This window comes from Camelus ferus, chromosome 23, assembly GCF_009834535.1.
Source record: "Camelus ferus isolate YT-003-E chromosome 23, BCGSAC_Cfer_1.0, whole genome shotgun sequence".
NCBI classification, from domain to species: Eukaryota; Metazoa; Chordata; class Mammalia; order Artiodactyla; family Camelidae; genus Camelus; species Camelus ferus.
The window spans coordinates 26008784-27162216 of NC_045718.1; the positions used below are offsets into that span (position 1 = coordinate 26008784).

Here is a 1153433-nt window from a genome sequence, read left to right on the forward strand (position 1 = left end):
AGACCAACGCACATTCTTCACACTTTCACTCTCCTGAAACACCACATGAGACCACAAGCGTGTTTGCCTTGGAGTGCTACACTTACCAAGCATTTCAACGCCTATCTCACCATGCTTCCTTCTCTTTTTGCCCATTCTTTTCTTAGTTCTGACTGAGATGTTTTCTTAGTGTGAGTGGGCTGATGTTGAAAAGATTCCAAGTAAATTTCCAAAGAGAATTTAAAATCTCAGAAGATGTTGTTTTGGCTCAGAAAAGAGGAAACCATGATGGTGGACCATGGGAGATCCATCCCCTTTCCACACACAGGCCAAGTATCTAAGCATCAAAAAAAAAAAGTTGGAAAATAATACCAAATTGGAAATGAGAGAAAGGAGTTACTGATGCCCAAGTGTAGAAATTGATCCTCCAACAACAGATCACTGACCTTGGAAAAAAAGAAAAGAATGAGAATGTCTGTACAAAGAGCTGTGTGTGCATACATATATGTGTCACACGCAATATTAGGACATGACATAAAGTCACTGTACCACTCAGCATGTCCTATCATTTGCTTAGTATAAGATTTCTTTCCATCATCTAAATGAGAATTTATGGGCTGAGGTTATAAATAAGGTATTTCGGGGCTTTGATGAGAAGTTCAAATGAAGATGCTAATCTTAACCAAAATATGTGTATTGAACTTTCACTGATATATGAAACTACTAAGTTTTTGTCTTATTGGAGCCTTTTAACAGTGGACTTGGTTGAAACTAAAAATGAAACATCTCCTTTTTAAACAAACAAATGAAAAATGAAATGAAAAAATTACCTCACCCCAAAATGAAGAAGTATCTTTACAAATATATCATGAAGAGGCAGGAAAAATACAAGATAAGCCTTTAGCATTCTGTAGTACCAGAAAGTAAGGAAGTATTCAAAAAATTTTAAAATGGGGGCATTTCCAAGGGACACAGGAGACAAACGAGTTCCCAGCAGTCCAAGTGGGAACAATTTAATAAATAAAATAAAAAACAAAGAACTGAATTATACCCATAGTATAAAATAAATATCCAAGAGATCTATATACCAGTCTCCTTAAGTATTTGATATTTCCATGCTAATGTAAAAGGTAATAATTTTTAGTTTTATTTGCAACTGTGTTTTCCTAATTTAATTTTATATAGTAACTTTGTATCCAGTGACAGTGATAAATCCAGTGACATTATTAATTCATTAAGTGCATCTGTAGTTTATTTTGTTCAGATGTACAGAATCATGTCATCTGCTAATGATAATTTTATTACTTCCTTTACAATTCTTATATTTATATTTCTTTTTCTTGCCTTATTGCATTGGTTATGACTGCTTATACAAGGCTAAATAGAAGAGATGATTTTGGATATCTCTGCTTCACAATCCATGCAAATATTTTTAAATATTTCACCATTAACTATGATTCTTTTAAAAGAAACTCTTTACCAGAAAAATGAAGTTTCCTATTATTTCCAGTTTGTTGAGAACTTTATCATACTTGAGTATAGAATTTTATCAAAGACTTTTACTTCATTTATTGAGATAGTCAATATGGGTTTACTTTCATTCTGTTACTGTGATAAATTACATTGATTTTCAAATTTTATATCAACTTTCATTGCTGGAATAAATTTAACTTTATTATAATTATCATTACATATGACAGGATTCATTACTTATTTTATCTTTGTCTAAACAAGTTCTTCGAAGACAGTGTTTTATACTACTTTGCATTTTTCTGTATTATTCATTATGCTGTAATAATATTATAATTGTATTTATAAAACTGTATACATTTGTGGGAAGGCAAAGACTTGCTCTGATCATTGTATATTCTCTATTATTTGGTTTTGTTTTGCTTTTTTGGGGGGAGAGGTAATTAGGTTTATTTACTTATTTATTTTGATGGAGGTACTGGGGATTGAATCCAGGACCTCGTGCATGCTGAGCATTCACTCTACCACTGAGCTGTACTCTCCCCTCCCTTATTCTCTGCTATTTGGAACACAGTATACATCATATAAATGCTTTTTGAATGGAAGTCCTCAAAATCTCCTAACAAAGTGTCTTTCACACAAAAGACACTCTCAGTAAATATCTGCTGGTGATGAGTATGTCCATTAGTGCTTTTTTTTATTTCAATGAGTCCCATCTTCTCAACTTTATTCTTCTCAACCTGTAATAGACCTAACAATTTATTGGCAGGAGCACAATTATAGCTCAATTCAGAAAAAGAGTATGTTCAAAAGGTTCACTCTCTACTCTAGAGGATAAAAAAAATATTTATCATGCAATGGCCGTGACGTCCAGTCCCATGATACCCAGTCAGGTAGTTCAGCTTGGGCACACTTCATACCTTAGGCATCAGTGAGATTTTTCCAATGTACATAAGTCTATCTGGGAAAGTTTGCCATGTTCTTCATTCTTCCTCATAAGCCCTGCTTAAGGGCTTGATTTGTGATTTCAGAAACTGGGCTCTTTTTTCTCTATTTCTGAGAAAAATTTAAATGTACAATTTTAGTAAAAAGGTCTGTCTCTTCATAACGACTGTTTGGCAGTTAAACTGTACCTCATCATTCATGTTGCACTCTAAACTCTCACGGTACAACCTACGCAGGTATGAGTTTGAGGCAATTCAGTAAGTAAATGCCCCCAATATACACACTTGAAGCAACATTTCTGGGTTGCTATTTTACTGCACATTCTACCTCTGCCTAACTATACCATCTATCAGTCAATTCACTATAAGAACTCAACATGTTATAGCTACTGCCTTGTCCCAGAAGTTCAAAAGATTCATCAGATTTCTTGACCTTTGGAGCTAAAATAGAACTGAAAACTGTTACATACATTTAAACCTGAGATAGATACATAAGTCTGTAAGAAGAAGTTAAGACTTTTAGAGAAACCAGCCAGAGGAAATTGGTAGTGGCTACAATATGAAGAAAGGAAGAAAAAGGAATCTTAAGTCCAGGAGTCTTGAACTTCTCAAGTTATTTAAGTATGATACGTCACTGACTGTGATTATGTTAAAATAAGTCAATAAGCCACACCCAACGGAATTCAAAGAAGTCCAAGTTTCTTCAAAACAAACTGAAATGTCAACCCACAGTCTATTAGTAGGATAAATACATGCTACCTAAAGTAATGACAAATATGATAGCGGACACAACACTGAGATGCATTAGAACACACTCAAGAGACATCTGGACTTTTCACGTCTTGATTGATGTGTTAGAGAGCAGAGAATTCTGCCTCAGCCTAGGCTTTGCCTGTTCTGTTTATCTAATGTCACAGGAAATAATCTTGATAAATGTTAATGTTAAATGTTTGCCAGACTAAAATGATCTAGTCTTGCCCAAACACATTAAATATAGAAAAGGATATTTTCTCCTTGTTTATTTGTTTGTTTGGCTGGTTGGTTGATTGGTTGATTTTTAATGGTACATTTTAGAGATTCATTCCCTTAGGTTGAACTCTGTCTTTTGGTGCTTTACTGATCTGCTCTGTGGGGTATAATTACTTTCACAAATCTGCTCTGTGAGACATAAATGGCATTACATAATCTGTACCTAGATCACAGTGACCACGTTCATTCCAATCCATTTATTCTTTGCTCATCATGTGAATAATTTATTCTAGGAGGCAAGTGTGCACTTGGCATTTATTTACTATTCACTGGTAACATAAACTCTATTTAAGCAGGTGCAAATTCGCACTTCAAGGGGATATTTTTTTCTTCTTTTAGTGAGGCACTTAAAAGCAAGCAAGATACCAAGGCTCACTACAAGTGTGAACATTAAGGATTCTGTCTTTTACTCTTTACAATTCTCTCCTCTGCTTTCTTTTAAATAGGCTTTCTGAGCTACCATGCAGATAAATGAAATATCACTTGACTTAATCCCACCAGCACCAAGCTGGGAAGGAAAGCAGTGGTTGGGGATGGGGCAAAAAGATAGCTACCTATAAACCAGGAAGCAGACCTCACCAGACCCCACATCTGCCCATGCCTAGATATTGGACTTCCCAGCCTCCAGAACTGTGAGAAATAAATGATTATAAGCCACCCAGTCTATGGATTCTGCTAGAGCAGGCTGACCTAAGACACCTGCCATGCTGCACAGATGAGAAGCACTGAAGGAAAAATCCTTTTGTGTTACTGAGCCCCTACCATGAGGGGACTGTGCCTTACTGCTGTACAGACGTGGACTGTCTCCTTGAATCATCCAGCAAACCTGGGACGGCTCATGGAGGACTGTGAACGTACATCCTGGTGACCGAGTCCGGTGGCCTGTCTAACCTGAGTCCCTCTCTTAACCACTCTGGCAAAAGCTAATTGACTAAGTAGAAGAGAAATAAGACATCTCCATCTCCATAAATGGCATCAGGAAACTTCTACACACATACAACTGGCATAAAGCCAGGCTACTAAACGGAGTAGCCTCTGCAACTCTCCCAGTTTGTGGAAACAAAAGGTCAATTAAGGCATATACCCTCAAAGGACACCTAATGATAACACCATCCTCTGGGATAGCCAAACTGTATTAAACGGTGACTTTCAAAGTAATCCATCCCCAGAAAGGGCTGACAGAGAAGGGTAGGTTAGGGAGTTGAAAAAGTGGCCCCATGCAACCCTTCTTTTTAGATCACAATCCTTCACTTTTACCTAAAAAGTAAATATGGGATCCTACAGAGAATTAAGACTTCCATTGTCCATTGCTGGTCCAAACCTGATGCTTTCTAAAGCCGTAACCATTAAGAGGCAGAATAGGAGGTGAAAGATTCTAAGAACCAAGGGCACTACTTGTAGCTAATAAGACAACATTCTATGTATGACCCAGAAATTTTACTTTTTTCCTGAAATTTCCAAGTAGAGGTCGAAGTCTAGAATTCATGATACAAACATAACTTCCTTGTAGCTTCTAATCATGACTTAAGAATGGAAGAATTCACTCATATACATTTATTTCTTAACGAGTGTTCATCTTAAGTATCCACCAACCAATGACTGGAATCAAATTTAACGTGGGGTGAATGTATTCCAATTCCTGATTATTCAATTCATGTCACTTTTCTCTTGTCCAACCTGGGGATTAGTCCTGTTGCCTTTAAACTAGAAAAGGGGGGATAAACTATTCTCCTTTTTAGCGAACTGAGTGGAAATATATTCTCCAGATGTCACTTCACATTCTGTTATTGACTTTCAGATTAAGCAATGCCTCTGAAACCTGGACACAGTCCACACACTGCCAGATTTCATTTCAGGGAATTCCGTTATTGCGATGCCTGCATACGTGCGTCATTTGAAGCCATAATTTATTTATGCCCTTAATACTAGCTTGGCTTTTAAAGCACCAGCAGAGTAACAGTAAGCTGTTTTCATGCATATGACTTCATTATAATTATTCACTTTTTAACATAATAAAAGTGGTAGTCATCCATTTGATTAGACAGATCAAAGGGGTCAAACTACCGTACATCACCTTTGAATTTCACAGGACACACTCATCCTAATCTCTGCAACATCTAAATCTGAAGGTGCCTGATATGTTCAGAATGTTGTCTATGATAAAGTCAACATTACATCTTCATGCTTTGTGTGGCAATAATACACTTGGTTGTATTTGTTATGCATTTTTAAATATCAAATATCTAACTAGAAATTAACATCAAACTACCTGAAACATTATAGTGTACACAACATAGGATAGATGAGCTTGAGTGCAAATAAAATTTGCATCTTTATGGAAATGTAATTTTTCATAGCACTGCCATAAATATTATTTCATTTGAAATGTCTGTAGATGTTTCAAAGGGGCAAGAGAATATCACAAAAAAATTCACTGAAAGCAAGGCCTCCTTTCCAATTAAAGCAGGTGTAGAAGAAAACTTCAGAACAGAATACATCTCATGAAATGTATTTGAAAAAGCAAATAAAAATGAATCACTGATTTAAATAACAAATGAGATGATTTTTCAAAAAATAAGTACAATGCTCTACTTTCAAGCATCTGAGTGAAGAAGAAAGCATAGATCCTTACATCCTTTCAAACAACCAGACCTCCCTTTCCTTGGTCTCTAACCCTCAGGAGACACTGAGCATCCCGTACTCATCCATAAAGGTGAGGCTGCCGTGGCCCACTCTGTATGACTTGATACTTTTAATGAAAAACTAAAAGTGAAACACCATTTAAGTATAACGTGTGCAGTGTCTGTGACTCAAGAAGACATAGTCATAGAAGGCTGCACTATTGATTTCCAGTAAAAGAATAAAGGAAATAGACCGGCTAAAAGTACAAGCTGCAAATTAACACACAGAGGGTAACTGAAATGAAGACGTAGTCTATCATCATTCCAAGGGTGGACCATCTCCCTAGTACTAAAATAATACAAAGACAACAGAAGCTAAATTACATGAAGATGCGAATAGCCCTTCTTCAAACTAATAACCAATGGCTCCTTCGCTAATTCTGGGGCTTGCATTTTTAAGCAGATACTGCTGCCTTTCAAACAACTTGCATCCTAGAAATCTCCTTCAGTTAGTTACTTCCATGGTCTTAAAGATCTGAGACATTCATTTGCTGTTAGGAAATTGTCTCTATACACAATACAGCCTGCTCCCCAACTCACAGCTTTGAACTTGTGCTCTCAGGGACTTACTGAGGCCCTCAGAGAAAAGGCACAGACCTTCCTTTCAGACTGTAAGAAATACTTCTTTGCCGGCTTCCTCCTGGGAAGCTAGTTGCTGCTGAAAAGCCCAGGAGAAGAGAAACGCGGATGGGGGGGGGGGGGGGGGGGTAGCAGATCCTTGCGGCAGTAGATGTGTGAGTTCCAGAAGTTCTCCTTATCTTTCTATCATAATTGGCAATGTGACCCAAATACAAGAAAACCTCTACATTCCATTAACAGACTCAATTTGGATTATGCAGCTCCGCAGGAAGAAACAGCATCCTCTCCTTATCTAGCTGTGCTGCACTCTTGAGATAATTCTCTTAGTTTCATGTTAACATTTGGTTAAGGAGATGCTGATGGGTCAGATTTGGGAAACTGTGAAGCCACTAAACGCCGTTCTAGGAGAACTTTTTTTCTCCAGAACGGCGAGCCTTAGGGTCTCAGCCCCAGCGCCAGGAACGCTTCCGGCGAAGCACGCCTCTTTGGGAGAGGGGGTCCGCGCGAGCCGGCCCCCACCCTCTAGCGGCGGGTCCCGGGAGCTGAGCGACCTGCTTGCTCTTCCTTTCTCTGTTTCTCCTTGCAACGAGTAAATCCCTCCCTAGCTGGGACCGCCACCTGCTCATCCCAGAGGATCCGCTGCAGAAAACTCGAATGGCTCGTGCGCCGACCTAGGCTGGTCGCCAGCGACGACAACTTTACGGATTCGTTAATGTTAGTTCTGGATCAGGTAAAATAGCCCCGAAGACGCGAGCAAACGCCCCTCTAAAGCCCACTACCGTGCAAAGCCGGCTCCTCGGAGCCACGCCGCGGCAGCTCGCCGTCTTGCTCACCCCGCAAAGGCGCCCAGGAACGCGGCGCGAACGCCCCCCGCAGCGGCGGCCCGGGGAGGTCGAGGTGTGCTGGCCAGGCAGTGCCGGAAGGGAACCCCCGCCCCTCTCCTCACCGCAGCCCGGTCATCCCCGCAGGAAAGTGCCGGAAGGGCCTCGGGTGGGCGGAAGCCGCGGACGCCCGCCTCCCCAAGCCCGTCCGCCCGCGGGGTCCTGGCCCCCGCCCTGGGGCTGGGGTGCGCGTACGGCAGGTGCAGGGCCGCGGCCCGGGCCGCGCTTACGTGCTCCAGCTTGTCTTTCCTTCGGAGCCAGACGCTGGCGCTGTAATCCTGCTGCTTGACGCTGCTGTAGAAGTTCGCGCCCACTCGGGTCAGGCTCGGCGAGGGCTCCTTGGGGCGGCTTTTGAGCCTCATCTGCTCGAAGCCCTCGTGGGGGGAGGCCGAGAGCCACTCGTGCTGCCGGATCTCCATCCTGACATGACCAGGCGGCGGCCGGCGCGCAGCGGGCTCGGGATGGGCTCCCGGGAGGCCGGCCGGGGCTGAGGGAGGAGCGAGCGGGCGCGGGGAGCGGGGAGCGGGGAGCGCGGAGAGCCGGGCGCGGCGGGGCGGGAGGAGCCGGAGGGGTGGGGCGGGAGGGAGGCCGCGAGCGAGGCGGAGGCGCGGGGTGCAGGCGGCTGCGGTCCCGGGCGGGCGTTCCGCACGCGGGCCCCTCGCGGCACCTACCGGCTGGCCAGACCGGGGCGGGGTGCGGCGGGAGGGGAGAGCAGGCGGTGGGCGGCGGGAGGGGCCGCGCGAGCCTGCAGGTTGGCGCAGTGAGGAGGCCGAGGGCCGTGAGTGCGGCCGCCGCCCCTCCCGGAGCGCCCAGGCGGGCGACGGCTCCGGCTGCCGACCTGCCCTCCGCAGCCTTCCCTCAGCCGGGCTCCACGTCTCCCCCTCGCATTTTTACTTGAAAGCGAACAGCGACTGGAGAAGTGAGCGCCGTCCCCGCGCCCCCGCCCTCCCCGACACCACCCCGCCCTTCCCCCACTCGCCGCGCCCGGCCTCTGCCTTCCTCCTCTTTTTCAAAGTTCAGTAACTTCCAGCCTCAGAAGCCCGTTTGTCACACCCCTGGGGACTCCGAGCAGAGGGTGCCCAGCAACCCCAGAAAACGGCCCCAAGGACAAGTGTCTTCTTGAGCCTGGCGCGCTTTCCTCCGAGGGTGCAGCGATGCGGACCCTCCTGGCGCAGTAGCCGGGCGGCAGCTCGCCGGACCCACCGCCCCAGCCCGCGATGGCCCCCTCGGAGCGCGACTCCCAGCGGGCCCGCCCCCCGGGTCCTGGGCGAGCGAGTCCCCGGCCCTCGGTGCAGATGCTCTGCCTACAGGAGGCGTCTGTGGCTCGAGCTCTGTGCACTTGTCTCTCCTCTCCGTCCGCAGGCTCCCAGGGTCAGGTTTTACTCCCCCGAGGGTTTTTACGTCTGCCTTCCCTCCCAGGCCCAGTCTTAAGGCAGATAGGCATGATGATTTTTTAGAAATAAGGCGGCATATGAATAATTGAACCTTAAATCTCTTAATCTCTTGCTGTTGTTGAAGTCAGCATTTTTCAAAACATTATCTGGTTTTACTGAAAAGCTGAGTAACGACTAATGTTAAGGATTTCTTAAGTCAATTTAAAAGCTCGGGGAGCATTTGAAAGGTGAAGTGTACTGAGGATTTTAAAGGGAGCCACAGAAGGTAAACTGATCTCTCTAGTCCTTGGATGGTCTGTTTCCCAGAACTGTCCACCTTGGAGGATAGTTTCAAAGAAAGAAATTCTGGGTGAGAATTTGATGCAGTTCTATGATGGCAAGGATTGTGTCATATCTTTTTAGAGTCTCCATATTAAAAGATGGTATCGTAGTAATAGTAGTTGAAACAGAATCCTATGAGCAGTCAATTTGAGGATGAAGCCGCTACATATAAACGAGACTCACACAATTCTTGGTTACTGGTTTACTTGGGAGCTGATTTGCATTGTATTGTATCCCAGGCTGTGGGTTATTGGTAAATCTCACAGCTATTACGTAAGACAAAGGTCATCCACCCCATTTTCCTGGTGAGGGAGGGAACTGAGACTCGAGCCTGAAATGCACTTCAAAGCAAGGATTTGAACCAGATTAAAAGGCTGTTAACACTAGGCATTCCACTGTCTTGTCTCATATTTTGCTATTACAATTTAGCTTTCACTGCTTTTACTTTTTTTTAAGTAAAAACACACAATTTAAATGATTACAGTTACATATCTTTTATAATATTGATGTTAGAAAAACCAGACTGCCCTTACGCAAAGGCTACCTCCGCTTTTTGCTCTGTAAGATTACACTGTAAGTCACGTGATATATCCAAACCTTGACAGGTGACAGATATCCAATTCAGAGTAATAATGAAGTCTTCCACTGTAGTAGAATTCAGACAAATAGTTTTCATATCAAGCCAGGTTTTCATATTGAGTAGATTTTTTTTTCTTTACAGTACCTTTTTAGGGGAAAACACTGTAGATTCTACCATCTATGGTGTAATGAGTATAATGATAGCATATACATTACAGGCGAGCTACTCAATTGAGTATTGTAATCAATTTATAGATAATGTTTTATGATTAAAAAGGTCAAGCAAAGCATAGATTTGTACTGTTTCATACTCAGTTTACTTAGTTTATAGTGCCAGACATTAAAATGGACTCAACAAGTTTAAATAAATGTGAGTGCAGTCATGGTCACAATTTTTTATCAACCTTGAATCCCTGTCCAAGTTCATTGTTTATGATAGTAATATGAAATTTGCTGGTTGACCTTCAAAAGAGCATTTTTATGAAGCTAAACTCAATTGAAACTGTTGTAGAGAAGAAAAATATTTCTGAAGATGGCCAATTATAATAATGAGAATCTTGCCCCAAAATATCATTGAAATGTATTAATACTATTGAATTTATAATTAATTCCCATAGCACTTTTTCCTTAACATTTTCATAGCTCTTGTATGTTCTTAATGCAGCGTAGGTGTTACAATTATCTATCCTACTAGTCCGTTGACTTTCTTGGAAACTGGGGCCACACTTGACCCTTTACTCTGCTAAATGGTTTTTATTTGATTTCAGTAGGCTTTGAATTTATCTAATAAATAGAGATTAGTCATTACTATCTCAAATGATTACTATAGGAATAAAATTATGGAATACATAAGAAGACACTGTATAAACTATATGCTATTGTTATTAGAACATTTAGGCTCAGGAATGTTCTTTATGTTATTCTGATGATGTTATCATTTTCATTGGCAGTTGTATCACTTAATTAATCTTGATTGCTAAATTTCATGCTAAGTTGCTGGAGCTTTTGTTGATCTTAAATTTTCTAAGCCAACAATGTCCTTCTCCCTCCCTATCATGTGGTTCTAGTTTTTGTCCTGGCTTTAATGATGTTATTTTTCTGGTCTTTTGTTTTTTGTTAATGGCTTTGTTAAATGTAGGCAGAGAATAAATAATAGGTGAAGAATTGGTTAATCTGTCACGAACCAATAGTGCCTGTCAACATGTCAACCCTAATGGATTGGTTTCAAGTTGTAAAAACTGTTAAATTGATGTACAAAGATGAACAGGGCACATTAAATATCTTTTTTTTCCCTCTTTTAATATTTCTATTCTAGTTATGCTCAAGCCACTCCTGTTCTTTCCAGAAGTATTCATTTTAGCAATTGATGTGTACAAGGCCATGCAGACACAAGATAAATAAAACAAAAGAAAATTTAAAATTATGTAAGCTTGATCTAGTTGGAGAATCAGGCGGGTTGAATGTTGTAACACAGCTGCAGGTGCAGGGGAACCAGGAGAAGGATGAGCTAGGGGAAAGGTGCTGGAGAAAATCACCCAAATGGGGATCAGATTCTGAGAAGAAAATGTGGTTACACATTTAGATGATCTTGGTAGAGAAACAGAGTTTAGCTTTGCTAAACCAAACTCAGAATTTCAACTTGGCAAACATGTATTGAGTTTCCAGTTTGTACTCAGAGTTGGGTAAGCATTGTGGGCATTCAGAATTCTGAGAAGTCATAAACCCTGATGTAAATGAATTTACAATCTTAAAAATAGACAGACTCTAGTGAAAGTACAAATAGCATGCAATTATGATTAAATGTAGAGAAATGTCAAGAAAATAATACAAAATCAGTAGTTCCCCAGGAGGCAGCATTTCATGCTGTTGAAAAATAAACATTCCCAAAGTTTGGTATATATAACTTGGTTTAGGAAGGCAAAGCTAAATGATTGGGAAAAGTCAGTAGGCTGTAGGTAGGAGGCTGATTTTTAAGAGTTGTTTAGCAGAGTTAAACATAAAATAAAAAGGCCTTTTAAAGAATTGAGATACAAATTTATTTGATGTAGCTAAGGTGTCACTGTGGAATAAGGTGCATGCTGAGGGTATCTTTTGAAAACTAACTAGCTGAATCTGACACACACCTGGACGTAGGGTTATAACTTGGTAGTATTCCCAGCTTCAGAATGAAAATGTAAACTCTGCAGGCTTCAGTCTTTATTGGGAAATAGATATGTGAGAAATAAGCTATATTTAACATCATAGTAACAGGTGTACACAATTTCCTTTCTTTTAACCCTGTTGGTCAGTTGCCCAATTATTTATTTTATAACTGTAAATGCATAAGCTATCACTTTAATATAATAAATCATTAGTATACTTAAGGTTATTCCAAATGATTGTGTAACTAGAATTTTGCTGACAGGATAAAACATGAGTTATGATAAGCTATTTACTAAAATCCTTGGTTACCCCTCAATATGTACACTTCCTAAAGTTTTGACAGAGAACCTCAAAGCCAATGTATATTCTATGAGAGAAAGTCAATCAAAACCTTGGGATTCTCTAAGAAGCAAGCTCCCTGGCTTACATTTATCAGACATCACAATATTCACCTACCTGGAAGTGACAGATGAAGGAGGCTGTAAGTTCCAGCAAAGGAACAGGAAGCAGGTGAACCCAATGGGGGTGGGAACAAGTTATAACTGGAAAACCTGGCCAAGGAGTCCCTTAGTGTGCACGAGAGACAAAAGGACTTACACATCTCTAGACCAGGAACTCAGATGGAAAGGGAGAGGGGGATAGAAAACAGGTTAACAAAATTAGGTATCAGCAGCTAGGTAAGAACTTGCCTAGCAAATGCAGAAGAAAAACTGGTTTTGCTGGTACGTGGGTCTAGTAAATCAATGTAAATTGCCGTGAAAACAGTTCAGAAAAGGATAGGGTTGCAATAAAGCCAGTTGGAGTTGCAAAGAATTGTTGCTTCCATTTACAATTTTATTATGGAAAATAAACTGGTATGTGATTTATGTAAACTCTCGTTAGTATTCATTCTGTCACATTTACAATGTGTTAATTTCTGGTGTACAGCATAGTGTTTCAGTTATACATATATATATTCCTTTTCATATTCTTTTTCATTATAGGTTATTATGAGATATTGAATATAGTTCCCTATGCTATACAGTAGGACTTTGTTGTTTATCTGTTTTATATGTAGTAGTTAGTATCTGCACATATGGAACTCCCAATGTATCCCTCCACCCTTCTTTTCCCCCCAGTAACCATAAGTTTGTTCTCTATGTCTGTGAATCTGCTTTTGTTTTGTAAATAAGTTGATTTGTGTCATTTTTTAAGATTCCACATACGAGTGATATTATATGGTATTTTTCTTTCTCTTTCTGGCTTACTTCACTTAGTATGACAATCTCCAGGTGTATCCATGCTGCTGCAAATGGCATTATTTTATTCTTTTTATTTCTTTGAATTAGTGTTTTCATTTTTTCTGGATATGTAAGGAGAGGAAGTTCGGGTGCTTACGCTGTGCCAGGTGCTGTGCTAAGAGCTTTGCATAATTCTCATTTAATTCGCACAGCAATTTACTGTTGCTTCCATTTCATAGCCTAGAAACTGTGGCTTAAAGAAGTTAAGTGAACTTCTCAAGGTCACATGAAATTAAGGAACAAAGCTTGGAAACCAACATGAGACTGATTTCAAAACCCAGGTTCCAAACATGTAGTAATCAGTCCATCAAATGAGCAGAAAGCAGCTATGCCCTTTTTCCCTGTTAAACTCAGGCTGTGGATCTGTTCTTTCCTTACTCATGGAGGATACTTCTGGCATGTTTCATCGTTTATTTTTGTCTTTTTTTTATTTGAAGAAGAGTCAGTCTAAGAATCACGTACCTCCAAATATGCATGCAGTTGAGGGGAGGGTACAGCTCAAGTGGTAGCTTAGCATGCGTGAGGTCTGGGGTTCAATCCCCAGTACTTCCTCTCAAAGTAAAGAAATAAGTAAGCCTAATTCATCTTTCTCCCCACCAAAAAAAAAAAAAAAAAGACTAAAAACCTATGTGCAAATATGCATGCAATTGAGAGATCGTCCCCTCTCCCTGGAAGCCTGCAGCTGGGGAGGGAGGCTGCTCCACCTCCTCTACCACTTGGTAACCACTGCTTGTGGCCCCTCTAGGTCGGGCATTAGAATGAGGAGCATTGCAGGTTGTGTTCCCCAGAAAGCAGAGTCCGAGATGGAGATTAACGTGCAAGGACTGCCTGGGGATCAACATATGTCGAAGGGAGGGGGCAAAGGGGAAAGCCAGTCAATCCCGACAAAGGCCTCGATGACCCCACTGGGAGAGAGTTGCAGGAAAGGGCTGGGAATTCACTTGTACCTTTTGCTGATCAGTCTTTGTATGGGCGACTCCCCTGGAAAGAGTTGTGACCTTGGGCAAGCCAGTTCTCATCAGCTGAGGCAGCCCCCAAAGAAAGCTGGCAGCTAAGGGTCATCTTCAGGGAGCACTCCTGGAAGCTGAGGGAATAACCCTTCTTCTTTTTCTGAAGAGTGATCTCCATGACCCACCACAGCACCCACCATAGGGAGCAAGGGTAAGAGGGACGCAACCTCTTCTGGCCAGCTGGTCACCTGGCCCTAATGCTCTTTGCGTGTGGCAGATAGCAATGCTGACTGTTTTCCTCTCATGGGGGATGTTCTGAGGGTTTTTTGAAGGTCTTCGTGTCACTAAGAATCTCTCTCCTGTAGTTCTTCTTATGTTAGTGATGTACACTCACGAGAGCTGCTTATAACTTCCCTCTCAGTGCCCTTCCACCCTGGTTTCCTCATATCCATCCTCTGCTGGGTCACATTTCCTTCCAAGCAGGCTTCTTGGGCACAGCTTCCAAAGATGATCAATGCCCTTATATCTGGAGAAAACACCAATTTGAAAAGATACATGCAGCCCAATGTCCATAGCAGCACTATTCACAATAGCCAAGACTTGGAAACAATCTAAATGTCCATCAACAGGTGACTGGATAAAGAGGATGTAGTATATATAATATATATATATAGTATATATATATAATGGAATACTATTCAGCCATTAAAAAGCAATGACATAATGCCATTTGCAGCAGCATGGATGGACCTGGAGATCATCATTCTGGTGAAGTAAGCCAGAAAGAGAAAGAAAAATGCCATATGATATCACTTATATGTGGAGTCTTAAAAAAAAAAAAGGACACAGATGAACTACTTATTCTTTATAACTTAGGTGATTTATTTCTTGAATATGTGTAAGTAAGCACATTTAACTGTCCTTTATGATTGCATTACTGCATTCTGTTGATTCTTATTCTGTGGTTGGCTTTATTCCTTTGATCACTATGTAAGTTTTAAAAGCTAAAGCTCTAAACTGTTCTTAGAAACAATGAACAGTATATATATGTAGATTTTAAACCAGTTTTCTCTCTCAATGAGCTGCTCTTCCTAGAATAAACTTTATTTACCCACCCTCTCCCCCTCAAAAACGACAGCCATTAGCATTTGGTCTCATATGCCTTTTATTTATCAGCTCACACTGGCCTGAAAACCACCTTTGGTTCTAATGCAAGGCAGAGTGTTTAAAGGTCACCCATAGAAAGGAAGGAAGGAAGAAAGGAAGGAAAGAAGGAAGGAAGGAAGGAAGGAAGGAAGGAAGGAAGGAAGGCAGGCAGGCAGGCAGGCAAGCAGACATCATGGTAAGTCTGGAAAATATATCCCCTACAGGCAGATTTTCTCCAACGAACTATCCTTGCCAAGATTGATGTTATATCCCATGACTAACAGGATCTTGCCAAAGTAACTGATACGGCATGACCCAAGTGCTCCGTGCTGAATGTAGTGCGTCTGTACCATGTCATCATTTATTTAATTCAGAATGGACCCCAGCTGTCAAAGACTGTCCCAAATTGCTTGTTTGCTTAAAGCACAGGCCTGACAGAAGTTCCTACAAACATCACACTGCAGCCAACTATGGCCTTAGTATTGGGTTTGGGAATTAATTCCTGTCTAATCTTTATTTAATGTATCACAAATGGCTTCAAATTTTTATGACCCATTTATGACTCAATACAGAAAAAAAAAAAAAGCCAGTGTCTGTTTTTCTAGCAAACTGTGTCCCAGTGTTCTGATAGTGATGTTTTCAGCTTAACAAAATGAGGAACTTGAACCTTATGTGTGGCATAAATACAGATGCTATCATAGAAGTCCAGCTCCATTCTCCTCCGGTGTCTCCTTTTGGAATGAACCTGGTTATGATTTTAGTTTTCATTTGAATCCACTAAGGAATGCTTTCATTTTCTAGTCATGAATTGCTTGATCCTAGAAATCTTGTGGGATGCTGTAACAAAGGTGACACCCATGCAAGCACCCCCTGTGCTGAGGCAGACGGACAGAAAGCCCATCCATTCTGCAATAAGATGATCAGGGATGTGCATAGAATGGGTACCACATAATCAATATGTTGAATACTTCTACCTTTCTATCCCTTCAAAATAACACTCCATTTATTTCCACATGTGACATTTTGAAGACACGAGCCTGAACCATCTCCCTAAGCAAAGATATTTATGTGTTCTTTTCACTTGATGATTTGCCCCCAGGCATCTGGGCCATCCTTCACTTACGTGTTTTGAGGACAACTGAGATCTGCTCTGTGCTTCCCCTGGCGGTGACAACCAGTCTTCACAAGGTTACACAGTCCATAAAGGGCAGTAAAATCAGCACCATTTATCTAATATATAATGTCTAATATATGAATCTTAAAATATTCTAGGCAGAGTGTCAGTCTATTAACTGGGCTAAAATAGCTTTGAACACCAAGAGCTTATTGTCACTACTAAGGAGTACCTGTGTTTTTATAGTCTCCGTTCAATTCCAGTCATTCCTCTGGGACTTAGCAGAGAATCAGGTCAATTCTCACTTTGTGAATCAATGTCTTAAAAACACCTAAGACATGGCACCCAGTCTTCTGGCTGAAGCAGGTATAAAGTCAAGGAGGATATTGGGCAACACCTTCTATATATTGGAAAAACCCTTAACTGAAGTATAAGATGTATTGTATTATAATCATCATTAGAAATAGTGTGGCTAACAATGCCATACATTGGAATAGTACTCCACAATGCACAACTGGGCAGTTCCATAAGATATACTAGAAACCCCTCTCCCCCATAATAGTAAATGCATTATTGGACAGAATATGCAGGGACAGCTAGCTCCACCATGTGCCACGGGGCAGAATATCTGATTGCCACTGTCCCCATCCCACCAAGAGTCCCAAAGAATCTACACCTGAGCAGAGGAAACTCAGTTTATTCTGCTGTGACTTTTCTCTCGTCAATCAACCAGAAGTATTCAATCTGTTGATGTTAACACTGTGTTACATCAGCCTCGCTTATAAATGCACAGATATTTTTCTTGATCCACTTATTTCCTTAGCCAGTGGAAATAACAAATGGCAAAATCAGAAGAAGCTATGCACAGCCAACCCAGGCTACCATATCAGTAGGGTCAAGAAAGAGTCAGGTGGCTTGCACTTGCAAAATACCCCTAGTTCTCAAAAACTAAAACCAAAGAGCAATGATAGTCATAGGTACTGACCACTTTTGAGTAATAACTGCACGTCCCAGCTTCTGCCTGTTCCTCTAGCACAGAGAAGACGCAGGCACATTACTCTGCGTGACCGTCAAGTGAATGATTCCAGATGGTTAAGCTGGACCACTTTATCGCTCAAATCTTCTTTTATTCATCTATTTGGGAAGCAAGTTTTTACTGAGCAGCGACTCTGTGCAAGATCCCCAGGATCTCAAGGTGCTTTAAAGCATTTCCAAAGAGAAGTTGGAAATTCATGCTTCTGCCTCTATTTTTTTCCACTTTAACCATTTTTTATTGCTATCTTTTTTCTTTTATTACAGAAGTATAGTCGATTTACAATCTTGTGTCAATTTCTGGTGTACAGCATAATGTTTCAGATACACATGAACATATTTATGTTTCTCTTCATATTCTTTTCCAAAGTGTACAGTGCAGTGGCATTAAGTTAACACTGTTGTACAATTACCATGACCATCCATCTCCGGAACATTTCATCTTCCAGAAATGAAACTCTGTACCCATTAAACAATAACTCCTCACGTCCTCTGTCCCCCAGCCGCTGGAAACCATTATTTTATTTTCTGTCTTTATGAATTTGCCCATTCTGAGTACCTCATGTAAGTGGAAACATATAGTATTGTCCTTTTGTATCTGTCTTGTTTGACTTACAATTTTTTCAAGGTTCATCCATGTCGTAGCATGTATCAGAGTGTCATCCCTTTTTTAATACTTAAAACCTTTACTCGTATGATTATACCTGAAGACACTATGTCAAAATACTTTTTTTAAATTGAGTACAGTTGATTTATAATATTATATTAGTTTTAGGTGTACAACATAGTGATTCAATATTTTTATAGATTACACTCCATTTAAAGTTATTGTAAAACATTGCCTCTGCCTCTATTTTAAAGTGATCCACTTCCTATTGGATTTCTTAACAGTATGAACTGGGCAAGTCGAAAAAGAATAGTGAACGTCGCCTTTTGTGCCTTTGAAGGGAAGGATTATGATGGTTCTCATCAGGTGCGATAAAATCAGAAATGTACCCAATAACTGATAGACAAAGCGGCCTTTCCATTTCTCTGCTTATAGAAGATGGGAGATACAGCTTTATGCACCTTCTTCCTCTGCCTGTGCCACCTCCTTTCCCTCACGAGAGGGAGTGCCCTGGGCCAAGTGTCAGCTCTCTTTACATTCCACACTGTACCTTGTTTGCACTTGGAGCTAAGAAATGAGGAAACAGTCACCATGAGAGCGAACATGCTGAAATGGCGAGAGAAGGGAAGGTCACAGCTGGTGAGACTGGTAGAGGCAACATCTCTATTTTCAATAGTTGCATAAATTTCGACAAAATGGGAAGATAAGTGACTGTTGTATGTCCTATTCCCTAGAGAAGATAAAACCTACCGGAGGAGGGAGGGCAAGAAGAATGGTGAGAAGGGCGGGCAGAATTTCAAGATTGACAGCATAATGTTTTACCTTATGTTATGTTGAACAAAGGGAATGACATCTTCTGTCCCTGCTTCCTAGAAATAGCTCAGGGGGCCAGGAAGACTGCCTAGGATAAAAGGAACAGGCAACAAAGACCATATGCCTGGTACAAGCTTATCACGTGAAAGCTAAGTTTTCCTTCCCTTCCTTCCTTCCTACCTCCCTCACTCCCTCCTTCCATCTCCTTTCCCAACCTCTTTTTTTTTTTTTTTTCCAGTATTGTTAGACTGAATTTAGGAACCTGTGGATTTTAAACCTCAAGACTTTCATTGTTTCCTTCAAGTCCCATAGCTTATTATAATTTTAAAAGATCTCCCTTCCTTTCATGTATAAGTCATTTCTTTTTATTTGTCTCTGCCTGTCTTGGCATCTCTTTTTGCAGACCTCTTGGTGAAGCAATTTGAAGTTCATAGGCAGACTATCCAGGGAAAAGGAAACAAAGTTATTTTAAGAGAGTCAACAAAAATCCTCTAGTAAAATCCTTCAAAAGCGATTCCTTGCTAGATTATACTACTTCCTTCCTGGAGTCCCCCTGGGGATATAAATGACACCTATGAAATTACCATCATTTACCAAAAAAGCCTACACAAAACATCTAATTTTATGACTTGCCAGGAAGGCACAGAGCGATGCGTGCATATAGGCAGTGTGAAGTCAGCTTTAAGTGGTAGCACTTATTTTTAGAGTCAGTCATAGTGTTCCGGTCCACTTGGACAGGAAATATATATCAAAAATTCAATACTCACCGTGATAATATCATAGTAAGTAACTCATTGATCTTAGTTTGAGTGTAATAGTTTGCCAGGTCAGGATCCAGTCATGAAGACTATTATCTAACTCTGGAGCTAAGTTTGACTTGTAGAGTCTTATTGGCTTGGTGTGATATGCATGAAGGCAGTGTCGGGCTGGAGCTGGCACCTGCAGGCCTGTGAAGAGCAATTGTGCACATCTCTTTCCAAATCTATGTTCAGTGACTTCAGGCTGGTACCTGGAAATCAGCAACGGTGGGAGTATTTACACTGTGGAAATCAGCAAACACTACAGATGTGGGATCCCTCTCCCCATCATCTCTCCCCTCCAAGAGCTGGTGGTTAAATATTCACCAGACATCACTGCATATAGTAAAAGGAAGGCTCACTTTACTGCTTCATTACGATACAATAGTCCTATCTCATCAAAATATTAGTTCCTGTGTTGCATAGATGTGGCTGAAAACTAGCATGTGGTTTATCTGGCTGGAAGATTTGCTCCTGATAAAAATGAACAAGCAAGCAAGACACTCTCTGGAATATTCTATTGATAAGGATATTAAGTTAGCTATAGCATTTATCTTGCCTGTCCCTATGCAGGGGAATCAGTAAAAGAAAGGAGGAAATATGATTGCCATCACCAGTGTCACCTTTGCTTCCTGAGAGCTGATGTCAGGCGCCGCACACTGGGGTTCCATCCCTGTGTGTACACAAGATGTCTTTTCTCAGGACCTCGTGTCACTACATGGCCCATTTAGCGCCTTACTGTTTGCAATTTGGTTTTTATCGCTTCCATTTTCTTTGAAAATAAACTCAGAGATTCACAGATGTGCCACTATCCTGTTAGCATATAACACTTTAACGATCTTCAGCAATACCCGGGGCTCCAATCTTTTAAGTTTCTTATGCAAAACTCGAAGGCATTTGGAATTAATAGAGGCAAAAGGTCGGAATCTGGGGATGGAATGGCCACAACAGATAAATCAGAATTCATCAGTGCTTTAAGAATTATCTGATAAAAAAAAAAAAAAAAGAACTACGATTGTATTTGACTTCCAAGAATTAAACAAACTGCCCTTGGAGGTGGATGCGAGGAGGACTGAAGGCAGGTGATGGTGTGAAGACCACCAGGGACCCGTGATCAAGGTTTATTTCACCTAGAGGCCATTCTCAGGAAGGGAGACCTGATGTCGCGTGTAGGTTTGTCTGAAGTTCAACAAGCAGCTCTCCTCCCCGTGGATCCCACTGGAAACAAGTGCAAACAGTGTGTCTTCACCGACGGCTCCCAGAGCATGTCCCCAGCTCAGGCATCCTTAGTCACTGCAGTGGGTAGTTTGGGACTTGTGTTACATGCAAGAACAAAAGGATTGTTTTTCAATTTTGCAAAGCTGAGCCTTGAAATTTAAGGATGGTGAAATGGCTTTTATCTCTTCCACTCCTTTCTAGAAAACCTGCATTTCTCTTTTTTTTTTTCTAAATTTTGTCTCATTTGCCTTCTCATGTGTGATGTTTGGCACATGCCATCTTCTCTGTAGGTTCTTGTATGTATCTTGTCTGGTGTGTGTTGTGGGGCAGGGGAGAAGGTCATATTCATTTTATAGCCCCAGTACCACTAGCATAGGATTGTGTTCTGTGCTCATGAACAGTGTTAACATAAGCTTCCTGTTTACCTTTTTTTGGAGACCTTTATCCATCTATTATTAATTTAATAAATATGTGAAGCACATGGAATTAGAATGAGGTCTATGTATGCATTGAATTCGTAAAAAAAAAATTGTTCTAGGTCCTCTGGCTATTTTTAGTTTTCAAAGACAGTTTACTTATTATTTAGATTATTACAGCCATTATATGATTTATTATTGTTTTAAGCATCTAGCATTCTGCTTGGCATAGAGTTGATTCTCAACAAATACGCATGTCTTTCCCACTCCTCTAATACCCTCAGATGTTTAGTTGAGTTTGTTCTCTGATTTTAGATATCCTCTGGACCACCTTAGTTGCATGTATCTACAGACAGAAGGTGCTGAGCACACGCACAGCCTGTATCTACTGCACCACCACCTCCACCAGCCCTTGTTTATGGCCATGTGTGGCTCCAGCCTAGAGGCAGTGAGTGTGGTGTGAAGGCTAGATCATGGGTTCTGGGGTCAAGTGATCTGTTTGCTTGCTCTGTCACTAATTTGTTTTACTTTCAATAAGTTTGTTGACTCTCTCAGTCTCAGTGTCCTCATCTGTCAAATAGGACTAACTAAGAGGGATTAACATATTAAAATGTAAATATTTAATATTAAAACATGATGGATTAAAGTAGATGATGTAGGTAAAAGCCTTAGCACTTCGTTATAAATGACAGTTGTGCTTAGCATTACTTTGAGAAGGTTTCTGTTGAGAAGCCAACTCACTGAGGATGGCACATTTCCCTGTCCCCTCAGCTTGGTGCTCCAGAGGCATAAGGGATGATGTGGCTGGAGATCCATTAAAAGAATCGAAGGCTTCAAAATTTGAATTCAAAGTCTTTTTCCTCTTCGTGTTCTGTGGCCCCTCCTTGGTTCCCAGAACCCCTCTGCTTGGAATTTACTTCCTTCTCTGTCCTGTAATTCCCTTTCCTGCATCCTGCGTACACGCACCTGGGTCACCCCACCCAGTTCTCTTCTAGCCTCATAGTTCTACAAGGTTTGAAAATACTTCTGCCATCCTTCCGTGGAAAATCTATTGTCTCTACCTTTGACGATTTCCAAATGTGTATCTGCACTGTCTCAGCTAAGCTCTGGGTCAGCCTCGGGGGAGAGGTGCTTCTGGGGATGTAGGATACAGACCCCACCACAAGTGGACTTTAATGGGCAGTCACAATTCATAAGCTTTCTCCCTTGGAAATAATATCAGTGAGTAGAAGGTACAAGGAGATGGTCTTCAGAAATTTCCACATTCAAAGATGAATTTGGCAGAGGGAAAGCAGTAAATTCCCCAGCACTGAAAATATTAAGCACAGGCTGAGAGACCACTGCTGTACAGATTTAGAGATTGGAAGGAAGAGTCAAGGAGACAGCTGAACCCAAGATACCAAGATTCTATTAACATTTCATGTTATTTTGGCATTATGATTATTACAATATTTTAAAGTTCAGAAGTTTTAGACAAAAGTGGGACAGTCTGTCATACACACACAGACACACAGACAGACACACACTCTTCGTCCATACTTGGAACTCCTTTTGCAGATTAAATAAGGTTGCAATAAAAAACTCCAGTGAAGCCAAGACCTTCCAATTTTATTTTTGAGAAGAGCACTCCAGAACAATCAGGGCAAGCTCAGAGATTAGCTGTAGTTCTTCATTTAGTTAATCCTGTTTTTCTTGCAAGAAGCAGTTTTGCCACTTCCTTTGGAGACTGAGCAAGTACATTTGTTAATAAAAATAGACTTTGCACCTTCCTCTTGCAAAAGTCCACTGCTGTAAGCCAACTTGATTTGAATGACAGGAATCTGCTCAAGTTGTGAATGGACCCAATAAACTGGAACACTCTTACCTGGGAGAAAAGAGAAATCCCAACGTTGAGTGCATATTTGGAATCAGACTGGTCTCCTGAGAATAGTGTAAATGCTTTATTATTCTGTCTTCAATTTAAACATAGCTTTCATTTGACACTTGAATCTTTATTCCCAGGGCTTCTTAAGTCTTCTACAATTTTCCTGCAGAATATGACTTAGAAAGACTCATTGCATACTTGCTGGGTACAAGGCACTACGATAAGCCTTGGGGGAAAGAGAAAAATCAGAAGCAGAAAGTTGAATAAGACATGGTTCCTGCCTAAAGGGCTTTAAAATCTACTGGGAGAGGAAGTAATGGCTAATGCTGTCAGTTATTGAGATTTTTTTTATTGATTTAACATACTTTAACCAAGAAATGTAAAGAAAAGAATATTGAAGAAAAAATTTCTTAAGGAGGGAAAGGGGAAGGAATAAAATCAAAATGCTAATGATCATTGTATTAGAGCACTGAGATTCAAAGTGATTCATTTTTCTTTTGCTGTTTCCACATTTCCTTGAATAAGATTATAATTCCTTATCATGCATGAAAATACATATAAGTTTAAAAATTATTCTAGAGTATTTTCTTACTACCTAAAACATAGCTATCATGTCTTTAGTAAGAGAATTTGCCATGAGGGACAAGGAACTATAAAGTCGAAATCAAAATCAATACGAATAGAATTTACAAATATAGTGACTTCCATGTGGTTCTGTATACACACACACACACACACACGTATATGGATATATAGATGCATACGAAACACATATTCATCTCACACACGTACGTGTGTGCACATACATGTATATGTACATACATATATTCATTGCCAACTCTAGAATGTTCTTGAACATTCTAGATGGATGTTTTGGGTTCTGTCCTTTGGTTCTTTTTTTATCCTAATGATTGAAAAGACAGCAAATGACCAACTCCCACCTTCTACTTTTACTAATACTAGTAACTGTGGTGGAAAGTAAAGAGCACCTGACTGGTGAAGCTTAGTTCTGAGTTCAGATCCTGACTCTACCCTGAGCTACTCCCTGTCTGTGCATGTGTGAGTGTTCGCTGGTGGAATGGAAGAGTCAGTCAGATCACTGCAGATACCCATAAAGGCCAATCTATTGCCTGGGTTAGGAATGAAAAGAAGACATTGATAAGAAGTACTTTGACCTCTCTTGACCTTAGAGGAAGTCTTTGGAAATATACACCATCCACTCTCCAAGCTCTTTGTGGATGAAGGCTCTGAGACCAACATACTCCAAGCTCCAGACTGCTTGTTCATCAAATTCTGACTGTCCGTTGCCCGTCAACCTGCTCCACCTGCTTCATAGAGGGCATTTCCATGGCACGGTTATACCAAAGATTGGGTGGTGACGATAATAGCTACTAAAAATAGCTATTTGTTAAAAGGCTGTCATGAGCAAAGTTCTTACCTCCATCCTCTTTTTTAATTCTCACGAGAGTCCTCCTAGTTAGCTGTTGTTTTCTTTATTCTGCAAATGTGGAAATGAGGTTCAGAGAACCAAGTAACTCACTCAAGGAGGGCCAGTTAATGAGTGAAAGATTGGCATATCAATTTAACATGGTGCAGCATTCCAGAAGGACCAAGGACAGACTGACCCCATGGATAAAAAATGATGCCAGAAATGGCTGGTGTTAGGGTTCAAGGAGGACTCTGCACTGGTGTGATCTGATTTTCTCCTTGCCAAATGACCTTTATTTTAAGGAAAGAGGCCATGCTTATCGTATAAACAGAAGAGGGCAGGAGATGGAGAGGCAGGGGACACCCTTGCAAGATGTGAGCTTTTGGCTAACTAGAACCAAAACTTAAATTACTGAATACAGATTTCCACATAAAGTTAGTAAGGTCCATTTTGAGAGCCACACTTGATCATATGCTTACATTTTTCTCTTTTTGCTCCAGGGACTTCAGAGTCTTCTGATTTCAGTACACCCTAATCCCTCTCTTCCATTTGCACCAGAACCTAGTGAGACTTAAGGCAGTTGTGAGTATCAAAATAGAACATTAACTGATAAAATTACTTAGAAGATTTGAAAGAGTAAAGGACAGCAGAGGAGAATGAAATGTGAGGAATTCTTTAAAAAGAGTTCAGTACCTCCGATCCTGTATCTAACATGGGTCCCTGAGGTGCTTTGTCCTGCCATCTACCCTCTCTCAGCATTAAAGGAGGCTGTTACAAGTACAGAGGCAAAGACTGCGTTAAACTCCACAGGGGAGCTCTGTGGGGAGCCCAGGGGACTCCGCAGGGAGTGCTGCCCCCACCCCCATGCTAAGGTGGCCAGTGGAGGCTGGAACTCCAGGTGATGGGCTGGACTTCTCTACCTAATTCCTTTGGTGCTTATGCCATGAGCCATAGACACCCAAAAGTGCAAGGGTCACCTACTCCAGAAGATTGCATTATAATTTGTCATACTGCATTGAGTCCAGGATTCTCCCTTCTGCTAATCAAATCATTTCAGTACTCAAGCTGAATCAGGGCCAGCAGGGAAATTTTCTGAAATATGACCCATTCGTGATATAAGGACTGAAAACCACATCCCAGTGCTATAAAAAAAATGATTGATCACTTACCTTACATGGAATATCTCTAGGTATTATTTTCATGAAAATGAATTTGTTAGCCTATGAATCAAAATGACCAAAGGAGATTTTTTTTCTTCCCTTATCCTTTCTTCTCACCCTTTCTTAGGTATATTGGTGGAAATAATGAGATTAGCCAGGTCCTAAATGTCATGGTGAAAAATTTGCAACCCTATCAAACACTCTGATTATTCCCTTTATCCCACAAATGTAGAGAACCCAGGCCTCATTATCTTCCCTGTGGACAGCAAGGAGACATAAATAAACTTTTCATTTCCCTTCTTGTCAATTTAATATTGGTAAATGTAAGTTTCACACTGAACCAGGGAGTTAATAGTCACTAAGTATAATTTGTAGAAGTAATCATAGTGGAAAAGACTATAGAAATGCTAACCTTTGAAGTTTAATTTTTAGTAAGAAAACAAAAATCTATTTTTTGAGTCAAAATGTTAACTTGGGCTATAAATTTTTTTTTAACTGACAAAACTTTAACTTTTTTTTTTAACTTGGTATACACAGAGAGGACTATATAAAATGTATATGTGTATTTAAAGAGTAAAAAATGAATCAAACGCCTGTGTAACCATTATCCATGTTACCAACAGACCTTGGACCTCTTATGTTCCCCAACCAGACTGCATCCCTTTTCCAACCCCAAGACAAGAATCACCCTGACTTCTGGAGTCATCATCCTTCTGCTTGCCTGTCTATGAACCTTAAACAAATATTGCTTAGTTTCACTGACTTAAACTTGCTTATTTTTTCTTCAGCAATATCAGTCCTCAGGTTCTAGCTGGCTTGGGGACAATGTGCTCATGGTCACCATGCAGTTAGCTTCGTCCACCTGGCAGGGGTTTTAATATCTGCAAAACAACTCAGGGTTGGGCTCGGGGTATCATCTGTAGCCCTTGGGGAGGAACTGAAGGTCTTTGATTTTGTTTCATGGCTAAACTACTATTATTTTGTCTTGCTTGACTGTTTTCCTCTGTTTCCACATTTTCTCACTTTTCTGATTACGTTTGCTCTGTGGAATTCAGGGAAGGCCTGGGAGGCTAAATCTTTTCTACCAACAGAAGGCAGGGGACACTGAGGTTCTGTCTCCAGGCCACAGGGTCAGTTTCAAAGCTTTTGGAAAAAGCATAGGAGATTATTTTCATAATATGTGAGAAGGCAAATATTTCTTAGATTAAAAATCAATTATAAGAAAGAAAAATATTTAGATGAATTACTCTTTATTAAAATTAAAAACTTCTGCTCATCAAAAGACACCATTAAGTAAATACATACTGAAGTCACAGTCTGGGAGAAAATAATTGCAATATATATATCTGAAAAAGGTATATCCAGGATAAATATATTTTTAAAAACTCTTATGTGGCATAATTCTAATGTGGTCCCCAAGATTTCTACCCCTAGTGTATATATTCCTACTATAATCCCCTCCCCTGCATGTGGGGAGGATCCATGAATATAATGAGTGTCACTGTTGAAACTAGGTTACAGTATATGGTAAAAGTGAAAGGATTTTGCAGGTGGAATTAGAGTCAATAATCAGTTGACTTGAATCAATAGGGAGATTATCCTGTGTGGTGAGCTTTTCAAAAGAGACTCAGAACAGGAGAGACCCTTTTACACTGGCCTTGAAGAAGCAAGACGTCATGCTGTGATTTAAACAACATTAATGTGTTATCTCACAGTTAGACAGAGGTGGCCTTTAGGAGCTGAGGACCTCAGTCCTGTAACCACAAGGAACTGAATTCCACCAATAGCCAGAATCAGCTTGGAAGAAGAAACCAAGACCCAGATGGGAAACCAGCCCCTGCCATCACTCTGACTGCAGTCTTGTCCTGGGCAGAGGACCCAGTTAAGCCTTACCCAGCCTCCTCATCCATAGAAACTGTGAGATAATAAATGTATGTTGTATAAGCCACTAAGTAATTTATGGTAATTTGTTATGCAGCACTGGAAAAATTATACATCTTATAATCCAATAATAAACAATTCAGTATTTTAAAAATCAGCAAAAGATTTAACAGATATCTCACAAAAGAAGACATACAAATGGCCAGTAAGCACAGGAAAAGATGTTCAATATCATTAGACATCAAAGAAATGAAGATTAAAATGTCAATTAGTTATTATTACATGGCCACACAACACCAAATTTTGTTTAAAAAAAGTAGATTAACTGGAAATGTGTGCATATAAAATGTTACAATCACGTTGGATAATGGTTTGGCACTTTCTGATAGATTTAAACATGTACCTATTCTTACCTATTATATGATCAGCCAATTCCACTCCTAGGTATATTTTTCCATGAGAAATGAGAACATATGTCCACAAAAAGACTCATACATAAATATTCATAGAAGGTTTATTTATAATAGTGAAAACCCAGAAAGAAATTAAAATATCCATCAATAGGAGAATGGATTTTAAAAATTATGAATACTACTCAGCAATAAACAAAAAGTTATATACTACTGAAATATACAACAAAGTGAATGAATCTCAAGCCCACTGTATTGGGCGAAGAAACCAGACACAAAAGAGTTTATACTGTGTAATCTCCTACATAATAAATTCAGCAGTAGGTGGAGGGTATCTATGATGATAGAAATCAGAATCATAATTCCCTCCAGGGGAGGAAAGACTAACTGGAAAATTGCACAAGAGAATTTTGAGGAGTGATAGATGTGTCCTTTATCTTGATTGGCTATCTAGGTAAATGTATTTAACAAATACATTTGCCATTTGCCTCTATGTACATTATACTTCATTTTAAAAAAATGCTTAAGAAAAATATAAAGGAAAAAGCATAATAAGGAATTAAAGTCAATGAGTAGCAATAACTGTTGAAATTTTGTTGAAAAAAAGAACGAGGAAAGTACAAAGTAGCTGAAACATGACATGGGGCCTAGTGAGGAATTTTTTTAAATTTTGTTTTTTATTAAAGTGTAATTGATTTACAATGTTAGTTTCATGTGTACACCAAAGCAGTTCAGTCACGCATATACATACATAAATATATTTTTCAGATTCTTCTCTATTATGTGTTATTATATTTCTCTAATAGTTGCTTGTGCTATACATTAAGCCTTGTTTATTCTATATATAGTAATCTGTATCTGTTCATCTCAAACTCCTAATTTACCCCTCCCCTGCCCTTTCCCCTTTGGTAACCATAGTTTTTTATGTTTGAGAGTCTGCTCTTGGTTTGTAAGTAAGATTTTTATCATTTTTTTAAAGATTCTACATATAAGTGATCTCATATGATATTTGTCTTTATCTGACTTACTTCACTTGACATGACAGATAATCTCTAAGTCCATCCATGTTGCTACAAATGACATTATTTCATTCTTTTTTATGGCTGAGTAATATTCCATTGTATATATGTATATAACATATGTATATAATATCTTCTTTATCCAGTCATCTGTTGATGGACGTTTAGGTTGCTTCCATGTCTTGGCTACTGTAAATAGTGCTGTTAAAAACATTGGGGAACATGTCATTTTGAATTATATTTCACTTCGGATATATGCCCAGGACTGGGATTGCTGGATCGTATGGTAACTCTGTTTTTAGCTTTCTAAGGAACCTCCATACTGTCCTCTATAGTGGCTGCACCAATTTACATTCCCACCAACAGTGTAGAAGGGTTCCTTTTTCTTGACACTCTCTCCAACATTTATTATTTGTAGACTTTTTAACAATGGCCATTCTGAACCAGTCAGTGTAAGGTGATACCTCATTGTAGTTTTGATTTGCATTTCTCTGATAATGGGTGATATTGAGCATCTTTTTGTGTGCCTGTTGGCCATCTCTATGTCTTCTTTGGAGAAATGTCTCTAGTTCTCCTGACCATTTTTTGATTGATTTTTTTTTTTTTTTTACATTAAGCTGTATGAGCTGTTTGTATATTTTGGAAATTAGTCCCTTGTTGGTCACATCATTTGCAAATATTGTCTCCCATTCTGTAGACTGTCTTTTTGTTTTGTTTATGGTGGGAATTTTTTAATGTTTACAAATAGAGCAGCATTTGTATGCTGATTGCAATGCTCCGATACAGGGAGAAAATCAATAATGCAGGAGAGAAAAGGAAGATCAGCTGAATGATGTCCTTGAGTGGGTGAGAGAGAAGGGGATATATTGTTCAAAGGGAAGGGCTGGCTTTAGACAGAAACACAGTGCACGCAAAGTATGAGGGGAGAAGGCTGGGAGTATAGTAAAGAATGAAGAGAGTGGTGCGAGGCTCAGGGCACTGTTTTTGGAGTCACTACTCTAGGGTTTCTGCTATTTAACACTTACTAGATGGATAAAGAATTTCTTGTCCTACTTTCCTATCAAGAATGTAGTATTTAATGAGACTAAGCTTGTGAAATAATAGCACCTATAAAAATAAAACTTGCTACAAATGTTATAATGAATAATGAGACTTGCACTGAAGTAGACTGGCTTATGAGGTCATGGGCTCTGCGTCTTGGATTGTTTACAGGGAGGGGATCCCATTGATGTGTGGAAGGTTAGACAAGGTGATTTCTGAGGTATCTTACCCCTCTTGGCTCTTGTGACTAATTCTGCAATAAATTTGGTAGTGCACATATCTCTTAGAGATCTTGATTTCATTTCCTTTGGCTATATACCCAGAAGTGGAATATACCCATACTGGGTCATATGGTAGTTCTATTTTTAATTTTTTGAGGAACCTCCATATTGTTTTCCATATGGCTGAGCCTATTTCCATTCCTACCAACAGTACACAAGGATTCCCTTTTCTTCACACCCTTGCCAACATTTGTTATCTACTGTATTTTTGGTAATAGACTTCCTAACAGGTATAAGGTGATATCTCATTATGATTTTGATTTGTATTTCTCTGGTGATTATGGAGGTCAAGCACCTTTTCATGTACCTATTGGCCATTCATTTATCTTCCTTGGAAAAAATGTCTATTGAGTTCCTCTGCCCATTTTATAAAGTTTTTTTTTTCTTCTTATTGAGTTATATGAGTTCCTTTTATATTTTTTATTTATGGTTGGCAAATATTTTCTCCTATTCCATATGATGTCTTTTCATTTTGCTAATGGTTTCCTTTGCTGTGCACAACCTAAGTGTCCATCAGTGAATGAATGAATAGAGAAAATGTAGTACATATACACACACACACAGGCACAATGGAATACAACTCAGCCATGAAAAAGAAATCTTGCCATTTGTGACAACATAGGTGAAGCTAGAGGACATTAAGCTAAGTGAAATAAGCCAGACACAGAAAGACAAATGCTGTATGATCTTCCTTATATATGGAATTTAAAAAGTCAAACTCATTGAATCAGAGAGTAGGACAGTAGTTGCCAGGAGCTGGTGGGGGCTGTGGGTAGTGGAGGAAATGTGGAGAGGTATTGGTCAGTTACAAGATGAATAAGTTCTGAGGCTCTAATATACAGCATGATGATTATAGTTAATAATACTTTATAGTCCCTGAGAGTAGATCTTAAGTGTTCTTACCACACACACAAAAAATGGTAACCATGCAAAGTGATGGATATGTTAGTGAGCTTCATTGTGGTATCATTTCACAATGTATATCTACGTTAAATCATCACATTGTTCACCTTAAAATTAAAAATAAATAGAATTTTTAAAAGGACAGGATTTGAAAATTTTTAATAGAGATAAATAAGGTACCTTACTGATCAAAATGAACAAAACAAGACCTAAATGCTAAAATGATGTAAGAGTATGATGTGACCACTCACCTTCCTGAGAGGCATTGTTTCAAGTGTTCTGCACGTGGTTAGACAATTTCAGGTTGTATATGTCATGAGTTGAACACGCTTCCCTGCTATGCCTTACAGCTTTTGAGGAACATTGTTTCCTCATCTATAACCTAAATAAATAAACGAATAAAGTTATATGTATATACATAGATATGTAAATGCATTAAATATAAAACAAATAAACCCCAGGTGTTGTACAGGTTAAGCAGTGCTCACCAAGCATCTAGATTAGAGCACAGCGCTGCTGGACCTCAGCACAAGCCCCGATGGTGGGAAGGACCTGGGAGTTCCTTAGGAAGGAGAACTGAGAATGAGGGGAAGGAAAGACCAGGAGCTCCCCAGGCCCCTTCTTCATTCCAGTTGACTTCCTTGTGGTAAATTGCAGAAAAGCAACTTATTGTGAGATGAAATCTTTAATGTGGCAGGAAAAATACTTATAAAAGTGTAAAATCTCCCTTCAGAGAATCTTTTCTGTCCACAGCTGTACACATCAGAAATTCAGTTCCACTGAAGTTTCTATAAGTCATGTCCTAGAACCACCTTGTTAAAACTGGCCCCTCTGCAGAGCAAATCAGTTCTGAGTATTACCTCTGTTATAAATACTTTTCAACAGTTTTCGTATATAAAAAGTAGCTATATAAACATCTGTCTGAAAATAACCTTTACCTTTCTGAGTAAAGAAGAAAGGGAAGAAATAAAATTGAGCAATGGGTGGATGTCAGTGGATATGCTTATATTAAGGATGAGTTGAGGCAAGTGTAGGTAGAGAGGAGAAATATATTATTAATAACTCAGTTACTAAACCAGGCTCCGGTTGGCCATAGCTTTGCTCGGAGCCAGGGGTCTGCAGATGTTTTATGAAAAGGACCAGATAGTAAATATTTCAGGCTTAGTGAGCCACAGAGCCTGGGGGACAACTGTTCAACTCTGCCTTGCAGCAAGAGAGCAGCCACCAACAAGAGGAAATGAATGAGTGTGGCTGTGTTCCAATAAGGCTCAATCTACAAAAATAGATGACAAACGTGGTCCAAGTTTTGGTGACAGACACCAGGGTCGAAGACTATTTCTGCATTGTGAAGCTTAGAATATCGATAAGGAAGATGAAGAAAGTTCGCACTTATTAAAAGTCAATTTATGTACCTGGAACTTCCATATCTATGATATCCCCATACGTGCACAACTGCTCTGAAAGGGGGCCCTGTGCTTTCTGATTTTTACCCCTGGGGAAATCTTCAAACCACTTTTCCAAAGGCACCTTGGTGTTAGTGGCTTTTGCACTCAAATTTATTTCCAAAGAGTCGTATCTTTCTATTACTCTAAAATGAAGAATCATCAAGCACAATTTTTTAAAGTAAGAAGTCTTAAAAGTAAGAATGGCTACCAAACAACAAAAGAGTTAAAGAATGAGGTAACTCAGGTCCCTGATACAAAGGTGTTTTGTAATGAAGCTGCCTTAAAAAAGAAAAGAAAAGAAAAAAAAAATCACATGAAGCAGGTTCCTGCATTATCTGGGCAACGTTCCACTCAAGGACAAAAATACTTCTCAGCAGAGCCTCCAGTGATGTGTGCCAGGGGAAGGCAAGGGCAAAATCAGGAGGCCCAGGGAGGGTGTTCAGTGTTTCTGCTTCCCTAGTAGACATTCCCTTGTGTTTAAGGTCCTGGTTCTTTCCTTCCCAGCTTCCATTTCTCCTATGAAAAGAAGCCAATGCCTGGCATCACCTGCTTTTTCCTCATGTTTTCAGTGGCTACCAGCTCCCTTTCAGCTCCCTTGCATGGGCTGGTACAGCCCAAGATGGGGTCTCTTGGATGGGATCCCAAGATAACCCTATGGAAATTAGTGCCCTGCTCCCTAACTCATTGTCCCAGAAAGATGACAATCGCCCAACATCAGTTAGGCAGGCCGTTGATCCACCTCCAAATTCTCTTGAAGATCCACGTGATGCCTCAACAGGCACCATCATTTTAAGTTAGATTGTCAAACTGTCAATTTCAACAGCTACCTAACAAATACTTGTGGTCCCTCACCTGGAAATACCGGGAATCAGGGAATGAGCAGGATTGGAGGGGAGTAAGTGGGTCCTTAAATTCACAGTGCCTGTTTCCTTCAGACCTTACAGATGTGAGTGGGAGAGGCAGGGCAGTAGTGAAAAGGGAGAAGGTGGTTTACAAATGAATATTCCTTGATGCCTCAGAGCCCGATTTCTCCAGAGGAGCATGGGTGGGGAATGGGACCTGAGCAAACGGAGCTCTAGGAGCTACAGACATGGAGGAGAAACCACCAGCATCTTGCAGAGCTTGAAACTGACGCCTGATTTAGCTCAGGTCCAACCAAAGGCCCCATCCCTGCAAGACCTTCTATACACGTGAGGGGCTAGACTCACCCAAAGGGCCCCTTCCAGGCTTAACATCTTCTGGTCCTGCCTAAGGAGAGGATGGGCTGCCATCCCTGATGGTTCATCTGCCCCAGGACTCCCCCTGGCATGCCCGATATATTTCGGGGTGCTGGCAAGATGATGCAGAGAGGACCTCACCTCCCTTTATTGCCTGTCCTTTAGCTTTTCACCACCCTCAGACACAATATTATAAAGTCACATCAAACCTGTCAGTAAATGAAATCTGCATCTAGAGAAATGGATTCCAGAGAAGGAGAAGCTTGGAGAGGCCCCCTGAGGCTGGAGAAGCTCACAATGGTCAGTCTACTCTCACCTCTGCCAAGATGTTTCAGTGAGGGAAAAAAAAAAATCAAATCTTTACAAGTGTGGGAATGTTAAAAATTCTTAAATATATATAATGTTACAATCTTTCAAGATTCCCTTTAGAGGGATTTATCTTTGGGGTCCCAGCCACTCACACTCCAGGAGAGAAATTGTGGACATGACAGAAAAAGTACAGAACAATGTACATTTTGTCTGTTTTGAGGGCAAGATCTCCAGTGTCTCATTTGCCCTTACACACAGGAGATGCTTGATGCATGATTGTGAAATAAATGAACCGCTTCAAGGACATTAATAAATCACAGAAGCCAGCTCCTCAAGCACAGAACATTTTGTTAGGTTCTGTAGATCAGCCATCACTTCGCTAGAATAACACAACACACAAGTGAATGAAAAATATTTAGCTTGAGAATGAAATCTCCTACTTAAAATAAGGACAAACGAAGCTAACAGCCTCCGGTGCACAGACGCACCGCCGTCTTAACAACCAGAATGTATCAGTGTTCAGGGGGAGACAGTCCTCCTGCCTCTTTCCCTGCTCACCCCCTGTTCAGGTGGCAGGGGCCAGGAAGAGCCCTTCAGTTGCCATCATCTGGAGCCACACCTCCACAGGCGGCTTTGAGACTGTGTCTAAGTGCTTGGAACCTGAGCTTGGAGGGAGAAACCCTCCAACCAGAGATAGGGGACTCCTCTGATGACTGACTTTGGCTTGACCATTTCCCAAGGCTTTGCCCAGCCTTCCTGAGACAGCAGGGCCACAGTCAGGGCACTGTTACCTCCCTGCCTTCCTCCCTCTCCTGTTCTCTGAGGAGCAGACTGGCAATCCTCCCAGCTTCTCTGAATCCCTTCCTGCTTTCCCTCCCACAGGAATTTCCCCTAATAACATCCCTGCACATTTAATCCCATCTTGGCATGCAGGCTAACGTATCAAGATGAAGGGAAGACTCTTGGGCCATACAGCAGGCATAGCCCTTGAGCCTTTTCTCTGATCCCGATAAAATGAAGACCCTCAGGTACCCAGCCTTCCACATGTCCTACTGTCCCTGTAAAGAGATACCAATTGCTTTAGATAATGGAAGATCTATTGCTTTTAGGAAAGGCAGTAACAATATAACAACATATAATTATATGTAAAATATACATCTATATGGCAGAAATTAAAGAAATTTACTTAAAATATAAAATCTAAGCACTACCATCTAAAACAGGAGGGAACATGTGCATTTAAAAAGGTAACAGACAGAGATTAATGTTCATTCCACTGTCTATGTCACTGTGTTAATTCTTGAAAGTACTCGAAACCATCTCACTTAATCCTCCCGTCACCTAGGATTTCCTATTGTCATCACCTCAAGGTTACAGATAAAGAGACTGAAACACAGACAGGTTAAATGACTTGCCCCAGGTCATACACAGCCTGTAATTTTGGATTCCGCAATTCTGGCTCTGGAAGTTGCACTCTGAACTGCTCTGCTCTCCAGCCTCCTATTTTATTATCTGCATTAAACCTGATAAACACTTAACCAAGCAGCTCTTCAACTCCCAATCTTGGCTTGCTTATCCAATTCCAATTTCCTGATCGGCCCCCACCATTTATGGCTTAGGCTCTGCCTCTCAGGATTGATTTCAGTGATTAAATTTGGAAAGAACAAATCACCAGGGGATTCGGCTTCAAAGAGTACAGCCCATTCTGAAGTAGCACCACTGTCACGGGACACAGCAGGGCGGTGTGTGGGTAGTAAAAGAATTTATGAGACAAGGAAAAGTTTAAGAGACAAAGAAAAAGTTTAATAGGTATGCTGCTATAGGCAGCAGCAGGCCACACAGACAAGAGGTGCCTGTGTGACCCTGAGGGTCAGTTGTTGGGGTCTTTTATTAGGGAGGGTTACATCAGGTACCATACAAGGTTTTGACTGGTTGTAGGTGATGTAAGAGGATAAGGGTCTGTGAAAGGAACATTGGGATTTATGACTCTGATAAGGTAGAGACATGAGCGGAAACAGACCAGCCTGAATTATTGTGGGATTAGGCATTGCCTAGGGCTGTGAGTTTGTTAGGGCAAACATGCCCAGTAAAGGCATAGCAAAGGGAAAGCAGATTTATTTAGAGAGATGCACACTCCATAGACAGAGTGTGGTCCATCTCACTCAGAAGGGAGAGCGGCTTAGGAGATACACACTCCATAGGCAGAATACAGGCCATCTCAGAAAGGTGAGAGGGAGAGAGACTGAGAGGTGTCGGGGGTGTTTAAAGTATAAGGTACACACTCCATAGAGAGTACGGGCTGTCTCCAGAAGGCAAGAGAGAGTGACCGCTAGATCCAGAGCTGTCAGTTTTTATGGGCTCAGTAATTTCATATACTAATGAGCAGAATTGTTCCATCTGCTTTGGGGAAGGGGCAGGGATTTCCAGGAATTGGGCCCCTGCCCTCCTTTAAAGGTCAGCCTAGGAGCTGTCATGGCGCCTGTGGGTTGCCATGAGGCTCAAGGTCTACAGGAAGTCGAGTCTTCTGCCATCTTGGTAGTAGCCAGTTTGTCCTGTCCTCGATTGCTGTGTCATTCCTTCAGTGGTGGTGCCCTGTCCCCTTCTCTCCTGTCTCACTTCCATAGTTCCTCACTTGCAGAGAGAGTGTCCAAGCAGCCCACCGCATGGCTGCCAGAACTGACCAGGCTGAATTAATCAAAGTCAGATCAAGAGCAGCTATTGTACCACCTCACTTTTCTTCTTGTCGGCATCATACATATTCTCTAATCTATTCTCCCATAAATTCAACTTAATTGGGATAAAAGATCTTTTTAATTATTAAAAATATAAATTATTAATTATTTTTGAGAAATTAATTTGCATCTTTCTCTCACATTCACATTAACTAGCCTTAGGGTAACATTATGTTGACTAATAGAGGTGATTAAGAAGAGAACTTAAGGAAGAAAATACAGTCTTTTACATTTACTACATGTTTATGAATTCCAGTAGTCTTCCTTCCTTCCATTTGAGTTTCTATTTGGTGCCATTTCTCTTTATCCTAAAAAAATTTATTTTAACTTCTTTCATCTTAAAATGTTTTATTCTTCCTTCCCTTTTGTTTCAAAGTTAATAGGTTGAATTTTTAGAGCAGTTCTAGGTCTACAGAAAAATTGAGATGAAAGGACTGGGAGTTCCCATAAACTCCCTCCTCCTCCCTCTTACCTGTTGTTAACATCTTACATGAGTTCAGTACATTTGTTCCAGTTGATGAGCCAATATTGATACAGTATTGTTAACTAAAGTTCATGGTTTATGTTAGGGTTGACTCTCTGTGTTATACATTCTATAGGTTTTGACAATTGTATAATGACATGAGTCCAAAATTAATACAATATCCTATAAAATAGTTCCACTGCCCTAAAATTATCCTGTGCTCTACGTGTTTGTTCCTGTCTCCATCTGCCTAAACCACTGATCACCCCGACCTTTCTACTCTCTCTAGAATTTTGCCTTTTCCAGAAATGTCATCTAGTTGGAAGCATACAATGTGATGGTTAATTTTATGTATCAACTTGACTCAGCCATGGGTGGCCCAGATATTTGGTTAAATGTTATTCTGAGTGTGTTTGTTGTTTCTAGATGAGATTAACATTTAAACTTATAGATCAAATAAAACAAATTGCCCTCCCCAATGTGGGTCGGCCTCATCCAATTCAATGATGATCTGAATGGAACACAAGGCTAAGGGAGGGAGACTTGGCTCTCTCCGTCTCACTGTCTTTGAGCCGGGGCTTTAATCATCTCCTGCCTTTGCACTTGGATTAGGACTGGAACTTATGTTATCATCTCTCCTGGGTCTCCAGCTTGCTGAATGCAGATCTTGGAACTTGTTGACCTCTGTGATTGTGTGAACCAGAATTCTTTATAATAAATCTCCTTATATAAGTATATCCTGTTTATTCTGTTTCTGTGGAGAACTCTGATTAATACGTATAGTATATGGCCTTTTCAGATTGCTTAGCAGTATACATTTACAATTCTTCTCTGTCTTTTTATAGCTTGATAGCTCATTTCTTTCTATTATTAAATAATATTCCATTGGTCACTTTCAAGTTTTAATAAATATGAGTGAAATTGTTATAAATATCTGTGTGCAGGTTTTTGTGTGGACATGCATTTTCAGTTCATGTGGGTAAATACCAAGGAGTGAGACTGCTGGATCACAGTTTTGCTGGAGCAAAGGTAAACTATGCATTATCTATACTTATTACAAATTATAAATCAAATGAATGTAAATCATATGGATTTTTCTGTGCACTGGTTCCCCAAAGAGACAGATGCAAGTGTTATGGTTTAGTAAAGACTTCAGATGCGTAATCTCAAAAAAGGAGTTAAGTGGAAAAGGGTTAAAGCCCAGGAAGTAGATCATATATTCTTTGAAGTAGAAAATATTCTTTGAAGTAGCAAATACAGTGACTTTGCTGTGAATTGTAGAACACTTTACAATTAGGTCATGGAACTCTCTGTGAGGAAGAGAATGATGTGTTTGGTTTTTTTTAGAGGAATGACCTTTCTGATGGCCCCTACTGGAATTGTTTTCTTTTCTCCAAAATAATGGGTTAATTTCAAGACAGTCATAACTAATTTATGTGTGGTGCTTTCCCAGTTTATGGAGAATTTTTAAGACAATTTATCTCATTTAATCCCTACAAAAGTTAACAGGATAATTATCTCTGACTTATTTGTAGACTCAGACAAGCCAAGCAACATTAACAGGACACCCAGTTAGTGACTGAGCCGGGCACTGAAACCAGACTTTCAACACCAAACTTCCAACAGATGAGCATCCTACCATGTTGCCTTTGCAGACAAAGATTAATTAAATAGCCCCTGACATCGTGACGTGACTCCACAGTAACCAGAACCCAAACACCAGGAGTCAGTGGGTTGGGCTTTAGTTGAGGTCTGAAGCACTACAAGCAGTTGTAGAGACACAGGAGAAAGTTACAGGGTTAGAGCAAATGGCAGCGGTGCATGCAGAAGAGAAAGGAAGAACAGTTTTGTGTAAGTCCCCTATGGGTGGATCTGGAGGAGGACGAAAGTAAACAGGAGAGAGGGAATGCAACGCAGGCCACAGAAGGCAGGGGCAGGGGAAGAGGAATTTCGGGAGAGATGGCAGAGTACAAAGAAGTCCTCAGGGGAGAGAGAGAGGAACACAAAAGATAAAAGAATGATCACAAACGCCAGCTACACAACAGCAGCAAGTCAGCATGTACCCTGTGCCTGTGATAGGCATTACTTCCAGATAACACAGAGGGATTGGGTACCAAGTCCCATATCCACAGCTTATAAAAATGCAAAACGTAGAACAGGTCTGACTGACTCCAGAATCCACTCTCTAGGGACTCTGAGAATTTAGCATTGTGCGTAACAGCGCCCTCGTAGCAGGGTATTCGGGCCTTAAGTATCACAGAGCAGGCTGTAAATCCCTGGTTGGGCACAAGAAGAGAGAAAATGAGAACCAGGAGGCAGAGGAAAGAGGCACCAGGGGCAGCAGAGAAGCGCTGGCACACTGACCTCTCCACGCCTGACAAAAGTTGTTAGTTGGGAGAAGCAGGTAGTTAAAAAGTCATTTCAAATCTGGAACTCCTGAAACACCTTCAGTATGGATGTTTCTAGGTTTGCCCAGAGTGTGACTGCTATTTTCAAGCAGCATAATTTTTATTTAAATTTGCAGTGAAAAACCCAGTCAGGCATTATCTGAAGCAGTAATAACATTTAATAGTTGTGCATTGCTTTTACTAGTTTTCAAAGAGGTTTTGCACACATAATATTATTTGGTTCTCAAGAATTCTGTGAAGAGGTTATTGCTGTTTCAAGTTTCTTTAGAAGAAGAAAAAAGAATCATCTCAGTGAGGCACAAGACTTGGAAGAAAAAGCATGAACCGAGCTGTGCTGGCCCAGCCTGATAGTTATTAGTTTGTGACACTGGGTGAGTTACTAACTTTTCTGAACCTCAGTGTCCTATTTGCAAAATAAGATTATCATTTATAACTTGCAATGTGTTTTGTTAGCATCACATAAGATAATATATAAAATACCTCACCATGCCTAAAACAAAGTGGATGCCCAATAAATATTTTATGTAATTTGTCAGGATTCTTGGCTGCAAGTGACCAAATTCTGACCCAGATTATTTATTATCTTAGTCAAACTGTAGGAACAGCCAGGATGCAGTTGAACCTTAGAAACGACAACCAGCAATAGGAAAGCAGATAAATATCGCACCATCCTTTCTCTCAGCTTCTCTCTGGATGTCATTTTCATTCTTTCTTATTCCAGATTGTGTTTCTTCACACGGAGGCAAGTATGATGGCGACTGAGCTCTATGTCTTCTGCCACTGAATAGAATTAGAATTTGACTCTCTGGGCCCTGACCTGATGTCAAGCGCCCCCACCCCCACCCCCACCCCCACAGAACTCACTGAACGCTGCTACACTGACAGTCATGCTTACTATGGTTGAGGGTACAAGTGAGAACCATTCGAAGGAGAAGGCACAAAGGCCAAACTCTGGAAAGGTGTGGAGCTCCTGGTTGTCTTCTCCCTGTGGAGTCATGGGTGGTGGTAACCTCCTCCTGGTCACATGAGTGACGAGACGCACAGAGTACTGCCAACCAGGGAAGCTCACCTGAGCTGCTGTGTCCAGAACTCTTGCTGGGGCTCCGTTGCATAGGTGTGAGTGATTGAATCATCGCCCGTGTGGTTGAACTCAGTCTTTAGCCACCTTCCCAGAGATCGGGCTGACGTTCCATGGCCCAGATAGCCCCTCAAGAATCACCTCACTAGCACAATGTGGGACCTGAGGGACTCATGGTGAATAACAGACTCCAGCACTCAGGGCATTCCAAGTGTTTAGAAGTTACCTCTCTGGATGACACATTCCTTACTGCGTGGTTTTTTTCTTTCTTCCCTGTCTTTACTCATGTTTATTTCTTTTCCTTGATACACTGCACCAGATTGCAGTATAACTGTAAAAACAGAGGTGTTAATCAAGGGTATTGAAAGGGTTGTTTTCAACAGCACCATTAAGATTAATATTTGGTGTAAGTTTTTAATAGATATCCTGTATCAGATTGGGAAACTTTTCTCCTACTCCTAGTTTGTTAAAAGTAGGGATTTTTGTCAAGAACAAAATAGAATTTTTCACTTTATTTGCATGTGATAAGATAGTTGTATAGTTCTCCTTTATTCTGCCAATGAAGATAATTACACTGATTTTCTAATGTAAAAAATGTATCCATTGGTGGAGTAAACACAATTTGATCATGATTTATCCTTTTTATATGTTACTGAATTCTGTTTGCTGATTATTTTTTTTCCTATTTTATCCATGAATAAAAATTTTCTGGAATTTTCCTGGACTTCTTGTCATGTCCTTGTTGGGTGTTAGAGCTATAGTTCTGCTGGCTTCAAAATACAAGTTTGGGAGTGTTCCCTTTTTACAAATTTTCTGGGAGAGTTTGTGTATTATTGGCATTATTTGATCCTGAACGTTTGGCGGAATTTCCTATTGAAATGATCTGGACCAAATTTCAGTTATGGATTCAATGCCTTTAATCATGATAGGAACACACAGACTTTCTGTTTCCTTTTATGTCACTTCTGTTAAGTTGGTGCTTTTCTATGCATATTTGTTACTTTTAAGTTTCCAGTGCATTGTTATAAAGTTGTTCATGATATCCTGTTACTATTTTTCAGTGACTTCATGGTCTATAGTTATGTCTCCTAAGGTAGGAGTTATTTCATCCTACAATTTTGAAGATTTCATTTCATTATCTTTTGACTTTAGTTTCTTTACTTGAAAAGTTAGGTGACAGTTGTCACTCTTTTTCATGAAATCTGAATTTTTTTCTCTGGCTGCTTTTAAGATTTTCTCTTTAACTTTGTTGTACTTAAGTTTTACTGTGATGTGTCTAGATTGTGTGTGTGTGTTTGAACACGTGCTTCTCTTGCTTGGGGAGTTACTGGGCCTTTTGCTTTTCAATAATTTTGGAAAATTCTCTCAAATATTGTCTCTCCTCCATTCTTGTCTTATTTCTTTCAGGAACTACTATTTTATATATTATACCATTTTTACCATATCCTCTCTCTCTGTCTCTCTTTGTCTCTTGTATATATATGTGTGTGTGTGTGTGTGTGTGTGTGCGTGTGTGTGAATTCCTTTTGTTTCCCTAGGAGTCACCTTAGATATTTTCTTCTGACGCAACCTCCAGCCTATTAATTCTCTCTTCAGCCATGTATAATCTGCAGTTAAACCCATCCCTCAAGGTTTTAATTTCTGTTATTGTATCTTTTTTTTTTAATTCTAAAGTTTCTATTTGATTCTTTCTCAAATCTGTATCACCTGTCATTGTTTTTGTTTCTTGGCTAAAATATTCTACCTAGACAAGAACAAACTAAGTATAGTTAAAATTTGTGAGATATGGTTCTAATATCTGGAGTCTCCATGTCCCAGTGATTCTTTTCTTTTATTCTGGGGTGTGTGTGTGTGTGTGTGTGTGTGTGTGTGTGTTAATGTGCCTGGTTATGTTTTGTTGTGTCCCAGGTATAGTTATTGGAATTTTATTTGTAAGAAAAATGTAAGGACTAGGATAAATGTGAAGGTTTGCTTTACTTGTAGTTCATCTAAATTACTTAGTCTGCTATCACTGGAAAAGGAAATGCTAGAGTGGTCTTTTAAAAATACAATGATAATTATGCCACTTCCCAATTCAAATATTTTCAGTGACTCTCCATAGAACGTAGAATAAAATCTAAATTCTGTTCACAGTTAAAGATCACTTCTTCTTCAACCTCACTGCATTTTTTAGTTTTTCCTGATTTCCGGAAGCTTCTTTCTGTTTCCACTCCACCCTGGCTCTTTGGGTGGCTTGTTCTCACTCATCCTTTAGTTCTCAGGGAAATATGACTGACTCAAGGGGAAACCTGACCTAACTAAACTAGCCTGTTCAACCTCAACTTATTATTCTCCATCACTCTGTTTACTTTCAATGCTTACCAAAATCAATAATATTTGATTATTCTTATTGTTTGCTCATTTATTACTTATTTTCTCCTACCACTGGAATGTACATTTTGAGAACTGGGACTGTTTCTCTGGTAGCTGGCAGGAAGCCTCCCACAAAGTAATTATTCAGTAAACAGAGTTTTAATGAATGACATTGGTTGTTTTAAGTGCCGAGAATAAATTCAAAAATAGGAATATTCATTGTTTTTGTCATCTTTGTGGTAGTAGTAGTAGCAGCAGAAGCAGTAAGACAGTTAAAAATAATAGTATAGCCATGAGAAGCAGTTAGAGTGAGTTGGAATCCTACTTTGCCACTTACTACCTGTGTGACCTTAGACAAGTTCGCTAACTTCTCAGTGTTACAATTTCCTGATCTTTAGAAGAATGATAATCAAGTCTCCATCCCTTATCCAAATCCTGAGCCTGGATATATTTAGGAGTTCAGAATTTTCCTTATTTTAGAAAAGTAATCTGGTACATATACCATATATTCTATAACAATCCCAGTAGTGTCTGGGGCAACTTCCATAATTAAACACATTCATATTTTTGCAGTAAAATATGCAAATATCATCCATAAATGGAATAATTAGACCATAAGTGGGGTTGTAACAGTAAAGATCAGATTCTACTATGCAGACTTTGAAAACTTGGTTTTCAAGAGCTGATCCTTGGGAACCCAAATGCATGTAGAACATAGAATTCTAGAACTATGGTCTGGGAACTGAGAAAAATCCTAGTGGTCTTTTTTACAACTTCTCCAAATTTAATGAAGAGAAAACCTAAGACACAAAGACATCAGACGACGTCCCTAAGATCGCATTGCTCGTTTCTCCTAGTGCTGGAGACTGACCTTCAGTTTAGTGTCCTTTCTGCTCTGCCATAATATAAAAAAATAGAAGATAATTTTGTTTCAGACTTGAAAACTAGAACTAATGGATTGTTCTCAGAATTCTTCCCAACCTTGAAATTGTAAAATGTAGACTGACTTTTTATGATCAATGGGTAATTTTTTTGATCACCAGAAAGTATACCTTTCTTAGTAGATGGTGATAAAGAGAAGAAATGACCTTGCATCAGGACTTGCAAGGTCATGAAGACATAAACAAAGAAGATGAGTAAGAAATAGAAGTTAGCATGTGAATTTTCCTAATGGGAAATAAATACTATATTATTTATTTTGTATAGAGAAAATGATGATGAGCCAGCAGGGAAGTTAGAGTTGGTAAATAGAAATAGCTGTCGAGGTCACTGGAAAACCCCCCTTTCAAAATGGGAAAAGAGCTTCCTGTCTTATTGCTCATTATCTCAAATAGCAAATGATATTTCAAAAAATGTGCACAATTGACTGACATTTACTTTAGCTATGAGAATCAAGTCATTATTAGTCATACATCAAATATTAGATCGTCTTCAGTCGATGAAAATCACTAAACTTGCCCATCTGGGCAGTTAGTGTATGTTTTTGTAAAGATAAAAGTGCATCTTAATTTACTTAGAAGTTTCAGAACCCACCATTCTACGGGGAAATATATTAAAGTTAAACCTGAAGTCACAATTAATGACATGAACATGGGATTATAACCTCTTAATTAGTAGTGGCAGTCATAGGACAGTTGAAACACAAATGCCACACAGACTGCTGAAATTCTTTTCTCTTAGATTCCTTAGAGGCAGAAAATTCTCTGGATTTTCTGTTCAGAGGAAAGTGTGGGCAGAAAGAAGGGGCAGCAGCGTTCCAGCGTGACATTGCAATTAAAAAAGAAAAATGGATACAATTCTGCCTTGCAAGTATACTTTTGTTCTCCTTTTGAAATAATCCATAAGACTTGCAAAAGGGCCTCCAGGCATGAGCAGTATGTATATTTGCTTGCATGGAAGGCTGATTTCTTGGAACACAAAATTTCTCACTTTTAAAAGTGTAACTGAAGACATAGTTCAGTCTCCCTGATGAGCTACAGGAACATGAAACTTTAGGACAGAGACTCATAGTCTACAAGCAACTCGGCTCACGCTGTATATCTATCTAATCTAAGCTTAATTGTTATGTTTTCTTGATAGAATTTTATTTTATTACACAAAAATCCAGAAAAGCATACATTGAAGGTTATCATTATCTACATTTTGTTGTTCCTTCCCATTTTTTCTATGCATGTATTTGTGATTTTTAAGAACAACAAAACTTTATTATACCAAGCAAAGAGATTTGAAGCTTGTTTTTCATTCAAAATAATAATGTGAATACCTTTCTATGGCAGTAAATATTTTTATGCATAGTTTAATGGCTGAAAAAAATAATATCATGTTTTCTAGAACCAGCCATGTGCTAAGTATTTTAAATTATCTTTTTAACATCTAATCCTCTTAACAAACTTTAAAAGATCAGTATTATTATTCTCCTCCTATACAGCTAAAGAAATCAAAGTACTGGTTTAAATAATATATCCAAGCACACATACCTAGAAAGTCAGAGAAACAGAATGTAAACACAGGCACTCTAATTCCAAGAGTTTATGCCCTGAGTTGCATCACTCAGTCTTTTCTTTGCGTGCACAATCCACAATATGTTTAACCCTTCCTTAATTGTTAGACCTGTAAATTGTTTCCTTTTTTTCTTCTTTCTCTCTCTTACCCCACCCCTCCCCTCCTTTCTTTCCATTATAAGCAATTCTTTGATAAGCATCTGTGTAGCAAAACCTTGGTACATCGCCTCAAAGTTCAAATGGCTTTGAGTCACAACTACTCTACATTCTCACCCTCTGCTATTGAATAGGTTCATGTGACAAGTTCTGGTTGATGGGCCATGAGCAGCTATGAGCTAGATCACTTTGTGGACAAAGCACAGAAGACTGGCTGAGCTCTCCATGAGCCCTCTTACCCACCTGGTGCAGCTTGAGAGTTAGGATGATGGGAGCCCAGAGGACAAGGCCCCCATCAGCCTGGGCCCCTGAGTAACCACACAGCCCAGCACACCCACCTCCCGCTCATCTGTTTGGAGCCTGGAGCTTGAGCCACAAAACAAAAATATCTTTGTGTTAAGTCACTGAGTTATTAGGTTTAAACTGTGACAACACATAGTGGGAATTAGGCAGTATCTAGCAAAAATTATATCCATTTGCCTTCTGACTCAGCCATCCTATTTCTAGGAACCTTCCCCAGTCATTATGGCAAAAAATAAAAAAAGAAAGAAAGAGTGTATGTACAAGGTTATTAATTGCAGAGGAAATGACTTCTGGATATTTTTGGGCAAATACACATCAAAAGCATTTAGTTCATCTTTTACTTTTGCTTTTTAAGAATCTGTCCTCTACTTGAAAAAATGAAAATACTATCTACTGAATTGGAGTTACGTTCTTGTGATTATTTGTGTTTATATGCTTGTCTGTTTGCTCACTTGTGCACACATGCATGCATCCTCCTGATGTTGAGGAAGTTCAGAGCAGTTTCCTAAAGTTGACACTTGGATGTTCAGATGGCATCAAGGTCAGGTACATGAGTAGATTGTATCCTGAATTATCTGTGGGAAAAGCAGGTTGTATCATTAGGAACTAAAAAGTGCAGGATAATTTAAAGATAAAAGGTGTCCGGTAGGGGGCAGGGTATATAGCACCAGTGGTAGAGCATATTCTTAGCATGCATCAGGTCCTGGGTTCAAGTCCCATACCTCCATTAAAAAAACTAATTAAGTAAATAAATTTAATTACCTCCCCCACCAAACAAACAAAGTGTCAGAGAAGCGTTTCTCCAAGGTCCTTTCATCTGAATGCTTAGTTTCAAACTTAGTTTCAAACTGAGGCAAGTTAAGACTCTTAATTGAGGGGTCTTAGAATGCTTAAGAGGACACCAGAGATGGTGGAGGACTGTGAGTTTGGGTGTTAACACAGAGTAAGATGCCTTTAGTGTTTACATATAGAGCATACAGTATTTTAATTTCCTCAAGGTATTTAGCTTCCTTTGCATTTCAGAGAGCGCAATTTTGCAAGATTTCCTCTTTCCCTTTGGGTAAATGTTCAGTGCAAGTGCATTTCTTGAGAACCTTCTGAAAGATATAGTGCTTTTTTCCTGTTTTCTCTCAAGGTCTCACTAAACAGAGCGTCTTAGGAAATGGGAATTTATAATGACACCCACCTCCAAGCACTCGTGTGTCTGTGAACATTTCTCAGTGATCTCCCGCTTTCAGGAGCCTTTCCCACATCAGGAGCCACATTTCCCAGGCGTGGGCTTTGTACCGCATTCAGAAAGCGACCTGTGGCCAGCACACAAAACTGGAAACGTCGTCGCTGTGGTGAGAATACCTAATGTACCCAGAGAGGCCATGCGGCAGAAGCCAGCCCTGACAAATCAAAACTTTGGGGGAAGCTTTTGAAGAGGGAATCTCTTGTCTTAATGCAATTGGTGGCCGAGGCAGGAGCGCGATGCAGAGGGAGCCTGCCGGTACTTCTGGCCTTCTTTTCAGGCAATAATCAAAATGCAGAATGTCAACAGGAGGGCTCTGCTCCCACACGTTCATAGTAACTTATCCGACGCTAACCACAGAAGGTACTGTAGAAATGGGGATGAATGCAAGAGGGAAACTGCCACCCCGAATACGGCTGCAGGGGGGCAGTCGAGAAGAGAAGCTTCATCAGTGGAGGACACTTGGGTCACTTAATCACTCAGGAGTTGGTGCTTTTCCTTGCGGAGATAGAAGGATGTTGGGGAAAGCTGTGTCTCTTGCCCCTGCCATGTTTCTGGCCTATTTGCATGTAGCGGAGAAAGTCACCAAGCTATCACTAATTGACTGTGGGTCTTGGGCCATTCCCAGTTTGAAGCCCAGTAAATAAGATTGTCATCTAGTGATGAGGAAATTAGAAAGAAGGGATGTGTAATGGGCATAACTTTGTACATTTCAGTTTTAAACTTACTGGAGGACTTTCTCATGGAGAGGTGTGTTAAACGGATAGGATTAAGGAGAAGAGGAGAGATGGAGGTGCCTCAGTGAGCTCCTTAGGACTTAGAACTATAGACAGCTACAGCTGGGTTCTTGGGCACAGAGAAGCAATGGTTTTCCAAAGGAAGAAAGTCAGGGAAAGGAAGGAAATATATACAGGGGGAGACTCCTAGGAGGAGGAAGGGACCATGTGTTCATGGGAGCAAAAAGGGCTGGAGGTGGAGGCCCTGCAGCTTCACAGTCAGTGGACAGGCTTTGGAGAGTGACAACCTGGAGTCAAATCTGCTAATTCTCACCAAGCCTCAGTTTCCTCATTTGCCAATTGGACAATAATAATAACTACTTCAGAGAGTTTGGGGAAAGAAATTGAGAAAATATCTGAAAAACACTTAGTACAGTGCCTGGAATATAGTAAGCCCTCGACAAATAGTAGCTATTTATTTATTAAAACATAAAAAATAGAATGACAATCTCCAAGTCCATCCATGTTGCTGCAAATGGCATTATTTATTCTTTTTTATGGCCAAGTAGTATTCTGTTGTATAAATATACCACAGCTTCTTTATCCAGTCATCTGTCGATGGACATTTAGGTTGTTTCCATGTCTTGGCTATTGCATATAATGCTGCAATGAAAATACCAGAGACTGACACATTGTATCTGACTATACTTCAATAAAATTTTTTTTTAAAACCCATAAAAAATAGAAATAAAAAACAGTAGCTAATGGTGTTCTTTTAGAATGTAGAGGAGAGAGTGAGGGTGAAAAGAAGAGCCAAGGCTAAATCCATGGTTGAAGATACAGGAATATATTCATGGGCTTTGGAAGGTGCCAAGGGACTTCCATATTTATATTCTATAGTTCTTCATACATATGTATCTTATAACCTCTTGAAAACATTCTGTCTTCTATGAAAGGGAGAAATATTTTTCTATGCCTTTTCTGTATCTGAGCATTCAACCAAGATTAACTGGAGAGATAAGTTTTCTTAATCTGAGCACTGCATATTTTGCATTTCCAATGACATCTAGATTGCTTTACAGACAAGGAGGAAGAATGTTGCGTAGGTACGTTGCGGCAATATTCCCAGGAACATTGTTTTATCAAGCACATGGGTGGACCCTGAGCCTATTCTGTTCTTGATTCTGCCCTGGAATGAGATCTTTCACCCACACAGTGCTCCTTACTTATGCTCAGGAATGTCCCCCAACACTTCTGCAGAGATAATGCCCCTGTCTTGGTTTATGTGGGCTACTCTGATTCATGATTATTTATGGTTTCTGTCACCTACTAGAAGAAAACAGTGCTGACATGTAAAAACAAAAATGGGTTTGAATGCTGGATCTATAGCTTGTAAGTTTTGTTATAGTAATGAAACAAGGAGACCATTAAACCGAGATGACTTTACTGTGTTAACAGCCTCTGTATGCAAACTCAGACCTAACGCTGCAATGCCTCACGTTGATAAACCTAAGAACAACCCAGTCACAGTCAAGGAGGCTTTCCCAGATAAGACAACCACTTAGAACTATAGCTAGCCAAGTAATTTCCCCGCTTTGTTTTCCTCCTTTCTCTATAGAAGTCTTTCCCCAAGCCCCTGTCAGCCATGGGTCCTGAACCACTTCCAGTTTAGTACTGCCCAATTCGAATCAGTTTATGCCCAAATAAACTCTTAAAATGTTTAACGTGCCTCAGCTTATCTTTTTTAATACCTTTATGATCTAAACTTTCACTTCCCTACTCGAATGCAGGCATAATTCACAGAATTGTGGAAGTAAAATTAGTGTACATAAAAGATCTTTATAAATTATAACATACCTTGTAAGTGCATAGTGGTATTATTAAATTTTTCCTCTTTAATAGTTTAACTCTCTCCTACTCTCTCCCTGGGCACTTTTAGCTACTGAAGAAATAGCAGCGTCTGGCAATCAAGTAGTATTAAGATGTGTGTTCAACGGCCACTAATTCCCGGCCTCACGGAACTGACTCACATTCTTCTAGATGAGAAGCATTTGTTTGGCTGTGATTATGAAGAGAAGCCTTCTCCCCAAACACACATACATTTACCCAGCAAATTTTGTTGGACTGGGAATCAAGTCAAGTCTATTCAATAGCCAAGTGTTGAAAGTTAAAAAGAGGGAACAGAGAAGGGTAACATAACAAAGTCTGTGGTTTTCTTCCCGCACCAACAACCAGTTCTCCAAACTTTGACGCCAAGTAAGTGTCCAAAAATTCAATTTGATTCTGACACCGTCTTCCTGGAGCAGATATCAGATCCCGTGAGTTAAAGGGCTCCGTTCAACAAGACGGCCCCTACTTCAGATGCCAGCTGCCAATAGATTTCTCAGCCTACCTATGCTTCTGCCCCCAAACTACAAGTTTTGGGGTGTCCCACGACTCCCCCCTCCCAGGTTTGGTAAATTGTTAGAATGGCTCACAAACTCAGGAAAATGCTTTATTTATGGTTACTGGTTTTAAGAAGAAAACCACAGGCCACAAGTGGAGTCACTTACGCTAGACAGTGCCACCCAACTGGGGCTTAATACCTAACCTGACTTCAGCTTCAGCACCCCCCCCAGGAATGGATCCTTAATTGGTCTGTCCGGAATTTTCTGGTCAGCACCAGTAAGATGAAGTAACCCACGTAATAAGACCTGTTTTCCCCCAAGGGAGATGACCTGAAGTAATCCTTTTCTTCTTTTTAAGTCCTGCTGTTAAAAACATTTTCCTTTCCCCTCTGCTTTAGAAGCTCTATGCCAGGAACCAGGAACAAAAACCAAATATTTATATTTTGTATATAATTTTCACACCACCAAACCCACAGCTTCTCTTTCCCTGAAACAGAGACTTCTTGGCTAGATAATTCAGTTCAGTCTGTTCTTTCAGAGTTCATTGTCTGAACAAAGACCAAATATATATATATTTTTATTATACGAAACAAAGTGATGAGGCTTCTAATAATATATTGCTTCAAAGGGTATTTTCTTGTTGAGTTGACCCTAAAACTCTTGTCTTGGCCTCTTCAGTGCAGTAGACTTGGTTAGTCCTAGTCAGAGAGACTAAGATTGACCCCACGTATTCCCCTAACAAAGACCGAAGTATACAAACTAGACCAGCCTTATATTAATTTACAGAAGAAAGTTTTCTTTTTCTGTCATATGAATGCACATGTCTTCATCCTGATACCATCCTATAATGTCAGAATACACAGAAAGCCAAGATAGCAATCAAAAGATTGCTTTCAGAGCATGAAATTAGAGCAAAAGAAACGGAGAGCCTTAAGGCACATTCTGCCTGGCTCTGGTGATTCTCGGAGAATCACCTCTCTCCGTCATACAGTGCATCTCCCTAGTGACTGAAACATTCGTGAATCTAGGATTGATTGTCTCTCTTTCTAGGTGGTGCTAAATAAACACCGCCAGCATCAGGCTTTGTACTTTATTCTTCTGTGCTGACCAGCCGCACCTTCTGTTCACACACTCTTTGTCAAAACAGGGTACTTTATAACTGGTGTTTCTGTAATTAAGAAATTACAGTTCGTTGACTGAAAAAAATGCACAGCTTAAAGGTTGAGAATTATGTTTTATTGGGTGGCTTTATTGAGCACCATAGCCTGAGATGGTAGCTTCTCAGATAGCTCTGAGGGACTGTCCCAAAGAGGTAAAGGAGGAGCCAGGATACACACACACACACACACACACACACACACACACACACACACACAAACATGAGAAAATATTACCACTAACCACAAAAAACACACATCTCAAGTTAATGGTTTTAGTGCCTTTCTGTATATGGGAAGATGCAAGAGTCTGGGCTCACTGAAATTATTCCTTTGATGTGCATCTTAACTATCTAGGGACAGTATCCTCTTTTCCTCCATCCTGAGTTCCCCTCAGGGCACACCTTTGGGATGGAGGGCGACTGCAGTAGCTGATGGCTTGATGGCAGGCGATAGTCTTTGTCCAGAAGTCTTATTTCTAATACTGTTTCCCTGAGATTTCATCCTACTCACCTTGGAGTTTTGAGTGTTCCTAACTCTTAAACTATAGATGTAAACACAGTCTCTTGGAGTTGCCTTTCAGTTGTCTAACCATATCATCTAGTTGTGGGTTTTACTGGTTTAACTTCATGCATTTCCAAGTTGTTAATAAGAGACATCACTTATTCAGGGTCTCCCATATACCTATGTTTCTGAACTCTGAGTTAGACTCTTCCAGGGGCAAGGAATAGAGAATCACACTGATTAGCTCAAGAAAGAAAGGGGGATGGTGAAAAGAGAAGTACTGCTGTGGATAAGGGACAGGAGGGCTGCGTGGGAGCCAAGGATGCAGACCAAACTTTGACACAGTCTCAGAAAGAGGATGCTCTAGGGAGGTCAGTAGCAAAATGTTCTGGATCTTCTCTCAAGTATTTGACCGTTAAAGAAACTCAGATAATTTCAAATGTTTTTTCTAGTCTCTTTCTGGCTTCCTTGGCTTATATTCCGTGTATTTTCTCTCTTGATCATATCTTGTGGTATTCATAATTTAAATTTTTCATGTTCTCTCATTATCTGGACTGTATCTCATTTTCTCTCCCATTTCTGTTATCCCACTGCTGACAGTTAAATCTCTTGGTATTTTCCAAATTAAAATACCCAAAAGCAAGTATTTGATTGGTCCAACCCATCTTTCTTAGACATGCTTCTTTTTACAACAAGTTCATCTGTGGGTACCTTGAATCAGATGCCTGCTTCCAATCCCAGGACATTGCTATAAGGTGCATATATCTTCTATGCTTAAAAAAAATCAATTATTTTATATGCTTAGGACCAATTCATCTGTAGGGACAGTAAGAAGAACCATCTTCCTTGGCAAAGCAGGAACCATGATCAGCCAATTTATTTAAGTTTCTTGATAAGGAAGTTGCATACATTAGCTCACTTAATCCTCCCAACAAACATATGGGGTAGATATTATTATCCTCACTTTGCAGAAAAAGAAATTTAGGCTTAGCAAGATTAAGCCCCAAATCATGCAGCTTCTAAGTGGCAGGAAAAAGTACTCCCAGAGAGTTGATTATGCTTTAAATGTCCCCAAAGCCCATAGTTTAATAGCTCAAGTTGTCTCGAGGGTAAAGATCTGTATCATCTAAGAGTAGAGACAAACTATTGCCATGACATTTGAGCACATAGTAAAAGGGCATACTATAAAAATAGTTACCATTCTCTAAGTACTTTCTATGGACCAGGTTGCTGTTCCAAATGTTATAAGTAGATTATTTCTTTGAATCTTCATAATAACCCTATGACATAGGTACAATTATTATCTTCATATTATAAATGAAAGCTGATATACAAAAGGAAAGAGAGGTCCAGATTTTTTTAAAAAGTGGCCCTTTTTAAAAGATTTTTATCTTTTAACTTTATTTTTTAATTTAATTTAATTTTATTTTTAATTTTGTTGAAGTGTAGTTGATTTACAAAGTTAATTTCAGATATACAGAAAAGTAATTCAGTTATATATATACATACATTTTTTTCAGATTCTTTTCCATTATATGTTAATACAAGAAATTAAATATAGTCACCAATACAATAGTTCCTTGCTGTTTATTTATTTTATATACAGTAATGTGGATCTGTTAATCCCAAACCCCTAATTTATACCACCCCCCCCCACTTCTCCTTTTGTAACTATAGTTTGTTTTCTAAGTTTGAGAGTCCATTTCTGGTTTGGAAATAAAATTTGTATCATTTTTTTTTAGATTCCATGTATAAGTAATATTATATGATACTTGTCTTTCTCTGTCTGACTTAATATGATAATCTCTAGGTCCATCCATATTGCTACAAATGGCATTATTTCCATTTTTATGGCTGAGTAGTATTCCATTGTACATACATATACCGTACCTTTTTATCCAGTTATCTGTCAATGGACATTCAGGCTGTTTCCATGTCTTGGCTATTGTAAACAGTACTGCTATTATGTTGGGGTGCATATGTCTTTTTGAATTATAGTTTTCTCTGGAAGATAGAGAATGTTAAAAGCATCAAGAGAAAAGCAACAAATAAGATACAAGGGAGCTCTCATAAGGCTATCAGCTGATTTTTCAGCAGAAACTCTGCAGGCCAGAGGGGAGTGACATGGTATATTTAAAATGATGAAAGCGGAACACCTAAAACCAAGAATACTCTACTTACGAAAGCTCTTGTTCAGATTTGATGAGAAATAAAAACTTTACAGATCAGCAAACACTTAAAGAATAAAGCAATAGCTTTACAACAAATTCTAAAGGAAGTTCTCTAAGCAGAAAAGAAAAGACCACAATCAGAAACAAGAAAACTACAAAATGGAAAAGCTCACTGGTAAAGGCAAATATTCATTAAAGGTAGGAGATCATTCTTGCACAAACTAGTAGGAAGGGAAAAGACGATAGTAGTAAAAACTTCTGTATCCACAATAAGCAATTAAGAGATACACAAAACAGATGTAAAATATGATATCAAAAACAGTAATGTGAGAGGAGGAGAGTGCAATTGCAGGGAACTTAAAATGCACTTGAAAATAAGAGGTCAGCAGCTTAAAGCAATCACATATATATGTCTTTTGATTTTTCCATCAACAGACAAAGTACATTCTTTACTAAGCATGCTTTCCCTCACAAACTAATAGCCCTAGGCAATGCCTAATCTCACAACAGCTCAGGCTGGTTTGTTTTAGCTCAAGTCTCCACTTTATCAGAGTCATAAACCCCACTGCCTTCATAGACCCTAAGCCTCTGACCTCACCTACAACCAATCAGAGACTTGTGCACAAGCTGATCAGGCACCTTGTGACCGACCTTATAAAAGACCCAACAACCAGCCCCTGGGGCTCACACAGGCACCTCTCACCTGCGTGGCCCGCTGTTATGTATGGTAGCATCACCTAATAAACTCCTTTGCTATCGTCCTCCTTCATCTCTTATAAATTCTTTTACCACCCCGTGTCACCGGCCCATTACCACGTCACCACCACCCTTGCCCCACAACAACTTTTTCTATAAATATTCTCCTCTACCTTTTCTTCTCCCTACATCCAAAAGCCCTGTCCCCAAAAGGGTAGCTAATTATTTTTCTGAAAAAATTTTAATGCATTTTCATATGTCTCAGGGTCTGCTTCTGAAATGATAAGAAACTCTGCTGCCCACGAGTCACAGACACTGACCAGGAATGAGAAAGAGGGTGTGACTTGCACAAGAGTGATGACGGCTGCTAGAGAGCAGAACTCTCGTGAAACTTTGATGGAAAGGGATTCTATTCTCTCACTGTCCATCACATTCCCTGTGATTAGTAAGACTCACCCAGTGTCATCTGTGATCAGAAATGACAGGCAGTCAATTCAGTCTTTATTGATCATCAAAAGTTGCCTGCCAGTGGCTAAGTAGTGAAAGAGAAGGACAAATGACCCAAAGTCTGAAAAAGAGATATTTCATTCCAGAATATCCAGCAGATAATGAGGACAGGCTACCCTGTCACAGCCAGGAGGAAGAGGAAGGCTGTGCTCAATAACGCCTCCTTCCTCGGGCTCCCAGCGCTTTGCTGGGCCTCTGACTCAACTCTTGTTCCTGGATGTCTCAGTGTTTAGTTGGTCATGTGCAAATCTATCATCCTCACTGAACTGTGAGCTCCTTAAGACCAGTGTCCATGTGCCTAGGTCATAGCAGATACTCAAATATTTTCTGAATGGAAATTTTTAGTATTGTCCCTCGATATCTAGGTTATAAATCAAGACATAGAGAATAGTCTTAACCATGACTGTTCAAAGAGTCAGTGAATTTCCAGTCTACTCGCATGCAATACAATATCTCACGCTTCTCAGTTTGGGGAGTCTTTAATCTCGCCCTGAGGAGCTGAGTTCCCAAAGTTGCTGGGCTCTTTCTTAGTTCCTTCCTCCTGACTTCCTCCTTCTCCAGGATGTGTCAGTAAATTACAAGCCATGTGGGAAAAGTTTCCTGGGTTTCCTTTCTCTGTGTCATACGTTTCATATGGGAGGATATCTGGTGGAGGGAGGGAATGACTTCTGCCCTCGATACTTTATCTGCGTTTCCTATGGATCTGAATATGACCCGGGGCAGTGAGGCAAAAGGAATGTAACAGTTACTTTTCCAATATTTATTGCTGACTTTAAACCTGCATAGCCTTCACTTCCTCTTCCTCTTCTTTTCCCTGCCCCCCTCCCCCCTTTCACACTCTTTCCCACTTATAAAATGCAGTGAGTCAGGTGTGGAAGAGGTGGTCGTGGATGGGGTCCACCTTGGCCGCATTTTAGAGAACCCTGTGTTTCTAGTGTGAATAGCAATGGGAGAGTTTACCTAGTCTGATAACCTCGTTTAACATGTAAGATGGCCAGAACTCAGGGTGTTCAAATGACTTGCCCAAGATTATTCTCGTGGTGAGAATGGGTGGAAGAGAAAAAAAAAATTGTTTTTTTTAATTCTCAGCTCAGTGCCTTGTTGCTGTGGAACACTTGTTGAGAAAAATAAAATGGGCAGTAAGTATGTCAGCTTTATTGCCATTTCAAGACCTACCACAGAGCTTCAGACAAACAGAGGTTAATAATGCTTTTCTTGTGTAAAGACAATACCCTAAATGAGCACAGGGCATGCCGACATGCATTCCTACAAGCTCACTGTCACTCCACATTAAAATTTGAAGAACTCTGCTCAATATTACTTCACCCCACAGTCTTTCCAAATATGGGCAACTATTGCTTTAGTCCAGCTAACTCCAGAGTAAATAAGAATATCCACTGTAAATGGCACTGGTTATTAAATACATGATTTGAGTGAGGTTTTTTTCGTGTTGTGTGTGTGTGAGTGTCTGTGTGTGTATGTTATTTGTTTCATTTCCGTGGCATGAGCCAGGCAGCTCTAACCATTACCATAATGAACAGAGCTAGGCTAGAGTTTTAAATTAAAATCAATGTTGTGCTTAGCGCCCCCTGTTCCAGTCCTCACTTCCTGATGTGTGTTTTTCAGCAGCTGCTGTTGTTTTCAGGCAGGACGAGCTCCAAACTAGCAAAATTGCAAAGTGGGCACAAAATTGTCTTTGTGCAATTCCTTCAGAGGCCCCAGGCTTCCCTTCCAAGCTCCTGGATCCTGCTACCTTCTGTCCTTTTACAATCACAAGCCCTTGTTGTAGGGTTCTGTTGGGATTTATTTACTTAAAGTTATCCCAGGCCCCAGAGAGGATGTTGACATTTCCTGCCCCTTCTCCATCAAAATCTTCTCCAAGGGACCCACTGCATTACGGGCTAATCAATTTGATAAAGTAAATAGAACAGAGGTATTAATGACTGGGAATGACCTAAATTAACCTTCTCAGATAATTGTGTGCATTTTTGCAGAATGCTTATTGCTTTTAGAAGTGAGAAAAGTGATTAGCAAAATATGATTCTGTATGGAGAGAGTGAATTTGCCTCCAGGAGACCTTCTAACACTCGTCAAATCATGCTGGGCAGGTGTCCTCACACCAGCCAGGGGAGAAGTGAATGAGTAGGTCAGCACCTTAACTTGAATCCAAGGCCACAGGTCACGGTCTTAAATTAAGCTAGCTTTTTGACAAATAAGGCACCAATCCATCACCACTGAGAGAAAATGGAATTGAAGCAGAAGCTGCCGTAAACAAGTTAGTGGTATGATCTTCATATGTAAACGTGTCTTTTCACTTAGTGTTTGCAAGAAATGGAAGGAAAGTGACAAACACGCCAAACTGTAGCTCTGGGACTATGTCAAAATAAACCATGTTGAAAATTAAAGTCTTACTGTGCTTGCATTGCTGGGTTGTTTGTCTAAAAAGCACAGTTTGCACAGGTAATGTGTTACATCATGACACAAACATTCTGGCCCTCAGCAAAGAGCTCTGTTTGGAGGGAAAAGAACTTCATTGTCAAGAAAATGAAAAAGAGGCACAGAACTAAGGTTGAAAGAAGGAGAATTAAAAAAAAACAAACTCCTTCCACAAGTTGAGTCCAAGCTGCTTGTCCAAAACGCCACTGGGAATGTCAAAATGTTTTTACTTTGTCTTTCCTTTTACTAGTCTAGGAAAAACTTGTATAACTTTCTGATGTTGTATCGCACTCATTCAGCAACAGTTACCCTCCTTGACAGAGAAGCAGATCCACCTGCATTTATATTCTTAGCTTAGTGATGAGGAAAAAGGAATATTAATTAATCCAGGCATCACACATTTGAGGTCTACTATGTAGAGGATGGTTAGCTTTATCGCTGGGATCAGAGGCAGGGGTTGACTTGAAATATGAAGAAGACAGTTCTCACTTTCAAGGAGCCAAAATCTAAAGGGGAGGGGATAGACAAAAACAGAGTTCTAATGTGGGGAGGTGAGTGTCCTTGATAAAGACACGTAGAATGTGGGCGGGGCTGCAGGGCAGCAACACGGAATCTCTAAGAAATGACTAGGGTGTTTCACTGACCAACCAGGCTTGGTGCACACTATCTAGAGAAGCATTAGGTAACAGCTTGACCTTCTTTTATTCAACTTAAATTTCATTTGGAGCATCGGGAAGGAAGCTGATGCAAATTGGCAAGACATAACCAACACCTACTTGGTAACTAGTTAACTGGGGAAGAGTTAATTAATCTAATTTATTTTGCTTATACCACCTATATATTTTTATAATGGGATAGAAATGGATAAGACACATTTCTTTACTGGTATGTGTTTCATTGAATTCAGAATAACTTCTGTGTCTCCCTTTTTCAGGATTACTATTTCCAAATGGGTAGCTTTGGGAATCACACCTTTCTTTAAAGTCTGATAATGCAAATAGAAGTCAGTTCTAGAACTTCTGGGTAGAAGGTACAAAAAACAGTAGATTTTTGTCCCAATATAAGGAAGAAATTTCCATAGACTCTGTTCTCCACAATGGAATGGACAGACTCTCCGGGAAACAATCCCTTTGTTAGGTACGCCCAGACATGTAGAAGACAGTCTTCTCTGCTGGGTGGGAGTTTGAGCTTGATGGTCTTTAAAGACCCTTCCAGCTTTAAGTTCTGTAAATAATTCTCTCTTCTAAGTTGAGGTCTCTGGCTTAACCTGGGTTCCACAGCAAACCAAGACTGCGACAAAGCTTGTTTGCCGAAGCGCTATTGGAGGGTGAATTCCCACGGCCGTCAGTGAGAGAGAGACAAAGGAAACTAAAACAAGAAAGAGGGAAAAGCAAGTTCAAGGCGGTGCCCTACCCAGCTGGCCACGTCTTCACAAGAAACACCAGCTGGGGTCTTCCAGAGAGGTGGGGCAGAAACACCGCGCCCCACCACACAGTGACGCGGGGTGGGAGGAAGAGGAAGTGACCTGCTGCGTCTTCCCGTCTCCTGGTTGGTCTTCACTGATCAGAGTTTGCCCCATGGGATGCTGACCCTCCTGCACTTGTAGGTTGTGTTGCCTGGCCCTTCAGAAGAGCTACTAGAAAAACAGTGTGGTTTTATTTGTATCTAGAAGTTGTTGGGAGAGCCATGGTCCATCTGGCTGGGTGATGTCAGGTGAAGTGGAGACTTGGCCTATCTTGGCCCTCATTCTTGAAAAAACCTGAGGTGTTGGGAGGTTAAGCTAAATGGCAGCCAATCAGAGCTCTCCCCTGAGCCAGTGGTCAACCCTGTGGCCAGTGGAGCTGAGCAAATCAGAGGAAGCATATAACCTGGGTCCAGTATAGCATATCCTGTCTGTCTCAGTGCCTGTTTCCAACACAGACTCTCCTGAGTTGGAGCTTCACCCCCTACATTAAAACTTAGGCAGTATGTTGTAGAGATGGGAGCAGAAATGAGAAAAACCGCATGAATTAACCAAACACAAAGAAAGAAATATTGAATAGAAAGATTTTTATAAGACAGAAACAGAAGATTTCAGTGCAACTTTATCTGAAACTTTCCCCTTCATTCTTCCCCATCCTCTGATAAATGTCACAGTTCCATGGGAAATGCATTTTTCATGTACCAGGGTGCCTGCGACCTTTAGCTCCTGGAGCTGGAGTGCAGCACCCCAGGCCTCCACGAGGGAGACTGGCTCTGATTCCAGGATCACGGCATGGGATTTGCACGCCTCTAGTGGGCCAGGACTCAGAGAGCTTTTCTAGGGACTGCTGGAGCTGCTGTGGCAGAGTTGTGGGTGGGCCGGAAGGTTAATTGACTGGCTAAGATCTTACTTTCTACATTTTGAAAAGTTTGCCTCTTTTGCCTCCCAGTTCAGGGATTGTTCTGCTTTCTGACAGTTGCACAATTCTCTTCCACAGCCCAAACAGAAAACTGGCCATGAGTGAGGAATAAAAATAACTCTGCTTAGTATGGAGAAAGAAATTACAGGGTAAACCCTTGTTGTTGCAAGCATCTGGCCTCTTCCATCTCAATTCACATTCACCCCTTAACTCAGTGTCATTTATCACTATCCTCACCACAGACTGAAATAGTTTTGTCACAGTCATTTAGAGCCTCCAGATTACCAATTCAGTTGGCTCATTCTTAGTACTTATCTCCTTCAGCTCTTCACAGTCCTTGGTATCTCAGACCATTCTCTTCCTAAAATGTATTTTCTCTAGTTTGGACATGACCTCTTTTTTTAGATTCTCTTTTGCCTTGGAACCCTTCATTATCTCTCCAGCTGGTTTTGAGACAGGAGGGAAGGCGGCAGGGCACAACCATTGAAGGACTGACACAGCAACTGAGGACGGGACAAACTGGTTAGAACCAAGATGGCAGAGGACTCGACTTCCAGTAGACCTAGAGCCTCATGGCAGCCCACAGGCACCATGACAGCTCCTGGGCTGGCCTTAAAAGGTCCAAAAGTGGGCAGGGGCCCAATTCCTGGAAATCTCTGCTCATTTCCCAAAATAGTTGGGATAATCCTCCTATTCATTAGCATATGAAATTACTGAGCCCATAGTGACTAATAACCCTGTCATCGCTCGCTCTCTTGCCTTCTTGAGACAGCCCGACTCTGTCTGTGGAGTGTGTATCTATTTTTGCTACAAACTAAACACTCCTACACCTCTTGGGCTCCCTCCCTCTCACCTTTTGAAATGGCCCACGTTCTGCCCATGGAGTGCGTATCTTCTAAGCCTCTCTCCCTTCTGAGTGAGGCAGCCTGCGCTCTGTCTATGGAGTGTGCATCTCTCTAAATAAACTTGTTTTCACTTTGCTATGCCTCACTCTTGAATTCTTCCCTGCACGAGGCAAGAACCTATTCTCCGACAGCAGTGTCTTTTCTTCTAATAGCTTCTCAAGTGTTAGTTCTCCAGAAATGGCCCACGGCCAGTTTTTCTTCAGCCCTCATGACTTCAATGATTAATTGAACGTGGGTGGCTCCCACATCTGCGTCTGTATCCCAGTCCTCTCTCTCCTGAGATATGGAATCTTACTTCACACTCCATAGGCAGGATGGACATTTGCTGGACATTATCTCCTGGAAGACTCATTAGGTGTCTCAAACTTAAGATGTATTAAGGTCAACTACTCCATCTGCATCTTGCCTCCCAGATGTGTTTCCTCTCTTTCATTGTAAATGATAGTAAATGATATCATCGTCCACCCAACTGCCCTCAGAACTTAAGGGTCATCCTAGACTTTTCTCCCCTTTTCAAACATTTCCTGACCTAGGAGCTAATGGAATCACTTCCTCTTTTTCCTGTCCCCATACTGTTGATGCCCCGATGCTGGCCCTCATAATTGCCCAACTCTTTTGCCCTTGAACCTTCCCCCTTGCTAAAATTTGTCCTACGTCCACACTCCTGAGACCGTATTCAAAAATCCAGTTCTGACCACCTTATTCCCTGATGTCTTTAGTCAGTTTCTCTAAAAGTGGAGCCAGAAACAGGAGGTGCAGTGCTTGTGATTCACTGAAGGGTCCTCCCAGGAAAAACCTACAAGGGAGGGAGTGAGGAAGATAGGGAAGGGAGAAGACCGTGTTGTCAGATGAAGTCTAGACTTGGTCCTTCCACAGGGGAGGGGCTCACAAGGATAAACCACAACATGGAGTTGTTCCTTTTGTGTCGTTGGGTAACTCCACGTTTGCCTGTGGATTGCCTGAGATGTTGGTGGGGAAGAGGAGTAACTTCTAAGCCAAAGCAGCTTATCAGCAGAGGACAGTTCTCCAAAGAATAGAGGAAATTGTAAGCATTCAGCAGTCAGCAGGTACACCAGCAGGAGGGAGTGCAGACTGGTTCAGTAAAGGGGAGCCAAATAGGTACCACACCTTAAACTTACATTCAAGTAGAAGAAAATAAGAACCGCTCAGCATGACCCTTCCCTGCTTGACCCTTGCCAGTCTTACCGCTTACCATTCTCTCCTCCCTGCCATCCTCATTTGAATTTCCCCTGCAGGTGGAATCTACTGTGTATATTCATAGCCTTATTCTTTTCTTCCTGCTGTTCCCTTTGCATGGAATTCCTTCCCTTCTTCTCTGAAAAATTCCTATAAGCAGCACTTTGCAGGAAACCGCCCTCAGCAGGAAACTCCTTTTTTCCCTTGCCATTTTAGCAAAGCTATATTGTCACTAACCTTAAATCAATCCCCCCCTCCCACCAATGCTCTGCTCACCTCTGGCCCTAGCAAACCTTTCAGAACTTCTAATCACACAACACCTTGTCTAACCTGTTAGTTCTTTCCATAGATCAAAGAAGTAGAAATGAAGAATAATTAACAGATGACCAGACCTCTTCCCTAGCTTCCCCTTCAGGAATCTTGCGAACAAACGTGTATAAACTAACGTGTGAGCAGGGTAGCATCTAAAGAAGGATCGCAGGAAGTCAGCAGGCCTGCATGCAGTGGGGGCTGGCAGTGGTCCTGACCCTTATCTCAGTCATTAACTGAGATTACTTTCCCCTTTTCCCTTTAAAACTTTCATGGCCGAGCAGAATCTACGGAGTTGTTTTTTGGAGGACACGAGCCTTCCTTCTCCACAGATTGCTGACATTCTGATTAAAAGCAACTTTCCTTTCTACCAACAGTTGCCTCCCAGTATTGATTTCCCAGTGATGAGCAAGCAGCATGAGTTCGGTAACACTCCAGCTCAAATGTCACACTTGTGAAGCCATCACTGAAATTCCTAGACAGCATTGATCACGCCTGTGTCTGGTTGCCACTGCATTTCATATATAGCTTTATTATAATATTTTTGAATTGTAGATACTTGTCAGAATGCTTGCTCCTTTTTCTAGGTTTTTGGAAGGCAAAGATCATATGTCTTTGAACCCCTGGCAAAAATTCTGGTACTTTTGAACTAAACCTAGGAAAAAGTCTAGTGTTTTTTGGTTTTGTTTTTGTTTGTTTGTTTTTGTTGTTTTTTTTTTTTCAAAAACTCCATGAATGTTGGTCAAATTGAATCACATATTTGCCCCCATTCTAGAAGCAGTAATCAGTACATCTCTGAGACACATAATGACTCATAAGGTCTTCAACTATGAGATAGTTGCTGATTTGATTGCACTTTTGCTTACTGTCATGAATTACTTTGATTTTGTAATATTTATTGCACATCCTCATTCTTTTATTTCCATCTCCATTTCTGTATTATTCTTACTTCACAAATATTAAAAATAGGCAAGGTTCGGTACACCAGAAACTAACACAACATTGTAAATCAACTACACTTCAATAAGCAAATTTTTTTAAATAGACAAGGTTCAGATTATGTGAAATAAACTTGAGTGCTCCATAGAATACCGACTACGTAAATCCAAACGACAAATCAATAATGATTGATCAAAGCAAAGAAGTATCTTTTCTGAAAGTCATATCAATCAGAGGTGATATTGATATTGAAGGGAAAAGGTGATGAAGCTTTTTGATTCAGTGACTTTGGCATGGTCAAGGCATCCAAACAATAGCTCTTTTTTATGGTAATTTTCGTATATCTGTTTGCTCTTTTCCAGCTTATTCAGGCATAACTTATAGACAATAAAATTCATTCTTATTAAGTGTACAGTTTGCACACAGTCATGTAACCATGATCCCCTTCAGCGACCACTCTCCCCAAGCACCCACTGACCTACATTTCTAGTATTTCATATAAATACAATTATGCAATGTACCCAGTGTGCTTTTTGTATTTCAGTTCTTTTACTTAGCATAAAGTTTTCTAGGTTTGTTCATGTTGCTGTATGTTTAGCATCTTATTCCTTTGCTGTGTGAGTGTTACGTAACTTGTTTACCCATTCACCAGTTGTTAGACATTTGGGCTATTTTCACATTGGGGATATGATAAATAATGATGCTATAAACATTGATGTTCAAGTCTTTTTTTGAGAACATATATTTTCATTTCTCTTGGGTAAATACCTAGGGGTGAGTGAGAGTGTTCAGTTGTATGATTACTGTATGCTTAACTTTATAAAATGTTGCCAAACTAATTTCCAAAGTGGTCTCACCATTTTATATTGTCAGTAGCAGTGTTGAGAGGTCAAGAGGCCAACACATGGTGTGCTCAGTACTTTTGACTTTGTTTATTCTAGTAAGTATAATGGTTTTAATTTGCATTTCTCTGATGACTAATGATGTTTCGTGTACTTCATGACTGTGCATATATCTTCTGTGAAAAGTCTGTCCAAATATTTTATCCATGTCTTAGTGAGGCAGAGGGGTTGTTCATCTTCCTGTAATGGAGTGGCTTTTAAAACTACATTTTGGATAAAAGCCCTGTGCCGCATATCTGTTTTGAGGAAGCTCTCAGTTTCGATGGAGCCCTTTTCTGTCTGTGCTATTCTCTGGTTTGAGTCATGCTTTTTGTGTCTTGCTGAAGAACACTTTGCCTAATCCGATATCAGAGAAATTATATGAACATTTTCTTCTAAAAATTATATGAACATTTTAGTCAAACAATCGCCCTCTTATTAATGGTTACTTTCATTCATCTCTCCCCAGTTTTTATATGGTGTCTTTCAAAGGTGCCTATTTTAAATGATCAAAAGCCATCTGATATAGACATACAAGAAAGAAGTTACAATTTGTTTTACAGTTATCAAGGTTATAACATAGTAAATATGTTAAGGTAGGATTTTTGAAGGAAGTCCATAAAGATATATATCAAAATGGAAGTGTTCATCTCTTAGTGGTAGAATTACAAGTGGCATTTATTTTCTTATTTTTGCTTTACTGTAGTTTTCTGATTGTTTCCACAAGAGTATGTGCATAAGTTACATATTTTAAAATACTATTAGCATGCATAAATAGTAATAAATCATGACAAGAAGAAGGCAAGTTTACATGATTAAGCTCATTTCTAGTTGTGTCTTATTTATAATGGCAAATTCAAGAAAACCAAAAATTGTCTGTGAAGCTGAAGCTTTCATCTTAATGTACCCATTGCTTTGACATGCCCACAGTTACTACATTGAGTTTTCATTCACCTTTTACTTAATAGAATATCTAAAAAGTATCTTCATTAACTTCACCTTGGGCTCTAAATTTTTCTTCAAATCATTATATCGTAGAGAAGTGAACTAGGAAGCTGTGGTGACTGCTGACACCCTCCTCGATCTCTCCTTACTCATTTCCTCCAGCTCCCCCTCCTGGGAAGTAGCAAAGGCCAGTGAGAGTTATTAACGTTCAAAGTGGCTGCAACTGCAAGAAACTCAAGCCATTGAACAAAGAGCCACTCCACCTCCACCAGGAGAGCAAGGTCTACCAACTTCCACGAGTTTTCTCCTCTGGAGATGTAGACTCCACTAGGCTGGTGCAGGTAACGTGATTCCTTGAGCACTTGCTTTGTCTCTCCTATGACCACATCCGTAAGAAGAACAAAAGAACCACAGCGTCAGAGCATGCCTTGACCTCGCAGTGCAATACAATCCCTTTTATTTATAATTATAAATTTATAATTATCATTTACAACTTACAGTTTACTTATAAATGATTGCAGCCTTCTTTTCTTGCATACGTTTGTTCCAAACTCCCACCTAACCTTCTTCCAATGTCCTCTGGCTAGAACACAGCTAAGTAGAATTTTCTTTATTTACATGGGCCTTTTCCTTCTACAATATTAATATAAGTAACAGGCCCTAAGCCTGGTAACCAGCTATGGTGACGGCACAGCCTCAAAAGGGAACTCTCTCATTTCTGAGCTCCCAGGCAGGTAACCTCTCTGCTGCATCTTCTTTAATCTTGTCAGTATCTCCCACGTCTTCGCTGAATTAAAACCAATTCTACTAAGTAAGGCTAGTGTATTTTCCTCCAGTTCAATGATTTTCTATTCTGGTCAATGCCAAACAAGAGTTTCTAGAGGAATTGTGGGTCACGATTAGCCCCAGTCTGTATCTTGCTGTTAGTTCTCTAACAGCTGGCCACAGGCCTGCAGTGCCTCTCCCATCGCTGGTGGCTGGAAGGGGGAAGCAACCATCGTCTGCTTCGGGGAAAACAAGCCTTAACCCATCCTGCTCCGTCCACCCTGCCATTCGAGCATGGTCCAGTCCCTGCTCTTAACAAAAACATATGTTATTAAGCGTGATCTGGGGAGAGGGTATAGCTCAGTGGTTCAATTCCCAGTACCTCCATTAAAATAACTAAATAAATCAACCTAATTACTTCCCTCTCCTCAATAAAAAAGGAATGATAACGATGTTTCCAAATCATTCGTTCAATGACAAGGACTATCACTTACAGTGAAGGCAACTGCCAATTACACAAAATGCCCAGGAAAGTTCATAGCACGTATTCATCAGATCAAATAAATTACTCTGTCTCCTGTTCTGCTCTACTTCCTTAAGCATTTGTAAGCAGAGCTCATTAAAACTCTTTGAACTTGTTTATCATCTGCCTTTCTTTTCCAGAATGAATGTTTTGGTTCTAGAGATTTAAGCGACACTTTGGAAACACACACAAGACTTCCTTGAGCAAACCTGGCTACCCAGGTTCACTTTGTCCTCACGGACAGAAGCAGTCACGTTCAGCCACCCTGACCGCTGAATTAAGCATTTTGACCCCCACTTCATCCCACCCCCTGCACTCCTGACCTCCCTCACTGTCTCTACTTCTGTTTTCTCTAGAGCATGTGTGCCCTTTAAACACACCACATAATTTAATTTTTTATTATATCTGCTGTTATCGTATCCTGTAAAATGAAGGGCATAGATCTCTGTCCAGTTCGATGACAGATCCCAAGTGCCTAGAGCGGTCCCAGTATGCAGCAAACCCTCAATAAACACTTGTAGAATGAACACACTGGTGATTCAAAGGCCCTCAGAAAGTCTCCTTTCGCCCTCTATAGCATCTCCACCTCTCAGGCTGCACAGTGTCTGGATTTCCACCAGGAGAGACGTCCGCTTCGGGGTTTCTTTAGCTGTGGTTTCTTTAGGTTATGACGCATAAACATTCTTCTATGAGGAAATCTACCCCTTCAAATTATCTGCTGTGCATAAAGCGCTGTGTCAGATGTTTTGGGGACATAGAACTAAATCATACTCCTTCCACCCCAAAGGCAAGCTTACGTTTACTATCTACACGACATGGTGCCGCTCAAGAGAGATGCACAGAGTGCTTCTCTGAGGCCAAGGCCTGGTGACAGTGGTTATCTCCATCCTCAGGAGCTCAGTATCTCTCTGACCCTGATGATACTACTTTTGAAAACAGACAGAGTGATGGATGGGGCCTTCCACCCACTCATTATTCATCTCTTCCTTAATTCAGCATATACTGAATTTTTTTCTATGTGCCAGGCATTTTCTGAGTCCTGGCTGTCTGGCAGTGAACAAACAAGAAATAATCCTTGCCTCATGGAGATCACGGTTAGTGTGTCAAGAAGCTGTTTACTAAATGAGAAATTAATTTCTTTTACATGTGACAAGAGTTTTGATAAAGGACATACAGGGAGCTATAGGAGTACATAGAAAGGGCCCCAACTCTAATCTTGCTGGTCAGAGGATATATCTCCAGGGGAACCCCAGGGAACCGTGCAGGTCTGTACCCAAACCCCAGATTCCCTGGGACAGTGCAGAGGTAGATGTGCAAAGGTGAGACTAGGGGGGGTCTTTCTTAGGTTGGTTTTCATGGCTGTAGTTGTGGTGGTTGCCATTGCCACCCTTTGCTTTGTTGCATCTGATAACACAATTGTCCTGAGATCCTAGGAGTCTTCCTTGATGTGGTGTGGTGGCCAGCGGTTATTCTGAAGGTCATCACACACACCCTGTCTTAGAATCACATGGGAGAGACAAAAGCACTGTTGCCTGGGGACCACCCCAGAGTTTGGAACTCCCAGTCCCTGGTAAACAACCTCTCTTGCATCCTCATCTTCCTTGCAGTGTCCTTCTTTCACCTCTAGGACTCAAACCTTTCCCCCAGCACTTACCCTTCTCCCTCTCAAGAGATTGTTGCTTATTCTCCCAAGTCCCAAATATCAAAAGGCCCATCAGTAGAAACCGCCAACTTAAGGTTTATCCTTTATTTTTTTTTGAAGTTCTTTTTTAATTGAAGTATAGTTGATATATAAGTTACACATGTACAATCTAGTGATTCACAATTTTTAAATGTCGTACTCCATTTATTGTTATTATAAAATATTAGCTATATTCCCTGTGTTGTACAATATATCCTTGTAGCTTACTTTATACCTAATAGTTTGTACCTCTTAATCCCCTACCCCTAATCTTGCCCTTGATCCCTCTCTCTCCCCACTGCTAACCACTAGTTTGTTTTCTATATCTGTGAGTCTCTTTTTTGTTACATTCACTAGTTTGTTGTATTTTTTTTTTAAGATTCCACATGTAAGTGGTATCATACAATATTGGTCTTTCTCTGTCTGACTTACTTCATTTTGCTGCCATCCATGTCCTCCACATCCATCTGTTTTTGCTGCAAATGGCAAATTTTCATTCTTTTTTATGGCTGAGTAGTATTCCATTGTACATATATATACCACATCTTTATTCATTCATCTGTTGATGGACGTTTATGTTGCTTCCATATCTTGGCTATTGTAAATAATGCTGCTATGATCATTGGGGTGCATGTATCTTTTCAAATGAGTGGTTTTTTTTTTTTTTTTCAAATATATACCCAGGAGTGGAACTGTCAGGTCATATGGTAATCCTATTTTTAGTTTTTTGAGAAATCTCCATACTATTATCCTCAGTGGCTGTACCAGTTTACTTATATCATTCTTCTGCATTCCTGGCATCTTTCAACTTCTTGGAAAAACCTCCCAAATTTATAAGCTTTGTCCAAAGTCTCCATATATTCATTTATTCAAATGATATTAATTCATTAAGTGCCTATAACATGCCTAGGACTCTTCTAGGTGCTTTGAGACACACCAGTAGAATAAAGTGGCAGCATTCCTATCCTAAATAATCACCTAATATTCTAGTGGACAGAGAACAAAGTGCAAAATAAATAAATTACATAATAGGTAAGAGATGATCATAGCCCTGAGGAGGAAAGAGAGGAGGGCCACGAGGACTGGGTGTGGAAGGGAATTGCATGTAAATAGGTGGTCAGCACAGGCCTCAGCTGGAAAAGGAGGTAGAAGAAAAGACACTGTTTTTCCCCAGCCCCACTGCCACCCATTTAGGACAAGCCTTCTTCTCACATGGATGCTGCAGCAGCCTCTAAACTAGGTTGCCTGCTTCTTCCAAATGTGTCCCCTCAACCCGTTCTTCACACTGTCGTCCACCTAGTGTTTCTAATACCCCATCAGGTCAGATCACACTGTTCTCTGCTTAAAACCCTCCAGCACTTCCCCATTCGTGGCTTCTGGGCAGCCAAGCATGCAGTATAATTACCCATAGCCTCAAGCTCTACTCAGACTCTCCAGGGCCATTACCTTCACCACACCCTCACTCAAAAAACTCAGACAACCATCTTAAGGTGGTTGCACATGAAGCCTTGTCTGCCTCAAATTCCTGCCCCACAGCTTGCACCTGCTCCCCTCTCAGCACCCTGCTCAGTGGTGCTCACCCCAGAGCAAGGTTTCCTGGGCCCCTGCAGTCTGGTTCAGTGCCCTTCCATACGCTCCTCCGACAACTTGTCTTCCCCTCTGACGCGGCCTGTGTTCAGTGTCTCGAATCACAAGCCTCAGGTCAGACTCCTCTTGCCTTTTTTGTATTGACTAAGCATGTTTTATCTTTTGATTTTTACTTCCACCAGTTTGAAAATTTCATCCTATTTTTATTATTTTAGTGGTTGCCCTAGAAATAATAATATGCTTACTCATTTATCCAAATCTAAAATTAATCCAGACTTTTACCCCTTTTGAGACAATGAAAATCCATTAGGAAATTTTAATTTTTTTTACTTTCCTCTTAACTTATGTTATTTATACCTGATACTCTTAATCTATCTTATTTTTATTGCTGTCTTTTAATTAGACATCATTATTACTGTTTTATACAACTCCAAGAGGGCAGAGGCCTGAAACTACACAACTCAGAAACTTTCCTGTTTTTTTTTTTTTTTTTTTTCTTTCCCTTCTACTTTGCTCAGCCCCAGCATGGCCTTATCTGCTATCCTCTGGAGCTGGGGGCTTGGTTTATATCTGGTTTGTCCTTCCTTTGAGGGGTTCTAGTCCCTTTATCAATGGTGATCTCTGGGCATTGGCTTCTGCCCTTTTGCCTGCACGGTCCAGGAGCCAGAGCCCACATTTGCTACATCAACAAATGAACTCAGGGAATATATGGCCTTGGGGCTTCAATATTCTGCTTATTTCCCAGTCATAGGCCTTCACCCAAAAATTAATTAGCCTGGGGACTTCTTTCTGTCTTTTAAACTCTCCAAAGTTTATAAGCACATTTAAGATGTTGATGATTGTTTTTGAACTCACATATAATTATTTTAGAAGGATTAATTCAAATAATTCATTATTGAGTCTGAAACCTCTATAAATATTACATTTGATTTCAAAATGCATGAGGCAATAAGAACTTCCAAGATTTCTTCTAATAGTAACACTAATAATTTAATAATATTAATATATTGAGCATTTATACATGCCAGTCAGGGGCATACGTGTTTTATATGTATTAATCTATCTAGTCCTCATAATTTAGAACAATATCTAACATATATTATGCATTCCATAAGTAGTGGTTATTATAGTTACTTTTACACTCACTTTTCAATTGAAAATGTTTTCACTTCTGCCCTCCAGTGCCATACAGTCACTGTCCGAGGTCCCAATCTCCCAATTGCTCGAGTTCTTTATTAGATCACTTAGGTCAGTAAAATATGCTACATTGTTTTGGCACAGTTGCTTAATATGTTGCCTTCCAAATAATTTTTCATGTCTGGGGAGTCTTTGACATCTTAATCACTAAAGTGTGATTTGGGGGTTTGTGTGACCTCGAATTACACCATGTGCCACTGGCTCACAGGAAAAGTGTCACCATTTTTGATGCCTCCCCAAAGAAGGAAGTCCCCTCTCTGGCTGTCAGTTTTCTCCCTTCTTTCTGTGCGGACCACATCAGATGTATCATTAGACTAGAATTTGAAGTTTCTCATTTCCATTTCTACCATAGATCTTTGCAGGCATCTTAAAATTTAATTATATCAGGTACCACCAACAACATTAAGGAAACATACCCTTGACTTTGAGTCTGTTTGTTTAAGCTAAATCTCAATGTCGGTTTTAACAGACTTGGACTGTAAATAGTTTAAGTTCTGATGCCAAGAACCAATTATGTACAGTGAGCAAAAATCAAATGATTTTATACAGAATGAATCATTGCAGGGATTCTCAGTAGGCAAATTGGCTCAGCTAAGATGTAATATTGTTCCTTGATTAAAGATGAAGCTGCCAACTGAAGGTGACTGTTTTTAGGGGCTGATACAATTTGAATAATATTTATGTGGAATTTCCCAAGTTTCATTATAATGCAGGGATTCTGTGTACTTCTCTCATTTGGGCCTAACTATTATTCTCAGATGTATTTATTTTCACTTGCCACACTATTTATTCTTTCACAATTTTTCTAATTAGTCATGACTACTTTTGGTGTAGTATAGTAATGGTTGCCTGAGACTCAAGAGTAAAAATTGTATTCTTCTAAAATGATAATTTTTTTTCTTTTGACTTTATGACTCCAGCAGTCCAGCTTTCACTGGCCCTTTGTTTCCACTGACTTTCTATATTCACATACGTTGTCATTATTTTTCACTTGTGGTGCTTAAGATGGAGTTCTCCGGCTCCATCTCAGATGCTTGGCGATGAGGGAAGAAACAGATTCTCTTACTTTTCAGTATTTTGCGGAGGGAGAGGGGTTAGTAGCAAGTAAATTGAACCCAGAGGAGTGATTAATCTCATCGCCAGTTAATGTCTTCTGAGCACCCCGTTGTTTGATTACACATGAAAAGTGAACTAGAATCATCATTAAGATAACTCTAATCAAAGAATTTTTTAGCTCAATTAAGGTAGCATTTTTGTACCTATGATTAACCTAATGTTGAAAGATAAAATGAGAGTGACTTTCACACACTCCTCTCATTTAATCTGTTTCTTCGCAACACTATTTAGCTGCTTTGAAAATCACGTCTTGATCCTGGAAGTGTTAAATTTTCATTAATGAATGTTTACATAGTTACACACACACACACACACACACACACACGCACACACACATGTTGATGATTCATCAAGGCAAATCATTTTGTTTTTCTTTTTTCAATATTTATTTTTAAATTTATTTATTTATTTTATTGAAGAATAGTTGATTTACAATGTTGTGCTAATTTCTGGTGTATAGCATAGTGATTTATTTATACATATATATATTCCTTTTCATATTCTTTTTCATTATAAGCTATTACAACGGTATCAAAAATAGTTCCCTGTGCTATACAGTAGGACCCTGTTGTCTATCTGTTTTATATACAGTAGTTAGTATCTACAAATCCCAAACTCCCAATTTATTTCCATCCCCTTTCACCCTTGGTAACTGTAAGTTTGTGTTCTATGTCTATGAGTCTGTCTCTGTTTTGTAAATAAGTTCATTTGGACTACTCAGCCATAAAAAAATAGTAAGTTAATGTCATTTGCAGTAACATGGATGGACCTGGAGATCATAATACTAAGTGAAGTAAGCCAGAAAGAGAAAGAAAAATACCATATGATATCACTTATATGCAGAATTTTTAAAAACCCCAAAATTTTGTTTGTTTTTCATAAAAATAAAAGATAATGTATTTGGACTTTTCCCAATCTTGCTTTATAGTAAAACCCCAATATTAAGTAACATTTAAAGATATTGACACCAGTAATTGAGGCAACAGATATACTTACCTTGTGGAGTAAAACACAGTCTTGATGGAAGTAGTCTCTCCCTTCATTTTGTAAGGATAAATATTAATTAAAAACTAGGAGGCTTAGTTCCCCCTTTGAAAATAAGTGAAGGGACCCCCTGCCCATACCTTCTTCTTAGAAAAGTTATCATGGTAAGTATTTCTCTCCTCTCTTTGAAATGTATGTAAGTCGTTTTGAAATATACCCTATTTGTCAGCTTTATGACCCAGGAATGCCTTTCTCGAGGACCTGGGAGCCATCTCAGGTCTTTGCCTGGGTTCCAGGCCCAGAGCAACTAAATCCCTTGGAATTCCCTAGGTAACGAGAGTGTCTGTTGCCCTCAGGAGGCAATGCTTGATGGGCTCCTGGATAGTTTCAGGGTGGGTTTTGGTCACTGGGAGGATCAAGCCATGATTAGAAGCCCCCCAAGGACTGAAGATTGAGTTAATTGTCAATCATACCTACATGATGAAGCCTCCATGAAAATCCCTAAAGTACGGGGTTTGGAGAAGTTCTGAGTTGATGAACACATCTACGTGCCGGGAAGGAAGTGCACCCCAAACTCTGTGGGGACCCCTCTTGACCTTGATTTATGTCTTCACCTGACTTCCTTATTTGTGTTTTTTAGAATACCCTTGTAATAAATTGGTGATAATAAGTAAAGTGCTTTCCTGAGTTCTGTAAGCCATTTTAGCAATTATTGAACCCAAGAAGGGTGTCATGGGAGCCTCCAGTTTATAGCAGGTTGGTAGAACCATAGGTGACAACCTGGAACTTGCAACTGGTATCTGAGGTGAGGTGTGGGGACAGTCTTGTGGGACACAGATCTGGGGGATCTGTTGCTTACCCCAGATAGACAGTATCAGAACTGAATTGAGCTGCAGGCCACCGAGCTGTACAGATAAGGACACATAAGTCATGGGAGGGCCTGTAGGGCTGTTAAGAATCCTCACAGACGCTACTGAATAATCATGCCCAACAGATTACTGAAAATAGGAAATCCTCTGTAGACTTGATTTCCGGTAGCCTTAAGTCAGTCTTCCAACACAAACAGTTGCCTGGCCTTTCAGGAAAATCCCACAGAGCTGTCTTGTCCCAGATACTCAGTGCAAATACTTCTGTAAAGATTCTCCGACTGTCATAGAATCTTAGGGCTGGGGGGCTGGGGGACCGTCTGGCCAGCCTTTCAGCCCATGCTTCACTTTAACTTGTCAGAATGTTATAGACAGAATGTCAGATTAAGATTTCTTTTGCTTTATTCCCGCATGGGATGAATTATCTGTGATTTTTTACTCACCAAATATTAGAAGTATATTCATGCATATTTTGAACCAAATATTAGAAGTATCAGAGTTTTTGTATATGCATGCATATTTTGAACCTAAACGGAAACTTAGCTCTCATTATATTAAAGTGATGTTTCATTTGTCACAGTCACGGTCCCTACATTAGTCTGTATTTTTATGAGTATGCTCCTCACTCTCTTGTTTTAAGCATCAATGCTTGAGCAGTTTGAGTTGATATTTCAGATTTAAATTGCATGATCCTGGTACCATAGTCCTTCTGGCAATCATTGCCAGAGTGGCTTCTTTGTATGTTTATAGCCCAAAAGATTTCTGTTAAATTCATCATTGTAACTTTACCTTTCTTCAAACTTGAAAAGATTTGTTTATTATATCCTAGATACTATATATTTAGGATCTGAACATCAAAAGTTAGTCAAATATTAACACAGAAGAATCCCCATGGATTTTCTCAGTCCAGTTGTTTTTCTTTAATTTCAGTATTTAGATCCGAAAGTCATTCAAGACTATTCCATCCCAGCAGCCAATTGCACATATACTAACTAGTATGGTAGTGGGGGTAGGGGTGGGCTAGCCAGATAAAAAGTCACACCAGCAGTGATGCTGGAAGACTTCACCAGGTGTATACGTATACACGTCTGTGTGACAGATGGAGAGCCAGAAAAAGACTCAGGACAGAGCAGCACCCGTAATCAGGGAGGCTTTGGACGTAGCCCATGTGTCAATGCCAATAGGAATTGCTCTGTGGACTTCAACTCTGCAGAGCAGTCAGCAACATTGTACAGCAGCTGGGCTCCCAGTAGAAAATGCTTCTAAGTTTAGGAAGAGAGTGGAGGGTGGGGAAAGTAAGTAATAAAGAAAACAATGCGATGAACAGAGAGAACAGACTGATCAGGAAGGAGAAAAGGGGGAATGTGCAAATCTGTGAATGCTGGGTTTCAGAACTTGGATTGCTAGATGCAGTGCCACTCAGGAAAGGAAAACAGAGCTTCAGTAGCTGCAGATGTGTGACCCCTGAGAGGGCTCTGAGTTTCTTGCATCCAATTTCCTGTCCCTTCCTTTGCTGGAACCCCAGAGCCAGGGACATTTTTCTGTTCCTGCTTTCTTGGTTCCAAGTTCTTCCAGAGATGTGCAAGATTGCTACTAGTTTGCAAACGGAGCCATGGGGGACCATAACGAACGCTCCTTGCAAACAGGCTAGACAAACACCTGTAATAGGCCCTTTTCATTTGACCAATTGACAGGAAGCGTTTCTGTTTGCACCATTTGCTTTACTGGGGTCTCAGCAAAATAGACAATCCTTGAAATGTCTTGGCTTGACATTCCTGTGTCTTTTTGTATGGGAATATTACTTGTGTTACAGTCACATGTACGGCAGACCTATTATGAAGCATTGGGCACCAGCCTCATCTAGGCTCCTAACACTCTCTGGCAATCTTTTTAGAGTCCCCCATTCAGCTCAGACTTCCAATTCTGTAGCAATTCTCCAAGCCTCACCACCTTCTCAAGCCTCCGCCTCCCTTTCCCAGCATCAACCCTACAAGACACCTCTGGCCAAACTCTTACTCCTTTCTCCCATGTTTCAGAGGACTCTCAGCTTCTTAGCTATGAATGCTCCTGATTCTGCCTCACCACTTACAAACCTCACACTGCTGCCTGCTGTTGCTCACTTCCTACGTTCGGTTGTGCCTTGCTGTGTGATGATACCAGAGATCTTCGCCCATCCCATCCCATTTTAGGCATAGAATGCTTTTGTCTTCTTCATCTGACTGAAGATCTCCTATTCATTCTTTTTTTTTAATTGCAGTATAGTTGATTTCCAATGTTGTGTTAGTTTCAGGTGTACAGAAAAGTGACTCATATATGTATATATATGCATATTCTTTTTCGTATTCTTTTCTACTATAAGTTGTTACAAGATATTGAATATAGTTCCCTGCACTATACAGTAGGTCCTTGTTGTTTACCGACTCTATATATAGTAGTGTGTATCTGTGAATCCTGAACTCCCTCCCTCCCTCCCATTTATTCTTTAAAAGCCACTCGGCAGTGTCTCCAGCAGTTAAGCAGTGATGTTCTCTCACAGTGGAGACCCCACACCTAAATTTGTCACATTGTCATGACTAGTTATTCCTCCTTTAAGGCCCTTGTTGTGCACCTTTAAACATATCTTAGCTAAAGAAAAATGAAGCAAAGTGCTAGCCAAGTGGTTCTGCAGTTTCTCTGTTATTTATTTGCAGTCTATGCATCTAGCAATAATTCTCTCATTGCCCTTGTTTTCATTTGTTTTTACAAAATGCCTATTCTGGACTTTTATAAAGGGTTTTGATTCATTTGGGGCTTTGGTCTTCACGATGCTTAAAAAATGTGTGTCATTCTTTGGGTCACATAACCTTTTACACCATCTTTCATAGCTGTTTTAAATCAGGGTACTACTGTGAATAGGCCAGTTTGAGTTCTTTTTGCTTTTTAGTATTCAGAAGTATATTTTAAAAATAATATTCCATCCTTTGTGGACCATTTTCCCTCTTGGAAATGTCCATGGAATGAAAACTTTAACTGTTCTGGGTAGTTTTGATGCACATCTGTCCAATGTCTAGATGTATATCTGATTATCTGTGTCTAGTGACGACAACCTGTTGTAGAATGAACTTCAGAAATACTTTGCCTAAGATGATAATTTATTAAATTTCTAAATGACTAATACTTTGGACAAATAACAAAGGAACTTAAGTATGGAATAGAAGCTTCTCTACCATCTCCTGTAAACTGAGAGATATAATTGTGACCAGGATCAACCAAGAATTTACAATCAGTTGCTTTGACTTTTGCCGATAGATGTTAACTTAGCTGAAGTCTAATCTGCTAGGTCTTACCTTTTGGTAAATCTGCTTGTCCATCACTGACTGCCTGCAGAATTCGCCCATGCACCAGTAGAATGTTTAGGCATTTTCTACAAAGAAGGTATGTCCAAGTAAAGGGATGTTTTCTCATCAAAACAGTTTGTGACTACATTCGCCAATCGGTGATTTCCCTGACAGGTTTTAAATTGCTTCCGGCAGGTTCTGCTCTTTCATTTATTCCAGCTGTTAGATGTTTACTGATTAAGTATTATTGCCTATAATTTGTCATAAGTGTCCTAAAGCTAAAGAAGAACAGAATCTGGAGCTTCCCAATCACTGGTTTAGTATGTAGGACAAGTCGTTAGAGCAAGCTTTAGTATCCTCTCCTGTAAAACGGGGTAATCGGGGCTACTGGGCCAACGCCACACAATTACTTTATAACATACCTTTAAACAGAATGTAACAATGCCTTAGCAAGAATATAGAAAATACTTTCTCTGCAGAACAATAAAAAGTAATTTTGCAAAAGGTACGGTAGCACCACCAGCCAAATTCTTTAACCTTTCAGAAATTAGCATTTGTCATTACGTATTTATTAACAAATATGAGGTGAGTATCCACCCTGTGCCAGACCATGTGTTCCGCGCTCGGGGAGGCTGGAGTTGTAGAAGACAGGCTCTCTCCCATAAAAGAAAACGATTTTTAGAATGCACGAAACAAAATGATAAGGGGCTTTGTGGGAGAATCTTTTCATTCAGAAAAGGTGGGAAGAGAGAAAATACTGGTACCAGAATACTAAGCAATCCTCTAACTGATCCAGTATACACGCACTGACAATCAATCTTCTGTTTACTCTTTTTGGTGAGGGAGGGGGGTATTTAGGTTTGTTTACTCATATATTTTTAAATGGAGGGACTGGGGATTGAACCTGGGACCTCGTGCATGCTAAGCATGCACTTTACCACTGAGCTATACCTTTCCCCCTCCCCTCCAGAATCATTCTTATTAAACCTAAGTGTGAGTGTGGGACAGTGTGGCCACAGCGGCTGTGCTTAACTGAGCTGCGTTTGCATTTCAAAAACCAGCTCCTGAGGCTGCATTCAAATTCTTCTGCCAGAGGTTACTGTAGGGGATGTGAACTTTGGTACATAATTCACAGTATAAGTTTTTCTATCAGTTTATCCACAGGGAAGATTCAGTTGACAGCAAAATAAGTAATACCATTTAAAATGATATGTGAACGGCTTCTGTACTCATTCCGATCTAGACATCCCTTTGCTTCATGAGCTATCCTAGAAATACATTTTGAATATTTGGGTTTGGAAAGAATCGCAGTAAATAAATACCCTATCAAACCTCAAACTGATGTTGTCTTAGCAATTAATCTTCAATAAGTGATTGCAGTCCCAAATAAATTCAGCCTGTGATGCATCCATATAAGTGATCTATGTATGTGATTCAGGTCTAAATTGTGTCCACAAATGGGGTCCAAACACGTCTATTAACTGCTAGGCAGCTAGCCAGTTATTTTGCCCTAAGGACTTCTAAGATGTCTAAAAAAAGAAAATTTGGAGGTATAATGCTAGCTAATACTGATGTTACTTGCATCATGTACGAGCTCTGTTCTAAACTCCTTCTGTATATTAGCTCAGATCACAACACCACCATGAGGTGGATACCATCATAATCCCTATTTTACAGACAGGAAACTAAGTTTCAGAAAGGTTGAGTGAGTCACATGAAGTCACACAGCTAATAAGGAGCAGGACCAGGATAACCCCTGCAGTCTGGCGTCAGTCTTGGGTTTTAACCATCAGGCTGTAATGTGCTGAGCTTGACTCAGTAACAAAGCCTGTCATGAGAAGAAGGCTTTCCCAGGATGGAAGGAAATTCTGCAAAGGGCAAGAATTTTTGTCTCTGGGCTCACATAAAGGCTTCACATTTTAGGATTAGATTGTCAGTTCAGATTCATGAACCCCGAGAACTTATTTAGTATCAAGATTTGCTAATTATTTCAAAGACACAGTGAAGAAGCTCAGACAAAGCAAGGAGGATCCGGAACACCCACGTGACTTCCTGGCCCTTATTCCCCGCGGTGGATGTGTGCCCTTTAGCCCGGAACAACAGGGGGGTCCCCAAGTGGTGCTTTGCAGGTGCCCGCACACAGTAGTCAGTACGTTTCGGTGACAGCCCAGGGAGGTGCACATTCTCCCGGGAGCCTTATATTACAGATTCTGGATTAACTTTAAGTAACCCTTTAGCCGTGAACATCTTGCTAAAGTCATCCCAATAGTTCAGGGTCTCTTTTTCCTAGCAAATGTCATTTGTCCTTTAACTCAGAAGTTCAACTGACCAGGAGATTAGAAGGATCATCTGCCTTTTTTTTTTTTTTTTTTTTTTTTTTTTTTTTTGGCTTTGGGGATGCTCCTATAGTAAAGAAATTAGTGGGTCCCCACCCAGATGTTATAACTTCTCCCTACACAGTCACTGGTGTGACCCAGCCCCTAGTGCCTTGTCTGGCACATAGCAGGTGAATACACATTTGTTGAATGAATTAACCTAGCACAGATCTGTTATATAGATTTTCTGTACCATGATGCCTACCCTCACTTTGGGGACAGCCTAAAGACAGTACTTAAGCTGTAGGGAAAAAATTGAAATAGCAATTTTCACTCAAGATTCACTGTAAACTTTGTAAGATGCTGGGGTGCAAGGTGGCATTGCTTTGATATAATTCTGATAGATTGGAATCTCTAAGAGGGGAAAAGTCACTTCCACCAACTTCACAGACACCATGCAGTTTGGGAACGTCCTGGCGTTCACTATGTGAGGGACACCAGTGCCCTTGAAGGGGGCAGAGTTACCGGTGGACATGTAGCCCCCAGAGGAGGCTTTCTCAGCCTGGATACTGGGAGTACCAAGTGGAGAACTGACAGTGCGTATGGCGGACACTTCTGAGCACTAAGTGTGTGCCAGGCACTGCTCTAACTGCTTTGACATGTAGTAACCCATTTACCCCTCACATGAAAACTTACCAAGTAGTTATACTATTATTATTCCCTTGTGAGATCTGTGACTCTCTGTCGAAGAACCAGAACTGACCGGAGAATAGATAAAAGAAGATGGAGGTAGAGGGAAGCCAGAGGCCACCTGGACACCCTTGTTCCCCACCGCCGAGCTCTCAGACACTTCCCTTCATCCTCTGAGCAAGAGGAGGGGAGACAAGCTCTGACTCACCCCTACAATGGGGACCTGACAATTTTGAAGACCAAATGAAAGCTGGGGGAAATGCCCTGGCAGGAAGGAGATGACCAGGACTTGAGCACCAGGAGGAGTGGGAAACAGGGAGTGGAATGAAGACTGAGGGATGTGAAGGATGCCTTCAAGTTCTGGGGAGGGAAGCTCCAGGCTTACTTCCAGGGCAGAGCCAATAGCGACATTGAAGGGCACCCATAGCAAATTTTCACCACCCCTCCCACCACAGACTCTCTTCACACCCTCTTGATGGTAGTTTGGAGTCCATTTCCTAGGGCAGCAGACTATTTGAATCTTCTTTGCTGCAGAAGTTCATTGCTTTCCATGTAATATTTCACTCTATTAATGCAGAAAGAATGCAGATGTATTTCAAGTCTACAGTTTTTTTTTTATAATGGTGCAGCTTTTTTTTTAAATTATGTTTTAAAAATTACTCAAATGAAAATTATGCTGCTTTGTAAAGCCTGGAGATTTTCATTGAAACCAACTGGTGCTTCTCATCATTGGAGGTCAAATTATTAGGATAATTAATCAATTCAGTTTGCCAGACACTTGTCCTGGTTACTGGTGCAACCTGTCAAAGTCTGCTATTTGACACAGCTTTGAAAAGCTTTTAATTCCTCTTGGCTTTTCAGTTTTCAGTTTTGTTTTAGAATGACTGTTACAGGTTTTATTTGGCTGTTAAAAGCCCAATTCAGCTTTTTAAATTGTGGTTTTGTGGACACTTTGGGCAGTGTGCAGTGTATGGAATGTTTACCTGTCCACTCGAGAGTGCTGCTTACAGGTTTTGTTAAGATACTATGCTGTAAAGTACTGCCATTTTTGCTATTTCCATGTAGTTTTTTTTTTTTAAATATGGCACCAAAAAAAAAAAAAAAAAACTTCGGGCTTTTTTATGTGTGTTTAATTGCTTGTTAGTGGGAAAGGAAAGGACATCACCAACTCTGAGAGATACGTGTATGTACCACCACCAGCAGTGGCAGATGCCAGAGACAAGCCCACTATGAGTGATGAAAGGCTATGTGAATCCATCATAGGGAACCCTTGACCAGTGAATCATTGGGATCAATTTTTCTGGCTCCCTGTTCCTTATCTTCAAAAGCCAGTGTGGGCTGCAGATAAAGTATCTGGTGGGCAGTGTGATGGTGCACACTGTGAGTCCACCCAAATAGGCTCCCAGACTAAGTGAACAGACATTCTTATTCATCCATCACACTTTTTTAAAAAACTGAAGTACAGTCAGTTACAGTGTGTCAATTTCTGGTGTACAGCATAATGTTTCAGTCATACATATACATTTTCATATTTTTTCATTATAGGTTACTACAAGATGTTGAATATTTTTCCCTGTGCTGTACAGAAGAAATTTGCTTTTTTAATCTATTTTGCATATAGTAGTTAATATTTGCAAATCTCAACCTCCCAATTTATCCCTTCCTATACCTTTCCCCTCCAGTAACTGCAAGTTTGTTTACTATGTCTGTGAGTCTTTTTCTATTTTGTAGATAAGTTCATTAGTGTCTTCTTTTTTCTTTTTTGTTTTTTTTTTAGGTTACATATATGAGTGATATCATATTGCTATTTTTCACATATATAATAGCCAAGACATGGAAACAACCTAAATGTCCATTGACAGACGGATAAAGAAGCTATGACATATTTATACAATGGAATACTACTCAGCTATAGAAAAGAATAAAATAATGCCATTTGCAATAACATGGATGGATATGGAGATTGTCATTCTAAGTGAAGTAAGCCAGAAAGAGAAAGAAAAATACCACATGGTATCACTTATATGTGGAATCTTAAAAAAAATAAAAAGAAGACACTAATGAACTTATCTACAAAACAGAAGCAGACTCACAGACATCACACTTCTAAGCCTGGCTCAAGGGTCTCCTTTGTGAAGCTTTCTGAAGAACCTCCCATCTTTATAATTTCTAGACAGCATTCCATTTTGTTCACCCAATGCATTCATTTATGCTTAGTAAGATTTATCTCCATGCAAAATGATGGGCAATAATCCTTTAGAAAGCTGATAGGGAGCGCATCATCTGGTGGATCCGTTTCTATTCAATTTCAATTAACTTTCTAAAGATAATTTCAAGGATATATCTGAAATAGCAGTCTCCAGTTCGGCAAGTGACAGATGACAGAAATTTATTGTACTGGTTTAGCTTCACACTGCCTGAGTGGCCATACACTCTGTGCTAAAGTGATTATGCAGTAAGTTTCTTTCCTGTATCTGTGCACGTGTTTTAGTCTTGGGGGCTCTTTTCCTCTCCTTTACACCCATCGCCTCCCACCTGCCCGCGATCGATCGCAGCGCAAGCGCTGTCTGTCGCCAGCACCACTTGACACCGCCCTCTTCCCTAAAACCTCGCTCCCAGGCCCAGCTACTGCCTGTGTCGTGCGTGCCGTCCTTGCATTCAGGGCTCACCCTTCTGATAATGCATTTCTTGAGAACAGTGCTTTCTCTCCCAGGGATGCATGTGGTGGGCCAGGTGGTAGCCAAAGCCAGTGGATCACATAGAATGTCTTCCTTCAGTGTCAATTTGACTTGAAGACTTGGGAAACTTGAAAAAAATCTCTGAAACCTATACTCAAGTACATATTGTATAATTCCACATTGACCTACCTCAAATTGTCTGTCAAATATGTTTAGATATAAATGGAAGGGATTAAAGTGGACTGCAGAGATGGCTATAAAATCTTGCCACTCTCTGTATCTACAGCCTGGTATTATAACTTTGTAGCTCCTCCCATGAAGAAGTAGAATCTTCTTCCAACCCTTGAGCCTGGGAGGACCCTAACAGTTGTAAAATGTGATACTGGCAGGGATTTGAAAAATACTGTGAGTTGGGAATCCTACATGATAACCATGACACCCGCAGTGCAAAAATGCTGTGCATTGGGCTCACGGCTCTTAAAGACTGCCACCAAGTGAAGAAGTCCAGGCTAGTCTGCTGGGAATGAAAGGCCACGTGAAGAACGGAGGCACCCCAGTGGTCAATCAGCCCGCCCTCAAACAATCTAGGACACATGAGTGAGCCCAGAGGAGATCAGCCTGACCTATATCAGAAAAATTGCCCAGCTGGACTGAGCCCCAGATTGCTGATCCACAGAATTGTCAGCTAAATCAATGACTGTAGTTTTAAACCTCTACATTTGGGAGTGATTTGTCATGCAGCAAAATTTAACTGATACCATGAATTAGAAAAGAAGGAAAAGCCCAAGAAAGAAACCATTTTTATTGGGATGAAAGGGTTAGAAAGCTTGCTTCTTCAGCGTTCATAAAAAGTCCAGTGTTATTTATTGCTCACGCCACCTGGGCTTCCCTGCATCCTCAGACAACCGGAGAAGTTGCTGCATGGAACGAACACTCTTGTGGCGATATTTTCAAATTAACCCTGTGAGGATATAAAGGTAATCACAAGAATGTGGACAATGAAAAAGAAGCAGGTCATGTTTCTGGCATTTTCTTTTTTTTTTCCTTTCTTTTTTTAATTTAATTTGTAAGATGGTGTTAACTATATGGTTATTGGCTAGAAATCCTGAGTTCTCAACTGTACATATCTAGAGTTTATAAAAAGAACAAAACAACCGAGACACACTCTTGATGCTCCTTGCTTGGTGTGGAGGCTGTGGGGAAGACGCCTTTCGGAGGGGCCGTAGCTCGGGGTGTGCACTGTGAAGCTGGAGCTGCGGACACTGCAGTGGAAATCCATGTCACTTCAGGTTGTCTGGGTTTTGCATATAGTGACCTAGAGTTCTGCCATTCTTAGCTGTGGAGAAGGGGGGGTTCAGCTGGCATGAGAAGTGTTTGGATCCTTTTTAGTTGAAGTGCGGTATTTTTAAACTGTTTGTTTTTAAACAAACTGTAGAACTCTTCATTGTCAGCAAAGCGAAGAGCCACTGCATCAAGGAAAGTTCAAGAACCTTCTGTACTAAACACAATTTGCAATGTTCTGTTATTTTTTTTTGTATGTTTAGAATGCTGAAATGTTTTTGAAGTTAAATTAACAGTATTACATTAAAAAAAAAAAAAAGAAGCAGATCTTGGCCAAGAACAATAAGGAAAACACAATCGAATCAGTACATTAAAAATTACTGAAGACTTTCTGTGAAATTAGTCTCAAATACACTTTGCAGATCAAGTAATGGAAAAGGGGAAAAGACGATGAAGCTGTGGAGCTGACTTTAAGCTGTTTTAGGTGCAAAAAGAAGGTGAAAAGCTACCAAATGATTCATTTTGTTGTGCTCCACAGACAAATGTAAACCGTTGGCTAGAAAGCAAATTTAACACAGTTAGTCCTATTACATTCGAATGACAGCATACATGCTATGAGCTGGCTCATTTATTCGTTTCTTTGTTCCCTGTGTTCAGAAAGATGATGTTTCTGAAGTGCTTATGTATGTTCAATGAGGTGGTCAAAACGCTACATTTTATAAAAGAAAAAAGGACACTGAGTAATCATCTTGGAGCCAAACTGCAATAGAACGGGAAGTGACTTGAAGAGTTGCCCACACACTACAGCAGGCATGACCTGAACTGGACGGTAGGAGCCATCTCTCCCGGGGACAGGCAATAAAGGAATGCATTGTCTGTAGAAAATTAGGTCTGCTTTTTATTATCACCACATGTTCCAGCAATTCTAGGTAATTTCAGTGTTTATATATACGTGTGTGTGTGTATACACATATATGCCTCCTACTGGTGCAGACAGCTCCCCCAGCACCCCTCCGACGCCCACCCTGCTGCAGAACACCTCTGCCCTATGGACGAGAGCTCCCTTAGCTGGAAGAAGATGCTACACAAAGTTTCTGTTCTAAGCTTTCACTGTTACGTTTCTTCATGAGAAAAATTCCAACAAAGGAGAACTCAAATCAGGCGATTGAGTTAAGCATTAATCAGAAGAACAAAGGTTAATGCATAAAGTGTTAATGCTCATAAAAATCCTTTTTAAAAGTTGCCATTAATAGGCATTTATCTTGGTGAGCCTAATTTTAGAAATATTCTGACATCAAGGCCGAAAAAGGAATTTCCTGGTCCAGCGTCAGCCCCCTTCAGTTTAGTCCTATTTTCTGATAATAACAGATTCACGGTAACAGTGTGTCTGTGAGCCACGAAGATGAATTAACATTTTTTCATGATGGCAAGTTCTTTAAAATAGATAAATATTTTAATTACAAGTATGATATAAAATTAACCACAAAATTCCCATGAATTTTCAAGAAAAAACATGAGATGGCACATAAATTCATTCTTTACAGAGGGCCATTGCAAGCTATACCTCCATTCTTTCCTTATTTGCAGTTCAGGGATATTTTGATGAAAAATTTGAAGTTGTATTTTGCCAGAATAATCTTTCCTTTGTTGTCTTATAATTATTTATTCATGAGTATCTCCCTCTTATATGAATTCCTTCAAAGACATGGATGGAATTGTTTGTTTTTGGATAGTTAGAACCAAGCACTTAGCCTGATAAATGCCTGTCCATCCCTGTCCAGTATGTTTGATACCACATGATTCTGTGTACATATACACACACACACACACACACACACACACATACATATATATCACTAAGCCACTTTGGTTTTACAGTTTATCTATCACATTGCATACACACACACACACACACACACACACACACACACACACACACATACACATATACACTCACATAGACACATAAAAATATCAGAGAATATAGATTTTATCAGACATAAGCCATGAGCACATTGTTTGGATTTTCTTTTTATGGTTCTCTGGTGATAGATAATTTTTACTGGCTTAAATAAAATTACTTGATAAGATGTTTAGATGTGAGGAGGCATCCTGCGAATTGGCTTCTCAACACATGTTCGAAATCCTTTCTAGTGTTACTTCCTGTGATGTTGATGCTGGAAAGTTAAAACTACAATTCTCAGGCTCTCTCACACCTGGGATTCAGGATGTAACAGATTTCACTGATCTACTGTATGAAACTTGATGTGGAGGGAACCACCCTGTAGGGGGCGCATCTGTTGAACCGGCATGGGCTGTGCTGGGAAGCGTGGTTTGCAAGCTGCAGTAGCGGTAGCAACTGCCTTTCCTACTTGTGGCACAAGCAGGATAGCTCCGAGGGCTGAGCGTCGCTCCTGGAAGCTCGGCCTACAGCCTGCAACTGTAGCCCTTTCAATGATTTTGCAAGCCTTCTACAAGTCTGTACAGTATCATGTTCTGTTTAGACCAGCTAGAGTGGATTCTGTCCTTTGTAATTGAGTATAATAGTGCGTATGTCGATTGAGAGTAACTCTGTTTGTAGAGTCAAGTTTATAAAATTCTCTTAATAAAAATCCAGTAGAGTATCTGGAGATCAGACCGCAAATAACCGCCTCATAAATGTAGCTTAACATGCAGATAAATGTTCAAAGCTTATGAGCATGGGTAATGACAGTCCAATGTCACATGCTAAAGTCTATTAGCTAAAAATGTATGCTTTCCAAGTTCAATTTATATTCATGTCTAAAAACTGGTTTCATTTGGGTTATTTGCCACAAGTAAATTAGAAGAGAATGTGGCTGATAAAGAGAAGCAGACTAATAGCAAGATGTGTTATCTAAATTCCTAACAGTGACAAATGAGCCAGGAAATTAAGAGAAAAATGTAAGAGCAAAGAAAGCTTCGAAGTCTGGTCCATTAGTGTAGGTCAAGGAGAACTGATGCCTATTAAATAGTGACATCAAACCAAGGGGGAACATTTTAAATTATGTTGCCTCTTTTCTCTTTAGTAACAGGGAAGTCTGATGTCCAGCAACTATGTGTTTCGAAGAAATCAGCTTCCTGCCCCACAAGATCAAGTCGAGGACAGTAGCAGTGATGAGCTTTAAAGATCACTGGAAAGGCTAGGGAACTTGTTTGAAGGATCCAAAGCACTGGACTTTCCTGGGAAACCATCTTCACAATTTGAGCAACAAATAGAGTGAAGAGGGCACCCATAGTAAAGCATTCTCAGGTTGGGTGTTAGGACAAATGGGGTGGAGGAAGGCAGAAATAGCATGGCACAAGTTGTCAGAGCTTGAGAACGATGAGGAGAGCATTAGCAAGGGGCGGGGGTGGTAAGAGTTACACATGGGAGATGGATCAAATAAGTAAATATGTTAAGGGTGTGGGGACCAGGTTTCTTATCTTTAGAGAAGGGAGTTATAAATATGAAAAGGGAGAAAAGAATGAACTCTTAAGTGTTAGATGGAAATTGGAGGTATTGATTTGAATTCATGAGTTTTATGTATAAATAAATAAGATCTTCCTTGACTTACGATGGGGTTATGCTCAATAGATCTGTCATATGTTGAAAATACTGATGAGTCAAAAATGCATTTAATACATCTCACCTACCAGACATTACAGTTTAGCCTAGCCTACCTTCAACATGCTCAGGACACTTATGTTGTCCTACAGTTGGGCAAAAATCATCTAACACAAGGCCTGTTTTATAACAATATGTTGACTATATCATGTAATTTATTAAACACTGTAATAAAAGTGAAAACAGAATGGTTGTCAGGGTACAGGATGGTTGTAGGTGTATGGGTTGTTGACCCTGGTGATCCTGTGGCTGTCTGGGAGCTGTGGCTCACTGCTGCTCACCCCTGATAGGAGAGAGTATTGGTCCCCTGGGAAAGGTCAGAATCCAAAGTATGGTTTCCATTGATTGTGTATCACTTTGTACCATCATAAAGTCAAAAAATTATAAGTCAGACCACTGTAATAAAATGCACAGCCTAAAAGTTGAGAGTTATATTTTATTCAGTGAACATTTCTGAGGATGCGAACCCCTCCAGCCCAGGATGACAGCCTCTCAGATTGCTCTGAGGGATGCTCTGAAGAGATAGGGGAGGAGCCAGGATATATAGGAGTTTTTACAACAAAGACTAGGTAGTTGGAACATCAAAAAATTGCTGTTGATTAAAGAAAACCAGATACCTCAAGTTAAGGAATTCACATCTTTCTATGTATGGGAAGGCACAAAGTTCTGGGCTTATTGAAATCATTCCTTTGATATACACCTAGCTGACACCTAGCTCAGTATCCTGTGCTTCCCATCCTGAGTTCCTTTGGGGGCACAGCTGGGGGTGACTGCAGGGGCGGGCTGCCTGCTTGTCAGCATCCTGAGTTCCCTCCGCTCACTGTCAGGGGTGGTGGTAGCAGCTGATGACTTGATAGCCACAGCATCCTTTGTTTACTGATATGACTTGCAGTACTTTTTGTTCACACCCTGTGATCGCAATTCTCTGACGGATCTAAAAAGAGCTGATTTTTATTTAATTTTTTAGTACTAGAGAGACAGGAAGGAAGGGGGCAGGGCACAGCCATTCAAAGAATGACACAGCAATTAACACCAAAATGGTGGAAGATTCAACTCACAGTAGGCCTTGAGGCTCAAGATGGCAGGACATTTGACTTCCAGTAGACCTGGAGCTTCATTATACGTTCATTGTAATATGAAGCCAGGTAAATGACATTCCTACAGGCTCCATGACGGTTCCGAGGCTGACCAGAAAAGGTCAAAAAGTGGGCAGTTGCCCAATTCCTGGGAATCCCAGCCCCTTCCCCAAAGTAGTTGTAATAATTCTTCCACTTGTTAGCATATGAAGCTACCAAGCCCATAAAAACTAACAACCCCCACACCTCGTGGCCTTTCTCTCGCCTTCTGAAACAGCCTGCACTTCTATGAATTATGTATCTCCCTGAATAAACATACCTTTACTCAACTGTGGCTCGCTCATACATTCTTTCCTGTGAGAAGCCAGGCACCCACACATCCCAGGGACTCAACGGAGACCAGGGACACGGCCCTCCTCTCATCCAACATTGGGTTTTCCTGTATCACTAGTTAGGACGAAGTGACAACTTCAGGCTTCTTACATGCCAGGTAAGAAATCAAAGTCCTCTGTCTTTTTTGCAGAAGATGTAGTAGTGTATATAGAAAATCTTAAATAATGAAAAACTACTAGAACAAATAAATGAATTTAACAAGATTACAAGATACAAGGTCACATAGAAAAATCAGTTGTATTTCCATATACTAACAAGAAGCATTTAAAAAATTACATTTAAGTAATGCCATTTACAAACATCAAAAAATAAAAATACTAATAAATAAATGTAATAAGATATGTGTAAGACATGTACACTAAAAAGTATAAAGTATTGCTAAAAGAAATGAAAGAAGAGCTAAATAATGATGGGATGGGTATACCATTTCATGGAAGAGAATGACAGATCTGAAATCCATGTATAGGTTTAATGTAATCCCAATTGAAATCTTAGCAGTTTATTATTGGAGAAAGAGAAGCTCCTTCTAAAATGTATATGGAAATGCAAATAACTTAAAATAGGCAAAATCAATTCTGAAAATTAAACAAAAAGTTAGAGAACTTTACTATCTGATTTTAAGATTCATCACAAAGTTTCAGTAGTTAAAACTGTCTAGCATTGGTGGTGTTACTGAGCAATAGTTCATGTGCCCGACACACAGTGAGGCGAAACAAACCAAAACATGGGAGTTTGGAGCAGAGAAAGGTTTACTGCAGCGCCAAGCAAGGAGGACAGGAGAAGCTCACACTCGAAAAACCCAAACGCTTCGATATTTGGGGGAAATTTTTTTATATTCAAAACTTGGGGTGAGGGCTGCAGGGGTGTGACTTTCTTCTGATCAGTTGGTGGTGAGGTAACAGGGCGGTGTTCCAGGAATCTTGTGCTCAGCCTCCACCTGGATGGGAGCCCTAGTTCCTGCAGAAGAACGCAAAGATATTGTTATGTATATTCCTTGAGAAGGAACCAGGACCCTGCCCCAAGGCTGCACTATTGTTTCATGACTGTTCCTCCCTCATCTGTGTATCTCCTTTCTTTCCTGCTCAGCAACTGTTTGAACCTGCCCTTTGGAACTCAGGAAAGGTCAAGGAGGCTGAATGAAGCCTATTTCTTACAAACAAGAAACGGAAGAGAAAAAGGATTTCTACCAAGGGGGACCCCACAGGGACCAACTGTTTCAGTGTGGATGGAGATAAAAATCGATGTAAAAGGAGATTCTAGAACTATACAGTTAACAGTTCTATCTAGTAGCTTCTAGACATGTGTGGCTATTTAAATGTAAATTTAAATTAATTAAACTTGAATAATTAAAAAATTTAGTTCCTGCTGTACTTCAAGTGCACACAGTTTATGTGGCTAGTACCACTATCAGACGGCTCCAAAATAGAGTATTTCTGTTGCTGGTAGATGTAGCCAGTGTCCAGGTTCTTGCCCTGTCCCAGAAAGAATTCAGAGACAAGACACAAAGGTTAAGAAAGTAAAGTGGGGATTTATTAAGGGACAAATAGTACACTCTCAACAGGAGTGCGGGCAGGCTCAGGTGAGCAGCTGCCCTGAGTTTTTTTGGCAAGTTAGTTACATAGGGTGTAAAAATGAATGGGCGGACTATCATTGTAGAGGGAGGGGTTTGGAATTGTATTCCCTGATTTTCATCCCAACTCCACTTTTCCAAAAGGAGGAGGGATTTTTGTCCTTATTTAGTCTGGATGGGAAGTGTCATGGCATTGGTGCGTGATGGGTACTTCTAATCTGCAAAGCTAATTTTATTGTAATGAGGGCATAATGAACAAAAGGTTACATTCGGACACTGGAGATTTCAACCTTTTTCCACCTTTCTTGACCAGGCTCCAGGCCAAAAGTTGTGACCACTTATCAGCCCAAAGGATCCCTGATTTCTTTGACTGCCCAGGGACCCCTGGTGCTTACCTGATGTGTGGTTTCCTGCATTTGACCCATGCCCCTCCTTTCTGCCCAATTCCTGCCATTTGGCCTGTGTCCCCCTTTCTCTGCTCATATCTAGCTATCTGCCTGCTCTAACATGTCCATCATTACAGAAAGTTCTATAGGACAGTGTTGGTCTAGAAATTGCATCTTGACAAATACTCTAAGGTAATTCAGTAGGGAGAAAGAACAGGCTTTCAACAAATGGTGCTGAAATAATTGGACATTTGCATGCGAAAAAGGTAATAAATCTTTACTCATACTGCTGAGGGAGAATAGGTTCTTGCCTCATGCAGGAAACAATTCAAGAGCAAGGCATGATAAAATAAAAATAAGTTTATTTAGAGAGATACACACTCCATAGACAGAGTGCAGTCTGTCTCACTCAGAAGGGAAAACGGCTTCGGAGATACACACTCCATTGGCAGAATGCGGGCCATCTCAGAAAGGTGAGAGGGAGAGAAGCTGAGAGGTGTGGAATGCTTAGTTTAAAGTAAAAGTAGATGCACACTCCATAGACAGAGTGAGGACTGTCTCAGAAGGTGAGCGCGACAGAGTGAGAGCGACCAGGAGGTGCAGAGTTGTTAGGATTTATGGGCTCGGTAATTTCACAGGCTAACAAGTAGGAGGACTACTCCAACTACTTTGAAGAAGGGGCGAAGATTTCCAGGAAACCCCCCCCAGCCCACTTTTTGACTTTTTATGGTCAGCCTAGGAGCTGTCATGGCGCCTGTGGGTGTGCCAGGAGGCTCGAGGTCTACAGGAAGTCGAAGGCTTCCTGCCATCTTGGTTGTAACAGTTTGTCCTGTCCTCAAGTGCTGTGTCATTCCTTCAGTGGCTGTGCTCCACCCCACTTCCTCCCACTTTAATACCTCACACCGTAAACATAAATTTACCCAAAATGAATTAAAGACATAAATGTAAAGGCTAAAATTATAAAACTTATGGAATTGAAAATCGTTCATGATCTTGGCAAAAATTCACATTATAAGATGGAAAATATATGATCCAGACACGTTTCTAGGATTCTGGTCCAAGATGGCAACGTAAGAGGCTCCTGAGCCCCTCTCCTCCCTGGAACACACTAAACATACAGCTACACATAAAGCAGTTCCCTCTGAAAGTAATCTAGAAAGTAGCTGAGTGATTCCTAAATATTGCGTAAATGAGAAAATACCTACATCACAATGGGTAGGAAAGGCTGAGACACCCTCTTGCCATAAAACCCACCCCCAGCACAGCACCATACAGTGGGGGTGGGGAGAGGAACTCCCAACTCCCAGCTTCTCCCTGAGGAGTCCCAAGTCCAACTTAGAGACTTGGAACTCAGGTCTAGGGCCCCAGTTTTTAAGATTCCCACTTGAATAGGCTACTGAAACATGTAGCTCTGGAAGTCAATAGGGATTGCATCTGCATCAGCGAGACCCAAAAGAATATAGCAAACAGAAAGCAGTTCTTAACGGGATTTTGAGCACTCACCATGACTATTCCTCCAGGGCTCAGGTTCAGCTCAGAGGGAGCGTGCAAAAACCACCCATCTCTCAGAATTTCTCTGAAAAGGGTCTGTTTGCATTTATTAAGAGCTGCTGCCTGCGGGTCAGGTTTCTAATTTAACACACGTCTAGGCTCTGACTGCCATCAATCCTGGAGACCAGGGAAAGCAGCAGACATTTCTGCTTTCTCCCTCTAGCCCACTCCAAATTGCCAGTATCTCCCTGAAAGTAGCTTGTACACACATCTGCGCCCCAGTAGTAGTGGCTGAAATTGGAAAAATGTGTCCCTGGATCATCTGGCTCTGACAGCCAATGGGGCTTATAGTCACAAGTCCCACATGACTGAAGCTTTTCTTAACTGGCTGTCCTCCCAGAACTCAGAGCAGAAGAAGCAACAAAAACAACCATCTCCCAATCCTTCCCTGAACATGGCCTATTTGCATACTTTAACAGCTGGCATCAGAGCCAAGCTTCTAATTTAGCACACATCTAGGGGCTGATTGAGATCCTACCCAGAGACCAGGGAAGCCTGCGGACACCTTCTATACTTCTCCCCCTGGCCTTCTGCAAGTTGATAGTATCTCCCTATAAGGAGCTTGTACACACATCAGGCATCACAGCTTTTGTGACTGCAACCTCAGGGATGGGGCTGTGGACTGCCTGGCTCCAATAGCCAATGGGGCTAGCATTCAAGAGTCCCTCAGGAATTCTGAAAACAAAACTAGCTCTTAATGGGTGCAGAAGGATCTACCTGTCGCTATACACCTGGGCCAAACACAGAGAGAATAGTCAAAAAAGGTCCATCTCCCAATTTCTCCCTATAAGGGGCTGAAGTACATACTTTTCCAGCTGTTGTCCAAGAGTCTGTATTCCAATCAAACTGCATCTAGGTGGTGACAACATTCCATTCCTTTGGCCACTGACAGGTCTTGGCATCCTCAACTAATAGGAGGCACCAAGTACAAAGAACGTGGCTTGGATGATCACCAAGGTTTGACAGACTACCAAGACCTCAGATGAGGCTGATTGATGAGGTTCATTACTTTACACAAAACCACTTCATCAAGACTGAAGGAGGAGGCTGTTTTGTGCAGAAACCAACACAGAGAGTAAAGGAATATGAAGAAAAAGAGGAGTATGTTCTAAACAAAGTAACAAGATAAAACTCCAGAAAGAGACCTTAATAAAACTGACAAAAGTAATTTATCTGATAAAGAGTTCAAAATAATGATCATAAAGATGCTCATTAGGTTAGGAGAAAAATGTATGAACAAAGTGAGAATTTCCATAAAGAGAGAAAACATTTCAAAAAGCAGAAAACAGAAATCATAGAGCTGAAGAATGCAATAAATGAACTGAAAATTCAGAGGAGTTAAGTAGCTGATTGGATTAAATGGAAGAAATGATCAATGAACTTAAAGACAGGGCAGTATCCTCTCAACACTTCTATTCAACATTGGAAGTCCTAGCCATAGCAGTTAGACAAGAAAAAGAAAAAAGAGGGATCCAAATTGGAAGAGAAAAGAGAAAACTGTCACTATATGCAGATGACATGATACTACATATAGAAAACCCCAAAGGCTTCACACAAAAACTGCTAGAGCTGATAAATGAATTCAGCAAGGTAGCAGGATACAAGAGTAACACACAGAAATCTGTTGCATTTTTTTACACTAACAAATAAAAGGAAACTTAAAAAAATTTTCCTTTTAAAATCACATCAAAAAAATACTTAAGAATAATGCTGACCAAGGAAGTTAAAGATTGATACACAGAGAACTATAAATCACTAGTTAAGGAAATTAAAGATGATTTAAATAAATGGAAAGGTATTTCATTCTCTTGGATTGGAAGAATTAGTACTGTTCAAATGATCATACTACTCAAAGCAATCTACAGATGTAATGCAATCCCTATCAAATTACCTAGGGCATTTTTCACAGAACTAACACAGATAATCTTAAAATTTATATAGAATCACAAAAGACCCAGAATTGCTATACTGAAGAAAAAGAATTAAGCTGGAGGAATAACTCCCAGACTTCAGACAATACTACAGAGATACAGTAATCAAAACAGTGTGTTATTGGCACAAAAACAGACCTATGGATCAATGGAACAGAATACAGAGCCCAGAAATAAACCCACAGACTTATGGTAAATAAATCATTGACAAAGGAGGAAAGAATATACAACAGAGAAAAGACAGTCTCTTTGGCAAATGGTGTTGGGAAAGCTGGACAGCCGCATGTAAATCAATGAAATTAGAACACTCCCTTACGCCATACACACAAATAAACTAAAAATGGCTTAAAGACTTATCAGACAAGACACTATAAACTTCTTGAAAGAATACATGAGCAAAACATTTTCTGACATAAATCTTAGCAATGTTCTTCTAGGGGAATCTACCCAAACAATAAAAGTAAAAGCAGAAATAAACAAATGAGACCTAGTTAAACTTAAAAGCTTTTGCACAGCAAAGGAAATCATTAACAAAACTAAAGGACAACCTATGGAATAGGAGAAAATATTTGCAAATGATGCAACTGACAAGGGCTTAGTTTCCAGAATATATTAACAGCTCATACAGCTTAATAACAGCAACCAAAAAAACCCCAAACAACCTAATCCAAAAATGGGCAGAAGACCTACACAAGCCATTCTCCAGTGAAGACATACAAATGGCTAGTAGGCACATTAAAAAATGCTCAATATCACTAATTATCAGAGAAATGCAAATCAAAACTACAATGAGGTATCACCTCACACCAGTCAGAATGGCCATCATCAAAAAGTCCACAAACAATAAATGCTGGAGAGGGTGTGGAGAAAATGGAACCCTCCCACACTGTTGGTAGGAATGTAGTTTGGTACTAGCCATTATGGAAAACAATATGAAGATTCCCTAAAAAACTGAAATAGACTTACCATGTGATCCAGCAATCCCACTCCTGGGTATATATCCAGAGGGAATTCTAATTCAAAAAGATACATTTTGAATTATAACAAGAAGAAGGCAGAGTTCCATGCAGAGCCAGGCAGACCAACTGGACAGGGAAAAGATGAGATTACTGATATATAATTGCATATATTTTTCTTCATTGAGTCATTTGTCAGTTATCGGTTGACAGTGGGATGAGAATGGGCATGGATGGGGTGAGATAGAGGAAAAGGTGTGCTTCTAGTCTTCTGAAAGAGTGAGAAAGTAAAATTGCTGGATAATTACAAAGGTTAAATGGGAACATAAATATCCATTTGAGATTTACAGTAAGAAGAGTGAACAATTTCTTGTGATTGTCTCCAGAAACCTTTGGGTGCGCAGGTACAAATGTGTGGTTATTGCGCTCAACCAAAGTTGAGGTTTTGCCAGGTGAACATGATGGTGGGGAAGAAGGGAACTGAACGTATTTGCAAGAGACGTAATTATTGCTGGACCTGGTGAAATCTAAGCTGGTTTACTAGAGGCTGCTAGCTGTTTGACAAAACCCACCTTCACCTCCTATTTCCCAAAACCCAATTAGACCTGGAATAATCAACCATCTCAGTTTACCTGGAATTGAAGTATTTCCCTGGATGCAGCGATATCAGTACTAAAACAAATAAAGTAGTGAAGTCTGATCTCATCCCTGGATGCAAGGATATCAGTACTAAAATGAAGCAGTGAAGTCTGATCATATCCATTCATGCAGTTTCAAGGAGCTAAGTCATCTTCTGATTTCTATAGTTTCAGCCAAAGCAGCAGGGGTCCTCTTACTTAATCTCACCTAAGCCTGAATTACCATCATCCTGAAAGGTTGGATCCACAACTTCCCCTGACGAAGCTCAAGTCTAACTACAGAGGCCCAAGTCCTCAGGGCAGTGCTGAAACTCGTACCATGAATAAATGATACCTCCTGCTGGCCTGAATACTCCAAGTCCCTAACCTACTGGTGGAGCAAACATTTATGTGCATCCAGTATGATGCCTTGCAGCAGAAACCCAATGAATATTGTTACTTATTTTTTGTTATGTTTCCCAGAAGCACACTTTCTTTTCTGTCAATACAACTAACAGTATCTAGAATAAATGCACCCACCTTCACCCCAAAGAATATGATTCTAAGACAAAGCAAATTGTTATTATTGCCATTGTTATGATCATACTTCATTATTGTCATTAAACTCTTTTCCTGCCAAACCTAAGGAGGAATTCATGTTAACAGCTGTTATAATTCTGTGCTTTCATATAATTGCACCACCAATGTGTACATATTGTGTCATTTAAATGGTAAGCAAGGTAAATAATAATGGGTTTGAATTTATTTAAATGTCATGCAGCACATAGATTAATTTTGTTTCAGATCTGAGAATGAGTGAGAGTGGTTGAGAACATTCAATGAAAGGGGAGCATAGGTTTCCTATAATCGTCAATAAGCATGTCCAGCAAATAGTTACAGCACGAGGTCAGAGAAGAAGAGGTCTTAGCGTACTCTTAGCATCTTGGGGGGCCTGGCTTGTTGTGCAAGTGTAAGCCTCCTCACCCCTGTGTGTGTGCACAGCCTCACCCCTCTGCCTACCTGCTTTCCCTTCAGTTGGTTCTGTTCTCTCAGCCATGGCTCACAGGTCACATCTTTTAGGAAACTTTTTTTTCCCAAAGCTAGCTTAAATTATAATATCTTTCTGAACTCCTTGAGATGGTCCCTTTACTTACCCAGTCACAGCACTGGTCATTTCGTTTCATAATCAACCACATCTCTGCTCTCAGCACAGCCCAGGAGGTTGCCAGAGCACAGAGGTAGGCACGGAGCAGTGCTCAGTGTCCTTGCTGAGTGAATGACTCAGTCCATTCATTTGTATTGCCAACGTGGTTAGGCATCTCACTCCTGTGGTAGCTAAAGCAGTTCAGTCTTCTCAAGTCAAATCTAGGATGTCCTCAGAGACCAGTCTGAGGGGAGGTGATTATGTGAGTGAAAGTTTATTTGGGAATAACAGCTATGGGTCCAGTTATTTAATTTGGACTCTCTAGGCTCAGTTGAACTCCTTAAAATAGCCTCTAAACCTAAGTCTGAGGCAAGCAGAACCTTTTCCCTTAAGTTCCAGAAAGACAAATTCTCTCCTTGTCCTCCTGCACGTCCCAGACAAAGCCCAGCTGGTCAGACCTTGGGAGGCCCAGGCCAACAGCTGCTGAGTGCTCTCTCCACAGCCTCTGACAGAGAGGTCCTGGCACCAAGCATTTGGAGCGTACAGCAGGGCTGATTCAGGATCTGGGCTTGGTTCTTTAGAAGCTGCCATCTGGAGACACTCCACCTCAGAGGAAAGTGCTGATCTCGGGAGTTTATCAGGAAGGAGGGGCTGCAGGTGCACCTTGGGCAGCTCAACTCATTATAGTCACTGGACCACAGCAATGGTACATAATGAGAAACTGTCCACCTGCTAGAAAGCCTTGCCTAGGCATCTGTTGATACTGTTTGACATGAATCTGTAGTTACCTGAAAGGGGCAAAGGGAAAGCAAATAGGGTTCTGGGTTGGAGTCCAAGCTCAAGTCAGTGGATTCAAAGCAAGTGCAATAGTGCTCATGTCCCAGCTGTGCCTGAGTGCTGTGGGCCTCCTCTTCTCCCTGGTCAGAGGTGCTCTCTGCTTTGTTCACTTATAAAAATAAATAAATAAAACCAACTTGTGGACAAAGGTAAGCCCCAAACAAGCAATGCAAGGAATACTTACTGAATGAATGACAATTTTAAAATACAAATTTTCCTTTACCTTAGGCCACATGTACTTAGAATTATTTGCATTTTGGCTTAAATCAATGCATTAATAAATGAGCTGTCACTTTTGAAAACAAAAATTTACTTCTTCTGAACTTAATTGCCAAGATTGGTTGGCTTACAGCAATCAGAGAAGAAAAAGAAATAAAATGAATACAAATTGGAAAAAAAGAAGTAAAACTCTCACTGTTTGCAGAAGACATGAAAATCCTAAAGAAGCCACCAGAAGACTACTAGAGTTCATCAATTAATTTGGTAAAGCTGCAGGATACAAAATTAATATAGAGAAGTCTGCTGCCTTTCTATATATTAACAATGAAATATCAGAAAAAGAAATTAAGGAAATAATCCCATTTACCATTGCATAAAAAAAAAAAAAAAAACTAGGAATAAACCTACCTAGGGAGGCAAAAGTCCTGTACCTTGAAAACTGTAAGATGCTGATGAAAGAAATTAAAGATGACACAGATGGAAAGATATACTGTGTTCTTGTATTTGAAGAACAATATTGTTAAAACGGCCATACTACCCAAGGCAATCTACAGATTCAATGCAATCCCTATCAAGTTATCAACAGCATTTTTCACAGAACTGGAACAAAAAAATTTAAAAATTGTATGGAAACACAAAGACCCTAAATAGCCAAAACAATCTTGAGAAAAGAATGAAGCTGGAGGAAACATGCTCCATGACTTCAGACTATACTACAAAGCTACAGTAATCAAAAAAGCATGATATTGGCATGAAGATAGATGCATAGATCAATGGAACAGTATAGAAAGCCCAGAAATAAACCCATGCACTTATAGTCAATTGATCTACGACAAAGGAAGCAACAATATACAATCGAGAAAAGACAGTCTCTTCAATAAGTGGTGCTGGGAAAACTTGACAGCTACATGTAAAAGAATGAAATTAGAGTAATTTCTAACACCACATAAGAAAATAGCCTCAAAATGGTTTAAAGGCCTAAATGTAAGACTGGAAACTTATAAAACTCCTAGAGGAAAACATAAGTGGGACACTCTTTGACATAAGTTGCAGCAATAGTTTTTGGGATTCATCTCCTAGAGGACTGGAAATAAAAGCAAAAAGAAGCAAATGGGACCCAAGTAAACTTAAAAACTTTTGCACAGCAAAGGAAACCATAAGCAAAACTAAAAGACAAGCTATGGAATGGGAGAAAATATTTCCATATCATGGGCCCAACAAGGGATTAATTTCCAAAATAGAAAAACAGCTCATGTGTTTATATATATACTAAACAACCCAATCAAAAAATAGTCAGAAGACCTAAATAGACATTTTTCCAAAGAAGACATACAGATGGCCAACAGGTACATGAAAATATCCTCAACACTTGCTAATTAACAGAGAAGAGCAAAACAAAGCTACAATGAAGTATCACCTCACATTGGTTAGAATGGCTATTTTTGAAAAGTCTACAAATAATAAATGCTGGAGAGGGTCTAGAGAAAAAGGAAACTTCCTATACTGTGGTGGGAATGTAAACTGGTGCAGCCTCTGTGGAGAACAGTATGAAGTTTTCTTTAAAAACTAAAAATAGAGTTGCCATATGATACAGCAATCCCACTACTGGGCATATATCTGGAGAGAACTCTAATTTGAAAAGATACATGCACTATTATTATACATACTATTTATAATAGCCAAGACATGGAAGCAACCTAAATGTCCACCAACAGATGAATGGATAAAGACGTGGTATGAATGTGTGTGTGTGTGTGTGTGTGTGTGTGTGTGTGTATACACACACACACACACACACACACGCACAATGGAATACTACTCAGCCATAAAGAAAAGAATGAAATAATGCCATTTGCAGCAACATGGATGGACCTAGAGATTATCATACTAAGTGAAGTAAGCTCAGAAAGAGAAAGACAAATACCATATGATATCATTTATAGGTGGACTCTAAAAAACATAATACAAATGAACATATTTACCAAACATAAATAGATTCACAGACATAGAAAGCAAACTATGAGTACTAAAGGGGAAAGGGGGAAGGTGGAAGGATAAACTAAGAGTATGGGATTAACATATACATACTACTATATATAAAATAGATAAACAACAAGAACCTATTTATAGCACAAGGGACAATATTTGATATCCTCTAATAACCTATAATGGAAAAGAATCTGAAAAAGAATATACACACTCACACACACACATATATAAAAGACTATATATATATATATAATATAAAATATATATATTTGAAACTGAATCACCAGAGACTAACACATTGTAAATCAACTATACTTCAATTTAAAAAAAATTTTAAGATTTGTTGGCTCTCATACAAAAGCTGGATTTTGCCCGAACTGACCTTATTTCAAAATTTAAATTGTTGGCTCCTGAGACGATGCAATCTTAGTAACAACTCCATCTGATTTTCATATACCTTAGTTCCTAAAGTTTTGGTGAATAGAATCTTCACTAGACCTCTTTGAAGTCAGGAAATAATTATAGACGAAAGCATAGAGAAGTTAAATCCAGTTTACTACTCATGATCTGAGTCCCAAGTAAGGCCAGGACCTAGACACAGATTTTTCTCCTGATCCTCATCTTCCATGGTGTTCACAAAAGGAGAGCTGATTTTAGCTCATCCCCAAACCCTGCCCAGTCTCGGCTCCTTCTGGGACCCCAGCTGTGACCCAGGAGCACAAACAGAACGTGTTCAGATCTTCGTCTTTGCATTTCCCCCTTCACCTGCTGATGCTTAGAAATTAGCCAGAATATGGTTATCAGTGGTTTCACATAATCATACGTGTTACTATAGGAAGGGGAAAGAAACAAAAGTATGTGTCAAAATGCTCTGTGCTATAGCCCCGGCAACTAACTGCCTAGGATTCTTCCCGACATATTATGCTGATTCATTCCCTCAAAGAGGTAAGAGTTTCTCTTAACGCAGGGGACAGAGTCCAGTCCAAACCTTCCCTGTTAACCACTCTGCAGCCTCCCTGCATCCACGTCTCACTTTATCTCAGGACTGTGAACAATAATGCCTTTCATTCAAAACCAAGTCCCTGGCAACTGTTTATTTTCCACTGCACCCCCCACCCCCGCCCCCGCAGGTGAAGCAGGTACACACCTGGTGTGTGTGGAGAGAACCAGCAGAGGCGTCCTGCCTCTTTCATAGCCTCTAGGGTGACATTTATGCTGCAGGAACAGTGATTTATTAACAAGCATCATTTTCATCCTTCATTTTGAGATGTCTTCTCTCCCTACTCAGTAACATGGAGAGGCAGAAGGAATGCTGTGATAATTAAGTTTTATTCGTAACATTTTTCTATGCTCTCCGATGATCCTTTCCACGAGCAATACAATTACTAAATGGGGATAATAGAGCAAAGAAAATTGAAGTAGTGTAGATGGAGAAAACATTTAAAACACTGAAACATCTAATTTAAAAATATTCAGACCCTTGAAACATTGTTTCCAAATAAGAGGAAGTCACTGAAACGGTGAGATGAGTAAAACCCTCTTTGGGGCAAAAACTGCAGGTAGAAAAACACACACAGAGTGGAAGAATGCAGTTGTGATGGTCTAGCAAATGCTTCTAGGAAAATTCAAATGCTGTCTGTGTGGGCGACACCCCACAGGAGAAATGAGAAGGAAGCTTCCAGTAGAAGCTAACTATCCCAGGCATGAGCCACCGGGTACAGCGGAGGACGGAGGTTCTGGACTGATTTGTCCCCAGTTCCCACTATGACCTGAGGCTTTCCTCCACTTGCTTAGTCATTATCAAATGTCTTACTGCTCATCTTTCCAGACCCAGCTAGGACTGATTCCTTTTGCCAGGCTTCTCAGAGCACCCTGCCTTCAGCATGACCGCCTTCGTCTGAACTCCCACAGTGTCCATTGTTCTTAACTACACATTTCATTGTCCTTTCAGTGTTATATGTCCTTTCTTGATATGTGTGTGTATATGTGTATGCATAATATATACATATATATGTACATTTCTTATTCATGCATTTATTTCACCCCAAAAATATTTTTTTTTAATATCTTTTATGTGCAGTGCTAAAGACACAACACAAAATAAGAATCAATATTCGGCCTCTAGAGGAGGGTCAGAAAGGAAGTGTATAATTTCAATACAGTATGATAAATAATTTAAAGAGAATTTTGTGGATTTGTACACACTGTGTTACTCTATTGTTCTTTTTAAATGACTGTTGATTCTCAAAATCCATTCCTATGGGAAACACATGTTTCTAAAAGAATCTAATCTAAAAGGATCAGAAATTTTTCCAGGAAAAGGGAAATTGATGCTGAGATGTGCATTATCCACAGGAAGAGAATTTCTCCACAGTGACTTGGTAGGTGGTTTTGTCCCACTGTGGACTCTCTGACCCGCCAGACCCCCATGAAACAAGCACCTCTTTTGTGTTCATCTCTTCCCTTCCTGAGTCCAGCCATCTTTCATAGAGCCAGAAGTTTTCTATATAAATGATAGATTACTGCTGGGAAATCCTAGTAAACTAGAACATTTAATTATCTACTGTCAGTTTGTTAGATTAAGTAGTTTAGTTATAAAACTATCTTTCTCTGCACTCAGCATGTTTTAAAATTACGCATTTTTGCTTCTGTCCATGTTTATTAAGATGAAAGCTCTGGCTATACCTCCATTTATTTGCTTCCTATGGTTTTAAAGTAAAATTCTGATACATAAAGAGTGAAACCCAATCAATAGGCTCTGGGATTCCTTCCAACAAAAAAGCTTTCAACAAGTCCTCCTACTCCAGGGGCTCATATTGAGAAGACAAGAGAGAGAGAGAGAGAGAGAGATCACCAGAATCTTTAGAGTTTGTTTCCAGATCCATAAATTTGGAACTGAACCCCAAGATAGAATCTCTCACTTTTTCAAATATATTCATATTTTCCAATTCAATCTTTGAATAAAATTTGGATACAAATACAGTGAATTCAAATGGATTAATCAAGACCACGCTTATACTTCACTCCCCTTAGAAGAGCATATATGGGCTATACAAACCCAAGAGGGAAATGTCAGGTAGTCAGCAAATGCCTGTGCCTCCAGACACTGCCATAGTTCAATCGGGGGCTTGTTAGTTCTTGTCAAGTCCCTGAAGCATGTAGTTAACCTGGAAACCTCCTCTCTTAAAACTTTGCCTACCATGAGGCCAATTCATTAGCGCATATATGCTACTTCATGTGCAGATTGATTCTTCCTCTAGGAATAGATTTTGAGAATCAATAGTCACTTAAGAAGAACAATAGAGTAACACACTGTGTACAAATCCACCTGATTATATGTGTCTGAAAAGAAGGCATACACTTGGCTCTGCAGTTTAGTGCACATGAGTGAGCCTACATGTCAGCACGGTGGTCTGCAAAGCAGAAAACCCCAGTGTAGTCCAGGTGGCACCACTAAGCGGTTCTGTGACCTAAGCAAATATTTAACCACTCTGAATCTCAGAGTAGTTATCCATAGTAGAGACACTGGAATGAGAACTCATGCCACAATATTTAAGACTAAAACTTTGAACTAAAACTAAGCTATTGTGTTATGACCTTTCTTTCTTTTTACCATCCTTGTTAGCTCCTTACTCTGTTTCTTCTATAATAGGAGAAACAAGTGGGGAAAATGTGTAAAGAGATTGATACTTTTGAAATTTAACAGAATATTATTTGTTACGTGACCCTTTGCTTTGAGGGTACAAACATGGTCAAATATATAGTCTTTCACACTATAACATGCTCAAGAAGAGGTGAAGATAGTTGGGACTTTCACTTAACAAATACTTATTGCATGTCTATTATGTATCAGACACTATTCTGGCAGAGAACAAAACAATCCAAAAATTCTCCTGTCATGAAGCTTACATTCTGATAGAGCAGAAAACTAATAAAGGAGATAAATAAGTAAACATGTTAGGTAGTAAGTGATAAGGAGAACCAGCTACTGGATTCAGTGTGACAGATGAGGAAAAGGGAGGAATAAAAGATGATTCCCTTTGTTTGTTTAATTTGTATGTATGCATTTTGGGGCTTGAGTGATTGGACGGATGATGGTAACAATTAATGAGATGGGGAAAAGGGAACACAAATTAGTGGAGGACAAAATCAATTTTTAGGTTTTGGAAATATGCTTGAAGTGCCTTTAGACATCCAGACACTGATGTCAGGTAGGCAGTAGACATAAATCTGGAGCTTTGGCGAGAAATTGGGACAGAACTTCAATTTGGGATTCACCCTATTGGTGGTTTTTAAAGCACTGAGTCTAGACAGTAGGTGTAGATAGCCAAGAGGATCCCAGGTTGAACTGTAAGGGAATCCGGTGGTTAGAGGTCAGGTAAAGGAGACGGAGTTCACACAGAAGACTGAGAATGATCAGCCAAAGGCATAGAAAGAGAATTAAGAAAGTGTGGTGACTCAAAGCTAAGAGAGGAGAGTTTCTCAAAAAGAAGTAAACATGTTCAACGGTGTAAAATACTACTTGAGAGGGTGGGTAGAAAGAACAGACATTTGGCATTGAATTTGGTGACATGAAAATCACAGGAGACTTTCCCAAGCACAACTTCAGTTGAATGGTGGAGACAGAAGCCAGACTAGAATGAGCTGAAGAATGATTAGGAAGTAAGGAAACGGAGACGCACTGTCTGGTCAACTACTTCAAGAAATTTTGTTGAGAAGGTCAGCAGGGAAAAAAAAAAAAAGAAAAAACAGTGTAGTAGATGAAAAAAGATGGAAGGGAAAAAGAGATAGCAAATACTATTTATCTACTGAAAGGAATGATCTAGCAGACGACTGGTTGATGGATGAAATTTGGAACCATTGATCAAAGACCCTTGGAAGACAAAACAGGGATGGGTTTCAGAACTAACCCATAGAAGGGTTAACTCTTAGAGGAAACCTTAGAGTGGAGGAACTCTTCTATAGTAACAGGAGGGGAGATGAAGATGTGTAAACATGTGACTATTTGGCGCACTTGAAAGTAGAAAGGTAGTTTTTATGTTTCCTTTCTTTTTGAGGGGAGGTAAAGTATAAAGCAATATCATTAGCAGGGAGTTGGGGCAAAAATGAGAGAGAAGGGATGTGGGAGGTTTGAGGAGCGAGTATATGTTATGAAAACCTCATCCCAGAAAATAAGAAAGGAAGCTAATGAAGGGAAGAGCACGATTACCATTCAAAGCTGCTTGGCCGCTGAAGTTTGTGGCCACACATTTCAGGTGACATCCGTCAGCACAGCGACGTGGCTGCCTTCAGCAGCTGTCGCTCCCTCACAGGCACGAGGAAAGAGGAGGTTGCTGACAACGCATCGGGGTTTCCTCTGGTGAGTAGGACGGATATTATGGTAATTCTGACAGGTGACAGAAAGCAAGTGGCGTACAGAGGAAAGTAAATACAAAGAAGGTGACAGCAACAAGGAGACAGTTCATGAGTCTGAAGGGAGCTGAGGGCGTTGGAGCAGGGAGAACCACAACTTAGAAACAGGTCTAAGGTACTAAAAGAAAAACAGCCTCCAGCTGAGAAAGCAGGGGGCAAAGTGGTGACATCAGAGGTTTCAACCGTGCGAGGAATTTGAGGGAATGTTCTGGTCACACGACTATACATAGTGAATCCAGTCACCGGACTCAGGTCTTCAGACTCCAAATCTAGGTCTTTTTCCCTCTTTATCACAGTTGCTATACGGTAAATATACTTTTTCTTTTTGGCTTTTAGATTTATTCTTGAGTCTTTGGTGATAGTCCTGGAGATAAGTGGAAAATCACTGAAGATGGCCCTGAACTATCTCTAGGGTACATATGAGATTTAGATCTTCATTGCTTTATGATAATACATGCATTTATGTTCTCTTTTTAGCATTATAAATAGAAATAGGCTGAAACAGAAATAACTAAATTCTTTTTGATTAACCCGATTCTGAGTTACTGTAAAAGTATCTAGAAGGTGCAAGATTTGCATCTTCGCCTCTATTTCTTACCTTCTTTAATTCCATGTTAACCCTATGCTTAGACATTGGTATGTGAATGACTCCTGACACCCCTGACTGCTCCGAGTCATTTTACTTGCCATGAAATCCTCTTTTTTCTTGAACTCATATTTTTCTCCTTTTCAGAATGTCCTTGATGAATTCTCTCGATATGACACAGTATTAAGGATTTAACAGGCTAAGGTACTGGAAACACATGTTCACATGTCTACATACACAGAGAGACACACAGACCCTAAGTTTTGCCACTTCTTGGTGGTACAACTTCAGCTTAATTTCTTCACTGCTTAACTGTTCTGTGAAATGAAGATAATAAAAGTGCCTGTCCCATGGGGTACTTACGGGAACTAAAGAGGAAATTGTGGACATAGAGGTCAGCGCAGAGTCTGAGCCCTAATGGGGAGTCAGTAATTGCTAATTCTGCTGGGTATCGCGTCGGCACTGCCCAGTGAATTCACACATGTGTGCACACCTAAGGCCGGGGTAGTTGTCTCCGGAATCCCAGATGTACAAGTGAATGCTCTTTTCATGCACTTCTCCGTCATCCTTTGAAACACGATTCACAAGCCTCCCAATCTGGATGCTTGAACATCTGATCACGTGCGGTTTCTCACATTCAGAACAACCTATCAGCTCCTTGATTTCTCATCTTTTCTCAAATTTCAATCAAGAACTCTTTTTCCTTCCTTTCCTCTATGCTTAGGGTGTTTGCTGTTTGATTTTTAACCATTTGAAATCTGAAATAAAATGCTGTTCGAACTAACATGATCCAAAAAAGCAGTGTTTATTAAGCAGTCATTTTTTTTTTTAAAGTTCGTTTTAAGTGACCCTCAACTAAGATTGAAAATTGATTTCTCTGTTGATTTGTTGCCCTGACATTCCTTGGTGAAAACAGTCAGCTAATTAAGTGTATCTTTCTTACTCCTTGCACTGCAGCTCAGACAGGAAATGAATAGATTCGGGGTGGAAGCATAGCTTGAGATGTAAGATCTTCTCTCAGGTGACACGACCATATGACAGTTCTCCTCGTAGGAATTTGCCAACCTGAAATTAAACAAGTGCACTGTTCTAACGGTTACTTCTGTGAAAATAACGTAATCTTAAAGATTCTGTCAATGATGCACAGATAAATAAGTATTCCCTTAAATGATAAGCATCTGCAAGTCACTGATGAATAAAAGGTAAAGAGAACTATTTAGGACACACACAGCTCAGCTTTAAACTGTTTCAGAAGGGAGTTGGAATTCTTCGCACTTTCACCTTTCCCTGGGGTTGCCTTGGTTGGTGAAAATCTTCAAGTGAAATATTCCTAGAGACTGAGCTACAGGGTAGAAAGGGTACTGAACTAGGGGCCAGAGCTCCTGATTCAGAAGAAATGAAGGAGAGGAGAGTGAAGGGGAAAGGACACATATTTGACCTCCTAGACATTTTTCCCCTAAATCCAAATCATGTTAAAAGGAATTTGATTATTCAAATTCAAAATACATTTGAATCCTTTGATTTTTAATCAAAAGGAATGTGATTATTTCTGTTTTAGCATTTCTTTATTTATAAACTGAAAAAAGAGAGAGAGGAAGGGTATAGCTCAGTGGTAGAGTGCATGCTTAGAATGCACAAGGTCCTGGGTTCAATCCCCAGTACCTCCACTAAAAAATAAAATAAAATAAAATAAAAAATTAATTAAAAAATACATGAAGAAACCTAATTACCTCCTCCCGCAAAACAAAAACAAAAAAATAGCATTGTATTTCATCTAAAGAAGTTGAGATCTGCATCTGCTCCCATCATTACTGATAACTTTGTCAGGGAATATTACTGAGATTCACCTTTATTTTCTACAAAATTGGCAGAGAGAACTAGATATCATTAAAACTTCTAAATTTGACCTATATCTGCTTTTTTCTCTAAGAAAAATTGAGATAACGAGACTGCCTTGACAACAGAGTCAAAGGAGATATATATGTGAAATGGCAAACTGCATACTGTTAGTCAAATGTGAATCCCTCTGATGGTTCTGAGCCACATAAGGGCTAAGGGAATTTTCTACGATAATACTGCTAGTGCGTGGCATTTCTTCACTTGCCAAAACAGAGCCCAACTCAAATTAGAAACTAAAAAAAATATTTGTCATGAATAATATAGGAGCTGGGGTCTGAACCCAGGATACCTGGCCCACAACCTGCGAGCCTACACTGTCCTGTGCTATATTTGCTACCAAGGAAAGATAAACTAAAGTTAGCTATGGAGAAGAGATGGAGCGGTTCTGTGGGATTTGTACCAAATTGATTTAAAATAATGGAAGCAGAGAGCACTGTACTAACGAAGCCATGGGGAACTATTCTACCAGAGAGATACTCCAGAATGAGAATAATTTTCATGGGTTGAATACTTTTGTTCCCAGGCTTCAGCTATTGTGGTACAATAATGTTCCTTCCTTCCTCTAAAAAAGAGGAAAACTACAGAGATTAAACTAGGGTTATTTCCCCAAATACACTGACCCATCACTGAGAAGGTAGTGCATTTCCAGAGTAGAAAACAATGCCAGCGTTGCCCCCAGAAAGGAGAGGCCAAGGTAATGGCATAGTCAGTGAAGAGCAGTTAAAGGGAGTCCATTTCATCTGATTCCCTAAGCTCATAGCAGAGTTGCTGAAAAGACCAATATGATCCTTGCTCTCCTTCCACACTGCTTACATGTACAGTCTGCTCCTAAGCCAGTGGCATAAGATACTGAAAGCTGATCTCTCCCCAAGGAGTCAGTCTTTAGCCCACTCCAAACACAGCCTTCTCTGGCCACAGACCTTCTTCTGAGAGTAAAAATGTCTCTTAGTTTAACTATCTATTAGTCTCTTAAATATACGTTACTAAAGCATTTATTTTTAAAATGAAAGGTCTTTTCCTTAGTGCTAAAGTAAAGCATTGCAGAAAATTTGGAAAATATTGAAAAGCACATATAATGTCATTACCTGTAATCAGCATTATGGTATGCTTCTTCCATATATGTGTATATGTGTATTATCCTAATTTTATACTTAGTATGTATGTATCATGTATATATCATTCATTTCTTATATTTAAAAAACAAAATTTTTTGACTATCTCGTTTAATATAATATCTTTTAATTTTAATGTTACATTGGGAGCACATATGATGAAATATTTTAAAATATAGGTTTTAAGGAATTTCTTCAGACTTTAATGGAGTAGGTTATATCAAATTGATCTTCTGAAGAAATCAATTATAAAAACTGGATAAAATATCAGAAATACATCAGTATGAAGATATTGGAGAATGACTAAGGCAGCCAGTCCTTGAGGGGCCAGTATTCTAGAGAGCGGTGGGGGGTGGGAGAGGAAATGCAATGTTGTAAGATCAATATTTCCCCCTTGTTGCTCTTTGAGGCATTTGCTACTTGTAAGCCCTTCAGGACATACAGGCCAAATAGAAAGCTAGGAAGCAGAAATTTATATTCCAGAGCTTCAGGGGTCAAGCAAAAAGAAAGATGAAAAAAGCAAAAATGCAGTGAAGTTAGTCCAAGATTCTGCACTGCTTTTCCCCTCAAAGCATATGTCATTTCTTAAGTTGTGAGTATTGAGAGTGAGGCTTTTCCAAAAAACCGACCAGGAAGTGGTTAATAAAAAAAAATGAAGGGCTAAATACATTTGAGTTTTCAGTGTTCTCACCTGTTGGTGAAATAAAAATTGGAGTTCAGAAATCCCAGGAGGAAGAGGTCCCAGTAAACAACTTAGACCTTTAGTTGAGACCCAGGAAGAGCCATATCTTAGGAGAAAAAGCAAATGAATAAAGACCAGCCATCACAAGGACTATGAGCCAGTCTCAAACCACTTAAGTATCTGATTATATCAAGATAATATGGCATGACTCTAACTGCCTGCCAGAAGAAAATTAATTTCCATTTCAAAAAGAAAATAGTCAGAGTCTTTATAATTGTTCATACACAATGTTACAACATTCAAAAGTTACTAGGTATATCAGAAGATTGGACCAAGCAAATAAAAACCATGAAGAAAACACATGAAGTTATCAGGATAGACTTCAGGATAATTTTGATTAGTATGCTCAGCAAATTAGATGACAAGATACAGAGCTTCAGAAAATAACTGCAAACTATAAAGAAGAATTCAGTAAAAATTCTCTAATAGAAAAAAACGACAATTGAAATTAAGAACACGTTAAATACATACATCAGTGATTAGACATAGTAGGAGAGATGATTAGTCATCTGAAAAATAGCGCAGTAGAAAATATGAAATCTGAAGCACACAGAGAAAAGAAAGATGGAAAATGCGGAAAAGACTATATAAGAAATCTGAGGCAATGTGAAAAGATAGCATGCGTGTAATTGGAGTCCTAGAATGTGAGTAGAAGGAGGATGCGTGGAGCAATCGTCCAAGACGTAATAGCCAAGAATTCTTAAAAATGAAAGAAATACATCAAACCACAGATTTAGGAAGCATTACAAACACCAAGTAGCATAAATAAAAGTAAACAAGACCAAAGCATTTTATAGTAATACAGCTGAAACTAAAGAAAATAAGAAAATTTAAAATCAGAAAAAATCTCGTATTTTTACAAAGAACAATAACAATATTGAAACCGAATTCTCAGAAATTATGGAATCAAGGAGAAAATGGAAGGATATATTTAAAGTACCAAAGGAGACACACTGCCTTCCCAAAATTTGCTATCCAGAGAAAATATTCTGGATGATTTAAGGTGAAATAAAGACATTTTCAGACAAACAAAAACTAAGAAAATGTGTTGTGAGTAAACTTATATTTAAACAAATACTAGAGGAACGTATTCAGGCAGATATAAAAACTGACCCTATATTGAAATACAAAAATCCAGAAAGAAATAAAAATCACAGATGTGGTAAAAATGTGGATAGGTATTCAATACTGACTGTAAAAGAGAATAATAGTAATATTTTGTAGAGTTCTAAATGTATGTAGAATTTAAAAGATGACAAAAATAAGAAGGAAAAAAAGGAGGATAAATAAAATTAAAGTATCCTAAAATTTTTGCATTGTTTGAGAAATGGTAAAAGTGCTAATTTATAGTAGATAAAATTAACAAAGGAAGCATATTTAAATCTTTGGGTAACCACTAAAACAAAATGAAATGATAATTTAAAAAATTATTAACACAAAAGCAGCTGTGAAAGAAAGAAATAAAGAGGCGGGGGGTGGGGGGAACAAATCAGCCAAATTGAAAACAGTGGTTTGGGGATATGAATACAGACTGTAAGTAATTACTTAAAATGTAAATGGACTACTTATGCTAAGTGGAAGACTATCAGACTGAATAATAAAAAAAAGAAAAAAAGAAGAAGAGAAAACTATGCTGCTGCTCATAAGAGATACATCTTAAACATAAGACACAGAGAAGTTAAAAGCAAAAGGATGCAGAAAGAGATACCATACAAGCACTAAGCACAAGAAAACCAGGGGAGCTGTATCAGAATCAAGCTAAGAAGACTTTAAGACAAGAGATTTACTAGAAATAACAGGCATTTCACAATGATAAAAAGTTAATATCAACAGTAATACATAATGATTCTGTATTTTATGCACCTAATAACATTGCCTCAAAATACATAAATGAAACCCCGCAAAAGTAAAAGGAGAAAGAAACAAATTCGCAACAACAGGGATTTTAATGCATCACTCGATTACTGATAAGGCAAGCAGACAAAACATCAATCAGCATATGGAAGATTTGAAAAAAAAAGTTCTTTGTTGGCATAATTCACACACACACACACGTATAAAAGACTGCACCCATGCCAAACAGTACGCTCTTTGTAAGTTTACATGAAACATTTACCAAAATAGACGTTTTGCTAAAAGCAAACCTCATATGACCATGGTGTGATTAAACTAGAAATCGGTAATAATCAGATAACTAGAAAAATTTCAAGTATTTGGAAATTAATAGCCTATAAGATAAATAATGTGACCAATAATCAGATTAATGTAGCAGTCTTAATGAAAATTAGAGAATATTTGAACTAAATGATAAAGAAAATACAACACACCAATCTTGCCATGGAAGAATTCTGCTTTTGCTTAGCATCTAGAAAGTGGCAAGGGGATATAGCTCCTATGTTAACAGTAAGAAAACCCAGATAATCTACAAAATTATAACTTAAAAAAAAATCTTTCAGAGAGCTAAGATCTTAAGGCAATAGAGTATATCAAATCCTGGAGAATAGTGAGCACTTCCAGAAAGAGACAGGACACATGACTTACTTTATCTTCAGCAGAGCTCAGGAAACAGTAGAGGAGAGAAGACTTTCCTAATCTTTTTATGAAACCAGCGTTACCCTAATACTAAAACCATACAAAGACATTACAAGTAAAGAATACTACACACCAATATGCTTTATCAACATGTATGCAAAAGTCTTAACAAAATACAAGCGTATCAAATCTAGCAATGTAAAAAGAGAGATAAAACATCTTGATCAAGTTTGGTTTACTCCAGGAACTCAGGACTGGCTCCACATTTGAAAATCAGTCAGCGTAACTCATTATATCTACAAAATACAATTAAATAAACAAATAAAATAAAAACATAATCATCTCAGTGCAGAAAAAGCAGTTGCCAAAATTCAACATCCATTCTTCATACAAACTAAGAGAAAATAGGGATTCGCAGGGAACATTGTCAAGATGGCATGTATGAAAACCTGCAGCCAACCTCATACTTAATGGTGAAAACTGAATACATACCTTTTCCATAATATCAGGATTTAAGACAAGTGATCTCAACACTTCAGTATTATAATGGAGATCCTAACGTGCAGTGATGCAAGCCAAAAAAGGAATACAGTTTGAAAAAGAAATGAACTATTGATAGATGATATGAGTGTAGAAAATTCCAAAAGACTCTACAAAAAATATATCAGAACTAGTAGGTAAAGACTATTTGGCTTTGGCTTTCTTGGCCCCTCCCTGTCCTGCCCCTTCTCCTCCTCCTCCTCATACTCGGCTGTGCACCTGCCCCAGGCTCAGTTCTTGGCTCTTCCCCGCCCCTCCACTTTACAAGAATTCCTCTTCTGCCTTTTCACTGTCCTCTCTCTGTTTATGATTTCCTCTTCCCTTGCCAAATTCCTACCTTGTTCTGCATTTCCAACAGCTGAGCATTGTCTGAGTTCATGTCCTGTCATTATTTCCAATGTAATTGAGTAGTAAAAGCAGAAAGGATGTGATAATATTGTGAAGACAAAAGTCCTCAGGAATTGTAGGACACGCCCTCTAGCTGACATTCCCTCAACTTCTGGTTAAGCTCTCTTTTCCCATTTTCTCCCCACATCTCACTACCTTCCTAAAACTCTCTCCCTTTTCTTTGCTCACGCCATCATCATTTTTCCGTCTCTGTTCCATTTTATCTTCTCTCCATACTAAATTGTACAAAATGTGTCTGAAGTTGTTCCATTTAATTTGCTTTTTTGAATAAAGTTTGATGCTATGATTTTTCCAATTGGAACCACTATTATTGAAAACAGGTGAGTTAAACATTTTGCCTTCTAAGAGAAAGACATTTGCTGTTTTGAATGCGGTCTCTCCTTAACTGGGAAAAAAAAAAGCATTCGTTGATTATGCGATATTGCTAGATGTGTCACACTAATGCTGTGGCTACTTCCTGTTTATTACTTTATGCGCTCACCATACATCAGTTTTCTTGTTCTTTAGAATATGGCTTTGAGATAGGCTTACATTTTCTCAGGTGAGAAACCGAGGCCTAGGTACCTTGTCCAGGTCTCATATCTGGTAGGCTGCAGTGCTGAGATTCAAACCCAGGTCTGTAGGACTCCTGAGTCAATGCTCTTAACCTCTCTATTGGAAGCACAGTGAACATGGTTAACTTGGATGGCAGTAATCTCTCTGACTACGTTTCCTCTCTGGAGGAAAGGAACAGCACACCACTCAGAAACAGAAAGATCTTTGCAATGTCTCTCTCCTTCGAGCATCATAAGAGATATGAATAAAGTGAATAGTCCTGTTGGACATTTGGGGATGTGAACAGGATCATCAAAATAGAGGCCCTGATGTGTGCCCCAGGGACCTGCTCAGAGTAGAGGGTAGAGTGTAGGTTTGGGGTTAGAAAACTTTGAGGCAGGTAGACATACAGTACAGTCCTCCATGTATGCTCTATTTCAGTTCTTTGTCCTCACCATTAGGTCTACTGGGAAAAGAAAAACAGAAACATGTTGTAATTCTTCCTTGTTTATAAACTGTATGAATTAAAATACATATTAGGAAGTGACAGGCTGAAATTGTGTTTTTAATATGCAAGCCAGACCATCTGATTTATTATTGGTGCTTTGACCACTGTGGGTTCCTGTCTTGTACACACAGCTCGCTGAGATTTTAAGGGCTAGGTTAGCCTGATGTTTAGAAGCTCCACAAGGCTCTTCCTGAAACTTTTCCTCTCTGTTGTTTGCTTTATTTTGTTTTGTTATGAAGGTAACAGACCATCAGTTTTATTTGCCTGCATTCTACACTGGATAGCAGAACGCTCACATTAATTTACTTACACCTGTCACCACAGAATACAGAATTTTGTCTCTCTTTTTTTTTTTTTAACATACACAGACGCACTGTTTCATCAGAGCTTCATTCCCTTAATAATACTCAAGAATGCTTGTTGTGTGTTAAACAGTAATGGGGTGTTCAGAGAAGAGAAAGCTTTGTTTGTGGCTGAGAAACCAAAGAGCATTAGGAATTGTTGGTCTTAACAAATCGGGTCCGAGGAAAGGGTAGCAACGCACCACTGCCTCTGCGGAGAATGGGATCTGCGCTTCTCAGGCACACAACTGGGCATCTGCGAAGCTCTGACTGATGCCTCAAGACCCAGATCAGTCACTGTTTGTGTGCAGCCTTTCATGACCCACAAAAGGAGTGAATCCTGCCCATCCCTTTCCTGGCAGAGACTTTCAAATCCAAGTGAAAAGGGCTCAGAATTTCTGGAGGCCTGGTTATCAGCTGAATCCAAACCACAGAGACTTATCCCAACCTCCCGGGAGGACTCCTTGGCATAAAACCAGGAGGAGAATTTGTTTGACTCTGAAGTCTTTGGGGGGGGTCTTACTCATTTTAATGGAGGTACTGGGGGTCGAACCCAGGACCTTGTGCATGCTAAGCATGTGCTCTACCACTGAGCTACACCCTCCCTGCAGCACACAGTAAATGTTTGATGCATGAATACGTAGGTAGAAAACGATACTCGAGCCAGTAAACACATTCACCAACAGACGGTGAGACGAGTCAAGCTCATTGTTGTCTCTTTCCCTACAGAGAACACGAAATAGGGACCATTAACTATTCATGAAGGTCATGACACCCTTTCCAACCAGGGCTTTCTTAACCTTTTAACAGACAGTCTGCAACATGCTACAAAGCTCCCTCTGCAGGGCTATGGACTGTGCCTCCCGGCCAGATCCCCGGGAAATTTACCGCGTGCCTGGCATGCTGGGGACACTGTGAAACCCCTCCAGGGTATCGTCTCCCGAGCAAGGGGGTGACTGTATGAAGTCCAGGTTTCATTTTCTTAACTGGCTTGCAGACCTAAACACTTTGGAGTCAGCAGGCCGTTCCTTCGGAATGTTAGGGCAACCAAAGCAGAGCTGAGAGGAAGGCAGCTGCTGCCGCTTCCCCGGGCCATGGAGCTGAGCCGGGGCCGAGCATCTCAGCGGACGGGCCTCTCAGATTTCTGCTCTTGATGAAAACACCTTGTAGGAAAGGCAAAAAGGAGACGGGGCTGGGATATTTAAACATAATTCCCGCAAGAGTGCTCTTTCCTAATCGAAGGCTGTAATTGCTTTCCTCCGAGGCCCCTCTTCCTGCAGGGAAGCCTTATTTATTTCTTGCTTTTGAAGTTTCTGGCTAAAAAGCAGTCTCTGGATTCCAGGGGAAGCTGTGTTACCTTTAGAACATAACAAAGGTAAAGTCTGTTACCTTTATCACAAAACAAGACAACGTGAGTGGGGAAAGCCGAGGACTCTGGACCATCTTAAGACTGTAAGACTAAGAGGGCGTAGCTGCGAGAGCATCGCAGAGCAGGAGGTGCAGCCCTCTGTCTGCAGCCTGGCCCATTCATCCAGGTGAAGAGCAGTGGATTCCACACTGGTCCTTTCATCCTGACAGACAAGACAGGAAGCTGTTTATCTATCCCTAAATAGACAGGCTTCTCTTGGAGAAAAAAAAATGGAGCCTAACCCCCATGTTCACAGCAGCACTGTTTACAGTAGCCAAGACATGGAAACAACCTAAATGTCCATCAGCAGATGACTGGGTAAAGAAGTTGTTCAAATGCCGGCTTATTAAAAAGCTCTTTCCTGACATCCCTGGTAAAAGTCGTCATGCCTGGCCCTACCCCTCAATATGCCTCTACACTGCCTTGTTTTTCACTATCTGACACATCATAAACATTTGGTGGTCTGTTTCTCCCTTTCTTCTCAGCAGCATGTACATTTTTGAGAGCAGGATATTAATTAATGTCTGTTTTGTTCAGGCAGTGCCTGGCCCGTAGTAGGCATTCAACAGAGATCCGAACAAAGGAATCCCTCGTGAATATACAAACCATCTCCCACTCTTTTGAAAGGCTAAGCTCTGCTGACACAGATTAATATCTATTAATGCCTTACTTTTTTCCAGGTGATACATTTACATTTGGTAAGGACTTTCAGGAGAAAATGTTCTAGTTCAAAAAATTGCACCAATGGTAGATAGTGCAGCCTATGTGCCTGTGCACTGACGCTGGCACCTGGAAGCACATGCTGGGCCACCCTATAATTACCCTGCAGTCACAAGTCCTCACTGTAAGCTCAGCGCCCTGTGCAGAGCCTGGCACAGGGGAGTTGTTCAGTAAGTGCTTGTTGAGCTGCATGGGAGAGAGGCACCTGCCACCTCGTCCTGCCACTTGCCCACATGCAAGTCCTGCTCTGAGTCTAATAATTCAATCATCACTTCCATGAAGCTTTCTAATTGAGTACTGCTACCACTTTGCTTACAAAACTGTTAAGTTCAAAGTCAGTCTCCCAGCTGGGCACAAATTCAGGTCTTGTTTCTCTTTTTGCTGGTGACTTTGTGATCTGTCACTGCAGGGTTGCCACATGTCACTTACAGGCAACATATGGTGGTTGCACAAAGGAACTCAGATTTTCTTTAGAGAGCAAATAATTGCCTAAGTTTGTGGGTATAATTAAGAAATTTGAGATCTAATCGTATGTTTTGCATCAGGCTTTGTGAGTAAGCCATTTCCCTAAGCGGCAAGGAAACAGTTGCGCCAAGCGATTGGACCTTAACCCATCTTACAGCTCAAGGATTTAGTTTTTAATCAGTGCTAAATTTATCAGATCTTGCCTGGATTTGCAATAGAACAGCTGCCAAGCAAACTGTGAAGGAACAGAAAAAGTCAATGTTCAGCTAAAACGAGCAAGGAAATCCTTCCTAATCAAAACCAGCAGTCACTTTCAAAATGAGCACACTCTGACTGGCTGCCACCGACAAATGAAATTCTGCACGCCCAGAGCTTCTGCAGAACACCCTGGATATATGTCTGTGAGCAATTTTTCATCTATAGTGAAGAATTTCCATTCTCTGGACAGAGATGCCAACCTGGGGAGCCCATTTTTAAATGAATCTTAAATCAGATGAATGGTTAGTCTCTACTGCTTTGACGTTTCACCCACTAGAAAGACTCATTTTCCAAATCTTGCTCATTTTACCATTTACCTCATTTACCATTTACCTCATTTAATATAACTTAATAACCTCTGATTTAACAGTATCTATCTTTTTTCCACCCAAGGTTGTTTTTCTCAAATTTAACTAAAATATCAGAGTTCTCATTTTCCTGATGAAGAACTCTGCTGACCCTATTTAAGTTTTTAAGCCCACTATCCTTTCCCATTCTATTGTCCTTCAGAGCACTTATCACTGTCTAACATACTATTTCTTACCTACTTATTTTATTTACTTTCTAGACGCTAATTACCCAATCTCTCAACTAAACTGTCAACTCCACAAGGCAGGGATTTTTGTTTGTTTTCTTTACTTAGGGCATGCCTGACCTATAAAAGTTGCTCAATAAATGTTTGTTGAATATTTGTTGAAAGAATGAATCAATGAAATGTTGGCTTCAGAGTCAGGCATGAGTCTCTAAAGTTCAATGCAGGCTCTACCACCTGAGGAAGATGTTTAAACCTTTTAAGCCTCAGTTTCCTCTTCTGTAGAATGGGGATGATAAGAATCATACTAATACTACCACTAACAATCGTAAGTCTCATGGCATTATGAATAGCAAAAGGATGATGCAAGCAAAAAGTGGGCAACATTCTGTACAGAGAGAATTCCCTTGGTAGAGGCGGATGCTGCTGATTGCTTTTGTGCTCATTGAATTTCCCCAAGGCTCTCAAGTGCCAAGAGGATGAGCCTGGGGTACTTAGGGGTTAGGAATCCAGGCTCCACTCACAAATCCCTTCAACCAGAATAGCGCCTCTGCTCTGTGACATCTTTTATTTCTTTTTCATTTTCTACTATTGCAGATGAGGTTTCATTTGGGAGAAAAAAGTATTCTGCACTGTTAAATGGTTTGAGATGTGTTGTCAGTATTTAGAAGAGAGACGTTTCACTTTCCCTCTTCCAGGACTGAGCATTTGTGCTTTATATTACAGATTTGCATCTGTCTAGTGGACACTGCTCTCCATTCCAGTCTAGAGACAGAAAGGGATGGGACAAGTAGATAGCACAGAGAAAGAAGAAGAGACAAAAGAGAAGTTATATTGCTTGCCAAGTATAATGCCTGGCACATAGCGGGTGCTCAGAAAACAGCAGTTCACGTCTCTTTCGTTTTTGGATGCACGAGGCAGCCACAAACCCACATCCAAAAGAACAGCACATTAACCTTTTCTATTAGCCCATCATTAGCCCATGATGTGAGGATTGTCTGTCATCTTGGATCATACATAGCATAAATCCCATGCCTCGTAGGAGCTAGAAAGGCACTGTGATATCTTAAAGATTTTAGAAACCTAAGCCTGATCTTTGTTTCTGCTTGTTTTTTCTGTCTTAACAACCAGAGAAATTGGAGTTCATCTCCAGGCCCCACAGCCAAAGGCAGCTCAGCCAGTGTCCCAGGGAGAGCCCACCTGCCAGCGTTCTCCACCAGCACTGGACTGGACATTGACCTAAGGGAAAACCCCCAGAGTTCTTCCCTAAATAAATGCTTCGGCACAGAGAAAAAGTCAAGGGTGTGAGTATGTTTGCTGCAGAAAACCCCTCTCCTGGGACCCGCCGCCATGGCCATTAGGGCATTTGTGGGGCTGTACTCCACCACCTTAGGAAATGAGATCGGGACTCCCAGGCTGAACCCCCTCCTTGCTTGCCTCCTCACTGCCGTGTTTGGAGATTCTAGTGAAAGGTCTCCCTCAGCCAACAAAAAAATAGGCAGGGAGGGGTTGTCATGGAGCCAGCACATGAGGACAGGGCTCAAAGAGACTAACCTAGGGAAAGCGTGACAGTGGGCTTTGGGAAATGGGTCCTACGTCTGATTGGCAAAGAATGCAATTCGGGAAATTACTCAGGACTCCTTGGAGCCACTGGGCCTAATCCAGGATTGGCTTGGCAAAAGAGGGACACTGAGAGGGATCCTTAAATTGAGCATACGGAGAAGAGGAGAGGGGTGGGAGAGAAGGGAGGAGGGAGGGCCGGGTGATCTCTCAGACAAGGCAGGGTTAGAAGCAACAAGGCAGTCTGAGTCCCGAAACTCAAGTCTCCAGTTTCACGTTCTTCAAGGTCTCCGCCAGACTTGAATCTCTAAGCCCCTGACCTGATGACCTTGACTTCACCCTCAGGGCTCACTTTGAACACTGCTTAGCCCATCTGTGTCCGCTGACCCCCATTCTGAACACCTCAGACACAGTCTGCACACCTGGCCTGGTAGCAGGGCTTACCTGGTCCGGATCAGCAGGCCAAGCTCCCGATTCTGATGCCTGCTGGCAGCCTGCACCCTTCCCCCATTCCAGGTGTACTACCCCCAGAACCCCCAACTACCGCAATAAAATGTGTTGAGACAATACTCATTAAGGAGCCACAAAAGGAATACTGATATTTTCTAAGCGATTCTACTCATTTCTCAATAACTGTGACAATCCACTAAGTCGACTTTATGATCTGCAGTCTTAAATCCCCTAGATTAGTGGAGGATACAGACAAAAGAACAGATTATTATAATGCAGTTTGAGGGGGTTGTTGTTTAACTGAAGTACAGTCAGTTACAATGTGTCAATTTCTGGTGCACAGCATAGTGTCCCAGTCATGCAGAGACATATATATATGTATATATATGTTCATTTTCATATTCTTTTTATTAAAGGTTATTACAAGATATTGAATATAGTTCATCATGCTATACAGAAGAAACTTGCTTTTTAAATCTATTTTTATATTGGCTAACATTTGGAAATCTCAAACTCCTGAATTTACCCCTTCCCACTCCCTTTCCCCAGTAACCATAAGATTGTTTACTATGTCTGCAAATCTATTTTCTGTTTTGTAGATGAGTTCGTAGTGTCCTTTTTTTCCTTTGTTTTTAGATTCCACATATGAGTATCATATGGTATTTTTCTTTCTCTTTCTGGCTTACTTCACTTAGAATGACATCTCTAGGTCTATCCATGTTGCTGCAAGTGGCATTATTTTATTCTTTTTTATGGCTGAGTATTATTCCATTGTATAACTGTACCTCAGCTTCTAGTCTTCTGTAAGTGGACATTTAGGTGGCTTCCATGTCTTAACTATTGTATATAGTGCTGCTATGAACATTGGGGTGCATGTTTCTTTCGAATTAGAGTTCCCTCCAGACATATGCCCAGGAGTGGGATTGCTGGATCGTATGGTAAGACCATGTTTAGTTTTTTGAGGAATCTCCATACTATTTTCCATGACTGCACCAGAGGGTGTTATTATAAGGTCACAGCCAGGGTAGCATTAGGGCACAAGAGAGAAGCACTAGCCTGATTGCTGAAGCCAGTAATGTGCTTATAACAGTTACACTGCAGATTCTGTGCTCTGAACCTCTGTGCTCCCTTGCCTCCCAGGGGTTCCAGAAAGGTGACAGCAGTTATGACTTTGGATGACAGGATTTGGATTATCAAACAGGAGAAGGTCTGAGGTGGCAACATCTGGAGTAGTGAAAGGCCTGAAAGCTGACCTTGTGTGGAAGGCAGACAGTTGGATGAGTAAGCAGAGCACAGTGCTGAGAGCGAGGAGGTTCTCCCCGAGCTCTCGGGGAGAACCTGCAACGGGTTTCAGGGAGACTGGTTTATGTTTTAGGAAAGTCTCTTTGGGTGCTGGTTATTAAAGAAAATATGTTCCATGGTCATGAACATTTGGAGCAGATACTTTTGGACCAAAATGCTCACAATTTACTCAGTGGTAGGTTTTTAAATTGTTTATTTTATTTTATTTTTTAACACCTTTATTATGGTATGATTACTGTACAGTAAACTACACATAATTCGGATGTACAATCTGATTAATTTTGATAGATGAATACACAGTAAAACCACCACCACAATCAAGATAACTAACATTTCCATAATAGGGGAGAAAGGGAAAAAAATGAGAAGTCTAAGATATAATGGTGATTTGTCAAGTTTCTCTTCATAGCCTGCTTCTCTTTGTTAAGTTCCTGGATGAGAATGAATTTCAGACTGTAAGTCCCTGCAGAGTCCCCTTGAGAAAGCCAAGGGCAGATGGAAACTGGTTGTACAAAGGTGACCTGGCAAAGTGACATTAAGGAGGGAAGAAATAGGAAGGCATTTTTGTATCCAAATTTGTCCCTTGGAATTTGTGCCGTTCGATGTGGTCACTAGATCTTTGTGGCCATTCAGATTTAAATTTAAGTTAATATAAATGAAATTTTAAAAATTCAGTTGCTCAGGCCTCAGCCACCTTTCAGAGCATGGTGACCACAGCGGCTGAGGGTTCCTGTAGGGGACATTTCCATCACCACAAATTTCCACTGCATGGCGCTGCTTTAGGTAATCTCATTCAGCTGTACGTGAAATCAGTCCTCACAGCTCCCCGCTCGTATGCTCTGAGGCAGCTCTCTAAGTATAGAGCCATCCTTGGAGAACAAAGATGCTCTGCTTTACTCCAAATTGCTTCTAGTTATTTCTGGTGATCTTTTGTTTGAACCCAGGCCAGAGAATGGGCTCGCTCAAAGCTTATGCATTCTCAGTCTTTTCCTCTCACTCTTGTTCTCCTCAATCTCTCCCTCTCTCTCTCTCTCTCACACACACACACACACACAAATACACACGTGCACACACTAAACAAGCTTTTCTTTTAACTAGAAAACCTTTTCCTAAGGGGAAAAAAAATCTTCAGTTATAACCCAGGCCATGTCTAGTAGGATTTAGGCCTCCCTTCCCTCCCCCAACAATTAGTACAGAAAAAATCAGGTGACCTTGAGAATTCAGGGCTACCTCGATCAACTGGACTTTCAGAGAATAGATATATTTGGAAGAGTAGCCGTTAGGAAGACATGTTACAGAGGGGTGGTCTCCCACAAGAAGCCAGAAGGAACAGAATGTGGCTTCTAATTACACTTTCCCTAACTGAGATTGGCAGTGTTCCCGCAAAGCTCGCTCAGAGGCCAGCCTCACTCAGGTCAGCGGGGAAGGCTCATGAGCTTTCAAAGGGCCTCCCCCACACAGGCTACATCCAGCGACTTCAGGGGACCCCCACCCCCAGCAAGTACACCGCCCCTGCCCCTCACCTTGTCTCCTCATCCTCACCTGGGCACACTGACCTGGGGTCCCACTGCATTCCACTCATTGTCCTCATTTTACAGATGAGAAATTATGGAGGAGGCACTGTTTGCCAAAGCTCCATGTTGGATCCTGGCAAGTCAGGACTCAGAGCCTAGGTCTGGAGCTGTTCCCAGTGGATTTCAGAATATTTCATGTCTTGTAAAATTCCAGAAAATTATTAATTTGGGGAGAACTAGTTCTTTCCTTCAGCGGGGTCAAAAGACAATAAGTAAAGTGTAACTTGAAAAATAAACATATGAAAAAATACATATGTGGTCACAATGAACATAATTCTGCCATGCACTGAAAATTTTAAAAAAGAAATTGTACCTTTGAAAGGACTCTTACCATATTTTATGGAGTCTTCAACAAACTGGCCACATAAATGGAGATTAAAGCCATTCTTATATTGGTGACCACATAGAGGAATTGAGGGAAAGTTTTATACTCAGACGACCTGGGTTGAAAGTCCAAGCCTGTCCATTATAAATATATATATAAAAATATATGTATAATGTATCTGGGGGCCTTTGAGTTGAACATGTTTCAGAAAAAGGTTGAGGGGGGAGTTAAAAGTACTTAAGGGCAAATTTATATTAAATAATGTATGTCTATAAAGTGAGCAATGCAGATTAGTCCTTTTCCTTACCTTGACCCATTCCTCATTAGCATCTTCAATGACTGATCAAATATGAAAGCATATCTATTCTGCATTTGAACCCTTCACAATCCTTGACATGGGTCTTGGCAATAATTTTTTGGATATGACAACCTAAAACACAAGACAACAAAAGCAAAAATAAACAAATAGGACTACATCACACTGAAAAGCTTCTGCACAGCAAAAGATATAATTGGTGAAATGAAAAGACAACGTGCTTAATGGGAAAATATTTGCAAACTATGTATCTGATAAGAGTTAATATAAAAATATTTAAAGAACTCTTACAACTCCATAGCAGAAACCCAAAATCCAGTTAAAAATGGGCAAAAAAACTGAATAAACATTTTTCCAAGGAAGATATACAGAAGGTCAAAAGACACATGAAAAAATGCTCACCACCACCAGTCATCAGGGAAATGCAAATCCAAACCCCAGTGAGATATCACCTCATACCCGTTAGGATCACTATCATCAAAAAGATAAAGACAACACGGGCTGCTGTGGATGTAGAGAAAAGGGAACCCTTGTGTACTGTTGGTGGGATTGTAAACTGGTACAGCCACAGTGGAAAACAATATGGAGAAAACTTTAAAACCTAAAAATAGAACTACCATATGATCCAGCAATTCCACTTCTGGGAAAATGCTCAAAGCAAATAAATCATTAACTCAAAAAGATATCTGCAGTCCTGCATTCAAAGAAGCATTATTCACAAAAGCCAGTCCATAGAAACAATCTAAGAGTCCATCAGTGGATAAATGGATAAAGAAACTGTGGTGTGTATAAATACAATGGAACATTATGCAGCCATAAAAACCTAGAAAATCCTGCAATTTGAGACAAGATGAATGGAACTGGAGGGTATTATGCTAAGTAAAATAAGTCAAATAGAGAAAGATAAATACTGTGTGATCTCATTTATAGGTGGAATTTTAAAAACAAAAAAACAAACAAACAAAAAAGTGTAGAAAAAGAGATTAGACTTGTGGTTATCAAAGGTGGGGGTGGGGGAGGGAGGGATTGGAGAAAGGTGATCAAAAGGTACAAACTTCCAGTTAGAAGATAAATTAGTACTCGGGATGTAATGTACAACATGGTGTCGTGGTTAACACCGCTGTGTGGTGTACGTGAAAGCTGTTGAGAGTACATTCTACTAGTTCTCATTATAAGGAAAAAAAATTTTTTCTTTTTTCACTTCCTCTTTTTACTGTATCTGTATGAGATGGTGAATGCTAACTAAAATTATTGCAGTAATCATTTCACAAGATCTGTAAGTCAAAGCATAATGCTATATGCCTTAAATTTATACAGTGAGGAATATAAATTATATCTCAAATAGAACTGGAAAAAATTAGTGTAATATGTTAGACCAAAAAAAAAAAAAAAAAAAGAAAAAGATTCAGAAAGACATCCCTAATAAACTAGGAGCTGTACTATTATAAACAATAAATACAAAAGCCCATTGAGCTCTCTCTCCCAGTCCTCCCATATGGCTATTCTATACATTTATGAGATTTTTCACTTTGCTGATAGCCCTGACTTATCTTACTGTCTTGCTTTCTTATAATAATTAGAAGTATCAAATAAAATGTTTGCAATTTTCATGTTGTGACTATGATTCTGAAATACATATGCAGTAGGAGTTCCTGAATATCCCTCACATAAGTCATTAAGTGAAACTGTAACTCTTTCTGGATACTTCTTGGTGTCTAGAAGGCACAGCCTCGATTGTGCTTTTGGTCCATCCAGAGAGGAAGAACTGGCAGAAATGCAATGAGTGGGCTTTGCCTCTAACAGAGCGTTTCATGTGCACAAAGCCCTTGCAGGCATGCTCATAACTTTTCTCCCAGAAAATGGTGTAAGGGCCACCTAACCGGGTTATGTAAATTGCATGCTGACGGCTCTGGGTGTTTTACGATCCTGTGCAAAAGAGAAGGAGAGCCCACGTCTGCCAGCCTTGATAACAGCACCAGATTGCTACTGCTCCTAAAATAAAGAAATAAAACAAAATCAAATCTCCTGGTCTTAAAAAGCATGACTCAGAGAACAAACATCTGGGGGGGTTTCCACTGCACATTTAAAGTGACAGTAACCACATTACCGATAATCACTGTGGATTGCGTCTCACTGTGTTTAATTTTCTCATTTCAGTCTCCTTACTCTGCTCACATGTTTTCATTTACTGTGCAAGCTTTTATCTCCAAGCGTATAGAGTTTTCTGTCATTTCTGAGACATGAACATGATTTTTGCTTTTCTCCTTTGCAGTTACTGTTTAAAGTAAATGAAGAAAACCAACACATTATTTATCTTCTGGATGGACAGACGGCAGGCCAAAGAGTGCACTAGTGCCTGTGGCTTCAGGCAGCCTGTGGAAAGGAAGGAAATGAGGGAGGAAATCCAAAACTCCCCTGCATCCCTTCTTGGCCCCGCACCACACACACAGACACACACACACACACACACCCAGAACTAACTGCAGCAAGGTCTTCAAGTTTTCCAGAGACTTCTACCCTCTGGACTGCCTTAAAATACAGAAAGTTAAACCAACAAAAATGAAAGCCTTTAATTGCTCCTAGGTAACTTTTTTCAGAACTTCTGAGCTGACTGCTGATGTTAGCAAGTACATGAAATACTTCCTACTCATTAAAATCTTCAGGAAGACTGGCATGCAGTTAAAGAATAATATTTAATACAAGTCTTCAGGTCTTCTGTGCCCATCTGTTTATGATCTACAGAGACCCAGATCTAAAGCAATGTTCACTTTACTGTGGACTAAAATCTTCCCCTAAAGACTCCTCACAATTTAAATCTCTGCACTAAGGAAGAAAATCAATCACATCAGCTCTAACACTGCTGACTTTCTTTGCCTAAAAGTAAGGTGCTCATTGTTCTGCAAAAACAGTATAGTCAGAGGGTCAGAGAAGTCAAGATTCTGAAAGGCTGGAAGAGCTACCTCAACGCTTGCCTGGTCCACCAAGAGTCTGTGATCCTCTCAAATGGATTATTCAGAACTTCAGCACAGATGCTCCTGTACTTACGATGGTTTCACTTATGATTTTTTGACTTTATGTTTGGTGCGAAAGTGATACACATTCAGTAGAAATCATACTTCACATTTTGAGTTTTGATCTTTTCCTGGGTGAGCACAATGTCCTACAATCCTCTCTCCCAGTCAGCCATGTGATCACAATTATAAAGAACTCATGCAATTACAACCTTTCTGTACCTACACAGCTATTCTGCCTTTAACTTTCAATAAGTATTCAATAAATTACATGTGATGGTCAACATTTTGCCATAAAATAGGCTCTGTGTTAGATGATTTTGCCCAACTCTAGGCTAATGTACATGTTCTGAGCACATTTAAGGTAGGCTAGGCTAAGCTATGACGTTCAGTAGGTTAGGTGTATTAAATGCATTTTTGACATGATATTTTTAACTTAGAATAGGTTTATCAGGTTTTACCCAATCAGAGATTGAGGAAATCAGTAAATAAGATGCATTATGGTGGAGCTGCCCCAGTGGGGAAAACTGGGGTTGGAGGCAATTATCGTAAACCTGCCCTCCAACCTCTGCCTTGTGCAAAAACGAATCATCAGTCGCTACACTGATTTGACACTGTAATGGCATAGGGTTTTCAATCATCCCTTCCTTTAATTTTTTTAAGCACTGAAACTCGTTTTCCACATAATTTATGTAGCTTATTTTTTTTTTCAGCACTTACTGCACACTCTAGCATTGGTGACTATTGGGAGAGTTCCAATCTGTCTTCTGGCTTGCTCTTCTGTGCTCAGTCTTCAGCCCAGTGCTAGTTTTATGCCCAATAACTTTTCCCTAAGGAATCCAGGAAAAGACTAAGGCACTGTGGGATTTAGTCACTCTTGAACCATGCTTCCCATGGAAGAGCCCTAGGAACAGAGGTATGGGCCTAGAAAACTGCTGATCTTACAGCCCAGAAAAGGAGCAAAGCCTGGCCTTGTTCAAAACAGGCCAAAGACATCAAGATGCATTTTAGCAGAGCAAGTTGTAAAGGAGGAGGTGGAAAGGGTGCAGTTGTGTTTTGCTCTCAACCAACATTGCCAGATTTAGCAAAAAAAAAAAAAAAAAGCAAGGAAGGGAGGGAGGGAGGGAGGAAAAAGAAAAGAAAAAGAAAAGGATGCCATGGGACATACTTAAATCCTTAAATGAGGGAATAGTTGAAAATCACCACTACATCCCAACCAATGAATTGTATCTCTGGGTATATAGTACAAGAAAAGGCTGTGCACGTGCTATCATTTCATGGTAAGAAATTTTAAAATTTATTTGATTATAATTTGACACTCTGAAAAGCTGCATGTGGTAGATTGTATTATCAGCTCCAATACTTCAGCCTTTTCTATATCCACACCTGTTGCCCTATGGTTTTGTGCTTCCTCCGGCTAAAGGCAGACTGTTTTCTTGCCCTTGACTTTGGGTTTGGCAGCACGTCTGCTTTGGCAATGGGCTATGACCTGTTGTATGTATGTGATTAGGCTTGTGCTCTTGCCCTCTGCCATCGTCACGAGAAGAATTGCCTCAGGGGTTAATCCACCTGTCCGAGAAAAATAAGGAGGTTGGAGTGGATCTAAATTGAACCCATGTCCTAGAGTCAAGCCCAGCTGAACCAAGACAAGTTGATTCACATATTTATGAGCTAGAAATAGATACTTTTTTTTGTATTTTGGGGTGGTTTGTTACAAAACATTACCATGCCAAAAATTGACCTATACATTCTGCCTCATCACTCTCTGGGTATCTCTCAAGGCTGCCAGTTCCTTTAGGAGCCGAAATTCACATTAGCATGCATGACACAGACTTTCCTATGTAGGTAAGACATTTTTGAACAGAAAGTTTAGGAGCAACGAATTCCAAAATTTCCAAAGATTCCCAGAGAAGCCACCTACTACAGGAAAATTACCGTCCAGATTGCTAATGAGATTATCATTAGTCTGCTCAATTTAAAAACTAAATGTTCTTTTCAAGATTAGTAAAAAGCATTTCAAAGATGGAAATGAGGACCAGTCACTGTGAGAAATTATAAAACCCAACAGCTGTGCGGGCAATTCATTTATTAGAGTAAACATTTAATGGGCAGAAGTTGGTGATTGTTATTTCCCCTTCAATGTGTTTTACATTCAGAATGTATGTTTCATTAAACTTGGTATTTGCAGGAGAAATCCAGTGCGCAGCAGATGGGAAAGCTGAAGAATGATTTTTCATTTTAGTGAGTGGTGTTCTCCAGAGATGCCTGCCACCAAACCGCCTCTCTTTAGCCCCCTCTTTAAAAAATATGTCAAAACTCCACTTCAATTTCTGTGATATTTGCCTCCTACAATAACACCTTTAAATGTGATAAAGCCAAATATTTGTACTAATATTTCTAAACCTGCTAAAGGGATTGGAGCTCTTCAAAAATCACAAATTATGCAATTTGCCACATTTGGAAATCAAAATGAATTCTTCGGTGGGCCTCATGCCAGAGGCTGCATCGGGAACTATGTCAGGTTGCCTCTGCAGATGAAGAAGCTTGACCATTTCTATACTTGAACTGTAAAACTGTGAAAGAACATCAAGTTAAATTAAGCAAAAATGCAGTGTGTTTCCAAAACTACAATGTGGTTTTCAGATGTTAGTGCACAGGAGCTTAAAATCTTGCTCAAATATTATACCCCTCATGCTCACCTTTAGTGTCAAGTGAGGGATGGTAGATTATTGAATTAGAATCATGTTTCTCAAACATTCCTACTCTTAAGTAGAAATTCTATGTTTCTATATTTATACTTTCAATATATTCTTTTAAGCAGAGCAAAAAGAACCTCAACTGGTCTGGTGTCAGTTTAGACTGACATGGTTTACTGCAAGTTAGATGTTTATCTTCAAAATTCATAAATTTTGCATTCCATTTCATAATATATCCATGTGGTTCAATATAAAAATAGCATTTCCAATGACCATCAGGGAAAAGAAACAAATTGCTTCAAGACTCATTGGTTAATAATGAAATATAGTGTGGTAGCGGGTCTATTAAAATTGGAAAATTGGGCTGCATCCAAGAGCCCTAAATCTGCATCATGGTTAAAACATCTCTGACTTGGTGTCACAGATTTTGAGGGTTCACAAGCATATAAATATCAAGATACAAGTTAATAGCAGTTCCTTCACTCCTTTAAAAACCCCTCAGGAGTGAGGCGTCATGACAATAGTTTGGGTCCAGTTGGCCTTGAGCCACTCTTTCACCTGCTCCACTCGAAAGCCCCATCGCTCATGGATTCAGCCTATAGGGAGATGATTCTTTCCAGGGCACCTCTCCCCGGGACTTTAAAATGAAGCCCTGACTTTAGGAGTTGCAGAGTAGGGTGAGAGTAAATTTGGTGGTAATTGTGGGTTATTTTGGTGCCTGTGGTTCTCACTCCTAGAAATTCTTCTCCATGAACTAACCAGAGATGACACAAAGTCACCAATTAGGCTTGGCTTTGTGCCCTTCCAAAGTAAGCATTACCCTTAGGGAAATACGCATACAGGGGATAGGACTAAGACTTGAGAAAAGATGCACACAGAGAAAATTCCAAAATAAAGGCTATACAATCTACTTAAACCAAGGAGAAGAATGGAAATCAAGGGCCATGAGAATTTGCCAATACTTAACAGGTAGAAGATACAGATGCCCATTTTTCCCATACCATTTTGTGAGCACAAAGTTGTGCAACCATCACCACTACTTTTTTCCAGAATTTTTTCATTATCCCGAAAAGAAACTCATATCCATTAGCAGCCACTCCCCATTCCTTCCTCCCACAATCCCTAGCAACCATTAATCTACTTTCTGTCTCTGTGGATTTCCTATTCTGGATATTTCGTATGAATGGAATCACATAATATGCAGCTTTTTGTGTCTGACTTCATTCACTTATCTTTATGTTTTCAGAGGTCATCCATGTTACAGCATGTATCAGTGTTCATCTCTTTTATGGCTGAATAATACTCCATTGTATGGATATACCACAGTTTGTTTACTCATTCATCATTTGAGCTCTTTTGACTTTTGGACTATTATGAAAAATGACACTTGATATTTGTGTATAAGTTTTTATGTGGATGTGTTTTCAGTTTTCTTAAGTATGTACCTGGGAATGGAACTTCTGGGTCATATGACAACTTTGTCTTCAACCTTTTGAGAAACTGCCAAACTCTTTTCTGTCATGACTGAACCATTTCAAATTGTTACCAACAATGTAGGAGGGTTCCAATTTCTTCATATCCTTGCCAACACTTATTATTGTTGCTTTAGTTACCCATCCTACTGAGTGTGAGGTGTATCTCATTGTGGTTTTGATTTGTGTTTCCTTAAAGACTAATAATGTTAAATCTTTTAATGTTTATTGGTTATTTGTATACCTTCCTTGAAGAAATGCTATTCAAATCTTTAGTCCATTTTTAATTGGGCATTGAGTTGTTAAGTGTTCTTTTTTTATCATTGAGTTGTAAGTGTTCTTTATATATTCTGAATACTAAATCCTTAACAGACTGATTTTCAAATATTTTCTCCCATTCTTTGCATTGTCTTTTCACATCTTCAGTGGTGTCCTTCATAGTACAAAAGTTTTAAATTTTGATGAAGTCTAATTTATCTATTTTTTTCTTTGATTGCTTCTGTCTATGGTGTCATATCTAAGAAACAGTTGCCTGATACATGGTATCAAAGATTTATATGTCTCTTTTCTTCTAAGATTTATATAGTTTTAGTTCTTACATTTAGGTTTTTGATCCATCTTGAGTTAGTTTTTGTATATAGTGTGAAGAAGTCTAAATTCATTCTTTTATATTTGAAGATGCAATTATCCCAGTACCATTTGTTTGAAAAAATATTGTTTCCCCAATTATCTTGGTCCACTTGCTGAAGACCAACTGACCATGGATATATGGGTTTATTTCTGAACTCTCAGTTCTATTCCATTGAACACCATGTCTATCCTTAACCAGTAGCACGCAGCCTTGCTTACTATAGCTGTGTAATAAATTACGGTATCAGGAAGTGTGAACTCTCCAACTTTGCTCTTCTTCTCCAAGATTGCTCTGGTTATTTTGGATCCCATGCATTTCATATAACATTGAGAATCAGCTTGTCAATTTCTGCAAAAAAGGCATCTAGGATTTTGATAGTCAAAATTTGAGGAATATTGCCATCCTGACAATATTAAGTCTTCCAATCCCTAAACAAGAGAAATAAATAAATGTTTTTTTCATTTATTTAGGTATCTAAAAATTTCTTTTCAGTGATGTTTTATACTTTCCAGTGTTCAAATATTTCACTTATTTTCTTAGATTTATTCTTGTATGTACTTGATACTATTGTACATGGAATTGTTTTCTTATTTAATTCTTGAATTGTTCACTTCTAGTGTATAGAAACAAAATTGACTTTTTTATACTGATTTTTTTTATCCCACAACCTTGCTAAACCTGTTTTTTTTTTTTGCCCTTAAAAAAAAGTTTTTAGTGGATTCATTAGGATTTTCTACATACATGATCATGTTATCTGCAAATAGAGTTTTGCTTTCTCCTGTCCAATCTGAAGGTCTTCTGTTTCATTTTATTGCCAAAATGTGCTGGCTAGAATCTCCAGAGAAGTGTTGACTAGAAGTGATAACAACAGATTTAGGTGGCAACAATTCTCTTGTTCCTGGTGCTAGAGGGAAATCTCGTAGTCTTTTATCATTAAGTGAGATGCTAGCTCTGTTTTTCATAGATATTCTTTATCAAGTGAGAAAATTTCCCTTCTATTTCTCACATTTTTAAAGGGTTTTCTCATAAAAGGGTGTTTGCTTTTGTCAAATACTCTCTCTGTGTCTGCTAAGATGATTATGTGGCTTTGTCTTTTTTCTGTTAATGTGATGTATTACAGTGACTGATGTGCAAATGTTGAAACAATCTTGTATTGCTCAGATAAATCCACTTGGTCATGGTGTATAACCATTTTTATGTATTGCCGGATTTGGTTTGTTAGTATTTTGTTGAGGATTTCTGCATCTATATTCATGACAGATACTGATCTCTAGTTTTCTTTGCTTGTGATGTCTTTGTATGGTTTCAGCATTAGAATAATACCAGAATGAATAATATTCATCCTAAGCAATAAATGTATGATAATGAGTAAATAATACTCATAGAATGAAATGGGATGTGTCCTCTTCCTTTTTTTTGGAAGAATAGAGAAAAATTTTTTAAAAGATGGAATTAATGTGCTTTTTTTTTGTATTCCTTCTGCTAAGTACAACTAGAAAGAAACCCTGGACACTACATGTAAAACCAACATAAGAGAAATCTGAGACAGATTGGCTAGGGATTGCAGTATCCAAGGAGTAACACAGGGGTGAGTTCTCTGAGGTTGTTTTCTGTTTGTTTTTGTTTTTGTTTTTTGCCTCAAACATCTCATATTTCGAGTTGAAAAAGCTGAAAACCTGGAAATGCCAGTGGACCCAGACAAAATAGCCCCAACAAAAGCTTGTCCTCCTTAGCTAAAAGATCAGGAAAGGTGCAGTCTATCAAGACAAAAAACTCTAGACAATAACTGCTCTATTCCAGCCAAAGCCACAGAAAAAAACTGTGGCTCCATCCACATCCACATCAGCAAAGACCAAGGGAGAAGCCTAGACTTCTACTTTCATGAAGCTGTAACTAGACCCGCTTCATGGCAGTGTCAGAGAATGCCAAGTATGGAGCTGTCTCAAGGCAGTAACAAAATCCCCCCCACCATGATGTCAGTGGAGACCATGTGGGGAGCTTCGATTTCCATGCTTACCCAGTAATGACATAACCTTTCCACTCTGGAAAGTATTTTAGCAGTTTTTAAAAAACTTAATACTCAACTACCATAAGACCAAGCAATTGCACTCCTGAGTGTTTATCCCAAAGAAATGAAAACTTATGTTCACACAAAAAACTGTATGCAAATGTTTATCACAGTTTAATTCATAATAATGAAAAACTGGAAACAATCCAGATGTCTTTCAATGGGTGATGGTTAGACAAACTCTGATATATCCATGCTGTGGACTATTATTCAACAATAAAAAGGAATGGACCATTGACATATGCAGCAACTTGATGAATCTCCAGAGAATTATGAGTAAAAAACATCTAATTTCAAAAGGTTGCATACTACACATACAACACTCTTGAAAATCTAAAAATGGAGAAGAGATTAGTGACAGCCAGAGGTGAAGGTTGGGGGAAGGGTGTAGGAGGAAAGTGGCTGTGGCTGTAAGAGGGCAAAATAACCCTTTTGGTGATTTTACTGCATCAATATCGATATCTTGGTTTTGATAATGTGCTTCAGTTTTGTAAAATGTTACCATTGAGGGAAACCACAAAGAGATCTCTGTGTTTCTAATAACTACCTGTGAATTCACAATAATCTCAAAACAAACAGTTTAATTAAGAAAAAGAAGGAATACTTCCCAACTCTTTGGCCAGGGACATCCTAAAGAAGAAAGTCACTAGCACATTTAACCCCTGACTATGTATTAACAAACTAAATCCAGTAGTGTAAAAAGGAGATGTTACATCCTGAATCAACTGGATTTTTTTCCATTTTTTCATTGAAGTACAGTGAATTTACAATGTTGCGTCAGTTTCTGGTGTACAGCACAATGCTCCAGTCATACATATACACACAAGTTCCTTTCCATATTCTTCTTCATTATAGATTGCTATAAGATATTGAATATCTTCCCTCTGCCTGAATAAATTGGATTTATCTTGTCCAGTGTGTTCACAAAATGAAATATTATGTGGTAGCAAACATGAACTATAGTAACCTGAAAACTATGGAAAATTCTTAGTAACAATGATGTGTGAAAAAAGCAAGTATCCAGAAGACTGCATGCAACAGAAAAACCTTTTGATAATGTTTACTAGCTACTACAATCAGCAATGTACAGTTATATATGTGTATGTATGTATTCTTAAAGCAGGGAATCAATAACCCCAAATTCAGGATGTTGGGGAGCAGTCAGGGCGATGGAACAGAGAAAAGCTCATTGGTAGATGGAGGCCATTATTAACATTCTAGTTCTTTAATTGGTGGTCCATTTATTATTTTGAAATATTTTAAATAAGTAATATAGAAGTGGCTCATGGGTAAATTAAAGACGACAGTATGACATAAAAGCGGCTGACGATCCACCACTATTGCACCCCTGAGGTCCATTTAGGAAAAATGGATTCTGACAAGCACTTTCTGTTGGCTAAGCCAGCTTACATCTGTGCAGTACAGCCAGCTTTCAAAGACATTTCTGGTCTTCTGACAAATTTGTTTTTTAAAGAGGAGAATTTTAAGCAATTGATGACTTTTTAGAAGAGTCATAGTTTCATACCCTCCACCCCCACTGGGCACTCTGAGAAAGTGGCAAAGTTTCTGAGGTGAGGTGTCTTGGTAAAAGATGCTGGTCTCTTCCTGGATGCACCACCCATCTGGGTGTGAGGTACTCCCCTTCTCAGCTTTGCCTTTCCGGAGTTGGCTCCATCTGTGCACATGGCCATGCATTCTTTCTTTCTTTCTTTCTTTCTTTCTTTCTTTCTTTCTTTTTTTGTAATTGATACATTATTACAGTGTCTGCTAAATACCTCATACATCTTGTTGAGAATGTCTTCACCAGTTCTTTTGCCAAGGGTCTTTTTTGAGTTAACATCTTCCAGGACAACATAACCATAAATATGGTGACCTAAGACCAATAGAACAAGCATATTATGCATGCCCATGCCTTCAGCTATCTGTAAGGGACGGAACAAAGTCAAAGCCAGTCTCTTAGCCAGCTGTTTCAATATGTCTGCTGAGCACATTAAGGTCGATCACATGAAAATGTCACTTAATAATCACCTCCTTTAAGCTTGGTAGCTATTTTAGACCCAAAACAGATTCAGGGTTTCATCCTAAGCTCTCCGTTTAGGGGAGTGGAACCTATAGACAAATGCTACAGTTGTTTATTTAAGGCTACTTCTCATTGCATGGTTTAACCGACTTCTGTCTTTTTCAGGTGCAGGTATTTTATTCTAAATTAACCTTACAATTTTTTATATTATGTGTTTGATGCCTTCAGTGCAACAGTTTCTACATGGCTTGGTCTTCTCAGCATCCCCACAAAAATGAAGAACTTTTGTAGCAACTGCCAACATGACCGCTGAGTCTCATTCGCGCTCTCAGGTGAGCCGTGGGGAGCTCCTCGGATGATACCTGACCCAGGATGACCTTGGGCTTTTCCTCTGGATTCAAACTAAGGTCTCTAACTTCCAGCTTTCAGCCACAATTTGATGTCCCCACCTGAAAATATAATTTTGAAAGTTCTTTCTCTTTTAGAAGATAAAATTTGCCACAAATGTGGGAAAAAATAAAATTTGGGGAGAAGGAGACCTGATGGGATTGGCAAAATCAGTGCATAAGGAGACTGAAGTCCAGTTGCAAGTTGGTCAACTAAATGGTCTACTGTAATCGAGGCAAAACACACTGACTGATGGTAGCTAATGGCTTCTTGGTCTAATTACATGCTGAAAAATACTGTGTTTGTGTGGTGAAAATGCATTAAAACAAGTAAGCCAAAACCAAACCCTAACTTGCCAGCCTCCAGTATCTCTGGAAAAGCTGATCCTGCAGCCTCTCCTCTCTGGCAATATACAGCAGGCTACGTCAGCCCAACATCCTAGTCCTCATAGCTCTTTTGTTACTGGCAGGGCTAAGATCATCTGATTTCCTGAGATTTCAAAACAAACTTCCCGCTCAGTTGCTCTCCTTGAATTGTCCAACATACGTAAGTTGTGGCCTGCTGAACTTACCTGCGCATTCATCTTACAAAATATTTCAACGTCATAAGAACTCAAACCTTCATTTCTGCAGACTGTCAGTTAAATTAATTCTCCAGGACTATGTGACACATCCATCCCTAGTGTTTTTAGCTACCCTTGACTGAACCAGTATGAGATATGCCAGATTAAAAAACCAAGCTGGTAAAAAGCACTTCGAACACATAAATAAGATAGAAATTTCCAAAAAAAAATATTTTTAAAAGCTCTGAAAATCCTAAGGCTTAGATCTTAAGATAAGGATACCTCGTAGCATAAATGTTACTGAATACATTTTAAATTTAATTTTGATAAATAAAACCGCATTTCGAATGTACTAGAGATATCACCCTTTAAAACAATTAAATCCTTTGTCAATCAAGCTAATCACAGACCACTCTCATTGTATTAGTTTATGGCTGTGCAACAATATTACCAAAATTTGGTAGCTTAAAACAACACAATTTATTTATTATTTCACATTTCTGTGAGTCAGGAGTCTGAGCATGGCTTAGCTGGGCGTCCTGCTATAGGGCCCCAGAAGGCTGCAACCAAGGTGTCACTGAGACCATGGTTTCATCGGAGAGTTAGACAGTAATGTATCTGTGAAATAACACAGCTGAAAGTCAACTTCTGCTCATCCCTAATCAACTTCGCCTTCCCCGTCACCTTGATTCTTCCAATTACTGGGACCAAAAATGTTGGAGTCATCCTTGACTCCTCCTTTTCTCTTGTACTCCTCCTCCAGTCTGTAACCAAATGCTGACAACTCTACCTTCATATCCAAATTGGAAGAGAAGAGGTAAAATCGTCATTACATGAAGATGACATGATACTATGTATACAAAACCCTAAAGACTCCACACAAAAACTACTAGAAATGAGAAACAAATTTAGCAAGGTAGCAGGATACAAGATTAACATGCAGAAAGCAATATTTTTTTGGATCTGTCTTCTAGGGTAATGGAAATAAAAACAAAAATAAACAAATGGGACTTTTCAAACTTACAAGCTTTTGCACAGGAAAGGAAACCATTAACAAAATGAAAAGACAACACAGGGAATGGGAGAAAATATTTGCAAATGATGAGACTGACAAGGGATTAATTTCCAAAATATACAAACAGCTCATACAACTCAATAACAAAAACAAAAACCCAATCACAAAAATGGGCAGAAGACCTAAATAGACATTTCTCCAAAGAAAATATCCAGATGGCTAACAGACATATGAAAAGATGCTCAATATTGCTAATTATTAAAGAAATGCAAATCAAAACTACAATGGGGTACCACCTCACGCCAGTCAATATGGCCATCATTAAAATGTCTTCAAATAATAAATGCTGGAGAATGTATGGAGAAAAGGGAACCCTCCTACACTGTTGATGGGAATGTAAATTGATGCAGCCACTATGGAAAACAGTATGGATGTTCCTTCAGAAACTAAAAATAGACTTATCGTATGATCCAACAATCCTACTCCCGGACATATGTCTGGAGGAAACTCTAATTCAAAAATGTATTATATGCTCCTAACAGCACTAATTTACAATTACCAAGACATGGAAACAACCTAAATGTCCATCGACAGATGACTGGATAAAGAAGATGTGGTAACTGTATATACACAATAGACTACTACTCAGCCATAAAAGACAATGAATTAATGTCATTTGCAGCAGCATGGATGGACCTATTAGGTAAAGTCAGACAGAAAAAGACAAGTATCATAGCTCTTATTTGTGGAATCTAAAATATGACACAGATGAACTTATTTATGAAACAGAAACAGACTCACTGACATAGAAAACAAACTTATGGTTACCAAAGGGGAAAGGAGGTGGAGAGGAATAAATTAGGAGTTTGGGATTAGCAGATACAAGCTACTATATATAAAATAGATAAACAGTAAGATCCTACTGTATAGCACAAGGAACTATATTCAATATCCTGTAATAAACCATTATGGAAAATATGAAAAAGAACACGTGTGTGTGTGTGTGTGTGTATATACCCACATATATATGAATCACTATGCTGCACACCAGAAACTAACAGCAACATTATAAATCAACTATACTTCAATTTTTTAAAAAAGCTCAGCATCTGACCACTTCTCACCACCTCCACTACCACCCTGATCCAAGACCTCTCAGGGGAATCATTGCAACAATCTTCTAACTGATCTCCTAGAATCTGCCCTTGCCCATTTCAGTCTATTTTTCATCTAGAGGCTCCATAATGATCCTGTAAAAACGTTAGTCATTTCTGCTCAAGATGCTACTGTCTTTCCGTCTCACCCAGATTAAAAGCCAATGTTCGCAACATGGCAGACAATGCCCCAAGTTTTCCCTCTTGCTCCTGGGTTATGTCCTACCACTGCCCCTTGGCATGCTCCCCGTCCCAGAGAACACTGGCCTCCTGGCTATTTCTTGGCCCCACCAGAGGCCCACCCCCGCAGCAGGATTCTTACATGGAATATTCCTCTGTCTGGAGCTCCCTTCCCCATAGACAGTCCCTAGCTTTCCCCTCCCCTCTTTTGAGTCCTTTGCAGATGTTATTTTTCACCTTCTCAGGAGGTCATTGCCCATTACCTTATTTAAAATTGCACCACCAATATCTGCCTGAAGTACCTCCCCACCTCCCAGCTTTCTTTTCAGAGCATTTATCACCATCTGATAGCCCATCCAGTTCATTATCAACTTGTTTATTACCTGCCTTCCCCATTAGAGGATAAGCCTCAAAGGCAAGGATTTTAATTTTGTTCAGTAATGTTCTCCCGATTCCTAAAACGGTACCTTGCTCATAGATGCTCGATACGTTTTGTTGACTGATGAGCAAACACGGAGCTCTACAGAACATGGTGAGTTGTTTGTATTCTTAGCTAGGAAATAGGAAGCCAAAGAAGGATTTTAATGAGATAAGAAATGACAGTATTAGATTTATGCTTTAGCAAGATTACAACTGTTGCTTTGTGGAGACTGATTTGAAGGGGTGACAACTAGAAGGAAGGAGAGGAAACAGGTCTATTCCAGCAGACCAGGGGAAAGACAGCAGGGACTTGACCTATGATTGCGGCTCTATGCATGGGGAGAAGTTGCTGGATTCAGGATGTTTATTCAAGTAACGCTGACCAAACTTGCTGATAGGTCAGATACTGGAATGAAGTAAAGAATGGAATCAAAGACAAGCGCCTAGATTTTTGACAAAGGAGACTACTGGGGAGAATGAGACCCTCCTGCAAAAACAAAACAAAACAAACCTGTGACAGAAGGAAAACCAGAACACTGTGGAGTCTAAAGAAGAGGTCGTTTTAAAGAAGATGAGTTCAATCAACTGTATCAGCCCAATTAAATTAGATACAGAGTGAAGGGGAGAACGGAGATTTGACAGTGGGGTCCGTGAAGATGGAACTTTTCTAGGGACCTCATTGCTTGAAATTTCAACCAACGTGGTGGTTGGGATCAACAGCTCTATTGGAATGAAATGAGACAGGACTATAAAAATGATAACTGACAGTCAAATCTCACAAGAAGCTTTACTGTAAGATGAGCAGAAAAATGGGCAGTAGGTGGAGAAACACATGGATTGAAAGAAGTCTTTTTTTAAATAGAAGATATAAAAGCATGTTTATCTGCTGATAGAAATGATCGAGAAGAAAGAAAAATCATAATGATGCAGAAGGGAGACTGGAGGGTAAATTGTAGAGTAAAATTCTTGAGAACTGGAGAGGTAAATGGGATCCAAAGTACAAATGGAGGGGTCAGCTCTAGACAGAAGCAGGATGCATCTTCCAGCGCAGCAGGTGTGAAAGCAAAGCATGAGGGCACAGATGCTGGTGGGCTGCTGTCCTATCTGGTGGCAAGATGCAGGATTTCTCATCTAAGTGCTTCTATTTTGAGAACTGAGGGAGAGGCTTAGAGACTTAGAGAGAGAGGGAGAGGGAAAAAAAAAAGGTATGAAAAAATTCGGGTGGGGGAAGGAATGCTAACATTTTCTGGCAGCATTGAGTATCTATATGAAATTTATGATAATAAATTAAAACTTGGCCAGTCAGCCCGGTTTTGGTTTTCTTTTGAAATATTTAGCTGCTCACGTGCAGGCATCACGTAAGAAGATAGTTATGCAAAATCAGAATTGAAATTTTTCCAAGAAAAAAATTCCCGTTTTTTACTTAGAAGAAGAAAGAGACAAGAAGATAGAGAACAGATATCAGAGTTGCTAAGCTGTGGTGTCTAATAGGGCAAGATGTGAAAGTGAGGACATGAGGAGAGAGACAGGGAAAAAGCAGTCAGGTCAATGGACTGGAGGCCTCTGTGTTTGAGAGGTGTTTGGGGAAGGGATTCCAGAGGATGTGAGCAGGGTGGTTAAGTGGCAGCAGTGAGAGAGCAGGATGCTTGATACTAAAATAACTCACCTGGAAAGTCTATTAAAAATATAAATTCTTGGGCCAAACTTAGAGAATCTGATTCTGTAGACTGGGGATGTGACCTGAGGATGTATATTTTCATAAGTGACCAAGGTGATTCTGAGAGAGTCTGCCCTCCAAAAAAAAAGACATTTGGGAACCAATGAAAGGAAATAAATACGAGAGTGCCCCCAAAAGGATATGACCAGTTGGGGCTCAGGTAGAGAAAAAGGTGTTCCAGGAAGAGGGGCGCAAGAGGGCATTGACAGTTACTGACTAGCTCACTTATTCCATGACAGACTCTAGTTGGCCAACGTCTTTGGAAATAAGACCCTTGATTATAGGAATACACAGAATTTCTTCAGAATTGGAGAGAAAAAAAATTCAGAATAATGTCTAGAAAGTTTAAGACAGTTGATCAAATTTCCATGGATGAGAAAAGATTTAATCATTTACCCAGACACCCTAGTGGAGGGGACAATCACCACTGGAAAACCACTTAAAAGATACTGAACAGGAGCCAAAATATCTCAGGAGGGCACTGGAATTTTGTCCAACTCGAAATTCTGTTGATAGTTAAAGACAAATGCTTTCCTCTCTATGAAGCAATTTCCTCCTTCCATATTCAGATGTCATGAAACCTTTACCAGGCCTGTGGCTTTTCTGCCCTACATAGGGCTTACTGTCGATGATGAATGCCATTGAGAAAACAGAAGATAAGTAGCTTTTCACTCTCTGCCAGTTGCAGCTGGGAAAAAAATTTTTCTGACTTTAATTATACACTTAAAAAAAAAAAATGCCAGGTTATCAGAAGGGCCAGGTCAATTTGAGAAAATTGTTTGGTAGAGAGTGCTGACTTAATAGTGTCTAAAAGAGGAAAGCTGCATGCCAGCAGGGTTGGAAAGAAATGAACAGGTGTTGTCACTGCAGGAAGGTATTAACCCTGGAGTTATCAATATTTGGCCACTTCAGGCTGTTACGAATGGGTGTACAAAACTCTAGAGGGACAGATCACAGGAGAAACACACAAAAAATGAGTTAGCCATTTAAAGATGGGTCTATTCCCAAATTTTCTATAATTGTGCCTAGTACACAAATTTTTCCAGTGATAATAGGGACAGGTTATGACAAGAGTGGGAGTAGAATATGCCAGAGGATTCAGACTTTATGAGTTTAATTCAGATTCTAATTTATTGGCTCTGTCAGTTTTGTTCAAATTATCTAATTACTGCATGTTTCCGTTTCCTCATCAAAAGAAAGTTGATGGTCATAGCATTTGACTCATAGGATTGTTTTAAGAAAGAAATGAGACTGTGCATGACAACTCTTATTACAGTCCCTGGCTCATAGTGAATGTTCAATAAGTGCTAAGTATTACAAGATTACTGTCCAGCGTGGTAACAATGTCACAAAGTGATCCCAAACACATCATTGCAGATTTTAACATCAACATGGTACCTTTACAGGAGAAAAGCAAAGAAGTGTGGACAAATGCTTTATCTAAGATTCTATTAAGAAAAATGCTTGTTTGAGCTGGAAGATATCAAGACAAAGATGGAAAGGTAAATAACACACAACGTAGGAAAGAGATTTATCTAAGAAGAAGAAATGACAGCAAAGTGTACTGCAGATTCTTTGATCCAGCAAATGTCCATATCATGAACTATGTCTCAATGACTTCGCGTTCCCACAAAGCAAGTGCCTGTCTTAACATCTAATTCAGTGCAGCAAGCATTTCCCCACTCTGCCTGTTATTGTCTCAAAAATCTCAGAGAACACAGTAAAGAGGGAGACGTGGGTGTAAATAAAAGAATGCAAGAGAATACAGTAGCCAAAAGCATATAAAGTGGGTGCTGGGTCACACTGAAATTGAACAACTAAACCTTTCTAGGTCTCCATTCCCTCATGGACATAATAATAGTACTCATCTCTATACAATTTTTGTAATGATTAAATGAGATGAAAAATATAATGCATTTGCTACAGTGGTGGTTATTGTTGTTAATGGTAAATGCACATTCCCTACCCACAAGTTAGGGCAAGTATAAATTGGAGGACTGATGATACAGAGAACTAGCACACAGATGATGCCGTTAAATTATTCAACAAACATTATTGCGCTAGGAGCTGATGATATGATGGTAAATAAAACAAGTCCTTGGGGTAGTTTAATCTATGGAGAAAGACAGATAAATTAATAGGACCACGTGGTAGGTACTATGATAGGGACTGGAATGGGGTGCTATGGGAGCATTTAAGAGGAGTTTCTAAACAGATTTTATGTAAGTCTAAATTAGGATCAAATTAAAGCTGGAAAACTTGACAGAGAGAAATATAACTGTCACCTACTGGAGTCTGAAACACTAACATTCAATCTTTAAAACAAGAAAAGAAAAGGCTTTCATGCAATAGTCAGAAATTAATGGACATTCAATGATCATTTTCTAATGAAACATTTTAATAAATTGGCCATAGGATGACATTATTCTCTTGATACGGAAAATCTATTTCCAAACATAAGATAACATCGTAATTAGTAATATAAGATTAAGGTACTATGTATTAAAATGAGAAGGAAAAGCAAAGATGTCCACAATCACCTTCCTCTAGAAGTTCTCTCCACAAAGTATGAAACAGAGAAGAAAAGAACAGTAAATTATTAGTATTTGCAGAGATGATATGTTATTTATTTGGAAAACCCAGAAGTATAGCAGAACAATCACCAAATTTGATGAGATCAGTAAAGCAGCTGGAAAAAGACAAGCCTGCTCCCCTGTCCACAGAAAGCCACCTTCTCACCATCCGAGGTGATCAGCTCACGTGTTTTCCTTTCTCTTCAAATCTCCCAGACCCTTCCCCTCACTTCTCAGCTGATGACTCCCCTCAGACTTCTTTGAGAGCACAGCGGCAGTTACATTGGAACAGCCCCGTATTCTCACCTCTCTGAGTCACCAAATTGAGCATCCAGCTGGCTCAGAGCTGCTGTAACAGATTACCACAGACTGGGTACGTTATAAACAACATTATTTCTCACAGTTCTGGTTGTGTTCTGGTGAGGGGCTCCTTCCTGGGTCACAGTCAGCATCTTCCTGCTGTGTCTTCCCGTGGAGGAAGGGGCTGGGCTCTGCAGCCACTTTTATTAGGGCACTAACCCCATTCATGAGGGCACCACCCTCATGACATAAGCACCTCCCAAAGGCTCCACCTCCTAAAACCATCATCTTTGGGGGTTAGGATTTCACCATATGAATTTGGGGAGACACAAATATTCAGACACTAACACCAACTGTTTGCTAAACATCTTCACTTCATATTAAATGGACTCTCCCATTTAACATGTCAAAAACAGCTGCTGATTCTCCACTACCACCACTGTTCCCTCCCACCCCCCCACCCCATGCACACATACAACTTCTAGTCTTCTAGTCTGATGGGTAGATGAGATGTGTATTCAAATATATATAATATATATTTAAAAGTAAAAAAGAGAAAACTGCATCAAGCCAAAGTAGCTATGTGAGTACCAAATAAGATAGATTTTAAGGCGAAAGTCATTATTATAGACAGAGCTTCATGTGATGGAAGGATTAATTCCCTAGGAAATTTTATAACTATCCTACAATTTTATCCAGTTAATAATATAATTTCAAAACATATAAAACAAAAATTGACAAAATGGGAGACACTGACAAATTCACCCATCAAAGTGGGTTGTTTTAACACAACTCTAGTTATTTGATCGATCAAGGAAAGAAAAACATCAATACATATATGAAAACACAATTACTGGTTTAATAAGCATATACTGAATCCCTCCCCAAAGATGTAAGTAGTACACACTGTCTCCCAGCATACACACAACTTTCAGGAACGGTAGCTGCATACCAAGCTAGAAAAGAAGTCTCAAGTCATTTTTTAAAACTGAAATAATAGAAACTAAATCCCCTGACCGTAATATAATCAACTTAGAAATAAATAAAAGATAAATTTAAAGCACCTCTTACATTCTGACATTTTTTAAAAATAGACTTCTAAATCACTTTTGTAAGTGAAAGAAGAAATTGAGTAAAATTAGAAATTACTTACAACTATATAAAGACTTGTGAGATGCAGATTATGAAATAATAGAAAGTATGTATTCGTCTCTGCCACTGGTTCCTGGCACAGAACTCCTGCAACTCTTGTAATTTCCTAGCTGGCAAGAGCACCATGAGCATGTTTTGTTCTAATCTTTGGCTTTTGACCCTGGTTCCTGACACAAGCCTTTTGAAACACTTGGAATTTCCTGGATGATAGGAGTCTTTTGTTCTAATGAGGCAACTCCAAGGGGGCTCCTGGATGAAACATGGCTGATCACCAGAAAGACCAAGCCATGATTAAAAGCTTAAAATTTTCAGCCCTCCTACTCCCCCTTTCTCATGAAAAGGGTTGAAAATGAATGAATGATCACACCTACCTGATGAAGCCCCCACGAAATTCCAAAAGTTTGCAGAACTTCCAGGCTGCTGAACACATGGAAATGCTGAAAGTGATGTGTCCAGAGAAGCCTTGGAAGCCCCACGCCTCTTCCCACATACCTGTGATACACATCTCTTCCATCTGGATGTTCATCTGTATCCTTTCTCACATCCTTTTATAATAAACGGGTAAATGTCAGGAAATGTTTCCCTGAGTTCTGTGAGCCCCTCTAACAAATCCAAGAACCTGAGGAGGGCATCATGGGAACCCCAAATTTATAGAAAATTAGACAGAAGTTATGGATAAAGTGGGGATCTACCACTCATGATTGGCATCTGAAGTGGGTGGGGGGCAGTTTAATGGGACTGAGTCCTTAACCTGTGAAATATGACACTAACTCCAGGTAGATAGTATTAGAATTGAGTTAAAGTGCGGGACACCCACCTGGTGTCACCGAGAATTGCTTGCTTGGAGAAAACCACCCCACATATGGTGATCAGAAGTGTCAGGAATGAAGTATTGTGTGTGAACGTGGAAGTAACATGAAAGTAAAGGAGACAGACAAGTGAAAGACTGGGTTTTCACCTGTAGGGAAGAACTGAGTTTTTCCCTAGATAGGAGGGGGACCAAACGGGGATGGTCTTTTCCTTTACGCAGATAAGGCATTACATAGAAATTTATAGCTCTACAAGCTCATACTAGAGAAGGAGAAAAGGTGAAAATTTATTCATCTTAAAATATTAGTGACTAACCCAAGAACCTGGAAGAAATGAAGGAATTACTAAGGCTAAGAGCAGACACTATGAAATAGAAAACAAAAATAAAGCAAAACGAAGCAACACAACTGAATTTGAAAAGACTAATAAAATTGCTAAGTCTGTAGCACAAAGAACAATAAAGAAGAAAGAAGGCGCAGATGAACAATTCTAGACATGGAAAAGGGAGACATAGCTCAGAGCTGGTTCTAAGTATTTTGACAGTAAGAATCTGCAGCAAGCAGTTTCGCCACACAACTAATTGGCCATATGGCCATTTTGCTATAAGATATAAAATAACTGGTTGATTGACAGTTTTGATTTCATAACACTGGAAAATGATAACCCATCCTTCGGTGAGCATGGTCTCCTCTCATCCCTCAAAATGAAGCTATGGCAAATATAGAAGAGTAATTCATAATAGTCTTCAAGAGCATTAATGATCAATTTCTTGGCTAATTTAGACACAATGGCTTGTTCTCTCCTGCCATCTTTCCTAAGTTTATCCTAAAATATTAGAGGTTGGAGGACAAAAGAAATTAAGCTTCTCCTATAACTCTGGAAAGAAATGGTTACATGATTCCTGTTAAGTTTCCTGACAATAGTGATTTTTTTTTTTTTTTTTTTTTTTTTGCTATTTAATAGTGAAGAACATGATGGAGACAGAATTTTGGCATTTGGCACAGATCTGGCTTAGATGGCTTGGTAAAATAGAAGGACCATGTATGTGATAGGACATTTCCGTGTTGTCCAGATTTGTACCACCAGTTGTATATGTTATATACATTGTTAAGAACCAGCAGTGCCTCTCTTCTATTTGTTTTACCTCCAGGGAAATCTGAAGAGATTTTCAGCAGATTTTTCTTACATCATTTAGACACTAGATTCTAAATTCTTAATAATTAACTTTGAGAAAGGAAGAATCATCAATTTCTCTAAGATCTATGGGAACACGACTATAACCTTGAACTTACGAACATTTTAAATGTGTTCAAATATTTAAAAAATTTTCATTTTCAACATAAAATCTTTTAAAATTTTGGTATTAATTTTTTCATTTTTTGTTACGCCCTTTTTAATGTTCCTCTTTTATTTTCATGATTTTATCTTTTACAGCGAAATTGTCTTATGACCAAATCCGTTGGGCAATGAAACTGAATTCTATCAAATAGTCGATGAAAAAGTAGTTTCAGTATTTCATAAACTCTGCCTGAAAAGAGAAAAAAAGGGAGTAATCCTCAACTCACTTTATGAAGGTAGAAAACTTTCACCAAAAAACCCCACACATACAATATATACACATACAAAGCACTTGGGCCTTCTGCACATGGCCAAGGAATGTTAAAGACCCTAGAAGTAATCTCTGGCCACAAGCAGCTTAATATCTAACTTAATGTAGCAGAGAAATACTCCATTTTCTCTGAGTACTAGGTTGACAGCTTTACAAATCAACATGGATAAATCTCACATAGTGTTGGGGGAAAAAAAGTAAGTTGCTGAAGAGTAGGAACCGTTTGATGTCATTTACATCAAGTTCAAAACCAGGCAAAAAAATGATGCCATTTTGTATAATTAAAATATACAAATTTGTTTTAAAATATAAAAAAAGTAAACAACACAAAACTCCGGAGATGGTCCTGAAAAGGCAGAGAACTGGAGTATATTTTTGCAGAGAAAGGAGAGGATCCTCCACACTTTTGATAATATTGTAGCTCAAGTTGGCTGATCGTAATAGGGTTTAGTTACAATGCTTTATAATTGAGATATTAATTACATTCCACGCTGATAACTTTTTAGGTGTAACTTAACCTACAGTATAGTACACAAACCTCAAATTTTAAGCATGCAGATTGGCAAACTTTCACATATGTGTATATTCACACCTTATCCTTTCTGCATCAACTATTTCACAAAACAAACGGAAAAAAAATTGGTACTGAATTTAACCTGAAATTTGGACATTTGTTTTTTTAAAACTATGTTCATTAACAGTAAATCCATTGCCACTTAATTCTTTGCTCCTAGGATGTGGCTACTTTAAAAAGAAATTCAATATTTATGTTAAAATTCCAGTATCACTTGAGAATTATGAGCTCAAAAGTGACTTTCTCTGAAGGGACAATTTTTTCATCCTAAAATTAAAGTTGTCTACAACGCACATCTTTTTATAAATTATCTTGCTCCAGAACTGAAGTGGAGGGTGTTGTAGCAAGGCCAGACAGTGGCCTACATAAAGAAAAGCCCTCAAGTGGCAGAACCCAGGGGAGTTTGCAAGGACTATTAAGTTTCAGATTCCTCCCACATGCTTCACACTTCCTCTGCGGATGGAACGGCAGGCTTCCTAAATCTAACCCACATTGTTAATCAAACACATAGCCATTTAAAAAACTTTCCTACCCATTTAAAATATGCTAAATTCAGCATAAAATTAATCTAAAATATTTTCATCTGTGTATTTCTTGAGGAAAGGTTAACTAAACTTTACCCCAAATCTTCTATCCATATTAAATTTGGATTAAACTAGCACAATGTTGCTAGTTAGCTAGAACGACAGGCCATGACGCAAGCAATCTGACAGCCCACAGGATCTGAAGGAAGGCACAGACGACTGATGTGGAGTTTGCTGGCAGCTATGGAAGCCATGCAATATACAATGTGGGAGGAAAGAGTAAGATATTCTGTTTTCCAGTGAAATGGTTGCCTCATATGTCAATTGATTCTGCATATACATAAGCCCATCCAACCTTGGGCATTTTTATCATGGAGAAAAATGTTTTTTTATCCAAATGCAGAAGAATGAAGCATGTCTCCTTTGTTTTACCAGACTGAAATGTGGCCAGACCTCCTTGGAGATTTGAGATCACGGAGTGTTCATACCTTTAATTTAGAGAGTTTTTATAGTGTCTTCCTATGAAACTAAGCAGTTTCATATGTTTGCTGCTTATGAATGTGCAAATATTTTGAGTTCAAGCTCACATCTCCTTGTATTTTCCACATCGCTGGAAAACTACTTTTTGCATAATGTGCTTAATAATTGTCTGTTAATCCTCTGGAAGACGGCAGTTGTAAAAGATGTCTGCTGAAGGATAAAACTCTGATCTTATTTTGTCTGAAGAAAACCAGGACAGGATAAAAGTGTTGGGAGGAAGGAAAGGAAACTGATTTGTGTTGTCAGACAAGCATCTTGGCAGACATTTTTGTATTCCTTGCAATTAATTCACACATGCAGTATGAGGCGGGTATTATCCCATTTGCCGTCATTGTTATGACTCGCGTTCTCACTCTAACTGATGAGTAAAGAGACATTCAGGGAGGTTAAGTTCATTGTTTGAGGCCACATAACTACTAAAGTGACAGAATTCAAACCATGAATTTCTGACATCAAACTTCATGCCCTTGTTTCATTTTGTTTTGTTTTTTTTTCCCCCCACTAAAGTGTTGCTTATGTGTTGTCTGTCTATCTCAACAATGTAGTCTGCATCAGACAACCATAATCAAATTCTATTCTTCTCTGGTTTTACTTAGACTGGTTAAGAGCAGGAGATGGTATGGTTCTACTGCTGGGTTTTAGGATTTTTATTTTATGATGAAGTCCCCGACTATGTATAAGAGCTTCACACAGCTCTAACCAGACAGGATCAAAGACTTGATTGCAAGTCCTGCTCTGTCTGGGAGGGATATCCTGGGACAAGAGCACCTAGGTTTTAGACGAGATTCAGTTCCTGGATGATAGATTTTGCCAAAATAATGAGAACAGCTATTAAGACAGAGAACACATTTTATCTACCTCTTAGCCAGTGTTAAAGATGATTGTTGATTGCTACATTAGTCAATGCAGGGAAAAGACATTAACCCAGGATCACAAAATCTCATCCATGAGAGCTGGTCTGCTTAGGAATGCATCTGGCTTACATGAAGTCTTCAGAGACCTAAGAAAGTACTTGGAAGTAGTGGGGGTCTAAGGAATTTGCTCAGAGATTAAGCTACATGTGATTAGATCCAACGAGCAGAGCTAGCCTCCATAAAAGTGGAGGAAATGACTGGTGAAGGAATGGCTGCAAAGAGGATAATTGATTTCCCTGACTTTCCAGTTTTGTTTAGGGCAGGACCAAAGAACAGGTCTTTGGTTGTTGTTGTTTTTGTTGTTGCCAATGAAGTTAATAGCCTAACAGAGCACTTCCCGATGTAGCAGACAACAGACTTGAAGCATGGAAGCAGCCTGGGGTAGGGCTGGGAAGAAATGTTTCTAGTCAAGCAGGCCTTTCAGCAGTCTTCCTGTATCCTGGGAGCCAGGTCTAGTGGGCCTCAAAAGTATCTCTGCTGCCAAGTAGAAGATTTGCATCCAGGTACCAACAGTGAAGATAAATGATGGTTACACCACACTCTTATCGCTCACACCTTTGCAGCTGCTTCCCTTCTTCAGAGGATAATATTTTCTACTACATCACTTGGAAAATCTAAAGATCATAAAGGTGACCACAAATTAAATTAACCTTGGATACACTTTCTGAAAATTCCATTTTTCAATTGCAGCATCACAGAATTTCAGAGCAGAAAAAGAACCTCAGAGAGGACCAGATACAACTGTTCTCATTTTACAAATGAGGTAAGGAGCAAAATTCAACAGAAACACACACACAGAATTTTTTTCATCCTGTTTGAAACTTCTTACAGAGGGAACAGACCAGAAAAGTAAAAGTCCTGCATATTTTTAATTAGAATAAATCATTGTGTCTCTAACCAGCATTTTATTTTGTATATAGAAAGTCTTATTAATAAAAAGGACTATAATGTTAAGTACTTTCTATTATTCTTAGACATTTTAGAGCACCCTGGCATGCAGGCCAAATGCAACTTTGTCTTGATATGCGTTATTTGAGTTGGTCTCTTGAATCAAGCTGATTCAAAGTGGGAGATAGCATTATAGCTATTTTGTCTTTGAAAACTACAGACCAACATCCTTAATAAACATAGGTTTAAGTTTTCTAAGCAAAAGTTTAAGAAATTGAATCCAATAGCATATAAATAGATAATGCATCATGACAAGTTGGTTTATCCCAGAAATAGTACAAGGTTGGCTTTACACTTAAAAATAATCCACTCTGTTAACAAATTAAAAGGCGAAACTTATATGACAATTTCAAAAGAAACAGAAAAGCATTTGACAAAATTCAACATCCATTAATGATAAAACCTCTCAAGAATCCAAGAATAGAAGAGAATTTTCTTGATGTGATAAAAGTCATCTATAAAAACGTACAGCTAACATCATACTAAATGGTAAAAGATTGAATGCTTTTCAATCAAGATCAAGAACAAGGCAAAAATATCCTTTTTCAACACTCCTATTCATCATTATAGTGGAAATGCAACAAGGCAAGAAAAATAAATAAAAGGCAGAAAGACTGGAAAGGGAAAAACAATATTGTTTCTATTTACAAAATATTTGTTTATGTAGAAAATCCCAAGAGATTCACAAAATGATCTAGAGTTAATGCTGAGCTCAAGTGAGTTCAGCAAGATCACAGGATGCAAGATCAGTATTAACAAATCGATTACCTTCTTATTTACCAATAATGAACACTAGGAACTTGAATTTTTCAAAGTACCATTTTTATAACACCAGAAAGTAGGCAGAGGAGGAGAAGAAGCAGGAGGAGGGGGAGGAAGAAGAGGACCGCCACCACCACCAACAACAACTACAACTTAGCTTATAAATCTAGCAAAATACGGTAAGGATTTTTGTGCTGAAAACTACAAAACAATAAGAGGAAACAGTGAAGACCTAAATAAATAAAGACATCGACCATGTAAGCAATTGGAAGACTCACATTCTCCCCACATTAGCTATAGGTATTATGCAATTCCAATCAAAATCCCGGAAGTATTTATTATAGACATCAACAAGCTAATTCTAAAATTCATATGGAAAGGCAGAGGATTTAGAATTCCTCGAATTTGGTATTTGACAAATAAATAACCAAATTCCCAAGGCTTTTAATTATCCTAAGAGAATAGGAATGAGACTGAATTTCTAAAAAAGACAGAAATAATTTACATCTTCTAACAGCCATTCTCCAAGTGTGGTCATGGATGCCTAGTGATGCCCACAACACTTCAAGAGGTCTGTGAGGTCAAAACTATTTTTGTTAATAGTTCTATAATATATCCATCTTTTCCATTATTCTGACATTTGCACTGATGGTGCAAATGCAATGGTGGGTAAAACTGTTGGTGTCTTAGCATGAATCACGGTGGTGGCTCCACACCAGCCTAGTGGTCATCGCTCTTCACTACCAGGTACACACAGAAAAAGAAAGGTCAGTGTCCTTTAAAAATATCAGCAAAGAAGCAGTAAAAACTTGTTAACTTTATTAACTCATGAAAACATGTCTTTTTAATATCCTGTGTGATGAAGTGGGAACTACACACAAGGTTCTTCTTCTTGAAATTTCCTGGTTGACTTGCAGAAATGCACTGGTGTGATGGCTCTTGTGAGCTGGTCTACTCACTTTTCTCACTGAACACTGTTTTCACTTGAAAGAGCAACTGACAGACAACAGATATTTAGATATCAGGCTTGGATATTTAAGGGCATTTTCTTCAAAATAAATGAAGGAAGCCCGGGACTTCAAGAAAAACAACTGACAGTATTTGTTACCAATGGTAAAATTCAAGTTCTCAAGTTAAAGTTCTGTTATTGGTCATTCTCTAGTTTGCCCCTGATACAGATCTGTATGTTAAAGAGCCAGAAGGTAGTATTAAGAAGGTAACAGCAGGAGGGGCCAAGATGGTGGAGAAGAAAGATGCTCGTAGCTCACCCTCTCCCACTAATCCACCAAAACTCACATCCACGGACCCACTCAGCCAACCAGAGCACCTGCTGAGCTCCGACAGAACATCGCCCTCTTCAAAAGACAAAAACACCAAAAATCTGTTTACAGGGACACCATGACCTGGCCCATGTGGACGGCTGCAAGAACAAAGAATGCCTGCAGCAGGAAGTTTGCAACAACCAACCACACCCCGCCCCTTGTTTTTTTGTATAAAAGGAGCCTGTGTTCTGACTAGCACAGGATGGTTCTCCAAGACATTAGTCTGCCATCCTCTCAGTCTGCCAGCTTTCTGAATAAAGTCATTATTCCTTGCCCCCCCCAAAGGTAACAGCTTTACCTCTGAAAAGGTAAGATCAGATATACGCAGTTTATTATTAGATATTGAAGGCTAAGGGAAAGTCACTTGAGAGGATTTGATACCAAATAGCTTAAAGATTTTGAAGGTCACTTCCAGGGCTTGTACGTGCCCTAGAGGTTTTTAATCCTCAGAAAAAGTTCAGGGTGAGTTATTTTCTCTCAAATCTGGCCATAAAACTGTCAGCAAATGAAGAATTTTGGTATTTGATTGGCTTCCCACTTAGCTTCAGTTCTTTTTTACCATCTTTTCTTGGCTGAGACAATAATTTGGTGCAAGCCAACCATGGAGGTTTGCTGATAAATGAAAATTACCAGCTGGCAGCTCTAGTATATTTTCTGACAAAGGCGTTTCCTGGGCCCCGACCTCATGAGCAAGAGAGGGAATTGAGGAGAATCTGGTCCTCGGCATCTTGCACATTTGCAGAGAGACAGCGAACATCGCAGACTTCCAGCTGTGCGGGGAAATGGTACAAGGTGCTATTTCTCAGATCATCTATTAGTTCAACTTCAGTGGGGTTTTGGCAGGACAGAATTGTCTAGGACTGAAGAATTTCAGTTGTCGATGAAAATAATTACAGTTAAACTAAACGCTATACTATACAACTCTTAGGCCAATTTTCCTCTTCATGTGGAGAAGAATGTACAAATATATACACTTGGGGAAACGGGAGAAGTAAGCAATTTAAAACATTTCTGCCTGTCCTTCCAAACACAGATCTTTACAATTCTCCTTTCTTCTTAGAATGAAAAACTGCACTTTTAGTCCTAATATTTGTGATTTTTCATATGCAATATCTTGTCTGTGGAAATGTTCCACCAACTTGCCTAATTTCTAATCCTCCTTCAGAATCTGTTTTGTGTCTCCTTCCTAGGAAGCCTTTCCTGACTCTCCAAGTAAGTCACACCCTCTTCTTTAGCCCTCATGGGACCCTGTACATTGCCTTATAGGCACTTAGAATATTTGTCACGAAGCAATTATTTCTATAATTGTGTTCCTTAATGTCTGACTCTCTGACAGAATGTGATTCCTGGAGTATAGGGACATACCTGTCTTATTTACCACTGAATTCAAATGTTTTGCACATACTAGACACAGTAAACATTTAGCACAATCTTGAGTGTTGAATCCAAGCTCTCAATGAAATTAACTACTGTACATAAATCATTAGCCCACAAAATGGGGAATAGTGATTGCTCAGTAAACATGACTTTTTTGCATTTTTTGAATCTTATATAATCCCTGGGAAATTGGTAGGGAAGGTATTATATAAATTCTCAATTTTCAAGTAAGAAAATATACTTAGAGGGCACGTGACTAGCCCACGACATATCACTTGTAACAAGCGGAGGCCAAATGGAAATGAAATCTCAGTCCCTGTCCCACCCTCTTTCTAATAAACCAAACTCTACAGAGTACACCAGGGATGCTGAAGGAGCCCATGCTTCTGCATCATCTACTAAGCTGAGAAAATCCATCCCAAGTGTCCTTAGTTCTGGTCCAGAAGCAGTTATTGATGCAACTTCCTTTCTTCATCATTGTATCAGAAGCTGATATTTCCAAACCAGCATCCATTTTCCCTGTCTTCAATATAGGTCTACAATTTTTATTTACACAGCAATGCACTCCTATAGAAAATATATTTATCGCAGCCTTCCTTGTACCAAAGTGAAGGCATTTCATTAAGTTCTGATACTGAAATGTGTTAAGTGATGTATGTGTGCTCCAAAAAGTCAGCATAGGGAGTGCCCGTTTCTTGTATCATGCCAAGATGCAAGCATTATAACTGGAGATCCAGCAGCCATTTTGAGTGATAAGGTGACCTTGAAGTCGGAAATGACATGCTGAGGATGACGTAACAGCAGAAGCTTATTGATGGAACAACAAGGTGCCTACTGACTAGTTATCCCTGACCTTGGAGCCACCATTTCAGACTAAACCTCCTACATCAGGATTTATTTTGTGTGAGAAAGAAATACACTTCTAACTCATTTAAGCTTCTGCTAGTATTTTTATGCAGCCAAGTGTAATCTTAACTGACATGATCATTTACATAGCTATGGGGAAAATTGGTAGTTGGGCTTGCTGTTATTTTTTTCATCCTCCAAGTCAGAACCTGAAAATGTGTTTTATGAAATATATTTTTTCAGCTTATTGAGGTATAACTGATAAATAAAGTTGTAAGACATTTAAGGTATACATGGTGATGACTTGATACACATGTACATTATGAAAGAATTTCCCCCATCTAGTTAATTATTGTCATATCTATTTTCTCATATATTTGTCTTTTTAGCTGATAGCACTTTAAGTTCTACTCTTTCAGTAAATTTTGTTTTAATTGAAGTACAGTTTACAATGTTGTGGCAAATTTTAATTATATAGTACAGTGTGATCAACTACAGTCACCGAGTCTTACATTGCATCCTCAGGCCTTATTCATCTTATAGCTGAAAGTTTGTGCCCTTTTACCAACGTCTAATAGTAACTGGACCCCACAGACCCTGGACCATGTAGTATTTGTCTTTCTGTGTCTGGCTTATTTCACTTAGCAAAATATCGTCAAGGTGTACACATGTTGCCACACCTTGTGTGTGTGTGTGTGTATGTGTGTAATATATGCATATATATGTACACAGTATATATCACATCTACTATATGTGTCACACGTATGTGTCATATGTCATGTATGTAGCTATAATAGCTTCTTCAACCATTATTTGTTGGTAGAAATGTAGGTTGCTTCCGTATCTTGCCTATTGTGAATAATGCTGCAGTGAACGTGGGAGTGCAGATATCTCTTTGATACTCTATTTTTATGTCCTTTGGTTATATACCGAGAAGGGGGATTGCTGGGTTGTAAGGTAGTTCTATTTTTAATTTTTTGAGGAACCTTCATATCATCTTCCATAGTGGCTGCTGTAACTTATAATCTTATCAACAGTGCACAAGGGTTCCCTTTTCTCCGCATTCTCGCCAACACTTGTTATCTCTTGTCTTTAGTTGATGGCCATTATGACAGGTGTGAGGTGATAGCTCATCACAGTTTTGATTTGCATTTCCCTCATGATTAGTGATGTTGAGTATCTTTTCATGTAGGCCAACTGTGTCTTCTTTGGAAAAATGTCTATTCAGATTATTTGCCCACTATTTTAATCAATTTTTTTTTTTTTTGCTATTGAGTTGTATGAATTCTTACCAAGAGTATGTATTTTGGATATTAGCCCCTTATCAGATATATGATTTGCAAATATTTTGTCCCATTTCATAGGTTGCCTTTTCATTTTGTTGATGGTTTCCTGTGTTGTAAAGAGTTTTTTAGGTGTAGTTTAAAATCAGAACGTGTAATGCCTCTAGCTTTGTTCTTCTTTCTCAAGATTGTTTTGGCCATTCAATGTCTTTTGTGGCTCCATGCAAATATTAGAGTTATTTTTTCTATTTCCATAAAAACTGCCATTAGAATTTTGATACACATTGCATTGAATTTGTAGCTTGCTATAGAAGTATGAAAATTTTAACGGTAGTAATTCTTCCAATCCATGAGCATAGAATATCTTTTTATTTCTTTGTATCTTAGTCAACTTCTTTCATCAATATAATTTTCAATATATAGAGCTTTCATCTCTTAAATTTATTCCTAGGTATTTTGTTCTTGCAGATACAATTATAAATGATGCAATGGTAATTGTCAACAATTATAAATGTTTGCTTAGTTTTTCTTTCTGTTAGTTCATTGTTAGTGTATGGTAAGGCAAGTGAACTTTTTTATATTGATTTTGTATACTGCAGCTTTACTGAATTTGTTTATTAGCTCTAATCATTTTTTGTAGAATATTTAGGGTTTTCTATAGATAGTATATCTTCTGAAAGTTGAGATAGTATTATTTCTTCCTTTCCAAATTGGATTTTTTTTTCTCTTTTCTTGTCTAGTTGCTCTGGCTAGAACATACTGTAGGACATTGAATAAAAGTGGTGAGAATGAACATTCTTGTCTTGTTCCTGATCTTAGAGAAAAAGTTTTCAGCTTTTCGATGTTATTTGTTGTAAGTTGTGGGCTTCTCATATAGGCCCTTTATTGTGTTGATGTGTGTTCTTGCTATGCCCACTTTGTTGAGAGTTTCTAATCATAAATAGATATTGAATTTTGTCAAATGCTTTTTCTGCATCTAGTGAGATGATCATATGATTTTTAAGGTCTATTTCTGAGTTTTTATTTTGTTCTTTCATTTGGAACATATCCCCCTTTTTCTCCATTATGCTTTACTCCCTGTGTTAGTTTCTGTGCATTAACTAATACAGCCACCTCTCCCAGTCTTGACTTGTGAGCTCATGTAGGGCATGAACCTTATCCACCAGCCCAGTCTTTGTGATTATCTAAAACAACTTGTTTGTTCTTGCTGGCTCCCAGGAGATGAAGGTATGCCAATACCTGTCATTGTTCCAAACGGGATGATTGCTGCCAGCATCTGGATGCAGGATGGCTGGAAGCTGATCCTCAGACAGCAGCTGGGAGAGTCAGTGGTTAGGGCCTTTCCAGGGAGAAACTGGACGGTGGGCATTTTAGCCTGTCTCTTCTGCAGTGGACCCAGCTGTATAGCTGCAGGGCAGTGGATGATACTGTGCCCATTAAGAACTGATTTTTTATTGGCTGAAGTCTTGAGGAACTTGTGAATGCAAGCCCCATTTGCTCTCAGAGCCAGATGACCCAGGGGCCCATCCTTTTCGTGGCAGCTGCAAAAGCTAAGGTGCCTAATGTGTGCAAAAGCTCCTTCTAGAGAGATACTGGCAATTTGCAGTGGGCCAGAGGGTGAGGGCTGCGGTGCTGTCTGCTGGCTTCCCCTGTCTCTGAGGAGGATCACAGTCAGCGCCTAGATGTGTGCTAAATTTGAAGATTGAGCCAGGCACCAGCTTTTAAAGTGTGCAGTAGTCACCTTTCAAGGAAAGACTTGGAAATTGGCATCTTTTGCCTGCTCCCTCTGTGCTACGTAGTAGAGCATAGCCACAGTGAGTTCCTGTGAGCCAGCTGAGAACCGTTTCTTTGTCTGATGTAGACTTCTGGGTCTTTTGCATGCAAGTCTCATTGGCTTTCAGAGCTGGGTATTTGAAGACTCCTCAGGGAGTCTTAAAAGTTGGGGCACTAGATATGGGGTCCAAACCCTTTGCTCCTCAGGGCAAAACTGGGAGCATGAGTTCTCTCCTGATTGTATGGCATTCTGCCCAGGGTGGGGTTTATAGAGAGAGTGTGTCTCAGTGTTTCTTATTTTCTCATTTGCCTAATTTTTCTCATTTGCTTAATGTGTAGGAGTCAGTGTGTAGTGTCTGGATTTCTTTCAGAGGAAATTGCTCTGTGTAGAGTGTAGATTTGGTGTGCCCATGGGAGGAGGGGAGTTAAAGAGACTCCAATGTTGCCATCTTCGACTGAAGCCATGAAATGTATTTTAAATAAATAGCTTAAGTTTTTGAATTGCAAATATTTCAACATGTCGGCATCACTAAGTCTGTGTGAAGTATGCTATTTCAGAACTCATTAGAGTAAGATTTATGAGATAATTTGGAGTCACATTTGTCTGTTGCAAGCTTTTAATCAGCAACATTTTTGGAAAAGATTCTTTATCAGAAACAGTAAGAGAATTTGAAGCAGTTTCTTCATTTGTAGAAGTTATGAATATAGAATTTTAAAGCAAGAAGTTGCCTTAGAAATCACTTAGTCCACTTTATTTTATAGACAAAAAATTGGGGAATAATTATTATAAAGAACATTCCACTATTTTCTCACTGCTTTACTTTGCCATCCTCCAAGCCACCGATGTGGCCCCTTCACTAGTGAATGGTGTCTTGGGTCATTAACAGCCACCGTGAACTCAGAACCAATAAGGCAGACCAAGAGGCTCTCTCTTCTGCCTCTTTTTTGAACTTCTTTTTCGGATAAGGTTGTGTGTTAATGAACTTGAAACATATTCTTAACGTATAGGTGGTATGGCCAGCATGCACACCTGACTGCTGGCTGTGTAACAGCTTCCTCTACCACGGGAACCTGAAGGTGTAGTAAGATCCCAGTTTCCACTCAGGCTGAGAGCAATGAAGGGGTACCCACCCAGGCCACAGCTTAAACTTTATCCCCTAACCCAGCTTTTACCAGTCATCACCAGAAGTATTGTGCTTCTGGAGTGGGGAAGGTTTGAGCTGCTCAGAGTCTCTAATCTCAATATCATGAAATGTTTTCAATACTCTATTATTATCCCCCAACTTATGGTCAGCATATGTGGCTGCATGATGTTTGATCATTTGAACAGGTCAGTCTAAATCAATATTAATGGAAATAAACTAATATAAAACTATATTGACTGGAATAGAATAATCTTTTTAAAACATTGACTATTTTCTTCTTGCTTCTTCTAAACTTCCCTTTCACTAAGAATGCAGAGGTAAGAAAACTTAGCCAGAAGCAATGACTCCTTTCAATATTCACCTATTTTTTTTCCTCATCCCACACTTTCTTCAGTTCACATTTCCTTTGTTCTTTGTTCTCCCTGCCCATGATCCAGGCCTTCCAAAACACTCCAGCTAAAGTCCTCTGAGCTAATTGCATTGCTGCACCTCAGAAGACACTCTGCAGCTTTAGAAACAACTACCCATGGTCCCTGCCCCACCACCTCCCTGGCCCCTCCCTTGAATGAAACAGTTAAACCCTGATGCCATGTGGCTGCCATCCCATCACAGTGACTTAGAACATAGTCAAGCTGTTACAAGGAAGGGCAGGGATCAGATGGTCATCCAGGCCCCCTTATTCTTAGCCTTCTTCATACAGGAGATATTTCTAAATGATTTGCATCAGGGGTCAGCAAACTTTTACTTATAAAGAATCAGACAATAAATATTTCAGGCTTTGCATGCCATCCAGTTTCTGTCTCAACTATTCAACTCTGGCAATTTAGCATCAGAGCAGCCAGAGACAATGTGGAAATGATCAAACATGGCTGTATTCCATTAACATGTTGTTTAAAGACACTAACTTTAAATTTTATGTAATTTACATGTGTCCATCGACAGATGACTGGATAAAGAAGTTGTAGTATGTGTATGCAATGGAATACTACTCAGCCATAAAAAAGAATAAAATAATGCCATTTGCAGCAACATGGATGCAGATTGTCATTCTAAGTGACGCAGATGGAGATTGTCATTCTAAGTGGAGTAAACCAGAAAGAGAAAAAAAAGACCATATTGTATTACTCATACTTGGAATCTAAAAAAAAAGAAAAAAGGCACAAATGAACTTATTTACAGAACAGAAACAGACTCACAGAAATGGAAAACAAACTTAAGGTTACCAGGAGGGGAAGGGGGTGGGAAGGGGGTGGGAAAGGATAAATTGGGATTTCGAGATTTGCAGATACTAACTACTATATATAAAATAGATACACAACAGATTTCTTCTGTATAGCACAGGGAACTATATTCAATATCTCATAGTAACCCATAATGAAAAAGAATATGAAAACAAATATTATGTATGTGTGTGTATGAAACGTGCTGTACACCAGAAATTGACACAACATTGTAAACTGACTGTAATTCAACTTAAAAAAAAATTACATGTGTCAAACATATTCTTCTTTTGTTTGCTAGGGTTTATTTTTCATTTAAAACCATTAAAAAATGTAAAAACCTTTCTTACCTTGCATATTGCTCATAAACAGGGCCAGATGTGGCCCGTGGGCCACCGTTTGCCAGCCTTTGATATATGTGATAGTCTTCGGTAGTCTTTTTGAATGCATTTTTCCTTTTTACTTATAAAACAGACTTTTAGAAAGTCACCTGTATTATTGCTACCTTTTTACTCATACTATACTGTCAATTCAATAGCTTATAAACCAACTCAAATCAGTTCTGGAACAAAGGGGAGTATAAAAAATAATATGAATACATTCATTTTGTGAAGAAGAGTTACTAAATTTAAAGTTTCCATCATGTCAGTTTCATGCACAGGTATCCATTTGGGGATTTCTGTCACCAGGACTGAGGCACACATTTGTCATGGCACGCCACTGGCTTGCTCCCTGCTGAGGCTAATCCAGGTGCTGTTCCTTCAGTTTCCCTTTAAAATGCTGTTTGATTTTCAACATGTCAAAATCTTTACAGGCTACAATATATGTCTCCCTTCCCACCTCCTTCCTAGTAATAAAGAAATGCCAAAGTGGTGCTCAGAGATCTTGGGAGAAATGCCCTGTGGAAACAGATTATATGGTAGACTGTTGGCATTTCATTAAGAATACTTCCCAAGGCCTTCAAATATCCTAAATATATAAATACCACAAGAGCTGTATTTTCCCACAAAATACAATAATAAATTGTTAAAAATTCTAAGTGATTGCTTTCAATCTTTTGTATGCAATAAATATAGGGCCAAAGTCATTTATAGGGTTATTTACTCCTTTCATGAGAGTTACTGTGAACATAAAGAGAAGAAAAAAAATCAAATGAATGTTGACTTTCTGGATAGGCCCACTTACTAGCTAAGGGACTCAATTCTATAGACCAGTCTAGCAGAAAACATTACTCAAGTTAATGTTCTAATAAAATTATGAGTTAGGTCATTTCATGAACATTTGAGGACCATGGCAAAATTGCTGGTATTAAACCTATGAATGCTGCTCTATTTGAGTTGTGGAAAAAGAAGTAATGTCTGTAATTGGTTAAGTTATAGAGTGACTAAGAGTCACACAAAAATGGAATCTGCTATCCAGAGTGGCTATGAGCTCCTTCTCAAAAAGCTGACCATCTGATGGAATGATGAAGGAATGATATAGGAGCCACAGGAGTTGGATTAGACCAAGAGTTTCTCAAACATTCCTAGGACAGCAAAGCCCCTTCACATGAAAACTTCTCCATGAAATCCTAGGGACAAACCAGGGTTTATAAAACAATGGACTAGGTGGCCTCTAAGAACCCTTCCAACTCAAAGATTTTGTGATTGATATTATTTTATGATTTGCTATAAATGAGAAGAATTATGACAAAAGAATTCAACTATTCCTGGAGAGGCTTGAGATACCACCCACTGGAGCCAGGAAACAGCTGGTTCCTCTGCAGACACTCACAACTCCCCTGCAGGGCCTCCATCAGGTTCTTTCAGCATGCCCTGACCTCCCCAAACAGCACACTCTTCATGCAGTAGGTGTTGCTGCCCTTTGCAGAGTTAAAGAAAGCAGATTTTTAGGAAGCATACCTCACCAAAATGGTACCCTGCACACAGGGAAAAAATGTGAAGGAACTTTGATTCATACGTAGCTGAGGAGATGAGAGAAACCTTCTGGAGGACCCAGGCTTAGACCCTTCTCCTATGAGAAGACGCCTTCTAAATAGTCCCCAGACTGCCTCAGCCAATGATGACATTTCACAGGTACCATAAAAAAGTGAGGAATATGAGAATGCTGTAATTTGTTTCCGTAGAGCTAAATGTTTCAGCTTAAAGGAATGTCCTTTATTCTAAATTACATTTCTATTTTTTTTAATAATAAGATGTTCTGTCTATTATAAAATGATGGTAATAATAACAAGAACTTACATCCTTTGCTGTTCTTATTCAGCAAATACAATAAAATGTTGAGTAGATCTGTCAGTTAGAGCCGTAATAATTCTATGCAAACATTTGTTTCTTGGGCACTTGTCTGCGGATTGACCGGGGCAGCTCTGCGGCACGGGGCTCTCTTTCTCCTGAGGCCACTGGGCTGTTGAGGTGACAATGGCAGAGAAGCAAGAGAGCAAACCCAAACATTCCTTTGGCCCAAACAAATCACGTGGTTGAGCCAAAGACAAGGGTGAATTACACTCCACCCTCCATGAGGCAGAGTTGTGAAAGTAGACCCACGCTACAGGGGAGGAGAAAACTGTGAACAATAGTTCAATCTGCCAATATTAAAAAAAACAAAAAGCACAAAATCACAATCAACAAGAAAAAACACAGCACTACTCACACAGCTGGCCACCTATTTCCCAGCCATCACACCGGGTGCAGTCACACAATAGGAGACAGAGGCCTTTTGTTTCCAAGCAGCTGCCTTTGCCCACAGGTCTGTTAGAGAGTGCTGCACACGAGTGTGTGCACACAGCCTCTTGCCCCACAGCTGGGCTTCCTGGGATCTTCATTTTGTAGGGTCCAGGGATGGTGTCCCTTTAAGAACAGGTCATCTGGACTTAAGAACATTCTCCCTCTTCACCAAGGCTCAGTTTGCATTGGGCAAAAGGGCTTTGGTGGGATTGAGAGGGCGACTGAGAGCAAAGGAGGCCAAGTGGAAGGGAGCGGGGACTCGTGTGGCTGGTCAGTCTCTGCGGCCCGAGGGGTCTTGCTCTGTTCTTCATCACAGCCAGGTGAAGCGAGCTCCTCTCAACAGTGGAGGTGGCCTTTCCCATAAATACCAGGGAGCTCTGGCACTCAGCTGAGGAGGCCAGTGAAGCCACAGCCTAGATGCCTCATCTTTGAGGGAAGCAAAAATGACTTTTCTCCAAGAAAGACTGACGGCAAGGAACCGAGATTCTCTGGCTCCAGAAAAAGACATAGAAAAGGAGAAGAAACGAGTACATCAGAATTTGGGAAGCTGGAAAACAGGTAGATGGATGGTGCTGACATAGACGTCACGAGACAGCTGAAGAGGAACAAGCAAAGAAGCCACCAAATTTACTCCACAGGGTCCCCAGAGTCTCAGGATTTGGCAGCTCCGAGTATGTCTGGAGTGTGATAACTGTGAGGCTGAAGCAAGAGGACGGGGCCAAAGTCGCTGCAAAATCTAGAACCACGTACACTCCCCCAAGTCCAGTTAGCCAGACTAACCAGGAGCCCTCCCCAAACCCAGAAAGAGGGCTGAACATTTCATCCCTGACAGTGTAAAGCTGAGTCTCTGGGTTTAGGAATGTGGTGTAGGTTGGGCTGCCCCAATAAAAATGGGGGCTTATGTGAAAAATGTACATATTCTATTTGGAAAGCCTCTCTCTACCCTTCCCCTACACTCTTCCTCCCCTTTTCTGAAAGCAAGCCACTGATGGATATCCTCTAGGCGGGATATTTGAAGAGACTTAGGAGAATCTGACCCCTAAGTGAAGAGGTTTTCAGATGCTGACATGGAGGACTGCCCTATGACACGGACCCCCACTGTCCTGCAAGGCGCCTGCAAGTAGGCAACGCTTCACTCCCCGACCTGGCCTTTGCCCCCCACCCCCACACACAGAGCTTTCAATCTTAAAATGTGTGCACACACAGCAGGCTCACCAGACATTTGAGTAAAAACTTCTAATAAAAAGGCAGAAGCCAAAACATCCTAAAAGTGAAAAAAGCAATTTGGAGAAAACGACTATCTGGGGGAGAAGTTGCAAAGTCATTTTTCCATGAACGGATAGGTAAAAGGTAGATTCTTTAGTAGACTATGTTGGAAAAATTGGCTTACTGTTTGGAGAATTTGAAGTTGAATCACTACCTAATGTTACACACAAGGGCAGATGCTAGAAGGATTAAAAGCTTAAAGTTGAAAGGTGAAGTGATAAATTTTATATAATACAACACAGGAGACGCTCTCTATGACCTAGAGGTACAGAAGGACCTTTTTAAACAGAATTCAAACACAATGCCACAGGCAAAACAGTCAAAAAATAGGAATTTCTGTTCAATGGAGAATGCTAAGGATAGGTGACAGAATGGAAGATGATATCTTCAACATCTAAAACCAAGCATGGATTTCCATCTAGAATAGAAAGGAACTCCATCAAATCGACAAGCAGCAGGCAGCAACCCAGCACACTCTCTCACCTACTCAAGGTCATCTCTACAGCATGGAGATGCTCTCCCTCCTGTACCATCAATGTTTCCCTCTCAGTTGGACCATTCCCATCAACACATGCACATCCTTTTGCTTCTTATTCAGTTTCAACTTCTGAACCCCATTTCAACTATATTCCTCTGTTCCTTTTCATAGAAACGACCCCCAAAATAGTTGTCTAGACTTCTTGCTTCCAATTTCTCTCATTCTCTTTAAAAAATTTTATCATGTAATAGTTCACTAATAAATATATATATGTTGTGAAAATGTTGTTCATTAAAAAATGAACATCAATGAACCTTCGACAACACTTGAAAACAGGAGCATCCCCAAATTCTGTGCATCAATCTGTGTGTTCTTTCTCTATGCCATCACTCTGCCCTTTCTCCCCCAAATGTAGAGGAAGCCATTACCTTAAATTTTGTGTGTATCATTGCATTTTACTTTAGAAAACTTTATCATGCATATCTGTATTCCTAACCAACACATACTAAAATCTGGGGGAGATCCTGTCTTGTTAGTTTTCCCTCCACATTTTGAAACAGTCCCCATTTAACAGGTTCAGAGAGAAACTCCTAACCTCACACCTCCCAGCTGGCCCCGTCTCACAACGCCATCCTTCGAGTTGCTCAGACAAAATGATTTTAGTCACCTACAACGCCTCTCTTTCTCGTTGAGCACATATCCAAGCTATCAGTGGATCCAGTCGGTTCTCCCTTCAAAATACACTCAGAGTCTAACCACTTCCCATCCCTACCCCTTTCACCCAGGTTCACGCCACTGTCATCCCTCCTTTTGATTGAAAGATCCGCATATCTGTATCTTTGCGTTTGCCCTTGCCCCCATCTCCACCCACAGTCTATTCGCAGCCTAGCAACCAGAGTGATTATTTGAAAATCCATGTCAGATCACATTACTCTTGAGCTGAACGCTCCGCAGCAGCTTCTGTCCTGGGTGGAGTGGGCATCTAGGAGGCGCTAGGAGCTGGGACAGCGCCCCCACCCCGCCACACCTGCACACAGCGAAGCTGACTCCCTTTCCCACACACAGTCTTCCCAGGGTCCACTCCCCTCCACCCACCTGCTTCCACGAACAAGCCAGGGCCTTTGTCCTCTACCTGGGACGAGGCTCTTTTCCGAGAATGTCCCCTCTTCCCAGATGGTGGGGTCTCCCTCACCTCCTTCACTTCTAAAAAGTCATCTTATCAGTGAAGCCTTCCCTAACAGTCCATTTACAGTAGCGTTTGATCCCCACCAGTACTTTTTATCCCCCTTTCCTGCTTTATTTTTCTCCATAACACTTACCACATTCTGACAGGCTGTATCTTTTGCTTGCTTGTTTACTGGCTAGCTTCCTTCACTAAAATATAAGCTCCTTGAAGGCAAGAGTTTTTGTCTGTACTATTCACTGCTCTAGTCCCAGCAATGCCTAGAACGTACTCCAACTCAGTAAATATGTATTGGATGAATCAACGGACGGATGAATAAGTGAATGAATAAATGAGTGTAAACAGTCTTCTCACTTACCTCACTTTTACCAGCTACCAACAGCCCATTCCCAACTCCATGTCCTACGACCCTTCACCTCCCTCTAATCAAACTCCAGGTCAGATCAAAACGGTGGTTGGCCCCTAACGCAGCGATTTCTAGACGGCAGTTGCAGGATCTCTCTCGGCCTCCTCTCAGCTCCACAGGTGACATGGTCCACAATTTATGCCTCTTTCAGATCGTTTAGCATCCCTACAGCACTGGAAGCTTTAAACTGTCTTCTTCCACAACTGAAGGTCAAATGCTATTTCTCCGGAAGTCATTACCTATTTGTCTCCCACCCCTGACGTAAGCCTACTGTTGAGGTTAAGGCTATTAAAGCTTAAAGTCTAAAGGCCTAGGGTCAAAACATCCAACTTTTCAGTTTGAAGCGTCTTTGTGGCATATCTGAGTTTCCTATTACACTTAGAAAAATAAAAAGCAAAAGACCAGATTCCATTGACTCTATATCCTTCCTCTTTCTTGGAAAATCTTACACCAGATCAGAAAAATAAAAACCTAAATTACATGAAGTTTATAAAATGAGTTGCCTCATGAATAAATTTATTGATTATTCAAGATGCTGGGAAACACGTTTTATTATTCAATATCCTTGGAACAAAATAGTTGGAATGTGAGATGAAATATTTTTCAAGCTGCTTCACTAAATTCAGGCAGCCCAAAAAGAACATTTGCACATTAACATAAAACATCCATCAGGAGGGCTGTCGGCAGTGTGGAGGGAAATGGCCAAGTTTTTTTGTTGCTAATAATTCCCATTAAATGTGTGGTTTGTGATCATTTTTACTTACTGACCTGTGCTCTGAAACTTACCTCAGATAATGGAGGCTACATCCAAAGATCTTAGAAACTATTCTCTACAAAGAACTAGAAACTTGCAAAAGTTTTCTCAGTGATTAAGAAGATATGAATGACCAAACAGCCTAAAAATCAATTGGTTTCATTGCAGGTTTTGCTCCAAAATTGAAGTTAAATGTTTCTATAACCCACGAGCTTTTAACAAATACAGCAAATGAGAAAAACTCTTCTCAGTTTTTAATTATCTTGCTCAATTCAAATTTCCTAACCTATCTCTAAGTTCCCTTTATCTCCTCCCTCTGTGGATGATGCGCTGTTTTCTCAGGGTCAAATCCCAGAGGCTAGTGATCTGCCTCAACATTTACCTCAGTACATTTTCAGTAAATGTTGGACCCTTAGGTTCTTCAAGGCGATGCAAGGTACATTTGTCTAAGTTTTCTTTAAAGAAAAGTTCCAGGGGTTTCATGTATCACTAGCTTTGGAACTAAGTAAAATGCAGGGGGAAATAGCTTAGAGTAATAGAATCTTCAAGCTGGAAGAAACTTGAGATTTCCCAGTTAACTCCTTCCTTTCATAAGGAAACTCAGAAGAAGTGGTTTTGTGGTGTCCAACAGCCAGTTCGCTGCAGCATTGGAATTGGAACTGAGATCACTGCTGGCCAGCCCTGGTTTTTATCACCATCTTTTGAAAGTCACTGTCTGTATGATTTACCTATGTCTTCTTTATCCCTGTATCCAGCTCAGCACCAAATCTCAGCCTTCAACCTTAGAAATATCTTTATTTTCTGGTCCCTCCTCTGCATTCCTGTTGTGGCTGCCTTGATCCAGTCTCTTCTTGCCTCTTGCCTGGATCACTGCCTGGTCCTTCTGTCCATCTGTCCTGCTCCCTCCCACTAGTTTGACTATGAGGCTGCAAAACCACCCCATCCAAAATAACAACTCAATCACACCATGTTCCTGCTGAGACACTTCACTGGCTTTCTGTGGTCTCAGAAATCAAATCCAAGCTCTTCACCCTTGGGTACAAAATTTTTTTGCAGTTGTCTGGACTCTACTTTAATCCCAGGGGATATCACCTTGGGACTAAATCCCATCCCCTATGAACTGTGCTTTAGTCCCAGGGAATCTTTCACATCACTTCCCTCTGCCCAGAATTATTTTTAATGTTCCTTATCGCTTGACAATAAATCCTGTTTGTTTGAGTTGGGGAAACACCTAGTCATCCTTCAACAGCAACTCAAATGTCACTTCCTCTCAGCTTTTGTAACACCTTGTGAAAGTGTGGAGCCCACTTTGTCCCTTTAACCATCTCTGCTAGTCTCCAGTCCCACTCCCCACACAGAACCTCACCCAGCCTCTTCAACATCTTAGGCTTTGCTCAATCTCGAAGGTTCCAAATTTGTCCTTCCACTATCCTGCCTCTGCCCCTTTCCAAGACTGAGAAGTTTGATTTCCAGATTCTCACATCTGCTTTTCTTTCTGACCTGAGTTCTCCTAAGACTCAGCTCTCCACAGACTCATGAATCCTACGTTATGACACCTCCATTATCTTCCACCTAAGACCCTGATCATGTGCACGTCACAGTGACCCACACCAGGATCCTGACTCCGAAGGCAACTCACAGCAGCCATGACCCAATCCCCCAGGTGCACCAAACAGTAAAACGATTTAGGTAAATCTTCTCACACTGAAATGATGTAAGTAGCTTACATGTTTGCCTAACTCTTTAGACTGTGAATTACTTCAGGTCAGGAACTGTGTCTTTTTTATCTTTGTAAATGCCTCAAACAGGGCCTGATGTGTACTTGGCATTTAATAAATCTGTGAATGAGTACAAGTGATAATAATAACAATGGAGCCCAAAGAATTGAACAGAAAGTTAGATGAGGAGTCAGGACACTCACAAAACACTTCCAGTCTGAAGAATAAAGGTTTTGTGGAGTATTGGAAATTGAATTCAGATACTCATTTCTTTTATATTATTACAATAGAATACAATATTTACAAAGATAGACCACTGAGTTAGATGCATGTACTGTCAGGACCAGCTAGATTATGCTGTGGTGACAAACTCCAGATCGCAGTGGCTTAAAGTAACAGGGGTTTACTTGCATCTTCAATGTGGGGATAAGGGAGCTCTGATCATCAGATTCAGTCTAGAGTGCAGCTTGATGGAAACTTATCTCACAAAGGGTTTTCATGATGGGTAGGAAGTCTTGGGCCAGTGGCTAAAAGCACATCATTTCTACCCAAACCCATCCACTAGACCTAGTCACATGACTGTGCCTGGACTTTGAAGAGACCAGGAAGGACAATCTTAACACGTACATGGAAGGACAGGGAAACTGGGTATCAGTGGAGGCGCTGGTATCTACACCGACCACTCTTCTGGTCACACTCTCAGTTCCTCTTCACCCCTTGTGCAGAACACACTCACCCTCCCTGGCCTGTCCCAGCACCGCACATTGGGTACATGTGCATTGGGGAAACAAAGGGGGCAACAAGGTATCTTTTTAGTTCATAGGTTTTGCATTCAGGAGGAATTACATCTGACCTAATGTAGAAACAAATGTTTATGACCCATGTGTATGAGTTTCTGGGGGCTGCCATAACAAAACGTCACAAACTGAGTGGCTCAAGACAACAGACATTTATTGTCTCACAGTTCTGGACAACAGACACGTGAAGTGAAGGTGTCAGCGGAATCGTGTTCTCTCTGAAACCTGGAGGGGAGAACCCTTATTTGTCTCTTCATAGCTTCTGGTGGTTTGCTCATTCCTTGGCCTGTAGCAGCAACGTTTCAACCTCTGCTTCTGTTATCAAATGGCATTCTCCTTTCACATCTGCCTCTTCTCCTCTTCAAAATACAATATAATATTCATAAGTAATATTGTATTTAAAAGTTGCTAAGAGAGTAGATCTTAAAAGTTCTCATCACAAGAAAAAAAATTTTTATTGCATATAGTGAAGGATGCTAAATAGACCTTCCGTAATGATAATCATTTCTCAGTGTTTACAAATATCAGATCATTATGTTGTGTACCTGAAACTAATGTAATATTATATGTCAATTACACCACCATTAAAAATACTTTTGTCATATTTTCTAAAGACAAAAGAAAAAACAAAAAACTAGATGTCCTTTAATCTAAAGAACTGTCATCAGTAGGGTTTTGGAATATGTAAGAGAAATTTTTGGCTTTTTTTCCACTCCTTTGCATCCTTCCCTACCCCATTACACCAAAATAGGATTGATGGATGGATAGATAGATAGATATGAACAAAGAAAGGAAAACAATAGGAAAAATACTATGATTAGAAAGAGAAATGATACTACAATTAGAACAGAGCTTAGAAAATGAGAAATAATCAATAGACATTCAGGGATAACAATAGCTGGATATGGAGAGGCAGCCATTGGGATGTTATAAGTTACTAAGATAATAGGGTAGGCTAGAAGTTCAATACTGGGTTACATATGACTTTAGGTACATTCTCTTCCCCCTAGTTTAGAGGCTATTTAATCATAAATTCAAAAATTATATTTCTGTACTTGATCTGTCTCCATGATCTTTAGAATCAGAATGATACATTAGAGATTCCTGAAGGGAAGGTACTAGAATAAAATCACATTATTATCTAAGTGGAGAGAGGTGAAAGTGAAATAAATTCGTGGTGGTTTTTTTTGTTTGTTTGTTTTGTTTATCAAAAAGAACATTAGCGCATTGTGCTTTAACGTGGGAAATAGCCACTATAGTAAGGTAAAACATATTGTAGAAATGGCTAAGTCTAAACTTGAAAAAATTCCAGAGAAAGCCAAAAGGAGAGAGTACTCTGCAACTCATCTTGTGGTACAGGTATGTATCCATAATACATAATTAAAACAAGATTTGTACATAAAAGAAAAATTGTAGGTCAATACAATACAATCCTTGCAGAGATGTAAAAATCCTATTACAAAATTAAAGATAATACATAATGAATGATTAGTGTAATTTTTTGGACCAGAATGAAAGTTGGAATTAACAGTTGAAAATATAGTATAATGTATTACATTAACAGATTAAAAATCAGTCTTCAGAGAAGAAACACGGCTAGTGCCTCATGCAAATTTCTCTTGTGGTTTCTCTGTAACTGGACACATACTGGGAACGGAATTCTGGAAAATGCAGCTCATCTTGGCCAAGCTGACACACAGAACCATCACAGGATATCACTGAAAGCTTTTTGAATGCTGGCAGTAGCCTATGGAATCAGGCTTTACGAGATGATGGCCAAGATAACCGAGAGATTGAACCAATTGTCTAAGAGCCTGATGGGAAGAGGAACAGACATGAAATAGAACAGGAAGCTGTGTTGCTCCAAAAATATCATCATAGGATGGTAGGATGCTAAAACTGTCACCAAACATTGGATCATGTCACCATTCACATCTGGACGTGCTGCAATGAGGTAAAATCAAATCTATAAAGGATAGACATTTTGCTTGATGCTATGTAAGATTTAAAGTCGTATAAAATATGGCTTTATCAGCATTGCTCTTACCGTATAATTGAGAAGCTAAGACATACACAACTGAAAAGTTAAATGCTAAAAATAAATATATGTGTATAAAATAATCTTAGTTTACTAAAATAAAAAAGTACAGACCCACAGTAAGAAAATACTCTAAGGACAAATTCCAAATAGAAAATAGTAATTATCCCTGGATTTATTATCCTATGTGATCACAGGGAATTTTTAATTTCTTCATAACATTTTTCTATATTTTCCAAATTTTCTACAATAAATATGTATTTTTATAACTTAAAATCAATATATCATTTTAAAAATAAAGGGACTATTGTAACCCTAAAAAAATTAAAAGAGGAAAATGGTCTAAATTATTTCAATGGATGCAGAAATATACATATATAATATACATAAATTCCACATGGATTTATGTATGATATAAATAGCACAAAATAAAACTCTTATAAAATTAGGAATCTATGGCAATTCCTAAACCCAATAAAGAATATCTACCAAACACTAACAACAAAGATCAACTTAATGGTAAAATATTCAAAGCAATCCTGTTAATTTAAAATACTAAACCAAAAAAAGCAAAAAGGAAAGATGTCTTCTTTCAACAACATATTAAAGATCTTAATAGTACACTAAGACAAGAAATTAAATAAAATTAAAGGAATTAATAACCCCCAACATATATAGTAAACTAATTTTTGACAAGATTGCCAAGAGCACACAATGGGGAAAGGACAGTCCCTTTAGTAAATGGTGTTAGAAAAACTGGATATTCACATGCAAATGAATAAAATTGGACCCCAACTTAAAAAAATTTACAAAAATTAACTGAAAATATATCAAAGATTTATTTGTAAGACTTGAAACAGTAAAACTCCTAGAAGGAAAAGGGGACTAAAAAAAATTTTAAATGGATATAGGACCTGAATAGACATTTTCCAAAGAAGACTTACAGATGTCCAATAAGTATATGAAAAAGTGCTCAACATTACTAATCATTAGGGAAATGCAAACCAAAACCACAATGAGATATTACTTCACACCTGTTAGGATGGCTTTTATGAAATAGACAAGAGATAACAAATGTTGGCAGGGATGTGGAAAACGGAACTCTCGAGCACTGTTGGTGGAAATTTAAATTGGTAAAGTCACTATGAAAAACATTATGGCAGTTCCTTAAAAACTTGCAGACTGTACTACCATATGATCTAGCAATTATACTCCTGGGTATATAACTGAAGGAATTGAAATCAGTATCTGGAAGGGATATCTGCATACCCATGTTCATTGCTGCATTATTCACAACAGCCAAGATATGGAAACAATCTAAGTGTCCATCAGCAGATGAATGGATAAAGAAGATCTGGTAAATATATACAATGGAATACTATTCAGCCACGAAAAAGGAGAGCTTGCCATTTGTGACAGCATGGATGGACTTTGAAGGCACTATGCTAAGTGAGATAGACAGAGAAGGACAAATGCTGCATGATATCACTCATATGTGGAATCTTTAAAAAAAGAACATATAAAAACAGAGTAGAAAGGTGGTTTCCAGAAGCTGGGGTTGGAAGAATTACAGAAATGTAGTTTAAGGCTGCAAACTTATAACTAGTAGATAAGTTCTGGATATCTAATGTACAACATAGTGATTATAGTAAACAATACTTATTATAAACTTCCAAGTTACTAAGAGACTAACTCTTAAATGTTCTCAACAAAAAATAAAATGATAATTATGTGATGTGATATAGGTATTAACTAACACCACTGTAGTAATCATAATACTATAAAGGTACCAAACTGGCACATTGTACACCTCAAACTTATACAATGTTACATGTCAATTATTTCTCAATTAGAAAAAAAAGATGAATAAGAACGGAAATGGGCCATTATGAACATTCCTGCTTAGGGAGACTATAAAACAAACAAACACTTTTTTTAAAAAGATAATTAAGACAAGAAAAAAATAAAATTTTAATTGCTTACAGATCAGATGATGGTTTATGCAGAAAACTCTAAAAATCACAAAAGATTAATTAATAGTATATAACTATTATATATTATATAACACAGTTAATAACAAAATTTAGTTAGGAGCAGGATAAAAGATGAATTTAGAAAATGTATTGTATTTCTACACCACAGTAATAATCAGAAAATATAATTTTTAGTGTACCATTTACAATAGCAACATAAAGGTAATTTGGAATAAACCTAACAAATATGGGTAAGACATTAATTTAAAAAATTTTAAATTTTGTCATTATTTTATTCTTTACATATGCATTTTTAAAATTCTTTAATGAAATATTTTATAATATAAAAGAAAAAGAAAAAACTATGTTTTAAAATTAATATAAAATTGCCATGGGTAAAAATTTTTTGTATATAAACTCACCAAAACAAAAGACAAAATATAAGACAAAATCTTATTTGGAAACAACCCTATGCATTTTAAAATGTGTTTGTATAAATTGCATCTGTGTGTACATAGAAAAGAAGTCTGGAATTTTATAAACAAAAATTTTAACTCATTTTTCTGAATATCTTGTTTATTTAACAAAAACGTTATTTACTATGTGGCAGACACTAGTTGACAAGTACTTTACAAATATTTACTCATACAATTCTGATAACAGCCCTCTGAGATGTGCGCCATAACCCTCATTTTACAGATGATGCCACTGAGGAGCCCAATGAGCCGCACAAGGTCACACAGCCAGCGGTGCTAGAGCTAATGTCTTAATACCTCTGGTGGTTCTACACCAGAATTTGAACCCAGGCAGCTTGACACCAGAGTCTGGGCTCTTCAGAGCTATTTTAGGCCAGAATTTAGGTGGTTGTTTCTCATTTTTTCTTTATACTTTCGAATTGTATGTTTTATAATGAGCACGTTTTACAATTAAAATCAAATACTAAGTCAACTCATTTTGGAAAGGAAAGTACTGCGCATTTCTGGCTTTGCTGTGGGATATGAAATTCACATTAATACAAGGGGAAGAACAAGAGTCTTTTAAAAGCCAATATATACTCATTCCACAACATATAACTAATAGTTTGGTATTAGGTTCTATATATTTAAATGCTTCAAATAATGCTGCTTCCACAGAGGAGAAACATATGCTGATGTTACACCTTAATTCCTTTTTGTTGTAATTCCACTCTGATTCTTCCTGAGAAGATAACTGGAACAAGGAACCTGTTTAAACTTCTTATTGTGTGTGTAATATCTTTTCTCCCCTATTCAGTTTTCTTGACAAGGTACAGCTTAATTGGCTATAGTACCAAAAACTTCAATTTGTTCAAAACTTCCAAAGTCGTTCGAATGCCAAGTCCGGGGATTGGTCATTGCAGTTCCCGGTCCTACAGCTCTGTAGATGAATCTGACAGCCCCAAAAGTTTGACCTTGATTCAGTGCTTGCTAGAGAGATAGATGCCCCCAGTTGTCTCATCCTAACTCACTTCATGGATTTAATACAGATTTTAATGTATCTGTGTTGTGCCAAATACTGTCAAGAATAAATGACCATGGTTCCTGACCTCAACAGTACAGGAGATGATTTAATCCTCTAATTCCGGATCATTAACTCAGAACATGCAGATGGCATGAGTAGGGTTCTGGGGGAGAAGGAGAGGCTGGAGAGAGTAATTCAGCAAGCATCATGCAAGGGTGACAGGTTCATGCTGCTACTTCTTCCTCATTTCAAAGTGCAAAGTGTACACACGGTGTCCTTTGCTTGTTGGCAAGATCCTGTGTGGTACAGCCATCTCACTGGCCTTGACTTTTGACACGTTCCCTATTTATGCTTTGCCTTGCCGCCAAGAAAGCTGTGTTCCTTCTCAGCTCATAGCCTTTGCATAAAATAAGCTTCTGCCTGGAATATTTCCTCTTCCTGAAGCTGGTTCATTCCTACCGATCACTCAGACCTCAGCTCAAATGTCCATTCTTTAAGACTGACCTTCCCAGCTCCCCAGCTCACTCAAGCAGCAAAGAAGGGAGTCTCTGGGTCAGAGGACAGTTGCAGCTTGGGGCTCTATGTGATCAACGGCCAGGAGATGTTGCTAAGTTTTCATGTGGTATGCAAAGCCTGCCAGACTCTAAAAGGCTAAAAATCTGCTCATTTTTTTTGCTATTTTTAAAATAACTGGTTATGTAAAAATCGGAGATTTTGAGCTAATGGGTCTCTACCTGCATGAGGTAGAGAAGTGAAGAAATGAACAAACTAGGAGTCAATATGCAGAAGCATCACTGGATCATTTACATAATACAGGGCAAAAGCACCCATCCACTGATGGACTAGTTAATGCTTGTTGTGTCTGTAGGATTTAAAACATATTTTTATGTAAATGATATGCAAAAAGTCCAGATTCCTGAACATCTTTGTTGAGTCACTCGTCCCCTGAGACAACCTAAGGCAGTCAAATGGATCTGGTCACAGAAAGCCATGAGACTCCAAAGCCAAGGGCCATTGAGAAATTCAGCCAAGGTGACTGCTCCAGAAACTGGTTTCATCTCATCCAGCCCAAACCCTCTGTTCCACCACGTATTCCAGACAGGTAACCGAGAAGGGTCTACCAAAAGCAGACAGTTGCTCAGAGAGAAAGGGTGCCCTTCTGTCTGTTCCAAACAGCTGTTCCAAGTAGCTCAGGGATGAGAATTGCTCCTCTTCTTAGGTCTTTAAAAGGAAGCCGACTGAAAAATTCTGACCCTAAGGTGACAGGGAAAAAGTGCAGAGAACCATATAACACCGAGCCTTAGGCTGTCTTAAAAACTAAAACTAATAGGAATGGTTGCATTTTCAGACTTAAAGGAAAATAATTTAGACAGATGATTGAGAGAGATAATCAAATAGACAGACAGATAGGAATATCTATATATTGAAATTAATAAACACTCACATGTACCAAACACTTTTGCTTTTGCTTTAGCCCTGTCTTGCTTGTTTACTGTCTTTGCCAGCACAGACTGCTGTTGCAAAGCCCCGTAGACTGGTATGTTAAACAACACAGATTTATTTCTCATGGTGCTGGATGCTGGGAAGTCTAAGGTCAGGGTGGCAGCATGACTGGTTTCCGATGAGAGCTCTCTCCCTGGTTTGCAGGTGACCATCTTGTCTCTGTGTCCTCAGGTGACAGAAAGACAGATCATCTCTCTCGCGCCTCTTCTTATAAAAGATCTAATCAATCACGAGGACTCTGCCCTTGTGATCTAATCACCTCCCAAAGCCCCCCACCTCCAAATACCATCCCATTGAGGATTAGGGCTTCAACACATGAATTTTGGAGAAACACAAATATTCAGCCCAAAGAACTTATCAAAGAGCTAAGTCTCAAACTCTGTATCTGCTGCAATCCCCCCCAAAACAATATGGAATCACTAAGAGGCAGTGGATAGAACTCAGGACCCATCTGATGAGCAGCTAATGCCCACAGGTTTCAATCAAGCTTGGTAGGGGTGACCATCTCTTCTGAGCCACTGGTCATCTTTGACTGTTTATTTCCTGAAGTAACAGTTCTCAAAATTGAATGTGCACCTGGGTCACAGAGGGAACACTTGCCCTTCCCAAAGCTTATGGACTCGGATGCATCATGCCTGAGAACCTGACCTTGAGAAATACTGTCCTACAGTATAACTAGACTAACCGCGGCTTTTCACTGACCACTTCATATGATCAGACTCAGGAGCTTGTGCTGGATCCGTCTCTAAAGGGCCATTGGAAGAGAAACTATCGGTGAAAACCTCAGATGTAGCTGTGAGAGAATAATGTGCCGCCAAACCCAAAAGCTGTGTGGCAGCCAGTGCAAACATCTGGTGTGTTACTCTACGTCACCAGGACGCGGCTGGCTGAGCTCCACTCAGCAATAATCTGTGTTGCCACGGGATGCTCGTGAGTCTCGCTAACGAGACATATTTCTGTGTCTAAAATAGCTCTTGCAAAACGAGATAGCAAGGGGGAAGGAGGCTATTTTACTTTGCACCTTGCAAACCTTCCTTTCAAAATGTTAAAAATGAAGAGTGAGGGATAATCCTGTGAAAGAGAAGTCAAAAGTTCATAGCCGCACTTTGCCCATGTGTCCTACAGATTACACACAAGTAGTGTCTGTGTTATAGTCTCTGTGACGTGATACAGAAGAAGTCATTTTGATAGGTGATTATAATAAGAATGCATTATCAATTGCCAAGTGATGTTTCTCTTATTCATAAAACTAAGTCATGTGTTCACGTGCTTCATTTCCTACAGACTTCTGTATAAACGGTGAGGAGGAAGGCACTTTTTGTGCAGGTAAGGCATGGCGGAAGTCAAAGCAGTATTTTTGTCTCTTCTTATATTCTTCTGCCCTGAGCTTGTTCTATAGATTCCTTAAGAAGCCAAAGTTCTCACTTTAAAACTGTAAATCTGATGTTCCTTCATCAAAAATAATGATGCATTAAAAATATAAGCATTAAAATTAACAATACCTAATACTTCTTGCCTAATTTATTAGAGCTTTTTTCTTTAAACTGGGAGAAAAAAATTAAACGGTGGTGGGACATATGAGAAACTAAGCAAACACTTATTAAATAGATTAATATTAAATTTCCAGACAGAGGGAAAACAGGCTCATATTCAGATCTGGTTAGCCAGAACACACAAAGAAACAGGGAATAAAGCAGTCCTCTAACCACCCAGCGTTTGGTCAGACATTTCACTACAGGTTTTCATGCAATATCTCTCTTCTAAGGTGCACTTCACTCAATAATGTGATAATAATTAGGCACAAGTGATGGCCCAGAGAGTGGATTGCCATTTCCTCACTATCAACAAAGTGCTGTCTCCTGTGGGCAGTAAGTCCTCAACCCCAATGCAGCATTAGCGTCAGCATTTTAGCAAATCAGTTCTGGCTGATAGCTGAAAATTGGCTAAATGGGATGTTCTCTCACAGGCAGCCCTGGGAATAATGAGAAAACAATGGGTCTACTTTTTAAGCCAAACAACAATTAGCAATAAGGAGTTGCCCAAGTTCAATTATTTAATGATTTGCCAACACAGTGAGTGACACATTAAAATGTCAAGAGTCTAGTTCAGGATGGATCTGTGTCAAAACGAACAAGCAAGCCCCCACCTGGACACCCATTAGCTGCCCCTTCTTCCCCTTTTTAGTCCAACCTCAAGACATTTATTAATCACAAAACTCATCTACCTGAGACAGCAATAGTGAAACATTCCTTCTGTTTAAAAAGATGGGTCTTTGTGCCACATCTCAGGACTTTTTAGAGCTTGCAAATTTCCCAGGTTATTACTAATCTCCCAAAGACTCTATCAACAAAGCCTGCCGTATAGACACCGAATCAAGAGGCAACCTAACTAATCCAAAACGGTTGGGAAATTTTAGGTGTGGGTCAAGTATTAAAGGAGCTGATTTTCAGATCTGTTTCCCCAGTAAGAGTAGACTCTTCCACCAGGACCACGAGAACGACTTCGGTGGGACCTAAGAGCTGATCACAGAAACCTGCTCGCACTGCATCTGAGCTTCCGCCTTGGTGTGCTTCCAGACGTGGCCACTTTATCTTCCACAGGAGAGAGAAGGGGGAGAGAGAAGCTGTTTTGAAGATTAATAGAATGTACACCAACTGTTTAAGCTTCCCGGAAGGAAGTACTGGAGGGCAGCTGTCCCTAAGTGTGACTCATCATGAGAATCACCTGGGGAGCCTCTTCGCCATCAATTCCCAGCCCAGCGCTTCTCAAATGTCAATATACATAATAATCCCCAGGGGATTTTAATTAAACTTCAGATTCCGGGTTCTATAGGTCTGAGTTGGAGCCTCAAATTCTGCACTTCTGACAAGCTTCAAGGTTGTGCTGTCGCTGCTAGTGCATGGTTTGGGAATCACTCCTGCAACCATCGTTTTCAAATGCAGTAATTCTTGCAAAAGTGCTTTGTAAATGATAAAGCATTACATATATTCAAATATTAGAATAATAATATTAGTACTGCTACTAATATAATAAGGAATGTATTATTAAAATAACAATGTTACAGTCCGTTTTATCTGTACTGTCATAGGGGCCTCCACATGTTTCTTTTTCTTTTTAACTGCTCAGTACTTCTAATCCAATCTATTAGCAAATTCCATCTGTGCTGCTTTCTGTGACCTGCTCCTTTCACTCAACGCCAACTTTGTAGGATTTATCCATGTTGTGCATAGCTGCAGTTCATTCAGGGAAAAATTATGTTTGGATTTAAAAACGTGAATTTGGAGCTCAAAATATCACACCCTATTCAAAAATAAACTCGACTGATTTTAAAAAACTAAATGTGGAAATGAGCTATTATAGAATATATAGCAGAATGTATTTATAGGTCCAGAATATGGAAGGGTTGCTTAAACAAGGTGCAAAATTACAAATCACAAAGATAAACACTGATTGAAGTGATCGTATAAAATTTTAAACTGTCAACTATAATAAAAAATTATGAGACAATTGACAATACATATATATAGCAAAAGATTAATATCTAGAATTTATTTTAAAAAACTCTACAAAATTCATTTTAAAGTCACAAATTATACAATAGAAAAGTGGGAGAAAGGCAAGCAAGTTCAGGGAAAAAACCCTAAATTGCTAACAGACAGCCGAAGAGCTCAGCCACACTTGAGTGATCAGGGAACATGAATTAAAACATTAAGCTACAATTTCACACTCATAAGATTGGCAAACACTTTTAAGTCCGACAATACAAAATGTTGATAAGAATAACACTACTAATGGAGTGGCTAGAAATTGGAAATACCTACTTTGGAGAGCAATCTGACAATTTCTAGTAAAGCTGGGTTCCTTCCTGCATTTCTACTTCTAGATAAGAAGACATGTAAGTGATTACTCATTGAAATATTTGTATTAAAAGAAGGACATTCACCACTGCAGTGACTAACACAGAGCTTATTTACCTGCCACATAAGACAAGACATGGAAGTCAAGAAATCCATTGAGCAGGTTCCCTAAGGGGGAGGAGGAGGAGGAAGTTGAGGACTCACGGATGCTACATTAATTATCAGTAACTCTAGATTGAAGCTTGCCCTCTGGGTAAGGTTAAATGACTATCCATACACAGTTGATTGAAAGAAGTAAATGCTGAAGGAGAAAAATATCGCTTAAAACCTGAAACCAAGAAGCTGAACTTACTGATTACTTAAGAAAAGGGCAGTTATGCTGGTCGGATATAATGTCATTAAGCAAAGCAAACTTGCTCATCTCATATATAAGGCTCTTTGGGAAGGTTACGTCAGGTGGTGATGGTCACAGATGCAGAAGGTTGGTGATTTTGTTGGCTACAGAGCATATTTTGTGTGTAGTTATGGAGGAAGGAGGGGGTCAACACCAGCCTTAGAAGTGTATTAACTGGAGTGAGTGTGATACTGACAGGCTGCTTTTCAAAGCATGAGGCTGTCCCTGGCGGGCTGGCTTTCAGAGGCGTTCTCACTGAAGTGACTTGCCGTTCATTTAACAGAGGGATTTAAAACCGATTCTGGTGTTTACTTGTTATGGTGGCTATCGGCCTATCATTGATTGAGTAAATACATTTAAGTCCAAATCTGATGTTTATTTGTTACTTCTAAGAATAAAGGGACTTTTGTTTTTCTTATTATCAGGAAAGAGACTCTAATTAGGTCACTGAGGAGCTGATAAACCAAGGTCACTCCAAGTTTCTAATCATCGATCACCTTGGGATGGTTAGAACCAGTTCTGGTGAAGGATAGTACTTAGTTTGAAACCTCTTAAGCACCAGTCACTGCAAATATCAAGTTCTTCTTTTACATTAGTCATAGGGAAAAATTGGAGATCAAATACGCGTCCATCAATAGACTGAGAGATAAATTATAGTATATTCTTATTATAAAATACTCTACAATTGTTAAACTAGACCCACATATATCAACATGAACCTATGAATCTAGACAGGATGTTTGGTAAAGAAAGAAAACTGCAGACTATGACATGTAGTGTACTACATGGGTGATTTAAAAAAAAATAATACATACTTTGTTTGTATGTATGCATTTGTGTAGAGTAAAAATTTTTAAAATGGACTATATAAACACTAAGTTCTTCATTATGTCTAACTCTGGGGAGGGTGGGAAATATATGGAATTGGGGAAGGAAACCCAAAGAACTTTGAAGCAAATGTTAATATTTGTTTATTTGGGGCGATTCATTTTGTGTTTCTACATTTTGCACTTGTTTTTAAAATGAGACAAAGCATGAGGTTAGAGAAATTATTCCACTTCTTTTCTTGAGCAACTGTACAATCATCTAAAGAAAACTTTTCTAAAGCCACAGCTTGCTCTGCTTGTATTATAAACATAATACTGAGATTAAACGTGCACCACTGATCTAAAGCCACAGATAAAGGGAGTTTTAAGTAGAAACATAACCACCTTCTCCTTGTACTATATTCTAGTTCAGTCAAATTCTGACAGGTCCCATTCTCCTTAGCTTCTGGGATTTCCAATTTAATAAAGATAAACATGGTCTTCTTTGAAAGTTTCTCTGACAGATTTTCCTCTAAGAAAAGACAGAAATTGCTGGAGGAAATATATAAGGAATATAAATAAGCCCTCCCATTTTGTTGACATTATTATTGAGATAATTGGAGCACAGAATTTATTCACACATGCAGTTATAAGAAATAGTACACAGAGATCTCATATAGACTTTTACCAGTTTCTCCCAATGGTAAAATTTTGCAAAACTGTAACATAACATCACGACTGTGCTATTGACACTGATGCAGTCTCTACTCACGTGATTCAGATCTCCCCAGTTTCACCTCCACTCATGAGTATGTTGGTGTGTGTTTGTGCATGAGTGTCTTAGGTACTATCCACTTTTACTACATGTGTACTTTTGTGTCTCCACCACCACAGTCAAGATACTGAGCAGTTTCAACACCTCAAGTTTCCCTTGTGCTGATTTTGATAACTAAACCCACCCCCTCCTAACTCCCCTCCTGCCCCTATCCCCTGGAAACTGCGACTCTGTCCTCCACGGCATCGTAGAGGATGTGGGTGGGAAGTGGTATCAACAGAGGTAGATAGGGCAGATACTTCTGGGTCTCGCCCTCTCTCTAGTTAACTAGTCTCTAGTTAACAAAAACCCTCAGTCTCATGTATTTTTTTTAACTCACCGTATTCATCCTAATTATACCAAAGAACTTATTTGAGTTTTTAAGAAACACAGGAGGATGGCTAATTTAGACTCTGATTGTATCCACAGCATACCAGGGGCACTCACTATACTGGGAGTCTGGAAAACAGAGCTAAACTCCCAGCCAGCCCCACTGTCCACCTGAGGGAAATACTATTAGCTCACAGTTTCTGGACTCACAACTGATTGTTGCTTTTTACAGTTGAGGTTAAAATGCCTCTGATGTGCAGACCTCCGTTCATCATTTAACAGGGGGTGAATGAATGAGACTCCTCTTGTCACCCAGTTACTGAAAACAAAGTCAGTGTCAACAGTTTGACAATAAAATGGACATTGATTTTTTTTTAACCTAAAATAGATATATTGAACATCTCAAAGAATTATTTCGCTTATTTTTTAATCAAATAAACAGATGTGATTGCAGTGTGTAGCCCAGCCCAGGAAACACTGGAACCCAAATTTTGTTGGTGGTCAGGAGGTACTGCTTCCCTCTGGGGTACATTTGCTCTGATGATTTTTAAAAATTCTGACAAAATATTACAGAAGTTTATCTTGAACTTATATTGGTGCTCTTTGGAACTGATTAGTTGATTCTATGTGAAGTAGACAAAGTTGCTTCCAGCCCTGAGGAAGACATCACCTAGAAATGTGAGTTGAGGCTTTCTGGAAGGTTTCATCACTCCCAAATCTGTCCCCAAACCTTTCTTATCGCCCAATACAAACTCTGTCTTCAACTTACCCCAGCGTGAGAGCCCTGGATCCCAAGGCAGGGTGTTTACAGAGACCCCTAAATCAATATTCTCCTCACTGAAGTCAGGAAGTGTGAGCACCTTGGTGCTTATTCAATGTGAGAGAATCGAGATGTAAGGAAAACTGGAGTCCTAAAAGCGAGGCTGAAAAAATCCCCAAATATATTTCCTTACTTCAGATTGGGTCTAGGACCAAGCCTGAGGGTCAACTTCATTTACAAATATTTATTAAGCAATAAACTCCACCAGATTTAGCTCAACACTAATACCTTACAGGTGGCTTAATCAAAGGCTTTGCCCTCCACAGAGATCTGGGTTCACATTCCCACTTTGTGTATGCAAACGACTTGAAGTCTTTGTACACTTTCCTCCCTGATAAAAACTAGGAGAACAGTAAGACCTTCCTAATAGGGATTTGATGAAGATTAAATACAATATTTTAAATAAAGCTTCTGACACACAATAGGGGATCAATATGTGGTCAGACCCAGAAGAGAAGAATCCAGGAAGTCTCCCCAGAGACGGTGATGCCTGAACTGAGCCTTGAGCTCCAACACAGATTAGACTCGTGACTGGCAGAGGGGATGACATTTAGGCATGGGGAACAGCAGAAGCTATGTCTTAGATGAGAGGAAGATATAGGGAAATGTGGGTGTGGGGAGAGGAGTGGGGAGACACAGAAGTTATGAATGTCCAGCATGCTTAGAACAGGGAAGCTGAATGGGTGTGACAGGAAATGACACCACACTAGTGGCTAAACTCATCTCTGGTAGGACCAAGAAGTCTGAACTTTGTCCCAAAGGCTTTGGGGATGTTGCTGAAGAATTTTAAGAAAGGAGCAAAACAATCAAACTTGCTTTTGGAATTATCACTTAGGCAGCAACGTAGAGAATGAACGACAACTCTAAGTCATGTCAGCGGTATTAATTAGGAGCCTGATGGAGCGCTCCAGGGCAGGGTCACGTCCCCAGCCAGGACACTGAATCACTAAAACTTGGTGACAGATCGAAGGTGGAGAATGAGGCAGACATTCAAGAAGAATCCAGATTGCAGGTTCAGATGACTGAGTAGGTGACAGTATGAGCAATTGAAACTAAAGACACAAGATAAGTTTGGGGCAGGGGAAAGAAGAGGTAACAAATCTGGTTTGGTACATGATTGGTTGGCAGAATCTGTGAAACATACAAATCAAGCTGTCTAGCAGAAAGTTAAATTTAAGGGTCTGAAGCTTAGAATAGCAATTTAAGAATGTGGAAGTCTGACCCCATGCAAGGTCCTCTAGGAATGTGCATAAAATGAGAGGACCACATGGGAATGCCGATGTAGCAAAAGACAATCAGAAAACCTGGTGTGCAAGGAGAATGAAAATAGATCTGCTGAGACGCAGATGTTAGTTTATTTGAGATGTTTGTAGTCACAAATAAAAACATTAGATATTGATACAGATTTATAGATATGGGTATCTCCACGCACAGATCTGCAGCAAATTTTAGCATCACTCTGGGTTAGTGATGAATGAGGAAGAACCTAAAAGCTGGAAAACTCAGATAACCATGTAGCTAAATGTGGCAAATACATGGTGTGAATTATCGACTTACTTATTTCCTGGAGTTTTAGGCTGTTCTGACCAATGAATATGAAAATTCAAGAGATTAATCTACCTGAGAATTTCTGTGAGTAATCCCTAGTGTGTAAGGATTATGTTTAATTGAAACTGCCTGGCACTCAATGCAGTTTCACATGCAAGAATGTCATTAGTTGCCTACTCAGGCTCCATGCTAATGATATCTGCAAGTTATGTCCACTTCTAACTCTGCTGCATTTGCTAAGGGGAGACACTGGCTCCAAATGCAATGGGTGCTTTTACAATGAGGACCTTCAAAATGGGAAGAATACTCCGTAGAGGAGCATGTGGGAGACATGCATTACCCTCTACAATGTAAGTAGGGGGCTGAGAGGCTGTAGGATAACTGAGTGAACAACATAGCGAACATGGCATTGACAGCTTCTGTTATTCCTGGAAAAGTCTCCTAAACCCAACCCATTTAAAGCGAGTGCAAACAGCATAGTGATTAAGAACGAGTTAATGTATAACATTGCGATAACAATGAGTTTTGTTATAGCTGAAACGAATATGATATTGTAAATCAACTATACTTAAATTAAAAAAAAAAAAAAGAACTTGAATTTTGAAATCAGTCTTGGGCTTGAAATCCTTGCTCTGCCTCTTACAATTTCCTGATATTTTTAAATGCTTATTGAGGGCTTAGCAGGGGCCAGCTACTAGTCAGAATGCATTGTAGTCAGTTATTAAATCCTTACAACAAACCCCAAGGGCAAGATGGAGACACAGATGGTAAGTAAACTGCTTGTGGTCACACACAGTGTGGAGAGCAGGGATTTAAATCCAGGCTGTCTAATCCAGGACCAGCACTCTTAGCCACTACATCTTTCTGCCAGGCTATCAGTGGGACGAGCAAGTCACATGCTCTCTGAGACCCCGTTTTCTCATATCTAAAGGGAACTTCCCTCAGACAGTTATATTGAACACAAATGAAATAATGCCTGTAAAACACTTAGCACAGCACCTGGAAGATAGCAAGTGCTCAACAGATCATAGCTATGCTTCATTTTATTAATATCTCTTTCTAAAAAGATGCATTCTGTATTAAGAGCAAAAAACTAAAGCAAACGGTGTAAAACCAGGTCAAATTCAACCCTCCGCATCAGCTCTGGTGAGGACAAGTGTGCTTGGTAACTGACATCTCAATATCTCAATGTTTCAGATTTATAGGTGTTCCTGTTCCCATCCCAAGAGCACCTTGCTTTATCCATCAATATGTGGTGGCAGATTAACAGGGTGTGAATGATCTATAACAAACAGAATTAGAGCTATGAACTAGAAGCAAAAGTAGGAAATAAATCGCTAAATTGTGAAAATCACTCAGATGATCTAATATGCTATTCAGTGCAGCACTATTGAGAAAAATGTCTTACGGTTGCCTCCTCTCTCCTCTTGCTTGTGAGACAGAAGACCTTGCCCATTGGTGCACAAATCTTTCGACTCTGTTTCAGATTACTTTTCCCAAGTGGCAGTGAGAATTAGGATTAGTTCAACTCAACGCAACAAGTAATTAGTAACTTGCTGCAAGAAACTAAAGGTCCTTGACTTTGTTTAATGGCTAAACTATTATTATTTAGTCTTGCTTGACTGTTTTCCTCTCTGCATTTTCCCACATCTCTGATTATATGTACTCTTTGGAACTTGGGGGAGCCTAGGAGACTAAACTTTTTCTGCAGACAGGAGGCAGGAGGAGGACATGGGGGTTGAGGGTTGTTCTGTTCCAGGAAGTCCTGCTCTGTTACATAGAAAGATACTTATCCAAAATTTGGAACTTCAGGGGAAAAAATTCATAAAGCTGGGTCAGTATATGTTAGTAATAATAATCATCATTATTATGATTATGATTATGATTATTTGTCAGGCAATCAGAATGTGTGAGTTGTGCCTTAGTTGTTTAGTTCATAAATTAAGAGACAGAGTCCTTCCCCTAAACTTCCTTATATTATAATGGAATAATTGGCTTTAAGCTATATAGAACATTTAGAAATGCAAGAACTATGTAAACAAAGAGAGAACAAGACAATGGGTCAGCAGTGGCTTGGCAGATGGGAGGCAGTGATAATTTAATTTTAAGGAGGCTAAATGTGAACCACTTCAGGAAGGAGAGAAATGCAGTATGACAAACAGAAGGAAGACTTTGGGGCCATCTTTCACCTTAAGGGGTCAATCCAGTAGGTTCTGGAGCCTGAGGCATAAATAGGAGCTTGGTACCCATCTTTTGCGACTGTCTCTCCTACTTAATGCCCATCTCGCTTCCTACCTCCACCACTCTGGCATAGAGCATCACTTTCTAATGCCCAGATGACCATCCTGAACTCCACAATGGCCTCTGGCCATGTAATCCATTCAAGCATGCTCACAGAGAGTGCAGACCAACATCATAAAGGTTACAAATTGATGAGAGCCCTGAAGCTCTGACACTTAGTCGTATAAATATTTACGTAGTTAATAAGGAGAGGGATGTACTGGCTTGGATAACAAGGAGCCAGGAGGGAACATGAGGACCAGCATTCAAAAATGGGGCTCCCCAGTGCCTCTCAAAGCCAGAGATGCACTCAGTCCCCAGACTCTGCTGACGACAGACTGCAGGAAATGGGCCATGCTGGGTCTGGAGAGCTGGCTATTTTTATCATCCTGTGTTGTTTATAGTTGGAAATTGCTTGATACTGTATGTAAGTTTCCTCACCGAGTTCAGATGAATCATTTTCCCCACCCACAATTCTGAAACAAATCTTCTCCTGCACATATAGGCCAGACAGAAATTTCATTAGGAGGTTATCCTTCGGGTGTGTGTGTTGGATCGACATTGCTTACAGGCTCAGCTCTGGAGTTAGAACCTTGAGTTCTGGTTCCTGCCTTGTCTCCTATGAGCTCATAAAAGAGCTATAACCATTTCCATCTCTTCTTCAGCACCAACAGCATATGTCTCACTCAAAAGAGCATCCACAAATCTAGAGTAGAACTACATTTCTCTCTGATTTTATACATATATAATATAAAAATGTATATTATATATACATATTTATGTATCATACCTAAATATAAACATACATGCACACACACACTCATAGACACCCCAACAGAAACAAAAAGCAAAGCAGGTGTAAATATTACTAAAACCCTGGCTAAGCACTTTCATTTTCTTGCCTAGAAAACATATTATATGTTTTAAACTCTAATGGAAATCTGGCCAAATTCACAATTTTAGTAATTTTTAAGCATCTTTATATTTCTTTGCTTTAAGGCTCACTTTAGGCTTATTGAGATGCTTATTACCCCCATTAGATTAGGAAAAATACCTTAAATCATTTCTTATTTTGTTTAAATATTTCTTGATCACTTACTGAACTCAAGTTTGGCTGTTCACCACTCAAAAGCCAATACTCAAGAGGCAAGTTTTAGTAGAAAGGAAAGTTGCTTTAATCAGAAAAGCTGGCAATCTGGTGGGGATGATGGACCCATGTTCCAAAACCAGATCTGAAGATTCTGCTCAACCATGAAAATTTTTAAAGGGAAAAGGGGACATGATCTCAGTTAATCACTGAGACAGGGGACTAAGCTCATAGCCGCCTCCCACTGCATGCAGGCTTGTCAACGTCTCGCGATCTTTCTTTAGCTGCCATCTTTTTCACAGTCTGTTCATGAGACTATTAAAGGGGAAGCCAGGCAAGAGATCTGGTCATCTGTTACTTACTTATTTTTTATTTCTACTTCTTTGATCTAAGGAAAGAACCAACAGGTTAGGCAAGGTATTGTGTGATCAAAAGATCTGAACAGTGTACTTGGGCTAGAGATGAGTAGAGCATGGGGGTGCCTGGTTTAAGTTTAGTTACAATATGGCTTTGCTAAAGTGACGAAGGGGGCCTGCTGCAGAGAACTCTTTCCTGCCAAAATCTGCTTGTTAATCCCTACTTGTCAGAACATCATTCCATTTTTATGGGACTATGGGTGAAGGTCTGTCTTCTGTAACATCTTCATGCTGACGTAGGGCGCCATATTCTCAGAGCGGAAGATGTTGACGTGGGTCTATAGCGTGTCTTTGCTGGCAGTTTTAGTTGTTGCCTGCTTGTATGAATGGGGAAAATAAGCTAAAATTGTTTTGATGCCCACAAAGATACAGATTATTGTGAGCAATCGTGTTAACCCCATCCTCTTAAAGCCGGTTCTTGGACTTGTGCTGGCCAGATAGTCAAGGTGGAGCAGCTTATGTCACAGCTGCAGTCCGGTCATTATGCAGTTAGCTTTTTCCCTCTGGTAGCAATTGTGATATCTGTAAAATGACTCAGAAATGTGCCTGAGACACTGGGAGATTCTGTGATTCTACTGTCCTAATCATTAGCTGCTTGAGTCTGCTCTTCTATGACTCGGGGGCCTGGGAGACTTCAGCTTTTCTACAAACAAGAGGCAGGGGACGTGGAGGGGCTTTTGCATTAGGGGCACCCTGCAGGGTTCTCCTTGGTTCCATTACCATCGTCATGAAATGCATTCAAAGCCTTTTAAGAGCATTTCAAATGTGAAGATTTTTCCCCATTTGTTCAGATGGGATGCCTGTAGATTAGTTGAGATGGGATGGCTCAGCCTATGCCAATTCCTTGACCAAAATCCTTAAAAAAAAAAAAAAAAAAAAAAGCCCAGATGAAGTTCCAGACTTTGCCTGTAGACAATTGTCCTGTTGCCATAGATGATGTCACGGTCTTAAAATACCAAGGTGTCTTGCTCTTTAAAGCGCCATATCACTTTTGTCTCTGGGTTTAGGTATAACTAACGTTCCTAGCATTCAGAAGCACACAAGATAGAGATGGATGGGAATATAGATTAGTTTTAGATACAGATGTTTATATACAGGAAAAGAAAAGAAAAGAAATAATACACAGCGAAGCATAAATCACTGGATTATCACTCATGTATCTTTGGATGTTGGGATCGATTTCTTTCCTATCTTTGGCATTTTCTGTTTTTACATATTTTCAGTCAATTATACTCAAAAATGTTAAAATAGTTCCTCTTTTCTTTCCTTCCCTTTCCTTCCTGAACAACCCAAGCTGTCGGTGAAGGCAAAGCAAGATAGGCTGGTAGGTGTGGGATGGGCCACAGTGCCTCATAACCAGCTATCAAAGCCCACATGGGGGAGGAGGGCATCACATGGGGGGATCCCTGGCATGGATGCTGGAGCCCAGGCACGGGAAGGAGGTTCCCAATGAGATGGGCTGGAGTGATATGGGGAGCCAGAGTCCCAGCAAGGAGAGAGGGCACCTCAGCAGAGGGCAGCCTACTATAGGGAGTCACAGCCCGAGGAGGGTGAGAGGAGTGTCCACACTAGGGGGCCACACCTATATGAGTCAGGACACCAGATAAGGTGAAGGCAGCCTGGCAGGGAGTGTTGGAATCCAGGCAGAGTAAGAACACTCCTACATGGGTACAGCCTGGTGCAGCATATGAAAGGGGGTGAGGAGAGTGTCCGTGTGAGGGGAGGGTAGCCAACTGGCAGCACAGAATTGGATGTATGGACCTACGTGGGGCCAGGAGGGCTCAACGTAAGTTGTTCTATTTGTCCCTAGAAATCACTTGATGTCTGACAAAGCTAGTATCTCAGCCTCTAGATTATGTCTCCCAAAAAAGACAGAGAGGAGATTCGGGTTAATGTCAATGCCTTATTGATGCCATTAAAAAAAAAAAAGAAAACCTGCCACAAAATCATATGGTGTCATAATTTGTTTTAAAGTTGTTTGAGAAAAAGTCTGTCACTCTTCATCTGGTGTTATTGGTCACAACCTCTCCCTCATCTCCCTGAGCTTGAAGCAAAGATTCCTCAGCTGTGGCTGCGGGACGAGGCTTGTATTCCTCTTGGCATTCACACTCCAGCAGAACAAAGGCAATTTTGATGCTGGATTCACCCCACAGGGCTCTGATACAAGAGTTGGGCCGTGGCAAATAATAAAAAATGAGCAAACACAAGGCAAGCATACTATCCCACCTTGATTCTCATGTCCACAACAGTTACTAATAATTGTGTAAACACTCTTCCCACCAGGAATGAATGTCTCTGAATCTTTTTTAACACAAGGCTCCAATTCTCCATTACTAATCAAAGGGATTGGTACAAAAGATGAAATTTATTTGCCAACCTTGATGTAAAAATAATTGAAGTTCTTAACATGAGCTATATTTTATATTTAGGAAAAGAAAGTGTAGCAAGATATCAAAACTTGCTCAAGTCTATCAGGAAGAACAAGATGGGAACTAATAATCATGGAAATATTTCAAAATCCTACAATTTTACGGTTCAATTTTTGCTAAACGAAGCATTCACCCTACCCACCCATAAGACACTTTTTAAGTGACCGTTAGCTTACAGTGGAGGAATCCAATAACCAAGGGAGTCAGAACCATCTGAAGGTCTCAGGTCACGGCCAGAGCGAGGCCCACACAACGTCCCCAAGAGCACGGTGGTCTTTTCGAAAACCCATGATGTGGTAGCCAGGAAGCGTGCTCGGAGCCAGCTCCCTCGGCACAACCATTTGTTTCAAAGCGCTGGGAGGCACAGGAGGCAGCAGGAAGCTGGGAGAAAGGAAATGTAAAATTCCGTGATGATTCACTTTGTGAAAAGCAAGAGGATGCATGTTAGTAACATTAAAGTAACAATGGTAATAGCTAATTTTTATAGAAAACTTCTGATGGTCTGGACTGAGCGTGAAGCTTTCTGAGTATTACATTGTTAGTACGCAAACAGCCCTTTGGGGTGGGTAGTTTCTATCTCTATTTATAAAATGAAGTACCACAGCTTCAAGGAATAAGTGGTTTGCTCAACACACATTCTATTCTCATATCACTCCCTCTGTTTGCTCAAGTAAAGGATATAAAAGCAAAAATAAACAAAAGGGACCTAATAGACTTAAAAGCTTTTGAACCTCAAAGAAAACCGTCAACAAAACAAAAAGGCAACTGACTGAATGGGAGAAAATATTTGCTAATGATATGGCCAATAAAGGATTACTATAAAAAATATTTAACTCATGCAACTCAACATCAAAAAAAAACAAAACAAAACCAAAAAAACAACCCAATTAAAAAATAGGCAGATGACCCAAATAGACAATTTTCCATGGAGGGATATACCATGTTTATAGATTGGAAGGCTCCGTGTCATTAAGATATTAATCTCCCTGAAATTGATCCACAGAGTCAATAAAGTCCCAAACTTCCAACAGTTTTATTTTTCATTAAAACTGACAAGTTGATTATAAAATTCACATGGAAAGCAAAGAATCCAGATAGCTAAGACAATATAGAAGAGAAAAATCGAAGTTGGAAGATTTAAATTGCAGAAGTTCAAGTCTTACTATAAAGGTATAGTAAATAAAGCAGGATCATTTTGGTTTAAGATATAAAACCAACTTGTAAACAAATTAAGTTGTCCTGGAACAACTACAAAGTATTGCTTTTTAGCCAAAATGTTTTTAATCAGTAAAAGTAGAGACCAAAAACACAAAGTCATCATTCAAAGTTGCAATTCCTTGTAGCAAAAATAGGGCAAGCCACATGTTTGCCAAAAGTCATAAAATAGGAGGAAAATTGGTGAAATGATGCTCGGAGAGAATGCAGATCATGCAAATCGTTTCTGAAACCAAACTTCAAGCAAAGTAACAGCCTTTGATATGGAGGAATAGTCACTCTCATGTGTGTGTGCAAGAAAAACAGTTTGCTCTGAGGGTGAATGATGCCACCAACGTACAAAGCATGAGTCAGCACTTGGCAAATGTACAACACATATAAGAGGGAGACTTTTATCTGTCTATTACTGAAAATGAATGCCACTAAAAATAACAATGATTTATTGGCTTGATTTTCAGATTGGAGAAATACGTGCTGGGATCTTCACTATGGAGTACCAGTACCCAGCATCCAGAATAGAAGTTGTCTCTGTCCCAAACCATAGACTGCTTTATTAACAGACAATTATTGGTGGACAAAAATGTACCTCTTGTCATTGATTTAGGATTGAAGAAAATAATGAAAACTGTTGAAACAGTGGTTTTTTCCTTAGTGTACATCTTTTAACATGCTGGGTAAAGAAATGGGCAGTAAGGATAAGACCTTGCTAACTGCTGAGAAAAAATACGTGCATCTGAGTTTCTGCAATGAGGGGAGAAATAAGAAAACATTTCTTCATGACATGGCAATTGTAATAAAGACCATTTTTGTGTTCTCACACGGCTTAATTGAAGAGATTAACTCAGCGATATACATGAGGTCATGAATAACCTGTACGTATCACATCAGGATTCAGGCATCATGAATTTAATCAAAATTTATTAGAAGACTAAGTAATAAATAACTCATTGCAAAGAATTCAACTCTGTCCCAATATTTCACCTTTTCTTTTTTACTTATTGAAAGGAGAAATTAATTATGGGCCATGAGAAAATGTAAAACCACAATCAAAATATTTGAACAGGATATTTTTTAAATTTCCGGAACAGCATGGAACCAGAGAGTTCATTAAATAACCTATTTTCCACTATTTCCCAAATTATACTTTCAAATCTTCCAGTGTTCCGTTGCAGCCAGTTTGCAGCACTGACAGAGCCACCAAATATTTGTAACCATTCTAGGTGATTGTAATTGTGAATTTAGCATTTCTAATTTGATAGAAATAAAAAGGGAGAAAAGAAGTTGACATGAAATCTGATCTATGGCTCGAGTTATTTGCCCTCAAGCTTGGTAGAGTTACTTTGGTGAAAGTTGAAAAGATCATCCCACTTGCTGATGTGAAATTATATTTATTATTATTTTTAAATACAATTATATTGTATGTATATCAAATTCATGATTAATTTTTTTAAATTCGATTTACTTAAATTAATCGTCTGTGTTTGCTTTAATTTGGTTTGTGAACACCACATACTATTGCCACTATTGGAGGTGATCCTAAAATCATGACACTAAAGTAGCTATCCTCAAAAAGACCAATCCTGGTCAAGAATAAAAGCCAAAACAACAAGTTCCTTCCATCTCCTGTGAGTTCAACAATGTGAAGTCCCAAGGACAGTGCTTGGCACAGAGCAGGTGCTAAAAAGAAACTCTGTGTCTGCTACCATTCATCCCTGGCACCAACTGTTTATCTGATTTCAGTATAGTTACAACTGAGATGGAGAACGTTTCACTTCTTATTCTAAGGAGATACTTTGCGTGGAGCCGAAGTAAATGGATTCATAAAAGGCAGGAAACACATCACTTCGACAAGGGGATTAGAAACTCTGTGGTTGATAAAATAACTACTTTTTATTTCCTTCCTGGTCATGTGGGAGACTATTTTTCCCAGGCCTGGCAAGTCAGACAGAGCTGCACAGTGAGATGAGGGCAGAGGTGCTGGGTATCAAAGGCCCTGCATGCATGTATTTGTCATATATATTAGTGCATATACATTTTTCAGTCTTTTTTGAGTTCTGCTGTTTTCTCTTCTTCTGGGTATAAACAAGGTCATTTGTTATAGTTTCAATGCATCCATCAGCCTGGGTCCTTTAGACATAAACAAGAAATAAGTTTTTGCTTTGTTAAGAAACTGAGCTTTTGAGATTATTTCATTACTACACCGCAATCTTGCCTATCCTGACTAGTATAAATCTAGGTATCATCATTTAGGGAGACTTATAAGCATATTGAAAAAAACGCTACTAATAACAGTCCTCCAGCTTCGTCTTAACCCCCAAATTAAGATCAACCTCTAGAGTACAAACCAAGAGCCAAATTTTGATTCTTCTGGAAAACAAGAAGCTTGTTGGCTTATATTGACTTACTTTATAAATCTGTAGGTAAGATGGAAGCCTGTCCTTCTCAGATTACCTCCTTTTTGTCTGTCATGAAGTCCTTCTTTTCTCCTGCTTAGATCTGAATTCTATGAATTTCCATTTCCTCATCTATCATATAGAAGAAGAAAGATTATATAAATACTACCTGAAGCAACATGGCAGAAAGGAGAGAGCTTGAATCTTGGCACCAGACAGACTGGCTTCAAATGCCAGTTCATAAATTCCCTTGCGTTTGTTCAGCCACAATTTATTGCTTAGAATGTGCCAGGCACTAGGCTAAACGCTGACTTGGAGGGTACAGAGCTAAAAGGCATGGTTTCTGCTGTTCACAGACTGATATCTGGGACTTTTTACCTTCTCTCTTCTTATTCTACTCTTACCTCCTTTTGGAAAAAAAAAAAAAAACTATCCTTAATTATGTCTCAGGTCTCAACATAAATTTATTTCCAGGGAACCTTTATATAATCTCATAAGACAGAACAGATGCCCATCCTCCCTGCTCTCTCATAACAGCAATGGGGAGTACCATTAATTTTACCCACTAAATCTGCCCACTTCCCTCCTCGTCCAGCGTGACCCAACTGAATTTCATCTCTTTCCTGGACTTTTGAAATAGTCTCCTAATTATTTTCCCAACATCCTTTCCGGCTCTTCAAGTCTGTTTGTTACCCTTTAGCCAGAGAGATCTTTCTCAAAAGTCAAATCTGATCAAATTCCTGTTACTCAATATGCTGCAAATTACACTCACCCATGAAAGCCTTCACTGTCTTCCCATTGCTGCTAGGATAGACATCAAAAGTCTTCGTGTGACCAGATGCCTGGCTTATATTTCCTCTTCTTGTCTGCACCAGCCACTTTGACTTTTTTTCCTCCAACAAGCCTTGCTCCCTCATGCAAGGGGTCCTTTTATACAGTACTCAGTCTGGCTAGGAGGCTCACACAACTCTTACCCCTTCACCTGGGTTAATTCTTTTCATCAATCATCATTTCCTGGGGGAAGCTTTTCCTTATAGAATCAATTCCTCCACTATGATTTTTCATAGCCATGCACCTCTCCTTAGCATGTATCACTGTTATAATTTTACCTTTGTAAAAATTATAGAGTTCTTTGATTAATGATTTTCCTCCTCCACTCTCACACTGTCCTTGGGGCAGGGACTGTGCGTTTTCCTTTGTGCACTTCAGTTCCTGACAGTGTAGAAGCTTAAAAAATATTTATTGACTATATCAGTAGAAGAAGCTGAAGCACCTTAAGTGGAGTTGGGGTCTGGAGGCAGATGGGATGCAATCAGATTTATTCAGGCAGTGCTGTATTGTGGGCTCGGCTCAGGGTAAAGCAAGAAGGGATGAAGGCAGACCAGTAAGGACGTTATTACAAACCTATAAGTGAAAGATTATGATAGCTTTTGGGGGGGGGGGAGCATGGTGGTGGCAGTCAGAAGAATATGGATTTTTAGTTGTTTAGGAATTAAAAATGACAGCACTTGCTAATGGCTTGGGTGTGAGAGAGTATGAGGGAGGGAGACACCAAGGATGACTCCTAGCACTCTGAGCAATGCCATGGATGAGATGTCAGTCATTAAGACAAAAGTTTGGAAGCAGTCTAATGTGCAGAAATTTGTTTCTTGAGGACAGGGCATAGAGGAGGCTACTTTAGGTTTTCTTGTGAACTTTGGAGTCCTTTGAGAGTCAGGTTCAATATTTTTGCAAGTGAAGGCTGAAATTTCTTTCTGAGGTAACTACTGGTTGTTTTTAAACTCCTGATGACTTGCAAAACTGCCAGGAGTCAGAAAACAATGCAAATAAGCCTCCAGCTCAAGGTGCCAGCATTATCGTCTTAACTACTTCTGCATGGAAATTACTAATTAAAAACATATTAATCTTGTACCAACTTATTTGAACTGGTTGCTGCAAAGACTGTTTTCCCAGCTTATTTCTCAATTTAAGGTTGGGGATAGTAGATAATTAAGAAGTTTCTGATTCTCCTATTCCCTTAATATTTAGCAATAATAATGATGATGATGATGATACTTTTTTCTATAAAAAATAAGCTAAGGTGACTTTACTTACAGTATGAGTTCATTTTGACTCAACTCTTTTTTGTTGTTGTTAGTAATTCCTGAGAGCTTCCCTTGACTTTCTCACTGGCTCTCTCAATTTTGAATTTCAGAGACAAAAATAAACAAATAAACAAACAAAATTCCGGAAAAACAAAAAACCTGGCATATGATGTTTTGTTGGTACAAGGAAGAACTTGGGGGATGTGTCCCAGGCCCCCACAAGAATTTGGAAATACAGCTACTAACTTACATTGAAGCAAATAAAAGAAACACCCCTCATAAATGAGATTATCTGTCAGTTAAAAAAAAAAAAATCCCATAGATGAGCTGTCAGTATGCATTTGACAAGATATGAGAACACTAAAAATTCCAATCTCAGTGGCCTAGGACTAATCCTAGAGCTGAAATGTGGGCTTCTATAGTTTTCTAGGGCTGCAGTGACAAAGTACCTCTATCCAGGTTGCTTACACAACAGAAATTTACTGTCTCACAGTTCTGAGGGCTAGAAGTCCGAGAACAGATCAGCGTTGGCAGGGCTGGTTCCTTCTGAGAACGGTGAAGAAAGGGTCTATTCCATGCCTCTCTCCTAACTCCTGGTGGTTTGCTGGCGATCGTTGGCGTCACTGGCTTGTAGATGCATCACTGTGATTTCTGCCTTCATCTTCACATAGCGTTCTCTCTATGAGTGCGTCTGTCTCTGTGTGCAAATACCCCCTTTTTATCAGGACACAGATATACTGCATTAAGAGGGTCATCTTAACTAGAGCATCTGCGAAGACTCTATTTCTAAATAAGGTCATATTCACAGGCACCAGGGGCGAGGACTTTTGGGGATATAAAATTCAAACCATAAATAATAAGAAGTAAAGTTTGGTAAGCCAAAATGTAACTGATTGCATCCTGAGTGACCTGTCTAGAGAAGACCTCCCTGAACACAAGATCCAGCCTAGAGAATTGCTGAAATACCAGCCAGAGAGGCAACGTCTGCCTGGGTGTCCAGGTGAGGCTGGGTCAGTGGGCAGCACAGAGGACTTTCTAACTTTGAAAGTAAATCTTTTTGTTGTAATTTTTCCTCTAAGGAAATCTTAAATAAAGCCCTAATGAAGAAAGAAAATATCAGTACAGCTCCTCTCGTGGCATCTTGGTTGGAGGGCACAGAGTTCCATCCACTAAGACTTTCCCTCACCCATCAAGAGTATCCTGTCCCTAAAAGATATGCCATGCAAATGGTAGCCAAGAGAAATCAGGAGGGTCTACACTTAAGTCAAGAACCATCTCTAGAGACAAAAAGGATCTTTTATATAATGATAAAAAAAATCAATTCAACAGGAAGGTATAGCAATGATAATGATTACACTGAAAAACAAGAAAGATCTCAAATAAACAACCTAACTTTATAGCTCAACAAACCAAGAAGGAGGAAGAGGAGGGGGAGAAACTAAACCCAAGGTTAGCAGAAGGAAGGAAATAATAACAATCAGAGCAAAAATAAATCAAATAGAGAATAGAAAAACAATAGAAAAAAATCAATAAAACTAATAGTTGGTTTGTTGGGAAAAAATAAGCAAAATTAGGAAACTCTTAGCTAGACCAAGAAAAAGGGAGAGAAGACTCAAACAAAACCAGAAGTGAAAGGGAGGAGGCTGAGAAATAAAAAGGGTAATAAGGGACTTTTGTGAACAATTATATGCCTACAAATTGTATAACCGAGAAGAAATAGACAGATTCCTAGGAACAAACCACCTACCAAAACCAAACCAAGAATTAGAAAGCTTGAGCACGTTAGAGCAGACAGACAGCTAGATATGAGCAGAGAAAGGGAGACCCTGGCCAAATGGCAGGAATTGGGCAAAAAAGGAGGGGCACAGGCCAAATGCAGGAAACCATGTATCATGTAAGCAACAGGGGTCCCTGGGAAGACAAAGAAAAGCAGGATCCTCCGGGCTGATAATCTATCACATATTTTGGGAGTAATGAGTGGCCTGGAGGCTGACCAAGAAAGGTGGGAAAAGGCAGAAATCTCCACTGTCAGATTGTAACCTTTTTGATCATTATGCCCTCATTTCAGAAAAATTAGCCTTGCAGATTAGAAGTACCCATCAAGCACCAATGCCATGACACTTCCAATCCAGACCAAATAAGGACAAAAATCCCTCCTCCCTTTGGGAAGGTGGAGTTGGGAGGAAAATCAGGGAATATAACCCCAAGCCCTTCCCTCCCCAATGAATATTTTACCTATTCATTTTTATACTCTATGCAACCAACTTGCCAAAGAAATTCAGGGCAGCTGCTCTCTTGAGCCTGCCCACTCTCCCTGTGAGAGTGTACTATCTATGCCTTAATAAATCCCCACTTTACTTTCTTAACCTCCTTGTCTCATCTCTGAATTCTTTCTGCGGTGAGACATGAACCTAATCACCAGCAACAAACAGACCAATAGGAGAATGAATTAGTAAATAAAAACCTTCCAAGAAAGAAAAGCCAAGGACCAGATGGCTGGCTATACAGGCATATTCTATCAAATCATCAAAGAATATTAATACCATGTTAATACCAATCCTTCTTAAAATCTTCCAAAAACAGAAGAAGAGGAAGTACTCCCAAACTCATTTTATGAGGCCAGTATTACCCTGAGAACAAAGCCAGAGACACTACAAAAACAAAACAAAACTACAGATCAATATCTCTGATAAATATAGATGCAAAATTCCTCAATGAAATACCAGCAAACTGAATCCAACAGTATATCAAAAGATTATGCACCATCACCAAGTTGGATTTTTCCCTGGGATGCAAAATTGGTCCAATATACCCAAATCAATCTATGTGATACACCACGTTAATACAATGAAAAATAAAAATCACATGATCATTTCAATAGATATAGGAAAAGCATTTCACAAAGTTTAACATTTGTTCATGATAAAAATTCTTAACAAAATCAATATAGGAGGAACTTACTTTAGCACAATTAGGGCCATTTACGAAAAGCCCACAGCTAACATCATAATCACTGCAGAAACATTTAGATATTTTCCTCTAAGATCCAATATAAGGCAAAGATGCCTACTCTTGCCACTTCTATTTAACACAATGCTGAAAGTTCTAATCAGAGCAATTAGACAAGATAAAGAAACAAAGGGCATCCAAATCTGAAAGGAAGAAGCAAAACTGTCTCTGTTTGCAGATAACATGATCCTATACACAGAAAACCCAAAAGACTCCATTTGAAAAATTAGAACTAATGAATGAATTCAGTAGTTATAGGATAAAAAATCAATATTAAAAAATCAGTTGTGTTTCTTTAAACCACCAGCAAACTATTCAAACAGAAAATCAAGAAAACAATTTAATTTACAAAAGCATCAAAAAGAATAAAATACTTAACCAAGGAGGTAAAAGATCTGTAAACTGAAAACTACAAAACATTGATGAAAGAAACTAAAGAAGACACAACTGATCTTCAACAAGGGTGCCAAGAATACACAATGGGGAAAGGATAGTTTCTTCAATGATGATATTGGGAAAACTGGATATCCACATGCATGCATAACTAATGTTTAATTTAATTGATATTAAAGAAAAACCATAAAACTCAAGCTTTGTTATTATTTAACGAAAACCTTAAAAGAAAAATGGTGTTGTCCCCAAATATTTTGATAATTTGGCAGCGAGGCAGTCATGACTTTTTCTCATACAGTTTAAGGGAAAAAATTAAAGTTATTCCCAAGGTGAATTTAGTGTGCAGAATCTTAGCAGCAACCTGAGAAAGAAGCCTGGACTTGGTCACAACTTCAAGATATGGAGTTCTAGACATGTTGGGGCATAAACCTACGTTATCTCTACCCAGCACCAACACATCAATTAATCCAAACAAGACATTGAAAATAAAAGTCAAATGGGTTGTTTCATTCCATGCAGACAAAATAACTAACTCACTCATTTTTTCATACTAACTAGTGGCAGGTACAGTGTTCTCTACTTGGATCCTCAATAGATTTGCTGATGATCATGACGTCACCTAATGTACCTTCTTTTATCCCCACTAGCATCTTCCCCATAATAAAGACTTCTCTGACATTCAGCACCTGACAGATTGTTTTCCAGTTCCAAATTCAGAGCACAAAACATCCTGCTTTAAATCCCACTGTGTATCCTAAATGGCCCATTCAGTTTATGTGCATCTCTCTCCTACTAAAATTTAATTAATCCAGATGCTCAGAGTATTTTGGCTAATTTAATGTTCTGATTAACTCTGGGTTAAACAGAGAATTTCTTTTGTTTCAATCTGTACTATTAAAAACATTACTAAACTGTGTTAGTTTGCGTTTTTGCTTAAATAACAAGACTTATAAAAGCTCTTCCTTGGAAATAATCTTCCTTTTTCGTATCCCAGAAAGAGAAAGTTCCAATTCAGGCTTCAGCAGTGTAACTCCTTTTCTGAAGACCTATTTTTTGAGTAGGGGTGCTGTCCAGTGCTGAAAATTTGAAAGCCATCACCCAAGACTTTATTCATGTTAGATGTGAATCTAAAGCTTATTAACTCAATCTCCCCAACCCTATCCCAGCATTACACTCCAGCGACCTTTTTGTTCTTGTCTCTTCTGAATCTATTTATGCAGTGACCTTGCCTAAGATAATGTCTATAAGAAAGGTGAAGTCAGACAAATTTGGCCTTTTGAGTTTTTTCTTCTTTCCATCCTGTCCGTAAACTTAGGCTTAGATATATCAAACAATGTATAACTGAGAAAATGGAGCTTATTGAAGTTCTTTTAGAGACAGATATACCCTATTTTAGGTGAAGAATAGACAACTGAGGGAAGACAATTATTCTGGAGGGTAGGATGCTTTAATTTCTTCTTAGGATCTTATATAACCTCTATCTTTAAGTTTCCTGATTTATAAAAAGGAAGAGGTTTATGGTTGCCTTGAAGATCCCTTTTTCCTCTACCTTTTTATGAACCCATGAACTTTTTAAGTAGCATTCAATCAAATGGGAAAATATTGATTGCTGATTAAGACAAATTTCCAAGAATGGTTTCAATCTTTTTAAACCAGTGTCTTATCTGACACACAGAACACATTATGATTATTGTTCCTCTTTTACATCAACTAGCAGTATCTTTTCAACTAACCTTTATAGGTAGCAACTCCACAAATCCTAGTGATCAGAGAGATAATTTTTCTATAGAGTAAAATTACATTATTTCATTCTTCACGTATAAAACATCTCATAAATTTAACAAAAGCATAATTGCATTTGAAAGGAGCCTAGTTGGCAGATTCCACTGGGTGCTGAGTGCTGAGAATCTGAAATTATTTATACCCCTATCTGCCATCAGAATTTGGAAGAAACAATAGAAAAATGGAAGGTCCATTTTTAAGTTACTGATAAGCAAAGATCATTAAAACCTATTCTGGAGCAAAAATATGAAGTTATTACTTTTCAGTCCAACCCACAAGTTTAGAAAACTCATAAATCAGAAGAAAATAAGAAATAGCATTATTATGTACTTAGTGAATATAATATTCAATTCCATAACCATTATATTTCTTTTTTAAATATTTTTTATTGAATTATAGTCATTTTACAATGTTGTGTCAGATTCCAGTGTAGAGTACAATTTTTCAGCCATACATGAACATGCACATATTCATTGTCACATTCCCTTTCACTGTGAGCTACCACAAGATCTTGTATATATTTCCCTGTGCTATACAGTGTAATCTTGTTTATCTATTCTGCGTTTTGAAATCCCAGTCTGTCCCTTCCCACATTCCCCCACCCGCCCCCTTGGCAACCACAAGTTTGTATTCTATGTCTATGAGTCTGTTTCTGCTTTGTATTTGTTTTGTTTTGTTTTGTTTTTACATTCCACATATGAGCAATCTCATATGGTATTTTTCTTTCTCTTTTTGGCTTACTTCACTTAGAATGACATTCTCCAGGAACATCCACAGTTGCTGCAAATGGTGTTATGTTGTCGGTTTTTATGGCTGAATAGTATTCCATTGTATAAATATACCACATCTTCTTTATCCAGTCATCTGTCAATGGACATTTAGGCTGTTTCCATGTCTTGGCTATTGTAAATAGTGCTGCTATGAACATTGGGGTGCAGGTGTCATTTTGAAGTAGGGTTCCTTCTGGATATATGCCCAGGAGCTTTAACCATTATATTTCTTAGAAAAATAATTTTACTATTATTTTCATCTTTTATATTTTTGGATCAGAATCAGGTTATTTGTAACTAGTTAGCTGCAATAATAAATACTCTAAGAGAATATCTATACTATATAGACTCTAATGCATAAATGTTAGAAAGGCCAAGTGTTAGTATCTTGGGTCTTTTTGGTTTCAGTCCTCAAATTTAATGTTTTGGGGTGTAGTTATGTTCACAATGTCACACAGTGATTTGCTGGCCAGAATTCCACATCATACTTCTCCTAAGTGTATTAACATTTTTTTCAAAGAAAACTCCTGAAATAAAATTTCACTCCAACCCTCAGTGTCCCTCTCTCCATCTCTCTCTCTCTCTCTCTCTCTCTCTCTCTCTCTCTCTCTCTCTCTCTCTCTCACACACATACAATTAATCACTCTTTCACATCTGAATAAAGATAACATTTATTTCAGCAAAAATACTACTGGACCATGATTTCAAGTCAGTCCACTAAGCAGAATCAAAGACAGAAAAGCATGAAATATCTTTCAGGTAATTTTAATTTATATTCAGCTTTCTTCTTTAGAATACTTCACATCGTCTCATTTTGTTTTGCAATTCCCTTAGTACGAAGACGTTCAAATCTCCTTTTCTCCATTAATAGATATTTCTTCAATTATATATGTCTGTTTCTTTCTTCAACCTCAAACATCTTTTATATAAAAGTGGGTCACAGAAAATTGCTAATGTCAAGCTATTCCAGATCTAATAATCCACCTTGCAGGGATTAAGAAGCAATATGTGACATTACCAGGAAACAATTTCAGGTAGACTTCACTACTATTGCTAACATTCTTCCCTAAGGAAATGTCTTTGTTAGAAGAGAATGGGTAGTTTTAAATATTGCACTTGTTTTCAATGGCTTAAAATTTCTCAAATTCTAGGCTCAGAGGATTAAGCAAAAGTAAAACCTTATTATATTACATGTTATCTGATTAACAACTTTACAAACTACTTTTTAAAAACTTCAGGCCCGAGCAGTGTGAGGAGACAGAATGAGTGCTGAAGTCAGAGCTAGAAAATCTAAGTTCAATGCCTGATAGGCCATCAACAGCTATGGTGGGTCAGACACCCTCTACTGGCTGCACTTTTCTATCCACAAACTGTGGATTTAAACTGGAAGATCTCTTGACTCTACGACATTTCTACAATCCTCACCACTTCCTTCAGTCCATGCGCATGTATTGAATTCTGGGATTGTGCCAGGCCCTGTCCCAGGGGCTGGAGAAATGACAGATGATAAAGTGCCACCCTGTCCACTCAAGAGCCCAGTGAGGGTAGAGTAGTAGGTGAGGCAACATGAGCACACTCCTGAGTGTGGCTGCATCTGCCTAGTGTTTCCGTCACATCCAGCGCCTTTCCTTCTCCTCACCTTGTTACACACACAGGTACCTCCGTCCACACGCACACATGCACCCACTCAAGCAGTTTTCCCAACACAAAAATACTCTAGATGTCCTAATAAAACACACAACCCAGAGAAAGTTTCAGGGACCTGTCACACTGGTGAAGTTTTGGGGGTTCAGTGGTCTGGAGCACGCCAGGATGTTTCTCCTTCAAGATAAAGAACAAGCATTGCATCTTGTACGTCCCACTGCTAAAAAAGAGGCACTGCTAAGAATAGGCCTCCTTAGATTTTTGAGGTAACATGTATGAAACTTAAGACCTCTGCTCCAACTCATTGATCAGTAGACCCAGAAATATGACAATTTTGAATGCAAAAGGAGCTCTGTGATAGGGCCAGCACATCCCATGGTGTTAGATCTGAACTGGTGTCTGGCAATCTCCAATAGGAGAGTTTACAGGGTAACAGATCAAGGTTATGCGTGGGCCTAACACCAAGAGCTCCCTCTCACCAAAGCTGATCTAGCCACTGCCATTGCTGCATATCCAGCCTGTAGCAGCATGAGTCAATGCTAATATAGTACCATAACGTCCAGTTACCAGAAGGTGATCTCATGTAACATCACCTTGAACCAAGGGACCAGCTTGTCAGCAAAGGACATGCAACAACCACTACCTCTGGCATTCAGTGGTCCTAAACCATAGTGTACTGCATGCTGCCAGCCCTGGTAGAGTGATGGATAGTCACATAAGATGCAGCTGAGGCACTAGCCTGGAGATGACATCCTATAACACTGATGCACCACCCTTCAGGATGGGTTACATATCTTGAGCCAGTGGTCCTTAAATGGCTCTGTGTCCTCTGTATTTAGAAGACAACAGTCTGGCAACCAAGGAGTAGAAATAGAAGTGACCCCACTCACCATCACTGCTAGTCTCCCACTGGAGACAAACTTAGGTTCTGAAAGCCTAAAAACAGGTATTCACGAGGCTGTATCCTGATGTTTTCATGCCCAGCTTTCACTGTAAATAGGCCATTAAAGCAACCATGGCCAGACAAGGCTGTGATCACAAGGGCTCAGATCACTCAGGATGAAAAATCACCCAACCAGGTGATCTAGGCAAGCTGTCTGGACCAGCACAAGTGTTAGCCACGGTGAAGGGCATCTGGAATGGGTGGCAGATTGGGGGAATGACTCATGTCACTTACAGCCCTGTAAACATCTGCATCAGGAGACCAACGGCAGTAGCTTGTCCCACTGTTTTGGGCTGAACTGTATCCGCCTTCCCAAATTCGTATGTTGAAGCCCTAGACACCAGTAGTTCAGAATTTGACTGTATTTGGGGAGAGGCTCTTTAAAGGGGTAATTAAGTTAAACTGAGGCCATTAGGGTAGGTCATAATTCAACATCACTGGTGTCCTTATAAGAAGAGGAGATTAGGACACACAGAGGCACCAGGGATGTGTGCACAGAGGAAAGACCATGTGGGACACAGCAAGAAGGTGAGACAAGCCAAGGAGAGATACCTCAGATGAACCAACCTGGCCAACACCTTGATCTCAGGTGTTCAGCCCCCAGAACTATGAGGAGATAAATTTCTGTCACTTAAGCTGCCCACTATTTGTTAAGGCAGCCCTAGCAAATTATCCCACCTATTAACCCTTCACCTGTTAAGATTTCCCCCAGGAATTATGCCCAAATGCCATCTCAGAGAATTTATGGCAGGATGGAATGAACTTGTTGATATGTGAGTGGATCCGACAGTAAAAGGGATAGACTGATGGATGTCGACGTTCCATTCAGATCCTCTTGGATCCCTTTTACTGTCTTTGTGCACCAGCTCTCCTCCTGCTTCAGTGTGCTTTTGATTTCAACAATTCATACCCTCAGGGATCTTTGGAGGGCTCCCCTCGGGGAGTCAGGAGTCAACTGCTTACACCCGCAGAGAAATAGGAACTTTCTTCCCAGCCCCACCCCTTGTCATTTACAAGACAGTTACTTAGGAGGACAGGTGAACTTTATGACTGGGGAGCACATCAGGGAAACCCTGGGGCAGACGGCATGGGAGCAACCTGAACTGACGGCCCCCTTAACACTGGTTATCCACCCAAATATGTTAACGGTCCAAAAAAGGGAAACACAAGTCACCATTTCCTTTGAAAATTATATGCCTAAAAAAGAAAATCTTTTATCAGAAAAAAAAATTATATATCAATACAACTCCCATTTCTGCCAAAGGGGATAATTAGCCAAAAAATATCCCTGTTTCAGAGATTTAACTGTCAAACATAATGAGGCGAATTCAGAATATGCACTGACAAATCTTTTGCTCAGCTGATTTAAAAGAACAGAGAGGAGACATGGGCACCCCATTATGTCAGGTGGTCCCAGAGGCAACGCTGGCAAAGGCTGTGGGTTTCGAACATTTCCTTCCTGGTGCTGAGAGCTTGTGTGCTATCTAGAGATGTTGATCTCAGTTCTGTGCAAGGCCTGGCAGTTATCTTCAATTTGGCCACTTCTCTTTCATCAAAACATTTGAGTTTCCTTATCTCCGAAATAAACCACTGTGGCTATTTTCTATTTTGGAGATAGGAGGAGGGAAGACAGCTTATCTTTTTTTTTTTTTTTTTTAGAGATTTATATACTCTGTGCTTCCAGAAGGACTTGGGCCAGCTCACACTTCTGACATGTAGCACAAAGGCACAGTAGGACATTTAAACATAGAACAAAAAGGAGTCCCCGGGAAGAGAACAGAGAGCTGGTGTTAGTAAATGCCAAGCTGAAAGCACTTCTACACTGGGGGAATTATTATGGACTGGACTTTCCTAGCCACTAAGGCAAAAGAGAACTCTGTCGTGGTTACTTGCTTTGGTTTTATAACACCACACAGCTCGTCAATGTCTCTTCAGAGATGCAGTGACTCCTGAAACAACGGAGATCTCACTGGAGAAGATGCTACCCTCCACCAAAGTTACCTGAAACAGAAGGTCCGAGATTCTCAGAGTCACTTCTGCAGTGGGCACTCTGGAGGATGCGACTGCAGCTGTAGCTGCCCTTCACTCACTGACCTGATGGGGCCTGGTCTTCCAGGGAAAGCAGAGGAAAACCCAGCTCTCCACAGTGAGTGGTCCCCAGGTCACTGGGGAAGTCACTGGCTCTAGGCGTGGCGAGTTCACAAAAACCAAAAGAGAGCGGCAGGCAGAGCCACGGCAGCAAAGAAACAGCAAAACACAAGCTAGGCTTCCTTTTTGCCAACTCTGCTAACAAAGTTCTAACAACCAAGTGTGTCATTGAAACTCGCCTTTCTACTTGTTGATCTGTTACAACCCATGCCTCATGGAATGGCTGCCTCGGTGACTTTCCCTTCTACAGGAGCAGCCCCTCCTCAGCTGTGGGCCTCCAACAGCTTCCTCTGCCCTCCCTGGTCTGAAGCGGGAGCAGGCTGGGCAAATCTATTCCCTTTCTTGTGACTCCAAAACTTAGAATAAAGAATTATCATGGTGGACATTGTACTGATGAGTACTTTGTGGGGAAAAGGGGGTCTGAACTCTCACACCTGAACACCCTGAAGCTCTCGGGTTCCTTCCTTCCCTGGATCCAGCCTGATCATCTTTTTCTTGGATTCTGTGGGCTGCACATGAGCCTTTGGAATTTTCCTCTCCTTTTTTTCTTTTTTCTTTTTTCTTTTTTATTTAAGTTGGCCAGAATTGATTTCTATTTCTTAACTTATAAGACACATATGAATCCCTGAATTGGTTTCTTGAAAATAACACTAAGAGATATAGGAGAAAAAATTAGCCTACAATTATGAGTAAGAAATACAATCATACAGAATAAAATTAGAAAGGACAGGACAAAAGTGGAGGGTGGGTGGGTGGTGCATGGAGCCAGTCAGTGTCATGGCTCCAAACTGCAACAGGAGCTGTCACAAGTCTAGTTATCTAGAAACAAATGCTGAGAAAGAGTTGGGCTGCAAGATGTTCACAAGGAGTCAACACCTGGGAATGGAAGGGGGTGGCACCAGGACTGTGCAGAGAGAAATCAAATTGTGAAGCCCACCCAAAAAGTCCTTGAAGGCATTCTTTTTTATGTTTGAGAAGTATCCCATTGTATAAATATACCACAGCTTCTTTATCCAGTCATCGGTCGATGGACATTTAGGTTGTTTCCACGTAGTGCAGTTGTGCTGCCTAATTGTTCCTCAAGGTAGAACTTCCTTTGGGGGTGACCAGGAGGCAGCCTCCAGGTGTCTGCTCATTTCAGGGGCTGCCTCACCATCTGGCCCCCAGGCTCCTGACTGAGAGGACTTTCTGGATGGAAGGCAGCTATGCTCACCACTATACACCAATTGACCTCAGTCTGCAATTGATACTTGTCATCTCCCTCCTTCACTGTGCATTTTAGATTATCCTCACCGTGGGCTTCATCTCTGCCGGTCTTCCATAGCAGTTGTTGCAGGGAGATGCCCTTCGTGCAGAGCCATGAGTCTGGAGGCCATGAGCCACTGTCACCGACAGACATCTGCTGCTGCTTCACCCTGGGATTCCTGCTGCAAGTTCCCTGGGCAGCGGCCGCGTCACCACTGAAATGAAACTGCCACAACAGAAAACAGAAGCTTCAGCCCTTCCACTTGAACTGGTTGTTCTCCAAGACTTGGGTCAGTTTCTTTCTGAGTACAGGACTTGCTGGCGAAGGAGCAGATGTTGCTTTTTTTGTTTTTTCATAACATTCACAGCAGCATTATGTACAATAGTCAAGACACGGAAATAATCTTAATGTCCATTGACCGATGACTAGATAAAGAAGCTGTGGTATATTTATACAATGGAATACTTCTCAAACATAAAAAAGAATAAAATAATGCTATTTGCAGCAACCTGGATGGACCTGGAGATCGTCATTTTAAGTGAAGAAAGCCAGAAAGAGAAAGAAAAATACCATGTGATATCACTCATATGTGGAATCCAAAGAAAAGAAAAAAGAAGACTCTAATGAACTCATCTACAAAACAGAAACAGACTCACAGACATAGTAAACAATCTATGGTTAGCAGGGGGAAAGAGAGTGAGAAGGGATAAACTGGGAGTTCGAGATTTGCAAATATTAACTACTATATATAAAAATAGGTAAAAAACAAATTACTTCTCTATAGCACAGGGAACTATATTCAATATCTGATAGTAACCTTTAATGAAAAAGAATGTGAAAACAAATTATGTATGTATATGTATGACTAAAACATTATGCTGTACACCAGAAATTGACACATTGTAACTGACTATACATCAATCAAAATTATTTTTAATTGAAAAAAAAAACAGAAACTAAGGGAGATATCCCTCCTGGTTGGGAAATTTTTACTCCCCAGAAGCTTGACATAATGGATTATTAATGTTTGTGACTTTTCCCCTACTTTCTGACTCTAAAAAAAAAAAAGAAAACCTCATTGTTGAGAAAAAAGTCTACAGCCTTGGGTTGCTGGGAGTTATTGTCCGTCCATGTATAACCACAGTTGTGAAAGATAGTACCAGGAAGCACCCAAGTGGACCATCTTGGCTTCCATACATATTCCTCCCTATCCCCACTGTGTAACAGCAAGTTTATGTCCTCCAGATGCTCGGGTCAAGGCACTGATACCTCATCTTTCCTGCCCTCAACACGAATTGCCTAAGCTGCTCAGGTAGTAGCCATGCCTTGTAATAAATGGGAATCTTGCTGTGGCCCTCGGCAAAAGCACGCCCCTTTGGGGACCGGGACCTGTCACCCTGCAGACTCCAGAGTTACAGGGATAGAAAGCACAGAGTCATTCAGCAGATTTCTAGAAGTGATGAAGCTCTCATGCCACACAACTGTTACAACTCCTGTGATCAGCCCAGGAGCAGTGGCGGCCATTCACTGGGCACCTGTTAGAAACCAGGCTCCAATAAAACAAACAAACAAAAAAACCAAAACAGAAAACAAAAAACAAACAAAAAAAGAAACCAGGCTCCGTGCATTAGTGATTTCATTTGATCCTCACATCGCCCAATGAAGGGAGTACCCTCATTATCTCCATGCTGCACACAAGGAGAGGGAGGCTTACAAAAAGGAAATGCTGGCTCAGGGTCCTGCAGCTCACAAAGGTAGAGCTTGGACACCCTTGCTCTTGATATTTTGTAGCATCATAGAAAATAACTAAAATTTAGCTACAAAGCCAAAAATAAATGAGTGAAGGCATGTTGGTATAAGAAATAACTTTAGAGCACTTTGAATTTGCTTGCTGATTGATAAGTGAAGAACTAATTTGGCTTTATCATTTTTCTTATCAGTTAATTATTCTTCATACGTTCATGCTTCAGAACAGCGCTGAATCTCTTCTTATTATCATATTCAATTAGAAACTGTGCCCTAGTTTCTGTCCTTCCATCCTTCCGTAAATCCCGGAGTGGTGCCTATGGAGCGCGTGGAAGTGTAAGAGAATACAAGTCTCTTATGCTAAAAATACTTCTCAGGAGAAGCAGGAGAAATAGGCTGCACGTTAATTTTTTTTCCTAAAGAAACTCAAAATGTCATCTCTCTCAGCTTATTAATTCTAGAAACATCCCTATGAAGATGGCTACCAAGGAGCTTTCCTGAATGCAGGTGACATAAGTAGATGGGGAAAAAAGAACTCAAAACTTTAGGAAGAGACATCTTATTAGAAACTAAGTGTCTGTCATAAAGGAGCTGAAATCAGATCTTAATTCAAATCTTTAGTCAGAAGTCGAGTTCTCCCTTTTGGAAGCAGATGGGAAAGAGAATGGGAAAAGTATTTTTAGAGATAACTCGTTTATAATCTAGAAAGGAGAATGTGTAGATACACGAGAGTAATCATTATATTATTATTTCTACTTTCCTGTATTCTTTTCAAACTTTTTAATACAAAAAATCTTTTTGAGAGAAATCTGAAAAGAAAGAAGGGAAGGAAGGAAGGGAGGAAGGGAGAAAAATAAAGAAGAAAAAGTTTATTTTTCTACACACAGGTGTCTCTTGTTCCTAAAAGGAAAAAATAATTTTCAGAAGCAATTTATAAAAATAACCATCCCCAGCTTTTCCTCCTCTACTATCCGCCAAATTTAAAAACAACCGTGAAAAGCAATATCCCCAACAACAACAGAGTAATAAACTCCAAGGAAACCTTGACCTGATCGTCCTGTTCTTTAAGCAGTTCCTTCTTTTTTATTTTAATTTTTTTTTACTTTTTTTTAATTGAAGCATAGTCAGTTACAGTGTGTCAATTTCTGGTGTACAGCATAATGTTTCAGTCATATATATACATACATATATTCGTTTTCATATTCTTTTTCATTAAAGGTTATTACAAGATATTGAATATAGTTCCCTGTGTTATACAGATGAAATTTATTTTTTATCTATTTTTATATATAGCAGTTAATATTTGTCAATCTTGAACTCCCAATTTATCCCTTCTCACCCCTTCCCCCTGGCACCCCCTGTTACCATAAGATTGTTTACTATGTCTGTGAGTTTGTTTCTGGTTTGTAGCTGGGTTCATTTGTGTCTTCTTTTTTCTTTTTTTAGCAGTTCACCTTAATAAGAACAGTAAAATGACTGACAACAAGCGGTGGGGAATATTGTGCATTTAGACAGTATGTAAAATTCATTGGCACCAAAATTATCTATTGAATCTGCAGCTCTATCATTTGCTAGTAGTGTGGGTTGAGTGGGTCATTCAGCACCTCAGTATATTATTTTTCTTATCTGGGAATAAGAAAACCTAACTCCTAGAGTTTTCTTAGTGAGACAGGAGGGAAGGGATTAGGGCACAACCGTTAAAAAAAATGACACAGCAGTTAGCACCAAGATGGTGGAAGATTCAACTCCCAGTAGACCTTGAGCTTAGAGTATATGCTCATTGTAATACAACAGGATGCTAAATGGCACTCCCACAGGTGCCAGGACAGTTTTAAGGTTGATCATAAATGGTCAAAGAGTGAGTGATGGCCCAGTTCCTGGGAATCCCCACTCCTTCCCCCAGAGTAGTTGGAAAAATCTTCCCACTTGTTAGCATTTGAAGCTACTGAGCCATAAAAACTAACAACCCCCTGGGATTTCAAAATGTAGACTAGATAAACAAGATTGTACTGCGTAGCACAGGGAAATATATACAGGATCTTGTGGTGGCTCACAGCAAAGGAGAATGTGACAATGAATGTACGTATGTTCATGTATAACAGAAAAATTGTGCTCTATGCTGGAATTTGACACAACATTGTAAAATAACTATAACTCAATTTAAAAAAAGTTAAAAAGAAAAAAACTAACAACCCCCCCATCTCGTGGCCACTCTCCCTTCTGAGTGAGACAGACTGCACTCTGTCCATGGGGTATGTATCTACTGGTCATTCAGCCCCTACACCCCCTGGCCTTTCTCTCACCTTCTGAGACAGCCTGTGCTCTGTCTATGGAGTATGCATTGCTCTGGATAAATCTACCTTTACTCAACTGTGGCTCACTCTTGAATTCTTCCTGTGCAAAGCCAAGGACCCACACCTGGCGGGGCACGTCCCAAGTACTTGCCCGAGATGTGGGACATGGCCATGCTCTCGCTCCGCATGTTCCTGTATCATTAGGACTAAATGAGATGATTTATACATAAGGCCTGGCATAAGATAACAACCATTAGTAAACCTTCCTGGCCATCTACACCTTTACAACTAAACCAGTTTAAGAAGGAAGCTTTGTAAAGCTCTAAATTGTTCTTAGAAACAATAAACAGTACATATATGTAAATTTTAAAATGGTTTTATCTCTCAATGAGGTGCTCTTCCTAGAATACCCCCCCCAAAAAAAATACAAACAAAAAAACAAGAAGGAAGCTTTGTCGACCAAAGAAGCCTAGCTCTTCGGGTCATTTTCAGGTGCAGCATTTTCCACATGAACCCTTCTCTGCAGATGAGCCAAGATGAGTTTATGTCCATCAGTCTTATGACTGGTCTTATGGTCATAACCAGAGAGTCTTTCTTCCTGAAGGGTGGCATTGAAGGAAGCAAGTACAGCGCATGACCTGACTCTCTCAAAGCCTCTAATTTCGCTTGCATCTTGCCTGTTTGTCTTCTGAGCTGATGGTCCCTGAAGCAGCTCTGGTGAGTCTGCCATGCCCTCCACCCCCTGCACCTCCTGGGCTTATAAGGCAGGTGAGGTGAACAAAAGGTGTGGTAGGGAGGGGACAAGCAGGGACCAGGGCTAGGGAGGGAGAGGACAGAGTCAGAGAGAAGGAAAAACAGAAGAAAGCAACCTGTCAATATGATTAGAGGCCACCTTCCCCAGGTGTAACCCCACACAAAGTCGATTTTCCTTCTGACAGCATTTATCATATCCTACAAGGTTTGCCATGAGCAGAACTGGAGACAATGAGCCCCTTATCTGAAAGGTGCGAAGAAAGACAAATTTTATAGTGTTGAAAATCTCAGAAATATTCCTAGAGAAAAAGATAAAAGCTTTTAAACAGATTGTCTGTTAAGACCCTCTTGGTTATGAATGGCTTATGCAAAGGAGAAAAGCAGCTCTGTCTAAGGCAGATTCCGACGGCTCCAGTCTGCCTCCCTGCCCAGCCAGCTGAGCACAGGTAGCTCACACTGGTGATCAAATCCTTGCCCAATCCACCGCCCACCTCATCTTTTCAGCTTAGTCTCCAATCAAGATCCTGTTCTCAACAGTCTGAGATTTACAGATCCTAACTACTACATACAAAATAGATGTACAGGTTTCTTCTGTATAGTACAGAGAACTATATTCAATATCTTGTAGTAACCTATAATGAATAAGAATATGAAAATGAATATATATGTGACTGAAACATACTATACATCAGAAATTGACACAACATTGTAAACTGACTATACTTCAACTCGAAAAAAAGATCCTCTTCCCAAGACTAGATTAGGGCCAGTATTATTTACCTCTGAAATACCTGTGATTTTCTTTCATTGTGCATTCCTTGTGCAATTATTTGTTTAAAGAGTACTCAACCAAAATGCTGATCAGGCAGATTTGTTTTTATTTCTACTCGTTATGCCTTAGAATTTATTCTCGGGGAGGGGGCGTTCTTTTTCTTCTCCACCCCTGAATGACAATTCAGGCAGCCACCGTTTCTTATCTGATCACTTTAGACAACAAAAGGGCCTCTGGAAAATGCTGTGCTTACAGGCCCAGTCTTAAAGCTGGGGTTTCTCCCCTCCCCGCCTCGGGACTGTTGCTGGCAGGAAGGATTCCACTGGGAGAGAGGTGACTGGAGGGGTGCTTCTCTTTCTGCTTTTTCTATCCTTCCTTTTCCACATTGATTACCTGTGTTTCCAACCCTCCGAGGGTTGGAAGCTGAGGACACAGAAGAGATAAAGGTAACAAAAAAATTCTTACTTAAATAGTATTTTTTGGAATTTGCCCATGGACCTCCATCATCATTCAGAGCCTCTCAGTGGAGACAAGTGTTTCTCCTCTGGCTGGTCTGGTCCGAAGATTCCTAAGGATTCTTGAGAACCTTTTAGGGAGGCTGCAAGGTCAAAAGAATTCGTATCAAGATACTAAGATTTAACCGAGCAGGACCCTGTGGGGCCTTCCGGGATCAGACCCCTCCCCCATATCCTCTGCTGTGGCTCCTCTCTAAAGCACCAAGATAATAGTATCTCCCATCTACTTCCTGAGTTTTTCAGATGCTAAAAACCACCACCAAAGGGAAGAAATTAACTACTTGATGATTGAGAGCATGTGGCCCCCAGACCTTTTGGTGCCTAGGGGTTGATAGTGTTGACCACCCTGTTACCTCAATATCAACCAATCAGAGAACTGTGCACAAGCTCATCACATACCCTGTGACCCCCCTCCCCTCTTGCCTGGCTTTTAAATAAGCTTTGCTGAAACTCTTCGAGGAGTTCAGGATTCTCTCGGGCATGAGTCACCCTGTCCTCCTTGCTGGGTCCTGCAATAAACATTTCTCTGCTCCAGACTCATGTTTCAGTTTGTTTGGCCTCAAGGTATGGTGGGCACAAGAACCTGCTTTTGGCAACAATTTTGGCAAGCCAGCGCAGGAGTCTGTGCCTGTGGGAGGTCGACCCTGGCCAGGGGCAGCCCCTTCCCTCGGTTCCAGCAGCTGCCAGAGCTCACTTAGCTCCAGGAAACCAGAAGGGACTCTCCCCGACAGGCACCGGCAGCCCTACGGCATGAGGCTGTTTGGAGCCAAGAAACATTCAGAGTCTCCTGGGAGTGAGTTGCTCCAGCTCGCACAGACTGGGAATTCTCTCCATTCTATCTGGGCCTATTCCCACTGGGGAGAGAGCTGCTCTGGGTTCACTGTGAGTCACTCTGGGTCCATTGTCTTTGGGAGCTGGGCCCATCTGTTTGGAGGCCTCTGGTTGGGAGTGGAAGTGGAGTTCGTAAACTACACCTCCTCGATGTCTGTCTGTGTGATTGTAGCTTATTCGTTGCTTGTGTTTTTGTGTGTATGGTTCTGGGGTGGGCCACTCTGATTGCGGAGGGTGGGAACATTCCACCTGCACTATCTGGGCTCCTTCCCTTGCAGGGAATGTGCCATTCGGGCTCACTGGGAGCAAATCTGGGTCCGTTCTGTTTTGAGAGCTGGGCCAGTGTGTTTGGAGGCCTCCTTCTGGGAGTGGAAGTGGAAATTTTGGGCCACACTTTATCTGATCTTTTCTTTGTGGGACCATGTTTGTTGCTTGTATGTGTGTGTGTCAGAACTTGCACTGGCCGGTTGAGACGTCTTTGAGTAACAGGGCTCATGTGTGATGACACCAGGGTGTCCTTCCCTCTTGTGTCGGCCTTGCCTGTGGCAGAAACTTGGTCGGGATTTTCCCTTTTAGCCTTGGTCTTTCCTTCAGCTTCATCTCTGGTGGGGCATTGGTTGGGCTCTCCCCTTTTGGATTGATGGGGCATTGATTAGGAATTTCTCTTTTGGGGCTAGAGAACTGTGACCCTGAGAGACTCTTTTGAATTGTTGTTTCCTTGACATTTGATGACATCAGCCATGAATAATTAAGTATGGATGATCAGAGCTCCACTCCATCTTATATATAATCCTCCTGGAGTATGCTTTGTAAAACTGGGAGATCTTCAGCTATGCTGCCATAAATGAAAGAAAATTACAGTAACACTGTGTGACCTCAGTACTCTCTGAGATCTGGAGAACAATGATCTAATGGTTCTGATATTATATCAAAGTGGGCCTTTTGCATTTTGGCTTTTATCTTGGGAGTGTGTGTGTGTGTGTGTGTGTGTGTGTGTGTGTGTGTGTGTGTGTATCTTGGTACTTGAGTCCAAATCCTGTTCTCTCTTCCTAGCTTTGTTGAAAGTGAGGCGTCTGAATGTGAGTAAATTATGTGTGTGTGTCTATTATTGTCTATTATTGTTATTTCTTTAAACTGTATTGGATATTTGGGAACTAGAAAAAAATCCCTGGAAATAGCCAAGATGACTGGGTTTTGTTTGAACCTTTTGAGGAGGAATTTGTATTTCTCTTTCTGTGCCTTTGAGAAGTAAACAGTCTACCTGGGCTCTCAAGGAAAAAAATTTTTTTCAAACTCAGGCAGAAAAACTGAGATCAATGGTTCTGCCTGTCTTTCTGTAAAAATTAACCTGTAAAAGAGCTCTATTTAATTGATTCTATTTAAAAGTAAGCACTTACAAATTAAATATTTCTAAGTATAAAAGAAGCTAGACAACAAATTGTAAGCTCATGTGATCTAGGAAATATTCAACATGAAATTAATATCTGATATTAAAGCTAGCTCAGGCTTGTTGGTATAATCAACACAGACATGTCTTTCATTGTACCTAGGTTTACTGAAGGTCAGTAGGTTCATGTTGCTTCTGTTCAGAGTTTGTCAGAAAGAAAAATATTCAATCAACTTGGTACAACAAAATTCTTATAAGTAAATTAAATGCAAATAATGTGAGAGCTTTTGGGTGAACTCTTTGGAAATAATTCTTTTTTAGGAATGCCTACTTAAAAATGCTCTCTCCAGATATTTTAGAGTTGTACTAACGTAAGTTAAATGGTGGAAGTTTACTGAATAGCTAGGTTATTCCCAAACAAAATGAGATACTGGAACATTATCTACTGAACATTGGCTTCCCTTTACAGATAAACTAAATTTGTTTAGGACTATTATTAAATATGTTTGGTGCCACAGAGGTATATTCTATAAAAAGGACATGTTTTTAGAAATTATTAATATTTATGTTTGCCAGTCTGCAGAACGCTAATGTAAAAGACAGCTCATAATTGCTTGCTTCTTGGTTTTCACTAGAAATTAAACTAACTAGGACTGGTTGATATTTTCAGTTACACGGCATTGTCAAATGAGTGGTAAGCCTCAGACCAACACTGATAAATGTTATTAAAATAGAAACTTTGGAAATTATATAAGGTTTCTGAAATTTAGATACATCTTGGCATAATGCTATCAGTCACAATTCTAGTTGTTCTAGTCATAATTCTAGTTCTAGTCTAGTTGTTATCTTAAAATGTTGTATGCCACAGCAACTTGATTAAGCTTCCTTGTCAAAAAAAAGTTGTAACCAGTTCTTTAACCTTGCCTTTCTAAGTCTTTTATTATCCAGAGACAGTTAAGCCAGTACTTTGCAAAACTGCTTCATCTTCAGTAAGATTCATAAAAAGGACTTTTTGACAAGTACGGGTTTCTCTTAAATCATCTGCTGAACTAGGTAAGATATTTTAAAAGTTTACGAATGCTCTGACTTTGTAAAAGTGTTGGTAAAAAAGGATTAATTACATAAGACTGAGTAAACTGGTGAATATGGTTATAATTTTTGGCATTGTCTGAAATACTACTGGCTTTTAATCTACGTTTTCTAATTGAATTATTTATCAGATGTTCGTCTCCCTATCAGTATTGAAAGTTATTGTTTTACTTCCAACCACACTGTTGCCCCTAGGGTTTGGGGTAGAAAGAGAATTTGCTAATGGAGTTGTCAGAGTACAGTTACTCACAATGTATAACAATGCTTTCTCTAAGTCTATTGCTAAAAGCACACGTACAATGCTTGTGTGACAATTGGGCATAAGTGATAAAATGTATATAAAATGTATAATGTGTTTCCTCCTTACCATACCCCTGAGCCTATTCACGATGTCTGATTAGCTGTTCCCCAATGTGGATAACTAGGCAAATGTAAAGGAGGCCCAGCGCCGAGGGACATGATCTGACCCTGGGGCAGGAGTCATCACCCCAGCATTGAGGGATGACTATTTTGATCACCAATGCTTCCTACCAAAAGATTTACAATCACAAGGAGAAATGATGGAAAAATCTGCATGTATTGAGGTATGCGGAAGTCATTCTGGCTTATACATATTTGAACTTAAACTTTACTGACTGAAGCGACCTGTTTTTTGGCCATTTGGACATGCATTGTACGTCTGCTTTAGCCTTGAGGAGGGGAATGAATGCATTTGAAGGTCAAAATTATGTAGCTGTGATTCAGACATTCAAGGTAAAACTAGGTGGCCAGTGGAGGTGTGATTTCAGACATGTTCTTGTATCATTGAGAACTCAAATACACAAATCTTGACCGACAAGAATGTAAGCTACATCAAGGTCTGATTTATTCAGTTTTTAATCCCCAGTACTTCGAAGAGTAATGCTGATTACATGTGGGTAGAATTTGACAGAGGCTAATTCTAACCTCCTGAAAGGAGGTCATCAGGAGGGAAGATCACTCTGAAACTGAATCTGTGCTCATTTTTCTGGCACCTGTTCTTTTAGATTTCTTCTATATTGTTGGTAAGGAAATTGAAGCGATATTACAGGAAAGATAAATCAGAGACCGGCTGGGATGAAAGTCCAATCCTTACAGCCTGCGTGAGGCTTTCAAACGAGGCAGAGGTGATTTAGGAACATTACGAGCCTGTTCCAGGGGAGGCAGCTATAAGTTCAAGAAAAATTATTGACTACAGCCATGTATGTCATCCTTCAGAGTGCCCCAGAAACAGCGACACCACGATCTCCAATTTTGCACACAGATCCTTGAACATTTGTGCAACTAGGAACCTCAGATGTCTTCTCATTTGCAAATGAGTTTTGTAAGCTTCTCAAGTTGCTCAAGGGCTAACTGATGGTGGAGGACTTTATGGTACCCTTTCGACTCCATGGATTATAGGCGTATATGGCTATACCACAGAGATGTAGCATGACAGAAGCAGAGGTCGTCTTACTAGGAGGAGAAACTTCAAAGGAAGATTTAGAGAGGGACGAATAGAAATTGGAAGAAAGGGAGAGAACAGGTAAGTAGAATACAAAGACACAGGAAAACTTAAACTGATTCCTGTTTTGAAAGAAACGAAACAAAGCAAACAAAACCCCTGCCATTTCCAATTATTCTTCCACTAGAAGCTGTGCCTTTTGTCTTCTATTGTTTCATAGCAAATTACCACAAACAACAGCTTAAAACAGCTCTCACTGGAGTGCCGGCAGGGTTCCATCAACTTCTCAGTTTGGGTGTCACAAGGCTGCAATCTTGTGTCTACGTGTCAATCAGGCTGTGTTCTTAGCTGGACCTCAAGGTCCTTTCCAAGCTCATTCAGAGTTGGTAGAATTCAGTCCATTGTAGTTGTAGGACTTACAGCCACTTGACTCTTCAAAGCCAGCCAGAGAATGTATCTACTACTTTCACTCTCTCTGATTTCAAGAGGTGCCCAGTACCACGACTTTTAAGGATTCATCTGATTAGGTCAGGCCCACCCAGGGCAATCTTCTTTTAAAAATTATTTCAGTCAACTGATTAGCAACATAATCATGGGGGTAATATTCCGTCCTATTCACCAGGTCCACCTACAATCAAGGAGAGAAGACTACAGAGACTGTGTACACCAAAAGGTTCAAGTTTATAAACCAAGCTACCCTCTGGCCCACTGATTATCTTTCTAACAAATACCAAATACAGTCACCTCCTGCCAAGGTTCTCAAGAGTCTCAGCCCATTAGAGTGTCAGTTCAAAGCCCCAAATCTAGGTTTGTCTTTCCATTTATTAATTTGCTAAAGATGAAAGCAACAATTCTAGTCACCTGTAAGTTTAAAAAGGTAAATTTATACTTTTAAACAAGAAAACATTGACTACACAGGAATAGGGTATCCATCCTCAAAGATTGCTTCTGGTTTGCTGATCAGAAGTGATTCACTAATTCCGCACAGTCATTAGAGGCTTGGAAATTCCCCAGAGTACAAGAGAAAAAAAGGGACTTCAGGGGCTGTTCTCTGGGTGACACACACATCCATTCTCTGGTCTTATGATTCTACCAGCTTCTTCGGTTCGGTTTCATAATCTGTGGGACTAAAAGTTTGCCGCTACAATGGTCCCTTGTTCATGGGTTAACCTAAGCTTGTGACACAATAGATCATCCAGGTCCGAGGGTGTAAGAGAAGTGAGCTGGCCAACAGACCACACCTACAGCAGCAGGGAGAGCCTGGGACTGGCTGCTGCCGTTTGCAATGAGTGTTGGAATTCAAAGAGAGCAAAAGAGATGGCAGGGAGTTCATCAGAAATAACTTCCCATTCGTTCATCTTTTCCAGACAGATTTTGAACAGTCTATTGTCTGTCCTGGGATCTACACGGGTTTAGTTTTCTAACCTTCAGTTATGTGCCTAAAGCTACGTGACTCGGTACCTCCACTTCTGATGCAGGAGTGAAAACAAGGGAATACTTAACACAAAATTCAGGAGAACAACTGTCTTGTGAGGTAGGCAGAAGGATGGGAACAGAGGCGTAAACAGAGGCAAATTATGGATGTTTGATCAAGATCTAACTTGGGTGGTGTAGTCATTGTACTTTAATGCTGTATAGCTTATGGAGATATTTATATTGTCATGTATCACCAAATGTAATTTCAAAACTAAAAATGGAATTATCAAAAAAATTCATAAGTATCGACTTCCTGTACTCCCTCCCCTGTTTTTCCCCCTATTGGCACCCGTCCCCGGCTCTCAGCATGCCATGTTTTATTGCTATCTTCTTGGCTTCTTGCCCTTTTTGTTTTAGGCAAACTACCATTTTGACACTATGGGTTAAAATTTTAAAATTGCCAAAAACAAAACAGCATGTGTACAGTGCCTTCGACAAGACCAAGAAAAATACAAAGCATGTGAACAAGGATTTAAGGATAAGACACAAAAATGAAAATATCTTATGTTAGTATTGTGGGATTATGTATGTCAATTCTTCTCTGAATTATTCTTTGCTACCTCATCCTTTGAATTAAAATCCTAAAAAGAAACAACAAAAGTAGCAGCATAGTCTTACATATGCAGGGATGAAAATATCTTACTACAAAGGTTTTTACGTTTTGGGTATTGTATCATTTTCAGAAGTGTTTCACATTTTCAGGTCAGAATAGGAAACAGTCTCTTTAGATGAATGGCTTTAGCAGATTATAGAAGGTCTAAAATTGTTGACAAGTTTGTACCTAAGAAATTAGTTTGATACTAATTAGCTATTTCAACAGGCAGAAGATAGGTGACATGAAAGACAGGAACAGAGGAGAAAGTCAGACCTACCTCAACGCAACAACACCCAGGAAAACAGAGCACCTCGGAGCTGGGGAGTTAAAGTTTTGCTCCGTCTCCACACAGAGCAAAAGGCAGAAAATACTCTGAAGTCTTTGTCCTGATAGTCTCCAAGGTATTTGTCCCAATAGTGTGGAAAACCCACGTTTGAACGAGTTTAGCAAAGAAATGGCATTTTTAAAATTGGCTCCTGTTTTACCAATCAACCTCAAATTAGCATAAGAGTGTCCCTGTCTTACTGTGGATCGAACTCCAGTTTACAGGAAGAGACGCCTGACATTTTGGTTTGCCTGAGCAGCCTGTCATGGGCAAACATGCACGTTCCTGGAGGAGTTCTGAGATATGAATAACAGCCCTGGACCCCAGAGCCCAAGGGTGGAACCAGAGCTGAAGGTGGACTTTGCAAATCAAACTTCCATCAGCAACAGCAAATGTTACCCAGACCCCAAGACGCTGGGGGGGTGTTGAGTGCACATGGCTGACATTATGTTTACCTGAATCCCTTCTCCAAATACCAATGGCCCCCTGGGGATTGCCTAACTCACATAAATGCTCCTTCTAGAAAAAGCCGAGCTCCTTGTCACTGTGTTCAAGGTCAGAAATGTTAGAGACTCCCTCCTGCTGGGCTTCTTCACCCTCCTTGAGAGTCAGGGTCATTCTTTTCCTTCCCAGAATAACTCTGCTCCTGAACAGGGCAGAACGGAGCAGGACCTACGGATCTCACCTTGGCTCTCTTGCTCACGTCTTCCTCTCCCTCCCAGAGGGCAGGACTACGTCAACGCCCTGACATTTACAGTGTGTCTGACGCAGCATCTTTCTTCCATGTGTTCGCTGTGGAAACGCTGCCTAAGTCCCGCCATCCCGCATGCTCCCGCGCACTCCTGTACCCCCGGCTCCAGTCTCCCACCACTGAGGAGTGTCTCCCACCACCGGGGAGTGTCTCCCTCCTGCTCTCCTCAGCTGCTGGAACCATACGTTTGTAGCGTTCACTCCACAAAACCTTACTGAGCACTTAGTAGACGTGAGACACTGTGCTAGGGATTTTAAGGTGCCAAATGTACAAAAAAACAAATCATATCCACATAAAGTAGATAATGAGGAGAGAATTGAAGGAAGCGCTTAGGGCTTATATGGAAGAGATCACTGCATGGGAAAACAGTAACCTGCCACGTAGGAAGCTCTATTTTAGAATGGGAAGGATTCAGAGAAACAGACCACTGATAACCATCCATTTTCCAAGGCAGCCATACAGAAATACAGAAATGAGAATGCTCAGGACATGACTGGGGAAGGATGCGCAGCCTGACCTAGCTAAAGTGTTGGGTGTTGAGGGACACGGCGAGCTGGGGTGCAGGCAGTGAAGGAATTTACCAAACACAACAAGAAGTTAAAGAAAAAAGGGAAAGTTTAATAGATATGCTGCTACAGGCAGCAGGGGGCCACACCGACGAGAGGTGCCTGTGTGAACCCTGAGGGTGAGCGTGCGGCGTCTTTTACTGTAGGAAGGGGCTGTGAACACAAAGGGTAGGGGCTGTAGGATCTGTTCGTGCTCAGGAACCTGACTGGTTCTAAGATCTGTCAGGGACTTCTCTGAGTAATGGGATTTAGGACTCTAACAAGGGCAGGATGTGCCATTTCCTGGGGATGGTTAGTTTGTTAGAATAAAAACACATCAGGGGAAGATGTTTTTATCTCGCAGAAATGCAGGTATGCAGGAGATCCTGAAGTGGGGAGTGGGGGCTAAGGTGTCAGTCAACTCCAGGCACACAGAGAGCCCAGGAGTGGGGGGTTTTATGACTTTAGAGCAGCTTCAGAGAGCGCCAGCTGGCTCCACATTAAACACAGGTAGCTCAGTGGGAAAAAATGAGAGGGGTGTGGAACAAATTTTGCAGTGGCCTCTTGTATCTACATTATCCAAGGAATACAGTTAGGCAGTTGGTCCCGTGGAAGGTCTAAGCTACTTTTCCCCTTTATCTTAACAGTGCCACTTCTCTAGGATCAAATTTTCACTTTCTCTGAAGGAAATGACAACTGTGGAAATGACTGGTCAGCTTACAGGGGCACTGCCTGACTCTCTTGTTCAGAGGACTCAGCCTAATTTGATTTAGCACTCTCTTCTTTGGTCACTCTCCAGCTCTGGTGGATTAAACTGACCCCTTCAGAGGAGGTAATGCAATGGTCTTTGGAGTACTGAGTGAGACTGGTGCTACTCGAGGGCTGTGAGCAGAAGGCTATCATGATCTGTCCAAGGTTTCCAAACGTTCCCTCTGGCTATTGGGTGGAGAATACATAAGTATTAGCTTCCTATTGCTGCTATAACAAATTGTCCCAAAGCTTCATGACTTAGGACAAAAGAAATTCATTATCTTACACTTTTGTAGGTAAAAATGTCAACACAGGTCTCACTGGGTTAAAATCAGGGTTAGGCAGTGCTGCATTCCTTTATGAAAAGCTCTAGGGGGCAATCCATTTTCTTGCCTTTTCTGGCTGCTAGAGGCCACTTGAAATTCTTAGCCCTTCCTCCATCTTCAGAGACAGCAATAGTGGATACAGTCCTCACATCTCATGGTTCCAACCCTTTTTCTGCCTCCCTCTCCTACTTTGAAGGACCCATGAGATTAGACCTACTCAGATAATCCAGGAGACTCTCTCCATCTCAAGGTCCTAACTGAATCACATCCGCAAAATCCCTTTCACTATGTAAATTAACATATTTGTGAGTTTTAAGGATCGTAAGCTATTACAAAAATGTAGGTAACTAATGCCTGAGTAGTTATCTTGGACATTTATGCTTGAATAATGCACATTCTGTATTTCATTATTTCATTTAAATCTTGGAACAACAATTCCAAGTCAGTATAACCATCATCCTTGCTTTTTACAGTGGAAGAAACTGAGTTACAGCTTGCCCCAACTCATGTGGTTTGTATGCTAGACAGCCAGTCTTCCCATAGAAGTATTAATTATTTAAATGTTTTTTTTTTAATCTGTTAGGATATGGGAGGTATGGAGTTGGGAGAGCCTATAAGCCTTCACAGAAGAGCTGATTTTTAGCAAGATTTAAAGGCTGATACAAAAATCCCCGCAAAGAAATCAGCCCGATTCCCAGCACACTACACTTCCAGGCAATTCTGTTGCTTTGAAAGCCATTACCTACATACATCAGTGTTATTTGTATCAATGCGCTAACGGTAATAAATCATTGAATTAAAACTTTAAGCTGGATAGCAAGGTGGGCAGAAAGGATAGATGGAGAGTGAATATATTAATATATTTTTTTCCCTGACCTATTTCTAATGAGCCATTTATAGATGATATCAATAGAAAACACATTAAAGGATTTTCTTCCCCCACAGACCTTTTCCATTTCTTTCTTTCTGCCCAGCCGCCCTGTTACTCTAATTCACCGCTGTTTAATGTGTTCAGGCTACAGACTGGAGCAATACCCAAATCAGAGCAAATAATGCCTCCATCACTCACTTTCGAAACTTTCCTAATTAGGACACTTATCTGCTCTCTGCAGACATGCACCATTAGCGGCTTTGTTTCTTTTCCCGGTGAGTAAGCAACACCGGTGAGTCTTTGGGCTCCTGCAGGGACGGCTCCCCGGGTGCAGGGCTGCACAGCAGTGTGTGTTACTGTGGAGGACTCGGGAGCCAAGGGAATTTTATTTGTTTTGTTTGGCTTTGTCGGGCGGCACTGCCTATGCTGTGGGCAGACAGCACATTGTGCATCTGCAGCCCCACCTGCAGCTGCTCTTCATTTACATCTTTCCACACAAGCAGTTTGGGAGGGAAGGGAGTGAGGAGTTCATCTGGATCTCAGGGGCAGGGCTTCTGGGGTTTGAAAACCCCTGTGAATGATGCTGAGAGCCCACCCTTCCTTGTGTAGAGTAATTACGATTCTTGAAAATTAGATGCCAGCCTGAGTGCATTCATGAGGTGGGGTTTTTTGAGGATTTCTTTGGAGGGGGGTGGGTCAAAATTTAGCAACCTGCCTTGGGTTCTCTTGGGAGGACTATGGAGCCAGCTGGCACTCTCTGAAGCTGGTTTAAAGCCATAAAACCCCCACTGCAGGGCTCTCCGTGTACCTGGAGACAATTGGTACCCTTAACCCCTCACTCAGGACCCTCCCCAAACCTGCATTTCTGCAAGATAAAAATATCTTCCCTTGAAGTGTGTTTACCCTAACAAAACTGACCACCCCCAGGAAATGGCTAATCTCACAATACCCTAGACAGACAGGTCTCAGGGCATAAACTGCCCTTATCAGAGTCATAAATCCCATTAGTCAGAGGAGCCCCTGACAAGTCTTACAACCAGTCAGGTACCTGTGCACGAACTGGTCACGCAGCTCCTGCCCTTTGTGTTCCCTTCCCTCCAGTAAAAGACCCTGCACACTCACCCTCGCTCCTCACACAGGCACCTCTCGTCCAGGTGGCCCTCTGTTGCCTATAGAAGCATATCTGTTAAACTTTCCCCTGTCTCTTAAATGTTGTTTCTGGTAAATTCTTTTACCACCAGCACACCAGCCTGCCTGCTGTGTCCCTCAGCAAGGACTATTTGCAAAGTTTCCCAATCACAGCCAGAGAGGGGAACCAAGCTCCCAGAGCCAGCACCCCTGAGTGCCCAAGCCGACCTGGCCGCTCTGTTACCCTGGGCTGCCTCCTCCTTTGGTCACAGAAGAAGCTTCTGAAGCTCAGGATAGGGGAGATGTTGAAATTCACCGCCTTCCCCCCACAGTAAACCTGATGTTGAGATAGAGTTCGGACTTCCAAGATTGACTCAGACCAAACTCTAAACAAACCTTTCAAAAAGATGTGCTTTCAGTCCTAAAAAAATCAAGAACCACAGCCTAAGAGAAAGCTCGGAGATAGAGAAGCTCCATTCTCTGCCTCTGAAGAGAAGCCGTAGGCTCACCCACATTGGAATACAATGGATTGGTTTTGATTTTCTCTTATCTTGTTCACTGGACTGAAAGGCTGAAAAGAAAGGTAATTGCTTCAGGGAAGCCTGGGCTTGAAAGGACAGAACACTGTCCCCTGAGGTCTGGCAGGAGCCAGTAGCAGGCTGCATCTATTAGCATCTTTTAGTTATAGGAAATTCCTTCCGAGAGGGAGAGTCCGTGGAAAGGTGTTTTAACTTTTCATTTTTAATATATTACCAGTTTCCATGGAGATCTCTATTCAAGGTAAAGCTGCTGCACTGATTTTTCTTGTGGAAGCCAGAGTGACATCATTATGCCTGACGAGGAGCTCATGCCTCTGTCTTCTTGCCCCCTTTTCAGTCTAACGCCCTTTGTTGTGCCCCGCCCAGGGGACAGGCGCCGTGCTGGAAGCTGGAGGTTCCAACACCATAGGAATGGGGGCCTGGTCAGGGCCAGCTGTGTAATTTAAAAATATACAGTGCAGGCTGCTTATTCAAAAAGCAAGAAAAATGGTTAAAGATGCTAAAATAGAAAGCTGTAGCCTCCCTTCCACAGTCTCTCTCTCACCTTGTCATGGGGCTCTTTATTTGCAATTTAATGTTCTTCTAAGTAACGCAAAATTTAAATTTTAAATTAATAGGATGAATTTTACTGTTCACCTTTACATTGTTCATCTTTAGCATGCTCGTTTAAATGCAAACATAAGAGCATTTAACAAATGCAGAATCACAGAAAACACACAGTTCCCATTTCATGGCTCATACACGCTCATGTACTCCGGCTTATCAGAGCAGCAGAAATGCCACACGGAACTAACTCAGCTGTTCCTTTTTCACCTCTTGCTACGCACTCATTTTATCACCATGCCCCGACCTTCTACTTACTGACGAGGAACAAAGGACTGAAAGGAAGAGGAACCAGGGGTCACCCTCTTTGCTTCCTTCTAGGTCCTCACTTTCAGTGTAAGTGGTTGACTAATACATGGAGGGTAACAAGAGTAAGAAGGGGTATGGTAGGTTCCTTTGTCATATGGATTTTCTTAAATGCCATTTCATTTCAACGTTGGGAGCAAATCATGGTTCAAACAGAAAACATGGCCTTTGGGGGCTCTCAGTGCCCCTGTTTACTGAGCCATGGACCTTCACACTTACTTGGCACTCATTCCTAGTCTCATGGGTTCCCATGCATCGCGGGCCCACCAGATCTCTCCACCTGTGCTACACCGCACATGCCGCCTGCCAGTGGTGTGGCACAGAACAGTGCACCTGCACAGTGTGCGTTTCTCCCCGTCACGGGCATGCTCCGTGGCCCCATCAGACCTCACTCATGTCGACTGAGATAAAATGCACAACCTAACAGTTGAGAGTTACGTTATATTCAGCGGGCATTCCTGAGGACTCCAGTCTGGGATAACAACCACTCAGATGGCCCTGAGGGACTGCTCCAAAGAGGTAGGGGAGGGACCAGGGTATATAGGAGCTTTTATAACAAAGACCAGGTAGTTGGAACATCAAAAGATTACTGTTAGTTAAAGAAAACCAGACATCTCAAGTTGAAGAATTTTGTGCTTTTCTATGTATGGGAAGGCACAAAGTTCTGGGCTCATTGAAATTATTCCTTTGATACGCACCTGGCTATCGAGGGCTAACAGCCTGTTCTTACCCACCCTGAGTCCCCTCAGGGGGCACCGTTGGAGACGGTGGCTGCAGAGGCCATGCTGCCTGCTTGTCTGCATCCTGAGTGCCCTCCGCTCACTGTCGGGGGTGGCAGTAGTGGCCGATGACATGATGGCCACAGCATTCTTTGTTTACTGATATGGCTGGCAGTATTTTTCATTCACACTCAAAACACAAATTCAAAATCACTAAGAATTTCAAGATGCCCATAGTAGAGCATTAAACCCCACACTTAGAGCCCTTTAGAGACAGAGCCTGGCCTGACTACGCAGCCCTGAGTTAGCGACCTGAGCTCTTCCTCTGATGCTGTACATGAGCAAGTGGAAGCTTCAGCCACCCCTGTAAGCTGAGGGCAGAACACTTGCCCCGAGCTGCCCTCCAACGTAAAAAGTTTATCTTCTGGCCTTAGGACTAACCCAGTCCCTGAGAATTGGTTTAGTTGGACCCATGCAGAGGATTTGAGGGAACCACTGCCCAGGAATAGCCTTGAGCAGTTTTACCAGCCAGACATCAAAGCACCTTGCTAACATCTGTGCTTTCCCTTCTCAACATCCAGCTCCCATTATAGTTTGACAGACTTGCCTGAGGTAAGACCCTTTTGGGATATTTATTTAAAATAGGATCCTGAGTCTTCACCACCACCACCCCCCATTCCCCACCCCCTACCCCTACCCCACCTGCACATCCCCCTGCCCCGTCTCCCAGAATCACATTCAGTGCTACAGGTGTAATACTATTTTTATTTTCAGGTAAGTTTGAGAAATCTAGTCCTTTAATTAAGACTCTTACAGTGAACAATAAGCAATTCTTTAAAATATGCCTATTTTAACCAAAAGCTGACCTCTCATCTAGCCAAAAGACATAATTCAGTTTAACATTCACAAGGCCCCCATGACTTTTGCAGTGCACAGGCAGGCTCAGGATAGGAAAGACACAGTGGCAGAAATGAGTAGAGCTTATTAGCAAGACAGTAAGGAGGCTGCCTGCCTCCCAAGGAGTTTCAAGATGAAGGCTGGCCCCACTGTGGGTCACAAAGAAAATACCAAACCATCTGTCACTCAAACTAGCCTCTGGCATCAGCAGCAAAACAGACTGAAAGCTGTGTTACTGTCAAATCAAATGAAGTTTCTTGCAAGTAAACCTGCTACACAGTCTAATCACTCAATTTCTTTTCCTCTCCCTTTGATTTGCAACGTAAGCAAAAGCTGCTTTGTCTGAAACCACTAGTCGATTCATGCAAAATTTAAGTTCTTCAGTGGAGCTAAGTCAGTAAAGTGCGTTGATTCCTTCATCTAATGATAAAGACTGATGGACTGCATGTGTCACGTTGAAACCAATGGTGAAGAACTCATGTGGACACAGCTTCAGATTGTCCTTTCCTAATGGCCCTCTTCAGCTGGTAATGCCTCCAGAACACTGAAACCTATTTCCAAGGAATCAATATCGAACAATGAAAAAGAACAGTGAGAGAGCAGAATGCATTCCCCTTGCGCAGCTCCTGATCGAAGGACAGATAGGCTGGAAACTTGATCAGCACCTTAAACAGGATCTGTGGCTGCCCAGCTTCCCCAGATAATGATTCTTTCTGAAGTTATGTGGCAGAAACCACTGTAAGAATATTCTTTCCAATATGGCAGGAGAGATGGTGCTCATTCCTTACATGAAAGACAGCTACGCTGTCTGCCCAAGTGTATGTCCTAGAAGTTAAAGGTGGGGTGGGTGGGTCATAAGAAATTTTGTAGCTAGGTGAGAAAAAACAAACCCCCAGGTAAACTTTTTGTGTGCATTTTGATTATAAAAACTTTTGTAGTGAACTGAAGGTAGAAAATTCAACCATAGAGGGAAAGGTGATAGCTCAGTGGTAGAGTGCTTGCCTAGCATGCAGGAGGTCCTGGGTTTGGTCCCCAGTATGGCCGTTAAAATAAATAAATAAATAAACCCAATTACCTCCCTCCATCAAAAAATAAAATAAATAAGTAAATAAATAGATAATTTTTTTTAAAAAATTCAACCATAAAACCCTATTTATGTTATTATTAGCACCGGTTTATCTTTTAGGTAGAATAGTGATTCCTTTTGCACCTCTGCGCTTGTTCTTGCAAAGGAAAAAATCAGTACTAGCTGTCAAAATTATAGCCGTAATTTTACTCATTAAGCTGTAAGGTTTGACCTTCATTCACCTATCTGCCGACTTAGAGCTAAAATTGATGGGAAGCAGAAACTCACAATAAAAAGAGAAGCTTATTTTTATAGGTTGATTTTTCTACATTCCCCAAAGAATGATAGTTATTATCTCAGTAAACTTCTGCAGTTTGGTTTTAGTATTAAATATTAAACAAATATTATGGACTTACAAATACTGATTTTGGCAGAAACTTCCACAGCCTCATACGTAGCTTATATTCAAATCTGCTGATTTTGCTATGAGTTTGGTCTTTTTGAGAATAATGTTATATAACTACATTTACTCTATTTCTGAGCTTGTAGTAGCAGCTTAAAATAATTAAGATTTTTTAATTGACACTGCCAACAGCTGTTGGATTATTTCTCCTGTTCAATGCTTAAATTTTACCCCAAATCCTAACCCAGTTTCCTATCCTTGCCACTGCTTTCTAGACAATTAAGATGGCTTATGCTTTTAGCAAATAAATTTTGAGCACCTACTATGTGGCACGTGCTATTTTAGACATTGCAGGATATACAAGGATGAACAGAATGATGTCTGTTACATTCTAGTGAAGGGAGGCAAAATAAACAAGTAAACAAATGTGTTCATTTCAGATAGTCATAAATGCTTTGGAAAAAAATAATATAGGATGATGGCAGCAGTGATTCTCAAATGTGTTCACATGATAATGTGTATAAAACCTGATGGCATCTTCAGAATACTGGAGGACAGGCACGAGGCTGTGCATAGCTGAAGGTAACCAGCCCTGGACTCTGGCTACCCCAGTCAAAACATGGGCAGAAGACCTAAATAGACATTCCTTCAAAGAAGACATCCAGATGGCCAACAGGCACATGAAAAGATGCTCAGCATCACTAATTATCAGAGAAATGCAAATCGAAATACAATCAGGTAACACCTCACACCAATCAGAATGGTCACCTTCAAAAAGATAGTAAATGCTAGAGAGGGTGTGAGAAAAAGGAATACACTGTTGTTCAGAATGTTAATTGGTGCAGCCACTATGGAGAAGAGTATAGAGTTTCCTTAAAAAAATTAAGTAGACTTACAATGTGGTCCAGCAATCCCACTCCTGGGCATATATCCAGAGGGAGCTCTAATTCGAAAAGATACATGCACCTCAATGTTCATAGCAGCACTATTTACAATAGCCAAGACATGGAAGAAACCTAAATGTCTATGAACAGATGAATAGATAAAAAACAACCCTGTTGTGTGTGATATAATTGCCATTTTCCCCATTTTACAGATGAACACACTAAAGATTTGAGGAGACAAATGACTTACCAATCCTACTAGTAAGTATTCTACTAGTTAATGGTAGCACCAAGATTCAATCTCAGGTACCCAAAAGCCAACTCCAAGGTTTGATCCTATCTAATCCTAGACTATACATCCACTGTTTCTTGCTGCTCTGGTTGGGGGAGAAGACCGCAGAAAAGCACTTGAAAATGAATTTTGGAACAAAGAAAGAATCCAGGCAAGAAGAAAACTGAGATAAAAGAGTTAGTCTTTGAAAAACATCATTGTATATTTCTCCTACAATGTGCGGAGGTAACGGTAAGAATCTGAAAATGAATCAAACACACTTGCAGCTATATAGACAATGTAATTTATTTCATATTTCCTGTACTCTCCTTTCCAACTGAATGGACTCTGTGAGAGCAGCTTAGTTAAACAATCCAGCACCTTTAGTTTGAAATTGTAGGTGGATTTTTACACAGCCTCTCAGCACAGAGGAGACAGCCAGCATAATCCCACACTTCCTGCACTAGCCTCACACTTTCTTCAAACATCCGGAGTGAGAAGCTTGCAGGTCCAGAGCTAGATCAAGAAGTTCAACTTCTGTAGCCCTGCTGCCCTTGCCCAGCTGCCTCCTCATCTTTCTGCCTGGGCCCAGGGCTCTCCAATTCAGTGAGATCGCAGGAAGGACTGGAAATTCATTCAAATAGAAGCTCCAGTGACTTACTAAGGCTTGAAACATGAGATCTCAGCAAATCTCCTTTCTCAATGTCTTTTGCTCTCTCAAGAATCAGAATCTTAAACAAAACATCCTGCTTGATCAATGAAAGGGAGAGAGATTGTTCAGAATGGCTGAATCCTGAGCAAAGCCTGAGAACATTCTTGTTAAGCATATGCTCTTGACAGTAATCCACAAACCAGCCCTGTTTGAGATGTCCATTCAGGGAGGCAGTTCCAGGATTACACAACTCATAACATCTGTCTAAATCTGCCTGTATTTTCCCTTCCTTAGTCTTTCATGAAAACAGAACAGCAGTTGCCTTCCCTTCCCTCCTCTCTCTCCTCTCCTCACTCTTTCTCATTCTCTTTCTCTGTCCCCACTTCTCTCTCCCTTTCTCTCCCTCTTTCCCCTCTTATTTCTATCTTCTACACACACAGAAGAGCACAGATACCAAAAGTGTTTCAAGACCCTCAGTCTGTCCTTCTCCAGGTTCAGAACAGCTAATTGAATTTTTCCAAAGATGAAGAGAGAAACAGTCAGCCATCATCATTACTTTCTTCACTTCTAGATTACACACATGGATATTTTAACCCCTACGTGCTCTTGTAACCAAGCAGGACCCTATTGTTATTGGTGACCACCTGGCATTTGTAACAGTGTTTGTAACTGCTTAACTGTATGATAGTTTAAAGTGTTTTTTCTCGTGCTTTTGTTGACCAGGGTTGGGCTGGAGAGGAGGGGGCTTGGGTGGCCTGCCCAACCCCTTCGTGGTGCTATGTGCAGAGATCATGCTCAGTGCCCTGCTTTTGCTCCCAACATCTCAGAACAGGCAGTTGTTTTATGCATCTTACTGTTCATAACTCACGCTAACTGTACATGTCTGCAGTTATTTTTAGCCCCTTGTGGTTTCTTTGTGTTCTATTGTTCCAGGCACAGGTCCCAGCCTGTAGCAAGAGGTCCCAAGCCTCAGCTTGCCTAAAACGCTGGAAGTATTTATCAAGCTAACTTTAAACTGCAAGTTTTTCTCTAGAGCTCTTTTCCACAGACCCCCATCCTATGCACCCTTTGTTCTAGGCTTAAAAATATTAGAAGAGAACCTCATACCCAGCAGAGGGAAAGGAACTGTGCATCTGCAAAAACAAGAACAACTTTTCACACAAATGAATTTTATTTACAAAACAGAGACAGACTCGCAGACATAGAAAACAAACTTATGGTTCCCGGTAAGGGGAATGGATGGGGAGGGATAAATTGGGAATTTGAGATTTACAGATACTAACTACTATATATAAAATAGATAAACAACAAGCATAGCATAGGGAATATATTCAATATCTTGTAGCAACCTATAATGAACAAGAATATGAAAACAAATATATGTGTATATAGGAATGACTGGACGATTATGCTGTACACCAGAAATTGACACAACATTGTAAACTGACTATACTACAATAATTTAAACAAAACAAAACAAAACAAAACAAAACAAAAAACAGGAAAAAAGGGAACTTTGCAACAATTTGTTACCCTGTATGCAATCTCTATGGAAACCAGCACCACCTCTTGAACTCTTGAACTTTTACTATAAAAACCCCTGCCTTCTCTCCCCAGCAGGCTCACAGTCTTAGAGGCACTATAACGCCCACTGTGACCTTCTTTGCCTGGCAAAGAAGTAAAGCTGCCTTTTCTACTTCATCCAAAACTCTGTCCTTGAGTCTCAATTCGGTAAGCAGGGTACAGAGGCCAAGTTTCGGCAGCACTCAGACAGCGTCACCACCCTGGGCTGCCACGGTTTTAGGAGGCTAAGCCAAAGTGCTCTTTAAAAGTTTGCCACTAAATTCTTATTTCTGACTCACCTTTGTCACTAGTATTTAAAAAGGGAATGAAAAGTACAAATAACTCCAAATACTCGAGAGATTGATAACTTGGCTATTTTGTATTTCTAGGGACTAAATTTCTGTATTTCTTATCCATGCCATTTAAAAGAGCACCTCTCTCCACGAGAAGATATGTTATGAGTTATGTCACCTGAGATAATTATGTGAGGGCAGTTAGTCCTGCGTACTTGGGTCACTTGTTGGACAAACACTTTTGGATAATGGATTTGATATGTCCAGTGTTCCTTCTCATTCTCTCTCATTCTATTCCAACATAAAAGGGGGTCACATCCATTACACCCACAGATGAGCTCTTACATTAGTGTGCTTTCAAGTTGCTTTCAGTTACTTTTGTTGTCACATAAAAACCATTTTAACTGTACTTGCTGTCCCCTCTCCTTCCAACGCAAAGACATCGTTTTTCAACATAAGTTTTAACCAGAAAAATATACCCACAGCTCCTTTGTCCTTGTTTGTTTAAGCCCTCTTACTATCAACTCCTCCCACCTTGCTTGGCTGACCCTTCCATTTATTTAGCAAGTTGTTCCAAGCAGCATTTTATGGCTACTTCCCATGTAGTAAACTCTGGGCAGTCCCTGAACCATGAAGATGAATTGTCTCTGCCCACAGAGGCCCCATAGCCTAGCTGGGAATGGACTGAACCCACCCAAATCACACAACATCATGTGAAAGAGGGAGGCGCCATGGGATGCATGGGAGCACAGTGAAGGAGAAGTCAATTCAGCATGGATAAGCCAAGAAAGTCCCCTCAGAGATGGTGGTAAGAGAGGATGCTTTTTACTATGGGGCAGAGGAAACATAGGCGTTTACCAGCTGGAAATATAAAAAGGGGAGAGGGAGCCAACACTGACTGGTAACTGCATCAGGCACTAGACTTTCTCACCCACTCAATTCCAGCATTAGACCAAGCTCTAGGTGTTCCCCACCAAGTGTCTACACTTGGCTTAGTCTCTGTACATTGAGAATCACAGATCTGCCCTTTCAGGAAGCCTCTTATTTAAGCAGGAAGTCCTGCCTCACCCGCAAGCCCACCAGCCCACATGGTTTTAGTTCTCCTCCTTTCTTCCTCAAAATAAAAAAAACCCTTTCTGGAAACATCCTGATTCTTCACTTTAAAGCTTCCCTTGCTGAAAGAAAAGCACCCGAAACAGCAAAGGTTTGTAGGGAACAATAGAAACAGCATCTTAGCCAGTGATCTCCATGAGGCATTACTAACTCTCATAGCAGTAATCACACTAGCACAGGTGGAAGTAAGTAAAACTTACATGTAATTAATATGATGCACTTTTTTTGTTCAGAATCACCAGTACATGTTCAGTAGCCAACTAGTATCAGAAGCCAACCACCCATAGGCCAGAGATACAAGTTCTAGGACAGTGGTGCTCAACCCTGACTCCCGAGGAGCTCTTTATGGGAGAGCTGGTTCTCAGGCAAGTGGGGAGCCACTGGTCCCAGAGAACGCTGGCCCAGCAGCGAGAAGACCAGTGACACACTGCTCGTGGATTGACAGTGAATAAACTGTTCCTCTCTGCTGTTGAACACTGGCTTCCTGATCTGTAAAATGGGAAGAAATCTGATGGTTTACAAGATAGCAGTCTGCGTTGTGGGAGAAAGTTTGGGTGGAAACGCTTGGACACTGTCAAGAACCCTTTAGGAAACAGGGACTGCTGCTCATCAGCAGCAACCCCTTTAACTTGTGCATTGGGTTTGGGCAGCATGAATCACCATGTCTATTTCTAGTAGTTGTTTGCCTCAAACATCTTGAAAGAAAACGGTCCATTAATAAAAATGATCGACACTGAGGAACATGTTTGTGGGGAGAGTTACTAACTTCAATTTTCATCTGTTAATTTTGAGGTACAGGGAGAGAGACTAACCAGGCAGTTGAGCAGGCAGACTGCAGCTTGAGAGAGATTAGGGCTAAAATAGAGATTGGGTCAGTATCTGTGTGGAACTTGGATTATGACTATTACTTATAACCCACAAGTCTGCTGCCTAAATGTCTTCTAAATCTGCCTTTAATAGTTAAGAAAAATGGCTCAAGTTTTCATGTCACATACTGTGGGAATCCCAGGGAGCTCAGATTTCTGCGGATTCCCACGAAGTGAGGGATGGGGGTGCAGATTACATCCTTATTACACCTTTTCCTTCCACTGAATTTTCTATGACCCACACAGTTGGCTCCTTCCAACTCCCCAAAGCACCACCAACACAATGTCCCATGCTTGTATTAGATGTGGTAGTAATGCCAAGTAAAGCCAAGACCAGAAACAACTTCACCTTGAAAATTGGACATCCCTCCCTACCCCCTTTACAGAGAATTTCTCCCTGGATGGGTTAGTCTTCAGCCCTTGTCTGGTTTCCTATTGCTAACTTGCTCTTCCACCTCCACCTACAGACTACTCAGAGCTCTGCAATCCTTTGCATATCCATTGTTTTTTCTCTCCTTCTTTCTGGATTGCCCATCAGATCTGAAAATTCTTCTTCCTTTACTGTGCAGATGAATTCAGTTCTAACTTGTACTTAATGTTGCCCAAACAGGCTATGTCAAAGGGGGTTTCACTTTTCCACCCATAAAATGTCCCTCAAGCTCTACCAGGGCATTTTGTTAAACACTGGGAAAAACCTACCCATCAGTCAAATTATGCTGCTTCTGTAGATGACAGAAGCAGCAGCAGCTATCTTTGAAAAGACACGTTCTTCTGCTGCATAGAGAAAGAAGAGAAGGCTGGTATTATTCACAATTATGTTAGCCATCATTTTCAAACCACATTCCATACGACAAGCTAAGAATTGTGATGAGTGCCTTATATGCATACCACTATTTGATCCTTTCAACAAATTCGTTTTACAGACAAGGAAGCTAATCCTCAGAGAGATTAGGCATCTTCCCCAAGGTGAGACAGTTGTCAATCAGAGACTCACAGCCTACCGTATCCTTCTTCTGCGGCTAGACCCTCCTGATGTGCTAGTGAATGTTTAACAGCTGGCTCTACAGAGGAAAAATCTCTGCTCTGTACAGTTTGCCAATTTCCACGGTGAAAACACTCCCACAAAGGCCGATTTCAAGCTAATGTGACATCACTGAACACAGAGTTGGGAAGACATGGACAGTACCACACCGTTATATAGTAATTCCACCAATAGACCAACAATCCCAAGAGCATAAGTAATAGACAATGCAGTAATTAGGAAGCGATAAGCTTTACATATTTATTATCTGCTTTTTAATATATTATTTAATTGTCACTTTAAATAATTTAAGTTTTAATAGTGGCTGCATCTAATAACCAGCTTGCAAAATTCTTGAAAATTTAGCAATTAGCCATAGCAAGCCAGTATGAGCTACCTTTAACACGCACACAACTGCTTCTCAAGTGTATTCTTATTCATTGGCAAAGTTTAGAATTTTTAAAAAATCTATGAACATGCAGAACTTGCAGAATTTTCTACACAGCCTCCTGAAATCTATTCAGTGCTACACCCTGAGGCTGGATGAGCTGTGTTTATTTAATTAAAAGAGAGAGGGTTACACTGAGATAATGATTTTCATAAGCAGAAGACCTACCATCAGTACCAGCTCCAAATTCAAAACAGCTTCTACTTCTTGACAATGTTTTGTTTTGTTTTGTTTTGTTAATTTTAGGAAACTAAATAGTTTCATTACAAATAGAAAGCATCCAGAAGATAATTATATGGTGGGGGAAAAAAAGTCAAGATAAATGCCTAAAAGACTTTCTGTCCTCTCTTGCATGGCTGTTGTTGGTGGCAAGGTTAGTTTAAGTTGAATGCTTGGGATTTAACCTTGAACGTCTGGTTTTCATTTGCATAACAATAAGTTCTGGCTATTGTACACTGTCCAAAAATCTAAAAATCTATTATATCTTGGCTTAATGGCCTGTGTAACCTAATTTAAAATAGGAAAGTGAACTTCAGGTTTTCTCTCTACAGTTTACTGTGAAGTCAGTATTAGCGTATTCTTGTCTTCTTGCTGTCATTTATCATTCATGATTTCTTCCAGCAAAAATAACCTGCCACATCATGGTGTCTGGTTCAAAGGTAGCTGGTTACCCCTGCCCAGGGGGCCACGAGGGAACACGGTAGACTGTAGATGGAGAGTGTGTGGGTTGGAAAAGGCACAGAAATTTACCATTTTAATCTAAGTTCTACATCTCACTGATGCCTCAGTGTGACCTTGAACATGTAGCCTGATGTATCTGCCCTTTAGCCAGTTGTCTCCTTTGTAAAATGGGAATAGTGACTGCAGTAAACAGCTCCTGTGAGGCCTGCCTTCTCTGTAAACACAGTGATAAGTTTTCCTGTGGGGCATGTCTGTACTAAATAATCTTCCCACTTCTGCCCCAAACAGCTCCTCCCAAAGTGACACCTGGCTCAATAGAAGGCAGCTCAATTCTCTTTTTTTGGAAATTGATCTTTGCACAGAGACACGGAAACCTGGAAGTTTCTTGCAATGATAATGATAAAGCAAACACAGATAGGGTTTACTGTGTGCCTGGCACTGTGCTAAGCTTCCTCTATATATGTTTATATCCTCAGAACCAATCTATGTACATGGACTGGTACTATGATCACCTCCCTTTAACAGATGAGGAAACTGAGATTCAGAGAGGTGACCCAAGATGCACAAGGTCCAGCTTGAGTCTCAGGACTTTATCATTTTGTCTCAACTCTCCAGGTCATCTAGCCCCCAGGATACAGCTACAACACTACGACCGCTAACAGTTATTGAAAGAGTGCTCTGTGCCTGGTGCTGTGTCAGACCCTACTTCATTGTAGAAGTATTTTTTAAAATATTTTTTATTGTATCTGTGGAAGAATGCAGTTCTGGCTCCTTTCACCCTTCCCCTTTCCTCCCCTCCCTCACCCCTGAGTAGAAGAAGGGTCTGACTTAGTGTAAATAGCCAGAATTTCTGGGCATGTTATTGTCTGAGGATCTGACTAACTGATGTAAGGGAAAAGTTGGCTTGTCTTGCAGATGCTATAATTTACACTCTGTAAATTCTGTACATTCTATGAAAGCCCTACATCCACTCCTACCTAGAGCCTCTAAGCTAGAAACACTGGGCATGGAAACTGGAGGCAACCACCAGAGGGAGATGGGAAGCGGAAATGGACAGAATGGACTGAGGAGAGGAGACAGAGGGAAAGTTTCGGGGAAAGAAGGGCTTCCCAGCACTACCCAAGCCCAGCATGGTGATGAAGGGATGTCATCTGGATGCCAGAGTATCCACCATCAGCCAAAGCCAAGATGGTTTCCTAACCAGTCATGAATGGAAGGACCTACAAGACCCTGTGGGCAGCAGTGAAGCTCTTCGTATAAATGAGGTCTCCTTGGCTGAGAAGTGAAAGAATTTGCTCAAAGTCACAGAACAGGAGTGGTAGAGGCAGAAGTGGAACCCTGGCTGTCTGATTCTGGGGTACATGCTTCTTAACCCCGTAGTCCATATTGTGTCCTCTTTGGCTGTATAGAATCACTGATTCTTCCAGGTTTTATACCTTGGAGCTTTTCTTGGACTACATTTGTTCACATCCATCCCCCAGACCTCTTTCAAATCTGGCTCAGGCTTCAAAGCCAGGCACAAATGCCACCCTTTTCCATGGTAAGATTTTCCTTGCTCCCCAAGCCTGAGTACCCTCTCTCTTCCTGATCCCCCAGAGCACTTTATCATGTAACCATACAAATTGGATTCTGCTTGGCATGAGAGCTGGGTAGGTATGTCTGATCTCTTCTACTAATGGAGGTCCTCAAGTCCAGATGCATTTTATATGTCATCTGCTTTTCCCCCACCCCACCGAACACATGTACCACCAACACCACCAGGATAGTGCCTTGCAGCTAGCACTCAAGTAATATGTATTATGAAGGAGTTCCGGGGATCTCGGGTACAGCATGGTGACGATAGGTACTAATACTATATTGTACCCTTAAAATTCGCTAAAGGCAGTAGATGTTATATGTGATCACCACAAACAAACCAGCAAACAAAAGCTTATGTGAGGTGATGACTGTGTTAATTAACTTGGCTGTGGTAAGCATTTCACATTGCGTATGCACATCAAATCATCATGCTGTATACCTGAAATGTAATTTTTATTTATTTTATTTAATACAACTTTATTTATTGAGGTCAATTATACCTCAATAAAGCTGAGGGCGGGGGGAGAAATATGTGTTGAAGGAGGCAGACATTCAGAGGATTCACACAACCACAAAGATACCACAGCCTCAGAGAAAATGTCAGCAGTGAGTGTCTGCTCTAGCCGGTCTCAGGCAGAAAGGCCAGCGTGAGTCTTTGAGTCAATCAGTTTGGGGAAGCTTCTTCCAAAAATAGAGCTATGGCATCTTATGAATAAGTCATCCGCTGACTCTGTACAGGAGTAGTTAATTTGTTATCTAATTTAAATGCACAAAAAATAAATCAGAAGGAAAGCAGGATCCGTGTTCCCCAAGTGGAATTGAAAGTATTTACCACATTTACTCTGGTAATTTCCCCTGGTGCCAATTTGGTGCGGGAATTGCCTTCGGAACTTCACGTGCTTCCCGGCTCAGCACCTGAGGTCAGCAGTGCCCAGCGCCCCCAGCCAGGGGTCATCCTGGAGGAGCCGCCCTGTCGTTGCTGCAGGATGTCGCTGCAGCCTGTCAATGTGCCACACTCTGAGCATCAGTCCGGAGCAATCTACCCAGCTTGGAGTGTGCAGGAAGAGAGGGCAGTGTAAGTAAAGATCACACCATAACCCCTTAAGTCAAACCACCACAAATTTGTGTCAGTGGGCTGCCAGGATCGTGCCTTAGAGAATCTGTTCCACAAGTCTGAGTGACAGGCAGCTGGGGAGTAACCTCAGCTCCAGTTTGCACCTTTAGCTGTGCTGCTGCTCAACTCACAGACCCATTCAGCGGGTGGGGCGGAGGTGGGGTCGGTAATTGCAAAATTGCAAAGTAAGAGAGAAACAAAGAAGTGGTGTAAGCCTTCTCCCTGGTGGCGGGTCTGGGTTTTAAAAGGGCAACAATATCCAGGAGAAAGTCAGGACTGATGGCTGAGGGATCCATCCTTCTTGCTCTGCACATCTCCCTAGCCCCCGGACTAGACAGGAAATATCCGCTGTTGTTGGAGATGTTTCCTGAGAGCTTAATGAAACATTTCTGTGCTCAAGGTTCTGCAGATGGATTGTATTACTTCACTTTCCTCCCACTTACTTTGTAACTGGTGGATGCAGGTTTACGGCAGAGATTAAACTCTTGTCCTTTTATGTGCTTGGAGATTTCAGGAGCTAAGCTGCCCTCTTCAGCTCACATGGTTGTTCCTCTATGCCTAACCCACAGGTTCCAAATAAACCAGCTCTATTTCATATCTCTTTTGAGCTCTATCAAAGAAAAAAAATCTCCATAAAGGCCAGCTTCTGGACCTCCACTTCCTTGAAAGAGGATTTTTCATAGCCCACTCTCAGCATCACCCAGAAACCATCTCCCAAACCCAGGATCAGCTATAGGCAGACCTCATTTTATTGTGCTTCACTTTATTGCACTTTGCAGATATTGTGATTTTTTCACAACTCGAAGCTTTGTGGCAATCAAGAAAGTCTACTGCCACCATGCTTCCAACAGCATTGGCTCACTTCATGTTTCTGGGTCACATTTTGGTAATTCTCACAATATTTAAAACTTTTCCATTGTTATTATACTTGTTACAATGATCTGTGGTCAGTGCTCTTTGATGTTACTGTAGGCATTGTTTTGGGGCACCAAGAACCTCACCCATGTAAGACAGGGAGCATAATCGACAGGTGCTGTGTGTGTGTTCTGACTGCTCCACCGACTGGCCATTCCCACCTCTTTTTCTCCTCAGGCCTTCCTATTCCCAGAGACACAACAATGTTGAAATTAGGCCACCTAATAACCCTATAGTGGCCTCTCTAAGTGTTCAAGTGAAGGAAGGGTTGCACATCTCTCACTTTAAAACCAAAGCTAGAAATGGTGATGCTTAGTGAGGAAAGCACTGATCAGTGGGACCAGGGCCCATTACAGAGGCTAAGAAGTTAAAACCCTGAAGAGCCAATTGTTCCAGTCCAAATCTGAAGACCTGAGAAGCACGAGAGTAGCTGGTACAAGTTCCAGTTCGAATCTGAGTCTAAAAGCAGGAGAAGACCAAAATCCCAACTCAAGACAATCAGGCAGAGAGAAAGAATTTTTTCTGACTCAGCCTTTTACTGTACTCAGGACTTCAGTGGATTGGATCAGGCCCACCCACATGGGGGAGGAAAACTTGCTTTACTCAATCTGTCTATTTAAATGTTAATCTCATCCAGAAACACCCTCACAGACACACCCAGAATAATGTTTCACCAACTCTTGGCCCAGTGAAGTTGGCACAAGAAATTAACCATCAGAGTGCCTGCCATTGTTCAATAAATATTTGCTGAAAATTCTGATCTTAACAGAAGCAGACCCTGTTCAGAGATACTTGAAAGTGAGTAGAGACTGTCCCGTCATGCTCCCCCAACTCTACCCGCTGACTCGATGCTTCTATCAACTATCCCCAGCTGCTTGCACAATTAGCTCTAAGCCCCTGCTTGGCATCAGGGCTGAGGCCACTCTTATCCCAGGCTCACAGCCTCCGCCTTGGCACTGCCACCACTGTAAACTCTTGAAAACCTGCCCCAGAGCCCAGCTTAGTTAGAGACTGTCAGTTCCAACTCAGCAATCCCCTGCTCATGCTTGGCAAAGCCCACAGCACTGGAGAAGAGCATATGGAGAGGGGGTTTGGGACCTCTGCATTTCAGAAGGAGGCTTCTGCAGGGATGGAAGGAAACCTGAGCATAAGAGATTTAGAGCGATTGAAAACCCTGCTTCCATGCTCCTGTGACCTTGGACACCCATCCCCACAGCCCTTCCCAAAACTACCACCAAATGACCTTTCCTGCATAATTGATGGGTAAGGATACAGAGGGGAATCCTCTGATTGACTGGGCAATGCTCCTCCGTGATGCTTTCCAGCTGAGATGCCACACAGCAGTTCCTTTCTTCTGATGTCTGCCGATGGAACTCTGACTCTTAAGCTTGTGTAAGTACTGATCAAAGCAGTACTGTTTAAATACAGTACTACTATGGGAGAAATAAAACATCATTACAGCTGCAGGATCACAACTCTTCTGTTTGGTGGGATACGACCCGTCACTAATGCGGTGGTCGTTGACGTGTGTGGTATTTAACTTGCCAGCCCACAATTGCTGGGAGTGGGGAGGATGGAAGACTGTAGAGTAAGGAAAGAACCTCATGCATGTGATTAGTATGTTTAATAGACATGTATCTAAATAATTAGTGACTTCAGTAATCCTCCTTGTGCTCAAGTTTGAGCCCACAGGGAGGAAGCATTACATTCTAGCATTAAATTCTGTGAAAAGGAAATATTCTTTCCTGATGACCCAGGTATTCCCACAGGGTTGTTTTCTGCAGAGAGCCTCAAGCCTTTAAGTCTCCTAGGGAAAAAAAGTCAGAGGGAAGTGCCTCCGGTGCCTTTTCACAGCTCTTTATCCACACGCCACCAAAGCATTTACTCCAGTGCTTTCTGGCTAGTTGTCTGTTCCTTTGCCTCCCAGGTGGACGATGAAGCCCTGAGGACACAGGCTGTGCCTTATTAGTTGGCATGTCCCATGTGAGTGTTTCAGAACTCATTAACAATCAGCTGCCACACTGAATCCAGGCACTAACCATCATAAAACTGTAGCGAATAAAATTTGGGGCAATCTAGAAATAAAGCAGGTAGCACAGAGAGACAACTATTTTATTCATACTTAGTGATAATCAGTATCTATTAAGCAATTTTAGCAGTTGTGTGCTCGGCACAGAATGGAAAATTAAAATAGGCATAGAAACAGTGCATTTTATTAAAAATTGCTTTAGAACATTCAGGAACTACCAGGGACTGTGAGAATGAGAAATATACTGGGGGAGCCGTGATTACACTGAGGTTTTGCTCGCTGCATCAACCTCCCCAATGGCAGCCCCGCCCCCTTTTGAACGACAGTAACCAGCCAGACATTGGGAAGGTCAACCCTCATTTCCTGATCTCTTCCTGCCTCCTCCCTTATCCTCAACACACAAACTAATTAGGAGGGGTGATCCTCACCTTGGCGACATCAGGCACCGGGCAGTGGGTGTGGTACACCTCATGGTTGGTGTGTTATTCCCACTGGATGCAGAATGAGTTAGTGTGCACCCTCTCCCAGATAGTCCGAATTTGGAGCATCCTTTCTTCAGTTGCCAAAGTGAAAATAATTTTCATTCTAAAAATTTGAGAAATTCCTTATTTTAGAGTCTTCACATTTCACAAAGAAATGGCTGATAGCCATTCAAAAAGAATGACCTATTTTCCCAGCTACTCACTTCTTAAGGCACCTAACTTTCTCAGACCTGAAGACTCAATGCCGTTCTTTACTAGATGACATCCGATCAAGCTTGAAATCTATGGGAATGTTAGAAGAGTGCAATGTGGGATATATATCAGCTCCTACCTTGAGCCTGGAGTTTACAAATCTTATCTGGTTCAGGCAGCTGAGAAGTTTCAAAGGAATGATTTGACTTGATATCCAGTCTCCAGGTGTGGATTCTGTGCATAAAGACAGTCTCTTCTGGATTGCAGATAAGGCTTTGCCTTCTCTTTTGACAAGAAAACAAGATCACTAGACTTGACCCTGAGAATGATGGTGTAGACTTCCTGCTCGGAGAGTCAGCTTCCATCACGCATGCTTCCTAAAGTCCACCAAGGCCAAGCAGGGCGTGTTTCAACTTACAAAGAATGGAAGTAGAGCCTCTCTGTGTGTAAGCGTTTCCCTGGGCGATGAGCACGTGGCAGCCCACACCCACGTGGGAAATCAGCCTCCTCCAGTCCTGCTGCTGGTTACTGTGCTTCGTCATTTATGCATGAAAAGCACAGAAGTCAGGGATACTTCTTTCAAAACTCTGGCATGTGTTTCAAGGCATCCTCCCCCGAACATCTCACCTGAGCACGACCAAGCAAGATTTGCTGTTTTTTTCCTCTCCCTTAACCTTTATTCACTGGTACTAACAAATACCAAAATAGCCAAAAAGTGGGCTGGTAGAAGAAAATCGAAGGGAAAAAAAAAGAGTTCAAATGAGAGTGGCTGGTTCCTGGCCCCTCTAAAATGTTACTCTCTCAGTGAGTGTAAATACCAAATGACTTAGACTTAGTAACTGACTGCACCTTACCTGGCATCTTCCCTCAGAGACCTCAACTGACATTTCAAACAGTGATACCCACAGATCTGTACAGGATTCCTGTTGCTGCCCTTTCTCAGAGGAAGGTCCCAGGACGGAAAGATTTAAACATATGAGAGTGATGGCAGTTCAGGAAATCATCTTCAATCAAGTGATCTTTCTAAAGTCAGCCGAGGCTGTTCCAGTGTGGATTTCAACTCTAAGTTTTCTTACCAATTCAGAGAAGAATAAATAGCAGGGGGACTCGGGAGAGCAGTCTGTTCCTCTACATTTTTGAAGTCAGAGCACCAACCTCTAACTGTTGTGCAGAGGTCTTCACAATGCCAGGGAACCCCCAGAAGGAGTTTGTTTGTAGAGAAAGATAGACTTACTTTGGCCAAGGGGTGAGAGAGAGAGCTCTCTTTGCAGAACTTGCAATTTAAAGGCTAATTTGGTGCTTGATACACAGAGGACAATCTCTCAATAAATGCCATTGACGGGCTGACTGGCAAACAACTTGAAGGGCAGTCTGAATGCTTCTGGAATTGATTTCTTAACCCTTTCATCTTGTTTTCAGGTTGGCATTTGAAGCATCATCCTCGGGGCTTTTAAAGAACTGTCATTGTGGATTCTTTTAGATCCTTAAGATGCCTTATAATTTCATTGACCTCAAAAGCTTGGGGTCAGGCCACCTAAGATGACTCATATGAATGGAGGAGTCATGCCTTCTAAGATTTAAAACAATTTTCCTTCAAATTGGGTTGACAGTCACCTCCAAGTATACAGAGAACTAAACTCCCTGTCCCCTACTTCCAACTGATGTTCTGGTAAGTAGAAGACTGCAGAAAACACCAAGTGGTGCTCTCTTTCTCTTCCCACAAGTCTTCACCTGTCACGTGTGATTTTTAAATGTGTTAGCCAATGTTACCAGTAAAATAGCATTATATCCTCTTCCTCTCTTTTGCCTGTTAAAGGTGGATTCTGTCTTTGTGATCTTTCTTGCCTAGAAACAGGATGGTGAGGTAGAGGGAGAATTAAAAAGTATTAAAATTAGTTGAACAGATTTACATCGGAAGTGACAAAGAACTATCGGCCAATGAGTACAGACCACACACAGAAGATGAGTTGGGTGGAAAAGAACAGGAGCCACCAGGGCAGGATTGGGGAGAGGTTTTTAGGAGGTAAAAAGGAATGAATTCAGATAACAGGGAGCGATTTGGGTTGTCATGTTTCTGAGTTGCTGAGAAAGAGAGGCAAGAGGGAAAGAAATAATAATAAGCTTGCTCTGTATTAAAAATGCTTTGGGAAATTATTCATATCATTTAAATTGCTTTTCAGAGATTGTTGTTGGATGTCAGCCTGATGTTCCTGTGAATTCCACACAGGCTCTAAGCCTGGACCACCAGGGAGCTCAGCTTTACGTGAATTAAAGAGGTTGTCACAGTTCTACTCTACCAACTGGAAATGTGTTTAAATGCATTATGTGGTTTTACTTATCTCAACATTGGCTAAAAATTGGCTCCTCCTTAGAAATTATTTCCATAGAATCTTAGTGTTGGGAAGGATTTCAGAGTAAATCTAATTTAATCCTGATAGATTTGATTTTTTTATAATGAAGGAGAAATTATCTGTGATTTCTAAAGGTGGTATTCATTAATTTAAAACATGGATACGTACTACATCTATTTACTTCTTTATGTGATAGGCTTTATTCAAATCCCCAAACTCTCAAGTTATTGATTTATTCTTTTTTTCTAGTAACAGCATTATTGGGATAAAATTCACATACCATCCAATTAAGAATGTACAATTAAATTATTTTTAGTGTATTTACAGAGTTGGGCAACCATCACTACAATCAGTTTTGGAACATGTTTGTTACTCCAAAAGAAAACCAGACCCTTTCATTATGACTCCACAACCCCTCCATCAACCCCACCCACTGGCAACCACAAGTCTACTTCCTGTCTCTATAATTGCCACTTCTGAACACTTCATGTAAGTGGAATTTCATCCCCACCAGCAGTGTATGAGAGTTCCAATTTCTCCACATCCTTACCAACACTTGTTTTTATCTGACTTTTTAATTGTAGCCATCCTTGTTGGTATGAAATGATATCTCATTGTGGTTCTGATTTGTATTTCCATGATGACCAGTGGCACCAGGCATCTTTTCATTTGCTATTGGCTATTTGTATATCCTCTTTGGAGAGATGTCTCTATGGATTCTTTGCCTATTATTTATTTGGGTTATTTGTTTTCTTATTCTTGTGTTGTAAGAATTTTTATATATTCTGGCATAACTCCCTTATTAGATATATGATTTGCAAAAAAAAATGTGCCATTCTGTGGGTTGTCTTCAGTTTCTTGATAGTATTCTTTGGAGCACAAAAGTTTTTAATTTTGATGAAATTTATTTATCTATTTTTTTTCTTTTGGTTGCTTTTGCTTATGGTCTAGCTAAGAAACTTGCTAATTCCAAGGTCAGGAAGACTTACCTCTGTTTTTTTCTAAGAGTATAATAGAATTAGCTCTCATATTCAGTCCTTCAACCCATTTTTAATTAATGGGTTGTAGGCGGGGTGTGAGGCGGGGGTCCAACTTCATTCTCTGGGATATGGATATCTAATTGTCCCAGTACCGTTTGTTGAAGACTATTATTTCTTCATTAAATGGTCTTGAAACCTTTGTTGAAAATCAGTTAACCATAGATTCATGGGTTTATTTCTGGACTCTCAATTCTACTTCATTGATCTATAGGCCTATAGTTGGGACAGGACTATACCCTCTCGATTACCATTGGTTCATAGTAAGCTTTGAAATCAGGAAGCCTGAATTATTCTACTGTATCCTTCTTTTCAAAACTGCTTTCGCTATTTTGGGTCCCTTACAATTCCATATGAAGTTTAGAATCAGCTTGTTGGTTTCTACAAAGAATCCAGGAGGGGATTCTGATAGGGATTGTGTTGACTTTGTAGGTCAGTTTGGGGAGGTCTGTCATCCTCACAATGTTCCAATCCATAAAAATGGATTGTCTTTCAACTTACTGAGAGCCTCTTAAATTTCTTTCAACAATGTTTTGTAGTTTTCAGAGTATAAACTTTGCACTTCTTTTGTTATTTTTAGTCTTAAGTATTTTTTTTGATGCTACTCTAAATGTAATTGTTTTTAGTTTTTTTCATTTTCAGTTCATACATTGCAAATGTATAAGAAGATGATTAATATTTACATGTTGATTTTAAATTCTGAGACATTGCTAAAATCATTTATTAATTCTAATAGATTTTAGTGAGTTCCCTAGAATTTTCTATATACAAGATCATATTGTCAAAATTGTAGAATAGATAAACAAGATTACACTGTATAGCACAGGGAAATATACACAAAATGTTATGATAACTCACAGAGAAAAAAATGTGACAATGAGTGTGTATATGTCCATGAATGACTGAAAAATTGTGCTGAACACTGGAATTTGACACAACATTGTAAAATGATTATAAATCAATAAAAAATGTTAAAAAAAAAAAGATCAGATTGTCTATAACTAGAGATGGTTTTACTAAATGCCTTTTGTTTCCTTTTCTTGCCAAATTGCCCTGGATAGGACCTCCACTGTGATGTTGAATAGCAATGGTGAGAGAAGACATCCTTGAGTTTTTCCCTGATCTTAGGGGAAAAGCATCCAGCCTTTCACCATCAAGTATGATGTTAGCTTTGGGTTTTTAATGAATGCCCTTTATCAGGTTGAGGAAGCTCCCTTCCACTCCACATTTGTTTTTATCGTGAAAGGATATTGGATTCTGTCAAATTCTTTCTCTATTCAGATAATCATGTGCATTTTGAGTTTTATTCTATTTTTATGGTATATTACATCACTTCAAGTTTTAAACCAGTCCTGTATTCCTAGGATAAATCGACTTCATCGTGGAATTTATATCATCCATTGTATATGTTACTGAATTTAGTTTGCTAATATTTTGTTGAAAGTTTTCCACCTGTATTCATAAGAGATACTGGTCTACAGTTTTCTTTTCTTGTGATGTCTTTGGTTTTGGTGTCAGGAAGATCGTGGCTTCATAATATGAGATGGGAAATATTTACCCCGATTTTATTTTTTGGAAGAGTTTGTAAAGACTTGGTATTAATTCTTCTGTAAATATTTAGTAGTGATTAATTCATAAATATTTGTCCAGGGACTACTAAGGGCAAAACACCATCCTAGGCACTGGGGATACCGCAGTTAGTAAGTTCCTGCCCTCAAAAGGTGAACATTTTTGCCAATTTTTGTTTAGCTAACTGAAATGGGACTATTCAGTTAATTTGTGCCCTTTCTCACATTAACTTAAGATTTAACAACAAAATAGTATGAGGTAGGGACATAAGTAAATTTAGTATTCTAATTCCTGTGGGCTTCATTTAGCATAAAATGACCTCTCTTTCTCTCTCTCACACACACACACACATTTTCTTCTTCCCTCTCTTCCTCTCTCTTTCCTCTGCAATTCTAAGCTCTGCCCCTGATCCCTACCCTACCTCTTACTGATATCTATTCTCTGAACCCAGTACAGGATTCTAAAAAATATGGGTACCTTATCCATCCCTGCTACTGTGTAAACTAGCGAATGTGTCATGTTCTTGAAATTTCTCAGTTTTGAGAAGTGATGGGACTCACAGGCTCCGCGGCACAGGGGACGTATTCTCGGGCGTGTGCGAGTGTGGAGGGCTTTCCTATCACTCTAATCGCTGCATTTTGACAGTTCTTACAAACATGACTTGTTCTGGCCTTGCCTATAAAGATTTTCCTTAGAGGCTGCAAGAACTTGTTTGTATTCAAAGCCAGACAGTTGGATCTCTGCCACAGATTGTGGGGCTAGCCAAGGCTACCTGAGATCACTGAGGCAGTGAGGAACCTTTCGAACTGCATACCCCAGCAGAAGAATGTGATTCGTCCCCATCTGAAAAAAATGGAAGTGAGTTCAGCCCGAGGCAGCTACATGATCCCCTTTAACAGATGGATCCACTGCTCCAGGTCAAGACAGCTGCAGACAGCGTTACCATCAGTGTCTAACAGCTGTGCTGATAACTGGGTCTTCAGAAACTGACTCTGAGCGAGCAGCACTCACTGCTCTAGTGATCACAGTCACGGAACTGGTGCAGCTCCTTCTCTGCTAGCGCATTCATTCACTGCCATCCACAAACATATGCCGACCACTTACTATGTACCAAGGACTGCCAAATTATAAAAATAAGTAAGAAGACATTCTGTTCTCCAAGAGCCCAGACTTAGTGAGGAACTCCTAGTCACAGGGAGTGTGTAGGACAGAGTACTTGCTCTCAGATTGAACCCTCAGGCCACCAAAGGATCGAGAGAAGAGCTTACCATGACCCAAAGTTATGGGATGCATTTAAAGCCTTAATACGATGTGGCCAACATAAGAATATAAATAAGAATATTTTGAGGAAACATCTACATACCCTAAAATTCCATAATAAACTGTATAAATATCTGTGAGTACCTCTGTGTGTCAGGCATTGTGCCAAGTGTTGGAATACAATATTAAATAAGACATAATCCCTTTCCTTAGAATGGTCTCAGTGAAATTCAGTAGCCCAAATAAGACAGCAACTCTGTCAAAAGTGATGAATTTCTAAAAGAGCAAAAGAAAGCTGTAAACCAAAGCAATTATTGTTACAAAACACACTAAACCCCATGCAAGACACAGCTTGCTAATTAACAATGTTCTATAGAGACTCGGGATCTCTGGCATTCCCCAAACCAAGTGTCAGGTTACTCTCTTGATTGATCTGTTTATTTTTTAACCTAAAGTATGACTAGAAATACGCCTTCCCTAGCTCCTTGTAGCACAAGCCATTCGATATCTTATAGTAAGGCAGAAAATAACGGAAAATGAAACCTCCTCGGGCCAAAATACATGCTGAACATAATTGGGGTTTTTTTCTTGACTTAGACCATTAGTCCTAGCATTTGCCCGGTACCGACACTGGGGCAATTGTGCAGCTGTACTGAGTGCTTGGAAAGAGCAAGGAAAACAGCTAAGTGATGAGGTCTCAGTCTTGGGTGATGTCTGTACCAGGTACCCTGGATGGTGACCCTAGGAGCTTAAAATCTAGGATGGGAGTGAAGGTTTCGCCATAAATAATACTTTAGGTTAATAGTGAAGTTCTGATTAAGATCTGTTAGGGCAGGGAACCAACAAAGGTAGACATAAGTTATGATCAGTACCACAAGATCAATTTTCATATGGTAAATGTGCTCTTATTAGATGAGAATCTCATCTCATATGTGAAAAGTCTACAAGAAAAAAAAAAAAGGATTTTGTGATATATAAGATCAGCTTCTCAAGAGTATCTACACATATTCTTAGGGCTACTGGAAGGATTGCCCCATCTGAGCTCAAGCCAGGCACAAACTTGGCAGGAAAGGGGCTCAGAAAGGACACCTGGACCAGAAACCACATCCCCTACAGAGGAAAAGGTAAAATTACAGTGTACGGAACAGGAGAAGTGTTCTGCAATGCTAGTGATAATTTCCAGTGCAAACCCCCACTGCTCACCACCAGCCCCTTGATCAATCCCATGTGCCCCCCACCCCCAGCCACATTGGCTTTCTTCTCATTCCTGGAGGTGACAAGCTTCCTACTTCATCATCTCCACACATGCTGCTCCCTTTAATGGAATATTCTTTCCCCCTGTCTACCCTGGCTAACGGCTACTCATCCATCAAATCTCACCTTTTCAAAACTCCTTTCTCTGAGTTTCTCTTCATTCTAAGCAGAATGTTTCTGTTGGTCTTTCTAATGGCATCTTTTATACATTCATTTCTGGCATTTATCCTTAACTTAGTTATATATATTGCTGACCTAAAAAAAAAAAAAGTACAACATGAGAGCTATGAGTTAAGATTTATTTGGGGTCTAGTGAGGACTATAGCCCAGGAGACAGCCTCTCAGAGAGCTCTGAGAAGGTAGCGAGGGGGGTCAGTATGTATATGATTTTGGGAAGGGAGAACGTGCAATCCAGTACACATCTCAGCAGAAGGTTGCTGCTGGTCACAAGAAGGCTGCTGCTAGTCACGCGGAGCAGATATCTCCATTAATGATCTTACTGGTTTTCTAGGTATGAAAAGATGCAAGAAGCTGGGTTTATAAAACTTTCTCCTGAAACTATCTAATGGTCTGAAGGCCTGTTCTGCCAGTTTTTCCAAGAGCACAGATGCCTCATTCCTGATCTCTGCCCTGACCTCTTGTCAGGGTGTGCTAAAGGTCACTCACTGCCGTGGCTCATGACTTCATTCTTGTAGAACCAGATGGTGAGGGACATTCCTAGTTGACTATATGTATGTATACTTATAGCCCCACCACCAGACTACCTAATGTCCCCACCACCAGACTACCCAAATGAGGGCAGGAACCACATCTGCTCACCACTCTCTACCCTAATATACACAGTAGGTGCCAAAAGATAGCTGGTGACTGAATAATAGGTTTAAAGTGGAAGAGAGATTAAATAATTTTCATATGTCAGAACTAATAGCAATTGAAAGAAGATTGTCCCAAGCCTATAAATAAGTAATTTTTAATTTCCTTTTTATAATTTTAATCTAAATTATATTCATAAGCACATTAATTATCATGTATATGTCCTAATCATTATGCTAAGTAAAGAAATTGCCATGTCTGTAAGTAATGAGCTCTAGATTATAAAACAAATTTCTTCTGTATAGCACAGGGAACTATATTCAGTATCTTGTAATAACTTTTAATGAAAATGAATAAGAAAACAAATATATGTATGTATATGGATGACTAAAACATTGTGCTGTACACAGAAATTGACACATTGTAGCTGACTCTACTTCAGTTTAAAAAAATAATAAAAAATAAAAAAAGCAAAATGATCATTTGGATTTTAAAAACAAGATTTGTTGAACATCTTCTATGTGCCAGGTACTTTGCTAAATATTGAGGATACGGAATAAGTGAGAGAATGTTCCTGATCTCAAGGAATGCCTAACTGAAGAGCATTCTTAGAAAAAGTATTTAGACTAGAAGATCCATAATAATGCAGACAGAGATTTGTTGATAAGTTTATTGTATTGACCTAGCAGACTCCAGTGGGACTGACCTAGAGAGGGGTCAGCTGAGACGCTGCTGTGAGAACCTAGAAACAGCATCTCCTCTGCTCCCTGGTGCCTGGGACAGCACCTGTTACGGGGGCAGGAGTGGGTAGATGATCTCTGAATTGAATCAAAGACACGCATCTAGAACTTGGAGTCCTGCATAGTGGAGACAGCCTCAGATGAAGCCGTTCTGCTGGGGAGACCTGAGAGGGCAAGGAGAGAAAGCTGCCCCCAGTTGCGGAAGGGGAGCAGTAAAGAGAGGCTGCAGACAGGAGAGGCTATTTTAGTTGGCTAGGGCTGCCCAGAGCCAAGCATCACAGACTGGGTAGCTTAAACAACAGAAATTTATTTGCTCAGCATTCTGCAGGCTAGAACTCCAAGGTCAATTTGCTGGCAGTTCTGATTTCTTCTGAGGCCTCTCTGCTTGGTCTGCAGGTGGCCACCTTTTCTCTGTGTCCTCACGTGGTCATCCCTCTGTGTGTGTGCACATCCTAAAGTTCCTCTTTTTATTAGAATACCAATCAGTTTGAGTTAGAGCTCACCCTAATGTACACGTTTTACCTCTTTAAAGACCCAGCCTCCACATGCAGTTACATTCTGAGGTACTAGGAGAAGGTCTTCAGCATCTGAGTCAGGGGGAGACACAACTTAGCCCAGAACAGAGAGGAAGCAGAACATGGGAGACAAACCTCACTTAATTCACAATTCTCACTTTGATCTCTTGTCCTTGGTCTTGTCACTATTAAAATGGTGCAACTGCCCAGAAAAAGCAAAAGCAAAACAACAAAAACAAACACCAAAGCAGCACGGAGCCCACACTCAGCATTCGTCTGGAAGGCGGAACCCGTCGGGCCAGCACTCCCCAACACCTAGCTCATCAACAGAATGTTTCAGGGTAGCTGTTTTCCTAAATCCAGATAACTGCAGCCCATTTGAAACCAATGACTTAAGAATATCTAGGAATTATAAGGACCTGTGTTTAAATCTCCGCATAGGTTTCTAGTGATTGGTTAGTTTTGAGAACCACTGCTTTTAGACTTCTGGAAAAACTAAGGCCTGTTTTCATAGCAGAAGGATTTTGTTCCTTTTCCTTCTTACTCTTCATTTTTTTTCTTTAACCTCAAGGAAATTCTGCAAATAAGTATACACAATATAATTATTTTGATTGAAGTTCACCATTACATTTGCAAATAAGCTTGAAGCTAAAGCTTAAAAAAATTATAGTCATTCATCCAATCATTTATTACAGTCACTTATTTATCGATTGTTCTGGACTATTTACTACATGCCAGGCTCGGCGCTGGGTACTTGGCATGGAGTAGAGGACAAAACGGAGTCCTTGGCTTTGGTCCTGCCCTTGTGTGTTTCTTTTCACAACCTCTCGTTGTCTGAGAGGAGGCACTGGAATTTTTTTGTTTCTGGTTACTATCTTGGGTTGAAACTGGTTTTAGAACCCTCAGGGCAACGATTGTATTTGTTGCCAGGGTGGGGTGGGGGCTTCTCTGGAAAGTTGCAGCTCAACTGGAAAGCCAGCCACAAATCATGTTCAGGTGGACTGTACTGTTAAATAAATTATATCCTCATCTTCTGTGGCTGGATAATGTTGTCAAAAGAACAGCAGTCCTATCTTTCTTTGAATCACACACCAGGACTGCACACAAGCCAAGTGGGACAATAAGGGTAGCTATGCAGCTGGACATACTAAATTGTTCAAGTGACAGCTCTGGCTCAAACAGCTTTTCCAGGATTTTTTATGATGCTCATTGATATCTATGGATCCATTCCCATGGTCTAAGAGTAACCGATAGGTTTGATCTGCTGGCCTGAAAATAATAGCAGTGGCATAGCCTTGAGCCGAGCTCAACTCCCTGGCTTGTTTCTGCCTCCAGGGTCCAGCCTGCTGGTCTCTTTGCTTCTTCCCCAAAGATCAGCAGGTTATGTACATAAGATACTTTCGATCTGTAAAGACACCCAGCAGGCACTGAAGGGATAATAACACGAAAATCAGCCTTATCTGGGATATTGCTCTTTAGACAAGCTTTCCTGTCAATGAGTTGGGTGGGAACAGGTCTCCTCTGGGTTTGAGACATTTTATCCTGGCCCAGGTGATGCTCACCAAGAGGAGATTCTTCGGGGCTAATCAGACAGGACTAGCTCATTCTGATCCTGGCCTCGTGTTTATTGCTCAGCTCTCCCCTTGTCTTGTGAAGTAAGCCCTATTTTTCTAGAACTATATCCCAACCTGCCTCTGCTTTGGAACTCGCTGAGTCTCTCCTCTCCTCCTCCACTCCTTGCAGCATTGTTTTTCTTGCCTCTGCAATATACCTACCCCCTTCACGTATAGGCCTGAACCTCCCTACCCAAAACCTATTTCACATTGAACCAATGACTCCAGATGATCAGAAGTAAACAGCAGAAAAGCTAACGTCTGTCCTTGCCTTGGCCGAGAGCTCTTTGTTTTTGGACTCTCAATGGGCCAGAGAGAAATGGATTTCGGTTAGAGCCTGGAAGAACATGAGTGTGACTGGAGTCCACTGATGATCAGGTCCCACTGTGTTGTCAGTGGAAGATTCAGACTGTTTCTAACCCTAATTTGATCAAATGCTTTCAGGCTCCAGTTCAGTTGAATGCATGTTAGTTTCTCACATCTGGGGAGAGAACTGGGTCCTTGAGATGGCTGGGATATTTGCTCTCAACTTACCCAAGCAGGCTCTGACAAAAACACATCACTGGATACAAGCCACTTTCAACTCCCACTTTCTCTCTACGGACCCCGAGTCTCAACAATGAATAACAGTAACATGTGCAGAACACAATTACTAGTTACACTGATTTATTTTTAGTCTGTGTTCCTTTCATTTTCTAAGTGTGGGCTCAGGGAAATAATGGGGCCCAAGAGGGAAAGAGAATATATGTGGCTGAGATTATATAATCACCATTCTAATAAGGCAGTAAGACAGTGAAATAAACTCCCTGGTATTTAAAGTTCAGATGGACAACTAGCAATCTCAGGATTAGGCAACTTGAGAAATTTCCTTTGGAGCCAATGAATGTGTCTGTGAACTTGGGCACCCATTCGCATTTTATTATGACACAGGATGGTCTGCTTCAACATTGAGAAAATAAGCTATACCCACATGTGCCAGCTGCAGGGTAAAACTGGGAAAACAAATCTACGTATATTTGCCTTTTTGAGTGAAATGAAAGCTTTCAGTCGAGTAGCTGATTAGTTGTGGGGGGGGGTTGTTTTGTTTCTGCTTCTTTGTTTAAACCATAAAGAAAAGAGAAATGGAAAGAAAGGAAGAAAAGCAAAGCCCACTGCCCTTTGAGAGACAGATCATAAGACCCTCAGGACCACCTTTTCCTTGGGTACATCCGTTTTTACACAATGAAGCACTCCTGGATTTGGGCTTGACTAGGAAATGTGTCCAACAACCTGGTCACTAACCGGAAAGCACAGAGTAAATGGTTAAGAACCTGACTTATATATTTTCAAAGTGCCTTTAGAAGAAATCTCTTTAAAGGTACTCAGTTCTCATGGTGATTCACTATGTAGGCCTTTGTCCAATTTAGCCGTCCAACAGCTTTTTCCATGAACCATCCCTCAGCAGTGGTCAGAGCAGTGATGTCAAGGGAACCCCACAGGGACTTCTGCTCTGGCTTAGGATGTGAAAAGTTGCAAGAGAATGTCACTCCCACCCCAACAACCACACCAAGCCCTAGAGTCCACAAAAGAGTAACATTTCCTCAGCCTCTCAGAGCACAGAGGTTGTAAATTAAACTCTTGCTTCTCCAAGGAGAGGAGGACATATAACCATTCCACTTCTGACTGGCAGGCTGGCAGTGGAGACAATCGCTGAAAAACAAGTAGAAGAAAACTTGACAGGCTTTGTCAGCATTTTGAAAGTTCCCATCGAGCTAAACCACTTTTTAAAAAGACTATTAGTCATTTCACAATTGTTCATTGAAAATGGCTAATATTTAGCATGTTAGGTGCCAAACTTTGCATGCTTTATACCTTTCAGTTCTTGAATCAACCCCTGCAGTAGGTAAAACTCTTTTATAGATAGGAAATCAAAGCTCAGCAAAAGTGAAATAATTCTCTCAGTGGAATCCAGGTCTCCTGTTCTACAAAGCCTTCAGACTTGGGACCATGTCACTCTCTCCTTGCTGCTTATAACCAGAATGAAAATCAGAGGGTGCTTATATTTGCCAAAATTTTCTGAATATCTGGGACAGCTTTTCTTTCAAGTCCTAAAAAATCACTGTGACAATCCCAGGGCAGTGGAAAAAACATGAAGTTTATAAGCGTATGTATGCATTAACTGCCTAATATCATCTGAACTGATTATTCGAACCCTTAAAGGAATTGCGCAGGAAAATTAAAGATACATGAAGACTAAATGTTCCTTAAAAGGAACACTTAGATGCCTAAGCTCCTCATTGCATAATCACTTTCAACTTTTTTTTCCTGAGTGGTATGTTTCTAAAATTATCATAAAAGCTATTATTAAAGTTAGTAGAATTCGAAATGTAAAAATTCACTCCACACATACCTTTTTCAGGAATGTTACAAACATTTACAACAAGAATAATCTATAATAGCTATGGTATCAGTAGCCCATCACTGATAAAGCTTTAATATTTAGAATTTAACCAAATTTCTTTTTTTTTTAATAAACTAGATCAGGGTGGTATTGCCTACTTTTCTCACTTAAACAAGTTGTAGTAAAGACTATTCAAAAAGAGAAAACATATTTCTTAATGTAGATGCAAAAGTGACCAATTTGCGCCTCCATTAAACTATTGTGGTTGCTTCGTAGTTACATATTTCCATTAGTTTTATAACTATTTCCCATTCTTTGTTGGGAAACAAGGACTCAGGATTTGACTGGGAGTTATTCAGAATATGAGCAACCCTCACCATTGACTTGAAAGATGCTGTTGATGGTGATGACAATGATAATTACTAAATATATCATCTGATTTAAAAGTCACAACGCCTGTATGAGGAAAGTATTATTGTTATTGTTCCAATTTTACAGGTGAAGAAACAGAGCCAAAAGAACTTAAATGGCTTGCTCGAGATCTCACAGCTAGAAAGTTATTGTCTATAGAGGCAAACCCAAGTCTGACTCCAAAGCCATGTCTTTCCTGACCGTGTCTCTGAGCCACTGAACCTCATCATGACGGATACAATCTCTAGAACTCCTTGTCTTAACTTATCAAATGAGATCTTTGGACTGACTAGCTTAATATACTGGGATCCTAGCAAGTCAAATCATAAAAATAAAGTGTGTGGGCAGGTGAAATACATTGGAATTAGAATACCCCTGGTTCCTCCATCAAGTCAATCTATTGATCAGCAAGTGCTTATTGCATGGTGGCAACCTTGAGCTGGGTCCTGGGGAATGCTCCTAGTTCAGGTCTTTAGCATCTGCTTAGAAATGACTATCTGACTACTACTCTGCAAATTAGAAGTTATTTAATGTACTTTCTGTAGTATGTTCATGCAATCAAACAAAAATCAGGCACTCAGATCTCCAATGTTAGAAAAGAATTTTTAAAACCATGGTCATGTTCTTTAAAAAAAAAAAAAAAAGCTTTAACAGTTATCAGTTGATGTCTAATGTCAATTTATGTAGCCACAAAAAGGAATGAAATATTGATATATGAATGGGCTTTGAAAACCTACTAAGTGAAAGAAGTTAGACACAAAGGATCACATATTATGTTATTCCATTTATATGAAATGTCCAGAATAAGCACTTCTATAGAAACGTAAAGTAGATGAGTGGTTGCCCAGGGCTGGGGCAGGAGGAGGATATGTGAGTGACTGCTAATGGGTTCTTTTTGCCGTGACAGAATGTTCTAAAATTAGATTCTGGTGATAGCTGTACAACTCTATGAATGTAAGAAAGCATTCAACTGTACACTTTAAATGGGTGAATTGTCTGGTATGTGAATTATACATCAGTAAAACTATTAGAAAAGAAAAAACTTCAGACATGGTGTTGTGCGTTTTGTATTGCATCACATCATGAGGCTCATTATGTTTGGTTTTCCTTCAGTTAAGGATGCTCAGTCTGACCTTTTGGTTAAGACGGTGGCCTCAGATCTCTCCAGAGTCATGATATGCGTTCCCTTTGCAAGTGGGAAGTAACCTGCGGGGTGACGAAGCAAAAGCACACAGATGACCTGCTCCCCGCTACTTCTCACCTGACTTTTTAGTGTATTTGAGGAACTTTACCTGAGTTAGTAGTTCTGCTGGGGACTGCCGTAAGCCAACACCGCTTTTTACAGACTCCAAAGCTCAGACGGCTCTCCAGTCTTCACAGGGTCACTAGGCAAGTTGGCAGCACAAAGGGGACTGGAGCCCAGGCCTTTTTCTTCTACCCCATTGCTCATACCGTTGCCTTAGGCTGTTGCTCACTGAAGGAAGGTCCCGCAGCAGCGAGGGCTAGGGAAGTGCTAAGTGAGGAGTACTGCGAGGACCAGAAACGACTGCCTTACAAAGGGGAGGGAATCCAGGAAGACTTCTAGAAAGAGGCTGGACTGGCTGTGGGACCTAAAGGCTAATTAGGAGTACACAGGATGGTTCCAGGCTAGAGCAAAGCACGAGCCAAGAACCCCCACCTTCCCTGGAACAGCTTTGGCACAAAGAGGAGAAATGTTGGTGAGCAGCCTAGTAACAGCCTAGTGCTGAAGGGCCTGAGCTCTAGAGCCTAAATGCTGAGATCTGGGCACCAGCTCTGCCCCTCCTGCCTGTGCATCTTACTGCAAGCTACAGCACCTCTCTGTGCCTGGATTCCTTGGCTATAAAAACAGAATCATAATTATAACAACCTCGTTGGGTTTTTGTGAGAATTAAGTGAGGTTAGGAACAATTCCTGGCAAAATTGAGTAATGAAAAATATTGGCTATCATTACGCTCCCCAAAATGTTTGAGTAGCAATTTGCAAAGAATAGGAAGGAGTACTATCACCAACACCAGCTGCCTCTCCCTCTGCAAACCTGGCGTTTCTCCCACCCAGCAAACACCCATGGGGACACCGCTGCAAGAGGCGGAGCGGACTGTAGAGAAAGCAGTCAGGATTGGAACCAGGAAATCTGGCTTGTACGCTCACATCTGCCACCTCCCGCTGGGTGATGCAGCATGAGTCCTCTCTCTTCTCTAAACCTTGGTCCCTACAAGGGTAGAAGGAAGATGTTTGACTAGTTTAAATCCAAAGGCCCTTTCCACCTCTGACTGCGGGATTCTAGGAGTCTTCAGCGGGTGAAGCCAGTCCATTTTGCTCAGGACTGCTGGGGTGATAAAGAGTTAGATCTTAGAACTGTAAGGTGTTGCTTCTCTGAAGTCAGAGTTGGCACATGTCAGAGCCCCAAGGTTTCCCAAGGTCACCTTCCTTTACCAAGAGGGAGAAGTTTAAAGGGAGCCACCTGAATTTGTCGATACCACAGTGAGTACGTAATTTTTTTTGGTAGTTACTATTACTACGAGTCATATGGGGCTCGCTGTGTTGATATCAAAAAAGTGATGTTGACTTTCATTAGTTTGCCTTCTACTTCTTACTCTATGTGCAGTTTCTATGTGAAACTCTTCAAAAAAGAATGTTTGGACAGAAAACCAAATCTGTATGGAATCTGTATTGGACAGAATCTGTATGGAAAAACTGTAAATCTTCAGTTGCATTAAGGTCTCTTTGATGCTAATCAGTCCACAGAAAGAAGCGTATCTAAATATGTATGTTATATTTAGGATTGAAAGGTATCAGGTGGAAACGACATATGTGGTGTACACTCAGCTAGATATTCTATATACAATATTTTCCTTCTTTGCACCATCCAAGACATAGTAAGCATTCAGTCAGCAGAAATAACTGGTTGACTGACTGACATTACAGCCTATAGTGGGAAAAGGGGGCTGGAAAAAGGTGTCCAAGCAGGTCCTTAACATCAGTTACTAAAATTTATGACAGATATTCTGTTGAAGTATTCACTGTTTTCTTTCCTCCTGGAGAGCCACTGCCTCGAACAGTGCTGGTACAAAGAAGGTAACTGTCAGATGCTGGGATGATTTTAAAACACATCCACAAATTATTTGATACTCTTTCTTTTAAGAGGTGGAAATTACTTCTTCTTCTTTTGAGTGTGGGCTGGCTTTAGTGACTCACTTCTAATGAAAAGAATAAAGCAGACATGATGGTGTATGATTTCAGGGACTAGGTCATAAAAGGAACCATGGCTTTCTCCCCATTCATCCTCTCTTGAATCGCTCACTCTGGGTGAAGTGAGCTGATATGTCGTGAGCAGCCCTATAGTGAGATTCACATATTGAGGAACTGAGGCCTCCAGCCAACAGCCATGTGAGTGTGCCATCTTGGAATCAGGTCCTCCAGCCACAGTCAAACCTTCACATAACTGCAACCCCCAGCCTACATTTTGCCTGCAACCTCATGAGAGTGCCTGGGCCAGAATCATTCAGCTAAGCCATTCCCAGATTCCTGACCTTCAGAAATTTTGTGAGAGGATGAATCACTCATGTTGTAAGCCACCAAGTTTTGGAATAATTTGCTATTTAGCATTAGATAACTAATACAGATGCATAAATGAATGAATAGAAAATGCATTGCATATGTATGTACTAGAGAATTGTCAGTATCCAGACATCTCTCTTTTTTCTTTTGAATTCTCCAATTGATTCCTTACTTGATTGTGTCCTAATTTGATTTATTCTTATTTGACTGTAGTCTATGGGTTATTTGGTAGCAGAGCTGTCGGAAGTGGCAATAAAAATATAATGAAATATGCTGTGACCTGACTAAGATCAAGTTAGGGATATGAAAAGACAAGCTAATTGGAGGAAAGGCTCTGAAAAATCCCAGAGACAACAGACAAAATACTTCTCCTCCTTTGTCTTTTCCACACTCACACATAGACTGCCAGGCCTCTTTCCTGTCTCTGTATAAGGGGTAAAGTTGCTTCCTGCTCCTTCCTTCTTGCTTAAAAAAAAAAAAAAAAAAAAAAGTAAGCTGTAAATTTTTAGCAGCAGCAACCAGCTGTAAAGCCATGTTATCTACGAGAAGCAGGAACATTTCAATCAAGGCTAAAGTGATTTCTTCAAGGATAAGGGGCCAAGTACATTTCAAGTGGAATTTTCCAGGAGAGGAACGTATTGTGAGTCTAGCTCCCGAGTTAGCTCATTGTCTAGTAGACTAAGAAGCCAGGATTACTAGTTGTACTTTTTTCAGGCTGGCTTGGCTAGTTTGGTTGGTTTCAACATGGTGTAAACAAATCTCAGCTTCTGAGTTTAGTCATTGCAGTTGTAGAAGTAACACTGATGGCTTCTAGAACAAAAATTTAACCCCCAAATGTGTAATGGCTCAAACACAAAAGAAACTTTTTTCTCACAATTTTAAAGTCTGAAATGCATTTTCCTAATCACCAGGAGGCTCTCCTCCAACCAGGGACCCAGCCCCTTCCATCCTGTGGCTCTACCATCTGCACCATGTGGCTTCTAATTTACTGCCCTCGTCTGCATCTAGCCTATAGGTGGAGAAAGCCTGTCAGAGAATTTGTGGTCTGGGCCTTGAAGTAGTGCTCATGACTTCTGCTCACACATTCCTGGCTAAAACCCAGTCATGTGGCCTCCCTGACCACAAGGAGGGCCGGTGTGCCCAGGAAGAAGGAGAGGCAGATTCTGGAACAAGCAGTCACTGTTGGTCACAGTGATGGTACCACTTACCTTCCTACCACCGCAGATCACCTCCTCAGCTGACTGTCTTCCTGGATCCACCCTTACCTGAACCCCTGACTCTGGTTACATTAAACTTCCTTCCTCTGTGCTTCTAGAGAACCTTGCACCTGTCTCCACTGTATTCATGATCTCCCAGTTACCATCACTTATGGATCTGCCCTCCACTTCTCCATTAGCATCTGGAGAGCAGAGAGCATTTATTTTTGTTTGTGTAGCCACAGGCAGAGTATTAATTCATTTTGAGCAACAAATGGATAGACTGAAGGGTGAATAAAATGTTACACATAAGACCAGGTAAGAGAGTAAGGGTGGTTATATGTCATGACCACACATTAACTGAATGTGAAAAGGAAATAGAAATAGTTCCATGCCATGTTTATAAAGGGCAGCATTTCTGGTTCTGTAGCCTATCTATGGAGTACTTAGAAGTGCCAAGGAAAAGACAAGAATGTTGGTATTTATTAAAATCTGATGATGGACAACGTCAAGTCTCACTTCAACACTCATGTTTCAGAAACATTATGCTGTACACGAGAAACTGACACATTGTAAACTGATTATACTTCAATTTAAAAAAAAAACACTCAGTTTTTAAAGGATCCAGTATTTGTTTCTGGGGGCATGACAGGGAGAAATTTGGACCCATGGGGGGAAATTACAGGAAGGTGGCCTTTGACAATTCAAGAAAGGAAAAAGACACTGTAGTAGACGCCAGATGTTCTGAAGTTCCAGTGTTGGTTCTGCCCTTGACTAGTGGCACAGCCTTGGTTAAATCATGTAATCTTTCTGTTCCTTAAATTTCTTGCCTGCAAACGAATGAGACTGAACTAATTGTTCTCTCATATCTCAACCGGTAGGATTCCTTGAACTAGAACTTTCCAGCAAGATGCCTTATAAAGTAGTTAGCTCTTCATCACTGAAAGTATTTGAACAAAGATTGGAAGACCTTAATAACACTAATAGGCACATTTATTGAGTGCTTACTATGTTCCTGGCAGTGTTCTAAGTACTCCTTTACATATTTCCTCTTAAGAATATGAAGATGGTTACCAATGTTATCCTCATAAAAGGAAACCAAACCAACACTTACAAAAGTTAAAAAAAAAATCCTAGAAGTCATCCTGCTGCTGAGCAGAAGTGTCAGGGTCTGAGCCCAGGCAAGCATTCCAGCTCTGCAGACAGAATTTCTATGCTTGGGTTGGAAATATGACTGGAAGGCCTTGTGGGAATGCTTCTTCTTAAAGGTTTTCTACATTAAGAACCTGAGTGACCAGCCTGGGAAGGAGAAAAGGGAAACACCTTACCACACACAGGCCTCACATTTTGTTTAGGATCTCAAGAGTTTATCACTGTGTTTCAGGTATCAGGGAAGGCTATCATGGGTCTAGGAAAGTTTTCTGAGCCCAGAAGAGAAGTCGTCTTTCTCTCGACCAAAGTAAACCACCAGTGTGTGAAGCAGCCAGCTCTCAGCTTGACCGGTGAGAGACAATTAGAGGACCTGAGAGGCTCTCGATGGGTTACTTTTTGATTCTTTTATTTGCTTGTTCTTGTTATCAATGAAACTGTTATTTGATGGAGCTACAGAAAGATGACCTAGCAGCATAACCCAAGAAGCATCCGGGGCCCTGTGTCTCCAAAGGCCCCAGGCACATGTAAGCAACGGTCCATAAGGAAGGAAGTGGCAGGGGCTTGGAGGAGACAGGTTCTGGTAGACACCTGAACTCTTGTTCTGAGTGTGTGCTTTGGGGCAAGTGACCTGTCCTCCGGGTATCTCATCTCCCTTACCTGCAATGTAGGAGTAGCCACAGGATCTGCCTCATTGGGGTTGCTATCAGGATGATAAGAATTAAAATATGTAAGGCGCTGACAACAGTGGCTGGCACATAAAGAATACTTAATACCATTCCTTTCGGGTTCAAGGTGATGATGGATGGTTTATTCTTTTTTTTCAATTTGGGACCAAGGATTCGGGAAATCAATTCATCTCCAAGTCGTAAAGTAAAAGTGACAAAAATTGGCAGGCAAGAACTAACTCAGCAGCATAGATCTGGCCCTGGAATCCAAGATTATTACAAAGTCATCTGCCCTGGGTTTCACAGGAATCACCAGACTGGCCAGTCCTGCCCTGGGCCAAGCCCTGATTCTAGGAAGGCCTTTCCAAACAGCTTCTACCTTGTGAAACAGCTTACAATTCAGCAGAGATTGTTTTGTTTTTTAAAGATGCATCCAACTGGATATATAGCATCACTATTGAAACTGTTTTCACCTTACGGAACTATACGAAAGCCTAGGGATGTATTAATAAACACAAGGTTGACAGGTACCTAACTATAAAGTAATGTCAGATATTATCCTTATGCATTAATGGAAGCAGGATTCCAAGGATGGACAGAGAATGTTCCCAGAGGGAGCTGGCCCACTTTATTATTTCTTAGGTAGATTCAGAAGTTATTTATTTCTCAGGTATGGTGTAAACTGATGCTTTATTCCATCAGCTATAACCCAGACATACAAAATCATCCCATTTACCGAAGCAATACAAGCAAGTAACCCTGTAGTTAGCAAATAGAAATACATTCTCTCTTCTCCCGCCCCCCCGCCCCCCCCCCCCCCGCCTTCCTTTGTGGACAGAATTAGCAGATTTTCCTAAGAGTAGGCTTTGCTTCCTTGGACCACATCCTCAATTGCCAAAGGGAAACACGGTGAGATCAACTACCTCAGATATTTCAAAACTGGGGGCCTTTTAATTCACAAGATTTAATAAAAGGATTCAATAAAGGCTATGCTGACATGACATCCAACTGCTCAATTTTTTGAAGACTCAATAGAGATGATTATTTCGCATGATGTAAACCAAATATCTTGATGACTGACTTAATTACTCAAATGTTGATCTGCATGATTTTGATGTCATAGGTACAAAGCCTAAGACAGTTACATTTAAGCCAAAGTGCTACTTCATTTCTGAGCAATACTGTGAGTAGGTGAGAGTTTCTGGGGCTGTCTGAGCTTTTTGTACCCTCAGTTGTGAAATCAGAGCAGCAATGACCTGACATTTGTGGAAATATCCTTGTGGCCTGGCCTCATTGGAATTTTTTCAGTTAGTTTTATAAAATCTATTTCATTCTATTGACTAAAAACCAAAGAAGCCATACAATGTGTTCAAGAAAACAAATTATTTCCCAATGGGCAGTGTCGGTCTGTGGAAGCAAACATGAAATTTTAATTCCTTACTTATTTCATCACCTAAGCAAAACCGAAACCAAAAAACAATATTTATGTTCCCTATCATACACTGTGCTTACATAAAGATGCAAAGAATCTTAGCATATATTCCCTACATGGACCCTTTTCACTGGATTAGACATTCAGATGTTTGCATCTGATAGGTATCCTCTGCTAATGCACTTTAAATAATTGAGTCAATAATTCGATATGTTGCTTTCTGCAAGATGCCAATATTCTTTCAAATACCAATGAAAAATTCATATTTCTGCATCCCAGATGTGGCCCTGTTGTTCACAACCAATACTGGTTCTCTGGCAAGAAGACCAAAGGCAGCTCTATAAGATAGTCCTCACTGATATTCCTACATTTTCAGCAGTCAGAGAGATGTGAGTAAAAAGCAAATCTGTGGCCCTGCACCCCAGACCTGGGTGCTATCAAAGGCACCACTTGTAGGTTTCTGGGCAGCATCTGAGACCAACCTCACTGTGGGGTCAAAGCAGGTTAGTCAGAAAAGCTATGACCCTCCTTTTCCTCCTGACTGTCCACACTTCTATTCCTGCTGAATTGGTCCTTCAGCTGGGGCTGGATGCTCCCACCAAGGGGAAGATGCGAAATTCCCAGATCTCGGAGTTGGAAGTTCCATTCCCCCAGTGTTCTGGCTGCTCCCATCCCACAGTTTCCTGGGCAAAATATCCTGGGTCTTGAGAGATTCCAGTCCAGCTTCAATCACCTCCCCACTTCCTGCATCCTGGAGTGAGGGTAGAAAGCCTGTCTGCTATTGGAGACAAGTCCCTTTAGGTCCTAAAGTTGAGGGGGAAGCACCATATTTTGCCTTCTTCACTGTCATTCTAGTACAATGATTATTTGAAACAATCTAATTTGCAGCACCAACAGACCCTCCTCGGACACACCGAAGACATCAGCCAATTCCCGAGTGCAGGCTCCACAGCTGCTGAAAGGAAGGAGTTTAAAGCCAAGCCTGGGGCAGTGGGGCAGCTCTCTCTCAGCATGAGCTCCGCCCAGGCCGCCAAGGATGGCCTCAGCCCGATTCCTGGTTGTTCAGATGTTTAAAGCCTGATCACCTCTCAGGGGTTTGTACTCGTTTAGGTGTTTGGAGCTTTGTTTTTGTCCAGCCTGATTATTACATTTGCCCAGTGGGAAATTCCTCTGTCCAGTAAGTATAGTGTCTCTGGAAATTTGTCTCAGCCCAAATAAAGGTGAGAGAAGGTGAGCAGCTAATCTCTTCCCCCACCCCGCCATGCAGTGACATGCAGATGGCTTGACCATGGCTGGGATCCCCTCCTGAACCGGGAGACAGCACACAGCACCAGCACCGTGGGCTTCAGGCAGCCCGAGTCTGACTCTGACTGCGGCCCAGAGAACAAAAGCTTGCCCCCAGCCAAGGCTCCTTCTCTGTTTAATCCTTTCCTTTACATCTACCAGTCTACCTGCAGTGCCGGCCCCCAGGCAGCCCGCCCCATCGCCGCCTCTGCCGGGTGGGGGCCGGCCCCCACCTGCAGCTCTCTCCTGGGGAACAAAGTGCAGCCTCTCATCTTGCAATCCACCCCTGCGCCTCAGGCCCGCTGGCCAGTTCCTTTCATTGCAGCCTGGTGGGGGGTGAATTATCCTGAGCTTTTAAGAGTTTGTGTGAAATCACCTCTGGTGGAGGAAAAGGGCTTGAATAAAAGAAGTTCCCTCACCCTCAGTTATGTCTGAATCCAGCTGATCACCTTCTACTCTGGATTTCAAAAGAAATTTCTGTTTCGCTTCTGGGTTTGACTACGGGTAACAGTGAAAGGCAGTTAGAGGCAGCCGGGCCTCTTGTGGCAGCTGGGCCCTCAGAGGGCATGGCTCAGACGGCTCCAGTGGAACAGGGCATGGGGCCAAGGAAGCCATGGGGACCGCACAAGCCAGGTGCCTTACCACAGATGCAGGAGCGGACCCCCAGGATCAGAACACCAGAAAGCGTGCTGTGGGCCTGAGTCACAGCAGTCTCGGGGAAGAGTCCAGATTTCACAAGAGGGATGAATGGACATTTGCTGTCCGGGGTCACTTTGCATCCATTTACCTTACTTCTGGGAAAACCCTCCAATCTTCATTTGGAAATGCACCCCCCACCCCCACCTTAGTCAATATGTATTTGAAAGCTTGCCACCCCCACACCCGGGTCGATCAGAGCCACTCGTCCCCCTGACCTCTGTGACTGGCACAGGGGTGCCCAGGTGACATCAGAGGCTGAGAGAACCTGTAAGACTTTGAGGAGAGTTCTGGACTTAAATTTTCCACCAGGCTTGAATCTGATAGGGTTTAAGATCTTGAGCAGGGGCCTGTAGCCATTCTGTGAGCACAGGATCCATCTTCAAGACAGAAAAACAGAGTGTGTGTCCCTGTATCAAGCCATTCCTGAAAGTAGTATATTCCTGAAATTTTACAATAAACTTTCTTTTTGCTTAAATCATTTTCGATTGAGGTTTTGGTCCATTTGTAAATGAAAGTGCACTAGTAACACAAAGAAGGACAAGGTAAGTATCGGAGGCCTAGAAACAGGGAGAGTCCAACCCCAGAATCCAGGCCAGGCGGGGGAGAAAGGAGACAGGCAGCATCCGAGAGGCCTGTGCTCAGGGTCCAAGCCCTGGATCAGTGGTGTTCGGACTTCAAGGTGCAGAAGAAGCATGTGGAGAACTTAATAACAGCATAGATCCCCAGCCATTCCCACAGCCAATTCTGATCCGTAAGTCTGGAATCTGACCCAGGGATCTGGTTTTTAACCAGGGTCCAGGCAAGTTGGGGGCAGAAGCTACTGGGAACACACTTTGAAAAACATGACTTCACATTCTGGGTTAGGAGTTAAAAGACAGGCTTCAGGTCCTAGTGTGAGCCCGTGGCAAGAGCCACACAGGAGAAAAGAGAAGCGTTATGTCAGAGCTTAGAACAGGACGGCACAGACGGGTGTGGCAGCAGCAGCTCAGCTGGTGACCTGTGGCACATGGTCACGTCGTCATGGACCATAATGTAATTTAATTTAATTTAATTTTATTTTATTTTATTTATTTTTTAAATCTTTTATGAACCACAGTTTTAGAGCTGAACATCACACTAGTTTGGAAAAGCAGGAAGGATGGTTTGATCAGAAGTGCCACATGGACAAGTTCAAATCTACAAATGCTTCCTTGGATCCATCAAAGCTGCTCCACCTGTCTGACAACTAGAGATTTAGAAATCAAAACTCATCTAAATTGCATGCACAAAGCCTAGATCCCACACTGCTTCAGCTGGGTCTCAAGAAATGTCAGCCTCCCAGCTGTGACAGAAAGAGGGGGTGCAGAGGGCGACAGTCACAAAGAAGACTGTGTTCAGAGGACCCAGCTTAAGGAGGGACAGTTTTCGTGCTGGAAGCTTCACTGACTCATTTTGCTCAAAAAATCCTGGCCCAGCTTGAGGATGAAAAGCAGAGGAAGCAGGATGACTAGCCTTTGGGAGAAAGGCAGATAATTATCTTGCCACTCTGACTCAGCCCCTGGCATCAGGATGAGCCCCATTGTGCTCCTGGCTCTTCCCTTGGGATAAGAGGAATGGATTCTGCTCTCAGTAAAGTTGGAAGTCACCTAGATCCTTAACATTGAGTATTTATAATAGACATACTTGAATACCATTTTCTTTTTAAATCAAAAATACAAAAACATAATGCAGATTCAATATTAATTGAAATAATAATACTTCCAAAACTTTTATCACCTAACCACTGCCAATATTTTGGTGTAAATCCTTCCAGAATTCTTAAAAAAATGAAAGCATAATATGCAAACCATTTCTATAAACTGCCTTTTACACTATTTACTGTAACATATTTTCATGTAAAAGGATGTTAACGCTTAAATAATATTTCATGTATCATTGAACAATCCCTTATTGTTAAATATTTAGATTGTTTCCAATTTTGCACTACCATAATCTTTTACATGTCCTTAATTAAATCCTTAAGAGAAATTACTGGAAATTTCCTGGGATCAACTGGCCATTACGGAAAACAATATGGAGATTCCTCAATAAACTAAAAATAGACTTACCATATGATCCAGCAATCCCACTCCTGGACATCTATCCAGAGAAAACTATAATTTGAAAAGAAATATGCACCCTGATTTTCATAGCAGCACTATTTACAGTAGCCAACACATGGAAACAACCTACATGTCCATCAACAGATGACTGGATAAAGGAGATGTGGTACATTTGTACAATGGAATACTACTCAGCCATAAAAAAGAATAAAATAATGTCATTTGCAGCAACATGGATGGATATGGAGATTGTCATTCTAAGTGAAGAAAGCCAGAAAGAGAAAGAAAAATACCATATGGTATCACTTATATGTGGAATCTAAAAAAATAAAAAAGAAGACACTAATGAACTCATCTACAAAACAGAAACAGACTCACAGATGTTGTTTACTTATAATTACTGGAGGAGAGGGGGTGGGAAGGGATAAATTGGTAGTTCAAGATGTGCAAATATTAACTACTATATATAAAATAGATAAACAATGTTTCTTCTGTATAGCACAGGGAACTATATTCAATATCTTGTAGTAACCGATTATGAAAATGAATATATGTATGTGTATGTATGACTGAAACACTATGCTGTACACCAGAAACTGACACATTGTAAACTGACTATACTTCAATTTTTTAAATTTTAAAAAAGAACGCATTGCATAAATCAATTACAATAAAGAGTTTGCTTCCAGTGAAGATGGATGTTAGCAGCGTGTGAGGGTTCGGAACAGGGTGTTGAGGGATAACAATGTCATTTATTACTCAGAGGTCCTGGGCACACCTCCACCCTCAGCCCCTAGACTTTCTCACCAATAAAATGGGAGTAATTCAGGGACTAGTACAAGGATAATGAGGCCTTCAGTCTTGTAATATTCTATTACAGGCTTTATGCCTGAAGGGCTTCTTTACTTATAGAATATTGATTCATTCTGGGAAGAGGTTTTGAGGGATCTGTTTGAATCTTGATGGGCAGCATGTTGTGACCTTTGCCAACATCACTGGGAGATTTGGCCCGTAAGGAAAGTGGTAGCTGATTCAATAGGGACATATGATTGATGTCAGTAACAAATAGAAGATGTCAAGGGTCATTTAATTCACTGACTGGGTTACTTTGATGACTACTGTCAAATTCTAGAATCATTTCCCCCATTTGGGAGAAAGACATTCTGACATGACACTTCTGTAAGAAGCCTCGGCCTAGTCAATGGATAGGGGCAGAGGAACTAAGGAGAAAAGGGCAGGAATCTCTCAAAGGGCCCAAGCAAAAGGGAACAGTTCAGGGGCATGGATCTCTTGACAATCATCAGCATTCTGCACTATTTGAACCATTTTAGTACTCCAAGGCATGGGCTGTTTTATAGTAGTGGGGTTGAGCACTGAGAGTATAGCTCTGGTGTCCATTGGAACTGGACAAGATCCAACCTCAATCTGGAGAGATGTTACTCTAAGCCAAATAAGAAGGAGGATTGGGAAGAGCCCCACTGCTGAGAATTGCAAGGGTGTTAGAAAGACAGGTTAGAGGGCTGAAGGCGCCTAAAGGGCTTCAGTTTGTAACAATTTTGAACAAAGTTGAACAAGTTTGAATAACTCTATTAAATTCCTCAGTGAACGTATCAGGATCTTTGGCTACTTTGGAACATCTTTGACTATGGCTCATAATTCAGCTTCAGTCCAGAGAATATGAGAAATTAAGGGGTTTGCTCCTTGGATTCTCTGGAGGCTTAATTTTAAAGGGACAGGTTCTGATAAGTTCAGAGGAAAGGTAGTGGGGAGAGTTTCAGAGAAAAAGAAAAGTTTGGTGAGAGAATTAGTATGGAGGAGCTGAGGGCACGTAGGAGATGAAGGTGGCATAGAAAGCAAGGAGAAAGACAGCACCTGAGGTGGAGCCTGAGACAGAGAAGCCAAGGAAGAGGAACTTGAGTTTTCAGGGGCCATTTGATCTTCCTTTCTTTCTTTTTTTTATTGAAGTATAGTCAGTTTACAATGTTGTGTCAATTTCTGGTGTACAGCACAATGCTTCAGTCATGCATGAATATCCATATATTTATTTTCATGTTCTTTTTTTATTCATTTCTTTGCCTCAGTTAGTCTTAAAATCTCATTTTGCAGAGAGCAGCAACTTTAGGCTCCTGATAATATCTGGAAGTCTCAAAATACCAGTTAAAATAGTCCGTCCATTCATTTCTGGAAAACTTCGAGCTATTGTAGTCCAATTCAATTTTCAGAAAATTAAGTTTGAGGGTTTCAAAAGTTCCCCATAATGGCCACTGATATTCTAAATTGCCTTTGGTCAGGTCAGTTTATTTAGTTAGTAATGCACATGAGGAAGGACCACAGTTTCAAAACATAAAATCAGCCAGAGTTCCTGTAGAGGGGAGGGCAGCCCTCAAAATATTTAGATAACTGGAATCTCATTTCACATAGGATTTTCTCTAGATTAAAAGAACAATTTTCAAACAGCTCAAAGAGTTTATAGCTTAAACAGCTAGCAATTCAAACAGCCTGAACAGTTTAAATATCTCAAACAGCTTGCAACTCAATAGCTAGCAGGCCTAATATCAGCCAGTTCTAAGGGAACAGCTTGGTCCTGGAGGAGCCAGGCCAAAGGCTTTTCAGCCAGTTGCCATAGAACAGTCCCTATGCCAAATGAATGAGTCAGTGGCTGAACTGGCATAGTTTCAGTGAAGCAGCCCCTGTCCCCAAAGGAATGGGCTGGAGGCTTCTCAGCCAATTTCAGTGAAATAGTCTGATCTCAAAATTAGACCAAAATGCCAAACAAGTACTCACATACAGGACAAGGCCTTAACCAGGAAGACAAAATCTTTAACTAGATACTGAATAAAGCCTTGAGAGCTTCAAATGCAAAGAGGGCGTGAGCTTGGATCCAGGAAGTGTACATTCAAACTCTAGGATCAGCAAAAATAAGAGGGAGCACATGGGCTAAATTTGTGAGGATGTTACCTGTTTGCTCACCTGCCCCAGAGCTGTCAGGGGTCTTCTCCAGTTCCTGTACAGGCCACCAAAATGTTGACCTAAAACATATAGACTGTCTGTTATTTCTCCAGCAAAGAATGGGTCTATTGAAGATGAGCAGAGAATTGCAATTTGAGGTCTGCAGCCATTGTGAGCCACCTGCAAGTCCCCACTTGGCAAGGGAAGGAGAAGGCTTTTATAGAGAGAAAAAGGCAGTTGGGAGGATGACAGTAAACAAAGAACCCATGGCTTTTCACTGGCTGAGTCCTTGCCAGGAAAGAAGAGGAGTCTTTTTCCTCCCTGTTGGGCTCTGCTACTGTTGCTGCGCATGAGAGTGCCCCATCTGGTCTCATGCCTCTATTTAATTGATGTTTCTGTGCACTAATTTTTTTATAGAGCTTAGAGCAACCCCTTACTGACAGCCAGAAAGAAATATGGGAACCTCAGTCCTACAACTACAGGAAATTAATTCTACCAACAAACACAGGAAATGAGCTTGGATGAGAACCAGCTAACACCTGATTTCAGCCCGTGGAGACTGAGCAGAAAATCCAAACACACCCCAACTTCTGACCTACAGAAACTGTGGGATAATAAATGAGTGTTGCTTTTAGCCATTAAGATTTCAGTAATATGTTATGCAGCAATAGTAAACTAATCAACTTAATATACCTTGGCCCTTGCCAGGTTATCATTAAGATTGCCTATATAAGGGATAAAAAGATTTTTAAAAAACGTTTTCTGCTCTACTTTTTATCAGCATCTAGTGATGGACACACACAGGTAGACTGTGGGGTGCTGTAAACAAAGCTGCAACTAAGTCTGCTTTGTGAGTTCAAGGAGAGGAGGGCCAAAATGTGACAAATCTCCACAGTGACAGAAACAAAAGTCCCTGAAGTGCTTTTTATCATTTGCACCAGAATTTAGGCAAGAAATTAGGGAACTAAATTCTCAAGCTTTCCCATCTCCTACCATCCCACCTCAATATGACAGAAGTAACTCCTGAGTTGCTTCCTAAACCAGGGGTTTCCCTCAGAACCCTTGGCCTGCCAGATGGCTTCTTGGGTAGGCCACTCCATTTTTCTCCTTCTGCTATTGCTGCTGACTCATTTCAGCTTTTAAAAATTCCTCATTATCCAAGAACCTCCTTTCTAAAGAGGTTATACAAGTGCTCTCAGGAAGCTACTTGGGCACCTGTAGTCCTCCAGCCACCATCAGGAGACCGACTGCAGCAGAAATGAGAAACCTCATCATTATTATGACATGGCAGGTCAGGATACTGAGGCAATGGGCTTTGTAAAGTGTGATTTTTCTGTTGGTGTTCACTTCTGCTCTAGTGGCATTTAGTGACTGAAATTGACTAAATGTAGCCGTATGACTTCATAAAGAAAGGATCTCCATAAAAACTGAGCATTTGTGGAATAAGAAAATGCCCTAGGAAGAAAGCAGAGCTGCCTTAATTACTATCAGCATAAGAAAAATACATTAATGTGCCTCCCAGTAACAGGGTTTTTTTTTAAATTCAAATATAAATGAACTTCAGTGTATTTATGTATGTGCTAGAGACAAGAACCAAGTTTATTTTATTTCATTTGGGAAATAATGCTTCCAAGGCCCCCAGAAAATCTAGGTGCCACTGCAACAGCCTTGGTACCCCCAGATTGATTTTATAGCCATTCTCCAGGCACCCATGTGGGCACAATGTCATTTAGTCCTTGAGATTATTCTGTTCAAAACCTGGATAGTAATGACAAATATTCAACACCGATGTTCTCACTTGAGAAGAGCAATTAGCAAGCTCTTAAATTAAATGCTTGCTTGCTTTTCTTTAGGCAAATATAAACAATTACTTAAAGATGCTCTTCTTTAACTAAAATTTTTCTCCCAGGAAATAAACAGATGTTTGAATATCGATATTACTGCTTGAACCTCACATCATTTCATTATGCCAGACACCCAGCTTTAGTTACAGAGTTTTGTGTGATAGTGAGCATTGGTTAATATGTCAATGCGAACTTGGAGAGAGGAATTTGGTGGAATGACACAGGGATCTCCCCTTGCTCACACAGTGGTCCATGCTTTTAGGGGAAAGTGCACAGTAATGTAAGATTGTGGGTTGGAAGATTACATCACAAGATACATCTGAGTGAATTCATAAAGTTTTAAGTTCTGACTCTCAACCTTATAGATGAAAAAGCTGATTTACCCACATCTGAGAAAGGATGAGTATTTCTGGAAGTGAAGTCATATGTAACTAAGCAGACAGAATAATGTACAGAACCAAGGTGCCAAGTTATCAAATTATACTGAGATGTTTGCAGTGACATGGGTTGAAATGTAAGCATTGTCATGCCTAATACATTTTCTCCCTGAAGATGGAATTATATGGGATGCTGATTTATAATCAGAATAATGTTTGGTGAGCAAGGAACCACAACAAGGGAAGTTAATTGGATGCATTCTTAGAAACATGCCTCAGCCAAAACAGCTTAAGGCAGTCTCCCTCACAATAGGAATAATTGCCCAATGACACAGTAAGATGGAAGACACTAGGAGTGACTTCCCTTCTTTGGACAGTTTCTGGATTTGCATAGCTTATTAGCCTTCTGTTAAGTCTTACACAAGACCAGAAATCAATTTATCATTTTGAAGTGACTCTCCATATCTCTTCTCTAGCTCTGTGATGCACAATGTTTATGACACCTAATGACTAAGACAGTTCTTGGGGCGGAGTTCGGGAGTGGAGGCAGCTGTCCGTGGTCCTGAACCACTATTAACAACACTGAGATCCTCGTTGACTCCTTATTTACCTTATTTATTTGGAAATAGCTTGCATTTCTCTCCTGTATACAAAGCTACCATTTATTGAATGTGATCTTATCATGGGCTAAGTGGGACATAGGGACTTTACAAACTTTTTTTTGTAAACTCACACCAAATTTTTCAGATATGATGCTTATCTCATAGATTAAGAAACTGAAGTTCATGAATTTTAAGTAATTTTTCTAAAGTCATATGGTTAGTAATTCAAACCTAACTCTATCTACTCCAAAGTCGAATTTTTCTCACGATGCTACACTGCCTCTCTGTGGACAGAGACAGAGATCACATAATAATGAAATTTGCACAGTCAGCAAATTGTTGAGAAGGAAAGCTAAGATTATTAATAAAACCAAGATCCAAATGATCTCAACAATCTGAAGTGACTGGATGACCCTGTTATAAAGAACTCCCTGAGAGCTAAGTTCAAAATACCATATTTGGGAACTTAAAAAAATAGTTTTACACATACAGAATCAGGAAGATATATTCTGATACAGTTCATTTAAAAATTTTCTCAGTAACTTAGTCCTGTATGTTCCTATATCAGTCTGTGTCCCAGCAGAAAATGGTGGCATTATCAAAGAATTTAACTAAGGAGAGTTTAATAAAGGAACTGTTTCCAGGTTAAGGCAACTAACTAGTAATAGTGAATTACCCAAGGATTGGCCCCATGGCTTCCTAGCAGGAGCTAAGGCAATAGGTAGGTCACCTCCATTGTTCTTTTTAAAAATGGTTCAATACCTTCTTGCTCTTGCCCTCAAAATGCTTGTTGGGTCAAACCCAAACAGAAGCTACAGAGTAGGGCAACCTGAGAGGTACACTCAAAAGAGGTCAGACTCCTAGGGAATCTCTCAGGGAGGAAAAGTGAAGACTCCACCTGTCGGGGAAGCAAAGAAAGAATAACCAGCACTTTCACATTGGCTCTCACCTAACAGAGTGACACAGATGCTTAGAAAAAGAGATAATTCAGTCTCAGGTGTGTTGATAGATATTCTAGGTCATGATCATCAGAGATCTCAGTGCTCCTGTCCTCTACACAGACCAGTACAAACTTGGAGATTACGTTCAATCTGAGTGACTCAGAGAGAAGAAATACACAAGGAGTACAGCCCAAGAAAGCCAGCTGGTATCTCAACCATTGCAAAAGTAGGGTGTTTAGGGTGAAAAAGACTCAGGAAAGACAAGTGAAGCTTCATGTAGAATAGACTAATTTGTGGTGGTCCAGAAAGCAGACATTAGACACATGCAGGAGAGTTACTGGGAAACAGAGCTTAACATAAGCTTAACATAAGCAATGAGTTGTGATCTCTAGAACTATCCATGACACAGACTGCAATTGGAAGAGTAAGGCTCTATGAAATTCAGTCATAGTCTGGGCTGCCACCTGCTGTTGGGGCTGCTGCAGAAGGGATTCTTGCACATGGCAGAACATGTCCCTTACACCTCGAAGATTCCAGCTCAGAGACCAGATGCCAGTACTAAACACACCAGTCAGTCAGACTTAAACACATGATTGTCTTTCACACTAAGGGCAATGAAGAGAAGACCTGAAAGTCTGAATTTGTTCAGATGTCTTCCCCAATACTGACATGTAGGCATTGAATTGTCAATCCTTCATTAAAAAATCTTTGAGTTTTGCCACTTCCCAGAGAAGCTAATGGATGATGACCAAATATCTCGAAGCTTAGCATGCTTCTAAATCCTCTCAAAACAAAATATTCATCAAAACAGCGCAGTTCTGCCTCATCTTAGGCCTCATCTTATACCGCCTATCTTGGCTGTAATTGCAGCCAGAATAGCTCTTTCTAACAGACAGAGTAAAGGCCTGTTGAAAGTATGGTGTCTTCCAGATAGAGGAGCAAATGCCTGATTCTAGGTCTCCAAGAAAAATCCTGTAAATAGATAACTTATCATAATCTATTCAGTGGGAAAAAGTTGTGAAACAGTATATGTAAGTTTATATACCTATATATGTACATATGGATCTACACTGTGTGTGTATGTGTGCATGTGTGTAGATATAGGCAGTCTATTCAGAAAGAACGCTTATATAAGCAAGTAGAAATAGGGTTGATGAGTCACCTGTGCCCCCAAACCCTGGTAAGGGACAGGTTTCAAGACTGGAAGATTTCTGTTTATTTGTTACTTTCATTGGAACTACATTCCACCTTCACTGGATTGTTGGGTCGTAATTGCTTTTTCTCCATTTAGTGTCAACATTTGCCCAAAAATGTTCTTTGAAGAACTATTTTTTTTTCTTTGATTCATTCCTACATTTATATGCAAATGTTAGGGCTTGATCACCCAAGCATAAACACCTTTTAGATAAATTTTATATCTTATATGCTGTATATTATCTTCCCGGTATTTTTATGCCATTGTGCTGCTGGAATTATCACCTTGATATTGGCAATGCTAAGCACTTGTTCTGTTACATCTCCAACTGGGTAAGTTTAATATGCCTACAAATTCCACAGGGATTGAAATCCCTTCAAAGAATGTGTGCTCTCAGTTTTTATTCATATGATATTTTTAGCTCCTAAATTCTTTTCAGGTAAAGTTGAATCCCAGGTACTGAAGAAACACCCAAAAAAGGAATTCTGTTGTTACAATCTTATTGTTCAAGTTCAACTGAATTTATCTCATCTTAACCACAATGAAATCAGAACAGAAGAGAGTATTTTTGATTTATAGACTTGTATCAACTCCAGAATTCTGCATTATACAAATAGCAGTGGAAAAACCAAGGCATTAAAAATGCTACAGCACGCATTCCAGTTTAACCAGGTTTTAACTTATTTTAAACATAAAGTTTTATAGTATCTTTTCTTCTAATATTCCTTGTAAATAATGAGCTAGAACTCCCGGGATTGAGTGTATCACCAGGTAGTGAGGGAAACGCTGCAGGGAGGGACAGTCTCACAGGTCCCTGGGGATCTTGTTCACGCCTTTCCCACTTGGCTTATTTATGAAAACTAGAAGCACAGTGGGGATTGTATTTCTTTCAACAAAGCTATTTAGTACAGTTTCACATTTGTGAATTTTTATCTGAATTGTGAATCACTTAATGTGATTCATCTACAACCAAAGCCTCAAAGCTATCACAGAAACCAGGAATTTTAGTGGTAATTCCCCCTTTTGACACCACCATATTCCTTTACATAGACATACACAGATACCTTGTAATTATAAAAATATTATTAATATAAAATTGATAAATACTACTTACTGGGTACATACAATGTGCTAGACAGTATGACAGTCACATTTCATATACTGCCACATTTAATTCTCACAGTAATTCTGGGAGGCAAGGATTACTGAGTCAGTTAATAGATGATGAAAACGAGGCATTTTTATCCATGAGCACATAGTTTAACAATAAAGGTTAATATTTGCTTTACCCCCAGAAAAGCCTAGCATTGGATCTGTTTTATATAATTTGATAAAGTTACTCATCACTAAACATAGCTAGTGCACCTCAAAAGTGATGATGTGTTTATAATGTGTGTTTACTGAGAGAGTACTGCTAGCCCCAGGGAGAAGTTCTCTTACTCACTTTCTAGACTTAACAGCACCTGCTTACAACAGCACGTTCTTTCAATTACCAATGAGACAGTCATGCAGACATTCCAAGTGACTTTCCCAAATGTTACAAAGCAGATCAATAACCAGAACTGGGATACAGTGCGTGTTTCTTTACATTTCACCCTATTTTGAAGCAGTACTATTTATTTGAAAAATAAGTTATTATTTAAAAAAAAAGATCTCTGGATATAGTGTCTTAAAATTGTGATTGATACACGTATCTTTTCTATTTTCATAACTGTTGTTGAGAAATAATGTTCCAGAATACACCAGAAATCCTCATATAGATTTTACTTTTTAAGCCACAATAGCAGAGGCTGCTCATTGCCTCCCAATATCCATTCTTTCCGTGTTTCTTATTAACAGAGCCCTGATCTTAGCTGGGCACACCAACACCTGGAATAAAAGGCTTTTCCTAGGACCCCTTGCCCTTAGGCGAGGCCACTTGAATAAGTTATGACTAATGACATGCAAACGGAAATGCTGTGAGGGACATCCAGGAAGTCTCCGTTAGGGGTCTGGCTCATCTGAGGAATCTTGTTAATGGTAACAGACTGTGACCCACTGAACAAAGTCGGGATTCATGACACCATATTAATCTAAAAAATAACTGAATACATTGAAATTTTGAGAGGGGATGAGAAATTTACATAGTCTTTATTTACCTGTTCAAAAATTATGCACCAATTACCAAGTAGAAAGCAGTTTCACAGGTGAGAAGTCTCGCAGAACTACCTTAATCAAGAGGTCAAGGTGAACCTCACCCCTAAGAGAGCAAATCAAAATCAAGAGCCATCTGACAGGATACAATGAGAAAATAAAACCTCACTTCTGTGACATCCCTGCCAAAGATGCATACACTGAATCTAATTGAAACCCAAACTAAGGAACATGCTACAAAGCAATGCCTATAATTTTCCAAAGTGTCAAAGGCATGAAAGCTAGTTTCTTAAAAACTGGATGGATGGAAGATTGTCCTAGACTAAATAAGACTAAAGAATTGTGAAACTTAAATACAAAGTTCTAGACTTGATCTTTTTGATACAGAGGGCACTATTGGGACGACTGATGAAACTTGAATGGAATCTGAGGATTAGATGGTAGGAGTAAGCGAAAGTTAGTTTCCTGATTTTGATGTTTGCACTATGGTTTGTGGAATGCTCTTGTTTGCAGGAAATACGTATTAAACTCTTCAAGAGTTATAGGGCATCATGTCAGCAGCTTAACCAAAATGGCTCAGAGGAAAAAAGTTATTTGTATTGCTATTTCTGTAAGTTTTAGATTGTTTCCCAAAAAAGTGAGAATTTTCCCAAACGAATGAAAGATGTCATTAAACCACAGATTCAAAAAGGGCTGTAAAACCCAAGCATGACAAATACATAGAAACCGTTCCCAGGTACACCGTGATAAAACCTGACCTCAGAGTCTCTTCCCATCTGCCAGCAGCAATTTCCCCCACCCCACCACTAAGAGGAAGAGGTTTTGTTACCATCAATCACCAGATTTAAAGCTGTTGTTCCCATTCCCCAGCAGGAAGGGATTCCTGTAAAAGATTAATTCGATCAGTTATTTAAAAAAAAATAAAGAAGCTATATTTTTCTTTGAACATCTAAACGGTGCGGGGGTTAAAGTTTTGACCCTGCCACGATGCCTGGAGCAGAGGTTTTGGGTAGGAATATGGACGATTTCTAACACCAGGGGCCAAGAAAAATGCCCCGTCCTTCACTGAGAGATGTGCTCAAAGTTCAAGTTACACCCCAAGATTGGGGCAAATACCACATGCCCACCCTTACTGGTCCCTTTTAGGGTCCCCAGTAACTCCTCCATTTTCCATCATAAAATGGTGAGGATTTGGTCTCTGGTTTTGTATATTCATTGCTTTTGCTTTTGGCACATTTGGAGGACCACAGGGGACCTTCACAAATGACTAATCGAGCAATTAAGTTAAACCCAGCAATAAAATTTCCCTTAAGTGAAAGCACCTGAGGCCCACTCACCAGGAAGGAGTTATGCTTAGTACATCATGAAGCTTTTATGAAGATTAATAAATTGATTTTTTCAAAGGTGTTTGAGAAGTCCGTGTAATGGTGTCTATACTGCATGCTTGAGAAATTTATGAATATTTACATTAATGAGGTATTTACTTCAGACCTAAAAAAAAAAATCCCAAAACAAAACAACCAGAGCAGCCCTTTTCCACGAGGTAGCTTCCTGCCACATGCGGCTACTGAGCACTTAAACTGTAACTAGTGTGACTGAGGAATTGAATTTTGAATTGTATTTAAATTTCATTCATTTGAATTTAAATACCCACATTTGGCGCAGAGCATCTTTAGAACAATGACAAAACAATGACACTTTAAGACCCTAATGATAATAATAATTATAATGGAATTTATTATAAATACTTTTAACGTCTACATCAGAGTTTCCCAGGTTGATTTTGCAAATAACACTTCTCTCTCAGGAAATATTAAGTTTAATAAAATATTTGGGGAACTCTATTCAATATCTTGTAGTAACCTATAATGAAAAAGAATATGAAAACTAATACATATATATGTATGTATGACTTAAATATTATGCTCTACACCAGAAATTGACACATTGTAACTGACTATACTTCAATAAATATAAATAAAATAAAAATATATAAAATAAAACGTTTGGTTTAACAGAATTAGGCTGTGCTCGTCAGATCCTTTAATGTTAATATGTACTGTGCATATTTAGGAATAAGACATTGCATGCAGAGTTTTTCCAGTTTCTTCCAAACTTATTTATTCCCAGAATCACTTTTGCCCTCATAGTATCTGAAACTTGTGTTTGGGAAAACATCTGAAACACAGTTTAGAAAATCCTAGGTTTAGAGAAAGGGGATTGGGTAAGATTAAGACCTTGGACCTACAGAGCACCACTTCTGAATGAGCCTCTGCCCAGACACAGCCTCAGGACCTGATGCTCTTCATTGTTTTCAGTTGATTTCCTTTTTCTGTCACTATGTTTACCTCATTCCTGTTCCTCAACTGCCCCGCCCTATATTCTTCAATAACTGTTGCTACAGAACAGTCTTCATGACAGAGCCTAAGACAGGTGCTTTTTAACTTCTTTAAAGCATAAGAGCATGCTTTTTAAAATGAATTCTTATAGAAAACGCTACAATCTCGCTCTATAAGAGATGAAAAGAACATCTCATTACTATAAATGTGGTTGAGGCATATGCATTTACATTGACTTGTCAGGGGAATTAACAAAAATAATCATAAAAACAAATTCCAAATTGGGGTCTGTGGACATTAAGAGCCTCTTTACATCATTCTTGGCATGTAATTGAGTTTTCTGTTTTGTTCTGGTTGTAAAAGTATTAAAAAGTCATGAAATACCCATGTAAGTAACTGTATGTGGTAACAGGGCTCTTCATGTATTTTGTTTTATTTATTTTTTTATTAGATGACTTGTAATTACAGGATGCTCTTAGGTTAAACAGACTTAGCAGAAAAAACGTTATCTCAATATTTGTTTCCACTTCTACTACCTACAATGAAAAAGAATATAAAAAGGAATACGTTTATGCATATGTATGACTAAAACCTTATGCTGTACACCAGAAACTGACACAACATTGTAAACTGACTATACTTCAATTTAAAAGAGAAGAAAGCGAGTGATTTTATGTTATTTTTAAATTCAGAATCCTCAGGGATTCTGATTCACTGTGTCTGGGATGGGGCACTCGCATCTGCATTTTTCATATCCCCCCTTCTCTTTTTGCCCCGCAAAGTTAGGATGCTATAAATCTGCAGGCCACTATTTGAGAATCCCTGCTCAATGCTGCAAGCTTCTTGGGGACTTTTAAGGGGTAATTTGACATGAATTTACATGAACCCAGGCTTAGGTTTCTTATCTGTAGAGCTCTGGCCAGTTCCTAAACTTCTACAGACTTCCTTGCTCCATTCTTACCATCTCACCTTGTTTCCTGATCCCCGCCTCTTGATCTGAGCAACCTGGACTCTGGATATTGTTTTGCACTTAGTAGGTCTGCAACCAATATTTTTTTGAATGAATCATGTGCTTGTCACCTGCCTGGACGCAGACCCCTGACTGCAGCTCCTGCCCAGCTGACTCCTGTGGCTCTGAGTTCTGCCCTGATAATGTGAGTAATCCTGCCCCTAACCTACCCATATCCAGGTTCTGACTCTGTAACCGAGCAGGACCCTGTGGGTCTTCCAAGGTCAGGCCCCTCCCCCATATCCCCCCATATCCCCTGCTGTAGCGCCTCTCTGAAGGACCCAGACATAGTATCTCATATATATTTCCCGAGTTTTTCAGATGCTAAAAACCACCACCAAAGGGAAGAAATTAACTACTTGATGATGGAGAGCACATGGCCCCCATAACTTCTGGCACCTAAGGGTTGATAGTATTGACCACCGTTAGCATCAACCAATGAAAGAATCGTGCACAAGCTGATCGTGTACCCTGAGACCCCCCTCCCTTACCTGCCCTTTAAATATGCTTTGCTGAAACACTTCTAGGAGTTCAAGGTTTTCTTGGGCATGAGCCACCATGTTCTCCTTGCACAGCCCTGCAGTAAACCTTTCTCTGCTCCAAACTCTGATGTTTCAGTTTGTTTGGCCTCATGGTGCATCAGGCACGTGAACTTGCCTTCAGTAACAAATCCTCCTCACTCCTTCATCCTCCACTCCTCCCACCATTTGCCCTTCTCTGGTCCACTAACACTCAGGGATGACACTCTGAACTTTTTGTTCAATAGGACCTAGAGCCAGAGGAAGCCCAGACCCCAGACCAGACCCTTTTTACAGTAAGACTTGGTCTGAACTCTCACAGCTTCAGTATGTAATTCTGGGGAGTGGTGAAAGAAATGGAAATTAGTTTATGTATTGAATGAGGTCGGCCAAGGCAAAGCAGACTCAAATGCCATCCCAGAAATGTCAATAGTCACAGTGCAGTAGGCATGTTTACAATGCAGATCTAAGTCATTTAGAATTACTGAAGTGCAGTCCGGAATATGGAGCTGCTGGCTGTTTAATAGAGATCAATAAATAATTCCAGCACATAGCAAAATTAAAACTCTGCGTTGCCATCTGGAACACGGTGTTCACAGGCTGATTGGATACCAGCTACCTAATGTCATTATATTTCTCCTTTTCAAAAGAGTTTACAATATCCCAGCATGAAAAATTTTAAAAAATACTTAAGACAAAATGAGACTCACGTTTGGCCTGAATGTTTAGGAGTTTCTCTTAGACACAGAAGAGGATTTGTTATGTTTTTGTAACTGGAATTCTTTATTTAGTGACCCTCCAGCCCTGGGATTCTGCCTTTTTCATGCTACTTAACATTCACTATTAAATTCAATGCAATTTGAGGACAAATAAAAGGAGGGTATAAACTGGTATCTTTTACCTAGTAAACATATAGCCAAAGCGTTGCTTATAAATTCAATTGTGATAGATCAAATGGCAGTTTTAACTCAATGAGGACTGCCATGTAAAAGAATCCTACAGCAAATTCTTTTGTGAAACCAAAAATCGTCTTAAAATATATAAATGATATTTATCCTTTACATTTTTGGGTGAATACAAATTTCACATGAATGCCCAGCACACTTTTCTGCAACTCTCTATAGCACAGTTTTCTTTCTCTTTTTCTTTCTTTCTCCCTCTCTTTTTTTTTTTTTTTTGTATATAAGTTTCAGGCATACAGCACTATAATTCAACTTCTGTATACACTACCAAGTGATCACCACCACAGGTCTAGTTGAGACCCATCACATACAGTTGACCTCCTTTATTCATTTTGCCCTCTCCCAAACCCCTTCCCTTCTGGTAACCACTAATCTGTTGTCTGTATCTATGAGTTAGCTTTTGTTTCATTCTGTGTGTTTGCTGGTTTTGTTTTGTTCTATTTTGTTTAGATTCCACAAATGAGTGAAATACAGTATTTGTCTTTCTCCATATGACATTTCACTTAGCGTAATGCTTTCAAGGTTCATTTGTGTTATCACAAATGACAGTATTTCCTTCTTTCTCATGGCTGAGTACTGTTCCACTGTATAAGTACACACACACACACAGGGTATTCCATAGTATATACATAGTATTCCATTGTATGTATATAGTACCTTCTTTATCCATTCATCCATCAATGGACAATAAGATTGTTTCCAAATCTTGGCTATTGTAATAATGCTACAATGAACATAGAGGTGCATATACGTTTTTGAATTAGAGTTTTTGTTTTCCTCAAATATATACCCAGAAGTGGAATTAGCTATGTCGTGTGGTAGTTCTGTTCTTAATTTTTTGAGGAAACTTCATACTGTATTCCACAGTGGCTGCAGAAATTTACAGCCCCACCAAGAGTACAGGAGGGCCCCTTTACTCCACATCCTCTTCAACATTTGTTTTTCCTTGTCTTTTCAATAATAGCCACTCTAACAGGTGTAAGGTGATATCTCATTGTGGTTTGGACTTGTATTTCTCTGATAATTAGTGATGTTGAGCATCTTTTCATGTGCCAGCTGTATGTGTTCTTTGGAAAAATGTCTATTCAAATCATTTGCCTATTTTTAAAATAATTTAATTTTTGCTGTTGAGTTGTATGAGTTCTTTGTATATTTTGGATAGCAACCCCTTATCAGATATATCATTTGCAACTATCTTCTCCTATTCAGTTGGTTGTCTTTTCATTTTGTTGATGATTTTCTTTGCTGTGTAGAAGCGTTTTAGTTTAATTCCATTTGCTTATTTTTGCTTTTGTTACCTTTGTCTTTGGAATGAGATCCAAAAAGCATTGCTAAGATCAGTGTCAGTGAGGTTATTGCCTAGGTTTTCTCCTAGGAGCTTTATGGTTTAAAATTTTATATTCAAGTCTTTTATCCGTTTTGAGTTAATTTTTGTGTATAGTATAAGATAGTGGTCTAGATTCATTCTTTTGTATGTGGTTGTTCATTTTTCTCAACACAATGCATTGTCCTTTCTCCACCGTATGTTCTTTGTCTTTTGTTGCAGATTAGTTGTGCATCTATGTGCGGGTTTATTTCTTGGCTCTCTGTTCTGTTCCATTGATCTATGTGTCAGTTTTTTTTACCAGTAACATACTACTTTTATTGCTGTAGTTTTGTAGTCTTGTTTGATATCAGGGAGCATGTCACCTCCAGCTCTGTTCTTCTTTCTTAAGATTGTTTTGGCTGTTTGGGCTCTTTTCTGTTTCCATAAAAATTTTAGAATTATTTACTCTGTTTCTATGAAAAATGCCATTGGTATTCTAATAGGGATTGCATTGAATCTGTAGATTGCTTTTGAGTAGTATGGACACTTTAACAATATTAAGTCTTCCAGTCCATAACATGGGATATCTTTCCTTTTTTTTTTTTTTTTTATCTTCTTCAATTTCTTTTGTCAGTGTCTTTTAGTTTTTAGTGTATAAGTCTTTCACCTCCTTGGTCAAATTTATTCCTTGGAATTTTCTTCTTTTAGATGCAATTATAAATGGGATTATTCTTTCATTTTTCTTTGGGAGAGTTTGTGTATAGAAATGTCACAAATGTCTGAATATTGATTTTGTATCCCACTTGATTATGGTGTATTAACCTCTTAATGTACTGTTGGATTTGGTATGCTAATATTTTATTGAGGATTTTTTGCATCTATGTTCATCAGGGATATTTGTGTGTAATTTACTTTTTTGTGGTGTCCTTGTCTTGTTTTGATATTGGGGTAATGCTGGCTTTGTAAAATGTGTTTAGAAGGTTCTTCTATTCTTCAATTTTTTGTAAGAATTTGAGAAGTATAGGTAATAAATCTTCTTTGAATGTTTTGTAGAATTCACCAATGACGTCATGTGGACCTGGGCTTTTGTTGTTGAGAGCTTTTTGATTATACTTTATTAATAATATCTGTTCATATTTTCTATTTCTTTATGATTAAGTCTTGAAAGGCTTTATGTTCCTTAGAAATTTACCCATTTCTTCTAGGTTATCCAATTTATTGATGTATAATTTTTCACAATAATCTTTTATGATCCTTTGTATTTCTGTGGTATTGGCTTTTTTATTTATTTATTTTTTCTGTGGCATTGGCTTTAATTTCTCCTCTTTAATTTCTTATTTCAGTTATTTGCGCCCTCTGTCTTTTTTCTTGGTTAGTCCAGCTAATTGCCTGTTGATTTTATTTAGCTTTTCAAAGAATCAGCTTTTAGTTTCATTGATCTTTTCTATTTTTTAGCCTCTTTTTCATTTATTTCCATTCTGATCTTTACTATTATTTTGTTCTAGGAATTCTGTACTTTTAGTAAAAGAATGTTGCCTAGAGCCTGAAATATGTAAAAGAGCCTACTCTCAAGGCTCTGACCTTTAAGGGTATTAACACTTTCCCACTCATATAAAGACGAAAATTTACTGAATAGAAAATAATATTTGTCTTGGTGGAGGTTTACAGGGACACCATGACCTGATCCATGTGGACAGCTGCAAGAACAAAGGATTCCAACATCAAGAAATTTGCAACAACCAACCATATCCCCTTCCCCTTTTTAGTATAAAAGGAGCCTGAATTCTGACTTGGGGAAGATGGTTCTCCAGGACGTTAGTCCCCTATCTTCTGGGTCTGCTGGCTTTCCGAATGAAGTCATTATTCCTTGCCCCAATACCTAGTCTCCCGATTTATTGGCCTATTGTGTGGCGAGTAGTAAGAGTTTGGACTCAGTGACAGAAGCAGTAGTCGATGCAGGCCTTGGTGTAGTGGCTGCATTGGTGCTCCATCTCCCCCCTCAGAGAGCTCTTACCATTTCCCTGCACCCCACCCTGGTTTCAACGTTTCTGCATCTAATGCTTCTTGCCTCTGGCTCTTTTTCAAGGCAATGTCCTCTGACTACTGAAGCTGCTCTGCTTGCATATGCAGGAAGCTGCCAGTGCCTGGACATTTAAGTGGTCCCTGGGGCAGCCCTCCGCCAGTGTCTGCTGGAGTATACAGAGTATGAAATTCCCAATCTTTGCCCCACAGTGGCACAGCCCCAGGCCATCACTTACACCCAGCATCCCCTACAAGGTCCGGCTGAAGCCACTCTCCATGGGCCTTTGCCTCAGATCCCACCTTGGCCTGGCCCCTTCCCTTTCCCTGTCCTGACTCCCCCATTCCCTGATGGTTTTGCCTATGAGCATTGCCTTAATAAATCCCTTGCAGATGAATTCTTACCTCAAGCTGTGCTTCTGGTTCACTGGCCTATGGCATTTAAGTAGGAGAATTTTCAGAACATAAAGGAAATAGGGTGCTCCAGACAAAGGACACAGCAAGTGCGAAGGCTTAGAGGCATAAAAGGAAAAGCTTGGAGGGTGGTGGACTGTGACCTGGGCAAGGACTGAGTTGGGGGCTTTGTGTGGGACAAGAACAGCGAGCAGAATCTAGTGGTGGAGGATCCATGTTCCAGAGTTTGTGTTCTAGCCTGTAGGCAGCAGGAAGCCCAGGAGGCTTGTAAGCTAGAGACAGAAGAAAGAAGTGATGGGTTCAGATCTGTTTTAGAAAGATATCTTTGGTCTCTATTGTGGACTGTTTGTCCCCAAATTCATATGTTGAAGCCTAACCCCTTATGTGACAGTAATTGGTGTTAGGACTTTGGAAGATAATGTTACATGAGGTCATGAGGGTGGGGCTCCCATGATGGGGTCAGTGCCCTTGCAAAAAGAGCTACCACAGCACTTCTGTCTTCCTTTCTGTGCCATGTGAGACCACAGTGAGAAGGCAGCCTGCTGTCAGCCAGGAAGGGAGCTCTCACTGGAACCCAACCATACTAGTTCCCTGATCTCATTTTTCCAGCCCCCAGAACTGTGAGAAAAGAAATTTCTATTGTTTAAACTGCCCAGTCTAGGGTATTTTGTTATGTCAGCCAAGTCTGCTAAGTTTTGTCAAATGTATTCACTCCTTAACCACCACCATGCCAAAAAGCCCTCTTGTGCTTGTTTGTGGTCAATTTTCTTTGCCCCCAGTCCTACCCCTACAAGCACTAATCTTTATCTTTTCTGTCACTACAGATGGTTTGCCTTTTCTAGGATTTCACATACACTGAACTATAAAGTATGTACCATTTTGTCTCAGCTTCTTTAGCTCAGCGACTTTTGAAATTGATCCATGAGATTGTGTCAGTAGTTTGTTCCTTTCTATGGTTGAATGCAATCTCATTTTATCAATATAGTATCACTATTTATCTATTTACTGTTAGTGAACACTGGTATGTTTCTAGAACATAGAATAAACATGGCTTTTGTGATAATTGTATGCAAGTGTTTTTGTGGACATATGACTTCATTTCTCTCGGGTAAATGCCTAGGAGGGGAATGGCTGGGTTGTGTGGTAGGTAGGTACGTACTTAACTTGATAAAGTAGTTCCACTGTTTTCTAAAGTGGTTGTATCGTTTTTCTCTGCTCCTTTTTAATGCTGTTCACATCATGAAGTCTTCTAAGGTAGTTACAAATTCAGGGTAAAAACATTTTTGTATCTTGGAGGAAAGACCCTAGAATACAACCATGGGCACAGACTGGTAATGGAAAAACAGACACAGCAATGTTCACACACCCTTCAGATGCTGAGTGTAAGAGTGGAAACAGCTGAAGGTCTTGGCCATGAAAAGCTTCCATTATCAATGAGGACACACAGTAGAAAATCAGGTGATCAAGTGGGAGGCAGGTAGCGCCAGAGCTTCAGACATTTGGAGCAAAACCTACAATGGAAAAAGCACAGAGGGACTCTCTCTCTCTACACAAACACACACACACACAGTATATATATAAAATCTAAAAATTTAATAGATACATATGTATGTATATTATACATATGTTTAGACTAATATGTATTATATATATTATTATATGTGTATGTATATATATATAAAAAGAAAAAATTGTACACATTTCTTCATTTCAGATTTGGCAGAAATTCTTTTCTCATTCAGGGAAAATCCAACAGTCCCCACCCTCATGGTCGGCACAGGAGGCCCTCTTGTAATTCATCTACCAGTGTCAGGTGAAGACCATGCTACTTTTTCCTGGGAGGAAACAGTAGCTCTTGCTATACTCCAGCCATGCTTTGTCTCAAAAAAGCTCCAGGGTCATGCTCTCTGTTGATCCAAAGGGTATTTCCTTTTCTCGGTTTTGCCGTGTTTAGAGATAAGTATTGAAACAGATAGCTTAAGAGGCAGCTCTCTGGTCATAGCTCTGATACGGACTCAGTAGAGACAGCTATTTCATATTTGCAGCCCTGGGTTTTGCCTCTTTAAAATAAGAGCAGAGCAGAGTTAGCTCATAACTTGGCATGTTTCTTGATAGCATCTTCCCTGAAGAACTCAACATCCAGATCTCTAGAATGTTCAATATCTCTTTCAAGGGATCTGTTGTGTTCGACATAAGGAAGACATTCTTAACATCTCGTTATTGCTTGTTGCCACTGAAGTTTATTAGGATCCTCAGCTCAGAGTTCTACCCAAAAGCAGAGGAAGGGCCCAATGACCTATTCAGATCTGTGGCCACTGTCCTGAGACAGAGCACTGAGGAGCAGGAACAGGGCTCTGGCTTGTTCATGCTGGAGCACTTGTCTGCTGGGTGAGAGCCAGTGGAGCTTGGCTACAAAAAATATGGATTTTCAAGTTAAATAGATCTTGATTAAATCCCAGCTGGGCTGCTGAATACGTTTCTTAACCTCAGGAAGCCTCAGTTCCTTCAACTCTCACATATGAATAATAACAGCTTGTTTATTTGAGTTTTTGTGAGGATTGAGATACGGCATGTAAGCATTTAATATACTGGATGGCAAAAAAAAAATAATCCCTCACTCAGCACTAGTATTGTATTTATTTTGGCCTCAAACTTTAAATATAGATGAGGTGGTTGAACTACATGTCTAACATTTTGAGATCTAATACGCCATGCCTCAAAATTAGAAGAATTTTCACCCTTCAGCTCAAGGTTAGACCTCACAGAAGTAAAAGAATTATAACTCTAAAAAGACTATAATCAATTAACAAATGTTTGTTGAACATTTCAGTATGTATAAATATACTAAAAAGGGTACTAAATATTCAACAAAAATCAGTTCCAAGTAGCCAAATGTCACAAATGTGGAACAAGTATGGAGCTTCTCCTTATGGTCAAGATGCAGAAAAGAAGCAAGAAGGGGAAGTATGAAGCTAACAAACCGCACTTGGAAGAAAGGAGGCAGTAAGTAACCTATTTAGGCCAGAAAGATGTTAAACAAGTCTTTGAAGTTAGAGCTGCGGAGTTCAGATATTCCTCCAGTGGCCTTCCATTGTGCTGGTAATTCCAACATTCAAATAAAGCAAACGTGGATTTCTCTAAATTGAGAAAGTGCCTTGGAGTAACTTGTTGGAGAACTTGCATGCAACTTCAGCTAGAATCAGCTGCCGAGTGGGTTCCCTCGGGGATCTGGCAGCAGCAGCACAGCACTAGAGAAGCTGCCTCGTACTTTATCCAAAATCCAGTGTTAAATGGGGTGATACAGTGCAAGTGACTTTCAGGTGAATCAAGAGACTGCTGGCAAGTGTTAGCAACTGTATGTACAAACAGATTAAAAAACAAACTATTCTGTAGAGCACAGGGAATGATACTCAGTATCTTGTAATGACCTTTCATGAAAAAGAATATGAAAATGAATATAAATATGTATATGCATGACTGGGACATGGTTGGTGCTGTACACCAGAAATTGACACATTGTAACTGACTGCACTTTAATTTAGAGAGAGACACTATGGGGGCTAACTACGGCAAAGAGGGGAACCAGGGGGAAAGGGACGGTTGCAAGTCAGACCACAAAAACCTCCCAGAAACCAGAATAAAAATTAACTTAATCATTTGTTGAGCTGCATGCACTTACTTTTTATTAAGAATCCATCTATTGGGAAATAGCTGTGTAAAGAATGGACTGTGATCTCTTCATTTGACATCAACTTACATAACTAATTTTTAGTTTCTAGTATCTGTTACCCTACTCTACAATCGAAGGTCTGTGAAGGCAACAGTTCACTTCTGCTGACAGTAACCTCAGTGCCTAGATGTGTGTCGGGCACTTAGTCCATATTTGTTGGAGAAATGTGATCTGGGCTGTATGTCAAAGAGTTATGAGAACACAATCAAGAGAAGGTTTTGTAGGCCAAGGAATCAGAGAAGGCTCTCTGAAGACAAAAATGAGCAGCACTTCCCAGTCACGCACCACTTGGACTGGAAGGGGCTTGGATATTAAGAATGCTGCTTTCATTTTGCAGATCAGAAGATAGGGAAACACATTTCTAGCTAATGAGGAATGGGTCTCGAGCCTAAGCTTCTAAGTCGAGTTTCCTTTCAAAAGTGAGGGTCCTGTCAGGCAGCAATACTGCAAGCAAAACCAAGGACAGATGAAGGAAGCAAAACAGCACAGACGTTTTAAAGCATAGTTTATCCAGGAAATAAAGGCTATTTTATTAATTTAGAAGGAAGACACGTACATATAGTGGGGGAAGGGAAGCAAAAGGATGTTAAGTATGTGGCACAGCCCTTTTCTGTGGCCCAGTCAAGTGAGGAAGCTTTCTAAAAAGGTTGCTAGGATTCTGAAGAATGGAAGGGATGTGCATAAGCAGGAAGGAAGCGGAGGAAGAAGCAAGAACACAAAGCAATGAAGAAGCTCAAGGCTGGCAGGCACTTGTGGTGAGAGCCTGTCTGGAGCACACAGGCACACAAGAAAAGGGCCAGACTACTGAAAGCGTAAAACTTGGTCAAGCTGAGAAACAGAAGGTTGAACAATAATAGGGAAATCTTCAGACTCTTTGGGTGTGAATGGTATGATGAAAATGAGTCCAAATCCATTTAAGATGCATTTTAAATTTCTTCTTTGTCCTCCAAATATATCACTGTCATAAAGCCTTCTGATGATTCCAGGCCAGCTGAAAAAAAGGCTGTGCATGTGCACTTTATGTTAGAGTATTAAGTTAAGAGATTAAATTGATGAAGTATTAGTAATCCAGATGGTAGAAGAAATAAAATATACAATAATTGTATAAAGTTCCAGAAACACTTTATTTAAAAATGGAGTTGTAAATGCATAACAAAATAACATAATAAATGTAACAAAAATAAATAAGGAGAATAATGTATTCATACAAAATAAAAATAACATAGTAAAAGGCCAAATGTTTATAATTGAACAAAACTGTGTAAACACTTAAATGATAATGTAAATAGAATAGATGCTAATATTTTCCTAAACAACTCCTTACCTTCTTCTTCCATGTGGATATAATCAGTACCCAAACATTAAACAAAAGAGGAAACACTGGTGATTATTTTGTTTTACTTTTTTCTTCTAATGGATTGACCCTGTTTTAATGTTTCACTTATTCCTTCAAAGCAATTTTCTTTTCATTCATGCTCTTTAACATTTTTTTTTTCAGTCTGCCGTTATAAGACAGAATGGGGAATTTAGCTCTACAAGGAGAATAGTTCATTTACCCCCCTTTTTTTTCAATTTAAAGAAAAATATGAGATCCATTATACAACAGGCTTTTGTTTTTACATCTCTACAAAACAGTTTTTTTTGCATCTTTATTAACTGGCCCAACAGTACAGGATTTTTAAAAATCCTGTAAAAACTTGAAGTGTACAGAGTTAGTTTCTTAAAACAAATGAAGTGCAGGATTATTGCTGAAGCATTAAAGACTATTTCATTAACATTGCAAAAGTTGCTGTTTTAACCGTTGTAGACTTACGGGGTCAGGGTTTTGAAAATCCAGGTCTAATAATAATATTTAACTGAATTAAGATTCACCCAAATTATAGTGTTCTGGAAACATAAAGATAATTACTTTCTTTTTAAACTTATCCAAATGTGAACTTACTGGAAAGAGAAAAAACAAAGTTTATAGAAGATGCTTTTCATAGGCTTCCTGTTCAGCACAGGCCCAAAGCCTTGGTCATTGTTGTCTTGCAGGGTCCTTATAAGTGTACATGACTGAGACAGGATTTACTATGGGGTCCTACAGGGAAACACACAGAAGCAATTCATTGCTTGGAAGTGAAACTATCCACTAATCTTATGACTACTGGTTCTCCAAGTTTCCTAACGTGTAAAATTTTAACTTCATGATCATTTCAAGGGAAATCTTTTTTCAAATGTCACGTATAAACTTGGTAACACAGGATCAATATACATGTTCTTGGTTTTAAAAATATACTCCACCTAAACTAGCTGTCTAGTTTAATCTTTCTAGTTACCATTTGCCCTAAAATGAGACAAAAGCTTACTTTCATGAAAAAAAAAAAAGGAAGAAAAGTGCCAAATTGATCTTTCCAAAAGTGGAGTAAAACACTGTGGGGTTAAAACAAATACAGTGTTATCAGTTACCTATATACAAAAAAAAAAAAAAAAAGATGGTTTAGTCCTTATTGACATATAGACGTGTCCACCTACCACTCCCAGCAAATCTTAGTGCAAACATAATAGTTCATCTCCGTAAACCCCAAGACAATTTACGCAGCAACAGAGTTGTATAAATTACATATATGTTGGAAAATTTAGAACACAAGGACTGTTTCGAAAGGTCAGTTTGACTGTGGAGACTATGTGTTATTGTATCCAATGGTAATGAATACTAATATAAATCCTATTAATAAGAAGCAAATGTAAGTGTTTAACAAATCTGTACAGATGAAGAGGAAGTCCATTTCAGGGAGCAGCTTGGCACAGGAGACATGGGGGTCAGAAATGTTGGGTATTTAGTTTGCTTGTAGGTCACAGCATGGCTTAAAGAAAAAAAACAAAGATCTATGAAGGGAAAGGATGCAATTATCTAATTCAATTTGAAAATCATAAAACCACAAAATGTGTAACTGTCACAATCTGCTTTGTCCTATATGTGCATCAAATGGTAATCTAAATGTTCTCAAAGGATTATTATGACACCACATTATAGGTAGAAAATAAATAAATAAAATTAAGAAGACAGAGATAACAAGATTGTAGTTGATCAAGCTGTCTTATTGTGTATACGTCAACACTATGCTGCTTCCAATATTCCTAGTCATTCCACAGGTAATTATCTTTAACAAGCAAGAGAAAGTCACTCATGTACTGTAACATCTTCCTCTTCCCCATCAGGGTTGAACCTATTGAAATGTATACTGAAATCAGCCTCAGATTCGGCATTCTCAAATTCAGCTGAGACTGAGGTAGCAGCAGGATGAAGAGCCCTAGCTTCTTGTTGGCAAAGTGTCGGTGTCTGACCCGGGCTGCTGTGGTTATTCACAGGACTGGACTTCTGTTTTGGTGGAGAGGGCAAGATAGCACTGGGAAATCCCATGTTGTTCAGAGCCTCCAAAGTTCCATCCGGGTCAATCATTGCATTGATCGCTAAAAGAAAGAAAAAGAAACGGTAGAGAGAAAGACTTAATTGTTGATGCAGTTAAATGTGGATGAACACTGCTTATGAGTTGGATAATATTTCAACTACTGATGCTTATTTACATGAACTTAAATTTGGCTAACCCTTTCAATTCTGTATTTTAAACCCCACTTTCAGTAATTCTGGGGCTGATCTATATCGCAGATCGTAAAGATATGAATGCTTTCTCTGGTCCCTTGAGTAGGTCACTTACGGGCATTTCAGAACCGATAGGAAGACTGGTATTTGGAGATAAGGAATTTAGGGAAAATCTTTTTAAAATCTGCTTTCATCATTAGGAGAGGATGGTTATGATTTAAAGGAACACTCCTAGTCTTATTTATCACTTAGATAATTGGGGATTAGTTGCTAAGATGGGGTTCAGAGTAACCTGAAGGTTAAGGAGGCTAAATACTAGCACACTTTGAATGCTACCACAGCATGCTGTCATTCATCCTGGTGACAGTGCGAGGGTACTTGTCATGTGCAAGTGTGTAAGCACCCACTGGGCCATAAAGGTCCCCTCGGAGCCTAGATATTAACAGCCCACGGCAGCCCCAGCCAAACAGACCCTGCTACCTCCACGGGAAGGGCCAGATAAAAAGCAGCTTTCAATCCAGAAGATCCTTGAATGGACAAAGGAGAATCTTAAGACACAGATATTCAACTTGGTATCGGGTAGAGTGGGGAGTTGGGAGAAAGAAGCACCACAGATACAGAAATCATAGTAAGAGGTCTTTTTCAAAGCATATCCCCATCTTACCAGCTAACAATCATGTGAACAAGACACTTTTACTCATAGGGGTATACTGTAACCCTTAGGTGTGCTGACGCTGAGAAAAGGTTAAGAATCACTTTGCTAGGACCAACATATCATGACTATGATAATTCAATCAATAAGGACTGAGTAGAATTAGCAACTGACTCTGGAATCTGCCCGTTGTACCACTGGGGACTTCTAGGTCAAGACACAAAGGCGTTAATGTATAATTAAAGATCTGACACACACCAAAAACAAGGTCCTTGTTCAAGCTTAGGAGGTAAACAGACTCTTTTTCTTCTGTCCCCTCTCTCTGGTCCCTATGTCCAATATGCACTCATTTCTTGTGGTTCATTCAAACAACTATTATTTAGAGTAGAAGATAAGTTCATTTGGTTTATAACACAAATATAATTTAAGAATTATCAAGTAAATAATGTTAACTGTCAATGAGCATTTTCAGGTACATATATACATTTTAATATATTATTTTATATACTTTTCATATACTAGTATTTATATATATAAATAACAGGTACTATGTATAAAGCTGTGAGTTATAACATCTAGCCTGTATGCCCAGGATTTAACTTTATTCTATTTTTAATTATCTATACTGGGTTTTAAAACTTCCTTTTTATGAGTAATTTGAATAAGTAGAACTCTATATCTATCCAAACATCATTACACTTAATCAAATAGTGTTCTAATAATAATATTTTAGAAATAACACTCAGAACATACTTGTCCTACGTTGTTAGCTTTTGATACTTAATTCAGTAGTAAATTTACCTTGCAACTGCTTTTCAACTCTTTTAAGCTCCTGTAAGATAGAAGAAATTTCCTGTAGGGAAAGCAGTGACAAAATTAGCTTACTTTAATTAAAACGTTTTTATTTGATAAGTCATGAACCTCAAACTCATCTTATTTGAAATACTTAATATTATGTACATAGCACTAAATGTGTAGCAATAGAATATAAAATTATGATATCCAGGAAGCAAGATTCAGATTTTAAAATCTTTAATGTTGAAATAATTATTTTTTTCAATGAGATAAGAACAGAAGATAAAAAGTACAAGATAATACTACTGTTTGAACAAAGACTTTGAAAAACCTGTACTGGTCAACCTTGGAACAACTATAAAAGTGCTTATGGATTTAGGCTGGAAAACGTTTAAGTTATAACCTTAGTTTTAGGATGACTCCCTGAACAATAAAAATCTACAAATTCTTGAGGAGGAGACAAGCAATCTATTAAGTTAATGGAAATGACTCATTTTAACTTATATTTGAGTTTGCCTCTTGTTTCAAAATTGCTCATTTATAACGTATAATTATTACAAGAACAAAAGTGTAGAACAGTGAGAAACATAAAAGGTTCCCCCATACCCTCCGCAACTTTGAAGCAATCAACAATTTAAACCCCTGTGAGAGATGGCTGAAGGCATAAGACTTCCCAAATTTGTACATTTATATCTTCTTTTATAAATGTAAACCAACCGTTAAAAAAATAAGTGTATCATTTCCCTTAAAATAAAACTCTACTTTTAAAATGTTTTCATATTCAGGAAAAATTACCATACCATGCTTGAGGTTTTCACAATAGGGACTTCACTTTCAGCTCTTAACTTGCTTTCTATTTCATCCCAATTTCGATCTTTGTCTTTAAATAATATTCTATAAATGAAGAAATAAACATTTCACTTCTCATATTTTAATAATCTATCACATTTTTATGACAATACAAAAAAGTGTGTCTTTTCAAAGCTACACAAGAATAAAAAAACCACCAAATATTATATGAACTGTGAATTAAATACTGAGCCAATCTCACCAATAAACTCATTTATGTGAGAGATTTGTATTAAAAAAGTAACTGACTGGTTATGAATACAAATATAAAACCTTCAGTATTTATCTTATTCTTTATTGAAAAGCAAATATAAAACAAATGTTGATATAACTCCAATATTTCATCTAATATTTATAATTAGCCATATAACCACTATTTATAATGACAACACAACTTTGTTCATATAGAGCATATGCAGTGTAATATAAAATGAAATTAAGGTGAAAATTGGTTGAATTGTACCTGTTAACACCTCATTATACAGGAAGAGGCATCTTATTTATTCAGCAAAGCATGCACATTATTTCAAAGGTTTAAAATTGGAGTACTTATGCTGCTTTTGTTTAAAAATCCTAATTTATGTTAGTATATTTGTACATAACCTATGGGGAGTTAAGACACTATCCTTTTGACAAAAACAATTGCCAATAAAGATAATTATCCTTACATTAGAAATTAAATTCAAGTATCTTAACTTATAAAATAAAGTACCACAAATTTTTGACTTGTCTTTCAAATGTGATATCCTTCTTGCATGACTCAGGAGACATGACTCAGCAGTTTGAGAGCTGTAAATACTAGGTATCTTTTTGATTTCTTTTAAAATTTCTTCATTGGGCCTGGAAATCTAGTTTAATTGCCTTATATAAAAATCAACATTGTAGAAGTAGGTAAATTATTACTGTTAGAAGCTGATCAGTATTTAAGTTTAAACTAAACTACATCTTTATTTGCATTTCTCAGTGCAGACTGAGAAGGATACCCTGTAGTAAGGAATAGTCAATAGTAAGAGAGAATGGTCGAGGCAAGTACTCTATGAAAATCTACTGAATGAATAAATGACTGAGTGGATGAGGATGCAGTTACTAGGGAAGAAAGACTTGTATTTCAGTAGGTCGTATGACCACAGGAGGAGACCTACATGGTATTTTTATAGATACTACTGGTGTATCAAGAGGACCCATATTAAAAAAAAAAAAAGCTAATGAAATTGATAAAATTTTAAAATTAAATGCCAGGCCAAGTGCTACTATCAGCCAACTTGGGTTTTTTTCCCCTTAATTTTATGTTTTCCTAAGTGGCATGTGTATACCCTAAGAGAAAGGCAAGATAATCAACTGGAGAAATGGTAATAAAATATTAAATCTCTTATTTTATATATATATATATTTTAAAAGACCAATATCTGATGTATTAACTTTCCAGGGTTTTTCATGACAAAGTCCAAACTCCTTAACAAGATCTGCCTAAACTGATCCATCTCTCCAGTGTCATCTCTCACCAACCCTTTCATCTAGTTTTTGACTAATGCCATGTAAAACTTAGTTACACAGATCACCTTCTAAATTTACTGGAAGGTAAAGCAACCTGCTTAAAACATGTTAAAATGGCTGTTTTTTAAGAACACCCTTAAACATAATATTTTAAAAAAGGAACTTTTGAAAAAGTTTTTGAAAAAAATTATCCAAATGATTTCTTTTAAATTAGTTAGCCTTACAATTCAATAAGAATGATGTTAATGTGTTTTTACCATGACTATTGGTACTCATCAAACAATGATGAAAGGTATTATTTGAACATATAAGCAATATAAAATTATACTTGCATGGAATATTATAATTCACAAAACATATTCAGACACAGTTTCATTGTAATTAAAAATTTTAATTATAGGACTGAGAAATAAATTAAGCTATAGCATCAACAAATTTTTCAAGTATTTTTATATAAAGTTACCTTGAGCCTACATTTTGATATTCCTTTAAAATGTACCAGACTCCCTCTTCACTTTACTGCCTTCTAAAATATTAATTTAAATTCTTATTATGTTAAAATAATGTAATATGCACTGTCTTGACCTATTTTTCACTTTATAAATTTACATTTTTAACCAAGGTAATTGAGACAATGTTAAAAAATATATAAATATTTCAGAAAAAATACATATTATATATGTATAATATCTATTATGTATGTATATAAACATACATTTCTTCCCCCGAGGTTCATTTCTCAAAATTTTTATACAAATGAACTCATAGTGTATTTACTCTCTTGCACCTTGGTCATTTCACTTAATGGTATCTTTATGTTTCCAAAAGAATATCAGTATGGACAATTAATTATAGCCAACAAACTGGATAACCTAGAGGAAATGGAACAAATTCTTAGAAACATATAACCTACCAGGACTGAATCAAGAAGAAACGGAAAATCTAAATAGACCAATTACTACTAAGGAGATTGAATCAGTAATTAAAAATCTCCTGATGAAGACAAGCCCAAGACAGATGGCTTGTTTGGTGAATTTTACCAAACATTTAAAGAAAAAATGCTTCCCAAAAGTTAAAGAGGAGAGAACACTCCCCAATTCATTTTATAAGGCCATCATTATTCTGATACCAAAACCAGAAAAGAACATTACTGGAAAAGAAAACTACAAGGTAATATCCCTGATGAATGCAGATGTAAAATTATCAATAAAGTACAAGCAAACCAAATTCAGCAGCACATTAAAAAATCATTCACCAGAGCAAGTAGATTTATCACTGGAGTGCAAGAATGGTTCAACACATGCAAAATCAATCAGTGTGATACATTATGTTAACAGAACGAAAGAAAAGAATCAAACGATCATCTCAATAGATGCAGATAAAGCATTTGACAAAATTCAACACCCACTCAGGATAAAAATTCTTAACGAATTAGGCATACAAGGAACATATCTCAACATAATGAAGTACATAACAAAGCCGCAGCTAACATCAATGGTGAAAGGTTGAATGCTTTTCCTCAGAAACTAAACAAGGATGCCTACTCTTCCTACTCCTATTTAAAGTAGTACTAGAAGCTCTAGACAGAACAATCAGGCAAGAAGAAGAAAGAAAAGGTATCATAATTGGAAAAGAAGAAGTTTCCAATTGCAGGCACATGATTTTATGTGTAAAAAATCCTAAAGAGTTAACCAAAAAATTGTTAGTTAATCAATGAATTCAATAAAGCTGAAGAATATGAAATTAACATACAAAAATCGGTAGCATTTCTATATAATAACAACAAATTTCCTGAAAAAGAAAGAAATTGATCCTATCTACAATAGCATCAAAAACAATACAAATATTTAGGAATAAATTTAACTAATAAGGAGGTGAAAGACCTCTACTCTGAAAACTACAGATATTGATGAAAGAAATCGAAGAAATAAATGGAAAGGTATCCTATGTTCACAGATTGGTAGAATTAATATTGTTAAAATGTCAATACTACCAAAACCATATATAGATCAATGCAATCCCTATCAAGATCCCAATGTTTATTTTTTAACAGAAGTTAAAGACAAACAAACAAACAAACAAACCCACTCCCCAGATTTAAAAGAAACCACAAAGGACATCAAATAGACAAAGAAATCCTAAGGAAAAAACTCCCTTCCTGATTTCAAACTATATTATAAAGCTATAGTCATCAAAACAGTGTCGTACTGGCATAAAAACAGACAAATAAACCAGTGGAACAGAATCAAGAGCCCAGAAATAAACCCAAGCATGTAAGAAGATCAACTAACATTTGACAAGAGAGCCAAGAATACTCAATGGACAAAAGACAGTTTTTTCAATATGGTGCTGGGATAACTGGATAATCACAAGTAAAAGAATGAAACTGGATCTTCATGTTCTACCAATCACAAAAATTAACTCAAAATGGCTTAAAGACTTAAATATGATACCTCCTTACTTAAATATAAGAAACCATGAAACTCCTAGAAGAAAAAATAGGAATAAAGCTCCTTGACATGGGTCTTGGATATGGAGTTTTTGGAGATGATACCTAAAGCATAAGCAATACAATAAAAAATAAACAAGTGAGCCTACATCAAACTAAAAAAGTTTCTGCAGAACAAGAAGAACTGTCAACAAAGTGAAAAGAGTAAATTCTTCTGATTATTAATAAAATTAATCTAAGTGACTATAGTTGTTAGCTCTCAATTATAATGGGGTTGATTATCTGGGGTATCTGTTCTCTTTTTGTCCCCTTCATGCTGTCTAGTTTATGGCTATAATATCTAAAAAGGGAAGAACATGCTAGTGGCAGCAGTAAGAGTCAGTACCACTGACTTCACTGGTTCCTAGCAACTGTCGTAGCAGGCTTGCAAAATATGGAACCGCTGATAATAGAAGCAAGGATGTCTGAGTAAAACAGTACCTGATCTTTCCAGCTGTTTTATCTATGGACTGTCTTATCTTCCTAGAGAACTGAAAGACAGATGACAGCAGCAGATTATCTCCCATGACCTGAAACATGCCAAAAAAAAGAGTAGACATTAAAATATTACAAATATATTGAATGACCACCAAGAACACTAGTCACAACTCACTATATAGAGGCATCTAGTATTTATTATAATTTTAATAAAAGACCAATGAAGAATATAATTAATCTGTAATTAAATTAAGAGAAATAAATATTAACAAAGGCATTTTTTTATTAAATAACTTGTCAAGTGTCCACAGTATTTGATCACATCACTTTCAAAAAATAATCCATATTATCTACTCTTCAATTACTATAATGATCCTGTTCCTTAAGCTTCTAGTTCAAATTATCATAAAAGGGAAAATAGAAGTCATCTAGAATACTAAATTTAATATCTGTTCTTTCACCAAATAATATGAACACAGAGATCAAGAAGATTACAATCCTTGTTCCGCACAGTGGAAGAGATCATTTTTAAAAATTTAATCAAAATAACAGTTTTTATGATAGAGGTTGGTACCAACCCAGTTGAACCTTATGAGCAAAACCAGGGGTTAGCAAACTTCTGTAAAGGGCCAGAGAGTGAAGATTTGGGACCATATGGTCTGTCACAACCACTCACGTCTCTCATTACAGTAATAGCAGCTGCAGATAATATGCAAACAAGGGGAATGCCTGTGTCGTAATAAACCTTTATTTACAAAACAGGTGGCATGCTGAATTTGGCCTGCATGTTGTAGTGTGCCAAAGGCTAAAGCATGAAAGGCACAGCTATTGTGGGATGCTAGATAAAGAACTGAACTTGGAGCTAAATGTGGATTCCCAAATCAGCTCCTTATGTTGTCAGAACTGCATCCAGAGTCTGTAAGAAAGTCCAGAAAATAAGATTTGGCCTTGGATGTTAAGGCTCTTTAAAAACCGGTAGGGAATATAAATCATAACATATAGGAAATCCTGCTAGATATTTTTATAAAAAACAATGTAAATAAGCGCTGAATTTTGTGATTCAATGCTGTACAAATTCTAATGAAAGGGATTAATTAAGGATGGTATTATGGAAAACTAAAACTTGAGTATGACAAGAATTTGAATTTAGTAGGGGGTAAAAGGAGAGTAGGTATGTGAAAAGCAACATAAAGACAATGAAAGCCTAAATAAGCATAATGGTATTTTGTGAGCCTTGAGGAAACAAGCCAAATAGGAGTAGATGACACAAACTAATAATGGAAGGAATGAGAAAGGGCAGGGTAGTCCAGGGTAGACTGTAACACAGAAAAGGCCAGCTCTCACTTCTACCACAAAAAGTAGAGTTCAGTAACACAATGTATTAAAACTTTTTCTCATAACAACCTTGAAATAACTGTCAATCTAAATGTTTTCATTCTCTTTAAAATTATAGGGAGAGGGTATAGCTCAAGTGGTAGAGCACATGCTTAGCATGCACAAGGTCCTGGGTTCAATCCTCAGTATCTCCATTGAAAAACTAACTAAATAAATAGACCTAATTACCTCCCCCCTGTAAAAAAAAAAAAGGTTAAAAAAATTAAATAAAATTATAAACTTCTATATGGTTTTATTGCATTTAGAGGAATTTACTTTCCTAGACCTCAGGACAGAGTAAGTATAAATTAGGTTAGAGAAAGGGTCCTTTTCCTGAAACCAAGAGCAAATTATCAACTTTCAGCACAGGACAGAGAAAGTGTGTTTTAAAGCCATCTAGCACATTGCCATCATGGCTCTGGAACTAGTTACATGCTTCTCCCGTAGGCAGACTTTTTCTACTCAGTACTACTGCAAACACACATACTCTTACATACTAACTTTTAGCTCCCATTACTTAAATCCAGAGATCCACAAATGTGGTCTTAGTAACATGGGAGATACACGGAGCAAACCTGACCCAACCTACAATTTTTAACTGTCAAGCTGAGTCAACCCACAGGTGTGTGATAAATAAATGCATACTACTCTAAGCCACTGAGATTTTTGTGGTTATGAAAAAATAGCTGACTCCTCTAGTCATATGGTTTCTTCCATCCCATTTCCCTACCCTCCTCCACCCAAGGTAAACAATATCCTGAATCCCATTCATCATTCCCTTGCTTTCCTTTTTATATAACTTGTTAGATCTACTTCTATCCTAAGTGTATGCATATATATATATAATATATACATTAAAATTTATGACAAATCACATTTTGAGAATGACTTTTCTCACCCAATGTTCTGTTGCTAAAATTCATCCACACTGTTTCCAAGTTTGGTTACTGTTCATAGACGCCCTTTTTGGGTGACTTCTGTTGTCAATGGAAAAGGGTATATACTAGCAGCAAAACTGTCAGATAATGGACTATGTTTATGTTCAACTTTAGGAAGCAATGTCAAACTGTTTGCCAAAGTGACTGCACCAATTTAACCTCAACCAGCAACAATAAGAAAGCTTATGTACCCACAATTTCTCCAACATCTAGGATTTTAAGACTTTTTAATTTGTTGACAATTGAATGAATATTAAAAAAAACTGCAGTCTTGAAATGTATTTCTTTGAACACTCGTGAGGTTGAACATTTCTTCATATTTTGCATGTCAGGTATTTTTGGTGAAATGCTGTACATGATTTTTGCAAATTTTTCTATTGGGCTGTTTTTGTCTTTTTAAATTGACTGTAGAAGTTCTGGTATATTCTGTATACTAATCCTTTGTTGCCTGTGTGTTTCACATAAGTCCTTTAATATAATGAAATTTATCAATCTTTTATTTAAAAGTCATAAATTTTTGTCTTTTAAGAAATCATTCTCCACTACAATGTTGAAAGATACATATATTTTACTAAAAAAATTAAAAGTTTTGCTTTCGCCCTTTAGGAACTAAATTCATTTGTATTTGATGTGATGTCAGCAAGAAACTCCATTCTACTCATAAAGACAAAGATCTTTTCCCCAGCCCTATATATTGAACAGTTCTCCTCCTTTTCCCACCAATGCTTCCCCTGCCATCTGTTAAAGTTTACGGTTTACTCACTTCATCCCTGCTCCAGGTTCTCCGCCTTGTAATTGTCAAGTGATCAGGAGGCTCTGTTGGTTGAGGTCTTGGATCATTAGACCGACAGTTGTTTCCTTCTGGAGTTTTAGAATGAACTAATGGAGGGATCTTTCTGAAGTTGAGGCTTTCATCAAAAACTCGATCAACTAACTAACAGGACAAAAGCAAATCTTATGAGAACAATTTGGAAAAGCACAGATATTGGCATTATAATTTTTATGATTAGACAGAAGTTATTCCACTTTCAAGTAGTAATAGAAGCATGTTATATCTTCAATAAACCAATTACTATTTCTTTTTATAACCACTTCAAAGGTGTCTGTTTCATAAAAGATGTTCATCTACATAGATTTTATTTTCAAAATCCAAAATATAGAATTATGTTAAATTTGTTTCTTCTATGGATAAGATTTCCCCAAAAGGAAAACAGATGATAAATAGAAAAAGCTGAGGCACGTAGATGGACAAGGAGTTCATTTTACTCACATTGCCTTACCAGGGTAAAATAATGTTTTTCTTTTAGTTTCCTATCTTGTTTTTTCCTTTTTGCCTCCCCAAATCCAGGTGCCAAATTTCTTCACAGATATATAAATTGCAAATAATAATTAAGTTTACAAAAAAATTTAATTTACAAAATAAGTATTTTGGTCTTAGATAAACTTTTAGCAATGCTGCAGAAATGACATATTCCAGTAAAAATGATATACTGCCATCTACAGTGCAAATCCTATACATACAATACAAAGTAACTCAGGTTTACTGAAGAGGGAATAAACTCTAGTACAATAATCGGAAATAAAACCAAAAGTAAAAATGAAAATCTACTCAATGAAATGTTTGAAAAATTTTACTGGGTCAGAGTGAATCATGTTAGGTAAAATTTAGTTAGACAGCTGAGAAAATAATATCTTCATTATTTAAAATGTACCAGAAGAATTGTGTATGTCTTGCCACCAAGAAGATCTTTTTGTTTTTCACCAATAAGAATGATTTGTATATACATGTACAATTGATCAATGTGGTAACAAAACTCTACACAGATTGATGAAACATCATTTACAAAATTAGACAACACATGAAGGGGGAAAAAAAAATGACCATTAAAGAACAAGATTATAAATGTGACAAAAAGCAACTGAAGAAAATATTATTAGCACAGTTTACCAGAATTAAATTTGTCAAAAAGGCTAGCCATTTGTGACTACTATTGAGAACATTATTTTATAAATTTAAGGAAGTAAAATGAATTATCAGTATTAGAGGCTGGCAAATTTTTTTTCTGTAAAGGGCTAGATCATAAATATTTTAGGCTTTGCAGCCATAGTCAACTACTCTATTCTGACATTGTAGGATAAAACAGCCAGATGATAATGAAACAAATCAGTATGGCTTTGTCCTAATAAAAGTATTTTCTTTCAAAATGCCAGTCTTTTGTTTATATCTCTGCACCAAATCAAGAGAGCCAACACGGCCAGAGTACTATTATTTTTATATTATATGTTAAAGGCACCTTCTGGAGCAATGTTATGCACATGGTGCCCCCTGGAGTTGGAGAGAAGGAGGCCCTGAGTTTGGAAGGGCAACAGTCTATATATGGTGACATTTCAGAGTTCACAAGAATGTTCGAAAACTGAATACATACATTTGAATATATGTGTATATGTATATTTCAACTTTTCGAAGTATCTTTGTGTACATATATATGTATGTGTATATTCATCAACAGAATTAATTTAAGTAGTAAAAACTTGAATTTTTCTCTTTGTTTGCTACTAGAGATAATTCCTAGTTAAGAAGCAATGAAAAATACCTTTTTACCTAGGATATTTTCATAGGCAAATTTTACAGAAACTTTATGCAATCATTTATCAAATTTTGGTTTGCTTTTCAGATACCATTTATCTTTACATTTTACAAAGGGCTTATTTTAAATAATTTTATAAGCTTCATGTTAATAGTAGATCAAATGTCAGCCTTTATGGTTTTGTTATAAAAACATAAAAGAAGTTTGTTAAAGCAAAGTTGGAAAACGCAGAGCTTCATGCAAACAGGAAGGGTGGACGTAACTAAAATAAACTAAGCAAAAAGCTAAAAGCAAAAGAAATAAAGAAAAGAAAGAACCTTATGCATTTCTCCATGAAGATCTCCTACCTCTTCTCTAGTGTCTATGGCAGAGCCAGGGGTGGTGGCAGCAGTGCTTACTGTGGTACTAGGGGCAGTGCCTGATGAAGTCACTGAATCTATCTCTCCTGCTACATCGTTGATTTCCCGAGCAATGAGAGCAAGATCTTGGCTGATCCTGGCAATAATTTTAGAAAAGAAGTTTAATCCTTTCAAATAACAGCTCGATAAACAATCATTCTGATAGAATTAGTTACATAAGTTGTCTATCTAGTTAAAGATTTGTACCCCAAACTTAAGATATTTGGAAATGCTATTAACTATTCTGATACTCAGTCTTAAAACTTTAATTCTAAAAGTTAATAAAACTAAACTCCACATAATCTACAAGTTGCCATTTTGAAAAATATATGTTAAACCACCTTGAAGTAGTGATATGTCTTTTAAAAATACACTGTTACTGACTAGTATTAACATATTATAAGAGTTCTTAAACTTGAGGGAGATGAACAGAATTCAAGGAGTCTGTGAACTTGAATGAGAAAAGCAGTTATAACTTTATTTTCACTAAGCTCTAATTGAAACTCAGCTTTTCTTCCAATTATAAATAAAATCAACAAACAACAGTGGTATTAGCGTACTGGTGATTTTTGTCAGCAAAAGAAATCACATTATAGTTGCTAGAGGTACCTCAAAACATTTAGTCATCACTACTTCAAGATTACTGCAGTCATTAAATCCATGGCAGTAACATTCCATTTAGTATGTTAACAAAAAATCCATGTATTAGTATATTCAAAACTACTTTGATAACCGTATTTCAATTTAATTGTATTTCTTTGTCATTCAAAGCATTTCACGTTTATGCATTTAGAAACATTCTTCTGAGAAGAGCTCCCTAATCTTCCCCAGATGGCCCAAGGTGTGTATGGTACCAGAGGTGAGGAACTCTGACACAGCATGGCACTCACTTCTTGCTACACACCACACTCATAATACACAGTGTGTCCTCTGAGGGTCACAGGGTAGAGGTAGCACTTGTGAGATAAAAATTATCTAACTGAATATGAACAAAGATACACTTTCAGAGAAAGTGACTGGCTTGCTCATGACCACACATCTTAAAAATAGCTAAGACAGGGCCAGATCCCAGGTTTAGAGTGCACTTCCATAAAGCCACATGAACTGAATTTGTATTTTCAGCCACATGAACTGAATAACCAAGTAACTGTTATCAGTGATAACTCAGAGTTTTCTAAGTTTTGCATGCACTGCACATGATCTCAATTTGGCTGCTTCCACAGGGAAGGTTTTGGAATGACAGAATACTCATAAAAGTATCTGTATAAGCTTCGGAACATTAAAATCCAAAGCACAAAGTAACGTTTTTTAACTTATGCAAAATGTGACCTTGAAAGACTTTCAAGGAATGCAGTAATTGCATAAAAACTTAACTACACATTTAAAAAGAGAAGTTAAGCTTATGGCCCAACAGAAGCAATCAGTAGTCAATTTCTTTTTATTTATCGATAAATATTTACCAATCTGGGTATTGTGTCAGGCGCTAAGGGCTGCAATGGTGAATAAGCAGAGTTCCTGGCCTCAGAGGCTTAGAATTCTATTCTAATACAATCAAATCAGTATTTACCATTACATTACAGTGGAAATCATTATAAAGAAGTTTTATATTCATCAACTCTAATTCTCACAACCACCTTGTAAGAGAGATACTAATCATCTTTTTTTTTAATAGATGAGCAGAATCTGCCTCAGGAGAGGTTATGCAACCATTTTTTGGTAAAGGTCACAAACAGTAAGTGGTGTAAACAGATCTTTCTACATGTCATGCTACATTTCACATCATTTCACATATAATTTCTAAAAACCTGTTAACTGTTAACGTAATTCTTTTGAGAAGAAGTTTAAACTGTTTCTTTAGATAAAATATTCAACTCCTGCAACTTCCTGAAGTAGTAACTAAGCTAGGATGAGAAACAGAATAACCAAGTTTGAAGAGATAAAAAACAGAAAAGCATTTACTTATCCAACAATCTATTTTCTCATCAAAGTTTTTTACGCAGACGTTTGTACATCGAAGCTTCTGATGTTTGTAGAAAGCAGTATGAATTAATTAAAAAGACATGAACAATAGCAATCTCAACATGTTATGTAGTAAAAATTGCATTAAAATGAACTCAATGTATATACCACGTATATTCAGTCAGTAGGGATCCAAAAACCCTGCTTTTAATTTGCTAAGTATGTTGTATAAACACTAAGTGTTTCATTGCATGGTAATTCCTATCTTAAAGTTGACTCAATAATATAGATCATTAATTTAAATCTGCATTGCTTAAAAATCTTAGCACCTACTAAAACCAGTATTAGGAATTCTAAAAGACACATAAAACTATCAAGAAAAAACCCAAAGTTATGAATATCTTCAAGTAGAAATAACAGATTTATGACTCAATAGAGAGTATGGGTCTATTCATATGGTTCTTAAAGCTAAGCTTACAGATTAATTCTGTAATATTTCTATATTACATTTATTGGAATATTTCATAATAATGTATTTCTTTACATCTCTTGTATTCTGTGCTTTTTCTTTGATCTCCAAGCTTACAACCCCTGTTCTTAGTCTCAGTCTCCACCTTTATCCAGTCTGCTGAAGGAGGATATTCTAAAATCAAACAAATCTTTTGTTTGGAGTTTTGCTTCCATCTGCTTCCTTTGCAATACTAAGAAAAATTCAAGCCTTCCAAATGGAAAAACTAATGGATAGTTTTCACAGTTAATTTCATTTTCTTTATTATAAAATATGGTTGGGATAACAGTCCTATCTATATTGGAAATACAGATTAAGTTCTATAACATCTGTGCTAGTTTTGTCTACCTCAGTGTCAGAACCAATAATCCAATTTTAAAAATTTTGTAGAAATACATATGCATTATTTCTAAAAAGGTGGGGTAACAAGGACATAATGAAGTTTATGACCTTCTCATGTAAACTATCTCATAATGTCCTTTCTTATTTAAATCAATCAAAGGTTATTTTTCATGAAGGGTGAAATACAGGGAAAATGTATTAATAACAGGATTTGGGCATACTGGAAGTTTAAAAGATATAAAATACTAGGCTTAAGAATATGCATCAAGTAAACTGAGCAGGTCACAAAGAAGCAATGGTAAGAAGGTAACTTTGAAGGTCTTGGCAAATTGTTGTGGTAAACAAACGGTATTTCCTAAATGAATACGAAAAGTTAAAGAAAAAACAAACACCACCACTCCACCAGACACAAAGTCTGCAAGTTAAGACAAGAAGGCTGAAAGTCACCTGGCAGGAAAGCACTGCCCTTATCCAAGGAGCAGGGTTTGAGGCAGCCAAAGTACATGCAAAGAGGCAGTATAAGGTACCCTGGGGTCAAAGAATATGAGGAAGGCATGATAAAGTCCTAGGAAATGGGGAAGAACTTTACAGAAACTGAAGAACAACTGTCATTTGAGCTTTGTGGGCAGATGCTTTGTGTCTACTCTTGCTATTTGGATCTGGTCTAGCCAACAGAATTAAAGAAACAGGCTGGACCTAGACTTCAGTTACTTTGAACCAATAAAGCAGGTCTTAAAACTGACTGAATAGATGTACTTTATTTCTTGATAAAGTAAATTTTACCTCTATAGCCTTTTCTCCAAAACAAAAAATACTTCAGTATTATCAAAGTTCACTCCCACAAACATCCCCAAATAGAGTACATCCTTTAATTGTACTGCGAAGATTTTTTTGCTTTAAAATAGATCACTATGCATAGATGTTTCATTACATTACTTTACAGACTACAAGGAAACCCACACAACTTAATTCTGGCCACTAAATTAAACTGGCTCTTACCAAAAAAAAAAAAAAAAAAAGAAAAAAGCTTTTAATAATGTATTAAAATTATAAGTAATTTGGTTTTTCACACATTCATAATTTTTTTTTGCAAATATTATTTAGGCTTGAAAAATGTAAACCATAGTTTTATTTTTAAATTTTAAAAAATATATTTGATCAGTATTCTTATTTGAATTTCACTAACAAGAATACTACATGTAAAAGATTTAGTAATAATAAAAGCTTTTTCCTCTTGACATGAATTGTAAGATGATTTTACTTTGGGGTCAATCAAATCAGCGAGTAGGACTGATTAGGTGGGTGTTTTATGACACATCTAGCTAACGATCACGTTAATATTAAAAAAAAATCAGACCACTTATATATCAGTGTTATTCTTCTCAGGACAAAAGAGCATTGTGTTTGGATTGAAAATTTGAACAAAGCCTTGGCTGAGATTCTTAAGGTTCCCATTTGTATAGGGTAAGCCTATAGAGTATTTTGTAAATTGTAAGAATAAAACATTGACTCTGAAATTCCTATTATATCTGGAGTCTCACAAATTTAAACTATGAGATGTACAGAAAACTGAAAACTCACAATTAAATTCTAAACGTCATCATATTTGAGTATACACACACATCACACTGGTTTCTCTGCACCCCTCCTTAAATATATCTAACATTTATTGGTAACATTTACTGTATGTCAAGCATGAGGTTATGTACATGTATCTATCTGTCAACTCTCTCAAGCTGGTGCTATTATGATGTCCATTTTATACATGAGATCGCTAGAGCTCAGTTATTTAACTTGTCCAGGGTCACACAGACTTTGTGGTAGAGTTGGGTTTTAATCTAGAAGACCTGATCCTGGAGTCCAAGATTGTGGCCATTCAGCCATGCATCCTTGTAATTCAGGTTATCCCTCCGAGTTCAGTAGTACGCTCAGTTCACTCAGCATTCCCTGGCAATATCACCTACGAACACAGCTTTGAGTGTTTTCTCTTTGCGTGACTTCCAAAACAACGATTCTAGCTCTCATTGGCTTCCTGTGTTGCAGAGCCATCATTCAACTGTCTGCTAGGCTGTTCTATAAGTACCTTTAAGTCAGCATCTCCAAAATACAGCTTGTCCTCGTCGACTTTCATCTTCTTACTCTTACCAATATCCATCTGAACAACCATGGAATCCTTTTAAATTCTGCTTTACCTTCTGGCAATCATCAAACGTTGTCAACTGTTAAACTTATATCTCCGTTTGTACCCTAACTAACACCATCCTATCTCAGGTCCCCAACACTTTGCACATTAAGTTTTAAAACAGATCACTAATTTACCTCGAGGCTCTCTTCTCTCTCAAATGATTCTACAAAATGTCTTTCACAGTTACCTTCATTAAATACAGACCTGAAGGTACCTTCCTTTTCAAAAACCTTCAAGGTTCAATACACATAAAATATTATGCACACTTCTTAGCTGGCATTCAAAGTTTCCTATATTTAGCTGGCTTTATACCAACTTCAGTTTGGTCATCCATTAACTACATACCTTCACATCTTATACTTGGGCAAACTTCATTCGTTTTAAAACCTCTGTTATCACTCTGCCTGGTATCAGCTACACACACCTTTGCTTCCTTCCTTTGACTCTGAACTCTCTGAGGATATCCATATCTAAGCCATTTTTACAGTTCACTCAGGCTAAATACTACATTCTGCTCATAGGAGTTGCTTATGAAGTCTTTGTTGACTGGGTGGGGATCACATGCATATACACAATAAAGAACTTATGCACACTAAAATTTGATCCAGAACAGAACTGTAGAGGTGTAAAGGTGTAAGAGGATGCCACCTTTGCAAATAAGACCTTCAATCAATATTAGGATAAAATATGGTATTGCCTTAATCATTTTAATCCTCTCCTGTGACACATCTATAACGAACTGGTTGTTAAGCCTTGAAATAAAATGATTGTTAACTGGAACTCTCTCCTAAAAAATTTAATGTTACAATGGTATGTGTAATAATGAATCTAAAATCCTGAAATATCTTTAAGTTTCTTCTGATTCAGATGAGAATTATATAATCTTTCAGTATAATTTTTAGGTTAAATGTACTGTATTTGGTAATATGTAAAGGTGGTATTGTACCTTTGTTTACTCTAAAAGTCATAAAGGTATATGCTAACAAATTCTTAGGGGAAGGAAATCTGTATCTCTGCTATAACAGACAAACTGAGATAGGACGTGTACCAAGGGTACCTGGAAAAGTTTCCTCTTCAAATTGAAAGACTAAATATATTATATTTTGCTTACACACTTGATATTTCAGACAGATTTTATTTCTGTGCTTTAAGTTGAAATACAGGTAAATGATTACTATAGACAGATTTACAAAGTGCTGGTTATGTAATACAACTCTAAAATCTAAACAGAAAAGAATATGATAAAACATTTTGTAATAAAATCACTTTTTGCTTTTCAAATAAAAGTATCTTTACCTATTACTCTTCAAAAAATAATTGCTCTCAACATGTGAGTTTTCTTAAGTGAAAGTGGTAGCCAATTTAAAGAAATATGATTACACGTTTCTCACATTCTATTTGGTTTCAAGTTCATAGTTATTTGAAAATAAATTTCCTCATGTTAAGCAAACTTACTGTCCTAGAAGGACATTAAATATCAACAGTAACTTTCTTTCCTTCCATACTTTTTATCCTCCCCTCTGTCTTTTTAAAAATTTCTTAATAAGCAATAACAAAAAAAACCCTTTCTTTTGCTTTGAGATATATGGCTGAAACAAGTACCTTGAAAAATTAAAATCCCAAAGGCAAGTTTTATTAGCACAATTCTGGAGGAAAAAGGCATAAAATCATTAGAGGTTAAATGGCCTAGCCTTAGCACGTTACTATAGATAATAAAATACATGTAGACAAGGGTAAGGAAATGTACATACTAACACAACAGAACCAGGTGAAAATATAATAAATAGTGCCTATTCACTTTCCCCTTTGTATCATAGTTCTTTTCTGTTTAGGGGAAGGGAAGTGGGTTTGGCCCAGGAGAAGGTGTTCAGTGCTCTAGTTTGGAGTAGAGAGCTTGAGAGGAGAAAGCTAAGAAAAAGCAGAACACTCCACAGTTCCCTCGGGTACCTGTTGAGTTTATACAGCAGGACTTCTTCACGGGAAGGGAAAAAGTGATGGGGCTGCCAGCTGAAGAAAAAGTGTAGTGTCAAGGTTCTCTCGCTTACAGGAATTTTGTGGGCCCTTACTAATTCATGGATCCCAGAGCACATATATGCCCTTACTCTAACTAGAACTGGCTTACAATGCTTCAATAATTGTTGTCACAAAACTGCTTATTTATATGGTAAAACAAAAATGTTTCAGCAGCACAAGGTGATTAGAAGGGTATGTTCTCTAAGAACTGAAAGCAATTAAAAGCAATCACAAGTGACTAGTCATTAAAGACAAAAAAGCCCTAAACATTACATTAAACTAATGAGCCTGAAAAAAAAAATCACAGAAGGCCATAAAGTAAAGAAAAAATAAAAGAGAGAAACACTACTAAATCATTATAAAAGTTTTTTTAAAGAAAAAGCTTTTATGGACTATTATATGTAAATTAAAAATGTCAAGTGTAAAACTTGAAGATCAGCGTTTTCAACTAAAGGCAGAAATAATTTTGGCATGTATGAAGTGAAAATATTTAGGGTAAAATGTGGCATGTTCAGCAAAATTTAATACCTTACAAACTTCAAAAAAAAAACACCTCATATTTTTACCATTATAGCATCTGTTTGAGTAGAGCCACTCTTTCATGTTCAACTACAATGTTACCAATTAAAAATCACATCTGCAAGCATGAATTTTACTTTTTATTATGGAATCTTAAGGTTATTATAAACATTAACGATTTAATATTCAAAATAATCTTTTCATTTAATTGTTAAAGGGTTGCCCTAACTGTACCTAATGAACTCATAACAGTGTGAGTAATAATCTGCCTACTGTAATTATCCCCAGAGAACATTAGCAACATCCCTCTAACAAGTACACTATTGCCTCTTTGGAAGTTAAACAGAAAGTAATGAAAAATTTAGCTGCACAATGACAATTCTCAATTATGTGGAGCTGATACTTCAAAAATTATATTAACTCATCCGCATCTCTAATAGAAATAAGAAAGGGAGTTACCAAAATAAATTAATTCTACAATACGTAGCAGTACTGGCATTAAAAATACAAAATGAAAAAAAAATGGGTGAAGAGTAATACTACTGACAAAACTAAGTACATAGTTATCTGTGGGTTTCATTTCTTGACTAGTACAGATCAAGTAAAACCTAAACTTGCTACCAGTTGAAATGCTGACAGATAACTTCAACTCATAGAGAGAGCCCATTAAAACCAACCTGGCTATTTCTTCTCGATGAGCAGTCCAGTCCCGGATGTAGTCTTCCTGTTCCTTTATCCGGTGCTTGAACGAAGAACTAGTAGGCATCGCTGACCCAGAGCTCTGAAGTCGAGTCGTTTTCAGGGCTGGAGAAGTACGTAGACGGGTATGTTTAGGGGAATTACGGTTTGATCCAAATTCATCTTCTGAGGTGGAAGCATAATCAGTAGGAAAGCGCCTCCATCTTGAATTTACTAAATTAGTTTAATTATTAAAAAAAGAATTATTATGTTATCTTTTAAAAGAGATAAAATAAAAATCATGATTTCAAAAACACCATGAGAACACACACAGCACAATTTCCAATAACTGACATACAAATACCTCACAAAAACTGTAAGTCTACGACTCCTTAAAGATAGAAACGTTATACTTTGGTGAATTAAAAACAATGAGTAATTAAAAACAATCGAAAGACTGTGTTTTCTGTAGTATGGTGAGTAAACATTCAGATGAAAAATTCACTAATGACAAACAGCTAAGCAAGCTCTATTCATAGATGTTTAACTTGGGTACTATTTAATTGCAAATATTTCTCATTTAAGTGAAGATATGGATTTTTTAATGACAGCAACAACAGAAAAAAAAAAAAAAGGGAAAAGATTTCCTCATGCCACGCAGACTTTCAACATGGAGATGGTAAAAACCCTCTTTTCCCAACATACAAATGTGCATAATTCCTGCTGTGGAAATTATGCTGTCATGGCAGAAAAAAAACATTACCTCTGTCATTCAACATCCTGTTATGCTATGATTGGAAAAAATCTTTTTACATGGTAAAAACACAACAAAGCATCTTCAGTACAACTCTGCTGCTGTGACACTGAAAGCATACGGTGAAAATAGACAATGGCAATAAAACCTACAAGGAGCGAAAATCTACAACCTACTCTCACAACCATTGACATTCACAGCACAGGAGATACTGACAATAGTCACATTAAAGAAAGTGGCAATCACTTTCTTACTTAAGGTTAGTAAAGACTTAAAAAATGGTTTTGCCGACACATTTGAAAATCCGAAGACAAATTAATGCAGACAGTTCACTGCTATTGTTAATATAAGAATCAAACATACAAATAAAAGTGTGAAGCATAAAGAAGTAACAAACAGGGAGATAAATGGCTAATTCAAGGTAAAATTCACAAGGGCAGGAACTATGTCTGTTTAATCCACTAACATGTACCTAGCACTTAGCAGAGTGTCTGGCTAACAAGTGTTTAATGAATATTTTTGAATAAATGTATTGATTTCTGGAAACTGACCATTTGCTTTTCTCAAATTAGAAAAACCTAGTAAAAAGCATGAGATGTTTCTGGTGGCTAAAGTGATAAAACCTTAGCTCCTGCTATAATTCCAACTGCTGTTAATATTACAAGGGTTTTCTTTATATCTTTTTCTCTTTTTTAAAACAGAAACTGACCAGAGGCTATACAGGTTGGTGAAGGTAGAATTCCTTCATCCTACTCCATTAGAATTTTATGCCTTTCCTGTCTTTTCCTCCCCAAACTACATTTTTACCTGGGGCTCTGTAAGGCTGAGTTGGCTTGCAAATATAATTAATATACATTGCCTCCCAGAGTTGCCTTAAGGACAGAGAAATCTGTAATTATAACTACACCATAAATCAGAGCCTATCCATTTGTCTGGATTCAAACTCCTATTCGAGAGAACGAAGACATGCAGAAACTTCATGGCTTTCTGTAAACGTGTATGCATATACATATATGTAATTAATCACAAAGATTTTTGAAGGGAGTATTAAGTATAATTTCTGATTTTAACATTATAATTCACTAACATAAATGATACTTTTACCACGGAAATTTACTCATTTCTTGACATTTTGAAAATGCCTATAAATTAAACTGACCCTGAGACTTGAAAACAATTTTGGTAAAAGTTAAGGAATGAGTGCAAAGAGGGTTTACAAAAAAACAGAAATATAGCAAGGCAATTAGAAATATGGCAAACAAATCTCTACTTTTTAATAAAGGCATTTCATTAAATGCTAAATTTTTTTTTACTCTGCTGCTCTAGAATATAATTTATAAAAGGAAATTCATACATTAAAAAATTTTGTTAGATTAAATTTCCTGTTTTTTGATTTGGAAACTATGGCAACCACATCTTTAACTGAAAATTCTTTGGAGAAAAGATAAAACCACTAACAAAGTTTTAATAAATTGAAGAAGATATGAAAACATAAGCAGGTATTATGGAACTAAGGTAGTTAGTGTAGAGGTAATTCAGAGAGGATGGCATCAATGGCTAATACATTTCATGAGTGGTACATGACAGCAGAATGAGAACATGAGAACCAAGTGCTAAATGTCAGGTGACAATATGTAAGTTGATCCATATTAGAATTTAATTTTAACAGTCTGGGTCTCGAGGTCAGAAAATCACTATACTTGGGAGAAAAGAATAAAAGAAAAACTTCTTTTCCAAATGAAATTCATAAATTTTCTATCTATTTTTATAGGTCTGTCTAGAATCCACTAATAGTGAAGTTTCTAATAATAACTTTAAAAGAAAAACAATCAAAACAATAAAGTGTATTTTAAAGACTAAAATGGAACATTTTTAGGTTTTTTTCTCCTAAAACTGAGGGCAAAATGAGAGAAAACAAGTTGGACATAGCAGGGACATGAAAATACGATTAATAAGTCTTCAAATAATTAAAAGTTATATTTACTAGTGGAAAACATATCATACATGGTGTGTTATACAGCAAAGCTCAAGTTACTTCTGGACAAAACTCAGCTTGTGTAACAGTAGAGAGTAGAGCTGACAAATGAAATGATGACTATTGGTGAAACAGGGACTGGAAAAAGGAGACCGAGACCTCTGACCTGTTGTTTTTCGAAGAATTCCTCTCAATAACTTTGCTTTCTCAATCTCTGATTCCAAACTATAGCAGCTACACATTTTATCTGAAGAAAAATCCCTATAATCTGCTAGCTATTGCAGAGGAAACTTCAAGTTAAAATGTTTTTAACTTTCCCCAATGCCTACCTATTTCATAGAATTTTAGAATATAATGACATTAGACAGTCTAAATTCTTCAATTTACAGATAAGAAACAGGCCCAGAAAGGTCTTGCTTTGCTTAAATCAAAATTTAAGCCAAGTCTGACTCCCAGAGTGCAAAACTCATTCCAAGTGCTTTACAATTAAATAAATCTTTTACTTTTTTTTAACATTCGAAGTTAAGACTAATTTTTAAAAAAGATATCCTCAGTCTCTCATAGAATGATCATTTTTGCAATTTCTAACAGTGCTGAAAAAATTTTTCCTTTTTCTTGAATTTTATTATGCTTAGGTAAAATCATTTACCTAAATGTAATTTTATATAATTAAGCTTATTTGATTTATTGGTACTAATAAGGCATTTCAGATAAACCATTAAACTGAAATTTTGTTTTGAAGGTATTTGAAACGCCAGTCTCAAAGAGGCATCTTGGGTTGATGAAGTGCTGAATAGCATATATAATAAACTAAGAAAAAGTTCTAAGATGGGCTTACAGAGTTTTGTAGTTAATCTGAAAATTATTTTAGTTACATTCATTATAAAACTCTTGAGTTACAAAATTATGCAACACTCCCTCTTGTGGAAGAAATAAACTACTGTATTCACTATGAAAACATACTATTCATAGTGTCTAGATAATTTAAAAAGGGAAAAAGAGTTATTAGGATCATTTATAACTGCTCTGGATTTCTTTTGCTGTTAACCAAAATTTTGTTGACATTAAAACACATTCACGTCTACAAATGTAACAAGTACATTTCAGAAAACAAACATTGCATCTTCATACTTATATCAGAATATTTTTGTGGGAAATTAAGCTGCAAACATGTTGTACATGTATATTTATGAGCATGCAGCAGTAAGATCATTTAGGGGAAAAAACACCTGACAGTTTTCTGTACTGGTCTTTGACCTGGAAGAAGAAAACAACTCAAACTATGTGTGCCCAACATTTAATTCCTGCCATCTACAAATTTTGAGGATTAGAATAAAAATGGGAAAGCAAACAGTCTAAAAATATTTTAAGAATGTTAACATGATTTAAAAATTTTTTTTAGAATGTATACTTAAAACATAATGAAAATCAACTGCTTTATTTTGATAATTCAGGGTACTTAGTTTTAAGTATATTTTATGAAAATAAATCTGGGTATTTTAATATAACTTCATATTGTAGGATCACTGAAGAAATTTTGAGAGGGGGACCAAACTCCTGAAAGCAAGTTGTGTCAGAATTAAAGAGGCATAAAAGAACCCTTACTCTAAATTTTGCTAAATCAGATTTCCATTCTTCTATTTTTATCATATATATTTCTTTGAAAAAAATTTCAACATAGCCTAAAATACAGAATTTGAAGCACTGCAGAATTATTTTTACATATGACAATTTGGACAATATCACAGGCTCTAAGTTCAGATATTTCTAAGATGTTTTACAGTGTGCATAGCAACACTGACCCTCAGTACAGTTTCACATTCTTTTAAATCATATTTCAAAAGCTAAGAATTTTTATTTTCTTCTTCTAGTCAAGAAATTATAATTATATTGAGTAGAATTGTCATAATGTCACTTCAATTAGGAAAATCAAAAAAAGTATTTTTTTTTACTACCTACCCCATGTAACCATTTTAGTATGTTACCACTGACAGAAAGATCCTGGTCACCGTCTTAGATAGGATAGAAAACAGTAAATGGGCATCTTAAGAGAATCTGAATGTATAATCCTGAATCGCAATGTGGCTTTAGGCTCAATAAGGTGAAATACAGAACAGGAACTTGGTGAAACATCAGAATTACAAAGAGTATAGTGAACAACACCAAAATCTTTACATCAAGTATTGGCCTTGCATGTACTCCTGATAATAATCCAGTAGAGTCTAGCTGCCCTCTGGAAGCCTGCACACACTACCTACTTGTGTACAGACTATTTCTCACAGTTAGACTAGTTGTGGTAAAAAAAAAAAAAAAAAAAAAAAAAAAACAGGCTGGGAATTAAAAGTGTTGGATTCTCATCCTATCCCTGCCATCATCTATGTGACCAGGGCAGGTTATTCCATCTCTTGGCCTTAGCTCCCTAAACTGAATAACCCTTCTATTAAATTCTGTGACTTAATTATTTAATATACTGCTATTTAGTATGAAGAAAGCTAAAATCACATACCTTAATTTGCCCTAGGAAATTTCATTAAGCAATTCAAGGTACTTTTTGGACATAGAAATCTGCATGTCTATTAAATTCTATATTCAAAGAAGCAGAAAACAAAATGCATCTGTAAAGAGATGTATATATATACATATATATAGCATCTTACAGCTGTTTCTTAGACTTGCTGAAATATCGTATTTGGTTTGCATCTCAAATAAGGCCCTCGTGTCAAACATTGAGGAACAAAACGAGATCACTCAAGTATTAAGAGCTAGACAACTAGTACAGAAGGAGGAGTTACCAAGAGTGCCACGCTACATGGTAACACACAACTTACGTTAAGACAAGAGAACAGAAACGTTTTTAATGTACTTAAATAGACACGAGGTGAGAAAACAAGCAATGTGGCAGAAGAAATTTGATCAGAGTACACATCACAGAATGTAGCACAAAGGAAATGTGAGCGGAAGAGGCAGAGCCATAAGGAACAATAGATAACACTGGGTAGACTTAAATCAAAAGACAGTAGTTTTAAAATACTTGGCGACAAGTCCCTGAACTGCCAAACACAGCTTGAAGTATAGAAAGGAGGAGGACAGGAGTAATATGGAAAATGTCACGTATTCTTTCAGAATCATGACTGTATGTTATCGATCCTCAGCCTCCATCCATTCCTACCACAGAAATGATCATCATCACTATACCCACAGACCAGGAGAGAGATGGAAATGTGAATGGAGTGGAGAGAAGCAGCAGTGAAGAGGAACAAACAGTGAAAAAAATAACATGTGCCAAGTACCACTAATTTTGGGTCCTGTGGGCTATACTGTGATAGAAGTAAGAATTTAAAAAAGATGGCATACCAACTTCCCCTTCACTCTTCACTCAAGACTAAGGGCTCACTTGATGACTGACAAAAATGAATCTTTGAGTCTTAACAGCTAGTTTCCCCTCGCCTGGCCTTTGCAGCCACACCCACATATGAGGCTGATTATGAAGTAATGAGACCATGTTTACAGGATAGGCGCAAACATCTGTCTTAGTACTCTTTGGTCACACATGTTTTCTCACTGGCTACTGTTCTGAATATGAAGTATATAAACAGGCAAATATGCCAGAAACAGTTAACTCTGGTGGGGAGAAAGCAGCTTTTGTAATTATTACAATCCATGACAGCTAATTACTCTACTTAAATGATATTACAGCACCTTATGAGATAATGCTCATAACCAGTTAAATGTCTATAGCTTAGTTTCACCCAGATGTGCTTAGTGACTCTCACGAATCCATCTTCTTCCACTGAAATAAATTAAGGATTAGTTTTCACCTGCCCCAGCCATAAACAGATTTAACTTAAAAAAATACAAGACATTTCAATTTAAGTAGGAAAAAGGATAAAATCGATTATTTCATTTAGTTCTGAAAGGATTAATGAAGGATATACTGCTTTTCTTCACACTCATAAGAACTTTCCATTCTGTGAGGATATTTTAAAGTTAAGTATGTTTTTAGAAGCACAGTATTAATTCCTATTATTTAAGCCAGATAAATATTCCTAATCTAATTTTGACACACAAATCCAGATACCTCATCAACTAGAAAATCAAAATATCCAAATTGGTTCAATGTATTTCTAATTTTGAAATCACTATTTTGATCCAGGACCTTAATTAGAAGTGCATATAACTTTGGAATTTTCCATTTACTAAGATAAATTTTTTAGGGGACAAAAACTCCCTCTATAGCATAACTTTTCTGTTGAATATTTGGGAATTAACACATACTTAAATTTTTAAAAAAGGAGTTAAATCCAAAACATAAAAGAAATATGCTAATATTATTAGAGGTCTGGATCCAATTTACCTGAAGACGAGCCATGCGCTGAGGTCATACTTTTGACCTTGGAGTCTGATAGTCGAGAGATACTGTTAGCTCTAATTCTAGGAGAAAATTTATCTGAAGGTAATAATCTGGCTCCACTTCTAATGATGGCTTCTGTGGTCCGTGAAGAGGCACTACTTCTAGAGATGGTTGCTTCAGAGTCACTGCGAGCCGATAATGAGCCAAGCCTTGTTCTGCGAGGCTGAGCCAACAAGTCAATCCTAGAGATGTTACGTCTTCCTGTGGGAGGTTTTGATGTTGAACTTGTTGTGGACACTTCAGAAGCGACAGACGCTTTGTCAGCATCAGCAAGTTCACTGTCCGAAGCTTCACCAAGTCGGGCTCTGCGTAAGAGGGAAGTCCTGGTGGGTCGTGGCCTTGGAAGAGTGGTTGATTTACTGGATGAACCAAGTGCTCCAGGAGAAGTCTTGGATTTAGTTACTTTACTTCCTTCCAGTTTGGAATGTGCATGTTCGTCGGTTGAGGTAAGTGGAGTCCTTCCATGAGATTTACAAGAGTAAGTTTCCTGATCAGATGACATAACATCCGAGATGGCTGAGTGGGGTACACTAGAGGTTTGGTCATCATCCGTTAGATCCACGGAAGGCTGCCTCATCCTCCCACTGGACTGCACAAATTTACGACCCTCTGCCCTAGAACCTATGTCTGTGGAACGACTTTTTGTTTTCTTTTCAATTTTCTCCCTAGCACCGGAAGATGATGACTTCGTGACATCTTTGGAAGGAGAACCTGTGGAACACCTATCTTTATAAAGACTAGTGAAACTCTTTCGCTTTTGGGTTGACTTTCTTTCTGTCTCTCCAGTAACCAGACTGATTGTACTAGCTGTGTCCACGTCAGATTCTGGGGAAATAGAGTTGTCCCTGTTATAACTGGGAGTATCCGGGCCTTCATCAGCTTTATTATCCTCACGCAGTTTAGCTTCTAGAAAAGCCATTACTGCTTCTGTGTCTTTTAGGATTAGGGTTGTGTCCATACTAGAATCAGTATCCACAGAGTCGCTTCTTTCTCGTAACCTGCTGGCAGTGGTTAATGCCAAAGAAGGGGGCGTAGACGAAGTCTGTTTGTTTATATGGGGGATGAGTTCGATGGGGATGTTGGGGCTAGGTTTTTCTATGGTGAAGCTTCCTTGCCGCACTAATGACTTGGAGGATTCCTTCTTGTCTCCTCCCTTTGAAGTCTGACTTTTCAGAATTTCCTCAGCTTTTCTTCGCTTGCCCTCATGTTGAACTACTCTTTCTCCTTTACTTGCAGAATGTCCTGGAATTTTTTCTTGAGGCTGTGACTCTTGTTTAAAAGATTCCTCCCTACATCTATCCATCTGACCTGAAACATTTTTGGAAGAAGATACTTTAGTCGGCGTCCATGGTGTCTGCTCCTTTTGTTCTTGTTGCTGGATTTTAGTTAACGCCAGCTTTACCAGAGAAACTTCCTTATCAGTTTCACTTTTCTCCTTTCCAGAGTAAGAGCTGCCTAAGTGAAGCAGGGCTTTATTATCTCCACCAGTTTTGAGAGCCTCGCCGTTTCCTGCCCTGCTCATTTTACTCAGGGCTCTGTCAGCATCTTGTTTATCTTTTTGGTGTATCTGTGCAGGTGCTTCTTTCTCCTGAAGTTCTGTGTCTTGTTTCTCTCCTATCTCTGACCTCTGTGACAGAGCCTTTGCTCTGGAGCTCTCAAGAGACTTCTCTTCGTTGGGAAGCTGGGGAAGGGTTCGCCTCCTTCTCTCTCCCTGACTCACCAAGGAAGGGGCGGGGCCAGTGCTTCTCACTGAAATGCCAGATTCACTGATATCTGCATCTATAAAATAAAACCACAAAGAAAAAACTAGTTGGGACAAAAAGTAAAAATAAAAAGAATATCATATTTCCTTAGATTTGGAAGCATAAGTTAAGAAATGGCTTAAGTATAAAGTAAAACTTGGAATAAATAAGCCAACACTGTGGCAGAGTAGTTTAAAAAGAAAATAACAATGCCAAAATGCACATATAGGTAGGTTATTAATAGGAGAGTCAAGAAAGCAGACTGTATGAGATGAAGGTTAGGGTCATCTGATCTTAAAGCTACATCAGTTGCTCTATTTTTCTTTTAATGTATTTTATGGTAGAGAAGTTCAGTGTTCATTCCTGCTTTTGTGACTTATCCCATCTGTGAAGTTTTGCTCAAAAAGAAATGGACTCTACCTAGTGTATATAGAATTGCACAAATAATGCCTAATAAATAAATTGATTTGCTAGACTTTAAAATACACAGTAAAGAATAATAATATACCTAGTTTTTAATAAAAGCATTATTATCTACTCAAAGAATGACAAGTTTGGATTTCCTAAGTAAAAAGGAAAATGCAGAACCTTAAGCAGTTTTTCTTAAAAAACAAAAAAAAAACAAAAAAAAAACAAAGCTACTTAAAAGATTTTTTACAATTGTAAGTCTAGAAAAAGGTGACAGGACTTGTCATAATTCTACAAACTGAGAGATTTTTAAATTATGACCTTCTGGTATATTAAGGCCTCATATAGAAATACACAATCACTTTCTCTTTTTCAAACTGAGAAGCCAATGAGAAAATATATAACTTTGATATTTCCATGTGAGAGAAAGCAAAATCCTTAAGGAGGATTTTCCTGACACCTATAAATACAATGCATTTTTGAGAAAAGGGATCTTTTTTAGGAAAAAATATAAATTAATGTACAAAGCATTTTAATCTTTTGGGGATAAGTTGGAAAAAATACTAGATATAGCTTCTGTGGGTCTTTTCTTCCCTTTTTAATTCTAAAATTTTAGCATTTAAATTTCATAGCAATACTATGGTTATAATGTAGGCAAAAACCTCGTAAGTTACTGATATTACTTGAATTTCACAATTAATTATATTATTTTTGTTATGTCTTATCTACTTAGTGCTATTTGAAACACTAAACCATAGTAGCTATTTTATTTTTTTGTATTTTTCTAGAATTTCTCATACTGTGCTGGCTCCTAACACATATCCAATGAATATTTAACAAGAACATTTTAGGATATAAGTAGGTTTATCAGCTTATCTAAGTAAGTTCACTTAGAACATGGTGAAACAGGAATGGGACAATGAAGGCCAAGTGGTCTATTAATTTTTATAACAAGGGTAGAATTTTCCTTTCCACAGTTAATAATAATTTTATAACAGATTCTTTTGTAAATTCACCCATCCTCTCTGATTTCTTTGTTTCCCAAACAGTAATCAGTTTATGTGAACCAATCAGCAAATTACTCTCTTTTCAAAGATTTTTGGTAATACTAAAAGCTACTTCTAGTTTTCAGGATAAATTATATAGCTTTTTTAGTACACTGCTGTGTACCTTGCTCAAATACTTGCTGACTAATGTTTACAAAACTCCTAAACCAGATTTCTGGGATGCCACAAGTCAAAGACAAAGTAAATTTCTATTTCCATTTCCAATGATAAAACAATTAAGAATACAGATAAAAGCTACATACAAATTCTCCTTGAGATTTTATTTTTAATTAAGAATGTAATTAACTGAATCCACTAATAAATTCGTAAAAGGCATATAATTTTGTGTTTTCTTAAGGAAACTTTACATTTTAGTTCACAGAAATATAATGAAAAGGTAATAAAAATCACATTACATAGTTTTACAAAAGATATATTAAGTAAATTAAATAGGTATTAAGTAAATTCTTTTTTACTGAATGTATAGCAGAAAGTGGCATTTAAATATTTGTTGTATTCATAAATGGGATAGTTTGGAACTGTTAGTCTTTTTACATCTTCATTGATATATGCCTATTTGTGTGTGTATGTATCTATTTATATGTTTCATCTACAGATTATCTCTTCATCTTCAGTTAGGGTGATATATTTCATATCTTCAGTTAAGGTTATAATTAGTGAAAATAAAATCATATATATAGTATGAGCTTGAGAATATGTGAGTATGTTTATTTAGGTTTAATTTACTTCTCACTATACAGATTTAACTTACAGTATCTTAAAAACTCATGGATAAGTCAACAAAAAAAAAGAAAGAAAGAAAGAAAGAAAGAAAGAAAGAAAATACCATTCTCTAAAGGAACAGGTACAGACAACTCCACTATCCTTTCTTCTTGATCATGCCTTGTATGATTGGCGGCCAAACTAGCCCATTGTGAAACCCAGCGTTTGCTTCCAGATGAAGATGTGCCCTCCTAAAGGAGAAACATAAGGGAATGAAATGATATAGTCTGGTCAAGTCTGATTCTCATGTTCAGAGAATTCTAGTTAATCATTAAATTACATTTAATCCATTATACAAAACATTTAAACCTCCCATTGCTATATTACCATTTATTAAATTTCCTCATATATAATATGAAGATTTTCTAGGTACCCCTTTAACTACAACATTGCTACTGTGAATGTAGAAGAATTCTCTCTACTTAAATACTAACAATGGTACTAAAACAAACTCTTAGAGCTTAAAATGTATTGCTGCTAAATAAACTCAGGTGTACTATTAAAGCTTTGTGGCTACCACAGTAAAGTTAGCTCTACTCTATTTCACAGAACAGAGTCTAAAGACCTATTCCTAAGTTGTTTTCCAGCCCTCTAAATGTTTCTATGAATCAGATTGGTTCCAGACTCTCAAGGAATATTAAATCTACCAGGTCATGTCTTCAGGGATTTCAGAACCAACTCCAAAGCTTTATGCTTCTTTCTACAACACTAATATTTCCAGAAGCTAGAAATCATTCAAACTTTAAGAATTTCTGTGTAACCAGAGTGAACCTAGACCTGCCTCTGTGTAGATCTGTCCTTAAGGCAAGTGCTTAGTCAAGTGAGAAATAGAATTTAATTCATGATATGGTTCCACAGATTTATGGATGCATATTGGTAATTCTTAAGACCAGATCCATAAGGCATTTAATATAGAAGATCTAGAGAGTATAAAAAAAATGTTTCCTCACTAAAAATCTAAGCCAAGGCTTAGTAGTACTGAACCTGTAATGACAACAAAGGAATGGAAAGCTATGATGAAATTTCATTCTGAATTATTCAAAAAATTTATCAAAATGACAGGCTAGAAACTGATAAATATTTCATACAGGCTACATACCACATGATTTCAAGAATAACAGGTTCAAAGAGTAAGTTGTATACATAGTAACATACATACAGTGAAGCCTGCTGAATCCTTGAATTCCCTTAAAGATTTCTGGGAGCTGCCCACAGTCCTGAGACTGAAGGAAGTATCGGAGCCATTCACTTCATGCTAGGAATACTCACAATAGGGTGTGTTTCAGTGACACACATTAATGTAGAACCATTCGGTGAAGACTGTTCTAATGGCTTGTTAAGGTGACCCCTTCAAGGGCAGGTACCTACTCGGGCTACACAGAAATTTACTTGGCAGGGGTCGAGGGGACAGAGAAGAGAACAGGCAGTCTTACAAGTTCACAGCCACCTGCACCCTTTGGAGACGTATCAGAATACCAAAACATTGCTTCAAATAAATATCACTTGCTTTTCAGTAAGTAAATTAAGCATCTTGTAAAACAGAAATCAGAATAAAAATTCTCTAAGATCAAGGAGGGAAAAAGAACTCTAAAATACAACTTGTTTTGTTCTGACAGTTTTAGGAAATAGCAGACCATAAGGGGACAACATCAATATTAATGGGCAAATTTACAAGTGTATTTACTTGTTCAGGAAAAATATTTTACTTACATTTCACACAAATATAACACTTCTTATGTTGTTTTATTTATACCTTAAGATTTTTTATATTTATATCTATTTACTATTTATATAATTTAAATTAACATCTTTCGTGAGAGTATAGAATAAAAAGTAAGAGAATGAGTTAAGAAATCAAGGGTCCTTAAGGTTCAAATTCTGGCTCCACAGAAACTAGTTTTAAGACCTCGATCAAGTTAATTTCTACATACTTCAGTTTCATTATCTGTAAAATGGTACACTGAAAGCTTCCACTGAATGTTAGCTCTTACTAGTTGAAGAAATTATAATTAATTAATACTTATTGGTAACTAACAGAGAAAAAAATGTGACAATGAGTGTGTATATGTCCATGTATGACTGAAAAATTGTGCTGAACACTGGAATTTGACACAACATTGTAAAATGATTATAAATCAATAAAAAATGTTAAAAAAAATTACAAGCAAAAAAAAATACTTCTTAGTTATACACATTTTTTACATTTCCTTCTGACATTTTATCAGTGTAGAATGATAAAATGAAATTCTAGTATCATTTCCAATAAGGGAATAAACATTTGTTGAATGCATAAATCTCAGACAGTAACTATGCTGGGTGCTTTATGTGTGCTTCAATATACTCCCTGTAAATAGATTTTATCAAAATTACCATTCTACAGATAAGAAAACTGAAGATATGAGAGAGGAAGTGACTGACTCAAAGGCACTCTTAGATATGGAATTTCTGGGATTTACACTCAGGTCTTAGAAGCTCTACTGTACCATGCTGACTTCATGGCTATTGGAAACAAGCCACCTTTAATTAATTTCACATTTTTCTAGTTACATCCTGGGCTGTACTATTAGGGCACTTATTTGGGTTTATAAGTTGTATCTATAAGGTATAACCTTGCACATGTTTCCTGGCATGATAGATCTTCCCGTTCTAAATACATGACCTCCTGGAAAGCAGAAGCAGTGTATTTTTCCTATTTTATCTCATAATGCCAATTAGAGCAGTGAGCATACAGCTCATTAACTGCTTACTGAAATTTAACATTTTCCCTCACTGACAAAAGAATATTAATTCAAAAGTATTTTATAAGAGGACATATCAGTTGCTTAAGGTAATATACAGTTGACCCTTGAACAAAGGTGGGAGGTGGGGGGAATGGAGGTGCCAACCCACTGTGCAGGCAAAAAATCCATGTATAACTTTACAGTCGGCCCTCTGTACCCATGGTTCCTCATCCTTGGAGTCAACGAACCTTGGATTGTGTACTCCTGTAGCATGTTATCTGGTGAAAGAAATCTGTGTGTGAAATGGAGTTGCGCAGTTCAAACCTGTGTTGTTCAAGGGTCGGTTGTAATTACAAATGATAAAAATTAATCATTTTGTGCATGTAAAAAAAATATGAGGAAGAGATATATACCTCTGAGCTGTGAAATCCAGACGTACTCAGTGGTTTTCTTCCTTCCATGACGACTGCAGCAGAACTGAGAGCCCAGTCTTTCACCAGGTCTTTTTCATTGATAATAGGCCTGTTATAATCCTGATTGTCATCTACTCCAAATACCTAAGAGAAAATTATTTTATAAATGAAAAGTCTGAGCACCAGATTAATGTGACTCTTATTAGTAACTTCAGAGGTAAATAACAATATTTTAAATTAATTCCAATAGCTATTTTCAAAAATGAGGGAAACTTGTTTAATGACAGGGTAATATCCAATAGGACTAACAGCTAAAGAAGAAAACAGGGCAGTGACAGCTTATGTAAATGCAACTATCCTTTTTTGTTATTTAGCAAATGCACTATTTGATAATAAATAAGAGATATTCAGGATTTACGTCTCTTAGGCAAGTGGTGTTGGGAAAGCGGGGCAGTCGCATGGTAAATCAGTGAGGTTAGAATACTCCCTCAGACGCATGAACAAAAACAAACTCAAAATGGCTTAAAGACTAAAACATGACACAGGACACCATAAATCTCCCAGAAGAGTAAATAGGCAAAAGCTTCTCTGACATAAATTGTAGCAATTTTTTCCTAGGTCAGCCTACCAAGGCAATAGGAATAAAAGCAAAAATAAACAAATGGGACCTAATTATACTTAGAAGCTTTTGCACAGTAAAGGAACCCATACATAAACAAAATGAAATGACAGTCTACAAACTGGGAGAAAATATTTGCAAATGATGTGACTGACAAGGACTTAACTTCCAGAATATATAAACTGCTCACACAACTCAATAACAAAAAACAGCCCAATTCAAAAATGGGCAGAAGACTCAGACAGACATTTCTCCAATGAAGACACACAGATGGCCAACAGGCACATGAAAAGATGCTCAATATCATTATTAAAGAAATGCAAACCAGAACTACAATTAGGTATCACCTCACACTGGTCAGAATGGCTATCATAAAAAAGACTACAAATGATAAATGCAGGAGAGGGTGTGGAGAAAAGGGAACCCTCGTATGCTGTGGGTAAGAATGTAATTTGGTGCAGCCATTATGGAGAACAGTATGGAGATTCCTTAAAAAACTAAAAATAAAGTTACTATGTGATCCAGCAATCCTACTCCTGGGCATATATCCGAAGAAAACTATAATTTGAAAAGATACATGCATCCCAATGTTCATAGCAGCACTATTTACAATAGCCAAGACGTGGAAGCAACCTAAATGTCCACTGACAGATGACTGGAAAAAGAAGATGCGGTGTATATATCTACAATGGAATACTACTCAGCCATAAAAAAGAATGAAATCATGCCATTTGCAGCAACATGGATGGACCTAGAGATTATCATACTAAGTGAAGTAAGTCAGAATAAGAAAAATATCATATGATGTTACTTATATGTAGCATCTAAAAAAGTGACACAAATGAACTTTTTTACAAAACAGAAACAGACTCACAGACATAGAAAACAAACATGGTTACCAAAGGGGAAAGGGGAGTGTGGAGGGGTAATTAAGATTTGGGGATTAGCAGATACCGACTACCATATACAAAATAGATAAACAACAAGGTCCTACTATATAACACAGGGAACTATATTCAATAGCTTGCAATAACCTATAGTGAAAAAGAATATATATATGTATAACTAAATCACTGTGCTCTACACCAGAAACTAACACAACATTGTAAATCAACTATACTTCAACAAAAAAGATGTTAATAATGTTAAACATTATAATAATGCCAATACTTGGGAAAGAGTACCAAACCACTTCAGCTTGTTTTCAGCTTGTCTCTTTGCTCTGTTATTTTTGAGAAGCATGTTGGAAGCTTAAGGGTATAGCTTGTTTTATATTTTTCCTTCCCTAACAAACATTTTACATTTACATATGAGTTACATTTATAAAATTTTCTAAGGTACCAAATAACAGATTTTATTGTATGATCTTTGAATAGAATATAACATAACTCTCACACTTTATTTTCCTAAAAATCACTTCAAGGCCTCTGAATTGCTGATTCCTGGGTCTACGCACACAGATCAGCATTTTCAATAAGGAGGATGTCTACGGTTAACACTTCTGAAATATTCTAAACACAGAGATCATCAATCAATCATATGCCTTTAAGACCAGGACTTGAGTCTTTTTCATTTATTGGCACATAATAGGCCCTGATATTGTTAAACAGACTGGAAAAAGGATATAACTAAATAAACTTTACTGTTTTACTCTTAAGCCTACTATGTTCCTAATGCTTATTATTTGTAGGTATTAGTTGTGGCTCTAATTATTACAATGAAGAATAATCATGTGACTTTGAATTAGCACTAATTTAGAACATAACCAAAGAGCCTTCATTTTCTAAAAAAAAGAAAAAAACCCTTAGGTTAAACTATTTTCCAGAAAACTTTTTAATAATACAGTACACTTATCTGATAAATCCTGAAGTCCACATTTAGTAAAGTAGATACCAGATTTTCAAATTCACTAAACTTGGAAATGTTACCACTAGATGGCATTAGTTAACATTTAATTCAAATATAACTGTATAGTTTGTAAGAATTATAATTTAATACTCAGTTGAGCCACCACATTATCTTTGTTTTAAGAGCAAACTGCATATTATTAACTTTAAATTAAATATGAATTTTTGGGGTTGTTTGGGGGGGGTGATGATCAGGTCTTTATTTATTTATTTATTTTAATGCAGGTAGTGAGGATTGAACCCAGGACCTTGAGCAAGCGAAGTATGCGCTCTACCACTGAGCTATACTCTCCTCCCTCAAATATGAATTTTAATAATACAAGGAAGCACAGTGTATTCAAGGGAAAAAATAAACCTGCTTCATTTTGCTAAGCATTAGAATTAGTTAAACAAGAAGAGCACTAAAACATACTAAGTATACTTTTCTGTGTGCCTTGCCTTCAATCCCACTTGTAAAGAAAGAAATTAGACCTAAGTTATTTGAGACTATCTTAAAGTAAAATTTTAAAATTATATCTAACTCAAGTCACTGAACTCCAGGTTTATTGAAGTTTATTTCCTTCTTTGTATAATTATTAGGAAAAAATTCTAATTCAAGTTTGGTAGTAAAAGATTAAAAAAAAAGCGTATGTGATTACTTGCATGTTGTTTCTCTCTGGCATGTTAATTTAACCTTCGGTTAATTTCTGATTTGATGATATTTAATTCTAATCCATACTCAAAATGGACTGCCAGAACTTGATTCCCTCAAACATCTAAGCACGAGTGGTTTCAAATAAGATACATTAAATCTCTCCAAATCACTTCTGATGCTATTTTGAAATGATAACAAAAGACACACACTCAGAGAACTGATGTTTTTAGGGAAGGGGACTGGAGTTGTACAGAACTACTGAGTACTCAGATGACTTTCTACGGATTCCTTTTACAGCTTTAGAGATAGCTATCCATGTATCTGTCAGAGAAGTAACTATTTTCCAAACAAGTGATAGGGCCTGAAGTACTGCTGTATGGGTAAAGGAGCCTTCAAAGTCCATGCCTGTATTTTTGATCGTGTTTTGAAATCTTAATGGCAGTAATGACTAGCTCAGCCTGAAATCCAAACTGTCACTTTCATGTCTAGGTACAAAAAATCCACAACTTTCCGGTAATAACAAAGAAGACAGAGACAGCCAGGCTATCTGTGTACTTTAAAGCTACAATAATTTTCACATCTAAAAAAGTACATATTTATAGATACTAGCTACTATATAAAATAAACAATGAGGTCCTACTGTATAGCACAGGGAACTATATTCAATACCTTGTAATGGCCTACAATGAAAAAGAATATGAAAAGAAATATATGTATGTATAAATGAATCACTATGCTGTACACCAGAAATTAGCACATTATAAATCGACTATACTTCAATAAAAATGTTGTGAAGTACATATAACTTGACATACAATACTTAAACAGAACGTGAGTGCTCCTCAACGCAGAGACCAAGTTTGCTAGATTTTCTCATCTTTTCTTTCTAGACTTTGTCCTGAGGTGATTCCACCCATATCCAATATAACGTATTTGTAATCAACTTTCAGATTTAAAATTTGGACCAAATTGCTAGAAAAAAGAGTTCAGAATGGGGATGGGATAGACATTTTATATTTCATCATGGTATACATTAAACACATGTACAGGCGTGTTCATAGAACATAATTTGCAATCACCAAAAGGTAGAAACAACTCAAATGTCCATCAATGGATGAATGGATAAATAAAATGCTGCATATCCACATAAGGGTATATTATTCAGTCATAAAAAGGAATGACGTACTGATGCATGCAACAGCATAGATGAACCTTTAAAAGATTATCCTAAGTGAAGCAGCCAGTCACAAAAGGCCACATATTATGATTTCATTTATATGAAATGACCAGAATAAGCAAACCTATAGATGCAGAAAGTGGATTAGCGGTTGGTTGCCAGGGAGCTGTGGGAGGGGAGAATCAGAAGTGACTGCTTAACAGGTATGGGACTTCTTGTTAGGGTGATGAAAATGTCCAGGAATTAGACAGTGCTGATGGTCGCACAATGCTTTAAATGGCTAAAATGGGGACTGTTAGATGAATTTTACCTTAGTTTTTTTAAAAAAGTCACCATTCCAGCCTTGGCTTCTTCCTTTTCACATTTTCTGGGTAAAACATGCTCTCAAATCATTGTCCCCTCCCAGGATCTGTCCTATATCCTTGATCCCTCCCATTCCTTATGAGTCTTATGGTCACAATCTCTTCCATCACTGATTAGCATTCTTTTCCTATTAGTTCCTCCTTTTGTATATTCAAATTACACTCTGGTCTAACCTAATGTTTCTATAGTTAAAATGTCCCCTTTCTCTCTCTCCTCTTTATGGCTTATTTCATTGTCATGCATTCCTTTCTTTCATCCCTAAAATCTGGCCACTCATCAAGGACCATCTTAACTCCTTCTTTGCCAAGGAGATTTTTAAGCACTAAATAGTTAGGTGGGTACTGCTGGAAACTCTAAAGATACTTCTAGTTTTCTATTAATCAAGGCAATTCCCCTATAACTTATACATTGCTTCTGACACAACCTATATTCTCATGCAGTTTTCATATTTCTTATTACAAATATAAGCTTATAAAACACACAAGGTTTTAAACTACACATTTTAACAAGTTATTTTGGAATCAAAATATAAACTAGTTTCAGCATGTAAAATATAGAAAAACTGTGGAGGACTAGCTGGATTTACACAATTGATAATAAATTCACTGAAATAAATTAACTAATCTATAAGTAACTACATACAAATGTTGATAAAAATGAAAAAGCATGTCACAAAATTTTCCTTCTCATTCATTCATTTATGCAAAAGATATTTATCGGGTGGCTGCTACATGCCAGGCACTGTTCTAGGCACAAGAAATACAGAAGTGATCAAGATAAATAAGATCATTCTAGAAAGGACAGAGAGAAAATAAACTAGCTAGCGGTAAGTTCTATAAAGAAAATAAAATGTGGTAATAAGAGGGGAATGCCGAGGTATTTTAGATAGGGTGCTCAGAGAGTGTCTCTGAAAGTGAATTATGAGAAGGAGGTATGCCTGCAAAAACAAAACAAAACAAAACCAAAAACCACACAAAGAAGAGCTCATTAGCCTAGGGCACAGTAAGTGGAAAACCCCTCAAGAGCAGAAAAATTAAAAAGATTTCATACACTAATAGAGAAAGGAAAAGAGGGGGCAGCGCAAACCTATTAAATGTTAAGCTCTTGACTGAAAAAAGGTGAGGGTTACCCTAGGAAGCTCTGGAAATGAACACAGCAGGATAGGGTTTCCTATACCTATGAAGGACGTGGGGGTGCTAAGAAGGGGAGAGGAGCATCCATCGGAGGGACCAAAAGTGAATCCTCCTGATAGAAAATTTTTTTAAAAAATTGCTCAGTGAAGAGATGGCAAAAAAAGATCAGTATAAGAGGAAGAAAAATCAAGCTGTCAGAATTTACCGTTAAGAACCACTATTTGCTTTAGCCCATTAACTCAGATTATTTCTGGATTGACAGAAAGTTGAAAAATTTTAAGCCAAAATCCAAATGCAACCTCTGTTATCAAGGTCTTCTCTCACCACTCAAGGCTCTTATTTGATCTTTTATGTTTTAGTTCCCATACATCTGATTTGATGTTCCAGTGGACTTTGAACATGCTGCCTTCCTCTGTGTTCTACCTGGCACTGTCTATTTATATTTTGACTCTGGTTTATCATAGTTCCCTGGCTCTGACTTGGACCTAATCTAAAATCTGGCTGTGAACAGCACAGTTTGGAATATCTCTATTCCAAACTGCTTACACCTTGATCCAAGGCCTCAGCACTGACTCGCTTTGGGCTGACTGACTGCTCGAGATGCTCCTCATTCCGCGCTTCATTCCCACAAAATCAGCACTGATAGACACAAGGCCCCATGAAGGGAGAGAATATGCTAATAAGAGGTATCTGGAGAATCAAAATTCAGGACAGAAGTATCTGGAAGAACTGGTCTATGATGATATGAAATTTATGGAGAGAAGAAACACTTTTTTCCCAAAAGACAGAGCCTCAAGCCCTCTATAATGATCATTTTCTTTGTTTGTTTTAATATTTAGCTTTCTGTTTTCACTACAAGTCTTTCTCACTTAGCTTGAAAGGCTAGGAAGTAGCCCTGACAACACCCTCCTCTTCCCTCAGCAGTGCTTGGGTGAAGGAGTGGGGAAAAGAAACCGGTGCTATGATGGGTTCTCTAGGTGTCACAGGGAAGTCTAAGGAAGGAAGTCTAGGGGAAATTAGCATTGCTATGGGAGATAATTACCTTTAATCCAGGTAGTTAACAGCACTTTCTTATTATAGCGCATCTCCATGTAAGCTTAGATGTAAAACTTAAGAGGTCTTTATAAATAACAGACATTTGTGTTAATGCTATAAAAGGGAAATTCTGGGACAAAGCATAAAATAAGTTTATCTACTGACAAACACACAGCACAAAAATACAAACCAAAATGCTGTAATCCCATAATTTAGGGTTTAGGGGAGGGGATATCTCAGTACGTTTTAACTGTAACCAGCACAGAAAAAGATAATGGCGTTTTAATATAGTCATCTTTTTAGAGATCCTGTTTAAACAGGGTGCAACTTCTCCTGAGTTAAGATGCAAATATATGTTCTGCCTATCTCCTCTAGACCCAGGAAGACAATGTATTTTTGGAAAAAACTGAAAAGGCATTCTAGGGCTTAACACACCTAACATCAGTGCATCATGTGATAATGCTGCTTACTCCTTTTTGACTCTGTTTTTGTTTCCAAGACGCTATTTTCTTTTGGCTTTTCTTACTCCTCTGTTTGATCCTCTTCTGTTCATTCTTATTCCTTTGTCCACCCATGTTGGTGTTGCTAAGAATTTCATACTTTGTCTCCTCTCATGCTATACATTCTTTCCAGGTGATCTCGTCTATTATCTTGCATTCAGCTACTCTCTTAATTCCAAAATCTGTATTCCAGCCCAGATCTCTTATCTAAGATCCAGACATTTATATCCAACTGACTACTGGACATGTCAGCAGCTTTTTAACTGCCTTCTCTGCTTCCAGCCTTTCCAATTTTCAATCCATTCTTCACATTTATGAGAGTTATTTGATTCTCTCTGCTATACTTAAACGTTTCAGCATTAAAAAATCTAAAGTCCTTAGTACGTTACGAGGGGCCTGCAACATCTAGTTCCATCTCATCTCTCTAAAAGTGACTGTGGTCGTCTGAACAAGACTTTCACTTCCTGTGCTTTTAAACAGGTTGGTCCATATTTTCAGAAAACCCTACTTGACCATGCCTGTTATGAGATTAATTCTACATTTCAAAATGAGCTCAGTTAGCAATTAAATTCAGTGTTTATTGAGGATATTTTATATGCTGGGCACTAGGTTCCTGCAGTCATAGAGTTTATATTCTTGTGTGTGTGTGTGTGTTATGGGGGAGAGGGGAGGCAAATAAATAAAAAGGAAACTATCAAATGGTGATATTTGTGTGACTCTTGTTTTTGCCTAGACTTAAGGCCTTAGCTTTGTTTTCTGGCTTATACAAACTAAAAATGAATTATCCACTCAGTCACATTCTGATATTACTCCTTTAAATGAATCTTGCTTTAAAATCCTGGTCTTCCCTATCATAATGTGACCATATAATCTGTCATTGAAACTGGGACTCTTTTTGAAAATGAAAAAAAGATGTTTACGATGATTACAGACAGCAAGTACACACCAGGCTTTGTGGTGCTCCTCTCTGTCCCGCAGTTTACTGACGAGGCTCACCTGCAATAAAGACTCCTTTCCCGGCTTTCCGCAGTTCTGGCCCCTGCACTCTAACTTCCACCTGAGCTCAGATCTGCCCATTTCAATACTGAGGAACTTGCCAGCATTTATCAATACCTAGCGTAAAGATCCATCTGTGGAAACTCCTAATAAGGGTAATAACATAGCTAACTAAAATTTATGGACCTTTCATTATAAGACAGGCATTGTAATAAACCTTTTGTGTTAATATTTTATTTAATTCTGTTCATAACCTAGTGAAATTTCCTCCATTTTATTGAAAAAATAAACACAGGCTTAAAGAGGTTAGTTTACTCAAGGGCATAGATCTAATACATGCAAAGTTTGTACTTAACCTCAGACCTATCTTCCTGCCTGTGTTGATGTTCTTAAATACTGTAACATAATCCCTCACTGTAAGATAGTCTTTTAATAGAGAAAACATCAAAAACTATGAATGAAATATACATAAGTCAAAGGTATAATAGGATAAAATGCATATTAATCTGAATTTTAAAACTTCTTAGCATTCTTTTTTTCAAAACCTATCCTTCTATTTTCTATTTGACAGTATTTTAAATAGCAGTATACTTGTTCTCAATAACCAGAGGAAAAATTATAAACTTTAAAGTAATCTGAAAGAAATGTCATTATTGATTCCCAATGATGAAAATAATTCTAAATCACCGAGAGTCATTTTCTATTGCTAACACTGTGTCTTTAAATTTCCTTTAATATAATCAGAAAAATCACTTTATCTGTTTCTTAATTGCTTTATTTCTCTAACAATTATTATAACATTGCTCACATAACATCTATTTCCTAAACTAATGGGTCTTGAAAAGTTTGGAGTTGTACACCCCAACAGTAAAAAATTTTGAGCATATGCTCCTCAGTAAATGTATGTTTAGAAATTATATACATATACCAAGCAACAGACTGCATACACTACAGAACACACTCCTAAATGGAAATGAAAACCATGAAATCAAAAGTAAATATAAATCCTAATAATTTTACTCCTTGAAAGACCCTGAAAGACCACACTGTGAACTCATCATCTGAACCAGTGCATCTCAAATGTTACTGGGCACACGCATTTTGCTTTTAAAGCAGATTCTGGTTCTGAATGTTTAAGATGGGCCTGAGATTCTATATTTCTAACAAGTTCACATGCTAAATAACAAGAACTAAACAAGAGATTAATGTTTAGCAAAATTTATGTTGCTGTTTCCCAGGGGATAAAACATACAGCCAATTCGAAAGTCTACTTTCTATTACTGGGAGCCAGATTGAGAAAAACTACTTTTTATACCATACAACAATCATCATATACATTAACCAATAACATCAAAGAACAAATCTGAAATGTAAATAATCATCATGACTAGGTATACACTTGGCTAAACTCAAGAGTATCATAAACACGCTGAGTTTGTTTTCATATACTTCTTTTCTGTCACCACAGACAGCGGTGAATAAAAATTAAGAGAAGAAAATAAGGACAAAGAACAAAATTGAGTAAAACATACGTATTTTCATGTGCTTCCAAAATGAAATTAGTAGGCAGGAACCTTTGTTTAACTATTATCAGCTAACGTTTATGTTTATATTGACAGAGTCATAGCAATCTGGGTTTGTTTGATTTTTAGTTTTAAATAAATGCAAAGTGAAAATGGCCAAAGTATAACATTTTAAAAGTCTATCCTAAAATTATACAACTTTATAAGGTCCAAATAGCTTATATGTACAGGACTTTATGCTATGAACTCAGGTATATTCAGAATATATGCAGAATAAAATCAGATTGCATTTTGATCTTATTGTTAGTCTTGCAGTTCCCTAGCAAAATCCTGAAGTTTCAATACCACTGACTACATGAGAAAACTTTGTCTCTCTCCAATAATTTCCAACAGTCAAATACACCACGAGAAAACTAGTATCATACCCAAATTTCAATTATTTACCTTGTCAATCATTTTTCTTGCTTCCACTTCCTCACTGTTGGGATTCTCTAACTCAATGGTATAAGTACCCTTGTCACTTTGGTCATCATCATTATCCTTTTCAGAAGCAGCAGAAGTAGCTTGATTTTTTAACATTTTATCCATCTCCTGGCTTGGTCTGTGCCCAAGACTCCCTGAACTTCTTAATAATGCAGTTTGTAGGAAGGGGATTGACACCGATGGCTCCTCTGATTTCTGTTTTAACAACTTCCCATGTGGAACACCATGCCCCCCTCTGTGGTGCGCAGAGCTAGTCTGTAAAGACAAAGAAACCACTTTGGCATCTGCTGTTGGAGATTTTGTCTTTGTTTTTTCAAGTTTTGTATGTGATGCTGAATAAGTAGTTTCCTGACACAAGATGCCCGTACTCTGAGTAAAAGAATATGACCTTCTTTTTCTGGGATTGTCTTCATCAAAGAATGCAATCATAAAAGCAGTTTGACTTACAACAGCTTGGTCTTGATGCTTTTCAGGAGCCTGGGCCTTCTGTAGCTTTTTCTGTTCTGAATGGTGGCGCCTTAAGTGTTCCTCAAGAGTTGCACGTTTGCTACAGCGCCTGTGAGCCCCTGCGTTTTCTGAGTCGCTTTGTGTACCATCATCATGTTTATTTCCTGGACACAAAAAAGAAACCGCATAATAGAAAAGGAAAAAAATCCCATGTAGAAAATTAGAAGCGTATACAAAAGTGCCATTTGTTTTGTTCCCCTCCCCCTTTTCAATCCAAAGTCATATGTTCTTTTCAGTAACAGGCTCTGCAAACTTCCCTCAACTGCAGTGCTTACATTCAAATTTTATCAACCAACAATGACTCCTTTATAAACAACTGAATAGGATTACTTTTCTTTCTGCAAATTTTAACTTTATAATGATTCATCAATGCCTTAACAGGTAAGCAATGCTATATCATCTGTGATAGTCTGTATTTACAACACTGACCATTAATCCTGCCTTCAAACCTCATACAAAATCAAAATTTTAAGCAATCAAAATTTTGTCTTTCTTACTAGAGAGACAGACAGAAAAAAAGTGTGATTCCCACTGAAATACTTATCGTTACATAGGAAAAGGGAATAGAAATGCCACTAAAAAGGTGATGAATCTTAACTTTCAGTGATTGTTCAATACTTCCAAAAGTATAGCATACATTCCCTTTTTAATAAAAAGATGCATACTTGTAGTTTCCACCAATTAATACAAAATTCTTTATAAGCGTTTTTCTAGCTCTGATAATTTTTGAAATTTTGCATGTGTGCTCATTTAACTGGTGGCTTTGAAGAGTTAAATAAAGCATGCTAAGAGGCCTAGCATGGAAAAGTGTAGTTACGAAATCCTACATTAATCAACCTGGACAAATGGCATGGTGCTAAATTTAACGAGATAAAATGTGTCTTCTCCATCAAGCATATAAAGTTAAGTTAGAATACTGTACTTGAATTTGTACAGCTCCCAAAAGAGGTTTTTGTTACCTTCATAGCTTTGTCAGGGATTAAATGTGAAACTTTATAAAAATTACTTGATTTTTCACTGATTTAGAATTTTCATTACCTAAATAATAAGAACATTAGAAAAAACAAGCAAATGACAATTATTATATTATTATAGCATGAATTTAATGGAAAGCCAAGAGTTACTCTATGTATGTTTTTAGACTGAATCACAAATGAGAACTTAAATGACAGTTTTAGAAGAAAGCTATAAATGAATCTAGTCAGCCAGGTGTATTCCAATAATTTTAGGACTAAATCTGAGTTTTATATTTTTCTGGGTTACAAATTTCAATCTGAATACCTGCTGAATAATGTGGTATTAAACAAGATGATGATCAGAATTGAATGACGTTGGGGCTAGGGAGGGAAAAGGACGTATGTCCAAGGAAAAGTTTTGTTTTAATACTCATGGGCTTGTCTCTAATGAATGCAGAAGTTACCAATTGGTGCTAGTGACTTAACACAAGAGCACTGGCTATAAAAATGTGGTACATAAAGGGCGTCAGAAGACTCAGAAGAGAGTGGAGCACACAGAAAAGTGTGACGTTTTGGGAAGGTAACAGGCAAGCTAAGCAAAGGGAGTGAATAAGACCAAAATGAAGGGGTTCTGGGAGCACTTCTTGCAGAGTGACAGTGATTAATATTATAAACATCAGATACAACAGCAAATCTGAAAATCCTTTTTCAAATTAGAAACTATTTAAAATGTAATCTGAAAAGAAAAAAAAACAGGTGTTTAATTAATGGAATTCCTGTCTCAGTAATTAAACTAGGAATCAGGTATCACAGAAAGAATGCAAAACCAAAAACCTTACTAGTTCAAATATAAAACTCACTAAAAACATGACATTGCACAACCTATTTCATGTTACACTGGCTGCACTGAAAAGGAACCCAGTTTGTGAGAGCTGTAAATAAATGAACTCCCATATTTCCTAAGTAATAAGACCAAGTAGCTCGTATCACACACATCTACAATACGGAAACACCACCTTTACAAAATTTAGCTCTTGTACCAACATATAAAATTTGGCACTTATCTGGTGTCAGGTCCTTTCAGTATCCTTTCTTTAAGTTATAGGTTAAAATTCCGTTTGGATTAGCCATTTTCTTTTTTGAAAAATTATTATTCATTTTGCATTTCTCAGTGTTAACACAAGACAAGACATCTGATCAGAACTCCAATTTCTCTTTTTACTCAACAAAAACAATCACTAGGAACTGGTCTCACTGAGTTTCCTTCTTTCTTTATCTATCATTAATCAGGCATAAATATGCTGGAGTTCTTTTAGCATTTTTTAGAATAGGTTAACTGTACCCAGTCAGTAGCTGTGGCCAAAAGAAGCTACAACTTTCCTGAAGGGTAAAAGTGTATGGGCTTTGTAAACATTATTTTCTTCACTCTCCCAAAGTGCATGCACTCTATGCTTGCAGGAGCAGAGGTATTTTGTTTTGTTTTGCCTACTTTCAAGTTTTTGACTGATCGAAGCAGTTACTGAAAGTCTAATTATTATAAAATTGTTATGATTTGCTATATGTAAATTAATTAATTAATTAATTAAATTATTTATTTATTTACTTTTGTAAATTTATTTAGACTCTAGGTATATACTCTGGGATGTACTAAATTGTGGAAAATTTTTACCTAATATGTCATTTGTAAATATATCTGAGGAAATAAAATGGATCTATCTTGGATCAAAAATGAGTTACATTCAAAAAAACATTTTCTTGGATGGTCCATAAAATGGCCTGATGGCAAATCCAAAAACAGAGTTCTAAGCAATGGCAACATATTAGGATGTATGCCTACCTCTAAATAACTTTGAGGGATAACAGTAATTTGATTGTATAATTTCTGATAAGGTTTTTAAATATCTAATCACTAATGTACAGATTTAGGTCAGAATCCCAGGGCATAAAGTACAGGGTCTTGTAAATGATAGTGAAGTCATTCATTGTTTATTCAAATTACTGAGCACCTATCACATACTCAAGTCCCAGGTAAAGCATTAGACATATAAGGTAAGTAATATATAATCTCCGACCTCAATGAGTTTTTTTTTTTAACTCTAACTTTTTGTATAGTAACAGAATGGTCAGATTAACATACAATCATTCCCTTATAGATAGCTTGTTAAATAAAATTAAGATAGAGTAACATAAATCTTTATTCAGTAAATTCTAAATTAAATTTAATTAGCAAAACCAATGGAAAAAAATTGATCTGCTGATACCTTGATATACAGGTATAAAGATTTTACTAACTGTGGCCGTGTTATACTAATAAAACATTTATAGTAACTATTTCACAAATAAACATTCAATTGTAATTTTCATAAAAAGTCTTACTAGTGAAAAAATTCTTATTTCAATTAATTCGTAGTATCTCTAAACAAAAAAAATTTTGTTTCATAAGCAACCTAATAACAGGTTGAAATACTGTGCATTATATTACCAAAGCAGAACTTTTAGCCCATTATCCAATAGCTTAAAATTTCTTTCAAAATTGAAATACTGCCATTCTAAAGGAAACACACAATAGAGAAGAATAGAGTTGACCATATCTTTTCTTTGAGTCAAGAAAATGATGAGAATTGTCTTCTAGGGAGCTCCCTGATGAACTGAATGAATCTTTTACTTCCATAGGAAAAAGAAATATATTTAATGGCTTAAATACAAATACACAAAATCAATCTGGTTTTGGCAAGAAAATGAAGGCAGACTGTTTTGAATGAGTAAGTTGGATGTGGGCAGTATGGCTTGCTTTTGATAAACCTTTGAAAAAGCCGAAGTTTTCTATTTCTATCATATAATTATTTATCTAATAGTAGTAACTGAAGACCGAACTTTATCATAAAATAGGAAGTTCTGAAATGATTAATTCACTTTACCTTTCAACCTCTTCAAGTAAACTGGAACATCACTTTTAATACTTTTCGAATCCTCTTCTGTTCTTTCCCATACCATTTGAGGAGGGTTGTTCTGTGCTAGCCAGTCTGCTACTTTGTTTTCTGGTGCCATCATTCCAGTTTGAATCCCCGGCAGGTCTTGAGTTCCAGGAGAAGACTTCTTTGACTTATGGCGCTGATCAGAAGTAAATTTTGTCACATGATCTCTAATAGTTACTTTCCCTGGGGTACTGTCATCAAATTCAATGGTAAATGAAGCATGCCCTGCACCTGTTGTATGGGAACTTGGTGTGTCTTTTGTTGGGATTTCATGAATAGTGCTCTCTGTTATTTGTGATGGTTGCTGAAATTCTTTAGTAGGGATTTCAAAATAACTTGGTTCCCTACAGAAAGGAAAAAGTACTTCTTCATTTGCAGCTGCAGGTTGTTCTTCAACTTGCTTGGCATCTATGCTGCACCCTAATAAGAAAAATAAGAGAAAATTCAAAATATTTGGGAGTTTCTAGCACTTGATGGCTGTTTGTATTATTCCATGAGAATCAGAAGGCAGATCATAGTCTGGATGAAAAACAATGGCAAATGTCACAGAGAAGAAATAATTTTGATTATAAACATGGCATTCAGTTACCAATAGAAGATGCAGAAAAAGCAGCAGCAATGGCAAAGGATAGCAAAGCAGTTAAAGAGATGGACCTTGCATGGGTAGGTCCATAATTTTTCCAACTTAGATCCAGAAATCATCTAAGTATGAAAGAACTGAAATCAAATGGAGATGGAGATGGATGCTCAATGTATATACCTAGAGAGACAGAAAAAATATGAGTTTCCTTATCAAGTAAGGAGGATGAGATATGTGAAATATCTACAAATATAAGTAAAGTTCCAAAGGGGAACAGGTGCTCAAATGAGGCAATAAACATGATGTCAATATGTAAGCAATGTTTTGGAAATAATGATTCCACTTACCATTCTCCATCATCACATTCAGAGACATTAATTTTAGAATGACAAAAATACTACTAATGTGTGATCCTTGCAAGAAGATAGACGTATTTTATAAGAATAAAAGAATGAGTGAAGATAAGACATGTAGTTTGCTTTCAGCACTGCAATCCAAGTAGCAGTGTGAAAGAAATAAGCAGAAATAGAAAATTCAGTTGCCAGCCAATTAATTCCAAAAGGAAATTCATGTATATTTCTATACAGCAGAATATGTCCAAGTGTCAAAAATCCTTGGAGGAAAGCTGAATTACAAATCTCACATCAAAAACAACAGAGTTGGCAAAAGCAAGAAACTCTGGAACACTATATTCCTCTGTTGCCTCAGAGTGAATATAAAGATAAAAAATAAATGCATTTATACATAAAACATGTAAAGGTACATAAATGAAAATGATCACTGAAATATTTTCTTTTAAATACATATCATCAGATAGTACAAATGCAAAAAAAGTTTAAAGATTAAACTGCTCTGTTTTTCAGGAAGCAAAGGAACCATGTCTATTAGCAGGATGGTAAAGAATGAGTTCAAATGAAAAATATTTCCCATAAGCTCAAAAAAGCATTCTTTTTAAAAACACTGATAGAAAAACCATTTGCAGATAATTTATTAGGAAGGAAAGGCAATACAGGGAGATGAGGTTGTTTCCAATCATCTTCTAATTAAGTGAATTATTTGGCCTTTTGAAACATCTTTTCAAATATTAAATATTGATGGGACTCTTCAGGTGCTATAATCAGTTTTGTGGCAGTACCCTGAATAAGAAGCAATCACAAAACTGTTTGCTCTTAGGTTACAGAAGAATGGGACAGCAACACCTCTGTAATCAATTGTGTAGAACAGAGTATAGAAGACATCACGCTCCATTTAAAAAAAAAAAAGTAAAAAAAAAAAAAAAAACTACACAGAAGATAGACAGAATATCTAACAAAACAATTTTCAATATGAAACTTATCCTTTATCCTTTTCAAAATCTATTTAGTTTTTCTCACCCCTGAAAATGTAAAGTGTATCAGAAAACTACATTATCAAAGCAATAATTTTACATGCTATCTGGAGGAAAAGTTCGCACAGGATTCTTAATAACCTAAGTCACATTTAAAAAATTTCTTTATTGAAGAGTTCATTTATCTTTTTCTTAATAAAATGTCACTTGGACTTACAGTGTTTATTTTAAAAGCCGGTCATTTAAAATTTTCATGAGAGTAAAAATGCATTAACCACTCTCCTTATATTAAACTCATTAATACATGTTTTTATTTTTTCACATTGATTTGTTTACTGTGCATAATGTACTATACTTGATCAACTCCATGTAGTAGTACAATTGGTTTATAAACCTACCCTACTCCTCTATCTGCCCATCTGTCTATCTATCAATATTATCTATCCTCATGCAGTCATTCTTTTTGCTTTCCCCAACCTTACAGGTAACAGAGTAACACTGAGGACAAGGAACAGTAGTTTCCTACCACCACCTGAATACCCAGATAAAATGATGTGGCTGAACTATGAAGCAATAACCACAAAAAGCAAGCCCAGGGGTATAACATTTACCAGCCTCTTGTCACTCATGATTCAAAAGAACATGTTCCCAATTTTCCTCCCTTGTGAAAAATACTTCACAGTAATATTGACATACTTTTAACATGTTTTCACATTATGACACATTAAAACAGCAGAAATCAACAACTGAGCATAACTATTTTGAAGGTTATCATTTCCGAAGTTGGTCCTATTTCAAAACTGCCTTTACTTCAAGAACTAGAAACCTGAGATTTACACAAATTGATAACCTGATTTATCTAGAAATCAGTTATCTAACAATGTTAGGCAGCACAACAGAGTAGAAAGCAGTCAGTTATAAATCTAATGATTATGGCCAGGCAGCCTGGTTTAGTGGAAAGCAGGGATAAGATAAGACCAGATAAGTCCGGTCTCTCTCAGTCCTTAGTCCTCATTTTTCTCATCACAAAATAGGGAAATAACATCCACCCATAAGATTGCTGTGAAGATTTAGTGAGCCATGTAGTAAGTGAGATAATACTCAGAGAAAGTCTGGCACTACGTAGGCACACAAATGAATTTTCCTCCCCCAACTCTCCAACACAGCTAACTAGGGAAACAAGAAACTAAAACCAAAAGTCTAACTCTAAAAAAACCAAGACAGATATGACAGCAACTATACTCTCATATTTGTGATCTTTACTACCAGGGAAGTTCCTCACTGAGAACCGTTTTTGACTATTTACTCAGATCACATGTAGCAAATCTGGAGGCGATGTAAAAGTGGGGGTTAAGGTCAGACACAGTGCACTAAAGTAAGAGTCAAGTGGTCGAGATAAAGACAAAAACAAAAACAAAAAACAAGAGTAGACACATGGCTCAAAAACGTAGTTCAGAATCATTCAGTATACGGGGCAAATAATTTCACCTACTTCATCTCCCAATGTACGTATCACACTGTACACTGGAATGTATCATAGTTCAATCACTGATATTCATAATGATGCTTCTGAGTCACAAAGCAAACATTTTAATTATATTCAGACTTTTTTGCTTAAAAAGGCAGTGATACGGGTAATTCATTTAGCAGATATTTAGGAAATAGTTAAGCTCTTAAAAAAATGTCAGTTGTAAAAGTAAGGTTCAGCCATCTGGAAAATTTATTATGTAGAGAAATTCATTTCTCTGAAGATGATAAAACTAGGTCAAGTGTGGACCTACTATACTTGGGAACTGCAGGCCTACTGGACAAATTATTAGGGGTCTTCTACATTAATATAGAAAAATGAAACAGCTTTCCTCTCACAACAATGACAAAACATACTCTGAAATTTATGAATTTAACATTCATTTAGCTTCAAAACCTATTTTGTTTATACTAAACTATATACTAAGTATACTAATATTTTGTTTATACAAATATTTTGTTATTAATCTCAATTGCTAGATATTTTAAAGTATTTAACAACTGATTATGCTTGAATTAATTATGTTTACCTAAATCAGAACAGCAATATCCTTAAGTTCTTAAGGTATTTCATGACTGTATAACCTGCCAGGGCAACTCATAACACACAATCCAGAAAAAATGTTCCCTTCATTCTTCTGGACTAAACTAAATGAAATATTAAACTATTCTGAGATGACAAAGACTATAATTATGAAGGCACGTTCTGTTTAAGATATACATCTAACCAAGCATATTCAACTACTTCAAATTACAAAGACTAGGAAACCCCTTTTACTAAAAAAGAATTAAAACTCAAAAGTTTCCAAAAATTTAGTTTAATTAGGTTAAAAATCAACGTAAAAGAACCAAAAATCTACTCCTCATAGTTGTACACACCTTTTCAAAATGTATGCAACACTTAAAGGCCTTTAATTGTAACCTAAAAAACTGTTTAAACCAAGTTAGCAAGTAGAAGAGCATACGTGAACTAAAATGAGAACAAATTCTCCTTCTTAATATAAGGACTCATAATATTCCCAAAATTTCAGAACCTGCCTGTGCTAATACTTGCTTCTAGGGTCTTTTAGGCTTTAAGGTAAATCTGTAGGACATTCTATATACATGGACCCACAGAAAGGAACCTAAAGAGTTACTAGGTAGTAGATAACCTATTATCCTTTCTGGAATAAGTATGAAGATTTTACATTCTAAAAATTGGTAACCAAGAAGCAAACCACTTTTTGTTTTTAACAAAAAAGCATGCTTAGAGCATAAATAACAATTTTTATTTCATCATTTGAAACATTAAAAAAACTTTAATTTCAAAATGATCAAATGAAATAACAATTAGTATATATTTTAAAATTTGATACAACAAATCTGCTGGCATCATAAATCATTTCAGATCAGTAAACTGTTTCCCTCATCCTATATTTTAAAAAACTACAGATGATAAATTGGAAACAATAACCTCCTCATACTAACATAAGAAAGCAAATGAGAATCTCATCAAGGCTTTTAATCAGCTGAATCTCACAGGGTGCTATAAGCTATTTAACTCAAGATGTAAATCACTTAATTCCTTCTAACTCAAGAATAATCCCAAGATTATAAAACAGGGCTTTTGTCATCCGGCAGAAATGACAATGCGACAGGTCACACAAGCTGACAATCATTTAAGGATTTAGTTTCATTCACGTAGAGGAAATTACTGCTGGATGCTTCACAGTTTGAAATTTATTTTATTATGCTGAGGTGTGAGGGATCAATTTTTTATGCTAATTTGTTTTTGAGTGTTTAAATCTTTGTACTCTATGAAGTATATTCTTTTGGAGTGATTGTGTGTGTGTGTGTGTGTGTGTGTGTGTGTGTGTGTGTGTGTGTGCGCTCGCGCGCGTGCTTGTGCGCTCGCGCGCACGTGTAATCATTGCTGAAACAGCAACTGCTTGTGGTTAAGAGCACGGACTCTAGAGTTGGGCTGCCCAGGTTCGAATCCCAGCTACCCTATCTGTTACCTGAGTGACCTTGGGAAGTAAATTCACATCACAGTGCCTCAGCTTCCTTATCTATAAAATGGGGGAAATAAAAGAAAGTACCTTTAGGTATTGCTGTGAAGATAAAACGATTAAATATATGTAGGGCACTTAGAAGAGTGTCTACATAAAGTAAGCACCACTGAAGGGTTATCTATTATTAATAAATCATGGTTCTGTCTTCAGTACAAAAATTACATTTATATTTCATTGTATTCTAGAAGTCATGTATTTCAGATTTCAAAAGTTGTTTTATGTGTAAGGGTGGAAGGGTAGATCTTGCATGGCTAGATAAAATGACTATCACAATTATTTTCAGAATTTGGCAGTAGTTACATTCTGCTGTGTTCCTTTTTAAGTTAACCACCTAATAGTCCTTTTCTCTTTATCTCTCTCCCCTTTCTCTCTTTCTCTCTCCCTTCCTCTCTCCCTCCTCTCCTCCCCTTCTATCTCTTTCCCTCACCCTCTCTTCTAACTGGCTCTAGTGCACTATGATAATATAATATGTGATCCTTGAAGTAAGGAACTTATAGTTTAGATGAGAAAGCATACACACAAAATACTAAATGAAACTGTGTCACATACTAGCAATACATACACACAGACACATCTTTCAGAATTTTTCCATCACCCGATATATTATGTGTACAGACGTCTGTGGGAAAAGAGCAGGCAGGAATTAGTACAATCCACGTGGGGATCCACTGGGAGAGCATTAAACAACTGGGAGGGGGACATGAGGCTAAGGAAAGTGCAGCAAAATCAGAATTTTGACATAAAATCTATTTGGCAAGCAAAAGGAAACTACTTAAAACAAGGAAACAAAGGATAGCTTAGATGTGGATGTATTATGCGAAAGGAACTGCAGGAGGGTTAAAACTGGAAACAGCTCAATTATGATTCAATGAAAAAAAGGGCAATAGAAGTAGTAATATATTAGATGAGGTGAAAGGAAGGGATGACACAAAGATTTCAAATAAAGCAGACATTCTTGACTGCCTTCCAAAATCCATTTCCTGTTCCTCCCTCCTAAAAGAACTCCAACATTCCTGGGTATCTACTCTTCCTTGATACAGATGATGTGCCTTAGGGGAAATCTAACCCCACATTTAGCTTCTGGATGCGTAAGACTGGCTTAAGGATAACTTCATTACCCTTGCCGGGGACTGGTTCAGAAACAAGCAGGTGACCTACTCCTGAACCTCTGAGGCCAGTGAGATCAGAAATATGTTGAAAATGTTGGGGAAAGGTTCCAGGGGGTCTTCCAGAAGCAACTTTTGCTATTTCCCGCTGGATGTGATCAAAGTAGCAAGCGCCTTGACTGCTCCTGGCAGGCAGTCTGTGGGTATGAGGGGCAAGTCCCTCAGTATGCAGCCACCATGGACAGGAGGCTGAGAGCTGGAGAGAAAGCAGCTAGCGGATGACTCCACTGACCCCGCTGCACCAGTCAGTCCTGAAGAGGTGCAGGTATTTAAGCCAGTGGATCTCCGTCCTGTTTAGTCTCAGGTAGCAGTTCTGTTATTTGCATCTGAGGGTATGCTAAATAATACTACGTTTCTGAACGTTGGCAAGAAGAGAACATCGTGTTGGCTACAGAAACATGGAAACTGGAATGGGAATTTATTTACAAAGTTGACAACTTCAGTTTGGGGCATTTTAAGGTCAAGTAGATAAGCTTTCTTAGACTTGTATCCTGGTAAAATCAGAGCATATCGAAGAACTAGTGTTCTTATTCTCCAGCTAAGAAAAATGTCTTGTTTATCTTGCAGAACTAGGGTCAAAAGCAGAAAACTGAGAAGCGTTCTGATGGAATCTATCCTTGACCCAGAGTCAGAGGTGGCTTTCCATACTGCTCCCTGGTGCCTGTATTTAATTCCATCAGTTCTGAATCCTTATCTGTCATTATCACGGAAACTGGCTGCTCCATTCTTCGGTGTTGATATCCTTGTCAAGTCTTCATGTGACAGACAATCAACACCTCTCTTTATTTCCTGGAAATCTTGATTTTTCTGGCTTTTCATTTACTTCATTACTAAACTCCTCCAACAACAAAACAGTTCCTTGACTATTAATCTGAGAATGTGACCCATAACTATTTCTTCATTCTGGCTTCTGAACAGCTGATCTTGTTGCTACAATATCCCAATAAATTGGGCACACAAAGATTTTAAAGAAGTTTCAATTTCATACCACATTTCTGAACATAATAAAAATTATTCATTTAAAAATATAATTACGTGCTTGTGAATCTAATGAAAACACACAAAAATAGTTTGTATCTACTGTTTTGGTCTAATTGAAACATTTTAACAATTATTTTAAAATACATAAAATGCCCAATTATATTATTAATGTATATACCAAGTTTTAACACTCTCATAAATAAGGCGGGAAAATGTTTAAATTAATTTTTTTTAATGGAGGTACTGGGCACTTGAACCCAGGACCCTGTGCGTGCTAAGCATGTGCTGTATCACTGAGCTCTACTATTTAGAATATTTTAAGTAAAAGATATTTACAAAGATATTAGAATTAATATTTTATGAGAGAATCATTCATAATAAATAAATTTAAATTAAAATAATGTCATTAAAACATTCAACTATTTTTTATCATATTAAAGAACAGTAGCTATCTCTTTTAAGGGTAGGCAGATTTTTACTTTGATAATAAGTTCTTCCTAAAATATCCACTTAGCATCTACAAATCCCAAACACCCAATTTATCCCTCCTTACTTCCTTTCCTCCTGTAACCATAAGTTTGTTTTCTATGTCTGTAGATACTAACTGCTATATATAAAATAGATAAACAACAAGGTCCTTCTGTATAGCACAGGGAACTATATTCAATATCTTATAATGGGTTATAATGAAAAAGAATCTGAAAAGGAATATATATATATTTATATATTCATACATACATATATATATACATATGCACTACCCAATCACTATGCCCTACACCAGAAACGGACACAACATTGTAAGCTGGCTCTACTTCAATTAAGTAAAAAATAAATAAAATACCCAGTTAATGTCATAGTCTGAGATGTATTTTACCTGATGTTCCAGTTTCATGATTTTTTTCTTCAGGTTTGCCATTTGACTTGAAAGCTCTTTGCTCATCCACCTCATCATCCCCCCACCATGATGGCTGCCCATATAATGGAGTGCCACGGGGCATAGCAGAAGTATCTGGAAAGAGGTGGGAAAAAAAATCTGTCTAAAGCATATGAAACAGAAAAAAAAATACGCTTCTGCAGAATGCTGGAATTGCCTGGTTGATTTGTCAAATGAAAAACAGTACATCTGACCCCTGAACAATGCAGGGTGAGGGGCCTCAACCCTCCCTGCAGTTGAAAGTCCAAGGATAACTTATGGCCAGCCTTCTATAACCACAGTTCCTCCATGTCTGCAGTTCCGCATTCACAGATTCAACTAACCATGGATCGTGGAGTATTATAGTGTTTACTACTGAAAAAAATTCTCATTTAAGTGGACCTGCATGGTTCAAGCCTGTGTTGTTTAAGGGTCAACTTAATAATCTAGATAGCTGAAAAGTACTGAAAAGTTGAATAACTTAGTATCTGTGTTAGGACCTCATTCAAAATTGGACATGATAAAATAAATGAAATTCTGCACTGGCAAGTAACTAAGTAATGTAAACTGCCCTAGCCCAACAGCTTTTTGTTAAAGTGTAATCAATTCTTTGGTATATAGAAATGGCACATTAAGTCTAAAAATGAATGACAAAGCTAAAGTAAATTTTGGTGTAAGTGACCATTTAAAAAATTTTTGATAGCCTAAGGACACTGCACAGTAACCAAATTTAAACTAGTTTTTAACTTGACTAATAAACTTATATTTGAGCAATTTGGTAATGTCTAGCAGTTTTAAAAATTGCTTTGTATGAATGAGATTATTCATGTAAAACATTTTTTTACATTTCCTGGAACATAATAAACGTGATAATAATTATGATCAGGTAGCCATAATTAGAAATTTCATTTTCATTCATTTCAGTCATTATAACCCAGAAGAAAAAGCAGACAAACATGAAATAATAAAAATACTGTAAGGCAAACTGTATTTATTTTCCTCAAATATTTAAACATATTAAACATACCTACATACAACTGCCACAAAAGTATGTGTTTTATAATACTTGCTAATAAAGCACTGCTGCATTAAAACCCACTCTGAAACTGTCATTATTATCATTACTGTTTTTATAAGGACGTGGCTAAGTTTTTTAGATCAAAGCATGCAATTTCTTCATAATCAAGCATAAACATGGTATTTTCAAAGAGGTTAACTTACCCATGGCTTTTTCCTCTGATTTTAGTGCTTCTGCAGCTTTGTGCTGCACTTCTGTTGCAGTATCTGCTACCTTTGAATCTATGCTTTTGGCACATGCAGATTTTGATAATTCTGATTCTGAAGATTTTTGGGATAATTGAAGCTGAATGGTAAACTTCTCATGCTATAAAACATTTTAAAATGGAAGTGAAACACCCATGAGTGAAATCAACCCTAGAAAATGGTAGGTTTACAAAAGAAATAAGTAAAGACTCTTTACCTTGAGAGCTTCTTCAGGGACCCTCATTTCTCCTCGTACTACAGTGAAAAGATTTGTATGTAAACGGGGCTAAGGAAGAATATAATTTCAAAATTCTGATCATCAAGTTTAAAATGATCAAAGGTAACAGAGAAACTGACCTATTTTCAACAGGTAATTATAGCAGAATTACTATATTTTTCCCCTTGAGTTAAACGTTAAAATATGCTCACAAATATAAAAATTTTCATTTTTAAATCCTAGATAAAATCTTAAAATCTAGCAAGTAATTCTAAACTTAGGTAATCACGGACTTCAAATGTAAAAAGAAGTATGTGATCAGTGATTACTCAACAGTAAACCCTGAAGGAATTTGATGACTCAGACTTCACGAGCATTGATAAAATAAAGTTCATCTTGAAAGTGCAAAAGAAATGCTGTAATTAGGGTCTTTACAGGGACCACATCCCCCTTCCCCCCATGAACTGTGATCAGGGTCATATTACATTATCAAACAACTAATTCTATACAGATTAGAACCAAGTGCTAGATATAATGAATGCTTTCATTATTATGCCCAAAAGAACAATGCCTCTGTTTATTAAAAAGATCTTTCACTAAACAGTAGGGGTCACATTTTCCACCCTTACTTAACCCCATAATGAAAGGACTTTTATAACCACATACTAAATTCTCGTCCTCTTTACCAATTTAGAGTACCTATGACTTCAAGGGTAGAAAGCTGTAATTACTAGAACCACTTGGGGGGAAATTAGACTTCACATATGTAACAAGCAATAAACTTGTTAAGGAGTATTTAACCCGTATTTCTAACTCATTAAAATAATAAAACCTCAGAAATTTTTTAGAATTGTAAAGTACCTTGGGGAATACTGTATTAAATTCCATTAACCTGCCTTCCTGTTCTACAGGTGAGGAACTTGAGGACTAGAGGGGCAGAACCCAAGGTAACAATCTAGTTAACTGAATACCAGTCCAGAGCTTTACACTTTACACTGCTTCCTGTAACTGTGAAAATAAATTCAAATTGACCTTTTTTGTTATGTACACATGCTCATACACATTTTCTGGTATATATGAAATATATACCTTCGTATATATGAAACCTTGGTACATACGAGACCGTGGCATATATATAGATTTAATAACTATATTTAATAAAAAATTAAAATATAATAACTTTGTTTTACCCCCAAGAAACTCATTAGTAGCTGGAGAAGATTCACAGTATTCCTACATGTTCAACAGAAAACACAGCAGCTTAAAAATACTGAAAAGCCATTTCTATTTTACCAACGGGAAACAAATGATTTTAGCCTGCTATGAGTGTTTTCTGATGCTTCAAGTTTCTCCGGGGAGTGCTTGAAGGCTATTCCCCAAGGCCAGTCTGGGGGTATCCTCTTGAGATTCAGACTTGTATAAGAGTAGGGAAAACTTACAAGAGGGCATAACTCAGGTTCAGACACTTTACCTTATTAAAAAACTCTGTGAGTCCAAAGAACTCAAGAATGCTCTTGTTTATGACATGAATTTGCCTGAGAACTCAGGCATGGCTATGAGATTTTGAGACTGCCCTGATCTCAGCTTTTATTTCCAAAGCCACTATCTTCCCGGGTAACTGTTTTTAATTTGCTAGTTCAGAAAAATAACAATCTAAAATACAATTACTTACGATGTCAGTAAGTTACAAAAGTAACCCTGCGCCCAGCAAGTCTATCAGAGCCATTTTTCCAACAGCATTTGCTCATTTTGTGTTTCTATCACATTTTGGTAATTCATACCATTTTAAGCATTTTCATTATTTTAGTATTTGTTACAGTGATCTGTGACCAGTTATCTTTGATGTCAGTATTGTAATTGTTTTGGGGCGCCATGAACCTCACTCATATGAGACGGTGAACTTCACGGACAGACGTGCATGTTCTGACTGCTCCAGCTGGCAGTTCCCCATCTCTCTGCTCCCTCTCCTCAGGCCTCCATATTCCCTAAGACACGACAATACTGAAATTCGGCCAATTAAAAACCCTACGACAGCCTATAAATATTCAAGTGAAAGGAAAAGTCACATGTCTTTCTCTTTAAACCAAAAGCTAGAAACGACTAAGCTTAGTGAGGAAGGCATGTCAAAAGCCAAGACAGGCTCAGAGCTAGGACTCTTCCGCCAAACAGTTAGCCAAGCTGTGAATGCAAAGGAAAAGCTCTTGAGGGAAATGAAAAGTGTTACTCCAGTGAACACACAGATGATAAGAGAGCAAAATAGCCTTACTGCTGATACAGATTAAGTTCGAGTGGTCTAGACAGAAGGTCAAACCAGCCACAACATTCCCTTAGGCCAAGACCTAATCCAGAGCCAGGCCCTAACTCTCTTCAATGAAGATTGAGAGAGGTGAGGAAGCTGAGGAAGAAAAGTCTGTTAACGAGCAGAGGTTTCCCAAGGCTTAGGGAAAGAGTCCGTCTCAACAACACCAAAGTGCGAAGTGAAGCAGCAAGTGCTGATGTAGAAGCTACAGCAAGTTCTCCAGAAGCTCTAGCTCAGACCATTAACGAAAGTAGTGACACTAAACAATAGATTTTCAATGTAGGTGAAAACACCCTATGTTGGAAGAGGGTACCAACTACGACTTTCATAGCCAGAGAGGAGAAGTCAATGCCTCGGCTTCAAAGCTTCAAAGGGCAGGCTGACTCTCTTGTTGGGGGTTAATGCAGCTGGTGACTTTAAGTTGAAGCCAGTGTTCACTTACATTCTGAAAATCCTAAGGCCCTTAAGAATTATGCTAAGTCTACTCTGCCTGTGCTCTATAAAAGGAACAATAAAGCCTGGATGACAGCATATCTGCTTACAACATGGTTTACTGAATATTTTAAGCCCACTGATGAGACCTACTGCTCATCAAAAGATTTCTTTCAAGCTATTACTGCTCACTGACAAAGCACCTGGTTACCCAAGAGCTCTGATGGAGATGTACAAGATTAATGTTCTCATGCCTGCTCACAGAATCCATCCTACATCCCATGGATCAAGAAGTCACTTCAACTTTAATGTCTTTTTATTGAAGAAATACATTTCATAAGGCTACAGCTACCATAAATAGTGATTCCTATGATAGATCTGGGGAAAAATATACTGGAGAACTTCTGGAAAAGACTCACCCTTCTAGATGCCATTAAGAAAATTCATGATTATTGGAGGAAGTCAAAATATCAACATTAACATGAGTTTGGAATGCATAAACTCAGCTGATAAAGCAACCGCAAAGTATGAGGATGGACTCCAATTTTGAAAGAAGTTCTACTGTGGGTAAAATGCTGTGAAATAGCATTGAATGCTACAGAAATACTGTTCATGAAAGGAAGAATCAATTGATGTGACAAGCTTCACTGTTGTCTTATTTTAAGAAATTGCCACAACCAACCCAACCTTCAGCAACCACCATCCTGATCAATCAGCAGCCGTCAACATGGAGGCAACACCCTTCACCAGCAAAAAGATTACAATTCATTGAAGGCTCAGATGATGGTCAACATTTTTTACCAATAAAGTAGTTTTCAATTAAGGTATACACATTTTTCAAGACAATGCTATTGCACATTTAACAGACTATAATATTGTTTGAACGTAACTCTAATATATGCACCGGGAAACCAAAAAATTCATGTGACTTGTTTTTTGCAATGTTGCAGTGGTCTGAACCGAACCCACAATCTCTCTGAAGTACGCCTGTACTTAGGGGAAAATGCATAGCAACAAATGCCTATATCAGAAAAGAAATGTCTCAAATGAATAATCGCAGTTTCTTCACCTAGAAAAAATTAATAAAGACAGCAGAAATCAAATAGAAAACCATAACAGAAAGATTCAATTAAACCAAAAGCTTGGTTTTTTGAGACGAATCTTTCCATTTTCTCCACTAAATTTGCTCTCCCCACAGAATTTGCTGTCGGTTAATGGTGACTCCATTTTCTGTTTAATCCACTGCAAAGTCTTGGATTCATCCTTGACTGTTCTCACTTACTCTACATCCAATCTGATCAGGAATATTACTGGCCCCACCTTCAAAATATGCATGGAGCCCTACCACTTCTCATCCCCTCTGCCTCTGTCCCCCTGGCCCACACCTCCGTTACTGCTCACCTGGAACCACTGACAGCCTCTTAACTGGCTTCCCGCTTTTCACCCCTGCTCACTTCCACCTTAGTCTTTAAACAACAGTAACCAGAGGACCGTTTTAAACATGTAAGTCATTATCATGTCACTCCTCTGAACAAACCCTCTAATGGCTCCCCATTTTACCTAAAATAGAAGCCAAAATTCTTCTAGTGGCCTCTAAGTGGCTGATACATTCTGCCCCCCAACGCCTCCTACGGTTCACTGGCTCCAGTCACACTGACTTTTAATGCTCTTCCTCAAGCATGTCATACATGCTCCTGGTTTCACTCTTTTGCACTTAACTCATCTATCTGCCTGAAGAGCAGTTTCTCCAGATTTATCCACACGGCCAGCTCTTTCATCTTCTCCACAACTTTGCTCCAAAGCTGGCCTCTCAGTGAGGACTTTGTGAATAGCCTTTCAACAATTGTTACCTTCTCAGTCCCCACCACTAGCCCTCTGTATCCCATTCACACTTTTTCTCCAAAGAACTTATCACCCTCTACTATTCTTTTTATGTATGCTGCCAGCTCCCTCCAACCCCACTAAAACGTAAGGCCACAGAGACCGAGGTATCCTCAGTACTGTGAGTCTACGCCTGGCACACAGGAGACATTTAATAAGTAACTGTAAAATGAGTGAACTTAGGCTTCCATATCTGCTACATTTCTGGCCACCGGGAGAAGTATTAGCTCTTTTTGAAGTTTATCTTGATTACTGCAGCACTTTATTATACCTCCTAAGTTTGCAGTCATTTTTTAAAATTTGGATATTTCAGGACTTGCTTTTCCAAATCACTTAATTTCTCTAGTTAGAAAAAATACTTTTGGCAGATAAATTCTGCTTCTTAGTCAGAAATTTTCTGACTTAGTCAGAAATGGTAAAATGTTCTTTCTATTATTTTGGCAGTTTAATTAAATAGAGTAGTTTTCAACTCTAAGGTGTAACAACCTATAGACTAGCTAATTATGAAGCTTAATTTTAATATGAATAAAGCACAATAATTACTTCAGTCTGGTATCAGAACAAGTGAATAGAGAAAATTTGTTTTTAAAATTTCATCCTATATAATAAAATTTCTGCCACTGTAACAGCCCAATGTTCATTTATACAGTGCTCAAAAATCATAAGCAATATGAAATGCTATTTTTAAATAATAAAATCAAGTGAGCCTAAACTGAAGATTTCGACAGTAGTCCTGGCTCAACACTGGCTTACAACTCTGAAAAAATCCCCTTGGAACAAAACTGTTCGTCCCACCAGTTTTCGACAGACACATGGTGAGCTCATGTACAAGGAAACATTAGTTCACTGTTAAGAAATCATTATACAATCTGCAAAAGCATGATAAGTTGTTTCTCAATAGTTTCTTCTTGATTTAAAATTCAAAGTAAATTTTACAGAGTTTCATTGAAATTCTCTACTGTTTTCTCATGTTTTGAAACAGTTGATATCAAATGGATTAAGGAGCTACTTAAATTCAAAATATACTTCTATTTATTTTTTGAAGAAACTTATGCTGGTGGACAATGACCCATGGATCAAGGTTTTAGTGCTAATTCTCAATAATTTTATGTGATAACATGCTTTAAAAAGGATTTAAAATACACAACTCAAAAGCATTAATGTTTAATGGTTTCATTTTTCACATGCTGCTTTGGCTCTGTAAGTATAAGGGTTATATGAGGTGCTACAAAATGATTTTTTTTCATAAATTTTAAGTTAAATCTAAAATAAAAACTAGTCATGCTCTAACAACCATTTTAAAGTGTTAGTACATTTACCTTATCTAAGTATCAACTCTACTTAGCTGAGACTACACTTCCTCTGCTAGACTGACAATACATTTGATACATTCCTTAATATCAAAGTCCAGTTAAATATATTAAATGAAAAAAAAACCCTAAAAAAAATCCAGTATGTGTAATACCTATATTTTAAATATAAACAAGCTTTTTCTATAAAGCTTTTTGCCTTGTATGAATAGAATTGTTTTTATTCTTCTGTCATGTCCCTTTTCTTCACTAGTGATTCTTTACTAATAGAATATCATCATGTCTTTATTCAGTTCTTAGAATCCTATTTTTAAGCAGAAGAATTTTAAATACACACTAAATGCATAATATACTTAATCAAGGTGTGTGGGTCTCAGAAGACACAGGATACTGAAAAATTTAAATAGGCAACAGTGATGGAATGCATAAAATGGAGTAAAAGTGAGGACAGAAGGAAAGGTAGGGTTAAATTTTTTAGATTCCTCTGGGAGGTAGATATGTGCCATTATCATTTAACCAAAAAAAAAAAAAAAAAAAAAAAAAAACCCTGGACTGGGCTACTATTAAACACTCTCTTGTCCTCTCCTCAGTTACATTCTTTGACACCCAAACTGCATATCTAATAGCACCACAGGGAGACATCTATCTAAACTACAAACTAGAGAGAGGAGAACAAAAGAATCCATCAACTTTTCCAGGATTATTTTTAGGAACAGGCTTACTAACCAAAAAAATATATATATATTATTTTTAAACATGTATTTTAAGTATGGAAGGGCAGAGACTCCTAGCATGCCTATATTATGACCCAAGAAATGTTAATTTACACCAGAGTAAAGATTTTTGAATAAATTTAATAAATGTACAAAATCATGTAAGGATATCATATCCAAATCTCAGCTTATCTTCAAGTTTCAAGGTGATGTAAGTCTGTTCTGGAATCCTTACATCATTCACAAAAGTCTACAAGAGAAAAAAAGTTGTTAAGTTATATACAAAAGTACTATTGTATTTCAGACAAGCAAATACTCAAATCTGATGATACTTTAAAGTATACATCATATGGTGACTAACACTAATTTGTGTATTATGATAAATGTGCTTTGCATCCTATAGGCTAATAAATGATTTCATACTAAGCCCTTTATTACTGTTACTAGTAACATACAAAGAACCAGGCTGCAGTTCCGCTAAGTCCATGCTGCCAAGACAAATTTAGGTACCTAAAAATGATGCCAAAGGAAAGCTCTTATCCAAAGCTAGAAATTATAAAGGGTAAAATATTTAGCTCTCAATATATCATCAAGGTTTTACTGGATTCAATTTTTGCTTTTTTGGACAACTGTAATTGTGAAGATTGAGATTTCATTATTTTTATTCTTAGAAGTTCTCCAAAGAACAAAAAGAAAATTTACTTAAAAAATTAAATTAAACCCATTCTATTTTAAAATTGTCATATGAGTCCTTTGGACTATTTTATGAATTTCAAGTACATTATACATTTTAGGACCTCTATATGAATCTATGATACATATAAGATACATCATTTTTCCTGTATCTTGAAGCATTCTGTTTCATCATCATCATCCCATAATTATTTCATCTTATCAATTATTTTTTAACTATGCTGAAAATGACCAAAATAGTAACAGAAGAATAGAATTACCTAGAACATCTTTATCCAACAGAAGCATATTGCAAGCCATAAATGGAAGCTATACATATACTATTAAATTTTCTAGCAGGCACAAAAGGGAAATGAAAGAGGTGAAGTTAATTTTAATAATAGACTTTTAATTTAACCCATAAAACCAAAACAGTACTATTTCAACAAATAACCAACAGAAAAATTAACAAGACATTTTGCATTCTTTTTTTTTTTGTACTTTTTTTTTTAAGACCAGTCACATTTTAAGTGCTCAAAAGCCACATGTGGCTAGAGGTTGGTGCAGCAAACAGCACAGAGCTAGAAGGATGATGTAATCGGGAAATAAATCATCACTATTGCATCAACCTTCAGATTTCTTACTACATTACCACCCAAAATTGCACCATCTTTCCAAAAAGATATAAAAGACATATGGAGACACTATCTTCTCCCCTCCCCACCTTTTTAAAGCTATCAAAGAGCACAAATGAGAATTCAGAATTTTTCATTTAACATCAAGGCAGGTATCTATACAAAGGTAACTAGGAGGAAAGAAATAATGTAGAAATAAAACTATTGAATCGATCTTGTAACTGCTGTACATTTTACAATTAAGGAAGAAAGAAGACAACTTTCCTCTTTTAAAAATTTTAAGCTTTCAAAAGTCTTAAAAATAATGCATCTTGACAATGCAAGAGCAAGAAAAACTAGAAATAATGGTAAGCGAGAACCAGCTAGAGATGCACTTGAAAACTGGAATCAACATGTATAAAATGAATATATATCCTGGAGAATGCATGACAACTGATGAACAGTTAGTGGCATTCAAAGAACAATACCCATTTTATTATGTATCTTTCCAAATCAGGAAAACATGGAATAAAAATTTGAGTTTGTCATGTCTAATTTTTAATTAAAATTTCAGGTTGCTTTCTCATTATCCTTTAATTCTTACTTGTGTCAACTATTTGTAGAAAGACTTAAAAGTATCCATTGGACATAGATGGTATGTACTGATGACTATTTTTCCTGGCATACTGGAAGTTAAAGACCTAGAATTCGCTAGATTCATAAAGCATTGAATAATGTTATACTTAATTGCCTGGAATGCAGACATCATATAAATACCCAGTAAGTTTTTTATTTTGATAAGGTGAAATTTTAAAAATTACTTTACGTGTTCCTTTTGAATTTTGTTTTTCCCATCTTTTATTTTATTGGATTTGAGATGGCCATGATACCTTACTTGGGAAGTCTCCCTCCATAATGAGGAAATTTAGAAGGGTCCTGAATGTCATACAGTAACATACATAAGGGGATTGTGCTATCATGTTTAAATTCACAAATACGTATGTATAGCTGACACTTTGTAATATGTCACAGAATATCAAAATCTACCAAAAACAAAACAAAACAAAATTAGAAGTTGCGTCTTATTCTAGATACAAGGAGAGAGTGGAATACTGCTAAAACTCAAGACCACACATTAGTATGATTTATGAGTAATCCTAAAAAACAAACTTCCAACATGCTTCACAGAAAAGGCTGAAATGTTAATACAAATAAAATTCAAAGGCTTCAGGCATTTATAAACTCTAATTTCAGGTTCCTTTCCAAAATGAATGTTTTAGCGTTTCAAAACTTGTATCTTGAGTTTACCAAAATATTCTCTATTAATTACAAAACAAAATCTGAGGAAAAGGATGGAAAAGAAAAGAATAAAAGAAAAGATGAATTAAGTGATATTTAGTATGCAGAAGACAATTAGGTACACAAGTATGAAAGATGCCATAGTTCTAAACCAATTTTATTTAAAACTGTCTCAACCCCCAAAATCATACTTACTCAAAAGAACTAAGCTGACACATATGAGATCCACTTAAAGCTTACTGCTCAACTCTTTTAAATATTAAACACCTATTGTTTTTAACATATGTACTAAGTACATTCAGAGATTAAGAAATATATAATTGTAATATGCTGGAATTTATGACAGAAATAAACCCTAAAGTCTAAAAAAGGCTTAAGAAATATAAGACACAAAGTTTCAGCTCACAAAAATGTAAGCGAAAACATCTGGGGGCAAAAAGTCTTCTGATAGTCTAAAATTACAAAAGAAGGAGAGAAAATTTTAAGGAGCAAGAGGAAAAAAATCATTTTAATAAATCAATTATGAAGCATTTTAATAAATTACATATGGAAAGAAAAATAGGTTTTGTCTCTTGTGTCAACATCATTTGATCACACCTCTACCTGGCAGGCAAGGCAGATGAGGAAAATGAGGGACAGAGTGAAGTCACAAGCAAGATCTCAGAGTTCAGAAGCAGAATTACTGGGATTCAAATTCAGGTCTCTGAACTGTAAATCCCATGTTTTCTCCATATCAAGAAAGCTTGGGTACCCAAACCAAGCCAAGCCAGCTCCCCAAACTCCTCCATCTAAACCACTAACCTCAGGAGAAGCAAACTGAACCAAATACATATTTAATTTATATACAAATAAATTACAGTGACAGTAAATTATAATGACAGTATAAAATCATATAACCACCATATTAATTCGTTAACATTAATGCTCTAGGAAATTTGAATGGAGTATCCAGCAGCACAGCCACCTCAGTCATGCTGCCAGTGACAAAAGTCTCCTCTTCTCCTAACCAGCCCTTTTATACCTTCCCCACCCTATGCCACACTGGTCTGATGTTACAGGAACGCTGGTGTGAAAGGGACATGGCAGGGGCTGGACCACGGTGCTGAGGTGGAATGGGGTGGGAGTGGTATGGCAGAGGCCATGGTGGCTCTCAGAGGTGTAGGTGCCCCAGTGGATGGAGGAGGCAGGAAGAACTGAAGGCAAACAAGGGCTCTCAGAGAGAGAGAAGCTTCAAGGGGCTTGCGGGGAAACAGCACATTGTAACATCAGCTGTAGAACCAGTTCCAGCTTCCCCAAGCAGAACAGCCTCATTTCTGGTAATAATAACATCAAGTGCAGATCTAGGTTAACTTGGGAGTATATTTTAGGGTAGGATGAAAGGGAGTAAAAGTGGAAGTGGTCACAGGTGGGTACAGTTCAGGTAGTGAGTGTTATCTAAAAAAATTCAATTCAATATATATATATATTCAATAAATATATATTCAATGAATAGATATACATTCATTGAAAAGTATGTAGGCTATAGGATGCTAAGCTTGTTTTAACTACTTTTCTTATGATAATTAACAATAGTAACTAACACTTACTGGGTCCTTATTATGTACAGTTATAGGCATTTGAAATTATTAACTTACAGCTTTACAACAACCTGAGAGGAGTACCATTTTACTGTTTCTATTAAAAAAAAACTGAGGAACTGAAAAATTAACTAACTTGTCTGGGATTACATTACTAGTAAGAATTCAAGCTGGAATCATAACCACTACATTTTTTTTTTTAAATTGAGATATAGTCAGATTACAGTGTGTCAATTTCTGGCATATAGGATACTGTGTCAATCATACACATTTATACATATATTCGTTTTCATATTCTTTTTCATTATAGGTTACTACAAGATACTGAATACAGTTCCCTGTGCTATACAGAAGAAATTTGTTTATCTATTTTATATATAGCAGTTAGTATTTGCAAATCTTGAACTCCCAATTTATCCCTTCCCACCTCCTGTCCCCCCACTAACCATAAGTTTGTTTACTATGCCCGTGAGTCTGTTTCTGTTTTGTAGATGAGTTCATTTCTGTCTTCTTCTTCCTCTTTTTTTTTTTTTTTTTTTTTTAAGATTCCACATATGAGTGATATCATATGGTATTTTTCTTTCTCTTTCTGGCTTACTTCACTTAGAATGATGATTTCCAGGTCCATCCATGTTGTTACAAATGGCATTATTTTATTCTTTTTTTTTTTTTTACAGCTGAGTAGTATTCCATTGTAGAAATATACCACAGCTTCTTGATCCAGTCATCTGTTGATGGACATTTACATTGTTTTCATGTCTTGGCTACTGTATTTAGTGCTGCTATGAACACTGGGGTGTGTATATCTTTTTGAATTAGAGTTCCCTCCAGATATATGCCCAGGAGTGGGACTGCTGGGTAAGTCTATTTGTACTTTTCTGTAGAATCTCCATACTGTTTTCCATAATGGCTTCACCAAACATAGCCACTACATTGTGTCCCTATCTGAAATTACTACTTTTAACCTGATGCTCAACTTTTAGAATTATATGAATATTAAGAATATATAGGCTGTAAATAATAGTCAACAAGTTCTCTTATGAATAAAATGCATGATAGCTGGTAGTTCACAGACTTTAGCTACCAAAGTCCATTCTGGCATATTTCCTAGGCTGTCCATTTGGGTAATAGTACATTTATCATTTGTGTAATGTTCTGAAGTTCTGAAATAAGCACATACTCACATGTACAATTACATTTAATCCTCATAACAATACTACAAAGCAGGAGTTACTGCTTCACTATTTTAAAGCTGAAGCCAGGTAACTAAATTCTTCATTGAGTCTTCACATTCATAAACTTCAACTCATTACATTTTTGTATGACTTTGGCAACTAATATGAATATATAAGAGGAAACTGAATTTCAGAGATTAAGTAATTTATCCAAGGTTATAATGTTAGTAAATTACAGATAGATTCAAATCTAGGTCTAGATTTCAAATTCAAAATGCAGATGTTGCTCTCTGTGAGTTACTGGATTTCAGACAATTATTGAGTACAATCAAATTATGAGAAAGGTCAGCCTAGAGAAAGTTAGAAATTAATATTTCACTGTATTTTTAAATAACCAACATCAGTAATTTTTATATTTGATCACAATCTTTTAAAAAACTAAAACACTGTGATATAATTTTCACTTATTATTTTTCAAGATACAATCCAGAGAAGCCTAAGAACAGCACTGTGGTCAAGATGAAAACTTCTAGGCTTAAAAACAGAATATAACATTATTAAAATATTCCACATATAGGAGTGGATTAAAAACTTTATAAAGTCCTTCATACAGAAAATTAATTCAATTCCATTCAAAAAGCTTTGTTGGGTTCACACACTGTGGAGAGCCTTGTGCTTGGCACTGCAGTGCATTTACAGAAGCAAAGGGCACTTGAAGTGTTCAGAGGCACATAATCTAAGCACAGTGACAGATATACACAAGCAGATTTAATACAAGGCTGATAAAAGTACTGAAAATAGAGATTAAAACAGAAGTTCATAGGTCTAAACAAGGAAGACAGTAACTGTTAAGTAGGACCTGCGAATCAAAATTGCTTACTTCCATGCCTCTTGTTAAAACAGTTTCCACCTCATCTGCCTAGTTCTTTCTACTTTAATCCATTCAACATGTTAACAACATGAGCAAGTTGACACTCTTAAATACCTTTTCTTTGCTCCCTTTAGGACTATGTGGAAGTTGGATTTACTTTTAAAAATAAGTACAACTCTTATAAACAACAAGGCAGATGGAAGGACTACTAGGCTGCAGAAAATGTAACAAATTATTTGGAGAAGGAGACAGGATAGTAGGAAAACTACTGTTTTGGGGGTTTGGCAAGGGAAAACGTGACGGAGCATGAATCTGGCAAAGTGGGTGATGCCAATGTGAGGTATTTCAGTTCAAACCCAAGAAATTAAGACTTAATTCTTTGTGCTGTAAGAAACAAAAAGATGTGAATAAAACTATCAGAAAAACGCCTACAAAAAAAGTATCTCAATGAGTAAGCATAAAAGTCCTTTAGGGAACCCTCCTACACTGCCAGTGAGAATGTAGATTGGTGCAGCCACTGTGGAGGACAGTATGGAGGTTCCTTTAAAAACTGGAAGTAGACTTATGATGTGATCCAGCGATCCCACTCCTGGGCATATATCGCGAGAAAAATAAAATTCAAAAAGACACATGCACCCCAATGTTCACAGCAGCACTATTTACAATAGCCAAGACATGGAAACAACCCAAATGTCCATCAACAGATAACTGGATAAAGAAGATGTAGTACATATATACAGTGGAACACTACTCAGCCATAAAAAAGAATAAAATGCCATTTGCAGCAATATGGATGGACCTGAAGACTGTCATTCAAAGTGAAGTAGGCCGGAAAGAGAAAAAAAAATGCCATATGACATCATTTATATGAAAAAATCTAAAAAAATAATAACATTAATAATAAGGACACAAATGAACTAATTATTATTTTGATTTCTTGAATATGTGTAAGCACATTTGACTGTCCTTTATGATTGGGTTACCACATTCTGTTGATTCTTATTTTGTAGTTGGTTTTATTCCTTTGATAATTGTATAAGTTTAAAAAATCTAAAGATTTAATCTGTTCTTAGAAACAATAATTAGTACATATATGAAAACTAAAAAAAGTGCAGTATACTGTTCGTATTTATTTACATGCAATATAATGTGTATGTGCAGTCGAACTATAATAATTCTACATTAATAAAACTGGGAAAAGAAAAAGTCCTTTAGTAACAGACCAATTCAGAACAAGAAAAAAAAGTTTCACCTTATTTGCCAAATTTCTGCATAGGTTTTTCCATACAATGTTTAAAGTATATTTTGAAAAGCAATAGCAGTTAAAAGAGTTGAGATACATTTAGTTTCTGTTAAATTTGTTCTAAGAATTTCAACAGCACAGATATGAACAAAATTGTATTTGCTATGTTAGCAAAGCCATAAGAAAATTGAGAAGAAATAAGAAATTATTCAATACTTCAGCATTCTTTTATTCTGCAGCTTCTTATAGTCTGTCAGTGTAGAAAGATCAAATGAGAATCAGGAAAAAATTCATTACAGTAACACAAAAATATCTTCAATATAGGAATCCAAAGAAGCAATGATTAACACTAGTGTTAAGACCACATATCACATTTGTTAAGGTAAATGGATGTGTTTCACTCTTTTTTTACTCAAGTACAGAATTTCCTCCAATCATCTGGCACAAAACAACATTTGCATTTTTATTTTCTTAAGTTAACACACACTTCTCTGTCTCCCAAAAGTGCTTTTTTGTATTCTTACTGTCATGACTTTTGACTGTTTTCTCGCATGTAAATTCAAGCCATTCAGTGAGGGCAAGCTTTCACCTTATCTCCTTAAAAAAGGTTTGTTTTTTTTTAAACCATAAGATAATAACAACCAACCACTATCTGAATTCCTGTAAGTACTTATGGCATATATCATTTCTTGGGAACGTGAGCTAAGTTCATATTCTATTGTATGGTCCTCAAAGTGCTATTATACCTACCAAACATTTAAAAGTGAATGCAGGGGATGGGTGTAGTTCAGTGGTAAAGCAAATGCTTAGCATGGATGAGGTCCTGGGTTCAACCCTAGTATCTCCATTAAAAATAATAACAATAAAATAAACAAATGAAAAAAATAAAAGTAAATGCAAACTAAAGAAAAAGAAATATAACACAAACAGGAAATGTAATCTGATTTGTTTTCTTACAATATTAAAAAAAATTCAAAAAAGGCAAAAAGCAAACTCTTAACTTACCCCATTGAGGCTGCCTAAATCTTTCACCAAATGTTCATCAGTGGAGGCATCGTAGTTGATTACAGCATGTTGCTTATCCACACTACGGGACTGAAAGAAAAATTTTCAGTTAATACAAGAAAATTCTAGAATAATAAAACCAAAGATTTTTGGCCACATACTTCATATTAATAGTAGACAAACATAGGGAAATAGCTAAGAAAAAGTGGATTAAGTGAAATTTAAACTATTACTATTCAACAATAGACTTGTCATTACTTCCCCAAAAGGAAAGCGGCCAAAATTTTAAGATTCTTTTCTAGCAAAGCCACATGTTCTACTTTTAAGAGAATTGAAATCAGCTAACATTATTGAATGTATCAAATAATAATTTTTTCATAATTCAAAATTCTTACATGGAAATCATCTGAATTATAATGTTTTATATATAAGAAAAATTACCCTATAGAATTTTCATCTTTCAATATTAAAAACTGTAACATACATGGTTTAAGGAGGTCAAAGATTAAGAGAAAATGGATACAGTGTGATACATTCTTGAATAAAATTATCCTCACTTAAAACATGGGATCTAAACCTCAGAGGAGAGCTCTAAGAGAGAAAAGGAAAATCAGAAAAAGGAATTAAAACAGCAAACTGATTACACTCTCTCTCTCCAGAGCTTACTGAGTTATCTGCAGATAAAAGTAGTTCAAAGATGAACTACATGCTTCTGGAAATTTTTTTCACTTCAAAAGCCAGAATTTTATAACCAGCATAAACATTTCTATTACATCAAAAACAACAAAACACCCAGAAATAAACTTAATCAAGGAGGTTTACCTATACTCCAAAAACTGAAATGAGACACAAAAAAACAGAAAGATTCCTCGTGCTCCTGGATTGGAAGAACGAACCAAAATGGCCACACCATCCAAAGCAATCCACAAATCCAAAGCAAGCCCCGTCAAAATACCCATGACATTCCTCACAAAACTAAAACAAACAATCCCAAACCTTGTAAGAAACCACAAAAGACCCCGAAAAGCCAAAACAATCTTTTGTAGGTCTTTTCTTTTTCTTCTTTTTGTTCTCTTTTCTTATGGTTTGATGACTAGAAAAGGTCCTTTAACATTTGTTTAAAAAAAAAAAAAAGACTGATTTTGCTTTAAATGTTATAAAGGCATTGTTTCAATTATGATACCTGAATCAATTCAAAGATATTTCAGAATTCTTTCTTTCTTTCACTGTGGTAAAATATATACTACATAATATCTGTCATTTTAACCATTTTTAAGTGTACTATTCAGTGGCATTAAAATTTACAATGTTGTGCAACTAAATTCACAATGCTGTGCAACCATCAGCAATATCCATTTCCAAAATGTTTTCATCACCCTAAACAGAACCAAACAGAAACTGTAAAGCAGTAAGTCCCAACCCTCCTTCCCTCCTAACCCCTAGTCACCAGTAACCACTCATCTGCTTTGTGTCTCTATGAATTTGTCTATTTTAGATATTTCAAATAAGTGTAATCATACAATATCTTCATTTGTGTCTGGCTTATTTTATTTAGCATAATGTTTTCAAGGTTCATCTATATTGCAGCATGTATGAGAACTTCATTCGTTTTGATAGCTGAATAATAACCCATTATATGTACACACTGCATTTTGTTTATCCCTTCATCTGTTGTTGGACACTAGGGTTATTGTCACCTTTTGGCTACTGTGAACAGCACGGCAATGACACTGACATACAAGTATCTGAGTCCGAGCTTTCAACTACTTTGGGCATAGCCTACTAGTGGAATTGCTGGGTCATAAGGTAATTCTGTTTAGCTTTTGAGAAACCACTGAATTGTTTTCCACAGTGACTACACCATTTTACATTCCCACCAGCAAAGAACAAGAATTTCAGTTTCTCTACATTCTCACCAACACTTATTTTCCTTTAAAAAAAAAAAATCAGTGCCATCCCAGTAGATATGAAGTGCTATTTCATTGTGGTTCTGACTTGCATTTCTTAATGACAAATGATACTGAGTGTCTTTCATCTGCTTATTAGCCAATTTTATATCATGTTTGGAAAAATGTCTATCAAGTCTTTAGTCCATTTTTTAAGTGGGTTGTTTGTCTATTTGTTTTCGAGTGGTAAGAGTTCTTCATATACTCTGGATATCAAACACTTATACATATGATTTTGCAAACATTTTTCTCCCATTCTGTGAGTTGTCTTTTCACTCTCTTGATAGTGTCCTGAGATACACAAGCTTTTAACTTTGATGCAGTCCAACTTACTTTTTCTTCTGTTGGCTTGTGCTCTCAGTGTCATATCTAAGAATGCACTGTCAAATCCAAAGTCATGATGGTCTATCCCTATATTTTCTTCTAAGAGTTTTATGGCAATAGCTCTTATATTTAGGTCATTGATCCATTTTGAGTTAATTTTTGCATATGGTGTGAGGTAGGGGTCCAAATTCATTCTTTTGCATGTGGAAATCCAGTTGTCCCAGCTTCATCTGTTGGAAAGACCATTCTTTCCTCTACTTAACAGTCTTGGTACCTTTCTCAAATACCATATAGTGGATTTACCTTAATTGCACCAAAACTGTAAAATGAATTCTTTAATTTTAAAGTAAAAATGTATATAAAAATTGCAAATTTGACTTTTCTAGGGATAATGTAGGGTTTCCTAGCACTATTGATATTTTTGGTTAAATAATTCTTTGTTGCGTATGCTTGATAGGGGGATGGGAGCTATGAAGAAGTATGTTATACACTGTAGGATGTTTAGCAACCCCCTGGTCTCTTGACCTTTGCCGACTAAATGTCAGTAGCAACCACTTCCAACCCTTTACCATGCATAAATATCCTCTGGGGGGGGCGGGGGGGTGTCTCAACTGGGACCACCCCAGTTGAGAATCACTGGGCTACTAAACATTTCTATTTTATGTACTTGTTTACAGTTTTCAAACAAAAGCAAAGAGAATGGGGGCATGGGAATAAGACTTCATTCTAGATTGTCAGGACCTGTTTAAATAACTAAATCCTCAAAAACTTGGAGATCCATTTTTCTGCTAATCACCTTGTTCAAAGATGTCTTAAAAGTATCTTTTAAAAGTAACTCCTTTATACATAATTCAGTAAATACCAACAGTCTATATGCTCAAAGTACTGAAAGATATCATAATGAACACCTCTAAAAGAAGCAGAGAGGTTAATGTCAGTATCAATTAAGTATCCATGATTAAAATTCAGTTTTACTTTATGCTATGCTAATTTTACAAATTACTTACATGTCTTATTTTCAAAGTGTATAATGCGAAACTTCTTTCTTAAGAATAAAGCTTTCTCTGCTCAAAGCTCTCACTTTTCAAAACATAATCTCCAAGTCTTAGAACTCATTTTTAAAAGATACAAGAGGTAGGAAATTAATTAAACTAGCAGCTAGAGCTAAAAAGAGGGAGAACCAGAAAGTTCTAATCCAAGTAGTACTATTCTCCAAAGGAGTAGAAAAATATTTTATATCAGTTCCAGGTTTTGAATAGACACACAGAGAAGGTGGATGCAATTACCTGCAACATAAGCTCACAGTCATCTCTTCCAACAAAAATCATTTCTCGTGGCAGCCTGTGGCGAGTGCCTCCACTGCTCACCAAAAACCAGGATGTTAAGCTCATTTTTTGCTTAGCTTCTAAGTCTCTGGCAAAGCTACGTCATTCTGTGGAGAGAGATTCAGAAAAACATACATTGAGATAGTTTCAACTTTAGTGTATCTATTCACCAAATCCTCTAAGTAGGCCTTGGAATAGAACTGCATTCAGCATTTAATCCTGACTAAGTAAACAGACAGTCCATGGGTCCAGCAAACAATGTGTCTATCAAATTCTCATCAGTAAAGTAAGCACATGAACTCCACTAACAGTTCAATGTAAAAGGAAGACATCAGGCAATTAAGTAGGTAGTCAAGTAATAACTATCATACTTTGGAAAGGCTTTGAGCATAGCTTATAAAGGTCTACAACCTTTAAGTGAATAATCACATTAGCTAAAAGAATTCCACACCACCAAACCAGCTTTGCAACAAATGTTAAAGGAACTTCTCTAGTCATCAAATTAAAAGAAAAGAGAACAAAAAGAAGAAAGAGAAAGAAAAAAAAAAGAACTACAAAAGATTGCTTTGGCAATTTGGGGCCTTTTATGATTCCATATAAATTTAAGAATTGTTCCGGTTTTGTGAAAAATATCGTGGTATTTTGACATGTGTTGCACTGGATCTGTGGGTTGCTTTGGATAGTACGGCCATTTTGATAATGTTGATTCTTCCAATCCAAGAGCATAAGATACTTTTCCATTTCTTTGTATCATCTTCAATTTCCTTCATCAATGTTTCACAGTTTTCAGAGTATAGGTAACCTCCTTGGTTAAGTTTATCTCTAGGTACTTTGTTGCTTTTGATGTAATCAAAATGTTTATGCCAGTTATAAAATTCTGGTTTTGAAGTGAAGGAAAAAAAAAGATGAATGAAGGGCCACAAATGGCAAAATATCTTTCTTTCTTATGAGTGAGCTGTATTCCATTACATATATATGCTGCACCTTCTTTATCCATTCATCTATTGATGTGCACTAAGGATGCTTTTATATCTTGGTAATTATAAATAATGTTGCTGTTAAGAGCAGGGTATATGTATCTTTTGAATTAATTCTTATTTTGTGGTTGGCTTTACTCCTTTGATAATTATGTAAGTTTAAAAAGGTAAAGCTCTAAACCTTCTTAGAAAGAATGAACAGTATACATATGTAAATTAAAAAATACGTGCAGTATATTGAGTATATTTATTTATATACAATGTATGTATATGTTCAGTCAAATTGTAACAGTTCTACCTAATAAAACTGAAAAATATAAAAAGATTAAAAAAAGAATCCTGCAAAATATAGAATTATATGATAAGGTAAAAATCCTATATATTATGAATTTATTTACACATACACGAAGCAATGAGTTTCAAGAAAACAAGCAAATAACTTTCTGTAACTAAGTTTTATTCCCTTCTCAGCTATTGAATTAATATGGTGTATGTATGTATGTGTATGTACATATTTATTTTACTGGAGACTGAACCCAGGACTTTGCATGTGCTCTACCATTAAGCTATACCCACCCCCCTCTTTTTTTAACTGAAGTATAGTGGGTTTACAATGCTGTGCTAATTTCTGGTGTACAGCGTGGTGATTCACACTCTTTTCACATTCTTCTCCACCATAAGCCATTACAAGGTATTGAATATAGCTTCCTGTGCTATTCAGTAGGACCCTGTTGTCTATCCATCTTACATACAGTAGTTAACATTTGCAAATCCCAGACATCCACCTAATTCCTTGATGCAGGTGTTGTTGCTAGTCTTCATTTGTCTACTGTCTGTCAAATTGGTTTTTAGCATTTCACATGTATGTCCTGGCCAAATCAACAGAGAATCAAAGTAACTTTACCTGAGAAAAAAACCGTCAACCTAGTATATAATCTGCATACTGCCTTTTCAAGGGAGGCCACTTTCAAAACATGACATTAATAGGTCAGTCAAAAGTTATAAACTCATTTAAGAGAAGTGGAAAAAAAAAGAATGTTTTTGCACCATTTGTACCGGTCATATCCATCAGACATGTTAAAGTAAATCAAATTAGCCTAAACACAGTAAACAAAACCCCTGAGCCAACGATGGGCAATAGGAAGAGTTTCTTATCATTTTTGAAATTACAAAGTAATATGTAAGCATGACTCAGATGCTGCAAAAATATTTTAAGCATTTAGACAATATCAAATATAATTATACAATATACAAATATGTAATATATAACTCCACAATGTAAACATACAATAAATTACATAAAATAATATAAAATTAAAATAAGGACTTTTCATGTATTTTGTTTTGACTTTCAACACGGCTTAAAAGGTAACAAAATATAAATTTTTGAAAAAACACAAATAAAACACATAATCGTCAAGAGGAAGGTATTTATTTTTTCGTTGGGTGGAGCACTGACTGTGAGTCATCCTCTAGCTTCTCTCCAACAGGAGGGAATGGGATACGACATAAGTCCACTCTGCCTCAGTTTTCACATGGGACTCTCCCCCGTCTTGCACAGCTTCTCACTGGTCCCTCAGATGCAATGCTGTTTTCCTACTCACTGAGTAATCCTGACACTTGCACATGAATAAAACTGAAAGCTTTTGAGAGCTTCCTCAATGGCCAAGGCAGGGGTTTCAGCTCAGCTTCCCCTAAGGGGCAGGAAAAGGGACCCTGGGCTTGCTGATCGTACAGAATATGTCCAAGTCTTGACTTGGACACTTCAGGTATCCTAACTGTAAAAAGAAAAAACAGGTCAAAAATCAAAAAAATGAGAAGAGAGCACCTCAAGATAAAATGAGATACAGATACGGTGTCCTACGGTATCTGGCATGTTCAGGGGGGCTCGATTTATGCTGGTCACCTTTTCTCTCCTTCTTCCCACCCCACTTCTTTCAGGAAACACTTACTTACGAGAAACCTAATAAATTCAGGCACTCTGAGCATTTAGGGTGCACAAAGAGAGAACAAACAAGAAAATCCTGCTCCAGGAACTCAGTCCAAAGGGAATGCTGGTCAGTAGATACCATGATAGAGATAAGCATAAGGTGATACTAAAACCAGAAGGGCCATTGCTCCAGACTGGGATGGTTACACTGGGGGCAGCATCATTCCAAGTCAGTACAGAGCTGAAATACAGAAACCTTTCTTCATCTCTGTATTCCCAGAACCTAGTCCAATGTTTTGCCTCTAGTGAGTGAGTGACAAGCTATTTTTAATGGATGAACAAGTAGCTCTGGAGCTGCTACAAATCCTCTTGAGTTGAGGATAATCTGGAAATCTCCAAGGATAGGGGGTGAGAAATTAATCATTTAACCTTTGCTACAATTAAATCTAGCTATTAAATCCTGGTTAACTCCTCCCCACCCCCATCCAACTTCAGTTGTCTCTCTCATATTCTTTATCTCCTGGTCAGACAGGCTTTTTTCAGCAGCTGACAAAAGTTTAAAGCTCTGACATTTGGAGGTCAGATAGAGGTAAATACTGAGCCACCATCACAGTCCCATTTCTACATCCCTGGTCGCTACAGTTAGCTTTAAAAATTGTTTCTCCTGTTATATCAGAGCTCACTTCAGGACCTAACACATTACAAAACGTGGTATTTAAACTTTAAATTTAAAAAAACATAACAAAAACTCTGCAAATGTTTAGCGGAGCAGTCTCACTCAAGTTTCAACATTAATTTTACTACTTTTACTTATATTAAAAAAATGTTGCTTCCAGTCACTTATAGTTCAAATTGGGGACTGGTGGCAACAAGAGTCTGAGTCATTTTAAATACTGTAATGATAGAGCCACGTGATATGCAACAATAGTGTACTTGATATTTAATAACATTACAACAGAACTATGAAATAATGTATCACATAACAGGCAAAGCAAAGAACCAGTTTACTCATATTACTAGATCTGAGAGAAAATAAAACCTATTACATAAATCATCATCAGTGTGTGCAATTACTTGAGCTAAAACAGTATGTTAAGGAAAGTCTATCCTTTTGCTTCTGGCAATCGGACGGCTGATTCATCAACAGATGACTTTACAGAGAATGAACCTCGTCTCTTACCCCCCAATTCCTGCTGTAAGAAATAACTGGGCTCACATTAGGACTATCAATCTACGCAGTTGAAAATGCTTCCCTCTAACCTGTGCAATTCTCATGTTAATAAAATGTTATCTATTTATGCACTGAACTTTTCTTCTGGTAACAGCAGGCATGAAAAAGGTAACAATGATCTCCATAGGCTTGGTCCAGTGTCTAGTTTTTTGTTTCCTGAATGAGTGAACAGTAGGAGAAAGATATGATTTTCATAACAAAATAAATGAACACTTACAACAAAGAAAAAGTGATCAATTTCATCTCCTGAACTATAATTGTCATCTGAACCGGAAGTAAAGCTTATCAATTAAAATGAACTAAGTTACTGAATTAACTGCCATACTGGTTTTTATAACTTGCACTATGTCTTTTTTTTTAAATTAAGATACTATTTTTAGAGCAGTTTAAGGTTCACAGCGAAATTGAGAGGCAAGGTACAGAGATTTCCCAACACCCCCAACCACAACACATGTAGAGCCTCCTCCACTATCAGCATCTCCCACCAGAGTGATGCTTTTTTTTTTTTTAACAACTGTTGAACCTATACTGACATATCATTATCAAAGTACTTAGTTTATATTAGAATTCATGATTGGTGTTGTACACTCTATGGGTATTGGACAAATGTATGACAGCATGTATCCATCATTATGGTATCCTCACTGCCCTAAAAGTTCTCTATGCTTCCCCTATTCATCCCTCCCAGTACCAACCCCTAGCTGCCACTGATCTTTTTACTGTCTCCATACCTTTCCAGTGTCATGTAACTGGAATCATATACATACATGTAGTACGTAGCCTTTTCAGACTGGCTTTTTTCACTTAGTAATATGCATTTATTGCATATCTTTTCCAGTTCGATAGCTCCATATCTTTTCAGTTTGATAGCTCATTTCTTTTTAGCACTGAATAATAGTCCATTCTCTGGATGTATCACAGTTTATTTATTCACTTGGCTAAAGGACATCTTGGTTGCTTCCAAGTTTTGGCAGCTATGAATAAAACTGCTATAAATATCATGTCTTTTATATCCTATCATACCAAGTACTCAAAAGGTAAGTGACTATATTTTAAACAATAAATTCAGAATTAATTTCACATTTTCCCATTACTAAATCCCTAACAGAAAATATCCTCAATACTACAGGCTCTGCCTTTGATGCCTTATATTTCTGAAAATGAAAAAAGCATTAGGGCTGCATTTCAGTTAAGGACTCAGGATCAAGTAAAGTGCAGATATGACTGATGTTATGTTACAAAAGCAAACATGTTAATTTCCTATTATCTTTTATTTACAATAGATAGCATTTATTGACCATTTACTATATGCCAGACACGGTTCTAAGAACTTCATATACACACATATACATAGTTGTTTTTAACTACAAAAATTATGTAAGCTCTAGAGAGTGGACAAATGTTATATATCAGTTGCATGGGAGAACTCCATTTTATGGAGTACAATAAAATGAATTAATCTGTTTTTTTCTTCTTTTTATCTTTTTCTTAGTGTTTAAGCACTAAGCACTAATAACAGTGAAGAAGTAAAAATTAAGATAGAAAGAGTTCATAAGCTCATAGGAGGAAAAACAGATAAACAGAAGCTAAGTAAATGAATAAGACCATTTCAGTGACGATGGGAAGATAGGAAAATGAAAAAAACACGGACAACAGCATTTAGTAACAGTTTTAGGGTGGTGCTGTTTAGGTTGGGTAGTCCAGGAACATCTCTGAGAAAGTGACACATATGTAGCACATATTTAAAAATTCAGCTCTGCTGTATAACTAACTTGTTCTGGGGGAGATAACAAAATAAACTCTTGGGAAATTTTTCTTTCTTTTAAAATCCCCACCCCTATTTGAAACTGCACAGTTAATCCAAAAAATTAAATACACAGCTGTGCTTTTTCTGGATACCTACCAAGATACTTGTCCCATGCTCATGTGAACAAATTCTAATGAGAAACTTCTGCTCTCATATACTCCTGATTATTTTTGAACGAGTGTTCCAAATTTTACCTTTATCATCTGCCACATGTATTATTAATTAAATCTTTTTAGAAAGACAAATATATATGTTGACAAAAAAGTAATTTACAACTTTTGCCTAAAATAGCATTAGAGTCAAAAAATTTTCATTAAAAAAATGAAGATATCCCAAATATCAATGTCATATTCTATCTGAGTTTATCATATATTTTCAAAAGAAGACTCAGATTTGTTGATATACGTTTCCATATATTGTCTAGGCATTAAAAGTTCCTGCCAAGTTTTCTCTGCCAGTTTGTGAAAAATGTAAAAGCTGACTTGCTTTCTTTGTAGAACTACAGAACTGTTAAAGCATAATTTTGTTGTTTTACACCAACAAATCAACTAAGACTCAGATTCAAACATTTATCAAGTACCTCCTTTGTGCCAGTAACTGTGCTACATGCTCATGCTTTCATTCAACTCCCCAAACAAGCAGGTGAGAAACATTTTTCCCTTGAAGAAAGCTGAAGTTAAATGACTTAACCAAGGTCACAAATCCAGTAGTAGTAAACAGGAGCTATCAGTACTCAAACCTGGGGTTTCATACCAAGTTCTGGGCGTTTCCCACAACTGCCATCTCCTTTGTGTTTTTCCCAAGTATGCCTTAAATTGATGCTAGTAATGTAAATTTCTACGGATGAAGATTTGGCTCAAGAGATTGAATATGACTGAAGAGAACGTATTTTTACCTAGTAATATGTTCTCTGACACTGCCTTTGTATGCAATAAACACTGACTTCAGGCAAAATTTAGTCTATTTTCAATCTACCTTTTACCCTCCTGCTGGGCTATCAGTAGGTTCCAAGGTTTTCTCCCTGAGAAGCCCATAGACAAATAAGAATCAATCTGTGTATATTCAAATCAGAGACCAAAAATAAAATGACCCATCTAGAGGAATGGTAAAATTTAGCAAATGAGGGTACAACGCAGAATCTGAAAGAACAGTAAACTACCTCTAGGCTCACTGAGCAACTATGAATCTGAAAACCTTTGTCAGGTCAAATATCACTATGGGCAGGAAAAGGTACACAAAGCAGCCTCAAAGAACTGAAAATAGAACCTACAGGAGGGAGTGACAGCGGGAAGAAATCAGCTTGAACTAAGGGACAATAGGGGCCCAAAACCCAAATGTTTTTGATTCACCTTCCTTAGTTCACTCTATGACAACGATTTCCCTTGTTTCTGCCATTAATTTGTAATAAATTTCAGCATATAACTGCCCAATGTGCCCTTTAAAAATCTTTTCTGCTTATCATGATTACCCTTTTCCTCCAATTCACCAGATATTTACCGTTTCAGAGGTAGGGCCAAATCATTTCCACCACAGTTTCAGTACAACACATGAAAAGAGAAATCAAAAGTGCAGAATAAAAAGTCCCAGAGTATGTTTTAGACAAGGATATATTTATGAATGCATCACAAATGCACTTGTTGACTATCTAACAAGTTAATTGCTAACTTAAATTATGCACTACTTATTTTTACTTTCATGTTAAATTACAATGCTTATAAATACAACAGTACTGTGCAATGGAGCTATAGTGACAGAAGGGTTCTGTATCTACCCTAATACTTGAGCCACAAGCCACACGTGAACAACCGAGCACTTGAAATATAGCAAATGCATTCAGAAGATTTTAAAATTTTAATATTTAATTAGTCATTTCAACTGTTACTATGTCTGTAAGGCTATTCTTTCATATACTGTAATTCATCAAACTATTATGCTCACAGTAACTAGGTTCATCATTACCAGAAGACCACGAGGTATGTGATGGTTTGCTGGAAATATTCTGTAGTGTGAATATTTCTGAGAAGGAAATTCTTTCAGCAATTTTCTTAAGGGAGGATATCTCCAGGCACAGCTAAAGAATTGACATTTATTTCATCTGGAGAAGAACCTCTGCAAGTTTGAGGATAAAAAGTGGCCAAAAGAGATTAAAAGATTATTGGTATGTTTAAGAACAATTACTACTAGGAGATAATACTCTGAGCCCAAATGAATATCAGAATATGTTAAAAAAAAAAAAGTGACCTTTCAAAAACTTTCTTTCTTCAGTCCTACCTTTCTTTCCTCCTCTGCCTAACCCTCTTTTTTTAGTTTTCATTTCTTTACAGCGCTGCATACCAAACACACTCTCTAATTCCTTTGGCTCCTTCTCATTTCTTTGTGACTCAATGGGCCATAACCAGAAAACTGAAGCTGAGGAATATTCTACATTTTTCACAGACACAATATTACTTAAAAAGTTCAGGGTAACCTTAAATATTATATAGTTTAAGACTTTTATTTTTACAAATAAGCAAAATGAGATAGTAAGACTAATGACTTGTCCAATGCTATGTATCTAGATAGTAACAGTGTCAAAACTAAAATGGAGATCCAATTCCTTGTGCGAAGTACTCCTTTTTTACACCATGTTGACAAAGTGTGTGTTTGTGTGTGTTTATGTGTGTCTTTATCCTGGGATCAGGAAACAACCTCAAAAGTCATCTGTGTCAGAAAATAACTAAGCCATCTGCCTTTTCTGCAGCAGGTTATCTGATGAGAGTATCTACTAATAAAACAATAGCTGTAAAACAAATTTGGGCTTATGAAAGTGATTATCTCAAAATAACTGTATTTGGTTCCCACATGCACATGATCCCCATTTTTTCTCTGTAATTTTGCAACTTTTGACAGAAAAATACCTTCCTATCACTGCATTAAACAGATAAAATCATGCCACACTACTAAAGACCAATCTATGGGGGAAATGTTAGCAAAAGGAAAAATATATATTAAATTAATTAAGATTATTCATTGAGATTTCTACTATTACTATTGTAAGATTACTATTGAGATTTCTATGAGGCTTTTTATTTGAAGCAGCTTACTGTTTCCATTAGATGTTCGAGAATCCTATAAAATACTATAATCTTGCATTTCATAGATATCCATTAATTTCATAGGCATATCCTATGGGGATTTAGATCAGACACCTTCACATGATTAAATAAAAATAGTCAAAACATGAAAAGAAGTAAATAATTTAATTTACAGTAAGTGCCTAGGGACTTTGATTCATAAATTTCATAATTATTCTTCACTGCTCTGGACATTAGCTCTTATTCTGTCCTTATTTTTGACACTGATACGTTTGATAAAATTTTACTTTTGCTTCCTTCATTTATGTTGGATCCAGCATAGAAGGTTTACCCAAATTCTAATACATTTTTAAAGAAGTGATTTTGATCATTATATTTGAATACTGCCAAATAGTAAACTTAGTTTTTAGAGTATATATACATATCAAAGAAAAACTCAAACCCCCTAATCAGAAAGTAATTTTGTAAGATAACTCGGTACCCATATTAGTAAATTTGAAGTTCCAAGGCCAAAATAACTTACAGATTTTGAACATTATACCCTTAGAGAGCAACTAATTTTAAAAAGTAGGTTTACTATTTTTAATAAATTTTATTTCCTATTGAGAAGCTGTTAATCTAGTTCTTATGACTGGCTTCCTGTACCAGCAGCAAAACTGGAATATAAAAATACAAATGCGGGGTGGGGAGGGTATAGCTCAGTGGTAAAGGGCATGCTAAGCATGCACGAGGTCCTGGGTTCAATTCCCAGGACCTCCATTAACATAAGTAAATAAATAAACCTAATTACCTCCCCACCTCAAAAAAAAATTTTTTTTAAATATAAGCCATTAAAAATACAAATGCCCACTAGAACCTAAGGATCCTCAGCATTTCAGAAGGCTTTGTCCTAAAACTGATGAACTTTCAAACAAAGGGACTGTAAGATTATTCTGTTTTAAATGAAAGTTTTTGCATTTTGAAAATTTGTTTTACAATAGAATTGCTAAAAATGTGTTTTTAAATGGTTATTCAGAAAGCATGAAAACATTTTAAAAACCTTGAACAAGAAAATAAAGTACAGACAGTATATAGTTCACCTCCAAGAGCTTTCCTTTCTTCTCTTTAGTGCCACATTTTAAAGAATAGTGTTTTTATTAATCCACTTCTTTACCTCTCAGCCATTCCTGAATTCACGCTATGTATCAAAGATTTACTGAGTTTCTCTCCTTTCTCTTCCTCTCAACTGCCTTAGTGAACCATAGTCAAAAATGTCCTTATAATTGTTAAACCCAATGACATTATTATTCCTATTACATCATTTATTTTGAAATGCATCAAAATATAAAATGGACTAATGAATAGATGATGGATTTATGGCCAGATATGTGATGAAACTAATACAATATTAATGGGAGAATCAAGATGGTGGGTATATGAGTAATCATTGTGAAACTGAAACAATTACCCTGTATGTTTGAAAATTTTCATTAAAAATACTAGAAAAAAAATCGAGAAGAACAATGATGAACCATGCACACACAGGCTCTGTATTAAAAACAAAAACTTGTCTCACAAATTAACTCTAGTGAAAAGAAGAAATAAAAGTTTAAAAAGTAAAAACTCTGAGAACAATATATGTAAAAGCTAAAGAATGTACCCAAGCTGTGTTGAGGAAAAATTTATAGCCGTAAGTATTTTCCACTGAACTAAAAAATTAAAAAAAATTATTATGATAACTAGTAGAGATAAATATTGAAGATTTTAAAGATAAATAAGTTAAAAACATAATCACAAAAATGATAAAAAGCACATTCTTAAAAAAAAAAATACTAAGACCTCTGACAGATTTTGCCTTCCTCATTCATCACAAATATTTAGCTTTGTAATAGAAACATGTAACTGCAGACATGATCTTTTTAATTTACAAAATAAGTATATCTATAACTTTATGCTTCTAAATTTAAAAATCTCAAGTGAATAAACTTCTAGGTAGATGAAAATGACATAACTGACTCAGAAACAGGTAGAAACTTGAACAGAATGGAAAACACTATTAAAAATTAAGGCCCTAAAAACTTGTTCCAGAGTCTCCTTGTCATCTTTCAGATCATAAATAAATCAATAAATTCAGTTTAATCTCAATCAAAACCCAAAAGGATTTTTTCAAATGAACTTGACAAAATAATTCTAAAACACACCTAGAAAAGATAAGCATACAAGGATAACTAGGTGAACACTATAAAACTAGTATAGTGTAGAGAGAGAAGTGTCCATTTGTAAACAGGTATTATAAACTTCTGTTATAATACATGGTAATAATATAGCAGTGCAGAAATAGGCAGAAAGACAAATTGAATAAAAGATCCAGAAATAAATCTATGCATATTAAGACGTTTCAAATTGTGACAGATAACGAAGAGTTAACGTAATAAATGACAAAAGGCTATATGTACGTCTAAGTACGTTTTAGATAAATTAACACATTTGCATGTTAGAATTCAAACCATAAATTCTATAAGAAAAAATACAGGTATGTATTTAACAAAATTTTTTACAGTGGAATCACTTAATAAGGAAAATGAAAAAAAGAAATTAGGCTATACACAAGTTAAAAATCTTTGTTGGGTAAAAAAAACATAAACTTAAAAGGCAAATGAAAATCTTGGAAAAAAATTTTACAACACATATGACAAAGAAGTTGTTACAAGTAAATACGAAGGTGAATTTTCTCCTTTACAAAAAAATGAGCTAAGGTACACGTATGAGCAATCCAGATTAGAAATACAAATGGTCAATAAACATTTCTAAAAAGTCATTCAGATGTATTACTGATAAGAGAAATTTAAATAAGTTTTTTAGTTTACCAAATTGTCAAAAATTTTAATAAGATTTGTAATACTCAGCAGTGGTGAAGGGTTGAGGAAACACAAAGTCATATACCAATGAAGGAGGTGTACATTGGTAATATATCTGTGGGTGGTGGGTGTGGGTATTACATTAGAAAATTAGAAAAGGTTTTTGAATTTTACATATTCTTTGATTTAGTTAACTTCTTGAAATAGTAGCAAAGAAAAATATCGATTTGCACAGAAATTCAGTTAGAAATGTCCACTACAGGGTTGTTTATAATTTTAAAAAATACCCTTAATTTCCATAAATTATAAGTAAATTACAAGCTTCACAAAATGAAAGTTTAATCTCAGTATAAAACTGATTAAACCAAAATAAGACAAGAATATGTAACAGCAGTGTTACTGGCTAGCGGGATTATGACAGTGTGTTCTTCTCGACTTAATGATGTTTTCCAAAATTTTGCAATGGGTAAGTCTTAGTTTTGTAATATAAAAAAATAAAATAGTATGAAAAATAAGATAGCCACCAAGCAAATAATACTATAAAAGGTCCCCGATATACATATTTTGAAGTTATAGTGCTACTGCCTTAAAAAGCTTCCCATAGAAAGTCCTCCATTTGCAAGGTCCCTTTTTCACCAAAATAAGTATTTTACACTTACCTCTCCATCATCATTTTCCTTATCTTTTGTTTAGTGAAATCAGTTTCTAGCTGGCTGATTGTCGTTCATGACCCCTAACCAATCCCTAAGCTTAAAATTTGTCCTTTTTTGTTCCATGTAACATGTGACAAACCACCATCCAATAAAAAGCCAGTTAAAAGAGGAAAATTCTCCTTGTTGCCCTGGAAAAACAGTAAGCAGGCTTCATTCTTGTTTAGACACTCTACTTAGAATTGAAAGATGAGGTTAGGGATGGAGAAAGTTGTATCTCAAAGCCTCTTCCTAGCATCATGTCCTTTTCTCCACCTTCAAGAATACTGTAAAATGATGGACAAAACTGCCTATGGGGGGGATGGAATGCACAAGAAGTGAAAAAAAAATATTCCTACAGAGTTAGAATGAAAAGATATCTCTATTCGTCACCCCAACCAAAACATTTCTTCAAATCTAACGTTATCAAATGGTACCACACTTGGGGCACTGGGAAGGGGATCCCTACCCGCAACGATCACTTTCATGTCTTTTACATCTATCTCATTTGTTTTACAAAATAAACTTGAGGTAGCTGGACTACCACCAGCTTTACTTTATAGATGAAGAAACTAAACTTTTGAAATTACGTGACAGAATCACAGAAGCAGTGACTCTGAGGCAATTCCTGATAGCAAATTCTCCCTGAACAGCGCTGCCTCTCCTGTTCAAACTTAAGCAACAGCATCTTCATCCACCTAAGAAACAGCAGCAACATATCTGTGAGTAAAACTTTGTTCACAGCTTTAAATTTTAGCAGTTTCTGGGGGAGAATAATTATGAGTATCTTCACTGATAAACGAGAATAAAGAGGGGTCTGATAAAATTTTTTCAGAGACGGTTTACAAGGAAAGAGGATATCACCTGATTTCTTAAGAAATGTTAAATGATTGAAGGTGGTACAGTTGGTTGATCATTCGTTATCTCTAAAAATACTTCCTTTACTTGTCTTCTGGGACACCACACTCATGACCTCACTGGCCACTTTTCAATCTGTGATGGCTCTTTCTCTTTTGCTAAGCTCTCACTATTGGAGAGTATCAGGTAAAATTCTTGGACCTCTTCTTAACCTAATCAACATACTCTCAACCCAAGCAATGTCTTCCAGTTCTATGGCTTTAATTATGGTCTACTGGTGATGCTGAAAATTTAAATATCTTCAGTTCCAACCTCTCCTCTGAATTCTAGACTTGAATATTCAACTGCCTACTAGATACCACCACTTGGATGTTTAATAGATATTTCAAACCTAACATATCCAAAACTTCATTTTTTAAAACTAGAACCTGGTAACTTTCACCACTGCTCAAGTGAATCTCCACCACTACCACTCTAGTCTAAACTATTAACATCTCTCAGTTGAGATTATTCCCATTGTCTCTTCACTCATCTCCTGTTCCCATTCTTTTCCTCTCAAGTTCTATCATCCACAAAACAGCCAGAACCACACTTTAAAAATATAACCCAATTCTTTTGTCACTCCCCTGCTCAGAACATTCCAATGAACTTCCAAGGCACTTTAAATAAAATCAATCAATACAACCTCTATCCAACATCATTTCTTCCTAATCTTCCTTCCTCTTGTTCACCTCAAGTGAGTGGCCTCTTTGTTCCCTGAATACACTCATCCCATTACTGTCTCAGGACCAGTGTGCTCTCTAACCAGATACCTACATGGTGTGCTTCCTTATCTAATGTTAAGTCTCTGCTAAATGTCACCTTCTCAAAGAGCAGAATACCCTAAACAGTCACTAAAATAGTGGCCCTCCAGATGCAGAATATTGTACAAAGAGGCTATCTTTTGAGTAAAAGAGGGTAGGTAGGTTAAGAATATATACTGTTTTGCTTAAATTGCAAAAAAAAAAAAAAAAAAAAAAAAAAAAAACCACTGGAAGGATACATAAGAAATAATAAAAAGTTACCTTTTGGATTTGAGAAAGTGGTAAATCAGCAGAACAGGGAGATGAGTGGGAGGACTGCTCACAATATTTATTTTTAAGATATTGTTTGATTTTTTGAACCATTTGAATGACTACTTAAAAATAAACTGAAAAATCACAGTCCATCACTCTCTACCCCTTTACTTTGATTTATTTTTCATCACAGCACCTAAGCTTACTTGACTTTACAGCATATAATTATATAATTATCCATATCCCCACCAGGCTGTAAGCTTCAACCAACTCCTTTAGTACTACAGGATACAATGGTTTTCTCCTTAATTGAAAACAAACAAACAAACAAAAATATTCAAATTGTTTTTATTATCTTTTATTATCTTTTTCCTCCAGCATATTTTATTTATGTAACATTTATCCTATTTATAAATTTGCACAGCTTTGTTACTGGCTATATCTAGTACATACACAGGATGAAGACATAAGAGAGGTTGCTTGTTAAATTGTAAATGTCAAAAAGCCAGGAAGGGAAGCCAGCCCCTTAGAGGACAGAATCATGATTCAAGAAGACCTCAAGTTTCAACTACATTCAAGTAGATGCTATTTTAAAAGGTTAGAGGTAATTATTGCTTCAAAAACGTCATCTACGTGTACATACAGAATAGGAAAGATCTTAACATAAAAAGATTCAGGTTTATGTTGACTATATCAGTGATTTCCAGACAAAGTTTTCAAAAAGCAAAGGGGGAAACACGGTAACTTTTCATTGTTTATTTTTAAACACTAACAAAACAAAACAAAAATGGAAGACAAATATCAAAAAAAACTTACCACCTACTAACACTACCATTTCATAAAGAAAGGTCATTTTAACACTAGAAAAACAGATACACACAAAGTAAAAAAATAATCTGTTGAACTGGACAAATATAACTTGAAAAGCCACATAATGTTTCTCTCTCTCTTCTTTTTGCTTAGAAGTGGCAAAGCTATTATTGGTGTTAGAGTTAACACAATTTTAGACTGTAAACACAACTGTACGGCTTGAGTTAAGGAAAGGAATAATTGTACTACACTGCATTCAGACCACAAGTGCAGAACTAAATCTGGAAACTGGATCAGAACATAAAGACTAGCACTGACAAGACTGACTGAATCTAGTGACAGAGACGAGAAAAGGAAGGAAACAGTATCATATGAAGTTGTAGGGATTGTAATATTTAATTCATAAGAGGGAAAACTTAGCAGAGGCTCAATATATTGAGAAAAACCTTACTGTATCTTAAAGACAGAACTGCAACCAATGGAAAAAGTTACATGGAAAGCAGACACTAGCTCAATTTAAGAAAGATCTTTCTAGTACACTTTTTCAAAGCTAAATGCGCCATCCTATGTCCATTTTGTTCATGGAAGTGTTATTCATGGAGATGCTGGACTCAATAAGATCTCAGGGATATTATTAGAGAGTGGCACAGTGTATGTGATGACTTTCAAAGTCTCCTCTAACTCTAAGATTTTGTGAATAGGAGGGAATAAATGTTGCCTTTTTAATTTACTGAAAATAAATGAGTGGAAAGAATTTTGGCTTTAGTCAGAAAGACTAAACATGTGACACAGAGGCATTATTCACAAACTCTGGACCTCAAATATCCTCAACTTAAAATGTGTAAAGTAATACCTTACTTACAAGACTACTGCATGAATTACACACACACACACACACACACACACACACACACGCACACACACAAAACGTCTGGCACTTAGTAGGTGCTCAATACATGGTAGGTATTATTCACTTATTCAATAATTATCATGTCCCAAAGGGTAATATTTTCTAGATTATTTATTAGCCACTGATACACTTAAACAATGACATTCTCTGCTGTGTCTCGTTTTTTGTTTTACAATTAAACAATACATGCTTGACATTTGTCTTTATTTCTATGCTTCATAAAATCCCTACTGGATGTAAGTAATTTTTATAAGGTTTTCTTTAAGCTTGCTTTTGTTGATTTCCTCTTTTTGTTTGACACAAAACTGGGCTTTACTTTCAGTACTTGTCAGCTATGTCATTCATTTTGGAATATATATATATATACACATATATATATACACACACACATGCCTAAATATATATAAATATACATATAAAAATGCAACAATATATTTATATTTCAACTAAACTGGACTATACATACATACTCAACCTACTATCAGATAGATGTTTTCTTATTGCTTAATATAGCCCACACTGGCTAAATCATTGCTGAGCACTTCCCTCAGAAATATTTGAGTAAATAAAGATCTATTTCACTAAGGGTAATTGATTTTTAGAAATCTTGGTTATTAACAAAAGTTTATGAAATAAAGAGTGTCAGAGGTTTCTCCCCTCATAAGAGGAAACCCATTTCTTACTGAAATACATCAACACTTAATGCTCCAGCCAATATTATTTACCTACCAAGGATTTTTCAGATGGTATGTAATTTCTTTTTTGTTTTACTCCCAGAATAATTCACAACTGTACAGATATTTTAGTTAGCAATTTAATATCATGCTGTCTGTTAGATATTTATTACAAGACTGCACTGCTTAACCCTATAATGTTCATGATAAAGAAGAAAAATCATTACACATTAATTAAAACAGAAAAGTTACTTTTCAGGAATAGAATTTTCACTAAAAAACACGTCAACAAGTTTAAACTACACAGTACTTAGTACTAGATAAGTGATACCTGATTATAATCAGATGCAACAAAACTAGTTGTTTTTTTAGTGATAAAACAAGAAACTGATACTTAAACAAAACAAATCCCTAAGCACAGAATTTTTAAATCACCTTGATACTTATATTAGTAGGCATAATATACCATAATTTTATAGTGTAAACTTCACTATTCTAAGTTGGAAAACACACAGATGGTTAATTCCCTAAAAAGTAATTTTAGAACCCCACAAAATTTAACAGTAAAACACATTTCAAATTTGATTTAATCTAATTTCACATGGTGAATTTAATTACAGATTAATTTTTAAGTTGAAATTTAAGAGATATACTAATTCTTTTTAAAGTCTATTTAAATGCAATACAGAATTAAATAAGATACAATCCAAAAAAGCAAAATCAACTCAATAAAAAAGCATAAATTTAACTTTAATAAAAAGTTCAACATGAATTTCTTCCTCAAAAACTAAATTCTTATTTAAGTTGAAAATAATAAAATTCATTAATTGAATAAAAATGAACTTCACAGATTCTTTTTATGTGGTGATTTTATTTTTAACAGAGTTTATAGAGTTGATCATACTATAAAATACTAACGAATACCAAAAAAACCAAAAAACAAAAAACAAAATATGGTTACTAATAAGAAGTAGGGGAAAAATTCCAACAGTTTCTGTTTTTATGAAAAGGTCATGTTAAGGCTTCTTTTCCTGTATCAGTAAGTTAATTTATGAAACTGAAGTTCCACTTCATTAGAATTATTATTTTTACATTAAAAGAAAAGACTAGATTAACACAAGTGAGGTTATCAATGAGCTTGATTGTCACAGACAACTCAAAAAGCGTGTAGGGAAGCTTTCCATAAACTCTCACAGGGTAGGGGTGTTGGGGACACAGTTGAAAGAGCACACTGAGGAAGAGACCCTGGTTTTACTTGACTCTACCGTTCATTATCAGTTTGGCTTGGACGAACAAGTCAGTTAACTTTCCAAGTTTAAATGTCTTCCTCTGTCTCTGTCAAGTTCATTTAGACTCTTCAGTTTAAAACACCAAAATTCTATAATATCTACAAAGTTAGGAAAAAGTAAAAGCAGAATTGGTTTTACTTCTTAAAAAATAATGGGCGAAAGATACAACACGGTTTTGTAACTTGCAATGTAAATTTCCAGAGCTGAATTCCTAAATAGTTGCAGCATACCCTGCTATGGATGTGTCAGTGAAGATGGAGATACTGTATTCATAATGTAACTCTCCCCTCTCACATTATCCCTTCACCTGCTCCTCCCCATCCTGCTTCAATCTCTCTACTGCTTGTTTTAACGCCAGCAAACAGTTGTAAGCATTGTACGTTTAATAACCCAATCATTTTAAAAGATGCATTTTTCCATGAAATTAATCACCTGCTTCACTACATTTCTCCCAAGTGGATGAATTTTCATTAAGAGAATAAAAGCATGAATTAAAAAATCAGAAACAGAAATAGACCGGACCCATTTTTGTTTCCAATGCTTAAAAAACAAAATGGAAAGATGTATCCTAATCTATTCCCTTAGGAACGTAAATGCCTTACCCACCCAATGAAAAAACAATTTCCTTGGTTCATTTTTCTGCTACACAGCAGCTTTGTCGTCAGGCCCTTTCTAGTCCATTCTTCATCGTCATCTAGTAATTTTATATTGATCATCTTGGCAATGCTTGGACAGGCTCTGTCCTTGTCTTCCAGGAGCTTACATTGTCCAAATAAATAAATAAAACTCCGCTAAACACTAAAAACCAAAGATTCCGTGCTTTAGGATACAAATGCCACATCTTCCCGCCCTGTGTTCGGCAGCTGCTAATTCTTCTTTCCCTTGTATAAAATGACGGGACCCATACGAAAGGCCACATTTGAATCTCAGGACAATGAAGTCGACAGGAAGCCACTCTCCTCCCCCGGTTTACTACGGAGCCACAGCCAGCGCGGGTGCAGTCGCCTGGCGGGGTGCATGACACCGCGTCTTCCACGCCCTCCCACCGCGCGTCCGAAAAGCTTCTCGCCGGATCTCCCCAAGACGCCCCACACCCCAAAACCAGACATAGAAAAAAGATCGACACCGTGAGCTGCCCCGATCGGGAAAAATCCCTTCTCCAGCGGCAACGCAGCCATTCCCTCCACTGCTTGGCCCGCACCCCTGCAAACTGCTCGGGCAGACAGGGCTGCACAAAGCCTGGAGAGCCGAAGACGACTCAATACGTGGACACAAGCAGAGGAAGCCGGGCCGCAGGACAGGGGGACGCGAGGCGGGGGGAGGGGCGGCCCCACCGAGTCCCAGGTCCGGGGCGGGGGCGGCGCGAGGAGCCTCCGGGAAGGGGCCTGGCCGCCCGGCCCGTACCCCCGCCCGCCGCGGGCCGCGCCCGAGCCTCTGCTGCAAACCGGAGGAGCAAGATGTGGAAAGGCGACGGCAACGGAGCGCATCACTTACCCCTCACTGCTGAGAGGGACCGGACGGGGGGGCGGGGCGCGCCGCGTCCTGTGAATCTCTCGCAAGCGTCCTTCCCCACCCCGTCGCCGCCGCGGTCGAGCTCCCGGCCCCTCGGCGCCGCTGGGCAATAACGTTATTCCACACACGCTCCGCACATAGCGGTAACGGCAAGGAGCGGCCGCCCAGTGCGCAAGCGCCTGGGGAGAGGGCGAGGAGCCCGGCCCTACCCCAGCTCCGGCCCAGTCCCGGCGAACTCCTACTGCGCAGGCGCCGAGCACAGACAATGAAAAGGGATTGTACGGGGGTCTCACCCACAGGCCGCTCCAGCTGCCGACTGCGCAGGCGTACACCAAAGACCAGCTTCAACAATGAAGAGGACCCGGGCTTTAGCAGGGACCGCAACCCGCAAGGACTACAGTTCCCAGCGGGCAGTGCGCCAACTCCAAGCTGAGGTGGGGTCGCTGGGCTGCTAAGATTTGTAGCGTCAGCCCACCAGGGACATTCAGAGCTTCGTTTTCTTGAGAATGTATTTGGCTTTGTTGGCAAATGTCGCAGCTGAAGGGTGTAGAGCTTGTTATTTGCGTTCTTGAGAACCCTCAAGGATCAATTGCATACTAGCGAATTTAGAAGAGTTCAGGTTAGCAGCTGCCTAACCTTGACCGTGAGCCCTTTCTGTCAGTTGGGTGGTCCAAACAGCAGGATGGTTGAAGGCAAGACTAAGCCAGGCTGGGCTCCAGAAACGGGCGGAGCCTCCAAGCAGTCTCTTGGCAACCGGATCTGGCCACCAAACCGCCAAACCTTGAGCTTGGAGCGCGTTGCCCCCTGGGAATTGTAGTGTCGTTGGGAGGAGTCTTAGGAACTTCGAGACTGCAGGCCCGGAGACTTGGGACTACAACTCCCGATGTCCACCACGAGGGCCCGTGGGTGGGAAGAGGCCTGGAGAGCTGCGTCGCGGAGTCCTTGCTCCCCAGTGACAGCAGCGGCAGGAAGCAGGACAGCGCCTGACGGGCGCGGAGGCCTCTTGTTCTTGAAGGGGAGAACACTGGACACTTCCCCACGCAGCTCCCATCCCTGGGCCCCGAGTCTGTGCATGGCGAAGTCCCCGGAGAACTCTACCCTGGAGGAGATTCTGGGGCAGTATCAACGGAGTCTCCGGGGTGAGTTGCTCCGAACCTCTGTGCCCTAGTCCGTTGATACTAGGGCCTAGTGGGCGGGAGCTGACTAGGTGCGTTTCCTAACACCTAGGTTCGGCCCCAGCCAGAATGCAGAGGAAGATGGATGTTGCTGTTATCTTTGAGGAAAGATTAAATAGTTGTGTTTGTTTTTCCGGTTAAGCAGCGTTGTTTCTCTTGATTCCCATATTTACCTGAACCAACTCGCTGATCTTCTCTTGGGCATCTTTTTCACCCAACGCCAGCCGAAACTCTTGGAGGGCTCTATGCTAGTGTTGCCCAGTTCCTATAGTTCGCTCTTTAATCCAGTAAATTCCTGATGCACTCTCTTTACACATTCAGATTATGGTGTAGAGTGGATTGGATGTGATTTATCGGACCGGGGGGGGGGGGAACACTAATAATTATTTTAATCACAATAGCTTCTATTTAGTGGTCTAGGCTATTAACAGACATTAAATCATTTAAAATTTACAACAACCTTGTGAATATCTCTCTTCTACACATGGGGAATAGAGGTGCAAAGAGGTTAATTTAGGCCACAGTCCACACAGCTGATTAGTGGTAGAGCCAGATATTAAGTTCAGTCATGCCTGTCTGCCTTAAAAGCATGTATTTTTCTTTGTTAATCGTGTCACAATTACTGAAATGTTATTTAGTTAACTCAAATTTTCTTACTATAGTACCCTGTGAGTGAGTATCTATGGAAGTAATGTAGATAGTTCTGTCGTCTTCAATACCACATATAACATCTAGAAACCTCAGTTCTGTTATTTTAATAATAGAACTTATGGTATTGTCTACAGAGTTCTTGTGAGGAGCAAATGAAATAATCCACATAAAGCAATGATTCTCAAAAAAAATTTTAAACTGTTACCCATAAGTAAGAAATACATTTTATATGGGACATATATATAAAGACTAAAATAAAAGTTTCATTAAAGAATATTTATTCTATTAGTGTAGTTCACTCTATTTTCTGTTCTTTTGCATTTTCTTAACCCTCTAGATCATGACCAACAGCTTAAAAAAATACTGCAAGCATTTAAAACACTGACTCATCTATTAATTCAGTGTGTACTATGTGTTAAGCATAACAGACGCTTGAGATACTATAAGAAATTAAACAAAAAATTGCTGACCCCACAGAGCCTCTGGATTAGTGAGGGCGAAAGACAATACACAAATAATTACAGATTACTATGGTAGAAAAGAAGTAAAAATTAGTGCTTGAGATGTAAGCACTCATTAAATGTTAGTTGCTATTCATAATTGGTACTTATAGCAAAGTGAAGATTTTTGAGAAGATTAGCACGTGTATCTTCTAGTGACTCTAAACGTAAGAGTTATTATTTCCATCTGTCAATAGTGTTACAAATGTCAACATTCTCAGTATTCAAACTGCAAGCGTAAAATAACTGGTCTTGAGGAATACCTTCATCAACTACTGATGTTTCAAGAGCTGTTAGATACAGAAATAACCACTTATAACTTTCCCTTTAAAAACAAGAAAAATACTGTGGACACTGATAATATGAGTGATGTTTAATTTTTGAGGCTGGTAAAGAAAATTTTGTTTTCCATTATAAGTGTAACGCTTCTCTTCCTTTACCGTTAATTTGAACCTTTATTTAAGCATTAGAGGCAATTTAATATTAGACATTTTGATGCAGTAGTTAATTTCAAACTGGTGTTATAGTACTATATTTAATGCTCATGATACTGCTTTACATAATTACATGAAACATTTTTATTTAAAGATAACACATTTCAAAGTAAGTTTAAAAATTTAGTATTGTTTTTATTGTTTTATAACAATATAAAATAGTGAAAGCTCTTCTAATCAAGAGCAAACAAAGCAAAGAAAAAATTTAAAGTTTGATTTTTTAAAAAATTTAATGATAGTTTTAACAATGAATCAAGAAATGAAACTTGAAATTTTTCATGAGTTTTCAGGACTTATTTTATTATTTATTTGGTAGGGTTTTAATTTTTATGTTTGTGTTGTTTATATAACAGCTTATGGAAGGAAGCAAAACAGAACTAATACTGAAGTGAAGCACAATCACAAGTTCTTCAATTCACATATATAAATTATCACTTTTAAATAGAGTAATTCTCTTTAAAGTCAAAATTTGTGGTTCTGAATAAATACAGTATGGCAGCATCATTATATATGTGAAACTTCATTATTTTAAGTGTTTGTATCTAATAACTTGAGAATGGTGTTACTATACAATCAGCTAAAATGCAATTTAAAGTTCTTCTGTCTTGTTTTGGTTTGGTTTTGTCTGCCATTACATCCCCAAAATGTCTCATCTAGTTCATGCTTAAAGAAAAGGTGTAAGTACTCTTGGTGTTTCTTCTCAAGTTATTCCTCTGGTTTCTAAATAACTGCATATGTAATCATCACTCATCCTTTCATTTGTATTCAACCAGGAAGTAGTCATATAAAAATGCAAAATGCTTTCACAATTTTCCATGATAATCCCTCATTTTTAATAGCTTTTCCGCATTTCTTTACTTCAAATATAATTTTTGGTATTAGTATAGTATATGAAGAACTTGAAGTTCTGATGTGAAAAGCATAGTCAATATTGCTTTCTTGCTTTTAAAATGAGTGGAATCCTTGCCTCTCCTTGACTTTGATGATCCCAGAGCAGCCAGGGAAATAGAGAGCACGTCTGCAGAGTCCACACTCACCTGTCATCCCCTCCCTGAGGAACTAGAAGTGGAACTATATTCATAGAAAGTGAGAGGTTGATTATGGGAAGAAAATATAAAATTTCAGGGGTGATCCTTTTCTTTGCAAGTTGACCTGGTTTGATGAAACTGAAGATAAGGCCGATGTTCTACATTTCACTTGGGTACAACTGGCACATCTTTCCAGGTCCTACAAAGTGCTTTGTTGTTGTTTTTCATTCCAGAGAAGGGCTCAAATCTGTAGAAAGTCAATGTCACTCTTACCAGTCAATAATTTGGTCACTGAATTAGCCAGCAGTGATGTCATCCAGGCCTTTGGCAAACTCAAGAAAACATGTGTGTAACTTAAGTAAAAGTTCTTTTTCTCAGTTTTACTCATCAAACTTGAATTTCTTTTTCTTTTTCTTTTTCTTTTTCTTTTTCTTTTCTTAAATGTTTTCTAAATATTTTTATATTCTTTGCCATGTGTAGTATACATTTATTCGTACACACACACTCACACATACTCTCCATAGCTAATATTTGCTTGTTTGCTTTACTATCGGCCTCATTAAGGCCAACACAGGCGACAGTGTAATAAAGACTCTGGAAGCATTCATCATGAAATTATTTTGGCATTTCAGTGCAGACTGAGACATCTCTCTTTTCTGAAAATTAAAGAAATGGAATGATTTGTCTATTAATAAATAAGGATTGGTAATGCAAAATTTCTAAACATTTGAGTTTATTTTTTGCTGATAAAATTTAAATTGCTTATGTCTATTTTTTGTTTTATAGACTCATATGACTTTTCATAGTAGTTTTAACTTTTACAACCATTTCTTTTATCAGAATAACAAAAAGCCAGTAGAATTCAATTTTTCCTTCCCTACAACTAATGAAGTAAAATAGACAAAAGACAGGACTTAGCAGCCAGAAAATGATGTTTTATAAGTAAATAGTCATCTGTAATAATGTAGAACCAAAACAATGGTTCAGTGTCAAGAGACTGTAAGGGCATTTTAACATATTGGGTATATTTGGACAGAAAAAAGAGATAAAGGTGTCCTCAAGTATTGAGATACTGAAAATAATTATATTATCTCCTGGGATGTTTAAAAGACTTAAGCTCTGATCATTTCACCAGTTTCTGCTAAGGTTTTCCACCTTTTTACTTAGTGATAATCCTCTGGGGGTCAAAAGCTAGGAAAGGTAGCTTGACAAGCACTTAATGTACTTGATTACAGGGGGCTTCAGCCAAGCCCACTGGAAAATTTATTTAAAGGCATGGTCAACGAATGTAGTTCTGAAATATGGCCTTAGAGTATAACCATTTCTTCATATATTAGGCCTGGAAACAAAATGAAACTAAATATAAATTCCAAGTTCTTGATCACAATGGCTATAATGTCTTGTCCTCACACCTGGATCAGAAACAGCTCATCATGGCAGTGATGGCCATGGGTTGTGCACTGCGCACCACCACTGCTGTGGCAGAACAGCTCACTGTCCTGCCCACTTTTCATCAAGAGGTGGCTGTAGTTACAGTGTAGTAATTTGGGAAGTCTTTTCTCGAGACTGAATGCTGGCTATCTTGTTTTATTAATCTAAACCAGCAGTTCTCAACCAGGGTGATTTTTTTTTCTACCCAGGGGACATTTAGTGATGTCTAGAAACGTTTTTGGTTGTCACAACTGGCAGAGGGATGTCTACTGGCAGCCAGTGGGTAGAGGCCAGGGATGCTGCTGTCATACCCAACATATCCCCTTACAACCAAGAATTGTTAGGTCCAAGTGTCAATAGTGCTAAGGTTGAGAACCGTGATTCAGAAGTAGCAAGGCTTTGCTCATAGCATTTACTCTACGAGAATCATACCTGAGAGGAATTACAATTAAGGATGCATACTGTATTGGCTGGTGATTTTACTTAGGTTCTGTCAGTCTAGCTAGGATCACTTTTTAGTAGTGGAAAGTGACAGGTGCGTAAGTCCTCACTGTTGATGCCAAGAAAAAAGAAAAAAATACCAGGTATATCCCTCATAATGCATATAGCCAGTCTCCTTGATTTGCCAATGTATATACATCATTAATGATCTTGCAGACATTGCTTTCTTAAGATGTTTACACTCTTGTTCAGATTATCTTTCGCTCCTGGCGCCAACCACTTTAGCATATTTTTCAGCTCTTAGAGTCTTATGATAGTATTTCCCTTGAAATTGTGTAGTTACTGTATACTCTGTTTAATCTGTTGTAATTACCATCTCCAAAGCTGGTTTTGTCTGGTCCTGGATTATGCTGTTTTCATCTTGGTCGCACTACCTGTCAGTCCCCTAGTAAACAGTGGCAACAGTCTTCTGAACTAGCTGAGGCCCAGTCAAGTGTGAAGAGACACATGTAGCTCTGCTCTTGCTATGATTTCGTTCTGCTCGTCCGCCCTGGTCTCGGCTTGTTTTGAAAACTGCGCACATCTTGTGCTCAGTCTAGGGAGGTATGGTTCATTGCATGTTTCCTCAGAGACAGCTGTGCACTTCATAGGGTGTGGTTCTGCCTCCCTGTTCTCAGGATAATTCTTGTTCGCATCTCCCAGTACAGATGGAGAATGTAGACATTAATAATTCACAGTACATATATAAGTGATGAACCTTCCTAGACAGGGATGTATTTGCCTTTTGTTCAAAAACATCTTGATGAAGAGGCTCAATGTTGAGCTAGGAATTAGAAAGTAGGGCAACTGGATTACAAAGATGAATAAAACAGACTTAAATTTGTAGGCAGTCATCAGCTTAATAACCTTTTCCATGCTTCTTGTACTGGTTGGTATTTAGATAGTGGGCTGGCAGAAAGATTATTAATTCATGCAATTCTGTAGGACTCAGAGGTTATATTGTGTTTGTGGTCATGATTAAGTTTATTTAGCCCTGGGTGCTGGGGAGAAGAAACCAGGATGCATGTGGAGTACCCTTACTGTGCTCTCAGGAATGAAGAGGAAATGAGTATGCTTTTCATCTCTTAATTATAAACAGATAAAGCTGTGCCCATTAGCAGTAGAATAGGAAACAATAACTGGAACATCTTGTCTAATGTGGTTTCCTTACATGTAAGCAGCAGATACGTGCATCTGGGGAATCGTGTTCTTAATGAGGATTTGGGGGCCTTCAGTTGCAATGGCTCCAGTTGAAGAGCAGTGAGGTTTCATCTGTCTTGAATGATCTGAGTGTTGTTTTTCCTCAGGATTACCTCTGTTGCAGTGTATAGTTATGTTACTATGTATATATTTGAAAATCACTTAGCCTATTTTGAAATGTAATATTGAAATGACTTTAAAATATCACTCACTTCCTTAGTTCTAGTTTTAGTTTTAGGACATAGCTCTTACAAATTCCTTTTCATCATCTCTGATCCTAGCAACTGAAGTCACTGGTTACAAAAACCCCCAAACCTCCTGTATCACTTTTCTTTGGGATGGTTGTTGAATTCAATATCGTAGTATTTCACATAATACTCTTTTTGTAGTGTAATTTAACCCTTAGTCTTTGCGTGTTATAAATTCTAAAAGATCAAACAAGAATATTAGGAAAGGGATTAAATGGGCTCATAAGACTCTGCCATCATTGTACGCTAATGAAAAAACTACCTACAGGGATTTAAACTCCACCACCGTTTTTCAGATTTCCTTTCTTTTATCTAATATAGTTTACTAGCTTTTAGTCAGACTAGGTATAAATAAATAATTATCCTTTGTCCTAGAGATGAAGTAATTTGACGGCTCCACAGAGCACACTTTAGTGTTATTCAAACCCTGTTTCCTTTCTAATGGATGCTGTAAAGATAAGTGCTTTATTCATAGATTTCAGTGCGTTAAGTCTAAAGCTCTGTGACCTAAATTGCTTATCATGTAACCCTTTGATTTTCCTTTTCCATTACCAAGTCTCTTTAGAAAATTCTGAGTTATTGGGCAACTATTGCTGCTTCTTATTTTACTAAAACCAGGAATGCGTCTCATCCGGACTTTCCTTAAACCCATGAGGTGTTAAGAGGAGGCCAGGCTTGGCTATTAATCAGTACCAAGTTCCTGTCAGAGAAAGGTCTGTATGGAAATAGCACAGATCTGGAGAAAACTGTAGTGATAAATTCACTGGGTCTCTTGTATAGTAGTATAATTTCATTGTTGAACCCTAACGACCTAAAAGGCCTGTTTTCTTTAGTTCAATCAGGGTGGAAAATGAGTTGCCGTAAGTGAAGAACATATGTTAGAGATTTTGTAAGATAGAGAGATAGAGCACGTTTTTTCGTGTTAAGTTACGGGTTTTTATTTTCTGCCTCAAACTTTAAAATTAATAAGCTTGGGGAAAGTAGAATCTATTTTTCAAGATCCTGTAAGATATATGTTTATAAATATATTTCCATCTGTGATTGGTAATGAAAAGATAGTTGATTCATAGCTTTTTTAGGGTTCCCATATTCTCCTAGGAATAGGAGCTTTTTCTCCTACATATACAAGAAAAAATAGATCTAAGTTGTCAGGGAAGGGCCGAGATCAGAAGAGGGTAAGAATTTCATTGGCATCATTGTTATGTGTTGCTCTTACTTAGAGAAAGCTTTTACTTAGGAAAAAAAAAATCTCCTCTGAAGATCTTAAGAATTGTTTAGGTAGAATCCATTTGACATAGATAATAGCTGTCATGAACTTGCATGGGAATTCATATTTTTATAACATAAATTCTGTTAGGTATATGTAAATATTTGGTAAATTAATGAATTAAAAATGACTTTCAAATAACGGATGTCAGAATTTGAAAATGACTGAAATCTGGGTTTCAATGTACAAGAAACATCTTTTTTATTGTAGTTAATGTTTTCCAGATTGGAACTGGTGAATATAATCATAGGAGCTTAGCAGAAATAACAAAGTTTAAATCTGAAAAAGTAACTGGACTTTAATTAATGAAATTACCAGTTGATTGCCTGGTTCTCCAGTTGTTATACACATAAAAAAACTCATAAAGTGGGGTAGAGTTACTAGTAATGCCATCACCAGTGTCATTAGTGTATTATTATAGTATTAGCATATAGTACAGCATAATATTACTATATTAGCATCATTTTGCTATTAAGGTAAGACTTGGATCCTTTGCTGAAGACGTTTTTAGGTGAATATTTCACTGAATAATTCTTTCAGTTATCTATTGCCGCTTAACAGACCACTCTAAAACTTGGTGGCAGGAAGCAATAACTGAAAGCATTTTTAGCATCTCTCATAGATCTGTGCGTTAACTGGACTTAGCTGGGCAGATTTTGAGTCTCTTTCTTGCCATTGTAGGTAGACGGCCTCTGGCGCTGGAGTCATGGGCTGTTAGCAGGTCTCAGCTTCTCTCTTCCCTCTGGTCTCAGGGCCTCTTTTTCCCACATGGCCCCTTCAAAATCTCTCCAGCAAGGTAGCCAGACTTCCTACTTAGTGGCTTAGGGCTCATAAAAACCAGCATTCCAAGAGGGTAGAAGCAGAAGCTACCAGATGCTTTAAAGATGTGACTGGTCTAGCATGGTGTGACCTCCACTGCATTCTCTTGGTTAGTGCAAGTTACAGGCCCACTCAGTTTCAACCTGGGAGGGAACAAGGATGTGAGGCTGGGTTCTTTGGGGGCTATTTTTACAGATGAACTACTACAGTAATATACCTTTAAAAACTTCATTTTAGACTATTTATGTTAGGTATGTGTTAGTGACTTTAAGCTCAATCCTAGGGATAGTCAGGTGACTAACCAAGAATTCCCACATAAGATGTGGGCAGCCAGCAGTACACAAGTACACGTGTGCTACTGAGGCTGCCACTGTCAGCTCTTTAGCTGTTCAAATCATGATTAACACTAGGCCAGGCAGTCAGATGTCTCTTGGTGGGGGCAGACATCCGGTTCACAGTGACAAGAAGGTTTCCTTGGGCAGGAAGTTGGTGTAGTGGAGTCCCTCTTACCAGTTCTGCCAGCCCACCCCAGTGTCTTGAAGAGGGGTAGGGAAGTCTTAGGCATCGAGACGTTTAGGATGCTGTTTCCCCCGTGGCGTTGTTGTTTCGGGGAGGGAAAGGGAGAGAAACTGTCCCATTCAGGCCTCCTTGGTGGTAGAGCTGTGTATAGTGCCTGTCAACCCCTGAGATGTCAGGGACCTGAGAGATCATCAAATCTAACCTCTTACCCATGAACTTAATCTCTCACTTCCTCTGGCATGTTCCTTAGCAAGCTGAAAACAAAACTATGCTTTTTTTCCCCCATGAAGCATCAGAAATAATTGCTTTTCCTTTAGAAATTGTCTCCTTGAGTCAGTGTATATTTGGTCCCCCAGATTTCACCGGCCCTGATTTTCATCACGTTGTTGTTACAGAACGCGCAAATAGAAGCATTCACCAGTTGAAATGTGCCCTGAAAGAAGGTGATACCACTCTTGGAGAAGATGGGCTGGATCCTTCCTTTAATACCAGTGTAGGGAATGAAGATGCAAGGGCAGCCTGGCATGAGCTGCAACACAGCCATGCTGGTGAGTATGAAGGTCAGTCCTAACCTGAACAGTGCACAGCGTCATTAAACTCTGTACAGTAATGACTCATCTATAATTCTACTGCTAAGATTTTAGTTGAGGAACACAAATCAGCTAATCTAATTTTCTTGCTTATTTTTTTCCCTTAGGCTTCCCAATGCCTGTAGGTTGAAATCCAAGATTCTTAGGATGTCATAGCAGTATTTTGTTAAAGATGAATCCAAACTACCTCTCCAGCCTCATTTTTCTGTCTTCCTTTCAACTATCCATCTTGCAAGCCACGTTCTAATCATACCACCCTACTAGCCATGTGTCTATGCTTTGCACGTGCCATGCCTTCTAACTGGATTTTTTTCGTCTTCTTCTGCTTGACGATCTCCTGTTCATCCTTCGCAGTGTTATCTCCTCTGTGAAGAAAGGCACAGTTAGGCACTTCCTCTTCTTATAGCACTGTGTATAGCTCTAGGTCTACCTAGAGCTTGTTACACTGTTTTATATCTGTTAGTTATATCTCTCTTGCTCAGTGGAGTCTTAGCTCTTAAGTGGTAGAGATTTTCTAATGTTTGTCTTTGTGTCCCCAGTCAGTTGCACATTTTGTGATGTATAATACATGTTTAAACAGTATTTGTTAGATGAATAGATGAATAGTATTTGGTAGATGGGTGATGATAAACCTTGGATCAAAATAAGATTAATAAACCCATCACTTTTGCCCCATAGTTAATCAGCTAAAAGCTTTGTTGCACCAGCAAGCAACTAGGGAAGGTGAAGTATCTCCAAGAAGACGAAAAATGTCTCCTTCGGTAAGTATAAACTTTTGCAGTCTCACAAAAGCATTATTTTTCTAACTATGCTTTAATTTTACTGTGTTATTTTTGTAGTACATGTTGTAGACAGATTCTGAACAGCCCTTGGTAACAGTGTAAAACATTAAAAGAAATGATCTTCCCTCTAATTTTTTTGGCTGAAGAAGAGAGACTTCTTCAGGGAATTCTAATTTTTAAAATTTATAATTTACCTGAAAAATGTGAGTAAAGAAATAGTTCAAATTTACTTTACAACTATTAGCAAATATAGAACAGGAACAATGTGTGGAAAAGATTAGCCATTGCTTTTTTAGAAAAAAGATCTGTATTTTATTATTTTTAGAATTTTACTCTTTTATTTTGAATGTTAGGGAGGAGGGTATATCTCATTGGTAGAGTGTGTGCTTAGCATGGATGGGGTCCTGGGTTCAATCCCCAGTACTTCATTAAAAAATACATAAATTAATAAACCTAATTACTTCCCCCCACAAAAACAAAAAAAATATGTTTTTTAAAAATCTGAAGTATATAATCTTATCTATGTTTTAAAATATATGGTTATAAAATTGTGTGATATGAGAAGCTATACTGTCTCTTCTGAAGCTGTTTTCTGTTGCTATTGCTTTGACAGAGTATTATTTCTGATTGAAGCAACGTGACAAAAAGCCCAAGATAGGTGTGAGGGAAGGGTGGGCGTGAGGGGAGGATTTGGCCAGATTTAAAGGGCCAAAATAACAGTCTCGGCTTTAGGTCTATCTGGGGTCTGTCATGGACTCTTTCACAGGGTTTTTGTAATAATAAGATCATATATTTAAAATTCTTTAAAAACCTATGGAATATGACACTAATATAAAATGTCATAGCAACAATAGCCACCATGCATTTTCAATGTATGTGACAATTGGATACCAAGGCTACATGCTAGAAACTGTGGAGACATGTCACTTTCCTTTCCTCACAACTCAAATGTCGTAACAGTTACCCCCATATTAACACTTCATTCCAGCCTGACACATACATTCATGCTCAATTCCCACTTTAGAGAAAAGTACTACATACTCCTATTCAATATTTGTAGGTATAAATTATAATTTTAATAAAACGTTTCATCATTCAGTGAATTTATTACTGTTGACACCTAGTTACTAGAATGCCCTTAAGCACACAGTGGGTAGGGTACTTTTAAGCCTAGTTGATTAAGTTGCTCTATCTGTTGAATGCTCAGACATGCTTATTAGCATTTTAAAGAGTAAACTGAGCAGATGGACCCTAAATAGGCAAGAAGACCCTCATCAAGGGCATCAGTTAGGTATATGCTTTACCAACATGTGGGTCTGCTTATGTGGAGCTGTGTGAAAGAATGGAATTTAGACTCAAAATGTATACAACCTACATGTGATGATTACAATCCATGATAATAGGTAGCTTTTGAAGATTGTACTCTTTAGAATGCAGTTTCACAGCCAGTATGACATATGAGAAATACGTGGCTGTATCGAGTGAAATTGAGGAAGTGTTGGGGTAGAAAATATAGCTAAATGTTGTTATTTACTGTTTTAAAATGTGGGCATCTAAACTGTAATAAATCCTGTAAAGTACATATGAATGATTTCACATAAACGTTTTACACATGATATTAATTTGAGTGCTTAATTTTCATATTGACTGTCTTCTGTATACATATAGTAATAATTCATATTTGCCTATGTTCTGGACTCATTTTTTTTAATTGAAGTAGTCAGTGTCAATTTCTGTGGCACAGCATAATGTTTCAGTCATACATACAGATACATATATTTGTTTTCATATTCTTTTTCATTATAGGTTACCACAAGATATTGAATATAGTTCCCTGTGCTATACAGAAGAAATTTGTTTTTTTATCCATTTTATATATAGTAGTTAATAGTTGCAATCCTCTAACTCCCAATTTAACCCTTCCCACCTCTTTTCCCCCTGCTATGGACCCATTTCTATTAATATAAAATGATTATAATTAGTTGCTTTCTACCTACCACAGATAACTCATTTAATTAAAGTCTCTTTAGTTTTTAAAGGTCTTAAATATGCCCCAAAGCAAAGCTCTGCTTAATTATTCTGCCATGAGAGCTGGTACTTTATCATTGTTAGGAATTTCTGCTGTACTGAAAAACAAACTAATCATGTGTCTCGTCTCAAGTTTTTGTCTGGATCATCTAACTGGTTGACTCTCATTTTCTCTTTTCCTATCTTCCTCTGTTCTTTAAAAATAGTGTCATGATACAATATATGATTTTATAAACCATTTTACAATCATTTTAAGATAATGTATGATATATATTAAAAATCAATTACAGGAATGCTACAGAAGTAAAGAGAATTAACACTTTTTCTGAAGTCTTCATTGACTCCTCAGTGTGGTGTATCTCTCAGTTTCACGTGTATCTGCTTTAGCACTGTAGTCTTGGAGGCTCTGTGCTCCAGAGCAGCATAGTCTCGAATTGCCTTGAGTACTAGGGTCAAAAGTCAAAAACCATGTTTTGCTAATGTACTCCTTTGTAGATAGAATTTTACCTCACTAACCCATGCTTGGCATCCAACACTTGTCTAAAGAATCCCTCCTTCAGGCAGCTGTTCTTCAATTGTAGCTAGCAGTCCTCTTCTATGGTGGTTTCTTGAAGAGCCATTCCTTTATCTCAGAATTGCTGAATACAATGTCACATTTTCAGATCACTCAAATAGGCAGTTCTTCCCAAGCCAATTATACTACGCCAGCATTGTCCACTTGCTATGTGCTTTTTACAACGACTTTCACTTTCCATATTTCTATTCATATCCCTGAATCTTATCTATTTGTGGTATTTACAGGATAGAGAAATAAATACTATTAGCCACATTGTGGTCTAGTCTATGTTTATATGACGTCAGTGCTAAATTGAGTATAGTATTAACAGATTCTTTGCTAAATCAAAGCGAGCTTAATTTGTTTTTCTCTTTGCCTTAGCAGTCATCAGAATATGAGGACACCAGTCTGCCTACTGTACACAATCTTGTTCCTATCATCAATGACCAGTCTCAGTACATTCACCATTTAGAGGCAGAGGTCAAGTTCTGCAAGGTGAGTTTCTCATTAAAAATTTAAGTTTACATTAATAATGTCTTATATGAAAATTTTCTATTATCAGTCTTCATGTTTATAGCAATACATTGACGATTGTCATCTTCCGATAATTGATCTCCCCTGTTGTCTTTGGGCTTCCTTGAAGAATTTATCTTAAACATATTCTGAGATGTGCAGTTATTTTAGTGTATCCCCTTGTTACAATGTAGGAGTCCTTTGGTGTGGTGGTAAGGTAAGGGAGTAGGGGAAACATTCTGTAGTCCTCTGGTTAGGTCTGTCTTTTAGTGACCCTGTGCCCCTTGGCTATGACCTTCACAATGTTTCTCAGTCTCCCCTTCCTCTTACAAGTAAGATGGGAAGACTAGGAAGCTGGCGTTGCATTTTTCTCTTCCTCGAGGTCACTTAGGTTCTGAAAAAATCCAGTTATTTAGGCTCTGGCAAAATATTTTGTCTTGAGGAAGGCCTGGTTAAAAAGAACAGAATGCTTTTTGGTTACTTTTTCTCTCCTGCTGGAGGAAGCAGGAGGGGTTTTTCTCTAGTCTTTGCTGTAAAAACCTGGTAGTGTCCTAGAGATAAAACTCACAAAAGTGTAGGAGATACCATCCTCTCAGAGACTAGGTCCTTTGAGATTTTTTAATTCTCAAGCTGGTTTACACTGAGATTCCATCATTTCATCAGTGACTTTACATTTTTCAACCCCAGCAACTAACTCCCCCAGAAGTTTCTGCTCTGGTGTGCTGTGATTCTCAGGAATGCCTGTGTGTCTTTCCAGTCTTGGGGGGTAACAGTTTTCAGTGTGGTCTTAATTCTAGGATGGATCTAAGAAGAGTGGCTGATTTTTCAGTTTGTTCAGCTTTTTTCTCGTTATGAAGGTGGGAGGGATGTCTTCCAAGCTTATTATATGCCAGATCGAAAATTGGAAGTCTGCAATATTTGTTTAATTACAGTTTTCAATTACAGCTTTGATTTTTTTTGAATAAAATAATTGAATGGAATTTTCATATATTGCAGAATAGTTTTTTTATGCTGGTAATAAAGATTAAATATTGCACCATCAATATATTGATATTTTTCATTTTTTCAGAGTAAGATGCTACTCAGTAGCTCTTCGAATTGTTACATATTTGTAACCCCTTTTATTACACCCTGCACAGCCAAGGAAACACTCTTTCAGAACTCTCCACCAAACTGTTGCACTCATAATTTCCTTCCATTTGGCTACCAGTTCATAGATAATCAATGTAACTTTCCATACCTCTCTATTTCAGAGAGATAGTCTTCTATTATCTATGTAGTTAGTCCTCTGTCAGTTTTCAACAAGTTACTGGCATTTAAGCATGAGGACTAATATATCTTACCTTACTTTTCAGCATTCAACCTCATCCTTTAAAGTTAAGTTTAAGTTCTTTAATTAAAGCCTTTCTGTAAGCCTACAGAAAATTGTCAGAAACCACACGGTCCTGTGATATGGCCGTTAGCAGGCACTCTACGACATTTCCCCAGCCTTCTCTTTGTTAACGAATGCTTGAGTTGCTTTGTTTGTCTAACTATAGTATTTCAGAAAATGGATAGAGAACATAAGTCCTCCATGCTTTATATCATGTTGGATTGTCTAGTAATCATCAAATAAAAGCACTGCTTAAAAATGCTTGATGTATTTGTTATTTATTTCTGCTTTTTATAGGAGGAACTCTCTGGAATGAAAAATAGGATACAAGTAGTTGTGCTTGAAAATGAAAGGCTCCAACAAGAGCTGAAATCTCAAAGACTCGAGGAAACAATGAGGGAACAAACACTTCTGGATGCACCTGTGAGCGTTTTTTAAAACCATAGAAGTAAAATATATAGTTTGAATGTTGCCTCCTGCCCTCTCCCTTAGCTTTCTGAACTACTTAGATTCTCTTCTTGAAGTTTGGCAGAAGTACTGTGCTGGTGTTCACCTGGGGCCTCAAAAATTAAGATTCACTGTGGTGAAATGAATCCTCAGATGGGATGATGTAGTGATGCCTAATATCCACTCCCGTGTCCTCTCTGAGCGTATATACCGTTCATGTTTTTTCCATATGGAAAGAGCAGGTCTGAAAGCAGGAAGTATATTATATAGGAAGGATTTTGTTAAATCCAGTAACTACCCAGAACTGTAGCTTAGATTTCTGTTGTATTTCTCTAAATTTTCTTTGAACTTTGAATTCTAGTAAGTCTAATGAGCAGCGTGGTGTAGCAGGAAGAACACTCGCCTGAGGGTCCATGAGTCAAAATATTAGCTTCCTATTGTCCCTAACAAGCTGGGTGTTTAGCAAGTAATTTTATAGGACTTTCAAGCATGGCTTAACCTCATGGGTCCTCTGTTTATTGGCAATTTGAGAAGTTCACCAGTATTAACAGTTCATAATCTTTAATGTGAATGACAGTCACTTGGGATACTTGTTGACAGTGCAGATCCCTGGGTTTCATCCCCTGGAGAATCTAACTCAGTTGGTCTGGGTTAAGTCTTTGAGTTAAAAATATGAATTATTAACAAGTTGCCAAAGTGAGTCTATCAGTGACCATATTTTGAAGAACAGAGAATTAGAGGATCTCTATAATTCTGTGCCATAAAATTCTTGGGATGGTATTTAAATAGTGTTTAAACTTAGTATCTCCTTATGAATTGTCAGAGATACTTTTTGCCTTAACAATATTTTTCACTCTTTTGCTATAGGATGCAGTTAATCACAGCTTGTTCTGCTTTTTGAGACTTCAGCTTTCCATGGGGAAGTGTTAATACTTGCCTGTTGCAGCTTGACTTTGCAGTGAATTTTAGTGGTTTTTGACTTAGTTGTTATTAGTAAATCAGGTCTGTTAAGAAAAAATATGATTGTTTCAATGTTTTACGTAGGTGTCCTCTAATTTTTTTTGAAATTTTAACCTGATTTCTTCTGTAATCCTTGAGTTCTTTGTGTTAGAATTTGCTATTTAGAAGTATCTGAATAATAAAGTGTGCTGATTAGCTTTTCAGTTTATTTTTCTGCAATTACATTTTACTTTGTCATCAGCTATTTTTCTTTTATTATGTAACTTTTTCTGAATATTTATATTATTAGTAATATTAGTACTTAAAAATTTCATCTTAGTTGCTTATTATTTTGATGTCAATTTGAAATGAAACTTGAAAATGATATAGCCATATAAAAGGTACTTAGAAGTAGCTCATTTTTAAAATAAATATATTCTTTTGCTTTTCCCCCAAATATGTAATAGTGAATCAGTTCAGAGTCTTCAATATTTATACAATGGCAAAGAAGTGGAAGATGGGGAAGTGAAGTAAGAAAGGAAATTAGGCAGACAAGTGAATCAGAGGGCAAGAGAAGTGAGTAATGCAAAAGGGGAAGGAAATGATGGTAAAAGCACACATGCTTTGCCATATGAACAAAGGGAACTTGCTAAAGGAAACTACAGAAATACAGATTCTTTTCAGAAAGGACAAAGATATAGAGAGGGTTTTTTTTTAACATTCACATGAGCCAAAATAGAATGCAAATATTGAAATGATTGTTGCAGAATGTCAGGTGACCATGTTATCTATTTTAATGTTAGTCTTGTATGTTATTTGGATGTTACAGAATTGTTCCACCCACTTTTCACTTGTGTAGGTGAGTTGAGGCATTTCAGCAACCTATGCATAGCGCTGTACTGAGAGCTATTAGAGTATCTTAAATATAAACAGATCAAGATATTATCTTCTTTTTTCCGAACTCTTTTTATTGATTCTATTACCACGTTGTTGGTAACCCTTGCCAAAGCTATTGGCAGGTTTGAATATATATTTTCAGTGTTTCTTAATGCCTTCTTTAGAAGACAACTGAAATAATTATATAGTCGTACCTAATATATATTGATGACTATGTGGTTACGATGTGCCAGGTACTATATCAAACACTTTATTTACATTACATTATTTCAGTTTTGTTATAGCCACACAAGGCAGGTGTTGTTATGTCTGTTTTCAGAGAAATTAAGGTACACAGTAGTTAAGTAACCAGAATAACTGGTCTAATGTCACAAAGCTAGAAAATGGCAAAGCTAGAACTCAACACAGGACTCTCTGACTCCCCACATCCATCCACCTGGCGTTGAATTATATTGCCTTTCTGCCTAGATTGAGAATAACTTGTCAACATTGAACCAAACCATCTTTGTTTATCATGGGACTTGGATGGTAACCAACATGACTCCTAGCTTTTAGCCTAGTTTATGATCAAGCAGTTGAAGAAGCAAGCAGCCTATTTTTTTTTAATTTTTAAAAAATAACATCTTTTTTTAAAAAGCACTATTCTCATGTATTTTTATTTTATGTTATGTTATTGGGGGGTAATTAGGTTTATTTAATTACCTCTTTAGCGGAGGTACTGGGGAGTGAACCCAGGACCTGGTGCATGCTAAGCACACACTCTGCCACTTAAACTATACCCTCTTCCAAGCAGCTTATTTTTTAAAACAAAACCTAAAACCATTCAAAGAATATTTCATTTCCGTCTTTGTTTTCATCATTGTTCCTTTTTGAAGGGCTTTTCTCAAGAGTTCAAACATTATAATATTAAAATACACTATTTATTAGAAATATTGGCATGTGTACCCAATCAAAGATCTAGAAAATTTTTTTTTAAGAAGAAAATTCCTAAGCCATTTCTTGCCACATCTCCTCTCATCCCCATCAACTACCAATCCTTCCCCTCAATTAAGAAATCAAAGGTTTTCAGTGATCTTCAGGGATATTTAAGTATAAGATTTTAAAAATTTTGGTCAAATCCAAGTTTTTAAAAGCTGTCTGTAAAGAAACAAAGTGTCGATTAGACTAGCACTTCTTCCCAAGAATAATAGTATTTTATATCACAAGTCAGTGGTCTGTAGTCTACATACTTTCTCCGATTTCTCCATTGGAAATCAGTATCACCCTCCATTACTCTGTAAGGCAACTTCATCTTCTGACATTCATTACCTTGTACTTCAACCTTCAGTAATGATGAATTGCCTAAAAGTCTCTGGCAGGCACCATGCTGTTTCATGCCTCTGTGACTTTTCTCATGATGTTCTTCTTGGCATGCTCTTCCCATCTAGCTTGTTCCTTTTCATTCTTCACAATATCACATCAGTGTTGAAGCTTCTCCAGAAAACTTCCCTTGAATCTCTTGAATCTCCAGCTGCTCTTAGTATCCCTCTTCTGTCCTGGCATAGCCCCCCCATGCGCACGTCTGGCCTGGCACTTGCCTTATTAAATTCGAAGTATCTGCTTAGGTGTTTCTCTTCTTCATTAATCTGTAGACTCCTTGAGGATAAGATTGGTCTTGCTCATTTTCACACCACCACCCCCAAGCACTTAGCACAATGCCTGAACCTAGAAGTTTCTATACAGATGTTTGCATTTAACTGAACTTCCCAAAGAATATGGAATAGAATCTCAGGATGCTACTTAGGATAAGTGCAGTTTACCACATTCTAACATGATTATGACACCACAGGATAGATCTGTGTTTGGGGACATGTCCTCTTATATAAGTACTACCATGTCCTTGGGCCCTTAGCAGGAGTTCAAAAATTACTTGTTGAATAAATTAATGTAAGTATTTTAGTTCCTGATGCCCATATAAATCACCCAGATCTTTGGGCTGCTTATTTCATTGAATGTTGAGAGAATGCCAAAGTTCGCAAACTGACAGTGGGTACACCACATTCAGTCTGTAGACATGGTTTGTTTGAAAAACTTTGACACGGTATTTAACAATGTTTCAGATGAAGAGCTGGATATCTGCATTATCTTTTTAAGAATCAAAAGTTTATTTTGTAATATGAATTTGCATTCACACATGACACTAATTGACTGGAACTGAGTAGTGGCTTGTTCCTTTGGATGGTTTGTCATGGCCCCTACCAGTCCTTTTTGAATCCTTAACAAGCAGGCTGCATATCAGTTCTATTTATCACCATGCACTGTTTTTCTTATTGAAGATAAATAATCTTCTGGAAAGGCAGTGGGTCAGGACGTGAACTCTGGAGCTAGATTGCCAGGGGTCAGATCCTAGCTGTGCCACTTGCTAGCCACTTTCTACCCCTGTGACTCTTAGCAACTACTCTTTGTGATTCAGTTTCCTTATCTATGAAATGGACGTAACAGTGAAACTTACCTCATAGGGTTGTTGCAATGATTAAATGAATTAATATATGTGGAGCACATAAAACAGTGTCTGGCACATAGTAAACACCATATGTATTTATTATTATTATTATTAGTCATGCCTTTATGAAATGTGGAAAATGAAAGACAATCTGAAAGACTTTTGTGTTTCAAGAGTATTTGTCTTCAGAGAAGTAAGAGTTAAATCCATTTGTTGAATATACTGACATCCAGCCCTCTTTGCTCATTTACTTTATTGCCTATACCTGTAGGAATTTGACTTTGTAACACTTGTTGTGGAATATGACCCTAATAGCCTGAAAATGGAAAATGATTCTTGATTTATATTTAGAACCATCTGCTTTTTTGATACCTTTCATCACAGATAATGATCAGTATTTCATTTGTAAAGCATGCATGTTGATTTAAAATTAAAGGTCGATTGCAATTACTGTCATATTTTATTTTAGGGAAACGTGCAGAATTCTTGGATTACTGCAGGTGAAGATTCTAGGGTGGATGAAGATGCCAAGAGATCATTTTCCCATGGCAATGTGGATATTATCAAAGCTGCATCTGCTGGTGAGGCTGCAAAATGGAAGCTAGAACTGGTGGGCATTTGAGTACTTTTCCCTTAGGCATCTACTTTTTTTTGTACTTCCAAAATTTTATATTAACATAAAATTTACTATTTTAACCATTTAAAAATTAACCATTTAACCATTTTAAGTGTCCATTTCATTTGCACTATGTACATTCACAATGCTGTGCAACCATTAACATTGTTCATTTCAAGAAATTTTCCATCATCCCAAACAAAAACTCTGTACCCTTTAAACAGTAGATCCCACTCCTCTCTCCCTCTAACCTTTGGTAACCTCTTCTATTTTCTGTCTTTATGAATTTGCCTATTCTAGGTACCTCACATAAGTGGAATCAAAACGGTATTTGTCCATTTATATCTGGCTTACTTCTTTTACCATAAAGTTTTCAACTCATCCATGCTGTAACATGTATCAAACACTTCTTTTTAAGGATAAATAATATTCCGTTGTACAAATATACTGCACTTTGTTTATCCATTCATTTGTTAATGGATTTGGGAGTTTTTCAACTTTTTGTCTATTGTGAATAAGGCTGCTATGAATGCTGATGGGCAAGTATCTGTTTGAGACCCTGCTTTCGAGGTTTTTGTGTATATACCCAGAAATGGAATTGTTGGATTGTTTGGTAATTCTTCATTCTTTTTTCTTTCTGCTTCTCAGGCTTAGTAGTTTCAATTGTCCTGTCCTCAAATTCTCTGACTCTTTCTTCTGCTGCCCAAGTCTGCTCTAAAGTTTCTTCAGTGAATTTTTCATTTCGGTTTTTGTTCTTTTCAGCTCTAAAATTTGTTTTGGTTCCTTTTTATAATTTGTTTTCCTGACTTCCTTTAGTTCTTTGCCCGTGTTTTCTTTTAGCCCTTTGAGCATATATAAGATAGTTGTTTTAGTTTTTGTCCAGTAAGTCTGATGTTTCATACGCATGGTTTCTGTTAATTTGTTCTGTTCCATTGAGTGAGCCATGCTTTCCTATTTCTTTGTATGCTTGGTGATTTTTGTTGCTGTTGAACATTCGGCATTCAACTGTCATACTGTGGTACTCTGGAAGTCAGATACCCCATTTTTCTAAGGTTTGCTGTCTTTTTTTTTTTATTGTTAAAGGCTGTAGTAATCCTTTTGTTTTGAGAGTTTTCCAAACTATTTCTGTAAAAACTATTCCCTGTCATGTGTGGTCATTGAAATCTCTGTTTCACTAGCTCATGTTCAACTAACATTTGACAGAGATTTCCTTGAATGAATCAAACAAACAACAAAAGTATCAAAATAGAACAACCAACTCTCCCAGTCTTCGCAGTCTGGCTCTGTTGCTGGGGCATTCCTTCACCATTCAGCTAGGCTTGCTCTAAGCCTAGAGATCAACCTGATGTGAAAGCCATGGGTCTTCTCAGGACTTTTCTGAGCATGTATCTTCCCTGGGCATGTCTGTAGCTTTCTAAATTCCTCATATATACCATATACACAGCTGCTTTTGAATGTCCTAATTTCCAAAAGGGTCTAAAGTAATTCTATTTTAAGATGAAATGATGCTTTTTAAATCCTTTGATCTATGTAAAAATAACACTGTAAAAGGAATGTCCAGAGGAAGATGGAGTGAGTCATAAATCAGCTCTCATTATCATCCACAGGTATTTTTATTATAGTTTTCTAAAGGCTCTTTCTGGCCCCAGTCTCCTTCATCTTTCTCATTCCCTACTCCAAGCTTTATTCTACTATTTAGGAAAGAATTTCCTTCTTTAAAAAAAAAAAAACCTGAAAGACTACATTGTGTGGTTTTTTTCCATCTGAATAAGCTATGATAGCTACTTAATACCCATAAGGTAAAGACCAGTCCCCCAAGCCATCTGCAATTTGCCTCAGATTACCTTTCCAGACTCACTTCTCACTCTTCTGTCACTCTCACAAGTGTTGGCTATAAACATTCAGACCACTTGCTACTTGCTACTTCATAAACTTTTTACCCAATTCCATTTCTCTTTGAAGACTTGACTTTGGCTTATGCAGTCATCCCTACCTAAAATGTGTCCTTCTTATCCCCTACCTACTGAAATGTTCCCAGCCTGCCAAGCTTGGTTCAGATGCCCCTCCCTTTCTACCCTTCCTGATTACATGCTTCCGTTCCTCCTTTTCCCACATTAGAATTAATTTCCCTCTTCTGCATCTGTGTGCCTTATGTTCCAGATCTTTCTCACTTCTTTCAAGGATTTCACTCTTGCAGTTATCTTCTCTAGCTCCTGTATCTCCCCCCCCCCACTAGGTTATGTTCAGCAAAATATGTTTTTCTAGCTCCCGTATTAAACACAAAATATATTCTCTTGATCCTACATTTCCTTGGAACTATCACCCAGTTATTGCTTCCACTTCATACCAAAATCTTTCCAAACAGTTGTCTATATTTATGTCTCTGTTCCTCACCTCCCATTCTCTCTTCACCATACTTCATTTGAGCTTCAACCTCCTATATGCCCCTAAACTTTTCTTTCCACGGTCCTTAATAACCTCAACGTATCAGTCCTTATCTTCCTGAACCTTGCAGCAGCATTCTGTAATATGTACATTAGTTTATCATGCCATCCTTTTGATTTTTCTAATGACACAATTTAACACAAATTTAGAAAACTATACAAAACAGAAGTGGACAACTTAATGACTTATCTCCAAATGAACAACCGTGTAATTATCACCTGTAAGATGTATAACATTACTATGTCCCAGAAGCCCTTCATTTTTCAGAAGGTCTTTTGTATATTATGGATATAGCCCTTTTGTTGGTTATATCTATTGAAGCATATTTTCCTACTCCGTGTCTGTCAATAATTTTCTTTTCTCTTTCTTTCTTTCTTGACTGAGATTTCTTAATTTTAATGTGGTCCAATTTATCAATGTTTTCCCTTTGTTTTTTAGTGTTTTTTGTGTCCTGTATAAAGAGTGTTTCCCTATCTCCATTGTCATAAAGATACTCTTCTACATTATCTTTCAGAAACTGTATAGTCTTGCTTTTTACATTTAGAACTATAGTGTACCTATAATTTATTTTTGTATCTGATGTCACATGTAGGGGGTTTCCTTTCCCATAGGGTTATTTATATATTCCAGCACCATTTGTTAAAAAGACAATCCTTTGCCTGCCACCTTATTGGCCAAACATGTATCATGCTTTCTCCAGACTGTGTCTTTTGCTCTGCTGGAAATTATCCTTCAAGTCTCAGCACCTCCTCCAAGGAAGCCTTCTCTACTTCTCTTCAACTGAATTATAACTTCCTGCCTCTCTGATTTCATCTTACCTCTGTGTTCTTCATTAGAGTAAACTATATGTAATTGACATTATTTATCTGTCTTTCTGCTCCTTAGAATATAAGCTCCTGGAGGTTAAAGGCATCTTCATCTTAGATACCCAATAAATATCTATTGAAATAAAGGATAATTGGATATCAGCAGAGGCTTGTAGATTGTGAATCAGTTTGGCCCATCGGCCAGTGATGTATAATTCCTCCAGCACATATTTTCTGTGTGTCAGCCATGCAGCCATCACTTGTGGGGATTCCAGTAAGATCTGATCCTTTTCCTCATGGACTTTACAGGTTGTAATTGTTTTTTCTCAGAGTCACACTTTCAAAGTAAGACCTGATGTATGCAATTTTGAAAAAAAAAATGTTGTCAGTAATCACCATTTTATGACTTAATAGTTCTTCGCAGGCATTGACTCAATAAAAATAGAATATTTGGGGTGGACTAGGGAAAGTGTTTCCAGAGAGGACACATTGATTTTCCTCTTGAGTAAAAATTAAAAAATGAATTTAATATTAATAATTAAAATTTGCTTATAAAAACACAGGACATGGAGAAAATGTACCTTTTTTCTTTTCTAAAGGAGAAGCTAAAACTTATTTATGAGGAAAAGAATGAAATCCTGGAATCTCAATTGAAGTTTTTGAGGTAAAGTATTATCATCTATTTGAAGTCATTGACAAAACCATAATGACCTTGAAAATATACTTGAATGTTTGCTGAAATGCCAGTTTTAGTCAATGTAGAAACTACTTAATGATGTTTTATATGCAATATGTGAAATTTCCTCAGATTAGTAAAGGATAAGGGGACATAAAATTGTAAAGTCCTTTTTCAAATCCATTTCAAATAACTGCAAAGTAAATTACAAATTTTATCCCTTCATCAATTGTAAAATATTTGTGTTTTCTCATAGAAAAAAGAATCAGTAGCTGCTATAGAAATTATACTTTTAAAATAGTAGAAATAAAGCACTCTTAATTTTCAGATTATAAGCAAGTATTCTTTTTTTCTCTGTAGATATTCTTCATCTAATTTTAAAATTGCCGTGATAATATAATAGTTTGAGTATTTCTATACATGATGAATTTTAGGGTACATGAGTTTTCATGTACTTTTTGATATGTTTTCAAAAATCCCAATAAAACCTATATATTATAGATTAACCATTAATGATTTACATATTATGAGTAGGAAAAAATACAGGAATTAATTTTTTTATTAAGTGTTAATTTAAAGAGTCATAATGAAATATTTTTAAGTGAAATAACCTTTAAATTATTTTTTATAATTTTATTTTAATAAGTTCTAATTTGAAATAAAATTTTAAATCTTCTAGGCTACATATTGTCTAGAGACATAACTAGAGTAATATTAAGAACCGAAACTCATGGCTTTTACTACACATGCTGTTGTTTATTTTAATATACTCTTATGTTTTTCATACCTCATCTTGATTAGTTTTAGGATTTCTCTAAAGATTTTTACGTTTTTGTGAAGAAACCTAACTTTTAAAAGATGGTTGGCAGAGGTGGGGGTATAGCTCAAGTGGTAGAGTGCCTGCTTAGCTAGCATGCACAAGGTCCTGGGTTCAATCCCTAGTACCTCCACTAAAAATAAATAAATAAACTTAATTATCTACCCTCCCCCCAAAAATATAAAAAATAAAATAAAATAAAATAAAATAAGAGATTGTCTAATTTTTGCTTTCTTGCTTTGTTATATTTTGATTTCTGTTGTGATTTGGTTCTTCACTTTCTAAAGCAGTAGATTTCCAGGTCATTATATTTATGGGAATGCGACTTATCTTATCTCGTTCAAAATTTAACTATGTCATGTTTAACTACATTAAAACATCACTAAGTACAGCGAGCCAAACTTTGTTCCCTGCATCCTTCTGTTTCTTCATATTTTTAGTATAATTTAAGATTATTTAAAGAAGCATTTTTTTAAAGAAAGAAATAAAATCACTGCTCTTGGAAACTCTGGCTTTGTGTTACCTATTTCTTTTTAATTTTCTTTTTACCATTTCAAGTAACCAAATCTACTTGAGCGTTTTGAATTTGAACCTGACAGAAATAGTAATGGACACCCTTTGGCTTTGGAATGTATTCTGAAGTTCTTTGAAAGTCAGGCTTTTTCTACATGATACTTAAAAAGAAAACATTATGTTGAAGATACCATTTTGAGAGTAGGACAAAAACAGCTCCTTTTTTTTTTTTTCAACTTCAGACTGCCATTAGATTGGCTTTTTAACCCTTAGATTGCCTGTGGGCTTTTCCACCTCCCCCAGGCTGCCTGCACGCCTCCCAGACCCCAAGGGTGGAGGTCGTGTGTGACAGCCAGGTGCCTTGATTATTGGCTTTTCCTTTGTGACAGTGAGAAAGTTAGGATAGCGATAGATCCCTGAGCATAACAGAAACAACAGAGAGCAGTCTGAGTTGGAGATAAAGTGCCTGCCTTCAGCAGTCTAAGAATTTAAGAACAGCTTTTTTCCTTTTTAAGTTAAGAAGTTTTTTTTAAAATACTATGTGAAAGGAACGTCTATGCAAGGAAGCTCAGTTACCCAAGTTGACTTTACCAAAGCTTTTGGGGGAGGGGGAGGAAAATACAACCCATATACTAGTCATTTTATCCTTAACAAGTCAGTTTGGAGAAGAACCTCATGCAGGAGCTATCCCATTAAGACAAACACACACACACAAAGATTGCACACACAATTCCTTAACCCTTTCTTTATCAAGCTGCATATTTTCAGCTAATAGTTGCTACTTATGAAATCTTATGTCTGTCAAGTTCTATGTAACTTCTTTCCATATAGCACACTCTCTTTTGAAACAGTTCTTTGTAGGGCTGGGTGGTTAGATAATTTAAATTTTTTTTTCCGGAAGAAAAATGGACAGTCATAAATTCATGTCCTTTATGTGATCTTTTAAGGTGCTCTCTACAAATTTTAAAGGGTTAACACTTGAAGTAGGGTATTTCCCTCGATTCAAGGATATTCTGTTATATTGCCCCAACCCCTTTATTAAGAGAAACTATTTAGGATTTGTATTTGGGGTTTCATTTTTGTTTTGTGGAGACAGGATCCTGTGAAAAGAGAGCTGGTATCGAGGCAGAATAATCTGTTAAAATCTTACAGGTACTTGGGCTAATTACTTAATATTATCAAGTCTCGTTTTATTTAAAGTGTCAGGATAATCACACCTACATTTCAGGGTAAGAATTAATGCGGTATTGTACATAAAACATGGTAAATGATAATGGTAAATGATAGTAGTAATTGATGGTAAGTGATAGTACTAGTTATCATGATGATGATACATTTAAAAGTCGTGTACTTTTACCTGACCATTTGCTGAAACTCTTTTTCCTTTCTTGTTAGGAAAGATTTGGCTGAGTCTCAGAAAAATTGTGAAGATCTTAAAGAGCGACTTAAGCATAAAGAGTCTCTTCTTGCTGCTAATATTCCTAACCGTGTTGGTGGTCTTTGTTTGAAATGTGCTCAGCATGAAGCTGTTCTTTCCCAAACTCACAATAATGTTCACATGCACACCATTGAAAGGCTGACTAAGTAAGTATGCTTCTATATGTGGAGTCTTTGGCAACACGGAAAATCATGTCCTTAGAGGGGTACTGTGGTTTTTTTATCCCCAGGCTAAATCATGTGTGATTAATGTTAAGCTTCAAATAAAATAGATTTTAAAAGGTTCCTTCATTGTAGCTTTCTTAAAGACAGAATAGGTGGTTTCTATCAACTGTGTGTAACTGCGTCATTTTGGACAAATCATTTTATCTTTTCTGGTGTCAGCCTCATCTTGAAATGAGAGAACTGAAGTAGATAATTTTAGAGAACTGAAGTAGATAATTCTTTTCACTACTGTAATTGCAAATCCCTAGCAAAAAAAAAGAATGAAGTAGATCTTTATGTGCTAATGCAGGACTAAGCACCAAAATATGTTGTTGAAGGAAAAAAAAAATTAAAACAAGATGAGGAAGACATACCTGGTATGAAACTATTTGTATTCTTTTAGAGGTCCATTCACAATCTTACTGTGTATTTTTTTCTGGGTTCATATATATGCACAGAAAAAGATGTGAAAGAATGAACATGCAGTATTTCACAGTGATTACGATAGGAGAGGTAGAGGAAGGCATTGAAATTGAAAGTATGTGTCTCACAAGTCTCTAACTGTACTAGTAATTAATTTATTATAAGGAGAATGTAATGAAAAATGAATTTAAAAACGGAAAAAGCATATTCAGAGTCATGCAGATAAGGAGGATAGTCTAAGATAAACTAAGTAGTCTAGCAAAACCAATCAACAAATAAAAAACAAGGGTTTTTTCCCCCTATTATGTTGCGTGTCATATTGTCCTTGTAGGTCATGAGAAGAATATTTTAAAAGGAAGCTACAATGTTTACATCGATTCCAAGGCTGGCCGTCATTTAGAAATTAGATCCTTGCTCAGTTATATAGTCCTTTGTCTCTATCCTAAATTTCAGCTCTTAGCCTCCTAAGATAAATGTCAGCCTTCTCAGTTCAGTTTTCTGCTTTGTCAGCATGTCCTTGTTCCACTTTAATAACAGTATACTGTGGAATGTCTCGGCTTTTATTGTCAATGAAAACTTTTGTCGATATGATTCCCATGGCCTAAGCTGGTGTTCAGTTGCTTTTAGCTTACTAATGCAGAATACTGAATATTGAGTGCTATGCTGACTTTGAAGAGTGGCCAAAAGTTTTCAGGTTTGAATTTCTAGTCTTAAGCATAATTAGAAGCCTGAACCCTCACTAAGCTGTATCATAGTATTTCCTGCATGATTTTAATGTGGAATTTTGAAAATTTATATCCCAGATACGATATATCAAAAAAACTTCCTGGCCTCTACTCAAAATGTAGTATTGTGACACCAGCTTTAAGCTACTTTGTTGATCTCTCAGCATGTAATGTGTTGACTGTATGACACAAGAATGACTTGGGCACTTGAAAAGGAGGGGATCAGGCACAGCTTGGAGACCTGACTGCCAGTATGTTTGTGGAGTTTTGTTAGGAGACTTGGGACTTTGAGAGAGTATGTATACTTGTACGTATTTTAAAAGTTGATTTGAAGTCCTTATAGTGTTTCTCAGTGTCTTCCTTTCACTTAGGCCTCATTATGTCATGAAGAAGGTGAGAGCAACAGTTACCTCTCTTTCTTTCTTAATGACCAAAATACCTTCGAATGGTAATCCAGATGGAACTGACTTATATTAAATTCTTATCTGTAGCTCGTAATGCCTTGGAGGAACTTTAGTGTACTTTTCAGAAAGGGGAAATGATTACTACCGTACTATCCTGGGACTTCAGTCCAGTTTGTGATTTGAGGGTAGGTCTTTGGCAATTTTCTGTATAGCTGGCTTTGAAAGACTATGGTAGGAATTTCCCAGAAATGAGGAACAAGGAAATGCTGCAGTCAGCTTTCTAGACTTTCTTCTTAAAAACAGTGATAATACTAATGATGCTTACTTCTGAAAGCTTAAAGTTGTTGATAAGTGTGGAATAACTTAGGAATTAACTTAGGCACTCCATATTTCAAGGTGAAGCTCATGTATATACCAGATCAGTTCTCTGTCTTCCTTATTTTAAACATTTGCCAAGATTATTCAGGGACTGTCTCGGTCATTTTTGCTCTGATTGTCACACTAAGTTCCTTAAATACTGCTTGCTCGTTAGTTAGTTCGTCCTAGAACTGACACTCATTCTTCTTACTTCATCTTCTGCCTCAGCTGCTCTTTCTTCTGGATCATGGCATGTTGCAGGAATGCTGTATTGCTTGCTTTCTTTGAAGAACACTTTGATCACACTCATCAAAACTTTCACATGGTGTTTTTAAACACTTAAAGAACTTTTGCTATGGAGGAAGGGAATTTGCAGAACTACCCTCTCACCCTCACGTTGATATATCGTGTGAATTTATACAGCTTCCCACTGTGAGAGGCTCACTCAGGCCTGGCTCTAGGGTGGCCCTGTGGACTGGGAACTCTGGAGCAGGACTGCATCTGACTGGGTAGTTACCCTAGGTGGCCAGAACTGACCTTTCTGAAAGATAGTGAGTAATAGTGTGGGGCTGAAAAAAATGGGAGTGAATTCAAGAAGATGACAACCAGATGAACATAGAAATGGGACAGGAAGCAAGGCCTTGTGCTGAGGATACGGCTAACATGCCCAGAGCTGTTTTTTCGAGTGCTTGCTATTTGGTAGATGGGCTGGCTGAGTTGAAACAAAAGAAACAAAACCCAAAAATGCAGCGACTGAGTGGACAGTCCTAAATTTTCAAAATCACTACCTGCACTTTAAGTATATGTGTAATTTAGGCATCTTTCCTGAGCTTCCCATATGGTCTGAGGGCCACCTTGAAGCATATGGTATATTTCTCTTATGGAAAATTGGAGTATGTCAGTTCAATGGCTGCACAGATTTTTAGTATATTCATTTTCTGGTCTCACTGTTAAATGACGACCTTAACAAAACATCAGTATTTGGGGGGTTATCTTTGGTAATTGTCTCTGATTCAATAGTTTGAAGTTGGTGACTTAATATTCTGAAAATTTTTTGATCCAGAGCAATTAGATTCTTTAGTTTCCAATACTAAATAGTCTATTGACTTTTAAAATTTAGACCATAACATTTTGGAGCTGGGAACGAGTTTTACTTCATCTCTTTGATGCCCTCCTGTAGCTGAGTCATTATTCATTCATTTGTTCTTTTGTCTTTTATTTCATTGAGTATCTACTGTGTGGCAGACTGCTCTTAGCAAGAGGATATGCTGAAAAGAGATTAAATATATTAAATGTAAGTCTCTTGTAAGAAGCAAATTTGTTAGATTTTGATCCTGCTATGGTCTGTCTATTAACATAAACTCTGATCTGTTTTGTTAATTCTTTTTATTTGAAGCTTCAGCTTTGGTGATGGCATGCTATTAGGAACAGATTAGAGTATCACTGAATAATAGCTTTGATTTTTCAGTAGGTCTTAGAACTTTCAGAAAGGGGACTGTATGATGCCCATGTTGGCTTGTTACCCTTAAAGAGTGAATTTTTATTTTCTACTAGAATCATAGGTTCTAGCTGGATTGCATATTCTCAATGAAGCTAGTCTCCTTTTATGTTAGAGCTGATTTTTGAAATGCAGATCCATATGAATTCAATTTTACTTGCATTCTACTTATTTTTTTCTTAACTAGAATAATTTGATGTTGCTTTGATTCTTCCACTTTTTCACCTAAGCATTGTTTGATTATATTTGATCAAAATGATCAACTTTTTTCTCATTTTCGTTAGAACAAAAAAATTAAATATTTTTCTCAATTGAAAACAAACAAATCAGGAAATTCTAAAATGAAGATCACCATGTTCCCATGAATTTTATGATACTTGTGGCAATTTATTCTTTGTTTTTTAACAAAAAGAGCTTTTATGAAACTGCTAGTAATTGTAACTTTGTTCAGCATTACATATTTCTTAAAATATGGCTGCTTTCCAAATACCACAAATAGTTTAAACTTTTTTTATCCTTAAGAGATTTTTTTAAATGTAGTCATTGGTTAATTGTGACAGCAGTTTAAACTCAGATTATAATCTTTTAAATTAGGACTCCTTAAAGTTTGCTCTTTATCAATAGTTCAGAACTGGGCGGTGAAAAGGAAACTGCAGCAGTTACTTCACTGAATTTGAAACCACAGTTTGAAATTTGGGCTCTTTAAGCATGGAATAGCATAATAGTCCAACTTACCTTTTTTTTTTTTTGGCTTTGTGTGTGTAGGAAGTTTCCAACCTTATTTTTGGGGGAGTCTACTGGGTCTTTTATATTCAGTGGATAAGTTCCAAATATCCTGAAACCTTTTATATGGAATTTATTTAACCCATGAGATTGGATCCTTGCTGTTTACATGCCACAGCATTTTGGCACTCAGTTCAGTTCTATCCCCAAGAAATAGCTTAGCTTAGGGTACTTCTGAGAATTGCTAAGGAGTGGGTGGAGCTAGGCGATGGTCAAACCTAGTGGAATAAGATTTTGTAAAATTATGAGCATTATATGTGGAACCAGGGCATTTGAGAGGTTCAGCAGTAGTATCCGTTGAAAGAAGAAATATGTGCATAAGTAGGTGAAAGGTTTTAACTCAAAGAGGAGGGTGAGAAAGAGGATTGTGAAGGAATATGAATAGGAAAGGACACATGTTTGTTCAAGTAGAGAGGAGAGTCTGCAGTGTAAACAGACCCCAGTAGTCCCTTCTTACCATGTTTACTTCTACTATGAGGTACACTCCCCACCTTCCCTACTTTATAACTTTTTTCTCCTTTTCAGCCCCCTACCCTTTGTATTTTTAAACTAATTTCCTCTTTTCCGGGCTTTCTTCTGCAGCCCTCAGTGTGCCAGTCTTCTCCACAATAGGTTATTATCCCACGCGGATGCAGTCCTGCCATGAATGCTCACGGCTTTTCTCGCTGTTCTGCCTGCCCCTGGCCAAGTGAGGACAGAGGGGCTTTCTCTGGGGGGTGCTTGGATATGTGCTGAGCCGGACTGCCCTGGCTCCTCTTCTAACACATATTAATGCTTTTTTTTCTTACCGACTTATGAATACATGATCATTTGATCATTTCTTGTTTTGAATGTTCTTTTTGTGCTGACAGAGAAAGAGATGACTTAATGTCTACGCTAGTTTCTGTAAGGAGCAGCTTGACGGATATGCAGCAAAGAGAAGCAAGTGCTTACGAGCAGGTGAAACAAGCTGTGCAAATGACTGAGGAAGCCAATTTTGAAAAAACCAAGGCAAGTCTAATATGATTAAAATAAAGGCACACCATAATGGCCTTTTTTTCTCTTCTGAGTATTTCTTTGGTTATTCTTCCGTAACCAAACTCTTTTTTTTCCAAACGCACAAAGTGAACACCAATCTGTTATTGTTGACTTTTCTAAATTAAACAGATTTGCTGTTTGGTGAATTCTTATTCCTCTGCAGATTCTCTTGCTGTATCACTATTGAGAAATGTGATATAGTACTCTGAGAGACTTGTGTGCTTAATCTTTTTATTTGCTGATCTTTAATGCTAAGTGAAACTGACACCTGGTCCCCCATTTGTGTATGTTCATATATGACTAAAGGCAGATGTTTTTCTTCTATACTGGGCGACTTTGAGAACATCCAAACAGCCACAGTAATAATGTATGTGTATTTAATAGCGTCTTTAGCTATGAGTCTGGATCCATTGTATGCCAAATCTAAAACACTTAATGATAATGACAGTGACAGCAATAGTTAACCCTTAGTAATCAGGCAGTGTTCTGAGCACTTTGAAAAATAAGAGGTGACTATTGATTCATTGCTGCGTTTGGGGGCCATACTTTAATCCATTAAAGGTGCCATGTGTTTCCCCTAGACACTGGCCACACGGCAAGTACTTAATAGACACATGTGGCTCGTGATTACTTTATTGGTCAATGCAGATAGAGAACGTTTCCATTGTCACAAAAAATTCTATTGGATAGCATTGGTCTAAGTCATATAGTATCACCATGTTATTTTATTCAAGTATTTTATTCAAATACCACTAATTTTATTAAATAAAATATTAATATTTTATTAAATATTTAATAAAATATTTATTTTACTATTTTATTAATGTATTGGGCTAATCAACTTTATATTAAGCTTCTTCTAGTCATTGCCTTATCCATTTGTCTATATCCAGTTCATCTTTAACTCTTCCTAGACTATTTGATCCTCATAATGCCCTTGTGCCTTTTGAAACTTACGTTCATTGTAACCAAATGCCTTAACATATTTTACTGTTTCCTCACTCTTATTTCTTCATTTGTACTGAACTCTAGCTGTCCCTTGATGATATCATGACCCTTAAATCCTCTGGTGAAGCCCTTTTGCCATTCATTTCATCTCATCTGACTATGATGGAGGAGTCAGCATTCGCTTCACCCCTTACTGCCATTTCCAGGCCTTTGTCTTGGTACCTACTCCTAACTCCTCTTTGAAACTGGGTTACCTCTTTTCTTTGAAATCATTTTTTTCTCTCCTCTGCCTAATTTTAATCAATATAAACTTTCAATCTAGAAGGCACTATTTAACACTTTTTTAAAAGAAAATCATCCATTTTATAACTTAGGTTTATATAATAGCTGTTAAGATCTTTGACACTTTTTAAGAGCTTTAGTCTCTGACTCCTCTCCCCCCTTGTCTATGTCCTTTAAGGCTGCTGCAACAAAAATACATTAGACAGGGGGGCGGGCTTAAACAGCAAACATTTATCTCTCTCAGTTCTGGAGGTTGAAAGTCCGAGATTAAGGCACTGGTAGATTCAGTGTTCGGTGAGAGCCCACCTTCTGGTCCAGAAACAGCCATCTTCTCACTGTGTCTTCACATGGCAGGTGGGGCAAGGGAGCTCTCTGGGGTCTCTGTTGTAAGAGCATGAATCCCATTCATGAGGGTTCCACCTTCATGACCAAACCCCTCCCACTGGGCTTACCATCTAATTCCATCACACTGGGGATTAGGTTTCAACATACGAATTTTGGAGAGACACATTCAGTCTATAGCACCAATTGTACAAGAAATGTTTCTTAAGTTAAAATTAATTTTTGGCTTTAAATATTAGCATGAATTTTTGTAATTGGTGCTTTTAAAATTTAACTGTTAAGAACTAGAGAGGCTATTGTGTCTTATAAATCTTTTTTACTGATTTAGTAATAATGCAAGAATTCATTTCTAAGCAGTTTACAATATCTCTAAGGTATCTTAAAACATTAGAAATTTTGCTTTCTGAGAGTAAAAAGTGAAACAGCATGCATATTTTAATTTTAAAACGGACTACAACTGAGTTATGAAATGGTTGCTTTGTTCCTGTAGTTCTTTGACATTTGTTGCCATCTAGTGTTCTATTTTGTGTAATGCATGCTAAATAAGTAGAAGCAATTGTTTCATATTACATTATATCATATCATGTCATATATGGTCCTCGGGGGATTCGCTCTAGGACCAAAATCTGCAATTGGATGAAACCATAGATGAGGAACCTATCAGTAAAACCTGTGGAAAAGGAGGGCGGGCAGTATATACTTTTATAGTAGCAGTGAAAACACCTGAGAATTTTATAATAAAGTAAATCTATAACATGAGAAAATTATAATACCATGCAGAGATTTAGCTGTGGTTCTGCCTTGGATCAGATACCAATTCTGTCACTTTCTAGGTCTGTGATCTTTGATGTCTCAAAGCCTCAGTTTCTTATCAACGGAGTGATTAAAAACCACTTAAAATTTAGTGAGAGAGTTAAATTAATTAATCCATGTAAATCATTTAATGGAAAGAATATAAAAATATTTATGTAGTAGACCCAAGTCTTCTATATGAGGCCCATTGGAGGAGATATTTTTAGAAAGATTAAATAACTGTTCTAATTCTACATGCTACTAATCCTCAATATTTTCTTCATTGTGACCAGGCATATATATTAAAAAAATAAAAAAGTAAAAGCTATTTTATATAGAATCATTGGTTACACACCAAGAGCCATCGATACCCAGTTTTCAACCTAATATTTTTATTCAGTGTTCATTCCTGCTTTCATACTGACTCACCATCACTTCTCAGTGGTGGCTGCTCCAAACAGAGGGCCATCCACAAAACCAAGTCTTCAGCAACGGTTTTGTTTAAGTGATTTGCAGCTCCTCGATTGTGCTTTTTGTTTCTATCATCTTGGCATCAAACCTCTTATCCTGACAGGATCATCTACTGTTCCTTGTTCCTGAATTGATTGAATTTTGAATTGACCCTCTAGTTGTTCTTCATGTTAGCTTGATCTTCAGCAGTTCCTTCCGCCTTGTCTATACCTTATAATGTTGATTTCTGGGGTTTTGTTCAATGAAAAGCTTCTGATTGGATATATTATATTCAATAATCATTTTGTTCTTTTATGATATTCATTATATCAGTGAACATCTTAATAGGTTCATATAAAATAATTTCCACAATAGCAATTGTATTCTGAAGCACAAAAAAAATCTCTAATTCATAATATTTCAAGATCCAAGGGCTTAAATTATAGAAAACAAATATGCTTTTTCATTTCTTTTAAAATCTAATGTAAAATTTTATTTTCCAGACATTCTCAACTAGAACTGGACTTGGAACTAACTCCCTAGCAGAATCTTTTTTTCAGTCAATTGAATTTTATTCTCATATTTTATGCCCAGGAGTATAGAAAATTTCCAGAAGAGTTTGTAAGAAATTAGGATTTTAAAAAAATACGTAAGTTCAGGATTAAAAAAAGAAAAATTTTAGGATAAAGAAAAGAAAATTCACATTGCCTAGATGTTTATTGCCTGTACTTATTGTAGCTTTCACCAGAGGGAAGCATAGCAATGCATAAAACACGCAGTGCTCATTGGGATGACTTCCATCTCCATTAACAACAAATGTGACTATCAGGTTACAGCTGCACAGTACATAAGTCATGAGGCTGGAGTTTCCTTCTACCAATTCAAGGGAACATAGAGGTTGAAAGGGGTGGATATTGTAGATAAAAGCCACTTGATAAAACTAAGACACCATAGAATGACTCAGATTTTCTATGCCAGGCACCTTAATTTTACTGGGATTTTTTTTGAGATTTTGAAGTTAGTTTATTATTGGGTATTATACATAAATATATTAGGAATGTAGTCAAAAGGAAGTTAGAGAGATTTTACTTCTGGAAATTCAGAGTGGGAAATTTAGACTAAAAGTCGATTTTGGACTTTTAAATTTCCAGAAATGAAAGATGACATTTCTTACTTTATAAAACAAGGTAGTCAATGCTGTTTTGAGTTTTTCCTTATCTAAACTTGATTATTACCTAACTTTTACTTTAGTTATATGTGATTTAGTTCACCAACTTTTAGGAGAGTGAACTAAATCTTAATTATATTTCAGAAAGCTTGATTATTATATAATGTTAGGCAACAGATGCCTGTATGTAATGATAAATACATCTCGTCTTAAAATTTTGATCTGTTTGTCATTTAAAGTACAAATAATTTTTAACCACAACCAGATGAAAAATCAGCTAAATCAGATACTTATACATTTCATGTAGTATAAACATGATTTATAATTAAAAATACTAGAATATTTGGCTTTTCTGATCCGCTTTTTCAAAATTCGAGCTCTTTTGTGGCCCTCATCAAGGTTCATTACCTGATTTTCTTAGATGATTAGTTAATACAGCCTTAATTGTGAAAACTGAAATATGTGAATAAATGTAACATTTGAATACTTAGATCACTAGGTGGTGTTGAAAAACAAACATAAAAGTATTCTAATAGACTTCACAGTGAGTTGTAACTATTTTGAGTAAAATTAAAACTTAATTGTCTCATTTCCCCCTTATTTCTTCTAAATTGTAAGGTCCTATTTTACTCTGTCTTATTTTGACAGGCTTTAATACAGTGCGAACAGTTGAAGAATGAACTGGAAAGGCAGACAGAGCGACTTGAGAAAGAACTTGCATCTCAGCAAGAAAAAAGGGCTTTTGAGAAAGAGATGATGAAGAAAGAAATAACAAAAGAAAAAGAGGACAGGGCATCAGAGGTACTTAAGGTTCAATTTGTTATCCACATTGCAGAAGAAATATTTGTGGCGATGTAACTGATGATTTTATAGACTGCAATTCTTGAAAGATCTTCAAATTTTAAAATCTTTTAAATAATCAAGTTGCTTATACCTTAGAGTTCATAAAAATTTTCTATTCTTCAATGTATTTTTCAATAAAAGTTATATTTTCTGACCTTTCCAAGGAAACTAATCAATTAGATTTCATTATGTGAATTTACTTTCATCTGCCATTCCTGTTTGATTCCCTCTCTGTCAGAGGAGAGCAGATGCTCTGCAGATACTGAGATTTTAGCTCAACCTTGGCTAAATCAAGGAGAAATGACTCCTTCATTTCATCCCCCACTCCCAAATCAGACTTTCCGAAGACAAAACAAGTGACCAAGAAAAAGTGATTATATACTCTGTGCAAAATAGGTTCTAACAAATTGCATGATGAATAATGAGTATAAATGGAAGGGAGAAATTAGAGGCAAAAGGAACAGATTACATGAAATAGGCAGTGTTTGAAAAACAGTAACAAACTAGAATACAGAGTTTACTGAAACCTAGCTTTAAAGTTCCTACAATAGAGTAAAATCAAGCAAGATGTGGTCCATGAAGTAACCCAAATAATAGTTACCTGTTTTGTTTTTTCAAAGCAGGCTCACAGCTTATACCTTACATGCTGTCTTATTATATTCCACCATGTGATAATTAACTCATTCAGCAAATAGCTACTAACTGCTGTGTGCAAGGCAGTGTGCAAGCCTGAGGCCATATAAAGAGAAAAATCCCAAGTTCTGCCCAGTGAGTTTTAAGTCTTATGTGTACCTGAGGCATTTACAGTAAACTCCCTTGTTATCTTATCCTTGTTGCCTTATCCTTCTATAAAAAATTGTGCCTGTCAAAACCTAACTATAGATCAGTCTAACTACCTACCTTCTCTGACCTGGACTGGTGATCTCAGCTGGTGAAGAAAATCCTGCAGATGTCACCACCATGCACTTACGGTCTTCTATGTCCGTGGTTCTCTTGGTGCTCTCTAGCAGTCCTCCTGTGCATTGTCTCTCTTACTCATTCAGGATTCAGCAGATATTAATTGTAGGTCCTGGATATGTGGTAGTCACAGGACCAATGCAGTTCCCTCAGGAAGCTTACAGACTAGTGGGAGAGGTAGCCAGTAAACACATACTTCCACAAATGGGCTTTTGCCACTGTGATAAAGGCATGAAGGTGCAATATCGAGTACCATGAGGATGTATAACAGGCAGATGCGTCTTAGTCTAGCCGTCATGAGGGACTTTCCTGGGAAGGACATTTTGCAAGTGAGACTCAGAAGGGTTGAGTAGAAGTGGTCAGGTGAAGAGCTGAGGGGAAGTTTCAGACTGAGGAATACAAGACTCCCAAGGCTCTGAAGCTAGAAAGTATCATACTTTCTAGGAATTTAGAGAAGGCTCAGGTGACTGGAGCGTAAGGGACAGAGTAGTGGAAGATGAATTTGGAGAAGTATGCCTGGACCAAATCATGAATGGTCTTTAAATCCGTGTGAAGGATTTTTAAGTTTATCCAAAAAGTGATGGAAAGCCATTGAATGGCTTTCAGTTGGGCAGTGTCATGATACCATTTATAGCTAAGAAAAATCGTCTGTCAATAAATTTGAAGGAGAATCAGAATAAATGCCTGGAGATTAGGGGCGGTGGGTAATTACTGTAGTCCAGATGGGAAGTGATGGTGTCTTAGACCTGTTTTCCAAGGACTATTTCAGATCACTTTTATTCTCCTCAGATTCTCTACCATACCACCTTTCCCCCAACTGCCTAGAAGAATCTTCCTCTGGCCTCTCTGACTGATGTTTCAGAGTTCTTGATACCACCTCTTCCCATGGTCTCCCAATGATGAATTTTTGGGAGTCTTTACTATGAAATACAATGCATTTCTGAGTGTGAGTCTTTTTTTTTGCCCCAAGTAAGCCTTAGTTGACGTTTAATCTCAATGTCCTGCCCTAAATAAAGATGTGTGAACAGAGAGCGGAAAGTGATCCTAGCACTGAAGCAGGTTTTCTCTCAGGAAATGGCAGAAAGTAGCTTTGGAGTAAAAAGACTTAGCGTTGAATACAATTTGACCTTTCTGTGACCTTGAACAATTCATTTAACCACTCCAGATTTTCAGAGGAGTAAATAATGGAGTTGATCTACTCAAGGAAGTGATAGGTTTAAATAGGATAATGTTTTGAAAGGACCTAGTAGAATACCTGGCTGAGAGTAGACATTTAAAAAATTTTAGCTTGTGGCTATTGTTCTTAATCTAGAGAAATAGAGAAGTAGCCTTAGTGGGTAGATTTCTTGGACCTTTGTGTTAGTAAAAGCAGACCGATTTTGATATAAAGCCCAGCTTTATTTTTTAGTTAGTAGCTTGAATGAACTTGGGCGAATTACTTAATTTTCTGAATCTCATTTTTCCAACTGAAAATTAATCCATTTCTTCTCCAAGGGTTAAGGTTAAAAGAGAAAATGTATATCACACTGCCTAGCACAGGAAGTTAATCTAATAGGGAGTCTGAACAATTAATCACAACATGGTAAGTGCTCATAGTTAGTGCTGGAGCAGGCATCCTTGTTTTCCTAGTGGTGGGAATGCTCACTAGACCTGTAGATTTTCTTTCTTATTATTTTTCTTCCTTCCTCTCTTCTTACTCCTTTTAAGATATCATTTGTGTGGGAAGCTCTCAGAGAACAGATGCCTTCTACCTAGACAGATTTTGAATCATTCCCCCATGAACAGTACTTGCTGTGAGTTTGTCTGTTGGCATCAGTAATGGTCCTTCATTGCACTGAGCCACTAAGTTTGTTAGTTCAATCAGTCCTTCATCATCTATTCACTGGATGCCCCCTTTGGTTCATGACTTTTCTCAATTGGTTCCCTTGATAATAGTCCATTGCTAGAATCCTTAATTCTTGTACCTCCTGTATGGGAAGTACCACTTTATACCACATTCAGTACATTAGGGGTTGCTTTAGTGTAGAAATTTCTATCAAGCTCCCCCAACCTGGGTGTCCTTGTCTTTTGCTTGCCCCTGTCAAAGTTTAAAGGACTTACCTGATGTCAACACCCTGGACATCCAGCAGTGTTGCAGCTGTCTGTGTTACTTCTGTCTCTGCAACAGATGTGGATGGAGAAGCTCCTGCAGTGTAATGTTGACTTCCAGATGGTGGGCATGGGGAAAAAGAAGGTGTGACAACAGGAGGGGAGGCCTCTGGAAGTGGGTGACAGGAGGGAGCAGACAGGTAGTGGGCAGAGGAAAGAAGTGATGGGTGGCAGAAGGAGGGAATCATATGGAAGGAGTACAATTTGTTACATGCCATAGAAACTGACTCAGAATTTATAATTAGCAAAATAAATATCTGCACCTTTATTTAGGAAAAAAACCACACAATGTTAGTATGTTTACCGTAAGGTATAGCTCCACATAAATAAGGAATATATAATTTTTAGTAGCTAGTGATTAAAGTTTGTTGCTGTTGTGTGGTTCCAGAAAAGCTATAATTATATACTCATAATGTGGATACTCATGAACTTGAATGTTTAAATTAATGGAAATTCAGTTAACATTTTTTATTTGTTACATTTAACTTCTTTTGACCTTTAATTTTTGGTTCAGATTATAATATACATAAGGATAGTTTATGGCTTGGTATTATTAAAAGTAATTTTATATGCAAATAGATTTGTAGCCAATCTTTTGATGATAAGAAGGACATGTAAACAACCATAAGTTAAATGTACAATTCTGCATAATTCCCAGAAAAGCTAATTAATACATCTACGGCCTAAATTAGAAAATACTACAAGGGCTCATTATTTTCATATTGTCAACTTTAGTTAGGTATAATTCAAAGGTAATCTTAATTTTTATTACAAAATTTTAGTTATTGATTTCAGTTGTAAAACTGAGGACTGTGAGTTCGCCTCTTCTCATGACAACAACAAAACCACAACTGACTGCTAAACAACCATCGGGGAAAAAAGACTGGAACCGAGCAAAAAAGATCTTCTTCACCTGGAAACATAAAGGGAACCAAGCAGGACGGTAGGAGGGGTGCACTCATGATATAATTGGGCCCCATAACCCCTGGGTGGGTGACCCACAAGCTGAAGAATAATTAAGTCACAGAGGCCGTCCCACAGGAGTGAGAGTTCTAAGTTCTACGTCAGGCTCCCCAGCCCAGGGTTCCAGCGTTGGAAGGAGGAGGAGACCCTAGAACAACTGGTTTTGAAGGCCAGTGTGGCTTAACTCCAGGAGCCCCGCGGGACTGGGGGAAACAGAGATGTCGTTCTCTTGGGAAATGTACGTACAATCTCATGTGCACCAGGTCCAAGAGCAGAGGCAGTGATTTCTTAGGAACCTGGGCCAGACCTGCCTGCTGGTTTTGGGGGGTCTCCTGGGGACATAAAAGCTGGTGGCAGACATTCTAGGATTGTTCATCTACATGAGCTTTCCTAGAGGCTGACATCTTGATTGGATCCTTAGCACCAAGACCCAGCCCCACTCAACAGCCTATGGGCTTAAGGACTGGGAAGCCTCAAGCCAAACAATGTATTGGGTGGGAACACAGCCCCACCCATCAGCAGCCTTTCTAAAACACAAAGGCCTCTAGACACAGCCCTAACCACCAGAGGTCCAGGACCAAGCTCCATCTAGCAGGGGGCAGACACTAACTCCTCCTGCCAGGAAACCTGCATAAGCCTCTAGTCCATCCTCATCCACCAGGGGGCAGATATCAGAAATAAGAAAACAACAACCCCAAAGCCTATGGAAGGAATCCACAAACACAGGCCAGAATCTACACTGGGACTGGCTGGACCCTGGCCCTTAGGTAACAAGAGAGGAGTGTACTGCTGAGACACATAGGATGTCTCCCACAGATGGCCACTTCTCCAAGGTCGAGAAGTATAACTAAACTACCTAAAAATACAAATAGAAAGATAGACAATATGAGGTGGCAGAAGAATATCTTCCAGGCCAAGGCACAAGATAAAGTCCCAGAAGGAAAAATAAGTGAAAAGGAAATAGGCAATTTACCCAAGAAAGAGTTTAAAGTAATGATGGCGAAGATGTACAGAGAACTCAAGAGGAGTATAGATGTGTAGAGCAAAGTTTTTTAGCAAAGAATTGGAAAATATAAAAAATACCCAAACAGAGTTGAAGAATAAAATCACTGAAATGAGTAACACACTAGAAGGAATCAAGAATAGACTAAATGAGGCGGAAGAGTGGATCAATGAGCTAGAAGACAGATTAGTGGAAATCACTACTGCAGAACAGAAAAAAAAAAAATAATGGAAAGAAATGAGGATAGTTTAAGAGAACTCTGGGACAACATGAAGTGCACCAATATTTGCATTATAGGAGTCCCAGAAAGAGGAGAGAGAGAAAGGACCTGAGAAAATTTTTGGAGAGAGATTAAGTGAAAACTTCCTCAACTTGGGAAAGGAAACAGTCACCTAAGTCCAGGAAGCGCAGAGAGTTCTACACAGGATCAATCCAAAGAGGAACACACCAAGTCGCATGGTAATCAAATTGACAAAAATTAAAGATAAGGAGAAAATATTAAAATTAGCAAGAGAAAAGCAACAAATAACATAAAAGGAAACTCCTGTAAGGTTATCAGCTGATTTTTCAGCAGAAACTTTACAGGCCAGAAGGGAATGGCACTATATATTTAAAGTGATGAAAGGGAAAAACTTACAACTAAGAATACTCTATCCAGCAAGGCTCTCATTCAGATTTGATGGAGAAATCAAAAGCTAAAAGAATTCAGCACCACCAAACCAGCTTTACAACAAATGTTAAAAGAACTTCTCTAGTCATCAAATTATAAGAAAAGAGAACAAAAAGAAGAAAGTGAAAAAAAGACTTACAAAAGACTGCTTTAGCAATTTTGGGTCTTTTATGGTTCCATATAAATTTTAGAATTGTTCTAGTTCTGTGAAAAATGTCATGAGTATTTTAACATGGGTTGCATTGGATCTATTTATTGCTTTGGATAGTATGGCCATTTTGATAATGCTGATTCTTCTAATTCAAGACCACAAGATAACTTTCCATTTCTTTTTATCATCTTCAATTTCCTTCATCAGTGTTTTACAGTTTTCAGAGTATAGGTAATTTCCTTGGTTACATTTATTTCTAGGTATTTTGTTGTTTTTGATGTAATGGAAATGTTTATGCCAGTTATAAAATTCTGGTTTTAAAAGTTAAAAAAAATTTTTTAAAAAAGTGAATGAAAGGCTGCAAATGGCAAAATATCCTTCTTTTTTATGAGTGAGTTGTATTCCATTACATATATATGCTACATCTTCTTTATTCATTCATCTACTGATGTGCACTTGGGATGCTTCTATATCTTAGCAACTATAAATAATTTTGCTGTTAATAGCAGGGTGTATATATCTTTGAATTAACATTTTTGTTTTTCTTGGATGTATTCCCAGGAGTGGAATTACTGGGCCATATGATGGTTTTATTTTTAGGTTTTTGAGAAACCTCCATATTGTTTTCCATAGTGGTTGCACCAACTTACATTCCCACCAACAGTGTGCAAGGATTCCCTTTGCTCCACATCCTTGCCAACATTTGTTATTTGTGTTCTTTTTGATGATGGACATTCTGCAGGTGAGATGATATCTCACTGTGATTTTGATTTGCATTTCCCTGGTATTAGTGATGTTGAGCAACTTCCCATGCTCCTGTTGGCCATCTGCATTTCCTCTTTTAGAAAAAATGGAGCTGCACAATTCTTCTGCCCATATTTTAAATGGGTTGGTTATTTGTTTGTTTGCTTTTTAACAGATGTACGATTAATTTAAAATATTGTATTAGCTTCTCGTGTACAGCATGGATGAACTTGGAGGGCATTATGCTAAGTGAAATAAGTCAGACAAAGAATGACAAATATTATGAGATATCACTTACATGTGGAATCTAAAAAAATACAACAAACTAGTGAATATAACAGAAAAGAAACAGACTCATAGATGTAGAGAAGGAACTAGTGGTTACTAGTGGGGAGAGGGTGGGGGGTGCAAGATGGAGGTGGAGAATTAAGAGTTACAAACTATCAGGTATAAAATAAGCTTCAAGGATGTACTATACAACATGTGGAATATAGCCAATATTTTATAATAACTATAATGGAGTATAACCTTTAAAACTTTGTGAATTACCATATTGAATACCTGTAACATATAATATTGTACATCAACTATACTTCAATTTAAAAAATATGATATTGTAAAATAAATACATAACATTTCTTAAAAAGGTTATTAGCACACAGGACAGCACACAATATGATCACCTTTTTATAAAATGCATATTATATTAAAATAAATGTATTTTTATATTTATATAAAAAAACTGAATTCACACCCATATTAGTATAAAATGGTAGGTTTCAAATATTATTATTTCACATTTGTTACCAGTTTTTGTTTTGCCTGATTAAAAACTGATAGATGTTGCTATATGTTTTGCTCTGGGGTGAGGTAGCACTTCTTAATCACTTTAAAACTGCTAATGTAAATGAGAAATTAAGGGCCTAGAAAAATCCGACTTACTGGAGCAGAGTATGATACAATTGCAAACGAAAAACTATAAAAGTTAAATCTAAGGTCTAGAAAGCATTTCTAACTCTGGGAAGAGAAACTAAGACCCTGATATCCCTAGAGTCTCCCAGAAAAGCCATTTATTCTAATGATTCATTCATTCATCAAACATTAAACATCATACCTTTTGAGGAACATGTCCTTGAGGAACTTCCAGTCTAATGAGGAAACAGACAACTAAAAGCAGTGTGGTGTGATAAATGCTGTGCTAGAGGCACGTACATAGAGATATACAGGGATTGTTGTAGGAGCACATGCCAGAGTGAGAGTCAGAACGTCAAACCTCCGGTACAGCATGGGCCGTAATCGGTGAGGGTGGATGCCAGCTGCAAAACATGGGCGTGACTGTCCCAATACACATTAGCTGAATATCAGCCAAGAGTTATGAAGGGGTTCCTATTTTGTGCTGGGAGCTAGAGGTCAAGAAAGCCTTCCTGGAGGAGAGGAGATAGTGGCTGAAAGGAACCCGGCAAGAGGAAGAGTGATAGCTGGAGAATGAGAGGGCTGGAGGGGTTCTACCAAGAAACGGAGCTACACAGACCCTGGTCTTAGCTGGCATTGAGGGAAGAGGAGTGGGATTCATAGAACACCGGTAGCTCTCTCTAAAGATACCTGCCTCTCCAGCTCTCCCAAGCTGTCCTTTTATGTCTTCCATGTGGATGGGAGAAGTTTAAGAGTGATCTGATTTCTTGGCATCTCCTCTGAAATTTATTCATGTCAGTTTTTCCCATAACATACTTGGGTGTCTGATATCTGTCACCTTAGAGTTTCAGCCCAAACTTTGCTTTTATCATCTTTTATCATCATCATCTTTTATCATCAACATATCATGCTATTATATGTTTTCCAAAATGAGGGTGAAGACTAGGGAATGAATAGGAGGGAAGTGTATCTTTAAATCAGGAAAGATAGTTGAGGTGGGGAGGGTGTAGCTCGGTGGTAGAGTACATGCTTAGCATGTACAAGGTCCTGAGTTCAATCCCCAGTACCTCCATCAAAATAGCTAGAAAAATAAATAATCATAATTACCACCCCCCCCAAAATCCAAAACAAAAAGTTAGATGAGTTGAGAAGGTAGAGTAATGGAGATAACTCAATCCACAGAGAAATTACTTACAGAGAGAGCCCAGTCGCCATGCTGAGACTCTATTAAATTCAAGATATTTTAAATAATTACTTTGTCAAATGACATTATCATTTAGGACTTTTATTTCCTCTTACAGATGTTAACCATGTCTCAGAATGTTGCCCAACTGGAGGCCCAGGTGGAAAAGCTTACGAGAGAGAAGATTTCAGCTGTTAATCAACTCGAGGAAATTAAAAACCAGCTTGCTTCCCAGGAAATGGGTGTCACAAAGGTACAAAGAGAGACTTTAGTTTACTAACTGCTGAAGTATTTTCTTTGAAAATCTTCTCGGAATGTAGAAAGCTCAGAAGGAAGTTTGGAGTAGAAAAATTTGTTATGTCAAGATAATAAAGGTCCACATAACGGTCATTCCGCAAACGTTTACTTATTATCAGCAGGCCCTTTGCTGGGTGCTGGGTGCTGAGACAAACTTGTAAATAAGTAAGTTTTATTACTTTAATTATTGAATATTTGGTAAAACTTGTATTTCTAAATTAGTTCATTAGGAGTAATTTTTTGCCAGGTATAGCATAGATTTGGCCTTCACTAATACTAAAAGACAAACATTGATAGCATGAAAAATGCACTTAACATAAAAAAATTCTCCACCTCTCATTCCTTTTCAGACCTGGTCTCTAAAATCAAGATTCCAGTACGACAGCTTCTTATTTTATTGGTCCTTAAATTTATGCTTTACACTGTGATACCACACTGCCTGGACCGCGGGCATCACAAACCTGTGAACCAAGAACTAAAATGTTTAACATATTTAAGAAACAATAGAAGTCTATGTAGTCTTCAGTAATCATTGCTTTAAAACTAAGTAACAAAATATATGCATTCATGATGTAATAAATTAAATGAGTTTATTTTTCATTAATGCATACACAGATAATTTTGTTGAAATGCATACCCATTTCATATAGCATTTTACTTCTCAATATCTTTTCCTAAGTGTTGACACATTTTTAATGCCTTTACTGCTTCACAACTCAGCAGTTTAAATTAACTTTAATACATATTAGGAAAGGAAGCCTGTTTTTTCTTTTTTTCTGCACTGAATTTCTGTAGTTCTTCATTTGCTTTCTAAAATTCAAACTAGCTAATATAGAAGCTTAATGGGTCAGATTTGCCAATATAATTGATGTGTTTGTATCAACATAGGCGTCGAAGTAAGAAAATTGGTGGAGAAGGATGGAAATGGTTAACCTGGATTTATAGGTGAAAGCTATGGTGAGGATTTTCTGTTCATTATGGGAGAGAACTTTCTGTTGAAATGTGGTACAGTAAAGAATACTCTGTCTTTAGGACTGTCCAAAAAGACTCAGTATCAGAGAAGCGTCTTGAAGTTGCTTCCAACCCTGAGATAATATAATTCTGGTTCAATTTGTTTAACTTTTTTTCCTTTTTCTGTTTTATTAGGTAGAATTATTACAGTTCAACTGCACATAATATTATATTGCATGTAAATACATACATACAGTATACTGCATTTTTTTTAGTTTACATATATGTACTAATTATTGTTTCTAAGAACAGATTAGAGCTTTAGCTTTTTGAACTTACATAGTTATCAAAGAAATAAAGCCAACTACAAAATAAGAATCATAAAATGGTATAGTAATCCAATCATAAAGGATGGTCAGATGTGCTTACACATATTCAAGAAATCAATCATCTTAGTTATAAATAATAAGTAGTTCATTTGTGTCATTATTAATGTTATTATTTTTTAGATTCTTCATATAAGTGATGTCATATGGCATTTTTCTTTCTCTTTCCGGCCCACTTCACTTAGAATGATGGTCTTCAGGTCCATCTATATTGCTGCAAATGGCATTATTTTATTCTTTTTTATGACTGAGTAGTGTTCCATTGTATAATATACCACATCTTCTTTATCCAGTCATATGTTGATGGACATTTGGGTTGTTTCCATGTCTTGGCTATCATAAATAGTGCCGCTATGAACATTGGGGTGCATGTGTCTTTTTGCATTTTATTTTTCTCTGGATATATGCCCAGGAGTGGGATTGCTGAATCACACGGTAAGTCTGTTTTCAGTTTTTTAAGGAACTTCCATACTGTCCTCCATAGTGGCAGCACCAATCTACAGTCCCACCAACAGTATAGGAGGATTCCCTTTTCTCCACACCCTTTCCAGCATCTATCATTTGTAGACTTTTCAATGATGGCCATTTTGGCTGGTGTGAGGTGATACTTCATTGTAGTTTTGATCTGCATTTCTCTGATAATTAGCGATGATGAGCATTTTATCATGTGCCTGTTGGCCATTTGTATGTCTTCATTGGAGAATTGCTTGCTTAGGTCTTCTGACCATTTTTGGATTGGGTTGCTTGTTTCTTCGATATTGAAGTGTGTGAGCTGTTTGTATATTATGGAAATTAGCCCCTTGTCAGTCACATCATTTGCGAATATTTTCTCCCATTCTGTAGGTTGTCTTTTCATTTTGTTGATGGTATCCTTACCTGTGCAATTCTGGTTCAGTTTAATTTGTTGACTTACTTTAGGTAAAATTTAAATGTTATAGATGAACTTAGAAATGCTAAACAGAAATTAGTGAGGCAAGGAGACTTAAAACTAAAATTAAGGGATGAAATTATTCTAAATAGGACCCAATGTTTAAATATTTATTACTTACAATAATTTTGTATTGGTGTTGGGTTATAAACACCATGGCTGTGTAATTATTATGTTCTGGTATTACAATTTGGATTCTTTAATTTCATTCCTATATGTAAATCCAAATAGATTCGAACCGTGAAAAAAGTCAATTAGGGCCCCTCTGATTTTTTTATCATTCCTAATTTTTAAATTTTATTTCACTCTAATAACTTTTTGTGAATTATTTTTTTGAAATGGGAGAGGTCAACTAACACATTGAAGGCATTTGAATTTCAAATACAGTTTTTAGTAACTATATTCTTTTTCTAGCTTTTTAAGGATCACTGGGGAGAAGCTTACTGAGTTTTTCTTATGTCTTGTCATATAACTTTTGAATACAGATTCATTTTTTAAAATATTTTTATTTGAACATAGGAAATACATATAGGTTTTATAATATTCTAACACCTCAATAATGACGAAACTAATTTCTAAAGTTCTAATGATCATTTTTGGAGAACTACCAAAATTCAAAAATTTCAAGCAAGTATAGCTATTGGATGATACGTGATTTTTAAAAACTTGTATTTGTAGCTTAGACGCTAACTTAGAGACTTCTGTGTTGCTTGATCTCTCTGCAGGTTCTCAGTTATCTCAAAGGTTCGTAACTTCTTTATTTAGATTTATTTGCTGATTGCATTTTCCAAACATATTTATCTGTCTGAAGATGCCCTAGATTGAAAAAAAAAATTGTTTAAAGTCTAATACACAATTTTAAGATAATATATGTGTTTGTTATTTCATGATATATCAAAGTCATTTCACTTAAGTGTATATTTTCCTTTTATGTCAAATGCCGTAGTTATAAAAGCAGAGTGGGCTTAGTTCCAGACTATGACTTTCACTAGACAACCTTCCTTAACTTAAATACATAGTATTGTACATGGTAAGATTGACATTATCTGCAAAATTTGTGGTAAATACTGACTGGGTATTCTATACCTAAATATTAATAATATAGTTTACTAGCAGAAAAATTCCTTTATAAATTTCCTTAAATAAAAACTTAGCTGATAAAGTCTATTAAGGAAAAATTTATAATATAAATTATCTATTTAACCATAATAATTTGAATGAATAATAACATAAAATAATAACATAAATAAATAATTAATACTTTAATTAATAATTTTACCTGGTTCAAAGTGAGATGATAGTGCATTTTACATAATATGCAATTGAAACTATTTTACATCAAAAAATCTTAGAAATATTATTTAAATTCCCTAGCCATGTATTTCTTTATCTGTAATCTGAAATTCTTAGACTCACTAATACCTGATATTGCCTCATTTTAGCAGAATATATTGAATATGCTAATAGAAAATGCCATTCTTAGAAAAGTTCTGTTGTACTTTATTTATATGACCTCTAGGGGGCACCAAAAGATCTAATTGCAGGCATTTCCTGGTAGATTCCAGCAGCTACTGATCTAGTTTTTATAATCTAACAGGTGTGTGAAGAAATGCGTTATCAATTGAATAAAACCAAAATGGAGAAAGATGAGGCAGAAAAGGAGCAGAGAGAGTACAGAACCAAAACTATAAGAGATCTTGAAATTAAAGATCAGGTAAGAGATGATAAAAGCGTAACTGCAGCAATTAAAGACATAACTAATGTTTTTTTCTGAAGTTGTTGTGGTTTTATTCTTAAGTCGTTTATTTCTATCACATTGTTTCTAACTAATGGAGTGATCCAGTTTATACTAGTAAAAGAATTTCACTTACAGTTGCCTAAAGTTATCACCTTCCACATGAAATTATGAGACTACAACTGCATGAATATACGATTCCAATCTGACAGGTCATAAATATACATTTGGATATGTGTATCTATTACTTACAAAAGTAGAAAAAAAATGTTCTAATGCACAGTTTGAACCTAAAATATATGTACATAAAGTTCTTGAAAGATGCCAACTTGAATCCAATTTTAAGTGAAAAAGTTTAAAATTTGTAAGATGAGATGAGTTGATATGTAAATATGTCAATCAAATTGATTGTTGGCAGAGTGAGACCAGTTTTAACTAAGATAACCATGAATACTTTTGCTCAGGAAGCCTAAATACAGTGAAATTACAAATGTTAAGGGAAAAATGCTGCTTACTTTAATTTCAGTTGGAACAGATGTTTTACATTACATCTTTTTTGTGATCGTGTAGATATTCTAATTTTAATTGACAATGTAAATGAAGTTTCTAGAGAGGCAGTTCTAATAGAGTGACTTTCGATTTTCTAATTTTATGTTACAGTACAAAGCATTGAAAGCTTTCAATCTTTGTATTCAGTGAAAGCGGGTTGCTAAATCTATTCAATTAAAATAAGACTGAGTTCTGTGTCATTATTTTAAAGAAATCGCTATGATTTAAAATTAGGTAACCGTAAGTAGATTTCTACAAAAATATATATTTCTAGTTCAACACTTTTTACCATATTTTCCAACATATTTCCTTTTCAAGCCGATCAACTCTCTTTGCAAACAACGCAAAGATAATTGGGAAAAGTATTGACAATGAAAGTGATAATGAATTTGTACTAAGTACAAAAAGGTTTTCAAGTTGTAAGTGAAATCTCTGGCACTAAATTAAAATCTAAACAACCAAAATCAAATTCTGCTTTTGTACCACTATATTCAAAGTATTATAATGAGTTTTAAATTTTCAGAAGGATTTTCATTATTAACATGTACAAATAACGAGACTATTTTATTCCATCCAGTTGGGGGCGTGCCTGATAATAGAATTAAAAATCCTTTCTATCAGAAACTGAAGGTCTGGGATTACCAACCAACACAGAACTTCTCTTTTCTGATATATTATGACTTTTTTAAAAAAGGTAATGTTTTGGCTTGCTGACTAGCATTATTAGATACCTTTTTTGTTATTCTGTGGTATCTGCTACCATAACATTTTGGACTAACTAGAAAAATATAGTAAGGAAGAGCCTGTGAGTTATTTAAAAATTACATTACATTATTCCAGAGAGGAAAAACACTAGAGGAGCAGTAAGATTATAGTATCACTTGTAAATGAAAAATGCGTAGAAGTATTTGTAACATTTGTCTCTTATTACTATATCTCATTTTAATTAACCAGTAATGATGTGGAGGCTAAAGCTGCAGGATTTGAAAAGGAACAGTTTTCTTTTGTAAATATTTCCTGCTAAATAGTGGAACATTAACAGTTATTCATAATAATTTGAGTGTTATTTTTAGATAGAGATGTGCCTTTTTAGGAGATCGGAGAATTAAGAATAAAACCTCTGAACAGTTACAAGATATTTGTGATGTGATGTGCTTACTACTATTTTTTTTTGGACAGAATTTGAGGAAATGTTATAGGTACTCTTTGTAACGGTTTTGTATTGAACAGACAGTTTCAAAAAAGAAAGCAGTGGTGTCTTATTCCATGGGTGATCTGGAGGAGCAAGGCAGCAATTGTTCTTTGTCTTTCAGCCATGACCTGACCTTCTGTCTTTAAGGCCCAAGAGCTACTTTGCTTGGCCACCATCTGCACTCAGGAGAGAAATTTACATGTAACTTTTAAAAGCTGAGCATGTTGAACATTTATCTGAAATACCTCTAAGAGTATAAAGCATATTTTACTTTTAAAGTGTCATATCATGCAATTCAGAATAACACGAAAGCAGTGTCTATGTTTACAAACAAGGTGTTCCTTGCAATATAGTCATTTTATTTATATTTTTGTTAATCTGGCCTCTTGGTACATTTTTAAGTAGGTGGAAAACTGTCAGATTGGAATGTGGTGGAAACAAGAGCTTTTTTGATGTATACAAAATAGGGCAAATGATTGACCACCAGAATCATTTTCCTCCTGACCCGAGTCCTGACTCTGGCATAATTAGAAAGGTTAGAAGAGTAACAATGGCAATCTCTTCCTCCCATTTTCTCCTTTTCTTTTTTTTTATTGTGTCAGGAACCGATGGGCGAATTCTTCTTCCCATCAATGCCTTTGTATCTCTTTAGCTTAGAGAGCTCCTGTCAGCCTCAGAGGAAGCTTCCTACACCAAAAAAAAAAAAAAAAAAAAAAAAAGAAAAGAAAAGAAAAGAAAAGAAAAGAAAAGAAAAAAGAAAAAGAAAAAAAAAGAAAGAAAAAGACATTTGGTATGGAGGAGAATGAAAAATATGTACCCTGATTTCTGTTAGAAATTTTTTGTAGGCAACAGTTATACACAAACACACACACACACACACTCACAAACTTATGGGAATTTAGAAACATATAGGAAGATAAAGAGAACATTACAATGGATTTCCACGTCTCCATCACCGAGGCTTCTTATTTTGCCCGTCCTATTCCATCTACCTCACATTTTTTTTCTCTTCTCCTTCTTCATCTTCTTTGTCATCTTCATTGTCATCCTTTTCTTCTCCATCTTCTCTCCTTCCTCCTCTTCTTCTATCTTCTTCCTCCTCTTTTCCTTTTGCTGAAGTATTTAAAGCAGATCTCAGACATTATGTTATTTCACCCATAAATACTTCAGTGTGTATCTATGAAGGATTTTTTTTTTCACAGTGTGTCATCATTACACCAAACAATATTAACAAGAATTCTTTAATGTCATGTAATGCCCAACCCATATTCAGATTTTTTGACCATCTCTACAATGTTTGTTTTACAGTTGGTTTATTCAAATCAGGAAAACAGATATGTCTTTATATGTTAGAATATTATGGTAATACCTTCTTTAATAGGCAATAGAGGGAAATCTTAGAAAAATCTCAACCTTCTTTGTTGTTGTCTTATTAAATTTCATGCATAATGTTTTGATTGTGCTTTATATTTATGAGGTACCTCATCATCACTCTAAAGAAATATGTATTAATCCTGCAGCAAACTACCTGAAGGAAATGGCTCCCAGGCAGCAACCTCAATCATCATAGTCTGAAAGGAACCCCTTAGAGCCTGAAATCCAAAATACGTAATCAATTTCAGAGCCTTACACTTCAGAGTTAGGAATGCTGCAGGGTGCCCTGGCATTACCCTGGCAGCACACAGGTTAGCTGCTTCTGAAATGAGTGATGCGTAAGTGAGGTTTTCTTTGTTAACTTCCATTTTGGCAGATGGATCTCAGAAGATGATTCTTCATAGCCCCTAACCTTTGATCGGGGCCTAGTACAAGGTGAAAATACAGGACCCTTTGTTCGAAAGCAGGATAAAAGTGATGTTAAAGTTACTAGATTATAAAATGTTTTCCTTTCTTCTGCAGTCCTCCTCTCCCTCTCTCCCTTTTCCTCTCTCTCTCTCTCTCTGCCCTTCTCCCTCCCTCCCTCTGCATGTCACGGTGTTTTGATTTGCTGTTTAATGTCAAACTCCCTTCAGCACAGGGATACTCATGGTGGGACCCCCACAGGTGCCCCATGACCACGTGTGCACATGTGTCTGTGGTTTCTGGGTTCTCTCTACCACCAGCCAAGGACCTATTCACCATGCACAGTGGGAGGGGAGACAGTCAGTCTTCCTCATCCCAAGGTGGTCAGCTGGGCTACTCCTAGAGACTGCAGCCTCCACACAGGGACGCACTTGGGATTGGGGTGGCCAGAGGCTCCACACTGAGTCCACTGAGTGTGCTGTAGTGAGTGCTGCCAGCCTGGAGCAGGGGTGATTACCTCTGCGTCCTGTGCAGAGATGTCAGGGGTGTATATGCTCAATTCAGCCTGCCCCAGTCTCACATCTGGGTTCCCAACAGGGGTAAAGGATAACAGCAGAGCACATGCCTCCGAGCCCCAACACTGTCATGACCTGGTCCCACCCAAAGTGGAGAGCAACAAGGTCCCAGGGCAGGGGCCAAGAAGAGGGAGCTGGGAGATAACAAGTGTCTGAGAACTGCCGTGGGGCTGCCATAAGGCACTGGAGAGACAAGACCACGATGTAAGCAGGGCTTCCACTGTCCATCACACTTCACTTATAAAACACAGATTCCAATGTACAATCCTTAAGGATTTCTAGACGTTAACTACAGAGCATTAAAGTGTAGGAGCAGGGCCCTTCTCCACGGGTCACAAGCCGCATGGCTGTGAGGACAGGCAGATGATGTGGTGTGCCAGCGCACTCGAGCTTACATACACAGACACATGAATGTGCTTAACACGTGCAGGTGCCCTGCATCTGGAAAAGAGGGCTGTCCAGCTGCAGCCCAGGGGCCAAATCTGACCTGTGGCCTGTTCTTACAAATAAAGTTGCGCTAGAGCACAGCCACACTCACTTGCTAATATGTTGTCTACGGCTGCTTCCCTGCTGCAAAGGCAGAGTTGAGGAGCTGCAACAAAGACCACATAACCCATGAAGATTAAAATATTTACCATCTGAGCCTTTACAGAAAAAACCTGCCAACCCCTGCCCTAAGTATAGAGATACAACAATGTTTTAAGTTTCCCCTGCCCTACTAGAATGTGGAGCTTTGAGATTGAAGACTTGTCAATCTTAAGTTATAACTTAAGGCTTTTAGAGTATTTTACAGTACAGCAAATGTGTCCGATCCCTGCTCTCTTAGTCGTCTAATGGTATTGTCCAGTGAGTATGACTTGTGATAGTGTTATTATCTTATTAGTGGCACGTGACTTAATAATGGCTTAGATGGGAGTACAAATATAAATATATAAATTATTTTATATTACAATTTTTTTAGGTTGGTTCAGTTTCTTTTAGAGATAAGAAGACTATTGATATCGTATTAGGTTATAACTTTGGAGTTGTTACTACACTCCAAAAGGAGTAGGAAGCATTGAAGTTCAAAATTACCTGAATGAAGTCATCAAAGCAAATATTTAAGGGTAGAGCCCATATACAAAAGAAATAGATGAAAAGATTTTGGCTAGAAAATTAGGACAGAAAAGGATTTGAGGGTTCCTCCTACACACAGCAATATGACTCTGCACTTGAATGCTGACATTGAACAACATGCACTGTGTCAACACAGGAGCTATTTCCTAAGTTCAACTGAGTTAGTTAGATTGTTGGGAGAGGTGCATCTGTTTTGTGTGGCTTTGCGTAAAGATGAGAGGAAGCCCTGCATGTCCTAAAAGTAAGTCTACTTAAGGCCAGAGAAATAAAAGCAATAAAGAAAAGTTGAAGAACTGCACCTTTCTACTTAGAGAAGACCGAAGCATTGCTCTGCTACCTTCAAGGGCTTGACAGATAATTTCAAGGAGAAAATGAAATACCTGTTCTTGATCTTCGGTATGCAAAGAATAAAAATGAGGAGATGTAATTACAGCAACCGGAAATCATAGTAGCCTGAGATAACTTTCTGACAGGAAGGATGTTGAAGTACATTGCTGCAGCAGGCCATGGAACTTTCTTCCCTGAGATTTTTAATTGTAAACAGTGGCAGCAATATACTTTACCTGAGGGCTCAGCTAACGGACCTCTGAGGTTCACTGTCTTCTTTTTGACTCTATAAACATCCTAGGGAGACTTCTTGTGCGTGTTAAGGTGGCTCCTAGTGGTATTTGTCTTTTCTCCTCCAAATTTAGCACCCACAGATGGAAGTGAAATCCCGTTTGGTTCCGTTCCCTGGTGCATGTCTGCAATGCTGTGCCGTCTCTTTCAGGAGGCTTTGGGGGAATATGTTGAGATCATGGATGGCTTCCGAGAGCTAAACTTCAGCAACTTATCCAACTACCACCTGCAGTCTCACTTCTGTCTCTAAAAAGTGACTGGGAGGGGGCCACTTGGGCTGCCGTTAGTGAGTGTAATCACTTGGTCCTGGTGATGACAGAGCTGCTCTCCAGTGTTCTTCACACTGTCTTTCAGTGCTGGAGGCTTAGCACATTCGTTCCTGCTCCTCCCTCAGGCCACAGCCGCTGGAGAGGGTTTGCCCCCCCTAGACCAGCAAACTAAGCACTGCGGGGGTGATGGCTAGAAGACCCAGGTCCTGCCCTTGGGGGGTTTATATTCTAGTTGAAGAGACAGAGTACACATTTGAACATGCCTTAAAAATACTTGCAAAACAGCATATCGACAAGTGCAAATTAATGTAGTGTGAACTTCATGCTGGCTACAGCCCATGAGAGGGAGAATCTGGTTCCGTGTGTGATGCAATAAAGCTTTTTTTTCCCTAATAGCATCTTCCCTAAGTATGCCCTAAAGCATTGTTCAGCATACTTAGATAAATTTGTGTTCTTATCACAGCCTAACCAAGAATTCTGAGAAAATTCTTCAGCCTGGCGTATGTCTAATAAATCAGCTTCTTTTGTTCTTGTGCTGTGTGATGCTTGAATGGGACAAATTATGTAAATAATTTAAAAATCTCCATTTAATAGACCGTTATTAACTTATTATTTTTCTAAAGCACCATGTAAAGTTAATTTCTTCATTTAAAATGATAATTATGTTGGTAAGGTCACAAATTAGCAGTAAGACAGTGAGTTTGATTTTTTTTAACAAAGAAACAGTTCCAAATCAATCAAGTGAGTAATACCAAGGAGATCCTCAGGGCATTTAGCATTAGTAACTTGGATAATGATTTGGATAATGGGTTTAGGTGGCCATATATGTATGGCTCATTCACAAAAACACTGTAGAAATTTATATGCTCAAAAAAGTCACTTGTTTTTCCAGCAAAGATGATAATGCTATTCACCATAATAGCATATTTTTAAAAATTAAATATATAAGCAAGAACAATATATCTGAAGATAGCTATTTAGGGCTGTTTAAAGATAAGGGCACAAGTAGGAAACAAAAACCCATTTAGAAATAATATGCCTTAAAGGATAAACATTAAGAATGTTTGCCTTTGGATAGGAATATAAAACTGTAAAGTGAACTCAAGAAACAGTTTTGTGTTTTAAGGAACTTGTAAGGCTTATCAGCTGTTGGCCCTAAAGAAATACAACGTTTGTTGTATTTCAGTTTCAGTGAATGACAGATATTTTGGTCCTTAATTTTTTTGCATGCTTATTTTGACTTTAAAAGTTGACCCGACCTTCCAATCTTGCAGATTATGTCAGATGCCAAGTCTGCAATTCTGGTGGCTACCAGGTGGCAGCAATTCTTTGAATATATATCCAGGCGGGCCTGCAATTGAGCGGTATTAGACATAGAACAGCTACAGATGCCTTTTTTTTTTTTTTTACAATCCAGAAATATTAGTACCAATATCCAGCATAAATATTACTAATTACTACATATGTATATATTTTTAGAAACAATATTTATTGTATAAACATGGCACATTCACAGAAGCCTGTAATTCTAACACCCAATAGAGCAAATTGTTTTCATTTTTCTGTTTTACCATCCACTTTTTGTCCATATGCATATATAATATTTGCAAGTAGTAAACATAGCCTAGATATTATATTGAGTTTTATTTTTTTTCACTTAACAATATCTTAAGCATTTAATGTGTTGTGTGCTCTTCCTAGATCACTTTAATATGGCTATTGGCATGTACTTTCAAAGGAAACTGATAAGTCAGATTTTGAAGAGAACATATACTGTTATAAATTTAGAATCCTTTTGCCCTAAACTTCACTTGTTGCTTTAATTCAACAACCATACATCATATGCATTCTGCTGGCCTAGAATGAACTTTGGTTCTTTAAAAAGGGAATATGTAATTCAGATTTGCAAATAAATATGTCAAAAACATAGTAACTATCATTAGCAAACTACAAAAGGGCGTGGTGATTTAGGAGAAGGAAAGGGGACAAACTTGAAGGATAGTTTAGGATATTGCCCAACATAGATGGGCGACAAAGACGCTTAGGTTGGAAGGTCCAGCGTGGCAGCTTGAGCAAAGGACTGAGGATGAGGAGGTGGGAAAGAGGGAGATGTTCAAAGAACACATGTGTCTTCATTTCATAGCATACTTGTATCACTGACCTCAGTATCTCAAGTGCCATGTCTCTGTTATAAAAGATTGCCCATAGAAAATGGGCTTCTGTCGGGGTCAGAATCCCAGTATAATCGCTGCACGTCCGGCAGGCAGGCACGGAGGGCACTTTGTGTTTTGGGAATGGTTGCACAAGTTTTTCATTTTCTTTGTAGTATTTTCTATGTAATGGAACAATTTTAAGATTTTCAAATTTCAGATAACATACAAAATGTCACTTTATTAACTGTGTTAGAATCAAGTAGTGTTAGTTTTCTAGAAATAGAGAATTGACAGTTACCTTAATGATTTGTAGAAAGTTTCTGCATAACTAGTAGTGGAAGGTAAAACACAGAGTATACAGGATACTACTTTACCTAGGAACTGTGGGTCCAAAGACATGACTTCCTGATTTGACTTTTCAGCTAAACTTCCTGAGCAAAGCTCTCAGAGCCTTGCTCTCTTTCCCAGTGAAGTAAGAATCTTGGATAAATGGAAGCTAAGGTTTTCTTTATCTCTAAAAGCCTATGTGTCTAGAAACATAGGAAATATTTCTCTGCTCTTCTTAACTATGAATTAAGCATTAATAAAATCAATAAAAGTTACTTGGAGTCTCAAGTGTCATTCCAAATTTCTCAATTATTTCCTGATTTTATTAAAATGACACTTCTTTTATGATTATAGGAATGAAATTCTATTGTCATCAATTTTAGATTATATTCTTTTCATTAAGATTAATAATAGAACAATAAAATGTCTAGCCTTTTAAACAGCTGAATTTAATTACAAGACAGACACCATTCAATCTGCAATAAGGATTAAAACCCTACTCTGAATTATGAATGAAGTTCTATTGGAAAGATTTTAAGCAGCAGCAAACTGTCCAAGGTAGTATTTTGGAGGAGTAGTGAGTTTTCAGGAAGCCTGCGGAATTAGATACCCTCAGCCAGAGTTACGTATTCCTTTGGACTCATGAACCCCAGGAATACATTGGTAACTCCTTTGGAGAAATGTGGCAATGATAGTTAATGTTTTCACTTTCAGTTTTTACTTGGTGCTCTGACAAATGCAGCCATGGAAAGAAATGCTGTGGCAGTTCTGGGTGTAGATGACCCAGAAGATGATCATGTTACGTTTTTGTATTTTGATTTTTTTTTAATCATCAGAATGAAAACAAATTTTGGGGGGTGAGGGTATAACTCAGTGGTAGACTACATGCATAGCATGCCTGAGGTCCTGGGTTCAATCCCCAGTATCTCCATTAAGAAAATGAATAACCTAAAGCCTCCCCACAAAAAAAGATGAAAAAATAATTAAAAAAACAAATTTTTAATTCTCTTAGAGGTTTTACATATCTCTGGCATGCTTCCCTGACCATCATTGGAATCCAACGTGAGATGCTCTAGACAGAGATTCTAGATACAACTGCAGGCTGCCTATGACTGTTAATAAGTTGCAAGGTGTTTAGATTTTCATATTACTATTCTTAAAAGATGGTCAAGGTAATTTAACCCTTTTCGGTGTTAACATCTGTATTTAAGTGGATCCGTTACACTAACATTTACATTTTAGGGAAAAGACAAGAAAGCAGTAGTGTCCTTATTTCTGGCTTGCTTTCTGACTTCCCTGAGAATTTTTGGCATTCCCCGTGAGGAACAGAAAATTTTTCTCTGTATAAATTTCTCTACTTACAGCTGAAGTTCTGATACTCATTCATATTCATTCTCTCTCTTCCTCTGTCTCTCTCTCTCTCTCTCTCCCCGCTCCACCTCCTACCCACCCCACCACCCCCATGGTAATAAAACATGCAAGTAATTGCATTAGCCTGGCTTCAGAAGTGTCATGAGTCAAGCTATGGTTGAAAGTTCCCTGTGAAGTACAAGAGAGTACTCATGTCTTAGTGAGAGTGGCATCCAAGGAAAAAGGGGAGGTAAAAACTTTCAGGGAAATCTTAAGTAGATGGAGGAGAAACAGTTGTTGAATTGTTTTATGTGAAAGAGTGTCGCATCATTGCAAGGACTACCTTTTCTTTCAGGCCCTTCTTTCACTTGCTCAGAATTTTCTGCAAAGAAATCTGAATTCACTCATACTGAGAGGTCATTTTCATCCTAATTTGAGGTAGAAACTTTAGGGTGTCATTTTCATCTTGTTTCTACACTTAAGTTTATCATAGAAAAATAGGGCTGGTTCAGTGATTGAAGCCATTTAAAGGGTTTATAGAACAAGAGCCAGGTATGTTTTGGTCTAAAAGGGGAGTTAAGGCAAATGGATGGATCAAATATCTATTTATTTGTATATTTTAAAATCTACATGTGGATCTATAGTTTTATGTGTGTGTATATATATATCTTACTAATGTGCAGTGTAAGAAATGTGACTTACTGATGAGCAGGCTTTTCTTGAGCAGACCCCGATGTCTGAATTCTCTGAATGCTGAAATTAGGATACCTTAGACTTGCCTCAACAGCCAGGAGAGAAAGAAAGACCCTACAGTTGTTCCAGTTATGAAAACAAGAAAAGAAGAGTAAAGGAAAAGGAAAACACAAAGCAGAACAAAACAGAAAGTAGGTAGAGGGAAGGAGGACGATTTTGCAAGGCAGTCTAAAGGCACTTAATGCAGAGAACACAGCTGGCCTTTCGCCTCGTCTACTCTGCCTCACATTCAGCTGTAGCTCAGGAGCGATCAGCATAACCACAGATCCAGCCTTATATTATATCAGTGTTTTCAGGAGGGATCTGTAATTATGGATTTTTTAAACTATAATTGCTATAGCTCCTTCTCCACGCCCCCTTCCCCACAACAATTGCTGGTAGTTGAGAGTAACTTCACGTAGCTTGCCATTTTTCAGAAAATGCTTTCCAACCACATAGCAATAAAAAATTCATGACAGTAATTTTTATCTTTAGCCTCCCTTGTTTCAAGGGCTGCGTATGAAAGATCAGAGGGAGGTCCTCAGATAGGAAAGAACACCTAGCATAGGCACCGAGAGCCTGTAAGACTTTCATGACTTGGTCTGCCCCCTTCATTTCATAGATGATTAGACTGTGAGTGAGCTGAGAGTGATTACCTCATTCTTATGCATTCATTTATGTAACTGATAGTTACTGATAGCCTATTATATATCACTGACAAATAGGTACTGGGGTTGCATTGAGAAATAAAATGTATTTATTGCTGACACAACTTTTACAGTCTGGTGAGGTATTTAAGTGTAATAAGAAGATGAGGGCTCAGTGGACGGGTAGCTTACTGTGGTAGGAGAGGGTTCAAAAAGATTCTACTCAACAGTCAATAATAAATTTTTAATATGGATAATAAGAAAATTCAATGGGGAAAATAGTTTTTCAACATATGGTGTTGAGGAAACTGGATATCCACATGTAAAATAACAAAGGTGGGAGTCTATCTTACATTATATATAAAGATAAATTCAAAGTGGATGAAAGACCTGAATATGAGAGCTAGACTTATAAAACACTTGAAAGTAGACGTAGGCGTAAATCTTCATGACCTTGGACCAGGCAGTGGTTTTTTGGATCTGACACGAAAAGCATAAGCAACAACAGAAAAAAAAAAAAGAGATATATTGGATATCATCAAAATTAAAAACTTTTGTGTTTCAAGGACACCATCAAGAAAGTGGAAAGACAATCTACCGAATGGGAGAAAATTTTTACAGATCACATACCTGCTAAGAGACTTTTAAGTAGTATATATAGGGCATGCTTACAATTTCATAACAAAAAACAACCCAATTCAAAAGCAGGCAAGAATCTTAATAGATATTTTTCCAAAGAAGATATACAGATGGTAAATAAGCACGTGAAAAGATGCTTGTCGTCATTAGCTATCAGAGAAATGCAAATCAGACCCAAAATGAGATACTCCTTCACACCTGCTCGGATGGCTCTAATCAAAAAGACAGATAATAACAAGTGTTGATGAGATTGTGGAGAAAGTGGAGCCTCGTACATTGCTGGTAGGATTGTAAACTATCAGCTGCTTTGAAAAATAGCCTGGCAATTTCTCAAAAGTTTCAGTGTAGAGTTTCCATATGACCCAGCAGTTCTACTACTAGGTATATAATCAAGAGAAATGAAACATGTCCACACAAAAATATGTTCATGAGTGTTTATAGTAGCATTATTCATAATAGCCCCAAACTGGTGAGAACCCAAGTGTTCATCAACTAATGAACGGATAAATAAAATGTGATTATCTATTATCCATATGTTGGAAATAAAAAAGAATGAAGTACTGATACAGTCTACAGTGTGGCTGAACCTTAAAAATATTATGTTCAGTGAAAGAGACCAGTCACAAAAGACAACATATTGGATGATTCCATTTATGTGAAATGTCCAGAATGGGCAAATCTATAGAGACAGAAATCTGTAGAGTGAATGCTTGGAGCTGAGGGGATTGAAATCAAATAAGGAGTACAGCTGATGGGTATGGAGTTTCCTTTGGTGTGGTAAAATCTTCTAAAATTGATTGAGGGGATGGTTGCACAACTCTGTGAATATACTAAAACATGGTTAGTTATACACTTTAATAGGAGAGTTGTGTGTGAATTATGTCAATAAAACTATTACTAGAAAAAAGATTCTACCATAAAATTCATATTTCATCCTAGTCTGGAGGGAAGCAGAGAGAGTGGGAAGGGAAGGCCATTAAGGCAAAAGGAACAGAATGTGCAAAGACACTGTCCCATATAGACCTGGAGGACAAATGGAGACATAAGAGATAAGAGGAAAACACTGAGCCCCAGAAAACTAAATTTTTTTGCCAGAAGTGGCTGTAAACCACTATAAAATCAGAATGCATATCTTATTCATCATTATATCTCTAGTACCCAGCACAGAGAAGACCTACCACAGGTTTTATCTGTTAGTTGAATGAATAAGTAAACGATTGTCTAAGTGAGCTAAAGAATGAAGTTTAAATAATTATTAATAGTGCCTGGATGACAATAAACTGGGCGACAGATCCTGTAACTCCTGGCTCATCTTTGTTGTGCTATATCAGGCAGAAAGTTTTAGAATCAGGTTGAAAATAACTTCTTTTATAACAATAATTGTGTTTTAGCAATTATATTTGCTTAAAGTGTTTGATCAGACTTTTTATATATGGCCATTCTAATAAATGTGTAATGGTATCTCACTGTGGCTTTTAATTTGTAATTCCCTAATGATTAATGATATTAAACATCTTTTCAGATGCTTACTTGCCATCTATGTATTTTCTTCAGTTATATCTACCGCTATTCTCTAGTTTTAGGTGCTCTCATCTTCACTGGTGCTGCTGTAATAATGTCCTAATTGACTTCCCTCTTCCTGCTTCAGCCCATTTTAGTCCCTTCACAGACAGAGATGTCTGCCAAAACCTGTGTCGAATCTTGTCCTTCTGATTGCAACTCCCAGTGGTTCCCCAGCTTAGTCATGGTGGAAGGCAAAGTTCTTAGAATTGATCTACCAGGTGCTGCCCAGTCTGGCCCTCCTGTTACCTCTCTGCCCGCATCTCCTACTGTTCTCCTCCATCACCCTGCGCTAGCCACAATGGCTTCCTTGCTTTTCCTCAAACACATCAGATACAGTCCTCCTTCAGGGCATTTGTCTTTACTGTTCCCTTTGCCTGGAACACTTGTTCCCCATGACAGCTTTAGAGATCAGTCTCTTAATGCCTTCAAGTCATTGCTCTAATATCATATTCTCTGTGAGCCCTTCCCTGGACACCTTATTTTAAATTGTACCCTCTTCCCCCAGTGCTCCCTTTCCTCTTTCTGCTTTATTTTACTCCATGTCTCACTTCCTCATTTATTGTGTTTGTTATCTGGTTTCTTTCTCCCACAATATTAGCTTCGTGAAGGCCTGTCCCCCTCAATCCATACACAACACATTAGCAAAAGCACAATGTGAATTAAGTTGCATTGTTCTTCCATTTAACAACTTGGAGTGTCTTCCCATTTGCGTTTGGAAACATAAATCGGAACTCCTTTCCATAGCTTACCAGACCCTGCACAATCTGATCCCCAACTGTCTTAACACCTGCTCTTCTCACTGACTCTTCTGTCTCCGTTCACTTGAGCCTCATGGTTTTCCTTTAGCTTCTCAAACGTACCAAGGCCTTTGGACAAACATCTGCCTTATATGTTCTCCCCAACTCTTCCTGTGCTTAGTCAGCTCTTTCTTTCTTTGGTTTCCACTTAAATGTTTCCAATTCTCTAACTACTAACATATACCTCGCCACAGTGCCCACTTATTCTCTCATAGTACCTTGTTTGTTTCCTTCATGGAACTTATTATAATGTTTAATTCTTTTTTTTTTTACTTTAAAAAAACTGTCTCTTTCATCAGAATATAAATTATTTGAGGTCAGAGATCTTTACATGTCTTACCTACTTTGATATTCCAGTGCGTCAGTGCCTAGCATGAAATTAGGGTCACAGTAACTGGATGGGTGTGGGGATAGGTAGCCAAGAGTTCAGGCCCTGAAGGTAGAGTGCCTAAGGTCAGATTCTCACTTTACTATCTACTACTTGGTGAACTTGGGCAAATTACTTCACGTCTCCAAGCCTTAGTTTTCTTATGTGTAAAATGAAGATAGATAAAATTACCACTTTATAGGGCTTTGTAAAAACCTTGAGATGACGTTAATAACTGACCTATAAATTTTAATAATTATTATTTTTACTAATGTAGTTATGATTATTATTTACATTCTCTATAAATGTAATCCTCATCTCTCTCTCTTGACCGTGTTCCCTTTTATCTAGTTGCTTCATAGAATCGTGATGATAAATGAATATGATATTTTTGGTATGACCTGAGCAGTGCATAGAAGTGGGGCTGTCATCTCAGCTTGTATTAATCTAGCTTCAGAGCCAGTTATCATTTGCGTTATGTGTTTATCAAACATGCCTCGTTGTGAACTCTTACTGAGCTTAAATTCAATTAAAACCCCTAATGGCACAAGTCTGCTGCCCTACAATTGGGTAGTAAATACAGATATTTTCATTTGTCTCTCTGAAACTTGATCATTTTAGTTTGGACCAAAAAGTTCAGCTTGTCTGAACTTTTTGACTCTTGTTTTTAACATTTGACCATGATGAACTGGTCCTCTTAGTTTTATGTCACAGGCATATTTGATCAGCATATCATTGGTGTCTTCATTAAAGTCAGTGGCTTAAACAGTATAGTAGGAATGACAGGGCAGAGCCCTGCAACCTGTAGCTGAAGGCCTCTCTTATGGCTTGATATTTTCCATGCTAGCTTCCATATGCTTTTTAACTGATATTTTTGTTTCCTGTTTAAGAACCAGACCATTTTCCTTCTTCAAAATAATTCTGTCCAAGTCAAAGGACATTTACTTTTGTAACTACTGTGTACAATTAACTGTCCTTAGGTACCGCTGAGCCATGAGACAGAGGATTACAGATGGCAAATAGTGAAAAATGAGGCATGGATGGCTAAGAAATCCAAGTGTCTTTGTGAATATGAAGCAGATTTGTAGTTGGCAGGATTTAAACTTGTGTTGGGAAACTCCCAATGGAAGGGAAGTGGGCCTGCCTGAAATTCCAATTTCTTCGTCTAAACAGTCTGAATGTTAATGGACTAAATTGGAAATTTGAGGAATTAGAGTCTATAAGATCATTTTTTTGAGATTTCTTCTATTCATTCTATTGACCTACTCTCCTTTTAAGAGCATCATGTCCGTCTACAGACATCATTATGTTGTACTACTAAATTAACAATGCTGTATGTGAATTATATTTCAATACAAAAAAAGTTCCTTTGTAATCACTACCCTCTATTTATCTGTTCTATGCCTATCTTATTTTTCTCTATGAGTATGAGTGAAAGCAAGAACTATGTGTTTTCTAGTTGTCACAACATATAAATTCAGGACTGCATATGAAAGTGTTTCCTAAACTATGAAAAGCTGTATACCTACATAGAGCTTTTATGATTCAATAGATGGTCAATAAATTGAATAGAGGAACTTAGTCCTTTGTATGTGGATGCTGTTAATTTGAAGGAATCATACTCAAAATATTTATTAACTAAAGCATCTACTCTATACTGAAAGCTTCTTGCCAAAATTAGTTAGAAAATATAGGTCGTTTTAGAGTTAAAGCTAAGTACAATAAATTCTTCAGTTCCCCAAATAGTATTTTACAGAAATATATATATATAATTCACAGCTAAAGTGAATTTTCTAAAAACTCCCCATAAGGTGAGATCACGTACACCATGTCTCAGTACAGAAGGATTTTTTTTTTCAATCAGTTGTGCCTCTAAAAATAAACCTAGTTTTGTTGTTAAAATTTGCTGTCTCCTCTTCACATAAGAACATCTCATTAATTTTGGTGAAAATCCTCCAACAAGATAAGGTTAAATTGTCCAGTTTCCCAGTGGAAGAGGATCTGTTTTGTGTCACGAGCAGAGTAGCAGCAAAGAGGTGAGTGGAAGACAGACATGCTGTTTCAGTGGTCAGAATATTTTGAATCCAAGCATAAGCGTTCAGGGAAGAGCCTGTAGGTCTGAATGCTGTAGGTATGCTTTCAGTAATATTCCATCTCATTTACTGTCTTTAGAGTTTTAGAGCCAGATGATTTGATATTAATGTCCTCTGCAATCAGGTACACCAAGGAGTAACAGAAACTGGATAGGCAGACAGAGGTGACCTCACAGAGGTTCAGTATATTTGCATGGGGGAAAAGGGGTGCTGTATTCCATCATCTGTACTGTGTCCAGACTCCTTATGTAGGAGTTTCCCTTCCTCAGTCATTTGAAACTGGTTTAGTAAGAAATTAAAATACGATTTCCTGTTAAAAAATTGTTCAGTTTGAAGTGAAAGGTGGGGCAATCTTAAATAGGTCTAAATGTTTGAGTTTTTCTTGGTTTGAGAGAAAAGAAATATTTTATACTAAACAGTAATGTTGATAAAAAATAAAGCCCAAGAAAATTTTTTTTTTCTAAACTAAGAAATGATGTCTATGGTCTTATGAAACTAGTTTTTAAAAAGGGGAGTCTGAGTCTTAAATTTGTTCTGATTGTCAAGATTGACGTAATTTAACTAATAAGAGAATGCACAGAGCAAAAAGAAAAACTCCTTGTTGAATAACAGTTGTCAGAGAAGAAACAGATGATGTGTTTTCTTTATTGCATTTTAAAAAATTAATTATTGCCAATAGAGGCTTGTTTGTGCTTGTAACTGAGTTAGCTTTGTGGTTTGGCATTGTTCCACATTTGAAAGCAGCTAGGTATCAGCCTGGGTTTTAGTCCGGTTCAGTGGGCCTCAGTAGTGTTCTCATCTGTAAAGGGAGGGGACAGACAAAGATGATGACTGAGATGACTTCTGCCTTTAACTGTATCCTTTTTGTTTTTTTTTTTTTAAGGCCTGTGCTTTTATTAAACGAAGTCTTGATGTAAACAGGGGAGTTAAACTCCCAAATGTTTTAGGGTCCTTTTGGTAGGAACACATTTTTGTAGAAGAAATATAGCTAGCACAATATTTAAGGAAGAGGAATTTTATTTGATAAGTTAAAAGTGTACACCGAAGTCCTGAGAGTTAGGTGCCAAATAGCCCAAAACCTTCCCTTGTATTTTCCCTTTAGGAATCAGAATATTTAAATGATTTTTTTCTGACAACTCCTATAAAAGCAGCATTGAGTATAAGAGTTTTAATCTGTTCCAGCTGCAAAATGATAAAAACATGTGCATTATCTAAGAGACAAAATAGTTATGCCAGAATTCCCCGTTTTTCTAGCTAAGAATAAATGGACCAATTTATTTTTTTTGACAATTTTTAATAGCTAATAAAATAATTGAAAAAACATGCTTACTGTTGGAATAATGGCAGATTTATTAACTAGCTCTTTTTGGAAATTGCAATTTTGTAATTGTCAGTACTTTTATATCTACTCTAAAATTTTTTTGACTTTGAAAAGCATACTTGAATATTGTGTTGTTATTCCTGTAATTATAGTGTCTGAAAAAAATGTTACATTTAAATCATAAATGGAAAATAATAGGAAATTGTTGAAGCTCCACCTTTTTGCTGAAATTCATTTAAGGTAATACTGTCAATTTGGAAAAAACTTTCAAAAAACTAATTTAGAATTATTAATGTTATCCTTGATACCTTTTAAATAATCTCATAATGAGAACCTGAAATTATTGTAAATACATTTAATAATAAAAAAGTTCTTAATGATAAATACTTTAAGAATAGCAGTATTTTTGGGTCATTTAAATTTATTTATCTTTATAGGTAGAGAAATATAATAAATAAGTATGAAGATATAAAGATATCTTGAAAATGCCTTTTATTCTCTGGCTTATTAAAATTGTTTCGGTGTGGTTTTATATTTAGTCTTTGTGTGTGTGTGTTCAGTCATATTTCTACATGTAGGGAATGTTGCAATAGCAACAGGAGTAGGCAATATGACCAGTTATTCTGGTTATATAGTCTAATGCATTTTAAATTATTCTATTGGAAAATATTAATATACAGAGATATAAGGAACAAAATAATACCCAAAATATAGTAATATAATGTGAAAATTATAGTTAGAGTTCATTTAACATGAATCTGGAAGCCTTAATATTGATGCTTATAAGATATTTTATACTATAAACTTTTATAAGAATTAAACCAGAGTATTGTGGTAAGTTGTTATTTACTATAGCCCAGATGATTATAAATTTGAGGAGGAAATAATAATGTGTCCTTGGATTTGCTTTTTTATCAAAATGGTAGAAAATTAGCTTATATTTTAATAGTTAAATGGGATAAGAAAGAGTGAGGTGAAGAGTGGACAGATTGGATATATATATTTGTAACTGGTTGGCCATCTGGATTATATATATAATTTGGGTTTTATATATATATATATATAAAATACATAATATACATAGTATACAATGTCTGGCACACAGTAGGCACAGAGGTAACCAAAAATATTTATTGTGTTGAACTGAGGGCTTGGGAAGGAATTGTTTAAAGGAATAAATTAACAGTCTGTTTTCCTAAATTAGCATTATTTTATTTTTACTTTGACTGATTTTCTCAATTGATAATAAAACAATTTTCAAATAGTGATAAAAGTCAACTGTAATGAACATTTGAGTTTGGAGTAACTTTGTAGATTTTTTTCCTTTTTCCTTTGTAATTTTTTACAGATTTCCTTTGTAATTTTTTATTTTCCATCTTTTATGCTTATTAGATTGCTCCTCTTCCATGAGAGAGAAAAGCATGTCAAATAATCTTTGGCCTTTGAAAATACTAATCTTTTTATATAAGGATATCCCATCGGAAAGGAGACCTTCCTGTTTTTATTACAGTTCACTTTGAGAGAAACAACTGCAAGTTTATTTTTCTTTTGAATGTACTTAGTGTAGCAAGCAGAAATACTTTTGAAGTGCCTTCAAAAGGATTGGGTTAATTAGGTCTAACATTTTTAAACGTGAATTAAATTTAGAGTCACTATAAAAAGAGAATTGTGTTAATTTGTTAGGAAATGCAAATCAAAGACTCCTTTGCAGTGGTGACTCTGACCTCAGAAACAGTGAGATCATCTTCATCGACTCCGTGTCCCTCACTAAAGCACCGTGGCTCCATCCTCAGGGGAGAATGGAAGGAGTCACAGTTGCTTCTTAGCTTTTTTCACTAGTGTCCCTAATTGTTTTATTTAATAGCATTATAAATTAGTTTGAATGTATTATATATTTAATATATGTGCACATATATGATTTAATATATATTATATGCACATTAAAATATATGTATATTTAAATGTTATATGAAAAAATATAAATTTATTTTTCTAGTTTTATTGAAATAATTTGGCATATAACATTAAATTTGTTTTAGGTCGACAATATGATGATTTGATGTATGTATGTATTGGGAAGTGATTACCACAATAAATTTAGTTAACATCCATCACCTTACATAGTTAAAATTTTTTTCTTGTGATGAGAACTCTTAAGATCTACTCTCTTAGTAACAACTTTCAAATATACAATATGGTGTTGTTAACTTTAGTTACCATACTGTGCATTACATTCCCAGAACTTACTTATCTTAAAACAAGAAGTTTGTACCTTTTGACCATTTTGTACCTTTTGTAGCTTTCACCCATTTTGCCCACACTCCACACCCCACTCCCCACCTCTGGCAACCACCAATCTGTTCTCTGTGTCTCTGAATTTGTTTTATTTTATATTCCACATATAAGTGAGATCATATAGTATTTGTCTTTCTCTATCTGATTTATTTCACTTAACATAGTGTCCTCAGTCTATCCATGTTGTCACAAATGGCAGGATTTCCTTCCTTTTTATGGCTGCATAATGTTCCATTGTGTATATATACACAAATATTATATATATGTATATGTATGTATATGTATATATATCTCACATTTTCTTTATCCATCTATATGTCATTAGACATTTAGCAATTTTAGAACACTGAAAGAGTGGGATAGAATTGGGGCCAAAAAAAGCACCTCAATATTTTAAAGAAAAAAAAATATAGACTTTATGAATGGCCTGATATTTTCTCTGTGATGGGCAGAAACTTACATTCATGAGAGTGCAAAGCAAGCCCTTTCTCTTGCAAGCATAAAACATTTATGAAACCAGCCCAAAAAAGTAGTCTTATCACCTGGGCTCTTTTTTGTAAACTGACCAGAGCGCTGCAGTGATTCTTATTTTTGCCCCTGAATTTTCTGGCATGACAGAACAGAGATGTAAGCTTGGCTTAACCAAAAAGTCTGCTGTATTGTTACAATGTAGCAGAATCAACTCTGTATCAGATATCTTAAATTCTTCTCTTCTTTAGATACATACTTTTAGAAAGGCTCTTCTTTTCTGCGGTATTCCCATTTCGTCTGTTTTGAAAACTTGTTTTGGCTGAGGGCTATTTAGCTTTAAGGTAGTGCTTCTGAGTATAAGTGATTAGTTAATGCTACTTATTTTCACATTATGGAAAGAAAAAAAAACTATTCTTAAAATTATTTTTAAAATATTTTCTTAAAGTAAGAACTGACTTAGTAGCCACTTTAGAAGCAATTAGAAAATTGAAAAGTTTCACCAAAATGTTACATATTGTGTTGGGGAGGCTAAAAGGTCCAGTGCGGTGTTGATTCTCATGCTGTGTGGAGTCTTGTGTTGTAAAGGATGTAAACTTTGAGATCTGAGGTTAAGCATATCCAAACTCCACTTCTTCAAGGCTACCCGTAAAGTCTCATGGGGAAATGCTTCTTCAAAGTGAATCTTGGCCAGAGCTTTGCAAAGTAAGAGCCTTGTGTTTGCTAGAGTGACATTTGATCCAGACCATCTTGGAACTGAGCTGAACCCTGCAGGGCCCCCCAGGTACAAGGCCTTCCCTCCACATTCCCTGCCTCTTGTTTTGTAGAAAGACTGAAGTCTCCCAAGCCTCCCTGAGTCACAAAAGATTATGCTCAAGCAGTCAATGATTAAGACAATAGAGTCACAGGGTCAGTGTCTGATGCACATTCCTGAGTCACTTTACTGATATTATAACTGACACTAGAGGGAAAAACTGCATGATGACCAGCCATGACTGTAGCCATGACATAAGCTGCTCCATCTTGAGCAGCACTGAATCTATGGCCAGCACAATTCTAAGAACTGGCCTCAAGAGAATGGGATCAACATTATTGCTCATAATAATCTCTATCTTTGTGGGCATCAAAATAATTGTAGCTTGTTCTGCCCATATATGCAAGTGGGCAACTAAAACTGTCAGCAAAGAGATGCTACAGACCCATGTCAACATCTTCCACTCTAAGAATTCAGCACCCTATACCAGCATGAAGAAGTTACAGAAGACGGACCTTTGCCCCTAATCCCATAGAAATGGAATGATGTCTGACAAGTGGGGATTTGTAAGCAGTTCTTTTGCCCCTTTCCTGTTTGTCTATTTCTACTCCCCTTAAACCTTAGTTATAGAAAGGAGATCACTAGGTAACACTTCACCTAACTCCTGGCTTCTGTTCTACTGAATGTACACAGTGCATTGATTGCCTAACCTCCTGACTCCTTTCCTGGATTAAAAGGAGCAAGAATGAAGAATTAAGTAGTTAAAGAATGACTGACTCTTTACCCCCAGCAACCCCATTAGCAGATTTGCAGGCAGACTGCATGGGCAAGGTAGCATCCAGAGGAAGATCAGGAAAAGTCAGCAGGTCTGCACGCAGTGGAAAAAAGGGATGAAGAATGTGACTTCCTGCTCTAATGACTGAAATTGTTTCCCCCTTTTCCCTTTAAAAATGTTCACGGCTGAGCAGAATCTTTTGAGTTGGTCTTGGGACGTAAGTCCACCTTCTCCTCAGATTGCAGGCTTTCTAATTAAAGCAACTTTCCTTTCTGCCAACATTTGCCTCTTGATTGTTGGCTTTTGAGCAGTGAGCAGCCGAACCTGAGTTTGGTATAGCAAGCTAAGTTAGTCTTTTCCTAATGTCTGTTTGTGTCTTCTACCCAGGCCATGTTGTAGGCCAAGGGTTTTAAGAGGCACATTGTGTGTGAAGTAAATTTTGCTATGTTCTAGATCAGTGTTGCCCAGTAGTTTTCTGTGATGAGATATTTTATACCAGCACCATCCAATCGGGCAGCCAGGATCCATATGTGGTTATTGACCTCTTTTATGATTAATGCACCTGAGGAACTACATTTTCTATTTTAATTAAATTAAGTTTAAATAGCCACAGGTAGCTGGTGTAGCTCCAGACAAAGCTTTATTAACGATTTGGTAAAGTTGTTAGCATCCATGAGTTAATTAAGGCATCGACAGGTGAATACTCATTCTCTAATGAGTACGTTCATTCTACCCACGCAGAATTTGATAGAAACTACTATGTCTGTCCCAAGTGACAGAGTGTTGCATTTTATTCTTCAATATCATATACCACTTTACTTTCCTAAATATATTCTATGAATTCATCCATTGGTTTCTGAGTGATAAATTCACATTCTCAAATTTCATCAGCTTCTAAACCACAGGTTTTTCTTTCTCATTGTGCAAGGACTTAGGGTTCCAGTCTTTCTACTGTTCTGTAGTATTTTTTTTCTATTCTCCTCATTTTCTTGTTATGTACACGAATAAGTTACCCTATTAAAGATTAGTAAATTAGTTTTCAGTCACGTAATGTTTAGTAGCAGGGATAAATCACTACTATTGGATTAAAATAGTTCCTGTATGCTACTTTTTCTTTCCAGGTAAAGTTATCCTTTAGGATTAAGATGATTTATACTTTTTAAAAGAGGTTGTACTTTCATTTCTTAAGATATTTTTTTCCTCAGGAAATCAAGAGAAGTGTATACTAGGACTCTTAGTGAAATTATTTCATTTCACTAAATTTATGTAAAAATACATAGTTTTTTAAAAAAACAGAAATATACTCTTGTTTTTCAAATTGTAGAATCATGAAATCAATTTTATGGAGTAAAACGAAGTTTTTTGAAAAGAATTGGAATAGAATAAGAAGGAGTAGGAAATAACTGAGTGCTCCACAGATACGTGAGGATTAATACTGTTTTATGAAATGATAGTTACACTTATACATATGTGTGCAAACATGTTTATGTTTCTAAATTGTGATGTAAAATGGATTTCTTACAATGGGTCTTGGTTGAAAAGAAAAGAAAAAGGATTGGAAGCTGTTGTCTAATTTATGGTATAGTATGGAGGAACAATGTCAGAAGATCTGCTTCAAGGCTTAGATTTACTTCTTTGGAATGTTTTTGACCCTCAATTTCTTATTTGTATCAACAAGGATAACTAACTGCCTTATATGCTTCATACAGTTGTTTCAAAAATGAAATTAAATTCTAAGGTGATACACAGTATTGTAGCACTCTTTGTTTCTTTAGAGTGGCTTGTCAGTCACTTTGTACTGAAAAAAACTCATGACTTAGCAATCATTTATGCTCATGTTTATGACTCTTAAGGTCAAGTGAGATTTGGCTGATCCATGCTGCATTTGACTGGGTAGTTCTGCTTCAGGTTGTGGGCTGTGGGTTGTCTGGGCTGTTGTTTGGGTTTGGTTCTAGAAGTTCCACGTGTATTTATTGTGTGATCCAGACAAAAGGGGCAGCAGCTATCCAGGGCATGTTTTTCTTGTGGAGAATCACCAGAATATAAAAACAAAGCCAAACCACGTAAACATATTTATGACTTCTGCTTTCATTATAGACCTGAAAATTCCATTGGCCAAGTGAAATCAGATGACTATGCCCAAGGTCATTCAGGAGAGATACCGTATTTCAGTAAGTGGAAGGAAGTTAAAAGTGAGGACTTGCCAAACAATAAACTATCACATTACCTGAAACCATTACATTCAAACTTATGTTAAGTACTTTATTCTCAAATATGAAAGGACAGTCAAGTATCATTATGTGTTTGACAAAAGCCTCTTACATAATAGAGTGTCTAAAACAGACAAACAGAAAGAAAGGAAACTAAGGCAATCTATAATAAGCAGAGGAGAACATTTAAAGTACTCTAGTATTTCTATGCTGGAGAGGCTGTGGGGAAAGGGGAACCCTCCTACACTGCTGGTGGGAATGCAGTTTGGTGCAGCCACTATGGAAAACAGTGTGGAGATTCCTCAAAAGACTAGGAATAGACTTACCATATGACCCAGGAATCCCACTCCTGGGCTTGTATCCAGAAGGAAATCTACTTCAGGATGACACTTGCACCCCAATGTTCATAGCAGCACTATTTACAATAGCCAAAACATGGAAACAGCCTAAATGTCCATCAACAGGTGGCTGGATAAAGAAGCTGTGGTATATTTATACAATGGAATACTACTCAGCCATAAAAACCGACAACATAATGCCATTTGCAGCAACATGGATGCTCCTGGAGAATGTCATTCTAAGTGAAGTAAGCCAGAAAGAGAAAGAAAAATACCATATGAGATCACTCATATGTGGAATCTAAAAAACAAAAACAAAAACAAACAAACAAACAAAAACAAAGTGTAAATACAGGACAGAAATAGACTCACAGACAGAGAATACAGACTTGTGGTTACCGGGGGGTGGAGGGTGGGAAGGGATAGACTGGGATTTCAAAATTGTAGAATAGATAAACAAGATTACACTGTATAGCACAGGGAAATATACACAAAATGTTATAACTCACAGAGAAAAAAATGTGCCAATGAGTGTGTATATGTCCATGAATGACTGAAAAATTGTGCTGAACACTGGAATTTGACACAACATTGTAAAATGATTATAAATCAATAAAAAATGTTAAAAAAAACAAATAAAGTACTCTAGTATTTCTAATGGAGGGATGAGATATTATAGCTCCAAGATTAAAATAGCATATGTAAAAACAGTGAAAACAAATGGCTTATGGAAACAAAAAATGTGGTAAAATGTTTTTCCTAAATTTAGTAGAAGTTTTGGAAGATGAGGTCAAGGAAATCTCCTAGAAGTTAGAAGACAAAAAGATAGAATATATAAGAAAATGAGATGATCAGTCCAATAGAGCCAAAAAACCAATGTCCAGGAGTTCCAGAAGAATTATTAAAATGTATGACATCATAATATTGTAAAATAATAATGCAAAAAAATTTCTCCAAACTAAAGAAAGCAAACCTCCAGATTGAAAGGGATCCACTGAAAACCCAGTACAAAGCAAAGGAAAAGGCTATTCCAAAGTCTTACATTATAAAATTCCAAAATACCAGGGGAGAAAATGATTATAAAAACTTTCAGAAACGAAAAAGCAAATCATAGACCAAGTATTAGGGATCAAAATGGCATAGGGCTTTTCAATTGTAATGTTAGAATCTTGAAGACAGAGGAGTAGCTGCTTAAAAATCCTGAATGAAAATTAATTTCAGCATAGATTTTTATACCTAGTCAAACTATCAAGTGTATGCATAAAATAACAGCATTTTCAGGCTACAGATACTTTTTTTTAATGTATTTCTTGTGAAAGTTGCCTTGAGAATGTATTTCAACCAAAAAAGGGAATAAACTGAAAAACAGGATGACCTAAAACCCAGAAAACAGGGAACTCTAATAAAGAGTGTGGGTAAGGCTTGACCCAAGACAGAGATCAGCCAGGCTAAACATAAGGCACCAAGAAGGATGTATCTAGGGGGAAAAAAATGAAGGAACTGATAATTTATCTAATGTGCTTCATCATTTGAAAAAAATTTTTAAGTATTTGACAGGTCTTTTTAAACATTTGAGGAAAAAAGTGTCAGTTACTTAGAAGAATAAACCATTAAAAACTAAGCAGTTAATTCCAGAAATATTAAAATATTGCACAAGAAAATTAATCTAAGCAAAATAATGCATGTCTTAGTGGTGAATAATATTTCTATAAGCATTATAATGTGGATGAGCTAATGACTAATGATTTAACCAAAACTGTTGTGTTGGGAGGCTGAGTTGGGTATGTTGGGTGGATGGTATAAGAGACCTAAACGACTACCTTTTTTAACATAGGAAGTCAGTAGATAATAAAATAGCAAAATCAAGAAATAGCATTATAAGCATGTTATTTTAAAATATGAAGATAAACATCAGGAGTGGATGGTGAGTGCCAGTGAGGATCAGGCTCAGCGATGGGTGGGAGGTAGAGCATGGGCACTGGCCCTTCTTTGTTATGATGAGCAATTGAGTACTCTTTGACTTTCGTCCATTACTTTGATAAGAAAATCTAGTAAGTGATCAAGATAAAGTTTACGTAAGTCCATGATTAAGAAGAAAACTTCCTACAGTGTGAATTATAAATGAACAGTAATGAGTCTCCCATTCTCCATATCCCGTCCTTGGTACTGTTCTCCTCAGGTGGCCCCTTTTAACAGTTTCTATTTCAGTTGTTCTGGTGGTTACATTCGTGACTTTGAAGTGTGTCTTTTGGTAAAATGTAAAGCTATCTTGACTTGTCTTTTGCCCAGCTAGCCAAAAGATGGCCATATGAGACTGCACTGTACATGGCAGGTGAATAGTGTACTTTGAGAGTAATGTACAATTGGCCTCTGACTGTTGTTGGTCTTTGATCCGTGAGGCACTACATACAGCCAAGGAAGCAGCCCTGACCTAGTTGGGTGAGGCAAAGGGTTATCCTGCCAGTGGGAGCATGGCATTTCTGGCAAGAGATTCCTCTTCTAACTGTTGGAGTTGGTGCCATGGCAGATTTTCCTGACTCAGAGTAAGTGTTGAGCCCTGGTCCAGCTGGTTAGATTAGTTGTTGATTTTGATTATCTGCACCAATAAGCTCTTTCTCTGGCACAGATAATCAGGAGCAGGCAGTAATTTTCCATATTCCTAACAAAAGTACTTTTTTGCTTTTTGAAATTAAAATAAAGTTTTATTCTGTTTTTGCCAAAATAGTGCTTTATTGGGGGGAACTGCATTGAATTAAATCAAGAATTCTTTAGTCCTCAGTGAAAACCATATATCCTTTGGCAGGTCATTTTTTTCTCTCCTTATATCTTTGCTGCTCTGGAAAGATAGAGAAAAATCAGTAGTAACAGTGATACTAGCTGTCTTATTCAACTAGGCACTCTGCTAAGTACTCATCATCTCATTTAATCTTCATAGTAGTTTTAGGAGCTTGCTAGAGTTATCACTCCCATTGTAGACTGAAGAAACTGAGTAACAGTTGAGTGACTTGTCCAAGATCACAGAGCTGGAAAGTGCTGGAGCTGTGTCTGAAACCCTGATTTGTGTTGACTCTTGGACTGATGTTCTTTATCTCTATGTTTGACTGGCTTTCATTGTAGCCTCTGACTTTTTATTACGTGAGATTAAGAAGGCAGCTGCTATAAACTTAAAACCTAATTCTAATGTGTTGTTGTCATTGGAGAGTGCTTATAAAAACTGTTGCACATTTTCTTTTGAAGACAATTTGGAACTTTATATATTTCCTCATTATCTATAAGAAAAACACAGCTTTATAAATCTAGAATTCAAGACCTTTCATGGTTGGTCTAATCTGTCAGTCCGTGAGTTTGTCTGCCCTTACCTTCTTTCCCACTTTTCTTGCTCATGCTAGGATATCCCTAAACTGGCCAGGTAAAGCACAGATTTTCTCAAAGACTCATTTGTTGTTTTCTACATGCTTTGTATTTTGATAGTCTTTTTGTGTGTGTATGTCTCCCTGACTCAACTGAATTGTTAACTCCTGAATGAAGAGATAGAAACTCCGAGTCCACCATAATGTTTAGTACAGTTTCTTACATATAGCACTACATAAAAAAATTAATAAGGGAATTTTTGAAGTTTTAAAGTTAACATATAATTTCAATTCTATACTTCTTTGCTTTTTTGTTAATTTCATAAGTGTTTGCTGAAACTTAGTAGACTTTTCTATTATGTTTTTCATCTCTTTAATTATATTTAATTATGAGATGAAAATATATTGATATGACTGTAACAGTTTAAAATATTTTAAAGAAACAAGCCATTTTCATTTAGTATTCTAATCTGAAAGATATAGAAAATCTACTCCAACTGAAAGCTGTATACTCATTATTACATAGGTCTTTTTAAATAAACAACTTAAAATAAGTTGTCTTATAATATGTTGGTAATGTACAATTTTGATGGGAATAAACTGAATATTTATAGTGTAATAAATGTAAAAAAATTATTTAGTTTATCTTGCCTGATGTGTTAAATATAGTTGGAAGTTATTCAGAATATTCAGTAATGACAGGAGGAAATTTGAAATGTGCTTAAATCCTAAGTGTAAAACTCTATTTAGACATCATTTTGTTTTCCAAAAGGGGATTACATTTTTATGTATTAAAATTGCTTATTGCTTCCTGCTGAATTTGAAAATGAATTTGAAAATTCTACCCTTTACTTTCCCCTTTTTTTGTTTTTCTTTTCTTAGTAGCCTGAATGTTTGTCTCTTCTATTTTCTTCCTTAAGAAAATTATAGATGTTCTATAATAAATAACTGTTTCTACTTTAACATGTAAATTGTTTAAAACTATGTTCTATATATAAAGTAATTTTGGATTGAAATATTTCAGTTTCAGTAAGAAAAGGATAATTTCATTCTGAGACCAAAGAATAAACTGTCATAAATTTCATATATTTTGGATGTTTATATTTATTAATCTTTGAGGGCTTTTGTTGCCTTTTTAAAATGCAGCTTTAATGTAATATTATTTTAGCTCAGAAATGCCATATATACAAAATGCTTGAAGGTTCTCATGCTTTATTTTTTCCCAAATTATTTTTTCCAAATAATATTGTGCATCAATGATGCCTTTTTTTACACCTCACATTTTTCTAAAAGATACCTTAAATTATTTTACCCTTTAATTTGGTTTTCAAGACATCAAAATGAAACCGTACATATATCTTTGAGAATAAAGAATACCATATTTGATGTAAATCACTGCATGTGTTCTTATCTAATCTTGTAAATGAAAATGTTATATTTTAACAGTAGTGACTTTTTACATTAATATTATTTTCTAAAGGAACTGAGCCTTAGAATAAAAGTGCAGATTATCCATTTTGACTACTCTCATTTAATCATTTCATTTTTTAAATTAGATTGCATCTTACGATCCAGAAAACCTCACTAATGTGCATTTTTGGCTGTGCTAATTCCCTTTGTCATAAAATGGAAGCTAGCCTAAATTTTCTAATAATTTTTCATCACATTAAAGTTCATGGCAAAAATAAAAATGAGATAATTTTGAATTCAAGTACATATATTTTATGTGGATGCTTTTCCCCTCTTCTCTCTACCTAAGGAAATAGAGAAATTGAGATTAGAACTGAGTGAAAGCAAGCAGCACTGGGAACAGGAGCAGCAGAAGGCAGCCCGGGCCAGAGAGGAGTGCCTGCAACTGACAGCACTGCTGGGCGAATCCGAACACCAACTGCACCTCACCAGGTACTCCCTAATCCCATTATGCACCATAGTACCAATTTCATTCCACTGATTTTTGCCGCAGGCTTCCAAACAGTTGTTAGAGCTAAGTCTTAGTCATTCAGTTCACACACAGCTTTTAGGCATATTAAGAAAAGTGGAGATGTGGTAAGCAAAACAGCCAGACATGTGAATGATAAGTGTGGCAGAGAATTACTGATATATTAAAAAGTCTTTCATCTCCAATGCTCAAATATTTAGTTTCTCTATCAATATAAGCAAAATGACATATTTCTTCTACCACCACCACTACCTCTCCTTTTAATTCTATGTCTAGTAAAAATGTTGAACTGAAGTATCTGAGGAATATATTTAGGAAAATAATCAGATACTGTCAGTGGTGAAAGACACAAAGTAAAAAGCATTCTATGATGCAAATTGAGATGGAACTGATACAAAATAAGCAACCTGAGTCCTAAGGAGGTGTAAAATTTAGAGATGAAATTGATTGGCACTGTTCATGTTTAAACCATTACCATAACCACACTTACACCATCGTGGTTTCAAATTGCCTTGTTTCCATCATGAGATACTGTGGTGTGATCATCATTGTCACAAAACTTTAGTAAACATACAGCTCAGCCCTAAATTACAATAAGACATTTTAGGTAGTAAGCATTGGGTAATTTGCTATATTGAAAACACACACACATGCACAGAAACACACAGACACAGAGAAAAATGCAGACTGAGTTTGTAGATATTTCACGTTACCATATAAATGGTTTTTCTCCCTTTGAGTTTAGTACAATTTTTCAATTTTCGGATCAAGCCTTTGTTTAATTCTTGGAGTTTTTCAGTTTTTAGAGAGAAGTTTGTCTAAATACACAAGTAAGTTTATAATATTTGGTTTAGTTCATAAATTAGAAAAACACTGGTCTTCTGTTCATAGTGATATGTTGAATTTAAACTATGAAAGGGGACTGATCCCTTTTACATTAAATATGACAATGTAATTCTGAGCACGGTATGATAACAGATGGAGAAAAGCACCACTTGAACAGCCTGCATTTGGAGAAAAAAATATTCTAGAGGTTGGTGAACCTCCCAAAGTTTTGGGTTAGTGTTAAGATGCCTCTAATTCTGTTACAATCAAACTTTGTTAAAAAAAACATTTTGTTATGATAATATTCCAAATGGTTTGCCAACTTCCCTTTTAAATAATGAAAGAAAAAGAGAAGAAGGAGAAAGAGAGAAAGGAAAAAAGCAAAGAAAGAAAATAAATCATTTATACATGTGTGATACCTAGAAAAATCCCAATAGAATAAACACTTTTATGAGAAAAAAAAATTGCTTAATACTGCAGAATAATAACCATGCTTTTAATGCCCATTTAAAGTATTGTCGTAGCACTGAGAATGTAATGTTAAACTGTGATTATTTAATCTTAGAAGTTTTGGAATTTAGCTTCATCATGATAGTAGTTTTTCTTCTCTTGTCAAACTTCTATTGAGAACCAATCATTTGTGTGCTGAGCACTTACTAACCCACAGAAATAGGACAGCTTTTACTGTCTCAGTGTGGCTGAGCTTCAGTAAATAAATATTAATGCTGGTTTGTCCCCTTTGCCGTTCTGTCTTATTCTGAGAGTTAATTTCTGAAGTCAGAGTCCATGGAGGGTTTTCCTGTGCAGAATCAATTTGTACTGTCTGACAAGATCAATTTCTTGAAAGTAGAGCATATTAAGATGCAGCAACTGCTGAAAATGGACTAGTGGTAACTAATTCCTTTGTTCTTAAGAAAAACGGTTTTGCTTGATTCCACAGGAAGCTTTTTCTGTTGAGCTTTATTTACAACAAGTCTACAAAAATTTAATCTAGCTTTACAGAAAAATAAAACTTAATTCCCGATGTTCTAAGTGCAGTACTCTGTTGTAAGCATTTTATACTTAGTCTATGCTCATGTTTTATTAAATCTACATTGATAAATATAAAGATGACAATGAAGAAAGCAAGGAACTGTGTATATCTCTCTTTTGCACTGAAATTATGACTTGGTTGTTGGGCTAAATATTTCTGATATGTCATTTGGGTTGTTTTTTTTTTTTTTTTTAAAGAGTTTGCTTTCCCTCACCATTCTTTATTGATTCGTATACTCTAGAATGTGGCTGAGAATCTTTACGTCTTTCATTTCAGTGTAGACCAACTGAAATAAATAAATCCCACACAGGTAGTGCTTCATTTAGTCTTAATTTAAACATTTCAAATGGCATATTCTAAACAAAGTTTAAAATTAAATAGGAAAAAGATGTTATAAAGTAATGATAAAATAAGGATTTCAAATCTTTCAGGGCAAAGAACATTTTAAAACTGGAGTAGAAATCTGTAGGTTAATCTGAAAGAAAAATAGCCTATCACTTTTTTGGAATTTCCCTTTATTGTCTAATTGGACTTAAAACTGGAAAATAGAAATTCAGCATTTTTTGAAGGACCCAGTTGGTAAATATAACGTTTACTTATTCAACAGATGTTCATTGAGTCCCTCCTATCTTTTAAGTACATTGTTTGGTCCTGGACAGACAGGAAGAAAAACTCAGTTCCTACCCTTAAGTTGTTCACATTCTACTACGGAGCCAGAGCTATCTATACAGTTATAATAGAGTGGTAACCGTGTAATGACAGAAATAAGGATTACCACAGGCGCACATAGGAAGGGGAGTTGGCTCGTTCTGCATTATAGGTGAAATGATAAACTTTCTGGAGAAAGAGATGCTGGGTAGCTGCCTTGATTAATGAGCTCATGGATATGAGTTCTCACAGTGGAGAAAGGTGGGGTGAGTACCCCAGGTAGAGGGAACAATATACACAAAGACATAAAGATGGGAGAGAACATAAACTCGACAATCAGGTTAGGGGTTTGGCAGGAGATAAGCCCAGAAAGAGGAGACGGACCAGAGGGAAGGCCTTGTGGGCCATATTCTGGAGTCTGGGCTCTTCTGAAAGTAATGGGTTACTCTTGATGTATTTTCATCAGGACTGCCAACATGATAAACTTTTCGTGTTGGGATGCTGACTCAGTGAGCAGTGTGGAGAGTGAACTTGGAGAGTTGATGTAGGAGAATATAAGTCCGGTTAGGACAGAGTCAGCAAATGTAGCCCATAGGCCAAATTTGGCCCATCATCTGTTTTGGATGGCCCATGAGCTAAGAACATTTTTATACTTTTAAATAGTTTGGGAAAAAAACAAAAGAAAAATAATATTTTATGACACATAAAAATTTTACATCCATAAATAAAATTTTATTGGACACAGCCATGATTTTCCTTGATGTATTATGTATAGCACTGCCATGCAGAATTGAGCATGGTCAAAGCCTAAAATATTTACTGTCTGGTCCTTTACATAAAAAGTTTACAACCCCTCCGTCAGAAGGCTCTTTTCCCTCTTTCAATAAGAAGTCAGGAGAGCTTGAACTATGATAGGTTCAAATGTGTATTTAAAGAAAGTAATTGAAAGGCACTGTGGAAACAGATTGGTTTGAGGAAGAGGTGATTGGCAGGGACTCCAGTTAGAATATAAGCACAGTAGTCCTTGGCCGTGACTGTGCCAGTGAAGTGGAGAGGAAATGGCATCTCCAAGAGGCATTTAGGGAAGTGATGAGAGAGGCCAGAGTGAAAGGTGACTCGAAATTTTCCAGCTTGTGTTAACTGGGTGATCCACTAATTCAACTAGGGAACATAAAAAGGTGTAGCAGAGAAAAACGTGTTTTACTTTGGACGTCCAGTGGAGATGTCCAGTGTAGGTCTAATGTGAGGAGAAAGGTCATGACTAGCGGCTTAGATATGGATGCTTAGACGTAAAGATACTGTGGCCAAAGGAGTGGGTGAGAGCACAGTTGAAAGTACTGTGGAAGAAGCACCAAGGAGATGGAAATGGGGCCGTCAGTGCCGAGGAGGGGAACAAAGAATGGCTCAAAGTTTGCTTTTGGTGAAGTACCAGTTATAACCATGCACTGTACTTGGGAGATGGGGTGGGAGCCATTATCCTAGGATTGAAGAAACTTGAGTTTTGGTATCTTTTCCCAGGCATTCACTGTGTTTGCAACTGTTGGCAAATTACTTGATTCTTTGCACCTGCATACTTACCTGTGCAATGAGGTTAGACATCATGATTTCTAGTTTTCCTTCTGGCTCTGGTAATCAATGATTCTAACAATGATTTAAGACAATGCGTCAGTAAGTTTCTATTTCTGGACATTAGGCATTAGATTGCTTGAAGTATCCTTTGTTTAAGGTGTTTCCTTAGTTTGAAGTTCAGAGAGATTTAATAGAAATGTCCTTCATACCCGCCGTTTACGCTTAGGTTCTGCTGACATCTCATAAGGATTATGAAAATACTCTGTTCAAGTCCTTCCAATCTCCTTTGCCAGCTGCTGCCAAGTGGGTACTCAGAAGCACTGCCTTGACTCTGTGCGCTCCAAACCTTCCTTGGTGTGTATTATAGACAGTCCAGACCACCAACATTTAAGGTTCCCCGACAGGCTCCCAACCCTCTGGTTTTATTTCATTGCTACCAACTTCATCCTCTCATGTGCTGATTTCCAGCATGTGATTTAAGCAGATGCAGCCCTCCTTCAGCTTTTGGACCTCTCTCCCCCTTTGCTGTTCTCTACATTTAGAATACCCCTTTCTTTGAGCTTCTCTAGCCCTATTGTAGTCTTATCTCCTTTTCCAGGTCTCCCTGAAATCCTGATTTTTCTGCTGTAGCCCTCCCTAATGACCCTTGCCAGAAGGGAGCATGTGTCCCTCTGAATCTTCCTTCCCACTTAGAGCCGAAGGCACTTACTACTGCTGAATGAATTCTTCAAAACAGGAAAAATGAAAACTGAAAAAAAATTATGTACCTGCTTATCTTCTCTTCTGGAATGTATTATTCTTCAAGTGAGAGGAGGGGTCTTATTAATATATATCTCAGAGCATCTAGCTCAGCCCTTTACAAAGAATTAGAGCTCAATAATATATCAGTTAATATATTACAAGTATATGACTATTTATTCAAAGCCCAGTATTTATATCTATATATAGATATATATATATTCTCAGGTATATCAGGGTTAAAAATATGAGATGGAGATAAGACTGAAATTTTTGATAATTAAGAATTTTCTGTGTCCATATTGTACTATGTTATGATTTTGTAATATTTTTTTCATTATTAACTTTGTATGCACATATATGTTTAAGTATAGCAGAATCAAATGATAACCATTCTAACAATTCAGGTAGGACTGGTAAAGTGTACAATGCCTCTCACTTAAAGATGCTCAGTTGAAAATCTCAGACGCAAACACACACACACACACACACAGAATTTGAAACTAGAGTTCTCTATAATTAAAAGATGGCTCCTCTGACAGTGCTTGAAACCAGTGCCTAATAAACATGACCATTAAGCAGACACAGCCTAGCAATCATAAAAACAAAAGCAAGGCTACTCCCTTCCTGGTTATATCTTTGCTGGTAGCAGTATTCAAAACAACTTCTTTCTTTTCCATAGCAAACTTTCAAGTACATTTTAAAATATCTGTTCGTGTATTTGTTCATGTAAATGCTCATGGAGCATTTCCTGCTGTAAGACACTGTGCTGGGGATGATGGGAAATATAAATGTAAAATAGCTTCAGATGCTGCCTTTTAGCAGCTTGTAGGCTAGTGGGGAAGAGGAGAAAATACAGAGTTGGTAATGTAAATGGTAAGATCCAGAAAGGAGATGACATATAAAGTATTACAGGGATAGAGGGACGGATAATTTCTTCCTGATCCTTGGTAGCATTTGGAGATAGGAAAATGAAGATGAAGGAAATGTTGTGGGAAATTTCAGGGGGAAAATGGCCTTTGGGAAGTATGCATGTATACAAGAGAATAAGTTATACACATATAAGTATCAGTCTCTGAGGTTAAGAATATATTCATCTCAGGATCTGCCTGGTACCACACTACGTGTAGTAGCTTTTTTAAAAAAAAATAACAGCAGTAGTAGCTAAAGGCAAGTGGCCATCATTTACTGAACTTCTACTGTGTTCTGGGAACTGAGCTGAGTGCTTTGCATTTAGCCCTCCCGATAGCTCTATGAGGTGCACACTATTATTTCCCTGTTTCACAGCTGATGCAATTAAGGCACAAAGAAATAAAATGATTCATCTAAGGTTACATAGCTGATATGTATTTGCAACCCACCAGTTTTCCTGCAAAGCCTGTACTGTTATCCATCAGACTGTGATTCTGTGTGAATCAGTAGGGAAATGGATTAATGCAGTTGTTCCCAGAAGACAACCAAGAAAACTAGTAACATAAATTTATAATAGAGATGTGTTAGCTGCTCCCTTATACACTGATACCTATCAGTGACTTATAGTCTTGGCTTGCGCTTTTCCTGAGAAACAGTGTCCTCTGGCTCATCTGTGGCCTTAGTCATTTAACGTATCATAATGTAACTATCATTCTCCTTTACTTCTTCACTTCTTTTTTACCCAAGAGGAAAGAGAGCCTTTTATAAAAGAGTGGAACATCCTTCACATATTTGTTTTTAACATGTCGAAACATCTTTAAAAAGCTATTGCATTTAAATCTCACTCACAAGACTACCGTTTCCATTTCCATACATGTGGGCAGGTTACCTTATGATATTGTGTATCAGAACAACCACTTCTGAATGTTTCTGTGACTGGTATTGATTACTTACTGAGCACTTTTCTCCATGCCTGTTGTACATGTATTGAAGCACATTCTTTTGAATCCTATGTCTTTTTCTCAGATCTGATCTGGAGGGGAATTACTACAGGAAGTCTTGAATTTATTTTCCAGAGCATTTAGAAATTGAACTGCATGAAGTGCAAAGGAGAGGCCAACGTGCTATTGAACCTTCAGGCTCCAGCTTATAAGCAGGGCTACCTTTAAAATTTGTATTTCCCCTTTCACATAAATAATGTTTTTAATGATATGTACTTCAAGGAACTTCTCGGAGCGGGGATCTCAGGGAAGTCCATGAAATGGGTATTACGCGTTGACCTACTTTGTGATCCAGATGGAAAGATTTGACCTTATGACCTAGAGAGATACCAACTTGAACTATAGTGTTTGGGTTTTTTTTGCAAGTGAGAAAGAGTATAAGAAAGGAGTCATCAGGTTATCCCATTGTGACGGGTGCTTTGCTTGGGGAAGGGTGATTAGGGCTTCCATTCCAGAGCATTTAGCTTCCATGTAATAATTATTGTTAAGTGCATTCTTGAATGAGTGGTTTGACCTTTGACCTCTCAGGTTATCAGTATGAGTCAGGAGTCTTTGGTTGAGGTAATAGAAACCCCAAAAGGGGTTGATTAGTTTGATACCCAGACCATGTAAAACCCAGGTGCAGCTGGGCCTGGGGGTTTCTTGGGCCACAGACTCAAGGCAGCACCAGTGTGCTATCATTTTCTGTTAATCGCAGGGCTGGACTTCTGTCTGAATGTTGGCTCATTCTTTCAGGTTCTTCCACACCATGGAGCCACACTCTTCAGTCTGAACTAAAGATGAATGAGATACCCTTGATTTCAAACTGTAAGAATGTGACTTCCTAGCTCCTCCACTTCCATTCAGAGCCGTCAGTTCAAATTCCAAAACTGAGTCACATGCACACACACCCTCTTTTGGGTGCTGTGGCTGGCAGCCTGGCAGAACCCCAAAAGAGGAGAGGAGAGTTACACTAAGGGAACACAAGGGGAGGTGTTCTTACTAGGGGAAGGGCGTCAGGGACCTTGGGTAAATAAAACAGCAGATGTCCCCTCTGTTGCCTCTATTGTCTTTTTAACAGTCCTTGAGATTTCCTTTGACTAAGGAAAGGTTTGAAGTGGAAAGAAGAGAAAGAAGGGAACATCCTCTGTTCATGGTGATTTGACAGTGATATTCTCTGTTGTCAGCATAAGTCTGAGGAGGTCAGTTCTCCAGAGGGTTGCACTGTTGTTTTATTTAGAGAACTCTCAGAATATAGTGAGAGCGGTAAAAGATGCGCAGCTGAGTGTCTAGCATGTGCCAAGCACTGTGCCTGCTTTCCTGCAGCAGTGCTGTGGTGAGTGTGGTCCCCCGTGGGCTGTATGTTCCTAGTCTGCAGCAAGGTAAGTACAAAAGTTGAGAGTGTTTGGAAACTTTGATATCAATTATAAATTGCCACAGTATCCAGTTACATGATCAATGGCTTTTTTAATATATATCTTTAAAAATTTTTAATTTTTCTTGTAATTATTTTTTTTCCATTTTACAAAGCTAACATTTTGAAAAAGATTATAAATTGTTTTTTAAAAAAGATACTTTATACAGAAAGTTTGAGATACCCTGCTTTCTCAGTCAAAACGAATAGCCCAAGGAAGCTGAGTCTTAGAAAGGTGAAGCCTGCAGGTGCACAGCGAGGAGGAGGGAGGGGAGACTAGACGAGGCAGGGTTTGAACTGGGTCCATCAAACTCCAGGGCCTGTGCTCTGGAACTCATCTTCACAAATAAGCAGAAAAACATATTTCAGAGCTAATAGAAATACTTTTTGGATTGTAAATTCTCAGTTCATGAGCCAGGAAGCAGGCCTCTCTGTGTCGCCAGCACCAAGTTCGACAGCAGGCTGTTGGGCAGGATCTTTGTAAGTGCTGGATGCACGTGTCTCTCCTCTCTGTTGTCAGTGAAAATTCAGAAGGAACTGTACTCCTCCAGGTGACAACCAGCTTAGGTCAAAAGACCAAGCTTTCAATATCTTTTCCTTTGAAGGGGATGGTGTAACATTGACATGTATTCTTGTTATTCCATAGTGAACTGAATCTTTTTATCCCCCAAATTATTGAAGAATTTTTAGCCTAAAGTTTCCATTTAAAAGTTAAGCTCATTTTTTTTTCTTGTACTCCTTTCCTGAATAAATTAAGCAGAAAATGTGTCAAAAATAATTTTAAATGGATATATGTGCAACCAACATCTTCAAGTCTTGAAATAGACGGCCTTGGTACTGTTTTAAATTGCGTCCTCTTTTCCTTCCCCCACTCAGTATCAGAGAGAACAGGCTGTCAGAGAGCGAGGAAGGAAAGGCATTTCATTTTGCTCTGGTGGACGCCACATTGCCTGAGCCCACTCTGCTCCACCTGTCTGACGGGCTAAGAACCCTGGTCTTGGTGTGGCCCCGGGGCGGGAGAGGTTAGAGGCAGAGGCTGCCAGAGAATGTGTCTCTGCAGGTTCTGCTTAACGTTGCCTGGCTCGCTCCTCTCAGTCTGTGAAGCCCGAATGTGTGTGCAATGAAAATCCACGCTGGGGATGCACTCCTCTCCCTGACACACAGGCCCACAGCCGGGAGCATGGCGGTGGCGGCTGCCAGCTCATTTTCTGAAGAAGCCCAGAGGAAACCGAGAAAGTATTGCCCACACCACTTGCCTGACTCAACAACAATGAACATCAAGTTCAATGAAAATAGAAGGAGGAAAAAAGCAAGAGCAGAATTGTTATCCCAGTAGCTCTGAGTCTGAGTATTTTCTACAAGAAAGCTCTGCTTTCCACTATTAACTTAAGATAAAAGAAGTATTTAAAAAAAATCAACTTAATGATGTTTCTTTTCTTCTGAATTGGATGTGTTGGTTAGGCCAATTATTAGGCACTACTTGCTTGTTATTTAATGTTTCCTTCATACCCACAGGTAGAGTCATTGGTTGATAAATCCTGGAATCAAAGCTCACTTTAGGGAAGAGGCATGTAGAAGACAGTCTCCTCAGTGCCCATCTTGGGCCATGTCTCGTGGGGATCCAGGCCCCAATTCTAGTAAACAAACTTTTATTAAGCTGCTACTCTGTTAGATGGGCTGAGGAGAGAAGAACGTTCCCTGAACTCAGGAATTGGGAGGGGACACCAAATGGGTCAGAAGATGTCTGGAAGCAGCCAGTAAAGCCAATGTCCAGCTGAGCAAAGACTGCTCCACCTTGGCTCTGTGTGGCCTCGCCCCACAAGCACAGGTCACCTGCAGGTGCTGGCGAGCATCTCCTGGCCTGACCAAGCGGTGGGGAGGGTGGGGCACAGGGACAGTGTCAGAGGGTTTCCTGCAGGAAGAGTCCTAGTGTCTATGTGACTTATCCCTCTGACAGTTAGGTGTGTCTGCCTCCCAGAAGCCTGTCGCTGACCGGGGGGTTACCCCAAGAATCCACCCTGTGTTGAGGGAGTAATTATAAACATAGCTGTACCCACAAAAGAAGTATATAAAATAAAGTAACACATCACTATTGGGATCTATGCACGAGGGAGGGGATGTTCAAGACCAGGCCTTGAAAGTGGGTTTTAGCAGTGTTCGAGATTTTCTGGTTTTCCAGAGGCAGATCTGAAGTGTGGTTCTGGCTGGGTATAGTCCTGTTTATGATTACCTTCTGTCACCTTAGGAAAAGCTCTCCTTCTGTGCTTTCTTTCCTACAGATTGTAACTGTGATTTTATAAGGGTATATATGAGTATGAAGATCATTTGAACTCATTCAAATTTTTGTAAATCTGAGGTGTTGCTCATCTATACAGGGACTCTGGTGCTATTAATATGAATTCATGTAAAATAAATTAATTATCAGTCACAATGCATTGCTCAATCTGGAAAACGTTAGGGCAACTGAGGTATGATCAAATTACTCAAGTCCTTTTGGCAACATAGTGGGCTTGACAAATTAGAAACACGAAGAGAGCATGTTGTTAAATATACGCCTTCCTATTTCCTCGAATCTTAAATAGCTCTCTTTGTCTTCAGAGGAAAAACCATCTTGCCATTCCTGATATTAAATGTTTGTTAAACAAGATCCAGTGGAAGCAGCTCTCAACCTGGGGGCTCTTTAAGCTCTGCTTTGTTGCACTGATGGTGGTTCTCTGTTCTTAGCCTATTTCTGAAACAAGGCGCTTATTCAGAATCATTCACTATTGAATTAATCATCAATGTTTGGGTTGAGGAAAGATGATAATTATATTAAGGAATAATAAAGTTCATCTACAGTGAAAATAGAGCCCGTGTCGGAACTATAGATGAACCCAAACTCAGATCCTGCACTCAGACTCATTTGCACAAAGAATTATCTGTTAAATGTGGAAGAAAGAATGACAGCATGAGACAACTCATGTTAACTAATAAACTTTTTAGATGCTGTTTCATATGTTTGCTTTTCATTAAATTCAGGAATGGTAGCGACTATGTTGTGGTGATTCAGTCAACATTTATTCCTATCTGTTTTTCGTATACAAAGGCTTAGGGATGCCAGAAAATAAACTGTTAACGGAGAATTAACTTCTTTGGCATGCTTTCATACTTATCTTCCAAATTAAAGAAAATGAAATGGGCAGAAACAGAGTGTAGATTACCTCCTTTTTGTCAAAAATGGTGGGAATTCGAAAATTAATAATAAAAAAGGGAACAGATGCAGTAACATGCCAGAGGGAGATTAATGTGGAGAGTAAAATCTGTGAGCAACAAAACTGAAGCAAACTGAATCAGTGGGAGGTGGTTGTACAATCAAAATCAGGATAAAAGAGAAATTACAAACAACCCTGCACTTGTCAAAGTAGTAGTAATGAAATCCTGACTCTGCCAGCAGTGAGAACCTGTGTTAGCACTTTGGGGTAAGGATGGTAGCCGGGTGCCAGGTAGGAGGGCAGTGTTAGGTTGCTGGGCAGCAGCCATCTTGCGTGGAACAGATGGCACCGAAAGCTGGCCGGGGAGGGGCTCCTTGCAGAACTAATCAGACAGTAACGGATAGGGCAGCTGGGAAGACTGACCACAGAGAGGGAGTCTGCGGGGAAGCTGAGTGCCACGATGTTTGCAGTGGTGTGCCCATTGGTCTGAGATAAGACCTTGCAATGTCTTTCCCGTCTGCGGAAGAACTGAAACTTTTGTTCAAAAAGAAAAATTGAGTTGAATTGTTATCACAGTTGGGGGTGGGGTGGTATCAGGGCAGAGACGGCAAAAGGAAGAATTGTCCATCTTGGAATTGTGTGAGTTTTCCATCCCAGTTTCCGCAGAACTTGGATTTTTGCTGTCTGTGTGGTTCTGCCGTCCTATTGTGTACAGTGTGGCACATGGAATGATCACTTTATATATTTTATGCATGAGAGAGTTTGCAGTATCAAGGCTCTAGTTAAAACTAGAGAAGACTTTCTGATATGATTTCTACCACATGTGTCTTTCACAAATGAAAACCAAAAACAACCGTACGATACATTCACTTGTGCTTAATAATTTCTCCTAAACCTGATTTAAGTCATGTTTGATTCAGAGCTGCTTGCCCTTCTTTTTTTCCCCATGTAACTGTGGCTTGAACATCAAAATGTAAGCATAATTCAGAATCTAAAACCTTAAAACAGAAATCAAATTAAGTCATTCTGAAAGAAATGAAAGAGAAAACTGACCTGGTAAATTTAATAACTTATTAAGGAGTCATGGTTTTTTAAATACAGAGTCAGGACATTCGGGCTAAAACTATGACTTTAACAAAGAAATCCAGATCGCCTACATCTGTTTTTGAACTGGGGTATTTCTTTTTTCGCAGAAGGTTTGTAGCTTGGCTCAATTTATTCATTTTGAAGGGGGAGGGGGAAACATTACCAGGATTTGAAATAGGTGGTATAACATAGCCATATGCTATTTATGCAGCAGTTTCTGCAATAAATCTAATTTGGTGCTGTCAAAAAATTAGACTTATTTGATATCGCAGCACATTAGTAAATGATTGTGGCAGATTTAAAGTTGTCACTTAGTCTCTTCTTACTCTTACCAGAATCTCGCAAATCCGTTTTTCCCCCTTGATCAACTCAATTAAAATGTCTCAGTTCTTTGTCCTGCAGTCCTGCAGAAATTTCCACATCTGAAAGAAGGTCTTGCCTTAAGGTAACTGAGGAAGTGGGTGGAAGGATGAAATCCTCTGTTGTTAAAAGACTTCATGCAGATAGAGGCAGAAAAATCACTAAACTAAAGAAAAATCATAGTATTTTCATCATTTGCAATTCTTAGAAAAGCAGAACTGTTAGTCTCATTCAGAATGTAGATAAATTAAGGTCAACTCTTTATTAAGGCGTTCAAGTATTTTACCTTCCATCCTCCGTCCACAAGCTGTTTTAGGAAAACTGACGTTAAGGAACGTGAACGCCATCCGCTTCTGGTCTTCAGCCCGACTGAGCCCTCAGAGACGGCTTCCCTGTTCTCTGGTGCAACTGGAACACTGCTTCGAGGCCTCTTTCTTTTTCTGTGAAATCTGTGGGTCAGGTGTTGGTATCAAACCATCTAAAACTTTTCCCTAGTTTTTTTCTATTTAAAAGATTAAATAAGCATATTACACACTAGGCAAATTAATATTAACAGAATTCTCTGAATTCCTTAAATTAGCACATTTGTAAAAGTAATCCAAGTATTATTTCCCTGTTGTTTTTCTTTCGTATTTCTGTTAGGAAAAAGTATGTCTGTGTGTATGCACATTCATGCATCTGCGTGTGATTATAAGTGATGTTAAACTGAGTGGTTTTTATTTGTGTATGTTCTTATTATACAAAACTTCCAAAGCAAGCCTGCTAGTGTATTTTCCAAACGCAGTTTGCTAAGAATGAAGAGTTCCTTCCCGGTAATTTAAGCAGCCTCTATTAAACTAGCGTTTTGCTAATACTTCTTTTTTTTTATAGAGCAAATCAGACCATAGAAGTGATCAAATTACCAGTATTCTTCCCATGCTTTTCAGAAACAGGGATCCAGGTAACAAACTACCATCCAGCACAGATTACACGAAAGGGAAAAAAATACCCGAACAGTGGTAACAAACTTGCTGGGTAAATTAGATGTTATTTTTGCAATTTTCTCCACATAAAAAGAAGTTATTTAGAAATTATGTTTTAGGAAGATGAAAGAGAAAGCACCTCTTAGAATTCATATTTTGTGTTCAAAATCCATCTATTAAATTACATTCAATAAATTATATACATTTTATATATAAATTATATATATTACGTAAGAGTGATTTATAAGATATAGAGTATTTTGGAGATTAGTAATAAAATTTGAAATTAGAACTAAAAAAGAATGTCTCTGCACTTGGATTTTAAGTTTTTGTTTTTACTTCTATATTTAGTGTCACAATAATTTTCTTAAAGCACATCTGAAAAGTTGCTCTGATAAAGTCTTTTTTTAATCAATTATAAATATTTACTCAGTCAAGACCTATAGGATTCAGTTTTTAAATTACATGTTTTTTAAACTTCTACTAAAAAAACCTACTTTTAATTTTATGTCAATGAAAAAAGGTTTAATTTTTATTTTTTCCAAAAAGGATTTAGAAAATTTTAGACTAGATTAATTTTACTTCATAAAAGCATATGCAATAAGATTAAATCTTGGGGTAATTCTTCCAAATTATAAAAGCAATATTATGAAACAAGTGCCTTTTAGCTTCACATTTGTAACAGTGCTTTAGTTAAAATGTATTTTCTCCTAAAAAGTGATCTGCCTTTTTCTTATACGAAATTTGAGTCAAGTCATTGGTTTGCCTTTTTCCTAAAGAATATGATTGTCTAAAATACTGGCAAATAATTCACCAGAAAGTGATTTCATGTACAATTTATGAAGAGAGGGTAAGTACTTGATAGCTATAAATTACACAGAATAAATTTTATTGAGAGTATCATTTTCACCTAATACCCATGAGCTTATTTCTTTCACAAAACTGGCCCATTGATACAGCTTACATTTCTTTAGATAAGTTATGTAATTGTTTTGTAGCATATATTGAAGTATTAATTTAAGCAGAACTTTATTTTTTAAATGATGGTACTTAAAATATACATGAATTGATTTGTATCTCATGGGTTAAGGTTTTCAAAGCAGTAATGGAGCCGTGTGTTAATATATAGCTTATAATTGAAATGGTACATATTTGTACATTTAAAGCATTTCAGTGTAAAATTTCTTAATTGGAATACTCTTTCCCTTGGCTAATTCATTAGTGAAAATATTTATTCCTCAAGTTAATGCTATATAGTATGAAGCAATTTTTACATAGTGTAAACTTGTTTATGATATTTTGATTTCACTTTAAAACTTTTATTTTGCTTCTTATACATATAGTTCGTACTCGATATAATAAGAAGTGCAGACACACATGATGTAAATACACATCAGCTGTCTGCTTTTACAAATGATCATTAAAATACCATGTCTTACTACTTTGACTCCAAATTATTGTCTTCCCGAACCCAAAAGTAATTTTCACAAGTACATTACACAACAGAACTTCATCTTCTGCTGGTTAGCAGTAGAGGATTTAAATCCATGTCGACAGTTCATTTGACAATGACCTTGAGGGGCTTTGCTTCTTGAAGAAGAAAGCAGAAGCTTGCGGTAAACAAAGTTCACTTCTGACAGATGGATTGAATGACAGAAAGGTTGCGAGTGCCAGAATAGCCCTGGCAGAGGAGGAAATGTTCAGTGGAATCCAACAGGAGAGGAGGTGTGAACAGGTGCAGGGTTGCTGACGGAAGGGGAACCAGATGGAAGGAGCCAGAGCCAGTTTATTTAAAGGAAAAGGCAGAAAACATTGAAAGGCTGTGCGATCAGTGGCTAAAAGTGTTCATAGAGGAAGGTAAAAATTCACAAAGCAAAACTGCACAGTGGGGTAGCTAACACTTAGCATAACGGTAGTAATTTGTGAGTTTAGTTTGGAAGTTGCAGCTGAAATACGTTCATCTTGGCGCTTGACGCCATCAAGTATAGATATTTGAAAGTTGTTTATTTTTTTTTAAGTTTCTAAGCTTTTTTTATCCATCCATTAATTTAATTTTTTCCAGCCAGAAGCTCCGTTGTGATAATACTAAAGTCGTGTCGTCAGCTAGGAAAAGAAAAAAAATTTAAAGTTGAAGATTAACATTCCATTCAAATTTATCTTGCGATGCCTCAGTTTTGTTCACATATGGGAAGCAAATGCACGCACTGTTGGGTGACATCTGTAATATCTAAGAAATTTGCAATGTTAAAATAGATGCCGTTGGTGCTTTTGTTGTTTTAAGTCTCTGTTCATTTTGTGAAGTCCGGTTTGATTGTTTCGTTTGGGATAATACTCCCTGAAAAAAAAGATTTGCCTGCCATGATCTGCAGGTTAATTTCTGCTGCTGAGGTTGCCCTGATTTTCGCTGACTTTCAGTGACCTGCCTGCAGGCGGACACCTGCAAACTAAGTATCATTTACAATGGGAACAGTATATAGTGGGGCGAAGAAGGAGGACTTTCTTATTTTCTTAGACCTATAACTTTTTCTCTGCAAAATAAAATGTCTTTACTAATCATCTGGCTGGTCACATCATGCATGCTGTTTATGTGGGCTCTTGTCTACCCTCCTTGTCCTTGAAAAGCTTCCTGTGTTCCATTACTGATAAAGAGAGGCTAATAGAGAAGGAGATGTTACAAAGCAATCACTAGGAAAAACAATGAAAATGCATAATTATTTGGGGATTTTAAAAAAATCTAGTAATTTATCCACAAGAGTATCTACACACTTCTCACAAAGATCAAATACTCAGAGTAAATTTAATGAGCACTGTATCCCCATTCCCCATCAGATCAGAGCAGCCTGGATCAAATGGGTTACATTTGATTAGGCTGGAGTGCTTTGAGATATTCTGATTTTACAGAAAGTGTCTATGATCCATGGTATGCTTTTGTCAGTAAAGAGAAAAACCTGAAATTTGATTATCAGTTACAGATGTTTATTTATGCCCGTATTGCTTGTAGAGATCAACACTGTGGGTCACCTTTTTTAAAAGACCGGACCAGGGCTATACACAACTACGCATTTGAAGGGAAAATAATGATTTCTTCTGATAGAAGGACATTGATAACTTGTTTGTTAAAATCAGCTCAAAATGTGCCTCCTTTCCCCAACTTGTTAAGAAAATTTCAGCTAATAGATATTCTTATTAATGTAAAATTTTACATAAAATTGATCGGTGCATACTTGCTTTAATTGTAGTGTACTGATTTTGCCATGTCTTCCATCACAGTTGCCGAACACCCTTAATAATAATTCTACTAGTATGGTGCTGCTGTGTGAAATAATACCATAAAATTCACGCAAATTATGGGATTCCAATTGAAAAGTAGTAAAAAGAAACTGCAACAATTAGTGTCATCATTTGATATTCATACTGCAAATTAAATTGTAAGCTCTTTATAGGTAGAACTAACAGCTTTCCAGAAACACGTATACTTAGTTGTACCCAGCGTAGTATCTTACATCATAGGGGTCTTGAGTTTTGTTTTTTTTTTTGAATGAAAGGATGAAGGGCTGATTGCTGCTGAACAGGCAAACAGGCGTACATTCACCTTCACTGAGTGCATGCTCTACTCCAGCTATACTAGGCACTGTAAAATTTTTAAATGAAGAGAGCATGATCCTCCCTTATAGGTATCCTACAACTTAGTGGGCAAGGTTTATGTAACTACTTTCTTCGTGTGTGTGTGTGTGTGTGTGTGTAAAGTCTAGAAAACAGTGTGTTTAGATTTCAAGCTTTCCTTAACTCAAGACATCTTGAATGAATGAATTAATGAAACTGCCCATCCCGGCCAATACTCTTTATAATATGTGAGAACTGAGGTGCAGAGGAGCTCAGTGACCTACCCAAGGTCAACAGTTGTTTAGCGGAAGCTAAAAGTAGAATCTTCATCTCCTTTCTTCTAGTCTTGTGCTTTTCTCTGCTTTCTACTTATTACTCCTTTGTATTGATAATTCATAATTGTATATTGATAATATGACTTGTCTGAATAAACCCATTAAATGTTTGCTGTAGAAATTTTGTACAATCCAATGCTGCAAGGGAAAATAATTTTCTTTTTGGACTTGCACACATGGTTACTAGTTCTTTGAAACAAAAAAGCGAAGAGCTTTAGCTTACAAACAGCAATTCCTACTCCTTGGAACATTCCTCTTGAGGGTGTTGGTAAAGATAGCTCCTCAGACACACTGCTTACTCCATGATGACCGCTTTATTCACATTGACTCAATCTCCATGCAACCCTTCCAAGTAGATTCTACCATAAGCCCCATTTTTCAGGTAAGAAAACTGAAGTAGCTGGAGGTTACTGCCATGACCAAGGTCACAGCGCCACCAAGTGGTAGAGTTGAGATTGGAGCCTAGGTAGGCAGTTAGGCTCCATCATACTATTTGCCTCTGATGGTGGTAGGTGGTGTGAAAAAAATTCCTTTTGAAGAGTTGAATTAAATCAGTTTCTTGAGTCTAGGGCTTCTCAGAGCTATTAATATGCTAACACACATTATGACTCTTTTTAGAAAAGGATTTAGTTTTCACTGTTTTCCAAATTTGTCAGACTTAGGGAAACTTTTCTGTTAAGTCTCCACATATCTCTCAGGAATCAGGTTTGGAGGAATACACAAAATCTAAATTATTTTGTGGTAGGACAAGTGAGAATTATTACATGGCCATTACTTGGGTTTTTATTTATCGGTGCCTCTGGAACTTCACTCCCTGTCCCCCACCCCCACCCCACCCCCCACCCCCCACCTCCCACTTCACTTTCATTCAGGAAGACAGCAGGGAGGTGGGTAACTTTCACTTCAGATGTAGTCAGTGCTCTGAAATGGAAGTGACCATTGTGAGAACAGTTAGCTGCGCCAGAGCCACATTACAGTCCGTTCTTCCACATCTGCTGTTCCAACTTTGCCTTTATCAGCTAAGAGTTCTGGAAAATAAGTGTGACAAGTAAATAACTAGGTGCCAGTCAGCTGATTGAATTTAGGCACCTGTCAAAGGTTGACTCTTCACATAGCATTTTATGGGATTCAATATTACAGGTATAAATTCTTTTAGAGAATCTGATAGAGATTATTAGCACAGATTTAAAATATGAGAGACAGTAAGTCAGACTCTGTAATAGACTTTAAACTCTCGGCATGCGGATACCCCTCTCTTCACTGTATAGCTTTTCTGATATTCTGAAGAAATTCAGCAACTCTAGAAGTCAAGAAGTTGAGCACTTATAACGTGTTCATTTTTCTATCAATACATTTGGAGGTGCCTATAATTTATAAGTATTTCGAGTGAGATTTTTCCAAAAATAATGATCTTGTAATGATAAGGATGATTGGAATTGGGATTCTCATGAGGGCTTGCTTACGTGTGGTCCTGGCTTTCCCACACATTCCCCTTTCTGGAGTCTCGAATTATATTTCTTCCAACAAATAAACTTCAGCCATGTTTGTAGAGGTTTGAAGCCATTCAGCAGCTTGTTTGTATTCCACAAAGTGCAGATAATGTTTTGCAATAAGTGAAAATGACAAAGGCAACAGATTAACTCACCAGGCAGTGGGATAGTTTATTAAACTGGCTGACAGATAGACTAATATTCATGATAAACTTTGACAATGTTGGTTTCTTACTAGAAACAAATAAGGAATGAATGATATGTGGATGATTACTGATGATCAGGAAAGAAATCTGTGGGGAGGGGGAATCTCTTAGAAAATCTGCCTTTTCCCTTTCAACAATTGTAGAAAGACTATTAAGTGATAAAGATTTTCTAATTATATGCACATCAACTTATTAGGGATGTGTAATCCATGTACATAACTGGACATTTTTCTATAATTTGCCAGCTTGACTGTATGGATTAATTTTTAAATATGTTTTATAATTTAATTTTAAATATGAATATGTATTTTTGGAGTTGACTCAATCCAAATCTGATTTACAAAAAAAAAAAAAAGAAAAAAGTTGTATTGCTTAGATTTGTGTAGTATGGTGACCACTTCAGCTTTAGCTATTCTTAGTTTTCTATCAGAATTCTTCTTTGTTTCTTCTTTCAAGGAAGAGTAACTGGCTGACTTAAATAAGAAATGTATCAAGATAAAAAAGTGTTATTTAATAGTTTTCTCTTTTTTATAAAAATTATGAGATTTTTATATCTTCATGAGGCATTTATAGTTCGCAGTGTCTGGCAGCGTAGTTATTCTGATTTGTGGAACATCAGAACTAAAAATGATGCTTTGCTATAGGGAAAGAGGAAAGGAGTTATGCTCAAACCAGCGCCGTGGAGTAGAAATATAACGGGAGCCACAAAATGCAAACCACGTATTTAACGTAAAATCTTCAAAGAGGCCCATTTAAAAAGGCAAAAAGAAACAGGTGAAATTAATTTTAATAGCATAGGTTATTTAACCCAATATATACAAAATAATATCATCTCAACATGTAATCAGTATAAATTAATTAGACCTCTTTTACTCTCTTTTTTTCCTAATTCTTCACAGCAGCCCAGTGGGTAGTATTCACACTTGCAGCCCATCTCGCCTCAGTCTTGCCACGTTTCAAGTGTTCAGCAGCCCCGTGTGGCCAGTGGCTGCAGCACCAGCCACTGACTGGCCCTTCTGTTCCTCAGTTTCCCTGGCTTTCCCACAATGCCCAGCGTAGATGCAGTCATGAATCCTAAAGTCTATTTCTACAATTATTGGAGCCACTCTATACAAACAAGAAAATCATGTCAGCTTTTTAAAGAATTTGAAGCCGGTAGCCAGGACTAACTTTGGCTCATGGCTCATTTTTCTTCTGAGGCGCTGTTACTTTGAGAGGAGGAGGAGGAGATTAGAGAAAGCAGCTGAACAGTCAGCTGTAGCCGCAGCGCATCACGATGCATTCTTCCATCTCTTCCCGTCCCATCTTTACCTTTCCATGTTCAGTACGGTGGAAAGTAAGTTTGACAGATAATTAGATGCCAGCCCATTAGTTGAATATAGACACCTTTCAGATGGTGGTCTGGGCTGGACATTTCTGATTGCTTTATGCAGACTATCTCACATATTCTGATAATATCAGTTTAGTAAATGATAAAATGAACCGTAGACTGAGGATCCACTCTGATGTCACGCAGCTAGGACATGGTGGAGTCAGTGTTCAAATCTAGACTGTGTGTGTCCGAAGCCCAAGCCCACACCTCCCCCTGTGTAGTTTTTATCCATAAGTTTTAAATTCTTTCCTCAGGGTTCTTAGTCTTTGAGATAATTACATTGATTGTTACATTTTGAGTAGTCACCTCTTAGGAAGTAGTAAGGATGACAGTAACAATGGCACTGATGAATATTTTTGAGCACTTTCAGTGTATCAGTGCTACGCTAAGTGTATTTTACACACGACATCCTGGTAGTCCTATAAGGAGAGGTGCTGTTTCTAACCCCATTTCACATTTGAGAAACTGAGTCATAGGGTAAGTGACTGGATTAGCGTACACGGCTAGTAAGAGGAGGTACTGGGATTCTGATGCCGAGTCGGGCTGACACCAAACTGTGTTCTTAACCCCCACTTTCTTGTGTACAAAGGAATAACCATCCCAGCCCTGCTGACAATGGAGCTTATGTACTAAGGATAAAGGCCAAAAGTATGACATTGTTTTTACATGTGTTTTAGGATTTTAGTTGCTTATATTCCTTTTTCAGGGCACAAATTTCTCTGGTTTGGGTAGGCTCAGGACAGGCTACCTGGTAGAGATGAGTTTGAATACAGACTTACAGTAAAGGTAAAAGCAGGCTTTCAGGAATTGGAAGAGCAGCTCTGCGGCTGTAGGAGTGACAAGGACGGTGGCTTAGAATCGCCTTGAGGAAGAAGCAAATCCAGCAAACACTTATGTTGCTGAAGCAGAGGAAGCAGTGAAGGATGTAGATAAGTCTGGTGACAAGCAAGTGTTACAAGCCAGATAGAAATAACATTGTATTATAAAGTGACTAAAAGGAGGAATGTTTTGATGAGGAAAACGATCTAATTACTGTGACAAGAACAATGATTTTCTTTTTTAGAAGGGTGAGAACTGTACTGGAGTAAGAATCTGAAAACTTAGCCTCAGGTCAGTTTTTTCTTAAGTGCAGCACTTTTCAGCTCCAGAATTTTGTGCAACAATGGAGAGGTTACAGAGATCTCAATCAAGCTTCAAAAATGAGCGAACTGTGTTTCTGTTATCAGGCCAAGGTCAGTCAGTAGATCTAATTTCTAATTTCTTTGTACAAAGATGCTGGATATTTGACCAAAGGCCACCAATTCAGAACAATGAAAACACTTCTATCTTCATTACAGCACTTCCCCACTTCCTCAGACTCAGACTTCTGGAAAATTCAGGCGTTTGACACACAGCCATGAACTGAGGTATAAATTAAGAAGTACCTTTAAGAAGCAAATAACTATTGCAAAGCCCTTGCACATTTCTGTGTAGAATCAATGGAACTATCCTGAGCATCATGTTTATATATTTTTTAAAAAAAGTCAAAACATAACAAAACAGAAAACATGGCAGCAAATCATGGCAGAACAACCAATTAAAAAATTGTGAGAAGCAGATCGGTGCTTCTGAATGCTTTCTGTTTCTTTAGAATAGCATCTGAGTCCTTTCATACAGCAAACAGTATTGAGTGCCTGCTGTTTCCAGCCACTGTGTTAGACTCCTAAAGATACAACAGTGAGCAGAGATTCCTAAGAGCGTCCTAGTAGAGGGAGCAGCAGCAGCAAGCAGCCTACCTCATTTGAAAGTATAAGCCTCGATTATGAAGAGTTTGTTGTATTCGGTGTAGTTAAGGGAGCAGACACATAATTAGTATATTTTAGACATATTTCTACTGCATATACTGCATATAGTCAGATTTCTGTGGGTCTGATGCCTGGAAAATTATCTTTTGTGGAGCATCTCATCTCCCAACATTCCAGATAAATGAAGCATTACTCTGTTATGCTTGAGAAATAAGATACAGTGAAATGTACTTAACAATGGTAATATAATAGTAATAGCATATTTCTGAATCATTTTAATAGCCACAGAGTAAGCAACATGTTCCCCATTTAATAATGGAACCTACAAGTTAATTTCAAAAACATTTTTATAATAGAATAGAAATTCTTTTTAATCAGTTGTACTGTAATTTGACAATGACTCAGAGCCACTGACAGGTTACAGAAATGCCACTATAATACCTATATTGATCCTACTAATGCCTAATTTGCAGTTAGTTAGTCGTCTGAAGGGTTAATTATTGGGAGTATGCAGACATGCTGATATTTTCAGGAAGGAAAGGCAAGAGTGGTCCAAAGTGATTAGTTTACACAGAAAAGTCAGAGATGGAAATACGAATATTTTGACAATACGAAGGTGCAAAGGCAAAAATCCTGACCTCTATTAGATGCAATAGCATATTTGTTCATCTTCTTTAGTCTTTAGAATTGGGCCCATGATGTTGTAAAATATAGTAAGGAGGGCCTGACATTCTCCCAGGAACTTTGATCCATGCAAGCACCTAACGCCTCTGAGACTCATGAGCTGCTTAAAAAAAATTTAAGGCTGAAAATTCCCAAGTGTGCCTTTGATGGCTGTTCGGTCTCAGGGTCTACCCGTGGTGGCTACTCTATCTAAGAAACGATTACAGAAATCGCTCTTGCTCTTGCTGTAGTAATAAGTGCTCTCGCTGCTTCTAATGTTGTCCCTTCCCCATCTGTTCACCACACCGCCGCCAGAGCGATCTTTCTAAAGCTCGGGTGTGATCACAACACTCCCCTGCTTAAAACCCTGCATTGGCTCCCTATTTCCCTCGGGATGAAGTCCTTAAAAATAGCTTCATGTTCTGGCTCCTGCCTACATCTCCAGTCTCCTCTTTCTTCAGTCTCCCCTCCACCAACTGCTCGCATCCACCCCACAGCACATGTATCCCACCCTCCGGTCGTGCCAGAGCTGTTTGCAGTTTTCCGAAGGCACCTAATTCTCTCTTCTTCCGGGGTCTTTGCACACAGTGTCCACTTCACTTGAAACAGTATTCTTCTCATTCATTATATGGCTAATTACTACTCATTTTAAGCCTCTAATATTTTCAGCTTTCTGAAATCCTCCCTCAACAGTGTGTAACCACTCCCCTACTCCTGTCCCATTTACTGTATGATAGCAGGAATTTATCCCATTTTAATATTTACGTTACTAATTTAGTTATTCTTTCTTGTCTATTTTCTTCACTAGACCATGAACCCTTTGAAGGGATGGTCATGGTCTATGTCTTGCATGCTTTGATGCATCTCCACCCTTTTGTGCCTGGCACATGGTAGGTGTTTTAAGTGTTTGTTGACTGGACGAGCAATAGCGTTGGACTAGACTCCTCATATAAGTCAATGCCAGGGGTGGAAAGGACCCTGGACTTACTACTAACTGTGTGGCGTCAGGCAAATCTCTTAATTCTCTGAGTCAAACAAGGATATCCGTCTCCCTGCCTTATCGAACTATTCTGAAGAATAGAGAGATCAGTGCATTTGAATGTGCTTTGTAACATAGAAATAACAGACATGTGAAAGATGATGAGATGGTGAGAGTCTGTGGTTTTGTCTTAAGTGATGTGAGTTGTGCAGAAGGTGTAGTAGAAGCAGGCACTAGCTAGTCAAGCACCTTGGCTTTGAAGGTTAGCATTTTCAAATTATTTTGGAGATACTGTAAGTGAATATTTTGGAAGGGAAAACATTTTTAGGGAAGTTTCTGTTAATTATTTCTTTTCTTTTGTGTCTATTCCTTTGAAAGAATTTGACCTCCTTTGTTTCTGCTTCCTTTCTTAGAAGTGACTCATGCTCTGATCTGATAACTCATCTTTCAACATTGTACTTAAAATTTGGACATATTTTGCAGTGAAGAAAATAGAAATAATTTATTCTAGGAAATGTGTATGATGCCATGAAGTTTTTTCCATACTTGAGGAAGTAGGGGTTACTGAATCCTAGTCCTCTTGTATTTTCCTTTTCCCATCTGTTCCATGCAAGTATTTCTACATTTGCTCAAATATGAGAACATAGTCCCCGTTAGTAGTAAACAAGTACAGGGCTTTTGGTTCTTCTCAAATGTGGAAGACCCCATAACGTCTACTAGTTTGATTATTGTTTTTATTTTGTTTATGTTGTCAATAACAATAATAAAACAAAATTAAATTATTGGCTAAAATAGAGATTATCACATCCCATTCTCTTCTTCTGATCAGTAGACAGGAGGATCCGCAGGCCTGTAAGGACACTTAGTACCTTCTGTCTCTTAGCAGTCATTCATTCATTCATTCATTCATTCATTCATCAAATATTTGTTGGCCACGTAACTGTGTTCCGTGCACCATTCCAGGCTGTTGGGATAAATCAGTGAGCAAAACAAAGGTGTCTCTTCTTCCATCAGTTACATCCCAAGTAAGATGCGCATGTCTTACCTTCTCTCAGAGTCTGTGGCCAGCTTGAAGCAGGAGATGTATTTATGTGCTTTAGTGTTTTTGCTAAGTTCAGTCTTTGCTAAGTTCAGGATACAACCAGTTGATGGTGTCATTGTAGGAGGAAGTGATCCAATAACATGTGAGACAAATGGGAAAGGAGAAGGAGAGCTAGCTTGGGGCTGGGCAGTCAAGATGGATAATATAGGTATTAAATCACACACACACACATGGGTAATTGAAATAAGACTCTGGTTATCCTTTATCTCATTTCTCTGCATCCCTGATAGAGTAAGATATTGAAGCATAGAGATTCATACTGTGGACTTTAGATTCAGGTGGGCCCAAATTTCCTGACTATTTCCCTTGATAACTGAGGGACTTTGAACAAATTGTACAGCCTCTCTAGGCCTCAGTTTCCTCATTTATAAAGTAAAGAAAATAAGAGAACCTACCTCTTAGAGTTGTGTGAGATTAAATAGAATAATATATGTAAAGGTAAACATTCATAAATAATAGGTTACTGAAATTATTAACCCTTTAAGGTAGGATTTTTTTTTTCCTGCCCTATTTTCACGAAGAGCTCTTGGATTAAAAGAGTCAAGCTACTTGCTCGTGGTCACGTAGGTAATAAGGAGGTAAATGCTATACTTCGACCTGCTAGCTCTGAGTTTTCTGTTGTGCTCCATTAGCTCTCCATTAGCTCTTTTTTTATGGTTAAAAAAAAAAGTGTGGTTTTCACAGAACACAAAGAGAATCAAGAATCAAGTGAAAAATATGTGTATGCATTTTAAAACAAAATTGTACTTAAATATTTAATTCTAGTTACTCATAGATTTGCTTCCCACAGTGGATTGGCTGTTTTGAAAGTACTTTCTGTGTCTACTAAGTTTCAGAAAATGAGTATGTTAAAGATAATGGGTCCCAAGTTTCTCACTTTCGAGGAAGAATCTTACATTTACAGAAAGAGGGAAGATTAGGTTCTGTTTGTGTTGTTGGACTAGAATTACAGACATCAGTTTGAGTGTGTGTGTATGTGTTCATATAGAGACATATAGGCAAATATTCATATTCATATCTATCCATTTTTATGTTTGTTTATATACTGGCTCTGTCTGCTAAGGTGACCTAGAAGCAAAGACTTGTCAGTAGCAGTGAGCATCAGCTAGTGACAGATCCTGGCTTCTAAATATCATTTTCCACTAAAAGGGTCAAGAGCTCCTGGGGCAGATGCTGATTCCAAGCCTGGCAAAGAAGAACACAAGATGAACCTGGAACATCTTGTGGGGATGGAAGTGCAAGGGGTGCACAGAGTAACGGAGATACATCACACAGGAGCCAGCTTAACTGAGGCTCCCACCAGCCAAATTTATGATGAGTTGAACATAAAAATAAGTAATGATCATAATGGATTATAACCCAGTGAATAAAATAAGAATCCATGACTCCACGCTGATAGCAGTAAATTAATACAGGGGAGAGAAAGGCAAGTTTTTTCTTACAGCACAATGTTAACTAATAAATAAGAAAGAAAGAGTAGAAAAGCCATCACTGGATGTAAAACTAGTAGCTAAGAGTTGGATGAGGAAAAGGATAATTGCACGGTCTTAGCATCTCTAGCAAATTACCTATTAATTACAGAGAGAGAAATAGTAACATTACAGTAGAGAAGCCCAGGAGAGACCACCTAACCCATGGTATGCTGAGGCTGGCTTGTACCAGCTCATGTAAGCTAATTGTGTGTACTTCTTCCCAGCTTTGTTCAGCAATGTCACTATGGTAGCTTAAAATCGGTCCTGGTGGAAGTATTTATGCTGAAAATTGGTAAACACTGCAAATGAGGGATGCCCCCAAACCAATTTTGAAACGTTTTTCAACACACCAATAACATCAACCCAGTGATCGAAGATAATATTACCAAGATTGGGACAAGTGGACATTATGTGTCTTAATTCACATTAGCACCCCACACCTCCCTGTTGCTTCTTTCTGTAATTCCATCAAGAATGGCTCTCAACTAGTAATCGTGTTAAAAGTGGTGTCATAAATTTTGTTACACCAATATGGTACTGTCACAGAGCTCTCTGTATTGTACTTAAAAGGGAGACACTTTTTAACCAAAAGGGTTGTGTCTACTGCTAGAACTTCAGTCTCCAGTAAAAAGGCAAATAGAAGCATGGCAGACAGGATTGGTGCCTCAAATTACTGCCACTACCAGGTCCTTGTCCTCAGGTTAGAGTCCAGGCTTTCATCGTTTCCTTCCCACATTCACTGAGGAACCTAGGATCATCGAAGACCTTTAGTCCTTCAATACAGTAGCAAAACTTTAAATGTATCAACCCAGGTACATAAAGCTCCCTTACCCCTACCCCCTACATCCAGGTCCTGGAAACACTGATCTGTGACTCCAGTGTTTACTTCTCTAGAATGCCATGTAAATGAGATCATAGTATATGTCTTTGGTGCCCGGCTGCTTTAACTAAGCATTCTGCCTTTGCTATTCATCCAGGTGTCGTACGTAACAGTACCTTGTTCCTTTTTGTTGCTGCTATTCCTGCTATTCTTTTGTAAGGCTTTACCACAACTTATTTATCTATTTCGCAGTTAATGGACATGTAGGTGATTTCCAGGTTTCAGCTATTATGAATAAATATTTTAATAACAACCGAAAAGTTCTTTCCTACCATTGCTTTCATTCTGGTTTGTAAAACACGGCTAACTGTAAGAGTGGTTAGATGAGATCATCGCTGTTTTGAGTGAGAACTGAATGAAAACCGGTTGGGGAAGACTGGCCCCAGCTCTCCTTCATGAGGCTCTCACACCCAGCTGGAACTGAACTCTCATTTCCCTGTGCTTTGGTGGTTTTATCCCTTAGTACCTTTCTTGTGGTGTAGTTCAAATTCTACTTTCTCATTTGGCCATTTTGAATTCCCCACGAGGGTGAGGACTATGCCGTATTCATCTATCTTTATTTGACCCATGGCTAGCAGAGTGTCTTGCACATAATGGAGTTATGATAAATATTAAATGAATTGATTTGGCTTCTTCTCTAATCCCTTCCTTGAATACCTGAGTGATTTTTATTAATTCTTTCAACCCACTATGCATTACCTCTAGAGTATTATAAAATAGGTTTCCTAAATCAAAATATTTCAAATCCCACTCCTGCCTTGACAGCACTTACAGTAAACTTTGAGCAGATCTCTAATTCTTTATGGCCCTTTTTTTTTTTTTTTCATCTATAATATGAGAGGATTTGATTAAACAAATTTGAGATTCCCTTTTGGTTCTAACGCCTATTAAGTCATAAAGAACCTGCAAGGGGAGAGGACAACAGAGGAGGAAAAGGGTATGAAAAGGAGGTAGGAAAGCAAAATTATGCCATGTTTCTATGCAATGAAAAATAAAATGTGTCGTTTCTTAAATAGAATAAAAGCTGGGGAAGAATTCAAGAAACAAAAGTTGATGTGTAACAACATCTGTTGGTAGGGCATTCTTTTAAGTTGTTCTGTTTCACAGGGAGAACTACAGTAAGACAGTCGTTCTTCAGGAGATTTAGGAGATCAGTAATTAGGTAGCTCCTCATTCTGAAAATTATTGTTGAGACTTGCAACCCCTTTGTGTAAGGGAACCAAAAGCCGCAGTTTACAAAGGGTGCTCCTGATTATGACCATCTTGGTGTTATTACTAACTGTGCCCCTTTTCACTCTCAAATGGGTATTGGTTTTGAACAATGCATTTTATGGTCACCTGGCTATTGAGGAATCTCAGCGTCCTAGGTCCCCTCCGTGTGTCCCCTACTCTAGTTTGGGGTCTGTGTTGGCGGTGGTTACGCTTTAAGCTGACCCTGTCGGCAGCAGCATCTCCAGCTGGCAACACCATTGGAGCCATTCTCTTCTCTTTTTAAAAACATGTCTGAAAAGTTTTTGCCTCTCATATAAGACGAGCAGATTCTGCAGCCTCACTTAAATACCGCGGCCTTCGTTCCCCCTGTGGCAAGTGTACGTTCATTCAGTAAACATCCACTGCCCAATTCCTATGTGCCATATACTCAGCTGGGCTCAGGGTGTAGAGAGACAGACAAATAAACCAATAACCAAAGTGCGATGAATGCTCTCTTAGTAGGAGGCACACATACTCAACGTATTTTGATGTCACTGAGGAAAGAAGGGTTAATTTAGGAGAGAGAGGGGGAGAATTTTGAGCAGGTCCCAAAGGACTAGTATACATTGAGCAGAGGGGCCAGGGGTTGGTGGGGGGCAGAGGGAGGTGAGGTGGAGGTGGGGGAGACCTCCCAGGAAAACACAGAAACATGTGAAGTCATCCATGGCCAGAAAATACATAGTGTGGCCGGGGAGGCAAAAAGTGGCCTAGCCTGACTATCCGTTTGTTTCAATGTACCAGTTTGGAGCTGAGTGTGAGGCAAGACCTTGGAGCAGATCCAAGGGGTGTTGTTATTAGAAGTACCATAAGGAACCTTGTTTCACGTTTAGCGAGGACCCCTGATGATCCATTTGAGTGAGGTGTGGGTGTGTTTTCATTCTGGAATTTTATACTACAACATTACCACATGCATTGACCGATTTCAATGCAGGCTTTCCTTATGTCGCTTTATAATTAGAAGGCAGTGCATTGAAGTTCCACAGCGGTACATGGACTAGTAGTGATAGGTTTATGGAATTGTTTATTTTTAGTTTGGCAAAGGCAAGACAGTAAATATCTCAATTAGTAAACTAAAGCAGCATGGATGAGAAATGCCCACAAGGAGATTAGGAGTTAGGAATAACTAAGGCAGTTAATTGAAGGAAACCCTCATGTCACTTACCTACATTTAGAGTATGAGGAACCAGTCTAGTGTGTGTGTGTGTGTGTGTGTGTGTGCACGCACACACGCGTGCATGCGTGCTGGCACACAGTGTTAGTAGCCACGGTGGGGCCAGTGATGAGGTCCCCTGCATTCTTCAGGTTCTAATTGTTCAGGAAGTTTCTCTCTCTCTTTAGGAGCCACTGTGACTGGATATTGACCCATCCCATTGGGTCAATATCCAGTCACAGTGGGATGAGATACTGTCTTTGACTACAGAAGCTTCTCGCCCTGCAGTTTCTTTCAGTGTGGCCCAAGAGAGATTTTATTATGAAGTTTTTCATTTTCATATTTATATTCAAATTAAATGGCCTAATGTGTGCAAATATCTAACCAAAGCATGCATGTGGTACTGCAGAATCATTTACTTGCCTCCAGATAGACTCTCCTACATTATATTTGAGATTCCATTTTAAGATTGAGAGGAAAAGCAGAGGTGATCTACAAAGCTTAGTTTCAAGAATTTAAGGTTTGGTATATTGAGTCATACTGTTCCTGTAGCCCCAGATCTTTAGGAAATATTGACCATTCAGGAGAAAAAAAGATGAATGGGTGGTACAAAACATTGAGAATGTTATAGAAAAAGGTGTGTGTGTTTTAAAATTACAAAATACCGTTAATTCAGTTGTTACGGGTTTTTGGTTTTTAAAGTTGCTTGCTTTCGTCCATTTGGATTTATGGTATGTGTTTAATGCTGTATGAAATGAAAGTTTCTTTGGATTTTCCCCTTCAAGTCAGGGGGAGTCTGTAGAGAGATTGTTATCTACTTAGGCTTAACAATTTACTGCATATCAGCTCTCTGTGGTCTGCAGGGGAAATGATGGGGGTTCGTGCATCTGTAGATTAAATTTCTGTCTGTCTCCTCTCTGCCTTGTAGACTGGAAAAAGATAGCATTCAGCAAAGCTTTAGCAATGACGCGAAGGCCCAAGCCCTTCAGGCCCAGCAAAGAGAGCAGGAGCTGACACAGAAGATACAGCAAATGGAGGCCCAGCATGACAAAACTGGTAGGTGGTAGGGAAGGATTAGAGCCCGGGCGCGGGCTCACAAGCCAGGCCCACGCCTTACTGTGAAATGACATCAGGAACACCTGTAACCTTTGGCTGGCCGAAGGGAGCAGATGCTAACTACACCGGAGATTCCGAATTACATATTAGTTAGCGTTTAAAAGAGAAAACGGGAAGTATTGCCCACTGTCTGTTGATTTCAGAGTGCTGCTCTCACATCTGTTGCACCATCTGGATTATGAGTTTATTTACCTGTGTTCAAGAAACGTAAAGCGGAGAGAGGCCACAACAAAGTAGAAAAACAAAGGGCTTGTTTTTGGCTGGGTTTTCAGGCACACATGTTATATAAAGAAAAAAGCATCAGAATCTCTGCGGGAAACGCTCCGCGCTTACAGTTAGAGCCTCCTGAATAGCGCTGAACAGTTCCCACAGTACACACATTATAGCTGCTCTAAAAGCCTAATGAGTTTGCTTCAGCATCCAAACTGGAGAAAAGCTTTAGCCATTAATCGGTTCTTAATTCACTGTCGCAGCTGGATGTAATTCAGTAGCTCCAAATTGATATGTTCCTTTATTTAATCTTTGCAGCTTCGAACATTTTTAGCATTTGTATGATTTCCCCACCTCCCCCAACCCAGTCCAGAGTGATGTTTAATCCTTTGCATTCTTCAAGTTCTCACAACTGCTGTTAAAATTCACTAATATAAGGCATTGACCACAGCTGGCAGCTTGGCTAAAAATTGCCATCTTTCATCACGTTGGCGCTATTCTGCAGACTGAGTTGGCCAGTAACTCTTTACCTTTAATTTGAAAGTAAAATGCACTTTGAAAATAGGCAGTTTGATTTGTTCCGTCGGAGCATTATGTAGTTCCTTTCACTTTTGAGTTGTGTGTTCACAGACAGTGTTAGTCAAAACAAGACAGTGCCAGTCATTATAATTCCACACCACATACTCCAAGCTGATTGTACTATTGAAACAAAAGTTTAATTGATCCTGTCTCTTCCAGAAAAATGTTGCTTAATTTTTAGTGCCTTGATTTATTTTGCTTGGTATGCTGTGTGCTTTTTGCCAATCATTAGCTAAAACTGGAAAGAAAGAAAGCGCCTATTAAACCTTACACCTAAAGATAATTTTCATGTGATTTAATGCATACTGTATTTGATGACATGGTAAAAAAAAAATGGTTGCTTATCCTCCAGGTGAAAAATTGCTAACATACAATTCATTAAATAATCTATTTACTAATAAGGAGGCAAATGTCGCATAGAGCCACAAGGTTCACTCCAACACTTTCAGTAGATTTTCTTCTCGCAGTGTTTGGCCAGAAGAAACGAAAATTCACCAGACTTGGTGGTGGTTTTCCCACTAAATACAGAAAGAGGAAATTAAAGGATGAATTGTAGTTTTCCCCACTGCTAGCAGGGTCCTGGTGATCACAGAGCCTTGGGCAGTATCTCTGAGGGCTAGGTAAGAGTATTAACTGAGCCACCATAAGAATACATCCTCTTATTTTGCACAAAAATACCACACTCTCTTCAGTTTCTTTGATCAGATTTTCACTGAAGCTCACACTGTTGGCACTGAAATAAAAATTAATGGAAAATGATTTATTTTGCCTTCATAATTAGAGAAGTGTATGTGAGATGGGAGTAGTGAACTATGAAAGCAAATATGAAGCAAAGCGTAAATTACAGTATAGAAGAGAATTCTTCAATTATTTTAGTTTTGAATTATCTGGTTGTGATAACTTTTGACACTCTCTTTATAGTAAAATTGCCAAAATAAAAATATAGTATCTTGCATAAGCACCTGTGTCTCCACTTGAGGTATCTGACAGTTTATTAACATGTTAACAATTACACAAAGCTGGTATAGTCAAAAATGTTTCTGGTGTGTAATTATTAAGAAAATAAATGTCTCACAAGGTTTAGTGTCTTGCCGGATGAGCAGCCCTTTGACCTAGGACCTTGAAAGTGATCTAGTGTCAGCCATATCCATGGGGAAGCACTGCAGATCTACAGCCATAAACATCTGATGTTGGGGGGGTTATTGTTTTTTCTAGAAAATGAACAGTACTCATTGCTGACCTCCCAGAATACATGTCTGACAAAGTTAAAGGAAGAGTGCTGTACATTAGCCAAGAAACTGGAACAAATCTCTCAGAAAAGCAGGTAGGTAATATTATATGATACTTTCAGAGCATTGTTTGTGTGAATACTGTAATTTTTTTTCTTAAAAGACAACATTTTCACTATTTTGTAGTCTTATGTTAAAATTAGATGTGTATTGACATATTTCTTGTAAAAATATTTTCTCTCTGTGAACATTTTCTTAATTGTCCATACAGACGCCTTGGTGTTTTTTTATGATTAAGAATACATACTATTATTTGACTTTTTTCCTGTTCAGAGTTGAAAACTGTGAAATTTCAGAACACAAAGGTCAAGATGGCAATTATTCTAACGAGTTTTATTTTGACACAGCTAATATATTTTAATCTATTATCATCTCCATGAATGCACAATAGCTGTCTTTAAATCAAATGGTAATAGATAAAAAAATATATACATATAAATAAAACTAGATGATACTTTGAAATAAACCAAAGTCATCTTTTCCTTTTCCTAAAATTGTTTTATATTAATGGAACAGCCATCATTTATTTTATAGGTGTACTGCTCTTTTATAAATCCATTGATTGGAATCTTAATGAATTTTTTCTGCATATTTTTAGATCAAGCTATCTCAATAAATGAATTATTTTATATTCTAGATTCTAAGAAGCCTGAATTCTCAGCTCTGACAGTTACTAATCTTGGACAAATTCATTTGACCTGCTTGGATTGTGGTTTCCTCTTGTATATGAATGATGTTGAACAGAATCCCTTTGAATTGAACTCAAAAGAAATCATTCACTTAACTAGCTAGGAATCAAATATCACGTTACAATATAACCTAGTGAGAAAATAATCTGTATATCTTCTCTTCTGCATTTTTCTGAAACTCACTTAGATCTACAAAGAGCAACCAACAGGGCTCAGCAAACCTAACTACTGACTTAAGTGTCTCATTCAGAAAGAATTTTCACGAGAGTCAGAGTATATCTTATCCCTCTGACCCCTGTCTTTGGTTCCTGCATCAATGAGCTGGCTTAGCTGATGGAATCCCCCTCCCTGAATCTTTTGGGACTTATGAATTCAATTCTTTCTGCTCACAGGAAGGCAGAAGCTCTTATAACCACCTCAGATGTACTCTGAACATGCACCTTCTTAGCAAATACTAATTAAATATCTTGTTTGGGTAGGGAAAAAGCTCCGGGTGCCAGACTACCTGGTATTTTCAGGAAATTTGATTAGGAAACTCAAATGATTTTGCATGGAAGAGACCCTCATAATATATCAACGGCAGGTATTCCTAACTAGAAATATTTTATTTGCTTCACATAGATACAAACAAACAAACTGGATTAATAATTTAAGAAAAAATATTCTGAACTGGGGCTTAAAAGATTCTGTTAAGATTGCTTTGGGGTTGATTATTGATTTACTTATCTTGATGTCTAAGGAGATATGATTCAGGAAGTATGTAAAAGAGAAAAAGATGCTATATGCTTGGTATATATTATTTAGTTCTCACGACAGCTTGAGACAGGAATTGTTATCTTCTTTTACAGATGACGAAACTAACACTCAGAGTGTTTAAGTAGCTAGTAAGTGGGAGCACTAGAGTTTGAACTTAGATATTTCTGGCTCAAAAGACTGTGATCTTTCTTACAATAAGTATAATGCTTTATATCTACTACTAAAGAAAATTCAGGCCAAAGTAGTTATAATGGGAAAGTTTAGGAAAGAAAAATTAATCTTAAAATTCCCGTGGAGAAGTAAACATATTTGACATGTGAGGGTTAACCTGTGAGTCTGAGTCAACCTGTGCCCTTGCCCCGACACCTCCTTTTCCAGGCTCTAGGTCTATCAGCTTACTCCGTTCTGGCCTAGTGAACTTGAACCTCCACCTCTCTTCAGCCCCTCTCACTTCTGATTCTCCTAGCTCCTGACTGCTACTCTGTAAATGGAGTGTGTTCCTTTATGTCTGACACACAGATGGCACTCCATACATATTTATTGAACGAATGAATGAAATAGACAAGTGTGGTGCTACCCCCCATATCCTGATCTGACTCTAGTTCCAGACTGTTCCTTTGTTGATGACAGGAAGTGTGCAGTAAAAGACACTTTGGAATTCAGAAAGAAGAGGGTTTGAATCTCGCTCTGCCACTTAGCTTCATAACCTTGGGTACGTCGCTTAATCTATCCACACCTCAGCTTCTCCATCTGTAAAAGCATTTCAAACCCACGCTGAGAATTGTTGTGGGAATGAGAAATAGAAAGAAATATATAGGTGCACACGTATACACAGCACCTGACACAGTGCCTGATGCACAGAAGTATCCAGCAGGTGCTGTTGCTGTCACCGATGGCATCATTTTAAGGCTCTTGACTGGCAATTAGAATATCCCTTCACCGAGGTATTATTGTCCTATTATTGTCCTTGCCAGGGTCTGAGTGCCATAATTTTCAGACAGACGTAAGGGCTATACCACAATGAAAACCTTTTTCAAGGCAATACGGGATCAGGAAAATGTGGATTTGGTTGTGTTCCAGGTCCTGCTCTGGCACCTCGTTTTGTGAATCTGAAGAGTCAAAATACGCATTTACTGTAACTTTACAAATTGATCCAAAACAAAAACCTAGCAAATAGTAAAGACGAGATAAATTGTTACTTCTTATTGCTAAAACTTTTAAGGGCCCCTAAAGTTTACAAAAATATGCATTTTGTGTGTGTCTCACAAGAAATTGATAGGATAAATTGTATGATTTGGGTTTTTTTGTTTGTTTGTTTGTTTAGTTGTTTACTCTTAATTTCTGGTCAGTCCAGTCTCATTTCCCTGTGACTTCCTACACGAAGACGTTCCATTTTGATATTACCTTTGCTTTGAAAGCACCTGTAAAATATGAAGGGCTCTGAGTGTTTCTTTTTAAATATATAAAAACTATAAACTTACTAAGCCTTGTAGAAGCCCTCCAGGAATGAGGCTCTCCAGACCCTCTACTCAACTTTTGGGATAATTCATTTTCCTTGAGTTTTGAGATGAGAAAATCTTGAAGTTTTTTTAGCTTTCTAAAGTGTTGTCATTGTGGAAGCTCAGTCTCCAAAATAATTATTTAAACCATATGGTAGTTTTAATCCAGATTTTCCTCGAAATACTGCAGTAAAATTTTTCCTGAAAGTAGGTGTATTTATTCCATGTTGACCAACAATTTAAAACATTTTTTTTGGTCTAAGAGTTTCATGTTATTCAAAATCCCATACTAAACAAAACAGAGTCATACCATTTAAACCATTTAAAATAGCTTTTTTGGAGCTCAAAGAACTAGTCCTTTTGCTACAGCCCCTGCAGAATCACTGGGAAAGCTGACAGTCTGGGAGCATCGTTCCCAGACACTCTTGCTCTTTACCCCGTCCTCATGCTAGGCTGCTTTGTGAAAGTGTTTAGAAATGGTTCCTCCCCGTGTGTGTCTGTTGTATGTGTTTCTCCCCAAGGAGACGTGAGTCGCATCGTGTGAGAGGCAGTGCCTCTTGCTTCTGTTCTCAGCAAGCCCTCCACAGTGCTGAGACAGTGCTTCCTGCGCTGTGTGCCTTCCACGCTGCTCTGCGGTGTCTGTAACCCCAGGGTTTGTGAATGGCACATCCCATTTTAAAACTAAGAGTGAGCTGGCAATTCCATGCATTTTATATAGCCTGTTTTTGACCATCAGACAAGAGAATTAATTCCATTTTGCTTTTAATTAGCACCAGATAGACATTCTGTTTGATTTTAGACGAAACTCAAACGTTAGCTCCCTTTTGTCTTTATTCCCCAGGACTCCGAGAGCTTATTACAGTGATAAGGTTGTTTTTGAAGTTGGTAAATGGAGATATTTAAGTATCTTTGGTGCAACTGTGATTTTTCTTTATCAAAGTGAAGGAAGTGTTCCCTCTCCCCAGGCGCTTAGATGCATCAGCAGTAAAATGCTTGCAGTGTAGTTTGTAGTGCGATCTGAAACGTGGCCTGGGAAGAGCTGGGAAAGGTTGGGTCCCGGCTAGGACTGAGCCTCTGCCAGCTGCAGAACGAAGGTCCCACTTGTGCCGGGTTTTCACCTCACAACACTTGTGCCTCCACTGCAAAGAGCAGGGCATAGAGCGTAGACCTGGGTTTATGTGGTTTTACTTCTCTTCTTTCTTTCCTGTCATTGTCACTTTCTGGATTGCTAGGCTTGTGGATTGATGTCTACCACTACCCATTGTGTATTTGTGATTTGCGTTTTGTAATTAAGAGGAACAATGGGAGTCCACTGGGTCTCGTTATATATAATGGTTGGTTTAATTTGTTTCACTTCTATCTTGTTAATTGTAAATTGATCATTAAGATTTGAATTCTAATCTGTCACCAGGGTTGTGGGTATTGAGGCTAGAGCAATGATCCTGGTTTTAATCACTGATGATGAGAAACAAATTTTATAATTTTGGTACATATTGCAGTTCATATATTTTAACACTGTATTTTATGGTGTTATAAATATTGTTAAATGACTTTTAGTGTAGTTTTACTGTGTGGACTATAATGTATAAATTATATTACTGTTTTGGCAACAGTAGGTATCCAACTGTGTGAGTTTAATTGAAGTAAAGAACACAGACTCCGTTGAACAGTTTTTTTTTCCCTTGCATGTTTAGATGATGTTAGATTGGGATGCTACAAAATTATATTCTACAAGAAGAAACTGATATTGGCCTCTGCTAATTGTTACCAAAAGTCTAATGAGAATCTAAAAGAATAAAAAATTAAGGGGTCATGTTTTTCCTTAAAATGCAATTATCACTGTTATGCTAATTGTAGTAGTAAAATATTATACTTCATGCAAATGTAATTACACAATATAACTGGTATATAAAAATGCAGCGAGAAGTTCATGCTTCTGTAAAGCTAGAAATTACCTAAATTTTCTATGAAAATGGATTAAAGTCAATTATCCTTTTATATGACACGAGGATAATCATGCCACAAATGTAACCTCAAGATAACTAGAAGCTTATAAGTTTACTCTTTGAAACTTGCAAACTGCTAGTGCTTTCAATATGTCATGGGCTCTGCACAGATAAAAGATGATGTCCGCGTACATATATGAAATTTTTCTTGAACATTGGAAGTTGGTAGACAAATTACCATTATAAACAAAGAAAAACACACACATAAAATATGCAAAGCAGAAAAATTCTGTAGCAATAAAATACCTGATAGTAATATGTACTTTACAAATAACACATTTTTGAAATTATGTATATAAGATATCCTTAATGTAGAGCATTTGGATATAAGTACGAAAAAGTGTAAGAAAAAAATTTTCTGTGACGTTACCATCCAGCTAACTTTTGACATATTTCCTTTCAGTCATTTTCCATGTGTAGGTAAATGTGTGTGTTCGCATACATTTATGTTGTGAGTGAGCTTATATTGTGTACACAGTTTTGCATTCTGCTTTTTGACTTAATATTATCTGATGAACATTTTTCTACATTAGTAAATCCTCTGAAACCAACATTTTAATTGAATCATTTGTGTGTATAATAATTAGTCAGAATTGTTAGCTGTTTTTAACTGTAATGAATAATATAATAATACTTTTATGCATAGATCTGAATTTTTGATGATTCTCACTTGAGTTGTCTAAAAGGGGATTGCTGGTCTAAAGACTATGAACCCTCTTAAGGCTGTTGATGTTTATGACTTTGCTCAGGTACTACACTAAGTTCTGTTCAGTATATATGTATGCATACCAGTATGTGACAAAGAGAAGTGAAAGATTAAAAAAAAAAAAAAAAAAAAGGAATGAGAGGCAGTGTTGCACAGTGGGTAGAACAACCCCTTTAGAGTTGAACAGACCAATGTATGTGTCTGGGCTTGGCTAATCACCGTTTGGGTGACCTTAGGCAAATCATTAAACCTCATATTTACTTCACAGAGAAAAGGGAATAAACACTTACCTTGTAGAATTAATTAAGATCACTAGCATAAAGAATGAATTCCACTATCTGGCATAATGTAGGCATGCAATAAACGTTTGGCTGTAATGTGGTTCTAGTAGGCATTTCTTTGAATAGTAGTGAAATTAAATGTTTTATAAATGTTTATTGACCACTTATGTTTCTTCCTCTGTGAATATTGTTCATAGTCCTAGTACTTTTTTTAATTGAAATTTTGATAAAAAGTGGGGTTAGCACTTTATTAAATGATGCTTCTAATATTCGTCTCATTTTTTATGTGTTCTTCTTTGTTTATTTTGAAAAGTTTGTTCCCAGTTCTTTTTGTTTCTTATGAATTTTTTTCGAAATCACAATGACTATATTTTTTCATTTTAAATACGTGTCCATTGTAAAAATTCAGAAAATACAGAAAAGGAAAACTTAAAAAAATTTTCTAATCCTGACACCTAGAGATAATCAGTATTAATATGTGGTATACATGTCAAAGTATTTTTTATTTTATAAAATGGGATTACTTTATGGTGCTTTTTAGTATTTTCCTTTTTTACCAATATGTCATATTTTTAAGTCAATAAATAACACCAATAGATAACCACATTATCAGAATAACATCTTGATATTTCTTTTTTTAAGTGCTGTAACTAATCTTCTGTTGATAAATTTCTGGGTTAAGTTTTCAGATATTGGGTTGCAGAGCAAGGTTGCTTCTAGAAACAATGCTACAGTGAACATTCTCATGAAAACATGATTTTTGGGGTGTAAATGCTTTATATTTTTATATTATAAAATCTATGTTTCCTTTGTGATTTTTCTTTTAAAAAGTGACTTTTTACCTGGAAAAGTAACTGAGAGCAGGTAAATATTCTTTTTTTTTTTCTAATCTGGTTTTAGGATATTTTTTGTCCTTTTGGAATTTATTTTAGTGTAGAGTATATATTGTGATAAGAGGTACTAATCCTGGAAGAACACTAAGTTAACAATCTCATAAAAATTGCCCCTAAATCTTTTATATTGTGGATGATTTTGAAAAGAGAAACATAAGTCATTATTAACTAATTTGGAATATTTCAAATATGAGTAAATTCTTATTAAAAGAAGCAAATATAGATTGAGTGCTTGATCTGAGCTTGAAAATGAGATAATCATGCCCTCATGTGTAATCTAGCAAGAAGGATGAGGCACAGGGTACAATTCAGGGGGATAAATTACAAGCTAATGTGTGCATAAAAGCTAGAGGTAGTTTCAGATAATGTGCTGACATTTTGAGAACTGCAAGGTATTAATCAAAGCAAGCTTCCTTTGAGATGACACTTGAACCAAGATGAAAACAAAATGAGGAATGAGGTGAACTAAAAGCAAGTGATTGTTTCGTGTCATGTGAAACAGCTTGGTCCTTGGGATGAGTTCCCTTAGCAAATCCAAATCTTTTCCAGGAAAAAAAAAAAAGACTATCCTGCCTAATGGAAGAATCCTTTCTTTGAAGGGAAGTAATTTTACATCAGGTGTCTTATTACATAAACTTCAAGAAACAAACCAATTGTTAATTACTCCTATTTTAATTTGCAAGAGTTTTAAACTTTCAGTTCCAACCAATGAGGCAGTGGAGTATGAGGAGATTGTGGCAGTAAGGAGCAGTGTTTAATTAAAACAAGGACAAAGATATAATTTTTCTTAGCTAGCTATCTTTCTGATCTTCAAATTTTGAGACTTGAGATCGTCATCCAAGACCCTGGAGGGGTAGCATGTTTCCTGAGTGTCATCAACCATCACCAAAGTAGGTATCTGTGATCCCAAATGAAATATGTGAAGACGAAAAGAAAATTCAGGTAATGGTGCCTGACTTCGCAAAGTGAAGGAAGGTGAATCTTAATTATCTGCAGACAGGGGTACTTGTATGTGAAGAAATTTGATCTACCCTCAGGATTCCAGAAGAACTTGGAAGGCAGGAGTGGAACGTAGGACTGAAACCAAAATCAAAAGCTCTCCCGCCTTCCCGTGCTGCCAGGTGACTGTCCCTCCTCCACACAGAAAACTAGAGTCTTCCTCTCTGAAGGGATTAACCTCACAGGCACTGGTTAACATAGGTGCACTGAAGTTAGAATAGAGGGGTTAATAGACAGTCTACATTCTGAAAGGTAAGATTCACCACCCCTCTACTTTCAACCAGCTCTTGGACCCCTGATGTTTAGGGTTATATACTAGCAGAAAACTGGAGAATCCTTCTTTTGACAAACGGAGTGGCCATAGGAGAAAGAATTACAGATATAAGGAATCTCCCGTCAGGAAAGACGGCTTGCCGCTCAATCACCCTACACTAAAGCTCACTCATTTGGGGAAAATAAAAGTACACAAATGCACATGTAATCCTGATATACTACTTAGACAGCAAGGACGAATATTTAAGTAGTTATAAATACTGATACTGATTTAACTACAAACAAATATTGGTAATTACATTGACAAGCTGGAGATGGGGGGGAGCGGTGCAGAGACCTGCCATTTAAAAAAAAGTATATGATTTAATCATGTGCCATTAAATTAGCGATGTTAATTAAAAGAAATAACTCTCTGTCATAGAAGTTAGACCTGGGGTTATCCATGTCATAGCATAGTGGCTGGCCTATACTAGACACTCAGTAAATATTTGATAAATGAATGATAGTCTTTTTTACAATGGGATTTGATCATCATTTTTGCCTCGTTCCCTGAGGAAGCCATCTGTTAGAGCAAGTTGTTCCTTTATTTGTCTACCACTTGAGTTCCTGCAATGTATATATCCTTCTACTAGACATTTTATAATTTCTGAAATATTTTTATTTTACATAAAGTAATTTTTATTGACACTGTCATGTGTACATATGGAGTTCAAGAAAATAAAGTTATACAGTAAAAACATGCTCTGATAATAAGGACCTTTAACATCTGTCACTTCTGTGTTTCCACTTCTCAAGATCTGAAATAGCTCAGCTCAGTCAAGAGAAAAGATATACCTATGACAAACTGGAAAAGTTACAGAGAAGAAATGATGACTTGGAGGAACAGTGTGTCCAACATGGGAGACTACATGAGATAATGAAGCAAAGGTAATAAAAGTTTAATAATCAACTGATGTGCCATATATTGAATGTGTTTGGTTCAAAAACAGAATTGGAATTGCTGCAGAATGAAGAGAATTCATGGTTGCTGTTGTACTCAAGGAACATGCTCAAAATCTGATAGTTCTCTATATTTATGATTTCTCAACTGAGGTTATTGCAGTACACAGAGAGGACAACACGTTCCCTCTTTACTAGTCTCTAAAGACGTAGAATTAGATTTAATATAGAGCATTGTAGGTAAACTGTCTACTTTAAGGTGTAAGTTGGTAATGTAATACTCATAAAATTTCAAAACTTCTAGAAGTTAGGTTTTGTATATTTTTTGGGAGCTAAAACATGTAATAGGCCTAGGAAGGTTAGATACCTTATTCAGAGGTTGTACTGACAGTATTGCTAGAGTCAGGATTTGATTCCAGACCTTTTGGTTCTTCCTAGTGGTGTCACTCTGAGCAAGCTATTTAACCTCTCTGACCATCAGTGCTACTGACTCTCTTTTTCTAGATACAGAAGCTAAAGCTCAGGGAGACTAAGGAATTTGCTCAAAATGACAGATTAAGTAAGTGGTAGAGTTCAGACTTGAATCTTGATCTTTTGGCTTCCAATTCCTTTTCTTTATTATGCAGCATTCTTTTTTTTTTTTTTTTTTGGTAAAGAATTACAGCCCCTTATTATTTCCTATAAATGTGTCACATAATTTCTTTATAGTAAACTACACATATTTCAGATGTACAGTTTGATTAATTCTGATAGATGTGTACACCAATGAAACCACCACCACAATCAAGACACTTAACATTTCCATAACTCCCCAAGAGGTGCAAATTCTGAATTCCCAATTTATCCCTTCACATCCCCTTTATCCCTGTAACTATAAGTTTGTTCTCTATGTCTGTGAGTCTGTTTCTGTTTTGTAAATAAGTTCATTTGTGTCTTTTTTTTAGATTCCGCATATAACTGATATCATATGGTATTTTTCTTTCTCTTTCTGGCTTACTTCACTTAGAATGACAATCTCCAGGTCCATCCATGTTGTTGCAAATGGCATTATTTTATTCTTTTTTATGGCTGAGTAGTATTCCATTTCATGTGTATACAACAACTTCTTTATCTAGTCATCTGTTGGTGGACAGTTAGGTTGTTTCCATGTCTTGGCTACTGTAAGTGGTGCTGCTGTGAACATTGGGGTGCATGTATCTCTTCAAATTAGAGTTTTTGTCTTCTCCAGATATATGCCCAGGAGTGGGATTGCTGGATCATATGGTAGCTCTATTTTTAGTTTTTTAAGGAACCTCCATACTATTTTCCATAGTGGCTGCACCAACCTTTCCCACCAACAGTGTAGGAGGGTTCCCTTTCCTCTACAACCTCCCCAGCATTTATTATTTGTAGACTTTTCGATGATGGCCATTCTGACTGGTGTGAGGTGACACTTCATTGCAGTTTTGATTTGCATTTTTCTAATAATTAGTGATGTTGAGCATTTTTTTCATGTGCCTGTTGGCGATCTCTATGTCTTTGTTGGGGAAATATCTGTTTAGGCGTCTGCCCAATTTTTGATTGGCTTGTTTGTTGTTGGTTTTTTGTTTTTTGTTTTTTTTTTGATATTGAGTTGTATGAGCTGTTTGTTTACTTTGGAAATTAAGCCCTTGTTGGTCGCATAGTTTGCAAGTGTTTTCTCCCAGGCTGTAGGTTACCTTTTTCTTTTGCTATGGCTTCCTCTGCTGTGTAAAATCTTTTAAGTTTGATTAGATTCCATGTGCTTATTTTTGCTTTTATTTTATTTGGCCTTGGGAGTCTGGTCTAAGAAAATATTGACACTATTTATGTCAGAGAATGTTTTGCCTCTGTTCTCTTCTAGGAGTTTTATTGTGTTATGTCTTGTATGTAAGTCTTTAAGCCATTTTGAGTTCATTTTTTGTGAGGGACTATACTAATGTCATTTATTTACATACAGTTGTCCAGCTTTCCCAACACAACTTGCTGAAGAGACTGTCTTTTCTCCACTGTATATTCTTGCCTCTTTGTCAAAGGTTAATTGACCATGGGTGCATGGGTTTACTTCTGGTTCCTCTATTCTGTTCCATTGGTCCATATGTCTGTTTTTGTGCCAATACCATGCTGTTCTGATTACTGTAGCTCTGTAGTATTGTCTGAAGACTGGAAAAGTTATGCTTCCAGCTCTGTTCTTTTCCCTCAGGATTGCTTTGGCAGTTCCATATAAGTTTTAGGATTATTTGTTCTGATTCTGTGAAAAATGTCATGGGTAATTTGAAAGGGGTCATATTAAATCTAGAGATTGCTTTGGGGAGTATGGCTGTTTAAACTATATTAATTCTTCTAATCCAAGACTGTGGGATGTCTTTCCAGTTCTTTGAATAATCTTCGATTTTTTTACCAATGTTTTATAGGTCTCAGTGTATAAGTCTTTCACCTTCTTGGTTAGGATTATTCCTAGGTATTTTATTTTGATGTGATTTTAAATGGGATTTTTTTTTTTACTTCCTCCTTCTGATATTTCTTTGTTAGTGTAAAGAAATGCAACAGATTTCTGTGTATTAATCTTGTATCCTGCTACCTTGCTGAACACATTTCTTAGTTCTAATAGTTTTTGTGTGGAGTCTTTAGGGTCTTCTATATAGAGTGTTATGTCATCTGCATCAAATGATAATTTTACCTCTTATCTTCTGATTTGTATACCTTCTTTTTCTTTTGTGATTGATGTGGTTGGGACTTCCAGTATTATATTGAATAGAAGTGGTGAGAGTGAGCATCCTTGTCTTACTCAGAATTAGTGGGAAGGCTTTCAGCTTTTCACCATTGAGTATTATTTTGTCTGTGGGTTTGTCATACATGACTTTTTCTATGTTGAGATATGCTTCCTCCATACCCACTTTGGTGAGTTTTTGTCATAAATGACTATTGAATTTTATCAACATTTATCAAATGCTTTTTCTATGTCTATTGAGATGATCATTTGATTTTTGTCTTTTCTTTTATTGATGTGGTGTATCACATTGATTGACTTGTGTATGTTGATCCATCCTTGTGAACCTGGAATGAATCTAACTTGATCATGATGTATAATCCTTTTTATGAGTTGTTGGATTCAGTTTGCTAATATTAGGATTTTTGAATCTGTATTTATATACTTTTACATCTGTATTTATATATTTTTGTATCTATATTACAGGCCAAGAGATTGTCCTCTAATTTTCTTTTTTGGGTAATGTCTTTTTCTGGTTTTGTTATCAGGGGGATGATAACTTCATAGAATGACTTTGGGAGTGTTCCCTCCTCTTCAGTCTTTTGGAAGAGTTTAAGAAGAAATAAGTTCTTCTTGTATGTTTGGTAGAATTCTCCAGTGAAGCCATCCAATTCAGGACTTTTGTTTACAGGGAGTTTTTTTTTATTATTATTATTATTTAGATTCTATTTTACTTCTAGTGATCTGTCTGTTCAAATTATCTGTTTCTTCTCAATTCAGTTTTGGCAGGCTATATGTTTCTAAAAACTTGTCCATTTCTTCTAGGTTGTCCATTTTGTTGGTGTACAACTGTTCATAATATTTTTCTTATGGTTTTTGTGTTTCTGCTGTATCAGTTGTTAATTCTCCTGTTCCAATTCTTATTTTGTTTATTTGGGTCCTCTCTCTTTTCTTCTTGGTGAATCTGGTCAGAGGTTTGTTGATTTTGTTTATCTTTTCAAAAAAATATCTCTTGGTATTACTGATTTTTCTGATCTTTATTATTTCCTTCCTTCTGCTGACTGTAAGTTCTGTTTGTTCTTCTTTTTCTAATTCTGTTAGGTGATATATTAGATTGTTTCGGGGGGGGGGATTTTTCTTGTGTTTTGAGAAAGGCCTGTATTGCTATGAACTTCCCCTTTAGGACTGCTTTTGCTGCATTTCATAGGTTTTGTATGGTTGTGTTTGCATTGTCATTTGTCCTGAAATATCTTTTAATTTCCTCTTTGATTTCATCATTCCCCCACTGGTTTTTAGGTAGCATGTTGTTTAGTCTCCATGTAATCATTTTTTCTCACTTCTATCTGTGGTTGATTTCTAGTTTCCTGCAACTGTGGTCAGAAACAATGCTTGAAATAATTTCTATCCTGTTAAATTTGTTGAGGTCTGTTTTGTGTTTTAGTATGTGGTCTATCCCAGAGAATACTCCATGCACGTGTTTTTAAATAACTGACAACATACTTTTAAAAGTAAATTAACATTTTTATAGTAACCTACAATGAAAAAGAATATGAAAATGAATCTATGTATGTGTATGTGTGACTGAAACATTATGCTGTATACCAGAAATTGACACATTATAAACTGACTATACTTCAATAAAAAGAATGCAAATTTTAAAAAGTAAGTTAACATAATCACTGTGTTATTTTAGTTTTATATGCTGTTATTTATCATATCACATTATAGAAACTGATAAATAATCCATATGGTGCTAGGAAAGAAGCTCATTTCAATTCATTTATTTTGAAATGTTTCTTTGTTATCAATAGCTTTCATGTTGTTGGATCATGGAAATGTGTAGATTGGGTAGATTTCCTCCCTAAGAGGTCTAAAGAATGACAATCTGAGAGTATTGTGTAGAGGAAAGGAGGAAACTATAAAAACCAGAAACAGCTTAGATCCTGACCCTTTCTCCCTCGATTATACCAAAAACTATAACCCAGTTGGGATCAACAAGCAGTTTCTTTAAAAATCCATTAATTCAGTGCATTATTGGCAAATCCCTGAGAGGACTGGAAGGCATTTTCAGTTACATTTATTGGGAAGATCTGAAATCAGATTGCTTTCCTTTCAATAACAGAAGAGGTTCTGGCTTGTAGGATTTAGAATGTTGATCTGAGAGTAAATAGTAAGTTATATAAAGCAGCCTGTGTAGTTACCATGGTTGGAACAAGGTAGGCGCTATCATAACTGATCACCTGGGAGAAAATTAAATGGGAAATACACTCAACAAAAGAGAATGAGGAAAATGTTAGGCATTTTAATGTAGTGTCCAGGAAAAGGAAAAAGACTCCCTCTCACTTATTCACCGAATATTTATCAACTGCTTGTTATATAGCACTGATATGCTTGGATAAGTCACTGGATAAGCAGACATCCCTGCCCTTGTGGCACTTACATTCTTTTACCTACCTTCAGGTTCTAGTTCTAAATGCTTTTAAGACCTAAAACTGAAAGGAGAGAGATAGTATTGTTGACTTAAAACAATAAAATAGCCAGTTATTTGTCCAGCAAAATAGGTTAATTCAGGAACAGCAAAGAATTTCAATTCAGGACATGCAATCTGTGACAAAATATAGGCAAGTCCAGAGAACAATGGAGAGGAATATTCCTTTATAGATGAGAGGGGAGGTTGGGAGGGACTGTTATGAAGAAAGAGTCCATTGGAGGAAACTGGGAATTTGAAGTGCAGTGGCTTTTCATTGGCTGAGCTGTGATAGTCCTTAGTTGGCTAGTCTGTTGCCTCTCAAGGAGTTATTTTTCCTTCGTCCTGCTAGTAGTAAACCAGTAACATTCTTCCTGTTGAAGATGCAAAATATGTCTTTTCCTCTTGGGTCTGTAACTGGCTTGGAGTAGTAGGGCACGAGACTTCCCTCTGCAAGCCTCTGACTCCATTCAAAATGAGCTTTCTGTTTATTAATTTTCACAGTATATATAGTAGTTAAGAGCATGCACCCTAGAACCAGGCTCTCTTCCTAGCCACGTGATCAAAACAAATTCTTTAAATCTTAAATTTAATCTTCCTTACTTCCTCACTTTGTTTATCTGAAAAATGCTACCATGTAGGGTTATAACCCTAAAATAACCCTTGAAAATTAACTAACTGGGTGAAGATGAAGATTTTGCCCAGTTCCTTCACCTTTACTGTCTGGGAACTTGAGCAGGGATTAAATGCTGATGTTTACTGTAGCTGCAGTCCCAGGGCAGTGAGAGTGAGGGAAAGGAAGGTGAGGCATGGAGGAATGGAAAATAAAGTAAGACAATGTGATACCATTACTGGTGACTGCTTCACGATAAGCCACAGAGACACAGCCACACAGGCTGTTTCTGGACAGGCTGTACAGAGAAACTGTGCCTCCAAATAGCTCACTGGAGGGAGGAAAGACGGTGGAATTTATTTGCTCAGCTTCCATCTCATGTATCCTGTGGATCCAAATTTTTCCTCCTGGGAGACAATTCCCCTGAAGTTCAGATTACATTTACCAGTTCTTTTAGCAGCTGCTTCAGAAGCCAAATCCTAAATTCTAGAAATTGGCACATCATTGTACTCTAAGTGGCAGGGAGAGCCTGAATCTCAAGGTGTGTGCCGTGAGCCTCAGGTGGCAGAATCAAGAGGGTCATGTGAAATCAGTGAACTCAGTAGCAGCGGCATGGGATTGAGGGCCCAGGAGAGGATGGCACCGAGGGAATCTGCTATACCTGTCATGGATAATAACATTGAATTATGTCAACCTTGAGGCCGCCCTTGAGAAAAACTTCATTATGTGCTTCACTTCACTTCTCTTCCCTTCCAGAGCTATTGGTTACCATCCACTGGTTGCGAGCATTCCTGCGACTGTGTCTTGGTTAAATGTCTCTTGTTTTCTCTTCTTCATTCTTCTCATGGAATCTCTACCTTGGCTTCTGGGCTCCAAGCGAGCCTGGGCGCTGCATTCTCTTTGGATGTGTAAGAGGTCCCCTCAGTACAAGCTGCCGACACACAAGCCAGAGACTGCTACTCCGTTTAATCGAGGATCTCAGGGCAATTCATGTTTATTTCTACTTTTTCATGTTCTTTATCTTTCTCCATTTGTACTATAAGCTCATTGCAAGCAGGTATCATGTCTTTTATGGAAACATAGCGAATTATAAGGAAAGAACCCTGGATAAAAAACGAAAGCTCAGAGTTTGTGGGCCAACCATGTCATCTGCCAACATACAATCTTGCACAAAGCCAAATAAACTCTCGGCCTCAACTTCCTCATCTGTAAAAAGAGGGTTGAATACCATGCAGATTGGTAATGAGGATCAAATCAGATCATAGGTGTGAAAATGTTTGGAAAAGCATAAGCACTACATAAATACAGTGCAGGATTATAATTAGCTGTCTATGGTCGCAGCATTGTGGAATCAGTGTTTGTTAGGAAGATGGAACTCTGTGATCTCTAAGACAGCACTGCAGTTTTGTCATTAAAGAATCTGCAGCACAGAGGTGTTGGGTAATGGAGGCATCAGATCAGTTCTGTTGAGATAATATTCTTGTCTCCTGGGTTTTGGAGAGGGGAAGTGAGGCTCCGAGAGGCTATGTGTCTTACCCACGGTCACTTAGCTCCTATGTCACCTCGCCAGCCTAGGAACACACGGTTGTCTGGTGCTGGGGCCTGTGCTTTCTCAGTACGCGGCAGCGCCCCTCCAAGGGTCCCTGGGGAGCCAGCACCTGAGCTGGCCCTGGACTCCGGGCCTCCAGAGTCCCGGGCCACAAAGCTCCCTAGCTGATTTCCCCATTCTGACTTGTGAGTGACAGTGTGGCATCTACAAGTCAAAGCCTCTGCTTAGAGCCCCTTCAGGCTCATGGGCCTTCGACACCTCTCCAGGGTACAGCGAGACTAAATGAGCTTTTAAAAGATTCTGTGAATTACCAATAGAGCGTATGGTGCCCAGCAGTTACAGACATGCAGTTTCGGTGCTTCCGGCCTGGGTTCTAATCCCTGCCCCAGCACTGCACAGGCGGCGGACCCTGGGCAAGTCACTGCGCTTCATGGGGACTCAGCCTCCCCACCTGCAGAAGGAGGGAAAGCGATCTGCCTTGCTAGAGTCGTTCTGAGGCCGAAATGAGCGAGAATCTTCTTGGCATGTAGGAAACAATAGATATTTTTGTCAAATGTAATCATAAGTTCTTGGATCTTATTTTACAATTCAAACTTAATAGTATATCATCATTAAATTTAAAAATGTACTAAACAAAAATAGAAACGAACATAGCAGGTCCTCCTTTGAAACGAAATAATCTCCACTGGTAGGTAGACGGCAGAAACCTTACTTTTCTCTCAGAAGAGACTCAGTTTTAGACTGCTTTTGTGGAGTTCCGAGGAAGACCCTTTTCACCTGACTCTGAAGGGGCAGTCAGGTTGCCCGACAGAGTCTGCTGCCCGTCAGCTCAGGGAAGAGCCACCAGGTTCCCAGCCCCGGCGGCAGGTGCTTGGGACTGAGGCTGTGTGCGCAGCCCTGATGGCTGCGTTCTGTTTTGTGCTCTTTTAGCTCTTTCATGTTGCACAGAAGACTGACATCTAGAATCAGTCGAACATAATGAATTAACTCCTTAGTGGGATTTCATGTTGTTTTTGACATTTCTTTGATAATTTTGAACAAAATAACTTCTGAAGTGATTACATCAGGAGAGCAATATCTTTAGTCCTTTTAAAAGTGTTTTCTTTGTTTAGTTAAACATTTCATGAATCGGGGGGAAGCAGTTTCATTGGTTTTGCCACGTGTAACATGTGGATTGCTGGTGATGGAAATTAAAAAGAATATTTGGTTTTGTAGTATTATCTTGATGATTTAGTGGGATATTTTCTGGGCTTTTGTTTTCTATAAACTAATTGGTTTTTAAAATGGCTAGTACTCATGGAATCTGTGTGTGTGTGTGTGTGTGTGTGTGTGAGAGAGAGAGAGAGAGAACAGGGGCAGAGCCATTTTCTCCTAATCACCTATGGAAAATAGTTAGCTTTTTAAAGAGCAGATATTTTAAAGGCATTTTGCAGAAATATAGAAAAGCAGCACTAACATGGCATTTGAATCACTCTTTTCCCCTTGATGCAAATTCTAATGTTTATATGCTAGGCAAGTGTCATTAAAAGAAAGTAGACATCCATCCAGCTGATGCACTGCTGACTCTGGCCACTAAGTGAAGGAAGCTCAACCAGGCCCCTGCAGATGTGGGGACAGGAAAGGGGTGGGTATTAAGGTGCCAAACATGGAGTTCAAGCTGAGTTGCCTTCTAACCAGCTGGTGGTGCTTATCTGCTGTTTCTTCATCTTCTTTGTCTGGTACTGCCCCTTACTTTTATGGACTCTTCCTCTCTGTTTTCATGGTTCTGTTGCTTTGCTTTGGCTTTTTATTTCTAGACACCCACTTGTGGCCAGATTTCACACCCTGACACAATGAAATGGTAGACTTTGGTTGGGTGTGGCATTTTATTAGAATTCACCTTAGGCTTTATTATCCAAAATCTGAAACTTACTAATTATGGATTTTAATCAAACATCTAGTTGCCAGGAAACTCTGGGTTCTTTAAAAAAAAAAAATTTTTAGGACTCATAGATATTGAAGCATCTTAACACTGAGGGGTGTTACCCAAGCCAGATCAGCACTTAGGAAGAAATCAATCAAAATTGTAGTTGGTCATAATTTATTGCCCTTTCCGAACTTTGTTATAGAAAGAAATACCTTATATTCAGCTTGATTCTTTAGCATCATAAAAGTTCATTCAGGAAGGTTTGATGAACAGAAGTCTTTATTCACTGGCTCAAATCTTAGTTCATACTCTGTACTGAACATCTGCATGTATGTCTAGATTAATACTGCAAAATCATTTCAAAATTGAAATGATTAAAACCTTGTATTTTCAATTCCTAAAATATCTCAAATAGGTATCAGTTAAAGTAAATTCATGATGGTTTATAGCTGAGGTTTAAATTTGGCTATGTAGTAAGTAGTTTATCATGTTATACCCAGAGGTGATTTTTATACCTATTAACAGTGCTTCTTGAGGCGGAGGGTGTGAAAAAAGATCTCACAAGGCTGGCAGTTCCAGGCAGATGCATATCTGTACCTCCAACGTCACTGGTTATATTTTAACTATAAAAATGTTGCAACCATCTGGGCAGCAAAGCAGCTGAGGTCTGCTCTTGCCTGTGATTGTATGTACGAGGATGTTTGCTTGACTTTGGAGACACTGGATTTATATAAGGAGAAGTGTCGGGCTGTAACTCAGATGTGCTGCTGCGATGTGTCTGCAGCCACTTTCCTGCAGTGGCCTTCCCTCAGACGTCCAAGGGTCACGTTCAAGTGTGTCAGTCAGTGCCTGGTAACACAGTTGCTGCTAGATTCTCTGTCGTTGTGCCTTCAGGATAAAACCCTGATTTTCATCAATAAACTAATCTGTAGAAAGAACATTTGAAAAAAAAAAAGCCACAAAAATCCTTTCTACTAATAGTGGATCTTACCATTTGTTTAGAGAGAGAAAAACCAAATTACAGCCTAATTGTCACAGAATCTTCCAACATTGAAAGTCAACAGCTAATTTCTTCTTCATGGAGAAGAGCTTATGAACTGTTCTGGGCCACTTAGGATCAGTTCTTGAGAGCACACAGTACTCCCTGATTTATATAAATGTTTGGCTGCGTACCTCCACAGTTAAGAGCTATTAGAGTTTTTGCTGATTTGCTTGGCACATCTCCAGCAAAGTAGTCCATTAAAATTCAAATGCTTTCCCGATAATTGAGACAATCAATTTACATTAAACAAGGCACAATTATAATTTCACGTACAATTTAAATTCTATAGAAAATAATCTGTGTGAGATAAAGAGGGACACTTATTTTGATGCAAAGGGATGTTTTTATAGTCTGCATAAACAAATCTTTCATATTTTCAAAATAGTTCCCTCATTATCTTTGGTGTAGAGGAATTCTATTGTGTTTTATTTTGTTGGAGGGACAAGTGTGTGCCTATCACTGCATGTTTAATAGGCACTGTGACTTTCAATTGCATTTAGATTGAAAGGGTTGAGGTCGAATAAGGTAGGTACTTGTGGACGATTTGACATGGAATCACTCTCATAAAAAGAACAAACAAAGAGGATGCATGTTGAGTGAGTCTGTTGCCTCTTTGCCAGCAGTAATGAAATGGATATATCTTTACCTTTTTTCAATAGACCAAGTACCTATTACTTTGCCAGGGATTGTTTGTTAGATCCTAAGAAAATCATTCAAAGAAAATTGGGAAGGATGCATAGGATGGGGGTGAAGTTGCCATGGTTGTGTGCCTTTGTGCCAAAGAGTTCCTGGGAAAGCTTCAAACCCCCAGCGAGGAGGCTCTCGAGGCAGCCAGACCACACCAGTGTGCCCAGATCCTCCGCAGCTCTCACTTGTGAGCAATTCACGAGACTGGTCTCGTCGGTCAGGAAATCTAGAACACTGGAGAAATATTATTAGGAAGAACATCGTAAAAATAATGACAAGCTAGAAAACAAATCCTGTCAGAGCCCGAGAATATATTTGGCTTCCGCTTGCTGTGTCTGTCTGTTTCTATAAACGGTCCAGAATAGAAACCGGATGTTTAAAATCTCTCTCCCTTTCATGTGCTCTCCTCCCCCTCCTGCCTTCCTTCCTCTTCAGTATTAGTAGACTTACTATTTTTATTATTTTTTATTTATGTTCCTATTTTCAATATTTGCCATTTGTGTGGATAACACATTAATATTTAATACAATGTTTTCAGACTCCAGGAATAGCTGAATCATAAGAGAAAACTTGAAATTGATGCAGACTCCAAGGGAGCGTATAAACTGAGTGTTACAGTTACTTTTCCCACTCACAAATGGCACATGGTTATTTGAAAAGATGATGTGTACTTAGGATTGAAATCTTTTGTCTTTGTATGTGAGTCTAATTTGTATTATTTTTGTGTCATAGGAGTCATCCAGCATCATTCTAATTAAAATGAAAGAAATACCAAAACAGTATGTTAGCCAGTGCTTTCTAATAATTTTCTTTTTCTCTAGAAGCACATTTTTTTTTACCAGCCTCATTGCTGTTAAAGAAACTCAGCTGTGATTTAAATAGAGTCTTGAGCTTAGTTCTTCATTTTAGTTCTGTTGTAGAACTAAAGAATTTAAAGGAGGCAACATTTGTTTCTTTCAGTAGTTTATTTTCTCCAATCAGTAATTGTAGTTTTGTATTTGTAAAATTAAAATTGATACTGGAAATTATATGAACAATTTTGTATTACATGCTATTCCCAGAACTGTAGCTTTATGATCCACTTTAGAAATATAAATTAATAAGAATAGATTCTTCCAAAAGTTTTTTTATTACAGAAAGCATGTACATTTGAGGTGTAACATCTTAGAGACTTTTTTCCCATTCTCAACTTAAAGGGATATCAATTATCAATTGTAGGTTAACAACTTAGATCTTATTTTAATCATTTTATATATATATACACATACATATGTATATACATATAAAACTTCGTATTGTCTTTGTAATTAAAATTCCTAAATAATATTACTTTTCTCAAGTAAATTTACTTACTTATTCTTAACATTAGCAATAAATTTGTATATATTTTCTGAATATCTATATTTCATATTCCAAATAAAAAGATTAACAGTTGTTTTAAGGAATTCTATCTGTGTTATGAGCTGAATTGCCTAAAATGGCATCTTGAAGAATCAGGAGAACTGGAAAGTCATCTAGTGCAACTCCTTCTCTTTCCATCTTCTCAGCCTCCATCTCCACCCCCAACATGAAGACTTCATAGATGAGGAAACTGAGGGCCAAAGAGATAAGGTGACTTCTAAGACTGAGGCTCAGGTACGGACTAGAATCTGTGTTTTCTAATTTCTGCTCTAGTGTTTTCTACTGTCTTCCTCAGTAGTTTGTATGTTCCCAGAAGTAGGGAGGTGAGCTAGTACTAATAATCAAAAGGAAAATATTAAGCGCAGATAAATAGATGTTTAGCAGAAACTGGCTTCTCCAGGAAGCTTGAGACCGGAAGTGGACTGGTTAGTTGAAAGGTCGGGAAATCAGGGCAAGTGATACACGTCAGGCCAAGACATTTCCCTCGTGCACGGCTCACCTGACTTGGAGCGCCACGTCATTTTTGCTGAATAAACCGTACCCAAAGTGCCTCTTCGGGTGCACCCAATTTCGGTTTCTCTGAAACAACTGAGGACATAAAGACTCTTGGGGAGCAACCTCCATTCAGGACGTGCCATCTTAATGACCCTCTGGCCCTCCCACCACGTCTTTTACTTTTCTTTCATGCACACCTACTTTGACAGACTCTTTTTCAACTCAGCTTTGTTGATTCTTTCTAAATCATCCTACATTGTTTTCATAGAATCAGCAAACTCTTTTTTTAACAATCGTATTTCTGAGTTCACTAAACATTGAGTTATGCATACGTAAGCAGCATAAAGAGGCTTGCAAAGAAATATAACTGACTTTGAGAAATACAATACAGCTGGCGAGAGCAGAAGTGTCCAGTCACACTGGAGAGTAGCAGCCAGTGGCCGTGAGTACTGAGTGTGCCTTGGACATCATTCGAGACATTTATTAGAGAGAAGAAAGTGTCAGTTCACTTGGTGATCAGGGTAAGGGCCTTCCATTCTGACAATTCCTGCTGCACTTTGGAAGGAGCTGCTAGAGTCAGACAAGCGAAGATGTCCACAAACTAGCTGAAGAGCCTGCACTGCCTTCTCCGTGCACCAGGGAGGAGGCAACCGACGTGGAGGCAGAAGGAAGGGAACTTTCGTAGTTCCCTTTTTGCTTTCTCTGCCCCTGGGTCTTAGGCCAGACTCACACCACCCAGAAGACCTGCCAATGGAGCATTCTTAAACCAAGCAAACTTTCCACAGCTGCTGGCGGTAGAAGCAGCGGCTGCTACAGCTCAGCCTAGGGAGTCACCCCACACCTACTTATTTTCAAGTGACCTGCCTCGCAGCTGGTGATTCTCAGGGATGCAGCCCTGCTTTCTTTAGGCAGCTGGTCTACTTCTTGTATAGAGTCCAGGAAAATTGCTTTTTATCAGATGGCACTGCTGAAAATACCAGTGGTTTCAAAAATGGGTTTTCAGTAAATCCTTGGGTCAAGAACCCATGTCTGGGTACTTTGAAGGCAGTAAATCTCATTTCTAAATAATGAATGAACAGAGCAACAAGTAATGAACAACTACCCTCCCTGTAAATTGGGTTATAAATATAATCCTTCCACTTCTCCTTCTGTTTATTTTTTATTTTTTGGTTTGAGCATCCATTCCATTTTCCTTTCTTAATTAGGTCATGGTATTTATAGCACACAGCTGCTTCACAAAACAAACAAACAAACAAATGTGCTGTATCACTGCCTCTTCACTCCCTGGCTACATTTGTTGTGGCCCCACGAGGTGGGGCAGCATTTTTCCATATGTATTCTGTGGACAATCAGTCCTACAAAATGGTCTTTGAAAAAAGGAATGCAGGATGTTTTAGTCTGGGATATATTGCACAGGCTGTCTCTCTTTGGAAAGTCAAAATGCACATTATTACATTAAAAGCCTTGATAAGTCTTGGAAACTATTTGTCATTTTTAAAGTTTAAGTTGGCTTTAATTAAAATAATAATATAAATTAAGATATTTGTGAAACTGTAAAACTTTATGGCTAACGGTGTGAGGGTGTAGCACGAAGCGCTACACACTGCCCTGTAGGGTGACTGTTGGAGACATATCATTAATCTAAGGGTGGAAACGGCCCACTGTGGCACTTCATGGAGGACCTTCATAGCTTCTTCATGACTCTGATCACCTTTCATTCCTTACCCCTCCTATTCCACACATGGTTTTTATTTTCATCTTTTTCCTTCATACTCTAGTGTGTAGCATGAACACTAAGTCCGCGCTTTCTAACTCACAGGCGGGAAGAGCTGTGCCTGGCTGTTGCACACACCCACGCTGCCAAACAAGGGGGTTCTGTTACCTACAGGTGAGAGTTGAGGTGTGGCTACTCCAGGCTACCGAGACGATGCCGAGTAATGGAGTTAGAGAGGAATAGTTCCTGGAAGTCTCGGTTATCTCTGTCTGGCTATGATGTGCAAGGAAAGTAACATCTACTTTTTTCTCAGTTCACGGGCTCTCAAAAGGGATTTTTGTTGTTATGTTTTTCCTTCTTCTTGGGGATCTGGAATAATTTGTGAATGCTGTATGTAGAAAGAAGATGTGTGTTCGTCCAATTATTAATTTGTTCACTCCCTGTTTGTACATACACCCTTCAGATATTTACTGAGTGCCAGCACGGACTTGGGGTGAGCTTAGGGATTAAAAAGTGGCATAAGACTTAACCCTTGTCTTTGAGGATTCACAGTCCAAATGCTCTTGCCTGTGCTTCCCAAAGCCTGAAATACCTTTCCTTTGTCTACCTAGAGCCCTCTTGTTTCTCAAGAGCCAGGTCAGCTGTCATCTCTTCAGCAAAGCCTTCCTTAACCCCACTTTATGCATTACTCAACACTTTGTTCAAACAGCACTTTGATCAAGTGCACAGGGCATCATAATTATTCTTTGAATGTCTGATTCACTAGAATGAATTCCTTAACAACAGGAACCATATCCTAGTTATCACTGTTTCTCTAGCATGTAGCCCAGTGCCAGGCACTAAGAAGGCACTCACTCAATGACTTTTTTCATTTTTTCATCTAACTCATCTTTTTCAGTCTCCTAAAATTGTAGAAGGGAAAAAAATGAGACAAAGGCAGAGTTTGATGTGTATGTACAACTTGAAAAAAAAATGTAGAACCTCTTATCTACATCCTCACATTTAGAAAAACTGTTCAGTATATGTGTGTCTAATTACTATCATTAAGTAATGTAAATCTAAATTTTTATTGTATAATGATGTACAGCTAGTGATGACTCAATAAATATTAATTAAAACTATTAAATATGCTTTGATCTCATTAAAACTAGAATGGCTCCCTCACTCTATTTAGGCCATTTAACTACTCATTGTGTTATTAGTTGGTCCTTATTTTGCAAGGTTTGTAGGTCATGTTTAATGGAGCTGCTTGTTAAGGTTGTTAGCAGTTACATAAATGACTTTGACTTTACAAATTTTATGACAGTCATTTGGAATGAGTTATACGTTTTCCAAGCTTTTGGTTTCCCCAGTGGCTTAATATGTTAAAGAATGATTGTTACGATGCAACTTCTGTGGCAATTTTTTTTTGATCAGCTAAATTTGGCATTTTGCATAATGCTAGTGATTTCTGTGTCATAAGGGAAGGGAAGGAGATAATATAGAGTTAAGGATAGGAAACATTTTTCTTTTTTTACATGGCCAGGTGGAATAGCCCTTGGAAGTTGATCTTGGAAAGAAATGATCATTTCTTGCTCAAATCAAATATGCTTAATTTCTCTCTCTCTCCTACTCTTAAATAATCATTTTTGTGACCTATATCTGGAAGTGCTCCAGTTTTTTCACATGGCCCTTAGAACAGAGTGTTAGTGGTGCATTTCATATTTCTTGTTTTGAATTATGCCACTGTGTTCACCTACAAGATTATGTCCTGCTAGGCCTGGCTGAGTCATAGAGTCCTGGACTCCTTTTGGCTTTTTACCCAGAACAAGGAGGCCTAAATGACTGTAAATGAGGCAGCCCAGACAGCCTCCTTTCCCTCAGGTCCATACTCCCATCTTGGGGGTCTAGATACCCCCCAATTCAAAATGGAGACTGAATGACCCCAAGGAAAGGCTGAGAAATGTTTGGAGCTGATCTCCACATGTCTCCCATGAGAACTATTTTCAGGGCTTGGGGCATGGGTGGGGGTGGGACCAACATAAAATTTGAGCTCTCCCTAGAGGCCAACATTCCTTAATTCTAGGCAGTTAGTCACTCTGTCTTATTTCTTATAGTAAATGTTTCTATTTTCTAGCACTTAGAGCACTGTATTCATGGCATTTTATGTCTTTCTTATTATACTGTGATGTCTTCAGTGTGAACCATGAGCTATCAATCACTGAAGTCCCAGTGTATAGAACTGTGCTGAATTAATGAATAATTATCTAGGAGCGGAAATTGTTTTAATTTAAAAGCTGTTAGCTAATGGTTAGGATTAATATATGCTGATTCCATTTGTGTCCTCATTTCCTTCCACCGATCCATTAGGATTTGAACTCACCTGGCTTATTCTCAATTTTCAACCCTTTTGAAAAGCTACAAGTATGGTTTAGTCCATCTAAAACAAAAACAAACACACACACACAAAAACAAACGCACAAAAGATTGAATACCTATCACATGGTAGGAACTGCAGGCCATGGAGAGATAGAGGTAAATTAAACAATCACTGATCTCTTGTTCTCTGGAGAAAGAGACGGAAAGCCCTCACTCTAGCCCCATGAGCCTCATGTGGTTAAGGCTTCAGTAGAGACATGCGCATAGGAGCCTAAGATCCCTAGGAGAGACACAAACCCAGCCTGAGAAAGGAAGGAGGAGGGGCCGGACTGGAGAAACATTTAGGAGGTAAAATTGGCTAGCAGTTGATGGGATATGAGAAATGAGTAAAAGGGAGGAATCAAATAATTTTTGCCCCTGTTAGTACCTGTGTCTTTGCTCTAAATTCCAGTGACAGTTTTGATATTTCTAGGAATGAATCTATAGAATGCCTTAGAAGCAAATGATTTTAACATGACATTTGTTGATCATGTCTTCATTTGGTTTAAATTTTCCCTAAAGTAAGTGTACATTTTTATTTTTAAATTTGCACATCCCTTATTTCTATGACTATTCAAACTAGATTTATAGTTTTCACAATAAGATATTTTAAATCCCAAGAAACAAGAGTCCAGAATTGTATCAGAAGAGAGATTGTAGCTGACTTTTCAGCCCCTAACCCTGCCATCGTTTAGCTCTGCTTCACCTTCCAGCTGTGCTGAACTCTGCTCCCTGTAGTACACTTACCGTTTACTGTCCTTGGTGCTAGGGACAAGAGTCCTTTAGACAATACAATATAGTGAGAATGTAATTTTGTGCAGCCACTGTGGAAAACAGTATGGAGATTCCTTTAAAAACTAAAAATAGAGTTACCGTATGATCCCACTCCTGGGCACATATCTGGAAAAAACTCTAATTTGAAAAGATATGTGTACTCCAATGTTCATAGCAGCACTATTTACAATAGCCAAGACCTAAAGCAACCTAAATGCCCATTGACAGATGATTGGATAAAGAAGTTGTGATATGTGTGTATATGTGTGTGTGTATATGTGTGTGTGTGTGTGTGTGTGTGTGTGTGTGTATAGTTCAGCCATTTAAAAAGAATGAAATAATGCCATTTGCAGCAACATGGATGGACCTGGAGATCGTCATACTAAGTGAAGTAAGCCAGAAAGAGAAAGAAAAATACTATATGATATCACTTACATGTAGAACCTTTAAAAATGACACAAATGAACTTATGTACAAAACAGAAACAGACGTATAGACATTGAAAACAAACTTATGGTTACCAAAAGGAAAAAGGGAGGGGGATGAATTAGGAGTTTGGGATTTGCAGATATTAACTATTATATGTAAAATAGATAAACAACAGGGTTCTACTGTATAGCACGGGGAACTATATTCAATAATTTCTAATAACTTATAATGAAAATAGGAAAAAGAATGTATATATGTGTAACTGAATCATTATGCTATACACCAGAAACTAACACAACTACACTTCAATAAAAAAAAACAGTGTAATAAGTATAATAATAATTCTCTTTGGCCAGTCCTCCTAATTATGACTCTAAGCAGTAGTATTATTTCTAAGAGAAGAACATTAAAAATAATCAAGTCAAAGTATTAAATCAAAGCATCAAAATGTCCCACATCAGGAGATTAGTTACATAAACAGTACATGAATTTCCTACAATGGAATCTAAAATGCCAATGAAATCACTTACTGGAAGAAAAGTGTTTATTGACGTGAAAAATGTTAAAATGTCTATCTCTAAGAGCAAATAGGATATAAGTAATAGATATTATATGATTCCATTTTTTTTGCATAAAAAAGATGTAGATATGTACTCAAAATACCATGTCTTCTTCACACTCTAGTTTTTGTATCTCACATGTATAAGACTTTGAGTCTTCAAAGTTAGCCCTGTGCCAACTTGTACGTGGAACTCAGCATCAACTCCCAGAGTTCCCCAAAGACTTCATATGCACAAAAGCACCACTGATCAGCATGGACTTTACTGGGATGTTGTAAGAAAGGAAGTGGAGAACACTGACACCACACATCCCTTGGAAACAATGTAACAATTCCCACTGATACTTAGTTCTCTCCTTCCAAGTCCTTTCTAGGCTGTATTTCCACAGGAACATTTTTCCTCTTTCTCGCTTCCCCCTCTCCTCATAGCTTTCAAATTCTTGCCTTTCTCATGTTCTGCGGACCACAAATTCCTTACCCTATATTTTGCAGAATAATCTAGCTCTGCCCTGGCTCTTGCCTCAAATGTACATATGTTAAAACTCACCTGGAATTTGATTAAAAACTGAATTTAACATTGCATCCTTGTATATACACACACACAGGACACACAAGAGAATGTAATACATTAACTGTATAAAGGCAGTGGAATTATTGGTGTATTTTGTTCCTTTGCATATTCCAATAATTTCTAAGTTTTCTGCTCTGAGTGTGTGCTATTTTTGTAAAAGGAAATGTAAACAGTAAGGAAAAAAATAATGCTCAGTTCAGGTTGTGCCTCTTTTATGAATCCTTTCCTGACTAACCCCTTCCAAAGAGAGTTAGAGCCCTCTGCCCGGTTTTCCATTTTGCCTTGTTGATTTCTCTCGTCCTACCCTTACACCATTGCTTTGTTTTTATCATGCTTCCCCCTGAGTTCTCAGACCCTTCCTCTTCTGTTGGTTCATCACCATCATAGACCACTTCTCAAGCTGAAATCCATAGATGGGCTGTGAATCTCCAGAAAATAGATGCAAAATTTAATGTCTATTCATTTCTTTTCTCTGAAGTACCTCCAATTAATTTTGGGGTGCCCTACATTGTAGCAGGCAAGGTTCTAGATCTGGTCTTTAATCAGAATCTCAAAACACTGAAGAATTCCTGGCCCATTGTTCTCTATGTGTCCCTGTTTGTTTCTGTTCCCTGTTTAGAATGTAAGTGCCTCGAGGCAAGGACTTGTCTGTCTTGTTCATCACCAATTCCCTACTGCCTAGAACAGTGTCTGGAACATAATAGGCACTCAAAAAGTGCAACATTTTGAATGATTAGGCATTATGAGGTAGAAAAGACATTTTATTAGCTCCATTTTTCAGAGTTGATTTAATATCATGATGTTACTTGAGGAAGCAAGAAGTAATCAAAAGCATTCTGAGATGCTGGGAATTCAGACTGGGGTTTATGTTCAGTCTTATCACAAAATTGGTCTTGAAGCAGGATTGGATTTGGCATCCAAGTGGGTATCTGTCTCCTTTCCCTCAGGCCGGACTTGGTGATCACCTAAGCTGTTTCTGACTCAACATTTCGCTCTTGGCTTGAAGCCCCAGCCCAAGTCAGCAGGTCTTCTATCTCTTAGGTTCTGAGAATAGGCAGCATTCTTGATTTTGACCTTGCCTTGGCTTCACTTGATGTAGTTCCTTTTTGTTTTCGAAGGTAATTTGTTCCATAGAAACCAGACAGGGTGCTGTTTAAATAGTAGGCTGTTGTCTCAGTGTAACATATTGGCCCACTGAGATCTACAAGAGAGTGAATCACAGACCCGCCTCTGTACACTTCTGATGCAGTGTGAATGTTCTGGATGTAAGACAATCCTGTTCAGAATGATCAGGTTATCTCATTTTGCCATCAGTCATATTCTGAAATGTTACATTGGTAGAAAAGCTGCTGTTCCTGGCCAAGTAGTTTCTCTCCACTGTAGCAATATACTTTTTAAAAATCAGGTAATTCTGTCTCTAATCCAAATTGTATTTGGTTTATTTTCTTCAGACTATGTATATGACTGGGGCTGTGTACTTAAAGTTCAGCTTTGTGTGTGGTATTCCTGTGATAATTCCAGTGCATCAAATCAGATGTTTACAAAAACCAACCTGGAGACCGATACTACACAGCAGTTTAGCAGCAAATTTCTACTCTGGGTATTTAACAATAATTGGGATCTTTCTTTTGGCTTTACATAAACTCAGATTAGTAGTAAAATCTAAGTACCAGCCCATTTGGCAAACTCTTACACTTCAAGCAATCACAAATTTGCTTCTGATTGTGCTTTTCATTCGCACCTAGCTCAGATTTTTGCCTGATGCTTTTTTAAATCCTCTCATTTACATACTGTGGTAAATTTAAAATGAGAACAGATGAATGCTGCTAAACTTTTTTATTTCACTGATGAATATGGTATTTTGCTTCAAGTATCTCGCTGTTATATATTCAATGACCTTTAAAACATGAAATAGATACTTTTTTTCATGTCTACTGTGCAAGATGGATCATTACTATTGTCTTCCCTTTGTGACAATGAGTCTGAGACACAGGGACCAAGCAGAGCATCTGGGAACTGGTTGTAACAGAGCTAAAATTCATAGTTTCCTGTTCACAGGCTCACACATAGTCATCTGGGCAGAGCGGCCTCTTTCACGTTTGGTTCTCTTGGAGCTGTGGGAGGTGATGCACCCACTCGAAATGTATTTCTCCTTCCCCGCTGTCCCAGAGCTCCGCAATCTATGTTATTGTACCCGTATGGGGGTGTTAGAACATATATTTTAAGTACGAGTCAGAAAAGAGGTAGTTTTCTGAATGACTAATACGGATTTGGCTTCAGCTAAGTGTAATACTTGATTTCATTTTTATTATTGATAATAATAATCATGTTCTCCAAAGGAGCAGAGTGAATCTTAGAGAGGTATCAAAGAAACCAGAGCCTGACAGGAGGTAAAGTGGTAAAAACAGATTTTATTGGGGCACTATTGCAATCGGATAGAACTTGGCTCAATTTCAAATACAACAAGGAAGAGTGTGGGGGTTCGTAGCCAAGGAGCAGGATGGGGGTGGGAGGAGTGTGGAATCAGTAGATAGAAAATTACCGAGAAGAAACATCAGTGATAAGGAGGTTTCTGGCTAAAGAGATCTAACAGGATTCTTCCTGAAGACAGGCCAAGGTGATCAGACATCACCCCGGCGGGTGGTGAAAGATAAGGAATTTTGATCTGAGTTGATCAAATATCAACCTTTGTCACAGGTTAAGTGATTAAAGGACAGATTGCTGAAACCCAGGGTCTTTCTGTAACCTGCACTATCTTCCTGGCTACAAAGACCTGTGGTCCCCACTGGGTGGTGAGCAGCCTGAGAGAAGGGTTCCTTGTTTGTTCCTCTATTCTGCATGGTGAGCAACATAGTGCTTCCTACTGGATGGGCCATTAACTGATCAGGATTTCAATAAATGTAAGTGTGCCGTCCACCATGCTGGGCATCTAGGTGGTCAGAGAAAAACTCCCTAAAGGATGTGGAGATAAATGCTTGGTGAGTGAACAGAATCCACCATCACATAATTTTTTTTAACAGTGTTTATTTTAGTTGCAATACCTAAAATCAGTATTAATTTTAAAGTTATATACACTACTAGGATGAAAAAGCCATAATTCCTAAGACAAGAAAAATCTGGGGCACACTTTTAAGGAAAGTACAATTTTTTTTTTAAAAGGAGTCTTTCTATTTCAGAATGAAGGAATGAAAATAAAAACTGTAAGAAAAAATTCCTAGGGAATTTTGAGGTTTTAGTTTAGCCTAACATGAAAAAGTAGGCCAATTGCTAAACACTTAATTGCTTTGCTTCCATCTATCTTAATCATACTCAATTGTGCAAAGAGACTGGAGGCTCTGAAATTTAATAAATGGCCCTAATTCAAAATGTCTTACTCCAAATACAGCTTGATAGAAAGCCAAGCTATTGTCATTATATCTCACTTTAGGCAAACCCAATATATTAAATCCAATTTTACAAAATTGATTAGTTAAGTGGACATTCTTCACTTAACAACATAATTCGTTGTAGTAAGTTCTCCCTGTAATGCTTGTAAATGTGATTCAGTTTATTAGACCCTCTGTTTGTGCCACATTTCAAGGGCAGAGTACATTTGATAATGTTACCCAACAAACCAACATTTTCAAATTTGTCACAGTATTTCATTGGGGAAAAGGAAAAAATAGATTGGGTCAGAATGGCCTCTGTACTCCAGGATGCATGTTCAGGGAGCAGGGACCGGTAGAGTCGGGTGATGGCTGTGCCAGGGTGTTGGGGGACCTCAGAGCATGGCCCCCTTCTTTTGTCTTCATCGTCTTAGTTTTCTGTCTCCTCCACTGCTTATCCATTGAATGAACCAGAAGCACGCTGTTTATCCTGACAGAAAACCCTGCTCCTCGGCTTCCTCTCCTGGGTTTGGTTCACTGAGAGGGAAAGCCTGACATAATTAGGCCTGAGAAGAGGTTCTGTTTTCATCCTTGATGCTGCCCTGGATGGTGAGGAAATTCTCTTATTAACTCTGTGGCTGGCCTGGGTCATGCATGTGACCCAGGGCTGCGGGGCCACTCAGGTTATTCAAAGCTAAAGGATGAGAGGCGTTTCAGGGATTAGTTTAGTGAACCTGCAGAAACAGTCAGATGATAGATTGGGGTTAGAGCGGCAAAATAAAATTCATCTTTAAAAAAGGATGCCTCCAAACGTAACGAAACTAGAATGGGAGACCCTACTTAGAAGAAACGATAAAAAAAAAAAATTCAGAGCTGTCAGCTGTGTCTATAATTCTTTTCATGTAAATACATTAGGAAAACCAGCCTTTTAGCTTTTAGTTTTATACCAGTGTGCCTAGGTCAAAGAGGATCATTCCCAGTATTTAAAAAAAAATGCAGAGGAAGCAGTTTACTTGTTTGTTTTGGGTGAGAGGGAGGTGGTTCTTTTTCTTTTCCTTTTGGGAGGCAGCCTTCCATCTTTAGCCTCTCTGTCTTACAGTGCTTTTACTGGACCTTTTATTCTGATGTTATATATACCTTTCTCTTACAGAGCTGGGCTAGAAGAGCTAGAGTTCAGTTCAAGATCTTTTGGTAGATGCTATATTTTTAATAAATGTTCAATATACTCGTCATGCTGTCTTTTAAAGAACAGTCGTTGTTAAGGGTCTTTGTGTATTCATCTGGGGGGGAAAAGCAACCAAATTCTGCTTTATTCAAATTCCATATTCTAGGGGCGCAGACTGTCATAGAATATAGAGTGAGGAACTTCCAAGAAGGAAGGTAGGTGGAGGAATCATAGGTATGTATCACACCTGCTAGAAACATTAATGTTTTGTGAGTAATAAAGGGACTTTCTATTCTTTTTTGGCCAGGTGCATCCTGCTCTATAAAAAATAGTTTATTTATTATTTTATAATTTTTCTTTCTGGAAGGAGTCTTATACTTAAATTCAGCATGTGTCTATTCTGTTGGTCCTGAAGACATGAAGGGAATTTCATTCTCAGTGTCACATCAACAGTGAAAATTATCACAAAACCAAAAATAAAACCACGTGTTGTGTTTCCAACAAGATACCACCTTTTTTAATAGCTACTCTTGGACATAGTTCTTTCCTTTTAAATTGATCACTTATAGTTGATAGCTTTGCATGTAATATAGGAGCCCTATAGAAACTATAGGAAAAGAATCCACCCTTTAAGTAAGAATGTATTTGCTTTGGTTGGTCTATCAGGATCCATATTTGCAGCAGCTTCCCATTGTTGACTGGTATCACTGCGTGGAGAAATAGTTTTTCAAACACTGTGTATTTATTTCTGAACTTTCTGCTGGTAACAGTTCTTGTGCAAATGTGATATTTGTAATGTTGATGCTTGACGTCAAAGTACAGTATTGAAGTCCAATTTTTCATTAGTTTTAGAAAGCTTTTGTCTTCAACACGTTGAAGTCACTCAAAATTGATTCTTAAAAGGGAGATTATTTCTGTGTTTACATAATTGCAACAGCAAGCATGCCTTATGAATCTCAGCTGGCACCCTCCATCCCTCTGTTAAGTGATTACCAAGGGTGGTTATTATCATTTATAATATGAGGAATCCAAGAGACAGAGATTTTATTGACTCATCCTGTGAAACAGCATTGCTGCTAGACTTGTTAATATGTTTTCTTCTCTTTTTGGCTGTAATACCCAAGGTATATCTCTCTGTCAGAAATATAATTGTCAAGTATCCTGATCTGGATAGAGAGCTCCCTGCAGGAACCTTCAGGATCCATCCCAAAATCGCGCTCAGGAGGCACAAGACAGAGTTCTAGTTCATCCTGACTTTTGTGTGGGTCTGAGCAAATTACTAATTTTAGGACCCTACTCCTTATGAAGAAGTCTGACTATTCAACAAGGACTATCTTAGGGTCATTGCTAGAAGAGAAACTCATTCGCAACTTTAGCCTGCCTGGCCCAGGACCCTGTCCTGGCTCCCATTTTGTGCTTCAAGGCCTCTTGGTTCCTGGCCACCTCCTTGATTCCACATTTTGCACAGTTTGATAGCCATTGGACATTGTATTAAACCACCTGCTGTGTTGTACAAATCTCCAGACACTCCTTACAATAATGATAATTATTATACGGTATATCATTACACAACAGGTAATATGTAATAGTTATCAGTGTAATTACCACTACCATTGCAGCAGCTAACATGGATTGTCCTTACCACGCACCAGCCATTGTTCTTACTCTAAGCACTGACCTTCATTAACACGCTTAATTCTTATCACAACGCTATGAGGCAAACACTAGCATTGTCCCCATTGTACCAATGGGGAAACTGAGGCACAATGTGGTTATTAACTGGCATAAGGTCACCCAGGTACTACATGACAGAGGCTGAACTTGATCCCAGGCAGAGTTGCTATGGAGAAGGGATGGTGATGTGAAGAATCTTAGGAATAGCTTAGTTCCCATAATAGCAATTTTAAAAATTTCTCCTGTGGTTCCAACAAGATACCATATTGTTTTGTGTTCCCACCCTCTGTGCTCTCGGAGCTGCTTTCCTGCTGTTAAACTGCTACTACTGTCCCACAAGGAGCATCTCATCCATTTCTGAATTGAGTCCCAACATGGATGTTTTAAGCTGTTGCACGTGTATCTTAAGTATAAGTGTCCTCTGTCTGTATGTGAAAATCTTATGTTCTGATACATGGAAGAAAAGATGGTAGAGAGAGTAAAATAGTAACAGTTTCACATATGTTTATGCTCCTCAAATTTAAGGCAGACTGATGAACAGTGAGAAGAAAGAGGAGGAATCATTTGAAATAAGACAATGGCAGAAAGGAAAATTCAGTCAAATATTTCCTTTCCATCATCAGTCATTCCTAGTTATTGACAGTTTTCTCTGCCATTACACTGGGTGCTCCAAAACAAGCAGCCCTCCAAGGTTTACCCCAATTTACAGATGAGGAAACTGAGGCTCAGAGGAAGGACATGTGAACACAGTTGCATAGTCCATAAGAGGTGAAGCTAGAATTTAAACAGGCTTGCCTGACTCTCCTCTGCTTTTTTTCCTCCTGGTTTGCCTGTGCTCTCTCCTCAATACCTCACTGTCTTTCTGCTGCTAAATGAACCCAGAAAATCAGTGGCTGTTGAGGGAGGGTGGGTGTCAAGATGCAGTCAGATGGAGGCTTGAGAAGTGTTGCCAGAGGCAAAAGTCACTGAGAAAGTGGAGGAGTGTTACAGTAAGCCTGCGGTGGGGTGGTGGGGCCAGAGAGGAAGCTAGGTGTTCATAAAAGGAAATAAAATACTCAGCCTTTTGAAAGAGTAGGAATGGAAAGTGATGGTAAAATACTTTGGAAGTTAGTAAATTTCTAATAAATTTGCACATGCTTTGGGATATGTTAATGCTTTTCATTTATTGCCATTCAGTGGTGATGTGGTAATTCTAGACTTTTTAAGAAAACTTTGTGCAACCAAATAGCACGGTCCCACCATGGTTTATTGTATATATGTTGCATTTTGTTTGTTCCTTTTTTTGTAGATCTTCTCTGCTTTTCTCTCTTCTGTTACCATGGCAATAATAATGTTATTGATCTGGGTGGAACATGATGTGATTCACCACTATGGCATAAATCAGATTTATACAAAAAACTACTTAATAGGGCAATTTATCAGGGGTAATAATATGCATATATTATATGTAATTGGGGGGGTGTCACCCAATATAGAGGTCTCTACTTAAGGTAATTATAGAGGGGCAATTTTTTTCACATAATGCATGGTTTATTATTTTAAACTCAAAGTTTGTGCAGTGAGCACTACTCTACAGAGGAGGATCTGTAGGATTTGCAGTGGAACATTGGCTAGTTTTTCCTGAGCCTGCGGGAGACAGTGGAACTGGGGCCCCCAGGAACGGTCACTCTGAGCAAAAGGATTGATCACCCCATCAACAGTGCAAAAACTGGAAACTTCCTGTCCTCAGAGAGTTGAGGCAGATCAGTCTTAAAGAACATCTAATTGGACATTTTAAAATCGACAAAGATGATTCAGAAAATAAATAAGCCCAAGCTCTCCATTTCAAGGTCGAGTTGATTGCTGCAATGTGAATGACGCGCAGTTGTCATTAAGAAGTGGGTGAAAAGGCTAGAGGTGCGAGCTTGTTTGCTTTCTTTCAGTAATGTCATAATCACACAAATGAGCTCCCAACTGCCGGTCTGCACGAATAGTTTTTTTCCTCCTTTTTCCTATTTGTGTGCGTTCCCAGCAGCAAATTCTGTGGCTTGCTGCATTTCTCGGGTGGTTGAAGTCAGTGATCCTTTAACCTGTACCTCCCAGCACCTTTGAGGGGAACCACAATTCTCAGCAAGGCACTGTCTGTTGTATCTTCCTGCTTAATTACTATACCTATTTAATGCCACTTAGAACATTGTCAGCTGTTGAGAAAAGGTAATTATCACTAGTCAAATGAAAAACACTTTTTTGGCTGCCTGACGGATACACATTTTACTGGTACCTTGATACATAACGAAGCCTGATAGCAAAACTTTTGCTTGTCTCTTCTTCAAGCCACAGCTGTTTCCCTGCTAAATTCATCCCATCTGTCTTCCCTTCCGTAAAGCTGTAGGCAGTATAGCATAAGTACAGAAGCAGTTCAGTGCTATTTTGGATAAACATAGCTGAAATTTGAATCTTTGCCATTTGCGATGCACACATTTTGTTTTACTGCTGTAAAGAGAGCTGTCAAAATACAACTACATGGATAATTTACTAAAATACAGTCAAATGTAAGGTTGATCAAAGAGAAAGTATGTTGGGTCAGTCTGACAATTCCAGTATGTGCTCTGAAAGGTGTCCCTGACCTCATGAGCCCGTGGATTCTGGCTGGGGAGAGCAGCATCTGAAGTCTTTGTCGCAATCTGCAGCATGGTTTTCAGCAGTTACTCGTTCCTTGTAACCGTCTGTGGCATGACTTGCAGTCTTTGAGAAGCTTTAGAAGTCCGCTTTCTTAGTCTCCAAAAAAATTTGCATTAATTGGAAACATTTTTTCCTTCTTTCAGTCGGATTTGAGCTACATTACCATTTGACTGTGTTTTGAAATTTATTACATTGAAACCTTTGTTACCAGTGAGACCCTCTATTGCATTTCCATCCCCTTTCTGATTTCTGGGTTATTGATGCATATAAATACACACCACTGTGCATTTTTAAAATCAGTAAGACAGTGCTTTAGAGTCATTGGAGAAGTAGTCTTGATTGAATTCTTGTGAATTCTAAGACCACTCACTCGCGCCTGGACCATTCCCCTCACACACGTTTACTGCTTTCTTTTCCCCATGTGTAAAGGTCTTTTCTAGGCCCAAATGAGTTGTGACCTCTTTGAGGAAAGAGGCCAGTATCACATATTTTGGTAGCCACTGTGGCCAGAGCTTACGAGATGTATTTGGACTTCTGTTTAAACAAAGGTAAATGAAACACCTCATCTTTAGGGTGAAACCATTCAATGATTCCTTAATCTGAAGTTTAGTTCAACTTGCCTCCTTCCCACTAGTGAGGTTTCTCTCCTAGCACTTTCCATTTTTGCCAAATTCCCACAACTGTGGATCCTGTTAACAACTATACAACCTCCTTGGAGTGAAATCTTGTCTGTCTTGTTCTCTATTATTTCCAAATATCCAGTAGAGGTGATGTTATAGGAGTTCAGTAAATATTTGTTGAACAAATGAATGGGTGAATAATGGAACAAATGAATCCTGTGATATTTTATTAAAGTCCCTGCCTCTTGGTCAGCTAGAAAATGCCAGCTTCTATGGCCTGCATGGCATTTAAACAGCTTTAGCAAAAGCTTGGTGCTGCTGGGTCCCCAGCTGCTGCCAGTGAAATTGCTTTCCTAGACAGTCCTCAAGGCCTTCTCTACACCAGGGCATTGCCCTCTTTCACATAGTTTTCTTTTAGAAGAAAAAAAAAAAGTCCAGGCTCTTTGGAAGGCAAAAAGTTACATGACCGCCACAAATGCACCCAACTCTCTCCTTCAACTGAAGGTGAAGATGCCTCTTTTGCCAGTGGTTCTTCGAAAGCCATCGACATAAAAAAAGGATAAACAAATCTTTAAGTTTACAGAATGGTGTCATCTGATCCTGGGTGAGTCAGTGCTCTAGAAGCACAGTCAAGTCCGCTATGATGCTGTTGTTACAACTCATTCTTTCATTCGACACCTACGAGTGTCAGGCACTGTGCTGGTCACCACAGGTACCAGTAGGATTCAGCCTGGGCTCGCAGGGAGCTAACATTTTGGAGCTGGGACAGGCAGTCATGATGCCTGTGATGCGGTGATAAGAGCCATAATGGGGAACAAAGAGGAAGGAACAGGAGAGGAAACTAGAAATGGGTCCATAGAGGAGTGATACTTGACTCCTAAGGAGATGTGGGATGTTTACAGAGACTAGAATGAGGCACTTTCTCTGATACCACTCTTTGGAATCCCCACTGTGGAAGCTCATTTTAGACTTCAGACCCAAGATGAGGAGCAGCACAGCCCCCCTGGCCCTTAGGTTCCCAGTATCATGGCGCGGTTCTGTGCCTTGCTGGACTGCCTGATAGCCCAGCCAGCTAGGCTGGGGTGTTCCTGTGACTGTCCAGCCCCAAGACCATCCTGACTCAAGCCATTTCCTATAATGCCAGCACAATCCAACTGCAGTATGAACTTGCAGGCAGATTTTTATTTTTGGAGGGAAAAAATAACATATATAACAAAAAAGTTGTTTATGGTAACATTATTCACCTGTCTCACCATTTGATGAGCTTTGTACATTTTTCAGCAATCCATTGACACCTTCTTCCCATCTTTATGATTATTCTAGAGCCTAGACTTTTGACTCCATTTGCATGCGAGGTACTCTTTGTCATCTGTGATGAGTGGATACGAGACTATTCTGCCAAATGGGCCCATGCCCACCAGGCTGTTTCAATAGTGATGGCTCCTGATACCTGTCCAGGTAACTGATGTGAACTCTCAGTGTTCCTATGAGAGCCAGCAGGAGTAGGGGGCTATCGTCTAGAAAGAAGTCTGGAAATAACCCTTTAATCAGAACCTTGTGAGGAAAGTTGGGTTGCCATGGGTTGCCATGGGTTGCCGTGGTCCTCTTGGCCCTAGGTGCTAACATGGTTGGAGGAAATGATGCTCATGGGGGAACAAAGGTGGCTCTCAAGGGCTAGCATGGCTCTGACTGACACTTGATCCTCAGAGTAATATTTATTTATTGGAAATTTCAACCTAAACCATGTGGTTGCACTGGTGGCACTTTAGAGTTCTTTACTGAATGTTGTACACCTGGGCTCTTCAGTTATGCTCATTGTTTACAGGGGGCTGACATACCGGTTCCCATCCTCCGCAGTGGGCTGGTTGCTGTGTTGTGAACTTTAACCTTTGCATCTGCCTCTGTTTATTCTCAGGGGAGGCCACAACTTAGTGGTTCTGTCTAGTAGTCAAACAAAAGAGTATAAGTGCTTGGTGGATTTATCTAGCTAGAATTTGATTTGAAAGGCACAAAACCCGGTGAACAGTTGTCTGAGCCTATACTCAGTATTTCATTGTGCAAGTAAGCCTGTTCTTAGTTAACTGGGATGCCAGGGAATTACTAAAAAAAAAAAATCCAATTAACACACATTATTCAACATATTTACACACACTGAACTATTTCAAACCAGTAATGCTGGAATAAAGACAAAATAATACTGTGTGTTTACATGACACCATAACACCTTTCATTAGAAAAATCGCAAGCCTCCACTAACTTACTAAGCTGCACGACACACGGTGAGGTGTGTAGGAAGTAAGGTGGAACGACAAACAAGAAGTAGACGAAGGCAGAAAGGCAAGCGTGCTCGCACAGAGGGCTGAAGACTCCTCCCGGACGGCCCCCCGCATTCGAGGGCAGGTCACCCCGTGTAAGGAAACAGAGACTGAAAGTACCTGTACACGTCACAGGCGATGACGGGTTTTAGTGAGCTGCTCTGTGCTGTTGTTTTTGTTGTCTTTCCAATCTGGACTGAAGTCTGTATTTTACTCGAATTGAACTGACTGGAATGATGAACTGATAAGATTTATTTGAGTTACATCGACACTTAATGTGACAGTGACTCCCAACCTGGTCACTTGATTCATTGTTTAACTTTCCTGAGGCCCCACTGACAAGATATCCTGTACTTTTCCTTAGCCGGTGTGTGCCAGTCCATTCTCTGGAAATGCCTAGAGGCAGCCAGACACATGCTGGTCAAGGGGAAAGGCACTGGTGAGTCCTGGTCTCTTCTGGGAGGCTCAGGGTTGATGGAAACTAATCTGAGCCCAAGCCTGCTCAGTGGATGCCATGCTTGGCACCTCCACTGCAGGCCTGGCCTGCACAGTGAGCACAGGAAAGGTCCCGGGTCCTGTGTGGAGCGCTCGGGGGCAGGCCCGGAGCTCGGTGCCGTGGGGGCCCAAAGAGCCCGTGTGAACACGAGACTATCAGCAGACCCTGGGAATAGTGAATTTTGCATTTCAATGTAAAAACAGCGTAATAACATCTCAGAATGAATATTCTATTGGATTTCCATAAAGTTCAGTGCTGGAACTTAGTACTCATTTAGTTATGCTGCCCAGTGGTTCATCCACCTGATCCTTTGAGGAAAAGGGGTTTTTTCTCTATAAGACTTTCTCATAGTAAGTCTTTATTTTGGCTTAACCTTTCCAATTTTTAGATAATTTAGGTGTCACAGATACCCATGATAGAACAGCTTTCAGACACTATAATTTAAATGTCTCTGAAATGTAATAAATAGAGCTTTGTCTGGGTTTTGGAAATAATGTTTTCTTCCCAAACAGCTGTTCATTTGTATTAACAATTTTCTCTGTCTCTAGAAAGGCAGCATTTCTTTTTATGTATATAATTTCATCACCCTTTTATCATGTTAGCTGTGCTCAGTCAGTTGTTGGGGTACTGTGTTTAATGCCCCTGTATACCATGGGCAGGTGACAAACTGACCTCAGGGGCTTCTAGAAGGGAAGATACCACTCATTTGCTCTATTTTATTCCAGGTCAGACCATCACTTCCTGTCTTGGTGGGGCTGGCTAATTTCACTGCCTCTTCAATTCATCTGAGACTGTTTTAGGAAAGGCATTTAAACACCAAATACAGTGTGAACGAGTCTTTGCCGCTGTCTTTAACTAACAAAGCAAAGGATCCTTGGTTTTTCATTTTGGGGGCCCCGACTAGCATCCAAAGTGAATTATTTGTGAAGCTACGGTGATGACTATGAACTCTGGCTTCAGTAGCTCCAAAATGTGATCAAACAGATCACAGCCCGTTTGGGCTTAGAAAAGGCCTCTGCACATGAGAAAAAGAAAGCAGTAGACATGCAGGAGAATATACACACACCTGTCTGTCTCCATCCTTGGGACATAGGTAAGTGGGACAGGTGTTATTTAAATTATGTTCTATTTTGAAGAAACTCAGGCTCAGAGAGGTTAACTGTCACCAAATTCCCTTGGCTGGTAGGCTGGGCATCACCCCAGTTCCTACATAACATCTCTGAGAGTCGGCGTAGGGTTGGGGGTGGGGTAAGATTGTGCACCCTGAACCCAAAGGGCTGAGCTTCAAATACTGACTCTACCATTTCTGTGCTGTGTGATCTGGGGCAAGCACCTTAATGTAGGTCTAAACATCTTCATTTATTGAATTATGAGAACTGGTTCTTGAGAGGATGGAATGGGTTATTCCACAGAAATGTTCAGGATAGTGCCTGGCACATAGTCAGCACTCAGCACAGGGAACAGGGTGTAACAGGAAATGACAGCTTGGCTTGTGCTCCAGGAGGTGAGGGTTAAATAGGTCCTATTCAGAGTGGATAAGCTGGCTCAGGAACGCATGCTCACATCTGATAGCGGAAGTCCATACTACTCATACCTTTAGCAAAGTCAGAATAAAAGGGTATTTTTTGTTCACATGCTACAACCCGGGACTGCACCAGCCTATGGAATTAATGAAGTCCAAATCATTTAAAATGTCTGCCTCTTGGGCTCTTGGTCACTTAGTCCCACTTTCGTGGGACAGTTAATATGCAAGGCTCCACTCTTGATAGAACCAAGTGCTGTCTGACAATGGTGTACTCCAGAATACTCTTGAGAAATCTTCGAGACTTATATCCTTGAACTCTGAAACCCATGGGGCACCATGCCCTGCAGAGCACTAAATTCCAAGTAACACATCTCCATTCCCAGTCCACTGAGCTGGGCCCCTCCTGCTTTTGACCGTTGACTGAAAATATGACCAAAGATTTATGAATTTGGAAGCAGTGAAGTGATGGCAAAGGCTTTTGCTTGTTTATTTGTTGGAAATCCTGTTCCGCTTTGAACTGGGTTGAAGACAGCAATGCAGTTAGGAGCCTGGAAGCTGGAGTAAGGGAGGAGAAAACAAGCAGGGAAACTTGACGTGCAGAAATCAGTCCAGTCCAATCAGATCCCGGAGACACAGGGAGGGAGAGAGCAGAGGGGTCAAGGAAAGCCCACCTGAGATGCCAGCCCCCTTGTCCCTCAGCATCAGAAATAAGAGGAGAGTTCGAGAGAACAGCTCCGTGGCTTTGTTTGGAGAGAGTTGTCTGGTTAAGCACATTTGTGAACCATAAATCCAGACTTTAGTTGCATCCGTTCCCATTTCTTCATGTCAGCATCTGATCAGCAACCCCCGAATGTTCTAGCACCCCTGGCAAATAGTTTTGATTTGGAAGCCTTCTAGTGATAGTTAATTTTTATTGAAAGACTAGTCTCTTGATGAGAAACTTCTGACAATTTCAGTGATATTAAATTAGTTTCCAAATACATAATGACAGCTTTGTTGGTGTGTGTTTATGTGTGTGATGCATTCAAATGCATATGCCATGTCCTGCCATCTTGTAAAAGAACACTGCTTTCATTTTTCACTGTGCTGTCGGAAGCAGCCCGCATTCAGGCTCTGTGTGAGGGTGCATTGTTTATGACACTTGAACCATGAACCCTACAGAATTTGTTAGAATACAGGGAAATTTGGTGAGGATAAGGATTTTTATGCTAGGAAACTTCTTTGTCAAATGTGTAGTAGATGAGCCCCATCCAAGGGCAAGGCGGTACAGACAAAAGGGCACTGGATTTTTAAACAGAGAAATCTGGCTTTTAGTCCCGCCTTCACTATTTTACAGCTATTATTAGTATAATGGGTTTAGAAGACAGACCTGGGATTGTGTTCCAGCTCTGCCACTTACTCTGTGAATCTAGGCAAGATATTGGCAGCATCTCTTAGCCTCAGTTTCTTGTCTATAAAATGGGGATCATAATAGTACCTTCTTCAAAGGGTTGCTGCTACGATTAAAAAATGGCTAGAAATCACAGTCACTGCACGTAATAAAGGGCTCAATAAATAATTAATAATAATAATAGCTCATATTACTTATTGCTTTAGGTATTTTATTTTTGAATTACCTCATTCATTAGATAGAAGAAAAACTTCCAAATTCCAGAGCCATTTTCAGAGTTGAATGAGCTAATGCATGTGAACATGCTTTGTACGTGCTCTGAACCCCTCTGTGAAAAATGATAACAATAAGGATTGTATTTTCATTTACTGAGGATCTACTAAGTGCTACCAGGCACTTCACATACTATCTCTAATTTTCACAACAATCCAGTGAGATACATTTTACATTGGAAATGAAATAAGCTTATGAGAATTTGCTTTGGATCATGCTCAGACTTCAACAATACATTTTTTTTTAATTTAAATTCATCATGCTACATAGCCACACTCGATAATAATAACACGGTTTATGATAGTTTATTGTCTCTGTTGGTAATAGAATCAGGCTCATAACTAATCTGGGCTCTTGTGCCATCCATTGCACGGTATAGCCTACATTACTTAATATTATATTAAAACACATGATTTTGATGAAGTGCACTTAATATCCACTCATTCACAAACCTACCTGTGCATCTACCCACTAAGCCCTGGGCTATGAAGGAACATGTCAGCAAGTGTCCTAGGTGATGGCAGTGTGGTTGGAATGCATGTGCTGCCCCCAAGGTGAATAATTTAAAAGGTGTACCTTTTGAATGGGTAAATTCTGTTATTTTTATTATAATGTTCAATTTTTTTTGGTCATGCATCATGTTTTTACATTGCAGTTACATAAATCTTTATTCATACTGTAGATTACAAGTAAATGGGGTTTGCTAGTTGATGCCCCTGCCTGCATACTAATTAGAACTAACTTATTGCTCACCAGCTAATAGTGATCTGTTCAGACTGGCACGCTTGATGCTGGACGTATCTACAAGGTAACGCTTCTCTGTACCAGTACAGCTGCACACCTGGGGCCTGCTGGGCTGTAGTGAGACAGGTGTGGACTTTTGACTCTGGCAGTTCCTAGCTGCATAGCTTTGCTAAAGTTTTGAGAGGTTTGACTTCTTTTTAAAAATCCTTTCTAAGCCTCAGTCTTCTTATCTATTAAATTGTAGTAGTAGTAGTAATAATAATAATAATAATAATAATAATAATAATAATAATAATAATAATAATACCACCTATCTCTTAGAGTTTCTGAGCTGGTACACGATATTTCATGCTCAGCACTCAAAAGATGTAGCTTCCCTCACTCTTCTTTAACTTTAAAAGTTCTGCTTTTGCAATAATGGGATATTTGCTTTGCTTTCTATTTCCGCAGACTTGGAAAATCATGTCTGGTCAACCAGCATATGGTTCAGACGAATTTACAAGATCAGTAACTTAGCTTTTCCCCTGTAACTGAGGTGGTGCCATCAGTGGGGCCGTCTCATCTGCAGAGTGCCCTCTGCTCAGGTGTGACGGGATGTCCTGTCTGCCCCACTGCAGAGGCTACATCAGCTGCACCTCACCCTCACTTTTCAGGGTTTTGCTCCTAAAGCCAGCATCCTGGCTTGATCACTCACATGTGTCTACCAGGTTTAACTTTTAGTTTAAAAAAAAAAAAACCATAATTTTCACCTGTGTCTTTTTGATTCCTGGCCTGATAGAATATTTTAGAATATTTTTCTAATGCCCCCCGCCCCCCGCCCAACTGCTCTAAGTTGCAAATGGCCAGATTTCAGAGAGTCGAATGTATTATTTTTTTTGCAGCCTGTCTTACTGGGGGCCAGATTCCAAGGAGCCAGCCCGTGTGCTCACAGGCCAGGAGAGCCAGGATTTCAACAGTGTCAACAATCTTTGCTCATCATACCAAAAAAGCTGCGTGTCGGTGCCGACTCATTAGCATACAGCCGCGTGTGCTTGCTAACAAAGCAGGCTCTGAGTATCTGCTAGTTTCTCAGCTTGTCTGTCTTCCTTGACCGAAAAGAAGAGAGAAACCGCTTCAGGCAAGGGTGCTGTCCCTCTCCTGCGGCAAGAAAGCTTTGCAAGTCTTCCCAGAGGGAGAGCTTTGAAGTAGTTCTCCAGTAATCATCCTTAGGATAAAGGAGACCATCCATCCTTTGTTTTTCTAACCTTGATTTAAATAATTGACAAGCAAATAACTCGCTTGTCAATGTTGTCTAGTAAAAAATGATCGAGCCCTGAATAATTCTGATCATCCTCATAATAGTTTTGTTTAGAATCCTTAAAAAGAAATAATGATATAGGCAGAGGTACACACGCGTGCCCTCCCCCTGGTCTGTCTATCCTTTTGTTGGGGGGTGGAGGGAAGAAGAAACGCACAAGCAGATGTGCTGCTAGATCTACAGGCTTCTGCCAACCATATGGCATCTTAAAGAAAGATGGTTGGAGCGTCTGGATTAGCAAAGAGTCGGGATGGGAAGCCATGTGTCGTGTTGGTACAGGCAGTTGTTTGAGCTCTCTCTAAATGGCTTCAGGAGATTGTGTAATGGAACAAATGGTCCTGCGAGCCCAGGAACAGCCTTGCCGCTGCTGGAGAGGCAATTGGCCCTCGGGCGGGTACTGCTCCCCTATTTCCCCCCTAGTATTGTGTATTCTTCTTTTAATGTTCTCTAAACTCTGAGAATTGACTCAGAACTTTTCAACTTAGAATTACGCTCGTGGGTTCTCCCTGCCTCTGTGTCCGCCGGAACTCTCCCTCTCTGTCTGATCTGGTGATTAACGATGCTCCGTCCTGCTCAGTGCAGCGTCCGCTCCGCGGGCCTCTGCAGGGGTCCAGGCTCCGCGCACCGGCCTCCAGTGCTGCCTGACAAAGGCCTTTCTGGGCCGATCGCTCAGCTACGGGGGGGATATAGCCTCTCCCACCGGAAGTTCCAGAAACCCCAAAGATGGAAAATCTTTCATTTCTTAGTCAGCTAGGAGTTTTATGCGGTCCTGGGTGTTGAGCACATGAGAAATACGCCCCTTCACTGTTTTGGACCTCCTCTGAGCAAAGAAAAAAAAATTATGCTAATTCCATAGCAGTGACCCGTCTGGAATTTGAAGTCACACATGCCATTTTACCCAGCAATTTCAGACCTCAGGATTCTACTCCTTATTACAAAATGTAAATACAAGTTGAAGAATTGAGTCACTGATGCTGGCAGCACACTGGCAGTATTTCAGCTGTGGCCATGTTCTCGGACCATTCCTGTTCTGAGAGGCTGAGGCAGAAGGAGCCGTAAGACCTCCCAGGAAGAGCAGATCCTTTAAGGCTGTTCTCTGAGCCAAGCTCTTCGGACATTTTAGGGCAAACAGATCTTATTTTATTATCATTTCAGGGCCATTGCACATACAGTGCAACATCATTAGCTGCTAGAAAAGTTAGGCCCCCCTCCTCAATGGGAGAGATCACTAACTCTGAGTCTCCCATGTGTATCATAAATCATGGTTAATGGAAGGTGAAATGAATAGTTGATCTAGTCAAAGAACTGGTCGATTTATCTGACCAAATCATCAAACCAGTTTGAATGAAGTAGTCATTCGGGTCTGTGGGGGTCCCTGGTCAGTGCCTAGTCTCCTTCAGCGTTTGAGTGAGTCGCCACCTCCCTTCTGCCAGGCAGTGAGCTCAACTCTACAGGTCCCAGAAAATGGGGTCAAGTAAGAAATGTAACATCCAGGGTGAAAATGAGTCTGCTGTGGTAGAGTGTAGGAAATAGGAAGCTACCGTGTCTACTACAACTTCTATCAGAGGTTCTTTGAGCAAGGAAAATACATTCTAATTTATTTTGCTGCAGAAGGATGCAGTCTTCCCCCCAAAGAGAAGCAAAGCCTAGGGCTTATGTGACTGCGCCCAGTAGAAGAAAAGGACACAGAGTCCAGAACTCCAAATGTGTCTTCAGACTGTCATCATGTTTATGTACTTGTGGCTTGTGGCTGAGGCACATGAGTTTTACTGTCTTGAGGTCATTGGAGAATAATCTGAAGATTGTTACCAACTTCTTTCTAAACAACTATTTTCTACAAGGATAACAGTGTTACCCAGAAATTTCAGATAAAGTGCTACTTTGTTTTTGTGAAGTCTTTGTATTTATATTAAAAAATTATTCCTATTTCATATACATAGGTTAAAAACACATTCCTTCCCCTCCTCCCAGCCACCCCCTGCCCCCGGAGCTCATTTCATGCTGGACACATTAAGTGTTAGGCTGTTCTTACTTTGTCTTCTGAATTTACGATCAGGGTCGGGGGGGGGGAGGGTTGTCTGTGGAAAGCATAATTTTGATTATCTACCAATTGGAAGAAATTACCACTTTAATTCCTTTCACCATCCAAGTATACATGGTCCCAAATTTGTCAGCATTAGAATTTCTTGAAACAATGCAATTAAACTGCAACATATTTCCTAACATTCTTAATTAAGACAGTAACTGAAAAATGTAGATTAACAGAAGTTACTGTTTTTATCAACATATTTTCTTTCTTTCCCGCCACCATCACATCCCCCTCCCCCAACTCCTTTTTGCTTTAAATGTCTGATGTCAGTTTCATCCACATGTACATTATGCACATGGCACCAAAGAAACTAAGTAAAAAATTCTCTTTTAATTCTGAGCTGCACGCCCAGCGCCACATGCACTGTCTGTTACATGTCGCTTCTTATGAGGTTCATGCTGGGAGTTTCTTTTTAAAGGCAAAGTGTTTCTGAAGGAAAGAGTTCAGGTTGGGCAGATTGTGTTAGAAAAATCTCACTGTCTCCGAGTGGAATTAATATACTGATTATTCTGTGCAGGCTCAAACTGGCAGCATGTGTAAAAGTTCAAGAGTGTCTGGGAATTGAAATATGGAGGAGAATTCGGCAGAGTGAGCAGAGACAAAGAATTGGAAGTAGGGTTTAGAAGTGAAACTAATGGTAACTTTGTAAGAAGGGAGGGAATTCAAGCATGAACAACTGTGTCATGGAGCAGTGCTCCAGATATTTTTATGGAATCAGGAAGTCCTGTTTTCCATGGCACATTTTCGGATTGATCATAAAAGTCAACTTAGTTATTGGCCAAGAATGAGAGGTGGAGTAGTGGAAAACAAGTCAGACCCAGCACCTTTTTAAGTTTCCTTTCTTGGAGTTCTTAAAATATTTGCCACTTTCAATTAAGTCACAAGAAAAGCTTAATCACTAACAGACATTAAAACGGGTTGTAATCTATCTTCAGCCTCCTATTAGCCAAGATTTTTTTCCTATTTAATGAAAATTTGAGTCCTCCATGATCGACAAAGATTGTTTTGTTGTTGTTTACAAATAAGGAATTAAAAGGTTAAAAAAAAAAAAAGCAAATACAATCACGCAGCACTTTCCCATCACAAGAAACCGAACTTTTTTTCACATCGCTTCTCAGGGGAAAGAAATTGGGACGTGAGCTTGGAGTTAATGAAGCTTTCATCCATCTCCTTCCCTCAACTGCCATCTCGGCTTAATCCTCTCCTTCTGCCAAAGTCCAGAGGCCCCGCGAGCCCCCGCGGAGCCTCCGGAGCCAGACGCCAGGGCACCGGCCCCCCTGCCCGCGGCCTGCCTGCCCGAGCCTGCGGCCCCCCAGCCAGGTGCGCGCCCGAGCCTGCGGCCGGCGGGGCGGCCCGGGGCCGAGCCGCGGGGAGGGCGGGACGCGGGGCCGGGCGGGGCCCACCGCGGCCGCGCCGCCGGAGCCGGAGCGCGAGGCCGGCCTGCCCGCCCGCCGCGGGGGCCCGGAGGCGCCCGACCGCAAGTGTGGGGCCCTGCGACCCGCCCCGCGCTGGGTGGGAGCCGGGCTGGCGGTCCCCGGACGCGCCGGGGCCCGGGAGGGCTTTGCTTGGTGGCCTCTTTGGACTAGCGGGGGACCAGAAAAGGCTCGTCCTGGGCATGCACAGCCGCTCCTGACGCCGTCAGTGGAATCTTTTATTGGCGGCATCGTGGATGGGGGGAAAACCTACCTTCTGTTTGGCAGCTGCTCTTTTCTAAAGCAGGAAATTATCTCTGGGGGTGACAGGATACTGGGTACTCCCCTTGCTCTGAGGGTCCGGGTGGGGAAGGTGTCAATCTCCTGCTTGTACGCCTGGTAATGGGCTGCAGCCCCCCTGACCCTCCCAGCCCCGACCCCAGCTTACAGCCCCGTTGCCTCTGTGTCCTGTAGCCCCTCATCCCTGTTGTCACTGGCTCTCAGGGCAGTTGTTTCCAGTGCGCTGGACCTTGCCTCTCCCATCACAACCACTGAGGAACTGCCACAGACAGGTTAAATGCTATATGACGATGGCGCATGTCTGGGTTTTTCCCATAAAATCTGGGCACTGTTGTCTGCAGGGGATTCTTGGTCCACACAGCAGGTGCTCACTGGGCGCGGGGGCCATGACTGGGAACTGTGTCCTGTGCTGTGAGGGGCTCTAGGACAGTGTGAGCCCACTGCCGGGGGCCTGCAGTGTGCTGCCTCCTGTCACCCAGAGCAGCCCCCTGAGGGCCTCTCTTTCCTTCCTTTTCTGCCCCTCTTATTCAGAGCCTGACCCTCTCTGAGACCACCAGCCCTCTGAGTTGGACCCCATCTCCCTGACTATGTTTTGTGCACTTAGATGGTTTCTCCTTGGAGCACCTAAAAGTTGCTTGATGACAAAGAGATGGTGCTAGACATTTTTTATTTCAAAACAGTCTTCATATTTGTTCTCTTTGCCACCTTCCTCAAGGCCACAGTGGTTTCCGGGGCTACATGGGGCATTTTGCTTACTTGTGCTGCTTAAAAATGTAAGTAGAGTGAGAGTGTTAGAAGTCTAGACTGGTTCTCTTGCCATTTCTTGAAATTAGGAATTGTGCAGCCCAAACATTAAACAATTGATTCATCTGGTTCCTTCTCCCCCTCCCCGATGCCACGTAAATGGGCAGGAGCTGACTTTTCTGCTGTCAGAGCCCACTAAAAACCAAATGAGCCCTCGGGCAGGCCTAATCGCTCTGATCTGCCATGGACCTTCTAGCTGGAAGAGTTATGCCATCGTATTATCCCAGCACTCATCACTGTGTGGAGGATCCCCTTTTACTAAATGATTTATTACTCTTAGCAGAATTCCTTTGGCTGCAGATTTTATTTGAGTCACTCTGTTCAGCTCAATTGGTCGCCTCCAGTTACCGTGGCAACCAGCAGATGGGGTTCTTTGATAAGGGTCAGCGGGGAAGCTGCCTTCATATAGACAGAAGAGGAGCTAAATAAAAAAGCTTTCAGCATTGACAGTTCTGGAGTGGATGGCCAGGAGTAGTTATCAAATTACTTGCATTAAAACCTAATTAAATGTGTGCCCGTAAGCCCACCGTAGTGACTGAATCTGGCTACTTAGCCGCCGTGGGTTCTCTCATTTCATCACACCTCTGTGACCGATTTGACTACCTCAAGGATGGGGATGGTCAAACAGGAAGGAACTAGAAGGAATCTCACTGCAGTGTGGAACCTGGGACACCCCAGGACCCTCCCAGAGGGTTTGAGTCTTTGAAGCCCCAGGAGGACCTCCTCAGAATAGGATCTTCCTGAAAACGCCACACTGTGCAACTTTTTATAAGTATGAAATTATTTCCAAATAACCCATTTTTGAAAAGAGGGTGCCCAGGGTTACATTTAGTCGGGGTGTGGCAGGAGAAGCAGTGTGGACTTTTCTGCTAGGACTTCTGAGTGGCCTGGAGCCAGATGTGACCTGGATTCTACTCTGCAAAGGTGGTGATTTTCAATGGTTTTCATTCCTCTGTCCTGTTTTCCTTTGCACAGTGGGGCTGTGCTCACTATGACTCTGCTTTTGCTTTAAAAAGAGCTGGTTAAGGGTAACTGGGGCTTAAGGCAAATGGTCTCCCAGGTTCTTCAGAGTCTAAGATTATTGCCCTGTCGGCTCTCACCTCCACTGTTTCATGGGGTGGATCCTTTATTCGTGCCTAGCCCTCCAACAGAGTTACAAGCTCAGCCCGGTCGGGTCTACGTGCCCTTTAAGATTGCAAGGTAGCGATGTGGCAGGTGTTCCTAAGTGATCCGAGGTGTTCCTAACTGTGCCTCGTTTCCAGAGGCGGCTCTGTGTTAAGCTGTTGGTCCAGCAAAGGCTGGGCGACATCGTCGGGGGCTTCAGGGTGCCACCTGGTCCCTCGGGGTGCTCGCTGTGCTCACAGAGGATGCTGTGGCAGTGGGGCCACTGGCAGCAGGTTTCCCAAGCTGGTTTTAGAGTTTCTGGCCTCTCAGTCCTGCATCCTTCATGCCAATGCCAGTCTGTAACTAGGTCGTATGGTTTCCACTGAGGAGTCCTCCCAGGTGGGGGACAAGGTAAGAACAGAGGTCGAGAGCGTTTAGAAACTTTGATAGCAATCAGGCGGTGCAACAGCATTTTGATTGTCCTTCACAGAACGATGAGTCTGCATTAGAGTGGAAGTTTAAAAAGTACAGCAAAACCAAGACTGGTCCTCTTCACTGATCCTGGAGCTGGGGATTGCCTCCTTCTTCCCGACTCTGGGAGGCAAAGGTCAGCCCTTTCCCAGTCCTTTGCCCAGTGTGCTACCTTTCACAAGGTCCTTGCCTAAAATTCTTATTTTTAGTAGGGAATAGAGGTCAGGCAGAGCACTGGATTTGGAGCCAAGAGTCTTGGATTTCAGTCCTAGATTTACCACAGACAGGCTGTGTGACCTTGGACAAGTCACTTGTACTCTCTGGGCCACAGATTCACCATAATGGCCTGTACTGCATGACCTCTGAGGTGCCTCTCAGCTCTAACATGACCTGATCCTTTTGAAGAGAAGAGCAGGGGTCCTTCCCCCATCTCTGCCCCTAAGCAGCCCTGCTCCACTCCGAAGGCAGCCAAGACTCCTTGGAAATTTGAGAGAATGAAAAATGAAAGGGGCAGTAGAGGAATGTGAATTCTCTTTGTTGGAAATGTAAACGCTCCCCAGAATTACATACACACTTGGAATAAATTACTCCATTGAAATCGTTATTAAATAGCGTGGATTTGGGCAAAGGAAATTTGAACAGTAAACTAACCATTGAAACTTGCCTTAATTTTCTAAGTGAGGGTAACCGGCTACAATGTGTTGCACATTCCTGAGCACGTGGCTCATTCTCGCTGATCCTGTATGACCACATTAATGAGATGGGATTTCGCAAAATGCAGCAGCGATTTTTAAGCATTGGAGCAAAGTGTACAACTTGAAATTGATATGGCTTATTCACCAAAATTAATTACCTACAGCAATAATTAGGGTCATTGGGTTTCCCAGACGTCAACGTGGGCAACCTAGGCGTATTGTTACGACTGTTTAGCGGGGGGCGTGTTTGTAGATAAGAGCGTAGTAAAGTTCTGTAAAGTCATAGTATTGTAGAAGTTTGGATCTAGGAGAGAACTTCGTCATCTTTTAGCCCAGAGGCTGGCATACGTTTTTTCTCTAGGGTCAAGTAATAAATATTTTAGGCCCTGTGGCCCCATGTTGTCTGCTGCAGCTCCCAGTTCCCCTGCTGCAGGGCACAAGCCGTCACAGACACCGCGTGAATGGATGAGAGTGGCTGTGTGTCAGTGAAAGTTTATTTAGGGGCATTACAAGTTGAATTTCATAGAATGTTCACATCACAAAACATTATTTTTCTTTTGATTTTTTTCAGTCATTTAAAAATACAAAAGACATTCTTAACTCACAGATTGTACAGCAACAGGCAGTGGCCGAGGCTGGACTTGGCCTGTGATGTGAAGTTTGCTGACCAGCTTCTAGCTTACCTTGTCCTTACACATGGGAGAAAACTGAGATTCCCAGTGATCACACAGTTTGCTGAAGTTTTTATGACTGACTCCAAAACTTAGAATAATTTTTCTTTAGACAGTTGGCTGTTTTGATGGTCAAAATTGGAGCCATGCAAAAAAAAAAAAAAAATTCTCCTGAAGAACTCACTGTGAATGTGTAATTGATATTGTGAATATAGCATACCAGTGATTCTTAAACTTCAGAATTCATCAGAATCAGTTAGAGGATTTATTACAAATATATACCACTTGGCCACACCCCCAGGGTTTCTGCTTCAGGAGGTCAGGAAGTGTTCTGTGCTCAGTTTTTCAAGTGGAGGACCTGAGATTGACAGAGATCAAGCCTCTTGCTCATGTGAAATAGGCAGTTTGGGATAGGATTTTGAACCTATGCCTCCTGTTCCCAAGTCCAGCACTCATTCATCGCTCCTAGGATTCTTTTAATTAAGTTACAAATGTCAGTTGCATACTTACAATTATTTCATTTATATGTTCTCTCGGGAACAAAGTTATTACGTATTAAGGCCTACTTACACTATAGATGAAATGGTAAGTCTTCTATTGGGTGTGAGTATTATCCACTGTGAGTGTTTCCCTCATGCTGATGCATGCACCCAGCACCTCGCTAAGTGCTGCAGATGGAAAGCTGAACAAGATCCCATTCCCGTCCTTAAAGGCCATTGTTCCCTGGGAGAGGCGGACTGACAATGACCATAATAACGTGGATGGGTGCTCCGGTGGGGTGCGCAGGATAGAACGGGTTTAGAAGGTTTAGGGGCTGGGTCTCCATAAGCTGGTGTCTGAGCCATGTGGACGGAGGGGGAGGAGGAAAGAAGGATTCGGAGAAAGGTGACCGGGGGTGGTCCTGCCCCTGCGAGGAGATACAGAGGGAGGAGCTGGCCATTTGTGGCTTGTTAATCCTGGCTCTCCCCCTTCTGGTTGTCTGAACGTAGGCAAGTGACTAACTTCTCTGTGCCTTGCTTTTCTCAGGCACAAAATGCGGATGATAACAATACGTACTGTGTAGTATTGTCATGAGGATTAATTGAGTTAATGAATGTAAAATGCCTACAGTACTCCCTGGTCCTTGGTAAACGTCAGTAAATATCAGAGCACTCTCCTGGGAGTAGTAGGGAACTGAGTGTGTATTTCAGAGTCACCATATTTGCACCTTTTAGATCCAGACGTTGGCTGAAAAATGTCCTCCATTTCCATGAGGAGGCCCCCCTCTCCCAGGGAAGTTGTGGGTGCGAGTGTTGAGAGAACGCTTATCTAGCAAGGGGAAGGAAAGTCTTTACTGTAGGCAGTGGCCAAAGGAAGGGGCTTTGTCATCAACACATTTCAGGACAAAAACCATTTTACTGCCACCACCACCACCAGCAAAAAAAAAAAAAAAAAAAAAAAAAAAATCACTCACAGTAGTTTGTAGGAAGCTCCCAGGTGAAATGTTGAGTGAAACTAAAACCTTAGATCAAAAGCCATATATGCATGAGCGTCCTGGCCGCCTCTGGAGTAAGGAGGAGGCTGGGTTGGAGAGAAATGCTAGGAATGGCCCCGCGGTACTGGCATTGGGTTCACAAGTGTTCATTTGATTATTATGCCTCATAACTTATTTAGACACTGCATATATTTTGTATGTATCACATACAACATACAAAATTTAAATATATGTATTCACTTGCTTTCACAGTATTCATAGCAAATGAGTATCTGAAGCCTAGGACCAGAGCTGGCAGCTTGCGCTGCTTCTGTTTTGCATAAGACATTTTCCCCAGCCCACTCAGCTCCGTGAAGTTGTTTTGTATCTCACCACTTGCTCCATCTTAGCTTGAAGTCTTGCATATTTTTTAAAAAAAAATGTTGGTTCTGATCGTGCACGTGGGGTGTGGCGGAGAGATCACTGTTGGGCCAATAGAGACGTGCTTGGGCCCAGCCCAGGTCTCAGTCTCCTTTAGCTTTATCTGCATCCTGGGCTTCAGAAACCTGGGCCTGCTTGTTCCCGTGGTAACCGCTGCCCCTACCGGCCTGTAATTCCCGGGGAGCCTTTGCGCAGGCGAGCCCAGCTGACCACTCTGCGCCAGCATGGTGCAGCGGCTCTTCTCTGAGAGGCCCCAGTCTGCCCAGTGGTGGCAGGTCCTTAAGGAAATGGAAATAGGCCCTGTCCCTGCGATCAGGATGGTGACCCCAGCTTGGGTGCAGAGTGGTCTGTAATTGTCCTTCCTTGGGGTCTGGCTGACCCCACCCACCTGTGAGGGCAGGGGCGCACCAGTGCTCCGTGGGGAGGGATGGCCTCCTACCCCTCCTGGGGCCTGGCTTGGCCTCAGCTCCCTGGGTGCTGGGACAGTGCGGTGTGGAGTGCGAGATGTCCTGGGGGTCTCTGTGAGAGGATGGGATACCTGCCTGTTTCGGAGATGAGGCATAGGCCTTGGGAAAGGAACGTCCAAATTAGAGATTGAGGTCTGAGATCCAGTGATGCCATCTCTCTTTGCTGCTGTGCGGGGCCTCTGTGTGCTTTGCAGGCTGTCGGGCTCCTTGCAGGAGGGGTTGCTGCCTGAAAGGCTCCACCTCTGGTTTGGTCGGCTGAGAGCAGCCCCACTCTCTCCTTTAATTACTTCACGCCTTGTAGAGGAAATGGCTCAAAACAAAGAGCCCAGACAAAACAAGAAATTGCAGCCTCTTAGGAGGACAATGATGTCGAGACCTGAACATTGAAAACAAGTCACTGCCAGCCCTGTGAGATCAAGAGGAGTCACGCTCCTGGCACAGGGCACCGCCAGGGTCATAGGTGGAAGGAGCAAAAGGTCGTCTGGGCGTCTGGGGGGCTGGAAGGCAGGCGACCGGCCACTGATCCAGGCCTTGCAGGGGCCGGATTCCAGAAGGGGTGAGGTCATCCAGAAGGCAGGTCAGGATGCCTGTGTCCGCCTGAGAAGGCATCCCTTCAGCTGGACCTCGTGTCCCTGCCCCGGGCCAGCACCCTCACCAGCACCCTCACCCTTCAGAGCAGCTCTGCTCTGCAGCCTGTCGCACTGCTTCTTTCTCAGCAAACTTCGTGCCCTCCACCTGGGGCAGAGTGAGGAGGCTGCTGGGCGGGAGCTCGCCCAGCCTCAGGCTCACCTCGCCTGCCTTCCCTCTGCCTCCGGGAGGAGGCCCCTGCCTGCTGCCCACGTGCCTTCCCTCTGGAAGCCCACCTATCTTTGCCTTGAAGATTTCCCTTCCCTCCTCCAGGGCCTCCTGCCCTCGGGGTCAAGTCTTTCCAGCCTCCACACACATTCTCACCACCTTGTGCTCAGCCAAGCCCCTCTCCAGGACAGTCTCCCCTCTCCCGTCCCCTGTAATCGGCTTCCACCACACCTCCCTACGGAAGGGCAGGCCGGCTTGCTCTCACTCCCACAAGCCGCCCTCTCCTCCTGCAAGCCTCCCCTTTCTCCCAGCCTTCCTCCCTCCCTCCGGGTCATCTGGTCATCCGGCTCAGTGCGGTGTCTTCTGGCTTCCCGCCCTCGGCCAGCCTTTCCACGCGGCTTTCCCCAAGGCCTGGCCTGGCCTTATTCCCTCTCACCGCAGCACAGGTTACTGGCCAGTGGGTTGTGGCCAGCCTGAATGTCTGTATTTTTAACAAACTCGAAAATCTCTCCCAGGCTTTCCTGCATGAATCTTGCGCGATGTTCATGGCCTCGCCTCTCAGCAGGTTTGGCCAGCACAGCTGGGGACCTGGCCTGACCCTCCCTAGGCCCCAAGCCGCATGACTGCTGGGCCGGTGGGTGGGCCCAGACCCCAGAACTTCTACCCTGGGCCTGTCCCTCCTCCCATCCTCTCTTGGTGAATAGCAATGCCGTTGCCTGAGGGACAACACCCATATTTGTGAGTTTGGCCCAAAGCTTTCCTGGGTCCAGCATCAGCTCCCTCCCAGCAGCCGGCAGCTTCTGGTCGGGCCACACTGCACAGCTCTAAGCTTCCAGACACCACGGCCTTTACAGGACCACCTCTCACTTGAGAAGGCCCTGCCCCTGGCCCTTGCCAAACCAACACCCACTCGCCGTTTCACATCCCAGCTTGCCAGCCAGGTGACCTTGGACTAGTCGTTTATTCTGTCTCTGCGTCAGTTTCCTCATCCTTAAACTGAGGATAACAACAGTTCCTGTTTCGTGGGCTTGTCATGAGCACTAAAAAGGTAGTAAGTGGCACGCACTTGGCACATGGTAGGCGCTCGGCAGGTGATGGCGGTGACGGTGATCTCTTTCCCGAAAAAGCGCAAGCCTTCCAGGACCTCGCACTTGCCCTGCTGGCCCTGCGCGTTTATGCCTCGCTGGTGCCCTCAGTGCAGCCCCTTTTAGTCTCCTCAGTTAGCTGGGAGCCCCGTGAGGGCAGGGACCCTTTGTAATTTTTAACCCATGAGAGGCATTTACCAGGGGTTGGTTGGTTTGCTGAGTTAACCCAGTGAGTTAACCAACGTCAGTAGTGGTTCAGGACACCTGGACATGGTCTAGCGTTGCCTCCATGCTCTACCACTGACTTCTCGTGTGACTTTGTGCAAGTTAACTGGACCTCAGTTTCAGTTTTCTCATCTGTGAGATGGGAAGGTGATGGAAGCACCTACTTCTTAGGATGGTAGTGAATTTGACTTAGATGATCAGTGTGGAGGACTCAGCTCAGAGGCTCAGTAAGTGCGAACTGTTGTCAGTGGTGGTAGTCGCAGCTGGGGTTGGCTGAAGATGTGAACTTAGAAGGACAAAAAAATGAGAGCAATACCCAGCACGGAAAATAAGAGACGATTTATACGCCAGTAGAACACCCCAAGGAAGCTCTTCAGATGGTGATGGAACATTCATGAACGATGTGGGCTGGGGAAGGCTGTCCCAAAGAATAACTTTTTAATTTTTAAAAAAATCTGTTTTCCCAATATTCAATATACGTTGACAGAGCTGCCTTGAAATCCATTTCCTTACCTAAGTCCCTTTTGTCTAAAATCTGGGCTGTAGGTTTTTGTTTTTGTTTTTTTTGACAAATGTGAGCCTGGGCTTTTTTTACCTTTTCTGAGCTTGGGATTGACTTTATGGCTGCACGTGGAGTGACGTAATAGAAGCTGACTCTGAAAAAGGAGGGCGCATAATTTTTAAAAGGAGAAAAACACTCCTTAGAGGCACTGCTCGGAGTGTTCGATCTGAGTTGAAGTAAACCCTCCTTAGCTCTTCTTAGCTCTTAGCGGGCCTCAGCCTCCGAAGGGAAGACACGGCTCTCCCGGTGACTTGCTCCTGTATCAGCGGTGCTCCTGCCGGCAGACGCTTGGCTGCTAGTTTCCTGCTCTGATGCGGGGCTCACACCTGGGGACTTGATTCATCTGGTCTGGCTGGGGGCTGGGTGCAGGGACCTGAGGCCCAGTTTGCAGAACACCCCCGGCTTAGCCTCATCTAGGTGCTGAGGGCTCCACTGAAGGAGGGTTCTCTGGCGGTGAGACGGTGTGGCCAGCCCACGGCCAGCCTTGTGTGCTGCGGGCACAGGCTTTGGCTCAGCCCATGGCTCTGGATAAAGCAGCCATCTCTTTCAAGGAGCCCAAAATACACACGGAACCCATCAGTTATCAGGAACGTTTCTCATTAATCAAAGCACAGGGCAAGGGACTATGTGGAGGGTGGCCCCTCCTGGTACCTTCTTGCTTTTTAGCCTTAATGGTGACATCTATTTATCACATGTTTCTGTTCCATTTGTTTCCAGCAAGCACGAAGCCAGTCGGCTACCGCCTCAGTAGCTCGTAGCCTGTGGGCTCTCCACACCCAGGCCTTGATTGGAGGGGGAAAACCACCTAATGGTTCATGGAGCTCAACTGCGAATAAGATGTTTTTCAGCTGTCTGATTTAAATATCAAAGCCTTAGATTGGCTGTTTCTCAAGGAAAAAGGCTGTTGTCTACATCTCTGCGTCTCCAACAGTACCCACTCCGGAGCTAGGCGGCAGAGTAGCTGCTCAGATGAGTGGGTCAGCCCAGGCTTGGGGCCAGGGAGACACTGAACCTGGTCAAGAAGGGGAAGAGCCAGGGGGTAGGTGCCCTCTGGGCAGTGGGGAGGGTTGCAGCTGCCAGAAGAATATGAGGAGAGCATGAGGAACATTGTTAGGTTTCCCAGGGTGCAGTTTTACCTGTCTACAGAAGCTGCGTCATGTGTATTAAGGGCGTCTGCCCACCTGTCCTGAAGTCCTCAATCTGTCCTTGTAGGTGGTTACTTGTGCTCAGCACCTGCCAGAAATACGGTGGCAGGAAAGCTTGAACCGAGGGCAGGCTGAGCCCATTGTCTGCAGAACAGCCTTTGAGGTTTTTGATTCCAACTGGGAACATGTAGCCTGGAGTTTGAAATGCATCTTGAACTTTTAAAATCCTGTGGAGACAACCTAATTGAACTGCTGGTGCTTTGGTCTGTGAGGACCTTGAGGAAGGGCGTGTGACACATCCAGCTTCTTTCCAGAACAGTTCTGGGTAGTTGTTCAAGTCTAAATTGAATCCAAAGCCGACATTTCCACGGGTGAGTGTGCTGCTGGCTGTAGGAAGCCGTCTACGGACAAATGAGGATGATAGTTTGAATTAGCAGCTCTGGAGAGGAGAGCCCATCAGCAGAATGACAAATTTAGGATCTTTAAAGACATCTGGTCAGTGATGCCAGAGCTCGTGATTGACTGAGTGATTAATAATGGAAAACCCTTAGTTCAGTGTTTCCGCCTTCCCTCGCCCACTTCCCCAGCCGGGGCGGCCGTCTGCTCCAGCCGGCCAGAGAAGTTTCCAGCTGAACAATGGAGGCATTTAGGCCCTTCATCTCTGACCTCTGTAAGTTTAAGGTTTGCATTTTTCTTTAGCTTATCCAACTTCCCTGTGCTTGCTGATTGACAGCTCACCCAGGAGACCCCAATTCCCATCCTCATCTGATACAATTTCATTCACTTAACAAGTGTGTTCCATCACAAGGGCCCATCACAAGCCAAACCAAATCTCGCTTCAGGGTCCCCCTGACTTACAGCTGCTAGCTCACTGCCAGGAGCTTCCCTCCAGCACACAGAGCAATGGAAGACGGCAAAAGGGCTGAAGGTTCTGCCCCTCTGCTCTCTGATGCCGACTGCCCCCAGTTCTCAGGACCCATCGCTAAACTGCCATGGTTTTTTGTTTTCTTTTTTCCAGGCTAAAGCAGCTGGAAAAGCACAGCCAGGCCACCGCCCAGCAGCTGGTGCAGCTCCTCAACAGGCAGAACCAGCTCCTGCTGGAGAGACAGAGCCTGTCGGAAGAGGTGGGACGTCTGAGACTGCAGGTACTGTTCGTGGCGGGCTCACCACCCTGATGCTCAGGGTGCCCATGGTCTTTTTCTTGTTCCTTTCCCAGAGCCGCGTCTTATGAGGCTAAAGTCCCCAGGGTCACCGTGGTTAGCGAATAAGCTGGGGGGGGGGGGCAATCCTGAAGCCTGTGCTGGGCGCAGCAGAGGACACAGAGGCTCCCTGTTTAGGGAGCACACGTTGGTGCGGGAGAGTAGGCGTGAATCAGTGAGCCACACGGAGTGAGGGCTGAGCCGCACTGCGCGGGCATGCAGCGGGGGTGTGCTCAGGGGGCCTTCTGGAGGAGGCTGGCTTTGAACTGCCCCTGGAGGACATGTACAGTTTGAACTGGTTGAAGAAAGAGGCGCTTCCTGTTAGGAGAGTCATTGTGAGAGGAATGCGGGAGTCTTGTTCTAAATCAGCTGATAGACAACTGAGCTAAGGCTTGGAGTGCTTGCAGAGGGCCTAGTGGTGTTACACAGATAACACGCAGTAACTTTCTTTGAACAAGTCTGCAAGATTGATTACTGTCTCCATTTTACAGATAGGGAAACTGAGGCTCACACAAGCATATACCGCTAGCAGGTAGGGACAGTGCAAATGGCGCCTAAGTCTGACTCCACAACCCAGGCTTTCCCTGTTCAGGTTAGGTTTGGGGCCACCAGCAGGGATGGTGGAGGAAAGAAGTCTCCAGGTGAGTTTGGAGTATTGAATGAAACTTTTCCCCCTAAATTGCTTCTCTTCCCATCAGAGGGGCTGTGTTTTTTGCCCCTTCAAGCAATTTGTCAGGATAATGAGGTGGTCCATGGGCTGGCTGTGGCCTTGGCCTCTAATTAGGATTGCACCCAAGTGCTCCATGAGTGCCCGGGGGACGTCCTGCAGTGAATGTTTGGAATGATTAATAGAGAAAATGTATCTGGAAATGAAAATAATGAGAAACTGTCTCTCATTCTGTTTTCAAAATGACCATGTGTCCAAATGAATAGCCTCTGAGCAGCTTTTCCCACTCAGCCCACCAAAACCCTCTGTTCCACAAATAGGAAGTGAGCAACCCCAGGTGCCAGTCACTGAGCTCAGGCCCAGGGATGGAGACACGCCTGCGTGTCTGTCTCCCCAGGGCCTCTGAGGCTGCTCGCAGGGACGGGTGGTGCATGAGCCCCACAGCCTGCAGTCAGATAGTCATCTGGGATGCATGTGAACAAATAAATGAAGGAACATGGATTCCAGGGCCTTTCCTTGCAAACACTAAGGCAGCATCTCTGGGAGCAGGGCCCAGGAACCTGCATTTTAACGAGCTCTTTGGATAATTCTGCAGGACACTAGGGTTGGAAAACCTCTGAAAATGTTTAGAGGCAGAAAGAACAGAGAATGATTCCAGGGTGCACCACTGTTGTGAGGCCCTGAACAAGTCATTGAAGTCTCTTCTAAGCCTCAGCTTCCACACGTGCACAGTGGATGCTCTACCACCTAGCTCAAAGGACACTGGAAGTGTTCAGTGGGGGCAGCTGTGAGGTACCTGGCAGGATTTCTTGCATATTGCAGGCCAAAGAAATGTCAGTGTTTCTTTTCCTTCCCTCTCCAAACTGGAGAAGGTCCTGTGAGAAGCCCAGGGAGGGCCGCACCCTGTGGTGCCCATAGCTCCTTGGACGTGCACAGGTGCAGCCTAAACTAGACCAGAACCCAGCTGTCCGGGCAGGTCCTTGGAGGGGTCCAGGGTGGTGCCAACCAAAGATCAGGGTAGCAGGTATCCAGGCAGGTGGAAGGACTGCAGCTCATGGCACAAGCGAACCTCCTGGCCTCCAAGAGCCAAGAATGACCCAGGACTCGGGTTGTGGAGAGTCTTCTGTACGAGCTCTGAGCGCGTGGCAGGTTCCTCTCCAGCCTGGACCAGATCACTGTCCTGTGGGCTTTGCCTTTTACCTCCCCATCTGCCTCCCTTACATCCCACTCAGATCTTAACATGGGTTATCGACGCTTAGAAACCTCTTCCAGGGCTTTAAAACCCTGATAATTGCCAAATGAATTGCAAAATTTTTATAAAATGCATTAAAAAAAAAAAAACTCTAAAACCTCAAACTTCTTTCGAAAAATGAGCAGGTCTTTCTTCCCTTGCCTGAACAAGAGAAATGATTGGACCACCCTGTGCTGTCTCGTACTTGCCCATCTGGCTCACCTCCAAAGGGATCTTTCACATTCAGATACGACATTTGGAGTTATTTTAATATGAACCTTATGAGAAAAATTTGGTAGAGGAAATAGTGGTTTCAGTAGCAAATACTAGTGTTCAAAGATGGGGCAGGGACCCGGTTTTGCAAGCTCTCGGCCAAACATCTAAACCGAAGGCCAGCTCTTTCCACCCACGTGCGGCGTTAGGCCTCCTCGTGCCATGGAATAAACATGAGCCGTGTGTTTAGCTGCCAGTGAGCCCTGGGGATGAGAGAGGCTGCGGTTTGCCCCCAGCAGGTGTCTGGAGGGCGCTTCCCCCCCGAGTTTCGGAGTGACCAGCCACATCAACCCCACCCCACCCCACCCTTTACCCGAGAGAGTCCTGTGGCTCATCTCTGGTTTCGAGGTGATTTAGCTAAAGGCCTCTGTTTCCTCAGCCTGGATGAATTAAGCATAATAACTTAATTCTGCATGTCAAACCCAAAAAACCCCATCTACCCAATTCTCAAAAGAGAATGGCTGTTTTCTGGCCTGGGCAGCTGCTCTGAAGCTGAGTCACATCCCCCAGTTCGCTCCTGTGCACGAGCCCTGGGCCCTGCAGCAGATGCCGGCCTCCGGTTGGCCTGTGGCCTCTGACAGGAAACATCTAGTCTGTTTAGAAGGGTTCATTATTCCAAATTGTTTCTGCTTAACTTCTGAAACATGCACAACAACATGCCTGGCACAGGGAGCTGGTCCCAGGCCTAACTGCCGCACTGACATTTTTGCCCGTGAGAATTCCCGTCTTGCCCTGAAACGCAGCCGTCCGGTGGTGGCCAGTCTGGCGAGAGCCGGGCCAGCCCTGCAGGGACCCAGTGGGCGTGGCTCGGGGTGCTCATTGCCAAGCTCAAGGCTGCTTTTTGGACTTGATCTTAGTTTAGGACTGATTATAAACGATGTCTTTATGAATTCTGCTTCATTCTTGAGGGGAACCTTCTAGAAAAGAGCTTTTAAAACATGAAATGCTCTGCTGGTTCTTATAGAGATACAGACATGAAAGCACTGGCCCAGCCTTGCTCCAAACACGAGTCCCCTCTGTTCTCTCCAGGGACAGGAGACGCTTAGAGAGCTCAGCCGGGAGGAGCAGCACTCACTTCTTCTCAGGAGGCAGGCCCAGCTGGGGAAGGACGGCCCCTGGCAGCAGTGGTGGGGGTGGTGTCCAGGGTAAGGGTCCCAGAGGAGTTTCGGCAAGGCCTGACAGCTGGGAGCCGGGTCAGAGGCCTGTGACCCAGTGCCTGGGGTGCTAACATCTGGCCGGGAAGGTGATGCCAGCTGGTTAGGAAATAAGAGTCTTTTCTTGGGGAGAATGGCATCTGAGAGACAGGAAAGAATGGAAATTAACTGTCCACTTAGAGGACTGGCATTTACATCAAGATTCTTTTCTTTGTTTATGTATTTATTTGGCAATGAATATGGTTCCAGCTGATTTTCACTTTCTGATAGCCTCTGTCGCAGCAGGCTGTTTGGGTCTGTCCTCAGGGTTCAGTCTGGGGAGGCTGCCTTTTGAGTCCCTTCATCACTTTTACAGTTTAGAAAACAGCATCTGAAGCCGACTTATTGGTGATTAATCAGTTGGCCCTATGACTTCAGAGCATTTTTGGCAGTGAATGCACTTTCTAATTTGATTTAAACTTGTGCGTGGATCCAGCAGCCATATGTGATTATATTCAAAATCATGGACATTATCTCGTTATACCAAAGGACTCGTGAAGAGAGCTGAAAACAAGCACACGAAACAAAGACACAGATGATGACCCAGGGAGGAGAGGCCTGTTTGTGACCAGAAGGAGAGGGAAGGGAGGCTTCAGAAATGTGAGCTCCCCTGAGGGCCGCTCGGCTGGGCTCCCTCAGAGGAGCCCAGCTGGGACTCGGAGGTGTTCACCAGGTCTGTGGTGTCCTTCCTTGAGCCCTGGGGGCTTCACCCAGCTAACGTCGGAGCTTCTGCAAAGCTAGCTACCTGCAGGACAGATGGTGCTTGAATAGAACAGCAAATACACTGAATAAAATAAATTAAAAAGCCTCCTCCTGAACCAAGATTTTTTGGAAAGAATTCTAAATAGATGAAAACAAACAATTTGATTTCAACCAAATTGTTGTTTTTTTGTTTTTATCCTGATTTTCACCCGAATTGTCAGTCTCAAAAATAAACACTGATACATTCCCAGAAAATATTTTTCAAATAAAAACTGACTCTGTTAAAGTTTGCCCTGATTCTTTCAAAACTGTGTACAAGACACTGTCAACCAAAGTGACTTGCATATTTTTTTAAATAAACTTGAACATATGCAGCTAAAATGTCATTAACTCCCTGCTGCCTGAGTGTGGTTAAGAGTGACGTAAGACCCCTGGTGCTGCGTTTCTAACGTCAGGGTCTTGTGACCCTCAGAGAAGCTTCCCCAAGCAACTCAAATAGCATAGTTTAACTTTTCTTTTTTTTAACTAAAGGCCCTGTGCATGGGTAATATTGAAAAGTGCATGCAGATTCCTTTAAGCCAAACTTACTCTTCTGTTACGAGTTCAGTTTGTCCAAGAGTGAATAATTTCAGAGTAAGACTCATGGAAGAAAAATAAATTGAATTTTTACATTGCTTCAGATACATTTGCTCCACTTAGTGCTTCCCGAGTCAGACGTTACATTTTGCAATATAAATTCACAATCAAGATTTTAAAGGGAGCTAAATATTTTAATCCAATTAGACAAGTGAACAAAACACTGAATATTACATGTAGTGTAGATAAGTGGTTCTTGCCTTTAAAAGACTGTAATTCCGTCACATTACAACCCCAAATGTCAATGTTGTCTTTATTTTTAACGCTTTCAAACATGAGGCAGCCAGAGGCTCCACTCTCTGCTGTTGGTGACACTGTCTGTCCTTTGGGAATTCTTAAAATCTATTTACCATGGAAACATGGTTCCTATAAAACACAGACCCCTGCCCATGTGCAGGGGAAGTTCTCGTGACTCATGGGATTCAAGAAAGCTGGAAGGTGACAAACCCGGGATCCCACGGGTTCTGGAAGGAACCTCGTGTTGAGTGTGTGCTGGGGAGGAGGGCTGGCGTAGCAGATGCCAGCCCCGGGCGTGTGTCCTCCAGCTCGGACCGCGCCTGCCTGTGCGCAGGACTCCCTGCTTCCCCCCACGTCCAGCTCAAGACGCTGTTTCCCGGGAAGCCCAGGAATCCCCGTCTTCAGCCTCTTTCTGCAAGGAAGTCTGTCCTGCTTCTACCTTTGCATTTTTCTGGCTTCTATAGTTCTTTTCCTGTTTCGGACCCCGGAGGCAGCAAAGCCAGGCCTTGGAGTCCAGAAAAAATGGGGCTTGCACTCTGACTGCCACAGAGCTTTTATTGTTGGAGGCCCAGAGGGAAGAACGAACTGAGGGTCTGCAGTGACCTTGCTGTGACCTCCTGCCCGCCTGGCAGCTGTGCCGGCCGAGGGAGGGGCAGCTCAGCCAGAGCTTCGGTGATCTGTGCTGGGCGGAGGCAGGCCCAGGCCTCTCCCCGGAGTTCATGACCGTGAGCCCTGGGCGGAGAATTGCCTTCTCACAGGTTGGCAGCCATGTCCGAGGCCACGTTTCCACCAGGTTCCCCAGAGGACTGGTGAGGACAAATCGGTGACCATCCATAGGCCACTTGGCTTGTTGGTTCCAGGCTGCCCGACATCCGATTCCTACTGAATCCCGCAAACGTCAGCCCTGGTCGCTTGCGTGCCCTTCCCCCAGGCCGGCCGGAACAGCATGAAACAGAGCCGGACTCTGAGGTCAAACCGCCCAGGTTCAAACCTTCGTTCTGTAGCCCTTCGGGGAAGTTTTTAGCTTCCACATCACTCAGTTTCTGCTTTAAAAAAACAAAGAAACAAAAAAACCTAACTAATAATAGAACCAGCTTCCTTTTAAAAGGGAGCTCCCTGCATTACCAGAGCCCAGAAGAGATGGCCAGCCAGCAGGGTGGCACTGAGATCCCTGCAGGCTGGAAAGGGCCACTTGGAGAAATCATTTAACATCCTTTTTACACAAACAGAAAAATCGGGCCCGGAGAAGTGGAGTGAAGAGAACTGGGAAATGAACTTCCAGAGAGACTGGTCTTCATCCCCTGGGCCTTGGGCTGGTTGGAAGGGGAGGGAGGCTTTTTTCTCCCGGGGCAGCGGCCTGCAGCTGGGCCCTGGCTGGGAAAGTTGCAGCGCAGTGGCCTGGCTCTCAAGGTGGGGGTGTAGTGAGGGCAGGTACTGGTGGCTTCCCTGGAGCTCTGTCAACAGAGGCCAACCTTTGAAATGCCTCGGACAGAGGTTGGGGGAGGGATCCTGCCCTCTCTAGTTAAAAACAGGACAGGTCCACTTTTTGACCTGGCCACACAGCAACAGAAAATCTACAGATGAGCAAGGGAGAGACCAAGGATGGGTATTCCGTTTGCAGGGGCTGCTAGCACCCCCGTGGGCAGGGCCGCGCTGGACTGTGACATCCCTGGGCCACAGGCTTGGGAACAAAGAGGCAGAGAAGGCCTGCTGGACCCCACGGTGTGGTTGCCTGGGGAACAATTCAGGTCACCCAGAGAGACTCATTTTTTAAACTCTGAATTTAAAGTTAAACTTCAGAAACAAATTAGACACGGAAGCCAGGATTTGTGGAGAGAAGGCTCTGTTAGGGTTTAAAACGAGAACAAAGAAAACAGGTCAGTCGCGAGCTTGCAGTCCTGGAGCATTTGTGTCATCTGTGGACAGCACTTCAGAAGAGCAGCTGCCAGGGTACCTTCAGCCCTCTTCAGTCTGGAGGGCAGCCACTGGCCACTGCAGATGTGGCCACACCACCTAGGAGGGCTAACAGCAAGGGGCCTTGGTAACAAGTCTGAAGGCACACTTGTCATCAAGGTGGGAGGATGGTGGCTGAGGGCTCAACACACAGTTCAAACCGGCTGATGCCCACCGGCACACACGCCCTTGTCTCCCTTACAGCCAGACTGTGGCCACTGTGGCGTGAACAGTGAACCAACTTTCTGGGAGTAGGCATGGCTAGTATCCCTAAGAAGTGATGGCAGATGAGCCCGATTTGGGCGATAACTAAAGCTTCTCTGTGGACATGCCACTGGCCGGGGGGAAGAACACAGAAACATTCCTTAGTAAAGATCCGAGGGTGACAGCAAGTGCTATGTTTAGCAGGCAAGTTGCTGTAATTAGGGTCAACTACTCATCGTCACATTTACTGAATGGTCACCGTGGTTGGGCGGTGGTGGGCGAGGGGACCGAGTGTGAACGCTAAGTACTGTGATACGAAAGTGGGGAGGATTACTGGGCTTCGCCTCAAAACCAAATGAAAGAGAAAACCGACAAGAAGACAGTGATGGCCGAGTTGCTCCCGGGAGAGAAAAGCAGGCTGAACCCCTCCCCGCAGCAGGGTCTCGGTCAGGTGATGGTCAGGTCCCAGGGAGCCTGGAGTCACAGGAACCGCAAAGACCCCTGGTGAGAAATGCTCGTTTCCTGGAGCTTGGTTAAAAAAACCCCGCAATGCATTTTCCTTCTACTTAATGTCTTTACTGTTCTCTGTTGTGCGTGTTACGGGTGTGTTTCCTACCTGAAGTTCAGTTAAATTTTTCTTTTGAAATGTGCCTGTTGAGGTTTATGCTTGCCCTCGTATTCAGAGACACCCCTGAGTCTTTAGAGTTAGAAAGTAAGCCACCATCTCCGGGGCTCCCGGTCAGCTCCAGCCTGCCCGTCTGTGGGAAAGGAGGTCCTTCAAGCCGGCCACGAGCCGACTGATCAAGACTGGAGGCAGATCGGCTCTCAGAGATCCTGTGTTTAATGGGCAGATGGAGTTGGTGGCCGTCTGAGGACAGAGGGTGCCCTTTCTGCAGCGGTGGGGCCCCGGGACCCACGGCCTCCCTGCGCTGCTCAGAAGCCCTGTGGGGCCCCCCTGAGGCCGCACACAGACACAACTTCCTCAGGGCGCCGGGGGAGCCTCCTGCCCTGCCAGAGGGAGAGGGCTGCACACGTGATAAACTGATCTCCCACAGACTTGTCCTGAGGACTTCTGAGTGACAGCCATCCTGACTGGTGTGAGGTGATACCTCATTGTAGTTTTGATTTGCATTTTTCTGATAATTAGCAATATTGAGCATTTTTTCCTGTGCCTATTGGCCATTTGTATGTCTTCATGGGAGAATTGCTTGTTTAGGTCTTCTGCCCATTTTTGGCTTGGGTGGTTTGTTTTTTTGTTATTAAGTTGTATGAGCTGTTTATATATTCTGGAAATTAAACCTCTGTCAGTTGCATCATTTGCAAATGTTTTCTCCCATTCCACAGGTTGTCATTTTGTTTTACTTATGGTTTCCTTTGCTGTGCAAAAGCTTGTAAGTGTAATTAGGTCCCATTTGTGTATTTTTGCATTTATTTCTATTGCCTGGGTAGACTGCCCTAGGAGAACATTGCTGAGATTTATGTCAGACAATGTTTGCCTAGGTTTTCTTCTAGGAGGTTTATCGAATGGTAAGTGCTGGAGAGGGTGTGGAGAAAAGGGAACCCCCGTACACTGTTGGTGGGAATGTAGTTTGGTGCAGCCACAGTATGGAGATTCCTAAAAAAAACTACAAGTAGAGTTACCATATGACCCAGCAGTCCCACTCCTGGGCATATATCTGGAGGGAGCTCTAATTCAGAAAGATACATGCACCCCAATGTTCACAGCAGCACTATTTACAATAACCAAGGCACAGGAGCAACCTAAATGTCCATCAACAGAGGACTGGATAAAGAAGTTGTGTATATTTATACAATAGAATATCACTCAGCCATAAAAAAGAATAAAATAATGCCATTTACAGCAACATGGAAGGACCTACTGATCATCATTCTAAGTGAAATAATTAAGAAAGAGAAAGAAAAATACCATATATCACTCATATGTGGAATCTAAAAAAAGAGAAAAAACAGGACATTAATGAACTCATCTACAAAACAGAAAGACTTGCAGACACAGTAAACAATCTTATGGTTACTGGAGGGAAAGGGGGTGATGGGAAGGGATAAATTTGGGCGTTTGAGATTTACAAATGTTAGCCACTACAAAAATAAATTTAAAAAATTTCTTCTGTATAGCACAGGGAACTATATTCAGTATCTTGTAATAACCTTTAATGAAAGAGAATATGAAAATAAATATATGTATATATATATATGCATGACTGGGACATTGTGCTGTACACCAGAAACCGACACATTATAACTGACTATACTTCAAAAAAAGTCATGAGGAGTGCCTCACATACACTGGGAAATCTACTTGAAATGTAAGCAGGCAAGGCAAGACTGATTTTCAAGTTTCTTTTGTGCAAACTCTGATCTGGGTTTCACTCATTGTCCTGTAATCGAGGCCTAGGTTGGGTTAACAAGAGCCCTCTCTGATTCTAGCTCAGCAAGTCTCTATTCGGGAGTGCAGAGCCCACCTGTTTCTCTTGAGGACGAGTCTCACCCAGCCAGAGACGGGGCAGGCCTATGACCCTGCTCTGCATTCTGATTTCTCTGTTGAAGTGAAAATGGGGACTTGGTAGTTACCACCTTAGCCCTCTGCCCAGTCCCCATCTTCTCTGAGATGTCACATTCCTGGAGGGCAAGGACCATGTCTGACTCATCTTCCCATATAGGACATAGAAGGTACTTGAGAAACGTTTTGTGGAATGTAACTATTTCCAGTGGTTTCTGACACCACTTCCTGACCTGGTTTATTCTGCACTAATTTGAACAGCCACGTCAGCCAGGGCAGGCAGCAGTGAATACGGATTTCCTAACTTGTGACTCCCTCAACCCAGTTTTCATGAGCTAGTTTTGAAACATTTATTCTATTTAAAACTGAGAGACCACATACACCAAATTCCCTCTTCCAGCCTGTGGGAGGTGGTTTCCATGTAAAAATGCCTTTATATATGTTAAAATACACTGTCTGCATTGAAAAACTAGGAGGTTTTAGCTTGTATCACTTCACCAGGAATTTCTTAGGGACACCTGATCTATATCCTGTTTTTCGGTCTAGTTTTACTCACTGTAACGTCTGAGCAATTTTCAGTAAACAGACTCTAGCACGAATCACTGTCTCCTTTCCCCTGCCTATGGGGACAGAGGTGGCTCTTTGGCCAAGTCCTGTCATCAGATCAGCCTTATTTAAGAGACACACGAATGTCCAGAAATCAGGTTGTTTTCAGATTTAAAGCATTAAAACAAGAGTTCACCTTATAGTCCTATAAATTTCGCATACAATTGGTTAATATAATTTCTGTATTTTTAGCAAAAGAATTTTCTCAAAAACCTTGGAAAGAAGTGACTAAACCAGTAAGAAGACAAATCACATTGAAGAACATGATCTATTTAAACTTACTTTTTATTATCATTTTTTTCCAGTTACCCAGCATGCCACAATCTGATTGCTGACCTGGATGAAACAGAGTGAAATAAATGATTTACAAAGAGATATTTACATTCATTTGATTTGTACGTAAGATGTCACAATGCACTGCGACCTCCCCAGTGGACACCGCCCCGGACTGCGGTGAGCTGCGTCGTCATTGCCACATTCGCTGCCAAGTGGTCCCTGCAGGGCAGACGGGCTGGAGCTGAAGTCTGAGACTAGATGAGGAGACCTCCTGGTGTATGTTTTCCAAAATGGCTTGAAGTTAGTATGTTTTTATATCTGCTCACTTGTATGCTTTGTTACACATATGAATTTCAATAAATAAACTTTTTGAAGACTTGAATTGTAATGTTTCCTTTTTATCTTGTAATGATGAAAAAAATACCAAAAAAGGCACGTATTTTAACTAGGCCAAAGGGTGTGAAGGACCAAACCTTCTTCCTGCCTTTCCTGCTTCTTTCCCTCTTGATGATCTGCACATGGCATCCTTCAACTTTGCTTTTAATCAACATCCTGTAAGCCTCCATTATTTATCATCCTGCTAATTTGTGCACAGTCAGAAGACACCAGGAAGCACTAAGCATTATCCTCTCCACTCTGTTAACAACAAAAACAGACAAAAAGCATCTTTGGCTTGATGGCGTCAGGTTTCTTCTTCAAAATGCAGTAACTGAGAGGGAGCCTAAAAACGTACTTCATGAAATTACAAAATTTACTTAGAATTCTATCAAATACCTGTACACAGATCATTGTTTTAGTTTAAAATAGTATTTCTACTATACACAAGCCCTCAACTGCTTTAAAGTAATAAAAATGGGCACTGAAAGTGTTGTGTTGTTCTTGAGGATGACACTGGAACAGCAAGGGCAAGGCTGCAGTCGGGACTAGTCCCTGACCTCAGGCTGTTCTCCCAGCAGCGCTCTGTCACCACCAACACCGTCACCACCACTACCACCATCACCATGGCCTCTCATGGACGTGGCTTAGGCTTCGGAGGCAGTGGGACGATACACCCACAAAGACCATTTGAGCCTCTTGCGCATGGACACAGTTCCAGCCTGGAAGGACAGAACTTCTGTTCAAATTTAGAAGCTTTTTGATTTCATCAAATGTGCTAGACATAAAGGTTGTCACGTGTTAATTGTCCCTAATTCTGTTTCAGGAACAGTAAATAAATTACACAATTCTAAAAATAGCACCTTTAAATAATTACAGAGGTCACTTTATGTTAGCCTCCTGGATCTGTCAACCCCAGTGGTTCTGAGAGAGGCGCCCGTGTGAGGAAGCCCTCCCGTTCGGCTGTGTGGCATACACGTACGTGCCTGACCAACTCTGGTCCCAAAGCCTTCCCCTATCTGGCACAGTCACAGGAGCAAAGCCAAGTTTCTACAACAGTAGGTTTATGAGGTAAAATCAGAAAAAGGCCCCATCCAGAATGCTCCTGGATAAATCAGACCGTAGGCCAGCCCTCCTATCCATCTATCACCCATGTCTAAGTTGGTTAATTTGCCCTGAAGTTTTAAAAATATATTCTAAGAAAGAAGTATGCAGAGCAACACATTATCAGGAAGACATTACTAGTGAGCTATGCTTCTTAAGAATTCTGGGTCCAAACCACCTGGTGTAAAGACTATCAGGGGCTTAACCAATCTCCAAAGAGACCTAGTCCGTCTCTGGCATCACAGATCTGGCCTAAACCCATCGCTGAGAGGTCAGCATCTCCCCTTTGGAAGGATCCCTTCATCAAAGTTTGTATAACTGCACTATCGCCATTTTTTTGAAGAAACAAAATAATTCTGTGTTTGGAGCTACAAGAAACTTACATACTTTCCTGTCACATTTTAAATAGAATAGGTTAATACCAGGTGCAGGTGGAGCTATTAATCTTTTTTTTTTTTCAGAAGTCTAATGTTTAATTTTCTGAGATTGCAGAACCACGTCCAACAACAATAAACAGAGAAGTAGCAGATTGACATAGTGCTTTATTTAAGCTGTCTGTACGAAGGAAAATAATGTGCATCCCTATCATATACGTGTAAAAATACTAAGGATGTACAGTGTACAAAAACAGTTTCTTGTCGTTATTTCACATCCTTGTGGGTCATATACGTAAGGAAATAAACAGTTTTAGTATGACCAACAGTAATAGTAATACAGTTTCTTGGGTTCATAGTTGCGTCTGCTTAAAATCCTTAACCAGATGACTAGATCTTGCGCGGATCTAATGAAAGAACTAGCAAGGTCAAGAAATGTCACAAACTATAAAGCTACAGGGAGGTAATTCAATTACCAATTTAGAGGTTTTCTTTTTATTTAAATAAATACTTTACATTTCATGCTTGCCTGTAATGCACTACCAGGAGCAAGGTAAGGAAATTCTACTGTGGACAGTACAAACAGTAGCAGCAAAGTGTGTACACTGAGGTGTGATATAGAGACCCTGCAGTTAGTGGGGGGGCCCTTACTCTGGACTCGAAGAGAGGCAAGTGGCCCCTGCAAGAACAGTCAGCTTTAAGAAGCCGGAAATCAGGTATGGGAAATGGAAAACACTGGAATAATGCTATGTAGTTAGTGTGGAAAGCAAAGCTGTGAGCAGCCCTGCTGAAAATCCAAGCAGAAACGGCCCATTTCCTCCAGGATGGCTGCATCATGGCAAGAGGCAGACTCGGTACAGGATGGAGTCCGCAGAGCTGGAACTCTACTCAAAGAGAGTGGCTCCCGGTTCAGGCCTTTCCATCTGCCAGAATCCAAAACTTCAGCTAAGGGCAGACACAAGGGAAGCTTCAGAATCTTCATCTAAACACATTTCTGTTTTTCTACACCAGCTGACTGAGGTCAGGGAGTGAAAGTAAGGAATTCTCAAGATTGAAGCCAAGAAAACACCTTGTGTGACACTCACGGAATCTCAGAGTGGGTACAGGACTGAGGACTGAGCCCCGGGCACTGGCTGGGGAGGGGGAGCCTGCTGTGCAGAGCAGCCAGCCTGGGGCATGGTCAACGCTACCTTGAATCTTTAGGAAGTGTCCTTGGCCAAGGTCATGGAAATCACCTTAAGATTTGGAAAAAAGCCCAAACTCTCAGTGTGCTTAGTGTATGGTGTCATACTTTCCCTCTGAAGAAATGAATGCTCTGAACACCAGCCCAGCTCAGCTGTCCTCTCTTTCTCTTGCGTTTCCTTTTTATACAATGGATACAAGACAACTTACAGGACAGACCTAGTCTACTTTCTTGTCAAAGTGAAACATTCAACATAATTCCAAGTGAAAAAAAAAAAAAAGTTGAGCTATATGTGTACGAAAGAATGAACTACCATTTACTGTAACTTCCTACTCAATATTAAGGATGAACTTCACTCAAGTAGAAATATGAAAAATTAGGATAAAATCTATGTCTGAATATGTCTTAGCTGCCTTAGTAAAATGCCCTTTAACCCCCCGTCAGTCCCAGTGGCCCACCCACCGCCAGCAGTGGTTTCATATCTATAAATCCACACTTCCAGCGTCAAGAGGCTAAGACATCTGCATATGAGTATGATTCATCCTGCTCAGAAAGTCACTTGCTCTTTCACACAACGCAGTCACAGCGCTACACCATGCTGCAGTCTTCCATTTGGGAGCTGCCAGATAGTTTAACTAAGTACATCTCCACGATTGCTCCATGGAGTCGGGAAGCCTCCTGATTGCCGCAGGAAGGGCCCCCCGCCCCCTGGACTTCATAGGCTGCTTTGGAAAATGTCAGCTCCTAGCACCAAAGGGTTTAATCTGAAGATCATCATTAATGAAGGAGAAAGATGAGGTTTGCATACATGTCCCCTTTCAGTGAGAAGTGTTGGAATCTGAGGACATGAGTATACACAGAAAAAGAAAAGTTGGAGGTGTTCTTTTTTGTCTTGTTTTTTCCCTGATGGCTTAATTCAGTGATAAATGTACCATGATCAGAATAAACACACTAGGTCCTTATCCTTTAACTGCCCACTTCGTTAACTACTCGAGATGTGTTCATTTTGCCAAGTAAAGTTCATTGCTTATCATCCAGGTCTCAATTTTCTTCATTGCAGTATACTGCCAGGCCGTCAGCACACTTCCATTCTCAGAAGAGCAAACATCGACACTCACTGGTTTCAACCCCTTGGCATGGAGAGTTGGGGATTTCTCATTTTTAGCACCAAGGGGTTAAATGACAGCATCTCTTCTCCCAAAGCCAAACTCTAACCCTATATGTACAATTTCAGAGCCTCATCAAAATTTGTTTATATAGGAGAAAAAGTGCATGGTTCTCATCAGCGTGTACATTCCTTGCACATGGGTCAAAATAAACTGCAGTAAGTCTATTTTATGTAAGTTGGAGCTGCATTTGCTAACATGACATACAATTCTTATCACTAAAAAATAAATACTACTGTAATATAAACAAAATCATAAAAGGACATTCAAAGTTTTAACATCCGAGAAAAAGCTAATTCACGTAGAACTGAAAATAAAAAAATTAAAACAAGTAAGGCAAACGCCTGTTTACCTTGGTGTACAAATTTTGGTGAAAAGCAGGATCATTACACCTGTCTACATTCTTCAGCCATCAGAGGTGATAGTAGCAAGAAAGGAAAAAGGTTTCCAAGCACGGGGGGGGGGGGGGAATACTCTCTGGTGCAAATCGTATCACAGACCCTTTAAGTGACCTTGACTCTGCTGTGCATATGCCTCCTTCCTTGGTAGAAAGTGTTCCTTTGCCAACAACTGCCCATGGAATCTGGACGTCCGCGTGGAACAGCAGGCTTCCTCTGCAGTATCCAACAGGAATTTAAGTTTATATATGTATATCTCTGTCTTAACCGTTGCTCAGTCCTTCTCTCAAATGCTTCCTAATGAATTCCAGCCGGATCTCAGTGACACATACCTACTTTATGCACTGATCTGATCTGCTTTATTAAGATTTTGCATATGCACATGACCACACTTCAACTGCTTGTTCTGTATTATAAACTAAATCTTCTTAGTCTAATTAGTTTTTGATTTCTCTTCTAGAAAGTTAAAAAATGTACCTAGAATCAGTGTATCTCATGTAGCCTTCACTGTTAGGGAGAAACAAAAGCTGAAAAGGTCAGAAGATGACAGTTGGTGCACAAATGAACGGTGGGCTCATGACTTCCAGAGACTGTAAGATTACCTCTTAAAGTTGCTATAATAGTAAGACAGTAGCAGCAACAGCATGAGACCTTAGACTGAGATACAATTTCATGCAAAAACAAAAAGTCGAGAGTGTTTGCGTATATGTGTGTTCTCGTGTGAGTGAAAGGCGGCGAGGGGTGAAGACCTTGGACTGGTCTGGGGCGTCTGAAGGTGCTCCTGCTATCTGTAAGAGCTGGGACTGGTGTGATGTCCAGGAATCATTTTCAGTAATAACTCTACGATGACGGTGAAGTAGCAGAAGTAAGAGACCTATTCCCGGCCACTTGCAGAGTAGGAAAACTGAGGGAAGTGCGGCCGTCTCTCATTGTCCATGCAGTCCATGCCGTCCTCATCATCTGCCGGCACAAACAGCTATTTTAATTCATATTTATTTCTTGCAACATTATCTCTGATCTACATAGTTCTAACTCCTGACATAAAAAGATTAGCAGAGGCAAGAGCGCCCAGAAACTTGTGTTAATCACTAAAACACACAATGGTTACACTTACTTCAAAAATGTCATTTTCAAACACATGACCTACGAAGACATAATACTATCAAATCATCTTCAAGACACTAATATTTCAGGACTCAAACTGTGGAAAACTATTATCGAAGAAGACAAGATTTTTAAAATAAGAAGGAACAAATGATCTTCAATAACCTTCAATTTCATAAAACTATGTACGTCAAAATTACAAAGTCTGTGAATCCTAAGGCAGCCAAAGTATCTGCCTAGAATCCAGTATCAATCTGTCCCCCAAATGCCTGTATCTCTTCTTCATGGTGCTTTAGGTGTGATTGCAAAATAAAGCTTATTGTGATTCCATCTCATCTGAGCCCCTGATTACATGTTTAAGATTTTACACTCTTTACTCCACATCTAATATCTGTCTTAACTCACTGTTCCTAATTTTCCTACAATAAACCTTTAAACAAGAAAAAAGAGACTAAGACAAGGAAAAAGAGGGAAAGAAGCCAGTATCTAAGTACTAGCTCATCAGGAAACAAACGGGGAGACTTGAAAGGCATGGAAAGAGACTGTTTCCATTGAAGCTGCTCCTCAACTTTCCTCTTCCCTGTTTCCTTGCACTAGAAAGATTACAAACGATCACTCAACGTCTTCCCATAACAATTTCCATGATTAAAATCTTGCACTGCCAGGATGCTCTTCCTTACATGTGGCCATGCACTCAGTCACTCAGCCCAGATTCCTTGTGCATCTGATCTGCTCTGGGCTCCAGGCAAAGTCCTTCCCATCCTCAGGGCTCATTGTCTGTAGAGGAGGTGCCCATTAAATCCCTCTGCTCCACTCAAAGTGCCTCTGATCATATACTGTCCTGCATGAAATAAGTGAGAGTCTTTCAAATACCCAACTGTCTTTTCTTCAAGCAAAAAAATTCTATTTCCTCCATACATACAGGAAGTACATTACCAATTCTGTACTTTCCGGCCTCTCTAGGGAGTATTAGTTTCGCATAACGGGAGAAAGAACATGGGCCAGACCCACTGTGTGGTGTGCCCTGACCCCGTCACACAGCAAATGATGGTGCTCTGCACGCCTCTGAAGAACAGCACACATTCCTGCTTTTTTTTTCCCTCAGTGTTCTCTTCAATATTCTATTTTTAATAGAAACAGGATCAAGTTGCTATCTGAAATTTATAGCCTTGTATTATATGGCGCTCAATCCATCAAGGATTTGTGTCTCTCTGTTCTGTGTAAACCTCCCTCCTTCTGCGAGCAGACCTTTTAATCTACAGTCAGCATTTCCAGATAGTACTGTAATGTAGGGAAATCTCTGCCTGCTTATAAAATACTGCTTAGGTATCAAGCAAAACACATCCACCTTTTAAATCAAATACCTTTCACAGTATTTTCAGATACACTAAAGACGGCAGGACCTGAGGATGGCATATCTGTTTTGAGTCACAAAGTATAAAAACCCTCTATATGAAAGGTGGCTGAAATCTTGACGTTCAGACTCTGACAAGTACTAATCACATTTCAAGGAAAGGGTTTGCCCCACTAGCAGCTTTGTTCTGCTGGGTGCGTTTCTGCACAGTGAACACGCAGAGCCCTGGACAGCAAGTGTAGGAAGCCTGGTGCTTGTCTGGCCACGACCAGGCCTTGCACCAGGCTGGAGAGGCCTGGAGCCCAGGCAGCCAGGCTCTTGACAGGGGAAGAGGCTGGACTTCCTTTTCAAGGAGTATTTACTGCTATGAGGCTGCACTGTTAGCTGAGAGTCAAAAGAGAGTCTTCATTCTGTCACTTAGTTACAAATTCACCCCCTTTCTGAACATAAAGAAATGTAATCTCATAGAGAACCATGTGTGGGCCCCACATCTTGATCTCCTTTAAAGCCAATTACATCACACTCTCCCTCCAGCTCCCTCCAGTGCTCTAGAGTCTGGCCATAGAGATGGGCAAGAATGAGGGGTCCCCTGGGCCCTGGCTGCTGCATGGGTGAGTGGGGCTGTGGAAGGAGGGGAGCCCCAGGGAAGCTGATAGCTGACAGGGTAGCCAACTGCCCCAGCCAGCCCTTCGCACCCATCAAGGTACATAAATACGTTCCTGCTCTGAAAGGAGGTTCAGAGGGAATAATGATGATAACGGACATAAACAGTGCAAAAAACCCCAACCACCACACACATCTGGAAAGAGAAAACTAGATGATCAACTGCATTGTACATCTGAATCCCTGGATCCAGGCAGCATCAGTTGCCTAATTTTTAGAACATTTAACAGATGTAATTATATGGCAGCAAAAGCTACTAGGAAAGCAGAGAAATCCTCTTTTTCTCTAAGAGGAAGGCAGAGTACCATTAATGGATATAATGCAAGACGACACATTCCAAAATCTGTTCAATTAATTAACACCAGTGAGGACAATCTGGCATGTTACTGCAGCTGTTTGTAAAAAAGGAACATGTGCCTTTCTAACTGCTGATTTGTTCTAAAAAATAACTCCATTTTGTTTTATAAAAGCAAGGAGGCAAGTGGGAAGACCATCGCTAACATAATGGTCCTACTGTGGGCTTTTATGAACAAAACCTCTCCTTTAGCAGCGAGAGAGCTGCAGTGGTTTCTCACCAGCAACGCCATTCAAAGTTGCAAGAAGAAAAGATCATGTTAAATGTAATCACAGTTCTGGGTTTTGTGGCTTCTTTCATCTGCATCTTTAGGGAAATCTACATCCAGGGACCACCCAAGTGAAAACGCCGCCCTGGTGCCCAGGAGAGCCCAGGTGCTGCAGTCCACAACCGCTGAGGCCTCTCCCTGCAGCAAGAGCCCAGCCCGCGGCCTGGTGCTGAGAGCTGCGCTGGCCTGAGCCGCAGAGGACAGGCTGCTGGTGCCTACGCTTGGCCGCAGCTCACCCCGCTGAGCTTTCTCCTGATTTCTCTCTCAAGAGACCCTGAACTGCGAAGTATGATGGCAGGTCCACAGCGTCCTCAGGCCCTGACTGTGTATGTCCTGGTCAGTCACAGGTGGCGCCACAGGAAGCACGTTTCTCGACCAGCATCAGGGCAGGGCCACTCCCACTCGCAGCGCCCTGGTAGGAGCCCCACCCCCACACCCTCTGTCCCTGCCCACTCCCTTCCACTAGGTATTTATTGTATTGGGCCTACCATCTTCAGGCAGTGGGTCACAGAACAAAAAGCACTATGGATTGGTTAACTTGGTTCTTAAATACAATTAGAAAAATAGGGTTATTCAAACCTACGGAACTCTGGATGCCTTTCCTAAAGAGACGGCTTCTCAGGCACAGGCAGAGGATAGATGGGGCTCCCAGAGATGATCGGCCCGCACCCCCCTCTTCCAGAGGGCAAAGTGACTCGCCACCTTCCAGAGCTAGCAAGGCACAGAGTCGGGACACAAAGTGGGGTCTGAGCCCAGGGCTTTTTCAACCCCATCACTCTTCCACACTGGGATTTTACTTTTAACTATTTGGAGTAAAGTATGTCCTCAGGGCTTTGCATTTACAGAGCCTACCTATCTCTATGGATTCCAGTATAACACATTTAGTTGTTCTAAAAACTACAGTTCACAAACTCCAAAAGCTCTGTTTAACAAACAGGAGTGTCTCAGAGAGGCTGTGAGCCAGAGACATGCTAGGACCTGGCCCTCCCATGCTCCCTGTGAGGAGGGGCGCCGAACACAAATTCTGGGCAGCGATCGGTGACAGCACTGTCTGGAGAGAGCTGGGCCTCCTCTGGCGCTGAAACTACCAGGCCTCACCAAAATCTCCGTCCAGTTAACATGTATTCACTGAACTCACTGAATACATACACGGGGCCAGGTACCTAATTCGGAGCTGGGGCTAGTGGTGAGTAAGACAAACCAAATCATTCTTCTCCAAGCTACTGCCTCCTCGCTGGAAAAACAGACAGTAAACAAAGAAACAAACTAATTAACCAGAAGAATATTAGCAAGTAAAGTTGTTAGTGTACAGAATTAAGGAGTGGAGGGATGGTGTCTGATGGGCTGCACTATTTTTTAAGTTAAGTGGCTAAAGAGAGCTCTCTGAGAAAGTGACATCAATCATCACTCTGAGAAAGTGACATTTAAAGAGATCTGAAGGACAATTAAGAATTCTCCATGCAATATCTAGGAAAAAGAGCATTCCAGGTGCAGAGAACGGTAAACACAAGTTCCAAAGCAGAGTGAAGCAAGGTGTGTTCAGGTGGGGTGGGAGCCCAGGGACCGTGGAGATGGGACAGGACAAGGTCAGAGAGGACGTGACTCAGATCAGACACTGCTGCATAGCCGGGGCGAGGAGTTTGGACTTAGTGTGCAGTGGACCCACTGGAAGGTTTTAAGCAGGGGAATGACGTGGGCTAATTACAAATAAGATTGTATCCAAATGATGAGGCCCTGCTCTAGGGCGGGAAGTACCCCTAGGCCAATCCAACAACTCACTGGTGTTGCCCAGAATTTCCAGCAGCTCACGCTGGGCCGGGAGACCGTGCCAAGGTTGTGCCCACTGCTCCCCCTTAGCTACCTGTCGACAACTCCACAGGCTCCTAGCATCATCTTCAACTCTCAGAGACTCTGGCTCTAGCAATGAAACCTTTTGCCCACCACTGGTGACATACCATGAGTGGCACCTCAACATACTGCCATTTCACAGCATAACCTGGGCACAGGCCCTGCGATGATTCCTGCTCCGGACTATGGCTAACACTAACTGTGGGACCGGGGAGCTCACTTCTCTCTGGGTTTTAATTTCTTCCCTTATAAAATGAAAGTTAAGAGGCTTTTAACTTCTTTTAAGTCCAAAAAAAGTGAGCATATGCACACATAATTATATTTTTCATTTCAGTCCCTCTTGCTGTCAGGCCCCAGATTAAAGACTCTTGGCCTAGATGACTCCTCATTTGCCTTTCAAGGCTGTAATCGATTCACTACGTCCAGAGTTGGAACAGGACTTCACTGCAATCTTCCCGCTCATGGACACGCAGTGTAAATCAGCATTATCAACTAACCTGCCTTTTAAAAAGGAAAGAAAGGGGAAGAAATGTAGAAAAGGATATAAAGAAAAAAAAAAAAAAACGACGAATATGATGTTATTGTGTGAGTCAAAAGATGTGCGACTTGAAGAAATCTTTTACCTATCCAAATTTGTCCCTGAAACACAATTTGATCCACATTCCTACACTACTGATGATACAGATCTTTGTCAGCATAAGAGAATGTTTATAAATTATATTTGATCACATTTGCTTTCCTTAGAGGGAAGGGTATTTATTCAAAGTGAGGGGCACACACACAGTGCACGTGGGATGCATGAATGCATCAGTTTTAACAGATACGGAATTTAATTTCTAATATCAAAAATTACTAGCAAACTACATTATGTCTTCACAGAAATGACTGCTTGAGATAAAACCAAGTAAAAAAGAGTGACAATTTAAGGTGAATTTAAAAACTACTAAGTCCACAGGAGATGAGAACTGGCAAAATTCTGAAGGTGATGCCTGAATGAGCAGTGGGGGAGTCCCTATTTCAGAATCCTTTCAGCTGTTGTCAAAACAATCTCCTGGAGACCAGCCAGAAAGGGCTAATTAGTCTATAATTCTTAAGTCTACAATTTTTCCATATATAATTTTTTTTACTCAAAAAACTTTTCCCTTAGCTGCCTGTCTTTCCACATTGAGAATCCCCTATTCTTGAATGGAATAAGTCACTGTGGAATTTAATGTTGAAAATATCCAATTAAAAAAGCGACCGTTTTCTTCAATTATATTAGAATCCTATCAATTGCCTTCTAGATTTACTTACATTTTTCTGGTGGTGTTATTGTAATAGTCTGAGCTGTAAATTCTTCATCAAAATATCTGGTGTCTGTCTCTGATGTTACTTGAGGTTTAAAAGGAGGTACAAGCTGTAAGAAGAAAGAGTACTGTTAACATACTTCAGTGTAGGAAAAGTCTTCTCTTCGATAAAATGTGAGCAAATACTAAAGGAACAGTCCAGGAGACCAGACTGCTCATCCCTGTGTAAGGCAGATGTGGTGTCTGGCTTCCCAGTCAAGTCTCAACACAGCACTTGGTTGTTCTATATAAAAGTTGGAGGGATTATGTGAAATAGAATGAATGAAAACCAAAGAACAGGGTGGGAAGAGGATATTGAAAAGTCTGTCCTAATATTTTCTCCTAGTAACGTACATACAAAACCACACGGATGCAGACTGCTGCAACCAAATGCAGGCTCTTCCTAGTCAGCGAAAGCACAAGCTTGCTGGCTCTCCTCTACCTCTCCCGGTACCCGGCTGAACAGGTTATTATTAAACGCAGCTCAGGAACACAGTTATCCCCTAGGTCACAGAGAGTGTGCTGCCTCTGCACTTAGCAAAGGCCTGTAACTCTGCCGACCTGAGCTGGGCATTAGTGTCTGCCCCCACTGTGGAACAGGGGTTCACAGCAGCCCCTGAAGCTATGTGCAAATGTTTTGCCCATAGTTTTTATCAGTTCCTCAAAGGGAACCATGACCCAAAAGATTAACTGCTTTAGGGATGACACACTCATTTGCCTCCGGCCAGCAGCAGGCATGATGGGGGAAGGCCTTACACGCAGCTGAAGGTGACAGAAGCCAGAGCCCTGGGAATCTTTGCCTCTGCCGCCTCCACTGGCTGGGAGGGGGCTGGAGCCAGGAGGGGGCTCCTGCTGCTCAGGGCTCCAGCCTCACAGGTAGAGCCCTCAAGTTTCTTTTTAACATAGGAAGCCCAGGCCCAAGGCCTGGAGTCAGAGTACATGCTCTAATGAGTGCCATTCAGAACAAGGGAGGCTGTTTTTAGAAAAAAATTCCCATGAGGAAAACGGAACAACAGAAATTAGTATATTTTATACTAATTATATTAAACTTTACAGAAACAAATACACAACTGGCTTTAGATCAATGCATTTTCCACTCTTACCAAATTTACGCTAAATAATGAGCAAAAATTTTTAATTATTCTGTAGACAGACAGTGTTTTAAAAAACCAAGGAATGAGCAGAATTAAAAGCATGTTTTCAAAATAAAGGACCACATTTCCGTTTATGGCACATGTTAGAAAGCATTTTAAACTTACTTATTTTTAACATTTTTTTTTTCTCTATGCCCCCAACACACAGCTATCCTAGTCTCTATTACTAGCAATACTCTTTCGGGGACTGACTAAATTCAGGTTCCCCTGATCAGCTGTAATGGCTGCTAAGGTGCCAGAACTTGTTTCCGGCTGCTCTGAGGATGACTGGACACAAACAAGCAGTTCACTTCACTGACGGGAATCGCCCCTCTTTCACTCAGACACAAGTGCATTCTCACATTGCTTTATTTTTTCCTGAAAAGACTTTTCAACATCTGACACATACACACACACATCACCATTACACCTTCTTCCCAATAAAACAAGTTACACGAGGGCAAGGACTTCTAAAGTTCCTCACCAGCACCACAGACGTGCACACGAGCACACCAGAGATGACAGAGCCTGGGGAATTTTTGGTCTTCCTTGTAGAAAACTGAGGGATAACTGCCTCTACCTGGCAGGCACCTGGGAGACAGGGATTCTGTTTGTGACTTTCCTTCTGATTCACTAGTCTACAAATGTTCAAAAAATAGGTCTTATATTCTTCCAATCAAATATTAACCACAAGAAATTCTTCAAGCAGAAATGGCTTCTTCTGGGCATGTGGAGTAGGCTTTTTGCTTACCTCTGCCCACCTGCTTCCTTCTAATGGCAAAAACTTAAATCTTCTTTTAAGTTTGGGGAAAGCTGTTATTCTTTTAGATGACAGAGAGAATGGTCACTTGAAACTTAAGAAAAACTTAACAGATCTTTAAACAGTTCTCAAAAGATTACAGGGACCTTAAACTAGTTTCTGTAAATCTCACGGTACTGCACTCACCTGACGTCCTCTCTCAAATAGCTGCCTTCCCCATCACTTTCTGTCCTCACACTGCCTTATCTTTTCTTCAAAAGACTTTTCAACATCTGACACACACACTCTTATACACACACACACAAATCTATTTATTTTCATCACCATTGTACCTCCTTTCCCCAAAAATGTAAGTTCCACGAGGGCAAGTACTTTTAAAGAACAGTTGTACTGAGGTGTGGCTGACACACAGTGAACTGCACATGTATCTTACAAGAGCGTACAACTGGATAAGCTTTGACGTATGTACACACACATGAAACTAGCACCGCCGTCAAGGTGGGGAACACCTCCACCACTTGTAAACGTTTTCTATAACCCTGTGTACCCTGTCCTCTCTCCCAGCCCCCCGCAGGCAATGGCTAACATGCTTTCTGCTACAAATGACTTGTTGTTGCATTTTCTAGACTTTTATGTAATTGGAACTGTTTAGTATACATTTTTTGTCTAGTTTCTTTCACTTACGATGATTATCGTGACATTTATCCACGTCACTGAATGTATCCATTTTACTCATCCATTCTACTACTGGGTAGATTCCATCACACAGATGTACCACAATTTGTATAATCACCTGTTGATGGATTCTGGGTTGCTTCTAGTTTGGGGCTGTAACAAATGAGGCTGCTAGTAATCTTTATGCCCAAATTCTTACATAGAAAAATATTTAACTAATTTATTTATACAAAGGGTAGAATGGCTGGGTCATATGGCAGATGTACATTTAACTGTTTAACAAACTGCCAAACTGTTCCCCAAAGCAGTTGCATCACTGTGCATTACCAACAGTACAGAAGAGTTCTAGTTACTGCAAAACTTTGCAATGTTGGCTTGGTCAGTCTTTCCAATGTTAGATATTTCTAGTATTTATGGTGGCATTTTGCTATGGTTTTAATTTATATTTCTCCAATGAACAATGATCTTTTTCATGAGTTTACTTCTTCTTTGACAAAAGGTCTCTTCAAATATTTGCCCATTTTTTCTTCCCATTAGGTTTAGAGAGCTCTTTATACCCTTTGCATGCATGTACTTTGTCAAATTTGCAATTTGCAAATATTCTTCCAGTTTGTAGCTATTCCCTTCATTTTCTTAACAGTGTCTTTTGAAGAACAGACATTCTCAATTTTGACAAAGTCTGATTTATCAATTTCTCTCTATTGATCATGCTTTGCCTTTATCAAAGAAATCTCTAAGTAACCTAATACCACAATGATTTTCTCCTGTATTTTCTTCTAGAAGGCTTTGCATTTAGGTCCACAATCCATTTTGAGTTAATTTTATATATGTTGCAAAATCTTTTTTTTAAAAATATGCATGTCCAGTTGTTTCAGCACCACTGCTGAACTATCTCTGCACTTCTATTGAAAGTCAATTAACTACACATATGTGAGTCTATTTCCAAATCACCTACTGTGTTGCATTGATCTCTTTGCCTCCCTTAATGGTAAATAAAAATCTGTGACGTCTGTAACAATCTGTTTTGATTACTGTGACTTGACAATTCTTGAAGTCAGTAGGTAGGTCCTACAATTTCATTTTTTGCCAAGTTATTCTAGCTCTTTCAAGTCTTCTGTATTTCATACGAATTTTAGAATCAACCTAACAATTTCTACAAAAGAGCCTACTGGGATCTTGATTAGAGTTGTGTTGAATTTCTGTATCAATTTTCAGAGAACTTACATCTTAAAAATACTGAGTCTTCTAAATCATGAACACAGTATATCTCTCCATTGCTTTAGGTTGTCTTTTAACTTCTCTCAATAATGTTTTTTTAGTTTTCAGTATAAAGGCCTTTCAAATATTCTGTCAAAAGTATCCCTAAGTACTTTACATTTCTGTTACTATCATACATATTTTTATTACTTTCCACTTTACACTGTTGCTGCTGTATAAAATTAAAGTTCTTTTTGTAACCTGCTTCTATATATTTATCTTGTATCAAGCAAACCTATGGATTAAACTTCAGTATCTTTTTTGTATATTCCATATGATTTTCTACATATGTCATCATGTTGTCCATGAATAGACAGATTTATTTTTTTCTCTCCAAAATATGTGCATTTTATTTCTTTTTTTTTGCCTTACTGCACTGGCCAGAACTTCCAGTACAATGTTGAATAGAGTGAACATCTTTGCCTTGCGAAACCATTCAGCCTTTCTCCATTAAGATATTGAACAGTTTTTCCCCAGATATTCTTTATCAGCTTAAAAAAGTTTCCTATTCTAGGTTTACTAGAAGTATTTTTGTTTGATTGCTTTTGCTTATATCAGAAAAGGATGTTGAGTTTTTCCTGAATGCGTCTTTTCCTGCATCCATTGCGATAATCACGTATCATATGATAAATTATAATGATTACTTTAATTTTAAGCCAACCTTGTATTCCTGGAATAAACCCCACGTGGTAATGATGTGCTATTTTTAAAAATCTTTTCTTGATTTTACTAAAATTATATTAACTATTTTTTACATACATGCTCATTGAATAAATTTGTTTATAGTTTTTTTAAACTATCTTTGCCTTTTCTGGCATCAGGTTAAGCTAGCTTCACAGACTGAATTGGGAAATATTCCCTCATCTTCAATTTTCTGAAAGAATTTGGATAGCACTGAAACTATATCTTGCTTAGATGTTCAGCAGAATTCAGTGAAGCCATATGGATCTGGAATTTACCTTGTGAGGATTTTATTTAGAAATATAATTTCTTTAACACATAAGGTTATTTATGATATTTATTTCTTCTGGCAATTTGTGTCTTTCAAGGAATTTGTCCATTTCAGCAAAATTGTTGAATTTGACTATTTTTTTCAAAATATTTCCTTAAGATCCATTTAATAACCACAAAATCTGTAGCAAAGTCACCCCTCTCAGTCATGATACTAATAATTTGTCTTCTTGTTTTTCTGTTCAGTTTGATTAGAAATTAATCTTGATTGCTTGAAAGCTTTTCCTTTCATCAATTTTATCTGCTGCTTTTCTGTTTTCTACTTCATTGACTGTTGTTCCAAACTTCATTATTTCCTTTCTTCTGCTTACATTGGGTTTAATTTGTTCTTTTTCTAATTCTTTTTCTTAAGATGGAAGATAAGATCACTGATCTTAGACCCTCTTTTTTGGTACCTTTCCCTTTAACTATTTTGTTAGTTGTATCCCATACCTAAACATATTTTGTTTCCATTTTCAGTCAGTTCAAAATACTTCCTAGTTTCCCTTTTGACTTCTTCTTTGATCCATGGATTATCTTAAGTTGTATTTAGTTCCCAAATACTTGGAGACTTTCCATGTATCTTTCTGTTTTGATTTCTAATTTCATTCTCTTTCATTCAAAGAGAACATGCTGAAAGTTATATGGATCCTTTTAGATTTATAGAGTTGTTTTGCCCAAATCTGGTATATAATGGTAAATGTTCTATGTGACCTTGAAAAGAATGAGTGTTCTGTTGTTGGGTGTTGTTCTATGAAGGTCAATTAGATTAAGCTGGTTGACAGTACTGCTACAGTCTTCTACAACCTTAATGTTTTCCCCTCTACTTCTAATAATTATTTGAAGATAGTACTGCAATGTTCAACTACAGTCTATTTTTCCCTGCAGTTCTATTAGTTTTGGCTTACGTTTTGTTATTAGATACAAAATGATTAAGACTGTCATGCCCTCTTGATGAATGGATCCCTTTTTTACGGTGAAATGATCCTCCTCATCAGTGTAATGTTACTTGCTTTGAAATCTCCTGGTGATGCCAAACTACAATTTAAGAGCCAAACACTGATGAGGAAATCTTTGTAGCATATTCTACTCTCCTAATAGGACTGAAGAAAGTCCATGCTTTGCCTCTTTGTTAAGTGAGCAGTGCTCCACTGGTGCTCCACAGTGTCTCTTAAAGAAGTGTTTCTTTCTGTCGTATTCTGTTGCTGCTGTTGGTGGAGTCCTCCTTGGACAGGATGTATCAAAGGACTATTTGGTTGTGGCTTATAACTTTGTACATCAAAGAAAACCTCTGTTCATGTATTATTTCTTGGAGACATAACAAGATCTTGGTATTTTTCAGACTTCTTTTTCAAATTCTTTTATAATATACTTACATGATAAATTTCATAGCTCATAAGTACATAGCTCCTAAGGGGCTATATATGGATACAACTCATAAAGATTATCATCAGTGTTATAAAGTGGATGCATAATTGTCTACATGTAGTTAATAAACGCTGAGCACATTTAAAAATGGTCACATGATTCTCATAAGGTTTGAGAAGGAGTCAGCGCTTTCTTTATACATGGTAGAAACTCAAGAGATGTAAACTTAACATAGTGCAACTATTTTAAACACCTAGTTTTAAGAAATGCTTAGAAAATCACTCCACTCCCTGTTATCATAACATAATACAAAATGAAGTACTTGTCTTACCTTCTCATAACTGATATGAGAGCATTTTACCTTTACTTTAGGGATTACTAGAGAAGAATATTTGGCACAAAACAGACACTACATAAATGTTGCTCATTGATATATGTTTTAGAGAAAAAGATGGAAAACTGGAACAAATTGAAATAAAGGACTAATCACAAAAAATGACTACATAAAAATTCTAAGCAAATGCTGAATTAAATAAAATTCATAATAAAATTTTTATATGAGCATTCCAAAATCAAAAAATCAAAATCAATGACTGTACTAACAATATCTGAAGTAGTAAAGATCAAATAAACAAAAATTTGAAAGACACAATAACTTCCTGTTTCTGAACTTAAGTAAAAATTGTAGTATTAAAAAGAAATACTAACCAGACAAAACAGTTATATAATTTTTAGTATCCATTTAGTGGGTCTTGAAGTTCTATATCAAGTAACAGAGAAGTTCCAAATAAGGCAAATAAATGCATTGCTTTGTTAAGTATTAAAACTAAGTTGTTTTCAATTCCTCTTAAAATAAGGACTTATATAAATAAATATCAAGAGTTCCCTGTAAAATGAAAGGCACAAATTTTTAAAATTATGATTGTTTTGCTAGCTAATTTTCCTGAAATATAACGTAACATTAATGTCTTTACTTTCTCTGAATTAAGGAAATGAAGAGAAGCAAACTAACAAATTATTGTGATAAAGTAGGAGAAAAATTAATTGATCATATTGAATAAAATTTCAAAATGCATTTAGGGAGTCAAAATTATCAATACAATTTTGTGGTAAGAAGTTTAATATTCAATTAAATGACAGTAAAAGTGAAAAATATCATTACATCATTAAATTTTATTCAGTTAAATTTTCTTGCTGTAAATTCATTTTAGCCAAAATAAATAAACACGATGCCACAAAGGTAACTTACCTTTTTATCATATACATCTTGCCAGTTTACTCCAGAAAAGAAACTGTGTCTCATAATTTCTTTTGCATCATCTGGTCCTCCACCAAGGCTGAAAGAAAGGAAATAAAATTAAATGAGTATAAAACACTTACATAAGCCTAACGCACAACAAAAAAGCTTTTGTGAAATGTCTCTTTCTGTGTGTAAATAGTTCTTGTGATAAAATAGCTATAAAAATAAGCTTTTGCTGTAAGATCTAATTTCCCTTTTATGCTATTAGTAAGAACTAGCTTCAGAATGCTTCAGGTATTTGAAAAGAGCACAGGCTTTGAAGATCAACCTGAAACAGGCAACCAGCTCTGGAATTTATGAGATGTATGACAGTGAAAAAGTTGCTTAATCTCAGTTTTCTCATCTGTAGAGTGGGGATAATACTAATAGCCTGGTGGATTACTGCAAGGGTTAGAAATCACGCAAGTAAGTACCTAACACAGCAAATGGTAGCTGCTGTCAATTCTATAAACCAAATTTATTTCAGAATAACTCTAGTCAAAATGCACTCTTGTTAACATAAATTTTGAAAAGACTAGACAATTGGTTAGAAAAAACAATTTGTAGAGCATTGCTAACAGATAGAAACTCATGGACTATTTTCATATCTCAAATGAACTTCTCTAGAAATGATATAATTAATCTATGAAATATCGTTGCAATGTAATTTTCTATGCAAGTTTCAATATAAATTAAAAATTTAAAAATATCTCCCATCCCATCTTTGAAGGTACTCTTATTCAACTGATACGTGACACAATATGAAATTCAGGTACTTTCTGGCTTCCTCAATTTCAGATAGTGCATACTAGTCACTATGAAGAAAGAATGAAAGAAACAGAAAAAAACAGAAAAGGAAGTAAGGTAAGAGGGAAAGGGAAAAGAGAGAAGAAAAAGAAAGGACAGGGAAAGAATGAGGAAAAGAAAGTAAAGGAAATCTATTTAAATCTGAATTTGATATAGCAAATTACACTTGATCTTACTCATGGCTAGGAATGATGTGTGCTGATAATTGCTTAACCAGCTCCCTGGTGGAAATTATGCATACACAATATATATGTATATTACATACTTATTAATTTTACTGATACAAAATGTGAAGCACAAAATTTATAAAGAGTAATAAAATATACAACGTTGTTTGTTGTAAATTAACTATTGATATTTACAGAAAACTTTTGTTGATTTTTGCTGAGCTCCAAAGCCACCAGCTGACTGATGAGTGGCTCTGACATGAACACTAGCTCTATTTTGTTCACAGTAAAGACTAAGATGAAGGCGATGCAACAGACATATTTCAGAATTTCACTTGTCAGTTATGTGAGTAACTTCTTTACTGAATGGTTAATAGCTTAGGAAGAATGGAAGAATAGTTCCTCATTTTTGTGCTATTCATAATGTAATGGATACAGATACAACAAACTTTAAAATTTAGACTGTATTATTAACATTTCCCTATCACTTTCTTAAGTCTAAACAATCAACAGAGCAAATAATTGAAGCCCTGACTTACAGTGTTTGACAATTTTGGTGATGTAAATACTCCCACCACGGCCAGTTTCAAGTTATCAACATGTCACTCAACAAAGAAGTAAGAGATGTGCAGAGGCAAAACATTATATAGTATTTCTACCCTCAAAATATTTAAGCAAAATAATAGTAGTAATAGAGATAATAGTAAACGTAGCATTATTAAAGAGTGATGAGTTTTGAGTACTTTTTACCTTTGATTTTAATGTTCTTGATTTAACTGTAAGTTTATATAATTTAATTTTTAATAATGACTGTATTAAACAACCAGCTCACAAAATTCTTGAAATTTAACAACTGGCTTTTATAAGCTTGTACATGCCAACTCCCAGCACACCAACAGATAGGAAGAAAAACAAATAGGTCATAGAAAACAAACAATTATACAATTCTAATGAATATTGCTTATTACTGGGTGTAAGGAATACATGACTGGGAAGAATCCAGGATCCTCTGACACGCTGTCAACGGAAAATAAAACAAGTAGCTGACACCTTAATTATCTGCAGTGATGATCCATGGTTCCTATCCCAGATCCACAGAGTAAGTCACAGCCCTGATAGGGAACTCTTAGATTGGGTCAGATCATAACAGCCATGTTCACATTTGAAAGTTTTAGACTGGCAACTCCATATCTAGTTAACATTCAGCACTGGACTCCCTGGCCTCACTCTTTTTCATTCTATTTCAAGTTGTGTATGTCTCTCCCCTGGTAGAATGCAAATTCTTTTGAGGGGAGAGATCAGTACTGGATTATCCAAAAAGCATTTTAAGCTTGTGCTTAGGGAGCCAGAAAAGCAGAAACACCAAAACACATGTTTCTGAAAAGAATTATTTAACATTTCAAAGTATGCATCAAAGTAGTATGCATGAGGAAAAAAAAAAACAGACGTTCATTGTATTTTCTTTCACTTATGTTATTGTTTATTTCAATATTGTTTTCATTTTGAATTATATATGAGATGGTGGGTGAGGTGGGATTTGGAGTGGAGTATCTTAATTATTTTGTAAATAAAAGGTTTTAATCCAACTTTGGTTATTCATTTTCATGTCACTCCTCAGTTCTCTAGCAATAGTTTGGCTTTGGACACAGCCAGCATTTAATCTATATTTGTCAAATATATATAAAACTAAAGTATCAGCCATGAATACTACACAAAGTCTAAGAATATAATCTTAGACTGCCATTTTAGAAGTTGGGAGAGATTCTTTAACACAAGCTTCCTCAAAGTGTGAAACTGTCAAAAATTTCAATGTCAGTGACTCCCTAATATACAACTTAAGACTTCAAAATAATATCAAAATAAGATTTGCACTAAGATATTTTTGTCTAAGAATACCAAACTCTCAGATCAGAAAGCCAGACTAAATCCTCAGCTACTATGGATTCTTCATTATTAGAAACATCACAGAATTCATATTTTCCTTGTGTTACTGAATGCAACGAGAGGTCACGCTTTTCCTACAAATCTTGCATAGGAGGATAAAGGAGATAGTAACAGAGTAATCATAAAGTAATAAAGAATAAGAAGTAAAAGCTAGATGACAGCTGACTCTTTGATAGAACTGATAGCAATTCAGTAAAGAATATCAGAAAAATTCAGGCAAGTATTTAAAATAGTTGAATAGGAATAATAAAGAGGTATACTATAGTGCTATCTTTGATTATGTTTCCAAAGACTTTTCAGGATCCTTTGTTGGCTCTTTCTCTTCTTTCTACCTCTTAAATTTCGACATTTCCCAAGCATCTGTCCTAGGCTGCCTTCTCTTTATATTCTACTCTTCCCACTATTCTCATAGCTCCAGCTACCTTCTAGGTATCTACAGACCCAAATCCATATATTCAGTCACTGTGTTTCTATTAAGCACCAGCAGTATTTTCAGCTTCCTGCTTGAAATATCCATCTAGGTTTTCTATAGAAACCTCAGACTCGGCATAGCCAAAGCTAGAATCCACATCCACACCATCAAGCCTCCCCCTTTGCCTGTACTTCTTCTCTGTTAATAATACTCCATTCTCCAAACTAGGCATCCAAGCTGGAAACCTCAGAGACATCTCTGACTCCTTTCACTTCCTCACCCTTTCTCTTTAATCATTCACAAAGTTCTATTCAGTGCCCTTGGCCACTGCTCAGGAAGGACCATATCCTTTATCTGGACAATTCCACATGCATTCTTAATTATTCTGCCTACCTGTCCCTGGCCCTTCCTTGTTCTAATCCTTCCATGACAAAGATGCCAGAGTTATCTTTTCATAATACAAATCTGATTATACCATCCCTTACTTTTAACAATTCAGTGGCTTCTCATTCCCTTCTGAATAAAGATTAAATAAGAAACATACAGTCCTTACAATCTCACATACGAGCTTCATCTCCCAGTGTTACCCAACTCATATTCTACACTTCAGTTGCTAAACTCCTCAAATGTCATGTTCATTTGCAATTCTAGGTGTTCTTTACATGTAAAATTCTCTGCATGAACATCACCGCAAATTCCAACTCCTTCATGAGGCAGCTCATGTTTTCCAATCCCCTAGACAGAGCTAATCATTTCAATAGCATTTGTATGCAGTTTAACCTGAGCATCTGTGAATGTATGTTTTGTAACCCACATTATTCTATGAAAATTCAGAGCAGAGATTATTCATCTTATTCATCCTTGCATTCCCAATATTTTAATGCAGCAGTGGAGGGGCATGACATAACCACCTTACAAGGAAACAGTAAATAAAAAGATCACGTCTTCTCTTTAGACAATTGCAACTTCTGGGTTGACAAAACTTTTAAGAGTTGTCCTACATACCAGGCCACTAACATGCTGGAAATATACTTCATGTTTATTCAACAATTATTAAATACCTACTATGTGCTATCTCTAGGGGGGTTGGGGGAGGTAAAGGGTGGGAAATGACAGTTAAAAATGAATGAGACATGGCATGAAAACCCCAAGTACAATTTTGTTCTACCAGCCACCTACAGAGGGGGCCACAAAGGAAAGGGTTGTCAAAGTTAACTGGAGGAGTCAGAAGTGGAAGGGTTAAAAACTGTCTGCCCTTGAAATCTAAGGCAAATATTAGATCCAAAAGTCAAGCAGATAAAATGGGAATTCTGGTTCTGTTTGAAGATTATCTCTAGCCAAGTACCACTTGTTAAAATAATTGTGAAATAATCACATCAAATGACACACATTTCAAAACCTGAACTAAGAAGTGGTACATTGAAAAGAAAATACAAGAGAAATACCAACTAGGCATGTGAAAACGTGACTTCTATTCTTGTTCCATCTGAATTTTCTGTGAGAACGAGGATAAGTCACTTAACCCTCCCTGGGCTTCATTTTCCCCTCAATCAAATGGAAATGCAAATATCTATCCTGTCTACTCCACAGGCTACTGAAAAAGTAAGGGAAACAAGAGATGTGCAAATGCTCTGAAAAAGAAAACAAAATCACTTCTATTTTATAAGGCAAGATCTCAGTTTCTAAGATTATGAAACACATTTTTAATGGTTCTTCACAAAGCAAAAAGCTGGTACTTCTTTTATTATGTTCATTTATTTCTGCCAAAGATAAAATCATGTTACTCATAAATTTAAAAGCTAGAAGTGTGTGATGGAAACCATCTCCTAAGGTAGACAAAGCCCACATTGTAGGATTCACTTATTCCTTCACTTATTAATTTGGTCTGACAACAAATACATATTGAGCATCAACCATAAATAGAACATTAAAAAATTATGTAAGGTGTTAACAAAAGATTAAACAATACATGAAATGGTCTATCTTTAAGATGCTTAGGATTTAAGAGATTTTCAGAGAAATACTGATATGCATATATATCTAGATGGAAGGATGGAGATATACATGTATACACAAACACATATATTAAGGGATGTTTTAAAATTGACAGTCATTTCATGCATGACTTATAAAATGTATGTGTACATAACTATATAAACATGAGCAAAGAATATAGCTCATTAAGCAAAGAGCTGCAGGATTCTTCAGGTCACAGTTCTAGCTACAAAAGTGTGTGAAGAGTTTTTTGCCATTAATCCTTTCAGCCAGGCATGGAAAAGAATTATCTCCAAACGACAAACAAAAAAGGTAGTTAGGTATGTTAACGTTGATCAGCTGGTGTGGGAGGACAGTACAGAGACGGTCCTATTCTTTCCATATTGTAAATCAGTAGAAATATAAGAGCCCAGAGTGAAAGGCAAAAAAGGGATCTTTCTATCCTCACAATGCTAATAAGCACCATGGCAATTAAGAAACTGTGCATAATATTCCCCAAATCCTTATTTGGTAAAATCTGTATAAAACTTCCAAGTTGGGAATGAATTGATGAAAATTTTTAAATGCTCCATATTATGCAGTTAAAAATAAGTCAGTGTCTCATGGGAAGATGTCTATACCAAATACATTGCTTCTTGGAGTTAGTTATATTTGAATTAATTTCCACATCACACTTTCTAACCATATTCATCAGTAACTCACTGCATGTTATTTGTGGCTTACCGTTTATTTGGATCCTTTATCAAGAGCCCTGAAAGCAATGATTTTGCATCTGAAGAGAGTGTTCGAGGAAATTTAATGTCTTCCATTAGAATTAGTTCAAAAAGTTTCTCATGATCCTGGTTGTAGAAGGGCAACCGCCCACACATCATTTCATACATAACAACCCCAAGGCCCCACCAATCCACGGCTCGGCCATAGTCATTATCTTCTAACACCTAAAAGTGAAACCAGCAAAAGATTAATTATTACACGTTAACTTTTACAGCATTATTCCTAAAACATAAGATTTTTATCTAAAAGTGAATCCCAACTTTCAAAGCCTAGGTAGGCTATCCTGAGATCTTGACATTCAAACTATGAAGCTACCTACAAAAGATACAAATCACACCAAATATGTGAAATGTTCAATATATATCCTGAAATGATTGGGTACAAGAAAAGGTCATGCAATAGATTCTAAACAAATGAGTATAAGTGAATCCTAAAGATCAAATGAAGACCATGTGCATATTTGCACATTTTCTTTTAGGCCTACTTAATTTTTCATTCTGGTTCCACTAACACTTTAAGTAACAACTTAGAGCTGAACTGTGCTGATTACAGAATATATAATGTGTCTAACACATTCTTGCACTGAGAAGAACTAATACAAATCAAACACTGAAACAAACACTGGTACAAATGCAATGTACCAGAGGAGAGTCCAGGGCATGACAACCATGAAAATAAATATGAAACTTTTGGAGCCCCTACATGCTTAAACTCTTTCAGGAAATATTTAGTCAACAAAGTGAATATAAAGATCTATTGTTTGGGTTGGAATAAACTTTAGTATCCAAAGCTTTAGTATCTCACAACAAAAATTTCTATTAAACACAAACAATAAAAATCGTGGACTCCATATCTGTTTGGTATTTGTCCTTAAACTTATTTCCCAAAACATATTACATGCAAAATAAATTTAGTAAGAAATAATATATGAGTATCAGTTAGGCTATGCTAGAGCAACCTGTTCAAACTGAAATATGATAAACCCATTTGTTCTAGGAAAAATTTGATTTTACCTAGATATGTTCCTCATCCAATGGAATTTTCTTTATATATTTGGGTCTTTCAATATTTTATTGTAAGTTACTGTATTTGAATAATCTTAAAGCTTACTTTATCTAATCCTTTTAGCTTTGGGATAAACACATCAAGAAAACCATACACTGGAAACTTATCAATTAAAAAATCTTATAATTGATTATATGAGAGAGAATTTCATAAAGAACAAAGTAGTATTCTAAACTTTCTTAGTTAATTAAATGAATACATTGCTGAAGATTACGGCCATGTGACTTTTACTTAAAATTTACCGATAATTTCATAGTATCACACATGATAATTTTCACAGCTCCACTATGATTACTATACACACTTTGAAAGGCACTTTGGTAGACAGGATATATCTAAAAATGGAGAATATAATTTCAAAAAAACCCACAAAAACTACGTTACCTAAAGATATATTCATAGTGTTTTAAAACGGTACAAAAAGATTTTTTTCTTCCATTACTGAGACACAGTTGACATAAAGCACGATATAAGTTTAAGGTATACAGCATAATGATTTAACTTACATATGTCATGACTACCACAATAACTTTAATGAATATTCATCATCTCATAAAGAAACAAAATTAAAGAAATAGAAAAAATATTTATCCCTTGTGATGAGAACTCTTAAGGTTTGCTCTCTTAACAACTTTCATATATAACACACAACAGTGTTAATCATATTTAACATGTATGTTACATCCCTAGTACTAATTCAATTGTATCATTGTTTTGTGGCTAAAGACAACTAGAAATTGCATTAGCAAGATATAAACACTAGTCCAGTTTTTATGTTTTTCCACAAATCTTTTGTACATGACAAACAAAGCTAGATATTTTTGGGAAAACAATAAATTCTAGTTTTCATCTTTAGCCAAAAATATTTAAAATCTCTACCTGCTTCAAATGAGTAATGTGAGAACATATAGAAAACAAGAAATAAAGAAGCAGAAGGAATTCCACTTGTGTACTTAAAGGAAATCCTGTATATAAAATCTTTAAATACCAGTGACTTTTGAATCCTTCTCATGCCCAGTTAGCAGAATGTACTGTTTGTGGATCTTTATCTGCTAGATACAGGATTTTACCTAATAACAAAAAAAATTTTTTTTAAATCTAAGTAATCTTTTACTACATTCCTACACCACCAACAAAACAGTGGCACACACGAAAAAGAGCCAAATGTGGTTTTTAACCTCTTTTTTCATAAAACCATAAAAAGCATAAAAGCTGGATTAACTGCCTCCTGAACCCACATTTCACCAGCCGGGTTCTCATCCCCAGCTGGCAAAACTGGCAATCCTTTATTTTTGTTTAAATACCTGGTTTGCAGCCAGAAGGGAAAGTGAGTACATAAAAAAAAGGTTTTATTTTTGAAGAGAAATAAGCAACTAAAGAATAAAACTGCAATATAAAAAAAATCTGTTTGATAAAATAAAATATATTTCATTTAGCTTTGTAAAATGAACACTGATTCTCAAAATTAGTGGTTTTGCTTCTAAACATACGAGCCTTAATTGATATATGATACATAATGCTACAATTAGAACTGTTTGTTGTGTTACTGTTGTTCTGATGTAATATATTATCTTACCGACATGTAAAACTTAGGCAATGTTGAAAAGAAAATATCCCAACAACTCAGCCAGACCTATTTATCTAAGAGTCTTCACTGTCAATTAAAAAGAAGGATTTCTGTTCAACTCCTACCTCCAAACAGCTGGAAGATGAATACACAAGAATTAAAAATAAAAGTGATTATAATATTCTACATGTGGATATATACTCTAAAACATGTTACCACTGTTCACACAACATCCTTTCTCTCTACTTATATCTAGATTATTTCAAAATACAATACTTTGAAATACTCTAGAAATTCCAGAATGAAATTAAAATCCACAGCCTTCTTTTATATTATTTTTGAAAGATAATCTTTCTCCCTTACTTGAAACACTTCTTTTTCTAAAATTACAGTAACATATAAAATTTACATTCTTTAACCTAAGAGTTGCAATTCCCTCTGGCTACCTCTGACGATTTTTTTTTAACCTTAGCAAAAAGGCTAATTTACTTCATGGTTATCATAAGGGCTGATCCAAAGGGTAGGATAAATGGTAACATAGAGGTACCACAGTGGTAAAGTACATTTCAACTCCATTATAATGCAACTTTTCTTAAAATTTGGAAAATATATGCAGATCAAAAACCTTTTCCTAGAGACACAATCCACTTAAAGACTTATCCTGAAGAATTAATCTAAAGAGTCTCTTTTCCATTAAATCAATATTAGTAATGTTTTAACTAAAATCAAGTTTAAATATGAACGCAGATATTTGGTATTTTCTTCTATACCTACTGTCCTGTGTAACCACAGATGTAGCTTCACTTTATAACAACATTTAACACAAATGACCAAATGGAGGTAAATCCCCCCACAAATGGGGATTTGGGACACTAAAAGAATGTAAATGTTTAAAAAATGATGAGAGGTCACATCAATAAACACCCAGACAGAGCACAAAACCTAGGAAACAAGACTCAGTTTTAATTTTTCCAGCAGATGTCAGAGGTTGCTTTGCTTTTTGATGTAATAAAACCTAAGATTCAAGGAAGTCACAGCCGGTGAGATTAAAAAAAACAAACCCCACCATGAATAGCTCTTTACTGGTTGCTAATTTCAAAGAATGACATTACATAATAAACTAAAATTTTTAAATCATATCATCAGTTAAAGTTTCCAGTGTAAATACTAATTGGCTAATGGGCACTTTGAAAAAGTGTATTCATTCCAATATTCTTTTACCAATTAAGATTTACTGGGAGGCTAAAGGAACACCTCCCTCAGTTTGTTCCCAGGCCACACAATGCACCCAAGGCAAGCAGTTATGAGGAGGCTATGTGTGCCCTGGAGTGACTTACTGCTCAATCAATAATCCTGACAGAACAGATGGGGAAAAAATTAAACATCTAAACAAACTGTCTGTACACCTACATTGTGAAAGTAAACTGCGAACTTGGATGAACCAATTTACCGCTAATTCAAAAAAAAATTTTTTTTTCTTGTAACCTTATATTTCAGGTAACTAGTATGTGTGTGCTCTATATATAAACACATATTTATATATTTATCATTTATATTTATGTATCATTTACAGAAGTCCTTTACATATTCTTAACAGCACAGGAATTTGCTGAGAAAAAAAGACCCACAAATCTTCTAATTCAGATTCTAAATGTATTGCAGCTTCAGGAGAACTATATATTTTGTAAGAACTACAAATTCCATGGTTTCTTGGTATTATCTTCATAAATACATATTTTATATCCAGTTTTCAAAAGCTATAATGATTCTAAAGAGACTGAAACTGTAAGTGCCATTTGTTCTGAATTAATATACTTCTAATCTTTATGGCTATCTTCTAGCATGTACACACAAGTACTTGCACACAGCTAACATCGTACTTTTGAAAGCATTCTCTGGCTAGAACATGCAACGCTCTTGAATAAGAGAAAAGCTAAATGGATACAATACTGGTGATTAAATTATACTCACACATAAGTTCCTAGAGATTTCTATACTTCTTTTTTATCCTAAAGCAACAGACATTATGGGATTCTAAGAAACTGGGTCTCTGTAACCAAAGTAAAAACGGCTGCTGTAACTACAAGTAATCACTAGTGTTTCCAGTCAGGGTTGGTTTTCTCTATGTTCTTAAGTTTCAGAGAATTTAAAATTAAACTTTGTGCTTAAATTAGAATCATTCCAAAATACTGAATGCAAATATTCTGATTGTTAAAACCAAAAGACTGCATAACATTGAAAAGAACTTTAGGTGAAAAATAGCTCCTTCAAGAGCTGACAGAACTCTAGGGAAGTAAACGCTGCTACTTATAAACGCTGAGAGACATTAACGTACAACTAAAAATGCCATTTTTGTTCGTATTTAAACAATACCCAACTTGGGGACAAAATGGGATGATTTTTAACATTACTCAGAAACAGTGTAAATAGTAAGCCAACTCATCACAGTTAGAAGTTCTTAAATGAAATAACTGTAAAGCAGACGACTTCTATCTGAACTAATCACTGTGCTTCTTCACTTAGTTTTCCCCTTAACATTGGCGGCGAGAACTCTTTAGAACTGTCAGGAAGATGAAGGTTTTCAAAAATACCTCAAGAGAACAATATTACGTGAGTCATTAATAATTAAATAAAATATTAGAGATGTACACAGTTTTAGGAAGGCTACTGTAACAACTTCTTATTCTTACAAAAAGCTTCTAAGTTTGAAGATTTAGTTTCACAATCTGTTAGAATCAGGAGAATTCTGTCCAAGGGCTAAGCAAAGTGTAACTATGTGTGCTGCTGTTTTTATCTACAGATTAAATATGCAAACATATTCAACTTTGGCCTCATTCATTTCTTTTAAGATCTCCTAAAGACAATATTGACAGAGTCAATAAATAGTGTCTTTTACATCTATTCTTTGTTGTATTTAAAACAAATACACAAAATTCCATTCAGCATACTTCAATCAAGTTTGGTTCTTAACTACTCCCCTCACCTACACTACTCCACATTAGCAACTACCTTCATTCTTAACTTATATGATTCTCTCAACTCATTATAAAGAAGTTAACGTATATGTTTGGCCTTACATTTATTCAAAACTTAATTTCCATTTGAGTTATTATCCACACAGCATCACAGTAACTGAGAAAATCTTTGCATCAAAATGGTGGTCTATTTCAGATACTGTTAAAATACATATTATAAAAGATAATAAAGCTTGTCGACTTCAAACGAAAGTGAATAAAATAATATCAAGTGAGTTTACTAAAAATGAGGTTCTGAAAACTAGGAATACATCAAAAAATGCATTTTTCAGCCACAGAAAAATATTGTACATACGTGAAATAAAATTATACATATTTTTCTGAGTATCAACCACAACCAGACACTACGTATTTTCCAACAATTAAGTCATTCTTTTGCAATCTTTTTGTTAGTTCTAACTTGATTATCAAATAATTTTTGTTTTTACACTATTACAGAAGTGCATTTCTCTAGGTTTCCAAAACCACCTTATTCAACCTTCCCCATCTGTCACCATCTGCTTCTTTTTAGCATGTACTTTTTGTGTGATCACATAAGCATGTGAAAAATAACTAACATTCAGATGATTATCTGCTGGTACATTTGAGGACTGGGCATAATAAAAGTGAACTGCCAAAACGTACTTAACACTTTTAATTTTGTTGGGTCTTGCATGTAAGCTACATTTGATTTTCAAACTGTTTTACAGTTGGAAAGTTGATCAGGTACTGCTAACTCAAGAGCAAAGCTGAGACTCTAAATAATTAGCACTGCATAAAATGCTTTGGATTCAATGAGAGCCAAATCAAATAATAAAATTTAACAGGAAGATTTTATATGTGGTTTCTAATTTCTTTTATAATTCTAGGTGTGAAAACATAGTAGATTATGAAAACAAAAAAATACCCTCAAAATATCTAACAGTCCATAATATATGGAAGGTCAAGTTTATTTCTTTCTAATATAAGAAACAGTAAAAACACTTTAAAACCACATACCCAAATGCACTTTCAGAGATGTGCACACTAAATGTATAGTTTACATGCCTGCTAGAACTGTATCTCTGCAACCCCTTAAAAAATAAAGACATGATTTTTCCCCTTTAATAATAAAGATCTATAATTATTCATCAACAGGAGAGAACAAATGCTTTAAAAAAAGATCCTTTTATCAACAAATGACATTTTTATACTATAAAACTTATCTTTTTTTGGTGGTCTTTGCCAGAAGGAGAAACTTAAGTTTACTTAAAAATCAGCTATGAGCCTGATATACAGGACAGTTAATTATCAGTTCTGAACTGATTCCTAACAGTCTTTTGAAGCATCTTTTAAATACCCTTCATCTATCTTTAACAGCAAAACATTCCCACCAGATTAAATCAGTTTACAAGGTAAAGGGTGGCCACTGCTAGATGAATGATAAGTTGCAGTAAGATCTCTCCATTATGTGTAACCAAGTCTTCTATAAGAGGAGAAGGGAAAACCTTGACAATGAGCCCTTCAAAAGAGAAGCAGTACTCAGGAATGTATTCCAGGTCTGAAAAACAGCTACTACTCATAAACTATCGAGGAAAGTCTCTCAATAATAAAGACAAGTACCAGAAACTTCAAGGTTCAAGGAAAGTGAAAGACAGCATCAGTACTAACGGCAAGGGGCTAGTTCCAGCTCCTGCCCAGTCCCTCTCTAACTCTGACCGTGCATATCTGATCACATTGCCCTGCTCTCAGTTCAAAAGTGGTTCTCCCTTGTGCATGAGGTCAAGTCTAAACTCCTTTCCATTCCAATGCCGATCTACGTGTCCAGTGTCCTCTCCTCTTGCTTGTTCCCTCTCTGCTGCCACCAGACCCTCCCATCTCCTTTTCTTTTCACCTTACTGTACGTAACTCCAGAAAAGCAATTTTTTTTTTTGCACAGTAATGATTATTTTCCATATCCTATCACATCAGTAAATACGGAAAGCTGCTTGAGGACAAAACCCATTTCTTAACAATTTTTGTATTCCCAGCACCTAACATAATGCATGACACCTAATAAATATTCAATAAGTATTTCTTTAATGAACGGAGCTTCAGTGAAATGATCCATATCAGAGATCAGAAAAAAGGACATAATTTCTTGTTTTTAAAAGAAATGGAAACACAAAGTTACCCTGATGTAACAGTGTCTGACACAAGTACTTAAAATATAAACATTAAAATTGCATGACCAGTTAGTTGTTTCAAGATTTGTCGTCCTCAAACAGTAAGCACAATGATCACTTTCTCCTATAAAAATAAGGCGTCAAGAATTTAATTATGAATCAACATCTATCAGCCATGGGTGTATGTATCAACAGCTTTTAAAGACCAGACTTCTGCAATATTTTTTAGAAAGGTATACAAATATGTTTTCTTACTTGTCTGAAAAAAGAAACGGATAACTTCTTATGAATTGTAAACTTTCTATTTAGAAATAACTGGACTCTCCTTGCATTAAATTCTTGGTTTTGTTCTTTAGTTGATAACATCTGCATATAAAACAGTATCTTTGTTTCTTAGGAGATCATCTCTACTGAAATGAGGTGTATTTATCTTCTTCAGAAATAATTTCCCTTCATTGTGACACAATTAATTTTGTTATTCTAAATACGGGATATCCTCATCCATGGCAAACGTACAGCAAGGGCAACCAGAACCCCAGAGAAACAAAGAATTTGTTTTTCATGACATTCACAAAAACCGTCCTGCTCTAGAAAATGTGATCTTGTATTTAAATAAACAAGAAACAATGTTTCTGAAATTTTACCTAATTTAGCCACAAAAATGGAAAATTTTAAATTCCAGATTTTATAACAGAGAAAATGTTATTTTTGGCAGCCCTCAATAAAATAATATTTGGAAACTTACTGTGAAAAATAGTACTAATATTTCAAATTACTAGCATTCGTTTACAATAACTCAACATTTTTGAAATGTAAATTAATCCCTAACTGAAAAGAACTATTGTAACAAACTGGCATGAGTTAATGTGTGTATAAGGAATGCTAGTATCATTCTGAATGTATTCCTACTTCCTAATTCTTTTGATTATTTTGTCCTGTTAAGCATTTACAAAGCATCTATTTAAAAAATAACAATTATTTACATCTAAGTGGCCTTGAAGTTACCTTTTTTAGTCCCATGATGTATGCAGTTAAAAAAGTAAAAGTGGGCTTTATAAGATGCATCTAGTTGAATCTTGATTCTATCTCTACCACCTCCTAGCTGTGTACAGATCACATTAAAAAATTCTGATCCTCAATTCTCTCACCTTTAAAAAATCAGGTTTGCTATTACAGAAGTTTATTCCAAATATGCAATGTACTTATATAGCATGAGGCACACAAAACTTGTCCAGTAACTACTAATCTTCATTCATCAAAGATTAACGCCTCTCTATTTGGTTCCAGCCACACTAACCTTGCTGGAGTTTGACAGAAGAACTGAACTTGTTTCTGCCTCATGGTTTTTATACTAGCTGCTCTCTGCCTGGAAAGTTATTCCCCTTTATCTTTGCAACAGCTGCCTCTTTAGCATTCAGCTCTCTGGTCAAACTCTCCTTGAACATCTCATCTGTAGAATATTTTATTTTCCAAAGATAGCTGCAACAGTATCTCCCACCTCACAGGATCTTTTACAATGGATCTTTTTTTTTTTTTTTCCACAAAGGGGTCTATCACTACCCCTGTGTAGTCTTAAAGTTGCTTAACCGCTAAGCATAAGACAGAAATGATGTGTGATTTCTGAAACTAGGCCATAAAAGGAGATGCATACACAAATATTCATAGCAGCATTATTAGCCAAAAACTGGAAGCAACCCAAACATCCATCAACTGCTGAATGGATAAACAAAATGTGTTCTATTCATACAATAGAATATTATTTGGCCATAAAAAGGAATGAAGTACCAACAACATGCCGAAGCATAGATTAATCTTGAAAACATACTAAGTGAAAGAAGCCAGACACAATAGGGCACATATTGTGTGATGACTCCATTCAGACGAAATGTCCAGAACAGGCACATCTATAGACAGAAAGCAGATTAGCAGTTGCTTGGGAGGAGGGAAGACCGGAGGGAGCTAACAGGTATGGGGTTTCTCTGTTGGAGTGATGAGAATATTTTGGCATTAGAAGTGGTGATGGTTGCACAGCTTTGTACATACTAAAAACACTTCAGTGCACTTTAAAAGGTTGAATTTTATGGTATGTGATGATAAAATTTTAGAAGATATACTATAAGAAAAATTTTCAAAAAACTAACAAAACATTTCTTGATAGTTTGCTAGGTTAAAAAAGAATGGAAGCAGTTTCCAAAGTGTTCCTTAAGACATTCACTTTAAGAACCCAGAGCCAAAGACATCTGTCTACCCTGAAGCAACCAGGAAATGAGGAAGCCAGGCCACACGGAAAAGCTATAGCTTTTGGGAACCTGTAAGGTACCAGGTGACAGTCAGCATCAACCATGAGACACATGAAAGGAGGAGCTTCCAGACTTCAGTCTCTAGCCACAGAGTCACCCTCTGCTGTGCCCTACGTACCACGGAACAGCGTTCTTGTTCCCCTGCTGTCTTGACTTAGTAACACTCAATCACATAAAATGGTCCGGTTTTGCAGTGGTCTGTTTTGCAGCAACAGTAATGAGAACACTACCTAACACAGTCACCACACCACAACCTCTCTTTATCTAGCTTTCTTCCTTCATGGTACTTATTCATTACATGACATTATGTTATTTATTTATTTTTATTCTGTCTCTCTCCACCAGAAGTGAGTTTCCTGAGAAGAGGGTCCTTTGTGTCTTGTTCCTACAACCACAGCACCCAGACAAATACCCAGTATATAGTAGACAAGTAATATATATTTGTTAAAAAAACAAATTAATGAATTATTGTAGAATCCTCAGCATGGGGAGGTTACCAGTTGGCACTTGCTCTGATATGAATTCCAAAATGTAGTTACTGTCATTTCATTAACTTTCCCAAAGGAATTAAGTATGAAAACCTGCAATACTACAAATCCAAATTATCACTGTTTCTTTGTTTCTAAGGAAAACCCAAGGTGGTTTATAAAACTGTTAATATTCTTGCTGAAGTCCTCCGACTATTCTATTTTAAAAAATAAATCAAAAAAGGTATAACCAAGAAATAAAACACATATGGCCAAGAAATAAATATTGACTTCTACTGCATAGTACTTTGTGCTCATAAAGTTAATAAAATTTAATTTCTATATATTCTTGCCCTATAATACCATGTTAAACAAGTGGGAGCAAAACAGATTTGATTCATGTTGAAATCAAGGTCAAAGTAGTAGGTACTACAATTTTTTTTAATGCCTAAATGGTTTACTTTGCAAAATATTACATCAGTGTTACTTTTTTCCTATGGAGCCATAGCCTACCTCTGGTGCCAGATACTCTGGTGTGCCACAGAACGTCTTCATGGTGGCTGCATCTGTGATCCCTTCTTTGCAAAGTCCAAAATCTGTAATTTTTATGTGGCCATCTTTATCCAGCATCAAATTCTCCAACTGTGTAGTAAGAAAGATGACATAATTTATTCTATAGTCGTCAAAAATAGGAAAACACTGCTTTGAAAAATAACTGAATGCTGAATAAGATATTTTGGAAAGAGAGCACAGTTGGAATTAATAGAATTTTCAGTACTTACAAACACTGTAGCTTCTTATTGATGTATAAGAAGAAACATGTTTTATCAGATACTTTATGATAATAAAATTATTGATTTTTAAACCAATGGGAGTAAGAGCCATTACTGTGTGAGTTCTGAGAACTAAAGCTTAATTAACTTTCCAAAGCAAACATCAATCCTATTTTTCTGTTTTTTTTTTTTTTTAATAAATTGTGATCTAAACAATCCCAAAGAGACAACCATCTTCTTCTAGATACATACAGATGGATTTCAACAATTTCTCTTAGGAGTCTATTGTTATTATAAAACATTCACTTACAGAAAATTTTTTTTGGTGGTGGTTGTAAATCAAATCTAAATCTCATTTTGTAAGGTAAGGCAATATCCCCTTTTGCAGTTCTTTGTAATAAAGAAACACCAACCCTTTTAAACATAAGAATATCAAAGTTAAACACTTAACAGTTGATAAAAATATATAGCACAGATATTATAAAGTTGGAATCTCTTTGAGCCTATTAATACAAAAACACCAAAGATAATCTTAAAGATGTAACCAAATAGCAAGATCATCTTCCTCAAGTGAAAATTATGAAATGCAAGGGGGTAAAGAGTTTGTGCAAAGCCAATGTACTTAAAAAGAGCAACAATAACTGATCTTTTTCTTCCCATTTGAATCCAAAGTTACAATTATCACCATGCAGAAATACATGAGCTCTGAATTGTGATCTTTCATAGCCTTATATATAGATGGGGCCCAGTCATGGAGCTACAGCCTAAGGGAATAAACAAGAAATGCATACACAAAAAAACACATGTGAAAAAATACATTAGCAGGATGAATGATAATTAACTTATTTAGGGACTAGACAGTTATTCTACTCCTTAACGTGATCTATGAAAGTGCTTACCCAAACTCTGAAGTCAGTATCAAATTCAAAACAGAATTCCATATAAGAACATAAACAGATGCCAATCATATAAAATATGTTATGCTCTGTCGTATTATCCAATGTCTTATAAACCAGAAAGTAAATAGAGTTAAGCAAGCTGTGCTCAGTGAAGGAAAGCTCAGAACAGACATTAAGCCTTCAAGTATAGTACTTAAATGTGCTATCCACTGAATTCAATGCTCAATACATGTTTCATGAACTGCACAGACTTCAGAGAAGTGTGTCTGTCTTTGACTTGTCTTGAGATAGTGGAATGAACCCTAAATATACTGCTGAAGCTATCAAACATAAAAGTTCTTTTATTTTATAAAATTCAGATACCATGCATCTTCCTCATGATTCTCTTACTAACTGGAACCTAAAAATCAAACCCAATTTGCACAAATGGCAATGAGTCCTGGATACTGAAACTAATCAGAAACATCAAGAAAGAATCTCTATTTCTCTTTTCCTCTCTGTTTTGGAAACCTTTTTCTTCTTCATGCTTCTGATGTTTTCCCTCTTTTCCTTCTCTTTCAAACAACACCCTCTTCTCCTGCTCCTATCTTGCCGTAACGAGAAAAAGTAGTATACACTGGAGAGTCCACTGTTTTGTTGAATAAAAATATATATGCCCTGTTCTTAATTTTAAAAAATATGCTTATTGTTTTAATACATAAATACATTATAATATATAAAAACAAAATCAAATTAAGTTCTTAAAATGTTGCAAGATCTTTTATAATACATTAGTTTTCTTTTTAACTGAAGTACCATCAATTACAATGTGTCTATCTCTGGTGCACAGCACACATAAAAGTTCTTATAAAAACTTCAAATAATACATACTAATAGCAAATAAATTGTGCAGTTTGGTGCATATTATGCCAATTGTCTTTATATATTTTATATGCACTGCAACATATTCATGGAAACATGACAGCATGCACTAATGTGCTAATTTTCCACATTTTGACAGGACTATTTTGAAGTGAATGGGTACAGAAGTATCAAAATGCATAAACAATGTTTTTTTATACCAAGAGGTACATAAATTTGAAAAATCTTGATTGGTACCTAATTCTCTAATCTCATATCTTATCTCTAACATACCAAGGGTTGAGGGATGAGAAATGAAATGAGATGCAGGAATAGGGTTGGAATAAGAAGATTATACTGTATAGCACAGGGAAATGTATACAAGATCTTGTGGTAGCTCACAGCAAAAAAAAAAAAAGTGACAATGACTATATGTATGTTCATGTATAACTGAAAAATTGTGCTCTACACTGGAATTTGACACAACATTGTAAAATGACTTTAACTCAATAAAAAAATGTAAAAAAAGAAAAAAAAAGAAAAAAGGAAAAAGAAATAGTGTGAAGGTGACCAAGAGTCCCAATTTGCCCAGAACTGAGGGGGTTTCCTGGGATACGGGACTTAAAAGGTCAGTAACTGGGGAAGTTCTGGGCAAACAAGGACAGTTGGTCATTCTACTTGTTTTATAAATCAGCTTAAAAAATCATGATATAGTCAGAAATAAGGTCAACCTACGGGATGACTGTGAGAAATGGGGCAGAGGTCATGATAATGGGGGAAAGGTAGCATACTGCATGGGAGGCAGTAGAGTAACATGGATAAGATTATGGAATCAAGTCAGAGAACTTATATGTAAATTCAAACTTTACCCCTTCCTCACTATAGCTTTGGGCATGCTTTTAATATCTATATGCCTCAACTTCTATAAAATAACCCAATGTATTGTCTTTAGAATTAAATGAGATGTTGAATGTAGAACTTAACCAATAAATGTACTGATCATTTATTAAACATGGAGAGTTTAATGGCTGATTTGTAACATATCAAAATGTTGTGTGCTCTTCTAGACAACACTGTATGTTAAAGGAGAGAGCAAAGTTCAGAAATGGAAAAGACACTTTTGTCAACTTGGTAATTTCATTAAAAACACTTTCGATACACAACAATTTCTTTTGAATAAATAACAGAACACAAATATTTCACAATTTTTGAGCCAGTTATTTTATAATAGTATCCATCTTATTCCATTAATTACCTTCCTTCTCTCACCATCCTGATATGTCATTTTGCTAAGCATGAATGACAAAAACAACTTGTCCATCAAAAGTGTGAATAATAGTCAGAGATGCATCACCATAAAACAAATGATATTCCCAAATCTAATCTTGTATAAAGATCAGAGGTAATTAAGTATCCAGTCTTTTAAAAAAATAATAATTTTATGAAGATGCATAACCAAGTTTTCATAAAATATAAAAACCATTAGTTTTGTAATTCACAAATGTGAAGGATGCACAGTGTTCTCAAAGCAGATCGATGGCTTAGATACATCAAAAACACCTGGAAATAACTTCCTTAATGCACTTGACACTAACATAAAGGGGATTTAGTCAAACACTTTTAGGAACCCTTCTACTGTGTAAAGGAGGAATAAAAATATTTACAAATGATCTTTCTTTGGTCTCTCTCCTAAATCTAATGCTTTCCTTCTTCCCTTTTTTTGGCCACAAAATGAAAAATGTATATGGCCACTGACTGTTCAGGTATTTTCTATTATAAAACTTCAGATGCATCTGTTTTATCTCCACTGTCAGTCTTAGTGTCTAGGATTGAAAGCAGGGCATTATGTTTATGCTTTATGGATGCACCCATTGGCAAAAGCAATGTATGAGTCAAACAGTAGGTTTTTAAAGAAAAGATTACATTTTAAAAATCTAGTTAATGCTTACTATTTGTATCAGAAGGTTGTTTGTTATCTGACAGCTCACACATTGAAGAGACAAAAATCTTTGACATATACTTCATGGAGTTTCCATTAAAAAAAAGGCAACACTTTTTACCCAATTGAAGTGAACAGGCATTACTGACAGAGGGTCTTGATTTGGTAGCTTTTGAAATCTTTTTCCCTCTGTACTTTGTGAACCAGAAATAATAGCAAGAAAGCACTATGCTCCTTTCTGCTCTTGCTGGTACCTAGAATAAAGTTAAACTCTTAAAATCTGAGCTGCTTTTAACACACTGCTTGCCAACCCTTTAGGCTTCATAGCACAGTAAAAAATGAAATGCGTAGGGTGCACCAGGATCAGTAGGCTGGCTGCTTGTCACTGGAACTGACTGGCCTAGAGGCTCCTCTAATCGCCTGGTGGGTTGAGAGAGGCTGTGGCTTAAGCACACAGCCTGGGAAGCCCTGCTCTTAAACAAGCCAAGTTGCTATTAGAAAGTTTAAAAGTTTTTAACTTTCAGTTTTTTTAAGTTTCTAATATAAAATTCATACATATATTCTAAGATCTATCTATAATATAGGCACACACACACACACATATCTTTTAGGTAGCATTTTAATTAGATGGCTGACATTTTGTGATTAAACAAAGGAATGCAAACAGCAGTTCCTAAGGGCTCTGACAACTATTGTAGCAATATAAACAAACAAGTCCCTTCATTCACTCTTACAACCCCATTTTAGCACAGTTGTATCAAACTCAGGGTTCTGTAACAAGACTGCCTCAGGCCCAACAATATAGTAGGAAATTCCTCCTCTGCACACTGCATATTGAGGTTTATGAGTATCAAACTGCCAAAATGTCACACAAGCTAACCTGCAGGAACTTCATGACTGTGGAATTAAGAGAGTGTGTTAAAATACTGAAAGGAAAATATTTCTTCACTTTAAACCTTCCTACCTAGAAAAGGTTCACTATATACAGTAGCAGAGACCCCACCCAGGTTGCCAAGCTATTTAAGAATTTACTACACATAAGAAACATAGCCCAATAGTACAATTTAATGTTAGAAGTGGAATGGGTTCTTAGTAGCAGTGCTTAAAATTTTCATAAAAGAGGGAATCCACAGTGACTGTTTAGAAGTAGGAGTTGGGGGATGTGTCTTGAGACTCAGTATATAAAGTAAGCATGTTGTTTTCATTTAGACTGTTGGGTTTATTTGGGAGCTGATGCAGATTGGGAGGGCTGTGGTAAAAGACTCTCTGAAACCATTCCTTTGTGCTATCCATCACTGAGTCTTAGAAATTATCTAAATCTTGTTGGCAGTTTCTCACATTAACAATGTAAGTGGTTAAATTAACCATTAAACTCTCTGATTAGGTAGAAAACAAGATTAATTTTCCACAAGTAGAATACAAAAGCAATTTATATATTATTTTCTGCCTCTTGCCCTGTCATAAACTCTTGGGAGAAATTAATTCTTAATGAATTACAGTATCATTATATGTACCTTTGCAAATGTCCCTATTTAGTCTATTCTGTACTTGGATGGCCATGTTTGTTGGAAAGAAAAGTTACACGTGCAAAAATACGAGCTAAGTGGAAAAGGAATTTTTAACAAAATCTGCACTACTGACACAGTCTTAGAAGAGATTTCTTCAAATATTTAGGCTATTATAAAGCAACATCAGTTTTTCCTAATTAATCACAAGGAATTTGGGTCCTTACCAGAAAAAAAAAATTAATATCATGAGATGTATTAATAAATTAAGCAAACTTACTTTTTAAAGTACAAAAAAGGATGCAATAATTTATTTGTTGCTCTGAACACCAAGTTATTAGGAACTATGAACTGATAAAATGTCTTAAAACAACTTGCACATGAAATAAGGCTTTTTGCCTCCAGTGATGAATGGGGGAGTGGCAAATAGGCACTGATTTACTTGAGAGGTGCAGCTACCATAGGCATCTCAAATGGATTTGTATTTGAATAAACACAGGGTCATTAGTAAGGAGATGACAGAGACAAACCTGAGATGAATCAATCAAAGTGGGAACCTCAATTTTTGATAATGCTCTTTTGAATATATTTTATATAAATATATTTAAGATGTTCTTTTTCTCATCTTTGGCAGTTTTATTCCACTTTTAGATTTACAATGATCTCCTAGAGTTAATCCAAGGCATCTACCCCATCTAAGTTCATTTTAACTCTAGAAAGGCAGAATCGTGTAATGAAAACATACCTGGAGCTAGGATTCATGGTTTCCAATAATCTTGACTATGTCACCAACTTAGTCCATTACTCTGAGTCACTTACTAGGCTTACAGGCTTCAATGGCCTCCCCTGTAAACTATGGATCAGCTCTGAATTTCTATGATCCTACTTAAAAGATCTCATTCTATCATGCATAATCCTGTGCAATATGGATACAAATAACACTTGTATAAATTTAGAATGTCTGGCTTTTTACATTATGCATTTTTCTTGGTGTATATTCCATGGATTCTATCCTATGCTATACTTAGACCTTTAAGTTAAAGCTATATTAAAAAAACAGAGAGCAGAGACCACTTAATATTATGCCTAGTAAAGTTAGTGGTCTATGCATATGGTAACTATATGACTGATACTCATATATAAAGTAGGTACTTTATATTGCAGCTTTAATAAATTTGGTCTAATTTCATCATTAGAAAGGATGGAGCAACAAAAACCCATGTTAAATGAATTTCAACTTATCGATATGTTGGTTCATCTAATGACAAATGATTAATGGAGAATACTGACCAAGATCATCCCAATTATATCATTTCTTAATCAATGCTAGCAATCAAATGAGCATTCTTTTCTTTGTTTCTTTAGACTAACAAGTCTATCTTCCAGCTTTAAGCATTTTGGATATATTACTGAGTACTTCAAAATTACTCTCATTTCCTTAAATCCAGGAAATCCCTCCTTTCTCCCTACAAAGAGTATTCAAACAATATAAAGTGGGAGTGAGTTGAGCGTAATTAGGCAGAAAAAAAGCTAACTACTTCTAAGCAAATTTGGAAATGCTATAAAACTGGTAAGTTTTGTCATACCATATAATTAAATCCTTTTCAAAAAAAATCTAGATTCAAGGCATTTAAAAATTATAGGCTTATTTGGCCATGCAGACATCAGATACATGGATGCTGAATTCTACCACTCCTGGCTATAAAAAGCTGCAGGCTAAACATAATCATACAGTTGATTATATTCATCTTGGGTCCACTTTGGCACTTACAGTTGATCATCCCTGATCTAGATTATAGGGCCATAGTCCATTTTTCCTAAAAACAGAATTTTGTTAACTTCCTTAATAAACAATAATATGTTAAATAAAATAAACATAAAATAAAAATATAAACTATATAAAATAAAAACCTTTAATAAATAATAACGTGCTATACAAACATACATACTATATTTCATTGTCACCATGTAAAATGATACTTTTTGAGACAGTTACTTCTTAGGGTCCTTCATAATATAAAGGTACATGACAGCAACATCTTCAAATAATCCAGACAACTGCCTAAATAGATGAGTTAAGAATCACAGATGTTTTAAACAAATGAGTGGGAGTGAGGGGATAATTGTGATTCCTGTTACATGCCGAAATACGCAGACATAAACCTCATTTCATAAATTTCATGAAAGACTCTCATAATTTCTATTTCTACAAATCAAATTATATTTTAAATGAAGTAGTATTTGATAAACAAAGCAATTCTGTGTCAAACTTTAATAAGTCAAGATTACTATATGATTTACTTTTTAAGAAAGTAAAACAGTCACATTTACAATTTGTTCAGAGTGTGTCATGGTACAAATTTCCTTAATATGGCCAATCTAATTCAAAACAATGTCATGAGAATTACTACTACCTTTTACATTCTACTCCAGGGGTCAGCAAACTATGGCCTGTAGGTGAAATCTTGCCTACTGCCTGTTTTTGTAATTAAAGTTTTGCTGGAACACAGCCAGATGCGCTCATTGACACACTGCCTGTGCCTGCTTTCATCCTACAATGGCAAAGCTGAGGAGCTGCAAAAGAAGCTGTAAAGGGCAGCAAAGTCTAAAATATTTACTAGTTGTCCTCACAGAAAGCTTGCCAAACTCTGAGCTATTCTGAGGGTTTCCCCAGAAAGAAACTGTATAGAGAAATAAAGTCACTATTTAACTGATAAAAACAAATACAGTGCTTTTTAAAATGTAAACTAATCGATAAAAGGTTATATTAAAATACTTCAGGTATTTAACTCCACTAAAAAGTTAATACCAAAATCAAATATTTTCTTTCCCCCAAATAATCTTCTTTATTATAAAAGATTTTTCATAATACCTCATAGGATGTTAAAACATAATAATAAAATCTATAGTAAAATGTTACTTGCAGTTACTTGACTTTTAATCGGACGTTTAACATTACTCATAAGACTTACAGAAAAACAAAACTATTACCAGTAGCTCCTATTTGATCAGAGCAGTCAAGCAGAACTTATTTTGTATGTCAAAAACTCGGACATAAAGGAACTACACACTTTTCGGTGAATGAAATTTGCTGTCAAATACAGTGAACTACATTCTTTAACAGAGTGGGGTTTTTTCCCAACTAAATCTGCTTTTCTCCAAACTGTGTAACTTTGTAATTACTTTGTGATTGTCCCCGTAGTCTCTGCAAAAACAAATTCTGATTACTTTTCTGTTTTACCTTGAGATCACGGTACACAATCTTTCCGGAATGTAGATAGTCCAAGGCAGAGACAATTTCTGCACCATAGAAACGTGTGCGGTCCTCAGAGAACACCCGCTCTCTCGACAAATGGAAAAACAGCTGCAGGGTAAACAGCAGGGACAGGATTGTAATAATTACTGATTTAGTGGGGGAAATTAACACAAACATAAAACACCTCTCATCACCATATTGTGATGATAGATACTGTACTCTCAGTGGACACTGAGCACTCTTAGACAGCAGCTGGCTTATCTTTTCCAGGTTTCCAAGGGGAGACTGCAGGCTGTTAAATCAGCGTTTTAATCAATATACCAATCTTGTTTAAGGCATTCTGCTTGCTACCCATTTAACCTTCAGTTACCAGAGGAAAAAAGAATGCATCATCAGGTTCCATCTCCTCCTCAGTGTATTGTTGCTTCACTCTTTCAACGAGGAGGTACTGAGACATTATTAAAATAAATGAACACAAGCATAGATGTAATATTTCTACTTAATTATTTGATTTACATTTGATTTCAAAGAAAGGAATGCTGATGTGTGAAAACCGATCTGTAGGAACTTAGAAAGTCTACAACTTCTGACTCATCATGGTATCTCTAGACATGTTTTCAAAGTTTAAATCAGTGTTTTCTGTAGTGAGAAACTGTGAGGTTCTAAGTTTTCAATTTCTCTTAGTAATATCCAAAACGGACAGAGAAGGTCCCATTATTTCCCTAAGAGTTCTCAATGTATATTCTTTCTATTTCAACAATAATTAACTATGACACCAATCTTTCTTCATATAATCATTTAAAACTGTAAGTCCATCCATTTCCTATTATATCACCTAAAAGATATTTCATTCAACAGTTAACAAGGATCTACTGGGTGCTCACTGTGGTTAAGCTTCCAGTTCTCCATTTAGGCCAGCTCTTTAACAAACTGCCTGTCTCATCTCTCAGTTCAACAATGTTTGGGAAGGAAGGAGCTGGCCTCAGGCACTATGAATTGACTGCTGACCTTTGTTGTACTATTTCATTGTATTAAGAAACTTGCCAAGAACAATAAAAGATTGTTGGCAGTGCTGAGTACATAAGAGTATGTACTCAATACATATCTTTGATTAAAGGAATGATCAAATCAATCAATGTATCATTGACTGGAAGATCAGGCATTAAGTATACCTTTACATGCATTACTTCTACAAATTTATAAGAATTACAGTTTAACCGAGATTTGTTCCTCACACACCAAATTATAATTTAGGTAAAGTAAAAGAGGTTCCATACAGAGTCCTTCTTCCCCTTTCCCACTTCCACCTCCACTTAAGGGCCTATCATTATTTTAAGATAAAATTTAAGCATAACACATTGTCATAGCACAGAGAAGGAGGTAGAATCTTGCCACCCATTTGGCAACTATTGCCAAAAAAGACCAGCTCAACATTAGTTACAGTACAACTAAAATACTGGCAGATAGTCTCTAAACTTTAATGTTCTCTACTATATTGTCATATTTTATCAAGTCTAAGGTGCTACAGATTACAATTCCATCATATTTTATGTTAACACCAAGAAAGAAAAAAATGTCAATTAAAACTATGACACACCGTCAAATATAAAAGCCATTCTGATTGCAGAAAAGTTCAATGTGTCTTACAAACAATCAAAGATAGTATGCCAAAAATCAAACTAATGTGAACTATTACTCAGGGATATGTTTCAAAATTCGTTCATTTTATGGAAGCATATGCATATGATTAACGCCTTACTATTCAAACAAAGACAAGAAGTAGAAAGAAGCACGGATTATCAGGAAAACCATTAGGAAGAATTTCTAGGTTAAAGTAATTTCTGCCATCCTTTATACAAAATATCACTAATTTTGACTGAAGGAACTCCTGTGACCTCTATCCAGATTTATGGCAGTCTTCTAATGGGATGAAAATAGTTAGATTTCTAAATTTTCTTAAAATGTCAAGCCTAGAACCTACTCATCTATTTTACAGAAGATACAGATCTTCCTAAATCAACACAATACATGAAGGCTTCTAGATTTTTATTTAGACAGTAAATCTTCAATTTGTCTCCCAGCCACTTTCTATAAAAACATCAGCTAGAAAAAAAAAAAAAAAAACTTCAGGAGAAGGACTCTATTTATTTCTCAATCTGATGTCCTCTGATGTCTGCCCTTGCTACTTTATGGGACTTATTCTTTTTAACATAACCAAGAACCTCTTGTTCTAGAGCTTAGAAGCTATTACCCTGTCCTTACTGCTTGGCTTTGGTACTACAACTCTCCTGATCTTCTACTTAACTCTCTGAATAGTCCTTTTCAGTCTCTACCTTGGCTTTGAACCAACTTCCCATTTAGTAAGCATCAATTATTTTAAAGTCACTGTATTGTGCAGTGGGACAAGAAAAAGAGGGCATACGATGGTAAGACATAATCCCTGATCTTAAGAAATTCAACCCAATAAAGGAGATACATGCATAGACAAAGAAACAAGAGATCTGTGATAAATGTTGTAATTCTGATATTAAAAGTGCTTTGGGATTTGCAGATACTAACTATTATATATATAAGATAGATAAACAGCAAGGTCCTACTGTATAGCACAGGGAACTATATTCAATACCTTATAATAGCTTATAATGAAAAAGAACATGAAAAGGAATTCACACATGTAATACTGAATCACTATGCTGTACACCAGAAAATAACACAACATCGTCAACTGACTATACTTTAATTTTAAAAGAAGTGCTTTGGAGGCAAAGGATGATTAATCTTTACTGGGATGATCTGAGGAGACTTCACAGATAAATTACTATTTCACTTTGGTTTTGAAAGTTGGGATTTTTCACAAATGGAGAATATAAGAGAAGCCTACAAAAGAGTGCTATGCAAGTTTTATCCATCTTAATATTTCAAACACAGCCTAGTACAGTACCTGCAGAGAGTAGGTAATTAACAAATGTTTGTAGAAGGAATTAATTCTAAAGGGAAAAAAAAAAGTAACAGGAAGGAAACAACATGCAGGGAACGCATGTAGCCTAAGAACAATACACATTAAGGACAGTGACAGCACTTAAGGAAAAAATTTAAAGAAAAAGATGAGGCTAGATTGTTTAGGACCTCGACTGCCATGATATGGTTTAGAGATTAATTCTGTAAATAAGGAGTGTCAAAGACATTTGGGTTAAAAATTAGTTTAATTAAAAAAACAACTCTAGCAGCAATTAGAAAATCAATTAAAAAATCGAAGACTATAGTAGTCAGGTAAATAATTCATAAAGTGCAAGAAAAGTTATTGAACGCTGGTTTAGTACAACTGCTATGAAAAAGCTGCAGACACAAGAGTAAATGGTACAAATCTGTAAGAATACCACTGGTTGGTTAGAACAACCAGATACATAAACAATTCCACTAAAAATACGCAGTTATAAAATAGAGAGCACACTTAAAGAAGTAAGCATGTTTGGTAATATCAGAAGTTACAATTGAGATGGGTAAGAGCTTCTGAGGGACTTCACCTAGAGTGGTACTAATATACATTTCGAGAGTCAATATTCCCGAGAGAACTAGCTTGTACCTTTGGGCAACGCTGTTGAAGTTTCTCTATGGATGGCTCAGTAGATGTTGCTGCCAGCAGTGTAAAGGAAATGAATGGGTTGGTAACAGAGAAGCAATGGATTTTATTTTGACCTGCTGATATTTAAATGAGAACTTGATAGCACAACTTTAGAACTATGGGACCCAAGGGTAGATATGGAAGTCATTTATATAAAAAGTATTGTTAACACCAAGGAAGCAATGTTAGCCCAGAAATTTAGTAGAAACTGAAAACAGAGTTAAGGTCAGAATCTTAGCGTATCACTACGTATAAGGAGATAGGATGTTGAAATAGAGTCCTATAAGAAGTACAAAAGGAAACACGAATATACCATAAGAATAAAGGGAAAGAAAGTTTCGAGAAGTTAGTGTTTACCAGGCATAGGGATTAGGGTACTTGTTACTTTTCAGGGAAGAAATGTCATACTTAGGTGCACTAAGAGAATGTAAAGGTAGAAATGGTACATGACTCCTTCTGAAAAAGTGAAGCCAAGGTATTACTGAAGCAGAAGATTTTTGCTCTAACATATTAATGCTTTCAAGAAAACTTCTGCCTGAAAAAAATTGAGAGATACTACAAAGCTACAATTCACATGGACTAGGCACAAAAATTATATGAAAGATCAATGAAATCAGGCATCCAGAAACAGATTATTTTATAAAAATTTAAAATATGGTACAGTTGATAAGTATATGGGAAAAATGACATTAATAAATGGTACAACAATAATTGCTTAATTCTAGAGTAAAGTAAAATTTGATTTTCATCTCACATCCTAACAAAATTCATCTCTGATGTAATTTTAAAAACTAGAGAATATGGATCAAAAGTTATCTGATCTCAGGATGAAAAAAGATTTTGTAGAAGAAAAAAAATGTAATCATAAAAGGAGAAACTGGTAGAATTAACTACATGAAATAGCAAAAATATAAATAAAATTGAATAGTTATGACAAATATGACTAAGTTCATAAGCTTAATATATAAAGAAATCATATGGAAAAAAAGACAAAAATACAAGGGGAAAAAGGGGAAAGGACATAGACAACATAAGAGGAATACAAATTATTACAGGAAATGAAAATATGTCACCTTATAATAATCAGTGCAGTAGAGATAAAAACATAAATGAGACAATTTAACACTTCAAGAAATAGTACTATTAGTGAAAGTGTGATGAGATAAGTATTTCATACACTGGTGGCTGGTATGTAAACAGAAACTCTTTGCAGGGCAATTCACAATATGTATCAATATAATTTTAAAATACAATAGTTCTTCTAGAAATTTCTTTTTAAAAAAAGACAATGTAGAAGTCTTCTACATAAGGATATTCTTGCAGGAGTATATTCGACAAAAATGTGAAAACAGCTTTCCAACCACGTTGAAAATTTTAAAAATTAGATTTCTATCCAACACTATAACAAAATAAATTTCAGATGCAACTGATAGTTAAATATAAAATATGAAACTAACTTTAAACACTAGAAAACAGGAATAAAAAATTCATGGGACTAGACTTCTCTTGTCCTAAACAATTGAACAGAAATATATAAAACAAAAAAATGAAAACTGGGGAAAATTTACCACAGAACTCTTTTTAGATAGTGGGCAACAGGCAGTGCAGAACTATGATCCCTGTGAAAACAGAAGCAAATGAAATGAACCCTAAAATCACCTGTCTTCTGTCTGGGGACATTTTCTAGAATGTTATATAGGAAAGGAAGTTCTGAGCATAACATAAAAGCCTTGCTGTTAGAGATAAGTATCAGATTTTGAGGAAGGTGAAGTTGTTGGCATTTGTAGGACAGAACACCAGTGAGGAAGAAGCTATATAATCTACACAGTAGTCTGCTGCTGAGACCAAGCAATGCATGTGTAAGGTCAAACTCTAAAAGAATAAGCAGAAAAGGAATGGGGATCTGTGTGCTAAATAATTCCCCACAGAGCTGACAGAAATTCAATTTCTAATCAGTCAGAACAGTGTCATTACTGAACACCCAGGCATTCTGTGGATATTTCAAAGAAGTCAGAGTAAAGACAAACATACATTAACAAAGCTAACAAACAAGAGTGGAAAATATCATATATGCAAATAACTGCCTTCCAGAACAAGATGTAACACTCTTTGAAGGAAGAAAACAAAATCCAGACACTCATGTAAAATTCAAACTATCGAGTATCCAATCAACAATTACTATGCATGAGAAGATGCAGGAAGATATGACCTATCAACAACAGAAAAATCAGTCATTAGACACAGACCTTAAGAAAAAAAAAAGATGATTGAATTAATAGACAGTGACTTTAGAGTAGTACATGAACATAAAGAGGCAATGAGAAAGAAATAATGGCACTTTCAAAAATAAAACATGCCATATCTGATTAAAAAATGCACTAGATGGCATTAACACTAGATTAGACACTGTAAGTACATGAAATTATAGAAGAAAACTATATAAACTGTACCTAAAAAAAAAAAAAAAAAAAAAAAAAAAAGGCACCCCAGCAACCTGTAGGAGAGCATCAAGGAGTCTAACATATATAACAGCAAATCCTTAAAGGGGAGGAAAACTACAAACTAATGCCTGAATTTTTCCAAACTAGGACAAAAATAATAAATGGACAGAGTATTTCAATGAAACCAAGTAAGATTAAAACTCACAAATATGCATTAATACTCAGAACATACCAGCCAGATCACACTAAAATTACTTAAAAACCAATGATAAACAGAAAATCTTTAAAAAAATTTCTGAAGGGAAAAACATTACATACAGAAGAACAAATAAGAGAATTTCCCCAGACTTCTCCTCAGAGAATATGTAAGCAAAGGACAATGGAACAATATGTCCAGTTCTCAAAAGAAAAAAAAATGCATCCTAAAATTTTGCATCCAGTGGAAATATTCATAAACTATTATCGTTAGAGACTTTGCTTTCAGCATGGTTGAGTAACACATACCAGATTTACACTCCCTTCTTCAACAACTAGAAAACCATATAAAATAAATAAAACAAATATTTTCATACATTAAACATTAGCCTTCAAGGTATAGTGATCCCAAAGAAAAGGGAAACAATATGATAATTATGGTTGTTTCAGCTTGTTGCCTGGAGACCGTACAGAACATAACAAAGGGAGGGAAAACCAAATCAGAAACTGGAGGGATCCCTGAGTTAAGGATAAAGAGTTCAGTGACTAGAGAGACCAAAGTAGTCATGATACATGAGTCAGAGAACCATAGAGAGATCTCCAGCGATCTGCAATGGACTTCCTGAGTCTGACTTATGTTTTACTAATCAGCACTTACGTATGTGAGGAAAATTCTGAGGCCAGGAAAAGGACCACTGGAAAGAATCAGGTGAAAAAGAATTACAGGCTCACAGAGCCAAAAATACTTTTTGTTCTTATGAGGAAAAATGGAAAAACTTCCTAAGAAATGTGGCACCCAGTAGAGTCCTTGAGGATACTGCCTCTATAGTGCAGCAATATTAGTGTTAGAGCAAAGGCTACAAACATATGACAAATTGATTTTTGACAAAGGTGTCAAGGTCAGTCAATGGGGCAAATAATAGCTTTTTCAACAAAAAAGATACTGGAATAACCAATATCCATATGGGAAAAAGTGTAGATTATATATGAACAAGATGAGTTTTAAAAAACAAATTTAAACAAAAATATACAGAGGGAAAAAAGTTCCCTACTAAAAAAGGAAAAGGGACCACAAACTGGGAGAAAATAGATATATATATCATATATTTATAACATATATATGATAAAGTAATTATACCGAGAATGTATAAAAAAGTCTGACTACTCAATATTAAGAAAACAAACAACTCAATCAAAAATGGACCAAAGATTTTAACAGATACTTCAATAAAGAAGACACAACATGGCAAATCAGCACAAGAAAAGATGTTCAATATCATTATTCATTCAGGAAATTCAAATTAAACCTGTAAGATACCACTACATACCACTAGAATGGGTAAAAGTAAGTAAGACTAACCATGCCAAGTGTGGTGATGATATTAAGTAACATCCAAGAAATGCAAAATGGTACAATCTGGCAGTTTCTTAGGAAGCTGAACATACCAAATGACACAGAAACTGTATTCCTAGATATTTACCAAAGATGACTGAAACTACACATCCACACAAAGATTTGTACTGGAAAATTCACAAGAATTTTTTTACAATAACCTCAAACTGCAAGAAAACCAAATGTCTATGTACTAGTGATTATATAAACACATGTATGTATATAAATACATTATCCATATAATGAAATAAAGCCATAAAAAGAAATAAACTACTGATATATGCAATAATACTGATGAATTTTAAAAGTATCACGTTAAGTGAAAGATGTAGAACACAAATGAGTATACACTGTGGGGAACACAGTTTTTAATATTTAAATGTTGTTTTGTTCCATTATCTTTTTTTTCTTTCCTTCAAGGTCTCCAATCATACATATATTGTACTTTGTTTTCACTCTCTTGAAATGCTCACTCTGGGGTAAGGCAACCTTTGTGTAAGAAGTTTAACTACTCTGAAACTGCCACCCTATGCCATAACCACATGGAGAAGAATCATGAAAACAGATAAAATCCTGGTCACCTCCTGCAGTTCTAGTCACCTCATCCGACACTGTAGATATAAAAGTAAGCATCTCAGATGTTAAGGCTAGTCAAGTCTTTGCATTATTACTTTAGATGCAGTGATATACTGGCTTAATGAATTTTGGGAAACTAAGCTTGAAATATTATAAAGGTATATACTAAAAATATCCCCAAATTTATTTTGCCTTGAATTTTACATGCTAGCTAATGTGAGTATTGTAATGCATCCTTCTTGGCTTGAGAATTTTTGAAAAAGCTTTGGGTGAAAGCAATAGAATTCTGATAGAACCAAAAAATATATTAATAATTACAACAGTTAGTAAAGAAATTGGCTTGTCAAATTCCTGACAACAACAAAGATACTTATATATCTATAAATTTAGTAAAAATTTAAAAACCATCACTATGAGTATGAAATGATACTTCAAATTTTAAAATCACCCAAATCACACCTCCATAAATTAGTAAGTAGAACTAGAATACTGACTGCCTGTACTTCTGTCTTGTGTGAATTTAAAATGAGATGATTTTGGTTCACTGAAGACAAAATGCCAGCCAGATAATAAGAATCTGAAATAAGTATGAGAGGATCTCAAGAATGGCATGAAACTGGAAATCATAAGCAAAAAATAAAGTGAATTTTATCAAAAAACTGACTATAGCATGTACAATGAGCTAAATATGGAGGAGAATAGTAAATAACTGAAACTGTTCTGTTCATTTGTTAGGTTCATTCATCCACATTAAGAATACAGAAGAATGTGAAAAATTTATTAGATGAGAACCATTTCTACATAATGGTTTTACTTTCCCCAATAGTGAATCTCAACCTCCAGGAGATTTCAGCCTCGAAAGAGATTCACAGAGGTCCAGTTTATAGGCCTGAAAGAAATAAGACTATGAGTAAGATTTTGGGGGAAAGTCCTAAGTAGAGACATTCTAAACCAAACAACACCCTAGTTTTCAGTTTACTCTTACTCCACAATATTTTTCTGCTTCTCATATAAATTTGACAATACCCAAGATAAAAAAAGAAAGTGACTTGGTTGTGTCAGCAGCAGCGTGATTTGTCGCGTTATTAGACTGCTTTTTATTAGTTCTCCAGATGCTGATTTTCCGTCCACCAAAGGTTGCACTGAATTCACTTTCACAACCTGTTCTACTGAGCTCCAAACCAACCCCTGTACATCCTGTACTACAGCCAAGATGCACACAATACACCAACGGGGGGAAAAAAAGAAGAATCCATGGTACTCTGCTTAGGAACCAGCAGATGTCAAATCCAATGAATTCAGTTGCTATCTTTCAGTTGTATATCTTTACTATACTCTTACTTAATATACTCTCCTTAACCTCTAAGGTTTCTTTTACTTGGCTCCTTCTACCCAGGATCCTCCTTAGGCTTCTTTCATCACCAACATGTATGATGTTGGTATCTTCAGGCACCATTCTTGGCCACTTATTTTCTAACTACAGTATCTCACACTTCACTTCCTTGGTTTTAGCATTGCCAATAAAGCACCTCTGGCCTGACTCCCCTGTCTCCTTCATGCCCCCACAAGGCACCTCACACACAGGATGATCACCACCAGAACTCAAACCTTTTATTGTGTTTCCTGCCTTTATAAACAGTCCAGTATCCACACAATTCCCCAAGCAGCAAATTGGAAAGTGTATGGTTTCCATCTCCTTCCACTGAGTTATTAAATCCTGGAAATTCTAGTACCTAAACATCATTTAGAATTTGATTCCTTCTCACTAATACTGCTTCAATTAACAACCTTATCATTTTTATGATCAGATTACCAAAACCTTCCAACTGCAGTAGCTTCCAAGTAATTTTCCTGCTTCCAATTTTATCTCTTTCAATCCAAGTTTCATACTGCTACGAAGTCTTCTTTCTAAAACATTTCACATAGAAATCCTTCTATGATGCTTCACTGCCTTTAGGATAAAATCTACACACTTGGAAGAGAAAAATCTGTCCTAACATGATCCTGACTACCTGGTCAGACTCTTTGACTTTTCTCTGCAAGACTCTATGCTTTATCCATACTATGCTACCTCTAGGGAGGTGGGAGAGAACTTGTATGCTCCTTCACATTCTGAATACTCTATTTCCTCTGTGTCAGAATGTCCTCTCTCTCATCCTTACTGTTCTAACTTACAGTTACACTTAAGACTTAGCTTAGCAACTACTTTTAAGGTTTCCTACCCTGGCATTCTCTCCCTTTCCTCCTCTTTTCCTTCTGGATTGATTCAAGTACCCATTCTCTGCATCTCATAGCAATCAGTGTTTTCACAGCAATAATGATACTATAAAGTATATGCATACTTTCTTGTCTATTTCTCCAATTAGACACTCATCTCCTAAAGGAAAGTACCATATTTCCTTATTTCTACATCCCCTGAGGTCCAATCCATAGTAGTTGCTCATTAGGTATTTAATAAGCAAATGGACCACAATGGAGTGGGTTCTAAAGTTAATATATAAATTATCAAATATACTCAAAATCACCTTTGCAAATTCCTCATGAAGGGACTAGACTGGAAACCAACATACTGTCTCACTATGGCTAGGCCCAACACAGTTTTTCTTCAGCATGGCCATTGTAAAACTGAGTTTTAAATGGGTAAAATAATTTTTTACAACTGTCAGTGAAACTTGAGGAAGAACCATGTAAAGCATCATAAATCCTACATTTCTGGTTTCCAAAATTAAGTAACATGATTTAAAAAATTACACCTGTGGTAAAAAATTTTTTACATGTAAAAAATACAGGAAAAAAGATACATTTTTTAAGCACAGTCCTATGTACCAGAGGGCCAGGATCAAGCTCCACCCAGCAGTGAGCAGACACTGACTCCTCCTGCCAGGAAACCTGCATAAACTTATGGTCCAGCCTCACTCACCAGGGGACAGATACCAGAAATAAGAAAACAACAATCCCAAAGCTTGTGGAAGGGATCTGCAAACACAGGCCAGATTCTACAGTGGGACTGGCTGGATCCTGGCCCTTGGGTCATGAGAGAAGAGTGTACTGCTGGGACACACAGGACATCTCCCTCAGAGGGCCACCTCTCCAAGGTCAAGAAACATAACTACCTACCTAAAAATACAAATAGAAAGACAGAGAACATGAGGTGTCAAAGGAATGTCTTCCAGACCAAGGCACAAGATAAATCCCGAAGAAGAAATGTTATGAGGAGATAGGCAATGTATGCGAGAAAGAGTTTGGAGTAATGACAGCAAAGATGTTCAGAGTATTCAGGAGAAGTTTTTCAGCACAGAGTCAGGAAATACAAAGAATACCCAAACAGAGTTGAAGAATAAAATCATTGAAATGAATAATATACTAGAAGGAATCAAGAACAGACTAAATGAGGCAGAAGAATGGATCAATGAGCTAAAAGACAGCTCAGTGGAAATCAATACCACAGAACAGAAAAAGGAAGAAAGAATGAAAAGAAATGATGATAGTTTAAGAGAACTCTGGGAAAACATGAAGCACACTAATATTCATATTATAGGGGCCCCAGAAAGAGAAGAGAGAGAAAAAGGACCTGAGGAAATATTCAAAGAGATAATAGTGGAAAAATTCCCTAAGAGTAAGGAAACAATCACCCAAGTCCAAGAAGCACAGAGAGTTCCACACAGGATTAACCCAAAAAGGAACACAGTAAGGCACACAGTAATCAAACTGACAAAAATTAAGGATAAGGAGAAAATATTAAAATCAGCAAGAGAAAAACAACAAATAACATACAAGAGAACTTCCATAAGGTTATCAGCTGATTTTTCCACAGAAACTTTACACGCCAGAAGGGAGTGGCACAATACATTTAAAGTGATGGAAGGGAAACACTTACAACCAGGAATACTCTATCCAGCGAGGCTTTCATTCAGATTTGATGGAGAAATCAAAAGGTTCATAGATTAAAAAAAGCTAAAAGAATTCAGCACCACCAAATCAGCTTTACAACAAATGTTAAAAGAACTTCTCTAGTCATCAAACCACAAGAAAAGAGAACAAAAAGAAAAGGAAAAAAAAAGATCTACAAAACAAATCAAAAACAATTAACAAAATGGCAGTAAGAACATACATACTGATAATTACCTTAACTGTAAACGGATTAAACACAACAACCAAAAGACACAGACTGGCTGAATGGATACAAAAATAAGATCCATATATATGCAGTCTACAAGAGACCCACATCAGAGCTAGAGAGACATGTAGGCTGAAAAGGAGGGGATGGAAAAAAATACTCCATACAAATGGATATCAAAAGAAAGCTGGAGTAGCAATACTAGTATCAGACAAAATAGATTTTAAAATAAAGACTGTTACAAGAGACAAAGGACACTACATAATGCTCAAGGGATCAATCCAAGAAGAAGATGTAACAATTGTAAATATATATGCAACTCAACATAGGAGCACCTCAATATATAAGGCAATTGTTAACAGACTTTATAAAAGGAGAAATCGACAATAACGCAATAGTGGGGAACCTTAACACCCTACTTACATCCATAGACAGATCATCCAGATAGAAAATCAATAAGGAAATATAGGCCCTAAATGACATATTAGACCAGATGGACTTAACTGATATCTACAGAGAATTTCATCCAAAAGCAAAAGAATATACATTCTTCTCAAGTACACACACAGAATATTCTCCAAAATCGATCACATGTTGACCCCCCAAACAAGCTTCAGTAAATTTAAGAAAACTGAAATCATACCAAGCATCTTTTCCAACCACAATGCTATGAGGTTAGAAATCAACTACAGGAAAAAAACACAAAAACTGCAAACATGTGGAGACCAAATAATAAGCTACTAAACAACCAATGGATCACTGAAGAAATCAAAAAGGAAATCAAAAAATACTTTGAGAAAAAGGAAAACAAAAACACTACAACGCAAAACCTCTGGGACACAGCAAAAGCAATTCTAAGAGGCAAGTTTATAGTGATACAAGCTTACTTCAGGAAACAAGAAAAATCTCAAATAAACAACCTAACCTTACATTTAAAGCAGCTAAATAAGAATGAACAAAACCCAAAGTTAGGAAGAAATCATAAAAATCAGCAGAAATAAATGAAATAAAGACTAAAAAAAAAATCAATGAAACTAAAAGCTGGTTCTTTGAAAAGGTAAACAAAATTAATAAACCTTTAGTCAGACTCATCAAGAAAAAAAGGGAACAGGCCCAAATTAGTAAAATCAGAAATGAAAAAGAAGTCACAGCCTACACCACAGAAATACAAGGGATCGTAAGAGGCTACTATGAGCAACTATACGCCAACAAAATGGACAACCTAGAAGAAATGGACAATTTCTTAGAAAGGTACAATTTTCCAAGACTGAATAAGGAAGAAATAGAAAATATGAATAGACCAATTACCACTCCTGAAATTGAATCACTAACTAAAAAGCTCCCAACTAACAAAAGTCCAGGATCCAGCAATCCCACTCCTGGGCATATATCCAGAGGAAAATATAGTTGAAAAACACACATGCACTCCAATGTTCACAGGAGCACTATTTATAATAGCCAAGACTTGGAAGCAGCCCAAATATCCATCAATAGATTACTGGATAAAGACGACGTGGTACATTTATATACAATGGAATACTGCTCAGTCATAAAAAAGAATAAAATAATGCCATTTGCAGCAACATGAATGGACCTGGAGACTGTCATTCTGAGTGAAGTCAGAAAGAGAAAGAATAATGCCATGTGATACCACTTGTATGTGGAATCTAAAAAAAAAAAAAAGGACACAAATGAACTTATCTATAAAACAGAAACAGACTCACAGACATAGAGAACAAACTTACGGTTATCAGGGGGTAAAGGGAGTGGGAAAGGATAAATTGGGAATTTGAAATTTGCACCTCTTGGGAAGTGATGAAAATGTTAGCAACCTTGATTGTGGTAGTTTTATTGGTGTATACATTTATTAAAATTCATCAAATTGTACATCTGCAATATGTGTAGTTTACTGAATAGGAATCATACCACTATAAAGGTGTTAAAAAAAAGAATATGATTATATTTTCTTACATATAAAAGTAGTTATTAAAATAAAAGATCATTATATTTAATTAGAAAATTATTCAGCTCCCATTTAGGAGTAGAAAGAGCTATAAAAATCTCTATCAAGAAGTAGAGAACTATTTTATTATAACCAATATTTTAAATAATTTTAAAAATAATGACAATACTACCATGCAAATGCAAGTGCTGGGTTTACTTCTTGACTCACCTCTCCGCCATTAACATATTCCATCACAAAACACAAACGGTCTTTTGTCTGGAAGGAGTATTTCAAGGACTTGAAATGAAAAAGAAAAAAAAAATGTTAAAATCCTATATTCTAGAACAGTTAGAAACAGTAAGCATGATTGATAAAATGAATTGTTATTTTTCCTTAAGAGTCTATTTCTTTAAGAGTACTTAATAAGAGTGTATAAGAAACTCAAAACAAATTTTGAATATTAGCAATGAGTATTATTTGAGGAGAAATTAAAACTAAGATCTTTAGTAAAAATAAACAGTAATTGTGATGAGCACTTCTCAATCTACCGTGTCATCTATTTGAAATTGTATTGGTCCCCAAAGTTCTTATCCATGAGACCCTAAAACTTAAGGCCTACAACTTATTTCGGGGGAAGTCTTAGGAATACAGTTATAGTAGTTATATTTGGGTTTCTAGCATAGTTTCAACATCACTTTTTGCATACAGGTTGTATAACATGACATAATCCAACAGAGCTGCTTCAGGTAATTTTATAGGTTATAAAACTATTAAAACTTCACAGCTATCTTATTACACTGAACAATAAATACACAACAATATAACAAAGTAAGCCTAGGTATCTAGTGATACTTCTGGAAAGTCCTACTCAATAATTCTAAATCTTTAGAAGTTTCTTCCTTTTGAAAGTCTAGCTGTTATTTTTAATCTTAATACACTTTGCTGGAACTATAAACATACAAAAACTTTGCAAATTATGCCTCTATTACAAGCAATCCATGAACAGGACTAAAAAAAGTCAGTTGGTTTCAAAAACTAAGTTATATACATTTAAGTCACAGTTTATACTATGCCTAGTGAAGAAAACACACCATGACTTAGCCTATCTTTAACTTAAATGCTATCTTGAAATATAAATTTAATGGATTCTATATTCCTTTATTTCTTAAAGTACTTATATCTAAAAGAAGTCTCCATTTCTATAAAAAAAATTAGGTAAAGTTTCTTTATATCACTGAAGAAAATGTTCTCATCAATTAATATTAATCAGAAGCCAATAAACAAAAATAACATAAAACTTATATTTAATACGAAGAATCTTTTTTAAGTCTACCATTTCCTCAGTGGTCTTCAACGCCATGAGTGATTTATTTGCTCTTTTTTTTTTTTTTTTTGAAGCAGCTGAAGTCATGGGAAGAAAAAAGGAGTCTCAAACACTCATTTATAATGAGCATTACAAATGCATGCATATTGTAAACTTCATCCATACAGTCTAATAATTTCCAAAAAAATCTGAATTATCCACAAAGAAAATGGCATACCTAAATGAATGTTATTTAAAATGCTGTTTTTTCCTAGTTTAGTTTCCATAATAAAACTCCCCTAAATTTAAAATGTTATGATTGTAACATCTGTCCTCTAGTAACTTACTGTTAAAAAGGGATGTCTAGTGTTCTTTAATACTCTGCTTTCAGTTAAAGTGTGTGCCACTTCATCCTACAAAAGAAAAAGGCAAATCTTCAATATACGTTCTAAGTGCTAATAATATAAAAAGTCACTATTTCTCTAAGACTAGAAGAGATTAAACACAGAGAAAGAAAAAGATTTTTTAAAACATAATGACAATAGCATGCTCCCTATATTGCTAAGCTTCTCCTCCACCCAAAAAGAAAAAAAATGATCAAGTTAACAATTTAAATCGGATGGCTTTAGCTTATAAACCCATATAAACTCAGTCATACTTAACCAAAATATATCAATATGCAATAATGATGTAATAATCACCAAAAAATTAGCAGGGACACAGAAAATGAAATAGAAAGCCTTTCTCCGTGAAGAGAATGCCTTATCAGCTAATAGCTAGGTTTGGAGTAATTAACATTTTCATGTTTGTAACACATTTTATTAAGTGAGATATAAAGGATATATTTCAGTAAAGATCATGGAATTTGTAAGTCTCCTATTCAAAAGAAAAATCAGTTATAGAAAAGGGGAACACAGTACACATGTAAGATTTAATTCTAAATTACACATTTTAGGAATAGAAAAAGTAAAAAAAATTGTAACTTTTTGCTTGTGGCTTTTTGGTGTGCTTTATTTTTTTTAAAGGTCACAACATACTGTAGGTGACAATTTTAAAGTATGGATACATTTCAAACCAAAAAAACACTAAGAGTGTATTTCCCCAATTATGTACATAAATTTCATCTTGATAACAAAAGTGAACTAGGAGAGATTTCCTTCAACATACGGAGAACTAGAAAAATGTTTCCTATTTCAAAAATAACACTATCTTAAAGAAGAAAGGAAAGGAAGAGAACTGCTAAAACTAACACAGCATTTCTGGTCTCTGCTTCTGCCAAGATCCCAAACAAAGCCCTCGCTGGATCAATTTCTTAACACTCTCAGCAAATCACAATAGGATTATAAGTAAGATGTTGAAATACTAGGACAAAGCATTGTATTTATTATCTTTACAAACGCATCTGACCCTAGAAGATAAATGAGCAACAGACTGATCAAAGATGCTAAAATCCAAAAGTCATTCCAAGAGGGTGAGACCAATTCTGTCTGAACAGAAAGTAAAGTGTAATGACACAGTATTTAAAATCAGTGAAACAAAACATGGGTATGAAAGCACTCCAGTCTTGTTTATTTAATAAGAGCCAGGATAAGTGCTCCAACAATATGTGAGCCTCTACCATACTATACTATAACTTCTAATTTGAATCTAATTAAAATTATTAATAGCAAATGTTTTAATACAAAATAAATAAGTAGAAATGATACCATAACTAATTTCTGTACCCATCATGCCTACCATAATGATTAGCATACAGTAAATACTCAATAAATGTTTGTTGAACTTAATTGTTTATCATCAGAATAAATTCCAAGATGTCATGAGGTATGTGGGACTTAACTTATTCAATCATTCACTCCCTTAGTAAATATGAAACAAATATATTCTGGGTATTGTTCTATCCACTGAAGACAGGGCACTGAACAACACAGACAAAAATCCTGCCCTCATGGAGCTTTCATTCCAGTTAGTCAGATGGTGGTCAGTGTTAATAGAAAAAACAAAGCAGAGAGGGATACTGCAGTTTATGAGCATCATATAATGAATATAAAATAAATGATTAAGGATTATACAAGGGGCTATTTTATAAAATATAGAACTGAATTCACTGATTAGAAAACAAAATCCTTGATACGTATCTGCTAAATGCTAAGGACAGTGCACGTAAAAAGTGATTTAAAAAAAGGACATGATTTTTTGCTCGTGGAGTTCACGTTCTAGTGGAGAAGACATAATGAACAAATTGGTAAATATCCAATTTAAGAAAACAATTACAAATTCTGCTAAGTGGCAGTAAGAGAAAATTGGGTTATCTATTAAGTTATCTACTAAATAAATGGGATAAATAAAGGAAAATCAATGTTCCTGGAAGAGAACAGGCTGGATAGGTAATGTGACGGGGCGGCGGGGAGGTGGAGGATCAGGGGCACACAACTGATTTCTGTTTCTAAGTTTGCTCAGGCTTCTCTGGGAGGGACAGCAAAAATAGGAGGGCTCAAGCAGGAGACAACTGAAGTGCTCCCAGAGAGAAATGAGGATGGCTTGGACTACTATGGCGGAGCAGGAACAAGAAAAAAGGACACAGTTTGGAAATATTTTTGAGATATAAAATTAACAGTAATAATCTAAGAAGTTACGTGCTTCCAACAAGAGGATAAAACGAAAGAATGTTTCCTTATACACAATCAGAAAGATTCACAGAAGACATAATATTTACCTGTTACACTTCAGGATTCTAAGTGATTTGAGGCAGTAACTAAGTGGGAAAGGACTGAAGAATGGGAAGCATGAAACCCATTGTCCAGAAAAGATATTCCAGAGCTTCCAAAAATATCTGTGGGGGGATATTTCACCCTATTTTGTTAAAACAAACTCATTACATATAATGGTTATTTCTCTAAATCACTTAGTAAACTTCACGAAAGAAGATTATTTTTTCCCTAAATTCTGTAATCTCTAACCACATTAAAGGAGTCAAGTAAAGATGTATGTAGACAAAATCTAAAACTTACTTTCTACCATATTTTACATCTGACCAAATTAGAATTTTCTCCCTTAATGCAAATTTAATGGCACAGTATTTCACATACTAATTAGTTTCTATGAAGATAAGGTATGTACAAGATAAAAAGTAAACACAGATGTCAATAATTTTTAATTACAGTTAAAAGCAACATGTCAAAACAAAAAGTTAAAAATAAGTGATAAAACTTAGTGGCTAAAACAATATGATGCTTTTTAAAAAATCCATTTGTTGATTATGATCACAAATGAAGAGTGCTAAAAATGCTTGGTTATATGGTGTAAATGTAATGTTTTCATGAAAAAGCTTTTGAAATACAGTTTCATATATATTCATCCATGGTAAAATATTAAATAATGAATTTTAAATGTCATTTCTTTCATAGAAAGCAGCTTAGGAAGAATGGGATTTTATTTCTTAAAAACATGAGGCAGAAGAATTGTTTCCTCATATTTATTTTCCCAATTCTCTCCAACTTATCACTCCCCCTCTACTACAAATGGCCTATCTCCTTTCATTTGCACCACTTACTGTTTGTGGTAGTTAAGTTTTCTAGGGGTCAGAAGGGGTGGGGAGGAGTAAATGACAGCAGAGATGCAGAGGAAGAGAACACCTCTACTCTATTACCAAGGACACTAAAGGTGTCATTTCCTTTAATCCCTGTGGCAACTCAGCAGGTAGGTTTGATAATTCCCGTTTTGTATGAGGAAATGGGGGTTCACAGAAGTTAAATTGCTCAAGTTGCAGGTGAAAAAGTCAATACTGATCCCACATCTAAGTCCAACATCAGTGGTCATTTTCACTTCACAACACTGCCTTCCATCTTCAAACAGCTTAGTAGCAACTTCACTAAATACTTTAACTCTGTTCACATTATTTTCTCTATCTCGAACACAAGACTATAATGACTGCCTCTATCAGAAGCTAGTTGAAATCAAGATACATCAGGTCTACAGCATTTCCTTTATTCATGCAGAGCAATAAATGAGACCCAGAGGAAGAGATGGAGCAGGTGGGGAAGCAGGGAGAAGAGAGAAGTTTTTACTTTGGCACCCTTCTTTTTCTTTTCTTTTTAAAATTGAAGTATGGTTGATTTACAGTGTTAGTTTCAGGTGTACAGCAAAGTGATTCAGTTATACATACACATACATATGCATTTTCTTTTCAGATTCTTTTCCAGTATATGTTATTACAAGAAATTGAATATTGTTCCCTGTGCTATCCAGTAAGTCCCTGCTGTTTATTTTATATACAGTAATGTGTTGGTAACTTTATTCTTAATTAAACCACAATGACTACCAGTGATCATTATTTACTTGTTCTCTGTTTTGACAAGCCATATGTTAGCAATCTATAATTTTTTCCCCATAGGAAAAATGTCACACTTATCAAGCTCTAAATTTCTGGGTTCTAACCTTCCCTTCTTTGGAAAACTTGAGCATTGGCCCAGATGCAGACTTCTAATACTTCTTCCACTCTCCAGTTGTCACACTGTCTTCTCACTGCTCCTTCATTTCTATTTCTATTCCCTTTTTTGAAGATCTTTTACATCTTGATGTAGAAAATGAAAATGCAGTTGTTCCTTGTTATCTATGAACACTACATCACCCTTCTTGAATGCTGGTATTTGATACTTTGTTCTTGCTCTTTTTCCAAATATTACTTAGATATGAACTTCTTTGACTTCAACCATGATATAACCTTCAGCACCTAAGCCTTTTAAATTATAGAGTATGTTGCTTGTCTCTATTGCCCTTCAGTAATTTCCTTCTTTCCTTATGGCTCTTCCAATTCCCAGTGTTGGAATAAGTTAGTCTCTACTTTCTCACTTCTATATTACACATCTAAAGGGAAAAAAAATCACATACTGCCTAGCACCATTACAATGCCCTCTCCAGTCTCAGCTGAATATTCTAAGAATTCTTTAACTCACCCCTTCCAAGGTAACTCTTTCAGTCCTCAGTATGGTTATTTCAAAACTTTCCCAGGCCTCATACCATGTCTGGCATGTATGCTGAAATGTACACACAACCCTACAAGGTTCCCTTACCTAGTTAAGCTACTGAGCAGAGACTGGAGCCCAGGTCTACCTGAATTTCATTAAGTCCTAGAGTTTTCATTAAGTTGTCTCCCTTTATCTCAACCTCACTCCCTCATCCTTTCGAAATGTGACCTTACTTCCAACTCAGAATAGAAGTCACTAGTAATATTTGACACATGTGGTCACTCTCCTTCTGAAAACACGTTCTTCTCCTGGTTTCCAGGACCTTTATAATCTCTTAATTTTCCTCCTATGGCAGGGTTACCTTCACTTAACTTTTTTTGCTGGTTTCTTATCTCTAAACCCTATTCTAAGAATGCCCCCAGGATTCAGTCCTCAGACCTCTTCTCTTCATAGGTACATTCATTCCCTTGGTGACTTCATCCAGACTATGACTCTAAATAGTCTACATGGTGATGGACTTTCAAATTTGTACCTCAAATCCAGACCTCTTCCCTACACTCCAGAAATGCTTATTTGACATGTATATCTAATAAATGCCTTCAACTTAAGTGTCAAACAGAAGTATCAAATTTGACTGTCCAAAACCTAATTTCTAATTTGCCATCAAAAAACTTGTTTCTCCAACACACACACACACACACACACACACACACACACACACACACACACCATCCCCACTGCAGTGAATGGCAATATCATCCATCCATTTGGTCAGGCCAAAAACCTGGCAATGATCCTCAACTCCTTTCCTTCTCTCACATGCTACATTCAATCTATCACGCAATCCTGATGGCTATTCATCAAAACACACCCAGGATTGATTATGTCTTACCACCTCCACTTGCACCTTGGTGCAAGCCACTATAATCAGTTATCTGGATTATTGCAGTTAACTTCTAACAAGCTTCCAATCAATAGCTTTTTCTCAACACTGCAACGGAAGTGATGCTATTAAAATGAAAACTAGATCATATACCTATACTGCTTAAAAATTTCCTAATGGCCTCCTACTACATTCAGAGCAAAAGACCAATATCCTCACAACATATACAACTGCCTAAACAATTCTCCACTATTCTTACTCTATACAAGCCATGATAGACTCCTAGCTAATCTAAGAACATGCTGCTAAGTATTACACTTCCTCAGTGCTTTTTTGATTATCATTCTATCTGGAATATTCTTCCTCCCATATACCTGAATGGCTTGTTTCCTCATTTCTTTTAAATGTTCACTGAAATTTCACTTTCTCAGTAAGATCTTCCATGATCATTCTATGAAATTGCAAAAAACACAAAAATCACTACTACTGATATTTTTTATTTCCCTACCCTACTTAATTTTTCTCCACGGTATGTATTAGTTTCTTAAATACTATCTGATTTACTTCTTTAGCATGTGTATTGTTTACTACTTGTCTTCTGACTAAAATGTGATCTCTGATAGGGAAAAAATTTTGGTCAATTTTATTCATTCACATGTTCCCAGTGCCTAGAGCAGTACCTAGTAAATAATTAGGTGTTCAATATATATTTACTGAAAGAAGGAATGAATCAATCAGTAAATAGAAAGTGAATGACAACCTTGGCATATGTTGTTGAGGAATAATGGAAGCTTCATGAACTGCAAGAACCAATTCCAGAACACAAATTGATAAAATCATACCTCCAATAGCACAATGACAGCTGATGAAGATGCAGTAGATCAAAGTAAATACATTCATTATGTGCTTCCTACCACAATCATTTGCACAAAGTTTAATACAGAGGCACAGAAGAATCTGAAAGAATGCATCAAAAAAGCTTGCAGATCATGGTAAGAGCTTCTGGTTAGGGGCCACCAGTTAATAACTTTAAAGCACAGGGAGAGAGAGATGTCAGTAGTCAAGTCATAGTACTGGGATGATATTTTAATGGGTATATGTGCAAGGCTGAATGAACTCAGCAGGCTTGGGTTGCTCAAACCCTGTACATTCACAAGGAAAGTCAGTCTTCAGGATTGGCCCTTGGTCAGCCCCTGGGAAATAGGCTCTGATCCCTTGGAATATTCGGGCTGGTAAGAGCATTTTTGTATACCAAAGATGTTGGGCCACACCTGACACCAATCTGACTAGATAGTTCATCCAAACGACAGAAAGAATGATGAAAGCTGTGTGCTAGATTTTGCTCAGGGTGGCTGGAATCTGAGCAGCTAAAGGAAGCCATGCAGGTTCTGCTTACCTACATGACTGACCTATAATAAACAGCCTGGATATCAAGATTTGGGTGAGTTTCCCTCACTGATAACACTTTGCACAGGTTGTCACACATTGTTGGTGGGGGAATTAAGCGCATCCATACGATTCTACTGGAAAAGGACACCTGAAGGTTTCTCTTGGATTTTGTCCCGTATGCCTTTCCTTTTGCTGTTTTTAATCTGTATCTTATCGCAACAATAAGCCATAATCACTAGTTTATCAGTTTTCCTAAATCCGTTGAGTCCTCATTAGGCCTGAGAGTGGTCACTGTAAGGCCATTATCACCCTGATACCAAAACCAGAGAAAGACACTACAAAAAAAGAAAATTATAGATCAATATCTTTGATCAATATAGATGCAAAAATTCTGAAATATATTGCTAATAAAAATATTAGCAAACTAAATCCAACAAAACATAAAAAGGATGACACACCATGATCAAATGGATTCATTTCAGAATCACAGGATGGTTCAAACATATACAAATAAATCAATGTGATACTCCACATTGGCATACATACGAAAAAAGCAAAAGCCACATGGTCATCTCAATAGATGTAGAAAAAGCATTTGACAAGATTCAACATCCATTAAAGATAAAACCTCTCACCAAAGTAGGTATACAGGGAACATATCTCAACACATTAAAGGCCATTTACAACAAACCCACAGCCAACATAATAACGAACAGTGAAAAACTAAAAGCTTATGTGCTAAATTTAAAACAAAGACAAGGATGAGCACTCTATCTATTTCTATTACAGTACTGGAAGTCCTAGCCACAGCAATCAGACAAGAAAAAGAAATTAAAGGTATCCAAATTGGAAGGTAAGAGGTAAAACTGTCACCATTTGTGATATGAAACTATATAGAGAACCCTAAAGGCTCCACACAAAAACTATTTGAACTAATAAATTAATTCAGCAAGGTAGCAGGATACAAGATCATATAAAAATCAGTTGCATTCTTTATACTAATAATTAAATATCAGAAAGAGAAAGTAAAAAAATAATCCTATTAATAATAATGTTTGAAAAAAAAAAACAACAAAAAAACTCTAGGAAGAAACTTAACCAAGGAGGCAAAAGAACTATACACTACGAACTATAAAACCCTGATGAAACAAACTGAAGAAGATTCAAAGAAATGGAAAGATATCCCATGCTCTTGGACTGGAAGAATTAATATTGTTAAAATGGCCATGCTACCCAAAGCTATCTACAGATTTAATGCAATTTCTGTCAAAATACCTACAAAATTTTTCACAGACCTAGAACAAATAATCCTAAAATTTATATGGAACCACAAAAGACCCTGAATTGCCAAAGCAATCCTAAGGAAAAAGAGCAAAGCTGGAAGTATCATGCTCCCTGACTTCAGACAATACTACAGATCTACAATAATCAAAATAGCAGCACTATTTATAATAGCCAAGTCATTGAAATAACCCAAATGCCCTTCAATAGACAAGTAGCTTAAGAAGATGTGGTATATATGTGTGTGTATGTGTATGTGTGTGTATACAGACATACACACATACATATATAATGGAATATTACTCAGCCATAAAATAATGAAATTTTGCCATTTGCAACAACATGGACCAAGAGAATATTACACTTAATGAAGTAAGTCAGACAGAGAAAGACAAATACTATATGACATCATTTCATGTGGAATCTAAAATACAATATAAATGAATCTATATATGAAACAGAAACAGACTCACAGACATGGAAAACAAACTTAAGGTTACCAAGGGAGAGAGAAAGGAAGGAAGAGACAAATTAGAAGTATGGGATTAACAGATATAAACTACTACACATAAAAGAGATAAGCAACAAGGATTTACTGTATAGCACAGGGAATTATAGTAAATATCTTATAATAATCTATAATGGAATATAATCAGAAAGTAATTGAATCACTATGCTGTTTACTTGAAGCTAACACAATATTTGTAAATCAACTATATACTTCAATTAAAAAAATAAATAAACAGAAATGTTAAAAATAAATTTTTTTTAAAGTTACAAAAGTATAGTTATAAAATAAATAATTCCTGGGGAGTTAATGCACAGAATGATAAATATAGTTAATAATACTGCAGTGTGTATTTGAAAGTTGCTAAGAGAGTAAATCTTAAAAGTATTCATCACAAGAAATAAAGTTTGTAACTATGTGGTTATGGGTATCAACTAGATCAATACAATTTGATGTATTGCAGTGATCATTTTAGTATTATTACTCTAGTATTCTAAAACCTACTAAGGATGTTTTTCCAGCCAATGTTATATAAACTGTACAGTTTATGGGCATAAATAATCTATGCAATTCTAATCACTCTTTCATTTAAATGCTGGGGGAAAATATTAAAAAGGATCACTACTGTGATTAGTGATACAGGTCACAAATATATAGTGAAAACATTCCCCCAAACACACTTTTGAAAAATTTAACACTATGAATAAATATTAACATACAAATATCATTGTAGCTGTAGGCTACAATCAACATTTTGGTTATTCAGTGAAATTTCTACACTGTAGTCTTGAGCATGTATGAGCACACACACATGCACAGCAAAAATAAAAATTTAGTAATCAACTCTAGTAATAGTTACCTTGGCAATAATAACTTCTTTCTTCAGAATCTTCATAGCATAGTATTTCCCACTTGCCTTCTCTCGAACCAAAATAACTTTCCCAAAAGTGCCTTTACCTAGCAGTTTCAAATAGTCAAAATCATTCATTGTCTGAAAAATACAAATCAAAAAATGTAATATGAAACATTTGATGCAATTTATTTTTAAACATGTAAGTATAATTTGCATTATCTACGTAAAAGCAAATTTTACCAATTTCTAAGCACACTCAAATGAATAAGAATCAGACTGGCATTGACTGTCTCATCAGCAATCATGGAATGTTGAAAATAATTTAAGCAATTCTCAGATAATGGAGACAACAATTTTGAACCTAGAATTCCTCAAATACTCAAATTATCAGTAAGTATAAGGGCAAAGGGAAAAATAAAATCATTTTCAATCACTTTTAAGGACTCAAGTTGCTAAGGATTTAGTAGTAACACTACCCCCATACAATGTGACAATCAAAAATTTCCTCCACAAACATTTCCAAATACACCTAAGGGAAAAAGTACTTTTGATGGAAGTACTTGAGAATGTACTCTATCAAAAAAATGATGGACTCCAGGAAAGAGAAAAATATGTGTATACAAAATGTTGAAAACAATACTTAGCCCAATGTAAAGAAATCTGAGTGACAGCAGTACAACTTTGAGAAAGTAATTGGTGTAATTCAGAACAGAACATCATGGAACTCTAAGAATGTCTATAATCCGCCTGTTTCCAGTTGTATTTCTCATTCCCATTTCTAAGTAAGGTAACTACTAGGATTTTGCCAAGCAAGACTGCTACTTGCTCCTACAGCCCCTTCCAAATACATGCTTTTCCTGCTCTGCTTTATTTACGAACATTCTTCCACAAACTTCCAAAATTTTGATAATGTTTATCCACAAATGCCCTTCCTCCATCCAGCTTCTTTATCATTTTTGTGGACTTGTCACTTTTTTAAAAACATATTTTTATTGAAGTACAGTCAGTTTACCATGTTGTGTTAATTTCTGGTGTACAGCACAATACTTCACTCACATAGGAACATACATACATTTGTTCTCATATTCTTCCTCACCAGGGGTTACTACAAGATATTGAATATGGTTGCCTGTGCTATACAGTATAAACTTGTTGTTTATCTATTTTATATGTATTAGTATCTGCAAATCTCGAACTCCCAATTTATCCTTTCCTACCACCTTCCCCCCTCCCGGTAACCATAAGCTACCCAAGCAATAGAAATAAAAGCAAAAATAAACAAATGGAACCTAATTAAACTTCTAAGCTTTCACACAGAAAAGGAAACCATAAGCCAAACAAAAAGACAACGTACAGAATAGGAGAAAATATTTGCAAAAGATGAGAATGACAAGGGCTTAAACTCCAGAATATATAAACAGCTCATACAACTTCATAAAAAAAAAACCCAATCCAAAAATGGGCAGAAGACCTAAACAAGCAATTCTCCAATGAAGACATACAAACGGCCAATAAGCAAATAGACTTGTCCCTTTTAAAAATTCCTTTGCTATCATTTTAATAAGCTTTTTGACAGAACAGGAGGTAACTGAGTATGCTCAGTTTACCATCTTAAATTTAAATTCAGTTTAGAGGGGTTTATAAATAATGAGTTAAGGGTCTGGGATTTCATCCTACAATCAGAAGTTATTGAAGATTTTTGTGCCTTTTTAGAACTATTTCTTTCCGGTGTACCACCCATTTGAAGTAAATGTCAGAAATGCCTCAAACCAACAACCTCAGCTAATACCTTAAAAAATTAGAGAAAGAGCAAATTAAACCCAAAAGAACTAGGAGGGGAAAAAAAAGATCAGTGAAGAAATCAATTAAATTTTAGAAAGAAAGAAAAACAGTAGAGAAAACCCAATGAAACCAAAAGCTGGTTCTTTGAGAAAATCAATAAAACTGATAAACCTCTAGCCAGATTAGTTAGCAAAGTAAACACAGAAGAGGAAAATTACCAATATCAGGAATGAGAGGTGACATCACTATGGACTCTACAGATACTAAAAGGATCACAGGGAATATTATAAACAACTTTATGTCCATAAAAATCAACAACCTACATGAAATGAACAAATTCCCTGAAAATCTCAAACTCAAAGCTCACTCAAAAAGAAACTGATAACTTGAATAGTCCTATATCTATCAAGGAAATTGAATTTGTGGTCAAGAACCTTTCAACAAAGAAAGCTCCAGGACCAGATGGTTTCAATGATGAGCACTGTAAACATCCAAGGAAGAAATGATACCAACTGTATACAAACTCTGACAGAAAATTAAAAAGGAGAAAATAATTCTGAATTCATCTTATGAAGTCATCATTACCCTAAAACCAAAACCAAACAAAAACATAATAAGAAAACTAGTTTTCCTGTAATGTCTGTAGATACATGTAAAAATTCTAAAAATTTTAGAAATGAACGCCTAGACACCTTTTCAATAATATTTGTTATCTATAATTTTGGTAATTTTTGCAAATGTCAAGTTATACTGTCTGAACCATTCAATAATTTCTCTAATCCAACAGAAAAGTAGCAAGAGATATCAGAAAAAAATAATCAAGTATATTTATGAATTCAACTAAAAATCAAAGATGTGGCACTAAATCTACAGAACACAGTTAACAGAGACAATGTCACTTGAACGAATAATGGCTAATATTAAGTCATTTTAATTTTCATTAACTGATTTTTAAAAATCAAGGAATACTATATTACCACAAAGCTACTTGTGCTAGTAGCCTCCAAAGATAATTGCCCCTAATCCCTCCATCCCTCCTTCCTGTACATATATGTATGTCATTCTTTCCATGAAGAGGAAGAGTCAACTCTCCCTCTCCCTGGGCTGGCTTTCTGCCCAGCTTTGAACATGGACTATGATCAAAGTGATACTGTGCCAGTTCCTGACTTAGCCTTTGAGTCTGGCAGCTTATACTTTCTCCCTCTTGGAAAAGTCATTCTTAAAAGTCAGCTCTCATGCTGTACGGAAGTCCAGGCTATCTGCTAGAGAGAGAGGTCATACAGAGTGGCCCTGGAAGATGAGACAACACATGAAGAGAGATATCACTGGAGGAGAACCAAGAATCCAGACTTGTGAGAAAGGCTTTCTTCAATTTTCCATCCCAGCCCATGTGCCAGCCAAATGCAGCTGCTTGAAAGATCCATGTGAGACCAACAGAATGGCCCAGGCAAAACACAAAATCATGAGAAACATATACTGTAATTGTTTTAAGACATTAAATGTGGGTAGTTTATTCCATAGCAATAAAGAACTAAGAAGCGTTATTCTCATAACTTGGCCATAATGTCATTTTATTGCTCAAAGCTTCATTTGAGAAGTACCCTCCCCATTTTTTTCCTAAAAGCACTGGAAATTGATGCTTGCTGTGTCCCATTACCAAATATCACATAAACTGAAACTGAATTGTGGGGATAAAAATTAGAAAAGAATTTATAAATTACTTTATGATATCTTCATATGAAAAGCAATATATAATTATAAAATATTCTATATTCTTTAAGAACTGCAATACTTAGGGACAAGAATTGGGGACAAGAGGTTAAAAAAAAGTACGACCGCCTTAAGTCTAAATTTCACAACTTCTGTTAGTATGTCAATCTTAAAAAAAAAAGGAATTTGCATAGAAATTTAAACTACTAAAGAAGCATTCTATTTGACAAAATCAGAAACAGACGTCGTATCTATTTTGACGAAACGTCAAAAATTTAAAAAGTATCTGATACCAGATATCATCTTCAGTGTGGTATACACAGTAATTACCTAGTCCTTACAAATGAAATGTAACCTATTACAAATTATTTTACTCTTTTGGACAGTATTAAGGGAAAAAGATACTGTGAGATTTTAATTAAACATTACAGCATAAGATACTCTCCAAAAAAATTAATCCTCTAAAACAGAAACCTAACAAGGTATTAGGAAAATAATTCACACAGTTACACTCTTTCCTTTACATAATCTCTAACATATAAATGTGGCTGTTTTAGGTTAAGAGATGCATGTGCATACATAACATGTGCTTAATAAGTGAATTCAAATCACACACACTAGAATATAAGAAAAAGACTGTCTAGCCCCAAAATTAGTCAAATTAGTAGTTTTAGTACATTTTGTCAAAAAAAAAAAAAAATCAATTCCACATACATTTGCAATGTAAGAGATAAACCAAATAAAGTCCATGGGGTAAAAAGGAGGCTCTCAAGAAGTTCACCTCTCCGCCTACATCTCTGTGCTCTAGTGCTTTTTCCCAAAGAAAGGGGAAGCTCTAATCTGATTGGTCAACTCTTACAACACCGATTATGCTGCTCCTCCCTCTGGGTATGGATTTCAGTAGGTCCAACCATCCCTTCTTTTCTTTCTCTCCCTCTCTGTATGCTAGCCATTGCTGAGTTATGGCACCAGGCATTAAGTAATAAAATTCCAAGAACTGGATTCAGACTTAATGGGAAGATAGGAGATACTGATTATACTTTATACCTAAGTCATAAGATGATAATCAGCTGCTCCCAGAGAGGTCGATATTTGTCACTAAAAAATTAAGCAGAGTTTTGTTTCTCACTGGCTGTTGATCCTTTTATGCTGTGCTCCTTCCCATACATTATCTATACATGGGTATAGATAATGGCAGCCTGGCAGACCAAGATTAGGCACCTTTGAGTCCTCTAATCAAATTCCTTTGAAACATCATCTTTTAATCTAAAAAAAATATCAGCACTTGAATCTGATTGCAAGGCCTTTGCCTCTTCTCTCCACCACCCCACCCCTCCGCCTCCCCAGTATCTTTCTCTCTCCAAGAGTTTTCAACCTGCAGAGCAGATATTGCGGCAATATTCAACCACTAAGGAAAGTAACCATCTGCCTAATCCAGGCGAAAGAGAGCAGGTAGGACAATTCTCGGCAAAGCTACCGTAATCAGTAGCTGTTCTCCTCATCCTAATGGCCATTTGTCAAACAGTGAACAAAGAAGAAAACGTATTTTGTAAATTATGAGGACATTCTTATCTCAGAATATTTGTTTACAATCTGAATGACAGACATAAAGGACATACAGTTGATTCTTGAACAACATGGTTTTGCACTTATATGTGGACTTTTTCCCAATAGTAGGTACTACATGATTCACTGTTAGTTGAATCCTCAGATTCAAAGAATCACAGATACAAAGGAATCATGGATATGGAGGAACTGCTGCTTCAGAGGAACCACAGATATGGAGGAACCAAGGACACAGAGGGCCGATTATAACTTATATGCAGATTTTTAACTGTGTGGAGGGTGGAGTCACCACGTCCCCACATTGTTGAAGAGTCAACTGTAGTTCCAGAGCCATTTATCTTAAGGAAGTGATAGTAATATTTTACCTGTTGAACCAAGTTATTATGATCGTTATAGAATAGTTAATGGTACAAATGTTCCCTTTCTATACTGTTTGTTATTTCAAACTATTTTACACTATTTCACTTTAAATGAAAATATAAAATTACAATGAAAATAAGATACAGGCCAATAACACAATGGACCCCCTAAAATTCAAAATACTTCTGACTCTACCAATTTTTCATTTCAGTGACAGAATCCTAAGACTCTGCTTTAAAAATATGTGAATGTTTAATTATCTTTATGTGGATAAAGTAGAATTATCAGCTAATAATATCTAATATTCACTAAGCACTTAGTATGAGAGCACTTTACATGTACTACCAACTACATCTTAATCTTCACAACTCTATGAGTTAAGTACCACTGTTATCCCCCCTTTTATAGATGAAGGAACTAAAGGATTAAGAAACTTTCGCCACCATTACACACATGGTAGACCAAGGACTTAAACCCAGGAAGTAGGACAACAAAAACCTCACTTTTAACCAGTATTCTAATATTAAAATTCTACTGATTTTTCCAAGAGTACTCTCATAAAAAGTGCAGTTAACTAATATCCAAGCACTGTGTAAATGCAACAATTTGACATAATATTTTGAGAAACAGAGTACAATCATAAGAGAAATTATCTGTACAATTTTGTTTCTAATATAGCTTGGTTATTTTATAAGTATAACAATTACAGAGATTACAGAGGCTCCAGATACATGAATCAATAAAAAGAAGTGAACTCCACACTGAAGTTGCACAGTATATAAAGTCATTATATACTTAACAAGATATTTAACTTCTCTAAATATCAGATGACTCAACTATAAAATGGCATAATAGTACCTATCTCATATGATTCCACTGAGGATTAAATGAGATAATATATAAAAAGATACTGCTGAGAGCCTAGCACAAAATAACCATATAATAAATGCTTATAAGTGATAATTAGTGAAGATGATAAATTCTAAGATAATCAACACTAGTAATTGCAAGAGGAAAATACATTATGTTTTTATCATCATTTATAATCAACCTTTACAGAAAAAGTAAAATCTATCATACTTTTCCATTTTCATATCTTTCAAAATGTTTGTCTCACTTCAAAGTTCCTTTAAGTAAATTTCTATATTCAGTTGCAAAATTCTTACATCCATCAGTAATAGTATTTCTAGTTAGTGTTATAAAATCCCCACTTTGAACCTGTAACTGCCTCGAAAGCATCTTATTATTAATCATTGCTATTAAGCAGAATTTTAGGAATTATACAGAATAAAACAGCGTATAGCTGGTATAGTTTGTTATTGAATGAGGTACTTTATTATTGAAAGGATGAGAATAATCGGGATCTGACTTTAAATTTATGAGCACAGTCAGATTTCAAATTAAGTGTACACGTGTACAAACATACGCAAAAGAAACTTTATTCTCTCTGAGTAGGTGGGTAAAGCTACTTGTGTTTTTCTCTTTGCAATGACTGAGAACAAGGGCAGGGGATGGTTAAGGTGACTCAAAGAAAAAAGGGATTCAGTTCAACCAACAGAGGCTAAGGTAAGCCTTCAAGCAAGACACATTGGGTTCTTACACATGTCGCCAAGATCAACACAGAATATTACTCTAATTAGAATATAAATTTCAGATAAGGAAAGAACAATTAACTAACTCTAAGTTGTGACTGTATAGCTCACATGGTCAGCACATAGGAAAAAGAGGATTTTAACTCAGGCAGTCTAACGCCAAAGAGTTCTTAATCATGGTGCAAACACCAAATTACATGGAAAATTACCTTAAGAATTAGTGTTTTCCTACCTAAAGATTAATTTACAATCTATTATAACAAACATATTTTCACGTGAAAAATGGTATGTTAAATCTATTTTGAACACCTGTATCTTTAGATTAATCTCAAAATACCATTTTTTACATAAGGGAGTTGCTTTACAATTTTCTGTAGCAATGAAAAACATAATTTACAATTCCCATAAATATATAAATTGGCGTTTATTATTCCGGAGCACTGAGGGAAGGAAAAAGCTGCTTCCCTCACTGGATCAGAAGCAACTATTAAAATAAAAAGCTGTAATTTCCAAGGTTGTTCATTTTCCTGCTGACATTAGTGAGGCTGGGGCACCAAGTAGGAAGTACACCAAAGCTATTTCAGCTTCTGCTTTCAGGAGAACACAGAATGCCAAATGGAAAAGGACCAACTCATTAGGGAAAACATTTTATTTCCAAGTTTCTAAAATGGTATTAAAAAACAATAAGGGAAAAATGCAAATCATAAAATAGTATGAAGGCGTATCAGTCACATCTTCCTCACAAGCCCTATCAACATGCAGTGCTAATTGCTAAAACACTGAAATAAGTGATGCTTCAATTATCCGGTTTTAAACAACAGGTTTAAGATTCACCTAAATAAAAACCACCCACACCCATATAATGGCATATCATAAGATAACTGTCTGACAATTTCTGCGAATGGCAGTTGTTAGTACATTTCTTCCACACACATAAATGTTATGAGTAGGGGAGTAAGTTATTCTTTTCTACCTTTCTTTTATGATGAGTTGTAGAAGCATCCATCTCTTCCTCCCCTATATTATCAATTTGTGAAGTTGGACTACAATTCATTCTCTCTTCTTCTTGCCTCTGAAGTCTGTCTGCTACAGCCTGAATAGCTTCTGTCCATTCTTCCCTATAAAAATCAGTAAAAATTCCCATTAATAAGGAGTGGTAAATGATTCAAATACTCTTTAATAAAATATAAAATCAACACAAAGTCCACTCTAGAATAATACATATCCTCCACCTTTACTCCAAAACAGAATTAATCTTAAAAGCATTTTACATTACAGGCCTAAAGTTTGTAGTAGCATTTATTTGGACGTATGTTAAAGGAAAAAAGAAGGAAAGGTTCAGTAAAATCCTTTAAAAGTACAGTTAAATTTTAATTTGCTGCACACATCTTATCTACAAAGTAGAGACCCCCAAAAGTTTGCTGTACTTTTTTTTTTTAATGTTTTGTTTAGCCACTCTAAGTCCATCATTGACATACTCAGTTTCTTTACTGTGGTCCAACAGAAGTTCTAAGAATAAGATTTCAAAGCCAAAACATTTCATTGTTCAATGGTCAAAGGTAATTTTCTTTTTTAAAACATGGTAAGCATAGTTTACAGCTTAAATAGGAAGTCTCAAGAGCAGCAGTATCAAGCTCTTATTTTTTGACAGTTGTGCTATGTGCCCCAGCAGTACACTCGCCTCTTGTCACCCAAGGGCGAGGAGCCAGCTGGTCCCAGGGTAGGGGTCTGGCCTGCAATTGCAGATTCTGTTCTGCAGGCTGTAGGGTGGTAGTTTTCTTGCTTCTGGTGTCTGCCTTGTTGGGTAAGGCTGGTCTGGAGGTCTGTGCAGGCCTCCTGGTGGAAGGGGCCGGTGCCTGCCGACTGGTGGGTGGAACTGTTTCCTGGTCCTTTGGTGGGTGGGCTGTGTCTAGGGGCGTGACTAGATGAGGTTGCAGGCTCAGGAAGTCTTTAGGTAGCCTGTCTGCTGATAGGTGGGGCTATATTCCCAGCCACTTAGCTGTTTGGCCTGAGGTGTCCCATCACTTAAGCCTACTGTTGGGTTAGGTCCAGGTCTTGGTTCTAGAGACCCCAATCAAGATGTCAGCCTCCCAGAGAGTTTATGCTGATGAATACTCCCCAATATGTCTGCCACCAGTTTTTATGTCCCCAGGGTGAACCACAGCCACCCCCTCTCCCCCAACTTCCCCAGGATACCCTCCTAGACCAGCAGGCAAGTCTGGCCCAGGCTCCTATAAAATCACTGTTTCCGCACTGGGTCACGGTGCATGCAAGATTTTGCACCGTGCACTTTAAGTATCAAGTCTCTGTTTCCCCAGTCCTGTGGAGCTCTTGCAATTTATTCCCACTGGCCTTCAAAGTTGAATGCTCCAGGAGCTCCTCCTCCCAATCCCAGACCCCTGGCCTGGGGTGCCTGACCATGGGAGAACCTCCACAATATAATCACTCTCCAGCTTGTGCATCACCCGCCCAGGGAGTATGTGACCTGGTTATATCACAAGCATACCCGTTGTACTGTCCCACTGTGGTCCCCTCTTTAGGTCTCCAATTGTAGAAGGTCTTTTTCAGTCGGTTCCAGTCTTTTTTTTATCAACAGTTGTTCAGTAGTAGGTTGTGGTTTTGTTGTGTTCATGAGAGGAGGTGAGCTCAAGGTCCTTCTATTCTGCCACTTTGACAAGAAACCCTTGGCTTAAATCTATCACTCTAAAGTCTTTTGAATTAAGCATTTATTCCACTTACATTTATAGTAGTTACTGATAGGTATTTATTTATTGCCATTTTGTTTTACTGTTTTCTCATTGTTTTGTAGTTCTTTTTTGTTCCTCTCTACATTCCATGTCAATTGTTTTTGTTGATCTATCACCTCAATCTAATCTTTGCTCTTTTGAAGGCAAAATATCATTTTTCTCTATATGCTTTGAGGATTTTCTTATTGCCTTTTGTTTTCAAAAGTCTAATGGAATTAGATGAGTTTTCATTCTATTTTTTTCCACATAGGACTTATAGGACTTCTTGAATATATGGTCTGATATATATTTTTTTTTTACCATTTTAGAAAGTTTTCAGCCATTATCTCTTCAAATACTTTCTGCCCTCATTTTTTCATTCTTCTTTTTTGAGACTCTAATTGTGTATTATGTGAGGCCATCTCACTTTGTCTTATATTCTATTCTTATTTATTTTAATTTTACATCCTTTTAATTTTATCTGGATATTGTTAAAACTTACCTTTGCGTTCACTAACTTTCCCTAATGCTAAGCCAAATTTACTGTTAAAACTAGTGTTTACCCACTAACACCAATCATTTTAAATATTTTATTTTTCAATTTCAGAATTCCCATTTTATTCGTTTTTTGTCATTTCTATCTCTATGCTGAATTTCCCAGCTTCAACTTTTATTTCCTTGAACATACTAATACATAGTTCTTTTAATCTGTCTGACAAGTCCATTTTCTGGAGCCCCTATTAATCTGACTCTGTTGTCAGTTTTGTTTTTCTGGCTTCGGCCACGTTGTCTTGAATCTTTATGTACTTGTTTATTTTTTTTTTAATAAGTACTGAACAATGCACATGAAAAAGTAAAGAAATAGTTTGAGGCCTAGTAAGATATAAGATATAATCTTCCTTTAGAGATTTGCTTCTAGCAGGCACCAAGGAGACTAGCAAAAGTGGATTATGTTAACCAAATTTAAGGGCTGAAATAATTTAATGCTAGACTTAATTCCTTAAAAGGTAAGTTTATACTCAGTTTACTTTTTATCTTAGGGTATAGTCCTTTAGAGTGCTAATCTAAAACAGTCATTTTTGATTACTCCTTTTGGTAGGCCCTGTATGCCAGAGTATGACTCCCCAATCTGACGGTTACTCCACATCTTTAACATCTCATACATGTCTTCTAGAATTGATAGACAACCCCAGTCAAAGAGCTGGCTCACCTCTCTGGGTTTCTTTCTTCCATAGTTTTGGCCCATAATTCTTCACAACCTTATTGGCTCTTCAATGCTTTTTTTTTTTTTTTTTTTTTTTTTAAATTCTGTCCAGTTTTTCCAGTGGCCTAAATTACTTAACTAACCATAAGTGAACTACACAGGTGTGGGGGTGTGTGTGTGTGTGTGTGTGTGTGTGTGTGTGTGTGTGTGTGTGTGTGTGTGTGTGTGTAGGAAGCTTCCTATAAGACTTGCTTCTATTTCACCTGAATCTAAGTGTGGACAGTAATGGGCACCAGTTCGGAGGTTTCTGAGAACAAAGGTGATGGTATGGACTACCACCCACTCATTCACCATAGTCCCTCTTCCTGGCTCAGCGCAGAATGGCAGGAGAAAACCTCTGACTCTCAGCTTCCTCCCTGGGGAGGGAAAGAGTTGGAGCCAGTGTCCAATGTTCTGGCATTTCAAAGGGCTCCTAAAGTAACTTGTTTCTTTCTTACTTATCTCAAGGTGCTGACAAGACCTGGTCCACTCTAGATGCCCAAAGACCACTGATAACCAAACATAGTTGGGAAGTTTGCTGCATTTTAACAACACACTCTTAAACAGTCTTAAACAACTAATGGGTCCAAAAAGATATCAAAAGAGAAATTTAAAAAATATCTTCAGACAAATAAAAAGAAAAATGCAACAAAACAAAACAGGGGATGCAGCAAAAGTGATAGTAAGAGGGAAGTTTTTAGTGGTAAATGCCTACATTAAAAAGGACAAGAGATCTCAAATAAACAACCTAACTTTATACACACATACCTAAGCCTACGGATAGGAGAAGGGAGAAAATAATAAAGAGTAGATCAGAAACACAAAATAGTGAACTGAAAAATTCAAAGTAAGAGTTGGTTTTTTGAAAAGATCAAAATTAACAAACCTTAAGCTAAACTAGTTAAGAAAAAAAGAGAGAAGACTCAAATAAATAAAATCAGAAGTGAAGGAGGAGACATTGAAACTGGTATCACAGAAATAGAGGATAAGAGATTACTATAAACAACTATAGGTCAACAAACTGGATAACCTAGAAGAAATGGATAAATTCCTAGAACCATACAACCTACCAAGACTGAATCAAGAAAAAATAGAAACCTTGAACAATCCAATAATAAATAAGATTAACTCAGTACTCAGAAACCTCCCAACAAAGAAAACCCTAGTACCAGATGGCTTCACCTGTGAATTATATCAAACATTCAAAGAAGAATTAATACCAATCCTTCTTAAAGTTTTCCAAAAAATAGAAGGGAAAACACTTCCAAATACAGTTTATAAGGCCCGCATCATCCTGATATCAATGCCAGATTTAAAAGACATACACAAGAAAAGAAAACTACAAGCCAATATCCCTGATGAACTTAGATGCAAATCCTCAACAAAACTGAACTTATGAGTGCACTAAAAGGATCACACACCTTAACCATGTGGGATTTATCCCTGGGATGCAAGAATGATTCAATACATGCAAATCAATCAATGTGATATACCACATTAACACAAGGAAGGATACAAATTGCATGATCATCTCAACAGGTGCAGAAAAAGCATTGGTATTCAACTCTTTCATGGAATAGAAGAAAATTACTTCAACATAATAAAGGCCACACATAAAGGCCATAGCTGACATCATATTCAATGGTGAAAAACTAAAGATTTTTCCTCTAAGATCAGAACAAGAAAAAGATGCCCATTCTTGCCACTTCTACTCAACAGAGTTTTGGAAGTCCTGGCCACAGCATTTAAGTAAAAAGAAAAAAAAAAAGAAAAAAAAGAAAAGAAAAGAAATAAAAAGCATCCAAATTAGAAAGGATCATGTCTCAGCAGATGACATGATCTTATCTTCAGAAAACCCAAAAGATTTCACAAAAAACTTTTAGAACTAATGAATCAATTCAGCCAAGTTGCAGGATACACAATTAACATACAAATCAGGTTTATTTCTCTATACACTGACAACGAACATTCAAAAAGGAAATTAAGAAAACAATCCCATTACAATAGCATCAAAAAGAAATACTTAGCAATCAACTTAACCAAGGTATAAGTTGAGGCAAAAGTCTTGTACACTAAAAACCACCAAATACTGCTGAAAAAAATTAAAAAAAGAAATCAAGAGAAAGACATCCTATGTTCAGGGATAAGAAGGCTTAATATTGTTGAAATGTCCATACTACCCAAAATGACCTATAGATTCAATGAAATCCCTATCAAAATCTAAATGACTTTTTTTTTTTCAGAAATAGGAAAACAATCCTAACATTCATACAGAACTACAAAGGATCCCAAATAACCAAAACAATCTCAAGAAAGAATAACAAAGCTGGAAGCAACACACTTCCTAACTTTGAAACATACTATAAAGCTGCAGTAATGGAAACAGTATGGTGCTGGCATAAAAAGAGACATAAAAACCACTGGAAAATAGAAAATAGCCAAGGAAAAAACCCATGCACACATGATCAAATGATCTTCAACAAGGGTGTCAAGAGGTGGAAACAGCCTAAAATGTCCATTGATGGATGAAAGGACGAAGAAAATATGGACTAAACATACAATGGAATATTATTCAGCCTTTAAAAAAATAAGAAGGAAATCCTGTCATACGCTACAACATGGATGAAACATAGGACATTATGCTAAGTGAAATAAACCAATCATAGAAGGACATATTGTATACTCCCACTCAAATGAGGTATCTGTAAGGCATGAGGTAGTCAAACTCAGAAGTACAAAGCAGAATTGATGGTCAACAGGGGTGGGAGAGACGGAAATGGTGAGTTACTATTCAAAGGGTATAGAGTTTCAGCCATGCAAGATAAAAAAGTTATAGAGAGCTGCTATATAGTAATGTGCATAATAGTTTATATGTACCAGACACTTAAAAATTTATGAGGCTAGATTCCATATTATGTATTTTAATCATAACTTTGAAAAGAATGTACTAAAAAAGCTGAGAGTATTTTGAAAAAATAGTAATAATTTAAGTATTGCTTTATTACATGTTAAAATTTTATAAGGCTTCTCTAAATTAAAACCATGCAGTCCTAGTGCCAGAATGACACAAAAATCAAACAGAAAAGCCTAAAAGTACAAATATTTATGTATATATGCCACCCATAATCAGTGAGAAAATAATGCATTATTCAATAAATGAAGCTGACACAACAATCTCATCTTTTGGGAAAAAAAAAAAAAACAGACTCCAAACTTATATCATGCAATGAAATAAATGTAAGGTTTTTTAAAGGTAGATTAAAGATACACATTTAGTTTTAAACAGGTAAGGATTTTAGACTGGCAGGCAGACTACAGAAAACAGAATGTTTCTAGCTGTAACTGTCTTTTAAAGTCTCCATTAACATTAAAGTCATATAAAGTCTCCAAACACCAAACTCTACATTAATATAGAAAAACACACTCCACAGCAAATACAAATATGCTGTTTTTCATTTTCACTAAAACTGCTTTCTTCTAGTCCTAAATGCAAATGAAAACTAACTGTTCCAAAAAGTAGTGTGATAATATTGTAGGAACAGGAAACTAAGTATTTTAAAGAATATGAAAAGGAATATATATATACACACATATAACTGAATCACAGTGCTGTATGTACACCAGAAATTAACACATTGTAAACTGACTATACTTCAATTAAAAAATAAATTTCAAAAATGTCTTAAGATATGGCTTAAGTCCAGCTTTACAAACATAAATGGCAAAATGAGTCATGCTTGAATGGAATGAAATATTTTCAAAGAATATATACTGACCTGGGAAAAGTTCTACTCATTCAGTCAGTCAACAAATACTATGTCGGACCCTGGGCTATGTGCTAAAGATAAAACAATGAGCAAGGAAGACATGATACTAGCCAGTCAAGAGTCTTACAGTCTACTGAGAAAGGCAAACAAAGATTACAGTGGAGATACACTTGAAACAAAAAGTACATGGAGATTGTGTAAGTATACAGCACGAAGTCCGACCCAGTCTACAACAGTCACAGAAGGTTTTGTAGGAAATGTGACACTTTTAAGCTCAGATCTGAAAGATACATGGTAATTATCCCAATCATGCTTATGGGTGAAGGTATAAGCAAACTGAGGACCCAGCACGTAGAAATGCTCAGGGGAAAATGGGTGCATGGGGAGGGAGGACATACCAAGTTTCACGTATACCAAAGACCTAAATACATCTACACAGAGTAAGACTGGAAGTGTATAGAAGAAAATATTATCAGTCCTTAATTCTGGTTATAGAATTAGAATTCTGAGTAATTTCTCATTCTTTTCTATTTCTCTTCTTTTCTATAGTTTCTAAAGGCATCAATCACATATTCCCATTTACTATTTAGTGACCAAGAAAGTATTATTGAAATAATAATTTACTATGTTTTAAGGGGCAGTTGTTTTTGTTTTAAATCTAAAGACAAAGCTCTTAGGACCTAACTTACTCATTTGGAAAATAAGGCTAATAACATTTAACTTCACAAAGTTTCTGATTTGGATCAAATATGATAATGTGTACAAAAATGACTGTGTGGTTGCAGGACCTAACTCAGTATCAGAGGCCCAGATAAAAGGACATTAAGAGAGAATTAGAGGCTAAAGAGGAGTTTGCAGAAACTGGAAGATCAGGAGGATGAAATGTGGTCCTGATGAAGCTGGTGAGCTAGTTACTAACATTTTGCCACTCCCCTCTTTTGCAATGATGACAGTCAATGGCAATCAAGTCTGATATTTTCTTTTTTTCACTGAGCTTAGACCCAGTCTCAGAATGCTCAGTGTAACACTCCAGCAGCCACTTGCACAATGGCATGCTACCTGAACTTTGTATCACTAGCCTTAGAATTCCAAATATGAACACAATCAATTACACATTTTTTTAAAAAGGTGATTTGGTGATTAAAAAGTTCCTCCTTAGTTTTTATTTAAACTTTTAAATGTTCTGCTTTGTGTTAAAAAGTATAGCTTATACCACTCCTAGAGGTTTTCATTTAGTATTTTGAAAGCCTGTTTTTATCTATTATACCAGAAACAGATTAAGGGACTACAGCATTTTACAAATGTATTTACAGATATTTACAAATGATCAAGTCAGATACACATACATCTTTAGATTAATTGTTGCTTCTTCACAAAATGGAAAAAAATGAATTTCTTACCTTTCCTCTGGAGTATCTACATGAAATGTTCTCTCTATAACAGTGGTCCACTGGAGACATCTGATAATAAATGTGTTTGGCTTTGGTCGTTCTGTTTTCATTAACTGGCATTCTAGAATAAAATAAAATGTCTCTTTGAATATACTTATATTTAAACCAAAAAGTAAACAGTTGAGAACATCAGAGTTCTACTCTAAACAAAACCACTGCACCCTCACAGCTTTCTATGGATCTCCACTCAAGATTGTTCACAACCTGACCTCAGCATTCCATTCCAACCCATCACCCATTTTGGTCACATGCTCTACTAACAGCCACACACTTTCCCCAAATACATATTGCTCTTTCCTGTATCTATACCTCTGCTCCAGCTGATAACCGCTGTTTGGAATATCTTCCATTTATTTTATCCCTAACCATATGCACTCACCAACAGTTGAAACAACATCTGTCCTGTAAGGTCCAGATCAAATTCTATTCCTTCCACAAAGTCTTTTCTAACAACCTGGTCCTAGACTGGACCATTCCCCCCTCTATAGTCTCATAACATTCCAATTACATTCCCCACACTATATTCTTATTGCTTATTACTGTATCCCTCATTTTTCACTAAGCATAGAGTATCTTATATTATTACTTATCATTTTAGAAGGTATCCTTATCCCTACCTACCTTGTAAGCCTTTGGCAGTATATGCTGCCTAAAACTCTTAGTAAATCATAGCACCTAGAGCAAGTCAGTTGAAAAGTGATAAATTCTGTCAGGGATTATCTAGGAAGACTTCAAAGAAAAGGAGCATAGAATCAATACTTTTAGTCACTATGCTAACACCACTGCGGATTCTAGTTTTGAATTGTGGATTCAATCCAACCTTGTAGATTCAATTTTTTTCCCCTACCATTAACTATGCAACCTTGGACAAGTTAATTAATCTCTCTAGTCTTCCAAGTATTAAATGGGAAACAATAAGAGTACCAACAACATAAAATTGGTGTGGGTATTAATAATAAGTCAGCATAATACTTAGCACAGTGTGTGACACACAGTAAGTTTTCAATAAACACCCAAGATACACTTTAAAGGATACATGGCATTGGACAACAAGAAAAAACAGGATAGGGTTGTCTGACACTGTTCTTTTGAAAGAAACTAGTTTACCTCTAGTGGACAAATTCACAGTGTTTCTCCATGCTTATCTGCTTTATCCTTGCTCTATCATTAGCAACTATCAACTACATAGGCTTTTATAGGATCAAGTCATTAATCACATTAGACTAATTCTTTATTGACTGTTTACACTAAAAGATACCATTCATCAAGAGTCTCTGCTTAGTTTCCCTTCTCTTTTCTTAAGCTTTTCAGCCATCATCTCTCAGCTTACTTACATCAAAATTTAAATTTCTATCTTGGATTTCTAATTTGTGATACATATGGCTAATTATACAGTGGATATTTCCACCTGGTTGAATTATTGGTGCTACACCTAAAACCAAACCTATCTTTCCTCCTAAAACTATTCTTCCTCCTGGCTTTCCTAACTTTTCCATCATCCAGACTGAAAACATGGGGTGATCTTTGTGACACTGATAGTATTTGCTGTTACCTGGTTTTTCCATTGATGATATTCTACTTCAGACTCCCTCTGCCCAGTGCCTAAAGCTCCCCAGGTCTTCCTATTTAGAGATGTGGAAAGGCCAGATAAATTACTTAAATACAGAAGCTAAGAGACATCTGAACTCATCCAAAACTGAACTCCTGATTTCTCCCACCCTTGCTCCCCCATCAAGCTGTACTATAGTTTTCTCCATCTCAGATAATGGCACCTCCATTTTCAATTACTCAAGTCAAAAACGGTGGAATCATCTCTAAGTTGTCTCTTCTCTTACATCTCATTCTGGAAATCCTGTTGACTCTGCTTTCAAAATATATTAGTATCACTTCTCACCTCTTCTACTACCTTGGAACAAGCCATCATTATCTCTTGCATGAATACTCCAAAAATCTTAGAACAGCTCTCCCCTGCCTCTCACTGCAGTCTGTTCTCCAGATGTGTAGCCAGAAACCTTCTCAAAATGAATCACAAAAAAAAAAAAAAAGAAAAAAAATTCTGCAATGTTTCCAGTTCACTAAGAATAGAACACAAATGATCAAGAAGGGTGCTACATGATGTGGGCCTCCCACCCACTCCACTTAAGTTTCTGACCTCCTCCCCTAGTGCTCCCTTTCTGGCCACTCTGCCAGCTACCTGCCTTCCGTGCATTTCCTCAACAATGTGCTGCACTCTTTCTCTTTAGGGCATTTCATCTAGCTGTGCCCTCTACCTAGCATTCTTTCCCCTCATATATCCTCAAAGCTAACTCCCTCACCTCCTTCAAGCCTTAGATTAAATCTAACCTTCACATTGAAGCCTACCTTGACCATGCTACTTAATACTGTAATCTGCGTCCCTTACCCAGGACTCCCAATTCCTGTTACCTGCTCTACTTTTTATCTCCCATAGCATGTTATCATCTTTGGACACATGAGATGACTAACTTCATATCTTTCTTATTTTCTGTCCATTTCTTCAACTAGAATGTAAGCTCTACTAATATATTCTCAGCAACCAGAACTGTGCCTAATGTATAACAGATAATAAATATTTTCCAAGTGAATGAATTCTGACAGTAATAATCCAACAACAGGGTAATTTGGTGAAACAAAAAAGAGGAGAGGAGCTACTTCCTTATACAGTCAAAAGGGGATGGGATATACTGGCTGTAGTCAGGTGTACAGACATTTTAGCAAAGGAACGTGAGAGAAGATGGGGTAAGAGGACCCAAATGCAGTTAGGGGTATAGATGCAAATATGAGCTAGTTGAAATTATTTGTTCATTGCTTCTATTTTTCAATGAATTAGGATGTAAAGCCATCCTTAAGAATAAGGTGGACAGAGGATGCACCAAGGCTTTGAGAAAAAAAAGATATGTAATAGCCTTCTAGGAGACTGAAAGAACAGACAAGGGAAATATCCATGACTGCTAAGCAGCATTAAGGGTCCACTGGAATTTAATGACCAAGAACTTAAAGTAATACTAGGGATCAAGGTTGCAAATTTTTCCCCACATATATTTAGCTCCATGGGTGCAGATGGGGAACACAGAGGACTGGATTTAAGCAAAGCTGTAATTTAACTAAGTTTGGCAAAGCAAGAAAGTGAAATATCGAATACAGGATGCAAGACAAGGGAGTGGTTTAGACAATCAACTAAGGAACATAAAATGGGTAAGGAGGGAAGTAAGCACCCGGTGGTGTTTAAAATAATGAAAAGGTACTAAAATTGACAGATCATAAAATGTATTGTTTCATAGTAAGTACTTACCATCACATGCTTTTTGAAACATCAATGTTAAAAAATCAAATACCATATGATAATTTATATTTTTGTTTGAATATGTAAGCTTTAAAATACCTTCTGAAACCTCTAAATCAACAAAAATGTTACATGTAATTAGGAACAGGTAGTATATTAGAAATAAACTTATATGTTTATAGGTTTCAGTATGAAATACTCTATAAATGAATCCAAGTTCTAAATAATACTCATTAGACTGAAACTGTAGAAGAGAAGTGGCTACCAAAAGCCAGCTGAAGACATTCAAATGACAGCTGAGTCAACATCAAGAGAAGAGAATACTGTACCACAATGCCTCACGGTTTATTGCTGAACATAAACAAATGTAATTGAAGAGCTGAATCCAAACTCAGGACAGTTGAAACTCTAAAAATTACCATGTTAAAATAAGTGAGCCAGTGAACAGAAACACCTTGGGTTCTTTGATGTTAGCCATAATATGGAAACATGAACACATCCTACAGTTCTCTGTAAAATGAAGAAAAATATGCCATGAAAGTTTTCAGAACATGTCTGAAAACTCTTAAAGTGAATTCTTAAAGGATAGAGGGTTAATAAATGGACTGGCCAATATTTCTTTAGAAGAATACTTTCCTTTTAGTTATGTAAAGATTTCCTAATTCAGGTAGGCCAATTTACATTTTAAAAACACACGTAGAAATTTCAGATGGAGATTCTAAAAAGCTATTAACCAAATGATCATCTATGATTTCTGGACCCATTTAATACACAGGAATAAAGCAAGTATTCTTAGATAAAATGCCAGGTGGCCAATTTTATTATATCTTAGCTCAGGATACTTTTCAGTAAAGTTTTTTGTTATACCAGTTTTTTGCTACTTAAATTAGACAGTCATACTAGCTAAACTCACCTGAGCAAGTTAAACTACAAGCTGAATTTTAAACATTCTATTTACTTTAGACCACTATGAACCACAGATGACCAAGTTCATTCAAATTCTCTAATTATTCTGTAAACTTCAAAGCCAAATAAATAGAGCGACTGAAAGATGCCAGATCAAAAAAATACATACCAAAAAGAAGTTTTTGAATATCATCTGTTCAGATTTTATTTAAAAGATTAGGTTTTATTTCAAACTCTTGAACCCTTTAAAGGTGAACTGTATTTCTTTCAAAAATAATTGTACTAACATCTTATGTGCTAGGAAAACTGTCTTTAAAAAGTTAGTAGTCATCTGTCAGAGTGAAGGACTATCTGATCCCTCCTCTGTGCCTTCCCCACACCTTCCTGTGCTTGACTGTTCTCCCTCCTGTGACATCTTTTCTCCTAAAATGAAATCCAGGATAATTTTCACTGATAACAATGCTTGAGGAGTGGGGAGGGCCCCAATGTGTTTGTTCTTAGCTCTGAACACAACATAGGGACAGTCAGGGATGAGCATACACCCTAGTAGGAAACTGATCCTGGCATTTTTTATTTCTCCATGCAGCTATGTAGGGGAAAGGTCGATTCAAATGAGGAGTAGAATGGAAAGAACGTAGCAAGGAGGGCAGCAGAGCCTCCAGTCCTTTCACTGCTGGGTCTCCCACCCTGCAAAACCAATAAAGCTCGTGACAACAAAAATTTTCAATTACTGATTATGGAAAAGTGATTCCCAAACTTGCATCAGTCCAGGTGCACGTTTCTAGCTGTTGGGGTCTGAATCATTTACCTATTACCTAGAGTCAACATATCCTTCTGTATGTAAGGAAATAGAGGAGAAAACAAAGAAGTTCTCACATTTTATTTCATAACATAAAAAATTCTGCAAGTGAGGGAAGTAAGATTGGGTTACTAACTTTATATTCCACTCTAAAATATTTTTTCATTTTATGATAACATATTTCAAATTCTGACATATTATTTTACTACTTTGGTTTTAACATGGGATACTACTTGTGGATTTAAATTGAATTTGGAATCACAATGTGTTAATGTGAACTTCTCCTAATATGTTTTACCTTAATGAATACAGTCACCACAGATACCACCACTGACCAAAAGCACGAGAGCCAACACTTTCCCCAGCAACATATCTCAATCTGTCAGTCCACCATATCCTGCCTCTAGTTAAAAAACAAACACACCAACACCTCAAGAGTCTTCTAGAACAATTGTATTCTGCAGAGTTGAAATTTCAGGTAAAAATATACTGTGGTCACTGTGGGACAATAACTAAGATAATGAAAACATGAGGCATTTTCTAACAGAGAGAGTTGTAAGAGACATCTGATATATCATTAGGCAAGTTGCTTTTGGTTGTTTTTTGCAGTATGGTATCCATGAGAGTTCAATAAATTGCTTTCTCTATTTATCTGCATGTCTGAAAAATCTTCATGGCAAAAAGTTAAAAATAGAAACCCCCCTCCAAAATACTATTAGATTCTTTCCTCAAAGTATGTTCCAAAAATATGCAAAGAAAATTATTTTAAAAAATTACATATACAGATGGATATCTAAAATAAAGACCATTCTAGTTAATGAAATTCACTGAACACAAGTTAAACTTCGGAATATTTCACTGAGCACTGAAGTTTAAAGGTATCACTACTAGAGTAATCAATTTATTTTGTATCAGCTCTAATTTGTATCTTAAATGCTCAAGCTTCCATGTATCAATAGGACAATTTCTACTCATACATCTTCACAGTTGCTTATCAATGCCTACCAGGATGAACAAACAATAAATGTACATGGAAAGCAAGATGCATGTGCACCGAATGCTGCTTTCTCTCCAAGAATCATTATTTACAAGAATGGCCTTTGTTACATATTCCTTAACCATTTAGCTAAGTTGTGTACAGCAAAACTGGCATCATTCTTTTGAGGATCTATTTTTATCTCATTCTTAACATATCTAATAGGTTTTCTTTTATCTTCCAAACTGCAAATTACCACATCAACACAGTGTTTCTATTCATTGTGCTTGTTTCATTTTCCTAATCAACCAAGAAACACATTCTCAGTCACCTCTGACTCTCTTTCAACCCACTGCTAAGCCTGCAACATTCATCTTAACAGTTGATCTGTAACGTCCCTTGAACCATCCCTCTTCTTTTCACTGCTAGTACCCAACCAGAGAAATTTATTACCGAAATCTGGATCCCTGAAATGGCCTCTCCCAATGGTCTCTCTTTCTCCAGCCTTCTCCTTATCCAAACTGTCCTGCATACTTTTAGCCTGATTAGTCTTACTCAAACTCTTATTTAAAAATTTCAACTACAGCCATAAAGAGGTCTCTGATTCTTTACAACAGTACAGAAACAATTTATAACCTGGTTTAACTAATACATTGCAAGCTAAATGAAGAGCAAACGTTGGAATAATCAGGTCATTCATCTCTAGCAGAGTAGAAAAAAAATCTCATCTTTGCCAATTTAGGTCAATAAGGAAACTATGTATTCCATTACATATTTCTCCAAAATTTATTTTTTGAATAATTAACTACTGTCATTATTTTATTAGCATATTATCAGTTGCTTAACCACAACATTAAAATATTACATAAATTATTTCTCACTTAATCCTCCCAATAAAATTCTAAAGTATTTTCATCACTTCCATTTCAAAACTAAGAAAATGAAAGCTGTCTGACTTTCAAGTCACTTGTTCAAAATCATCAAGTTATTAAGGTTGTAAAACTAAGTCTCCAATCCAGGTTTTCTAGTTCTCAATTCTTGGACCTTAGTATGTTACATATTGTTTTAGGAATGTTAGCTGCTTATAAGAGAGGAAGTAAAAGTTTTATTTCTTTTTAACAAGCTTTATTTACATACTTCACTTTCTAGTTTTTTGCAATACTAAAGTGACAGAAATAGCTGATATGCAGAGTACTGAAATGCTTTTCCCCCCAAAGACAACTGACCAAAGTTACATTTGAAAAATGTTTTTCTGTCAATATTAGATTATTGGTACAAAGCTGAGAGGACATTTGAAATATTTATTGATCAAAATGTTAAAAACCTAACATGAATTAACATATAACTAGAGCTGCCTGGAATCTGATAGCGGAACTTGTTCAGGTTTGTCAGCCTAACCCAATTCTGTTGGTTCCTTATTCATGATAAAATAATCTAGCTAGAAGAATAAAAAGCCATTAGTAGAAAAACAATAGAAATGTAACTTCCTAAAGGCATAGAAATCCCAAAGAATTTATTAGGTAAATAGCAGATCTGTAAATAATACAAATTATTTTATTTAAAACAAAAATATTTTAACAAAATGTCCTATTTCCACAGGATGATTGTAAAGCTCAAAGGAAACAAAGCATATGAAATAATGCCGTAAAGCAAGTATTATATATTTTTAATTACTTTATAAGAGATAGAAACTTTATCAGTGTGCTTTTGGAAACAATAACTGTTGCTGGTTGGACGATTCAATTAGCATGAACTATTCTGGCATGTTTCAAAAGCATTGCCATTTTAAAACATAAAAAATGTCTAAAAATGCAACCATAGTAATAATGCACGGGTTGAGGGTGAGGGAGAGAGACAATAACAAATTGGTCCAAAAGGACACTGAGACTTCATAGTTGGAAGACCATTGTGCTGACAATTAGTAACAGGAAGCAGAGCACAAAACAAATGAATGAAAAAAGCTGAACTTGCAATGAAAGACCTTATTATAGTGCAGAAACATTATTGTAATAAAGGGGCAATGTACTCTCCTCCATAAAACTTTCAAACAGGCACCCTCGCCTCTTTTCTTTCTCTGCATTTCATTTTTTCATTAGCATCTGCTTGATTATGTATTATTTCCAACCCAAAAGAATGCCTCTCTCTCTTTCCTAAAGTCCAAGGCTTAAAGGTCCTTTCCCTCACTGTGGCCTTGGGCCTCATTTAACTTTACTCAAAATATAATAAATGCTTTTAAAATAACAAAGATATAAGAAAATAAACAGAAAGGCAGTGATTTCGTATATAACTGCAGAGAGATAAAAAAAAAAAAGTGTCCCTCAAATCTAATTTGTTAAAAACGCAAAGATCATATATCTCATACTAATATCCAGATGATTCTGCCTCTAAAAATTAGTATTTCTCCCATGACTTCTCTGATATAATTAGAAGGGGAAGGATGAAATCTTCATCTACCAGTGAATTCCCTGCATTAAGCTTTAGTTGCCTGAAATGGAAATATCTAAAAGGTCTGAAACATGTTTTCATATACTGGTTGATAATGACAAGATTTGATCCATGACACTGACACTGAGGCAGGAAAGCCCACACCTTCTCAACTGCCCGTGTTAGACAACCGCTTAACCTCAAGAACCTACAGCAGCCAGAGCAGCTTTAGTTAAGCAGTGGTGTAAAAAAATCACTGGCTTTGAAACCTAAAAGCTGTGAATTTAGCTTTCAGTTCTAACACTTACTAAATGTATTACCACTGGTAAATTCCATACGCCTGGTTTCCCCAGCTATAAAATAGAGATATTATGTACCCTGCAAAAATGTCGGCAAGACTAAAAACACACATATAAAGTACACAGCACATAGGTGCTCAACAAGTGGTAATTATTATTATTATTTCCCAATAGACTGAATGTTTAAAGAAATTATTACCTGCTGCTGATAGACAGATCATAGACTTTTTAGAAGAAAAGGTTTTAGAGATTCTTCATTCCAACTCCTTCACACCACAGATGATAAAACTCTGAGTCCCAGGGTGGTTAAGTGACAGACCCAAGATTACATAACAAATTTCTGTCACATCATCAGCCACATAGCTACCACCTCCACACTTGTCCCTCTGCTATCACATAAATAAATATCACTGTTGCATAAAACACACCTCTCAAGAACAATGAGAGGCTGCTATTAACCTACTGCGTATAATGCCTGATATACCACAAAGTTTTCTGTGGGTGCTGGCTAACCATTAACTTGAAGAGAGTTGTCATTTCTGAACCCCATATATGACTAAATGCATTCAAGCCAGATGTTTTACAGACCAGAGTCCAATTCATAGTTATCCCAGGTCCTTGTTTGAGACTCTTGGAAAGTTTCTTCCTCTCTCTACGTCTTAGTTTCAGTATCTAGTTTTGTTTTTTTAAAGGTAATATTTATTTCATGCTGTTCTTGTCAACATCATATATATAAGGCAACTCATATGTAGTAGGCTCTTTAAAAATGTTAGTTCTCTTCCTTTACTTCCTTAAGTCTCTCTTAATTTCCTATATGTTAATCATAAGTTAAGATGAGATTAAAACACCAAATATGAAGGGCATATAATCATTTTTAATTTATAACTTAAAAACGTAATTACACATAAACCTCTTACTTTCTAGAAAAAGTTTAAGAAATAAAGAGATGATGTGCTCTTTTCCAAGCTAAAAAATAATTTTAGCTAGAGAAAAAATACTGACTTCAAGATATTTTAAAATAGGGTATTTATTTGCAACAGTAAAATTATTATATATTCAACTAGGAGAGAAGATGAACAGCAAAGTTCCTACAGAAACTGCACATAAAATGCCAGGTAAGCAAATAGGGGACCTAGTGCCTAACTCTAACACTGAGAAAATAGTGTCTGCTATGATGATGGCATTCTGCTAAATATTTCAAGTGCCATATTTATTCCTATCATTTATCCTTCTTCCCCCTTTGATATTTTTCATTCTCTACAGGGATAAAGAAATAACATATTATAGGAGCCTTCATTCATATCTGAGGATTTCATACCCATTTAAGTCAACAATAATAGATTCAGCCAAAGTTTCTCAGAAATAATTCAAGGTTAGCATTCTGTTAGATATGGGTTGAAATTCTGGCTCTGCCATTTGCCAGGTAAGTGACCTAAAGTGACATAACCTCTCTCAGTCTCTTTAAAATGGAGAACATAATACTTACCTTAGAATGTTGTTGTGAAGATTAAATGAGATAACATATGTGAAAGGGCCTGGCACATAGTAACGCTCAAAGAAAGGTTGGTTTCCTTCCTTATTTCCTTCTCTTTTCCCTCAGTACCTGGTACAATGTTGAGAACACAATAAACCCTCAATAAAAACTTTCTAAATATTCATTTGAACTTAGATTTCCTAAAAACATGTTTAAATATTAATTGTGGTAACTTCTATGTTTCCAAATTTTGTTACTTTAATCATACGCATACAAGGTAGGAAACTCCAAAACAGAGTATGTGTGAGGTTATTATTTAGGATGGCCAGGAAAGAAAGTGGAGAAAGGAATCAGAGGTAAAAGTATTTAAGAATAGTTCAGTGAAAATCATTACATGTATGGTATTCCTTACAAAAGTATCCTTGGATAAGTGAGAGTTGACTGCTGACCCTAGGAGACACTGAATGAGGGAGGAAGAGAGCAAGGCAAGGAGAGGAGGAAGAGGAGACAGGAGGGAGAGGAAAAAGAAACGAATGAAGGAAGGGAGGAAGAAAGTTGGTCTTGCTGGAATCTTTTCTATGTCCTCACATTAATGTAAGCTACTGAAGCTGATTACTCTTTGCCTGCCTTCCCCAAAGGATAATCCTCATTGCATCTTCCATTTTACAAAAAAGTAATTACCTAACGGAAAAACCAAATTAATTTTAATTTTTCTCCCAGTGGAGAGTAACCAAAGGATCCTCTTAGAAGAGTCAGAAAGATATCTGAGGTATTATTGCTTTTATTAAAAAACAAAACAACTTCTAACTAAAACTTTTGATTTAAGAATTTGGTCTGCACCCAATTCCTCTAGGTGAATCCAGTGGTGCTGTCCTTTCACAGCTGCAATGATGTCTTCTTTGTTTTCCAGAATGAGGCTATGGGCATGGTTTAGGGGTCTAGCTCATGTTGTTTTAACTTATAAGAAAGACTAGCCTCTACATATCAAAATCCTTGGCATTAAATGAAACTGGGATTTTTCCTCAAACCAAGCAAAAGCAGCTGGTCTCAACTTCAACACAATTCTTATAGATAGGTTCTACTTAAAATTTGTAATGGTCTTTAAAGAAAACCCAATAAAGTAGTTTCCACCCTACTGCAACTGTAATTTAGCTGGAGAGGGGGAAATGGCTGCCATTTAACTCAACAGAGCAAGTATTACTGAGCATTTTGTATCTTACATTGTTACTTTTATTAGCATAGCATTTATAATTTACAGAGTGTTTTCACATATATCATCTCATTTGTCCCTCACCATAATCCTGAGAAGTAGGTATTATTAACCTCATGCTGAAAGATGAGAAAAATGAAGATCAGACAAGTTACACAATTTGCCCAAGGTCACACAGCTAGTAAAGTAGCAGAACCAAGACTGACTCAGGTCTCCTGACTCCAAGTCCAATGATCTTCTGGTATACCAGATCTTGTGATAAATGTTATAGGAAAAATTTTAAATGAGTATATACAATGACTATGTTCTGGAAGTTTATCATTCCCCTTGATTCTGCATAAGTCCCCATACTAAGTTATATTCTGATAAATGGGGCTGAGAAGGTAAAGACTACAACTAAACAGATTAGCTCTAGAGTAAATCAGGAAAGAGGTGTGAAAGGTCATAAAAGCTACCAGGGAAGATACAGGCTGTAACAGAAATCTGAGCAGGTCACCTATGGTGTTACAGTGATGGAAGTTTTAAAATCGTGAAATTATCTGGTAGGAAACTCAAATGATACACATGTAAATTTATGTTTACAAAGGACACATAACTGATCAAATCTTTCGGAGATACAGAGGGTTGTCCTCACATGTAGGAGCTGGATGTGAAACTCTTGACGGCCATAGTCATAACCATTAAAATAAGATAATACATTTTCTTTTGTGACAATTTGATGTACAATGTAGAAAAAAAAGAGGAAAGAGCAGAAATTCTGTGGACAATTTTTTTCCTGTCAGATTGAAGTGTGATTTGAATGAGAGGAAGTAAATATGTGACTAAATATGGCATTATTACTTGAAAATTTTCTGAAAATGATCTCCTCTTAAAGTGATTTTTAAAAGGTTTTCCCCATTTCCAATTCTAAACTTGGTTTATTGGTTAAATTTTACAAGATATGAATCTAGTACTACCCATAAAAATGAAGGATAGGAGATTTTAATTCAATTTATAGTAATTCACTTAACAATGAATTTTTAAGACATCTACTCCTTACAGTGAGACAGATGCACCTATCACTAGATACAACCTTCTGTTTGCCTAAAAATCTGAACACAGAGCGGGGAAAAGCACCAAATCTTCAAATAATCAAGAACATAAAATGGTCTAAAAATCACTCAAGACAAAAACAGGGTTAGGAATTCTGCACGCAATTGAACCTAATAAAATGTGGCAATTTATGTCAAAAATATACATGGAACACTGAGGAGGAGAAGAAGAAAGAAATACTGAAAATATATACAGTATAAATATAAATATCAAAAAATAATAATTCATCCTCGTCTTATGAAAAACAAAGAAAATTGAAGATTTTTCTGAGCCAGATAGTATTTGCAAAGGAACTTTTTTTTTAAAAGATGAATCTATCCTATGCATTGCTTTCAAATACTCCAGAGAGGAGAATACTTGAAGGCAAGAGATCAATTAAGAGACTATCAAAATAATCCAGGGTGAATCGATGAAGAACTGCACTAGTATGACAGCGGTGAGATTGGAAAGTAGGGGAAACAAGACAGCCCTTGCTGACTGAATGACCTGCATTAGGAAGAGAAAGAGAACTGTCTGTCTGTGGATGCATACTATAACCAAATAAGATCTTTTTAAATCAAACACTGATTTGGACATCTAATGTCCAAAAGCTTCCAATGGTTTAATGGGTTTCCATTAAAAACATTAAACTGGGACTCAAGATTTTTCACAATCTGAATACAATTTGTCTAATCTTAACTTTCACTTTTTCCAACATAAATCTCTATCCATCTAGGATACTGACTATACTATTCACAAAAATGCTACTCCTTAATTTCAGACTTCATATGTTTACTCATATTAACCTCACTGAGAAAGTCTTTCTTCTTCCAAAAATCTAAATATCACTTATCCTTCTGGGCTCATGTTAACCTTATCTTATGCATAAATTCTTATCTAGTCACCCTAGCTTACCTTTACCTGTTTTCTCAACTTCTACAGCATTTATTTTCTATAAAATCAATTTTGGCAATTAATCTCATTTTTCATCCCATTGCTATATGCTCTATGCAATTGTCTTCCAGAGTCAATGACAAATACCTACATACAAAAGTTTTATTTTATACTTTCAGTATCTAGTATGGTTCTAATGATCAATAAGCCCTTTAAAAGTAAGCTATCCTGATCTACTACTATCCTTGTGTAAGCATACGGTTATTCTAGGTTTATACAATTGTTTTTCTAGATTGTATTATGTGCTATAAAAGAGTAATAATCAAGTCATAAGCAATTTCTCCATCTCCATGAACAACCACAATGAAAGCATTAATAGGAATCAACCAATTTTTCTATATATTTAAAATCTCAGAGTCTAATATTCATTCAGAGGTAGAAATGTTTTTTGGTAAGTTTAAGTCCCATAATTTCCTTACTTTCTTTCCAAGAGAAGAAAAACAGGTTAGTGAGTAAACTTTTAAAATTGGCCTGTGAAATGCAGACTGATCTATTTTTGTAAAAAGGGAAGGAAGAAAGGTTTCAGAGAGGAAAGGGATATTATCAGAGAGGGCCAGTATTTGCAACATAGGATGAGGCAGAATACTAGGAAGTGCTTCTGGGAACATAGGCTGGCACTTCTCCCTTTCCACCTTTGTGACTAAGAAGGATTAGATCAAAAGTAAGTTGAGCCTCAAGACACACAGACAAACGTTCCAAGTTCTCCACTGAGCAATTGTTTCCACTTTTGAGCTGGGCTAATCACTATCAAAATGTCAGAGACCATAACCACTGACTGAGGAGACAAGATATTGTGCTCAAAGTACCACTGAACCCAGCTTCGCAACGATGCTTGTGAAAATTCTGTATTTTTTCAGTCAAAATGTATTGTTTCCTATGCAAAGATAAATCTCAATATGTAATTAATAATTTATCCAACCATAATTCTGATTAGAGATATGCTTTGCTTGAAAAAGACATTATGTTACTTACATTTTTGTATAGTGCTATATTTAAAAGGCACCCTCACATATAATTCATATTAGATCTACCCAAAAAAAGGATAAAGGTCAAATATTATTACCCACATTTTGTAAGTCTTGAAGAGTTTACATTCTTCTTCCCAAAGGATATCTAGCAATGTCAGTGTTGGAATTCCAACCCAAAATCAGATCTCAAGGCTCTAGATAAGGAAAATGTCACAGAGTGGAAGTGGGGGTTGGGGTAGGGAAACACTTAAATGACAGCAGAGAAATCTTGAGTTTTAATCTTGATACTTTACTACTACCTAGTAAAGCAACCTTAAAAAGATCACTGAATTTTCAAAGACCTCATTTTCCTCATCTAAAAAAGGAGAAATCTGGACTAGACATTTTCAGACATTCATTCAGAAACAATTATTAAACCCTAATATGTAGGTACTGGGTGATAGAAGAGAAGTAACACTAGACTCATCCCCTAGATGACTCACAGATGAGTGGATAAGACATACACATGAACATGACAGCCAAGAAACAATGTGATAACAACAAAACGTAACAGCTTTGTGAAGGGCAGAGAGGAGGAACTTAGCAAGGAATGAGACCAGGGAGTTACATCTGAATTGTCTTAGAGGATGAAGAAAAATTATTCAGGCAAATAGAAGACAGAAAGATACTCTAATCAAAAGGAACAGCATAAACAGAGGCTCAGAGTAGAAAAACAGCATAGTTTATATAGGGAATTATAAACAGTTCAGTGCTGCCACAGTATAATTGTACAGCAGAAGAGAAATGAGGCAAGAATTGAAAGCAGAGGCCAGAATGAGGCGAGCTTTGTGTGATATATTAAGGAAACTGGACTTCATCCAGTGGGCAATGAAGATCCAGGGCAGGATTTTCACTGGGGAACAGCATGGTTATGATTTAATTTTAGGGAGATCACTTTGACAGTCATGTGAAGGTAGAATATGAGTGGTAGAAGCTACAAGCAGAGATCTACAGTTAAAAATCTACCGCAGAGATGATGAGGGCATGTCCTAAGGTAATTATAGGGAAGGAAATAAGTTCAAGTTATAAAAAACAAAACCAGCAGGAGTAGAAATGAATTGGAAATGAGGTGAAGATGTGAAGGGGAAAAAAAAAGGCATGAAATAGATCCAGGTTTCTGCTCAAGACAAAACTGAGATAGTGAATATAGGGGGGAAAGCTGACAAAATTACTTTCACTTCAGCTTAGGATATGTTGAGTCCAGAAAAATATTTCAGTAGAGATGTCCAGCAGTTAGCTGAATACAGTCATCTGATGCTCAGGAAAGAGGCCTGCCCTGAAGATACAGAAGTATAGGGGCAAGCTGCATACCAGAAGTAACAGAAACCTCAGTGTGAATGTGACAACCCAGGGAGGTACTACAGAGTGGCTGGAACCCAGTTAGATATCAAAATACATGCAACAGACAAAGGAAGAAAACCAGGAGAAAAAAGCATCCTAGAACACAATGGAAAAGATTATTCCAAGAAGGAAGCAGTATACTCAAAGTATAAAATGCACCCCAGATGTAAATCCAGGAAAAGAAGAACTGAAAAATGTCTACTACTAGCCTTAGCAATTAAGTGGTCACAGCAGAACCTATTAAAAGTGGTTTCAGTTAAGTGAATAAGAAAGAAAGCTAGACTGCAGTAGATTGAGAAGTAGAAACAATGAGCATAAAGACTTATCTTTTTGGAAATTCTAAATCAGAAGAAAAGGAATTTGAATCTTAATGAAGATTGGAAAGATCAGTTCCAAGTATCTTCTAATTCTCATACTTTATTTTTTCATATGGATAAAAGTCTATTTTGGTAAAATTTCATTACAATCCACAAAGATTAAATTTGAAGTACCATTTTTAATTATCAGAAAAAATAGGGGACTCATAGCTATCAATGGAATATATATACAGATAACATTTCCCAACATACCTTAGCAATATCTTGTAAAAGTTTCTTTTTTCATATAATAGAAGGGGCTAGGACAAACGAGAAACTATTGGGGAAGTAATCCCGCTTTGCTCCAACTGTTCCTTCTCTTAGTATCTCACAAAAACATTGTGATCCTCTGCCTGGAATATCCTTTTTCTCTATTTTAATTTGCTTAATTCCTACTCACTCTTCAAGGACCTGCTCAAACTCCCCTCACAGAATCACAGAGTGTTAAGACAAAAAATGGCCTTACGAATTCACTGAACCCATGTGTTCTCACTGTGCTGATGAAGGAACCAAAGACCAGAGTCTCAGAGTCATACTCCCGGCTTTCCGTGAAGCTGAAATTTGAACTATTTCTTCAACCAGGGCCCATTATTTCCTCAGATAAATCGTTATTTATACAATTTATGATTGCAGTAACTCAAACATTAAAAATAATCAATTTAAAATAGTTTATTTAGTGTAAGATCCATGTTAACATATTTCCTAAAATTAAGGACCTGATCTACAACCTCCCTTGTTAGTTTAAGTCAACTATCCACAATTACTTGACTATACAAGTAAAGATTACAGATGTCGACTAATATTGATTTCATGGATAAGCTGACTGTCAGTCACTAAATAGGTTCTCTCCCCAGGAGCACAGCATTCATTTCAGCCTCTGCCAGTGGAAGTGTTGGAGCAGATGTTGGCAGACTGTGACATACAGTATGTCTTTAAAACTTGTTGGGGTGTGAAATTTCATAAGGTCAAAAAATGCTGCATTTTGATCAAGAAATACAGGAGTTCTGTACTTTATAAATTATTTCAGACCAACCAATAGCATTTGCTAGTAAAACAGAGAAACTAAGAAACCATACAGGCTTTAGGTCGGATATGATAATGTATGCTGCTAATGTTTCAAAAGCCAATTTCTACCACTTTAAAGCAAATGCTCACCCAAAATATCTTTAGAATGAAAATGTGCTTTTAAGTTAATACAAAATACAAGATATTATTTCAATTGACAACAAAATTTAAAAAATAATTTTCTAGTGAAAGAAAGCCATAAATATCTAATGAGCATTTTGGTGGAGAAGAAAATTATTTTCTTAATACATACGTATAACAGTATTCTCACTTTTAAAAAATAAAATTCGCACAGAAGAATCCACTTACATAAACAGAGAATCTTTAAGTATCTTTATTTTCCAAATGATTTCACAAACCCTTAAGTTTATTGTTTTAACAAAACTTATTGTTTAAAAAATTGAAAGACAGTATCCATAAAAAACACTAGGGCTCTATATAATGATAAAATGACTTCTGTAATATTCAAGGACTTTTATTATCTTGAATTTTCTGATGTTGCTATTTTATTGTATTTTTTAATTTTCTTTTTCGCTTTGATTTTACCTATTTTTTCCAAATGTGGTGAACATACAACAACATACATTCAAAATCAAAATTAAGAATGGTGTCTAGTCAAAGATTTTATGTCAATGGTAAAGATTTTAGCTTTTTTGCACATTTATTTTAACTTAATGTAACTTTTAAAATGCTTTACTTCTGAATTAACACAGAAAACCCCTTTCACTGATTAATCAGTAATTTGAACAGTCTGAAAGCCAAGTCATAACAATTACAATCATCATGTCAGTTTATTTTGTGCTATGTTCAAGCAAATATATAATTTTTAAATGAGTTTAAGTTACAAACATTTTTATTAGATAATTGTAAGGCAGAAAAATTTAACTACAAACATAAAATCTCCCCAGAAAATAACTTCTAATGTAAATCACTTGTTTCTCATCATATAATCAATTACAAGAGCTAAGATATGATAGGAAACTTTGATTAGAAATGCACTAAGTACTGTAATACATCTTACAACCAAGTTTAGTCCAATAATCGAGTTCAAAAGTCTTTGTCTATACTTTATAAAGGAAAACTGAAGTATGTATTTGAGGAATTACATTCATCACATTCAAGTTCTAACTATTAAAAATATTAAATTATATTACATTATATAAGTTCACATATTATCGATAAACCCTATACTAAGGAACTAAAATTCTATCAAAGCTGAAAATTTCTCTATTGAATACAAACCTAAACTTTTTCATAGGCTTCTCACATATCCTAAGATATCTGACAGATAAGGCCATACAAATAAATAAATAAATACAAGGTGGATCAACAATTATAATTAACTTACTTGCCACTGAAAAGTTGTTGAGGGGATAAGGTAAATCCACATCTTGGGGTTTCTCTTTATATCCTATGAATGAGCCATCTGTCTTCAAAAGGAAATATCTTGGCCTCCAGTTTTTTATATATTCTCCTACATGAGGAAAGCATGCATGTTAATGCTGGGGGAAAAATGAACAGCAGCTTTCATGTGAAAAATAAATTATGGTACAATATATGTCCTATAACACTGGCCTCCCAAAATTTAGATAGGCAATTTTCTTTTAACTTAGCTTACAAAAGAAAATGCACAAGCCTGCAATTAAGATTCAATAAAAACCCAAACATGTTTTGTTTTTAATGATTTTACACTTTGATAATTCATTTGCACTATTATTTCTTCAGAGAATCATTCATCTAAGTACACATTTTGTTCAGTTTTTCATTTTATCAGATGGTTGTTAGAGCATATTTTCAGTCATTTTAAAAAGCCTTGGTAAATCGTCCACACAGTATCAAGGAATTTCAATGAAAAACACTTATCATAAGAGGGACATGAAATAGATGTTTCTTGTCCATGTACCACAACTAATTGTGTCATTTTTCAAAAAGAAAGGGAAAAAGTCTATTTTCATTGCTAAATCATGATCATAACTTGTTTAAACAAGATTTTATTATTATGCATAGAAAAATAACTGTACAAATGCTGCAAACAAGTCAAGGAAATGAAAGAACAGAGGTTAATAAAGCTTTTAAAAACCATACACACTCATACATACAAACGTAATAACTAAGAACACACGGTACAGCGCCAAGCACATAACAGTCAATAAATGTATATTTGATCGGATTTTGATATAAGCTATCAACTAGCCACCAAAATAAAAAATTTTAGCAACCAGATCACCATTTGCTTACTTCATAAAGGAATCTCTAATTTTAAGCAACAGAGGGGCTCCATGATACTATAAGAGCTGGAAGGCTACTTGGTCCCAATTTTCAGTTGTCTACTGGATATTTCTAACCTGGCTATTCAATCTCAAATGTTTAATTACAGTACTACAAAAATTTGAAAGCAGTTCAACTTTCCCTACAAATCAGTTTCCTTGACATCAGTATTCTAAGTTCAAACCTGACATTTTACTGTTCCCTCGCCTTATTCTATCAGTAGCTAGGTCAATACTCCCTTCACAAGTCTCTCTCATTTAGCTCAACCACAACTGCCCTAACACCTTACATCTGCCCTTCTGCTAATGCATTGTGACTGCTTCTCAATTCTACTCATTCCCCTTCCATCCTAATGCATCTATCACCTCCTGGTAATTCTACTGTGGGTGTGTATTTGCTTTGATCACATCACTTTTCTGCTAAATATATCCCAACTCTTGTTTACTGTAAAGTAACAGTCTGTTAGCATATAATGTAAGCTTTTCCATAATCTCACTCCCAACATGTATTTCAGATGTGGAATCATTCCTCTGAATCAGCAATTCTCAAACTCCTTTTCTCAGATCTCTTTACACCCTTAAATATTTTTAATACTTAAATACACTTGACAAATTTTTGTTTATGTAGATTACATCTATAATGTTTACTATATTAGAAATTGAAAAAAGAAAATTTTTATTTTTATTACTTCCTTTAAAAGTAACAATAAACTCATTACATGCAACATGAATATTTCTATGAAAATAACTTTATTCTCGATAACAAAAAATTAGAAGAGCAGAACTGCTTTAAATTTTTACAAATCTCTTTAATCTTTGGCTTAAGATAGCCAGATTCTCATACCTGCTTCTGTATTTAATCTGTTACATTATTTTGTTCGAAATATAGGGAAGAAATCTGGTTCAAACAAGAGACGTAGCTGGAAATGGGAAGAGCATTCAGATAGTTATGGATGTCTTTCTTTGATACTATGCCAGCATTTGACAAGTACTTGTTTTCCAAAAGGCTAACTGCAATGTGGCATTTGAAACCATTTTCAATGAACTTTCTGTACTCTGCTGTGTGAAGTCCACTGGTCTGTACTGCACATTGAATGAGTCTTTTACACTCTGCAGAATTTTATAACATCACACATTGGTTGTTTAGAAAACACTGGTCTGCCGAATTATACTGATCTTCCAGATACTGACATGTTTCATTATACAATCACACTGATGAGCACTATAAATCTCATTAGAAAAGTAAGCCTTGGGAGGCTGTGAAGTGCATGATGGCAGATATGTTCTCCAAAATTCTACTTTTTGATTTAAACTCAGTTTTCATCAACAGCAATAAATACTGTCAGCTCTTTTTCCTTAGGGTTGATATATTCCAAGCATCCAATCTAGTGCCTGCCACTTAACCAACTCTCTCAATAATAACTTACTAAAGGAATAAATACATATATGAACATCTCCACAAATGTATAAGCACACAAGAGGAATTTAAGGGAAAGGAAAGGAAAATCTGACACCCCTCTTCACTTTGATTTACTAAAAATATATGGTCTTACTGTGAACAAACAAAGGCCAAATTTATAAAACCAGAATGTTAAACCCACGGTTTCCATTAAAAAAATGAAATAGTTCCTTTCTTGATTGCACTTATTTTTTTCCATTCATATTTAAGTATTCTTATATAAAATTTAAAATCATTAGATATTAATTCTCTAGTGATATGGCATTCAGATTTCAAACGCTATTTTAAAACAGTAACACATTTACAGTGGCACAAAATGCTGTAATTTTTATAAGCTAAATAATAAGTAATAGCTTAATAATTATATGAAAGATAAAATGAAACAATTTCATTTTTAAAATTTTAAAGAAGAAAAAATTGGGATAACACCATTTCTTCTTATTTTTTAAAAATTATTAAATATACTTATTCAAAATACATGTATTTAAAAGAAATAAAAGTTTTCAAATCTAAGAATAATTTCCTATCAGTCTTACATGCTCAGATGAAAGACATAAAACATCACCATATAAATTTTACCATTTTTAGTCAAGTATTAAGAAATTTAAAATTCAAAATAAAATTTAAAAATTAAATTAAAAATATTAAACTTAAAATTCATAATTAAATTTAAAATTTAAATTTAAATAACTAATTTAAAATTTTAGATTAAGTTTTAAGAATTTAAATTAATATTTAATATTAAAATTAAAACATCAAATAAAATTTAAAATATTTTATGTGAACTTCTGGTTGCCAAAAAGTTCTTAAAAATAAACCTATTATGCATCCCTGACATGTAATACATTATAAAAAGACTGTGAGATAGTCATTTATCCAGAAGAAAAATGGAAAATTTCCCTTCCTGATTACAGAAATATAGTATCTCTCACAAAATTTTATTAATAATTTTGAATTTATTCAGTTAATCTAGTGGATTTCAAACTTTCAGTGAAGACTCTTGAATCTAATTTTTATTTTCTTGTTATTTTTCATCTATAATATGAATGGAGTATATTCATTTATTTATTAATTTGTTCCAGGTGCTGGGACACAGTAGTCGGGGGGGGAGGAGGGAGAAGGGCAGGGATGTGGTCTCTAACTTATAAAGCCTAATTCCAGTATTACACCAGATTTTAGGTGCTCACTAAAATCTGGGGAAAGGTTCTGAGTATTTCCTGAAAGCAGATTCTTTTTTAATAGGTCCCTATAAACATTCTCAAGTAAAGTTCATAACAGCGTCATGGTTGGCCTAATTAAGTATTCATTTTCTAGTTTCAAAAGTGGAAACAAGGCCCAAAGAAACTGAGCCTTACAGAGAACACAAACTCATAAGGTATTAATAAAACAAAAAAGCAAGCTACTGCCGCCTCCTAGACCCAGTACAGAAGGAGAATACCTCTAGCTTAAAAGGTACAAAGGTTATAGATTTTCACAATACTTTGGCAAGACACTGTGCACACTAATGGCAAAGTAAAATTGTTTCTGCAGCCTTGGAGTTCCACCCAAACCTGGATTTTGTCCAGCTGGTAATGGAAAAGGAACTGAACACTTTCCTCCCTGATCAGTTAAGGCAGTGAGAGTACAAATAAGGCACATCTCAGGATGTTCTAAAACTATGACCAAAAAGTCCTGGCTTTTAATGGGGCTAAGGGCCTAGAATAAAGGTACCCTCTCTGCCACCAATACTTTTAAGATGAACTGATAAATGTCAACCATAGCTCATGTTTTACACCTAAGTTTATACCTGCTGCATTAAAACAATGTAATGCTTAAGATGAAGGATTCTGGAGTCACATAGCTTGAGTTTGAATCCTGACTTTTCAATTTATGAGCTGCAGGAAATTAATGTCTCTACATCTCAGGTTCCTCAACAGAAAAATAAGAATCAAACAGTACTTACCCAAATGGTTTGTAAGGACATAATGTAAAATGGCTTAGAACATTACTTGGCATATAACAAGTGCTCGATTATTACTGTTATTATTAAATGGAGCCATTATCATTTATGGTAATATCATTTACAGTCTATCTATAACCTCATATTAAATATTCTATAATCAGTATTGCACTTATTCAAGAGTATTTACAAAAATGAGGCAACAGGCAACAATCAGAAATAAATTTACTCCATCAGCCAAAAAAGTCTCTTTAACTAGTGTCAGGTATATAAAACTTGAATCCTATCTAAAGAAATAAAAAGTTATCCAATTTCAAAACACAGCATTAATACTTTTACTTCCTTTTTAAGATAAGGGTAGGATAATTAGTCTTCCAAAGAAAAAAAACTTTTATCTCTGAATTATTTTTATTAAATGACCTACAGGATATAGCACCATGAAAATACAAATATTTTAAGAATTTCTAAAGATGCACTTTAAACCAAAAAATGACAGCTGTCAATAAAAATAAATTTGTATCACTTTAAGAAACCATTAGTCTTAAATAAGTGTTCACGGTTAATTTTTAACTATAAGACAAAAAAAAGCTTAATGTTAATTTCAGTGTAAAATCTACTTAATTTTATGGTTTACAATATAGAAAACATTTTGCTGCTTGTCGACAGCTGTCAACCAAATTTACACATATGAACTACCTCAAAGAAAGCATAGCAGGATCTCTTTTACACTAGTGGATTTTCATAAATAAATACTAGCAGCATAAACAAATAAATACTGAGTATATATATAATTCATCATAGTATGCTATATTGTAAATGTCTTAAAACTAAAGTTACTGAAGAAATGCATGATGATAAACACAATAAAACATTTACAGTCTTTGAAATTGCTTGTCACATTTTTATATAGCAGATTCCAAGTATCATATTCCAAGTAGTTCTAAGTAAAAGCCATATTTATGTCTCTAAAGGAGTAAAAGAAATGTGTCTCTCACTGAAATTGTCATCATCCTCTTTTATAGATGTCTTGAAAATAATCCTTAAGTTTTTTTTTTTTGTATCTACATGGCAATGAGCTAGCATAATAACAGTTTTTCAACTGTATAGGGACAATCTGAAATTGTCCTTTGAAATTTTTAAAAAAGTTTAATTTTAACTTTTAACAAATGAAAGTGCATCTGCATACTGTAGGTGCTTATTAAATATATATTGACTCAGTTTTCCAGCTCCTGCAAACCTAAATTTTTAGCTTACCATTCCTCTTTTATTAAGTCCGTTTCAAGTATGTTCTTTCTTTGCCCTGGGTAAATTAAAAATGTTAAGTTCTATGGTGTCATTGACAAACTCATTAACCAGCTTTGGATGTGTGTTGACACTCTGAAAATTAGGTGATGTCTGCAAAACATGAAAAAAGCATTACTGACTCCTGCCCAGCTCACCTGTTTTAAGGTACTCCTCAATAAGCATCACAAATGAAAGAGTAAGTTTCTTTAAACATTCTTATTCAGAATTGGGGAAGTGGGCTTCTAATTAGATTCACTCATTCAAAAATACTTAGTCAGTGTCAAAATACTTAACTAAAAAAGAAAGAAAGAAAGAAAGAAAAAACCCCACTCATAAAAAGCACTGAGAATGCAGCAATGAATGATATAGGCACAGTACCTGCCTTCATAGAGCTTTAAGTACAGTAGGCAGCTGTGAGAATCGAGAGCTAGAGAAAGCAGGTGATTGAGCAAGTAAAATTCAAAATGAAAATTTCTTACACTTCTTTAATCATGTGTAATGATCCAGGAAGTTATACTGAGGAATGGCAATATCTCCTATGCCTTGACATTTCCAAATAGCATCCTATGTGCTTTGTGAAAAAGGAACTCAATAGTATTTGTTGTCAGATGCATTACTGTGGGGGAAGGGACTGGGAGGAATATCAGCATACAGTCCTTCAATGTTTCATGAAAAGAACTGTGTTGGCCAGGTTTGCTGCTGTGTTAATTCAAGATGAGGCAATGCACCCATTCTTTGAAGTCGCATGACAATACAAGCAGAGAAGCACAGTAATACAGTTTATGATGCTACTTTCATCTAGCACACCAGATAACACACCTTAGCCTTTCATATTTCAAAATACTGCCCATGCTTGTCTTCTCTCATGGTTTCTGCATAGTAGTGATTAATGAGGTCATATTGCAAAACACTCAAATCTTTATGATGATTTCAGCCAGGATGTCTAGCTATCACATGAGGTACTGAGAGATCTGCATGCTCTTGTAGTGGTCAGCGTTACCACTGCAACTGGCCAGACGGAAGATGTTTACAATTTTGATGATTTTGCGTTGTGCTTTCAAGATGCTTTAAAAGCTTTCCAGATGTACCCACATTCCTCTGCTTTACCACATATGCTCCTTCATGATTATTTTGAAACGTATATTATAGTCAAGAAATTTTGCTTCCACTGAATAATGCATGAACTTGCCATTTTTATATTAAGTACACTTTTCATATCTACTTCCTAAAGAAGGCTGGGGTCCATGTTTTGCTTTGAAGCTGAAGCAATAATGAGAAAAGTACCTATGCACTGAATACCACAAGATGTTGGAATGCCAGCTTCTCTAAGATCTGAGAATGCCTGGTCTGCCAGTACTTAGTCTACTTTATAATTTTCCTTTGTTATCCAGAAAATTGTACAATTACCATATACTTTTAAGCATTCTGGTACTTGCTGCATGGTACTTATTCTGTAAGATAATTAATCAAATCCTGGTTCCTTTTGTTTTTAGCAAACATTACACTGTAAGCCAAAAATGGGATACTTATTAATTATTCTTTTAACATAAGAACATCTTAATAGAGTTATAGTATTAAGTTTTACTTTGAGAGAAAAGCAAAGAAAATGAGAAAGAGAGAGAGAACAAAGTACACATACAAACTAGCCAACAGAAAAAAAACAGCATCTTGGCAATTTAACGAAGAATAAACCATGAGATAAGTTTACATAGCAGTAGATATGTTGTGGAGAATTACTCAATCTGTACTCAGCTTCCTGCTGGGTTAAATGTGAGCTAAATTATTATTTTGCTTACATTTACGCCCTGGTAGATTGCCAAAGCAAAGCTTTCTTTTTAATCTGCTTTCTGCATTACAGCAAAAAGTCTCCAACTCCATACACTGCATTAGACCCAAAGTTATTCCTGAACTATTTTAACAAAGTACCTAGGGCCACAGAATTTTAAACTATTTCAAAGAAATGGACCAACTTAAAAAGATGATTTCATTAGAAATGTTTTATAACTTCCTTACTGTAAATATTTTCCATTTCATTATATCATGTTCTTTAAATATTAAAATCAATGTAGAATCCAACACTGCAGTAACAGCCTTTATAAATATCAATCATGGCAGCGCTGAGTCCATTTGCAAACTTACTTGCATGTACCTCTAAGCACCTACCACAGAGAAGGCTGGCATCTTCCATTAACTGAATAGATGAATAAACCTACTACCATGCAAAACAGGGACTACACTCATGTCAGAAAAGCTCTTCCAAATAGAAATCCCATGGTAACGCAACCCAGTTATAAAATACCTGATCGGTAGAACACACAGTAACAGTGCCTCACTATGGCAGGGATCAGGAGTTGGCAAGGAAGGCTGTAGCGCTTGCTCATCAAGACGAAGCCTGTGCCTTTTGAGAAAATCCTCAGATGGTTCAACCTTCCCACCTTGTATTAAAATCACTGCCTTGTAGAATAAAACTCAACAAAATAGACTCAGGCTTTATCTTAGACGCTTACCAAAGGAGTGTATCCTATAATAAATTTCCAATAGTGTGGTACCCAAAAATAACACTGCATCAGATCACAAACCCTTATTATTCTGAGAGTGAATCCATGGCCTTCATAACTCTTTTCTCCTTTGTTTTTTGTAGGTAATTACTCTCTGAGACTTGTATCATAGTATGTAAGTGGTGAAAGCAAGGAAGGCAAGGACACTTGAATGTACTCAACCAAGCACTGTGCTCAGGCATTATGCATAAGAGACCGTTTCACATAGGTATGAAGAGGCTGGTGCTAGGGTGTCCCCACTTTATTCAGACAGCCCTGCTGAGGCTCTAAGACACTGGTAACAAGTAGAGAACAAACTTGAGATTTGAATAAAACTATGGAAATCAGTAAAATTCTACTCTGCTATGCTGCTCAAGCTTTCAAAATGAGGCCAGCATATTAGTATGGGGAGCACACACTCTGAAGTCTAGAGTTCAAATGGCAACTCTGTCACTCACTAGCTATGTGCCTTTGGCCATGTCGTTTAATCTCTTTGTGCCTCAGCTTCCTCTTCGAAAAATGGGGACAATAGTAGTGAAGAAGAAATAAATTAATATTTGTAAAGTATATACAACATCTGGCTTAGTAAGCTTTGCACAAACATCCATTTAATGAATAAATCCTCTTAAAGTACAGCTAATCAAAAAAGATTGAGTGCTTAATACGGACAACATATTAAACTACACAAATGTAAATAGAGTATTTGAAATAAAATGTAATTTTACAAGAAATAACAAATGGTAGTAAGGATGTGGAGAAAAGGGGACCATGGTACGCTGTTGGTAGGACTGTAAACTGGTGCAGCCACTACAGGAAACGTATGGAGTTTTCTCAAACAATTAAGAATAGGACTACCATCTGACCTAGCTATCCCACTTCTGGATATTTATCCAAAGAACACAAAAACCCATCAATGGATGAATGGATAAAGAAAATGTGGTATACATGAACAACGGAACGTTATTCAGCTATAAAAAAGGAAATGAAATCCTGCCATTTGCAACAACATGGATGGACCTTGAAGGTACTATGCTAAAGTGAAAGAAGTCTGACAGAGAAAGACAAATACCATATGATTTTACTCATATGCTGAATAAAACACACACACACACACACACACACACACACACACAAACAAAAAACAAATTAGCAAACAAAATAAAACAAAAGCAAACTCATAGATATAGAGATCAGACTGGTGGCTGCCAGAGGGGAAGGAGGCTGAGGAGTGGGCAAAATATGTGAAGGGGATCAACTGCACAGTGATAGGTGATGATAACTAGACGTGTGGTGGTGATCACTCTATAGTATATACAGATGTTGAATTATAAGCCTGTACACCTGAAATTTATGTAATTAAAAAATAATTTCTTTTGATTACAAATGTAGGGCTCATTCCCTGTACAGGCCACCAAAAAAAACTTTGTTAATTTCATTAACAGACTATCAATGTTCCACATCAGAAGAACAAAATATGTGGGGGTTTTTTGGTGGATAAAATTTTAATTTTTGTTATTTAGTTTACTTACATCCTATTTTCACCCCCCATTATTACTGATAATAATGAATTATATATCACTTATGCTCAACCAATTGAAATCTTTCATTAAAAACTGATACTGCTGTCATAGAACAGTCTTTCTTAATTCAATATCAATTAACTTTAGTGGGAGAAAAATCAAGCACTCCACTGGATTTACTACTAAACATCTCACTGTTTCTTTCAAATTATCTCAAGAAAGTTACTACACACAAAAAGCAAAAAGCAAAAGCATGCGACTTATTCTGACATCAGGCCTTTCCCACTCTACCTTTTTATTGTACAAGTTAATTATCATTTAATCTCAAAAACTCTGAATTTGGAGACAAGTTAAACCACACATTAACGTTAGGCTTTTATAAAGTTAAACCACACATTAATGTTACACTTTTATAAATGGAATAATAATGTAATTTAACTTCTAGTATATTTATATTTACATATAACAATTACATATCCAGTGAAGTACATCATTTTTTTTTAAAGATGTGATTATGCTTAAGTTTATAAAACTGAAGGGAATATAATGCTTCCATTTCAATGAATGCTGCCGTATATTCAAAAGTATGGTTCAAAACATTTTGAATACCAGAATATCTGTTATCAAAGAGACAAAAAGTAAAATACACCGAGTAAAATGATCTGAACTTTCCTAGGTAATTTTCTCATCCTCTTTGTAAACCAACCTAATTTGGCAATTTGTGGCCAGTCGTCTGTTACAATTTTCTTAGAAAAGAACTGAACATGCTTAGAGGCTGTCATCAAAGTGAGGTGCACAGATAAAGCTAACTCGTTTAAAGAACAGAACAAATCAAAGAGATGCAACTACAAATCAAACACTATTCAATGATTCAAAGAAGTCCATTTCTCCTCCCCACAGCAAGCTTAAGGATCAGATAAACAGCAGAAAAGCTGCTTGTCAATGTTAAAATTGAATTTACTTACCTTGGCCCTCTGAGGGCAGTATTACCTAACACACAGACAGAAATTTCAGAAAACAATCCTTACCTACCATTCTAATAAAAATAAATTTTAATAAAACAACATGAAATGGGTATATCTGTTCATTATACATAACCATTTCTTTCCTTATCATTATCCATACTTATCTAAGCACAAGAATGCTTGTTTTCAAATGTTTCCAAAAAGTTTGAGAGGAAATATTTTCTTTTAAAACCAATGCATCGTGAAGGAAAAAGACTTGAAGTCTCATATTATGGATGCCATTCAAAATGTAATAAAATGAAACATTATATAAATGATTCTGTACTGTTTAAATAGTCTATTAAGTTTCTATTATATCTCCACAGAATAATTTATTTTTTAAAAATTGCAGGAAATCAGAGCATACAAATCTTTCAGTGAAGATAAAGTATTCATAGAGATTAACATTCAGCCCCAAATTACAGTTTTTCTGGTTTCTTCTTATAAGAAGCCAACAGCTAAACAGGCTCATTTGTTATAAACTACTCACTTATTAATAAAATATAATACAATTGACAAACTGGCAGTGTAGGGTCCCTCTTAATTTCCATACTGGTTCTGAAACTATAAAAAATCTTTACATAGAATAAAGATAAACAATTTACTTTCTAGAATCTAATGCAATGTGCATTGAGTACTTTATTCCTTTTCCTCAGAAAGTATCTATTTCACACAAAGTAGGAAAAAAGTTTTCTGGCATACACTTGTCAAAAGATTTCTTAGGATGTACAAAACAGTGAAAAACACCCTATATAGACCAGTGGTCTGACAGACTTCTAAGAATACAGAAAGTTGCTAACCTTCATGGTAGAGTCTTATGTGTAGTGACTATCCAGTCTAAACTGCACACCACCACCACCTCCCCACCTGCCACCCTGCAAATAAACCCAGCCTAAAAAACAGAGCTGTCTTATAGTGGGTGACCTACTGAAAGAAGATTAAAAATTATTACATGCAGGTAAATAACAAAATTTTCTTTTACACAGCAAGATCTCCTGACACGTAGTTTCTCCTTTGTAGAAATTTGCTTGTATTTAGAATTTCTGTTTACTCTTAAGAAAAGTCCTTGCTTCTATAACTTAAGGTGTATTTCTCCACTCAGGAACTATGTCATTACCTGGCATAACTTGGGATAAATGAGGTTTTAAAAATACATACCATTGGAATTAGGCAGTTTTATTCCTTTTAATTATACTATACCATGGAGATTTTTAAGGTCAAAGAAAACACTTTTAAATAAATTCCAAGTCCTATTTTACTAAGACAGAAAGTACAAAGAGCTATCTTAACAGAGTCAGTTGAACATAATGCAAATGCAAAGACGGGAAAGAAGGTCATTTCATAAAATTCTTTTCCATAATAAATATATACTTAAGTTTAAATATCTCTTCAGAAAGATGCCAGGAAACAACAGCTGCTGTTCTATGTGCTTTCACTTAAAAATATAAAATTATGAACTTTAATGCTGTGTTCCAGTCTCAAAGCAAGTAAGTGACTTGCCTAGCCAAAAAAATACATGAACTTCATGATTTATGCCTTTGTGCCTTTGTATTTTAATCATCTTCTGTTCTAAAAAGTGATACCAAGTTTACCAACCTCTTTAATCAGATTTTCTTAAAACTAAAACACATTAAAAACTTTAAGCCAAAACATTTAGCAAGATGCCTTAAAGAATGTCAGACAGTGAAATATTCTTCTGTTTTCAACATACTGGCCAATATTTTTTAAATTACTATTCATGCAGGATTCTTCTGAAGCACAATTCAAATACATCTATATTAACATTAAAAGCTAGAAGTTCCTAAAGTTTAATTATACCGAAAATACATCAAGTACAGTTTCCTCATAGGTGAAAATGTCCTCATTGTTAAATACTTTCATCCTAATCTGTAATACAACATTTCATAGGCTATGGGATATTTCCACTTTTTGGTACTATAAGTTGTTTTTGGTAGGCATAGGTTTAAAAAAAAAAGAAATTAGAGTATCTGAATACTGGCATTCATTACCATGTGCTATTAAACATTAAGATATCCTTGCATGAAGCTAGCTAATATTGCTTAAATTGTGTGTGCACATGTGTTTTTTTTTAATATAACCAACCAATTTATTCTTCAAAACCAAAAGAGAAGTCTTTCCTCACTATACCCAGTCCTATTAACCACTCATAGAAACTGGATCAGGCAGCTCTTCCAGGTGCAACATCCCCTGACTTTCATCCAAAATTATTGAGTAATATTTACTAAAGGGAGAATGCCTGATAAAAAAAAAATTTTTTTAAAGTAAAATCTTAAAGAACCACCTACATCTGAGTAGGAATTAACCATCCTGTACTGAATTAATTGATTCCCTCAGGTCAATCAAAGCCATTTCCTCTTTACTCCTCTAAAAAAACACTTCTGCTTATCCCAGCACTCTCATCACCATGAGCTTGATCAGTTTCTTTGTCTGCCAAATAAAGAGTTGGAACAATCAAATAATGCTTTAAAACTCCCTGAGGAGATAAGACATTCTTTTTAGTGCTCCTCGTTCACTACAATCATTATGCTTATTAACTGTAATGAGTTCAAAAAACTTATTTTAAAAATAATTATAACCCAAATACAGCTTAATTACTGGCCACAACAGAGGAAAATGTGGCTCCAAGATAAAGAGATTAATACTGAACTAAGAGAATGAATACAATTTTCAGCAATCTTGTGCTGAATTTTTAAGTAGAAAATTATTTTATAGGATACAATATAGAATCATAATTGCTGAATAATCATTGATCCCATACCCCTGAGTCACATCCAACAATTTTCTTTATATTCTCTTTAATGGATTTCCCTTCAGATTTATGAAATAATCACAAATTGCTAAATAAGCATAAGGTTCTAAGAAAACAACCTTCTATCTCTTAAATGGCCTCTAGAACTCTATGCTCTTTGCAAGAGAGTATCATATAAGCACTCCAATTACAACAGTTATAGGCCTTTAGACTTAAACATCACAACCAACAAAAATATTACTAATAGCTACGATTGCATATGTTCCAGACATTCCAAATATATTATCTCATTTAGTCCTTGCAAGATCTTGAATATCAGCGACTGTTTCCTTCTTTCAACACATGAAGAAACACACTTAAACAGGCTAAAGGGACTTTCATAAAGTCACTCATCTAAGTTAAGTGATATTTAAATGTGATGTGTGTAACTTCAAACATACTCTGCCCTGAATATTTCAATCACTGTAAGAATGTGTACTTGCCTGCACTAAGATTCCGCAAACGGCTCTGAAGTAATATGATCAACAAAGCACAGAATTGCGAGTCTGTCTCTATACAAGCTTGCTTTTGCTCAGCCTCTCACTAACATCCTATCCTGGCCGCTGTCAAACCACACTCTTAGTTCAACACCTCCACCTGGAAAATGGCATATTGCTTCCTCCCAACTTAGCAGGGATATCAGGACTGACTACGGAAATTATAAACATATGTACATAATTCCACATACAGAAATATGGACATATTCATGGCCTTCCAAATAAATGAAAAAACTAGATATGCAGACAAAGGAAAGGTCCAATGTAGCTGATGGTCCTTTTCAACAAATACAGATTAGAGTCACTTGAAAAACTGACAGAGAGACAAAGGTTTTCTAAATAGATCTGACCTCTATTCCTTTATGAAGAATAAAAAAAATAACAGATAATCTCCCTCTAGTCCTTTAAGAAAGACATCACTCTGGACACAAAGCTCTGTTGGTATGTCTGCCTTTCAACCACACTTAAGGCTTTTTTGCTCAATAATTATGCAACAAAACCATAAGTATTTTAGGAAAGCATGAGTTCACCAAAAATCAAAATAAAAACTCTTTTAATTCCCCAATTTTGGTAATATAAATCCAAATAGGAAAAAAAAAAAGTCAGGGCTTCTCTTTTCATTTTCTAATAATTTCATTCATATTGTGATAGCTTTTGATGTTTTACAAAAATTTGAGGTGTCCTACAATATAAGTACCTTTGAGAAATTTTACCTAACATCATTATTCCTTCTCAATTATTTACGGTCCAAGTAATAAAAAAACAGAGATTTAAATAAACATATTTACTGCATCCTAAATTTAAGTACTACCACAGCATTTAAAAAATGACAAATATATCAAATCTCTAATACCTAATGACAAGAATGAATCAGAAGGAAATATACAGCCAATTTATCACTCCATAATGAAAATGTAGGACTGTCATTTACAGAATCAAAGACAACCAAGAGAAAAAGAGTGTTAACCTAGAAGGCCGGGTTCTCGTACAACTTTGTTTCACAACTAATAACATCGAAGTTCAGACTATGATGGAATTACTTAGTAAATCTGGTACTCTCTCTCTCACCCCTAGTGGCTGGCTATAAAATCAATTCAGTTTCAAGTAACAGTTCACATACTGAGGCTAGTGTTAAACTGTTAACGTGTGCATTAAGAACATGGTGATTCACCTGACTTATTTCCTAATCAAAATCTCCTATTATCAGGTAGCAGTTCACACCTAATATTAACCAAATAGACTGTCTACCATCTATAAGGAGAAATAATAAATCTGGTATTGCCATTTTAAAGAGAAATTGTTTTCTAAAACTAGATGTGAATAAGAGAAGGAAGAGGAAGTACTAAGCCCCTAAACTAATTAGCAAACTAAGGGGAAGGGGCATGCAGGGAAACAATGATAATTAGTATGTACCCTTGGTTAACCAAATCCACACATACATTCATTCTGTATACGCACAAACATCAGCAGCATCATAAACCGTCTCAAGTTCCAGCCATTATTCAGTTCGACATCTGCACATGTTTATGCGTCTCTCCAAACAACCTCTTGAACACCCTGCTGGAGCTGTCATTTTTTTCTTCTCCCTATCTGGCAGATGGCAAGTCAACAATCGGCATCAACAGCAGCCGAATATCTCCCCCTCCATTCTACCCCCCTAAACAGACACAATAATAACTTCTTTGTGCTTCCCTACAATGCAGCTGCTTAAACCATTTTGCTACAAGGCTGCTTTGCCTTAATAAAAAAAAAAAAAAATCCCTTCTGTCAAGTCTAAAAAGCAGCATAATGTTAAGCAAGCTAAAGCCACAGCACAGCTGCAAACGGGCAGACACATTGACAGCTCCTCCCTTAACAAAGCCCTGTGAATTGAAGGGGGTTCATCTGAGGCTCACACAGTAATTAGTATAAAAAAGTCCGACAGCCTCTATTATGCTAAAGGAAAAAAAAAAACTGGACAGAACTGGGCTGCTGTTTTGCGTCAAGAGTTCTGCTGCAGAGTAGATAAATCATGTTGGGTTTTTTCCTCTCTTTTTAAAGACAGTAATAAGGAGGATGAGAGAAGCTAATTTGAAAACTTGGACACAGTAATTGTACCATATGGTGAGCATTTATCCTTTCTGAAATGCACGCTAACAGTCACTTACATGCACACTGCTTTGTTTTACAGTTGTTATTCTCTCTACCATATTCATAAAATGGATTTGAATATCTGATACTCAAGAGAAGTTGTGTGTAATTAGCAACAGAACTGCCCGGGTTTAATTTATTGGCCTTACACTGCAATCTAGCAAATGCAAAACAAAATTAAACAATGTGTCCACTTTGTAAAATGTTTTTTCTTTAACTCAATAAAAAATAATGAATACAGGTTCAATGGAGTGTTACTAAGTTAAGATACAGTATATTTTGAAAATTCCAAAAGAATAAGCTGTGGCTATTGTAAAGATTTCTACCGACACATTTCAAGATACCAAATCACCAAAAGACCTTCCACTATGATCATCTGGTTCAAGTCTGTATTTCAATGAAGCAGATATAACTCTCCTCTCTATATATTAGTAGACCTAGACTTAGCAGAATTTTCTTGTATGTATCCTAAAAATTTGCAGGAAAATCTGTCAGTTATTAAATAATTATTAAGTACTGTGTGCCAAGCACCATGATAGGTACTGGGAGATGGATATAATACCAAAAAGTTCTCATATTTCTAAAATAAAATCTGAACATAAATTGACCTAATATTTTTGTCTAGTTCAAAATTCTATAAAAATCCACCTAGTATTAAAAGTCTTCAATAACATTAGGACATTGTTTATAAATCCAAGATGCATCAGTGACATTTTTATGACAAAAAAAAATTGTGTTGAAAAAAATTGTTAAGATTCGTTTTTCTCTAAATTCGTTTCAATGCCAGCTGCATGCCTCTTTAGATAAAAATGTAGTGTTTATCTTCTATGAACTACATTCTAAACACTGAAATACTCTACTAGAACTCATATGAATCATTGAAATTTCAAGTGAAGTGAAATCATAGGTCTGAATTTCCACAAGTTACATGTATCCACAAGTACTGTTTTGATCAATATTTGAGGACATGAAAAAGTAATAATATATTTTAAGGAACTATTAGCTCAAATAGAACTCAAGAGTCTCTACTCAAGCTTGAAGTAATGTGTCTTTAATTATAGTTAACTGTGTATATGTCAATGGACATAATATCCCAACACTGTGACCCCCGCCAAGGCAGGCAGGCATAATTACATTCAGAAGGAACAGCCCATTCAACAAGTTCCACCAATGATTTTCTATAATAAATCTTTGCCTCGGAAGATATAAACTTAGAAGATAAAACCTTCATCACTCACTACTGGTATTGTAGTTTTCCTTTATGCTACTAGTATTGGGTCATAGGAACAATTTACCTTAAAATAAAAATCTCATTTTTGTAGGCTGCTTTACAGTTTACTAAACATTTCCAAATACTAAAATGGGTCCTAAAAGCTCATTATGCTAGATTAGAATTTACTTTGACGTACAGTACAGAATTATATAATAATTATCCCAGTTATTTAAATGAGCAAAAGCTCTAAGTATATGATAATATTGTTTGGAAAATAGGTTCAAAGATGTGACCATCAAATGACTGATCTCTTCATCGTGTAACAATACAAAGCCACTCTGTGGAGAAACAGCAAGTTGATTCTGCTTAGAAAAATCAAGGTGAGGAAGGAAATTTTTCTAAGTTGAAAGCTCCATTTAGTTATAATACTTAGAATGTTAGATGTGAATAAGGTCTGAAAACTTCATAATTATGGGCTTGACTTCATAAAAACTGTCACTACAGCATTTCATCAGTTTCTCTTAGCTAAATCTACCAACAACTTCTATACTATCTAAAACCATTTTGTAGTATGTCAATAATAATACAAAAAAATCTAACTGTCCAAGGGGATAAATTAAGACTATTTTACAAGCCTCTTCTAATAAGCGTATTTGTTAAGAGTACAAATAGTAGTTTAAGAAGAATGCCTTGTTTGTGTAATCAGAATTCTGAAGATTTTACCCAAGGCGGGATGGCAAAGGGGAGAAAGAAATTCAGACCGAACTAAGCTGTTAAGAAAATATTCACAAATTAGAATTATACAGCCAAGTGATACTACAATGTCCAATAAATATTCTCATTTGATATATCTACAACATATCTTTTTAAGAGTTCATATATGCCACAGAAGTAAAAAGTTGTTTCTTGTTAAACGTGAATAACTGAAGTCATCATAACAGGTTTAACAGGTACCACGTACAATTTATAATGTTCAGAGTACTCTTAAATACTTGCAAATATCTCGTCAAAGTCTGTGACACGCCACTAAGAAAATAATGCAGTATCTACTGATGCCCTAACGATGGCAAACTTGATCCAAGACATGAAGATTCAAGAAGGCTAACATATTCATACAGACTTCTTCAAGAGGAAATAAAAACAATGCATCAGTTTACAACAAATTTCCCATTTCTGTAATAAAAGCACATCAAGCAATAAAAATGCCTATCACGGGATTTCAAGTCAAGGGGACCTAGAAGTTAAAAGACAATGATTACTTAATATGTTATTATGATTGTGTATAAAACAAGGCAAGAAAAGAGGTTATTTGTAGAACAGTGTTCAGAAGCAGGCCTCAACCAAAGATATACCCCTGATATTTGTCTCTATCTTAGTGCTCTTTTAGGGCTCTTTCAATTGCAAGGAACAGAAACCCACTGAAGCTAATATAAGCAAAGGGTTCTCACTGTGAGAACACAAAAATCTCATCCAAGGAAAAGAGTTGTATCGGTAGAACTTAAGTAAATTAGATCTGGGAAATGGCAAACATCACTTCCCCTTTGTCTTGTTCAGGGACTGTGGATGCTCTGGTCTCTCTTCTTTCTCCCTCCCATTCCTCCTACCACCCCACTGCATCTCTCCCAATATGTCTCCAGCATTTTCATATTCTCTCTACCTACTACCTCCTCACCTTGCTTATACGTTTGGTTCCCTCATAAGTTAATGGCAATTCCAACCCCAACACAATGTTATGGCTTTACCTCTCCATCTCCTTGAAGGAACTCTTGGGTCACATATCCGCTCGCCAGCTTCACTGGGGCTGGGGTTTTTATCCCAAATAATAGGAGGTGAGGGGAGAGAAATTTTCCTTAGAAAGGCGTACAGAGAAAGCAATAAATCATTGGTGTCTCTAGTACACTTAGCCACACTACTTCTGTGTGTGTGCGTGCTTCAAAAAACATTATTTCTAGTTTACTAGATTAGTTTTAGCAATTGGAAAAAATTACTAATTAAAAGCTTTCTGGAATAAGTCACTGAATATGTTAAAAACAATTAACTTACCCAAAACTGCTTTGTTTTGTATGACTGCTATATAGAACTATTAAGGCATCCAGGCAGAACTCACTTGAGTCTGTCATCTGCTGTTACTACATAAAACACAGTCATTTTTATACTAGTGAGTAGTTTTTACATCATATATTTGAGAATAACACTAATCATGTGGCAAAAGTACATGTAACTTCTAAATAATGATAAATTTAGTTTGTACTACAGTCTTTAGGATACTACCATTGTACATTAGGAATCTAAATGCTTCCCCAAAAGTCTTATCCAGTAGTTTTTAAATTGTTGATCAAGATTTTTAATTTTCAAAGACAAGGTAGTACCAAAAATACCAGGGTAATGGCAGACTCCACCTGACAAACAGACAGAGTTCCAAAGGTTATTTAATTTGTCAGAGATTTAAAACTTAGTTTATCACAGAAATAATTTTACCACTATAAGTGGTAGTTAATTTCTACATAAGTCATTAGTTGAAAAAGCATTATCTGGTATTAATCATAAGACTTGATATTTTTACAATACATCAGTTTGTTTTCACTCCTGTTATTTCATGTGATCCTCCCCTCAACTTGTGAGACAGGCACGTCAGTATTAATATTCCCATAAGCATTTCTGTTCCTGTACATGGCACACAAAGAACTAGGAGACGTTTTGCTCAAGAGTTTCAAAAATTTAAGTGCCGGATGGGAGAAGAGAATAGATACTGCACTTCCTATCATTAGATGGCCATATAGTAAAGATACTATCAAAGAAATTTGAGCAAAAGGTTGTGCCAAATCATTCCTTAGGTCACTTATTTTTAACATAAGATTTCAGGATATTATTTTATGGATTAGAAAACTGACACTTAGAGCTATTAAGAGACATGGACCAGCTCTTTTGACTTCAAGTCCAGTGCAGTTCTTGCTAACTTGTAGATCACAGAGCATACACTCTACATTATACATACAAAATATCCTGGAAACTCAAGTCATCTTTAATAGCATTTCAATTTTTAAAATGCATTATGATGAATCCAGGACACTCAATATACAACATGCATGATCTTCGACATGCAAGGGACGAAGCGTAGGATGAAAGATGAGGCTATATTCTTTTCATGCTGGACACTATATACAGGAAGAAAGAGGACCTCTCCCTCCAATCAAAGGTCACCCTTGCTTCCACAACAATGTCCAAGGTGTAGGTCAGATAGTCTCTTACCACTTGAATAAAGGCAATTTCATCTGCAGCTGAGCTGCTAGGAACAGTGGCTAAGAAAATCTTACAGCCATTGCCACCATATGCAAGACCTAGGACATGGGTATTCATAAATCCATGACTGCTTATATTCTCTGTGTTATCATTTACACGGGAGATGGAAAATTGGAACCATCAGATCGGTCATGTAATGTATTATAAAATTATATGTATTATTATCTCTTCATTTTTAAAGTCCTAAAAAGCTACCTAAGTCACAAGTATTTTACCAATCTGCATTTTTTTATTGGCTGATGGAATCCAGTTTCGAGGGACAAAAGGTTAAATGGTATCAACTTAATGAGAAAAGTAAATGTAAATGTTAATAAAATGAATTCATAAATGTTTTCCTTTTTAAACATTCTACGCAGTATTTTACATGTTTAAAACATAAGGTAAATATCACCTATATTGAGGCTTTATAAAAGTATGATATACTGTATTTTATACATGCTTAATTAAATTCTTTTCATGTGCCTAAAGAATGACTCATTTCAGAAATAATCCAAGTAATGCACCTGAATTGCAGCACACAGACACACAGGTTTGCAACTCTGTTCATTTAAACATGACACCTTTCTCCAAATATGTTTTGTCAAGATATTCATTAATTAAACCTGAAATAAGCAAAAAACACATTTGTAAACTGCATATGGAACGAGGCAAAATTCCTGTACTTAAAACCAATAGAGTTTAAAATCCTATCCAACTCTTAAATTTGATTTTCTTATTTCACAATGTTCCCTACTCCTCCAGCTCCCAGGACTCCTATGTGTGTACACTATAACTCCCTGCTCTCTCTGTTTTTCATATCAGTCCCTTAACACATCATTCCAAATTTTTCTCACTACCCTTTATTCACTTCTCCTCTCTGAGTTAGTTCCACAGTGACTCCTCCTCCAACTGGAGACAGACTCAATTTCTCACTCCCAATTTCACTTTGTTTTCTTGACTCCCACTTCCAATTCCTAACAAAGAGAATTAAATTTTGAGTAAATTATTCATACTAACAAGTACTGAGTGTATCAGAGAGCTGCTTAAAGCAATGAACCACAGGATCTTACTGGCTTAACACAACCAAAATTATATTTGAGGCTCATGTAAAGTCAAACAACTGTTTCTTATCTTTGGATGGCTCTCCTCCAGGCAGTGATTCAAGGACACAGACTCCTTCCTTCCAGAGGCTTGACCATCTCCTTGGCCTCAGGATTGCCATTAGAAGAGACAAGAGAAATAGGACTGAACACAAGAGATGTTTATAAGCCATGCCTAGAAGTCACAAAACTTAATCCTGCTCATATTTCAGTGGCTAGAACTTAGACTCATGGCCACACTTAATATCAAGACAGCTGGGAACAGAGTCTGGATGTGGGGGGTAGAGGTAAGAGGGATATTCAAATGAGTTCAGTGAACAAGTAGCCAATCTCTGTTATACTGAACATCTAATGTATACTCTAAACAAATTCTTAACTATCTTCTATTGCAAGGGACACATAAGAAATGAAAGCAAATACACAACTAAAAATGGTTAAAGTGGTAAATTTTATGTGTATTTTACCACAATTAAAAATATTTAAAAAGAAAAAAAGAAACTAAATCAGCCTTTGCTACTAAGGAGCTTAATATCTTTTCAGTAAGATATACAGACACAAAAGACAGTCAAAAAGCATATTTCAATGTGAAAAGTATCATGTCAAATATAAGCAAGTGTCAAATACAGGTACAGTTTTCATGTGTTTTAGCATACGTATCACACACAGAGTTATGATTTTTATCCTAAATAGGGTCTCAACCTGACAGTCTGGCTGGTCTGGTCTAAAGGATGTGAGGATAAAAAAGCATATTTGGTAATCTCACAATACTGCCTTAATTCAAGAGTTTAACCAGTTAAAGAGGTACTCTCCTCAAATATGAGTATCTTTCAAAATTAATAAAAATAATAGACATTAAGGGTTAATGCAACTTGGGGCAAGTCAAAATGTAATCATCACTTGTCTTTTTTTTTTTAAAACATCTTCCTAGCTCACAATATATCGCTCAGAAAAAAATTAGCAAGTAAATCTTTTGGAGTATGTGCTGCAACACATTCCACTGGCAAACTGGGCTACAAATATAAATAAGTAGTATTCTTATAATTCTAGTATTTTCTTACTATTTTTTATATCATGGAGAGAAAAGGGAATTAACAACCCAGGAAACTTTATTATTCCAGTGTGATCCTATTTGTTTGATACTTTCTCTAACAAGGTACCAGTATATTCATAGAGCGCTAGACGGTCAGTCCTACAGGGCAGCAGCTATCAGCGTGGTATAAGGTAGCACTTTCAGTTGCTCCTGGACAAGGAACATCAGAGGTGGGATTACAGTACAGATAACTTTTTTCTAAAAGATTTTAAACACTTAGGAATTATGATATGCTTCAGTTTTCATACCAGATTTGAATCTCTTCATCTTAACATAATAAAACCTCTAGAAGGGCCAAGCATAAAACATTCCAAATAATTTCCAAACACATTTTAGAAATGAATACATTTTAATTTTATAGTCACTAAAATTTACATAGCTTAAAAGGTCATGGCAAGTGTTATGTTATTCTCATGAACAAAATGTTTAAGAACAATTCATACATTTTGACACATCTACTAAATTCATGTCCCAAGTACTAAGACTTCTGGCTTAAGATTTTATTGTTTTATTATGCTTACATTTGAACTTGTTACCATAAAAGAGAAACATGCTATAATACAAAACTTTAAGAGACCTATAACTGAAATAGAAATTACCTAAATTGACTTTATAATATACAATCATAATTCCATCAAAGCAGTTCCAACTAATTTTTTACATTTCTAAGCCATATTCTCTGTTCATGCTTTTGAGTTTAGGGATATGAATAAAAATGCTAAGGAGAAAACAATATAGCTGTCAAAATTTGTTTTATAAAAGATGTTCCTCAATCACTAAAATTCATCTTTTCCAGTGACCACCACACCCTGACCCCCGGCCAAAGCCTTTTAAATAAAGTCAGAGGGCTGTTATATAACACAGAGAGAGTCAACAAATTCTTTCAAACTAAAAAGAAGAAAAATTCCAAACTGGAGAACCGTGAATGAGAATGCCCTGCCCAGTCCCCACTGGAAGAGGAAAATTTCTTCCAAAATGCAGAAAAATAAAGACTAAACCAACTCAGAAAAAGAAATATCATAACAAATCACACCTCAAATATTATTATTAGATATAAGTAATATAAAACCAAATATCAAAAGTATCTTGTCTAGGAAGTAATTAATGTCACTCAAGAAATGGATGAAATAAATCTGGGCACTTGTTTTAAAAATTATCAAAGGCACGTTTCATTCAGTATTTATCACTTTCATTTAAAATACTCAAAGTGAAATTGTTGATATGTAAATGTTGTCTTTTCTTTCTTATGTATCAGCTTACAAGTAATAATAAGGCCTGAAAGACAATTTACAAGAATGACTTGATGCTGCTATACTCAAAATAAACAAACCATAAATATTTGACCTAGCTCTTAGCAGGTCCTTTATCAATAAGAGTATTACAAAGCAGCCAAAGCCTCAATCCTAGTATAAGAAAAATAAAGTTGGCTGGCATAGGAGAGTGTTTTAAAGTGCTTTTTGAATACCCTAGTCTCACACTCAAATCAGGAGCATCTGTCCACCAACTGTCAAGATAATGTCTAGCCTAGTAGTTTTCCTGAATTCATCATTATTCATAAATTACTGTCACTATTCAAAAAAAAGAGCAAATAAATAAATAAAAAGTCACACTTACAAAACTAATTTTTTCTATATGACATAGTTGAGGTAAATACTATCACTCTGAACCCAGCTGATTGCCCCTCCACCTCCAGATCTAAGAATGCAAATTAAATTTTCTCTTGCATTGATAATTCATTAGATTCTATTAATACTTCTCACTTTCAATTGTTACTAATTCAAGGATCTGGTCCCTATACTCAAAGCCTCTACCTCACCATTAATTTCATAACCAGATATAGAATAAAAGCACGATGCGGTGATGACTAAGGAAATTTCTAAGGAAAACGGCACAACAAAAAAGTATTTTCATTAGCTCCTTTTCATATCACACTAGAAAATTCAAGTTAAATCAAGTTGTCTCCCTCAAGAAACTTCATTTAAAGTTGACCCCTATGAAATGCACATCCTTTTTCTCCACGTCATATACAACAAATTACATTTCATAACAAACATATAGATAATCCTCAAATTATTCAGAAATATCTCCCTGGGCAACAAAACAAGTCTCAACAAATTTAAGAGGATAAGACTTACATCAAGCACTTTACCCAACTACAACAGTATGAAACTAGAAGTCAATTACAGGAAGAAAAATGGGAAAAACACAAACACATGAAAACTCAACAACATGCTACTAAAAAGTCAATAGGTCAATAAAGGCACCAAAGCAGAAATCAGAAAATACCTTGAGACAAATGAAAACGAAAACACACTTGTCAAAATCTATGGGACACAGCAAAAGTAGTTTTAAGAGGGAAGTTTACAGTGATAAAGGCCTGCCTGAAAGAAAAAGAAAAATCTCAAATAAACAACCTAATCTACCATTCTAAAGGAATTAGAAAAAGAAAAACACACAAAGCCCAAAGTGAGCAAAAGGAAGAAAATAATAAAGATCAGAGCTCAAATAAATAAAATAGAGTCCAAAGAAACAATAGAAAAGATCAATGAAATCAAGAGCTGTTTTCTTGAAAAGATAAACAAAATTGATAACCCTTTAGCCAGGCTCATTAAGAAAAAGAGACAAGACTCAAATAAACAAAATAAGAAATGAAAGAGAAGTTACAACCAATATCACAGAAATACAAACAATCATAAAAGAATACCATAAACAGTTATATACCAATAAATTACACAACATGGAGAAAAATGGATAAATTCCTAGAAACATATACTCTCTCAAGACTGAATCAGGAAGAAAAAGATAATCTAAACAGACACAATACTAGAACTGAAATTAAATCAGTAATCAAAAAACTCCCAACAAACAAAAAAGTCCAGGACCAGATAGCTTCTACAGGGGAAATCTACCAAATATATAAAGAATTGGTATCTATCCTTCTCAAACTATTCCAAAAAATTTAAGAGGAGAGAACATTATCAAATTCATTCTATGAGGCCACTGTTACCCTAATACCAAAACCAAACAAAGACACTACCAAAAAGAATTACAGGCCAATATCCCTAAAACAGATGCAAAAATCCTCAACAAAATTTTAGCAAATGTATATATAAAAAGGATGATACATCTATAAAAAGGACATACACCATGATCAAGTGGGATTTATTCCAGGGATGCAAGGATGGTTCAACGTCCACAAATCAATCAATGCGATACACCACATTAACAAATTGAAGGATACAAACTACATGATCATCTCAGTAGATGCAGAATAATCACTTCACAAAATTCAACACCCATTCATAAAAACACTCAACAAATTGGTATAGAGGGAACATATCTTAACAAACAAAAGCCATTTGTGACAAACCCACAGCTAATATCAAACTCAATGGGGAAAACTGAAAGCTTTACCTCTAAAATCAGAAACAAGCCAAGAATGCCCACTGTCACCATTTCTATTTAACACAGCATGGGAAGTCCTAGCCACAGCAATCAGACAAGAAAAAGAAATACAAGGTATCAAAATTGGAAATGACAAATTTTGCAGACTGCATGATACTATATATAGAAAACCCTAAAGTCTCCATCAAAAAACTATTACAACTAATAATGAATTCAGTAAAGTTGCAGGATACAAAATCAATTAACAGAAATCTGTTTCTTTTTTATACTAATAATAAACTATCAGAAAGAAAAAAATGAAAACAACCCCTGTTATAATCATATCAAAAAGAATAAAACACCTAGGCATAAGGTTAACCAAGGAGGTGAAAGATCTATACTCTGAAAACTATATGACACTAATAAATGAAACTGAAAATGACATAAATAAATGGAAATATAATTATGTGTTTATGGACTGGAAGAATTAATATTGTTAAAATGTCCATGCCACCCCAAAGCAACCTACAAATTTAATACAATCCCTATCAAAATACCCATGACATTTTTCACAGAATTAGAACAAACATACCCCAAATTTGTATGGAAACACAAAAGATCCTGAACTGCCAAAGAAATCTTGAGAAAAAAGAACAAAGCTAGAGGTATCACACTCCCTGACTTTACACTTAACTACAAAGCTACAATAATCAAAATAACGTTGTATTGGTACAAAAACAGGTAACATCAATCAGTGGAACAGAAAAGAGAACCCAGAAATAAACCTCCCACACTTTTGGTCAATTAATCTCTGACAAAGGAGTTAAAAATAACAATGGGGAAAAGATAGCCTTCAACAAGTGGTGCTGGGAGAACTGGACAACTACATGTAAAAGAATAAAATCAGAATATTTTCTCACACCATGTACAAAAGTAAGCTCAAAATGGATTAAATACCTAAATGTAAGGTTGTAAACCATAAAACCCCTAGAAGAAAACACAGGCAGTATACTCTCTGATGAATGTTTTAGCAATATTTTTTGGATCTGTCTCCTCAGGCAAGGGAAACAAAAGCAAAATAAATAAATGGGACCTATTTAAATTTAAAAGCTTTTGCACAGTGAGGGAAATCATCAACAAAAGAAACAAAAATGCAACCTCCTGAATGAGAGAAGTTTTTTGCAAATGGTATGTCTGATAAGGAGTTAATATCCAAAATATATAAAGAACGCATACAACTCAGTATCAAAAACAAAACAAACACCACACACAACCAAATAACCCAACTTAAAAATGGGCAGAAGACCTGAATAGACATTTTTCCCAAGACATACAGATGGCCAACCAGCACATCAAAAGATGCTCAACATCACTGATCATCAGGGAAATGCAAATCAAAACCACAATGAGATATCACCTCACAGCAATCAGAATGGCTATAGTCAAAAAGACAACACATAATAAACATTGGAAAAGATGTGGAGAAAAGGGAACCCTAGTACACTGTTGGTAGTGATGTAAATTGGTACAGCCACTATGGAAAACAGTATGGAGGTGCTCAAAAAATTAAAAATAGAACTACCATATCCAACAATCCACTCCTGGGTATACATCCAAAGAAAATGAGAACACTAATTCAAAAAGATATGTGTACTTCAATGTTCACAGTAGCATTATTTATAGCAACAAGATACGAAAGCAAGTGTCCATCAACAAATGAATGGACTGTAAAATGATTATAAATCAATAAAAAATGTTAAAACAAACAAACAAAAAAAAAAACAAATGAATGGAAAAAGAAGATGTGGGGTGTGTGTGCGCATGCATGTGTGTGTATGCACAATGGAATACTACTCAGGCATACAAAGAGAATGAAATGTTGCCATTTGCCACAAAATGGATGGGCCTAGAGAGTATTATGGTTAGTGAAATAATTCAGACAGAGAAAGACAGATACTGTATGTTTTCATTTATATGTGTAAATTACAAAATAAAACAAAGGAATGATATAACAAAACAGAAACAGACTCAGATACCATAAATAAACCTGTGGTTACCTGTGTGGATAGGGGGAAGAGCAAGATAGGAGAAGGGGATTAGGAGGTAAATAGACTAATAGGTATGAAGTAAATAAGATACAAGGATATAATATACAACACAGGGAATACAGCCAATATTTTATAATAACTTAAAATGGAGTATAATCTATAAAAATATCAAATCACTATGTTGTACACCTGAAATTAATATAACATTGTAAATCAAATGTACTTCAATTTAAAGAAAATATTTTTCTGAGCCATTGGTTTAATACTCTGTGAGACTGCTGGGGAAGACAGGGCCCTTGTCCCTGAGGTCCTGAAAGGAAAAAGTCCACTGTCAGGAAACAACTGAAACATATGAGGCAGGACAAAAATCCAGACAAGGAAAAAACAAACACTAAGAATTCACAGAAAGGCAAGACTAGTATTTTCTACTTTACACAGTAATAGAATCAGTTAGTTATCTCTCTATTTTCAGTTGTATAAATCTACACACATTAGGAACTATTAAGTGAAAAAATCAGTAGTCAAGAACAAAAACTGAGAATCAATAGTGAAGTTGTTTCCAAAGACATAATTTTTTTCAAATACAAAAAATGAAAAATTTTCCACATTACTGTACCTTAAAGTTACTTATATTTTTGACAAAATTATGTATTAAATATTTCCAAGCTGAAGTACATTTTTTCTTATTGCATTCCATCATAATTTAAGAGAATGAGTCTCAAAATTTAGTGTAAATATGAATTACCAGGGGCACTTACTGTAAATGCACCTATCTTACAAGATTCCAAACCTACATATTCTAATTCCAGTTTCTGGAAAACTGCATTTTTAATAAGCATTCCAAGGGATCCTAATACAGGGAGACTATGGCCTATCCTTTAAGAAATACTAAGTCACTGCTAAATTTTTACTGGGAGAAGATACTTGGTCTTTTCAAGTCTGTCTTGATTACTCTGTTGCTGGGCATTGTGACAGATTTTAAGTTTGATGAATTTGCAGTTCCAACTGGGCGATGACCTACTCCCTAATATGTAAGCCAAATCCAATTCATTCATTTGTGACAGGTATACAAAAAAGAATAAAGACTGGTTCTATATGTGTCAGAGGATGCTTAAGTAAATTCTAATGGTAACATCTGGAAAAACTCCCTGAAGACTTGGGGTTTTTTAATCTACCAATAATAGTGAGGTTAGTATTATTCGATCTACCTACTATATGTAAAAATATTTTACACATATAAAGTGAAGTCAACTAATGCAGATAAGAACCTAAAACTATAGCAAATATTTAATATAGTCTTTTAGTAATAATCTAAGTTCGGTTTCTATGACAACTTACAACAGTAATTTCTCAAAATTACAGAAAACAATCTTCCTGAAAAACTTTATAGTTGCTCAGTTTACTAACCAATATTCTCCTTCTCAACCCTAGAGAAAGTTCTTTATCTATGGGCAAGTCCAAGTCCTCAGTACCACAGCCATAAAAGAGTTGTCAAAACAACATTTAAGAAAAAAAAAAAATACCAAAGATGTAAGATTTCAAATGGGTCAAAATGCTCAAATTAAAAGTCCAAGTTATCTTCTTTTATGGTTCTCATAGTCCTTAAAAGCCAAAGTATCCTCATGAAAAGCAAGTAATTTGGTGATAAGGATAGAGAGCAAAGAGGAACTCATTTTACCCAAACACCTGGCATCCTTCAACAAATCTACCATATAAAATCAAAGCAAGGCAGATAAGGTTCTGCCAATCCTATCCTGGTTAGGCAGTTGCACAGGTGGCCCGGTCAAGGCTCCCTGCCTGAGCTGAGGGGAGAAATGTCAGAGCCGTGCTAAAACCTGCCTCCTGTGGTGGGCCCACTCAGTCTTCAAACAGATTCCTTCCACACCCCCAGGTCATGACAGAAAATGAGCAATTCACACAGTATAAATGTTTTTGTTTAATGTGAACACGTTAACATTCAAAAGGAGCCCAACCTAGATAATACACACTGAGGCTGAATACACACTTCTCGTCAAAATCAGGACAAGGGAGCTCAACTTGACATCTGTTAAAGGAATAAAAATAAATGACAGACAACAGACATTTAATCCTAGGGTCAGTCTTCATAAATCAGCCTATAATACCAAAGCTTTATTATTATAAGGATTCTTGCCCTTAACTGCAATTTATAGGTTGAAACATGCAAAGCTGAAACTCTATTCTTGAAACAATGCCTTAGCGGTATTTAGAACTCACGAAACCAAGTTTCATATCCTCTCAGTCAACAGAAAAGGAAACTCCACCCTCATATTTCAGAGTATTTCTAGTAAAGAAAAAAAAGTAAAGCCAAGAAAACGAGGCATCATAAATATTTTAGAAACATTTACTCAAAAATTTAATGGATCTGACCCTGACCTGAGTTAAAATAATAATAATAATAATAATAATAATAATAATAATAATAATAATAATAATAATAATAATAATAATACTGATTTGATAGTTACCCATAGGGGAATGTTGATATTTTTAAAGAACAGACCTAACTGTATGAGGGCCATAGTACAAGTAAAATATTGTAATCCTATGACATTAACAGCTTAACGGAAATCATATACAAATTGGGTATTCAAACTACCCATTCCCTAAACAACTTACTGTCTACATTAACAGGACTTTTCTATTCCTGGAGACCTTGGCCTAGTCAAATGGTCTGACTGTTATTACAGCCACTTGCTGAAACACCCGTTACCTATTCAATGGAAAGTATCAACAGAGTTTGCTAAGATTTTTTGAGTTCCTTAATGCTATATCATGGTCCTCATACAATCCTAATCAAAGACACACACGCACACACACACCCTCCTTGTACTCACTTGCCTTAAACCAAACTTTGGCCCTCAGTACATATTAACCTTGCCTTCTTCCCTCCAAGACACTGCCACAGCTCAGTCCATGTGGCATTCTCACTGTAGCAAGCAATCAACTCAGCTTTGTCTTATCAACACATTGTGAGGGAGATATTTGGAAAGCCAGAATTTGACACTATGCTAATTATAAATTTTAATAATTATCAGGAAAAACTTTAAAGAATTCTTAGGAACTTTCAGCTTGCTAATGCATCATATTAGCAATTATATATTTGGATTATAAAGCTTCTTATTTTACCTAAAACTTTACGAAACAGGGCTAGACAGGCAATCACAGTGCTCTTTTAGAAAAACTTCTGATCATACACTGTCAATTCTTCAAGGTTTCAAAGGATAACCAGTTGAAAGAAAACTTTAAAACACTAAAATCTTAAAGCTTTCTAAGATGAATGAGTTTAAAGTATATGTTCTTAAAATTACAAACCCATTTACATTTACAGTCTGTAGACTTTAAGGCAGGAGTCAAACGCTAGACTTCCCAGGAGAGGAAGGGAATTATTAGGGAACAAAGCATCTAAGGAAAATCCAGTTTTCCTTTAGAGTCACAAGGTAGTCCAATATTTAGGCATCAGCTCATTTCAAGAGCCATGAAAAATCAAAAATGGAAGGCCAATGAGTTCAAAGAAGCCAAGATAAGAAAGTGTTTCAAGAAGGACTAGTTGTTAATTATGCTGAATGAATAATATTAAGAAATGGGAGAAAGATAAAAGAATAAAAAATGATCAATGGATCTGGGAAGCATGGATGCCAGCAATTTTGACAAGAGCTTTTTCAATGTAATAGTAAGAAACGCAAGCACACTAGAGTGGTTTAGAAAGGTAACCATGAGGTGATGAAGTGAAAGCTGGCAGTGTAGACAAATAGATTCAAGAAATTTTATTACCAGGGGAAGCAGAAATCAAGGCAATAACTGGAAGGGAGCAAGATGCAAAGGGAGGCTTTTCTTCTTAATGTGGAAGTTACCCATGCATGTGTACTTGCTGGTGTGAATGATAAAATTTAAGAGTGAGAGTCGGGTGACACAAGAGAGGGAATAACTAACACTGAGATGTCTTTGAGAAGACGAAAAGTGATGGAATCCAAAATATAGGTGAAAGGAAGAGCATACTGAGCTTAAACATTGAAATATGGCTGGAACATAAATTGGTATAACCTTCCCAGATAAAAATCTAGTGCTTCATAGATTATAAGGAGCCATGAAAATAATCATACCCTTGACTCATTAATCTCATTTGTAAACTTCTATGTAAAAATAAGTCCAGAATCTATCTTAACTATCTAATGATTAAGGAGAACTGTTAGGTAAATTATAGGATAAAACACTTATGACAAGTCCTTATGACATGGGAAAATGTTTACAGTGTTAAGAGAAAAGAGTAGGATTCAAAATTCCAAATGCTGGATTTTAAATATATATCAGTATGTGCACAGACAGAAAAATGAAGGAAACAAAATATTCACAACTTATCTCTAGATGGAAAAATTAAAGAGTATAATTTTCTTCTTTATATATATTTTTAATTTTTCCCCCAATGAAAATAGATAACTTTAAATACCAGAATAAAATAATTAATTTTCACCTTGCTTGTATTTTCAGTGTCTCCCTCTCCACTTACCCCTTCCTAAGAACATTAAATATTTATGTTTCAAAAACATCTTTGGATATTTTTTATAACATAAAAATTTTTATGTTAAGTATCTGGGACATCAAAAGCATCACTACAAACCAAAATGAAAGCAAAAAACGCAATGACCTGCTGTAGCTATAAATTATGTCGTACCAGCTCATTCATGTCTCCTACTAACCATACTTCCAAGTTAAATGACATGACAAGATCACCAATGGCCATAAAGAACAGCCTTCAAGAATTAGAGAATATTTGCTTTGATATAGCAGCAAGAACTGAAGGACTAAGAAGAGGTAATGATCAAGACCCAAGTTACTGTTACTGAATGGTACCAGTTGAGCAATAGTAATGGTGAGACGAAGTTTCCTCTATGCACATAGTAAGGCCAACTTCAAACAAGGAAGTACATAGCCATAGACTTGAAAATCAGCAGTCACAGATATTTAAGTCAATAGAGTAACTATTTTCTAGACCCCCTTTATCCAAAAAGTGTTCTACGAAGAAATTAGAAAAAAGTACCAGATGTGAAACTGTGAAAAATAATTTTTATATAGGCAAATATATGAAATGATCACATTTGTAAAATAAGAGAGCATGCCTCTTTTTAGAGAAATGTCTTTCAAATAAAAAGCTCTAGGTCAGAATTCTAACTTCTCTGTTTACTAGCTGTGGAACCTTAGACCATTTACTTCACTAACCTTAGGATCCTCATTTTTAATTTTAGGATTGTAATAGTCTACCTGTAGATCTATTAAGAGGATGAAATGAAATAAAACATGGAAAAGTTCATGAAAAGCCAGGTACATTTAACAGTTTTTAGTTTCCTTCCCTAATTTCATTCATTTATCATCTTCACCGTTTTTGTCATCTCCACATGCCCTCTCTATTATCTACTTAATACTCTTCTTTTAAAGGTTTTCCTATATTTTCCCTTAATAGATTTAGTCTCACCTTAACCATACTACCCACTAAGAGGCTGAATATGAAAACAGACAATGACCAGACTACGTATGACAACAGAACACTGACCTCTGTGATCAGCCCCAGAAGCCAAACCACAAGGTCTACAGCAATGAGCCCAGAACAGTCAGGACCTGAGCAATGACTACTAGCCTCCCTAATTTTTGCCCCTGCTTCCAACTGAGGAGCAACCAGAGAAAGCTATAGATATGCTCCCCAAACCAATCACGTAAGTCGCCCACCTCTAGCTTCTCTATGCCAATAACCTCCAATCAGCGCACACCTAGAAGCCTTTCTGTGTTTAATATAAAGCTTTCCCACTCCCTTGCCTGCCTTGGAATATCAACCAACTGCAAGTGGGAGTGGCTGACCTTGCTGGGCAAGTTCTAAATAGTCTGCTTGTTCTCTTTTAGGGGTAGTCTGTGTTGATTTCTACACCATGAAAGTACAGATCTGACAGGCTAGTCATATTCTTCTAATATATAAAATAAATACTTTGCCAATAAAGTGGTCCCTCCATGTACCACCTAAACTGCTGCACAGCACCTAGGTTATGGCAGGACTGCTGGCCATGGCAGGAGTCTCAGCCAAAAAGACCAACGCTGTGATCTCATAGGGAGATAAACAAGCCTATAAAGAAGAGAAAAATAATAAATAACATAAATAATAAAGAGAAAAGTCTCTTCTTTATAACAGTTTTGAATCCTAATGGGACTGCCAGAATGTTTATGCAGGGAGGAAAACCAGACTTAGACCTCTATAATGCTAAGTTAGTGAGTGACCATCTGTCCACAACTTTTTAGGTATCAGGCAAGGAATCCCGAGTGGACCTGAGTGTGGAAGGCCATGGGAAAGAAAACAATTGCCAGTCTCACAGCTTTTATGGAAGGCTACTGAAAATGCCTGTGACTCTCGCTGCACTAATATTACAAGATGCAAAGTTTGAGGTCTAAATATTCCCATAAAGCTATTCAGCAATGTGATGAATGTTAGAACGTTAGGAAATAAGACTGTATTCTGTTCCTTTGCATATAAGAGAGATCTAGTCACATTAAATTTATAGTTTTTTTAATTGGTCTAAAAGTCCTCCAAGGTAGATTGAGTTTAGCTGTCCTCCGGAATTAGTAAACATGTCTAATATGTTTTTATGTAATAACCTCAGACTCTAGTTGATCTAGAAATTGGCTACACTACTACCTAGTGGTGATTTTAAAGAGCTGTTGTGTAACAGACACCAGTTCATTAAAATAAACAAGAGTTTGTGTACTTTTAAATAAAAACTTCACTCAAGATCTAAAAAATAAGAACTAAATACCAATGAACAAACAAGTACCCTCAACAATTATTTGGTAACACATCTATTGTTACGTGTTTTTTCCAACCAATATTGTTATGGTTCTACAAAGAATCCAGCGCACCAGACTGTAGCTAATTATGTATATTCAAGTGATTAGCAAGCACTTGTTGCCTCTTTCACACCACCCTCCAAACAGCAGCCTTTGAGAGGAGAATAGACTGCAAATTTATTGAGAGAACACTGTTAATCCTTTGGGGAGAATGTAAATGTAAACAGGACTACTCTACATCAAGGTGCTTTGACAACAACAATCATCTGCATAAACACATTCTCAACAACAAACAGGTGTTCTATTTCACAACTAGCACCTATTTGATGCTTTCAAGTAAGCATTATGCACAAACTGTCAGAAGTACTTTGAAACCAGCTGCAATCACTATAATTAGCTGCTTTCCTAGACTTTGTTTCCTTTTACCTGTTCAGTACTACACAATGCGGACTCATGTACTCTAAGTAAAATGACCATTTTAGGGCTTTCACTCTTAAGGTAAAGAAAGAGGACATACCAGAGTCAATGTAAGCTAATTTAACTAGAACTCTCTGCAAAACAGCCCAATCAAAACTACTAAAGGCAAAACTCAAAAACTTTTGTTTTAAAACACACATTAATGACACAAAATACAGCTTTTTAAAAGCTATTTAAACTTTTGACTCAAAAGAGACCAAAATTATTGTAGTATTGATTCTATTTGAAGGGGAAAGGAGGAAATAGTCTACAAGTTTATCAATTAAAGGCTAAGTAAAATGTTATTTACTCAAATGGAATACTATATAGTAGTTAAAAGGCATGACCTACCAAAGCTATAACTACAGCTATACCTACACTGCATGGATACAGCACAAACACACAACACTTCCTGGGCCATTACAAGGTACTGAATATAATCTCCTGTGCTATACAGGAGATCCTCCTTGTTTTATCTATTTTATATATAATAGTAGCTGCAAATCCCAAATATGAAAAGGAATATATACATATGTATAAATGAGTGAGTATGTTGTACGCCAGGCATTAACACAAGATTGTAAACTGACTATACTTCAATAAAGAAAAACACAATACTAAGTGAAAAAAAGAAAATTTCAGAATGCTAAGAAGTAAAAGCTAACCATCACTAAAAATACGCAGTAACCAAAACAGTATCTATATAAATAAAAACATAAGTCTAAAGTTAGGATTTTCAAATATATTAATACAAAGCTCAAAACCCACAGAAGTCAAATATGGCAGGACTTCTCAAGAGGAAAACTCTGGCTGGGCTGATCCTCCTAAAATCCAATACAGTAATAGGTACACCATGAAGTCCGTGAGGACAGAGACTATTTCCAGTACCTAGCCAGCACTTCCAGTAAACAGTACCTGACTGAACAAGAATTCATGAATTAATGAGTGAGTACATAAATAAAGTTCACACAAATGTTTTAGAAAAGTGAGCTATGGAAAAGTAGATCATACAATTGTTATTTTAAAAATATTTGTTAAAATATCATTTTAGTAAGATATTTAAAACTTTAACAGGCTAATCATACTGAAAATAATTAGTAATATTATCGTACAGCCAGATAAATATTTTGTTCTAGTTCCCATCATAACAGTTTTCTTCATTATCAGACAATACTACAGCACATCCAGAAACAAACTTCAGCACCTAAGTAGCTAAGTCTTCCTATCACCACCATTTTCATAGTCATCATTGTCATTGTCATCACTGTCATTATTACTAGTTTTTCCAGCTATTTCCATCCTTTTTAATTAGACTCAGCTGCAGAAGTAAATGCATGTTGACACAATCATATGTGGAAAACAAAATCTAAATTCAATAAAAGGGTCACACTTCAGAAGTACCAGGAGGGAGAAGAAGAAAATGATGGGTATCTGAGATGGTGCCATGGGAAAATAAGTAAAACGGAAGGATGACTTTGAGGTTGAAAACGAATGATTCAAATATCATCAAAAAATGAAATTACCAGGGGGGTGGAGGGTGGGAAGGGATAGACTGGGATTTCAAAATTGTAGAATAGACTACACTGTATAGCACAGGGAAATATACACAAAATGTTATGATAACTCACAGAGAAAAAAATGTGACAATGAGTGTGTATATGTCCATGAATAACTGAAAAATTGTGCTGAACACTGGAATTTGACACAACATTGTAAAATGATTATAAATCAATAAAAAATGTTAAAAAAATGAAATTACCTCTTTTTGCTAGTGCTAAATGCAAAATAGTTCTAAGTAAATATTTAAGTATAATGGTAATTTGGGGGGATAAATTTAGCTTTGATTATATTTAGTCTAACCTCTCTGTCACATATTTATTTTTAAAATGCAAATCTGTAAACATGAGAAAATATAAATAGTGAAAGCTTGAGATGAGGTTAAAAAGTGTGCTCTTTGTAGTCAGATACCTAAGTTCAAATTCTGGCTCTCCAATATCAATGTATCTTAAATAAAATTAATCTCTCTGAAGCTCTATTTTCTTCACTATAAAGATGGACAATAATAATGCTTTCCATATAAAGTTATTGTAAGACTTAAGTTACATAACATATATATAAAGTAATCAGCATGGTACCTGACACATACTGTATCAAGTGATCGATAAATGTTAGGTATTAGAATCACTAACAATTATCAGCTATAATAATCAACATTCAAGTTCTAAAAAACTGAGGTCAAGGGTGGAAAAGTCTCAAATGGCTAGGCTTGATGCCCACTGTTAAGAAATTCTCTAGAAAAAAAAATACTAAAGAAGGCTGAACAAAGTATAGTCCTGAAGAAAATGAAAAGCAAGAATTAGGACGAAAACAGATCTATACATAAAGTTTAAAAGTCAAGTCAAACACCAGCTGTACAGCAGTCTTGGTCTTAAAGATATCTCAAAGGGAAAACAAAACAAGAATGGAGAACACAGTAATAGGAGAATCTTAAGGAAGTCAGGAACCTTTGAAAGTGCTAAATACTAAGATAAAGAAATGGAAGCCTAACTACAAAATGAGAAAAGTCAAGGCATATGCCAATCTAAAACAAAACAGAGAGAGGTACAAAGATGTGATCAAGATTCATCTACTTTAAAAACCTCAAAGTCCATCCTAATCTATTCAGACAAATGTTACCCATATTTTTCTATTTTCTTTCCAACTCCCTGATGGATAGTACCTATGTAACTGGAACTTTGTGGGTACTTAAAAATGTTTGCTGAATAAATGAACTGTGGCACACTTAAATAGCACATGTAAAATATTATCTGAGTACAGAGTGGTTCATTCTCATCAGTCCCTTTCCTCACAAGACGACCCAGCCCTACAGATCTACTTACACTTGCAGAAAGGTGCCAGATTCCACTCTGTCACACTTTTGTTGGTCCCCTTCCAGTAACCTGATTCTCCTCACACTGTTAACAGGTAACTTTTCCTTTAAGTCTCAGCTTTACCTTCACAACCTCTAGAAAGCCTTTCTTGAGTCTGCTGTGTACAAGATGTATGAGCTTGCACAAGTCACTTCACATCATTTACCGAAGTGTGGATTCCATTATATTTAGCTAAGGAAGACGAAAAGCAGAAAGAGAAAAATAAAAATGAAGAAAGAAGTAGAAGGCAAAAGGAAAAGTGGGCACTCAAGGCAGGGACGAACAGAGTAACAGACAAGACAAAGGGTAGATTTCCTTAATAAGACATTAGTAAAACAAAACTGAACTCCTGTTTTAAGAATATCAATACTTTCCTCCTGAACCTACAAAGACTTTAAACAAAACAATTAGAATCTACTAGGGAAAGTTACTTGGTGTCAATCATAAGAATAATATTTTGCTATAAATCAGACAAATAAAATCAAGAGTCAAAAAGATTCCTCATCCTAATGTGGGAATTAAATTCACACATAAAAACTGATCCATGCTAAGTAGAACACAGTTGTAAATTATGAAAAGATTCCAAACTACTGTATTACTTTGGTCTCTTCATACAAATTAGCTGTTCACTTAAAAACAATACAGAGTAGCATTCTGACCAGAGATTAAGATAAACTAATAAACTCAAATTGCACCAACTACATCTATAGCCCAGAGAAGTTAAAACAGAAGAAAGCAACAATGAATAGACTCTTCACCAAAAAAGAAATGTTTGTTTTTGCAGGTTAGCTCCACCATTTTTTTCACATTTGCATCCTAATAGTTCTACTTGGTCTCCCCATTATGCAACAGTTCTTTACAATAAAGCCAGCTTCCCTGACAACTGGGTTCCTTTGCCAGAGTGGCTTTGTCTAAATCCTAAAGCTGTACTTGGCTTTGCACTGAGCCCAGTGGCTGCCTGTGACCTGAATGCCAATGAAGAGCACAGACCCTGTTGTCTAACAAGCCAGAGACTAAAAGGTCTCTTTGGGGTCAACAAACTGTCTCGACTACTTTCATAAGCTTAAGAGACTGGAAAATGAAGCTAGAAATGCATCCTATTTCTTAGGAGGACAACAGGAAAAAGTATTAAACGTTTAACATTCATCAGATACTTTAGGTCTTCAACTTTAAAGAGGGGTCTAGTAAACCTTCACATGTAAATAAAGTGTTTATTCTTTTAAAAGGAGCTAAGCTTAATCTTAAAGAAAACATGTAAATAAATTTCAATTATCATATCAAATTGGAAGGTGTCTAGAGATTTATGTACTCAAAATTATATAAAAACCTTGTGCCCCACTTTCCACTAGGTAACTGATGGAATAAGATTAATGGCAAGTATATAAAGACGATAAACCATTACACTGTAACATTTGGTCTCCAGCTACAACCTAAGAAATGCAAACTTATGTAACTCTAAAGAACCAATTCCTAGGTAATACCAAGTACACAGCAAACACTAAAGAATTTCAATAATAGAAACAGAAAAATACTGTTTTAAAACTACAGTTTTATTTAAACTATCAATGAAAAATAATATTTATTGTTTTTTGTTGGTTTGTTTAATTTGCTATTCCGGTACTACTATGCATTTCCTTATAGTTTAGTGCTTGGAGGGTCCCTTTTTCTCCTTATAACTAGCTTGTCACCTCTCTTATTTAATCCAATGCCAAATCCTATCTATTTTACCTACTGGACAGCTCTCAAATTTATCAACCTTACCCTGTGCCACAGTCCTAACTCAGATGATCATGTCTCATCTGCAGTCTTCCAAGGGCCTCCTAACCGATCTCTAGCCAAAGCAATCCAACAGATACATAATGCAAGCTGCATATGCAATTTTAAATTTTCTAAAACCACATTTTAAATAGTAAAAAGAAACAGGAAACATTATTTTAAATAACATATTTAAGTTAAATATATTTAAATAATGTATTTATATATAACCAAATATATCTAAGATATTGTCATTTTAATAAGTAATCAGTAAAAACATTGAGACATTTCACATTCCTTTTTTTCCAAAGTATGAGTTAAAAACCCAGTAACTTGTTTTACACCTACAGCACAACTCTTCAGATGCTGTATTTTTAACAGCTTAAGTGAAATATAAACCTACCAAAACAATAAACAATCCTTTAACAAAAGTTAAAGGGAAAATATTTTTATCATTTTTGTTTTTAATTAAAATTATATAAGATTTAAAATCCAGTTCCACAGCCATACAAGCCACATTTCAAGTGCTCAAAAGGTACCTGTGGCTCATGGCTACAGTGCTGGGAAATGCAGCAATAGGGTTTCAATCTTTGTCTCTTCTGATCCAGACCCAACATGTTCAAAACTGCAAACTTTTAAGATCTTATGTCTTAAAAGTCCTTTGACCACTTCTCAGTGATCTTTGGACAAAACCCAGCTCTTACAGAGGCCCTGCAACATTGGATTCCTCTTCCTTAACCAGCTTCATCTATCTCCACTTTCCCCTTTACAGTCTGTTCCAGTCAAATAATGCTTCTTCCAGGGAACATGCCAAGCTCTGTCCCTTTTGGCCCATGCTGTTAGTTCTAACGAACACTCTTTTTTCTTCCCCATCCCTGTCAACTGGCCACCTCCATCTCATCCTTCAGTTTTCCACTTAGTGATCACTTTCCAGATTCCTCCCTGTTACAAGACACAAACCCTATGGGGCCAGGAACCATGTCGCTCTTGTTCACTGTTGTATCCCTAGCATTTATCAAAATGCCTGGTAATCTGTAGGCATTCAATAAATAAGAATCAATCAACAGAGCAATCTGAGCTATCTTAATGCATGCCCTCATGTCAGCACATGTGGCAGGAAGTTAAGGGTCCTTCTGTAAACTCACTAACGTGGTTTTGCTATCACTAGCCAGAAATAGACGGACCACAAGAAACTGCCAAAATTAACACAGAAACATCAAAACTCTCAAAGTTAGAATATTCAGTAAGTAACGCTTTGTGTCTAACAGATTCTTGGGAGTCCACTGGAAGGGCAGTACACCTGAAGACCAGAGGAAAACTCTGCCCCCACTTCCTCTAAGGGAAGCTCATTATTATAATTCCAGGCTTCTTTCTCTCCCTTTACTCACTCTAATTCTGGTGAGACAAGGTTATCTGGTGGATAAACCGTGGGGGAAAAAAATCTTAGTATGCAAGTTAAGCTCAGCCCTTTTTCTTCCTTTTGAAGTTAGTCTGCTTCCTTTGTTCCTATCTGTAGGTGATCAACTAACTACACAAGGCCTGCAGTCTGTTTTTCTAAATAAAGTTTTACTAGAACACAGCCATGTCCATTAGTTTAGTACTGTCTGTGGCTGCTTTCCTGTACTATGCACTAAATCAGAGTTGAGCAGCTACAGTTGTGACAGAAACCACATGACCTGCAAAGATATTTTCTATCTGGCCCTTTAAAAAAAAAAAAAAGACCCATGCTCTAAGGCATTGTCTTATTTGTACTGTCTGAAATGTACTGGGGAAAGTCTGCCTAATTCTGTAATTCAGCCAGCAAGCCATTTGGCTCTTAAACATTAAGACCTCCAATTTAACCTTTCTCAGTATATTGTGGTCTCCATCTTTACTCTTCATTTTATGTCTAATATTGTATAGAAGGCCAAATAGGAAAGATTAATTATTTATACTGTGCCCTCTAAAACTTCTAAAACTTCATCTATATATATTTTCTAGGCATATTTATCAAGATCAAATATGAAATTTGAGGGAAGGGGTCTTAGTCAAGTACTTGATCAAGCTATGAAATACCTGGAAATCTGTTTTTTAAAGGAAATGTTGGCCTACATCTGGGAAATTTGTGTTAGGCCTTTTGTTTTATAAAAACTTATACCTGTATTTTCTGTAAAATGTTTGTTGGTCTTTAGACATTATTGATTTTTGTTTCCTTGAATGTTTTTCTTTCTTTCAAAACAAATCAGTATTACACAAAAAGCAATACTAGATCCTATGATCCAGCCATCCCACGTCTAGCTATATACCTAACAAAAATGTGTACGTAGCACACCAAAAGACATAGAGAGCCAAAAAAAGAAAAAATAATCCAAATATCCAACAATGGAACAGACAAATGAATTGTAATGTAGTCATACAATGGAAACATCATATAGCAACGGGCATGAAAGAACTACTGTTATACACAACATGGGTGAATCTAACAAAGATGATGAAGAAATGAAGCCACATGATTCCATATTCAAAAGCAATCAAAACTAATCTATGGTGTAGAAGCCATCCTGTTAGCTTGGTGGAGGATAGTGACTGGAGGCGGTATAAGGTGAAAGCTTAGAACGTACTGGTAATATCTGGTGTTTTTATATGGGTGCTAGTTACCACGGTGTGCTCACTTTGTAAAAATTCATAGAGGAGTATTCTTATTCTTATTCTTTGACTTTTCTGTATGCATCTCACTACCTTAAGAAAATGTTTACCTTATAAAATTATTACTGGTAAAAGAAATAGAATCTCTTGATTTACTATATTTTGACACCATCATCTATTCCAATACTCCTTACCGTGCTCAGTGGTAATTTTTGAAATGGCTATTCTTGTCTCCATGTAATGGCTATCCTTGTCTCATCTCATTTACGATAGCTATACTTATTAGTCCTTATTAAAATATATGTTTATTAATTCTCAAAAAGTTTCTTTCATAAGTAATGGGGGAAGTTTTAAGATTTCTTCTAATGATCTTGTTAAAGATCTCAGTTCTAAAACAGAAGCATGGGGTATATCTATATAATAAAATGAAATATGACACCAAAAACATTAATTTTAAAATATCATACCATACTAAAACATGTAGGGATTTTCGAGATGATTTACGTCAGTCTCTCTCATTTTACAAAAAAAGGTAAAGTAATTTGCCCAAGGTCAGAAAAATAGGTGGCAACAGATCATATTAGTACTCAGCTCTCCAGAATGAGAGTTTATTACTCTTACCTCTGGACTATTCTCCTGTCCATCTGATGGAGGTTTCACTACTTCTAGGGATTTCCTAGAAGATGCCTTTGAGGTTGGATTTAGTAAATTCAAGACATACAATAATTTTATAAAATGAGCATCTGCAGTACTAGTAGTACTCATCTTAAAAATACCTTTCAAAACACAATGCATGAAACTTATCACAGTAATCACTTCACAATATATAAATATCAAATCATTATGCTATATCTGAAATTAATATAATGTGATATGTATCAATTTTATCTCAATTAAAAAATGCATTAGGTAGACCTTTAAAAATTAATTTAGGAAAATCTGCATTGACTCTGGAACATAATTTTAATACATGTATCAACAAACTGCAAAAACACAAATTCCTAATGCAGAACCAAGGTTGAAAAGATCTTTCACAAACACTTTTTCACTTTACTTTGTTTCTATTTCCCTAGTTCAACACTTATTTTACTAAATTCAAATACAGGTAGTACTTTATTCTACAACATGTTTCTCTGTATTTTTTTCAGTAGTTCAACACCCATCTCTAACTTGGCCTAGCCATGTCTTTTTAGGTCTTCTCAATTGTGGCTGTGTTAAATATTTTCATAATATCTAAGTCACATCCTATTGAATTATTCATTTAAAATATATTCCATATTTACATTTCAATGAGCTAAATATGATTCATCTTGAGTGACATTTTTTCTCTAAATGATACTAATACAAAGGCTTATTTGGGCAAATAGGATAAAGCTAGTTAAAGCAAAGCAAAAAACTTTAGAGACAATTATCTTGTCAACCAGTTTCTCAGGGAGTGAAATCATTAACTGCCATTTCCTTGGGTTATCTGTACCCTTATTTTTTCAATAGACAACATAATAAAGAAGTGAAGAAACTTCAAAGTTTAATAACTAGGCCATATTCAGAACTGCAGATTAAATATCTGATTCCCAGTCTATCTCAAACCAACACTTTACTGAAAAAAGGAGTCCCATAACCTTTGGATATTTACTGCTGTTACTTTTTTAATTTAAGAAATGAGTTTAAGACAGTAAGGCATCAGAAAAGACATAGGAAATGAGAAGGAGAGAGAGAAGAGAAAGAGAGGCAAAAAGATCTTTCCCTTGAAAATCCCCAGTAAACTTCATGAATACGTTTACAATGGAAAAGAATTATCAGGCACAGAGGATGAAGATGGCATCAGAAATTCTGAGCCCTGCATTTTTCCCACTGGAGAATTCTTACTGTCTTGAAGAACATGAACATGGGTGGGGTGGGGGCACCAGGACAGGAAAAGAACAACTGTTAAACTGCCAAACTGAGCTTACAAACAATCATCAAAATGGCTTTTGGGAGCCCACTAGCTGCAAAGTTTCTGTATTAGGCTGTGATTCCACTGGGAGGATGGGAGCCCTTAAACAATGATGTCCTAAGTTTTTACACACCTAGGAAGCTATTTCAAGCAAACAAAAATTGACCCTTGTTCCTAATGGAGGTTAAGGCCTTTAGGGATTAAAGATAGAGTGTAGATGGTCATTATCTAAATAAACTTATTATTCCCAGCACAACAAAGGAATATATTCCTAAAAAGTGTAACATTTTCACTATAAAGCTCCAAATGAAGAGATGAACACACTTCCTATACACCACTAAAAATATCATAAAGTTTCATTTTGAAAATAATATGGCAAAGTGAATTTAAGAATAAAAAAGTAAGTACAGTTTCCCGAGGAATTTCATTGATGGAGCATTACTGCATCACAGCTGAATGCTTTTTTTTTTTTTTTTAACCACAGAGGCTATAATTCATAATGATAAGTTCAACATAATTTTGAGAAAGCAAAATTGTGATGCAACTGCTGGGAAGTTTTTACTGACCTCCTCTCCTGCTTTACCATTCTACCCAGTACACCTCAGTAAATGCAATGGTCATGTTCACTTATCCAAAAAGCAAAATAAATTTTTTTCAAGAAACATGAAGAGATTAAAAGAAGGTATCTTCAATTAATAGACAAAAATATTACCTGGCAACATCTGGTCTAAGAACCAAAGTAAAAGTAAGTCTTTTTCCAGTCAAGAGAAAGTCTTATGTAAAATTCTCAAAGCAAGTTGCAGTTGTGTCTTCTGCTTGTTTCCAGTTATTCTAAATAATGTATTTGTTTCCTTCTTTGCAGCTTACCAAGTCTGTGCCACAAGTTCTGTTTTTGGCCCCTTGATGCAAAGAGCCTTCCTGATTAATACCTGCTTTTATATAGATTATAATGATGTTAGCAAACAGGTACCTTTTCAAATGAAAGCATTAATATTACACTAGGAAGCACAACAGAAAACTATCTTAAAATATAAACTGACTTTGTCCATAAACACAATAAAATTCAAAAGGTAAATTTAAAACAGCATAGTTAAGACACAGTATAGATGCTTTGCAAACATGGCTAAAAATTATTCAAGATCATAATGGATCACATGCTAACTAAGGGTCAGCAATGAAATGACGCATGTAAAAAGCACTGGGATGTATGGTTAGACATACCACATGCAGAAAATGTAACTCTATGCTTTTTCTACTATAATGGTCTTCTAGTTGTTTATATTGAGATCCAATGGTTCTAACAATCTCTCCGAGTCTAATGAAGGAAAAATTAACATAAATGAAAACATAAAAACATAAACAGATCTTATAACATATAAAGTGTGCCTGTGTATCGTTTACATATGTGTTTCTGGGGAAGTCAACATGGTTTTCTGTTTGTCGGTTTCCCTTTTTTTTGCATACTTGATTAATATTTATATTGCAGAGCTGTCCACAATCGTTCAAAGGTTTTGAACTAAGTTGGTAAACCTTGTGGGTAGGTAGGAATTCTGACAACCTTTCTAAACGTGACTCCTTTATTTTAACATGAAGATAAAGAAGCAAAACTATACTTGGTGATCCTATCTGGTTGGGATAGAAAATAAGACTGAGATTAAAAAGAGCTGGATAGATACTGTGTGCTTCCTTAGAGCTGAGAACAGAAAAGTCTCATCAAGCAAAACTTCACACTCAGAGATATGGTGTAGACATGCACAATCTTGACCACTTAGAAAAAAGCAGCTTTGTTAGTGCTTATAAAAACTCATTTATTCCCTATAAAACCAGAACCAATCTAGCAGACAAACAAGTAAAACAGTATTAAGGAAAGAAAATAACTGCACAAACTTTGATGTAGAACTTCAGAAAAATTTTAAGTTCACTAGAGAAATACTACTATTTAGTGTAACTACCACTGTAAAAATAAATCAATAATACGACGACAGTATTAGACACACTTTTCACAGTTTGATTTTGTTCTAAAAAGGAGGTATTCTCTCAATGTAGTTGTACAAGATACCTGTATAATAATAAATCAATCTGCATAAACTCATAAGGATTGCCTGTTTATTGAAGTCTGACTTTCAAAGCCCTTATCTTGAGGAATGTCAAGGTTAGCCTTGCCATATGAATCAGAGTGACATCTAGTGGCAGTCTGCTGAACAATACTTATTTGGTACTTCATTTCTTGTAAGAAATAAGAAACTACAAAGAACAGTGCCCAGCAAATAGTGGGCACTCAAATACTGCTGCCGGAATAAACTACTTTATTATTTTAAGCTAATATTCCAATTTCCCTACTCCCACTGCACTTCCAATCCTTCCTTTTCCTTAATCATTTCTAGTCCTTCATTCTCTTCTCAGTTTCCCTGTCTACAAGCTCCTCCCTTCTACCCTCACTCAATTGTCTGATTCTCTATGGAATCCTTGGTCAGTCTGTATTTTTCTCATCTACTTTGCTTTCATTACACACACTTTATCAATCTCCACCCTAGGTATACTATCCGATCTATTTTCTGTGTAATTGTTCTGGTATATTAAATTATGAAGCTAAGCCAAAGCCTGTAATTCATGTAACCCTGGGAAATTATTTAACTCATCTCTAGTTCACTTAATCATCTATCAATCTGACTTGACAGATGATCATTTACCAAAAGCAGACATCTTCTGTACCTTATTCAAACCTCTCTCCTCCATACACCATCTCTCTCACTCTATAAAAATCTTACTTCTTAGAAGATGTGGAAACTTCTGAATATAAATAATCTCAACTTCCCAATTCTCCATTTGAAAGTCTCTTTATTTGGAATACTTCCTATTTCAAAGGAGGACATATACATCCTCCATTTCAAGGGCTACCCTTGCTCGTGTCCCATTTTCATTGTTATCTGTAAAATTTCGTTACGTCTATGATTGTATCTCTCTTGAATCTTCAGAATTTCCCTCTGCATTCTCTGGCCCTATAATCTATGAACATGCTCACCCCAAACAAACATCATCTTTGACCTACTGCAATGTTTTCTTTCCCTTTATCAAAAAATAACTCAAAAGAATAATCTGTAGTGACTTTCTCCATTTCCTCAATATCCATCACTCTTCAGCTCCTTGCAATTTGCTTATCATCATTATTCTATTGAAACTGATCTCTAGAACATCACAATGAGGCCATTAATGACCTCTTTTCAGGTCTCATTCTTCTTAAATCCTTACATGATGTTGTGATAACTGCTCTCATTTGGCTTCTACAGTACAGCAATCTTTTTATTCTCTATCTCTTTCATAACTCCTTCCCTGACTACTTCTTCTCGTAAAGCCTAAATGCAATATGACTTCCTATATACTTCAATATAAAGAGGCCAAAGTATTGTTTCTAAGAATCAAGTGGTTCAGTTAGTAAGTGGAAATTAATTTGCCTATGATCTTAGCTGAAATTTACATTTTGCTAATCTGCCTCCTTCCCTCAAGATACTGCTTTAAAGCCACTTTATTAAAACTTTCCTCAATTATTTCCAGTCTAATTGTCTCTAATAAACCAAATTTTACATTATATTAATATATATTTTATGTCATCCTTAGATGAGTCCCAAGTCTTTTTAATTTCATCATGTTTACTTGCAACTAATATATGCAACCCCACCCCACACCCTCCTCCTTCCCTCTCTCTCTCCGTCTTTGTCTCTGTCTGCCTACCTTGCACGTGTGCGTGCGCGCGCTCTCTCTCTCTCTCTCTCTCTCTCTCTCTCTCTCTCTCTCTCTCTCTCTCTCTCACTCACACACACACACACACAAACACACACACACACACAGACACACACACACAGAGTACTTTACAAAGATAGCAAGCTCAATGCCCTTGTCTTCCAACTGGGGTTATTTCTAAACATACTACTCTTTATATATGCAGTTCTTAGTAAGCACTGTTGATTAAGGCTGTGTAATACTTGAATAACTAGTCAGTTTACTGCTAAGAAACAATAGAATCATACTTTAAAATCATTTTTTAAAAAAGAAATCTGACTTCCTTTGTTTTAGTTACTGGTATTCACACTGTTAGGTTATAAATCCATATAGGAAAGGAGATAATGTTTTGGAAAAAAAGATTAATTCCAAGCTATCTGATCCAATTTACTTGTGAAAATTGCTCTATAATATGTTGCAACTTGAATTTACATGAAAGCAGACACACTTTTTTTTTTAATGTTTGTCAAAGAAAGACTACTAAAGGGAAGAAACTTCTAGAAAATTATCACTACAGAATCATGAAGAACAACACATTTTAAGTATCTATGCAACTTCTATAATGTGAAGACATCTGCCACAAGACAAGTTTTGGTATGTACAAAGACCCATTCATGTGACAGACTTTTTAAAGTGTACCCAAGGCAATGATAAGTAAGATGAACTTTTCTACCAAATGCTTGACTTTGGATTTAAGTATCAAGAAAACTTAAATGAGAAAAACTCTAAGAAATGTAATTATATCTAAATTTTATGTATACAATATACTATCGTTTCCCCCTTTTTTGGAAGAAGTGCCATATTCATCTTTTAAAATGATAAAAGTTTTTGTTTTTGTTTTGTTGTTTTGTTTTCATCCTCAGTCTAATCAAAAGAAAAATAGGATATTCTGCTATGTGCCCATGTTCTAAAGGGTTTTGGCAAATCTAGTCCACTGTTGAAGGGAGAGATGTTTTGATCTGAGAGGTACAGGGACTCCGACAAATGCAAAATGGAGAAGATAGATGCATTTATTGCAGGATGAAATTTTGTCTACAGGAATAGGCTTGAGATACACATGCAAGAACTGTAACAGCACCCAGCCCACAGAGAAGAAAAAGGGTTTGGGGGACACAGAAAAGCAGGACCCACACAGATAGTAAGGGCTAAGCTCCTAGATACCCAGGGAGTATCAGGAGGTTGGACAGTCTCTAGGAATTTCATCCCTGGGGTCTGAAACTGCCTAAGCCGGTCTGCCGTTCACGTTGATATTCCATCCAACCCAAACTCCACGGGCTCCAGGGAAAGGTGAGAGAGCTCACCAAGAGAAGCTTGGCTGGCTGATCATAGCCGGCTGCTGGGCCAGGCCTACCTCTGTGTACAGGGTCTGCAACAGTGCTTGCTGGACAGCCTCTGTTTTATTATTTAACATCACTACAAGCTTCCTTACTTTTAGTACAAAACCAGAAGTCACCAAATGAGAGAACATTTTCAACTAAGAAAAAAAAAATTCTACTCAATACTCGAAGGTATAAAGAAAGTGATACTTATCCAGTATCAAGCACATAAGCACCTGAAAGGTGTATCTAGTAAAGTGACATGGTATAGCATTTCAAATAGTTCTGAAATACTGAATCAATCATAGTGACCATGACCATTGTTTTATGAATAGCTTTGATTCTGAAATGAACGTTCTTTGTATTTGATTTTAATTCAGCTTTTTTGTGGTTGATGCTATAAATATTGCAAAAATTATGTACTGCCCATGTTCACTGCCTAAATCTCACATAATAATATGTTTGTTAAATTAATTTTCCCTAAAATAGATAAAACAATTATTCCTTATTAAGGATTAATTACTTGCCAAATTTAATTTCCTAAAAAACCTCATTTCAATTATACACAAGTATTAGATTAGCTGTTTTCAATTTTTTATTTTTTTCAAACTCAATAGACTTTAAACTTTTAAATAACAGAAATACTTTGCAGGTAACCCCCTGGTTTCTAAGTGGTCTCAACTCTAAGTTCACTGGTAGCTTTTGGGTACTCTGGATGCTTTGTAGCAGAGAACACTACTATAAATAGTTGTTGAAGTTGAGAATGTAGTCACAAAGGTCTATTTAACTTGGTTAAATAGTACTAATCGGTACCAGCTAAGCCAGCCTTAAATCAAGGTCCTTGGAATGGAAGGGTGGGGAAGAGGAAGTGAAAGTTTTTAGCCCTCTTGCCAGGAACAGAATTGGCAGTAAACAAATACTTGCAATGGGCAAGCGTACCTTCGGCATAATTCCTGCCTCCTTTTCCAATACATATTTTCCTCCCACATTCTGCTCATTTCTATCAGTTTCAAATTTTCATGCTTCTTCCATCATATTGTACCATCTTTATCTGCCTTATCTTCCCCAAATGCTCCATATTTCAAAGTTTATGATCTTCCCAATATCTGATCTCAGCAAGGCAACAAAAAGAATGCAAACAGATTCAAAGAAATAAGTGAAAAGACATGCCTAAACCTTTTAAAAGGTAATTTAAAATTTTAAATACCCTGGCAACTAACAAAGTTATAATTTACAGGGCCTTAAGTAGAATAAGAAATTAAAATATAAACAATGTTTAATAAAGAAAATTGGGGGATATTAAGTTGGTATAAGAATGATCCTAGGAAATCCGTTGTTTATAAGAGATTTATAGATACTTATTTGGTTTAAGAAAAAATTTTCTTCTAGTATATATACTTGATAGTTACATAATATTGTTCTGTTATAACCCAATACTGATACTATCAAAGTTGGTATAGAAAGAAACAGTTTCTTCCAGAAGAGGCAACCATTTCATCACATTACATTCCTCATCAAACTCTCCAGTAGTTCTCTATTGTCTGCTACAATCAAGTTCAAACTCTTCAACAGATTAGGAAGTTACCTAGCAGAGTGTAAGAACTGAATAGTAACAAATGAGTCATGTTAGAACCTCAAGAACTAAGCTGAAGACTTGGAATCCCACCTTTCTCCATGAAGCCTTCTATAAAGTCAAAATGAAGAAATAACAATGAACCACCTCTTGTACTAATAATGTGACAAAGTTAAGCACTTAATTGATATATTGCCTTGAATTATTCTCTATGTGTTTCACATATTGGTCTTTTTCCCTTAGTAGATTATGGAAGCTTGGAAGTAGATTATGGAAGTTCTTATGTAGGATTTGTCTCATTCTACCTGTTGCTCCAACTTGGTTATTAATAACATATCCTTATATACTCTTAAAAGCCTCCTGTTATGTAGATATATTATATAGTCAGCCTACACTTGAAGTAAAAGACCATGTCTTAAATTTCTTTCCTTACATCAAGTACCAAATATATAAGCAATAAAAACTTTTATCAGTTTGACTAAACTCCAAATTCAGTATATTTTCTTGATTATAGTCTCACGGCTCTCTGTACTTCACTTAATTAGCATTTATCACAGTTGGTAATTATATATATAATTGAATATATACAAATATTTATATTTATAATAAATATATATATATATTTGAATGATTAGCTGTTTAATATCTGTGTCTACACTTGATTTTAAGTTCTGTAATCAGTAACACTCAACCAGGAGTGATGATTCTGCTCCCTGCCCCATTTGGCAGTGTCTGGAGACATTTTTGGTTATTGCCAGGTGCAGAGAGTAGGGGAGGGTAGACGCTGGCTGCTGGTATCTAGTGGGTAGAAACCAGGGATGCTGCTAAGCATCTTACAATGCATAATACAGCCTCCTACAACAAAGAAGAATTATCTGCTCCAAGAGGGCTGAGGTTGAGAAACTATTCAATGAGGGCAAAAACCTTGCCTATTTTGACTTACAATCTTCCCAGAAAAAGTGTTTGATGTGTATAAGACAGTCAATAAATACTTACCAAATTAATGAATAAATGCATCACTCAAGACCCTTTACTAATTCTTCTCATACTGGCTCCTTCTTGGTCCTTGCCTGCCTTTTGTCACATCTGCAAACCCATATGAGAGACTAGAAATTAAAGGTTAAAGTATAAGTAAATCTTTGAAATGTTCCAATTACTAATATATTGATAGATTAGCTGGCAAAAGAGCTAAAAATAGTCTTATTAACTAAATTTTATGTTCTCCATGTTATTAGAATTATTAAATTATAAAAAAAATTCTCAGGATTCTCCAAACCATCTTCTTATGAAGTACAGTATAATTTTATTATAACAAGTTTTGCTGTAGGTTAGCCATTAGGTTAAGTTCAAGATATAACAAACAATGTTCATAAAGACCAGAATAAAAATCTTAATCTTATCAAAGATAGTTACTAACACACTAAAACAAGCCCTTATTATAAAACAATTTCACCTAAAAACGCACAGCATGAGGCTACAGAACTCCATAGTATGCATTAAAATGTGAAGGCACTTTTATTCTTCCTTCAGTCATTAGGCACGACCAAAGGAGTTAAGAATCTGCAGACACTGAGTAAGAGGATAAAACAAAACTGAACACCTCCTAAGAGGATACAACAAAAACAGAGCAACACTTCTGTGATATTGCTGCCAAAAATGTACAACCTGAATCTAATCATGAAGAAACATCAGACAACCAGAAATAGAGGGATGTTGTACAGAATAATTAGCATGTAATCTTCAAAATCATCAAGGTCATAGAAGTAAAGACTGTGGAACCATTCCAGATTAAAAGAGAGACCTCCTAACAACCAAACGCAAGACCCCAGAGTAGAATTTTTCAATAAAAGACATTATTGGGTGAAGTGCCAAAATCTGCATGGGGCCTGAGGATTGGATGGTAGTGACTGATATATCAATATTAATTTCTTAACTTAATAATTATACTCTTCTCATGCTGGAGCCTGTCCTTATTTGTAAGAAAAATTCATCAAAGTATTCTGGGGTAATGGAGCATCTCACACTCCAATGGGTCAGAAAAAAAGGCTCTGAGCTATTATTCTTTCAACTTTTCTGTAAGTTTGAAATTAGTTCAAAATATAAATAAAAATAAATAAAATATGAAGGTTTCTACATTTGTATTCCCTCTTTGGATTCTGATATAGATTTATCTGTAAGTAAAGCTCTTTATTAAATAGGTTCTAGTAATAAATTTCATTCATTATTCACTCAACAAATATTGAGTGCCCAGTTTAGGACAGGCACTGGGAACATAGTAGGAAGAAGTGGACAAAAATCACTGTTTTTATGAAATTTATATTTTGATGGGGGAGAAATGAGTATATACCATGCTAAATTCTGGTAAGTCTAAGGACTAAAACACAAAACAGGAGGGAATATAAAGAGTTTGGAGGGGGTGGGGAAGCTAAAATTTTAGAGAAGGTAACCAACGATAGCTGTCATTGAAAAAGTGAATTTTAAGGAAAATTGAAAAAAATATGAGGAAGTTACAGGTAGATATTGGGAGGGTCGGGGGAGAGCTTTCTTGACATAGAGAATAGCAAGACTTTGAGATGAGAACATGCCTCACATGTTCCAGGAACACAAAAAAGTTGGAATGGTTAGAGCATGAAGAGCGGAGGCACAAGGGAGGGACTAGCAGGAATACGGTCCAAGAGGTAATGAGGAGCTCGGGATCATCTAGAGCCTTGAAGACCCCAGAAGGGACTCTGGCTTTTACTCTGAGTGAGATGGGAAGTCACAGGAGGTTTCTGAGCAGAGAAGCCACATCATGTGACTTAAGTTTCAATAGGATCTCTGGAGTTACTGCTAGAAAACAGAATAAGGACAAAGACAGTTTTGATAAGAGGGTAACATTAATCAAATTTAACTTCTTCACAATAGCCAGTCACATATTATAGAATACAATAAAAAACCTAAGTGAAAGCTAAATTAAGAAGTCAATTACATACCGTATCTTTCCAAAACAGTATGAAGGCTCAAGATTTACTTTACAAATTTTTTTAAAGAAAAAAAAAAACAATAAAAAATTCAAAAGCTTGTTCCAACTTTCAGGTTTCATTATTTTTTAAATCAGTTTATTTCTGATATTACTAATCTGAAGGTCACGTCTTAGTAAATATAAGAAATATACCTAACAGAACATTTATTCAATCTTATAACAACTATAGCAAATGCTGCAACCATGAAAGACAATTTTTTCAAAGAAAAAAATATGAACATATTTTAAAGAATATAGTAATATATATATATACACACACACACACATTTAAGAAATACAAGTATTTCATTGTTGAAGCCAAAATGCATAGAATTTTGATTCCTTAATCTCGGAATCTTTCTTGTTACCTGAACTAATCCAAATCCAACATCTCATAAGAAATTATGACACTAAGATAGTTTCTAAAAGTCAAAATAACGTTTTTCTTAGTATACTTGGTAATTATAAATGAATAAAGCATATACATTTTCCCCCAAGTTTCTGAAGAATAAGTTTAATATCTTCGTAGTAAATCTGAGTTTGAGATGCTTTGGCACTTATTTAGTGACTAAATTAAGTGAAATGGATAGATTTTAAATATATTTATTAAAATTAATCTTTCATTCCTAAAGACATTTATAAAACATTTATTCTCAGGCTAGATTGCTGATCATCTGTTCTTAAAATTTTTCATGTCAACAGAAAATAGTAAAACAAAATGATAAACAATGAACTTACTATACCTAATTTTAATTGCCAACCATGAAACTCATTTTGAGATGATGTGATCAAGCTAACACACCATTTCACAGAAACAAAGTATTTAGAGAAGGAAAGATAGTATCAAAATTATCTTTTTATCTGACTTAAGTATAATCAATGATCCCACCCTCTACAGATGGCTATGAAAACATCCAAAAAAATAAAAAATAAAAAGTTTCTATTTGACAGAGTGCACCATGCTCCACAAAATGGACTGTTTTCCAAACTATAAAGACTCAACATACTTTCTTTCAAAATCTTCGTTTCAATCACAAGTCCCTTCAAGACTTATCAAGTAATTTTAGAAAATAAGATATGTGAATGGTTAAAACACTGACCTTAGCACATCTGGCAATACAGATTATGCAAGGCAAAGTAAAGACTGTTGACATTGTATTTAAAATGTAAATCTCACCTTCCAAAATCATTCACCCACTGTTCCAGAAACATTTCTAGAATCAACCATAGCCTTCAGGATTAGGGCCAAGTTTTATAATGAATTTTCATGCAGGCTTATAGATTTGGTATCTGTCATTTACTTTATGACATAAAGACAGACTTACCTGAATAAAAAATATTTTAGCAACTTATAAAAGCAAAAAATGCTATTTCTAAGTATAATTACTCAACTATGAAATCAAATCAAATATCAAGTTTTCCAACTGAATGAAAAATCATCTCTCCATTCTTATTAAATATTGCCTACTAGCTACATAGTTATATGGATTACTTTAATGAAGAAAAATGATCCAATTTTATGTTTACTTTATTATTGTTGATAATTAATAAAACCAGTTAAATTTTTAAACCATCATTTTACTCTACTGAAACTCTCATAAGCTTTAAAAAGTGAACAGACTATTCACTAAGATTTTCTTTCTGGAGAATCTAATCACTGTAACAATCTTACCAATTAAATTATGTCAAATCTATAGCCCCCAAAAAAATCTCTAAAGTCATTTTTCAAAGTGGTATGCTATATTCCAGAAAATTCTGCTATATTTAAAACTCAGTACTCACAGATAAATAGGACATAATCCAAATTTTACAAATTTTATTAAATGTGTGAAAGAGTTACTGCTTTACTGTGAATCACTTGAAAGTTCACCTTTATTATTTAACTTTAGGCTTAAGTTCAGAGACCACCTGGATCAAAATGATCCAGCAGTCCTTAATGGGTATTTGTCTTTGTCACCATGAGCTAAAAAAGCACCATCAACTGACAATGAAAATTCTGCAGCACATTCAGAATAAGGAAGAACTCACAGAACAGATGTCCATACCAAAATCTTTGTAGGATACTCAAATTTAAACGAAAGCAATTGTGGTGATATAAAAAAAAAGGTTTAGTAAATCAATTTGGGAGGCTTCTAGACATGTTAGATCATCCCAAATGCATTTGGTAACTCTTTAGGTAAGAATATTAAAAAATACAGTATATTCCGAATAGTTTCTAGATTAGAAACCAAAGAAGTGTTACATTTATATCCTTGATAATTCTAGAATTTACACATCACCTTTCCTTTAAGGTTTAAAATTATATTCCCTTTCAGTTTATTTCATTTTAGACACAAATACTAATTTTGTTTTAATAGAGAACTCAGAAAAGCATAGTCTTCACATTTAGTTTTCACTTCATCAGCCTCATCAGAAGAACACTGAGACTAAGCAGAGTGGGCGTGAACACCCCTGGGGGCCGGCTCTGCAGCACGGCCGAAGCATGTTTACCCTGAACTGATTTCTTGTGCATATTTGTGAATGACAGAAAACTTCAGATTTATACACTAGATTACAGTCATATAAATGTTGGTAAAAATTCAACTTAGAAAAATGAAAACAAACTGTAAGTCACTACTTAAATTGCCTCTATTGCAAAATCCTTAACTCAAAATTTCCTCTACCAAGGTGCTAGATACTATTTTAATAACAGAATTAATTCCTTTTTTAATTTGTTGTCATAATCAAGCAGCGTTCAGAAAGTTAAGATTGGAAGGAAGGAAATCAGTCAAAATGCAAATAGTGAATCTTTATGAGAGAAAAATACAGCTAAATTTTAAAAATATGTATCTATAAATGCTGTTTATCAAAGGTAATCACATATTTTAAGGGGTCTTCATTCAGAGGTAATCTGAGTTAAACAAGGTTTACTAAATGTAAAGTTAAACAATACTGAGAAAATAATACCCCATACACTGGATTTATTTAATGATGAGTATAACACATGGGTATGCTGAGGGAAAAAATGGCTGTATTTTCAAGAAAATTTTTTAGTAAATTTATGCCAGTTTAGTATAGAGCAATGTGTTCATATCAAAATTTTAAGTATCAATTGTTAAATCCTCGGTACTGACCTCTAGAAAACAAAATTAGTTTAAAAATACACCGTAACAAAGAATGATAATAAAAGAAAAACACCAAAAAGAGTCTATATTTAACTGGCTGCTCAATCATTAGAAAGGTGTCCCATAACTACCATATGTTACTCAAATATGTTATCACACCTACAATTTCATCATATGTCTCCCAAGAAATTAATTAGCTCTAACTTTTTCAACTTTGACAAAAACGTCTGCATCAGTCAGATTACTAGCTGTTGCAAACATTTCAAAATTCAAAGCTTTCTTCAGCTTATATTTAACCTTTTAATTACTATTAATCATTCAGCAACATTTAGAACAACATTCATTAGACAGATGTCTAATTCTAGCATTTCAAATAATGTAAAGTCATTTACACATGTATTTACTTTTGGTGTACATTTGCTTAGTAATTTTTAAAAATAAAATTAATCTAAGGTCTAAAACTATTTACTGATACACTTCACAGCAGTGTTTAGCTTAAAGGAGAAACCTTACATTTTCATTTTGCCTAAGAATCTAAAAAGTCTAAGTTGAGATCATATAATTTGTGGCAATAAATTTAATAATTATAAAACTTATATAATTCCCAAAAAAAAGAAACCTAATAGGACATGTTAATTTTTAAAAGATTTTAAGCTATCAGCAGTAAAAGAAACAAAACTGACTAAGGGAATTTTCATAAATATTCCTCATTGAATTTTCTAAAAAGAGAAAAAGACTATTCCTACTGATTTTAAAATCAGTCAGCTCAGGCTATCCTCAGCCATGTAAACCAACTTTCATCCCCACCATTTTATTCAAACTACTCTGTAAAGGCTACCAATAACTTGCTAAGTATTCATTCAACAAATATTTATTGAGCAATGAATAAAACAGACAAAATACTGGTCTCATAGGGCTTACCTTCTAATGAGAATGAGAGAGAAAATAAGCATAGCATGTAAATTAGTAGTTTAAGTAAGTATAAGTAAAATAATAGTGTATTAGTAGTGCTTAGCGCAATTATCTCCTGATTCCTTTGTTAACAAAAAATTAAATTAAATTAAAATAAAATAAAATAAAATAAAATAAAATAAAATAAAAATCAAACAAAACTTGAATGATGAAAGCTTGCACAGGCTTCAGTAAAGCCATGTAGAACACTGCTCAATTCTCCTTTCCTTTATCTAACAAAATAATGGATAATCTATAAATAATCTCTGTCTAGTAAGGAATTAGATTTAAATTCCAAAGTTACTACTTAGGTTGAAGTAAATACTCAAGTTAATTAGAATGAGGGCAGCCACAGGAAGAGTCAAGCATATCCTGCTGGTAACTATCAGTCTTTTCTTTGCAGCTATCCAAGCTTTTGCCACTGCAAAGGAAAATGGCATCTATGAATTATACAATTTTTGAGCTGAAAAAACTTTAGAGATACCAGATGTCCTCTAGGAAGCTTTCCTTGACCTCCTTGAGGAAATTTAAGCGTTTCTTTCTGTTTATCCCAAAATTCCATAAAAAGTAGGAATGATGTTATTTATTTTTGTAGTCCTAGAAACTCTCTCAGGTCTGGCACAAGAGTTTGACTAGACTTTTCACTAATAAAAGTACTGCTTTAGAAAGATCAGTCTGCTAACAATAAAACAAAGATTCAAAGTCTAAGGCTTGTTACTGTTATAAAATTACTTGTATTATAAATAAATACACTACTCTCAACTAAGAAGGGAGCATACCTATTCATCTTCAATTAAGTATTAAGAACCTACCATTCACAAGGTTATATTAAAGGACACAAAAATGTATAAGACTGACAAGGTCCCTACCATCATAGAAAATACATTCTGGGGGAAAAACCATAATAAAAAAGAAGATAGACAGTAATACATTGCAATAAGTTCCATGATGGAAATTTACAGGGCACACTGATAAGAGTGTCTACTGCTTTTACTGGATTCTCAAAGGGTTAAGAGTACTTTATATAGGATGCACTGCAAAGGAAAGACAAGACTTTAAGTAGACATTGCAGGAATATAGTAGGTAATGAGATTAGAAGTTCAATTCAATCCAATTAACATTTAATGAATGTTACAATGCCTCATGTACTATGGTCCCAGCATGAATAAAATCCAATCTTAGTCACTGAAGAGCTTGATTCCAATAAGAGACATGTGATGTAAACACTACAGGATAATTAAATTATTTAAGGCAAAAGGTCTTTGACAGTCTTACATAGTGACAGATGTAGGAGCCAATACTTGTTAGAACAGGAAATTGGCCCTAACGTGCTTATTCTGATATATTCTCCCGTTTCCTAATTTCCATTATACCAGTCTTTTCATCTGAGTAACTCCAATTCATTCTTCAGATCTCCATTCAAATGTTACTTATTCCAAGAGTCTGACCCCCAATCCCACACAATAGGACAGAATCCTCCCATAGAACCCTTTATTATCCCTATCACATAAACAATTCATTTTAGCACCTGAAGTAAAGGACCATGACTTACAAAAAAATTTTTTATTGAGATACAATTCACATACCATAAAAACTATCATTGTAAAGTGTACAGTTTGGGGTTTTAGTATATTCACAAGCTTGTATAACCATCACCACTAATTTCAGTACTTTTTATCACCCTAAAAGGAAATTCTGAACCCATCAGCAGTCATTAGCAGTCACTCCCTCTTCCTTCGTCCCCTTAGCCCTCACACTGCTTTCTGTCTCTATGCATTTTGTCTAGTCTGGACATTTCATATAAATCGAATCATATAACACGTCTCCTTTTGCGTCTGACTTTTTTCACTTAGCGTAAGGTTTTTAACCTTACTCCCTGTTGTAGCATGCATACTTCATTACTTTTCTGGTTAAATAACATTCAATTTTATGGATTATTCCATATTTTGTTTACCCACGCAACAGTTATTAGACATCAGGGTTATTTTCACTTTGGAGCTATTATGAATAATGCTGCTATGAACATTCACATACAAGTTTTGTATAAACATATGATTGCAATTCTCTTCAGTATATACCTAGGTACAAAACTGCTAGGTCATACGGTAATACCGTTTAAGTCTTCAAGGCACTGGCAAATCATTTTCCAAAGCAACATTTTACAATCCCATCAGTAGTATATGAGGATTCCAATGTCTTCATATCCTCACCAACACTTTTTATTTTCCATCTTTTTGATTAGAGCCACCCTAATGGGTGTGAAGTGGTACCTCACATGATTTTGATTTGCATGTGTCTGCTGGCTAATCATGTTGAGCACCTTCTCATGTATTATTGGTCATTTGTGCATCTTCTTTAGGAAAATGTCAGTTCAGACCCTTTGCCCATTTTTAATTTTGGCTTTCTATTGTTGAGTTGTAAAAATTCTTGATATAATTTGGGTACTAGACCTTTATCAGATATACGACTTGCAAATATTTCCCCCCGTTCTGTGGGTCATCATTTCACTTTCCTAACAGTGTCCTTTGACATACAAGTTTTTAACTCTGATGAGGTCCAATTTACAAGGTCATCAAGATTTACCCGTTTTCTTCTAAGAGATTTATATTTTTAGGTCTTATGTTTAGTTCTTTAACCTATTTTTTGAGTTATTTTTTGTACACAGTGAAGTAGGGGTCCAAATTCATTCTTCAGCATATGGAAATCCAGCTGTCCCAGCATCATTTGTTGAAGACTATTCTTCCCTACTGAATAGTCTTGCTACCCTTGTCGAAAATTCATCAGACTTGTGATAAGTTTATTTCTGGATTCTCAGTTATCTTCCATTGATCTATGTATCTATCCTTCATGTCTCTTTTTGACTGCATCGACCTAGCAAGGAACCTGAAGTAGGGAAGCAGTTGATAAAGATTTGGTAGTTGAATAAGTACCCTTGTCAACAATAAAACGATTAAAGTGTGATCTGGGCAATATCTTATGGAGCATTATCCCTGCCCAATATTTAAAAAGCAAGAAACTGAGACCTAAGAGAGGTTAACTGACTAGTTCAAAGGCAGAGAACAAATTACTTAGAGGCAGAAGTAGGACCAGAATTCAGCTTTCCTAAACTTCTGGTGCAGAGCTCTTTCCATAATATCATGCGGCTTCTCATCTAAACTGAATGGCTTTACCATCTGCTGATGTGCCTGTGAGAACCAGCATGTATATAAGAGACAACGATAAGCATGTACCTGAATACTTAATCACAGGAGAACCCTTCATTAGTATAACTCATCAAAAAGCCTTACAATCAAAATGGGCCTGAAATACCCCTCAATGCAATTACCTCCAGACTGACTGTCCTCTAACTTCATCTTCAGCTCAAAAACGTAGCTAGTCACACTTTCAGTTCTTAGATTATTCTAAATAGAAGAAAACAATTTGTGTGACAGTGAAAATGATAAGTCAGGTGTCAAGTTCCATTACCCTACTCTCTTCGCCATTTCCCACCATTGTGATGCTTCAGTCACTACTAAACGTTGTAAAGAATGTAGAAATAGAGCAATGATCATAAATTTGACTTTCCTTTACCATCCAGAAATTAGTCTGCCTGTTTCCAAAAACCAGATAAATTTAAGAGCTGAGAACAGAAAAATAAAGGGAAAGAAGTAAGTAACTACAAGAGAAATCTTCTAAAAGATATATTGGGGGTGGGGGGGGAATGTATGGTTTAGAAGAAAAGAGATGACACTAAGTGTTCAAGCTTAATAGTACATTTATGTGTACAGGCAAGGGAAACGCTGTCTGTCCAAATGCTGTATATGCAGTATGTATAAGCAGACCATGAATTTTTTTGTAGTCAAAATATATTCAGCCTTCAGTGTAAACTACAACCTCTTCTCAGAATCCTTCCGAGTCACCCAAGCACAGTTAACTCTTCCTTTTACAGCATGCCCATTCTTCCTTCTACACGCCTCCATCACTGTAATAATTAGTGTATTCCAACAGTTACTTCACATGTTCATCTCCCTTCTAAACAATCATCTCACTGAAGGCAGAAACCATTTCAGTGCTGTGTTCAGTGAAGAATCTAGCATAGACCCGCCACACAGTAAGCACTTTACAATTCTGTGTTGAATGAACATTTTCAAACTGTTTGTAAGACTGAATACATCTGTTTAAAAGTGTCAATAACAAAAAATTTATTCATTCTTGTCATGATTAAGGCGCAAACATTACAGTACACATAAATGCTTCACATATATACAGTTGGCATATATACTCCCTGACTTTAAGAACAAACTTCAGAGTTGGCCAATTTGCTAAAAAAAACAAAACAAAACAAAAAAACCTAACTCAGTATGGTTAGAGCTGAATGTTGTAGTTGTTGGCTACCTCTGCTAACAAGGCAATTCTATACTCCTAGCCAAAAACACAGTAAAAAGTTCAAGACCAATCAACCACAAGAAGCATGATCTAGTGTGGTGACTTACAAAGGAGCTGGGGAATCATCTTTACAGAAGCATGTAAAAGAATTTTTGAGGGCAAGATATCTTATGTTCACCAGAAAGAATTATAGATTAAACAAAAGAATAAAATGACATCAAATACCTGTCTAGTGGTAAACGCAAAATCTCTGGAGTCTGAAAGTCTTGATTTTAAGATGTGCCTCAACTGTGACCTCTTCAGGAAGGTCACGTCATCTCTCTGTGCTTCTTTCAGTTCCTCTTTTGCAAAGTGTAAATAAGAATGCCTATCGCAGAAGTTCCCCGTGAGGATGAAATGATGCTGTACAGATAAAGGGAACAGATACTCAGACACTGGTGAGTGAAGGCCTGTAACAGTGTTCATTCCCTTCCTACCCAGCAACAGGCTGTGACTTAAGAAGCAGAGTTAAAAAACTCTCTTCTCTAAAAATATTTCTCCCAACAGATGTCAATGTTCAAGTTTCACCATAAGGAAATTCTGTTTGTATTTTCAAAAGCCTCAATTAAATGTAAAATAATCCACCATTTAATGTGTCTACTCATCTTTCAAAGATAACCTGTCAAGGCCAAAAGTACTGGGGCTCTCTTCTGATAGTGACAAAACAGGGAAAGGTCCATGGAGGGTAATTACCAAATGAGGAGGTTAAAGGAATAAGAAAAAAAGCAGTGAACGAGTCCTAGAGACGAACTTTTTCTACTATATATTACTTAGAATCAATCTCATCTAAGTACATACCAATACATTCACAGAAAAATTCATAAATTCATCAGTAAATCAGTACTCCAATTTAAGGTTATTTTTCCATTGAGAAATATAAAGATCCACAGACTTTTCTCTTTTTTGTATGTCCACTTTTACAGGCTCCACTCCTTTCTTGACTTCAATTTATAGTCTTTTTTCCTTTTTTACATCATTGCTACAACACTGATTTTACTGTGTAAAAGTAAGTTTTTAGTTTATATAATATATACTATACTACTGTTAATATTGGGCACAGAACATTTTTCTTCTGAATGAAAATGATGTCACTTGATGATTATTCTATGTTAATATGAATTAGAGACCATCTCTCTGAAAGTTTTCTCATTTTCTTTCAAGTTTCATTTCTGTGGTTCCAGAAGCGTATCTCTGTTTATCACAATCAAAATGGTATTTATTATTAAGAGATGAAATTTCTATTATTAAAACAAATAAGAAAAGCCCCAAACCGCAATTTAATAATGTATCTTTGTCCACCATTACCAAAGAAAGATGTACTCCAGTATAAACTATTTGCTCTATGTTTCCTCAAACTGTCAACTGTGTGTTGAATCAGTGTGAATTTTGATAAATCATAGTACAGATGGCATGATAGCTATGCCATATAAATTATTAATTAAACTTACATAAAGAAATTCAAAACCATTACATTGTCTTTACAGCCCTCACCAAGACAATGTAATGTGCAAACTTATACCTCAAATTTTGTTCCTATTACTAAAGAGCAACCACTACCACTTTTTTTTTTTCCAATTCCAGCCCAAATGCTTAGTCACTCACCCGCCCGCCATCTTATGAATCCTGTGCTTCCTCTCCGCCTGTGGATTCCACCAAAGGGGACTCTATAAAGTAAATGTGGAGACAATTATTGCCAAAAGTGAAAGAATTAGAGATTCTTAATAGTTCTAGAAAGGCTAATAAGTCCTTGATTCATTAACTGAGAGAGGGGAAAGTAATCCATAAGCTAGAAGATAGGAAAAGATCATACTTCAATTTTAAAATGTCAAAATATGTCTAAGATTCAAAATGTTTGAAACAGAACTTTTCAAAATCCAGAAAAAAAATTTAGTATTATTTGTAGATAAAGATCTAAATGATACTTCTGTTTTCCTGAGCTCACAGAAAAACTCATTCTATCAATGAAATCAGGGAAAAGAAAATAAAGATTTGAATAAAAACATACGCATTTGAAAGGTCATATATATAAAAAGAATACTAAAAGTTCTCTTTTCTTCTACTCTTAGAATATGTATGCTACATCTATAAACCTGACATTTGCATCCATCTTCTCTTTTGATAAGCAGTTCTTAATCAGAATGCCTGCAATCCTGTTCTTCTTCCTACATTTCCCTTCTTAATCAATAGAATTATCACATATTCTCCAATTCATTTCTAATTTTCCTCCATTATCTCATATGCAAGTCAAAAGAATGATAATGGTATGATAATAGGTTAAATAAACACATCACTTTTTAAGTTAGAGGCACACTGCTAAATGTTTTCCATAAATTATAAATTCTCATAACCACTGTATGAGGCAGTGCTATGGACTGAATATCTGTGCCACTCCTTTTCCCCAATTCATATGTTAAAGCCCTAACCCCCAGTGTGATAGGGTCTTTGGGAAGTAATTAGATCTAGATCAAGTCACAAGGATGGGGGCCCTCATGATGGGATTAGTGCCCTTATAAAAAGAGACACCAGAGGAGACAATGAGAAGCAAGCCAGGAAGAGTCCTCATGAGAATCCAAAAATACTGGCATCATGCTCTCAGACCTCACAGCTTCCAGAACTGTGACAAATAACTTTGTCATTTAAGCTGCCCAGTGTATGATATTTTGTTATGGCACTCAAAGCTGACTAATTTCTCACTTTACAAATGAGAAGATTATGGCTTAAATAGGCTAAATAACTTTTCTACAAAGGACCCAGGCTACAGTAGCAGAACCATGATTTAAACCTGGCTTTTAGCTAAGACTGTTCTACTAACATCTCTACAACACTGAGTTCCAAATCTGTGTCACCAATACACTAAGTGCAAGAGATCAAAGTAACACTGCTCTTAAAAAGCTCATACATCTAATCTTACATTAAACATATGGACTGACAAAGTATGAATTACTCAAAGTTTGGTACCCAAGAAATGTTACTGAAATAAACAGGAAAAACACCAAACAATAATACAATATGGTAACTGTTACATGAGTAGGCCAAATAAAGTAACACGAGGATTTCCAGAAGGAAACAATTAATTCCTGGGGTAAAACAACTACTATGAGTTAGGCAGAATATGAAAAAAAATTATAAATAAATGAAAATGCAGTTGGAGCAGGGTATAATTAATTACATTTGGATTACTACTTATCAGAAGTCACATACAAGTTGTCTCTTCAAAGATGAACAGAATCTCACTGTTGCAATGAGAGTTAATTCTAGGTTGGATGAACTATAGGGACAAAAATATGGAATTGAAAATGTGTCTGGCTGTTCCTTTTTTGATCCCATATTCTACACTACAGTTTATAGTATAAAACATCTTAACAGATGCCTGTCTCTCATCTCTTCCTTTTTCAAACCACTCTACAGAAAGCATGAAAGTAATCATCCTAAAACACAGATCAGATTGATTCCCTATTCAAAAGCATTCAACAGTCCTACTCTACATACAAGATACTATTTAGATTCCTTAAGACTAGCATGTTCCGCCTCTCACAATCTGTCCCTGTTTCTCCTTTCCTTCTCGATTCACCTTGAGCCATGATTCCTCTGCACTGGATTATTTACTGCTCCTAAACAGGCCCTGTTAAAATGCCTCCATTTGGACTGTGGCCCATCTTTTAAGACCCATATAGAATTTCCTTTGCAAGTATAACCTTGCCTATCATCTCACTTATTACTCTGTCTTATATTAGTACAATCCTGCATGTATGTCTCCATTAAAGACTACAAGCCATTTGAAAGATGGCCCCTATCCTAAAGGCAGAGATATTTAAAGAAAAAAAATGAAAGCAAATTTTTGTGTGTCTATGTCTAGGTACAACACAGGAGCTGATCATTAAAATGCAACATGGTAAGAGCAATACTAGACAAATACACCGAGTATTATGAGAATCACCTAACTCATCCTCAGAGGTGCAGAATGGCTTCCCAGAGATGATAAACTGATTCTTAAAAGATGAATATGAAGAAAACACAAGTAAAACATACACAGGTATGAAACAGTGCCACGTGTGAGAAGAATTACAGGAAATTCAATGTTGCTAACATGTAAAATATGGACCCAGAAGTGACAAAGTACAAAGCTATAGAGACAAAAGGCTTTATACAATGTATTGAGGAACATTTTATGCTGTGAGTCAGTGGTTCAGAACTAGTAGAAAGTCTAAATTCATAGTGTGCCACAACTAGGTATAAGTTATACTAGAAGTCATTTAAAATTTTTAATGAAACAGATAGTATTCTCACATGTCAAAAGTCAGAGTAAAAAGTATTCAGTAAAGTCTCATCACACCTCTGTCATCTGCCCAATTCATACCCTGCTTCCTGGGGCAAAGTGTTAGTTTCTTATTTTTCACTAGAGTTCCTTTATGCCAATAGATCAAACAATCCTATATAATCTATTTATTCTCCTTTACACAAAAAGCATTGTATAATATGTTCTGCACCTTATTTTTCCTTTTCAATTGCAGTTGATTTTTCCATATAAATACTATTTTTCCTATTCCTTTTCAACTGCATAATATTCCACTGTACTGTCATATCATTATTTACTTAACCTATCCACTATTAACAGACATTTGGACTTACTTTCCACTGTATTACAATACGTTGTTTTGGCTGACATATATGAAGAAAATCTAGACATATGCAAACATGAGTAGAAAAAGGGAGAAAAATGGTAATAAACTTTTCAGGTTATTGTGAATAATCTCTAAATCTTTCGCTATTACTTACAATACTTGTATTTAAAAAAAAAAAAAAACCCTGTATTTACATTATTACAAAATGTGAAAATATACACTGAGGGATACACTCCCTGAAGTGGGAATATAAATTTACAATTTTGATATATATTATCAAATTGTCCCCAGAGCGATAGAACCAGTATAGACCCAGTATAGACTCTCTACCAGCAATGACTGAGCAGTGACAGCACCTGGTTCCCTGGAGGAAGGGAAGAATCCTAGGGAACTCTACCCTTTAAAATCCTAATCAAGGAAGAAGAATCCAGAAGAATCATGAGATAAACAGTCAAAGAGGTCAAGAAAAAAATAGGAATTACGAGGTTCTGGAGGACAAACAAGAAAAGATGACTGCTCTCTAGTGTTGAATATGTAACAGAGAGATCAAATAATTAATGAACTAAACTATAAAACTTAAGTAATTAAAACAGTATGGTAAGGTACACAAAACAGAACAAATCAGGATAGCATAAAAAATACAGCACTGAATAAAGGCAATTAAGAGTAAAACAATTAAGAATAAAAGAAAGATAACAGCTATGCCCTATGAAAAGGAACCAGAGCTTCCTGAGGAAATGGCTGATTCTAGAGCTGGGAAACTGTATGATGAGCCTGGAATATCTTATTGTGTCACGATGTCAAAAGTCTTCACAAATTGATGGGAACATGTTAAAAGAATATAGAGTTAGCCTGACGGGGCCTTTGTGAGACAAATCTAGGGCTATTTGAGCATTTAACAATTCATAATGATAGTAAAAGATTATAATCCATTGAATAAAACTATTCATGAGGGAGAAATAAATTTCTTCTTTATGGTAAAAAGCCAACTAAAATCACAAAGGAACAACAAAATTAGAAAATCACCATGAATCATTCATAGCTGATTCAAACAAGAACTGAAACTGAAGGCTGACACTAGTAGGCCAAATAAAAGTTTGAGGAGTAACCAGATTACACAAAGTATCAAACCATAAGATTCCTATTAATCACAAAGGGAAGAATAATAATCTTATAACAGAAAAGAAACTTGGTAGACACCACTGCAACCTGTGATCAAAGTTAACATCACCAGCATTGAGACAAATCAACACTGTGTGCTTCCTGATGAAAAGAAACTCAAGAAGCACGACTACTGAGGTCTCAGTTGCATGACCAGACATCATGTTGTCACATGACTCCTGCATGATGATCCAAGATGTTTTTGGAGAGGGAAGGCTGTAAAGGTTATTATTGTCAATATATCTGGATATCTGGATAATACTATTGTGTCAATATTAATTTCTTGACTTTGATAACTACTTGATTTTGACGATTATGTAAGAGAATGTCCTAGTTTTAGGAAACACATTTAAGTATATAACAGTAAAAAGGGTATCACATCTTGAATTTTCTCTAAAGTGATTCAGAAAAAAAACTACATACTTGAATATAAATATCTTTAAATATATTTTAAATATTTCTGTATATTTAAAATACCATATACAGAGGGGGGAAGATGGACAAAGCACTGAGACAGGAAATGAAGGGGAGGGAGAGGGAAAAACGCAACCGTTGAAAATGTTCACATTTGAGGAATGAGCATATGGATTTTGGATTTCTTTGTATATTCTCTTCTGTCAAATGCCTGTTATATTCTTTGTCCATTTTTCTATGGGATAATTTATCTTTTTCTTAATGATTTATGGAAACACACCAATAAAAATGTTAATCCTTATTTTTTCCCAGTGTATGATGCCTTTTATCATAGAAAAGATTTGATTTTGTAAAGAGTTCCTAATAATGGTGATGTTTGGGTGATAGGGTTATGGATGCTTTATTTTCTTAAGGTTTTTAAAATTTATCTGTATTTCACAAATCTTTACTAAGCACCTATTACTTTTTTTTTAACGAAAAAAGGGTTATATTTTTATATTCATTAAAGTAACCAAATTCTAACAGGACTTTTCATAAAACCTGGAAAATTGATTCTAAAAATCAAATGGATTTTACTTAACAATTTCTCTCTTAACTGACGGAGACAAGAACTAAGCCAGTCATGAAGAAGAGCAAAAAGAGCTTGAGACCTGCCTTTGAGAGATTAGCACTTGTACAGTGGTATTGGTATAGGAATTAAAAAACAGGCTAAAGGCGAATACAGAGAGCCGAGAAACAAATCTATGTATAAAAACAATATCATGGATTATTCAATAAATAGCATTGAGACAATTATACTTTTGGAAGAATAAGATTAGACCCCCTACCTGACACCACACACAAACACAACATCATCAAGTTGGATGTAAAAAGACCTAAATATGAAAGAACTTTCAGGTAATTTATTTTAAAATGTAAGACCTTCTGGTAGCTAGGCTCTAAGATAGCCTTCAGTGATCCTCACATTCTGGGTATTCCAGCCCCATTAATAGCTTCCTTCCACAATGAATGGGCTGAGTGATAGTCTGTGACTTCAAAGACTAGATCATAAGACATTAGTTTCCACTGTAGTCTCCTGGTTCACTCATTCAGGGAAAGCCAGCCTCCAAATTATAACGACACCCAAGTACCCCTCGTATAGGACCATACGAGGAGGAACTGAGGCCTCCTGCCAGCAGCCAACACCAACTCACCAGCCATTTGAGTAGGCTATCTTTAAAAGTCCTGCAGCCCTAGTTAAACCTTCAGATGACTGCAGCCCTGACTGACATCTTGACTGCAACCTCAATAAGAGAGCGAGACCAGAACTACCCAGCCACGCTGCTCCCAGAAACAGAGAGAAATAATAAACGCTTATTGTTTGTTTTAAGCAAATAGATTTTGGTGGTAATTTGTTTGCAACAACAGATAATTAATAAAGAGACTATTGTTATAACTTCAATGTAGAGAAGGAAATTCTTAGATATGATATCAGAAGCAAAGTTACAGTTTTAGACTGACAAATATCAGTATTGAAAATGAAAGGTTTGGTACAACAAACAGTTGTACACATACAAGTCAAAGGACAAGCCACAAACTGAAAAAACATATTTGCAATTCAAATAACAAATAATTAGTATCAATACCTGAAGAATTCCTACAAATCAAGAAGAAAAGGACAAATCACCTAATACAAAAAGGGGGGTGGGGCAAGGGGTAGAAAATTTAATTTACAAAAGCAATTAAGTAGCAATAAACATATAAAAAGAACTAGAAACCACACTAGTAATCAGAGAAATGCACATTTAAAACACCAAACACCATTTCTCACATGTCAGAATGACAAAAATTACGTCTGACAAGATGACAAGTCTCACAAACAGCTGGTGGAAGTAAACTGGTAACAACCACTTTAGAAAATATTATACCGAATCTGGTAAAGGTAAAGGCTGGGCATACCCTATGACCTAGTATTTTCCTACTTGCAATAACATATACTAGAAAAAATTTTCACATACACACAGGGACATGGGGTATGTACAAAAACATTTGTTGCAGCACTCTTCATGATATGGAAGAAACCGGCAACTACTTCAGAGACAGTATTTTTTAAAATGTGATTTATACATGCAAAATGCACAGTAGTAAAAATGAAGAAATCAGAATTCCATGTATCAATAAAAATACCTCTTATAAAAACACGTAACTTTTTAAAAAAAGGTTGCAGAAGATATGTGCAGTATGGTATCATTTACATACAAAGTTTAAAAACATACGAGTTCTATGGTTTATATACGCATGTATACAAAAGAAAAAGTTTAATATATAACTCTCAAACATGGAGCTCATAATCACAAAGACGGAGGCAATAAAAATATAAACAAATAAAAAGTCAGGTATTGGTAAATGCTTTGAAAATAAAATAGATGATGTGGTAGGGATGAGGGAGGAAAAAAGGATATGTTGGGTGGTCAAAGACTCTGGGAGAAGCACATTTGTCCTGAGAAATAAGTAATGAAAAATTCTTAAGAAAACTAAGCAAGGGGCAGAACAGCCACCTGAATAAGGCTTGACATGAGGCCAATCCGTCTGAGGAACAAAAAGATGAGTATGTCTGGACTGCAGTGAATGAGGGGGTGAGTATATGAGATGAGGTTACAAGAGGCAGACAAGAGGAAATCCCAAGTAAATCTGGTTTTAATGGAGCCTGAAGTTTATACAATTGGGGGAAGGGAACACAAAACTATGAAAACAAAATTTGGTCCTATAATGAATATTTCTTCAGAAGGAGAAAGGAAACTACATCAAATTACAATTTTTAAAAAGTTGTCAAGCACATCAAAAAGTCCTAAATAACAACATAGTAGTTTTAATAATTAACTCCCTGGCACACTTTCATGATCATTTTTCCTACATATCTTGGCTGTGTTGTCCTTGATTGCCTCTTCATGTGACAATGACTTTGTAATATCATTTTCTATAAAGAGATCAGAGAGAATAGTCCTGTCTTCCGTCTGGAATAGAGGGTAAAAATTTGTTTTTTATAACTGACTCTTTAGAAAGATCCCTTCAACTTCACAACTGATTATTGGTGATGCCATGTAAATATTTCAAATTTGAATGTGTGAAAACCTCTTTTAAATTTCTTTCATATATGAGCTTTAAGAGTAGAAGAAATCTTCAACAAAGTTACAAATGGTCAATCTTGGTTTCTCCTCCATTACACCCACATTCTCCCAGTCCTGGCTGGGTGCAACAGGGTAAGTTCATATCACCATTCAGCTTCTGGCCCTGTACTTTCATGTGAGAATGCCAGCTGGGAGATATTCTTCAACTGGCTCAGCAGGCAATAGTTAAACTATGAAGTCACTTCAAATCACATAAATGTATTGCACACATCTCTCCTTAGGATTTCAAGATTGCCTATGTCTACTCCAACATAACCTGAAATGACAGAAATTGTGACAGGGAAGAAGTCAAAGTGTAAAACTATAGTGACCTTAACTAAGTTAGGTCCAGCCTAGGAAACAGCCTGCTCAAGCAAGAGACCTTGGGCTTTAATCAGCTTCATGGTAACTTTACCTCTGTCCAGATCATTGTGAGCCCTGAAAATTAGTGATAGCAGTTTGGAATTTTTTTTCTTCTATAAGAGATAAGAAACTGGTGGAGAGTTTTAATCAAGGGATCTGAATTGTTTTAACAAGAATACACTAAGAAATGTACTGACCTAAGGCTATCCTCTAACCCTGCTTAAAAAGGGGTATTTAAGCACAAAGTAAACCAAAATTATGCTTTCATCTTCTGAAAATTTCTGTTTCCTCTTTCTCCCTATCTCTGGATTTAAAATGCCAGAACATACAAATCCAGTCATCCCATTATTTCCCCCACAATGACCTTTACTTGAAAAGTAATAATTTCACAACTTACAAGCTTATAATTAAAGAGTATAATAGCTATGTTAACATAATAATAATAATAAAAAAAAGCAAACTATTCAGTTACTGAGGGTCCTTCTATAGCTATTCTAGGAACAGATGTTCTTTCCCAGCTGTGAAACCCCAGTCCTGGCAGCCTGGCCTCTCCATCAGTCAGTTCAGGGAGACCTCCTTTCTCCTTAAATGAGCAAAATTTAACCAGTAACTTAGTCTTTACAAAGATAATGAATCTAACAGGTTAAGTATGCAATAAGCAAATAATAGTAAACGAGTCAATCATGAACCCTGAAGGTATTAAAAGCACTGGGGGTGGAGATGGCAAAAATGATTAAAAGCTGTTGAACCAGAAACGCTGGAGGATGACGGCATTCCTCAGCCCTTGCAACTCACGCACAGGTCTCCTGTTCTGCCCTTCTATTCATGCCCTGGAGAGCAGTGTCACGAGAGGAGTACAGCAGCTTCTCATCAAAGTACCCCTGCTACTGAGATGCTGAAGAAACAGAAGCTGCAAAGAATAGGAAATTAAGGAAGGCAGAAATGCGGGAGTGGGGGTCCACATGAGAACGGATTTGAGAACACAGTGTAACAACGCACACAGAAGAGCATATTACAGATAGAATATATAAATTCAGGAGTAAGAAACAAAGAATAAAAATACTGTAGGATTAGGCTAATCTGGGAAATGTTGATCCTAGAATGGTTGATATGAAGAACTGCCTCTTCCATAAGTAAGGTCAGCCAAACAATGAAGACAATGACAAGACAGATTTACATGTTTCAAATCCAATTATACACTACAGAACTTTAACCTAAGATAAGAAGGTTACATTGAGAAGTTAAACAGTTGAAAAGTTTCTAATCTAGAAAAAAAAAATCTGCTAAAGTTAATGGATTCTCCAAACTCTAGTGTCACAAATAAATGTTGTGCACCCATAAAGTTTTCAAAGATCAACTAGATCTACAAGGTTTATTAAGAAAAACTAGTCTCTAGCTCCCTCATCAACATTTTCCTTCCCTGAAAACTTTCTTTTAGTTAGCTATTCTGGAATTCATTTCCATATCTCTAAGTAATATATTACAAACATATTGTTGCTTCTTAAATGATCAGTTTGGGGTATTATCTAGTGACTGCCTACTGACTGAAGTTTAGAATTCAGCTGTTTCTTAGTCCTGTCCCCCTCCACAGTTCCCACACTCACTGTCTCAATACTTTGGTTAGATCAATATTTAAGGCTTGTATCACTGTGATTACATTGGGTATTCAGAGCTAAGCCAAGCAGTAAGTATTAATTACCTTTCTTTTCCGGCAGAACATTTTGTCTTCCATGGCACTGTCTAGATTCACATTTACTTAGTTTTCTGTATACTTGTCCCTACACACTTATCGGCTACATATTTATCCTGAATTAACCCCAGGCTCTTGAGTATGACAAAGCTCCTTCAAATATATTCATTCACATCAGGTTTCTGTCACTTTCATCTTCCTGAAGAAGTCTTCCCTTGTCTTATGGCTTGCCCCAGTCTGGACCGATCACCCTGGGCCAGCTGCACAGCTACCATCCTGAGTGTTCCCTTTCACCTTCTCTTGGGTTTGAATTCTTTCCTCTCACGTCCTCCTCTTTCTTGATACATTTCCTTGTTTTGATGGAGTACATTCCTCAGCTTCCTGAGGGTTGGTGGGGGTGAATTTTTTGAGACCTTGAAAAATACCTTCATTTCACTCTCAAATCTGAGTAATAGTTTATACTAGTTAGGATATCACTTTCCTTCAGAATTTTAAAGGCACAGCAGCTCCACAGTACTCTTGCTTCTACTGTTGAGAAGCCTGAAGGCGTTGATTCTTGATCCTTTATCTGGGGTCTAGTTCTTTAATTACAGTGATGTACCTTACTAGGAGTCTATCATCAATCACTGTATAACGTACTCAGTGGGCCCTTTCAATCTGAAAAAAATCATGTCCTTTAGTTCTTAAAAATTTTTTCTTGATTTATTTCATTAATAACTTTCCCCCCTCTGTTTCTTCTGATTTCTTTCTGAAAATCTATTAATTCTGATGTTGAAAACTTCTGAACCAGTCTTCAAATTTTCCTAGCTTTTTTCCTCCTATTTTCCATCTTTGTTTTACTGACCTCCTAGGAGATTCTCCTACTTTATATTCCAACCACTCCAGAAGTATTGCTCAATTTTCTTTTAAAAGTATGTTTATGAAACACTCTATTTGGCAAGAATACTATAATTCAGTATGGTATAATTTACAAGTTCTGGTATAGATCTCTTGATAGTTTTTACCATAATACTATTAACTAAAGAATTTATGACACAAGGAACTCCTTAAGTTAGCCATATTTAAATTCACTTAATATTTGTATTTAATAAGCACCTATGCAACAAAAGTACAAGATACGTCAGTAAAGATGGTAGTGACAGCTAATATTTATTGAGTAATTAGTATATGCCAAGTATTTTACCTGTATTATCAGTTAAATCTCACAGATGAAAAGACAGTAACTTGTTCAAGCTTACATAGCTGCTAAGTGATACAGCCAGAATTAAAATCTAGGTTTGTTCTGACTTCAGAGCCCAAGTTTTTAAGGACTTTGACAGACTGACCTGTCTTCACAAAAACCTCTTCTTCCTAGGCACATGTTTCCCAGTCTCCCCTGCAGTCAAATATGGCCATGTGACTGAGTTCTGGCTCATGAAATATGAGAAATGAGGAGTGCCACTCTTAGGCTTGGTCCACTACAAACCTCCCCTGCTGATCTTTCCATGTTCTTTCCTTTTCCATCTTCATGTAGATAAGCATACGCTCATAGGAACCATTTGCTAAAATTGGTGGAGCCACAAGATGAAAAGAGCCTACCAATCAGAAATATTGATTGTTTGGGATTTTACTGAGCAAGAAACAAAATTTAAACTATATTAATCCACTGAGATTTGTAGGTTTATCTGTTACTGCAGTCATACTTTATACCACATTGCCTTAAAAAACTAAGTTTTGAGGAGAAACCCAGGCATATTAACATCTATTATAATACATAAATGGCATAAAAAAAAGTAGTACAAAGTTATATTTACAGATAGAAGTTTATGTTCAGAGAAAAATAACAGCACTCTCAGCTGGAGAGATCATGGGCGTATCTACATTTAATGAGTCTCGCTGATGGTTAAGATTTAAGTAATTAAATGTGGCCAAAAAAAAAGGCATTTCAACTAGAAGGAATGACATATGCCACCAGATAGAAGCCGTAAAAGTAGGGACTTCGTGGAAAATGGTGACCAGTAGCATAAGTGAGAAGAGCATATGGTATAAATCAAAAAGTAGTGAGGCCTAAACTGGAAGGGCAGACTGATGCTGGATAACAGCACCAGATTAAGACTTCTGGACCATTTTCCTAAGCAACAGTGAGCTACTGAGAGCTCAGAGCAGAAACTCAACATAGTCCATACAGTGCAACATAAAATGGTAAAGGACTAAAAGGAGGAAAGTGCCATGAGACACATCTGTCATTGGAGCGTATCACAGCTGATGGAATCATATACAGATTCCATCATTTGACAAATATTTAATTTACTGGTCATTTACTTCATGTGTATCTAAGCTAGATGATAGCAATAGGAATGGAAAAAACACCCGTGAATGTTAAGGAAAAATTAGGCAGTATTTGGTTATAGCCACTGAGACTATGGCTTGATAAGAGAAGGGAAAAGGTCAATGACTGTGGTCTCATGTCTAAGGGTTAGAAAAGGGGGTAAAATAGTACAATCAAATAGAAAGCTGGGAGGTGTAACTATTTTCCAAGAAATGGTTAGTCTGCTTTCAGACAGGCTGAATTTGAGATAACAGGTACCATTCTTCATATTAATTACTAATTCCTATTTCCAATTAACTAATTCAATCAAAAGAGCCAAGTCTCTCATCCAATGTAGAAAGGATTAAGATGCATAAATAGACATTCTGCAGCAAACGCTAGCCTTTTGAGACAGCATTCAAAGGCATGGGCTAGTTAAGAATTTACATAAGTTCAATGTTTCCCAAAGGGTGTCCCATAATAGATCAACCATCCTCTTCCTGAACATGCCGCTGCCACTCCTTCCCACCGTCTCCTCCCCTAAGATCCCACCCCAGAGGTTTCATAAGGGAAAAAAAAAATTGCATCTGGAGAATCTTACAAAGTACAATTACTTTTTGGAATTCCATAATATACAACAGACAATTTTGAGAATCCTAAGGAAAACTTCTATTTTATTTAATCCAGGTATTTTCCAAGCTTATTCAAAAGCAGAAATCTATTTTTGAAGAATATCATCCTATAACGATGTATACTTTGGGAAATATCACACAGATGGTAAGCTACTTGAGGGCAGAGAGAATTTCTTATTAATCTTTGCATGTTCACTGTACCTAACATTGTATAAAACACAGAGGAAACAATGTGTGCTGAAATACTTACTTCTAGGGGTTATGTAATAGTAAAAGCTACATATTTTGGTCCTTTCCTACTTACGGTGAAAAAGAATATGAAAATGAATATATGTATGTTCAGATATGATTGAAATAATGTGCTGAACACCAGAAACCGACACAACATTGTAAACTGACTATACGTCAATTAAAAAACTATTCCAAAATACCAAGGATCATCCTAGTTTTCTTATAAAAGTTCTTTATATACTTCATAAAATCTTTACCATAAATTATGAGTATTATCCCAGTATCACTGGATATAGCACACTTTGCTTCCAAAATTAAGTCCATCCTCAAAATGCAACATACCTGAAGATACCTGACTCGTACTCAAAACACAGCATTAAGTAAAATGGCTTTCTAAAAACTGTGAAGCAATACATAACAGCAAATTATTACTCCACATACTTATTAAGTATGAGCACTGGATGAGAAGCATATGCTTTATGTTAACGATAAGAATTAAAAGAAGAAAAAGGAGAAGTAAATAGTGAGGAAATCTTGTCCACTTACCTCCTAATCAATTCAGGTGAACCTAAATAAAGAGAGTCACTTACTCCATTCCCCTTCCCACAAGGAGAAGAGGAAGAAAAACATTCTGCCACTGGGTGGGGGAAAGAACGAAGTTTGCCCCTCCGGCTTCATTCAGTAGCTCTGGACCAAATGAATCAACATGTTTATCTGCTAATACAGCTGAGCTCACTTTAAAGTATTATGCACTTGAAAGGAAAGGAACTTCTTAAAAATGAAACTAGTACAAATTAGAAAGTTTTGTTTTAGCAAATTTAGTTAAGCTCTTTGTTTACGAAGACCAAAAATTACAGAATATATCTTTTATTGCATCAAAATGTTTATTACAAACTGATGAAGATTTAAAGAAACTCAGGCTCTAAAACATTTGATCTAAGGGTCAAGGACAGTCTGACTTCTTAGTTCTGCCAGCAGTTTTTAGAAGTTGCTTCCTGTACTAGGGAATGTTCACTGTTCTTGCACAAACAATAATAAAAGCCGTTTATACAACTACCTTGATTACTTTTTCCTTTCCTTTTAGAATCAGAATCATTATTTGGTAATAGCAAAGGCAACAATCATTAATTCTAGTAAGTATTTTGAGTTTTTATTTACCATTATATTTCTACTCATTTAGTATTTGTTGGGAAACAATATGAATTTATTCATTTATTCAAAGAATATACACTGAATATCAATTATGTGTTGGACATTATAGATGAAAGTCAGCACAAGAAATATGGTCACTGCCCTCTAAGAGCTTTCAATCTAGCTGAAAAGAAAGATATTATAAAATCAGACTATATACATAATCCAGACTATGAAAATTTAAAAACACCATGTAAGCAAATAACACGATCTAGCCTGGGGGGTCAGAAAAAGATTCCTTTGGTAGTGACAACTAAGCTGACATTAGCATAACAAACATTAAACATGATTTAAAACACACACATATACACATATACCCCAAATCATCCCAGGAGTAAGAATGCCCACAACTGTTGGGAGGAAAGGGTTTATAAGAGCAATGGTAATATCTATATGACTTTGAAAATAACGGTGATAGCTTCATGCCAACAGCAACAAGAGATCACTTATTTCTGTAGGAAGAAAAAGCAATGGCCACCCCTGGATATTTCCGTCAAAAATAGGTTTCATAGCTAGAACTACTTTCCAATGAAAAAGCTAAACATCAGCTATTAGTCTAGTAATTTCCAATCATCTCAAGTGCTTATAACAATGCATGTATCCCAAGCCTTAACCCCCCATTAAAGCCAGGTCTCAAAATAACTTCAGCATCCACAGATCACAGGATCATATGATGTTAACCAGAAAAAAAAATTCTAGGTATTACCTTACAATAAAACATTTTCATTTTTTAAATCAGAAATGAGACCCAAGTGGGGAAGTAACATATACAACCATCACTCATCTAGTTAGCAGTGAAAAAGGAAGCCGACTAGACCCTGGATAGACCCTCTATAACTCAATAAAGAAATTAGTTTAACCAACTACTAGAGATAAACATGCTCATTTATTTTACAGGAACAATCCTTCACTCCTCAAAAGCGTAAAGTTATCACACTCTTTTAAACTAAAAAACAAACAAACAAAACTGCTTGGGACTATTAAACATCTCTGGGTACTCGGCAAGAAAATTAACCCAAAAAAATAATTTATCAACTCATTGATAGAGACAACCATTAAGAGCTAAACTTTTGAAGTCCAATTTGATAGTAATATACTTTTATTTAGTATCATTTTAATGCTTGAAACCCATAAATTTCACAATGAAATCTATACAAATTTGCATTTTTAAAGGAAGCCAGTGACAGAGGAATAAGAAAATAAGGGGTAATACCCATTAAAATATACAGAAGAAAAAAATCCAAGTAAATGTAAGACCTAATACTGTGAATGATGTAATTTGGGTCTTGTTGGCTGACCCTGTATTATTTGGTTTAGTAGAGTTGGAATCAGCCATAAAACCTGTGACTACCAATTTCATTGCATACTCTTGACTTAAAAACAAAACTGAAAACTTGTACATAATTGATTTAATACACTAAACACACAATCCTCAGAAAACTGGACAGAAACTGAAATTTGGATTCTGCAAGGAGAATCAAGTCAAATTGGGATCATTTTGTAAACATGCCTCCTAATTCACTATCACCTCAGAATACCAAGCTATCTTTTTATAAGAAGGGAGCACAAGCCTAGTACTCCTATGAACAGACAGAATGGCTACATTTTAGAATAATTTCCACAGGGGTAAATTTTAGAGAATGCTATGTGCCAAATATTCAATCTGACCACTAGAAAGGCTGCTGTCTCTGCTGGAAATCTGACTGAGAACTGAAGTACAAACATTCTAATAAATACATAAAACTTTACAACAGACACTGTTGGTTTGCTAATGCAGTATCAATTCCCAAATCCCCTTTACCTTGGCCACCTCCTACTACAGAGACTGAAAACCAGACACTCCCTTTCCAGCATCTAAGGTAACTCAGAACCCACTTCTGGATAACAAGACATAGAAGGAAGTCTGATAGTGAGCTTCTGTGAAAGTTAGTGCTTTCCTAACAAAAGGGATAGTGTGGCTGATAGTAGCCATCTCCCATCTGTCTGCCTTGAACAGCAATGCAGTGCTCGTCAGTATAGCCATTTCAAAACCTTGAAGCAACAAGTGTAGGAATGAAAAGCCAACAAGTTAAAAGGTGAAGAAGCAGAGAGAGCTTGAATCTTCAATGATTGTATCCTTATTGATAAACAACCAGCCACTGCCCACTTTTACCCTTCTTAAGTAAAAATAAATAAATCTGTCTTTTGTCACTATTGGCTGGGCTTTCTGTATTTTGAACAGAATCCCTGCCTTACAGTTACAAACATTTACAGAATATGGTGTACAATTCTTTTAATTTAAAAAAAAGTTACAGGGGATTGCCAAGATGGTGGAGTAGAAGGACATGGTGTTCACCTTCTCCCATGACTGCAACAAATATTACATCTATGTTACATACGGAACAATTCGCACAAAATACCTATGGAACTTTAGAAGAATATCTCTTAACTCTCAAAAGTACAAGGAAAATCCTCACAAAGTAAGATAAACAGCAAGTTTGTACTGTATAGCACATGAAACTATATTTAATATCTTGTAGTAACCAACAATGAAAAGAATAGGAAAATGAACATATGTATGTATATGTAAGCCAGAAACTTTATGCTGTACACCAGAAATTGATACAACATTGTAAACTGCCTATACTTTCAAAAAAAAGCATTTAAAAAAGTTACAGTACTTGTATAAATAAAAAACCATCAAACTAATGCCAGATATTTTCCCTTCGTAATATTTTTTTCTGACTATAAAAGTAATATATTCACCTTAGAAATTTTATCAAATACAGAAAAATTTAATAAAGAAAGAACTCACTACCCAAAGACAATCACTTTTAATATTTTGGTTTATTTCCTTCTGATCAACTTTTAGATACATATTAATATACAAAACTATGTTTTATTTTCATAAATTGGGATCATGCAGAATATAGTTTATCATTATTAATACATGCAAAGTAATAAATCAACATATGAAAAAATATGACTTAAAAATGAAAGTGTCGCTTCCACCATCATACCCTCCCCCCCAAATACACACACACACACACACAGAAACACCCTCACCATTCCACTCGTCAAAAAATAGCCATTTTTAATACTTCTGGCATTATGGCTCTATTTCTTTATTTTAAATAATTTTTTAAACTGAAGTATTCAATTTACAATGTTGTTTTACTTTCTGTTGTACAGTATAGAGATTCAGGGGAGTGTATAACTCAGTGGTACAGTACGTGATTAACATGCAAAAGGTTCTGGTTTCAATCCCCAGTACCTCCATTAAAAATAATAAATAAATAAACCTAACTACCTCTTTCCTCCAAAAGAAAAACAAGAAACAAAAAAACAAAAAGCATAAAGATTCAGTTACATATACATATGTGTGTGTGTATATATATATTCCTTTTCCTTCTCTTTTCGGTATAGAGTATGATATTGAATACAGTTCCCTGTGCTATACAGTAAGACCTAGTTGTTTATCTATTTTATATATAGTAGTTAGTATCTGCAAACCCCAAACTCCCATTTTATCCCTCCTCATCCCCTTTCCCCTTTGGTAACCGTAAGTTTGTTTTCTATGTCTGTGACTCTCTTTGTTTCATAAACAGGTACATCTGTGTGATTATTTTTTAGATTCTACATATAAGTGATATCATATAGTATTTTTCTTTTCTTTCTGGCTTGCTTCACTTAGAATGACAGTCTCCAGGGCCATCTATGTTGCTATAAATATTACTATTTCATTTCTTTTTATGGTTGAGTAGTATTCTGTTATATATATATACCACAACTTCTTTATCCAACCACCTGTCAATGAACATTTAAGTTGCTTTTCCATGTCTTGGCTATTGTAAACAGTGCTGCTATGAACACTGGGGTGCATGTACTTTTTTGAATTAGACTTCCTTCGGATATATGCACAGGAGTGGGATTGCTGGATCATGTAGTAAGTCTATTTTTAGTTTTCTGAGGAATCTCCATACTGTTTTCCACAGTGGCTGCACCAAAATACATTCCTACCAAGTGTAGGAGGGTTCTCTTTTCTCCACACCTTCTCCGGCATTTGTTGTTTGTGAGCTTTTTAATTGATGGCCATTCTGCCTGGTGTGAGGTGATACCTCACTCTAGTTTTGATTTGCATTTCTCTGATAATAAGCAATACTAAGCATGTTTTAATTGGCCTATTGTCCATTTATACATCTTCACTGGTGACTTGCTTGTTTAGGTCTTCCACCCATTTTTTGATTGGGTTTTTTTTTTAACTTGTATGAGCTGTTTGTATATTCTGGAAATTGAGCCCTTGTTGGTCACATTGTTTGCAAATATTTTCTCATTCCATAGGTTGTCTTTTCATTTTGTTTATAGTTTCCTTTGCTGTGCAAAAGCTTATAAGTTTAATTAGGTCCCATTTGTTTATTTTTGCTTTTATTTCTATTGCCTTGGAAGACTGCCCTAGGAGAACATTGCTATGACTTATGTCAGAGAATGTTTTGCCTGTGTTCTCTTCTAGGTTTATGGTGTCTCATGCTTAAGTATTTAAGCCATTTTGAGTTTATTTCTGTCCATGGTGTGAGGGAGTGGTCTAATTTCACTGATTCACATGTTGCTGTCCAGGTTTCCCAACACCTCTTGCTGAAAAGACTGTCTTTTCTCCATTGTATATTCTTGCCTTCTTTGTCAAAGATTAACTGATCGTGTGTGGGTTTATTTCTGGCTCTCTATTCTGTTCCATTGATCCATATGTCTGTTTTGGTGCCAGTATCATGCTGTTTTGATTACTGTAGCTCTATAGTATTGTCTGAAGTCTGGGAGGGTTATGCCTCCAGTTTCGTTCTTTCAGTATTGCTTTGGTAATTCTGGGTCTTTTGTGATTTCATATAAATTTTAGGATTTTTTTTTTGTTCTAATTCTATGAAAAATGTCCTGGGTAATTTGATAGGGATCACATTAAATCTATGGATTACTTTGGATGGTATGGTCATTTTAACAATGTTAATTCTTCCAATCCAAGAGCATGAGATCTTTCCATTTCTTTAAATCATCTTTAATTTCCTTAATCAATGTTTTATAGTTTTCTGTGTATAAATTTTTCACACCCTTTATCAAGTTTATTCCTAAGTATTCTATTTTTTTGATGCAATTTTAAAAGAGATATGTATTTTTTTGCTTTCCTTTCTCATATTTCACTGTTAGTATGAAGAAATGGAACTGGTGTCTGTATATTGCTGTTTCTTGATTTATCACCTGTAACCACATCAACTGACTTTCCACTATGAAGGTGAGAAATTGTTCCCCTTCATCTTTCTTAATTTTCACTACTTTTATTTTCCTTTTCAATTTTTCTATTGGTTGATATCATAACATTAAAAAAAATGACTTAAGCCTCTATTTCTTGACATTAATTTTAGAAAAAAAAGTCTTAGTTTCCTATTGTGGAAGATAAAGAATCAGTGTTCTTATATAACAAACATTTTTAGTCAAAAGACGCAGGATTAAAATGCAACTATCATTTGGCCTCACCCAATCCTGAGTGAGAAAGAAAAAAAAAGTGTGTGTACTTGCTGCTATAGCACTAATTCATTTAATTCAAGAAAAAGTGCTGGAAAAGATAGATGTGTCATAACAGAGAATACAGAAAAAACAAATGAATTTTTAAAAATGTTAAGGACAAACATAAATTTTAAAATTATAAAAAAAGAAGACTGAAGAAGAGAGCACAACATTCAAACCAGACAACAGAAAAGGAATACTAATAATTCCTCTTTTACAGTTGTCTTCTTAAAAAAGAACCATCATAATGCAACCATTGATGCCCAAAGGTGCTGAGAAGATAGAGAAGTTATCACTTTGAGTTCCAATTAACAACAATAATCTTTGAGAAATATAGAGCATGAGAAGGGTATTAAAAACAAAACAAAACAAAAAAAACCCTGGAAGGGCAACTATCCTTATTCTTTTTATAGAAGAAAACAACAATTGAGCCTAAATATTAATTATTAGTAAACTTGATGTCAAACTTAGCAATATTTTAGATTATTAACTAATAATAGCAACTACTATTTATTAACTATTTAATATATCCCATGTGCTGTGATAAAAGCTAATCAAATATTATGATCTTTGAGTCTTACGACCATATAAAAATAAAGTAGATACTATTATCATCTCCATTTTATAAATGAGAAATTTAAGGCATATTAAGATTGAGTATTTTGCCCACAGTCATTAAAAGGCAAAGACTTGACTTAAAATTAAGTTCCATTCTCTTAAACACTGGATTAAACTGACAGTACTTAAAAATGAGAAAAGTAGAAGAGAGGGTATAGCTCAGTGGTAGAGCACATGCCTGGCATGCCAGAGGTCCTGGGTTCAATCCCTAGTGCCTCCATTAAATAAACGAATAAACAACAAAAAAAACAAAATTACCTCCCGCCAACAACAACAAATGAGAAAAGTAAATGAATGAGAAGTAACAGTAGATTCACTAAGAGCAAGCTACCTCAAACTAGTCATTCTTCTGTTCTGAATTACCATGTTGCAATAGCATAAACAAATCTCTAAGATATATTGTTAGGTGATTATGATGCCATTTATGCAAAATGAGATAAAACAAAAAGAATCAAATGTTTACAGAAAGCACATTAAGTCTCATTACTTTAATTATCCCTCTTCCTGTCCCCTGCCCAATCTCTTGAATCCTAGTCTCTCGGCAAGAGGCAAATACTACTTACAGTTTGGCATTATATTTCTGGTTCTTAAATATTTGAGGAAAAATATGACTTTATATTGGCATAACACACTTGACAGTGATTTTGTTCTGAGAAGGAAAATACAGTGGAGGAATTATACGGTACTATATTTATTTATTTGCCTCTTTAATCTTTTACAAAAAGAATTCATGTATTAACTTCCATAATTCAGATTTTTAAAATCATAATAGTGCTCAAAGAAAACGGCAAAAATTTCTAAGTAGGACCTCAATGGCCTCCTTGGAAGAGAAGTATGATATAGCAGACTGCACAACAATTAAAAACCTTTACATGACAAAAACATACCATAAAATTAAAAGGCATAAACAAACCAGGGAAATATTTGCAACAACAACAAAATGATTAATAAACTAACAGTATTCTGCAGATGCAAAAAGTTCTTGTAAATAAATAAGAATATATACTATTTGTGAATCTGACTAAAGACATAGGCTTCTTATATAAAAATTGACTAAGAATATGAAAAGCAATTTATTTGAAAAAAAAATGTCTAAAAACAGTAACAACAAAGTTTAATCTAAGTAACAAGAAATGTAAAATAAAATAGCAATATAATCGCAAAAACTAAAAAAGATAACACCCAGTGATGGCTATGGTATGAGAAAGCACAAACTTTTACAAGTTAGTGATGGGAAAGTAAGTTAGTAACATCTGGACAACAAATTGGCATACGTAAATAACTTGTATAAACAAAACATAATAAAACTTCCTCTAAAAGGTGACTGCAGCCTTAAATTGCAGTGATAGTCCTGCCAAGACAGACATCAGAGGCTAACAGTCCTGCTGTGATCCTCCCTGCACTGACCACAGCTACACTGTTACACTCACTTCTGGGCACCACATTTTAAGAGAAACATTGACAAAGAGGTATTTCCACAGTAGGACACCAGATTATGTATAAGAGGGCTAAAGACCATGTCATATAGTAAACAAAAGAAAACATTTTGCTTAAAAAGATGATTTCAAAGAAGACATCATAGTGATTTTGAAGTATCTGAAGGCCTATCACATAGAAAACAGATCTTGTTTTTATACTGCTCAGAACAGCAAAACAAATACCACTACTAGTGCTCAGAGTTGTTAAATGATTAAAACAGTTATGTCTTATACAGTGAGATTTTAATCACTCACAATTATCTGAGATCAGTGATTTACCAGAAACACATCAGAAAAGATTCTTCCTACAGGCTTAAGTTTCATGAACTCAGAAGTACTTGTCAGTTTTAACAGTAAAGCAAAAATTATCCTTAAAATATGGGTAAATTTTCCAGAACATCGCATATGATCACCACTATATTTTCACTACAGTGTCATACTTAACTGATTTAGATAACTTGTACACTAACCCATGCGGGGACTATCAGGGTTCTGTTCAGCCACCTCTGCCAGGAATAACCATTCACTCAGCTCTATCACTTCCTACCCTTTTAAGTCCCTACGCACAAAAACTTGACAGATATATGACCTGTTCTAGAACCCCAGGACCGTATCCTAGATACAGGCTGCTTTCATAACTGTGATCTATTCTGTGTTCCCTGCCTTCCCTCAGCTGCCCCAATTTTAGATCCCTGACCTGAAATCTGTGACATACTACTGTCTGAGCTCCTTGATTGTTTTCTTCCTCTTCCTTATTCACTCAGCAAAGACTGAATAAGAGCCTACTATATTCAAGGTACTGGTAGATCCTGTATGAGAAAGAAATACAGTTATACTGGACACAGTTCTTCCCCTCAGGGAGCTTACAACAGAGAAGGTAAAATAATGGATCTATGTAATAATTAGTCAATATAAAGCCAAAAGGAAGGAAAGGCATGAAAGTGATAGAATATTGACAGACAAGAAGAATCATTCTAATTTTGCGAGACTGTGATCTGGGAAATACTGAGAAGATGATATTAAAATTTGGCCTTGTGGATTGTGGAAGATTTTCTTCAACAAAGACAGAAGGCAAAAATAAAACATGCCAAATAGAAAAACCAGCATAAGCGAAAACATATCTATAAAAAAATACAGTGGTAGGTGCACGGCTGTCACATCAGTTAAGACCAATGTGACTGATTATTGAATGCCAATAGACAATTAAAGAAAGTTTCTCTGTTGCAAAGGATATAGAAACTACGGAGGTAGCTTCTCCAAGGGAGATACCCCAACAAGTTCAAGAGGTACAGTTTCCCTGCACTCCCCACCGGGACGGAGAGCAGTCAATGACACTACTCAAATAGCATGAGGATTTCACTAGATGGAAGATACTCCCCTCTTCCATTCTTAGAGAGTTTTAAATCCTGACCAACAGTTCTGAGTACCTCCCTTATTTAGTACTAAAAAAAAATTTTTGTTAACGAACAAATAAGTTCTCTTAGGAAAACAGGAATAGAAAGGAAGCTTCTCAACTCAATAAAGGGTAGCAATGAAAAACCTACAGCTAATGTGGTATCTGGTGGTAAAATAAATGCTTTCCCAATAAGATAAGAAGTAAGGCAAAAATGTCCACTCTCACCAATTTTACTCAACATTGTACTGGAGGTCTAACTAATGAAATAAGACCAGAAAAATTAATTATAGGCATAAAAACTGGAAAGGAGGAAACAGAACTGTGGCTCTTTGCAGATAACTTAACCATCAACATAAAAAATCTTCAGAGTTAACATTAATAAGTGAATTTAATATGGCTGCAGGATACAAAGTCAATACACAAAACTCAATTATTGATTGGGATGGTGTATAACAGCAACTTTACAGAATGCATATGAAAGCTTATCATTTGATGGTTCTCTCCATTTGGTTTACTTGGTTAAATTTTTCAATACAAAAATACTGAAACAACAGGAAAAACAAATTTCACATTATTGTAAATACATTAAATCTCAGAGTTTCAATACCAGTAGAAAACAAATTTAATTCTTCCATGTTTCTTCTCCATTTGTAACATCAATAGTCAAAGTGAGCTTCTCTAATTTATCATGTGGTTTATAGTCACCACCACAGCTCTTTACTCTCTACGGAAAATGTTTGCTGGTAAGTAGTAAACAGGAAATGATACTGTCATTTTCTTTTTGCTTAATCACTTTATGATTTACTTCAGAAGTAATCTGAATAAAACATGAACAAAATGTACACAAGTACACACAAATTAAAGGAGAAGGAAAGTCCTTTGGACTTAGATGAGCACCCCCAAAAATGTGCACTTTGTTTTCTGTAACAACTTACAATTGACTAGATCACAGCAATCACAATAAAACATAACCCAGCTTACAAACTTTGTTAATGAATTATATTTTACACAGTGGGCATTAAGCTATTTTGTAAGAAAACTCAAAAAACTATAAAGTTTCAGCTTAGAATTACCAAATACTAACATTCTAGTTCATCTAAACAAACCATTTCATAGAGTGTAAAAAATATATAATTCAAGGGACACAGTTTATGGATATCCCTGAATTAGATACCATTAAGTACAAGACAAATTAGGGAAAAAGTTCTCTGGAAGCACAAGCTGGTTATACGCACAGAACACAACATGAAAGTTCAACAGATTAGGCGCTAAAACGAGGAAAAGTGTAAGAAACTAATACACGCATGCAGCACTTTCATCAATCAAAATGTTTTAATGGTAAAACCACCTCTTAGATTTGTGTCAATTTCAAAACAGTAAGATTATGAGTTTACTAGAAATATATTATAAATTTTAACTTCTTATCAAGAAGTTGGCTCTTCACATTAGTAAGAGACTACTTAGATTTTTAAGAAATAGTACCATTAACTAAACAGAATTTTATAAATTATGATGAGCCTTTATGTAATATTATTAAATCCACTTAATTCTATAATTTAAACCTTTTAAGCTGGTTAAATTTCCCATTTTATTAATACAGTAAGTTTCTTCAGAGAAAATTATCACTAGCTGTACTGGAACAAACTAAGCAAAATTTTTGACATCTAGAGATTCTTAGTTACCTAAAGTAAACCAAAAGCTGGTCTTTGAAAAAGACATTTTAACAAATGTTTAATACAGGAGACATTTTAACAAATGTTTAATACATATGCAGATGCTTCTTATGCTGATGTGCAGCCAAACTGTGAGATGCTCTCCTAGGACCATCAAGAGGAAAATACAGATAATACTTTATTCAAGTTTGCAACTCATGTTTCTTTTGTCACTTCTAACACCAACAATACCATGTTGATGTGTTATGTCAATTATCTCAACTGCTCCAGAAAAGTACAGAAAAAATAAGTGACACTACTAATATACCACTACTAACCAAAGTTAGGAAAGCATCTATCCTACATAATAACAATAATTATCTTTAAATCCTTTTCTCCCTTTTCTAGAAAGATATTTATTGAAGAGCAACTTACTCACATTAAAAGTACAAGTAAAATAAGATTATATCTGGATAGAAGCTAAGAACTGACTCATAAATACAGGTTTAAGAAAAAGGACTGATATTCAATGTAAGGACTGTATCAAAACTTTTTTTATCAATACCTTTTATTTATAGTTTAATAGTTTAAAAATACTCTTCTACATACATTATCTCATAATGCTTACAACCACACCATGAGGTAAAGAAGGCAGATATACTTATTTTCAAACAAGACACCAAAGTTCAGGTGATAATAATCTTCCCCGGGTAACAAGTTAAGAGGCAAATAATTAATACTCTTCTGGGAGAAATTCTTTGATCCAAAGTATAGCCAAATAACAAACTATAAAATAAAATATGCTTGATGAAAACACAAAATTATTATTAAAGTAATACTGAAAAATCTCTAAAGGAATGAATTAAGAGTGGAAGAAAAAAATGTAATGCTCAATTTGGTTTTCCCTAAAATTTCAAGTAGTCTTTTCAAGAGTACAGTTAAACACTACCATCACAAATCCTCATTCAGTGGATCTAATTTATCAAAGTATAAGGTAAATACATGACCTATAAAAACAGAGGACACTATCTGTAACTTTAGACTTTAATTCAGAAATATACATAGACAAACAAGGATCACCAGACACCTGAAGAAAACAAACACCATCAAAAAAGAACCAAAATAAGCACAAACTGGAAGAATAATTCACAGAGGAAAAACAACTTAAAATCTATTTGGTGTTCTAAGATTAAAGATTATATTATATACATAAAATAAAAGCAGGTGGTCACAAACTAGAGAGAATTCCCAGAAATATAAAGTAATAGCTGAGATAAGTAATTCAATCTCAGCTCTCTGAAGAGAAAAAACAAAAACATGGCAAACAAAACAACTTCAAAACATAGTATTGGTACAGAAGCTATAGGGGGGAAAGCAAAAGAATAGAGAACATAGAAAGGAAAAAATAATGAAAGAAATACAGATCTCCCAGAACTGAAGACATAAGGCCGCATTTTCAAAGGGCCCACAAAATGCTTTACTGAATGAATTTAAATGAATTTAATTCACTCAATGAATTTAGAAGGACTGTAACTCATCCTATTTAAATTTCATAACACCAAGGATAAAGAGGCATCAACACAAAAAGCTTCCAGAGAACAAAAACAGGCTATCTACAAAAACACTATTCATAGTAGCATCAAGCCTCTATCAGTAAAACTGGTCATTAAAAGGTAATGAAATGCAACCGTCAAGATGCTGAAGGAAACTTATTTTAAACCTGAATTCTATACCCAGCCAGGGTATATATCAGGTGAAAAAGTAAAAAAGATACTTCAAACACTGTGTTAACAAGTACCTACATGCATTCTTTCCAAAAAAATTACTTCAGAAAGTGCTCTAGAAAACTGCAAAATAAATCCAAAACAAAAAGACGAACAATGTGAGATCTAAGAAAGTACAGAACTTATCCAACAATGCAATTAAACAGCATGATATTAGCTAAGCATCATCTTCAAAAAAGTCAGTTCATATCAGAACTTCAACAAATAGTAAAAATAAAAAGCTCAATAACCAAGTGATATGATGAAGAAGGCACACACCCTTCCACCAATATGGGCAAAGTGTGGCAATTAGAAAATCCAGGAAAAAGTTATATTCTAAACTAGAAGCCAGACTGCAGTATGGGATGATTCTGAGTACCCACAGAGTATAAAAATCCACTCATTCTCTATGGATCCCATCATACAAATCATACTACTCTTCTTTAGCAGAGAGTAGTATTTACATAATCATAATATAGATTACTATTGCTTTTCAGAATCAGTAAGTATAACTATTACAAACCCAGACAATGTAAAATAAATGTTACAGTTGACATCAATTGGAAAGGAAATGTGGAATTCAAGGGAAAGATTGTCAGAGGGTACCAATTTTTCTCAACTTGTAAAGCAGCAAGTTTAGACATGTTTAAAAGCTTTCTAGAATTAACAGTGCAACAGCTAGAAGTTTAACCATAAATGCCAAAAACTAAATGAATAAAAGGAAGAAGGGAGAGACTAGGTATTAAAATTTTAAATTCTTCATTTTTCACAATGGAGATATACTAGAATCATCAAAAATAAAGTTTAGCATATTACATATAAAATTACTGTGATTATTATCATCAGCAGAAGATGTAAAAATAGAAAAGGTCTAAAATGGTTACCTCTGAGGACAGAAACTAGTTGGAAGAAGTGGAGTTACTTTTCATTCTATGTCTTTGTGTACTATTTAAAATCTCATGTTTATATGACTATTACTTTCCAGAACACACACACACAAATTACTATAATTCTCCTTCCCTAACCAATGCAGGAAAAATGAGAAAATCTTTTTCATTTTTTCTTTTTTCTATATCCCATGTATAAAATACCAACCTGCTATTCTGAGAAGTATTCCAGAGAAGTCATAATTAATTAGACTCAAGAACCACTCTAAATCACTGAAAAAAAAGTGATAGTAATAGCTTACTGTGTTAGAATTGTCAAAACACACCGACATCCACTATCTTATTTAATCCTCACCAACAATCTTGTGAGAGCACTTTTTGAGATTAAAAAAAATAAAACTCCAAAAAGTTTAATGATCTGCCACCCCAAAACAAAATAGGAAAAATAATATGAATGTAATACAGCACTAAAATATGAAAATGTTTTCCAAATTTATAATATGAGAATAATACAAAAGAAATTAAATTTAGGAATACAAATAATCCACTTTGGAAGTTTAGCAGTCTTCATAAAGTTAAACACACACTTACCATATGACTCAGCAATCTCATTCTTAGGTTATTAACCAAGAAAAATGAAAAACACATTATGCAAAGACATGCACTGAAATGTTCATAGCAGTTTTATTCATAATAGCCAAAAACTAGAAACCCAAATGTCCATCAAAACTAGTAAACTGATAAAACAAACTGTGGTATGCCCAGACTGCGGAATACTACTCAACAATAAAAAGGAATGATATATACTAATGATATATACAACAAACTAATGATATATACAGCAACACAGATGGATCTTTCAAGTATTATCCCATGCGAAAGTAATCAGATGCAAAGGACCACACATTGTGATTCTACATATATGAAATTCTACAAAAGGAGAATTATAGTAGAAGCAAATTAGTGCTTGCCAGGGTTGAGGGAAGAGGACTGACTGCATAAGGGAATGAGGGAGCTTCCTGGGGTGACAGAAATTTTCTACATCATGATCGTAGGGTTTGTTACACTACCGTATAAATGTAGCAAAATTCATCAAAGAGTACACTTTGGTGAATTTTATAGTATGTAAATTATAACTCAATAAGGCTGATTTTTCAAAACTCACTAATACATAATCAGGCTTAACTACTGACAACAGCTGTTTAGTGTTACCTACAGACCTTCAAAGAATATTAAAATCACTAAATTATTAAGAGGTAACTTTTAACCAGAAAATAGATGTACTGGAACTTAAAAGCCCTGAGAATGGAACAGTCCTCATCCTACTAAATTTGGCCATGTGGATAAACAGTAGTTGCCTGGCAACCAGTCTAAACTCTAGATTTCTAATAAACACATTACCCACATTAGCAGGTAATCTCATGGAAGATAAACTAAGTTTTACATTGAAGAGTTCTTCCTTTAATATTGAAAATGAGCAATAATGCATTTGAATTTATTTATCTAAAGTAGGAGTGAACAAGAAATACTGAAAGTAGAACATGAAAAGTAAAAATTTGAAATTAAGCGTAAACACACACACACACATACACACAAAATCCCTTTCCTCTTCGGTCTTTTACTTCTGGACTTTATCTAATTACGAGATTATTGAATCTATGAGTTTGTGGGTGAACTCTTCCTCCTTTACTACTTTAAACCCTTCCCCGGCCACTGCCCAAATTGGCTTAATCAAATACTTTTATTTATTTATATATTTACATGTCTTTAAATGCATACAAGTTAGACACTTTTCTAGAGTAAATAATAGTAAATTATTCTAAAGACGTCTCTCTGGATTGTAGAATTTGTGGACAATACAGAAAAATACAACACAAACTTTCTGTAATATGCATGCATACAACATACCAGAAAGCTAAACCTTCATAACTTAATTTACAAATGATCAAAATCAAGAATTATAAAGAATCCCTAAATAACAAGCAAATTCCTAACACATATGTTAAATACCGTTTCTATCTTACTGGACATAGTATGTCGTAGTTTACTTTGTTAACAACATCGGAAAAAAATATCAATGTCCAGGATACCACTAAATGTTAGCACACTTACCAACCATATTATTTTCGGTTTTGATGAACACTTACCCCTCTTCTGAACCCAACCTTCTTTCACAATGGTAACATCGCTCATGATGGCTCCCCTCTGAGCCCCCAACTTGCAGAAATGGTACTTTGTGATACCAGCTTTGGGGTTTGGATTCTCTGCTGCTGCTGCCCTTCCCACTCTCTAGTGATGACTCAGCCTGGAAGGAAGTATTGAAGAAAGAATTTCTTTTTTTTCCATTCTTGCAACTCATATAGCAATAACAAACAACTAATTCTTTGTAAATGTCTTCAACTGGCCTGACCTCACATAAAAGTCTAGCTCTTCAAACTGGAGAACTTATTTATTAAGTAGTTCTATAATGAATGCACTTCCTTCATCTTGTGACAGATTTCAAATGATAGTGAAACTTTTAACCTAAGAGGCTGCAGCAAAAAATATCTTAAGAAAACCACTGTCACACCTACACAAATAATACAGAAGATTTGCTTGGTGACGTGTGTTTGAGGCGAAAAGAGAAAGGAATGAAAGTGAGGTGGACTGAAAGTAAATCTTCGTGTATGTCTAGTTTCAAAATTCCTGTAAATTTAGAAATAGCTATGGCAAAGCAACTGTGAATGTTTCTAATTGCTGGATTTTATGTAAGAAACAATATACTAAGAAACCACCACTTATGTATCCTTGCTCTGCCTTGTTTCAAGAAATATTTTAGGTAGGTTATAATAAATAAAATATTATAAATAATATAAAACCAATTATCTTTAATGTAAGTGAGACAAAGGGAATATGAAAGTGGGAAACAGTATGGAGTATTCTAGACATGTCAAGAACTACTGCAGGTGCTCACATCTATTAATCTCAGAAAATCTTTGCAACAACCCTATGAGGGTACAATTAACTCCATTTCCTAAATGGGGAAAAGATGCTCACAGAGATTAAGCAGCTTGACTGATTTCAACACAGCTAATGAATGATGGCACCAAGAGCTGAGCGCAAGCTGATTGCAGAGCCTGCATTCTTAACTCCAAAACTAATACTGCCTTAAGTAAAGATAAAAAGAAGCCAGAGTAAAAATCTACATATTTGTGAAAGATGGGTCACAATTTTAGCACAAAGCTTTCAGGAAGCAATGTAAATAAGGAAATACAATTGGTTTCAATATTTACAGTATCCATAAATACTTTTAAAAAGAAAAAAAGAAGTTACTCAGAAAAACAATTCTTCCTAGGACAAAAATCTGAAATTTAACCCACAAATCTTTAGAAGACATCTTGCAGTGTCAGAAAGTCCTCAAAAATATCCTCACATATATGCAGCAACGAGTTTTATAGGGCTATTTCTTATTGTCCCTCTCAATCTAAAAAGGAAAATGCCAAGAAAAAAGTGGGTTAAAGCATTTCCACAGAAAGGGACCAAAAAACTTGATACAGGAACCCAGGCAAAAATTTTAGATAACCAAAAAAATGGATGGATGAACTATACAACTATCCTAATTTTCTCAAATTGGGTTTTGATTAGTAGGTATAGCAGTTAAGTTCAACATTAGACTCCCTAGCCAGTACTGAACTGAATTACAGTTCTTTCTCCAATGCAAATTAAGTACAGAGCCTAATAATCATTTAGCATCAGGAATCAAGACTAACATTCTTTTAAGCCTGACAAAATTTGTGTGGCTGAATAAAAGACCACGCCCATCTTGTCCCACGCGGCTGAGGGAAATAACTACAGCCAGGGCCAAGACTGTCCTCAAAATCATTGTCTGCTACTGTACAGAGTCAAAAGGGATATTAGGATCTGGCTGTATCTTCTGAAAATATGCCTGACAGAATACTAAGAGAAATTCCAAAAAATTAAGAAGAAAAGAGAGTTAAAAAAAGAAAAAAAAATTCTTTGGTCAAATAAAGCTGGGAAATTCTATAACCATGTCCTCTTGAAACATCACTATTACTGTATTAAAGGTACAAAATATATAACGTATAACCTTATTTATCCCAGCAAATCCTAAATTTATTTGAACACAAAAGGCTTTTTTTCCCTTTAGTTAACATATATTGAAGTCCAGAGGAACACGCTGTGAGAAACAGATACATGAAGTGGCCACATAATTCAAGACAAGATCCATTTCACCATTAAAAACAGGCAAAACAAACAAAAAAACCTTCAGTAAAGAATCAAAACATCATTATAATTTGATTTATGTAACTTCCTGAAGAACTCTACATAGTCAACTGGCTACTTAATACAGAACTAGATAACATGAAAAGGTTAACTCTTTATAGAGCATAAATAATTACAGTTGACCCTTGAACAACAGGGGTTTGAACTGCATGGGTCCACTTATATGTGGTTTTTTTTTTCCCTTCAATGAATATAGTACCTGTGTTTTCATTTTACAGATTTTTAAAGTAACTAAGTGTGGGGGAAAGTTTGTGTTCAATTAGAGATCACAATATGTGGTATCAAAGAACTAAAATTTGAGTCCTAATTCTATCCGAACTGTTTCAGCTTCCTGCCCTTGAATGAGTCATGTATCTTTGTTTTTGAGGCAGGATTGTGGTGGATGGATTTTTGACACAAGTATGGGGGTGGGGGGCATCCCTAACTCCAGCACTGGTAAAGGGTCAACTGTATAAGGAAGTTAAATATTAGGAACATTAGTGCAAAACAATGTCTTTAAAAGAACTGAACTTAAGAGAGTTTTTTCTTTGGTAGTACTTATAGCAAGGGGCTTCACATCTGTTAAGCCATTCTTGGTTTCTGACTATAAAATGAAAATTCGTATCTTAATATTTAGGGGATTGGAAATGCAACAGATCAGGGATCAACACTTAGTGATAACCATAAAACAATATATATCCAATTAACAAATATAAAATACATAATTTCCTACTGAAATAACTTGCACTATAATACCCTTATAAAGAACATCAGAAGAAAAAAAGTATTTTCAAAATTGATTCTATTTTTTTAAGTGGGCGTTTCATTGTTACAAGGGACCTTCATTTTACAGTTGAGGAAACAGAAGTCAAGACAGATGAAATGACTTGCCCAACGTCACACAGCTACTTTATAAGAGAATCAAGAGCAGAGAAACAGGCACACACTTTCCACTAGCACTGCCTCTTCAGTACAAAACAATACACTGAAATATTCAGATCAACCCCAAATCAATGAATTTTGGTTTATAATGAAACCGTTTCCAAAATCAAGTTATTTAAAGATATCTATCAGTTTCTATATATTTAGATTAAACTCTGTTAAAATATATGTTAAATCAATAGGACAAAATGTATCTTCAACAGGGCCAGGTAACCCAGGCATCATAGAGATAGCTTTATCCATTTTGCATCTTAAAATGTTACCGAATAGTACCCATAATCATAATTTTCAGCTTTAAAATTGCTCTTGGGTCTCTACTGGCTAAAATGATACATTCTTTGAACACAATTCAAAAGACATTCAAAGGTATACTACTCTAGAATTATGATCAATAAGATAGAAATAAATGCTGTCTTTAGTGTACGGAACCAATGCTACCGACTCTCAAGCAGTAAACCACATTCTTTGATCTACTTTTCCTACAGTGGCAACCCTCCTGCACCAAGTCAAATACCTTCTCCCACTCAGTCTCCCATGTTACTGAAAACACTAATCTGCAAAATGATGGCCTGGACTTTAAGTCTGCAATCTGTTTCCTAAGGTAGAGTGAAATTCACCTCTTCCTACAGTCCTAACTTCTCTAGAAATGTGTTCTCTCTAATAAGTTTTAATAAACAAAATCTAGTTTCTTTTTCTTTTAAACCTACTGCATTAAACATTTATTGCTGGATAATCTAATTTTTCCTATTCTTATAAAAAATTTCATACAAAACTCTTGTTAGGTTCAATAAAATTTACACAAAGCAGTTACACTAAAGGTATTTTCATTCAGAATTACTTCACAATTTGATTATAATTACCCTGAATCATCATTTTATGACTTATAAAACATTTTCACATCTTCTACCTCATTCAGTAGCCATATTATTTAGTAAAGCAATTTGACATTGCCTGGCACAGAAGACATGCTCAACAAATATGGAACAAGTGAATGAATGAAAGAAGATGTAGCTTTAGATAACTATCAATGATGAAGCAAATTAATACTGTAAGTCAACAAAGAGAATGGTATGAAGCTATGATAAAAACAAATCTGAACTTAAACATTATGGAAGCACCTACATATAAATAATTAAAATGATAATATTCTTCCCTATTCATTGAAGTATGTTTCCCATAGACCTCCATTAATTTTAAGGACTAGCACACATTAAAATTATCCCTTTTTTCCTCAACATTTTTTGACTCTTCTTGTTGAGATGATCAAGTTTCAATTCCCAAACAAATCAAGCATCAACACTGACAAAATTACCCATTAGGAGAGAAAAAAAGCAAAAGAATGGCACATTTTCTTAATGATACCGTAAGGAATTTTTTAAAGATACTTGCTTATGGCAGCCAATCATTCAATTTTAAGCAATAATTAAACTTCTTCAAACACCTTTTTAAAATATCATTCACCCAAGAAAATATAATACATACATGTATTTATTGAGTCAATAAATATGTATTGATTATCTTCTCTGGGACAAGGACGAGACAAGTAAAACAAAGTATCTCAAAATCTTTTCCAAACCTATAATGATGCCACCAAAGTGCTTTCCTCATTTAACTATACAAATGAGTATGTGCAGCAGCTATTGCATCTACAATGTTGAACATAAGAAGACCATAACCTATCAATAATGATGACATTATTTCCCCACAATTACCATAACAAGTTAGTGACAAGTAACAAGAATGACTACCTATAATTCAAGTCTTCCATCAGTATGGCATACTTTCTACAAAATAACACAACATGAACTCTCAAAAATATGTATAACATTTTGGGAATAGTTCTGAACTTTTTTTTCTGTAACAAACTGTATTTCAGAAATCCAATAAAGCACAATGTTTTCAAAGAAGCTAAAAATTAAATATAACTGTTGCATCACAAACAAAATTATAACAAGACTAGAAGTAGGTTGACATGAAGTTAAAAAGAACCCCCAGCAATTCTTTTTTACAAATAAGAATAAAATTCATAGGTTAATAACTTCCTGTATGTTAATTTCTAAATTAAAAACCATGATACAATTCTATAATACAACCTTGTCTAAACTACTATAAATTTGGCTGTAATTAATACTATATTTGCTCTGCACCATATTTTTTACTTTAGATATGCTAACCAAACTGAATTAATGAAGAACAACTAATGTCCAAATACAACAGAATGCTGCTACTATGAAATACAAATGACTGTCAAGGGAATTATAATATAAATTCATGGTATTTACTGATTTTAAGAAATAAGTGAAACTAATACATGCCATAATAAATGCATAAGACTATATAAAACTTTTAAAAGGATTTGAGGAAAACGAAAAATACTGAAGTGGAAGAAAAATTCAAGGTAACCTGATCTGCACTTCAAGTAACTCTAAGCCAGTCTGTCCTTTTAAGAGTTATTACCCTGCAAACCACATTTCATATAGGGAAGTGAACCATACAAACAATGTACTTTAGATACCTGTCCTCCCTTTAGACCAATACTTTCTGGGGACTTTTTAAAACTCTTTCTATAAATATTTCCACTGTTTTACACTATGGGAAAATACCTGAATAAGCATAGGCAAGATTTCTAACTTTCACACAAATTATCAGTTATTCTAAACTGCCAATTCTTAAAAATCAACTTTTTAAACTATGAAATATATATATACAAAAACAAAGCATTTACCCCCTCTTCCCTACTCCTGTTTAGGCCATTTGAGTGTCATTTCAACCAACATATCCATTATTAATCAAATTTAAAACCAACTTGTGCTGAATGATATACTTAACATTGTGATTTGAAACAACTAAGAAAATGCCTATTGGGAGTCCCCTGGCTCACCTAAACCACTTAACAAGCTATTGACAAATTAGCTTCTACGTTTCTCATGTAAAATGTGTCTTGAAAGCACTTATATAATAACACAGGGACAAGTTAAAGGTTGGTAATAAAACAATCTCAGTTGCATACTTGGCCATATTTTTCCAATACACATGTCAAGTCCTCCTGCTATCTAACTTGGGAACCTCCCTGATTATACAACAAAAAGAATCCACATACATATACACACAAAATACAACTGGTATATGGTCCATTAAATGCCAAGAATTAGCTTGACAGGTTTTACTCCTGATTAAACTGAGAGTTAAACCAGTAGGTATGGAATCCAATAACAAAGTCCATCATAATGGTGCATTAGAAAGAGCAAAGGTCAGGCCAGGAAACTTTGGTCCCTGTTCCCAACTCTGCCCTGCCCAGGGTGATGCTCTATAAGGTCCTTTAAGCCTGTGAGCCTCAGTTTCCTTAGCCATAAAAATAAAAGTGTAGCATTAGATGAACTCTAAATAGCTCTTGCTTGAGGTTCTTCAAGTTCAAAGCTACTCAGTATCGGATGGCAGTATCCTGACACAGTCCCCGTCCTCAGAAGGTTAATATGTAGTTGGGAAGATAAAACATTCAAACATCAGTTAAACTCAGACAAAATTTGGACTAAATTCCAATACTGACAAAATACCATATTCCTTCCCCTCCCATCCCTTAGATTCCTAAATATAGTCAGAGGCTTTTTCAATTAACATAGGAAAGAAAAATTCACATTTGAAAGTCTTCTAGTGATTTCTTCTAGGAATTTTTTTTACGTTTCCCTCCGAATATTAGCAAAATATACCCATTTAGAAATGTGAGATATCTGTAATTGGTGACAAATAAATTTAAACAGAGTATTGAAAAGAAAAAGAACAAGAAAGCAAATCTACAGGCAAGAAGCATATATTAATTTACCTATCAACTATCTGAAGATTACCTAGCAAAAGAAATGTGTTTACATCTAACATGCTGAAAGGCTATGGTGTTACAATAAGACATGCAAACATTTGAGGAACTTAATTTGGCATTTGAAACAATAAAAATGAAAAAAAAAGTTATGGATCAGTCGGTTTAACTTCTTTAACTATATTGATTTCTGTAGAAATTCTATTGTACAACAGTACTGAAATGTAGCATTGCCATTGTTAACTCTAATAATAGGTACAAACAGGTTAGGAAAAATACTAAAAGTGTTTCAAAATTAGGAAAGTTAAAACAGATTTTTATAATGCCAGAAAAAGTGTTTTCTCCTATGAAAATCACTTTCAAAACTGTACGGGGTGTTGCAAGGATTAAATGAATTTATATGTGTTAAGCACATATAACAGTGCCTGGCATATGCAAATACTTATGAGGCACCATCCAGCAGTAACTCTAAATTGAATCTAGCTCTATCATATGTAGAAAACCAGGATAAAATATTTAAGTTAACATCCAGATGATTCAAGCGACTACAGAAAAGTACATGCTGTATGAAACCAAGATCAAGAATACTGATGCTCACCCTGAAACCTGGAGTTAAAAACAGAGAAATTTAAAATAATTTAAATATTCTAACACAAATCCACAAAAATGAATCATGTGTATTAACTTATATTAACTTAGGAAAAATAAAAATGGAAGTCAAATTACAAGACTGATTTAGTCAAAATGAAACGACTTCTTTTTCTGTTTTGCATCTTATTTTATTCAAATCTAAACAGTTCTAAATTAAATATTTTTAGTGCTTTAAACATAATCACACTAAAGACCAGATCCTATCAAATCATGCTAAAAATCCAATTAACATGTCATTAACAGTAATAGTCTTATCTTCCCAAGGGTGAATTCTATTAGTAAAAGGTATAACAACAAAAGAAAGTGCAGCTATCTTTTCACAAAAATATGCAAAGTTCAAGTAAACTCTAAACTTCCACTAGATCAATTTGTAAAACAGGCTTCTCTTTTTCAAAAAACCTAAATAGTTGGAAATTTCCATTGAATTTTTGTTAAGAGAATCTCTCATATGTTTAAATAAAAAGCAAGAGTTTAAAAAATCTTAAATTCTTATGTTGCACAAGACTATGCTAAGTACATCTGTCCTATGTTTAACCAAAACATGTTTAGGTTTGCAGTGATTCTGAAAACAAATTCACTTTCTAATGGGAGTGACCTTCTGGATGAAATGTAAATAGCAAAAGTTTTTAATCAAATCAGCCCCTATCACACAGTTCACACTTTAATATTTGTTGAATGAATGAATGAATTCTTATTGAAAACATTTTACAGCTATTAAAATTACATAAACAAAAAAGTCCAAAGCAAAACCCTTAAATATTCTGACATACACAACTTAAACTAAGAGTCAAACTAAACAATTTTAAGTTGAAAAACAAGTCATTAATCATTATAGAAAATCTAAATGTAGAGGACAAATGAATACAAATTACAGTTTTATAATTTTTTTTCCAGAATTACTTTAGACAAGATATTATTTTTAAACACTTTAAAGAGAATATACTACATACTGCAAATATACAATACAAACATAAAACTAAAACTCTACATTCACCTAACTCCATATTCTCATAATGTCTCATTCGTGTGATGCACTTCCCTCACTTTAAAATTAAAAACTCAAGCCAATCAAAGATATTGGGGTAAACTCTAGTAAGAAAAACAAAAAGCAGATCTTCAAATGCAGCCTCATGTTTTTAAACTTTCAAAGTCAAGGCTCTGTATTGGCAAAAACAAAACAAAACAAAACAAAACTACAGTCCTGAGATGTATCTTTCAAATAATTGTGCATTCAGTTATATACCTTGGAAAATGAGTAACACCAATAAGTAGATATTTTAATTACAGATGTTTTCATGTTTTAGACAACCACCTCCAGGAATATTCCTACTCATTTACACACCTTTCACAATGACAAATTCTTACGACAAATTTTCCTAAACCATCTTTATGGGACTCCTCCTTTGGCTTTTTCAACTATTTTCTAACAATGTATAACCTAATTTAACGAGTATCCACCAAAACCAAAACCCAGTGGTTGTCTAATGATTTAGACACTAAATGATTTAGGTAGTATAGTTCACTAAAAGATAATGACTATCTCTATCAAATATGGGGCATGTATTTAAATTGATAATTTGAGGCAGCTGGCAACGTATTAACTGCAAAAAATCATCACTTCACATTCCTTAACTTGAAGATAAACAAAAAAAAGTGAACATTTTATTACTACTAGTACTTAATCAACACAAATACATAGGTTTCACTGTTGAATTTCTACTTGGAAATGTTATCAATTACAAACTACTGGGCTTTCAATCAATTACCACACTAGTGAAATGAGTTGGTTTTATTTGCATAACATTATTTCGATGGAAGAAATGTGAGCATTCCAGCCATGAGTTAAAGGGTAAGCATTTCCTCTGCTTTCAGAAGGTAAACAGTAAATACTGGTATTGAAAACCTGGCCCCAAAGAGATTCAAACTAGCCTAACTGTAGATTCCTGGGAAATCCCAAACAAGGGGTGACCCCGCCTATAAGCGAGGGTGAACACAGCAACCAGCTCGGCTTCAACTCTGGGCTCCGAAGGGCCCCAAAAGCATCATGGCTGATGCAGACCGATGCGCAGGAGGTGGACGAGGAAGAGACTGGTTTGTTTACTTGCAGCCAGAGGCCGCCGCCGCCGCCGCCGCCGCCGCCGCCGCCAGCAGCGACAGCATCACTGGATCCGCCAAAGCCAGCATCTTCCGCACATTTCTATTCTTAGCACACAACTCCCGAGCGGATCAAAACCCCACTACTATTAAAAACACAGACAAGCACGTTCCCCACCTCCCACACACCCCCATCCCACCAGTGCCGTCTCTTCCTGTGCGCCCGCGGCGTGGGGGGGATGGAGGAGGAGACCCCGGGGAGTCGGTGCATCCCTGCCTTCCCCCACCCACGCGCAGACAGCCCCCTCCCCCACCCAAACGCCGTGACACAGGCGCTCTCCGCGTTACATAACCCCGCCGCCACCCCAGGCCCAGCCGGGGCCCCCTCCCCACGCCGCCGGCCGGCGGGGAGGGTGAGGGGCGGGAGCGAGAGTGGCGCAGAGACCGGAGGCGCCGGGCCGAGGCGGCCCAGACCCGGACCGCACCGCTAGGCCGAGAAGACCCTCCCCGGCCCCCGCGCACTGCCGCCTCGGCTTCCCCAGCAAAGTGAGGGGTGCGGTCCGTCCGCGTCGGGCATCCCCGGCCTCCTCACCCACACCCTAGACCCCAGCGACCCAGACCCCGCCCACGCCCCCGGCGAGATGACAAGCCGGACGCCCCCGCCTCACCCACCCACCGCCACCCCAGCCTAAAGGGGGCCCGGAGGGGGTGCGGCCGCGGCGGGGAGGGGGCGAGAAAGTCGGGGGCGGTGGCTGTTACCTGCAAAGGCGGCGGCGGCGGCGGCGGCGGCCCCGCAGCTGCTCGGGCGGCGGCGGCGTAGGATGGAGCCGGGGGGCGGGGGGAGGAGAGGGGGCGACTCGGGGGTCCCCCTCCCTCCTCCTCCCCTCCTGTCCTCCCCCCACCCCGCAGAGCCTCTGGCCCCCCTGGAGCCCGGTACGGCCGGCTGGAGGGCAGGCGGCGGGCTGCAGGGGAGGGAGGGAGGGAGCCGGCCGGGCCGGGCCGCGGAGCTGGAGCGGGAGGCGGAGGCGGAGGCGGCGGCGGCGGCGGCGGCGGGAGGAGGGAGGCGGCGGGGGGGAGGGGGCGGAGACTCTACGTGGGAATCGGATCTCGGCTACAAATTCAATTCATCACCAGAAAACTCCGCTCGGGCGGGGGCCTGGTCGCGCCGGCGAGGCGGGGCGGCGGCGGCGGCGGCGGCGGCGGGCGGAGGCTCTGGGCCCCGGCGGCCTGGCGCAGGTCGGGGGCTCTGTGGCCTCCTCTCGGGCCGCGCCGCGCCGGGGGCCTCGCCGCCGCCTCCCTGCCCCCTCCTCTCCCTGGGGCCGCCGCGGATCGTTTCTCGCCGCCGCGGGGCTTGTTGTTGACTTTGAGGAAAACTCCTGACGTCAGGGGTTGGCGCTCGGCGACTGGCGGGAGCGGCTTCCCCGCGTCCCGAGCCGGCCCGCTGCCTCTGCCCCCTCCCTCGGGGCCCTCGTTCACGGGCTTCCCTGCGCCCCCAAGTCCCCGGCGGCCCGCGCCCCCTCTCCTCTCGCGAGAACACCCCCAACCGGAGCGTGGAGCAGGGCGTCGTCCTGGGCGGGAAGTTATGGGTTTTCCCCCGCGCCCTCGTGGCCAGTGGCAGGCACCCGAGGCCCGGGAGCGGAGGCTCGCTGCCCTCCTCCGCGCGAGGCCGGGCCTGGGGCTTCTTCTCCGGCCCGCCACGCCTCCGGGGAGGTCGGGCCGGGCTCGTGAGGGGCCGGGACCTGAGGCCCTCGAGGTGGGCGGTGCCATGTGGGGACGCGACCCTGAGAGCTTGGAGCTGGGCCGGAACCGACCCCACCCCTCAACACCTCTGGGGTCAGTCCAAAGCCTGGCACGGTTGCTGACTCCCGGGAGACCTTACCGTCCATTCCAAGAACACCTCTCGGAAGGCCATCTCAGAGCTTCCTGTAAGCAGTCACCGCCACATAGTATACAGCTTGCGGTAGCGTCGTAATTCAATCTTAACATTTCACACATTTTAGAAAGATTAGTTTATTGACTTTGAAGAAGCCATGATGTGTTGCATTCACTACGAAGATACCGTTTCTTTCTTTTGAAGTTTATGGTTCCTGAGAATATTTGTAATGGAGAGACGATTTTTGGCAAAATGGTCTTTTTTTTTTTTGTACCATTCGTCATACTCCATAAAGTTATAAAAGAAGCTTTTTTTTTCTGACACCATGTACTGTCAATTCTGGAACACTTTTTAAAAACCGTATTATTTCGCTAGCCTTGTTGGTGTACCTGTTATTTCTCCCAGTGTAAGATTCTTGTTAGTGCTTTTGGCTTCTTTCCGTGGAAGAGTTGTTCTTCCTGACATGCACTTTCTACTCTGCTTTTCCATGTCCTGACAACATTGGGATGGTAGCCGTTCTTTTATACTCTATCTCTGGTATTTATAGAGAGAGTTGTGTTTATACGTCTATACGAAATGCTCATCTATTGGGATTACAGACAGGCATACGAAACCTAGGAAGAAAGAAAAGGGCTTTTTAAGTCAATTTTCTCCATTTGTAAGGGAAACATTTCTCTGACCATTCCAAAACAAAATTTGCCGTTTTTTAAGAGACACAATCCACCAGAAAATCTTCAATTGCTGCTTTTCTCCTTTTCCCGTATTTCCCAGCGCGTCATGAACTGATTAATAAATATAGACTAAATCCTAATTCTACTCAGTATATCTGTGTATAAAATATTTTTATTACAAACAGATACAAGTTGATTACCATCATTATCAGACCTCTAACAGTTCCTGTTGGTAAAATGATTCCGTTACAGACTTTGTGCTTGGGTGTAACAAAAATGAGTCCGGTTTTTATTCTATAATAACCCAACCCACTTCTTACTTTTTAGTGACACCAGCACTAAAAAGAGTGTCTTTTTTTTTTTTTTTTTTTAGTTCTTTTAAATATTTAACTCTGAGAGTTGTATGGTATTCTGACTGACTATATATCTCTTCTCAATTACAATTTTCATTTGTTTCCAATTTTAACATCAACATATTTGTGAGAACCAAGTTTGTCTTGTGAGCCATACTGCCTCAAAATATTTCGCCTAGTCTCATCAGATTGTATTACATCTTAGTTGGATTAAACCCTAAAAGTAAGTATTATATAAACTACAATGGATTCTTTACTCTGGGTTTCATGTATCTGAAAAGTTGTGAACTTTTATTTCTGTTGTATTTTGCTCTTCTGTTACAGTCATTTCATAAATTTCTGTCAGTTTTTACTATAGAATTATTATTTGTTGTAGAACTATTATTTGCTTAAATAGTATCACTTTTTTCTCTTAGACAGGGCCATCCTGAATTTAGCAGACTCTGCCAATTGTTGTATGATGGTACTCCACACAGAGTGTATGCTGATTTTTCCTCTTCATTGTCATCACATTCCAATAATATGGAGAGCAACAGGACAGGAATGTCCCTCCTTGGAGAGAAAACCCTCATTCTTTGCTAAGCCAGGTATTCTTAAGGCTAACATCTCTCAGTAATAGTAATTTATGCGTCTTAAGAAAAGCATTCACTCTTCTTGACTACCAATGAGTAAATTAGATACTGAGAGCTATTTCTTAGTACTTCCATCATTTCTTGGGAGTAACTTAAACTGGAAGGCACATTTAGAATTTCAGAGTATCAGGAAACAAAAATCAAGTTATTACTTCTCTGCCTTAATAACAAGGGTTTCTTGTCTCCAGTGTCTAGAATAGAACATGACACAAAGTACACACAAAGTAAGTGTTTGTTGGTTAAATGAATGAATGAACAAATGGACAAATAAATCTGTGTCCTATGTGCATTTTATACAGTACTCTCCTCTTGGGATGTCTGGTTGGAAAGATCCTGAACACACTTTGGAGACTTGGAGACTTGAGTTCAAATCTTCTCTCCATAGAAGTTAGGGCTCAGACAAGTTTCTTCATTTTTCTAAGCCTTAATTTCCTCATTTGTGAAATGACAGTTACAACTATTTCAACAGCTTATTATGAGAATTGAATGTGATGTAATATTAGTATTCAAAATATAGTGAGTAGTCAAGCTAAAATTCCTTCACCATAAATGTGAATATGTTTGTTAACATAACACTAGCTGGTACAACAAATAAATACAAAAGTCTATCCTCACACACAATAATAGAAGTGTATTTCTCATCCATGTAAAGTTCTGAATGGCAGGCAAGTCTCCTCTAAGCACTTATAAGAATAAAGTTCCTTCATGTTAGAGCTGACATGTTCAACATAAAACCACAACATCAAGCAGGCCAAGAGGGGCAAAACATGAAGGGTCACTAAAGGGAGGTTTTGTGCACATCACTTTCATTCATATTCCTCTGAAGCCACCAAACTTCAAAGCAGCCCATGAAATGGAGTCTAACCCAGGAAGAAAAGAAATTGGTTTGATGAACAGTCAGTCAGTCTCCGCTATATTTGGTTTCTGAATTAACCATGCTCAGTCTATAGCTGTAACTAATGAATATCCCTAAATGATTAATAGAGCAATTTCCAAATGAACATAGTCTAAACCCAGGTATAAGAAGCAGAAGAGTACAATAGTTGCAATAGTTATCAATACTTACTGTCTTTTTCTCTTTTTCACAGACATCTTTCTTAAGGTACAGGTCTGTATTAGCAATACATGCATATACCTGAGGAACGGATGTGCCACTAATATGGTGCCATGTGCAACTGGGATGCTGAAAGCCCTCTGAAAATCTTAATCTTATTTCATTGTCAGATTTCTTTTCTGCTATGTTACTAGAGTGTGAATGAAAATTTTTTCATTCATATTGTCATGTTCTCTCTTTAAGCATCTTAAGCAATCTCTGGATATTACACTTGATATTTCAGAACACTTGGGTCACAGAAAATTACTGACCACAATTAAATAATTGTTAATGAGGCATTGACCTAGAATTCATGTTCTAATTCCAAAGCAACAAGCATGCATATTATTATTCTAACTGTGCAGGCAAATCAGGGTCTGCAATAATACTAATACATACATGCTGTAATCCCAGAGCCTCATCTTAGATGTAATTTTAACTTCTTGAGGTGGTATGCATTGCTAGCTGTTTTAGAATCTGCTTTGTGGGGACTGAACTTTTCAACAGAACAGCTAGCAACGAAACAATGACAGTAAATTTACAACCCTCACCTAGTTAATTGCCTCAACTCCTTCCTCAGTTATCTCATGTTAATACAGTTCTGTTCCAGAAAGTTTCCCCATCCATTTTAAAACACAACTTCTGCTAATGAAAATATTTTCAGAATCAGAAAGGTTCACATCTACACCTGACTTTTTAAAAAAACCCACTACAAAGTCATCTAACTGTTGGATTTGTAATGTCATTAAATAATAACTAGTTTTTTATAGTAGGAGGGAATTCAGCATCAGAATTTTTCTGTTGATCTTTAGTTACTAGACAGAACTGTGGCAAACATCTCAAATCAGTAGCAAACACTTATCTCAATCAGAAATTAGATTTTAATCAAAACACTGAATTTGATCTAGATTTCAAGACTCTATGGGGAAAGCAGGTGAGCTCACCTTCTCTATTTCTCCATCTTGTTTTCCTCTTCCACTCCCCAAGTCAGTTTCTTGGTGAAGGACAAAATAGTTCTTACCTAGCTGATACTGTTATAATCCAGTTTTGCCCTCTCTCTGCCTGACACATAAAACCAGCCATGGGATTTTCAGGACCCAGTGCAGAATGGAAATGCTGGGCCCCTTGTTGAGAAATAAATTAAGAATTTCAAGACAGCAAGAGCAGAGCATTAAATCTGGCCCCTATGCACAGGTGTGTACACGTTGCTGGCCTGTGAAGCTGCTGGCATGAGGCCGGATCTCCAGGGGCTCTTTGAAGAGTCGCTTCTGGGCTTCTCTAACTGCAGCCCCTGTGACATGAGTCGTGCACCTTTTCTTTAGTTGCCTGCTCTTGATCACCCTTTAATATCTGTTTCCTCAGCCTTATTGGAGTCTCCCTATTGGACTCCTCTCATTCTCTGGCAGAGGTCTTCTGATCAGCTCCTTGTCTCCCATGGGAGTTTATCTGGGCCATGGAAAACATTCACGTGTCCTTTGCTTTGCAGGCCATTCTCTCCCTCTTGGTTCTGCCACAGAAGTAGTACAGCCGCTAATTTCCCAGTGTCCACAGAATACCCTCACTGAGGGAACTGACACATTCCAAGCCCTTTACAAGATCCCACGGAAGCCCATGGAAGCCTTCTGGCATGAGCTGAAGAAGCATCTTCCATCCCCTCCCAGTTGGAGAAGGTGAGTTCAACCTTCCCTAGTAAAATCCCTCACACAAGTCTCCTCTCTTAACATTTTATATTTTTAAAGTGAGTAAGAGCATTTGAGTCATAGAATAGGCTTTGAAATATTTCCTTCAAAATAGTTACCTAACTTGAAATTTCATACTTTTTGTGTTTGGGGATCTCAGTTGAAACTTGTTTTAAATTCTTATTAAAAAGCATATTCTCGGAGTGGTGGGGGAGGCTATAGCTCAGTGGTAGAGTGCATGCTTAGCATGCATAAGGTCCTGGGTTTAATCCCCAGTACCGCCAAACAAACAAACAAATAAATAAATAAATACCTAATTACTGCCCCCCCAAAAGCATATTCTCTCTGTGATATAAATATTTTCTGTTTCTTATTTAGATGTGTGCTCACATGTATTAAAAAGAATTATCAACTATTACCAAAAAAAAAAAAAAAAGTATTGAGGTTAACAGGTGTTCAAGGCACAAAATTAATTAAAATAGTATTTTCTCTACATTTCTTAGTATTTTTGTTTGACAGATATGTGACCAAAACTGTCTTTTTCATACATTGTTACCCACATAAATGATATTAAATATGTAGGTTCTTGCCCTTGGTTAGTTTCTTAAAATTTTTTCTTGAAGAATTTAAAGTTGAACACTATGAAATTTTATCTCTAATGAACCTACAATATATAAGTATGCCACAAAATCAAAAATAAAAATATGGAAGTACAATTTGTACTGAGAGTTGGTCTCTTGGGCTTAAGTTACATTGAGCTATGAAAACCCCTGGATACTGGAATGAATCTCAAATCAGATGGATTTTTTTTTTAAACAGTGTAAGTCTGCTTTGATTTTCCTTTAATGTCTGTGGTTACCAAAGATGAGTTGCCTTCCTTTGTTCTATATCAAAGTATGAAAGATTCAGAAAATGATTAAGCTTTAGTATCTAGTTTAAACCCCTTAATCTTGTTCCATTCACAATGTTATTGGGGGACTTGAGCATACAAATCAGAGAATAACAATTGACTAAACACGTCACACTTCCCTACAGAAGATCTCTTTCTATCTCTTATCTGAAAAGTTACTTCCTTATAGATGTCTGCTTCTAAACATCTGAGAAGGTCCTCAAGTTACATGACATCTGGAAATCTTTTTGATAAGCAAAAACTTCTTTAGATGATCAATAAGGGAAAACTTACAAAGAATGAAGAAAAAGGCAAAGTCCCCAACTTTGTTACTCTTCATGTACTTTCTTCTTACTGATGGGTTATCATAAGCTCTTTTCCTGAAATCTCCAGTCAAGGTTTCATAAAGCTTATTGGCATATTTGCCTAGTCCTCCTGTCATCTCTACTGAAATGTTTTACTCCTCAGATCATATTGTTCACATTTTAACATTCATTTCAACTTAATTCCATAAACTCATGTTGACTCTTTATACCAAGATCTAGAGAGAGAGAGATGAGTGCAACCCCGTGCCCACCTTCAAGATGTTTCACCTATTGGAAGACCAACATAAATAAGCAGCTATAATTCAAATCAGTGCAAGAATAGGAAGATGTAAAAAGGGATAAGAGAACACACCACGGAATAATTAACAGTAGTATGAGGGGGAAACAGTCACATCAACCTAAAGAGAGGTTAATGGCATTTTAGCTGAGCCTTACAATGAGGTCAGACGTTGATCAGATGGGGAGACACTCCAGGTAGTGAAAGGAGCACAGAGAAAAGCAAGAGAGAGTAACACCAGGGACCCCAGGAAAAGAAAATGAGTGCAGGGAAGGTTTCAGCGACATGAAGACATTTGAGTTGGGCTTGAAATCATGAGAAAAAGCAAGAGCCTATATTTATGCAAGAACTATGGAGCAGGAGAAGGAAGAATCTCTAGAGTAACTTATGATGTAGACTCATCAGAGCAGAATGATCAGCAGACGGGCAGAGGGGTAGTGAGGAGAAGAGGAATGAAGGATGATGTCCAGAATTCTGCTCTTCTAGCCCTGGGAGGAGGAGTGTGTGTGTGTGTGTGTGTGTGTGTGTGTGTGTGTGTGAAAGAGCATTCACACAGTATGGTTGTTACTGCTTATTTTGAGGAGGAGGGTTGTCAAGAGGCGAGGTTATGAGGGAGAAAAGAGAAAATGAGCCATTTTTTGACATTCAAATTAGCATAGACCTGTGAGGCTTTCAGGTAGATATAATAATAAACCCAAGAACTAACATGATGGAGTACTTACTCTGTGCCGAGCACTGTGTTAAGCACTCTACAGGAATTAACTGATTGAATATCAGAGGCATCTAGGGATTTGCAAATATGGAGGTCTGACTAAAAGACTTGGCCTGAAGGTATAGGTCTGCATCAGAGCGAGGGGTAAATGGCAGGCAGCAGCATGATGGAACAACTGAACCTTAGGAAACACCAATACTTGAGGGCAGAGGAAATGGAGAAAAAAAAATAGCCGAATGAGTAAGGAGAGAACAGAAATGATCAAAGCCAAGGTAAAGAGAGTTTCAAAAGGGGGGAATGTATTTGCCAGTAGAAATGCTGCAGAGGTGGTCAAATAAAAGAGACAGAAAATCTGATAAGTCCCTAATGAATTTTACAACTGGGGAGTCACTGCTTACTCTTATGGAGTCATCTCATAAAAGTAATAAGGCTGAAAGCTGATTAAAGAGAAAGTAGACAACTGAGGAAGAGGGGATAGTGGAGTGATGGGAATAGGAACTAATATTTATTGAAATCTGGTATGGGCTAAGTTCTGTTCTGGCACTTTACTGAAGTGTAACAGGACACTATTTTGAAATATTAACCGTTGTTTTCTGGTTTTTGATTCCCCTAGCACTTTCTCACCATTTAGAGAGCTGGAAGATCATTGCCTCAGGAAAGAGGTGGCAGGGCAGATTTATGGAAAAAGAATCCTTTCCTGGCTTTTCAGTTTCAAAAGTCTAGCCTTCAGGGGGTTGTGGAAATGACTCAAGGGCTTAAGACAGCAAACTTGAGAGAATATGTGATGCCGAAAACAAGGCTTCACGCGCTCTGTAGAACTACAACTATCCCCACGAGGAAGCTCCTCAGGCCAGCGGGGGAAAGGAGTATAGGAGTGGCTGGGTGGATTTCTGGGGAAGGACTAACTCTATACCCTGTCCTATGGGGCCAGCCTAAGCGCGAAATGAGTGAATAACCTGACAGCATTCAGGATTCCAAAAAAAGAGGAAAGTTATGTTTCCTTCTTTGTGAGAGCCTGGCTGGAGGGAAGGACCAGAGGTTGACTTGTCCCTATGGTTCATGTAGGCATTCAGGCCCCGCAGAGCTTCCTGGGGCCCAGTGTGGCCCGGGCAGCAACACAGCAATTCCTGTACAACCAGGATCTCTGAGGTTTAGGCAGACATCTAAGATCCCCAAGCCCGACTACAGTGCAGGATCAGCGCTGCAGGGTCAGCACATCGGCAAGTGACACTGAAGGGACCAAGGGACAGCTCAGCAGCAAAGGGCAGTTGAGATGACCAGCATCTCAGAGGACGGTAGTGTGTACAGTGAGACCAGTAGCCCTTTCTCTTCTCGTCAGTCGGTACCGTGTGCGTGAGCCATTCTCCCCACTGCCTTCTCTAGAACTTCATCACAACCCCAGAAAGAAAGTTCCTAACCCACCTGGCCAAATGGAGATTCAATATAGAAATAACATCCAGTTCTAGAAATCAAGTTACATTTCTTTACTTGAATTTGGGAAATTAAATTCATGCTGACCATATCTATTCTATGACATATGACAGCTAGCCTTCGTTACAACTTCATTAAATCAGAGTTGCCATTCCCACCTTATAAGTGATGAAATAGGTTCAAAGAGATTAAGGAACTTTTCCAGGCTAGCAGGGGGAAAGCCAGGACTCACACCAGGGTCTGTTTTACACCAAAGCCAGTGTTATTTTTACCAGACCACTCTGTTCTTTGAAAAGGTTTGACAGGGAAGAGGAGGAGTATCCAGAAGGGAATCCAGGATGATGAGACTTTTTTTTTAAAGAATGAGAATATAAATGGGGAAAGCAAAAAGAGCTAGTTGAGGGAAAGATATTGAAAATGAAGATGGGGAAATATATATCAAGGAGTGATTCTAAAGGATGTGGGAGGTGAATAAAAATAAAGGGATAAGCTTTGAATTGAAGGTAGGTACTTCTCCAAGATAAGCATGAACATGGAAAGGATTTGCATAGATAAGAGTTTTGTAGATGGGTGGGACAAATTTGATAGCATCAGTGCTTCATGGCATGAAAGAGGAAGGGCCAAGTGGCAATGTTTGTAGGATGCATGTAGGATGAAAACTGAATCATAACTTGTGTTTTAGTGCCTTGAACAGAAGGTGGTATATGTCATGCATTTGATTGAGTTCCTTCAACATTGTAGTGGCATTATGCCCAGATCTGCAACCCCTCCTCTGAGGACTGAAGCAGACATTTCTCCAGCTGCTCAGAATGTTGGTCATTGACACTTCTTAATTAAGTCCCCTTTCCAGGAATTGCCCTCTACTGAGAGAGCAGATTTACCCCAGATTACACCCTCTTCGCAATGACTCTTCAGACGGGGATGTAAGGTCTAGCTCCTTGCCTCAGTTCAGGACAAGTCTACAAGACCATGCATCCTCCAAGACCCCTGTGCCGCTCTCCCAGTGCACCCTCCATTACACACACACACACACACACACACACACACACGTGCACACACAGGATCAGCTGAAGTCTTAGATGTGATTGTGCTACACTCTACCCTCTGTCCAGTCCTATGTCTTTCACTCCCCCACAGGCATTCCCCCAAAACTTCCTGCAGGTACTTAGTTCCTTCTCAGGTCCTCTGTTTGGGGAACAAGTTTGCTCCCTGCCCCCCATGCCAAAAGAGGCCTACCCCCCAGGTGTGCCTGTGGTTCTCTGGTTTGAGGGTGAAGTATTAGCAAGCTGACTTGTCTACAGGCCTAAATGCACATTCTCCAACCCAACTTGTGCTAACGTAAAGCTGCTATTTTCTCTTCCAATGCTTATCTTTTGTGTGTATTTTTGAATTGAGATCCAAATCCACGAGGAAAGAGGGGAAGTGGTCAAGAAACAGTTTTTAGTGTTTGGGTGGCTTTGGAGGTAAGAAATGGCAAGAGTGACAAGGAATGTGAAAAGTAAACATGACTTGGAATACAAGCTACAGCAAAATATAATGGTTCCAACATTTCGAAAGTGTCCATGAACTTCAGTCCTACATGTAAAGCAGTTCCTGCCTGAGAGAAGGAGTGAATCACAAACGGAATCTACTCAGGTTCCCAGTCATTAGATTTAAGTCATTGTTCCTTATTCTCCAAATTTTTGGCTTAATTCAAAAGATTCATAAAGAATCAAGAGTGTTGGCTCTGTTACAAAGAAGAACTGCATCAGCTTTTTGCTAAAATTAGTTTTGCCATTAACTTAATTACATTTTATTACCAAAAGATAAGTATGCTAAATGGATCCACATATCAAAACATCTATTATAGGTTTGCAGAAGTGTTGGTAAGGATGACACTATTTTTATTAGTGCCTATTTTTAAATTACTTTAATTTGACCTCATTTCATCCCAAATTACCCTTTGAGATAATTTTTCAGGCTTAGTCCCAAGTTAGAGATGGCTCTGAAGCTTTTTCCATAGCAAGAAATTTAATTAGGTAAGATTTCGTTTGTTTTGAGAATGAATGAGATTTAAGAAACATTTACATTTTAGACAGATTATTTCAGGTGTCATATTTTACAGATTTCATGTTTAATATAGTTCTACTTCTGATACTCATTTTCACTACTTCGCAAACTAACCTAGAGCAGTAAGGTTTCGAGAGCTAGCAAGCATGTATTTGGCTGTTCTATCTGATTGGGCCAATCTCAGGATTTCTAAGGCACCATCCAAAGTGAATCCATAAACGGTTTGTTGCTTGCCAGTTGTATTTCTTATCGATAATGCTATTACCAGTTTCCTCATCAAGATTTCCTACAAAAATGGAAGCAATGCTATTGTAATTTTTCACCTTTCATAGTAAGATTACAGGGTTCAGGAAATGAGGGAACAGAGAGGCCTTCAACTTCTCCATCTTACTGTAATATTCCTTGCCATCTATTTGATGAAGGATGTATGAGATTAGAGAATGGCTCTGCTCGCAGAGGTGATGATGGGTTTGCTCTGAGCTATTGACACTCATACCTGGGCCTCTTGTGATCAATGACACACAATTTGGAGACGGCTGACTGGGGTTAATGGTGCAATCTGTGGCTTTGGAACAGAGTTCTTCTCTATGTGAAACTAATTGGTCCATATGGGGATTAAACTGGTAACAGTGTCCTCATTTGTCAACCCATCTATTCAGCATTTGAATCTGGTTACGTTTGAGTACTTCCCCAATTCAACCAATGTATTTTCAAATGATAATATCATAATTCAAAAAGAGGAAGAGGGTTTTGTTTTTTTTTTAGGTATACAAGATATTAACCCAAATAGCTCTAAGAAAATCATTAAAAATTAAATAATAATTACCCTATTGCCAATTATTCTTAAATGGATATCCCAAGCTGTGGGAAACAGAACAAGAGGTAAGTCTGCTTCTCATTAAGTACTTTATTCCATTGCAAATGCCAGAATTACTTTCAAAATTGTCAAGATATGCCTTCAGAGCGCCCTCCTGACTGCCCAGTGACTGCTTAGAGGGTTACCACCCCAACAACCAAAGCTCTTTTCCAAAACATTAGGTTTCAAATGGTACCTGACCTTTTTCCCTCACTTTCTTTTTCTTTGTTTCTATGCTCATCAGAAGGTTTTCTTTAATCCTGACCCTAGAGTATTTTTTTTATATTCATTTACCAGTTACATGGTTAGTGTGCTGACTTTGGGGAAAAAAAACAACACTCTTGCCACAGAATAGAGGCCGATCCTTTGAAATAGACTTTAATTCAAACTTCAATTGAAGACATATCTCAACAATACAGTATATTTAAATGCAAAACTTCTTTTTAGATCAACTTAGATTTTTCTTTCTCAATTTTCTTTTTATTAACCTGATGCCTTTCTCCAATTTAATTGTTTAATTCTAACTACCACATTAAAAACAGCCCTCCAGTTGTCAAATTGTGCTATGACAGAGCCTGTAGCATAGTGGAAATGAAAAAGTCAAACTCGTAAAAAATGGAGAATAAAATGTAGGGCATTGGGGAATAAAATAGATGTTATTTAAGGGTACAAACTTGTGAATAAACCCTGGAGACCTAACGTACAGTGTAATGAATATAGACAACAATATTGTACTATAATTATGTAATGTGATAAATTTTGCTACAATACTGATCATATTACAGCATAGAAATGTATCAAAGTAACATACTGTACACCTTAAATTTGCATAATGTTATATGTAAAGTTTATAAAATTATAAAAAAGAAAGGGAAAAACACCAAGAAACTGAAAAAGAAAAAGGTTAACTAGCAAGCCCAGAGGGGATGAATAACAATGAGCCAGGATGTCAAGGTGACCACATTTATATGCAATAGAAAAACATTTTCTTGACTTAAACCCTCAGCTAGAAGCTTTCTTCCTGCCAAAAAAAAAATTTAAAATAAGTGAACTTTGAGCAGTTACAGAAATAGCAAGCATTTTCCACAAATAGTGATAAGAACCAAATATAAGAAAGTAACAGAACAGTGTAGTCCAATAAGGGTGTGGGACATAGAAGAAATCAGCAGAACCTTTGCAGAAAGAGAGTTGTGTGGACTGGACCACAAAAAGAATCTACTTTAGCCCTATTGGCTGAGAGTTTTCAACAGCTCATTAGTGAGGAGAAATTTAACATCGAAACTCCAATGTTTGTAATTTATAAGAATACCTATATCTGCTTAAATTAACATTTGATTCTCGTGTCTTCATAAATTCGTAACTAAAAGGACTGCTGAGATAAATATATGTATAGGATATACACTTGCTATATACTTATTATAGGAATCAAATTTCTAATTCCAAGAGGAGACAAAATCATCTCAACAGCTTCGCTTAGAAGACAATGTATTTTAGTTAAGAGTGTACAACACATATTTACATGAGAGGGACAGAGAGAGAGATTGAACTAATATGTGCAAAATGAAAAGTGCACATAGGACTGTGTGCTTTTTAGTCCTGTAATGACTATTTATCTTCACTGTTAAATTGTGAAATATAATATTTTTGCAGAAAGTACATAAAACATATGTATAGGTTGACCAATGATTTTAAAGCAAACACCTATGTAACTACCATCCAAGTCCAAAAAAGAGAACATAACCTTGCAGCAACCTTGAATCCAGAGTGCTTTTCCCCATCCACATAGCTTCCTTCCTCACATGTAACCACTACCCTGTCTTTTGGGATAATCACTTCCTTGGTTTTCATTATAGTGTTTCCTCCAATTTGTCAGTCCATAAATAAGTTTTTTTATTTGTTTGAGTTTCTCCTTGGTCTCAGTAGTATGTATTTAAAATTCGTTCATATTGTTGTAAGCAGCTGTATTTTTCATTCTTATTGCTATGCAATATTCCATTGTATGAATGTATCATGATTTTTTAAGAGTTTATCTTTTTCATCTAAACTTTTCAAATGTAATGGCATAAAAGTTTTTGAAATAATACGTCCTTTTCTTTTTAATGTCTGAAGAATCTGTAGTGTCCTCTTTTTCATTCCTGATATCAGTTGATTTTCTCTCTCTCTTTCTCTCACCCTACCTTTCTCCCCAAAGATAACCACTATCGTAACTACTAATATCATAAATTAGTTTTGTCTGATTTTTTAAGTTTATGTAAGTGGAACATGCTATATATATTTTTAAAAATCTGGCTTATTTCTCTCAATAGTATGTAAGATTCATGTGTTGTTGCCCATAGCAACATTCTGTACATTGTCATACAGTCTGCACCACACAGTATTCCATTGCATGAATATGTCACATTGAGAAATGAAATCCATTCCATTGTTGATGGACAGTTAGATTATTTTCAGTTTGGAGCTGTTATCAACAGTGCTTCTGTGAACATTCTTGTATGTTGTTTGGTACACATATGTATGCATTTCATTTGGATAGATACCTAAGAACAGAAATACTGGGTCACAGGATATGTATGCCAAAGAAGTTCCTCATGTGGAAATCCACCTGTACCAGAAACTGGAACTTCTGTTACTGCATTTATATTTTGTAGCAAGAGAATTTTTCACTTTTTCTAGGTTGATCAATACTTCTTACTTAGAAATGTATTCAGAACTTTAATATAAATTTTATTAAGCTCCAAATTTGTTTTCAGTAGAGTAACTCTGCGGCACATGTGTGTATGCGTATTTATAAACATAACAATTTACAGATAAATTGTTACATTTGTCTTAGTAATGAATATCATTTTGCATTATTTTGCCATTTCATAAATAACTCCTTTTCCAATGACCCACATTCCAATGAATACTATGGAGAAGGAGTGCTTTTCTCTAACGATAAAATATTAATTAACTGTATAACATTTTATGCTTCTTTATCTTTAGTTATATCATGGAGGTGAGAACCTTGCCTACCATGTTACACTTGTTAAAAATATATGATGTATTTTAATTAAGGTGAAAGACTAATCCTAGGGGTACAAAATGAGAGAAATCACTAAGAAATTTCTAAGGACACAAACTTGGATTGGGGAGAGACTTAAATGTGAGGAACTATTACAAATTCAGTAAATATAAAGAACTCAGGGAAAGTATGATGATACCATGTACAGTTTTAAGACTACTTCTGTCAAAAGGAAAAGAGAAAATAAATGTAGTTTGAGGTTACTTGTTCATTAGTTTCTTCAGAGCGTTAAGGAAGAAGGCTTAGGATTATTAGTATGTTTTCTGGAAAAGCCTGCAAATAAATATATACCAGAGTGGCATGAACAAAGGATTGAAGACTTGGGATTTTGGTTTGAGTCCCAGCTTTACTATGTACCAGCTATGTGAAATTGGGCAAAGTATGTAATGAGACTTCAGTTTTGCATCTGTAAAACAGAGATAATAGTAATACAGTTGACTCTTGAACAATGGTGTTTGAACTGGGCGGGTCCACATATATGCAGATTTTTTCCACTAAATACACATTATGGTACTACACGATCTGTGGTTGGTTGAATCTGGGGATGTGTAACCTCAGATAAGGAAGGACGACTGTAAAGTTAAAACATAGAAGTTGAAAGAAGGAGATACCAAGGAGAAGCAAGCATTTTGGGGAGCAGATCTTCCCCCAAGTGAGCCTTGAGATGACCACAGCTCAGGCTGACACCTTTACTGTATTCTTTTGAGAGTCTCTGATCTAAAGACACTGAGGTAAGCCATGCCTGAGATGATAAATATTGCTTGTCTTAAGATGCTAAATTTTGGGATAATTTGTTACACAGTCATCCATAACTAATACATAGTTTGTCTTTTAAAAAAATTTTGATTATAAAATCAGGTTTTGGGTTTATTTATTAATCCTATTGTTTTTCTGTTTTCTGACATAAATTTCTGCTTTTGTTTTTCTTCTTTCTTCCTGCTTTTTTGGGGGGAGCTTATCTTTTTATAAGTTTTTTAAGTGGGGTTTTTGTTTACTTTCTTAAAACTTTTATTAGTATAGGTATTTAATGCTGTATTATTTCCATTGATGACTATGTTAGTTCTACTCCACATTTTGATACATCTTTGTATCAAGATAATGACTTAAAATAAATTCTACAGTTTCTCTCTGTGTTTCCTCTTTGACCCAAGTCTTGTTTACTGGCACATTTAAATTTTTCAAGAGGAAAAGATTTCCCTTTATTTTTTAAATATAGTTATTTTTTAGTTGGATTTTATTATTGTCAGATAATTTTTGGAATTTATTGATGTTTTCTTTATGGCCTAAAATACAATAAATTTTCATGAGTGTTGATGTGTACTGGAGAAGTAGGTATATTCTCTAGCATTAGACATGAGAGCTCGATACATATATCTAAAAATCTATCTCATTGTTTTGTTATTTAGGTCTTCTGTGTCTTCACTAAATTTTTTATGCTTTTGATCTATTTTGGACTGAGAAGTGTGTTAAATTCTTCTAATATTGGTGTATTTTTTTCTTCCTGTTTAAGTCATTTTTTAAAATTGAAGTGTAGTTGATTGGTGTGTTTCTGTCGTAATTCTCCTTTTATCACTTATGGCTTAAACTATGAAAATTGTTGCTGTTACATTGGGTATATAACTATTAATAACTATTATATCTTCATCATGATTAGAGTCTTTGCCATTATAAATTTTTTATATCTGTTTATGCTTTTTGTTCTGAATTCAACTTTGTCAGATACCATGATTGTGGATCTTATCATTTAATCTTGGTTCTACATATGAATATTTATTTATATAATGCTCAACACTAGTCCTTACCGTGATGTCTCTTTGGTCTTTTTGATTCTTTGAAGCTCTAGTAGATTTTTCTGGAAGTCCTATGGGAACTGTATTATGTGAGTTCTTGCATGTTTATAGCAGTTTCTCTGAGACCTTCATTCTTGAAATTAATTTTGCCTGGATATTAAGTCCACGATTTCAGTTTTCTTCTGAGTGTCTTAAACATGTAAGTCCACTCTCTTCGGCATAAAACATTGCTGTAGAAAAGTCAGGTGATAACCTGCCTTTTCATTCTTTGTTACAAAATGGTTTAGTGTATCATGTTATTATATTATAATGTTTTAATTTTTAACATTGCTCTGTTCCATTGCTTTGGTTTTCTCCTTTCCTGTTATATGTATGTTGTCTTTTTTGGTCTATCTTCTGTATCTAGTTCTTTAAAATCCTTATTATCCATTTTTAAATTTCTTCTTTATTTTTCAAAACTTTCTATTTTCAATCTTTTATTTCTCTTAAAGCATTATCCATTGTGTGTTACTCTGGTTTAATTGTTGCTTTAAAAACTATTTTTCTCTCTCATTTTTTGAGTTATGTCACCTGGCTTTTTAAATATTTGTTTTCAGCAATTACTTGATTTTTGAATTTTTCTAATTCTTATTTATATTTTTTCATAATTTCTATCATGTTTTAATTTTAGTTTTTTAAAGTATCAGAATATAGTTTTCATTTTTATAGGCTTTTTATGGTATGATTTTTTTTTTGTCCACAAGGATGCTATTCTACTCATTCTGATTTTTTCCTTACAATAAGTTCTTTGTGTGAGATTCAGCTATAATCTTTTATCTGATGCTTATTTTTAAATGAAATGAGCTTTCCTGTTCTTTTAGGAGAAAGGCAAAAGGTTTTTTCTTACTTTATAGCTCTTGAACTCTTGCTTCTATGTGATTTTTTTTTCCAAAATGATTGAAAGTAATTTCTGATATAGGTCTCCTGTCTCTTACTTCCCTTCCTGACTTTTAACTGGTTCTTTATTTGCCATTCTGGTTTGTATCCTGCTCAGTTTGGATTCTCCTTTCAGCAGCTTGTCCTAAATGTGGGGCTTTGTCTTAATGTGGTGGTGGTGGGGGATTGTTTTGTTAATTTTGAGAGTTTATAGGACCCAGACTAGTTCACTAAAGTTTATTACAACACAATCCCTATGTTCTATTAACATCTTTATGTTATTCTTAATCTTAGGAGGAAAGAATTTAGTCTTCACCATTAAGTACAATGTTAGCTTAGGGTTTCTTGTAGATTATCAGGTTGAAGAGTTTTCCTTCTATTCTTAATTTTATGAGAGTTTTTAATCAAGAATGCTTGTTGAATTTTGTCAAATGCTTTTTCTACATCAATTTATACAATGTCATGTTTTTTCTTCTTTAACCTATTAACATGAATTACATTTATTGATTTCAAATATTGAACCAGCTTTGTATCTCTGGAATAAAACTTCCTTGGTCATGGTATGTAATTCTTTTTATATTTTGCTGAATTCTCTCTGTTAATATTTTTATCAAGGATTTTTGCATCTATATTCATGAGAAATATCAGACAGCAGTTCTCTTTTTTTGTGCTGTCCTTGGCCGGTTTTGGTATCAGCATTATACTGACTTCGCATAATGATCTGAGAAGTGTTCATTCCTTTTCAACTTTCTGGAAGAGATTGTGTAAAATAAGTGTTCGTAGGTGTTAAACACTTGGTAGAATTCCCCAGTGAAACAATTTGGACGTGGAGATTTCTTTTATTAGAGTTTTGAAATCACAAATTTCCTTAATGGTTGTAGGGCTATTCAAAGTATCTCTTGTTAGGTGAGTTATGGTATTTCTTGCTTTTCAGGGAACTGACTCATTTCATCTTAAGTTGTCAGAGTTATGTGTGTAGACTTATCCTTTTGGTGCCTGCAGGGTCTGTAGTTGTATTCCATGTTTTGTTCCTGATATTGGTACGTTACATATCTCTTTTTCTGTCAGTTTTGCTAGAAGTTTGTTGACTTTATTGATCGTTTTAAAGAACCAGCTTTTTGTTTCCTTGAATTTCTCTGTTGTTTTTCTGCTTTGGGTTTCATTGATTATATATTTATAACTTCCTTCCTTCTTCTTGCTCTTCTTTTTCTAATTTCTTAAGATGGGAACTTAGATGATTGATTTGAGACTTCCCCTCTTGTCTAAGATATGAATTTTGTGCTATAATTTTCCCTCTCAGCTTTGCTCTAGCTGCATTCCATAAATTTTGATGTGTTGTATTTCCATTTTCATTCAGTTTTGCATATTTTTTAAATTTTCCTTGAGACTTCCTCTTTGGCACATGGATTATTTATATGTGTGTTGTTTAGTTTCGAAGTGTTTGACAATTTTCCTCTATCTTTCTGTTAGTGATTTCTGCTTTGATTCCATTGTGGTCAGAGAACATACTTTGTATGATTTCAATTCTTTAAAAATTCTGAGACTTGTTTTATAGTCTAGAATAGGGTCTGTTTTGGTATTTGTTTTGTGGGTACTTGAAAAGACTGTGTATTTTGCTGTCGTTGCATGGTATGTTCTGTAAGTATCAGCTAGGTCCTGTGATTGATAGTATTGTTGAATTTTTTTATATCCTTGCTGATTTTCTGCCTAATTGTTCTATCATTTTGTAAGAGAGGTGTGTTAATGTTTCCAACAACTGTGGATTTGTTTGTATCTTATTTAATTTTTATCAGTTTTTGTTTCGCTTATTTTGCAGTTCTGTTGTTTGGTACATCTTCTTGGTGGATTGACTTTTTAAAACTACCATTATATAGTGCCCTTCTCTGTTCCTGGAAATTTTCTTTGCTCTGAAATCTACTTTAATAGACTTCATAAGTAATTATTTCTGAAGTCTGCTTTAATAGGTAATTTGCTCTGAAGTCTACTTTATCTGATATTAATATAGCCATTCTTGCTTTCTTTTGATTAACAATTGCATGGTATATCTTTCCCCATTATTTTACTTTCTGTCTACCTACATTATTATATTTGGGGTGAGCTTCTTGCACACAGCATATAGTTTATTTTGCTTTCTCATCCACTTGGCCAATCTCTATCTTTAATTGGTAAATTTAGACAATTTACCTTTAAGGTAATTATTGATTTTTAAAGCTAAATATACAATTTAATTTCCAGTTTTCTATTTGTTCTATCTTTTTTCTGTTACTTTATCCTGCTTTCATGTGGGTTACTTAAACATTTTTAGAATTCCATTTTGACTTATCTATAGTATTTTTGAGTTTATCTTTATGTGTAGCTTTTTTCAGCGGTTACTCTGTGTATTGCATTATACAGTCATCCTCAATATCTGTAGGGGATTGGTCCTAAGATCCCTACAGATACCAAAATCCATGGATGCTTAAGTCCCTTATATAAAATGGTGGAGTGCAGTTGGCTTTCCACATTTATGGATGTGGAACCTGTGGAATAGTAGAGCCAACTGTGTATACATAATTTATCACAGACCATTTGGTCTTGACATTTTACTAGTTTGAGTGAAATGTAAAAGTCTTATTTTCCCTTTACATTACATTCCACTTACATTCTCTTACTTCCTTATACAATAACTGGCTTAAATATTCCCCAAAATATGCTGAGAACCAAGTCAGACAATGTTATAATGTTTGCTTCTGCTATCAAGCAAAATTTAGAAAAACTCAAAGTGAGAAGGAAAATCTTTTATTTTTACCACGACTTTACTCTTTCCAGAGTTCTTCCTTTCTGATGTTTCAAGATTCTTTCTTTTACCATTTCTTTTCTCTTTAAAGAACTCCTTTCAGTCATTTTTAGAGCAGGTCTTCTGGTGACAAATTCCTTTATTTTTCTTAGTCTGAAAATGTCTTGATTTTCCCTTCATTCCTGAAGAAAATTTTTGCTGAGTGTATGATTTTTGATTTGACAGCTTGAAAAATATTATGCCATTTATGCCTCCATGGTTTCTGATGAGGTGTCTCTGTCCTTTGAAATGTTTTTCTCCTATATGTGAGGTTATGCCTCTCTCACTGTTTTCAACAATTTTTATTTCTTTTTAGTTTTCAGAAGCTTGACTATAATACATCTTTTTTTAAAAAATTGAAGTATAGTTGATTTACAATATTGTGTTAATATCAGGTGTACAGCAAAGTGATTCATATGTGTATATGTATATATGTGTATATATACATATAGATGTGGTATATATATAAATATATATATATATTCTTTTTCAGATTCTTATCCATTACACATTATACTAGATATTGAATATAGTTCACTGTGCTGTACAGTAGGACTTTGTTGTTTTTCTATTTTATATATAGTAGTGTGTATCTACTAATCCCAAACTCCTAACTTATCCATACCCCACTTTTCCCCTTTGGTAACCATACATTTGTTTTCTTTGTGAGTCTCTTTTCTGTTTTGTAAATAAGTTCATTTGTATCATTTTTTTAGATTCCACATATAAGTGATACCATGCGATATTTGTCTTTCTCTGACTTACTTCACTCAATAAGATAATCTCTAGGTCCATCCATGTTGCTACAAATGGCATTATTTCATTCTTTTTTTGTAGCTGAGTAATATTCTATTATATATGTATGTATGTGTGTGTATATACATATACATACATACACTTTATACACACACACACACACACACACACACACACACCACATCTTCTTTATCCATTCATCTCTCAGTGGACATTTAGGTTGTTTCCATGTCTTGGCAATTGTAAAAAGTGCTGCTATGAACATTGGGGTGCATATATCTCTTTGAATTAGAGTTTTCTCTGGATATATGCCCAGGAGTGAGATTGCTGGATCATATGGTAACACTGTTTTTAGTTTTTTACGGAACCTCCATACTGTTTTCCATAGTGGTTGCACCAATTTACATTCCCACCAATAGTGTAGGAGGGTTCCCTTTCCTCTACACCCTCTCCAGCATTTATCGTTTGTGGACTTTTTGATGATGGCCATTCTGACTGGTGTGAGGTGATAACTCAGGTACTTTTGGTTTGCATTTCTCTAATCATTAGCAATGTTGAGCATCTTTTCATGTGCCTATTGGCCATCTGTTTGGAGAAGTGTCTATTTAGGTCTTCTGTCCATTTGATTGGGTTGTTTGTTTTTGTGTTATTGAGTTGTGTGAGCTGTTTGTATATTTTGGAAGTTAATCTCTTGTCAGTCACATCATTTGCAAATATTTTCTCTGATTCTATAAGTTGTTTTTTTTGTTTTCTTTATGCTTTCCTTTGCTTTGCAAAAGCTTATAGATTTGATTGGGTTCCACTTTTTAATTTTTGCTTTTATTTTTTTTGCCTTGGAAGACTGACCTAAGAAAACATTGCTACAATTTTATGATGTGTCTTGACAATAGCTTCTTTGGGTTTTGTTTGTTTGTTTGCTTTGTTTTTCTGTTTGTTATTTGGTTTCGGGCTTGTTCACCTTCTTGAATCTGTAGGTTTATGTCTCTTGTCAACTTTTGGAAGTGTTCCAGCATTATTGCTTTCAATATTTTTCAACCTTGTTTCCTTTCCCTTCTTCAGAACTCCAATGATATGAATACTAAGTCTTTTGTTGTAGTCCCACAGATCTTTGAGTCTGTTCATTTAAAAATTTTTCAGTATATTGTTTAATTGTTCAGATTGCTTATTCATATTATTTTACATTCAAGTTCACTAATTCTTTCCTCTGTCCTCTCTGTTTTGCTGTTGAGCTCATTAGTTGAGTTTTTTATTTCAGTTATTGTATTTTTTAGTCTGAAAATCTCCATTTATTTCTTCTTTATATTTTATGATTTTTTTTTTTTTGCTGAGATGTTCAATTTCTTTGCTGAGACTTTCCAGTTTTTTTCCTTATTGGGGAGGGCTCCTCGTTATTGCTGGGGGGGTGCTGCTCACTACATCTCTGCTTATATACCAGGGCTAGATGCTGCAGCTGTGTCCCATTATTGCTCCCCACTTGGCCTCCACTGCCACTGAGGTGGGGGGAGGTTGGCCTTATTACTGACATGTTTTAGTCTGCTTAGGCTACCGTAATAAAATATCAGAGACTGGTTGGATTAAACAACAAAAATTTATTTTCTTACAGTTCTGGAGCCTAAAAGTCCAAGTTCAAGGTTTGTGCAAAATTCAGTTCCTGGTGAGAGCTCTCTGCCTGGCTTGCAGATGACCACTTTCTTGCTATGTCTTCACATAGGAGAGAGGGAGAGTGAGAGAGAGAACATGCTCTCTAGGTCCCTTCTTATAAAGACACTAATTATATTATATCTAGGTCCCACCCTTATTACCTCATTTAACCTTAATTACCTCCTTATAGGCTCCATCTGAAAGTTCAGTCACATTTGGGAGCTAGGACTTCAACATAAGAATTTTAGGGGGCACAGTTCAGTCCAGAGGATGATGGATGGTCATGGAAGTCTTGTATCTCTCGATGATACAACCCCAAAGGGGAGAGGGAGGAGTACCACGTTACTACTGAAAGGGATTGTCTTCACTGACATAGCAAAAGTGATGTGTCACAAAGGTGATGATGATAGTTACTCTGGTGATTACCTTAGGTTATGTAAGATTGCCTTATCAGAATGGAGTGAGATTTTCCTGCTGCCCTAGAATACGTAAACTGTCATGTGAGAGGGCCTGTGAGAGGACATGTGGCTTCTAGCAGTCGAAGCAGTCCTGCTGACAGCCAGCAGGAGAATGGACCTCAGTCCTATCGCTGCAAGGAGCGGAATTCTGCCAACAACCACATGAACTTGGAAGAGGACCTTGAGTGTCAGAAAGGAAGCAGCCGGGCTGACGCCTTGGTTACAGCCTCATGAGACCCTGAGTAGAAGGCTCAGCTAAGCAGGGTCCAGACTCCTAATCTACAGAACTTGTGAGATAATGAGTGCATGTAGTTTTAAGCTGCTAAATTGGGGTACTTTGCTATAGAGCAATAGATAACTAATACAGCACTCCACTTTCCAAGTCTTTCCTGTATATTTGTGATCTCTTCTCCCTCACCCTACACACTGCATCTGTGATAGAAACAAGTGGTGAATGTAAACATTTGGAGGCATGCTTAATGATTTGTCTGTAGTGAAAGCTGATAAAAACTTGGTACATTTCTTGTCATATGAAGTAAGTGAGCTTATTGTAGAATAGTCTCTTCTGCCAAAAGTTGGAGGAAACAACAAAGGGTAATAAAATTTAATATCAGAAGAGATGGTAACAGATGGACTGTAGGCTTTTAAAAAAATGAGTGTTGGAATCTCTAAGGTGAATGAATCCTCTCTGACTAAAAATGGAAGACAGGTTTTATAAGTACATAGCAAAAAGAATAACTAGGCAAAGTTGAATACCATGGAAAAGATTGAAAATAAAAAGTTTAAAGGAACAAATCTATGACTAGCATAAAAAAATACATCTGTGCCAAGAAGTTAATCAAAGCATAAAACAAAACAATTTTAATAAGGAAGATAGTAGTGATAAAATGTCTCATGTTAAGAAACATGAAAGTCAAGACAAAATCATTGTGGAGCAAGTGACGGTGGTGCTGGCATGGGTGCTAAAATATCACCGAAGAAACAAGTTTTCAGTCCAGAAGCACAAACCTGTCAGTCATTTTGCCCATTTCAAAATTCCAAAAGAAGCTGAGTCCAAGATACAGCATGAGTCTCATGCTAGCCAAACATCATATTATTTTCTCCTCAATTAAATCTTCTTGGTGAGCTACAAATGTCTCTTTTGTCACTAACCGCTCCAGGTGGGCCTTGTTAGCTCCCAGTTTACTGCCAGATTGTTAAGCCCACTGTTCAACTGTGTGCTGTCATTTCCTCCCCCTCCCACATTTGCTGCCTCTACTCTAAATCACACTGCTCACCACTCCCACTCTCCCCTCGTACTTCCACCTCCTCGGGTGCTTCCACGTGGCCCTACGTGGTGTTAACACAGTCCTCTCATGCATGTGACATCTCCTTTCTCCTACCTCCTCCTCAAACAAAGCTCAGCTCTTCTGGGAAGGCAATTCTGAAACTATTTTTAGGACAAATTTGAGGAGCGTAGAATCTGCTAATCAATGTAATCCATCTTTGATCTCAAGGAGGTCCATACTTCTTCCCTTTACCACAACCCCCTCCTTTCCATGTGTCCTTGAGTCTTGTCAGCTAAGCAAGTAGGAATGACCAGCCCAGGTGGCAGAAACCAAGACTAGGCTCCAGGGAGTTCCTCCTGTTGTTGGAGAAGAGCAGATGTAATTCTTAGCTGATGGGTGAAAATGTGACTGCAACTAAGCCTCCAACTCTGAAAATTATTTAATTGACTGATTAAATTAATTCATTAAATCCTTCTTGCTTGCTGATAACTGCTAGGCAGTGCTCTGTGCTGTATGTACATTAGGGGGAAAACAGACTTTCTAAGTGTGGGGGTTAATCAAGTTTAAATATGAAGGAAAGCTACAGATTGTGATAAATGTCTTGGAGCAAATGAATAGATCAGTGATGGGATGAGGCAAGAAGGGAGTAAGGTGGGGAAATCACCGTTAAAATGATTTTGGTGACACCATTTTTGCGATGTTCCTTTTTTTGATCTCTGCTCTTTGTCTCTCTGTTCTTCACTACTTTCCTTCCTATTCCACTTTCATGCTCTTACTCGCGATCATTTTCTCTCTTTTTTTTAATTCAGAAGCAGGTATCCACCTGCTGCTTATACCTCAAAAAAGGAGATGCCTTTGCACTGTGGGTTCTGGAATTCTGGCTTTGCCACTTGCCAAATGCAAATTTCTTCTCAGTTTCCCCATATATAAGATGATGAGAATTATGGTTCCTATGTCCTAAGGTAATTGAGAGAATTAACTAAAATGCAGCATTAAAGTAATTAATACAGTGGCTGGCATGTAGCAAAAATCAGCAATGTTGGCTGTTTTCATCTTGCCTGCAGTTGAGCTAAGCTGCCTTTATAGGTATGGGTGTGCAGAGGGCTTACTGATTTATGGTACTATGGCCCCCAAACACCCAGGCATCCCGTAAGCATAGTTACTGAATTGAAAAGATTATTTATTTCAATCACATATATTTTTATGCCGATATATTTCTTTATTGCGATGACTTTGCATGCGTATTCCAAAACAGTGCAGTTCGTTGACTATCTCAGAGTAAAATTTAAAGAAATATAATAACTCAGGCAGCTTTATATTAAATTTTTGTGATCACCATTTATCCCAGCCCCAATTTTCTTTTAAAAATCATCAATAGCCAATAGAAGGAAGGAAACCGAAACTCATCCTGAATCTCTTTTGGAGTGAGACCGCTTCTACAAGGCTCTGAGACATTCAGCCAGAACTTTGAGCCAGGCTGGCATTACAAGGTTTCTGGGTACAATGCTCAGCTGCCCTCATTAAAGGTGACTTTGTTATGCTCCCTGATTCCACACTGTTCATCTACTTATGTTTGTATTACATATACTTGGGCTTTTCTATACGGCTCCTGAACTGTGGTTTTAGGTCCTTGCAGACCCCTTCCTGGCACATGTCATATGCTCTCAGCCTCTACTTCACTTTGCTACTAAATTGAGTCCCTGTGGATTCTTAGCGTCTTTCTCTTTTCTCTTTAAGAAAAAGATTGCAGCCGTGCTATTCATCTTCATATGTTGGTCACAAGAATCATAGTTCTATTTTTTTTTAACTTGAAGGGATACTCACCATCAGCCCAATTCTTTGCTCTTTGAAACTAGAGCCTTATCATTTCTAATGTGTGCACTGTTCACTCAGTGGCCATTTCTTTCTGCTTTTGGAAAGCACATCGTGGTGTTCCTGTGTCACGTCAGTCTACACAATCACCTCTACACCGGATACCCCTCCTTGAACACAGAGACTGTGCCTTTTTCTTTGGTCATCACAGCACCTGGAATAGTGCCAGACACATAGTAGGTGCTCAAGAATGCTTGCTGAATACATAAACACTGCTTAAGTATATTCGAACACTTGCTGCCATCTATAAGCTTATTTATTTTAAGTAGAGCAAGACCTGCTACACAAATCTAAGTACATGTAAAATTTGACAAGATCTTAAAATATAGACAAATAAATGGTTTCATCACTGCTTTTATAGCTTAGTAGGTGCTGATTAGGTTAGCAGCACAGAACTATTTTCCTGCCTTAAGGGTTGTGTTAAATATTGAAATGATTCTCAAGTGTGGCAATTGAATGTGGTGATCTACCTGTACTCCTGTATGAATTAGAATATACCGTACTGTTTGTAAATCTGTGTTATCTGTCAAGGTCCACTTCATGTCTAACTCAATATTAGATCGTGCGTTTATAAACACTAAACATACTGAAGAGTTCAGACACATATGGGGAAAACTTTTAGCAAAATTCAGGATTGAAAGTAATAAGCCTTAATAAATATTTTAAAAATAAAATACAGCCCATCTGGGAGAAGCATAAATTTTATTTTCATTCATTAGGGTGATCCACTCACTGACTCATAGTTCTAACTTCCTTTACTAATTTGAAAATTAGTCACTGTATGTGGTGATATGAACATTGCAACGAAAGGTCTATTATATTTTCGATTTGCATAATTTGTGAATACTATCTATAAATACTACTATTTTCCTCAAAATTGGAAATTAGATAATGACAAAAGAAAACTCAAACCAACTATTAGGGTGATACATATAAGTTTATTTTCAAAGATCTTAAACAGAGAGCTTTATTTGAAATTAATTCAAGAAGAAGCTGCAGCTTTTTGACTGCGCAATATTTTCCTTAACAACATTTTGTATCAACATCTTTTTGTATCACCCTTTTTGTAAAACTTTTATCTTTCCCCATCTTTTAACTACCCTCCCCAAAATGACTCAATAAGAAAAAGGGTGTTCTGGAAACACCCTGCCCTTTTCAAACTTCCGAGGAGTTGCTGTTTTCCTCTGGGAGCTATAATTTAACTCAAGGTATCCAGTACTATTACCTCTCAATACTATTAACTCAAATTTAACTCAAGGTATCCAATAATATTACCTCTCAGAATCACATACTTTCCAGAGTACCATTACAGAAGGGAACGGTGGGAGGAATGACGAGGGGTGAGGGGGTAGAGGGTGTGGGCAATTTTCACTGAGCAACTGGGCACCAGGAGATTCGGTTTCCTGCAGAAAAAGGAACAGATGGAAATCATAGGTTCATCACTGCATTGCATCTTTTTGAGGATTTGGTTCACCACAAAAGACACTGCCTGATGCATGCGCATTTCTCTGCATAGGGCCTGACAGAATGCTTTTTTGACTCTTCGTATGTGGAGTGGTAGTATTGTGGAATCTGCAGCAAAGGACTTGTTTGCAAATCTTGTTTTGCTGACACTCCGTGCTTGCAGCAAGTAGCAGCATAATTTTCCTCCAAGGGATTGTAAGGATGTGGAACTGAACTCCTGAGCTAATTCTTTAATGCTAACTGCTTCCTCTGCAAGGAGAGAAAACATATTACAGCCATGATATGAGTTACAGTAGCTGAAAAATCAATTTCCAGAAGGCAACCTGCTCCAAATTCCCTGGTTTCAGATCTTAGGACAGAGAGGAACACTTGAGAACATATGAGTCACGTTGTACTGTTGATAATTTTGCTAGAACATCAGGGATGAGGTGCTGGTGTTGCATTCTGCTTGCATCTGGACAGAATTAGAGCCTTTAGTATTTCCTCAAGAAGTCTTATTAATAGCAGAGGACTAAAGTAATAAGTGTGCACCATGTATAGCATTTGAGGAAATGAGCAGTGCCAGAGAAAGTTTATCAGGACTTGCTGTTTGTTCTTTCTCTACCCGTGGGGAAACAGATGTATTGATCAGATTTTCAGAGGAAAACAGCCTGCAATGGGTTCACTGTGCTGAGATATGATAGACCAGGAGTGTTTCTCCTGATAGCCCAGGAAATACCCCGCCAGAAAGACTCTAAGGGCTACTAGTCTGATTGGCAAAGAGGAGGGAAGGTAAAAGTTGTCAGGCTGATTTCTGGTTTAAATTCTTCTAGCCTCTTATAGTGTCATTGCTGACTTTGAATATATCTTAATACAAAATTTTCTTAACTTAAGGAGTCGCTGATGAAAATAGTCTTCAAATTAATCCCCTTTTCCTCCCTATCCCTACAAATAAACCTCCAGCACTGTAGGTCAAAAATTAAAAACTCCAGACCAGAAATTAAAAACACTTTGTGTAACTATGAAATTGAAAATGAAAAATACATGCATGATTAAAGATGTCAAACTAAAATTTAATGACAAGGTAAGTGGGCAAAACATAAGCCACATGTTTGTATACCTATAAGCTGTAACATTTCCTGTTTTTCCTTCTTCTTGTTGACCGAACCCATTACATTGGGAAACACACTTAAGTGCATATAAATGGGGAAAAAAAAGAATGAATAACTGAAAAGTTCAGGAACTTGGCTTCAGGCAGAGCTGGATCCAACTACTCAAATGATGTCATCAGGATGCTTTCTGCATCTTTCGGCTCTGCCTTACTCTGTATTGACTTCATCCTCAGGAAGGTCGCCCCATATAATGGTTCCTAGCAGTTACAGATTTATATTTTAACTTGGTAACCCCAAAAGAAAGCAAGTTTCTCTCTCCCAGTAGTTTTAGCCAAAGTCCTGGAATTAAATCTCAGGCTTGGGTCTGGGGGTCTTATCTTTGAATTGTAGCCATAGTGATGGAATGTATCTGATTGGTCTGGTCTGAGTTGTCTACCCTCCCCAGGAGCATTTATAAATAGACTGAAGGTGGGTGAGGGGATCATTCCCAAGGGAAAGCATTGTTCTATCATCAGGAGAGGAGAGGATGGGGTGAACAGACAAAGCAGTGTACACTTCAATTGGTAAATATGTTGGGTTTATTAAAGGACAGTGAGAATTTTTTTCAACAAAGCTATCAGTTCTTTACACTTAAATATGAACAGCCACCATAGGAAGCTGTGTGCTTATTCAGATCATGTGGTCTTTTACTCAACATTTTTTTCTTTGAACTCCATTTTTGAGTTGCCTCCCTAGTCAGTTTACAAACTATACAATAGACTGTCTCATTGGTTTATGATTATGTAACATTTTACGTTAATATCTAACAATATTAAATAGATTAGCATTTTCCCCCCTGTTTAAGAATGAATATGCAAAACAAAATTCCAAATAGGGGATTTAAAAATTGATCTGAGTAGAAGAATTATTGGATTAAGACTAGAACTTCCTGCAGTACCTGTTTTGAAAGGGACATTACTCATTGGGTATGTAAGTCATTTTTAAACAGGTCCTCACCCTTAAAGAAAGCTTGGCCTTACTGTGGTTTTGACTGTAAGTGCAGAAGGAGGCAGAACTTGTATGAGCTTATTCCTGAGACTGAGTTTCTTCCTGAGTATTTGGAAGACGGAATGGTTAAGTCATGAGGAGCAACCTGTCTACCAGCACAAGCGTTGACAGTACTGTGCTCCCCCATCCTCAGTAATGCCAAGATTTGAGGAGGGTGCTCCTGAGCAGATGGTTGGACAGACTAAAGCATTAGTTTACTGAGCCTCCGTGCTTGCTAATTAATTCTTCAGTTTACTAGGATTTAAAATGATTGTTCAAAACAAGACGTTCCTTAAAATAAATGCTATAGTGAAAGACTCAACACAGTATTGATTATTAAGATGGTTATTTTAAACAGCTGAGGGTTGTTATTAAATAACAGAATTGCTTTACCTGCCCCATTGGTTTAATTAAGCTGTTTTCAATTTCCAAAAAGATCATCTACATTTTTTGATATTTGTGTTCTCCTAGATGTGTTCTCTGATTTTCTAGTGGAAGCAGTAAATGGAATTCTATAGCAGATTTCATTTTGCAATTCAGATGTATAATAGGGTTGACATTTATTACTGGGTAAGTGTAATTTTGAGGACTGTGGCTTGAATACCCTGGGTATTGTGAATGAAAAGTTGTAAATTCTATTTTTGACACAGCTGCTTACTACGTTACCACATGTGACATAACTTCTGAGTATTTCTTTCTCCCTGGAAAATATGAGAACTGAATACGGACCTTTCTCATGCAGAGCAATGAGAGTGAACTAAGTATCTATTATGAAGGATCATGAGATCGTGTAGTATTTTCACTATGCAAAAGGATATGGAAAAAACTTAAGGCTTAATATTTTTATGGTACAGAATTCTTCAAATTTATTGAAGGAGTTTTGGGGTGGGTTCTTTTTATATTGGAATTCTGAGATTGAAAGTGGTTACATGCAAATGTGAACCATGCAACTATTTAAAGCTGTAAAGAAACTCTTAGGAGCACTTTTGTAATCAGACAGGCTCTCCAAGTGTATACTATTCCCTTAGAATAACAAAAACATTCTGAAAGATGTAATAATTTGGACAAGTTGCTAGGCCATTGTTGTCACTTGATAAAGGAATCCTATTCTGAAAACCTGAGATCTAAAATAATTCAGGGCACAATTATTTTTCTAAAATGTGACATCAGACAGACATGATAAAAATAGGTTAATGGGTATAATAAAGTTAAGACGTATACTTTCCTTCTCTTCTTACTCCATTTGTTTATTACCATGAGCATCTCTCTTTGGGAGGGATCTTTAGAGGACATTTGTAAAAGCAGATTCTTGTCTTCTCTTAACCTGGTGAAGTGGGAAGGGAAATGTGATGAGACTATCAAATGTCTAATTAGGACCACACAGGAGGATGCTATCTTTATTAAACATAAAAGTTAATATTATTTTTGTAGGCTCACTAAAACTTGTAAGTTATGCAAATGATTAGAAAGTTGGGTTATCAATAAACAGCTAGCAAACTAAGTGCCATTACCATGATCCAAAACACTAAACTAGCTTCTCAAATAATTGACGTTTTCAAAGGATTACTATACACTAAATAAGAGAAAAAATTAATACTCAAGATTTTTATTGTATAGAATTCTTAAAATTTATTAAAGAGGCTTTGGTTGGGTTCTTTTCATTTTGAAATTCTGTTATGGCAATTGAGTTTGTTTGATGCTATTTGCCTAAGTGTCAGGCTTGGACCTGCCCTGTTGGGTTCCCTGTTCATCTGAACATTTTGCATGTTCTGCAGACTCAGTAGGTACAAAACGGAATTCTTAATCTTCCCCTCAAACCCGTTCTTTGCCCAGGGACCCTATTTCTATAAATAACATCACCATCCATCCAGTTGCCCAAGTCTGAAACCTAGAAATTATTCTTGATTCCCATCTCTCCCTTAACCTCTACTGTATCAATCTGAGTTCAAACAGAGAAAAGAACTGCCAGATTTGTACATTACACATATATTTATCTATAGATAGATACAAGTACGTAGACATTTACATACACATACGTACACACATATATATTAAGGGATTTTTTTACAGGAATTTGATCCCACACAATGTAAATCTGGGTTGAGTCTCTGAAAGTCTATTTTCTTTGCATCTGATGTTGGAGCTTAAAGTCCACAGGTGGGCAGCCAGGAAGGAAGGATGAATGTAAAGAAAGAATAAAAGCAATCTGGAACTCGTAAGCATGATCTGGAGCTTCTCAGGACAAACTGAACCCCATGCCAGATTTCATTGCCTCTGACCTTGATGGTGTGAGTATCTGCACAAGCCAGAGTGCTGCCACCACAGCTGGACCAGGGGTGTGAGGAGCAGAGAGGGGTCCAGGGCGGGATGGGGCATGTGCTGGCGGGCCACTGCCTCACACAACCCTGTGATGAGCCTGCAGGTAAGTGACAATGTGTGTGAGTTACAAAATGGTTGTTGCTTCGTGTTGCTAAAATATGAAGTGAGGCATATTGAAAATCTTAAGAGTTTATTTATTATTAATTCCAATCAGGCAGTGGTTAGGAACACTGTGCCAACAGGAGCCAAGGGAAAGATATTATAGACAAAGTGCTGAAAGCAAAGAAAGGAAATTATTTTTTGGCCATGGCTTAAGGCCTAGCTGGCTGCTTGTGATTGGCTGTTCTCAGCGTCTGGACTTCATAACCCTGAGGCATTTACAGGCATAGGTTTTGGTCTGCTTATGTAGGCCAGGAAAGCATTAGAGCAACCCCAGTCTAATGGCCTCCTTGTTTAATCAGTTTAACAGCTTCCATCCTCCAGCTCTCCCATAAGAATGTCTCTTGTGGCTCACAAGACAGGACACATGCAGGAAAGGGAATTCTAGGAAAGGCAGTTCAACCCAGCCAGGTCAACACATTACAGAGCCACCACACCTACACTGAATCAGTCGATCATTCAACTTCTTAATCTCCCAATTGCACTCACTTCTCTCACCTCCACTGCGACCATAGCTTACCCAAGCGATTCTGACTTGCCTCTCTGCCTTTCCCCTCTGATTGATATTCAAGCTAATTGGTTATTAAAAGTAAAACTCGATGTCCTGCTTAGAAGCCATCACTGCCCTTCGAATAAAATGCCGCATTGATAGCATGACCGAGACAGCCCTCAGTGAGTTGACCACTGTGCACCTCTCGCTCCTGCCTTGTTGCTCCCTGCTTAGGTCTCTTGTGAATATCACTAGGCCAACTGTGCTGCTGTCTGCCACGGTGCCCTGTATATACCTGTGACATAATACCATCACATGGTGCTGTTTGATGCTCATCTTCCCTGCCAGGCTCTGGGAAGGCAAAGACTGTGCCCGTCTTGTTTATTAGTGTTGTATTTTCAGAGGCTGGTGCATAGAAAATGTTCAGTAAGGATTTGTTTAGTAAGGGAAATAATTAAAGACTGCTAGGAATTACAAAACAAAGTCCTGCCCTCCCTTCCTAGCTGCAGACAGAGTAGATACAGATCTGTTAAAGTTAACAATGTATGTGACGATTGCCTGCATGGAATTTTATAGAAGGTACTGTCTGGGAGACAGAAAAGGTGTTCCTGATGGAAAGTGTGGAAGCTGAAACTTGACAAGTGAGTAAGTCTCCTGGAGTGGGATCGAGGCAGAGGGAAGGGTGTCTATAGTGTCACATGTGTGAGAGGTTCCAGCATACATTAGAGTTCACCTGGGCTGAGAAGCAGGAGCTGACGCCCAGGCAGAAAAGGCAGGGCCAATGTCATGACATGCTCAGGACTTGAAATTCTTCTCCTATGTGGAGGAGAAGCTGTAAAGAATTGTGAGACAGGACTTCACCCCCACATTTGTATTTTAGAGAATCATTAGCAGCCGTGTAGGAGACGGATTGGAAAAAGTGAGCAGTGTTAGGCTCTTCCAAGTTTTCAGTGATAGACTTCCTTCATTCATGGGGGACTATTGAAGAATTCATGGGGAAAGTAGGGAAGACATGTAACCACGTCAACCACTGCACAGCAAGACCTTGTGAAAGTCAAAACAGCGTTCTGTGCTTGTGTCCCTGCACTGTCTCATTGCCCGTCCTGCTTTCGGCTGTCTCTGGTGCTTCCTATGCAGACATGCAGCCTCTGTGTATGTGTGTTGGCTCCTCAAGAGGGAAGATTTGATTGGCAGCCAGTTTTAGTCCAGTGTGGACCACCCCACTTCTCACCGCCTACCCCAGTTTGGGTGGCACTCTGATGCTGGACCTCCTCAGAGGCCTACAGTTGGCTGCCTTTGGGTCAGATTCTTTCCTCAGCTGTGGGGATGTGGTAAAACACATAAGCAATTGGATTAAGAAACTTCCAGGAAGGTTGCTGTAGGCATGGCAGGCACTCTCATGCTGGTCAGAGAGGAGAGTGGCTCTGAAAGGCTCCTCCCCTGGGCCTGTGCTACAGGGCGCAGGCCAGACGTAGGAGACCAGCTGGAAGACTTTTGCACAGTGTGAGGTGGGGATGATCCAGAACAAAACAGAGACAATGTATATGTAGAAGAAGGGGTGGATTAAAACAGACTGAGGAGGTCAAATTGGCAGAATTTGGGGACTTGATTGATTGGGTCTGGGACATGAGAAAAGATGGCTCCAAGGTGGAAGTGGGCTGGTTCTATCCAGTAATATTTAGTCTGTTGGGAAGCAGAGAAAAAGAAGAAGCTGATTCGTTATGGGGGACAAAGGGAGCTGGGCTTTAGATATGTTTGCTTTTCAGACATTCATTGAGTCTCTGGATTGATTGACCCAACAGGCAGCTGACGAATGTATCTGGGGAAGATCTAGATTGGTAATCTAGTCAGTGCATTCTGGAGAAAGTTCAAAGCGAGAAAATGGGTGGATCACCTACGGAGAATGTGCAGAACGGAAGAAAAGCAGTCCGAGGAGCAACCGAGGTAGATAAGCCAATAGAGACGGAGATGAAGTAAAGGCAGTTCCACCCCTGAGAAAAATATGATGCAAATAAAGCATTGGTATCTTAGACCTGTGTGAGGTAGCTTATCAATCAGTCTCCAGATGTATTTATAAAAATTATATTTACATCTCAAATTCCTCTCTGCTGCTTCTTGCAAGATTTGGATGTGTGTCTGAAATCTTCAACAATACCAGATATTTGCATCACCTTCATTTTCTCTTTAGACTGTTAAAGATGTAGTATGTCGTGTGCAAGTGTGTTGAACAGATGTAGGAGAAGAGATTAAATTCGAATGATTTTTAGCCATTTTTTCCCTATATTTACCACCACTTGCAGTGTAATCAAGGTGTTAGGTTTACTACCCTTTAGTTCATGCCCTTTGTGAAATGGTACTTCATTAAATCTAAGCTTATCACTTCCAAGTCAAAGACTGTCCCATGTTTTCCTGTGGTTAGAATCTTTGTTAAGGTACATCAGCCTAAATACTCAAACACTATTTTAGCAATGTTTTTGTTTTTATTTCCAATATAGTTCTTGGCAACTTTTCTGATATTTTTAGCTGCATGCTCGCCTATCCCAGACCACTGTTTTTCAAACTGCAGGTTGTGACAACTGGGCTGTGAAATCTATTCAGTCGGTTGTGTCAGTCTTTAAAAAAATTAAATGAAATAGAACAGAAAATATTACTGTATAACACATAGAAGGATAAGTTTGACTTATCCTTTTGTTTCAGTTGAGTGTTGGTTGCATATGTTTGTATGCGTGTGCGTGGAGGTGTGTGTATGTGTGTTTCTGAGTACAGGATTGGGATAAAAATTTTATTTCTTACAGTGGACTGTAGTAAAAGGAATAAATTTTTATTTTGGGAAGCCATCCTGACCACTTTTGGGTTGATAGATGCTAACTTAGATCCCATCGCACTGTGGCTGTGAACTCTTTTTTCATTTAAGAAATCCCAGAATTTTGCACACTACTTTGCATGGCGTAGACATTAAGCAAGTACTTGTAGCATAAAGGAGTGAGTGAATGAGTGTATGAGAGTTAGTGTAGTATGGGTTAATTTTCCCTGAGCTCATTATCCTACATTTGCTGATGTTCAGGATAGGCCGAAACAGGGAGAAAATAAGGACAAGAAATCAACTCGGTCCCTTCAGGAGCTTTAAAAAAGGAAACCCGATTTGGACAGAAACAGTTACTGTGCATCACAGCCACTGCACTGGGCAGAGAGTGCTGGGGACACTAAATGGAAGTGCTATGTATCACACATTTGAAAAGTTTTGAAATATTATTCAAATACCTTGTGCACTCCATTTGTAGGAAATACATCACTTGTTTTTTTAAAAAATTCTTTGTTCTGTTGAGAAACAATTTATCCTGATTCTTGAGCTTCCATATAAAATAGTCCAGCCTAGTGAATATCTGGTTATGAATAGGAAAAACAAAGACAGAAATTTTAACATATTTTTTCTCTCTCACAATGAACAAAATTGCAGAGCTTTGTATTTCTCAGGTACATAGGTCATGAGATTTTACCTAGTGACACCTTCCCAGTGGGAGCTGTTCTCTCTGGAATGAGCTAAGTTTAGTCAATGTCTCAGATGGAAGTTGAATGCAGAGAAACTTACAGCTAATAGAAATGGAAAACAGCAGATGAATCCCACACTCCTGGCAAAGAGCAACTGAAATCACTGGTACAGCATCCTAAGAAGTTGGACCTTCCACCTGGGGGAAAATGTCAAATGTCCTCCTTTACAGTATCTGAATAGCTTGTGAAATTTTATAATAGAAAAATCAGCAACAGATTTTTTTTCTAGTTTATTTTTCTTTTCCTCTTTTTCTGTTAGCTATTTAAGTGAATTCATTGTATAGTGGTGAGTAACCAGAATTAAGTGATCAAAGAATCAAGTCTTTTCATCAAACTCTGAATGATTGCAGAAGTTCTCAAAATTTGAAATTATCCATAGCTTTACAAATAGCTGCTCACACACTCTAACCAAAAAGTATTATTTTGTGCTCAAAGAATAATAAATAATTTTAATACACTTTTCTGATCATAGTATCTCAAAGTTGAAAGGACTCCTGGACTGCTACCAAATATTGACCCAACAACTGGTGCTAGCTTTAGAGGATGTCTTTCTGATTTGCAATAAAAGTAAAATCTAAGGACAGTGTAGTGATTTTTTAAAATAAACTAAATGATTACATTTGTAGGACTGTTCTTTATTCTGTGATTATAGCTATCTTCCTTTTTTGTGTGAAGATAATCCTTTTCTTTTTAAAGTGAAATTATGGTGATAGTTGGCTTTTTTGGGGGGTGGGCGATGGCAAACTTGAACTGGGAACTACTGATCTAATCCAGACTTCTAGCTGGTATTTCAATCCCCTTCTCAATTCTTCAGTGGTAATTTCACTTAGCTTTTGCCAGATCACTGCCAGAAACAGGGAATGTACTGTCTCCTGGAGAACATGCATCTGAAGAGGATGTTCTTAGAATGCTCTCTGATGCCTCTTAGAGCTCTCTTCATTGAGAATGTGTCTCTCTAGAAGTCGCCCTAATGGTCCTATTTGACACTAGTGCCTGGGAGGAGGTAACTAATCAGAAAATGTGTAGAACTGCTTCGTTTCTTAGTGAGACACTTTCAGATATATTCCAGATAATTTTGATGATCCTCTTTACATTATGTGCTTTATAAAAGATATTGTTAAAAAGAAAAGAGCTTTGCTGAACTGAATTACTTCCTTTCCCTACTGGTGATTTTTCCGTTTTAATTCATCCTATGAAATGAAACCCCAGAAGGAGAAAATTGAAGCATATTTTGAATTTATTATAATAGTGTTAACTTGTACTTGAGGGGAAGTAGGTTGACAACTTAGAGTGGTCATCCTCTGAAATGTGATCCGTATTCCTAACAGCGTGTACTTTTCATAGTCACTGTGTTAAATTATTATCATAGTTTCTAACCCCTTATGTTGTAAGATATTTTACAGTTTACAAAGCTTTCACATCATGGTCTTACTTAATCCTCACGATAATTCTGTGAGATGGTAAACTAGAGCTCAAAAATAGTAAGTTGCTTGTTTAAGTTCAAGCAACTTGTAAATAATAGGGCCAGGGATTAATCCTAGGTCCCCTGACTCCAGATTCATAGCTTTGTCACCAAACCAGAAAAAACCTGTATCCAGGTACAAGAATTAATACTTTTCCTCTTATCAAGTTTGCTAAAGCCACTAAGAGAAGATACATCAAAGAATACATGATCTGTGGTGAATCTCTGGTAAACAGACTTTTAGATCAGTTTGTTCTATCTAAATAGAGTCAAGCAAACAGTAAGATCAGTCTTCTACTGTTCTGTGTACACTGAGTCCTCAGTAAATATTGCTGACAGACTGCTGTGACAAATTAGCACACAAAACTTAAATGACAACTAAAAAGTCATGATACTTCTGACTTGGTACAAACCCAAGGGCATTTCAGTAAAAATTCTGGAGATATATATATTTGGTACACAGAATTTCTCCCAACTCAGCTTATGATTTTGAGTGACCACCCAAATAAGCTTTTCTCTCATATTTTTTTCTTTCACAAGAGAGATCAGTTCAGAATAGTAATAGCAATTAGTATTCTGTAAGCAGCAACCCATCTTCAGCTGCAATGGCAGAGTCCAAGCAGCCTAAGCCAGAATCCGTATGACAGGAGCTCAGTCCTTTTTTTTAATTTATTCTAAACACATGTGGTCTCTGTAACTTAGTGACTTGGGATTGTGATTATAAGGGCAGGATGACAATTTCTGCAAAGGAAAATGGTTATTTGCTTAGGTGAAGTTTAAGGCTGCTAAACAGACTATGATGAAATACAGAATTAGCTTCTGCTTTTACCTGCTGTTTGTTTGTAGCAAGTCAGCTATGTTCAACAGTTTCTCAAGGACAAGAGAGAATTCGTGCTGGCTTTATATCAAGAAGCTAAACTCCAAATGACAAGAGAAACAAAAGCAAGAGCAGGACCAATAGATAAATGAGCTCTCTTGTTAGTGGACTAAAGCGGCTGCTACAAATAGGACAGCGGAAGGAGGGGTGGGAGGGGCAGAGTGAAGCAAGGTCAGAGAAGGATGATATCAATAGAGTATCTCCAAATAGCACAGAATGTAGCAAGAAGTAGCAGCAGATGTCAGTCCAGCCCAATGTCAACCCCCGTGGAGCTATGTAGAAAGACTTGGAAAGAAACAGCATCACTGCAGTTGGTATTAGGAGTAAAGAGAGAGCAGATGATACCTTTCTCCCCATGAATTGAAAGCCACGACTTGCCACTGGCCGCAGCAACAGCTCCTTTCTGACTGGCCTCGTTCAAGCATTTAGATTTTTTTTCTCTTTATTTCAGATCTTTACTCCCTTCCTTTCCTTTTGATTTCTTTTCTTCTTCCAAACTCTTTTGCTGCCAATTCTAACTCTGATCCTCACCCCACTGGCTGTTACTTGCCTATGCCACCAGGTACTCTGGTTCCAGATGCTTACCCTGGCCTCTGCAACGTTCCAGGACTGATGATGCATAACCAGGAGAATATATTTACTGCAGCACTCAGAAAATTCCCATCGTGATTTTAGACATTGCTGGCATGGATTGACTTTCATAACTGTGGAGGAAAGCCAAAAATGTATAAAGGAAGTCTGTTTTCAGAGTTCATATCCCTTAATTTTAGTGAATGAATGTGGGTGTGTTGAAAACTTAGTTTCTTAAAAACTGCCTAAATTTCATAATTATTTCATTTTCATCCGCTCACAGATGGCTTTGCCCTGGGTGTAAAAATTGAAGAGCCAATATAAAATGATGCTACCTTTACTCTGGCAGTTAAATTTTAAATTTCAAACATTGGTTTTCAGAACCTTGGAGAGCATCAAGCTCAGCCCTCCATTTCCCTCTCTGGAGCCAGCTCAAGCGGAGGCTGATTTCTTCTGTAAAAATGTGAAATAACAAATAATGGGATAAGTTGACAGTGAAACTAGTAAATTTTGTAACAGAAATGCCTTTCACAATAACCTAATTTTACAGTTTAGGTTTCTGTTGTATAGTGTTGCCTAGTTATTAATAATAAGACAAGTCCTGCCAATTCCTAGTTATGTAACTGTAGGCATGCCCCCTAAGCCTCAACTCTTCTTTTCTGTAAAATGGAGCTGCAAATAGCTACTTCACAGGGTTGTTCTAATGGTTACATGAGATAATGCCAGTAAAAACCCGGAGGACATAGCAAGCACTGACTGCTTTCTCCATACTTTCCAGTGAGTTTTTTCCAATCTAGTTGACAACAGTGATAGGAACAAGTACCGAGGTTTGGGGGTTCTTTCAGGCATTCTCTTCCAGGAGAATAGCATGCCCAGGAAATAAGGAAGCAGCCCAGTCCCAGCCTTGTCAGTTTCAGCCTCATCTTCCAGAGCAGGGGCTCTGGTTTCTCCCACTCCACTACCCAGAACTTCAGTGAGCATGGTTTACCTGTTGGCCCATTCCCATAGTGTTATCAACTACTGAGGATGTTGCCTTGCTTTTCCTTGTGCCTCTCTCAGAGACAACTGGATCATACATTTATTTGTTCATGTCACACAAATTTATTGAGCATCTACTTAGTGTCCATATTGTGCTAAATTCTTGAGATACGGTGATGAACAAAAGGAAATGATCTTTTTCCTCTTTGGAGAAAATTTCTCACAGTAGGATTCTTGGTACAAGTTAGAGCCTACCTCCCATTATTGAAGCTAAAAGGGCCAGACTACTCATTTCTCAGCCTTCCTTGCACTTGGGGCCCAGGCACACGACCTAGATTCAGTTAATTGGGCTCACCTGCCTCAGACTTCTGATTGGGATTTGGGGATCCAAAAAAGCAGATTCTTTCTGGTGGTGGCAGTGGTAGCTGTGACACCCCGTCTCCAGGGCTCCAAGAACAGTGGGGCTGACATCAGTGTATGGTGCCTGGTGCTGGCACTGTTGGGGCTGCAAGTGACTTGTGTCTAACATGGCTGCACGGAGGAATCAGCCAGATGAGTTTTGGGGCATGATTTGGGCTGTGGTTCTGCCTGCATAACTTCCTTCACTCCAGGCTGTTTTTCTGTGGCTGTTTTTGTAGCCCTCCTAGAAATTCTATACACAGCCTATTTTCCTTTTAATAAAATTTCTTTTTGCAAAAACCAGCTAGTTAGTTTTTATTTTTATAGCTAAGAATCTTGACTGCCTCACCAGAGACTCAAATCCAAGTCCACCCTTAAAACCTGGGTGATCTTGGGCAAGTGAGGCTTCTCTAGGAGCCTCAAGCTTCTTATGTATAAAATGGAAACTGTAGCAGGTGAAAGAATATATATAAAGTGCTTATCATGTCACCTCTAGAACACAGTAGATGTATAAGGTATGTTAGCCCCTCTTAATGCATTTAAAACCAATAAATGAGGGCAGGAGAAAGAAAGCAAAAGTCATGAGTGAAGCTCTGGACTATAACATACGCTACTCAAACTCTGAAGAAAATGACCCAATTTATTTTATATAATTTCAATTACTGAGAATGTGATTGAGCTATAAGGAGACAGGCCAGCTTTAGACCAGTAAATTTTAATTTCTTTCTGTGTTCAGAGCATTAAATGAGGTTTCCAGATACCTATTTTTTTTTAAAAAAAATCTCAAATAGAGAATACATCAGAATAACTTAATTTTTAATTTCAACTTAATATTAAGCAACACATATATACAGATATGGCATTTTTAGGTATAAGGGCTCTCAAGAAATTTGTTACAGGTTGTGAGCAATTATTATAAGCTCTTGCAACTAGCTAGTATGGTCCTAAACAATCAAAATTCATGTTTTCCTCTCCTGTTTATAAATGCCTCCATTTATGATTCTTACAATGTTTCCCCCCCAAGGAACTGAGTGCCTGACTTGGGATCCTTACTGTTCCAGCTGCTGTGATTGTCTCTCTCATTATACGTGTGTCTTTATTATCAAGAACTTGTGTCATGTCTAATAGATAATAGAACCAATGTGCTTTGTACAGTTTATGATAAAAATCAGCTTGGACCAATAATATTAGTCTCTTGGACGATTTCTTCATGAGAACCATAACAGACATAGAGATAGAATTAATATGATAATCTTTCACTTGAAGCCAGCATCCTTTGACACTTTTCTAAAAATTCCAAATTTCATTGCAACTGATTGCTTTATGGTTTGACATGGCTTTTGTTTTTTTCTGTATTATTTAATGCTACAGTGTGTATAACAGTCATACATTGTGCATAATTATTAGTTACCTAAGTAATTCTGCTAAAATGTTTCAGAAGTTCTAAGAATGTCTTGACTTTAGACAAAATAACCGGTGTTAACTACCCTGGAAGGATAGTTAAGGATAGTTAAGGATAACATTCTTAGTGGGTACCCTAAGTCTTCACCCAAATTAACCTCCTTTCCACAACTAGCTACAAAACCAAAGAGCTTCATTAGTAAAAACTTTGGTATGTATAAGCAAAACTCAGTGCATGAAGATTTAAATAGCTGCAGGAGTGGGTTGCTTGGATGAAAGTCCTAGTTTGTAGCCCTTGTGAAGGTGTTTTTGGTAGGAAAGATGATTTATTTTTTAAGACAAGGAGTTGCAATGAGGAGTAGCATTAATAAACCAACATTAAGGAGTGGAATGGCAAGAGATCTTAAAAAAGAAACTTAAGGATAGATTTACATAAACTGAGAAGAGTTGCTAAGAAATAAATTCTTGGGGAAAGAGTTTCAATTTAAATAAGAAATGGGTCTTGGGGGCTTTGGTCAATAAGAAACTGCCTTCTAAAGTCAACAACTGTTTTGGATTCTTTTTTAAAAAAAATCCAATTATCATGAAAATAAACAAACAAACAAAACAAAGGCTGCAGGTCAAAATTGTGAATGAATAATTGTGGTGGGGCTTACAGATTTTACCTTTGAGCACTAATAAAATTATTTCACTAAACAGAATCTCCTAAATTACCATTTTGGTACAGCTAGGGGTTCGACTATAACTTAATTTCTTATCTTCATTTATTTGAAGTTATAATTTTTATCAAAATTACAAATGGAAAATCACCTGCAATGAAGGACTTGTATCTGTGTATTAACTCTAGCCATTGGTTCTTGTTATCCTGAAATTTTTCAGAAAGAGACAGTTTTTCAAAGGGTGAAGACACTAGTTTGAAGTATCTCTTTTCCTGTTTCACGAACACTGTCATGTCATTTAAAACTCTCACAACTGGATAAGAATGAAGTTACACTTTCATTTCCTACTTCTAATACATGTTTAGATTCCTGTTCTTTTTTCTGTTATCTCTTGATCTTTTCTATTCTTTTTATTTTAAGGTTTCTTTTATTCAGCTGCTATCTCTTTTACTCTGAAGCTCATTTTTTCCCCTTTATTCCTGTTATTTGACATTTTTTAGAAGTGTGGCTTGAAAATACTCTCTCCTGTTAGACAAATTATTTTTCTTAAACACAAAAACTTCTTCAGGGTGGTGATCTGCCAAAATAGTACACAGGCAGTAAAAGCACCGAGGCTGCTATTTATCAATGGGAACTGCATGTCACCCTGTGTCAAAAGATTTGAAAATTATCCCTAGAAAACAGTGGGACTCTAAGCTGAATACAGACATGAATTACTGGGAAAAGGATTCATTCAAATGCAATGCTGGCAAGAAAGAAAAAAGCTTTTTGTAGCATAAAGAAATATTTGGTAAAATCTCCTTGTTTGCAGCAGCCTATTCTGTGAAGTATGTGGATTGAAAACAAAAACCAAAAAACTTTATTATGTTTGATATTAAATCTCAAAAATGAGACAAAACAGGAGCTCTGTCAGGTTACTTGTAACTCTAACTGCTGGCTTTTTTAAGGGGACTTGCCATAGTGGCCAATGAAAATGATACTATTGAGGGATCTGCTATGTGTAAATACTCTTAATCTGTTACATCACTAGGCTATCACAACCTGCAACATAGGTATTGTTGTCCTTGGGTGCAGCTAAGGACACTGAGGCTCAGAGACCTTGGAGAAATTGCCAACAAGCAAATCTGGGAAGGAAAAGAACAGGCACTTGAATGCAGGACAACCTCCCTCCAAAATCCATACTCTTTCTGGCCTGCGTTTATTCTGATATATTCATCCTGCATTTAGTTTACTTTTGCCCAAGGGATGCTTATCTGTGCACACAGTGTCCTTTTCTGTGATTTAAATTGAATTCCAGCTTTATGTTTGTGTCATCAGGAGAAGGCATTTGTCAGGCCCCCTTAGGTCACCCCCACGGTGGTGTTATAGTGAGGAAGTGAGGATTCAGTGGGGAAAAGTGATGAGGCTCGTGTGTTGGGATCATGCCGAGGGGTGAACTTGCACTATTTTAATGACTCTTCAAAATGGCTACATAGTAATTCACTGATTGAACATTTATTAATTCAATACATTGTTATTGATTTATTATGTGTCCACATCCTGGCTCTGGGGATACAACAGTGGACAGGACAGACAAGATCCTTGCCCTCGTGGATCTTGATCTAGAGCGGAGACAGACAAGAAATAGGGAATATTAGGGTATACAGGGGGAAGGGTGTAGCTCAGTGGTCAGGTGAGTGCTTAGCATGCATGAAGTCCTGGGTTCAATCCCCAGTACCTCCATCTAAAAATAAGTAAATAAACCTAATTGCCTCCCTCAATAAATAAATAAGTACAATTGTACAAAAAATAAATGTTCTAAAATTTTTTTTAAAAAAAGGAATAAGCAAGACACATGGAAGCACAAGTTACAGGTTGTAAAATATGCTACTGATGACATTGGAGCTGAGACCTGAAGGATATGGAAGTGAAAGCCATGTGAGAATCTGGACATGCGAATGGAGGCAGCAATGAGAGCAAAGACCCCAAAAGGAGAGCCAGCCTGGAGTGTTTGGGGACAGAAAGAAGACCTATGAGGCTGAGTGTAGTGTTAGGGGAGGGCAGGATGCTGGGGGGTGGGGGGAGTTTGAGGGGGAACTAAAGCGTTGGCAGGTACATAACTTACTGAAATTGGTAATGAGGACTGAAAGGGAGGAATGAAGGGGGCTCCTAGGTTTTAGTGTAAGCAACTGAGTGCAAGGCAGAGCCTCCTACTGAGATGTGGGTGACCAAGGGAGCATCGGGTTTGGGCAGGAGAATCAAAAGCTCTGTTTTGGATATACTTGAGTTATTTGTTTTTTTGTTGTTGTTTTTTTTTTTTTTTTAGCATTCTTCTCTAAAATTTATTTTTGGGTTTTTTTGGGGGGTCATTAAGTTTATTTATTTACTTGTTACTATATTTTAAATTAATAGAGGTACTGAGGATCAAACCCATGACCTCATGCATGCTAAGCATGGCGCTCCCCCCTGAGTTATTTGTTAAACACTCAACTAGAGATGACAGGAGGCAGTTGGCTATGAATCTGGAGTTTGCGGGAGGGGGTTGATAGTAAAAATAGTAAAAAGAAAAAAAAAGAAGTTTTTTATAAAATAATGTGAATGTTTATTAATGTATTATGTTACGAGATCTAGCAGTGGATTTAATAACTAGTATAATTTTTAAGTCATGATGAAGCATCAATGCTATTTGGAGATAATCAAAACATTTCTGATTTCTACTGGTGATAAAGATAAAAAGTCTTGCTAATATTTCTGTGACTTGTTCAATTAATGAAAATAGAGATTTAACATTTTTTCCCATTTAAGTTCACAAAATTCCTTGAAAATAGATATTTAATATTTTTCCCATTTAAGTTCACAAAACTCTTGGGAGGATATAATTCATATGGTAGAGCGCATGCTTAGCATGCATGAAGTCCTGGGTTCAATCCCCAGTACTTCCTCTAAATATAAATAAATAAATAAATAAATAAATAAATAAATAAATAAATAAATAAATAAATAAGTAAGTAAGTAAGTAAGTAAGTAAGTAAGTAAGTAAGTAAGTAAGTAAGTAAACTTAATTAACTCCCCCTCAAAAATAAAGTAAAAACTAAAAAAAGAAGAAAAAGTTCACAGAACTCCTGAATCTCTCCATGGACTCCCTGTGGGTCAGTGGACACTTCTTCCATTATAATCAGGGAGATAGCAAAGATGGGTACTTACGGATGAATGCTGGTTTGTGGATTCTGTGGCTTCTATTTTCTTGAAGAAGACAAGGTCATCACCTGAGAGTAACAAGGGAGAAAAAGGGTAAAGAGGTGTGAGGAATAAAATCAGCTCTCTCTCAGCTCTCATAGAGGAAGCAAACTTTAGGCAAGAGCAGTAGGCTCGCTGGGCAGCATAGGACTGTCATTAAGTCTCAGAAGACAGTCTTTTGTGGTTTGAATTCAGGCTCCCACTTTTTTACTGTGTGACCTTGAGTATGTAACTTAATATCTATGTGCCTCCATTTCCTCATCTGTAAAATCAGGGTAGTAATTGTACTTACCATAGAGAGTTGTAGTCAGAATTAAAATAGTCAATACAAATAGAGTTTAAATTGTGCCTGAGATAAATTAAGTGCTCAATAAACGCTACTCTTTATTTTTAATACGAGGGCCATAGCAGTGTTTATGGAAACAAACGTGTAGATTTAAAAGATACTGATGAGGTAGAATTGCCAGGTCTTGGAGAATAATTTGATAGGAATGATGCAGATGGAGGAGTCAAGATTGATTTGTATGTTTGACTAACCAAGATGGTGTGCCATTTTCTGTCAAGGAGAATAGTGAAAGAGTAGGTTTGTGGTAAAGGATAGGGAAGAAGATGAGAAAAAACTATTAGTTCACCCAGTGAGTCATCATATGGACAGACCATGGACTCTGGGACCCAGAACAATGAGGCCAACAATCCTGGGGATTGCTCAACCCCTGTGTTCATAATCATGGCTTGGGAGTTTGTTTTAATGGATTGGGTAGAGACACACTCTTTTCTTCTTTTTTTCTATTCTAGTCCATTTCTGTGCAGGTTGGCTATGATTGATTCTTAGCCATATCATTGATTCCTAAAGATTAACAGTTTGGGGATGCTAAGTATTGCATACCAATAATCCCTCATTCAATTGTCCTTTCTTTTCATAATCTCTTATTACTTACCTCTTATTACACCTTGTGAATTAATTTATCCACTTCTAAACAGAATTGCAGACAGTTTTTTTGTAGTTTCTTTTTATTGAGATATCATTGACATATTATATTGGTTTCAGGTATATAACATAATGATTCGATATTTGTACAGATTGTAAAATGATCACCACATTAAGTCTTGTTAACATCTGTCACCATACATAGTTATAGAACTTTTTTCTTGTGACAAGAACTTTTAAGATTTACTTTCATGGCAACTTTCAAATATGCAATATAGTATTATTAACTATAGTCACTATGTTGTACATTTATGTCCCCATGACTTATTTTATGACTAGGGGTTTGTAGCTTTTGATTCTCTTCACCCATTTGGCCCACCTCCCACTTCTCATCTCTAACAGCCATCAATCTGTTCTTGTTTTTATGAGCTTGGTTTGTGTGTTTGTTTGTTAGATCCCACGTATATTTTACTGAGATCATATGATATTTGTCTTTCTCTGTCTGACTTACTTCACTTAGCATAATGTCCTCAAAGTATATCCATATTATCACAAATGGCAAGATTTTTTTTTTTTTGCTTTTTTTTTTTTTAATTTTGGGGGGAGGTAATTAGATTTATTTATTTATTTACTTCATTTATTCTTTTTTTAATGGAGGTACTGGGGATTGAACCCAGGACCTTGTGCGTGCTAAGCACGTGCTCTACCACTGAGCTATACCCTCCCCCCACAAATGGCAAGATTTTATTCACATTTTCTCTATCTATTCATCCACTGATGGACATTTAGGTTGTTTCCCTATCTTGGCTATTGTACATAAAGCTGCAATGGACATGAGGGTGCATATATCTTTTTGAGTTAGTGTTTTCATTTTCTTTGGATAAATAACCAGAAGTGGACTGCTGAATCATATGATAGTTCTATCTTTAATTTTTTGAGGAACCTCCATACTGTCCTCCATAATGGCTGCTCTAATTTACATTCCCATCAACCACAAGGGTTGCTTTTTATCCACGTCCTCACCAACACTTGTCATTTCTTGTCTTTTTGAAAATAGTCATTCTAACAGATGTGAAGTGATATCTCAATGTGGTTTTGATATGTATATATATGGAGAGAGATAGAGAGGGAGAGATATTACAAGGAATTGGCTTGTGCAATTATGGAGGCTGAGAAGTCCTACGATCTGCTATCTGCAGGCTGGAGACCCAGGAAAGCAGGTGCTATAATTCAGTCTAAGTCTGAATGCCCGAAAACCAGGGGAACCCACAGAGTAAATCTCAGTTTGAGGTCAGGAAAAGATGAGATGTTCCAGCTCAATCAGTGAGGCAGGAAAAAAATGGCAAATTCCTCCTTCCTCCACCTTTTGTTCTACTTCAGCCCTCAATAGATTGGATGATGCCCACTCACATTGGAGAGGACAGTCTACTTTACTGAGCCTACCAATTCAAATGCGATCTCATCTGAAACATCCTTACAGACATACCCAGAATTAACATTTAATCTGGGTATCCTGTGGCCCATCAAGTTGACAGAAAAAATTAACTATCATATGGTGTCATCACCAAAGAGAACGGCTTTTTGAATCACCTACAACATGTTTTTAGAGAATATTATCTTTTCATTTAATTTATTTGGGATACAGCAGTTTTTGCATCTATGCATGATGCAATCATTAGAACTTTGCCACAATTCATGAATATCATTTACCCAAAACCAGACAGTTGGTTTTTAAAACTTTGTTCTGTAGGTATATGTTATGGGTTGAATTGTGTCCTTGCGAAAGATATGTTGAAGTCCTAACTCTTAATCTCTTGGAATGTGACTTTATTCAGAAAAGGGTCCTTGTTGACGTAATTAGTTAAGATGAGGTCATACCCGAATACTATGTGCCTTTAATCCAATATCGAAGAACAGTGGGGAGATACACAGGGGAAAGACGGACGTGTGGTGATGGAGGCAGAGATGGGGTCTTGCAAGTATAAGCCAAGGAAAGCCAAGAATTGCCAACAAACACCAGAAGCGACAAAAGGCAAGGAGGTATTTCCCCTCTACAGGTTTCAGGAGGAGCATGGTCCTGTCAACACCTTAGTTTCAGATTTCTAGCATCCAGAATAGTGAGACAATACATTTCCGTTGCTGTAAGTCACCCAGTTTGTGATATTTTGTTAAGACAGTCCTAGGAAACAAATGCAATATGTATTTGTGATCTTCCAACATAATCACTTATTTTATTGGTTTTTAAAAAATGATCTTTAAAAGGTTTATTTCTTTGGCATCCAGAGACTTTCAGTTGTGAGGTCGTACTTCACATCTTTCTTAAATTAATACTTCGTGGTTAAAAATAATTGGTTCAGTTACCTGGTAATATGAGAAAGTTTTTAAGGGCTCAAATATGAGAGGAATTCCTCTTTTTTGAGAGTTAATGTTGGGGGAGGGAAACTGCCTTATATTTGGTATCTGTGGCAGAACAAGCAAAAGCAGAGTCCCCTAGTGGAAGAGGGATTTGGTCCCTCAGCACCCCCAGTAGCTCCTGAGAGCCAGTTTAAACACTATTACTCTGAAGGGATTTTTATCACGAGGTAATCAATACACAGAGCTATTATGAGACATAAATATCTGCAGCAAAGGATTTATAGGAAAGGGATTCGTCGTGTGACCATTTCATTTTAAACCCAGATAGAAGCCTAGGGTAGAACATGATAACGTAACTCAGCGAAGGCATTTCTGTGGAACACTGATTTGATGAGGTCTGTGTGCAAAGTTAATGGTCTTACTGGTGTGGAGTGGTGCTGTCCTAATACCTACACAGGAGCAGTGGGCAGCAGCCCCTTAGACTGCCTTCTTTCAATTTCACTGCTCTTGGATGGCATTTGCCAAGCATCAGACAACAACACTTACCAGTTAAGTTCCCTGATGACAGCCTAAACCCTGCATATGTACTCTGTTGCTGATTGAAGGACATTCTTATGCTTGGGTACCACACACCGTGTGGCAAGATTTATGTCCCATAATGAAAGTCATAAAGCCTGAGGAATGTGCTCGCTCAAGTGGAGGACTGTCCCACCTTGGACTCAAAGGCTGCTCTTATTTAATCATTATGGGCGAAACAGAGAAATTGGTTTCTTCTTAAAAATAAACATTTTGTTTTTCTTTATTACTCATAAAGCAAATTAGTTGAAGATAATTAGAAAATACATGAAAACAGGAAGCAGAAAATAAAACTCACAATCATTGGGCAAACATTTTGTACGCCCTTCCTGACATATTTCTATAGACTTTCTTTTTTCAAAAAAAGGTATTGGGATAGGCACATTCTTTTAACATCTGCTTGTCTTCTGTTATCAATACGTTGTAAGCAGTTTTCCTTTGCAAGGATTTCTATAACTTATTTAAACAGAATCCTACTGAGGGACCTCTAGAGCTGTTTCCACTCTTTCGGTATTATGGAGAGTGCTGTATTGACTCTTCTTCTATCCAAATTATTTGGCATATTTAAATTTATTTCCTTAGGATAAAACTTCATAAATAGACCTGCTGAGTCAAAAATACACACCTTTTAAGGCTTTTGATAAGTGTTTCCACATCATTTCTCAAATGTTTGCTCCAGTTTGCACTTCCACCAGCGGTGTGTAAGATGGCATACTCTACTCCATTGGGTATTTTTTGGAAGGAGGGGCAGATTAAAATTCGGCATCTCTTTGCTGTGTCATTTCATTTCTTTAATCACTAATGAAGGTGAAACTCTCCTCCCCCCCCCCACCCCCGACCCACTCAGTACAGTTTCCTGATACATATACCCTCAAACCTTAACAAATCTGCCTGGACTGTCTGTATTTTGTTCACTGCCTGTTTGTTTTCTGAGTTATCAAATTATTCCCAGGAACATAGCTTGCTATTTCGGGCATTTTCCAAGATGCCAAGGAGATCACTTGTCGACAACTAAGAAACCTCTGTAAAGCACCCTCAGTTCATCCACGTAACTGAAAATGTCTGGGACAGAGGGCTCCTGTCTTTGCAGCTTGGTTTTTAAGCCCCTTACTCAGAAGTGGAGACTGTAACAGGGAAACGGGAGCTGGTGGAAGGGGAGGCTCTCACTGAACCTGTGCCCTTTCAGAAGCAAGGAACTTCCGTCTGCGCCAGGCATTGCTAGTGGACAATTGAGAGCCATCTCTCCTGCCTCTTCCACCTCATCTTCTCCACTTGACTGGCACGTGAACTCCTCACTCTCTCCAAATGAGACAGTTTGATATGCAAACATAGATGTGTTTATGTCTAGGTGACTCCCGTGCAGGTTACAGACAAGTTATGTGCTAGTGACAGCCGCAGCAACGTGCAGCTTAGTGGTGAGCGACATGCGCTCGAGAAACCCGATTTCGCGTCCAGTGCCTCCAGCGTTAGTTTGTGCCCCGGTTTCCTCATCTGTAAAATAGACCGACCTCGTAGAGTTCTTAGGACGACTAGTTCACTTTCTGTAAAACTCTGAGAATAGAGCCTGGAGCGTTGGAAGTGCTAAACGAACCAAGAGGAGGGAAAAGGAGAGGGGAGCAGAGGGTGGAGGGCTTAAAAAGTGGGGCCAATCCCAGGGAGAACAGAGCAAGAACTGCTGTGAGGAAAAAGACCCACCTGATGTTTTCTTTCCCTCTTTTTTCCTAAGCCTCGCGACGGAGGATGTGGAAACGCAGCCGGCTCTCCCCTCTCGCGCTCTCCGGGGCCGCCCCCTTTTGCGTGGAGCCGCCGAGGCGCGCGCGGGGGAAGCCGGCCGAGGGGCCGGCGGGGGCCGGGGCGGCGCGGGGGGCCGGGGCGGCGCGGGGCTCCGGCGCTTTGTGCGAGGGCCTGAATGGGCGATGTGCGTGCGCGCAGGGCTGCACGGATTAGCCGTGCGTTCCCATGAACCACAAAAGAACGCCCGGATCTGGGACATTTGTCATCAAGGGGCAGGCTACTCAGGATGCGAGGTAACCAGAGCTTTTCCCGGACTGCTTCAGTCTTTCGGGACGTGGGGTCACTCTAATCCTTCCTGTTTATATTGTGATCGCGTACGCAGCCAGGCTTAAGCTCTGCAGTGGTAAATAAGAATCGCGATGCAGGCATTCCTAAACAGCTACGTCCTCCCGGTGCTTTGAAATTGTTTTTAGAAGGGGCCCCGTTCCCTCCCATTTATTCAGTCCTCTCACAGACAGCAGCGCAGTGAAGTGCTGCCGCAGAGGTGCCGCGGACGCTGCCCTGGCGCCCACTGAAACCCCACTGCGTTCAGGGATGCTGCGGCGCTCTTGTTTACACCGTCATCTCTCTTGTATTCTTCTTTCTTCCTGCAGTCCCTTTTGCCTTCCTATTATTGTGAGGATTTCAGAAGAGTGTTAGTAGATAACTGTTCGTACACATCTCCTTTAGCAGGGAATCCTCAGAAAAAGACAACTGGATTGTGGCGTTTGTGGAAAGCAGGAGATAAATTTATTGGTAGAACCCTATCAAAATTTACTCAGAATTCTCCCCACAAATACACGTGTTTCTCTTTCATTCAAATATGATCTGGTTCAGGACCTGGAATCTCAAGTCTGCAATTTTGCGCATAATTGCAAATTGTGAAATTTACATATTGCAACCCCACTGCTGGTCAAAAGGAGAGAAACCCGTCCTGAGAATTGAGCCTGAAGTCAGGGCTCCTAGAAGAAGGGCCGGGGCTGCAGGGAAGGGACCTGCTGCTGAAGAGCCCGCCTGAGTGCCCAAGGACCACGCCCATCTTACCTCTTCATCTTCACAAGACCTGAACTGGTTTTCCCGATTTGTTCATTTATTGATTCAATCCACAAACATGTCTGAAGGATTGCAATATTCTGAGCCTCGTGCTAAAACTAGGAAGAGTAATGTGACGGAGATTCTGCTTTATATGTATAACTATATATATAACTATCTACACAAATATATATATATATGTGGTTCGGGAGAAGAGAGATGGCAGCTGAGAGGATTAGGCAAAGCTTCAAGGGAAAAATGGCATTTGAGGAGGTTTTTAGGGCTGGTCCCCCAATTTGCCCACACTTCAGAATGATTTAGGGAAGTGACCAAAATTCATATTCCGTGGATTCATCCCCCACTCAATGACTCAGAATTTCTGAGGGGGGTAAGGAACCCGTATTTAACAAGCCGATTAGTTGATTCTGTGCCAGTCAGCTGAGCCTTTGATCCCACTTAAAGCAGAGTGACTGGGGATAGGAGCAAGATGGTTTGGGGTTAATGGAAAGCACGTTCAAGTAGAGCAGAGGTGAGAAGGACCTTATCTGGTCAATGGTGTGTTGTTCCAAAAGCATATAGTTGGTATTTCTGCAACAAACATATAGAAGGTCTTTGTTTCTAGAATTTATTGTTCCTTTAGTTTGATATTTTTATCACTCTAGCAGAAATTAGCGGAGAAAACACATATTATAGTACTTGATTTAGGGCCCCACTCCAGCAATACACATACACACATACTGATGGAATATATTTAGTTAACATAATGAGAGATACCCGTTTTTCTGTGGACTGTGAAGTGCCTGATGCAAAGTCTTAGAAAAAAAGGTAAATTTTTATTTAATAAAAAACTGGACTAATATATGAATATTTATTTTCTAAGTAAATATATTTATTTTGTATGTACATATTTTTTAAATGTAGCCATAAAGGCTTTTCATACTATCAACAGTAACAGAATAAGGTTTAAAGATACTTGATGGGGGAAAGTTATAGTACAGAATTGAATGATAATCAACTGACCCTCTCTATTTTAAGCCTTGTAACTAGCCAATGATATCGAGTGTTGAAATATATGGAGAGATTTATTAATTTTCTCAACTAAGGAGATATTGAAGCTTGAGTTTCTGTTTCATAATGAAAGCTTCAAGCCTTCTGACAAATACTAAGGCAACACATGTCACCTCTAGTTATTTTCATTTCCTTATCCTTAATTCATTGCTGAACATTTAAAGAAGCTATTCCTTCTGTCTGCATTAACATTTAACTCCACACCTGCATGCAAAGATTTCCTTAAATCTAACTTTCCAGTGGAGTTTTCTCTAATTCAATTAAGGGAACTTGTACTCCCTCTTCAGCTCTTGGTTAGTAGCCCTCCCTTGGGGAAGGCTTTTTGGATCCTTAGACCAGGTGGGTTCCCTTAGATCCTGGCCTCCATTAGCACTTGCAGTTTTTTGTTTTTTGTTTTTGAATTACCCATCACATGGTTTTTATTTGTTTACTGTCTGTCGTTTTCACTCCCTTATTCTCCTTGAGGACAGAGACCATATGTATGGTGTTCAATGACACAAGAAGCTAGCATTTATATATATCAAGTCCAGCAATGTAAGAATCTAGCACGTAGTACTTGTTCAATTACAATATTGTAATTGTTCAATATTTGTCAAATTAGTGAATAAATATGGATTTTCCTAGATCAAAAATACCATCCTTCCATTGACCAATAACTTTCAGCATTAAAATGTCTGGATTTCTTCAGGTGGGTGCTATAGAAAATGATCCAATCAACTTATGACTTCCTGTGATAGATGATCTCCATTCAAGAGGCTAAGAGACATGCTTCTGTGTGTTCTACAAAAGGGTGTCTGGGAGCCTGGCAGCCATTTTCTATCTGTGGTTAGCAAGCAGGGATATATCTGTCCTTTTTAAGTCTCTTATACCAGAGTCTGTTGCTTTTGTTTTACTCTGCACGTGGCCAGTTCAACTGAGCAAAGGTCTACTGAGTGTGTCTTGAATGCTCAGTGCCCTGTTTGGACAAAAAATGCAGCATTAGATTTGGTCCCTGCCCTCAAGGAACTTAGGACTTCCCTGAGGAAGTGATATGTAGACATAGGAAACAAGCAGTAGAATATTTGAATAATAAAATGAATGATACAGACAGGAAATTTAGGAGGGCTTTAGAGAAAAGGTAAAAATTAAGATGTGAAATGGAGTGGGCAGAAAAGACATCCTAGGGATTTGGAACTTAAAATAGCCTTCAAAGAACAGATAGGACCTGGTTAGTCTGAGAGAAAAGAATAGTATTTAAAAGCTCAGGACAAGGAATGACAGTTTGCAGCTGGACATCAGTGAGATTGCCATTTGCCCACCTGGAGGATCCAAGAAGAGCAAGTGAAGTCTGGGTAGGAGGCATTGCCTCCAGGCACTTTGCTTCAAAAAGGCCTGAAGGAAGAAGGGGAGATTTGTTCAAAACACCTGGCCCCAGAATTATGGTGACTGAGAATAGTGCAAACATCACAAAACTAGACAAAATGAAAATAATATCACCAGTCGAAACTCGGGGATAGCAATGGGAGGAAGCTAATTATCTCATCTATCAATCCTTACCATCTAAAATTAAACTTCTATTTAAAAAATAAAAAATAGTCTAATTTCTTAAATACTTTATTCTTTTTTAATTTTATTTTTGTTTTGTCTGTCTTTTGGCAGGGGTGGTAATTAGATTTATTTACTTACTTTAGAGGAGGTGCTGGGGATTGAACCCAGGATTCTGTGCATGCTGAGCATGTGCTCTACCACTTGAGCTATACCCCCCCCATTTTATTCTCTTTTTAAAAAAATCTTAGCTATTTTAGGAAACAACGTATCTTGCGGGCAAGAAATATTTGTCTAAAATACCACAATACTTTCAGTGTCACTTCAAGTTATTTTTCCTGCTGCTTAAATTCAAGTAAAATTAAATTTAATATTTAAATTAATATTAAGGGAATAAATAGCATGCCATCTTCATTAAATTATTTCTTTCTATTTAGCTCTCCATTTCCATATCCATCTCACATGCATAGTGACGTTTTCAATTTTGCTCATCAAATGTTAACGCTGGTTAGTTCTGGGCAGTGGGATTTGGGGTGATTTGTTGCTTATTTTCCCTTTGTACTTTCCTATATTGCTCATTTGAAAAAGTAATGAGTATATATCATTTTGATAAAAGCAATTAAGTCATTACTTAAATGAAAATTTTAAAAAATACCACATGTCTAGCCAAACTAGACAAAGTTGAGACGGGCTATCCAAAAACAGACAAAGAAAGCTAACTTTTCTGATGGTCAGTGTGCTGGTAAAAACTCCAAGCTCACATATTCCCACCCCATTGCTATCTATGGCCATTGTACTAGACTTTATTTAGCCAGCATGGAGGATGTGATTGATGGGGCTCTAACAGTGGCTTAGCCTAGAAATATTTTGAATGGTGTAACAACGACAATTGTTTGTCTACTCATTCTCCATTGTCCTTTTACTCAGGGAAGTGGTCCTATACCACTCCTGGGATGAATCTTGATTGGTCCAAACTTTTCCTGGTGGTCCTGTTTCCCTTTGTCAGTGATTGGTTAAACATGAGCATGTGATACAATTCCAACCAATTAGATGTGAAAGGAAGATTTCTGAGTAGCGATCTTCTGTGAAGGAGTTCTTTGCTTTTCAAAAGAAAACACTAGGAAATGTCCTCATTTTCCTACCTCTTTATGTTATTGTGTAAGCACAGAATTCTCCAAGCTACTACAGCCACCTTAAGACCTGAAACGATAATCCTGAGGACAAAAGCACAGGACTGGGAAGGGGAGAGTGGAAAGAAAGACTCTTGACTGCATAGATCTGTTTGCTGATTGAGCCTAGAGCTGTTCCACCTTTGGTCCTGTTATGTGGGATAGTAAATGTTCTATAGTTCAAGGTACATTTAGTTTGGTTTTCTGTTCTTGTAATTGAAAGCATCCTAGCAGATACATGTAGCCTTGGGACACACTGTGGCATGTACATTAGTCTGGCAACAGGAGCGGAGAGTCTCATAATTTTCTTTTCTACAATAAGAGCCCAGGAGGAATTAGGGAAAATTTCTATGTGTTGCAAATCTATGGGTTCCATTTTAGGCCACATCCATACACATAGAAGGTTGCTGTGTATTGAATACTTATTCTGTGCTAAATTCTTTATCTTATTAATCCACATAACAACTGAAGAACTGCTGTACAGATAAATAGTCTGAAACACAAGGACAAGGCCCTGCTAGTAATTGGCAGAGCCAGGATTTGAATATAGGTCAAAGCTCTCTGTCAATAGATGACATTGGTTCTCAACTGTCAGATTGTTAATACTTGTTGTAAGGTATTTTCACAAGTAATTCATTACTAATGACCAAGCACCAAGTTAAAAAGGAACACACATGGGCAGATTCAAGGCTATCCCTATGTAAAGCGCTCATGAACCTTCGTTCCAGTGTGTTCACTTCCGGCTGTGGGAGAGAAAGCGGTGGGCTCTCTTCAGACCCCGGGGAACTGTGCCCATCCTACAGCTCACCTTATCTGTGCCACTTCCCCTGGGATTCTGGCAGTTCATCCCGTGCTGGGGTAAGAAGTCTATTCCTCCAAAGGGTCCTTGTCACTAGGGTCTTTTTCCTTTTTTTTTTTTTAAGACAACCCCAGGCCAACCCTACTCTGCTGTTGGAAGAAGTGTAGCTTGCTCCCTGTGTGGCTACTTCTCTCTGCTCTGCCAGCTCTAGTCAGCCTCTTATGTTTAGATTTTTACTCTGGAAAAGCCAGTTTCCCCTCAGGTCCAGAAGACTCATATCAAGCTGGTGGAATAGGTTTCTTGAAACCACCTCTTACTTAGACTTAAGGTGATGGAGAAGCCCTTCCTCCCTCTCCCATGAACCTCAGAGTTCGCCAGTGACTTTCTTTTCTTTTCTTTTTTTATTGAAGTATAGTCAGTTACAATGTGTCAATTTCTGGTGTACAGCCTAATGTTTCAGTCATACATACACATACATATATTCATTTTCATATTCTTTTTCATTATAGGTTACTACAAGATATTGAATATAGTCTTTGTGCCCCCTTACCTCCCTTAGAAGATTCCAGGTAGTGAGGGGAGGGTATAGCTCAAGTGGTAGAGTGCATGAGTGGTATGCACAAGGTCCTGGGTTTAATCCCTCCTCTAAAAACAAATAAACCTGATTACCCACTCCCCGCTCTGGCCAAAATAAAATAATTAAATAATATAATAATAAATTTTTAAAAATAATAGATCTTTAAAAAGGTCTTTAAAAAAAGAAGCCTCCAGGTAGATGATGGGCTACTGTGGGGGAACAAAGGCCACAGCCCCCCAGTTCTTCCTGAGAAGGAGGGCCAGTGTCTCTAGGGTAGGTTCTCTCGGCCTCAGCACCGCTGCACGTGGGCAGGTAATTCTCTGCTGTGAGGCCCGTCCTGTGACTGCAGGATGTTTAGCAGCGCCCTGGCCACTACTGATTAGATGTCAGTAGCATCACCCTAGTTGTAACAACCCAAAATGGGCTCAGACATTGCCAAATTTCCCTTGGGGGCAAAACCACCCTCGGCTGAGAAGCACTTCTTTAGAGGCTTGTGTTGCTATCAGCCTGTGGCCCTCCAGAGAGCCCCTATTTTGCATTTTGTGGCAGATGGCTTTGGATATATCCGAAGGTGAGCTAGAGCCAGGCTGGAAGTGGACCCCGAGAGACAATAGCCACATTTGTAGTAAGCTAAGTCATCTAGTGGTAATCATTTCTGTTGATTTCCTTTCCTGGTTTCTTTAGAAGAGTCTTATTCACCCTCGCCTCAGCTGGGACATAGGATAGCAAAAGGAAATTGGAGGTGGTGACACTCAGGCCTTGGGGTGGGAGTACAGCCCCCTCCCCGATCTGTTGCAGCAAAGCCAGCTTGGGTTGTGGTGAGGCTGATAATCCAAGAGCGCTCACAGAGAACACTCCTGGCTTCAGATCCCACTGCCCTTCCCACAGGGAGAATCTCCCTTTGCCATCAAACCACCCAGACAGATCAGATATGGCTGGCTGGCTGGCTGGGTTTCTTTTTCTTTCTTTCTTTCTTTTCTTTTTTTTTTTTTTTTTAAAACTACCAGTTTTCTGACAATGTTCTCTTAGGATCAGACAAGCAATAGGAGCCACAGGTGTGGAACAGAGCTGACTGAGCTCGTCCTGCCTCAGGTCATGTTTGTCCTGGAGTCCTGGTGTGGACCTGGGTCCTGCCATCAGGGAAGGAGCAGAAGGCAGCAGCTGCTGACTGACAGTCTGCTAAGAACCCTTCTTTCAAAGAAGATTGTTTTCTTCCCAACTAAACACATCTAAGAGACAGTCATGGAAGATAAATGAGCAAGGGCCACTCGTGGCCAAGTCTGTACAGCCCAGTAACAAGCTCCCTCAGAGTCCTGATCTCTGCCCTCTGCCTTTATCTCTGTTGCTATTGAGGGAACTCGCCTTGCTGTTGTCGGCTCTGATCCTAGAGACTGAAGTCCCAGCTTTAACAATATCAACCTGAATGGAGGAACTACAAGCACACTCACCTGAGTCTTTTATTTTTAGTGGAATAGAAGTGGATCAGTAGATGTACAAGGGCAAAGCTAGTCAAACATGGGAGGTGATAGGAGTGAAGGCTCAGAGGCAAACATAGGAGTCACAGACAGATGCTGCCCAAAGAAAAATCACAGAGCTATAACCAGCAGAAGAACACAAAATGGTAGGAAAATGCCTGGAAAGACAGAAAGGGAACAGATTTTGACTGTAATACCCTATCTGGTGTGCAGCTATTTCACAGGGGCCGTTTTTGACTAGGTCTAAGGAAATTCCACGTGATGGTGGAGAGTGGGGACCCGGCGCACTGGCATAGACTGTATTCCTTACCTTCCCAACAGCCATTTGCCCATATCTTCCCTCAGACAGGTATCAGAGATTTCATTTGGGGAGTGAATCATGACTGGCCTAAACCTGTTTTCATTTTCACTAGTGACTTGCCTATGGACAGACAAGGGACCCTGTTCTACCAGGAAGATTCAAGGGAATAACTAGAGAGGGTTTCTCTTCCTGAATAAGAGGGAGCCTAGCAAGGACAAAACTCGCGCCTCTGCCCTTTCCTCCTTGCTGGAATGCCAGTGAGAGAACCGATGCCTGAAGCTTTGCTAGCCAACCCTGGTCTCCGATCTGACAAATATGAGAATGCAAAGCCAATGCACAGAGGTGGTGGAATAGAAGAATGGAAAGAGTTTGGACCCTCGAGGGTATCTTCCAGCTGCTGAACTGCGCTGGAGCCACCCATCCTTCTAGACTCTTGTGAGACCAACAGTTAGGCCATGGCTGATTGTTTTTTCCTCATGCTCCAACTCATCCTAAGGGATACACCAAAAACTCTTATGTATTTCCTATTTCCTTAAATGATCTATTAAACAAAGTTCTTAGGAAATGACTTACATGAAAAATAAAAAACTTCTTTTTTTTTTAATCCTGAGAGTTAAGCAAAAGGTTACGGAAAAATGGAATTCTTTACAAAAATAACACACTGCATACATATTTGCTTGATATTGTGAGAACCACTCAGGCTTAAAGAAACATCTTATAATGTCTGGTTTTGTTGATCTTGGACATGGTTATCTTCCTCTCTGTCAAATGATGGATTCCCACTGAGAAGCAGCCGCTTACTTTTTTTCCCCCTCTTTTTTGTTCTGATGATGCTAACGATCCCTTGTATGACAGACACAGAGAAGAATGCAGGAGACAAATGGGGGAATGCATTCAATTCACATAAGAATTTAATGAGTCAATCTAGATTACCAACCCCTCACTGGCAAGGTTATATCTTTGTAGCGATTTGTTCTCACCTACCCCTGTCATTGTTTACTTTCTCTATGCCAACAACAGTAGTCACAGAGTTTAGAGTGACTTGCTATTTGTCAATACAGATTTAGTGGCCTGAGATTTTGAGCTGTGGCTTTTGTTCCAGCTAGATATTTTCATGTCGTTTAGATTAATAAAACATGAAGGAATTTCTGGTATAATGCATATGCTCTGCTTTGCTCTTTGATGGCATATTAATTATATGCATACATCTTCCTTTTAAGAAAATAGAATCACACATCTCTAAGCTTTAACTTGCTGTCCAGATTCCTGTTGATTCTTCCTCTATTGTTTTTTTAGTAGAAAATTTGTAATAAAAATAGAGACGAGCACTTTGGTTTTCGTGGTTGCTAATAACAGAAAATTATTAGAGCAGCTCTTTTTTTCCATCCTTCATCATGGGAAAGAGCTAGGCTAGCAACGCCTGGGACTGAAGGTCACGCTGCTGGGCTTTGTGGGGACAGATGGCCACTGCTCATCATGTTAGCAAGAAGCTTGATGCTGACTTCTGGACATCAGCTGCTCACTATGTATATTAAGTGATAATTTAGCTTCAGGTGGCACTAGCCCTCATGCGGTCTGATCTCCTGCCATCTTAATGGAAAATATTTGGACAGCGGTACCTTACTTTCTTGTAGTCCATTGTGAGACAAAAGCAGGCTCTGCAATGCGTCTAATAACACTAATAATAAATTATATTGCTTCTGATCATTTGGATTTAGCTTTGCCAACTAGATATTCTGAATTTAAAGCCTCAAGGGACAAATTTGTGAGTTATGGTCAGGGGGTGGGGTGTGGGGGAGCAACAACAACAACAACAAAGCCTTGTGAAAATAAAGCCACAGGAGCACTGGGGCTGGGATGGGAGCAGAGCCAGGCAGGGCTTGGGGGAAGACATTGAGCTGAACTGTTACTTGGTTTCAAAAGAATACTAACTTCCTTGGTTGTAGTAGTTTTATCAATAAATTCTCTGCTTCTGAAGTAGCTTAAAGTTCTCTAGAGCAGCGATATTGTTAATTCTCATTGAATTCCTATATGTCAGTGTTTCACAGGTAAATGGAAGAACCAGACCCATAGCACAGGCTACTCTTCCTTGGGTGATGTTTGTTATTGGTCCCAGTTAGAGAACTGTAGAAAACTTAATTAATTTTGTTTATTTATATTCCTTACCACATTCCATAACGGGCTGGATGCTGTATCCTGACTGTATATTGTCTAATAAGAGAGAAAACACAAATCTAGAATCAGAGCTAGAAAAAATATGGATTCGATTGGAAGACCATAATCCAAGATAACATGTGATATACAGGATCATAAAATCTTATACTGCTAGCAAGACTGACAAATTTGGATCTAAGTTTCCTGGTTACCAGGTCAAAAAGGAAATATAGTAAGTTATAAAATATTCTCAAATTCAGAATTCACATTTCCATGGGGGGAAAAGCATGCCACTTTTTAAAAAGATGCAAATTTTACCTAACTCTCAGGTCTTAATGAAAGTTCTGAAGTAAGTAAATAAAATAAATTTCTGTTGTTGAAGCCACTCAGTCTATGGTACATAGTTCTGGCAGCCCTAGCAAACCATGGCTAGGATGGAACTATGGAAACCACAATTCCAGCCATGTGCATGCCCCCTCTCTCGTCTCCTGAAGGCTCTCCACTGAGCTTTCCTGACTGATTTTCTCAGAGGCTCCTTCATTCAGTGTTAAAAAAGCAAGTATGTGCCTAAGGCCACCCCTCACCCCAGCCAACCACACACACATACACACAATAGCGTGGAGTGGATACCTAGGCAGTGAATAAAGAACTAGTTGGTGGGGGGTAGGGTGTAGCTCAGTGGTAGAGTGCATGCTTAACATGCATGACCTCATGGGTTCAATCCCCAGTACCACCATATAAATATTTAAATAAATAAACTTAATTCCCCCCTCCAAAAAAAAAAAAAAAAGCTAGTTAAAGAAAAAGTAGTAGGTGGTTTCCTAAACTCAGGCCCTCCTCAATTAAAAAAAAAAAAAAAAAAAAGACAAGCCTAAGCTCAGGCCCCAAGTTTAAAAGAGAAACTGGGCTTCTCCCTCCCCACCCCCACTCTAACCAGGATATTAACCATAGAACCAATATGATGTTTAGTAATTTGTTTCTGAGTTGCAAGGCAATACCTGTGGGAAGCAACCTAAATTCAGTAGTATATTCAAGGTATTGAACAAAGAAGTCAGTTAAAGGGGAAGGAGAACTACTTGGAATAGAAACATTTTCAAGGTCTGTGTAATAAATAATGGAGGCAGAAGTGGAAATTTCTTTGAGGGTTAATGAGTGTACTTGGGTGCCCTTCTCAGGAGATATTTTTAAGGCCTCCACTCCACGGATGGATTAAGACAACATGAAATTATTTCATATTTGGTAAATGGCTTCTACTTTGCAAATATATGCAAATACATGATCTCATTTGATTTTCACAACATTCCTGAAAAGCCACCATTCCTGATAAAGAAACTGGGACTCAGAGATTAAGTGATTCCTCTAATTGGTTGAGCCAGAATTTGCCTAAATTCAGGCAAATTCCTCAGGGCCTGTTTTTGCAAAATTGAAAAGGAACAGTACTAAGGGGAGTTCCTTACAGCTCTGGAGCTAGACTTTTGGGTCAAATCTTCATTCAGTGGCACGGTTTTTTTTTAACACCTCTCTGCTTTGGTGTCTCCACCTGCAAAATGGGACTCACGACATTATCCAACTCAGACTGTAGAATTGCAGTGAGATTAAATGACGTCGTAGCACATTTGAGCAGTTCACCTGGACTACAGGTAGTGTTCAGTGATGGTTTATCATTTTTACTGACTGGTTGCTTTTCTTCACCTTCCTCTGAATCTTTCTTTTCCTTTCTTTCTTGCAGGCCCTTTTTAGCAAATTTTACGCTGCTGCATCCATAGAACATCACAGACCCATAGTCATCTTAGGGTGCAAAGTTCAATCCCAGCGCTCCTGTTCTATTCCTGTCCCTGGAATTTGGGACCAATTCTTGTCATCCTGAGCAATAAGCAATGTGAAAGGGAGCTAATGCTAGCCCTTCCCCTGGGACCTCTTAGCAAGGAATCAGGGGTTTTGTTTGTTTGTTTTGAAGCAGAGGCTCTTTCACTTTCAAGGGGCCCGAAAGTGTTTTCGCGTGTGGGTGCGGATGGCAGGCGCCAGTCCGAGCTCTCTCAGGCCCAGGATCCGGTTAGGCCACTTCCTCGCTCTCCTGGGAACGCGTCTCCCGGGGCAGGGGGTGTGGGAAGAGCTGCGGAGCGTTCCAGCTCTGGGGCTCCGCACGGGGGGCTCCCCGCGCGAGGCGGGGACCCGCAGAGGGAGAGAATTACACCGGCTCGGCGCCCGCCCAGAGCACAAAGAGGGGATTACGGTCCCGCTGGGGAGAGGGGGGGCAGGCGGCTGATAATGCGGGGCTGTCACCCCGGCTCATTCCTCTCATTCCTTCCACGATCGCCGTGGTGCGAGCGGGAGCAGCGGGGGAACATTCCCGACCCGGGCCGCCCAAGCGCCGGCGGAGCCCCGCGGCCCCGGCGCCCTCCCGCCGCGCCCTCGGTGTCCGCCCTCTCGGCCTCCCGGAGCGCGGGCCGAGCGGAGCTGGGGGCTCTCTTCTTGCTTTGAATTCTGACTGCGCCCTCCGCTACACGGCATGCGGGCTGAACTGCTGGATGCTTAAGAGAGACTATGTGAAAAAGGCGGATGAAAACATGCCAAAGAGAAAACGCCAAGCAGATCCAGATGTACCGGGATAGTGGCTCCACTCTCCTGCAGACCGCTCAAAGACTCGCTGTCGCAGGAAAGCGACCTTAGCTATGATTTTTACAGATGAGAGGGCCGAGGGGAGAAGACAGTTACCGACAGGACTGGGGTTAGAACCCGATCTCCGCCTATGGCACCTACTAAAAGGCTGAACTGAAAGTTAGTTGGTAGGAGCCACACGAGCTCAGGTCACTTTTTGCTTCTGTCAGTGTAGCCTTTGGTTATTCAGAATGTTGGAACGGACTAATATAGTAGTATTGGGGGGTTGTTGTGTGTGTGTGTGTGTGTGCGTCTAAGGAATGAGGTTCTTAGCTTAACATTTTCAACGCCTGTGAGTGGTATGAAGCAAGATAAATTGGTAACTTACAACCATTGCCGCATTTCAGTTGGGTCCTCTGAATTTCAGATTTCCTTTAGCTAGAGATAAAGGGTAGGGCGGAAGATTGTCAGCTGCGGGCAGTAGGGAGTGGCTCCACCGGTATGGCTGGGACAGGCTGAGACAGCCTGAGACTGAACAGTATATGGCCTGGCAGTTGCCAACCCCCACTTCCTGTGGGGTATTCACAACCCCCTCCCACCTGGCTCTCCTCACCCAAACATCTCTGCTCCAAGCTTACAGGTAAGGAGCAGAGCGCTCCTACTAAAGTAGGCGGGGTTCTAACTGTTCTGACAAATCAGGTGAAAAGAATCTTGAGTCACTGTGGTTGCCTATGATCTACCAAATGTATCCTTCCAAATTACTGCAGTGGAAAGGTAAATCAGCTCAGTTGGTTGTGCCTAGTTAATTCCTTTCGTGTGTATGTGTCTGTGTGTCTGTCTGTGTGTATGGATTACCCACTCTGTCAGGTAATTCCTCCTTTGGCCTTTTTATAGAAGACATTTTGGAGGAGTTGAACTTTGCTCTGTTCTTTGAGGTTAGGAGGGCAAAACTCTAAGATGCTGGTTATTTTCATATTTATATCCTTAGTAATCTCTTGCTTTATTTATTGAATGTCTTTTTAGGGCTAAAAAGAATGCTATGTTTAGGAATGAATTGGAGCATCTCTATCTTCGGTGCTGCTGGAGGAAGGAGGTATTTTGCTATAAGCTAAGACCAGTATGCAAAAAAAAAAAAAAAAAAAAAAAAGTCCACCAGGCAGAAGACTCATGGGCCACTTACCCATATATTCCCTTGTGCCACACTACAAAACAACAGAGAGGGAATGGATGTCACAGAAGACAGTGGAGAGAGTGGTGCTGCTTTTTCTTACATGCTGCTTCTATTTTTAAAGAAATATTTTTAGCATTTCTTATTTTTTATTTTATTTTTTAATATATATTTTTATTGAAGTATACCCAGCTTACAATGTTGTCAATTTCTGGTGTACAGCACAATGCTTCAGTCATACATGAACATACATATATTCGTTTCCATATTCTTTTTCACCATAAGTTACTACAAGATATTGAGTACAGTTCTCTGCACTATACAGTATGAACTTGTTATTTATATATTTTATATATATTACTATCTGCAAATCTCAAATTCCCAATTTATCCCTTCCCACTCTCTTCCCCCCTGGTAACCATAAGTTTGTTTTCTATGTCTGTGAGTCTGTTTCTGTTTTGTAAATAAGTTCATATGTCTTTTTTTAGATTCCACATACAAGTGATATCATATGGTATTTTTCTTTCTCTTTCTGGCATACTTCACTTAGAATGACAATCTCCAGGTCCATCCATGTTGCTGCAAATGGCATTATTTTATTCTTTTTTATGGCTGAGTAGAATTCCATTGTATAAATATACCACTGCTTCTTTATCTAGTCATCTGTCAAAGGACATTTAGGTTGTTTCCATGTCTTGGCTATTGTAAATAGTGCTGTTATGAACATTGGGGTGCATATATCTTTTTGAATTAAGGTTCCTTCTGGATATATGCCCAGGAGTGGGATTGCTGGATCATATGATAAGTCTATTTTTAGTCTTTTGAGGAGTCTCCATACTGTTTTCCATAACAGCTGCACCAAACTCATTCCCACCAACAGTGTAGGACGGTTCCCTTTTCTTCACACCCTCTGCAGCATTTATCGTTTGTTAGCACTTATTTTACATTTTACAATAACATTATCATTACATATTTAACTTTATATTTTACTTAGTCAATTACTTACCATACTTCTTATACAGTTTGCTTCACTCTTTCTAGAAATGTTGTTGCAATTTAATTTTTGTTTTTCCAGAGCACTTCCTGGAGTGAGTTTTTCAGAAAGAGAATAAAATGAGATCCATTTAGAACCCTTGCATAACAAAAATATTTTTAGTATACCCTTACATATGAATAAAATTTGTTGTCAGGTATAGAAATCTTGGATCAGTCAACTTTTTTTCTAGAAAGTCTGAAAACATTGCTCATTGGTTTTAGGATTGAGTATGAGATGGTGCCAGAATGATTTTCTTTGCTTTAAAGAAGGAGTACTCTCTGAGAGTTGTAAGATTTTCACTGGAAATGAAAAATTGTCCTAAACCTAGTCTGGATAGACCTTTTTGCATGATGTGTTTCTCAGGTTCCTTTGGGGAAGAAATTAATATTCCTGATAAAATGCTTAAGTAATTTTAAAATAAACTTTAATGAGCTTAAAGAGAGCCTGCCTCTGGGAGATTAGCTTCCCACCCGCTCAGCTGACTGTCAGTCAAAAATCTAATGATCTTTAACCAGAAATTCTATTCTAGTCCTTCTTTTTTTCCTACAGATACGTCCACCAAGAGAGGAATCTTTAAGTTGGTCTGTTTCTGGACTCTTCCTTTGAAGCAAATGCTCATAACTCAATTTTCTGAGTTTTTTTCTTTTTCTTTTTCTTTTTAATCTTTATTTTTGGAGTTCAGAAATCTTCCTGGGACAAGTCTAAGTGTAAAGAGACACTGCTGTTGATGAGTCACAAGAAGGAAAGGCAGAAGAAAGCCATTAATTTGTTCCTTTTTTTTTTTTAACCTGCAAGTAGTGGGAAACCATTGAGGTTATGGAGGAGAGGGCTTTGGGAAGATAGTTCTGGTGGTGGTGTGCAGAGACAGAAGTACAGACACCCTCATACTATAAAAAGCATCTGCAGCTACTTGTCAGAACCCTGTGGACCTGAAGAGCCACCAGTAATAGCTGATTTGAACCAATAGCTCCCTCCCTCCCTGAATCCCTGCAAACGTTAACCCCGTGGAACCAAAATCCTTACAGTGGGGTTGAGGCATCATGACTGTTATCTTTTCAATCTCCCCAGAGGATTCTACATGCAGCCAGGGTTGAAAACCACAGTGTAAATATTTTTCTGCTACACTGGACTCCATTATTCTTTCCAGGTACAATTCCAACTACTCCTACCTATTTCCCCTATACTTTGTTGCCATAAAGTATCTTCATTGACCTAGATGTATTTTTACTCACTGTAGTCATCAATGCAACAACTATTTGTAGAACTTTTTACGCCAGGACTATGCTAAATGATGGAGTGTCTCCACTGTACGGGATCCAAAACCATGCAAATAAGTATCCTCCTCCCCTCCTGACTTGGGTCCCAAAGGCACTGCTCCTAAGTTCTCACTGCTGTCACTACTAGGACATAGAATCCCTTGCTTGTCCCCTGGATCCTTAAACACAATATTGTCCTGCTTTCACCCCCAAATTGTCTGCCACCCAATTGCTTGTGCTCCTTATTCCTCTGCTACATCTCGGTCTTTTTGGAGGCAATAGGTAAGTAGGGGCAGCAAGCCTCCCAAAACAATCTTTTACTGGACTGAACTAGTCTGAACTGAAACAGTCTTTGGTCCTTGCAGTACGCAATAACTGGAGACACAAAATGAAAAAATGCCCATGTGAATGTAGAAGGAAAAAATGCTGCAGAGATTGACTCTCAGAGCCTCTTGGCTCATATAACGTTCCTTCTTTCTCTGATCATTCCCGTGCTTTCTGCTGTCTTTCTCATGAATAAGACACTGGGTCCTTTTCTCCTTGTCTTTCTTTAGGTAATCAGAGCCAGGAGGAAAACAGAGTGATTGGGAATGAAGTGTACATTTGGCTGAGTATAAGAGGGAACATATGATTTTGTGGTCAATTTATTTTCACCTCATTCATTCCCAGGGGTACATGGTTTTCGCCTCATTGGTTTTCTGGGTTCATTGACTTGAAGTTTGCTGTGTATGGGAGGTTGCTTCATGTCTTCTCAAGCCATCTTTTTTAATTGTCTTGGCCACCCTCTGCCTTAAGCTTGAACTAGTTTGAACTAATCTCAGTGGTTTACCTACTTGATATGACCCTTGTATTTTTAGGAGAAATATCATATTATTTAATCTTTGTACTATAAATATTAGAGTTTAAAGAGATCTTACAAATCATTCTAGTCCTACTCTTTTATTAAATATGAGGACACTGAAGATCAAGGAGGTTGAAGGATTTGCCTAAGGTCACACAGCTAGAAAAGCAGCAGAGCTAGACTGCCTCCTTAGAATGGAAGGAAGGAATGAAAAAAAAAAATACAGTGGAGGAGGGAAGAAAATGAAAACTTGTACTCCAGATGTATCAGTTAGGATGCTTTTGGTTGCAAGTAACATCCTATTTGACTCAAACTGGCTTAAATAATAAGGCACACAGCATCTCACACATCAGGAAGTTCTGATCCAGGTAGGCTGCAGGAATACTCTGATTAGGGCTCCCGGCTCCACTTCTCAGTGATTCCTTACCTAACCTGTGTCTATGTGTCGGCTTTGCTCTCAGAATGGCTTCCCATATGATGCTAAGGTGACGACAGTGGCAACAGGTGCACTGGGCTTCCACGTTCACTCTCAGATGGAGACACAGAGAGAGGGCAGGAGGGGAAGGGACAGAGAGAGCACGAGTCGGAAGTCCTCCCCTTCAGGCTGAGCGGGCCAGCTTAGGACACAAGCTCACCCCTAGACCAGTAATAGCCACTAGAGGAAACCATGAGCGTGAGTCTGTGTTCCTGAGCCAATCTCTGGCCAGGAGGATGAGCTCACTATGATTCATTTTGACCCTACCTCTATCAGCCCCTGCCTCTGGAGGTGGGGATGGAGTCAATTTCTCATGTGTTGCTTAATTAAGTTCATGAAGGAGAGGTTGATCAGGGTTCCCTTAGAAAGAAAGAGGGGAGGAGTGGAGGGGTTAGGGAAGGTACATCAGAAACCATGAAGGCACACGGACAGCACGTGGCACAGAGCTCACACTCAGCAGACAGCAAATGCCCAGCTCCTGGTGCTGTTCTTGTTCTCCGTCCAATGATGCAAGTGGCAGGAAGGAAAGAGGACAGGCTTTCTTTCATGCTTTTAGAAGACTACCCCATCTGATTTGAAGAAGGGGTGCCTGGGTCAGGGTTCCACCTGAAGGTGACTCCCTGAGTACATGGGCCGTGTGGAAACTTCAGTCTAAGTAGGGTTCTTTACTGTCTTGAAAGGATTTGAACAAGCACAGAACAGATAGAAGATTAGGAGATTCACCTGAAAATTTCCACTTAAGTTAACTATCATCCTCTCTTGCCCAAAAGTGATCCTTTTCAAGTGAGTTTGGCAGTGGGTTTCGCCTCTCAGAGTCTTAATGAGGCTCGGAGCAGCCATGTGCTTGCCCTGTTCCTGGCTTGGGCTTTTTACTTCTTTCTGAAGTTTGTATTTATTATCATCCATGAATACTAGCCTTAGGGCAGAATCCCTTCCCTACCCCGATGCATTGTTTTGACATTAGGCCATTCCTGGAACTTTTTACTATTCTGAACGCTACTCATCTCAGTTTATTGTCGTGGCTTTTCGTGGCTGCCCCATTGGCTGTGTTTGATGGAGAGTGCTTTGAGGTTTGTGAAAAGCATTTTTGAGACACTTGCAGTTAGATAACATCCCTGGGTCTCAGGGATTCTTTTTTAAGCATCACCACCATCTACATTAATCATCCTGTTTTTGAGGCACAGACAAAGGATGTGGAACGGTTTCTGTAGGGCTTGGGGAGGGGGGCTGTTTCTAGGAGCTGTTTCTTCCAGTCTGGAGAGGCAGCTTCAGTCTGAGTTGTGGGGGCGGTGTGGAAAAGCTTTTGGCTCCTGAATTACAATAAGGATTTGAATCAAGAGAGCCCACAAAGATTCTGCCCATAAAGCTGTTTCACTCTCGTTTTTCTTTTTTTGGAAGTGAGTCCCCAAGTATTAATGTTTTCCCCCACTGAATGCAATTATGCACAGAAAGTGCAAAAACAGGGGAGACTCAGAAATATTCCATGTCTCTCTCTCTTTTTTCCAAAGTAACTTGCTTGAGTTCTCAGAATCTTGGAGTGTGTGTGCTGATGTGTTCTGAGCCTGGTGACATTGGGTTACGAGGCTGGGATGTTCTGTCAGGCTCTCGGGCATGTCAGCAGTGTCTTGTTGCCTCTGAAATCATTGTCTTTAGTCCCTCAGCTGAATGTTCTGATGCCCCAGTGCTGGCTGGCTCAGTCTAGCCCCACGTCCTGAATCAATCCTGGCGGTAGAAAGGTGTCTGCTTTCTCAGCCCTATGCACTGTCCAGTATCTCCGAGAAGTCATTCAGATGCCCTGCTATGCCACGGCTGCTAGCTTTTCAAGTCCACCAATGTCCTTTGCTGCCAACCAGCTCGAAGTGTAGGCCCTGACCTCCTGTAGAGGGTTGCTGCTTGCCCCCACAACCCATGATGCTTCATTCATCAGATGCCTCCCTTGTTCTGGCCTTCCTAGCTCCAGTAGCCTCTACTAAGCAGAATCCTGCCCTGAGCCGTAGTCCACTGGATGGATTTCTTCATACCATACGTGGCTCTTGCCAGTTCCTTCCTGGAGCTGATCCATGCACCCTTTTCCTCCCCTAGCTTGGTCAACAGTCTCAGCGTCCATCTGGTTTCTGATTCTTGAGGGCATGACAACTGCCTGGGTTTGTCACCCATTGAACAAATCTGTTGATGTCTGTCTGTGTCATGCTTGAAGGGCTAGGCCTTTTAACATTGCATCTTACACTGATGGTCAGAATATGAGGGTTGTGATGCCTGGACAGTGCTGAGGTGTTGCAAGGGTTCAGGCATCCGTGTGTCCATCATAGACTGAATTAGACTGAATGTAGACTGAATGTGGAACGTCATATGTAAATGTCCACATTATGTTTGAAAAATGTGTCTAGACTCTTCTTATCTAATTTAACTAGATATAAATCCATTTAAAGGCATTACTGAATTCATAGCATCTTTTTGTCAATATGTTTCTTCTCAATCAATGGATACCAAAAATACAAGTATAACACAATGAGATGTTGATGTCCAAGAAAGGCCTCTTTGCACTTACTTTCTGCACCAACTAGCTGTCACTGATCTGCTAACTCCCTTAGGTTGCAAGTACTCTGACTACAGGACAAAACTCCCCAGAAACAGTTCGTTCTGCATCAAATATGAACCCTTGCTGGCAGTTTTTCCCCAGCTATTCTAGGTAGGGATGTCTGGGTTGATGCCTTCTGAGCAAGCTCCATTGTTATCCTGAGGCTCATTGACTACAGAGTTGCACTGGCCTCAAAACCACTAAATATGATGCAGCTGCCTTAGGGTGAATGTTTCAGGGGGAACAGTCCCTCTTTCTGAGCCTTGTTTTGACACCAAGTGTCTAAAGATGTTCAGATCCTTAAAAGCTAATGGATGACCTGGTCCTAGAAACTTCCAATACATCTAATGACCCTACTTATTCCCATTAATCTTAGAGGCAAGCCCTAGCTTCTAACATATTCTGAGCCAACATCCATATAAATATTCCATTCTGGAGGAAGGAACAGAAGGAGAAGGCAGCCAGAACAAACAACTTCCAAGTTAATATTTGGCCAAGACTAACCTAGACTTGACCAATAAATTCCTAATGGAATAAGCTGGGACTCTGAGCCTGCACTCCTTGCCACCCTTCTACATTCCCAGTGTACCCAGGTGTAAGTCTGAAGTACTAGATTCCATGGGAGGTCACCAAGCTCTGGAGCTGAGTGAAGTCTGGCCTTGAATCCAATATAACCTGCTAATGGCTTTCTGAACCTCTGAAGTTATGATAGAGGAATTGTGGCACAAAGCTGTAACAAAGGACAGGTGGGTGGGGCAGGGGTCTGAATCCCAGAAAGCTTGTTTAGCACTAGGGACCACCTCAGGCCCAGAGCAGCTGTCCCTGGTGTTGAAGTGGACCATTGGCACCCTGTCTATGCTGGGGAGGAGCCTTGTATAAATAACGCCTATGTCTCCTGAAACTCCATTGTCCTAAGTGGAGGGAAGTCCTAGCTGGAATTTGGTAAGACCATTCAGTCTGATATGGTGTCCATTGCACTTGGCCCACCCTTTCTGAGTCACTGAGCAAGTGCATCAGAGCTAGCCTCCTGGGGAAGTCACGGGAAGTAGAGAAGGGAGGCCCTGGAGGTGCCATGCCATCACAGTAATGCCCCAAAGGACGCTGGGCTCTGAAAGAGACAATGACAGTAACAGAGCTCCCTTGTTCCCAGCCACTTGGGAAGAGCTCTCCCAGGAGCCTGGGGCAATGTTCTAAACCTCTCTTGTCTGGACTGTGAGAAAAGCCAGGACAAGTCAGGTGATCTAGCCTGTTGTAACAATGACAGTCTGTCTTCAGACTGTGCTTTGTGCTGCAAATGCAGTGTCATTGTCCTTACCTGCATGGAGCTTATGGTTTGAAGGAAAGCACAGAAAAGAAAAAAAAAAGTTACATATTCTGATAAGGAAACAAAATGTGCAAGGAGAGGACAGTGGACTTAGTTTAGATAGTCATGTTTATTACTGAGTCATGGAGGATGAAAAGGAATCAGCCTCCTCATGAGTGTGGGATAAGAGTGCTTTGGGCTGCGGGAAAAGTTGGTTCAAATGCCCTGGAGTAGAAAAGAGCTTATTCTTTTGATGGATTTAAAGAAGGCTTTTAGAAGTTGAGGTTGTGAGAGCTGCTTCCCTAATATCACCCAAGGGCAGGGAGAAATGCCCACGTAAAGATGAACTGAGTAACAGAAGTTATCTAGTAATCTGGAATTTAATTCAGGTTATCATTTGAAAGGGAGGTAAAAATGCTCAGGAACCTGTCTTCTCAGACTGACCTTGAATTCTGCTGTCTGGTTTCACATTAAGACTTTCATTCAGGAGTGATTTTAACTACCCAATAGAATTCTATTTTGTACCATGACATGTGCCTTTAAAAGCAAGAGAGAACTGGATTCTCAGTGGGGGAAAAATGACTATGAAGAGGAAGTCTTAGAAAAAACAAAGAAGCAAGCCAAGGCAAAGACAAAGCTCTTATCTGCACAACCCCAGATTCTGGTCAAGAAAAGCTCAGAGAGATCAGAGACAAGTTGTAATCTGTGATAAACAGATGGGGAGACATAGAGGGCTATTGTCAGTGGAGGGGCCCAGGGAAGAACCTACGGGGAGTGGATTTGGGGAGTGGAATTTTCTAGGCTGCCTGACAGTGTAGTGCAGGGCTTTTATGTGAGATGTGACGGATCTTGGTATGGGACGGATCCCAAAGTTTGTGGAATGTAAGTCTATGTATGTATGTGGATGTGTGCACATATGTGAACATTTCACAAGGACAAATGCAGAACTGCTAACGACCCTCCCAGAACCCTCTCAGAGGAATCCTGGGCAAAAGAAGAGTCCTGAATCTTAAACTTCATTTACTTCGTGGCACCTCTGACTGTGTGCAAGTCCCCTCGCATGAGTCAGGACTTAACTTTACTCAACACAGGAAAAAGGCACCAGTCTTGGGTCACATGTTGTTCCTACTGTGGTAGACAGTGGGTGAGAAGAAAGAGCCAGATGGGTCAGAGTTAGTTGCCAGAGAAGCCACCAAAGCAAAACTGGAATATGGCTGCTGCGTGGGGAAAGGTTGAAGAGAGAACCAAGCCAGACAAGTTGGGGGGGTCTTCCATCCCCTCTGCTGAAGGGCAGCGGGATGCTTCCTTTTGAGGGGGGCAATTAGATTTTTATTTATTTTCTTATTGGATGCTTTCTTGACTCAGGGCCTTTGCTTAAAAGTAACTTCCCCCATAAAAGGGGCTTGTCATCCCTGTTGGTAATTAGCATGTGACAGGTACTCCTTAGGCTACACAAAGTACAAAGCATGTTAAACCCCTTCCATTTAAACTAGCCTGATCTGCTCAGAAGAGTAATAGGAGGAACAGCCTCAAGGCACTTGTGAAAGTGGAGAAATGCTTGTTTCCAGGCCCCTTGACTTCTCCATCTTGAAGTCTCTGCCCACCTTTCAAGGCCCCCAGTGCCCTCAGGCGGCCCCGGCAGTCAGCTCCCCCATCCCAACCCTTCTTCATACCTGGTTGATGATTGGAATTTGCCATTAAATCTCTACTTTTCCTAAATAGATCCCTAAGCCTCTAACTCCATTCATCCTATGGTCCTTATGAAAAGACATACACCCAAATCGTATCTCATTCCCTTAGTGACTTGTGACATAACTATTTTGATAAACTTCAATACAATGAATGTATATCCTGATTGTAAAGGCAGGCCTCAGGTACTGTTCTTTCCAGAAATATTTTTTCATTGAGCAAAAGCTGTCTGGGCATTTACCATGTGCCAGACACTGAATTAGGCCCTGGGGCCAGGGATGGCTAAGAGAGGATTCCCTGGGGGAGTCCGTCACCCAGTGGGAAAAGCACTCAGTGCAGTTAGGGCTGCACAGCACACAGTCAGGCATTTGGAAGGAGGATCTGGGAGAAAGCAAGGAGTGACTTAAAAGTTGAGAATCTTCAATGCTGGTTCCACCTGGCAAAAGAAATCCTATGAGACACAGGAATCTTAGCATATCCATCGGATGACAACCTGTGAAAAGTCTCCTTGACCAAGCGAGGTGATGGCCAGTGACTTGGGAGGCTTGGCTCCAAGTCTTGAGTGTTTTCTGCCCTGGACCAGATGATCCCTGAAGAAGCTAAGTTGGAACTATTTCAGAGGAGCCCAGATGAATGAGAGAACAGGTGAATGCTAGTTTATCTGTGAGATCTACCTTGGCGGAGAGCAGTACACAGGAATGCTGGCTTTGAGAAAGCCAAAAGTAGAGTGACGATATTGGCGAAGCTTGCTTTCTGCCAGCCCTGTTGCCCTTTATACCTGCAGTGATATGTGGGTGTAAACTGGAGCGGCTTGCGGTGTCTGCAGTTTTAAAGTGACTAGAAATCCATTTGCTCAAGATCCCAGTCTCCTGGGGCTAATCCTCACCCTTCTGGCTCTTTGAGAAAATGACGATTGCAACAGTGCCTGTCCAGGCAGGGTGTGGCCTCAGGAAGTAAAACACAGCAAAGTGCTTTGAAAACATTTTACCGTGATAATCTGGATTGAAAGGTGATACAGCCATTTGGTTTTACTAAAAAAGGTGATTGGGTGAAAGCATAACACCTGTGGTAATTTTTTCAAAGCAATACGGAGCGTTGCCTTTGCTCATTTAGATCCCACATCTGATCTGGGCATCCAGACCCGGCGTTTGGTTACATGAGGCACGTGTTGCGTTTCTCATGCTTGACGCGAGGATTGTTCACACGGTTGCAAATAACTATCTAACCTTGGCTTTCTGACTCTAGGTGCTGTGTTTCTGCAATGGGAATCTTAAATGTTTGAAATAACTGATAATCTCTGGAGGTGCTAAAAGCATTACTGCCAATATCTAATCTTTGGGGCCCAAAGAATTATTTTCGCTTCCACTTTCATGTCTGCACAGTTATCTACCCAAGTGTCACTATGTGGTGTTTCTGTCTCTGCAAGTCTTCATCAATCCAATTAGCATGTTTGACTCACATGTTAAAAGTTCAAAATAAAATCAAATACTGCTAATAACATTTTCAGATTTTTATATATTTTAAGTTTTTAGGGTTTGGCTTAAAATTATAAGCAAAATCTCTATTTCCTATAACTTCACACATTTTTATTTCCCTGGAGAAAATTTGTAGCATTCTGGGTTCATTACAAACCATTTCAGTCTCCTTTTATTACAAAGAGGAAAGGCCAAAAATCTGCAGTTTCCTTCCCCTGTGGATTGAATTGTGTTCTCCAAAAAGATGTGTTCGAGCATTGCTACCTGTGAATGTGACCTTATTTAGAAATTGGGTCTTTGCAAGTACAGTCAGGTCAAGGTGAGGTTATACTAGATTAGGGCAGGCCCTAACTCAGTGACGGGTGTTCTTATAAGAAGAGGGATATTTGAGTAAAGACACAGACACACAAGGAGAACCACATGTTCTTGACAGAGACAGGATTGGTTGCCATGAGCCAAAGGTTGCCCAGGATGGCTGTTAACCACTGGAAGCTAGAAAGGCAAGGAAGGATCCTCCTCTAGAAACTTCTGAGGGAGTATGACTTTACAGACACCTTGACCTGAGACTCCAAGCCTCCAGAACTGTGAGAGAATACAGTTCTGTTGTTTTAAGCCATCCAGTTTGTGGTGCTTTATTGTGGCAGCCTTAAGAACAAATACACCTCCCTTCTCCCAATATATTAGATGCTGGGTCTCTAATCCTGTGTTTGCCTTTGAAGGATTTACAAACACCTGTGCTTATTTCTGAGACAGGCAAGTTGGATGGTACCAATGATTTCTTATCTCATGGGATGCACAGAATTCCAGGGATCAGCAGCTAAAAGTCAAAGTCTTAGTTTACTGGACTTCAGTGAAACAACCTAATGGATGGGCTAGAGAGGAGTGCAGTGTCCTTTTTTTCAGATTCCACATGTAAGCGATATCATATGGTATTTTTATTTCTCCTTCTCACTTACTTCACTTAGAATGACAATCTCCAGGTCCATCCATTTTGTGCAAATGGTATTATTTTATTCTTTTTTATGGTTGAGTAGTATTCCATTGTATATATACCATATCTTCTTTGTTCTGTCATTTGTTGATGCACATTTGGGTTGTTTCCATGTCTTGGCTGTTGTAGAGAAGTATCTGTTATTGTAAGCCTTGGGCAAATCCTTTTTTTAGAAGCAGATGAGCATCCATTTAGAATAAATTGGCATCTGTGTTGTGAAACTCGGGTGCACCCTGGCCTTGTCTTGTGCTCCGCTCTGCACACCCATCACCAGGGTGGAGGGGCAGACTCGGGAGTGGAGTGGACCTACCAGCCATTAAGAGAGAGGCAGCTGCAGCTCTTTCTTCTTCCCTGGCCACTAAATGCACTTCATCAGGTGGAGGGGAAGCCCCTGATGGAGTGAAGGACGGCACCCCTGGGAGGAGAACCCCACAAGATTCGCAGGCGGAGGAACCTGTCTGCCCCAGGGAGGAAACAATAGCCCTGCCTAGACTCCATCCTGGAGTCGGTCCCCATCCTGGACTCTGGTCATACACTGTAATCCTAATCAGCGTAACTAAGGAAATGCCTTGATGAAAGTCAGGGTACCACCACTGAGCTTTTTGCTAATGCTTGAATGTGTTTCATTTTATTGTCCATGACTGAAAAGCCCTGCAATTAATGGGGCATATGATACTTAGGACATTCCTGGTGCTAGGCAAGTTCATGAAGCAGGCAGGTAGGTGATGTCAATCTTGCTCCAATCCTATCATGGATGCTCTTGAACATTGGTACAGCATAAAGCTCCTCAGCAAGTCAGCAAGTGCTGAATTTGTCTATGTTTATGAACTGTTTAGTAGACCTTGGGCCCTGGCACGTTTCACTTTGATCAGAGAGAGTATCCAGGATAAGATAAGACCATTTCAGCCTAACCAAGTTATTGGGATAAGCAACTGCCCCAGCGCCTGAAAGTAAACCCCAGTAGAACCTTAGGCTGTTCTTCTGAAGACCTGGCATCTTATTCTAGTGGCACCAAGTGTTGGCAGATAGTCTGTGGTGGAATCATTTTTCTTCTGTAAGATGATGGTTACCTAATGATGGCCTGTGGAAGGTACCATTCTGCAACTAAGTTACTGACACTCCCCAGGGAGTAAAATAGAGACTGTGCTGAGGGTTTCTCCGTTAAGTTCAATGTATTCACTTAGTCTAGATTATATCTCTTCTGTATATTCAGGAATTTGAAAATGCCCTTTCTAACTGAATCTAAGCTTGAGTAAACAGACAAATCCAGAATGTAGGATATTCTGCAAGACAACTTGCCTGGATTTTTTAAGAGTCATCATGGTGAAAAACAAATGATATTAAAAAAAAAAACCATGCTGGGGGGGCTAGTCTAGATTTTAAAATATCAAAGATATGTAACAACCAAATGCAATGTATGGAACTGGATTGAATCTTGGATGGGAGAAAAAAATTTATGAAGGAAATTTCGGAAACAACTGGGGAAATTTGAGTATGAACTGTTTATTAGATGACATTGAATTCAGGCTAATTTTCTCAGATGGACCAGCAGTACTGTGGTTGTTTTGGAGGATTTTTTTTCTTAGGGGAGCATGACAAGGTATTTAGAGGCAAGGTGGTGTGACATATGCAACTTTCAAATGGTTCCACTGAAAGAAAAGTTGGAGATCAAGCAAATGTGGCCAAATGGAAACACTTTGTGACTGTGGGTAAAGGAGGGGTGGATGTTCATGGTGATGTTATTTCAGCTTTTCAGTAAGACTGACAATTTGACAGAATAAAAACCAGAAAGAAAAGTTCAATTCTTCTTGATAAAATGTTTTATTGGTACTCTGTGTTTGGACTGTATTCGCTTTTGTGATGTAAACAACTTTAAAACAAAAGCATTTTCTAAACAAAGAGCTCAATAATCCCCTCCTTTTGTGAACTAGCAGTTATAGGTGATAGTTGCTTGGTATTAATATCTAAAATTAAAACTTGGGACATTAAACAAAATAACTTGTCTAGAGCATGCTGCTCTAGTACTTGGCTTGTGCTACTCAGTGTTCTCCAATATTCTTCATGTCATGGAACGTATAGAAAATGGTAATACTCATAAGGCCAGTGGGTGAAGCTGCTAATGCCTGAGGGCAACTGGACAGAAGCTCTGGCTGCCCCAAGATTAAAAGGGTCACTTTGTTGGCACACCCATGAGCCATCTGGGACACAGTGGTATGCCATTGCCCACAGGTTGGGAAACTCTGCTTCCATGCATAAAAGTTCTGAAGACTGTTTTAAACATGACTTGAAAGATTTGTTTGAAAAAAGCTATCTAGTGTATGTCCTACACACTGCAGATTGATACTTACAATACTAAGAGTGAGGTTTAGGTATTGCTGAGTATTTGTGGTAACACTAAATACCAGCACTGTGACCTATCTCTCTAACACGTTTCCGTCTGTATCATCACTCATCACAACACTTGTTATGATGGCTCTTGAGTTGCAACAAGGTTAACAATGAGGCCAACTCCTCCAGGAGCATATGGAGCAAACTCAGGAGCTAATGTTCTATCTCTGGCTTTGTGATTCAGTCCAACTTAAATGTATCGAGATCAGGCAAGAAATGAATCTGAAAACAGAAGCCTAGAAAAAGTAACCCAGTTTAATCCAAATCTTTCTAATGAGGTAATATTTCATGTTTAAAGCTCAGAATTCTGAAGTTGTAAATATTTAATTTAAGTTTATTTAAATTCCTATATTAGGAGGTTGCTTTAATGAAGAGGGAAGCTTATTGACTGGGCTTATAAGGATGGTCTCTTAACCATCCTGGTGCATCCGAATGATCTGGGGAGCCTCTTAAAAACACGCAGGCATGGTCTTCATCCTCAAGAGATTCTGACTTGATTGGTCTGGCAGCCTATTTTTCAAATTCCCTTTGCCCAGGTGATTCTAATGTGCCACCAAATACTAGAGCCTCGAATCAGAAGACGATAGTAAAAAACCAAGTGTAAACGCTTTACAGGTATGAGATACTAGTCTTAGTACGTAACTATGCTGCTTCTTTTCTGTCTTTTCCTAATTTCCCAACATGGCTAGCTCAATCTATTTGGACTAGATTTTTTTCTTCTGGAATCCCTGTGGCCTTATTTTTTCTATTGCTGGGCAAGAACCCACATGCTTGTGGTTGGCAAAAAGAGGTAACTGGAAAGCGTCTGCATGAGTAGAGGAATGAGCGAGTGAGTGGGCTGCTGATTGAGAGTGTGCTTTCTTTCTAAAGCCAAATAATGCTGTCTTTGTGTCCTTTGTTGGTCTAGATTAATCATGCATTTGCTTTATTCCACTCACATGGGTACCTCAGAGTTCTCTGCACAGACTGAATGTGTCTGCATTATGTGCAAGGTAGATACTGAAAACCAAGTAATTGAGCTGCGGCTTAATTCTAGACTCATATTCATTTTTCATAAGACATAGTTGATAGTCAAAATATAAATATGAAAGTAAGATAATTTATAGCCAAGGATAAAAGGGTATCTTTAAATTGATGCTGAGATTTGCAAGATTTCAGCTAGTATGATCCTAGAGAAGTGAAAATCACACAGATTCAAGCATCCTAATAATGATGATGATAGTTAACATAGAGTGTTTACTAGTTGTCAGACCCTTAAAAAACAGAATATACATTCTTTTTGACTGCACATGGAACATTCTCTAGTATAGATCACATATTCAGAAAAAAAACAAGCCTCAACAAATTTAAGAGGATATAAATTATTTCAAGCATCTTTTCTGACCACAGTGGTATAAAAAACTGGAAATCAACAGAAGATGAGAAAAAAACGATTGCATGGAGACTAAACAATATGCTACTGAAAAAGAAATGGGTCAATGATGAAGTCAAAGAGGAAATTAAAAAATACCTTGAGATAAATGACAATGAAAACACAACCACACAAAATCTATGGGATGCAGCAAAAGCAGTTCTAAGAGGGAGGTTCATAGCGAAACAGGCCTTCCTCAAAAAACCAGAAAAATCTCAAATAAACAACCTAACCTACCACCTAAATAATTAGAAAAAGAACAAACAAAACCTAATGTTAGCAGAAGGAAAGAAATAATAAAGATCAGGGAGGAAATAAATAAAATGGAGATTTAGAAAAAAGTCAATAAAACCAAGAGCTGATTTTTTGAAAGAGTAAACAAAATCAACAAACCTTTGGCTAGGCTCACCAAGAAGAAAAGAGAGAAAACTCAAACAAACAAAATAAGAAATGAAAGTGGAGAGATTACAACCAACTCCACAGAAGTACAAAAACCATAAGAGAATACTATGAACAATTATATGCCAACAAATTGGACAACCTAGAAGAAATGGACAAGTTTCTAGAAACATATAGTTCACCAAAAGTGAATCAATAAGAAATAGATAATGTGAACAAACCACTCACTGCGAAGTGAAATAGAATCTGTAATAAAGAAAACTCCTTGCAAACAAAAGTTCAGGACTAGATAGCTTCACTAGGGGTATTCTATTAAACATACAAAGAACTCATAACGATCTTCTCAAAGTCTTCCAAAAGACTGAAGAGGAAGGAACACTCCCAAACTTATTCTATGAAGCCACCATTACTCTGCTACCAAAACCAAACAAAGACACTACCAACAAAGAAAATTACAGGCCAATATCTTTGATGAATATAGATGCAACGATTCTCAACAAAATATTAGCAAATTGAATCAAACACATAAAAAAGATCATACATCACAAAGAAGTTGAGTTCTTCCCAGGGTAACAAGGATGGCTCAACGTATGTAAATCAATCAATGGATATACCACATCAACAAAAGGAAAGACAAAAACCACATGATAATCTCAATAGATGCAGAAAAGGCATTTTAAAAATTCAGCATCCATTCATGATAAAAACTCTTGCCAAAGTGGGTACAGAGGAAACATATCTCAACATCATAAAAACTCTTTATGACAAACCCACAGCCAACCCTCAATGGTGAAAAGTTGAAAGCCTTTCTGCTAAAATCTTGAAGAACATAAGGATGCCCACTCTCATCACCTCTATTCAACATAGTGTTGGAAGTCCTAGCCACAGAAATCAGACAAGAAAAAGAAGTAACAGGTATCCAAATTGGAAGGGAAGAGATAAAATTGCCATTACATGCAGATGACATGATAGTATATATAAAAAACCATAAAGACTCTGTACAAAAACTACTAGAGCTGATAAATGAATTCAGCAAGGTAGCAAGATGAATATACAGAAATCGGTTGCATTTCTTTACACTAACAATGAAATATCAGATAAGGAAAGTTAAAAAAATATTCCCTTTTAAAATTTCATTAAAAAAAATACTTAGGAATAAAACTGACAAAGGAGGTGAAAGACTTATACATGGAAAACTATAAAACATCGATAAAGGAAATTAAAGATGACTTAAAGAAATCAAAAGATATCCCATGTTCTTGAATTGGAAGAATTAATATTGTTAAAATGACCACACTACCCAAAGCAATCAAATTACCCAGGACATTTTTCATAGAAACAAAACAAATCATCCTAAAATTTATATGGAATCACAAAAGATCCAGAATTGCCAAAGCAATACTGAACAAAAAGAACAAAACTGGAGGAATAACCCTCCCAGACTTCAGACAATACTACAGAGATACAGTAGTCAAAACAGCATGGTATTGGCACAAAAAATGACATATGGATCAATGGAACAGAATTGAGAGCCCAGGAACAAAGCCACACAACTACAGTCAATTCATCTTTGAAAAAGGAGGCAAGAATATACAATGGAGAAAAGACAGTCTCTTCAATATGTGGTGCTGGGAAAATCGGACAGCTAAATGTAAAAATGAAATTAGAACTTACTCTAATACCATATACAAAAATAAACTGAAAATGGATTAAGACTTAAACATAAGCCAGGATACCTAGAAACAACATAGGCAAAACATTCTCTGACATAAATCATAACAATGTTTTCCCAGGTTAGTCTCCCAGAGCAATAGAAGTAAAAGCAAAAATAAACAAATGAAACTTAATCAAACTTAAAAGATTTTGCACAGCAAAGAAAACCATAAACAAAACAAAAAGACAACCTATAGAATCAGAGAAAATATTTGCAAATAACAGGACTGACAAGAGATTAACTTTCAGAATTTACAAACAGCTCATACAACTCAAAAACAAAAAACTCAGACAACCTGACCAAAAAATGGACAGAAGACCTAAAGAGACATTTCTCCAGTGAAGACATACAGAAGTCAGTAGGCACATGAAAAGATGTTCAATATTGCTAATTATCAGAGAAGCACAAATCAAAACTACATGAGGTACCACCTCACACCGGTCAGAATGGCCATCATTAAAAAGCTCACAAACAATAAATGCTGGAGAGGGTGTGGAGAAAAGGGAACCCTCCTACACTGTTGGGCATGTAGTTTGGTGCAGCCATTATGAAAAACAGTATGGAGATTTCTCAAAAAACTAAAAATAGACTTGCCATTTGTTCCCCCAGTGCTACTCCTGGTCATGTATCTGGAGGGAACTCTAATTCAAAAAGATACATGCACCCCAATATTCATAGCAGCACTATTTACAATAGGCAAGACATGGAAACAACCTAAATATCCTTCGACAGATGACTGGATAAAGAAGCTATAGTATATTTATACAATGGAATACCACTCAGCCATAAAAAAGAATAAAATAATGCCATTTGCAGCAACACGGATGGACTTGGAAATTGTTATTCTAAGTGAAGTATGCCAGAAAGAGAAAGATAAATACTGTATATCACTCGTATGTGGAATCTAAAAAAAACAAAAAAGAAGACACTAATGAACTTAATCTACAAAACAAAACAGACTCAAAGACATAGAAAACAAACTTATGGTTGCCAGGGAGAGAGGGGGTGTGAAGGGATAAACTGGGAGTTTAAGATTTGCAGACACTAACTACTGTATATAAAATTGATAAACAACAAGTTTCTATTGCATAGCAGAGGGAACTATATTCAACAACTTGTAGTAACCTATAATGAAAAAGAATATGAAAAGGAATATATGTATGAATATGTATGACTGAAAGATTATGCTGTGCACCAGAAATTGGCATGACATTATAAACTGACTGTATTTCAATAATAAAAAAAAAGAACTTACGTAAAAGAGGCCAGATAGATGGTGAAGGATATTCTCAGCTGTATAGGTCTACCTGGCACGTCTAACACTCAGCTGTCTCTTCTACATGAAACCATGAAGTTTATGGATTCCTCCAAGTATTCAAATGACTCACATCAATGAAGGTGGTAAATTTGTCAGGCCAAAGCACCCTCGGAAATGTCTTTGTCAGCAGGGAGCAGAAGTTGTATTAATTAAAATGTTCTGGGAAGGTACAGGGTGCACTCCCAACGAATCATAAAACTATTTTAAACCTAATTAAGGATGTTCCCTCCTGGCATCTAGTAACGTAGGAAATTAGAATCAAAAAGTTTGCGGCACTTCTAGAAGTAAGATCAGCGGACTCAGGCTGGATCCCCCAACCTGGGAACTGGGCATATTTTGATAGAAAACCACCATTTTAATGAACTGATATTTATTCAACCTTCTTCCCATGTTCAGAGAAGATTAGGAAAAGGTACAGAGTGAAAAGATTAGAAACAGATAAAATTTGGGTAGGAGAATAAAGGACTTGGAATACTGAGGAAAAATCACTGACCCCAGAAGAGAGATATGTCATGGAATGGAGTGTAGGGTGTTCGACAAATGCAAGAACACTGGCATGAACTGAGACTGTTGTCCATGTGGGGCTGCAGCCTCATCATACAGACCTTAGTTGGGGAAGAAATGAAGACCCTAGAATTTTCAGCCCAAGACCTAGAGAGTTCTTTTGTTTTAGGGTGATTTCGTGATTCACTGTGGAAACTTATTTTTTTCTGTACAGATTTTGAAAATGTAATAAAGCTACTGGGACATTTCCTCATTATACCTTGTCCCATATATAGACTGAATGCAAATCTTCCCTGGATGTAATCGTGAACTGACATCTTACCCATTATCAAGAACTCCATCATTAACACTTTCAAGCACAGTGAACAGATGCAAATTTCATCATTGGAAAGGGCAAGTTCAATAATCCAGGCTGAGTAAACAAGAGGTAGCATCCTGTCCTCTGGACCGCACATTCCTGGTAAAGCATCCGTTACAAATGATAAACTCTAGGTTCATCCTCCACACTGGAAAATGACTTGAGAGGAAAGAACTTGGGTTAAAATTCAGGAATTAAGTGTTAGTGCTCCTTAAGGAAAAAAAAAAAGCTTTCCTGAATTAAGAAAAGAGAAAAACTACTTTTTGGTTTGTGGTGATGTGGAATAATAAGGTTGTGAATATGAAAATACTACCCCCCCCCCAACTTTGAAGCTGAGGGAGCATTCTTATACATAGAATGGTTTCTGTTGGCACTGGTAGAATTGACCTTTGAGAGAGGAAAGAGAAGCTAGCTTCTGGCCAGAGACAGGCCCGAGTTTTCCTAGCTCTACCAGGAAGGAGCAAGAGCAGTAGGTCTGGCCCAACCACCCGTGTGCACCCTTGGTTAATACTCTGCAGAGCAGAACCCAGAAACTGGGAGCATATGACAAACACATTAATTTGCATGTGTAACTCTGTCAATTAAAAGACCAATAAACAGGCAGCCTAATAGAACATTATGCCATAGATTACTCTAATCGGCTTGACATATTGATTTTTGAGCATCCTCAATTTGTTTATCAGAACAAAGTTTATTCTTTTTTAATTACTTTGCCAATTTACTGTTGTGTTCCATGGCTTTTGCAATATTGGCTTCTATAGAGTTTTACATTGTGTGAAATGCCCTACCACAATGCATGCTGAACTGGTTATCGCAGACTGGTTTACTACGATCAAGACAACATGGACTGACTTTAATGTCATTAGATAAAAAAGTGGTGGTGGCAAAAGATGGATAGATTGATGTAAAATTGTTGTAAGGGAGACTTTTGCCTGGATTCAATCTAAATACATATCAAAAATTGTAAAATAGGAATCTACCAGCTAAAACTAATGAGCACAAAACTGCATTGATTTGGCCCAGGGTGGACAAATAGAACATCTGGCATATTTGGCACCAATGACACAGCTGGCATTGTTGGAAACATTTCTGCAGAAGGTACAGATGCAGAAATGGGAGAATTGGTACAAACAGTGCAGATGGAACAGTTGGAACAGATGACAGTGGGCAGAGCTGGCGATGCTGGCTCAGGTGTCATAACCTCAACAGCTGGCACAAGTTGTGACAGTCCTGGGATCTCTTAGTACAAGGCACATGTTCATTTTGGCTTTGGCTGCGGGGAGATAAGAGCATTTTATAATTAGTAAATGTGCCATTTAAAAAAGAACTTTTTCCCCCTCCATCCTTAAGGACATCCACCTCCAACTGTTAAAGCTTGGAATATAGAGCATTTTTGCAAATTAGAATTTCCCCGAGAAAGCCATAATTGATAAATACAGATTTCATAGAAGAGCCAATTAGATATTTTTGTTCTGATATAGATAAAATTTATGAATGAAATTTCTTCATGGGAGTTTTGTGGGAACTAAAGGTCAGATTCTTGGAAATAAAAATACACTTTGCATTTAAACCAAAATTTGTTGTCAAATTAGAGGGCTATTTGTTTCTGAAATATGGTGAATATTTCCCAATTATATGAAATTTCCTGCAGAATCACACTTGAAGACATGATACAGAATTGGAAACCTGTCTACAGAACAGGTTGGGATAAGAAAAAAATGCTGGAATACATAATACGGAGAAATCATGATATTGCCACTTTCAAATACCAATGGGATTTGGCTCTAATTTCATCTAAAATGCTATAATTTGGGCTCAAATTAAAAATACAATATAGTATAATCTTTTGGGCAAAGACATTTAATATCAGAAAAAAGTTGGAAGCAACTTGTTTGTTAGTGGCTGGAAATCACTGTTTTCTTCTAATTTTTTTTTTGTAACAAAATTCTGTTCATATTATAGGAAAGCCAAAACTATCACCTAACTATAAAATAATAAAAACAAAGGTTTAAGAAGTGGGCTCTCAAATCTATATGCATAGTCTCTTAAACCCAATAGATGCTTGATAAATTCTTGTTGAATAAATGAATTTATGGTCTCAGAAATATCAATATTGAGAACTTCTAAAAAAAATCAATAATTACCCTCCACTTTAATGAATAATTTTCTAGTAGGAAGAAACAAGGTAATCAGGTCTTGGTTCTCCTTCAAGCCTCAAACTTGACACACACATTTTAGTCAACTTCTCCCCAAGGGAAATTGTAGATGAGAAAGATTAGTTGGATGTCATCTACTCTATGTCCCCAAGTAAATCCAAAATTCTTTAGGATTTCCAATTTATCTTGAACTAAAATCAGCAAAATAAATCAGCTTCTATTCATGATCAATGCAATGCAGTGAATGTCTTATATGTGTTTTGAGACTTTGGGGAAACCACTACAATAAGGGTTAATTATTTCTCACTGTATGTCAAGTTCTTGACCATTAAAAACATGCTGTTTTTGTTTCCAGATGGCTCTGCATATTGTCCCTATATTTAATTAAAAAAAACTGTTTAGTGTTATTTAAATATTTGATTTCAAGTTCTCCTTTACTTCTACTCTGTTCTAACCTCATCCTGAACCTAATTAAACTATTCTTATTATTCAGAACTTTGATTCTATCACTTAACTTTAGTTCATTTTTTGACTGAGATGACTTCTGCTTAAAACAGATAAAATACCTTAATTTGTTAACAGTACTTTTGTGACATAGAGCAACTAAGAGATAGAAGGGGACATAGAGGGCTTCCTGTTCTCTCCAGGCACAAAAATGATTAACAGATGAATCGGTTTCAATGAACAGGCTGGAAATGTCCATCCTGTACCTTTTCACTTGTTCTGAAATACCGTTTTGTGGCTGAAACTCAGATGAACATTACTTCTAATCAACAAATGCCTTAAAAAAAACCGATCAGTTTATTTTCATTTCATTGGAAATTTGTTAGGGAAGTAACAAATAGGGGTATTTCCAAGCCTTGACATTTGATGGGTCGGCAAAAGTTTCTCTGAAAGATGAGGATGAGAGTGAGTCATCCTTTGAGCCTCTGCCTTCCTCAGGAATTAAATGAAAATTAAACATGAAAGATGCAATCTGCTGCAGCAATGTGATTCCTCTAGCATTGTCCCAGCCACTATCTATTTCTAAGCACATTGAACTTTCCAATTTATTGGCGTCTCATCTTATGTAAATATCCTTTTCCTTCTCTAGCTCCAAGACATCAGGATGTGCTTTCATTCCACCCTTCAAACAGTTGCTCCACATTCTGCCTCTCCGCTGTCCCCAGGGCAGCTTCTTTTCTCTGCACATGGCAACCTGGGATATATCTTTTCCCTAGGCTTAAAAAATATCTGTTACGCTGGAGAAGTGGTGAACAAAAATACAGCATAGCCATCGGAAATAAAACCATTTGTAAATGTTAAACAAAAATTCAAGGGAAAATGATATATTAGTGTCAAGAAGCGAGGACATTTTCTATTAGGACATCATCTGCTTCCACCTCCCTGCAGTCTCCTGATGCCTCAGCTACAAGTCCCTAACTAGACCCCAGCCTCAGTTCTTCTTTGGCTTCATGAGCATCAACTTGTGCGTTGAGTCCACACCAAGCTTGCTTGTGAGAAGAGCATGCTTTCCCTTCCTAGCCCCAACCCAAGAGGCTGTGTGCTGACGATCCGGATGCAATGACATAACTATAACATGACCCACTCCTGTTGGTCTGTTAGAAGCGGGAAAAGAGAGACAGAGAGGCAGGTACAAATTAGGTGGAATTTTTTTGAAGGGGGAAACAAAAGTAGGTCTCCATGGAGACTGTTAGGCTATTGTTTCATTACAGTTTAGAAGTGAGCTTATTTTTTGTGATTTGTGGTTCAGAACTTGCAAGGCAATCAAGACATAAGCTATAACCTATTCTCCAAAACTATTGTACTAGTATCTATCATTCTGTTATGTAAATTAATAATTAATTGAAGCCTAGATACATTTACTTTTTTAAAAATATTTTCATATGAGAAAATTTAAACCATACAGAAGAAATAAATAGACTAGAATACTGAGTTCTCAGGTTTCCATTACCGAGACTTAATGATGATTAACATTTTGCCAATTTTGTTTCATCTTTCCCCCACCATCCACTCACACACTTTCCCACTCTCCCTTTCCTGGAGTATTTTAAAGAAAATTCAAAATGTTATTTCACCTTAAAATATGTCAATATTCATTCCTAGCAAATAAGGGCAATTTTATAAACGCAATGACCAAAAATAACTATTTCTTCAATATCATCTAATTCCTAATCTATCTTCAGAGTCCCCTGCTATCTCGAGGGTGTGTTTATGTAGTTTGCTTGAATCAGGATCCAAACAAGGTCCTAATTATATCTTTTAAGTTTATTTCATTCTCTCCTTTCCATTTCACTGATTAGTGGGATAAACCAGGTCATTTGTCCTTAGAATGTCTTACATTGTGAGTCTGACCACGGTATCTTCTATCCCAGTGTTTCCTGTAAACCTGTGTTTAGAGCTCTAGGCTTGATCGGACTCAGGTTAGAGTTTTGGGAGCATTTCATAGTTGGCGCTGTGTCATTACTTCCTATTGCATCATGTTATGGGGCATATAATATCTTGTTTTCCCTCTTTTAGTGATGCTAAGACTGATCTGTGAGTTCAAGTGTATGTGCTCTTGATTCTTAAGACGATATTAATCTATTCCCAAGCTTCTTTTCACATATGGATATATCATTATCTTTGTATAATTTCCGGAGAGTCCTTCAATTGTTAACAAAAATTCTTTGATACTCACTTATTAGAGAACTGTTATATCAACCTTCCATGTACACACACACACACACAGAATTTTTCCATAGCTTTACATGTGTTTTACTAGCCTATACATTGTTGGAGGCTAAATCTAAATTATAATATGCTTTGTGCATCCAAATGCACAGGCCATTTCCAGATTAACTAATAGATTAGATCACCGATCAGTTAGCAATTGCAGTAATCAGAGTACATATTTGTAGTCTGGTTAATTTCAGTCATCTTTGCAACCAAAGTGGGTCAACTGTTCATTTATATTTAACTAGTCGATAGGTCCAGTTGTTTCAGGAATGCTGATGACTAAGTTAATTTAACTATCCTATTGTTTGGAAATTTATCATTGTGATTGTCAAATATTTGATAACTCCAATGTGGTAGATATTACATGACTTGCTTTTTTTTCTCACATCATTGAGAAAGAAATGGAATAAATGGAAATATAGCAAAATATTTAGAAGTACTTAAATGAGAGAATATTCCAAAATACCAGCATTCAGATTGAAAGCCTATGAAAAACTGCATACTAAATTTGATTGTTTTTAATAGATTGTTACAGAATAAATACAATCGGAGTTATATACAATCATGTATTTAACAAACATTTCAAATGTTTTAAAATTATTCATTATTTTCAATTTCTTGGTCTGCTTGAAAATGAAAGTGTTGATATCACTGGTCTAGAATTAATGAATATAAAATAGTAACTATAAACACTCTTAAACAATAAAACATTCTAGTTTTTGTGAAACCTTAATTAAGAAAACATCTTAGTTCTGTACAAAGTTTGAGGTTTTACTTCCTCTATTTCATTTGATCATTACTACAACCCTGTAGGGGAGGATATTTGAACAGAGAAGAAAGCTGATATGGATGGAGAGAGATCAAATGTCTTAAGCAGGGCCACACAACCAATAAAGGACAAAGCCAGTAATTAGGATCACTACTAAATCCAATTTGGACTTACTGCATTCTGCTCTAGAGAGAAAATATTTAACTTACTTTCACCTGTGGAGCTACAGTTACTCTGAAGTCCAGGCCTGTGCCAAGTGTTGTGGAAGCTTCCAGTTTGAGCTCTACCAGCTTCAGGGGTCCCATAAGTTTTGGTGTCAGAAACTTCCACGATCTGTTTTCTGTTAACCTGACAGTGAACATTTGATTACCTTCATAATTCCCATCTCTCATGGGCATCTCCCATCTAAAACCCTTTTCCTCCTTTTTTCACTCACAGGAAGCCGGATTTTATGTGGTTTCCTCTTCCTTTTCTTTCTTTTATGAGAACAGAAAAAAGTTGGAGAGGAATAAGTTACAACACTTTTGTCCAATATTCATGAGATCTTCTAGTGAGGTATCTTCCCCCTCAACCTTCAACCCATTTTGTTTTAGTTCATTTCCTTCTTTTTTCCTGGTGAATATCCAACCTATATCAGGAAAAATGTCTTTATTAAGCTTCACTAGTTTTTGACATGAGTTCTTCCACTGACTCAATTAGAAAAAAAAAACATTTAAATTAGAAACCATTCCAATTAATTTCATATTTAAATAGAGACACTTTTTTTTTCTTATGATGTTTTTATAAGACTATGACCATTAAAGGTGAGAAATAGTACTTTCTCATTGATTAGTATCCTATTTTGGGGTCTTTTCACTGGTTATGGAGAAGGTATATTGTGCTTTTGAGACAATTGCTAAAGTAAAATTAGGGAAATTTCAAGAATCGAGAATTACTGAGCCCAAAGAAGACACCCTGCCAGACTATCTCTTCAAAGCTCTGTGGTTTATAATCATTGTAAAAAAGATCTGGCCAGTCTTTATATCCACATTTTGAAAAGTGAAATATATTTAAATTATAACAAAAATAATCAAAGATGTAAGGAAAGAACTTAAGAGTAATTGTTTAAATATCAGAGCATAACTGTAAGAAACTCTTGGAATCTTTAAGAACAACAAAAATGAACACCAATCATCGGACTTTGTTTACTAGAAGACCAGGAGATGAGCTGGAGGCTTGCTGGAAAACCTGGTCTGATCGGTGCAGCCACTATGGAGGACAGTATGGAGGTTCCTTAAAAAACTAAAAATAGACTTACCATACGATCCAGCAATCCCACTCCTGGGCATATATCTGGAGGAAAATATAATTTAAAAAGACACATGCACCCCAGTGTTCACAGCAGCACTATTTACAATAGCTAAGACATGGAAACAACCCAAATGTCCATCAACAGATGACTGAATAAAGAAGCTGTGTGTGTGAGTGTGTGTGTGTGTGTGTGTGTGTGTGTGTGTGTGTGTGTGTGTATAATAGAATACCACTCTGCCATAAAAAAGAATAAAATAATGCCATTTACAGCCACGTGGATAGACCTGGAGATTGTCATTCTAAGTGAAGTAAGCCATAAAAAGAAAGAAAAATACCATATGATATCACTTGTATGTGGAATCTTAAAAAAAAGGACACAAATGAACTTATCTATAAAACAGAAACAGACTCACAGACATAGAAAAAAAACTTATGGTTACCAAGGGGTAGAGGGGGTAGGAACGAATAAACTAGGAATTTGAAATTTTCACCTCTTTGGCAGTAATGGAGATGTTATCTATCTTGATTGTGGTGATGGTTTCACTGTGTATCAAAATTTATCTAATTGTACATCTGAAATATGTGTAGTTTACTGTACAGGAATAATACCGCAATAAAGGTGTTTAAAAAAATAACCAGGTCTGCAGTCTGCATTTTCACCTCCTTGAACCTAGGAGAGTCTTTGCTTTTCAGAGTCCTGCTGATTAGGTCTCCTCCCATAATAGAGCTGAGATCTATTTTTTTTAATCATCTGACTCTAAACTCGGGCCATTTCTTCTTTCCTTTTCCTCCTCTCAACCTCCATCTTTACAATAACAGACTGCATTCAGTAATTGCTGTCTTTTGTAATTGTTCTAGTTCCAAATTGGCTGATTAGGGGAGAGACCCAGCTGTCCATCAAAATGGTGCAAAGTGACTGAAGCAGCCGTCCCTGAGCTGGAGAAAGTTAATTGCACTTTCTGAGGCTCTCCCAGTAGGAGAGGGCTGGGAAGGGAATCCCTGCTAGTACTGTTTTTTTCTGAGCATGTCCATTTGTAACCTGGAAAAAAAATGTAGTAAACAGCATGTTAATTAGATTTACAGATGAAATTAAATCAAGAAGCACTGGAAACACCAGGGAATAAAGAAAAATGCTACACAGGGTTTCTGAGGTTAAAAATATGGAAAAGATCAAACAAAATGAGAATTAAGGCAGATAGGTGTAGCCCCAGTGCTTTGGAGGGAAAAAACAAGCTATAAAAGTAAGCAGCAAGAGGGAAATATCCAGAAAGCAGTAATGCCAGAGAGACCAAGAGAGAGTGGACAACAAATTAGACGTGTTTGCAATATGCCAGAGAAGCTAATGTGATTTGGGGCTGTATGTGTAGAGACTTCACATCATGAGGGAGAGGTGGAGTAATTTAGTGCATTTGGCAGAAACATACCTGGAATATTGCATTCAGGTCTGTGTATCCTGGGAGCAGACAGATATAGAGGAACTAGAGGGAAATCAGCATAAAGCAACAGCAGTGATCAACAAGCAACAGGCTGATTTATGAGAAAAATGGACTGGGTGATTTGGCTTAAAAGAAAACAAGAATGGAGCATTTAAACTTAAGGGTATTTTCCTGATTTTTACCTATGAGTTAAGAATTACTAAAGGGTAACTAGCATGAATGTATATACTGTAGTTCAAAAATGCAGGACTGACATTTACAAGAAGGAAAGCTTCCTGGGAATAACAGCTATGATATTATTAAAATATCTTTTTTAGGAGAGTAAAAGGAGGGCCAGGGCTGGAAAAATATGACTTACGTTGTTATCATACTTTTCATTCCAAAGCTATTAGATTTACCCTGGCCATGACCCTTCAACACTGAAGAATTAAGTGGAACTGTTCATCTGTCAGAACCCCAGAAATCTCCCCGGATGCCTGTTTCTCTGCAAAGTTCCACTCAGAGGTGATCGTTTTTAAATTTAGTTTTAGTATACTCCCTGTATAAGTGCTTGTGGCAGATGGCTTATCTTTTCCACCCTTCGGGGTGCTCCGGTACGTGCAAAGGCAGTGACCGAAAGCAACAGTTGATCTACCATATTCTCTATGCGTAGCTGGAGGCTGTCACTTTGTCTGATGATTGGCTTCTGAAGGCAAAGGAAGGATGAATCTAATTTTTAAAAAATCTCAAAATGATAGCTGGAGAAGCAGCATTTTGCACTAGCTAATGAGGCTAATTTGTTCTTAAAATACAAGTTACTGTGCTTCCTAAATTAAAATTCACTTCTGATGTAAATACAGAAGATATAAATACAGAGAAGAGATGTATGCTGTATTTTTTATTTTGCAATTTGGAGCCCATTCTAAGAGGAACTGTTAGAAAAGGGATTTTATTCTCTAAATTTGGGGAGATCTTTACTTCCTGGCTTCAAATACATGGAAGGACAATGAATAGCATTACTTTTACAAAAAAGAGAAGAAGGTGGGATGACTTCTTCTTGGCTAGAGTTTGTAAAATGCATTGTCTTGGAGATTATTTCCTGAATCCTTACGATTTTTAAGTTTCTTATTTGGAAAATGAACATGGGGAATGTATCGCTTCCTAAGTAAGCAAATGTTAACCTTTATTAACATTTAGTTATTTAATTAAATCTGTGAGTGAGGACATTCTTATTCCTAAATCAAGGAGTTTCCCTTCTTCTGTTCACTGTGGTGAGGAAGTGATTTGTTCTCATGTGGTCTTGCTGTTGAAGGTTTTCTTATTCTTTTCATTCTGAATGTTACAGAGAGCAGAGCAGAACCTTCAATAAATTAAAGCAAACAATGAAAGGAAAGACCTTAAAAATAAATGACATTAATTTTCTAAATACTGTTTGATTAGCTATTTAAAATAGCAGTTTGTACCACATTCGACAAAAAAATAGATGCTGTCTTAATGGTGCAATAACAGTTAATGCATAAACTAACAAATTACACAGAGCAATTATCTAAGGCATCGTTTAATACCTAGTTTATCTAAGGGGTTTCTGCTACCTTTCTACTCCAGTTTTTGCTTCTGAACATTGGATTTTTTGGCACATAACTGAGGAATTAGCTGCCCTTGTCTCATCCGATTTTAAGTTCAGATTCTGGAACCAGGAAAAATCTATATTATTTATACTACTTAATTTATGAATTATGTCTGGGATTTTGAATGTGTCTGTAACAGATAAACTGCCCTATCTGATACCAATGATTTGCTTTAAAACAATTAAAACTGTTACTCAAAGGAACTTAAATTGCTGTTAACTGACCAATCTTTGCCTTCATAACAGACCAGATGCAAGGCACCACAGCTTTAAGAATATGAGCACTCAGTAAAGATTTATTTTTTTCCCTTTCCATCCAGATTTGGCAATGTTTCTCTAAAACTTGCTTCCTTCCTATGCTTTTTCTTCTTTACTTTAGCACTGTTGAAAATTTTGGTGTAGCAAATGGTTGTGAAAGTTGGAGGAAGAGTTTGCCAGATCAAAGGAAGGAAAGATCTTCGTGTGGTTCCTGGCATGCAGTACAAGTCGCTAACATGCCAGACATGTTTTCACCACCAAATGCAAACTCTTTACCATGGCCCCCAAGGCCCTGCCTGATATGGTTGCTTTCTACACCTCCAGCTGTGTGCTGTACCACTCTCCTCCTACTTCAGCCACACTGGAACGCTTTCTCTGACTTGAAGAGCATGCTCTTTTCTGCCCCAGGGACTTTGCACTTGCTGTCCCTTCACCCTGGAAGACTATTCCCCTGACACTTAAGTGTCTGGCTCTCTCTTCTTTTAGGTCTCAAATGTCACTGCTTCCTAAAGGACTTCCCCACGTCCTCTAGCTTAAATAGCCCTGTGCTGCCGCCTTTTCTATAACCTACTCTCTGTCCTATTGCCCAGATCTCCCTGCCCCCTTTCCTTCCTCGTCCTCTACCTCTTCCTCCTTTTTCTCCATAGTACTTTACCCACAGTGTCTTGATTGTTTAGTGACTGTCTATTGGCTGTTTCCTCTCCTAGAATGCATGTTCCATGAGAGCAAAGCATGAGAGCAGTGCTGAGAACAATACTTGGCCCATAAAGATGGGCCAATAATTCTTAAATATTGGATAAGATTTTACAGAAACATCTCATTACACATTTTCCAAACATTTCTACTTGTATAAATGGAGGAGGAAAGAGATATTAAAAATAATTGTCTTAGAATACACTCAGTCATGTTTCTTAACTACAGCTGCACCACACTATCAGGACATAATAAATGCTGCCAACTTCAGCAAGCTCAGCTGAATATGTATGTGGATACTAAGGTACCATCATCAGAAAAGCAACAAATCAATAGGTTGAATTCTTGTAGATGCAAAGGAAATTGGAAGGCTGACAAAAGGATACAGGCCAGAAGGTCCTTGTGGTCAAGATCTCAGGATCTTTCATTTCAGTGATTCTTCTGGATCTTCGAAAAATATTGTAGAACATAGAACAGATCCACAGCCCATGAAATAGGCTGAATAAAATGGAATATGATCACGATGGATTCCAGGGAAAGGCCAGTGGGAAGGATGTGAAATTGGTTCTGTTCTCAACTGAAGAGAGTTACCAGCACAAGGCATGTGGCATTGCCCCTTCCCATTTCCAAATAACAGAAGCCTGAAATGAGGAATACACCCATGGATACAAAGGAAAGTATCCAGGCCTGCTTCAAGGGCATATCAAACAGAAAACAAAAGCTCAACTTCCCAGGTACTTGTAAGGACTCCTGATCAGCCATGCTGTGGTTCTAGGGGAAGCAAGGAAATCTCTCCATGGGTCATTGCCACAGTGCACAGGGACAATCTGCCTACGAGGCAACAATAACTAAACACCCTTTCTAAGCAGCAGGTATCATCTAAGTGCTGTGTATTTACTAACTTATTAAATCTCCACCACAATGCTGTGAAATATATACTGTCATTCTTCCCATTTTTATAGATGAGGAGACCAAGACACGGAAAAGGGAAGCAGTTTGCCTGAAATTAATCATCTAGTAAGCGGCAAAGCCATGTTTGAACTTGGACAGGTTGGCTCCAGGGCCCATGGAGACTGAGAACTCTCAAGCTCTCTGATCTGAGGTCTTGGTTTTGAGGAGGGATTTTTTTTTTTTTTTTTTTTTTTTTGCATCCCTCTCAGGTATCTCCTCTTATCCCAGTAAGCTGGAAAGCCAGAGTCAGACATTAAAGACTAACTGAAGGCTAATGGTACCTTATGATGCCTGAGAAACATGATAGCAAGAATGTGTAGTGACCCAGCTGTACTCAGCCTCCTCCAAAGGGGTTTGATGGGCAGGAGGCCCGCTTCCTTCTGCAAGTGCCACCACGTTATGGGTAAGGAAGAACGGAGAGCATTTATGACTTTTTGACCAGGGCCCACTCGGCTTTCTCCTTTGCTGCACTCCAAATGATGCTTGATGTGGCACTTGTCCGGCAGGGCCTGCACCAACCGGGAGAGGCAGCATAGCAGAGTGGAAAGGACTTGGACCCTGGCAGAGGCAGTCCTGACTTTAAATCCAGGCTCTGCCACTTTTCAGCTGCATGACGGCTGGCAAGTTATTTAACCTCTCTAGGCCTCTGTTTTCTCATCCACAAGAGGAGCTTAGTAATATTCACTTTCCAGAGCTATTGTGAACCTAATGAATGAATTAAAACCTGAGAAAATGTCTAGCACATGGAAGTCACTCAATAAACGCTAGCTATCTCTCCCAAAACCAGACCAAATCCTTACCTGTAGACTTTTGCAATTAAGTTTCAGATCTTTCATGATGGCCAAGTGAGTTTCTCAGCAGGGGCTATGGAACACACCAAATTAGTTTTACTTTTTCTGTTATATGTGATAGAAATGGAGAGCATTGAGCACAACTTGAATTCTAAGTCCTGGAAGTTCACACCAGTTTTATTATTGAAGGTAGAGACCTACGTTTGATGGTAGAGGGATTTGATGAGAAGCGATGAAAAGCAATGTTTACCCTGCTGGCAGCAGGAGAGTTAAGGCAATTAAACTGGATTTTACCCCTTCAGAGTCCAACACTTGTTCCTCTAAGTACAGTGAGTTACAGAGATAGCACATCATGTACCAATAATGAAAATAACTCTGTGAACAGCACAGAAGTAAGTTGGGGCTACTTCCACCCACACAGAGATGAATTTTATGTGCAGAAGCCCAGTAGAATATAAATGAACTGCTGTATGTGAGAAAGAAGAAACAAAAGGCTGAGACTCTAGAATATATCTCAAGAAGAAGCCTGCATTCGTTTCCTCTATCTCCGCAAAGTAAGATCGTGGACACAGACTTCCCTTCTTGCAGGGATATAGCTGGTTGTAATAAAATGTCATGCACAGTGTGAGGGAGAGCTTGCATTTGGAGGCACTCGGTCTCAAGAGCCCCTGGTTCTCATCACAAACTCTCTAGATGCTCTTCTATGTGCCTTTATTCAGGGTATGCTTTACTGGCAGCAGGTGTCTGTTCACTTTGATAAATGTCAGCTTCTTAACATTCACTTTGGAGAGGGAAGGGTGACAGGCACCATCCTGCCCTTGCTGAACTGAAGGCCTTTCCACAGTGCATGCAGGAGGGCAAGCGGTGTACTCATGTTAGAGCCGTGTGGCTGGAGCTGGCCCGGTCTGCTCTCCTCTTGTCAGTGAAGGGCGACTCGGCATCAGCAGACATGCTCCAGATGTCCTGCCATCACCTGACTGATGCAGACTCTAGGGAGCCCCCAGCCTCTCAAGATGCACAAGGAGACAGGAAGCCCAAGGCTTCCGAGTGGTGCCCGAGGGGCTTCTGAAGTGCACTAATGCACTAATTGAGTGTTACTGTTCTGCTGTCTGTCATGCTGCTTCCACCCCTGCCCATTTCTTAGTTGCTTGCTTTCTGAAGCCTCACTTAATCAAATATACCACTCAAGTGAGTGTTGTATCACAAAACATGCCAAGGCGCTGTCCAAGGTACCACACCCTACAGTTAGTTACTGCAAATTGCTGTTTACTACTACAGGGTATGCTCCATTTCTGCTTCTGTGAGATCTCCTCCTTACAAATATAAAGGGTAATTTGGTTACAGAATCAAGTGATTAAATAATAATTTTTGAGGGTTTTGAGATAAAATGAGATTTTGTGACTTTCCATGGGACTATCTTCTCAACATTTATTAAAACTTTAAGAGAAGCATCAAATTGAGATGTGTCCAACTAAATCCTTCCTAATAAATCAGTAATTACTGATTTATTATCTGCTCTGTCACAGCACTCTTATAAGTGTTGAGAAGGACTTAGAAATGTTTAGACATGATTCAAACTTTCAGGAAGCTTGCAATCAATCTCGTTAAGAAGCTATAATAAATAATGTACACGTGTGAAACAATCCAAGAAGTAATACAATTAAGTGGTAAATTTTTAAAGAAACAATTACAAAAATGCCTTATTTTTAAGCTCTTTAGACTTAAACATGGCCTTGGTTAAAATAAATTCATATTTTCCCCAAATTTTTTGATGTGATAAATATACATATAAAATTTACCATTTTAAGAATAAATTTCTGTGACATAGTAGTAAGTTTTGTAGCACAGATTATAATGTGCAGCGACATTGGGAAAGATGGAAGATCAGAGAAGTCTGACACTTTCAAGTAGATATAACTCAAGCTCTTGTTCAAAAGAAGTGTCTAGGGCTAGGATAAATAGAGGGGAAAAGTAAAAATACGTCTGTGGCACACCAGCAAGATTTACCTGAATGTCCACATGTAGGTTGTAATATATGTAAAATATTTATTCTTATCTTTTGTGGTTGCTTGAATGTGACATTATAAGTTATAAATTAATAGTTCTGATAAATGTGGAATTTTAGAGTCAAAAACCTTTTTTAAAATAAGTTAAGAACTTGAGGATCATTTTGCAATTGAATTACATCTTTTGTTTGAAAACATTCAATAAAAAAATTTCCCCAAAGGCTAAGTCTCAAGGAATAGCTCATTATATATTGCTGTTCATAAAAATAAATGGCCAGTAAAGGTGACCATTGCTATATCATCTATTTGCAATTGGCATGGCTGCCTGAAATTTCTGATTTTTTCCAAACCAAAATTTTCTAAGGGATTTGTCTTTCTAACAGCAGAGATTACCTGTTGACAAATATACCATGACACATCAGAAGGTATTAAATGTCAACACACTATGGAAAATGTAAAGCAAACACAATGGAACAGAAATAAAAACAAATTTCATGGCCATATTAAGACCTTCTGATCAGAGTTTATTGTAAAGTGTGTCGGGTTCAAGTACAAAGAAAGAATCAAAACACCTAGGTTCTAGTCCAGGTTCTGGCACTATCACGGTGACAAAGAAATGCTAGTGAGCTTCAGTCTCCTCATTGGGGCTGACCGTCTGAACAGCACACCTTCTCCCTTAAATGTCTGGTGAAAATTATATAAACAGGAGACAATGCCTGTTCTTCCTAATTTGTATGATTTTGCTAAGTATCAAAATGGATCATGGTATGATAATAAGATGGAAGATGTTATTAATACAGAAGCCATCCCAAGTGAATGGCACAGATGGTTACAACCAAGAGTGTGTTGAGTTAAATTTGAGGCACACTTTGATTACAGAGGTGAAAACTGGGCTCTCAGTGTTAATTCTGGGCATGATTAAAAACCTTCTACCATATGACTTTGGACTTGTTTTTGTATCTCCTAGAAAGCTTGTTTATATGTGTGTTTTAGCCATGGTCCTCCTATTATCTTTCTCTGTGCAAGGCCCCTTAGGTGGCATTTGCATTGAGTGGAATGATTTTTGTTTTCAAAGAGGGAAATTTTATAAATTGTGCTTCACTTTTATTTCAGCTTGAGCTGTTTTCTCCTGGGAAAACAGCTTTTTGCTTGGCAAAAATGGATGTGAAGCATTGGCGAAAACGAAAGGCCGTTTTTATTGCAAAGAAAACTGCCTTTTGCTTTTGCCAAAAAAAGCAAAACATATGAGACAAAACCACAAATATTTCCCTGTTTGCAAACCCTGTGAAAACGTGATTTTTCACCAGTGGTGAGAACATTTTTCCCACACCACTCTTCCCGTTTCTAAAAATTAGGGTTTCAATGGTGAAAGTCATAATTTACACCTACAGCACCTCATGACTATAATCAAATATCATGAATATTGTTATTAAATATATTGAAGATATATTCCATCAAGTGAAATATTGGAGGACATACAGCCCTTACCCAGTGAGATTAGGTTCTGAGCAACAGGGGACCATTGATGCTGAGCAAGAAGTCTTGAAAAGGGAAAGTATTTGGGCTGAATTTGGATTCAATGTAGAGGATGTAACTGAATGAATAAAGACTTAGGAGAACAGCAGTGAAAGAGAAGACAAGTGTGGTAATGATATCATGTGGCCGAAAGAGCACTGAAATAGCATCAGGAAAACCGGATGCCAGTCCTGAGCACACGGGTAACTGGCTGTGCAACCTTTATCAACTCAGTCTGCTGGGCTCTCAGACTCCACTTGTGAAAATGATAGAATTCAATGAAATGACCAGATTCCTTTCAGATCTACATGTTTGCCAAAACCAGACTGGAAGTGCATTTGTAAAATATAAAAATTGTCAATATCAAGGAATTTCCATTAATTGACTCTTGATTCCTAAATAACCGATGAAACCAGGTGTCTTTGTGGTGTCTTTAATGATTTATGTGAAGATATTCACGTAACAAAGTTAATTGGGAATTTCTTTGTGTTCATGGCTGCCCCTAATCTGCTTTTCCTCATGTCTACACTAAGTCCTTCCTATGGTAATTAAGCTAATTTTTTCTCATTTTCCACAATGAAGTAGTAAGCATTCATTCACCTTTTTAAAATGTTATTAAAATATTTAAAATATTAATACAGGTGAGACTTATTCAAAGCAATAGATTTGCTTAGGGAAGTGGGATGTAAATAAATTTGTGATTTGTGGAATGTTATTTAGAAAAATATTTAGTTTTTTGGAGGGGCTTGATCAAGAGTTTTATTATCATCAAGACATTTCATTAAATCTAGAGTGCTTTGGGTTGTATTCATTTTTTGGAAAAATATTTAGTTTTTAAAACAAATCTATGATGAATGTTTTATCAGCAAGGACTTCTTTTATTAAATAATGACATTTCCCCAAATGAATTTATTTTACACACGATATTTTCATGGATATTGTAGAGAACCCTCAGAAGTTCCTCGCTGTTCCTGACACTTCTCCTTCAGACCTGGATCTTCTGTTTCTCCCTGCCCTAAGAGCTGCCTTTGCTGAATGACAGCTGTGAGTTAGACACTGGGCTGGGCACGGTCATTCCTCATCCCTGTATCAGTTGTTTATTGATTATGACATTGTACCAGACACCACTTAAATATGCTTTCTCATTCATCCCATAGGGCAAGCCCTAGGGACAAGTTATTACTATCCTGTATAACAGGGTGGTCTTCCACAGGGCTTGGGTTGCTCATAAAGTACAGCCACTTGGCCCCCAGAGGCGGTGCATTATCTGAGTCCCCTCCCCTCCACATGCCCATCTATTTGTCTTCTAACCCTCTCAGTAGGATTTTGATGGAATTTCCCCGTGGATGTGATGGGGGGGTGAGGGATCCCAATGTGCCTTCAGCTGCAGAGGGACAAGTCCTACTGGGCAGAGGCTTCTCTAGGAATCATATCCAAAGTGCACAGCTCGCCCACTGCTCCTGGAGCAGCCGCTGGTTCCAAAGCGGTTCCTCTATATCAGTGTATTTGTAAAGGCGGGCTGCTCCTTCCTTGTTACAGTTGATAGAGGAATCTAGCTAACGTGCCAGGGCTCTTTCAATCAAAGTGCTTTCAATCCCCTCATTCTTGCTTTGTGGGGGCTCCGGATGAAGCGCCTGGCTTTTGGGAGAAGCTGTTTCAGCCTCTGCATCCATAGGGGGGCTGTGTGGCGGGACAGGCGTTATCATTGCTCCTTTTTGTTTTTTAAACTTTCCTAATGTTGTTTTTTCATTTATTTAAAAATTACTTTTTAAAGTGTACAATTTAGTGCCTTTTAGTAGATTCACAAGGTTGTGCAACTGTTGCCACTATCTATTCCAAAATATTTTCATCACCCCAAAATAGAAACCCCACATCCTTTAGCAACCACTCCTCACCTCCTCCCTCAGCCCCTGCCAATCACTAAGCTGCTTTCTGTCTCTGTGGATTTTCTTTTTTGGAACATTTCATATTAAAGGAATCATTTAATATGTGGCCTTTTAGACTAGCTTCTTTCATTAAGCATCGTGTTTTCAAGGTTCATCCATGTTATATATATCACATATTAGTACTTTTTAAAAAAAAATTTCATGTCATTGCTTCTTTCTGGATTAATTTTCCTTCTTCAAGTGTATCCCTTAAGAATTCTTGCAAAGAGGTATAAATCTGTGATATAAATTTTCCATAGACCCAGTATGTTTCATAATATCTTCATTTTGTCCTCATATTTAAATAAAAGATTGGCTGAATAGAAATGTTTAGGGTCAAAGCTTCTTATCTTCAGTAATTTAAAGGTAGCTCTTCACTGTTATCTAGAATCCTGGTAGCAGTCTGGTTCCCACTTCTTTTAAGGGGACCTGCTAGTTCTCCCTGTAAGCTTTCAGAATGTTCTCTTTATCTTTGATATTCTTACATTTCACTAGGATGCATCTAACTGTGTTTTTTCCCCACCCTTTTTAGTCTTGTTTAGCACTGGTTGAGACCTTTCAATCTAAACATTCTATCTTTCTCTAATTCTTGGAAATTATTTCTTCAAATATTTTTTCTCGTGTATTTATTTCTCTCCTTTAGAGATCCCTATTATGCAGATAGTGACGTGTTTACTTTTGTTTTCTATACCTCTTAACATTTCTCTGATTCTTTCCTTTCTTGATGCTTTCCTTGAGAGTCCTTTGATTTGATCTTCCAGCTCATTAAATCTTTTCAGCTGTATCCATTCTGAAACGTAATTTACCCATTGAATCCTTTACCTGGAAAATTATATTTTTCTGTGTGCAATATTTTAATAGCTTTATCTGCATAGTCACTTGTTCCTCTCACAAGTGTCCAATATCCTCCCTTATGTTGGGGGTTATTAATTATGCTTATTTTAAATTCTTGTTCTGTCTTTCCCATTACTTTTGCTTCTTCTGGGAAACAGTTGTCTTATTTTTCTCTATGAGTTTGTCTTCTTTTAGGGCTCTCAACTGTGTTGACTACCAATGTTTGCCTTGGAGGAGAGAGAAAACCTTGCTTGTGTTTTCCAGGGTAGTTTAGGTTTGGAGGATGGGGCTTCTCCTCAGGTGAACAGACCCTTGTATTGCACGCTTGCTCAGCCACTCCCTGTTTCCCTACTTTAGCATCATCAGCCCCTCAGGGAATCTCCCATTGCTTCTGTCCCAGGAAAGGTGGTCATGGCTGGGTGACAGGGAGAACTTGGACTCCTGCCAGCCAACCAGCCTGCCTTTCTTCTGTGTTTCCTATTCTGGTGGGCACTGACATTGCCCTCGGGTTACCTGTCCAGTTCCACCTTTTCTAGGTGCAGAGTTAATATTGCTGCATGAAATGATCTTCACAGGCAGATGCAAGGAAGGGAAGGGAAACAAGAGGAAGGACGAGATCCAGTGGCTCTGGCCTTCTCTAACTCCGGACCACACTCCTCCTGTGTTACTTGTTGAGTTCCACTTTATGGCCCTCCCATCTAAGCCTTTCCATATCTTCAACGATGTCTCTATCCAGGATTAGATCCAGGAGAGAGAGTCAGCAGCCCATGCTACTTTGCCATTTTTTCAGTCTTAACGTGTTATCACTTGTCTTTCCAAATATGAAAGAAACATTCATTTGACTTCAAACCAAGGCTACTCCAACAACTGATTGGTAGGGCATTCAGAGTAAAATGTGCAAGCCATTGGATTTTAAGTGTACTTTAATAGCTTTTACATACAAAAAGAGATCATTTCAAAACTCAATGATCTGATTAATATTTCTTCTCAGCAGAAGCCCAGATACTGAGTCCAACCAATAAGTCCACTCTCAGACAGAAAGGATTCAGTTGGCTGGTGTTTGGGTCTCAACTTCTAAATATAGAAAATGAGAAGATGCTTGTAAAGACATCTGCCTGGGCCATTTCCAGCCCTGATTTCAAAGACAATCCATTAATTCTATCATTGGAGAGGGTGGTTTTTGGTGGGGGACTATACTTTGGAATCATTTCTTCATTCAAAAAACATTTATTGATCACCTATACTGTGCCAGCCTCTATGCTAAGAATCTTCACAAGACATTCTTTTATGTGAGTGATAACCAGAGTTTTAAAGTACAAACTGATCATATATCTCATGACATTGAGCATAGATCCTGAAAAAAGAGTCCTACTGTCTTCTTGTTCTATTAAAATTCTGGCCTTTGTTGAAGTTTGGGCTATGTTATCTATGAAGCTTTGTTCAACAACACTTTGATGGTTTAAGAAATACTGTATCAGAGGGATGGCTATTTCTTTAGACTATCCTTTTAGACCCTGATATAGAAGAGTTGGCATCCTGGCCTGCACACATGGAGCTGAGAGCAGAGAATCAGCAGAGGGGCTCCTGGGCAAATTCTGGGGTTGCTGCAGCCCAGATGTGGCACAGTAAATTATCCAAAAAGCTAGTTAAAATGCAGATTCTAGGATCTTTCCAAGAGACACTGAACTAGTTTCTCTAGGGTTGGTGGCCCTGGCATCCAAAAAATTCAGGGCTTTGGCTATGTGTGGGTCTATCCTGTGATTCTAGGGCAAACCAGATCGGAGCTGCCCATGTGGGAAGAAGGAAAGGATGGCTCCAAGCGACAGGCAACACTGGAGGGGCACAGGAGCCATAATAGAGAATTAAAATGTATTCAGAAGACAGCTGGGTTAAGTCCTGAGAAATAAGATTATGTATCAAGATAAATGCATGAGATGATATAACTGTCACCAGGATGGGTTTTGAAAAGGGAGCCAAGACATAGGTGTGGGATGAGTGAAGCAAATTAAGATTCAGAATACTGGAACACAGTAGAACTTAACTTTTAATGAGAACCCTGTGTCTGTTGTCATATATGAAGATCCCTTCAAGATTCCATTGGTGGATAGGGAGATTATTTTGCGAAGTCCTAGGGGGAAGGTGGCATATTCATTTCTCTGTTCATTAATTGATTTAGTTATTTGATCTGTGGCTAGATGTGGCGTATTTGCTACTCAGCAAATATTGAGGGTATCTGTCAGGCACTTTGTGAATGGTAAGACTGGAAAGGTAGGCAGAGACCAAACCATCCAGGGCCAGGTGAAGTTTTGCCTTTATCCTATAAGCACGTGGGAGTCACTGAATGATTTTAGGAAGAGATGTAACACCATCAGATGGCTTGTTGAAAGGCCACTCTACTGCAGTATGGAGGAGAGATTGGAAGGGGACAGGCATGGCTGCAGGCAGGCCAGATGGGAGACTGTCAGTTTCCAGAGGAGAGACAACGGTTTGGACTGGGTGGTGTAGAAGTAACAGGAAATGGACAGATATGAGAGATAGTTAAGAGGCAAAATTGCATTGGTAGGACATGATGCTAGATTGAATATGGGGAGATTTTTAGGGAGAGAGAGGTGCCAGAAATTATGCCTGGATTTCTGGCTTGATCAACTAGATGGATGATGGTGCTATTATTCACTGAGAGGGCGAACAATGGAAGAAGTTAGGCTGTGAATTATGATGCTTATAGTCAAGCTATGTCCTCCCTCTACTTCTGCTTCCGTTTTGCCCCTGATAGACAACTTGGGTTCCCACCTTGTGCCTCTCATTGACCACTTTGGTTACCTCTGAAGAGCACTAACTCATTGCTCAGGGCCCTGCTCTGGAGAAAAAAGTTTGCTAAACTAGTTGATGACCAGTATGGGAAGATCAGGTAAAATAATTGAGAAGGGCCATAAAATTACCGAGCCCCACCCCAGTGATGATGGGAAGAGAAGAACCTGAATGGTTTAGTTTTGAAATTCTTTGATAGGGTTACCAAGCCACTAGCTTCCACCTCTCTGGCTTTGTAAGTAAGTCCCTCCCCTACACGTCTACCAGCGTTGGCTAACAAGCACTGCCTCTTTGGAGTGTCTTTTGCTTTTGTCTCTTCTGACTCCTCTAGATCTTATAAACAGGAAAATTTTGAAAAGGCAGGCAGAAGAGATTATTCAGCCGGACAATGATATTTATTGAGCCCAGTGTGTACGAAACACTATTAAGTTTTTGAAGATGTAAAAAAAATGGCTTCCAAGAAAAGAAAAAGCAGAAGCAAAACATTTTGGTAGTCCATACACTGTACAATCAACTCTTAAAAACTAAGGGAGACTCCTGGGCATATATCCAGAGAAAAATATAATTTGAAAAGACATATGCACCACAATGTTCACAGCAGCACTATTTACAATAGCCAAGATAGCCAAGACATGGAAGCAACCCAAATGTCCATTGACAGATAAATAAATAAAGATGTGATGTGTATACACACACACACACACACACACACACACACACACACACACACACACACTAGAATACTACTCAGCCATAAAAAAGAATAAAATGATGCCATTTGCAGCAACATGGATGGACCTAAAGATCGTCATTCTAAGTGAAGTAAGCCAGAAAGAGAAAGAAAAATACCATATGATATCACTTATACATGGAATCTAAAAAAAAAAAAGACATATATTTACAAAACAGAAACAGACAAACATAGAGAACACACTTATAGTAACCAGGGGATAATGAGGGTGGGAGTTTGAGATTTGCAGATACTAAATACTATATATAACATAGATAAACAACAAGGTCCTACTGTACAGCACAGGGAACTACATTTAATACCTTGTAATAGCCTATAATGAAAAGGAATATGAAAACAAATAAATGTATGTATGTGTATGACTGAAACATGTTGTACACCAGAAATTGACACAACATTGTAAACTGACTATACTTCAATTAAAAAAAAGAATGCAAAAAAAAAGATAGAATGTAAAAGAATAAAGGAGATTTAAAAAGATTAATTTAGACTAAAAATAAATCCTAAAGGAGGTGTGATTGATTACCGAGAGTTTCTATGGACAGGAGCTGGGAGCGCAACAGAAGCAGGGGACTGAACCCCTTGCTTCAGTGGCTTCTTTGTGGGGTGAGTGTCAGCAGGTCCCTTGGAACTATTGGGGAGGATCGGGCTAGAATTTTATAGACTTCAGCTTTACAGACTTTTACTTCTCTTCCTCTCACTCTTTTGCTGGAGAGAATCACTAAAACTCCCACCCGGCGAGAAAGCTGCTGGTGTAAATCACAGACGTTATAAGCACATCGTCCTAGAAAATATACCCTTTGTAGGTAGTTTTAGAGCAAATGGAATTAATTCTCTCTGTTTAGTAGGAGAGTTGATCACACCAAGTATTAAATAGAAAGTAACGTCTAGAGAATTTTACAGTGTAAATTAAGAAGGTAAACCTTCCCCTCACTTTGACACTCAGAAATAAGAAAGGGATCAATCCATACCTGGGGTCTAGTGCCTCAGGATTTTCAGAATACTGTCATAAAACTGTCTGGGGAACACTGTGGGAAATGGGAGTGGCTTAAATACCCTGTCCTGGTTGCCAGCTGTGTGCCTGAGGCCTGTATGGCATGAGCCTCCTAGACACTGAGTAATTCAGTTGTCTCAACAATCCTATTAAAAGGATATTGTATCCCCATTTTTTAAAAAAAAATTTTTAATTTTTAATTATTATGATTATTTTTTATTTTTGAGGAGGGGAGGAAATTAGGTTTATTTATTTATTTTAATGAAAGTACTGGGAATTGAACCTAGGACCTCCTACATGCTAAGCACGTGCTATACCACTGAGCTATACCCTCCCCTCTGTACCCCCCATTTTCACAGAAAAGAATACGAAGGTTCACAGATACTGATCACACAGCCAGGCTAGGACAGAATCAGATCCAAGAGTTCTGTCGGATTCTGTGGTCTGTGATGTCTTCTCCTTTCTGGGTTCCCTTCCCGCTCCTTTGCACGATTTTTTTTTTAACCTGTAGAGAATTACTCAGCCTAAAACTGCATGAGCTGCATAGAGGAGTTTCCACAGCTACCTTCTCCGCCCGAGGCATCAGACACTGAGAGCAGTGGTTCTGAGTGTGGTCCCTGGACCAGCAGCCTTGGCATCACCTAGAACTTGTCAGACACGAACATTCTCAGGCCCCACCCCAGAACTGGTGACTAGGAAACCCCAGGGTGGGGTCCCAGCAATCCGGGTGGTAACAAACCCTCCAGGGGATTCTGAGGAGACCAGTGACTTGGAGGGTTTCCCTGGGGATCTTCACCAGGGCATCTCCAAGAAGTACCCTGGAGTAATTAAGGAAGTGATCAAGAACTCTCCAGGGTTCGGCATTCCATGGGTGGCAGCGCATTTCCTGAGGGACGGCACAGGGACCTCTGGCATGCCTGCGGCGTGCCCCTGGCACCACAGGAAACCCCCACCCTCTGGGGGCTGCCAAGCCCCAAACAGCTGGCCTTGGCTCTCTGGGGCTTATAAACGAGGCTGGCCGGTTCTCCCTCACCATTGCAGGGCAAGACATCGGCCAGCCGGGGCCCTGGTTGTCACCTTCCCTCCATTTTCCAGTCCTCTTCCTGGAGGGGAGACTGCTCTGGCGAGAGTTTGTCCAGGCTGAAGCTGGGGGGACCGGGGCCTCATATTTGGAGGGGCAGTGATCCTACCCCTGGGGAAGCTGCGGACTTGCTGAGGAGCAGGTGGAGAGCCAAAGATGTTGAGCCAGAGGGAAGAACCCCAGCAGATGCCAACCCAGAGGAGGAGGGCAGAAGCGATGTCCCGGCAGCCTGCGCCACAAGGGGCAGAAAGCAGAGAGGGGCTCGTACACACCTGAGACCAGCGTCGTGGGCCAGGAGCCACACATCAGGATCATCTGGGGAAAATGACGGAGGTCAGAGCCCTTCCAAGTTTGTGAAGAATGCTTTGGCTGGCTGACACAGCCAGTCCCTACACCGCGATTTGCAAACCATTGTTGACTTCTCTGGTATGATGAGCGCCCACTCTGTATCAGGGCCAGCAGGGGGCGGGTCACCTGGGATTTGTGTGCATTTTCATTAAAAAGTTACAGCTTGAAACAATTTTTTTATTCATTAGTATATTGGTTTGGCTGTTTTCACATAGATGAGAAAGAGGGCTAAACCAGATAGACGAGTCATTGCTCTTCTACAGAAAAGTCAGAGCTCGGTGGGCATCCGGATTGGTGTGCTGGCTGGAGCCACAATGCTACCCCAAGACCCAGGTCCCTTCTTTCGTGTTGTCTGCCATCCCTCGGGGTGCTGTCCCCATCTGCAGGATCAAAACTGGTTCCCAAGGACCATATGTAGGCCAGGCCTCAGGAAGAGGGGAAAAGGAAGCAGAGTGCTTGTCAGTCAGCTCGGTCTGCTGTAACAAAACACCATGGGCTGGGTGCCTTAAACAACAGACAGTTGTTTCTCTCAGGCTGGAGGCTGGAAGTCGGAGATCAGGATGCCAGGGGATGGGTTCTGCTGAGGGTCCTCTCCTCCTGGCTTGTGGATGGCCATCTTCCTGCTGCATCCTCACATGGTGGAGAGAGGACAGAGCTCTGATCTCTTTCCTCCTTATAAAGGTCCTAATCCTGTCGTGGGGCCCTACCTTCATGGCCTTATCTAAACGTAATTACCTCCCAAAGGTCCCACCTCCTAGTATCATTACCTAGGTTTAGGGCTTCAACAGGTGAATTTGGGTGGGGGTGGGGGGGAAACCGACACTAAAACCACAGCCCAGGGCCAACAGCTTCCTTTTAATAATGTAACCCTGAGGTGGTAGATGTTATTTTCACTCACATCCTATTGGCCAGCATCTGATCATAGGGCCACATCTGTGGCCAGGGAGGTGGGGGAAGTAAAATCTTTTATCTGGGTAGCCATTGCCCCGCTAAAATTTGGGGAGTTTGGTTCTTGAATGGAAAAGCAGAGAACTGATCCTGAGAGTTAATCAGATGTCTTTCCAGAAGGCTGGGCTCACTCTACCTCTCTTCCCCCAGCCAACCCTCTCTATCCTCATGCTGTGTCCACTGTCCTGCCTTCGTATGCATGCCGCCCTCCGGTGTTCATGCCCATGGTCCTAGACATTGGGAAGGTCTCTCAGAAGCTGTGACCAGGTCTGTATCTGCCACACGGGATGTCATATTTTAAGCTGCCTGGGGCTATGCTTCCTTGGGTGGGGGTGGAGGAGTGAGGGTGAAGGTAAGAGCTCGATAAACAGCAGGCGCCTGTGGTCCTGGACTCACTCCTAGTACCTGCTCGCACATCGATTTGAGACACTTCCCTGGATTCTTAAAATAGGGATTCCCAGTTTTGCTTGTTTGTCTCTAGGCTCTCATTGGATCAGTATGTATTTACCTGCATTTTCTACACCATAAACACCTGTGTCACTACATAATAAAATCCAACAACCCTATAGCACCTGACTCATCATATATTCTTACACAGCAAAAATTCTCAAATTTAATGGGCAAATCATTCAACAAGAGTTTTTAGATAGTGGGCTATGGGGCAAGTTTGCGGTTGAATTTCTAGCCTCTAGCATAAAATGGGCAAACAATAAATATTTTCTGAAAGAACGAACAATTAGCCAATGATGAATAAAATTCATTTGGAGATGAAGTAAACTGTCCTAAAAGAGTTCGTTATTCAGTGGGGGAAATGAACCTGCAAACAAGAGCTCATAACATCATTCTGGGAGTGTCTGGCTGCCTGACTCCACTTTCTTGTCCCACCGCACCCCTGGCTTTCCAGTGTGGGAAGGTGTATTGTCCATCTACCGGATCAATCCACTCTTTATGGGTTCACTCCTTACGGGCAAACCACCCTTCACCCTGGAGGTTTCTCAATAGCAGTAGTGCAGACATTCTGGATCTGTAATTCTTTGCTGTCGTTTGCATCGTGGGATGGGTAGCAGCATCCCTGGCCTCTACCCACCTGATGCCTGTTTTACTCTAGTTGCGATGCCTTCCTCCAGTTATGGTAACCAAATATTCCTGCAGGCGTCACCAGATGTCTCCTGGAGGGCGAAACTGCCCTCGACTGAGAAAGACTGGTAAGCCCACCAGCCATCTCTTCTGCAAGGCTCACTGCAGATGCTGACCAAGAACTTGTCCAAGTACTTGACGATGAGTCAGTGCGGTTTCCAGCTCATGCAGGAAGTTGAACTTCTCACTTGGTGAAAATATATGTCTTATTCCTAAACGTTCACAACAGAATGACAACTCTGCCTCCTTCACGTCTGGTTTTAAAGCATATGGTTCTCACTCGAACAAACAATCCCAAATCTCTGCACTAAAGACAGTGATTAGAAATTAATTCAAGAATCAATGAAAACCAGGGGCTGCCAGGATTCGCTTGTAGGCACCTGATCTTTGAGAGGCAGATAAATGACCATGTTTATGTCTGTAGGCACATTGTTATGCACAAATTTACTGCACATCAGAATTAACTGGAGGATTTGTTTAAATGCATGTTTGGCCCCATTTCCAGAGATTCTGATTCAGTAGTTTTGGGATAAAACTCAGGAAGCCACATTTTGTAAAAAAGCCCTTCCAGGTCATCCACAGGCTACACTTTGAGAACTGGTATTTATTCCTCCGAGAACTATTTCTGTGTGAAATTCGACAATCAGAAAGAAAAGCTCTAGGATCATATTATCTCAGCCCCCTTAAGGAATGCCTTTGATATGTCACAACTTAAGGCTGTCTGTTCAGACTTTCTAATAAACGTGGTTGAAAAAGTGCTTGTTTTGTCTTCAAAATTCTGGACGTTATCCATGGCGTCACTTGCTCTGCCTGCATCCTTACTCACACGTGGGGTGAATTTCTTCTGGGGTTTAGTTAAGACAGTGTTTTCTCCACAAAAGCTGTGTGTGTATATTTATATATTTTAGAGGGTGATGGGGCAAGGAAATACAACTAAAGTTTGTAATCTAATGCATGTCCCTTTTTCCTTTAGCGTCTATTAGTCCCTGGTCTTGCTGTGACTTGCTCCCAGATGCGTTGCTGTGCCCAGTTCCAAAACCATGGAATCCCAACTTGGTAAGATATTGAAAACTGATCTCCATTCGGGGGAACTCCAATGTGGTCATAACTGTGCTCCTTTAGAAGCTTTTAATAAGAGCCCCAGCCTGTGTCATGGTTGGCCTTAACTGTCTCCTGCTTGGGTCCTGGCTTTCTCTCCAGTTCGTACCAGGACAAAGCCGGCCCCTAAGCCCAGCCTGGCTGCCCTTTTCCTTGCTTCTTGCCAGCTCTTCATCCCACCTCTTGGGAGCTGGATCCTGTTTTTATCATCATTCCAGCCACATTCCTGTCTCCAAAGCAAGATTCACTGATGACCATGAAGCCTCATCCCTGATATCCATCAACATCAACATTCACAATGGCCCAGAGGTCCCACCCAACTAGAGAGAAAGAGCAGCACCATTTCCCTCGTGAACAGAAAGTTTATGGGACAATTTCACAATCACTGCAATTAATTTATAAGGTAACAGGCTTCCCCTATGTCTTAGAGTTCTCTAGAGATATCTTCCTAGCTGCCTGTCTGTCTGTCTATCTATCTATCTTGTGCATGCAGAGCATGTGCTCTACCACTGAGCTATACCCGCCCCTACAGCGATAAGTTTTAAATTTCTACTGATTAGTACATTTTATTAGTCACAACACCAAACTGGTTAAATAGTTCCCTTGTTTCTAACAAATGGGAAATAATTCATGGCTAAGTGATGGCTATGTCATGTTTCATTGTGGTTGTTTCTCATTAACCAAGGCGGGTCTCTTGTTAAGACTGATGAGCTTAAACTGATTTGATCAGCCTAACGGAAAGCAGAGCACGTTTTGTAAAGGAGTAAACCATAAAGACTCCTTCTGACAGAGAGGCAGGCTCGCTGAGATGGCAGCATTTCACCTAAGGCATGTGTTTTCATCTCTTTCTCTCAAACTCACTATTAACTTCCCCTTTTTGTCCAGCACTGTTTCCCGATTCACTGTTAGGACTCCACAGCTCCAAGATAAAGCATTAGTCAGGACTTTTTTAGTTGCAAAGGAATGAAATCCCAGTTCAGAATGACTGGAGGAAAGATGAGAATTCAGGATTCATATAGGGGAACTTGACGTCAGGTACTTAGGGTATGGGGCTCAGCTGGTCTCTTAAGAGCTCCTGCCCATCTTTTCTGTGGGTCAGTTTTGTTCTAGGGAAGCTCATGGTAACAAATGGCTGTCAATAGCTATGGCTTTATCAAGTCTTACCTTCTCAGGATGCCCAGCAAAATTTCCCTTCCCCCAACAGTTCTAACAAAAGTCCTAGCTTTGAGTCCCATTTGTTCCAATTGGCCTGGGTTACAAACCACCTCAAAAGCCAGGGCTGTGGCCAGACCCACAAAACCCAGTTGGACTCCGAGTGGGGAGAGGAGTGGATACAGGGCAGGATAGACCATAGATGTCCATTAAAGAGGGGCTAAGTTTGCAGCCTTCAAAGGTCAAGCCTGAAAGGATGCACACAGTGGATCCACTCAATGCCGTGTGTGCCCACACCAAGCTCTGGCTCACCTGAGTCCTCGAGAAGTGCCTGGTGTGGCATCTGGGTTTCACGTCTTGGTTGCATCTTGCCCTCCTGGCTCTAGACCTTTGGCTGTGATGGTGCTTTGAGTTGGGGGCCTTGTTGGGGCCCTCAGGAGCCCTTCTGTTCCCCTTTCCAACTCTGGCTCCAGCAGCCACCCCTCTTCTCACTGTCACACCTCAAGTTTTTCATACACTGTCCCTGACCTATGCACCTAGAGTTTCAAACATGATGACCCAACACTTGTGCTAACAGGTAGACTGTATGAGCTCTGGACTCAACTCTGCTGGTATCCAGATGTTGCCCGTTGGATTCATTAAATGCCGCCACACATCACCGTGAAGAGGAAACAAAAACCAGGCAGAGACTTGGAGGTTTGAGGAGAGCCACACCCACCCCACCCTCTTCTCTTGGGTTCCCTGTAGGCACAGCCTGCCTCTGGGGAGCCGTAATGGGGAGTGTTGTCCCAGCCGCCATGACCCTCCATTATGTTTAAGTAGCTGCAGCCTGTAGCCGGAACAAAAGACAAATGAAAACTTTCTCTGCCTGACATTGAAAAAATTATTGGCATGTCATATGGTAATTCATTAAAGAATTCTCATTCATCAAAACAATTCATTTTTGTTTGAAGAGGCTGAATAAGCAGTTTCTGGCTGATTTCACCGTCAGCCTCTCTGGCCACATGTGGCTCCAGTTCATTTGCAGTAATTTTATGCCTAAATATTAAGAGCTTTGTGGGCATATGTGGAATATTTTAAATCAAATTGGGCTGTTTTACTTAGATACCCCTTTTATATTCTTTCTTTTACAATTCTAATACCCAGGACTGGAATTTAATCACTTTTTTTTTTTTTTTAAGATGGAAAGATACACACCAGGGCTTGGGTTCTTTCTTTTTCAGAAATTGAAATCTACCCAATTGATTTGAATCCACTGCTGAACTGAGCACAGGAAACTGATTTCTGGCTAATTGAAAAAGATTTTTTTTATAATAATAGTGCGAACTAAGGGGAATTGTCGTTTCAGAGTTTCTTACACTCCTGAGCCTTAATTAAACTTTGTAAATGTGTGCCTTTACAAACTCCATCATTATGAAACACATCTAGTTCCCTTTCTGTGTAGCTGTGTTTTAGCACCACAGAAATATAACTGTTGGATTTTCCCAAAGTTCTTTCTCAAAAATCTTTAGTCAGAAGTATTTCCCAATACCTAATTTGTATTATTCATCTAAAAGATTCTAACTTTTAAAAGGCTCCATTTTCCTTTTTTTTAGGCTTTTAGCTGATTCTCCCATCATCCTGGTTCCCTTAACAAGCCTCTTAGTAGCTCTTTCTCTTGCCTCTCATGACTTTTTTTTAACCTCCACCCCCCCCTCACAAAACGGGATTTGTAAGCTCCAAATGCTACCTGAGGCCACACAGGTATTTTAAATGGGTGAATAGGTTGGGAACAATAGCAGGTGTGTGGGGACACTGGGAAACCAGAGACTCCTGGCTGATGTGAAGGCTGCCACCATTCAACTCCGGCATGGAGTCCTCATGGGAGAATGCATCATGAGACTGGCCAGATCTCACACTTTCAAGGGAAGTCAGAAATCTAGATTTTAGTGTGATTTTAAAATAGCCAATTATTAAAATATTTTAAGATTACTCCCCCCTGTCAACTATCCTTAAGTCACTAGAAATACCCATGCTTTAACCAAGTTTGCTTCCATTAACATCTGATTATGTCACTCTGATTTTGCCCCTGCCCACTCCCTCCAGACTCGGCTCAGTCGTGTGCAGTAACCCGGTAAGTCTCTAGGGAAGGAGAGCCCTTCTCTGCCCTCACAGCCATTTCAGGCACTGGGACCAGAGCTCTTCCTGGGAGCTGGTGAGTGCCCCTGGCCCTGCACTTTGCCGTGAGCCTCTGGACCGTGAGTGGGGATGTAGCTGGTTAAGAGAGAGGTGGCTCTGCCCACTGAGGCCAGAAAAAAAAAAGAGCAGCTGAATTCTAGTCTCCATCTGTCCTCTCCTCCCTTCTTTTCACTCTCACTGTCACCTCACCCTCTATTTGTCCAACATCTCCACTGCCACTACCAACGCCAGGCAGGGCTAGATAAAGGCACATCTCTGTTACACACACAGACTCACACACACACACACATCTACACATGGACACACACACATTCACATACAGACACACACAGGCTCACATGCACACATTTACACAGGGACACAGACATAGAAACACACATTCGCACAGACACACACACACACTGCTACCATTTCCTGATTTGTTTTCTGTTTCTCACCTGCTCTCACTGTTCATTTTCTTGATCTCATCTGTACAAAATTCCTGGTGTGTCTGAGATTTCCAGGGCTGCAAAGAAACCAAAGTGATAGGTTCTTAATTCTATCCGTTCCCCTGATCAGTCCACAAATTGGGATAATTGAAAGTTAACTTTATCATAGTACTTGCACTTGGGATTTATATAGTATTTAAATTTCTAAAAGCACTTTTGGAGTTATCATTTTAATTTAACTTTACAAATAAACCCTGTGGCTCTAGTAGTGAGATAGCGGCACCCTCTTTGATTAGATCAGGAAACTCCTGTTGGGCTCAGAGACTTGCCTGACATTAGGGATCAGGTACATGAGGGTATCCAAAGAAATTCTGATGTCAAATATTAAAATAGGATATTAGTTGATGTGTATTTTCCCAGAATTATGTCTCTCTTCCTGCTATTTCACTCTTTTTAACAAAAATAGTTCATTACCAATGTTATCTATACATATGATGGAGTACTATCACGTAATTGACTATGCTGTTCCAATTTTTGGTCTGGTTAAGCCGACCAGTGTACGTACGATGCCACTCAGTCAGTTAGCAGAAGGTCAAGGACAAGTATTTTATTCCTGAGCAAGATGATTTGTTTGTTGTTTATAACTAGATCAGGCCAAGCAATACAGAAAGAAGGGTAAATGTGAAGTTTTCAGGTAACATACCTGTTTGTGTATACTTTGCTGAATTTTTGGAAAGCACTACGCAGCTAATTTATTGCTAACTTATGCTCTAGCAAGATCTTCTTTTGAAAAGCTACATCAATTAGAATTTTTTTGGTTACAACCGCTCTCATAAAACTCAATGGAATATAGATTTTAAAAAACGTATTATCTCCCCCAATGGCCAAAGTTGGAACAATTTGAGCAACAAAAAAAGAGTCGTATTGGTCGTATTAGCACAAAACATAAAATAAATGTCCATGAGTCCGTACAGATATAAATGAATGACTGAGTAAATAAATAAATGGGGGAAAGAGACACATCTCCTGTTCAGAAGAATTCCAAACAATTTATGTAACTACTCCACCCTCGAGGGGAATGTCGGCTCTTTACTCCTTAAGTGTGGGCTGCTTGTAGTGATGTCTGTGGAGAGGACAGTATGGAAAAAGGGGAGAAGTCCGTGTACAGTGGAGAAACTCGGCACGCACAACCCCAGGCAGGAGGTCAAGGTTAGTATCAACAGTCTTAAGTCCTGTTGATCGTGTGTACCCTTGATGTGATGTGAGGAAAACAGCACGTACCTGTGTGGTCTTCCTCCCCCCTAAACTCATCATCCTGGTATAATCATGAGCAGAACACCAGGAAAATCCCTCCTAGAGAATCCTTTGCTAGTACTCCTCCAAACTGTCAAGGTCTTAAAACCCAGGAAAGTCTGAGAAACTGTCACGGCCTCGAGAGACATGACAAGTAAATGTAATGTGGTATCTTGGATGGGCTCCTGGAACAGAAAAAGGATTTTACGTAAAAAATAAAGCAATCTGAATAAACAATGGACTTTGGTTAGTAACAGCATATCAATATTGGTTCATTAATGGTAACACTGGCACCATAGTCATGCAAGATAGTAAAGAAAGAGGAAACTGGGTAAAGGGGTATATGGGAACTCTTTGCCATCTTCTCAATTTTTCTGTAAATCTAAAAGTGTTCTAAAAAATAAAGTATTACTTTTAAAAAGGTGTCATCTCACTTACAAAAGAAGATAGGCAGACAACATTGTAGATCAAATATACTTCAATTAAAAAAATAGGACAGGTAGGACTGTAAGACCCAGGTAGCTAGTTGTAATCATTTACAAATGCTTATTCTATAACCTATTAGAAGGCATGTAGAAAACCTAGCAACTTAACTTAGTAACATTTACACCACTTGGAGACACTGAACTTGACAAGATGCAATAGCGTAGTGGGATTGAGACACTGGAAAGATGTTTAGGGATTTTCATGGAGGATCTGTTCATATGCACAGGTCATCTACGTTTTTCTGATGAAAAGCCAGGGGTGGGGAATATTTCAGCCTTATCCGCGCTTATCAGGAAAGCACTGCATATGAGTGCCTCCAAACTATCCCAATGCAGGGAGCAGAGCCAAGCAGCTTTCCCTCTTCTGTTTGATTGGAGTGAGTGGTACAGCCATTCAGCAGCCACAAAAAAGAAAAAACAATATGTCTGCTGTTTATAGAATCCTTAAGGATTAACCTTCAAAATGACTTGCACGAGCTGGAGAAATGGTCCAGCAAAGAAAATGGAGTGAAGAGGGACCAGGGAGGTGTAGTCAGCCCGGGGAAACAGATGTGACCAATAGGAGCAGGAAGGTCACTAGCTTTGCGTTCGCTTGTGAAGGAGCACGACCTGTTGTTGCTCACCTCTTCTTAGGGACTGGAAGAGCCCAGCTGGCTCAGATGCCCCCTCCAGGAGACTCCGAGGAAGTCCTGGTTCCTGTGGGCCCTTGTGGTCATCTTGTCCCTTCTCAGGGAGTGGCTCAAGAACAGACATGTCACCCAATCCTGGCCAGGGGTCTCCACTCCTCACACTTACAAAGAAACACAACAAAAACCAGTTTCTTCCCTTCCATTGGATGTTGTCGTGTCATGGGCACTGCCACTTGGTCTGATTCACAGTGGGCCCGCTGAGTCCATGGATTTACTGAGTGGTCATCTCCTCAGTGCCGAATGTAGAGTTGGAATAGGCATACTGGTCATCGACAGAACCTCATGTTGACTCTTTAGTTTGTGAATTTGTGGAGCAATAACTATTGTAGTAGAGGCCAAACAGGAAGCCTCAGAAACTGGCTCCACTTCCTGAACCAAAATATTAAATGAAAATAATCTTATATCCTAGGGAGGATAATAGAGATTAGCGTCACCCAGAAAGACCTAGAGTATCCGGGGGCAGTAGTTCTCATCACAGCCCCCATTTAATCCACCAGTCTGGGCCCTACAAAAACCAGACGGATTCTGGAGGGTATGAACTATTGCAAACTCAACCAAGTAAATGTAAATGTCCCAATTCCTACTGTTATTCCACGTATGTTGGGGGTTTTTTTGTTTTTCATTTTTTGTTTTGCCCCTTTATCAGTTTTTTAGAGCAGAGAAACACAACTTCATACATGCTTTGTGGCCCTGATCTGGCAAATGTGTTCTTACCCAGTCCTATCACCAGAAGCAGTTCACATTCACATGGACTGGGCCACAACACACATCGACAGTCTTGCTGCAGGCCCTTGAGTGAACCTGTTCTGCTCTCTGCAATAATTTAGTCCAAAGGTGACATGAACTATCTGGACACGTGAGACTATCACACTGGCTTACTGATTTGATGACATCGAGTTAATCGGTCCACATGAGCAAGATGTGATAAGTAATTAGAGACCTTGATGATGCATGTGCTCCAGAAGGTGGGAGATAAACCCTAAGAGGATTCAGGAGCCCCTTGGATTTGTGAATATTCAGTAAAGGACAAGTTACTGCATTGTATGCTGCCCTTTGCTAAAAGGAAGCATATCACTTGGTATTAAGCCTCTCTGGGTTCTGTAGGCAGCATTTCTTCTAATGGAAATACTACTCTGACACATTTACCAAGTGACATGGAAGGCTGTGTCAGGAAAGGGCTCTGTCAGGTCTAGGTTCTGATGCAAGCAGCCCTGTTGCTTGGACCATACGACTAGCAGACCCTCTGTCATTAGAGGTATCGGTGGTGGGAATAGGTGCCATGTGGAGCTTATGACAAGCCCAATGGGAGATTCATGATGCAGACCCCTAGGGTTCTGGAGCAAGGCCATGCCATCTGCAGTAGGGGATTATATACCATTTGAAAAAATACCTCCTGGCATGCTAATGGGCCCTGGTTGAGATGGACTGCCTAACCATGGGGCATTGAGTGACCATGTGGCCAGAACTGCCTATGATAATCCAGGTTCTGTCTGACTCACCAAGTCACAAGGTCAGGTAGACCTAGGAGCAATCCATCATAAGACAGAAGTGCTACATTCAGGATGAGGCATGAGCAGGGAAGTGGGCAGAAGGAAGCTTCATAAGCAGGTGGCCAAGACATTCATGTCTCCCACCACTGTCATACCAGCTCCTCTCCCTCAGCTTAAACCTGTGATGATCACTTGTATGCTCATGAGAGCTGGGTGATCCCTTAATAATGAATTGACAGAGGAAGATAAAGGCCAAGCTCAGTTTATAGACAAGTTGGATTAGCTTGTGGGTGCAAGCCGAAAGTAGACAGTGGTTGCAACATAGCCTCTCCTAGGAGTGACCTTGAAAGGCAGAGGTAAGGAGAAATCCTCCCCAACAGGAAGAGCTTTGAATATACTCATTTTGATTATCTACTTTTGAGGAAAAAGAAGTAACCCATGCAGAGACTCATAAGCAATGGCAAAAGGCTAGGCCAGCGACCTGGGAGAAGCCAGTCCCTACAAGGACTCTGGGGACATGTGTAGAACTATGCGAGTGGGCAGAGTGAGGTGCTTTTTATCAGCCTTTAATGCCTACCAGGGAGCACATACTACAGAAGAGGCCCTAAGTGACTAAAATAAGATGACTTACCAGTTGATGGAAGCCAGCCTCTAGCACTGGTTACCCAAGGACTGGTACCATTGCTGCTTAAAACACAGTAGCTGCCCCTTTAGGGATGGAGGCCATGTCTGGGCTCAGCAGCATGAGATTCGGCTCACCAAGGCTAGCTGGGTCATTGCCACTGCTAAATGTCCAACCCACAAACCACAGAGACCAATGCTGTACCCAGATGAAGCACCGGGCCTCAGAGAGACCAAATAGCCACTTAGTGGGAGCTTAATTACACTGCATTTTCTCCACTCTGGATTTCTCTTGGTTTCTCTTGATTAGAACTGACACATATTCCAGGTATGGGTTAGTGTTTCTGCCTTCAGGGCCTCAGCAAATACCAGCAGGAAGCATCTGACCACGGGCGGGCTCTACTAGTCCTATCACATACTGCACCATCTAGAAGCTGCCGGCCTGATCAAGGGATGCCCCAGTCTTGTAAAGGGGCAGTTCAGTCACTTGGCTTGAAGATAATTCCTTTTAAGTATGGGACACCATCCTCGAGGACCTTAAGTCAATGACAATTATATGGTATGGTGTCCCTAGGAGGTACAATTATATGGTATGGTGTCCTTAAGGAACCATAGAGCAAAAGGGGGAAACAGCTCCCAGTGACTGCTTGGGGAGTTGGTGCCTTCCATCCCTTCTGCGCTGGATTCTGCAGGGTTAGAGGTTTTGGTTCCAAGGAAGGGGATGCTTCCACCAGGGGGCAGATTACAGAGTTTCACTGAACTTTAAGGTACAGCTGACACCTGTTCTTCTAGCATCTTTGTGTCCAGAGACTATTAGGCAAGGCAAGGGGTCACCATCTTGGTGGGAGTAATAGACTCTGACCATCAGGGGGAGGTGGGGTTGCTGCCCGGCAGTGGGGCAGGGGAGAATTTGCTTGCCGTCGGGTGACCTATGTTGGTGTCTGTTGGTGCCCCTGGCAAACACCGACGAGAGACAAGCTCAGCACCAACAGCCTGGGAAGTGCAGGGTGAGCGGGGGCTAAGACCTGGGGCTCGGGCTCACTCCGCAGGGAAGCAGCTGTACTAGCAGGGGTGCCAGCTGAGAGGGAGGGGAACACAGGGTGGGTACTGGGGCAGGCGGAGACGGGGAGCAGTTGCAGTCCGAAGACCTGGCTACAGCCATTATTCATCACACTCATCTTCCTCATGACATTTCTGCAGCAAAAGAGACCAATGAGAATCCCGGAGGCTCGGTGCCCAGATGGGGTGAAGTTACTAGACAACATGGACTGGACTGGAGTGCATGTGGTGATTCACCGCCAAGATCCCCCTTGGGGCCCGGGCACTCATCCTGCAGCCCCCAGGAGCGGAGCAGAGCTGCCTCACCCAGGCTATGCCCCCCAGGGAAAGCCCACACCTAATGCCTGCTTGATATGGAGGTGGGAAGGCCCAGGGCTCTTGCCTCCATTCAGTCAACTCTCAAGGGACAGACACTCCAGCTTCCAAGCACCGGGTGTAGTTGGCTGAGGCCTCTGTCACCTCCTCTACTCAGTCCTGCTCCTCCCCCCACCCCCTCAGGTGTGGGTCTTCCCGCTTCCTCACTCCCCCATAAACTCCCTGCAGGCACATCTCTGCCTCCTCAGAGTCTGTTTCCCAGGGAAACTTAACTGAAGGCAGCCTGAGATTGGACCTACAATTGACAACCAACAAAAACATAATAAACATTAATGGTCTAACCAGAACGTTGACTGCAAGCTTTTCAGGGTTGTTTTAAGCCTAATTGGAACATTCAGGTGAGTGGTGGAGACCGATATTTGCAATTTATCACTGGACAAAATTCTCCCAGCTCAGGCCCAAACATCTCCACACTGCCCATCCTGCAGCCCCACATGACTCCGTACAGGAGTCATTTCACAGAACAAAAGCTTTGGTTCTACAGTTCATTTATGCTGCATGAAAAACAACAACAACAACAACAAAACTAACTAACAAGTAAAAACCAGAAGCCAAACAGATAAAACAAAAAACCAAACAGTAGGAAGTGTTACCTCTCCAGCCAATCATGGAAATATCCAGGACTAACTCACCTCTTTTTGTAGAAGTCATGGATTTTTCTATTCAAACACTGATCGCAAAAGTGACTAGTAACACCTCTGAAAACCTAAAAACAGATGCTCAGATTCCACTTGCATCAAACTTGTGTCCAATTTAGTTTTCTGTGATTTTCACAGAAAATTAAATGTTGGGGAGAACCAAGAAAAAGGATCTTATCCAGCTTACGTGGTAGGCTGAACATGAACAGGTGTGTACGATTCACAGCTAGGTAAACTAGACTCAGATGCAAAACTGTAGTTTTGTTGGGTGATGCATATTTCAAACTTTTACCCTTTTTTTTTTTTTTATGCTGACAGAACCTTGTTTTTCCCCTTCTTTTTTTTCCCCCAGCAGGAAGGCACAATCATTCTACAATACTGCCAAATATAACAAACATCTACAGATGGGTTGGTCTGCAGCTGGAGGCTTTAACTTCGTAGTATTTATTTGAAATCTCCAAGCCAGCAGAGCAGGGCTAAAGCACAGTGGGCACAATTCACAATGTTTTGGCTCTGGAGCAAATAGCAGTTGAACTTCGTTTTTTCAGCGAAAATGGAATTTATGCAGATGTGCTTTGCACTAAATTCATTAAACAATTACATCCTGGTGCAGTTTTCACATTTTTGTAAAGGATCTGCATAAGCACTAATTAGATCTAAAACAATGTTACTGGGCAAATTACAGTGCCTGATTGTCTGCCTCGTCTTGCGATACGCATCTGCTTTGCAATGATGATGATAATTTAGGTGCAAGCCATTCAAATGCTGGGTTTTGTTACATTTAATAGAAATATTTATTTAAAACATACTATGGATTAATTGATAATGTAACCAGCTTTAAAGAGCCTCCAAATATTTTCTCACGGACTTTGAGTGGTAAAATGGAATATGTGAAAATACAGTAGCTGGAACTTCTCACAATTGCTAACTGGCATTTCCTCAGTGAGGTTTGCTATTGAAAGGCAACTTTGCATTTCATTTGGCTTCAAGTGCAAGCTGGGTGGCTGAATTACAGCAGTGCCTTTCAGAGGGCGGCGTTTGACGCAAAGGCAGAAAGACTCTCCCAAACAGCTCCCCACGCCACCTCTTCTGTCATCAGTTTAAAAGGACAACTTAGAAAAGTATTCCATTCTTGAGTGGTTCAGACACTAGGGTATGTTTTCCTTTGTCCATATTCATCTGCTTTCTATTTCAAATATCATTAAATGTAAGAAGGCATATTAACATTTAAACATCAAATCAATTCTGCAGAAGTGAGGACATTCAGACAAGGTTTCTATGGCAACTTTGAATGTACCAACTTAATTCAGGGCTTGCTCTGGTCCAGTCACCTCCATTATTGCTCTCATCCTAGACATTCTTGAACTCGCCTGCCCAGCCAGGCAGTTGGGAACCCTGAATTTTGTAACCATTCTTCTCTCACCCCGGACAACTGCTCCTCCAACTACCTAACCTGGCTTTATCCCTGGGAAGGAGGCCAATGCGGTGAATCAGTCTGGCTGCTGGTTTCCTAAAAACCACTCCTGTTGTTTGACTTTTCAAATGGTTACTTTTATTGTTCAACAGAGCCAGCCGTAAAAGAGCCAGCTCAGTGCCAGCGCCAACAAAGATGAAGAGGCAAAATTACACTCCAAATTTAATCATTGCCAAAGTCCAAGTTTGGAAATATCTCCTCTCCAGGCAGGAATACTAATTATTAATGCAGAGCACAGCAAGTATTAATGGTGCTCTCAAAATTTAGCATCCAGTTTCCTTCGCTTTACAGGATTGCTTCCCTAACCTTTTTGTAGGCCTTTCACAGTTTTGCTAGGTAAGACAGATCCTAACTAGAAGGGTGATAATTCCTTCTGTGGACCTAATTGGTAAGCCTGAAAATGCTGTGCTGGTTGAATATGAAATTATATCCTTCTTGAAGGAAAACATAACTTAGCACCACAGTTTGGGGTAGTTTGAAGATAAAATATCATTAGGCCTGTGTAAAAAGGCAAAGTAGAATTTGTAACAAAAATGTATTTTTGAAGATTCAGAAAAAGAGAATCGTTCGTATTTCCTGACTTGAGCATCAAATTCTTGTTGTTTCACCTTGGGAAGATATTTGGTTTGGTAATTCATTTTTACTTTGTGTTTTGGATTTAATTTTTATTAAATTAATAGTAACATGAGAATTATTTCTCAAATTTCCAAGGGTTGCCTTTGGATTTATAACAAATGGAGAAAACTAAACGAAAGGCTGAAATTTTAGAAAGTTATGAACAACTGGAAAGGGTTGTTATGACAACTTTTTCAATTATAACAGTGTTAATTGCTCCTAGAGCTGATAAAATGTACAATAGCCTATGCAACTTCTGAAGAGATAAGTAAGTGAAACAGCAGAGCTTTTGGTAAAAACTGATTTAATTTAACTGTTATACCATTTGCCAAAGGGAATTCCATTCATAGTTGGTTGGCAAGGATGGTACCACTTACTAAGTCCCTGGGTAGTGACTATCAGATGATTCTTGGTTCCATTTTATCCCTCCTCTTCTTTCCTGGGCTTCTTCCATCTCCCATTCAGCAAGAAGTTCTGGGTTCTTTCTCTGGGCCAAGCACCATGTTAGGCATTATAGGTCCAGAGAGGGACTAGCCTGGGGCTCTGCCTTCATGGAATTCACAGCATGGTGGGGACAGTTATGCATCTTTATCCAACATGTCACACACTTGTTGTTGCTGATTCTTTTAGGTTGTGTATTAGAAAAAACCCAGAAGTTGGTGTCCTGTGGCTCTAGTCATTATGAAGTAACCTTCACTACCTGTGGGGTCCCATGAATTGTTTTAGTAAGAATATATTATCCAAGAAAGTGTTAAATATTATTACTCATCCAATATTACATGTGTGCACTGACCCACTAATGCCCATCCAGGAAAAATACAAATTGCTATAATTGAAGTTGCTGAAAGGTTCTACTGGCCCCTGGAATGTCTCTTCTTATAGCCTTGTCTCTCCATATGGCTGGTAGTTTTTATTGCCAGCATTATAATTTCCTCTTAAGTGAATCTTCTTTAGGAAGCTTATCTCTTTAACCAGTTTCACTTCGTATTAACCAGATTAACTTTAAATCATCAGGACTCTCAAGTAATTCTGTTAGAAATTTGCTATGGTCTTGATACTGTTTTTGTGCTAGGCAAGGGGGCAATTCTCGATTTGAGGTAGTGTCATCTGTGTATCCCAGACAGCAAGAGCTCCTTGTTTGGTGTATGAGAGGAGATTTTACAACCAGACTTCTATGTCAGAAAGGTTGATGCTATAGAAAAAGCAATATATAATAAATTTTTGACTAAATGAGTTTTTTTGTTTAATTTGAAAGGAATTAATTTATTTAATAAAACTATTTCAGCAGAAGGGAGAAAATGTTGTGATGGAGAGGGAGCCAGAAGCCATGGGTAGCTGAGACAATGCTGGGTATCTGAGGACTGGTGGCCTCACACAGTGCTAGAGAGAGCCGAAAGGATGGAGTGTGCCTGAGACACTATGTAGTTTTACCGGGACTTCACCCTGCTCATTAACTCTTATTCCTCCTTTAAAACACTCACCAGAACACATGTTAGGAGGAAGTTTGTTAATGGGCTAGGCTGTCCTTTACATGTCAGATTCTGGCTGGTTTGACATTTTAAGCACCTACTATGTGCCGAGTATGTGCTATGCTTTGAAGATAAAAAGAGACACCGGAGATATGGTCCGATATGGTCCTTTCCTGTCTCCAAATTCTGTTTCATAGGGAGGGGCAGGGACCATTATGTGTCATTCCTCCTTATACCCTCAAAGCATAACACTGTATCTGGCACGTAGTTAGTGTTCTCTACTTATTAATGGAGACAGGCACCTAAACAGTTAATTTCAATCAACACAGTAGGTATGGAAGCAATGAAAGTCTATGGGAGAGGCCCCTAACCCAACCTCTTTGAGTACTAAAAGAACAGTACATGTTGACTGGACCAAGAAAACTGGAGAGGGCTCCCAGACAGAAGGAATGGCATCAGCAGGTCGTGGGAATGCAGAACAACATGGTGTCTGGAAAAACTACAAGCTGCATGGGGTTAATAAAGCTCAGGGTGGATCCCTGAGAGAGGAAACTTGAGCATTAAATACAGACCAAACTTGTGCCCTGCGGGCCATACTGAGGACCTTGGGGTCTATGCTGTGAGAAGCCATTTGAAGGGTTTTAAACACAAATCTCTCCTACATACAATAACATCTCACCCTTTAGTAATAATAATAGCTCATATGTATTGATGCTTACCATTCTCTAGATTCACATCTAAGTGCTTGACATGCTTTTTCTCATTTAATAAAGAGAGAACCTGAACACAGAGAGGTTAAGTAACTTGACAAAGTCAAACTTGTAAGTGCAGAGTTTGGGCTTGAACTCAGGTCTTAGTCACTGCAACAAAAGTCTACAGGATTTCACAAAGAATTATTATAAGACGACTTTTTTTTTTCTTTCATTTTTTCCTTAAAATAACACTAGATTTTCAAAATCGTGACTCTCTGGAATATACAACTCTTTTTACTCCTTCATTCACATTTCCACCTTCCTTGAAGAGTGAAGGAGCACCATTTAATTGTGAACATCTTTTTCTTCTAACATCTCTGTAATAGTGATAGATATAGGCATTAACTGGATTACCTTATGTACTCAATTTGCTCTTTTTATGAATCATTTAAAAATGGAAATGTTTTCTCCTCTCATCTCCCTCCCATAGAACTTTCTGTGATGATGGAAATATCCTATATCTGGGCTATCCAATACTAGATATATATGGCTAATGAGCACTTGAAATGTGGCCAGTGTGACTGACGAACTAAAATTTCAGTTTTATTTAAATTTAAATATTCACATGTGGCCAGAGGCTACTGTTTTGGACAAGGTAGATATAAAACATTTCCATCCATCACAGGAAGTTGGATTGGACAGTGTGGCTCTGGTGAACCATTTTACCTTTCCTAAGCAACAACCAGTACCTTCAATCCTAATATTACTCAAAATGAGAGGTTTCTCCATAACGGCCTATTAGCTTTTATCTTAGGGTTTGCATTGATGGTTTTCAGATTTTCTTCACATTTTTAATTAGATTTTGGGTCTCATCTTATAGTCCACAAAGGTAGTAAATTATTCTCTGAAAGCACATCTCATGAGATAAATCATTCTCCCACAAAATCAAGAAGAATTAAAGTTCTCATCTTAAAAAAAAAATCACTAAAAAAAACCCAACAACAAGCCCCCAGATTGTTAGGGAATAAATAAGTCTAACAAGGTGTAGGATGCAAGATCAATACACCAAAAATCAATTGTATACCTATACACTTGCAATAAACAAACAAGTCCAAAATTGCAATTAAGAAAAAATTCCGTTCACAATGGCATTAAAAAGAATAAAAATACTTAGGGATAAATTTGACAAAAGAAGTACGAAACTTATACTTTGAAAATTATAAAACATATTTGAAAGAAATTAAAGAAGATCTAAATAAGTGGAAAAAACACCCCATGTCCATGCGTCAGAAGACAATGTTAAGATGGCAATACTCTTCGAACTAATCTACAGATTCAAGGCAATCCTTACCAGAATCCCAGCTGAATTCTTTGTGGAAGCTGACAGGTTAATTCTAAATTTGTATGGAATTGGAAGAGACCTAGAATAGTCAAAACAATCCTGAAAAAGAAGAGCAAAGTAGTAAGACTCACACTTCCTGATTTTAAGACTCACTACAGAGCAACAGTAATCAAGACAGTGTAGTACTGGCACCAGGATAGACATATGGTCAAGGGAAGAGAACTGAGAGTCCAGAAATATCCATACATCTATGGTCAGCTGGTTTTAAACAAGGGTATCAAGACCATTCAATGGGGATTGAACAAGCTTTTCAACAAATGGTGCTGGAACAACTGGAATAGCCACATGCCAAAGAATGAAACTGGACTTTAAACTCACACTGTATACGAACATTAACTCAAACTGGATCCAAGACCTAAATGTAAGAGCTAAGCTATAAAACTCTTAGAAGAAATCTTTGTGACCTTGGATTTGGTAAAGGATTCTTGGATATAACATCCAAAGCATGAGCAACAAAAGAAAAAAACAGATAAGGTGAACGTCATCAAAATTTAAAACTTTTATGCTCAAAAGACACCATCAAGAAAATGAAAAGACAATCTACAGAATAGAAAAAATATATACAAATCACATACTTGATTTGTATCAAGGGATCTGTATCTTGAATATATAAATAATTCATACAGCTCAATAATAAAAAGGCAAATAACCCAATTTCAAAATGGTTAAAGGGTCTGGATAGACATTCCTCCAAGGAAGATATATAAATAGTCAATAAACACATGAAAAGATGCTTGACATTATTAGTCAACAGGGAAATGCAAATTGTAACCACAAGATACCACTTCATAGCAACTAGAATGACTAAAATAAAAAAGTCAGATAATAATAAGTGTTGGAAAGGATTTGGAAAACTAAAACCCTCATATATAGCTAGTGAAATTATGAAATGGTTCACTTCAGTGCACACTGGCTTGTATTATTAATAATATGCAGAATCACCACCATCAAAAAGTCTACAAATAATAAATGCTGGAGAGGGTATGGAGAAAAAGGAACCCTCCTACACTGTTGGTGGGAATGTAAATTGGTGCAGCCATTATGGAAAACAGTGTGGAGGTTCCTTAAAAAACTAAAAATAAATTTACCATATGACCCAGCAACCCTACTTCTGGGTATATATCTGGAGGAAACTAACTGGAAAAGATACATGCACTCCAATGTTCATAGCCGCACTATTTACAATAGCCAAGACACGGGAGCAATCTAAATGCCCATCAACAGATGACTGGATAAAGAAGATATGATATATATATATATATAAAATACATTATATATATATATATATATCATGATATATATACACAATTGAATATTATTCAGCCATAAAAAGGAATGAAATCATGCCATTTCCAGCAACACGGATGGACCTAAGATTATCATACTAAGTGAAGTAAGTCAGACGGAGAAAGACAAATAACATATTACTTATATGTGGAATCTAAAAAAAAAAACAGATACAAAGGAACTTATTTACAAAACAGAAATAGCACACATAGGAAACAAACTTATGGTTGACGAAGGGGAAGGGAGGGGGAGCGATAAATTAGGAGTTTGAGATTAACATATATGGAATGGATAACCAATACAGGAAATAGATGACCAACAAGGGCCTACTGTATAGCAAAGGGAACTCTATTCAATACCTTGAAATAACCTATAATGGAAAAGAATCTGAAAAAGAATAGGTTTATACATATATGTATGACTGAAGCACTTGGCTATACACCTGAAACATTGTAAATCAACTATACTTCAATGAAAAAATTTTAAATACTATATTAAAATAGTCTGTAACCAACATCAGTTATTTTTCATAATAAATTATTATATTGTTAGGTAATTTAATAATAATTAAATTATTTTTAATAGCTGATGTTGGTGTTGATTATAGTATCAAATAGAATAAATAGCTCAGTAAAATAGTCTCTGCAGATTCCAACAAAATAAATAGTTAAATCAGTTAAAAAAAAATCAAACAATATAGTTTGTATTTGATTTTGTCATGGACACAAAAGGCAATGATTCCTTACATCCATTATGATGGCTACTATAAAAAACAAACAAACAAAAAATCCCAGAAAATAACAAGTGGTGAGAATATGAAGAAATTGGAAACTCTTGTGCACTGTTGGTAGGAACATAAAATGGTGCAGCCACTGTGGAATACAGTATGGCAGTTCCTCAAAAAAATTAAAATAGAATTATCATATGATTCAACAGCTTCACTCCTGAGTACACACCCAAAAGAATTAAAAGCATGGATTCAAACAGACATCTGTACACCCATGTCCATAGCAGCATTATTCACAATAGCCAAACACTAAAAGCAATCCAAGTGTCCACTGACGGATGAACAGACGAACAAAATGTGGTATATACACACAATGAGATATCACACAGCCATTGAAAGGAAAGAAATTCTCACACAGGCTACAACATGGATGAATTCCGGGGACATTATGCTAAGTGAAATAGCCAGTCATAAAAAGACAAATACTGTATGATTCCACTTATATGAAGGATTCTAGAATAGCAAAATTCATTGAGAGAGAAAGTAGAATGGTGGTAGCCAGGGGATAGGAATGGGGTGTTATTTAATGCTGACAGAGTTTTAGTTTTGCAAGATGAAGAGAATTCTGAAGATTGGTTGCACAGACATGTGAATTTACTCAACACAACTGAACTGCACACTTAAAAGTAGTTCAGACGGTAAATTTTATGTTCTATGTATTTTACTGGAAGAAAAAAAAAATGGTCGCCTGCATTATTAACTCAGCATCTGAGCAGTGATGCAGGGCCATGGTGAAGAGCAGACTTTGCACTCCTGCAGACCTGGGTCTAGCTCCGTGGCATATTAACAGGGTGACCCTGGGCAAGTCCCTCCACGCCCCATTTCCCTAGGATGGAAACTCTACAAGGTTAGGAAAGACCTCTTGATCCAACCGTGAAACGGCAGCTGAAGAGGACTGCCTGTGCTACAAGTTTCTTTTTTATTTCTATTAACGCTAATTCAAAAAAAAATACATATTAGGCACGCATAAACCCAAAGGCCATACAGTTAGGATTGCCAGATAAAATACAGGATTCCCAGCTAAAATGGCATTGGACACAAACAGTAAAAAAAATTTTAATAATAATTTTTAGTATAATCTGTCCTAAATATTGCATTATGTTCCATGCAATGTTTGGGATATACCAATACTAAAAAGTACCTGTCTTTTACTTGAAATTCAAATTTAACTGAATGTCCTGCATTATTTTTGCTAAATCTAACATCCCTACCCATAACATTGTTTTTATCACTCAGATAAGTGACAAAGGTTCACTCTGTGGGGTAGGAGAAACTCTTTTTGCCAGTAACATGACAATTTGTCATTCTTGTCCCTATTCTTGTGTTCAGCTATTATCAAAGAGGCATGATGGGCATATGGCTTGGTGACTAAAATGACAACTGATAATGGGTCTAATTTATTAATCTTCTATTTTGTCTCCTAATTATAATTGATTTGAAACAAACAAAAATATGAACGGGTTAACTGCTTTCCTGCTTTATTTTCTTTTCCGCCTCTTATTTCATTAAGCATCTGTGAAATATCCTTCCCTCTGTGCTATGCCCCCCATTTTCCTCAAAAGCAGAGTTTTATCTGTGAAGGTGGTAGCCCTGAATCATCCTATAGAAGTCCTGCTTTGATAAAAATTAATAATGGTTAGGACAGCCATCTAACAAAACTTTAATTAGGGAATTCTCCTTCCATCTTGGAGTGTCTGTGATGTCTAATGTGATTTAAATACCGTTGGCCCTACTTGCACTCAGCAGACAGTCTCCTGCTGGGGACAGGGCTGTGTCATTAAAATGGAATCCACTGAGAGAGACAATAGTCACATTCATTGAACAGAAGCACTGAAGCCATGAGGAGTACTTTTCAAGCCTTATCTCCGGATGGCTACATAATATTTACTTATGGATTTATTTGTCTAGATAGGACCCTTCTGCATCTCCATTAAAGCGTGTTTGAGTTCTGTAGACAGTGCAGTGTGCTGGCAGTGACAGGAGAACCAGGAGGCCAGGAACTCAGCTCAGGTTCTGTTGCCCCTGTCCTGGGATTTGAGTGTGTGTCATAGACTGAATGTTTGTGTTCTCCCAAAATTCTTACATTGAAAACTAATCCCCAGTGTGATGGTATTTGGACGTGGGGCCTTTGAGGGGCGCTTAGGTGGTGAGGGTGGAGCCTTCATAATTGGGATGAGTGCCCTTTAAAAGAGACCCCAGGGAGCTCCCTCATCTCTTCCACCACATGAGGACACAGGGAGAAGAGACCGTCTATGAACCAGGCACCAGCTCTGCCATTGCCAAGACCTTGGACTTCCCAGCTTTCAGAACTGCGAGGAATAAATGCCTGTCGGTTAGGCCACCAGGCTGGGATGTTTTTAGCAGCTCAAATCGGCAGAAACAGCATGTCCTAAATCTCACAGAGCTTCAGTTGCCACAACTGTACAATTGGAGCTAATGAGTGTCCATGAGAGCCGCTGAGACAGCGCCCACGAGGAGCTCTGAGGACAAGGCCAAGCCTAAGCATGTGTAGAAAGAGCACTTTGATAAAAGACTCTTAATGTTTTCTGGATTCCAGTTCTTCTCAAGGCTGAGGGGAGTCGGGCTTGGGTAGCTAACCTTCCTCTGCTCCACCCCCTCCTCCCTGCCCCAGCCTCCGGCCCCCCTCCTTGCCTTCCTGTGGCACCGCCAAGCCATCATTCACACTGGAAACTTCCTGACCCTGGCCTTCTTTGATAAACTCAGCAGCGCAGAGGCCCAGCAGGAACCGTCATGGATGCTTAAAGTGGCGAGAAGCTGCCCAGCCCCCTTCAAAGAACACAATAGACCTGGGGTTTAAATTAATATTCAGCTTACTAAAATGACACGTTTGAAAGCTCGGTTTCCTAAAGCCTTTACGTTTATGGTACAAGTCTAGTTATTCTGTTTGTAAATTTAGTATATTTGGTATAAAATAGGAAGAAACATTTTCCATTAGTTTTGATCATCTCCAGTGGAAAGGACTAAATTCCCTTCAACCCACTAGTGCCACTGACATGAACTGTTCGTTTCCCTTAAGCTGCGGTGATACGTTTAACACCCTTAATTTTCCTTCTAAGCAACTTCAAATGCCAGATCTGGCAAGTTAATGACTCTGACAACCAAAGCCTTCCCATGATTTTAAAGTTCTTTTAACTTAGTAAATTGGGAGTTTTAATATTATGACTCAAGTTCTATGAGACATTTGAATAGTGTTGACAAACTTAGTGAAATTTCCATTATAAGTCTTTAAATTACTTTTAAGCTTGTAGTCAATGTGGCTTGGTGACTGGCAGGATGTTGGCCCCAGAGGTCCAGGACCAAAGGTGACCCACGTTCCGGGTTGATAGAGAAGATGGTCTCAGAGGAGCGGGTGTGGGCACATGGTAAGAAGGGCAGGGTTGGGGGGGGAGAAGGTGAACCCCACAGACAGCTGGGGTGCAGGCTGAAGACTGAGAAGATTCAATCACTTGGGAGAGTACACGGAGAGAAGATAGCAAAGGCCCCGCTGAACCCAAGACTTGGAGACCCAAGAGAGGCTGATGATGGGCCCAGACAAAGAACCAGGAGAACAGGGCTGGAGTCCACGGCCCTGTGCTCTTCACTTTTAAAGCTGAAAGGCAGCCCTTCAGGAGCTTACCCGCACTGCCATGGTCTTACCGTGTGTCTGTGATGAATCTTTAACTTTGGGACTTAAGTGTCCCTATCTAATGTAAGAGGAGAAAAGACTGCTATTGAAAGCCCAACTTACTTCTAAGTAAAGTGGCTCTTTTAAAGTAGGAGTTAACTAAGCAGAAACGGGCTTGGAATATAGGCACAGAAACTGGAGAAAGGTTTTGTATCATCGAGAGGAATGGAGAATTCCCTGGGACTATTTGTGGGAGGGTGAGGAAGGGATCTGGAAGAGAGGCGGGGTGGACAGGAGACCAGGTGAGGCCTGCTCAGTCCAATAAGGCGGCCACAGCCACATCTGGCCACTGAGCACTTGAAAGGGGGCAAGTTCAAATTGAAATGTGCTGTGAGTGTTAAATACACACTGTGTTGGAAGATTTTATGAAAACAAGAAGTAAAAGATCTCACTAATACTTTTAAAATATGGATTCCATGTTGAAATTCTAAAATTCCCAATAATAACATTGGGTTGAATAAAATAAGTGAAAATTAATAAATTACCTTTTAAATGTGGCCACTAGAAAAATCTTGAATTGTGTTATGTGGATTATTTTTCTGTTGGACAGTACTGGGTTAGAGTCATTAGTAAGATGATGAGGACCAGCTAAATATGTCCCTATAATGGGGTGGATGGTTTTATTTTTGATACACTTGAACTTATTTGAGGTATAGCAAAGTAAACCTGCCCCTTGCCTCCCTCAGAACTTTACAGAAATCTACTATGTACTTAATTTGCTCTGTACATGTGTTTTCTGAGAGTAGAAATCAAGTTTCACATGTGGGTCACTGGTACAGAACAGAGACAGCATGTGTAGGAGAAGGCTATCAAGAGAAAGACAGGTCTTCTCCAGCAGGAATTCAGAGAAACCTTGGGGAGGGGTTTTGACTTTGACACGGTGTGGATTTGGGGGGTCTGAGTCTTAATCATCTAGATTTCAAGAGGTAGCAGTGCCCCTTGGGCATCTGGGATACATCATTTTGTAAAAATTGTGAGTTTAGAGATGAAAAGTTTAGAGGCCACCTGGTCCAACTGCTAAAAATGATCAGCAGTAACAGGATGCAGAACCTCACGATGAACAGGAGGAATTGGCTGCCCATCTCTTTAACTACTTGGTTGCCCTCTGGGATATTCCAAGTAAGAAAGGTGGAGAGATTGCTGAGCTGAGTGATCAGATGCAAACACAAACGTGGTTTGGGTGGCAGTAGAGCCTTTCTGTTAGACCCGTGTGGTCCGTGTCTGGCCAGTGCACTCCTCACACTCCTTAGGGCTAACTCACAACCCATGGCTTACTGAGGAGGGGGTATCGCTGCTGCTGAGCCTCTTGGGTTTGATCATCTGTGCTTTCTACGTCCTGGTCCCCATCCAGGCACTCCTTGTAAATCTCTACACCGACCTCCTTGCAGCAGTCTGGGAGAAAAGACATCCAGAACAATTCTAATAGTTTGTCAAAGACTCTTCTCTCTCTCTCTCACTTGTTTTCCCACCTTCTCGCTTTGTGGAGGCAAGAGAAAAGATTCCACAGCGCTCACATCTCAACACTAGAGAGAGCACAGAGTTGTCAATGACCTCCCCATTTTCAAGCAGAAAGCATCACATGTCAGAGGTCAGGGTCCATAATCCCTTACCTGAAGTCCTTGAGGCCAGATGGGATTTGGAATTCAGGGTTTTTCAGATTTTAGGAAGGTAACATGGAGCAGAAATCATATAACATTCCAACAAGGTCTGAGGAAACATACATAAACAGATGCGTTATGGTTTCAGTGGTGAAATATATGGAGGTTCACACTAAGAGGGGTGAATAAAGACTCCAAAGAGCCTCATCTTCATTCTGGATGAGTTTTGAAGCCAAGTGAGTTTGTTCTTCCCTTATTAAAAACAGACAGGCAACGTTTGGTTGTAGAACTTTCTGGATTCTGTAGCTGCAGCTATGTGAGTGTGAACCTCCACTCCCAACGCCAGGACTCAGTCAGCCCCTGTGCTGGACTTGCTGGAATGGGGCTCAGTTCCACCAGTGGTGTTCCAGCAGACTCTGCTAGCCCTGGAAAATCTTTAGTTCAACTTTGGCATATTTGAGGGAATGATTCACCCTTACGTAATTACCCAAAATCTGAGAGTCCCCTGAACTTGAGTTTCCCAAAGAGCCAGTTTCTGTGTCCACTGCTTTTTGGAGGCTATAATGGGAATTGGCAGGGGAAACTTTTCTGCATTCAACTTTGGAATATTAAGAGAATCAAGGATTGGTATTTTTCACCTTTTTTCTATTTCACAGCTAGTTTATGAGTGCATTTTTACTTAAAAAATACTATAATCTTATGTACTATATCAGGTGCTGCTTTAAAGTAGGGACAATTATAATCTGCATTTTACAAGTAAGATGAGGCCCAGGACGGTTAAAGAACTTGGTCAGAGTCACGCATCTACTTACGTGGCAGAGGACAGAGTTAAAACCCACTTCAACTTCAGAATCTGTGCTTTTAACCACTATAGCATACCCCTAGTAAATACTGGGTTTATTGTGGGTTAGCATAGTAGACACGAAAACAAGCACTTAAATTTTTTTTTTAACAAGTAATACATGTGATTTGCTTCTTCCAGGGTGTTAAACTATGCCCTAAGCGTCTTAACTTTCCAGCATGGTCACTTTTCTCTCACCCAGAGTAAGATTCAATACCGTTTTATTTTGAAAGAATTGGCAGTTAAGTATAGAGCTTGTTGCCCCAACAATTATATATTTTAATAGGAGAATTTGAAATTAAGTAATGTTTATAAGACTAAACTGAATTTCTAGAGCTCAGGAGTAATTTACATTATAAAGAACCTCCTTACTCTCTTCTGTGCATGAATAGGCTTAAAATATGGTGATGACTATTATTGTTCACAATGCTGTAGTTATTACTTTGAACATACAAAGTGCTTTAAAATCACAAATTAATTACTGATGAGAATATTGCTCTTGGAGAGTTATTTTGTTCATAAGGAATATGATTGTTCCATAGAAAGGAGTGTGTCTTCTGTTGTCATAATTTGGGGTGAATAAATAAAACTAGCCTTTAGCCAAGTCACGAGGTGTTTCAGATCGCCCCTTTCTGTTTCAGGTTGGTCTTAACTAAATAGATTCAGGACACAAGGACCAAAAACCATCCTGCCAATGTTTTGGAAGAGGAGGGTCAGATGCACTTTGATTAGAAATCAAACTCAACAAATCCATCTGTTTTTATCCATTTGTACTTATTTGATCTTCATTTCTCAGTCATAAGTTTTCGCTTGGCAAATCCCAGTAGTGCCTTCACTAAACTTACAAGAAAAGAGACAGGAGCACAATGAGGCCAGAATACCTGGAGGTACCTGAGTGTCCCAGGACACCAGGCATGACAGAGGCGGCCCCGGCCACCGCCTAGCATCCTGGAAAGTGTCCGAGAGGGTGGGGTTGATTGAAGGGGAGTAAAACACCAGCAGAATTTTTTTTTTCTATTGGGAGATTTCTCTGCACTGGGTGAGTCTATTATTCATCTGTAAAGTTCCTTCTATTTCTACAGAGTGGGTGATTTCTTGTCTCATCTAAAAGTCCTAGGCAAAACAACAGTTTATTTGGGGGCTAAACTGCAGGGGAAAAAACAGCCCCCAAGTCTCAGTGACTAACCACAAAGGTCTGTTTCTCACTTCGGAAGTCCACTGTGGGCTGGTGGCCCTCCCAGTCCACAAGCTGTAACTCGACTATCAAGGCTACTCTTGCACCTCTGCCATCTCTTTGCGAGTCCTCCTTAACTGTCCTGGCAGAGAAGAGACCGCGGGAGGGTTGAGTGCTGCCTCTTCTGAGTTTCAGCGTGTAAGAGTCACAGACGCACAGCCCATCAGGCAGAACTCGCCACGTGGCTCTCCCTCAGGGGAAGTGTGGCCATCAGCCCTGTTTCTGTTGTACTCGTTGAAATGAGGACCTTAATCCAAATGTGAACAGCAATGAGGAGTCGAGATAGATATTTCGGCCCCTTTCTCCAAGGGGAAACTCAGGGAACTGTATCTGCTGTGTGGGGTATTTGTTTACGTGATGATAATGGTGGTGATGATGGTGGTGATTCTCCAACCACCGTATGAATAAACGAGCCTAGAAGGCAGGGACGGTGTGTGTGTCTCGGTGCCCCTCATACCTGCCCTTGGAAAGAGTTAAACAAAGCCTTCTTGAACGAATAAACTGAATGAATGAGGCATCCTGTATCCTTAACTTCGTGAGGCAATTTCTTCCTGCTATTCTCTCCCAGCAGGCCCCTGTTACATCACATCGAAAAGGCATTCTATAAGCCTGAAATGGCTTCGGACTTGCCATAGTTCATCCGGATGAGAACTGGAAGCTAGGCTCTTGCCGCCCTGGTAGCAGTTAGGAAACAATGGGAACTCGGCAAATTGCATTTCAGTTTTAGACGTAATTGCTGCTGCTGTTTTGCCCCTTACCTGAATCTCTTTCCTAAGAAGCAAATTTGTCTTCAGACAAATTTTGCGTGGTAGACCCTTTGGCTAAATCTTTAGCCAAACTCATCCATAAGCCATTCTTTGAATATAAAATGCACAGACCGCCTCAGCGTTTAGACTCCCAGCTGTTTTTCTCGTCATGGTAATGGGCCTGTGTTAACCACATGTTGTCTCTCAGCTAGTTTCCTGTGCGGTTGATGGCACCCCCCTCTGTGAGGCGGTTTGGCCTTGTAACCACTGCCCAAATAATGGTCTGTCTTGCTATTTTGGCTTTGGCTTTCTGAGAACCTACTCATGAATGAGCAAATGGTTCTCGGCTAGATTCCTAAAAATAACTTGTTGTCTCTGTTGCCTCAACATCTGCCTGCAAAATTGGTGATATGTATTATTAAGCAAATGTGAGTTTAACAAAAATGTGCTGTGGTTCACGCACTGTTAATCTTAGATTGTGGTTTGAAACAGTATCAGGATTCCTACTGACTCTTTTGAGTTTATACACAAGCTTGGATACACCCAAGTACCAGGTTCTCTTTCTCTCTCTCGCTCTCTCTCTCTCTCTTTTTTTTTTTTTTTTTTAACATTTTTTATTGAGTTATAGTCATTTTACAATGTTCTCTTTTGAGTTTACATATAAGCTTGGATACACCCGAGTCCTGGGTTCTTTCACTTCTCTGAGTGAAATCTTTATGCAGGTTTTGTTTTTTCCTCCAGGCCTGGTGCCATGCAACAAAAATTGTATACACGCATGGTCATATTTTCATCTGTGTGCAGGCTGCCCCCTTGGGGTTTGAACATTAGTATTTGCCGATTTTTCTTGCCATACACACTTAAATGCAAAGAGCTTCATTTAGATGCAGAAAGGCCTGCAGGTTTGAGGGGGTGTAATTTTTCAATAAGGAGCTTAGTATGTATAAAAAGGTAATGGGCACTTTTATAATGGACTATTTATAAACTACTGAAGGGGAAAAAAAAGCACATTCCATTCTTGTTATTAGGATAAGGCAAACCAGACGGGCAGACTCTGTTCATTCAAGTTTAACTGATCTATATCAAAAGACTTAGAATAGATGGAAATCAGTATTTCAAAAAGACAGCGGGCTAAATAAAATATACCATACAACATTAATCCCAAGTCGTCCTTTTTCCTTTCTGTCTGCACTTTATTGCAGGGCTGGTGATAATAAAAGGAATCTGGAAAATGGTGATGGGAATGGTCCCTTTTTTTTTAGTTATTTGATAGTCTCATAATTGCAATCCAATATTTTGACTTCGACTGGCTTCTTGTTTGAAAGTACCTTTGGTTATAAACCAGATTGTCTTAACTAGATATAATCTACTTTCTGGATTGTCTAAATGAAAAAAATTGATCATGTTTCATCATACTCTAACCTTTCATTTACTAAGAAATACATTCACTCTCTTAATGGTATTAAATGAGTACCCAGACTGTTCATTACGGTTTTCTAATTATTAATAGTCCACCTACACTTATTCAGTCTTTCTTTTTTCTAGTGCTCATATGTTCATAGGAACTCAGTGCAAATGGTTAGGAGTGAGATAGGTAAATTGGAAGTGTTTAATACAATGGTACATTCCAGAGCTGCTCAGACTACCCTGCTCTTCAAGGTGGGGGCAGAGACTGTAATAAGGTTAGCACTTTACTTGTGATCATTCAATAGCTGATGAATGAGGACACGGATTTAGTCCTTTTATATCAAGCTGGTGACCAAAAGCTGTGACAACTGCCTTCAAAGCCCCAAACGACGTTAGGTTTTGTTCAGCTGCAGAGGTGAGGCAGGCCAGTCTGCAAGTAGCAGATTCAACAGGGGGATTTCAAAGCACACATCCCCAGATCCTATGTCCAGACCCTCTTGGAGATTTGGATTCGATGAGTCTGAAGTGGGACCCTGGCACTTGGTATTCTGGGAAAAACTCCCAGGTAATTCTACTGAGTACTAAGGGTTGTGATTGAGTGACCCATGCCCGTGGCCAGTTCTCCAAGCCTGAACATGTGGGAAAAATTTTGAAGGAACAGGATTAGCTCAGTTCTGGATCCACACAAAAAAGCACCACCAAAGAATTCCTAATGGTTTTCCAAAACCTCAGAGGTTTAGGCTGAGAAATCTCTTTCCACAAGCCACAAAACCCTGGCAGGTGCTTGGTGACTTCCTTGTGGTAGGTAAGAGTGGACTATTGACTCTAATCATACTGGGAACCTTATTCACTACAGCCCTTTAGAGATGCTGGAGTCCCATTTGTCCAAGCGTGCTTCCTGCTGGCGTTGCGGGCCCAGGCATCCCTGAGTGTTCCCTCACTTCTCTCTGAAGGTGAAGACCACCACCCCAACTTTTGTCTCCCTACCCGCCCTCTTCTCTCAGTCCTCTAGGGTCCTGGTCATTCACACATTCATTCAAAACCTACTTGAGTGCTTACTACATGCCAGACTCCCAGACATGTAACAAATAATCCTAACACGTGGCCCCAGTTATCCTAAATCCAATAATCCTCAATTGTGTTTTCCTTGAAACATACAGAAATCAATCGAAAGTCTTCTCATTTTTAACTTAAAATTCTTCCTGGTTTTACAAAATAATTTGTGTCCATTTTTTTTTATTCTATAGGAACACCAACACTTCACATTTCATTAATACAAAAATTCAAAGTTCACTCTTATATTTCCAGTAAACAATCTCAAACATTAAAACTTGCTTTATAGTTCACTTGGGAAATAGACAAATACTCTAAAACTTACCTTCTACCTATCATATGCCTCAAACCTCTGGAAAAGAGCTGAACTCCAAAATCAAGTCATGAAAGTAAATAATAGTTAATAGTAACAATACCTTCAGGACAGTTTTGAAAATGGAAGTTTCACATTTTTTATAAAAATGAAGATTCTCAAGATAAAATGTGATGAAATAACTTGTCTTATTACACAGGCCACAAACTAGTAATTCAGCTGAAACAGAATCTTGGAATTTATTCTTCTTGAATCTATTATTCTTTATCCCAATCATGTTTCCTCAAATGGGGTATCATTAATAATTACCTAGAATTCCAGGAGAATGTTGGTTCAATAAAACCATTATGATTAAATAAATTAAAAATTGAGTTTTGTCTATCTATCCACCCACCTACCTACACACCCATCCACTTATCTGTATCTATCTATCTATTATCTCTCTCTCTCTATCTGTTTGTTTTTTGGAGGGTCTGGCCTTATTAAAAAATACCCTAAATGATCTTATTTTATACAAATATCAGGAGCACAAAATCACAAAGCCTACAAAATATACAAAAGTAGTATAAGAGGAAGTGGAAAAGCTCTAATTGCCTTAATGTTCCATTGTCATCTCCAGCAATAAATTCCCAGACCATCATTTAACTGTTTTGCTCAGGCATATAAAGACCTGTGGAAATTTTTCTTAATGTCTTCCATCGATGTTAAAGAATTACCTCTTGGGCGGGCATAGCTTAGTGGTAGAGCACATGCTTAGCATGCATGAGGTCCTGGGTTCAATCCCCAATACTCCTTAAAAAAATAAAATAAAAATTAAAAAAAAAAAAGAATTACCTCTCATCATGGGAAAAGCACATGAACAAGGAGAAAGAGAAATAGTAAGAATGAAGAGAGCAGTAGTTGACCAGGGCTTGTGACTGAAGCCATGCTGTTTGGGGAATTCATCTTCCATAATCAGAACTGTTTGACTCTCAGATGTTCAACATCAAAATGGCCTATGAAGAATACTTTGTTACATGATGAACTGTGTTGAGTGTGTAGACTTTGTTTAATCTGGCCTTAGATAAGAAGTTAGAAACAGGGATGTTGGAAGTTATATTCTTCTATGTATCTATTAGGTAAGAGAGCTAGTGTGCTTGTTCCTTCTTTTCTTCCTGGGAACATGACTCAACTACATTTCCACACTCTCTCGCAGTCAGTTTGAGGCCATGTGACCGAGTTCTGGCTAATGGAACATGGGCAGAAGTGTCAAATCCCACTCCAGGCCTGGACCATTAAATGTTTCCCACAACTGACCCTGTACACTCTCTTTCTGTTCTGTTGAGACTTGGGAGGCCATGTATGGAAATGGCCTGAGTCTCTGGTGGCTTAAGACAGAAAAAGCCCTGGTGTCTGAACCTGCATGGAACAGAGGCTCCAGGTCCTTCCTCTAACCCAACCAGTCCCAACCCAACAGTGGACTACTACGTCAGAAGTAACTCTTTTCAAAATTAAGCCACTAAGGTAGGGAGTGGGGGTTGATTGTTTTAACAGCTAGCATTACTTACTCTAATAATTTTACGTGTATTAACTATGCGTTTTTGTAAGTATGTTAGAATCTACTATTTAAATTTAGCCCTTGTTATGTTGCTATATTTACACAATATTATATTCCATTTAAAGGTGCAAACCTTGGTGGTAATACATACCTACCTTCCATTGTGCTTTAGGAAAAGTCACATAGAGAATATCAGTTAGAATTAAATTCAGCTGCATGTGAAGAAAGTCTCAATAACCAGACCTTAAACAAGCTAAACATGATTTGTCTCCTAGAGAAACAAAGTTGAGAAGTAAGGAGTCCTGGGATGATACGTTACTGTAGGAAGTCATTAAATTCTAAAGCTTCTTCCATCTCCCTTCTCCAGCCTCCATGTAGTGGGGCTCTCATTCTTGTGGTCCATTATATCAGCCCGAAGTCCAGCCATAACATCCATTTTCCAGCCAGTAGAAAGGGACAAAGAAGAAAGAAAGGAGTCTAAAGACATAATAACTATTTTTATAGGGGGCTTCTTATAAACTGCCCCAAAACACTTCCACTTTTATTTCATTGTCCCAGACTTATCACATGGATATATCCAGCTGTACAGGAAGCTGGGAAATGTAGTTTTTATTTCAAGCTGCCATGTGCTTAGAAAAGATTGAGAGTTTTATTACTAAAGAAGAAAGGAAGAGCAGCTACTGACGTAGACCTCCAGAAGCCTTTACCACATTTAACACAGACTTCTTACTGTGAAGGAAGAATTGACTTATACAAAAGCAATTTTAGACATACATCTGTGTATGTAGGCAGACATTTTTATTTTTATTTAAAAATGAGTATAATTCATATAGATTATCATTTCTACCCTAGTCTCAATCTATCAGAATTCCTCTGGAGTCAGTGAGTTAACTGTTCTCCAGCGTTTTTGGACGTAAACCTAACTGCGTTGGACATTACATTTGTGCACTAGGAGGCATAGAAATCAGTCATATGCACGTATGGGTATAAACAACAGGGTCTGCAATTGTTTCAGTTTAAGCAGGGCTAGTGCTGTGACCATGGTACTGACTTAGGGACAGGTCCTCTGTATTCTGAGTCTGTTGACTCCTGTATGTGTGTTTGAGGAAACAGCAAAAACTTGCTATCTCCCATTTCTATAATACCCACTACTGTATTGAATCATGGAGAAATTTTGGTAGAACAAATAAATGCAAAATAGATAACTCTTTTTAAATTAGATATGCAGCAGACAATCGTCATTATCGTGTTTCTTTTCTGTGTACTCTATTTTACAGGTCTAAACCACATATATCCCTTTCTCCCCTATTTTCTATGACATCAGTAACAACGTTCCCCCATGTAATACTGTATATTTGGGGTTTTCCCCCTTTTTTCTTTTTTTAATTTTGTGGGGAGGTTGTTAGGTTTTTATTATTTATTTATTATTTAGATGAGGTACTGGGGATTGAACCCAGGACCTTGTGCATGCTAGGCACATGCTCTACCACTGAGCTATACCCTTCCCCCTGTATATTTGGTTTTAAATGTGTATCTACTTTCCCTCATGCACCATCCATCCATGTACATTCCAACACTGTATCTGCCCTGCACTAGTCCCTAATGAAACAGAGGAAAAGACGTTTCACACCAAAGATGTGGAGTTTTGTGTGCCCTTGGGCATCAGGTGCTGGGAAAGTCCAAAAAGGGGCTCCTTCCTAGGAAACAAGGGTTAATTAATTCCCTGCCAGGTGCTGTCCAAATGCTTTACAAAGGACTCTCTTCTTGAATTCCCTGCGAACCCTGTAATGAAGGTACATGCTATTATTGGCACTCTGTTTTTACAGACGTGGAAACTAAGGGACATGTTAAAGTAACTTGGTTACAGTTCCAGAGCTAGGGGCAGCCTGACATTCAGTGCAGATGGTCATCCCTTCAAACCCATGCTTGTAACCACCCAGTCGTGCTGCCTCGGTCCTGGTCCCTCACCATATTCATGATCCCAGGGGGCCGGTCGGCCAACAAGCGCACTTGTGGGGCACAGACAGATGAGGAGCAATCCCTCTCTGGGAAAGCCTACAGTCTAATTTTAAAAATAATGTAATAATATAAAATGACATAAAGACAATATAAAGTGACAATATAAAAATTATAAAATAATTTAAAATAATATAACAATATAAAAAGACATGGATACCCTCTCCACCAGCTGAGGAATTACACGGTCCACCCCATGGCCACTAACATCCTTTTGTGGACCGTCTTGCCTTCCTGGACAGAAGCAATAGTTGCAGCAAAGCTTTGGTGAAGATTTTCCTTCAGGCACATCTTGTCTTGCCATAAATTAACCACCAACCGTTTTCATATGCCTTCCCTTATTCACTTCCCCCTCTTTTATTTGCAATCATGTTCGTGTATTCTGGGCACTGCTAGTTGGTTCAGTTAACAAGGAAGAAGAAAACTGATAAAGATATTGTTAATGGATCTCTTTTGTGCTTAAAAAGAACTCGCATCTTCCCTCCCACGTGCTGTCCTGAATTCCCCTTTTCCTCCTTCTCAAAGTTTTACTTTTTCCCAGAATGTCTGTGTGTGCCATATGACAGTGATTTTCTGTGGAAATGCTTTATTCTTCAATAAGAACCTTTACAATAGCGAACTTCTCCAACATTTATGTGTAAATTTGGGTTATTCCGAGGCAAAAAAGGAACCTTGGAATATAAATCTGCACCATTTCTCCTCCCCTTGAGTGTGAGTAGAATTTTAGACTGGTACAAAAACCAAAAAAAAATCCCCTCCTTAAAAAATCATTCTTTTTAGCATCTATCGTTTCATGCGTTTGGGTTTATAAGACAGGATCTCAGAGAGGACAGAGCATTAATCTGTTTCAAAATAGCTCACCAAGAAAGAGTACTTTTCATTCTGTTGTATACAAAAGTTGGGTAGGATTCTATATACATGCAATTTAAAAATTCCAGTGCTCTCAGGCTAACAATGGTCACGAGCAGGCTGGTTATAGTGTGCAGGGTGACTGCGTCCCCAAGCTGCAGGGCCAGACAGGAAGAAAGCAACACACCTTATCAGAGGGGTCCCCAAGAAATGATCGTGGTGGCAGTAGCTTTATTTTGCTCACTTGCAATAGCAACAACAAAATGATGCCACAGATGAAAACTGTCACGTCCCACCCACGCCATCTGTCCTATGCTATGCACCCACAGCTCCCCTCATTCTACAAATTAATCTTTCACACATTTTTTAACAAAAAAAGTGTTAATGTTATAAAAGAGAAAAAAAAAAACAAGGAAAACAGAAAGGGCTGTGTAGAAAATAAATTAAATTTAAATTTGATAGCAGTTATGACTTTTTTTATTGACTATAAGAGCAAACAGTCACATCAAATTGGTGCCACTGGCATATTATTAAAACTACAGGGCACCCTTAATGATCTCTGACAATGATCGCGTGTGTGTTTTTTTAAATATAGCATGCACATTTGTCCAATTTGGGCTCTTTTTTCCTGTTGCTTTTGTCCTCTTTCTGAGTGGATATTATTCATGAACTGAGTCTTTATTATCTGTTTGACCATCTGCATAGCATTGGCCATAGTCCCCTGTATTGTAATTTTGAGTGAAAATAAGGACTATTGGAGATTGCAATACTAAAAATAATAATAATAATATGCTTTAAGCATTCAAAAATAAAAGAACTAAAAGAAAAATATTTGTGATGAGGGGAGGCTTGAAGGCACATAGCATGGAGGTGGAAGAAAAACAGAAATCAATCGTTTAGGATCATGGACAGGATATTCACTCTGACCAAATTAACACCTACTTGCCTCAATGACAGGCATTTCAGAACATGATGCTGCTGCATGCTCGAATGTCTTTGAAAGAAAAAAGAATGGTTTTCCTCCTCGCTTCTCTCCTGTTTCGGAAGTCCACATACCTCTTAGTGGAATGGAGCCCACTTAGCTGTCAAGATTTAGAATTTGCCTATTCATGTTTACAAGGCATTAAGTTCCTGCTTTTAGTTTAGTGAAGGGAGCTTTTCTTTTACATTAAAATATTAGGGCATGTTTTTCCAATTCAAATTTATATATATGGGGAAAAACGAATTAACTGCAAACTTGTTATTCCTAAAACTTTGCCAATTTTATTTGGTTCTCTCCATTCTCCTTTATTTTTTTTCCCTTTTGAGATTTTCTTATCTCTCTTTCTGAAATTCTCTTAATCAGTGTTAGTTTACCATTTTTTTCTCTTTCCACTCATCAGATTCTCCCTGTAGCCACTGAAAGTCCATCCAAATCAGTTGATTGGAAGATGAAGATGGATTAGCAATAAAACATCTTCCTGACAAGAGTCAGTACACAAGGCTACAGTACATTTATGACAACAACATTTTGGTTTCAAGTGAAAATGTAGCAGGAAGCATATAGCTAGCTCAGTGGCAAAGTGCATGCGTAGCATGCATGAGGTCCTGGGTTCAATCCTCAGTACTGCCATTAAAATAAATAAATAAACAAATAAACAAACTTAATTATTCCCCCTCAAAAGAAAATGTATAATATCCTACTTGTTTTTTAATGTTCCTTGTTTTTTTTTCTCAAAGTCGTTGCCTGTTAAACTTGAGGAATATGCAATTACAGTGATGCTTACACACAGACACGCACAAACTGCTTGGGCTTAATACCAAAGCAAGATGAAGTCTATCGATTATCTCATTATTTAGAAAATGAATTGTTTATTTGCAGTTAGTAATGGTTTAAAATAACTTTTTAAAGAAATTTGTTTTTTCCCCTCCAAATTGGTGCGTGTATGTATATTGTGACAATCTAAATGGTATAAAAACTTCAAATTTGGAAAGCTAATCACTTTAATATCCATATTGATTTACCTAAAAATAATAAAGAATTTCTAAAATCAAGAGGGATGATCCAGTTTCAAAAATAGCTACTTGCTCATGGTGGGTAAAATTTAGGCCACATGTTTTTATTTATTTTCATATTTATTTAATTTATATGGAGAAGATAAGCTGGTCATTTAAAATGATTGAGTTAATTCTTTTCTTTTCAAGACTACTTTAGTTACAAATATTACAATAGCCCAGAAATGTTAACATTTCTATCTCATTGAATGGCATAAAATTTTAATCAACATTATAAAATGTATGTTTATATATCAATCTGATATATGTTCTGTCTATGAGACCTGAAGAAAACAAAATCATAGTTATTTTACAGACCTGTTTTAAGTCATATAGCTCCATTCCATTTTCACTAAGTTGGTGTGATAATCACTGATATTTTTACACCATATCTAAATATACATTTGATAATACGGTACAGACTTCTCTAACAAATTATATTTCAGAGGGGTGGGGGTATGGCTCAGTGGTAGAGCATATATGCTTAGCATGCAGGTCTCAGGTTCAATTCCCAGTATCGCCATAAAAAAAAGGAAAAAAACCTACAAACTGAAAACACAATACCATTAAAAAAATACAAATTATATTTCAGATCTGATTCTTAGAAAAAAAAACCAAAACAAACAAACAAAATCCTCTAAAACAGAAAAATCCAGTCTTGAGCACTCACAATTGAGAGCCAAAGTTTTCACTCTTGCAAAATGACAAGATTAAAAATCCTGAATTTAAAATCTTCTTTTAGAAATATTGTCTAATAGAAATACTTCAGAAAATATTTAGTGACACTATGCTTGCGTGAAATGATTTGGGCTAATATCACATACTTCAACCCTACTTTTATATTGCCCCTTCTCACTGTACCCTTCCCCCCGTCAAAGTATTACTTTGTATGAAACATCATCTGAAAGCTAAACATTATCTTTTAACCATGACTTACAATTGCTCTGAGGCTTCTCTGAGTCTAACTAGGAATTCTGAGTCAGAATAAAGAGCAGGGAGTTTTAGAGTTGTTTACAGGAGCAGGATTGGAGACATGAAGTACTAACATGCTTAGGTAACGTATGCTTATTCTTGGCTATTTCTGTAGCTGTTTGTAAGTGTTGCAGACTGATCATCTCAGAAGCTGTGTAAGAAGAAAGGATCTCAGATTTCTGATCGGTTCCCTCCTTAACGGCCCTGAGAGTTTGATTTTCATTTAAACAACAGTAAATATAGGCATAAGGGTTTGAGATGAATTATGTAAGCCCTTTAGCCATAACCATTACATTCTGCCACCAAACGAGCTGCTGTTCTCACTTTGTTTTATGGGCTCTGCGTAGCCTGTGTTATTGTATCTGCCAAATAAAACCCAGCAAACCATGCAAATGAAAATATAATCTTTTATCTTTCATAGTCACAGGATGCACCCATATATACGGTTTTATAGACACCTCTGCACCAGATTTACTGCTATTAGGATCCTACGGTCTTAATAGGATTCCCAGAAAGGGAAAACATCTCTTTCTTAGAGGCATTTTCAATTCTGTCCACCAATGGCGTATGTCTTTAGTTGAAGTTACACTTGAAAAGTCAGGAATAAGTTCTTTCGTTATGTTTTTAGCTTGTCTGTTGGTTCAGTTTAGGTCACGGGCTTTATCCTTACACATAAAGACCCAATAGATTGTATTTTTCCAAAGCATAGCAGATTTTAACTTGTTTAAAAACAACGGAAGCTTTTCTTCTAGTTTCTGAGTGGCCTAAATATCTGAAGAGCAATGACAATGAATCGATGACTAACTAGCCCTGCAACGCATCCATCCTAATTTGGGGCCTTGGATAAGCCACTTAGCAGTTCTGTATCAACATTCTCCTCCAAGTAATGAAAATAACAACACATTCCCTGCCTATAAGAGATGTTTTGAGGAACAGCTCATTTCTAAACGCCTCACAGATGGAATACTACTTACATATGCTAGAAAACTGCTATGATTCTACCAGGAGTAAAGTTTCTACCTCATCCACCCGGGTTGTCTATACTGGGTCAGAGTACCTCTAAGAAGTAAACGGACACTTGTCTGGTCGTCTACAGAGCAAGATATGCTTCTGGCCTTTTCCTGAGTTTGAAGGGAGCAGTTGAACATGGAAAGCACTGCTGTTCCCTCCAGTCTCTGGAAAAATACAAAGGTCTCCCTTCCTCCTTCCTTTCCCTCCCCCCTCTCCAACACTTTCTCTGCCCTTCCTCCTTCTCCGCCCATAAATCTTGAATTCTTATTATGTGCCCAGCACCATTCTAGGTGTGAAAGGTACAGTTGTTAATGTCATAGAAAAAGTTCTCATCCTCAAGGAGCTTATATATTATCAAGGAAGATGGTAAATAAAAACAGAGCTGGTATCTTAGCTCATGGGAATTCTCCTGGTTCACTTTATTGAAGTTGTTCAGTCCTCTTTCTTTCCAGTGTTATTTCATGCATCTGGTTATGATCCAGGCTACATGTTTTATGTGGAGGCTGATATGCTGAATACCAGGCCCCATGTATGTTAGATGTTTGGGGACTGTTGAATGAATTAATTTCTGATATGTGATTAGTGAGGTTAATAAATGGTTCCTATGCCTCGATGAAATGTCAGTACATCCACACAGTTTCTCTGTAAGATCAACCAAATCTATGTAATGAGTGTGCTATGAAGCTCTGACTCTCTGTTAAGAAAATCTAGTTTATATCAACAGGTTTTAACAGAAAAACCAGCCAAATTAATGACCGACCTAAACGCACATGAAGGTGGGTGTGCGCGCGCACACACACACACACACACACACACACACACACACACACAGAGCTGCCCCGATTGTGGCAACTCAGTGTCTGGGAAGAGTTAAATGTCCAGTATATTCTAACTCTCTTTACTTTGGGGCTAGCGCTTTCAGAAAGTATGACTTAAGGACAATGAGCAAGATATGATTTGACAAATAATACTGGCATAGGTTCATCAGAGCAGAGGAGGAAGTGCCGACATCTCCGTTTTATTTACCTTTCTGCTGCCACCACCTCCATCAGCAGCATCTCCACCACCAAGGCCTCTTCCACAGACTTCCCGTTGGGATCCTTCCTTCTCTCCACCTCTCTTCAATTGTCCCTCTGTAACTGCCACCATCTTCTCACTTTCCTTTACAGTCTAGCTCTCCCCTCTATGTTACCTTTAGCCCTACCCCTCTCTTAAATTGCTCATCCCTGTCAATTGTTTCTGTCTAAAATGCTCAACTGTGCATTTTACAATGTTACAAAGACTTTGTTGTTGTTCCGCCTTAGTAAGTCTGTGTTCCTGCATCTGTCCCATATTGCAAGTGCTAAGGCATAGCTTGGCAATGTAGATGAGCTGTCAGTTTGCCTTTTTTTTTTTTTTTTTTGCTATGACCTTGTTAACAGCCTTAGTTTTGTAAAACAACTTCAGAGCAATGGGTTCTCAGTTAAACATGTGCCAAAACATTAAGGTACAGAGCCAGGGAACAAAGAAATCTTCAAGACACACAGAAGAAATTTGAAATCTGTTTTCTTCTGAGTTCATATGCAGGAACCGCTTTTCCTATTGTCTCCCATAAAGTCATTACTGCAGCTTCAATTTAAAATGCTTATTTTTTTTTCTTACTGAGTTTAATTTAGATACACATTTGCATTGTAAAATGGGTACTTTAAAAATAATCATTTTAGTCTTAAGCATAGATGTTAGTTCTTTGTAAGCGAAGTAACTTCCTGAGTTGCATGTTATCGCTAAGGGCGAAGTAAATTTCTGGAGTGAGATTTAACCTTCTGTCTGCTCTTATTACCAGGAATAGTTTGAATTTGGTATGTATCAAGACTTTTGTGTTAAATTTATAAGAATTTCTTTATAAGAAAGGTTTTTATTGTGACAGTTTTCTATTATTATGATAGTTAGGGTTGGTATGCATTTATTAGCCATGAATGAGAAATGAAATGTTATCTTTGTCTAGTGGGTTCACAATCACATTTATGCATAATGAAGCCCTTAATATGTACCATTGGCACCTAGCACATGGTGGAAATTTTACAAGAACTGTGAGAATGCAGTTCCATATTTCTCTGATGTATTGTAAGTTCTCAGCAGATAATTTTTGGATGTATCATTTTCCTTTCTGCCGGCTTAAAGTCCAAGAAGGTCCTGCTTTAGAGGATGGAGCAGGCCTAGAAGGAGGGAGAAATTTCTCCTTGTACTGGAATGCAGACAAATTTTCTCTCTTTTGGTCAGAAGCACATTTATCATACAGTAGGTGTGCAGTGTCAATGCTTACTGGTAATCTCTTGTTCTATTTACCTTTTCTAAGTTCATTTGCACCTGAATTTCTACAAGTCCCAATTAAGCCACTGATATAATTAAGAATATTAATATTTAAATATTAGAAAGTTTTATTCTTTTATTTTGAACAAAACAAACTATCTGTCTCTATGTATTTTACAGAATTTTAGAACAATCAATACTCAAAGATCTGTGCTATTTAAAACATGGGGCATGAATATCATAGGCTCATATTAAATCTTTCTTTAACAGGATCTATTCGTCTGGAAAAGTCATATGTTTGTTTCATCATATTAATTTTAATAATTAAATCGAGAAAATCCACAGATAAAATGAATGCATCTTTTAATTATCCAAATTAATATAACTTACAAAGCAGCCAAACAACTCCAACATTTGGATTTTGGAGGTACTGTGCAATTTTTAAGGGTGGTAGACTTGCCTATACAAATTTTACTTTGTTTAGGAAGGTATTTAAATCGTTTTTAACTGATTGAACTCAATCAATGGACGGCAGGCAAGGCATTCTGTGTAGCAAGGAAGACAGCCAACCTGGGGTTCGAAGGTTGCTTGGGATCGTATACCAATAGAATAATGAATGTCTTATAGAACAAAGTGGAAAAAGCACCACTGTAGGCACTTTTTTCCTTCCATATGCACTACGGTATAATGCATTTAATGAGGGGATGGAGGGAGAGAAAGAGGAGGTGTGGACTTGGTGGTTCTTTACTTTCTTTCTAAATTCTCCAGAGTGGCCAGGCTTAGTTGAGACCAAGTCTGAACCATCAGCCCTTTGGCCGTTATGCTTTATGCTGTCTCTGGATTTATGGTGGTCATGTAAAAGCACTGAATTACAGTAAGCAACTGAAAACTGGCTACACAAGAAAAGCAGTCTGGGAAGACTGTATCTTTTGCTCCTCTCTGCCCTTAACAGACCTCAAACAGGTTTGAATTACTGGTGTAGGCTCATTCTGCTTTCAGTATAGAGGGTGGGGGCTGGGGGAGTGGTGGGCAGTGGGGGGGGGGGGTGTCTATCCCCAGTGCCCTGCGTAAATCTGCTAAGGGCCTTTCCTCAAGTGTTTATGATAACATTATTTCTGTCTTCAGGGCTGAGAATCAGGATGAGTTATCTTCTATTTATGGCTTATCACAGTTCAAAAATTTAATAGATTCAAGTATTACAGAATTTATAACCCAGGAAAGTATTTGGTACATAATGTGCTTTGCAGAATTATAAATATAAGTATAAATATATTTAAAACTATGTTTTAGGAAATATGGTCCCTGCTCATTTCATCATAGTGGTATGTGTTGCAGTCATTTTTGCTTTTTTTACTATTGTCTCAGCTGTATTTCTCCCTTTAGGCCATTTCAAACTGTTCATTTCTAAAAGTGAGAAGAGAATGAGAGAGTATCTAAACAAGTTAATAAAATTTCATGTGTGCTATGACATTGAAAGTGAGTGGGCTTAATGGAAGCTTCAACGAAATTTTCATTTTAGCATATTTTTCTCTAGATTCAAAATCAGGTTAACTTCTACTCACATTTTGCTACATTTTAAAGTTCTTATATTTAAAATACTATACCTTGGAATATCTGGTCTTTTATTACTAATGCTTGCCTCCCTAATATTTTTTAAGAAAAAAACTCCAATTACACTCGAAGTTTATAAAGTCAATATTTAAAAATTAATTTCATAGATAACCTCTTCAACATGACTTATTGCACAAAGTATAATAAAGACACTGATTTTCTTTTCCCCAGAGATTTGATCTGTTGTTCACATTTAAAAATCAGACACTTATTTTAAGGAGTTGCTCATCAAATTAAATTTTATTTGGCCCTTCGATGTTTTACAGTGTTAAATTGTTATTGGTTGAAGTGCATGTGTTTGTAAAACATAAACCTTGTTCTCTTGCAAGAAATCTAACCATGAATGGTTAGATTGACTTGTATCATTTTTAATTTCAGGACTCCCAGAAAAGTATGGATTAATTGGAACTGAACAGGACTGGGATTCCCCCAGAGGGAAGCAATGGTATATTTTTCTAATAGTTTAGAGACTGTAATTTTTGCACTTCTTTTTTCCACTGTGGAAGGGAAAAAAAGATTATTGGCACTCAAACTTTGTCAGGTAGCCATGCATCTTGCTACCTTACTAAGCCTGTTGTGTAGAGGTAAAGAGACTCATTTTGAGGAGCTGACTTGAGGGGGCTCTTTAGAGTCTGGCTTATTACCTTCTACGGTTCCAATTGGTGCTCAGTAAAAATAGGCATCATTCTGTATTGTGATACCTCTGACATCGGTCTTATTTTATTTATTTACAATTTGTATGCTGATGACTTTCCAAAGATGATCAAAAGCATCATTTCTATGTAAGTTTATGATTTACTGACACACAAAAAGTCAGAGTAAAGAAATGTTTTTAATGTGAAAAAACGGGCAAAGAAAATGCAACTGCAACCAGAGACTAGGGACAAGATGGTTATAAAAATTTAATATTAAATTTAGCTCTCATATTCATATCCCATTATATTACTTAGCTTCTGTATTGTTTCAGATTTTCTATACTTACGCCATTTCTTTCCCAACTAAATTTAAACCCCAAGAAGGAGAGAAGCTGTCTCATACTTTCGTCATCTTCTGTATCAGAGTACCTTTCTTAAACACAGTAAATACTCCAGAAATGTTTTTATTGATTCGGACAATGTTTGAATATTCCATGCATTTTCATAAGTTTAGAAAATCTTTTACATAACTGAGGGACTACATACTTGTTTCTTTAAATATCTGTTTTATCTATATTTCCTGGCGACATTACTCAGCCCCCAAGATGGATCCTAGTGATGACTGTTAAATCTGAAAAACAGTGCTCATAACTTTTGATGCATCAGTGTCTCCCCCCGCACATCTCTGGGGCTGTTACTCTACCTGTAGGTGCCTTTGGTAAAAGCTTTTGTTAGAGATGTGACTTTGCTCTACATGCCACAGAGCTGAGTTTCCACATTTTTTGTGGATAATCTAACTGCTCTTTCTCATGAATTTATTATTTAATATGGTGACACTATCAATTACTTTGTCTTTTTGTCCAGAGATCTGTTACTTTCCTTATTTTTCACTTTTACTATTTTTCACGAAGGTGAGAAACAACTTCGAGAATGCAAATATTTCTTTTTCCTCTTTTTTCCTGAACTTGCTGGCAAAGCATGTTACTTCTTTTCACCTGTTTTTTAAATAGTGTATTTCCTTCACCAAGAACAGTAATGAATTTCCCTAACTTGAAACAAGGTCAGACTGAAATCGGGCCTTCTACCAACAGACTAAAAGATCTAGAATTCACCAAAAGCACAGATACAACAATATGATTCATGGAATAAAAAAAGTCTAATTGTCACAGGATGGCCTTGATCTCAGTTATCAATCACAAGGGCCCATGAAAAAGTTGAGTGAAGAGTAGAGAACATCACTATTGTTTTTAACAGGATATTCCAATAGCATTTCAGCTCCAGGAATTTTGGGCACTCCAGTTTTTATTTCGTTAGTAATTCAGTGTCTGATTTGCCCACACAATACATTCAACTTAGTTTATCCATTTGACCTGGAACAAAGTGAAAGCACATTTTGCCCAGTTGAAAAGTCTCCTGGCAAGTTGGTTAGCAACAGAATACCAGTCCCAGTTCAGTTAGCAAAGAATAAACACATTCCACTTGACTATTACTAACTAGTGTACTGATTTCCTCACTCTTTAGTTTTCTATTTTATATTCTTAAAGCGAATTTTCCCCTTGTTATTTCAACTTTTTACTTGTAATTCTTGCCTCTTCAACAAGATTTTCAGTTTCTTGAAGTAGAAGTTTCTACATATCTTCGTGGCCATGATAAACACAGTTTAATGGCAAAGAATAGGAATCGAATAAAAGTTTATTTGAAGAAAAGGAGAAGCGATTCAAACAGTCTTAACATCTCTTGGTAGTTTAACTTTGTGGCTTGAGACCACCAATTAAGAAATCAGGCTAGAGCTTCTACAAGTATCAATTTTACTGTAGTTCTCTAGAATTTGGTCACTTGAGAATGGCTACTTGTAACAGCTTAAGTACACGTGACATGAGGGTTCTGCGAGAAACACGGACGCTTCCCTGTGCCTAATGCCATGAGAATGACGCCCAGAAACTGCCGATCTGAGCCGGTGGCGTCCGCAGAGCCCAACGCGCACCTGCACCTGCAGCTGAGACAGCGCGGGACGCGGCGAGGATGTTCCTTCGTCCTACCCACTGCGCTCCGGGAGGCTAAGGCCTGGGCGTCGCCACCCACAGCAGCGGGAGCAGAGGGACTAATGCCGGACTCTGATCGCCTTGCCTCCGCGGATACCTGCGTAACTTTGAGCAGCCCAGACCCACTACGTTTAAAAGTGTATTTATGGTTGTCACGGCGCACACTGAAAAGCTTGCTCCGCACCCCTAGAGCGCGCGAGGCCTCCCAGCCGGGAAACAAGCTCCTCCCAGCGCAGCTGTCGCCGCCGCCCGCGGGCTCCTTTCACTTTCTCACGGCCAAGTCCCCCAGAGGGGCGCCGCAGCCGCCACCGCCGCTGCGCCCGCCCGACGACTCCGCCCGCACCGCCGCGCTACCAGCCCCGCCCGCCCGGGCCCGCCCACCCCAACAGCTCCTGCCTGCGATTGGCACGCGCGAGCGGCTGCTCCGGTTCGCCTCTCGCATTGGCTGGGCCCTCTTGTCAGTCGGACCATTGCCCGCCGCTGCCTCCGCCCCCCTGAGAAGCCGCTCTCCTATTGGAGGAGACTGCGTGCTGGGGGCGGGCGGGGAGCCCGGTCCGGCGGCTTTCGGTCAATCGCAGCAGCCCAGCGCCGGGAGGGAGGGAGGCAGGGGGGGGAACATCTGGCCGGCGCCGCCGCGTGCGTGCGTGGTGCGTCCCCCGCCCCTCCCCCCCGGCCACCCCCCCTCCCCCCCCCGCCCCCCGGCCCGGGCTCCGCGCTCGCTCCTTGCTCGCTCGCTCCCTCGCTGTGTCTGGCAGGCTGCGGCCGCCGCTGGGCTGCTGCCATGGGGAGCCGTTGAGAGTGGGGCCTCTTCGCTCCGCCGCGCTCCTCTGGCTGCCAGCGGGGGTGGGCGGGCGGGAGGGAGGGGGCAGGGGGAGCGGGCGACGGTGCCGGGTTTGGGGGGCGGGGGGGCCGGGAGGGAGGGAGGGGGGCCCGCGGAGGAGGAAGCCCACCAAGTCCGGCGGCGGCAGCGGCGGCGGCCGGGAGGCGGAGGACGCGGCGGTGGCGGCGGCGGGGACGCGGTGACTTAGGGCCGCTCCGTGTGAGTCCCGGCGCCGGCCCCCGGCCCCGACCCGGCGCCCCCTCCGCGCCCGGGCCCTGGCGAGGCGGGACGCGGGCTGTGCGGCCCCGGCCGGCGGGGCAGTACGGGCGGGCGGGCGGCCGGGCCCCGCGAGTGGAGTTAGTTTGTGCGGGTGGAGCTGGGGGCGGCGGGGGGCGCCGCAGCGGCGGGGGCCGGGCCGCCGCAGCTGCGGGTCGGGCGGGGTGCGGCCGGTGCAGCTGCGGCGCGGGGCGCGCTCCGGCCGGTGCAGCTGCGGCGGCGCCTCACGGGGCGGGGGGCGCGGGGCGGGGGCTTGGGAGCGGTGCAGCTGCAAGGCGCCGGGACGGCCGCGGCTCCGGGGACCCGTGCAGCTGCGGCGGCACCCGGGGGGAGGCCCCTCCCCGGCCGGGGCAGTTGCCGGGGGCTCGCGCAGTGGCGGCAGGGAAGCGGTGGCAGCCACCCTCCCCCGGCTTCTTACGACTTTTCTTTTGTTGTTGCCGTGACCCGGGTCTGTTTTCTCGTCTGTTGTTTAAGGTGTTTTCCTGCTGCACCGGCTCTACGCCCTCCACCTCCTTCCCTGTGGTTTAACCTTCCTCTTTCCCCTGTGTCTTTTGCACAGCCAACTACGTAAAGATTTGCATTTCTTACCCCCTCCCGGCTCCGCACCCCCGCCCCCACCTCCTTGAAAAACAAAACCTAACCTCACAAAACCTCTCCGGACCCGCGGCTACGAGGCGCAGAGGGGTTGATTTGTGGAGTGGGAGTCGCTGGCCCATTGCGGTGCTCGGGACTCATTAAACTGTCACTCGCCCCCCACCCCACTGGGTAAATGGGGTGATTAATGTCTGATATATTGGAATGGGGCGAGGGCATTTGTGCAGAATAGGCGGTGTGACTGAGAAGGAATTTTATTTCCAAAGAGTGCCTCCTGAAATAGGCATTCATAATTATGCCATTTATCGCGAAGTTAGAGAAAGTTGGGTTTGTGATTTTGGGAAGGCAAGAAGCAGAGGATAGAAACCTTGGTCTTTGTTACTCTTTCTTGGACTCTTTGCCATGGTTTTCTAATGAGAACGGAGTGGTTATCACCAGGACTGCAATACTTGCGCCTCAGGCCCCAGTACCTTTTCTGCTCCTCACCCTCCCTAGAGTCTGTGGAGACGCCTTTGACATTCACAGATGTCGCAGCCCCTTGCAGGGCATTGGTTAGGCCAGCCCAGGTTACGTTACAATTTCATCAGCCATTCGAAGAAAACCCCCAATCTCGCTAAAAAAGTTCCCCAACTTACTAGCCCTGGCTACCCCCTCCCCTTGCCCCTTTCTCCCTGAAAGGTTTTCTTGTGATCATGAACATTACAGAGTGACCCAAGAAAAAGATTGTTATGGGACACAGATCAAGGGGAAGACAAAGTTCTGCTCTTTCTGAGCAGAAAGTCAGATCAGATAGACAGATAGGCAGATACAGCTTTCATTTTAAGTGGCAGTAGCAGGTTGTGTCAGTTTATTAATTTGTCTCATTGAACTGAAGTACTTTCCAGGATTTCAGAAAGTGCAGTTTCGGCTTGTTGATACTGAGAGTTGAAATTTGCATCAACTGGCAGTATGAGAAATTTTACTGAGAAGGTAGTTGTAGATAAGTAGTTATGTAAGAGTGAAATCATAAGGGAACCAGGTTGAAGTAGTAGTTCTGAATAGTTTTCCAACATTCTGAGACACGTATGCCATTATCTCAGCAGAAAAGAAAAAATGAAAGTGCCGTAAAAATGTTAAAATGGGACTGGAGATGTCAAATGGGTGGGTTTAAAAATATCCGTATACGGCCTTTGAAACTAAACGTTGGAGTTGAATAAAAGTGAATCTGGATTTCCTGACTAGCACCGTGGCTTGAGTGTGCTGTCAGTATGTAAGCCAGTCCACCAACTTAAGACAGAAGTGTTGCTATTCCATAAATACAGTAGAACTCCATATGCTGAGTTTTTCAATTTCTTCTGTTAGAAAGTTTGGGGAAAAAAAGGAGACTTTGAAGTATTTTGTTTATACTAACAGAAGAGAAAAGTTCTCCTAAGAAAAAGCTGGTGGCAGGAGTGTAGAGGAGTAGCATATGGCATTAAAAGGAGCACAGCTGGAGGTAGCATTTCCATCTGAACATGATGTCAGAGCAGCTGACAGCCTGCCATCCCTCAGCCTTTTATTCTAACACACAGACAGGGAGTTAGTGTGTGCGGATCTGTGGTGGAGAAGGTATCTCATTCCTCTCTAACATCATCTCCACTTTGCATCTGTCTCTCTTAGTCTGCTTTTTTTCCACCGATGTAACAGACCTGGAGCCAGCAAGACTCAGAGGAAAGGACTTAATCAGGTTTATGTGTCCTAAAGGTAGGAGTAGCAAGAGATTAGATCAAGCATATTTCTGTTTTGGTGTTTTGTTTATTGAATTTTAAAAAATCACATTACTTTTCTAACCCAGTTTAGGAATAAAATATGAAATCGAGTACTCAGCGAACATCTTATTGGAGTTGAAAGTCTTGGGCTTGTTTAGTTTTAATTTTTAGCCCTTTTGCTTGAGTGGGTAAATACCTTTAATACACAGAAATATTTCAAGTTTTGAAATGTTAAGAAAGGCTTTGAAATATTGCTTTTTGAGATCACTTTGGATTAAAATGCTTTTTTGTTGTTGTTGTTCACTGCTATTTAGATTCCTTTTGCTTTTGGTGTGGGGGGGTGGGGCGGGGGGAGAAATAGTAAACTGTTTGGAATCCAGCATCCAAACTTATATGAGAAGATTATTCTCGTTAAGAAGCTAGATTGTGTAATTAATTCCACTGTGAAACTTTATTCTTCAAAACATTCAGCAGCACTACTGAAACATACAGCTGTAGTGCTTTTGAAACCGAAGGTTTTTTAAAAAGAAAAAAAAACTTTTGTCCCCTGGAGAATAGTTTGACTAGTTTCCTAATTTCTCTTTCAAATATATATTTAAGAGATCTTTTATTTCAGCGTAACGATAATTATTTGCAGGAGTTTTTGTGTTAGCGACTAATTTAGAACTTGTAGATTTGAGCTGCCTGAATTGGCCAGACAGCTGTAATCGCACTCCTCTATTCTTAATCTCTTTATCTGGGCAGCAGCTGCCATATGGCCACAGTCAGCTGGATCAGATGTTTATAAGCTTCCTTCTTCGTCCCTCTCTGTCCTCTCAGCCTCCTAATTTGATCACGGCTACCTTGTGAGCTGCCCTCCAATCTTTATTTTTAGCCCTCTCAAGGATTAGGATTGATGTTAGCTGTGAGGCACTTAAAGTGATTGTATTGTAAATCTTGGTTTATTCTAGCTGTGGCATCTTGCAGAATGTATTGGGTTAGGATGAAAGTTTAGTGCATCTTGGGCAAAGTGTAGAAGAAGCAGGGAAGTAATTTTTAAATATTAAATTAATATGTAACCATTCCCCAAATGCACTTTTTGAGATATATGGTGTGGAATCTTGCTTCTGGCCATAGGAAAGGGGAAGTCGGGTGTTCTTTATTTTTAAGGAGTTGAATTTTGCCCCTTTGTATGTCTGCGTCTCTCCTCTGCCTCCATTTCACCCTCCTTCACCAGAAAACAAGGGCAACAATGCATATTTGAAAGAATAGAAGCTAGTTGGAAAACAAAATATATCAAGTTATGTTGAAACAAAGTATTTTCTGTTGACTGAGGTAAGGCAGAGTCAAAAAAAATTAGTTTCTCTTTTTCTAGCAAGGCTTTTTTTTTTTGCGGGGGGGATGTCGAACTTGTAAAGCTTTTGAGTTTCATTTGAACGTAATATGCCTTTATTTAAGTTTGCATTAATTTTAATATGGAACTCATTTTGCTTTGCACCAGATCAAAGTTTAGGTGAGAATTTTCAGAGTTAAATAAAGCCCTTCTGGTTCCTAATAGCCTAGATGTACAGATTTTACAAAGAAATATAACCATTTTTTTCTCAATTCATTAAAAAATCTTTTTGGATTTGTTCATAGTAAAGATGATCTTTTCCATCTGTTGATGTAGTTCCTTCTGATCTCGTACATGTGTGCTCTACCTGCAAATCTTAAGGCATTAACATCTGTTTTTATACACAGGGCTTTTGTTGTTGTAACACTCTGACTTTAAAAGTAAGTTGTTTGCTAATTTCTGGACTAATTATGTGATTTCATTTTTTTTCTTGATTCAGCCAAATGTGTGTGTTTAAATTGTGCTTCCTAAGTGCAGTCAAGTATCAAAATAAAATAAAAAAAGGATGATTGAACAAGTTTTCTGAACCTTCCAGAATGTGTTTGGGACTTTTCTTTGTTCATTATATGTGTCGTTCCCTTTGAAATTAAAGCTATTTTGTAGGTTTTGTAGGACATAATTTGATGAGTAGAGTTAATTAAATTTCCTCTGAAAGAGACCTAAATTCGTCTTCTCAGTAAGAGACTGTACTGAAATTAAGGCTTTAAAAACTTGACTAAAGTTAAAGGAAGGTGGAGATGCATCACAGACTGTTTGGCTGGGGTAAGAAGTTTCAAAAGTGTGCATTTTTCTTCTTGCATTTAGGTTTTCTGTGTGTGATTTGGTAGTGCTTGGGTCATAAGCCTGATTAAAATTCAGGGACGTGTACCTCAACAGCCCAAGCTAATTTTTGTTTTTTTTTTTTTCTTAAATGGGGACTAGAGCATTGAAAAGTTGTTCCTGACCAGGCTCTCATGAGAAATTTCTCTCATTCCAGGTTATGAAGACAGTATGGAGTTTCCAGACCATAGTAGACATTTGCTGCAGTGTCTGAGCGAGCAGAGACATCAGGGTTTTCTTTGTGACTGCACTGTTCTGGTGGGAGATGCCCAGTTCCGAGCGCACCGAGCTGTACTGGCTTCATGCAGCATGTATTTCCACCTCTTTTACAAGGACCAGCTGGACAAAAGAGACATTGTTCATCTGAACAGCGACATTGTTACAGCCCCAGCCTTCGCTCTCCTGCTTGAATTCATGTATGAAGGGAAACTCCAGTTCAAAGACTTGCCCATTGAAGACGTGCTAGCAGCTGCCAGTTATCTCCACATGTATGACATTGTCAAAGTCTGCAAAAAGAAGCTGAAAGAGAAAGCCACCACGGAGGCAGACAGCACCAAAAAGGAAGAAGATGCTTCAAGTTGTTCGGACAAAGTCGAGAGTCTCTCCGATGGCAGCAGCCACATGGCAGGCGATTTGCCCAGTGATGAAGATGAAGGGGAAGATGAAAAATTGAACATCCTGCCCAGCAAAAGGGACTTGGCGGCCGAGCCTGGGAACATGTGGATGCGATTGCCCTCGGACTCAGCAGGCATCCCCCAGGCTGGCGGAGAGGCAGAGCCACACGCTACAGCAGCTGGAAAAACAGTAGCCAGCCCCTGCAGCTCAACAGAGTCTTTGTCCCAGAGGTCTGTCACCTCCGTGAGGGATTCAGCAGATGTTGACTGTGTGCTGGACCTGTCTGTCAAGTCCAGCCTTTCAGGAGTTGAAAATCTGAACAGCTCTTATTTCTCTTCACAGGACGTGCTGAGAAGCAACCTGGTGCAGGTGAAGGTGGAGAAAGAGGCTTCCTGTGATGAGAGTGATGTTGGCACTAATGACTATGACATGGAACATAGCACTGTGAAAGAGAGTGTGAGCACTAATAACAGGGTACAGTATGAGCCGGCCCATCTGGCTCCTCTGAGGGAGGACTCGGTCTTGAGGGAGCTGGAGCGGGAGGACAAAGCCAGCGACGATGAGATGATGACCCCCGAGAGCGAGCGGGTCCCGGTGGAGGGCGGCATGGAGAGCAGCCTGCTGCCCTACGTCTCCAACATCCTGAGCCCGGCCGGCCAGATCTTCATGTGCCCCCTGTGCAACAAGGTCTTCCCCAGCCCGCACATCCTGCAGATCCACCTGAGCACACACTTCCGCGAGCAGGACGGCCTGCGCAGCAAGCCGGCCGCCGACGTCAACGTGCCCACCTGCTCGCTGTGCGGGAAGACGTTCTCCTGCATGTACACCCTCAAGCGCCACGAGAGGACTCACTCGGGCGAGAAGCCCTACACGTGCACGCAGTGCGGCAAGAGCTTCCAGTACTCGCACAACCTGAGCCGCCACGCCGTGGTGCACACGCGCGAGAAGCCGCACGCCTGCAAGTGGTGCGAGCGCAGGTTCACGCAGTCCGGGGACCTGTACCGGCACATCCGCAAGTTCCACTGTGAGTTGGTGAACTCCTTGTCGGTCAAAAGCGAGGCGCTGAGCCTGCCCGCTGTCAGAGACTGGACCTTAGAAGATAGCTCTCAAGAACTCTGGAAATAATTTTATATATATATATATATATATAAATAATATATATATACCTATATATAAATAGATCTCTATATAGTTGTGGTACGGTCTAAAAGCAGTCTTGTTTCCTGGAACTGAAAGGTTGGGATATTAACTTGTTTTTTGCACTTTAGAATAGCATGAGAATCTCACTAATTTAGCATTCGGATAAAAGAAACTTTAGAGCAAGTCAGAGAATAGAGAGGTGTTTTTCTTTCGAGGGGGTAGGGGAAGTAAGCCAGTAAGAACCTTTGAAACAAATGGTCCTATCACAAAATGCTCTCATAGGGCTTAATTTTGTCAGCACTGCGATGTCTTTTGAGCTCTCTCTTTTTTTTCCACTTTTTTTTTTTTTTTTTTTTTTTTTTTTTTTTTAAGTAGAAACTCCCTCCAGTTTTATGAGCCTCTTTATATGTCTCAAATTGCATGAATCTTTTCTGGCTGTTGGAAACCTGAATGCTTTTAGACCCAAATGGAAAATTTCTGAAATGCTGGATTATCTATTTTTAAACAAGCAGTTGACTTAAAACTTTCTGTGGCAACTTCTGGTTTTCTGACGGTTCCCAATGAGAGAAATTCTGAAAGTACACTGGGATCACTGGGACGCTGTCTTTGTGAAGGTTTGCTTGGGATGAAAAAGGATATTGCAGCTTCAGCAGTGTTGAACTGTGTGTTGAAAAATGTGAATTACTGTTATTGTATACTGTAACTGATTACATGGGCTGGGGGGGTGTCAAAGGACTTGACAGGTTGTGTTGATGCTCTTAGTTGAGTCTTGAAAAGTAAATATTAACGCTACAGAAATGCATGAGTTTCAATATATTTTTTGTCTTTGTTTGCATTGTATAACTTTAACGAGTGAGTTTAAAATTATTTAATTTCCTTAGAAAAATAACACCATTTGGAAAAAAACCCTGGTGTTATGAAGAACGTTAATGCACTGTTTTTATTTTTATTTTATATAATTTAAATTGACTTTCCCACTGTCTTTAAGTTGAAACTGTTAAGCTGAATAAAAACTTAAGCTGCAAATTGATAACTTCGCTATATAACAAGGAAAATATAAATGTTTACAAACGGCTTAAAGATTTGCATGTGCAGTGTGCATTTATAACAAAACTCCTAATTGCACAAAACCCAGGCCAGCTCAAACTTTAGGTGTACACACTTACCCAGTTGAGCGTTTTTAGAGTAACTACTGCACAAATTGACAATAGGTCATTCTCTTTTTTTTTTTTGCTCCTCTTTTCTTTTTCTCCTCTTCTTCCTTTCCCTCCCTCCCTCCCTCCCTTCCCCTCCCCACCCCCATCCCCCCTCCCTCAACTCATGAAAAGATTCTATGGACTGAAAAAGCCCCAGGCTGAAAGGACTGGACTGCCTTGATTGACATGGGGAAGGGGGTTAGTAGACTATGTGTATCGCGGCAGCAGAGGCTGCAGCCCAACGTGTGGTTTTAATGACCAGCACACAGGGCAAAAAGCATTTTGCACAGTGTTTGTTTTCCTGTCTTGCACTTACAAATAAGGTCTATGGGAGTAGCATGGAAAACGTTTGCTGTTTTTCCCTTTTTTTTTTTTTTTTTTGATTGCTTTTGTTTAAAATTTGATCGCCTTAACTACTGTAAACATAGCCTATTTTTGTGCTTAAGATACTGAATGGAAAACTCCATTGTGTGTTGCTGGACTGTTTTGGAAATATTTGGTCAAATGTGTGTTAATTTGGCTGTAATGGCATTTAAAGCAAACAAACAAAAAAAAAGCTGTGAAAATGGCCTTGGAGCATTATCTTTAGTTACTTGAAGAGTTTCTAGTTTTTTTAAAATACAATTTATGTTAAAATAATTTTTATTAATTTAGAGAAGACAATCAATGTCTGTGAGAAAACGGACTTTCTTTGGGATTTTCTTTTTTGTGGTCATTGTGAGTGATTGCTTTTTCCTTTTATTAGTTCCACATTCTTCCTTTGTTCTAAAACTTAGACTGACATCTAGCTTTGACAATCATAGTATGTTTTATTTTCCTGAGGGGGGAATAACTTATAATGCTGTTTAGTTTTGTACTATTGGTGTGTTGGTGAATTTTTAAACTGTGTGCTAACTGCAATAAATTATATGAACTGAGAATTTCTGGTGTGGTTTTTTTTTTAAATTGTGATTATGTACTACATAGATCCTAAATGTGTATCATACATGGCATCTTTATTTTTAATATCAGTTCTGTTCAGAGCTTATAGATTATTAGAGTGCCCTAAATCACTCAAATGGAAGTGTACAAACATTTTGCTTCTAGTCATTTAAGAAGATACTAAATGCACATTTAAAAAAATGTGACCCATTTACTATAGTCTGCATCAAGAACATTAAGGTAGTTCCCTAGAAATTTGTAAATCCATGAAACTTCAAGTGGGCAGCAGAGGGTTTTCATAGTTCGCCATACAACTACTAATCCATTCACCATAAGTCATTTTCATGGGTAATTTTATCCTAAGTTGATTGGTCAAATCTATTCTGTGTTCTGTCTAAATGGAAAATTGAAGGAGACCGGATGTCTTAATTTGGAAAACTGCTTGGCTAATGACTGGAATTCTAGGCAATCGAATTAGCAGGCATTCGATTGTTCAAGATTAGCTGTTATACATCCTTTTTGTTGCAAGGAGAACTCGAAAGTTCCCAGGTTTTAATTCTTAAGTTTTGACTTAAAATTGTAAGTACATGCAATCATTAGAAAAATTGTTTCCTAATTTTTGTGATCATCCCAACTTCATGCTTGACTTGGGTGTATCAGGGTGAGAACACTGCTGGCTGACCTATAGAATTGTTAGAACACTCACGTGCCGATCGGTCCTGTAGAGGAATTGTTGCGTGTGGTCCTAAGTGTGAGCAGGGCCATCTCAGACCTGAGAGAGTTTTTGTAAATCCTGAAATCTATAACTTCCAGCCTCAAAGTTACCTGTGGAAATTCAGTTTTACATGATTATTGTCAAAATTAAATACATTTTTATTAAATGACCTATAGTAAGGTTAATATTCTTTGATTCTATAGAAGTGAGATATAAGGTCTGGAGCTTGAAAATGTACCATTTGTTAAGTTCCCTGATAGCTTTGGATGGGAATCCCAAAAGATTTTATCATAAAGCACCATCAGTAATTTACAATTTGGGATCCTACATTTCTCTTTTTTTTGTTGAAACGGGATTTCTGTTACATGCAACTCACTTGGTTTTAACCAATCAAACATTATTTCACATGAAAGGGGAATGTACATTTGAGCTCCACAAAAAAAATTTCTTGGGCAGTTATAAGCAGATAAATGATGGGGTGGGGGGCAGGAATCTGTTTTCAGTTCACAGTATCTTAAAGCTTTCTGAGGATGTTGAGAGTTACAATGTAGTTCCACTGACTAACATCTAATGTTAAATGAAGAGCAGTTGACTTAAACTCAACTAGATACATTTATAAAACCAGTATTTTGACATGAAATTAGGAAGAAATGATGTCTTAAAATATTCCTTGCAAAACTGGAACAGTTATACAAATCACCACATTTGGTCAGTGAAGAAATCAGTTGTTTATTCATTACATTTTAAAAAAAAGGAAATTAATTTTTCATGTAATCATGTTGGAAACCATTCAAATTGATCTCCTCTTTGACATCTGACTGATACATATTTTAAATATGTGGTTTCATTTATTCTTGAAAACATCTGTTTCTTTTAGCTAATCAATTATGCCCTACATTAATGTGGGCCCAGAATTGTGTGCAAGGTGTACCCTAGGGAATATCCAAGAAATACACAGTGTTAAGGATACTGGTTTTGGATTTCCTTTCTAGTTACTTATGCTATCAGATTAATAGGTGAATCAGGTAGTTTTTCTTTAACAGACTTGTCACGATGATCTACAAACAGGTTATTGTAAGGTTAGAAAAAAGTGAACACTATATTAAAATTATATAACAGCTCACATTAAAATGGTTGAAATATTCATTATCCAGGTAAACAAAAGTTTTGAACTGTTATCAAAGAAAGCAATTGCCTTTTAACCCAAGAAACAATATTACTTAAAAAATCTTGAATCTCCTAAGTTTTATCAATAGAACACAAAATATATAAAACTTGACTTTAAAAATTCCATTGTACCAGATATGTTTTTAAAAATCTTAAGATCTCAAAATTTCCTGGACTGTATTGACTACAGTTTATTCTTACAAAGTTTAAAAACATTCTTTGGTTTCTAATATAATGAAGGAAACTTTTCCATGCGTCTGGATAGGAAACTCAGATAATTCTAGTTTTAATTTGTAGACATTGATCTAAATTTTCATTATGATCGTTCCAATGTTTAAAATTGCTGATAAGGCACAATGAGTTGAGTAAATGTGAATTTTGAATTCCAGGACAGAGGAGCTCAATCCTTTTCTTTAAAGTCATTTGCCATTAAACTGCTAGAGATAATACCATTTTAAAATCTACAGCAATCATTTTATTTTTTAAAAAACAAATAGCTTTTAGGAGTTTTATTTTGGCTATCCTCCAAGTTTATCACACTGATAGGATTTTGTCCCTTACATTATAAAAATTTTCCACCTTTGGCTTGCAGGAAGATGGCAAAGTATCTTTGTATGTGATCCTTTGATCCAAAATGTAGAACCACTTATCTCTTGACTTCATCACTGTAATTAAACAAAAAGAAACATTTTATGTTACTAGCCTTACCCACCCCTTCTTAGATTTTCTTAATATTATAAAAGGAGAGCTAAAGCAGTCAGATCATGCTGATGACACCGGAGGTTTTTAGGAATATTAATTCATTTACAGAGACATTTTAGAAATTAAACTTTTAGTATTTTGAAAACTGATTTCTTAAAAATCTTTATTAATTAATTTTTGTAATTTATTGTGACAGCAACTGAATTCCAAATTTAAAACGTTGTAACAAGGAGGCATGAGATCATAGAAATGAAATGGTAACTTGAAAAGTTTTTCTTTGGAGCCCAATTACCTTGTAAGTATCTGTTTACACTAACTAATTTGTTGAATTAATTATCCAGATAATTCAGGTTCATAGAACAGCTTTTTCCTAAAATATTCAAGCACTTGAAAGAATTCAGATTTTTGGTTTTTTTGAGAGAAATGAATTACCCAGTTAACTTTCCTGATTCCATTCTAACATTTACTAGTTTTCTGTTAATCACGATCCCTAGATTTCTGTGAACATGGTACTTTCTTTGATTGAAGGGTAGTTTGCAAAACAATTCTTTCAAAACTGAAATTGCTCTTGAATTTTCAAGCACTTGCCCCCTTTTGCTAATTGTCTTCAGGAATGGGTTTGCCGTTGAGCTCACATTTTGCTATAGGAAGCAATTCTCTCTAGTTCGTTTGGCAGGAGAGGAGTGAAAACCCAATTTGGCTTTAAAATGTAGCACATTAGTCAGTAACAGTTTCAGTGAGGATATTTAGAGTGGCTTTGAGAGGCCGTGTGACACAGATAGAGAGTCCATTCACGGAAACGACTTATTTACAGTTTGTTATAATCTCTGTAGTTAATCATTAAATCAAGTAGTTTTTATTCAATGTCAATATGCATGCTTAGTATGACTGTATAGGAATTTTAAAAAGTCATACTGGCCTGAATTCTCAAGTTTATAAAAAGTATATTTATAGTTAATATGAAGTGGTACATGGGAAAATGTATTTGCTTATTGGTAAACATTTGTAAGATAGATTAACTCTGTTGTTTCATATATTATGCATATAGTGCAACGACACTGAACTTGAAAGAATAGCGTAACCTAAATGATGTGAGCTGTGCCAAGCCAAAGCTAACTTTTGATAGGTGACAGAGCTTAAAAGAATATGTCTTAACCATGTACAATTTAAATATATAGATGACTTAAAACTATATATAAATAAGGACATATTGATTTCATTAAAAAAAAAAAGCATACTTAGTGCAGTGCACACTTCACCTCTGAGAGGATCACTAAACACCCTGACTTTTATTTGTGTACGTCTACTGCTCTGAGATGATCTGTGATCAGAGTACGAGCATTAAGGTTTTCATCTGAATCTCTTAAATTTGCTCTTACAAACAGACTAAAATTTATATGTATATATACATATAATATATAAAAGATACATATATGAATATACCTTTTCTATGAACCATTTCTTTGGAACTGTGTCATGTAAACGAGCTGTTTGATAATATTGATATGCCTATTGCAAATTTACTAGTTACAGACAACAATGCTTCCTAGGATGCTCTGTTTGGATACGTTCTAGAAAAGCACAATGGGACAATCATAGATAATTAAAACATTTAAGAAAAGCATTTATTGCTTCTGAGTCATAGCCACAGAAGTTAATGCCATCTATTTGTATTTAGTATTAAAAAAAATCCACGTCTTCTCACTTAAAATTGTTTCTCTGTGTACTCAAAATCCTCATCAAATAGAATAAATTTGAGCATAGAATTGTATTCCAAGAAAATCTAATTTCTAAGATTATTTCTATAACTGCCTTTGAGAAAGAGGGTCTCTGAAGCATGAGACAAGAGGGAGAAATGGGATAGGTTTATATTCAAAGCATAGACATTATACACATGCCTTTACTGTAAAATTTAATATCTCTTCAGAATCCCCAAGATTTTGCATCTGAATCAACGGGAAAGAAGCCGAAGGCTGGCAGATGGACTATTCCTTTAGGTTTTTATTTTTGTCGAGACTCAAACTTAAATTCCTATTTTATAGCCTGCTCTGTTTTTCTCAATGTCCTTTTATTAATTATAGGAGGGTAAACTTTGTATATTGAGTGATTTTGACACCATCGCACAATGGAATTTTCCAACCAAGTTGTTTTTGTGTCTGAATTTCTATCATTTTGAAAAAAACTGAAATACATTTGAAATGAAAACTACGGTTGAGCTTGGCCCCATTTACAGGTCTGCATCAGCAAACCACATACATATAGCCAGTGAGGGAGGCTGGAGCCTGCGGACCCAGGAGCTGAGGCATTTCCAGGGGCTCATTATAATAAGCCACATCAAACTTAATGAAATGCTTAGGTTTAGAGAAAAAAAATTAAAAGATATGTTGAGGCACAATGAAGTTTTGTTTTTCATCCTAAGTGTGAAGTCTAGAAAACGTGGTAATTTCTCACGTTCTATTTATATGTGATTTTACTTGAGGGATGCCTCAAAGCAGTACTAGAATCACTTCTGTGCAAAAGCGGGAGGGGGGGTGGGTTTGTCAACATTTATTCAATGTGCTTTGTAAAGGTGCTTATCTTGCAGTAAAAAGAATACTCGAGTCAAAATACGGGCAGTTGGTAGGCTTGACCAGCATAGAAGGATTTTAAATGATTGAAGTGTTTCTGTTTCAAAGTCAAACAACGCCCTCAAAGTGTGAGGCAGTCAATCCTCACATTGTTATTCTTCTTTAATAATACATATATAATTTTTTCTCTCTCTCCTAAAATAACAAAATTATTAAGTCTTATAAGCAAAAACAATTTCTAGCTTACATCTGTATCCTGAATTTTAAAATTTGCATCCTGGACTGGTTGCTTTTGAAATAATGAGTTAATTTTGTTATTGAAACTGCAAAAATCTAATGACCAGAATGGCCCAATTATTCCCTATTCCTTGAAGACCTATGTTGTATGTCTGATAGTCTCCCCTTATGGATTGCTTTATCACATGTTCTTCCTACAATCACAAAAACTTAAAGCTGGCAGGGGCAAAAGTGACTTCCAGCTTATTCATCGTAACAGTGGAGGAGCAGGGCGGGGCGAGGCATCAGGGAAGGGAAGGGGTCTGAAGCACTTTGCAAGTGTTTCGTACGTTCCCCAAACCTTTGGTTATCTGTCATTCTAGGCATGAGGTTTTTTTTCTCTTTAGAGGCACATGGCGGTTGAAAGCCTTGTTCGGGGCACATCTTTGATCAAGTCTGAATCTGAAATCAACATTCTGGTGATGCCCAGGTGGTAGAGTTTGCATTATGTAATATACATTTACCACAATGGCACTTACCACACTTACCATTGTCTGCTCTATATATTTATAAATTGAACCGAAGAGCAGAATTGTGCTATTTCTCTTCCTGACACGGATCCTATCCTATTCAAAAAAAAAGTTACAGCAGAATACTCTCTCCTGGTGTCAGAGGAGGACATATTTCGACCTTTCTACCTCGGGCTCCCCAAGAACTGAGACCTCGGCAGGATTCTACTGACTGACACGCTCTCTCTCTCTGCTCCCAGCCACGAAAGGGTTGCTTGGGTTTCCAAACATCTTTCTTGTTCAACCACAACGAGGCACTGCTACTTGCAGGCGAGTAACTGCAGGGCTGACAGAGCTGTTGCTGGACGTCCAAGAGGGAGAGAAGAAACATGGATGCACGGCAAAGGGTGGCAGCCAGACAAGAACCTCAAAACTTGTTTGCTGCTGAAACGGGAGAATTGAATAATTTTCCACTTAGTCTGAAAACTGGCCTTGGTTTCTTGGAATGTTTCTCACCTCCTTGTCTCAGTATCATCTGCCGGAATGAAGGCTTCAGAGAAAGTGGGGGAAGGTCTACCAATGCGACACAGGAGGAACCCCACCCTGCTACTTCTTGTCTCCGTTTGTAAGAAAGACCGGGAAAACGCCCTTCTCACCTTCCTTAGAATAGTGTGAAAATGACTATGCAGAAGCGTTCGGCTCTCAGAAAAAAGGTGCTGTGCACATTTGCAGTGACATCACTATTAGAATGATTATTCTTTTTTACACCAAGATGAAGTTTCTCCTTATCACAAAGCCTTCTTACCAAGGTGGATTTTTATTAATGTGGATTTTTATGATTTAAATTCATTGAGCATTAATAGTCTCAACTTTATTTCAGTTTTAAGCCGGCCCTGAGGAAAGCAATTTCTACATGAAACGTGAAAGTTCAAGTCCAATAGGGAATGAAAAAGATCCTGCAGTCTCAGGTAGGTCTGTAGGTGTGTACACGCTTAGGTTTGCTGTGAACTTCACGTAACTTACATCATACTTCTGGTTCCTTGTGACAAATCTTCCAAAGCCCTTTCAACTCTCTATCTGATTAATCTAATCCAGAAACCTAAGTTGGACACAGGTATTTTTTTCTCTGAAGGCTTGAGAGATCGAGACCAAAAGCTTCAGCTTGTGTTTAATCTTGCATCATAATATAAAAAAAAACAATATGATTAATACATACCATGATAACGAACAAGCACAACTCCCCAGGGAAGCACGCATATTAAAATGATTTACCCAGAGATTTAAATGAGTTACTCCGATCTCACCAGGAGAAGGTGGCACATGTCAGATCTGAGCTCAGAGCATCTCCATCTCAGGCCTCACATCACAGAGGTGCTATTTTATGTGTTGTTAGAGGCACGTTGTGGTACAATGCAAATCTAAGATCAAATGGCATCACAGGGAATGAATCCGCTTGGAGGAAGATGCACCTGTGAAAGTCCACGACTCAATGGAATGCAATGCTCTGTTCCTTATAAGGAAACTTTGAGTAAATATTGCCCAGATCAAGCTTACAGTCCAACTTTTCCACGTAACAGGCTTCAGAATCCCCGTTCAGCGTGTCCACTTCGCTCTTTGATGCAGCGCAACTTCACAAAAGCATTTGTGCCGCAGTCATCTGGTTTTCTCTTCCTTCTTGCTCTCCTTGATAAAATGACACAAGTCTCCCTTTTTATTTTATAATTTTCATAGATTTTTTTTTTTACAAGGCAAAGTCTTCAACAAAACATGTTTGGTGAAACAGTCCTTTTGGTTGATATATTTAAGTTTCGTTTTAAAAAAGTTAAAAAAACAACAACAAGAACCAAAAACAAACAAGCCCCCCTGCCCCCACCTCCCTCTGCTTGATGCCATAGACCAGAGTCCAAAGGACATTAGCTGCTCCATTGCACACATTGGAAGGAGAGTTTGCTGTGAGCTCAGTCCTTCTAATAGACTGGCAATTTTGTAAAAGGTTTAGAGGATTTTGTTTAACCATTTCTGCATGTGTTTTTAATGAGCTTGCGATGGTGGATAACAAGGGCCAGGTTGTTTATTTTTCAGCATTTTCTGACCCAATCCCTCCCTGCTGACCCGAGGAATGGGCACCTGTGCTCCTCCCTGGCTCACCTATGGGAGTCAAGGTGGTAGGGCCATCTCCGGCCTGTCTTCATGCCAGGGACGAATCATGCGGTAGGCAGAGCGGAAGGAGTCTCTTTGTTGACAGCTTTCCATCTGGACTTTGGTTACGGCTGATGGTTCACGGAGCGCGTGGGTTAGCTGGAAGGGGCTATGAGAGGCAGCTCCTCCATAAGGGATCAGGGGTGTGTAAAACATCAGCAAACAATGGCCCAGGATTTCATTTGCAAAGCTCAGAGGAGCAGGTCCGTCCCTGAGTTTCAGGTCCCTGGGTTTGTGAATGTGGATGACTGCTGCTTGGACAAGCCGGCATTTCATAGTCAATAGGGTCATTTATAGCCTCATTCAGGTAATCCGACTGGAGTACACCTGAATAAATACATTGAGCTCAGGTGGCTTACAAGTAACCCCCTTTGAGTTTAATAATTAAAATAAACAGAGCTATTAAGATGAATTTCAGTTTGTCATGTGTAAATGTAAGAGGCTCCATAAAGGATGGTGTTTTGTGATTCATATAGGAATATGATGGATGGATGATACGTTTTCCACAGCTATTGAAGAAAAAAAGATTATCTTAGTCATGGGGTAAAGTTATGTGATGCATTGCACCATCCAGGCTGTGTCTGGGCCAGTACAGATTTTTTTTTTTTTTGTGAAAGATTACTTCTTGGCACACTAGACATGCAAACGCCAGAATACAGTAAAACCACATTTAATTGGACCTACTTGCCAACTTCTTGAACACAGCTTGGATTATTCCACTGGAGGCTGCTTCTGTTAAAAGCTGGGGGAGGAGGAAGTGGCATATTGACAAGGCTTCAGATAATTTTTTTTTCACTCGAAGTACAATTATGCAATGAGCCAAGTTTGGAAGTATTTTACTATGTTTAATAATTATTATTAAAGATATTGTAAAACATATGCATTTGTTAAGTGGAATGTAATGGGAATAAAATCATGTCATAAATTTTACTTTGGATTTATTTTCCTAATTTGTTTTTTATTTGACAGCCTTCCAAATTGATTCTAGCCAAAACCATGCACTCTAATACATATCATACTTGATATTAAAGTGAGAATATGAGTAATTTATAGAACCCGAGTGAGAACAGTTTTCTTCTCTTAGCCAGCCTATATGGAATTGCCACCTCTGTTCAGGTAGTGGCTGACACTCAAACCCTACACGGAGAGTGGAATAATAGGATGGAGAAATCCTGCACATAAACCCTCCACATCCTTCTTCTCTGGGCAGAAGCTCCAAACCCCACAGGTCCTGGGCGTATCAATTGTTCACTAGGAGATCAAGGCCAAGGAGAAGGACAACTGTTTCTCTGTGTGTGTGTGTCTAGGAGAATCAGCCTTCTCTCTGGAGACATAAGTGGGGATTCACTGACAATCCATAATTCTACGCAGGTGAGCTTTGGCTTCAGGTGATGCCAAATTTCATCGTCATCTTTAACTCAGAAAGCTGAGAAGGCCTGGCATCCGTTTACTTCATGTCTTTAGCTTAAACAAATTTATATTTTTCTTAGTCTCTTTCCTAAGGGAAAAAAAGTGCCCCTGAAATTTCACGTACTGAAACTGAACAAAGGTGCCATCTCCAATGATTAGCAAGACCCTCTGGATTTGCACTGAACTCCACCTGCCCTGCGAAAGCCCCACGTTTTCTCACGATCCCACTCAAGCTGCTTAGCAATTGGGCCCTTTCTTCATAACGTGGTTATGCGTCAGCCTGACTTCGGTTTGCCCAAGGTTTTGTTTTCTTCTGCTCGCCCCAGCAAGGGAGCAGGGGAGGAAGGCTGCGGAGGAGGGAAGGGATGCCCCTGCACTTCCCCCTGGGGCGGGACTTTTCCGCGGCCCCCTAGGTGTGTTCTGAACGCGTGCCCGGGTTTGGGAGAGCCTGATGCGGCTGTGCAGCCGCGCGGGGTGGCCTGCAGCAGGCGGCCCTGTGTCTGCAGAGGGGACATGAGGACATCTGGCCCGTGTCCCTGGAGCCAGGCTCGGCTGCAGGCCTTTGAAAATCCTCGGCACTGGCCCCCAGTGCCTTGGAACTTCGTCCCTGGAGAATTTAGAAGGGCCAGTACCCTTGATTTCTTGGATATCTGGGCCTCCACGCGTGCAGGGCTGTCTGGAGCAGGGCGATGCTTCTCCCTGGTGCCTGCTTCTCCGAGCCTGGAGCCAGGCATGGGGTGAGGCACTTCTGCTCCCCAGTTCTCTGCTCACTGGCTGTGCCTCTTTGAGGAGTGACTTCATCTCTCTCGGCTTCTTTTTCTTCATCTTTAAAATAAACTCTTGGGTCAAATACTCTGAGGTTCTTTACAGCTCTTAATTCTCAGATTTTTTTTTTTTACCTGTTTAACTGAAATGCTGATTAAACTTGGGCTGCTAACAAGGAAATATTTTCCAATTAAAGTAGAAATGGTGACTAATTTGCCACTCAGGCTTCTGAGGCTAATGGTGCTCAAAGGCACACTCACTCAGACAAGGGAGGGCCCTGGCAGGGCTGATGAGCATTTCCACTGGCCTTTGAATTTTTAATTTCAAGTTATATTTACAGGTGCACACACTGGACACATGCCTCCTTGTCTTTAGTCAAGCCCAGCGTGTTTTGTGTTAATTTCTAATTTTTCATGGGAGAAACTTGAGAGGTCCTAACTAGGTAACAGGCAAGAGCTTATGCAGTACTGTGCTGTTTTACACTACACACTACTTTTGGGAAAATAGATGGGGATGATACCACCTTTGTTGTTGTTCATTGTTTTAACTATCGGTAAACAAGTACAGAGGGCTCCTGGCTAAGGAGTCATCCCCATTAGTCCCGCAAAGGTTTTCATGTTCAGCAACTCTATGGAGTCCTGTTTGGACAGCTCCCTGCCACCCTCTTAGGACAGGACAGGCCCTGCAAATGAAAAGGCTAGTTCTAGTAGACAGGCGGCTTCCACAGGAAGGAGCGCACCAGGGCCATTGCTGTGGGCGTGGTTCACGGAATTTGGAGTTTCTGAGGGGATTGGTGATAGGTCTAGAGATCAAAGATCTTTTAAGTTAGGCAGATCATGAAAAGAGAACACACCACACTCAGAAATGGACTCTAAAACTAGGGAGGAGTAAGATCTTAGTGGCTGTCATAAAAATTCCATGTCCTGTCATTGGAAGCCAGACCACTGACCTAGTCATTCCCTGTCTTTCTAGTATGTACTTAATACATTTCAGCATGGAGGAAAACCCTACTAGATTGTTGTGTGAAAAAAAAAAAAAAAAAACAGCCCAAGAGAATGATCGTGGACTAATTTGTACTAGAGTCTAACTCAAATATTTTCGATTTTATTTTTTTCATTCTGAAGTCACAAAGTAAAATGGTTGAGGAATTCAAGATTTAGCATGTAGGAGAGACTGAAATAGGACTGCATTCTTATATTAGTTAAAACTCTTTTGGTTGCAAGGAACTGGAATCCAACTTAAGCTGGCTTAAGCCAAACAAGAATTTTATTATAAGGCTACGTGGATTCAATGGAATCCAAAAGAGGAATATGGACAGGCCTTGGGAGCAGCTCGAAGTGGGAGCTCAGAGGCTGTCAGGATTTGTTCTCCTTTCCTTGCCTCCGATTCTCTTTCTGCTGATTGGCATTTTCTATTCCTCAGTCCACATGGTGGAACAAGGCTGCCAACTGCTTCTGCATTTATATGTCTTCATTTTCAGACACCCAGGGAAAGGCTGACTTCTTTTGTCAGTTGCAGTTCCCAAATTCTGGGAGAGAATTCTGATTGGCCTATTTGGATTGGTCGCCCACTGCTGGGCCAATGGGCTGTGCCAAGGGCACACCCGTTGTACTAACCTACAGTCCCTGTGGTGGCCGTGTGCATGTGGAGGGACAAGGGTGCAGTCCCCAAGGGACGGGGAGATAGTTCCCTGAAATGAGGCTAGTGCTGAGCTGACAAAATAATAGGGGCCCATTATATGTCTCTACTAAATTAAAGAGGAACTATTATTTATCTGCAAGTGAGAATAATAATAATATATTCATCCTTGTGGTCTAACACCAGTTATTAATTTCTAACCCATGACCAACGGTTAAGTGAACTCATCTATGTTTTTTAAAGTACTGTAAAATAGAAATTAATTTTCATTGAACTTACTTCATCGAATCTCCCTCCAGTTGCCTGTCATTTGGTAATCTTGGAGCATGTTGATGAAAATTTGAGGAAATCCTTACCCAGCTCATGCTGGTGAGGCCATGGAACTCAGCTGCTGGCCTTATGTCTCAGGTGTTTCGCAGTGATCCAGGTGCCCTGTGGGCATGGGAGGAGGGTGATCAGGTAGTGGAGCACAATGAAGAGAGAAGATGCCTCTCCTTTTCTCCTAGTTGGGGATGGAGGAAGGAGACGGCTCACTGGAGAGCTCTATAGCAGGCAAGAGATGTGTGTTCTCAATCCGGGGACGCAGGAACTCATGAGTCTAGAGTGTGGAGGGGCCAGAGGCTGCCAATGTTGGTTACTGCAAATGAAGCTCTCCAAGCCAGGGTATTGGCTTCCAGCAATGCTGTGTTAACCCCCTCAGGTGCTTCCCCTGTCACAGTGTCCCAGTGTCCCAGTCGGGAAATGCACCTGCCTGAGGGAGGGAGACCTGGCTCCTCAATGCCAATGCCAGAGAAACACTCAGATTGTTTTAGATGGCAGGCACAGGCTGTGTGGACACGTGGCTCATCACTCCTCACTCTTGTCACTCCTTAGCTACTCATTGCATTAGGGAGATGCCTACAGCATTCCCTTAAAGATGCAAAATAATCAGAGTTGGAACGAAGTTCCTGGTTAGAGTTTGGTCCTCAAGGCCAAGGTGGAGAAGCATAAGGCTAATTGATTCAGGTGGTCACAGACTGTAGAACATGAAGATGAATATTTTAGACACCGTGGGTTTTATTGTTGCTGGTTTTGCTCAGTCACGTGGCCTGCATTTGGGGAACATCGGGGACTGGCAAAAGATGTTACCTCGTTTCCAGCCTTTGCTGGTCTCCCTCCTCCCCCACCGCTTGCCTTGTGAAGGCACGTGGGAAGCCAGGATAGAGAAGAGTTTGCGCTTTGAAGGCAAGCAGAGCCGCTTCGTGGCTGGGGGCTCGTGCAGGCATTGATGCACTAACACAGGGGTTTCTGCAGCTCCCCTTTGGAAGGGCCATGTGGACTGGTGAGATGGTGCCTTTCCAGCAGCAGAAGCATTGCATCTGCCAGGACCCTTTCAGTTACAGGCAATAGGAAATGGACTCAGACTGGCTTGAAAAAAGAAGGGAATTCATTAACTCACGTGTTGGGGAGGTCTAGGGGGGACTGGGCACTGGACTCAGATGACCAGCTCTTTTTTCCTCCTCACCCACTCTTGGGTTTACTTCCATATTTATAGCCTAAAACAAGCTTTCCTCACACAATGTGGGGACTGGGTATGAATGGAGATGGTGGTAGCTGGCCTTGCCCCAGCCAGTGACCCCAAAGGGAGAGGATGGCATCCTCTGAACATCCATGTGTTTAAATCCCAATAAAAGAGCTCTGACCTGACCTAGATGATGTGCTTATCCACAAGCCAGTCACTGTGACCCGAGAAGTGGGATGCTATGCTCGGGCAGGCTTGGAGCCGTATAATGACTTCTTTATGGCCAATTTTGTATGAGCCTTCATTCAAGCCTCCCAGAGCTGGGAGTGGAACTGTTTTGTGGGGCCTAAACACAGGGGAGGAATATTTTCCCAGGGAGCCAAGGAGAGGGGTAGTTTATATTTATGGGTTCCTGCCTAGGGAAGGCTAATTTTACCTGGATGTGGGAGGATAGGGGAAAAAGTGATATGGTAGAGGTCAAATATTTATTAAGTGACAACTGTGCATATGACTCAGAGGGTACAGCATCCCTGCCCTCGTAGAACTTAGTTACTGGTTAATAAAACAAAGAAAAAATCATGGTAAATATCATACGTGTTATGCATAGAGTAGTACAGAGCAAGTAGGGACACGCAGGAAGGGCATCCAGCCTGGCTGACATGTTAGAGAAGAGTTTTCAGCAGAAGTGGTAAGAGAGGAGTTACTCACATAATAAGAGGGTGGAAGAGTGTTCTGGGCAGAGGGATCAGCATGCGCAAAGTCACAGAAAGAGAACCAGGCAGCTTTCAGGAAAACTTTAGTTCTTTCTCAGGCCAGTCAATAAGGCTAGAGCACCGTGGGGGAAGGCATGTGAGTTTCCCAGGGCAGCCATAACAAATACCACAAACTGGGTGGCTTCAAACAACAGGAATTTATTGTCTCACAGTTCTAGAGCTGGGAGTCCAAAATCAAGGTGTCAGCAGGGCCGTACTCCTTCCTTGACTCTCCCTCTCTCTTTTTTTTTTAAACACCTTTATTGTGGTATAGTTCCTGTACAGTAAACTATACATATTTCAAATGTACAATTTGATGAATTTTGATAGGTGTGTACACCAATGAAACCACTGCCAGAATCAACATAGCTAACATTTCCATCACTCACCAAGAGGTGAAATGTTCAAACTCCCAATTTATCCCTTCCCACCCCCTTTACCCCTGGTAACCATAAGTTTGTTCTCTATGTCTGTGAATCTGTTTCTTTTTTGTAGCTTAGCTCATTTGTGTCCTTTTTTTTTTTTAAGATTCCACATATAAGCGATATCATATGGCATTATTCTTTCTCTTTCTGGCTTACTTCATTTAGAATGACAATCACCAAGTCCATCCATGTTGCTGCAAATGGCATTATTTTATTCTTTTTTAATGACTGTGTAGTATTCCATTGTGTACCACAGCTTCTTTATCCAGTCATCTGTTGATGGACATTTGGGTTGTTTTCATGTCTTGGCTATTGTAAATAGAGCTGCTAGGAACATTGGGGTACATGTGTCTTTTTGAATTATATTTTCCTCTGGGTATATGCCCAGGAGTGCTTCCTTGACTCTTAAATTCCAGTTTCTGGTAGCTCCAGGAGTTCCTTGGAGCTGTACACTCCATCTCTGCCTCCATCTTCACATGGCTTTTCTACTCCATGTCTGTGTCCCCTTCTCTTTTGCTTCTCATGAGGATGCTTGTCCTTGGGATTAGAGACCAGCTGGGTAATCTAGGGTGATCGCCTCATCTCCAGATCCTAACTTGATTACATATGCAAAGATGGTAACATTCACAGGGTCAGGGTGTTAGGAAGTGGACATGTCTTTTTGGGGGCTTCCATCTAGTCCAGTACAGAGGGGAGCATAGTGACAGATACTCTGGACTGATGGAAGAGGCTGGGTCCTAGGGAATCTGAAGTCATCCTAGAGTAGACCAGTGACATTGCACTTTGCATTCTGGAAGACACTCTGGTTGTTTGGTGGAAGGGGACTGTGGGTGGGCAGTGAGATAGAAGCTGGTGGTGGTCTGTCAGGAGACTATTGTCGTGGTTCAGGTGAGAGTGAGGGGGGCTGGGCTGAGGCAGTGGCTGAGCCAGGGATGAAAAGTGGACCATAGATCTACTCAGGAGAGCCGGTCAACAGTCCGGGGGACTGAATGGCTGTAGGTGGTGGGCAGCAGGATGGAGGCAGAGAGAGTGTCATGGACAATGTGCATCATTGTGTTGTGTGTTCTCCACGTTACATTTTCCCAGGACAGGACACAGCCCTGGGAGACAGAAAGGATGTTGGCTTTGGAATTGGCTAAACCTGGGTTCAAGTCCCAACACTTCCATTTTACAACTTCTTGACCTTTATTTCTGATTTTCTCTGAGCCTCAGTTTTCTCCTCAATAAAATGGAGATGATAATACTAATTTCACAGGGGCCTGGGGAACTAGTTGACGACATACCCAGGGTGGTTGGCCAGGGCCCAGGACCACGTGCACGCCCCAAATGTGCCAGTTTCCCCTCCTTCCCCTGTTTGACCAGCCCCTTTTCTTGCCGGGACTTCCCCTGGGCTTCAGCTGCACGCCCACCTCCTTCTTCTCTCCCACCTGCTTCCTGGGCAGCTGGCTCCCCCCACCTGCAGCTTTTGTCTCCTGGGACCTACCCACAAGTTCCCCTCTCCACAGTCCCAGAACCTTCACAAATATTCTCCCACTTGTCACTCCTAAGCAGCACGAGCTATGAGATGGCGGTCTCAGCCCCTTGAAGAGGGACCTGAAGCACTTGTTTAATTTAATTCCAGCTGCAATTACTCGCTCATTTCTTCCTGCATCTCCACCTCTGCTCATTCAACAAACATCCAGAGTGGTCCAGGCACTGTGCTAGCACACAAAGCTGGCTATCACTGTGGTTCCCAGCTCCTGCTGTTTGCTAATCCCACCGGCAACCAACCTTCCCTCTGCTCTGGGACGTTCCTTTCTTAGTTTGTTTATTTGGGTCCTCTCTCCTTTATTCTTGGTGAGCCTGGCCAGGGGTTTGTCAATTTTGTTTACTCTTTCAAAAAACTCGCTCTTGGTTTGATTGATTTTTTCTATTGTTTTTTTTAATCTCTAGTTTATTTATTTCCTCCCTGATCTTTATTATTTCTTTCCTTCTGCTGACTTCAGGTTTTGTTTGTTCTTCTTTTTCTAATTCTTTTAGGTGGTAGATTAGTTTGTTTAGTTGAGCTCATTCTTCTTTTTTGAGGAATGCCTGTATTGCTATGAACTTCCCTCTTAGGACTGCTTTTGCTGTATCCCATAGATTTTGTGTGGTTGTGTTTTCACTGTTGTTTGTCTGAAGGTATTTTTAAATTTCTTTTTTGACTTCATCATTGACCCATTGGGTTTTTAGTAGCATGTTGTTTAGTCTCCATGCAGTCGTATTTTTCTCATTTGTTTTTCTGTGGTTGATTTCTAGTTTCATGCCATTGTGGTCAGAAAAGATGCTTGAAATAATTTCTATCCTCTTAAATTTTTTGAGGCTTCTTTTGTGTCCAAGTATGTGGTCTATCCTAGGGAATGTTCCATGTGTGCTTGAAAAGAATGTATATTCTGTTTTGGGGAGAAGTTATGTCCTAAAAATATCAACCAAGTAGTTTGTGGACCTTCCTGATCTACTGATTTTTACAGCTTCACTCTCTGGCTTGGAAATCTCTGTGGCTAAATGAGGAGGAGCTGGAGTTAGCTCCTCTAGTCTAACCCCAGGTTAAGGGGAAACAGGAAATGCTACCCGAGTCCCAGGAGGTGGAACGGTCTCTCCTTGGAAAGCACAGCCTGGCTGTCCTACCTCTCAGGCCTATTCCCAATCCCGTTTGCAACATTCTCCTTCACCCAATCTCTTGCCACCTCCCCCCATTCACACCCATTGCTCTTATTGCTCATAGTCTGGGAAATGGAGAGGGTGGGGCTAAAACTGGACGTGCTTACAGTGATGCCCTGGGAGCATGAGCACAAGACCCTTTGCGGTTTTCTGAGACTGGACAAGCACAAAGCGTAAAGGGTCTGCCACACTTCACGCCCGCGGAGGGGGCTTGGCTTGCTCTTTGGAGCAGTGGCGGGGGGCTCTGCTTTCCACCTTCAGGCTGCCTGGAGCCTCGTGGTTCTCCATGGACATGTTTTCTGCTGGGAGATGGAGACACCAGGAGTCTTTGTCATAAAGGAACAGTTTCCAAGACTTGTGGTAAAGGTCATGAAAGACAGCTCTACACCTGGCACTACGAAGAGGAAGAAATGGTGTGAACTCTGGGAAGTCAGAACCTTAGGGAAGAACAAAAGAGTAATTTCATTGATCAACGAATTCATTTATTCCACTCAGCGTTGTGCAAAGCACTGTGTGCTTTACCAAGGAATAGAAGAAATTTGTCCCTATCCTGGAGGATCTAAAAGAGACTAGAGAGAAAAAGGTGAGTACACAGGCATGTATCTTCCTTTAAAACCAACACAAAAAAAACAGACATTTAATGGGCTTCTCGTGTTTAATGCATTCTTTGTCACCCAATATAAGTCCCTGCTGATCTCTCCAACAGTGTTTCCTGAAAGGTAAAAATACTCATTTTATAGATGAGGAAACTGAAGTTCAGAAAGCAACTTCTCCAGGAACCAGTGTTCCATGCAGTTCTGCTAACTCCAAAGTCTATTAAATCCACTTGTGAAAATTCACGTTTAAAAACAGATGAAAGGGAATATGGGGCATGAAAATGTTCTTCCTTCTGCACAAGAATTCAGTTCTTTATACTTTTAAAATCTGAGTGATTCTAGAACTTTTGTGGTACAGTGGTCATTCATTGGACTTACCCCCACAATTTAGGTACACCTCCAGTGGGCTGCATGAGGCCTTGCTGGCTGGGTGTGTGGCTCAGGTGGAAGGGTATATACCCGCAGCTTCTTTTGGCCTCATTTGTTATTCCAGAGGGCAATGTGAGAAGGCCTAAAAATGGAATTTAGAACCAGAAGTGAAGTTAGATTCTTTCAGTCAAATTCTTCATTATCAGGGATGAAAATTGAGACCCAGAGAGGTTAAGTGACTGGCCTAAGGTCGCACAGCTGGTTCATGGTGAGGAGATGAAACTTGCTTTTGCCTGGTGCTCTCTCTGCCATCCAGTGCTACTCAAGACTGTACCATAGGTCACCATCATCTGTGACCTATGGAAGTGCTAGGAATGGTCGCATCACCTCTTAGTTGATGGAGCAAACTGTGGGGCAATTATTTCCAACAGTTTACATGCTCTGGGATACCCACAGCCAATCAACAGGCCCCTCCTTTGCCAGGAGTCAGAATTCCCCAGTGCCCTGTGGGTGAAACCCAGCGAGCAAGCTTGGCTGTTTTAGGTCTGCTGTGCATTAAGGGATCAGTTTACATTTAATTGAAGTTTGGCATATTCTGAGCCGAAGTGGCCTTGCTTTGGCTTTGGCCTAGGAGTTTGAGTTTCAAAGAGCAGTTTCCAATACCCGAGGGAAATCGACCTATTACTTTCTAGGGTCTTTCTGAATCGAACGTCAGTCTATGTGTTGGCCTTCTTTGTTGTCCCCAGCTCAGAGGCTCTGGCTCCTCTGGTTCCACAGATGTGTGTCTGGGAGAACGGCCGTGGAGACCAGCGCCCCCACTTCAGCACTTCAGCACCCACTCTATGGTCTCCCATTCTCAAGGGCTGTTATAGCAGGAGTGCCCCAAGCCACCTCCTTTGAGGATGTTGAGGATGAAGTGAGAAAGGGCACAGGAAGCACTCAGCTCAGGGGCTGGCCCCCGGCAACCCTCCACTTGATGTCAGCTGTTACTACTGCTAAAGCTGCGGCCGTGCCCATGACTCTCAAATCCTCGGCACCATCACTGCCCACTTTCCCAGGAACACAGGGGCTGGAGAAGGGTGACTGAGATAGCGGGATAGAGCAATGAGCATGAAGGTCAGTGAGGGGTTAAAACAGCTCCCAGCCCTGCCGTGGTCAGCACCTTCCCTTGCACAGTCTTTTCTCTTGTCTCTCCCTCTGGAAACCCCGAAGGCCCTTCCGCACCCCCACCTTCTCCCTGCATCCGCATGACCGCTGCATGCAGTGCCTGTAACTGAGCGCCCTCCTCACGTGCCACCTCTCCCGGCCGGGCCCAGGCACGCACGCCCTTGGCTGCTGAGTTCCTGCTGTGGTCAGACCCTTGACGTTGAACATCTCTTTTGCGTCTCACATCGACCTCCTGCGGTAGATGTTTTCCCATGTGTGACAGATGAGAAAACAGGGTTCACAGGAGTTAAGCAACTTGCCCAAGGTCACCCTTGGAGTGACAGTGCAGAGAGGCAGGCTCAGGTCCACTGACCCCAACACCTGCTATTGGGGCTGCCGCCGCCTACACTAAGGTAAGGAAAGTCACTGACCTTCAACAAGCAGTGTAGTTGGGGAACGTGGGCAGTTTTCTTGTCTTATATGTACATTTCTGTTCTCCAGATCTTTTCCAAAGAGCCCGCATGACTTGTGTGATTGAAAATAACATTAGTGATCGCAGACAGCACACAGTGCTGGACGTATGTCATGTCATTTATTCCTCACACAGCCCTGGGTGAGGGTCCTATGATTGTTCTCCTTGCTTTCTAGGGAAGGAAACCAAGTTGTAGAAATGTTAAATAACTCGCCCACATCACACAGTCAGTGGCAGAGCCAGGCTGAAGACCCCTCCTGACCGAGCTTACTGCTTCCAAGTGGAAATGAAACTTTGCCTTAGGACTAAAAGAAGCATTCCATTTCATATGAAATGTCCAAAGAGGCAAATCCATAGAAACAGAAAGCAGATTAGTGGTTGCCAGGGGCTGGGGCAGGGGTAGAGGATGGGGAGGGTGACTGCTGGTGGTACGGGGTTTCCTTTTGGGTATTGATTGCACAACATTATAAATGGACTCAGTGTCACTAATGGTAAATTTTATATTTGTATTTTACCACAATTTTTGAAAGTTAAAAAAAAGACAAGAAAAGATTATTACTAATCCTCTCAAGAGGCTGTTACATTTTGGAAGCCCTTTTTAAGAAGAAATACAACTTCATGAATTAAAAAAAATAAATAAAAAAGGAAGAAGCAGCAGCAGCCAGTGGGGATGGGGAACCTTAAAGATCTGGAATGGGGGTCAGACAGCCATTAGAATCATTTCTCCCACTGAAGGGATCTGCAGGTTGAGAAATCACACTGTGTAAGGGGTACAGCACGCTGAATGCTCAGTGCTTTATGCAGATTGTTTCACCTAATGCTCATAAGAACCCTGCGCATGGTTACTTTAATCACACCCATTTCACGGATGAGAAAAATTGAGGTTTAGAAAGTTGAATGACTTGCCTAAGGTCCTGGTGCCAGTAAAAGGCAAAACTGGGCTTCAATTCCAGGTGGGCTGACCTCTAGGTCCACACCCTTAACTGCCGCCCTCCTAGACCTGTGTGTCCTGTGCTCTTACCTGGGAGGGCAGCACAGAGCAGTTTAACTCAGTGAAAACACTCCTGCCTTTATCCTCCCTGCTTTCATCAGTGATAGCTTGTCCAACAGAGATAAGTGCTTCTGAAACATTGAGCTTGGAGAAACAGCTGAACACGGGAACCCCTGGCGAGGCTATGCCGGTTGATGACAAATCGTGTTCGAATTAACCTTGTGCCCTGAAGTTTGCATTTGGTGGAAAGCAGAGGAGAAGACGTGAGCTCCTTGCCAACTCCACCCAGCGGAGAGCCTGCTGGACCTCCTGACAATAGTCCAGTCTCTGGCGGGTGTGGTGGGTTTGGCGGCTGCTGTCCCCCGGCCGGCTGTGGCATAGTGGCCCTGTGGCTGCCCAGGAAAGGTGAACTGGGGGACAGCTCCACCCAAATGGAATGAGCAGAGCATTTAAAGACTGAAAAACTAAATAAATACCAAGCCCACAATCCTCTACCATAGATAGTCTTTCCAGCCCTGGTGGGGCTGAGAGTACACTCTCTGTATAGAGAGACATGAGGGCAGGCCACTGTTGATTTCCTAATTCAGGTTCTGTTTGGATAAATAACAACAAAAACAGCAATAAAAACACAATGCTATGCACATATCTGCTGTCTACATAAGAAATTGGGGCAGAAGCAGAAAGTCTTGGACCCTGAAACTTCAGAGGACAGAGAGAACAGGTCTCAGACCGTCCCTTGGTCACCGGGACTGAAATTTCACCACGCCGGCTTCTTTGCTCTGCACGTGCCCCCACTTCCCCTAGCTGCAGGCTACTCAGCGATGAGGGTCTGCCAATGGGATTTTCGCGTTGTTTCTCCCCTGTGCTGCCATCTCCCTGCCTCTGCCCCTGTTTGGTCACCTCCTGCCTGGACTGCCACAAGGCCCTGCTAACTGGACTCCCTGCTTTAGGAGTCATCTGTTTTTTCACCAAGCTGCCAACCACTGTACCACCAGAGTGAACTTTCTAAAGCCCCGGTCAGCCCTCTCCCTTGTTCCAAATCCTGCATCGACTCACTTCACTTAACGGAGGAAAACACAAACTCCCAAGCCTGGCATTCAGCGCACATGGGCAACTGGTTTCCTCCAACTTTTCATCCATTATTTTGTCAACACATATTTCTCCATGTGCCAGGCACTGAGGTCATGTCCCCACTGTGGATACAAAATGATAAACTCCCAGAGCGTTCTCTCAAGGATCTAAGAGGGTAGCAGGGGCCCCAGGTGAGGTGCTTGGAACTACATAGCCCAAGCACTAATCCGGTCCCAGGAAATCAGGGAAGGCTTCCTGGGAAAAGTAGCTTGTCTACAGTCACATGCAGTCACCTGAAGAAGGCACAGGAGGAGCAAGATAGAGGCCCGGCTGGTAGGTGAGGAGTGGGCAGGGAAAAGGAGGGGGTGCAGGACAGCGAAAGCCCCGGAGGCACGCGCCTATGAGCAGCTCAGCGGGGCTCCAGCCTGTGAGAGGGCAGTGACCACAGCAAGGAAGGGTCCTGACTACAGAAGGCTTGAGGACCCTGTAGGGAGTTCAGGCTCGTCCTGAGAGCATTGGGAAGCCCCCAAAGAAAGCAGAAGAGAAGTGTGAATAGATTCGCATTTTAGGAAGAACTTTTTGTCTGTAGTTGGGAGAAAGGGGCGAGGACAAGGGGCGAGAGAGGCAGGGGGACTAGTCAGGAGGCACTTCCAGGAATCTAGGCAAGAATCATGGCATTAGGAGTGGACGGAAGGGGACAGATGTGAGAGATCTGGGATGGCGAGGGCAGTTCTGGGCAATGACTGCAAGGATAGGGTGAGAGTGAGGTGGGTCACAAGCCCATTTCTCAGGTTTCTGGCTTGGGCAGCTAGTGGACAATGACTTTCCTGGGCTGGGGGCATCGCATGGGCAGGTCACAGGTCTAGGCAGAGCTGGGTCGGGGAGGTGGTACGAGATGATGAGCTCAGCTTCGGATGTAGGGAGATTCAGCACCTGTGACACACATGGGAGAAGTACTCCTCGTGACTGGGGAAAAGCAGGGAGCCGGAGGCAGACCTGCGCAACACCAGGGTTTAAGCCTGCATATGGGAAGGAGAGCCTGCAACAGAGATGAAGAGGGAAGAGGCGCAGAGGCAGGAGGAGGGCCTGGGAGGGGTCCTCAAAGTCAGGACGCCAAGAAGATGAGGATGGAAGAGCACAGGTCCTTGTCTCGAGCAAGAGGGTTGTTGACAACCTTGGCAGGAGCAGTTTCCTTCCTGGAGGAGGTGGTGCTGGTGGGGGAGAAGCCAGGCTGCAGTGGGCTGAGAAGTCATCCGAGGTGAGACAGTGGAAACACTAAGAGAAGACGATCTCTGTCAAGAACTTCAGCCAAGACTGGGGAGGAAGTGGAAGGACTGAGTCTGGAGAGGAAACATCTTCAAAAGAGGTTTTTTCTTTTCTCCCTGCCACCTCCCTCCCTCCCTTCCTTCCTCAGAAGGGCAACCATGAGCACGTCATATTGGGAAGGGGCTGGTGGAGCAGGAGCAGGCGAAGGGTCTGGAGGGAGGGGGTCTACGGGCGATCTACAGAGAACGTTGTTGGCGGCGGGGGAATCTGCACCTGCGTAGAGAGATCAGCCCAGGACTGGGCAGATGCAGGGTTGGGACGGTCCTCATCTCATCCATTCCAGCCTTGCCTTGACCTGCTCCCACGCAAACAGGGCCACACGCCCTCCTCCCACGTGGGCCGCCCACCTTTCTCCACTTCACTGCCTTGATCAGCAGCTTCCTCTTTTCCGCAGGCCCTTCATTCTATCTTTAAATGCAGAGATGTATCCAGATTTTGTGGGACCTGAAGTTTGCACCACTTGGGACAATCTTCTTAAGAAAAAGAATGCTAAAAGACATCACTTGGGCAAATTTTACAAAAACATAGGGAAACGTGAACACATGTGTATGGCTCCTCCTAGGACCCTGAAAGGAACCTGTGAAAGCTCGGGTCCTGGAAGGTCAGGCATCTTCAGCTTCATGTTAAATCCTCCTAGGTTAAGATGTTCAAATCCTGTTCAAAACCTCAGACTTAAACAACAGCAAAAATAAACAAAACAGCAAAGAAAGCCCCAAACGAAGAAGCAAAAACCTTCTTCCATGAAGCCCATCCAAATGGAAGGAAGTAAGGACAGCCTTGGTTTTCTCATCTGTAAAATGGAGCTAAGAGCTTCTGTCTCCTTGTTGTGAGGATTAAATAGGGTAGCACATGGGAGAGAACTTGGCATAGTTCCTTTCCCATCACTGGGGCTTAATGAATGATGGTTGAAGAAATAAAAGAACATATGACCCTAGCTCCCTTTTCTCACTTATCACTTTGACCTGCACACCAGCTATTTATTTGTACACTCATCCTCTTCTCCCAGGAGACTCCAAAGACCTTGTACAAATCTTGTTATCTGAGCCCTTTACAAGGTCTGTCTGTGTGTCTTGCATGCAGTGGGCATTCAATACAGTTGTTGAATGAATGGATGCATGCATGAACTGTGGTGTGTGAATCACTTCCTTAAGAAGGAAGTTCATCGTTAGGAGACTCGCTGAGAACTCCACCTAAATGAGTTTTCCAGGTGAAGCTGTCAGTTCTCGGTGTCCACACCGGTGATCAGGTAACAAAAGACCAGGAAGGACTGCATCCGTGTGATAGTGGATAACACTCGTTTGGCTGAGGAAGCTGACTTCAGCCAGCTTTCAGAGCTCAGTCGGCAGAATTAGGAACCGTTTAGACAAGGCAGTGTGGAGCAAGCTTGGGCTAAACATGATAAGTTAGAGTCCCCCCAGACTAGGCAAAACCTGTCAAGTGAAATTCAGAAAGACAAGCCTCATGAATATGTAGTATAATATGGGTAGATTTCTTACTTTATTCATTTTGAATACATGTTTAGGGAAAGCTCATTGCACAGAGCTACCTGTGTGGGGAGAGTGTTTACTTCTCAAAGGGTTGCTGTAACGATTAAGTGGAGAAAAATTCATATAAAACTGTTTGGTAAAGTGTAAATGCCACACAGATGTATTCTAGTATTGTTATTATTATGACCCCCTTAGTCTGATTTCTCTTCCCCCTCTCTTGGGGCCAATCTTCTCCCTCCCCTCTCTTGTCACCAACATCCTTGAAGTATCCTTATTCCCCAAACACATGCGTGTATCCTAGGGCTCACGATTCCACATGACCGGGGTAGCCTGGCCACACACGTGTCTGTCTATTGCCCAGATTCTGAGGCCGTAGAGAACAGTGATGATGCCTGACTCATTTTTATCCCTTTGTCTCAAAAATAATTCCTGGCACATAGTAGGAGCTGAGTAAATGTTCACTGGATAGATCATGCTCTAAGCTTATGGGAAAATAGCTCTTACTCACTTTCATATGGATCTTTTGGTTGTATGGCTTTCTTATGAAGGCAAATTTAGTTCCCAAGACATCAGCCCCCTTCATTATTCCTATAAAGGCAAGGCCATAAATATTTCTTGTTACTTTACAAATATTGGAGGAAAAAAATGTCCTATTTCCTCCTGGAAACCACAGAATTCCTGTTCTGATGTAGTTTCCTTGTTTTTAAGTTTTAAAGATTTTTTTGTTGGCGGGGGAGGTAATTTGGTTTATTTCTTTATTTTTAGAGGAGGTACTGGGGGTTGAACCCAGGACCTCATGCATGCTAAGCACATGCTCTACCACTTGAGCTATACCCTCCTTCCAATCTAGCTTCTAAATCTCTGTTAATATCACATCGATAGAGGCAGCTGTTTGCAGTAGAAAGGGCCCCGAGAAGATATCGAAGTATGGAGGTTTAAATCCACGTGATCTTGTCCAAAACCCTTGATTTCTTGGAGTCAAGTTTCCTTCCGTGTGAAGTGCAGATAATGATGCTGTCCTGCCTTCCGGTTGAGATCAGTAAATAATGCACGCCTCTACCAAAGCCCTTCACCCTTCTGCTCCCTCCTCTCAGGGTAATCCTTCTAGAGCCTTGGGAGACACAAAAGACAGTTACTGATAAACTTTAGTAAAGGATCACAAGTGAAAAAGGAATACTAGGAAAATGTGGAGCCCTGGGGGCACATCCATTGGTGGTTGTTACCAGGTGGATTGTCCTTAGACTCTGGCAAATGAGCTCACTGGGTGGAAAGAGCAAGGGCATAAAGCGTAGAGGAGGTGGCTCTGGGGCCAGCACTCCTCGCGCCTCCACCGTCCTTCCTGCCTCTTACAGCAGAGAGGCCTGGTCCCAGGAACCCACGTCCTCCTGTCTCTTCAGGATCTGGCATTTCACTAGTCACCTCTGTATTCAGCATCTCCTTCAAAACAGGGTCCTTCCCGTCTTCCCATCTCTGCCATCTTAAAAAATATTCTCCCTCCACCCCACGAACCCTTGCTTCTCTGTTTCTTCCCTTTCACTATCCAGCATCTTGACAGAGCTGACTACTTGCTACTTCCATTTCCTCTTCTCTTATTCACTGCCGTTATGCTTCCATTTGGCCACAGATTCAGATCTTGGTAAGAACCACACTGTCCGCATGTCTAAACGTGATGAATGGTCTTCACCTTGTTTATGAGGATCGCTCCCTCGTCCTCAAAGCAGTGTTCTGGGTGACCTCTTCTGATTTTCTTCCTCTCTGTGGCTGCTCCCTCTCAGTCACTGTTGTGGGTTGAATTATGTCCCCCAAAAGGTATGTTCAAGCCCTAACTTCCAGTACCCAGGAATGGGAACTTATTTGGAAATAGGGTCTTTACGCATATAATCATGTTAATGAGGTCTCTAGGCTGGGCCCTCATCCAACGACTGGTGTCATTATAAGAAGAGAGAAATTTGGAGCCAGACATCGAACAGAGGGAAGATGGCTATGTGGTGATGGAGGCAGAGATTTTAGTGATGCATTCATAAAACAAGGACTCCCAAGGATTGCTAGGAGTGGCCAGATGCTGGGAAGAGCAGGAGGGACCTTTCCGTAGACCCTGCAGAGAAAGGGTGCCCCCGCTGACACGGTGGCTGTGGATTTTTGGCCTACCACATGGTGAGAGAATAAATTTCTGTTATTCAAAGCCACGGAGCTGGCAGTACTTTGTTCTGGCGGCCGAGGGACTAATACGACCCCCTTTCAGGCTCATCCTACATGTGGTGTCAGTTTCCCTGAAACACCTGGTGCTAGACTTCATGTCTCTACACATCCTTCCCCCTAGGTGACCTCCTCCACATCTTTGCTTCAGCCATGGCTTCTCCACCTGAAATCCTGCTTGTCTCTCAGCCCCGACTCCTACAGGGAAGCCTCTGCAGCAGTTGCTCTGGGTGCCCACCCATAGCCCTTGCCACATCCCACGACCAGCTCAGACTCTCACTGTGAACCGTCACCTTCTGCCTGAGGGCTCCTGCTGGCTGCGGGGGCGCGTGAGGGCAGGTCAGAACATCGGAGAGTGAAGACCTCTGGGAGCCGCCTCGCAGCAGCAATGGCAGCCGGAGAACACACAGCCCAGCTCCCTCACCCCACAGTGACCTAGGACATCGCCCAGACGCCCAGCTTCACTTGCCAACAGGGTAACTTGCTCATTAACTTGCTTCATATTGGCCTTTTTCTTTGTCTCTTGTCTCCACTATTCCACCATACTTCCTGGGGTCACCTCCCAAACAGACTCCTTGCACTCAAATTCTTATCTCAAGGTTTGCTTCTGGAGAAATGTAACTAAGACACTGCAAGTTAATCACCAGCTTAGGACAAGTTCTCCAGTTATTCTTTCTGAAAGCATGGTGAGCCCTGCTGCTCAGCAGCTATTACAGTTTATATATATGCATGTATTTTTTTGTGTGATTATGTGAGTAATGTCTGTTTCTTGTGCTAGAGCAGGGGTCAGCAAACAATAGCCCTCGGGCCAAATCAGACATTACTATTTGTTTCCATATTGTCTGTGGCTCCTTCTGGCTACAACAGCAGAGCTGAGTAGTTTCAACGAAGACATGATGGCTTACAGAGTCAAAATATTTACCATCTGACCCTCTGCAGAAAAGTTTTTGGACCTCTGTGCTTGTATCACTTAGCTCTGTCTGTGTAAGAAACCACCCCAAAACTGAACTGTTTAAAACAACTAACATTTATTTATTTAGCTCACAGTCATATGAGCTGGCTAGATAGTTTTTCTGGTCTTACCCTGATCAGCTGATTTCTGCTGGGCTCTCTAATTCTTCTGTGGTTGGCTGGTGGGTCAACTGGAGGCAATGAGCCTACCGATGGCCTTGCTCACATTTTAGAGGCTGGCGGCTGTTGGGTAAGGAGACAGCAGCAATTAGGACTTAAGTCTGTCAGCATCCAGCAGGCTGGCTTGGGCTTCTTCACATGGTGGTACCAGGCAGCAGGGGTTCTAAGAGCAGCTGGATGGATCAAAGCCTGAGCATTTGTCAAGCCTCTACTTATATCATGTTGGCTAACATCCCATTGGCCAAAGCAAGTCACATGATCAAGTTTAAAGTCGAAGAGTGTGGTGGGGATGTGGCTACAAGGCGGTGAGGAGTTTGCAGCTACTTTTACAATTCACCACAAAGCTCTGTGAGGGTCCAGACCCTGTGTGCATTTGCTTGCTGGTCTATGTTGACGGGTAAAGTACAGTGCCTGGCATGCTGTAGGTGCTGAATTAGTATTTATTAAGTAAATGAATAAACTTTAACTGTTTGAATAGCAACTGTCTTTTATTGGGCCTTTGCTATATAATGGGTGCTGATTTAAATATTTCATGTGCATTATCTAATGCTTACCATACAAGGTAGACATTGTCAGTTCCATTTCACAGACTAGAGAACTGAGGCTTAGAACTGTAACTTGCCCTACATAACACAGGAAATGAGTGGGGAATCAGAATTTGAAACAAATTTGTTTAACTCCAAAGCCTGTGCTGTTAACCAGTACTTTAGGATGCTCTTATTACTACCATTATTTTTAAAAGCTTAAATTTTTTTATAGTTTAAAATTTCTTCCTTTATTTTACTATTCTAATTTTAAAGGTGGCAACAGGGTGACTCTTGTTTCTCCTAGCCTGTCCTGCCCTACCTCCTTGGGGGTCCAGAGGTCCTGTGAACACCTTGTAACAGATCTATTCCAGTGCCAGATGACACTTTTGAACTAAAGAGTAAAGTCTGGGGGGCAATCAACAGCCCCACACCTAAAATCACGGCTCTTGACAGCTCAGCAAAGTGGAAGGCCAACATTTCACCCGAGAAGACAATAAATCCAGCCCCAAAGGTAGCTGCTGAGAGGTGCTGAAACAGCCTAGTTTATCTTATCTCTTGGCCTTTCAGTATCTATGTGAGGGAATCCGTGGCTGAAAATCAAAATGGTATCTAGTAAATATAGTCTTGTAAATGAACATCATTTATTCAGAAATCAATAACTAATCAACTCCATGAACATTTATTCAGCATTTACTCTTTTCCAGACATTATGCTGCTCATGGTAGGCGAACACAAGTGAACAAGAGTTCCTGTGGTCAAGATGCTCATCTAAGCATAATTATTTGACAATGTGTTGAGGTTACTGGTGGACACCTGCCCAAAAAGAAGAGGAGTACTGCGCTCAGTTTCGGTGGCAGGGTTGAAGGGGAAATTAGGGAATTCTCTACAGTTTTTAAAATCCAATTCAGGGTCAAACAAGGCTGGGCTTCCAAAACAATATAACTGAGTGGTCAAGTTCATGGACTGAGGGGTCAGACAGATGTGGGATAGTATGCTGTTTCTGCCACTTGTTAGGTATGCAATTTTAGAAAAGATCACTTCTCTAAGCCTCAGTTTCTTCATCTGTAAAATGGGGCTAAGAATAGCATCTGCCTACAAGGTTTTTGTGAGAATTTAAAAATTATACGTGCCAAGTGCTTAGCACAATTTTGGGCACATAGCAAATGTCTAAAAAGTGATCGGTGCTATTACTGGTTGAGGTAGTAATTGTGCTAGTAGTGCGTTCTCAACTCTATCCATCATTCCTTCATTCATTCAACAAATATTTGTGAAGTGTCTGCCATATGTCAGACTCTATGGGAGATACAAAAATGACAAGATACACATCATGCTTTTGAAAGGCTTACAGTTCAATGTAGAGAAGACATGTATTTAAATAGCTACTCTCTTGTCCAGATCTAGGTTAGCACTCAGTAAGAATGGGCCTGGAATTTCTCCTGCATGTAAGGAATGATTTCCCCTTAACACACCCATTCTCTTGAACCATTCTGAATCATCTTGATTTCAGATTTCTCTCCCACTTGTCATTTGTAGTTTCATCTTTGTGTCTTTGTCTTGGTACAACTCTTTTGTACTGACCGCTGGTTTTCACTTTTGGCTGGGGTTGACGTTCTCGCTTTGGATTATGTGAGTTGGAGGCCACTTCAGGCAAACATCTTACCTGACCTCGGCTGAGCAAGCTGACTCCTTAGAGGATGATCAGATGGCAAATTAAAGGTAATGCTTGAAAGGAACCTTAAGGGACGAATGTAAAAGTGGTATGGAGGGGCCAAGGGAAAGTCATCCTGGCCTGGACTTCCTCACATCAGCTCGGTGGACAGGAAGAGCCAACTCCTATGATGTGACTCATTTTGTGTAACACAGAGCTCATGCTCGCAGCTCATAACTGACCTTAGGTACCTCCGTGTGTGTATGTATATATATATTCCTTGTTAACATGCATACAGAGCCTTAAGGCACTTGACTGTGACTTGACATCTTGTAAAACTTCATCAGTTTATTTATTAATTTTGGCAAACCGGTTTCAGCCATAGGAAACTAGGAGCTAATTTTTCAATAAACTATGTCTCCAGGGATAGTTCATGAAATCAAAGAGGAAAATACCTGGTCAATCTAATTTATTATCATAATGAAATAATCTTAAAAGGTTATTTGTGGAGTGTTTAAATTAGGAAATTGCATTAGCAGCTCTAATCATTCTTGATTATTTCATTATCAGCCATTTTAAAATGTCTTCAGTTTTGAGATTTTAGATCATATTGAGATTTACAGCATCCTTCTTTAAGTCACTCTACCCTGTGACAAGATGTATTGCAGTATTGTTGAATGAGCAGTGGACTTACCTGCATTCATGTCATGACTCCTTCATTTAATGGCAGCCTAGAACAAGTCAGCTAGTCTTTCTGAGTCTTGCAGTCCTCATTCATGAATGAGGAAAATAACACAAGTTTGGCAGAACTAATACAAGGATTACATGAGATCACATTCATGAAGAAACTGTCTAACAATAAGAGCGAACATATATTGAGTGCTTATCTTGTTCTAGGAACAAGTATGAGCTCCTAACACATAATGGTAGGTTAAGTTTATTGACTTATTTAATCTTCATAAAACCCTATGAAGTAATTATTATTACTCCCACTTTATAGATAGGAAAACTGAGGCACCAAGATGCTTAATAATTTTTTGAAGTTCTCATGATAAATAAGCCCTAGAGCAAGAATTTTGAGTCCAGATCATTCAGCTCCAGGGGTCTGCACATTAGCTACTACAATCCATGCCTAACCACTAGGCAGCACTGCCTCTTTAAATCTGTGTCAGTGTGTAATGGGTGCTCAGTAAGCATCAGCGAAGCCAACTCCTGGAGTTCTTACCAGACTGCAAGCTCTTCTGAAGAGAGTACAGCGTCTTACTCCCCTCTGTGTCTATCCCTCACAGATGTTACCACTGGGCTTGGAATAACAGAAACTCAGTAGTGTGTGTATGTGTTGTTTAATTGGAAGGATGAGATTGAGGGAGCGGAAGTGGGGTAAAGAGGAAAAGATAGAGATTGTGCTAATTTCACAAGTTAACTGAGGTCTAAAGGCGTTACAGTCTCCACTCGGAGTCTTTCTGGGGAAACTTCACCTCTAAGACAGCCCAGTGTATCAGAGCCCGACCAAACACTGCCGAGGCTGCCTCAGGTCTGAGAAATCAAGCCTGGACATACTTTCTTGGAGAAGCATTGGTGGGTAACAAAGAAATAAAGTCGAAACAGTTGGTGTGTTAATATCTGAAATGTAATTCAGATGAAGTCATATCTAGATTCTGCCAATTTTCGATTGCTTCCAGCATCTTAAACACCACATGCCAAAACCTCCCATCTACCTCATTCACCAGACACCTCTGCTTCCCAGTCCCTGGGGCTCAAAATCCCCATCTCTGAGTCCCCCTTCTCCCTGAGGACCCTCACCCCCACACACTCCGTTGCCAAGGTCACAGACTCAATCTTTTCCATGCCATTCCCACTGGAACTGTGCTCCTCAGTCTCCCCTTCCATCTACTGTTGCCAAAGCCTCCTCACTGGCCTCTCTCCCTGTTCTTATCTTTCTCCAATCATCAAGCACCACTGTCGCCTTCATTTTCTAGTTGCAGTCCTAAGAGTATTAGTCCCTTGTTGGGAGACTTTTGGTGGACCCCCATTGCCTGCTGGAGTACCTACTCCATCTCCTTGAATTCATAGGCATTTATCATATGACTCGATTGAATACCTTAGGTTTTATTCCCTCCTCCCCTCTCCCATTCAACTTCATACTAATCCACCCTAATCCAAGTGTGCTACTTCCAGTTCCCCATCTTCCTTCCGGGCCTTCCCGACAGCTCTTCTTCTCGGCTGGAACCTCCTCTTTCTCACCTGCCTTTCAATTCTGATAATCTTATTGCTGTTTACTAGTCCAATCCAAAGAGACATGTCATCAAGGGTGGTGAAGACCTCTTAATTTCTCTTCTCAAAAGATGCACTGTCTGACACCTTGTACTCATTAGCTGTCAGGACACATCAATAATTCCTTCACTACCTGCTATGCTTTTGTGCTTGTTTCATCGATGGCTTGTCCCTCAAATCTGAACCTGTCTCACTCTTACTTGTTTACCTAGTGATCTGTACTGATTGTGTTAGAAGCGGCCTGTCTAGCTATGGACATGCTTCCCGAGAAGGAAAGAGAGAGAGGCCAGAGCCAGCAGCTGGGGACCGAAAGCCAAGAACGTGGAGGTGGACAGTGGTGGGGCCAGTGGGAGGAGTGACCGTGTCGTGGTGCCAGCTGCTCACTTATGTTGACCCCTTTAGGTACATGTTATTCTTCCAAAGCAGCGAATAAAACAACTAAGTCGAATCACTTTCCCCCCAAGGAAGATCAGGGTAGATCTCAGAAGAAGGTTTGGGACTCAGCCAATAAAAAATGCCTTTTTTCAGATTTAGGGACAGGTTCATCTATGACTAAATGAGCATTGCCATCATCCTGTTGACAAGCGGGCAAATTATTTCATCCATTTCTGCATTTTGCAGACTCTAGGGCACTCCCAGCCTGGACTCCAGTAACCCTATCTGCTTTAAACAGATGGTAAGTATATTACTTATTCTAGAAGCCTTTAACTTCTGTCCCAAGTAGTGGGCACCATTCTTGCCAGGCTATTTATTTCAGCTAACCTTTTATAAATGGTTCATTTGAGAGGGAGTTAAAATAGAAGTCTCCTATATCCAAAATTATTTTTTTCTGAAAATACAGACCCCTTAATTTGCTATGTATCCTTTTAGAACTCTATGACAACTTCCTTCTTAACAAATCTCAAGTCTGGGTCTTCAGCATTTTGTCTAAGGATCATGAAGAATCTGGGAGTTTTAGTCCATGTCCATTAGCGGCCGTACCCTTTCAATTCAAAGTATTCTAACCAGGGCCAGACACATAGCTTGAAGTGAGAGTAACTTACAGCTTTTGCCGTGTGTCTTTCATATAACCACAGTGTCACAAGGAGACTTTGATTTCACAGGGAACCGGCAGTAAAACCTGAGAATCGACAGTTGGCTGTTAATGTTTCTTCAAAGCCAGGATCATAACTTAATTCAGTTAGCTTTTTTTGAATACCAATGTTCACAGCACTTGTACTCGGGTCAAAGACAGGTTCAAAAAGACAGCGGCAGCACCAGAGCGCTAACCCGAGTGTGGGGCCTTGAAGAGCACGGGGCCCTGTCCAGCTGCTCAGGTCCGAGGCCCACGAAGCTGGCCCTGAACTTGACCCTGAGGTTAGCACAGGCCTGGGAGCGTGGTTTGGGACTGGATCAAGGAAAGTTTTACAGTGGTGGTGTCATTTGTACTAAACTTTGGACGGCTTGAGAAAGTGGCTCAGAGAATGGCCGAACACCACCAACCCTGCCGGATTTACCAGCAGAGCAGAAGGGCTCCACAGGACTGAAGGCCGGGTGACACTTATGGGCCCCGAACCTGTGCCAAGAGCTGGGGCCCGTGCTTAACTGGCATTCTTTCATTTAGTCGTCACCACAATCCCTTAGGGGCAATGTCATTATCACCCCCACTTTACAGCTGAGGAAATGGAGGCTTCGTGAGGTTAAATAAGTTGCCAATGTTGCAGACAAGGGACTGACAAAGGTTTTGAACTCGGTGTCTCTGATTCCAAAATTCCTACATCCAATCTCAACCATTCCATTTCTTTATTTAATGTGAAATAGCCCTTGCCCTCTTTTTTTCACAGTCTGCCTTGGCAATCTCACCACTGATGGGGCCCGAGAAGCAGACACAAGTTACAGAGGGGATGGTCCAGCCTGGGAGGGTCCCTCCTTCCCTGACCTGCTCCTACATCCCACAGGTTCATGCCAAGGAAACACAGCCATGCGCTCTAGGCATGGACAAAGACCTTACGTGTGCACAGCCCCTTAGAGTTTACCAGGCACTTCCACTTGTGTTATCTCGTGCCTTCTCCCCCTTGGTCTCATGAAGTCCTTACTCAGATTTTACAGTTGGGGAACCTGTGAGCAGGGATGAATGACAGGTCCAAAGCATGCAGGCGAGGAGTGGGGCAGGTGCTGGAATCCAGATCTTCTGGTCCCCAGCTCAGCCCCGTGGTCCTTACCCAGGACTGGTAGGTGGTGAGTGGTCTAACACTCACTGGTCCAGAAAGGCAGTGGCTCTTCTTCTTCTCCATCTGAAGCCCCTCTCTGACAGGGCCCCTGTGTTCAGCTTTCTCAGCAAGTGCAGCCTTCTTTGGTTTCAGTTTTTTGGGAGTGGGGCAGAGCATTCTGTAGTATAATTAATACTCTGAATTGTCTGCATGACAGGAATCTGCTGGCAATTCAGGCTCAATTTGTGGACACTCAGCTGAGGGAGTTTTCTAGATTCTCAGAAGAAGAGGGTAATTAAGCAGCATTGCTGGAGGGCGCTCCCCTTGGTATCAGAAAGGGAGAGCAGAGGGGTGTTTGAAGACTCAGGCACCAATGCACATCCTTAGCCAGCTCTGGAAGTCTCTTTGGATCAAAAGAGGAGCCTTCCACGCTTCTGGCTGCCTGGGCTGCCATCACTTCCCTCTGTCTCCAGGCTGATTCTTGGGGGCCCTCCCGCCCTCCCCAGCCTTCCCGTGAGGGGCCACAGGGCTGTTTCTCCTTCCGGCAGCAGCAAAAGGAGGAGGGCCAGGTCCTTTCTAGTCCATGCTGAGCTGGGCCATGCGGGGAGGGAGGGAATAAGAAGAGACCGGCTCTGTTTTCCAGAAATCACTGTTAGCGTCTGCTGAGGGATCTGCACTGTAAACGAAACCAAACAACAAAAAGCAGGGATGAAGCAAAACAACCCAAATGATCACAAAACATTCTGGGGGTGGGTGTAAAACTCGCTTTCTCCCAGCAGCAGGGTCCAAGCATGTGGACCCGCTGGGAAGATGAACGGCTGAGGACACCCCTCGTGCAGTCACTTTTCCAAGGGACACAGGCACACGCCTGGAGCGCACAGCCTGCTGCCCTCAGGAGCATGACACGCCCACGGAGTAAGTCACGGGAGGTTTGTGAAAATGATCAAAAGGGGTGGGTAAAAATTCAGCGGTTTGAGTCTATTAAGTAAGGACTAATTCCATGGACGCTAACCATCCTTCTGTCTCATCAAGAGGCTGACTCGGTGATAGACTCACGCTCCAGAAAGTTCCGTCTACAGGTTTCCGTCTGTTGTGACACTCCTCATTAATCAAGCTGCTGTCATACCCTCTTGCGCTGTGATTTTTGTCGATTTCTCAGTGCGAGGTCGGGATGCTCCTGGGGAAGGAAGATGCAGCTGGAGGGCTCAGAGGATACTTGCTCCCCGTGTCAGTGTGAGAAGTCTCTGGGCCGTGAAATGCCATCTTCTAAATGGAGCCTGCAAACCCGTATTTTCCCAAGATCCCGTCGTAGCTGGGAAGTCAAGTTTCCTATCATACAAGTATGTACAATGAGTTTACTCAGGTCTCTGATTCCAGCGGAAACCTTCCTATTCTCTGTCTACCCAGTGACCCTGGTTCCCTGGCCCTGCGAACACACACACGCTGAATTCCATTTTCAGAGGCAGAGGGGAGTCCTGGGTTCTTGAGAAGCCAGCCTCTCTGCAGCGGCCCCTGAATTGGTGGCTCACAAAAAATTAGACAGAGTAAAGTTTTGATTGTTTGTTTTTTTACTTTGTTTTTATATTCTTTTTAGAAAGTGATATAGGCTACACGATGTTTTAAAAATAATTTGAGAATTTCAGGCTCTCCTAGAATTAACTGGCCACATCTGGAGTTATTTTGAAAACTCAGTATTGGGAGACAGACATAAAGCAGAGAGTGGTGGTGGATTTCCATTTTATGATTAGGACAATGGCAAAAAAAAAAATGTGCAAATATGACTTTGTGCCTAAATACACTATGATTCATCACATTGGAAATATCAGTGAAAATTAACCTGCCTCTCTGTAATCCTGAACTGATCAAATTCTCCCTCCTGTCCTGTCCTGTCTAGCCCATCTCCTGGTATATTCCATTTTAAAGACAGAGACAATTGCACCTTCTGAGAAAACAAGTTTATAATAGCAAGAAATGATAAGGAAAAATATTGGAGCTAATGGATAATAGCTCTTTTATGTCTCCTTATACAGAATAGAAGTAGTAATAATATAATAATAATAAAATGACTAAGATTTATTGAGTGCTGACTGCGTTAATTATCCATTATCTCATTTTATCCTCATGACAAGCCTATAAATAAGTTACTATTATTGTCCCTGTTATACAGATGAATTTTAAGCAACCTGCCTATAACTAGTTATATAACCATGACTAGTTACATAACTGTAACTCCTACAACTAGGAGGAATGGGGCTGGCATCTGAGCTTGAAAGTGTGCGACTTTGGAGCTCACGCTTGTAAACACTGCACTCAACTAGAGGAAATGAGTTTCTAGAGAAAAAATAAGAACTGGAGTTTATGATGACTTGAAGTCAACAAGAATTCCTCAGTCTTTAAGAAAATAGTTAGCTGTGTTAAATAGTTATCTGCGCTTACCCAGACAGTTAATGGCTTCCAGGTTAAGCTTGAATTATCCAGAAGCTCAGGTAACTGGAAAATTGCCAGATAATTTAGATTAAGATTTAAACTCCTTTTGAATGCTCTCCTTCTGCTCCTTGACTTTCACGTTTATACATTTAGATACCTAGTGCACTTCGGGTGGTGTTTCCCATTGTTCTTTCAATGTTCTGACTTTCGTGTACCTCACCTTTTTATCTCAGTGCCATAGTCATTTTTCTCTTTGCTTGGAGGATTTTTTGCTTTGTACACCGTGATTTCCCTTTTCCATATCTTTTCTGAATAAGCCAAGAAGCTGTCTGGAAGAAGGCAGGTACGATTCTTTTTGCCTATTGTCCATTCCTTTCCTCTGCATTAGACTAACTTCATTGTTTCAAACCTTTTCTCTGTTGCATCCCCACTGCCTCTACTTAGTTTATTCCTTTTCCCTTTTCCTCTTCTTTTCTATACTAAATAAACCCAGCTCTTTTCACCGAGGGGAGCAGCCCCTCCAGGAAAGAGGAGATTCAGCTTTCCAAGCTGCCAATTCAGCATGGCAGTGGAGGACGCAACAAAGAAGCAGACATTTAAAATTGCTGATAGGCATAGAAAAACCTTGTAGGGTGGTTGAAAACTGTGGAATCCATGAATTTTCTGGGGCCGCGTTCATTACTCACAGAACTTTGGCAGGTTGAAGCCTGCTCACCTCTCCCGGAGGATGACTGCTCCGGCTAATGGAATTCTTCTGTTTTCCTATGGCTCTGTTTTGTTATCTTTAGGCACTGAATCAAGTGGCATGTGCCAGTGGGGGTGGCAGCTGCCCCTGCTGTCACTGTCCTGGCATGGCTATGACCCTTCTTTCTGTATCAGCATCAAGAGGATGCCGTCATCCCTCGGCGCCCAGCAGAGCCCTCCGCCCCACCTCACGGAACACCAGGTTGCCTCCAAATCCTTCCCTTTCACCGTTAACTATGAAATACCCAGCACAGGAAGTGAAGGTGAAGAGACCAGTAAATGGATGCATTGCTGCAGCCTGATGGTGAAATTCCTTTTAATTAGGATTTCTCTTTTGCTGACTATAATTTCAAGTTCTAATGTTACTGTAACTAATTGCAGGCAGATGATGGATTTTTAAAGTATAATTAAATGAAAGCAGACTTTGCTTGTGGTAAACTATTTTTAGTAAAATGTATAGGATAAAAAAAAAGAAAAAAACCAACCCAACACTAGAAACATGCTCAATCTGGATGTGAGAGCATGTTGTTCACTAAAAACCCTTATACATATTTCATTATCATTTAAGAAGTGAACTGGTTTATTAGACTAATAGAAATTTAACCTTGTATAAATAAGTATGAATACATGGCAAGACATCTGAAAAATCTAATTTATATATCCTCAGATGAAGGATTTTAAACTATTAAAAATGCTAATATGCCTGTAGACAAACTAATTTGCATAAAATAGTATACAGGGAGTCATGCAGAAAAGATGCTAGAATGTGGAATCTAAAACATCTAGGCTCAGTAAACATCTAAGGACTCATAGCGTGAGCATCTCCAATTGTAAAGTCAATTTTAAGTCATATAAACAACTATACACCCATTCTCTGGCAAATATAGTGTGGTTAGGAATTCAAGTGCCTAATTACAGGCTTAGAAAAGAGTGAAAAGGCAGAAGGCCCTGCATTAGAGGTCGACTTTAAAATAAGCAGTGTTTAATTCAGATATGACCCCCAAGTGGCTCATAATATAAAAGGTCCTCAAGTTTCTTGCTCTTTTTTTCTCTTTTCCACTGAAGAAAATTATTAGTGAGAAAATGCAACCCACCGAGAAGCAAATCCTCACTGCAAACCCAAAGGTTGGAATCCCAGACTTGATTTATTGGCCTGACACACTCCCTTCTCCCTGGCAGGAGCATCCTCGCTCCTGCCCAGGACCCCAGAGCCATCTCCTCTGAGCTGCTCACCAGACCCTCCATCCATTATCCCCTCCACTCAACAGCTGTTTCTTGCTTGCACTCCGTGCAACGTGAGGCTTTTTAAAAATCTTAAAAAATAAAAATGTTTATATACCTTCCATGACTTCCTTTTGGGATATCACTGTTATCTCAACAACTGTTCTTCCTCCCTCCTCCCCAACTACTGTATTTGACAGCACAAAACCAAGAGTCTGGCCATCCTAGGCTTAACATCTCCATAAACTGGAGAGGCAGACCTTGTCCCATTAGCTTTCCCCTGGTGCCAGCTCCCTGGGCAGCACCACTGCCAGAGGCTCTGTGGAGGGTCCGCGTGGTTCCTGGCACTCTGAGTACTGAGAACCACCCAGAGTGTGTCAGGCTCCCACTGCAAAACAGGCTGCTGCTTCCTTTTCCTTCCAGGCAATCACGTAATGGGAACTGGAAGATTCTTAAAAGGAAAGTGAGCAGGAGAAAGGTTGATGCTTTAGCTATTTCCAGCAGACCGAACAGCCTACACAGAGAACTGTCAGGATGGACAAACTTAACACAGCCGAAACGTGAAGTTTTCACATCAGCGGTAAAGTTCCTCCGATGGATAAAAGCAATTCTCATTATCTTGTAGCTGGACTTTCATATTTCATAAAGGGTTTTTTTCCCCAATTTTTAAAATTATTCTTCCACAGTTTACCTTTTAAAAGGTAAATGACTGACTATTGTATTTCTATCTTATTTCCAGCGAAATTAGAAGACAAAGGAGTAAAAATAACTCCTATGAGACACACAGTTAGTTAGTGGTAAAATCTAAGTTAAAGCTCAATGTCTTTTGAATTTTCAACTTTCCTTTTGTCCACTGAGCCACACACACAATATTAGTCAATAGCGTAGAAAACATGCATAGCCACGCTGTAAATCCTATAATCTTATAAATCTTTCAGGAAATTCTTGAAACATCATACACCATAAAGTCATATTTTAAGTAGTCTGTCACCAGATCTTCCTGTCAAATACTTTCTGAATTTCCTGTGTGCTGTTTGTCATATTTTATAACCCGAAGTCATTATTTTGGTACTTTGGGAAATAATTCTTAATTTGTATTTGCCAGAAAAACTAGAATTACAACATATGCAATATGGGTGCCTTTGATAATGTGTACCTTTTTTCTTTGGATGGGACCTGTCAAAAATCAAATCCTAACCCTGCCTCATTGACAAATCAATCTTATGGCTGTCTAAAGGCTTAAAGCAATACAGATTGTCTGAGCCAATAAGTTGATCTGGTGAGAGCGGGAAGCTAATGAGTCTTTGATCCGTGCAGAGGCCAGTGAGCTCTCGCTCAGCCTCAGCCTGTACCCCTCACCTCGCCAGCTGTCTCGCAAATGCCTGCCATTGGTCACAGGGGGGACCAGGCAAGCTGGGAGTGGGATGGAGCAGCGCAAATCCATCATCTCTCCAAATGCATCACTCAAGTGCCGGTCCTCCACAAGACGAAGCAGCAGTGGTCTCTTTCTGCCCAGACATGGGCACGTCGCAATTAAGAAACATCTTTAACAGTATCAGAGTTGCTTTCTAAGGGAGATTCTGTGTGTGTGTGTGTGTGTGTGCGCCAAGAATAAACGTAGACTGGTATTCATTTCGTGACTTTAAAGGTATCATGTGTGGTGATGTTGAGGGCAGGGAGCAGTACTTGCTGGGACCTCCAGACTGACCATTAGGGTGAGTGATGTCAGGCACGCGACGGCAGCAAGGGCAGCTGGGCTCCAGCAGGGAGGCGGAGACAACCTGCAGCAGCTGGACAAACGCACGGGGTCAGGCAGTGTTTGTGGACACTGACTTCTCCCTGAGTGTCCCTGGACGGTAGGCGACATCAAAGCCCGTCACCCAGGAATAACACCCAATGGACTTTCTGTTTATAAACCCCTCCCAAGATGCTGACCCGGGAGAGACAGATCTTCTGTTGGCTGCAGGCCCTTCAAAGGTGGTGTCGCATTCCTCCCGCACGTGCTATTTCTGGAAGTAACTTGTACCATGAAGGAGGAAATAACCCGCATTACAGTTGTATTGAGAAGGTAAAATTAGAAAGAACTTTCCTTTCTATATGCTTTCCTTTTTTTCTGATGAAAATGCCTTTAACATTCAGCAGATTTTTACCAAGTGCCTACAATACTCCAGGCACCAAGGATGAGGGTGGCCACACAGATCCGCACCTGGGCCGGGCTGTCAAGGATCTCCGTGTGAGCTCCTTGTTGCACTCTTTTTCTTCCTACTTTTGAGATTTGGGTGTATTTGATATGGTAGAATATAGAAGTGTGCATGAAATTATTAGCCAAAAGCTAATTAGTGACAAAAAGTAGTAGAAAAAAAAGATACAAAAACCCAGTCTCTAAGGTCTAGGAGCCAGGATTATTATTTTTTTTATATTATTGATGTTGATGGATGGAATCATCTAAGGAACACACCCTTACCTGGTCAGAGAAGGAGGCATGGTACACTGAGGAAAATCACGGCAAAAGTTAGAAAGAGCCACTTTGTGTAAGAGTATGTTCCAGTTTTGGATGCAAAGTGCTTGAACTCAAGACAAGATTGTTTTTGGCCCATTTTCTATGGGCTCCAATGGCAGGCTCCCATTTTAAAGTCAGCTGGGCTCCAAAAACTCACTTCAAAGTCTCTTACGCAGAATTTGAAATGCTCTCCCTGATAGGAATGGAATATAAGGAATTTTCACAACAGCGAGGTTCCTGTAACCCTTCACATGATTTCTGTCTCTACCATGACCTCAGACCTCAGGCCCACCCAGCACCTTTTGGGCCGATCACGCTGTTCCAGCCCCACGGCATCGTTGCTGTTCCATGATCTTACTGGCCCTGCTCCCACCTCAGGCTTTGTACTGGGTCCCCATCTCTGCCTGGCTCCTGCCTCTCTTCCTCCAGGGACACCCTCCCTGACCACAGTCATCCCACCCACCACACTCCGAAGTACCCTTGTCGGCTTCATTTTTCTCGAGTCCTTTCACCTTCTCAAAGATGGCGTAAGACACTTCATTTTGTCTCTCCCATCAGAAGGTAGGCTGCCCTGGGCAGGGGTTTTGTTGATTTTTTTCACTACCTAATCTCAGTACCTCGAAAAGTGCCTGTCACGACGCTGGTGCCCAATACACACTGGTTGAATGGCAGTTACTGTTATAAAGATATTTAGTGTCTGCTTTGCAGCAGTGGACACGGAGTTTCAAAGCCCAGCCATGTGACCATGAACAAACAGCTCACCCCGAGTCGATTTTCTCACGTAGGAAGCCTGCAATGTCAGCTCACCTCACAGCACCACCGGGAGGAACGAATGAAGCACTGCTCGTAAGATGATTTGATTTCTCTAAGCCACAGTTTTTTCATCTTTAAAATCTGACTGATGTATCAGCTATTCTGTAAGAGAGGTTAGAGCTCTTTACATCCCTGATAACGAGGGAGACAAAATCCCCTTTCACGTTGCCTGGTGCTGGCTGCGGTGATGTCTGACGCTCGGTGTGTAAGTGCCCACCAGCACTTCCATCCTGCAGCCTCAGCTTGGAACCGAGGGCAGCAGATTCTGGCCAAGGTCTCCGGGGGCTTCCTCCTTACGTTCCCTGGTGTCCTCTATGGGCAGTGGGATTACTCTGAGTATCTGCTGCCCTCAGATACTGAAGTCTTCCTCTGACCCTACTGGAATGTAATCCACTTCTCAGATCCTACCAGAGAGAGACGGAGGCATCGTTCCACCAACATCTACTGTAAAGCTAGTCCATAGGCACAGGTGTGGCTGTTTTTCTGAGGATGGATTCCCCAAGGACTGGGGAAGAAATGCATTGAAAAGCAGTGGAGCAATCATCATCCTCTACCATAGCTTCCAAGCAGGAATGGCCCCCACAAGGTTGAACACAAATATCTGACCCCCTTTTTTTTTAACTGAAGTACAGTCAATTACAATGTGTCAATTTCTGGTGTACAGCACAGTGTCCCAGTCGTGCATATCCATACTTACAAATATCTGCCTTTGAATTCCTCCTGTGCCCCTGCAGACCCGTCCTCAGAAAGACACCCCCCACCCCCGCCCTGCACCTTCACCTGGAATTGCCTTTAGATAGCATCTAGTTCACTCTCTACCTTTTGAGTATCTATCTCTGATTCCAAACCTGTATCATAGCTTTAAGCATACCCCAAAATGTAAATTTCTAAGATTTATTTTAAATTTCCTTTATATATGTCAAGCAGACTTCCCTTTATAAATCCTGAAATCACCTTTGAAATTTTAGACAAGGGCAGGTGTCACTTAACATGCCTGGCAAGGGTTCCGCACGCCATTTGTTGTGTGTGGTCGTTTGTTTTCCCTTTTGCTGCTGCTTCTTTTTTTCTTCTTCCTTTAAAAAAAATCACCATCACACTATAAACCCAATTAAAACAAACTTTTCAAAGACTTTTATTTCCTGGCTGAGCTCTTCCAACCTCTGACTTTTTCTGAAGCACGAGATAAGACTTTCTGATTAACCGGGGGTGGGATGTTTATTCAATCTGTTCGTTTTATACATTATGGATAGTGCTTTTTAATTTTTATGCCATGTCAGTGGCATATACTTTCTGAAATTAATAAATACAATACATACCATCAATGTGTGAAATTTTAAAAAAACGTATTTCCATAGTGTGACATACAAAAATGTACTCACACACTTTTGAAATCTACTGTCAAATCATTTCACATCTGTACCTAAAGCAAACAGACATAATGCTAACAGCTTGTTAGAATTCAGAAATGCCACCCGCTAATCAGCCCACCTGTGGCATTCTCAGTCCATCTTGCAAGCTGCATAGCCTGCTGCCAAGAAGCTTGACAAGAAAATGTATATTAAATTATTGAATAAGATTGGAAATATTGTACAGTGTGGGATAAAGGGAATGCACAATGTGTGGCCAATGACATACTGTACCTTTTCATTCTAATGCCTGCCTGGAGGTGACCTAGCTTCGTTCCCATTTGCCATAAATTAGAAGCTGCTGCTAAGTCTCTGGATGCAAAATCATCAGCAAGGTTTTCATTGTTTCTGTCAGGTTTTTGTTATGTGTAGCTGGCATTGGCTAAAACAGAAACCAAGAAAGAAAAGCAGAAAGCAAATTTTGAACCGAATGTGAAGGAAATAACCCCATCTTCATATAATTCTTTCCTGTGGTCCAGAGTGAAACAAAGGAAATTTCCTGACATTCCTGCCACTCTTTAGAAAGCATTGTGGCAATGCTGTGAGCCAAATCTACGTATTAAGTATTATTTAAAATCCTATGAAGATGATCTTTTGATCATTCTTAGCAAAAAGTCACATAAAATGAAAAAGTGAAACAAAACTATTAAGATCCTGAGCAAAATGGGGCAGCAGATCATGGAACAAACCATGGGCTCTGCCCCAGCCTGGAAGCTCGTGAAATCGGGGTAAGCAAGACATTGCACATCACGCTTACATTCTACCGATTATTAATTTCTGTAGAAGAGAAACGAACGTGCTCACAGAACTATCTTCTCTGGGGGTCTGTGAGTAAGAAATGTGATTTTAGCATCTGTTCTTTTAAGGCTATTTGCTCTGGGAAGGCAGTGTGTTTTGCCATAAATCTAGGTCATTAATTTGTATCTGTTCTTTGTTTATTTAAGAAACAGGACAAAAGGGCAGCTGCTGAAACATTTGGCTGTGCCGAGGGGTAGTGGGCTCAACATGCTGGAGTTCTGCACATGACCAGCTTGAGTTTGTATCCACAGCTACAGGACAGGACTTTATGGAGACACTTTGCCAAGCCATGTGGTGTTCGGCTTCCCTTTGCATCAATACCCTTTTAATTACCTGATCCTGAGGGGGAAAAAGTTAGAGAAAAGTGTCAGTGTAAAAGCCTAGTAACCTGCTGAGAATCAGAGTTAAAAAAAAATATGCATGATACAATGCCTGGCAATTATTCTACAGAACATCAATATAAATCCTGTAACTGGCCTGCCCAGGTAACACTATGACCTATATAATTTGATATTTATAAACTGAAGCACAATCGTATCCAGGAAATTGATTGTTAACAGCATTTAATGCTCTGAAATTGGCCATTAACTACAGAATCATTTGAACGGCATCATTGTTATTATGAAGCATTGCAGAGGTTTTATTTATTATCATAAACCTAATGGACTCAGTAAATTAGGTGTATTTAAAAAGGTCATTTGCTGCTTGTTGATACTGAATCTTAAGCATTTTAATTCAAATGGACCACAAAATATAGCAGTGTTTTGAAGGATGATCTAGTTTAAACTATTCCAAATAAACCACGTGGAAGCACAGTTCCTCGGATTTGGGAATAACAGTAAGAATAATGAGGAGGACGATGTTGGGGATCAGATGATGATGATGACAAGAACTGCTAGGACTGCTTAAAAGGCTGTATTTGAAAGACATAAGTTTTCTGTTCATAGCTACTTATGAGAAATAAAAGAAAAAAAAGTAAAATTGATCAAAAGTAAATTTTAAGATACAAAGAAAACGTTTTTGCCCCAGTCGTGGATGAGATGTAACGCCACCTTTGCATTTTTCTGGAAACCCCTCACTGTGAGAGGGTGTGGTTACTCAGTAAATCTGAGGAGTTTGCTTGTCTCAGCCTGGGGGACTTGTGGGAAGAGAAATAAATGACGCAGGGGTCCCAACAAGCCACGTGCGGGGTTGGTGGGTTTGTCGAATGTATAGTGGTAATGTCATACGTATCCAGATGGAGGTTTAAATTTTTTATCTATTGAGTGTGTTTTCATGTCAATAGAAATGGTTTTGGTTTTTCCAACACTCTCTTTTGGGGAAGTTGGAACTGAAGATTTGGTCAGAACTAGGGAATGCTTTTTCAATGCAAACTCATACCCTTCCCTGGAACACTCTGGAAACCTGAAGAACATTGCAGGTGCTTGCATTTGCCCAGCTCTCCTGTGGGCAGCAGGCAGCAGGCAGTTGTCCAAGAGGGACCCAGACAGCCTGCGTTTAGAGACAGGATCTAAGGCCCTTAGGAAGAAGCTTCAGCAAGACCTGTCTTTTATTTCGTCTTACACTGTACAGCCATCACGAGGGTACTGTGTCGCCTTACTCCCGGGATAAATGTGAACTTGGTCCAAAGGAAGTGCTCTTTCCCACCACTGCATTGTTCTGTGGTCAGGGGGTGTGGAGAGAAACTTCAGAAGTGTCAAATAGCATGATTCCTCAGAATAGCTGAAAAGACTCTTCTCTCAACATTGGCGAAAAAAGAAAAACAGAATCAGTTAGATATGAGATCTCATGAGATTTCTTATACTCTGAGTCAATGTTTAGGGATATGTCCTGAATATGTACATGCCAGGAACTTGGTATCACTCAGGTGCTACTATTTTAAGTCCATTAACAAAGCATTGGACGGCTACTAACCAATATCTAGTCAGCCTCTACTACCGGTGAAGAAATATGCTAGATGTTGTTATATCTAATACTGTCTGTAAAATAAAACAACCCTAAAAAGTCTTATCTGAAACTTCGGTGCACCAAGTGGAACACCTGGACTCATTTTCTGTAAGCTTAGATTAATTTAAAGCTATCTTTTTTTGTAAAATAAAGGAAATTGAATTGAGATCATTCTAAAACAAGAGGAAAATCCTCAGAATTCATTTTTTAAAGGAAACTGATCACCAGTTCACTACTGATCTGGGCACAAAACACTTTGTACTTGTCCCATCGGGCCATTATGTTTCAGTTCTATCATCTCTTGATGCTTTTCTTCTTGTCTGATGCCATCCAGACTCCTTTATTCTCCTACACGGTCCCTCACTCCCCAAGGGTTTAATGGATGAAAAACACACACATGGAAAAATCGTGGATTCCCAAGCCCCTAGGATAGCCAAAAGAAAAATCTGTCTAGTTCTTTACTGAGCTCTCAATGGATATAAAGGACAAATATTTTCTGTCTACTTATGAAGATAATATTTATATGAGATAAAGATAATCTGAGCTTCTCTTCTGTTACCCACAGCGCGTTCATTCTCTCATCTTGCTCACTTTTCAATTCTACTTCAACATCCCTTGGCTGCTAAATTCCTCAACTTTTCTCTGTGTCTCTTTCTCCTGAATCCAGTTCGGATGCTCTCCATCTGATCATCTTCCCCAGGGTGGTTGTGGCCTTTGGGACGCAGTCTAGGTGTTAAATGAGTGATTATTCATTGTGATCTCCAAGCACGAAAGCCCTCCTCTCCTTACAGAAGCCCCGCTCCCTAGAGAATGGCTTGGCAGCATTTTTCTCAAAGTGGAATAAAAAATGCATCACACTTGGAAAAAAAAAAAAACAACCCACATGGCATCTCCCAGGAGGCTTTTGATGCAGGTTCCATTTCTGTCAAGAGAAGATGCATGTTGTAGTGGGAAAAGCATTGAACTGGATCTCAAGAGACGCCTCCCCTCCCCACCAGTCCTGGCCCTACTAGTCACTAACTGGGGGATCTTGTACAAGTCACCTACTATCCGGGGGTCTTAGGTCCTCAGTGTGAAAGCACAAGATGGAACCAGGGAACACCCAAGGTCCTGACACTCCCTGAGTCTAGGAGATGAGACCCAGAGATGTTAAAAGGAGACTTTCGTCAAAACCAGGATTCGATGCCCCCGTGAGTAGGTAACTCAGCCTTCTATCTTTTTAGTATTCTACTTTCCAGTAAAAGTAATTTTGCTTCCTTTGCCAAGGCTTCCCTAGGAAGAACATCTAATAATTACTGAAAGTACAGTTTACCTTCAGAAATTTTATTTTTTGAAATTTGAAACCAACAGTCTTCCTTTTTTTGGCAATGCCTGTAGAATGAGATACAATAGATTTTAAAAATGATCAGCTTCACAATCTTGTCTACTTTATTGGTAAATACTACAAAGTATATGACATTCTGAGAAACAGCTTTAAAAAAGCAAAGTTTCCTTTCTGATTCCCGAGCTATAGTGAGATCTATCTGTAATTCTCTCTCGCTCCCTACCTATCCATTTACATACATATTGTACTATTTTTAAAATAAAATTAGGAAACCTCCTATTTCTCTTGCTTCAATAAATGTTCCATATTGAGTGCTTTGTGTTGAGAAGATTCTCATCATCGGGGTACGTTTCAGAGACTCTTAAAAAACTGTGGAGGACCCGGAACTGAATAATGAGAAAAACTGCTCCATATTTGCATGAGGAAAGGAAGGAAGAGAGAAAGACAGGAGGGAGGATGTAAAAAAAAGCAGACAGCTAGGGATAGGGGCTCTTACCTGCATTTGCGCAGATCTGAGCGAGATCCCAGATCCCAGGGTTGAGGGCAGACTCCATTACTACGCCCGAGCTTAGATCCTGCAAGAACAGTATAAGGAAGCAAGGTTCCTTGCCAGCACACCAAAAGTGTTGTGCCCCAATTATATAAAGTAGCCTAGAGAGTCTCGTTAAAAGTATCATGTGATAGTTTGTGCTTTGGACAGTTCATTTAGTGCAGTGTTTCCCCAACCCCAGCTCAATACATGAAGCCCCCTCTGATACGCAAGGAGAAGCCAAGCTTTCCCCAACTCCAAGGATGCTGTGACCGCGTTTCTGAGGCTCTCCCTTCTTCCATTCATTGGTCAACTCACATTTCTTTCTTTCTTTCTTTCTTTCTTTCTTTTTTTTTTTTTTTTTTTGTGGCGGGGGTAGGTGATTAGGTTTATTTATTTAGTTTTAGAGGAGGTACTGGGGATTGAACCTGAGGTCCTTGTGCATGCTAAGCCTGTGCTCCACCACTTGAGCGATATCCTTCCCGCTCAACCCACGTTTCTGTCTGTCCTCCCAAATCAAGACTGGACTCAAAGTCAGGCTGTTGGCCATCTCACCTTCCGGGGCCCCATCTCATGGTTACCACACTCCCTGCCACATCAACCCTTTCTACAGTCCTCACATTTCTAACTACAGCTTGAAAGTCTCTTCTCTAAGGCCTTACTTTCCCTTATTTGTCACTTGATTTGGTCAGGGACACTCATCTTACTCTCCCTTAGACAAGTTAAAGAAAATGTTAACACTTGTCAGTAAACAAACATTTGCAAAGCACTGGACTGACCTAGAGAGCCCAAAGCCCCACCTGCCAGTAAAATCCATTATAAGTGGATCATTTCTCAGATTGCTTAGATCATGTCTGCTCAAAACTTTCCAAGGTCCTAGGGTATTGTTGGTGTTTATAGTGTTATTATAATGTTATTAAGGATTGATTTACAATCACTTGATGTGAACCAATATTTAATCTCAACCTGGGTATCATATGTGTCTTGAAGCTGGTACACAAGGAGGCTAACTTTCCAGCCCACGACAATTCCTTAAATTTATAACAACCCAGCATCTGAATCTAGACTGGATAACCAAGCTTATAAATTACTGAAGTGATATTAATCACCATGTTCTAGGCAGTATGAGAAGCATTTTCCGTGCGTTATCTCACTGCATTTTCTGAACAAACTGTGCAAGGTGGTGTTACTCCTGCTGTCATTTGCCTGAGATCACACAGTTAATAAATCACAGTCAGAAGAGGGACGACAGCCTGACACCTAAACAGTACTTTTAATTATTACGTGAAACATAAAAATGTGTAGTTGAGATTTCTTAAAGCATTAACCGTGGAATTTAGACTTTGAAGCAAATCATTCATAGTGAGAACATCTGAGCCGGACTTTGTGGGGAAGATTCTACTGCTGGCTGGAGGGTTGATTCTAATCTTCGTGGACACAGTGATCACACGCAGAGGACAGTAACATGTTCTTCTTAAACTTGAGGGGAATAAATAAACATTTGCTGGAATATAAAGGATTTAGGCTAAATACATCAAATATTTTCCCACAGTACAGAGTTGTGGGTAACAGGAATGTGTCTTGAAGGAAAGTGACAGAATCTGTTTCACTGTAGGGATAGATTTTCCTTTGAACAGAAGTAGAGACAATTCAAGGACAGGGTCTTCTGCTATAGGATTCTGCACATATCATACAATTCTAACTAGTCCCGTGGCTTCCTGTTCTTTTAGCAACAAGTCATTTGAGATCCTAGTAACCAAATGTATGTAGCTCATTTCCATTCAGAAAGCTTGAGAAATAAAATAATAGTTTCTGGAAATAAAGAAGATTTTAAATTGTCACTCCTTAAAGTACTTAATCATTAATTGAGGAAAAGAAATCCCAATGCCTGTACCAGTTGAATCAGGAATGCGAGGTCTACTTAACAAACATCTCTGGAAGGTGCTGCTAGTCCCACTGTGGCAAGAAATCTACTCTAATTTGTGATCATCATACATGTGGGCATTCTGGGGGGAGACATGAGAGAGCATGCCAGAGATAAATCAGTCGTGGGAAGTAAGAATTTTAATAAAATTTGGCTGATCCAAAGAGCTCTTTTTTGGTACTATCTCAAGGCTCTGATGGCTTACGGTTACCAGATGCATCATTATTTTGACATTAATAAATGTGGGAAATCCTGGGAAAATCTAATGAGCTGGGAATTGCCTGTGGACCAGGTCTAGCTTTTAAAACTAATTTACTGGAAAAGATCATCTTTGTCTTTTTCCCTTTCGATCATAGAATATATTATTTCCCATGTGCCGTTAAGTGCGTTAGTCTGGTTTTCTTTTTTTTAAGAAGCAGCAACAATAACAATTCCCTAACACCCAGACACACTTCAACACATTATTTCAAGAGAAATATACATGAGTTGTGGATTTCAGCAAAATCCATATTTAATCCAGCTGATAAATTCCATAGCGGTTTGAAAGAGTGTTTGTTTTCATTTCATTACTCAAGTCTCTATTATGTCGCTTGCTTGGACCCTCTTCAGAGGTTCTGATTTGAGTGTAACTTTTCAATTGTTTTCTTTATTGATTTAATCTTAAAATTTAAGGTTTGAGAGACTGATTATCCAGCTTTTTATACAGCAGTACAATTTTTTTTCTCCATTTAACACATCGCGGAGAACTGAGTGTCAGGTTTCTATCTCATATGTTCCATAATTCTGTGTTCTGGTGTGATGCCGGCATAACTGGTATAATTTGAGACAAATAGTGATCTTTCCAAGTTTCATAAAATAAACGCTTGTAATTTATAGGAATTAGAAATGCAAATATTGAAATGCTTTAGAATAGCACATGGTTACATTTTTTAAATTTCAAAAGCATGGAGAATTAGATACACTGACCTGCCCTCCCTACAAATTACAGCCAGCATTCTAGATTGTCCAAGAGCAAGTAGGATGAGTCCCTCAGAAGGAGGACGTAGAAAAACAACTGTCACCCTGTCACATTGTCTGTTTCTCATTTAGCAAGATGAACACAGTGCTCACAGGGCCCCGCTGGTTCATATGGCCATTCAATATTGGAAAATAAAGCAACGTTTAGGTGGATGTAAGCATCACTCTGTCAGTTGCTGAAGTCTCCACTGTTATGCCAATTGTGTTTTCCCAAATGTCTTAAAAATCTGTTTAAGTAAAAATGTCAAACACTCACATGATTTCTAAAGTTGCAGGGGGCGTTTGAGGTGATCTGCATAGTCAAGGATAGCATCTTAATTATCTCTCTAGCTCCCACAATGCGTAGCGCACAGATTTGCTCAATAATTATGTATTCAACAATAGAATAATTGAGTGGATCTGATTCAACTGATATCCCAAAGCAAACATCCCTGACTATCTCCCTAGTCAACTTTAGCCTACTGTATCTTGCCTCTAATGGTTCCAGAGTTTCTCCCAATATTGAGCCAAGGCTTGCCTGGCTGTAATCTCCACCTATTAATCCTGGTCTGTACTTTGAGGGGAGTGTTCTATTCCCTTCACTACAGGACAGTCTTTCTAATATTTTAAGGCAGTAATCATGTCTTTCCTTAGACATCTCCAGAATATTTCCCAGTCCCTTCTTGTATTGCTTGTAAGGGAGGTGATAAAGAAGAAATCGCTAGGCGAGTGCTCAGTAAACTTGCATTTGTGTCCCATTTTGGTTATTTATGAGCCACGTGACATTTGGTGGGTCACTTAACCTCTCTGGGCATTTATAGATTCATGAATAAAACGTCATCTTACTAGTTGTCTGCTTACTTGTTTTGAGAATCAAACCCTCTGAAAATTGTGAAATGTTACAGAAATGTAAGATATTATAGACCCAATAAGATGTAGTTTCCAGCTACTTCACCAATCTAGTATCCTTCATCTGGCGATACCTATAGTTTGTCATTCTGTTCCTTCAGATGTAGTAACCAAATGTAAATCGCGGCTCCATCCATGGCTGGCCTTGCATAGAGCACAACAGAAATTAAAGGAAGAGAAAAGAAATGTGCTTCTCACATAATTTATAACTTACCGTGCACCAGGCCCTTCACTCTTGATTGATTTCAATCCTCATAATAACATTTTCAGGCATGGTATTATATAGGTGAATAAATAAAACCAGAGAATTTTTAAGTCATTTGCTCTCATCTCCTTCGTCACCTTGGCTCATGGGCTTCCTGCTCTGCCGTGTGGCCTGTGCTTTCCGTTATCCCCGTCGCTGGGACACTGCTTCAGCGACTGGCCCGTTAGATGCTGAGGACATTTTCGCCCGGCATGGTAAGCTTACAACAGGCTCAGGGCTCTGGGTTCCATTTTTATTTTGTTTCCCATATATTCCTAGTCATCCTTTTCATATAAAAGTTTTGGGGGAACCTAAATTCAGGCCTTTTTATAGATTCATTCTGAGCCTATTCACAGTCTCTCTCTCTGTTTAGTACTTCATTCTAGATTTTTAGGGAGGTTTACCAATTTTTAGGCTTTCCATTTCTTGGTCGTCCTCCTTTTGTTAATCTCTTTATTTTTTAATTAGAGTCTAGTCAGTTCACCGTGTTGTGCCAGTTTCTGGTGCACAGCATGATGTTTCAGTCACACACACACATGCACATATTCCTTTCATTCTCTTTTTCATTGTAGGTTGCTACAAGTTATTGAATATAGTCCCCTGTTGTCCTCTATCTTCTTATGCCTGCTTTTTCTTATTCTCTCTTCCTCCCCCTCTGTTTTCCCTCCCTTCCTTCCTAAGTGAGTTAATACCTATAAAGCACTCAGAAGAGTGTTAACGTACAAAGTGCTACATTGTTAGCTACTATTATTCATTTGACAGTAGTTATGAAGCATTTCCTATGTACCAAGGACTGTGTCATGTGCTGGCTATACACTGGCGACTAAAAAGAAAATAATTTTTGTCCTGTGGAGTTCACAGGCCAGCGGTGGGACAGATAAATCCTTAGGGTGATCGGGGACCCCTCTTTGAAGAAATGACGTTTGAGCCACAACCTGAAGAATGAGAAATCACACAACACAGAAAGTTTCCTGGCAGTGGACTCCTGAGGTCACACCTGTCACTTCTTCTAGATTTTTGAATTCACAAAAAATGGCCAAACCCACCCTTGGTGGTTCCTCACTCAACTTGGTATTTAGTTGTCTGCTGATGTGTTCAGCGACTTCAAATGTGAAAACCACTCTCCCTTTTGGGAAAAGCAGAAGCCAAATAGGAATGAGTAGCTCCCCTTTTTTTCTCTGCTAACAAAGAAGCCGTTTTTGTCCATCATCCATCATCTCTCTCTAAATGTGGCCCCAAAGCCACTTCTGTCCTCCTTGGTGTTTTCAAAGCTCATCCGGGGCTTCAGCCTCTGAACAACGGCCCTCAAAATATCAGGTCCTAATCCTTAAAATCTGTAAAGTTACTTTATAGGGGAAAGAGGCTTTCTAACTGTGATTTATCTAAGGATCTTGAGATGGAGAGACTCTCCTGGTGGGCCCTAAATATAATCCCACATGTCCTGATAAAGAGGAGGAGGACAATCTGACCCAGATGGAAGAGGAGGAGACAATGTGACCCACAGAGGTTGGGGTGACGCTGCCATTGCACAGTGAATGGTGGCCGTCCCCAGAGACCGCAGGAGGCCAGGATGGATGCTCCCCTGGAGTCCCCGTAGGGAGCACACCTTGACGGCAGCCCAGTGACACTGATTTTTGGACTTTGGCCTCCAGAACTGTGAGAGAATACACGTCTATTATTTGAAGCCACCAAGCTGGTGGTTGTAGCAGCCACAGGACACGAATGCACTCCCTTACATCGTTCTCATATGTCCCTGAAACTCTCTGGTTATCTCCCTGGGTCGTGTGCTCCGCCTCCCTTTTTTTCTGTATATGTATTATTTATGTTGTAATGAACCACTTTCCATGTGTTTCCTTTTAACATCTGAGCTCGCCAAACTGCTATCCATGCTTTGCATTGGTTTCTATAAATGTCCTCGTTTGGAGGTCAGAAAATACAAAACATTGGACAGATATGTAATGATTGTCAAATGTCTTCCTTCTTGGCTTTTCAAATATTGACGGTACAAAAATGCTTACCAGTTGCTTTTAAATAGAACTTTTGTTCAGTAAATTTCATTTTGCGCTAGAAGCTCTATTGCCAGTGAGCCAGTAACGCCTGGGGGGAGGGACCCCGTGGGGAGGGGAGGTGGGTCACACAGAGAGCGTGGAGACCCTCCCCTGCTGTCCGCCCCACCCCCCAGCATCCCGAGGGAACTTGCCTAAATCCACTGCCTTTCACACGGGGCAGACAGCTTCATGCCTCTTAAACAACCCTATCAGAACCGAATCGTTAGATGGGTCCCAATGTAAAAGCAACAGAGAATTCATATTTACTGATATCTTTTTTCTTGTTCTTTTTTAGTTGAAAAAGATTTTTTTAAATTGCCACCTGTCTAATGTTCAAAATAATCAAACCCGAAAGAAGTTACTGTGTTTTCAAAGTTCCTGGAACGGCCCCATAGATAATTTATGTGTTTGCTCAGCATAAAAATTACGTTACATTGAAACTATTTAGAAAAGTATGTAGGGAGAGAAATCATTTACTGCCACCAAGGGCGCTCAGTTTTGCTCTTTGACTGTTAGAGCTCTTAACCGTGTCTGGAGAGGTGAAAGGTGATTTGGGTGGGAAGGAAGAGAAGAGAAACTGGAAAGGGAAGTGAGCGAGGAGGAGGCGGGCAGACAGAGAAGGAGGCACAGAGGAGAAAGGAAGCAGGTTTGACCCAGATTCCCAGCTGCCCATCCTTTGAGTATCAGGACTCAATTAAATCTTGTTTGGGGGGAGGGGCAGAGAACGGAACTTTTAGAAATTTGGAGTTAAATTGTCCAGACACCTGATTCTATTCATTTCAAAATTGTCACTGAAGGCCTGTTCAGGGCCTCAAGTCTCGCTCTCAGTTTCACATGCTTTGGTATGTCTTCCATGGTACGTCTTCTTTCTTTACTGAGATGAAGCTAATTTATTCTGCCACATGCCTCGGAAGTGCTTCACCTTGTTCTCTGACAGCCATGTGTTTTTGCGCTGAGGTCGGAGTCGCTGTTCTAAACCTTCGTCACCATGAAATAGATGGCCAGTTGGAACTGAAAGTGTGCCCGGCTGCTGGGAGAGGCAGTGTTGGAAGCTCCTCACAGGAGGGGACCTGGCACAGCTCAGGAGCTGCTTGGACTCACCTCCACGTGACCACAGCACAATGACGGTGCCAACGCCTCTTCTATATTTCTATTCGTGGAAAAGGGATCCCCTAGGCCTCTCGATGAGATAAACCTAACCTATTCACAGATGACAGCGGAGGAACGTGAGGATGTTCTGTCTGTTTCTCGGATGTTCTCTGAAGCCAGCATTCCTATGACTGCTTCCTGATGTCTTTGCTGTCGTTTCAGTCGCTGTCCCGCTCTTACGTTCTGTGATGCTCGTGAAACTTTATTAAGCATCCATGGAGTGGAGGGCAGGGTATTTAACCCTGTGATGAGCATAACATAGCAGCCTTGGTCCTAGAGGGCGACAAAGTACCCTAAACCTGCGGATGGCAAGGAAGGTAACATATAACCTCGGCAACATATAACCAACCACACTGCAGTTGACGGCAGGCAAGGGTTAGATCAATGGGGCTCTCAGCACTGAAAGTCTTCCTCAGGGTTGCCTTGTGGGAGGAGCAGAGTGGGAGGAGATTCCACACTAGGACTAGGACTAGGGCAAGGAAGGTGAGGAATTTGCCTCTGGTGCCAAATTTAAGGGGGTGCCACCCAATGTTCATAGCAGCACTATTTACAATAGCCAAGACATGGAAACAACCTAAATGTCCATTGACAGATGACTGGGTGAAGAATCTGTGGTATATTTATACAATGAAATACTACTCAGCCACAAAATAGAATAAAATAATGCCATTCGCAGCAACATGGATGGACCTGGAGATCATCATTCTAAGTGAAGTAAGCCAGAAAGAGAAAGAGTAATGCCATATGATATCGCTTTTATGTGGAATCTAAAAAAAAAAGAAGACACTAATGCACTCATCTACAAAACAGAAACAGACTCACAGACATAGTAAGCAATCTTACGGTTATCGGGGGAAAGGAGGCAGGAAGGCATAAATTGAGAGTTCAAGGCTTGTAAATATTAACTGCTATATATAAAAATAGATAAAAAAACAAATTTCTTCTGTATAGCACAGGGAACTATATTCAATATCTTGTAGTAACCTATAATGAAAATGAATATATGTATATAATATATATATGAAACATTATGCTGTACACCAGAAATTGACACATTGTAATTGACTATACTTCAATTAAAAAAAAAATTAAGGGGGTGCCAAAAACTCAGTAATCAACATAAAGAATATTTTAGTGCCATATTTTAAAGATCACAATTAATGCAAAAATTAATAATTAACAAAATGTCAAACATTTAAAGAAAGATAGGATGGGTATTACAGATTTTGCCTTTTTTCTCAGCTCTGATTTGGCTCCGCACAGCACTGGTACTGATCCCTTAAGGAAGGAGAGGAGCTGGGGTTAGCATTAGTGAGAGATACAGAGAGACTGAGGGAGGAGTGAAAAACTCACAGTATGCTGTTAAGCAGATAAGCTTGGCTGGGACAGAAGGTCTAAACAAGGGGACAGTAAGAGATAAAGAGGGGAAAGGGGGAAAGAGATATGACAGTCATTGAGGGTGAGAGGGAGAGTCACAATGAGAAATAATAGGCAAGATCTGTCATAATAGATTATCCAAAAGGCCAGGGAGTGTTCCATAAAAATCACTGTAGCCATAGGGTAGAGGACGGGTGGTAAAGGGCAGAGATTTCCTTTGGGAAGCCAGTTAGGATAGATATGGGGTGGACAGAGGTGCCTGCTAAGGGACTAATGTGGCAATGAAAAAGAAATGTTTCCAAAAGACATTACAGATAAAGAGAACTGGCAGAACAATCATTTGGATGCGAGGAGAAAGGAAAAGAAGAAAGATTAGCCACCTGCCAGACTTCTGGGTGGATCATAGTCAGAACTGCCCACGAGGACATCTTCAGCAGCAACTGGCATGGAGGGTCTGGAGGAACACTGAGGAACTGAGTAGGAGAGACAGTCTTGGGGGTCTTGTGCGTATGTGGGAGATTTGACCCCAGTTGAAGCCAATTGCTCAAAGGTAGGGACTCAGAAATAATGAATGAAAGGTCAAGAATTTGCTTTTCCCACTGAGTGTTCCCCCAAAATATAATGCTGTTTGCATTTGGCATAACAAGTCTTCGTCCTATGGAATTGCTCTGTGTAGCCCAGAAGATTAGCATTCTTTCTCCTCTCACTTCCTGCCACCTCCTTCCCATTAAATGCCAGTAGCATTTCACTGGACTACTGGAAAGGGCCCCACATATGTTCAAGTTCCCCCCAGAATGTGGTTCCTGCCCCTTCAGCCCATTGAGAACCCTTCTGGAGAAAAAGAAAACCTGGATTCAGAGAAAGAGTTGTCCAGGAGACACCAAGAAATAACAAGTGTGGCAAAAAATCCAAAGGCAATAGGGTTCCCCAAGGGAGGGTACTCAGAGGTGTCAAATGTAACAGAAAGATCAAAGAATAAGGACACTTTGAAAAACAAAAGACACCTGGGGAGGTGTTTCTCATAACACCTTCAGTTATTCCCAAACAGTCAGGTCTTGTCCTACACAGTAAGTTATTGGACAGTTATATTTTTTCAGACAGGACCCAATTTTTACGCTTCACTGTTAGGCTCACGTTGGGACAGTTATACAATCTGAGAATCTAGCTCTATGAAAAATGCCATATGTCTAACGTATGTATTATTTGTACATATATTTGTATATGTATCTGTAATATGGCCTGATTCATAGGAAGAGCGTGGCTTTTATAATAAAAAATGTTATCTCATTGTTGTTATATATCCATTAATGCCATCTGCGAAGCTAGCAGTGGGATGACAATATGCAAATATCTGGAAACTTAGCTAACATTTTCCTTTTACTTCTTTCTAAATGTAAAGACTATTTTTGTGAGTGTGTGTGGAAATAAAAGGGCAACGCCATGATTTAAAGCTGAACTTGCCCAACTAGATACATGATAATTTTTATAATGAAATGCAGTCAAGAATAATTTTTCTAGTGGAATGCAGTAAAGAAGGTGATAATGGTCTTTCTTATCAATCGTGTACCTTCAAAGATGTTTGAGCTCTTGACCTGTATTTCTTCCTGTTTTTGTTTTTTCTTAACTGGTTTTTATTTATTTTTTTTAATTCTGTCAGTGAGCAGCATTTCCCAGTTTTACCCCCACGGAACGAGTTCTTGGCAGCTCCATCAGGTGGGATTGCAGGCTGCCTCTGTGATTTGGGTCCGTGCTGCATGGCTCTCAGCTGGGCACATGGGTGGGCAGGAAGGCTGGGTCTGTCTAGTGTCTTGAAGCAGCTGTGGTGGGTGCTTTCTTCCTTTGTTCATATATATATATAGTTTATCCTTGAAGTTGCATAAAGGTTTTGTTATGGTTTCATCTTTTGGAATATTCTCTCTTGGAAGTAAAATGAAGAAGGTATTTTTTACATATTATTTTTCATTCTGTTCAGTCTACTCTTGCAGTTGGACACTTAATTTGGCGTATGGTATTTGGAAGGAGTAGAGTCATCCATTTCCACTGAGTTCTGTTGGTGGTACTGAATCAAATCAGATAAAATTTTGCAAATTTCTACTTAGTGCTCTATCAAGGTCTTCTCCAAATTTTTGGTTTGTGAGTGTGTATTACCCCTTCAATGATAGCTACCTTGTTGTCCCTATGGAATAAGGAATGATGGAATAGTATTTCTAAACATAAAATACAGACTTTAAGGGTTTTTATTTCCTCTTTCCAAAGTCTCATGTTGTCAACAAAGATCTTTTTTTCCTCCTCATAATGTTCAAAATGATCTGCCCTTTTATGAATGCCTTGAGACTATCGCACAAAGCTAACGGTGAGGGAGCAGATGCCTCATTCGATTCCAAATAGAAGGAAATCTGTTGTCTCAAATAATCCCTAAATTCAGACACTTTCAGACAGCTATTATCAAGAGACCACATTCTAAGAGCAGATGTGTTATTAAGGCTGAGAAATGTTATGAGGACTTCGTGATCTGACAAATGATTTCAATCTATCCAACATTCCAACATTTCATCTTTTAATAAATTAGAGATTAAAATATCCATCTTGGGCAGACAAGTTGTATAAGGTATTTGGGAACTGGAGTTGTAGCTGATTCTTCATTTCGATGCAAAACATTCCTTAAATTATGCTTACAGATCCCTCTTATATATAAAATCTGTTCATTTGACTAAAGCTATTACGATGTATTTTAATCTCCATATTCAATCCTGTAGCTCCTTCCCACGGATAACAGAACACAGCCCCTGCCTTTCAGTGGGGAATGAAAAACAAATACATCCAGTCTTCAGTTGTCCCACTTAAATGTGCTCCATCATTTCTTTATACCATTAAGTTTACCGTTATGTGATTACTCTATTTAGAGCCTTTTCAGCGAGGCAATTACTGGAAATTCTAGCTGAGGGCTAACTAACACTCCTTTTCTTGTCTGCTACTAAACCTCTTTTCTCTCTCTCTCTTAAGATGCAATAGAATGCTTATACTCTTTGGATAATAGACTCTTCTTTTGGGTTCAAGTGAATGTTTTAAACCAGCTCTATTCAGAATCACAAAACGTACCACCCATAGCAAAGTGTACATTCCTCAGCATTGACAACCTGCTTATTATCCAGAGGTTGTACTTTGATCTCCTGAAAATACGTGTGGTGCCATGAGATTTTTACATAATCCTATCATTGTCAAACATAATAAAACTTAGATCCAGGTGAGCATCAATTAGCATAAATAACTTGAAAAGCAGCAAAGGAGCCCGAATTCTCTTCGGCAGAGATGTCTCCAACTGTACCCATGTGGAAATTTACATTCCACCTGGCCTCGTGGAAAGTGGGTAATAAAGTGGTCTTGACCTGTTTTCTTTAATTGTCCGAATTGCTCTCCTGGCTCAACGTCTGAAGATGCTTCCTCAGTATGAAATTTGGGAACAGAAAGTAAATCATCTCCTAATATTCCCCTCTGACAGGTAATAATTTTATCTCAGACCTTTAAGATCAGCATTTGACAACCAAATTCAGAAAACAAAGGCCACTTACATTGTAATTTTCAAAATGTTTTAAACTGTCGAAATCCTAAATGTGGAAACGGAGCACGACAAAAAGAATGCAGCCTCGCAGCTGGCCAGAGGGGCAACTCTTCTCTTTGCTAGCAGTCTTGAGTCCATAGCCTGGTCCCCCGGGGGTTCCCTCTCGCCAAAACACTCCTGATTTTTCTACCCTTAACAAATTTAAGTTTTATGGTTGTCATCATCGAAAACTTACTCTCTTACTCATTCATTCAACATTTATTTATGTGCAACATGAAACACAAGTGTTTGAAAAGCCTTTGGAAAATAGACATTTAAAGAAACTTGCTACAGACCACAAAAATGATGTAATTTTGACCTAGTTGCCATGAACTTCTTAAGACCACAAGGCTTGTATGAGGAGTTGAAAGAGAACAGTTTCAGTGACAACTTTGTAATTTGCCTGCTTTGCGATGTGAGGCGTGTCTCTAACAGCTTCCTGCCTCAGAGTCCTAATCTCTCTAAAACAACCGACAGTGTATAGGCATGTGTTGGGCACTTTGGGGAATACGAAGACACTCAGACACAGTTTCTGACCTTGTTTAACTTCCAGTAGTTAAGAGGGCACACAGAAACGTAGGACACCACCAGAGAGAAGAGGTGCTCTTGGTAAGACAGGCACAGGTTGATAGGCAAGTTCAGGGAAGCAAATCACTATTTGCATTTGGGGAGGTGGGAAAGGAAAATGCATTTGGTTTGAGTTTTATGGAATAGGCAGGGTTTGGATGTACAGAAATAGGTAGGTTTTCCCTCAGGCAGAGGGAGCATGAGGAGAAAGCACAGGGGTGGGATGAAGCACCAGGGTCAGGCTCAAGTTCAAAGAAAGTGCCTTGTTGCTTGCTTCCTTGCTTGTTTATTTTTGGTGGGGAATACTCTTGATCTCATTTCTAGGCTCGGGGCATCGGTCCAAGAAACTATTTTAAAGGTGTGTTGGGGGAGGGGTGGGAAAACAATGGCATAGAGTCGTAGAGTTCTGGATCAGGTGTGGGGCACGGGGCCAAGGGGAGGGACGTTGTGGAGAAATAAGATGAGGTGGAGCCAAGAACAAGTGTGTGCAGGGGTTCGGGCAGAGCTCAGGGGAGCTGGGAGTCCATACCTAATGGCGTCTGTGTTCCCTATGGCAGCTTGGCATCTGTTGAGTCGAAGGAGCCAGGGGGTGAAGGCTGAGACTGATGAAGATTCAGACTCCTCTGATGAAATCAATGGGGAAAGAGGCCAACTCTGGTTATGTGGAAGAATTGCTGAGCAGTCCTGAGGGCCCGGCTGAAATTAGAATCACGCACTTACAGTGGAACCAGACAGGATGGTGGTTGCCTCTAAAAATCTCAGTAGGGGAAGATCCAGGAAAAAGAAACACGAAGACGGAGGAAACATGATGGAGCCAGGCCATGGAGCAAATGGAAGGAGCAAGGGATCAGTACTGAAACACAGTAAGCAAAAAGATGGATGCCCTTGCTGGGTTTGAGGGACGTGTTGGAGAACTAAATAGTTACTATTTTCTTTGAATAAGAGGGAGGGAGGATTTTCAGCAAATTTTGTTTCCCTGAGAATTAATATATTGAGCATTTAATTGTGCCAGCTCCAATTAAAACTGACAAGTAAGTAAATTTTCAAGGATACATTTTAGTGAACATTAGAAAATAATAGCAAGGAAGCATTCAAATGAAGCTCTTGCTACCTTTTGTGAATTCATTCCTAACGTAGACAACACTTGGAAAATAGTCTAATTCAAGAAAGTCAAATAGACTTAAACTAATAAACCAACTCTGCTTGCTTGATGGTAGCTGCTTGGAGCTTTGTGTTAAAAATTCTGAGGATCAACATGAAATAGTGTTGCGGTCAATGTGTGACGGCTGGTGAGGTCACTGAAGAGGCGAGTGGGGAATATACAGCAGGTACCTGCCATCCATGCAGTATAGATAGAATAGAAAAGTTTTGCCTTTCCTCTTACATTGTTACCAAAGTAGTATAAAATCATGTGCAAATCACTTAATTTGTTATCATCAGTTTACTTGAAATGAAATATATTGAAGTATATCTATATAGATTGCAAAAATTTTTATTTGTTAAGCCCTCTGAGCTCTTGCATAGAAGATGTCGCATAATTACAAATTATAATAATGCCAGCAATACATTGTGTGAAATATGTCTTATCTTTTACCCCAACTAAATTACTAACAGGAGAAATATTTGGTTTAAGTGAACTATGTCCATGGAAACATGACTCTAATATCTTATAACTGCTGGAAGCTTTAAAGACACTTGCACTTTAACAGGCTGATAAAAATAAAGAGAAATGCAATGGTTATTTTATATTACCAAGGACAGGAAGAGAATGCGTGTTTGCTGAGACCTATTTTAGGTTCTTTGTGTATGTTCTCATTTGAGTAACCTGCTAAGTTGGGGTAGTGAGGGAGGCTGAGGGAGGCAGTGATTTGCTCAGTGGCAGAAGGCTCACAAGTGGCAAAGGTAGAGGCCAAACCCAGGTCTTGCTGGCATCTAGTCTATCTTCCTTCCATCACTAGGAAAGAAGTGTTACCACCTCTGCACATGGATAACCTATTTGGACTAAAAATAAATGCTAAAACAATATCAGTTTTGCACATAATATGAGGTAGAAATTATGATCACCACAATGCTGGAATTGTACATCCTAACAGATTGCTCCCACTTTTTTATCAGCGGAAAGAGAGGTTTTTAAAATGCATCCATCTAGGTTTGCTTTAGAAACAGATCAGTAAGGAAGGCAAAATTGTACAAGTGGATATTGTCAGTGGGTACTTACTGAACATCCATGTGTGTGAACTAGAATTGAGTGACCTTTGATAACACTCATCCAGTCCCACCTGGTTCCTCTTTCTTGTGCCATTAGAGCCTAGATAGGGGGGTACACTTTTTCTCATAACCTTTTGGCAAAAACTTGATGCCAGTCCAGGAGAGCCAGGGCCACACTGGCCAGCTGAGCATGACAGAGGTATTGACGAACTAAGAGACGAAAGTAACAAGTGAAGTGAAAATTCTCTGAAAATTCAAAGGCAATGCCAGCTTGCCATCCTGCAGGGGGTGGTTCTGGGGTTCAAGTATAAATAGTTTTTCCAACTGAAAAACAAATCTAACATATTAAGTGTTTCATTGAAGTCCCCAATTATGTCTAGAGTTTAGCACTGAGTTTATTTTAAAATATATCTGGAAAAGCTTGTGTCCAAATTTTCCCATAGACTTACACATGATGAGAATCTGTCTCTTTATATTTAGCTGCAGGCCATCTAACAAGTTCTTGGGCGAAACACATTATTTTGCTGGTACAAGAAGAATAAATACTGTATTTGGAAAGTTCCAGTGTTCTTTAAAATATTGCTGTTTCCATAGCAATAACATAATGTACTAAAGAGTAGAATAGTGTTTCTTTAGAAATCACGTGTAGTGGATGCATGTTTCCATGAAGGATTTTGAAGCATCTCACCTGCTTGTGGTCCAAAAACGGAACAATAATAGTTAGTGGAATCAATCATCATCCTTTGAAATGGAACTTGGCCAGTTTTTACTGCCTGGTTATATGTCAGCCTTCTGCCTTTGGTCAAATGTGCACTTTCTTAGGCTCTATGCTCTTAGACGGTAGACAATTGACTTATATTCATTCATTAATTCATTCAGCCAACAAGTATGGATTAAGCACCTAAATGCCATTTCTAGGCACTGGGAACTCAGCGACAGTGTGGAGCTTACATTCCAAAGGAGGAAACAAGGAAATTCTCTTTAAACAAGAAATGTCACATCATGTACAAACGGACATATGAAAGTGCTCCTGGATGATGTTCGTGATATTTTAAATACTTTGCAAGAATACAACATCAAAGAATAGCATATTGATAAGGTAAGGAACAGGAGGGACTAAGAGACAAGGAGAGAGGGCCAGGAACAGTGGTAACTGATAGAGTGGTTCCCTGGTTGTCCTGCCAGGGACGCAGATGGCAGTCCCAGGCTGAGCCTCACATATTAAAGGTACCAAGGGTGTTTTAGGGGGGCATCTAGTTAAGGTATCACAAACAGACATAAAGACTGGGGAGTGAGCTCTGTGTGAGTGGATGCTCTTGGGGAAGATGGGCTGTGTCCTTACAACTGTGCGACTGTGGTCTCTAAAACTCATGCTAGGCTGGAAGATTCCCTTTGAATACCTCCCTCTTCTTCATTCTGACTTGGAGTTGGGTGCCTTTGCCTTTCTGCCATCTTCCACATTTGTCTCCTGTGCTGATTTTGCGCTGGTGAGCCCCACCTTGCCCTGTACCCCCAGCCCCAATTCCCAGAGCTGGGAGAGTGGATGACGGGGGCAGGAATGTCACTGGTTAACTAATGGCCATCTGGCATCTGGCAAGGGGGATGCAGGTCACAAATGTCTCCATGCAGGGTCACCACTATTCAGAGAGAGAACAGTAAAAGGAGCAGAGGGTCCCACCCCCTCCCTGAGGCCACACATCTTTGTCTCCTGCACAAGGCTCCACTGTGCTGTCGGTAGCAAAATCTTGAAATATTTAATGTCTTAAGAGACCCGTGTCTCTCTGCCGTGGGCACAGTCCTTTGAGCTGCAGCCTTGCTAGTGCTCTGTCATAGGCAAGAAGCAGCCTCTTGGCTCTCCCATACTTGAAAGGTTTGGCTTACTGTCTACATTGCTCCAAAAAGCTCTTGGTTGCAAACACTTCTCAAGCCGCCATGGGAGCAGAAAGTTTTGTGGGCCAGATGTGGGGTCACAGAGTCAGAGGCTCCCAGGGTGGCCACCCTTTCTTCAGAATCAGACAAGTTGCCCAGCTTCCCCAGATGCCTTCCTAGACCCTGCTCATAAATCAGTACACAGCGAGGTCACAAAAAGAGTGCTGAAATGTAAGCACATATTTTCAAGTGAAGCATTTCAAAGTTTTGCTTTTGCCCCCTTGCAGGGCCAGAAGTCCCAAAGGGGGTTGGGAGGGGGGTATCTAACTCTATTAGGAGGTGAATTTTTGGTTCCCAACCACCCAGTTCTTTTAACCACTGGGATTCTCCCCAGATGTTCTTTCTTACATGCAAAGGCATCATTTTCTTGCCAAGAAGTGGAATGATTGATCAAGCCTTCTTTAAATCATTTCATCTTATCCATTCCCATCTGAAGGAGCAGGTATTGCATTAATATTAATATTCTCATTGTCTCCCTCGAGAGAGAGAAATGCCCCTGTACCCCCCCTCCCAATCACTGCCAGCACCACGGAGATAGGAAGTTAGAGAATGAAGCCACCAATGCAGGAGCTACAGTTGTTTCATTAGCAACAGCTGGTGGCAGTCCCCTGCCCATTTTTTTTTAATGCTATGCTTGTCAGGTCCAGCTTCTTGAGACTGGATGGCAAAGGGTAAAACAAGAACGTGGCATAATTCAGCTTTTTGTATGCAAAAAAAAAAAATGAGGATTTATGCTGAAGAGGATGCGGGCAATATCAGGACGCTGATTAAGAAACTTTACAAAAGAATATCTTCTTTCAATATTGTGTAGGTAACAGCTGAGCAATTAGACAAACATACTGAGTAACTGAAACCACCTGTAGGATTTGAAAAAACACTCTTTCCTTCTCATTTGTCCGAGATACTTTTATAGGAATAGAAATGTGGGCTGCACATGTCTTACATTTCTCCTCATTGTAACTTTATGTTTATGATCAAGGGTGGAGTTTGCAACACCAGAGCTCCTTCTAACTGTATTGGAAACCATTGAGCATCAAAAGGAAATCTGTACCATTTGCCCAGCAGAGAAATAAATCTTTCTTTACTGACTTTTGCTTTGATTTCTGTCTGAGAATCCCAAAAGGACACTGTTTCATCTTATGTCACATTGGGAATGCCAGGTAGCATTTTCAGGTATATTACATACACATATGGAATGTATATTTAACAGAAACTTTTGGCTGGTTAAACAAGTGTCCTTTGTAATTGCAGCTATTTCATTTTGATTTTTTTCCTAATCTCATCAAAATTGAATGATTTTCATGTTTATTTCAAATAGACAATTACATATAATTTCATATATGTATATTAATGAACAAATACCATACCGTTGGAGTTATGCAACCTCTCTAATTTTATAGAATACCAATTATACATCATGCAACTAAGAACACATGACTTTGCATATGAAACATGTTAAACATATTATTAGAAAAAGGGCATGGTTAAGAAATGTATTGCTTGGTCAAGTCCCTAAATAATGACTATTGGGAAGAAAATGGTTAACATAATCCCAAATGTGGATCTGTATATGCCTGTCTCTAGGGAAAGAGACTAAAATGATGCCAAAGGGAAAGAAATTTTGGCCACCCTTTCTATTTCTTTCATGTGTAACAAATTCAAGACATATATTTCTTCCCTATGGATCAAATATTCTTAAAAATAAAAATTTCTAAATATAACAGTAACACTTACAGGACTAATGCATTGTACTGCAATGGAATCTTAAAAACAGCAACAGTAATTCTACTGTGAACTGCCTGGTCTCTCCAGAGAGTGCCGTTTCATGGACTGTGCACTCCCTGCTCTTCTTTTTATGGTCAAATCAGAGGGAAGTTCACTGCAAAGAAAGCGGTTACTTCTGCCATCAGCAGCCGTGGTCTGTTTACGTATGGTTTTTCTGTCTCTGATAAGTTTAGTGAGTGCAGACCTGGGGATCCATTTGCTTCTTATAACTTATAAAACACAATTTTTTAGGAGGAAGAATGCACTGCAGTCTAAATGAATGTTGGAATGTTATTTTTAGACAGGCTAAAAATTGTTGTGGGAGGCAGGATAACGGTCCCCACGTATGCCCAAACCCTAATCCCTAGAACTGTGACTATGTTATTTTACACAACAAAACCCCACAAAAATCAAACAAACAAAAAACCCTTCACAGATGTGATTAAATCAAGTGTTTTGTGATGGGGAGGGTATCCTGGATTATTCAGGTGACCCAAAGTAATCACAGGAATCCTTAAATGTGAAAGAGGGAGGCAGAAGAGTCAGAGGGAGATGTGACTACAGAGAAAGGGTCAGAGAGATGTGGTATGAGGATTCAACTCACTGTTGCTGGCTTTGAAAATGGAGAAAGGAAGTCATGACCCGAGGAATGCCGTGGCCTCAATAACCTGGAAAAGGCAAGGAAGTGGACTGTCCACTGAACTCTCCAGAAAGGAACAGAGCCCTGTGGACACCATGATTTTAGTCCAGTGAGGCCTGGGTCAGACTTCAGCCCTCCAGAGCCATAAGGCAACAGTTGTTTTAAAGCCCTGAGTTTATAGTAACTTGTTACAGCAGCAAGAAGAAACTAATACACTTGTTATTCATGTTTCTTTTTGTTTCTGAGGATTCTATTTGGAATTAATGACTGACTAATGACGCCAGAATGCTGTACCAGGAAAACTCACTAAAACTCATACCCAGACAGAGAAGAAAAAGGATATGGAAGGATGAGACTGTGCCCCAAATGAGTAAGTGTAACAAAACTATTTATCATTTTAATTATATTTTAATGACAGTCCCTCAGAGGAAGTTGTGATTTGAATTTCAAGAATGGTACACCTTGGGTTGGCATGACTGACATTTGGTTTTATTTAGAATTTGAAGAGAATGACAACACGCTTTCATGTTAATGATTTAGCAAGTAGTAATACAAAATCTAAATTTTAATGCCTCCATTTTTGGTTAATATGTTTATCTCACAACAAACTAAGAAGACAAAAGCAAAATCAATATCTTTAATGTTATTCAAGGGCCATCTTTTAAATCTGTGGGAGAAGCCTTGATCAAACGGTTCCTTTTTGTTTCATTCTCTTTCATCAGGGAAGTTAGAGGTACACAAGATTCACTAGATCATAAATTAATGATCCTATGTTAATGCAGAGGCCCCTGCTAATTAATAAAGGAAAGTAAAATGTGAAGCTTGAATGTATAAAATAGCTTTCAGCCTAGGAGAAAGATCAAAAATTCTTTTCCTCATATCTAGACAAAATTTGATCATGTTTTACACTAAAAGTAGATTTATAAAATCCTGACCCTAAAGCTTAGTCTCAGTGGTTCTTCTTGAACAGATTTTCTCCCAGACGGAGGAGCAGGCACAATTGGGCAACGTCAGAGCAGACGGAGGAAATTCCCACAATGCTGTGTTGCTAGACAGCATCCCCAAGTGCGTCACCGGTTGCTGGAGCCACCTTTTGTCTTTCCCCAACCCCTTTACTGGTTACCCGGACTTCCTTCTTGTGGATTCCAGGTACCTGGTGTACTGGGAGCAATAAGCCTCAGAGAAGATGCACCTCCTGTTTGGGAGTGTAATGTCATGAAATAGCACACTTAGAAATGGAAGCTCATAAGAATCAACATAAATAAATACAGAAGCCAGATTTCATTTATGACCTAGCATCAGAAATTACACGCCAGCATATCTGTAATATTGTATTGATTACATGGATCATCTTTACTTATTGTAGGAGGGGACATGACAGTGAGGAGGTGACCCTCATGGAGGGCCATTCTGGGGGGCTAACTACCACCCAACAGATTATCTTTTTCAAAGACATTCATTAGTTTTGGCCCTTTTGACTTCAACCTACAGAAACACTTCCTCCAGAACTGGCAAGTTTATGTAATTGTCTGCCTTCATTCTCTTCCTCCAGAGTGGTAGCAACCATGTGATGATGGTAGGGCCTCGAATGGAAAGATTAATATTGTTATCATGAAAAAAAAAATCTACCAGGTAACTCAAGCCCATGAATAATCTCTGTGCTCTGAAAGAAAGCCTTTCTTTCTTCTCAATGCAAACAAGCAAACAATAACAAATAACTTCTGCCTGGGTTTCAGCCAAATACTTTAAGACTTGCGATCTGGGGAGAAACTGACTTTATATGGGTAAAGGAGGAATGCCATATTCTCCACTTCCTTAACAAAGTCTCTTGAGTAGTATCTCTTCTCCATTACACATAGTTAATGGATAATCAAGGCTCTGACGCTGATGAAATTGATACATTTTACACAGTAGTGGACACAATTTCAAAACTGTTGGCCAAGTCTTAGATGTGAGTGCATGCCAATGCCAAAAGCAATGAGACACAATGGTATGTTGTGTTTCGTTATTTACCATAGAAGCCAAACCAAGTTGATGCCAAGCATAGCATGTGCTTCATCAGTTCAACAAGTACAGTACCAAGATTTTGCGTCCAGATCAGACCTTTGTTTGGCAAAGAAACTTTTAGCAATTTGGGAGATGTCAATGGCCTCTGACGTTCCAAAAGGGACTAACAATACAAGAGTTCTCTTGTATCGGAGTGTACTTAATGGACAAAAGCCAAGAGTTAGATGCATTGAAAGATGTCAGTAACTGTCTTCAAGGGCAATGGCATATTAGCCAAATCTTCCATGACCTTCTTCAAATGGCTAAAAGAAATGATTGAAAGAAGTGCTGGTGATTCTGGAATAGATGACTTTGTATGTCAGGGATACAGTTTCAATATTCCTTCTCTCATCCAAACTAGAAGCCTTTTAAATATTTTCCAGGACACTTGGTTTCATAATTGTATGTGGCTTCTTTTCCTTAGAAATATTATAAGCAGCTTTGATAGATGAATGAAAACAATGTTTTTTGTGTTTATAGAGGCACAGCCACATTTTGGTAAGGTTCCAGCCGAAAATATCTAGCTTGCCTGATGTGCTGAGAGGATGGACAGTTTAATGGGATTTGTATTTCCACTGGGAGGATCTGGGCCACATAAGAACTCTGTGGCTTTTGTATCCCATGATGGTCAGTAGTAAAAGTAGAAACAAAGATGCAGAAGACTTAATCAATTGTTTCTTTTCCATGACATTTCCCCCAACTTAACTTGGGCCTGATTAAAAAGGCAGAGATGCCAGGGTATATTTCCTTTCATTATTATCTATAGGAAACTAATCTCATTGCTGTATCATGGGGGTGATGATGATTTTTGCCTCACATGACCATGTTCCATAGCATTGCTTGCATTTATGAGAAGCAAAATGGTACCATAACAACAAGGTTGATATTAAACATGATTTTTTTAAAAAATAAAAGCAACTATCAAAGTCATTGAAAGGCAAAACAACAGAAAAATAATATTCTCTAAAGGCTCATCCATGAATTCTGTTAAGGACTGAATGTGTCCCTCCAAAATTCATTGGTTGAAACCCTGCCACAGGTGGGACCTGTGGGAGGTAATTAGGGTTAGAGATGACATCATGAGGGTGAAGCCCTCATGAATGGGATTAGTTCCCTTATAAGAGTTGTGATCATCCCCTCTCTGCTCTCCGCCTTGGGAGGACACAACGTAAAGCCACAGTCTGCGGTTGGGAAGAGAGCTCTTGCCAGAACCTGGCCATATGGGCACCCTGATCTCAGACTTCCAGCCTCCAGAACTGTGAGAAGTAAATTTCTGTTGTTTATAAGCCAGTCAGTCTACGGCACTTTGTTAGAGCAAACCAAATTTGTCCAAGGCAAATTCCCTAGGAAACCATGCCATATTTACTTGGTTTCTTGTCTTTCCCCCACTGGACTGAGTTGCTGGTGGTCAGGAACTGTGTCTTTAATCTCTTTGTCCTGACAATAGTTATTACTTATAACAACCATGCAAAACAGCAGTTACTGGGCTTTCCATACCATCGATCTCAGAACAGTGAACTGTGGTGCTGGTTGCATAATGAGTGTTCACTGGAAAACCTACTGAAGAAATGAATGAATGCATACCTGAGAAAAATAACTTGTCAATGTATCTCTACCACTAGCTGTGGGAAGGAGTCCCTTGATAGAGATATTCCAATCTAGCTGGCAGGTCAGCTTTTCTATTGTCCATGAGCATGCCAGGCTATCACAATCTCAAGAGTAATGAACTTGAGATCAGAGGACCTGGGTTCAATTTATATCTCTACTACTTGTTTGCTGGGGAACAGGTTTCTACTGGCTATTTTATGCCTTCATATTGTAAATACTTGTTGCTTGTCTATTTACACTCAATGGAGATGCTAGGAATATCAATGAACCACTCTGAGCCTTGATTAACTAACCTATAACATGAGAACATTAATTATACAAGATTGTTGTGAGGGTTAAATAAGGTTGAGTGAGATAACATGTGAAAGCACCTAGAATCTGTCACAGTGCTTGACATACAGTAGGTGTTTCATAAAATTTAAACCCATGTTCAGCCGATCACCCAGCTCCCTTTGCTCTGACCATATTCACCAAACAACCGTCTCAGGCTAATTTAATTTCTCAAGAAAACTTCTGGACTAGAAGTAAAAAGTACTGATGACATGATGTGAATGTTCTCATCTTAAGTGCAAATTTGCTTCCAGATTCTTGCTTAAAAATCAAGTTTTGAGTGTTTGTGTGTGTTGTTTTTTGTGAGTCATTTTCCAGAGGCTATCACTCCTGGGTGAACTAATATAAAATAACCAGCTTCCTAGACTTACAAATCTGAGGACCAGACCTGGACTTGCAATGACCACATTAAGGGCAGATACCTTTGGAATCTCAGACTCGGGCGAGGACTTGTATGTTTCCCCATCCTCTACTCTCCAGCCCCAAACACTGGAAAAATCCATTAGCTTTTGCCTTAAGCGATTGAGCCCACAAAGGAGGTGGAACAAGATCTTGGGATGGGATCAGCCGGCACAAAGGACTCGGGTTCGCTCATTCATTCGGCTGAAATTCTCTGAGCATTCATTGTGTGCCAGCCTCTGTGTCAGGTCTTAGTGATGACAGATGGAAAAAACAGGGTCCCTGCCCTTGAGAGTTCAGGATCTGGGATGAGCTTGTGTATCGGTTTGGAGAGTGTGTCAGGTGTCTGCCTAGTTCACAGCTTTGCGTGAACCTGCCAAACAAAAATTGGCTCCAAGTGGGAGATTACGTGTATCGCTAAGTGTTAATAGACATATATACATATATACTCGCACATCATGGGAGGGCTTGAACTTTAGAAAAACTGCATCACAAGAGCAAGCTGACTTCCTATACTGCAGTCACTGAGAGGTAGGTTTAGACTCTGACACGTTGGAAGCTTCACCTAGTTGCCTCATCTATAAAATTGTGTTACTGAATATTTTGTTTGGAAAGAGTTCATATTTAATTCATTCATTCACTCCCTTACTTAACAACCATTTATTGAAAGCCTGCCGTGTGCTAGGAATTGTTCTGGTCTCAAGACTGAGTTTGGCTCCGCAGATTCAAATCCTTCCCATCCATCTAATTCCAGCTTCAATCTTACTCTCTCCAAATTATCAGCCAGATCCTGGTGTCTAATCCCTCTGAATGCCTGTACTTTCACTTTTACCTTACCTTTGGGTAATTATTTAAAATTTAATTGAAATTTAACATATGTGCAAAAAGTATACGTAAGTTGACATGATTACAACTGAATATACTCATATAATCATCACCCAGATTGGAAAAACCCAGAAAGCGACCAGCACAGTAGTCCCTTAACCACAGCCCCCTAAACAAGGGTGATTACTATCCTGACTTGTAACAGCATAGAGGAGTTTTGACTGTTTTGTACTTTTTATTAATGGAATCACCTTTAGGCATTTATAGCCTACTGCTTGGGTTGCTTTAGTTTCTAAATTTTGTGGGTTTTTTAATGATGAGAATGCAAATTTCTTTATGTAACTTTGGTAGAAAAAAATCAGAATTTGGAACATGTATTGGATGGAAAGCATTAAACTGAGTGCTGCTCAGCCTCATCCCTTCACCCAAGCTCCTGGAGATGCAGACTTAAGAACTTGTCTGAGAATGGGATCTAGCTTTTTATTCCAGTCATCATTCCAGGATACTACTGTGAGTGCACATGCATGTAAAATTATTCCAGGTCAGTTTATCACTGCCTAATTTAAGCAGCATTTCTGAAAATGTGCATGAGAATAAAAAATAAGGTTTGTTTTTTTTCCATCCTAATAGTATTAATGGAGAGTTCTCCAGACTGGAGACCTTACTGCTGACCTTTTGGGTTTATCTTAAACACTGTTCTTAGCCTCATAGCTTCCTTCTTGTGACTTTATTGATTGACAAGAGAAGAGTGTCACGGGGTCCCATTAGTGATGGTTTGACAGGTGATTTATCTTCCTCTCCAACCTAGGAAACACCAAGCTGCTATAATGCTAGTGAAAGATCCTTCTATTTCTGGCCTGTTCTCAGGTTCCTTTTTGTTTTCTTTTGTTATTTGTTTGACAGATTATCAGCATTAACTCTTGCTAAAAGCCAGGCAGGTCCTTTGTCAAGAACTAACATGCAACCCTCCTGAGAATATTTTTCTATGTAACTTACTTTCATTTTCAGCCTTGGTACCAGCCTTCCCAATCCCCAGTATTCTGGTGGGTATTGACCTCTACTCTGCCCTCAGGACCATAGCAAATGAGTTGTTCTCAGACATAAGGAAGGAAGCCCTTGAAATGTCGCTTCCCAATGGAGCCATTCTGGGAAACACTGACCTAGCAAATGGCCCCAGTGTATTCACTGAGGATGCCCATCTCCAAATCGCCACAAACAAATTCTGTAAAGTCACAGAAGTTCAAGATGCTTAAAGCGCCTCGAGGGAGTAGGAAGACAGTGGTTGAATGATCAGGGACAAGCCAGCGGACAGAAGCCTGCAGTTCAGGGAGCAAGCTCCAGGTTGTGGAGCTTGAAATATCCAAGGTTTTCTGCTCACTGCTTCTGTTGATAGTTTTATTGTTGCCAACTCAATGTTGGACAGCGTACCAAACCTGGGACAGACATCCCACATTCTAGATCATTAGTCCATCTTCCAACTCCCCATCACAACATCAGCATTAACACTTTTAGAACTGTATTTCTTATAGGCAAGACTGAGACAATCACTTCAAGATCCACGGAGTTATTTCCAACCCTTTCCTCCCATTACCTGCACACTGATATTCTTTCCTACTATTCATAAGGAGAAGTATCATAAAAATGCTATCAAGCAAGAGCGCTAATAAACCAAATGCGCTTCCAGCATATTGGTTCATATTTTGTTGCTTCCATTTTGTTCAAGGTGCAGTTTTCCCATTTTACCAAGTAGGTGAATGGAAGGGGAGCAGAGTGTGGGGACCTCAGGGACAGATTCAGAAACACCTTTTCTTATCCCTTGCTTTTGTTGGGATGGTGACCATCAGTGCCAATGACTGACCTGCACATCTTCCTTCATTGCCATGGCAGCAACTAACAGGGTCTCCAGTTGGACCCAAGGGCTTGGGAAACAAAGCCATGGGAAAATATGTTTTCTTGACCCTTTGCAGGAAATCCTGCCCAACACACACAAGAATGCAGCATTTCCTGGACCGTCAGTTGCTCAAGTCCAGCCATCAAGGGTGGGCTTGAATGAGCCTGGAAAAGATGCTCATATTCTCAGTGAATTAGAAAATCTGAAAGTCATGACCAATGTCTAAAGATGCCAACATACAACAAAACCCTGGCATGAATTAGTTGAGCCTCTGGGGAAAAAAATGACATGTATGTTTCAAAATAGACTAAAAGAAGGGAGATACATATTTGACCCTGACATTGCCCATTTTCCCTGCTTCATTTTCAGCTGCTTCCAAAGTATCTACCCACCAAGAGCAACAGGGTAAGATACTGGTCTGAAAGAAAGGAAAGGGAGGTCTGTCTCATGACATTAGAAACAAATGATTGTTCAATATCTTTATTCTAAAAGCCATGGCCTCTAAATTAAAGGGGGAAAAATGCAAGCTACTATTTCCTTCCCTGGGTCCTGGGGGAAGTCACAAGAGTAGGTAATGCACAGCTGTCTTGCTCTGCACTGGCCTCTCAGGTGGTGACATAGAGCAGCGATGGTGTCTGCAAATATACATAACGAGAGAAACATCTGTCTTCCTGCCCCTCTCTTTTCCAGACAAATGGCACTTAAGATTTTCATTTTGGACTTGTTAAGTGTTCTCCCCAATACCAGCTTCTGTGTTAACCACATCTCCTTCTTTTCTTTTTTTTTTGTCAATGAAATATAGTCAGTTTACAATGTATCAATTTCTGGGGTATAGCATAGTGTTTTGAGTCATCTGTATACAGGCATGTATTTGTTTTCATATTCTTTTTACTCTTTTTCTTTGAAGCTGTTGGTCAGTTTTCTTGACTAGCATTTTAAGATTAAAAAAACAAAGATGACAACAACAAAGTGCAGGCAGACCTCTGCCACTGTAGGATTAAGGACAAAGAGGTGAAGAATCCACCTCTTGGAATGGAGTGTTACAAGGATGCAGATAGTTCTTTTCTTCCTTCTTAAAAGAAATCAGGAGAGGCAGTGTTACGGAAACATTTGCATCTAAAATATTGTAGAGGTTTGCAAATGATAGACTCAACCAGATCATGAATGGAATGGTGCTGAGAGCCATGCTCTCCTACAGTCAGGAAAGTAGACCAAACACGAGGACCTCCCCACGGTCCTGTCTGTCAGTCTCTCACACGTATGCACTGTGGCCCATACATGACTGCACTCACCTTCACAAGGCACTCAGACAATGTCTCTCAGACCAGAGAACAGTTTGTGAATTGGTGCCCCTAAAGCAGTGAGCTGGAAACATAGGCCTCATCTTTCCTGCTGGGTTATTTAGAAGAACATATGCATAAGGAGATATCCATTTTGTTTATTTTGGCTTCACATAGAATCAAGATCATTTAGAGCTGGAAGGCATTTCAAAAAGTAAGCAATTCATACTGATTTCCACAATGGCTGCATCAAACTACATGTAGGAGGGTTCCCTTTGATCCAGCAATCCCACTCCTGGGCATATATCCAGAGGGAACCTTAATTCAAAAAGACACGTGCACCCCAGTGTTCACAACAGCACTATTTACAATTGCTAAGACATGGAAACAACATAATGTCCATCGACAGATGACTGGATAAAGAAGCTGTAGTATAATTTACACAATGGAATACTACTCAGCCATAAAAAGGAATAAAATACTGCTATTTGTAGCAAGATGGGTGAACCTGGAGATTGTCATTCCAAGTGAAGTAAGTCAGAAAGAGAAAGAAAAATACCACATGACATCACTTATATGTGGAATCTAAAAAAAAAAAGATGAATTTACTTACAAAACAGAAACAGACTCACAGACATAGAAAACAAACTTATGATTACCAGGGGGAAGAAGGTGGGAAGGGATAAATTGGGAGTTTGAGATTTGCAAATACTAACTAATATACATAAACTAGATAAACAAGTTCACACTGTATAGCACAGGGACTATATTCAATATCTTGCAGTAACTTACAGTGAAAAGGAATATGAAAACAAATATATGTATGTTCCCATATGACTGAAGCATTGTGCTGTACACCAGAAATTGATACAATATTATAAACTTATTATACTTCAATAAAAGTATATTTAAAAAAATTAAGCAATTCAACCCCTAGACGTTCCTAGTGAAGGAAAGTGCCCTAGCGAGGTCAAGGCGGCAGGCAGCAGGGCTCTGGACCCTCGTCACCGCATCCCCAGGCCTTTCGTTCCAACATCTCCACCTCCTTAGGCATTGCACTTCCACTTCCTCCTCCACGCAGCTCACGACCTCTCCCCAAAGCACTCTGCTGCTGTTATTTAGGAAAGAAAGAGCACAGAAGCATCGTGTTTCTGTGGCTATTTCGGTGCCCACTGACTTGCAGCCTATGACGTACCAGAGCGCCAGCGCCCAGGCACACCCAACGCAGAGCGAGGCCGGCGCCCGCCCAGGTTCCCAGCCCCTCCCTGCCCTCCCTTTTCATTTGTAAACGAAACATTTAAAAGTTAGCTTAATTAAATGGATTCATTAATTAAAATTGATTAATTAATGAAAAGATAATTAAATGGAGAAAATTTTAATCAGATTAAAGACTGCCAAAAGAAGACAGGGAGAGTAAACCTGTGTAAATTCAAATTTATTCGAGTTCTGGTTAGTTTTACAAGTTAATGTGCTGTCCATCCAGCCAACAAAAGTTTAATCAACCAACGTCTCATTCAAAATCATGTTTTGCCTATGTTCTAGGTGCCAGTTATTGGGTGTAGGAAGTCACATGAAACACAGTTTAGTTAGGAAGATAGACAAGTATACATAGTGATTATGCTACAGTGTAACAGATACACGACATCCACATAGACTCCATATTATGTATTGTTGTCAAAGGCTCTTGACTGAACATGATAAAAGACATAATAATAATAGTTCCTGCCCATTATGAGCTTTAATTAGTAGGAGCCATGAGGCACAAAAGATTCTAATGCAAAGTAAAATCGTTTCCTCTGAATTACTCTGTAATTTACAACATTTAAAAAATGAGGGACAGAATCTCCCTCATAAATATAAGAAAAGATGGAGAGTGGTTATTATTATTTTGGAGTAGAACAGAAAAAGATCTTGAGGGTCAGAGTGTCTTGTGGGTCAAAGATAATAATCTGCAGAGAGCCCCCTAGTTTAAACAAAGAACTTGACGTTTGGATGTCCAAACAAAGAGAAGTCAGCAAATGAAAATCATAAGGGAATCAGTGCTCTCTAGAACTAGGATTGGTCTTCATGACTTCAGGGAAAATTAAAAGAAATAGAGACATTTCATTTCACAAATGAAACTGAAGAGAGGGTTCCTAATAAAGGCTAAAGTAACGCTACTTCATTGACTGGATGAAGAAAGGAAGATGTGTTCTTACTGGAGAGTCACAGAGGAGACTTGAGTCCCTTCCTGGCACCATCTCTCCCTGTGCTTCTTATAGCCTTTGAAATGAGGAGGGCGGCGTCAGCCAAAGGATCTAAGTTTGGATGTGGTCCATCCTTGAGTTGGGGAGACTGACTTCTTAGGAGACTTCCTCCTTTCATTTTTTTCAGTGTTACCAAACATGGTTTTGATCCTTCTGTAATTGTCCTTTACTTTATTATGTCAAAAGGAGGAGAGTCACTACCTCCACAATGATCTGAAAAATTCCTCAAGGGGCGAAGCCTTCAGAACCTATAGATTTAAAAAGTATCCTTTTGTTAAACGGAGTACCAAGCTGTTACTAAAAAGGCTTGCCTTTTCAAAGTCTTCTGCCCATAAGACCCACCTGAAAAGAAGAAAGCGATTTTCTCTACTTTTCATGCATGTTTCCTTGGAGAGTGTTTTCTTTCTCCCTTCAGCACTTTACTAAGTCACATCTCCCTTCTTGCTTTGGTTTTACTGATTTATCTCCATGACTCAGGCCTCGACTGTCCTCTTTCATTCCAAACCCTAACGCTCATTTCGTTTTGGCTATTCAACCTCTCTGATGCTCCTATCGCACTTCCTCGAAGAAGATTCAGCTACTCCGTCTTGCTTACAATGAAACCAAACCACCATGCAGCAGCCATCCTCTCTCCCTATCTACTGTCTTAAAAAGAATTTGAATTATCACTTGAGTATCAGTTAGGAGACTGGATGATGCTCTCGCTACCATTTTCTTCAAATTCTTTCCTCTTTGAAATAAATTGATGAAAATAAAAGCAACAATTAAAGTAGGAAAACATAAATTCTTCTAAGTTAACACAGCTATAATCCCGCTTTCCACTTCCCACATTCCACAGAACCTAATTTTAATAATATTTTAATTGATTGATTTTTCAATGTTTGTTTATTTTTAATTTTGGCCCACAATCAGTTCCCGAAGTGAATAGTTTTCTCCAAATTGTGTTAAGAAAGTGGCTTGACAGGAAGATGAAAAATAAAATTTCAAATTTGAACTGAGAATAATTTTGAATTATTTTAAATAATTTAACACAAGGCATTAACGATCCCAATGTGAGGAATGGTAAAATCTTTAAAGAGGTATAATTTTAAAAATATGTACATTGCCACAATGAAATAGTGAAGGCTGGATGATAAAAACAGCACTTAGAAAACTGAACCTGACTTCCACATGTGGAAACGTCTGAACTGAGCAAAACTCTCCTTCTCAACCTGAGTTCATTAGTTATTTAGGGAGCTATGAATAGATCATGAATAAAATCCACCTATGGTGGTTTTAAAACATGGCTGCAAATTCCTTGGCACTCCTAACATTGAGAGGACGGAGTTCCGTCCCTTTCCCTTTGAATGAGGGTTGGGCTTACTGACTAACTTCTCACAAAGAGAATGTGACAGGAGGAATGCTGGCAGACTTCTGAGGCTCAGTTACAGGTGCGATACTGCTCCCACCTAACTCTGCCTCTCCTGGGAGTCCTGTCCTTGCAATGCAGCTGCCATCATGTGAGGAAGCCCAAGCCACATGGAGGTGCCAAGTGTAGCTGATCTGGCTAACAGCTAAGGTTCCAGATTTTTTAAATGTACCCAGGATTTATTTTAATCAGATATGTTAAGACTTGCAGACACAAGAATGAGTCATGAAGGAAGAAGTTTTTCTATTTACAGATCTCTAGAAACAGAAGACATAGGAGGCCACGCAGGATGACACGGAAGCACCAGGGCAGTCAGGAGGCAGAGGGAGCGAGGGGAAAATGTGGGCAAGAGCATTTACTGAGGCTTCCACAAGAAGGAGCTGGTGAGGCAGGGTGATCAGGCTTTGGAATGGCTGGTCTGAATAATTTTGTTGGGCTCTAGGATGCAGGACTTGTCTGATAGCTGCCCCTGGGGTGAGGAGGGCAGGTAGCTAGAAGTGCAGAGTGTGAGAGCCCATAAAGGAGGTGGCTAAGTTGCCTGTGAAAGTTGTTTACCCTCTCTAGGACCCAGCGAGCTCTGGGAGGGCAGTCCCTCCAGGGTCATTAAGGCCCCAGATGGCAAAGCATCAGAATAAAAAGGCATGTTTAACATACCAGCTGACAGCCAGCATCAGCTACCAGACATGTGAGGGAGGAAGCCTTTGAGAATGCCCTTAGTCACTGTGTCTGACTACAGTCCCAGGAGAGATACCTTGAGTGAAAACTGTCTTTCTGAGTTTTCTGAGCTTGGTCAACCCCCAAACCTGTGAGAGACAGTCATCATCATGTAGTAGTAGTAGTAGCAGGAAGGAGGAGGAGGAGGAGAAGAAGAAGGAAAAGCAGCAATGATTGTTCTTGACATTTTAGACCACTAATGGGCAATTTGTTATGCACCAGTAGAGAACCAGGATATCCTGTTTAAGGAGTTGACATTATGGCATAAATCACTTTTAGGTGCTATTGCTTATACTTTAAACATTGAAAAGAATTGTATGTACATGGCTAATGTTATACATCCTTGTATATAAGACACTCTCCCATATAAGACACTTTTTAAAAGCATAATTATGACATTTCTAGAATGGTTTTAGCACCTAGATTGTCCTATCAACCATATCTTCTATTTTGAAGCAAATTACTCTCATCAGTTACTACATACAAATAAAGACGTTCATTTTAGTGATGCCCTTACTTAGCTAAGGACCACTGAATAGGAAAACATATCTGCTTGAAGACACTAAAATTGTGGAGCAAAAGTTTTGATTGGGCTTCGACATATAGGCACTGATAAATTTTTTTCCAGCTGTGGAAGAGGCTGTTGTAGCACCCTTGGGAGAGCAGCACAGGATTGTAAGTTTCCTCCATGGGCTGGCCGGGAGATGGGTGAGGTTAGACTCTGCATCTAGTCAGGTATTTCTTTACTATTATAAAGAGCGGCCTCTGTGGCTTTGAGACCCATTCATCAGTCTGTTTCTGCTACTACTAAGCCACAGGCAGCACAGAGGCCTGGCCCTGGAGACATAGCGGTTCAGCTCACCCCCAATAAGAAGGTTCAGGCCTTGAGCAGAAGCTCAGGTGAATGATGGTCACAAAACAGCAGGTCCTCAGAGGGTTGTTACTCACGAGGTATTAACAACCTTCAAACACCTTATCAGAATCAGGGAGGGCAGCCCCTCTCTTGCACAAAGGGGTGGGGAAACCACATATGTTCCTTCTATCCTCCTCTCTAGACATCTCTGGATGACAGGTTCTAATATAGACCAGTGTGGATGCTTCAGGGCAGGGTACCCTGGTCCTCCTTACATCTCCTGTCTCCTCCCCTTTCCAGCTTTCTTCCCCTGCCCCCATCCCTGTGCCCCGTCCCAGTCTTTCTGTCCCATAGATTTCTTATTTAAAAGGGAACTCTTGATGTTGTCTCAGCCTCTGAGACCCCAAATTGTGATGGTCTAGTGATGAAAAGACAGGCGAGAGTTGGGGATTTGGGGACTAGGGAGCTGTGCCCTGAACCTCTTCAAATCAGACCAGACTGGCTGTCATCAGCTCAGTGCGCTATGAGGCTGGACTGTTCTGTGGGACTACCTCAAAGAGAAATCTCAGCTCTACTTCTGCTATGTTAAAAGATAATCTGGGAAAATGTAATTCAAAGCATTTCAGGAAACGTAATTTTAAATGCCACAAACCAGAGGGTAAAGCAAAGATTTTTTTTTAATTCTTGAGTCTGACATTAACATTTTGATAAGTTGTTATGCACACATTTTCAAAATAAAACCCCAAATGATCAGGGAATTCATAAAGGAAGTCTCTTTGGAGGCAAAGTAAGGAGATCTCCTTTGAGTCCATCTAAATGACCTTGAACATCTGCCTTCTAAGGTTCTGTGTCATTTGGCACCCCTAGTTCCTAGCTACATGGTGGGTGCTTGTTTTGAGTGAGTAAATGAATGGGAGAGACACAATGTCTTTGAAAAGCAGACAATAACTTTATGCACTCAACCAAACAGACTAAGGATGATTGATACTTCTTTTAACACCAAATACTGGAATGAAGAACTACTTGAGACAGGATCTATACTACTAATTAAATTGACAGCAGTAGCCAATTGCGCCTGAATCTGGCTGCTCTGTGATCAACAACTTCCACCCCCCTCCACACACACACACACAACGTCCTGCCAAGTGAATAATCTTCTCATTAATTCAATTAAGCTGTTTAGAAATTAGTATCTTGTTAGATGCAGGGTCTGGTTCTCCAGAAAGCTTCATTACTTGATTAGATATACCCTTTGTTCCGATATAGGTTAGGATTTGGGTTGAAGGCAAGCCAAAAGTTTTTATGGCTACTTTGGTTGCTTCTTGTCTTTTAATTTGTGACTTCAGCATTTGCTCCCTGTACATAAATTTGGAAATTTTTCTTTCATGCTATTACTGCTATTCATGATGAGTCTGTAACTCACCACAGACTAAAATGCAATTTGCTAAACTATGATTTGCATCTATATGAAATGCAAATATCAACAGCACAACTGAAAAACCGAGACTACAAATGCAGGCAAAACCACTGCATGTAAACGTGTTCAATCAACTAAATAAATGCACAGTGGAACATGGGTCTTCCATAAATGTCCTGAAAACCAAAACTTTCAAAAAAAAAAAAGAAGAAGAAGAAGGAAATGAGTAAATACAAAGACCTGAACTAAAAAGTGTCTCCTAGGCTCATCTATATTAGGGTTTGAAATGGCTGTTTATTACTTATACACGATGAGCATCTTTAAAAAGAGGGGTGGAGGATTTCAACAACTTTTAACAAAAGCATAGGTACAGTAATGCCCCAAACCATTAACAGATGATTGAAGAAAAAAGACAGTTAATAGCCAAGAAGAGAAAGACCAAAATTAGGTCAAGAAATCCTGTTGAGAAAGCTTTACCCACGGAGCATAGAGGTTGGCGCTAAGTTTCCTGGCAGGTCATCTAATGATGTCGAGCTATTTCAAGCGACCAAAGGAAAGGAACAGTCGAACACCATTCTTTCACCAAGTCTTTACTGAGCATCCAAATCAGGGGTGAACAACTCATTCGGAGTGTCCTTCCTCATAGTCATAGAATTTCAAAGCTTTCATATGATATATCAATTAAGTGTCACAAAACATCTCCCCAAGTCACCTGAAATATACAAGTAATATGATGTAATACTTAGTGGTTCCTCAGATGGTGAGAGTTAGTTTCCTACTTTGAAGGGGAGAAAATCCACAGCTGAGAAACTGAAGATCTTGTGGGAAAAGTAGGATTACTGGGACAGAGGTCACAGATTGAATTTATAAAAGCTTTGTACATGTTTTTATGTCCCCTAAAATGAAATAGCACAGCAATGAATGATAAACACCAATGGTGTTTTTTGGCATTGCTCAAACTGGTAATAATAAATACTACGAAATTAGCTTTTATCTACAATGCTTTGTTTGCTAGGAATTTTTTTTCAAACATTTTAATCAGATGGCTGTATATTCGTATCTCCTTCTTACAATAATAATGATACTAATTCTGTACCTGATTTCTCCTTTCAAATACCCAAATACTTTAAATTGTATCATTTTGATTCCCACATTCCAGGTTTCGCAGTGTTTATAGAAGTTAGGGTTATTGAATTAGAAAAGGCTTTATGCAACTTGCCACAACCCATCTGGTTATAAGGTCACATAACACTGGCTGTGAACGCCTCCCAGCCTCACAGGCATAACTTGACTCCCTCCTTTCTAACAAAGAAGTCTAATTTTAAGAACCTAGTTTCCTTTCTCTTAGCTGCCTTTCTTTCCTAAAATTTTCCTAAAAACCTCTACTCTTGCATCTTTATTTTAAATTTCCAAACTTCCTTCTTTGCCAAGTATCCTGTAAACAAACAATTCACAATTTTAATGTATTAGAATCAAATTCTTGCAATTGTTGAGAAGACATTCAGAGAAAAAACATCACGTGCTAGAATTTTATTTAAGAAGAATTTGCTTTGAGTGGAATGGACATATTATGTGCCAATCCTGACAGTTCTGGAAGTTGGTGGGGATGGAATGAGCATGTATTAATTACCAACCACGTGCCAGACACTGTATAAGTTATTTCTTATCATCACTACAACTTTCTAAGTTAAGTGTTATTTGACATCCACTATACAGAAGAAAAATGGAGGCTCAGGAAGGCCAGGACATTCTCCAAGGTCTTGCAGCTGGTAAGTAGTAGAGCTGCAATTCAGCGATACTTTTCTCTGGTCCCAAGCTTCCTTAGATTTCTTTGGGATCTTTTTATTTAACACAAATACCACATCAAAACCAGAACACATGTTAATAAAACCATTTTTAAATGCTTGAATTGTTCCTTGGCTATTTACCTTAATATATTAAGCTATATAGACTGGATAGTCTCCCGATTTATTTGACAGTTTTTGATAGACATGAAAAATTCAGTTTTAGCCCACCCATGTGTTTCATTAATCCTTATTTTAGTGCCCATCTTTGGCGCAAAGAGTATGGCAGTGAGAAGTGTAGCTTGCCTCGATTATTTAATAATATTTGTGTGACCTTAGGGAAGTTACTCTAACCTCTCTATGCCTCAGTTCCCTTTTGTAAAACATGAGTAATAATAGTACCTATCTCATAGAATCGTGAAGAGAATAAATGAGTTAATAGGTACAAAGAACCTAGAACAGAGCCTAGTATGTACTAAGTTCTGTCTGGGTCTCTGCTAACCTAAAAAAGAATCGTTCAATGATAATGTAATTCCCACAGGAATCTTTAGAAAATAATAAATCATAAAACTAAGGCTAAAATCTTTTCAAACATGTATCCAGGCTGTTGTTGTTAAGAAAGGGAAAACGTAGATCATTTTGGTCACAACCCTGTGAACATAGATGGTACTCTTACAAGGTTCTCATTTGACAAATTGGACATTGAAATCGTTTATGTTAGCAACCAATTTCTTCATCAACTGAATAATGTGAAAAGTCACCTCTTGTTATGATGCCAAAATTTGACCATCTTTGACCTATAAATAATGGATGATTGAAGTAGTTCAACATAACATTAATGGATATGCAAGAACATTGTTCATTGGAAACGAAACAACTTTTCAGCTTCCACTTTGCTGAGAAATAACTGCATCTGGACACTTTAGGCACTGGGTGACTTAGGGGGAGATGTGAGGGATTTCCTCTGTGTTTGCCTTTCAGTCTTGAATGATGGAAAACTGTCCCCCCAGATTTAGCCACCACATTTCCTGGAGTTTCAGACAAAATAGAATTTTTTTCCATTACTCTTTACTTTGTAGGATCAAGAATGTCAAACCAGCCAGTCAGTACAGGAATAGACTCCATAAATGATCACCACAGACTTTTAAAAAAAGTTCAACAAACATTTATTGAGTGCCTCCTAAAAGCCAAACCCTAAGGATATAAACATCATATTCTCCATGAACATCATAATCAGCATTTGAATAGACATGGTTTCATAAGAACTCTGTGCCAGTCACTGTGCTGAGTACTTTACATACATACCTCTTTCAAGCTCCTGCGAAGTTGGATCCCTGCCCCTAAGAAGTTAGCAACTCAGGGAGGGAACCAGCCAAGCTATATAACGTCACGTGGTGGGCTGTCTCCCTGTAACACTCTCCCCGGCCACGTCCTCCCTCCAGGGCACATCTGAACCTATGATCAGCTGCTTCTAGAGGCTGCTCTGGCCACTCTGTGTCTTTTCTCCAGAGGAAATCAGCTCCCACAGAAGAGCAAAAGCTGATGCTCTATTGTGAATGAAGCCACACTGAAACACAGAGAGGGTAGGTGAATTTCCAAGGTGTGCACAGAATGCACAGTGAAATCAGACCTCCCTCTCCCAGCTAGATCTTGCTTCCCAGTTTAGAGCACGAGATGAATACAGAAAAGACAGAATGGCAACTAATAAAAACCCTCTACATTTTCGCTGCAGCGTTGGGTGAGCATAGTCATAATCCTAACTAGCTATCATTCATCAAATGCCAACAACATGCTGGGGCTCTCACCCACCCAGGGCCTCATCTACCCAGCAATGCCCTAAAGTAGGCACTATTGTCATTTTCATCTTACTGACAGAGAAAACGAGGTGGAGGGCAGTTGAGTCACAGCTGCATGGGGGTTCGAACCCAGGTCTGCCTCACTTTAAGGTTCATGGTGTCCCTAAGACACTGAGCGCCTCTCCAGCCTGGGTACAGCTTTGTTTTCTGCCTCTCTGTCTGTAGTCTTCCATTTTCTTCACCGTGTTAGCCCCTCCCTTGCTGTAATTTCAGCCTGTCACTGACTTCCAATGGTGGTTGCATCAAGGGCACTGCCTAGACAGAGATGCCCAAGAATGGAGGAGTAAGATGAGGTTTTACCCAGAAGTGGGATGAGACATTTATATGGAGGATCTAAGAAAACCATGGGAGCGTCATGTCCTGGATTCCGCATCCTCTAGGGAGCAGGTGACAGAGTGCTGAGGGCCTCCCATCCATCAGTTCAACAGCAGCACGTTCCTAATAGTTCCCAGCTGTGCAGCCCTTCCTCCCCTTTTACAGATGTGGACACTGAAGCAGAAGGAATGGCAAGAGGCTGACCTGGGGTCACGCACAGCACAGCAGGGATCAAACCCCACAAACTTTGAATTTTTAGCCTATGGCTTCGCCTGTCAGTCCACCCCACATACCAACAAGCGTGGTCGGCTAGATGCCTCATTTGATGGAGCGTGACTATCCTGAATCTATCTGATTCACCCTCTGAGAGGCAGCAGTGGAGAGAGCTCAGACTCCAAGACACAGGGAGAAGCCTCAGGGAAGGACCAGCTCCAGAAGCGAATGTAAGTTCGGGAGTCACACCCCCGCTTAAAGACACAGCAGGCTGTGTGGGTTTTCTGTGCTTTGTTTCATTACCCGAGTAGCTACAGGCGCACTGACTTCCTCAGAGTTGGAGACCCAGGTAGGGATTCCAGCTGAACCACTCATCTCATAACCAGCTCTGCTTCCCCAAATGCCGTGCTGCACAAACGGGGACCACGCCCACTCGGCTGAGGCCAATGTTCTGACATTTCAAAACCCAACTCCTCTTCAGTATGACTAAACAAAGATGCAGGCATGACAGTGACTCGAGCGCCTTATCTTCGGAGAACCCACACTTCTGAGAAAACAGCAAATAGGTCTGCTTTCTCCTTTGAGTGCGTGTGCGGTGAGTGAGGGAACATGACGAATTCTTGAGTTCTGTGTGCTTTCCCACAAGGCGAGGGGGGTTGGCCCTAGGTTTTAACTCGCATCTCGGCCTGAATTAATTTGACCTCTGTGGAGAGTCCATGCAGGCCAGAACCGGACATTCGGAGCTGCTTTCCCCGCGCCGGGCCCCTGGTCCCCGGAAAGCACTTCGCTGTGGGTTGTTCCAGCCAGGAATGGGAATAGCGTACAAGTCCCAGACTAAGGGTGACACTTTGTGCATCTGGCCCACTGGGTAACCCCCTTACTTCCTGCAACAGCTCTACAACACCAACGTCTCAGGATGTGATCTGTGGACTGCTGCGTGTGGCCGCTGAGTTCAGGTTTCGATTTACTCTTAATATTTGTAATAATCTAGGAATATGGTTTATGGAATTCGTCAGTTGCTTATATCTACTTAATTAAAATCCACAGCCCCTCGTTATTGTCTTATGTGAAGTTATATAGCACCACATCAATAAATCCTCATGAGACCAGTCACTTTAGAAGGCCAGGGATTATCCGCAGAGCAGATGGCCCATGGATTCTTTTCTCACCGGCAGTAAAATTTTCAGAAGCACCGAAATATGAAAGCACAGTATTAATGTGATCATAAATAAACATTCAAAGATGATTATGATAAAAGCCAGAGTGCTATATAGTAAGTTCTCCAGTTACTATAAATCAGGGCATCATAAAATCATAAATCTGGCGATAAACTTGACAGGACATATTCAGACTAAGGTTAGGAGTCAGAAGCCTCTGGTGATATTTACCATGTTTACAATCTGAATTTTTTAAAATGTTGCTATAAACCAGAATATCATAAATCTGGCAATAAACTTATCTACCTTTCATGTAAGACTTGGAGTCAGAATTCCCCAGTGATTAAAAAAAAATTTTTTTCCTACACTTTGTATTTTTTAAATGTCATACCCAAAGTAATTATGCTGAATGTTTGTGACAAATGTTTACATGAAACATTGGGGTTAAATTACCCACAGGCCCTCCATTATCCTACCATTTAAAATGTTTCCAACTTAGTATTACTTTTAATCGTTTTGTTAATATGATTCACCAAGGAATTACTTTTCTTCTGATTGTTTTGAGAGCTTCACGTAATGTTTTAAGAGTTGCCTAGGATCAAATCCCAGGATCTGACAAAAGGTTAAGAAGCCTCAATATACTTGCTTGGGTTGGGATGACAAAGCTGTTACTTTAGTGAGTTTTCTTAAACTCTGGGAAGACACAGAATTAAATATTTTAAATGTTTAAATAAATAAAATATATTAAGATTTTAGCTAAATTTGGAAATAATTTATGTATATTTGCTCTATTGAATATTGGAATGTTTAAGAGAAATAAACATTTCAATATGTAACAGAATGTGATTCTAATTTCACATTTTGTTTTAAAATATGAAGTTTAGATAATTTTAATTATGATTTTTAAGTTGACAAGTATATTACCAAAGTTCTAAACAACATGGAGAAAGTTTATAAGAGCTTAAGATTCATCATACATGTAAGTTTCCTTTTACTAGATTTAAAAGAACAACATAGGTACTTGGGAAATTTTTGTTTATTAATCAGACAATTGAAGCACTAAAAAAGGAAATTGAGTGTATTATTTTTGTAAATACTATTTAAAATACTTAAGAGAATTCAATTAAGTCATGAAAGATTTCTTAATGAAAGTGGTTGCAAAACATAGTAGATATACAAATAGAATAAAAAGATTTGTAGGTGGAACAAATAGAATAAAAAGATTTGTAGGTGGAACCTAAAAGTTTAAAATTAGGTTTTTGAACTTGTGAATTTTTAATTTTAACAAATCAAGTATTAATTTTTAAGTCTCTGAAGTCTCTGTAACGACCAGAAAATTCAAATTAAGAATTGCAATTTTCAGTGATTTATCAACATTTTCTCTTTTTTTGCTGGGAGTACCTTGAAGATAAGGGTCAAGTCTCACTAAAATGATAATTTTTTGAATAATATGTTTTTTCATCAATTGTTTCACCTTTTTATAACTGGGTGATCTCCTTTTTAGTCTGCATTTATATAAAGCAGGATTGTTAATATCAATTTTCTTATTTTATTCAGGCAGCTTTTAAGACACAAATGGCCTTGAAGCTGGCTTGTTTTAAAAAATTGAATCTGAAATTCTGGGGAAATATTTTCTTTATCCTTCCACTTTACTGAGATATAATTGACATATAACATTGTGTAAGTTTAAGGTGTACAATGTAATAATTTGATATGTGTATATGTTGTGAAATACTTACCACAGTAGGTTAGTTTGAATTTTCATCACCTCACATTATTACAATTTTTTGTTGTGGTGGAAACTGAGGATCTAGTCTCTTAAGAGAGCAAATTTCAAATACACAATACAGTATTGTTAATTATCGTCACCCATACATAATTTATTCATCTTTTTTTTTTAACATTTTATTTCTATTGGTTTTGTTTTGTTTTGGGGGGAGAAGGTAACTAAGTTTATTTATTTGCTTATTTACTTATTTATTTTAACGGAGGTACTGGGGATTGAACCCAGGACTTTGTGCACGCTTGGTATACACTCTACCGCTGAGCTGTACGCCCCCAATTTATTCATCTTATTACTGTAAGTTTGTACTCTTGACCACCGTCACCTCTGCCCTAATCTGCCCCTGGCAACAGCCATCAATCTCCTCTCTGTTTCTATGAGTTTGGATTTTTTGGTTTTTGTTTTTAGATTCCATATACAAGTAAGATCATACAATATTTATCTTTTTCTGTCTGCCTTATTTCACTTAGCATAATGCCCTCAAGACTCATCCATGTTGTCACAAATGGAAAGATTTCCTTCTTTTTATGGCTGAACGATATTCCATTGTTGTGTGTGTTTGTGTGTCTGTATATACATATATCACATCTTCTTTACCCACTCATTCATCCATGATCACTTAGATTGTTTCCATTCCTTGGCTACTATAAACAATTCAGCAATGAATATGAAGGTGCAGATAGCTTTGACAGACAGTGACTTGATTTCCTTTGGTGATTTTGATTTTCACCCAGAAGTGGAATTACTAAATCATATGGTTGTTCTGTTCTTAATTTTTTGAGAATCTCTTTTCCCCATTGAGTATTCTTGGTTCTCTTGTTAAATATTAATAGACCAGATACACATCCTTTTATTTCTGGACTGTCTGTTCTGCTCCATTTGTCTATGTGTCTGTTTTTATGCCAATATCATACTGTTTTGATTAATACAACTCTGTAATGTAGTTTGAAATCAGGAAGTGTGATGTCTCCAGCTTTGTCCTCCTTTTTCAGGATTGCCTTATCTATTTGGGGTCTTTGTAATTCCATACAAACATTAGCTTTTTCTATTTCTTTAAAAGATACTATTGAAATCTTGATAGGGATTGCATTGAGTCTATAGATGGCTTTGGGTAGTATGGACATTTTTACAATATTAATTCTTCTGACCCATGAACACAGAATATCTTTCCATTTATTTGTGTCTTCTTAAAGTCTTTCCTCAAAGTCTGATAGTTTTAAGTGTACAGATCTTTCATTTTCTTGGTTAAATTTACTCCTAACTATTTCGTTGGTTTTGATACTATTATGAATGAGATTTTTTTTAAAAATTCTATATCAAGTGTTTTATTGTTAGTGTATAGAAATGCAATTGACTTATGGATGTTGATTTTGTATGCTTCAATTTTAATGAATTTGTTGATTATTTCTAACAGGTTTTTTTTTTTTTTTTTTTTTTTTTTGGTGGAGTCTTCTGACTATTTTTGGCCTAAAGTTTATTTTGTCTGATGTAAGTATAGCTACTTCTGGGTGTTTTGTTTTGTTTTGTTTTTTCAGCATCATTTACTTGAAATATCTTTTTCCCATCTTCACTTTCTGGCTATGTGCATCCTTAAAGCTGAAATGAGTCTCTTGTGGACAGCATATCATTAAATCTTGTTTTCTTTTTTTTTTTTAAATCCCTTTAGCCATTCTATGTCTTTCAATTGGAGAGTTAATCAATTATGTTTAAAGTAAATTTTGATAATAAAGACTACTACTACTACTATTGCCATTTTGTTAACTTTTTTTGATTGTTTTGTAAATCTTTTGTCCCTTGGTTCCTCTCTTGCTGTCTTCCTTTGTGATGTGATGACTTTTTGTGGCAATATGCTTTGACTCCTTTATCATAATCATTTATATGCCTACCATAGGCTTTTCCTTTGTGGTTACCATAAGGCTTACCTAAAAATCTTATATTTATAATGTCATATTTTAAGCTGATAAAACTTAACTTTGACAGCATACAGAAACTTTATACTTTTACTTTTCTCCTCCTCACATTTTAGATTATTGATGTTGTAATTTATATTTTTTTAAATTGTGTATCCAATAACAAATTATTATAGTTTTAGTTATTTTTTCTAAATTTTTTTAACTTTTAAACTAAAGTTGTAAGTGAATTACACACCACCATTGCAATATTAGAGAATCTGATTTTGACTACATATTTGTCACTATCAGTGAGTTTTATACATTCATATGTTTTTATAATGTTAATTAGCATCTTTTTATTTCCACTTAAAGAACATCTTTTTTTATTTTTGACTTTTGACAATTTAATTATAAAAAGTCTTAGGTGTGGCCCTTTTCAGTTTCAAATTATGTGGGGTCCTTTGAGTCTCATGAATCTGGACATCCATATCTGTCCCCAAATTTAGAAAATTTTCAGCTATTGTTACTTTAATTAGACATTCTGTCCCATTCTCTCTCTCACTTCTCCTTCTGGGATTTCCATAATGTGTATATTACTTCTTTTACTGATATCCCATGAGTTCTGTAATCTTTCTTCATTTTTTTTTTTAATTCTTTTTTCATTTTACTCCTGACTGGATAATTTCAAATAGCCTATCTTATAGTCCACTGATTCTTTATTCTGTTTAGTTAAGTCTGCTATTGAAGCTCTCTGTTGAATTCTTCAGGTGTAGGATTTCTGTTTGGGGTTGGTTTTTTGTTGTTGTTGTTTGTTTGTTTGTGGTTTCTATTTCCTGTTGAACTTCTTTTGTTTATGCTTTGTTTTCCTAATTTCATTTAGTTGTCTGTCTGTGTGTTCTTGGAGTTCACTGAACTTCTTTAAGAGGATTATTCTGAATTCTTTGTCACACAGTTTATAGATCTCCATTTCTTTAGGGTCAGTTTTGGAGCTTTATTAGTTTCCTTTGGTGTTGTCATGTTTACCTAATTCTCTATGATCCTTGATTCCTTCTTTTTTGTATTGATGCATTTGAGCAAGTTGTCTCCTCTTCCAGACTTCACAGGTTCATTTTGGCATGCAAAGGCCTTCACCAGTCAGCTCAGCTTGGGTTACTAGATGGGTCAGCTGGCAGCATCTGTGGCCAAATGGGATTTGCTACTGGTATCTTTAGTTGGGAAATACCATGACCCATGCTCTGGGGTTGGGGGTGTGCCTCTCACTGAGTTCTGTGGTTCCGTGGGTCTGCCGGCTGAGATCTGTGTTCAAGCAAGGCCACTGAACGGGCTCCTTGATTGATCAGGCTGGCTGTACTCAGCAGTAGTGTGGGGCCACTGGCTGGACTCTGTGTTCAGGCAGGGCCACAGGCAGGGCTTCACAATTGGATGGGGCCCTAGGCTGTGCTCTGCAATTAGATGGGGCTTCAGACTGTGCCCTAAAGTTAGTCATGGCTTCAGGCTGGGCTCTGTGGTTGAAAGGGGACTCCAGAATATTCTGAGTTCGGTGGGGCTAGAAGCTGTAGTCCACAGCTGGGCAGGGTTGCCATCCAAGCTGTCTGCCTGGGCGAGGCTACAGGTTGTGTTCAGTAATCCAGCCTGAGCCAGAGGCTGGGCTGCATGGCTGGATGCTACCATAGGCTGGGCTCCAAGGCTGCACAGGGCCACTGTTCTGTTCTCTGGCAATGCAGGACTATATCAGAGGTCATATTAACTGTTGAACGGGGCTGCTGGCTTGGCTCCCTTCCCAAATGGGGCTGTCGGATGGACTGGCTACACAGCTGCCTGAATTCTTTGACCAGGTTTCTTGGTCAGGCAGTAGTAGAAGCTATATTCGGCAGTTGAGTGGTGCTGCAAATTTCATTCCCTACCCGGGTAGAACCATGACCAGTACAGCTCATTAGCTGGGAACCCAAATCAGGCAGAACTGACAACCAGGCTCTCTGCTGTACAAGGACACTGGCTTGGCTCTGAAAATGTGCAGAGCCACTGGTGGGATCTCCATTTAGGGGACACTGCAAGCAGGAATGTGATCTACCGATATCCGAGTGCTGATTTCTATAAGCCCTACCTCCCTTCTCCATCTCTATCTGATCCCCAGTGGTCAAGCCCTGCAGATTCCTCCAGTAATCCCCAGAAAGTGAGACCCAGGTGGGAACCCTGGAAAGCATCCTGCAATGTTCAGGGAGCTGGATGTCCACCTTATGAGGCTCTGTTTCTTACACCGGAGAAACTGAGGCCTGGGGGCCCTCCTGATGGAGCACTGTGCTGGCCTGGGGGAGGGGCAGTGCAGTCAGAGTGTAGCTGCCCCTCTTACCCTTCTAATGTGGTCTTTCTCAGTCTCAGTTCCCCAAGGGGGATGTTTCAGCCTTACTCCTGGGTTCGGGGATTTTCACAATGCTGTCTTGTCTATGGATGGTGGAGAGTTGATCTTTCTATGAGGGGAACTGAAGTCAGAATGACCTATGTTGTCCTCTTAGTAATATCACTCCCTCTGAGGAAATATTTTCAATTCAATATACTATAAATATAACTTAGCCCTTGAGACAATGCTGTAGGAACAGTATATATCCTGAAGTCTGTAATAGACATAGAGTCCATGAAGGTTACTTTTATCTAATTTATAACTTCAGTCCATTACTAAATTAGGCAAAAACTAGGTTCGTTTTCTCTTCAGTGAAATGCTCCACATAGCTGGTGATTTACACAAATTATATAAGGTTTTAAAGTATCAATAAATTTTGTTGTGCAGTCAAAAATTTGCTAAGAGGTAAAACCTTTAATTAAGGCATGACCAAATGCACCACTGAAGGTCACCAGAGGGACAGTGAGGCCAATATGCTGCGTGGGGACTAGGAGAGCTCCTACCATCCCATTGCTCATGGAGGGAAAATTCTGGGTCATTTTTGCATGTTCTCTGGGCCACTCTCCCCTGCAATCAGGGGCTCACATATATGAGGTTTCTAGTTAATTGAACCTTCTGGGGTCACAGAACCAGTGTGGGCAACTGATCAGCCCGCATAGACATCAGACTCATGACTTGGGCCTGTGCAATGCTAAACAGCTGGCAGAAAGGTCGCCGCAAGTGCTGGCCACAAGACACAGTCCCAGCGAACAGCAAGGGGTGCCTTAAGCAGCCTCCCGGAACTGAAGGGCACGGAGCCCGTGCTGGGTTCGTGGGCAGGATGTGTGTAGGGGCCAGCAGCTGCTCCGCGCCAGCACAGGTGGAACAGCTGCAATGAATGGGCCAAAGAGCCACCTCAAAGGCACACTGTGCCCAGCTTCACACACATGGCCTTGCTCTGGACAGCTGAGGAGCAGCAGCAGCAGTGGCTGCAGCGGTAGCAGCAAACAGGGCGCCTGACCCAGGCCTGGGTAGGGAGGGACAGAATGACTCCCCATTGTGCAAGGCAGAGTCCACAGAGCTCTGTCGATAGCAGCTGCAACCACCAGCCAAAAGTGATCTTCACGTGTGAGTGATTCGGACAGGGCTCTGGTCACAGAGGAGTTCCTTCTCAGCTCAGTCAGCATGAAGGACATCTCTAAAATCCCACCGGTATCTGTAATGGGTATAGACGCAATTCTGCTGCTCCTCTTCTGCTCAACTCCATTAGAGTGCTTTCGAAATCTTCATGGCCCCGTTTCATGGTTAACAGCCTCCGATAGGACTCTAGCTATGGTAGCTATCAATTTAAGCAGAGAAAGCCTGGATACATACCTTCCTTGAGCTCTTCTGCTGTGTAACTCCAACCGCCTGCATTCTTGGTTCTTTCCCCAAAGCCAGGGTCTCCAGGAGGAATAGATATCATAGGTAGACTCTTGTTTATTGCCCTTCTTCCGATCTTATGGGGGATGGTGAGAGTTTGTAGTAACAAGGCACATGGGCATCCCATCACCAAAAACTGACTTTAATTGAATTTTGTTAGTTCCTTCTAAATGAGTACTCACCCTGCATCTTGGTTGTTGCCATGTTATTTAAATGAACACTCAAAACTCTAGCCCCTAGTAGTGAACTGCTTGATGTTAGCTGGAATGCTCAAAGCCCATCAGACAATCTTCTCTCAGTCTTGCCTACTGTGGTCTTCCCTGATGTCATCTCCAAGGGTACCAACAACAACTGTAGTTTGGGACATATTTTAGACTGAAGAATTTTGCTTCTAAGTAGTTCCAAGTTTGTTTGACTAGACTGACGATCTTGAGCAGTTTCCCAAGTTTAGAGGTCTCATCCACAGTGACCTTGAGGGGAAATTGAGTTGGCTCCCTTGTATACATAATCTTAACCACTATAAGTGAATGTTTAGAGTAGGCTAAGATACTGATGGCTTAGTGGTATTTAAAAAAAAAATAGCACTAGATGTTTGAAAAGGAAAAACTTTTCAGCTTCTCCCCAAGGGACTAAGAAAAAATGTATGGGCAAGAAACTTTAGAACTACGTACACAGCGTCTAATATTATTCCACAGCTAGTTTCCCTACTCAGTTTTCATTGCTGTATTTCTCATTGCTGATCCTTTTCTCTTTTAAATTTTTTTTCTGTCTTTATCTTAAACCCAACCATCCTCCACCTTTTTCCTTCAGCCTTAATGAGCAGCAATCTGAATGTTTTAGGAATGTCTTTCTTTATCTCTTTGCCTAGTTCACTCTCTGGGAATCCTGATCCTGTTTTGTGAGGAGTAGTTTAGCCTTTTATTAGAACACAGAGGTACAAAACAAACTTCTGTCCTTCAGAAATTTTAGATGCAAAGAACAGGTCCCAAGTAGTGAGAGTCAAGTAGCACTTCTCCGGTTTCGTCCTTCCTCTCTTTCTTCTTTCCTCCCCTCCTTCCTTCTTTCCTTCCTCCCTCCCCCCCATCTTTAGCTGAGGTAAACTGTACGTAAAATTTACCATCTGAACCATTTTTAAGTGTATAATGCAATGGCATTGAGTACTTTCATAATGTTGTATAACCATCACTACTGTCTACTTCCAGAACGTTTTCATCACTTGCAACAGAAACACTATAACCACTAGACAATACCTCCCCTCCCCCAAGCCCCTAATAATCTTCATTCTGTTTCTATGGATTTGCCTATTCTAGGCATCTCATAGATGTGACAATATTATACAATATTTGTCTTTTTTGTGACTTGCCTATTTAATTTAGCATAATGTTTTCAAGATTCATTCATGTTGTAACAAATATCAGAATTCATTCCTTCTTATGGCTGAATAAAATCCCACTGTACACATACCACATTCTGTTTATCCACTCATCTGTCGATGGACACTTGAGTTGTTTCTACCTTTTGGCTATTGTGATAATGCGATTATGTCTGACTGATGTTGAGCAGCTTAGATCTAATAGGTGACAATAGTGTTGGTTTAGGATACTTACTGAGGATTTTCTGAGACATTTTTAAACCAATTAAAAGTATTCCAAGACTTTGCATGTATGCAAGTGCCTATTAACTCAGTTTTATACAACCTTAAATTTCAAAAGCTAGTAAAAAGAAAAATCAGAGAACACCATAGAATTTATATGAAGTATTCTTAGTTATAATCTCACAACCCCATGACTTTTAGATGCACCCAATATTGTAACAAGAAAAATCCAGACATTATACACAGGCCTAGACTGTTTTACGTGACAGTAGGTAAGAGGGAATCATTGTTTTGGTACAAATAAGAAGCTTTTTTACATGAATTACGATTTATCATCCTGTATCCTCAATTTGCATTCTGTAATGAAATGCAGAATTTTTCACATCAAAGATGAAATACATATTCATCTTTAGAAATTATGGGTGTCAAAATAACCAAATTTACCAATAAAAATTATCAGTTGGAGTCATTAGATTAAAAAAAGTTACTATTTCTCAACTCAGAGATTTTCTGTCCTAAAGCCATGTCAGAATCCATCTAAGTCCATATGTAATTTTGTCACACTCCCGACTGCCTTCTTTACCTACCCTCTCTCTCTCTCCTCTTCACCCCTCTTCCTATGCCCCGTCCCTTCTCCTCCATCCTGAAGTCCTAGCAAATGGGAAGCTATGCGTATTTGCCAGGATTTTCTTCCCAACCTGTTAACTCTCCTGTCCAAGAGCTGTAGACACATCTAGGCTCATTCAAAGTCAGAACTGTAACCCAGAAAGCTTCTTGCTGAGTTCCAGTCAAAGAAAAGTTCCTCTTAGTAGGAGAGTGGGGAGTTTTCTTAGCAGTCTATAACCTCAAGCCTGTTGGTTATGTGGCTCTTGCTAGAAACATAGCAAACTTTGTGCTGCCGACAATGTGAAAAATGGCAGAAATTGGCGACGTAAGGGCACTGGGTTCTCGGGCATGAACTTTTCCTCTTAGTTTAGGGAACTGAAGATAAAATGTGTTAGAGATTGCCTCTCTTGTGGTGACAGGAACCTGACATGGTCCTGTGAACCCTCATGCAGTGGGATTAGCAGTGAAGCAGGTGGGCAGAGTGCGTGTGGGAGGTCGGAGAGGAACAAGGCCAGTGACATCCAGAATAGGTATCTTATTCCAAAGCTGTGCCTAATTTGGAAGTCACAAATCTGATCAAAATTCAGGACCCTCACGCATGTGTTCCCTCCTCTGTGCCCCAGCCCAGGACCATCCGCTATCCGTGTCCCTGTCTCTGGCCCCGTTTAGTATAATCATATGCTAATAACTAACATTATTGAACTGTGATGGTCCAGGCAGTCTTTTACAGCACTTCACAGTAATTCCATGAGAAAGTATATATTTTCATATCCAGTTTTATTGATGAGGACACTGAGGCTTGACAAAACTGAGATATGTGTGGTTACACAGCTCTTGAAAGGCAAAGGTAAAATCCAAGCCAGACGTGTCTCACCCCAGAGCCTACTCCTCCCGCCGACATGCTTCACCGTGGTGGTGGTACTGTCTCCGTGGCTGATTACAGTGTAAGGGGCATGATCGATGGCTCCATGGGTGTCTTGAAACTGCCATTCCCTGATGCCTTCACCCCTCATGTTAACATCCCCCAGCTCCCAGTGAAATGATTAACCTTCTCGCCAGAGATTGTTCATTCTTGTTTTACACCAGCGTGTTTCTGGCCTCAGTTCTTATCAGATAGCTTTCAATCTTTGCAAGTTTTCTTGGTCCTGAAGACTTCCTGTCTGTCAGCCCTGACAGAATTCCTACTATGTGAAGCAACCCTATGAGGTGCCGTGAAGGGACCCCACACTGGGGCAGCTCTGTCAGCCCTCACTCACTCCAGCATTCCTTGAATGAACATAACCCTCATTCTAGAAATCACCTTAAAAAATAAACAAAAAAACCGCGTGTGCAGCTGAATGGAACACTCGGGATGAAAGAAACTTCTTAGAGGAAAAGAAAATGCATAAACTTACTTGATCCCAAAGTCCTTTTCCTTGGCCTGCCCCCAGGACTCTGCCGAAACCAAAAGTGACCACCTACATCTCACCCTCCGCCTTCCTTCCTGTCTATCTATGTGGACGGTCAAGTTGAAAAGTCAGCGGGAAGGACTTAAAAACCACTACAGCTTCACCACACTCTTCATGCATCGAGCATTCTTAGCTATGGGATAATGAAAAGACGGACACAAAATCTGTTTCCCTGCACTCACTTTCCAGAGCATACCTTGTGGGAGCGTTTTGGGCTATGAGGACACACGCCTGTCTGTGCTCACAAACACACGTGTGATTATTTCTAAAGCAGGGACAGTGAAGTTATTATCTAATATTTGCATTCCAGACACTAAAACAAGTGATTTTTGTCTCTATTTAGAGGTGGAGAGAGACACTTGCGTCAGGGTTAATGGTCGTCCTTTGACCTGTGGCTTTGTGGGTGGCCTGAGTGGGCACTGGGACTGAAGGTTTGCCCGAAGACAAGGGAGTAAAGGGGTAAGTAGGAGCCTGAGTTGAAGTTGAGCTCGAGGCTCTCCAAAAAGAAGCCTCTGAAGTGTATTTCTTCCTCAGCTAATTAAGCATGGACAGGGGATAGGGGAAAATGTGTGGCACCCAAGCGGCCATTTTTCCATTTTCTCTTACCTATGGCCAGGGCACAAGAATGGGGTGGGAGCAGGCCTGTCCATAAATAGTCTGGCTCTGGTTTAACAGAGACAGTTCCTTTCACTAGCACAGCTTTAGCATGTGCTAAAAATGACAATGCCATCCAGTGTCAATAGTTCCAGGGAGACCCTTCATTCCTAGTTACAGCAATAAAGCCGCGGGTGGGTGGTCCCGCGGCTGGTCGTCTTCATTATCATTTCATTGTGCTCTAGTGAGGCCCAGTGCACTTCGGAACTCTCAGGCATTTTAAAGCCTTTCATGCAGTGGAGTGGCTTGACATTCGTATTTATCTACCTCACTTGAGGGACCACAGAATCTCTATTCTTGGGATCCCCGTCTTTTGTGCGTTCAAGGTCACACCCCATTTGAGTGCGGACTGTAATATACCCTGAGAGCATCAAGCCATCATAACTTAACTCTGCAATCCAAATTCCTCCTGGGTACTCAAAGCTCTCTGCTTCTTGATTCAAAGTCAGAATGAAACCCAGAATAAGCTTGTCCAATTAAGATATTTGAGTTTATCTTAGAAATTTTATAATGTTGGGAAACTTTGGAAACTTTTCAAGTTGACTTGTCTCCTTTAAAAAATATCTTTCAATGTTGGATTGATCAGCAAAGGTGGGCTTCTCTAAATCAGAAACCTGGGCACCATAACAACTCCTTTTCCTTCTTTTCTACAGTGGGTAATCAATTCTGAGCCTTTCTATTCATGAAGTATCTTTCAATCCCACACCTTCATCCTTATCCTAAACCTCCACATTCTTGGGATAGCCTGGGAGGATCTCTGCCCCTGCCTACTTCAGCTTCCCTTAGGCGCCCACACCCACCTGCCCTCCAGCCAGATCTCTGAAAGGGCCTGGTTCCCTCACACAGCCCAGCTCGAGCACCAGTTCTTTCCAGTCCAAGGTGTATTTTCTCCCATTCTCTTGGCTAACTTCTATCTCTCCCTGAAAACTCAGCTTAAGCATCCTTACCTTTACCCTGTTCTGTACCACCACCACCCACCCACCCCCACCCCCCCGTACGCTGCATAGCTCATGGTCCATGAAATTGTCATGTTGATGAGCTGGGCTGTGTTTCCCACTGATGTGAGCTCCTTGAGAGCAGGCACTGTATCTGTTCTTTCTCTGGATCCCCAGGGATTCCACAAAGCTGACCCATAGAGAGTGGCAAGTGATTGTTGAATCAAATAAGCTTTGTTAAATCACACTCAAAATCATCTTTCAAGGTGATAGCACATAGTAAGAGCCTGAACCCATCAGGGTAATTAATAGCTTCTGATCACCCCTTGACATCGTAGTGTTGCCAGAGAATAGGTTCTTGCCTCACACAGGAAAGAGCAAGGCATAGTAAAGTGAAAGCAAGTTTATTTAGAGAGATATGCTCTCCATAGGCAGAGTGCGGGCCATCTCAGAAGGCAAGAGAGCAGCCACAAGGTGCAGAGTTGTTTATTTTTATAGGCTTTGTAATTTCATATGCTAATGAGCAGGAGGATTATTCCAGCTACTTTGGGGAAGGGTCAGAGGTTTCTAGGAATTGGGCCCCCGCTCACTTTGGGACCTTTTATGGTCAACCTAGGAACTGTCATGGTGCCTGTGGGTGTGCCATGAGGCTCGAGGTCTACTGGAAGTTGACTCTTCGGCCATCTTGGTTCTGACCAATTTGTCCTGTCCTCAGTTGCGGTCTCATTCCTTCAGTGGTTGTGCCCTGCCACCCTCCCTCCTGTCTCAATAGGATGGACATCTGAAGTCCTACACAGGAGACTGGGAGAGGTAGACATGGGAAGACCCCGAAAGGCCATGTGAGGGGAGGTGAGGGGCAGGTGCTGCTCCCTCCGTGGCTCCCTGCATGGTGTCTGCTCCAGCACTGGTGGGTTGGTTTGCTTGCTTTTACACTTAGTTTGCCGTTTCCTCCTGAGGAGATGAGCGCTGGCATTAGGCTCCTTCTCTCCTCCAAGACTGCCGATGGTTCACGTAAGAATTTCATACCAAATGGCAGAACGAGTCACAAGACCTCCACGGCCAGGAAGAAATGGTACAAGCAGGGTTTATCCTTAAAGGTTAAAGGGAGCTCCCTAGCATTCACGGAGGTATTTCCATTGATTACTTTATGAATAATGAAAAGGGATTCTTCCTCTCTTTCTGAGAGTGAGTTTGAGATGAACCTGGATAAAGCATTCTGAGAAAGGAAGATAGGATAGAATTTGCTTAAAGCCCAGATGGGCGATCTCCCCATGCGTGTTCCTCACCCTGCTCCCTGGGGCTTACCAGGTACATGCACACTGCTTCTTCTTCCTGGTCTTTAGGTGGCCTTTGTTTAAGCATTAGATGAATGTTTGCAAGTTATTTAAGCTGATTTCCCACAATTTATTTCAAGCATTTACTGTAAGTGGCGTTAGGAATTAAGTACAATGTAAACAAGAGATCACCTCCCTAAATGCACTATAGCCAGCATCAGTTTTATATTTTAAAAGATGGGATAAAGCATAGTTCTTGAACCACCGCCAGCTCCTCAGAAAGGCCCTGGGTACACGGGAAATGCCTTCAAGGGCCCCTCCTAGTCCTGTCCAGAGAGGCTACCCCTTAGTGTGGCCCCTGACCTGTTCCTCCCTCCAAAGACAGATTCTCCTTAAGACCCTTCCTGAGACACCTTTTCTAGGGTTCAACAATGGAAGATGAAAAAAATCTGAGAATTTTTTAAAATCCAAGGATATAAACTAAGTCTCTTACAAAACACCATTGTCCTTGTTCTCCAGTGCTGTAAGCAAGCTCTGACTCACTTCCCCTCCTAGATAGGATTTCCTCTTGCATGCACTCCCAGCGCAAAGGGATTTTTTGAATGCCTTTGCCATTACCCCTGCTTCTGCAGTTCGTATCTCTTAATATTCTTAGGCCTTGCTGAAGGTGTTTCTAGCCACATGACACCATCTCCTTAGCTTTTGGCATTGCCCATGCTGGCCTGGCTTCTAGGGTAGTCCCTGGGGATTAGTCACCAAGCACCTTTCGTAGGCTTCACTGGGCATAGATTACCTTGTCTCATGCTTCAGGGATCTCCATTGTCAGAACTCAGGCTCCCCCTAGCCTAGGCAGACAAGCCTACACAACCCCCAAACCAGGGAGAGCCCTGTATCTTTCAGGAAGTATCAATTGCAGTGGACCTTCCATATCTACAGGGGATTGGTGCCAGGGCCCACCACAGATACCAAAATCTGCAGATGCTCAAGTCCCTTATAGAAGATGGTACTTGCTATTATGTATATAACATACACAGTAAAAATATATGTGTAATACTACTGTACTTGCATACTGACTTATGCACATCCTCCCACATACTTTAAATTAACTCTAGATTACTTATATACCTAATATAATGTAAATTCTATGTAAGTAGTTGTAAATACAATGTAAGTGCTATGTAAATAGTTGTCAGGCTGTGCCAAATTCAAGGTTTGCTTTCTGGAACTTTCTGGAATTTTTAAAAAATATTTTTGATCCATGATGGGTTGCACTCATGGATGCTGAACTTGCAGATACAGAGGGCCAACTGTACATTTAGTGTCAGTCTGAACAAAAGTTACAATTTGGAAAGTAAGCAAGCCAAACCTTGCTGGAGGACCCCACAGCAACACACCCATCCTAATCTTGTATTTAAATATTTTCCCATGATTGAGGCTAAACTAAGCTGTAGACTCTACTAAAGCCTCTCAAGGAGGTGGTCACTACTCTCTGAACATCTGTTCTTGCCAATTAATCGTCATGAAATACAAAAGACATCAATTATACATATATAGATATGCCTATGATCTATTCATATTTCTCTCTGAGCCTTGTTGGGTAGTACATGGGCTGTTTTCTTATGTTTTCCTTAGTGAGACAATTGCTGATGAGAATAATCACATGAAAGAGATATGTTCATGTTATTCAACCTTACTACATTTTTCTGTGATAGATGGAAGAAAATACAATCTTAGCTTTTAGTTTGTCGAACATCTTACATTTTAATTGAGGAACACAAGAAACAAACAAATGTGATCATTTTGGGTAATTCTAAGTGCCCTGAGATAAAATAGGGTGCTCGCTATGAGACAAAGCACCTGGGGAATGGGGCTGGAAGACAGGGCACTGCCTGAGCAGGGGCATGAGGAAGTCTCCTCCAAGGGGCATGTGAGCTGAAGCTAGAACAAAAGGGAGACTGACACTCAAAGATCTGAGGGAAGAAGAGTACTCCGAACTGTCAGGACAGCAGGTGCAATGATGAGATGAGAAAGAATGTGGCTGAAAGGATGTGAGGCTGGAGGATAGAGAGTAACAGGAAGAGGGGCTTCAGGGAGGTTAGAGCAGACGGCAGGCTCTGGATTACAGTGGCCACATTGAACTCATGTTAAGCATAATTAAAAGACATAGTAAGGGGGGAGGGTGTAGCTCAGTGGTAGAGCGCATGCCTAGCATACACAAGGTCCTGGGTTGAATCCTCAGTGCCTCCATTAAATAAATAAACCTAATCACCTCTCCTTAACCAAAAAAAAAAAAAAAAAAAAAAAAGAAAGAAACAAGAATTAAAAATAAAAATGAAAAAATAAAAGACATAGTAGAACTTTAGCAGGGGAGTGACATAAACCCGATTTATACTTTAGAAAAATTACTTCATCTACCTGTGCAAGATAGACAATAGAGGGCAGGGAAAAAATTAATTAGAGTGAGAGACAATGGGACATTGGACACTATGATTGTAGCAGCTGAGATGGTGAGATGTGGTCAGTTTGGAGATACATTTTAGAAATCGTACCATGGATATAGAGTTTGAAAGAAGGAGAAGAAATCAAAACTCCAAAGTCTTTAGCCAGACCCACTGAGTGAATAATGATGCTATCTGTGGAAAAGAGGGAAAGCTTGGTCATGATGGAGAGGAAGTGATCCGAGGGGAGGAAAAAACTGAGTTCACTGTTGACACTGTTGATGGTGAGGTACCTGTTAGTCATCTGAGTGAGGATGCTGAGATAAATATTTGAATCTGGAGCTCAAAAGGATATCAGAACTAGATAAATAAATGTCATGGTCAACAGCATAAAGATAAGTCTTAAATCTATGAGACTGGATGATTAATTAGAAAGTCAAGAACAGAGTTCTGGGCACCCCAACACTTAGAGAAAAGTGGAGAGGAGGAGCCATGAGAGGGGCTTAAGGCAGAGCCGCTGGGGTCGGAGTTCAGTCAAGCTAAGTAGCTTCCTGGAGGCTCAGGGAAGAAAGTACTTCCAGAGGGAGGAGATGTCACTCATGCCAAATGCTGCTGAGAGGTCTCGTGGGAGGAGGGCAGAGAGCTGACTCTTGGCTTTGGCAGTGGTAACCTGGGTCAATTAAGGGGACACAAATTTGATTGGACTGGTTTTAAGAGAGATTGAGAAGTGAGTGAAGGGAAAGGATAAGTCATAACAATCATTTCAAAGCTTCTCCTCTGCAGGGAAGCCCAGAAATAAGGCTGCACCTAGAATGGGAAGAGTCGTCAAAAGAGTGTTTTTTAACATGGATGCTATCGATTCTTGTTTATTGGCTGTTGGGAATGAATATAAGACATAGAAATTAAAGAAGAAAGAGAGAAAGGAAATAATTGCAGGAGCTCAAAGTCCTTGAGAAGAGAAGAGCACAAAGGATGAGATTCAGACTGTAAATGGAGGACCTAGCCTTGGAGAGGAGCGGGTATACGTCACTTAAAAGGAAGCACAGTGATTTCAGCCCAGTAACGTTCAGGTCCTGAGACCCAGCAAAGAATAAGTGGATAGGTAGGTTGAGCAAGTATTGGAATTCTAATAAGCGTGCGTGATCGAGGAAGAAAGAAGCCCAGTTGTTACGGACGTTTGCAAAGGAGTGTTTATACTGCCAAGCTAAGAAAGGAAGTGAGAATGAGTGTGGGGGAGGTGGTGGCGGTGGTGATGAATAGGGAAGAAGTGGCGGGAGGCCAGTGGATTGTCAGTCGGGCTGGCGTCACAGTGCTGTGGGAGCGGGTAGCAGAACCTTAGCAGGAAGGATAGGAGATGGCGGTCAAAGAGGGCGATGCGTAAACTTGAGAGTTTGGAAGTTGTACAGTGACTGTTAATGACAAGGACATGGCCGTGGGAGTGTATAGCTGACCTCTAGAGGAAAAGGTCTTTAGAGAAAAGGAGACCAAAGAAATGAGAGGCCTGGATGTTAGCTGGATCATCAACATAGAGGGCGAGGTCGCCAGGAGTGATGCCGGGAGGGGAGAGGGCAGAGTGAGCGAGCTGCCGAGCCACCTCTGAATGACCGAGAGAAGCCTGCGGGCTCAGTAAACTCAAGGAATGAGGAGTAATAAGTAATGAAGTCTGATGACACTTATTTCAAAGGAAGGTTTTGAGGAGGAAAGAGGAAGCAGGTAAGAGAGCAAGGACACCAACTGCACCTCTAAGGCTTATGATATGTAAGGTATAGAATTAAAAACAGCTTCCTTGAATCTTTCCCAAAAGCAGGGTCCTCTGAACATCACAAGTGTCACTGAAAGCAGGAAGCTGATGGGAACTTTGAGGTGGGGAAAGAGAGCAAACTTCAAGTTTCTTAATATTTACCAAAGTTCATCGGGACAACTAGCACGAACTCCGACCTATTGCTCCAGTGTCATCAGGGCTCTTTGCCGGGGAGCCACAGACCTTCCGAGCATTCCACAGATCCTGTGGTGTTTGTGTGCGGGGGCTCCTAGGAGTAAAGATCATACCATAGGGATGATCTGTCCAGGTCAAGTGGCTCTGAAAGATTTATAATTGTAAACAGTGCCACAAAGCTGTCTGGAAAATGCCATCATGTGGGACCCATGTAACACATGCTATAACCCAACCAAAAGTTACCATCAATGATGGAAAAGACCTTGTGGAATGCTGGGGACACTGACTGCCACTATCTGGCCAGACCTCTCTCCTGGACTGATCCTAACCACCTTAAGTTAAATACCATGTTTTTGAAGAACTCCACATGCAAAGGAAGAAACCCAAAAGCTATTAGGTTTGAGGCCAGAAAAGTTAAATGTTCTAGGAAGGTTCTGAGCCACTTATTAAAGACACTTCAGTCTTCAAAGCCATCCTCCATTTTTACTTTGTGGTATTTTTATTAGAAGAGTAATAGTTACTGCTCATGCGTAAATGAGTAATCTCAAGGTCATTAAAGTTTGTGGTAATAAGGCTATGAAACTAGCTACATTTCATTGTTAAATGGTAGGAAGATTTCATAATATTTTAAACTGACATAACATTTTCAACTGACAGAAAACAAGTGGCAGAATTTTGAGGAAGTATTCCCTCCTAGGTGGAGTATACAAAGCTTTAGTATAAAGGAAAAGATTTTGTCCAATTAGTTAAAAATTGGATTTCAAATGAAAGTGATTTAAATACTAGGGTTGAGCATATATATATATTTGATTCTATTTTCTTGATTAAATTAATTGATAGATTCTGGCAAATGACCAGTTAATTCAGTCAACTATTTGATTAAAAAATCCTGATTGAGTCAATGGATTTGATTACTTGAGTCTAAATGAACACATCATTTTTTTCTCTTTTTTCGGTTTTATTAGGTAGAATTATTACAGTTCGACTGCACGTACATATTATATTGCATGTAAATATGTATAGACAGGATACTACACATTCTTTTTAGTTTACATGTATGTGCTAATTATTGTTTCTAAGAACAGATTAGATCTTTAGCTTTTTTAACTTACATAGTTATCAAAGGAATAAAGCCAACTACAAAATAAGAATCAACAGAATGAGGTAATCCAATCATAAAGGACAGTCAAATGTGCTTACACATATTCAAGAAATCAACCATCTTAGTTATAAATAATAAGTAGTTCAAATGAGCCCATCACCTTGATAGAGGCCTCTACTTGCTTCATAAGGATAAAAACTTTACATTAATTGGGTTAGACTCATTCAGACTAATTGAAGGGGGTTGATGATGTTTAATCCAAGTTTAAGAGAACAAATCGGCTATTTTAGAAAATGATAAGAAACCAGAAGTGGGACCCAATATAAAGGTAATGGGCAACTGACATTTGTAATGATTTTAAAAAGAGAAAAAAGGGTTGGTGAAGCTAACTACGTTGTGATGATCTGAGAGCAATGTTCTCTCATCCAAGGTCAGCGCAGACAGGAAAATCTGGTAGAGAAGTCAGCTGGCATGCGCCCGCTGCGCTGCAGATTTCCCCCGTGAGCTACCCTGCCTCTGTGGTAGTGATGCTCTTACTGTTCCTCTGTGGGTTTGGTTACATGTGCGACCACAGTCAACAGTAAATATCCATGTTTGCTGACTGAGACCTTTCCTACTTCGTGGTATATTAGAACTTACTTTCCTCAAATCTCCAGAAGCTTTCAACTCAAGTAAATGGATAACTTTGGAGACTAAAAGAGATGTGAAATATATCACCTGATAAATTCAAGGAAAGAAATTCATCTTTTCCATACCCCAGGGGTATACCGAGGCATTCAAAGAGCTACTGGAGTTTAGGGATGAAGGAGAAGCCTAGGTGAAGTCTTCTAGGAAAACCCAGCTGTTCTGACCTAAAAACAGAATTTCATTCATGACTCTTACCATTGTACAAAAAGGTATTCAAAGCCAGTGATTAACTGCTTGCTGTCTGAGTTCTTTGTGTTTTCTGAGAGCAATCTTCCATGATTTTTAAAAATCCCAATTAGAGTTTGTGAAAGAACCGTTCATTTTACTGGTAAGGCTTTGATATCTAAACATATCCTTTATACCTGTGTATCTGTCCTGTTTGAAGGCATCCCCAGAAAGGCTTTCTACTCTGGTTTGGTTTCATAGCATGAAGAGGCAGCATGCCTACCTGAATTAGACATTTATAGGTTGAAATCTTATGTTTTTTTCACCTATTAAATGGGGAAGATAACTCATTTATTTATTTATTTCATTGAAGTAGAGTCAGTTTACAATGTTGTGTCACTTTCTGGTGTACAGCATAATGTTTCAGTCATCCATATACATACATATATTTCTTTTCATATTCTTTTTCATTATAGGTTACTACAAGATATTGAATATAGTTCCCTGTGCTATAGAGAAGAAACTTGTTGTTTAATATATGTTATATATAGTAGTTAGTATCTGCAAATCTCGAACTCCCTTCCCACCCCTTTTCTCCTCCTGGTAACCATAAGTTTGTTTTCTATGTCTGTGAGTCTCTTTCTGGTTTGTAAATAAACTCATTTGTGTCTTTTTTTAAGATTCCACATATAAGTGATATCATATGGTATTTTTCTTTCCCTTTCTGGCTTACTTCACTTAGAATGACCATCTCTAAGTCCATCCATGTTGCTGCAAATGGCATTATTTTATTATTTTTATAGGTGAGTAGTATTCCACTGTATAAATATACCACAACTTCTTTATCCAGTCATCTGTTAATGGATATTTAGGTTGCCTCCATGTCTTGGCTATTGTAAATAGTGCTGCTGTGAACATTGGGGTGCATGTATCTTTTTGAATTAGAGTTCCCTCTGGATATATGCCCAGGATTGGGATTGCTGGATCATATGGTAACTCTGTTTTTAATTTTTAAAGGAACCTCCATACTGTTTTCCATAATGGCTGCACCAAACTACAGTCCTACCAACAGTGTAGGAGGTTCCCTTTTCTCCATACCTTCTCTAGTATTTATCATTTGTGGACTTTTTAATGATGGCCTTTCTGACTGGTATGATGTGATACTTTAGTGATACCTCATTGTGGTTTTGATTTACATTTCTCTGATAATTAGCAATAATGAACATTTTTTCATGTGCCTATTGGCCATTTATTTGCATTTCTTCATTAGAGAATTGCTTGTTTGGGTCTTCTGCCCATTTTTGGATTGGGTTGTTTGGTTTTTTGTTATTAAGTTGTATGAGCTGTTTGTATATTCTGGAACTTAAGCCTGTGTCAGTTGCATCATTTGCAAATATTTTCTAAATAGGGAAGATCACTCTTAAGTTATCTTCCAGGATGACCTAATATAAAGCATGACCAGCCCCCAAAACATGGTAAGCACTCAATAAACATAGGTATTACTAGCATTATTGTATGAAACCATCTGTGGCACTATTGTAAAAACCTTCCAACTGGTTCACGGCTTCTGCTCTTCATCTTCTTTAGAGTAGTCAGAGTGACTTTTTTAAACATATAAATGAGATCATGTCATTCCTCTGCTTAAAACTTCCAGTGGCTGCCCACTGCTCTCAGAATAAACTCCAAGCATTTCACTGTGACCCACAGTGACACAGCACTTCCTCCATGATCTACCCCTGCTTACCTCTCTCATAGGACTTCTTGCTCACTCTCTAATGTGATAGCTCATGTCCTTCTGTTCCTCAGATGTGCCAAGATTATTCCTACCATGGTGCCTCTGCCCTTGTATTTCTTCTTCCAGGAACACTATTCTCCCAGATGAGCTGGCTCCCTTTCCTTGTCATTTAGGTCTTAGTTCTAAGGTTGCTTCCTTGAATAATCCTTCAAATCAATCTTAAGTAGCTTTCCTCTTACCCCACAAACACTCTTCATCAAATGACTCTTTTTTATTTTCCTCAAAGCACTATTGCTATCAAAATTATCTTGTTAATTGATCTGATAATTGTTTTATTTCCCAACTTCCCCCAGTAGAATGTAAACTCCATGAGAGCAAGATTTTCTGTTTAGCAAGTAATAGGTGCTCAGTAAACAGCTGCTAACAAATGGATTGATGAGGGAGTGAATGCACTTGTAAAATTCTTATGATCCTTAAAACAAAAATAAATTATATTTTAAGTAGGGTGTGGACTGTGTTTGTGTGTACAGGGCATAAAGATATTTAGGGGTTGTAGTGATAAAAAAAAAAATCAACAGTGACAATCCAAAAATGGGCAGAAGACCTAAACAAGCAGTTCTCCAACGAAGACATATAAATGGCCAATAAGAACATTTAGTAGCCTTTCCCTAGAGGCCGGAGTCTTGGGGAACACTAAGGGAAGTGATCTGACTTTGATATGTGTGCTTAGTTCAGACTAAATTAAGACTTAATACTCACTCTTCTTTCTAGCCATGATGGAACCCCAGACTCATATGGGCAATGATTAGAACAGGGGTGAAGATGAGAGGACCTCCATCTTCATTTCCTCGGGGTCCGATTCATTGAAAAGACAAAAGAAATGGGAGGTTGTGCTGATCTGAGGAAGTCTGAGCTCTCCCATATTTCTGTCTTTCCAGGTAACCATGCAACCTCATCCTGGGGGATGGTAACACATAATTGGACTCTTTCCAGCTCCTTAGAATAGAGGTTCATGGAAAGACACACGGACATGTGTAGACCCATCTTCAGAAGGCCGTGTCTCCTGTCCAAATACACACTGACCTCTGCCTTTTCAAAGGCAAAATTTGATCCATTAATGTTCTCCAGTGTTGGTTTCATAAAGCATTTGGATGGGCCCTTCTTCACAAATGAATAAAAATGAGTAAAGTCCTCAGAATCAAAGGAAAGCCAGGACTGGCTTCCAGAAGCACGAGGCAACCCAGAGAGTCCATCTGCAGCCAAACCATGCAACAGACCCAGACACAGCTTAGAGGCTGGCAACAAGTCTGCCTGCAGGATCTGCCAAGGAGCCAGATGCTGTTGCTTCCAAAGCTTGGCATCAGGGCCCCTGATTGCCATCCAACAAAGAGGAAAAATAGGAATGATATAATGTGGTGGGATAAAACACATCCCACCTCAACCTTTTTTATTACTCACTGGAAAAAAAATATGGAAGATATTTATGGGAAAGTACCAATGTTTTTGGAAATATTGTACATACATTAGCTACAACACTATTTTTGCCAAATGGGAAATATATTTAAAATATGCAGTCTGCGTCTGTCTAAAAATAAATTGTCATCTTTTCTGATCAATGTATATGTCCAGGATATGGAAATGACTCTGCTAATTGAGGATGCTGTCAACTAGTGCACTTGTAAGTTACCAAGAAGTAAAGTTGTGAAGAAGTCTGTCTGTGAATGTGCATAAAATAGCAATTAATGTTGTTGTCATATGAAGGGAGTTTAAGAAAGATTGGGCTTTGCAAAAGAAGAACTAGCCAATGAAGGTGGAGTGTTGAATTTCATGGTTATATAAAGTATTAGGAGTTATGTGAGGTTGGATGAGACAAGATGTTTATGAAAAAGTAGAATGTGGTGAAGAATTGTGTTTGCCAAGGCTCCAGGGTGGTATTAATAACCCACTATAGATGACGGAGTACTGTGCAAAGTACGGGTACTCAGTGAAAATTCATTGTCATTCCTCTTCATCTGTTTCAATTAGCAAGTGAATATCACTTTTGATAATCCTGGTGAAATTTCTGTTGTTTTGAGAGTGACTCTGAATTCTACATCTAAAAACTAGAAAGACCAGGCAGGAAAGGGTTGGTTTCTTCTTTGCCAGGTGAGATGAGGGGAGTACCCAATATCAAAGTGCTTCCTCTTTTCCCTGGATTCACACTCACCTGAAATTCCTCCCTCGAAGTCACCACAGGCTTTGGTGGCACAAAAAGAGCTGATTCCAGGAGGCTTCAGCTAAAATGCATAATGCTTCGGCACATTATCACAGGCAAATTTGTCATCTTCGCTTGTTGACAGGCATTTGAAAACAAGGGACAATGTGTGGGCAAGCAAGGACACGGTGAGGGCATCAGGTAAGGCAAGCCTGGGGCCCGGCACTGACCAAGGGATGTAGAGCCCAGTGTTCTAAGGAGGTGGGACCCAGGGGGGAATTCACCCTCCTCGCTGCTTTGCCAGGTTGGAGCTTCGTTTCATTTTCGGTCTCAAAACTGAGAATCTAGGACAAATATGTAAAAGAAACAAGTTTTTGGTCTAAATGGCAGCTGTTTCCTCTCTAAGTGATCCATTTAAACGTAATCATTGCAACTCAAATATTATTTCTTAACCCAAAAGCCTTGGGTTTCTCATATGAATAGAAAAAGGCAATCAATTTGAATAGAATATGAAAGATCATTCCAGACAGGAAATTTTATTTTTATTTCTTTGGTATTTCACTGCTCTCACACTTCATAGAAAGGAAAGTGATCCAAAGAAACATAGCATCTTCATGTAACACTTCCCAAAGACCTTTTCCAGTCCCCAGGCCCTGTTTCAGAGAAAATCATTGCTTTAAAGGGAGCCTAGAAAGGCCTGGGTTCAGTTGCCTGCCCCATTCACGGGACAAGTGTCTGTACACACAGACGCAAACACTTCTTACTAAACCTGCAAATACTTCAAGTAAAGACCCAAGGAGAGATTAGTAGTAGACTCTTCTTAATTTTCAGATTTGGAAAGATCAAACTGTCAGGGCTCCCTTCTGCTTGACAAAGATGTTGATTGCTGGGCCAAGGCAAGTCTTTACTGATCATGTGCTCACTAAAATATTTATGCAAAAAGAATAACAGGTGAGGGAAAGTTGAGAAAGTGTTTTTATCTCAAATTTGACCTTCTCACTACTTGTAGTGCTTTTCATCAGTCCTCCCAAAAAGTGGAAGAGAGGATTCTATTATAATACCAGTAAAACCAAAGAAATTTTCAAAACTTTATGTTCAATACATTTCCAAATTGGGGCAGGAGGTCAGATTTAGCTCAGGTTAAAAACGTTATGATATAAATACAAATTCATTACCATTACCGTCAGCAGATCACACGTACATTCCAGAGTGTCCAGCAAAGGCCCATGATTTGTGTTACTGCGGAGAATAATAAATCACTGTCGAAGACACAATAATCAGAATCACCGCCACCATGTAATAGACCGTGATGCACCCCAATCTCTTCCAAACATTATTTTCAGCTATCACGGGTTGAGGATGGCAAAGCACAAGTGGATATCAATCTTTACTCTCCCAGGCCTGGACCGACTCAGAGTTGCGCCCTCTTAGAGCCTGCCCGTGATTTCCAGCAATGTGATAAGCTCCAGTTATGTGTGGTCTGTCCAAAAAGGATCAAATATAAATATTTCCAAAAAGAAAGAGCGTTTCAAATCCCATCCATCAAAGCCTTTGAGAACTCTGTCACTGTAGCATTCTGGAAAGGACTGCTATGTGAGAATGTGTTCCAGAAAGGAGCTACTGAATGAGACCATGTTATAGAAAGAAGTGCAGGGTAGAGGTGAGGGTGGAGACTGGGCAGAGTTAACGCACAGGAAGCTGTCGTAAAGAGGCTTTCCTACTGCAGAACCCTCATGCGTGAACTGAAGACCTTCTCTCTAAAGCCTGTCATGTAACTGTTCTTTTTCTCTTTATTTACCTTGGCTTCCTACCTACAGATTAAATGGGTGCTGGTCCCACAGACATCCAACATATGGCCTCAGGTCAGGGCTATGTTTACACCTTCTTAGTCCCTAGACTTGCTCCTGGAGGTGCCAATCCCACTCTATGCCACACATATTATAATGTACCCACATCCCACATTAAAGAGTATTTTTTTGCTATAAAAATAAATTTTTAAATTGCAACTTTGCTTTTGAAATTATTCGGCTCTGAGTAATTTAAATCATGATTGGTGATGGTTTCCTGGCAGCCCTTGATTCTACATAGGAATTTTTGTAAAGAGAAAATCTAGACATCGGTTTCAAGCACAGTGTAATTTTTCTTAATACTAAATTTAGCAATTAAAGAAGTGGTGGTTCTCATGTCATGTTCCACACATTAAGGATTTATCCATTTCAATTTTATAGTTTTCTTTTGAAACAATACATTTTTCAGTTCTCAAGTATTTTCTTGGCCCCTGAATACCTTGTAAGAGCGTCTAATGGTTTGAATGAGCTGTCCTAAGTCCTGAAGAATAAAAGCATCATTTGGGGGGATTCCATTCATTAAACTCTGCATCCCTATGACCTAAGTTCCCCTAGAGCTCTGGTTTCTCTATAGGTCTCTCGCAATAGAGCACACAAAACTCATTTAGGTGCCCAAGGAAACAATCCCATGCAGTCGCTGTAGTGATCTGACATGAGGATGGCTCCAAAGACTCGAAAGAATGACAGTCTCTCTTTTGTGTTTCCTATTTTTAAATCTTTTTTTCAATAGAGCTTTAACCCTTGAGATGATGGTTTCTCCTGGCAAAGGCTCCATCCTCTTCTTTCTCGACCCAAGGCCTGCTTTTGAATTTATATCCTGTGTACTGGCTTGGCAGTGAGTTTCCCGAGGATTCAGGTTCTAGGCACAACATTTCTAACCTTGGTAGAAACTAGGAGAATGTGCCAGCACCTCCTTCTCAGCTCAATTTGGGAGAGTGTCTCTCTGATTTATCTCCCTAATTTATTCAGAACAGTGCAGAAAGATATCACCAGAGATGTATATTTTAACTACCCCCTCAGTTAAAACAGGCAGAACTGAGAGTTCTTCCTTCTGCCTTTTTCTTGTCTTTGGTTACACCGGTGGGCTCCACTCTCCTCTTCTGTGCTGCACAGGCCCCAGCCTGGATCAGGTCCATCCTTCCTGCTGTAAGCTGTTCATTTGGGTGTGACTCTGACCATGCAGGTTACCTCTCTCGTCTTCCAGAGTTTCACAAAAACACCTCCTGTCTTTGTATCACTGTACCCTGTGGACATCGCCACACTCCACCCAGCAATCTTCCCTTCTCAGCCTGCAGACCCACACTCACACCCAAGACAAGACCTCCTTTCACAAAGCTAGTTCACAATGGCCAAATCACAATAAGCATTTTAAAGGTAACCCTTCAATGATTTCTATCCTGACTTTTAAAATACTCAAGACAACATTTTTGTATTTTATTTTCCCGTGGTTTTCTTCCTACTTCCTAGGTCATTCCTAAGAAGTCTCTTTGTCAAACTGTCACATTCTCAGGAGGCCCACCTTGACACCCTATTTACAACTGCAACCTTCACCCCCACCCTCCCAGTGTTCCTGCCCCTAACCTTGTTCTGGTTTTCATTCTTTAGAGTACCTGCCACCTTTTAACCTACAATGTAATTTACTTATTTATTTTGATGTTTTATTGCACATTTAAAAACATCTCCTCACCAGAATGTAAGCCTTGTATGGACAAGGATTTTTGTCTATTTGTTCTCTGATGTAACACAACATTTAGAACATTGCATGGCACCTAAGAGATACTCAACAAATAGTCGCTGAGCAAATAAATGAACAATACTTCTTTCAATCCTTAAGGTGGAGGATTTGATAAAAAAAAACTTCTCCCAGCTGGTGCTGTAATCTCTTGATGGTAAGTGCTAACATCTATAAACATATCCAAGATATCTCATCTAAAAGTCTTTTGAGACTTGGCTTCCTGGTCAGACTGAAAATGCAGCTATCTCATTAGCTATGTAAACATTGCAGATGGAAAAGAAGCCACCATCCAGGCAGAATTTAGTGATGTGTGCTACAGAAATTGGGTTACCTGTGTCTCAGAAGTCTAATGTATTGAACAAGCATACCCAGTAGGCTTCTTGCTTCATTAGAACATGTTTTGTTTGTTTAATTGAGATTTCACTAATAGCAGAAATGACCACAACAGATGTAACAATACATTTATTTTTCTCAGACTGTTCCTCAAAATGTGCCGTAGACAACTTACAAATATGGCTATAAAAGAAATCCAAATGAAGAGTGGAAATTTCATCTATTTGGCTTTGCTTCAAAAGGCAGAACTAAAACCAATAGGTAGATATCATAGGAAGGTGTCTGAGTATAAGGAAGAGGGTTCTAACAAGTAGACCTATTAAGAAATGAGATGGTTGCCTTGAATATGGAGGGCTCCAATCCCTGGAAGAGTTTACCCAGGGGCTGAACACCACGTGCCACGGACAGCGTGGAGAGCATCCTGCCATGAGTGAAGGGTCAGACAGAATGACCTTGGGGGTCCTTCCTGGGCTGAGAGTCTGTGAGATCATGGGTTATAATGGTCAGTTCCATCACTCTCTCGTCTTAGAGGACATGGAGTGGAATGTGACTTTAGCTGATCAGTAAGTAAACTGAGGCATGAAAAAAGTGAACAGATGACCCACATTTTCAGAGTGAAAATTCATGAAAAGAACATCCATATTTCTGAATCCCATTTTTCCTTCACATCAGATATAATTAGGTTTCAAAGTGAAAAGTATCAATCAAATGTGAAGGGCAAGGCAGAAATGTTTCCATATTCTTTCGACTTGCATAAAAAGGAAATAGCTCCTAGCAATCAAAATTCAGTTCACAGAACCCAAAAGTAAGTTGAGATTGGCTGTAGGGGATAATTAATCATTTCATTTTATTTTTATTTTATTTTGGGATGGTGAGGTAGTTAGGTTTTTTTATTAATTTTTTTTTAATAGAGGTACTGGGGATTGAACCCAGCACCTTGTGCATGCGAAGCACACACTCTACCACTGAGCTATACCTCTCCCCCCTTAATCATTTTAACTTCCCTTTCAGAGTAGTCATCAGCATTCCAATAAGGAGAAGATGGGGAACTGATAAGGTGAGCATCAGAGGTACTCAAATGAGCAATGTAGACTCACAAGCATAATGCCTGAGAGATCGCTGTTTCTGGGCTTGAAAAGAGTTGATTCGAAAACTCAAGAGCGATAGCCAGTACCACTAGCATGATGCTTTTCAGTTCAGTGTTTGTAATAATAGGTATCAGCTGTCCCTTCTCCTATAAGTTCTTGAAAGAGTCATGAAAATTTTTTTGTTTTGAACTTAAAAACAATATTTGTGTCCCCTTAAATGGTGCATCTATGGAAACTTAAAATCAGTTCTAAAATGCCCAATACCACGGTGGCTGCCACCACTCACCTTGCTGCTCCTAGATGTAGTGACCAGGGTTGGGAAATTCAGAGAGCTGGGTGTCTTCCAGGCGCCTAGAACTCTTAGTAATCTCCAAGGTGGGAAAACAAGAAGTTGGGAGAGGCTGGCATAATTATATAGGGTTTAGCTTCAGCATTGGAACGAGCCTATAAGGTTTATTTCTATTGCTCTTTACATTCTAGATACTTCTGGGTGAGCCTAACACCACGAGACTGAGCTCCTTTAGAATGTTTTCTCTAGGACATCCCAAGTCTTAAATTTTTGAAGGTGATTCCTCTTAGGAGGTAGAGGGATTATGATCTACAGGAATGTTTCTCTCAAGGACTAAAGCTCTGTGATCTGTGAGCGGGAGACGCCCTGCCATCTCTAAGACTAGCTCTAAGTGAACGGCGATACCACTGAGATTTTTTCTGGCACTATCCGCTTCACCTGACGTCATGAATATCCCTCACCCTCGGTTCTGTAACCCAGGGCTCTCCCACCTCTTCTGGCTGCCAAGCCCCCCAAGGCCCCTTCCGTTGGGGTGTGCACTCTCAGGAAGGCCCTTCCTCTGTCTCCATCATATTCACATGTCCTCTCTTGAGGTGCTTGGCCTGCAACAGATCAGGTAAATCTAATAAGCTAATTCCAGCTATAGCCACTCAGACAGCTTCCAGCTATTTCTCTCATCCGGGATCACAGGGCCGAGCTCTGGTTCTCCACACCCTCTCGTTAAATAAATGAACAGAAACCAGAAGCCAACAAAACAAAACTCAGAATCCTCCTTTCATCAAGAATCTCAGTTTAGGGGGCTGACCCTCCATGGAAATTCTTTTATTGAACCTTTTTGCCCAAGTCTAGGTGGCCTCGTTATACAATCACAGCTGACCAGACCCTCCTGTCTATCTTTGGGGAATCTCTGCTGCAAGAGTTCAAATCCGTGCTAGGTCCCTAACTAGTCAGGTTATTTAACAGGTTATTTAACTTCTCTGGGCTTCAAGTTGCTCCACGTGCAAGGTGGAGAGAACCGTGCTCACCGGGCAGCCTTGTTCTGAGACTGCAGGCAATGGATACAAAATCCCTTAGTGTAGCAGACACTCATAAAAGTATTCTCCGTAATGAGACGTCTTTTAAAAAGTGCTTCCTCCCAGTTAGTTGCTACCACGCACTCCCGCGTTTCCTCCCTGCCAGTGGGAGACCTGGGTGTGCGGGCTTCCACGTCATCTTCCCTCTGAGGTCCTTATCCGACCAGGAGAGCCGGGCAAGCCTCAGGTAGAAGTCACTGGACAGCCAGGGAACTGCTCCAATTCCAACTCATGTCACCTCTCTGAAGTCACAGAGAAGTGAGGATGGTCACGTCGTGGGACAGCAACCAGGGACAATTCTCTCGGGGACTATGAAGTAACTAGAATCCGCCGTCTCTTCCAACTCTGATGGTAGTTCACAGATTCTTGATTAATTATTTTCTTGCTAAAACTGATTTTTTGCTTTGGACCTCCAAGGTGAACAGTCTAGAAACTCCTGGAGGGAGGAACTGTGTCTTACTCATACCTGTGCTGCATCTATGGTGCCTGGCACAGGGCTTGGCACGTAGTCAGGGGCTAGTAAATGATGGAATTATGAATTGTGACTGATTAATGGATGAGTTAATAAATGAATAAGCTAATTGACTGGATATGGAGGTGGGAGTTCCCTGAACACTTAGCCTCATCTTTTGTGTAAGACAAGGATGAAAACAGAAGGAAAGGTAAGGGGACCCTGAGTGGAGACGATTCTGAAAAGGAACAGAGGCATCCAGCAGAAGCTGGAACTCGTTGCAGCCCAAAGTGGCCCAACTGTGAACAGTCCAATTGTCCAACTCTGGGGCTCTCGCGCCAAACCCCAATCTCTGCGCCGCCAGGCCTCCCTGGGCTCGGTGTCAGAAGCCATGCTGCTGCCGGGAGCAGTCATGCGTGTTCCCTCAGCAGCTCGGGCCTCACGGAGCTGTGCCAAGTTACCTTCCGCTCCCAGGGCCAAGTCGCTTCATCCAGCAACTCTCCAGACCCCTGTCCCTCACTGACATTTGGGGGATGGCAGCTCCCAGCCCACAGCAAGCAGTTTCAAAAAAACTGCAAAAGCCATTTCTTTTCTTTTGGCTAACGGAGTCCCCAACTGGGTCAGGGCTACTAGCTGACTATTGATGCATCCGAGTTATTAACTGTTTCTGAGTTATTCTGCCTGTGTTGCTGTGTCTTGTAGGGCTGTCTCTTCTCCCTCAGGGACACCACAGGCTGCAGCAGGACCTGCCCTCACAGCCAAGCCCAGGCACACTTTTCTGAGGTGCTGCCTGTGCTGTTTTTGCCTTTGAGAATCTCGACTGTCATCAAGGGCTGAGCAAGGACCACAGTTCCCCAGTTCATTCTCACTTATTCTGGTTCAGCTTTAAAGGCTCTGTTCTTTTTGTTCTGAGGAGTTCTGGGCTGAAGGTCACAAAGGCTTCCGATATGTGGGACCAGTTCCTGTATCGGCCCATCCTGCCTCTGTGGGAGAGATGTTCCCTTGCTTTTTAGGGCCAAATCTGATCTTGTCGTCAAAGAAGCAAGCAGACCCTCCAGAAGCCACGTGATCATCATGATCACACACATCTTCTTGGAAACGGTGGTTAGTGGTTAAGATCTAATGTCAGACCACCTGGGTTCAAATCTTGCCTCTGCAACTAACAGCTGGGTGACCTTGACCAAATTATTACTTTCTCTGTACCTCCGTTTTCTCATCTGAAAAATAAAGATGAGGGTAGTGCCTTTTCCTGGATTGCTGTGAGAATCAGCCGACTTAACACCTGGCACATCAGTGCTTCAGTGATGTTAGCTATTATAATGATCCCCGGGCCACCACAGTGTCAGGGACTTGCCTAATCCTTCGTGTTGGCTGCTTATGGGAAACACTGAATATTCTGATCTTGGCTTTGCCGCTTACTAGCTAAGTGATCAAAGAGAAAACAAGTCTACTTTGCAGCCCAATTTCCACGTCAGTAAATGCGATAACACCTATATCTACATGTTGTTACAAGAATCCAATGAGGTGATACAAATGGAAATGCTCTGGGAACAGCATAAAGCTACACAACATGACGTGACGTCTGGTGATTGGGTGAGACAGTCTAGACCAGGTAGTTGATCTGTTCCTCCTATAAAATTCTCCCAGAAGAGATTCCAGTACTTGCCCCTGGAACAGTCTGATGCTATGCTACCCTGATAGCAGATAAGTTCTTTTTTTTTTTAATTGAAGTATAATTGAAATGTCACATTATTTTAGTTTCAGGTATGTAACACAGTGATTCAATATTTGTATATATCATGAAACGTATATACAAAATGATCACCACATAAGTCTAGCTAACATCCATCACCATACATAGTTACAAAATACAAGTTCTTTAGGTTGCTTTAATTTCTCAAAAATAGCCTTATGAAATCGTGAGCAAGAATTAGTAATTGCCACTTTATAAGACAGGCAGAGGCCTGATTCTGGTCCATGTGTCCAGTTAAATACCCTCTTCCTTGGGGCCAGATGTTGATCTTTTCCTTGACCGCAGTCTCCTTATCACTAAAGTGAGGACAGTAAATATGTCTTTGCTTCTGCACTTGTGTATTGCACCCTCCTCCTCCATCCGCCTGTACAGGGTACATAGTGAGATGTACAGACCCGATGGTGTGCTCCAGAGGAAGATGGAAAGGGCTGCTCTGGCCACAAACTCTGCAGGTCCAATGCTGCACCCTTGGTCTACTTTGGAGGTCTAGCTGCTTTTTCCTAACACACCCACAAATTAAATTGCTCAGATTACACATTTATGGACGTCATACACCCACAATTACAGACAGATCCAAGCAATATATGGGTACCAACGGGCTCCAGGGACCCTGGCAGTGCCATTTCTAGCGTGGCTTGTTTGTTTTCACTTTATCAGTGCCTGCTCGTTGGCTGAATCCCAAAGTGGTCAACTCTGTGAGTGAGGGATTGAGTGAAATTCTCAGTGGATCTAGAATCCTGGGAAGGCACCACACTGCAAGAAATCTCTGGTTTGAGTGCTCTCTCCAGGGCCCTAATCCACCCCACCATCACCACCGACGAGAGAAAAACCAGCCCTGGTGCACATTTTCAGTCCTGCAGAATGTGTGGGAACTGCCTGTCCCCATTCATCTCAATGGGAGCAGCATGCCTGCATCTGCAGGGTTACCTTTTCTCTTCTAAGCAGTGAACCAGGAGGAGTCAGAGCCCCCGGAAATCACGTCATCCCTGCTCCCTGCCTATCCATCTCCAAAACGCTGAAGCAGAGAGGAGAACTGAGCCATGGTCAGCACTTCACTTCCCACCCCCACCAACTCCCCTTCCACATCCTGAAGGTGAATTTGGAAAACACCCAGGCTGAGCACAGAGCAGAAGTGAGGAGGCCTTCCTGCCCAGAAATCCTGCATCTGGAGGTCATGCCTCACACGTGGCTGTTTAATGGGTGGCAGCACCTCCCTAGGCCAGTCTAGTGGCAGCTGGTGTGGGGCCAGTCGTCTGCCAAGCGCACAGGGCGCCCTGGGCCTCACTAAGCAGCAAGTTGTAGGAGAGGGAACGATACACATGAGGGTGGCTGGAAAATATGAGTGCCTGGGAGAAAAGGCACCTGGAACGAAAAAGAACTGGAAGAGGGCAGCCTTCCCAAAAGTAAATGAAAGACGAGAACAACCAATGTTGACCGTGAAGAGAGAAACTGCCTTCATCTGCATGCTGCTACCAGCACCGCACACCAGGGCTTGGTTTCTGTTTCTCCAAGAACCAAGGGGTGGTAGCTAAGGAGGGTTATGAAAGATTTCTATTTTTTGACCTGGTAATTGAAACTCTTAAGAATATAACCCAGAGAAATGATGCAAAAAAAAAAAAAGGACTAACTCTCATGAGAAATTTTCTTCAAATATGCACATTAAAACAAACAATGACATATATATGTATGTATATATATAAATTTCACCTTGAGAAAAAATTGTAGGTATAAATATACAGATATAAATATTCAACCAAAATATCCAGAAATCGTGAAATGACCAAGGCCTTATGATATCACCACAGTGAACTATCTGATGGCCACTTAAATGGATATGAATGGAGTCTGTGCTAAACTATGGAAATATGTACATAAATCATGTAACGTGGACAAAACAAAGCCCAGCGTCATAGCTTGCCCACACAGGTGGGAAACTGTCCATGTACAATTTTAAGCCTCAGGGATAAAGTTGGGACCATGGAAACAGCTGAAAGTTAAACTTTGCGTTTTCTTTTCTGTCATATATTTATGACAATAAAAATTTTGAATTTATAAAGAGAAGTGAGGATGTGGTATATAGTTAAAAGAGAATTTGGTGAGCCCAGAAAGTGATTAAGAGAAACAAAACTAAGGGGGAACTTAAGTGGTAGAGTGCGTGCTTAGCATACACAAGGTTCTGGGTTCAATCTTCAGTACCTCCTCTAAAAATAAATAAGTAAACCTAATTAATGCCCCCCCAAAATTAAAATAAATAAATAAAAATTGAAAAAAAAAAAAAAGAGAGAGAGAGAAACACACTAAACCTCGGATCACAATGGAGTCTGAATGAGGATCTCTAAGTCCCCATCTCCCTCCCCCATGCCCTGCCTCCTCACCTCTACCCCAGCATTTTCAGGCCACCCATTTCTATTCCTTCTTCTTGTAAATCCTTGCCTGCCTAACTCATGCCCCGCCTTCTCTTAGGTTAGAAAGACTTACTGGAGCATTTCTAAGTTCTTCCCTGGGTCTCTCCTAGGCCCCTTCTCCAAAGGCCAGGCACCTGGGTGGTGGGGCGCTCTAGAATTTCCAAGAGACTGCACCCCACATTCTGCCGCTCCTGCTCTTTCAGGGCATCGATGTGAAGGGAGGGAAGGCCTACTTCACAGTCCCAGGGTCCAAATTTGCCACTGGCAGCAGGTCTCAGAGCCCCAGGTCCAACAATGGACTCCCCTGGTCCAGCCGCAAAACATTTATAACCTCTCCAAGCCGTCCTCTGGCAGAAAAAAGCAAACTGTGAGCTCAGGAAGCTAATGCCCTTGAAACTATCCATTTATCTTGGCCTTTCCCCTCTGTGTGAGATGCCACGAGAAGTGCCAGTCTCTCTCTTTCTCTCTGAAGAAGAATGGATGTAGCCAGAAAGCCACACGCGCTTCACCTTGGCTTTGCCTCCTGGGCCAAGCCCAGGACTGGGATACCAATGGGAACCAGAGGGGAAAGGGAATCATTCTTGATCATCCAAACCGCCTTCCTGAATCCTCCACGTGGGGGAGAGAGCTCACCTGAGTTCTGCTTCACAGCCTAATGTTCATCAGCTTCTCCATAAATCTTCATAAAGAGACAATGCTGAGTCCTAACAAACCTCCTGCGTGGAGCCAGGAACTGGTGACAACTCTCCCATCTCGAGCTGTGCTGGCAGCCAGCAGTGGGCAACACAGTTCCCGGCTACCTCCGCCCTCCCACCACGGGGAGGAGGGCGGCCACCCTGAGGAATCTGAACATTTGAAACCAATAGTTCTTCTTGGTTGCCCAGCATCTGCTTTGGTGGCTGCCCTCACCCTGGCACCGGGAATTCAGCCTCCCGCTGGGCCCGGCTGAAGCCAAGAGCTGGCACAGCGAGACTCCCCTTTGTTTACGGTGCAGGCCACTTGGGTGAGAGATGTTGCCTCTTCGCTTTCCTGCAACTCTCAATTGGATTGGGGTTAAACAACAAATTCATGGACTGTGGCTGGGCTGAGAAGGCAACTCGTCTCAAGTAAACAAACCAACAAGACCAAAAGCAACAAAGAAAAATAAAATGACTGTGTGCTTGAAAAAGGCAAAGCTGGTCTTAGGATCAGAAAGCCCTGTTTCCCCCAATAGCAGCATTTTTCATTTTGTGAGATCTCCATTTTCATGATAACTTACTTTTTCTTTTTCTTTTTCTTTTTCTCCCACTAGAGCTTTATTTCGCTTCTTTACCTGGATCACACCAGGGCCACATGTGTTCTTCCTTATCAGAACATGGCAAGGTCCCCTTCTCTCTCCTTCGCACTTTGTTTACAGTGCCTTCCAGAGGGCCAAGTGAAGGAAGGCCATTTTGGGAAAACATCTGGAGAAGAAAGACGGAGAACTAGGAGGCTGATGGAATATCCTCCCTATTCATATTGCTTATTCAGAGGTCTTTTTCTTTTGGTTGTTTTTCCCCCCCACCCCCCCCACCCCCCACCAAAGTTTAGCTTTAAGGAAGAAAATGTATTATCTTCAGGCAAATTCACACTTGCATTTAAAATTCTCAGGCTGCCTCAGATACATGAAAAGGTGGTTTAGTTTGTTTGCTCCTGCGTTAATGTGTGAAACGGCTAAATTAATCCTCCCCTATGATGTCTGAATAGGTTGTTATAAGGTGCTTAGAGATTTGGCAGGCTTAGCCCCATCTTTCTTTCAAGATGTTAAGAAAATAAATGTAAATGCAGAAAACACTGCATGTGGGGCGTCTGCTGTCCAACTTTACCGTTTGAACGTCGGTGTAGTCTTTAAGAAAAGCTGACCACAAGAACAAGGGCACAAGATTGTCACTGGGGTTGACTCATCTTCTGAACCTCCGTTTAGTTACATTTGATCCTTGGGGACTTAAGACTGGATCGCTTTCTGGTTTTCCAACCCAGTTGTCTTAGTTCAGACTCTTTTGTCTCCTGTCTGACAAAACCCAACTTGACCTAGTTTGAGCCAAGAGGGGCATTTTATTAAGAAGTTAGCAGGGTATCTCCCAGAACCCAAAGGCAGAAGGACTTGTCAAGGAGCAAGAAATAGGAACTGGAAGGAAATTGGGAATCCAGCTGTGCCCTTGCTCTGTCGTCCTCTGTGTTTGCTGTTTTTGCTCTGTTCTCTCACTCTTCTCTGAAGGTTGACTTTCTTTGCTGCTGCCTTCACAGCCGGCAGAGAGTCATCCCAACTCCTGAGTTTTAAAATGTTCTTTAATTCCATTCTATACACAGGAAATGGCCAGCTCCTAACTGGAATTTTGCTTTGGCGACCATGCGGTCATCATGCCAGGGCTCCTTCTTGTCTCGTTTGCACTTCTTGTCCATTTGCTTTGTTCCTTTCTCAAAGCATCCTGTTCTTGTTATATGAATCCTGTCCTTTTCATATCTCGCTTAGAATACGAATGAGCTGTTCTATTGTGTACTTATTCACTTTTCAACTTTCTCTTGTATTCTCTTAATTATCTCTTTTTTTCAGGGTCAGTTTATTGTGTTTCATTCTGTTTTGTCTCCTTTTCATGCTACTCATTTTTTTTTCCTGAGGTCTAGTTAGCTTTGCTTATCTGTTCATAATTAAGGGGAGAGTAGCTTGATTTGTTTCTAGGTTGCTAGCTGGTTTTCTCTGTTGTTTTCCTGGTCTTATAAATAGAATGATTGGGAAATTTACAGATGTGAGCGGGGCCCAACAATTGACAGAATAAGTGAAGGAGGAGTTGGCAAGGAGGAGAACCAGATTTGGGGCTGGGATACAGCCTTCAAATGCAAGAATGGTGCTTTCTTCATCCAGAGGCACTGAGTCCATCCTAGAAACCCTCATTTTCTTAGGTTGAGCCCCCTTTTGTTTTGCTTCTGGGTAGAGAACCAAGCTGCCTTCCTAGGGAGGGTGAAAGGAGAGGGTGGGAACATGCAGAAACACGTGATGCAGTCATTTAGAAAGTAGGATTGTGTACATACCAACTGAGCTTGCAGCAAGTTGGCCTCTCTGTGTAGTAGCCGCTGGGTTGTTCGGGCTGAGACTTCCTCACTCTGTTTGGTTGTCCATAGGCTTCCAAACATTTCAGGCTCCAGAAATTTGTTGAACTACCTCAACTTCTGATGATTTTTTTCTTATCTATGGATTTATTCTTATATATTCTGTTGGACTCTCAGGAGAGAATAGAAACAAACACTTTGTTCCTCCTGCCATCTTGAACAGGAAATTATCAATTCCTAATTTCAAGTTCCAGGAGTTAAAATCTGATTGATCCGCCTCAGGTGACGTGTTCACCCCTGTTCCAAAAAATGGGAGGGGAGGGCTCATGGTTGCTAAAGGCAACCGTGTGGTAAGAGTGATTCTTACTATGAGCTGGTAAGACTACATGAAGGCAGCCACTGCACCCTGAGTTTTAAGGATTTGGATTTTTTGTTAGGTTTGTGGGGCTGTCTCTTTTCTCTCTGCTGTATTCTAACAGAGTCTAGTCCCAGGGAACTCCTTCATTGTATCCTAAAGCAGGACTAGATTCAGTGATAATGCTTAACAATTGGCTCTCTGTGGGGTGGAAATTCCTGATTTGCAGCATTTTCTGATTTCTGTGGTGTAAATCCTCCCACCAAGACTGATTTCAAGCCATCTTTATGACATCATTGAACATGATATGGGGAAGAAATGCACAAAGTTGACTCTCTCAAGTGTGAGCAAGCCACCCCCAGCCACCAAGTGGGTCGGAAGCTATTGTACAGTTTTAGCTGAAGCATGACCAACCAACAAAGTTGGCTGAATCCATTAAGATTCTTTGGTTACAAGGGACAGAACCCAAACACAGTTGGATGAAGTAAAAGTAGAAATTTATTGGAAAGAGCCTGGGATGGATCACAGACTCTTAGGAAGAGCTGAATGTCCAGGACTTGGGAAGCGCCAACATTGCTCTGGTGACTTCAGAAGCAGCATTCTCTGGATCCTCTCTCCAGAGTTCTTCCATTTTTGTGACTTGACTCCTCTTCCTAGTTTCTGACTCGGGTGGAAATTCCTGAGAGAGAATCTGATTACCCTCGTTTAGGCGTCCTCACCTGGAGAAAAGTAGCTGTAATCTTTGAGTGACATTTAGCAAAAATATGGCTTCTTGGGGTATGTAATTTATAGGGTTCAGTGCAAAATGAAAATGTAGGATTCCTTGTTCAAAAATTGTTAAGAATTTCAAGATGGCACAGCAGAGCATTAAACCATGCATAGGGCCCTTCTAAACCCTGGATCCTGTGAGACTGCATAGGCCATATGCTCATGAAGCTGGCCCTGTCTGAGAGTTCACTCCTATGGTCAAAATATGACTGTTGCTTTAGGTTCTCTCTTAAATTGCTCACCTGGGGGATATTTTAAGGCAATTCCATGGAGAGGCCAGCTGGCAAGGGACTGAGGCTTGCCGATCACCACATAAGTGAGCTTGGAAATAGATAAGACCCCTTTCCCTATCCCTGCCCCCATCCCAGCAAGCCTTCGGATGACACTGCAGCCCTGGATGATATTTCAGCCTCACAAGAGACAGAGGCAAAGGCACCTCACTAATCCATACCTGGAATTCTGACCCACAGAAACTACAAGATAGTAAATGTTTTAAGTCATCAAGTTTTTTGAGTGTACTTGCAAAAGATAACTAGGATAGCATCATCCATTACTTCTGACCTATTGAGATGTACTGCAATTTACACATGGGCAGCTGAGTGAGGTTATGGCTTATATCATCTAGTTTTAATTAAGTTCATCCTCATAAAAAAAAATTAAGCAGGTGGTTTAAAAAGATTCCTGCAAGAAACTGAGCATTGAAGTTACCACTGATAACACAAAAAAACTGACTGAAAGAAAATGGCTCTTCATCAAACATATTTAAAGGAAGGAAATAATGATGACTAATCAGATCCGTCAAGATAGTGACCATAAAAGTCAACATTTTTGAAATGCAGGTTTACATCCACTTGAAATGTTGGTTTAAAATGGTGGTATATGGATAAAAATTATAAATAAGTAAATATTCATGTATTTGTGTATGCTCAAAAATACCTCACTGATGGGTTGTATGATCAAAAAAGATTGGTGGCTGCTGTGCCTGTGCTTGGAATGGGAGTAGTGGAGAGCACCCAGTCCCCTGTTTTGAGGCCCCTTTGTTACAACTCCATCATTGCAAGGTGGGCAGCAATCAGTAGCCCAGGTGTAGCCTGGGGTGGTAGTTTGGAATAAGAGGCCACTTAAAATGATCAGGAGACTTAAAAGCATTTTTAGTCTAGGAGGCTAGACTCTTCAGAGTCACACATGATGGAGACTTATTATTCTTATTTGATCAATAAAGGGAAGAGTAATCCCAGAATACAGGAAATCCTTGGGAACTCTCAAATTATACATATGGTTCAAAAGATTTTTTTGTTGTGATATTCATTCACAAAATAATTAACATAGGTACAGTTTAACATATAACAATAAAGTGAACCTACTGTGACTGCCACCTGGGTCAGGAATCAGAAGGTTGCCAGCAGTCTGGAAGCCCCCTGGACACCCTTCCCCGTCATATCACTCTCCCTCTACCCTGGAAAGAGCCACTGTTCTGACTTTTGTGATAATTCTTTTCTGGCTTTATTTAAGAGTTTTACCACTTTGCTATGTCTCCATAAACAATATGGTTTGGTTTTACCTGTTTTTAAATTTTACGTGAATGGACATCAGATTGCATGTATTCTTTTATCTTATATTTTTTGTTTAAGGTTATTTGAAAGTCTTTTCTGTTGCTGCATCTATTTTTATTGATATGTGGTCTTCTTTTGTATTAATATCCCATTTATTTATCCATTCTTTGTAGAAGAAAATTAGGCTTATTTCCAGCTTTAGGTAATTATAAACAACTCTACCTTAAACATTCTGATATATATATCCTGGGGAACACATACATGAGTTTCTCTAGGACATGAGTAGTCATAGAGGCATTGAGTTATAAGCTGTGTACATCTTCAGCTGTAGTGGGTGATGCCACATAGTTGTCCAAAGCAGTTATACCAGTTTATACTCCAGGTCCTTCCCCTCCCTACAGTGTATGAGACTTTTCAGTGTTACATATCTTTGCTGGTACTTGGCATTGTCAAGTTTTTCATTCTTGCCAGCCTGATGAGTGTATAATGTTAGCTCTTTGTGGTTTTAATTTGCATTTCCCTGGTTACTAATAAAATACTTTATACATATTTATTGGCCATTTGGATTTCTTCTCTTGTAATTTGTTGGGTTATGCTCATTTTCCTATTAGATTGAGTTTTTCTTACTGATATGGAGTAGTTTTTAAAATATATTCTCAATTTGCTATCAGTCATAAATTACAAATACTATAAAGTATAATATTTATATCATCTTCCATCTTAAAGTTGAACCTTTTTATTATTTTTATGGTGTCCTTTGATAAACAGAAGGTTTTAATTCTAATGTAGCCAAATTCATAAATCTTTCATCTTTGAATCTTGTTTAAGGAAATATTCCTTATATTTCTTCTATGAAGATATTCTATATTTATGATCTAAAAGCTTATAGTTTTACCTTTCACATTTAGATCTTTAATCTACTTGAACCCATCATTGGAAAGGCATTCCTTTCCTCACTGATCCACCGTGCACCTCTATCATGCATGAAGTGTCCGCACATATACATATCCTTTTTCTGTTCTCTCTATTCTGCTCCATTGGTCTATTTGTCTATCTCTGTGCTAATATCACACTGCCTCTACAAGAACTTAAAGCAAACCTGGTGTCTGGTAGAGCAAGTCCTCCTTATTGTGTTTTCTTCAAGAGAGTCAGGTATTCTTTGTGTTTACATCTAAGTTTTAGAATCAACTTGTCAAATTCAACAACAACAACAACAAAAAACCCGCTTTGCTTGTATTTTGACTAGAATTTAAATTACATGGAATCCAAAAGTCACTTTAGGAAAATTAACTTCTTTCTGGTATTGGGTCTTCCCATCCATGAATATGGTATATTTCTCAATTTGTTTAGGTTTTCTTTAATATCTCTGAACTCAGTTTTAAAATTTTGTCCATAGATATTTGCATATATTTAAAAATATGTACATTAATTGCTTCTTTTTTATACATTTTTTTGCTGATTTATAGGAATAAAATTGAGTTTTGTATACTGCTATTGCATCCAGATGCTTTGGTTAAAGCCCTTTATTAATCCTAATAATTTATCTGTAAGTTATTTTAGATTTCTTATGAACACATTCTTACCTTTTTCTCCTCTTTCCTTTGCCTTTGTGCACTGCCTAGGGCCTTCATTATAATATCCAATATTATAATTTTTATGCATGTATCATATACATTTGTGATGCTGTAAGCTCAATGAGGAATGGATTGCTGCACAAAAGTGGTGTTCAATAAGCATTTGTTGAATGAATATTTGAATGAGTGAGCTATTCCATCTGCCAGGATGGCTAACCACAACAGAAATCATAGGTTGTCACAGAGGCTAGGGACAAGTTGAAAACTAAGTTAGGAATAAAAATCAAAACGAACAGAACCAAATACATTCCTAGAAACCACAATTCCAGAGTACATAGATCAGCCTAGTAGGACCTAAGCTTGGTATAGAAAGAAGGAGCATGAGGTTTAATTTTCTTAAACCTCAGGCACATGCTGGGTGCCTTTAAATTCATAATTCTCCTTCCCAAATTCCTTATTAATTTTTATTTTTGAGTGTGTTATTATGCTTCTATTGCTGTTACCTTAAAGCCTAAGTCTTACATGATTCAGCTCCCACCACCTCTCCAGCCCTGGTTTTAAGACACCAACCCACTTCGCTATGTTCTAATCTCTCTGGCTTCTTTCCAGTTTCTAACAAAGACCAAGCTTCCTCATCCATTAGTGCTTTGCATATCTGTTCCTTCTGCCCGGAGTGCTCTTTCCACCACCCCTCCTCCTGCCTGGCCTCCCTACTTACCGGTCAGGTCTCTGCTCCAGTGTCACTTTCTCAGGGAAACCTGTCCTTACTTTCACCATACAGCTTAGCTCCCCAACAAAGTATACTCCTCAAACACCTGTGCTTTTCTTTAAAGGCTCTTACCAGAATAGCAATTGAATTCCTGTGTTAAAATTTGATGAACATTTCCCAATTCAATTGTCAACTCCAAAAGAGTGATGGTGGTGTCTAGCTTGTTCACCTCTGGATTCCCAAACACCTGGCCAGCATCTGGCATACACAAGGCAGGTGATAGTTACTCCCTGAGCTAAAATCTATAGAGCTTTACTATTCGCTTTCCCTTGTGCACCAACTCTGAGTTTTCCCCATTGCTCCTAGGTGCTCCCAGATGCTCTCTCCTGGCTCCCAAACTTTGTGTCCTTAATTCCATTATGCTACTTAACCACGTTTAACCCAATTTATCTCCACTTCTAAACTATGGTCTCCTGAAGTTCACCTTTGTGCTCTCAGCGCCTGCACAGGTACCAGCTCCATAGAAAGTGCTAATACAGGCTAGCTTGAGAAAATGAATAAATCCAAATGAATAATAAACAATGAATAAATTATGTATGTGTATACAACACACACCTTTCTTACCCTGGGGCAGTCTCTTATCTGAAGCTAACTAATTGCAAGTTCTTCATGATAATTCAAGTAATTAACCTCCCTTTGAGAGGCTCTGAGACAGAAACACCTTATACTGAATTACAGTCAGTAGTGAATACTGTGACAGAGAGGGTCTGGTGTAGAGGATGCCTATGTGGATGTGTATGTAATACAAAAATATATATATATATTCTTTTCTTTCAAAAAAAAACTTACAAAAATAAAGAAAATGTCAAAGCCTTTTAAAGGGCGTGATCACGCTGAGTAATACAACCCTTCCTTGATTTTTACATTATTTCAGGATGAGATGTTTTTATGGCTCTTGCTAAAAATAAAAGACATTTCAGGCTTTCTCAGTAAATGAAGCACTGCAGACTTTTCAGTTTTGTTGTTTCCCCTAAAATTAATATAATTAATTAAAATCCAACATTAGTCTGATTTACAATCTGTGAGTCAATGAGTCACAAAATCTTATGCTAATGGGGCAGTTTAGCTTTCTGAGCTCTTAACAAAAAACTGTGTCCCAGCAAAGGACCCAGCAGAACAGGAGTGATGGAGAGACCCAGAGAGAAAGACTTGCCTAACCTGACCATAGAATATTTATATTGTGTTAGGAGTAGCAGAGTCTAAGAATAATTTGGAAAGACAACTGCTTTTATCAAGTGTAAGAAATTAGTTTAACTGAATTTAAATGTAATTACAGGAGCAGCTGGTGAAGGCTAATTTCTGTTCAGTCTGCTTTCTCAGGAACTGCACCCCCATTCTGTTCCCTAGTTAAAGATCAAGTTTCAAGCTTTACATCACGGATACCAACTCTTATGGGCTAGTCTTGGGCTGGAGTCAGCGCTTGTGCAGAGAAGGTTGCCCCTCTCCAGGTGTTTACCATCCCTTGCTCCTCCCCTACCTTTGAAAAGAGACTGCTGGGGTGAGTATCACGTTGCTATTACTTGGAGAAGTCTGAATTCCTTGAGGGTCCATTCTATGGGATTGCTGTCTATTCGGCACCTGATCTAGCATCCCCAGACGTTCTTTGCTGCTTCTCCAGGTTCAGAATGATGGATCCCACGTGATGAGGAACAATGTTGACTTCAAGAACCGCAGAGTTCTTAAATGCCACCTGCCTGGAAAACAGCCCACTTTACGGATTGAGAACGGAGACCCTGAGAGGGAGGCGGTCTGACTGCCAGTCCAGTGTTTCCTCCACCACCCCACACGGCACTGCCACTATCCCCCAAATGCTAGGCCATTCCTTTCACATGGGATTAAAAATCTGTATCCCTCCCAGTCCAGGTCAGTCCACAAACCTGTGCCCCTACCGAGTTCTCGAAGCCCCAGCGGTGCCTGCGACGTCATGGCTTCCTGGGGGGTCACCTGGCTCCAGCTCTGGACTGGTGGCTCCAGCTAGGCCCGGGATTTCTTTCTCATGGGCAACTTGCCTGGAGCCTCCACACATCACAAATGCTGTTTTGAGGTTTCTGGGTCTTCCTCAGAGAACCCCTGGACGAAGGCATCCAGCCCCAGAGGCTGTTGAGTCCCCATTGCTTAAACTGTGGCCCTCCTACCAGCTCTGCACACACCCCAAGTCTCCTGGTGCTTGTCAGGCATCCTTTAGGTGGAAGCTGACATGGCTGGGGCAGTGCTCTGAGCTCTGACAGAACCGGCAGGGCAGAGGACATTCCCCAAGGCCATCACGTGGCCGGCCCCTTCTTCACCCTCATCTCACCTCATCTGTGTGCTTGTCCTTCTTCAGTCTGGAGGCCGTGCCCATTCTCTTCCACCTGCTGGGCACTTCCCTGGGGTCGGAGCCTGGCCACTTCCCGGCAGCACACACATGTGAGCATGTGGAGGCCCGGCGCACAGGGCCTGTGTCCTGCTGGTGCTGCAGGGAGACCCCCCGGCACCTCGGCCCTCCTCAGAACACGCCTCGTGCCCCTGCAGCTCTCTTATCTCCAGGATCCCCCTCCAACTCAGACAACTCTCTTCAGCCCCAGCAGGCTGGTTCCCAGGAGGCCCTCCGATTGTCCCATCTTTGGTCTTCTTCCTAGATTGACTAACACCTATAAGGGTTCCTCACCTTAGGCCCCAAGTCAGGATGTATTCTCCAGTGACTTAGAGATGTGTTCGTGAAAACAGAGGACTGGTCTCACAGGACTAAGAATCCAGACTTTATCCTGAGCCACAGTTCCCAGTCTCGCCCTTAAAGGTTTATTGCCCACCACGAGGAGTTCAGATCAATAAACTCACAAATCCCTTAATGAGAAGTTGACCATCCATTTTCTCTGCAGTGATTTGCAGATCACAGGGCCTTTCTCAATTATTGGTAGGTGGGAAGGTAGGGGAGGGCCCGAAAATATATGCAAACGTTGATAAGTATTAATAAAATCCGTAGGGAAAATTCCATTATAAGCACCCAACACTGATCTGGGCCTTAGATCCCTAAAGGGAGGGGTTGGCCTGAGTAACCCTAAGATCCTGGTCCAGTTCTCCGATTCCAATGTTATTTTTAGCACCTGCCAGTCACTGAGAAGTAACTAGACAGTTGGGGGATTTTAGGTCAGAAAGGCTGTGATCTTTCATATTGGAAGGCAACTTGGCTGTAAAGCAAATCTTACTGAAATCCTTCCTTTCCTGGTTCAAACTGCGGGGGCCTGATTCCCTGGCTAGAAGAGCTGGTGGCCACTGTCAGACAGCATTCTTGCCTTCACACCGACCTTCTCTTTTTGAGGCTATTATTCCTCGTATAAAATTGTCTTTCTTCATCAGCTCATTTTGTTCAACCCCTGCTAAATCTATTGTGACTCCCAGTCCTTCAAGAAGCAGCACCCCAGCAAACAGATGGCGGGAGAAAGGGGCTGCGGTGGGCGCGGGGTGGGGATGGAGTGACGGCCGCAGCACAACTGTGAGACACCTCAGGGTCATCTGGAAGGTTCAGCTGGTCGATGATCTTAAAGTTCAGCTCTCAAAGCCCTGCAGGCAGCTAAGCTCATGCACAGGACGAGACAGGAGGAGCCCTTTAGGACCAGACAAGAAAGAGTTTTGTTCTCTGAGAATTGACTTGCGGCTCAGTCCGTGCGAGGGCTGTTCACCGAGGTGTCTCGGCCAGGTGGCAGATTTCTCCTGTTGTCCTGTAACTTGGCTTGAAGCGGAAGATGACCTGTGTCACCTGGCGCCCTGAGAACAGAGAGCAAATTCCAGCAAAAAGTGCCCATGCCTCGGCTGGCCATCCTCGTGCCCAGCAGGCAGCTCCCTGCCATCTGGCTACCTTAGAGAGTTCGCAGCCGCTCCGCTCCTCACCCACCTGGCTTCAGCTGCCTCCCAACCCCAGTGACAGGGACAGTGTGGCCAACCCTGGCACAAACCAGGCTTCGATTTACCTGCTCTTCTGCTCCAGGGACCTGGGCCCCGGTCCCCTCATGCTGTTGTGCCCTAGTTTTCCACAGAATTTCTGCCCTATCCCTTGGGGTAAGAAATCTTTCAAACTTATTTGCAAATATTGAAAAAATCCAAAGCTCAAATGCATTTGTGGCATTCAGAGCACTACTGTTTGTCAGGGGACTTTTGTAGAGATTTCCTAAGGCATTAAGTGTAGAAAATAAGGACTGGGTAGATGGAATTCCAGGGGAAAGCATGCCCACCACAAGTGCGTCTAGATGGTCTCATCCCAATATAATGTGACAAAGAGGAGGTCCAGCAAATGGTCTGTCATAACATTGTTGGGCTTCTTTTAAAAAGATTTTAAATATGGCCAAGAGATAGCTTGTGATAAACCTACAAATCTGAGCATTTTATTTTTGCTTTATTTATACATAGACTTATTTTATGAGTGGATGACAAGAATATTTGTGATAAAATTAGAGATACATAGGGATACATGGAAAATCAGAGCCCGAACGCTTACGACAGGAGGGAAAATCTGGCCTGCAGGGGTATGGATCACAGAGTTACTCAGATAACAGAACTGAGCCCCTAGTTAAGGACAGGTGATTTCTGAACACTTGCCTGCTCACTCTGGCTGGTGGCGTTAATCCACATCACCACCAATGTGAGCAAGGCGCTAACTCCACATGCGGTATGACGTGCTCCCGCCTTCCGGAAGCTCAGGGGTTTGAGGCAAACAACCAGGATGCCTCCTCTGGGCCCTTATCCAAATGGGGCTGTGACACAAATTTTTGCAGAAAAGAAGCCTGGAGTCAGCAAGGTGTCTTGTCTGAGGTCAGAGGCTGGGTACACGTGGGAATCGTGCTCTTGACGGATTCTCTACCTACCGTTCCGCATGGTGCTCACACCCCCATCCCCCCAACTCCACACCCCTTGTCCTGCCAGCACCCCTACTTCTCCCTGGCTCAGGACCTCCCTGAGGGCCTGTCCCAACCTGCACAGAGCAGCACCCTAAATTTCACCGGCTTCCCTTGTCTGTAAAAAGGACTGCATTAGTGGCACATCTAAGGATTGAAGGGACTCCTGTTTTAATGTTTGGTTACTTATTATTTTTGGTGGAGGTAGGTAATTAGGTTTACTTATTTAGTTATTCTTTGAGGAAGTACTGGGGATTAAACCCACGACCTCACGCATGCTAAGCATGCACTCTACCACTTGAGCTATACCCTCCTCCCTGTCTAATGCTTAATAGCAACTTGCTAAGTACCTGTATGGATTTGTTTATCTGATGAGTTAACTTGAAATCTGTCCCCAAAGAAAGATTCAGTGTCTGATGATGGGGGAAGAAGCCTGCAGCAAAGGCAAAATCTTCACTCAGTGAGGCTTTGGGATCTCCAGAGGCAGCCCTGAGCACCTAACACTCAGGGAAGGGAGCACTGAAAACCAGAACAGGAAGAATGGGAGGGAAAGTACCTCCCCTCCATAATTTTGCTAATGCTGATGTGCTGATGACAATGATGTCTGTCCAGGTCAATTTTTGTCCTTCCTTCACTTAAGAAAGTTCATACTATCTCATTTTGTGTTTATGCACTTGATTTGCTTTTCTCAAGTACAATATTCTGGATTGGGTTGTGTCCCCACTCGTAGGCAATTTTAGAAAGAAACTCATTATATTTCAGCACTCCAGACTCATCCTGGATTTTCCACCCCTCAGCACCCACAGGTCTCATACTGTCCATTAGGTATTCAGTCTTTTCCTATAAGAGACCTTTAAGGGTTCAGTTATCTTTTTTCCCCTATGTCAATAGTAATCAAGTTAGCTAAACATGATCATGAATCTTCATTTACAAAAATTATACAGAGAATAAAATTTAAGAAAAAATACATATTCTTAGACCCAATTCTTCATTCTTATATATAATATAAGGCACTAATTTAATGCTAGACATTGTTATAGAATTTTTCTTTTGGAGTCAAAATCCTAATGGAGAACAGTAAGTTTTGTCTCCATCTCTGTTCCCAGAGTTTGTCACTTCAAGGTCTCTTGGCCTCACGCTCCAGTTGGAAGTTTTTTTCTGTCCCTGGGTCTCTCTTCAGCCGACCAGCAGTCCATGCAGACCGGGGCCAGGAACCCAGATAGAGCTGAGCTCTTTGTAATCAGAAAGCAGTGAGCTCAAATTCTGGCACAATCATCCAGTCATGGTCTTGGTGTTCTCATTTGCAAAAATTAGATTAATAACACCTACCACACAGGCATTTTGTAAAGATTAAATAAAATAACCAATGTGAAAAGCTCAGTATTTAAATATGATCATCGTAGTATTTAAAATGATCATCACCAACTTTACATTTTCCTCCTTAACACTTTCACAATCACCACCAATTCTCACAACGCTTTTAAGAACAAGTCACAATTTCCCTTTAAATTTCTCATCACCGGTGACCTGTGGGAAGGTGAAGGAATCTGGGTCCATCCTGGCTGTCAGTCCTGGTTCTGCCATCTTGGACAATTTGCTTGGTGTCCCCAAGCCCCGCCACCTCATCTACAAAGGGGGAATAACAGCCGTTTCCTCACGGAGCTACAGGGAGAATTAGTGTGACAGTGTGGACCATGCATCTCAGTTTATTAAAGATCAGTTTCCCTCTCACCATTTCTTCTTTCCCCATGACAAAATAATAGAAGAAATCACATGCAAATGAGATGCCACACATCTACCTAAAAACTTTGTCATGGCATAGGCAAAATATTTAGTCTCTTTCTATCAGACTCTATTCTCTTCAGGCTCAGCTAGTTCACAATAGGTATTAATCTCTTAATCATAACAGCTGATTCATACTCATCTGTTAATCAATTAATGACCCCTCCATAAACATTTACATCATGTCTTTAGCTAGAAAAAAATACACAGCCTCCCAAGGGCTCCCAGGAAGTGCCGCTGTGGGGATAGGGACCACCTTTAGGTGGCTCTTCTTCCATCATCCTACAACAGCAGCCTCCCTGCCTGTGCCTGGACCCAGATCTGCTTGACTTGACAAGACCCCCATTTGTCTGCACACATTTGCTGAATCGCTTGCCCTTTGTTGGCCGGGTTTCTTCCCACGCCCAGATGCATGGTACAGTACACTCCCTGGCTACCGCTGTTGCACAGCTGGACTTGTACCCCCTGAGTGCTCTGTACTGGGTGAGGAGCCAGCGAGAAACAGGGAAACTGATATCTTCCAAATCTGGACATTTCTGTCTGTGATAAGTGCAAACCTGGACAGGGTGACAGGGGGACAACCAGCATAAACCAGGTCAGATAGTCACTCTAGCAAGAAGCCCGTGTTCCTTGTCGAACAACTCTGAGGATCAAAGCTGAATGACTTATTCCATTGCATGTTATGGCCAAAATATTGGTGAGAACGCCCCTTCAGGACCCAGGGGGCACTATTTTGACTGTATAGACGTGTCACTATGAGCAGCTGAGCAGCAGCTCAGCTTTGGCCAGTCGCTGGGGAGGGAGTATTAACCCTTTTGATGATGGCGGCTGGCTTAGTTCATTATCTAATCATCTCTTTCTGGACAACTGTTCTGGAAACATGCCACATCCTGTTTTGAAGGAGGAGAGGTGGATGGAATCTAAAAGAACATGTATGTCAAAGACGGACAGAGAGGCCAGGGAATGATTGACAAGAAACGTGGGTGAAATTCTGGGAGATTAAGTGACTCAACTTATATTAAGTCATAATCTTCAGATTAGTGTTGGGGCTTGGATGTTTGGCTGCAGCATACATTTGGGGAAAGCATCAGTCAGAGCAGCCACTGCACTTGCCGCATGTCTGTGCTGAATAACGTTGCTGGGAGCTGACGCAGCAATTGCTATAAGATGGGTTTGGGTTAGGGAAGCCAAGGACTTCTACTGCCAAATCAGGTGCTGAAGGGTTAACGAGAGTTTTACACAATCTTTAGATTTGGTGCTGCTGCTGCTGGGGCCACAGAAGAGGTGGCCAAGGGCCTGGTACGTTCTCCAATTGTTTCCAGCACACTGGCTTGGGAAGTGGGCTTTGGGTTCCAAGGATGGACGCCTCCATGGCTGGCCATCTGGTTAATGCTCATCACGCTAGTGTGGGATGCAGACAGGGAACATACTTAGAGGCAGAATCAATAATCTGACAAAGAGGAGGAAGTTCACAGTTCACAAATGAGCTCCTGAGCATTAATTAATTTATTCATTAATTCAATAATAATTTATTAAGGGCATATTATATGACAGACAATGTGGGAGGCTTGGTTGGAAGAAGGGAGAGAGGGAAGATACTGTTATAAAGATACATAAAGATATACCCCCTTTTCTTTATAAAACCTATCCTGGGGGAGCAAGATAGCCATGCAGACATATTATTAAAATACAGCCTTAATAAGACTGTTTTTATTGGTGTGAACAGAGTAATACAAGACTATAGGGAAATATGCAATTATCTGAGGAATTCTATAAAGGCTTCACAGAGGAAATGGTATTAGGGCTGCATCTTCAAAGGGTGACCAGGGTTTTCTAACAGAAAGAAAAAGGAGAAAGTGACTGACTTTAAAATCAGTAGACTTACATTCTAGCTCTGACCTAATAGTGTAAGCTTGGGTTCATTATTTAGCCTTGGTGGGCCTCTGTTTCTCTATCTGCAAAGTGGAAATAATAATGCCTACCTTGCAGAATTGATATAAGTGTTAGAGATAATCTATGTTAAGTGTTTGGTAAGGGAATGGGCACAAAATCAGTAGTGGCTTTATTAAGTTAACCGTCTAGGGCTGTGAGGAAGTGCATTTTAGATAGAAGGTGTACCGTGTGTCAGAAGAGAGACGGGTGACAAGACATAGTGTCTTTTGGCATGCTATTAGTTTACATATTAGTTGGCATATTAGTAGTTTACTGCTTTGGGAAAGTAGGGCTTGAAGGAGGAAATGATAGATGAAGCTGGACCGGCTGACTGGGTAGTGGGCTAGTACTGTTCTCAGTGACAAGAAGGCCAGCATCACTCGAGCTTACCCAGAACTGCTCTGCCCAGGGCACTCTGTGAGCCTGTTTTCTGCTCAGTCGTGCTCATCCTTCCTCCTCCTCATGCCTTCTCTGCCCGTCCTACTCTGAGAGTCACATACCACTTCCATGGTTCCTATCCTCAGCTGAGCCGTATGCCATGCCTTCTGATTCTTTAGCAGCCACATCTATTTAGAGAGCCATCGAAAGTCATTTCTATCATTTCTCCTGCAGGTGCATTCTGTTCTAAGAATACCCAACAACAAAAATCCAAATATGCAAATGAAAATAGGACCAAGAGATCTTGACAATAAAAAGGATTCATTGCTCTGTGGACTTCGGTTTCCTCAAGAGTTAATTGGAAAGCATAATGGCACCAGCTTCATAGGATTAAATGAGATAATTATGCAAAGCACATAGTAAGTGCTTAAACATGTTAGCTGTTATTATTATTGTTGGCTTTATAAAATAATGTACCATTCAATATACTTGAGTGCTTATTATGTGCAAAGTATCAAAGAATTCCTTCCCAAACATATAATTCACCTACAATTTTTCAGGCAGACATACTCTGCAGAAGAAAGCACCAACATATGGGAGCAGTGTAATTTAATCATCACCTAATTAGCCAAACTATTTAAAATAGGCCTCACAATGACGATGAAAACATTCTCACTTCTAAATGCCGGAAGCTGCGTCTTCCCGTAATTCTCTCCCTTGGAAAACTGTGAGAGGAGTGGCTGTTGGCTCAGGGCTGAAGCTTCCTCTCCATTTCATTTAGACCTCACTGATTCTAGTCATTTCCTTTCTTTGTCCTTAGATGAAGCAAGGACTGCTTCTGCCATTTTTCCTCATTCTCTTGATGTTTCCCCTAGTGCTGATTGTTCTTGAGCAGGTGGGTATGCCCAAGATAGGAATAATAAGGGCTAATATTTATTTAGACTTACGATGTGACAAAGACCATTTAAGTATTTCACATTCAGTCCTCCCAATGGCCCTATGAGGTTAATCCCATCAGTATCTCCATTCACTGGAAGGAGCCAAAGCTCTGGGTGTTTAAGTTCCCCTGCCTACTATCTCTCAGCTGGTAGGTAAAGCAGCCGAGACCCCTCCCAGGCAGTCTGCTTCCTGCTCCCCTAAGAAAATCCAAGAATAGTAGAAACCTTGGAGATAAGAAGATGTAGTTGCTATGAGCTAACCCAGTCCTTACCTTTGGTCTGCCAATTCATCCAAAGCTTCTCTTCTGGAGAACCTCATTTTCAGATGGTCCAATAATAAAATTAAGGACACCCAAGCCAGGTAAATAAATGTTCAAGAAAAGATTTCTCCAACTAGCTGATTTTTAAAAATAAAAATTTAAAAAAAATTTTACTGTCAGGTAAACTTAAAACTGACAGTAAAAGAGACCACAGTCTTTAAAGGTGAATCAAAAAGGAGAAAGGCTGTAAATACTGAGAAAACTCACCCACTGAGACCACGGTGCAGGAAGGTCAGCCAGAAAGTTCTAGAGAAGATTAAAGCATTTGACCAATGATTGGACTAGATGATTTGCAAGGATCTACCTAAACCCACAGATGCCATCATTCAATCAGCAATATAATTGTTTGGATTCCCTAGTTTTAGTGTTTTTAGTTCTATGGAATAACTCACAATTGATTAGTACAGTTTTGTGCTGCCTTCTGCCTCACCAGTATTTCTGCATCCAAATTCCACTGTGCCTCAGTCTCTCTGTATCCCAAACCCAATGTGTTGGCTCCACTACTCCGTTCTTTCTGTGCCCCTGATCTCAGTTAATGGTCTCACCATTGCCAGTCACTCTGATCTGATGCTCTGAGTCCTCCTCAACTGTTCCCACTGCCTCAGGTTCCGCATCCAACTGGTCAGCAAGTACTATCAGTATCAATGCCTCCCTCGCTCCTCCTTCCATCCCACTGCTGCCCTATTGGTACAAGTGTTACCAAGTCCAAACTCATACTGCTTACTACACAACAAGCCAATAAATTAAGAGACAAGTTGTTGGAGCAAGGCATAATGACTATTTGGAAAGACAGCAGACAGAAAAGATGGTGGACTAGTGAACCAAAGAACCATCTTGACTGAGTCAGAATTCAGGCTTCTTTTATACTAAAAGGGGAGGGAGTAAAGTCAAATATTTCTTGGTTCCAGTCAGCCTCCAGAGGGGATGTGTTAATTTCTTCCTGCCTGCAGTCATTCATAGGTGGGCCGGGTCAGGATGTTTCCTGTGAGTCAAACAAAAGTCTTTCAGCTTAACACTCATTACCTGGGAGGCAGGTTCCCAGAGATGGGCCATTATGTATAATTTAAATTCATAGGCAACATCCCTTTAGTAATTAACTTGTAGCAAAAGCAGTAGAACACAAAGGTTAAAGTAAGAGAAACAGATCCCGTATGGAGTTAGATTTGTTCTTCCTTATTATACAAGTAAATCATACTACCACACTTACAGACGAAAAGATACAGAAATGAAAGTCATAGTCCAAAGAGCTCACTGGTAAAGGAGGCAGGCATATAAAGAGATAACTCAAGGTATCGTGGCAAAGGGCATAACGGAAGTAAAGTAAATGATACCATAGATTAATATGTATAAAGTATCTTGTAACTCTCCCCTAAACACAAAAGACTCAGCCTTCCTGCCTTCTCTGTCGTGCCCCGCATCCAGTCACTGTTACTCACACTGCTACCATATCAGCCTTCCTCTTTTTGTGTCACTTACTGCACAGAAGCTTTGGGTCTGTGGAGAGGTTCGTGTTAAGGGCTGATTTCTGCGTCATGGTATATATCCCTTGTGGTTGAAGTGATGGGAGCTTATGAGCTTCTTCAGAGAAACTGATGTGAGAAACATGTGAATGGAACCCTTGGAAAACAGTGGCATTAATAAGACTGGCAGAACAACTAGTAAAAGACTCGAAAAGAGTGTTTACAGAGGTAGGATGGAAATCAGAAAGGAGAAAACAGACTAGTGTGAAAGAGTAACAAGAAGTTGAAAACAGTGAATAGCAGCAAATGATACTAAAATTCTAAGCAAGAAGAGAACTGAGGATAGGCTATTGGTTGCCTGTTGGCTTGTGAAAGCTAAATATGTCGACTGGTAGGATTAGAAATCAGGCTTCATTTGAGGTCTGACTATGAGGTGCAGCAGATACAGCAAGAACTGTAGTATCCCCTTTTAAGAAGGTTGGGAATTGAAAGGAATGGAATGGATTTAAAGCATTCTGTCTTATATTCAATTTATTTGAGCCCAAGGCACTGATTTTAAGTGCTGAGTAGAAACTGTCTTATTTCTCTTTAAATCCCTCTCATAAAACCCGTGAAGTATTCAATACATGTTTGTTTACTTAGGACAACAGTAATTTTCCTGTAATTAGTTCTTCTAAAATATTTGAAGTTGCTTGGAAATAATTTCTTCCATCTAGAATTTCAAACATTGTTCATCAGGGTTTTTTCATCATTGTGGTTCTATTAGTTTGCATCCTCTGTGAGGAAACAGCGAGCTAAGCAGACAAAGATAAACTTTCATAGACCGCATTTGAGTTATCACAAATTCCAAATTTATAATGGGCCAAATTAAGATTTATTTTTGTAATTTTGGCAGTCTATGAACTTGCAAGTAAGTCAACAAAAAAACAGCATTTCCACTGCCACCACCTCCACAAAACAATTTACAAGCAACTTTGATGGAAACTCCTATTACATAAAGCAAAGTGCCACCAATGTGCCGTATCAGGTCAGATATTGGAAATAATTTTCCATTTAATTCTAATTGCTGGATGAACAGTGTCTGATACTAAATGCTCTCTTTTTAAAAATTGCCTTAGCATACAGGTACCAGAGTTAAGATTCTTCTGAAAGCACTAGATCCCAAGCCTCCCTGTTGGTTCTACACACAAAACCATTTAAATATGTAGCAGTAACGAGATTGCATGTGTGCTTTTTACACAGAGAAAATAAATTACCATTTCCAGTCAAAATATCAAAACCCTTTCCCCAGCCATTCTGAAAGCGATCCTGCAGCAATTCTCCCTTAGGCTAGCCCCATGATATTCTGGAAGTCTATTTTGTTATAATCCTGGCTCCAGCCTCCTACCCCTATGAAGTTCACCAAGTCCAAGAGGGTGGAGAAGCACCGATTCTCTGCAGCTGGCCTGAACCTTGCCAACTTCTCCCAACACCTCCTAAGCCTTTCCAAAATGCAGGGCTCACCCAGCCCGCCCAGAGCCGGGGTCCATCAAGCCTTACCTGCGCTGCTGAGAGTTGGCATCCCAGGTTCGGATGCTGCCTCTCCAGGTCCAACCCTCAGTGCTGGCCATTCAGCACCCGGAGCCTGCGAGCACGGGCTGATGTGTCTGCATCTCTCTGGGACAGAGGGAAGGCAGACAGAAAAGACTCAATGAAACACTGGATCAGCAAGTCTCACTATTTATGGACAGAGAGAAAGCGATGGAGCTGAAAGAGTAGACACAGTCCTGACAGAGGGTACGGGGAACAAGGGAGAACCCCACCACAGCGCCCCCTACCTTCTCCGGGCTTCAGTGCCGGTCACAGAGCACCTCTGTGCCTTCCTAGCGTGCGATCTGAGTACCTCCGTGCAGAGCTTTCAGCCTCGATCGACGAAAGTCATCCTTAACATGTCTCTCTTATGTTACAAATACTGCCTTGAGGTTCTGAAAAATGAGTTAGCCCCTCACAAGACACACCTCATCAGACACACTTGCAAGGGTCCTAATCAAACCAAACACCTTCCATAACCAAGTAGTCTCGGAAAAAGAAATGTAAGGAGGATATGGTCCATGCCTAGCCTGTTTAAGGGGTGCTGGATTTTTTTTCATTGACATATTGAATCCATTGTAAATCTGAGGAGGCCTGATCCTACTTCCTTTCAGCCAGCAAGGCACTTAGTCATTTCTTCTCTTTGTCCATCAAAACAGGCACTGCATCCAAGATATTGCCCAACTCAAATCCCGTAATTCCCTCTAAGTCTATCATAACCTTCCAAAATAAGCTTGTTAGTTTAAAATAGCCTTGTAAATAGCACTCACCAACTCACACAGAGCAAATCATAATTTATACCTGAAGAAAGGGAAAGCTGTGGGACTTAACTCATCCAAGAGGAAAGAATAATGTATTTGAGGGCTACTGGTTTAGTAATCTTTACTTTAAAACATAAATTTTTATCTCTTTTTATTACAAGAATGAAACATGTCCAGTAGGGAAAGTTTAGAAAATACAGCTAAGCTAAAATGAATTAGTTAATCAGTTAAATGAACTGCAGTCCCACAATGGAGATGGAACTTCTAACATTTCAGTTTGTATTCTCACAGAGCCCTCTCTTTCTTTCTCAAGTCCATCCTCAAAATGGGATCACAATCCTTATTTGCGAGGTGATTTTAGAGGGTGAAATCTGTGTCAAGAAATAACTATGAGCACACTGGACAGTTTTAGCCACTGAAACCCAACAAGCCTTGTGGAGTGTCAGGTCATGCTCACTAGGTTCAAACCACAATAGCTTCATTGGGTTCTCAGCCACACACTAATGCCATGCAACAGCCCTCAGCACCGGGCGGGAGCAAGGAGCTGGGTAGCCAAGGACTTACTGGAAGTCAACATGTTTGTTCATCCTGGACCAGTAGTTGAGTCTCGGCACAGGAATGCCTTGCAAGGCAGATTGACAAAGAGCGAGGAGCTGGAGCTAGAATGTGGACGAGCAGGTACTGTGCTTGCCCGCTTCTCCGGGGAGAGACCCTGGGATTCTGTCCATCTGCAGATAGCACAGTGGTCAGGTCCCTTGTGCTCTGCAGAGCTTTGGGTTTGTCAGAGGAGGGTCCTCTGCCAGCAAGAGAGTTGTTTCTTTAGCCTTTAAGCAAAGGCATTAGGGCTCCTTTCAGAAACATTTGATCAACACCCAGAATTTTAACATACACTGTGGAGAAAGGAGGTCAATTTAAAGAAAGTTTAGATAAAACATTAGCCACAACAACAAAGCAGCCTTTCTGAGGGGCAAAGATGTGGGTGTGGTATTTCTAGGGAAGGGACACTGACCTCATTCCCATTCTAGGGAAGGGACACTGACCCCATTGAATACAGACAAAAAAAGCTCATCAAAGAAGCTCACCAAACCCAGCCATTCACAAGCATGAAAGAGGGCCTCATGCCTCCGCACTCTGGCCGGGAACCAAAGGCTCCATCAGCTTTGACACAATTAGTCCTATTAATATGGAGAGGCCTCAGGATTGCAGCAGACTCCTCCCGGCAGCCAACTTACCTTAAATTATCTGCCAAGGCCTATTTAAGTGACGTCAGCACTAGAGTTGGAAAACATCAGTACTTTGGGGGTGCTGGGGAAGAGGGGAATGGAACTCACATGTCCTGAGCTGTTGCTCACTACGGAGTATTCCGTATTTCCCCATGTCGTCCTCACAGTAGCCCTAGGAGGCTCAGTACTACCGTTCCCATTCCACGGATGAGAGACAGAGGTTCAGACTGCTTAAGGGACTTGCCCAGGGTCCCACAAGAAAGTGATGTGGTTGGCACTGGGAGCCCTGGGCACCGGTTCCAGTACATGTGTTCTTAACCTCTAATCTGTTCTGATCCCAATGCCCCCCTTTCTAGTGTTCTTTCTGCTATACCATTGATTCTTTTTTCCTTTTCATGAGAAGAATGATGAGTTTTTATAGGTGATTGTAATACATGTGAAGACTTGGTTTTTCATGGACTTTATGTGGAAAAGAACCTGCAGTCAGTCGAGAAGGGGTGATCTTTTGTATTCCTCTGTGGTAGCTTAATTAACAAGAAAACACAATGCACCAAGACCGTTTACTACATTAAACATTTTAAAAGTACCTGACACTGAGCCAGTACTCCAAAAACCGACAAACGGGAGACTCAGAAACGAAAAGGCAGAAAAGAGAAAGTGAGGCATAGAAAAGGCATTCAGGGTTAGAGGGAAAAGATAAGGTTTGTGTCCTGGGCATCCTAAGTGTCCTTCCACTGCCAGAGCATCGCCAACTGACAGTGTCCCTTCAACTGAAAGGGCAGCGCTTCCCAGAGCAGGGAGCTGGCCGCCGCACTCGCTGGGGGAGCCCTGTCCGCAGGACACGGATTCCGCTGGCGGTTTTCCAGGGGTGGGACCAGTGGCCCTGGGCCATCTGTGCTCTCTGCCGGACCCCACAAGGTTCGACCGTGACAGCTGAGGGGGGCTAGGGTTGCAGCCTTCAGCACGCTGGAAAAAAACAGCTGCTGCGGTTCCTTTGCTGGCTGGCCTGCTCCCCATTGGCGAGCGGGACATTACGGTCTTTGTTATTCACGCAGCAGTTGGAATCTCTGCCCATTTAAGGAAGGAAGCCGCAGGGTAATCCAGCCCTGGCTGTGCCATTGACGAGTGACTCACTCCTTTCTGCCACGTGAACTGTGGATGAACCCGGGCCCCGGTGGCTCAGGCCCGTCCTCGGACATGGTCTAGGGCCTGGGCCCGGTTAAACTTCATAGATTCCTGAGGAATATGTGCGGACTATATGTTAAGTCAGATCAAGCCCTGTGCACCATAAGCCATGCTTTTTGTTTGTTTGGTTAACATGAGAGAGTAGGAATGAAAAGCGGTCAAGTTGGGGAAAAGAGCGAGTTGCTCAGCCACATCGGTTAACCCTGTGGGGACTCCAAGCCTGCGCTTGCCTGGGGGCCTGGAGGGCGGGGGTCTCATCCCAGCAGCCGGCACAGAGTAGAGCACTGTCCTTGGAGCAAGGACACACTGGATTCTATCCCGCTGTGCTACATACTGGCCATATAACCCTGGGCAGCCAACTAATGTGTCCCACTCTCAGTTTCTTCATCTGTAGAATGGGCCATTCCTGCTTCACAGAGATGGCATGAGAATAGGGTCTAGCACAGTGCCAGGGTGCATTCAGACACTGTTAGGGTAGATACATACACACATACATACACACATGTGCGTGTACATGTACATATATGCACGCGTATACATGTGTGTATGTACATATATACATAAAGGTACACATATACCTGCATATGTGTATATACTGCATATACCAGCCTATAAAGTTATATGCGAATACATTTGTGATATTTCCATTGGCAGATATATATTCTGATTTGGACCACCGAGTAGCCAGGAGACTAGGCAAAGTTGGCAGAGGGGACACTGTGCAAGACAGGTGTCATTGGCAGAGACAGGAGTGTGACCCCAGGTGCCCGCACCGGCCTGGGCGATGACATGAGCCCCCTAGTAGCAGCTGTGAGGATGGGAAGCTGATGTCTGTCAGGTGGCCCCTTATCAGAGAAGCGCTGTCCTTTCTGGTTGTTTTTGCCATTTCTAAAAACAGAAACTAGAAGCTATAACTGTTGCCAAGAGTCTTTAAGGGGAGACTCCATCAGGAACCAGTAGCTAAAGGGCACAAGCAACAACTTCAGTAAGTTGCCCATGACCTCTGGCCAGAGGGCTGTGTGGAGCCTGAGGCAGGGGGCATCTTAGGTGGCCCAGGGGGCCAGTCATGAGCTGAGGACAGTCGCCTGCTTTCCTGGCCCTTCCTCCCCTGACTGGGGAGTTAGGTTCCCAGAGCCTCAGGAGGGAAGAAGTTTGAACCCAAGCAGTCAGAAGAAGGAGTGAGGATTTTCCAAATAAACGGCCCTGTCCCAACTATGCCACTAGCAACCTTGTCCCACAACGCGGGACATGACATAGTTCTCTGTGCAGCTGTCCTTAGTGATTTCTCACTGTTTTCCACTTTTCTTTTGTTCTCATCTTGGCCTCCCATCTAGAGAGGAGGTTCCAGAAGCAAGATGCCTGGTAAAAAGGAAATAAAGGCGCCAACAAGACATGGAGTTCCCTTGGCACCTCTGCTCCAACTTCAGGGGGGACTATAGTCCCTTTACCCTGGCGAACCTCAGTGTCCTTCTTTGAAACTGAGGACAAGTGCACCTGCCCTGTGGGGATCCAATGAGACCGTGTGTGTGTGTGTGTGTGTGTGTGTATGATCAATAAAACGTTGTGTACATGCACCTCCTCCCGGGATTTGCACACCGCAAGGACTCTGACAAGTCAGCTTGCATTTTGCCACTACCACCAGAGCAACATTAAAACACACGAAACCTTCCTGCTATGGACTGAACTGTGTCCTCCCAAATTTGTATGCTGAAGCCCCTAAGTCCAAGTGTGCTGGTATTTGGTATCAGGGGACGGGCGGGTAATTAGGTTTATTTATTTATTTTTTGATGGAGGTGCTGGGGGTTGAACCCAGGACCTCATGCATGCTAGGCATGCTCTCTGCCCCTAAGCTGTGCCTTCTCCGCCGCCTCCCATCCCGTTGTCTTGGATTTCAATGAGCAGGATGCCATGAAAGTAGGGCCCCATGATGGGACTAGTGTCCTTATAAGAAGAGACACCAGAGAGCTTGCTGCCTCCCGACCATGTGAGGACACAGCAAGACGGCAGCCGTCCGCAAGCCAGGAAGAGAGCTCTCACCAGAACCCGACCATGTTGCCATTTTGATCTTGGACTTCCAGCTTCCAGAACTGTGAGAAAATCAGCTTCCATTATCTAAGCACCCCAAGTCTGTGGTATTTTGTTCTGGTAGCCCAGCAGACGGAGACACTGCATATCTCAGGCCTGTTACAGGCCCGCTAAGGGTGCTGAGACACCAAGCTGGGGTCCGTCTCTGCCCTCCTGGAGGACAGATTCCCAGCCTTCGGCTCATGACACAGTGGGCCAAGGGGTTTAGTTATCTTGGGATGAATGCTGAAATTCTCAAAAAGTTTTCAAAATCAATTTCTGTTTTTGGATTTTAAATGTGAACGATTCCAAAAAGACATGGAATTTAAGTGTGTGATGGGCGTTGATAGAAATAATGTACAATAAAACATGTTCTACATAATGTAAAAGTGTATGCCATCCAGTGCTTTTTGGAGCTTGTGGGCAGGTACAGGTGGGAGAGAAGTTTGAGGAACAGCACAGAATGTCACAGCACCACCGAGCAGGAAATATGGCCCCTGGGCGCACCGAGACTTCGGCACACTTGCACTCATCCTCCTTCACATCCAATTAATAGAGATTTCACTCAATCCTTCTGGTCAATAGTTCTTAACCAAATAATCAAAATAAAATAAATCTCTCATCACAAGAAAAAAGGTATAAATTTATATATGGTGAGAGATGTTAAATAGATCTATGGTGCTGATCGTTTTGGAACGTATACAAATATCAAATCATTATGCTTCCACCTGAAGCTGATATAATGTTATACATCAATTATACCTCAATAAATAAAGAAATAACAGCCATGGGCTTCCCCCACCGCTCCCTTTTTCTTTGCTTTCTACTCACAAAGCCTGGGTCATTGGAGGAGGGTTAGAAGTCAGCCGCCTTCTCTTTCTAGTCCTTTTGTCAGTGTTGTGGCATCAGAAACCCTCCTCTGCCCCTCCCCACCCAGGGGCGGCTCTGACCTTGCCCTTGCAGGAGAAGCCCTTGGCAGGGTTGAGTGGGGAGGCTCCAGTGTGGCTGGAACGAACTAAGGTGCCCTTCCCAGGAGACGGTGAGGCTATTGATTCCACCTGCCGATTGTCTGCAGTGAGAGGGACCGCCCCCACCCCGGGGGGAGATGCACAAAGTGCAGACTGTGAGAGGGGCCTGTCGGGCCACACTGATCTGTTAGGGGACTACAGTGTGTGCCCTTGTGAGTGGAGGCCGAATGTGACTTGGGTGTGGAGGAGCTGGGAGACCAAGTCTTGCCAGTCGCGGGGCTGGGAGGAAGAATGCACTGTAGTAAGTGAGGGGACGTGCAGCAGTTGCTGCATTGAGATTCTTTGTCAAATTAAAGACAGGCCAGAGGGTGACCGAAGCAGAATCACTACGGAAACAAAATGCAGTGCTCTTTGCACCTGCACCACTGCACTTGGGCAGTGTAAGAAGATCCCGTCATAAAGGGAAAAGGAAAGAGAGGAAGCCCTTCTTTCTTAATTTGTGCATCTCCTGTTGGCAGAAGAGTTCCCACATTACCAAGGGTGTTTCCCAGGAAAACAGACATTCTGGCTCCATCTCAGATCCAGAACTTCTCCCTCTGAGCTCCCCAGACAGGCCTTGTAGTCAACCCGTTTGCCTTGGTTTTTCGTTTTATTTGGGGGCGGGGGGGGGAGGGTAATTAGGTTTATTTATTTATTTTTTGTTGGAAGTGCTGGGGGTTGAACCCAGGACCTCATGTATGCTAGGCATGCTCTCTATCACTGAGCTGTGTCCTCCCCACCCCCTCCCATCCCGTTGTCTTGGATTTCAATGAGCAGGAATGTGCCTGGGAGGGGGCAGTGGGACTGGGGAGCTGCAGAATTCAAAAACACTCACAGTCGCAGCTCTGAGGTCTAGTTACTCCCTCCCACGGAGTAACAGAGTAACGGGTGGCTGCTGCTTGCACAGCAGGCTGCCCCTCCAGACCCACTGCTCCTGCAGTCCCTCCTTGGCCACATCACCACCTCCCCAAGGCCCCCTTTCTAGGCTGGCTCTCATCCCTGGGGTTGGGACTGGCTCTCTGGGCCTGGAGGTACTAGTACATTTGTTTTATTATCTCCTCTAAATGTCAGACTCCTTGAGAGCAGGGACTCTATCTTAAGCATTTTGGGTTCCCCTGAAGTTCTGAGCTCAGTGCCTTGCGAATGGCTGACATCCAAAACATGTGCTCAGTTGAAAAGGAATGGGAAAATGGTACACAAATAGCCTCCAAGCTGCTCTCCCGCCCCTCTCCCACAAAGACACAGGGTGACGGAGCCCAAGAAAGAGCTTACCAAAGAGTGTGGAGTCTCTAACTAGTCCCCCAGGGAAACAGGACGCCAGGTTTCCCCTGGGTTACAGCACATGAACAGGCCCAGTTATGTGGGAAGGACTGAGGTGACAGCCAGTGCTGGGGAAATAGGGTGCCCCAAGGACCAGGAGAGGGATGGAGCAGAGGAGGAGGAGGGGCCACTCCAGGGTGGAGACGTGTCTCCCCAGGGGGAAGGAGACAGGCAGGGGTGGGGTTGGGCTGGGGAGAAGCAGCACCTTCTTTTCAGAAAAAGTAGCTCCATTTGTGCCCAGGTTGGGAGGAAGATTCACCAGGCTCCTGGGGCCAGAGCTTCCTGCACTTTTAACCAAGGAAGGAGAGAAGCCAGGTGAGGTATTGACACCAGGGAAGCATCACTCATCTTGGAAATCCACTGGCACGAGGTGGCTTCCTGCCCCAGAGGTGGAGAGGAGCTCAGCTGGCTGTGCTGCTTAAGCAGCGGTACCCTGTCTGCAGGGCTGGGTGGTAGAGTCCCCAGGTTTGTGCAGAGTGGAGGAAGACACGGGTCTCTGCTAACTCCTGCGGCCCATGGAAACTTCAGGACAGCAGCACCTGTCCCACTGTCAGGGGTCTGCTCCCCTCCGCTCCCTGTCCCGGTGAAGGGGACCTGGGCAGCCTGAGTGACACAGAGAGGGCAGTCTCTCTGCCCTTGGGCCACCCTGGGCAGGAGGGTTCTGTGTCCAACTAAAGACAGAAGTGCCTCCCGGATGACGCCCTCTGCCAGGTGGGGGAAGGCAGCCCGGCCCTTAAATGATCTCTCTGTCTTCTAACCCCACCAGAAAGGGGAAGGGGGCATTTAAAGAGGAGAGGGAAAAGTAGCAAAAAGCCATTTTTGAGTTTCCTAGTTGAAAATCAGTCCCTGGGACAAAAAGGGTTATTTTGCATTAAGCTTGCCCACCCCTCCCCCACCCCTACACAGCCAGCTCATTGCCAAGCAAAGCGTGTTCCCCAGATTCATCAAGACCATCAAGACTGAGGTTTAGACAAGAGCTCCCGAAACAACCAGGTAGAGCTGAGGGCCTCAAGTCTCATCAAAACCTTGGTGATGCAGGGGGCGCAATTCTTTCTCGCTGATTCCCTTACAAACCTAGACCTCGCTGGGGAGCCTTACCTCGAAGGGGAGGAGCCCTCGGGTGGGAGGTCTCGGTGCAGCGGTTAGGCTCCAGATAAACAGTGCCTCGCACACCCGCCCACCAGGTAATTTGGAAAAACTCAGATAATGTGGGAATCATTGGAATACTGAAGCTGGGGTGTTTACGTAAGCAGAGGGAAAGGGAGATTAACATTCCTGAGTCCCCAGTTCCCACGAAATGTCACACTCTCCCCCAAAGAGCCTCTTGCTGAATAGGGAGGAGGCGGCCAGAGGTTCTTTCGCCTGCCGTCCAGTTAGACTGCGACTCAGACAAGGGAGCAGAATGGTGTGGAGCAGCGCTGTGAAAGGGAGCGTTGTTCCCGCTCCTAAGCCGCGAAGGAGGAAGGTGAGGGGACAAGCCGACAAGGCTGGGCTGCTGCTGGGGACAGACCCTCCCCTGCATCCCAAGCAGCTCCCGCCCCACCCTCCCCAACATGGCTCTGACCGTGGCGGGAGACTGGACGCTGCCTCAGCCTGGCCTCCCAAATTAACTGCCCAGATAGAGACGGCATCTCATTTCTGGGTCGCAGCTCCACTGCTGGCTCCTTCTTTCCGCCCTGCCCCCAGCACAGCTGGGGCCCCGGCGAGGCACGCACTGGTGCTGTTACGGCAACTCGGGGCAAGGAGAAAAATGGCAAGCATCTGTGGACTCGGGGATCACAGAGCTTTTTCTAGAGAGAAAAGACATAACATTGGTAAAGATTAAGTGGAAATCCGGGCCCTGAGTGTAAACGCAAAATCAGTATCCTGGACGGAAAGTCCTCTGAGTTTCCCAGGAGAGCTGGGTCTCCAGCGCCCTGCCCCCGGAGCCACCAAAGCTCTCCAGCCCTTCCGATATTTAGCACCTAAGCACCAGCTCTCAGGTTGTCTCTCACTTTTGGAAGCCACGCAAAATCCTTTTCCAGTGTCTATTCTAACTTGGAAACTGTGGTCCCTGTTGCCAAGGACAGTGAGAATGAACTTGTACCCAAGGTGGCCACGGAAACTCCCCCAAGGAGGAGGGAAATGGGGTGGGCTTGAGCTGAGGACTTGCAAATGAAGGGCTCTCTCAGCAGGAAGAGGAGAAGTCTGAGACAGGAGACAACATGTGTTCCTGAGGCCACACGGAGGCAGAGCAGGGCGGGAGTGAAGAACTAGGCGGCTAGTTATATGAGCAGCTGATGGAGGGGCTGAAACACCTAACCTAAATGTGTGGACTGGATGTTTTCGGCCGGCATTGGACAATGCTGTTCTGGAAAACCCAGTATTCCGTCGGATGTTAACAGATGTTCCCTGGAGGCGGAAGGTGTGCCAAATGTCCCCTCTTCACCCTCTTCTCTCTCTGTTTTCCACCTGTGCCCTATAAGGCTGACCTCTATGGTTTGGACTCCTGTGCCCTTTGGCTTAGGGTTGGGTTCAGATGATGGGGAAACTGACAGCTGATTGGAGCGGGAGGAGAAAGAGGCAGGGGCATTTATTCCCCTGGCTCCTCCCTTCACACTGAGTTTAGCAGTGGCCAGTACCTCTATGGGAGGTTTCAGCTCCAGTCAGGCAGTGCCTTTCCAAACCCAACCCTGTCCTGGGCTCTGCCCTCGTCCTTTTCCCAAATTCCCTCTGTTGCTAGTCCCTGAGTGCTCCATCATCCCCTCGTTGGTTTCCTTAATCTGTTCACACTTTTGCTAATAGTCCCTGCAATTACTCCTTTGAATGAGCCATCTGTTTCCTGCCAGGATCCCAGTCAAGTAAATTTGGGGGAAATGCTTGAAAATTTGCAATGCTTATTAGCATCTTAAGGCTCCAAAAAGTCCTGCTGTAAAGAAACTCTTTAATTTTGTTTTGTCTACAAAATCTTTTTTTCATGGAATGCTTATTAATCTTTAGAGAATTTAAGAAAAGCTACTATGATGGTCATTTGAGGAGGGGAGTGACTTACACAAAGCAATGCTTAAGAAACTTTGACCAGTGGGAAGAGAGCATCGGGAAGAAGAGAAGCAGGGAGGTCTGGAAGGAGTGTAGTAATAAGGCTGATCATCTCAGCTCGAGGGTGTGACTTGGGTCGTGAGAGTGGGAAGGAGGGAACCTGAAAGCTGACATGCTCCTCCGCCAGGGAGAAAGGTGCCTCTGCTAATGGTGGTTCCATGATCCAGCCCTGTGTGCTCTGAGAATTCTGATTAAGGACACTCAGAGTATACTGTCTACTCTCCCCAAAGTTGACAGCACCCAGAAGTAGAATAAAATCTGACCATTAAATACACACAACTTTCTCCTTGTGGTTGTACACGTCAAAAATAGGAGCATTTGCAATGAGAAATCTGCAGATTTAAATCACTGTGGTGATGGAATTAAAGAGGAATTAGGATGCTGATTTGAAGGCTTTGAAGGGCAATTAACAGCCAGACCATGGCCCCATGTTAATGTGGGACTGCTCTTTTCTCAAGAATCTCCTTGGTCAAGGGCCTGAATTTCTGAGCATTTGTGTCAGAATATTCACCACAACCCCAACAAAATGATTCAAGGGAGAAAGAACACCGCTCCATTCTCCTGCTAACTACAAACTCTGTGGGCCAAGGTCACCCCCAGAATCTCCTCTTTTCCTTACTTAGGTGTTGCATCCTGATCCAAGAGTCCTTATACACTTCTGTCTCCCTGCATTCACGTTTCTGCTGCAGACTTTTACCCTAATTGAATCTTTCACAGAAACCCAGAGATGGAGCTGAGAACCCCTAGCCTCCAAATAGTCCGGTTATTAAGGCCGTGTAATCAATTCTCAATTATTTGCAGTGAGGAGAGGAAGCATTAGAGTTGGTGGAAGAGGAATGAAGGAAGTCTGCTCAGCGGGGCTGGAATCCCAGCAGAGAGATCCTGGAGCTGGCCGCACACCCCCTGCCCCGATCCCGTCCAGCAGCAAGAGTCCTTGGTCAGGAAGAAAACCGGAAGGAGCCCTTCCTAAGTGGTTTGGACCCCGTCGATGACAGCCTTCCTGGAGAAGAGCACTTAGGTTTTCAGGACACACGATGACTGTCTCCAATATCCAGGGGCAGCGTTGGGTAGAGGGTGGGGAAGCTAATTCCCTGCAGCTCTGAAGAGTGGACCTAGAATGAATGGTCAGTGATAGACTTCGGCTCAATTTTTATTGAACTGAAGAAAACTTCTGGTATCTGTGGCAAGTCTCAGAGATGTCATAATAATAGTGCAGATCTGTCTATCACTGGGAGTTGATTACAAATCAATTCTACCTGTACTTCAACAGTCACTCTTCTTAACTCTCTCAAGCAAAAAGGAAATAGAACTTGCCAGTGATCTCAAATGCATAATATGGCAAACGCTAGAGCAGAAAACAAGACACACAAGTCCACTTCAAGAAAAGTCTTTTATGCCCAGTGTGTTTGGTATGTCCCCTTGACATGGATCTACAGAGTGGTCCATTCCATTCTTTTCTGGGAAAGGATGAGTCAATTTCCAAATAGTGAATCTTCATTTTCAAAGAGGCTGGATGTAACCAAAAGTCTGATCCTCACAGGGCCCTTCTCATTGTGAGCTGGAAAGTGCCCGGAAGACATGAGGCCTCAAGAGTCAGTTCCGGGACATTACGTCTTTCGTTGTTTAGAGTCATCAGTTGCCCTGCTAATAACTTAGTCAAATGTATCTGTACACACACACGCATATCCTTTTTAAAAGAAGGAAGGATCCGTAAACAGAATTCTAGAGCTCTTCCTGGATACTTACAGACCACAAAGATTGGCCAGGTATAGAAGGCAAGGGAAAAAGGGAGATTTAAGTCTCCCTTCCCCCCAAAAGCAATTTTTCTTGAAAATCTCCAGATCCTGAGGGCTGAGAAGACACATCAGATGGTTGCTTAAACTTGGGCCCATTTCACAGTATGCTGGGGTGTGGGGCAGACAACCTGCCATCAATTCTTCCTGTCTTAAGATCTCATGAGACTTCCCTGTCCCACCCCCACCCCCATCTGTAAAGTCACCAACAGAAAAGATAGCCCCTTGAGTTATGAAGAAATGGTCCCGAGGAAAACCAAAGGCATCCACAGGGTAACTGCTGGGACAGATGACCAGGCAGCCCTTATGTCTTTCAATTCAGAAATGGAACACTTGGCAAAATTCATTCATCTTCAGGGTAAAGTCCAATTTATAGCCGTGGATATTGAGGCTTATAGATTAGAAAGATTTGCTAAAAGCGGAAGTGTGAATGAGCGTCCAAGCCAAGAAGAAGGGACAGGGGCCCTAAGAGGCTGGATCCAAACAGCCACTCGAGACCTTGGAAACAAGACAAGTGGACCAGCCGATGGGTTAATATTTTGTTGTCTCACCAGGTCAGGAAGCATCGTGTGGGGGAGCCTAAGTCAGCTAAGGTCACCAGGAAGTCTTCTAGAAAGCAAGAGCCTAACCTGAGTCACCCTGTTCCCTTTCTGGGACTGAGCTGTAGTTCAGGACGGCTGGCTGCTTGGAAGCCCAGGCGCTGTCAGTCGCGGTGGAAGGAGCAGCTGTGGTCTCCTGAGTCCTTACAGTCCCAGAGCAGTCAGGGCTGAGAGGGCAGGGGGAGCACGCGTGCCCGTGTGTGCTGGACCCGGCTGGACGCCCTGCTTGTGGAGGACAGATTTGGAGACTACTGCTCCTGTCTAGTGTTCTGTGGAAAATGTCTTGCTGTTTCCTTTATGCAGCCCAGAGTACCCCATATAGCTCACTGATAAGAAAGGGGGCTGAGCATCTCCTGTGTGCCTCTGGCTAGCACCTACCTTGCAAGGAACAAAAACCAACAGTGACCTGATGTCCAGCGTGCCCAGAACAACTCTGGAGGAAGCTTCAGGATGCGGCAGAAGAGGAATCCTGGCAGTTTTCACTTGGTGGGGAGGAGGAGGGAAGCCTAGGGGCCTTGTCCTACCACATCAGAAACCAATGCTTTCAGGGACAGAGGGAGGGGCTGGGGAAGCCTGGCTTTGTCCCCTGCTTCTCTCTTCTCTGTGCTGTCACCTCACCAATGGGGCTGCTCTGTGGCCTGTGACACAGAGGGATTCCACATGGGTTAGTCAAGGACTGATAGGAGCTGTTCTGTTTTCAAGAGCGAAGCAAAATGTGATAGAAAACACAGACAGTACGTCTCACAAACAGGACCAGAGCAAGGGCAAGGGGAGAGAGAATGGTGATTAGCTGTCTCTTGCCAATTACCATAAGCTCTGTTTATGTTTTCAACAAGTGATTTTCCACTCCTGGTGGAGTGGCGTGTGAGGGTCACTGAGACAATCCCTCAGGCTCCAGGAAAAATACAGACCCAACAGAAGCAGCCTTGCCATGCTGGCAGGCTGGTGCCAAGAGAGCCCTGATTCTGCCCTGGTGTGGGTTTTTCCTTCCTTCGGTATTTCAGAACGTGTTTGTTACTCCCTTCAGAGCTAAAACCAGGGAGCTGGACGATGCCTGAGCAGCCCACATCTGTTGGAAATGGGCAATTAGGGTGCTTCTCTCCCCACTGTGGGGTTGTCCTCACCCCAAATTTCTGCCTTTCAAGACACTTGCCTGGTTGACAGCAAAAATGGGAATATTTTCTCCTCCTCTGGGAAGCCTTCCTTGATTCCCCCAGACAAGCTTTTCCCAGCACCGTGTACGTTTTCTTAATAGCACTTAATACAATGATAATCAATCAGTTAACTGAGTCGTGCGCTTATCCATCTAGTGCTTGCCTCTCAACTGTATTATAAGTTCTTTGGAGGGGACTCACTTTACCCCTTCATCTCCAGCTACTAGACCAGAGCCTGGTACACAGGAGGTTCTCAGTATCTAGTTGTTGGATGAATAACTGAAGGAATGAATGGCATTATCACCCAAGAAGACACTGGCACCAGGAAAGAAAGGATTCAGGCCATGGTCCCAGCAGTTAGTTCATCCACATGAGTTACTGTGTGAGGTTGCTTAGTGACGACGCTGAATGGCACAGAAAGAGCAAAGGCGGAGGCATCCGGCACCCTGGGATTCAAACCCCAGTCCTACCACTTACCAACTACGTGATGTGGAAAAAGGTCTAGGATCTCTTTTCTTCAGTTTTCTTACCCGTAAAGTGGGGACAGTTATGTCACCCACCTCGAGGACATGCTGATTACGAAGTGCTTAACACAGTGTCTGACACATAATAGGTGCTAAATAAACACCAGTGTCCTTTCCCCAGATTTCTCCCCCTTGCCAGACGAGAATATTAATTGGGCACTGGCAGTGATTGCAGAGGGGCAGTGGGAGAGTTTTAGCCAGAGAGAGAGGCCCTTCTGGGAGGGACATCTTAGCACATACAAGTCAGGCATGAACGAAGTCTGGCCGTGGAGGGGACTGCAGCAGGCACGCTCCTAGCTGCCCAGCCCCACTAGAGGGGGAACAAGGTCCTAGAGAGAAATGGGACACTAGTGATTTTTTTTAAATCTGCATGAGAGGGATCGAGAACAGAGGATGCTCATTCAACAGTTTGCAACTTCCAGAAAGTGCACTCAGAAAGAGCATTGACACAACATCATAAACTGACTATATTTCAATTGAAAAAAAAAAACAAAGACAGTACTAGTCCCATGTCCAAATGCAGAGCTTAGCATGGCCCCTGCCCATGGGATCCCCATCATTCTCTGCCTCCTGAAACCTCCTGCTGACCTGGGCAGTCCCATCTCCCGGTATCCTGGTATCCAGTATCAGGAGGCAGGGGGAAGTGGTGGGACAGGTGGTGAGGGCAGGTCTGAGAGCTGGGAGAGATGTGGGGCTGGACGCATGGCCACAGCCCACCCTTTGAACATGCGTGTTTCCTGTCCTTAAATAGGGATAGTATGGAAGCCATCTAAGTGTCCCTCAACAGATGAATGGATAAAGAAGACGTGGTGTGTATATATATACACACATATATATATATATACACAATGGAATACTACTGAGTCATAAAAGAATGAAATTATGTCATTTGTAACAACATGGATGGACTTGGAGGGTATTGTGCTAAGTGAGGTGAAGGAAGTCAGACAAAGACAAGTATGATATCACTTATATGTGGAATCTAAAAAATACAACAAATCAGTAAATATAACAAAAAAGAACAGACTAGTGGTTACCTGTGGGGAGAGGGAAGGGGGGAAGGTCAATATAGGAGTAGGGGACTAAGATGTACAAGCTATCATGTATAAAATAAATAAGCTATGAGGAAATATTGTACAACACAGGGAATACAGCCAACATTTTATAATAACTACAAATGTAGTATAACCTTTAAAAAATTGTAAAGCACTGTGTTGTACACCTGTAACTGATATAATATTGTACATCAACTATACTTCAATAAAAAATTTTTTTAATTTTTATTTTTTGATTTACAATATTGTATTAGTTTCTGGTTACAGCATAGTGATTCAGTTTTATATATATATATATATATATTCTTTTTCATATTCTTTTTCATTACTTGTTACTACAAGCCATAGAATATAATCTCCTGTGATACAGACTAGGACTTTGTTGTTTATCTGTTTGGTACATAGTAGTTTAATAAGCCAATCCCAAGCTCTCAATTTATCTCTCTCTCCCCTCTCCCCTCTACCCCAGTAACCATAAATTTGCTCCAAAAACTTTTTTTTAAAAGGGGATGAGAGAGGCAGAAGCAGTGAGGACCTCCTTCTACTCATCTACACACTCAGGCCTTTGCTCCCTCAGCAAACGTTTTTCCAACCTTCTTGCCTGCAGAGAATAGAAAGGAGTGGCGGGTAAAGTGGACGTGGCCCACGGCCTCCAGAGAGTCCAGAGGAGGAGGGAGAGACACTTCCGAGTAACAGCCACAGCCATGAACAATCTCTGGTGAGTTCTGGGTTGGGGAGGCGGGGGGCTGGAGGTGGGAGGCTCAAGCCCAAACGCCCTGCTTTGTGCTTTCTCAGTGATTTAGTTTTCTGAGTACACAGTCGTCTTCCTCTCTGAGGAAGAAGAAAGAGCAGGAAACCAATTATCTGTGTCTGGACACTGGGCCCACCCGGGCCCGCCCATCCACCCTGAGACACAGAACCGCTGCGCCAGGCTTGCTTGACGTGCGCAATGGTCCAGGGTGCCGGCCCAGGAGCCTGGGAGGTGCCTGCCTGACCCGCTTTCCAGGTGGGGGCAGCAAAAGCAGCACTGCTTCCCTGCGTGCTTTACATCCTGTCTCATGGAATCCTTCCAGTGGTCCATGGACCAGGCGTTCCACAATCCATTTTATAGACTAGGACACTGAGGCCCAGACAGGTTAAGAAACTTGGCCAAGAGTTCACAATTACTCAGAGGTGGAGCTGGGATCTGAACTCTTATCTTCCCAACTCGAGAGCCCAGGGGCCTACTCTCCTCTTGCTCACTCGCTCCCGACGGATCTTCCTGGGGCCTGGCCAGCTTGCTGGAGGCTTCCCGGTCACCTTGCTCCCACTCCCATGCAGACCCATCCCCTGTCCCCGGGACCCTTGAGGCAGCCACGGGGACACTCAAGCACTGACTCCAACGCTGAGCACCTGGCCCACTGGCAGGAATTTCTAACCCCTCCTCACTTTTGGCAGCAACAAGTGTGAGGTTCCCCCTCCCCCGTCCCAGCCAGAAAAGCAGGGCGCTGCAGAGCAGCTGGCAAACACAGAACCAAACACCTGCGTGCCAGATACTACAGCTGCGTGTGTGAAATGTGACCTGTCGGCAGCGCCTGTCACATGCCACGTCCAGTTGTTGTACTGGGGCAGGTTGGAAGGGGATCCACTGAAGAGGCCTTTCCGGGACAGAATTTCAAAGCACAGGCACCCACCCCTTCCCTTCTCCCACCCCCAGCATTTCACTTGCTCCCCTTCCTTGCACTTGGCATTTCCGGCTGGGTTTGCCTTTCACCAGCTGGAGCAGAGCCGTGAGCAGTGCTGATGCGGAGAAGGCGTGCTCCCGCCAGTAACAGAGGCGCTCTGTGGGCTCCCAGGGCTTTTCATCTTCAAAGCAGTTGCTGACTGCTCATTCCAAGGGCTGCACATCTGGCTGAAACATTTGTGGATGCCAGGCCAATGGGGTGCCCGGCATCCCCCAGAGGCATCTGAAGTTTGGCTCGGCACTGCCCCTCTCCCCGGGGTGGTCACCTTCACCCCTACGGCTGCAGACACCCTCTTCTCCAGAGTCCATCTCTTCTTCCGCTTCAGAGACCTGCTCATTTCCAGCTAGAATCACTTTCAGGGCTTTGGCTGATGTTCACAATTAGCCTGCATACGAAAAAGGGAAAAGACAGGATATTTCACAGGTGCTAAAGAGGGCGGTGGGAGGAGGCAAAGAAAAGAAGATGGAATTGCTTCCAAATCTTAACTCACAGAGCGCCTTTCCCAAGGAGAAGCCTGCGTGCACGGGCGGCAGGTTTTCCTCCGCATTCGCCCTGATGGAACAGGAAAAAGGAAATAAAACACAAAATGGCAGTGCAAGCCTCAGATAGGTCCACCTGCCCTGAATGCTCTGTGATACTTCAAACTTCTTAAGGGGTTGGCCCTGCTGAGAAAGGTGACGTGGTGATGGCACACAATAGACACCTATTTTATCAAACCCAAACGCTTTACATGGGCCTTGTTTATTCACTGTCAGTCAATAAATGTTTATTCAGTCAATCGTCACCGCAGCCTTCTGGGTAGTTTCTGTACTATCCCCAATGCACACTGATGAAAAAAACACAGCTCAGGACATTGAATAACTTGCAAAAGGGCATCCATGTAGTAAGTGGCAGAACAAGATCTGGGCTCAGAACTGTCCGAGTCTCAAAGTGAATGAATAAAGCAGAACTCTGTCTTCACAGTCCCCAGTACCAGGCTTAGAGGAGGTGAGGAGCCAAGCGTGGACTCAACCCCACCCCTGATGTACTGGAAGGAGAAATCAGAGACTCAGTTTCCAAAGCTCTTTCCACTTAAGTCTCTATCTCCAATTTTCTTTTCAACTGAAGAAACAAAATAAAGTTTTGATTTCAGAAATCATTTTACGCAGATCAAAAATGAGTTGTGGCTTCAACACTTTGAAAGATTACACAGAGACTGTATCCGTGTGCCCCTTTCTGCATGCCACTCCGACGTCAGCCCCGCCGCCACTCAAGGTGGCACCTTCTTGGTTCCATACAGAATGTAATTTTCACTTGCCCCTGAAAAATCAATATGGAAAGGTTCTAATTCCCCAGATTTCGATTTTTCAATAAAAAAGTGAAAATGAAACTCTGCGGGATTGCAGCCAAAATCATGCCCCTGAGCCAACTGCAGTCTGGAGGGAGACTCACTAAGAGTTTCAAAGAAAAGCACCAAGTTTTGACACTGCTCTCCTCAGATGACATGGCAGCTGGGAAAGGAAGGAAGTGGGGCTGATGAGTCCGTGTGAGATTTAGCAGCACTTCTTCGCAGAAAGGTGGCTCACTCCAAAGAGATTTATTGCAGAACTCAGGCTGTCCTGGGGTGCCTCTGATGGGCGATGTGGTAACTAGGAAAGAGCTTAACTTTGGACTCGGGACACAAATGCATTAAAAGCCTATCTGTCTCCATCGCATAATAGCTACTTTCCACTTAGCAGTTTCGATCATCCTATTTCCTCAACCCAAAGGAGGAGGAAGAGTCGGCTGATTGGGTGCCTGGGGTTGCAGAGGAGAGGTGCACATGAAAGGGCCAGCACAGTGCCTGGCTCAGAGCAAACTTTCAGTGGGTTAGTTCCCCTCTGGCAGCCCCCGCCTCCTCTTTCCCTATAACTTTATCACTCGGGACTCAACAGCTGATGCCCTTCAGTATCTGTGTTGTCAGCAGAGGGCCACAGTGAACTATTGAGTTACCCAGCCTGGGATCTCCTAATCCACCCATGCCAATGACAGACCTAAGAAAGATGTCAACACTGATCTCTAGAGACCTCCTAAAACAAGACCACCAGGGTTCCTTGCCACCTCCTTCCACGGCTGTTTGAGATTAAGCCAAGAAGGAGGAGGGCAGCCCACCCTCAGCGTGCGACCTGGTCACGTAACATGAGCCGCCTCTGGTGCCTGCTGGCAGCTCCTCCTGAGCCAAGGGCAGGTCCGCCATCAGAAGCCTGAGTCCCAGGCTTGTGGGGCACTGCCACATGATCCTGGGCGGGTCATGTAGCTTCTGGGTGCTTCTACGCCCTCAGCTGTCCAATAGGTTAATAATAGTGAGGCATGCTTGGACCCAGTGCCACAGGGTTTAGCAAAAAGAAGTCACCCTAACAAGCTCAATGATGGAACAAAATAAGAGGAAATTAAAAAAAAAAAAAAAAAAAAAAAAGAAGTCCACCTAGCACTGAAGTCTATTATGTCAAGGCTTTGCTCCCCACTGTGTCCTGAAACAAAGGAAAGGAGATATTTAAGGCCACTGAGATAATACACACCTCCTGCTGGAGGTTCCTTGGTACCCTCACTAAAGATGGATCAGTCCTGTGAGAGGCTTTTGCACCAACCCCAGGAGCTTCCAGACCTGTGACCTGGAGGCTGGTGGGGCCAGGAGGGCAGAAGGAAGAATGGAAGTAGAGACTGGCGGTTTCTCACCCTGAGTTTTAATGACTAGTCCGCCTACCACCCCCCACCTTCAAGATTGTATCCAGCAGGAGAGGCATGATTCTCTGGGACCTACAGTTATCAGAAAGGGAGTGGATGGAGTAAGGGAGAGGCACAGACAATTGAGGCCAGATAAAATATAAAAGTATTCTGAATTTTTCTAGGAAATCAAAAATAAGTACACATGCCCTCCCTCAGATGTGGTAGATGGACTAAATAGAACTGATTTGGTTGATACTAAGAACTGGGTTTGGGGAGCCTTTAAGACAGTGTTTTCAGGGCTGGGCATGGGGGGAGAGATGATGATGATGACAGATTTCCTTAGTAATAACGCCATAGGTGACTTACAGTTCAGCTGGGACAAGAGCTGCCTGGGATGTGCCCAAGGAGTAGCTTATATACACAATCTCATCTAATAGCAAAGAGCTGGAAACAGCCTAAAGATGTAATCAGTAGGAGACTGGCTCCATGAGATGGAAGACCACTATCCCACTAAAGGCTATTAGAAGCGGGGTTAAAGATTTACGTACCTTGACATAGAAATGTGTGCGGCATTGGGTGAAGAAAGCAGCTTCTATAAGATGTCTCATGTGAACCTGTCACGTACAAGGAAATCCAGGCATCTCTGTTGTATACATGCGTCGGAGGTGAGCCAGGGGTGAGAGGCCAGGTCCTGTAGCTTCGTGGGCTACTGTTAGGGCCTGAGCGGAATGGAGACCCTTGGAAGAGCTTATGCAGAGCTACATGATCCAACATGGTGGAGGCTGCATTTTTATTCTTTACAGAAACAGAGCAGAGAAGATACCAAATAAATAAAAAGAGGCATGATTTTTTTTAAAAGAAAGAGAAATGAACACGTGTGCCACCCAAAAGGATTGTGAACGGTTTGTGGACTCATTTCTTTGCATAATAGTAATTAACCTTGTATGGATCTAACGTCTTTCCCCAAAAGCATCATGAACAGGAGTCAGTCACTGGTCTTGGAGAACAAAACTTGCCACCAGGCAACAAGGGGCACTTTGAGCAAAGCAGGGAGTCCCTTCGAGTCACAGAGGACTTGTCCCACTTTGCCAGAGTTGAGGCCGTTTCCCTCTCCTTCCTCTGTATCCACCTTAAAAATGAGAACGAGCCCAAGGTGCACCCTGAGCATGTGCACATGGTAACAAGCTCTGGCTTTCTTTTATGTGGGTCAAAACCCACCAGTCCCATCACGTTTCATTTTCAACACTAAATTAATTTAAATACAGTAATAATGCAAGTATTGATAAGATGAATAATACCTCATATTGTCTACCATGTGCTTTACAAATATTTGCAAATATTGCTAACTTAATTATTATAAGTATTATAAGTATAAATAATTATTATGAGTAATATGCAAGTATTACTCCCATTTTACTGTACAGGAAACTAAGATCCAAGAAGGGTCACAAAACCTTGCATACAGTTGCATAGGTGTCTAATGGCAGAGTCGGAATTCAAATCCATTCCTGTCTAAATGTAAATCCTGTGTTCTTAGCCAGTTAGCTCCACTGCCCCCAATACAGAGTCGTCGGCTAATGACTGTTCTAGGACAGACAAGTATCAACCTTAGCTGCTGGAGAGCTGGAAGGCCAGCGGGAGCCAAGACCAATACAGAGAATGCTGGGGGGTGGAGTCATGCTAGTGTGTGGCCCTGACTGGATGCAGGTGTGGCCAGGAGCAGGAGGGAGGTTTGGGGAATAGTGGGGGCATGGGGCAAGGCTTCAAGGGTTACATCCAGATTCAGCCGAGTTCCTTGGAGCTGGGGCTTGGTAAAGTTGGCCCTAGGTAGATTTTTCTAGCCAGCCGCCACCTACCGAGCCCTTTCTGTGGGTCAGGCCCTCTGCTAGTGCTCAGGGTACTGATGCATCAGATCTTCCCTATCCTCTGAGGCGGTTCCCCCTTTTCACAGATGCATTAGGTGAGGGCGGAGGCCCTGGTCTTCACCTTATAGATGGAATGACTACGGCCCTCTCCAGGATGACACAAAAGCCCGCATCTTGGTCCTGATGCATACTGCATCATTTCCAGGCCTGGGGAGTTAGAGTTTCCCCCTTTTCCTCCAGGACTCACTACTATGGGTTGCTCTTAAGGAGATCATCCTTTTTACCTGCATTAGCTCAAAGGAAAGCTGGCACCTAAAATTCCCACTCATGGATTTCAGGGTAGGAAAGGCATTGTGTGTGTGTGACAGAGAGAGAGGGTGTGAGAGAAGTGACAGGGTGGGGGGACAACATTCTAGCAGGCACCGAAAGTCAGGGCAGAGCCTGCAGCCTGAGCCTTCACCCTCCAGCAGCGCCCACAGAACACAGAGGAAAGAGGCTGGAGGCCACTGTCCCCACCTGAAGCCCCGCCACTGTTTAGGAAACCACCTTGTAAAGTCACTCTCAGAACAAAGATTTTGTTTAAAGCCGCCCATGCCCTCAGGCTGGGCAGTTGGGTCCAGGTGGGGTCTCCCAGCAGAGCCGCCCAGGCCATGTGGGCAGCAGCTGTATCAGCACCTCCGTGCAGGGCCCCTCTGCCTCCCTGCTCCACTCGCCTCACTTGGGCCTCATACAGTTGGCTGCTCTTGGCACGCATCCACCCCAGCAGGCGGGTGTCACATCGGGAAGCGTCAGCGAGGGCAGATGGGCTTGGCTCTCTAGGGTCATCCCGAGGGGTCTCATCCCACAACTGCAGGCCACGGGAGGCCATCGGCGACAGTGAAACCCAGCAGGATGCTGAGGAATAATGTGCCGGCCATCGAGGCCACACAACCAGAAAGACTTAAGAGCCCCTTCCCGCCGTGCACTGTCCTGGCCTGACAGATGATGGCACGTTAACTTTCAGCATTGGAAACACATCCTCCAATCGTGCATGGAGCACCTACAGTCCCATCTTGTTGCTGTGGATTAAAAAGGAAAGCGAGAGATGGTATTTATTACATCTCGGTAAATGTGAAAGGCTTTCTCTATTCGCATTGGTATTCTGTGAGAGGGTATCTGGAAATGCTCAACTCATCTGAAAACTTAAAAAGTTTCCTGCCCATTGTAGAAGCACACAGACAAATACCATCACCCTTCATGCAAAATGAAATCCACAGATCTCTGCCGTGTATGTTGGGGGTACCCTAAAAGTTGTCCACCCAAATGTCACCTGTGGTTGTCTTCAGAGAGGATGAGATCTTGCATGATTTCCCCCTTATTTTCCTTGTTATCTTCTGTATTTTTTAGGGAGAGAAAGACAAACAGCACACGGCTCACTCTTTGAGAGCCTGATCCAAAGATTACATCCGTACAGGTTTCTGCATCCTGTAAAACACGGTCCCCTGTTTACCACGTTCAAAGCTTTTCCACCAGAGCATTCCTGCAGCCCAGAGGACAGTGAAGCTGAGTCCCTGACATAACTCACCAACAATGCAGATTTCTTTGAAGGCTTTTGTTTCTCCTTAAAATTCATGCAAATTTTGCATTATAGTCCACAACCTATTATTTAAGCATAAAAATGTTCTTGATTATTCATCATTAAGTAAAATTAATGCTCCAGGAAAATACTCCAGGTTTATCATGTGCCCAGTGTAGACAGGTAGGGTTTCAAGGACAAGAGCCTCTCAGAGCAGCAAGGAGGTGGCAGTGGGTCCGGATCAGGGCTCTGCAGACGTTCAGATTCTCTGCTGGTCTTCTCCCGGGAAGGGTTCCCCAGCAAGCGAGGCGGGACTCTTTAAATCTGAAGTGCTGGTCGGATGAGCTTAAAATGGGCTTCTTGAAATGCATCAGAATTCTTCAATGACAGTTGCTTGTGAAACAGCTCCCAGGCTCTGGAAAACTCTGCTGCCTCCATAATTCCACTCCAGTCTTTGTGAAAGCCTGTGGATGTCCTGGGCGTGCCTTTGGCCCCTTGGACTAAAGATTTACACTTCTTGGCTTTTATTTATTTACTTACTTATTTACTTACTTACTTACTTACTTATTTATTTATTTTTGCTTTTTCTGGACCTGCAAAACCTGCTTGGCCAGTTCTATGACCATTAGTCCTTAAGCCCTTGTGACCCAGATGAGCCACTTTGAGTAACAGCTGACACCACTGACAGATGGCCAAGACACAGCCCAGGCGCTGTCGACAGACCTTGGCTTTCCTCAGACATACAGTCAACACACAGCACTCTATCTTCAGGTGACACCCATCCTGCTCTGGGGTTATTCTCATAGCCAATAAAGATGAAAAGTTGATCGAATGTCCATAGAAGCATTCTGATATACTTTCTGGTTCTCATCCGGAGTCTGACAACACTGTTTAATTGTTTTGGTTGAAAAAGACCAGGTCTGGCCCATTTATGCTGGGAAACGAATCCGTCTAGTTATCGTGGACTTTGTCACAAACCTCCATCTCTCTGGCGCGCACCTTAGGTGGTTGTCAAGCATCTCAGGATGAGCACACCTCCCTTGTGAACGGTAAAGGATCTGCGGAGGCAATGGAAACATACATGGAGACATCTGATGGTCTTCTTTATGCTTTTCCTCTATCTGACCTGTGGCCAAGGTCATGCTGTGTAAAGGGATGTGACCTTATTCTGGGTGCCCCTTACAGAAGGGCTTTGGCAGCAATGGAGAAAGTAAAGAAACGAAGCAGAGATCCTGCAGTCACCTTGATTTTTTTCATTAAGATAATGATAACAGAAGGATGAAGTGATACAGTGTCAAAAGCACAGAACGGTTGCTCCTCACGCTTGAAAGCTTACTGATACCTGCAATCACCTGGTCTGAAAAGGAAAACAAAAAGAAACGGTAAAATCTTCTTTATGTTGGATTTTTAGGGCTGGAAAATGGGCTGTTTCCTAGAAAAAGCAGCTAATAAATTGCTAAGTGACTTTGGCTCAGGTTTTCTGGAAGAACTTTTCTTTGGATCAGTATCAGTTACCAACGCATTTGGCTACAGTGAACAGAAAACACTGCTAACGTGGCTTACAGAAATCAGCTTTATCTCTCTCCCACAACAGGGTGCAGAGGTTGCAGTCCACGGCAGGTGCAGCGCCTCAGTGATGCTCTCAGGGACCAGACCCTTTCCGTCCTTCTGCTCCTCACTCTATACTTTACATGGTCAGGCTTTCCTACTCATTTGCCAACTGTCACCTCTACCTTTGACATCTGCATACTGGGGGTGAGGTGGGGAACTAAGGGTAAAAGAGGCTTTCTCTTGGTAAAGCTCAGCCTTTTTCTTTAAAAAGGATGCACTCCCAGGGACTTCTTCCCACATCTCCTTAGCCTCACTGTGCTAAGCGGATCCTGGCAGGTGTGATGAAGAATAAGAGGAGTGTTGCTGGTCAGCTGTATTGCTACCCCGTATAAAATTAAAGCTTTCACAGACAGGAAGCCTAAACAAGTCCTAGATGCTGGGTGAATAGTTAGCAGGATCTGCCACAGTGGCTGGGAACTGGCAAGGAATTTTGATACATGTGTGTAAGTCAGGCTCCCTCCTACCAGACAGTTTCCACTGGGTTCACAGACAGTCCGTGGCTACAGTGACATGGCATCTGACCAAAGGCAAGAAACCCAAGGTCTATGATGCCCATGGTCTTAAATGAAGGAAAGAATGAGATTACAGGTGCATCTCCTACTTCCGGTCCAATGGTACGTAAGGAAGTCATTACCAGACATTGCCAACAAGGCAGTCCATCTATGTGGCTCGCGTTTGAGTACATAGCTTTCATTTATGGCTCAGTAAAGGAAAGGTTTCTTTTTCCCTGTCGTGTGCTCTTGTTCTCCCTCATGCTGAATATTACCCAAGGCTACTTAAATTTCCCTTTTCCAATGATTGAAACCATGGACTGGACCTCTCAGAACTGACTCCCAGTTCTCAATCTTTTGACAAGCCTGTACTCTCCTGATCTGCATAAGCAACTTTCTAGAATTGTGCCCTGGCCTCACTCGTCATCCTCTTACTTGAGGAGATTCCTGCCCAAGACCAGCAGACTACTGAACAATGTCAGAAAGGCTGGGCTTAAACTTAAATATTCACATTTTTCCAAGTCATTATTGGCATCTACAAACACTGTTTAACAGATTATTCAAAGCTGATGACTTGTTAATAGCTGGCGATATTATTTTAAATTTACGGATTACTGTACAGGATTACTTACAAATCCAGTAGTGGGATTTATAAGTGCTGGGTTGCTTGTTAAATAATAGCTTTACCCAATCAAATTGTATTTGGCTTATGCTTGGTCGTGACCTCCAGATCATCCCAAAACCCTCCTCTGCATAACCAGTCATCTTTCTCTCTTTAACCTGAGATTCCATGGGGTTTTATTCTAAGTCTGCAAACTCCACAGGCAAGAGAAAACATGTCTATTAAAAGAAGGGGAGATGAAAACTGAGTTCCTTCTACTAGAGTCAAATAAGCCAGGCAGAGGAGAACGCGCAGCAGGAAACACATGGTCATCTTGTGTTAAGATTCACCCTCAACTGTAGCTGCAGTGTTTCTTCTTTACAGAAGAAAGTGATTCACTCACTCTTGGGGAAGAATAATCTTTTCCAGAACAAATGAAAATATCTTCCCAAACATGTAACTATAAGAGAGCAGCATATATGGAAGGCTGGCTCCTCACTGCCCTGGAGAGAAGGGGAACCAGCAGGACATGGTGGAAGCAGGCTTTGCATCCAAGAAGTCTCCATCCAGAGCTCATGTCCTGAACTACTGTGCACTGGGGCCCCCACGCCAAAACCACAGGCCGACACTTCGACCAGAGGGGACCCTGTATATTTCATACACTGATGGGAAGGGGTCTCAGCCCTGTTCTTGGGAGAAGGGGGAAGAGTTGTTTGAACCGGGAAGCCCGGGGCACCCCAGCCGGGGCAGTGGAGAGTGGCTCCCACCCCACCGCACGTGGACTTGAAGGAGAAACAGGAGCTAAGTGCAAAAGGCCAATCAATGAAGTCGCTTCCTCATGGCAGGCAACAGAGCTAAAAAAAGAACTTTCCAGCTTTTCAGTCAAACCTTTGTGGTATGTCCACCCAAGAGACAGTCTCAAAATTAAGCTCTCCACTTCTTATTTAGGACCAGTTTTCATTCGACTGTGTCCTTATTTACCTCCACTCAGGTCAGAATGACCCTGCCCCTGGCCGAGCTGAGCTGGACAACCCAACACGCACACGCTCAGAGCTCAAGAAATCTTTTTTAAAAAAGACGTTCCATCACCAGCCTGTATTTCAGAAGTAGCAATCACATATCCAGCCAAAGCGAAATTAAGAAATTTGCATGTCATTTATTAATATCTTCCTTGTCTGTCAAGCAGCCTTCAAAAACATGTTTTCCTCCTTTCAAAAGAAGCAAACTGGAATGAGCACATTCACACAAAGGACCTCAGACCAGGTTATGTTTTTCCAGCGGGACAAGAGGGACACTGGCTAACACACGCCCCTCCCGATCCCAACCCCTGGAACACTCTTTCCTGCACACAGTCACTCGTATCTTGTCCTCAAAGTGGTCTCCTCCCCAGCATAGTCGATCTTGAAATCAAAAGGTTCATTTGAAACCCTCCAAGATGCCTGGGTATTCGGTTAATTTGTTAGGCGAGACAATGATATGGTTGTTCTGGAAGAAAATGTCCTATAAAGAAACACAGTGAAGAATTTAGGAATGAAATGTAATATTTCCAATTCATTTTAAAATACTTTAGTAAAATTCAAAAAAAAAATAGATCAGATAAATATGGCAAAACGTTAACCACTCTCATGTCCAGGAAATGGGTTGGTAAATGTCTGTTGCACATTTCTCTCCACTGTTTTGTGTGTTTGAACATTTTCACAACAAAGAAAGACAAACTCTAAGGTAGACCTGGCCCGAAAGCGCCTTGACCTCTGGCTTCACATAGCTCTCTTCTTCTGCCCATCCACAGTCTTCCCTGCCTCCCTCTCCATTTAAGCTCCGAGTCAGGGTTGCCAAGGACCTGGACGTCCACAGCCAGAAGGGAGGTTAATGGTAATTGTAACTCACATTCAGGGACCACTTGAAGTGCTCTATGTGAATAATATCCTTGGATCCTCACAGCAGCCCTACAGAGGCTGAAGAAGCTCCTCTCACCACATTTTACCGAGGTGGAACCGAAACCCAGAGGCATTAACGCGGCCAAGGCGACTCAGCTAGTAAGTGGCACAGCCAGAATTTCAGCCCAGGCAGTTAATTACTGGGGTGAAGTGCCTCACTCGGCTAGTTATCAGAAGTCATGATGTTTGTCTTAGAAAGGTGTTTAAGGTGCACAATTTACTGCCTTCCATGAAATTGATTAAATTCGGGCAGCTCTCTTTCTACATGAATAAAGGTAAATTTCAATTGTTCCATCTTCCTTTTTCCATTTCTTGCCAAGGCCAAGTCAGTGCCTGGTACTTAACGATACTTAAAAAATGTTTATTGATTGATTTGCTACATGGTGATCACCTGGAAGAGAGGGTCAGGGGCTGCTCCAGGCTGACAGCCATCCTTGAAGCCATATAGCACCTCGGTCCCCATTATTCAAGTGTGGGCAGGTCTGGCACTGGGCAGGTGGGAACCCTCCTCAGGGGCGTCCTGAATCCAGTTCCAACGCTGACCTTAGCTGCTTCCTGCCTGACGGAATCACCACGAGAAATGACAATGAAGAGAGAGGTGCACATTTCCATGTGCACCTGTGGAACCTGGAAGAAACCTCACAGACACACATGCATGTGTACACCCATCTCTGTCTATCTGTCTACCAGCACGTGTGTAATGCTGATCATTAGAAGCCAGGGAAAAGCCAACATCTTTTGTAGTGAACTGATTTGTCTACACATGAAGAAGTTTGAGTTCATCTCTGCTCCCTTATATTAGGAAAATAGACTTCAGTGGGCCGTTCCAGATCCAGTTCCAGAACAGGAAGGTCAAATTGCTATGTGTCATCATGTAAAAGGTTGTTCGTGGTGGGCACATTCTCCTAACTTTCCTAAAAGTGGATTTAGATTATATGGTCTCTGAAAAGTATTTTCTGGCTCTTGGTTGGTATGTTTGTAAGTTTCTTCTCCAAGTACTGGCTCACAGGGGACTGGTACCAGACACTGGGGGTGTGTAGGAAGCCAATCATCACTTCAGACAGGCAAGACTCCCCCCAAAAAGGCCAGACAGCAGTTGCTGAAGCCCACTTTGACTTTCTACAAAAGCTCCACAGGCAGGATCCTCTCAGGTCATTGTACTGTGAAGGCTGTTCCAGGAAAAGGCCAAAGCTAAGGCCAGACTTCTCAGGTAGCAGGGGCAGTCCGGTCAGGGGGACAGTGTATTTGCTCTCACTGTCATGCATCTTGGGAAGAAGTCAGTCCTGACATAGGAGTGAGCACCTAAAAGGTGACCCTTGGACTGAGGGAAGGTGGTCACTCACTCCCTGGATCTTGAAGAGTGAAGTCCTGACTCCGGGCAGGAGAGACAGGCTCAAGGGTTCTCCCAGTGAGTGGAGGTAAGATGGCCCCAGGAACATGGCCATTGGCCAGGGACCAGGAGAGAGATTTCCAAGGAGGGGAGTTTCTGGAGGGCTGTGGCTGCTGACAGGAACAAAGCACAACACAGACAGGTCAGAGGACCAGGTAAGCGTCCCTGGGGCTTGCCAGAGAGCTGCCCTTGTTGAAACACCAGTCTCTTCTGGCCATACAATTGGTCTACTTTCTGTGTGACCTCACCACCTGGAAAGTGCTGGGAATTTGAGTGAATCAGCCTGCATGCCTGGCCATTCTAAGTCCTGTGCCTGGCTTCTCACAGAAGTACCCCGCAGCTTCCAAGTAGTTTAAAACACTCATTTCTGTTTCTTTTTCACCAGTGCTTCACATCACCAGTAATCAGAGAAATGCAAATTAAAACAACACTGTAATCGCCTTTTTCTACTATCAGGTTTGCAAAAGTTGAAAAGAATCACAGCCAGTGTTTACATATGTTGAATTACTCTTTTGCCCCACCTAAACCCTAAACCCTCCCCAGGAGGGAGAAATAGAAGAACTCGCCCATAGTGACAGTCTTCTACGTAATAATCACGTTCTCGGCATCAATGAAGATAAACATCAACGGGGCTGTGAGCACTTCAGAATAGAAAACCATCTGGTTTACGTATTTATTAATTAACTCATTCATTTAGGAAATCTACGTTGAACATCAAAGAAGCACAAAGTGTGAGCAAGGAAAGTGAAAACACCCAGTGCTGAGTGTGGGGAGCCCTGAGCCAGGTTGTCAGATGAATTCATCAGCGAGGCTGGATTCACAGCTGAAGAGGGAAAGTCAGTCACCTATGGTCACACAGCTGATGAAATCTTTGCTAGAGGCTCTGTGAGGTAGATACAGAATGCTCCTTGCACTTTGGGGGCTTCCCGAAAGGGGAAGGGGGGGTGCAACTAGCACTCAGGTAACCCCGACACGGACCCTCAAGAGTCTGGAACCTGGGCTTATTCGGGCCACGCAGACTTGAGGGAGCTCAAGGTCAAGAAATGATTCTGGCACAGGTCACGCTGTGCTCAAAAGGCTTCTCGCAGAAGCACTTGAACTGAACCTGCTAGGAAGTCACGTTAACAGACAGATGAGGGCAGGGAAGTCAGAGGAGCAGAACGCTCTGGGGGGAGAGACTTGCTTGGGCAAGTCAGTAAAGAAGAGTGGGCCAACGTCTTCTCAGAAAAAAACTGCCAGTAAAGAAATAAATAAGCAAACAAACCCAAACCCAGATCCCCGCAGCCCTGCAGAAAGGCTGGTGGGCGGGCACTGGCTGCAGCTTACCAGAGAGACACACAAAGGGTCCTGAGAATGAGGCTCAGCCAACAGCCAGTGAGTGTGGCCACCAGCCTTGAGACCCTACGTCCTGGGTTTGGAAAAGAGTTCAGCACGCTGGTTTGGGGAATCATCATCTTTCCGGCAGCCGGGACGCCTTGAGGGAAGAGGCGGTAGGGAGTAAAGGGAAGATGCATTGAGTCCTACATGTTTGTTCCCAAGTGCAGCTGAGGCAGTGATGGAGACCGAGGGTGCAGGAGGGAGTGGGCACCTCCAGTTGGCATTTTCTCCTCCCTGCCATGCGCGGCACCCTGCCTTTCCCAGAGGTGGCGCTCAACAACTGTGTGGGATGAATAAAGCAAAAATGAACCCACGCCAGGAACCCAAATACTTGTTGCCTGTGAGCACAGGCCCACTAAAAATATCAAAAGGGAATAAAGTGATCTCTCTAAGAGAAGCACGAAGCCCCAGTCCCCTGAGTCCTGTTTGGTTGTGCAAGGGAAGAGGTGGTTTGCCAGAGGAGCCACAGGGCCCTGAAAGAATGTGTGTGAGTGCCAGAACCTTCTTCCTAATGCGATCAAGACCAATAACTACATATTGTGGATTCTGAATTAGTTCAGGATGCCGCATTTCTCTAAAACCTCCAAGTGTCTCCAGTGATCTGAAAAAAAAAGGGACGTCTTGAAATTCTCAAGCCTAAGTTCATGTTAATTCATATTCACCATGTGTGAGTGGAATGCTGATCACGCAGCATCCTGAGGGAGAGTATCAGACAAAACTGAACAAAGGTTAGGGGATAATAACAGCCCTGAGCGGGGAGCTAAGTGCTTTGACGTGCAGAGGTGATACTTCCTTTGTGCCAGGTGCCTCATTCCAGACACATTTCCTCATCTAGTCTTCACAATGCTCCTTTTGCTAACCCTATTTTATCATTGAGGAGACTCAAGTTATATAATTTGCCCAGTATTGCCCATGCATCTAATAAGTGGCAAAGAAAGGATTCAAACCCAGGGGGTCTGATTCTGGAAACTGTGCCTTTACCCCCCACTCTTGGACTTGGTAGGACTCTCAATTCAAAAGCACCTCCCATGCTCTTAGAATTGTGTGGCAATCCGAGCAGAGACACATGGGAAGGACACTGTGTAGGAGACTCATTTGTGAAAGGACAGAGTAGCCTGGAGACCCAGGGAAAATCTGCTCCCCATCACTTTGGATGACAGCCCATACCACATTCCAGTGTTGTGTTTCCAAGACCTCATAGCCTCGAGACAGGCAGCAGGAAGCAATTCCAGTCTTTGGTCCAGACCTCCTTGGGTCCTCTAAACCTTTCTATCTAATTACACTTCCATTGGCTTTCATTTCTGCAGCCCTTCTGACAGCAATACTCTCTTTCAAATAAGTAAAGAAAAGAGAGGGGACCTGATTGAGTGGACTGAGAATTTATATAATTTCTACATCTAACTCCTATGACTAAGGCGCTCGGGAAAGGGTACAGTCTGTCTAGGTATGACTGTGTTTTGCATAAACTCTTATGCATAAAGTGGCTCTATTTGCAACTAGATCAGATCTGAATTTCAGAATCACGCTAATGACTGACTGTAGTAAAGGTTTATATTTTTAAAAACGTGAGAGAGAGAGAGAAGTCCAGTCACCTTTTGCCTGCATGATAAAAGCCCTGGAATGGACTCCCCTGGCCTTGAAGTTTCTTCTCTTCTCTGTGGAAGCCACTGAAGGCACCTTGGCAGGCTTGCCCTCCCCCCCCCCCCCACCAGCCCCGGGCTCCGGGACCCACTCCACTGCACCAGGGGGTTCCAGGAGCGCCTGGCTCAAAAGGTGAACAGAACCAGCGTCGCCTCTTTCATTCAGCTGGCTCGGACCCCGGGCCACAGTCTAGTCTCCGCCTCCCTGACTCGGGCATCAGAGCGGTGCCCAGGCCACAGCCTTCCTTGTGGTGTTAGTCCAGGCAGGCTGGTCGCCCGCTCCTATTAGGCTGCCAAGCCCAGAACCTTCTCCGACTCCTCTTCCGAAAGCTCCTTCCAAGCCACGGCCCAGCCTTTCTCCTTCGGCCCAGCTGTTTCCAAATTCAGCGTACATGAGACTCATCGGAGGATCTTGCTGAACTGCAGGCTCTGATTCACTAGGGCTGGGATGGGTCTTGAGAGTCTGCATTTCTAACAAGCTCCCAGGGTAGGTTTTGGGGACAATTAAAGGTTAATCAGTGTCAAGAGTGCTGACCAAAGCAGATGAGACAGACACTGGCCACTACTATTTTCATCTTCCTAGAGCATGTGCTTTGCCTGCTTTTTTTTTTTCCTAGTAACAAATCTTTTCCCCTAAGCCACAGCAAGGCACATTTGGCTCAGCCTGGGACAATCAGATTCCTGCCTGGGAATGATAGAAGAACAATGGTGGGAATGGGAAGAGGGGGTTGTGGGGAGCAGGTCCAGCTTTCCCTGAGGTTACTAAACTGGGATGACGTAGACTTGGGGTTGCTGGTAGTCATCTCCCTGGGCACATGCAGGAAGCTGAATGAAAATGAGTTGAACCCACAGAGAGAACTGAAAAGGACAGAGATCTGATGATACCATTTAAATTTCTGAGTCCAGTCATGCCTGACGCTGGTTCATTCCAGCCTTTCCAGTTATATGAACCAATAAATGTGCTTCTTTACTTAAGCTGAGTTAATTCCTGTCACTTGCAAATTTTAAAATTCTGACTTTAGAGTGGGTAAGGCAGCTGGGGTCAAAAACAAAGTGTGTAATGATGATGTTCATGGGGTGACTCTGCAAGCAATTCGTAAAGGTCAGTTCCTGAAACGTTTGAGCAGTGGCAATTTCTTTGGAATAACTGCTTAGCTTCCCCTGGTCACCAGAAGGATGCCATTCGTTTGGAATGTGTTTGAATGACCTTATAACTAATTTCATTGTGACATCTCTTTTGAACACAAAATACTCTGGAATGAAGTGAAACAAAGTCATCATTTAAACTATCTCTGTACCTTGGATAGCAGAGACCAAGGAAGAAGAGGATACTGCCAGCGGAGTCGAAAATGCGACAAAATGTGCACCTTCCAAGGGCTTGATCTCCAAGGACAGATGATGCTATCAGAAAGAAACCCGAGATTCTTCCCCAAGGAATGTTTGAATCCTACCTTTCATTATGGTATTAAAATATTTTGTAGAGGCTCCACGTGGGCAGATGTTTCTTCCTGGATTTTTAGTAATAGAGGTAACCCTAGTTAACACAAGATCTTGACTCAAAACCCTGATGTCACCTCTCAAAGAGTCATCATTCCAGCCCTATAGGGACTTACTGAGACCTCAGGACCTGAGTGAACATGCAAATCTATGAAGAGTAAAGAGCATGTTTGCAAAATAGACTGAGACTCTACGTACGTGAATTCTTGGAAGATGAGAAAGTCTGTGGTGAGTAAAGAAGGAAGAGGGGGTTCCTGCTTTTCTCTGTGACTTCCCTATTCCAGGTAACGGCACCCCACCCTTCTGAGCATCCATGTACAAAACCTCAGAGTCTCCTGTCTCCTCTTTTCCCTTTTCATTTTCTTCCTCATTGCCTGCAGGAGATTTGTCCTAACCCAATGTCTACTCTTACATCCACCCCCTTCTCTCCATTCTCTCTGTCACTGCTTTTCCCCAGGCTTCATTATTTCCACCTGAATCACTGTGTCAATGGCTTTGTAGCTATTCTTCGAATGTATCTTTCACACTCTTACCAGATCCTGTCAAAAATCTCAAGGACTTCTTATTGACTCACTCCTGTGGCAAACTGGATTTTCCAAAGACTCTATCACAAGAGCACCTATTCCGTGTGTTCTTATGATGGGATTTTGACTTTCCTCCCATTAAGAGGTGGAGTCTTTTCTTCCTCCTCTAGAACCTGGAGGGACTTGAGACCCAGCAGAAGTGATGTTATGTGACTCCCAAGGTTAGGACCAGAAGAGTGTTACAGTTTTTGCCTGGTTCTCTTGAGAAACTTGCCTTCAGACACTTAGTTGCCACTCTGAGGAGGCCCAAGCCACATGGAGATGCCATGTGTAGGTGTTCCTAGCAGGGCATGTGAGTGAGGAAACCTGCACGAGACTTCTTCCTGCAGCTGGTGAGTCACCCCCATTCTTTGAGTTCTCCCAGTTAAGGCCATAGCATCATGGACCTGAGCTGTTTTTGAATTCCTGACCTACAGAATCTATGAGCATAGTAAAATGGTTGTTTCAAGATGTTAGGCTTTGGGGTCATTTGTTATACAGCCAATAGATAACTGATATTTTATTTTAAAACCCCTTAATCTTCACACAAAACCTATCATAATCGTCTGGCTCCAACTTTCAAGAATCTACTTACAAAAGAGGTAAGATTTCAGGAAAAAATGTCAGAGAGGAAGAGAGGAGCTGATTCCACAAGGGGAATCCAGGCATCCCTATGCATTTTTTTCAGTACCTACTATATCCAGGTGCATGAGAGCCCATATCATACCCAAATCTTCACCATCATGGCCATGAGGTAGACATCAATGATCTTCTATAAGAGATGCAGACACTGAAGCTCAGAGTGGAAACATAGATTTCTCTGATTTTTGTGAATATCAATGGCAAAATAGGAATCCAGATTCAGGACCTTATGGTACCAAAGCCCTTACAGTCCTCCCAAAGAGCTAAAGCTAAGAAAAGGGACACAGATGAGCATTTGGCACAGCTTTGCACCCTTACGTTTTCCAGGACATTACTGAAATAACTTCTCTCTTTGGAGTAAAGTAAAACAAAGCAGTCTGGCTTGGTCGTGGAAAGCCCCCAGCAACAATGTTGAACAAGCCAGGAGTAATTTGTTTCTATTCTTCTCCATGTGACTGCCGGAGGTTATCCTGGTTTTTATTAGCCAAACTTCCCCTTTTCAAAAGATAATTCTTTGAAATCTTCTGGGAAATTAACGTGGCTCAATCTGGCTCTGGGCTGGCCACCACATGCTTTCAGAATTAAGAGAACCTGGGCTTTTAACTCCTTGTAGTCACACACACACACACACACACGCAACATTGAATGTGCCTCTATATTGTCTTAACAGGCTATAATGAGAGTTCACGCTGAACCAGCCACTATATTCAGCTTTATTCTGGAAAAAAGATTTCATCTAGATTTGTTCCAATGACAGATTTTTACACAATGTAGTGATTAGTTATAATTCAAACTAGCTAGAAATTTTTCATTTAAGAAATATCATGAACCAATTATTAAACAAGTTAGATCATTTAGATATGCTAGTTTCTTTCAAATATTCTTTAAGGAAAATTATTCATTAGGAACAAGTAATATAAAATAACTCCAGCAGAAATCTTAACTTCCAATTCAACTCCATATTCTAGTCAATTACATAAAAAATGTTTGTGTTTCTTCATTTTTATTTTCTAATTGGGAATTTTTGAGATTGTCTTGTGTCATAAGAAATATAAAGAAGTGACACAATTAGGCAACTGATTTCTTGTTCCTTGAATATTTCCATATCTATAGTTTGTTTTTCTCTGGGATGTTTGGGGGGTCAGAGAAGGGTGATGAAGAAGCCCACCCCTTACCCTCCATCCCACCCCCTCCCACTCCCACTACCACCCCTACAGTGAAGTACCGGCCTTTGCAGCTGATCTGTCCTTTCCCAGGCAGGGGTCCCCGAGAAATAACACAGGATATCCTTTGGGAGCTGAGAGTAGAAGAAGGGGTTTTCTGTTATCACCCAGGCCCAGCATCGAGGCCATCCCAAAACTACCTGCACATAAGGGTGCACACTCACTGGAAGAGGGATGAGGAGACCTTCAAGAACAGGCCAGAACTCTGATCAAGCCAGCGCAGTGAGTTCATGCTGCGTCCCACACCCCTTTGCTGCAGAGACATAGCAATGGCAGGTAAGAAACAAAACAAAAGCAAAATAACTGGCCTCAGAATAATACCCCTGTAATGGAAACAAAAGTGGTGAGCAGCAGCTGAAACCACAGGCCTGCAGGTAGCAATGGTCTAGAATTTCACTCCTGCAGAATGAGGGGATTACTGGTGCTCCCAGATACAGGAACTAGAGTCATTTTCTTTGAGAAAGGCAAGAACTGGAATGGGTCTTCTTCATGAAAGAAATCTGAAAAAAGAGGCTGCTGACAAGATAGTGTCTAGGGCTCTGGCTTTATAACCTAGGGAGCTAGGAAGACAAGCAAAATGCTTTGTGACAAAGAACCTCAGTCAAATTTAGTGACTGTGAATATGATATCCCCAATATTACAATGAAAGGAAAGTCCTGAAATAGTAGAAATGGCTAAGGATTAGAGGCCTGGGTCACAATAGCTCTGGCCAACTGTAAAATCACTATAAGGAGAGGAAAGTATGGGGAAGGTAGGGTGGAGAGAAAAAAAAAAACAGACAAAAATCTCCCACTCACAGTAAGTGTACAAACCAAAATCCCAAACCAAAGAAATCCAATGGGAATGAAATTAAGAATCTAAAAGCAGATTCATTTCTGATTAAATCAATTTTATGGAATAGCCTAGAAAATACTTTTTTTAATTTAAAAAAGTATGTTTATAATACAAAAAGACATAAATGAAATAATAACTTTCGTTTTAAAAGACCAAGAAAATGTGAAGAAGGAAGAAATAAAAGAAGTACAGGCATACATAAAAATAGTCAACTAGAAAGCTCAGGATACAGAAATAGGTTCTTTTTTTTTAAACTCAATATATGAAATCAATTCTAGACTGGAATCTATAGAGAAAAGAATATGCTAATTAGAAAGTAATACTGAAGAATTCACACAAAACACAGAGGAAAAAAGTCTACATATATATGTATATATAGAATATATACATATATAACATGTATATTATATATATTATATATATGTAGAAAGAGATAGAGGGAGGCTAAGAGCAGTGTTCTTCAACTCTCTAGAATAAACATACATCTAGACTCATCATAGTGAAATTACAGAACTACACAGATAACCTCTTAGAAGCCACAAGAGAAAAGGGAAAATTATTTACAAAGAAATAATAATTAGACACTTAGCAAATTTCATATCAGCCCCAATAGAGGTCAGAAGACAATGAGTAAAATCTTCGAAGTGCTGAGGGAAACTAAGCATCAACTTAGACTTTTACACTGAGTTCAACTACCATTTTACAATGAAAGTGATTTAAGATATTTTCATATATACAAGATTAACTGTTCACACCCCCACAGATTGTCACTGAAAGATGTTCCTTAGCAAGAGAAAAGGAAATAAAACTAAACCCAATGATAAACTATGGTATGAAAGCAAGAAAATAAACAGAGTATGGAAATGGATGGAATATCAGTTATAACTATGGAGAATTTTAAAAATGCCAAAAAAATCCATTTTTTAATTAAAAAGTAAAGCTAAAGTTGTTTACAATTATAGCAAAAAGGAGATGTGATTGTGATCAATAGATATTTGAAGAATTCCAAACCAGCAAGAGGAACAAAGTTGAAGCAATCAACTTCTTAAGAAGAATTAGGGGGAAAAAAGAGGCCAAAAAAAAGTACTTAAAGAAAAAGATTGGAAAACACAAGTCACAATACATCACCAAAGTGAAATCTGATTAAACTCACAAAAAACAAAGATTATCAGATTGGAATTTTTTCAGCCATATATAAAGTTCAATTCATCAGGAAAGTACAATAATTTTAATTTATATATAGCTTATAACATAAACCAAAAGTATATAAGACAAAAACTGACATAACTAAAGGAGAAATGATCAAATCCAAAGTCATAGAGAGGTATTAACATATCTCTCTCATTAGCTGATCGATTAAGAAGACCCAAAAGAAAAGGTAAGAATATTAAAAAATTGAACAAAATTATTAACAAAGCTGTATTAATTGGCATATTTAAAATATTGCACCTAAGAACTGAAGTATGTGTTCTTTTCAAATAACCTGCACCCTTTACCAATAATGACCATAAAGCAAGTCTCAAAAAATGTGAAAGTATAGAAATCATAGCTGACTACAGTAAAATTAAACTAAACTCCAGTTACATAAAAACTAGAAAATCCCCACAGATATTTAGAAACTAAGTAATAAACTGCTACATTATTTAAGAGTCAAAGAAGAAATCATAATAGAAATTAGAAAATATTTTGAAATTATGATGAATTCTATATATCAAAACTTATGGAAAGCTGCTAAAGCTGTGCTTAAAGGAAAATTTATAGCCTTAAAAGCATATATTAGAAAAGAAGAAAGGCTGAAAATCAATGTTATTAGTATGTAGCTTAAGAAGTTAAGAAAAGAAAAAGAATAGCAAATTAAACCCAAAGAAAGCAAAAAGAAGAAAAGAAAACCAGAAAAACAGAAATAATGTTTCTCTATTTATAATAGAGAAAGAGCAGGGCCAAAAGTTGGTTATTTAAAGACTAACAAAAATAATAAATCCGTAGCAAGACTAACCAAAGAAAAAAGCCAGAGAAGGCACAAATAAAAGCATCAGGAGTGAAAAAGGGGACATGGCTATATATCCTCATATATTAAAAAGATAATAGGATAATATTATGAGCAAGTTTATGATAATAAACTAGAAAATTAAATGACAGTTTAGAAAAAACATTTACTAAACAGACACAGAAAGAGATAAAATTTAGTCTTGTATCTATTAAATTGAATCCCAAATTTAAAACCTTCCCTCCCCTTCAGGGGTAAATTCTTTATAACATTTAATGAAGAAAAAGTACCAATTGTTAACAACTCTTTCAGGGAATGGAACAAAAGAGAATACTTTCCAACTTTTTAAAACTGAGCAAGGTCATTACTAAGAAGAAAATTATAGGGCCAAGCTCTCTCACAAACACATTTTTTTTTAAAAGCTAGTAAAATCCAATGACACAAAATGAGGATAAAATATCATGTCTTAGTGGTTTATTCCAAGAATGCAAGGTTGGTTTAATATGCATACAAAGGAAGAGTAATGGATCAGTGTTTAATTACCTGACTTGATTATTGAATTCTAGTTACATAAGAGAATGTCTTTGTCCTTAGCAAATTTCACCGAAGTATTTAGGGATAATATTTTACAATATCTCCAATCTCGTCTAAAATGGTTCAGAAAAAAATAAGTTATATACATATATATATATAAAATGATAAAGCAAATGAGGCAAAATGTAAACAACTGGTAAATATGAATAAAGAGTAATAAGATTTCCTTGTACAAATCAATTTTTATATCAGTTTTAAATCACACCAAAATTAAAAGTTACAAGTGAAAAATCAACTTAATTCACCTGTAAACAGAATACAGGAGAAAAAGCATGCGATTATTTTAATAAATGTAGAAAATAATTTGATAAAATTCAGCATCCATTCATGATATAAACTCTTGGCAACCTAGAAATCAAAGGACTAATAAAAGGTATCTACCAAGAAACGTATAGGAAACATCATCCTTGAAGGAAGACTGTTGAGACTTCTGTGAGGTCAGCAATGAGAGAAGGATGCTACTGTCATGACTTATATTCAACAGAACTTTCAGCAAAAAAACAGCCCACTTTAGAGAAAAAAGAAAATTGTCTGCTTGCTACAGGCTTCTTATTCCCCCAAAAGAAAACGAGATGGCACTAAACTGAGTTGGTCTTTGCAAATTTGACACCAGATGAGTCATTCCACCTCTCCCAGGTGAAGTGGAAGAAAGAACAGAGTGCACATGGGGAAATTCTTCCTCACGGAACTCAAGATCAAAGGACAATTTTCCCTCTAACAAGGTTCAAGGTCCTTTGAAGAAAGTTACAAAATATTATCAAAAGGCATAAAAGAAAGCCGAAGTAAATGGAGAATTAGATCACATTCATGGATGAGAAGACTACATTTCATAAATATGTCAATTATCCACAGATTCTCCAGAGTTCTCTGTATCTAGTGCATTTAGATAAAACTTGACACACTGATCCAAAAATGCATATGGAAGAACACAAGGCCAAGAACAGCTACAGTCAATTTTGAAAACAAAGGCAGCAATTCATATCAAATATTAAAAATATTTATTAACCTCCTGTACTTAAGAGAATGTGGAATCAGTGTGCAGAGGCAAAAAAAAAAAAAAAGACAAACAGAGGCTGAGAAACAGCCCCAGGCATATCTGTAAACTCCATATATATGACACAAATGGCATTTTGCATCTGTGGGGGAAAGAATAAACTATCTAATAAATGGTACTGGACAAATAGGTTATCTCATTTGGAAAAACAAAAGTAGATCCTTAATAAAAAATTTTTTAAAGTAATTACATATGGATTAAATACCTAAATGAAAAAAAATCAAAACTTCAAAACTTTTAGAAGGAAATAGAAGGGAATATTTTTACATTGTCAGAATAGGGAAGGATTTTTGAACTAGATACAAAAAGGACAAATCATAAAGAAAAAGATTGATAAATTTGACTATATTGTTATTAATAACTTTTATCCAAAAAAGACAGCTTAAGCAAAGTAAAAGACAAATTACAGGCTGCGCAGACTGAGGGAAGATATTTGTGATATGTGTAAGTGAAAAAGGATGAAAATCTAGAATATATGGAGAACTCTTCAAATCAGTAAGAAAAACAATCTAGTTGAAAAAATGGACAAAAGATGTGGTTGTGCCTTTCACAAGAGGCCACCAAGGGGCCGTGAAAAGAGCTTAACCAAGCTGCCAATCAGGAAATGGCCAATTAAATCACCACTGAAATACAATTTCCCACCAAACAGACTGGCAAACAGAAGGCTAACAACATTAAGTACTGGTGAGGAGGTAGGCAAGAGAAACGGGGCTTCACATCCGTTGCAAGGAGAGTGGACATTTGTACAGGCCCTTTGAAGAGCATAACTAGCAAGCTAGAGGCACGTGTGATTCAGGAATTCCACTCTGGGTGATGCACAGAGATGGACTGTTCGTAATGGGCGGAGCTGGGGGAGACCGAGACAGCTTAAATCCATCAGTGAGACAATGGATAAATAAACTGTGGTTCAACAGAATACTATATAGTAATTAAAATGAATAAACCAGAGCTATATATTATAACACAGAGGACCCACCAAATTTTAAAAAAGAAGAAAAACATGTCATTTGAGGATATGTACAGTATGATAACATGGAGATACAGCTTCAAACGTGAAAACCAGTATTATGTATCATTAGGGGTAGAAAGGACATTAAAACATTCGTGGAAATGATACACAAGTCAGAATAAGCAGGTATCGCAGAGCCAGCAGATACAGGCTATGGAAGGCTGCACAGAGGGCTGCCCCGTTTTCATTTTTTCTTAAAAAAAAAAAAAAAAAGATCTGAAACAAAAAAGTCAGTGTTGAAATCAAAGTGCTCTGATCAAATCTACTTATTCTCACGAAGAAACAGAAGCTTCACATGATATACACTCATGGCTTCTTAAAGCAAATTTTAGCAGGAAACATTTTTTAAAGGAACTACCTAGAATGGACCCCTGTGAAAGCAGATAAAGCAAGACAGTGCCAACCCCACGTGTGATAAGGCCACGGGGAGACCGAGGCGCTCACGTGCTGTGGGCACCTGCTCTTGGTGTCCCCCACCCTTCGCGTCCTCAACACCCTGTGGGCCATGTCTCATCGCTGTTTTGTACATGTCCCTGATGATGGGTGATGTCTGGCACGGCTCTGTATGTCTAGTGGCTGTTTGGCCTTCCTCTTCTGTAAAACGTCTTTAGCCCCTTTTCCTGTTGGGTTATCTTGTTGGGTCATCTGTCTCTCCTTGATTTGTAAGGTTTTTGTTTGTTTTTAATAAATACTGGATAACACCAAATATGACTAAGGATTCATTCTTTCTATCATAAAGCGGCCAAAAATGATTAAATTTTTTAAACTAAGACTTTTTTTAAATAAAAAAATACATTTAAAAAAAATAAAGGAGGACTGACCCTCCAGGCATTCAGCCTCAGAGTCTTTGGAGTGGAGATACTTTTGAAATTATCATCCTGTGTCCTTATTTCACAGACAGAAAACAAAAGATGGTGGGTCTGTCGTCGTTGGGGTCCTGTCACGGGGGAGGCTGAGGTCGAGGTGGGCAGTTCCCTGCAGCTTCAGGAATTTACACCCACCTCCTCCATCACTTCCCCTGACAAAATCCTAAAACAGTGCGTCTTCCCCAATGCTGTCAGAACCCAAAGTCCCCCTTCTCTTTGCTGTCTCAGATTCCCCTTGAACTGAGGTCTAGTCCCCAGACGGAGGAGGGCAGGTGCCGATAGGTCCTGGGAGCTTGTCATACACAGGATGGCCCTGGGCCCGTGGGAACACCCATCCTCACTGTGGACACAGCCATCATGTCTCTACCTGAAATGCTCTCACCACCCCTGGCCCTGCACACGGAGGACACACAGCTCCGGGAATGGCCCAGGCCCACCCAGAAGAAAACTGAAACCACCCATTTCTCCAAAATCACAAGACACAGGCTGCAGGGCCCAGCGCCCACATCCACACTGGCCTGAAGACCCTCATGTTTATCAGAGAATGGCTAAACCTGCCACCAATTTCGATAAAGAATACGCCCTTGAGGTTCCAGATGGCACTTTCTGTTTGTATCAATGAGTTTCTCCTGCCCACTCAGAGTAGAAGGTGGGACCTTGGGGGAACCAGGAGCCCTGCATCCAGACATCTCCTCCCACAACCCGGCACCCCCAGCCCGGACTGCGGCCTAGGAGGTTTCTGGGTGTGGGGTGGCTCCTACATCATGGGCAGTAAAGAGGAAATCCTGCACCTAGAAGCCCAGAGCTGGGATCAAGTCAACGTAGGGCAGGAGCAGACAGTTATTTTTAAGAAAACATTAGACATTTCTAATGAAAAGATCTCGTCATTTCATCAAGAACTCACTTAACACACAACAAACATGTACTGAGCGCTTCTGAATGTGCAAAAGTTAAGTGCGTACAGGTTATTAATATGCCCTCCTTGCCCTAGAACAGGTGATTGTTCCCAAGAATTAGCCATTTAAGCTGGGGAGGAGGCAGAGCTCAGTGGTGAAGCACATGCTTAGTATGCCTGAGGTCCTGGGTTCAACCCCCAGAACCTCCTCTAAAAATAAACAGATATCTAGATAGATAGATAGGTAGGTAGGTAGATAGATAGATAGATAAAATAAAACCTGATTACCTCCTCCCCCCAAAAAAAAAATAAAAAGAAGAAAAAAATTTTTTTTAAATATTCAATATGGTACAGGGGAAATTCTACTGCTCACTACAATAAGACATGAGCGCATTATTTAATCTTTCTATGTATCGATAAACACAGATTTAGTTGTGAAGGCATCCTAATAAATGCACTGGCTGACCACACTCACAGCTGTGCTGAGGTCCTGTCCTGGAGCTTTTGTTTGGCCCTTTGGCCTGCTGTCCATTCAGCAGAAGACCCCAACAGGGCTTTTGCCAGTTAGAAGAGTTGGTGTCAAGACATTGAAACTGCCATACACCAGGTCAGAAAAGATGGTTGCGTCTGTACCCATCTTGGTTGGAATTTTACTGTAGACAGAGGTGTTTCAACAGCTTCAGACCATTAATGGGAAGTGGTGAGGGTTAAATGAGATGCTATAGGACAGTTCCTGGCATAAACCCAGCCTCAGGCACACGGTAGACAGTCCAAAAAGGTCTTAGACACCAATTCCCCAATCCTCCTCCTCAATTTCCTCATCTCTAAGGTTTGTTATCACGTTGGCTTGACCGACTTAACTCACAGGCTCAAATTGCATAATACATCAACACCAGAGCCCCACACAAATAAATCACCTTATTAGGACTATCAAGTTCCTGATTGAAAAAATTAAGAATTCTATTTACTAAGGTGGGTGGAGAGAACTGAATGCCAATATACTCTGCCAAGATGAAATGTGTCCTCTGTCTAGAGGTGGAGCTTGCTGCAGATGTCAGGGACCAAGTCTTCTATTGGAGGAGGTCAGCAAACTTTGGAGCAAGGACCAAATCTGCACCCCACCCTGACCTCAACCCTCTGGCCATTTCTGTAAGTGAAGTTCTATTGCATTGCCGTCCTGCTCATCCATCCAGAAGTCCTCTATGGCTGCTTTCATGCCAGAACCACAAAGCTGAGTCGTTATGACAGAGAAGGTACAGCCCCCAAAGCCTAAAATATTTATGATCGGCCCTTTCCAGAAAAAAAAAAAAATTGTCAACTCTGCTTTATTGAATACCTTTCATTCCTCTGTAACAAATATCCATAAATCTGAGGCTGAGTGCTGGAAATTAAACTTTTTAGCTCTAGAGTCAGCTGAGGGTTATGAAGTCCAGTGGTTGGAATTGAGACTCCGTTGAATCTGGAGGTTGGAAATAAGAGGTCTGTCTTGGGGTGGTGTCTGGTTTGCTACAGTGTAGTCCTGAAGCAAACTGCAGATTAGAATAAGGCTTTAAAATAATCATGAGGGTTTTAAGATGCAAGGAAGCAAGATGGGGTGGAAGCAGCCCCGACCTGAGAGTCTGCACTGTGTTCCAGTCCCTGGCTGGTCACCAGCTGGGTGTATTTTTGGGACAATCGCCACACTTCGGGGGGGGCTGTCACTTTATTTGTAAAATAAAGGGCTCTCAGTTCATCTACCACCTCTTGAACTACTCCAGTGGGGAACTCACCGACACAGACATGGAAGTTTTGGACTGTGTCATCTCTAAGATGCCTTTCCTGCTTTAAAGCTTAACGTAAAGTGAGACTTGACATTGTGTGACTGTGGCCTCGGGCGAGGCTATGTGAGAAGCAGTGAGTTTACATTCAGGGGGGGCTTCCAGTTCCACGGTGTCTTAGTGACTTCGCCAGGGTCACAATTCAGCACGCTCTCTTCTTTCCAAATAGATGCCATGTTAGTGCAAGTCCGGTCCATCAGTGGAGAGAGATGGCAGCCCCGGACAGCTCTGGACAGGCCCTTCACCCTGATTTATGTGGCAGGAGTGGAGATATGGGGATTGGCCCCTGAGTTATGCCTTCTAGGGGGACATCAACATGAGTTTACTTGCCCTCACCTGGCACCAGCAGACACAGCGAGGACAGCTTCATCCCGCGAGTAATTAGTCCTCATAGCAAAAGGGCCCTGGCTAGGGTGCTGCCAGCAATCTCGGGATGATTGGGACCTGCCAGCAAGTAAATCCTGCAGAATCGGGGCCGCTGTCCCTATCCGAAAGCCCCAAAGTGAGGACCACCTTCCAAAACTCAGAATCCAAACTGTTCCTCCCCTTTGTGGAGAGCACATCGTCCTGGACCGCATGCCCCACACTCTTCCCCCATAACGCCCATGCAGGGCAGTGACCCCAGCTGGCAGCACGCAGCCTCGTGGACAGCAGTCAAACAACACCCAGATGAAAACTGCAGCTGATGGCCCGGCCTTGCGGGTCAGTGGCTGCTGTGCCCAGCTCTCTCCCTGCCTCCCGAAGTTCAAATGCCAGCCTGATTTCTATCTGGAAGCGTCCCAGCCCAAACATGGAACAAAAGTTCCCTCTGACAAGCCCATTCCGGGTTCCAAAGTATGTTTTTATGTTTGTTGGCGAATAGAACTGTCACCAGCAACAATAACAACACTGTTTCCCCTCGACTGAAGCTACTTCATTTCTTCACATTTGTTCCAGGGCTGGAGCTGGACGATGAATAATGTAGGCTAGGCGGCTGGCCCAAGCCCTGACCTCGTGCCTCCAAAAGCAAACACAGCGGTGAAAATGGAGACTTGTTTGTTTGGACTCTCGCTGCCTAATTTAAAAAAGAAAAAGAAAGAAGAAAAACAAACCTCCCACCATCCCATTTCATCAATGTAGACACTGAAGTTTTATTGTTTTGTTTTGTTTTTCTTTTTTGTTTTCACATCTCACTTTTTGAAACAAGGATCTGCAGCCCTCTACCGGCGCAAGGAATGGCGCCAACTCCCCGATCACCGAGGCTACCCTGCCATCTTGTGGCCATCATGGGGATGTGCAGGTTTGGATAAAATCAATCTCTAAGCCTCATAAAACACAGGTTGTTTGAAGGAATCTTCCAAATATTTAGACAGGCTTTCATTTAAGACGTCTCGGGGAGAGAGCCTGGATTGTACGGGGAAAACATAGATGGCTTTGGAGTCACAGTGTTGTTCTGTATCTCAGTGCCAGTCAACCATTTGTGACATCACGCTTGAGCAAATTTCATGTTTACAAACCTGTTTTCTCATCTGTAAAGTGGAGGTCAAAATAAATGTTTGGTTCTGAGAGTTTTGTGAAGATTAAATAAAACCATGCATCTAAAAAGTGGCCTGTGAACTTTATCTCTAAAGAAGTAGATTAATTATACCTGGTAAAACTTTGTCCGAGGTTCCAAGCCTGTTCCGCTGCCTGACCTTCATGGGTATAAAGCCTCAGGCCTAGGATAAGAAAGCAGAGGACATCACACTGTCGTATGCTTTTCTAAATGCACAGACTGCCAATCGCCTTAGCTTCCACTTCCCCGATTTGAGTAAAACCAGTTTCTTCGGCCTTTCCTCTTAGGACCAGCAAATGGATAATGAGGGACGAGGAACAGAGATGAGTCTTTGGAGGTTAAATTTTGCTCACCTGGAATCGCAAAGTTCGATTTGTGCTGGGGCTTGGATATTTGGCTCCCTCGTCTTCTGGAAAAAGCCGGATCCAGACACAGCGGCTAGGGAAGCGCTCGTGGGATGCCTGCGCGGCACCAGGCAGTGACGCAAGATGACTCATCAGACACAGATGAGTTTGGCCCCCGCTTCTGCGCAGCTGTTTGGAGGAAGCGGAGAATTTCTAGTGCGTTGCTCTGGACGGGCGAACAGACCCAAACGTTGCAGTCCTCACCTCGTGCTCAGTTTCTATCCTGCCTGCGTTGGCAGACCAGCCAGTGCTGGGTCTACTGGTAAAAATGTCCAAGGCACTAGTCTGAGCGCAGCGGTTTCCAGGCCCCGGGCCGGCCCTTCTTTGTCCTCCAGTTCCACAGTTTATCACTCATCTCCCTGATGCAGGCGGCAGGCTTAGGGTGCATTTGGCAGTAGGATCAATAGTTTTGCAGAGAGAAAATAGCATGCCAGCCAGAGGGACTCAAACCCTTGGGTGAGTGGTGAGGAGCTGTGACTCAGATTTCAAGGCCATCTGCCCCCAGGGCTGGGCTCCTTCCACCTGTTTCCAAGTTTTATTCATCAGGCCTATCCTCAGGAAGCCACCTTTACCCTCCTGACTGTCCCCTGTGGGCCTGTGTGTTAGCAGGTGAGGGACACAGAGGAGGGAAGCAGACTGTGTCTCCATGACGGGGGTGGAGGGGAGGGTGGAAGGAAAGGCCGTGTCCCCACCCTGCAGAACGAGGGTCACCTTCCCAGGGCCTAGGAGTGACATGCCAGGACTCCAAAACCAGAGAGGTCATGCATTCTCCCACCTCACTCTTACTGGGTTGCCCCAGAGTCTTCCAGCATCTTTCTCCTCCTCAGGCCACCTCGTAGATGGGTGGTTCTACCTCCTGTTGTCCCTGGGAGGGAGTGGCAGTCGGGGTCATCCTCCAGGAAGGTATCAGAGGGTGAGGCTTTTCTTCAGAGCTGTCCCACACCCTCAGCCAAGTGAAAATGGGAGTCAAAGGCGTGGTGGCCAAACTCTGAGCCGCAGTTCCTCTGACCTGACAAGACAAAGGTGACTGTCGGGCACAGTGAGCCTGCTGACAAAACTACTCGTTTTCTGTGATGTGTTGAAAAAGACGGACCTTGGAAATTCAAGCGTGTGGGTTTGAGTGCCAGTCACGTGCAAGAGATTGAGAGGGTCAGAGTATGGGGGTGTCAGACATGCTGCTCCCACAGGCACACGTTCAGCGGTGATTGGTGACAGTGGAAGAGGGGGGCACGGCTAACTTTAAAAACGAACCAATGAACTACTCTATTTGGACAAATACACTTATTTTTAGGGTTTTTTTTTTTTTAAAGATTTACTTAAGATACACTTATTGATATAATCCAGTAGTTAAAATGCCTGTCCTATATATCAGATCTCACAAAAGTCTAAGGAGAAGAAGTAGAGGAAATGTGGTACGTGTTGTGTAATGAAGTTTTGACTGCTCTTCGTCCCTGGTTGCTGGTAGGAAGCCTCTAAACCCTTGGAACTCCTGGAGTCATGGGAGTCGTTATTCAGGTGGGCCCCTCGGACCACACCTGAGTTTCCGCTAATGAGGTGACTGGTGGTGGGTTCACATTTGGTTCCAGGAGCAGGGCTGGTGGAGCTGGAAAGACTGACAGGTGATTAGAGAGTTGGAGCTTTGAGCCATGTGACATCAGCCTGGCCTCTGGGGAGGGGAGGTGGGGTTCAATCACTGGGGCCAATGATTCGATTAATTACCCCTATACCCCTAGTGTACCTAAACCCCAGTAAGAACTCTGGACTTCCCAGACGGGCAGGCTTCCCTAGGTGGCAGTCCTACATTGAAGTGCCTGCACAGTAACGCATCCTGAGGACACCACATGCGCAATTCAGACCCTCCCGGCCTCATCCTGGCTGGTCCTGAGAGGCATCCTTCACAATAAGCCTTATGGTACATATAGCTCTTCCCTGTGTTCTATGAGTCATTCCTGCAAATTGTGGAACCTCAGATAGTAGTGGGAACCCCCCATTTTTAGCCATTTGTTCAAAGGTGCAGAACCTGGGAACCCCCACAGCTGTGGCTGGCATCTGAAGTGACAGAAGTCTTGTGGAGGGGTGTGACTTACTTAATTTGTGAGTTGCATTGCGTTACAGAACGAATCCTAGAGAACCCTAGGGAAATTCACAAGGGTCCACCGGTATGGGTCCTAATGTTTGTTCACATTTGCCTCCCGTGCTATACAAGAGGCGCCCATAATGCGTGTGGGTCAAATGAATGAGTTAATGATGCAACAGAGGGTTCAGTACCCACTGCCCAGTATACAGTGTGGATCATGCCTCACCTGACCCTGAAATTGGCCCCATCCCCACCTGCACTCTTCTAAATGTCATTTGTGTCCTGAAGCTTACGAGTGCCCTGGGAGGATCTCTCTATCTGTCTCTCTTTCTTCACTTTTACACCCAAATCCTTCCTAAATGAACTCTCATTAGCCTGTTTTCCCACCATATGGGCCAGAAGAAGAACTTAATAGCATTTTACACCAGAGTCCAAAACCAATAACAATACAAAACTAGAGAACCAGTTCTCTTCCTTGGAAAGGGAAGGGAATTGCTAAAAAGAGGAGTCTGATATGTTTGAAGAGACTCTTCATTTGAACTGGAAGTTTATTTTTTTATTGAGCTATAATTGACATATAACATTGTATTAGTTTTAGGTGTACGATATAATGATCTGATATATGTCCATATTGGGAAATGATGAACATAATAAGCTGAGTTAACATCCTGTATCTTCTGGAGAGAGAAGAGGATACACACCAGTAATGTGACACATCACTGGGTCCCCTGGGCATGGCGGGGGGGGAGGGGGCTG

General features: G+C 38.9%; 6 protein-coding genes, 7 long non-coding RNA genes and 1 other non-coding gene across 46 annotated transcripts in view; 5 read left to right on the forward strand and 9 right to left on the reverse strand.

Moving 5' to 3' along the window:
• Positions 1-8113, reverse strand: part of PLD5 (phospholipase D family member 5) — a 211355-nt gene extending 203242 nt beyond the window's left edge. The window contains exon 1 of the mRNA XM_032466511.1: positions 7794-8113. Coding sequence (XP_032322402.1) covers positions 7794-7982 — 189 coding nt within the window. The 5' untranslated portion in view covers positions 7983-8113. The remainder of the gene's footprint in view (positions 1-7793) is intronic.
• A 14846-nt stretch (positions 8114-22959) lies between these two features.
• LOC116659316 lies at positions 22960-24755 on the reverse strand. Its single transcript, XR_004314633.1, has 2 exons — positions 24675-24755; positions 22960-23236 (listed from the first exon to the last, which is right to left on the reverse strand). It is a non-coding gene; the product is annotated as an uncharacterized LOC116659316 (long non-coding RNA).
• Positions 24756-296259: 271504 nt separating this feature from the next.
• On the reverse strand, positions 296260-396518 carry CEP170 (centrosomal protein 170). 9 transcript variants are annotated; one of them, XM_032466518.1, is made up of 21 exons: positions 396069-396323; positions 376395-376540; positions 372839-372928; positions 364554-364632; positions 357748-357806; positions 357489-357651; positions 356229-356363; positions 347663-348139; positions 343729-343892; positions 343243-343536; positions 332912-333055; positions 329843-329969; positions 325743-327578; positions 318659-318893; positions 310375-310552; positions 308233-308403; positions 305161-305249; positions 300689-300782; positions 299895-299946; positions 298186-298311; positions 296260-297704 (listed from the first exon to the last, which is right to left on the reverse strand). In XM_032466518.1, the coding sequence occupies exons 2-21, from the start codon at positions 376497-376499 to the stop codon at positions 297694-297696; spliced, it is 4629 nt and encodes a 1542-aa protein (XP_032322409.1). In that variant the 5' UTR covers positions 376500-376540; positions 396069-396323; the 3' UTR covers positions 296260-297693. The 9 variants fall into 9 exon arrangements, with proteins under 9 accessions (XP_032322409.1, XP_014415476.1, XP_032322408.1 ...); XM_014559990.2 differs by lacking the exon at positions 396069-396323 and adding an exon at positions 396380-396518 and having other exon boundaries at positions 296260-298311; XM_032466517.1 differs by having other exon boundaries at positions 296260-298311; positions 318659-318785.
• On the forward strand, positions 396385-582169 carry SDCCAG8 (SHH signaling and ciliogenesis regulator SDCCAG8). 14 transcript variants are annotated; one of them, XM_032466534.1, is made up of 20 exons: positions 396385-396520; positions 406294-406446; positions 407167-407249; positions 410236-410349; positions 412037-412162; positions 416974-417114; positions 420971-421035; positions 423773-423961; positions 429060-429198; positions 433856-434008; positions 442900-443034; positions 446941-447057; positions 477115-477257; positions 508228-508355; positions 510420-510528; positions 518361-518444; positions 519391-519522; positions 532053-532140; positions 571108-571234; positions 581817-582169. In XM_032466534.1, the coding sequence occupies exons 3-20, from the start codon at positions 407238-407240 to the stop codon at positions 581837-581839; spliced, it is 2025 nt and encodes a 674-aa protein (XP_032322425.1). In that variant the 5' UTR covers positions 396385-396520; positions 406294-406446; positions 407167-407237; the 3' UTR covers positions 581840-582169. The 14 variants fall into 14 exon arrangements, with proteins under 14 accessions (XP_032322425.1, XP_032322417.1, XP_032322413.1 ...); XM_032466526.1 differs by lacking the exons at positions 396385-396520; positions 518361-518444 and adding exons at positions 396793-397225; positions 517262-517294 and having other exon boundaries at positions 406294-406458; XM_032466522.1 differs by lacking the exon at positions 396385-396520 and adding an exon at positions 396793-397225 and having other exon boundaries at positions 406294-406458.
• LOC116659249 lies at positions 454863-478210 on the reverse strand. The gene is made up of 3 exons (XR_004314487.1): positions 477869-478210; positions 460314-460318; positions 454863-454873 (listed from the first exon to the last, which is right to left on the reverse strand). It is a non-coding gene; the product is annotated as an uncharacterized LOC116659249 (long non-coding RNA).
• Positions 582170-583788: 1619 nt separating the features above from the next.
• On the reverse strand, positions 583789-791337 carry AKT3 (AKT serine/threonine kinase 3). 7 transcript variants are annotated; one of them, XM_032466540.1, is made up of 15 exons: positions 780902-781059; positions 751297-751358; positions 749881-750057; positions 686836-686961; positions 668254-668365; positions 660091-660235; positions 652114-652245; positions 642574-642639; positions 641152-641220; positions 626620-626742; positions 617936-618064; positions 606815-607029; positions 600737-600824; positions 593273-593375; positions 583789-587347 (listed from the first exon to the last, which is right to left on the reverse strand). In XM_032466540.1, the coding sequence occupies exons 5-15, from the start codon at positions 668352-668354 to the stop codon at positions 587262-587264; spliced, it is 1257 nt and encodes a 418-aa protein (XP_032322431.1). In that variant the 5' UTR covers positions 668355-668365; positions 686836-686961; positions 749881-750057; positions 751297-751358; positions 780902-781059; the 3' UTR covers positions 583789-587261. The 7 variants fall into 7 exon arrangements, with proteins under 7 accessions (XP_032322431.1, XP_032322428.1, XP_032322430.1 ...); XM_032466537.1 differs by lacking the exons at positions 749881-750057; positions 751297-751358 and adding an exon at positions 791275-791337; XM_032466539.1 differs by lacking the exons at positions 749881-750057; positions 751297-751358 and adding an exon at positions 739231-739320.
• Positions 607882-617086, reverse strand: LOC116659250. The gene is made up of 3 exons (XR_004314488.1): positions 617077-617086; positions 614356-614361; positions 607882-607974 (listed from the first exon to the last, which is right to left on the reverse strand). It is a non-coding gene; the product is annotated as an uncharacterized LOC116659250 (long non-coding RNA).
• On the forward strand, positions 790466-851659 carry LOC116659301 (WAS/WASL-interacting protein family member 1-like). The gene is made up of 7 exons (XM_032466737.1): positions 790466-790680; positions 790885-791061; positions 791119-791331; positions 791650-792440; positions 793829-793999; positions 796624-796807; positions 851282-851659. Exons 1-7 carry the CDS (start codon positions 790466-790468, stop codon positions 851337-851339), a joined length of 1809 nt encoding a protein of 602 aa, XP_032322628.1. The 3' UTR covers positions 851340-851659.
• A 49060-nt stretch (positions 851660-900719) lies between these two features.
• On the forward strand, positions 900720-908634 carry LOC116659248. Its single transcript, XR_004314486.1, has 4 exons — positions 900720-901740; positions 902854-902970; positions 904814-905341; positions 906668-908634. It is a non-coding gene; the product is annotated as an uncharacterized LOC116659248 (long non-coding RNA).
• Positions 908635-949844: 41210 nt separating this feature from the next.
• ZBTB18 (zinc finger and BTB domain containing 18) lies at positions 949845-958421 on the forward strand. Of its 4 annotated transcripts, none has more exons than XM_032466542.1 (3): positions 949877-949981; positions 952271-952354; positions 954708-958421. In XM_032466542.1, exons 2-3 carry the CDS (start codon positions 952342-952344, stop codon positions 956288-956290), a joined length of 1596 nt encoding a protein of 531 aa, XP_032322433.1. In that variant the 5' UTR covers positions 949877-949981; positions 952271-952341; the 3' UTR covers positions 956291-958421. The 4 variants fall into 4 exon arrangements, with proteins under 4 accessions (XP_032322435.1, XP_032322433.1, XP_032322434.1 ...); XM_032466543.1 differs by lacking the exon at positions 949877-949981 and adding an exon at positions 950496-950803; XM_032466544.1 differs by lacking the exon at positions 952271-952354 and having other exon boundaries at positions 949845-949981.
• Positions 958422-1019916: 61495 nt separating this feature from the next.
• Positions 1019917-1070158, forward strand: LOC116659252. 2 transcript variants are annotated; one of them, XR_004314490.1, is made up of 4 exons: positions 1019917-1020474; positions 1022738-1022918; positions 1026399-1026522; positions 1069481-1070158. It is a non-coding gene; the product is annotated as an uncharacterized LOC116659252 (long non-coding RNA). The 2 variants fall into 2 exon arrangements; XR_004314489.1 differs by lacking the exon at positions 1069481-1070158 and adding an exon at positions 1027123-1029344.
• Positions 1070159-1075559: 5401 nt separating this feature from the next.
• On the reverse strand, positions 1075560-1075631 carry TRNAA-CGC. The gene has a single exon. It is a non-coding gene; the product is annotated as a tRNA-Ala (tRNA).
• A 43440-nt stretch (positions 1075632-1119071) lies between these two features.
• LOC106729348 lies at positions 1119072-1127498 on the reverse strand. Its single transcript, XR_001365735.2, has 4 exons — positions 1126389-1127498; positions 1123763-1124009; positions 1121020-1121081; positions 1119072-1120914 (listed from the first exon to the last, which is right to left on the reverse strand). It is a non-coding gene; the product is annotated as an uncharacterized LOC106729348 (long non-coding RNA).
• Positions 1127499-1130503: 3005 nt separating this feature from the next.
• LOC116659253 lies at positions 1130504-1150662 on the reverse strand. Of its 2 annotated transcripts, XR_004314492.1 has the most exons (4): positions 1150550-1150662; positions 1150290-1150359; positions 1131666-1131833; positions 1130504-1130837 (listed from the first exon to the last, which is right to left on the reverse strand). It is a non-coding gene; the product is annotated as an uncharacterized LOC116659253 (long non-coding RNA). The 2 variants fall into 2 exon arrangements; XR_004314491.1 differs by lacking the exon at positions 1131666-1131833.
• Between the last annotated feature and the right edge of the window lie 2771 nt (positions 1150663-1153433).

Bases quoted from the DNA above. Each gene is read 5' to 3' on its own strand.
- CEP170 (XM_014559990.2), bottom strand. From the start codon at position 376,499: ATGAGCTTAACATCCTGGTTTTTGGTGAGCAGTGGAGGCACTCGCCAC. The intron at 356,364-357,488 runs GTAAGTTAACCT...ACCTCTTTCCAG, and splicing joins ATCAGAGGAAAAAGCCATGG to ATACTTCTGCTATGCCCCGT. The intron at 333,056-343,242 runs GTAAATAATTGA...ATTTTCTCTTAG, and splicing joins CAAGAAAAATGATTGACAAG to GTATTTGGAGTAGATGACAA.
- SDCCAG8 (XM_032466522.1), top strand. From the start codon at position 396,970: ATGTCCACCACGAGGGCCCGTGGGTGGGAAGAGGCCTGGAGAGCTGCG. The intron at 397,226-406,293 runs GTGAGTTGCTCC...TTGTTGTTACAG, and splicing joins GTATCAACGGAGTCTCCGGG to AACGCGCAAATAGAAGCATT. The intron at 410,350-412,036 runs GTGAGTTTCTCA...TGCTTTTTATAG, and splicing joins CAGAGGTCAAGTTCTGCAAG to GAGGAACTCTCTGGAATGAA.
- AKT3 (XM_032466535.1), bottom strand. From the start codon at position 707,993: ATGAACAGAGTTGCAAACCTGTGTGTCTGTGTGCTGCAATTCAG. The intron at 686,962-705,888 runs GTAAAGCCATAA...TTCCTCATGTAG, and splicing joins TCCTTCAAGGAGATGGAGAG to GAGAATATATAAAAAACTGG. The intron at 660,236-668,253 runs GTAAGAAATTCA...TGATTTTTATAG, and splicing joins GTAGATACTCCAGAGGAAAG to GGAAGAATGGACAGAAGCTA.
- LOC116659301 (XM_032466737.1), top strand. From the start codon at position 790,466: ATGGCTGATGCAGACCGATGCGCAGGAGGTGGACGAGGAAGAGACTGG. The intron at 792,441-793,828 runs GTAAGCAGTCAC...TTTTTCTCTTAG, and splicing joins AGGCCATCTCAGAGCTTCCT to ACAGGGCCATCCTGAATTTA. The intron at 794,000-796,623 runs GTATTCTTAAGG...TTTGCTTTGCAG, and splicing joins CTCATTCTTTGCTAAGCCAG to GCCATTCTCTCCCTCTTGGT.